Here is a 1,153,433-nt window from a genome sequence, read left to right as displayed (position 1 = left end):
CCTTGTTCTACCAAAGTGCTGGGATTACAGGCGTGAGCCACGGTGCCCAGCCAAGAAACTTTTAATAACTGTTTTTAAATCAAACAGAATCCCTGGGTGAAAACAGATGGGACTGGGAATGAAATTGTTTCACAAATCTATTAATTTTACTCGGCAAACACTCACATAGCACTTTCCAGGCACTGGCTTAAACATTTTGCTAATGTGGATCCTCCTAACAGCCTTATGAGGTAAGTACAATTAGCATCTCCTGTTTACAGAAAAATAAACAGAGAGGTTAAGTCACTTACCTAAGGTTACCCAGCTAATCAGTGGCAGGGCAGGGACCCACATGCAGGAAGTCAGGCTCCAGAGTCCATATTTTTAACCTCTATGCTATTGAAAGTAATGGTAAAAACCACAATTACTTTTTCACTAAGCTAATATGTTCCTTCTTTGATCAGACTTTTGAGGTCTAAGGAAATACCACACCAGGGTGCTGGGTCTGGCGTTCAGTTTTTATAGTGTGTTTACTTGCCTAGTGTCAGATGCACTTTAGGCCAAAACAGATTTTCAAAGCTTTCCTGAATACTACCATGTCAAGGAACATGAGGCCTGGATGTCTATATCCAGTGAGGATATCTTGACCCCACCCAACACACATGTGCTCTTCTCAGAGGTGGTCTTGTTTCATTGGCCATGGCAAATCAAATGCCTACGGCCTTCCCATTTTGGTGGACAGTGGGTGGAGGATTTGTCTCTCTGGCAGTGTCAGGACTAACTTATTGGCACAGAAAAAGGAAGAGATTCTCACCTTGTGTTACTGTATCATTCATAGTGCTCAGCCACAATATGTGCTCAGATGTTCCAGAAAAACCCAGATTAAGAGTAACCCTCGCCACCTCTCTCTCACGTGTGTGCGTGCTCTCGCTCTCTCTTTCTCTCTCTTTCTCTCTCTCTGTCTCTCTCTTTCTCTCTCTCTCTCTCTCACACACACACACACACACACACACACACTCTCTCTCACATAACTGACAGCTGAGTTAGGACCCATATGAACAAACATTTGCCCAGAAGCCTAATGGGGCAGTGTTGTGCTTGGGATAAGGGCTGAGGCCCTCGAATAAATTGTTTTAGCAGAGTTGAGACTCCAACTGGCCCTATAAATAATTATGACATTGAAAACAAGAGGTGGGGGTGGAGAGCTAGTGCAGCCCTTTTGAATAGCAGTTTATTGATGAACAAAGTACTTCTTGATGTTTAATTGCTCTCCCCCCTTTTCTCTAACTAGGTCAAAGTACACATAAACAATTTTTTCCCTCCACTGAAAGATGAATTATACAAACCATGAAGCAAAAGATAGGAAAAATAAAGATAAAACTCTCTTAATTGTGAAGTAGATGATTCTTCCATTTCCTTTAGCTGATCATTTTCTTTATCTTTTTTTGAGACTGGGTTATGAGACTGGCTAGTTTTTGTATTTTTGGTAGAGCTGGGGTTTCACCATGTAGCCCAGGGTGGTCTCCAACTCCTGGGCACAAGTGATACTCTCACCTCAGCCTCCTAAAGTGCTGGGATTACAGGGGTGAGCCACCATTCCTGGCCCATTTTCTTTTATGTAAAATAAAACAAGAAAAACTTCCTTTAATTCACTTTTATTTTTCATTGGTTTTCTAACTTGATAAAAATTTTCATTTGTTTCTTTTTAACATTTTCCCGTCAGAAAGGCCTAAGGCATGGGATCTTAATTGCCAAGTTTAATCAGTTCCTAAAAGACACATGAAGTTCTTTGAAGAAAAAAATGTAAATGGTATCATTCATCCAGGGAGTACTATTTAAAATACATCTCCTTAAGGCCAGAACCTAACAGGTAGCAGATCCAGGTCTAAAGTTCTGCAATGGAAAACACTGGAAATTGCAGGTCTTCTGGCCTGAACATTTAAACCCATTGAGTTTTGGGAAAGGAGATTGCTGGAATGCCTTGGGTGTCTGGAAAAAAGAGCACTGGCCTGCAAGGTAAGTTGAAGTTTTGCTTAAGAAGAGAATGAACACAATGCTAAGAATCATAACTGACCCTCAGCATTTCCAGATGTGGAACCAAGTGTCAGCATAAATTTCCCCAGATTTGTTTCGAGGACGGGCTTGTCTAGCAGTGCTGGAGGGAACACACAAGAAGGCGCCACAGTAGTGGCCAACCTTCCCCGTGAGAAAGGGCTCCACTTATGTCCTACCCAGCACATAGCTCATTCTCGAAGCCAGCTCTCAAGAGAGAAGGCAGAGCCATGCTTTGACTGCTTTGGGACAGACTCTCCCTATCTTCAATAAAGGAATTCACTCCTCACCCATGCATCTTAAGCCATGGTTCAAGACACAGAAATAGTTAGCTTTCTTCACTAACACTGTATTCTACACATTTCCATACATACGTATGACCATGTAATCTTTATAATCATAATTTTAATTTTTGATAATTATCCCTTAAGTAACTATTTTATAATATAATTCACTGTTCCCCTGCTATCAGAAATTGAGGCCCTTTTGATTATTTAATATAAAAAAATCTATAATTAATATTAATACTAATTATAGCATCAATCATTCATTGATACTTCAGTCATTACGCAGTGTTTCCTGTCATCCAGAGTGTCTCTTTCAATGGGATTTACAGGAATCATTGGTGTACACAGCCCTTTGGCCCTTTTGTCACACCATCACTTGAAAATCCACTAGCAAGCAAGCGAAAGGGGAAAAAAAAGGATTAAGAAAATGTTCATTCAATGAAATCTGAAAGTAAAACTGTGGTGGGATCTATGCAAGTCTTTAAAAATCAAATTGACTTTTTCAAAATGCAAAAATTGAAAAAGTGGCCGAAATTGCCAGCAATCTTAATCATCTGAATGTAATAATTCCACAGCCACATACACCAAAATAATACTGTTTGTCCAGTCCTTTTACATCTTCAGAGATAAAACAGCATAGCACATGATTACATACAGTGCTTACTTTGTGCCAAGTAGTTTTGTGTTTTATGTGATTTATGAACTCATCAAACCCTTGGAAAAAAGCAATGAGGAAGCTACTATTTTGTTTTCTATTTTCAAATAAGAAAGTGAGTGTGAGAGAGGTTAAGTAAGCTGCCCAAAGTCAGAGCTAGAAGGTTGCAGGGGTTGAATATTAACCCAGGCAGTTCAGCTCTGGAAGCTATGCTCTTCACCACCATACTTACTGCCTTTCCAGAATGCATGTTGGCTAATCCCTGTTGGCTTTCTTCAGTAACATTATATTATATACATACTTCCAAATGTGTATGTGACTATATGGACTTTATCATGACCATTTTAATTGTTGCAAAATGTTTTCATATAATTTTCCATGATAATTTAACCCTTCCCCCACTACTGGAAACTGAGTTCCTCTAGTTGATTAAAATTATTAACAATCTATAACACATAATTCCATAAATATGATTATTTTCAAGCCATTTTGTAAAATTTCCTTGATATAGATTCCCATCATTGGTATTGCTGGGTCAAGGGGTACACATTTTTATGATCTTGCTACATATTTCAACAATGATTTCCAAAAGAGTCATTCTAATTCACATCACCAACATTACTATATGAAAATACAAGATTCATTGAAGCCTTGCTAGAATTGGATATTATAAATTATATTTTTAAATTTAATGGATTAAAAAATGACCCCCTCATATTAATTTTCATTTGATTACTAATAATGTGAAACACTTTTTAATAATCTTATTTTGAAGCCAGGTTTATTACAATACAATCTATGCACGGTAAAATTAATCATTTTTAGGCATATGATTTTGGCAAGTATTTATAATCATATAACTACCACCTCAGTCAAGATATAAAATATTTCCATCACTCTCTAAGTTCTCTTAGGCCTCTTTGCAGTCAATCCCCCACCCCTGGCAACCTCTAATCTGTTTTCTCATGATTTTTACTCCTACTTTTTCCAGAATGTCATACAAATAGAACCATACAGTTCGTATGATTTTGTGTCTGGCTTCTGTTATTTAGCATAATGATTTTGAGATCAGCCACGTTGTTGCATGTATCAGTAGTCTGTTCCTTTTCTAGCTGAGGGGTACTTGATTGTCTGAATGTGCCACAATTTGTTTATCCATTCACCAGTTGGCAGACAGCTGGGACATTTGTCTCCCAGTTTTAGTGATTATGCATAAAGTGGCTATAAATATTTGCAAACAGGTTTTTATGAGAATACTCATCTTCTTTTGGAATTTTTGTCCATGTAATTTTCTTTACTGGGAGATGAAGATTTTTGTTTTTTTAAAATTTTTATGAGCTCCTTATTGAATAAAAATTTGAACTCTTTTTCAAACATATTTTCAAGACTTACTTATTCTAGTCTTTAAGATTGTTTTTTACTTAAGCTTTAAATTTTAAAATGTACTGAAACCAGTCAATCTCTTCCTTCATTATTTATTTTATTACTTCTATGCTTAGAAAATTATCTCTATTTTAGAGGTTTGATAAATACTACATTTTCTTCATTGATAGGTGGTTTGAATTTTTTATATTGAATTTCTGATCATCTGGAATTGGTTTTATTCACTGGGTAACATCCTTTGTCTTTACCTATGTAATACTTTATAATTCTAATAATATTTGCACATATTGCCCTATTACAGAAATCTATAAAGGTCAATAAAGGAAGTCTATGCAAAAGACATTATTCAACACTGTGTCCCAGGCTTTAAAGAGATGAAATAAGTAGAGGATGCAGTTTCTGCTCTTGAGTAGCTTTTAGACAAATTAAAGGTCAGACAGGTACTTCAGGTAGAAGGACAATTCAGGATAAATATTTCTGTTTGCCTCAGTTGTTACTAGAACCAGAGTCCCAGAATTTATGGCACAATCAGGAGGGCTGGAATGTTGATTTGGAATTTTAGGCCTTATCAAAAATTCTGTGTTAACTGGACTGATTGCACATCAGCCTATATAGTAGCTGATAGGACATCAGAAATAGCCAGGACAAATCTGCCATCAGTAGACTTTGCCTGATCATAACCACGGTTGATCAATAAGTGACAGTGGAAAACTCACTTTCTCAGCTTACATCTTCAGCCACTCCGAATCCTTCTACCCTCTATCTAGACCGGTGGAGTAAGGACCTTAAAGGAAGTAGAGTGGGCTCTACCTCAACTCATCCACCCAATTGCTTGTAGAGAGAAAGAGGAAGCAAGAAAATGAATGAGAGAAAAATGGCACACCAATTGTGCCTCTTAATCAGTGTCTTGGTCTGTCACCAAGATTCTATCCTAAGCATAGCATCCCTGTGGTTTGGGGACTCATTCGAGTCTTCTTCATTGCAGCTCAGGAGTCAGACAAACACAGGGTCAAATGCTGGCTCTGTCACTTATTAGTAAGATTGTAACTTTGTAAATATATTTCTGTATATAGATATAGGTGCACAGGAAAAAAAAACACTGTAAATCATTAAAGGAGGGAGCATTACCCTTCTGGGAATCAAGGTGGAGATGGCATCTGTAATAGTGATCAAACCCTAGGGAGAAGATAATCCCATCCTAACAACAGCAGCTGACATTCAATGAGCACTTGTTACACCCTGCATGTGTCTACACTTCAATACACTAGCTTCAGGCCTCCTGCTGTCGCACCCTAAAGAATACATTATTAACCTATTTTACTAATGAGGAATTGGGGCTCAGGGGACTTAGATACTTTCTTTAATAACCCTACACAGCTCTGAAGTAAAGGAGTTAGGATTTGAATCTAAATCAGCCAGATCCTAGAACATGAATTCTAACCTTGATACTGTACTTAGTGGCACTAAGTGGTGGCCACTAGATTATTTCAGCTTCAACTCCTGTGGCTTTTGCTTCTATTGCTAAACCTTGGAGGTTCTGCATTTTGTTTTAATAAGGGAGGTGGTTTCCCTAACAACTCTCAAATCGCTTCCGTACAGGTCTAGAAACATTCATTTCCCTCTCATTTTCTCAACCGTGTGATGTATTGTTATCACTAATTAGTCTAAGGGCATTGGAGAAAAGGGGCTTATTGGGACTAACCCTTATATGGTTGCAAGACTCAGTTATTTTCCCAAAGAGGGGCTTCATGGGTGGGTCTAAGGCTTGCTTTTAACCCCACTATTATGGTTGACATCTCCCTTGTAACCTTGGATCCAATGCCCAAGAGCCGTTCTTGATCCCATTTAGCGATTGGCAAAGTGAAGGGCAGATTGCCTTCTTATGAAGTCTGACAGCTTTCCTTTGCCCAGGACTAGCCTGACTGGGAGAGGTGTTTAAGAGGGATGCTTCCAAAGTAACCAGGGGCGAAAAGAAATGGGAGATATTTGACATCCTTGATCTCCTGTTAGATTAGTGCAGTGAGAAGTGAGACAGGGCTGCCATCGGGGAGGTGGCCTCACTTAAATGTGGGTGGGTACAAGAGGTTAGAAAGTTTCGAGGGAGGCTGTTAGGGTTATTTGAAGGGAGAGAGGAGTTTGGACCTCTTAGATGTTGGTTGGTAATTTAATGCTGGCTGTGGAATCCACTGGCCATCAATTTTGATGAGCTGCCCTAGCTGGAGAGGTCACATTTAAGCTCTCTGACTAGAGCTCATTTGCTCTTTGTGTGCAAAGCAAGACAAACTGTTGATTCCATTGTTTTTTGTTGGTACTGCTCCTGCATGCTGAAACACTTCCTTCTACTTGGGGTAGAACACTTTTAAGGCACTCAGTTGCCGGTTTATATCAGCTTCTGATGTCTGAACCGAGTAATCTATGGCTGTCAGCTTCCATAAGAAGTATGATAACAGATTTAGGAATATGTGGGAATATATGCATCTTTAAATCTTTGCTATGATTGCTTCACTTTATGGGGTGGATAATTTGAACTAAAAGATGTCTAGACTTGGAATGTGTGACCACACTTGAGTTCACAAGTTGTGAAGCCCATAAAACGCTGGCCTCCTGTCACTCTTCTCCCAACCAGCAGCAGGGTCCGCTCTGACCTTGGGGTCAGAGTGCTTTTATGCTCATTGTGCTTTGGCACTCAACTTCCACCTCTGGGATCTACAGTCAGCTTTTTCCTCTCAGCAGCTTAGGTCCCTTGAGAAAAAATTTTCCCCACCCTGAACTCTAAACCAGGACCTGATCAAAATCACTTCCTCACAGCATTTTGTCCAAAAACAGAGTCAGTATCCTCTGCTCCTGGAGGCATTTTAACGTTTTATTTGTTTTTTTTTTTAAATCAGGATTATACTGCACATGATTTAAAGAATCAAATACATCTATAAGACATTTAGAAAAACACAGCAGCCTCTCTGCATCTGCTCATCACTCCCAAATGACTCTTGCTTTCAAATCTGCTGGCCCTTTCTTTTGGTCTTTATCTCCAAATTCTTAAATCATATGCTTCTACTGAAACTCAGGAATTTTCAGTTTTAAGCATTGTCTATTGATTTCCAACCATTCCAACCATGGGAAATGAGCATTTATCCCTCTTTCCCACCTCCACTCAATTCAGCCACACACAGACATTTCTGACCCCCTTTTCTCAATATATTATAATTGTAATTTGATTGATAAGTAGTCCTTATATAATAATGTCTCTGTAAACTCTGTAGCTGAGTCGTGTATATTACTTTCCTAGCAAAGTTTTGTTTTCCTTGAATTTAATAAATAATTCTCTTTTTTTTCTTTTTTTTTTTTTTGAAACAGTCTCTCTCTGTCGCCCAGGCAGTGGTGTGATCTCAGCTCACTGCAATCTCTACTTCTTGGGTTCAAGTGATTCTCCTGCTTCAGTCTTCTGAGTAGCTGAGATTACAGGTGCATGCTGCCACATCTGTCTAATTTTTGTATTTTTAGTAGAGACGGGGTTTCTCTATGTGGCCAGGCTGGTCTCGAACTCCTGGCCTCAAGTGATCCACCTGCCTCAGCCTCCCAAATTGCTGGGATTACAGGCATGAGCCACTGCACCCAGCCCATTTGCCCAGTTTTCTATGCAACTATGTCTACTATATTTCTAAGGTCTCCCCAACTTGTGTAACTCTCAGTACTTTTACATACATGAGATAATTCTATTAATTGCTTATGCTTGAAGAGGTGTCACGTTTCCCTTCTCTTAGATCTTTTATTTCATGCATTCTATGTGAGAAATAAAAATAAAATCCTAAGTCCCCCAACCAACTGAATGAACTCCCCCTCTTGGCCAAGAGGACTCCAGAGAAACCTTTAAAAACTGAATTCTCAGCCATGACAGGATGGGAAGTGGTACATACCTCATTATACCTCCTCCTTCACTAACGGCCATTAGGCTTTCTTCCCTAAGGACTGAAGAGAAATCACCACTGATTTTAACCAACCACCTGATGCTGCCCCTCCCTTTTGTGGTTTCGACACAGCAAGTGACCAGCATTCCTTCCTAATAAGAGACCACCGACCATGGAATGGTTCTGGCCAGTCTATGGAGGGCTGCACAATGAAGGCCTTTGCACCCTCTGCTTCACCTTTTGATGTATATGGCTTCATTGTAATACATTTAAATATTAAGCCTCCACCCCCAGTTGAACATGGGATGCATGTTACATACATGCTATTCTTCTATGCATGTGTGTGCCTCCCCTTCATAAATGTTCAAAGCTCTTCCTATAACCTGTTGAATATGTATACTTAGCCAACCCATTCAGCATACATTCCTGTCTCATCCTTCCTTCCTTTCCTCCAAGTGCTTGTTCTTGGAGAAGCTTCTTCCAGAGGCTATGCTTCCCAGCCTGCGGGATGGCCAGCCTCTAGGCTGCAACCCTTTAGGAGAAATACAGCTCTCCTTTCCAAATTTATGAATCGCATGCTTTTTCAGTTGATCTATATCTGCCTCTTTCTTGGTTTATTCCTTTGTTTTGATGAAGTACCTTTGAGAAGGAAGTACATAGGAGGTAAGTTTTTTGAGAATTTGGATTCTGAAAATGTCTTTGATTTACCCAAAGGGGATTCCATTTATCTCAGATATTCAACATAGAATCCTACGTTGAAATTTATTTTTCTTCAGAATTTTTAAGGAATTGCTCCCATGCCTTCTAGCTTCCAGTGTTGAGAAGGCTGATGCCATTCTGATTCTTGATCCTTTGTATAACATCTTTTTTTCTGTTTGGAAACTTTTAGAATCTTTTCTCTCCTATTGCCTTAGGTTGGGTTTTCTAGAAATAATCTGAGACAGAAATTTGAGTGCATGTGATTAATTGAGGCATTAATCTTGGGAGAGAAGATAAGCTAAGGAAGCACCCTGGGTCTAGGGAATGAGCTAAGGATGCGGTCTCCACTGGAGCTTCCATCTGATCCAGTGGAATGCCCTGGAGCAAGAGTTGAACCACAGAATTCGTACCCTTTTTGAGACAAGGTGACTGACCTTTGGAACCTTCAAGTCAGTTAGTCATTGGTTGTGAGTTCTCCCGTGTAGGAGTTGAGTGGTTGTTGGAACCTCCCAGATGACACAGCTTCTGCTTTGCTGAAGGCAATTCTCCAGAGAAGAGGTCTGTAGGTTATTAGCAGCCAACACGCAGAGCAGTTGCACGCATTGGCTTAGTAAAGGGGACCCGGTCAAGGTACTAACAATGTCTTCTAGACATGTATCTGAAATTTCACAATGATTGCCTTTCACTCTGGAAACTCTGTACTTCATTCAGTTTTGGGACATCTTCTTCAATTATTTTGTGGATGAAAACATCTTCTCCAGAACTCCTTTTATTCAGATGTTGAAGCTCTTTGACTTGTCCTCTAGTATTTTCTTATCTGTTCTCTCCTATGTCTCTTCTCTTTTTCATTTTGTTCTTTCTGTGTCTTTCTTTTGAGTCTTTTTAAATTTCTGAGATCTTATTTCTAATTTCTAAGACCTCTTCTTTGCTCTGAATATTCTTTATGTTAATAGTTTTCTGCCCATTTCATGGTTGCAATTTCTTCTTTTCTGATAATAGTAGTTCCCCCCTACCCCTAGTGTTTCTTCTCCTTTCATAGTCTGTGTTTCCTCTAACTTGCTTTGTCTCTATTTTTTTATATTGAGGCGTTCCCCTACTATGTCTATTTCACTGCATGATCATATTTGATAGTGGGACACTGGAACACAGATTGGAAACTCTGGCCGGTGGGGTCATTGACTGTGAACTTCATGGTGGGGTGAGCTGGATAGGCTATTTTCTGGGGGAACTCTAAGAGTGTTAGGTCTTTTCTTGGGAATTGATCAGGGTCTACAGAGAAGCCTTTACTAGTGTTTTGCATGCAGGATATAAATCTGATTTTCAATGTTTTGAGAGCCAAGTAGGGGGAGATGACTGGTTGAGTTTCAACATTCAGTAAACATTCATTTTATCTCCGTATTTTTATTACATCATCTCCATCCTCAGCTGTGACTGACGTTCTCTAATCTAGAGACTATGACTCACCTTTTCAAAGACCAACCCTCTGTCTTCTTTAGGGTTAGAGAGAGCCTGTCACCTGGCTCCATGGGATAAGAGAAGGGATATGAGTGGTCTAACTGCTTCTTAAACAGACTTTCAATAAATACTGCTTGTTTTAGCTCTACTCTCTCCCAACTTCTAGAAGTGCCTGATGCCTCAAATTTTTGAGATTGTTGTGAATTCTTTACTGTAAATTGTGTCTCCATTCCTCCCATTTAAAATTCAGCTTTCTTGGGCCTACTAATCAGTAACTATTCATCCGTGTATTTTCCAACTTCCAAAATTTTGTTGCTATTATCTCCTCTTGAAAATTCTTTATTTTTATATGTTTATGCCTTTTTTCATCCTTTTACTATTATTTCAGTGGAATTTAAGGAGGCAGTAAACATTGAGGCATGTGTTTAGTCTGATATCTTTAATAAAAATCCTCAATAGAATCTTCTAAGCTCCTTAAAAAATTCTCAGCCTCTTATTACTCATTTTTACTGGGCTGGGTCTGCCTTGCTCATTGGTAAGGACTGCCCTCATCACCTACATGCTCTTTCTAGTATGTACCTCCCACTGGGTATCTAGCAATAATTTCTTTGCTAAACATTTACACAACATTATTCACTCAACATTGTATTTGATCCTCAAAGAGCATATCTAGTTGGAGGAGAAAAAACACACAGCACAACAAAGGGTTATTCCAATGTGTTAAAGAATAAAAAACTCACAGATTCGTAGTACCCCCAATTTTTGAATAGTGTATTCAAACTCCACATTAATATTTTACTAATTCACATTCTTAAAGTTCCCTCAATCCACAAACATTTTATGAGAGGTGTTTTCACTATATGTTTCTAAGGTATTGGGTCAGCCTGTTCTCACACTGCTGTAAAGAAAACCTGAGACTGGGTAATTTATAAAGAGAAGAGGTTTAATTGGCTCACAGCTCTGCATACTCTATAGGAAGTATGGCTGAGGAGGCCTCAGGAAACTTATAATCATGGCAGAAAGCAAAGGGGAAGCACGCATATTTTCACATGGCCAGAGCAGGAGGAAGACAGACTGGGAGAGGTACTACACACTTTTAAACAACCAGATCTTGTGATAACTCACGCTTGCCATGACAATTCCAAGGGGGGTGGTGTTAACCCATGAGAAACTACCCCCATGATTCAATCACCTCCCACCAGGCACAACCTCCAACATTGAGGATTATAATTAGTCATGAGATTTGGGTGGGGACCCAGGGCCAAACCATATCATTTTGCCCCTGGCCCCTTCCAAATCTCATGTCCTTCTCACATTGCAAAATACAATCATGCCTTTTCAACATTTCCCCAAAGTCTTTATTTTTTCTTTTTAATTATACTTTAAGTTCTAGGGTACATGTGCACAACGTGCAGGTTTGATACATAGGTATACTTATGTCATGTTGGTTTGCTGCACCCATCAACTCGTCATTTACATTAGGTATTTATCCTAATGCTATCTGACCCCCAGCACCACAATCCCTGACAGGCCCTGGTGTGTGATGTTCCCCTCCCTGTGTTCAAGTGTTCTCATTGTTCAATTCCCACCTATGAGTGAGAACATGTGGTGTTTGGTTTTCTGTCCTTGTGATAGTTTGCTGAGAATGATGGTTTCCAGCTTCATCCATGTCCCTGAAAAGGACATGAACTCATCCTTTTTTATGGCTGCATAATATTCCATGGTGTATATGTGCCACATTTTCTTAATCCAATCTATCATTGTTGGACATTTGGGTTGGTTCCAAGTCTTTGCTATTGTGAATAGTGCCACAATAAACAATATGTGTGCATGTGTCTTTATAGTAGAACGATTTATAATCCTTTGGGTATATACCCAGTAATGGGATTGCTGGGTCAAATGGTATTTCTAGATCTAGATCCTTGAGGAAACGCCACACTGTCTTCCACAATGGTTGAAGTAGTTTACACTCCCACCAACAGTGTAAAAGCATTCTTATTTCTCCACATCCTCTCCAGCATCTGTTGTTTCCTGACTTTTTAATAATTGCCATTCTAACTGGCATGATATGGTATCTCATTGTGGTTTTGATTTGCATTTTTCTAATGACCAGTGATGATGAGCATTTTCTCTTGTGTCTGTTGGCTGCATAAATGTCTTCTTTTGAGAAGTGTCTGTTCATATCCTTTGCCCACTTTTTGATGGGGCTGTTTGTTTTTTTCTTGTAAATTTGTTTAAGTTCTTTGTAGATTCTGAATATTAGCCCTTTGTCAGATGGGTAGATTGCAAAAATTTTCTCCCATTCTGTAGGTTGTCTGTTCACTCTGATAATAGTTTCTTTTGCCATGCAGAAGCACTTTAGTTTCAATAGATCCCATTTGTCTGTTTTGGCTTTTGTTGCCATTGCTTTTGGTGTTTTAGTCATGAAGTCCTTGCCCATGCCTATGTCCTGAATAGTATTGCGTAGGTTTTCTTCTAGGGTTTTATGGTTTTTAGGTCTAACATTTAAGTCTTTAATCCATCTTGAATTATTTTTTGTATGAGGTGTAAGGAAGGGAACCAGTTTTAGCTTTATATATATGGCTAGCCAGTTTTCCCAGCACCATTTATTAAATAGGGAATCATTTCCCCATTTCTTGTTTTTGTCAGTTTTGTCAAAGATCAGATGGTTGTAGATGTGTGGTGTTATTTCTGAGGCCTCTGTTCTGTTTCATTGCTCTATATCTCTGTTTTGGTACCAGTGCCATGCTGTTTTGGTTACTGTAGCCTTGTAGTATAGTTAGAAGTCAGGTAGTGTGATGCCTCCAGCTTTGTGGTTTTTGCTTAGGATTGTCTTGGCAATGTGGGCTCTTTTTTGGTTCCATATGAACTTTAGCTTTTTTCTAATTCTGTGAAGAAAGTCATTGGTAGCTTGATGGGCATGGCATTGAATCTATAAATTACTTTGGGCAGTATGGCCATTTTCACAATATTGATTCTTCCTATCCATGAGCATGGAATGTTCTTCCATTTGTTTGTGTCCTCTTTTATTTCATTGAGCAGTGGTTTGTAGTTCTCCTTGAAGAGGTCCTTCACGTCCCTTGTAAGTTGGATTCCTAGGTATTTTATTCTCTTTGAAGCAATTGTGAATGGGAGTTCACTCATGATTTAGTTCTCTGTTTTTCTGTTATTGGTGTATAGGAATGCTTGTGATTTTTGCACATTGATTTTGTATCCTGAGAGTTTGCTGAAGTTTCTTATCAGCTTAAGGAGATTTTGGGCTGAGACGATGGGGTTTTCTCAATATACAATCATGTCATCTGCAAACAGGGACAATTCGACATCCTCTTTTCCTAACTGAATACCCTTTATTTCTTTCTCTTGCCTGATTGCCCTCGCCAGAACTTCCAACACTATGTTGAATAGGAGTGGAGAGAGAGGGCATCCTTATCTTGTGCTGGTTTTCAAAGGGAATGGTTCCAGGTTTTGGCCATTCAGTATGATATTGGCTGTGGGTTTGTCATAAATAGCTCTTATTATTTTAAGATACGTTCCATCAGTATCTAGTTTATTGGGGGTTTTTAGCATGAAGGGCTGTTGAAAGTTGTCGAAGTCCTTTACTGCATCTATTGAGATAATCATGTGGTTTTTGTCATTGGTTCTGTTTATGTGATGGATTACATTTATTGATTTGCATATATTGAACCAGACTTCCAACCCAGGGATGAAGCTGACCTGATTGTGCTGGATAAGCTTTTTGATATGCTGCTGGATTCAGTTTGCCAGTATTTTATTGAGGATTTTTACATTGATATTCATTAGGGATATTAGTCTAAAATTCTCTTTTTTTTTGTTGTGTCTCTGCTAGGCTTTGGTGTCAGGATGATGCTGCCTCATAAAATGAGTTAGGGAGGATTCCCTCTTTTTCTGTTGATTGGAATAGTTTCAGAAGGAATGGTACCAGCCCTCTTTTTACCTCTGGTAGAATTCGGCTGTGAATCCATCTGGTCCTGGACTCTTTTTGGTTGGTAGGCTATTAATTATTGCCTCAATTTCAGAACCTGTTCTTGGTCTACTCAGAGATTCAACTTCTTCCTGGTTTAGTCTTGGGAGGGTGTATGTGTCCAGGAATTTATCTGTTTCTTCTTGATTTTCTTGTTTATTTGCATAGAGGTGTTGACAGTATTCTCTGATGGTAGTTTGAATTTCTGTGGGATCGGTGATGATATCCCCCTTATCATTTTTTATTGCATCTATTTGATTCTTCTCTCTTTTCTTCTATATTAGTCTTGCTAGCAGTCTATCAATTTTGTTGATCTTTTCAAAAAACCAGGTCCTGGATTCATTGATTTTTTGAAGGGTTTTTTTTTGTCTCTATCTCCTTCAGTTTTGCTCTGATCTTAGTTATTTCTTGTCTTCTGCTAGCTTTTGAATTTGTTTGCTCTTGCTTCTCTAGTTCTTTTAATTGTGATGTTAAGGTGTCGATTTTAGATCTTTCCTGCTTTCTCTTGTGGGCATTTAGTGCTATAAATTTCCCTTTACACATTGCTTTAAATTTGTCCTAAAGATTCTGGTACGTTGTGTCTTTGTTGTCATTGGTTTCAAAGAGCACCTTTATTTCTGCCTTCATTTCATTATTTACCCAGTAGTCATTCAGGATCAGGTTGTTCAATTTCCATGTAGTTGTGCTGTTTTGAGTGACTTTCTTAATCCTGAGTTATAATTTCATTGCACTGTGGTCTGAGAGACAGTTTGTTGTGATTTCTGTTCTTTTACATTTGCTGAGGAGTGCTTTACTTCCAATTATGTGCTAAACTTTAGATAAGTGTGATTTGGTGCTGAGAAGAATGTATATTCTTTTGATTTGGGGTGTAGAGTTCTGTAGATGTCTATGAGGTCTACTTGGTGGAGAGATGAGCTCAAGTCCTGGATATCCCTGTTAACCTTCTGTCTCATTAATCTGTCTAATATTGACAGTGGGCTGTTAAAGTCTCCCATTGTTATTGTGTGGGAGTCTAAGTCTCTTTTAGGTCTCTAAGGACTTTCTTTATGAATCTGGGTGCTCCTGTATTGGGTGCTTATATATTTAGGATAACTAGCTCTTCTTGTTGAATTGATCCCTTTACCATTATGTAATAGCCTTCTTTGTCACTTTTGATCTTTGTTGGCTTAAAGTCTCTTTTCTCAGAGACTAGAATTGCAACCCCTGCTTTTTTTTGCTTTTCACTTCCTCGGTAGCTCTTCCTCCATCTCTTTATTTTGAGCCTGTGTGCATCTTTGCACGTGAGATGGGTCTCCTGAATACAGCACACTGATGGGTGTTGGCTCTATCCCGTTTGCCAGTCTGTGTCTTTTAATTGGGGCATTTAGCCCATTTACATTTAAGGTTAATACTGTTATGTGTGAATTTGATCCTGTCACTATCATGTTAGCTGGTTATTTTGCTCATTAGTTGATGCAGTTACTTCCTAGCATCGATGGTCTTTACAATTTGGCATGTTTTTCTAGTGACTTGTACCGGTTGTTTCTTTCCATGTTTAGTGCTTCCTTCAGGAGCTCTTGTAAGGCAGGCCTGGTGGTGACAAAATCTCTCAGCATTTGCTTGTCTGTAAAGTATTTTATTTCTCTTTCAATTATGAAGATTAGTTTGGCTGGATATGAAATTCTGGGTTGAAAATTCTTTTCTTTAAGAATGTTGAATATTGGCCCCCAATCTCTTCTGGCTTGTAGAGTTTCTGCCAAGAGATCTGCTGTTAGTCTGATGGGCTTCCCTTTGTGGGTAACCTGACCTTTCTCTCTGGCTGCCCTTAACATTTTTTCCTTCATTTCAACCTTGGTGAATCTGACAATTATGTGTCTTGGAGTTGCTCTTCTCGAGGAGTATCTTTGTGGTGGTCTCTGTATTTCCTGAATTTGAATGTTCACCTGCCTTGCTAGGTTGGGGAAGTTCTCCTGGATAATATCCTGCAGAGTGTTTTCCAACTTGGTTCCATTCTCCCCATTACTTTCAGTTACACCAATCAAATGTAGATTTGACCTTTTCACATAGTCACATATTTCTTGTAGGCTTTGTTTGTTTCTTTTTACTCTTTTTTCTCTAAACTTGTCTTCTCACTTTATTTCATTAATTTGATCTTCAATCACTGATATCCTTTCTTCCACTTGATCGAATCTGCTATTGAAGCTTGTGCATGCATCAAGAAGTTCTTGTGCCATGGTTTTTAGCTTCTTCAGGTCATTTAAGGTCTTTTCTACACTGCTTATTCTAGTTAGCCATTCGTCTAACTTTTTTCAAGGTTTTTAGCTTCCTTGCAATGGATTCGAACATGCTCCTTTAGCTTGGAGAAGTTTATTATTACCAACCTTCTGAAGCCTACTTCTGTTAACTCATCAAAGTCATTCTCCATCCAGCTTTGTTCCATTGCTGGCAAGGAGCTGTGATCCTTTGGAGAAGAGGTGGTCGGTTTTTAGAATTTTCAGCTTTACTGCTCTGGTTTCTCCCCATCTTTGTGGTTTTATCTACCTTTGGCCTTTGATGTTCGTGACCTACAGATGGGGTTTTGGTGTAGATGTCCTTTTTTTGACGTTGATTCTATTCCTTTCTGTTTGTTAGTTTACCTTCTAACAGTCAGGTCCCTCAGCTGCAGGTCTGTTGGAGTTTGCTGAAGGTCCACTCCAGACTTTGTTTGCTTGGGTATCACCAGCAGATGCTGCAGAACAGCAAATATTACAGAACAGCAAACATTGCTGCCTGATCCTTCCTCTGGAAACTTCTTCCCAGTGGAGCACCTGCCTATATGAGGTGTCTATCGGCCCCTACTGGGAGATGTCTCCCAGTTAGGCTACATGGAGGTCAGGGGCCCACTGGAGGAGGCAGTCTGTCCATTCTCAGAGCTCAAACACTGTGCTGGGAGAACAACTGCTCTTTTCAGAGCTGTCAGACAGGGACGTTTAAGTCTGCAGAAGTTGTCTGCTGCCTTTTGTTCAGCTATGCCCTGCCCAAAGACGTGGAGTTTATAGAGGCAATAGGCCTTGCTGAGCTGCTGTGGGCTCCACCCAGTTCAAGCTTCCTGGCTGCTTTGTTTACCTACTCAAGCCTCAGCAATGGTGGATGCCCCTCCCCCAGCCAGACTACTACCGTGCAGTTCGATTTCAGACTGCTGCACTAGCAGTGAGCAAGGCTCCATGGGCATGGGACCTGGTGAACTAGGCATGGGAGAGAATCTCCTTGTCTGCTGGTTGCTAAGACCTTGGGAAAAGTGCAGTATTTGGGCAGGAGTGTCCCATTTTTCCAGGTACAGTCTGTCACAGCTTCCCTTGGCTAGGAAAGGGAAATCCCCTGACCCCTTGTGCTTCCTGAGTGAGGCAATGCTCTGCCCTGCTTTGGCTCACTCTCCATGGGCTGGACACTGTCCAACCAGTCCCATTGAGATGAACTGGGTACCTCAGTTGAAAATGCAGAAATCACCTGTCTTCTGTGTCAATTACACTGGGAGCTGCAGACCGGAGCTGTTCCTATTCGGCCATCTTGGAACGGACCTCAACATTCCCCCAAAGTCTTAACTCATTCCAGCATCAACTGAAAAGTCCACCCTCCAAAGTCTCATCTGAGATAAGGCTATATAAGCCTTGTCTATGAAACTATGAACTTGTAAAATCAATACCAGTTAGTTACTTCTAAGATAGAATGGGGGTATAGGCATTGAGTAAATACTCCTGTTACAAAAAGAAAGAAAATGGCCAGAAGAAAGGGTCTACAGGTCTCATGCAAGCCCAAAACCCAGCAGGGGAGTCATTAAATCTTCAAGATCCAAAATAATTTCCTTTTACTCCATGGCTTACATCCAGGGCACACTGGTGAAAAGGGTGGGCTCCCAAGGCCTCAGACAACTTTGCCTCTGAGGTTCTGCAGGGTACAGCTCTTTTGGCTGCTTTCATAGGCTGGCACTGACTGCCTGCAGCTTTTCCATGTGCAAAGTGCAAGCTGTTGGTGGATCTACAATTCTAGGGTCTGGAGGTTGATGTCCCTCTTCTCACAGCTCCACTAGATAGTGCCCCAGTGGGGATTTTGTGCAAGGGCTCCAACCCACATTTCTTCTCCACACTGCCCTAGTAGAAGTTCTCCATGAGGGCTCCAACGCTACAGCAGGCTTCTGCCTGGACATCCTCATTTTTTTATACATCTTCTGCAGTGTAGATGGAGGCTCCCAAACCTCAACCCTTGTACTCTGTGCACCTGCAGGCTTAAAACCACATGGAAGCTATCAAGGCTTATGGTTTGCACCATCTGGAGCAGCACCTCAAGAAGTATCTGGGGCCCTTTGAGCCAGGGCTAGTGCTAGAGCTGCCAAGATGCAGAGTGCCATGTCCCAATGCTGCACAGAGCAGAAGGGCCCTAGACCTGGCCCACAAAACCATTATTCTCTCCTAGGCCTCAAGGCCTGTGATGGTTGGGGGGCTGCCTAGGACACCTCTGAAATCCCTCTGAGGCCTTTTTCCCATTGTCTTGGCTATTAGCAATTGACTCCTCTTTACTTATGGAAACTGCTGCAGCCTGCTTGAATTCCAACCCTGAAAATGGGTTTTCCTTTTCTACCATATGCCCAGGCTAAAAGTTTTCCAAACTAGTGTGCTCTGCTTTCCTTTTAAAGATAAGTTCAAGTTTCAAGTCACTTATTTGCACACACATATGAGCACAGGCTTTCAGAAGCAGCCAGGTAACATCTTGAATGCTTTGATGTTTAGAAATTTCTTCTGCCAGATACCCTAAATCGTCTCTCTCAAGTTCAAAGTTCCACAGATCCCTAGAGCAGGGGCACAATGCTGCCAGTTTCTTTGCTGACACATAACAAGAGTGACTTTTACTCCAGTTCCCAATAAGTTCATCATTTCCATCTGTGACCTCCTCAGCCTGGATTTCACTGTCCATATCACTATCAGTATTTTGGTCACAGCCATTCAACAAGTCTCTAGGAAGTTTCAAACTTTCCCTCATCTTCCTATCTTCTTCTGAGCCCTCCAAACTGTTGCACCATTATCCAGTTCCAAAGCTGTTTCCACATTTTCGGGTACCTTTATATCAATACCCTACTTCTGGTACCAGTTTTCTGTACTAGTCTGTTTTTGCACTGCTATAAATAAATACCTGAGACTCGGTAATGTATAAAGAAAACAGGTTTAATTGGCTCATGGTTCTGCAGGTTGTACAGGAAGCATGGCTAAGGAGGCCTCAGGAAACTCAAAATCATGTCAGAAGGTGAAGGGGAAGCAGGCATGTCTTCACATGGCCATAAGAGGAGGAAGACAGAGTTGGGAGAGGTGCTACACACTTTTAAACAGCAGATATCATGATAACTCACTCTCACCATGACAATGCAAAAGGGGATGGTGTTAAACCATGACAAACTGCCCCCATTATCCAATCTTCTCCCACCAAGCTCCACCTCCAACATTGGGGATTACAATTTGACATGAGATTTGGGTGGGGACACAGATCCAAACCATGTCAGGTATGCTTCAATGTCAAAGATCTGATTGAAGCTCTAGCATCAGAAACAACTGTAGTGGTGGGAAGCAAAGCTATTTCCTGCCTTTATCTCTTCCTTCTCCATCCCCTGAAGACCATGGAAAAGACTAGCGCCTAATCAGGAGAAAGAAAGTTCAAAAGTTTGAGAAACCTTTTATAATTCAGTTCAACCTCCCATTCAGAATTAGTCACTCATTCTAAAGATCCTGACCAGTGATTAGCTCAAGCCCCTGTTCAGATACCATGAAATGCAACAGAATACCCAAAGAAACCAAACTCTTCATGTTTAGGTGCTGTTTTGGGTTGACTGTGGTAGATGCTGGAAAGAAGAAAGAGAACAAAATATTTCCTAAAAGCATGGGTGGTTATTGGGAGAGAACAATTTAGACAGTCATATACTAGAATACCAGTAAGAACTGACATTGATAAACATTCCCAAGCCATTAAGCCAGTTGTTAAACTCATCTGTTTCTTTGGCATTGAATTCCAAAAGATTTTCTTCTCTAGTTTCTAACTCACCCACATTTTTCCTAAATAGGAAATCTCTCTCTCTTTCTCTCTCTCTCTCTGTCTCTCTGTCTCTCTCTCTGTTTCTCTGAATGAGCATCTCTTGGCAGCCATCCAGTGGACCCTGTTGACACTCAGTGAAAGGTAAACAGTTTTCACAGCACATGTCCACTCCCAGTCACATAAACCTCATTAGCAACTCCTTATCACAGAGTCTCACCCCCTGGATAAACAAAGAAAGGCTAAGAAGTAGTGTGAATACTCAACTTATTGCCAAAAACAGGAGCTGCTTATACAAATTACAGCAGCAAACCCAGCCTTTCATAGAGGATGCTAGAACACTGGTCTGTTTGCCATTCTTCTCTTCTCCCCTGCCCTGTACTACTCTCAGAACCATGAACATTTTCAAGGGATATTAACGTGAAAGTTATTAAATGGAGAGAAACTAACAAATCTAGTTAGTCACAGAGGCCAGCCACAAAACTTTAGAAGCTGAGAGCAGTCAACTGCAGTGAGCTGTATGCATGTGATTGAGAGAGGTGATGTGATAGAAAGAACATGTATTTTGGAGTCTGTTAAGATTTGAATTTCAATCACCAGGTATGTGAGCTGAGGCATTTAGTTAGGCTCTTTTAACTTCAGTAGCTTCAGTAAAATGGAAATGATACTGACATTTAAAAGATTCTTGACCTGGCACAGTGGCTCACACCTGTAATCCCAGCATTTTGGGAGGCTGAAGCAGGTGGATCATGAGGTCAGGAGTTTGAGACCAGCCTGGCCAACATAGTCAAACCCCATCTCTACTAAAAATACAAAAAAATTAGCCAGGTGTGGTGGCAGGCGCCTGTAATCCCAGCTACTCAGGAGGCTGAGGGAGGAGAATCACTTGAATCCAGGAGGCAGAGGTTACAGTAAGCCTAGATGGCACCACTGCACTCCAGTCCAGGTGACAGTGACAGACTCCATCTCAAAAAAAAAAATATATATATATATATGTATATATTATATATATATAATTTTGGGAGTAAACAAGGTAAACACGTAAATACGCTTAGTAAAGGATCCAATTATAGAGAGCCAAGATGGCCGAATAGGAAAAGCTCTGGTCTACAGCTCCCAGCATGAGCGACGCAGAAGACGGGTGATTTCTGCATTTCCATCTGAGGTACTGGGTTCATCTCACTAGGGAGTGCCAGACAGTGGGCGCAGGACAGTGGGTGCAATGCAAAGTGTGTGAGCCGAAGCAAGGCGAGGCATTGCCTCCCTCGGGAAGCACAAGGGGTCAGGGAGTTCCCTTTCCTAGTCAAAGAAAGGGGTGACAGACGGCACCTGGAAAATCAGGTCACTCCCACCCTAATACTGAGCTTTTCGGACTGGCTTAAAAAACGGCGCACCAGGGGATTATATCCCGCACCTGGCTTGGAGGGTCCTACGCCCACGGAGTCTCGCTGATTGCTAGCACAGCAGTCTGAGATCAAATTGCAAAGTGGCAGCGAGACTGGGGGAGGGATGCCTACCATTGCCCAGGCTTGCTTAGGTAAACAAAGCAGCTGGGAAGCTCCAACTGGGTGGAGCCCACCACAGCTCCAGGAGGCCTGCCTGCCTCTGTAGGCTCCACCTCTGGGGGCAGGGCACAGACAAACAAAAAGACAGCAGTAACCTCTGCAAACTTAAATGTCCCCCTCTGACAGCTTTGAAGAGAGCAGCGGTTCTCCCAGCACACAGCTGGAGATCTGAGAACAGGCAGACTGCCTCCTCAAGTGGGTCCCTGACCCCTGACCCCCAAGCAGCCTAACTGGGAGGCACCCCCTAGTAGGGGCAGACTGACATCTCACACAGCCGGGTACTCCTCTGAGACAAAACTTCCAGAGGAACGATCAGACAGCAGCATTCGCGGTTCACGAAAATCTGCTGTTCTGCAGCCACCGCTGCTGATACCCAGGCAAACAGAGTCTGGAGTGGACCTCTAGCAAACTCCAACAGACCTGCAGCTGAGGGTCCTGTCTGTTAGACGGAAAACTAACAAACAGAAAGGACATCCACACCAAAAACCCAAATGTACATCACCATCATCAAAGACCAAAAGTAGATACAACCACAAAGATGCAGAAAAAAACAGATCAGAAAAACTGGAAACTCTAAAATGCAGAGCGCCTCTCCTCCTCCAAAGGAACGCAGTTCCTCACCAGCAATGGAACAAAGCTGGACGGAGAATGACTTTGATGAGTTGAGAGAAGAAGGCCTCAGACGATCAAACTACTCCGAGCTACAGGAAGAAATACAAACCAAAGGCAAAGAAGTTAAAAACTTTGAAAAAAATTTAGATGAATGTATAACTAGAATAACCAATAAAGAGAAGTGCTTAAAGGAGCTGATGGAGCTGAAAGCCAAGGCTTGAGAACTACGTGAAGAATGCAGAAGCCTCAGGAGCCGATGGGATCAACTGGAAGAAAGGGTATCAGTGATGGAAGATGAAATGAATGAAATGAAGCGAGAAGGGAAGTTTAGAGAAAAAAGAATAAAAAGAAATGAGCAAAGCCTCCAAGAAATATGGGACTATGTGAAAAGACCAAATCTGCATCTGATTGGTGTACCTGAAGGTGACGGGGAGAATGGAACCAAGTTGGAAAACACTCTGCAGGATATTATCCAGGAAAACTTCCCCAATCTAGCAAGACAGACCAACATTCAGATTCAGGAAATACAGAGAACACCACAAAGATGCTCCTCGAGAAGAGCAGATCCAAGACACATAATTGTCAGATTCACCAAGGTTGAAATGAAGGAAAAAATGTTAAGGGGAGCCAGAGAGAAAAGTCGGGTTACCGACGAAGAGAAGCCCATCAGACTAACAGCAGATCTCTCAGCAGAAACTCTACAAGCCAGAAGAGAGTGGGGGCCAATATCCGACATTCTTGAAGGAAAGAATTTTCAACCCAGAATTTCATATCCAGCCAAAATAAGCTTCATAAGTGAAGGAGAAATAAAATACTTTACAGACAAGCAAATACTGAGAGATTTTGTCACCACCAGACCTGCCCTAAAAGAGCTCCTGAAGGAAGCACTAAACATGGAAAGGAACAACCGGTACCAGCCACTGCAAAATCATGCCAAATTGTAAAGAACATCGAGGCTAGGGAGAAACTGCATCAACTAATGAGCAAAATAACCAGCTAACATCATAATGACAGGATCAAATTCACACATAACAATATTAACTTTAAATGTAAATGGACTAAATGCTCCAAATTAAAAGACACAGACTGGCAAATTGGATAAAGAGTCAAGACCCATCAGTGTGCTATATTCAGGAAACCCATCTCACGTGCAGAGACACAAATAGGCTCAAAATAAAGGGATGGAAGAAGATCTACCAAGCAAATGGAAAACAAAAAAAGACAGGGGTTGCAATCCTAGTCTCTGATAAAACAGACTTTAAACCAACAAAGATCAAAAGAGACAAAGAAGGCCATTACATAATGGTAAAGGGATCAATTCAACAAGAAGAGCTAACTATCCTAAATATATATGCACCCAATACAGGAGCACCCAGATTCATAAAGCAAGTCCTGAGTGACCTACAAAGAGACTTAGACTCCCACACAATAATAATTGGAGACTTTAACACCCCACTGTCAACATTAGACAGGTCAATGAGACCGAACGTTAACAAGGATACCCAGGAATTGAACTCAGCTCTGCACCAAGCAGACCTAATAGACATCTACAGAACTCTCCACCCCAAATCAACAGAATATACATTTTTTTCAGCACCACACCAACCTATTCCAAAATTGACTACATAGTTGGAAGTAAAGCACTCCTCAGCAAATGTAAAATAACAGAAATTATAACAAACTGTCTCTCAGACCACAATGCAATCAAACTAGAACTCAGGATAAAGAAACTCACTCAAAACCACACAGCTACATGGAAACTGAACAACCTGCTCCTGAATGACTACTGGGTACATAACGAAATGAAGGCAGAAATAAAGATGTTCTTTGAAACCAACAAGAACAAAGACACAAAATACCAGAATCTCTGGGACACATTCAAAGCAGTGTGTAGAGGGAAATTTATAGCACTAAATGCCCACAAGAGAAAGCAGGAAATATCCAAAATTGACACCCTAACATCACAATGAAAATAACTAGAAAAGCAAGAGCAAACACATTCAAAAGCTAGCAGAAGGCAAGGAATAACTAAAATCAGAGCAGAACTGAAGGAAATAGAGACACAAAAAACCCTTCAAAAATTAATGAATCCAGGAGCTGATTTTTTGAAAGCATCAATAAAATTGATAGACTGCTAGCAAGACTAATGAAGAAAACAGAGAAGAATCAAATAGACGCAATAAAAAATGATAAAGAGAATATCACCACCGATCCCACAGAAATACAAACTACCATCAGAGAATACTACAAACACCTCTACGCAAATAAACTAGAAAATCTAGAAGAAATGGACAAATTCCTCGACACATACAACCTCCCAAGACTAAACCAGGAAGCAGTTGAATCTCTGAGTAGACCAATAACAGGCTCTGAAATTGTGGCAATAATCAATAGCTTACCAACCAAAAAGAGTCCAGGACCAGATGGATTTACAGCTGAATTCTACCAGAGGTACAAGGAGGAACTGGTACCATTCCTTCTGAAACTATTCCAATCAATAGAAAAAGAGGGAATCCTCCCTGACTCATTTTATGAGGCCAGCATCATCCTGATACCAAAGCTGGGCAGAGGCACAACCAAAAAACAGAATTTTAGACCAATATCCTTGATGAATATTGATGCAAAAATGCTCAATAAAATACTGGCAAACCAAATCCAGCAGCACATCAAAAAGCTTATCCATCATGATCAACTTGGCTTCATCCCTGGGATGCAAGGCTGGTTCAATATATGCAAATCAATAAATGTAATCCAGCATATAAACAGAACCAAAGACAAAAACCACATGATTATCTCAATAGATGCAGAAATGGCCTTTGACAAAATTCAACAACCCTTCATGCTAAAAACTCTCAATAAATTAGGTATTGATGGGACATATCTCAAAATAATAAGAGCTATCTATGACAAACCCACAGCCAATATCATACTGAATGGGCAAAAACTGGAAGCATTCCCTTTGAAAACTGGCACAAGACAGGGATGTGCTCTCTCACCACTCCTATTCAACATAGTGTTGGAAGTTCTGGCCAGGGCAATTAGGCAGGAGAAGGAAATAAAGGGTATTCAATTAGGAAAAGAGGAAGTCAAATTGTCCCTGTTTGCAGATGACATGATTGTATATCCAGAAAACCCCATCGTCTCAGCCCAAAATCTCCTTAAGCTGATAAGAAACTTCAGCAAAGTCTCAGGATACAAAATCAATGTACAAAAATCACAAGCATTCTTATACACCAACAACAGACAAACAGAGAGCCAAATCATGAGTGAACTCCCATTCACAATTGCTTCAAAGATAATAAAATACCTAGGAATCCAACTTACAAGGGACGTGAAGGACCTCTTCAAGGAGAACTACAAACCACTGCTCAATGAAATAAAAGAGGATACAAACAAATGGAAGAACATACCATGCTCATGGGTAGGAAGAATCAATATCGGGAAAATGGCCATACTGCCAAAGGTAATTTATAGATTCAATGCCATCCCCATAAAGCTACCAATGACTTTCTTCACAGAATTGGAAAAAACTACTTTAAAGTTCATATGGAACCAATAAAGAGCCTGCATCACCAAGTCAATCCTAAGCCAAAAGAACAAAGCTGGAGGCATCACACTACCTGACTTCCAACTATACTAGAAGGCTACAGTAACCAAAACAGCATGGTACTGGTACCAAAACAGAGATATAGATCAATGGAACAGAACAGAGACCTCAGAAATAATGCTGCATATCTACAACTATCTGATCTTTGACAAACCTGAGAAAAACAAGCAATGGGGAAAGGATTTCTTATTTAATAAATGGTGCTGGGAAAACTGGCTAGCCATATGTACAAAGCTGAAACTGGATCCCTTCCTTACACCTTATACAAAAATTAATTCAAGATGGATTAAAGACTTACATGTTAGACCTAAAACCATAAAAACCCTAGAAGAAAACCTAGGTGTTACCATTCAGGACATAGGCATGGGCAAGGACTTCATGTCTAAAACACCAAAAGCAATGGAAACCAAAGCCAAAATTGACAAATGGGATCTCATTAAACTAAAGATCTTCTGCACAGCAAGAGAAACTACCATCAGAGTGAACAGGCAACCTACAAAATGGGAGAAAATTTTTGCCACCTACTCATCTGACAAAAGGCTAATATCCAGAATCTACAATGAACTCAAACAAATTTACAAGAAAAAACCAAACAACCCCATCAAAAAGTGGGCAAAAGATATGAACAGACACTTCTCAAAAGAAGACATTTATGCAGCCAAAAAACCACATGAAAAAATGCTCACCATCACTGGCCATCAGAGAAATGCAAATCAAAACCACAGGGAGATACCATCTCACACCAGTTAGAATGGCGACCATTAAAAAGTCAGGAAACAACAGGTGCTGGAGAGGATGTGGAGAAATAGGATCATTTTTACACTGTTGGTGGGACTGTAAACTAGTTCAACCATTGTGGAAGTCAGTGTGGCGATTCCTCAGGGATCTAGAACTGGAAATACCATTTGACCCAGCCATCCCATTACTGGGTATATACCCAAAGGATTATAAATCATGCTGCTATAAAGACACATGCACATGTATGTTTATTGCAGCACTATTCACAATAGCAAAGACTTGGAACCAACCCAAATGTCCACCAATGATAGACTGGATTAAGAAAATGTGGCACATATACACCATGGAATACTATGCAGCCATAAAAAATGATGAGTTCATGTCCTTTGTAGGGACATGGATGAAACTGGAAATCATCATTCTCAGTAAACTATTGCAAGGACAAAAAACCAAACCCCGCATGTTCTCACTCATAGGTGGGAATTGAACAATGAGAACACATCGACACAGGAAGGGGAACATCACACTCTGGGGACTATTGTGGGGTGGGGGGAGTGGGGCGGGATAGCATTAGGAGATATACCTAATGCTAAATGACAAGTTAATGGGTGCAGCACACCAGTATGGCACATGTATACATATGTAACTAACCTGCACATTTTGCACATATACCCTAAAATTTAAAGTATAATAATAATAAAATAAAATAAAAAGAATAATAAAATAAATAAAAAGAAAAATATGGAATAGAAATTATGGATAAAATAAAATGCATTTAACCAATCGCAAAAAAAAAGATCCAATTATAAGGCAATGTACCAATGTTACATATTATTGCTTTTTCTTGCTGCTATACTAGATTTGGTAACAACAACAATACCCCACTGAAATTTGAATGACCATATCTGAATTAGGTAAGCTTAGTCAATCCAAAGTAATTATTAATTTTAATTAAAAATTATTATCGTTATCATTGTTAAAACTATAATTTGTAGACCACTTACTGCATGCCAGACACTCTTAACCTCTTTTCATCAGGATCTCATTTAATTCTTTAGATATACCCATGAGATGAGATACTTTTCCTGTTTTTACAGTTGAGAAGTATGGGATCTTCTGTAAGTTTATCTGGGAACCAGGACATGGACAATGGAGAGGACAAGGGAAAAGCAGAGGAAGGCATTGGCCAGAGGCAGCCTGAAAGGCCAAACTCTACGATCCAAAGGGGCTAATTGAAGAGTCTACCCAAGGAATGGGTGGGCAGCACGATGGTTAAGTTGTTAGATGTGTTCTATCAAGGGAGAAACTCTGCTCATGAAATATCTAGTTGCAAGGAGCCCAAGGCTCAATGAAAAGTGGCCTAAGCTGAATGGAGTTTATACTCTCACTTAACAGCAAGTCCAGAGAGAGAGTGATTCCACGGTTAATTAGACTGCATGACTATGTCATCAAAGGCCCAGGTGTTTTACATCCTTCTGTTCTGCCATGCTCAGAATGTCTGCCCTTTCTCCCACCATCCATCGCCAAATTGCTGGATGGTTGTAGTAGTTTCTAGAATTTCATGCAGAAATTCCACACCTAACAAAGAAAACTGCATTTCCTCCCAGGTGTCTGTCTTTACTTATTATGAAGAAAAACTCTTCCAGAATTCCTAAGATTATCCCTCAGGTTCCATTTGTTAGGGCTGGGTTACATAACCATGCCCAAATCAATCCATGGCAAGGATAGAGGAATTAATATAATTGGCTTAGACTAACCAATATCACCTTTTTGGAGCAGAGGGAGGGTTTTTTCTGCCCCCCGCCACCTGAGGGAGGGACATCTAGACAAACACTGAGGCTCTACTTGCAGCGAAGAAGTGTGTGTGTGCACGTGCAAGTATGAGCTTTGGAGAGGCAAATGACAGTGTCTGCCCCAAGGAGGCTGCTGGCTGTGTCTCCCCGGAAAGCAATGAGAAGAGAGGGCATTTTCTTGGAATTACATAAATAAAAATTAGGCTGCACTAAACTCTCCAAGCCAGAGGTGTCTCATCTCTCCCTAAGCATTTTCATTTTCCTATCTATAGGTCCTTTTACCTGCAACCTTCTCCCTGCCTGGTCTGAATCAGGCCTGGCTCCAATGCCACCTTCCTTATGACCACTGTAAGCTTTCACCAATCCCTATAGCTGGTCCTTAGAGCCCTTGCTCTCCAGACCTTTATTTTCTGAACTGTTTTGATAATGGAATTCTCTGCCTACATCTTTTTTTGAAGGAATACCTACTGACACAATGGAACCCAGTTTAAGAAATGCTAATGTAAACAATTCATTCAGCAAGAATAATTATTTAATAATAGAAAAACAAAGCCACAAAGACCATTTTGGAAAAAGAGCATGCCCTCCTAAATATTCTAAATATTCCTGTTTTTTTTTTCAGTTCCTACCCAAAAAGCTGCTCTTTGTCTTCCCTCTGACACCAGAAAAGCAAAACCTTGCTGGCTCCTTCCCCAGGGTGCATCCCTGTGACCATCCCCAGTGACACCACTGTCTTGGCAGGCACTAAACATGATGGAGCCCATCCTTTCTTATTCGGGTGGTGGCGGGGGTGGGCGGAGCAGCCTAATATTAAACAGGGCTACCTCTAGTCCTGAAATGAATGATGGCAAAGAGCCCAGCATTAAAGACATAAAAAAGCTGCAGGTTTTCAGAAACTTGCCAGCAACCCTCTGAAACAGGAAGAGGATACTTAGGGCTGTCCTGCTAACTCTCAACTGTGGGCCTTATGATCAGGTCTGAGGCTACCTGGATGCTAAACCTCCAGGCTTGGAGCTGACTCCGAGTGCACCAGGCTAAGAAGCCGCCTGAGATTCTGGAGAGCCGCTGATGGGCAAAATCCCAAGATAACCCCTCCATTTGCAGGAGCAGAAGGGGGTTATAAATGTCATTCCTTTTCTAGGAGATGTGATATCTGACTCCATTAGACTTCCAGGGGAGCTAAAAACAAACAAACAAAAACGAAAGGGCTTAGGATAATGGAATAAGATCAGGGTGGCCACCTCGATGGTGTTGGGTAGCTTTTCCCAGGCACCCTGTGTTCCAGGGCCCAAGCTTGGCTGGGACTTAGAACTATCCTGTTCAAATGTGGAAGGAACTGGAAGAAGAGTTTTAAACTCTGCTGCTTTCAAAATAGGCTTTTGGGTTTCTCAAGTCAGACCCTTTAGTTGTACAGTTGTGGATGAAAAGCCATTATGAACAACAAATACAATTAAAACAAAATCTTCATATTTAAACAAGTGATAAACAGTCAAGCCTCAGCCGATGGCCTGCTCGTGTCAAGGAGTCTTTGATACCATCAAAGTTTCTATCCAATAGAATGTTGGGGATCATCCCTTGAAGTTTGTGGTGATGAGAGTCAAGTCTAGGACATAGAACTCTAAATTTTGTCTTTCAATGGGAACGTATTTATCAAGTCCTATGTGCTCAATCACAAAAGAAGAGTCTCCTATTTTTTTTCAAAACTTAACATCACCACAAACATATGACAAGTTAAACAATCTAAATAATAGAACAAGAGCTCATCAGAAGTCTGGAGGCATTATTTGAGAAATTACAATGTATATGTGTTAAGACATAGACAGGTACAATTGCAATAAGGTGTCAGTGAAGGCTTTTGAGAGGAGGTGGGACTTGATCTGGGGCTTACATGTGGAAGACTCTGGGTAGATGAAGGGGGAGAGAAAGGAGGGATATTAAGAAAATTGTAAGGAATGGTCATGTGTGATCAGTATTTCTTCATATGTGAGTGTTCATTTATTCATGTGCTCAGACCCTTGTAATCACCTGCCTGAAAATCATTATCATTATGGTCTCCATTTCCTTGCTGTTCTAAAAGATAATTTTTAAACAGCTTTATTTAAGTGTAACCAAAATACAATAAATTGCACACATTTAAAGTCTATAATTTAACAAGTTTTGGCCCAGCATGGTGGCTCACACATGTAATCCAGGCACCTTGGGAGGCCAAGATGGGAGGATAGTTTGAGCCCAGGAGTTCAAGACCAGCCTGGGTAACAAAGGGAAACCCTGTCTCTATGAAAATTTTAAAAATTAGCCAGCCATGCTAGTGTACACCTATGGGCCCAGCTACTGGGGAGGCTGAGGTAGGAGGATTGTTTGGGTCTGGGAGGTCAAGCCTGTAGTGAGCTGTGATCGTGCCATTGTACTCCAGCCTGGGCAACATAGAGAGACTTTGTCTCCAAAAAATAAAATAAAATAGTACAAATTTGATAAGTTTTGACATATGTATACAACTCTGAAACAATTACTACAGTCCATATAGTGAACAGATCTATCACCCCTGAAAAGTTCTAATATTCTTTTCAAAAAGCAAAGCTAGATATGTGGCTTCAAGAGACTCATTCTACTTGGATTCTAAGAACCAATTCCTCTCCCTTCTCTGACATGACAGCCCCTTCCTCTTCCTCCGCAGAATGTAGATTTCATGTTTTAATAATAATCATAAGAGCTAAACTTCACGGAGGGCATTTGGCAGCCTGGAATTCTGCTTATTTCTTTATTATTCCTAAAGATAATCCCAGCGAGGTGCATACTAACTTTATTCCCATTTCAGAGAAAGAGAAAGTAAGCCTTAACAAGGCCGGGTGCTTGCCAGGTCTAACAGTAGACAGCAGATCCGTGGTTCTATCTCAAGTCAGCCTGCCTCTGAGGCATAAACTCTTACGTATGAACCCTGAGACCTTTATAAACCTTTTCTAGGACAGAAGATCCTGCCTGCCTGGCACACAGGAAGGAGAAAACTGAGGATTAGATCTATAATCATTGAATCCTGACCACGCATCATCCAGTGAAGTCAGGTTGGCTCATTCAGCTTTCAAAGGTTAGGTCATATCAATGTACATTCCCATCAACAGTGTACAAGGGTTCCCCTTTCTCCACATCCTCGCCAACACTTGTTATCTTTTGTCTTTCTGTTAGAAATAGTCATTCTAACAGTTGTAAGGTGATATCTCACTGTGTGTGTGTGTGTGTGTGTGTGTGTGTGTTTTGGAGATGGAGTCTTGCTCTGTCACCCAGGCTGGAGGGCAGTGGCGTGATCTAGGCTCACTGAAGCCTCTGTCTTCCAGATTCGAGCAATTCTTGTGCTTCAGCCACCCGAGTAGCTGGGACTACAGGTGTGTGCCACCATGACTGGCTAATTTTTGTATATATTTTTTATTTTTAGTAGAGGTAGGGTTTCACCATATTGGCCAGGCTGGTCTCGAAATCCTGGCCTCAAGTAATGCCCCTGTCTCAGCCTCCCAAAGTGCCGGGATGACAGGTGTGAGCCACTACCCCCAACCCTCATTGTGATTTTGGTTTACATTTCCTGGATGATTAATCTGTCCTCTCAATAAAGAAAATGTGATGTGGAGTGTGTGTGTGTGTGTGTGTGTGTGTGTGTGTGTGTGCATAATGGAATATCACTTAACCTTTAAAAAGAAGAAAATCCTGTCATTTGTAACAACATGGAAGAACCTGGAGGACCTTATGCTAAGTGAAATAAACCAGATGCAGTAAAACAGATATTGCATAATCTCACTCATAGGTGAAATTTAAATAATAGTCAAATTCATAGAAGTAGAGAGTAGAATGGTGGCTACCAGGGGCTGGGGTTTTTCAATTACATCTCAATGAAGTTGGGGAAAACAGTTATGACTTCTTCCTTTCTGTTTCCTATAAAAGAGCTTCAGTGGTCCTGAGTGAGGACAGTGGTTAGGTTCCTCGGTGCACTGCTACCCTGTGATCCCAATTAGTCACCCAATCCTTTTGCTGAAACTCAACCAAGACTCTTCATACCTGACAGAAGAACACTTCCTAGAAAGAAGACAAAAGATGGGTGTCTCTTGCTCTAAAAATCTCCCCTCTGGCCTGTACCACGCTTGGGAATGAGGACTCTGTTCTGAATTCTCTGTATAAATGTCCTGTCAAGCTGTTTATACTCACAGTGTGTTTTCTTGGCTTCCCCATCTCTGGTAATTGCTCCCATTCAGGAACCTTTGAAGGGATAAAAGCCAGATTGCAGAAACACACCAGTGTTTATCACGAATGACTTTGTAGGAGATTCCCGCAACAGAAAGGGGCAGGTCCTTTTCTTCAGAAGCCAACTCTTTGCTGCCTCGGTTCTGGGGCTGACTCTTGCTTCTTCACCAGCTTCCTTTGAACTGGGGGCTTCTGATTCATAGGAGACGGATGATTCCTATGCATGGGCTCTGAAAACTTCTATGAAGTTGCAGCTCATGACATGAAATGCTGTATTGGGTGACTGTTTTTTTGATTGCGTGTTTCTGCATCCCATCCTCCAAGCCCTCCCAATGCCTCATTCATCCTCAGAATAGTAATCTCTCCCCTACTCCTTCTTCCCAGCACATTCACTCCTGTGCTTTGATGTTTCTTTGTTAAAATGCTGCAGATAAAAATACTCAAGGAGGGTGTTTAAGAATATGTATTTAAAAAAGCACTGTATCAGAAGGAGCCTTCTGTCAAGGAAAATACTACATGTACAAGAATAGCTAGGATACAAAAGAAAATGTGAAGAGTTCCTAAGAGAGACTCAATGTAACATGCATGCTCAAAGGAGGGAGAGATGGTACCTAACTGGGAACATTAGGGGGCATGTGTTAATTAAACATGGTTTGGACATGATGTTATTTTGTCTTTGTGATAATCCCATTAGGTATGTAAACTGAAGCCTACACAGTGAACAAGCAGAGGAGTGGGGATTTGAACCCTGCAGTGGTGGCTCTTAACCACAAGGCCATACTGCAGGAGTGGCATTGGAGCTGGCATTTGAGAGATGAACAGGCTGATTTGTGGGGTTGGGCGAGGGCATTCCCAGTTTGAAAAACAGCAGGAAAATAGTAAAAGAAATATGGTAGGGAAATTGCTAAAAGCATCCCTAGGGAAATCCATCCATCCATCCATCCATCCATCCATCCATCCATCCATCCTTCCACTTATTCAACAAATATTTGTTGAATGGCTGCATGTACCAGGTACTGTTAGGCTCCTTATCAGTGAACGAAGATTCCCTGCCCTCAAAGAGCTTACATCCTAGTATGGAGAGTCTGATAATAAAAGTAAGTATAGTATGTTAGAAGTTGTAGAAATAGCAAAATGCAGCTGGGTGGGGAGAGATTGGAGATAAGGTGGGGACAGGCAGCAGTTTAGAATATGAGTTGGGGGTACAGGCCCAGCACTCAACTGCTCTCTCCCTCTGACTCTCCCTTGTCCTATTTTCCTCCATCTGTCTATCCATCTGTCACACCAGACTCAGAAGCCATGACATTTTTGAGGTGGCATCTTAGGATAAAATTCTTCCTGCTGCATTGACAATCCCAAGCTGCTGAGAACAATCCTTCCACCAGCCCGGGAGGCACTGCAACCCCAGGAGGTTGTGATCGGGGCACAGGGCTGAGCGTGGTGGCTGATGTTTCCTGCTCCCCAGTCCAAGTCGGGGTTTGCTGTCTTCCTGTTTACCACATCCCACTCCACCTCCCTCCATACCAGAGGGTCGGCTGCTGGGACAAGGTCTGGTGTGAGGCCTCCATGAGCTTGTGCAGCCAATAGCTTTGCTGCAAAATGACCTTCCAGCTCAGAGGAGGCATCGAAAGAATGCAGAGTGTGACTCCAGACGGGGAGTGCAGAATTCCACTCAAGAAATACAACCATCCCCAGCACCCTGGCCTGGATTCCGAAGTAAACAATCCAGATGGAGAGTAGCACGTGGAGGGCATGCGTGGAGAAAGATGCTATCTCTGAGCAGAGACTCTGTCTCTTGGAGTGACATTAGAAAACCCAAAAGCAAAGCCACTCCAGGGAAGGGGTAGGGGTCAACTCACAGAGTTGGGGGCTGTTTCTAACAGCTCAGTAACAAGGCTGTGGAGTTCCTTGTTTTGGGGCCATACAAGTAGCATGTGAGTGCACAGGGGATTGAGGCAAGAGGGGATGACATTTTTGAATCTTTGTCACCTAATGGCACCAAAGCATCTCCTCCTCCTGACCTCCAACAAACTGATGTCAGATCACAGATATCTATCCATGCTGCGTCCACCCTTGCACGTTTCTTTTCAGTAGGCCCTGTTGATCCTGCCCCACGTGTTTTCCAGCAAGATTTTGTGACTTTTTTTTTTCAGGGGAGGAGATGTAGGAGAGCTCACAGGATGCTAGGAGCTGGGTGAGATGATGTTGAGGTTAGGTGTTGAAAACTCAAAACACTAAAGGCCTTTCTTAGAGATTAATTTCAAACACCCAAAGCCCACTTAGACGGGTTTAAATGAAAACAAGGGGGCGATGAGGACATATGTGTGGAGTTGGGCAGAGGCATCTCCATACCTGGGCCAGAGCTGGGCTTCAGCAGGGCCTGGAATGGGATGCTGTGAAGCAAGCCCACTCTGAAGGCTTCTCGGCACCTCTGTCTCTTCCTTCTCTCTGCATACTGGCTTGCTCGCTTTCCCACGCACATGCAGACCCCGTCCTAATGTCACACGATGTCCAGTTCTCACGAGAGACACTGACCAGGGTTTCTGGATCCCAATTCCAGATTCCTGAGTGACAGATTTGGCCCACCTGAAGTCAGCATTTTACCCTTTCTTTCATTAGATGGCGACAAGCAGTTTTGTTAAATTACAAAAATGCCACAGAAGTCCTCAGATAGGGGAGGTGAGGTATAGGAGGAGGAAGGGAGGCAGTTTTCAGAGAAAGTGATTTCGCTTGGCAGATATTCCAGAAAATGCCTATTACAAGGGCCTCAATAACTGGACAAATGTTTCACAGAATTAAACAAATCTGGCACTGCATCAATTAGAACACAACGTTGGCTGCTCTAATGCAGACCCTACTTTAAAGAAGACGGTTGTTTATTTCACTTTCCTTTAACAGTTGTGGCATAAGCAGACCAGCTATGGGAGGGAGCATGTACAGTGCACAGCCTCTGCAGTGGCTTCCCAGACCTCTCTTCCTGGTGTTCATGGCCTTGCATAATCACCTCACATGTGGGTGGGACCTTCTAACCAACTTTATGTGGCAGAAGTGATAAGACATCAATGTCCAGCTGGGGTTCGAGGGCTCCCAGCAGTCACACCAATGACCTTGGAAGTGGATCCTCCCCAACTTGAGCATTGACCTACAGCAGCCCTGGCCAATGGCTTGATTGCATCCTGGTGAGAAACCCTGAGCCAGGGCACCCAGTAGAGCCGTGCTCAGATTCCAGACTAAAAGAAACTGTGAGATCATAAATGTTTTTATAAGTTGCTACATTTTAGGATAGATTATTACAGAGAAATAGAATACTAATACAGGGTATAAGGTTTCTTCCATCTTGTTTCATTGCCACCCTTGGATATTGCCCTCTTCTACTTGGTCCAAGATGACCCTGGCCCATGCCTGCCTCCCAGCCAGCAGGAAGGAGGAAAAGGAATGGGAGGGCACATCTCTTGTTTTTCAGAACATAACGTGGAAGTTGCACATATTGCTTCCACTCACATCTTATTGGCCAGAACTTGATGCATGCACACCTGTAGCTAACAAGTAGGATTGAAGAGTTTGCCTTGTGCCCAACAGAAGATCAGGGCTTCTATTACAATAGAGGAACAGGAGAATGCGTAGTGGGAGAGAATCAGCAATCTCTGCTGCAAACAGCAATGCTGCGGATGTTTGTTTGGTTTGTGTATGTGATGAGATTGTAGCCACATTTCTATGGCCCATGGAGACTGGGATACATAGAGCATCATAAAGAGTCCAAGAAGGGGAGAGATGAAGGATACCTCCATAGACTTAGTACAGAATCTGCACAGCAAGTGACAAATACATGTTCGCAGGATGAATTAGTGAACAGAAACCCAGGCCCTGTTTGTTATTTCTTCAGGGTCATACCAACTATTTGCAGCCGAGCTTATTATCAACCCTGGGGCTTCTGCCTCCCAGCCCAGAGCTCCCTCTGCTTCTAAAGGACAACTGTAAAGTATTTATTTTGGGTAGGACTAAATGTGCAGTATGAAAATGAGGAGAGAATGACAAACAGCAAAGGGCCTCGTGACAATCACTTGCAGTCCTGGCATATTTTTCCTGCCAGACCAAAATGGCTCGGTTTCTAGCACCTAGTGAGTATTACGCCAGCTTATACATCACCATGAGCTCATCCTATGCCATATCATCTGTGAGCGTTCAAGACATTTACATTTAATTGATGCCAGGTGAAAAGAGAAAGGGTTTTTCTCTGCTATGATTTCCAGCAAAGAAATGAATATGTTAGGGACAGTCCTGTGAAGTTAGCTTATTTTAAAATACATTAGAATTTTCCTTTTAAAGGTATCCTACTAATAAAGTCCTCTTTTTCAGGAGGATCTCTCCAGGGGAAAACTAGGATACTAGCACTCAAGAAGCATTCAATACGTTCTTGGTTTCTTTTTAATTTTTATTTTTTTGCTATGCCCCTAACCAGCAGGAAAAATTCTTGTTAAAAGAAATTACACAGTCAATTTCTTTCCAATAATTACTGAGAAATAAAAGTGACTTCTGTTACCCCCCACTACTCCCTGTATCCATTCTCTCATTTTCCTTTTTTTTTTTTTTTTTTTTTTTTGAGACAGAGTCTTGCTCTTTCACCCAGGCTGGAGTGCAGTCTGCGATCTCGGCTCTCTGCAACTTCCACCTCTCAGGTTCAAGCTATTCTCCTTCCTCAGCCTCCTGAGTAGCTGGGATTACAGGTGCCCACGACCATGACTGGCTAATTTTTGTATTTTTAGTAGAGACAGGTTTCACCATGTTGGCCAGGCTTGTCTCAAACTCCTGACCTCAAGTGATCTGCCCTTCTCAGCCTCCCACAGTACTGAGATTATAGGTATGAGCCACCACACCTGGCCTCATTTTTCATTTAGTAACAGAAGTCATGTGTTTCAGCTGGGTCCATGGGTGCCCGGTGACAGACCATATCGCACAGTCTTATTTGCAGCTTCGTGTGGCCTTGTGATCACATTTGGGCCAATAGAATGTGAAAGGGAGTGATGCATGCAACATCTGGGTCATCTCCTAACCACTGGGAACTGGTGGCAGTGGCATTTGGGGCAGCATTTTTACACCCAGAAAGGGAAGCCACACATTGAGGAGGGTAGAGATCCCAAGCCTGGGTGCCTGGATGAGCTGGTGGATCAGAACCATCTGCCCACCCAAGACTACCTGCTTCAGTCTGGACTTTCACATAAGAAAGAAATAAAATTTCATCTTATTTGAGGTTCTGTATTTGACATTTCTTAGTTTGTACTTAATACATAAGGTCTAGTATTATACTAAACTTCAGACATTGTTTAAGCAATAGGTTTTCCTTTGTTTTAGGACTGTGTGTGCAATCTAAAAATGTTTAATCCTAAAACGTACAAAGCATTTTAAGAGCTGGCTACAAAAAGTTCTCTAAGGCATCCCCAAGCACAGTGAAAGGCAACCTACCATCCAATACTAATCAGCTAGGTCATAGATGATGACATTGATTCTGCTCCATTACACACATCTTTCTACAGTCTCAAAATAGAGATTCTGTTAGAAAACAGGCTCTGTTAGAAAATTTGGGCCCTGTGACTACAAAAAATATCTATTCTGTGGAGAATAATCTTTTAAGAGAAGGCAACCTGATCATATTTTATGAGAGTGTAAGAAATTCCACTCAGGTGATGGAAACGCTTATTATTTGAAACACTACTTGTATGTTCTGATGGTTCTAAGGACACCATGAGAACCCACAAAATGTCCACTAAAGATCATGACATAATTGATCATCTATTACAAAATGGACACTTGGCCCCACATTGATCACACTGAGTTTTCAGCCTGGGTTTCTATTCCCAAGTATCATCCCCCCATCTTCTGTGTACTTGTCATGTGTTGACTCTTTAATGACAGATTCTTGACATATGGCCATGATCTTTCTCCAGAGAACCCAAGAAGTAATCTTAGTATTTGCTTCATTCTGGGTAGACCTGCCTTTCTCCTACAGCTATTATAATATGACATCATTTTTGAACCATGTAGCACCAACCTGCCTTTTTGAACTTCCTTGTTCTTGTGGAAAAAGAGGGGTGTTGTGTGTGTGTGTGTGTGTGTGTGTGTGTTATATGTATATGTGCAATGGAATGAATTCAACATCAAAAATTCTAACTGGAGTCTGGGTGCAGTGGCTCACATCTGTAATTCCAGCACTTTGGAAGGCCAAGGCCAGCAGATCACCTCAGGTCAGGAGTTCGAGACCAGCCTGGCCAACATGGTGAAACCCTGTCTCTACTAAAAATACAAAAATTAGCTGGGTGTGGTGGCAGATGCCTATAATCCCAGCTACTCGGGAGGCTGAGGCAGGAGAATCATTTGAAACTGGGAGGTGGAGGCTGCAGTGAGCTGACGTCATGCCACTGCACTCCAGCCTGAGTGACAGAGCAAGGCCTCTTCTCAAAAAAAAAAAAAAAAATTCTAACTGGAGAGCATCTTTTCCTTCTCATGATTATCCATCAGTCACTCTGAAGACCTGAATTGTTTTCACTTTCCATTGGGTAAAACCTGAGGCAGATTTTTTAGTCACTTTCAGATATAAAAAGGTCCACTTCTATCCAGTGTTAAAACTCTGAACTCTCCTTCAATGAGAATCCAATCCTTCTCCAGCAAAGGGGCCTGCAGTGGAGGAGGACATGGTCATTTTCTTCTCCCTTCCTCTCCATATTTTGTCCACTTCTAGGTACTGTTTTCTCCTACGGGGCCGGATGGGGTGTGGGGAGTGAGGAATTTGAAGGAATTAGAGGAAAAGGGCAAATGTGTCATCACAGTTTAGCATTAGGGGCTTCTCTATGCTGCATGCCTGAAAGCTCATTCTCCTTCTGGGTTCCTTGGAAGCCCCCCAGCACTGAGGATTTCCCACCTAAGATTCCTTTGAGGCAATGCCTCCTTCGCCTGGCTGCAATTGCCCCCGGCAAAGCCCCAGTCTCTGGCTTCTTGTTGATTCTCTGTTGGGGTCACCTCACTCTTCCAGGAGGCCTTCTTGTGCAAGATCCCTCTAGAGATGATCCACCACCAGCTTCCTTCCTTAGAGTCCACATTTGGCCTGGGAAACATAAATGCGTGGTTGACCTGCCCATCCCAAACTTTGCAAGCACCCGCCTTTCTCAGGCAAACTGCTAATCCATGCCACACATGCCTTTCAACATTTCAGGTGGGAACACCAGTTTCCCCAAATTCCAGGGAACCTAGTCAGTTTCCCTAGTGGATCACTTTCAGTACCCCACAATGGAGTCTCCTTTAGCCTTTTCACTTCATGCCAAACAAAAGCAAGACTTGGCTCTGACATCCTTCCCACCAAGTCCTGTTGAGGGCTGACCCATTGGTTCCCTGGTCATTTCTAACCTGGCTCCTATCTGTAGGGGTCCTCCTAACCCAGCCAGGCCCATAGGGCCATTTCCCTAATGTACTTTCTAGAAGCAGGTTGTCAGCGAGGATGTTAGCAGTAGTCCTGTGCTCAGCTCACAGATAGGGGCTGGGCCTGTGTACAGGGAAGCCTCCCAGCTTCCCAATGGCCCAGGCTAGTGCTTTAGCATAACCACCAGCAAACAAGCTGTGTGCAAGGTCCTGGGAGTCCTGCGCGACAGAGCCAGGCTCCTACAGAACTGCGGCCTCAGCCTGGGGTGGTACACACAGAGCCCAGTGAGGAGGCCCCCTTAAGCCATGGGGCTTCTTCTGACTTACAGCCTGCCAGACTCACCAAGCTGAACACACACATAATACATGCTTGTTGATTCAGTCACCATTTCTTGGTTAAATAAACTTGGGCCAATTTTTTTTTAACCCAAGAACCTTGGCTATTTCACTATGGATAATAACACCTTCTCTGGGTTGTGGCCAAGGGCAAAACCAAGGGAACTTCTGTGGCTCCTTTCAGATCCCAGATTCTGTTGTTGGTTAAGGTGAGGAGGACACTGGGCATATTTCTCTATGTAGCCAAGTTCCATTTCAGATTGGTGAGAAGAGGTGCAGAGGCTAATACCCCAGGCTCTAGAGCCAGACTGCCCAAGTATGAATTTTGGTACCATCTATTACTAATTGCATAACCTGGAACAAATAAGACACATTAACCAACACATATTCCCGTGTCCTCCACTGTTCAGTTAGGATAGTGACCTGTGATGTGTTCAGAACAGGGCCTGGCACACGGGAAATTCTCAATAAATGTTAGCTGTCATTGCAAAGCAAGAGAAGGGTTTATATCTCAGTTACGCCCTATTTTCAACTGAGTCACACTGTGTTGTGGTTCTGGTGGACTTGGTAAGACAAAGATGCCAAGAGCTCAGCATGTTGCTGAAATGCTGTAAGTGAGTAGTACATGTTAAGCTGATACTGATCCTATGATCACACTCCAGCCCAAACATGTCCCATAAAGACCCAGAAGCATTGTTTCAGGGGTCCCCAGTGGGAGGGAGGTAGGAACCTGTTTTGGAGGAAACCTAGTTCTTGCCCCTTCAGCACATCCCTTTGGTGGATTTGCTGGAGCTGAGACACAAGCCATGGTCTCTGCCAATCTGCAAGGTTGAATTCTTAAACCTAGGAAGCCGCTTGACTCAGCATTCTTTATGTCTGTCTTAAAACTTTACCAAAATTTGACTGTTTTGCAGAATATGTACTACTCTAATTTCTCTGCAACTAGTTTCTCTACAGCTAAAAAAATCATTGCTTTTGAAAATTCACTTGTGTTGCCTTTTCCCGTTATGTTCCAGATGGTAGAAGAGCTAAAAGTAATTTATCTTTACTCAGGGTGTGGTTAAAATGAATGTGGCTATCTTGTGATTATGTCCTGTTTAAACAAAGACTTGATTTGGAAGCTAATAGATTAAGCTTGCCAACCTTAATTTGTTTTATTTTCTCCAATTTCTCCAAGTTTTCCAAAACAATAAGTAGCTAATGTAATCTTAGCAAAATTTTCTCTGACATCTTAAACGGGTGGCAAATGGATTAAGGTTTTCTTAACTTTAGGGTCGAACAACAAGGTATATATGGTTGTTCTAAACCAGGAGTCCCCAACCTTTTTGGCACCAGGGACCAATTTCATGGAAGACATTTTTCCACAAACCAGAGTGGAGGAAAATTGTTTTGGGATGAAACTGTTCCACCTCAGATCATCAGGCATTAGCTTCTCATAAGGAGCACGCAACCCAGATCGTGAACGTGTGCAGTTCACAGTAGGGTTCTTGCTTCTTTGAGAATCTAATGCCACTGCTGATCCAACAGGAGGCAGAGCTCAGGCAATAACACTTGCTTGCCTGCCACTCATCTCTTGCTGTGTGGCCAGGTTCCTAACAGGGCATGGACTGGTACTGGTCTGTGACCCGGGGGTTGGGGATGCCTGCTCTAAACCATAAGAAAGAAGGCTCTATCTACCCAGGAAACACCAAAGGGCATGTATCCTGATTCATGAACTCCTTTCTTACATATTTACTGAGAGCCAACATGAATCAGGCCCTGTGCCCGGCATGGGGAATTCAGTGATTAGTGACACTCAAGCCCTCTGTCTTTCATGGAATAGAAGGGCTGTTCTGATACTATGAAACTATCTCAGAATAACTTCTTTGATTTCCAAAATCTTCCTGATGATGATTAGAACAGAACTCCCTCCAGCAGAAGCTTCTAGAGGTTTGGAAGTAGAGGCCATGGACTATATCTAGTAAACACTCAATGAATATCTATGAATATAATCTTGCATTTCTCTCTCTACTCTACTCCATTTTTTTCAATTCCCATCTCTATTTCATCTTTAAAAAAAAGCCAAAGAGATGCAGTACCATGGAAGCCCATATGTAGTTGGTCGAAAAAACAAGGGTGCTAGGAACAGAATAGGGAGCTCAGAATAAATTCAGGCAAATATGGTCAACTAATTTTTGACAAGGGCATCAAGAAGACCCCTTGGGACAGGATAGTCTCTTCAATAAATGGTGCTGGGAAAACTGGATCTTCATATGCAAAAGAATGAAATGAAATTAGATCCTTGTCTTATAGCATACTCAAAAGTCGGCTCAAAATGGATTGAAGATGTAAATGTAAGACCTGATATCATAAAAGTCCTAGAAGAAAACATAAAGGAAAAGCTCCTTGACATTGGCTTCAGCAATGGTTTTTTGAACATCATACCAAAAACTCAGACAACAAAAGCAAAAATAAACAAGTGGGGCTACATCAAACTAAAAGTTTCTTACAGCATATGAAACAACCACATTAAAAAGCAACCTATGAATTGGGAAAAAATATTTATAAATCATGTATCTATCTGTTCAGGGGTTAATATCCAAAATATATAAGGAGCCCGTGCACCTCAATAGCAAAAAAAAAAAAAAAAAAAAGACCTAATTAAAAAATGCGCAAAGGACCTGAATAGACATGTCCCCAAAGAACACATAAAAATGGCCAACAAGTATATGAAAAGGTGCTCAGCATCACTAATCATCAGGGAAATACAAATCAGAACCACAAAGAGATGTCATTCCATGCCTATTAGGATGGCTATCATAAAAAAGGCAAGAGATATCAAATGTTGTTAAAGATGTGAAGAAAAGGGAACCCTTGTACACTGTTGGTGGGAATGTAAATTGATAGAACCATTATGCAAAACAACACGGAAGTTCCTAAAAACAATTAAAGCTAGGACTACCATATGACACAGCAATCCCTCTTCTGAGTTGAAACCCAAATGAAATCAGCACCTAATAGAGACATCTGCACTCCCACATTCACTGCAGCATTATTCCCAATGGCTATGACATAAAAATAATGGAAGTGTCCATCAACAGGTGAATACACAAATAAATTGTAATACACACACACACACACACACACACACACACATTATTCAGTCTTGAAAAAGGCTTGAAAGAGGAGATCCTGCCATTTGTGACATGGATGAACCTGGACGACATTACGGTAAGTGAAATAAGCCAGACACAGAAAGACAAATACTGTATGATCTCATTCATATGTGGAATCTTTAAAAAAAGAGTTGGACACATGGTAACAAAGAGTAGATTGGTGGTTACCAGGAGTAAAGGGGAGGACATGAGGTACAAAGTTGAAGTTAGGTAGGATGAAAAAGTCTAGAGATCTAATGCAAAGCATGAGGACTGTAGTTAATAATATTGAAGTGTATACTGAAAATTTGCTAACAGAGTAAATTTTAGGTGCTTCTTAGCACGAGAAAAAGTAAGTAACTATATGAGATGAGGATATGCTAATTTGCTTAACTATGATAACCATTTTACTATGTAGTATATCAAAACATCATGTTGTACACCTTAAATATACACAATAGAAAAGTAAAACCTAGAAACAATCTAAATTTCCAACAATAGAGGGACAACGCCTATTTGTATTATGTCACATTCATAAAATGTAATGGTATGCCGCTACATAAAAGAATAAAAACTACGTATATGCTGATAACAACAACAACAAAAACCAAGAGTGGTAGCCGGGGCTTGCGGCTACTACCTCAGTAGTGATTAAGAACTTTGAGTTTGGCATCAGACCTCCTGTGTTTAGAGCCTGGTTTTGCCATCAGCTGTGAGGTTTGGCAGATAACATGCTGAGCTTGTTTCCCAATGGCAAAGTAGGGATAATAATACAGGTAATCATGCATGTAAAAGCACTTAGCACAGATCCGGCAAGTAGAAATGCCAACTTAATGTGCGTTATTACTGTTATAGTCCTTGGAAGGCTTAATGTTGAAAACTGGTGGTCTGATGGTGTCAGGCTATTATAGACCAAATTGTGTTCCCCACCAAATGTATATGTTGAAGCTCTAACCCCCAGGGTAACTATATTCGGAGACAGGATTGTTAAGGAGGTAATTAAGCTTACATGAGGTCGTTAGAGTGGGATCTTAATCCAACAAGACTGGTGTCTATGTAAGAAGAGGAAGAGACTCCAGGAGTCCTTGCACACAGAGAAAAAGCCACATGAAGACACAGTGAGAAGGCGGCTGTCTGCAAGCCAAGGAGGGAAACCTCGCTAGAAACCAACCCTGCCAGCATCTTGATTTGGGTTTCCAGCCTCCAGAACTGTGAGAAAGTAAATTTCTGTTGTTTAAGCCACCAGTCTGCAGTACTCTGTTAAGACAGCCATAGCAAACTAATATACAGGCAATGAGGATCTGCTATTTAGGCCAATGGTGTATCAGAATCACCTAGAAGGATTGTTAAACATGGATTGCTGGGTCCTGCCCTCATGGTATCTCCTTCAGTAGATCTGAGCAGAGTCTAGAATCTGTGTATCTATCTATCTATCTATCTATCTATCTATCTATCTATCATCTATCTATCTATCATCTATCTATCTATTTTGAGATGGAGTCTTGCTCTGTTGCCCAGGCTGGAGTGCCCTGGCTCGATCCCAGCTCACTACAACCTCTGTTTTCCGGGTTCAAGTGAAAGAATCTATATTTTTAAGAGGTTACAATCTGAGAACCACACTTTGAGAACCCCTGATTTAGACCATGTCCATCCTTAGCCAAATCGTTCCCTTTTTTATTTCTTTAAGGAAAATCAGGAGCACACAAAATAGGTAATTTCACCTTGGTCTTAAGCATTGTCCTGAGGTTTTCCAAGATGACAAAGGAGCAGGTCAGCTTTTAGCCCTTTGCATCAATAGCAGAAGCTCTAACACTGTGGAAAAAGAAATGCCAACTCCTAAACTTTTGTGGAAAGGAAGGGACCGCCACTTTACTCTTCCTCCTGTTGCCAGCCACATGTTCCTTAGCAGGAGAACTCGCCATCATTTTGCTGGGACTTCAAAGGAAGGCCTGTCTGCCAAATGTCTGCACGTGATAAGAGTGATAGTGCATCTGGGAGGCCCTGGAGTTTCTGCAGCATCGAGGCAATTCTCTCACCATGGTGGAATCTGGCACTAGTGTTTCTATGCTGTCCTGAGCCCTGAGCCCTGGGCCCTGGGCAGTCGCCCTCATGGCAATAGAAAGTCTCCTGCAGTTCCTTTATGCAACCTGTACAATACAGCTGTAACTGCTCAAGTCCATGGGCAAGTCTGGATTGCATCTGAAGCACTTCGAGGGGCTCACAGACAAATGTTTTCTGAATGATTGGAGAAAAAGTCCAGCCAGAGGGCTGCTGGAATTGCAGAATGGTTCCTGGTAACTGGTGTCCACCCTTGTCCTTCAGCAACTGGAGTGGGCTGAGCAGGGGGCAGGGCAGGTCTGGAATGGGTCAGCACCATGAGAGCTTTTTGAATGAATGTCTGCAGGGCCATCTTCTCAAATCCACTCAGGACTGGAAACTTTGCTGGTGCTTCCTTTTACATATGTGTAGACATCAGCTATTTGCACTACCTGCAGGTGGCAGCAGAGCCAGCTTCCTGGCTTGAGACTTGTGCAGTCACAATGGGCCCCAAGCTCAGAGGGGTCCACGCCTGGTTTAATGTTCTGTGCTTGCTGTCTTGAAATTCTGAGTAATTTTTGAATGGGCCCTGAATTTCATTTCGCACTGAGCCTCACAAATTATGTAGCTGGTCCTGGGTAGCAGTCTCAACCAAAAAGGAGGAGTAGTGGCCTCAGGGAGGTAATGGATTTTTGATTGTGCTTAATACATCAAGTGAACTTTCAGCTTTGCTATTCTGAAACCCACAGGAACCACCAGTGGGAAGAGATTTCTGCAGTTCACTAACTCCAAGTTAATCCATCCAACTTCTGGCTCCTCAGAAACCTCTTAGTGAGGTTTTGTTGGGTGTAAAGATGAGAATGGTGGGTAGAATCAGTGAGAATATTTTTCCTTTAAGGATCTAATTTCTCAACTAGCAAGCCCTACAAGAAACCTGGCCAGTCTGAGACAATATATTCAGATATTTCTAATGAAACCCAGGAATGGTCCTGCAAAGAGACTGTACGTTTTTCTAGAGCTTGGGTCTTTCCTTATTCCTCTCGTAATCCCCACCTAGTACTTGGCACATGGTAGGCGCACCCAATATTTGTTGCTGCTGTTGATAATACTGACAATAAACACCAGTTTCCTCTTCATCTCCTCTGGATTCCCACAGAGCTAGGGCCACATACCAGGGACCCAGAAAGATCCCTTCTAACGAAGTTGCAACTGCTTACTCTACAAATTGCCTCCTCAATACAAACCCCAAACAAACCAAACATTAACCTCCAAGACAAGGCATCAACCCCCAAGCAAACCAAAGCAATCCCCCAAAGATATTTCCAACCCCTCACTGTACTGGTTAGCTGCTGTTACTACAATGACCTTGTGCAACAAACTACCCTCAAGCCTAGTGAGTTAAAACAACTGCTTCTTCTCATGAATCTGTCAGTGACATTGGGGTTGGTTGAACCAGGTTTGGCTTCTTGGGGAGGCTCTGCTTCAAACTATGGGTCCAGTTGAACTTATGTGGGGAATTGTTCCAAATATGTTCACTTTGGACCCAGAACGAAATGCAGCCACTGTTTAGGGCAAGCTCCTCTCAGGGATTTGGGGGAAGAGAAACAGGGCACATGAATATATGGAAGATCTCTTGGGTCTATGCTCAGATTGTATACTGCTACATCTGTCGACATTCCATTGGCCAAAGCAAATCACATGACTGAATGCAAAGTCAAGAGGCAGGGTAGTGCTCTCTGCCAAAATAAGGTCAAAGGCAAGGATGTGGCTCTAGAGGTGCAAAGCTGAGGCTAATAATTCAATGCACCACACTAACCCTATTATTAAAGATACTTATCTATATTCTAGTTATAACATGGGACCATTGTCTCTTATGCATTCAGCATCCACCAAGTGTGGAGCAAATGCCAATTGGAATGAAATGGAAACATATATCCCATAGTCCAAAATTATTAAATTTTATCAAGATGCCAGTTTATAAAAAAAATCTCCTAGGGAGAATATTCAAATACAGATACTCTATTTCCAGGTAGCATGACAAAGAGGTCCAGGGCCCAGTTATCTGCGTTTTCACAAGCACTTCAGCTAAAACAGGGCCCACATTTTGGATAAACTTACTAGTCGTCAATTATGCCATTAAGTTAATTAATACCAAGATGCTAACAAATTTGGGAAGATCCAGTGAAATTCTTAGAGATGGGTATTTTGTAAACTTCTACACAACTGAGTAACTGCTTATCTCCCCCATCCTTTTCAATTTTGCATTAAATGAGGTACTGGCTGTGTCACTTACACCAGCTTTGCATTTGGCTTCTGGTCTCTTGGTCTTCTTTCAACACATGTATCTGAGCGTCATCTTTAGAATCTGAACGTTGGTCTCCTATGACTGTGCATAACTGTAGAAGGCATGAATCCATTTTCACCATTCATTAAGATCCTTCTTTTGCTACTTCACTCAGAGTTTTTTGCTGAGTAATCCCAAGTTCCCCTCTTCCAATTGATGGGGTTAAATCACAGCTGACCCCAACCACCATATGCTGCCCCTGGTTCTAGGTTAAGCCACATAAAGTCATCACAATTATTGAGAAGAACTAAATTATTGAGAAGAACTATGTCTCTCCGTCTAGACCAAGCCTCTGTCTGTTGTGTGATAAGCTGGTAGAATAAAAGTCAGGAGCTTCTGGGGCTTATCGTGGCCACTACAGAAGCTAAAGCCACCTGGGAGTGAAGCCAAAGTAAAGGAAAGTAGAGCAAAGGATTTTGGCAACACCTTTGAGTGCCTGAAGCCAACTGTACTTGAAGATGTATCTCCTGGCTCTTTCCATTAGATAAGCCAAAGCCTGGCCCTTATTGTTTAAATTAATTTAAATTTGGTTTCTTTTGGCCAGGCACAGTGGCTCAGGACTGTAATCTTAGCACTTTGGGAGGCTGAAGCAGGCGGATCACCTAGGGTCCGGAGTTCAAGACCAGCCTGGTCAACGGGCGAAACCCCATCTCTACTAAAAAAACACAAAAATTAGCGAAACATGGTGGCGCAAGCCTGTAATGCCAGCTACCTGGGAGGCAGGAGAATCGCTTGAACTCGGGAGGCAGAGGTTGCAGTGAGCTGAGATTGTGCCACTGCACTCCAGCCTTGGCAACGGAGCAAGAGTCTGCTTCAAAAAAAAAAAAAAATTGGTTGCTTTTACTTGCAACTGAAAGGGTCCTGACTGATATATCATAGTCGGATATAGAGACCAACAAGACCACTAGCAAGTGAGACTGATTAGAACTGAGCAAAACCCAGAATTCACTGAGGTAGACGCATACACACCCACATACCACAGACACACCCCCAACACACAGTTTATTCTGGCAACCAGACTGGACTTGGGTACCAAAATTCACTAGTAGCTATTGAGGTACATCTAAGGCAAAATAGATTGATTATAGAAAATGAGTACAGCTATTAAACATATCTGTGTGTTCTAAGTAAGGCCTTATCACACCATTTTAAATCATTCCCTCTTGATTACATCTGCCACAAGAATTATATTTTCTTCCTCTCTCTCAACTCCCACTAGTAACATTTTCAGTGGCTTCTACCCAGGTATTACATAAAAGGGTCTCTCTGAAATATTTTTTTTTTCTGTTTAGCTGTGATAAAAGGACAGAAGCCTAACTTTGGACAGCAGGAAATAATGCATCACTTTGAACATGTTGTCCTTTTATTATAAATATGACGATATGGCTAGGTGGGATGGTTTCAAAGAGACAGGATGTTACCTTAAACATTTACAAAGCTGTGGTTAAAACAATCTCCTTAAACTACCTTTTCAACCCACGGAGCTTACATAAATATTTGGCTGCTGGTGACAGGCCTAATAAATCTGTTTAGAATGTTGCAGCAATATTTACTTACAAACTAATGGCATAAGACCACTTTGGCCAATAATTTTAAGAAGGAGAGACGCTACTTTTTAGCACCTTGAATAAATATTTGCAAGACCTATAAAACCAAGATAACCCTGCCTCTTCCCTAAAGCAGTTTGCTACTTTCTACCATGTTCCATCCAAATGCCCCCTTTTAAATGTCACTCGGTTCAGTAGGAAAAGCTCGACCTTCTCCTGAGATGTATTGGAAGACATCAACTAATACCGGGATATAATAGAGACATTCTTCAATTTCCTTATGGTCCAAAGTTCTGCAAGGTACTTTCAGGCTGGAGGAAGAGGAGAACTTCTTACATGAATATTTGAGGGATAAATCTCATTATGTCTGACCAGGAAGTAAAGGATGCATTCCTGGCTTAACCCGCCACATTATAGGGATTGTAGAACATGCTTGAAACACAAGTAGAAAGAAAGGATGGTGGCTTGTCTGGGTATCCTTTCTCCTGGATAAACTAAGATGGCAACTTAAATGTTTTGAGCAAGCTGTTGAGCAATTGAATGAGTCCTTGTTCTTACGGCATGGAATGAGATGCTATCTGATTTCTCCCTGGCCCTTTTCAAGAGCTGAGTCTCTTCTTGATTGCAAGAGATGATTCCTCAAGGGAAAGATACCAAGAGTGACAAACATCTCTTTCTGAGGGTCAAACAACACAATAACCTCTTGGTTGCCAAATGCATCCGTGGACCATTTTTCACATGTTTAGGTTAAAAAAAATTTAAGAAGCATTTCTTGTTTACTACATGGTAAATAAACAAGGCTGCAAAAAACTCATCCCAAATACAAATACCAGAGAATTCCAAAGTGTTTGTGATTTATATATCACAATTATGCTATCAGGTTTAATTTTAATTTCCAGTAAGTGTTAACTAAACAAGTACTCACAATGTACAAAAAACCCAAGAGTGATTGACTTCTAAAGATAATATTTTTCAAGGTCTCATGTAACAGTTGCTTTTTTTCCAGACTTATAATGAGGCCTCCTGGCCTGAACATTCCTGGGGAAGAAGAACAAAAGAACTTTGCTTTGGTATTTACATTATCTAGGGGTAGAAGAAAAGATGAAGATGACTTTGATGTTCTGAGGAGGATGGGAGATGATTTGCTATTTATCCTTTTTTAGTGCGTGGATTCAAACCAGATGGTCCATGTGAAATAGACCGCACTTGAAACCATTTTGCATTAAGTGAGACCATACAGAGAGCCCTCGTTTCCTCTTTGGCAGTAGCTGGTGTGAAGTCAGCCTTCTAGAAGAGGCAGGGCTGCCATGTTTGCATCTGCTGCCAGACTTTAGGAACCTACCCACTGATACCCTGCCACCCAATAATGCCAGTCTGCCACAAGTAACTCCAGTAAGAAGAATCCTCACTAACGGCTGCCATTTGGATCACAACATTTTCTGTCTCTGTGAATGGCAGATGCTAAAAATACCTTGTCGATGAGTTTCATTCATCTCTGGGAGAATCGGAGAAGACTTCACAGAAGATTCAAGAAGTAGATTAGTCAGGATGGGGTAAGTACTGTAGCAAGAATCCCTACACACGGCAGTAGGCTCTAGGTATACAATAGAAACAGAACAAAGTTCCTGCCCTTATGGGCTTCCATTAGTGTGTAGTTTTCAGGATTATACCAAGTGTCTATAATGAAAAATCCTTCCCATCAAATATTGGCTCTGGACTTTGTCCACATTAAAGTTACTCTCCATGAGAGAAGGATCTAGATGAATGGGTGCTATTTACGTGTAAAGAGAGAGGAACAGAGGCAAAGAACGCAAGGACCTCTGCTTCCTGCCAACTACAAGAAACACCTTCCAGTTCCTCTCACCTGAATCTCCTTCAAACATCAGAGTCACACACCATAGTGGTTTTCAATTCCAGCTGCACATTGAAATCACGGAAGAGCTTTAAAAAACAGTGGAGATTTTGACTTACTTAGTCTGAGGGTAGGTGCTACAAATGAAGTTTTTATTTTGTGTTGTTTTTAATGCTCCAGGTGAGCCTGGTGGGCAGCCAAGGTGGAATAATCATGGAGATAGTATCCTTCTTGGGTTGGCAGCAGTAGAAAAGCCAGTGTTTATTATGGTGGATGCAAAGCATTAAGCTAAAATATACCCAGATGTTAGGGAGCTGGAAACGTCATTTTGAACATTTTGCACTGCAGGCCTCTCTATACACAAACCAGCATTGAGCATCTTCTATGTAATAAGCAGGTGATGAAGCGTGATGGAAAAATAAAAATAAATAAGCTACAATCTCATCCCTGACCTCTGGATGCTCACACTGTACTTGGGAGTGAGGCAAACAACAATTCCTATCTAATAAGAAAGATGAAACATGAGGACAGAAACATTGCTATCTGATTTGTTCACTGATGTGAACACACAGTACCTAGACAGTGCCTGACACATAACAGTGCTCAATAAATATTTGTTGAATGAGGACATTTTAACAGCTAGGGATTATATGACAAAGGGTTGATACCTTTATTAAGTAAGTTATTAACAAAGGCAAAAGAAACAAATTGATGCTTAATAATAGACAATGATATAAAAGACCCAAACAGATAATTAACCAAATTAAAAATGTGAGTAAACAATCATATGGAGAAAAGTTTAACTTAATGAGTAATCAAATGAAAGTAAATTGGAATGTAAATTAACTTCAATCTTTAATTAAATTAAGGAAGTATAAATAATCAAAGGGAGTGCAGTAATGTGAGCATTCTTACACTCTGCTCTTGGCACTCTAATTAATATAACCTTTTCTAGAGAGCAATTTGGAAATAATATAAGGCTTATAAAAATATAATAGTGAACTCATTTCTGAGAATCTTTCCTAGGAAAATGAACCAAAATATGAAAAGGTTTATTTGTAAAGATATTCATAACAGTATTCTCTATAATACAAATGAAAATAGTCTACTGCCCTCAAACAGAGGGATAATTAAATTACAGCCAATCCATTTAATGCAATATTATAAAGTCATTAAGAATAATGGCTATGTAATTTCTCCCAATGTGGAAAAATGCTTATATCATTATATGAAGAGAAAAAGTAAGATACAAAACTATACAAAATTTATCCTACTTTAAAATAATTTTTGAAATGAGAGAGAAATAAAGGTTATATTTTAAAATATGCTATGTTTGGGCACAGTAGCTCATGCCTGTAATCCCAGCACTCTGGGAGGCCAAGGCAGGAGGTTCATTTGAGGCCAGGAGTTCAAGACCAGCCTGGCCAACATAGTGAGACCCCCATCTCTAAAAAAAGAAAAAATATATAAAAATAAAAAGTACATTAATTAAAATATGCTATAAAAGCATGTGACTATTAAACAGAGAAAGGAATTATGCAAAAATTATTAAAGTTATTATTAATGACAGCCTTATCAATGATTTTTTAAAAACTGTTTTCCAAGCAGTATAATATTATTCTATTAATTCTATCATTAACCGTACTTCTAAAAGTTTTTATTTAAACAACAACAATGTGCTGTGAAAGTACCAAGAAAGGAATGATTAACTTCTAGGAGAGTTGAGATCAATTCACAGAAATTGATACTCAGCTGCTGTTCAAGGATGGATGTATTAGTCAGGGTAGGATATTGATGTAACAAACAACACCATTTTAGTGATTAACGAAATAAAATATTTCTTTCTCACTTCTAACTGAGTGTTAGGCCTGTGGTCTTCCATAGGTTGATTTTGAGACCCAAGGTCCTTGCATCTCATGGCTCCACAGTCCACTGGGACCTTGAAGTCTTCAATGACCAGCCACCAGATGGTGAGCAGGGGGAGACAGCATAGGGAATCCTCATGGGGCATTTTAGAGGCCAGATCAGGAGGCGATGCACATCATATCCGCCCAGATACCACTGGCCAGAACTAGATGTATGACACCAGCTGGATGCACAGAGATCAGAAAATGTGGTCTTCTGGTGTGCTCAGGAGGAAATGAAATGGTTTGTTACATACAAAGCATCACCTCTGCCACAATGAGCATTGGAGGGAGGAGAAATGGTGTGTTGCAGGTGAAGAGGCCAGCATGTTGGGGGTTTTTGAGTATTTCAGCCGAGGCCTGAGAAAACATGGTGCTCTTGAGGCATGCACAGTTTGAGGGTGGCTGTGGTATAGGAGGGATGTAATGAGAGATAGGAGCTGAGAATGGAAAAGCAACAGATTAGCCTACAATGAAGTTTGAAGCCAGATTATGAAGTCCCTTCCAAACTCCTTGTGAAGGTGTTTTCAACTCTGGCCTGTATAGTATGGAAAACAATGAAAGTATTTAAGAATCATTATATTTACGCATTAGAAAATTCAGTCTGGCTACAGTAGAAAGTATAGATTGAAGAGGGAGAGACCAGAAGGAGAGAGTCATTAAAAATTTTTATTTCTAGGGGTATCACTGGCCTCCTTACTTCACAGAGGACATTTAGACTCTCTATTTTCTGGTCAAACAATATTAACAGCACAACCACTCTTTATTATGTGCTCCTGAACATTATGGGGAATAGGTTTATGCACTCAGAAAACTTTCAGTTGAATAGAAGGACATAAGGATAATGAAAAAGAATAGAGTGAGTATAACTTCCGAGTTCACCCAGGTCTTCAACCAAATGTGAAAGGCTAAACCTTATAGACTGAATAATTGTACTTAAATGAAATTATATCATATCTGTTGTATATGCCTCAATCCTGAACATAGGGAGTGTACTCAGATTCTGGATAGCCAAAAAGAATGACCATATCTAACATAATTATTATCAACTAATATACTGTGTTTGGTAAAGTTAGAGTGTCTTTAGGAGGATTTATTAGTTTCCTGTGATTGCTGATACAAATTATCACAAGCTGGGTGGCTTAAAACAACAGAAATGTATTCTGTCACAGCTCTGAAGGCCAGAAGCCTGAGATCAAGGTGTCGGCAGGGCCTCTGTCTCTCTGGAGGCTCTAGGAAAGAAGCCAGTCTTTGCCTCTTCCAAATTCTGGTGGCTGTCAGCTTTGCTGGGCTTGTTGCCACTTCACTCCAACCTCTGTCTCTGTGGTCACATTGTCTCTTCCTCTCCTGCCTGTCTTCTTTGTTTGTCTCTTTTTTTTTTTTTTTTTTTCCTGAGATGGAGTCTTGCTCTGTCGCCCAGGCTGGAGTGCAGTGGCACGATCTTGGCTCACTGCAACCTCCACCTCCCGGGTTCAAGCGATTCTCATGCCTCAGCCTCCTGAGTAGCTGCAATTACAGGTGCACGCCACCACACCCAGCTAAGTTTTGTTATTTTTTTAAGTAGAGTCAGGGTTTCACCATGTTGCCCAGGCTGGTCTCGAACTCCTGACCTCAAGTGATCCACCCGCCTCGGCCTCCCAAAGTGCTGGAATTGCAGGCATGAACCACCGTCCGCGGCCTCTGTTTTTCTCTTATAAGGACATTTATCATTAGATTTAGGAGCCATCCAGATAATCCAAGATGATATCATCTCAGGACTGTCAATGTAATTATATCTGCAAAGACCTTTTTTTTTTTTCTAATAAGGTAACATTCATAGGTTCCAGGTGTTAAGACAGGAGCATGTCTTTTGGGGCCACCATTCAGCCTAGTACAGAGGACAATACATTCATTTAGATACAGGTTCATTAACTCCTCCAGGTGAGCTGGTTTATCAGGCTATTTCTACTCTTTGGCAGTGATGCTCAGGGGCTGACAGTATGTCCCCCTGGACTTAGGACACTGAGGGATGGGGAGAGACACTGACAGGGTGAGAGGAAGCCAAGACAACCATCCTTAGCTTTACACTGTTGATCAGTGTATTTGAGAATAGACGCCAAGTTTCTTTTTTTAATTTTAATTTTTATTTTAAGTTGCAGGGTACATGTGCAGGATGTACAGGTTTGTTACATGGTAAACGTGTGCCATGGTGGTTTGCTGCACCTATCAACCCATCGCCTAGCTATTAAGCCCGGCATGCATTAGCTATTTTTCCTGATGCTCTCCCTCCCCCCACCCCATCCCCCGACAGGCCCCATTGTGTGTTGCTCTCTTCCCTGTGTTTATATATTCTCATTGTTCAGCTCCCACTTATGAGTGAGAACATGTTATGTTTGGTTTTCAGTTTCTGCGTTAGTTTGCTGAGGATAATGGCTTCCAGTTCCATCCATGTCCCACATGTTAACTTTCAAAGTAGGTCACACCTGTTCTTACTCTTTCCTTCTGTTATGTGTGTGTTTTAATTTTTTTTTGTAGCTTTTTAACTTCCACTTCTTCATTTTAGAATTTCTCTTGTACATGCTGCCACATATTACATGTTGGTGTGTTTCTCAGTGAGTTGACATGTTGACTTTCTTTTCCATATAATGAAAGAAGGTCAGAGACACCTTATCCTCTGTATCCCTCTTCTCTGTATCCTCCTCCACAGTACACAGAACAATCCTCTTCAGAGTATTTAATCCTGCTGTTGTGCTGAAGCTTTGTTTATAATGGTGGAGGATCAGAGATGGTGTCTGTCAAGTTTGTTTCAAAAAACAATCATTTTTATTTACCCAAAAAAGTTGAAAACATGTCTACACACAAAAAAACCTGTACATGTTCATTTATAGCAGCTTTATTCATAATTGCCAAAACTTGGAAGCAGCCAAGTCTTTCAACAGGTGAATGGACACACAAACTTCGGTACATCCAGACAGTGGAACTTTATTCAGCACTGAAAAGAAATGAGCTATCAAGTCATGAAAAGACATAGGGGAAACTTCAAAGCATATTACTCAGTGAAAGAAGCCAATCTGAAAGGTCTACATTGAGTATAATTCTAACTAAATGACATTCTGGAAAAGGCAAGATTATGAAGACAATAAAAAGATCAGTGGTAGCCAAAGGTTAGGAGGAAGGAAGAAATGAATAGATGAAGTGCGGAGGATTTTCAGGGCAATAAAACTATTCAGGAAGATAGTAAAATAGGCCAGGCGCAGTGGCTCATGCCTGTAATCCCAGCACTTTGGGAGGCTGAGGCGGGTGGCCAAGGAGTTTGAGACCAGCCTGGCCAGCGTGGTGAAAACTTATCTCTGCTAAAACTACAAAATTAGCCAGGAATGTGGGCACACGCCTGTAATCCCAGCTACTTGGGAGGCCGAGGCAGGATAACCACTTGGACCTGGGAGGCGGAGGTTACAGTGAACAAAGATCTCGCCACTGCACTCCAGCCTGAGCAACAGAGTGAGACTCTGTCTTTCAAAAAAAAAAAAAAAAAAAAAGAGAGATAGTAAAATAATGGATACTTATTATTATACATTTGTCAAAACTCATAGGTTGTGCACCACAAAGAATGAAGGATGACAAAGACTATAGACTTTAGTTGATAATGATATGCCAATGTTGGTTCATCTATTGTAATCAATGTACCACTCTGCTGCAGGATGTTGATAGCAGGGGAGGCTGTGTGTGGTGAGGGGTTTAGGGAATATGTAGGAACTCTACTTTCTGCTCAAAAGTGCTGTGAACCTAAAACTACTCTAAAAAATAAAGTCTCTTTATATTTGTAAAAGCTTAATCATCTTTATTTTTCCTCCCAGAAATGTCAGGGATTCCTAATGACAAGTCTCATCTTGGAGGTGTCTCAAACAGATTTTTATCACCTTTTCTTTTCTCTCTTGACGATAAAAACCAAGGTTGATATTCAGATCATGGAATAAAAAATATTTCTGGATTAAAAGGTGAAACTAAGAAGTCGTTAAACTAACCCTTCTTCCGAAATGTTTGTTCTGGACAAACTGAGAATGTTGCCCTTTTGGTAGTGTTCATTGGAAAGGAGAGGGTAATTCACAGCCAGTCTCTTAAGGATGGCCCACGGAGGGAATGAAAATGCCTTCACATAGGTGTTACAAAGAAGGCTGTGTTCCCCTACAGGACATGATTTCCATGGCTGCTGGGCAGAGTTCTACAGGGTTATTCTATGGTAACAAAATTTAGTGTTTGGCATCCAAAAATGACATCATACCCACCTAACTTTTGGTAAATCATGGGTTTGGTTAGGTTGCTTGCATTTCAAGACCATGAGGAAGAAAGTGAAGGATAAACTTGGTTCCTTTTGATCCCAATCTGGTGCGCATGGACAGAAATCAAATAGAAAAACCAGCTGTCAGCAAATAGTAAAAATATCAGGATAAAAAAATAGACCATGAGACATCACAAGGAAATTCTGCGAGGCTGGATGAGCTGCAGTCAGCCGCCTGCCCAGGGCTTCCCTCTTCTGTTCTCCTGTAAGTATTGTCATCCTCAGTAGGGTTGAATCAGGACTAAGTGGGCCTTTGCAACTTCCTGAATCCCTGAGACTCGCTGAGTGGTCTCAAATAGCCCCACACACTCAGGTACTAACATACTCACCAACCCCAAGGCCATGTGAGTCTGTTAATTCTGACAACCATGTCAAAAAAGGGATTTCTTCATCTTGTTCATTAGCTTTACACTTTTCAGATGAACTTCAGAGGTGACATTTTCATAATACAGATAAAGTGAGGAAGTGGTCATTTAATAACATCTTCTCAGTGCCATCACTGTGCTAGGTGCTGGGATAAATCAGGGACAACTTAGACACAGGTTACACTGTCAGAGACTCCAGGCCAGGTACAAAGTGTGACATACTTCCAAGGAACTATAATGGGAGGTGGAGAGGGGTAAATGCAGTAAGAGGCTCGAACGACAAGCAGCGGGGGTGGGATGATTCCCAGGTGAGGGAAGAAAGGAGGTAATATTAGTGTATAAAAGTTATAAAAAATTATTTTAGGCAAATAAAAAGGGTAAAAGGAGTCCTTGGAAAGTTTTTGTTCCTTTTAAAGCAGCTCCAGAAACGTTTCTTGTCTAACAGAAAAGCCCGGCTCTTAAAGCCAGACCAGCAAGCTTTAATATGCAAATGCCAGCCAGGCACGGTGCCTGTAATCCCAGCATTTTGGGAGGCTGAGGCAGGCAGATCACGAGGTCAGGAGATGGAAACCATCCTGGCCAACATGGTGAATCCCTGTCTCTACTAAAAATACAAAAATTAGCTGGGTGTGGTGGTGCCTGGCTGTAATCCCAGCTACTCCAGAGGCTGAGGCACGAGAATCGCTTGAACCCAGGAGGCAGAGGTTACAGTGAGCTGAGATCGCGCCTCTGCACTCCAGCCTGGGTGACAGAGCAAGACTCCGTCCCCCTCCCCACCTCCAAAAAAAAAGCAAATACCGGCCTTTAGAAACTGGGTCCATCCAAACATGGCAATTCCCACATGTTTCCTCTCTTCGCTTGAAGCACCCCTTCCTCTGTCTCTGTACGGGGGAGCTTCTTCCTTCTTTCTTGCCTATTAAACTCTCCGCTCCTTAAAACCACTCCATGTGTGTCCGTGTCATAATATTAGTAGTCAATTTCAGAGGGCAGGATTGGGTCTGCGGACAAGAGAGGTGGGAGGACAAACAGCATCCCAGGTGTCATTGTACCACTAGCTCCAGTAGAGGAGACGTACATATGTTTGAGTGTGAGGTGAAGCGGGGCTAATACGGTAGCCTGGGAGACAGGAGGAAAGGCAGGTCTAGCCTTACAAGAGATTAGGCCTTAGGTGGGCACTGCAGAAATGGCGACAACAGGGTTCTACTGTACTTCCAAGAGGAAATTTGGTGAACAAGGGAAGGAGACAGGAAGAATGGCAAATAGGTAGTCTATGGTTGAATGAAGAATTTTTTTTTTCTTTTAAGTTAGAAGAGCTCTAGCCCTGTGTGTAGGCTGAAAGGAAGATAAAAGGGGGAAAGGGAGGGTTTGAAAACTAGAGTGGAGAATTGGTAGGGAAAGCCATTAAGAGCACATAAAGACTTGAACAAGAATGCTCATAGCAGCTTTATTTGTAATAGCCTCACACTAGAAACAACTGAAATATCTACCAGAAAGGGATGAGTACATAAATTATGACATATTCATTCATACAACAAATGTTACACAGCAAAGAAAAAACAAAATAATGATATTTTATGAATAACATGGATGAATCACAAAGACATGATGCTGAGTAAAAGAAGTACAAAACTAAAATAGTTTAAACACAAAAGAGTTGCTATTGCACGATTGCATTTATACGAAGTTTAAAAATAGCTACAAATAACCTATGATGATAGAGGCCAAAATAATGGTCGCCCCCAAAGAGGCAACTAGCTGGGAAAATCCACAGTGGAGCCTTCTAGGTGCCAGGGATGCCATGTCATGGCTGGGTGGTGGTAATGAGGATGCATGCCTATGTCAAAGCTCATCAAGTTCCCCATATAAGATCTGTAATTTATTCCTCAATAGAGAAAGAATGAGAGACAATAGAGTGAGGGAGAGAGAGAGTGGGGACAACTGGGGCAGAGCAAACAGGTAGATAAGATGAGGAGGAGAGGAGGAGAAGGAAGGTGTAGATACATAGGGACTTGGAGGTAGAGGGAGGTACAGTGAAGGCAAATTGCAGTGTTGCTTCTGACTCCTTCACCCTCCATGTGTGAGGAGATAAATGCCTTACCTGGAGTGGTGGTGATGACAGATAGGAAGGCAAAGTTTGCCTTTGCAAAAGAGTAATCTACAGGACTTGGTAACTGAGTGTGAGGCTCCAGGGAGGGGTTGGTGGGTATCCAAAGACAAGAAGGTGGACTAAGATGCTCCTGACTCCAGGACCTGAATAGGTGCCTGAGATGGCATCAGATCCATTAGACAGTCGCTGACTCACCTATCAGGGGCTTATCCCATTTATGGAACATAGGCACATGTCTAATAAATGCAGTCCAGTCCGTGACAGTTTAAGTCTTTATTCAGCTGCAGGCTCTAGGTGAATCACAAGGAGTGTTCAGGGTATTAAAGCAATATCTCTGGGAATATCTTAGTTTAACATCCTCTCCATCTTACTCCTATTAAGACTGAATGGGATGGGATTTGGGCTAGCCCACATCCAGTTAAATGCAGTCACTCACAATGGAGTGGATGAAGGAGGACTATTCAATGGATGAACAAAGGGTATTGTTAACAATGGATTAACAAAGGATGTTAACAATGGATAACAAAGAGCCTGTTCCTCCCAACACTAATCTGTGAAGCCAACTCAGAAGCCCAGGGCAGAAAGCAAAGGTAGGGAGAGGCAGCAAGCCCACCTGGGCATGAGCTTCATCTTTCCTGGGTATCATCAGAAGAGTCCAGGAAAACACAGTTTGCTTGGTCATGCTGTACTGTTGGCCTCATGTCCTTGCTAAGACTCTTTGAGTTCCACTCTGTTGGAGGCCTCACTTAGGTAGTAATGAGACACAGAAATGTCAGTCACTTGGTAAAGTTCAGGAAAAATGGGCTTTCAGGGATACTGGAGAACAAAGATGTTGTACAGGGTATACTGGGCACGGCTTCATCATTTCCCACCACAGATGAGGGTGTGGTCTCACTGCTTCTAAGTCCAGGTCAAATCCAGGAGAGCCTGATGCTTGTAAACAGTCCCACAAATGGAAGTAAGTGGATTGTTAGTAGTGTAAGTCTTTCCTGTAGGTTGGGGTGAGCTAAGGCTAAAAGGACAGTGGCCAAACAAGTCCTGTGCTATTTTCTCAACTCTGGCAGGGCCCCATATGCACGGAGGGCTGCCGGCAGCTGTGCATCAGAAGGGGGCCCAGGAGGGAAGGATAAACCACGTCAAGATGAGTTGCACCTGCTCCTGTTTGGCATGACCCCGTCTTTATCATTGGTATCCTGGCTAAGGGAGCTGGATTGTAGCATGTGCATGCTCATGGAACATGTGTGTATTTGTGTGTTAGAGCTCTTTAGGGGGGGTCCATAACTCACTGAGGTGGTGCTAAGAGGCACTGTGATTGCATTTCAGGTGGAGGAGGGAGGTGGGAATGAAGGTGATGAGGGTGTGGGGAGAATCCAGGGACATAAAGAAGCATGAGATGCACTACTGGCCTTCAAGATATGTACAGCCTAATGTAGGCCATAAGGACAAAAACATGAGGCAACCCAAGGCTGAGTGGTACAAAAAGAGGTGCTGAGAATTAAAGCAGTGAGGGAGATTGAAAGGGAGAGGGGAGGGAGAGAAGACAGGAGAGAGAACTGCCAGCAAGTGTGGTCTGAGAAAGAAGGCGTCCTAATGAAAGGACACTTGATTTGGGTCTTGGAGGAAGCAGCTTGAGTTTAGGATAAGCAGAGAAAAGGGAGAGGATTCCAGAAAAAAGAACTGGTAGGTAAAAAGGCATGCAGGTAGGAAGTAAGCAGAACGCCCAGGCACTGGGAAGGAGCAGAGGTTTCCCAAGCTGAGAGCTGCACCATGGCCAGTGGGCTGTGTCTGGGAGAATCCATATGCCACTCCATGTGTCAATCAGCCAGCAATCAGTAAAGCACAACCAAGGGGTTATATATATGTGGGAGGCTGTGAGCTAAGCAGGAGGTGGAAAGATTAAGAAAGGATTTTTAAAGGAGGAGTGAAACACAACACAGAGATTTGCCAAGTCAATACTGCATGTCTAATAAATGTAAAAAGGAAGACAGGGCACCCTTGCCGCCATGTAGTCACTGTGCTTACAGAAGGAGCTGAGTCCTCCCCTCAAGCCCCTTCAAGGCCCCAGCACAGCATAGCCATGTGGTCCCGCAATTATGAAGCTTGGATTCCCAATGGACAGATCTGGTTCAAATTCTGGTTCTGCAACTTTCCAGCCTGGTGACCCTTGGAAAATTGCTTGACCTCCCTTGAGCCTCAGGTTTGCATTTGGAAATGGGAATGCTGTCATAGAACCAGGGTCGAAGAGCTGTTGTGAGGTTTAATGAATCTGTAATGAACCAAGCCCAGAGCCTGGTATGTGCTGAGCACTAAGTAAATGTTAACTATTTTTGTTTTTATTATAAGATAAAGGAGTGTTCTCTGCCTTTGCCACATGGGTACAAAAACTTTTATGACTTATAGAGCCCCCGTGGTAGAGAGTGCTAGTTGCCTACCCACATCCTTACTAATTATCCCTTCATTTTATTCACTTTAGCAGCACATCTAACAACTATATCACACACACACACACACACACACACACACACACACACACACACACATCCCTATTTTTCCCAGTTGGCCTTACAGGTAGGGGTTATTGTGTTCTGGCCAGTGAGATGTAAGCACTGGGATGCCCTCTCCGAAGCTCTGTAAGTAGGCTAGTTCAGCAGGCACTTGCCATTTACCCTTCCCATCTTTTTTTCCTGCCTGAAATAGAGATAGGATGGCTGAAGCTCCAGCACCCTAGTTGAATCATGTGGCCATATTAAGAATGGAAGCCTTGGACTACGGCCAAATTGACAGATGAGGGGCAGAAGGATAGACAGTGCCTGAATCCCGGGTGATGATGAGACAGCATAATAGTCTTAGGCTGTCTATCTCTTAACTTTTCATTACATGGTAAATATAAGCACCTGCATTGTTGAGGTCACTGTATCTTTGATACTCACTACTAATGGCAAATGATGCATTTCCCCTTGACCAAAAAATATGATTAAAGGCTGGCCTGATTGATGGTAGAATCTCTGTGTAGGCAACTGGTTCCTTCTCTGACCTGTCCTCTCTTTTTCTCTCCTATGTTAATACACACCTACAGTGGACTGAATGGTGGCCCCAAAAAGATATGTCCTTGTCTTGATCCCTGGAACCTATGAATGTTACCTTACTTGGGAAAAGAGTCTTTGCAAATATAATTAGGTGCCAGGAGCAGTGGCTTATGCCTGTAATCCCAGCACTTTGGGAGGCCAAGGTGGGTGGATCACCTGAGGTCAAAAGTTTGAGACCCGCCTGGCCAACATGGTGAAACCCCGTCCCTACAAAAAATACAAAAATTGGCCTGGTGACAACGTGACATGCACCTGTAATCCCAGCTACTTGGGAGGCTGAGACAGGAGAATTGCTTGAACCCGGGAGGTGGAGGTTGCAGTGAGTCAAGATTGTGCCACTGCACTTCAGCCTGGGCGACAGAGCGAGACTCCATCTAAAAAATATATGTATTTAATTAGTTAAGAATCATAAGATACAGAGATCATCATGGATCATCTGAATGGATCTTAAGTTCAACTACAAGTATCCTTATAAAAGACACAAAGAAGAGAAGACAGACAGAAGATAAAGAGACAATGTGACCATAGTCACAGAGATTGGAGGGTGCAGCTGATCCAGAAGCTGGAAGAGACAAAGACTGGCTTCTTATCTAGAGCCCTCAGAGAGAGTGTGGCCCTGCCAACACCTTGATTTCAGGCTTCTGGCCTTCAGAACTATGAGAGAATACATTTCTGTTGTTGTAAGCCACCCAGTTTGTGATCATTTGTGATGGCAACCATAGGAGCCTAATGCATGCCCATTGGCACACTGCATTCCAGGCTTGTGTTGGGGCTTCAAACCCTCTGTGACCGCTCAATAAATTCTTCCTGATCCTGTTGGATGTGTTCTCACATCAGACACTCTCAGGCCAGACTGTTCTCCCTTCCTGAGGGAGAAAGAAGCAGGCCGATGACATTGACATTCCCTGCATATTCCCTTTTGCAGACTCTGTAAACAGCTGTATTCCTGTGGCAGCTGCAAGCCAACCAAACACAGGAGAGTAAAACCATTTGTAACCATCTGGAGGACACAGCCAGATCCTCTTTGCTCTGAAATGCCTCCGAGTTTAGAAATCTAAACACATATTCCAGTTTGTCAAACTTCCTGAAGGACTGGGATATATTATATGGTTGCACAACACAGCTCGATGATTGCACTGCCTGCGTCTCCCTCCACCCCCACACTGGGACCTATGTTAGGAGAGAAGGTGGGCTGCAGAGGGCTGGAGCCAGAGGATGGAAAACAGAGGAGCCTGGTAAGCAGGCTTAAGAATCAAGAACCTTCCACTGGGCTATAGAAAGAAAACCTGTCATGCTCCTTTCATCAGAGCTAAAAAGCAGTATAGGGTGGTGGTTACATGTTGGTGCCAGTGGTCCCAAATTGCTAACCAGTTGTGTGTCTTTGACCAATTCAATCTCTAAGATCTGTTTTACTTATTTGCAAAATGGGGATAGTAACTACACCTACCTCTTAGAGTGTTGTGGGGATTACGCAGGCTAAATGTATGAAAAGTACCTTGGGCACTACCTGGTTCAAGGTAGGTATATATTAACAGAAACAGCTACTGTGAAATAGTCAGGAGAATCCATGATAATAAAGGCAGCAGGCTCTTCCCCAGCCACAGAAATCTGTCAACAACGCATCCGTTTCCTGTGGACGAGTTATTAAAAAACTTCCACAACTTATCGGTGTATGTTTTTTTTTTAGTTTGTTTTTAAACAAACTAAACAGGGCTGGCCAAAGCCTCATACCACAAAATTCTTCCATGCCTTCACTCATGCCTACAATTCCACTGCTAAAAGCTTCACCCTCTAGAATCAAGGGCGCTAAGCAAACTATCTGCAAAGGGCCAGAGAATAAATATTCTCGGTTTTATAGGCTACATGTGGTCTTCCTTACATATTTTTCTCCTTCTTTTTAAAATTTATAATAACATTTAAAAAATATGAAACACATTTTTTTTTTAACTGGAGAGGGTAAGCAGGCCACATTGGGCTCAAGAACGACAATTTGCCAACCTGCGTTTAATGAGACTCAGTTTTCTGATTAAATTATCATCTGCATAAAGGAGGCTCTGGGAGGGGAAGGGTTCTGAGGGGGGAAGGGGTTTTCTCTCTTCTGTGCCTCTGCCTCTGTCTCTGTCAGGAGAGGAGAGATGGCAGTGATGGTCACAGAGGAGAGGACCCACTGAAGGGACTAAATGGCTGAAAGACATAAAATAGACCTGGATGCCTGAATCAAATCTCCACACTGTCTGATTCTGCCTGAAGCCAGCCTTTTTCACAGTATTCAACCATTAGGGAAGAACAAGTGAGAACTAGATTCACATCTGCACTTTGATATGCCTTTCATTCCACGACTCAGAGATGCTGTCATTTTTCAGCAATCCAATCCAGCAAGATGCTCAGAAGTTAAAATGCTAAAATCTGATTTCACAAATAATTTATTCCCATTGACAGACTCTTTTCATACCATAACCTTTCATTCCAAGCAGCAGAAGAAGAGGCTACAGTTCCACTCTGACAACAAGAAGAACCCCCCTGGATGATAGAATCAGATCAGTAAATGCAGACCCCATGGCCAGGAGACTCCCATCTGCATTTGGCAGAAAACTGGCTTGTGAAGATGCTTGCCACTGGGTCCTAACAGATGCGACTCCACAGAGGAGAGAAGGAAAGTGCTGAAGTTTAATAAAATTGAGCCTGGAAGGAATGTAGGCTACTTCTTCATCAAAAGAGATGAAGATGATAGATCAGGTTTTTCTTTGGCCAAAATATCGAAAAGAAAAAAATTATAAACATGCTTAATAAAATTTGGAATGATAATCCTTCATGGTTTCTATTATACTAAGGCATAAATCCCAAGGGCTCCTTGTTTCCTGCTCAAAGCTCATTCTTTCCCTAAGTTTCTTTATATACAATGTATTAGTCAGGTTTATCCAGCAAAACAGAACCAATTGATGGATATATAAGACAGTGTGGTTGCTCTTAAGAAAATCTATACTTTCTATTGGTGATGTGTGTGTGTGTCTGTGTGTGTGTTTGTGTGTGTGGAGGGAGAGAGAGAGAGAGAGAGAAAGGGATATATAAAGACAGACAGAGTTTTGTTTTACAAAGTAGTCTGGGTGTGGAGGCTCATACCTGTAATCCCAGCACTTTGGGAGGCGAAGGCAGAAGGATCACTTGAGCCCAGGAATTCAAGACCAGCCTGGGGAAGATGGTGAAACTTCATCTCTACAGAAAATAAAAATAAAAGTAGCCAGGCATGGTGGCCAATGTCTGTGATCCCAGCTACATGGAAGGCTGAGACAGGAGAACTGCTTGGGCCCAGGAGGTTGAGGCTGCAATGAGCTATGTTCATGCCACTGCACCCCAGCCTCTGTGACAGAGTGAGACCCTGTCTCAAAAAAAAAAAAAAAAAATGCTCACACAATTGTGGGCTGGCAAATCTAAAATCTACAGGTCAGGCCAGCAGGCTGGAAACCCAGGAAAGAGTTGCTATTGCAGCTTGAGTCCAGAGTCAGCCTGCAAGCAGAATTCTCTTTCTCGGGGATGCCAGTCTTTTTCTCATAAAGTCTTCAACTGATTGGATGAGGCTCACCCATATTATGGATCTGCCTTACCTGAAGCCTACTAATTTAAATGTCAATCTCATCTAAAATTATTTTTATAGCAACAACATCTAGACTGGTGTTTGATCAAATACCTGGGTACTACTACGGCTTAGCTAAGTTGACACGTAAAATTAACCATCATGCTCATCATCCTATTATTTTCTTTGGGCTCCTCAAATTAGTCACAGGTACTAGATAATAAAGTTGTGGCTCTGTCATCCTTTACTGGAATGACCAAAAAGAACAGCAATAGATTATCCCTAAATGGCATATCCTATCTGTTAGAAATGTACTTGGCTGTAAGTGACAAAAATCAAAAACAATGAATTGAAGGGAAGAGTTTATTTTTCTCTCATATCAAGAAACCCAGTGAACCCAGTACAGGTGCAGTGGCTCACACCTGTAATCCCAGCACTTTGGCAGGCCAAGAAGAGAGGACTGCTTGAGCCCAGGGGTTTGAGACCAGCCTGGGAAACATGGCAGAACCCCATCTTCAAATAATAAAAATTAGCTGGGCATGGCAAAATGAGCCTGTAGTACCAGCTGCTCAGGAAGCTGAGATGGATCACTGGAGCTCAGGAGATTGAGGCTGTAGTGAGCCAGGATTGCACCACTGCACTCTAGCTGGGGTGACAGAGCAATACCCTGTCAAAAAGAAAAAAAAAAGAGAGAGAGAGAGATAAAGAAACAATAAGAGACCGTAAGAAGAAGAAAAAAGAGATAAAGAGGCCATAAGAGAACCATACTCTTTCTATCTTTTGCTTTGCTATCTTAATGTGTCAGATTTCCCCCAACACTTATTGTCTCATAGTTTCATATTAGCTGCAATAGCTCCAGATATCACATGAACATTCAAGGCACAGAAAAACCAGGGTGGAAAGAGAGAGTGGCTTTTTCCCTCCTGGAATCCTCCCCTGCAGTCTTCCACTTGTTCCATCAACAGCACTGTCACATGGCCACCTTGAGCTGCAAGGGAGGCTGGGAAAACAAGTACTTCTCAGAGCTGGGCACATTGATGTTCCAAACAGAACTAGAGCTCTATTGGCCAAAAAAAAAAAAAAAAAAAAAAAAAAAGGCAGGGGTGGATATCATTATTGAATGAGTAACTCAATAATCATATTGAGTGAATCATTGTAAACTGTCCCTTGTCTGCCACAAGGACAGTTTGCATTGATTTTTATCTGGATTTGAAAAGTGTTTATTGAATTATGCATTTAGTCGTTCTTTCAGAAAACATCTTCCATAGGATGGTTTTGAGATACCATGTTGTGTAAGACAGTGCACTTGCTCTTAAGAAAATTAAATCTGTACTGGAGTTTTCCAAGAACAAACCACTTGTTAGGAGAGAGGCGTTTAGAAGAGGAATACCCAACTCACGCTTCAGGAAGTGGCAGGTGGAGAAACTGAGACAGCTTCCAAGAGGAGATGGTGGTAGAACAAAGATGGTAGAAGAAAGGATGGCTAGGAGTTGGTCTTAAGGATGAGGAGGCTGAAATAAGGCAAAAGCCAAAGGTCCAAGGTATGAGAGTGTGCTATGCAAACCAGTCAGGGTGTCTCCAGGAAAACAGGCACCTCTTTAAGGATGTACAGCACAGGGAATGGAAAGCAGGGGATTGGCTATATGGTAGAGAGAGCTGCTGAGAGTTAACACGAGTGATGAGGCAATGCAGAGATTAGCATCAAGAAGCAGGAAGCCACTACCGACTCTGCTAAAGGAAAAAAGAAGGAACCAGAAGCTGAACCACAGTGGACCTGTTTTGGCAAGAGCTGGAACTACAGAGAAGACAGTCACTGCTGCAGAAATCACCCAAGGAAACAAGGAGAGAAATACCCTGGCTTCTCCCTCCTTTCTACCCTCCATTTTTTGCCAGTGTGTCTTCCTGGCCTAACCCAACCAGCTGGAAGTCTGAGACACAAGAGCCTGTGAACTGCAGCCTGCAAGGATCAGCCATCGTGAACTAAAACACAGCAGGCAAAGAGGGAGGATGGATTCAGGGCAAACAGATCCAGGACCAGTACTGCACCTTTAGGGAACTGTGAGTATAACTAGTGTGCCATAATGACAGCCAACATGTATAATAAGCCTTTACTAAATGCCAGAAATTATGCCAGATGTTTAGCATTTTCTATGCATTAACCTCTTTACTTAGTTTAGGTAAGGCACATAAAGAGGAGTGGGAGGAGATGACACTGGGATGTGGAATTAGAGCCAGGCTCACATAACAGAGGGCTCATGTGCCACGCCAACGGGTTTGCACTTTGTCCCGAAGGCACTTGGGAATCAACGAAGGGTTGGAAGAATTATACAGTCCGAGTAGCATTTCCAAAATATCATTTTGTGATCGTGTCTGAAGTTGTGAGGATTGCTAATTCATCAAATAAATAACGGAGGTCTGATGAAGAAGAACTGGGAGTGGGACCAGCTTCCCTTCCTGTTTCCCTCCTCAGAACAAACAGCCTCACTGCTGAACACTTGTGTCATCTGTTGACATAACTCGGATCTTCGTTTACTTTAGCTCAGCAAAACTGGAGTGGCAGACCTTTTTAAAACAAAATATTTATGACTAATCTATACAATAGTTACCATAGTTAATGTATTAATATATTACTCACCTCATTAATACACTTCTGGAGAAATCTACATCCTAGCAATGTTTTACAGAGTTTTTGTTCTATCTTCTAGTTTCTAAAAGTATATTATGGACCTTTTAGTTTTCAACTTTTAAGATAAATCAGTGTTGTTTGTCACTGGGTTGTGGAGGTGGCAGTTGGAGCCAGAACCTCAGATTAACTTGAAGTGTTGATACAATGTTATCACAGAGACAAGACTTATGGCCTTCAAAGGGACATTTAGAATTCCTCTCTTCCAATAACCTCTTTCACAGATGAGAAAAGTGAGCCCACACAGATAAAGCGATTAGCCCAAGGATGTGAAAGTAGTGAGTGGAGGTAGGACTACAACCCAGACTCCCAAACCAGTACTCCTTCCACTCTTGACATTATTGCTAAGGTGTTCAGAGCTAATAAGAAGCTGTCATTTAAAACAATATTACTCAGGTGGTAAAAATTCATCTCACATGGAATTACGCAGAAAAGGGAGTTTATTGGCTCTGGAAATAGTTTTAGGGGATACCAATTTCAGGCATGAGTCAGTCTAGGGAGTCACTATTGTCATCAGGACTAAGCCATGTGCTGTTTCTTGGAAGACTTTCTAGGCTGCTTTCATTCAGTCATGCTCAGCCAGGATGGAGCAAGGTTGTAACCAAATGTCCCAGGCTCTCAACTCATCAGCTTGGTATCTTCAGTGGAAAGGATGTATTTCTTTTCCAAGAATGTGAAAGTCTAGGTATTGAGTTTTATTGGTTTAGTTTGGGCCGTGTGTCCGTTTTTGAACCAATCACTGGAGCCATAGTGAATGGATGGCTCTGATTGGCTAGGTCTGGCTCCTATGTCTGTGCTAGCTTCAGGGGATGGGCTCCACTCTCTGTTTTGGAATTATATATTTGGAAAGTGAGGATGGTAAGATTTCCTGAAGGAATATCAAAGTTCCATCAAAGCAAAAAGGTTAAATGGGTGCTGGGCAGGCACAAACAACTGAAATATACTCCAGACACTGAGACTTATGTCTAGTACAGTGGATTTCTAACATTGGCGAGGTTTTCCTATTGGCTATTATCTTGCTATAGGAAATAATCCCATTTGGGTAAAATGGACTTCTCTTGTGCAAAGTGCATGCTCCACTATGAAATTGAGAGAAGCCAATCGTTCCACGACTTTTAGCCTGTGAAAAGATGATGATCCTGAGTTGAGGTAATATACCTCCACCACCCGCTATGGATCCATGACTGTTGCATCCCAAACAATTCTCTGAGAAACACTCTGTTAACAAAGAAGTTCTTGCCTCAGCTCTGCTTTATAGCCACTCTAGTTAAATAAACTGCATTAAGCATCCAAGATGCCCAGGGAAGCTCAGAGAAAGGAGCTTGAAGTCAGGAGAGTTTGTCTGTTCAGAGCTCTCCCAAAGGAAACAGGGATCCAAATGAATCTGAGCATTGAAATGAAGAAGAATAAGCATGCATGTCAGCATCAGTGTATATTTGGCGGCTTCACTGGACTTGTCATAATCTGTGACAAATTAGCAAAAGCAAGTCAATCTTAGTAAGCAAAAACATATAGGATGTTGTTCCATTGTAATTTAAGCTTTACTGCTTCTATTTTCTGCCTCTGCTCTTTTAGTTCAAAAGTGTATCAAGAATAGTCATGGAAGTTTGACAAAGCATTGTTCATAGGCTTGTTTAAAAGCTACCATCTCTTCGTGGAGAGCAGAGATAAGTGGAGAACTTTGTAAGCATGTTTACAAGGTCAGAAACCATTTTTTTAATCTGAAAAAATAATTTGAATGCATATGGCAAAAGCACAATTCAAAAGTTAAAGGGAAAATGACAAAAATTGAAGAACTATATAACGTATTAAAATCTGATAAAGAATACCTTTTATCTCTTCGATATACTGATTTCTTCCTTTTGGTGTGTATTGCTGTGGGATTGCTGGATCATACAGTAGTTCTGTTTTTAGTTTTTGAGTAACCTCCATACTGTTCTCCCTAAATGCTTGAGGCAATGGATAGCCCAATTACCCTGATTTGATCATTATACACTGTATGCTTGTATCAAAAGATCACATGCACCCTATAAATATGTATAACTATGATGTACCCATAATAATTAAAAATAAAAATTTATTTTAAAAAGAATATATTTTATACATAAAAGGTTCTTACAAAGAAATAGATGAATACCACAACAGAAAAATGGGATAAAAGCATGAATAGCAAATTAATAAAAGAAAAAGAAATGGACAATACATATATGAAAAATTATTTGACCTCACTAGTAATTAAAGAAACAAAATTAAAACAACGAGACACAACTTTTGCTATACTGAATTAGCAAAAGACAGACAATACCCAGTGTTAGTCATGAGTATAAGAGAAGGGAGTATAGACTGATAAAACTTAGAGTGGGGGTTAAATGTTGAGAAAGTTGTAATTTGGCAACAATCATTCTAAGAAGCCACATAACATACATATCTTTGACTCAACCCCTCTAAAAATTTATCCTAGAGAAATAAGTTAGGAAATATTTAGCTACGGGGAGTTTTTGATAAGAAAATACTGGAAATAAGGCTTGGCATGGTGGCTCATGCCTGTAATTCTAGCACTTTGGGAGGCTGAGGCAGGCGGATCAATTGAGGTCAGGAGTTTAAGACCAGTGTGGCCAACATGGGGAAACCTCGTCTCTACTAAAAATACAAAAAATTAACCGAGTGTGATGGCACATGCCTGTAGTCCCAACTACTCGGGAAGCTGAGGCAGGGGAATCACTTGAATCTGGGAGGCGGAGGTTGCAGTAAGCCAAGATCGCACCACTGCACTCCAGCCTGGGTGACAGAATGAGACTCTGTCTCAAGAAAAAAAAAAAGAAAGAAAGAAAAGAAAATACTGGAAATAACCAAGCTGTCCAATTGAGAATTAGTTAAATATATTATGACACTTTCATTGCATGCATCATTAAGTGAGAAAATTTAAAATATAAATAAGAGGTTAGTGTAATCTCCCATTTGGTTTTATATATAAAGGCTTTGAGGAATATTCAAGAAATGTTAACAGTGATTTTCTTTTTTGCCCATTTGTAGTTTCTAGTTTATCACAAATGAACTTAAATGGGAAATATAACGATAAAAAAGAAAGAAAAGGAATGTTAAACTGCCTAGGTTAATGGAGGCTTTTCTCTAGCATCTCTCTCTCCCTCTTCTGGGAAAAGGAATAGTACTTCTGCTCCTTTCTGGGATGCTTCTACAAATCCCTCAGGAAGACAGAACTGAAACATCCATTTGCTCTGCACAGAGAGGATTCTGATTTAATGACGGGGATCTGTGCTTGGCTCCTCCTGAGTTTGAGAGAGTCTCTGAGCAGTGATAAGCAAGCTTGCTCAAAAAGGAGGCTTTTCATCTTTATGCCTAGACAAATAATTCTGAGGCTGAACTAAGGCTGGCTCACTATATCAATGTTAAGGAAAAAAGGCTTTTCACATGCAGTAGGCAAGATTTCTGTTTATTTTAGATAGAAAATGTTTCTTGAATTCCCCACTGTCTTTGCACACAGATATTTATCAGCTTTTATGAAAAAAGAGGAAAAATAAAAGAGAAGACAAAAAGAGTTCAATAAGCCCAGTTTGTCTACAGACCCTATCTTGTGTATGTTTTAAGACTGCCACTTCCAATCTCCTTCTGAATTTTAAAACTTCTTTATAAGATTCCCTTTTGGTATCTCTATGCTTTTCGGGGAAAGACACTTGGTGCTGATTCAAGTCCTTTCATGTCTGACTGACAAAGCTGCATTTTATTTCGATTCAGTCATATTGAACTTATTTTGAAAATTACATATTATGTCCTGCCCCCTGATCAATGGGTGCTCTCTTTCCCCATCCTCTTAAGCTCACTCTTAGACTTCCAAGGAATTTAAGAGATGTGAATCAGAGCTCTGGGATGGAATAATAGAAAACCAATATTTCTAAGGTCCAGGAGTAAATGGAATTGACATATTTTCAAATGCTTCTAGCTTCCTGAAACCCTCACTCCAACCTCAGTTCATCTCATTCAATTTCATTTTATTTCATCTTGTTTTGTTTCATTTTTCCACCTAGACCCCTCGTTTTTCTAATGGAGTCTGATGTGAATGGAATTGCAGTGTTATACTCTCCCACCTGATGGATAATTTCCTGCCTTGCACATTGCAAGACAATCTGGTGAACACTCCTTCCTCCTTCTGAGCCAAAACATTTCATAATTCTTCAGTCCTTCACAGGAGGCTCCAGCTCAGAAGCTGCAGTGACTCAGAAAAGGATGAACGCTTCCTTTGGTCTTATCATCTTTTTGTTCTTTTAGTTTCTAAGTACATGTCTTGACCTTTATCTGGGACTGTTAAATCTTGTTAAATTCTGCTTCAGAAGTCAGGGGACTTTGTCTTCACAGCCCTCCACCTCATTGGTGACTTTCTGTGACTCCAAAAAGGTCACCGAGAGTCAATGTACTTTGCTTCTTAAATATTTGTTTATAATATGACCCCCCATATTTGTTTATAATATGACCTCAAAAAGACCCATCAGGTGGGATGAGCCTAGTTTATGGAGTGTTCAGAAATGCTTCAAGGTCATTCATCCCCCCAAACGTCCTTTCTTCTTTCTTTTTCTTTCTTTTTTCTTTCTTCTTTTTTTTTTTTTTTTGAGATGGAGTCTCACTTGCTGCCCAGGCTGGAGTGCAACGGCACGATCTCGGCTCACTGCAATCTCCGCCTCCCAGGTTCAGGCAATTCTCCTGCCTTAGCCTCCCGAGTAGCTGGAATTACAGGCACTCACCACCACACCCAGCTAATTTTTGTATTTTTTAGTAGAGACAGAGTTTCATCATGTTGGCCAAGCTGGTCTTGAACTCCTGACCTCAGGTAATCTGCCTGCCTCGGCCTCCCAAAGTGTTGGGATTATAGGTGTGAGCCACCATGCCTGGCCCCAAACATCTTTTCATAGTTGGCAGAGCTTCAGCTAGGAAAGCAGACACTTGACAAAATGGGGTGAATAATCATTCCTCTCCCAGATCTAGAAGTCAGTTTTGTGAAAGAGTTATCACCCCACTCTAAGATTCTCGCTAGCTTTCCCAAATACGTATTAAAATCTTTGCTTCTCATTATAAAGAAATAGTGTTTGTTTGTTTTTTTTTTTTTTTAACTTGGAAAGAGTTGATAACATTTTAGGAGTAGAGAAAAGAGAAATCACAATGCCATAAAGAACCTCTAGAGGGTGATTTGTGTGTTCTTTTTGTTTATTGTGGTGGTGATTTCACAGGTATATGTAATCCATAAAAACTTAGCAAAGTTGACCCTTTCAATGTGTACAGTTGATTATATGCCAGGTACACCACAATAAAGCTGTTTAAACAAAACAAAACAAAACAAAACAAAAGCCTATATCCAACATTTCGCTTTCTAGTCCAAGAGTCCCGTCTACTGCCTAGCATTGTTACTAATATATAGGTGTTTAAGTTTTAAAAGCTCCATAAGGAAATAATGTTGGCTCAGGCAAAACTTTGCAAAGTGGCCCAGGGTCTTGCTTTATCCAATTATTTGGCCTACTTTCCGACTCTAAGAACTTAAAGCCAGATTCTGTTTCTGGGAAAAGAGATTTAAGAGTAATTTGACATCAGAAAGATGACAAAGTGATAAAATTCTACCAGAAATTATTTAAGACAAAGGTGTATGCAGGAGACAGCTGTGAATTCACTCTTAAAGAAACTTTAAAATGTTAAAGATTAGCTTGGGTACCATCTTAATTGTTATCATATGCTTAACTTGTCACCAGTTTTTGTGGCCTGTGATTTAGGCAGTATTTATTAGTCAATTTTAAGGCTAAAATTTCAAACAAGGTTCTATGGATTGGAATAGGAAATATGAAGCAAGAAAAGAGAAGAGTCAAATATCGTCGAAATGGTGAGAAATTGTCTTTTCTTTCCATCAGAAGTACATGAGTTTTGCTAATTTACTTAGATAAAATGTTGGAACTATTTGTAGACAGGAACAGACCAATTGGGCACTTGTAGAGACTGGACATTCAGGAGTAACACTGGATTACATTCGCTGGGAAGGGAATCATCTGCAAGGTTGTGGTCTACCACAAGATCTTTTTTCTCTCTCTCCATGGTAAGGGCCCAGGAATGGGGTCAGGAGTTGTAAAGCAATTACATTTTCCACTTTATAATGGCCAGTCTTATTCATTTGCAATATACTTCGTGCTCTATATGTGCAATTTTAACCTAAACTTCACACTTTGAAATGGGTATATTGTTCCCATTTTATAGAGGTACAACCTGAAGATGTGATACAACCTGTCCAAGGTCACACAATACTAATATGAATGCTAATAACAATAAACACCTATTTAGTATTTGCTGTGTGCCAGGGACTATACTGACTACTTTACATATATGAACACATGTATCCTCTCAAAAATCTTATGAGGTACAGAATACCATTATTCCCATTAGAGATGAGGAAAGTGAAGTAAGAAGAGGAAGAGTAACTTGTTCAAGGTCACTGTCTTAGTCCATATTGTGCTGCTGTAACAGAACACCACAGATTTGGTAATTTATAAAGAAAAGAAACTTATTTCTCACAGTTCTGGAGGCCGGAAAGTCCAATACCAAGCTGCTGGCATCTGGCAAGGGCCTTCTTGCTGCATCATCCCACAGCAGAAGGTAGAAGGGCAAGAGAACCCACAAGAGCAAGAGAAGGCTGAACTTGCTTTTATAAAAACTGACCCTCAAAATAATAAACCCACTCCTGCAACATTGACATTAATCCATTAATAAGGGTAGAGCTCTCAAGGCCCAATCACCTCTTAACAGTCCCACCTTTTAAGAGGTGGGATTATTTAAGTCCCACCTCTTAAATAATCACAATGGCAATTAATTTCAACATGAAGAGGACATTCAAGCCATAGCAATCCCACACTTGGTAACTTGTAGAGTCTGTGCTTCATGAAACATAACATTGTGCATCTTTCTAATATATTGTAGGCACTCACTAAGTATATAGGAAGGGGTGTGTGTGTGTGTTTGTGCGTGCGTGTGTGTGTGTGTGAGTTTTTGGGGTGTATAATTGGGAGAGTAGAACATGAATTCGGATTCTAGCCAAAATCTCCTATTTTGCTCAGATGATTAAGGCTGCATTAGAGATGACCTGACATGATGCTTATGTTTCTGCAAAGGCCACAGAATGCCCCATATGACACTAGACAGTTTCTCCTTACAGCTTCCAACTCTCTTCGGGATACTGTGCCTATTCTCACTGCCCATCATTCTAGAAGGGCTGTTAATCACAGTGCTCACCCCTTGACTACAGGAGTGAGCCTGTGTTTTATGCCTGGCCAATTGAAATCCTCCCCAGTGACCATGATGATTGGCCAAGCATTAAACACTTAAACCATGGAAACCAAGTAGATCCTTCCTTGGGATAATTTATTTTTATGCTTAGTGAGAAAACCCCAGTGGTATGGTTTGGATGTTTGTTCCCTCCAAATTGCATGTTAAAATGTGATCCCTAATATTAGAGATAGGGCCTGGTGGAAGGTGTTTGATCATGGGGGCAGATCCCCCATGAATGGCTTAGCACCATTTCTTTGGTTATAAGTGAGTTCCTGCTCTATTAGTTCACACAAGAGCTGCTTGTTTAAAAGGAGCTTGGCACCTTCTCCTCTGTCTCTTGCTCCCTCTCTCATCATGTGACAAGCTGCCCCCTTTAGCTTCTGCCAGGACTGTAAGCTTCCTGAGGCCCTCACCAGATGCAGATGCTGGCTTTATGCTCCATATACAGCCCACAGAATGGTGAGCCAAATAAGCCTCTTTTCTTTATAAATTACCCAGTTTTATGTATTCCTTTATGACAACGCAAACAGACTAGGACACTTGGTTTCCTCTGGGAACTTTCATTAGCAGTGATTATGCTTGAAACTGTTTGAGGCCATGCTTCTCTTCCCTCTGCCCCTGCCCGTGGCAGAGATTCAAACTTAATGGAAGAAACTGAGGCTCAAATGCCAGAGAAGCAGAAACAGATGGTGGGGACAGAGAATGAAAGAGGGAGAGAGGGGGCAAATGACATCATTGAGTCTTAGGAGTTTCTCAGGCCCACTCAACTCCTGAGTTTCCTAGTCATATGAACTAATACATTTTCTTCATTACTGTGGTGGTTTTATTCGAGTTTCTTTCATTTGTTACCTTAAAAATACTGACATATAGGAAATATTTTTCCCTTTTTAAAAATTATTAAAACTATGTCCACTCTAAATGCACTTTTAACAATAAGAAGCATTACATGTATAATATTATGAGGGAAACTGATTATAATCCTTTAATTACTCATAGTGAGAATATTGCTCTTTTATTTGTAGGTGAGTCTTGGAAATGTATCAATAGAGAGGAAATATGAATTAAAAAATCAATATCATCCTCTCTATTGTAATCAAAACAGGGCCAAATGAGAGCAGACATGATTTGGAAACAACTATTGAAATCCACTGGACCTTTGAATAAAAATAGATTATTTATTACAGTTGACCCCCTTAGGCAAGAGATTAGACAGGATCGGTAAAAACCAGGGCAACAGGCCACAATTTTCAGTAAACTGGAATACATTTGAGTGTTCCTTACAAAATTTGTCCCAATCACATAGATTTCAAAGACTGAGGACTCTGGAGCAGAGAAGATTCCATAGAGTACTATTTACCCCCAGATGCCTCCCTTAGCCCTCAAATACCCAAGAGTTCTCCCTTAGGGGGCCATCCTTTTGGAGTAAACATTCCCTCTTTCTCTGATTTTCTTTTTAAAAAAATTTTTTTTTGGCCAGGTAATATTATATCACTTTTGTCTCAAGACGGTAATTTGATAGTGGTTAAGTGCATAGATTTGTGCCAGACATCCTGGGCCAAACCCTGGCTGCACCATTTCTGAGCTACATGTCTTTCCCTCTCTCCTTACTTTAACCCCCTCTCTCTGTACCTTATTTTCCTTCTCTGTAAAATGGGTATAATAATAGTCACATCAGAAGATGGTTGTGATATAGGAGATAACACATGTATAGCTCTTAGCATGGTGTCTGGCATATAGTACACGCTCAATAAATGTCAGCTCCTATCCTGAGAGTGAGGCATCATGGCTGTGTGGAAAGGGCATTGAGAAACAAGCCAGGAGCCCTGATGCTGAGCCTGCTTCTCCAAATACTTTCCACGTGACCCTGACCAAACACACCTCAATTTATCTCACCGATAAATGGTAATACTAATGCCCTTCATGTCTAGTTCCCAGTGGTGGCAAACATGAGACAGGTGTCTTGAGGATAATATGAGGTCATCAAGATCAAAAAGGTTTGGAAAGAATAAATGGGTTTTTACAAATCATCAGGATTCTCAGTAGAAAATTGTTTATTCACTCAACCAATATTTACCAAGTGCCTACCAGGTGCAAGGACCAAAAGACAGTTTGATTTTCAAGCAGCTGGTCAAACCTATGATGGAAGAAATTCAGAAGAGTGAGCAGGGAAGCTGGTCAAAAATAGGAAAAATGCCAAAAATGGGAGAGGAGGGAAAGACCAATCTCACCTTCTTCACATTTTTGCAACAGACTCACTCCACAACGTTTTCCTGAGTCTTTCTCAGTGTGGGCAGCCTGGAGCCTGCTATAATGTGATCTGTTTCTCAAGCTGGCCTCAGCTGAAGTTAAGTTGGTCACATATTTCTACACAGCTTAGAAAAGAAGCCATTCCTGCAGTTCATGCCCATGGCTCTGATTTAATGTGAGCTGCTTTCCAAGAAGCAGAACTTTTTTTGAAAAGGTCCAAGATAATTTTCCTGGGAAGTTTGGGGTTTGGGCCACATTCTACCTCCTCCCACCCCCCAGGCCCACCAGTTTGTTGCAAGTCCTCTCTAGCTTTTCAATGGCACCCAGGCTTCAGTTAAAGGGTGGGAGATACCATTCCACAGTTCTGTTGGCTTCTGCTCACAGCATCAGTGTCTGGTTTCTCAAATTTTGCCTTCTTTTTTGCTGCTCTCCCTTTTTCTCCAGTTTCCACATAAACAAAGCCTTTAGGGGAAATGGGGCTAAGTGACATGAGAGCCGTGGCCCCTTGAACACTTTTGTCCAGGGAGTTTAATGGAGGCTTTTGAAGTTTTGTAAAGCAAAGTGAGAAACAACAGCTGCTCGTCCTCTCTGAGCCTCAATTAATAATGAGATGTGCGTTTTGTCATAAGGATAAACATAGTCTAAAATAGAGTATTGGAAAGATGCTTGTGAGAGAGACTTATTAGCAGGGGCAGAGGCAATGATACAGATTGTTGGTTACACTGAGGCCAATAAGTGGGTGCAATGCTAGTGTTGCCTTAGGAATAGACCTCCTTGCCCAAAATCCCAAAAGAAGACGGGGTCTGCAAGTCCCTCATCTGCTAGGCATCTGGGCTTCCTAGGTGGGCTCTCCTCTCAGCAAAGTCCACCTCCTTTTCACAGCTAATTTTCTTTAAAAAAACATGTATTTCAGAATTTACACTTCAGCATCGAGGTTGCCTTCTTCAAAGTCACCACTCCAGCGGGGACATCATCTTGTCCACCAGAGCACCTGGAATGCTGCTTTGGGAACAGGCCTGCAAGCAAAAGTTAAGTCTTGTGAGCTTTCTGAATGGTGGCAAGCCAAACCTGGGCTTGAATTTTGAGAAAGATGCTTAGATTTGATAAATGAAGCATATGATCACTTAGTAATGGGGTTTAGAATGGAAAAAACAAGGCACGAGTTAGCATAACCAATAGCTAATATTGATTGAGGCAGGCCAGGTACTACTCTAAGTGTTCTGGATGGATTATCTTATTTAATTCTCACAGTAACCCTGTGAGTTGGCTAGTATCACCTCTGCTTTACAGATCAGGAAACTGAGGTAAGGTACATTAAATAAACACTCTCCAGTGACTAGAATGGGAAAAATAATCTGCTATTTTACAGTGTTTATCTTTATCATTCTAAAATGCGAAGAGAGCTGGGGACTGGGAATGAGGATCAGAGGCTTCTTCTTCTTAATTCATAAACCTCACAGCAGCCCACATTTAACTTTTTATATATCAAAATTGTCAAAACATTAAATGAAGGTACCTTAAACAATGTGCCCAATGTTGCACAGATACCTCTGATTCCAGAAGCCTTGCTCTTAAGTATTCAGTACAGTGTCTCCCTGATTTACTTGAGTGGTTTATACATTGCTGAATTGAGGAGTTATCAAAGGGACTTCCTGACTCAACCTATTATTTTTTCACAGGTCCGTAAGGCCTGGAGTCTTACCATTAGAGTTAAATCTCAGGCGTTTTGTTTGACAAGGTCTCCTATTGTTAATTGGGAGAGTATTTATTTAAATATGCTTAATAAATTAAAAAGACTCAGAAAGCAGGGAGAAGCATACATGGAAAATAAGACCAATGAATTTTGATGGTGGAAAAATAGCAAAAGACTCTAATGCTACAATTCCATGGGATGACAATAGTAGTGTATGTACCTCATCCATCCATTCATCTGTCCATCCACCCATCCATTCATTTATTCCACAAATGTTTATTGAAGGTCTGTGTTGTTCCAGACATCATGCCAAAAACTGGCATACAGTGTTGAGCAAAAGCAGAGCCAGCCCCTCTGAGAGATGGGAGTCTAGTAGGAGAGAAATAAAATTTGAACTATGACAGTGTCTGAGAAAGAGAAGAACAAGGTGCTATGAGAACAGGTAACAAGGTGCTGGAATGGGGTGATCTGAGGGCACTGGGTGATTGAGAGCGGGGAGAAAAAGATGTCAAAAGAGAGGCAGGGAGGGCGCTTAGTGTGGTAGATGGTACTGAATGCTGAACAAAATTTAACTGGATCCCCAAGTTTAACTCTTCCTCCATGTTTGGTGATGGACCAGTGCATACATGTGCAAACGGCTTTGGCCCATGAATGAAGTTTTTATGGTCACGTAGCTTGCTGTTATTTGGAAGTGAAAAAGTGAAAAAATATAGTCATGCGTCACCTAACGAAGGGGTATGTTCTGAGAAACATGTCTTCAGGTGATTTCATCACTGTGCGAGCAACATAGAGCATACTGACACAAACCTAGGTGGTATATAGCCTACTACATACCCAGGCTATATGGAACAGCCTCTTGCTCCCAGGCTGTCAACCTGTACAGCATGTTATGGTACTGAATACTGTAGGCAATTGTAACACAATGGTATTTATGCATCTAAACATAGAAAAGGCACAGTAAAAATTTGGTATAAAGATTTTTAAATGGTAGGCCGGTATAGGGCATTTACCATGAATGAAGCTTGCAGGACTGGAAGTTGCTCTGGGTGAGTCAGTGAGTAAGTGGTGAGTGAATGTGAAGGCCATTATCATACACTACTGTAGAAGTTATAAACACTGTACACTAAACTTATAGAAAGGATTTTCTTTCTTCAAGAATAAATTAACCTCAACTTACTGGAGAAACTTTGTCATATATGGGGTTTGTTTTTGACCAAGACCTCATTATGCAGCGCATGACCGTAATGACTTCAGCATTCATTCAGCTTTGACTGTTTTCCTCCTTAACTTCATTGCTACCTGTTGCTTCAATTGTCTTGACTTTTGCTGCCTCATGTATAAAATGATGGCCGGAAAACGACGTCTCTAAGCTCCCTCAAGAATCTGTGCGTAGCTATGGGAAGAACCCAGAGGGCTGTGGCCACTGCTTGTCTTCGGTTGTCCTGAGGATCTGCAGAACCTGAGCAACATCTGCAAAGCAGCAAGATGACAGCAAAGGCATTTGGTTTAGGGTCAAAGATGGGGTGGAGGGAGCAGAGAGGGATTTCTTCCTTCTGCTTCTGGAGAAGGGAAAATCAGGCACCAAAGTCTCAATACTTCACATTCTAAAAACTGGGCTCATTTAACAGGGCCAGATCAATTCATTTTGGAAACATTCCAGAAGACGGGGTTTGCCTGGTAAATTTATAATGTAAAGAAGAGGGCAATGCAAACAACTGCTAAGAGTGCAGGCAGCCATTAATTCATTAATAATGTTGATAATCGTTAACATTCACTGAGAATTTACTACGTGCTAATTGCTTCACATCTGCTTTCTCATTGGCTTCTCATACTAATTATAAGTAATAGATACAGTGCTGTTATTATTCCAATTTTACAGATGAGGAAAGAGAGAGCTAGAGATGTCACATGACTTGCCCAAGATCTCACCACTGTAAGCAGTTCAACCAAGGTTGGAATTGAGGGCTGGCTGATCACAAAGCCTATGAAACACCACTCTCCAAGCTCTTAAACACTACTGTCTACTGCCTCCATTGTAAAAGACATTGATATACACATAATTACCAACCTATTACTCTTTCACTAAAAAGGTAGGTCTCTAAGTAAGTGAGCCCAACATTGCTAAATTTTATAGATGAATGTAATTTTAAATATATGTAGGAGATTGACAATGTTGTCAAGCTTTTACTTTGGAAAGTAAACCATTTTTAAAAATGTATTTCACCCTCATTTTATTGAAGACTAACTTAAAAAACAAAAGAAATATGAATTCATACCAAAATATAAAAGCTAAATAAATTTAACCCCTTGAACAAATCACCACATTGCTCTTCTTTTTCTCATTTTGCTTCAAACCAGTGAAAACAGGGCCCCAAACCATTAATAGGCACCAATGCAAGAACTAATATTTGGAAGCACCTATCCTTTGACATCTTATTATCAACACTTTGACTTTAAATATAGCTGGAAAAAAAAACAGGATGGTATTTATTATACTCTTTCATAACTCAGACTTTCCACTAACTTCATCTGGTTTCTATCCTCCCCCACTACACAATTAGTCTGAATATTTGAGGTTGCCCTATTGTTTCCAGTAAGGTTCTTGGAGACAAGGTCAAATCACGGGCAAGGCTTGCAGGTCAGAAGTGTGTTTTGAGCCATATGAATGTGCCTCAAAATAAGTTTTAAAAAGTAAAATCACTCTGTGACTGAAGTTATTGAGTATTTAAAACCCATGGGTGAGTAGGTCTTGGGCCAAGAGGAAAGAGCATATTTTGAAGATGACCAATGACTTAAAAATGATAATTTATCACATTACAAATGGGCAGAGAGAATTAACTTCAGCCACGAGGCAAGGGCATGGCTCTGATCAATGTTTGGGTGGGTCTGATTTGTTTGGAGCCAGTGACCTTTCCCCACTCCAGTATTTTTTTCAGACTTTTTTTGATCATTCGACATTTCACAGCTCTTCTTAGTTTATGAGTTGCAGGTTATCTTGAGGGCAATGTCTCTTTTTCTGGGGCTATCTATGAAAATTCAACAAGTAAGCTGTGGACCACCACCCTACTTTATTATTTGTTTCTTTGGCATTCTGGGGGCAATCAGTCAAAAGTGAGTGAAATGTCCTAGCATCTTCCTTTTAAAATAAAGCAAAGCATGCTGTTTGAAAATACTACCTCAATGAACCTTTTAACATTAAAAGTAAAATGCTGCACATGATACACTTATAAAATCTGTGAGTCTTAAACTGGGTCTCTATATCTTTGAATCACCCAGAAAATTTTGACAGTGGAGACAATTATTTTAAACATTTCAGGATTTGGACTGCCTAACTCCCCCTCAGTTTTCAGAATAATTAAGATGGCAAATAAAAATAAAGATAAGAACTTTGAGGTTTTTAGTAAAACATGTCCCATCAAGCCTAGTGGCTATGGACTTCGGGAAATAGGTATGTCTGAATCTCCATATGAGCTCTAGCATTTATATTCCTATGACCTTGATCAATTTAACTTCTCTAAGCCTCAGTTTCTACCTGTGTAAAAATAGGACAAAGCGAGACACTATATGTGAAGTTCTTAGCACTATATCTAGCGCATAATGAGAGTTCAAGAATATGGCAGAGAGCCTCTGAGTTTGCCAATATTCTGTGTGCTCCCCTACACTTCCCCAAATCCCCTGATGTTAGTTGAAACCAATGGACTATAAGCCTATGTGTCACATCTGGACTGAGGTAGTTAAAAGCTGGTGCATGTCCTCTCTCTCTCCCTCTGCCACAGTGACCTTGAAAGCCCCATGTTGAGATGGCAGCATCACAAGATAGAGGGATCCTGGATCCCAGAGTTACTGCCTGGAGGAAACCTCCTGCTGAACCACATCATAGTTTGTACAAAGGCACTTCAAACTTTTCCATGTAAAGGCACTGAAGTTTTCCAGATTGTTGGTTGTGATAGCTCACATTAATTATCCTGGTACACCTAGTGATTGAGATACACATATATTTTCATGCAACTCAACAAACCACAGTTTTTCTACCAGAAGCCCATTTTCGTGATGCTGACTCACAGTTTCTCTGAGTAGGAAATTCAAAGAAGTCTTTATAGCTCAGGCATAACTTGTCTCCTCTTGACCTGTAAGAGGCAAAGCTTATTTTAAGGGTCTTACTTCAAGCCAGCTAGTTACCAAGTCATTGGGAAGAATCTGACTACCTGATGGTTATGAGCTTGCTCTGTGTCTGCCATGGTTTCCAAATTCTCTCCTCAGATTATTCCTTCATCCCAGAAGCATATATAAGTCTCCACAGTCAAATGTAATATTCTTTTGCTTAAAAGTAAATGTAAGACCTGAATGAAAGCTGGGTGTATTGATGTCTTAGGGTTTCCATAACAAAGTACCACACATGGGTGACTTAAACAACAGAAATAAATTTTCTTACAGTTCTGGAGGCGAGAAGTCTGAGTTCAAGGTGTCAGCAGCGTTGATTTCTTCTGAGGCCTCTATCCTTGGCTTATAGATGGCCATCATTTCCCTGTTCTCACATCATCTCCTCTCTGTACCTGCCTGTGTCTGAATTTCCTCTTCTTATAAGGACAACAGTTGAATTGGATTAAAGACCACACTAAATACCTTATTCAAACTTAATTACCTGTGTAAAGACCCTATCTTAGAATAAAGTCTCATTTTGAGGTACTGGGGGTTAGGGCTTCAACATATGAATTGTGGGGAGACACATTTCAGCCCATAACACTGGCAACCAAGATTTCTGTGAGAAGTGAAGCCAAAATATTGAAGTTCCTACCTTTGGGCTCACTGCATGAATCTGAGACAGGCACAGTGAGTGAACATAGTGTGGACTAACAGCCAGATTTTTGGAGCCAATTACAAGGCAGTAGCAGCTAAGTCAGTCTGCAGAGGGTTAAAATCAGCTAATTTAAATAATCTCAGGATTGATCATTGATGTATCTAGAGCCAGTTCGAAGGATATAGCATTTAAAATGTAACTTAAGAAATAGGAGTACAATCTGCACTTTCACTTTCATGCTTTTGTTTAGTTTGTTTTCATCACTCAGCTGGAACTGGAAAACAAAATCCACGTATTTACTGATTAAGCTTGAGTGGTTGGTGGACATGCCTTCCTCAGGGGCATGCTTCCAGACCTGCTGAGGAACAACTGCATCCACATAAATAAAGCTTAGGCCATAATCTTTTCAAATGAGAGGAAAATATTTCCATTTAAATTGGGTTTGCTGCACTTTATAAACTTGTAAAAGACCAATTTGGGGTTTCACATATCTTTTAGGGTCATTTCCCTATTTCAAACTCATGCATATGTGTAAAAACATGAAAGGAAGCTAAATCAAGACTCTTGGAGCAGGGAGATGTGATTAATTGCTGGCCTTTTTAAGACAAGTCACTACACAAAGCTAAGTAATAAATTAATAATGCCTCAGAGCTAACAAAGATGGCTTGCCTAAGAGGCAGACGATAATTTGTAAAGGGCTTTGCAGGCAAAATGTCTCAGACAGCCCTTGGGAGGTGAAAACAATTGGGAATAACATCCACAGACAGCCTTTGCTTATTACTGTAAGAAATTTAACAAATGAGTCTCAGATCCTGGAGCTAATTCCAGGTTCGATTAGAAAGAAGACTCTTTTCTTTTGACCAGCACAGAGTTTGGGCAGGGATGGAGGATGAGGGGGGCAGCGACTATTTTGTTTTGGTGTTGGGGAGATGGGGGGCAGGGGCTCCTACAAAAGCCTGAGTAGTCTGAGCTAACATTCTAAGTACTTGTGGATGGTTCAGAAGCCTGCAAGCAAGCACTAAGGAAAACAAAGCAAGGCCAGAGTCTGTGAGATGGAGGAAGGGGTTATGCTGCAGTTTGCAGCCGGGGAGTGAGTCTGCAGCCTCCTGGAGTCTACAGGGCAGCCCAGGCCCTGCTCATCCAACAGCTGGGAGCATCCCCTCTGCACCCATACTCCCCCAGCAGCCTCACCCTGGCCAAGCAGGCTCTGCTCCCAGGCTGGTGGCTGGGTCAGTAAGGCTGCAGAGAGCCTTCATCCCACCCGGAGGAGACCTGGAGGGACTCTCGTTTCACTGGTTGAGTTTGCCTGTTTTCCCCAAATGCACCAAAGAGAAACAAAATCACATTCTGATATCAGGTCCCAAGCATCAGTGGCTTTCTTACAGCTACTCATTGCTACTCATTCCCTGAGGTCGACTTGTGCTTATCACAGATGCATAACATTTTTGTGCCTTGGTTACTCATGGGTTTGTTATGGAGTTTTAATTGGGTAATATTTATAAAATACTTACTATATGCCTGGCACGTTGTAAGGGCCAGAGAGATGTTTCTCAAAGAAATAAGTCACAGAGACAGATAAGATCTGCCTGCTGCTGGGATCCACTGATGGCTTCCAGCAGGGCAGTGGGGGCCAGGCTGTGGGCCTGTGGTGCACAGTGACAGCAGCAGATCCCTAACCCAGCCTCACATTATGTCACTGAGCAAAAAAACCCAGAGCACTGTGGGAACAGCACTGCTCTCAGGATTGAGAGTGCTGAATTTGAGTCCTGACTTCATCAGGAATGCGTCCTGTGCATGTCAGCCAGCCACGCCACTTTTGTGGGCCTCCATTTACTCATTGGTAAAAGGAGAGCTGGAGAGTAGTTTTTCAAATGTTTTCAGCTGCCAAACCTTTTCTTCAACCCAAAATTGAAGTGGAAGCCCAAGGAGCTGAGTCTTGTGTTAGGAGCAGGAATGAGGGTGGCCCCACTCCCCACCCTCCACCCACCCAAGGGCCTTGCCCAGGGAGCATAGCTTAAAATCTGCAGCCTAAAACAGTGCTGCTCAAGTTTCAATGTGCTTCGACATCACCCACATCTTGTTAAAACACAGATTCTGATTCAGAAGTTGAGGAGAGAGCCAGGGCCTGAGGTATAAGATTCTGCATCTCTATTAAGCCTCCAGGGGATGCTGGCACTGCTGGTCCACAGGACACTCTTGGAGAAGCGAAATAAACTCTATTTAGCTCTTAATCTCTATACATTTTTCCAACCCTAACCAAGGGCACATCACTACATGGGTTCCCCTCCAGTGATGGTTCTCAATGGAGTGTAGAGATACTAAGCATTGGTGCTCACTCCCTTTCTCTCTGTTTAGAAATTTATAGGGGCAACTTGGGATGCTGTGGTGATTAGGTCAAAGCTGGCACTGCAGATTGAAGCCCAGGAAGGGATAGGTGTTCCACGAAACATGGAGCTATGCTACCCACATGGCAAAGAATTTTCCCCCATTCTTTTCTTTGACCTCAGTAGCTAAGAAAAATCTTTTCCCCCTCCCTTCTTTGACCTTTTATTTTGGAAAATATTCATAACTACAGAAAAGTTATAAGAGCTCAGGGAACAGACACAGTTTTTTCACCTCTATTCTCCAATTGGTGATATTTTGGCACATTTGCTTTATCATTTTCTCTGTGTGTATATATACAAAAGTTCTCTTTTTCTCTGTGGCTGAATCATTTGAGATTTAATTACAAACATCATAATACTTCACTCTTAAACATGTCAGCTTATCTTTCCTAGTAACACGGACATTTTCTTACATAACTACAGATACGAAGGAAATTTAATATTAATGCAATTCTATTTTACATTAATAAGTTACAGCCTATACTTATAAATTTTCCAAATTAACCAATAATGTCCTTTTTTTAAATTATACTTTAAGATTTAGGGTACATGTGCACAACGTGCAGGTTAGTTACATATGTATACATGTGCCATGTTGGTGTGCTGTACCCATTAACTCGTCATTTAACATTAGGTATATCTCCTAATGCTATCCCTCCCCCCTCCCCCCACCCCACAACAGGCCCCAGTGTGTGATGTTCCCCTTCCTGTGTCCATGTGTTCTCATTGTTCAATTCCCACCTATGAGTGAGAACATGCGGTGTTTGGTTTTTTGTCCTTGTGATAGTTTGCTGAGAATGATGGTTTCCAGCTTCATCCATGTCCCTACAAAGGACATGAACTCATCCTTTTTTATGGCTGCATAGTATTCCATGGTGTATATGTGCCACATTTTCTTAATATCCTTTCTAGATTCACTTTATTACATATTGACAGATTATAGTTGTATATATTTGTGGGATACAAAGTGATGTTATGATTTAAAAATAAAAGGTAGAATGATTAAATCAAGCTAACTAACATATCCATCACATCAAATATTTAACATTTTCTGTGATCAGAACATTTGAAATTTACTATCTTAGCAATATTGAAAATTATAGTAATAAATTGTTAGCTATATTCACCACACTGTGTAATAGATCTCCAAACACAACAAAACAAAACAAAACAAAACAAAACAAAACAAAACAAACTTACTCCTCCTATTTAACTGAGGCTTTGTAACCTTTGACCATCAACTCCCCATTTTCCCAACCCCCAGCCTCTGGTAACTACCATTCTGCTCACTGCTCTTATCAGTGAGATTGTTTTATTATTCCTCATGTAAGTGAGAATATGCAGTATTTATCTTCTTGTGCATGGCTTATTTCATTTAACATAATGTCCTTCAGTTTCATCAGTGTCACAAATGACAGGATTTCCTTCCTTTTAAAGGCTGAATAGTATTCCATTGTGTCAATATACCACATTTTCTTTACCCATTGATTTGTTGATGGTCATTTATGTTGATTCCATCTCTTGGCTATTATGAATAGTGCTGCATCAACACTGTAGTACAGATATCTCTTCAACACACAATTTATTTCAATTGACTTCAAGTATTTTCAATTGATTTCAGTTCCTTCCAGTAAATACCCAGAAGTGAGATTGCTGGATAATACGGTATTCTATTGTTAATTTTTGTGGAACCTCTCTACTGTTTTCCATAATGGCTGTCCTAATTTACGTTCCCACCAACAGTGTACAAGGGTTCTTGTTTTACTGCATCTTTGTCAGCACTTGTTATCTTTTGTCTTTTGAATAGTAGCCACTCTAACAGGTATGAGATGATATCTCAGTATGGATTTAATTTGCATCTTTCTAATAATTAGTGATATCAAGTATCTTTTTATATATCTGTTAGTGATTCATATCTTCTTTTGAGAAATGTCTATTCAAGTTCCTTGCCCGTTTCTTAATTGGATATTTATTTTCTTTTTTAGAGTTGTTTGAGTCGCTTATTTTGAATATTAATCTCTTATCAGATGTATGGCATGCCAGTATTTTTTCCCAATCTGCGGGTTCTGTTAATTGTTTCCTTTGTTGTGTAGATGCTTTTTATTTGATGTAATCCCAATTGCCTATTTTTGCTTTTGTTGCCTGAGTTTTTGGGGTCTAAAACATCTAAATAATCTAAAAACATATTGCCTAAATAAATGAAATATAGCTTTTCCCATGTTTTCTTCTAGTAGTTTTACAGTTTCAGGTCTTATGTTTAAGTCTTTAATCTACTTTGAATTGATTTTTGTATATGGTGTGAGGTAAAGGTCTAATTTCATTCTTTTGCATGTGGATAGCCAATTTCCCAACATCATTTCTTGAGGAGACTATTTTTTCCCATTGTATATTTCTAGCACCTTTGTCAAAAATCATTTGACTGTGGATGCATTTCTGAGTTCTCTATTTTGTTCCATTGGTCAACGTGTCTAGTTTTATGCCTGTACCACGCTGTTTTAATTACTATCATTTTCTAGTATAGTTTGAAATCAGGTAGTATGATGACTCCAGCTTTGTTCTTGTTGCTTATGATTGCTGTAGCTATTCAGAATTTTTTTGTGGTTCCATATAAATTTTATAATTTTTTTCACATGTATAAAAAATGGCATTGAACTTTTGATAGAAATTGCATTTAATATGTACAACACTTTGGGTAGTATCGACATTTTGATAATATTAATTATTTTAATCCAAGAACAAAAGATAGTTTTTCATCTATTTGTGTCTTTTTCAATTTCTTTTATCAATGTTTTATAGTTTTCAGTGTACATATCTTTCACTTCCTTGATTAAACTTATTCCTAAGTATTTTATTTCATTATTTTTTGTAGCTATTTTAAGTGGGATTGTTCTCTTAAGTTCCTTTCTGGAAAGTTTGTTGTAAGTAAAGAGAAATGCTACAGATTTTTGTATGTTGATCTAGTATCTTGCAACTTTACTTAGATTATCATCTCTAACAGGTTTTTTTTGGTGGAATTTGTAGGGTTTTCTATATATAAGACCATAACATCAGCAGACAGCAACAGTTTTACTTCCTTTCCTATTAGGATGCCTTTTATTTCTTTTTCTTGTTTTGTTGGAGTTCCAATACTACATCGAATAGAAGTGTAGATTAGATATCCTTATCTTTCTCTGAGTCTTAGAGGAAAGAGTTTTGATTTTTTTATCATTGAGTATAATCTTAGCTATGGACTTATTATATATGGTCTTCATTATGCTGAAGTACATTCCTTCTATACCTAATTTGTTGAATATTTTTATCATGAAAGTTGAATTTTGTCAAATACTTTCATGGATCTAATGAGATGATCATATGGTTTTTCTCTTTTTGTTCCGTCAACGTGGTATATCACATTTATTGATTTGCAAACCATAAATCATTCTGCATTCCAGGGATAAATCCTACATGATCATGGTGAATGATCCTCTTAATGTATTGTTGAATTCAGTTTGCCAGTATTTTGTTGAGAATTTTTGCATCTCTTCATCAATGGTATTAACCTGTAGTTTTCCTGTCTTGGGAGGTCCTTGTCTGGCTTTGAAATCAGGGTAATGCTGGCTTCATAAAAAGAGCTTCATAGTGTTCCCTCCTTTTCAGTTTTTTGAAAAGTTTATAGCGAATTAGTATTAGTTCTTCTTTAAATGTTTGGTGGAATTCAGCAGTAAAACTCCCAGGTCAAGGGCTTTTCTTTGATGGGAAAGTTATTACTGATTTGATCTCACTTGTTATTAGTCTGTACAGATTTCCTATTTCTTCATGATTCAGTCTTGGTAGATTGCATGTGTCTAGGGATTTATCCTTTTTTTAGGTTATCCAATTTTTGGCATGTAATTATTCACAGCAGTCATTTATGATCCTTTGTATTTCTGTGGTGTCAGTTGTAATGTCTCTGCTTTCACTTGAAATTTTGTTTACTTGGAACTTTTCTCTTTTTTCTTGATTAGTCTAGCTTTTGTTAAGGTTTGTCAGTTTTGCTAATCTTTAAAAAAAACAACTCTTAGTTTCATTGTTCTTTTATATTGTTTTATGAGTCCCTGTTTCATTTATTTCTGCTCTGATTTTTATTATTTATTTCTTTTTGCTAACATTAGGCTTACTTTGTACTTCCTTTTCTATTTCCTTGAGGCATAGCACTAAGTTGTTTATCTGCAATCTTTCTTCTCTTTTGACGTAGGCATTTATTGCTTTAAATTTTTTTCTTAGAACTGCTTTTGCTAAACCCATAAGTTTTGGTATGTTGTGTTTCTATTTTCATTTGTCTCAAGATAATTTTAAATTTCCATTTTAATTTCTTTATTGACCTATTGGTTATTCAGGAGCATGTTGTTTAATTTCCATGTATTTGTGAATTTTCTAAAATTTCTTCTGCTATTGATTTCTAGTTTCATACCATTGTGGTCAAAAAAGTACTTGATATGACTTCAGTCTTCTTAAGTTTACTAAGACTTGTCTTGTGGCCTAACATATGATCTATTCTGGAGAATGTTTTATGTACTTGAGAAGAATGTGTATTCTGTTGATGTTAGATGGAATGCTCTATATATGTCTGTTAGATCCATTTGTTCTTGAATGCTGTTTAAGTCCGATGTTTACTTGTTTATTTTCTCTCTGCATGATTTGTCCATTACCAAAAGTGGTATATTGAAGTCCCCTACACTATTATTCTATTGCAGTCTATATCTCCTTCAGATTTTTAAATATTTGCTTTATATATTTAGGTGTGCCATTATTGCATGCATATATATATATATATATATATATATATTTTTTTTTTTTTTTTTGAGATGGGGGCTCACTCTGTCACCGAGAATGGAGTGCAGTGGCTTGATCTTGGCTCACTGCAACCTCTGCCTCTTGGGCTCAAGTGAATCTCTGAGTATCTGGGACCACACATGCGCCACCATACACGTGTTTGTATTTTTGGTAGAGGTGGGGTTTTGCCATGTTGCCAGGCTGGTCTCAAACTCCTGACCTCAGCTTAAGCGATTTGCCTACCTCGGCCTCCCAAAGTGCTGGGATTACAGGCATGAGCCACTGCACCCAGCCATCATGCATATATATTTGCAATCATTTTATCCTGTTGATGAATTGACCCCTTTACCATTATAAAATGTCCTTCTTGGTCTCGTTTTTACAGTTTTTGACTTAAAATCTATTTTGTTTAATTTAACTATTGCTATCCCTGCTCTTTTTTGGTTTCATTTATATAAAACATTTTTCTATTCCTTTACTTTCAGACAATGTGTGTCCTTAAAATTGAAGTGAGTCTCCTATAGGCAGCATAGAGTTGGGTTTTGTTTTTAAATCCCATTCATTCACTCTATGTCTTTTTTTAAAAAAAAATTAAGACAACATTCATGGCACATTTAATCAGGAATTCCAAATTAGTGCTACAAACACTAAAAGTATAATGTTTTATTAATATAAATATCACCCCTCACTGACATAAGCAAAAAAAAGCTCAATTATGTGGAAAGAAATGTTTACCCAAAGAGGTGCCTTCCGCTTATAAACACAGACTATATCACATAGCATATCAGTTCTCAAAAGGAAGTAATTCTAGATCTAAAGCTTCTTCTGTAAGTAACATCAGGTTTATGGACCTGTATGGAAGAAAAGTGGCTACAAAAAAAGGACATGACTATTTTTCTAATATCGTTGTCGCGTGCAAACATTAGCATAAGTTTTACACATTCTTCAAAATACACATACATGCATAGAAAAGTCACATTTGCCTTAGGCTTTCTAAGATTGTGCTACACTAAGTTATGGATAAAAGACTATGTGTTGCTTCACCTTTAAAATAAAAAGATTTTCAGTACAAAGAAGAAAATGACACACTGACTCTGCATCTGGATTCAGTGTAATAAGTAGTAATTGTATCTCATTACAGGCAGATTTCCTCCAACCATTTAAAAAGTTACTTCCTATCATAATTCAATTTTTTAATTCCAAACTTTAGAACTACATATAACCTCAGGATTTAGCTGAAATTGTACTATCTGATTATTTTGTAAATTAGCAAAGCTAAAAATTCTAGCTTGAATAATTTCTTCATAGTATAAGGGATAGTATTTTATAGTAATAAAATTATTCTTAAAGTCAATAGTTATCATTTATTGAACACTTTTTATGTGTGCTCTACAAACTCATTTACACCCACCTCAATCCTCAGAAATAGATACTATTGTCATTTTAGGAAAAACAGATTCGAAATTTAAATAACTTGCTTAAGGTCAGAGACAGCAGACGTAGGATTCAAACCTTAGCCTTTCCCACTCCAAAGTCAAGGCTCCTAATTCTCCTTGAGGACACTAAGATTTGTAAAAGAAATCTTCAGGGTCAAAGTGGTAAAAGGGTGTCCTGTTGGTAAATGCAGTGCTGAGATCTGTTTTAGAGAAGTGACCAGTACCAAAAATAAAAAAATGGTTAGTAACATCAAAGAAATCCTGCCAGAGAGTTTATGTGCAGCACATATGTTGGGTTCTGTAAACTTGAATGAAATTTGAAGTATAATGTTACTAGAGGCCTTCCAAACTTCATTTCTTTTTATTGAATAACTTAACCCATTTACAATCAAGGTAATTATTGACAGGTAAGGACTTGCTACTGCCATTTTGTTAATTATTTTCTGATTGTTTTGTAGAGACTGTTTCTTTCTTCATCTTTTGCTGTCTTTTTTTGTGGTTTGATAGTTTTCTTTAGTGATGTCTTATGAATCTTTTTCATTTTGTATTGTGTTTCTTATAAATGTTGATTTTGGTTACCATGAGGCTTACATAGAATATCTTATACTTAACATTGTATTTCAAGCTGATAACAACTTAACTTTGATTGTATAAAATAACGCTACATTTTACTATCCCCTCCAACATTTTATGTTTTTGATGTCTGAATTTACATTATGTTATAATATGTATCCCTTGACCATTTATCTTAGGTAACATTGTTATTAATAATTTTGTCCTTATACTAGAGATAAAATTACACTAGAGATAAACACTTATACTAGAGATAAAATTACTTTACACACTACTATGATAATCCTAGAGTATTCTGACTATTTCTCTATACTACTTATACCATTAAGTTTTGTACTTTCATAAGTTTTATGTTATTAATTAGCAGATTTTCGTTTCCATTAATAAAAATTTTAGCAATACCTATAAAGAAGGCCTAGTGGTGATGAACTCTCTTAGCTTCTGTTTGTGTGGGAAAGTTTTTATTTCTCATTTCTGAAAGACAGTTTTGCTGGGGAAAGTACTCTTGGTTGGCAGTTTTTTTCTTTCAACATTTTGAATGTACCATCCCACTCTCTCCTGGCCTGTAGGGTTTCTGCTGAAAAGTATACTGATAATTATATTGGGACTCCTTTGTATGTGGTACATTTATTGTCTCTAACTTCTCTCAGAATTTTTTCTTTGTTTTTGATGCTTGATAGGTTGATTATTATGTGTCTTGGTGAACTCTTCTTTGGGATGAATTTGATGGGAGACTTCTGCACTCTCTGTACTTGGATTTTGGCTTCTTTCCTCAGATTAAGAAAATTTGCATCAATTATTCCTTTAAATATGCTTTCTGATCCCATTTGTTTTTCTTTTCCTTCTTGAATTCCTATTATGCATAGGTTACATCTCTTGATGGTGTCCCATGATTTTCATAGGCTTTCTTTGTATTATTTCCTTTGCTCCTTTGATGAAATAATTACAGATACTTTGTCTTCAAGCTCATTAATTCATTCTTCATTTGACTGAACCAGTCATTGAAGCTTTGTATTGCATTTTTTATTTCAGTTGTTGTATTCTTAATGTCTGGAATTTCTACTTTTTTATCATCTCTATTTCTTTGTTTAACTTCTCATTGTGTTCATGTATTGTTTTCCAAATTTTATTTAATTTTTAATTTGTATGTTGAGGTTCACCAAACTTTTTAAAGAGGATTATTCTGAATTATTTTTCTGTCATTTCCATAGATCTGCCTTTCTTTAGGGTCTATTGTTGGAGCTTTGTTAGTTTCTTTTTGAGATGTCATGATTTTCCTAGTCTTTGTCATCCCTGTGTACTTGCATTGGTGTTTGCACGTTTGCAGAGACAGCCACCTTTTCTAACTTTTATAGGTGTTTCTTGGCAAGGTTAGAACTTCATTATTTAGTCTAGCTTATAATTCTGGATGGGCCAGATGGTAATAACCCTGGATTACTTTCAGGTTATCTAGATGACTGGGTTGCTGCCTTTGCCCTGAATTCAGGTGGGGCACCTGGCTGGGCTCTGCTACCTGGCAAGATCACTGGTTGAGCTCTGCAATTAGGCTGAGCTTCTGGATGGGCACTGCAATCATCTCTAATCTGACAGGGCCACAGGATGAATTCCCTAGCCAGAGGTGCTGTTATTTGAGTTCAGCAATTGAGGATCCCCAAGTTTCAGTGGATCAGGATAAATAGATCAGCTGCTCTGTTCAGTAAAAAATGCATGGTTGAGATTTGCCTCCGTCCCTGGGCAAGGTATGAGGAGGGCTTTGAGGACACAAGGAGCACTGACTAAGCTCCCAGGTGTGGCAGAACTAGTGCCTGACTTTTTGTCAAAATTTGCTGAGGTAGGGGGATCTTCTCCCTCCCCGGGCAAAGCCCTAGCATAGGGTCTGAAGCTGGTCATCTGCGGATTAAACCAAGTAGCACTTCCTAATTCTTCTAGGAGCTACTAACTATGCTTGGTAGATGTGCTATGCTGTTAGCTGATGCCACTGATCAAGCACCTCTGCTGGCAGGTACATTGAGCTATCACAAAAATCTGTGCTCTCATCTCTGTGGGCTCTGCCTTCTTGCTTTGTTTCTACCTGATCTCAGGTGTCACTGAGAGGTGTGCAGTTTACCCCTACATTTCCCATTCTCTGTGAGGTGACAATAAATGGGTTTCCTGGGAAGGGTTTTGCAACGCTAGGGAAGCTGGATGTCTGCTTCCCCAGACTGGGGGGTGTCTTTTCCCACTGTAGAAATCATGGGCCCTAGGGAATCCTCTCTGTTGGTGCTGTGCCTACTTGGGGGAAGACGAGGGGCAATGCAGTCAAAGCAATAATGTTTCTGCTACCCTTTCAATATGGATTTTTATTCAGCTTTGTGGTACACATAGCTGACTCTGGCTTATTTCCATGTTTGGGTGGTTTTACCTAGATGTTTTTGTCTGTGGATAGTTGCCACTTGATCTTTCCATTGAGGGAGTGAAGCATAGGACCACCTATTTTACCATCTTGCTGATTTCACTTCCTTTCTAGATTTTTTCAAAAGTTCTGAATATAATCAAAAGACTTGCCCATATGGCTTCCTAATGTCCTACTAGATGTTAAAGTAGGTAAAAAAGAAACAAATAAACTTTTGGTTCAAGCCTAGAACTTAAATTTATTTAATAAGTAACCACAAAGAAACTTTTCCATAGTATTAACAATCATTAAATTTTACACAAATGCAATTATGGGTAAATCAAGAGAAAATTTAGTATGTTTTGTCTGGAAATTTAGGTAAAGTTGTTCACCATTTTGAAAAATCACATCTCTAATGGTAATGCTGCTTTTGGTGTTTGAGTTGCCAAATAGCACACCTGTATCAATCTGTCTCTCAAGCATTCACAGTGATCCTACATGCAGGGAGAAGTATTGACTATTTTATTATGTCATCCATTTTATGCCTACTTATTTACTTTATTAAAGATGCATGCTAAAACACACATTATTTATTGAAAGTTGTTTTATTTTTGTTTCTCTTTTACTTTACAGTTGGGACATTGTGTTGGGTTTTTAAAAGTAATATATGTAGGTATAAAAGCAATAAATTTCATTTCAGGATAATAGATACAGTGGTATGATGCCATTATTATAAAAAAGAATTGTTTACCCCTACTAGAAATCTAAAATTGAAAATACTGACTATACCAAATGTTGGTGAGCATGGGGAGCAACTGGAATGCTCATACACTGCTAGCGGGAATGCAAAATGGTACCATCTCCTTAGAAAACTGTATGACAATTTCTTTGAAAGTTACACGTACACCTACTATATGAGTGAGACATTCTTTTCCTAGAGACTTATTCAAGGGAACCGAAAGCATTTGTTTGATGACATCTACATGAATATTCATAGCAGTTTTATTTGTAATAGCCCAAACTGGAAGCAACCCAAATGTCCATCAACAGGTAAATAGATAAACAAAATTGTAGTATATCCACACAATGGAATTCTACTAAGCAATAAAAAGGAATCAACTATTGGTACACACAAAGCATAAGTAAATTTTAAATAATGTTGCTGAGTGAAAGCAGTCAAACAAAAAAAGTACATACACACAATTATTCCATTTATATAAATTCTGGAAAACACAAACTAACCTAAAGGGATTGAAAGTTAATTAGTGGTTGCCTTGGAATGAAGCAGTGGGGTGGGATGGGTGGGCAGGGGCATGAGGGAAAAATTATGAAAGGACAGGAGAAAACCTTTGAGGGTGATGGCTGTGTTTATTATAATATCTTGATTGTGATGACAGTTTCACAAATATATATATATATATAAAATGTCAAAACTTATCAGATTGTATACTTTAAATGTATGATTTTTTAATATGTCGATTATATCTGAATAAAACTATTAAAGTAAAAAAGGGGACTTTTGTAAATACCCACCCTATTAAATAGAGCTCATACAACATCCTCCACAATCTAGATCCTTACTGCCTTTGTTTAAATAACCATTCTTCTGGGTGGTGGATCTCAACAGTCTAAGTTAATTAGGGTGGTTTTATTCCTTGTTTCCCCAGGGAATGGATTGGGTGTGGCCATAAATAACCATTCTGGACAATGAGATATGAGGGAAAGTCATGAGGAGGCTTCTGAGAAATGTTTACTTCCTTAGAAGAAAGAAACAGAAAGGGAAGTACCCTTTTCTTTCTCTTGACATAGGTGTGTCCAGATGTGATGTGTGAAGTTTTTGCAGCCATCTTATGACCACGAGGGATAGCAATTTGCGAACATAGCTAATACATGGAGGAAGGCAAAACAGAGATGAAAGAAACCGGGTCCTTTATATCGGGAGTCCCCAACCCTGGGCTACGGACTGGGCCACACAGCAGGAAGTGAGCAGTGGGGGAGCAAGCATTACCACCTAAGCTCTACCTCCTTTCAGGTCAGTGGCAGTATTAGATTCTCAAAGGAGCACGAACCCTGTTGTGAACTGTGCACGTGAGGGATCTAGTTTGCATGCTCCTTATGAGAATCTAACTAATGCCTGATGATCTGAGGTGTAACAGTTTCATCCCGAAACCATCCTGCAACCTAGCCTGTGGAAAGATTGTTTTCCACAAAACCTGTCTCTGGTGCCAAAAAGATTGGGAGCTGCTGCTTTATAACATTGTCCAACTGTTGAATTAATGAGCCTGCAATATCTCTAGACTCTATATTATGTTATGTAATAAGTACCTTTATCATGTAAGGCTATTGAGTTTAGGTTTTTACTACATGCAGCCAAAAGCATTCTAACTGATATACGCCTGATCTTTTTAAGACTCAGCTCAAGCACTGCCTCTCCCAAGAAGGCTTCCCTGATAGCTGCTGTCTTCTGTACCTAGACTGGGTTACATACCCCTGCTCTGTATTCTCAGGACATCCTCTTATGGCCATTTTTTTTTGTGGTGTATGTAATTATCTATCTACAGTTCTCCCCCTGCATTGGACTGGCAACATCTCAGGACAGGACCATGTTTTCTTTATCTCTATTTTACCAAAACCTAAAGAGTAATTAACACATAGTAGGCATGTAATGTATACAGATGAACTGAATTGAAACTCTCCTGCTCACCTTATCCTACACTAACCAATAGGTCTCGCTGCCTTCCAGTCATTCCCAGCCTACATAATTCTCATACCTAAGAATTTCCTTCTTCTCTACTTCAATCTTTTGTAGTTTCTTTTCCCTGACATATTTAGAAAATGTAGTTATATTTGAGGTCTCCCTGAACTTACAAAAGGCCATACTCCAGGTGTGCCCCTGCAGGCTGGGAGGGAAGAAGGAAAAGGGGCTTGTCTCTTTCCCCACGTTTTGGGCATTGCCTCTCCAATTTCTACCCACGGTGACCTTGGCTCTTGGGGGGAGCAGCAGCTGTTCTGTCCACAGTGTGACAGCAGACTGAAAGAACTTTGAGTTTTCACCTGTTCTCCCCTGTCCCCTCCTTCAAGGCCCCTTGGCATTATGTTACTGCACATTTTGGCCCAAGTCTGCCAAGATTTCTAAGTTCTCAGTATTTGATTCTTTTCTATATCTTGCTATTTTGCAACAGCACCAACTCCAATGACACTGACAGGTAATGTTTTCCTGCCTCCCAGATCATTACCAGTGAAAAAGATGTAAGCCCAGAACAGGCCAACCCCCCAACCCCCACTACTCCCAGGGGCTTCGGCTGGATATTTTTCTCCCCCTCCCTGGAACCTCGGGCTGGAGGCAACACCATTCATCATTTTTTTGGCTGCAAATTCTGCAATATTATGGTTTCCATTTTTGGAAAAAAAGACTTCTTTTTAAAATTTATAGTATAAAATGGCATAGTCTCTTTCCCCTTCCCTTTTTTTATTCCCCTCTCTCTCTGTCTTCTGTATCTTTCCAGATTAGTGCCTAAAAACACAGACTCTGAAATGAAATGATCTGATTTGGGATCCTTGTTTTATCACTGAATAGCTAAGTAGTCTTTGGAAATAAACCTTCTGTACCTCGGTTCCTTCAGCTCAAAAGTGGTGATAATTGTTCTATACCTATCTCATAGAGTGGTTTTAAGTGTTAAAACATAACATAAAAAGGGCTTATAAGGATGCGTAGTACAAGGTAAGTACAATATAGGTGTTAAATGTTATATTACTACTACCACTACCACTGATACCATAGCTAGCATTATTGAGGGCATACTATTTATTATGTGCCTGATATTTACTATGCTAAACTCTTTAAAAACACTGGTCTCTTAAATTTGTATTAAGTCTTAAGAGGTGATTGAAAAAAAGTTTTTGAATGCTCTGTGGAAGGCACTTTTATATGCTCTTTACTCTGATTTTATTATGTAATTTTCACTACAACCCTATAAGGTAGTTATCATTAAGGTGCAGCCGTCACAGATGATGAAACTGAGGCACAGATTAAATGGTTTGCCAAAAACCAAGTCTTAAATTTATATCTCTCTAAACCGGTGGTTCTCAAATATTAATACACATCAGAATCACCTGGTGGGCTTATTAAAACACTGATTGCTGGACTCCAGCTCCAGAGTCTCTGATTCAGTAAGTGTGGGTGGGGTCTGAGAATTTGCATTTCTGGTAAGTTCCTGGGTGACGTTGACACTGCTAGTCTGGGAGACGGGGTTTCCTATTCTGAGATCCACTGTATTTTTTTTTTTTTTTTTGAGACGGAGTCTCGCTCTGTCACCCAGGCTGGAGTGCAGTGGTGTGGTCTCAACTCACTGAGCCTCCCAAGCTCAAGCGATTCTTGTGCCTCAGACTCCTAAGTAGCTGAATCTACAGGTGTGTGCCACCATGCCCGGTTAATTTTTGTATTTTTAGTAGAGACAGGATTTCACCATGTTGGCCAGTCTGGCCTCTAACTCCTGACCTCAGGTGATCCTCCCACCTCAGCCTCCCAAAGCGCTGGGATTTCAGGTGTGAGCCATTGTGCCTGGCCAACATCCGCTGTATTAATGGCAAGTGCTGCTTTACCGTTAAAACAGGCACAATCCATAGTTGATATCTTGAATTTTGCCAACTATCTTAACTAGGAGTCATATTTCTCATCACAGGAACTGAAGAAAATAATTTATGTTCATCACTCCACTCACAGTGTCCTGGGGACATTATGAGTTCAGTTCAGTCTTCCTTACATGCTGGCTTCCAGCTAGCACTCAAGGAAACGGACTCTCACTTAGCATCCCATTCTCTGGTTATGGTGATCTCTTTGTTTTGATTTATATTATTTCATTATTTTCTGTCTTTTTCCACAAAGATGTTATTTATTTCACCAGCTGTCCTTGCAAATGGACCATGAGTCTGAGCACTGAAGCTGCTGACATTGTAGATTTTAAAGGCCCTTACGTGGAGAGGCACAGGAAACCCGAGAAAATGAAGCACCACGTTGGTTAAAGGGTTTGGGTGTTTCCCTTATTAACAGTGGATGATCATCAAATATAAGAGATCTCCAGACCATCAGAATAGAGATCCTGAAACTGGCAAACATAATCCATACTAGTTGTGCCAGTTATCAACCCATTTCCTCTCAGCTCCAAATGCATCCATCTTTGCTCTATTGGTGGTAGCGGGACTGGACCCTGTAAACATTTCTCCTTTCCCAACTGCCGAAGTGTTAGCCTAATTGTCAATAGAGGGTACTGGGGTGTTGCTGTAAGGTCATAGCAGAGGAAGAGGCTTATCTTCAGTTATGGTGCTCTTACTCTCTTATGGTACAGCTGTCAGCAAACAGGCAGACAGGAGGCCCAAGTCGTTCACTCTCTAGTGAGTTTCTCCTGCACCCAGCAGACCACTTCCTGTAGACCAGCTGTGACCCCTCAGCTGCCTGCAGGTTGTTTCTTATAAGTCAGCTCCAGTCCCCTGGTACCCCAGCTGGCCATGTCCTGCTCTCCAGCTCAGCCCACCAGCTCGCTCCAGTGAACTTAGCCACCCAGTTTCAGTTCCTGCAAACCAGCTGCAGCTTGCCTGCACCTTCTAGAGTGTCTCAACCACCTAGCAAGCTGTTCCTACAGACCAGCTCTGGCCAAACTTTCTGACAAGTTTCTTTACCACTGAGAGGCTACATGTTTCTGTGTCAGCCACAAGATACCCACTGAGGGCTGAATTCAGCCTTGGAGGAGGGACCTTCTTTCATGTTCTTAATTCTTTATGTTATGTTCTCTCCATTCTAGAGGTAGGAGCTTCTTCTCTATATTCTCTAGTTCTCTTTTAGTAGTTAATTGCATTTTACTAGCTCATAATTCTGTATATTACATTTTTTCTGTTCAAATTACTGGTGTGTAGCTATCTCCTGACTAGACCTTACAGAATTGATACCAGTAGTGGTCCTAAAAGACAGACCCTCACACATGAGATTTGGTACTAGTTTGATCATGATTTTAGGCTTCAGTGCAGAGACAATTTCTTTGCCAGTGGGAAATTGATACTAATAATCCATGGCAGGTAATAGCTTTGCAATTAATCAAACTATGGTAATTGTGATGAAGTGCAAACTAAAGCAAGGACTATGATGTTGGATGGATCCTCTGGAGTGTACTGTAGCATTTACAGAAAGCAAATGACAGGCTAAAATTCCTTTAATTTTCAGTTCAAGTCATGAGTGGCAAACTAGACATTTCTAGGGCAGCCCAAAAATAATCTTTTATTTATTATGGCCACAGGCTGATATTGATAAAAATCAAACATAAAATTTAATTGGGAGGCTTGCAGAATTACAATTTCAGTTGGATTCACAGCCTTGCCAAATTTCTGATGTAAAAGATAGGAAATCAAATGGGAAAGCATGAGACACTGAAACTTGGAGTGAGGCATCAGGTTAGAACTGATTCTAAACACACCCACGTCACTCTGAGCCTCCCTTGCTTGTTCTTCTGTGTTTGGGGAGACCACGCTTTCTTTGGTTGAAAGCCCTGCAGTAACCTCCGCTGGGATAGCAATGTTCCGAGGGGATGCTCATTTTCCACAAGACTACAACAACTGCCCCCGTTGCCACTACACCAATAACTAGGTTCAAATCACAGTGTGCCCCAGATCAGGAACATATGATGACCCAGGAGGAAATGACTTATATACACTGCATGATTTTGCTCATATATATGAGCAGAAACCTAAAAAATATATGTGGAGTAGATTTTGTAAAATATAATGCTAGATCATTATCACTATGTCTTTTCTTTGAGGCATAACCAGGGTCCTTTTTAAAAATGAATAAACAAACAAACAAACTTTATTTTATGGAAGCTATGTGAGGATAGCCCTAATAGAAACTAGTAATGTATTATGATCCTGCAGTATTTGAGACAAAATTATATTAGTACATGAAGAGACAGAATGATTACTGGAACAAAATAGAGCCCAGAGAAATACTTAAGTATGAATGGGAATGTGATTTGTAAAAATGGTGACATTTCAGGTAAGGGTCAAATAATAAATAAATCAATAAATAGTGTGACAATAGACTAGTGATCTGAGGGGATAAAAGAAAGAGACAGGAGAGAGAGAGAGAAAAAAAGGAAGCTGAATCCTTACATCATTTCTTACCTAAAATAAATTTCATCTTGGTCTATTTTTGCAACATAAAAAAAATTATGAAAGCATTAGAATAAAGGCAGTATTTTATTTTCTTGGAATAATAAAGATCTCTTAAAGTGTGACATAAAACCCAGAAGCTATGAAGAATAGATTTATAAATTTGATCACATAAAATGTAACAGAGCAAAACAAAGCCCAAAGACAAAACAATAAACTGAGAAATGTTACTGTCACCCATATTGTAGACAAAGACTGATTTATTTAATTTTACTACTATAAGCTATGAAAGGAAAATAAATCTTGGGACCCCAAACTCACTAAGCCAAAGGGAAAAATCAAGCTGGGAACTGGGTCACACAAACCTGCCTCCCACTTTTTTTCCTAAATAAGATGGCTACACGATGAAAAGCTACACATCTCCCTCATAGTTTGCCCACAAGGAAATTCCTTGTGGGCCCCAAGATCTTTACCTTAAAGCATTTCTGTTAAAATTCACCATGGCAATATAAATTGATAGCTTATCTTCACAGGTGTGGGGACATAGGACAGAACTCAAAGTCATCCCTCTGCCCACCTGACGCAAACGCATATCTTATTGTTTCCTCTGCCCTATTGTCTATGCTATCATATGTAAAAATTCACATTCACTGAGCCAGACAAAGGCATAAGTGACTATTTTTTCCCCTACTGCCCCTCTTGCATGCAAATTGTGTATATCTCAATATCCCCCTCTTTTCCCCTTTAAATTTGAAGCCCTCAAAATCATATTCGAAGAAAGGCATAGACCTGTCTCCCAGGCACACATCCTTAGCTTCGGCAAATAAGCCCCCTAAAATGATTGAGACTTGTCGAGGTCATTTTTCTTGATTGACAAAGCCAAAAAGAAAAACAGGTGAAAACCAAGGAGAAAAACGGACCAAAGATAAAAGCAAGCAGCTCATAATAAAAGACAGCTCATTATAAAGGAAGTACAAGTGGCAATTCACAATACAAATGGATGCCCAACTCTACTTGGAATTCAGGAACATCCATGAAAACAACATAAGGAAAACTGTATGAAGATGGCTGGCACCAAGTGTTGATGAGGGTAGGGAAAGGATAACTTTGGGTGAAAGCACAAATTGATTCAGTCTTTGAAAGTATAGTGAGTCAAATCTATTAAAATTTAAAATGTGTATGCCTTTAGACCTAACTCTAAAACATTTAGGAAAGATATGCTCACACACTTGCACAAGGGTATTTGAACAAGATGCTTACTGCTGTTTGTACTAGTGAGAAAAATGCTGGAAACAAGCTGAATGCCCATCTCTAGAGAACCAGTTAAATAAATCATGTTACACCCACATGATGAAACACAGTAGATCCATTTTAACAATGAGTATAAACACCAAAAGGTAGCTGTAGCATATTAAGTAAAAAAGCAACCTTCTGAAGAGTATGTATTGTGTAATCTCATCTGTGTTTTTAAAAAAGTATATAAATATAAATCTCTAGGAAAAGTCTGGAAGACATACTAAAAATTGTTAACAGTTTTTACCTCTGGTGAATGGGATGGGGGAGGCTGTGTTTGATGAAGAGCATGAGATTCATACTTCTTATTTTTTATAGTACTGAACTGTTTAACTTTAGTAAGTATGATTCAATTTTATATTTAAAAAATAACTTGTCCCCCCATTTTTTAAAAAAGAGTTTTCCTTTCTCTTCCTTCCTTGGCAGTTTTCTTCTCCTTGCTCTGGAGAATTGCTCAGAATAAATACTCTCAAGCTCTGACCAGGTGGGATGACCCCAGGAGGTACAGGAGAAGTAACTGACTGGGCTAGAGGCAGGAGAACTGAGTTCCTTTTCTTAGTTTTGCCTCCATCTCACAGTAGATCTCCAGCAACTCACTGAATCTCTGCTAACCTCGGTTTCTTCCTGTGCAAATGAGGCTGTAGGGTAACGTTCCTCTCAAGGTCTCATCAGCTTGGTGGCTGAGCAGTGACCTTCTGTTCACCAGCTTTCCAGCCCCACTCCCTGGCTCCTGAGCTCCATCTCCTGCCTTATATGGGAGGCTCCAGCAGCGCCACCGTTCACACAGAGGTGCTGCTGACACTGATGGACAACAGAGGGCTTTTATTCCACCCCACACCTGCTCTATTTGGGGGCTGCTATCAGCCATTTCACATCTCAAATTTGCCTTTGTTATCTAAATGGCCTCTTTGGGGCTAGAAAGCAGATGCTCTGAGTCATTAAGGAGAGCTGTCTCTGTCTAGGTTTGAAGTGGGTTTCTCTGAATAATTCTGTCACTCAAACACCTGGGTGGCTCTTACATTGAGCCTACAGATGGTTAGGACACCTATCTGTGGAAGGACTGTAGTCACAGGCCCAATGTTCAACTATATAAAGATGACATGCAAAACTCCATAATCAGGACATTGTGTGGGTTTGTGTGAACACGTGTGTGTGTGTGTGTGTGTGTGCATGCACTACCTTTTACTAAGCACTCCCTATGTGCCTGCCAGAATACTTAATGCTTTATGTGGGATACATCATCTAGTCCTCTAACAATCTTAAGAACTATGTATTATTAACCCCATTTTACAGATAGGGAAAACTGAGACTCAGAGAGAGAAAGCAACTTGCAAACTCACTTACAATAGACCAGTTTGGTTTTGAGATGTTGAGTCAAAGGGTATACACAAACTTTCCCCATCTATATCAAGCCTGTGCCCTTGTTTTGCTTTTGGCAAGGAAATAACAGGTCACCCAAGACACCGCAGTGTTTACTGGACTAGGATGAAGTTCATTGCTGACTTCTCTTGATTCTTCCCCATCCTGCTCCCCACCACCTGCCCAACCACAAACAAAATTTGACTATTCCACTTTCTTTCTTCACCAGATATTTGTTTAAATAAATAAAAACCTTCTAGTTGTCAGTATTTGCCAAGTTGTGGCAGTTGGGTGGGGGAGACGAGGGCCAAGACCGAAGAGACGAGGTATAAAGTCAATGTTTATGTGTCATTTAAAATATGGTCTGTGTATGTGTCAGAAGTTTGCACAAATCTCTGAATCAATTTTGTTGATTTGGGCACTTTCTGGAGGATAACCAACATATCTTGAAATATGGGGCTACAAAAAAATTTCACTGGGGTTCATTTTTCAGCGACAGGTTCCAGCTTATCTCTAGTGCCTCCATTCCGAAAATCATAAGCATATGTCCTGCTGCTATTGAGAATAAATTTGTCAAGACAACAAGCTGGCATAGACAAGGGCAGTGTGCAAAACAGGAAACCATTGCAAATGCTTCTATACTCCTCCAGGAGACAAATTACTTTGCATCTTTCACTAGGAACAACTATAGAAGTTAGTATTTTATTTCCTAGACCTAGAAAAGCCTAATTGGTGCCCATATGTCATACTGTAAGATTTCTTCCAGCCCTTTCAAGTGTGCTGCAAGATTAGGATGGGGGAAAAAAGAATAATTGAGCTCTCCTGTGGGTGAGATGACGCCATATGAGAATATACAGACTCCATTTCTAAACTGTTTGGGTATCACGTTGACTTTTTCTTGATTCTTTGTTAGTCCTCTCTCATCCTCACAACCAAAACTCCACCAAGCCTTTGCACCTTCCCCCACAATATAAAAGCCCCAAATCACTTCTTTGTAAGCCTTAAGTTTATTCTAGAGCCCTTGGTTAGTTTTGTAATATCCCAGAAGAAGGTACACATAAGCTTTTTAAGAGGACAAAAGAAATAAGAAATTCATTATTAGTGAATATGAAGAACTTTTCTGGGAAGGTGCAATGAACGGAATATGTGTGTGTCTTCCCCTCAAATTCTTATGTTGAAATCTGCACCTCCACGGTGGTGGTATTAGGGGATGGGGCTTTTGTTAGATGAAGGTGGAAAGCCTTCCCCATGAAGGTGGAACCCTGATGAATGGAATTATTTCCCTTATAAAAGAGGCCTTAGAGAGCTAGCCAGCCCCTTCTGCCATGTTAAGGACACAGCTAGAAGGTGCCATCTATGAACCAGGAAGTGGGTCCTCACCAGACCCTGAAATTGCTGGCAACTTGATCTTGGACATCCAGTCTCCAGAGCCGTGAAAAATAAATTTCTATTGTTTAGTAGCCACCAGTCTATGGTATTTTGTTATAGCAGCTCAAATGGACTAAGATAGAGGGCAGGGATTTTTGTGAATTTTCTTCACTCTACATCTCCAACATCTAAGAAAAAGCCAGACACATTCTTGGTGTTCAATAAATATTTGTTGAATTAATAAATAAATTATAGTGGACATTTGTAGTTGTTGCCTTTCTGCATTCATTCCTATCTTTCTGCTAAGAGCACCCTAAACCTTCTTTGGGGAATCTCTCTTTTCTCACCCTTAGTGCACATGGTTTAGGTACAACTGATTCATCCCCAGCTGCAAGGCAGAGGCATGTCCCAGGTCTGAGCCACGGGCCACCGTGATTGGTTCAGAGATGGTACATGATTCAGTGAAAGTCCAACGAGGGCCAATCTCCAGTTCTGATGGGAACACTGGGGATATGGAGTTTTTTCCCACTGGAACTGCTATCTCTAAGGACAGTATAAGCCAAGAGATTTAGGGTTCACCTCACAGAGAGATCCTTTCTAGGAGTCAACACAATACAGAAAAAAACAAAGCCAGAGATGGAGATAAAGTGTGAGTTCTATGTATGTTATTTAACCCTTGCATTTAACTATATCTGGGACCCAAAATCCTTTGGAGTTTTTAAGTTATATGACCCAATAAACCCCCTTAAGCCAAATGAGTTTCTGAAAAATCTAATGTTTAAAAATAATAATAAAATTAAGAAATGAATTAGGGAAATGTCAATTATTTTACCATCCTGGTAACTATGGTTTCTCTTAAAGTGTGTCAGTACTTGACACACACTAGTCAAGAATAAGGCTCCTGTTTCAAAGAGACCCCAAAATACCACAACTTAAAGAAGATGGACATCTTTCCCCCATGCAGAAATCTGGGAGGCAATACAGGGCTTTAATTGTGGCTTAACAAGGATTCGATCTTGTTACTTTGTCATCCTCAAAGTGCAGCTTCTCTTTCATGGCCCAAGAGGGCAGTTCAAGTTCCTGCTATCAGGTGTCCTCCTGCCAGCTGAAAGGGAAAGGGGAGGAAGAGGAAGATGTGTACAGATAAAAGGCATCATCAACTTGGAGAAAGGTGCAGGTGGGTGGACCAGAAGAGAAATCAAAAATAATCCTTCCTTCCCCTCTCTCGTTTTCTTTCTCCAAGCATTTATTGAGCACTCACTGTATACCAGGTACTATGTTGAGTGCTGGGAATACAACATTAAATAAGGCTGATTCAGTCCATACCTTACTGGAGCTTATACTTCTGCGTAAGTGTATTAGTCTGTTTTCACACTGCTGATAAAGACATACCTGAGACTGGGTAACTTATACAGAAAAAGAGGTTTAATGGACTCAAAATTCCACCTGGCAGGGGAGACCTCACAATCATGGCAGAAGTTGATAGGCACGTCTTACATCACAGTAAGCAAGAGAAAGAATGAGAACCAAGCAAAAGGGGTTCCCCTTATAAAATGATCAGATCTTGTGAGACTTATGGATGACCATGAGAACAGTATGAGGGAAACCACCCCCATGATTCAATTATCTCCCACTGGGTCCCTCCCACAACACATGGGAATTATGGGAGCTACAATTCAAGATGAGATTTGGATGGGGACACAGCCAAGCTGCATCAGTAAGTTATCTTAAAATGCCAGAGGTCCAATTTCAGATGGTGGCAGCTTCTAGGGAAAGATCTGGGCTTTTCTCTTTATAAGATTTAGAAAACTCAGCCAGGCCAAACTACTAAGACCTAGTGGCTTTCAGTCTTCTGTCCCAGTGGCTACCAAAGTAGCAAAAGATCTGCTACCTCCATTTCCATTTTGTGTCATACACAGTCCCATGCATACACAGTTATGCACCATATAACAACATTCCAGTCAACGCTCAACCACATATATAACAATGGCTCCATAAGATTGTAATACTTTATTTTTACTGTACTTTTTTATTTTTTATTTTATTTTATCTTATTATTATTATACTTTAAGTTTTAGGGTACATGTGCACATCGTGCAGGTTAGTTACATATGTATACATGTGCCATGCTGGTGTGCTGCACCCATTAACTCGACATTTAGTATTAGGTATATCTCCTAACGCTATCCCTCCCCGCTTTCCCCCACCCCACAACAGTCCCCAGAGTGTGATGTTCCCCCTCCTGTGTCCATGTGTTCTCATTGTTCAATTCCCACCTATGAGTGAGAACATGCTGTGTTTGGTTTTTTGTTCTTGCGATAGTTTACTGAGAATGATGATTTCCAGTTTCATCCATGTCCCTACGAAGGACATGAACTCATCATTTTTTCTGGCTGCATAGTATTCCATGGTATATATGTGCCACATTTTCTTAATCCAGTCTATCATTGTTGGACATTTGGGTTGGTTCCAAGTCTTTGCTATTGTGAATAGTGCCAAAATAAACATACGTGTGCATGTGTTTTTATAGCAGCATGATTCATAATCCTTTGGGTATATACCCAGTAATGGGATGGCTGGGTCAAATGGTATTTCCAGTTCTAGATCCCTGAGGAATCGCCACACTGACTTCTACAGTGGTTGAACTAGTTTACAGTCCCACCAACAGTGTAAAAGTGTTCCTATTTCTCCACATCCTCTCCAGCACCTGTTGTTTCCTGACTTTTTAATGATCGCCATTCTAACTGGTGTGAGATGCTATCTCATTGTGGTTTTGATTTGCATTTCTCTGATAGCCAGTGATAGTGAGCATTTTTTCATGTGTTTTTTGGCTGCATAAATGTCTTCTTTTGAGAAGTGTCTGTTCATGTCCTTTGCCCACTTTTTGATGGAGTTGTTTGTTTCTTTCTTGTAAATTTGTTTCAGTTCATTTTAGATTCTGGATATTAGCCCTTTGTCAGATGAGTAGGTTGCAAAAATTTTCTCCCATTTTGTAGGTTGCCTGTTCACTCTGGTGGTAGTTTCTTTTGCTGTGCAGAAGCTCTTTAGTTTAATTAGATCCCATTTGTCAATTTTGGCTTTTGTTGCCATTGCTTTTGGTGTTTTAGACATGAAGTCCTTGCCCATGCCTATGTCCTGAATGGTAATGCCTAGGTTTTCTTCTAGGGTTTTTATAGTTTTAGGTCTAACATGTAAGTCTTTAATCCATCTTGAATGAATTTTTGTATAAGGTGTAAGGAAGGGATCCAGTTTCAGCTTTGTACATATGGCTAGCCAGTTTTCCCAGCACCATTTATTAAATAGGGAATCCTTTCCCCATTGCTTGTTTTCTCAGGTTTGTCAAAGATCAGATAGTTGTAGATATGCGGCATTATTTCTGAGGGCTCTGTTCTGTTCCATTGATCTATATCTCTGTTTTGGTACCAGTACCATGCTGTTTTGGTTACTGTAGCCTCTTAGTGTAGTTTGAAGTCAGGTAGCGTGATGCCTCCAGCTTTGTTCTTTTGGCTTAGGATTGACTTGGCAATGGGGGCTCTTTTTTGGTTCCATATGAACTTTAAAGTAGTTTTTTCAAATTCTGTGAAGGAAGTCATTGGTAGCTTGATGGGGATGGCATTGAATCTATAAAATACCTTGGGCAGAATGGCCATTTTCACAATATTGATTCTTCCTACCCATGAGCATGGAATGTTCTTCCACTTGTTTGTATCCTCTTTTATTTCATTGAGCAGTGGTTTGTAGTTCTCCTTGAAGAGGTCCTTCACGTCCCTTGTAAGTTGGATTCCTAGGTATTTTATTCTCTTTGAAGCAATTGTGAATGGGAGTTCACTGATGATTTGGCTCTCTGTTTGTCTGTTATTGGTGTATAAGAATGCTTGTGATTTTTGCACATTGATTTTGTATCCTGAGACTTTGCTGAAGTTGCTTATCAGCTTAAGGAGATTTTGGGCTGAGACGATGGGGTTTTCTAGATATACAATCATGTCATCTGCAAACAGGGACAATTTGACTTCCTCTTTTCCTAATTGAATACCCTTTATTTCCTTCTCCTGCCTAATTGCCCTGGCCAGAACTTCCAACACTATGTTGAATAGGAGTGGTGAGAGAGCGCATCCCTGTCTTGTGCCAGTTTTCAAAGGGAATGCTTCCAGTTTTTGCCCATTCAGTATGATATTGGCTGTGGGTTTGTCATAGATAGCTCTTATTATTTTGAGATACGTCCCATCAATACCTAATTTATTGAGAGTTTTTAGCATGAAGGTTGTTGAATTTTGTCAAAGGCATTTTCTGCATCTATTGAGATAATCATGTGGTTTTTGACTTTGGTTCTGTTTGTATGCTGGATTACATTTATTGATTTTCATATATTGAACCAGCCTTGCATCCCAGGGATGAAGCCCACTTCATCATGGTGGATAAGCTTTTTGATGTGCTGCTGCATTCAGTTTGCCAGTATTTTATTGAGGATTTTTGCATCAATGTTCATCAAGGATATTGGTCTAAAATTCTCCTTTTTCGTTGTGTCTCTGCCCGGCTTTGGTATCAGGATGCTGCTGGCCTCATAAAATGAGTTAGGGAGGATTCCCTCTTTTTCTATTGATTGGAATAGTTTCAGAAGGAATGGTACCAGTTCCTCCTTGTACCTCTGGTAGAATTCGGCTGTGAATCCAGCCGGTCCTGGACTCTTTTTGGTTGGTAAGCTATTGATTATTGCCACAATTTCAGAGCCTGTTATTGGTCTATTCAGAGATTCAACTTCTTCCTGGTTTAGTCTTGGGAAGGTGTATGTGTCGAGGAATTTATCCATTTCTTCTAGATTTTCTAGTTTATTTGCATAGTGGTGTTTGGAGTATTCTCTGATGGTAGTTTGTATTTCTGTGGGATCGGTGGTGATATCCCCTTTATCATTTTTTATTGCGTCTATTTGATTCTTCTCTCTTTTCTTCTTTATTAGTCTTGCTAGCGGTCTATCAATTTTGTTGATCCTTTCAAAAAACCAGCTCCTGAATTCATTAATTTTTTGAAGGGTTTTTTGTGTCTCTATTTCCTTCAGTTCTGCTCTGATTTTAGTAATTTCTTGTCTTCTGCTAGCTTTTGAATGCGTTTGCTCTTGCTTTTCTAGTTCTTTTAATTGTGATGTTAGGGTGTCAATTTTGGATCTTTCCTGCTTTCTGTTGTGGGCATTTAGTGCTATAAATTTCCCTCTACACACTGCTTTGAATGTGTCCCATAGATTCTGGTATGTTGTGTTTTTGTTCTCATTGGTTTCAAAGAACATCTTTATTTCTGCCTTCATTTCGTTATGTACCCAGTAGTCATTCAGGAGCAGGTTGTTCAGTTTCCATGTAGTTGAGCGGTTTTGAGTGAGTTTCTTAATCCTGAGTTCTAGTTTGATTGCACCGTGGTCTGAGAGACAGTTTGTTATAATGTCTGATCTTTTACATTTGCCGAGGAGAGCTTTACTTCCAACTATGTGGTCAATTTTGGAACAGGTGTGGTGTGGTGCTGAGAAAAATGTATATTCTGTTGATTTGGGGTGGAGAGTTCTGTAGATGTCTATTAGATCTGCTTGGTGCAGAGCTGAGTTCAATTCCTGGGTATCCTTGTTAACTTTCTGTTTCGTTGATCTGTCTAATGTTGACAGTGGGGTGTTAAAGTCTCCCATTATTATTGTGTGGGAGTCTAAGTCTCTTTGTAGTGTACCTTTTTAATGTTTAGATACACAGATACCAATTTGTTATAATGACCACAGTATTCAGTAGAGTTACATGCTGTACAGCTTTGTAACCTAAGAGCATTAGGCTATACCTTCGAGGATGTGTGGGTTCACTCTGTGATGTTTACACAGCAACAAAATCATATAACAACACATTTCTCAGAACATATTTCCATCATGAAGTAATGCATGACTATATTAATTTTCTCTATCATGTGTATGTTATAAATCTTTTATCTTTAACTATGCTATTAAAAACTGTCTCTTTTCAAAGTAATTTTAGACAATTGCAGAATGCAAGAGATTTTTTTTGTCTATAAAATGGAGCTAATGATGCTTCCTACTGCATAATATGTTGTGAAAATTAAATGAGATTATATGTGTAAACTTCTAAGCAGAGTAAATATGTTGACTCTTTCTAAAATCATTTTTATTATATTTTCTGATCAGAGATCATTATTTTTCTCTCTCCCTAATTCTATTTAGGTCACCTGGAAGAGAAGGTGTCTGGATTTTTTTCCAATGAGTACATATTACTTTTATGTTTAACAATTTAATATGCAAGAATAATAACTTTTTGTGTTTTAAAAAATGAAACAGCTCATTATAAAGTAAGCAATGAAGAAAAGTAAAAATAATTTTTATTAGTAACCCCAAATGATTATTATTAGGTGGATATTTCACATCTTTCTAAGTAGATATATAGATTACAATGTTTTCAGTTTCAAAAATATATGTAAAATCCAAGTCGAATTGCTTTAACACATGGAAATGTATTGATTTGTGTAACCGACATCCAGAGACAGAGTGATCTTCAGGGTTGGCCTGATCCAGCTTCCAGTCGCTGTCTATGGGGCAGAAGTCTTCACTTGCAGTGGTGAAAAATGTCTGTAGCAGCTCCAGGTTTTGCGTCTTTAAACCAACAAGTCCAGAGGGAGAGAGGGAGTTTCCTATGGTGAGCTTCTCTTAAAAGCTGAGAAGCTCCTTCTTCAGAATTCTCCGCCAAGCCTTCCTTCATGTTTCACTGGCCTGAGCTGGGTCACAAGCCCATTCCAGATTCTACTGCAGGAATATGCCACACCCTGGTTGGTTTTGACCTGAGTTCCCTGGGATAAGGAATTATCCTTAGCCCAATCATTCCACCCTGGCCCTGGAGCTGGGTTCACAGTCCCCTGAAGTACTTAGGTTGCCTGGCAGAGAGATGGAAATCTGAATGAAAATCCAGTTACTATTTGGAAAGGAGAGGAGAGGAAAGAGAAATGTATGCCGCATTAGTCCATTCTCACCCTGCTATGAAGAAATACCCAAGACTGGGTAATTTATAAAGAAAAGAGGTTTAATTAACTCACAGTTCCACATGGCTAGGGAGGCCTCAAGAAACTTACAATCATGGCAGAAGGCACCTCTTCACAGGGCGGCAGGAGAGAGAATGCGTGTCAAGTGAAGGGGGAAGCCCCTGATAAAACCATCAGATATTTTGAGAACTCACTCGCTATCATGAGAACAGCATGGGGGAAATTCTCCCCATGATTCAATTATCTCCACCTGGTACCTCCCTTGACATATGGAGATTTTAAAATTCAAGGTGAGATTTGAGTGGGGACACAGAGTCAAGCCATGTCATATGCTAAAGAGAGATTGAAAGAGAAACAGACATAGACAGGCAAAAATATTTTTACATAAAGATGATCATATTATACACATTCTTCAAAAAACTAATGGATTTAATGTTACTTGAATTGAACATTAGAAAAGTAAAACTAACATAAAACTGAAAATTTGTTGCCCTTTCATTAAATATTCTTTACCACAGGAGATACTATTTGCTCAATATTCCCTCTTGGGGAAATAAGGTTAAGAAAAGATACTATGAAAAATGTTAAAATGTTGGAGTCATTATTTTTTTAGCAACATGTTTCAGTTTTAGACAATATTGAATGACTCACACATCGGAAAGATGAGTAAATCTTTAGACTTGTACTTCCTCCCATCTCCCTACCCCTCACTTCCCAATTTTGGCTCTAATATTATTTTTACAATATCTTTGCTTATAATATTCACATTCTGTTGTGGAAACATTAATCCCGTAATTGTTTAATACCATGAGTTCCATACTCAAATGAATTATGTGTTCCTAAGAAGTCTTTTTTATCCCAGACTCTATATTTCCAAATATTTTATTTCTATTCATCTCTAAATTGACTGTTCATCACTGAATAATTCCTCTCAAGAAGGACTCATGAGTGTGTGTTCCCTGAGTTCTGTCGTGGGTCAGAATATTTATCTGTGACTTTTATACTGAAACTCATTCTGGATGGGTGAAATACTCTTGAGTCACACTTTCCCTTGGAAATCCTAGGTAGTGCTTTATTATAGCTTGGCATGCAAAATTGATTGTTAGTGTCAAAGGCAACCCTAACTGGCTTCCTTTACTTTTTATGTCCTATGCCAAAATACTTTTTAAAAAAGTCCTTGAAGTTTGATAAGTTAATGAGGATATGTCTCAGTGCTGATCATTTAGTATTTGTTTTTCTTGGGTCATGGTGTGCTCTTTCAATCTGCAGATTCGTTTCTGCATTTGTCAGAGCAATTTTTTTTGTTTTATAGCTTTGAATATTTTGTCTGTCCTATTTGCAGATTGTCTACAACCAGGCTTAAGAACTAGGCTGAAATTGCTTTGTGCTTTTCACATGCAATTTCTATCTTTATCTTAAGGATTTTTTTCTGTCTGTAAGCTTATTTTGAGTTGTGCCTATTCAGCTTTTTTTTTTTTGATGATTTTTATCTATTTATCAGTTCTATAATAATGTCGTTTTGAATGAAAACACTTGGACACAGGGCGGGGAACATCACACACCCGGGCCTGTCGTGGGGTTGGGCGACGGGGGAAGGGATAACATTAGGAGAAATACCTAATGTAAATGACGAGTTGATGAGTGCAGCAAACCAACGTGGCACATGTATACCTATGTATCAAACCTGCACATTGTGCACATGTACCCTAGAACTAAAGTATCATTAAAAAAAAATAATATTGTTTTGGTCTTTAATTTGTTTCTATAGGACAGTAGAAAATCACTTTTCCAGATCATTCTCTTGTTTCATCATTTCCTCTTTGGGACCCACTATGTTGAATTCATATTGTTATTAACCTGTTCTATAACCTAAAGCATTCAAGGAAAACAATATGCCCTGCTAATTTGTTTCTTTTCAGATTAATAGCTTTTGATTCAATTTTTCAATATTTTGGTAATCCAAGTCTTCCAAAGTGAGCACAGAGAAACTACTTTTCTAAAATCTCTCCTTCCTTCCTTTGTCCTCCCCTTTTTGAAGTCTATGACGTTAGGTTGCTCCCATTTCTTTGTGTTCTTGCTGTTGCTGTTTTTTTGTGGGTTTTTTTTTTTTTGCTGATTTTTATTATTTTTATTCATATTTTAGATGTTGGAGGAGGAGAGTCTTTATTTTGCCTTTATTCTGCCATCCTTCTTCAGAAGTCTATATTGTTTATATTTATTTTCATTTGTTTAAGCCAAGAAAAAGTGACCTCCATTTTTTAAAAAAGAATCAATGAGATCATGTATGTGAGGTTCATCAAAAACTTAAAAATACTATGCAAACACTATTTTTAAAAGATTAAAATCGTAGAATTTTAAGATTGGACTAAACCTAGCGTCTTGTGTTTTAACCGCATACTCAACTCAGAAATCCACACGCAGCATTCCTGATGATGGCTTCTGCTGCTCTCTGTGATGGGGAACTCGCTCCTTGGCAGAGCATATCATTTAGTAAATGCACAGCTCTTGCAGTTAGTAATTATCTATTATAAGGCCAAATGTGCTTTCTGGAACTTTCTGGAACTTCAGCCATAATTTCTAGTTCTGCCGGACTTAGTAGGTGATACAATGGTCACATTCAAAGTTGTCACGATGTAGAGACACTGGCATCCTGAAGAGAAAAAATGAAAACTAAAAGATTCAGTGTGTTTGTATAGGAACCATACAGATCACAATAATTTGTGTGAACTGTTTTCTATTTGTATCCAAAAACATGCGGCAGAAAAAAAATGTTTTTAACAGTGAAAATGTCTGATTAACTTTGTAGCAAGTTTTTCTCTGAATTTAACTGAGTCCCACAAAATCCTTACTCAACACTCACAGATAGCTGCTCCTAGAAATGTTGTCAACCATTTAAAAAACTAAATGGAGTGTTGCTGATATCTGGCCATTATCACCTTTCTTTGCCACTCAAGCTGCTGAATAAGCACTTGTTGAGGGAGAAACACATTTCCCAGTGTTCAAACCACTTAGGAGGAAGCAGCCCAAGGACCACTTCCTAGTCTGCACACTCTGGCTTGGTGGGGCCACACAATCCATTTAGAAATAGTGTTTGCACAAATAACTGTTCCCGTAGCCAAATGTTTTAAACATACTTTAAACAAATCTTTTCAAGAATTCTAATTCTAACCTGTATCAGAAATGTGTTAAAATTCTGCAGACCTTTTTGCATTTTGTGTCAGCTCAAGTTTCCCTTGAAAATGTTTAGGAACTTCTATTAATCTTTTATTCTCCTTTTGAGAGTGAATTTTCTGGCATCAGAAGTTTCTAAGGCAATTGCATGGCACTTCAATACTGACCACTTAGGAATTAGGTAAGAGGCAGATAATGGAAGCATAAGGGGAGCATGGAGACCCATGTTAAAGGACCCCTGACTCTCTCCTAGTCCCACCTTCACCTCCATTGAAGGCCAATGTGCTTTGCACATTCTTCTCACAGCCTCCACAATAAACAGTGACGTTTCTGTGCTTGTGGAAGCCGGTAATGCCATTCGGTGGGGTTTCATTTTTAGACCAACACACACAAACTTTAAGTCATCCTCATTGAATTCTATAATTCAAAAAGCCTTTCTTTCCTTCCTTCTTTCTGTCCTTCCTTCCTTCCTTCCTTTTTATATTTTATTTTATTTTATTTATTTATTTTTTTGACAGGGCCTGGCCTGTCATCCAGGCTGGAGTGCAGTGTCGCAATCACGGCTCACTGCAGCCTCAGCCCACCAGGCTCAAGTGATTCCCCCACCTCAGCCTCCCGAATAGCTGGGATTACAGACGCACGCAACAATGTCTGGCTCTTTTTTTAATTTTGTAGAGACAGAGTCTCTCTATGTTGCCAGGGCTGGTCTCGAACTCCTGGGCTTAAGCGATCCTCCCTCCTTGGCCTCCCAAAATACTAGGATTACAGGTGTGAGCCATTGTGCCCAGCCCGAAGAACCTTTCTTAGAATCTTAATTTTTGTTTTTCCTCCTGAGGACTGGGTCAGTATTCTCTTCAGTTACCTCAGCCTTTTCCTCATCCTCCTTCCCTTTCTCACTTCTGGAAAGGGGCAGGTTTATCTGGATGGGCTTTTGTGCCCCCACCCCAACCTCGTGCATGGGTCTATTCTCCAGCCCAGGTCCTTTCCCTGAAACAAACGAAGGCTAAGATTTACCAGACCACACCGCAGACTCGGCCCTTTGCAGACATTAACTCATCTACCCTTTTCCGTGACTCCCTGAGATAGGTTCCATCATCACCCCGATTTCACATACTGGGAAAAGAAGAGTTAAGTGGCTAGCCCAAGGATACCCAACTAGGAAGCAGAAGAAACCAAATTTAAATCTAGATAGTCTGATTCTGGAGCACGTACTCTTAAGCCCCATACAATGCTGTTGTCGCAGGAGCCATTACACCATATACATATGATTGTACTGGATACCTTAACATAAAACACATTATCAGCAGGCTTTGCTGTGCTTTCCTGGAAACTCACCCAAATGGTCATCTCCAACACACATCCTGTGAGCACCTCTTAAGGTGCGTGCTACTCTAGGTGATAAAAGTGGTAGAGGAAGCTCTCTATGGGTGGCACATGGTGCTGGCATAGTCTTACATGGAGTCTCACAGGCCTAATGGAATTTCCATTTGGGGCAATGTGGTGGATTGCATTACATGAAACCCTCCTGCTATGAAACACCTGGAAAAGCAGTATAAACTAGAACCAGCTTCTCTTTAAATGTCCCAACTGAGCTCAAAAGAAAGAAAATAAAATCCCAGGGGCCAAAATGAAATGGCAACTAAAACCAGAGAATAACCTGCGAACTGAAGTTGGGGCCATCTGGGGGTATTTGATGATCTCACAAACCAAGGAGTTTGGGATTTGATGGTTAGTCTGGGACAGAAGGAAAAATTGATATCCCACATGAAGTTGCTACCCTTAGTGAAAGGGGAAAAGCAGGGAAAGGCCTCCCTCCCTTAAAAGACCAAAGAAAATGACAGAGAAGCTTGCATTCCTTGGAGTGAGCTCTGAGTGGGGGAAAATTTTTGAAACTCCAGGCCTGCATTCACCAGCTTTGGGGTTCAAAGTTGTACTCTCTCTATGGCACTGGAGACCTCTGTGTGGTAAATTAGTGTAGAAACAGTTTTTAGACATTCCTAAAATTCCTGGCAAAAGTAGCACCAGAGAGATGCCCTCAAACTTGGAGATCCAGGATTCCCACGGTTTAAATGCCATGTTAAGATGAATTCACAATCCAAGAGTTTTTAAAACCCCAAACACATGAGCCAATGCCAGCAGGCCTATCAACAGAAGATATAAACCCTCCCAAAACTCAGCTTTGGCTAGGGACTATAAAATAAGAACGTTTAAAGTGATTAAGGTAGGAAAAAAATAATGAGAGACAAAGAAGCCATAGAAAACACTAAGCGTATTGTACTAAATAGAACTTTGAGAATAAACAATATAGTAATTAAGATTAAAAATTCAAGGGCAGCTGAAGAGAGAATCAGTAAAGCCATTAATCCCGTTCTGTCTGATGCCTGAGACATATAGAAATGAGAAAAATTCCAGAAGGCAGCACAGAGAAGCAATAAGAAGCTCCCAGGAAAGCAATCTTGGGTCTTCTGCCAGAAAAAAAAATGGACAAGAAGAGCTCTTTGTGCACTGGAGCTGCGATGTCAGTAAACATTTTCTAGAAAAGGCCAGATAATAATCATTTTCAGCTTGGTATCCATACATCTCTGTCTCTGTCACATAGTCTTCTTTGCATTTTTTATAACCCTTTAAAAATGTAAATATTTTCCTTAGCTAACAGGCTGTACACAAACAGGCTTTGGTGGGATTTGGCCTGAGTGTTACAGTTTGTGGATCCCTGTGCTAAGCCCTAAGTCTGTAGCTGCTCATGGGCATTTTCTACTGCATGAGGATAATCTACCTGAAAAGGAAACCATTCAAAGGAGGTCCTGCCGGGAGGAGGATGAAGAGAACACAGATTCCCAATGACATGGGTTGAGTGCCTGGACCCACCAAATACAAAAACCTAACCCAGGAATTTTTAGTTATGTGAACCAATAAATGTTCTTTTTTCTTTATTTTATTTTATTTTATTTTATTTTATTTTATTTTATTTTATTTTATTTTATTTTATTATTATTATACTTTAAGTTTTAGGGTACATGTGCACAATGTGCAGGTTAGTTACATATGTATACATGTGCCATGCTGGTGTGCTGCACCAATTAACTTGACATTTAGCATTAGGTTTATCTCCTAATGCTATCCCGCCCCACTCCCCCCACCCCACGACAGTCCCCAGAGTGTGATGATCCCCCTCCTGTGTCCATGTGTTCTCATTGTTCAATTCCTACCTATGAGTGAGAACATGCGGTGTTTGGTTTTTTGTCCTTGCAATAGTTTACTGAGAATGATGATTTCCAGTTTCATCCATGTTCCTACAAAGGACATGAACTCATCATTTTTTTCTGGCTGCATAGTATTCCATGGTATATATGTGCCACATTTTCTTAATCCAGTCTATTGTTGTTGGACATTTGGGTTGGTTCCAAGTCTTTGCTATTGTGAATAGTGCTGCAATAAACATACATGTGCATGTGTCTTTATAGCAGCATGATTTATAGTCCTTTGGGTATATACCCAGTAATGGGATGGCTGGGTCAAATGGTATTTCTAGTCCTAGATCCCTAAGGAATCGCCACACTGACTTCCACAATGGTTGAACTAGTTTACAGTCCCATCAACAGTGTAAAAGTGTTCCTATTTCTCCACATCCTCTCCAGCACCTGTTGTTTCCTGACTTTTTAATGATCACCATTGTAACTGGTGTGAGATGGTATCTCATTGTGGTTTTGATTTGCATTTCTCTGATGGCCAGTGATGATGAGCATTTTTTCATGTGTTTTTTGGCTGCATAAATGTCTTCTTTTGATATCCTTTGTCCACTTTTTGATGGAGTTGTTTGTTTTTTTCTTGTAAATTTGTTGGAGTTCATTGTAGATTCTGGATGTTAGCCCTTTGTCAGATGAGTAGGTTGTGAAAATTTTCTCCCATTTTGTAGGTTGCCTGTTCACTCTGATGGTAGTTTCTTCTGCTGTGCAGAAGCTCTTTAGTTTAATTAGATCCCATTTGTCAATTTTGGCTTTTGTTGCCATTGCTTTTGGTGTTTTAGACATGAAGTCCTTGCCCATGCCTATGTCCTGAATGGTAATGCCTAGGTTTTCTTCCAGGGTTTTTATGGTTTTAGGTCTAACATGTAAGTCTTTAATCCATCTTGAATGAATTTTTGTATAAGGTGTAAGGAAGGGATCCAGTTTCAGCTTTGTACATATGGCTAGCCAGTTTTCCCAGCACCATTTATTAAATAGGGAATCCTTTCCCCATTGCTTGTTTTTCTCAGGTTTGTCAAAGATCAGATTGTTGTAGATATGCGGCATTATTTCTGAGGGCTCTGTTCTGTTCCATTGATCTATATCTCTGTTTTGGTACCAGTACCATGCTGTTTTGGTTACTGTTGCCTTGTAGTATAGTTTGAAGTCAGGTAGCATGATGCCTCCAGCTTTGTTCTTTTGGCTTAGGATTGACTTGGCGATGGGGGCTCTTTTTTGGTTCCATATGAACTTTAAAGTAGTTTTTTCCAATTCTGTGTAGAAAGTCATTGGTAGCTTGATGGGGATGGCATTGAATCTATAAATTACCTTGGGCAGTATGGCCATTTTCATGATATTCATTCTTCCAACCCATGAGCATGGAATGTTCTTCCATTTGTTTGTATCTTCTTTTATTTCATTGAGCAGTGGTTTGTAGTTCTCCTTGAAGAGGTCCTTCACATCCCTTGTAAGATGGATTCCTAGGTATTTTATTCTCTTTGAAGCAATTGTGAATGGGAGTTCACTCATGATTTGGCTATTTGTCTGTTATTGGTTTATAGGAATGCTTATGATTTTTGCACATTGATTTTGTATCCTGAGACTTTGCTGAAGTCGCTTATCAGCTTAAGGAGATTTTGGGCTGAGACGATGGGGTTTTCTAGATATACAATCATGTCATCTGCAAACAGGGACAATTTGACTTCCTCTTTTCCTAATTGAATACCCTTTATTTCCTTCTCCTGCCTAATTGCCCTGGCCAGAACTTCCAACACTATGTTGAATAGGAGTGGTGAGAGAGCGCATCCCTGTCTTGTGCCAGTTTTCAAAGGGAATGCTTCCAGTTTTTGCCCATTCAGTATGATATTGGCTGTGGGTTTGTCATAGATAGCTCTTATTATTTTGAGATACGTCCCATCAATACCTAATTTATTGAGAGTTTTTAGCATGAAGGTTGTTGAATTTTGTCAAAGGCATTTTCTGCATCTATTGAGATAATCATGTGGTTTTTGTCTTTGGTTCTGTTTACATGCTGGATTACATTTATTGATTTGCGTATGTTGAACCAGCCTTTCATCCCAGGGATGAAGCCCACTTCATCATGGTGGATAAGCTTTTGGATGTGCTGCTGGATTCGGTTTGCCAGTATTTTATTGAGGATTTTTGCATCAATGTTCATCAAGGATATTGGTCTAAAATTCTGTTTTTTGGTTGTGTCTCTGCCAGGCTTTGGTATCAGGATGCTGCTGGCCTCATAAAATGAGTTAGGGAGGATTCCCTCTTTTTCTATTGATTGGAATAGTTTCAGAAGGAATGGTACCAGTTCCTCCTTGTACCTCTGGTAGAATTCGGCTGTGAATCCAGCCGGTCCTGGACTCTTTTTGGTTGGTAAGCTATTGATTATTGCCACAATTTCAGAGCCTGTTATTGGTCTATTCAGAGATTCAACTTCTTCCTGGTTTAGTCTTGGGAAGGTGTATGTGTCGAGGAATTTATCCATTTCTTCTAGATTTTCTAGTTTATTTGCATAGTGGTGTTTGGAGTATTCTCTGATGGTAGTTTGTATTTCTGTGGGATCGGTGGTGATATCCCCTTTATCATTTTTTATTGCGTCTATTTGATTCTTCTCTCTTTTCTTCTTTATTAGTCTTGCTAGCGGTCTATCAATTTTGTTGATCCTTTCAAAAAACCAGCTCCTGAATTCATTAATTTTTTGAAGGGTTTTTTGTGTCTCTATTTCCTTCAGTTCTGCTCTGATTTTAGTAATTTCTTGTCTTCTGCTAGCTTTTGAATGCGTTTGCTCTTGCTTTTCTAGTTCTTTTAATTGTGATGTTAGGGTGTCAATTTTGGATCTTTCCTGCTTTCTGTTGTGGGCATTTAGTGCTATAAATTTCCCTCTACACACTGCTTTGAATGTGTCCCATAGATTCTGGTATGTTGTGTTTTTGTTCTCATTGGTTTCAAAGAACATCTTTATTTCTGCCTTCATTTCGTTATGTACCCAGTAGTCATTCAGGAGCAGGTTGTTCAGTTTCCATGTAGTTGAGCGGTTTTGAGTGAGTTTCTTAATCCTGAGTTCTAGTTTGATTGCACCGTGGTCTGAGAGACAGTTTGTTATAATGTCTGATCTTTTACATTTGCCGAGGAGAGCTTTACTTCCAACTATGTGGTCAATTTTGGGACAGGTGTGGTGTGGTGCTGAGAAAAATGTATATTCTGTTGATTTGGGGTGGAGAGTTCTGTAGATGTCTATTAGATCTGCTTGGTGCAGAGCTGAGCTCAATTCCTGGGTATCCTTGTTAACTTTCTGTGTTGTTGATCTGTCTAATGTTGACAGTGGGGTGTTAAAGTCTCCCATTATTATTGTGTGGGAGTCTAAGTCTCTTTGTAGGTCACTCAGGACTTGCTTTATGAATCTGGGTGCTCCCGTATTGGGTGCATATATATTTAGGATAGTTAGCTCTTCTTGTTGAATTGATCCCTTTACCATTATGTAATGGCCTTCTTTGTCTCTTTTGATCTTTGTTGGTTTAAAGTCTGTTTTATCTGAGACTAGGATTGCAACCCCTGCCTTTTTTTGTTTTCCATTTGCTTGGTAGATCTTCCTCCATCCCTTTATTTTGAGCCTAAGTGTGTCTCTGCACGTGAGATGGGTTTCCTGAATACAGCACACTGATGGGTCTTGACTCTGTATCCAATTTGCCAATGTGTGTCTTTTAATTGGAGCATTTAGCCCATTTATATTTAAGGTTAATATTGTTATGTGTGAATTTGATCCTGTCATTATGATGTTAGCTGGTTATTTTGCTCGTTAGTTGATGCAGTTTCTTCCTAGCCTTGATGGTCTTTACAATTTGGCATGTTTTGGCAGTGGCTGGTACTGGTTGTTCCTTTCCGTGTTTAGTGCTTCCTTCAGGAGCTCTTTTAGGGCAGGCCTGGTGGTGACAATATCTCTCGGCATTTGCTTGTCTGTAAAGTATTTTATTTCTCCTTCACTTATGAAGCTTAGTTTGGCTGGATATGAAATTGTGGGTTGAAAATTCTTTTCTTTAAGAATGTTGAATATTGGCCCCCAATCTCTTCTGGCTTGTAGAGTTTCTGCCGAGAGATCCACTGTTAGTCTGATGGGCTTCCCTTTGAGGGTAACCCAACCTTTCTCTCTGGCTGTCCTTAACTAAATGTTCTTTTTTCAAAAGTCAGTGTGCCCTGATTTTATGTTACTTATAAAGAAAAGAACAACTGGCAAATTTAGCAATGTGCTTGAATCTCTAAATCCTTTATGTGTGATAGTCTGCCTGCTTTAATATCATCTAAATTGCAATTGCTATTGTTCAGGAATTACTAAAACAGTTAAACCCAGATTAATGCAATATTTTTTACAATATGTTGCTCTGTGAAGTGGAAAAAAAGAAGAAAGAAAAACAGTATTTTTGTGTGTGTCAGGCATTGCACTGACTGTCTTAGATGTTGTCCCACTGAACAGACACAACTCCTTTGTGAAATATGCATTAACTCCATTTTATAGGTAAGAAAGGTTGATTGTGAGAAGTAAAGTAACTAGTCTAAGGCCACACTTAGAGTTGAGTCATTGTGGCAGAGATCTTATGGCTTAGAAAGCCAAAATTATCTGCTATCTCCCCCTTTACAGAAAAAGTTTGCTGACTCTGGTCTGAATAGAAGGAGATATTATTATTATCTTAACTGCTGGCTGAGATTTTTCTCAAGAGGGAAACTGCCTGGGAAAATACTTTGCTAAGTGTTTGGGCTGGAGATCCATGATGCCAGTATCTGAAGGAGCCCTAGCAGGAAGGAAAAGATGTACCATTTTACATGTGAAAATAAGAGGAATATTGGGTATCGGCTCCTGAAAAAAAAAGAAAAAAAGAAGTGGGGAGGAGGAAGGAGGGAGGGGGCAAGCAAAGAGGCTGGCAGAAAAAGAATTTGAGAGAAAGAGGCTGGAAACTTTTCAAGAAGTAGGAATGTAATATTAGGGCAACAGGGTTTCAGAAAAATCTAGTACCAGATTTTAAGCTATTTGCTTTGTGGTGTATCACCCTTCCTGGGATCCCCTGGTCTTTGGTAAAATGGCTTTTTTGTATGGTTGCTTTTGGGATGAAGGGAGAGTCAAAGAGAAGTTACTTGGGGGCCCAACATCAGAGCTGAGTGGAAAGAAGTAGCTCTAAGACACAGAGAACAAATTTTGACAAAGTTAGGACATGAGAATAGAATTAACCTTAAGACCATAAACCATAAGAACTTCCCCCAGAATTTGGAGACCCCTTGCGAAGTGCTTTAGGTTTCCCTAATCAATGTAATTAGGATCTGATCCAATCTTCTGTAGGGCTTAAGGGCCAGGAGACCTTAGCTAATAGCAGAGTCAGACACTTACTCCACAGGGATTGAATAAGGCATTCTCCCTGCCTCTGGGAGCTCACACCCTGTGGGAAAACAGACCTCAGAACAAATGTGTAATAATTGCTCTGATAGAAAGATGAACAATTAAAGCACAAAGGAAAAAATGGTCAACTCTGCCTAGGGTGTCAGGGAGGACTTCTAGCAGGAAGCGATGTTTGAGCCAGCCTTTGAAGGATGAGAAGGAGGTAATCACTCAGACAGGAGAAGGGAGAATCTTCCCGCCAGAGAGAAGAAGAGGTGCACAAATGTGAAGCCAGAAAGAAGGTGTCAGGAAACAGAAGGCTCCCTGCAAGATGAGAATGAGAAGGGCAGAGGAGGGAGTGCAGAGAAGTCGGTCAGACCCCTAAGGTTGCATACTTTCTTTTTTCCTCCATAAAGCGCATTTACACAAGGAAGGCAATCAATGAAATTTACTTTCAGATTGGTTATCACATCTATTATTTAATAAGAATTGGGGTTTGATGGGGTGGCCCTTTTTCTTTCTTGTTGCTCTTTGAAGCTTTTACTATTTTGTGGTCTTACAGCTGCTCTTCTTACCGTGAGCACGTCTTGACTGAACATCATGATATGCATTAAGGACTCAGGGAGGTTTAACTGATTGTACTGCCAAGGGAAGCAAAAGCATGTGTTAAGAAAAGCACGGCCTTGAGTTTAAATGCTGTTTCTGCCACTTCTTAGTGAAACACAATTTATTTAAACATTCCGAGCCTCAGTTTCTCTCTCAAAAAGAAAGATAGAGACCAGGTGCAGTGGCTCACATGTGTAATCCCAGCACTTTGGGAGGCTGAGATAGAAGGATCACTTCAGTCCAGCAGTTCAAGACCAGCCTGAGCAACATAAGAAAGCCCCAGCTCTATAAAAAATTTAAAAATTAGCCAGGAGTGGTTGTGCATGCCTGTGGTCCCAGCTACTTGGGAGGCTGAGGTGGGAGGATCACTTAAGCCTGGGAGGTTGAGGCTGCTGTGAGCTGTGATCATGCCACTGCACCCCATCCTGGACAACAGAGTGAGACCCTGTCTCAAAAAGAAAAAAGAAAAAAAAAGTAGATAATAGTATCTATGTGGCAGAATTGCGGTGAGGAGTAAATGACATGAGAGCTCAGTGGCTGTCACCTAATAGATGTTCAGTAAATATGAGTTCCCTATTTTCCAGTTAGATGAGATTCTTTTTGTACCTGATTTTTTTATGATTGTTTCGAGTTGTGATGTTCAGTATGATTGATAGCCACTAGCAACGTGCTGCTATTGAGCACTTGAAATGTGCCTAATCTGAATTAGGATGTGCCGTATGTGTAAAATATATACCAGGTTTCAAAGACATAGGATGAACTGAAGAATGTAAAATAGCCCATTAATAAACTTTTATATTAATTCCCTATTGACGTGGTACCATTTTGGATATATTGGGTTAAATAAAATATGTTCTTAAAGTAATCTTACTTGTTTCTTTTTCATTTTTTAACATGGCTACTAGAAAATTTAAAATTAATTTGTGGATTGCATTATATTGCTATTGGACAATTGCTGGTTATAGAGGAAAGACAGAATGAAATTTCAAGGCCTGTCTGAAGCCCAGGTGACAAAAAAAATTTCTATTTTTTCAACTTTTGCTATAAAGATCTAGTTGCCTAAAATTCAGTGGAATTTTGAAAGTAGGATGAGGCACTTAGTCAGTGGAAATTAGGTTAAACTGACTTTGATGGGAAAAAAATGCAGTTGTCAGCATTTACTTTCGTTGCATTTTCACCACTAACTGAATACCTTGTCCTCTAATGTTACACATAAATGTGAAGGTTAAGAGCTGTCTCTCTAACTCACCTCTGCTGGCCAGAATCCTGAAGCCACATGCTACACTGCTTTGTCTCTCCTGGATTGCACAGTGAAATTGTTTTCTCTTTATGTATGACAGAGCCTTCACTTCTTGAACTCCTCATCCTTCTCAGAAACCACACAGGGATGTCCCTGGACTGCAGAGGAGGAGTTTCTTTCAAATACTTTAAACCAGCAGGAGACCTCAGTTTTGACATTAAAACCATTTAAATACACATATGCACATGTGTGCATGCACACACACACACACACATGCACACATGCAGAAACCCAGCACAGAGTGAGGTGGTGCAGGGAGCAGTGGCGGGGTGGTCTCTCTTAAAAAATTCCAAGGCACTCACTAGCTTTGAGATACACAAAAAAGCTGAAGCATTTCTTCACACACCATAGTTTCTTTTCTTTGACATCGTATGTGAGCCCGTTTGCTGAGGAAGGAGGGGGTAGTGACTGGGGCTCCCACTAAGCACTTGTGCAGATGGAGGCAGAGAGGCAAAAGATAGTGTAGCCAGTGTTCATTACAGCACCATATCATTGGCACAGTTTCTACTTCCTTCTCTTCCAATCCCCAACTCTCTCACCTGGGTTCTAACCCTAGCTGTCCTCGCAAATGGGTGCCTCTCCCTAAGTACATCATGACCTCCAGGCTGCTAAATCCAATAAATATTTTTTAGCCACATCACAGGAATGACATTAACATCTGCCTCCCTTAATCCAGCATTGACCACAGCTATGGTGTACTATAGCCATGGGCACTGCCCCTTTCCTCTCCTCCTTATGCACAGCAGGCTTCCTCCTGCCTGGCCTAGCAGCCTTCAGAAATGGCTCATTCAGAGGCTTTCAAGGCATGCATAATGCCACATCTCAGATATTGCTCAGTTCTCATCTTTACTAACCTGTCAGCAATACACCACTCCTCCCATCTTGAAATACTCTCTTCTTTGGCTGTCCAATGCCATCTGATATAGTTTGGCTGTGTCCCCACCCAAATCTCATCTTGAATTACAACTCCCACAATTCCAACATGTCATGGGAGGAACTTGGTGGGAGGTGATTGAATCATGGGGGTGGGTCTTTCCTGGGTTGTTCTCATGATGGTGAATGAGACTCACGAGAAAAATGGGAGTTTTTCTGCATAAACTCTCTTCTCTTGTCTGCTGCCATGTGAGACACCTTCTGCCGTGATAGTGAGGTCTCCCCAACCACGTGGAACTGTAAGTCCAATAAACCTTTCTTTTGTAAATTGCCCAGTCTCGGGGAATGCCTTTATCAGCAGTGTGAGAACGGGCTAATACACCATCCTTATCTGGTTTCTCCTAGGGCTTTGCACCTTCCCTTTCTATCTCCTTTGCAGGCTCAATTTCAACCTCCTGACTATGAAATGTTAGATTCCCAAGACTTGGTCATAAGCCCCTTCTCTTCATCTATTCTAATACTTTCTCCCTTGACATTCAGGAATTATTATTACCAGGGTTATCAATATCCAGGGCTTTGACATCTGATAATTCTGGTAGCTTTCAGATTTATGTCCTCAGCGCAGAATGTTATTCTGAGTTCTAAACCTATAAATCTAATCTTTTACTTGACATCTCAACTTGCATTTCTCAAAGACCTTCAAAGTAAACCCGAACAAACCTTAACTTTGAAGCCTGGTTCTCCTTAAGTGTTTTGTCATTCAGGGGATGATAGTTCATCTCTAGCATAAACCAGCAATCAAAGAGTTCCTTTGAAATCTCCCTTTCCTTCACCTTTACCACCTCATCCATTATATCATCAAGTCCCAATGACTTCATATGCCAATAATCTCTCAGATCCAGGGAGTTCTTTTCATCCTCCCTGCCAACCCCCCAGGCCAAAAGTACCATCATTTCTTGCTTGGACTGCCTCAGTAGCCCCCTGTCTTCTTTTTCTCTCACTTCCCTCCAAACATAGCCACCAGAGTAAGGTGGGATTTTACTTCCCAGACCTGTTGAATCTTCCCTAACCTAGTTCTCTTCTAAAGTGTGAAAGACGTAGGCCATCAGGGATGTGGCTTGGAACGTCCATGATTGCTAAAAGCACTAAGATTTTGTAAGAGTTCACAGAAGGAGAAAGTTACTTCTAGCAAGTGGGTCAGGGCAGGTTTGACTGAGGAGGGTTGTTTGACTCTGGGTGGTTTGTACCTGCCATGTGAATGTTAAGAGGGTCATTTCAGGCCAGGTGCGGTCCTCATGCCTATAATTCCAGTGCTGTGGGAAGACAAGATGGGAGGATTGCTTGAGGCCAGGAGCTTAACACAAGACTGGGCAACAAAGCAAGACCCCTGTCCCTACGAAAAAAAATTTAAAAATAGCAGGCATGGTGGCACATGCCTATAGTCCCAGCAACTTGGGAGGGTTAGTATGGAGGGCCACTGCACTCCAGCCTGGGGTGATAGAGCAAAACCCTGTATCTTAAAAACAAAACAAAACAAAACACCCCATCATTTTAGGGACTGAGAACAACATGAACAAAGGCAGGGAGGTAATAGAAGAAAGGTATTGGTTCACGGATTCATTTAAAAATTAATTATTGAGCATTTGTTATGAATGAGACATCATTACAGGTGCTGGGAATATATTGATGAAAAACACAGACATGGGCCTCATAGAACTTACAGTTGAGAGGTGCTGTGTGGGGAGTTTGTTGGATCCCAGAGAACATGAAGGGAATCGTGGGGCATTTTGCTAGAGAAGTAAGTGAAGACCAGATCAAGGAAGGGACTTAAACAGATAATAGGAGTTTTCGATTTTATAAAGTCAAGACTTATAAAGTCAATGCCTTGAGGGGACAGGTGGCAAATGTAAATTAGGGGAGTGGGCTTGGTGTGAGGTAAGAGGAAGAGTGGGGATTTGGGCAAACTAGAAATCTCAAGCCCTATCCAAGGAGTGACTGATTATTCAGCCGCAGCTAATTATTGCCATTCAGAAATGTGGATCCAGAACCTCTGCTATTGAAAGAAAGAAATGCAAGCATGCAAGCTTTTAGAGCAACTTTTGGTTTGTTAAATTTCGATAAGTAATTTGATTCTATTTTTTTTTTCAAAATGCCATGAAAGTATCAAACTATGACTTTGGGTTGCTTCAGCTTGCAGGACAGCAGTTTATGCGCTCTGCTTGATACAAATGGGAGCAATTGAAGGCTCTTTGTCTTAGTCCATTTGGCTGCTATAACAAAATACCTTATACTGAGTGGCTTATAAATAACATAAACTTATTGCCCCAAGTTCTGGAGGCTAAGTCCAAGATCAAGATGCTAGCAGATTTAGTGTCTGGTCAGGGCCTATTCCTTATAGATAACGCCTTCTATGTGTCCTCACGTAGCAGAAGGGGCAAATAAGCTCCCTCAGTTTTCTTTTTATAAGGCAATAATCCCATTCATGAGGGCTCTAACCTCATGACTTAATCATTTCCCCAAAAGCCCCACTTCATAACAGTATCTCATTGGAGATTAGGTTTAAATGTATAAATTTTTCAGGGGCACACATATTCAAACCACAGCACATTATGTGTAAAATGTGTTGAAGATGAAAATTCTTTAGGCAGAAAGCTCATTGGAAGTGGCTGAGGAGACAAAGAATGAGAGTCTGGTTTAGAATTTAGGCAACAAGAAAGGAGATGGGCCTCTTCCAACAAACATTTTCCTCTTCTTTCTTTCTTTCTTTCTTTCTTTTTTTTTTTTTTTTTTTTTTGAGACGGTATCTCGCTCTGTCATCCAGGCTGGAGTGCAGTGGCAGGATCTCAGCTCACTGCAACCTCTGCCTTCTAGGTTCAAGCCATTCTCCTGCCTGCCTCAGCCTCCCAAGTAGCTGAGATTACAGGTGCTCGCCACCATGCCTGGCTAATTTTTGTATTTTTAGTAGAGGCAGGGTTTCACCATGTTGGCCAGCCTGGTCCTGAACTCCTGACCTCAGGTAATCCACAGTGGCCTCTCACAGTGCTGGGATTACAGGTGTGAGCCATTGCACCCAGCCTCCTCTTTTTTCTTAGTAACTGAACTGCAATGTGTTAGGCTGGAAAAGAAAACTACATTTGCCAGCCTTTCTTATAGCTAAGTTTGGTCATGTAAATAAATAATTCTGTCCAATGTGATGGCGAAAGATTGTAGGATGGGGCTTCAGGAAAAGTTTTTAAAACAGATATGCCTTTTTGTTCTTCCATCCTTCTGTTTTTATCATTCTGAGATGTGGACAAAATGGCTGAAACTTCAGCAATTATCTTAAGCCAAAAGTTGAAGATGATTTTTTAAAAAGTAAGATGGAGGGACTAGGGGTCTCTAAGGTGCACAGGGCACCATTTCAGCCCTGAGTGGCCTGCTTGCCTCAGGATTTCTACTTGAAAGAAAAAATTGGTTTTATGTGTTTACACATAAAACCTGATACATTCTGACTTTTCTGTTACATGCAGTCAAACCCAACCCTCACTGAGAAAGCAACTAATTAAATGCAGAGAGCAGGAAGATAATAGGAGCCCAGGTTTGGGTGTACAATATTGGAAAGACAGGCATAGCAAGAATCTAGACGCACATCAGCAGGGTCAAGAATGTAGGTGCCAAGGATCTATTGAGTGTTCACCACATCCCAGGTGCTGTTCTAAGGGCTTTGTATGTGTTAACTCATTGAAATCTAACAACCAGTCTATGATCTTCATACTAGTCTATAACCATTTTACAGATGGGAAAACTAAGGCACAGGGAGACTAAGTGCCTTACTCAGATCTCCAGCTAGCAAGTGGTAGAACCATGAGTCATCCAACTGCTCTGTCCCAGAGCTGGTACTTGTAACTTCCACCCTGTGCTGCCTTTATGCGCTGTCTGTCCCCACCATCTCTACCACACTTCCACTCTCTCTCTCACTTGCAGCCTCTAGCCACAGTGCTTCCTTCTGCCCTGAAAATGCAAAGGCTTTTCCTGCCTCAAGGCCTTTGTCCTAATGAATTCTCTATCAAGAAGGCTCTTCCTCCAGATTGTTATGTGGCTTGCTCCTTTTCCTAATGCTGACCTTAACTCAACTATCGCCTCCTCAAACAGACCTCTGACTCAGCAGTTGGGGGACTCTTGCAATGCATGTTTCTTGCGCAGAATTATAACCTGTGTTCACATTCTCAGACGTCTATGGTTATGTTTCCACATTTAAGCTAAACAGAAGGCTCTATTTAAAGAAACAAAAATAAAAACCTGGAACTGTCGCTGCCAGACAGTCATCCATGTCCTCAAGAAATTCTCTGACAAGTCGGGAGGCATAGGAGAAGAACCACATGTATAGTGCAGGATCAGCGCTCTTCAGGAGGTCCTGGAGTGAGACGCACAGCAAGGGCAGAAAGAGCCACTTCACTACAGGCCACTGCAAACAGCTGAGAGTGGAAGTATCAGAGACTGTTAGTTGTCCTCAGTTTATTTTATCCACTGTTTCCTTGAGAATAGGATCCCCAATTTGTTTTTGGACAAATGGTTGACAAAAACAATAACTACATTTCCCAATCTCTTTTGCAACAGATGTGTCCATGTGACCAAGTTACATGGAAACGAAATGGGAGTTCCTAAGTGGAACTTCTTGGACACCATCAAAAAGGGAAGGGCATGACTTTCTTTGGTCCTCCCTTTGTTCCACGGGTTAACATGGGGATCTGAGAGCTCAATTTCCAGCAGCCACCCCAGCCAATGACACAGAAGCTACATGGCTAAGGAAGTGGAAAAATAATCTAGAAAGAACTTGGATTCTGGATGACTGAATGATACCACCCATATGTAAAGGAAAAGAATCAGCTTTCTAGTAGTTTATGCCACTGTTATTTTCATTTTTCTGTCACTTGTAACCAAGTCTACTCCTGATCCAGAGAGTGTTATATAATAAATGAGGCTGGAAGGATAAAACCAAATCAGTGAAGTCATTATAAGGAATCTTAGGAAACTTGAACTTCATCCTGAAGTAATGAAAAGAGAGTGAACATTTTTTAGTAGTGAATGAACAGGATTGCTTACACTTTTTTTTTTTTTTTTTGAAAAATCACTGTTGGGAATGAAAGCATTCTTGGGAAGTGAACTGGAGGGGGCAAGACTGGAGGCAGAGATGCCAATTAAGAGGCTGCTATAAGTAGCACTGCAAAATGGCACACTCTGAACTGCAATCATGGATGCAGAGCTAGAGAAGGTGGATTGCAGGGAAATAGAAGGAGTGGAATCTCTAGAACTTGATTTATCCATGTGCTGGCTGAGAAAACGGGAGCATTGGAATAACTTTCAAGTTTCTGATTTGGGCAGCTGCATCACTCATGAGTGAAAGGCATTAGGAGGAGCAGTTTACTAGGCTTCCAAAAAAAGACCTCCTCTAAGAATAGGGAAACTAAGCAGTAGAAGATTTTAGAAGTAGGATATTAACCCAGTTTCCAATTGCAAGACCATCTGTCAGGTTTTTGATGTAGTCAAAAGCAAGAACCAAACAGATCTGATTCAAAGTTTAGATAAACCATGCCCTTACTTGACCTTGGGCCCAGTTATTTAACCTTCTAGACCATCAGTTTCTTCATCTCTAAAATGGATACAATCACACTAATATCATTGGGCTTTATGGAAAATAATGAAATTCCCAGCTGAGTGCAAGAACATAGTAAATGGACAATACGTGTAGCTGTTGTTATTTACTGCTTGTTAAGTGTTCAGGTCATCTATATGGGAGCATTTTCTCTTCTCCTGCTTAGTCTCTCAAAGATTCTTAGTACAGAGCACAACATGTACTACCTTCACTCTCAACTAAGTCCCATTGGAGAGTACATTCTCCATAAAAACAAAGGTAATTAAAGAGTCCAGTGTGTGCACGCTAGCCCAAGGAAAACTTACTCAAATTGACTTTCACTTTGATTCTCTGCCTGCCCTGAGATCTCCCTCAGCTTCTCCTTCTGGGTATCTACTCCGCCTAGCAGCTCCAGCAAAGAATTTTAAAAATAAAATGTTCTTGATCAATATCTTGATAAATTTCTTAAAGTCTTAATGTGGTGGACAAACAATTCCTTTTTTAATAAGCCTTTTTTTCTTTGAAAGAATCTCAATTGACATGATTGAACCAAAAGAAAATCGGCATGACATATATAATATTAAGCAGCTATAAATCTGGAAGAGATTCAAAACCCAGACAGAAGGCTTTGATTTTTTTAAAGCACATTTAATCATGTTTTAAAGCAAAATGAAAAACCACAAATCTGTTTAGACATTCCAAACATGAAGAAATAATATTTTTATCAAAATCTTGTAACCTTACTCACACCAAAAGAAATTGTTCCTAAGCAGCGCTGACAACTCTGTCTGAGATGTGAATCTGAAAACACGTTTTTAAAATTATACTTTGGAAGCTTTGAATATGCTCAATGAAATTCCAGAATTAATCCACTCCAGTTTTGCAGTAGGCACTGACTCATCTACATCTCCTTCCCTCTTCCCTTTTAGCAAAGCTACCCTACTCATTCCCCCAACACATACACACACACACACGTGCACACACACACACACACACCTTCAGTTAGAACCAATGGCTATGATACATCAAAAGAGTCACAGTTAATCCAATAGACTCTTTTTTTCTGTTCCTTGCCTCGGTTTTTTCACTTTAAATGGAGGAAAACATCTCACTTATCACCTGGAACATCTGCCAAATGAACCAAGATGCAGAGAAGCTCTGATTTAGGCATGGTAGGCTGGCTCTTCATGCTCATAAATCCAGGCTGTTTAGCAGTCCCTCGTAGAATGCCAAGAGAACTGCATGTTACTGATCCCCACAAATGCCAAAATTGCAATGGGTTGACATTTACTGTGCAGTCATCATATAACAAATGATTTACCTAGAAAGAGACACAGTCTTCCAGTGAGATGACAGTTAATCCTTCTTCCAGGCTTGGAGAGGTAGAGAGATTCCAGGAAACAAATTAGCTTTAAAAAGTCTCTGGTTTTAGCTGCATCGTACATAGTTCTTTTTTAAATATAACTTTTTAAAAGATATAATTCACATATATAAAACACATTCTTTAAAAGTGTACAATTCAGTGGTTTTTAGTGTATTCACAAATTTGTACAACCATCACTGTTATCTATTTCCAGAACATTGCAATCACTCCTAAAAGAAACACCATAACCACTAGCAGTCACTCCCCATTCCCCTCCAACTCTCCAGCCTTAGGCAATTGCTAATCTATTTTCTGTCCCTAGAGATTTGCCTACTCTTGACATTCATATATAAGGGATTATACAACATGTGGCCTTTTGTGTCTGGCTTCTTTCACTTAACAATGTTTTTAAGATTGTAGATGGGAGTTTTTGCTGATATGTTGAATTTCTCTTCTGATAACACTAACAGTTATCATATTTGGAGTGCTTCTCAATGCTGAAGTGCTTTCCATGCATAATCTCACTCCATCCTCACAACAGTAGAACGAGACATATACAATTATATCCATTTTACAGACGGGGAATTGACGTTTATAGAGAAGTCAAGTAACTCATCCAAGGCCAAACAGCTAGTAAGTGATTGAGGAAGGATTTCAATCCAGGCCTGCTTGACTCCAAAGCTTGTGATGTTAACCTCCAGGATCCACTGCCAGCATTCTTAGAGATGAGTTCTGTTTTTGTTGCCCTTTCCAGGGTCTTCTTTAAAACAGGAAAAAGTGTATTCCTAAGATGCTTGAGAGTTAAGGCAATTCCCCAGGGGCTGGACTCGTATGCAATGGGTCAGTGAAATGCAGCATGGCCATGTCTGCAAGCTGAGGAGAAGTGAGTGGCAGCTAGAAATGTAAGGCCTCAAGAATTCCAAGATCTCTAAGGAGAATGACCCCAGAGCTGTAGCACCCAGCATACCGGATGGGCAAATAGAAAGCGTGGGGTGTCTGGCTGACACTTGGAATGCCACCGACATCCCTGTCTAGGTCACTCATTGATGGGCTAATACATCAGATTATTAATATAATAATTAATAAATCATTTTTTCACAAAAACTGGTCTTGACAAACATTGGAGAAATATAAGAGCCATGTTGCTCATCACTATACCCTCACAGCAAGGTTCAATCCTAATAATCTGGGCATGGGATTCAATGTGTTTCTAAAGACTCTTTGAGGAGTGACAAAACATCCAAGCAGAGATTCATTAAAAGCTGTTGATTTTTATGTTTCTCCCAGATGAAATGACATAAATTACAGCTAAGATGCACAGTTCAGTCTTTAATCTCGACCAACCACTTCTTTTAATGCCTACCCTGAAATTTCAAGAAGCCACATGGTCAAGGAGAAATCAGCTTCACTTCTCCTGATTTTCATCCTCCCAATCCCTCGAGGCCATTATCTCCACAAATTCGACGTGATTAGAAGTGGAATGCATGGATTGTGAAGAAGCAAAACAGAGCATCTGAGTAATTCTTCCTTAAAACACTGGACCCTGGATGCATTTTGGATGCAGGTGCAGAGGAAATGGTCTTTAAATGATGACAAATTTTTAGGCACATGGTTAAAATGAAGCCAACCAACCTCAAATGCTCAGATTTTCATCCCACTGTGATTTTGAACTTGAGTTAAAGGGAGGCCTGTTCATCAGCCTGGCTCTCACCGTCTTTCCTGCTGTTTCTGGCAGCAGTAGCCTTTGTCTCAGGCTGAGCCCGGCTTTTCTGTGACCTTCACTATCACAGAAGTAAGCACAGTGCTTACTCAGTGCCGGAGTCAGACGAAAGCACACCTGAAACCCCACTCTGCTGAATTCAAGGTGTGAGGCAAATTACTTAACCTCTCTAAGCCTGTGTTTCCTCACTTGTTAAATGGGAATGTGAGTACCAACCTCTTATGGATCCTATGAGGATTCAGTAAAATTTCCATGTAAAATTTTCTTAAATTTGATTTAACAACAACTTTTTATAGGCTTCTCTTAAATGCTATAGAAACAAAAAATATTTATAGCTGAAAAAAAAAACAAAGCACTTGGCAGAGTGTTTGGCATGTAGTAAGTCCCAGTAAACATTAGCTATTGTTTTTACAAATTTCTCTCAGATCTTTGGAGGCACATTCCGGCAAGAGGTTGCACAGTCTTTATTTTAGTGTCCAGAAGACACACATGATTCAGAGAGGTTGGGAGGGAGTGAAAATGTGAGCTCTCTCTAGTGGGTGCTTTCTGGTACGAGCACTCTATCTGAAGGGAAAACCTTTCCAAAGGCTTAGAAATTGAAATGTTTTTGTGCTTAGCTCAGATCACCTCCTCTTGGGGGCAGAAAAGATGAGAAGGCCCAAATGAAGAGTCCAAACAATGGAAGGTGCAGTGGCAAGAGGCAACAACGACAAAGGCCAACACTGCTCAGGAGAGCAGGGGTCCAGAGGGTAGGAGCGGGAAGTGGGGATCCACGCCACAGGGGGATGGCAGAGCAGAGACAGCCATGGCCACAGCTAGCCACACAGCTGCTGGGAGCCAGTTAGGACCAGCAGGCTTTCTCTCAGGCAGCACATCCCTCACCAGGACCCATGAATTAATGAGTGGAGCACAGGCTGGATTTCAGTTCAGCTCCTCAAATGGGTCCTTGAGCAGGACTCAGACTTCACAGCCTTCAGCAGTGACCCTGGGCTGGGGGTGGGTGTCTGAATTTGGATATAACCCAAGAGTCCAGAACCAAGAAGTTGAGAGCAAGGAAGCTGATATCTGTGGAGGGCAGGAGAGGAATGAGGGAGGATCTTAGCAAAATGTTTCTCTATATTTTGCCACATCTGTGAACCACTATAATGGGTTAGCTTCTTCAGAAATGGAAGCTGAAATGAAGGTTGGGATATAGGATGTTCATTAGGGACTAGCACTGCAGAGGAAACAGGAAGGAAGTAGGATTGAGCAGAAGGAGAAATCAAACTGCTGTGCAGGCCTGACAAAGCCTCAGCCAATATAATGAGATGGAATGGGGGTCTGGAGCAAGAGGAAGGATTGGGACCCCATTAGAGGTTCCACCATCAGAGAAGGACATGGCCTCGGGCAGGGTGGCTCTCTGCAGTTGAGGTGGACCCTGAAGGAGCTTCCAGCCGGAGGCAGTCTGCTGACCACATTCCCCATGGCTTCAGCAAGGCCCTCCTTGAAAGGAGATCCGGGTGGCACATCTCCATGTGCCACCAAAAGCACCTCGACATCTATTCATGGTCAGTTCTCATTATTCACACTAGTTATATTCTATAACATCTCTGCAAATACTGAATTAGCAAATACTGAACCATTGCTCCCAGGTGAAATACAGGGTTAGATACCTGTGAGCCTCTGGTCATAACATTTTCATCAGTCAGTCAATACATGACCTTCTTTATATGTGTTTCCATTTAAAGACACCTTATTTAATACATATTGTTGACTCAGTGGCATTGAACTCATGACCAATATCACACTGTAACTATGCCTGAAGGAAGAGTGTCTAATACATGTAGGTTCTCCCTAAGGCACATCACAGCTTTCCTGCACTTAGGAAAGCTAGAGAGTACTGTGGCTCTACATGTGGGGGTCATTTTAACAGTGAAATTACCCAAAAAAAGGCAGAAATGCAAAAAACATGGCACTAAATCAATCACTTGATTATAGACACTTGTTTACAGTATGAGAGCTGAACAAAATAGAGCATTACCTTGCTGGGCCTCAGCTGAAAACTTGTATAGATGGCAACTCAAATGTTTTGCTGCTCCACACATGTCTGCAAACAATAGCAAAACCACTGCACATACTGACTTTGGAGTTACAGATACATTTTAGCAAGTTGGCAAATTCACAAATACTGAATCTATGAATAGTGAAGATCAACTGTACCTAACTTTTTTTTTTTTTTTTTTTTGAGACAGAATCTTACTCGGACATCCAGACTGGAGTGTAGTGGTGCGATCTTGGCTCACTGCAACCTCTATCTCCTGGGGTCAAGTGATTCTCAAGCCTCAGCCTCCCGAGTAGCTGCGATTACATGCATCACCAGGCTCGGCTAAGTTTTTGTATTTTTAGTAGAAACGGGGTTTCACTATGTTGGCCAGGCTGGTCTCGAACTCCTGGCCTCAAGTGATCCACCCACCTCGGCATCCCAAAGTGCTGGGATTACAGATGTGAGCCACCTCACCCATCCCAATCATATTTAATATTTTTATTTACCTCCTTTTTTGTAACATATATATTTATTCTCATTTTAGATACTATTATTGATGAAATCATGGTTTCACTGTGTTGGGTATATTTTTATTAACATACATTAATTTAAGAACATTCCTGTTAATAATAAGCTGTTCTTCTTTATGCCATTTAAAATTGTCTCATGCACCCCTAGTGGTACATAGATTTAAGGAGCTAGTGAACCTGGTAGGCTGGATTTTGTGGGTGACAAGGGATTCGATACATGAATGGTTTGTTTCCACCCAATCTCAGGAAAATCTTCTCTCCTTAGGTTTCTGTCAGAATCATTCATTTGTTCAAGGATCACTGGGCTAGAGGAAACCAATTTCTCTTCCATATCCACTCAGTGTAAGCTATGTTTATCTTTCACTTGCTAATAAAACAATAGCTTGTGTTTAATGTGGATTGATTCAAATAAGAGAATTCAGCAACTTTCCAAGTCCACCAACTTCTTCCTGTGTGGTTAAGCATTCCCACAGTTGATGAAAATGGAGAAAGGAAATTACAAAGGATTTGAATATTATCCTGAAAGTTATTTGTTTGCTTTTAAAATCTTAATAAAAGATTTCTCCAATTTATTTTTCATAACTTCATGGAAAGCAAGAATAATTTCTGTGAAAGAGGTGATTAGCAAGGCAAAAACACCATTTTATCTCAAAATACACTGCTAATCAATTTTAAGTGTTATCTCCATTTGTAATTTAGGATGTCCAGGGTTAATAACATTGCAAAGATTCTCTGATGGTGCAATAATCACGGGATGTAAATTGATTTCTTTCGGTGGGGTGTTTGTTAAAAGCATATGAGCTTTCTAATTGGCCTTCAGCCACTCTGCCACATTGTGATCTAACTATATTGCCCTATAATTTGTAAGCACTCACTGAGTTATTTATAGATAACATGAAATATTTGTTAGTTCACAGTGGATATGATTTAAACCAAACCAAAGACAGTATATAAATGTTAAAATCTTGAACCTATGTTAAAATGTTCAAGAGCCTATGTTCTATTTTCTTTCCTCTGTTGTGTCCTCTGATGAATATTACTACCCATGTCTGGGTTTCCTTTGTAATTCTCTTCCAATTAATTACTCCAGAGAGAGAAGAAAGAGTTGCTACAAATATAACATAATTAAAACTCACTAGTTTTAAGAGCGCGGACTGCAGATGAAGGGAAAATCTGTGGTCCCTATGCTTTATTATCTTGCAGAATCCTTCAGGACAATTCTGCTGTCCTTGGCTTTTAGAGCACCTGGTTTCCCTTTTTGTTTTATCCCATGATGGTGGCAGTAGGTTTGGTCTTCACAGAATGCACATCTAATCCACATGTTACTTGCTTTGTTCTCTAGACCTCAACATTCCCACCTGTAAGCTGCAGCACACCAGTATGTTGCAAACAGGTTACCAGCCATTAACCCTGGACATCTTAAATGGCAAATGCCATAAGATCCTCAGCCTTCACAGTGGCCAGGTGGCCACCTGGAGTGCATGGGGCCTCCTAATTCATGTATCACCTCTGGCCTTGAATAACTTCATCCAGAGAGTCTAATATACAGCACAAGAATGATCCTTTCCTATGTGTGCCATGACATGAAAGAGGTTGGGGAACACCACCCAAGACCAAGGTCCGTCATGACTTTGGGAACCTCGAAGGGTTCTTTAATGAATGTTTACTTGACTTTCTAGTACCTGCTGACTAGTTCCCCAGAACACCCGGCCCATCTTTAGAACTCAGCTGGCCAAGCTTACTTCATCCCTGCAAAGATTGACTAGATGTTTACCTAACCCACTTTCCCTTCCTGGGCTTAGATGCAAATTACATTGCCCAGACCCCTTTCCTCTAGATGCATGCATAAGACCAGCTCCTGCTGATGCAGTGTAAGTGGAAGTAATGTGTCACTTCTGGGTGAAGGCCATTGAGAGTCTTTTGCCTTGTCCATACTTTCCTTCTGACTTCTCCTTTCAAAATATCCATGGACACAACATGTGTTGAAGATGGCAGGTAGGTCTGGGAATGACTGCATTTTCTACAGCCATAGACTGGCCGATTGAAATGGACTTTCATGGGAGTGAAAAATAGATTTTGTTTGTATTATGCTCTAAGACTTCAGAATTTATCAGTTATAACAACTAACATAATTTACCTTAATCAGTACAATTCTTTGTCCCCATAGACATACACAGTGTTATGGGCTGAATCTGTTTCCCCCAAAATTCATGTGTTGAAGTTCCAACCCACCCCACCCCTCCCCAGCCGGCATATTCCAGAATGTAACCATACTTGGAGAAAAGGTCTAAGGAAGTGATTACGCTGAGGTCATTAGGGTGGGGCATTAATCCAATATGACTGTGTCCTTATAAGAAGAGAAAGATGCCAGGGCTGGTGTGCACAGAGGGATGACCTCAAAGAGGCAGCAAGAGGTCAGCCATCTACAAGCCAACTGAGAGGCCTCAGAAGAAACCAACAGGCACTTTGGTCTTGGACTTCCAGCCTTCAGAACTGTGAGAAAGTAAATATCTGTTGTTTCAGCCTCCCAATCTGTGGTATTTTGTGACGACAGGCCCCAGCAAACAAATGCACATAGTAAAGTCACCTCACGTACCATCTCATTTCTCTCTTATTTCCCAACAGGTCTGCATGAATTTTTAACCTGTAGGCATCTGCTGAGTCCTTAAGGATGCTAGTTTGCTAGCTCTCTTATCTCTGCCATAGATATCTTTCATGATCCAAGATTAATTGTGGAAACTCCTGTTCTCAGGCAAACTCAAACACACACCAAAGCATGCACACACACACACACACGCACACAGTACATGTTGCTTTCCTTGATATTTTCCACATTTCATAATTCTCTTGATCACAGAGGTTTATTCAATGAAATTGTACCAAGGGCTGCCCTAGATTTGAACTTAGCCCAGTCTGAGACCCCACGGGCAGCTAGATGAGTTAGGTGAACAGAAGCTCCAAATATTTGTGAAAGATTCTCCTTTCACTGCATCTCCTTCCTAGCCAGAGCCCTCAAAGCTTGTCACTAATAACTCCCCTAAGTTATAGGTTTCTGTGACACAGAATCTATCTCCTGAGACCGTGAGCATGAGCGCTGCCTGGTATGTGCAAGGTCAGAGGACCCTGCCCACTTCCCTCCCGCTCCCAGAGCCAAGGCTACCTGTGGAAGCTACAAACCTGTCTAACCATGGAATTGCCATGTGGAGCCAAGATCATGCTCTGCTGATGGAAGCAAGATGCATGATCCTGAGCAACCCACAAAACGCAAGGCACCACCTTGCAAAAGCTGTGTTCTGGCTCAGAGCTTTCGAATAGGCAACCATCCATTAACATACAAGTTTCCGAATTATACACAGGGCTACCTGCTTGGCTGATTGTATTTTACCCTTTAGCTTGGAAATCTTGTTTAACACAGCTCCCTCTACTGGGCTATTGCTTACTCTGAAGCTTTTGGTGTCCAATTTGGGAGAAAAGAACCAGCCCAGTTAGCTGTTGAGGAACCAGCTGATAGAATGAAGGCGAAAATGGCATTGTCTGATGCGAGAATACTAAGGGATGTATACATGGGGCCCTCTGGGTTTTTGCCAATCCTGTTTGGGTGTTTCCCTACCTTAGGTCCCTTTTGGCATCTTAGTAATCTGTCTTCTGAGAAAAAAGGGGCAGTAATCCTGACCTGCCTTCTAAGGGTTACAGGATAATACGGTTACAGCATATTCTTCTAGGGAAAAATACGATCCCAAGTTCAGTCCACGGGAAGTCAAGCATCAGAAACAACAGGGCAAAGGTGTTCCTGAAAGCCAAGCCAGAACACATTGACAGAAGGGCCCCTTCCAAAATAAAGACAGCCCTAGAGGACAGCAGGCAGCCAGGCAGAGTCTTATCTGGGACATCAGTGGGCATTCCAGGCTCAGACCAAAGACTATTCATGGACCTTTGTAGAACTGCCACAGACTCTGAAAAAGGGACGATCCAGATTTTCTGTTTTCATCCTGGAAGTTCTTTTTCCTTTCTTGCTGCAGAGTGGGGTCAGAAGGAAGCTTTCAAGCAAGGAATGAGGCAGGGAAGTCCCTGAAAATGTGCCTCCTCTCTCTGCAGAGCTTAGCACAAGGGATGTAGATGACTCCCAGTCAGGCAGAGAGCTGAGTCCATCCCTGTCACACACATAAGTGTCATGTATGACGGAGTTTGAGGGAGTCCAATAAACAGTACATTTTGTCTCTGTTACAGGAATCAGGCAAATGAAGATCCAAATCGACAATATTGATAAAAGTCAGGCTGGAGAATGTGGCTTTCAATATCTTAGCTAGGTGGACGTTTCAATATCTTCTCTTGAACTAAACTCATTCACTGGGCTACAAGCAGCACCTTCCTGGCCACAGCCAACCTCTGTAAAGTTTATGACACAGAGCAGTAGAAGGAAATGATCTCCACCAGGGAAAAACCAGAGCCACTCTGTCCTAGCTCCCTCTCTGGAACTAACTCTCCAATCAGATAAGCCATTCCTCATCTCCTGGGGAGATGAGTAAAAGAGGTAAACAGTGGCCAGTTTCCTCTAGTGGAGATCTTTTCACAGAGAAGGAAGCTCAAGAGAAGGAAGTAAGCATCCACCAGCAATCTCTTCTGGAGGTCTCTGTGGACATTCACCCTCCTTCCCTCTGCACAGGAACAGGTGGGCACTCACACTTCCTCAGCACCTGGCAGGCCAACCAGCTCAGGGGCTTTCCAAGCCTGCAGTTACATTCATAGCTGGCCTTATCATCCTGCAGCATAACTACTTCTCTCTCTCCTATGTTACAGTACGAACTCCTGGAAGGCCGGGACCATATTCCATTACATTTAAAATTCATTTCTGTAACCCTGGTACCTAGTATTAGCACATAGTGGATGCTCACGAAATGTTTCTAGAATGAATGGACACGGGTGGATGAATAAAACAAGTGAATAGACAATAAAACCAGGGGAACCCCACAGGAGTAAGACTTTTTTCTAAAGATAAAGGAAGGCTTTGACTTGGTCCAAAGGGAAAGCCGACTCAGCCCCGGGGGCTTCATTTGAGAGCCAGTCTCACAGGAGCCCCCAGAGTGAAGAGAATGTGGATCTGAACTAAACTCCTCAGCATGCCAGGGTTTCCCAGGCTCCATTAGCCCCTTGCTGGGTCACCACAGCCTGGCTCCAGCCCCTTGCCTGAGTGTGGGTCTTTCTGAAGTATCCTCTTGTTCCACGGATCCTCAAAGCTCTCCATATTGCTTCCGTTCCTTCCCATCTTCCCTCCTGTAAGTTGGTAGGACTTCTAGTTCCATTCAACCCTGCAATCCCATTACTGGGCTTGCTCAAAGGAAAATATGCCCAAAGAAAACAAAATTATTCTTCCAAAAAGACACATGCACTTGTATGTTCACCGCTGTGCTATTCACAATAACAAAGACTTGGAACCAACCCACGTGCCCAACAGTGGTAAGACTGCATAAAGAAAATGTGGTATATACACACATTTGGAATACTATGCAGCCATAAAAAAGAATGAAATCATGTCCTTTGCAGCAACATGTATGCAGCTGGATGCCATAATCTTAAGCAAATTAATGTAGAAACAGAAAACCAAATTTATAAGTGGGAGCTAAACACTGAGCACACATGGACATAAATATGGGAACAATGGATACTGTGGACTACTAGACAGTGGGGGATGGGGGGCAGCAATTAACTATTTATCGGGTACTATGCTCACTACATAAGTGACAGGATCCATACTCCAAACCTCAGCCTCATGCAATATTCCCACATAACGAACCTGCACATATACCTCTGGTATCTCAAATAAAAGTTGAAATTAAAAAAAAATTAAATTAAAGAAGAACTTCTAGTTCCAGGATGGCCATCTGGTTTGAGGATCTTCAGCCCAGAGAAACACAAAGCCCTCTCACAACCGAAGTACAACTGTTGATACAGTAGGAGCTAGATATTCACATAGTATACATCATACGTTTTTGTTTTTTTGGTCTGGTATAGACTCAAATAGCAACTTGCCCAGAAAACATAGTCCTTAAATACTGATTGGATAATTAATTGATCAGTGATATGTTTAATGACATTGACCATGGATACAATAGCATGGCCTTTGAATAGAAGAAAGACCATGGAAAGGAGGAGTTGTGAGTCCTGCCCTCTTTTTCCCCGGACATGCAATGCAGTGGTTGAGACACTGAATACAAGTCTGACTGTTCCACCTCTGTCACATCTTGTACAAGTTCTATAATTTTTCCAAACTGCAGTTTGTCCTTCTGTCAGCTGGAGATAATTATTGTACCAATCTCATAAGACTGTTCAATATGAAATAAAATAAAACACATAAAATGCTTAGCCTTGTATCAGGCACATAGTAAGTATTTGACATAAATATGTTTTTATTGCTGGTGTTGTTTTTGGTTTTATTTTATGAGTTAAGATCCTGGAGAAGTGCAGGAGGTCAAAGGGAAAAGATGATAATAGCTTCCAGGGACCCATGTTGAGTGGCAAGGCCCAGAGTGACCCCGTGCTGTGGCACGGATCTGTGATTCTCCAGATGTTCACGAAGGAATGGTTTTCTGCAGAATGAAGGAGCTGAAGTGCAAATGGGGTCAGGGAATTTTATAGGAGCTTGGAGGAAGAGTCAAGAGTAGAGTGTTCAGTCGTTACATCAAGTGAAAATAGAGACGCTGACGAAGAACTCGTGCCCTTACCTGGAGAGCTTGCCCTTAGGAAAGAGAGAGAAAGAGACAGAGAGAGAGAGAGACGCAGACACACACAGAAAGAGACACAGACACAGAGAGAAAGCACAGTCCCTCTTGTGCTGGCTGCTGACCAAACCCCACTGTGCCTCAGCCCAGCTTCCTGCCTCCCTGGGGAGGGGAAACGTGTCCCTTGGCCAGTAGCCATCAAAGGTCTTACAGGGATGCTTTGTGTCTGACCTGCCAGGGAAGGCAAACGAGCCCCACTTTTTGTTCCCCAGGGAACTGGCCTCTTAGGGACACTGGCGAGAGTTGTCTGCACATGTGGTCAATGGAGGGAAGCAGCTAGCACACAAGGGGACCAAAAGGGATGGCGGCGAAACTGCACAGTGGTAGGGGGAAGCCCGCGGGCTATTTTAGGCCAGGCTCAGAACTGGAGTCAATGGAGGTTTTGTTTATGTAACATCTGCAGAGGGCCCTTCAAAGCAAATAACCCTGGGTCTCCAGGCCAGGGCTGCAGCGAGCAGGGGTGGGGCCGCGAGCTTCCTGTTGTTCTTGGCACGGCTGCCCAGCTGTCTGCGTGGCTCCTCTCAGAGCCATTTGCCGCCTCACTGCTTGCTCCCTACGATCATCTTCACAGCTCTTTTCCTAGGGGCGGGTAAACAAAGTACAAGAAGCAGTGCAGGCAGAGCCGTTCCTCGGAGAGGTGACTCGAGCACTGTGCCCCAGAAAGTTGCCCTCCTGACCCCAGGGCTCCCCGGCCGCCCTGCAGCCTCAGGAGACCCCAGGGCGTCCTTTCTGCACATCCCCTTAGCTGAGCGGCTTTGCTGTCAGTTTCAGTATGGTAGGGAAAGGGGCCTGGCTCTCAGGTCTGCCCCATACAGGTCTGAACCCAGAGCTGCATTTGGCAGTTGCTTACTCTTGTGCTAAGTGCTCAATCCCCATTATTTATTACAGGCAGAAACATACATATATACGAGATAAATAATGTATGTTAATTTCCTTTCTACCAGGCCTGTTTGAAGGCATGAACACTATATTGTTATCTTTTTGAAACACAGATTCCATTGGGAAAGATGGGGATAAGACGGCCTTTTTCAAGTTTAGGAAAATTTATATGCACAAGAATGTAGAAATCTGAAACTGACAGTTTGATAAACTTGTTCACCTATGTATCCACCCACGTAACTACTACCCTGATCAAGATACAGAATATATCCATCGCCCTTATGTGAAAAGCTCCTTTGTGTCTCTTTCTGGTTAATAACCTGCTTACCCCTACTTATATTAGTCTGCCAGGGTGCCAGAACAAAATACCAAAGGCTAAGCGATTTCAATAACAAAAATCGGTTTCTCACAGTTTTGGAAGCTGGATGTCCAAGATCAGGGGACTAGAATGGCTGGTAAGGGCCCTCTTCCTGGCTTGCAGATGGCTGCTTTCTCAGTGTATGCTCACATGGCCACTACTTTGTGCACCTGGAGCAAGCGCTCTGGTGTCTATTCTTAAAAGGACATAAATTCTATCAGATCAGGGCCCTAACCTTATGACCTCATTTAACCTTAATTACTTCCAGAAAGGACTCATCTCCAAATATATTCACATTGGGGCTCAAGGCCTCAGCATACGAATATGGAGGGGACATGATTCGGTCCATAGCACTACCACGGTGCCTTCCTCCCCCAGTGATATGGTTTGGCTGTGTCCCCATCCAAATCTCAACTTGAATTGTATCTCCCAGAATTCCCATGTGTCACGGGAGGGACCCAGGGGGAGGTAATTGAATCATGGGGGCTGGTCTTTCCCATGCTAGTCTCGTAATAGTGAGTAAGTCACATGAGATCTGATGGGTTTTTCAGGGGTTTCCGCCTTTGCTTCTTCCTCATTTTTCTCTTGCCACTGCCATGTGAGAAGTGCCTTTTGCCTCCCGCCATGTTTCTGAGGCCTCCCCAGCCATGTGGAACTGTAAGTCCAATTAAACCTCTTTTCCTTCCCAGTGTCAGGTATGTCTTTATCAGCAGCGTGAAAACAGACTAATACAGTCAGTTGGTATCAGTACAGTGGGGCGTTGCTGAAAAGATAGCTGAAAATGTGGAAGCGACTTTGGAACTGGGTAACAGGCAGAGTTTGGAACAGTTTGGAGGCCTCAGAAGAAGACAGGAAAACGTGGGAAAGTTTGGAACTTCCTAGAGACCTGTTGAATGGCTTTGACAAAAATGCTAATAGTGATATGAACAATAAGGTCCAGGCTGAGGTGGTCTCAGATGGAGATGGGGAACTTGTTGGGAACTGGAGCAAAGGCGACTTTTGCTATGTTTTAGCAAAAAGACTGGCGGCATTTTGCCCCTGCCCTAGAGATGTGTGGAACTTTGAGCTTGGGAGAGATGATTTAGGGTGTCTGGTAGAAGAAACTTCTAAGCAGCAAAGCATTCAAGAGGTGACTTGGGTGCTGTTAAAAGCATTCCATTTTAAAAGGAAAACAGAGCGTAAAAGTTCAGAACGTTTGCAGCCTGATGATGCAGTAGAATAGAAAAACCCATTTTTTGAGGAGAAATTCAAGCCAGCTGCAGAAATTTGCATAAGTAGCAAGGAGTCTAATATTAATCCCCAAGACTGTGGGGAAAATGTCTCCAGGCCAAGTCAGAGACCTTCACAGCAGCCCCTCTCATCGCAGGCCTGGAGTCCCAGGAGGAAAAAGTGGTCTCATGGGCCAGTCCCAGGGTCCCTGTGCTGTGTGCAGCCTAGAAACTTGGTGCCCTGTGTCCCAGCTGCTCCAGATGTGGCTGAAAGGGGCCAACATAGAGCTTGGGCTGTGGCTTCAGAGTGTGCAAACCCCAAGCCTTGGCAGCTTCCACATGGTGTTGAGCCTGCAGTCCACAGAAGTCAAGAATTGAGGTTCGGGAATCTCCACTTAGATTTCAGAAGATGTATAGAAATGCCTGGATGCCCAGACAAAAGTTTGCTGCAGGAGCAGGGCCTCATGAAGAACCTCTCCTAGGGAAGTGCAGAAGGGAAATGTGGGGTCGGAGCCCCCACACAGAGTCCCTACTGGGGCACCGCCTAGTGGAGCTGTGAGAAGACGGCCACCGTCATCCAGACCCCAGAATGGTAGATCCACAGGCAGCTTGCACTGTGCACCTGGAAAAGCCACGGACACACAATGCCTGCCCGTGAAAGCAGTGGGAGAGAGGCTGTATCCTGCAAAGCCACAGGGGTGGAGCTGCCCAAGACCATGGGAACCCACCTTTTGAATTAGCATGACCTGGATGTGAGACCTGGAGTCAAAGGAGATCATTTTGGAGCTTTAAAATTTGACGACCTCACTGGATTTCGGACTTGCATGGGCCCTGTAACCCCTTTGTTTTGGCCAATTTCTCCCATTTGGAATGAATGTATTTACCCAATACCTGTTTTTCCATTGTATCTAGGAAGTAACTAGCTTGCTTTTGATTTTGCCAGCTCATATGTGGAGGAACTTCCCTTGTCTCAGAGGAGACTTTGGACTATGGACTTTTGGGTTAAAGCTGAAATGAGTTAAGACTTTGGGGGACTGTTGGGAAGGCATAATTGGTTTTGAAATGTGAGAACATGAGATTTGGAGGGGCCAGGGGTGGAATGATATAGTCTGGCTGTGTCCCCATCCAAATCCCAACTTGAATTCTATCTCCCAGAATTCCCATGTGTTGTGGGAGGGACCCAGGGGGAAGAAATTGAATCATGGGAGCCAGTCTTTCCCGTGCTATTCTCATGATAGTGAATAAGTCTCACAAGATCTGACAGGTTTATCAGGGGTTTCTGCTTTTGCTTCTTCCTCATTTTTCTCCTACTGACACCATGTAAGAAGTGCCTTTTGCCTCCCATCATGATTCTGAGGCCTCCTCAGCCATGTGGAACTGTAAGTCCAATTAAACCTCTTTTTCTTCCCTGTCTTGGGTATGTCTTTACCAGCAGCGTGAAAACAGACTCATGAAAACAGACTAATAGGCCCAGCCCCTAGCTGGTAACTACTGCTTCACTTAATGTCTCAAAACTAGAAGAAACCCAAATGTCCACCAACAGAGAAATGTACAAGTAAACTTTGATCTACTCATACAATGGAACATTTTGCCTCAATGAGAAATAATGAAGCCAGGTGCGGTGGCTCACATCTGTAATCCTAGCACTTTGGGAGGCCAAGACGAGCAGATCACCTGAGGTCAGGAGTTCAAGACCAGCCTGGCCAACATGGTGAAACCCTGTCTCTACTAAAAATACAAAAATTAGCCGGGTGTTGTGGCACACATACCTGTAGTCCCAGCTCTTCAGGAAGCTGAGGTACAAGAATTGCTTGAGCCTGGGAGGCGGAGCTTGCAGTGAGCCAAGATCACACCGCTGCACTGCAGCCTGGGTGACAGAGAGAAACTCTGTCTCAAAAAAAAAAAAAAAAAAAAAAAAGGAATGAGCTCATGGTATATAGGATCCATTTTCGGCTTTCCTCTGAGCAGGTTATGAATAAAACACAACAAAGGCCTTTGGATTTTGAGAATTCTGATCTCTGCCTGGACTGCCCCAAAAGTTTGTTTATTCCAACCAAGTTTAATTATTCCCTCGTGTTTGTAGCAAAAATTTCAAGTTTTTAGGGACCTTGCCTAACCACTGATAATCTTCCCACTCTACCAGGATAGACAATGGAGACCCCAGCTCATATCACAAGTGTCACCAGTAGAGCCTTTTAATATGAAACGTATCTTTCTTCGGGGAGAACTTGACTTCAAATTTGGATTTTCTGTTATTTTTATTAAAGAACAATAGGGTAGCCAGTTGGCTGAGGAAAAAGCAGTTGTTTCAAATTAGGTGTAATTTTGAATTCAGCCAATATTGGCTTAACAGATTTTACCCAAGATGTTTTTCTATATATAGGATGTTTGACTTAGTCTTAGAAAGACTGTGGTGGGTTTCCATGTCCATTGTTATTTGGCCTTATGCTTTGCAAAGTATCAAAGTAAGTTTGTTTTTAACAGTTATGCTGCCAGTTTGAGTTAAACTGTTTAACAAGGGAGAGTTTTTACTAAAAAAAATCGTCTCTTTGGAGGCAGGGAGTCTTAATTCACTCAAATAATAGATTTTAAAGTGAAAGTAGCTAGAACTTGAGATCTGAGATAACAAGCCAACTGCTTGCACCTCCACAAAATGTGACATTTCCCAGGCAGTGAATTGGGCTTTCTATTCCCAAAGGTTTCATTCTGGTTTCTATGAGTCTGATTTTTATCCAAAGCCCCTGCTTGCCTGGTGTTCCAATTTTTTTTTATTTTTATTTTTGTACCAGAGGGATATTAAAATGGCCAGAAGCAGAGAAGCCAGTGAGATGTAGAGGAAGAGTTTACATGTTAACATCAGAGAGACCTGGGTTCAAGTACTATATTCTCCTCACCTGGGTTTGTGACCAGGAACAAGTTACTTTTCTGAGCCTCAGTTTCACCGTTCATAAAATAGGCATGACCATGCTTACCTCCAAACATTTGATAAGAATTCACTGTGAAGTACCTGGCATATATGAATAGTAGCTCATTCATTCAACAAATGTTTATTGAGTACCTACCATGTGCCAGATGCTTTAGCAGTGGGGACACAGTGGTAAACAAATGATATCTGCCCTCTTGGATATCATAGTTGTTCAATAAATAGCTGCCATTCCAATAGGTATATGAAAAGGTACTCAACATCACTAGTCATCAGGAAAATACAATCAAAACTACAATGAGATATCATCTCACAGCTGTTAGGATGTCTATTATCCAAAAAAAAAAACCAAAAAAAAAAAAAAACAAAGATAAGTGTTGGCTAAGCTGTTGAGAAACTGAAATCCTGGCACACTGTGGTAGGAATGTAAAATGGTGCAATTGCTATAGAAAACAGTATGGAGGTTCATGAAAAAATCAAAATAGAAGTACTATATGATCTAACAATCCCATTTGGGGGATTTATCCAAAAGATTTGAAATCAGGACCTCAAAGAGATATCTGCACTCCCATGTTAATTTCAGCATTATTCACAGTAGCCAAGAGGTGGAAACCACCCAAATGTTCATTGCTGGATGAATGGATAAAGAGAATGTGGCATACTGCACATGCAGTAGAATATTATTCAGCTTTAAAAAAATTCTACCATATGCTACAACATGGAAGAGCCTGGAGGACATTATGCTAAGTGAAATAAGCCAGTCACAAAAGGACAAACACTGCATAATTCCACTTACATAAGTATCTAAATGTATCTAAAGTCAAACACATAGAAACAGAGTAGAATGGTGGTTGCTAGGGGATGGGGCAGTATAAATGGAAAGGTATTATTCAAGGGTTATAAAGTTTTAGTTATTCAAGATGATTAAGTTCTGGAGATCTGCTGTACAAAATTGTGACTCTGGTTAACAACACTGTATTGTACACTTAAAAATTTGTTAAGAGATAGATCTCCTGTTACGTGTTCTTTTTTTTAAAAAAAAGAAAGAAATATTATAAATCTAGATCATGGTAATCTAGATCATGTTTGTGTAACTCTGTAACCTTACTAAAATGGATTATACACTTAAAAGGGTGAGTTTTATTATATATAAATTACATCTCAATAAAGCAGTTTTGCAAAAATAGTTGCCATTAATTTAACAGTCCCATTTCTTTCAAGCCTTTGTTCAATATCACCACTCCCCTCCCAGCTTCACTTTTTTCATAGCCACATTTTGATATATTATAGTTTATTTATCTTATGTAATCAATTCTAAGTTTCACATCTTAACATACATAAAATCAAGATGCATTCTATAATGGCAGCAATTTATTAGCAGCATTCTTTCTTTCTTTAGTGGCACATAGACTAGCAGTGCATCTTGTATCACTGCCATCTTAGAGACAATAAACTGTGCTGTTGTGTTATTGTTTCTTGCCTTTTTTCCCCTCTAGAATGTTTGCTTCACACTGGTAGGGATCTTTATTTTGTTCACTGCTGTATTCTAAATGTCTAGAATAGTGCCTAGAATGTCTAGAATAGTGCCTAGAATGTCACATATCATTGATAAACATTTGTTTAATGAATAAATGAATGAATGAATGGGTGTCATGCCTAGCATCAAGAAACATACTAAAACAAACGAACTGAAATTAAAAGATGAGTTAATAATAGAGCAACCTACTTTCATCATTTCCTCTTCTGTTTTATCAGCAGGACACTGGGGAAATAGCCGAGTTTTGAAGAATGTCAGCAGGGAGCCACCAGGGATCATCCTCCCCGGTAAGAAGAGACCTCCAGAGACCTTCAGGAAGCTGGAAAGAAGCTTCCAATGGTGAGCTCAGCCCCAGAAGCTTCTGTCCATGCCATCTCACTTCTGAAGTGCTAATTCACCACTTTCACTAGAGATGCTGAAGGTAGCCCTGTCTTGCCTGGAAAGTGACTGGAGTGGTCCCACCAGTGGCCAATTAATCTCTTTTAAACACTCCCTAATGGTCCAGGAATCAATCCCCTACCCCCAAAAGAAGGCTGAGTCAGTTCGTTTTGTCCTCGTGAGTGGTGAATGACCTGCTCTCCTGATCTGCCTGGAGGCCCCTGAGGTTAGGTTTTGGGTGCAAGTGGCTCCCTTGACAGTCTGGAGAGGCTGTGCAGGCATTCATTACCCATGGCCCCAGGCAGAACCTACACCAGGCTACGTGGATGAGAATATGCAAATTCCTTGTTAGACAAGTCCTGTGCTCTGTTTCACATTAGCTAATGTTCACCAACCCAGTCACCAACCGTTTATGGTTTTCCTTCAGTTTCAAAGAACAAATCTTATTATTGTCCTCTGGAAGGGATTGAAGAGTCAAAGAGCCAGGAAAACCCATTTGAGGGACGAGTAAAACTTCCCACAGAAGCAATATCCCTTCCTTGAGCAACTTTGAGTTGCTGGACTTTGTTCTTCACATTTTTGTTTCTCTTTCCATTATTTCTCATTAGACGCAGTGCCCAGGGTCCATGGTACTCTTAGGGACCCACAAAAATGTGTGAGTTTATTTTAAAATCAAGAAGGAAAACAACAAAACTTTAGGGTTAAAAAATTTTGCATTATTGCTCACATCTAAAAAAATGAAATTTTCAAGGTCTAAGAAAATTTAGACTTTGTCTAAAATAAAAATTAAATACAATGTTGAAGAATTTAAAGTTATATCAAAAATCATGTAAAAATTGATATCACATTATGAAGGAAAGGGCCCGTAAAACTCATCTTGTAGCCTTGAGGTTACCAGATGAGAAAAGTGATCTTGTCAGACTGAGAAGCCTGGTGGACCCAGGACATTCAGATCCCTGGCAAACAGCTGAGAGAATTGTTAGGGGAAGAGGCAATTGTTAAGGGAAAATGCTGGGACTAACATTTCTTGAGTGTCACTCTATGGTAGGCTTGGTCCAAGGCATTTTAGTGATATTATCTCATCAAAGCCCTGCAGCAACTCTGAGAAATCATATAACCATCCAGCTTTACAGAGAGTTTAAAGAACTGCTACCAGACTGCTCTCCCGCCATCTCTCTGTACATTTCTCTTTCTTAAAAATAAATAAATAAATACATAAATTCACATGCTAATAAATCCTTCTCAAATTACCTTATCCAAATGTTGATTTGGATTTTTTTTAATGAAGATTTATTTTTTTATTTTTTTGAGACGGAGTCTTGAGATCTTGGCTCACTGCAGCCCCACCTCTTGGGTTCAAGCGATTCTCCTGCCTCAGCCTCCCAAGTAGCTGAAACTACAGTCGTGCACCACCATGCCTGGCTAGATTTTCTGTATTTTTAGTAGAGACAGGGTTTCTTCATGTTAGCTAGGCTGGTCTCGAACTCTTGGCCTCAAGTGATCTGCCCACCTCAGCCTCCCAAAGTGCTGGGATTACAGGTATTTTTTTATCTTTAAATTAGAACTAGAAAGACAGACATTGACCATCAAAGACTTGATTTGGGTTTCAGACAGGTTTGGACAGCGTTCTAGGATGCACCTGGGGTCTTGAGGCACTCAATTAGCTAAGGCAGCCCGCCTTGGAGAATGGGTGGTTTTTACTTATTTTTTGAAACACATTTTTCAAATGTCCAAAGGTAATTTAAAGAAAAACAATTTCACAATCATCAAGTTTTGATTGTGTTGGCCCTCATGCAAACACCCACGCTGTCCTCAGAATGTGGCCTAAGGGCCATTCAATTAGGAAACACAGAAGATGAAGCTTGCCTACTGGAAACAAAATGTCACAAAATCTCTCCTGCAATGGTTTGGATATGGTTCGTTTGTTGCCACCAAAGCTCATGTTGAGATTTGATCCCTACTGTGGCAGCGTCGGGGGTTGGGAGCTAGTGGAAGGTATTTGTGCCATGGGGGTGGATCCCTTATGAATGGCTTGGTGCTGTTCTCATGTTTGTGAGTGAGTTCTCACTCTCTCAAGACTGGATTAGTTCTCCCAGAAATAGATTAGTTCCTCAAGAGGGTGTTGTTACAAAGCCAGGACATCCCTCAGGTTTCTCCCTCTTCCTCATGTCTGCTTCTCCTTACTGTTGTTCGCCAGGTTGTAAAGTAGCATGACACCCCTTGTGGAAAGCCAGGGCCATGGCCTAGCACTTCTCAGCCTGCAGAACCAAGGGCTAGGTAAACTTCTTCTCTTTATAAATTACCCAGTCTCAGACATTCTTTTATAGCAACACAAAGCAGACTAAGACATGGCCCTAGAAAAACAAACAGTGCTGACTTCAGAAGCTGTAGCTGCTTGCTGAGACAACGTGCCTTATTTGTTTATTCAGTGCCTTTGAGCACCTATTGTGTTGTGTGTGGTGCACTGTGCTGGATGCTGGAGGTTAAAACATAAATGGGATCTAGTCCCAGATTTCAAGTCACTCAAGTCTAATAAGGACAACCATCCTGGCCCGAGCCGCTATAGTACTTTGCCTGGCCTATGGCAGGAGCCTCCTCCCTGGTCTCCCTGCATTCACCCTTCTCTTCAGGACACAGGATGCTGTTTAAACATGCGTGAGCCCACACCCCTTTCTGCTCAGTATCCTCCAACACGCCCCACCTCACTCATGCCACAAACTCAAGGTTTCCATTGCTACTCTCTGACCCCATCTTATGCTTCTCTTTCCCTTGTTCTCTCTGCTCCAAGCACAGTGGCCTTTGTGCTTTTGCTAAATCAGGCCAAGCCCACTCCCACATCAATGGTTCTTCATTTGCTATATTTTTGGCCGAGAATACTCATCCCCAGATGCTCCTCACCTGCTCGGGATTTAACTCAAATGTCATTCCAGTGAAGCCTTCCCCAGTGCCCTAGTCAGTATGACAGCTTCCACCCATGTGGGAGCCTCCATGTGCTCCGTCTCTGAATTATTGTATTTCATTGCACTTAGCATCATCTAATCATTGTGTATTTTAATTATTTTTCACTGTCTGACTCCGCTTTGCTTCTTTGCTTCTTTTGCTTCTTTTTTTTTTTTTTTTTTTTTTGAGATAGAGTCTCGCTCTGTCTCCCAGGCTGCAGTACAGTGGCGCAATCTCTGCTCACTGTAACCTCCACCTCCCAGGTTCAAGCGATTCTCTGCCTCAGCCTCCCAAGTAGCTGGGATTACAAGCGCATGCCACCATGCCCAGCTAATTTTTGTATCTTTAGTAGAGACAGAATTTCACCATGTTGGCCAGGCTGGTCTCGAACTCCTATCCTCAGATGATCTGCCCACCTCAGCTGCCCAAAGTGCTGGGACTACAGACATAAGCCACCATGCCAGACCATCCCTTTGCTTCTTGAAAGCAAATGTTTTACCTGTTTTGTATCCAACTGTATCCCTAGTGCCTAGGATAGTGCCTAGCATATAGTAGTTGCTCAATAAGAATATACTTATTTTTTGAATAAATAAGTGACTGAATAAGACATTCAGGTAAAACAACAACAACCATAAAAATACTAACCAGGTATGGTTTTTTGAGAACACAGAGGGTGAATCCTCTTTGCTTTCAGAAATTGGGAAGAGGTGATTTTGTGCTTAAAGAATAAGTAGTACTTGGTCAGGCTTTAAAAAGAGAGAAAAGCACTCAAGTAGAGGGAACAGTGTAAGCAAAAGAATGTTTTCATGTGGGAACTTCAAGTAGCCTGGGTTCAATGGATGCAAATTGTCTGGGTACATAGGACATATGTGGAAAAAGGAGTGACATGAAACCAGGTTGGAAATACAGACAGACTCCAGATCACATCATAGTATGGAGTTTGGGCTTCCTTCTTCAGGTGATGGAGAGCTACTGAAGCCTCTTAAGCAGAAGAGAGATCCAATTGGACTTATGTTTTAAGACCTCTCTGGAAATGGTATAGAGAAAAAAATTGTGGGAAGGATGGGAATTGGAGGACAAGAGAGGATGGATTTAAGAGATGTTGGGAGAGTAGGCCAAAGGACTTGCTGACCCATGTTGTGGGAGAAGAAAATGTCTTGAGCAGAAAAAAACTAGAATGACTGCCTATGTTTCTTCTTGGGTAATTGAGGTAAACATATAAATTCACCCAAGAAATGTGTATTGAGAGCCTATTATGTACTAGATACTAATCGAGGCACTGGGAATACAGCTTTGAACAAAATTTTAAAAGCCCTAATTTCAGGACCTTACGTTCAACTGGAGGACTGTCAGTAAATATATCAAGAGATAATGTAATTTCAGCTTGTGAGAAGCTTTCTGAAGAAGAGTAAAGCATGATATAAGGATGGGGCACAATGTTTATTTTATGCAGGAGACAGACTTTTCTGAGGAGGTGATGTTAGAGCAGAGACTAATGGAGAAAGCCATGAGAAGTCCTGGGGAGAAGATATCCAGGCAAAGGGGATAGTGAGCATATAGAACCTCTACTAAAACAAGAGAGTCTTGTTCAACAAACAACGAAAAGGAGAAAAGTAGGCAGGGGCTGGATTCTTATAGCCTTGACCACCATAATAGTAAGTGTGGATTTTATTTTTTATATTTATTTATTTATTGAGACGGAGTTTCACTCTGTCACCCAGGCTGGAGTGCAGTGGTAAGATCTCAGTTCACTTCAACCTCCACCTCCCAGGTTCAAGCAATTCTTCTGCCTCAGCTTCCCAAGTAACTGGGATTACAGGTGCCCACCACCACGTCCGGCTAATTTTTGTATTTTTAGTAGAGATGGGATTTTACCATGTTGGCCAGGATGATCTCTAACTTCTGACCTCAAGTGATCCGCCTGCCTCAGCCTCCCGAAGTGCTGGGATTAGAGGCGTGAGGCACCACACCTGGCCGTGAGTGTGGATTTTAATCTAAGTGATGGGAAGCCATTGAATGGGTTTGAGCAGGAAAGAGACATAATTTGACTTATGTTTTTGTTGTCCTTTTAAATCACTCTGGTTCTGGGGAATAGAACAAATTTCAGAGACACAGAGGCAAAAGAAGATGGTGGCTGAGACTTGGGTTGTCACAGTGAAAGTCCTGAGAAGGCAGTTGTCTTTTCATCTTTTTAAGGATAGAAAAATTAGGATTTGCTGATGGATTGGATGTGGGGAAAAACAGGAATTGAGAATTACTCTTGGGTTCTTCACCTGAGAACAGGTGGGTGTTGGTTCCATTTACTGAGCTTGAGAAGTGTTTGAGAGGAATAGGACTTAAGGAGGTGGAGGAGGAAATCAAAGGTTTTGTTTCAGACATATTACATGTGGAAAGTCTTCTGAACACCCAAGAGGAGAGGTGGCTGGATACCCAAGTCTGAAGTTCATGGGTAGGGTTTGGGATGAAATATAACTTTGAACATACTTGACATCACAAGCTTGGATGATATTACCCAGGTTGCTGTATATGGATAGGAAAGTGAACGTAGACCCGGACGGATCCTTGGCCACTCAAGATACAGTAGTTAAATGGAGGAGGAGCAGCCAGTGAAGGAGACTGAGACGGAGCTGCTGGTGGGAAAAATTCAAGAGCATGGTGTCTCAAATGCCAAGAAATTGTTTCAAGTAGGAAGAAGTGATCTTATGTGCAAAATGCTGCTGAAAGATCCAGTAAAATATGTCCAGAAAATTGACCACTGGACATGGTAAAATGGAGATCATTGGTAACCTAGACAATAGCCATGTTGGCAAAGTGGTAATGACAAACAGAAGAAAGAATGGGAGGTAGGCAAGTGAAGATAACGACTACAAACGACTTTTAAAAATCTTGGCACTACTTTCAAAAATCTTGGCATTAAAAGTGTACGAGAAGCAAATGAGACCTGGGTGGGGGCTGAGAGGAGTCAAAAGGATTTTACTTCATTTTTTTTTAGAGCATGTTTATGTGCAGATGGAAAATATTCAGTAGAAAGGGGGAAATTAATGATGCAGGACAAAGAGGAATGAATCGTAGGCATCAAAGCTTTGAGTGAGCAGGAGAGACAGTGCACAAGTAGAGAGAGGTTAGTCTTAGGAATAGGTACAATCTCACTCACTGGAAGAGGAGGAAAAGGAGAACATAGGGACTCAGGTGCTTGAAGTGTGGTGGATTTGGTCCTACCAACAGAAGTCCTCTTCAGTTGTTCTTATTTTCTCAGAAAAATATTCAGCTGATAGTAAGGAAGTAGAAGGGTGCTGAAGTTTTGAGAAGTGGGAAGGAGATATGGCGAATTAGCCACGAGATCAGGAGAGGAAGTGGGATAGAAGATGTATTTGAATTGAGGAGCAATGGAGGCTGTCCACCTGAGATGTATGGTCTTTAATTTAAAGTGAGATCAGTCAGTTGTGTGTTTAATGTCAACCAGTTTAGCGACATGGGGGACAGGTGTGAAGTAGGCAGTGAGAATCAAATGATGACACTTTGGTGGGGGAAGACACTAGAGATGAAGAGTTCAGCTGGGTGTGTGTTGGGTTTGAAATACCTGAGGAGATCCAGGTGAAGCTGTCTTGTAGACAGTTGGAAATGAAGAATCTGTGCTATAAATAAAGATCTGGGAATCACTGATTGATTAAAAAAAAGTTACAGAATGTGTCCTGTGCACCAGATACTGTTCTAAGCCAGACATTGTTCTAAGCACCGGGCACAACAGAGAACATAAGACAGAATCTCTGTCCTCATATAGGGCTTGTATGCTGGTGAGGAGGGGCATCATGAATAGCTCAGTCATTTCCAAAGAGAGAGATCTGCAGCCCAGGGGATGTGCAAGATGATCCCTTGAAATGCGAGCAGGAACTATTTGAACTCACATTTACATTTTTCTTATCATCTTTAATATCTATTTTTATATGTGTCTCATTCATTTTCTAAAATGCTAACACAGTAATACATATATTATTATATAAATAAGTATGGATATGTTTGGAGAGACATGCTCAAAAAGTATTTACTGATAGAGATGCTTGATTAGAAACATTTGAAAACCACTAGCCATGTGTGAGATAGTAGAAGATGAAGAAGATGATGAAGATAAGTCTCCCAAAATTGACATCAATAAAGATGTATACAAGAAATTAGATTAGCTCTGTAGAGCACAGTCTCTGAATTATTCCATCCTGGGTTAACATTTTTAAGTAATGAGCCTTCCAGAAATGGGACTAAATAAAGGTATCAGGAAGAAACTTATAATGATTTTGCTGTCAAAAAATAGAACAGGCTGCCATGTGACAAGTAGGCACATTCAGCAGAGGCAAGATGCCTGTTGGTGAGACAGGCTGTGGAGGAAGTCCTCACCAGGGCCGCACTGATTTCAGAGGGAAGATTGGACCACAAGACCCTCAAGTGCCTTGTAACTCTAAGCATCTATGAGTGTATGAAGAATAAGCTGGGAATTTGGAATTATAATAATCTCTTTATGTAAGGAATTGGATTGAGGAAGGGTGAATCATAGCCTTGCATCTACAAACAGAGGGGTGATGGTCTGCCCAGATTACAGCCAAGGGAGAGCTGCAGAATGTGTCAGCATTTCCAGCTTGCTTCGTGGGAGAGGGTGCCTGAGTAGCAGATGTGAACATTTTGGTTTCTGTGGTTGGTATTTTCCTATAGTGGAGAAGAGTGACTCATGAGGTCCACACAGCCAGATGAAAATCACCCTAGAGAGGCAGCTCAGAATAGTGGAAAGTTACTCCATGGACTGTTGTCTTCAGTGCTTGCAGGTAAAGAAACTGAAGCTCAGAGAGACTAAGCAAGTAGGCTGGAGCCACCCAGCTGAGAAGTGGTGGAGCTGGGATTCAAAGCCAGGGCTATCTAGCTTCAAATTCCATGTTTACTCTGCTACATGGTAAATTTAAGAAATCCTTTAGGAAAAACTCAGAGGGGTGTAGATGATCAAAGAAGTGAGACTATATTTCTTTTCTTTTCTTTTTTTACTTTAAGTTCTTCAAGTTCTGGGATACATGTGCAGAATGTGCATGTTTGCTACATAGGTATACATGTGCCATGGTGGTTTGCTGCACCTATCAACTCATGATCTAGGTCTTCAGCCCCGCATGCATTAGGTACTTGTACTAATGTTCTCCCTCCCTTGCCCCCCAACCCCTGACAGGCCCTGGTGTGTGATGTTCCCCTCCCTGTGTCCAAGTGTTCTCATTGTTCAACTCCCACTTATGAGTGAGAACATGCGGTGTTTGGTTTTCTGTTCCTGTGTTAGTTTGCTGAGAATGATGGCTTCTAGCTTCATCCATGCTCCTGCAAAGGACATGAACTCATCATAAGAATGTATTTCTAAGGATACAGATTGGCTACTGTAACAAAGACAGCCAAGAAATACCAAAACCAGAGAATTAAACAAGATAGAAATATTTTTTCCTCATACTTAATGGTCTGAGCACAGGGAGTCCAGGGCTTATATGACAGGTCCATTTTGTTGGGGCCCAGGTTCCATCTAACTCTCGGCTCTGCTGTCTCATGTTGTTGCCTTTATCTGCATGGCTAAAGACTGTATAGCTCCCCAACACACCACCTTGGTCTGTATTTCATCTAGTGGAAAGAGGGAGAAGGAGAGGGAAGACGTACTTCCTTCTCTTAGGTGTGACGCAGTTGTTGTACACCTTGCTTCTGGTCACAGCTCCTTGGACACTGAGTTATGATGGAAGCTGGGAAACGCCTTCATTCCAAGGAGCTATATGACTAGCAAAACTCAAAGATTCTATTTCTAAAAGGTGAAAGGGAAAATAGATATTGACAGGCAATCAGCAGCCTCTGGCACATTAAATTATATCTATTAGAAGAACAAGAAAAAAGAAAAATAAAGGGACTTTTAGACTATTCTAAAGGAAAGGGAAGGAGGGCTCTCCAGGTCTAGGAAACAGCTTGGGAAAAGGCAGAAGAAACAGGCTCCTTTTAGAGAAGTGTTTGCAGCCAAGTTTGGTTTAAGAGTTTAGGAGTGCAAGGAAACTCTAAGAAACAAGACTAGAAATTTTTGTCACAGACATTCAATACAAAGTGAGGAATTTGTACTAACCTCAGTCAGCAAGAGAAAGTGATTGCAGGTTTGTAAGCAGAAAATATTATGATGAGGGTTGTACTTTACAGAGATTGTCCTAGCAGTTGTATGCACAGTGGGCTGGAGTAAGGCAAGATAGAAAGCTGGGTGGGATTGTGGAAAAACACTGGAGCGGGGTCAGGAGGTCTGGCTGCAAAAACCCAGTGCTTCCCTAATGACTACTGCATAGTGGTTAAGAGTCAGGCTCCAGAGCTGCAGTCCCTGCATTCACATCTCATCTCACCACTTAGCAGCCATTCCTGAAAACAGGAAGATCTTCAGAGAGTGCTCAGCATCTTGGGCACATAGCAAGTTCTGCCTTGACTGTTACCTTGAATAAGCCTTCTCTCCAGGCTAACTGCTTTCTGAGTTCAGTGTAAAAACTCGATGAGTTGATTTCTAAAGACACCTTCAGCTCTAAAATTTTCTGATCCCCTGAATCTGAGTATGATACAAATGTTTAACACTGCCTAAAGAGACCTGAAAATCACATTTTAGAATATTTTTCTTTCCAGTAGACAACATATTAATTTTGTTAAACTCACCTTGGCTCTCCCAGAGCAAATTATAATGATTTGTTGGTTAGAGAAAAGAATTATATGCAAATCACATTTTACTTAATGCCAAAAAAAAAGCTAGTAGCCCAGGGCATTTGAAGCCACACTGCTGCTTAGGGTACCTGCTTCTCTCTCCTGTCTTAGAAGAGGAATGGGGACTCCAGGCAACTTGCTAATCTTCTTAATCAAATTGGGAGTAGGTTTTTTACCGTGGTCTTTTGGCGAAGCCACTAAAGAGATCCCGAGGTCCAAGTATGCCTCCTAGATATAACTTCTACTTCTTGGGGGCATTTCTGGGGACTCTTGGCTCCCAAGTTCCAGAGAAGATGGTTGTGCAGAGAGGCTATTCTCTTATAGCTCAAAGGGTTGGATACACAGGACAAGATCAGCCAGTCTGATATTGCTTAGTCCATATCATGGATTATGTGCCTCCTGAATTCATATGTTGAAATCCTACCCCCAATACCCCAGAATGTGACCTCAGTTAGAGAAAGAACCTTTATAGGGTTAATCAGGTTACAATGAAACCATTAAGGTAGACCTTAATTACAATGTGACTGATGTCTTTATAAAAAAAGAAAATTTGGAAACAAACACACACACACAGGAAGAACATCATGTGAAGATGAAGGCAGAGATCAAAGTAATGTTTCTGTAAGCCAACGAATGCCAAAAATTGCCAGCAAAGCACCAGAGGCTAGAGGAGAGTCATGGAACAGATTCTCTCTTTGACATCCCTCAGAAGGAAGTGACCCTGCCAACACCTTGATCTTGGGCTTGTAGCCTCAAGAACTGTGAGACAATACACTTCTGTTATGTAAGCCACCAGCTTGTTACAGTAGTCCTAGCAATCGAATGCAGCCCAGCTCAACAGAAGACGAAATGACCAGCACCTTAAGTGCCTGGCACATATTAAGTGTTTGAGAAATATTTGCTGGATGAAGGAATGAATGAATGAACGTATGGTTTTGCATGAATGAATGACTTCTCCCGTCACCTCCTCTCTTGAGGCACACTCCCTCTGTGGCAAGCTGTGCTGATGGCACCCTTGCTGGAGAAGAGGGAGGGAAGAAAGGTCACGAGAGCAGATAGAAGCAGCTGCCAGCAATAACCCACAATTCCTAGAAACTCTCCCCAGACCATGGGTACCTGGGGCCTTGGCCCGGCCTGCTACAATAAGGGAAATTCACATAAAGGGTTAAAAACCTACCAGTGACTGTTATTTATTCTTTGTGCGAAGGACATATTCAAGTCTATAAATTTGCTTAGTTTTTAAAAATCAGCAAAATATTTTAAAATGTGTTTGGATGAATTGGGGCCCAAAGGTAACCTCTGGTGTGTATTTTCAGAGCAGTTTTCCACTTCAGCTTGAAAGACATTTGAGTTTCTGGGAAAATATATTCCATATGTTTCTGGGCCATTTATCCTGGAAACCTTGGGAAGACTTGCTTTGTCAGCACCTAGGGAGGGAGAAGAAATGCAGGAGACTCACAACCCATTCCCTTTCTGAGTAAGTACATTTCCTTTTGCTAGCTTCACCCTCAAAATCCTTCCATTCAATCCTAACCTCAGTTTCCCCATCTGCTGGAAGAACTCATCATGGATCTTTGTGATCGTTTCTGTTTAAGGGCACAGCCCCATCTCTTAACTCTCAGACGTGCTTTGAATGAGCTCACACTGAGGCTAGAGGGACCCAGTCCCCGGCCGGGCTCTCATTTCCTAAACAGCAGAGCTTCCTTCTCACACCCCACTTCCCTGATGTATCTCTTTATGAAAGGCAGTAAAATAATTTCTTTTAGTGTTTGGGGTATAAATAAAATAAAGTAAAACACAAGCATGTAAAGAATTGGTTGAGATAAGGACCAGCTTCATGTTATTAGGAACAAAATGTCCCATGCAGATCAGAATAAGAGAGTTTCATAATAAATACTTGCATGTCTCCTGTTCAGAGAAATGTGAAGCTCTATTCCAGGAAAGCTTCAGAATATATGAACCACATGGGACTGAGCCCCTTCCATTCAGTGTCTCTTAATGACCAGCCTCTTTACTTGGGATTTGTTTGATTCAGCTTGTTTATTGCTTTATGTATGTAGGTAACTTCATAAACTCCCAAAAAGCCCATAATTGATTTCAAACAGCAAAAAGAAAGTTACATGATAATTTTGCCCTTGGCTTGAAAACATTTTATTGGTAGACGATATAAGAGGGAGGGAAAGAAACAGCTTAGGTTAGAGACGGAAAACCTATCAATCTTGGGACAAGTTAAAGAGCTTCAAGAAATAAATTGTAGAGCTGGCTGACTCAGCCATAGTAGCAATGCTATAAATCACTTGCAGACAAGGGGCATCACAGTGCCCCTTCATGAGGTGCAGTCTTAGGTCTTCTGAGTCTTAGCTCCTACATCACTCAACCTGAACCACAAATTCCCCACCTGAGAAGTTAAATCACAGTAAACTTCTGTTCTGATTCACAGAGGGGAAGAGTAATTTGAGTTAATAAAAGTTCTGAAATGCATTTTTTTAACCTCACATGCCTTGTATTGAATTAATTCCCATTCCTCGTTTCACGATGCATTATTTTAATTTGTCTTTGGGAAGTCTATTCCATTCTTTCCCTTCCTTCCACTTTTCTTTCTTCCTTATGTGTTTCCTCCTATCTCCCTTCCACACTCACATTGTCCTTCCCTACCACCATCCATCCTAACATGTTTAATATATATTTTTGCATGTATGTGTGTTTGCAAAATGAATAATTTTTGTGCATATGCATTTTAACTTTTACATATTGTATTATGTTATATATTTCATGATATACAACCTCAACACTTACCCACCACTGTCCCAATTATGGAGACAGATTGCCTTCAGCAACCCAGTCCACAAATAATACCACCATGAACATTTATTCATTGATTCCACAAATATTTAGGAGAGCACCTGCTATGTTCCAGGTGTGGTTCTAGATACTTAAAATGCATCATAAAACAAAACAGATAATAATTCCTCTACTTTTGGAGTTGACAGTTTAGCAGAGGGAGATAGAAAATAAGCAAAAATGACTAAAATAAGTAAATTACATAATATGTTAGAAGATGATAAATGTGATGCAGAAAAAGAACAAGTAGATCAGAATAAGCAAGACTGGAGGTGTGGGGAGTGGGTGGGCAGCAATTTAAATAGCATTGCCAGGGGAGTCTTTTCAGAATAGATGTGAAGGGGGTGAGAGGAGAGCAATGGTGCAGGTACCTGGGGAGAGGGAGTTCCAGGGAGGGGAACTGCCATTGCAAACACTTAAGGCTAGAATGTGCCTGATGTGTGCAAGGCACAGCAAGCAGCCACGTGACTGGGACACAGGGAGTGAGGGAGAGGGCTGTGCCTTACACCCTCTATCCTCCTTAAAGGACTTCGGTTTTTATTTTAGGTGGGGTATCCTTGGAAGGTTTTGGAGAAAAAAAAAACATGTCATGATCTGATTTATGTTTTAAAAGCATCACTCTGGCCACTGTGTTGAGAAAAGACTGCATTCAAAGCATGAAGAAAAGCAGGGACTCTGGTTGGAAAGATTTTGTAATAAAGCAAGTGAGAGATGATGCTGGGTGAGATCAGGATGCGGGTGGTAAAAATGGTGAGAAGTGGGCAGATTTTGGACAAATTTTATATTTAAAACAGCTAAGGTTTCTCAAAGTTCTGGCTCTACCTAGAGTATAGAAAACCGCAAGAGTACATTGCTCTCCTACTAACAGTGAGAAAAATCTGGATAATCTATAAAATCATAACTTTTCTTAAGCCCCTCAGAGAGCTGAGGTCTCAAGACAACCAAAGAAATTGAATGCCAAAAATCGACAAGACTCTCCTAGGAGAAATGAGATACACAGACTGTTTCATTTTTTTGGCAATGCATAGGGAGAAAAGGTGGCTGCCATAGAAGTGAGTAAGAAGAAAGCCAAAATGTTAACAAATTCCTAAAGACTTAGTGTGGGCTTGTATATGAGGAGCTGTAGACACAAGGGAAGCTCTCTCTCTCTCAAGCTCTTCATGGGCCTCTAACAGGGGCTCATGGAGACTGAAGGCAGGGTAGGAGACCAGAGACAGTACCTCTCAGTGGCCCAGGTTTGTAGGAAGGGATCAAGTGCCATTGGAGAAGAGGTAGCAAGCACTATATATTTCCCCTAACCTTTCTGTCATGCAAAGCTAAAGTCTTATACCACTGGGGAAAATGCAGCAAAAACTTCTCCGAAGAGCTCCTGGGGAGGGGTATAAGGAAAACCCATCTGCCTCTGGGTAAGGGGTATATAAATGCCTCCTTCCTGGCCCTGGCAACCAGGCAAAGATCTACTGCTTCTAGGGGAGGAATAGAAACAAAAACAATCTGCCCCTAGAGAAGGAGCAAGAAAACCTCTTGGCCCCAGGATCTTGTACCAAAACAAGGCAGAGTTCTGCTGCTTCTGGGGAGGGTATAGGAAAAATCTCTCCTACCTAAGGGTACACACCAATAGGAGACAGAGTTTGGGGCCATGGGCAGTAAAGGGAGAGGAAGAAGCCAAGGTGCACTGTTTCTACCTAAGACTGAGGCTGGACTAGAAAAATTGAGAAGGTCCCATCCCCACCCAATCAAGAACCTAGCACCAGGTGAAAAGTGACAGTAGTCTACTGCAAGAAGAGGATCAAGAACAGGGAAAGCAAATCCCTCCATGGAACCACCATGCAAGAACAGTTGAAATCTGAGAGTGGAGCAAAAGCAGAAAAACTTACTCTAGTACCCAAGGCCTCCCACTGAGCAAGAACTAAAGACAGCATCCCACCAGAGGAATCCGAAGTCTGTGGTACACTACAAGTAATGATAGCAGTAACAAAACCCAGACCTATCTCAACTCCCCCACACTAACAGCTTGACAGAAGAAGAGGCATGGCCATTTCTGGGCATGAATACCATTCACTTCAGCCCCTACCATTCTTCAAACACAATGCTTGGCATTCAGTAGAAATTATGAGACATAAACAAGCAAGGGGGGGAAAAGTCCCATCGTTAAGAGATAAAGCAATCAACACAGACAGCTTAGAGATGCTGGGATTATCACAAAGGGACTTAAAAATAACTAGGATTCCTATGTTGAAGGTGCTAATAGAAAAGGTTGACTGCATGAATGAATAGATGGAAATGGACTATTTCAGTCAAGGGAAATGGGATTAGCATTATTCTTTGAATAGTTATAGATCATTTCTTGTGGCTGGAGGCGGGGCCTTCATTCTATCAGCACAAACTGCCTCAATTATCAGAGAAAAATATGAGGGTTCGGCTAGGAAGGAAGGACGAGGGAATGACTATTAGGTAGGCAACCAGCAGCAGTATTGTGAGGGTACACATAGAGCATGGAAATCATTGCTCTTTACAGGATACTTTTCGAAGACCTAAGGAAAACTCTGTTCTTATCTTACCTTAACCAGCTAGGAGTATGTATGTGTCATGGTTAGGGTAACCTAAGAAAGGCTGGCCACAAGGACATCAAAGCCACATCACTGATTTCCCTGGACCAAGTCAGATTTCATCATACAATAGATGGACAGGACAGGCCTCTATAGACTCCAGGAAGAAACAGAGCAAGGAAGAAAAACTCAAAAAGAAAATTAAATCAAGTAGAAACACTGGATGGAAAGGGATCAGGATAAACAGAGCTGAGAGGAGAAACAAATGGACTGAGAATACAGTAAAGGAGAGGAAAAGAAGAAAAAAGATAGACTGAGCAGAATTAAAACCAACTTCAGTGTCATTGTGAGTTGTATCAATTAGGATAACTGCAAATAACAAAATCTGACTATAGAGACTTAAACAAGGAGTTGCTAGTTTTATTTATTCATAATATGAAGTTTGGAACTTGGCAGCTGCTGACACAGGTTCAGAAGTTCAAGGATGTCAATCTTGACAGTTAGTTCAGACAGCTGCTTACATAGGTTCAACAGCTCAGTGATATTATGGCTGACATCTTCACCACTGCAAGATGGTTGCAACAGCTCCAGCCATCACGTCTGGGTTTTAGGCAGAAAGAAGATGCAGTAATGCCAGCTATCTCTGTTCCCTTTATCAAGAAAGCAAATGCCGCTTCAGAACCACCTCTCTACAGCAGTATCCTTCTACTCACTGGCCAGCTGGTGGCACAGTCATGTCTGACACAGTTATGCCTACCAGCAAAAGAGGGTAGGAAAAGCAAGTATATATCTTTTTCTGCAAAATTCTGTATATATCATTTCTTCTGCAAAATTCAAGTTTTGTTAGTAAGAAATAAGAGAGCATGTGATATTGGATAGACAATACCAACAGAGTCTACTCTTGTGTTTTAAGTAAGACAATGTATGCAAAGCAGTCTAACACCACATCTGCCACAAGTCACTCAATAACTGTATGTTTATTAAAAAAAACTGAAGAAAGAAAACTTTGAGATGGAAGGATAAGAGATAGACTTTATATCAGAGGTCAGGTTCCCACACTCCAAGAGTGACAAATTGAAAGTTTAGACTTGATTTTATGACTCCTTAACATACTCAGCAGAGACCTTGCCATCCATTTTAAGAGCAATATTAACAATTGGAGGGGGTGGCTGTCCATATATCTTTAACGGGTGGGATGGTTATTATAAACTGTGAGAGAAGAAACAGGGCCAGATGCAGTGAAATAGCAAATGTCACAGGAAATAAGCAAATGCAGAGATCCCTGGTTCTGAAGAGGACTTTGGAGAGGTGGAAGACAAATCATGCACAAAGTCTGTAAGTGTGTTTTATATACACACATGTGCACTGTATAAATAGCTCATGGTCTGCCAGGCCATTCTTCAGAATTGCAATACAGGAGAGGTTTCCATGCACCACATCATAAATTGTCTCAACATATCCCTTCTATCAACTTCAGAAATTATTTCAATAATATTAACTTTGTTGCTTTTATGAAATTTTAAGGATACGTTTTACTGTCTGTGTCTGCATAGTCTGAGAACTGACTTAAACCTTTAGTTCCTTATCAAAGACAACCAACCAGTATAATAAATTTAAGCTACTTCAAAAATTCTGTCCATCATCATAAATTCTTTTTTTGATGTTTCTGAGGACAACAGTTGTGGATCATGATTTTCACATCTCTGCTTAGTTTCTTGAGGGTGTGTGAGACTACAGATTGGAAGCATCACAGACACAATGGATACCCATCCTTTTCCAGGTAGACATTCTTAATCTCCAGTACCATCTCTTTTTCTACAAAATGGAAGATGAAGGAGCAGGTAGCTACAAGAAAGCACTAAAACATCACTGTGTGGATACTAGTTTAGAGAACATATATTTAGTGGCCATCACTTTATTTCAAATAATTGTTTATGTATTTGATATTCTGTTAGGGATCTTAACTGGGTTGTAAGCCAAAAAGTATGTCTTAAAATGATTTATTTCACTATGGATGCACTATTAACTAACATTACCATACAGTTAAGTTAAACGCTATAGCTAATTATAAACATACAACATAGGAATGTTTCACTTTGAACCAATCCTTCTTTATCCAGGAGAGTTGCTGTGTAAATTTGGATACATGCTTCGAGGCTTTAATAAAGACCCCCAAATAACAGAAGCTTGTGCACTCTCATGTAGAACCTCAGGAAGGTAATCCAAGGTTGGCATGGCAACTTCACAGCCACCATGAACCCAGGTTCCTTCTAATTTTGTTGTCCTGTCATCCTCAATGTGTGACTTCTATCTCATGCCTGTATTAGGCTGCCATAACAGAATGCCACAGACTTGGTGGCTTAAACAACAGAAACTCATTTTCTCACAGTTCAGAAGGCTAGAAGTCCAAGACCAAGGTGTCAACAGAGTTGGTTTCTGGTGAGGTCTCTCTTTCTGGCTTGCAAATGGCTACCTTCTCACTGTGTCCTCACCTGATCTTTCCTCTGGGTGCCTCTTCTTAAAGGACACTAGTCCTATTGGATTAGGGTCCCACCTTTGTAACTTTATTTAACCTTAATCATCTCCCTATAGGCCATATCTTCAAATACAGTCATGTTGGGACTTACGGCTTCAACATATACATTTGGCAGGGACACAATTCAGTCGATAAGATAGCCCAAGAGAGCTGCTCTAACTGCCCCCACCATCCACATTCCAGTCAGAAAGCAAGGGAAGGACACAATTCTTCCCTTTAACATGCCCTTACAACGAGAGAATGTGTGAGAAATTTACACATATCTCTTTCACTCAAATCCCATTGGCCAGATCCTAGTCACATGGCCATCTTTAATTGCAAAGCAGGCTGGGAAGTAGGTTTTGTAGCTGAACTTCCACATCCTGGCTTAAACTTCTATTTCCATCTATACACAATGTTTATAAGGAGACATATAAGAATATTTACAATGTAATTATTCATAATAGCAGAGACTAGAAACAGCCTAAATGCACAAAAAAAGGAGAAAGTTAAGTTGCAGTTATTTATACAATGGAATATTACACATCAATAAAAATGAATAAACTAAAAAATACATATATTAATAGTTGCAAATTGATGGATCTAGTATGGTTCAATTTATTCAAACTTGTAAAACACAAAATTGTACCACATATGTTTATGGATGCACACATATGTAGTGAAAGTATAAACAGGTATGGAAGTAATGAATATGAAACACATGATGCTTAATATATGCCAGGCACTGTTTTAAGCACTTTACATACATTAACCGATTTATTCCTCATAACAACCCTACAAGGTAGATACTTTATCCTCATTTCACAGAGGAGAGAAAAGATGTTAGGAGATATATTAGTCCATTTTCACACAGCTATAAAGAAATTCCTGAGACTGGCTAGTTTACCAAAAAAAGAGGTTTAATTGGCTCACAGTTCTGCAGGTTGTGTAGGAATCATGTTGCTGGCATCTGCTCAGCTCCTGGGGAGGCCTCAGGAAACTTTCAATCATGGCTGAAGGCGAAGGAGGAGCAAGACATCTCACATGGCCAGAGAAGGAGGAAGAGAGGAGGAGGTGCTATACACTTTCAAACAACCAGATCTTATGAAAATTCGATCACAAGAACAGCACCAAAGGGGAAAATTTGCCCATAATCCAATCACTTCCCACCAGGCCCCCACCTCCAACATTGGAGATTACAATTTGACATGAGATTTGGGTGGGGACACAGATCCAAACCATATCATGAAATAACCAGCAGTACCAGCTACAGCCGGAAATGTTCTATTTTCTGGTGTAATATGTCAGCATCTCAATTTTGCTCTTTCTCGCCTCTGTGCACTTTCCTTTTGTCCCACTTTGTTTCACCTCCAGATTATTGGTTCCACTCAGTGCAACCTGGGAGGAGCATGGTGCATTCTTATAATGAAAGAAGACTTGGATGCATTATTATACCAAAAAGTCTCTCTCCTTCTCCCTTCAGGGATGAGGAGATACGATAGGGTGAAGGGCAATGCCATTAGCCATATGATGGTAATTAGAGGAGGAAGCAGGGTCAAAGAAGAGAACTTTTGGTTGGAGACATTAGGACATTGTGTCTGCTGGTGGGAGTGATAACCTTTTGTTCTATTTTTAAAAATCTCCAACAAGAGCAGAACTTTTGTGGGGGAGAGGATATTTAGAGGCTGTTGACTTTCTACATTATTTCACTCTGAGCAACAACTGGCTCTTGCCTCTTGCTTCATGTCTCTTAAAAGTAGAATGTCTCCTTCCCTTAGCATTTTTAATCTGGTTCTTACAAAGTTGTGCAATTTCCTGATATTTCTCCTGTGGTTATCTAGCCAATTTCTGCTTTGGGGGACTTTCCCCTGTTGCTTTAAGGTTTCCCAAAAGCTTTATATTAGTCCTGTGCTCTTCCGCTCCTTTATGGGAACATGTTGTTCTGGCACTCATGGAACAGCTTTTTCAAAATGCATCTTGTCACCTTGGCCCCATTTCAATCAACAAGCATTTATGGAGTGCTTTTTTTGCTCCAGTGGTGTTCTAGATCATGTAGAATACAGACTTTAAAAACTCGGAGGTGTGAAAGGACCTAAGAGATAACCACTCATTTTCCAGGTGAAGAAACTGAGGTCCAAAGAACAAACAATCTGCCCCAGGGTCACGAGGCTATTTTGAAGAATAATCTGCTGCATTCTCCCATTTCCTGTTCTCCTTAGAGTACATGCTTTGATTGGGAAGATGAAATCATATGGAATAATAGGGCATCCTCTCTGAGCCAGGCATCAGCTTTTCAATATGTTATGTAATTGGTATCATTCCCCCTAAGGACTTAATGATAAGATTACTTTGTGAGAATGTGACAAAAAAAAAAAAAAACAAAATTTATCTAGGCAGTTATACACAACGTTTATAAGGAGACATATAAGAATATTTACAATGTAATCATTCATAATAGCAGAGACTAGGAACAGCCTAAATGCCAAAAAAAGGAGATAGTTAAGTTGCAGTTATTTATACAATGGAATATTACACAACAATAAAAATGAATAAACTAAAAAATACATATATTAATAGTTGCAAATTGATGGATCTAGTATGGTTCAATTTATTCAAACTTGTAAAGCACAAAATTGTACCACATATGTTCATGGATGCACACATATGTAGTGAAAGTATAAACAGGTATGGAAGTAATGAATATGAAACACATGATGCTTAATATATGCCAGGCACTGTTTTAAGCACTTTACATACATTAACCAATTTATTCCTCATAACAACCCTATAAGGTAGATCCTTTATCCTCATTTCACAGATAAGAAACTGGACATAAAGAGGTGAAGTAACTTGCCCAGTCACATAGAAAGATCACCAAGGACTTTCATTCACTCAACAGAGATTTAGTAAGTGCTCTTTTTTAAGGAGGTAGATGGAATGGTGAACAATGTCGACATAGTTCACATTCAGCCTCTGAGAAATCTGACGGTTTTTGTGGTTTTTTTTAAGTATTTAGCTTGTTTAATTCAGTGTTTTCTAAACTTTCTTGACGATGGCACCTGTTTTATAGTAATGCCTATTAACTTCCAGTAGTACTATGTGCTCTTCCTAAGATAATTTAAGTAGAAGCATGATTGCATCCTAATGAGAAACGTTAATGTATCCAAGTCTGGGCACTGCGGTGGCAGGAAGAAGGTGGTGGCGGTGACAGGGGGTGTGGTGGAAGCTAAAAAGACAAGGTTTATTCATCCAGGCACTATGCAGAAAAAAGGCTGCCTTAATCTACACATTCCAGCATTCAGTCCATGCAGCAGCACTATCCCAGTTAGGATGGTGGTTGCCCCCAGGCTATCATGGTTAGAAGACATTAATCACTATTGTTACCCAAAAAAATCCGGCTCTGTTTCCCGTTCACTGAGGAATATTCTGCTTATAAGTTACTTTCCCTGTAGATTTACTGACCAGCAAGATAAGTTATAATTTTTATTGTTTATTAAATTGCATTCTAGTTTATAGTTCAGTCTCTAGCGAGTTTTGGTAATGTGAGTATATTCTGCAATACCAATACTTACCATAAGGCACTATCTAAATGAACTAATAATTTAAATTCTGAACTTACAAAGCTAAAGATCTTATCCTGGAATATCAGGGCACTGATGCTTTTAGAGACCTCTTGGAGAGCAGCTGCCTAGGGGGTCTATCTCATTCTTGGCCTTCTTTAAACTGCTACATGTATCTCATTTTATTTTCCCAACAACCTTGTGAAGAAGATATCACTCTTCTCACTTTACAGATAAAACATCAAGGCTTAAAGGGAATGTCTTGGGAGGGAGTCTGGCCTTATTGCCAAAACATTGTGATGGAATTCAGGTTTTATTGATGCCTCTTCCTATCCTCAAAGTGTTAGAATAACTCACATTCTCCTCTTTTTGTACAGATTCCCAGTGGTAGAAGTGTGTGGTGCAAAGGCACTTAGGTGGACAGGTTTGGCCCTCAACATGAACTTGATGGTGAGTGCTGGTCCTCAAAGACAATTTCTCTATGCAACACGTAGCCTCTTCTACCCTGCTTAGTAAGGAGAGAAGCCCTTTGGGGATGGCACAGGATAGGGCCCTGAACATCTAGAATGGAGCTAGATCCTCCAGGAGTGGGCAGGGAGTAGAAGAAACTGTAAGAATTATCAGCCGGGCACAATGGCTCATACCTGTAATCCCAGCACTTTGGGAGGCCGAAGCTGGTGGATCACCTGAGGTCAGGAGCTCAAGACCAGACTGGCCAACATGGTGAAACCTTGTCGCTACAAAAAATAAAAAATTTAGTTGGGCTTAATGGCGCATGCTTATAGTCCCAGCTACTTGGGAGGCTGAGGCAAGAGAACTGCTTTAACCCAGGAGATGGAGGTTGCAGTGAGCCGAGATCTCACCACTGCATATAAGAATTATAGGAGGAAGAGGGGAAGAGAATGATAGACCAGAGAAGAGGCTCAGAGCCAGATGCCCACCTGAGGTGACTGCTTTTGCCCTGAAATGTAATTCCAAGGGAAAGGCAATGTTCTGTACCATCTTATTGACCCAAGTAAGTGAGCTATCATCCATACTTTCTTTCTGAAAATGGGTTTTGCCTTCACATCCTTCCAGATGTTGCAGGCCTAAGAGTGGAGGTACATATTTGTATGTACATGCAGAGAAAAAATGTTTGTAATAATGTTCACGAAAAAAACAACTAGCTATCATCTTTGGGTGGAAGACTTTAGTGATTATTACTCCCTTCTTTCTACTTTTTTGTGTTTGTGTTTTAAAATAGTGAACTGAAATTATTTTTTAATCATAAAAGATGGGATTTGTGTTTTATTTTTTATTTTCATTTGGGAAAAAAGAAACCACTACATGTATCCACTAGCTTCAAACAGGATTTCTGCCTCCAGGATGCTTGGAAGTCTTAACATGGCCCTGTATACAAAATGGTATCCTCTGGCCACACAAGCATGTTGAGTAGAAATGGAAGAAAATAAGCTCTGTGCTCAGTTTTGGATCTCAAGATGTATCTGTGTTGTACAAGTTATAGATCATACCCTTTCATGTGCCAAGAACAGGCCATCTGATAGCTCGTGTCTCCATGCAGTATCATCTTCAACTTTTCCAGCTATTTGCTCACTGCCCCTTAGGGCAAAGGGAGCTATTTATGACTGATTATGATTACCCGGGATCTAGGATGAGAAGCTCATAGAACAAATATGGAAGCTGAATGAGGCTTTTAAAAATCATAATCCAAGAAGAGAGATGATGACCAGCTGCTCCATAGTGAGTACCAGGAAGTAGACAAGAACCAAAATGCCTTCTGAGTAATGTAGAGTGAGGCCAATTAAATGTTGACCTGGGGTATGGAGAAAAACTGGGGATTTCCTTCTCTGGAGGCCTCTTAACAATAAATACGTGACTATCTAGCAAGATTTGTTTATGTGATTGTCCTCATAAACCCAAAGAAATAGACTCAATTGATTTCCAATCTGTGATTACAGAGAGTTTATATTTTGCTTTATTCTAAGAGGAAATAGCAACTGGTGACCAACCCAATTCTTCCTCTCTACCTTTATTTCCAATGAGTGTGGTATGTTTTATATTTCGGCTGTGTCTAAAGGCTGTAGTCTGCAGAGTCCAAGTTATCCAATGGTTCAGGGACTGAAAAGGAAACCCAGTTATGCAATGGTTCAGGGACTGAAAAGGAGTATGGGGATGTGGCTCTCCTCCTCCAAATCCTTCCATGGGGTCTTCTCTGGAGAAAGATTACTTTTCCTAGACTTACACTGTCCAATACAGTACCCACTAGCCACGTGTAGTTATGTACATTTAAATTAATTAAAATTAGGTACAGAAGTTTTAGAGAAACAGAAACGCGAACAGGGAGTCATGAGCATAGACCACCTCCTTCATCGCATCTTTCAGCCATGTTGGAGAGTGGTAACAAAAAATATCGATTGCCTCGAAAACACATGGTGAGAGATTTTTCTTTTAAAATAGTCTATTCTCTTTTCGTGTGCATAGAAAAATGTTTAGATACACACAAAATTACTAACAGTGCTTACTTCTGTGAGGGGGACAGGAGAGTCACAGAAGGGAGGGGAACAAGCAGGGGAGATGGAGGGGCTAGGAAACATTTGCTTTTCCCAATATCCACTTCAGGATTGCTGAAATTCTGTCTTTGATGAGAATGCTTTCATTTTTTAATGTGAGAAAACAAATATAAAGATATTTAAAAATAAACAAGCAGATAAACATACTACTCCAAAATTCTGGCCAATCTCATTTTTTTTCCCACTGAGAAGTAAGATTATAAAGAATAATAAGTGAACCTTTCAGAGGAAATCTTGTTTACCTTCACCTGCCATATGTCTGGTCTGTCCCAAGCAGCTGGCATGGCATTGTTTACCCACGGTGTTTGCATGACTTCGGTTGGCTTTTTGTATTGGGCTTTGCAATTCTAAAATTAGCACACAGCTAGCTGGGAACTTTTCCCTCTTTCACCTTCAACACTAGAGGAGCAGAGATTTGCTTTGGCCTGGCAATTTTTGTGGCTTTCAAGGACTAACTCTTGGTCTTATTTAGGAGTCAAATTCACTGAGATACTGAGTTTGCTCTTTATAAATATAGTCAAGTAGAAATTGAAATGTTCTAGACTAAGTTTAGCTGGTCCATTCTGCAGCCTACAAGAACTTAACCCTAACTTCTAGCAATGTTTTAGCCAATAGATTTTACCATTCCCTTCGTCGTCTATTTTTTTCTTATTTAAATGGAATCCATGGAATTGTGTAGCTCAGAAAATGATATTCTGAAATATTTTTTCTCAACTATGCATCAACTTTCATTTGCATTTGTCTTTTGATGAATTATAATGTTCCATACTATTAATATACTATTAATGTTCTATAATTGTATGAGCCAATTCCTAGTATACACTGGCTGGAAAACCTATACACCAGTTTTAAAAATTTTTGATGGTGGATGTGTGTCTCTAACTACATTCGTATATATTTCCTGTGAAAGATAAAGGAGGAAGGAGCTGGAAAAGGTGAAAGGAGACTTCAATTTCAATTAAAGGGTAAAACTTGTGAAAAAAGAGCAAGATACAAGGAGAACTAGATAAGAGGAGCTTCCACCTGCAGTCCAGCTTAGAGAGTCTCTGCCAGGCTGATGGGGAATCCTGAGCAAAGGCTGTCTATTGGGGGAGCCCATGTAGGGCAGGAATGGCTTGACTCTAGTACTCGCCCTGCACTTAGCCATTGGCAGGGAACAGACCCCAGGAAGCATGGCCCTGGTATGAATGTTCCAGTGGATCCGAACGTGGGGCAGCTGCAAACTGTCAGTCAACTGTGCCCTTGTGATGGTTAATTTTGTGTGTCAACTTGGTGAGGCAACTGGACGAGTCAAGGCTCTCCAGAGAAACAGAAAAAGGGAAAAAAAAAGGAAAAAAGAAGAAGAGGAAGAAAGAGAGAGAGAGAAAGAAAGAGAAGAACAAAAAGAAAAAGAAATGAAAGGGAGGGAAGGAAGGAAGGAAGGAAAAAAGGGAAAGGGAGGAAGGAAGGAAAAAAGATATATTATAGGAATTGGCTCTCACATGGGTATGCAGGCCTAGAACTCTCACAATATGCCATCTATAAGCTGGAGAACAGGGATTGGGGAAATCTACCCTCACCAGTGTGGCAGGGCTGAGGGGGCACGACCTGCTGGAGTAAGTCCTAGGGTCCAAAGGCCCAAAAACCAGGAGCTTCATTGTCTGGAGGCAGGAGAAGTTGGATGTCCCACCTTAAGAAGAGAAAGAGAATTTGCCATTCTCCCACCTTTTTGTTCTACTGCAGTTCTTAATAGATCAGATAATGCCTACCCACACTGATGAAGGTGGATCTTCCTTACTCTGTCCACAGATTCAAATGCTAATCTCTTCCAGGAACACCCTCTCAGACACAGCCAGAAGTAATGTTTTACCAGCTCTCTAAGCATCCTTTAGCCTAGTCAAGTTGATACATGAAATTAACCATCACACCCATGATACCCCGATATTTGGTAAAACATTATTCTATTAGGTTGGTGAAAAAGCAATTGTGGCTTTTGCCAATAAAAATAATGGCAAAAGCCAGTGGCTGGCAAGATGGCTGAAAAAGAACAGTTCCAGTCTGCAACTCCCAGTGAGATCAACTCAGAAGGTGGGTGATTTATGCATTTCCAACTGAGGTACCCAGATCATCTCACTGGGACTAATTAGACAGTGGGTGTAGCCCACGGAGGGCAAACTGAAGCAGCGTGGGGTGTCACCTCATCCAGGAAGTTCAAGGGGTAGGGTAAACCCCTCCCCTAGCCAAGGGAAGCTGTGAGGGACTGTGCTGTGAGGGACGGTGCACTCTGGCCCAGATACTATGCTTTTCCCATGGTCTTCACAACCCACAGACCAGGAGATTCCCTCTGGTGCCTACGCCACCAGGGCCCTGGGTTTCAAGCACAAAACTGAGCACAAAATTGAGCAGACACTGAGCTAGCTACAGTTTTTTTCATACCCCAGTGGCACCTGGAAAGCCAGCAAGACAGAACCATTCACTCCCCTGGAAAGAGGACTGAAGCCAGGGAACCAAGTAGTCTAGCTCAGGGGATCCCACCCCCATGGAGCCCAGCAAGATAAGATCCACTGGCTTGAAAGTCTGACTGCCAGCACAGCAGTCTGATGTCGACCTGGGATGCTCGAGCTTGGTGGGGGAGGGGCGTCCACAATTACTGAGACTTGAGTAGGTGGTTTTCCCCTCAAAGTGTAAACAAAGCCACCAGGAAGTTTGAACTGGGCAGAGCCCACCACAGCTCTGCAAAGCCACTGTAGCTAGACTGCCTCTCTAGATTCCTCCTCTCTAGGAAGGATGTCTCTGAAAGAAAGACAGCAGCCCCAGTCAGAAGCTTATGGATCAAACTCCTATCTCCCTGGGACAGAGCACCTGGGAGAAGGGGTGGCTGTGGGTGCAGCTTCAACAGACTTAAACGTTCCTGCCTGCCAGCACTGAAGAGAGCAGCGGATCTCCCAGCACAGTGCTTGAGCTCTGCTAAGGGGCAGACTACCTCCTCAAGTGGGTTCCTGACCCCCGTGCCTCCTGACTGGGAGACACCTCCCAGCAGGGGTCAACAGACACCTCATAAAGGAGAGCTCCAGCTGGTATTTGGCGGGTGCCCCTCTGGGACAAAGCTTCCAGAGGAAGGAAGAGGCAGCAATCTTTGCTGTTCTGCAGCTTCCACTGATGATACCCAGGCAAACAGGGTCTGCAGTAGACCTCCAGCAAACTCCAGCAGACCTGCAGCAGAGGGGCCTGGCTGTTAGAAGGAAAACTAACAAACGGAAAGGAATAACATCAACATCAACAAAAAGGATGTCCACACAGAAACCCCAACCTAAGGTCACCAACATCAAAGACCAAAGATAGATAAATCAATGAAGATGAGAAAAAAACAGCACAAAAAGGCTGAAAATTCCAAAAACCAGGATGCCTCTTCTCCTCCAAAGGATCACAACTCATTGCCACCAAGGGAACAAAATTGGAGAGAGAATGAGTTTGAAGAATTGACAGAAGTAGGCTTCAGAAGGTGGGTAATAAGAAACTCCTCTGAGCTAAAGGAGCAAGTTCTAACCCAATGCAAGGAAGCTAAGAACCTTGAAAAAAGGTTAGATGAATTGCTAACTAGAATAACCAGTTTAGAGAAGAATATAAACAACCTGATGGAGCTGAAAAATAGCACAAGAACTTCATGAAGCATACACAAGCATCAATAGTCAAATTGATCAAGTGGAAGAAAGGATACCAGAGATTGAAGATGAACTTAATGAAATAAACAGTGAAGACAAGATTAGAGAAAAAAGAATGAAAAGGAATGAAGAAAGCCTCTAAGAAATATGGGACTATGTGAAAAGGCCAAACCTACGTTTCATTGGTGTAACTGAAATTGATGGGGAGAATGGAACCATAAGTTGGAAAATGCTATTCAGGATATTATCCCAGAGAACTTCCCCAAGCTAGCAAGACAGGCCAACATTCGAATTCAGGAAATACAGAGAACACCACAAAAATACTCCACGAGAAGAGCAACCCCAACCCCAAGACATAAAATCGTCAGATTCACCAAGGTTGAAATGAAGGAAAAAATGTTAAGGGGAGCCAGAGAGAAAGTTTGAGTTAACCACAAAGGGAAGCCAAACAGACACTAACAGTGGATCTCTCTGCAGAAACTCTACAAGCCAGAAGAGAGTAAGGGCAAATATTCAACATTCTTAAAGAAAAGAATTTTCAACCCAGAATTTCATATCCAGCCAAACTAAGCTTCATAAGTGAAGGAGAAATAAAAGCCTTTACAGACAAGCAAATGCTGAGAGATTTTGTCACTACCAGGCCTGCCTTATGAGAGCTCCTGAAGGAAGCACTAAATATGGAAAGGAAAAACAGGTACCAGCCACTGCAAAAACATACCAAATTATAAAGACCATTGACACTATGAAGAAACTGCAGCAAACTAATGGGCAAAATAACCAGCTAGCATCATAATGACAGGATCAAATTAACATATAACAATGTTAACCTTAAATGTAAATGGGCTAAATGCCACAATTAAAAGACACAGACTGGCAAATTGGATGAAGAGTCAGGACCCATTGGTGTGCTGTATTCAGGAGACCCATCTCATGTGCAAAGACATACATAGACTCAAAATAAAGGGATGGAGGAATATTGACCAAGCAAATGGAAAGAAAAAACAAAAAAGACAAAAAAAAACAGGGGTTGCAATCTTAGTCTCTGATAGAACACACTTAAAATCAACAAAGATCAAAAAAAGACTAAGAAGGGCATTACATAATGGTAGAGGGATCAATACAACAAGAAGGGTTAACTATCCTAAATTTATATGCACCCAATACAGAAGCACCCAGATTCATAAAGCAAGACCTACAAAGAGACCTAAACTCCCACACTATAATAATGGGAGACTTTAACACCCACTGTCAATATTAGACAGATCAATAAAACAGAAAATTAACAAGGATATTTAGGACTTGAGCTCAGGTCTGGACCAAGTGGACCTAATAGACATCTACAGAACTCTCCAGCCAAAATCAACAGAATATACATTCTTCTCAGCACCACATTGCACTTATTCTAAAATTGACCACATAATTGGAATAAAACACTCCTCAGCAAATGCAAAAGAATGGAAATCATAACAGTCTCTCAGACCACAGTGCACTCAAACTAGAACTCAGGATTAAGAAACTCACTCAAAATCACACAACTCCGTGAAAACTGAACAACCTGCTCCTGAATGACTGGGTAAATAACGAAATTAAGGCAGAAATAAATAAGTTATTTGAAACCAATGAGAACAAAGACAGAATGTACCAGAATCTCTGGGACACAGCTAAAGCAGTGTTCAGAAGGAAGTTTAAAGCACTAAATACCCACAGGAGAAAGCGGGAAAGATCTAAAATCAACACCCTAACATCAAAATTAAAAGAACTAGAGAAGCAAGAGCAAACAAGTTCAAAACCTAGCAGAAGACAAGAAATAACTAAGAGCAGAATTGAAAGAGATAGAGACATGAAAAACCCTTCAAAAAATCAATGAATCCAGGAGTTGGTTTTTGAAAAGATCAACAAAATAGATAGACTGCTAGCCAGACTAATAAAGAAGAAAAGAGAGAAGAATCAAATAGACATAATAAAAAATGATAAAGGGATATCACCACTGACTCCACAGAAATACAAACTACCGTCAGAGAGTACTATAAACACCTCTACGCAAATAAACTAGAAAATCTAGAAGAAATGGATAAATTCCTGGACACATACACCCTCCTAAGACTAAACCAAAAAGAAGTCGCATCTCTGAATAGACCAATAACAAGTTCTGAAATTGAGGCACAAATTAATAGTCTACCAACCAAAAAAGGCCCAGGATCAGACGGATTCACAGCCAAATTCTACCAGAGGTACAAAGAGGAGCTGGTACCATTCCTTCTGAAACTATTGTGAACAATAGAAAAAGAGGGACTCCTTCCTAACTCATTTTATGAGGCCAGCATCATCCTGATACTAAAACCAGGCAGAGACACAACAAAAAAAGAAAATTTCAGGCCAATATCCCTGATGAACATCGATGTGAAAATCCTCAATAAAATACTGGGAAACTGAATCCAGCAGCATATCAAAAAGCTTATCCACCATGATCAAGTTGGCTTCATCCCTGGGATGCAAGGCTGGTTCAACATATGCAAAGCAATAAATGTAATCCATCACATAAACAGAACCAATGACAAAAACCACATGATTATCTCAATAGATGCAGAAAAGGCCTTCGATAAAATTCAACACCCCTTCATGCTAAAAACTCTCAATAGACTAGGTACTGATGGAACATATCTCAAAATAATAAGAGCTATTTATGACAAACCCACAGCCAATATCATACTGAATGGGCAAAAACTGGAAGCATTCCCTTTGAAAACGGGCACAAGACAAGGATGCCCTCTCTCACCACTCCCATTCAACATAGTATTGGAAGTTCTGGCCAGGGCAATCATGTAAAAGAAAGAAATAAAGGGTATTAAAATAGGAAGAGAGGAAGTCAAATTGTCTCTGTTTGCAGATGACATGATCACATATTTAGAAAACCCCATCGTCTCAGCCCAAAATCTCCTAAAGCTGATAAGCAATTTCAGCAAAGTCTCAGGATACAAAATCAATTTGCAAAAATCACAAGCATTCCTATACACCAATAATAGACAAACACAAAGCCAAATCATGAGTGAATTCCCATTCACAATTTCAACAAAGAGAATAAAATTCCTAGGAATACAACTTACAAGGGATGTGAAGGACCTCTTCAAGGAGAACTACAAACCACTGCTCAAGGAAATAAGAGAGGACATAAACAAATGGGAAAACATTCCATGCTCATGGATAGGAAGAATCAATATAGTGAAAATGGCCATTCTGCCCAAAGTAATTTATGGATTCAATGCTATCCCTATCAAGCTACCATTGACTTTCTTCACAGAATTAGAAAAAAACTACTTCAAATTTCATATCCAACCAAAAAAGAGCCTGTATAGCCAAGACAATCCTAAGCAAAAAGAACAAAGCTGGAGGCATCACACTACCTGACTTCAAACTATACTACAAGGCTACAGTAACAAAAACAGCATGGTACTGGTACCAAAACAGATATCTCAAAATATCTAACTCATTTTATATAGATCAGTGGATCAGAACAGAAGCCTCAGAATTAACACCACACACACGCAACCATCTGCTCTTTAACAAACCTGACAAAAACAAGCAATGTGGAAAGGATTCCCTATTTAATAAATGGTGTTGGAAAAACTGGCTAGCCATATGCAGAAAACTGAGACTGGACCCCTTCTTTACACCTTGTACAAAAGTGAACTCAAAATGGATTAAAGACTTAAATGTAAGACCTAAAACTATAAAAACCCTAGAAGAAAACCTAGGCAATGCCATTCAGGACATAGGCATGGGCAAACACTTCATGACTAAAACACCAAAAGCAATGGCAACAGAAGCCAGAATTGACAAATGGGACCTAATTAAACCAAAGAGCTTCTGCACAGCAAAGGAAACTATTATCAGAGTGAACAGGCAACCTACAGAATGGGAGAAAATTTTTGCAATCTTTCCATCTGACAAAGGGCTAATATCCAGAATCTACAAAGAACTTAAACAAATTTACAAGAAAAAAACAACCTCATCAAAAAGTGGGTGAAGGATATGAACAGACATTTCTCAGAAGAGGACATTTATGCGGCCAACAAACACATGAAAAAAAGCTCATCATCACTGATCATTAGAGAAATGCAAATCAAAACCACAGTGAGATACCATCTCACGCCAGTTAGAATGGCAATCACTAAAAAGTCAGGAAACAACAGATGGCTGGAGAGGATGTGGAGAAATAGGAATGCTTTTACACTGTTGGTGGGAGTGTAAATTAGTTTAACCATTGTGGAAGACAGTGTGGTGATTCCTCAAGGATCTAGAACCAGAAATACCATTGGACCCAGCAATCCCATTACTGGGTATATACCCAAAGGATTATAAATCATTCTACTATAAAGACACATGCACACGTATGTTTATTGTGGCACTGTTCACAATAGCAAAGACTTGGAACCAACCCAAATGCCATCAGTGATAGACTGGATAAAGAAAATGTGGCACATATATACCATGGAATACTATGCAGCCATAAAAAGGGATGAGTTCGTGTCCTTTTCAGGAACATGAATGAAGCTGGAAACCATTGTTCTTAGCAAACTAACACAGGAACAGAAAACCAAACACCGCATGTTCTCATTCATAAATGAGAGTTAAACAATGAGAACACATAGACACAGGGAGGGGAACATCACACACTGGGGACTGTCAGGAGGTGGGGAGCTAGGGGAGGGATAGCATAAGGAGAAATAACCTAATGTAGATGATGGGTTGATGGGCACAGCAAACCACTATGGCATGTGTATACCTATGTAACAAACCTGCACATTCTTCACATGTATCCCAGAACTTAAAGTATGATAATAAAAACATAATGGCAAAAACCACAATTATTTTGCACCAACCTAATAGAATAATGTTTTACCAAATAGATCTTTCTCTGAAGGTATTTTTAAATGAGATTAACATTTAATCAGTAGACTTTGAGTAAAGCAGATTACTCTTCTGTAATGTGGATGGGCTTCATCCAATCTGGTGAAGGCATTAATAGACAAAGACTGACTTCCACAGAAGAATAGGGAATTCTGCCAGCAGATGGCCTTTGTACTTGAACTCCAACATCAGCTCTTCCCTGGGTCTCCAGCCTACCAGCCTCCATAATTGCATGAGCCAATTCCTTCAAATCCATCTCTCTCTCTTTGTCTAAATATATACAGAACTCCCCCACCCTCAACTATCACCTCAGCAGGTGCGGACAGCTTGCCTGACAGTGTGGAATCAGTTCACACTAATTTATTCTCAGTCAGGTTGCCATTTAGGGCAGTGTAATCTGAAGCAAAAATTTTGATTTCTACCAAAACTGCTTTCAAGATTTTATTCCCTTTCATTATATTCTATCCAAACAGAATATGGATCCTGTTTTCCAATAGAAATATGCAGAAGTGAGGACCATTCTGAATTTTTAAACTTCCAAAATATAAATGACCATCTCTTGATGAATAGTTACATAAAATTTTGAAAACTATTTATGGTAAAAGTACAGAGCAAAGTATACACATCCTGGTCCATGGCAGGGGGGTACTTCCAATTCATATTTCTGATTTCCCCTTATTTCAACAATTACTACTAGGCCTTTGCACAGCAAAGTAAATTAGCACTTTTTAAAACTAGGTTTCCTCCAGCTTAAAAAAAGTGAATTAGTTTTTTTTTCATTTGTACTTTTAGTAAGATTCATTTAAAAATGACTCAATTTGTCATTAATAATGTTTTATGTGTTTGTAGCTCAAAGAACAGAATGAAGCAGGAGTCTGATTGTTGTATATGAAATGTGTGCTCTGTATTCTTATAGGGTTTCCCAGCTCCATTTAAAATACAGTTTCAAAATACTGAGATTACAATTAATTAAGTATTCTTGGAGGCATAAAGTAATAATGTTTCAGTTGCTTTCAGCTACAAGTAACAGAACAGATCCACTAAAAGTGGTTTTAAACAAAAACGAAACTTAATAATCTTACAATAGAAGAAGTTGAGAGATAGGCAGGCAAGGCTGAGATTGGATTAGCAGATCAATAGCATCATGAAGAATAGAGCCTCTTCCCATCTCTCCACTCTGCAATCTGCAAGCTTGGCAGCATAGGGGCTGCCACATTCTAAGCGACACATTTACACTCCCACAATATTTGGAAGAGAGAAAGAGGTTTCTTTGCAGGCATCTTCTTCTATTAGGAAAAAAAGTCTTCCCTGAAGTCCCCCAGCTGACTTCCCTAAGTTCCCATTGGCCAATATTGGGTTGCATGTGTGCATGTTCTAGCTGCAAGCAAGGCTGGGAAGTGAATGCATCCCAAGCCTCTTCCAGAAAGGAAGAATGGTGGAAGCAAGCAGCCAACTGGTCAACCACACAGAAGTTGATACGATCAGAGCTTCTCGGAACAAAGAGATTAACATTCTGCTCCTCTACTTATTACCACCCTAAACTTCAGAAAATTACCTAGCTACTCCACTATGCCTTAGTTTCTTCATCTGCTGTGTGAATTAAATGCATGTAGGAATATATGTAGATTCGTTTCGATCATATCTGCCACATGGTGTTAGGCATCATTATTTGAACCTCTAGAGTCGCACAGGGCCTCCAGGGGGCCTGGGGTCCATGCAAATGCTCTGGCTAAAATAAGTGACTGACAAGTTAGATTTAAGGCCTTAATGTTGAATTTGTATAAGACTCTAACCACTACTGTTATCTTTAATACTTCAGATTTACTACTGATTATTGTAATACTTTTTTAAAAAAGGCTTTTAGTTAGCAGTCTTGTCTATTAAATTTATTTCTGAAAAAGCTCTTGGAGATAGAAAAAGTGTCAGGATTCTATGAGAAAAGCCAACCTCCTCCACATTTCCATTTACTCCTCTGTCATGTACCTACCTTTTGTATTTCTACCCTGAGTTCCTTGGTCTGTTCTCACTACATCTTCAGAGGAATCAGTGGTCCCACACAGTCCTATACTGCTCCCAGCTCTGTTTCACCACCTCCTGGCTTTGAACAAAGGCCTGGCTTTGAATTTTCAGGAAGAGGGCATCAACGAGCTTTTAGGATTTTCCTTTAAAATTTGATACATTGTTAGTGTGATGGAAATTGGCACAGCTATTTTTGACACTTCAAATATTTGATGACATCTCTAATCCCTTTTCCCTAGCAACTTCACTTCTACAAATGTAACCAACAAGTAACAGAACAGGTAATGTTCCTAAAGCATTCCTTGCAGTAGCAAAAATTTTATGGACAACCTGAATGCCCACTAATGGCAAATATGTTAAAAATTAGGACACTTCCATATTATAAAATTTTCATATTGGAATTTTTTAAATATGACAGACAGCTATACATACTAACATGAAAGGATACCCACAGTATATTGTTGGATATGAAATCAACAAAATGTAGACCATTGTTTATCGTATTGTATCAATTTTCTATTGCTGTGTAACAAACCATCCCCCAAAATTTAGTGATTTAAAACAACAATCACTTATTTGTTTATGATTTTGTGGGCTGGCAATTTGGGTTGGGCTTAGCTAGGACAAGTCATCTCTGCTAGATACGGTGTTGGCTAGGCTTACTAATATATGTCCCCAAAGCAGGGACAGCTGGGACAACTCTTTCTACCTGGCCTTTCTCTCATCCTCAAGGAGAAAAGCAGAAAAGGCAAATCTTGAGCCGTGGCTTGGGATTGCCACAATTTTATTTCTACCAATTTCTTTTTTATGTATTTGTTCTGGTACCTTTCCATTCTTTTTTAAAAAAATAACTTTTATTTTATTTTATTTTATTTTACTTTAGATTTATTTTAGATTCAGGTGGTACATGAACAAGTTTGTTACATGGGTATATTACATGAGGCTGAGGTTTGGGGTACAAATAATCCTATCTCCCGTGTAGTGAGCATAGTACCCAGTAGCTTTTCAGCTCTTGCCCCTCTGTCCCTTCTAGTACCCCTCTAATATTCCCAATTGTCTATTGTTCCCATCTTTATGCCCGCAGGTACCCAAAGTTTAACTCCCACTTAGAAGTGAAAACATGCAGTATTTGGTTTTCTGTTCCTGCGTTAATTCCCTTAGGATAATGGCCTCCAGCTGCATCTATGTTGCTGCAAAGGACATAATTTCATTCCTTTTTATGACGACATAGTATTCCATATCATTTCTACCAACTTCTATGAACAAAGCACATTGTCAGGCTTGCCTAGATTCAAGGAGTGGAGAAGTAGACCCCACCACTTAATGGGAGCTCTGTGGTAGCTGTCATCTAAAATGGACCCAAATTATGTTTATTTTCTGGAATGTGTACTTCTCTGTAGTCACCTCCCACACTGAACCAGGGCTAGCCTGACTGACCAAAGAATATAGTAGACGTGATGATGTGTGACTTCCAAGGGTAGAATGTAACAGGCATTGCACCTTCCACCTTGTTCTCTTGGATCACTCTTTATGGGGAGTCAGGCACCATTCCATGAGGACATTCAAGCAGGCTATGTAAACCCACATGAAGATAAACTGAAGCTTCTACTAGAAGCCAGCACCAACATGCCAGCCATAGGAGTGAGCCATCTTGCAAGAGGGTCCTCCAGCCCCAGTCATGTCTTCAAATGACTGCATCCTCAGCCAGCATCTGGCTACAACCTCATGAGAGTCCCCAAGCCAGAACCACTTAGTAAAGCCACTCCCTAACTCCTGATCCACAGAACACTGTGAGAGATAGTAAACGATTAGTGTTATTTTAAGCCACTGAGTTTTAGAGTGATTTGTTATGCAACCTTAGATAATAAATACAAGCTGCAAATAATCTGTGGCATAGACAGATAAAGATTAGCCCTAGAGACTGGGGATAAGGTTATGTATGTGGGCACATTTGAGCGTATATGTGTGTGTTATTGTTATTGGGTACTAAAGGAGCAGGTAAATTTACACTATTCACTTGAAGTATTTTTTTCTTCTTACTTTTAGCTTTTTCACTGAGAGTGTTTGACTTCTATAATTTTTTAAATTAAAAAATAATTTCTCTTGATATTTCAAACGTGTGTGTACACATGTATATGAGGAAGTAGTGTGAGGAAAGAGGTGCAAACACATTTGAGAGCCTTTAGAGGCCATCTGGCATAATTGTCTGCCTATAACAGTACGACATGCACAGAACACCAGCACAGCCTCGGTTTACCAGATGAATGCTCTCAGACAAAGTATAACATTGGGACAAAAGCAATAATGCACCACAGTGAGGCGGAAGCATCTGTTTTCCTTTTAAATGAAATTTTCTCAAAAAGACAACATCCAACCTGGTCACTGAAATGCAATTAGTACATACAGCTGGATTTGGTTTAGAGCACGAAGAATCTGTTTGAAAAAACAAACACAAAATGGGGTCCAGCTGTCTGAACCAGTTTAGAGAACTCCACATGTAAAAAGAATATGTTTTCCAGTTGCTTTTTCATGGCGATGAGGTTTGGAAAATCAGCCAACCCAATTAATTAATCAGTGCAATCAACCAGGCCTTCTCAAAATAGGAAGTCTAAAGGATTTTGTCCCCTGAAAATAGAGGTAAGTGCCATTATATTAATAGTATCTTGGGATTTTTTCCAAAGTCTAAGACAACTTCAGAAATTTCTTCCTGGAGAAAAGAAGTCTGGAGTGCCTTTCACATTGTTCTTTCCATTCATGATATTTATTATTGCTGTTTTTCTTCATTTATTAAGTGTTGACAGTGTCCTCAGGGCTGGAAACAAAATCCTAGAGGAGGCTACACAGCCTTTGCCTAATAAATGACAGCTTGGTTCTCTTTGCCATGACTGTCCCAGAATGTACAATACTCAGCATTGCACAGAGCCTTGGAGGAGGTAGTTTTACTTCAAAGAGAAATGTCCTTAATTCTTTTAAAAAGGCATGAAATAAAGGAATGTGTCATAAAGGTGACATCTTCCTGACCCCTACGAACCAGATTGCTCAAAATGGCTAAAATTTGTAACAGTGAAGAGTTCAAATCTGTATGTTCTTCCTACCCTGATGAAAAACTTAGAGGCATTGCAAAGAAAATCTGATTTTCTCCATGCAACAACTCATTTCATTTATCCTCATGGCTTTTAGCCCCATCTCTGCCCAAAAATCCCCTTCAAGACAAGATCAAGTGAGATACCTTAGGCATAAAGATAGGAAAAAGATGGCACTTCCTCCAAAACAGCAAGCTGAATTTTCCTGAGAACTGTTTTTAGAAGGAAACTGCAGCCTCTGCAAGCAATTTGGAATTTGTAGAGGGCAGATTTGAGAGCTGGATGTTGGATTTGTGTGCCCAGCTCCAAGACTCACTGTGATTTTGGGCAAGCCACCACATCTTTCTAGGCCTGGTTCTCTTCAATGACATGATGGAATAATTCTATGTCAGCAAAGCACTGCAAAACTATTTAAATGATGACAAAAGTATAGAGCAGAAATGCTAGCTACAGAGATAAGATACATGGGCGTGCATTTGACTGGATTGACTTCATGGCAAAGCCCCTTAATATAAAATTCCTCAGGGAGTTTGCCTGTTTCCTTGAAAAATCTAGAATGCAGGAAGATTTTGTTTTAACACTGGTTTTGCAAACTAGGCAAACACTTGATCTATACACTTTCTAACACGAGCACTAGATTTATTTTCACAAGCATTTTATACATAGGTATAGCAAAGTTGTTTATGGAAAAAACAATTTAAAATACAATTCAAATGATTGAAAATTGGAGGTTGAGGATGGAGAGTTCCATTCTGGCTGAGGACAGAAATAAAGAGCCAATAGGGGATATTAAAGATTGTATCAGCTTTCTGAGGAGCTGGATTAAAAATGACTCAAAGGTGTATCCCGTCCTCTCTGAACTATGGTATGCAAGAGTCCGACTACACCAATCAAAAGAGTGACGGGGAAGAAGACGTAAGCAAGAGAGCAGAGACCTGTCTCAGCTGGGCTGGCATCCCTGTGCATGCGCAGCCTGTTTAAAACAGGGTGATGGCCTGGAGCAGTGGCTCACGCCTGTAATCCCAACACTTTGGGAGGCCGAGGTGGGTGGATCACCTGAGGTCAGGAGTTTGAGACCAGCCTGGCCAACATGGTGAAACCCCGTCTCTATTAAAAATACGAAAAAATTAGTGAGCGTGGTAGCAGGCGCTGGTAATCCCAGCTACTCGGGAGGCTGAGGCAGGAGAATCACTTGAACCCTGGAGGCAGAGGTTGCAGTGAGCCGAGATCCCGCCATTGCACTCCAGCCTGGGCAACAAGGGCAAAACTCCATCAAATAAATAAATAAACAAACGAACAAACAGGGTGACTGGAGGCTGAACAGCCACCCTCTCCATGTCCTCCAAGTCTCATCACACAGAATCCAGCATGCGAGAGAAGGAGGCCCTTGCTTTTTCAATGCAATCCCCTAGTGCTCAGGCGAGAGGTCTGGGAAAGGATGTCCTCCATCCTGTCTCACCAATCTGATTGGTCAGGGACTCCTGATCTCAGCAATCAGATTAGTCAGGAGCTCCCAATCTCACCAATGGGATTGGTTTTTACTCCTAATAGGAGGATTAACTCTGGAGCTTGAGGGAGGCCAGGAGAATGGTTCAATATTGCACTTTCTTGGTGCATCGGAAGCTACTTCCTAATATGGACAAGAAAATAAGTGTTTCCTGGCTCTGCCTCAATGCAAATAAAAAAATTCCAGTGTGAATAAATTATCTCCGAGGCATTCCCAATGTTGTCCAATGCATGCTAACCAGAACCCAAATTAAGATGAGAGCCGGGGAGGGTGTGGCTGGTGATGAGTCACAGTATTTTTACAAATTCATCTAAAACACAAAACAGGCAAACTCCCCACTTAGAGTTTTTGTTCCGAGTCATTTTTGGAGGATATGTTGGTTGTTAGAATTTGGAACACATTTCTTCCCATAAACTGATGTTCTAAATCTAAATGATGTTTGGTTTCCCAGAGCTGGCCCCCAGAAACTTTTAAAACAGTACAATTTCCACTTGGCCCTATCGTTTTCACGGAAAATGAATTACGAAATCTAAAGTGGAAAGCCAGAAGCCTTTATTTTCTGGTTCTTCCCCATCTCTTCCCTGCGCTGTGGAACAGCACTCCCAGAGGCAACAGAAAGTGGTTCCTCTGAAAGGAGGACTCTGGTAGATTCTCTAGGCCACAATTATTTGCTAATTCTCTACATCTGCACAGGGAAAACTAGATCTGTATGTGAATAAAAACATGTGAGTACCTCTCAACAACTATTTAAGAAACTCAGGTTCCTTAACTAACCTGAATTGAGAGAAAAAAGATGATCTCATTCAATTATTCATGTCTTCGTTCAGCATTTTGTTTTATTTAGAATGTATTGTGTAGCAGGCAGGTCTTGGACATATAGTTGGGGACAAAATAGACCTAGCTCCTGACTTCATGGAAGGAAACCTTGTTTTGGAGGGAGGGGTCTCTGTAAGTGGGTAAATTATAAGTTACATAAATATTAGGCAAAATAGGCAAATAAATAATAGACTTACATGTAGTATCAAGTGCTCAAAGGAAATGAGGACAAGGGGCGAGGTCGTGGGGTGTCCCTAGGAAATGACTTTTGAGCTGTGACCTGAAAGATGAGAAAGAGTGAGTTAGGCAGAAAGAGACAGAGAGTCTGTGTGTGAGAGAGGAAGGGTAAAGACCAGTCCAGGAACAAGAAAGCCTGTGAGATGGAGAAAAGCTGGGTGTGTTCAAGACACTGCCATTAGTGGTGCATTCTGTGGTCCAAGTACACTGAGAAGGGAGCGTGCTGAGATAATGCTGGAGAAGTGAGCAGGGAGCACGTTAAGCCAAACCTAGTGGCCACACCAGGGGTTTTGTGTTTCCTCCTGAGTGCAGTGGAGAACCTTGACGCCTCTAGATAGTCTAATGGCATGAGCTGACCTACTTTTTTAAAAGTCTAATTCAGCTGGAATGTGGAGTGCAGATTTGATAGAGGGACAAGGGGCAAGAAGGGAAGCAAGAAGATTCATGAAGAGACTACTGCAGAAATTCAGGTAAGAGCGACAGAGGCTCAGACCATTGTGGGAGTGGAAACAGAGGGCAATGATTGAAATGGATATAAATTTTGAAGGTGAAACTGATGGAACGTACTTCGTGGATTGGATGTGGGACTTGAGGGATGGACCCTGTAGAGGTAACTCCCAGGCTGCAACATTTAGATGGATGAGATGGGGAAACATGAGGCGAGGCAGGAAGAGAAGATGATGAGTTGGCTTTGGCTGTGTGGAGTTTGAGATGGCTATGAGACACTGAGAATGCAGTTGGAAGCCCAGAAGAGAGTCTGAGCCAGAGACACAAATATGGGGATCGTTGGCAGAAAAACAGTATCTGAAGCCTTGGGGTGGGGCTTTGGGCTCCTCACTTCCTGCCCCACTTGTAGGTACATGTGAGTACACTAAGGTTTACCATTAGAGGAGAGAAAGGAAAGCAACCAGGTCATAATGGTTCAAAGAAACCATTTTCTCCCTCCTGTTAACATAAATTCATTTTCACCCTGAGCATCTCATAAGAGTGAAAATGGACCTGAAAGAAAGCTAGCTCAGGTTCTGATTTCTTTATCACAGTTAGAAGATGGAAATGTCTCCACTGTCATTTCACATTTCTGAGATTTAATGTCCCTTTAATGCATTCCCAAAATGCACCAATAATGAGGAAGTTTTCTCTGCATGTAACTGGGTATGATATTTGTGACTTTTCTGGGACACTAAAAATGAGCCATTCTCCCCTTTACGGTGAAGCTATGTTTGCTTCATAATGACAAGGATTTTAATTACAGTTGGACATTTCTGCTGAGTTGGAGCCTCTCTCCTTAAAATCCCACACCAAATGGAAGTGACACTCTAAAGCCATGGCGTTTGAGCAGACTCAGGTCTCCATGCTGTAGGCTGCCAGGGAATGAGTAATCCTGGCTTTGGAAAGGGCACACTTGTAAAGCTAAATTAATATGCCTGCTTTTCATTCATGACTTCTCTTTGTTTCCAGTTTTAAACTGTTAGCTGCCTTGGTTACATGACCATGCAAAAAAGCAGGTTTGGGAGGTATGTGTGTGTGTTGGCAATCTCGGAATGGACTCAATTCTTGGAACCAAATCAATCAGTGCTAATCCGGTTGCTCGCAGATGAGAAAGGAGAAATAAAATCCCCACCTACCTTACCTTTCTGAATGGAAAACCCCATGCTTATGACAGTCCCCAAATCTGCCATCATTGTTTCCTGTTGGTGAAAAGCCACGAAGCAGATGAGGAGCTTGAAAGTCTCTATTACATCAGCTCCTTTCCAACATTTTGGTTTTTTATTTCATGTGATAAGGTTGAAAAGGCCAATTTGACTGTTATAAATTACCTTTCCTCATCAAAGAACTCCAAGACCAGAGTCCATAAACATATCTAAAAACTGCACTTAGTTATAAACCTCTGGGAGAAAAAATGAAATGATAAGTAAAAGCCTAGACTTTTTTCTCTTTGTTACCATAACTCCAGTAAATAAGTCTTCAGTCTCTGTTAAGAACAAAAAGCTGACCAACCTCAAGTGTAAAGGCTCATGCAGCCTTAGGGCAAAATACCCCCAAAGCGTCGCCAAACAAATCCAAGGGTGACAAGAATGTGCAACTGCCCTGATGTCACAACTCTTATGTTTATGAGAACAGACAACTTGGGCCCACTGGAGGGCATCCTTTTGTCTCCTAATTAACTGTTTTACTTTTGTTTGACCAGATGCCAGCTGCCCTGGGTAACCGCCATGACACAAGAGAGCTAACTGCTAGCAATTAAAAATAAAGATTAGGGGTAGAACCAAAAAGAGTCAGAAGTGTGACCTTAGGACTGAAAATACATGTGCTGACTTCATCTCACCAGGCAGAAGTTTCCAGGCTGCTAATTTTGCCTCATTCACTCGGTGGATTATTGATTAAAAGAAACTTGTAGCAGCTGGCTCTGAAAGTCAAAAGGACAAAGTGGCAATCAGGCCATGACCAAAATGCACACAGAGGCCAAGGGATTTGCAGTGTACTTCCTTGTTTGTAAATCAGAGTCACAGTGGAGAGCTGAAGGCACCGCAGCCAGCGGCACCACCTGTGATTAGGCAGCCACAAGTACCTGGACTCTATGTGTCTTTCTTGCATGTTGCATATACATAAGATAACATCCAGCACCCGACTCACATCTCTGGAAAGAGACTACTTAATTCACTAATTATTCATGTTTCCACTTAGAATCTGATTCCCAGAGCTAATCGCTTATTTAAGTAAAATCTTTGGCCATTGCTGGAGCTGTCAGCCCACAGAAGTGCTTAAGCAAACCAGTGGGAAAAGCAAAACTCAGAAAAGCACACTTCCAGAAGTGCAACGTTTACATTTTTAACTAGCTGGGTCACTTTGCAGGAATGACTTAGTCTCTGTAATGCTCAGTTTCTTTATCTATATAATGGGAGTGATAATTATAGGATTCTGTGGAGAATTAAATAAAATAATGCAGGTCAGGTAATTACTACAGAACCTGGTAGACGGTAAGCACTTAATAAATGTTAGCAAAGATGCTGCAGCCACTGACGATGATGATGATGGTGATGCTGAAGAATGAGCAGAAGAAATCCTTATTTAAACAATAATTCTATATCTTTAGAGTTAAGAGTCTTAAATAGTATCAGCCACAAACTTGCTCATTCTTTTTCTTCGTCTACAAACATTAGCCAGTGTTCAGTTATGAGCAATACTGCCAATAGAAAATCTTTGAAAGTTTTGGCAAGGTATTGGAACAAGTCAGAAGTACTTATTTGCCTGATATAGATTTTGGTGCATGCCCCTTTACATATTCAAAAATAAAAGATGCCAAGGATTATAGGACCTGTCCAGTCAGTAGCCCCTGCCTATTTAGGAGCTGGTCCCAGCATGATAATGTTCCAGACCTAATGATGGCCTGAAGGTGTGGTGACCCTGTGTTTATTTCCTTGTTGATTTCCCTTCTCTGGCTCCAAGATCATTTTCCCATTGCCTGCAGGAAACAACATCTAGGGGCGAGGTAGGCCTGACTTGGCAACCCTAAAGGTGAACAAAAGGACCTTGGCTTTTGGCAAGAGCAGAAGGAAGTTCAGGGGCGTCTCAGCCCCATCCAAACCAGAAGAGATTTGTCACTGATGCTAATGCATGCTGCTCTGCAGGGGACCACTCTCCCTCGAAGCTCCCCATAGCTGCTCTCAGTTTTATGGATCTGCTCTACTCAAAGCCTTGCAGAAGGGGCAGGGGATGCCCAGGTTAACCCCCGCACGTACAAAGGTGGAGCAGTTTTCATGCATAGCTGGGACGAAGAACACTGGAAAGAGAAAGAAAAATTTTCCGAGCTACTGCTAAGCCAGAAAAGCTCAGCTCTCAAACGGACTATCTCCTGAGACGTCACACAGCTGGGAACTGATCCGCAATACAGCAAAGGTAAGATGGCCCGGTTCCTCCACCAGGTAGAATCTCATACAATTTAAAAAAAAACTTCACCTCTGCCCACTCAGCCTCCAGCTCTCACCCCTATCTCTTTCTCTGTCTCTCTCTCTCTCTCTCTCTCTCTCTCTCTCTCTCTCTCTCACACACACACATCAAATTGAGGAGAGTCTAAAAGATGGAAATATCTAGGTATCTTTTTCAAAACACTAGAAAGGCCTCAGGGCATTTGCGCTCTTTATACCCTATTTTTTTCTGCAGTGGCCTTCATTAAAAGCTTCTTTACTTTCACAAATGAAAATGACTTGCCAGACAGGTCAGTAAAAATGTAAGTATTCCCACTAACAGTAACTGGGTTTATGTGACATTATTCTTTATCGTCATTTAAAACACATTCACACACAGACTTTGTTTCATTCCACAGTAGGAGTAGGTGTTGCATTGCAGTTTTACCCATGGATAAAGAGGTTGAGAGAAGCTGTGACCTGCTCACGGGTGTGTAGGGTTGTGGGTGACCAGCAGCACATCCTGTCTCCATTCCCATCTCTTTTCAGTAGAATGGTGACCCTACTCTTTAAACAAAATTCCAGAGTACATTCTTGGCCACGTATTCTGACAAATGTTCTGATGAGAGGATGGAATTTTAGAAATTGGAACTCTCCTGGAAAATCCAGAAATAGATAGCCACAGTATCCTGTACAATATACCACCTTGTCATGTATTCCTGTTTACTTCCATTCCTGGGCATTGAATTCACTTCAACAAATGTCGATAAACTATGTTCCCTGCTCCAACACTGACTGGTCATGTGTCAGGGCGTGGTGCAAGTCCGGTGCCCAAGGAATGCTGACGCAGTGCAGAGCAGGATGGGGGTGGGGCTCCCCTAAAGAGGTGAGCTTCAAACGAGCTCAACATAAAGTGTGGACTTGGATTGAGGGAGAGCATTCAGATACACAAGTCCCCCAGGAGGAATTTGTTGAGTGAACATTTGCTTACACCAAGTCCATGTGGCAGAGCCGAGGGGAGAGGAGCATAGCCTGAGGAATTAGACTGTCTGTTCTTGATTCTTGGTTCTACTTCCTACTAGCTCTGCATTTTGGGGTACCTCAGTTAACACCTCTAACTTCACCTTGCCAATATGTAAAATGAGAATGATGGTAATACATCCCTCATAGCGTTGTCTTCAGCTGTAAATGAGATTATGCATGTGAAGTCTTTCCTGGTGCATAACAACTGCACAATAAATATTAATACTAACTATTGTGATGACCATGTGCCTGGCTCCAAGGGAGATGCAGGGAATACAGATAAGAGGAGGCCTACCCTCAGTGTAATGAAAACCTCATGAGTTAGTTGTGTGCAACTAATGACATGAGGTGTGATGCATGCTCTGGAACCATGAGGGTGGAATCCTTTAAGTCTGTGTGAGTTAGGGTTGAGGTTCTTGGGGGGACACGGAAGGGGACAGAGGTTTCACAGCAGAGGCCCTATATGTAGGGCGGTAGTATAGAACGGTGAAAAGAGCTAGACAGATCTAATTTTGAATCCCAGCTTCCTCCTCTATTTACGTATCTATTTATTTCTATGTTAATCTATATGTATAGAAAACCATAAATTCATACTTCCAATTCCAATCCAACACCACAGAGTTTTCTCCCTTTCCACATTTGTAACTCCCTTCTCTGACATTCATCAGAAGCCGGCTCCCATTATCCTTAATATATTATTTGCTTATTTGCTCAGTCCCCCAAATGTCATCAACTGCCATCATGACCACTGTCCCCTGCCCATGCAGATGCCCTCCGCACCCTGCTTAGGCCCTGACACTTTGTTCTGGGCTGCCCTGAGCTGGCTCCTGGAATTCTGGAGCTACCGTATGTCCTCCACACCCCGCACAGGTGCCTACTTTGCTCAGCCCTATGTAATGTATTTAAGGACTGTGACACGCGCTATGCATTTGTGTATGTACCTGTGTTGTCACTGTCTTTGATGGGGGACAAAGCTGTCTCCTCCATACAGGCAGGGCACGTGTCCTCAGCATCAGGCCTGAAGAAGCCAGGCTCATTCCATTCATTCTATTCCACTCGGTCTGCTCATCTATATGGATGTGGGCTGCTCACTCTCTGCTCAGGGTAGTAAAAACATTTCCAGGGTGAAAACTACTATTTGGGCAGTCCCTGCTCCTTTTTCTTCTCTGTCAAGTCCTTGTCTAGGTTCTCCATTATTCATTTACTCAACAACAGATACAAAGCGCTTACGAGGTTCCAGGTGCTTGGCTAGGGTGGAACATAGAGATTTAAAACCTTAGTCACCACCCTCAAGGAACTCCCAGTCCACTGTGGGAAGCAGACAAGCAATAAATTTCAATTCCATGTGGCCAAGTACAATGAGACCCTACACAGCCTGCCATCGGAGGGCACCTAGCCCAGACTGGGTGGGCACAGAGGAGATGCCCAAGGGGAATCCTAAATGGGCAGAGATTAACAAGGTAAAGACTGACTAGAAGGGGAGTAAAGGGAGTGGTGTGCAGGAAGGATGAAATACTGTAACTGATAGAGAATATCAGGAGCTACCTCAGGGTGGCTAGTGCAGGGCCAGAGGCAAGAGGAGGAGCTGTCCAGACAGGTGCAGGCTGTGGAGATGAGCCAGTGGTGCTGGATTGTAGACTTCAGGACAAGAGCTCTGGAGCCAGACTTCCGGAGTTCAAATCCTGGTTCTGTGACCTAAGATTTGTTGATCTATAGCTGTTGAATCTTCTGCAAGTTACTATTCTCTGTCTTGGTTTCCTTCACTGTAAAACTAGAGATTGTAATAGTAGTCGCCTTGTGGGATTGACATGTAAATTAAATTCTTTTACATAGTGTACACAAAAATGCATAGCATATGGAAAACAATAATAACAAAGCTGTTATTTTCCAGTAGGTGGATCAAAAAGGGGTTAGGGCACTGGTGAAGCAGAAGCACCCCAAAATATAATGAATTAATTAAAAGACAGAAATTTAAACAAATAGATTTTGGCATTGTAAAAGAAACTCTGAAGTTGTTATCTTGAGTAAAATCAGAACCTTTTGGATTCATTTTATGCCTTACTGTTGCTTATCTTTTGATATATTTTGGGTTACAGGCACCATAATTTTTTTATCGTTTCAGCCTCCAAAGGTCCCAGCATTGCCCTGCATGCTAAGGAGACCTCCTCTCTTCTATTGGTTTTTCATTCACCATGATCTGTTAGGAGTGGCCATTATACACACTCAGTGGGTTTCAGGGCAATAGTGATTGTCATGATTGTCCTGACAACCCCAAAGCTGGAGGGAAATTCAATTATCACTAAAGCAATTCTGCACCATGAATGTGTTCAGGGGGATGGAAGGGCAGGACTGAGGGAGTTTTTGAAACTGTTCTGAAAGTCTATTTGCCATAGGACTTAGTGGCCTTTCTCCAGTGGCCTTTCAGCCCCCATTGTTGGAGCTGTGAGGCAGTTCTCCTTCCCCCACAGTCCACCTCCCTTAGAGCCAGAGGAGACAAAAGTGGAAGCACAGAAATGCCAATGATATATCAAAATAAAAAATGTCTGGGCACCAAAGGACACAAACAACAGAGTAAAAAGACAGGCCACAGAATGAGAGAAAACATTGGCAAATCATCTATCTGAGAAGGGGTTAATATCCAGAATATGTAAAGAACCCCTACAGTTCAACAACAACAAAAAACAACCCAATTCAAATGGACAAATGACTTGCATGGACATTTCTCCAAAGAAGATATATAAATGGCTAATAAGCACAGGAAAAGATCCTCATCACTAATGGTTAGGAAAAAGCAAATCAAAAACCACAATGAGATACCACCTCCCACCCATTAGCATGGCTACTATCAAGTTAAAAAAAATTCCAAAATAACCAATGTTGTGAAGGCCATGGAGAAATTGGAATGCTTGTGCACTGTTGATGGAAATGTAGACTGATACAGCTATTGTGTAACATGGTATGGTGGTTCACCAAAAAATGAAAAATAGAATTGTCAATGACCCAGCAATTCAATTTCTTGGTATATACCCAAAAGAATTGAAAGTAGGGACTCAAACATATATTTGTACTCCCATATTTATGGCAGCATTATTCACAATAGCCCAAAGGTACATGCAACCCAAGTGTCCAGTGAATGGATAACAAAATGTAGTATACACATACAATGGGATAAATTCAGCCTTAAAAAGGAAGGAAATTCCGGCACATGCCACATCATGGTTGAAACTTGAGGATGTTATATTGAATGAAATAAAGCCAGTTTCAGAAGGACAAATACGATATAATTCCACTTACATGCGGTACTTACAGTAGTCAAATTCATAGAGACAGAAAGTTGAATGGCAGTTGCCGGGGGCTGAGGGAAAGGGAGAATGGAGAGTTACTGTTTAATGGGTGACGAGTTTCAGTTTTGCAAGATCTAGAGATGGATGGTGGTGATGGTTATGCAACAATGTGAATGCACTTAACACTACTGAACTGTACTCTTAAAAATTGTTAAGATGGCAAGTTTCATGTTATGTGTATTTTACCATAAGTAAAAAATGCCAATGAATCCTGGCTTTTTTTTCTTAGCAAAGTGGACCAGTGATTCTTGGGAAAATAGCAGACTTCTTCTCTGAGAAAATAAATATATACAGAAAAATATCTCTTGGTTAGAAATTGGTCATATTCTCCATCATTGGCTGAGACATTGTTAAATCACAAAGAACTGACAACTCTAGCAATTATAGAAAAAGAGAGGGAGAAAAAGAGAGAGAGAGATTGCTTCCTAAAACAAATAAGATTAATATTATACTATGCAGAAATAAAAGAGACACTCTGCATTATGCTTAATTATTCATTGTGTGTGTGTTTGTGTATGCACATTACTAAAACATTTAGGACTGCAGTTCTTGACAGGTGGCAGGTGAGCCAAAGGTTGTATGTGAAAGGATTGTCAGAAACATGCACACAGATAGTCTAGTTCTGCACACAAAATTTAGAGAAACAGACCCAGTGTGAGGCTGCATGTGAATTAGAGGTCACAGCCTCTGTCAGATGAAGCATCCACCTAACCTCTGGTGCTGGGACAGGAAAAAGAGAAAAAATGGAGCATGGAGAACCTTTCCATCCTCTTTCCTGAATGCCTGGCCAGGAGGCCAGCTCTGGCTGCCGGGACACTTCCTGCCTTTTACAGCTTCCTCCACTTCTAAACACACAGGTTCATTTCAACTCCCGGGCAAAGGGGTGGGAGTGGTTTATTTACTCATGTTAAATTGGAACAATAATGAAATAATAGTGAAAAATTAACAGTGGGTGGCAATGCTTTGTAAAACGTGAAACAGATGTCTGTTTTCATTTATTTATATACCACTTTATTCTACAAAGAAACTGTGGTTGCTCCAACTGGAGAATAGAAAGTAGAACAATGGCCCCACATTAGCATGGCTCATTTCTGGCCAGCATAGTGTTTTTAATTTTTTATATTAGCTACTAAACATCTAACAATCAGGAGATTTCATATAAAAATTCAAATTTCAAGTTCTTTTAAAACATAGGAAACTCTGGCCATGTTGGTCCTATATTTGTTCATTCACTCAGCAAAAAATGTAGATTGGGTGACAATTCTGTGCCAGGCACTGTTCTGGATGCTGGGAATATAGCAGAGGTGAGACTGATAATAACCAAGTAGACAGATAAGTAAGATAATTACAGGAAATTGTAAGTGCTATGAATACAGCAGGGTTAGAGGATATGAATAAAGCAGAGTTAGAGGATAGAGACTGAGAATGGGGTGGGGGAGCCATGTTAGTTTAGCAGAGTGGCCAGGGAAGAGCTCTCTCCATTTGCCACAGTCCCCACCATGCCCTATTACTCCACTCCGGTCATTTACCAATACCTGCCTGGCAATTGGAGGCATCTCAGAGTTGGAGCTCTGCCATAAAATCATGGGAAATATAAACAAGAATTTAAATCAAGAACAAGGGAAATATGAGAATAGGATGATAAGACCAATAGAAATACAAACCAGGTATGGATGTCATAAGAGCCTTCATGACTGGTATAGTTGGGCATCAGATTCAACTGAGCTTCCTGGCAACCAAAGCAAAAGGGAAATATCCCCAATTACATCATTCTCATTTTTCAGAAAGGAATAAATAAAGCAATTCCTTTATAAGTACCAAGCTTTCCTCATCTGACTTGGAGTAGAAATTGAGTATATCAGCTTTATAAGAAAACTCTGAGTGAAATAGTAATCAGTATGAAATAGTAATCAATATCCTCACCAATGCATGCCCAGGAGTCTGGTATTTCATACGGTTTCAGATATTCATTCAAAACATCTTTATTGAGACACAGGTTCTACAGATGCCAACATGCCTGATATTTTTTTCTAGTGGCATACTTCACCTAAACTAAACTCAGGGAAGGTGGTCATGTGAGAGGCCAAGATAATGCAGTGTAGACCCCTTGTTCCTGCTGATCTCAATCCACAGAGTATTTGGGAGAATGAACAGAATGCCTCTCATTCAAACTATATTCCTCCCATAAAGCTCTTTTCTGAGCTGGTTAGAGAGAAAGTAAAGATTATAATTAACAGTTCTTTGCAACGTGCCTCAATGTCTGCCAATCCTATTACTCAGAAGGCAATTTCAGTGGCCCTTGCTCTTTGGGCTTGAGTAGGCAAATCCACCTTCCCTTTTCTGGAATAGACCCCATTGGGTAACCCCAATGGTAGTGCACACTGACAACTTAATGCTGAGAACAGCCCACAGCAGGGAAGGCAATGACCAAATATCTTCATTCACCCTCTGCACAAGAGGGCTCTGCCAAACTCCAGGCTGGTGACCAAAGGCCAGGAAATCTAGCCTGTCTTCTAGAATGTTCCTGGGGAGCTCTGTCATGGCTCCAGCCTCCCGAGAGTTCCCTTGCCAAAGGAGCCCTTCCTCTGGATTCTTAATTTGTGTAAGGGCCACCGTGTATCCCGGAGTGTTTTTAGGTTACACTCCTGCCCCAGGAGAAAAACACAGGCAAAAATAGAGTTAAGCCAAACTTTCTGTTCTTTTTTGGCGTGGACACTGCCTGGCTGTGCCCTTATCACCTGGATCATCTTTTGGCTGTCTGGAGATTTCCTGGGCTCACTCTCCTGCTGTTGGCAAGAATTGAGGAGTTAGGTCTCAGGGCTGGGGCTAAGGTACTACTTCTCCCTCACTCTGTTGAAAACTGAGAAGCGCATTTTGACTGTGCTACTTGTAATCCTTACCCAGACTTCCTCCTCCCTGTTACCACATCTCTCCCTTACTCTGACTAAATATGCCCTTTGAGCCAACCTCACCAAACTGGTTCTCTGGGTTGGTAATAACGACCTTCCAGATATACTCTGAGCTCCCTCCAGCAGGAACCTCCCAGTCTCTGCCTGGCCATCTGGCAAGGAGGCCCTGCTGGTGCTGGGGTAACCTACCCAACCTGGGACACTATCCAAGTCACCTGACATGGAATCCCGCTCCCTCCTGGAATAGGACAGCCTATGAGTTCCCAGGTATTTGCTATGAGAGTCCCAGCTAGTGGTGTGTTTTCTGATAAACTTCATTGTGTAAATTTCTTATCATGGACTGCAAACTAACATATAGCATATGTCAACACAGGTACATAAATACTTCAATATATAATACATCAGTCTAGCTTAAGTCACTTTACATTTATTTCTTGTTTTGGGGTTTTGTTTGTTTTGTTTTTGTTTGTTCGTTTTGTTTTGAGATAGACTCTCACTCTGTTGCCCAGGCTGGAGTGCAGTGGCGTGATCTCGGCTCACTGCAACCCTCCACCTCCTGGGTTCAAGCGATTTTCGTGCCTCAGCCTCCCAAGTAGCTAGGGCTACAGGAGCATGCCACCATAACCATCTAATTTTTGTATTTTTAGTAGAGACAGAGTTTCATCATGCTGGCCAGGCTGGTCTCAAACTCCTGGCCTCAAGTGATTCACTCACCTCCCCATCCCAAAGTGCTAGGATGGATTACAGACATGAGCCACCGTTCCTGACCTCCATTTACTTTTTTTTATCACTAGAATGAAGTACAAAACATAGTAAGTGCAGTCTACCCACGGGGTTTTGCTTTTGAGGAGCAGGGATTATTATTAATAAGACTTTTAGAGTAAATAATTTTGTAGACTAATAAAAATGTACACCAACTGTGGCTGAGTGGCTAGAGAACACAGCTGGCAAGGTGCTTTGTGTCAGGTCATGCTCCATTCATGAAATAATAATAATCACTGTCACTTACTGAATTCTTCCCATGTGCTAGGCCCCAACAAACTTTTTACATGGTTTGACTTCTCTTGTTTAATTTTCATAATTCTGAAAAGTCCTATTGTTATTTCCATGTTTCAGGTGAAGAAACTGAGGTTCAAAGAGCTTTAGCAAGCTGCCCAAGGTTACCAGGCAGCAGGACCTGGGTTTGAAAACAGGTCTGTTACACTCCAAAGCTCTCAACAGGAGGGAGAAGGAAAATGAGGAGAAAGGGAAGAGAGAGGGCGAGAGGTCTTGGGCAGCTAGTTCTTCAGTCCCCTGAATTTTGTTACCCTATCTCTGTGTCTATATCACAGCCTTCTTGGATTAATGAACAAAGAACCCCTTTCTCAGACTACATCAGCCACCCTCTGTCCACTCTGCTTGACACCTGATTAGATCATAAAGACCAAGGTTTCTTGACCGGGATGGTGTCTCAGCCCTGTAATCCCAGCACTTTGGAAGGCCAAGGTGGGAGGATCACTTGAGCCCGGGAGTTTGAGATCAGCCTGGGCAACAGAGGGAGACCCTGTCTCTACAAAAAACTTAAAAATTAGCTGGCATGGTGGCATGCGTCTGTGGTCCCAGCTGCCCAGGAGACTGAGGTGGGAAGATTGCTTGAGCCTGGGAATTTGAGGCTGCAGTGAGCCATGATCGTGCCATTGCACTCCAGCTTGGGCAACAGAGCAAGATCCTGTCTTAAAAAAGAAAAAAAAAAGACCAAGATTTCTTGACTCAACAATACTAGCATTTGGGACTGAATAATTCTTTATTGTGGGCAGCTGCCTTGTGCATTGTAGAATGTTCAGCAACACCCTAGGCTCAACCTATTAAATGCCCATAGCACTCCCCAAGTTGTAACAACCAAAAATGTCTCCAGTCAATGTTAAGTGGCCTCTGGAGGGCAAAATCACCCCACACAGAGAACCATTACACTAGACACACCCAAAGGCAAAAGGAGACTAAAGTTACACCCAGGCGACCATAACGGTCCTCAGAGGGTGGGAGCTTCCATGCCATGGCTGGGAGGGATCTGGGGATTCTTCAAGTGGAGCGACCCCTCTCATGGTCATGGCACCATTCTGATCTCAAAGTAAGCAGAGACATCCAAGACTATAGTCAACCCAAAGGAAACCTCAGACCCCGCAGGCTTGCTGATTTTGGTGAGTAGAGCAAGGGATCTCTCCAAAAGGCCAGTGTTTGTGATTGGCCTTCCCAGTTCTGGCAGAAAATCTGTGTACACCCAGAAAATGCTCTTTCTTTCCAGAGCTATCTCTGTAGCATTGATTTGACCCCAAGCATATAAAGAATAACCGTGCCACATATGACTTTAGAGTGTACAGGGTATGTGGGAAGGGCCCCTAGCTGGTGCTGGCCCCTCAGGACCCATCACAAAGTGGTCAATGGCCAGGAGACCCTTTGTCCTAGGCCCCACATTGAGCTTCAAATTCAAAATCCTGATATCATTTCCAGTGTTACCTACATGTTGAATTTTTAATATGTTCAAAAGCATGTATACATTTTAAATATAGCATATTTTATAGGTCTATTTTGGGATTCCTTCTTTCATTTTTAATATCCCAAGAACTTCAAAAAGTGGAAATGGTCTGGGCCTGCTTTGACCTTTTTTTTTTTTTTTTTTTTTTAAGATAGGATTTTGCTCTGCATTGCCCAGGCTGGAGTGCAGTAATGTGATCATGGCTCACTGCAGCCTCAACCTTTTGAGCTCAAGCAATCCTCCCATCTTAGCCTCCCAAGTAGCTGGGATCACAGGCGTGTACCACCAAACCTGGCTGATGTTTTTATTTTTTGTAGAGATGAGTTCTCCACTATGTTGCCCAGACTGGTCTCTAACTCCTGGCCTCAAGCAATCCTCCTGTCTTGGTTTCATGGCAGGTTTCTTGGTAATAGCCTCAGACTGGAAACAACCCAAATGCCCATCAACAGGTGAATGAATAAACAGACTGTGCTGTGTCCACACAATGCAATACTAAGCAGAAAAAAAGGAATGAACTGTTGATACCTACAATATGAATAAATCCTGAAATTATCATACCAAGTGAAGTAAGCCAGACACCAAAAAGAATACACAATGTTTGATTTCATTTATATGGAGTTCTGGAATGTGCAAGCAGTCTAGTTATAGAAAGCAGATCAATACTTGCCTGGGGACCTGGTGAATGGGGAGTGAGAGGGAGAGATTACAAAGAGAAAGAAAATGAATTTGTTCCTTGATTGCAGTGATGATTTCATGGGCATATATGTATGCCAAAATTGATCAGATGCACAAAATTAAATATGTGCATTAGGTTGAACCCCTGGGTATTGTGGGGTGGGGAGAAACAGAGGCATGGTCGTTAGGTCCACCTGGGTATTTTGTCCATTTCTCTCGTCTTTGGCTGAGCACAGAGGTTGTAGCCATTCCTCTTCAGCACTGCCTGGATAATGTTACTAGAGTGAAGTGTGAGAAACTCATTAAAAATTCATCAGCTTATTGGTGGGTGAAAGCCCTGCTGTGGCACCCTCTCACTTTCTCTGAAGAGCGCCTCTTATCTGGGTAAGTCCCCTCTTGGGGCCAGAAGAGATTAGATCAGAATGCACTGGATATATTTGCATAGCTAGAAATCCCTCCTTCTTAGAGAGTAAAGGAGGTGCCCCCCCACCCCGCCCTTCCCCAGAACAGAGAAAGTGGCCAAGCAGCTTGGATCTCCTCCAGCATACCCAGGCCAAAAAACCATGCCACATTCCAGTGTTCATTGAGGAAATAAAATGCACACACACAAGCATACACACATAGAGCAGTAGCCTGTGCCGAGTCGCCTCCAAGGCTGGGGTCTGCAGGTGCAAGCTCCAATTAGCAGCCAGCCTTCCAATACCTTTTCATCCCAAACAACGGCCAGGCCTCAGCCCCGGCCAGGGATTGAGGAAGGCCCCGGAAGGACTGCCGACGAGACTGAGAAAAACAAAGACTGTCCAAATAAAAGTAGCTCATGTGAGTCGAACCTGAAACCCAGCTTCATTTTCAAAACCTCTTGTGAGAAATAGTCAATGCACAATTTTGTGAAAAATCAGTTACTGGTCACAGGAAAGAAACTGCCTTCAAAGGCCCTCCAGACCTAAGTCATCAGAGGCAGTTTTCTTTTGCAAACCAGCTAGGCACAGTATTTCTATAACAACACAGTCTTAATTGTTCCTACTGTTGACAACAATTCCCCTAAACTAATATATTTTGGGGGTTATGGATGTATTGTGGTTCTCCTGCAACTGGTGGCTCTTTATTGCTAATATCACATCAAGGCTTAAACAAAAGCACTTTTGATTCTTTATTTTTAGCAATGAAATGTATGTGTTTTCATATGCTTGCCAGTGCTCTATCCTAAGCAGAGAAGCACTAAGGCCATAGACTCACTTTCTTCATTCCTTCTCTCCCCCCATTTTTTTCTGTTTACTTTTTACTGAGAAGGCTACAGAGCTTATACAGAGGTCCATCCTTCCTCTGTAAGCATCTCGGCCTGTTCCACAGCTAAGGATGCTCTCCCAAAGAAAGACTTCTCTATCATTGTCTCCTTGTGGGCTCCCTGGTCTGCTTTTCCACCACTGCCATGCTCTGTTAGGCAGTGCTTCCTCGCCTTCCTGACAGTCGTTCTTGTTTTTAATACGTAAATCTACAAAGAAATGCCAACAATTGGAAATGGGAACAAAAGAATGTTAAAAACCTATACTCCCACCACCACTGTCATTCTATTTTTCTGTTTCCTTCCAGATCATCAGGCATACTTTTGTCTACTTGGTATATGTATATAAATAATTCTTTTTTATTTTTATTTTTTTTTGAGACAGAGTCTCACTCTGTTGCCCAGGCTGGAGTGCTGTTCAGTGGTGCAGTCTCAGCTCACTGCAACCTCTGCCTCTGGGTTCAAGCAATTTTTGTGCCTCAGCCTCCCAAGTAGCTGGGATTATAGGCATGCGCCAACATGCCTGGCTAATTTTTTTTATTTTTAGTAGAGACAGGGTTTCACCATGTTGCTCAGGCAGGTCTCAAATCCCTGACGTCAAGTGATCCACCCGCCTCGGCCTCCCAAAGTGCTGGGATTACAGGCATGAGCCACTACACCTGACCTAAATAACTCTTGATTATGCCTCTGACTTGGCTTCTCCACTGTGTTTGCAGTCATGAGATATGAACAGCTGGTAAGTGGGCGACAGAAGAAACAGCCCTTTTGATACTTTAGGACCCCAAAACAGTCCATTCTACTTAGCAAGAATGAAGTTGGGTTCCTGTGAGCCTTTGTTTGCACCATTTTCATCAGCCAATCAATAAATAACCTTGTTTAATGTACGTTTCTGTTTCAAGATGCCTTATTTTTTCTGGGATATTAACATTTTTAATTAAAGAAAATTTATTAGGAAGCAGATTTTAAATAAATATAAGGAAGAATTTTTTTTTAGGTTTGGGGTACAAATGATCCTGTCACCCAGGTACTGAGCATAGCACCCAATAGTTTTTCAATCCTTACCCCCACTCACTCCTCCCTGCTGTAGTAGTACCCAGTGCCTATTGTTGCCATCTTTATGTCCATGAGCACCCAATGTTTAGCTCCCACTTACAAGTGAGAACATGCAGTATTTGGTTTTCTGTTCCTGTGATAATTCAATGAGAAGAATGGCCTCCAGCTGCATGCATGTTGCTGCAAAGGACATGATTTTGTTCTTTTTCATGGATGCATAGTACTTCATGGTGTATATGTACCATATTTTCTTTATCCAATCACCATTGATTGGCACCTAGGTTGGTTCCATGTCTTTGTTATTGTGAATAGTGCAGCAGTGAACATGCAAGTATGTGTCTTTTTGGTAGAACAGTTTGTTTTCTTTTGGATATATATCTGTAATGGAATTGCTGGGTCAAATGTTAGTTCTGTTTCAAGTTCTCTGAGAAATCTCCAAACTGCTTTCCACAGTGGCTGAACTAATTTGCCTTCCCACCAATAGTGTATAAGTGTCCCCTTTTCTCTGCAACTTTGCTAACATCTGTTGTTTTTGGCTTTTTAGTAATAGCCATTCTGACTGGGGCACCTTATTTAATACACCAATTTTGAGCTCATGGCCAACAGCGCTATAACTCATGCCTGAATGATGCTTCTCTAACATAGATACTTCCTCTGTAAGGTACATCACAGTTTTCTGGAGCTTAGGAACATTTGGCAGCACTTCAGCATTATGCTTCGGGGCCATTTTTACAGCAAAATCACCAATGAAGAGCACAAAAATGAGGAAAAACGGGGCACTAAGTAGTCTGCAAAGAGAACACTTGCTGATAGTATGAAAGCTGACACAAGAAGCCAGAGCGTCACTGTTGGACCTCAGCTGGGAACACGTGCATCCCATGACTTAAAGTTTCGCTGCTTTGAGCATGCCCACAAATAACCACAAAAGCACCATGAGCATTGAGTTTGGGGTTACAATTCAATTTTATCAAGGAGGCAAATTCACAACTATGGAATCTGCAAATAATAAGGGTTGACCAATTGACTATACCTATATTGTACAGTCTTGCTAACTAGAATTGACTGTTCTGCATTATTAAAGTATCGAAAGGTCTATTTCTTCTGCTGTCAACTTACCAGCCATTCATCTCTCATGACTGCAAACCCAGCAGAGAAGCCAAGTCAGAGAAATAATCAAAAGTTATATATATGTAAACATATTAATTAGACACAAAATATGCCCAATGACAAGATCTGTACCTATATTGTATTAATGCAGTATATCATGATGACAGGAAGCAAGTGGTCATTCATATTTCCCTCTGAAACTAGTTTGTTGTTTCTTGTTAAAATGCCACCATCGTGGCTGCCATCTATCAGTGATAAATCATTTCTTCTAAAGTGGTAGTTTCAAGAATACACAGTGGGAGCCTTCTCTCTTGCTTCCAAGATCAACTTCAAAATCACTAGGTCTGGTTGGGTGGAGTCCATTGGGTTGAAGTTAGAAGGTGCGACTTTGAGTGGTGGTCTAATCTCCGTCAGCAGCCTAGTCTTTAACACAGCAGAAATTTCCTCATCTGCAAAAGGGAAAGTCCATATTTCATTAATTCTAAGACACTCCTTCTTTTACATTTTAATATCTCAGAAACTGGCTGTGTTTTGGTTTATGTAATTGATGGTGTGTTGTGGATTAATTGGCAGTATTCTGTTTTCTTTCTGGGTGGGCACAAAAAATAAGGTTGCACATTCTACCCTTTGGCATCTTAGAAGTGATGAAATTCTGTAGTAATGAAACAAGCCTACCTTACAGTGTCGTGGGGATTGAGCAATGCTACAACTTCACAGAGTTGTGAAAAAGTAAATAACATGTGAAATGACAGGTGTAGTGCAAAGCATTTGGAATTAAGGAATTATTATCATGACTGTATTTTCTTACTCCTAGAATCAGTGAATCTTTTACTTTTGACATTACTAAGGAACATCATAAGAGCTGCACCATGGACCCCTATGATTCTAATTAGATTTTTTTCAAGCAGTGGTTGGTACAAAGAGATTCATTTAGTGGGTCATAAAATCTTGTGTCATTGGAAAGAGATCCCCAAGAGTTTGAGAACTACAGCTGTGAAGAAAGTAAAACACAAGTTTCTTAGGGGCCAAGGCAGTCCTTTCTTGACCATGATGCTGCAATCATGATGTTGTGTTTTGGTCCAATTATTGGGATCCTCTTATACTTATGAGATTTTTTTTGCCAGTGCAAATTGGGTTTCCTCTCATCAAACTGCTTCTGTCTATGCTGTATGCTCTTAGCAGTAACAGGAGAGTGAAACAATTGAGGCGGTAATTCAGTCCTAAACTATTAATATAACCCAAGATTCTTCCATCTGTGTCATCCAAATCATCATCTCAGTTGCCATTTTTGCTTTCTTGGGGAGGGAGGGAGGGAACCTGCGGTCTGCATACAAGATAAGTGTATAACACCTTCACTCCAAACAGATGTTTTAAACTACAGAACATGACCCTGTATCCTTGTTCACATTTGTTTGCTTTTTGATGTAAAGGGAGAATATGAATCCAAGAAATTTCACTGGAGTCTAAATATGGACATAGGATGGAATCAGCTAATTGGGTGTGTAAGATGAAAAGGGAGCTGAGGGTTTGCTCCCTGATAGGAAAATGTGGAGGCTGCTTTATCTGCTGTCCTATTGCCAAATTACTATCAAAGTAAGTGAATAAATGGAAGTGGGTAGAAACCCAGGGTCTATCAGGCTGCTTCTATGTGCTGGTCATTTTGTATAACTGTTTTGACACACCACAATATGGGCATTATCATCTCCATTTTATGGTTCAAGGACCTGATACTTGAAGGTGAAATGATTTGCTTAAGGTCACTCAAGCCCTTCTGCCTCAGAGCCCTCCTTTTTCTACTCTGAGGGACAAGAATGTCTCACCAGAGTCCCAAAGATGCCTCACAGTTCCTCTGCCAGCATTTCTCCTGTGATCTTCTCTGAAGGGCTTTTCAACCCTGGCCACTTTATCCTCATTGTGTTCTTCTTACCACAGTGATGTGTGGAAGGAGGTGCATGCTAATTTTTTCAAGACAATGAAGTTTTGTTTTTGCTCGACCGAGGCAAGCATGCATCCATCCCTCTTTCACCACCACTCCTTCTCCCCTGAAAAGGAAAAAAAAAAAAAAAAAAAAAAAAGGAGTAATAGATGTGCAGTCTCTGAGATCCCTCTTTGATTTCCACTCTGAATTGCAGGCATTGTCCTCAGTAGTTATTATTTTTGGAGTGCCGACCAATAAAGTTCAGCATCTCCTTCATGTAAATGTAGCACTGCAACACAGAGATTTTAACTGACCTGCCCAAGGTCACACAGGAATTAGCAAAGGGGCCAGAAGTGGAGCCTAATGCTTCTAATTCCCCATCACTGGCCGTATCAGCCCACACTGCTATTTTATGCACACTTAGTAAATATTTACAGCTTGAAATACCTTCCCAGCTGCAGTTAGGACAAGAAGTACTCTCATATATTTGTATTCATTTGTAAAACAGATGTGAGAAAACATAAACTTGAATTACTGGGCACAGTCTCTCTGATATTAAAAGCACTAGGTTAAAACCTGGGAGTGCCGAGATTATAGGCTAATATTTTGTCCTTTTCAATCTCTTGGTTGTTTCTTCCTGTTTTGTATATAAAATGGCTTGTTTTTCATGAGTTGCATAGAATCATTAAACTGATTTAATTGATCAAATCATACCCTTACTTCCCAATAGACATTTTTTACATTAAAGCATAAAACAGAGCTAATAACAGATTAGTCCTATTTTTCTTTATAATAATATTAAAATAATTGCAATATATTAATACCAAATGGACTCATTCTATTCTAATTATAAATATTCATTAGTATAAAATACTTGAGGAAAAAGAACATCAATCTAAATGAAAATTTATATTTTCAAAATGTGATTCTTTTAAACTTTGTAGTGAGTTACGTGAGACAACCCTAATTCAAATTAATTAAAGGAAGAGGAATTTTGTTGGCTCACAAAACAGGCACATCCGGAAGGGGGGATCTAGTTCAAACAACGTCAGTGCTTTCCTTCTCTCTCCACATCTGGCCTCTGCACTATTCAGCTTTGGAGTCTAATGGTATCATTCTGCCCATCCTCACCCCATGTGACAAGAAAGATAAGAGGTGTGGGAGCGGGGGCTTATCTGAACTGCTTGTTTTCAAAAAGGCAGAGAGGGGCTGGGCACCATGGCTCATGCGTGCTATTCCAGCACTTTGGAAGACTGAGGCAGGAGGATTGCTTGAGCCCAGAAGTTTGAGACCAGCCTGGGCAACATAGTGAGACTTCTTGCGTACAAAAAATAAATCTAAAAATTAGCTGTATATGGTAGTGTGCACCTGTAGTCCCAGCAACATGGGAAGCTGAGGCAGGAGGATCAATTAAGCCCATGCAGTGAGCTACGATCCCATGATTGCACTCCAGCCTGGGTGACAGAGTGAGACCCTGTCTCTCTTAAAAAAATAATAATAATAAAAAATTAAAAAAGAAAAAAAAACAGAGAGGGCTACTTCCCAGGACAAACATGCCAGGGAAGACTCCTGATTGACTTAGTAAACCGCCACCCCTCGGAGCAGTCCCTGTGATCAGAGAGAAATGGACTACATTCAACTGTGAGGCTGGGTCATGTGCCCACCCTTCCTGCATGAGAGGTAGTAAGTAGGTTGGCCAATTCCCCACTGTGATTGTAGCTCCACCAGTAGAGATGGTACTCCCAGAGGAAAGGGAGTACTCATGCAAGAAGAAGAATAGAAAACCGAGCTGAGCCTGGGGGCGGTGGCTCACACCTGTAATCCCAGCACTTTGGGAGGCTGAGGTGGGCAGATTGCCTGAGCTCAGGAGTTCGAGACCAGCCTGGCCAACATGGTGAAACCCCGTCTCTACTAAAATACAAAAAGTTAGCCAGGTCTGGCAGCGTGCACCTGTAGTCCCAGCTACTCGGGAGACTGAGGCAGGAGAATTGCTTGAACCTAGGAGGTGGAGGGTGCAATGAGCTGAGATCCTGCCACTGTACTCCAGCCTGGGTGACAGAGACTCCATCTCAAAAAAAAAAAAAGCCAAGCTGGACAGATAAAAACATGTTAATTATCTCAGCCCATTCCACTGGGCTTGTGAAAATCATAATTACAATAAAAATCCAATTGAGCAGGTGGTATTGGGTGCACAAGGCTAATGTGTGACTTTGAGATTTCCTGTCTTCTTCATTGTAGAGCATTATTATGGAGTACATGATTTATCGCATACTTCCTGCCCTATTGAGCTGATTTGCAATGGTTTCAGAGTGTTATTAACAAGAATATTAGTAACAAAATGCATTGTTTTCCATCAGCTTCTGCACTGGGTGTGGGTGCTTTCCAGATCATATTTTAGGAACTCTAGGAGACCCTTTGTGAAGTAGCTGGCACACATTTCACTGTCGGGCTTTTCTGGTGATGCAGAAACACGGCCCTAAGAAGGTTATGCAATCTCCCCAAAGTCCCACAGCTGGTTTGTGGCTGAGGCTGTAAACTCTCATCTTAGTGCCTGACTGTGGCAATCAGCTCTCTTCTGGGCCACCACTTGGCCCAGAGGAGGAAGATGGATGAGGGCGCTCATGTCAAACACTAGCCTAATCCATTTTTAATGGCCTTTATTTTCATCTCGTGAGGAAAATAGCATAGCCTTCCCTGGCTAAACACTAGTTCAGGAAAAGCCACAAACCAGCCCCCTGAGTCTTGTTTACAAAAATGAACCCAACCTAACTCTGCCTAGCTGGCAAAAACTGATAAACTCATGGCAGCTTCCCTGGCCATAGCCCACGGAACAAGGATCAGTATTTCTGAGTATTGTCATGCATTTTTCTTAGTTTATCATGGCCAGAAGAAGTGAAAAACACTGTAAAAAATGAGATGAAGAAATCCTGGGAAGAAGCAATAATATGAGGAAGATATAAAAAGGAGAAGAGAAAGAGAATAGAGACTAAGAAAGTTATTGTGCATGGGGGACCAAAGAGGATAGTGCAGAACCATGCGTGGATGGGGGTGGTAGCCAAGTTCCAGCAGGCAAGGGAAGCTGCCATTACTGAATCCCTGTTATGTGCCATAGGTTTTCACATCCATTTTCTCATCAAATTTAATGTGATCATCACAATATCCTTGCAAGGGATGTGTGGCCATCCTGCATTATATAGAGAGGGCAATAGAGGATCATAGAGTCCATATAACTTGATGGATTTAAGCAGCTAAAAAGTGATGATGTTGGGGCTGAACCCAGACATTTCCGATCCCAAAGTTTATGTTCTTTCCACCCCGAACTCCCCACCACTCACACACTAATGATGTCTTGTCTTAGGACAGGTTGTCTAGAAGTAGAACCTACAAAAGGATTCTTGTACATAGGATATATCTTGAGGAAGTGTAATCAGGAGGAGGGGAGTAAGAAAGAAACCTACTAAAGAAGACCTGGAGAAACAAATGATTCCTGAAAATCTAGTTCCACTTTACATTTGATAGGAAATGTGACCAAGTTGCTGTTCCTTGTCTGTTGTCCATAGAGGCCTCTTTTCCTCTTCCTAGGATACAGATCCCAATATAATTCCAAATCTCCCTAACCTGATATGGTTCCCCATGGCATAGTTTAAAAATCCTCAAGCCAGTGTTTTTTCAAACCAGGGAAGTGTTCTTAGCAGGAGGGCAGCAAGATAGAGCAGGGAAAATTCCAAGCAAAGATACAGCCTCAACTACCTAGCTTTAGCCTGATCCGACAGGGAACATGAATTGCACCCCAGAATTCATCCTGCCATGAGGCAAAGGAGCTGGACTTTTGTACCCTAGTCAGTCGATCATTGTCTGACTGACCCTCTTGGCTGAAGCAAGAGTGTAGGGGGTAACATCTCAAGGGAGCAGCTATTTAGCAGAAGGCAGGTGTCTGAGAAGGGAGGCAGCCATAAGCCATCAGCAGCCACACTCTCAGAAGCTAGGAGATGGGAGTCTGGGCAAGGCAACAGCAGCCACTGCACATTCTGCTGTCAGCTTCCCACTGTGAGAGAAAAGGGAGGATGGGAGCCCAGAAGAGAAAGTACCACTGTCCTGGTGGTCCCTGAAAACCCCACTCTAAGTGCTGATGTCAGTTCCAAAGACCTGGCCACCGCAGCGGCCAGCCTCAGGCAGTGGACCTCATGCTGGGGGAGGTCTCCTCATAATGCAGCCCTAGGTCTGCCCTTGGTACCATTCTGCTCCCTTCAATGACCCACCTCCCTCCACTCCAGGTCAAGATTCAATGGATTAGAAGAACCAGCGGACCCAGGAGCTTTGGCCGCTCCTTCTCCACATTCATACATTAATCCCCAACTCTTTCTCCACTCTCCTTTCTTTGCTTTTCTTCAGCAGATTTTACTTAAAATTTTCAAACATCTAACAACTATAGAATTACACCGAGTCAAGGATTCTCAAGGACTTAAAAAAAAAAAGGCTCAGGCTCCACCTCCAAAGAGACTCTGAATTGATTAGCTTGGGATTTCTTTCATGTCCCTGGGGTGACTGTTTGCAGCCAGGTTTGAGAATCACTGAAACAAGCCTTCCTCAGTCACTTTGGGCCTACATATTAGAATCACCTAGGGCATTAAAAAAATATATCCATGCTTGGGTCTCATACCCTGGAAATTCTGATCGATGGTCTTAAGTTGTGGTCTGACATCAGGGACTTCTTAAGTCTCTCGGATACTTGTAATGTGTAGCCAACATGAAAAACCACTGGCTTGAGGATTTTTTAAACTATGCCATGGGGAGGCATATCAAGTTAGGGAGATTTGGAATTATATTGGGATCAGTGTCCTAGGAAGAGGAAAAGAGGCCTCTATGGATAATAGGCAAGGAACAGCCAACTTGGTCACATTTCCTATCAAATGTAAAGTGGAACTAGATTTTCAGGAATCATTTGTTTCTTCAGGTCTTCTTTAGCAGGTCTCTTTCTGCTGAAGGCCCACAGGGAAGTTCCCTTCTTCTGCCAGAAATAGTGGGTGGAAAAGGGTGTTTCGTTGTACCTGAAATTAAGCCCAGAATTAATTTACTCAGTCCAAAGAGTCCAGGCTCCTGCATTATCCCACCCCACTCCCGATCCTTCACTCTCACCAGGTAGTGGGGAAGACAAACTGTCTCCCCCTGGGTACTAAAACTGTCTCCAAGTAGCTGCATCCCTTAACTCCATGGGCGACTTCCTCCTCCTCTATCCCTCACACACACTTCTCTATATTGACCCAGCGGTCCATAGAACTGTACTTTTGGCCCAGGAGCACTTACTGCAAGGTTCTGGCTCATTTCCCCTGTTGGTTTACCTGACCGGCTTGCCCAGGTTGACCTCTGCAACCAGGTAAGCCCTGATCCACCCTGGTGGATGGTTCCCATGCCCTATCCTAGTTCCCCTTCCCAAATTCTAAAAGCTGATGCAATTGTTTCTTGATATTTGAGGTAACTTAGTTCTTTAAAATCACTGCAAACACTGAATTAGCAAATTCTGAATCATTGCTCCTAGAGGAACTACCACGTTAGCTTCCTATGATCCTCTGGTGACAACATTTTTATCAGCCAATCAATACATAAGCTGTTTTATATGTGTTCCTATTTAAATACACCGCATCTAATATATGTTGTTGGTTCACTAACATCAAACTCATAGCCAATAGCACTGTGATGCGTGCCTGAAGGAAGTTTCTGTAATGCATGTATTTTCTCTGGAAGCTACATCACAGCCTTCTTGCACTTAGGAACACCAGGCGGCACTTCAGCACCATGCTTGGGGCCATTTTAAACAGCAAAATCACCAAGAAAAAGCACAAAAATAAGAAAAAAGTGGCACTAGTAGACAGCAAAAAGGACACTTACATCCAGTATGAGGGCTGAAACAAGAAGGTCACCTTGTCTGAACTCTGCTGGTAATGTGTGTGTCCTTTCACTCCAATTTTTGCTGCTCTGAGTATGTCCACAAATGACTGTGAAAACACCGTGAATCCTGATCTGGGGGTTACAAAAAAATTTTAGCAAGTAGCTAAATTCATAACTATGAAATCCACAAATAATAGGCTCGACTGTATAAATACCCAATTCTGAGTAACAAAACATTTTAATGACTTGCTGTTAATTTGAAAGTCCCTGTTTTAAGCAGGAGCTCCTGGAATACTCTCTAGCACAGGGTAAAGGGAAAACTTACATGGTTGTTATTCCCACCCGCATGCCCCCCCCACCTTTTTTTAATGAAGAAACTATTTTCATGGGAAAATACTCATGTTTTCAACATGATTAAGTGTCTTCTTTTTTGCTGGACCAGTAAAACTTAGTAGAAAATATTAGTATAGGTACAAGGTGGAGATTTTGGCTTTTCAATGGAACAGTGTTTTGGAGGAATGAGAAGAATTGATGTATTGTTGTCTTTATTGTGCATACATATAGAGGATAAAGCAGCATCACTCATTTTAAAAATCAAACCAAGGCGTACCTGCAATATTTTTTAAAAATAAAACCAAACAGAAGGGCTCTATCCAAGTCAGGGGTGTTGGCCTCCACATTTTCCAGGTGACATCAGCTGGGAAGAGCTGCAGTCCATCCACCCTACCACCTCTGATTACCCTAAAAATTGAACAAACACAGAGCAGGAGTGTCTTTTTTCCCATCCTCCAGGTCTGAGCCTGTCCCTTACCTCCCATTCAACTCTGTTGCTTCATCCATGGCCAAATGGCTTTGCCACTGGTTTCGAGCAGCTTTGGGCAGGGCTGCAGTTTGTGGTGCAGACAAGCCATTTGGAAGGCAGACTGCATCTTTTACAACATACTTTCTCTCCAGGTCCTGGGATGAACCCAAGCTTTGGCAGGGCCTGGGACATTTTGAAAAGAATGGGCCAAAGCAAGGACAGAAAGATCCAGGGTGAGCTCTTAGCACTGCAAGTCTGCCTCTTTGCCAGAGTCAGCCTAAACCTGGTCTGTTTCTTGGTGGTTGGGGCCTTGCAGCCATTATTCTGGTTTCTGCTGGGGACAGTTTCCAGTTCCTGGATGCACCCAGGGGTGGCTGGAGACAGGGAGGAGGGACCTTTAGCCACCCCTCTATTTCGGTAGCCCCCTAATCAATCCAGACAAACATTCTAAACCTGTATATTTGCCGTGGACAGTGTCTCAAGAAGAGACTTTTTGTTTGTGGTCTGTTTTTCACATTTATTTCAATAGCTTTGGGGGTACAAGTGGTTTATGGTTACATGGATTAATTATGTAGTGATAAATTCTGATATTTTAGTGCACCCATCACCCAGGTAGTGTATATTGTACCTAATGTGTAGTTTTGAATCTCATATCCACCTCTCACCCTTTCCCTTCTGAGCCTCCATAGTCCATTATCTCGCTCTGTATGCCCTTGTGTATCCATAGCTTAGCTCCAACTTATAAGTGAGAACATGCAGTATCTGGTTTTCCATTCCTGAGTTACTTTACTTAGAAAAATGGCCTCCTGCTTCGTCCAAGTCATTGTAAAAGACATTATTTCATTTCTTTTTATGGCTGAGTAGTATTTCAGGGTATACTTGTACCACGGTTTTTAAATCCACTCATTGGTCAATGGGCACTTAGGTTGGTTCCATATCTCTGCAATTGTGAATTGTGCTGCTGTAAACATACAAGTGCATGTGTCTTTTTCACATAATGACTTCTTTTCCTTTGGGTAGGTACCCAACAGTGGGACTGCTGCGTCAAATGGTAGATCTACTTTTTGTTATTTAAGGAATCACCATACTGTTTTCTATAGAGGTTGTGCTTTACATTCCAGCCAGCATTCCCCTTTTGTCACATCCACAATGCTTCTACTGTTTTTTTGACCTCTTAATAATGGTCATTCTTGCAGGAGTAATATGGTGTCTCATCATGGTTTTAATTTGCATTTCTCTGATGATTAGTGATGTTGAACATTTTTCCATGTTTCTTGGCTATTTGTATAACTTTTTTTGAGAAATGTCTATTCATGCCATTTGCCTACTTTTTGATGGGATTGTTTTGTATTGCTAATATGTTTAAGTTCCTTGTAGATTCTGAATACTAATACTTTGTTGGATGCATAGTTTGCATATATTTTCTCCTATTCTGTGGGTTGTCTGTTTCTCCTGATGATTATTTTCAAGAAGAGTCTTACCTGCCTCTACCCTTCCAACCAAATGTCTGCTGCAAAACTCTGCCCAGTAGAAATTCTCCAGATGATTTGGTGTTTAGTGGATTTAATTTTCACTCCCACTTGAAAATTTGAAGAGGCACTAAAGAAAAATGCCTTCAAGTTGGAGTGTTGTAAACCGATATCCATGATTTCCTCCTTTGGTTCTTTCCTAAATGCACTTTTTTCCTCAGAGACTTGTGAAGTCAGAATGATGTAAATCCAGGGCCCACTTGACCCAGAGCTTAACATTCATCCCATTGAAACCCTCATCTTCAAATCTCCCAAAGGGGCATGCAGAAGGAGAACTGGCTAATGAGGAGGGTTTCTGCTCTAACTCAAGCACTTCTAGACCGTCTTTTAGGAGCAGTAAAGTCAATAGAGGGTTAGCAGGTGCTGATTCAATGTGCTGTGTTAGTTAAATCTGAACAGATATGGCATCCATCCTCAGAGGTGTGCTGACTCAAGACTGGCCTATCTCTAAGCACATGCAAAGGAGAAAAATTACTCACCTCTGTGCATTTATTTAAAAATTATTTTTCTAATTTGAATTTTCTTTTCTTTCATTTGACAGGATTCACTTTATTAGAGTTAGGGGGCATCAATTCAGAGCAGAAAATCTTGTTTTGTTGATCTGTGGTTGAGTTACTTTCAACATAAGAGCTCACCATTAGTAGGAATTCTCATTGAAATAATGTGAGAGTCAACCCAAGTTATTTGGAAGGGAATTAAACTTTCAAGATTGCTCAACCCTGTTAGAATCAGTTTACCAACACTTGACTGCGCTTTTCTTACAAATGTTAATGAGTAGTTTACATTGGGAAGGAAGATAAACACATACTGAGGACCACCCTGTACCTTCAAAGGCCGTGAAAAGAGATTAAGTGAACAGGGAACCTCCAAGGTCATCAAAAACTCTAAACTCTGTTCCCATCATACAATCTAGGGAAGACTCATTAAGCCAGCTACGCTTTCCTTCTCCCTGAAACCACCATTATCCTGTGAGACCAAGGCTGGCTACAAAGCTTGAAATGTTCTGTGAAAACCCAGTAAGTGTACCTGGGGCAAAGGAAGCTGCAGAGGACAAGAGGAACTCCTGCAGAAGCGTGCAGTGCTCCCACACCCCACTCCTGTCCAACCAAACCAAACTGGGATCCCCGGCCAATCTTTATAATACATTTTGTCAAAGGTGTATGATGAGTAAAGGTTCAGTCTTCCCAGGCTTCCCAGGCTAAACAGCAATGCTTCTAGCTTCAATTTCCATTTCAGACTGTTGGCACAGATGGGTGCATGGTGTGGTTTTTATTAGATTTCAAAAGTAAACTTAATACTCAAGAATTTGGTTTTTATGATTATAAGCTCTTTTCTGAAACCCTTAAGAAACCCTGGAGCTTTCCTTGGATCACAAAAGAGCTGAAGAAGAGCTCATTTCCTTCTTTTTTTTGGTTTGCCTATTTATGGCAAAAAGAGCAACGTAAAGAAATAACTTTTGAATGAGAAGAGATGTAACTTTCTGTATTGGCTAGCTCCCAATTTTGTCAGCATTCATAAGGCTTCTGATGCCCTGCTAAGCTGTTCTCTACACTGAAGCCAGGTGATCTTTTCAAAATGCTGTTATGCCTAACACTAGCATAGTCCCTTGCTCAATGCATGCTCAACAAAGACTTGGTAAATGAACAAATGAGGAAATGAACACTAGGTTGCAGAGAGCTAATTTCTACTTTTTAAAAGAGCTTTATTGAGTTATAATTCACATACCTAAAATTTACCCTTTTAAAGTGTACAATTCATTGTTTTGTAGTATATTTATTATATGAGGGTTATGCAACCATCACCACCATTAAATTTCAGAACATTTTTATGACCCCAAAAAGAAACTCTGGACCAATTTGTGATCTTTTTCTATTCCCACCCCACCTCTGCTCAGTCCTTGAAAACGAACATATTTTCTATCTGCATAGATTTTCCTATTCTGGACATTTCTTTTAAATGGAATCATGTGACATGTGGCCTTTTGTGTCAGACTTCTTTCACTTAGCATAATAGTCTCCAGGTTCATCCATGTCGCAACATATGTCAATATTCATTCCTTTTTATTGGTGAATAACATTCTGTTACATGAATATTCAACATTTTATTTATTCATTCACCAGTTGGTGGAAATTTGGGCTATTTCCATTTCTTGCCTATTGTGAAGAATGTTGCTATGAATGTTTGTGTACACATCTTGTGTACACATGTGTAGACATGTATTTTCAGTTTTCTTGGATACACACACACACACACACACACACACACACACACACACGGGGTGGAATTGCTGGGTCATATGGTAACTAACATTTTGAGACAGGACCTTGCTCTGTTACCTAGGCTGGAGTGCAGTGATGCAGTCGTGGCTTACTACAGCCTCAACCTCTCATGCTCAAGCAATCCTCCAGCCTCAGCCTCCCAAGTTTCTGGGACCACAAGTGCATGCCATCACACCCAGCTATTTTTATTTTTTATTTTTTTATTTTGTAGAGACAGGGTGTCACTATGTTGCCCAGTTTGGTGTCAAATTCCTGGGCCCAAGCAATCCTTCTGCTTTGGCCTCCCAAAGTGCTGGGATTACAGGTGTGAGCCACCACACCTAGCCTCATTTAGGTTTTAATCTACATTTCCCAAATTATTAATGATGTTGAACATCTTTTCATGTGCTTATTGACCCTTTGTGCACTTTCTTTGGATTAATATCTATTCAAATCCTTTGCTTATTTTTTAACTGGCTTGTCTTTTTATTGTTGAGTTACAAGAGTTCTGTATATATTGTGAACATAAGTCCCTCATCTGATATTGATTTGCAAATATGTTCTCACATTCCATGGTTTGTCTTTTTATTTTATTGATAGTGTCCTTGGAGGCTCAAAAATATTTAATTGTGATGAAAACCAATTTATTTTTTCTTCTGTTTGTGCTTTTCGTGTCATAGCTGAGAAACCGTTGCCTAATCCAAGGTCACAAAGATTTACTCTTATGTTTTTTCCCAAGAGTTTCACAGCTTTTGCTCTTACATTTAGGTCAATGATCCCTTTCAAGTTAATCTGTATGTACAATGTGCCTACAAGTTTTAAAAATATCTATCACAAATATATAAATCTTTTTAAAACAATTGAATTTATTCTTTACTCTGTAAAAGAGGATTATTGTTGCAATGTTGAGCATTTCCTTAACTGAAATCATTTTCTAATGAATTCTTTTAAAATGTATGAGGATGCTTACATGTAAAAAAATTCTGGAATCTTAAATAAATACATTCTATTGAAGAATCCAGAAAATGTTTGGATATTTTAGTTAATTAATCATTGAATAAATTTTTGTGTGCCTACTGTGCACGTGCAGTGCTCCAGGAGGTAGATGGCCTGCAGGACCAAATGCTGCAGAAAGGTCAAGGTGAAAGACCCCCAGGGAAAGGCCTTGGGTTTGGTGGTTGTAGATTCTGAGAACCCTAGGAGAGCATAATTTCAGCATGGTGGGAGGGTAGGCAGTGAGGGCCATGAAGTTGCACCAAAGAGACTATTTTTTGTGAAAAGGAGATGTATTAGTCCATTTTCATGCTGCTGATAAAGACACACCTGAGACTGGGTAATTTATAAAGAAAAAGAGGTTTAATGGACTCACAGTTGCATGTGGCTGGGGAGGACTCACAATCATGGCAGATGGCGAAAGACATGTCTTACATGGTGGCAGGCAAGAGAGAGGATAAGAACCAAGTGAAAGGGGTTTCCCCTTATAAAACCATCAGATCTCATGAGACTTTTTCACAACCACTAGAACAGTATGGGGGAAATTGCCCCCATGATCCAATTATCTCCCACCAGATCCCTTCCACTACATGTGGGAATTATGGGAGCTGCAATTCAAGGTGAGATTTGGGTGGGGACACAGCCAAATCACATAAGAGAGAAATAGGCTAATGATTGGAAAGGTATAAAAGAGTCATGTAAAGAGTTACTCTAAATAAAGAAAGCCTATGCATGTAGGTGATGAGTAGAGGAAACAAGTAAGGAGGACAGACGGAAAGAGCTCAAGAAAAGGAGTCATGGAGGGCCCAGCTCTGAGAGGCAAGCAAAAGGATGGAGTTAAGAGCTTGGGTTACATGAAAACCCAGCATCACAAAAACCTATATTCTTTTGAGGAATAACTACCCTTATACAGATCTTTTGATGCAAGTTTGTATTCAAGCTAAAAGAGGTTCGAAACCTAGAACTTGAGCTCAGGTGCAGACAGACCTGGGTTTAACTTCCAGCTTTGCTACTCATTTACTGTGCAACCTTGGGCAAGCTATTTAATTGTTCTAGGCTTCAATTTCCTCTTCTATAAAATAGCAGCAATAATAGACCTACCTAATCAAGTTGCTAGTGTGAGGGTTATATGAGGACTACATATAAATCTCTTGATAGTTATAAATTCTCGGTGGTTTTAACAAAAATAAAACATAGCCATATAACTTCAAATTGAGAATTTGATTGGCTAAAATTACATTTTATACCATCATAACACTCTTGCTACCACTAAATCACAATACTCTTAACAAAAATCTGTGAAGAACTTATGGTTTGCATCAGAATTGTTCTTGAGTCCAGGCATGGTGGCTCACACCTGTAATCCCAACACTTTGAGAGGCCAAGGCAGGTGGATCACCTGAGCTCATGTGTTCAAGACCAGCCTGGCAACATGGTGAAATCCTGTCTCTACCAAAAAATACAAAAAAATTAGCCAGGCATGGTAGCATCCACCTGTGGTCCCAGCTACTTGGGAAGCTGAGGTGGGTCCCAGCTACTTGGTAAACTGAGGTGGGAGGATCACTTGAGCCTGGGAGGAGGAGGTTGCAGTGAGCCAAGATCATGCCACTGTACTCCAGCCTGGGCGACAGAGTGAGACTCCATCCTAAAAAAAAAAAAAAAGAATTGCTCTCAACGCAAACGCTCTCATCCTCAGGTACAACTAAGAAGATGTTAGCCCACATATAGTCCAGCCGTGCAATGTATTCAAGTGATCAGTCCAGGATCATGAATCCTGAGTGATGACATCAGCCCACCATTTTGAAATCTCTTCCAGCCCCAAGCTAAGTTAAGTTATTAAAGCTCTTTATGACTCATTTTCCCTAATCTCTGGCTAATGTAAAAGACAAACTGTTTCCACCTTTCTTGTGCAACTGTATTCACTCATTAAAACTCTCCTCCAGAAGAATAATATTTTACTTCTAAGAGAAATAATATTGTGAAAGAAAATGCTATTGGCTTCCAGTTACATAGGTCAGATTTCCAAGTCCTGTGGCAGACAATGATGTGCAATCTTTCTGGTAACACATGGGTCAGCCTCCCTCTCTTATTCTCATCTTTCCAGCAGTGAGTGTTTTCCCAATAAACACAAGCAACTGCACTGTGTTAGGGCTATCTTGTTTTTCTCAGAAGTATTTTTCATTTACACTTTTAAACCTTTTCAATCTCATGAACTTCCTCCTTTGTTATATTTACTGTATCCTGTTGTAATAAGAGGATTTGGCGTTTTTTATACCAATTTGGAAAAACTTCCTTCCTGGCATCCAGATTTTCTCTTCAGATGTCAAAATTGGAGATAATGGTCCATTGCTAGCCCTGGGGTGAGAGAGTGAGGGAGGGAACAAGGGGAGCTGTGGTCTCGCCACGCCAATCAGGTTGACACACTTCATGTGTGCTGAGTGGCCCAGTGTGTGGCAACAGAGGTTTACTGTTCACTCCTGCGACACCGGGACATTAAAATGCAAGGCTAGTGGTTTGAAAATTGTCAGTATTTCTAATCCACGCACTTTGAAAAGTCAATAGGTTTTCTAAAGAACTTAATCACTCAGAACAAAGTTGGATTTATTGCAAATGCCAAATTTCTTAATCAAAATCCACTTTTCCTGGCATATGACATACGTACATCTTTCCAAAGCAGATTCCATTCAACAGTTTCCTTCTTAGGAAACACTAAATATATGATAAATCATGTTTTTAAAAATATCTAGGGAAATAAGAGAAGCATATAACTTAGTGTAACTTGCCTATAAAAAATGTCAAGAAAATTGCTTATTAACCTTCAAAGTCCTTTTTAAATAAAACCTTAATTTCCAAAGGGGCCTCTGCACCAATGTATATGAGAATTGTTTGTGCTTAAAAAAACCTATTGGCAGGTGGTGGGGTGGGTAGTGGGGGAGACCTACAGGATTGCCTATTACAACTTCTTCACTTATTAATGAGGCAACAAATCCGGTGGGGGTGAAATGAAAGGTCCAAAGCAATTTACCACTGGCTGGCACCAGACTTAGAATCCAACTCTCAAATCGGTGCCCATTTCATGTCCCTGCCTCTATCATTTGAGGTGGGGTCTGAGAAGCCAAAACATAATGAGAAACCATAATATAAACGTTTCAAAAGTAGAAACTAGATTTTGACCCATAGCCACTTCCCAGTCTCTTCATACCTTAAATTTCTGTCTGATTGTCTGATTCTGTCTAACTCTAGCAAACCAGACAACTGACTGGAGTTATATGAGTGCGACAGAGTGGACTGTAAATCCTTAGGTACAATTCACTGCAGAGGCAGTGTCCACACTGGGTATTTGGCACATCTCATTCATCCATCCATTGTTTCATTAAATGAACATTGACCGAGCACCCATTATATGCAAGGCAGCAAGTAGGTTTTGAATCCTGCAAATTACAGAGAAAAATAAAACAGTCTCCCTGTCCTGGAGATGCTCACTTTCTAGTACTGAAGATGCACAGGCAACTAGAACCCCACAGTGAGCGTGATGCCGAAAAGGGACATCCAACTTCTCTGGGGTCCCAGAGGGCATCCCAGGCAGAGGGCACTGCACAGGGAATATAATTTGACTTAGAGAACTGCAATTCCTTCACTGCAGCTAGGGGAGGTCTTCTGAAACTTGAATATGCATACAAGTCACCTGGGGATCTTGGTGAAATGTGGATGCCATAGGTCAGGAGTGACCTCTGAAATTCTGCTGCACTAACAAGCTCCCAGGTGATGTCACCGTGCCCTGTGCACCACACTCTGAGTAATGCTCCCTGGGAGGTGAAGGTGGGAACCTCAGCAAAAGCCAGTTAATAAAATGTTTGAAAGCCATGCTATCATATTGGGATTCTCTTTGAAACTAACAGGAGTAACAACTATAATTGAATTTCTTTAAACCGATATTGGCTTTCTAAGTTTATTGGAAGCTCAAAAGTCATTTTTGCAGGGAAGCTTTCTCATCCTTCCCTGAGTGGCGAACACATGCATACCTTGATTTAGAGCGTGCTGCACTGTGAGCTAACACTGATTCACCCACTCATCAAATGCACTGGACTCTAAGCACTGGGAGGAAAGAAATGTCTTTTTTTTCCTTCATACATTTAATATAATTTTTCTTTTCTTATTATTTTTATTTTTATATATTCATGGGGTACAAGTGCAATTCTGCTACACTGATGTATTGCATTATGGTGAAATCCGGGACTTCAGTGCATCCATCAGTGGAGCAATGCACGTTGTACCCATCAAGCAACTGCTTCTGGTCCACAGTCTTCAGTCATGTCTTTTAGTTTTGAATCCTCAACCCGAATGCACCCAACACCTAACACTGTGTCTGACCCATAGTTTTTTCCATAAACTTTGGTCACATTATATGTTTGCTCTAGATTAGTGGTTCTCAAATGTTAGCCTGCATTAGAATCCCCTGCAGGGCTTGCTAAAACACAGATTGGTGGATCCCACTCCCAGCATTTGTAATTCACTACATCTGGGTCAGGGCTTGAGAGTTTGCATTTATAATATGTTCACAGGTTATAATGCAAAATTATATAATGCAAAATTGTAACCTGTGAACATATCAGAAATGCAAACTCTGCAGGTGTGGTGACCACATTTTGAGAGTAGATAGATAGATAGGTAGATAGATAAATAGACAGATGACAGATAGATAAAACACCCAGTAACTGCAAATTAATATTAATTATTTGTAGTAAAGGAACTCACCTCACTTGCTGCTGGCACAGACAGGATAAAACAGTTGTTTAACAAAAGCCACAATGTGTTTCGTTACAAACAGACCAGGCAAATGTGAGTTTAACCCTTAATCTTTTAAATCTATAAGAATATTAAAACTGCTGTTGCATTTTTGTAATCACAGTTTTTATTTGTTCTTAATTAGTAAGAACACCAGCTGACTTGCCACACCCACTGGGATGGTTATAATTAAAAAGAGACATAATAACAAGCACTGGCAAGGATGTGGAGAAAACAGAAACTTCATGCATTGCTGCTGGGTGTGTAAAACGGTGCAACCACTTTGGAAAAACAGTTTGACAGTTCATCGAAAAATTAAACATAGAATTACCATGTAACCCAGCACATTCACTCCTAAGTTTATGTCCAGTAGAATTGAAAACATTGGTTCTTGTGAAAACTTTCACATGAATATCAGAAGCATTGTTCATAGTAGCCAAAAATTGGAGAGAACCCAAAGGCTCATCAAGTGATGAACAGCTAAACAACATGTGCTGTATACCCTTACAATGGACTGTCACTCAACCATAAAAAGGAAGGCAGTACTTTTTTCTCTAACATGGATAAGCATGACCCAACACGCATGAAACTTGAAAATATGATGCTAAGAAAGAAGTCTGACACAAAGGCCACATATTGCATGATTCCATTTATATGAAATGTCCAAAATAGGCAAATTCACAAAACAGAAATCAGGTTAGTGATTGCCAGGGCTGGGAAAAGAAGGGAATGAGGGAATGGGGTATGACTGATAAAGGTATGGGATTTCTTTGGGGGATAATGAAAGTGTTCTGAAATGAAATAGTGTTTGTATATATTTTAGTATAGTCTTGTGAATAAACTAAAAACCACTAAAGTGTACGTTTTAAAGCATGAATTTTACAGTACATAAATTATATCTCAATGTAAAAAAAATTAAGGCCATCTAATGTTATTTGGTGGTGCTAACATTTTCATTTTAGAGTTACACTATCTGATAAGGTAGCCACTAGCCACATGTGGCTCTTGAGCTCTTGAAATGTGACTAAAGTGAGGTCGAGTGCAGTGGCTCACACCTGTAATCCCAGCACTTTGGGAGCTGAGGCAGGAGGATCACTTGAGCCCAGGAGTTAGAGACCACCCTGCGTAACATAGCAAGACCCTGTATCTACAAAAATAAAAAATATGTATACATATAAAAAAAACAAAAGGAGCTGTGCTGTGCAGGTAAAACACACCCTGGAAATCAGACCAAATTTTTTTTAAAAGGGACATAAATATGTGAATACATGTTTAATATTGAAATGACAGTATTTTAGATATATTTAGTTAGCTAAAATACAGTATTAAAATGAACTGATTTGTTGATTTTTGCTTTTCAAATGTGGCTACTGGAAAATTTAAACCTCTGTATGTGGCTTGCATTGTCATCCTATTGGCCAGCACTGCCTTCAAGGCCCTCCCCAACAGGGTGAGTGTCTTTGTAAAGAACATGAAAAGTGTGCACATCCGAGGGTTAGTGAGATGGGTGTTTTCCTTTACATACAGGGCTCTGTACCCAGGGCTTGATTAGCTCTGTTCTATTAGCAAGACTCAGCACAAGTAAACAGGCCAATTCAATGGATATTTCCAGTTTTTGTTCTTTGAGTAGAAAGCCACCTGCAAAAACAGAGCTTTGTTATCTCAAAGAGCAAGGTTCTGGGCCATTATTATTTTAGAAAGTACTTTTTGTGTCTCTGCCTAATGGACTACACAGCAAGTCATCTGAAAAAGGAATTTTTAAGGCATAATTTTTGTCCTCTTTAGAATACTCTTTTCCCAAGGCTCAAGTCCTGCATCATAACATTCTTAACCTTGACATGTATTTCTAGATATCAGTGAAAGCTGATCATAAAACTCTGCTGAAAGGAAAAATTCCTTTAAAATAAACCAAAGATAAGGATTTATTTGGTAGGCAAAGTAGTTAAGGGCAATTTGTTTAAATGGTGTAAGACTGTCTATCAGTAAGAAGCTAAGTTGTTCACTTTTAAAAATCACAGTATCTTTTGATTATAAAAACTATAGATGTTATTTTGAAAAATTTCAAAAACACCAATAAGAAAAATAAATAATCAAACACCTAACCACACTACTAGAGAAAATAATTGTTAATATATAGATATCTATCTTTCCAGGGAAAAAAGAGGTCTTGATAAGTCAAAAATTTTCTATATGGAGAAAACTGGCTCAATTTCTGTCATTGACTATTGGTTAACAAATAATAGAGCATTTACTTATCATCCAATCAGAAATAATTCTATTGGTTCTCTAAATCTTGAGAAGACAAACCCAGTTGTTACAGGTTTAGTCAATAACATCTCTGTATTACAATTTAGTGGCTGGACTGAATGTAATCCTTTTGCCTTAACTTCAACAAAACAAGAGAGACATTTACAGTGCACACATAGATGATGTGGGTGGGCATGTTTCTACACATTTTTCTTTCCTCTTCACCAACAAGGTTGTATAAAAATATTTACTGCTTTCCTATAGATTCATGTATGTGGTGTAGTATCCATGTCATGAAGCAGAAGGATGGATTATTCACTGGAGTTTTTATGGCTGCACATTCAAGTGTTTCCCCAGCTGTGTTTACAGCTTTGGGTTTCTAAGCCTCTTGAGAAGTAATCAGTTTTGATCATCTTAAATCCCAAAGTAAATTTTCTTTTCTGGATATTATCCTAGTTGCTAACACAGGTTAGTCTGGCCTATTGAACCATCTTTTACTGCTGTGACCTTCAAAAATGAAAGCTGTGGTTTTGCCCTGAGAAGAAGAAAAGGAGATTTGAAATATGACTCAGATTCTTCCCTGCAAAAGGTGAGGTCTCAAAACTCCTTTGCTCTCTTTTTTTAATTATTATTATTAGACTAGGTACTAGGTCTTATTTTTTGGTCATTTTACTGTGTAAGTCTGGTCTCTTCAAAATAGTGTAAGTCCCTTTAGAGCCAAGATTCTTATATGCTGCTTTTGTATTATAGTTTATATGTTTTATAACTTTCTATAGTAACTGGCACAAGCACAGACTTATATGACACACTCAGTAATACTTGTTTCTTGGCTAATGAGAAGTACAAATGATATTTAAAAGCTTTGACGATTGTAGCTTATGGGTGATTTATAGTCAGGGAACTTTTATAAATGACTATGCTTAATACTTCTTAGTTTAAACATCAGTAACCACACAGCTAGCTACATTTCAAGCCAGGGTGTTTGCTAAAAGATGAGACTCTGCCATTTACCTATGTTATCTTGGGAGAATCAAGTAACCCATCGTTGCCTCCATTTCCTTTATGGAAATCAAAATAACTAATTAACTAAATTAACCAATTAATTAAAGTGAATGGCATATTGATAAGGTTTCAATAAATATTAGCTGCTGCTACTGCTGCTGCTGTTACTACTATTATTACTACAACTACAACACTCTTGACCAATAAGCTCAGTCCACCAACAACTGGAAAGATATTCTCTTCCTCCAGGCTGGGACCCTTGAAAACTATCTACGTGGAAAAGTGAGAGAACAAGGGGACACAAGCAAAGCTGCCCAGGTAGGCCAAATGAATCAGACCATTCATTCTGTGACAAATCCAAGTACTAAGAAAATGAGATAAAAGCAGCAGCAGGTGTCACATGAGATAATCTGGTCAACATATGCTGACTTCCCACCAATCATGTGCTGCTGACCCAGGCGCAGGACACTGAAGAGTAGAAATTAGATGCAGTGCCTGCCTTTGCACTTTTGTCTCCTATGAGCTTTTAAGTGTATGGTATATAGGAGTTATTTGTGTCTATGTAGGGAAGGTGTCTATCTAGGTTTCTAAGAAAAAAAGTAAAAAAGATGTCTCAATATATATAGAAAACTAGAAAAAAGATAGATACTGAATTAAAATATCCAAGCCCACAGAAACGCAAACATCACATGTTCTCACTTATTTGTGGGATCTAAAAATCAAAACAATTGAACTCATGAACACAGAGAGCAGAAGGATGGTTACAAGAGTCTTGGAAGGACGGGGGTGGTGAGGAGCAGGGAGGGCAAATGAATACAAAAAATAGTTAGAAAGAATTAGTAAGACCTGCTATTTGATAGCACAACAGGGTGACTGTAGTCAATAATAATTGTACATTTTAAAATAACTAGAATAGTATGATTGGATTGTTTATAATAAAAAGGATAAATGCTTGAGGGGATGGATACCCCATTCTCCATGATAAGATTATTACGCATTGCATGCCTGTATCAAAACATCTCATGTACCCCATAAATATATGCACCTACTATATGCCCACTAAAAATTTTTTAAATCTAAAAATAAATGAATAAATAATTTTATGTTAAGGTAGTAAAAAAAAATCCAAGGCTCTGTATTAATAAGGCATGGTTGTATTACCAACCACTTCAAAACTCAATACCTTAAAACAACAACCTTTATTATTGTTCACAATTCTGTGGGTTGGCTAAGCTCTTCCTCTATGGGTTTTCATTCAGCTGCCTTTAGCTAGAATGTACAGAATTGCCTCACTCATGTCTGGGAGTTGGCTCTGGCGATTGGCTAGAGCCTCAGTCTTCTTCCTTAAGCCTCTCATACACGAGGGAGCTAGGCTAAGCTTCTCTACAGCATGGCAGTTTCAAGCTTCCAAGAGGGCAAGGGTGGAAGCTGCGAAGCCTCTTGAATACCTAGGCTCTGGAACCCCCACAGTGCCCCAAAGCCAGCCCAGGTAGATTCACGGGAGTAAGAAATACTCCCTGCCTCCTGTTGGGAGAAGCAGCCTCACCTTGCTGAAGGAGTTACACACAGCATTCGCCAACTACTGCTGCATAAGAAACCACCCTAAAAGCGAATGGCTTACAACAACGACTTCTTGCTTCTCCATGATTTATCAGAGGCCATTATTACACTAAATCTCCCACAGCCTGTTTTCTACTGTTTCAATCGTGGCATTTTTCTCCTGTGGGGCATGTGTAATTATCTCTACTGTTTCTTTCAGCAATTAATTCATTTGAAGCATCATGACAAAACTAGGGTCAATGTTTTGAAGGAAAAGGAAAAATATATTTTATTCTCATTCTCGGTGTTCAAAGATGAACAAATTTCGGAATAGCTCCAAAAGTCAACTTGGGATAAGATGAAGAGAATACATGTTTTAGTAAAATAAAAGGGAGCCAGATTCTGAGGTCAGGCCACACCTCTGGAGTCCTCCCTGCACCTGGAGCCTCCTTTGAAGTGAAGGAAATTGCTCCATGACCAGGAGGCTGAAGGAAGCAGACAGATGTGAGCATGGAATGTAAAACTAGCAAGCATTCAGTTGACATCAAGGAGGAGATGAACTCGTGAGCCATAAACAGCGTAGGCTGACCAAAGGTATCTCAAATTAGCATTCTTGGCTGCTTATTACTTTTATTAGACCCTAAAGAATTTCACAACTTAGGCAAGTCTAAAATTCTAAGACCTATGACCTTAAGAGCAATTGGTCATTTTCCTGGGTACCTGTGATGGAACTCTTCACCTTCTGGCTTTTCTAGTGTGGGTGCAGAGGAACCTGACACCCCTAGAAAATCTGCCTAACAGGCCAATTTGCTTTGCCTAGAAAGGTTAGTGTGGGGGTCACTTCACTAAAGGAAGTATGGATGAGAAGGGATAGAGGTAGAGATCCCAAAGGGATATCCATTTCCAGAAGAATCTTGGAGGCTTTCTGAGTGCTGTTTGTGAGATGAAATGGTGTGTCATGGGAGGGGAAGTCTTAGAATAAGCCCCAGAGTCAGTAGTTCTGGAAGTAAATCTGGAAGCCCCAGAGTCAGTAATTCTTTCCTGGAGAATATGTAGGGACAGGGTGGCAAATGGAACAGCAAACTTTCCTGAAAAAGCATCTACAATGGACTTAAATCAACAAACATAAAACAACCCCATTAAAAAGTGAGCAAAGGACATGAACAGACACTTCTCAAAAGAAGACATGCATGCAGCCAACAATCGTATGAAAAGAAGCTCATCATCACTGATCATTAGAGAAATGCAAATCAAAACCACAATAAGATACCATCTCACACCAGTCAGAACGGCTATTATCAAAAAAGGGCCGTCAAAAAATAACAGATGCTGGTGAGGTTGTGGAGAAAAAGGAATGCTTTTACACCCCATTGGTGGGAATGTAAATTAGTTCAACCATTGTGGAAGACAGTGTGGCGATTGCTCAAAGACCTAGAGACAGAAATACCATTAAACCCAGCAATCCCATTACTGGGTATATACCCAAAGGAATATAAATCATTCTATTATAAAGACACATACACCCATATATTCAGTGCAGTGCTATTCACAATAGCAAAGACATGGAATCAACCTAAATACCCATCAATCATAGACTGGATAAAGAAAATGTGGCATATATATGCCATGGAATACTATGCAGCCATGAAAAAGAATTAGATCATGTCTTTTGTGGGAATATGGGTGGAGCTGGAGGCCATTATCCTTAGCAAGGTAACACAGGAACAGAAAACCAAATACCGCATTGGAACAATGCACACTGGGGCTTACTGGACGGTGGGGGGTGGAGGACGGAGAGGATCAGGAAAAATAACAAATATGGATACTAGGCTTAATACCTGGGTGTTGAAATAATCTGTACAACTAAACCCCATGACACATGTTTACTATGTAATGAAACTGCACATCCTGCACAGGTACCCCTGAACTTCAAAGTTAAAAAAAAAAAATTCCTGGAAAGCAGGAGGTTATCTGTGAAACAGAAACCCTCAAACTGGCAAGGTGATTTCTTCATGTATGGAAACACACATTCATATATTTTCATAAATGCATGCATGGGATCAATTTAAACATATGTTCATGTGTACAGTTATGTGTAGGGGGTCTTTTTATTCCTTTTCCTTTTTTGGCTTGGTGCTTCCTCTTCTCTTCCACACATATAAATTCTCCACCCACCCACTTACCCAGAAAGCCCATATTAATAATCTAGTATGTGTCTTTCCTATTTTTACTCATGGCTATATAATCGTAGGTAGACATACACATGCACATACACACACAGGGGCTTTTGTTTTACAAAAATAAAACCATAGCATATACTTTTCACTGCATTGTGCTTTACTCATTCAACGATATCCTTTAAAATTCTTCCTGTCAACTAGCACAACTAATTTCTTCTTTTTTATTTTTTTGAAATGGGGTCTCACTCTGTCAACCAGGCTGGAGTGCAGTGATACGACCACAGATCACTGCAGCCTCAAACTCCTGGACTCAGGCAATCCTCCCAGCTCAGCCTCCTGAGTAGCTAGGAGTACAGACTAGCACTGCCATACCCAATATAGCGAGACCCCATCTCTACAAAAAAAAAAAATACAAAAATTAGCTGGCATACCATACCCAGCTGATTTTTGTATTTTTTTGTAGAGACAGGGTCTCGCTATATTGCCCAGGCCAGTTTTGAACTCCTAGGCTCAAGCAATTCTCCTGCCTCAGCCTCCCAAAGTGCTGGGATTACAAGCGTTAATTTATTCTTAATGACTGTATTTTTCCATCATATGGATATGCCATAATTTATTCAGCTATCCTCCATTACAGAAAACACTTAGCTTTTCTAATTTGCAAAAACAAAACAAAGTAAAGGAAGCAAGCTAAAACACCTTGTGTATGAATCTTTATATTCTGGTGGCTTTGCTTCTATTAGAGTCTGAGGAAGGAATTGCTGGCCTAAAGACTGTCTGTATTTTAAATTGTAATAGATAGTGCCATGCTGCTCCTGCAAGAGGTATTTCCATTCTACCTAAGCTGTATGAAAGTTCTCCCTTACCTACTAACCTGCCAGCAATAAGTGTTACAAATCTTTACAATTTTAGACAATCTGGTGGGTATAAAGTCATATCTTATTGTTTGTTCAATTTGTACTCCCCTCACTTTTGGTAAATTTGAGGATATTTCCGAGTTTCTCAACCCTTCGTATGTGCTTTTCTGTATATTGCCCATTCATATCTTTTGTCCATTTTCCTATTGGTTTGTTCTTGTTTTTCTTGCCAAATCATAACAAATCTTTGCATATTATAAAAATGATAACTAGTGTTCACACTATATAGATTTCTTCAAATCTACCATGGTCTACTGCATTTTTATATTATCTCTGCCTGAAAAGTTATACTGTTTTCAGTCAAATACAGCTATCTTTACTCTCAGAGCTTTTGGCTTCTCAGTTTTTATTGGGAGGGTTTGTCCTACCCCCATTATATAACAGTACATATAATCCACTAGATTTCTTGGTAAGAGCTTTGGTTTACTTTACCTTTTATATTTTTCATTCATATATTTGTAGCGTATCCTTGAGTGTGCAATAAAATTGAGATCCAGTAGGACACTGATTTGAAGATTAGGTTGGTGCAAAAGTAATTGCAGTTTTGCAATTTTAGTGGTAAAAACCACAATTACTTTTGCCCCAACCTAATACGATGGGTTTATAGACAGTTCTAGTAACTAGCGAGGATGTCCCTTACTCCATCTCTACTTATTTTTTCTAAATTACTTGTATTTTCTTTGATATTTATTTTTCTCTAGAAACTTTAAGATCACTTTATCCAATTACCAAAAACAACAAACAAACCCGAAATACCCACTTTGTTGTGATTTTTAGTAAAACACACCACACACATAATCAATTTGTAGAATTTAATATCTTTATGGCATTGAATTTTCCTATCCAAGAAAATGGCACATCTTTCCATTTCTTCATTTCTCCTTTTGCATATTTTAGTATAACTTTGTTGTGCATTTTCTTTTTTGGTTATCCTAAGTATTTCATAGAGGTTGGTTTTTCACTATTTTAGACTTTTTTTTTCATTCCTTTTCTTATTCCTAGAGTACAAAAAAGCTAATGGTATTTTTGCCTGTTTGTAGATCCACCTATTTTATCAAATTCTATTCTTAATTCTAGAAGACTTTTATTAGATTCCTTTGGGTTTTCTAGGTTTACAATCATATCATTTGCAAAAATAGACAGTTTTACCTCTTTTTTCCCCAATGTTTATTCCAGTTTTAAAATTTGCTACCATCAAGTTTCATATCGTATTCTCTTGTAATACTTTCAGTCACTATAGTCTTCTTTCTGCTTTCTGATCTTTTATAATTTTGCATTTCCTCATTTTTAAAAATCAAACTTGTTATAGACATGTATAGAGTTTAGATGTTTTTATATAACAAGTTTAAATTTATTTATATATCCTATTACTTATTTTGCCTTCTATTTCAGTAATTTAAGCTTTTGCCTTTATTTATCTCTCTTTATTCTTCTTCTAATTTCTTAGAATGAAGATTTGGTTTATTTCTTTTTTTTTTTTTTTTTTCCTCTTTGAGACGGGAGTCTTGCTCTGTCGCCCAGGCTGGAGTACAGTGGTGCGATCTCGGCTCACTGCAGGCTCTGCCTCCCGGGTTCACGCCATTCTCCTGCCTCAGCCTCGCGAGCAGCTGGGACTACAGGTGCCCACCACCACGCCCGGCTAATTTTTTTGTATTTTTAGTAGAGACAGGGTTTCACCGTGTTAGCCAGGATGGTCTCGATCTCCTGACCTCGTGATCCGCCCACCTCGGCCTCCCAAAGTGCTGGGATTACAGGCTTGAGCCACCGCAGCATTTTAACTACAAAATTTTTCATATATAGTTTTCACAGAATCCTAGAGTATGTTATAAAGTTCGACCTTTCATGGCTTTTAAGATGGTCAATAATTTCCCTTTCAACTTTTGGAACCAATTATTTTCTAAGTATTTTTAAATTTTCAAGTAGTCAACTTTTTGTTACCTTTTGATAATTTTTTCTTATTTATTGAATTATGATCAGATAATGTTAACTATAAAATCATTACTCTGAATTTGCTCAAGTTTTCTTTGTAGTCAGGTACCTGATCAGTCTCTATAAATGTTCTGCGGACATATGAAAAACAATAAAAATACTTTAGATCAGGAATATGGAGGTTTATTTATTTACTGTGTTGGGAAGCAGCGTGACACAGAGGTTAAAAGTAAAGACTTTAGAGAAAATGTCCATTTTCAAATCTTGACTTTACCATTTCACCTTGAGCACACTTATAAAATGTGAACAATAACAGTGTCTAACTCACATGGTTGTGAGCATTAAATGATTTACTATTCATAAAGTATTTATAATAAAAATTATATGCTATATAGTTATATATAATGCTATCTAAATTACATGATTTATTTATATAGCATTATGTAGAAATTTTATATTGATGTTATTTATATTTTATATTTAAATAATATATTATATATAATATATAATAGTATATTATATATAATATATAATAGTATATTATATATTGTACTATATATTATAATAGTACTATAATAGTATTATAATAGTACTATAATAGTATAATAGTACTATAATAGTATTATAAATAGTATAATTATATATACTATTTATAACATATAGTATAACATATAATATATAATTATATATACTATATATTATTTTATATATTATTTATACATAAATTATAAATTTATGAATTTTAAATGCTATAAAATTTCCGTATAAATAAAAATATGTCAATTCCTTTTTTCTTTCTACAGAACTTTCCAATACAGTTCAAAGAGATATATTTAGCTAATACTAGTTTTTTGGTGTTTTTGGCAATGGTTTATGGGTTAAAACATATTGTTCTGGTACTATTTTCTTTTTAATTAAATTTTAAATTTTTAAAGTGATATATTTTAAAACATAGTTCTTAAACACTTTTTTCTCTTTAGATTTCCTTTTTTTTTTACTTTTAGTTTAGGTTCAGGGGTACATGTGCATATTTGTTACATAGGTAAATTGCATGTCACAGGGGTTTTGTATACAGATGATTTTTCCAGCCAGGTAATAAACATCGGGAGTCCTTTCCCCATTGCTTGTTTTTGTCAACTTTGTTGAGCATCAGATAGTTGTAGGAGTGAAGCATTATTTCTGGTTCTCTATTCTGTTCTGTTGGTCTATGTGTCTGTTTTTGTACCAGTACCACGCTGTTTTGGTTATTGTAGCCTTGTAGTATGGTTTGAAGTTGGGTATTCTGATTCTCACCCTCCTCCCTTTCTCCACCCTCACATAGGCCTTGATGTCTGTTGTTCCCTTCTTTGTGTACACACGTACTCAATATTTAGCTTCCACTTATAAGTGAGAACGTGTGGTATTTGGTTTTCTGTTCTTGTATTAGTCACTTAGGATAATGGCCTCCAGCTCTCTCCATGTTGTTGCAAAGAACATGATCTCATTCTTTTTATGGCTGCATAGTATTCTGTGGTGAATATGCACCACATTTTTTTTATCCATTCTACCGTTGATGGGCATTTAGGTTGTTTCCTTGTCTTTGCTACTGTGAACAGTGCTGCAATTAACATACATGTGCATGTCTTTGTGGTAGAAAAATTTATATTCCTTCTGGTATATACCCAAAAATGGGATTGTTGGGTCGAATGGTAATCCTGCTTTGAATTCTGTGAGAAATCTCCACACTGCTTTCCACGGTGGCTGAACTAATTTACCTTCCCACCAGCAGTGTATAAGCGTTTACTTTTCTCCACAACCTTACCAGCTTCTGCTATTTTTGACTTTTTACTAATAGCCATTCTGACTGGTGTGAGATGGTATCACATTGTGGCTTTGATTTGCATTTCTCTGTAATCAGTGATGTTGAACAATTTTTCATGTGATTGTTGACTGCTTGTATGTCTTCTTTTAAAAAGTGCATGTTCATTTATTTTGCCTACTTTTTAATGTGGTTGTTTTTTACTTGTTGTTTTGTCAAAGTTCCTCATAGATTCTGGATATTAGACATTTGTAGGATGCACAGTTTACAAATATTTTCTCCCATACTGTAGGCTGTCTGTTTACTCTGTTGATCACTTCTTTTGCTGTGTAGATGCTCATTAGTTTAACTAGGTCCCATGTGTCAATTTTTGTTTTTGTTGCAATTGCTTATGGCATCTTCTTAATGAAATCTTTGCCATACCCTGTGTCCAGAATGGCATTTCCTAGGTTTTCTCCCAGGGTTTTTAAAGTTTTAGGTTTTATATTTAAGTTCTTAATTCATCTTGAGCTGATTTTTGTATATGGTGTAAGAAATGGGTACTGTTTCAATCTTCCGCATCTGGCTAGCCAGTTATCCCAGCACCATTTTTTGAATAGGGAGTCCTTTCCCCATTGCTTGTTTTTGTTGACTTTGTTGAAGATCAGATGGTTTTAAATGTGCAACATTACTTCTGGGCTGTCTGTTCTGTTGGTCTATGTGTCTGTTTTTGTACCAGTACCATGCTGTTTGGCTATTATGGCCTTGTACTATAGTTTGAAGTTGGGTAATATGATGCCTCCAGCTTTGTTCTTTTTGCTTAGGATTGCCTTGGCTATTTGGGCTCTTTTTTAGTTCCCTGTGAATTTTAAAATAAATCACCATTAGCTTTTTCTAATGCTGTGAAGAATGTCATTAGTAGTTTGATAGGAATAACATTGAATCTGTAAACTGCTTTGGGCAGTATGGCCATTTTAACAATATTGATTCTTCCTATCTATGAACATGGAATGCTTTTCCATTTGTTTGCGTCATCTCTGATTTCTTTGAGCAATGTTTTGTAATTCTCATTGTAGAGATTGTTCCCCTCCCTGGTTAGCTATATTCCTAGGTATTTTATCTTTTCGTGACCATCGTGAATGAGATTGCATTCTCAATTTGGCTCTCAGCTTGGATGTCATTGGTGTATACAAAATGCTAGTGATTTTTGTACATTGATTTTGTACCCTGAAACTTTGCTAAGTTGTTTATCAGATCAGTGAGCTTTTAGGCAAAGACTATGGAATTTTCTAGGTGTAGAATCATATCATCTGCAAACAGGGATAGTTCGACTTCCTCTCTTTCTATTTGGATGCCTTTCCTTACTTTCTTTCTCTTGCCTGACTGCTCTAGCCAGGACTTCCAGTACTGTGTTGAATAGGAGTGGTGAGAGAAGGCATCCTTGTCTTGTGCAGGTTTTCAAACGGAATGCTTCCAGTTTATGCCCATTCAGTATGATGTTGACTGTGGGTTTGTAATAGGTGGCTATTATTATTTTGAAGTATGTTCCTTCAATGCCCAGTTTGTTGAGGGTTTTTAACATGAAGGGATGTTGAATTTTATCAGAAGCCTTTTCTGCACCTATTGAGATAATCATGTGGGTTTTTGTCTTTAGTTATGTTTATGTGATGAATTACATTTATTGATTTGTGTATGTTGAAGCAACCTTGCATCCCAGGGATGAAGCCTACTTGATCATGGTAGATAAGCTTTTTGATCTGCTGCTAGATTCAGTTTGCCAGTATTTTATTGAGGATTTTTGCATTGATGTTCATCAAAGATATTGGCCTGAAGTTTTCTTTTTTTATTGTATGTCTGCCAGGTTTTGATATCAGGATGATACCAAATAGAATGAGTTAGGGAGTCCCTCCTTTAATTTTTTGGAATAGTTTCAGTAGGAGTGGTACCAGCTCTTCTTTATACATCCAGTAGAATTTGGCTGTGAATCTGTCTTGTTCTGTTTTTTTTTTGTTTGTTTTTTGTTTGTTTGTTTGTTTTTTCTGGTTGGTAGGCTTTTTGTTACTGATTCAGTTTCAGAACTCATTACTGGTCTGCTCAGGGATTCAATTTCTTCTTGGTTCAATCTTGGGAGGTTGTATGTTTCCAGGGATCTAGCCATTTCCTCTAGGTTTCCTAGCTTGTGTGCATAGAGGTGTTCATAATAATTTCTGAGGGTTTTTTATATTTCTGTGGGGTCAGTGATAATATCCCCTTTGTCATTTCTGATTGTGTTTATTTGGAACTTCTCCCTTTTTTTCTTTATTAGTCTACCTAGTGGTCTATCTATCTTTCAAAAAAGAAACTTCTGGATGTGTTGGGTTTGTGTATGGTTTTTCCCAGTTTCCTTCGGTTCAGCTCTGATTTTGATTATTTCCTGTCTTCTGCTAACTGTGTGTCGGTTTGCTCTTGTTTATCTAGTTCCTCCACTTGTGATAAAGACAAGGAATGATAAGAATTGGCAAGGGTATAATGGTTCCTTAAAAAAATAAAAATAGAACTACCACATGACCCAGCAATCCCTCTTCTGGGAAACGGAATCACCAGCTGATATCTGGTGATTGCTGCATTCCCATGTTGTTGATTGCAGCATGATTCATAATAGCCAAGCTATGAAAACAACCAAAGTGTCCATTGATAGATGATGGATAAAGAGATTATAGTTCATATGTACAATGGAATATTATTCAGCTGTTAAAAAGGAGATCCTCTCATTTGTGACAACATGGAGGAACCTAGAGGACATTATGCTAGGTAAAATAAGTCAGACAAGAAAAATACTGCGTGATTTCACTTATATATGGAATTTTAAAAAAAACATGAATACAGAGAAACAGAGTATAATGATGGTTACCAGGTGTGGGGGTGAGAGGACAGGGTTATGTAGGCCAAGGATACAAAGTTGTAGTTATATAGAGTGGATAAGTCTAGAGATCTAAAGTACAGCATGCAGATTATAGTTACAAATATTGTATTGTATACTGGAAATTTACTGGGAACATATTTAGGTACTTTACCCCCCACCCCCATACACGCATACACAAGGTAGTTACCATGTAAGATGATGCATACGTTAATTTGCTTGACTAGTAATCACTTTAATAAAATATACATCAAAACATCACATTATACACCTTAAATTTGTACAATGTTTAAAGACGATAACACACTAAAATTTCTTTTTAAGTATTTTAATCATCTGTTGCAGTAGATTGTATTTTCCAAAATGGCTACCATACAACACAATTCCCATTCCACATGCTCTTCAATGTGACTTTGCCAGTCCCCATCCAGAGGTAGAATCTATTTCTCCATCCCTTTTCATCTGGGTGGGCCTTGTAACTCCTTTGACCACGAGAACATGGGAGAAGTGGTGCTATGCCAGTTCTAGGCATAGCCCTTAACTGAGCTGGCAGCTTCCACTTCACTATGCTAATGCGGACTCCAAGTCTTGCTATGGTTTTGTAATCCAGGTGTCCTGAAATTCCCTGGTGACTTTGCAAATCACCCGGGTTGTGAGGAGTGATGTTGTTTCATCACTCATTTACATTTTACTTGCCCTGGAATTCTATACATATACAGCTTCATGTTTCCAGTTTTCTGCCCCTGCAGCCTCTTTTCTTGAGAAAGGTGGCCTGTGACCTGTCTTCCCCACCCAAGAGGCTCAGCTCCAATCCAAACACAAGCACAAATCCTTAGTCTTAGAAATATACCTTCTAGTTCATTATATGAGAAACAAATTAGTCTGTCTCTGACTTTGGACTGATATTCATAATTCATTTTTGGTTGCAAGAAACAAATGAAGAAACAAACGAATTGAGCCTAAGAATATTCCAGATATCAGATATCCCCCTGCACAGCCTTTGGACATCTAGTTAAACCTGGCCTGAATGCCAGTACCACAACCCATAAGAATTCGGAGCCCTCATTATAATTTCTGTAAGTTCCTGGGCTACTTCCTCTTGCTTCTTCCTGCATCCATAATCCCACATTGGCATAGGCTCTGCCAGTTCTGCTTTTTATCCAACTGGCTTTTAAGTCTAGAGAATTCATCACTTTTCTCCAAACATTCCCTTTGCCCCAAGCATTTGTGAGTATAAGGACTTGAATAACAGGTCACTTCTCTTTGGTCTCAGTTCATTTTTAACTCAAACATTCTCTATCCAGCTTAAGGAGAACATATTATGCTTGTGATAAATGAATATACAAGCTTTAGGTGCTAATATATTTCTAGTGGGGCAGCAGGGAAAGAGTAATACAAATTGTCTTCTACGAAGGGTAGAACAAAAATCAGCAGTTTGGCAACTTCAAATTGTCATCAATTTGATTAAATCACCCTCCATCCCACTACCATCTACAGGAATTATTAATAGATATGGTGACCTTAGGTTGCGGTGGAATGACTATCAGAAATCAATTGCTTTCCATTTATGAAACCATCACCAAATATTCTAGGCAATATGATAGCCCATGTAACAGTAGGTGGTTTTCAAAATATTTAATAATTGGTATAGCATAAAATATTTAATAATCAGTAGAGGCACCAACCTATCAGAACAGACTCTGACCAGTCAGAACAGATGTCAGGAGTCAATTGCTGGTACAGCCCCGATATAGTCTGGATATTTGTCCCCACCCAAATCTCATGTTGAAATGTAATCTCCAGTGTCGGAGTTGGGGCCTGGTGGGAGGTGATTAGATCATGGGGGCAGATTTCTCATGAATGATTTAGCACCATCCCCAAGGTACTGTCCTCGCAATAGTGAGTTCTTGCAAGACGTGGTTTAAAACCTCTCCCCGCGCCTCTCTTGCTCCTGCTCTTGCTATGTGATACATGGGTTCCCCTTTGCCTTCTGCCATGATTGGAAGCTTCCTGAGGCCTCATCAGAAGCTGAGCAGATGCCGGGCATCATCCTTTACAGCCTGCAGAATCATGAAGCAATTAAACCTCTTTTATTAATTAAGCAGTCACAGATATTTCCTTATACCAATGCAAGAACGGCCTAACACAAGCTCCATGGTGGACACCAGCTGCATATCCACCCTGCCTATAACCCAGCTCTGCTAATTCACATCACTTTTTACCCCAATCCTTTTCTCTTTCTCTTCCCAAATTGATTTTGTCCATTTGTGTGTTTATTTAATGAAGATGTTATTGAGTTTCCCCATGAGCTAGGAACCATGAATATGAAAATGAGTAGGTCCTCACATGCAGTGAGGAGTCGGCTCCCAAGGAAGCCCTGCAACCACCCTGGAGTCCTCCATGGCCCCACGGCCAGCACAACCAGGGCTGATTTATTTGCTGCCTTAATACAGTGACACTGTGGTGCTCTGGATCCTGGAAAACTGCTTTCCCTGATTATTAGAAACTTTGCCAATCTGAGCATTGATTTTAGAATTTTAGACTTGAAAGGGATCTTTTTAGGGATGAAGGAACTGAGGCCCAGAAAGGTCATAAGATGTCCATGAAACTCACTGTCTCTGTACTTTTGTCCTTGCCTTTTCTAGCTTCAAAAGTGGTCTCAGAGCTTCACATCTACTGTCAGTGCTAAGGCAAACTTGAAAACAGAAGAATTTTTTCAAGGCTTTGAAATTTCTATGCTTTCAGGTATATTTGGCTTGTTTTAAAATAGAGTAAAATGATATGTCATGGATGTACAGACTTTCTGTTTCCTTCACACTGAGCCCAATCCAGGTGATCAGACTGAAGCCTTGTGAACTATCACCCAACACGTGTTTTTCATTCCTTGAAACAATATCCTGATTGCCTTCCCTTGACTTGGGTCCTGTGGACTCCACTCCCCATCTCCTCAGCTACTTCATTAGTTTAGTCACCACGTGTAAAGGCCATTCAAGTGCCCTCACAGACCGCCCATTATAGGAGGTGTCACTGACAAAGGACTCAAGTGGCTGCACTCTAAAAGCCACCCCTGCATTTGCAGCAAGCCACCCTTCAAGGTGCAGCTCCTGGTCAGTGTCAGAGTGACTGAGTGCTGCAGGACCCTAAGACAGGCTTGTTCCTGAAAGTTGGGATTACTCTGACAGCTGATGTTGGCCCAGGTACAGTTCCACCTAACCTTCCCTCCTCTCCTTCACTGGTGTCAGATCGGATGGTGGTCTGACAGCTCTCCCAGCCTTTCTCAGCCTCCATCCCCTGTTGCTCACACAGGTATTTTCCCTAATCAAGTCCCTGCATATTTAATTTCGTCTTGGCATCTGTTGCTTGCAGGACCTAGAATAGATGGTGATGTCAAGGTCACAGATTTGGATCCATCCCCTTATCACTTCGGAGAGTAACTTCATTTTCACTACCTTGGGTTTCTGCACAGACAGATCCTAGTTTCTATTTCTCACTCTGTCCCTATTTCTATCACACCAGTAGAACCATAAGGCTAACTGACAAGAAGCCATTTTTGATGTTTTATGAAATTTCATGGGATCATTTCCAGGGGAGGACAATGGTGCTGACTGGAGAAGTCAGTCACGTGAGCAGGGGTGAGGAGGGTTGGTGGTATAGATTCTACAGAATGGGGTGGTATGCAGAAGAGGGGATGCAGGGCAGGGAGAAACAGCAGTAACCAGTTTGGAGAGTTTGACTTTGAGATGACTGGCAGCTTCAGAGTGACCTGCAGTGACCCCTGGCATGTGGTTCCTTATTCCTTTATCCTGGAGAAGATGCCATCTTGAGATGAGTTGAAAGTAGAGCTGGAGCCTCATAGATCTCCTAGCTTCGAATTCAGATGAGTTGGTGTGTGCAGCTGCCTCTAGGGGGCACAGATGAGGAGGGGACATACCTAGCACAGCTGCTGTCTCTTCTGCCAAACCCCCGCAGCCACATGGCATTGAGGAGTTAGCATCCCAGGGGACAATGGGCTTGCTACCAGGCTCACGCAGTTGTCACAGCTGCTGCGAGTTTATGGGCAGGTGGCCAGAACGCGAACAGTGTTGGTCCAGGTGCAGCCTAATCACTTAGAAGGACTGGCCATCGTGGCAAGACACTTAGTGAGAGTCACCCAATGTGGGGGTGCGAGCATACCCATGGCAGAACTTGTCAAAGCTGCATTTCCTGTCCACCCCCTGGGCAGACTCAGCGAAAGTGGGAGAGGGGTGGACCATGCCACTTCAGGGGGACAGCCACAACTGGAAGGACCAGTCTGGCCACCCTGGGCTGATGGCTGGCACTGATATGGACAAAGACTCAAATTAAGACATCACAAACAAGGAACTTAGGGATCCCCGGTCTAGTTAATAACACTTCTCCTAACTCCTAAACCTCCATATTCATAAAACTGAGTGGAATATATTTAAATACAAAATGCAAGCCTCTTCTCAGATATTTTCCTTCCCTCCCCCCCTCCCTCCCTCCCTTTCTTTCTTTCTTTCTTGCAGAATCTTCCTCTGTCCCCCAGGCTGGAGTGCAGTGGTGCCATCTTGGCTCACTGCAACCTCGGCCTCCCGGGTTCAAGTGATTCTCCTGCTTCAGCCTCCTGAGTAGCTGGGATTACAGGCGCCCACTGCCACGCCTGGCTAAATTTTGTATTTTTAGTAGAGATGGGGTTTCATTAGCCAGGTGTGGTGGTGGGCACCTGTAATCCCAGCTACTCAGGAGGCTGAGGCAGGAAAATCGCTTGAACCCAGGAGCTGGAGGTTGCAGTGAGCCAAGATTGCACCACTGCACTCCAGCCTTGGCAACAGAGCGAGACTCTGTCTCAAAAATTGAAAAAATAAAAATAAAAATAAAAATAAAAAAACAGAGGCCGTCCATCCAGGTTCATGTCCAAGTTAAAAAGGGGTGTCTTCACATGCTCGTGATTTGAGAAAAGTCAAATGAACTTCCCCTATTATTATATTGAGACCCTGTTAGTCGGAATCTGACTGAGAGTCCTTCTCTCTGGTAATAGTGAGTGGTTTTCATGATATTCTCTTTCTTGTATTCTTTAATTTAAGATAAATAAAGGGATGAGCTCCTTGGCCATAATCTGTGTTTTTGAGGGCCTGCCCTTTCTTGGAAGCAAAAGTTCCTGGGAAGGAAAACACTTTCCCACCTAGAAAGTTGGCTTCTCCTGTGCTTCTCGTACCTGAGTAGGCCAGCAAAACAATTCTCCTCTGGCTTTTGCCTTTCCCACTCCATTCCCTACTAGGACTTTTTTTTGTGTGCATGTGTCCTCGAGTCACTTTATGTTACTAGTTATTATGAATTTTCAACCCCTTTGGGAAAAAGTTTGAAGAATTTGGGCTCTTAGAGGACAGAGTACTCTATTGGACAGCATAAAAAACAGCAAGTGCGTGGAGGATTGATGTGAGGAAAATAGTAATTTGCTCCTATCCACTGAGCACTGACTATATAAAAATAGAATTAACAGGGATTTAAATAATACAACACTTAAAAAGCATATGGTATTGGGGAGAGGGGCCTTTTTAAAAAGGTTACTGAGCTGCCAACTCTACCTTAAAGGAATTTTAAATTCATCTAAACAGCTACAGATGTTACTGTCACCTGCTGAGCACAGATCTTTTTCAAGTTCTTCCCAAGGTGCAATGCCAGCCAGCCCTGACTGTGGGCACGAAACTGAGACCATATCTGAAATATACATAGTCTTTCTACCCACTCAGAGCAGCTGCCTCTACATTTGTGCAAATTCTAAAGCTATAAGAGGTATAGGTTTTCTCGGGTGACATACATAGAATCTGAAAGTGTGCTTCAGTCTTGGTTCCCATGAGCCTCCTCTGCCTGGCCCTTCATGGATAAGAGCCAAGATAAGGCTGTGGGGGACCTGGGAAAATCATGGGCTCTATAGTCAACTGGCACTGTTACAGGAAAGGGGTCCCGATCCAGACCCCAAGAGAGGGTTCTTGGATCTTGTGCAAGAAAGAATTCAGGATGAGTCCACAGAGTAAAGTGAAAGCAAGTTTATTAAGAAAGTAGAGGAATAAAAGAACGGCTACTCCATAGACAGAGCAGGCCCAAGGGCTGCTGGTTGCCCATTTTTATGGTTATTTCTTGATATATGCTAAATAAGGGGTGGATTATTCAGGCCTCCCCTTTTTAGACCATATAGGGTAACTTCCTGATGTTGCCGTGGCATTTATAAACCATCATGGCGCTAATGGGAGTGTAGCAGTGAGGACGACCAGAGGTTACTCACATAGCCATCTTGGTTTTGGTGGGTTTTAGCTGGCTTCTTTACTGCAACCTGTTTTATCAGCAAAGTCTTTCTGACCTGTGTCTTGTGCCAATCTTTTATCTCATCCTGTGACTTAGAATGCCATAACTGTCTGGGAATGCAGCCCAATAGGTCTCAGCCTTATTTTACACACCCCCTATTCAAGATGAATTGCCCTGGTTCACATGCCACTCAAATGTTAGCTCTGCAAACTCAGGAAAGTACTTTATAATAACTTGGAGCCTTAAAGTTAGAAGAAACAATCTGGCCTGCTGTCTCATGTAACTGCATCTGTAACACTCCTCTGTTAAGCAATTTCTACCTTACACTTTAATTGTTTGTCCTTAGCTCTGCTTCCTTATTGACTCTAAGTTCCTCAAATGCAGAGATTCTTTCCATCTTTGTCATATTGAAGGTGCTTAATAAATTTGGTGTATAAATAAGTGAATGAATTAATGTCTTCATTATTGTGAATTATTGTGAAAATTAAATGTGATAAAGTTAGCTCCCTTCCCAAAGTGTTCAGGCTTTGACTCTCAAGAAAACGAAGAGATGACTCAAGATGTAACTTAACAACGAGTAAGCCCTCCCTTCCTCCATTCCTTCCCTTGACTTACATTCATCTTTAGTTCTTTAAACTAATATTTATCAAAGGCCTCCTATGTTTCTTCCAGATACCAGGCTAAGTCCTGAGAGTACGTGGAAAGTCACATTCCTTTCCTCGCTGTCTAGAGAGGAAACAGTCTTTAAAAATTACAGTCAGGGCCAGGTGCAGTGGCTCACACCTCTAGTCCTACCATTTTGGGAGGCCAAGGCAGGAGGATCGCTTGGGCCCAGGAGTTCGAGACCAGCCTGGGCAACTAGGCAAGACCCCATCTCTACAAAAAATACAAAAATTTGCTGGGCATGGTGGTGCATGCCTGTAGTCCCAGGTACTTGGGAGGCTGAGGTGGAGAATCCCTTAATCATAAGGAGGTCAAGGCTACAGTAAACCGTGATTGTGCCACTGCACTCCAGCCTGGGCAACAAAGCAAGACCCTGTCTCAAAAAAAAAAAAAAATCACAGTCAGTAAAATAATTGCTGAAGTAGAGTATGTCACGAGTGCAGAACAGGCATCAATATCTGCTTAGGGAAGTCAGGAAGGTCCTATAAAGGAGATGGTATCTGAGCTGAGCCCTGCAGATGGAGGAATAATACTGCCTGGGACTGAATCTCAAGTCTGCCCATAACCAACCAGGCATGTTGGACAAGTTACTTTACCTCGCAGAGACTCAGTCTCTTCACCTGTTTGTAGTTAGTTCATGGGATTTTTTTGCCAGGATTCAGAACATGGGCAAAGAGCATAACATTGATCTAGGCAATGGTTCAACAAATGTGAGAAATAACCATAAAAATGTCCAGTCTGGTTGTTATGAGAACCACAGACAGTCAGGTTTGGGGAGTATTCAAGGAGGACCCCTTTTCCTCACCTAGGTTCAGGATAGTTTGAGAAAATTTTAAAAGAATAATTTTGGAGGCCAAAATATCACCTTTGAAATGACAATGGCTAAATTGGAGAACAAGGTTAGAACAAGGGAAACAAAGCTAGAAGGCACTCAGACTGGGCAGATGTAGGCATGGCAGCCTCCTAGACAGAAATCTGCCCTGGAGAGACTCAGAGTGTGGAGCCACAGACGAAAGCTCTGGCTCACTTTCAAGACAGGAAAGAGAGGTGCAAACCCAAGTTTGCCCTGCTGTCCATTTCCATTTTACCAGTCAAGGACTCCCAGGGACAGAGAGAATGAAGGGTGGAACATGGCCAGAATGTGCTTAGAAAACCAGTTCTCTATGGAAATGGGGGTGAGGGGAGTGCACCCCTCTAACACAGTGTTACTATGGCATGGGGGCTGGCAGGTGGTGGCATTCTGTGCTTGCAAAGGATCAGAGATATGGATAAAGTTTGAAGGCAGACAGGGGCCAGATCATAAAAAGCCTCACAGGCCAGGCAAGGCAAAGGAGCTGAGGGTGAATGACTACTGAAAAGATCAGGAATATCAATTGATGGATTGCCAGGAAGAGGGACTGATCAGGAATATCAATTGATAGTTTGCCAAGGAGAGTGACAAGTGCAGCTAGCATTGCAAAGCATACATAGGTAGAGGCACTCATCTCCAGGCTCGTAGAAAAAGAGGCTGGCAACATGGTTTTGCCAGGTCCTTAGGAAGCTGAAGATGCTGGCAAGGAAGTAGGATCTGGGCTAGATGGACCTAAAGTGAAACTAGTAAGGAACAGATATTCTTGGGCAGCCTCCCGGAGTCCAGGAACCAGACAGTACAGTCCATCCAGAAAGAATGTAAAATTTGAGGAAGGGAATGAAAAATCCGAATGAATAAGAAAATACAGTAGAGAGTTGCATTCTCAGATTTCTTTTGAAATGGGAGATTTTGGGGTGATAACAAGATCTAAGGGGTGATCCTGAGAATGGGTGACTCAATAGAAGTAGAGGGGAATGTCATTGTCATTATAATAGGGGGAAGTCAGGGATGCTGGAGGGGTCATCTACAAGAATGTGGAAGCCTTCAGGATGAAGTCAAAGTTAACAAGGAGAAGAGACATTTTAAATCTGGTATGTGGAACTGGGTCAATTAAAGTAGCCATGTATGAAGGATCCAAGAAAGAACAAAGACATGGCAACCTTCGAAATAGCAACAGCCACCACCAAAAAATTCCCTGGGAATAATCCACCCTGTTTATGCAAGAATGGAGATCATAGAAACATAAAAATATGTGTAATTGTCATAAGATATAGGTCTCGTGACCATTATAAACACAGTAACAATGAAGTTCTTTTTTTCTCCCTACTAAAGAAGAACATGCTGACCACAAATCAGTGTGGTAAACTTTCACAAAATGTGCGCCAACTTCAATAATTGATTTAATGCTAATTTCCCTGAGATACTCTCTCTCTCCCCAAAAGCACACAAACCAGAGAAGTGTTTCCTCCTAAACTGTAGGTCCACAGGTTACCCTAGAAACTCATCTGCAAACCAGGCAACACACAGGTTGTAAGTTTGTGAGAGAAATGGAATATCTTCCATATACACAGAACCAGATGGCATTCTATCACATCAGCTGATGTTTGTGATTATTACTCTTATTTCCCATAATTGCCCTTCTGAGATCTGCTCATCTGCGTTATGCTAAGCACATATAATTAGCCAATAAAAGATATGGAGCTGAGCCCATTTAAAAAAGTAATTACGGCCAATATGATGGTATGTAATGTAATAAGCAAGTCCAAATCATAATGTTAAATACCTTTAGAAGATAGCCAAAGAGGTTTTTGTAGAGATGACTTTTATTAAAGTCAAATGGAATATGTCCATTTTAATTGTGGCATTCAATCATCATAGACAACTCTAGAAATATGTCATGGGAAAAAAAAATAGGAAGCAAAATGGGCAAAGTAATTCTGCTGAATCACAAGGCATGGTCTTCGCTGTAGGTTCATTGCCAGGAGGAGTCCTTGAGAACGCCAAGCTTCATGGGGGGATCTACAAGAAAAGAGCTTTGAAGACAGACCTCCTTCCCCCCTTAGATTTCCCTGTCAAGATATATAAAGGAATTCAAACTAATCAAAAAGCCCAAGTGAGCCGGCTGGTTAACTAGGACAGGCCCAACTTTGAGTTCAGAAAGCTTTCTAATGTTTTCCACCTGCCTATCCAAAGAACAAAGTTTCCAGGATATGTTGACTGCAAAAGAGGCTTGCTCCTAAAGAGAAAGATCATGTGGTTGCCGAAATGGCATATCCTGGAAGTTTAGCTCAATGCTGAAAACCATTGTCATGCATAAGAAATTACCCCATGCCCAAGATACTGAGTTTCTTTTTCTTAAGCTGTTTAATCATCATGAGAAAAGTAGTCAACAGGCATGTGAGGACATGAAGCAGTTAGCCCTTGAGGTTCCCGAGGCTCTTTACAGTCTCAGCCCATCTAAATTTAGCAATCAGTGGATCCTCTTCACCCTAGCAAGGTGGGTATTTCATTGTCTCGTATTCCTCTTCTCCCCCACCACACACATGTTCCTCCCCAACAGATATCTGCTATGATCATTCCTGTTCCACCCATGCCACTGCCCTGTCTGGAATGATCTGTGCCCTCTCACCACCTCTCCAAATCGTTCAAGGCCCAATTCATGTTCCTTTCTTCATGAAATATTCCCCAATGGCACCAGCCAACACCAATATTTTTGCTTCCTGATCAGCCCTCTTCTCTGTCTCACTTACTGTCCAACTAGAGATAGAAAAGGGGACCAAGTGGCTCGCACCTGTAATCCCAGCACTTTGGGAGGCCGAGGTGGGAGGATCACTTGAGGTCAGGAGTTTGAGAACAGCCTGGGCACCATAGTGAGACCTCATCTCTAGAAAAAATTTAAAAACTAGCAGGGCATGGTGGCACGTGCCTGTGGTCCCAGCTACTTGGGAGGCTGAGGTGGGAGGATCACTTGAGCCCAGGAGGTTGGGGCTGCAGTGAGCCATGATGGCACCACTGCACTATAGCTTGGATGACAAAGGGAGAGTTGTCTCTAAAAAAAAAAATTAAAAAAGAAAGAAAGAAAAGAAAGTAAGAAAGTAAAAGAAAAGGGTTTGATCTTGGGGGGTAAAACCAACTGCTAGTGTGCCTGGAGTAATATCTTCAAGATTCCAAAGTTCCTTCTGAGTTGAAAAGTGTCATGGTCTTTAGCAATGACAGTGAGAATGGTATGGGAGGGGGGAATGGAGCACTATATGTCCAGGATTTGCCAAGCCTAGTCTAAACCATTCTTCCTGGTAGTGGTTTATAATGAAACTTAATTTTTCATTGTCTCATATTTTCCAAATGTATGCAGTTCCATGTTCTTATGGCCACTCGGATTAAATTTTCAGATTTTAAAGTGATAGGCCGCAGAAGTTACAGAGAAAAATGACCATAAAAGATGTCATAGAGAGTTACAACTGGTCATTCTTGAGGGGTCCCTCAAGCTGGCCTTCCATCTTGGGGTTGATTTGATAAGCTCTCAAAAGATGATTTCAAGTGTGCACCCAGGGGCGATGGATTTCCTGGTATGATTTCTCATAAATATATGCATGAATTTATGAATATATACATATTTATATATACATATATATATATATATTATACACACACTTTCAGCATATAGACCAGATTACTAATTAATTTCCAAATGGAGACATCCTTTATCAGAAACTACCCTCCCCAGGGCTACTTCTACAGGTTTCTACTTCTCCTTCTGAATAATGGGTAAGAAGCTGAATGTGTCCAGGAAGTGTCCCAGTGAGCATGAAATCAGAACCTTCCCTCTTTTCTTTCCAGTGGTTAAAAAGTGGGCCTTGATTAAAAACTGCTCTGCCGCTTGCCGATGAGCTTGTCCTTAGGCAGTTTCTCAGATTCACTATGTCTTGGTTTTCCCAGCTGTAGAATGCAAATAGCAATGATACCTGACACAGGGTTCTTGTATAAAGTGCTCAGAACAATAAGTAGCACCTGTTAAACACAATGTTCATTTTTATGATTACATTTTTTTCTAGTAGTTTAGAAATATAATTTCCATGATAATGTAACAGCCCTAATGGCCCAAAAAAAAAGCCCATATTATTTTTTTTAACCCCTGCATATTATTCGAAATCCAGGAGTACCAAGAAAGATCTCACCTGAGAAGGCTAATTGTGTAGTTTTTTCTCTTCCTTTATACACTATACCTGGGAGTTAGCTCCACTCCTGGATTAACTCTTATTTCTCTATTTTCTTTCTGTTTTACAACAATTCATCACACCACATATGTAGATGACTGTGTGTATGTGAACATGGCAAGTGAAACCTCACGATCTCCAGGCTGTTCGGTGAAGCTTTATGCGAATTCATTTCACCTACACCCTTCCCCTGCCCACCCAAGGCCTTGAACCGAAGCCTGTGATCCCCTCCCAAGTTGGATCCTGCCCTTCGCCAAAGGCAAGACCGCTGAAGGCGTGGCCTTCTAGATGATTCATCAGGTTGGCGGGCTCTCCCTCCCCTCCCCCTTGCCCAGGGGACACCCTGTCCGCGTGAAGAGGGGGGCCTTTGTGTGAGTGATGTTTCTCAATTATCAAACTAGTGGCGTGAAACCTTTTCCTGAAACACCTGAGTGTAAAAGGTTTTGTTACCTCCCTTTTTTTCTTTTAAATAATAAAGGAATAGCCACACCTACCTTAGTTTCTATTGGATAAAAAGGTGAATAGTTTTGTTGTGGTGGTTGTTGTTGTTTTAAGCCTTCAACTCTCAAAAGGCACAGAGTTCCCAGGTGCAAAGAGGTAGCTTAGACCTGTCTGGGGCGGATCGGGGACAGGAGCCAGCTCCCCTGAGGTCGAGCACCAGAGCCGGCCCCCAGACCCCGCCCTCGACTACAATTTCTCTTCCTTCTCCTCCCCCTTGCTTTGCGAGCTATTGACTGACTGCAGCCAGCTGAGGCCCAGGCTGTGGGAATCCGGACTTCCTTTTCTTCCCTCTCCCATTTTTCCTTCTTCCTCCACCCTCCCCCAAACCAAACCCCAAAACCTCTAGGTAGTCCAATATTAAAACCGGTGGAACAAAAGCATTCCCAAAATCAGGAGGAGGGAAAGAAGAAGACGAGGGAGGCAAAAGTAGGAGGAAAATAGGAATGTCAACATTTATTTTCCTGAAGGGGAAAAAAAATTCTCTCTGGGCAGGCAGGCCATCTTCCGGGACGGGGAATCCACAGTTTCCTCAGGTAATGAGTTCCAGGGATGCTGGATGCAGGTGGTAAAAATACGCAGCGTTTCAATGGGATGATGGGAGATGTTTACAGCCCTCCTGGGAAGATGCCAGAGAGTTTAACAGTCCTGGGATACCTCCCAGCTGCCTGCTCTGGTGCTGGATGAGTTTACGCCTCCTTTCCTGCTGGAAAAGGTGAAGCAACCAGTGACTTGTCCAGGGTCACACACCACGCTTGGGACAGAAATAACTCTGACGTCTCTTTCCTGGCTATATCAGCAGACAACATCGCCTAATGACAGTACTACCATTCCAATCTGAATCATTTAAATTGCTCCTAATTGCAGGCCTGCAGTGCACTGTAACTGCCGTATGACTCTAACTGCCAAGCCAGCCGAGATAGGAATGACTGAAGTTTTGCAAATTCCTGAATATGGAATTAAAAATGCTGGGCGGGGGAGGGGGTAGCGCAAAAGTGTTTGAAAACCACTTTGAAACTGCTGACAGGTATCCTATTTCAAATTGTTTAAAAGATGAATTGGAAATGTCAACTTAAATTTGTCATTTTATTGGAATTAGAGAAACACTTGGTGTTCAAATGGATGCGGTTCGAAAAGGCACCTCAGATATTTCTAAGAAGTTCGGCTTCACACTCTTCCTTTTTGTGTCTGCTAAATTACTGTCTCATTTTGGTGTTTAAACTTCCCTTTTAACTCCTTTGTGGGCAGATATGGGGAAAGGGGAGGGCCTGGGAAACAACCAGGCATTTGACTTCAGATCTGAACACGGGGCTGGACACGTGCTGTGCTCAGGAAAGAAAGTAAATTCCACCTGGCAAATTGCTCTAACTGATTTATTTGTCCACAAAGAGACGCCACCTACCTGCTTGCAGGTATTCAGGTAAATGACAGGTGGGCGGGGCCTCCTGACTCTTTCAATCCCTAAGGTCTCAGCAATGCTTTATCTGTCGGGGCTTCCGTGATGTCACCCATTTCCTGGTCTGGAGCGACCAATGCCGTCCTCCTTCCTCCAGGCACCTGTTCACCGAAGTTGAGGCTGGTCACAACTCCGGCGGCCCAAGGAGCTGCTCGGTTCACCCACAAGGAATGAGAGCTGCCTGCCTGCTGCTGCTTGGAGAGCCCCAGACAGTCGCTTGAAGAGGTGAGTTGAAACCCTCCATTTTTCTCTCTTGGCATTTAGACCACTGGCCCCTGAGGGATCTGAACACGGAATTTGAATGAAAAAATACAAGCTGAACGGCTTGTCGCTAGTGTTTGCCCCAGAGGGAGAAGCTTTTTTGAGACAGAAGAGTAGAGAGATGACTTTGACATTCTAGTTGCACAATAAACTTCTCCCAGGCCAGATATTTAATCCTTTTTGTTTCTCTGATCATTAATCCAGCCTGTGCTTGTCCTCGTACTTGATCTGATTAAAACAACAACAACAACCTAAAGAGAAGTAGAGTGAAGGCTTTTGTTTTGAAACTTAGCGCGAAGGTGCAGATCTGTTCAGCCCGTTTAACGGGGGCTAGGAGGCCAGTGCAGACTGGATTCAGAGTTCTTATTTTTCCTTTTCTTCCTCCCTGTATTTTGATCTAAACCTGTGAAGTGTCCCTAGTTTTTTTTTCTTTCCCCCTGAAAACCTGTTCCTCAGGGCAAATTCTGTTGCCCTATTCAGAAGCTGTGCGTTCCAGTTTTCCTCTCTTCTCTGAAAAAGTCTACCATTTTCTTTGCTCTTTGTTGAACACTCTTTTAAATACGACTTTGCAGTGTGCATTTAGAATTTGTTTACATTTAGACCTGGACTGGCTGCCTGCTGACCTTTGGTTACAGTAAGAATTAATTCCCTCATTGCTGCAAGAATGTGACTTCAGGTCTGATTTTTAATTTTTTGGACCTCTTTGGCTTTTTCTGTCTCTTTTTCTTTTAATAGCAAATATACCGAGGAAGTTGTTCTGCCAGGACCTGGCTTTTAAAGTAATTTTACCTCTAGGATCCATTTTTGTTTTCTTAATCCTGATCACACAGCCTGTATCTTGACAGCCCAATAGTCAAACTCTTTAGCCAATATTGTTGTCAGAGAAAGGAAACCATTTTTAAGCCCAGCTGCCTGCTGGGATGAGCTGGAAAAACTGGAAAAAGAAATAAATCTGCGAGACACTTCATTCTAGATTCCAACATCAGCTGTTTTTCTGAGATTTAAGTTAGCAGATGTTTGCAAGGGAATAATCTGTTAGGAATTATGCTCCTGTTCATCCACCCAGAAATACAAAATGCATGTAAATTCTCCCAAGGTATGAATTGAAACAAGCTGAGATCATTTTTGCCTTAGACAGACAGTCGTTCCTCACCACTAAGAATCTGCCCAGTTCTTGTTGCTAATTTCTGTCTTACTGTTTGGAGGTCCCTATTGTTCTTCCTTAACTGACCTTTGTTTATTATTTTCCCCAAGCTTGTGAGTTTAAGGGGGGGGGTTTGGCCACCACTTGTCTCTTACTAAGGTTCTCACTTGATTCAAAGCTTGGATCTTCTGATAAAAGTGCATCTAAACCTCTCCTCAAGATTACATTGCCTCTGGTTTACCATGGTTGATTAGTGCTTTTCACAGTAGTTAATTTATGATTAAATAAATAATTTCATCACTGTATGTCAGCATGTCTGAGTACTAAAGGAACAAAGCTGTAGACACTGTACCCCCAGGTAGAAGAAAGAAAAGAAGTGACAAAGACTGGAATTCAGAGTCAGATTGACTAGAATGCAGTTGGTCTGTTGGGTAATTTACACACAAGTCCTGTCCAGAGTTCCTGTGGTAACTCCACCCATTGGTTCAAGTGGACATAGGCCTGATGGAAAAATGTGCAATCTCCTTCATTTATATCCTTGAGCAAGTTACTTCTCTGACTTTCAGTTTCTTCATCGGTAAGATGGGAGATAATAATCCCCATGATCTAATGTGGTTGTGAGAAGTAAATGAGGTAGCTAATATATGTTAGCATCCAGCGACCAATGCCTGGTGTTAACTGGTGCTAAACTGAGGCTAGGTTCTTCCTTTGGAAGGAATTTTCCTAGGTTGCTTGGAGGAGAGAGTCTGACTCTATCAAGATAAAGATCATATGTGGTTGCAGTTGTAGGAACCTTGATAGTTCTTGTTATTGTAATTAATTGTAGGTAATTAACTGCAATGTTAACAGTTTGGAAAAAGAAAACAGGCAGGAGAATTCTTAAACAATGTCATCAAACAAGGTGGGCAGATTTGTCTCCGCTAGCCTCACAGGCAAAGCTTTTAGGAGTTGCTGGCTGGCTGTGATTTCTTCCTTTTCCCACTCTAAGGCTCTCATCCTGCAACAGACCCACAAAATGTGATTCTCCATGGGCCTTTCGGGGGAAATGTCCAGTTGTCATTGCTGTAATCTGACTTGGCAGAGAGTTCTTTTTGCTGTCAGTCGTGCTATCTCCAGGGCAGACTGGGTGTTTGGTCTCCTCCAGTCTCACAGATAAACACCCTTCTCCCTAACCAGAGTGAGGGTTCATGCCGAGCCTCTGGCAGGAGGAAGCCCCTGGTTTGGAGCCTCATTGTACCATAGAAGGAGGTTCATGACCCATTGGATGTGATTGGCCTTGTCATGCAATACCCTGTGCCCTTGGGTGACCTTGAGTCATTGCATATGAGCAGTTGTGTGCCCAGGGCCCTGGTCACTTCTCTGGGTCTCGCCCTTCAGGGATACCACAAATTTTCATCATTCAAGAGTAAGGGATTAGTGGATTGAGGTCAGTGGGTTCTACTGTTCTACTAGCTTGCCTACGGAGCCCTAAGGGAGAACCTCAACCCCCCTGCATGTCAGTTTCCTTAGCTACATTTTTCCCCAAAGGACGCTAAAATGGTGTACTTCACAGGCCCCCTCCATCCTTACAACTGAAGCAAGGTGGGCTGCATGTCCAGGTGGGTAGGTCAGACTGACTGGGGGGACTGGGTAGTGCCTCACTAGAAAATATCAATCTTATTCATTCCATTCTAGGTGGGGCAATGCTACTGCTTTAGAATAGTGGTCTGGTCTCTGGCATCAGGCTGCCTACCTGGGTTTTTGAAACCCAGATCTACCATGTGCTACCTGTGTGACCTGGGACAGATTCTTTAAGCTGCTCTCATCAGCTGTGTAATAGGGTTATCATGAAGATGAAATGGGTTGAAATGTGTAAAGTGCTTGGAATGGTACCTGCCACAGTGTTACTTGTAAATATTGAAAGGAAGGCATAGTTGATAGTATCAGACAGGTCTGTGTATCAGACCCAGTTCTACCATGTAGTTGCTAGCCTAAATAAGTTCCTTAATATTTCTTTGCTTTGGTTTCATCAGCTGGGAAATGAAATACTTCCCAGACTCAGAGCTGTTGGGAGGAATAATTGAAATAATTACATGGAAAGTGCCTGGCATATTTTAAATGTTCAGTGAGTGTTAACTATTGTTATATTATTTTAAACATTTTTATATTGCTTACAGTTAGACATCTTAGGTCATGCTACTATCTGGATGTAATAATGATGGAAACGGTAGTACGTTGAGGGCCAAAGACTGAGCAAAAAAAGATTTCCCAAAAGGCTCCCAAAGGCAGAGGAGGAAAACCTGTTAACAAAGATTGTGTTGTTTCTCTTGGAGTTCCAGGGTAGAGTGGCTGCCAGTGGAAATGCCTGGTCTTTCATAAACCTGTGGGGAGTGGGCTTCTGTGATGTGAGTAAACAGCGGGTCTTCCTGGAGCGGTGATTTCCTGGCTTCACCTGTCACTGTCTCCTTGTCTCCAAGACCTTGGCTAAGACTTCCTTTCTATATTTGAATTCCTCACTTAAAGTGGAGAAAATAGGGTCTGGTGGGATCTTGACTACTTTTTTTTTCCTTTCACTCTCTTGACCAGGATACGATCTTGACTACTCGAAATGCCGTCTGTAAGATGCTGGCAAGGCGAGGACACATAAGAGATGCTCTAAAGTGTGTCCTCCTCATTGCCTCAGTATTCATGGACTTCCCAGTAGCATACAACTATTCCTAATATTTATGTACTGACATTACATAGACTCTCTTTTATGTGGTTGGCAAATTTATTGTCCTCTGACAATGCCTCCAAAGTATCAAAGGCTTTTCAAAACTGTTTGGAAGGAAGACTGTGTCACTGTTCCTGGGTTAATATGATTTAATCATTAACTATCCCCAAAGAATAGGGTTGACATGAAAACCATAAAAAAACCATAAAATGTGGAAAACTACACTGAGCTGAAATCAGGAACAGAAAACGTTTGTTGTCTCCCGTAAACTTTCTGTGTTTACCCTTTCCTCCATTTTGTTCTGTGTGACATGAGGACACCACAGTGACCTATTTGGTTAGTTACACAGATACACACTTCAGATCAGTAAGAGGAAGAACTTTCTATGAATTAGAGTTGTCCGAAAATGTAGTAGGTTGCCTTTTGGGATACTGAGTTTCTTGTCACTGAAGGTGATCATTTTTTTTGGCATATTTAGTGCATGGTGTATGTTTGCTGGATGAGTGAATGAATTAATAAATGAATGACAAAGAGGATTTGTGTTTTTCAGCTGCACATACACTCATCTGTAAAGTGAAGATTACCTTAATGATCTCATAGGATTATTTTAGATTAAATGAAAAAACATGTTGAATACCCAGCACAGTATCTTGCATATTGCAAACTGCTCATTAAATAGTAATAATCATTATTTTTTATTTTATATTCTAAAAAGAATTTCTGCCTCAGGTAGAAGGTAGACAAGATGATCCACCAATTTGAGATTTGCAGTTTTTACAATCATCTGTTTACTCTTGTTCTCTTTGCCTTTGCCCTTCTTCACCTATCCATCTGAAAGAACTTCTCTCTGCTCTAGAAAGCCAAGTTCCTTGGCATGGTAGGCTGACTAGTACACTTCTAACAGTGGGAGCAAGTTCTATCCCAATTAACCGGGGACATTTTTGGTAACATCACTAATTTGTGACTTAGAATATGTGGACTTAGACTCCATGATTTTTTTCAAGTGACTCTTATTTGCTTCTTGTGTTTGACGCATTTGTCACAGGCACACAAAAGACTTCACCAGCAGCAGAGTCGAAACTCTCCAAGAATTTTCTTTAATAGCTTCTTGGCACAATAGCACATGCATGATGGGGAGGTCTAAATATGTCATTGCTATCTGCTGAGATGATTTGCATAACTTGCTTATGACTGCTTTTGACAGTCACGTGGCCTTTTCTGAATAGAGCGCAGCATGTTTAGGCTCCTGCATACTCGCATGAATACATGAGTCACCATGTGTTTTCAGACTCCTCATTAAATATGATTGTCTGACTTATATTACATCTTCCACAACATACACACACTCAGCCATTCTATCTGTGGCCTTTTTTTTTTCCCTTGAGGCCCTTTGCAAATTTAGTCTAACAGTCATCTCTGAAAGCATCTGTATTCTAACTTATTAATGAATTAAAGGGAAATTAATACATTTTCTAATAGGGTAGAGTTGCTAAATATGTAGCAATCTATGTGGCTGCTGTCTCCAAATATTTTTCCCTATTTCTAAGCCCTATAGAGAAGTGTTGGAAAGGATCGTTGGGAGCATTCACCCCATTCCTGCAGGAATACCCCTGGAAATATGTAACCCCTGTATTTCTAGGGCTGCCATAACAAATACCCATAAACTTGGTGGCTTAAAACAACTCCCATTTATTGTCTCACAGTTCTGGAGGCTGGAAGTTTGAAATAAAGGTAACAGCAGGGCCACACTCCTCTGAAGGCTCCAGGAGAGGGTCTTCTCTGGTCTCTTTCAGTTTCTAGTAGCTCTAGACATTCCTTAGCTTGTGGGTGCATAATTCCAATCTCTGCCTCTCTCCTCACATCACCTTCTCCTCTGCGTTTGTGTCTTCTCCTCCTGTCTTATAAGTGTCTAAGGACATCTGTCATTGAATTTAGGACCCACTCAGATAATCCAGAATGATCTCATCTCAAGATCCTAAACCTCATGACACCTTCTTAGATCGTTTTCCTGTAAGGTCATAGTCACAGGTTCTGGGGTTAAGACATGGATATATCTTTTGCAGGGACCCTCATTCTACCCACTGTATCCCCAGCTGACAACCATATACACAAGCTCTTCCAACTACTTATGGAGAGATTTCTTGTCCACTTGGAGGCTGAAATACTGAGCAAAGTACAGGCAAGGAGAGTCAGAATTGGCAGCCATCATCACTACCTTCATTTATTTCTATGTTCATGCCACAGTAGTAAGTGTTTTGTACTCTAAAGGCCTACTGAGTTCTTCCAGTCAACAGTGTGAGATATCTAATAAGACAAAACAGTAAAAACCATCATAGATTGCATTAGTAAACACATAGTATCCTGGTTAAGGAAGTGATCACTCCACTGAATCCTGAGTCCTCCAAACCAAAACAGGATAACTTCACTTCCAGGTACGGGTTTTCAAAGGGACCTTAACAAACTAGAAGGCATCCTGGGTAGATCTTTTACCACCATCTGGACTACCCAGGAAGACAATTGGAAGAACCAAAGACAAAGATAAAAACAAGGGAGGAACCACCCAATGCTGTCTTTAATTTGGGGATGTGTGTGTCATGTTTTGAGTAAGCAAATGTGATATACGTTACACTGAAAGGCAGAACAAGGCCAAAGGTCAAAGTAACGTGGGAAGCACTAGCTATTTGAAAAACTGACCAGTTCTCCATCAGTGGAAGTGTTTCAGATAGAAGCTGGTAGGTGCTGTAGGGATCTTGAAAAGAGGATTTTTCTACTTGGTGAAAATCTAAGTTCCTTAACCGATCAAAATCCTATGACTTCTAAATAAATCATTTTAAAACCTCACATAGAGGTCGTCATATGGGTCACATCAAGAGATCACTACTCTTCCTTGATTGACACATTTGCTCAGGTTCTTCTCACCTGGATTACTTCCCACTTGTCCAGATCGCATTTATCATTCGTGATCCTTCCCAAGGACCGTCTATCCCATTAACTTTCCTTGATTGTTCTGGGCCACATGCACTCTCTATTGTCTCTCCTCCAAAGCTTGTCCATGGCTCCTGTCTTGGGGCATTATACACATTGCCATGTATTATGTATTCTCTTGCAGTGTTTTTACATTTTTTTTCCTGTGGATAAACTCTGTTTTCATAATTAGACTTAAATGTATTGGAGATGAAATGGAATTCCCTACAGGAACTCCCACAGAGTTTAAGGCCAATCCCAGGCATGGATTAGGCAAAGCCATGACCCCTGTAGAATTGAAACACAGCCGGAAAATGTTGAGAATTCAAATATCTTTCCTCATCTTGTCCTTCCCTCTGTAAAACTTGGTTATCTGTTTTAAAAAAAACAACAACAACAGAAAAAAAACCATACACACATAAACACTTTTTGAAATTGTTTTTCAGCTTTGGATGAAAGAATGTCAGTTTGCTTCTTTTCCATACCCCTCTGATATCAGCTCTTCCCGGGATCCTTGGTGACTCCTAGCATGAACAGAGCTCCGAATCAATGCAAAAATACTCTGCCTTCATTTGTCGTTGTTGTTGTTGTTGTTGTTGTTGTTGTTGTTGTTGTTGTTTGCAGGGGGTCAGTTCTATTTCATCATGTTTATGGACTAGGAAATGGAAGGACATCTTTTCTGTTACAGAGTTTTTACAAACAAACCCAAGTATGGCACCCCAGGGGAAAGGTGGTAAAATCTCGTCAAGAGAAGGAACACTCTTCTCTAACCTGCTTATGAAAGGCATTCCCTGACTTCTAAAACTTGCGTCTAATTGTCTAGCCACTTGGGACTCTTTTCGCTTAACCACTTCCCTTGTTTTTCCCACATTCTGAACATCTATGTCCTCCTTTATTGACTCCAGATGTATTACATGGTCTCCCTTTAGTTCAATTCTCCTGTAATTTCTTGACATGTTTCTGACCTCTTTAAAGACCATTTAAAAGGGTTTTTTTTTTCTGTATTTTTGGGTGTTTGCAATACTATACAGGCTAATGTCATTCACAGATTCATTAATGAGTGGCTTAGTCCCTCTTCGAGATCATTGATTTAGAAATTAAGCAGAAGCAGAGCTAACCACGACCTTGGCGGCAGCCTGTAAGCACCTGCCTCCCCACTCTTTCCTCTGCAGTGTATTTGCCCCCCATCATGCACACACAGACACATCACCCCAAACTTCCAACCCAGGTTCTTAGTTTGAAGATAATTTTATTCCATGTGTGACTATTTTTATCCAGGTCATTAATGCTCCTAATTCTTCCCTATTACATGAGAGTCTGTAAGCTAAGGAATAGCCCACAGAACACTGCCCATCCTCTGTGTATGTTCATTTACAATTGGCCTTTATAAAATTGCCATAAGAGTTTGATGGCACATTATCGATCCTGTCAAGTCTTACTAAATTTATCTAAAATTTAAAATGTAATTGTACATTTACTTTGTTTAATACAGAAAGATAGACTTTGCCCTAACTTTGGCAATTATTTTCCCCCCAGTAACCTGATTTAGGAGTTACAGCTAGGGCCAGGGCAGTAGTTAGGCAGACATGCCTGCTGGGTGAATTATTTTAGAAAGAGAGATGAGGCCACCATTTGAAGAAGTGGCAGGCGCTGGTCTGTTTGGTTCCTCTGTGGGTATATTTCTGCTGTTCGTGGTCCAGGATGGTGTTTCTGACTGTGATGGTGATTTTTGCACTGAGCTGTCACCCCAGTGACCAGTTTGAAACTAAGCAACCATTCTGCCACATGGAGCTTAATCCAAATTTTAAAGCATCATCAACAATTAAAAAAAAAACAAAAAAACAAAAAATCTTAAGCTCATTTTCTTGAAGCTAAAAGTAACCTCAGAAATAATCTGATATAGAGTTAGCCCTTGTGTGTTTGAAACATGCTGTAAAACAAGAGGTTGGCTGAAGGGAGTAAAATATTTTGAATAACTTTTAAATGTGCAAAAATTCAAAGCAAACATGAATACAGTAGGGCAGAGCCTCACACTGTTTGTAAAATGTCACATTCCATGTGGTGTCCTTGCTGGAGAGAACTCTTTATTACTTGACTGGGCTCGCTTATGTACTCATGAAACAAAGCTCTTACAGGATCCGGTCGTTTTGTGATCTTTTGTGAGACCTGGCCCTAGGTTACATTCTTTGCTTCTTTGAAGCGAGTCATTCCTCTTGCCTTGTGAACCCTTCAGCAAACTGTTCACCTGTGTGTCTCTGTCAAGTGTAACAATCAGCTGAAGCAACAATCAATTCTGACCTTGGGTGAAGTTTAGTGGCACACCTGGGAAGAGTTTGTAATTCTACTGTTTTGTCATTGTAGCTGGCTGGCCACCAGGTCAGGTAAAAGGAAAATATCAAGATCCAAAAAAGTAGTTGGTAGCAGAGCTGCATCCAAACCACAGTTTTGATATTCTTAGGTTTCTAAAATTAACAGTGACAAGGTCATAATTAAGGTGAGGCAAGTGAGACACTCACCTTCAGGTGCAAAATTTAAGGTGCAGAAAAATTCAGTAATCCTAATGTGAATGCAATATTTAAAAAAATGCAAAATGAATGCAAACAATCCATGATGAACAAAAGATCAAAATGTATTCAAATAAAGACAAGATCAGTAAGCTAAAGTTATTTAGAAATTGTTTAAGATCATCACTTAGTTAAGAGAAATGATCAAACATGGCAATTTCCTCAATCAAAAACAAGATGCGTGATATGGTTTGGCTGCGTCCCCACCCAAATCTCATCTTGTATTGTAGCTTCCATAATCCCCACATGTTGTGGGAGGGACGCAAGGGGAGGTAATTGAATCATGGGGGCGGGTTTTTCCCATGCTATTCTTGCGATAGTGAGTAAGTCTCATGAGATATGTTGGTTTTATAAAGGGCGGTTCCCCTGCACATGTTCTCTCGCCTGCCACCATGTTAGACATGTTTTTGCTCCTCCTTCACCTTCCGCCATGATTGTGAGGCTTCCTCAGTCATATGGAACTGTGAGTCCATTAAACCTCTTTTTCTTTATAAATCACCCAGTCTTGGGTAATTTCTTCATAGCAGTATGAAAATGGACTAATACAGTGAGCAAAGAGGAAGGTTTTTGGAAAAAATGATGAGTGTGTTTCCTTTAAAGCCAGGAAAACAAAACTATTTCTAAAATTGTTTGGAGAATAAATAAAATATTTAAACTTAAATTGATGTTTTAAGTTTTGATATACCTACTCTTCATGTTTTCCACATTTTTCAACTTCCTTAATGATCTGAAAAAAATTAGCCATTAAAAAATAAAAATGTACATATCAGGACATACATTTTTCCTTTGACCTCAGGCTGCAACTGATAAGGGTACAACTGTCATGGTCCCGGGTGACCAGTATACCTCCTTGGATACTTTCCTTTTTCAAGTATTTGTGCATCTTTTGGGGGTGGGGTGGGGACACGGAGCACCTGGAGCTGCAGGCTTCATTTCCTCCCATTGCCTCTCCATCAGTTGCTTGTGGCCTGTCACTGTTTAAACTTTTTCATTTATAGTGAATGTCAGTGGAAGTTCTTCAGTATTTTTGTACTTCTGGGTTGGAAAAATTATGTCTGATTTATCATTTGTTTAAATGGTTTTCATTTCCCTTTTCTTGTGTTATTTACTATGTTGGTACATTTTGGAATGAGATTTATCAAAGTAAAGGAACGTTTACAAACAAATAAGAGAGCCCCACATTCCTCAGATAGCAATGGTTCTAAGGATTGGATATACATTATGAGTTCCAGTACTGAACTATTTAGCCACTGAAGACTATCTTCTGTTTATATAAATCCACCTAATGCCACTACATATTTTTGCATTTTCTAAGCTTCATTCATAGCCATTGCTTTTGTTTTTAAAAACTTCTTCATTTCTACCTTTTTACTCGTAAGATATATACCTCCTCCACCACCTCCAGGAATTGTTTTCTCCAGGCCTCAGGGCAGTGTCTCCTCCTCTACCCACTCCAGTAACAGCAGTAGTGTGTGCTATTGCTGCAAGAAAGTGGATGCAGTTTCAGGCTGTCTGGCAGTCACATCAAGGGAACAGATTCCCTCACTTCACTCTGGCATGGAGTTTTGGAGTTCATTCTACCCATACATTATAGGAGAGACACTGATAAATTGGGGAGCTTGCAGAAGAGATTTGGATGTGAAAGAAATACTGACTGAACCCGAGGCTACTCGCCCTGGGGGAGAACATGGGATCTGTCTTCAAATAATTAAAGGACTTAAAAAGTTAGGCATATTCTAAAGAGCTCCTAGGGTAACGGTGGCACTTGTGGAAAGGGCAGGTGAGGTATAGGAAAGGAAAATTTTGCTCATTATGTGGACTTTTTCCTCTATTAATCAAAGCTATCCAAAGGTAGAATCATCTATTTTATAAAGTAATAAAGGCCTTTCTCATCTGTCAGGCTTCCTTTTGACTCAGAGTCTGTGGCTATAGTGTTTCATCTTTGACAAGGTTAAAGTGCCAATGCAGGACACACCGCCATGTGACTATAAAGAAGGATTCTTTTTCATAATATGGAATCCTCCTCCTATTACTAGAAAACTGTGACTCAGGCAACAATTTCAGAGATGCTTTAGGGTCAAATCTTGTCCTTTCAATGGGAAGAACACGTAAAATTATCGTTGCCACATGCCAAATGTTATATTTATCCAATTGTCCTTCTAGTGGAGTATGTGGTTTATTCTGGCAACTACATCTGATAACCATTTTCTATAAAGCCAGGGTGCATTGAAAGGAGAATTAGCAGGACAACAGCACACCAAGGATCCCATTGTTCTGATGAGTTACCTGATGCAGAAATGTTTCCACTTCCAAACAGGCTGTATTCCAAAGGCTGTTCTTAAATCTGTCTAGTGCGTTGACAGTAGACACACGATCTCGAATGACCCTCTTGGTTGCAGGCGGCACCAACTGGCTTTTGCTCTGGTATGTGTCTTTATTGTCATCCAGGAAGTTCAAAATTTGAGAATTAGGCAGAGAAGCTTCTATACAGGTTTTAGGCTAGACAATAAAATCATAGGAAAGGAAGCAGGGATTAGGACCAAAAAGAGATGGGGGTTTTTATTTTTCTGGGTGCTTTTCAGCACTAGATTGGGGGTTTTGGCTCCATATATCTCTAAAAATCACCTCTGGTTTCTGTCCTATTCCAGATCAGAAAGAAGGAAAGGGTGATTCCTAAGGCACCACAGGGTTATACTGAAAAAGTGTAAGATTTCCACCGTACCCATCATACACGTACGTAAGGAGGGAATCAATCCACTCCACTACTCTTTCTTACTCTAAACTGCCAAAACACTGTATCACAGCTCTGTCTACTTACTTCAGTTAGGGCCAGAGATGCTGATGGCTGATACATTCAGTAAATTTATATGGACACAAAGCTGACAGGCCCTCTCTCTTACTTTTGGTGGGAGAAACTAGCTTACCTTTTCAGGCTTAATGATTTTTGATAATTTCTTCTCCATTCAGCAGCAAGGCTCTGATATGTCTGAAAACGTGATACATCATACATGTTTATAAGCTATACACTGCAAATAAGAACCACCAGGGAGATATTAATCATATTTTTTAAGTCTACCTGGTTCTTTCCCTTAGAGCCAAAACTGCTTGTTCAGTCAATTATCTCATAATCTGTTTCTATTCATGTAGGCTTTATTTAGTCTAAAATAAAGTCAGAAAATATATACAGCAGTGTTTACATTAACATAATATTAAGAATTTGGTTTATCCACATGGGTAAGTGCCAGGGAATTCAAATTGCTCTCAGAAAGAAAAAGAAAGGAAGGGAAAAGATAAAAGAAAATTGGAGGTGGAGCTAAATCTGCCATTTTTGCTTACTCCATTCCATTCATTCTGCCTCAGCACTCAGTGAAATCAAGGAATCTTTTTCTTCAGAGATCTTTGACATATCTACAGTCATGGACCCCATAACGACATGTTGGTCAATGACAGACTCCACATATGATGGTGATCCCATAAGATTAAAATACTGTTTTTACTGTACCTTTTCTATGTTTAGATATATAAATACTTACCATTGTGTTACAGTTGCCTACAGTATTTGGTACAGTTACATGCTGTACAGGTTTGCAGCGTAAGAGCCATAGACTACACATCTATATGGTGTATAGTCAGCTATACCGTGAAGGTGTGTGTAAGTGCACTCTATGATGTTCACCCAAGGACCAAATCGCCTAACAATGCACCTCTCAGAACATATCCCCATCATTAAGCAACACATGATTCTACTTGCAATAGAGCCTGAAGAGATTTAAAGCTTTCTAATTTCCTGGGTCTCTTGTATTTAATGAGTTACATTATTGGGATTCTGACTAGCCATAATCAAGAAAGATTCTGGGAGACAAAGTAGGGAAGTAGGAGCAGAAACTTGGAGTCAGACAGCCCCTGCCTGTTTTGTTTCTTTTTTTGGTGTGATTGACAAGTTATTTACCCTCTGCATTTCAGTTTCCTATGCCATTTGTGAGGATTGAATAACATAATATACTATAATATAAGGCCCCTAGCACAGTGCCTGGCGCATGGTAAATATTCAAAGAACTGTTAGATGAAAAAAGGATTTTTCCCAAACATCAAATCATCAAAAACAAAACAAAACATAAAAACCTCACTTGATTAGCACAGAATCATAGAACTCTATTTCTGGAAGGGACTGTTGTACACGATCTAGTCTGGTGGTTTGCAAGTTTTTTTTAAAAGCTAGGATTCTTTGACCAGAATATTAAGAGGAACATGATGCATTAAGGAAATAATGGCAGGCGGGGTGTGGTGGCTCACATCTGTAACCCTAGAACTTTGGGAGGCTAAGATGGGAGGATTGCTTGAGGCCAGGAGTTCAAGACCAGCCTGGTCAACATAGCATGACCCCATCTTTAAAAAATAATAATAATAGTAATGGCAGAGCTGGAGGAGTGGGCAAAGCTCCCCCTTGGTTTCCTCCTATCTCCACTCCCTTGGAAGATCTGGAAGTATCTGATGCCTTCCACAGCACAGTTTGAAAAACGAAAATCTGGTCCAATGCCACCATTTCACCAACAAGGGAATGGCCCAGAAACATGCAGTTGTATTTTCAGTGGTATGGCCGCACTGCAGCCTGAATTTATATTCCCCTACAGCATCATGAGAAAGAATAACCAAGACTGTAGCATGTGGGACTATATGGCAGAACACTACAGAGAAGCTTTAAAAGACCTAGAGCTTTAGTTCATCCTGTGTGAACCATTTTTCCCCTATAGATTGTAGATGATAATCTTTTGCATGGCCCATTTCCATTTTCATGTTTGTTTTTCAACTGTTTCTGATGTCACTTAAAGTATTTCCTGTGAGATTCCAGTACTTTCTAACAGCCTTGAGGACAATCAGCAGCTGCATAGATACAGATTTCCTTGAAACAACTTTACCCCCTCCTGCACCCTCTATCTTTGCCTTCTGTGGTCCTATCTGATGCTAAATAAAATGCTACAATTTCTAAATGTTTTTATATTAAGGGCATTTGCCAGCAACCTCTTCACTAGAGTGTCCTCTCAGGCATATTACTGCAGTACAGAAATGTAAACAACAAAGCTGACTCAATGAAAGCCTGAAGTCAATGTATTTTCTTTTTGAGATAAGGCTATGTTTGCACAAACAACCTCCGACTTTATTTGGAAAAGAAAAGAGATATAATACAGTTTATGACTGCTGGGCTGTTTCCAAATGTGGCTAATTTCCTGTTAGGTTATTCGTGTGTCTTTATGTTCTTGTGGAAAGCATAAGGTCTTTTAATTTACTTTTGGAAAAGAGGAAAGTTGAGTTGGGGCTGAGGGAAGAGGCAGGATTCTTTTTTTTTTAATTTATTTTTATTATTTATTTTATAATGTTTCCCCTCCCCTTAGCCCCACTAGAATGTCAGCTCTGTGAAGTCAGGGATTTAAGGCAGAAGAATGAAAATGCCCAACCTAAAATACAAGATCTACAAAAGCACCTGGATGAAGAGCCTGCCTCATGGGAAGGGCAGGGCTGTCCTGGGAAGAGTCAGCTGCACTTTGGCACCATCTGAGGTGCCTGTCCAAGCCTGACCTGAATAGGACTGGTCATGTGAGGGGTCAGTCCTGCAGGCTGCCCTCACACCTCTTCTCCAGATCTGCCATCTCCTTTAGGACCAGGGCCACGCTGTACCGCAGCTCCTGGAACTTGGCTATGGGGACCTCGAAGCGGTATGCTAACCCATCTGAAAGCTTCAGCTGCATCAGGACCCTCGGCTGCAGGAAGCGAGCCAGGGCACTGGTGGAGATTGTCACATCCACCCACCACTGAAAGTCAGCAACATGGGGCAGCCAGGCCCCCTGCTGCTGGGCCACAGAATCAAGGAGGGGCCGCTGGCTCCCAAATACCACGCTGGCCAAGTCCCCGACCAGGTCTTGGGGGATGCAGAGTTCCTGGAGCTGGTCCCTGAAGGTGTTGGGCTTCAGGCTGGTGGGGGGAAGATGGAGGGCCTGCTGGAGCAGCGTGTGCATGCCTGCCAGTAGGGCACCCAGCCACTCCTGCGGCAGGTTGGTGCTGACCCCAAGACACTGCACAGCCTCTCGGCAGTCCTCCCCTTGCAGGCTGCTGACCACAAACTTCAGCAACTTTCTAAACATGCTCCTGTTTAGGTCCCCTAGTAGCTGGTCCATTGCTGCCACCTCTGGAGGAAGCTGGGCCCCCAAGAAACTCACTCGGCCACTGTGACTACCACCAGGATGATGCAATACAGAGCTGTGGCCCCCACAGCAGACACTGCTGCTGCTTCCTCCTTGATTAGCCAGCCCAGGGGGTGGGTCCCAGATGCAGATACCTGGTGCCAGTGATCCCCAGCCAATGCAGCCAAAAGCGGGCCTGGTCCCAAGGTGGGATTCTTAATCACCATGAAAGTTGACCCAGAGCCCTAGTTTGCACTGGGCTCCTACTTGTGTGTGTGTCCATGTCACCTCTGGAATGGGGACTCCCTGAGGGCAGAAGCATATCCTTTAAGTCTCTCTCAAAGGTCTGCATATCAAACTCATGACCTAGCTCAGAGTTGGCGCTTGAAAACTATTTATTGACTTTCTACGCAAGAGACTTCCTAGATGCAAAGCAAGCATGTTGAAAAACTTGATTATTGTTGACTCCTATCTATGTTAAAGGAAAATATGTATTGTGGTAGTATTCTACTGTTTAAAAGAAATATCTAGGCTGGGCATGGGGGCTCACACCTGTAATCCCAGCACTTTGGGAGGCCAAAGCAGGTGGATCTCTTGAGGCCAGGAGTTCAAGACCAGCCTGGCCAACATGGCGAAACCCTGTCTCTACTAAAAATACAAAAATTAGCCAGGCATGGTGGCGCGCGCCTGTAATCCCAGCTACTCAGGAAGCTGAGGCAGGAGAATCACTTGCATCTGGGAGGTGGCAGTTGTAGTGAGCAGAGATCATGCCACTGCACTCCAGCCTGGGCAACAGAGCAAGACTCCGTCTAAAAAGAAAAAAAAAAAACGAAATATCTAATGGAATAAAAGAGTCCTATTAGAACAAAGCTTAAAGGCCCCTTATAGGAGCTCTAGCTTTCAGTTTCTGGGCCAACAGAGCTAGACTAGAGACAATGAATTCAGTAACAAATACATGTAAGAATTATTGAGCACTTAGTATGTGGTAGATGCAAATCTAAGAGCTTTATATATCATATCTCATTTCATCCTCACAAGAGTTCTATGAAGTAGCCTGTGATTATCCCCATTTTACAGATGTGAAAACAGAGTCTGAAATCATTGGCCCATAGTGGTGGGATTTGAACCCAGGCAAAGTGTCCAGAGCCCACTTAGCCACTAACGACCAACTGAGTGAAATGCATACAGGAGACAACAGTGCATTTATCATAGTGAAAATATGAAAGGCTCAACAGCACTATTTTCTCTCAGATGACTTAGTTGAAAGCTCTGATCTCCTACTTTTTCTGAGTTTGGGAGAAAGATGGGGAAGAAAGATAAGAGAAAGCCATCACAGTGTTAACTGTTTTTTGTTTTTTTTTTCTTGTCCTGATCTGACAAGAATTTTACAAATCACTGGTCTATTTAATTTTCTTAACAAATTACATTTTTTAGAGTTACTTTAGGCATTTCCCAGATATTACCCAAATGATTCTTACCACACCAATGTGAGGATGTGAAAGGTGAACATTATTCCCACTGGCATGCGTGGAAAAACAGAGGCACGAGGAGGCCATGGGGCTTGCCCAAGGTCCTGTCAGTCACTCCAGAGTGGACCCTCAACCCTGGCTTTCTGAATCGTAGCTCAATTCCCCATGCATTGGCAGCCCTGTCTCATGTCTACCATAAGCATAAGCCTTTCATGTGCTGGGAAGCAAAGGTGAGCCTTCTTGTTCTTTTTTAGGTGTGTGGATGTCTCCTAGATCTTGACTTGCTCCTGAGGAAATATTGTGTGACTGAGTTTCCTGTTATACTGCTCTCCAATCCATCATGAACCAGCCAGAGTCTGCCAACGATCCTGAACCCCTGTGTGCAGTGTGTGGCCAAGCCCACTCCTTGGAGGAAAACCACTTCTACAGCTATCCAGAGGAAGTGGATGATGACCTCATCTGCCACATCTGCCTGCAGGCTTTGCTGGACCCCCTGGACACTCCGTGTGGACACACCTACTGCACCCTCTGCCTCACCAACTTCCTGGTGGAGAAGGACTTCTGTCCCATGGACCGCAAGCCTCTGGTTCTGCAGCACTGCAAGAAGTCCAGCATCCTGGTCAACAAACTCCTCAACAAGCTACTGGTGACCTGCCCATTCAGGGAGCACTGCACCCAGGTGTTGCAGCGCTGTGACCTCGAGCATCACTTTCAAACCAGGTAGGTCCCCCATCAGCGAGCCGGTAAGTCCCACCCCCAAGCGGGACAGCTGGACCCCTCCACCCCCCAGTCTCCTGAGGGCTTCCAACCAATGAAATGATCCATTCAAAATAAAAAAACAGCTAGGTGTTTATGGTCATGATTCAGTGTGAGGAAATAGCATTTGGTGGAGTTGTGTTGTATGTATGTGTTTATGGGATTTTTTAAAATTCTAATAAAATGTAACATAAAGTTTACCATTTTTAACCACTATGAGTATACAGTTCAGTGGTATTAAGTACTTTCATGTATTGTGCAACTATCACCACCATCCATCTCTAGAAATTTTTCATCTTCCATAATGGAAACTCTATATCCATTAAACACGAATTCCCCATTCCACCTTCCCCCAGCCCCTGGCAGCCACCATTCCACTTTTTGTCTCCATGGATATGACTGCTCTAAGTGCTTCATATCAACGACATCATACAGTATTTGTCCTTTTGCGACCAGCTCATCTCATGTGTGTATGTTTTGAAATGTGAAATATACCAGAGAGGGTGTATGAGCAGATTTCTCTGAGGCTTATGGGCCTCAAAAGGATTTCCTGTTGGGCACTGCTTGCTTTTTCACTTAAGGAAAAAAAGGTGCCCCAGTTTGACCCTTGATTATTAGAATTTCCTCTGTATTGGAATTGACAAGGCACAACTGTCCTTCAAGAAGGTGTGAGGTGTTCTCAATTAAGTTTTAAAAGGAGAAATTTAGGAAACTTTTGTCTTCCAAGCAATTTGTTCTGCTAACTTTGTGGCCAAGTTACTAAGTTGCACGTGCACACACACACCCACACACACACACACCCACACTGGTGGCAGAATTCTGGTGTGATTGCCGCTGCTGATGGCTGACATCACCTGTTCCATCTGGCTGCCTCTCATTTTGTCCACTTACATTGTCATGTTCTTGGACATTGAGAACATTTAAGGTGCTTAATAAAGGGTGAACAATCATACCACAATTATTTTGTAAGAGGAAATTTGGAAGATGTTGTTTATCCTGGTTCCTGTCATGACAAGGGCAAGAGGCAGGTGCAGGTATTTTTTTTAAAGGTCACATACCTTAGGTCATGAATCTGAGCCTTTGTCTTTTGGGACATGCATGGATTCTCTAACATGGAAGTTTGCATCAAAAGCAATGGCCTGGGTGTAATGCTTAGCACATGTTTTCCACGCTCATTATGTCAGTGAATTCATTTTTCTCCCCAAGACGTTCAGCCAGATGCTTCCACCTCAGGTTTTTGGGTTGCAGCTGTTATTGCTGGTGTTTAAACTAGGATGCCCTACCTCCCTCATTCCCCAGAAATAGATGTGGTTAAAGGAGGAGTGGGTAGGGTAGTCTATTTGTGACTTTTGCTGAAAGTTTTGCCCAGGTATGGGAGACGTTGGTGGGAAAGAAGTAGGTCTGGAGTCAAAGGTGAGGTAGATGCCAACAGGAGTTGGCACAGAGCCAGGTTTGAGAGTGGGAGCCACACTGGGCAAGGGGATGAGGGGCATGAGGAGGAGAAAGAGCTCCTCTACCCTCACCACAGTCCCGTGTTGCAATTATACATTTGTGCTGGGGAGCTGTGTTCATTTCTTGTTGCTGCTGTAACAAATCACAAACTTAGTGACTTAAAACAACCCAAATTGCTGGGCGCAGTGGCTCACACCTGTAATCCCAGCATTTTGGGAGGCTGAGGCAGGAGGATCACTTGAGCCCAGGAGCTTGAGACCAGCCTGGACAACATAGCAAGACCCCATCTCTATAAAAAATTTAAAAATTAGCCAGACCTGGTGATGTCTGCCTGCAGTCTTAGTGATTCAGGGGGCTAAGGTGGGAGGATTGCTTGAGCCTGGGAGTTGAGGGTGAAGTGAGCTGTGATGCGCTACTGCACTCCAGCCTAAGTGACAAAGTGAGACTGTCTCAAAAAAAGAAAAAAACAAATTTGTTACCATACAGTTTTGAGGGTCAGAGGTCTAACGTACATCTCGGTGGACTAACATTGAGGTGTCAGCAGGGTAGCATTCCTGTTGGCTTCAGGGGAGAATCCCTTTCCTTGCCTCTTCCAGCTTCTAGTGCTGCCTGTCTTCCTTGGCTCGTGGCCTCCTCTTCCATCTTCAGAGCCAGCCGCATAGCATCTTCCAGGCTCTCTCTGGCCTCTGCTTCCATCCTCACATCTCCTTCTGTGACTCTGAGACTCCTGCCTCCCTCCTATAAGAACTCATGTGATTACCTTGGGCCCACCTGGATAATCCAAGATGGCTCCTTCATCTCAAGATTCTTAATTTACGCGGGGCATGGAGGCTCACACCTGTAATCCCAGCACTTGGGAGGCGGAGGCAGGCAGATCACTTGAGATCAGGAGTTTGAGACCAATTTGGCTAACATAGTGAAACCCTGTCTCTACTAAAAATATAAAAATTAGCTGGGCATGGTGGCCCAAGCCTGTAATCCCAGCTACTTGGGAGGCTGAGGCATGAGAATCACTTGAACCCAGGAGGCAGAGGCTGCCAGTAAGCCAAGATTAGGTGACAGAGCGAGACTCCATCTCAAAAAAAAAAAGATTCTTTTTTTTTTTTTTTAGACGGAGTCTGGCTCTGTCGCCCAGGTTGGAGTGCAGTGGCGCGATCTCTGCTCACCACAAGCTCGGCCTCCCGGGTTCATGCCTTTCTCCTGTCTCAGCCTCCAGAGTAGTTGGGACTACAGGTGCCCACCACCACGCACAGCTAATTTTTTGTGCTTTTAGTAGAGACGGGTTTTCACTGTGTTAGCCAGGATGGTCTCGATCTCCTGACCTCGTGATCCGCCCGCCTCAGCCTCCCAAAGTGCTGGGATTACAGGCGTGAGCCACCACGCCCAGCCAAAAGATTCTTTTTTTTTGAAAATATGCAAGATGTAAATATTTTTCTTTTATTTATTTATTTATTTATTTATTTATTTATTATTATACTTTAAGTTTTAGGGTACATGTGCACATTACGCAGGTTAGTTACATACGTATACATGTGCCATGCTGGTGTGCTGCACCCACTAACTCGTCATTTAGCATTAGGTATATCGCCCAATGCTATCCCTCCCCCCTCCCCCCACCCCACAACAGTCCCCAGAGTGTGATGTTCCCCTTCCTGTGTCCATGTGATCTCATTGTTCAATTCCCACCTATGAGTCAGAATATGCGGTATTTGGTTTTTTGTTCTTGTGATAGTTTACTGAGAATGATGGTTTCCAATTTCATCCATGTCCCTACAAAGGACATGAACTCATCATTTTTTATGGCTACATAGTATTCCATGGTGTATATGTGCCACATTTTCTTAATCCAGTCTATCATTGTTGGACATTTGGGTTGGTTCCAAGTCTTTGCTATTGTGAATAATGCCGCAATAAACATACGTGTGCATGTGTCTTTATAGCAGCATGATTTATAGTCCTTTGGGTATATACCCAGTAATGGGATGGCTGGGTCAAATGGTATTTCTAGTTCTAGATCCCTGAGGAATCGCCACACTGACTTCCACAATGGTTGAACTAGTTTACAGTCCCACCAACAGTGTAAAAGTGTTCGTATTTCTCCACATCCTCTCCACCACCTGTTCTTTCCTGACTTTTCAATGATCGCCATTCTAACTGGTGTGAGATAGTATCTCATTGTGGTTTTGATTTGCATTTCTCTGATGGCCAGTGATGGTGAGCATTTTTTCATGTGTTTTTTGGCTGCATAAATGTCTTCTTTTGAGAAGTGTCTGTTCATGTCCTTCGCCCACTTTTTGATGGGGTTGTTTGTTTTTTTCTTGTAAATTTGTTTGAGTTCATTGTAGATTCTGGATATTAGCCCTTTGTCAGATGAGTAGGTTGCAAAAATTTTCTCCCATTTTGTAGGTTGCCTGTTCACTCTGATGGTAGTTTCTTTTGCTGTGCAGAAGCTCTTTAGTTTAATTAGATCCCATTTCTCAATTTTGTCTTTTGTTGCCATTGCTTTTGGTGTTTTAAACATGAAGTCCTTGCCCATGCCTATGTCCTGAATGGTAATGCCTAGGTTTTCTTCTAGGGTTTTTATGGTTTTAGGTCTAACGTTTAAGTCTTTAATCCATCTTGAATTGATTTTTGTATAAGGTGTAAGGAAGGGATCCAGTTTCAGCTTTCTACATATGGCTAGCCAGTTTTCCCAGCACCATTTATTAAATAGGGAATCCTTTCCCCATTGCTTGTTTTTCTCAGGTTTGTCAAAGATCAGATAGTTGTAGATATGCGGCGTTATTTCTGAGGGCTCTGTTCTGTTCCATTGATCTATATCTCTGTTTTGGTACCAGTACCATGCTGTTTTGGTTACTGTAGCCTTGTAGTATAGTTTGAAGTCAGGTAGTGTGATGCCTCCAGCTTTGTTCCTTTGGCTTAGGATTGACTTGGCAATGGGGGCTCTTTTTTGGTTCCATATGAACTTTAAAGTAGTTTTTTCCAATTCTGTGAAGAAAGGCATTGGTAGCTTGATGGGGATGGCACTGAATCTGTAAATTACCTTGGGCAGTATGGCCATTTTCACGATATTGATTCTTCCTACCCATGAGCATGGAATGTTCTTCCATTTGTTTGTATCCTCTTTTATTTCCTTGAGCAGTGGTTTGTAGTTCTCCTTGAAGAGGTCCTTCACATCCCTTGTAAGATGGATTCCTAGGTATTTTATTCTCTTTGAAGCAATTGTGAATGGGAGTTCACTCATGATTTGGCTCTCTGTTTGTCTGTTATTGGTGTATAAGAATGCTTGTGATTTTTGCACATTGATTTTGTGTCCTGAGACTTTGCTGAAGTCGCTTATCAGCTTAAGGAGATTTTGGGCTGAGACAATGGGGTTTTCTAGATATACAATCATGTCATCTGCAAACAGGGACAATTTGACTTCCTTTTTTCCTAATTGAATACCCTTTATTTCCTTCTCCTGCCTAATTGCCCTGGCCAGAACTTCCAACACTATGTTGAATAGGAGTGGTGAGAGAGGGCATCCCTGTCTTGTGCCCCCCTGTCTTGTGCCCGTTTTCAAAGGGAATGCTTCCAGTTTTTGCCCATTCAGTATGATATTGGCTGTAGGTTTGTCATAGATAGCTCTTATTATTTTGAAATATGTCCCATCAATACCTAATTTATTGAGAGTTTTTAGCATGAAAGGTTGTTGAATTTTATCAAAGGCCTTTTCTGCATCTATTGAGATAATCATGTGGTTTTTGTCTTTGGCTCTGTTTATATGCTGGATTACATTTATTGATTTGCGTATATTGAACCAGCCTTGCATCCCAGGGATGAAGCCCACTTGATCATGGTGGATAAGCTTTTTGATGTGCTGCTGGATTTGGTTTGCCAGTATTTTATTGAGGATTTTTGCATCAATGTTCATCAAGGATATTGGTCTAAAATTCTCTTTTTTGGTTGTGTCTCTGCCCGGCTTTGGTATCAGAATGAAGCTGGCCTCATAAAATGAGTTAGGGAGGATTCCCTCTTTTTCTATCAATTGGAATAGTTTCAGAAGGAATGGTACCAGTTCCTCCTTGTACCTCTGGTAGAATTCGGCTGTGAATCCATCTGGTCCTGGACTCCTTTTGGTTGGTAAGCTACTGATTATTGCCACAATTTCAGATCCTGTTATTGGTCTATTCAGAGATTCAACTTCTTCCTGGTTTAGTCTTGGGAGAGTGTATGTGTCAAGGAATTTATCCATTTCTTCTAGATTTTCTAGTTTATTTGCATAGAGGTGTTTGTAGTATTCTCTGATGGTAGTTTGTATTTCTGTGGGATCGGTGGTGATATCCCCTTTATCATTTTTTATTGCATCTATTTGATTCTTCTCTCTTTTTTTCTTTATTAGTCTTGTTAGCAGTCTATCAATTTTGTTGATCCTTTCAATAAACCAGCTCCTGGATTCATCAATTTTTTGAAGGGTTTTTTGTGTCTCTATTTCCTTCAGTTCTGCTCTGATTTTAGTTATTTCTTGCCTTCTGCTAGCTTTGGAATGTGTTTGCTCTTGCTTTTCTAGTTCTTTTAATTGTGATGTTAGGGTGTCAATTTTAGATCTTTCCTGCTTTCTCTTGTGGGCACTTAGTGCTATAAATTTCCCTCTACACACTGCTTTGCATGCGTCCCAGAGATTCTGGTATGTTGTGTCTTTGTTCTCATTGGTTTCAAAGAACATCTTTATTTCTGCCTTCATTTCGTTATGTACCCAGTAGTCATTCAGGAGCAGGTTGTTCAGTTTCCATGTAGTTGAGTGGTTTTGAGTGAGATTCTTAATCCTGAGTTCTAGTTTGATTGCACTGTGGTCTGAGAGATAGTTTGTTATAATTTCTGTTCTTTTACATTTGCTGAGGAGAGCTTTACTTCCAACTATGTGGTCAATTTTGGAATAGGTGTGGTGTGGTGCTGAAAAAAATGTATATTCTGTTGATTTGGGGTGGAGAGTTCTGTAGATGTCTATTAGGTCCGCTTGGTGCAGAGCTGAGTTCAATTCCTGGGTATCCTTGTTGACTTTCTGTCTCGTTGATCTGTCTAATGTTGACAGTGGGGTGTTAAAGTCTCCCATTATTAATGTGTGGGAGTCTAAGTCTCTTTGCAGGTCACTCAGGACTTGCTTTATGAATCTGGGTGCTCCTGTATTGGATGCATATATATTTAGGATAGTTAGCTCTTCTTGTTGAAATGATCCCTTTACCATTATGTAATGGCCTTGTCTCTTTTGATCTTTGTTGGTTTAAAGTCTGTTTTATCAGAGACTAGGATTGCAACCCCTGCCTTTTTTTGTTTTCCATTTGCTTGGTAGATCTTCCTCCATCCTTTTATTTTGAGCCTATGTGTGTCTCTGCACATGAGATGGGTTTCCTGAATACAGCACACTGATGGGTCTTGACTCTTTATCCAATTTGCCAGTCTGTGTCTTTTAGTTGGAGCATTTAGTCCATTTACATGTAAAGTTAATAGTGTTATGTGTGAATTTGATCCTGTCATTATGATGTTAGCTGGTTATTTTGCTCGTTAGTTGATGCAGTTTCTTCCTAGTCTCGATGGTCTTTACATTTTGGCATGATTTTGCAGCGGCTGGTACCGGTTGTTCCTTTCCATGTTTAGCGCTTCCTTCAGGAGCTCTTTTAGGGCAGGCCTGGTGGTGACAAAATCTCTCAGCATTTGCTTGTCTGTAAAGTATTTTCTTTCTCCTTCACTTCTGAAGCTTAGTTTGGCTGGATATGAAATTCTGGATTGAAAATTCTTTTCTTTAAGAATGTTGAATATTGGCCCCCACTCTCTTCTGGCTTGTAGGGTTTCTGCAGAGAGATCCGCTGTTAGTCTGATGGGCTTCCCTTTGAGGGTAACCCGACCTTTCTCTCTGGCTGCCCTTAACATTTTTTCCTTCATTTCAACTTTGGTGAATCTGACAATTATGTGTCTTGGAGTTGCTCTTCTCCAGGAGTATCTTTGTGCCGTTCTCTGTATTTCCTGAATCTGAACGTTGGCCTGCCTTGCTAGATTGGGGAAGTTCTCCTGGATAATATCCTGCAGAGTGTTTTCCAACTTGGTTCCATTCTCCCCATCACTTTCAGGTACACCAATCAGACGTAGATTTGGTCTCTTCACATAGTCCCATATTTCTTGGAGGCTTTGCTCGTTTCTTTTTATTCTTTTTTCTCTAAACTTTCCTTCTCGCTTCATTTCATTCATTTCATCTTCCATTGCTGATACCCTTTCTTCCAGTTGATCACGTCGGCTCCTGAGGCTTCTGCATTCTTCACGTAGTTCTCGAGCCTTGGTTTTCAGCTCCATCAGCTCCTTTAAGCACTTCTCTGTATTGGTTATTCTAGTTATACATTCTTCTAAATTTTTTTCAAAGTTTTCAACTTCTTTGCCTTTGGTTTGAATGTCCTCCCGTAGCTCAGAGTAATTTGATCGTCTGAAGCCTTCTTCTCTCAGCTCGTCAAAGTCATTCTCTGTCCAGCTTTGTTCTGTTGCTGGTGAGGAGCTGCGTTCCTTTGGAGGAGGAGAGGCGCTCTGATTTTTAGAGTTTCCAGTTTTTCTGTTCTGTTTTTTCCCCATCTTTGTGGTTTTATCTACTTTTGGTCTTTGATGATGGTGATGTACAGATGGGTTTTTGGTGTGGATGTCCTTTCTGTTTGTTAGTTTTCCTTCTAACAGACAGGACCCTCAGCTGCAGGTCTGTTGGAGTACCCTGCAGTGTGAGGTGTCAGTGTGCCCCTGCTGGAGGGTGCCTCCCAGTTAGGCTGCTCGGGGGTCAGGGGTCAGGGACCCACTTGAGGAGGGAGTCTGCCCATTCTCAGATCTCCAGCTGCGTACTGGGAGAACCACTGCTCTCTTCAAAGCTGTCAGACAGGGACACTTAAGTCTGCAGAGGTTACTGCTGTCTTTTTGTTTGTCTGTGCCCTGCCCCCAGAGGTGGAGCCTACAGAGGCAGGCAGGCCTCCCTGAGCTGTGGTGGGCTCCACCCAGTTCGAGCTTCCAGGATGCTTTGTTTACCTAATCAAGCCTGGGCAATGGTAGGCGCCCCTCCCCCAGCCTCGCTGCCACCTTGCAGTTTGATCTCAGACTGCTGTGCTAGCAATCAGCGAGACTCCGTGGGGTAGGACCCTCCGAGCCAGGTGGGGGATATAATCTCGTGGTGCGCCATTTTTTAAGCCCGTCGGAAAAGCGCAGTATTCGGGTGGGAGTGACCTGATTTTCCCGGTGCTGTCTGTCACCCCTTTCTTTGATTAGGAAAGGGAACTAACTCCCTGACTCCTTGCGCTTCCCAAGTGAGGCAATGCCTCGCCCTGCTTCGGCTGGCGCAGGGTGCGCGCACCCACTGACCTGCGCCCACTGTCTGGCACTCCCTAGTGAGATGAACCCGGTACCTCAGATGGAAATGCAGAAATCACCCGTCTTCTGTGTCGCTCAGGCTGGGAGCTGTAGACCAGAGCTGTTCCTATTCGGCCATCTTGGCTCCTCCCCAAAAGATTCTTAATTACATCTGCAAAGTCCCTTTTGCCATATGAAGTGACATACTCAGAGGTTCTGAGGATTAGGAGCTGGACATCTCTGGGGAATAATTATTCTGCCCACCCCAGGAGTAAGAGTGGGGAGACAGAAGACAGCACTGGAGTCATCCTCTGGGGAGAAAGTGAAAACCCAGCCACTCCTCCTCATCCCCTCATCCAGGACTGTTTGGGGTCTGAGAGTTTTTCTAAAAATAGGGAGAAGATGGTGTGTGGATCTGAGGGTGAAGCCAGAAGGGATGTGGGGAAGGGGAAGGGCTAGCAGGTGGCTGTTGGAACTCTGTGAGGTCTTCAGGAGAAAGATGACACAGGTGCCCCTCAGCTGCCTGAAGCAGACTGGGAATTTCATTCACCCTTAGCCCATGCAGCCCGTGTGACCCCCACACACCTCAAGGAAGCCTGAGATAGAGGCTTGATGAACACTCAGCTCATAATGAGATGCACTTTTGGAAAACAGCAGTGAGGAGAGAAACCAAAACTGACTGAAAGTGAGTCACCTTTTTAAGCTGCACCCTGTGAGTGAGTCCTTCACAGGCGCCCACAGCAGCTCTCTGGAGAGGATGCCCCCACATCAGGGAGGCGTGGGCCTCAACACATGCTCTCAAGCCTCCACACTTCTGCTTCCTAAGTAGGTTGAAACCAACATTTCCACAAATATGTTGTATGTATTAGTCACCATATGCCTGATATACATTCCTTCGCCTCCCACCCCCTTGACATTTTATTGGCAAGGATTAAGAATTTGAAGTTAACCTGGCCAGGTGCAGTGGCCCATGCCTGTAATCCCAGCACTTTGGGAGGCCGAGGCGGGTGGATCACGAGGTCAGGAGTTCAAGACCAGCCTGACCAAAATGGTGAAACCCCGTCTCTACCAAAAATTCAAAAATTAACCAGGCGTGGTGACAGATGCCTGTAATCCCAGCTACTCGGGAGGCTGAGGCAGGAGAATCGCTTGAACCTGGGAGGCAGAGGTTGCAGTGAGCTGAGATCACACCACTGTACTCCAGCCTGGGTGACAGAGCGAGACTCTGTCTCAAAAAAAAAAAAAAAGAATTTGAAGCTAACCTAGAACCAGACTGTGGATCTCTCTTGGCCTTTGGGTCTGTGATGGGCCAGTAGGCCCCCCTCTTACTCCCCTTAGGAGGGATATTAAGAAGAATACTTAAGAAGTAGTTAATACCTCTGGAGACCCTTGAATTTAGAAAACTAACAGGCAAGTGTTTACTTTTCTCTGTGAGGCCTCCAGGCTGGTGGCTGCTTGTATGGGAGTCTTGTCATAGCTTTTGTTTATAAATTTTGCATTGGTTTGCTTGATCTTTAACATCACTTTACTCAATAAATATGCATCTAAATAAAATTGTTTTAAATTTTATTTACTTATTTATTTATTTTGAGTTGGAATCTCACTCTGTCGCCCAGGCTGGCACGATCTCAGCTCACTGCAAGCTCTGCCTCCGGGATTCATGCCATTCTCCTGCCTCAGCCTCCCGAGTAGCTGGGAATACAGGTGCCCACCACCATGCCCGGCTAATTTTTTGTATTTTAAGTAGAGACAGGTTTTTACCATGTTAGCCAGAATGGTCTCGATCTCCTGACCTCGTGATCCGTCTCGGCCTCCCAAAGTTCTGGGATTACGGGCTTGAGCCATTGTGCCAGGCCCAAATTTTATTTTTTTAATTGACAAATACATATTGTATATGTGTATGGTGTACAATATGATGTTTTAAAATATGTATATATTGTGAAATGGCTAAAGCAAGCCAATCAACATGCATTACCTCATATATGTACCATTTTTGTGATGAAAACACTTAAAATGTACTCACTTAGTAATTTTCTACTGCACAATACATTGTTATTAACTATAATCACCTCGTTGTACAAATAATCTCCTGAATTTATGCCTCCTGTCTAACTGAAATTTCTGCACCTGTTGCCCAACAGGAGACTTAAGTCAGGGTACAGGCAGACAGAATCACATCTTTAAACAGCTGGTGCCTGTTTTCTCCAGAATGCGTTTCATTTGTAAACAATACTTGTCTACTAAATATAAATACTTGAGCAAAACATTTAGGACTGGCTGTAGGTATGCATGACTGGCTAGATCATTGATTGTCTTCAGACTAGAGAGCTCTTTTATGGGAATAAGTCTGAGTTTGGAGCTAGCAGTTGGAAACTTCTGGCTAATTCTGTTGATTTCTGCCCTCTTAGATGCTTACAGACTCCCATCACATGGGTCTACTGTAGAGAATTCCCAGGGTGGTGATGGACTTATTGAGTTGAATGGCAGCCTTCCTAACTGGAGGCCATTACCAGTGTGTAGTGGGGCCCCTGGAGAGGGCCCATCTGCTCATCTCTCTTGACCCAGACTTTCAATGAGAAGGTGTGTGGAAGCCAAGCTTTTACTTCTTGATCCTGAGCGAGACTTATTTTAGGCTCAAGACCACATTTCCATTTTGTAATCTCATCATCTGCATACACAGTATTTAGCAAGGATTCACAATAGGTCAGGCCCTGAATGAAAGAAAAATAAGTTGTGATTTCTGCCTCTAAGGAAATGACCTTTTAAAGGTAAAAGAGAGAAGTTGAAAACATACGTGAATTGTTTCATAGGACAACTCACTTTGCCCTTTACTTTCTCTCCTTTTTCCTTTTTTTTAATTCTGGGATACACGTACAGAACGTTCAGGTTTGTTACATAGGTGTATGTGTGTCATGATGGTTTGCTGCACCTACTCTCTTATTTTCTAAAAATGGAAGATAATAAAACTGACCCTCCTCAAGTATTTACTAGTATGAATACAGAGTTCATTGTTCAATAATTTGAAATGAGCTGTGAATGAAAACGTGATGTAATTGGCCCAAGACATACGTGGCTGAAGGCTGGCTGGGAATATTTTCCGGATTAACTTTGCATCCAGTGTCCTGGGAGTTTCTTCTCCAAAGGTCTAACCTGGATCGTCTGTTGACCTTTACTTCCATCCAGGGTAGTGTGTTCAGGACAACACAGCTAGCTGTCTACAAAGTGGGGAAGACTTTATTGAAAGAAAAAATACACGGAGGGCCAGGCACAGTGGCTCAAGCTTGTAATCCCAGCACTTTGGGAGGATGACGTGGGCGGATCATGAGATCAGGAGATCAAGACCATCATGGCCAACACAGTGAAACCCCATCTCTACTAAAAATAGAAAAATTAGCTGGGTGTGGTGGTGCATGCCTGTAGTCCCAGCTACTCGGGAGGCTGAGGCAGGAGAATCGTTTGAACCTGGGAGGCGGAGGTTGCAATGAGTCAAGATCGCCCCATTGCACTCCAGTCTGGTGACAGAATGAGACTCCATCTCAAAAAAAGAAAAGAAAAGAAATACAGGGGACTATTACCTATGAAAAGTAAGCATGTATTAGTCTTGCTGGTCATTTTAGCCAGACTAAGCATCTCATAATAATTGTGCTTTGACATACATCCTTACTGTGACCTTCTAACTCTGAACCCAACATTTTCCTGGCCCCTAAATAAACCTTGTTTAGTGAAAAGAAAAGAAGCAAGAAAATAGGAGATAATCAGTGATATCTGAGATAACATTTAAGGATAAACAGGACAGCCAGGCAAAGAATAGGGCAAAGATTAGAGTTAGGGCTGTTTACCGGCAAGGAAGCCATGGAGCAATCTCTGTTCATTTGAGGTTGGGTTTTAGCCCCAAGGGATTGTATTAATTAGGATTACATCAGATGGCAGGTAATGGAAAATTGTGTTATATTGGTTTAACCAGGTAGAAGTTTTGTTTTTCTCATGTAATACAAAGTCTAAGGGTAGGAAGCCCAGGATTACTATGATTTTGCCATGACATGATGCCAGCAGGAATCGGTTCAGTTTTCATCCTCAAGTTTGTCACCTCATGGTCTCAAATGGCTGCATGCTTCAGTGTTATGTACAAGTTCCAGGCAGAAAGAATTAGGCAGGCAGGGAAAAATACAATGTGCCAATGGAGACACCTTCCTTTAAAGAGCCTTCTGAGATGCCTTACCCAGTAATTTCTACTCATACCTCATTAGTCACTATTGTGTTATACAGATGCCCATCTGTGAGAGGGTCTACATGTAGTAACAGCATAAATAAAACCTGGGTTCTGTTATAAGGAAGAAGGGGAGGTTAAATATTTGATAGGCAACCAGCAGTGGTTGCAATAGCAACATAAAAAACAACAGAAAACCTTACATTCATGTTTATATTGCAGTCACATTAATTAATTAATTTCATCCCCTTTAAATGCAAGGTGGTGAATGGGCAGTCATCCTTTTTTAATAAAAGATGTATCAAATGTCAGAAGCAATCTGACATGTCCAAGATCGTCAGAAATACAATCCAATACCAATATGAAGTCCACAACCTTTATAATACATCATGCTACTTAAGAGTTCTGATCTATATAGGAGGTCGTGGACATCCAAGAAGAGCATGTTTCAGGACTTTGTGAAACTCCATATTTAGGATAAGACTATAACATGTCACTTCTCTAATAGTATAGGAGGAAAGAAGGGATAAGAAAAGAATAACAAAACCTCTTGGAGATAGCTGTTAAGCTTCCAAGTAGGCTCATTCACTATCGCTAATAGTTATTAGTAACAGTAGACCCAGGTGCAGTGGCTTGCACCTGTAATCCTAGCTACTTGAAGGTTGAGGCAGGAATATTGCTTGAGGCCAAAAGTTCAAGACCAGCCTGGGCAACATAGAGGGACCCTCATCTCTGAAAAAGATTTTAATTTTTTTTTTTTTTTTTAGCCAGGCATGGCGGCACGCACCTGTAGTCCCAGCTACTTGGGAGGCTGAGGCAGGAGGATTGCTTGAGCCCAGGAGTTCACCACTGCAGTGAGGTATAATTGTGACACAGCACTACAGCCTGGGTGACAGAGCAAGACCCCCATCTCTGAAAAAAATAAAATACAATAACATTAAGCTAATACTCGTTAAGCCCTTTGTTGTTTATGGGCATTGCCTCATTTCACCTTCTTACTAGCACTCTGAGTTAAGCACTATTACTATTGTCTTTCTTTTACAGGGGAGGACATGAAAGTTCAGAGAGGTTAACCAAACATGCCTACTGTCATACAGCTAGTATGCAGCAGAGCTAGAACTCTAACCTCAAGCTTCTCTAACCCCAGCACCTACATATCAAACCTAACTTCTTTCTACTGCTTTCCATGAGCTCTGACTCACTCTTGCAGAGCAGCCTTACAGAGAATAGAATTCCAATTTGGACCTCAACAAAATCATGAATTATTATATCCCATGTTTTATCAAGGTTGTTCATCTGCACTTTAAACTGTAGAAATTAAATCTGCACATTCTAAGAGTCTTCTGTATTTAAACTCTTTAGCCCTGCCTCTGATGCCAAATTCCTAATGACTACGCAGTTCATTGCAACTCGTCTCATCCTGTAGACTTTTCTCTGGTCTACTTCCTGTGGAGTGGAGTTTGCTATCATGGCTTGGCTGTCATTAATGTGATGAATGTAATTATCCCTTCGAGCCATTTCTATTAAGATTCTGGTCTTGAGTTGGCAAAATGGAATTTAATCTTCTTGAATATGGGGTAAGCGAGAGTCCTGGGGGCTTCTGTGGCATTCCAGAGCTTAGGCCTGCAAAGAAGTCTTAGTGTTGAGGCCGGTGATGCAGTCTCAAATCCCAGATCTTAAAGCTGGAAGAGGGGATGTGGCCCAGTCCCTGACAGACCAGGTAGGTAAGGCATAATTAGCTCCATTTCAAAGGTAAGGTGACTGAGGCTTGAGAGCTTAAATGAAACAAGTGTCATACAGCTGATTTCAGAGCTCAATTCATTCCCCCCAGGGAGAAGGAAGAATGGAGTGACTCATTTCCTCACCAAACAGGAACCTGTACATTGTTTGGACAGAACTTTATGTCTATCCAGGCTCTTTGTTATTCTGACAGAGAATGGCACAGCCTATTCTTCTCGAGAGCCAGATTTCAAAATTAGCGAGGAAGCTGTCACTGTCACATCTCTTTCATATGTCAGTGCAGTCAAGACAGTGATGGGTGCTGGAGGAAGGTGGGGTTGGTTCATATTTCAGCCACTGAATATGTGAATGCTTGCTTTAAGCTCAGCTCTCCAGGCTGCTCCAAAGATGGGAATTTCTTACAGTGTCGCTATAGCAAACTGGAGGGCAGCTTTTCATTATTTAATTATTCACACCGTGGGGTCTGAATGTGTCATGCTCATGTCCTCTTCCAACACATTTTAACTCCCAGCCTGTCTGCTCCCAGCCGGTGATGTAAATGTACCAGCTGCTTCCCAAGAACCAGTCCGCATCCTGCAGGAGGGGCTGGTTCCTTTCCTGGGCATCAGCTTGCCTGCTCTCAGCCTAAGCTCTCTCGCCAACCGTGGTGGCTCCTTGCGTTCCTACATCCTCTCATCTGAGAATCAGAGAGCATAATCTTCTTACGGGCCCGTGATTTATTAACGTGGCTTAATCTGAAGGTTCTCAGTCAAATTCTTTGTGATCTACTGATTGTGGGGGCATGGCAAGGTTTGCTTAAAGGAGCTTGGCTGGTTTGGGCCCTTGTAGCTGACAGAAGGTGGCCAGGGAGAAGGCAGCACACTGCTCGGAGAATGAAGGCGCTTCTGTTGCTGGTCTTGCCTTGGCTCAGTCCTGCTAACTACATTGACAATGTGGGCAACCTGCACTTCCTGTATTCAGAACTGTGAGTCCCCTCTCTGTCCGTGCCTGTGTGTTTATGTGCCTAGTATGTTGGGGGTGGGACCCGAGTCCATTCCCTAGCTGATATATCCATTTTAAATTCCACACATACTAGATGCACTTGGACAAAGCACCCTGCCAGCAGTTTAAAACGGCATGCTTAGCTGTCTGTGACTTAACAAAAAAGCCCCATATTAACAGATGCAGTACTTTCTCAATAAGGCATTTTTTTTTCCTGCTTCAGTGTCAGTGCTGCTTTTTTGGGGTACTCTTTTTCCTCAATAGATGTAACTTCTCTTCCTTCCGTAAATAGAACTGAAGAGCAGTTAAGAATAGAATTTGTATGCATAGATCTGCTGCCTCTATTGGGTATTTATAATTGCAAGCAGGCATCGTCCCTTTATTGAGACAGTCTCTATACCTGAAAACAGGTATAGTATCAGTAAAAAAAGAACCCTATGTATAAAATGTATATATCCATGTTATTTTTATTTTTGATGCTTTTGAAACCTATGGGATACGAAGAAACATGCCTTGAGCACCCATATTTCCATTGCCTTGATTTAATGGGTTAACATTTTGCCACATTTGCTTCATATATTTCTTGCTGCAATGGTCTGGAGCAAATTGTAGCCATCATGACATATCACCCCTAAATACATCATTGTGCATCTCTGAAAAATAAAGACAATTTCCTACATGACACATGTCCATTTTATGCAAGGAAATGCCTCATGTCACCAACCTCTAGTGATATTTTTCCAGCTCCTTTTGTTAGTAAGCTTTCAATAAGGATTATAGACTAATGTGAATGACTTCTAGCAATCATATGAAAAGTGTTGCTGTGTGTGCCTTGTGTTTGGAACATTTGCAAAAATGTATTCCTCCTTATGAACCTAACCAGACGGGAAAAATAGCAAGAGTTGGCTTATGTGTAAATTACAGTCAGTGGGCAAATGAAAACAGAGACTTTAAATAGAGTTCATAGAGTTCAGATCAGAAAAGCTTGTCTGGTCACATTAGATAGTGCTACCACCCATGACTATGTAGTGGTAGCCCGTGCCTCCTTTGTAATTAGCTGGACCAGCCAATTTGTCTAACACAGCAGATGCTCTTTGGTAAATACAGCTAGGTTCTTGGAAGTGATCATTTGTTCTGCATTTCAGGATTATCTGGTCCCATCTTATTGGAATATAACTCCAGGATCCAAGAGAAAGTGTCTAGCTTAAATCTGAATCATGAGCATCTCTGAGGAAATAATGACCTTGCAGAAGCTTTTCTAGACAAACAGACAATGGCAGAGATTATGAAAAGGCTCATTCCTCTCTCAATGGATGCTGAGGTTGGGATCTTTGAAATCCAGTGCCATGATATTCTTCCCTGCCCACCCATTCCCATGCGCTATCCTTCTTCGTTGCTATGTTGGTTTCCTAGGGCTGCTGTCACGAATTAACCCAAGTTGGATGTCTTAAAACAACAGAAATGTATTCTCCCACAGTTCTGGCATCCAGAAGCTTGGAATCAAGGTGTCAGCAAGGTCATGCTCCCTATGAAGGCTATAGGGGAGAATGCTTTCTTGCATTCTTCTAGTTTTGTGGAGGGGGGTGCTGCAGGTGTTCCTTGGCTTGTGGCTGCATAACTCTACCTCTGCCTCCACCTGTCTGTACATGTCCTTCTCCTCAGTGTCCTCTTCAATTCTCTTTGCCTTCTCCTCTTCTTATAAGGAAACTTATCACTGGATTTAGGGCCTACTTGGATACTCCATGGTAATCTTATCTTGAGATCCTTAATTGCATCTACAAGACCCTTGTTCCAAATATGGTCACATTCACAGGTTCTGGGTAGACATCTTTTGGGGGCCACCACTCCACTGACTACAGATTCCTGCTATTCCTACACAAAGATTCCTGCTATTGAGGAATCTTTCCATTTGTTTACTTTCAGTTTTATAGCCTAATTGAAGGAAGGTCCTTATACCACTTAAAAATTTTCTCTTCTACAAGTACATAAATCAAAGGCAACATTTTTGCTGAATAACTGAACGGACACAAGCAATCTATAAAAGTATGATGCTAGGGAATCATACTTTGCCAGGAATCACCATTACCAGGATGGTGTTTCCACATTTATCTGACTTTCTTAGAAGCTTCCAATTGCTGTGTATGCTTTGTGAGAGAATTCTGTGCAGCTGTTCCCCGATGCTACTGGGGATAATTAATCAGTGAATTAGTGACACATTTCAGGTACTGTCATGTTCTCTAAGGAATCCAGGCAATAAGAATTGAGGCATGGTACCTCCTTTCTAGGAGTTGACAGTCTAATTGAGAAGCTGAAATTTATACACATAAGAGATATAAGCAATGATTCAAGGCAGATGGAAATAAGTCATTTATAAGTAGAGTAGGTAGTAAGTTGAGAGGAGGTAGAGATTGTCCATGTTGGTGAAATTGATCAGGGAAGGCTTCCAGAGGAGTTGGGGGTTTAAGCTGGATCTTGAAGTGCTTAGAGGAATGAGGCAGAAACGGGTAGAAAGAGGAAGTATTTCAGGGATGGTAAGTGGCACCAGCGGAAAGGTTAGGGGCTGGCTGTGGTTGTCACCAAAGCTTGAAAAACTATCATTTGGAACAGTAAATAGGGCTGCTGGGCCAGTTTAGCACGCTTGGGAGCAGGAATGATGGGTGATGCCTGCATGTCCGAGATGGAGGCCTTCTCTTCCCTACTCTGGGCCATAGGATCCCAAAAGCAGGCAGAGCTTGGGGGATCTGCTGGGCTTCCTCCACCCTTTATCCGAGCTTTGGATTCCTGACACTGGGGGAAGCTTGCCCTGTATTCCTTGTTTTTCCAGATGCACAGACCCTCCTGGATTTTCCTTTCTCTCTAACAGCAATGCACTCTTGTGTTCCTGAGTTCATGCCCAGCTCAGACGCTGGAACTAATCCAGTACATGGATTCAAATTTGGCATGTGGCCCAGGTTTCTCAAAGTCAAATGCCTGCAGGGGCAAGGCAGGATTTTTTTTTTTTTTTTGAGACAGAGTCTCGCTCTGTTGCCTAGGCTGGAGTGCAATGGTACAATCTCAGCTAGCTGCAACCTCCGCCTCCCGGGTTTAAGTGATTCTCCTGCCTCAGCCTCCCAAGTAGCTGGGATTACAGACACCCACCACCACACCCAGCTAATTTTTGTATTTTTAGTAGAGAAGGGGTTTCACCATATTGGCCAGGCTGGTCTTGAACTCCTGACCTTGTGATCCACCCACCTTGGCCTCCCAAAGTGCTGGGATTACAGGCGTGAGCCACTGTGCCCAGCCAGGAATTATTTTAAAACATGTATCATTCGGGCATAACACAAAGGGAGATGGTGAGGCCTCTGGCCAACTGCAGAATGAATATATAATGCCTGAAAGCATTCAAATTCAATTTAAAACAAAACAACAACCCTGTGTCCAATTTAGCAGATCACTTAGGCATGCCTGGTTTGGCCTTGAGGGCCAATAGTTTATAACGACTTGGCCAAACCAATTCGTAATGTTGGGCCAAACACCTATTGACTCCAGTGGGAAAGACACCAGGTTCAAAAGGATGAAGAGCAGACCCAGAACTGGCAAATGAGACACTGGGTTTTACTGGGGACTTACATATAGGGGAGAGAGTCCAGTGGCAGCGGGCTGGACAGGAGAAACCCCTTGCATATAGTCCAATGGCGAGAGCTGGACAGAACTGCAAATGCTTGCAAAAGGCATGCATTTTATATTTGCTTAGGACCCTCTCCCTAACAGTCTCCACCTAGCAACATTCACCCAAAAGAAAGGACGTCATCCGTCTCCTATACAGCCCACGTTTCCTGGGACAGGCTAGGGGCTAAGCTGTTTCTCATAGATAAGGAATGACCCTCCGGGTTGGCTACTCCCGGATTCCTTAGCTTGGAACTCCGAACCACATGCAGGTGTGTCTGCTATACAGGGTCAGTCTCAGGGTATGCTTAAGTTATTGCTATCAGGTGTGTTTATACCAGGGCCTTTCCTTCTTTAAATATGTTTATTGTCACCTGATGCCTTGACCTAGAGGACAGTGAATCCGACAGAATAACCCTAAAACCAGAGTATTTGGTGTGGAGTCCCAATCCATAGATCAGGGCATGGGGAATCTAGGACAGCCCTGAGGTCTACAAAGAGCATGCCCTAAGAATGAGTGACAGTGCTTTCTTTCCCCACATGCCCTCATCCGCAGACCTCCATGAACATTCTTTTTGAATTTCCTAGACCCCAAAGGGAATCTGGGAAAATAACTTTCAGCATCATGGGCATGAGCATGGAAACAGCCTTCTCATCTTTCTGGCCCTATATTTACAGCCCTGCATGTGGAGAGACTTGTAGATGAAAACCTTAGAACAGTGTAGGTTCTGAGGACCACCCATATCAGAAGTAGGGGTGGAGTTTGTTTTCAAAATGCAGATTTGGAGGGCTCTAAATCAAACCTACTAAAATGAAAATCTTTGGGAGAGGGGGCCCATCCATTTTCATGCTTAAGTCTTCCAGGTGATTCTCATGAGGCCACCCCATTTTCATTCTTGACAAACTCCCCAGGGGATCCGTATGGGCACTACAGTTTAAGAACTCTTCACTCCAGCTGGAAAGCCAACTTACCCTGACTTTCCCTGTTGAAAATTATCACTCCTCTCTGTGTCCCCACTCAGTGCTATATGCATCAGGAACTTCTACCCTGTGAGTTCTGAGATCTCGGGTTGTAGTAATGTTCATATGGCCAGCTTCTGCACAGGTCAGGGCAGAATTAAGTTAAACCAAATTGAATGAATTTGCCTCATATCTTGGCCAACTCCTAAATGTTGCAAGCTGTGATAAAGAAGACCCTGGTTGGTTTCTACGGAAGGGAATATTGACCTTGCTCATAATGATACAAGCTAGGCTCATCTCAGATGTTTCAGGATGCAGCACTGTACTTGAATAACTGGGATTGTCATTGTGCTGGTCAGTCATCTCCTGTGGCTTTTGTAACATTCCTTTAAATATTTAAGTCTTTTTTTTTTTTTTTTTGAGATGGAGTCTTGCTCTGTTGCCCAGGCTGGAATACAGTGGCATCATCTTGGCTCACTGCAACCTCCATCTCCCGGGTTCAAGCAATTCTCCTGTCTCAGCCTCCCGAGTAGCTGGGACTACAGGCACCTGCCACTACGTCTGGCTAATTTTTGTATTTTTAGTAGAGATGGGGTTTCACCATATTGGTCAGGCTGGTCTCGAACTCCTGATCTCAGGTGATCCACCCACCTCAGCCTCCCAAAGTGCTGGAATTACAGGCGTGAGCCACTGCGCCTAGCCTAAATATTTAAGTTTAACAAAAATCCAAGAAAAAAACTTAGAATTTGGTGGAGTGGTGCTAGTACTGGTGGTGCATTTCGTTCTCCACACACCAAACCCTCATGAGCTAGTTACAGAAAAGTGGAGTTTTTTCATCTCCTTCCCACTTTAAAAACTTTTAGTTCCTATCATCCTTGAAAATTATTCTCACGTTTGTGCCATATTCTGATGGTGTGACCTGCTCTTGCCTGTGGTACAAAGTCTGAGTGAGCTTTGAGTGGATGCACAGTTAGTTTGGGACTCGCTTTTCAAAGTACCTGCCCTTCATTTTAGGAAGACAGTTATCAACAAGACAGCTAGGCGGGGTCACTGGAGGACGACAAGTCCTGGAAACTGGTGCCACTAGCTGCGTGACTGACTTCCCAGGAAGCCAGGAAATGATGCGCTCTTTCCAGCTTAGAGTCAAATATTTTTGGTTTGTAAGTGGAATCACTAGGAACAATATTCATTATAGAATCTGGAGAGAAAATTATACTTTATTTTCTTATCCCTATAGAGATAGTAGTACTAAGTGGGGATAGCTTATTCCCACTGGAGTTTTGTACTCCAGAGATTAAAATGAGCAATTCCAATTTTGAAACCTAAATCATCTAAGGCTATGGAAGTGTTACTGGTGGCAAATCTGTAGCAACCTCAATTCTTAACACCTCAAAAGAAAGAATTTTTAACCAAGGGTCATAAGGCAGGGTGAGAGGCCAAGGCAAGTTTTTGAGCAGGAGTGAAAAGTGTATTAAAAAGCTTTAGAGCAGGAACAAAAGGAAGTACACTTAGAAGAGGGCCAAGCGGGTGACTTGAGATCAGCCGGGTGGTTTGACCTTTGACTTGGTGTTTCATATGTTGGCATGCTTCCAGGGGGGTTGCATCTCTTCTCCCCTGATTCTTCCCTTGGAGTGGGCTGTCCGCATCCACAGTGGCATTCAGGCACTTGGGGGGTGAGCGTGCGCAGTGTGTTTACTGAAGTTGTGTACGTGCTCACTTGAGGGCTTTTTCTCCTTATCAGTTGAGGATTCATATACCAGTTAAACTCTGCCATTTTGCCTCTTAGTGCGCATGCTTGAGTCCACTCACCCAACTCCTGAGATCTTACTAGGAAGCTGATCACCAGTTTCAGGTGTTTTCTATTTATTGGGAAACTGCCTGGCCCTGGCTTCAACCAATGATTATTTTAGAGAGACAATTAACAACTGCCTGACCATCACCTGATGGTTGCCTGACATTCCTCATTGTGGGGAGGGTGGCCTTCCCTGCCTCATGTCTGTCTAACTACCTACTGTAACAGAAGGATGAGGCCTCGGGGAGAAACTGCCAAAAGCGGTAAGAGTTATGGGCAGCCTTATGTATGCCCTTCCTGCAAAATGTGGTAGGCCCCAGGAGTCAGAGCCACAGAACACACCAAGCTCTTAGAACCAAGGATTCCAACCACCAACCGCCTCCTAGGTTAACTGACTCTAACCTAACCTGCGACATACACCTCTGACAAACTGCACAGACTTCATGCAACAAGAACATTCATTTTGGGGCTCACAGGCCCAAAGAGAGCTTTAAATCAAACCCAGCTGGGCGTTCCAGGCTTTCAAGTGGGGAGGTTGCTTGCCTCCATTTTCTGTATCTATTTCCATCTATCCATTACGCCCTGGTCTGGCTTTTCAGTATCCCCTTCTCTAGGTGAAGGCTGTGTGGCAAGACCACCCTTAGTAGCTCCTTTTCCTGCCTACTAACTTCAGTCAGACCTGGGCCAGGTATTGGGCCATGAACTCCAGGACCTGGGGAAGTGCCTTTTTAAAAAAGCTTTATACTAATGGAGATCCACACAGGAAGGTCCAGATGATTATGGTTGGATTTTTTCTGGGGTGAATGAGTCGGGAGTGAGTGGAATACAGTGGATTGCCTTAGCATCCATTTCCTCCCCACTTCATTTTCACTGTGTTAGCCATTCCCAACACTTTCAAAGTTCAAACCAACAGGGTGAGCTTTATGGATTTGCCAGCAAATGTTTTCCAAATTGAGTCTCCAAGAATTTGTTTCTTTCTTATCAAAATTGAAAAGGGGAAAAAAAAGTGTTGCTGATCCCTGGATTTGTCTTGTCCTGTGTTTTGAGCATCTGAAGTAGAATTTGGACGAGGACCTGGAAGGAAGGAGGTAGAGTTTACAGAGGAAATGGGGTATGTTGGAGAAATCATATTCCAACAGGAACAAGATCCAGTCTTGGGGCAAAGCCAGGGCCCATTTGGGCTCAATGACTCTCGAAGCATTTCAGTTCAGCACATGTTTAACAGGGCATTTTTCCTTGAATTTTTAAACTTGTGTATTTTGAAGGAAATTGAAGCCGCATGGCCCTCATTCATTTACATTGAACTCACCAAAATCTTGTTTTGTAATGATTCTTTGATGTCCAAAGAGCATTGTGATCCTGTTTCATGATTTTATTTTTTCCCCCCTTTGAGAATTAGCAAATTCTTTTTTGCCAGCAGTAAAGCCACTCCAGTTCCAAGCTGTTCACTCCCTGGTCCAAAGTGTTCTCCTCCTAGGGAGGCCACCCTAAACAAAACCCAGCAGTTTCAAGATGCCACTCTGATGCTTGGCAAATTGTGCTTGTCTTTCTAGTTCCATGACTATGTCAGGCGGATAAGAGGCAAAGCTGGGATGTCCGTAAGAATCTCACTGACCGCTTCATGTTGGTTGACTTATTTTCTTCATTTTAACTTATAATGGAAAACTACAAACAATATAAAAGGAGAGAAAAGATTATAATAAAACTCCATGTGGCCTATACCCATCTTCAGCAATTGTGAATTCAAGGCCATCTTATCGATATCTCCTTTAACTGTTTTTGAAGCACATCTCAGATGATAATGTCATTTCATCTGCAAGAATTTCAGCACCTATCTCTAAAGATAGATTCTTAAGAAATGTGAGCACAATACTAATATCACACCAAAAACAACCATAATTCTTTAATAACAAATATCTAGTTTGTGTGAATCATGAGCTAAATACAATCTACACGTTGCAATTAGTTGCCACATCTCTTAAGTTTCTTTCAACCTCCTCCTCCTCTTCTCCGTTCTTCATTCTCCGCCGATACAAAGGAGCTCTTGAAGTAAATTCTGAGGAATATAGCTTTGGCAAATTCCAAATACTGGGCTAGTAACTGAAAAAGAGAAAAATAGAACAATGGTTTTAATTTACTGTCCAAGTTGAAAGAAATGTAAGAAAGCAAAGGTCCAAAACATTGAGCATTGAAGTCTATGAATGTAACTACAATTTTACCCAAGATGAGTGTCTTTTATGACCTTGTTGCCCAGAAGCTTTAAGGGGAGAACTTATTTTTTTTACTTTTATTTTAGATTTGGGGGGTACATGTCAAGGTTTGTTACATAGGTAAATACATGTCATGGGGGTTTGCACATATTATTTCATCACATAGGTATTAAACCCAGTACCCAATAGTTATCCTTTCTGTTCCTCTCCCTCCTCCTACCCTCCACCTTCAAGTAGACCCCAGTGTCGGTCATTTCCTTCTGTGTGTTCAGAAGTTCTTACCATTCAGCTCCCACTTAGATATGCAGCATTTGGTTTTCTGTTCCTGCATTAGTTTGCTAAGGATAGTAGCCTCCAGCTCCGTCCATGTTCCTGTGAAAGACATGATCTTGTTCTTTTTTATGGCTGCATAGTATTCCATGGTATATCTATACCACATTTTCATTACCCAGACTGTCATTGATGGGCATTTAGTTTGATTCCATATCTTTGCTATTGTGAATACTGCTGCAAAGAACATTTGCGTGCATATGTCTTTATAGTAGAATGAATTATATTCCTCTGGGTTTATACCCAGTAATGGGATTGCTGGGTGGGATGGTAGTTCTTCTTTTAGCTCTTTGAGGAATTGCCATACTGCTTTCCAGAATGGTTGATTTAATTTACACTCCTGCCAACAGTGTATAAGTATTCTAATGGGAGAACTTTAAGAGACTGGAGAAATATCTCCACAGGGCAATAATCTTGCAACTTCTTGATCACAGACCTATATCAATCAATAAATTTCTCCATTGCTTGTCTTATGTATAGTTATCTATATAAAATTATATACATATACTACTACATTAATACATCCATGATAAAACAGGCACAAAAACATTGTTAAAGAATAGAAAAAATATACCTAAGAGTTCTATGACAATCTGCCCACTTTCAGGGCTCATTGGTAAAACAACTTCTTCAAAGTAAATGGAGGAAAATTGCTCACTGCCAGTCTGTGGAGTTGGTCTTGGAAGGAATGGGGCAGGAAATGGTCTACTTCTGCAGGCCAAATAAAACTTGGCAGGCCAAGGAAGCAGACATCCTTTTCTCATAGTCATATTTCCCCCGACTTTTTTTTTTTTTCAACCATCACTCCTTCTGTGTGCTCATGTGGCCCCACGCCCTTCCAGCTTTCTCTGAGGCCCACCACCCCCAACCACACCTGCTTTCATTACCACCAAGATTGGAACTGGAGGATCCAGGTTTATGAAACTTGAAATGTTCAGAATTTGAGTCCTCTTTTTAAAAAGGAAGGTAAAATTGTGAATTCACAACTGGTAGGTCCCTGTCAGGTTCTTGGAAAGGCACATGCATGCCAGGACCCCCGAACCATATTCATCAGCCTTACAGTCATCATCCCCCTCCATGGGAGCTCTGAGGTACCAAATTCACCTTCCTTTCTTTCTGACTCCTTCTTCTTATTCTCTCATATTTTCCTGTAAAGCCATCTCTGGGAATTCTGGTGCCCTTCTAAGCCCACTTCTCCCATGTTTAACTCTTGCATACCCAGAGCTGGAGCTGTCTTCCTGGTTGCCCCATGAGCCAAGAATGTACCTGTGAGCCCTTCCCGACTTTCTTCCTTTGTTAGCAGCTCTATCCAGAACAGTAGGGGAGGGAGAGGTCAGGGACCCCAGAAACAAGTCCACTTGTCATCCCAAGGACTGTAATCCAGTAGCTCTCTGCTGAAGGTGAGATGACCTAGTGATTCAAGGCACATGCTCTGCAGTCAGACTGACCCCAGTTCCTATATAGTCTCCTCTAGCTGGGCAAACTTGGGCAGGTTACTTACCTTCTCTGAGCTTTTCTCACCTATAAATGGGAATAACACTTACCTCACAGGCTGTTGTGAGATTATGTAAAGCATTTAATATAGTGCCTGGTACATAGGAAACCCTTAACTTGTGGATTTTATCATGAGTAATGGAGGGAGTTAGAATATATTTCATCAATTCTAAGACATACTTCTTAATGTCTCCTGTAAATAGATTCCATCTTAGAATTGATAACGCCATGCAAAGATAATTTGCAGTGTCTATCTTTCTTGGTTATCTGTAAAAATAATGGTGCGCCTCACAATAGACATAGTCTTCGATTTGATATAATTTGGTAACAACTAACTTTATCCACAGTAAGCACAGGTGGACTGAGATCAAGAAACTGGAGTTGCTGTAACCATACAGTCTCTTCCTCCCTCTCACTGAAGAGGCAGGGAAATGGCTGACTTGAGCTGAGAAAGGGGTAACTAGCTTAGGGGAAATTCCATGGAGAGAGGCCTGAGCTACTTGTCAGTGGCTGAGGCCTCGCCTTCCACACAGCTCTGCCTCCACAAGTGGCTCGGTCTTTACCACATCTGCCAGTCTCTTGACTCTGCCCCCGACTCCCTCCCCAGCCTTCATTCCTCAGCTATTTAGCTCCTTGCTGCCCTCACACTGCAGCTCCTCTTTCCTATTTTCCTCCTTCCCCAGTTTGAAGAGGAAGACTGAATCCAGCTTGTTGCTTGGCTGGTGGTGTCTGTGGCCCAGAACCATAAATTTTTGAGAGCCGAAGGAGAGCTTGGAGATGATTTAGTCTAATCCCCCTATTTTATAGATGAAGAAACTAAGGCCTAATAATTTACCCAAATGACTCAGCCCTGCCAGTAACAAGCTATGTGACCTTGAACAAGTTATGACATTTTTTTGGAAATAAGAGTAAAGCATTCATCGTTTTATGATATGTGTCCTGAGGAAGCAATAAAATTGGAGCTAGTGGTTAAAATTTTAAACTACCAGCTCTAGGCAAAGCAATGACATAGAGGTGACACAGTGTGGCAAGTGACCCTGCACAGCACCCATCATGAATGCAGCATCCTCTGATGGAGTCTGACCACCTGGGCCTGCTCAGAATGGTAACATGGGATTTCCTCGACCAATTTTGAACACGTGCAGCCTGGGTCCATTTGACAGCAATAAGGCTTTATGTCTGAATATGCTCTTCCAGGGATTTTTATCTAATTCTAAGAGTTTCATATACAAAGGATGGCAGCAGAGAGGCAGGGCAGAGTTCAGTCATGAAACATTAACAAGCTTTAGCTTGTATTGATTAAAAATGTGGCCTCTGGCCCAGTGCAGTGGCTCATGCCTGTAATCTCAGTACTTTGGGAGGCTGAGGTGGGTGGATCACTTGAGGTCAGGAGTTTGAGACCAGCCTGGCCAACATGGTGAAACCCTGTCTTTACTAAAAATACAAAAATTATCTGGGCATGGTGAGGTGCACTGTACTACCAGCTACTCAGGAGGTTGAGGCGGGAGAATTGCTTGAACCTGCGAGGCAGAGGTTGTAGTGAGCTGAGATAGCACCATTGTACTCCAGCCTGGGCGACAGAGTAAGACCCTGTCTCAAAAAAAAAAAAAAAAAAAAAAATGTGGCCTCTGAAGTCATTCAAATCTGAGTACAAATCCTGGCTCATCACTGACTAGCTGTGTAACTTCAGCTAAGCTTCAAGCCTCTCATCCTTAAATCAGGTTTTAATGATGGCACCTACCTCATGGGGGTAAGAATTAAATGCAATACACAGGAAGCATTAGATGCCTGGAACATTTTAAGTGCACTATAAACATCAGAGATGAGAAATTAATGGTGATGAGAAATAAATGATCTCCTAGGAACCTTGCAGCAAATGCAATGGCTCCCCATCTCACTGATGAGAAAACTCTGATTTATTGAGGCTGAGGAAACTTCCCTAGGTAATCCAGCCAGCCTGGAATGCAGGCATCCTGATTCCAGGACTGCATCGCTACTGTGTTGTCATGGAGATGGATTTGCTTGGATGTGTTAGGTTGTTTCACACCTTTATAATTCAGTAGGGCCAGGTTGGGGGGCTGAGATGGATTCTGAAACAGAAAAGTAATTGCTTTATAGATTCAACTTTTCTGGGTAATGATTGGGTAGTTTCTCTGGCCAGTTAAAATTATGCTGAAGATGGCAGTTCCTAGTTTGTATAACTATTTTCCCATTGAAGTAGGCATAAGAGAGCAGACTACAGGAGTTCTCAAAGTCATTCTTTAAAGTGATTAGTCAGAAATATTTTTGGCTGCATGAGCTAATTGATGAAAGATTACAAAGGATCAAAGGGATCTTATTGCAAACTCATCTGGAATAATCCTTCCCTCTTAGATGCTGGTGCAGTTTTTAATAGAAAAAAGCATCTGGGTACCACTCCCTCCACCTTCGTGCAATGCAAACTCTACATAGGTCTGAGGTGTCACTGGGGACGTGCTGGTCGAGTGCATTATGATCACAAGCGGGACTCCAGAGTTAGAGCCTGGCCCTGCCAATTGCTGGCTGTGTGTCTTTGGGCAATTGCCTTAACTTCTCTGTTATGATGTCATTGCATCAACCTCATGGAGCTACTGTGAGGACTGACAGACTATATCATGCACATGCAGCCCCAGTACAGTGCCTGGCGCATGGGCATTATTGATCAGTGTCAGCTACTTACGTGTCCATCTCTGCTACTGTACAAGCCAGCTTCCTTTCTTCGCCCCCTGCACACTTTTTTCTTTAGAAAAGATTCTCGCATGGTACTGGGCAGCAGTGCTGGTGTCTTACCACTCCAGGGTCTTCCCTGAAGTACCCACCTTTTGGCCTCCTTGGGTTCTACTCAGATAGCAGCTCAACCTCATCAGGAAACTAATTCCTTTAACATCACAAAAGAAATCAGCACCTCTCAGGCCGGACATGGTGGCTCACATCTGTAATCCCAGCACTTTGGGAGGCCGAAGGGGTGGATCACCTGAGTTCAGTAGTTTGAGACTAGCCTGGCCAACACAGTGAAACCCTGTCTTTACTAAAAATGCAGAAAATTAGCCAGGCATGGTGGCATGCGCCTGTAGTCCCAGCTACTCAGGAGGCTGAGGCACGAATATTGCCTGACCTGGAAGGCAGAGGCTGCAGTGAGCTGAGATGGCACCACTGCACTCCAGCCTGGGCAACAGAGTGAGACTGTCTCAAAAAAAAAAGAGAGAGAGAGAGAGAAATCAGCACCTCTCAGGTGCTTACTAATTTCTATGTACTGCTCTCAAACACCTAGATAGTCTATTTCAGAGAATTTAAAAGCCCAATGACAGCTAGGCAGGTGTGGTGTCTAGGGTTCAAAAATAGGACAGTGAAGGTGAAGAAGACTAAGATAAAGTGTTTGTTCCATGTAACTCAGGTGTTGTTTCTTCAGTTACAAAAGACCCAGAGATGAGGTCAATGTGTGTTTGGTTTTTTCTGTTTGTTTACTGTGGTGGTGTTTTTATTGTTTTGTTTTTTTGTTTGTTTTTGTTTTTTAATCCCCCATTCAGTTGCTTAGTGTCATCTAAAGAAAGCATCATGGAGATTTGTTTTTTCTTTCCCAGTTTCTTTGGACATAAGCTGCTCTCTTCTTTCTTGGCATGGTTGACAGGGTTGAATTGAGGCATATGGATCTCAAAGGAGCCCAGTGATGTGATCCTCCTTCAAATTCTTAACATTTGTTTACCATTTAGCAAAGGCAGGGAATTTCTATTAATAAAAATAGTGGTTTACAGAAACAGATTTTCCTTGTCCAGTGAAAGTAAATTAATGTTCTGAAAAAAAAAATTGAGCAAGATATTTCCTACTTCTTGGAAGTTCTCTGTTCAGCGTTTTCTTTGTATAGTGTGATTTTTTTTTCTTCTTTTCCAAGCTAGGTAGCCTCCTGGTAGATGAATTAAGAGTTTACACTTAGGTAGCATAAAGAAAACATTCATTCCTGGGAAGAGTATAATTTAATAACAAATACTTATCAAATGTGTATGACATATCAGGCATGTTCTAGGCTGTGGGGATTCTGCAGTAAACTTATATTCCAGTGAGAGGGCAGTAAATAAGCACACATGTAGTACATCAGATGGAAATAAGTGGCATGAAATAAATAAAGCAGGTAAGGAGATGCTGTTCTACATAAGCAGGCCTTGCCAAGAAAGCAGCAGAACCCAGAAAGAAGTGAGGAAGGGAGCCAGCCATGAGGGCAACTGACCTTCGGATAACAGTAGCACACAGGACAGACGTGGTGGCTCGTTTCTGTAATTATAACACTTCGGGAGGCTGAGGCAGGAGAATTGTTTGAGCTCAGGAGTTTGAGACAAGCCTGAGCAACATAGTGAGACCCTCATCTCTATTTAAAAACAAAAGTAGCAGACAGGACAATCTGACTCCAAATCCACACCTATGAAGTGCTAATGATTCCTACAGCACAGGATTCCTGAGTAGCAAGTGAGAACCACGTTAGAGGAGCTGGCACCTGGGTGGGCTCATGACCATCAGTTCCCTCTACTTCCACTTGCTTTCCCCCTGATTTATTCCTGATGGGAGAGGGGGGTTCTTACCGGGTTAAACATCACTCTGGGTCACGTGTTCCGAATACAGATTTAAATGCAATTGCAAATGCCAATGGCCTTCTCCACCTTGACCCCTATTCTTACTCAGTGTAAATTAATGTTGAATTTTCTCATTCCGAAATTGTGTTGCCTTCTAAATTACTCCAGTCTGTTCATGTCTTTGTCATGGATTTTCTCTAATTGCAGATGTACCCATGTCTAACCTATTTTTTCCCTCCTCTTGCCTCTGTCCTCTATGGCATTCCCCACCTCAGTGTCATCCATAAATTTTGTGACACTTGCTCCTAGGTCATCAGTCAGAGTATTGATTCAGATCAATGTGATGGTGATTGTTAGGACACTCTTTGAAACACCTTCCCATGGCTGGGCTTAATGCCCCCTTAGTTTGTGATTTCTGATCATTTTCAGCTTTCTTTGGACTAACAGTGAATATAAAATCCCAAGACACTGCGCATTCAGCTCAATCCACCCCCTACCCCATCCCTTTGTATTCTTAATTACAACAACAGTATTACAATCTTTAAGATAATCTCATGAATTTGTCTGTGATCATTTAAATGCAAACTGTCCTTTGTTTATTTATCCCTGGTTTTCTGGAAACTCAATTTTACTTTCCTAATAGTTATTCCCAATTTTTCAAGCTGACAATTGCATATCTCATACACTAATTTTTCACTACCCTTTCCTTCTGTTTTCTCTCTGCATCACTATCACATGTTGTTGGCCTTGTTCCAGTCTTCTGACATCCCCCTGAGTGCAAGGTAATTTTTCAGAAATAATTATTCATTTTTACTGCACCATTGTTCAGTAAGCATATTAGTCAAATTCTATTCCCCAGGGCCATGTGTCATCTGGAGCAGCTGATTTATGCATGCTCATGTTTGCCAAATATTCCTTCACCTATTTTTTGTCCAAGCTTATCTGTGAGGGGTTTATATAATTCTCCAAATTTCACTTATTACAAAGCTATCTGAAAGTAGTTTAGCACTGCAGGGTTTAAACATTTTTATTTTAGTGTTTGCCTCTTTTACTTGTAAATCTGTGTTCCTTCAAGCTTCTTGGCCTACTTTTTTTTAATGACTCAGACTGAGCTTACAAATTTTTAAGTGATTGCTAAGTATTAAGTCGTTCTGTTTTGGCTCATGTGTATTTTTTTCTGCTGAGCTTAATTGAAACAGTCCGTTTTCTTGGCCTTATATTGTTCTTGTCTCAAGTCAGAACTATTCAGTGATCCTAAGAATTTGACACACAACTGAATAGATCCCTGCTTTTTCCATTTGATATAAATGGTTAGAATCTACACTAAAAGAATCATGAACTCTAAGTCTCTTTTAGAAAAAAAATATATATGAAATGTGCTGATTAGATCAGTCTTAGAAACTACCAAGTGTGTCATCTTCCAAAAGCATGGAACTTTCCACTATGTGAATAGTTTGGCACTAATTGTTCACACTTTTCCTTAGAGAAATAATTTTTTTCAGCCCAACCTCTTTTTTTTGACATGATCTTGCCAAGTCAGTGTAGTTTTAGAGAGCCATTTGCTGAAGTTGATTCAGTTGCTAATGGTATCCTAACTTGGTTGTTACCTCCACCCACTCACTAGAGAATCCTGAAATCACAGAACGCATTCCTGCCATTTCTTTCTTTCTTTTCTTTTCTTTCTTTTTTTTTTTTCTTTTTTTTTTGAGTTAGAGTCTCGCTCTGTCACCCAGGCTGGAGTGCAGTGGCGTGGTCTCGGCTCACTGCAAGCTCTGCCGCCCAGGTTCAAGGGATTCTCCTGCCTCAGCCTCCCAGGTAGCTGGGATTACAGGCAAGCACCAACATACCCAACTAATTTTTGTATTTTTAGAAGAGACAGGGTTTCACCATGTTGGCCAGGCTAGTCTTGAGCTCCTGACCTCAAGTGATCCGCCCGTCTCAGCCTCCCAAAGTGCTGGGATTACAGGCGTCAGCCACCATTCCCAGCTCTCCTGCCATTTATTTTTAGAATCAAATACAGTGCCCTTATTTTACTAAAGACAAATGTTTGACCCCAATAAGTGAGGATACTTAAATCAGCACTGTGTCGATGTCTACACAGTCTGTAGCTCTGTTTATAATAATAACAGGGGGGTTTTTTTGTTTTTTGTTTTTTGTTTTTTGAGACAGAGCTTTGCTTGTTGCCCAGGCTGGAGTGCAGTGGCGCAATCTCGGCTCGCTGCAACCTCCCCCTCCTGGGTTCAAGCAATTCTTCTGTCTCAGCCTCCCGAGTAGCTGGGATTACAGGCACCCACCACCATGCCCAGCTAATTTTTTGTATTTTCAGTAGAGACGGGGTTTCACCATGTCAGCCAGGCTAATAACACTTATTTTTAACAAGCTTTCTTACAAGGTGGCATGGCACCTTGAGGTTGAGTTGGAGCACACTCAAGTAAAGCCTCACTATCTTTTCTGGGGAGGCGGGGACAGGGTCTCACTCTCACTCAGGCTGGAGTGCAGTGGCGGAGTCATGACTTACTGCAGCCTCAACCACTCGGGCTCAAGCCATCCTCTCTCCTAAGCCCCCCGAGTGGCTGGGACTACAGGTGCACGCCCCCATGCCTGGCTAATTTTTGTATTTTTTTTTAGAGACAGGGTTTTGCCATGTTGTCTAGACTGGTCTCAAACTCCTGAGCTCAAGCAATCTGCCAGCCTCAGACTCTCAAAGTGCTGGGATTACAGATGTGAGCCACCATGTTGTCATTTGGAGTTGTTAGCAAGAATGGGGTAGTTGCTATGCCATCTTATTTTATTCAGATAGCACTAGATTTGGTATTGATTAGTAGCCCGAGCAAAAACAACTGGAGCAACTGAAAATACTGAAAATACTGAATTTCCAGTTCTAACCACATGGCCAAGTCAACCTTTGCCATGGATGCCCCATGCAAGGACAGTAGAAATCCTAATTGCAGCTGGTTACAGAGAAGGAACAGCCTCACTGGGGTTGACTCCCTCAGCAGATTACAAGAAACCATTGTCCCTGTCCTCCAAAAGCTGACTTTGAAAATATGAAGCGAGCAATATCTTTGATAGTGTGGGTTTTGGGTAACAGCAGTCCTGGTATTTAGAGACTTGTGTATACATACATGTTAAGGAGATCATTTTAAGATCAGAGCAGGCATTAAACAAGTTAGAACAAAAACATTTTCTGCAACTGAATATTCATATGAATCATGTGCTCACATTATACTAGAGAAATTTCAAAGCTCAAATCTTTTCAAAGTCCTACAATTCTTACACAAACAGTCATTTAAAGGAGAAACTAAAAAAATTAGCTGGGCATGGTGGCACATGCCTGTAGTCCCAGCTACTGGGAAGGCTGAGGTGGGAGGATTGCTTGAGCCCCAGGAGGTTGAGGCTGCAGTGAGCAGAGATTGCACCACTGCACTCCAAGGCGGGCGACAGAGTGAGACAGGTCTCAAAAATTAAACTAATACAATAAAGAGAAACTAAAGGACATCTGAGCATTTTTATCAGCCCAAACATAACTCAGTAGGTAAATATCTGTATACTTCACTATTCTTTTTATAGTGAGAAGGTCCAGACCCTGGCCTCGAGCATCCCTCAGCTCCACTTGGCAGGGGGCCCTTATGGCTCCCTTGGTGCCAGAGAGAGCCCTTGACTGGTGTGGTTGCCATAAAGCACACTGAGCTCCTTTTATTGTAGCAGGGTGATTACACGGCTGATCTGATTTTATCCAGGAAATTTAACCTAAAGGAAAAAACAAAAACCTTTAAAACACATTCAGCCCTTGGAACTGACTTCACTTTCAGGGGGACCAAGTTGATTTAGTCTTCCTTCTGGATCCCCTTCAACCCGTCAGATCTCCTGGACTTGGCCATGGAAGACTGTCTGTGCATGACTGTTAATCGGCCATTTGGCTTGTTCCCTGTGATTACTTCCAGAAGTTACAGAACATGTTGTCGCTATTGAGGGTCTTCAGTTACCTTTTATTTTTTTTCTCCCCAAAAGGGCTCTTGTTCCAGCATGTTAATGTTTAGCCTTTCCTGGCTTGAAAATAATGAGACTGGACACTAATGGCTGCTGCATTTCGAATCTTTGTGCAGCATCCCCAGTGACCTGAACACCTGTGAGTTTGAAGGCTCTTTCAATCACAGCTTTTGAATAATAGATGAATCAAGTGAGACTCAGGCTACATGGGGAAGAGCTTTTAACCAAATGCATGCCATGATACTAGGTTTAAGCAATCTAACAGAGCAAGTGGATTGACTCTGACTTTTCCTATTGTAGGGCTTATTCAGATTAATTGTACCTGAAGAGTAATGGAGTGGTTTTTCAACGATGAACCCTCATGCATTCAAAAAAGCAGGGGTCCTAGTCTCATGCCACCCCTCATGCCTGCCTCCTCCACTAATTTTCCTTGGAGTTAGTGGGAGCCCCAAATACAGCAGAACTTCACAGGGAAAGCTGTTCTAGGTAGCAGAAGACTCTGCTGCCAGAAGGTATTTTTCTATGGCTGCTGATTCTGGCTCTTAGCCTGAAAGAAGAGGGTCTTGCCCAACTGTTCTGTAGGCAGTCCAGTGGAAAGGGGTGCAGATAAAACCTGGATGCCATGGTGTCCCAACCACAGGAGCAATCCACATGCCCATCCTTCAAGCCATGTGTGTTTCCTTTCCTCTGGATTCTGTGCTTGGGAGTGAGTTTGTGATTGTTTTGTTTTGTTTTGTTCTGTTTTGTTTTAATGAAACATATCTAGCCAATGGTTGGTTGAAACCAATTGCTATGTAAATTTCATCACATACTTTATGTTCCCTAATCTTTGGTATTCAGAATGAGACAGAATAATTAGAGAAGCAATTATTGACAGTAGCCAAGGCTCTCTCCCCCAGCCTTAGGATATTCTGTCCTCAGAGAGGTACAGATGCAACTCACTCAGGTCACTGACCTCCCCACACCGTTTCCTGAAAGGAAGCAAACTGGCTGGACCAGAGTGTGTTTCATGAGGAAGGAGTGCTGCTCACTGAAAGCTGTTCCTTTGTTGTCAGTGACAAAGACATTCTCTTCCTTGACTGTATTACAGGGTGTGGTTTGGGTAGGCTCCTGTGGAACTCGGGGCACAGCCTAATGACAGATGGGGAAATGGTACAAAGAAGGTGCCCGGGGCCATCCACCTGTGTGGGGCTCCTGGCAGTGCTGAGTCTCACAAGCCTGGCAGGAGAGCCCTGTGTTTGATGCAAAGTCACACTAATGTAAATGGAGAGATGGAAAGAGTGAGAAAATACTAAAGGAACATAAAAAATGTCCATTTTCTGATCCTTTGAAACTACTCACTGTGTATTGCTATAAAAGGAATAAAGCTAATCAATGTTTTCCAAGGAACTTGCATCTGGCCACCTGTTGGTAGAAGAAACCCACAGCCTTCCTCCCTTCTCCATCCATGAACTAGATTAGACAGAGGGAAGACTAGAACTTGACCCTCAGACAAAACATTGTCAATTAAGAAAGGGTGGACCCAAGGCTATTGCACACATAGGACTTCAAGGGTGTTGTTTACCATTTGAAAGCATTTACAGGAATGCTTTTACTTCCTTTATAATTTGTTTGGTGTTTGACTCCATGAGAAGCGTCAGATGTTCGTGCAAGTTAGCTGCCTTTTTTATTTATTAATACATGCACTTTTATTATATGTCTTACGGCAAATTAACTTTGACAGGAAAATCAGTACTCATACCGTCCCCACTACCACTCTAAAATGCAAAGTAAACAAACCTAGAGGTGAGTCTTTTCACCTAATGGCATGCCTAGTGGCTCACGTTATAAAAAAGCAGTAAACAAAAAGGTAGATTTTCCTAAGTAATTAGAAATCATCACTGTTAACACCAAGTCAGAGATATTTGGATTTTGCTAAAAACAGAAAATAAAGATCCTGGGGTTGGAGCAGAAATTCTACATCTATACTAAAATATTTGTATCATAGTGTAATAAATGCAATCTACCATGTCTTTTGTGTTATTTAAATAACAACACAAGATGCATCATTAGGTGTAGAATTGAGAAGAGGAAGAGAACCCAACTAATTATAGAAAAACAAAGGAGTGGTTTGTCAAGAACATTTTCTGCTTCTTAGTGTAATCAAAGTCTCTTTAGAGGCATTTAAAGCATTCATTTGAGGAAGCTGTGTCACATCAGTATTTGCAAAACTTTTTATGAAGAAGCAATATGGAAATGGAAGCACCAAACCAGGGACACAGAGGCCCTGAGATCTGGTCCAGAGCTGGTAAATCAGGACTGCCAAAATCATTTTTTTGTAATGTGCTTTTGTAGAACACAGTGTGTTCTAGGACAAAGGTTGGGGAGGAAGAGGAAACTTTTTTAGGTCAGGAGTTGCTGGTGATCTAGGCACCATTCCTAGATACATTTCTAGATATTTTACTGGGACCATTTTTGTAAGAGTTCCTTAGGGAACGACTTTGACTGTGTGTGGCGTTTGTGTAAAAGTCCCCTCTTGAAGATGTGGAGTGAGAATCTGTTCATTCGCACTGCGAGGTAGGTGGCTTTGGGCACTGGAAGAAATTGTTAGGTATTTCCCATGGGATTTCCACTAAGAGACTGACCTGAGAATATGGGAAGTGTATTCACAGATGGAGAGCATTGTGTTTATGTAGAAATGGTTTTAGTGTCTACCCAGTTCTTCCTGCTTATGTAAGGAAAACCAGGCAACCTTGTTACATGGAATAATGAACAAAACAATGGCAAAGCAGCTACAGGGTACTGTAAAATGCTTATTAAAAACAGGTAGGAGGACTTGGGGGCAGGGTCAAGTAATTAACCCACAAGGCTTCTATCAGTGTGGTCCCTGAATACCTCTCGGAAGTACTGACCTTGACTAAGTCCAATCCTTTGGTATTTGAGCTTCCCCATCGGTAAAATGGGTGTGATGGTGCTTTTGTCAACAGTTATCAGGGGTCATATCAAATGTAGACATACAGTTAGTCCCAGCCCGACATGCTCATGAACTGTGCCAACAGATGAATGAGAAGTAATTCATCTATTGAATTACTATGAATGAGGAAGTGAAAGAGAGATGGCATAAAGGCAGGGAATAGACTAGGAAGTACATGGCATATGTAAGGCGCTGGCTATAGAGCCAAGAAACTCAACTCATTTCCCTGGCTCTCATCCTTCCACATCTTATTCACATCTGTATCAATGAATTGCAATGATTTTTATAATTGATAGTAACATTTACCTCTGAGGACATTAATGCAGAGTTTTAAAGTATTCACTAACAAAATAGAATGATAAAATCTAGCCATAAAAAATAATTTATGTTCAACTTCATTACAACATAATGAGCCAATTTGTTTTGTTAGATTGATTTGTCATGTACCCTTGCAGGTAAGCAGAGTGAAATAAAGTTTGCTATTCTTGATGGACGGGAGAGATTTCATTTGTGACAACATCAAAATGTATGTTTTGTGTCATGGAAATAATAACATTTCAAGGAGAAAGATAATGACTACGGTAAAATTTGCAAAAAGGACTAAAAGAGTCATGGCTTAAGCATCCAAAACAACAAAGCCTGGTCTCCATGGTTTATGGGGTCTACATAACCTAATTAAACAGACTTAGTTTGTAATGGAAACAGCAATATTGGTGAGTCTCATACGACTTTGATTACATCCTTTGTGTTCCTTAAAAAAGTCTAAACCTTTATGATGCAGAGAGAAAACATTGGTGCTATTTCTCCTCTCTTTCCTTATAGCAAGGAGGATTCATAATTATTCCCTGCAAAATGACAAACATCTCCCATCAGCTTCATGACTTAATAGAAAAACATTTTCATCTCAACAGGTTAACACTACTGGTTTCTTTGTACCCATGAGCAATCATTTCTTTCTGTTGTAATTGTTTTACAGGTCCTCACTCAACGATTTTTACAACAAGGCTGTTAAGACAGGTCAACCATTACTATGGGCAAGGATGCCAAGGTCCCCAGACATAGCAGTCTGGACAATGTATATGGCTGAATAGAAATGAGAAAGAGCACAAATCATTGACTCTTGATTTGGTACTCTCTTGAGTACAGAAGACAGTTGAGATATTTCTTGTGAAAATATTTACATCCTCCCCCAAAGACAAATAGGTTGTTTTACGCCAAGTGACCAAAATACAGGGCCTAGAATTATTATGTTTTTTTAGAGACAGGGTGTTGCTCTGTTACCCAGACTAGAGTACAGTGGTGTGACCATAGCTCTTTGCAACCCCAAACTCCTGGGTTTAAGTGATCCTCCCACCTCAGCCTTCTGAATAGCTGGGCCTACAAGCATGTCCTCAATGCTTGGCTAATTTTTTCTTATTTTTTCTTTTTAGAGACAAGGTCTTGCTATGTTGCCCAGGCTGCTCTGGATCTCCTAGGCTCGAGACCCTCCTGCCTCAGCCTTCCAAAGTGTTGGGATTATAGGTGTGAGCCACTGCACCCCACCACTAATTCCTGCTCTCCTTATATCAATTTATGACATTCAGGGTTGAAGATGGGCCCCTACCCAGAAACATATGCCCTTGAGAAGAGGATTCACAGAGACCCTTTAAGAGCCAAACCAACAAAGCCGTGAAGGCAATGGTGGAATAATTAACAATGAGGTTGATATTTCTGAGGTGCACTTGTTCAGCCTGCCCTGCCCCCTTCTCCATGGGGTAACTGGGCCCTAGGCTTCTCCTGAGAACCATCCCTTTCTGATAGGTCCTATTATGAAAGTCTTCCACAAGTCTTACTTGGATACACTCGTAAAGTAGGCTGTGACTGTCAGTGCTCATGCTTTTGGTGTGTCCACTCTCATCTACCTCTGCCCACCCTCACTGCCCTGGCACCTTGATGTGTCAGTTGGCTGCCAGTGCATGGGCAGAAGTTCTCAAACCTTAGCGTGCACTGGAATAGCCTGGAGAGTTTGTCAACAACACAGATGCTTGGCACCCCTCTCACATCAAGTAGTCATCCCTAGCACTACTGACATTTTGGACCAGATAATTCTTGGTTGTGGGGGCTGTCCTGGGCATTGTAGGATGTTTAGCAGTATCCCTGTCCTCTACCCCCTACATGCCAGGAGCACCCTCCCAAATCGTGGCAATCAAAAATGTCTCCAGGCTGGGTACAGTGTTTCATGCCTGTAATCCCAGCACTTTGGGAGGCCGAGGCGGGCGGATCACTCGAGGACAGGAGTTTGAGACCAGTCTGATCAACACAGTGAAACCTCATCCCTACCAAAAAATACAAAAATTAGCCAGGTGTGATGGCATGTGCCTGTAGTCCCAGCTACTCAGGAGGCTGAGGAAGGAGAATTGCTTGAACCTGGGAGGCAAAAGTTGCGGTGAGCTGAGAACGCACCGCTGCACTCCAGCCTGGGCGACAGAGGGAGACGCCACCTCAAATAAAAAAGTCTCCAGATATTGTCAGATGTCTCTTTGGGATAAAATTGCCCCTGATTAAGAATGACTGTCTTAGGGATTCTAATTGCTAAAGGGAGAATGGGGCCCAGGATTCTATTTTTACCAAGCTCCTCGGGCAAATCTGGTTCCTTTGTATGTTCTATTGGACCTCTCTTCATTTGCAAGTCTCCGTGTGCCTCAGCCCCTGCTTCCATGGCTGTCTGGAGGATTTACTGCAGTCTTAAAAGGTAAAGCTCAGTTAGTCTCAGGCCAGGCCCACTGTGCTGTCCAGAAGGCAATTAATTAACCAAATAAACACAATTATGCCATGTGTTGATATGTGGCCCTTTCTCTGCACCTAGGGAGCATATGTGCTTAATAACAGGGTCCTTTTGGAGGTAATGTCTGTGCTGTTGTGTAACCCCAGGAAAACAATATATGGGCTCCCCTGACGGGATCTTTGGACCCAAATGAGGACAGAGCATCAGCCTAGCAGGCTCCCAGAGGAGGAAATATTTGGAACAGATGATGCTGGCAGCAACTTCCTGGGCAGCCTGCAGTGTTCCTTGAGGGAAGGGTGAACCTGAATTCACCCTCAGGTGAGGCAGCCTTTAGCAGAAACCCATCGCCCTGCTGCCCCACAGGAGCTGAGCACTAGCAAAGTATGGTCTGATATCTTTGTTTCTAGCAGAATGATTTGAATGCTCTCAGGAATTCTGTTTAGTCTGTCTCCTGTGGTTGGAACTTCCTCTCCAAATGGTCACATAGGGAATGTTATTTTCCAACTGGCATGAGGAGAATTTCCTATGGGGACTATCAAAATGCAGTGCTGTGGATGAGCTGCTCCATTCAAGAGGGAATGGCCTTTTGCAGGGTCTTTATGGAAAGCAAACATTTTGCAGCTGACGGTTTTGTGTCACCAGGTACTTTCTTTTTTTTATTTTATTTATTCATATATTTATTTATTTATTTATTTGAGATGGAGTCTATCTCGGCTCACTACAACCTCTGCCTCCCAGATTCAAGTGATTCTCCTGCCTCAGCCTCCCGAGTAGCCGGGGCTACAGTGCGTGCCAACACGCCCGGCTAATTTTTGTATTTTTAGTAGAGATGGGGTTTCACCATGTTGACCAAGCTTGTCTTGAACTCCTGACCTCAGGTGATCTGCCTGCCTCAGCACCCCCAAGTGCTGGGATTATAGGCATGAGCCACCGTGCCTAGCCACCTGCTGCTTTCTTGAAGGGAACACTCAATATATTGTGATAGTATTTGTGTCCTTGGTCCATCCCTTTCTTAAGAACTTAAGCCATTGCATAGTTGTATTTAGAAATAACGTCATCCTTGTTTCTCATTGCAAGACTGAATAGATGCTTGGGGTGTCAGCTTTTGTCTTGTATATTTCTTACAGCTGCACCAGAGCCTGTTAACTCATTTCTAGCAAAAAGAACAACTGAAGTAGCAAGTGGTTTCCAGTCCTCAAAGAGGACTCACTGTGTCTGTTCCCTAAACATTCCTCTAGAGAGAGAAATAAATATATTGCCAGGATGTTGTTGTGATAGAACAAAGAGCAACAACACCCGAGCCTGGAAGAACTTGTCCTAAGATCTCTCTTAGAACTCTGAGCAGCAATTATGATCTGATGTCAAGAAAAATGAAGTGCAGAAATTGTGGCTTACCAGCAGCTTGGTTCAAACATATTACAAATGTGGGGCATTTCAGTCTCACGTTTAATCCTGTTCACAGTTTACACGATTATGAGTTCATCCACCTCCCTTTACATTCACCCCAGGCTTATATGTTTACATGGTGGAGAAGCATCAGAGCAGGAAGAACTTAAAACTAGTTTCAAGCTAAAATCATTTATACCAAAAACATTTTGAAAACTAAATATTGTCCCAACTACTGTCTATTTCCGTGTGTCTCATCCAGGGAGCTGTGTGTATAGAATGAGATGGATAATGGCTGAGCCATCGAATTTCAAGATTATTAGGGGTCTTAGAGATTGTCCAATCCAAGCATTTCACTTTATAGATGAGAGGACTGTGGCTCTGGAAAATAAAGTGATTTACTTAAGAGAATGAAGTGAGCTGGTGCAGGAAAAGAACAGGTGGCCTTTTCTTTTCTGACCCAGTTTTCTGCTAATCACAGAATTCTGTTGACCATAAAGTGTTCTTTCCCCACCTCATGTCCACAGCACTTCCTGCTAGACAAAGTAGTGGGGTGGGGGAAACCTCTCAGCTGAGTTTAACTTACTGGAAGCAAGAAAGTATGAGACTAAAGCAGTGTGTCTGTGTGTGTATTTGGCTCACTGAAACCTCTGCCTCCCCAGGCTCAAGCCATCCTCCCACCTCAGCCTCCTGAGTAGCTGAGACCATAGGCACACACCACCACACCGGCTAATTTTTTGTATTTTTTGTGGAGTCGGGGTTTTACCATGTTGGCCAGGCTGGTCTCAAACCCCTGAGCTCAAGCAATACCTCCTGCCTAAGCCTCCCAGGGTGCTGGGATTACAGGTGTGAGTCACTATGCCTGGCCTCATTTTACAATTTTAATTCCCTGTACCCCCTCCTTTTTTCTGGAGCATTTTAAAGCAAATTCTAGACACTATGTAATTTGACCCTGAAATACTTAAACAAAAATTATAGTTTTAACTGGCTGCATAGTCTTGTCTTTGGCATGCCATAGTCAATGAAACTATCCCCTAGACATAGGGACATTTACTTAGATACATACTTAAGTTTTCACTATCCTAAATAATACTACTTTTTTTACTCTGAATTCTTAGATGTAAAATTACTGATTCAAAGTAAGAGATTTTAAAAATACTTGATACATATGCTAAATTGCTTTCTAAAAAGTTTATACTCCTACTATCAGCTTTTATGAAGTGTTTCACTGAAGATCTTTATATGCAATGGATGTTATCATCGCTGATTTGATACATGAAAATATAATCTCAGTATTCTTTAAGTATAATGTTGCACTTCTTTAATTATAAATGAGGATAAACAATTTTCTTATGTTTAATTTCCCATATACATTTCTTCAATATTAGTCATTTTTGGTGGCTTTTTTGGGTGACTTTTGTATACCTTTTATATGTTAAATACAATCTTTGATTACATATCTTGCAATATTTTTTCTATTATCATTAGGCTTTTTTACTTACGATTCTTTCTGTATATTTTAAAACGTTACTTAAAAATAATCTTAACGAATGTTTGGGAAAGTAGAGAGCACAACTCTATAACCAAATTGCTCTAACACAACTATTATTTGCTAGGCCTGTGGGTGAAGGCAAACATTTTTACATAATTGTAATAGCTTTAGAACACTTTTTGATGGAGAAAGTATTTAATTTTTACTTGATAAAACATATCAAACTTCTATTTCTTTAAATGGTAGAAAGTGTGAAAGTTTTTTTTCCATATTGAGGTCTGAAAAGTATTCGCCTACATTTTTTCTAGTCTCTGTAGCATTTTTGTCCGCAGGCCCCATGTTAATGTGTTCTCTGTACATGTCTTGGAATAGAGAAGCTTTTTGAGAACTGTGTTTGCCCTTGGATGGTGTATGTTCATTTCCTGTGGCTCTGATTGTCATGCATTTAGGAACCAGGCAAATGCTGTCTCTGGCCCACAGATGCTGAGTAAGTTCAGCCCAGCCTTACCTGCACTGTGTAATAAGTTCTTTCCAATGTGGCTCTGTCCTACTATGGTGGTAGCTTGTACACCTCCTCCTGACTCTCTCACACTCTGGGAGCTCACAATGTACATGGAGCTGTCAGATGCCGTGCTTGCTCTGTTCCCAGGGTCTCCCTGCATCTGTCCCTGCCAACAGAGCTTCATGTTTTACTGGGTGGACTGTTTCTTCCAGGATGAAATGTGCCACCAATGTCCCTTCTCTTCTAGACTTTTGTTCTCATTTCCAAGGCATCGCAGTCTTATGTGAATGTAGAAATATGTGAATGTAAAGCAGTAGCTTGGTTGCCTTAAAAATCAGCACCCACGTTACCCAGTTTTTCTGTTGCAATGGCCTCTAGTTCTCTGGACTAGGGAAAATTAGAAGTACCTTGTCTCCTCAACTATGCTGCCGTCCCCACTGCCTGCTCCCAGGCAGATTCTGTCCTCCTGTCTCTGAAGTTAATGCCTGGGGGAAGGTAGCTATTGTGTTTCTCAGTCCAGCTCCAGCTCCAGTGCCCTTATCTCCTAGATTGTGTCAGTTCAGTGCCTAAGTTTTGGTTTTCTAAGTTTTCTCGTGTTGTTTTCTGTGTGTGCATGTGTTTGTGTGTGTGTGTGTGTGTGTGTGTGTGTGTGTTGGTCAGGACTCTTAAGCTGTAATTGCCAATAAGCCAGCAAGACCAGAATGGTTCATGAACTGAAAACTCCAGACACCCCTGTATCTTGGAACTACATCAATATGCATTCTCTCTGTATTGGGCTATTCTGCTTTCCTCTGTGATGGCTTTTTTTTATGGGTAGCCTCTTCCCACCAACCAGACATGTGTGGTCTCAACTCTGATTGAGCTGATGTTTGAGTCACATGTCCATCCCAGAGCCAATACCTTTGGCTATGGATGTCCTGATTGGCTAGGTTTGATCACATGCTTCTCCCAGCTAGTCCCCACCTTCCAGGGAGATGGTGCCAGGGTAGGTAAACTTACCCAGTTTGTTTAGGCCAGCTTTGGTCAATTATCTGTTCTCACTAGTTGCTGTCTAGGCTATACAGTAGTCCCCCCCTTATCCACAGGGAATGTGTTCTAAGACCCTCAGTGGATACCTGAAACCACCATAGTATTGAACCCTGTATACACTGTTTTCTCCTACATGTACGTAACTGTGATAAAGCTAAATTAATAAATTAGGCACAGGAAGAGATTAACAATGCTATACAATAATTATAGCAATATATTGTAATAATTGTGCATACGTGGTCTATCTCAAAATGTCTTATTGTACAGTACTCATCCTTCTACATGTGATAATATGAGGTGATAAAATGCCCACATGAGATGAAGTGAAGTGAATGACATAGCTATGACATAGCATTGTGACATAGCATATGGCTACTATTGAACTGTAACTTATGAATTGTTTCTGGAATTTTCTACTTAATAGTTTGAAGCTGCAGTTGACCACAGGTAACTGAAACTGCGGAAAGCAAAACTATGGATAAGGGAGGACTATGTATTTCTTAAATATTTTGGCTGTCATCTCTGGATGACCCCCAATGATTGATTGACAGTTCTTCCAACTGGCAAAAGAGCAGTTTTCAAAGGGAAAATACGCTGAGCGGACACAAAGGATTAGGCAACAACCTGCACGTGTTATTACAAAGAATTTTAGGAGACAGACTGGAAAACACTTAAACATGGGCAATCCTGAATTCTGAGTATTAAATAAACTTAGAAGATATTAACCTGGCACATAGTAAGCTCAAAAATATTAGTTTGTGGGTGAATGAAGAAAAAGTAAACTTTATTAGACCATAAACATCACCTAATTGCTGGTGGCATTTTGCCTTTGTAATGGAACTAGAATCCCTGTAATTCTTCCCTTATTTGTTGGAGAAGATACTGAATCTGTCAGGGAGGAGGCAACTTTCATAAAGTCATTGTCCTCACGAAGTCCAGTAGCTGACAGCCCTGGTAGCCCCTTTTCCCCTGCTGAGGCTCACTGTTGCACTCTCCACCCTGTAATTTGGATGTGTGAGTATGAGCTTTACCACCAATCCAGTGAGGGTGCAAAGTTCAGGCTTTTGCTGAGCAAAGGTGACAATGCTGAAGAATGTAAAGAGAGACACTGGAAATGTACAGAAGAGTCAAAGCATTTCCTATGCATGAATGCAGTGTTTGAAAGGAGGCTGGAGCCTGCCCTCCAGAACCAGTGGAGCCAAGGAGTGCCCTGGGGCTAAGAACTTTTGTTAATAACAGAGTCAGCACCAGGAGTCAGCACCAGGCTCGTAGAGACTAATTATGGGTGTGGGGGAATTCATGCAAACTCACTCTCAGAAGGATTTTGAAGCCATCATATAGGGAGCATCACACCACATTATGAAAGTGCTCTACATCTAAGTATATAAATTCCTAAAATAGAAGAAAGTCAGTTATACTGAATAAATAATCCTTGTCTTAGAAAAATAGCTTACACCTTGAATCTGCTAGTTCACTGAACATGTAGAAATAAAACAATATCTGTTCATTGAAATTCATATGTTTATAAATGTGAATTGAAGAAACTGATGTTGGTGCTGAGAACAGAAAACTGAATATTTTAGTTCCCAATAGTATATTTCAGTTGTAACTAATGTTTATACACACAAGCTTGGGTCAGGTTTTGTTCTTCTAGTTTTTTTTTTTTTTTTTTTTTAGGGGCAGGGAAGAGTCTAAAACCTTATTAGATCCAGCATATATTTAGCCTCTTATGTATTCCTCACCCTTCATTTAGGTGTTTCATTTCTATTGCTTTAGCATAATGATTGTGTCTCTTACAAAGAAGAATTAGCTCTATAATTTTATAAACATCGTGAGCCTTCTGTGGAGCCAGCTGCTGGAGATTCAAAGATTTTAAGACAGAGTTTCAACCATTAAGGTCCTCACAATATAACAGAAGAGGTCGAAGGAATTCACAACTGATAAGTTCCAGAGGTTACAAAAGTTCAAGAGAAAAGAGAGTAATTTTACCATGAGCCTGAAGGAAAGGCTCTTAAAAGATGCCTTTAAGCTGGGTTGTGAAGGCAGAAAGATGGAATAGGGTATTGTTGAGCAGAAAAAAGAGAATTTCAAGCAGATACTAGATTACATGGAAAGGCATTGAGATAGGGGCTATTTACTTCCAGAGTAGCACAGGGGTCTGGAAGGAAAAGCCTCTCATCACTGTTATTGTGAAAAGCTGTGCCTTAGTTCTTACTTTATCTTTACCAGCTGCTTGGCCAAGGGTTTTCATTGGGCTTTAAAATTTCTTCCAAAAAGTAGGCATTCTGATACTAAGTTGCATTTGTTGGTTTCCCCATTTTGTGCCAGGGTTTGGTGGTTTGATCAGTTGGTAATTCAGACATGAGAATTCAAGATTATGAAAACGATTCAGAAGTAGCTGTTGTGTCTCACTAATAACCAGTACTCATCATTTTACATCAACATTCATAAGCTCCTCAAATTGAATTTCTGATATCAACATGAGGATGGACACAGGAATGTGTTCAGGGAGCAGTGTGCCGTGTCCAGTGATGGGGTTTTGTTTGTTCATATCACTGTTGATTGGAAGAGGTTTCCTGCTGAACGTGGCGTATGTTATCTTTTTTTAATATTTTTTCTTTTCTAGAAAGTGCCCAAAACATACTGTAATGCTTTTCCTTTAAGCAAAGTCTTTCACACAATGGCTTGCATTTTAAAAAATTGAATGTCAATAAACAAGTTATTGATTAAATAGTAATTAGATACTAGAAATTTGCAGAGTCCAATTTGCAAATTACCTCTTTGCCCATTTTATTAAATTATAGGATGGTATTTCCTAAAGATGTGACTGACCTCACAAAGAATTTCATTATCTTAACCAGCCCAGCCTAGCTTGCCAGTGCCTCCCCACACCAACCCCAACACAGCCCTTTCCTGGCCTTCAGAGTGCCCTCCCTGAAAGGGAGATACTGTTTTGGCCACAGATTAACAGGATTGCCTACCATAGCATTGATCCAAGAAGAACCTCCCCTAACTGAGGCTGCCTGTAAGCAGTTTTGAACCCTCAAGTTACTAGGTTGGTGCAAAAGTAATTGTGGTTTTTGCAATTAATGTTTTCATCCACTGGCCTGACAGTTCTCTCTTTATGGGGGATGATGGCCAGTGAACTTCGACTGAGGCACAGAAATATTTCTAAGCTCTGCTGAGGTCAAAATAGAGCTGGAATTCCAGGCAGGAAACCAAGCATCTTTGAGCTGTTTGGTTAGCTAGATACACACAGAATGCTGTCACCCACTCTGCAGTGAAGTAGTGTGATCTTGTCACTGTAACCTTCATTTCCCAGGTTCAAGCGATTCTCCTGCCTCAACCTCCCAAGTAGCTGGGATTACAGGCATGCACCACCACACTCAGCTAACTTCTGTATTTTCAGTAGAGTCCAGGTTTCACCTTGTTGGCCAGGCTGGTCTCAAACTCCTGACCTCAAATGATCCGCCCTCCTCACCCTCCCAAGGTGCTGGGATGTGTGTGAGCCACTGCTCCCAGCCTGGCCAGAGCTTTTAGTTAATTTTTTTTAATGTGTAACGAAAGGGGATTATAGCCCACCATGAGTAGTTTGGGGAGTTGTAAATGAGAGTGAAAGAGGAGCATGATACACGTGAGGCCCTGTGGTTGTAAAAGGCTATCCAATGTAGACCACTACTGTTTGTCCAATACACAGAGCTTTCTGAAAGCTTCCAAATCAACCACAAATCCCCATCTTTACGCTCTAAGACTCCCTCCACAAGGGGAAGTCTAAGATCTTGTGTACATTAGAAGAAAGCACCCCCAGATCATGTGAAATCAGAAGAAAACACCCCTTTGGGCAAGCAGACAGAGCTTTTTTTGCAAAGAAAGGGTTCCTTCCTCTTGACAGATGCATCTCCTGCTAGCATGCCTCTTGGAAAGCAGAGCAGTAGCTGGATGTTAAATTCCTCAGTTCCTTCAATTCCTCAGCTGGGCATCTTTGTGCAGGACCCAAATGGCTCAACTATGTTTATTTCCCCTAAACCTTACTTGTAGTCTCTTCAGAAGCCCAATTCACTTTCTAGGAATTGAGTCAGCCCTGGAGACAATATTGAGTGGTTCTAGAAAGAGCGTAGGCTTAAAGCATTACAGACCTGTTTTTCATTTCTTGATCTGTCATTTTACTGGTTGTGTTAGAATTGAATAAAGTTTAAGAAAAATCATCTGGGCCTTCTTGCTGCGTGAACTTGGGTGTGTGACTTAGCTTCTTTCAATCTATTTTCTTATCTGTCAAATGGAGAGAGTACCACCTTGGTCCTCAGATTTGGAGGCGAGTATTAAAAGTGATAGATGCTATGTGTGAAATGGTAGTACAGGTCTCAACAAACATTTGTTACCTTAAGTGCCACTTTTTCTGCCACCTCCAAGCCTGGGCCTTTGGTTATTTCTAGGACAGGAAACCTCCATTCTTCATCACTAGCTCTTCAAATCCACCACAGTTTTGACAAGATAATGACCATAGTGCCATCAAGGTCTAGTGAAAGCTTTCACTATAATTTTAGAAGAGAAAAAATATATATATAATTTAAACCGTAGGACTATTTCTTATCAAACCATATCTCCTCGAAACATATTAATACTATTAACAGTAAGAGAACAATGAACCAAATCTCCTGGTTTTCCAGAAGAACAAAGACCCTTATCTAAAATGTAAGTTTTATGTCATCAAATTGATGGTCAATTTAAGACTAGGCTGACCAGCCAGACTATAATTAAGTGAACAGAAAAGAAAGATGTCTTCTGAATGTAAGTTCTCAGTATCCTAATCAACTTATTCCATGACTATAAATAACCAAATCCTCTATCACTGCCAGGGGAAGCAGGAGGATGGTGGGACAGTGTGAATGGAGGCTTCATTGAGTATTTTAGGATAATTAGCAAAGTAAAGAGGGCCACTAATTGTTTCAAGTCTAAAACTACCTAAAAGCAGAGTGATTTCTACAATGCATCTGGGTCTGTCTTCATTTGGAGATGCAAAAACTGTATTTCCAAATGTACCTAAGAAGCAGAAAAATCCCTAGTCTCCTAGTCTCCTACTAATAGGCTACTATCTGATTTCACATGAGATGTGCATATCATATAAAATCATACAGCTTGAGGCCAGGTGCTGTGGCTTACGCATGTAATCCTAGCACTTTGGGAAGCCAAGGCAGGGAGATCACTTGAGGTCAGGAGTTCAAGACCAGCCTAGCCAACATGGCAAAACTTCATCTCTACTAAAAATACAAAAATAAGCCAGGCGTGGTGGTGCACGCCTGTAGTCCCAACTACTCAGGAGGCTGAGGCAGGAGAATCACCTGAACCTGGGAGGCAGAGGTTGCAGTGAGCTGAGACCATGCCATATTACTTCAGCCTGGGTGACCTTGTCTTCAGAGTGATACCTTGTCTCAGAACAAACAAACAAAAAAAATTGTACAGCTTTAAATAATTATTTTCACAATTCAAAATAGAACATTCTTCATAACAATCCTTATTCTTTGTCAGGAACATAAACCCATGCCTAGGTTGGTGTCTTCTTGGAAGCTCTCTGGAGGGTCCTGTTCTTCAATCTAGTTGGAGATCTATGCAGTTGTTTGTCTGTATCTGATGTTTAGCAGACCCACTGCCAGGGATTGATTGATCTGAGGTATCTCATAAGCTAGATTTTTAAAAATCTTCCCAAATGGGTCTGTTGCTCAGCCAAGGTTAAGAACCACTGGATAGGAGGACAAGCATGTTAATAATTGATAGCAGAATCAATACAAAAATCATAAACATACAGAAGTATATGTGTCTATGCATAGAAAAAAGATTGAAAGAATAAATAAAACACATTAGCAGCAGTTTTCTCTGGGGGTGGAATTACAGGGTTTTGGTTTGGTTTGGTTTGGTTTTGGTTTTGTGTTTTTGAGACAGGGCCCTGCTCTGTTGCCCAGGCTGGATAATATTTTCTTTATTTTCCATATTCTAAAAAGTTTCTTCTCTGAGCCTCAATTACTTTTGAAATCAGAAAAAGAGCAATTCCTATTTGATCCTAATAAAAGTAAAGAAGTATTTCATGAATGTCTGTTGTGTCTTCAACCCTGTATGTACAGTGGAGGATACAAAAGACAGGAGACATGGCCTTAGGAAGTTTGCAGTCTAGTAAAACAGGCTCAACCAACATCCATGCAACTCTCTGTGTCAATATGTAATAAAACCCTAAGGTCCCAGCACTAAGCAAGTATAGACATATTGGACTTGTTTGCCTGTCTGCTTTATTTCTGTGTTGGATTGCTAACTGGTATAGAGTCATAGGAGCACCAAGCCTGGTGCCTTACATTTAGTAGACTTTAGTAATCACTTCAGTATTTGTGGAATAAATAAATGCATTGAGAGGGGAGAGATCACTATGAAGCATCAGTGGAGAAAGTGAGATGAGAGGCAGGCCTTAGGAAAAAAGAGTAGGATTTGTTTGAGTGGTGGCCACTCCAGGTGGGAAGCCAGATTGGACAAAGACCTGTGGTAGAGATGGGTTTGATGTGAAGAGGGACAGTTTGTCAATGTGTCTGACTGCAAGAAGCCTTGTCTAGCCCAAGAAGCCTCGTCTGCCAAACAAAAAGAACTGAGCAGAGTTGGGTGTGGTGGCTCTCGCTGGTAGTCTAGCTAGTTGGGAGATCGAGATGGAAGGATTGCTTGTGCCTAGAAATTCAAGACCAGCCTGGGCAACATAGTCTCTACAAAAAAATTAATGAAAAAGTTAGCCAGGTGTGGTGGTATACACCTGTAGTCCTAGCTACTCAGGAGGCTGAGGAGGGAGGATCCCTTGAGCCCAGGAGTTTGAGGCTGTGGTAAGCTATGATGATGCCACTGCACTCCAGCCTGGGGTCAGAGGAATCCAGCAGAGCAGTAACCAAAGAGTAAGCCTGGCCCAAGGGTGATAGAAGAAGAAGAGCTTTCAGTTATCCAATAAATATTTTAATATAATAGCATTTCCTGCAAACAGGAAAAGCATCCCCTCCTTTCCCCCTTCGTTTGCATAACACAATTTTTGGGAATATGTTTTATAGAAGGAGTAAGGTTGTTTCTTTTAAATATATTGGGAGGGAAGAGGAAGCTCATTTAGCAAATACAGAAACTGGCTGGAAAAATAGGATTTTTGTTTCATGTAAAAATATTTGGTATGAGGAACCAGCTATCTTTGCATGACACGTTTCCAAACCCCGAGCAAGGAAGAACACAATTTTCCACTGAGTGTCATGCAGCATATCCAGGAGGGCCTGTGACACCCAGCCCAGAAGGGGCTTGGGCAAACTCGGAGATATCTTGGTTATTCTGAGAATGCGATGGAATGCACTTTGAGGAACGGAGGAAATGTTTTCAAATGTCTGGGAATGATTTTCACCTTCCCCCACACCTCCATCTCGATATCAAGCTCTGACAACCTCTGCAGAGCCCCTGGGGTTGCATAGACTTCACAAAAACACGAGGACTCAAAAAGAGCTCATCACAGGCAGCTGAAAACCCAGGCTGCTTTCAAAACTGATCAGAAAACCTCACTAGGCAGTCAGTTCTGACTTCTAGAAACCCTCACCACCATGAAACCCACCCTTTCCAGTTATTCTAAAAACACTTCCTAGTCAGTCCTGAAATAGAAAGCACCGTTGATCCATAGCCCAGTTTCCCAAAAACCAAAAGCTAGACTTTGGTTGTCTCCAAGTGTTTTAAAAGTAAATAGAATAATTTGGGGTTTTTTTGTTTGTTTTTGAGACAATCTCGAACCATTGCCCAGGCTGGAGTGCAGTGGTACGATCTTGGCTCACTGCAGCCTCCACCTCCCGGGTTCAAGTGATTCTCCTGCCTCAGCCTCCCAAGTAGCTGGGATTACAGGCACTCACCACCACACCCAACTAATTTTTGTATTTTTAGTAGAGATGGGGTTTTGCCATGTTGGCCAGGCTGGTCTCCCACTCCTGACTTCAAGTGATCCACCCACCTTAGCCTCCCAAAGTGTTGGGATTACAGGCATGAGCCTCCATGCCCAGCCAAAAGTAAACAGAATAATTTTGAACCAAGAATTGCAGGGACCAAAAGTTAACCAAAAAGAACCTGACCCCCACCCCATCACATCACATACACACTTGAATGCATGGACAGATAACAGAAAACTCAAATCATCTGTCGCATGGAAATTGCCTGCTCCCCCTCCCCAAAGTATGGAGGAAATGAACTCGGTGACCCCAAAGATGCCAGAGACTCACAGAATGAACAAACGATTCTGGCGTCTCTGAAGAATTGACCTGGCATGTGGACTGTGCCCAAGCCCTCGACCATCCCTCATTAACTACTGTCAACTCCACATCTGGTTGTGGCTTTGGAATTCTGAGTTGTCACTCCAGGGAGCAGCACTGGTATTTATCAGGCACTCCAGGCTATCAGCTCAGGTCTTCTTAAACTAAACAATGGAATCAGTTCTTTCAGTCCCTGGGAAGCCCTGCAACTGCATAAGGTTTGGACCCGCAGGGGTTGCTGTGAGAGGCTGTGCCTTCAGCAGCAGTTTGGGGGTGACATTCTGGACACCCATCTTAGTACCAGATGAGCGCACACTGGGAGGTACCTGAAACCACAAAGCTCCTCCAAAACTAGCTTCTGTTTCTACTAAACGTGGGGACAGAACATCCACAAAGGAAAAAGATGCAGTGTATGTCATGGTTATGAGCATTCACAACTCTTGACTTAAATTCTGTCTCTGTCACTTATAGGGTGAGCACCAGCACATCGGTTTGCCTTGGACTGACCAGTTTTTAAACCAAAAATCCCACGTCTCAAGAATCCAGTCAGTCCTGGGCAATCTGAGATGGTTGGTCACCCTATATGCAAACTGCGCAAACCTGCGCAAGTGAATCTTTGTATTAAGTTCCCGCATTTGCAAACTGGGGATAATAATCCTGCCCATCTCATGAGGTTGTTGTGAAGATTAAATGAATAAAGGGTAGAGTGCTCAGAATAGCCTGACGCCTGTTAAGGAGTGTGTGTGTGTGCATGTGCGCGCATGTGTGTGTGTGTCAGATACCTTGACAGACACAGGGCTTAAATCAACAAGATCTCAGACAGAGCTACTCTTTCAGCTCTTTTGCTTTAATGTTTTGTCAGCTTGGATAAATTACTTAACCTCTTTGAGCCTCATTTTCCCCATCTATAAGATGGGCCTAATACAACCAGTGGGGGGAAGTTTTCATAAAATAAGTCCTGGTACCATGCCTTGTGATTAAAAAAAAAAAAAAAAAACACTGAACAAAACTGAACAAATGATAGCTCAGGTGGTTACTGTTATGACTGCTGTTATTAACAGGAGAGAAAGGGTACCTCCCCACCCAGTGGGAGATGGGTAAGTTGGCCTCCTGTTTCCCACCTCAAATGCTATGTGTTTAGACCATGAATATGAATATATGAGTGCCTGGACTAAGGTGCTTTCTCTAGAAAAGGATGAAATAAATCACCTGGAGGTGCCCGCACACTTAGACAAGATCCTTTTAGGCCTCTGCTTCTACGATGCTTGCTGCCTGTGTTTGGAGCTAATTATTTTTGGAGAGGAAGAGGGGCAGTGAGACAGCCAGCCTGGGCATGTGGGGACCACCACAACCACCTCCCCCATGCACTGACCTATGAGGCATGCAGCAATGATAAATGGCCCTGATGACAAAGCAGGACAGAGGCCTGGCAGTGTGATGCTCACCACTCCTGCCTGTCAACTCCAGGCTGAAGATGCCAACCCCGTTATGACAGACTCACTTGCCAGCCTGTGCCATTTGTATTCCTCATGGCAGTTACTCAGTAGCTGGCATTTATAGGTCTATAAAGAATATAAGGTTATGAAAAACCTGCTTCTAATTTTCCATGCTTTTCCCTACGTCCCATGTTACAGTTGCCCCCCAAATAATCAGCCACCAGGGTGCATGGCCTATTAACAGTCCTGAGGTGCACACTTCAATTAAAGTTCTCTCTGCCTTCAGTTTAAATCCTAGCCCTTCCACTTACCAGCTGTGTGACTTTTGGAAAGTTCTTAATCTTTCTGTGCCTTAATTTCTAATTAGTAAAGTGGGAGTATAATAGGACCCTCCTCATAGGGATGATATGAGGATTGAATGGGTTAATAGGAAGCATGTAAAACAGTATGTGGTCTCTGGTGAGGGCACTGTAAGTGTTGGCTGTAATTATGTTACTATTAATTTGTGAGTTGAGATTTGAAGGATAAAAAGATGCAGCCACAGATTCTTACAGACACTAACTCTGTAAACCGATAGGAAAAACATCGGCATTAAAGGAGAGTCATTAACATTAAGTGGAAGAATGTCCACTTCTTCCCTGCCTCCCTCTCACCCTGAAATTGGAACTGTGCAGAGACTAGCCAGTGTGTCTCATGCCTGTTCAGCACTAGGTGATCCATGCCATAGGAACATGTCAGCATCTTTGGTAAACCAAGTCAGTGTGCTTGCTTAGGTTGGGATTGGACCATTTGTCACCTGAGCAGACTCTACCTTGAAGGCACATCACGCCTCTCCTGGCCGCACCCTGACAAGCCAAGACAGATTCCAGGTGCCCATGATGGTGGCCTGCATTTTCACATGACTTTCCAGCTTGTTTTGAATTTTTCCTGTCTGGTGTTCATTAACAAGTGAAACAGTGGTGGTTGGAAGGACTAGGGACATTTTCCCAGCAGTTTGGAGGCAGAAGAAAGGGGCTAATGAGGGGAAGCCGTGTGTGGTTGGTGGTAAATGATGTCAGAAATCCACCTGTCCTCTGGGGCGAGGGCCATTCAGCCTCAAGTTCATACTCGGATCTACACTGAATACCAGATGGTGGACTTGCCCAGCTGATGACCTCTTTTACTTCTCAACTGATATTCAGTTCACCTCTGACTACGCAAAAATGCTCATAACTTTTTTCCATGTGCAGTTTCTGGTAGCTATGTGAGCAGCCATGTAATTCAGTGCCAGGCAACATGGGTTTTAACTTAGAAGGGGAGAAAAAGTAATCCAAACAAGGAAGAATGTCTTTACCTAATGTCTTTAGGCCAAAGAGCTATTATTTAAGAAGATGCAGGTATGGTGAGTTGAGGTGACACGTAGAACGTAATTATCCAAACTGAACTCGGAAAGTTCTTTACAGGAGGTCTGTGCTGAGGACCAGGATGCCTGAGGACTAGAGGAATTCTATGAATAGAAGTTGTATTATTGTTACTTGAGTGTCCTCCAAGTAGCATGATCAGGACTCAATTAGCAGGGATAGGACCTATTTGAGGGTGGGCTCAGGGAGTGCAAGTGGAACTGTTTTGGAAGGCGCTGACTGATGCATTTATTTTTATCTCACACAATAAAGATTTCTAGTGCTTTTCACTAAAGGAGTCATGAAATAATTAGTTATCATATATTTAAACTATATATCTGCTTTCTTTCAAAAAAAAAGATCAAGGTGGCCCATAACTATTAAAACATATCTAGGCTAACACAATCAAAAGCATAAACAGACTCTAATGAAAGGAGCAAGAAAACAATTAGCTGCTTTTAGAATCTCTCAGGCTCCTTTAACACCCCCAACCACCCCCACCCTGCCAGACCCTGTCCGCCAGTGCTCTTTGCAGAGTGCTGAGGATTCAGTGGCGAGCAAGAAAAGCAGGACGTTTACTCCCATGGAAGCTATCTATATTCTGCTGGGAGAAAACAAACCAGCAATATAATTTCCAAAGAGTGTGACTGGCAGGCAGGGGCAGCAGTTCACTTTGGATTGATGGTCAGGGAGTCTCTGCAAGGAGCTGACTGCGAGCCCTCTGTTGTCAACTTCATTCCTTCTGAAACCTCCTCCCCTCTCCTGTCTTGGCATCAGACTTGGCAATGCCCACTTGTCTCTTACCCCCACGGGCATGGTTTAGGATTACTGAACCCCAGAAGTAGGTAGATGGACTGGCCATCAGGTATCCTGGGTTTATCCCCAGCACTGCCACCAACATGTTGCTCCTCTTGGATCTCACTTCAGGTCTGTTCTTTCCTCATTGGTGTCACATAGGACAAAACCTGCCCAGAATCTACCATTCCTGGCACCTGCCATGCACCTGCATCCTTGGAGCTTTTGAATATACCACTCATACTTAGTCTGCTAGACCAATGTCACTCATTTTTCTAGACTCAGCTCAGATTTCATCTCTTCTAAGAAGCCTTCTCCAATTACCCCAAGCAGAATCAGTAGCCCCTTCCTCTGAGCTCTCCTGACACTTAGCTCTTACCTCCCTCTCTGTCTCTCTGATAATGTGGCATGGAGGTTTTTCTGTTTTCATGAACCAAGTGCATACATTGTCGTTTTCTTTGCATCCACAGTGTCTAACATTATGCCTTGATGTTAGACAATAATTATGCTAGTTACTGATTACTGAGTTACTATATATTCCAGGTACTGTTTGGCATTTTGCGTGATTCTTTTTTTAAAAGAGATAGATAGGGTGTTGCTCTGTTGCCCAGGCTGGAGTGCAGTAGCCCAGTCATGGCCTACTGCAGGCTTGAACTTCTGGGCTCAAGCAGTCCTCCTGCCTCCGCCTCCTGAGTAGCTGACACTACAAGCATGCACCATCATGCCCAGCTAATTTTTTAAATTTTTTTGTAGAATATGGGTCCTGCTACGGGTCTCTAACTCCTGGCTTCAAGTGATCTTTCCACCCCAGCCTATCAAAGCTCTAGGATTATAAGCATGAGCCACCACACTCGGCCTTTTGTGCGAATCTTTAAACCTCATGGTAAATAAACACTGTGCCCATTTTATGTATGAGAAACAAGGCTCAGAGGAATTAAGACACTTGTCCAAAGTTGCAGAGCCAGTAGAGTTGCCTTCTTAGGAGACCCTTCCATAAGGCAGATCTGGGATTCACATCCAGATTCTTTAGAAGTGAAAGCATGTGCTTTTTCCTCCGTGCTGTGCCATCTTTCTTAGAAGACCCTCCCATGAGTGTTTATTGAAAAATGTATTTCAATATTATGATTAAAAACCCACTGTAGCAGCATAACCCATCAAAGAAAGGTTATGGTCATTACCCTTCAGTTTTATTACATGCATAATGCTTCTTAAACTCAAAGCAAATAAAATCATATCAAAATTACCAGGGAAATACATGAAAAAAAGATCAGTTTCTTAAGTCGGTCTTCTTGTCATTTTTTTTTTGGTGGGGTGGGGGCCTTAAATTGAAGTGCAGGGAAATGGAAAGGGAACTCATGAGCTTGCTAGGAGAAAGGAGAGACTAGCATTGGTATCACAATCGACCACAAGTAATTATGCATTATCAGGGTGGTGTGAGTGAATCCCACAATTCCCAATGCTGTAATTTCAATCAACGGAATACCAAAAGGGTGACAGTTGCTCAGATCAATTCAAGAAATGTTTACTGTATAGCTCTGTGGCCACAACTTGCCCGCAGCTAACCAGCTAGCCAAGGCAGAGCTGATGTGTCTTGACTGGCGGCCTTAAGTGATGTGGGACTCCATGAGCCAACACTTCTCTGGCACTAATGTGAGGAAGCCATCTCAGTCCTGGAGAGAGAGCTCCTACATATTCAAAGTTTGGTTCTACTGGTGTAATTGTGGAACTAGACTTTTCTCCCCCAACCAGTTAATTCCCATCTCTCTGTGAAATATCCTTGAGTCACAGTTTTCTGGTATAGAAAATATTGCTGCATTTGGATTTAGATTCATTAAATATGTTGTTTGGATGGGGTATTTAGGTTTTAAAATATTGTCCCTCAATTAAATATTTTTTAAAATTAAAATGTTTAGCCTAATTTGTCAGTTAAATGTTCTCTTGAGGTCAATAACCCAAAACTCATTAAACATATAGTTCCATGCCTTGTTCATGGTTCAGGTCCCTTAGCTTGAAAAGTCTGAGTACAGAGATGGTATGGTGTTTACACTGAGATGCTATAGTCCAAGGGGGGTACTTTCCCTGGGCAGAAACACAGATGGCCTGAGTCATCTGATTAGTGTAGATAGCCAATTTAGATAATTCACCCCTGATATGGTTTGACTGTCCTCACCCAAATCTTGTGTTGAATTGTAGCTCCCCTAATTCCCACATGTTGTGGGAGGGACCCGGTTGGAGATCCATGAATCATGGGGGCAGTTCCCCCATACTGTTCTCATGGTAGTGAATAAGTCTCACAAGATCTGATGGTTTTATAAAGGAGAGTTCCCCACACAAGCCCTCTTGCCTGCCGCCATATGAGACGTCACTTTGCTCCTCCTCATCTTCTGCCATGATTGTGAGGCCTCCCCAGCCAGGTGGGACTGTGTGTCCATGAAACCTCTTTTTCTTTATAAATTACCCAGTCTTGGGTATGTCTTTATTGGCAGTGTAAAAATGGACTAATACAACCCCATGCTCTTTCATTAGCAAAAGTCGTTCTTTCATTTAAAAGTCATACACTGAGCACCTTCTATATGCCAGTCATTGTCTTTGGCACTGGAGATAAAACAATTAACAAAGCAGAACCTTAATCCCTGCCCTTTGGAACTTGCATTCCATAGACAGAAAATAAGCAGGGGTAGGATGTGCCAGAAAAGAAGCCGCTGTTTAAATCAGGTGGTCAGAGAAGAGGGATTTTAATCAGAGGCCTGAAGGAGATGCAGGAACAAACTGGATGGGAATCTGGGGAAGGCATATCTGAGGCAGCAGGGGCAGCAGCAAAGTGCAGAGGCCCTGAAGAAGTAGGAACATGGTGGGCAAGTTTGAGGACTAGCAGGAGGGCTGTATGAGCAAGGGATGGAGAGGAAGTCAGAAGTCACAACAGACAGAAAATATAGGGCCGTATAGATCGTTGTAAGGACCTTATGCTTTAGTAAAGTGGAGAGCCATTATGAAAAGATCACTGTGGCTGCTCTGTTGAGAATAGATGGGCAGACAACACAAGTATGGAAGCAAGACTCCTCTTGGGAGACTGTTGGGATAATCCAGGCACTGATGATGGTGGCTTGGACCAGTATGGTGGCAGTAGCCATGATGAAAAGTAGTTGGATTCTGAATATTTCATGTTGGATTGTATTTGGGGTATCCAGAGAAAGAAAGAAATCAAGGATGAATCTGAGATTTTTGGCCTGAATGACAGATAAGGAGCTATTTAGTAACACAGGAACATGTGGGAAGAGCTGGTTTGGCAGGGAGGATGAAAGTGTTAAGTTTGAGCTGCCCATTAGACTTCTAAGTGATGACATGGAATGGGCAGTTTGATATGAGTCTAGGGATCAGGGAAGCCATATAAGGGGAGAAAGCATGGAACCCACAGCCTGGCTTCAGAGTCTAGCTCCACCTCTGAACTCGGACAAGGCATTTCTCCCTTCTACTGTCCATATCTTCATCTGTGAAGTGAGGTGGTATAACTAATAGGACAAGTGGGAGGCTTAAATGAGACCACATCCATAAAGCATAATACATTAAAAAAGATCAATAGATATGAGCTGTCTTCTGCCAGACTGCCTTCTGGGCTGCCATAGATTTGTAGGCAAGAGACCGTGATCGATAATATGGATCAGGGAAGGCCTGGAAGCGATGGGAACATTTCCCTGGGCGGTTTTTGAGTTAAAAAAAAAAATTGTTGGTATGGTTAAGATGCAGTGGGGTAGAGGATGGAGGGCTAGACCAGGGGCAGAGGGATAGGCCAGGGTTGGTTGCAAAGCCATGGAGATGTGGTGTCAGGAGGACCAGCTCCAGGGTTTGGCCGTGGAGATGGAGTTGGGGGCTGAGCACACATTACTGAGGCCCAAACTCACCCGAGTGCTCAGGGAGAGCCCATTTCAGTCTCCCAGTGACCATCTCCTTCCTGACAGCACAGTCTCCCAGCCTGGCCCCAGGAACCCCACCTCAAGCAAAGTTTCAGAATCACTCATCCCATTCAGTAGAGCAGCTAATACCTAAAACCCAGCTGCTGGCAAGGAGACTTACTTCCCTACAGAGTCCCCTAATCTTGATTCTCGCTGCCTGAAAGAAAGAATACATAAATTAGGACTGAGTGTCTCCCTTTCTCATTAAATAATAGCTATGGGCCAGCCATTAGTGCTCTCATGGGTGAAAGAAATACAGTTGAAAAATTAGTCTCATTTTTGGACTTGGATCAGAAATGGGGCCAGGGCAAATAATCATAGGAAAGCCCTCTTTAGGGGTCATCTCCCCTCTGCATGCACACACACACACACACACACACACACACACAAACACTGGGTAGGGAGGAAGACTGGAGAAAGAGGAAAGGGTAGTGTTGCATTCTAGAGGACTGAGAAAGAAAAATGGGTCTGATCTACTTGTGTTGGCAGTTTTTTTTAATTACCAGAGATTAGAATGTGCCATCTCTGGAGCTAGAGCTGGCTTGCAGATGTGTTTTGTTTGGACCACACAGTGTTTTTAAGATTTTCGAATCTTAAAATCTTGCTACCATCTAAAAAATCAAGAGATTTTACATTGAAAAACTTCCAAATTTCTCCAGGGACACTGGGCCAGCCTTTTTAACAGGGAAGGGTGGAGCAGCCACTGTGTCCTTAAGTCAAGCAGCACTGCTCACCATGGTCCCCAATGGCCTTCCTTCCCTCATTCTCTCACCTGACGAGCATATGAATTTGCAAGCTCTTGTTTGAAGTCAGATCAGACTGGACAATTAATGAACCCAAAGTGAGAGTTGACTCAATGTTTGCTAATGCAACAGTGAACCAAGAGAAAGAATTTACAGAAAGTTGGAGAGATCAAAGGGAGGTCGTATGGCTGGATGATGTTGGTGAGTATTGAGGTTCACTTTGTGAACAACTCTTATTCTATTATAAGTGGGTAAGTTCAGCATCAGAAAGGAGCTCTTCATGGGAACCCAGATCACGCTGCCCTGTTGGGTGACCTTTGCAGAGGATACCCTATCAGAACGTCTGTGAATCACATCTGAGTTCCCTCCTGTGTCTCGTCTCCAACTCTCATTAGCAGTGAACTCAGAAGTTTTGCAGGAAGGAGATTCATTTTCTTTCCTTATCCCCCCTCCAACCCCAAAAGAGACAAAAATTCTGGCATTGAGTATTAACATTCTTATATTAAGACAGATTTACCTCTACTCACTTTGATAAAAGAGCTCAGGATCTCCCAAGAAAACTGATTTTTCAGAGTTGCTCATTTGAATGGACAGCACCTCCAAAGCTTGTGCTTTGGTTGAAAAGGGGTTTTCTGTGTTCCTTGTATTCATCCTTCAAGTTCATGGCCATCACCCATCACCATCTGAGAGTACTTAGTGCTCAGAGTAACTGAAAGGAAGCATAAATCCTCCTTGCTTTGAACACAACCCAGGGTTTACCGTATGTTCTTGTCCTGGCCAATGCTAATCAGCTCTTCCCCGCTTCTTCCATCTTTAATGCTTGTAAATCAAGCTGCCCCAGTATTAGTCACCACAAAAGAGATAATTAGTAAGTACAAGCTGCTACCTTCATAGATCACTCTGTCTCTGGCTCAAGCTAAGCCAAGAGACTGGAGAAAGCTAACATTACACAGTATGAGTTGCATTAGCAGAACCTTTATTACACAAAGCACGTGAGTCTGAATACTTAAATCAAGAATCTGCACCCTCCCCAGCTGTTGTAAGAACAGCTGTGATATGAGACCAAAGGAAAGGCTACTTACCTACCTTATGAGGTTTTCCTTTCCTGGACTCAAAAACTTATCTTTAGAACCCCAAGAATTTGAAAGTGCAATGGTTTCTTAATGGCATAATCTTGGGATTCAGATATTTTTAAAATACTGTAACCCCCATTGATGGGGCAGCAGAGAAAGGTGCCAGTTTCTTTTACTAGGACATGCTGTGTCCTCCCAACAAAGCCATGGCTTGTACCTTTGCCAGCCATTTGTCCAGCTGGAAAATAACGTTACTATTCTGGCAGGGCACATGGTCAAGAGCATTGCTGCCTCCTCAGAAAAGACCATTTCCAGACCAGCTAGGAACTTCCTTTCCATGCACTGCTAATCAGATACTACCAGCCTGCCTGGAAGTGTTTCATTCAAGTATTTGTTACGTTGGAGCCGCTCAAATGCAAGTTGGCTTTTATTTTTTCCATCACACAGTGTTTCACCAATTTTTGAGTTTCCCAGATCAACCTCTTCACTATGTTTAAACAGAATGATTCCAAGCCAACGCAGCTAATCGGTACAGTAAAACCTCACGAATTCAAGCCAGGAATTTGAACTCTTCCAGCTGAGGACAAGCACTAGCAGTGTAAGTTGGAGGCCTGTTTTCTCATCTAGAAGATGAGGACATAAGGTTGTATAACCAAACTCCTTTTCTACTAATATTAAAACCACATTTCATCTAATCTAAGATGCCACTGACTATGAGAGGTATGTTCATATAACAGCAAAGAAGATGACATTTTAAAATGTGCCATCAGTTAAATAATCCCCAAACACCAAAGATATCCCCATGATGCATAGATTGGTGAACTAGACTCTTGTGGCTTTGAAATCCATTCAGATGAATTTGGCAGCTTCTCCTGCCCTTGGTTGTGTTGCTTGGCATGAAATAGGCAATCCTTTTTGAATGTTCTCAATAACAAAATGTAACACCACTTTTAATTCCCTTGGGTGCATCTTTCTAAGCAGATAAAACATTTGCTTGTCCCTTTGCAAGAAAACACAGAATTGTGATTCTGCTTCTAACAATGAATATGTACTTCATCAATATCCAATTGTTCTGTTTTTGAGGCTTTCTATAACTTTTCATTTTAGTACTGAATCATTACATTCAAATGGCAATTAAACTCAATGGTGTAATACCAAGTATGTAGGCAACTCAATGGAAGTGATAAGGGGTACTCGTGCGACTGGGTTTGCAGTGCTGGGATGGTGACGTCTGCATCATGACTGCCACCTGGCAACAGAAACTTCACAACCCCATCAATCACACATGCATCCTGATTTTAGACATGTTAAAGCATGAAAAGAGCATCTTAGGATGTACAAAATATGGAAATAGCGACAATCTCATGAGAACTGCTTGTAGTCATGTAGATACCATGACGACTTTAATGAATTTGCATTCTAGTACTTTTGGCAAAAAGTACTAAACCCCTGATAAGACTTAATGTCGATCAAACCTCACAGCAATCCAGAAAGTATATGCAAATTTGGAAGTTTAGCCAGGTAAATAAAATTTCCCTAGATCACCCAGCTATGTAAATTTCAGAGCAAGGATTTAGATCTAGACAATAGGACCTTCCATCTTGCCATTTCTATGATTCTATGGGCAGTAAAAATCATGTGTGCATATCACGGTAGACTGACCTTTGATTTCATCTACTTTCAAAAACATGAAGCATCCCTGAAGTAGGATCTCAAAGGGCTATTTAAAATAGCTCAATCATATAGGGTTTTGAGTAATGAATTGATAAGAATTTATAATTAACACATCCATTATATGCAAATGGACACTTCCTAAAGGGGCTCGTGATATGATTTCTGCCTTCACAACTGTGGAAACTGGAGTGGTTACCTGTAGCTACCCTCCCCACAGTAGAGTGAGATAGTTAAATCACCATTTCCTGACCAAAACCTAGCCTGTGCGCTGCAATGACTTGCCGAGTGGCAGTGTTCATGTTCATGGCAAAATATGGACCTAGATCAGCTCCAACCTTGGTCTTCTGAGCCTCGAGAATGTTCTTTTTCAACTTCTTTCTATTGCACCAATAACTTGCTTTTCTCACAAAGTTTGGTTTTTGTGGAGTTTTCTGGATTTTTTTTTATAGCATGGATAGTGAATGGGTAGAGACAAATATGTTTTTGCTAAAAACCACAAAAGCTGTTTTACTCTCTTAATGGTAGACAACATGGCAATGAATGACACTTCTCAGATCATGGGAGCCCCCAACACCAGGGAGGCCCTCCCAGACCAGCCCAGAGAAAGAGAATGGAAGCCACCAAGCTGCCACTAGAGGATAGCAATGCTGAACTCACTCCTGTGGCTTTGTGGTGAGGGTGATTCTGTTTGCATGAACAGTTAAATATGGAATCTGGGAGGAGCTTTATATTTACGTTCAGTGCTCTGGGAACAAAATCCAAAAGAAGAGTGAGGGTGTGACTAAGGGCTTTCATGGTCAAAATAAACACCAGCAAGCAGGAATTACCAAATAGTTGAACATTGCCAGCCTCAAACCCTACTCATGTAGACACCATGGTGACCTGAATAAATTTGCATTCCAGCAGCCAATGTAGAGATTGCTTTAAGAGAATGCAGTGGGCGTCTTTAAAAAATCTCAAATTATGAATTCACTTGGTTGGCAAATGTATATTGAGTACCGATGTGTGAAAAGGGAAGAGAGGATATAGCGGCAGGCAAATCAAATTCCAAGTTCAACAAGCCTATTATACATTCTTCAATTGTATTTGAAGAGGGCTGACTGAGGAATGGCAGCAGAGCCAAAGCTCTTCTTCACCTCCCCGCTGGTTCTGTTACAGCTGTAAAGGTGCCTCCCACTACGGCCTGACCAAAGATAGGAAGAGGCGCTCACAAGATGGCTGTCCAGACGGCTGTGCGAGCCTCACAGCCACGGCTCCCTCCCCAGAGGTTTCTGCAGCTGCCACCATCTCCTTAATGACAGACGAGCCTGGCCTAGACAACCCTGCCTACGTGTCCTCGGCAGAGGACGGGCAGCCAGCAATCAGCCCAGTGGACTCTGGCCGGAGCAACCGAACTAGGGGTGAGTCAAATGGGTGGTTGTCCGGGAATGGGCTCCTTGGCTTGCGATTGCCCTCTGTGGAATACTTACTGTGGAAAGTTCTGTAAATGTTTTTTAAGGGGAAATCGTTCTGGTAGTTTTGGCAGGAACCCAATGTCCAATTCGCCAAAGTGAAATGAAACCGCAAGTACCTCCAATCATTAAAACTGTGTGTAATCTGACTTGGTGAAAGGGGCTGAAACTAGACCTAATGATTCATCACTCCTGCAGTGTCAGTAATTTTTCAGCCATGCTGCTCAAGAAAAGTGGTATTGTATTCAGTTCAGCCCAGAAACAAAAAAGAAAAGCAGGATTTTAAGCACGTCGTACATATTTCACTGTAGAAAACTTAAAAAATACAGGTAAGCAAATTCTACAATCCTACCACCCAGAGGTAGTCACTGTTAATGTCTTATTGTGTATATCTTATCAGATATGTACATAAATGATTATTTCTATTAAATCATAACTACTGTTCCTCCTGTCGCTATTCCTCAGCACGGCCCTTTGAGAGATCCACTATTAGAAGCAGATCATTTAAAAAAATAAATCGAGCTTTGAGTGTTCTTCGAAGGACAAAGAGCGGGAGTGCAGTTGCCAACCATGCCGACCAGGGCAGGGAAAATTCTGAAAACACCACTGCCCCTGAAGGTAAATGAACTCCCCATAAGGCTGGATGGACATGGGCTGGGCTTCCAGGGGGACTTCAGGGATGACGCAATCTGATCACCTTCCACCTTCTGTGACCCCTCTCTTCCCAAGGGTATACAATATTTTTTACTTTGATTAGCCTACTTCTCACGTATGTAGCTAAAGGCAGAAAGTATTATCATCTTTTTACATAGATTGAAGAAAAAAGTGTTGAAACCCTCACCTTCAGGCGCTAGTACCATTATGCATATGAGGAAGAATAATTATAATTAATGAGTGAAAAACATTTAAAACAATGACTGGCACATATAATAAATGCAATATATATATTCGCTCTCCTTACTCTTTCAACTACATTTGAGGTGTGGTGCTGAGTGTTTTACATGCATTTCCTCATTTAAGCCTCACAACAACCCTATGAGGTAGCTACTATTATTCCTCTTTTTTTTTTTTTTTTTTTAGACAGAGTTTTGCTTGTCGCCCAGGCTGGAGTGCAACGGCGGCATGATCTCGGCTCACTGCAACCTCTGCCTCCTGGGTTCAAGCAATTCTCCTGTCTCAGCCTCCCAAGTAGGTGGGATTACAGGCACCCACAACCACAACCAGCTATTTTTTGTATTTTTTAGTAGAGACGGGGTTTCTCCATGTTGGTCATGCTAGTCTCGAACTCCTGAACTCAGGTGATCCACCCACCTCGGCCTCTCAAAGTGCTGGGATTACAGGCATGAGCCACCGCACCTGGCGCCACTCCTATTCCTGTTTTACAGATGAGGAAACTGTGGCACAGAGAGGTTACTTAGGTTGCTCAAATTACCTTGCTAAACTTTGAATCCAGGTAACATGGCTGTAGAATTCATGCAAAGGAAGCTATTGAGTCTTAGATCCCATATGTTTTCCCCAATATAAGTGGAGCTGAGGAAATACTGTCCTACTGTCTTTGCATTTTATGTTAGAACTTTAGAGTAGTAGTAACAGCTTTTTTAAAAAATTGAGCTCTTTCTGCATGCACATAGTGTTTTAAGTCATTTAGATGTGACAATAATGTTAAGGGGATAGGACTATCATTCCCATTTTACAGATGAGAAAACGGAGACCCAGAGGGATTAGGTAACTAGCCCAGTCACCCAGCTAAAAAATGGCAGAACCAAGATTTTAAATCAGGTCCTCTGGTTCCAGAGCCTACTCTCTTAGCTCCTGGGTTATACTGCCCTCTACTCTTGGGAGTTGGGAGGCAGAACCCAAACCACTGTATGTATTATGCCCTCAAAATTCATGAGCAGCCTTATCAGACCTTTTCTTGTATACTTATTCATGATTGCCTCTCACCCTGCACGTACATGCTGCATGCTCTAACAGCTCTCAGCTTATTACAGTCCTATAAATGCTGTATATCTTTCTTTCACCTCCCTTCCATTATCCAGCCTGCGCTCCCACTCTCCTTTCAGCTGGCATTCACGTTCCTTCTTCCAGATTTAGTGTAAGACTTTGCCTCCTCCTGGAAACCTCACTCCCTCAGCCCCCTTTTTAGGTGTTTTTGAAGCACCTGTATCAGCGATGATCATGTTTCATGTAACTGTACCTCAAAGTGCAGGGATTATTTTTCTGAATCTTTGTTCTTAAGGCCTAGCACAGTGTCTGGCACATAAGTGTCCACTAAATGTCTGTGCAATGGCTAAATGAAAAGATTAGAACTTCCTTTCCACCAGTCTCTTCCTCTTATTAAAGACTCTTCAATTCCACTCCATGTAAAGTTCTCTACTACTTGGGCCAGACGTGGTGGCTTACTCCTGTAATCCCAGCACTTTGGGAGGCTGAGGCAGCCATATCACCTGAGGGTGGGAGTTTGAGACCAGCCTGGCCAACACAGTGAAACCCCATCTCTACTAAAAATACAAAAATTAGCCAGGGCATGGTGGCGGGCACCTGTAATCCCAGCTACTTGGGAGGCTGAGGCGGGAGAATTGCTTGAACCTGGGAGGCAGAGGCTGCAGTGAGCTGAGATTGTGTCACTGCACTCCAGCCTGGGTGACTCCATCTCAAAAAAAAAAAAAGTTATCTTGAAAAAGATTTATTTGCATATTTATTACAAAAACATTTATAAAACAGATTATTATATGTAAGGCACCGGCCTAGGTGCTGTCATTTTATATAAAGAATATAAAATGTAGTTCTTGGCATCAAGGGGTTTATTCAAGACTAAAATATAATAAAATAAAAGCATACCTCATTTTTATTTTTACAAATTGAAAGCTTGTGGTCACCCTGTAGCCAACAAGTCTGTTTGCTCCATTTTTCCAAAAGCGTGTGCTCACTTCATGTCTCTGTGTCACATTTTGGTAATTCTTGCAGCATCTCAAACTTTTTCATTATTATATCTGTTATGGTGACATGTGATCAGTTATCTTTGGCGTTACTATTGTAATTGTTTTAGCGTGCCACGAGCCATGCCCTTATAGGTCAGTAAATTTAATAATTGTGTGTTCTGACTACTTCACTGGCCATTTCCCCATGTCTCTCTTCTTGGGCCTCCGTATTCCCTGATACATAACAGTATTGAAATTAAGCCAATTAGTAACCCTACAATAGCCTTTGAGTATTCAAGTGAAAGGAAGAGCCACATGTCTCTCACTTTAAATCAAAAACTAGAAATGAACCTTGGTAAGGAAGGCATATTGAAAGCTAAGGTAGGCTGAAAGCTAGGCCTCTCGTGCCAAACAGCCAAGTTATTAATGCAAAGGAAAAGTTCTTGAAGGGAATTAAAAGTGCTACTTCCAGTGAACACATGATTTACAAAGCGAAACAGCCTTATTGCTGATATGGAGAAAGTTTGAGTAACCTGGATAGAAAAACAAAACAGCCACAACATTCCCTTAAACCAAAGCCTAATCCAGAGGAAGGTCCTAACTTTCTTTGATTCTGTGAAGGCTGAGAGAGGTGAAGAAGCTAAAGGAGAAAAGTTGGAAGCTAGCAGAGATTGGTTCATGAGGTTTAAGGAAAGAAGCCATCTCCATAACATAAAAGTGCAAGGCAAAGCAGCAAATGCAGATTGTAGCGAAGCAGCAGATGCTGATTGTAACGAAGCAGCAAATGCTGATTGTAGAAGCTGCAGCAGGTTTTCCAGAAGATCTTGCTAAAATCATTGAAGGTGGCTCCACTAAGCAGATTTTCTTTTTTTTTTGAGACGGAGTCTCGCTCGCTCTGTAGCCCAGGTTGGAGTGCAGTGGCATGATCTCAGCTCACTGCAACCTCTGCCTCCTGGGTTCAAGTGATTCTCTTGTCTCAGCCTCCCAAGTAGCTGGGATTACAGGCGTGCACCACTATGCCTGGCTAATTTTTTGTATTTTTAGTAGAGACAGGGTTTCGCCATGTTGGCCAGGCTGATCTTGAACTCCTGACCGCAGGTCATCCGCCTGCCTCGGCCTCCCAAAGTGCTAGGATTACAGGTGTGAGCCACCGCACTCAGCCAACAGATTTTCAATGTAGATGATACAGCCTTATATTGGGAGAAGATGCCATCTAGGACTTTCTTAACTAGAGAGAAGTCAATGCCTGGCTTCAAAACTTCAAAGGACAGGCTGGCTCTCTTGTTCGGGGCTAATACAGCTGGTGATTTTAAGGTGGGGTCCAGTGCTCATTTATCATTTCAAAAATCCTAGGACCCTTAAGAATTATGCTAAATCTACTCTGCCTGTGCTTTCTCCATGGAACAACAAAGACTGGATGGCAGCACATCTTTTTACAGCATAGTTTACTCAATATTTTAAGCCCACTGTTGAGGCCTATTACTCAGAAAGAAAAGTTCCTTTCAAAATATTGCTACTCATTGATAATGCATCCTAGTTACCCAAGTACTTCGATGGAGACGCAAGAGTAATGATGTTTTCATGCCTGATAACACAATATCCATTCTGCAGCCCGTGGATCAAAGAGTAATTTCTACTTTTAAGTCTCATTATTTAAGAAATAAATTTCGAAAGGCTATAGCTGCCATACATAGTGATTCCTCTGATGGATCTGGGCAAGGAAAATTGAAAACCTTCTGGAAAGGATTCACCCTTCTACATGCCATTAAGAACATTAGTGATTCATGGGAGGAGGTCAAAATATCAACATTAACAGGAGTTTGGAGGAAGTTGATTTTAATTCTCAAGGATGACTTTGAGGGGTTCAAGACTTCAGTGGAGAAAAGTAACTATAGATGTGGTGGAAATAGCAAGAGAACTAGAATTAGAAGTGGAGCTTAAAGATATGACCAAATTCCGGGAGGCTGAGGCAGGAGAATGATGTGAACCTGGGAGGCGGAGCTTGCAGTGAGCCGAGATCGCACCACTGCACTCCAGCCTGGGCAACAGAGCAAGATTCCATCTAAAAAAAAAAAAAAAGATATGACCAAATTGTTGCAATCTCATAATAAAACTTGAATGAGTGTAGAGGCATTTCTTACGGATGAGCAAATAAAGTGGTTTCTTGAGATGGAAACTACTTCTGCTGAAGATGCTGTGAACATTGTTGAAACGACAACAAAGGATTGAGAATATTACATAAACATAGTTGATAAAACAGCAAGGTTAGTAGAGGATTGACTCTAATTTTGAAAGAAGTTCTACTGAAGTTTAAATGCTATCAAACAGCATTGCATTCTACAGAGAATCTGCATAAAAATCTTTCACGAGAGTCAGTTCATGTGGCAAACTTCATTGTTGTCTTATTTTAAGAAATTGCCAAGCCACTCCCAACCTTCAGCAACCACCACTGTGATCAGTCAGCAGCCATCAACATCAAGGCAAGACTCTCTACCAGCAAAAAGATTACAACAAGCTGAAGCCTCAGATGATCGTTAAACAGCATGTTTTAGCAATAAAGTATTTTTAAATTGAGATATGTACATTTTAAAAAACATGCTATTGTACACTTGATAGACTAGAGTACAGTGTAAACATAACTCTTATAACCACAGAGAAACCAAAAGACTCACTTTCTTATAGCAGTCTGGAACCAAACCCACAATATCTCAGAGGTATGCCTGTACTATGAAGAATGAAGTATAAATTAATGACCATAGCAGCCATAGGGGACAGTGTAATCCATGTGACTTGGATGGATGTTGGGATGCTGACTGTGTGTTGGAAAATGCATTCAAGTAGCTTAGCTCAATGCCAGCATATAGTAAACTCTCAGTTAATAATTATTATTATATCCTTTAGTCCTTGAGTGAGGACATAATATTGAACAAATCATTTTCTTTCCAGACCAATACAGAAGATGAGGTGAAGGTCAGATCATAGTGTGTCCTGATTATTATTTAGGAGTCTGTACTTGATTTGGGGGTAGTGAACACACCTGGGAGCTCTTGTATAGAGTTGTTGCAGGATTGGAGCCGTGTTTCCAGAAGACAGAGATAGCAGCCATGTTCAATGAGTAGGCGGGCTGGAGTGGGAGAGATTGGATTTCCTCAGACACACTAGGAAGCTGTAATTCCAGAATGGAGTGAGGTGTTAAGACTCAGCTAGCCTGGTATCAATGTCGTCACAGCATTTGTGAGGCAACAATGCTTTCAAAATGGCCAGAGGGCCTCATTGCTTCAGCAACCTACAGTTAGCTTCCTGGCATGGTTTATCCATCCTTTTAATGTCAGTAAAGGGACTGGCGCCACTGTTTATCAACTGTGTGACCCTGGCTGGGTTGCTTAATGCTCTAAGCTTCAGCATTTCTTCATCTGAAAAGACAGAGATGGGTCTGGGCATGGTGGCTTACACCGGTAATCCTAGCACTTGGAGGCCAAAGTGAGAGGATCTCTTGAGCCCAGGAGTTTGAGACCAGCCTGGGGAACATGGTGAGACTTTGTCTCTACAAAAAATGAAATTAGTGGGACATGGTGGCACACACCTGTACTCCCAGCTTCTTGGTCTGAGATGGGAGGATTGCCTGAGCCCATGAGGTCAAGGCTGCTTTGAGCCAAGATTGTACCACTATACTCCAGCCTGGGTGACAGAGTGAGATCCTGTCCCCCCACCCCCAAAAAAAAAAAAAAAAAAGATTATTATCATCTATTTCATAGGGTTATTGTGAAGACTAAACAAAAAAATGCATTCAAATACCTTAACTCAATGTCAGCATATAACAAACTCTCAGCTAATAAGATTATATCCTTTAGTCCTTGAGTAAGGACATAATATTGAGCAAATTTTTTACTTTCCAGACCAACACAAGTTTGGCAGTTTAAAAATTCCTTTATCTCTTTAAGGTCACTAGGATCTCATTGGTGTTGCTCTAACATCATTTACAAGTGTGAATGGTATGTCCTTTCAAGCTATCAAATCAAACATTCTCTAGCGGTTTAGGTTTGGCAGTGTGGTTTTTGTAAATCTGTTGGAAAAGATGGTAACAAGGGAAGGGGAATGAGGGAGGGAAAATTGGCTTTTGTGATTATTTCCAAATCTTTCTTTGCTCAGAATGAATTTTTTTCCATTCCCTTGTTATACCAGACATGTTCTAGCAATTGCCTGTGGTATAGCCTACTTAATATAACCAAAGTAGTTTAAACATTAATTGAACTCAATCACCCGAGTACTGTTAGTACCAGGAGCTGACTGCTGAAGCCAGCTTACCCCTGCCTTATGCAGTCACTTCAGTTCAATCAGTATAGAGATTAAGGACCCACATTTACAACATCTCGGGTTTCCTCTGCCCACTAAGTTACTTTGCCCTAACATACTTAGAAATAATTTTAATTCTTTATTGTTCTTAGAGAGTTGAGTACTTATTAATTCATTAGGGAAAATGGACTAAGGTCACGGGTTTTGAAAATGCTCACAAGGAACTAGAAGCAGGCCTGCCATGTGAGATCTTTCCAGATGCCATAACGAAAGGAGACTCTTAAGGTGAGGCAGCTGTCAGCACCTACGGAAGACAGAAGCATCTCAGCCCTTTACATTCAAACTTGAGCCTCTAGCTGCTTGGAGGAGCCCCTTTTTCCACCAAGCTAGGTGTGGCTTGTTCCCATCACTTGTTGGTGTCCCCTCTGAACACTTCTATTCAAACTGAAGTGAAAAAAAAAACAATGCCAGTCGGTGCTGCTGGCTCATAGGTCCATAGAGCAAGTCCCTCATGGGCTCTGGCCTGGCTGTGAACCCCTGGCTCCAGGGATACCTGACAGAGAGTACCGGTCACAAGAACTCTGGGTTCTGACCTGGCTCTCAGGACCACCTAACTTTGGGATGTCCAGTCAGTTACTTCACTCCCCTTCTCTCAGCCTTAAACCTCCTCACTTGTAGTGTTTGACTATCACTGTCAAGCAGCAGGACAATTAGAGCAGCTGTTTTCTGTGTGGTCACAATGGGATGAAAGATGAGAAGAGAGCTAGGAGAGATTTCTTGGGGAAAGCAGATTCATCAGTTTAAAAATACAGTTTGAAAACACCAGCCTAGATGATCTTTGAATCTCCTTGCTCTGAACTCAGTGATTTCAGGCAAACCAGGGATGAACTGCTCAAGGCCACCAACTAGGCCTTGGCCTCTTCTTGATCATGAATCAGGCCTCTTCCATTTGTTAACAACAATGTCTGGTAGAAAGAACTGATGTTCCCCCAAGCCTGAAAAGCAGAGTCTTTAAGGAAGAAATTTTCAAAATTATCTGAGAGGGCAAAGTGGCAAATTGGTTCTGTTTTTTACCTCTCAATAAGCAAGCGATAAAACTGCAATTCATTCCATTAAAAATGATTCATTCACTTCTATTAATTCAGTAAACTTCAGCTGAAGGCCTCTGCATGCAGAGATATATGCAGAGAACCATGGAACAGCGAGAGTTTATGCCCTCAGGTTTTATGGGCATGATATGAGGTATATAAGAAATGAGTATAAGCTGGGAGAGGTGACTCACACCTGTAATCCCAGCACTTTGGGAGGCCGAGGTGGGTGGATCACCTGGGCTCAGGATTTCAAGACCAGCCTGGACAACATGACAAAACTCCGTCTCCACAAAAAATGTAAAAATTTGCCAGGAATGGTGGCATGTGCCTGTAGTCTTAGCTACTTGGGAGGCTGAGGTGGGAAGATCACTTGAGCTCAGGAGGCGGAGGTTGTAGTGAGACACTGCATTCCAGCCTGGGCAACAGAGTAAGACCCTGTCTCAAAAAACAGAAACAAAAACAAAAAGGTAAAAATAACAATAATGGGTTGAGTGCCATGAGAAATAGCTAGAAAGCTTTATAGGAAGTGGGCTGTTTAGAGCAAGGGAAGGAGGAATCAGGGTAGAGTTTAATTGGAAGGGCCTTGAAGGAAAAATTGGGTTTAAGCTCAGGATGAAAAACATTCCAAGCAGAGAAACTTACATTGACACAGAGGCAGGAAAATGGAAAACATGTATGAGGAAAAATGAATAGTTTAGTTTGGCTGACACTGAAGTTTGGCAAGAAGAGTAGTTGGAAAGGTCCATTGGGTGGGTGTCTTAAATAAACACTCTTTGTCCATTTCAGTCTTTCCAAGGTTGTACCACCTGATTCCAGATGGTGAAATTACCAGCATCAAGATCAATCGAGTAGATCCCAGTGAAAGCCTCTCTATTAGGCTGGTGGGAGGTAGCGAAACCCCACTGGTCCATATCATTATCCAACACATTTATCGTGATGGGGTGATCGCCAGAGACGGCCGGCTACTGCCAGGAGACATCATTCTAAAGGTAGAGACTGTGGCTGTGGGGCTGCAGCAAGGGGCTTGATATAAAAAAATGCTTCTGAGCAAACAATTGGATAGATGGATGGATGAATGAGGGAAATGGTAAAATAAATGTGGATAGTGACTTTCTATCATTTTATGACTCTCTGAGATTTGTCATTTAATTGAGATCTTTGTTTCTCTCTGTCTTGCTCTTTCACTCTCTCCCCCCTTTCTCTCTGTATATAAATATTTATCTGTCTCTATATCATTTTGTCTGTCCACTCTTCTGCCTTCTCCCTTCTAGCTTTTTCAATCTTCCTCTTCATTCCCTTTCTCCACCTCCTCTTTCTCCTTTTATCTCTTTTTTTAAAGAGCATTAATATAAAATAAAACTGGGACATATATTTTCTTAAATTGTTTTTAGAGTAGATTAATAGAACATTTTGTATTTTATTTAATCACAATCATCTACTTTTTGAAAGTCAATTTCCTATAGTCTTACGGCCCTCCCTGAAAATAAAAGTAATCTCTATGCTAATTCCACCAACCCAGAGACATACCAGGGGAGACAGGTGTTGGAATAGAATGCTTTGGGTGTTACTGTCCTCAGAGGCTTGGTTAAGGAGAAGGAGGAATTTTCAGAACAGAAAGGATAAAAAGATCTGTTTACCAGGCAGAAGTCCAATGTTTGCCAAAAGTGCCAAGAAACCCCTCCCTGCTCGTATATTTTCTATCTGACACTCAGATAACAGTTCTATCCCATCCCTTCTAGGTTGCTGAGGGACCGGCTCCTGTCACATTATGAGCTGTTTCTTTGGCAAACTGATTGGAATAAGAGGAGAAATAACCTAAAGCAGTTTTCACAGAAATACTGAAATTCCTGCTGGCCTCCGAGGTGGAGCATAAGACAGGGCCCTCGGGGCAGGCCGCAGTACAATCAGCTACACTGTGCACTGCTGCCTCCCAGTTCTAGTGGAAACTATGCTGCCTGGCAGGGTTGCATAACAAAACATTTTGATTCTTGTGGCCTTCAACTGGAGCTTACAAACAAAAGGGCTGCCAGGACTATTTAGCAGGCAACCCTGACTCCCCTGACCTTCTCTGGGCCCAGAGGTGATGGGGGAACCCGGCCCTGCCACCTCAGGTGCTCTCCTCACCTGTGCTTGGACAAAGGTGGTGAGCTTTGCCTTTGCATGAGGGAGCCTCTGGAGCTGCACCAGAGAACAGGTGATTATATCCTCAAGAAAGGCCTTTGTAAAGCCCATTCCAAGCCTTCTCTAACAATTGGCTGCAAATACAAGAAATCTTATCAAACTACAGAAATTCAAGAAAGTTATTTCTCCTCCATGGGGCCTCTTTCCTCAAACACAGAGTGCAGCAATTGCTGCGAAATTGTTTTCTTCCAACATAGGGGGCTCTGGCTGGGCCTGTGTAGCCAGAGAAATTAAAACCAGAAAGCCCCATGCAGTATCAGCCCTACACATCATTAGTGAGGCACAAATGAGAGGGCCGAGCTTAAGCTTGTTTAAGTAGCTTTATAAAGAGATCTAGCCTTTCAATAAAAGAGCCTGGAAACTTCCTTTCATATCAGTTTGTCTGAAACTGTGCAAGGATTTCTTCCTTTTGCTGAGAACATGGGCAAAAAAACCTTGCAGGGGACCACCCTGAGACCTGACACATTCCCATCCGCACACACACAGTATCACACGCACATACACTCCATCGTGCTCACACACTCAGACCCTCACTCACACACTATCACATCTACATACACACACAGTGGTGAGGACTGGAAGTTCTGGTATGAGTTGACCCAGGGAGAAAAATTCAATTGGAGATTTTTGGGAAGAAAATGTCAACTCGGCTTGAAGAGCTGTTTAATGCAATCATTTGACTGAGGCAAATGGGAAAAATGCTTTTCTTTTGCCTTTTCCTACCTTATCTTCCTTCCCTCTCTTCCTGCCAGCTAAAAAATAATGACAACAGAAATGAAGGCTAGGATTCTGGGAATAAATATGTGGGCTTGGGTAAGAACAAGGTGGAGAAAGATGGTGTCTACTCACAGAGGCCTGGAGAGGTGCTGCAGGCCACGCTTGGAGAGAACAGGGTTAGAAACGCTGTTGGAAGGTGCGGTTATTGGACACAGGATGAGGTGGGAGAGCAGAGCAGTCTTTAAAGACAGGATCCTGGCTTTTCTGTGGGCCTGGATCTTTCAGGAAGGGTTGTGGCAGGTGGAGCTGACCGCACGATTGTTCCACCTGCCCCCAGGTCAACGGGATGGACATCAGCAATGTCCCTCACAACTACGCTGTGCGTCTCCTGCGGCAGCCCTGCCAGGTGCTGTGGCTGACTGTGATGCGTGAACAGAAGTTCCGCAGCAGGAACAATGGACAGGCCCCGGATGCCTACAGACCCCGAGATGACAGCTTTCATGTGATTCTCAACAAAAGTAGCCCCGAGGAGCAGCTTGGAATAAAACTGGTGCGCAAGGTGGATGAGCCTGGGGTTTTCATCTTCAATGTGCTGGATGGCGGTGTGGCATATCGACATGGTCAGCTTGAGGAGAATGACCGTGTGTTAGCCATCAATGGACATGATCTTCGATATGGCAGCCCAGAAAGTGCGGCTCATCTGATTCAGGTGAGTCAGAGGTCATTCCAGGATCCCAGTCAGAAACCCCGGACATGAGCAAGAATGCACATCCCCCTGAACCAGGCACCCTGTCACTACCACATGTGTCATGCAGTGCCTCCCTTTCAAGGAGTCAGGATGGAAAGACCAACATTTTCAAAGCTTCTGCCCAGGTAAGAACATTACTCGGCTGGGCGTGGTGGCCCATGCCTGTAATCCCAGCACTTTGGGAGGCCGAGGCAGGTGTATCACATGAGGTCAGGAGTTCAAGGCCAGCCTGGCCAACAGGGTGAAACCCCATCTCTACTAAAAATACAAAAAATTAGCCAGGTGTGGTGGCAGGTGCCTGTAATCCTAGCTACTCAAGAGGCTGAGGCAGGAGAATCACTTGAAACTGGGAGGCGGAGGTTGCAGTGAGCTGAGATCGTGCCACTGCACTCTAGCCTGAGCAATAGAGCAAGACCCATCTTAAAAAAAAAAAAAGCTATGCCATGCATTCTCCAGGGATCCTATGGACAGAGTAAGTCTTAGTCTCCATGGCTAAGTCCAGGTGACTTCGAAAGCACTTGGAAACCCAAGTATGAACCTGAGAGGAAGCCCCCTAAGAAGAGAGGGACGCAAATTCTTGATCACTCAGGCAAGTAGAGTTCATGACTGTTCAAACTAATCCACTTTTCTGACCAGTATAATGTCATCAAGCACCTGTATGTATTTTGTTGACTTCGTCAGGGTCACTGTTGAAATTTTTTTTTCTTTAGCTTTTTTATTTTAAGATAATTATCAATTAGTATGCAATTGTAACTCACCTTCGTATTTTGAGATAATTATCAATTAATATGTAATTGTAAGAAATAATACAGAGAGATCCCATGTCTCGTTACTGTTTTTCCTAGTGTTAACATCTTGCAAAACCATAGTATGGCATCACAAGCATGCTATTGACATTAACAGTCATAACAGAAGATTTCCATCACCACAAAGATCCCTATAAAAGTTGCCTTCTATTGCCACATCCATTTCCCTCCCCGCCCCACGTCCTCCTTAACCCTTGGAAATAACTAATCTGTTTTCTATTTCTATAATTTTGAATTTCAAGAATGTTATATAAATGAAATCATATACGGACTTGGGGGACTGGCTTTTTTCACCCGGTATAATGTTCTGATAGTTTTGTGTCTCAGCGACGTTTCATAAGCTGTGAGCTTTATTCTTGGAAGAATAGACTTTGTTCTGGGCTCTTATGTTCTAACCCATTCATTCACTTCATCCAGCAAATATCTGTTAAGTTCTGCTGCTTATGTACCCCTGGGTTAGATGCAGAAATTGGAGGGAGGACCACTTAGATTATTCTTCCAAAGGATCCTCCAGTGTGGCAGGAAAGCTGGACTTTATCTAAATGACTGCCCATGCAGTCTAACACTGCTGCAATGGAAAAAATTAAGTATGATGCTGATGCAGGCGCAGGGGAGATTTTTGCTTGACTAGGCCTGTGAATTCCTCAGAGGAGGAAGATCTTGAACTTGGGGCTTGAGGAATGAGCTGGAGTTCTCCAGTGTACAAGTCAGCAAGGGTCATCCTAAGGAGACACAAGACAAAAGAACATTTCCTTAATAGCCCATGTGTTAGTCCATTCTCTTGCTGCTGATAAAGACATACCCAAGGCTGGGTAATTTAAAAAGAAGAGGTTTAATGGATCCACAGTTCCACATGGCTCGGGAGGCCTCACAATCATGGCAGAAGGTGAAAGGCCAGTCTTACATGGCAGCAGGCAAGAGAGAATGAGGGTCAAGCAAAAGGGGAAACCTTTATAAAACCATTGGATCTTGTGAGACTTACTACCACAAGAATGGTATGGGGGAAACCACTCCCGTGATTCAATTATCTCCCACTGGGTCCCTCCCACAACACATGGGAATGATGGGAGCTACAATTCAAGATGAGATTTGGGTGGGGACACAGCCAAACCATATCAGCCTATTAGGGAAATGATAAATAGTACCTGGAGCCTGGGGTGTGTATTTTAAAAAGCAGCCATAGACGAGGCAAGAGACAGATCATGTGAAATATTGCGAGCCATGCTAAGGACCTCAGACTTTATCCGCAAAGCCACGGGGGCATTCTTGGAAGGGTTTAGGAAAGGAAATGGCATGATCTTCTAGAATGATCTCTCTCAAGTCAGTGGAGAGCTGAAAAGAGAAGGGCAAGATCCAGCGGCCTTAAGAAGCATTCTCAATTATCCAGCAAGTCTATGTCAACTTCCACTTAGTGACTGAAGTCTTCATACTTTGAGAATAGGCAGTAAGTCAGCAGCAGTAACTGACTAGCCCTGCACCAAGTTCCACAGAGGGTGATCATCAAAAGACTGTTTGCTTTCAAGGACTTGGTTATCTAAACACAAATAAATTTGCCTGCACCTGAGATCTGGTTATGTGATTCTTTCAGGTAGGTGCTGGCAACTCTCTGCACTGTCCTGTACAGTAGCTTATCCCTCTTCGTGGAAGAGGACCAAGTGTTGGATGGTATTACTGTCATTGTAGACCTGGGCAGCCTGAGGCAGAGGGTACAAGGGGACTTAGCCTTCTCCCTCTGCCCACCAGGGCAGAAAACACACGTGGTACCTTAGCTTTTGAGCTGTGCCACTTGGTGGTGTCCCAGTTCCAAGGTGGTTCTCGGCCCCCATGGATGCTCATCTGCCCTAGAGGGCCCGAGCTCATGCCAAGTAGAGCAGGTGGGGAACAAAACCAGAGTTAGAAGAGGCATTTTCTGGCTGGGTGTGGTGGCTCACATCTTTAATTCCAGCACTTTGGGAGGCCGAGGCAGGCAGATCATGAGGTCAGTAGTTCGAGACCAGCCTGGCCAACATGGTAAAACCCCATCTCTACTAAAAATACAAAATTAGCTGGGTGTGGTGGCAGGCACCTGTAATTCCAGCTACTTGGGAGGCTGAGGTAGGAGAACTGCTTGAACTCGGGAGGCGGAGGTTTCAGTGAGCCAAGATCGCACCACTGCACTCCAGCCTGGAGACAGAGCAAGACTCTGTCTCAAAAAATAAACAAAGAGACATTTTCCTTCTGAGGTGTATGCCATCTATTCCCAAATTCATGTGCCCACCTCACCTTCTCCTCTGACCACACTTGCACCTCCAGATGCCTGCTTCATATCTTCCTGTGGATAAGGCAAAGGCATCTCAAACTTAATGTCCAAAACTGAACCCTTGGCTCCTCCCATTCCACCCCTTGCCCAACGTGCTCTCCCCTAGGCCATTCCTAGTCTATAAAAATGGCACCTCTATTTACCCAGTGACTTGAACCAAAAAGAACTTTGACTCACCTCAGCGTCTTGCTCCCCCAACCCATTTTGACCTGGTCTGAGTGACGGCTGGAGCCTCTTTGCTGGCCTTCTGCCTTCCACACTTAATCATCTCTCTCCTACTCTATGCACAGCAGAGAGAATGAGCTCTTTACCAAACCACTCCAGTCAGGATGCCACTCTCTCTCTCTCTCTCTCTCTCTCTCTCTCTCTCTCAGAGCCCTCTGAGGCCTCCTGAGACACTTAGGTTAAAGTTGCAGATCGTTACTATGGCCTGCAATGCCATACGTCTTGTGGCCTGTTCTCTCTCCAACCTCATTTCTTACAGAAGAGGATATTTAGTATTCTCCCCATGTTTAACCATGTGCCCCATTGCCTTCTTGGTGCTCTTCAAGCATTTCTGCCTCAGGCCTGGCATTCTTGCTGTTCCTCTGCCTGGAAGAATCTTCTAAATATCCATTTGCTGCATTCCCACAGTTCATTCAGGTCTCCTCTCAACTGTCAGAGAGCTCTTCACTGTCAATTCTACTAAGAATTGTGTCCATTTCTGCTCATATACACTTTATCCTACAATACTCTTCAATTACTACCAACTAATATTACCTGCCAGACAGTAAAGTAAAGTATTATATCCTCAGCCAAGCGCAGTGGCTCATGCCTGTAATCCCAGCATTTTGGGAGGCCGAGGCGGGTGGGTCACCTGAGGTCAGGAGTTCGAGACCAGCCTGGTCAACAGGGTGAAATCCTATCTCTACTAAAAATACAAAATTAGCCAGGGGTGGGGGCGCACGCCTGTGATCCCAGCTACTTGGCAGAAGAATCACTTGAACCCGGGAGGTGAAGGTTGCAGTGAGCCAAGATCGCGCCATTGTACTCCAGCCTGGGCAAAAAGAGTGAAACTTTTCTCAAAAAACAAACAAACAAAAAAAAGTATCGTATCCTCAGCACTTAAAGCAATGGCTGGCAATAGTAGGCACTTGATAAATATTTGCCAAATAAGTAAATGGAGTCAAATTATGAACATCTATGTGTATATAAAATATATTTTATACATTAACTTTATCTCCTAGGGATTGGTTATCAAACCATTTACCAAAGAAGCACCAAATCTGCTTTCATGTGCCATTTGTCCCCAAGATACCATATCTACTCTTTGTCTCCTTGAATTTGTTCAGTGATTATTGACTGAGCAACTTCTTTGTGCCAAGAGGTGTGTGGTACCATGCTGAACTAGGTTGGTACAGTTCCTGGCCTGGTAGAGCTTGGAATGTATTCCTGCCTTTTATCTCAAAAGAACCAAGTCAGCATTAGGCAGGTGGCATTAGCCGGCCAATCAATGAGAAGAGAAAATATGCTATGTTTATGAAAACCTTCACACATGGAAAAGGGAGAGTCCATTGTATTTCTTTATGAAGAAACTGCATTCTTAGCAAGATTTTTTTTTTTTTTCTCACTTTGAAAACTAGCCTTTTAGGTGACCACCAGTACTTTTTCATGTTACACTTGTTAACTCCCTCTGCAGGTCAATCGGTGCAACTCACATCCTGGAGATAATGTTTGCCAACTATACTTCGCAATAAGCAAAAGAAAAACTCTTACTCATCATGTCATTTGGAAAAATCTTGACTACATATGGCATTTTGCTTTTGTAGATTAATAACAGAAGAGCAAAAACAGTTTCTTCCCTGAGAAAGTTAATTTATGGAATAAAACCTTGCCTAACACTGGGACTTCCTAAAAGATTCTTTTGCTTACTAAACAAAGCCAACGTGCTTTATAAGCAGGAAAAACCTTTTAAAAAAAAATGGGAGCAAAGCTAGTTGAAAAAGAAATGGAAAACACGGAATGTTGGAAAAACCTAGCTAAGCAATCGCATGCCGTTTCTGAAGAGTGGATTTTATTTATGTGATATTTGTAACACACACCAGGCTGAGGGGATTAAACTAAATACCCTTCAAATGTTGAGACTCAAATTTCTAACCAATCCTTGGCTATGTTGCCTTTGTATGTCTACTCCGTGAATCACATTTGCCTTACAAAGAAATTCCCAGACAACATGTTTTTTGGTCATGTTCTCTCCCACAGTACCCCACATTCAGCTTTTTTTCTGCATTACTTCAGGGAAGAGTTATTACAGAGAGGCCACAACCATTTTATATTTGACCAGCTTTACATATGTTGAGCTCTAACCTCAGCTTACTCAGCAGCAGCCTGGGTTTGCCAGGCCCTTTTAAGAAGAAAGTCCTTATGGAGATAGAAGCCTCAAATATGGTGCTGATGATTTATGTAGCTACTAAGTACAATTTTATTTTTCTCCATTGTCAATTTCTCAAGTCAATTTCCCAATCATGACTGGAATAACTGTATGAAAGAGGCAGCTTTTTGGAACTGTCTGATGTCATAGCTAAGATAACAGAACAAAGAAATAATGGACCAAAGATTCAAATTTGAATGTCCCTCTTAAGCCTTTTTTCCATAGGCAATTCCAGACTTGATGCAGAAACTGAAAATACTCAAAGCCATTTCTAGAGCCAATGATAATAGGGGCTTTCATCAATACCGGCATATGTGTAATTGTTTTTTCCTTATATGAATCAATATTTAAATGAGAATTCATTTCATCAAAGAACATTTGACAACAGGCTCTTCAAACTTTTTTTTTAATGAGATAGACCTTCAGACAGAGCCACAAAGCCAATAATGGACTATTTGCATTGCCATACCTGCAAAAAAGGGTAGAACTTTTGTGGTACTGTAAACATTCAAGTCCCCCGGAGCCAGTAAGAATTGCCAGTGAAATAAAAGCTGATAGATCTGTATTTTTTTTTTAACAGATCAGTACACTTAATCTGGAATTAAATCCCTACTTAAATAAATTGTCTTACCATGGTTTGTGGTAAATTTAATGCACATAGACTTGATTATAGAATATTTTTTAATCTCCTTGAGCTGAATTCTCAAAGTCCAAGTGATTTTTATCTAGGGCTCCAAATTTTATGCATTCTTGATAAAGTGTGTGACTTGGTAAACTGTACAGCTTTTCAACTTAGAATTTCATGAGTGAATATTATGTGCAGCTACACACTGCAAATATTAGGGGATCTTGAAACTTCACTACCCTTCCTCTAACCCACATATCCCCCCAAATATATATATTTTTATAGAACATAATCATGAGAGTAACTTCTAGATATCCTAAAAGAAATGGTGTCTGAGGCAAGGATGCTGAGTCATTTTACTGACTCAGCCACCAGCAGATTCAGGGACTCAAGAACTAAATCCTTGTGTCTTGCCCTTGTCACTGACATCTGTATGACCCCATATAAGTCACCATCTGTATTATCATTAATGTCTTTGCATCTAAAGATACATGCTTCTGGGAACATAAGGATGAACATGGAGCTATAGTCTACTGGGAAAAATAAACCATATTGCTGCCCTAATTCTCCTTTTCCACCCTGATCAAATCTTAAGATCCTATTTACTATGTTTCTTCAAAGCCTCCTTAATTTTCTCTCTCCTTGGCCAGACTGATTGCTTTTAGCTCATTGAAGGAGCTACCACCTCTTCAGCATGAGATACTCATAAACTTTTTAATAATATATCAGGCACTTTTCTGGGGGTCCAAAGTTTCAATGGCAAACAAATTAATACAGACCAGATTTGCTCTGACCAAACTCATTTTATAGGGAATATCAACTTATAGTACACCATTAATTCATTCTAGAGTTATATTTCTGGAGCCTCCAACTCGTTGCTCAGTGGGAGGATTTTTTTTCCCTGGAAGTTCTTTTGTTCACTGGAAGGAAGGGAAGGGGAAGGGTTCTGTTTCCAAACCTTGTTGTGAAATACACTGACATATCAACCGGAATGACTGATGACTTTGATTTTTTTCTAGCATATCATTCGGTTCTGATGCTTCCAGTTGTCTGTATTGTCATGTAAGGTCTGTATGGCATCATGTGGTCTCAGGGGTGGGCTGCTCTGCTATAATTTGTCCTATAGTGCAGTCCTGAATACCTCCTTGTCACCTTTCAATTAATCCATAGGTAAAGACAGGAATCGATTGAGTTTTTGGATTCATAGAGCATAGAGACAATCCCCTATGCTTGTATGAATGACAAAATTGAAACGCCATTAATGAGGTCCTCAGTGCAGCTGGTTCATCAACAAAACTACTGCACTCTATACTGGTCAGTCCAGAACTCATCTTCTGGGTTCTATTCTGCATGTGCACACACACAACTTTATTACAGCGAGTCCAGAACTTATTACATTTTTTAGATGACTTGAAAAGATATTTAATGTGGAAAAAACTAGGAATAGTTGACCTGGAAAGGGAAAGAGCTAAGAGAGAGCAATGAGAGTGATCCTCAAATAGGATTGTCACAGGGAAATTGATGTGGGGTTGCCCTACTGGGCATAACTAGACCAATAGGCAGGCAATAGGATGGCAAATTTAAGTTCAACCTAAGGACAAACATTCAAATTAGTGCTATCTAAAAATGGCCAATGTTGCCTTGGGACACAGTGAGCTCCCTGTCATTGGGGGTACTGAAGCATGAACTGGGTGACAACATGGCAAGGAATTTGTAGGGAAATTGAATTATAGGCTATAGAGAAAATGTTGGATGAGATGATGTCTGACATTTCTTGTGTGTCTGTGACTTTCTAATTTTATGGAACCAGTGCCTTCACAATTTCCCAGGGCTTTGTGAGCACAAGATGGATTCACTGAGAATGATATTTGAACAGTTGCTGGAAGGGATTCTAAAATGGGGCAACCACAGACAGTGTAGAAAGAGCCATCCCCACAAGCATATGTTGAAAAATCATTTAAAGCCAAACTGTCTCATTTTGAGATACTTGGAAAAGAAACCAATGAGGAATGCAGAATACATTTTTTAAAGAAGTGATTATTAAAATATCAGGTTAATGTAAAATATGTTGATGATGAAACCCTAGAGGACGAGCTCTATAAGCAGCTTATATAGTTATCAGTCGCATTACAGCTCTCACCTGTTTCTGTAACAAGGGGCCCACGCAATCAAGCATGAGTCTCCTGTGGACCAAGGCTATGCTATAAAGGAAGCTATGTACATGGTCTGCCTACTTTGAACAACACGGTCCTGATGCCCAGCAGTGGGTTTGGAGTCTCCTTTCAAGTGTGTGTATAGAATAATACCCTGGGGCATTGTGGGGAGAGGGTGGCAACTCTTAACTTTCTTAACTTGAAACTTTATAAAACTGATACAAGAAACACAATAACAAATGAACCCAGTGCATTTTATATAGTTTATCATACATTTTACTTAAGCATATACCTATATCTCAAAAAGGCAGCAAATGTTATCATGCATTTGGCTTAACTCCAATCTGTCTCTGCCAATGAGCAGGTGAAGCCTTTGGCTGGATGAGAACAGGTACTTGACCAGTTCTTACTCCCCCTGTACGTTTTCACTGGCCCTCATAGTCACTGTATGGACTCATGCAATGCCAAGGCAGTAGAAAGATGCCCTGTGCTCCAGTGTACAGCTCTGCAAAATGCTGCTCCTTGTGTGGTGGCATGTTTGACTTCCATCTCTCTGCTCTGGGAAGTTGCAAATCTATGTTACGCCCTGACAGTATGAGCAGTTTTCATCAGCCATAGTGGATTTTGGAAGAGAAAGAGTCAGTTGCAGGCTGAACACAAAGGAAGATGCTTGCTTGGCAAGAGGTCACAGTGCAACGCTCCCAGACTCCTTCCAGCTATAAGAGATAGGCTTTGTTATTTAAAGATGGGTACATATAAATGAGGCTTCTGGACTATGTTTTTCTTCTCTTAGTCACTGTATGGATTCATGCAATGCCAAAACAGTAGAAAGATGCCATGTGCTCCAGTGTATAGCTCTGCAAAATGCTAAGTTCCATCATATAAATATGATTGGCAATTTTGAGTCAAATCTCAACAGAGAAAAGCAGTCATTAAACAAAACGACAGAAAGCCAGTCCTTCCATACAGACGCTACTTAGTTTTAACCCTCTTTTTTTTCTCTGAATATTAGATGGTTCCTATTTCCTCAGCCAGAAGTAATTGGTCCCACCTCTGGAGACCCTTAAGTATATTCCCCATTTCTCTTTCATGGCACTCCCATCTGACTGTCCCTGCAGTAGGAAACATTCCGGGAGGGCAGGAACCATGTCCTCAAGGTTCCCAGTGTGTTGTCTGCCCAGGGCAGGCAGATCAGCCTTGGGGACAGAGTGCTTGTCAGGAGGCTGCCAATAAGCTAAAGTCCACAGGGGAGAATATGGATGGCATCAGAACCGCTTCCTCTTGGCCTGTAGAAAAAAGAGAGGGATGCTGGGTGAAGTGGCATGCCTGTAGCCCCAGCTACTCTGGATGCTGAGGCGGGAGAGTCGTTTGAGCTCAGGAGCTCTGGGGCTGTAGTGCGCTCTGCCGATTGGGTGGCTTCACTAAGTTTGGCATCAATATGGTGCTCTGCCAGGAGCGGAGGACCACCAAGTTTCCTAAGGAGGGGTGAACTGGCGCAGGGCGGAAAAGAGAGAGGGAGTCTAATGCTTCAGCTCTTGGGAGGGAAAGAATATGGTACAGCAGTCAAGCTATGCAGGTTGTAACCAGTGTGTCCAGAATTTGCCTAGATCACAATCTAGGATTCTTAAGGGAGAGAGGAGAGGAAACTTTAAGTCATGTCTTCTAATTAAGGTAGCCACCATTGTTAAACCATCCTTTTGCCCAAATTGCAACATCCCAAGAGATGCAAGAGAGAAGCTGTCTTACCTCTTTCTTGCAGTAAGCTATTCCTTGCTTGCTGGAATGACAGCTCTGCTGTATCCACTTTCTTGGTACATATCACATAGGTGTGAAATAAACAAGTTTCTGCCATTTTCTCATTCAGTCTTTCTGTGTCTCCCCTATACTCCCCCTCCTCACACTCACACCACATTGATACTAGTGGAAAGAAAGATTCTCTGGTGCTAGGGGATGTTTCTCTGCATTGAATCCAGCTCCTGATAGGAGTTAAAGCCAGGACAAGCATATTAGCCCGTTTTCCACCTTATATCTTCAAACACCACAAAAGTACATCAAAGTCTTCCTGTGAGCAATTTACAAGGTGGCTGGTAAGAGCCACAGATCCAGTCTTGCAGAGAATTTCTTTCCAAGTAAATTGATACCAGAATTATTTATTGTAGTGTTATTCCTGTCAACAACTTAATACCAAAGCCAGCATTTGAAAATCCAGTGAGAAATTTGTCCTTGAAAATGTGAATTAAATAGTTCTTGCAGGCTTCTCCTTGGCAATTTGGATTTTGCCTGGCAAGTTGATTCGATGTGCAAGTCTAAAATTTTCTCAGTTCTTATGAGGTGCTTAGATCATGTGGCTACTCCTCATCCAAAATGAACATGATACAATTTGCAAGCCTATGGACACTCTGCTGGGATCCTTCAAAACATCGGAGTTTCCCCAAAGAGAGCAAATTCGAGCTCAGTAATTGGGGTTTTGACCTGAATGTTCACCACTTCTTATCTTTTAGTAAGTTTTGCTTTAGAGAGTTCCCAAAGATAATCTTATTTAGAAGAAGGGAGGCTTATAGTACAAAGAAAGACACAGCTATTACAAAATACTCTTCCAAGAATTGGATTTAGTCAGCTAATTCCATCGTTCTTCATGTCAGCTTTCTTCACGATTGTTTCCTGGGCTTTTTATTTTTGTTCTGTTCAGACACAAGCTTTATATGTGATGAGAAACACCAGGGAATTCAAGATAGGTAAACAAAGGAAGGGCACATTAGCCTTGTCTGGGGAGATCAGAAGTGATGGCCAGACTTTGTGTGAAGGACATGGGCAGAGGACTCCAACTTCTTTTTTGGGCCCTTTTCAGAAGGATTTTCTAGTTTTTGTGAAATGAGTCAACTCACCTGGCCGATCATCCATTTTGATGTTACAATAGACACTCTTACTGTACGCTAGCAGTTGTCTCTAAAAGTTCCTTTAATTTACAGCCACCCAAATCATGACCCCTAAGTTTCAAGAGAGCCCTGAGAAGAAGTGTTATAAGAGTGCAAAGTCATGAAGATTTGGACTGGTTAGTGTCAGACAACCATAGGGATATTGTTTCATTGGTGGATGGTTTTTACTAAAGATTTTTTTTTTCTTTTTTTGAGATGGAGTCTTGCTTTCTCACCCAGGCTTGAGTGCAGTGCCACAATCTCGGTTCGCTGCAACCTCCACCCTCTGGGTTCAAGCAATTCTCCTCCTGCAGCCTCCCGAGTAGCTGGGATTATAGGTGCCTGCCACCACGACTGGCTGATTTTTGTATTTTTAGTAGAGAAAGGGTTTCACCATGTTGGCCAGGCTGGTCTTGGACTCCTGACCTCAAGTGATCTGCCTGCCTCAGCCTCCCAAAGTGTTTACTTGAGATTTTTAAAACAAGGTCCTAGTTCCTGAGAGTGAGTGAGTTGTGTGCTCTGGGAATGAAGATGCAGAAAAGGCATTGTCTTAGTCCATTCATGCTGCTATAACAAAATACACTATCCTAGGTGGCTTGTAAACAACATAAATTTATTTCTCACAGTTCTGGAGGTCAAGAAGTCAAAGATCAAGACACTAGCCGGTTTGGTGTCTGGGGATGGCTACTTCCTCACAGATGGCACCATCTCACTTTGTCCTTACATGGTAGAGGGGCAAACAAGATTCCTCCAGCCCCTTTCATAAGGGCTGTAATCCCCTTAGGAGGGACCTGCCTTCATGACCTAATCACCTCCCAAAGGCCCTACCTCCAAATGCTGCCGTGTTGTGGGTTAGGATTTTAACATCTGAATTTTGGGGAAACATGTTCAGACCATAGCAGGCAGGAAGAAAATATCTCCACCACCATTGTCTGAGTCAATGCAAAAGAGCATGGAATTTCAATGCCCTCATTTCATGACCTTTCTCCCCTAGCCCAATAACCATCCCTGTATAGGAAGAAAGCTGGCAGGTCACTGCCCCTTCTCTGTTGTGGTGGTGAGTGGGCAAGGGATGGGATGAAGAGAGGAACCACCAAACCTTACTCCTCTCTCTTCCATCTCCCTTGTCCCTAAACCAGGTCTGTCTTGGGAATCTTTCTAATCAAATCTTCCATATCTCATTCATTTTCAACTTTTACTAAAGTGATAAATGAGGTCAGCTGGCTACTTCAGCCTAGGCCACCAGAGAGCTCTATTTATGTGAGTTTCATAGGTCTAAGATTTAGTCTGAATGACCTGCAGCTCTGAAATCTCAATGGTCAGCAATTCTGGAATAATGGCCCATACTACCTGACACATGTGAAACTAATCTGTGGCAGAAAGACAATTTGTAAATGTATCATTGTATTTGTCTGCTCTCATGCTGCTATTAAAGACATACCCGAGAATGGGTCATTTATAAAGGTTTAATGAACTCACAGTTTTACATGGCTGGGGAGGCCTCTCAGTCATGGTGGAAGATGAAGGAAGAGCAAAGGGATGTCTTACATGGTGGCAGACAAGAGAGCCTGTGCAGGGGAACTCCCATTTATAAAATCATCAGATCTCGTGAGACTTACTATCTCGAGAACAGCATGGGAAAGACCCACCCCCATGAATCAGTTACCTCCTGCCAGGTCCCTCCGATGACATATGGGAATTATGGGAGCTACAATTCAAGGTGAAGTTTGACTGGGGACACAGTCAAACCATATCGATGATGTGGAGTGGACCTTTCCAATAAGTACTATATTTGCTATTCTGAATGCCTGTCCAAATATCAATGTACATAGCAGAGAGAATTAGCAGAGTAACTGGTAGTTCCATAAAAAATAAAGAAATCAAGGCAAATTACTCTTTTGCAGTTTTTTAAACATTTTGTATTTCAATAGCTTTAGGAATACACGTGGTTTTTGGTTACATGGATGCATTGTATGGTGGTGAAGTCTGAGATTTTAGTGCACCTGTCACCTGAATAGTGTACACTGTACCAAATAGGCAGTTTTTCATCCCTCACCCCACTCACCCTCCCCTTTTCTGAGTCTCCAAAGTCCATTATATTACTCTGCCTCTGCATCTCCAGAGCTAAGCTCCCACTTACAAGTGAGAACATGCAGTATTTGATTTTCCATTCCTCTGTTACTTCACTTAAAATAATGGCCTCCAGTTCCATCCAAGTTGCTGCAAAAGACATTTTTTCATTCTTTTTTGTGGCTGAGTAGTATTCCATGGTATATACATACCACATTTTCTTTATCTACCTATCAGTTGATGGGCACTTAAGTTGATTCCATGTCTTTGTGATTGTGAATTGAAGGTAAAGGATTTTGATTAGGTTGTACATATTAATGTATGAAGTCATCCCCATATTTCTAAAGTGCTAAACCTTTCCTATGCCCAAATATTTGCAAGTGTCAGGCTCAGGATTTCTCTTCCTGCAGTGGCAAGTTACTGCCATTAACTCCATCTCTTTTTCTTTACTGTGTACCATTGATCTTAGATCTTTGCTTTGGGCTGCTACTTTACACAGTGCACCTAATTCTATCTGGGAAGAACTTAGGGCATGGCTTGTGTGTGGTACAACCATTAATTAAAAATGAATTAGCAATATCTGATGATGCCTTTTCAAAGATTGGAAGGAACCAAACCTTCCCTAGTTTTCCCTTGGAGCAACATTTACTACCTGGTTTAAGGATAAAGGAAAGAGCTCTCATGCTCTTGGCAAATTACAAGATGGATAGTAACAAAAAAACCCAACAAACTAGAAATCATGTTTTGCCATAAAAAAATGGTATAATCAAAGTGATGTTTTTGTAAGCTCCTGGTGCTGAATGCAGTGGATGGAAACTGACAGTGGCTAATGCCTGTGTCTTCTTGCCCAGGCCAGTGAAAGACGTGTTCACCTCGTCGTGTCCCGCCAGGTTCGGCAGCGGAGCCCTGACATCTTTCAGGAAGCCGGCTGGAACAGCAATGGCAGCTGGTCCCCAGGGCCAGGGGAGAGGAGCAACACTCCCAAGGTGAGGCCTCTAGGGCAGGTCGCCTGCTCCTGCAAGGGGCTATTTCTTGGGAAGGCTGCTTGTTTTAACATGTCTAAGTGTCATCTCTGGACTTTTTTACTTAAAGAAACACTTTGACTTGTAAAACTAAAAGCCCAAAGTCCCATATTTAAGACTTGGAGAGATAACAGGTGTCTCCCATCCAAGCAGGAGAGAAGAAGGTGCAGGAAAGTTTTGAAACCTGATCATGCAGACCTCATACAGGGACCTGATTTCTAGCCTAAGCCAAATAAATGGCATGTTTTTACCAAGAGTCATCTTGTTTGAGGACTTATTTTATTCACTTTGAAATGAAGCAAGCAGTTTGCCTGGTTTCTGGCTTTTGAATTTTTCAGTCTGCCTAGAAATGAGTGATTTCCCCGCTACTTTTAGTTTTTGTTTGTGTTTGCCGAAGGGCCCAGGAAGATAATTTAAACACTTGAAGCTCATGTAACATTAGGGAGTGGTGGGGATTGGGGCAAACCAGAGAGCACATGTTATATGGCATTCAAATCCAGAAAACTCTAAAACACTGTGGATCTGTGGGTGGAATTCATTCTTCAGGCCACCAGTTTGCAGCCTCACTTTAAATGAAGTGACTCAGCCCAATTTGTACTTCTCTCTGTGGCTTCTATTAGAGGCAATGCCTTAACCTCTTCATTTGGATGCGTGTTTAAGCAACACAAACCTTGTTTAGTCCAAATTAAGAGTCCTATAGCTTTGGCTTGGCATCCTGTTGTGATGCTGATGAGCTTCTTTCAGTCATCTCTCCTGAGTTCTGGTTTCATGGCATCACTTGTAACTAAAAAAAATTCTTAAAGGTAGCTCATTCTTCTTGCAACAGAAAGTAGGGAATGCCCTTTTCTTTCTACGTCAATCTATATGTTGGTTGGAATAGCTTACAAATTGAGTTTTTGAGTAATATATAGAGAAACAATATTCAAATTTTTTATTTTGGAACATCTCTGCTTTATACTATGTTAATTACATAGCCTACAAGGTTATACACCCCTCCAGGTTCTCCAGCCAGCCAAGCCTCATAAATCCATAAATTACCTGTTTCTCTACAATAAGGAGTCTAGACAGACCAGATATATCCTGCTAAAACATTTTATGGATAAGGACTCCGTGATGTCTTTTTGCTAGTAAATGCTTAATGTTTAAATTTAACTGATCATCTTTATTAATGAAAAACTAGTTTATTAGCTTAATTAATTAATTGAAGTTTTTATCCAATTAACTAATTTTAGTTGAATTAACTAGAATACGTCATATTCTAAGTCATCAAATTATGGAGAAGGTAGCCTCCATCTGCACTGTGGTTTTAGAATTCCTTCCACCTCCTCATCATGAAAGAGCTGGGAGGATCTGGTCACATTTCTGCTGCAACCCTCTGTCATATGTCTTAATTCCTGGAAACGTGCAAACTGACTTAGTCGGAATTGTAATTATTTCCGTTTTAACTTATATTCTATCTGACTTCTGAAATATCCTCACAAAAAAGTAACATATTTAAAAAAACTGAGACATATATGGCTCTTTGATTATTTCAGTTTTTATATTCTTACTAAAATCTTGTTTGGTTTAGGAAACCAGGTAGCTTTTTAAAAATAAGAGCTTAAACAATTCAAAGAAATACCAAAGAAGACAAAGCAGGATTTGTGGGACAGAAAACTTTTAGCCAATTAAAAAAGTTAAGGAATGCTAGGCATCAAATTTTGCATGGTTTACCTCTGTGGGGAGGCAAGGCCTATGAGCAGAAAGAGTCATAGAGCGACTAAGTGCACATGGAATGTTTATTTCTGATGTAGGGTTTTGAGGTACATGGGTAGGTCATTCTGTTATTCTTTATGCTTTTTTACTTGTCTAAAATGTTTTATTCTAAATATCCAAAGCAAATATTCTAAAATGGAAATACATCTTATAGTTTGAGAAATATTCAGGTACCCATTGTGTTTTTAATTAGCTTAAACTATTTTACCATAAATTATGTTTTTAAACATCAAGGAACATTGTAAGGTGTCCAAAGTAGGGTGAGGAGAATGGCGAAAAAAGATAGATAGAAAAGTCATCTCTTTCATACGTAACTCTCCTCCTCTCCAGCCAAAGTCAGGTAACCCTGGGTGTGAAGCTTTCACAGATGATTTTCTTTTTCCATTGCTGACATTGGTCGCTTTTCTGGTTAAGAAAGGAAATGGTCATGGACACTGGTTCATGAGACAGGACACATGCACACATGCCATATTTGTGGTATTTCAGCCATTGCATCCAGCCCCTCAGTGCACAACTAAACATCTCTTGCTCACCGCAGGCAAGGCTGCCTGGTAAGCACTGAGCAGGTGTGAAAGAAGACTCTATAAAATATGGTTACTTTTTTTTAACATAGAAAAGTTTCTGATATTTATAAATGACAGAGTGTTTTTGAAATGCTGACTCACTACTATCAGGAATAAATGACTCACTTGAGAAATTTTGGGTGCAGTTCACTCTGTGTGCTTAAGATTCCTCCATGGCCAGGAGCAGTGGCTCATGCTTGTAATCCCAGCACTTTGGGAGGCCAAGGCACTTGGAGCCAGGAGTTCCAGACCAGCCTGAGCAACAAAGCAATACTTTTTCTCTATGAAAATATTTTAGAAATATATTTTTCTAATGGTCTGTAATCGGTTCCTTCCTCCATTTTTACTCTTTCCTTTTGAAGTGTAAACTTTATCTGAGTTAACCTGTAGAATTTGGGACAATGTAACCCTATTATGGTTGGGAGTGGATAAGGTGAGGGTTCTTTCCAGGTGTCTTTCTCTGTGATTTCAAGAACCACCATTGTATTTATGCACTTTGCATAATTTATGCAGCTTTGGTAATTTTTGCATTTAGAAAATGGAAACCCACTTTGCATTTTCTACATTCAAAAACTACCAGAGTTGTGAATTCATGTGCCATGTTTTTCCATCTGTGCCTTCAGCCCCTCCATCCTACAATTACTTGTCATGAGAAGGTGGTAAATATCCAAAAAGACCCCGGTGAATCTCTCGGCATGACCGTCGCAGGGGGAGCATCACATAGAGAATGGGATTTGCCTATCTATGTCATCAGTGTTGAGCCCGGAGGAGTCATAAGCAGAGATGGAAGAATAAAAACAGGTAAAAAGTAAAGGGATTTTAAAGGCACTGGGGTGGCAGAGAATCAAGAGAAATTAGTAGCTTGTTAGGTGACTATTTTCAAAATTAATGAGAGAATGTGGGAGTGATCGGCCAGGACTTTTGTTACCCATTGACCATGATTGGTTTGAGTATAGATACTAGACCAGGTTCCACTTTTCTTAGTTGCAGGCCAACTTGCCTGCAAGTAAAGCTAGAATCTCCAAACTGTTCCAGGAATTAATAGAGAACTGCTACAGTTATGAGCAAGTTACCTCTATTAAATGGCATAATGTAGTTCCATTCATTCTAAGTGGTTCTTTAGTGGGTTGATCCGGTGGTGGAATTCATGAAATAATTCATGAATTATTCAATTATATGGGTTAGATAGAAAAAGTCATTTGATAGATTTGATTCAATGAATACTCATTAAGTGAAAGTATCATGCTGGATACTTTCCCAGAGTGAAAATTATTTCACTACTTTAAGCTCATGTATTCTGGGCTACTTTGAGTAAATAAAGGAAGATGATATCAAATTTGCCTCTACAAATATGTATCCTTAATAATATTGTCAATTCATTCAAGAGGGTAGGTAGCTCAGATGGGTGAGGAATTATGCCATTTAAAAGTCCAGGTTCAAGAGATAAACTGTGAAGTTTCCCAAGTACAGCTGCTGAGCCTGAGGAGCCACAGGGGGATGGTATCTTAAGAGATTTAGTCAGCTGTCTGAAAGATGCTTCTTTCGGGTCAGAAAGGACTCAAGGCCTTTCTCTTTTTTCTCCTCCTGTCTTTTTGCTCTTGCTGTGGTTATTCTGTATAAGAAAGTTAAGCAAAAGGGGACAGAAAAAAACAGGATGAAGATAAAAAAATAGAAAATGGAAATAGGGGAGATGTATATTTTAATTTCTCTTTTCTGCAAAACATCTGGGTGGAAAATGATGAGGCCAAACAAAGTGGCTTGTTAACAAATGACTTGTTAACAGAACATAAGCTAGAGGATTATATGATCTATATGGAAATGATCCTGCACATAGTAGGCGCTTAACCAATAGTAGCTATTTTCACCTTAGCAATGAAAATGTTTTTCTTTCTGCTTCTTTAAGAGTGCAGCTCCAAGACTCCTCTGCCAGACACTCTCATGGGTAGTTTCTTTTCATTCAATCCATATTTACTGGAGGCCTACTACATGCCTGGCTCCGTGCAAATGCTGGAGCTTTTGCCAAATCCTCCTACTTTATGCTAAAAACAAGAAACAAAAGAGTGAAAAAGTAGGTTTTCTTTGATTAAATAGTGAACAAGACTAATTTTCCTCTCTCACTCCCTTCCTTCCTTCCTTCAGCGGTATTCTTGTGTAAAACACCGATAGCTGTGCTTTAGAAAACCCCAAACAAGTCTTAACAGCACCTTGGAATGCACACACTGTTTACCATTTGCTATGTGAGCACCCAGCCTCCCGTCAACAAAGAAAACCTTTGCCCTCTCTGCATCCCTGCAATCCCAGTCAGCCCCTATCCCCTTGCACTTTAAGCAGAAGTCCCTGTTTGTGCTCTCACTAAAGATAGCTTCTGCTTCTCTGGCCATCAGGTGACATTTTGTTGAATGTGGATGGGGTCGAACTGACAGAGGTCAGCCGGAGTGAGGCAGTGGCATTATTGAAAAGAACATCATCCTCGATAGTACTCAAAGCTTTGGAAGTCAAAGAGTATGAGCCCCAGGAAGACTGCAGCAGCCCAGCAGCCCTGGACTCCAACCACAACATGGCCCCACCCAGTGACTGGTCCCCATCCTGGGTCATGTGGCTGGAATTACCACGGTAAGTCCAAACACAACATCCCTGTAGGGGCGTGGGAGAAAACGATTACATTTCTTAAACCACTCTTTCACTCTCTAGGGCTGATTCATGGCACTAGCATCTTAATTAGACCCAGTCTTGGTTGTGGGACTGTGAAATAATTCTCTCTTCCCATTTGTAACTGAAAATGCATGCGGACATTCTAGGGCAAAGACAAAAGCCTGGATGTGGAAATACTGTTTGGCGTTCAGGTTGAGGAGCTCACAGGACTGCCATGTACAGCTGTGTAGGTTGTTCATGCAGCAGAGAGCTCCACAGACAGGCAGAGGGGGCAGAGACCCAGCCTGTGTTTACACCCCTTGGAGCTGAGTTGCACTGCCTAGGAGAAGGTTCACCTTCGCCTAATCTGCTAGTGGCAGCCCTGGGATCTTGCAGGGAGGCTGACTGCCTTCTGTGGCTTTATTTTATTTTATTTTTATATAGAGTCTTGCTCTGTCACCCAGGCTAGAGTGCAGTGGTGCAATCTCGGCTCACTGCAACCTTGGCCTCCTGGGTTCAAATGATTCTCCTACCTCAGCCTCCCCAAGTAGCTGGGATTACAGGCACACACCACCACGCCCAGCTCATTTTTGTATTTCTAGTAGAGACGGGGATTCACCATGTTGCCCAGGCTGGTCTCAAACTCCTGACTTCAATCAATCTGCCTGCCTCGGCCTGGCAAAGTGCTGGGATTACAGGTGTGAGCCACCATGTCCAGCCAGTTTTATCTTTTGAGTGGCCTTGGCTGCACATAAAACAATGCCCCAGAGCACTTCGCCTTTGCTAAGATGTTTAAGCACCTTTTGTTTGGAGACATTTCTTAGATCATCTCTCCTTAGGGCCTGCTCCTGAGGAGTTCTTGTGTAAAACTTCAGGAAGTAGCTGGGTTGTCATTTTAGTGACATTTTAGAGCCTTACAGTGACGTAATTACTTGTCTCACTTAATTACTTCAGGGAAGAATTTGGGGTCAGCCCTACAAAATGGCCAGTACAGAACTATTCAAAGAACAGACAAGTTGGTGTTTGCTCACCTGCATGAGAGCATAAACTGTTGGCCTTCAGATGATTATCTTGCTGTTCCAATGTGTGAATAATGCTAAATATTAGCATCACTGAAGATATACTAGCATAGGACTAAATATGGAAAAATGAAAGTGAGACGTTTAGTTTTAGTACGTTTTTCTTGAGGGTGGAGATAAGTCTCTCTCTCTTTTTACATTTCAAATGAGTTTTTTAAGAAAAACAAAACCCTGCCTCAAATACAAAATTAACTAGATTCCTTTTTGAGCCTTCACTAGTTGATAAATTATTTTCTAAATCAGTACATTTTCAAAAGTCCTTAAACAGTTAAAATCTGAGCGTTGAGTCAGTTTAAAACCCTTTAGACATTTTAGAACTGAGCCTGAGTGAAAGTAGAGAGTATGACTTTAAAGTTTTATTTTTAAAAATCTTTCTGAAACTAGGATCTATTAAAATTATTTTGTTTTTTGTGTTTGAAAGCTATTCTGTCATGTAATCAAAGTCCTTCATTATTCATTTGTGTAAGAGAGGACAATGTGAGGTGCTTTTTGCTCCAAATACAACCAAGCGAATGTCTTTCTTCCCCTCTACCTTTTGTCATTTGCCCTTGGGCATGGCACTTCTCTACTTTTGCTGGAAGTAGTCTGGGCTGGGTGTGGTGGCTCATGCCTGTAATCCCAGCAGTTTGGGAGGCTAAGGTGAGTGGATCACTTGAGACCAGGAGTTCAAGACCAGCCTGGCCAACATGGCAAAACCGCATCTCTACTAAAAATACAAAAAATTAGCCAAGCGTGGTGGCACACGCCTGTAGTCCCAGCTACTCGGGAGGCTGAGGCATGAGAATTGCTTGAACCCAGGAGGCGGAGGTTGCAGTGAGCTGAGATCGCGCCACTGCACTCCAGCCTGGGTGACAGAGAGAGACTCTGTCTCAAAAAAAAAAGAAGAAGTAGAGTCTGCACTTTGCTCATTTCCTCTAAATGGACAGTGGTAAGGAAGCATGATATCCCGGCATAGACAACACTGATTTTCAGAACCCTGGAGATTCCTGGTTTCTTTCATTCCATCCTCTCCCTGTAGTAACAGAATAAACATGGTAGAAAATTCAGAATGCACCAAAGAATGTAAAGAGAACAAAAAGTAAGTCTCCCTCCCTTCAGATTCATTCAATAAAGGTGATCACCATTATCAATTTCTTGTGTATTCTATGTCAGAGGTTGGCAAATCTTTTCTAAAAAGGGCCTGATAGTTTAGGCTTTGAGGGCCACGCAGTCTCTGTGGCAATTACTCATTTCTGCTGTTGTGGTGTGAGAGCAGCCACAGGCAATACATGAATGAATGAGGAAGGCTGTGTTCCAATAAAATTTTACTTATAAAACCAGGTGTTGGGTTGGGCTGTAAATTGCTCACCCCTGGCCTGTGTTTATATGTATACACACACATACACACAAACACAATGGTAGCATATACACTCCTATGTACCATGCATTTTATTTAAAAACAAATCTGATGTTCTTGGGTATCATGATAGGCACTGCACCATCGTTGTATCCACTGCCAATTAGGAACTGGTTAAATAAGTTATGGTACATCTAAACAGCCATGCGCCAGGTTGCCTGGATATCAAATTATTGTATCACTTCATTCCTATAGGACTACATAGGCATTGCATCACTGCTAAGTAGCATTGAATGGTGTGGAGAAGTGGGAGGCTCATGTCATTTCTTTCCCTCCATATGTGGCTTGGTCTTTTTACTTAACGTTCAAAATAACTGTTCTATTATTTTGTAGCTGCTTTTCAGGGACTCTAGAAATTTGTTTCTTTGATATATTTTATATTTCATATATTTAGTGTTCTCGGATCCTTTTCAACTCTTTTTTCTCCATTTTGCTTTCTTGGCTTTTAACTTTTATTTTAGGTTCAGGGGTACATGTGCAGGTTTGTTATATAGGTAAACTCATGTCACAGGGGTTTGTTGTACAGATGAGTTCAGTACCCAGGTACTAAGCCTAGTACTCATTAGTTATATTTGCTGATCCTCTTCCTCCTTCCATCCTCCACCCTCAAGTAGGCCCTGGTGTCTGTTGTCACCCTCATTGTGTCCATGAGTTCTCATCATTTTAGTTCCCACTTATAAGTGAGAACATGAAGTATTTGGTTTTCTGTTCCTGAGTCAGTTTGCTAAGGATAATGTCCTCCAGATCCATCCGTATTCCCACAAAAGACATGATCTTGTTCTTCTTTATGACTGCATCGTATTCCATGATGTATATGTACCACATTTTCTTTATCTAGTCTACCATTGATGGGCATTTAGGTTGATTCTGTATCTTTGCTATTGTAAATAGTGCTGCATGTTTTCCTGGCTTATTTGCATCTTTCCTTCAATGCTCACTGTGTTTTCAATATTATTTCTGTTCCTTTGCAGCCACTTTCATTGCTGTGGTGTTTTTATTTTTCTCTTCCACTTTTGTGTTCTGTTCCATTGGCTCATTTCTTCTGTTGTCTCATCTTCCTTGAAGTCTTATCTCTGCATTGAGCTCTTGTTCATAGAGCAGTTGCTTCAGAAATATTTTACATTCATAGTAATATGGTTGGTTATCAATTTTCTTTTCTTTTCTTTTCTTTTTTTACCTCACTAACCAACTTTATTTAGTTTTAAGAAATCACCTTCCGTATTTCATAGTCAAGGCCTGAGAGTCACAAAAAAATTTGAAAATCACTCCAGAAGGTGCATTAAAAACTTCTTTCTACTTGGCCAGCATTTAACTCAGAAACTAGCAAACTCAGTTATTCTCTTCTTACTGGTAGGGTTATTTCACCTTAGCCTTTTCCAGCTTTACAACACAGCACAATATAACAACTCTCTGGAACACTCATTTCTCTCATTGCCATTAGCATCTCTTTTATCAGCCTTCCCCCTGCTTGGCCTCTATATCTGCTTTCATACACCTTTGGCGGCTTTCACGTTCATCAATTATATTGCAAAGAGTCCTTTACTTCCCCATTGTTTTTTGTTTTTTTTTTTTTTGTTGTTGTTGTTGTTGTTGTTGAATAAATCATTGTTCAAATAAATGATTTAATACAGAAAATCAAAATTTGTACCTTTTTCAAATAAAAATAAAATAAAAATTTCCAGTATTTTCAGGCATGTTGTAAGATTTCACTTCCCACTTTTTTGTTTTTTATTATTAGGATCCCTTGTGTCTTTCTTCTTCTTCTTTTTTTTATTATACTTTAAGTTTTAGGGTACATATGCACAACGTGCAGGTTAGTTACATATGTATACATGTGCCATGCTGGTGTGCTGCACCCATTAACTCGTCATTTAGCATTAGGTATATCTCCTAATGCTATCCCTCCCCCATCCCCCAACCCCACAACAGTCCCCGGTGTGTGATGTTCCCCTTGCTGTGTCCATGTTTTCTCATTGTTCAATTCCCACCTATGAGTGAGAATATGCAGTATTTGGTTTTTTGTCCTTGCAATAGTTTGCTGAGAATGATGGTTTCCAGCTTCATCCATGTCCCTACAAAGGACATGAACTCATCCTTTTTTATGGCTACATAGTATTCCATGGTGTATATGTACCACGTTTTCTTAATCCAGTCTATCATTGTTGGAAATTTGGGTTGGTTCCAAGTCTTTGTTATTGTGAATAGTGCCGCAATAAACATAAGTGTGCATGTGTCTTTATAGTAGCATGATTTATAATCCTTTGGGTATACACCCAGTAATGGGATGGCTGGGTCAAATGGTATTTCCAGTTCTAGATCCCTGAGGAATCGCCACACTGACTTCCACAATGGTTGAACTAGTTTACAGTCCCACCAACAGTGTAAAAGTGTTTCTATTTCTCCACATCCTCTCCAGCACCTGTTGTTTCCTGACTTTTTAATGATCGCCATTCTAATTGGTGTGAGATGGTATCTCATTGTGGTTTTGATTTGCATTTCTCTGATGGCCAGTGATGATGAGCATTTTTTCATGTGTCTGTTGGCTGCATAAATGTCTTCTTTTGAGAAGTGTCTGTTCATATCCTTTCCCCACTTTTTGATGGGGTTTTTTTTTCTTGTAAACTTGTTTGAGTTCATTGTAGATTCTGGATATTAGCCCTTTGTCAGATGAGTGGATTGCAAAAATGTTCTCCCATTCTGTAGGTTGCCTGTTCACTCTGATGGTAGTTTCTTTCGCTGTGCAGAAGCTCTTTCATTTAATTAGATCCCATTTGTCAATTTTGGCTTTTGTTGCCATTGCTTTTGATGTTTTAGACATGAAGTCCTTGTCCATGCCTATGTCCTGAATGGTAATGCCTAGGTTTTCTTCTAGGGTTTTTATGGTTTTAGGTCTCACATATAAGTCTTTAATCCATCTTGAATTAATTTTTGTATAAGGTGTAAGGAAGGGATCCAGTTTCAGCTCTCTACGTATGGCTAGCCAGTTTTCCCAGCACCATTTATTAAATAGGGAATCGTTTCCCCATTGCTTGTTTTTGTCAGGTTTGTCAAAGATCAGATGGTTGTAGATATGCGGCATTATTTCTGAGGGCTCCGTTCTGTTCCATTGGTCTATATCTCTGTTTTGGTACCAGTACCATGCTGTTTTGGTTACTGTAGCCTTGTAGTATAGTTTGAAGTCAGGTAGTGCGATGCCTCCAGCTTTGTTCCTTTGGCTTAGGATTGACTTGGCAATGCGGGCTCTTTTTTGGTTCCATATGAACTTTAAAGTAGTTTTTTCCAATTCTGTGAAGAAAGTCATTGGTAGCTCGATGGGGATGGCACTGAATCTATAAATTACCTTGGGCAGTATGCCCATTTTCATGATAATTGATTCTTCCTACCCATGAGCATGGAATGTTCTTCCATTTGTTTGTATCCTATTTTATTTCATTGAGCAGTGGTTTGTAGTTCTCCTTGAAGAGGTCCTTCACGTCCCTTGTAAGTTGGATTCCTAGGTATTTTATTATCTTTGAAGCAATTGTGAATGGGAGTTCACTCATGATTTGGATCTCTGTTTGTCTGTTATTGGTGTATAAGAATGCTTGTGATTTTTGCACGTTGATTTGTATCCTGAGACTTTGCTGAAGTTGCTTATCAGCTTAAGGAGATTTTGGGCTGAGATGATGGGGTTTTCTAGATATTCAGTCATGTCATCTGCAAACAGGGACAATTTGACTTCCTCTTTTCCTAATTGAATGCCCTTTATTTCCTTCTCCTTCCTGATTGCCCTGGCCAGAACTTCCAACACTATGTTGAATAGAAGTGGTGAGAGAGGGCATCCCTGTCTTGTGCCAGTTTTCAAAGTGAATGCTTCCAGTTTTTGCCCATTCAGTATGATATTGGCTGTGGGTTTGTCACAGATAGCTCTTATTATTTTGAGATACGTCCCATCAATACCTAATTTATTGAGAGTTTTTAGCATGAAGGTTGTTGAATTTTGTCAAAGGCTTTTCTGCATCTATTGAGAAAATCATGTGGTTTTTGTCTTTGGTTTTGTTTATATGCTGGATTACGTTTATTGATTTGCATATGTTGAACCAGCCTTCCATCCCAGGGATGAAGCCCACTTGATCATGGTGGATAAGCTTTTTGATGTGCTGCTGGATTTGGTTTGCCAGTATTTTACTGAGGATTTTTGCATTGGTGTTCATCCAGGATATTGGTCTCAAATTCTCTTTTTTTGTTGTGTCTCTGCCCGGCTTTGTTATCAGGATAATGCTGGCCTCATAAAATGAGTTAGGGAGGATTCCCTCTTTTTCTATTGATTGGAATAGTTTCAGAAGGAATGGTACCAGCTCCTCCTTGTACTTCTGGTAGAATTCGGCTGTGAATCCATCTGGTCCTGGACTTTTTTTGGTTAGTAAGCTATTAATTATTGCCTCAATTTCAGAGCCTGTTATTGGTGTATTCAGAGATTCAGCTTCTTCCTGGTTTAGTCTTGGGAGGGTGTATGTGTCGAGGAATTTATCCATTTCTTCTAGATTTTCTAGTTTATTTGCATAGAGGTGTTTATAGTATTCTCTGATGGTAATTTGTATTTCTGTGGGATTGGTGGTGATATCCCCTTTGTCATTTTTTATTGCATCTATTTGATTCTTCTCTCTTTTCTTCTTTATTAGTCTTGCTAGCAGTCTATCAATTTTGTTGATCTTTTCAAAAAACCAGCTCCTGGATTCATTGATTTTTTGAAGGGTTTTTTGTGTCTCTATTTTCTTCAGTTCTGCTCTGATCTTAGTTATTTCTTGCCTTCTGCTAGCTTTTGAATGTGTTTGCTCTTGCTTCTCTAGTTCTTTTAATTGTGATGTTAGGGTGTCAATTTTAGATCTTTCCTGCTTTCTCTTGTGAGCATTCAGTGCTATAAATTTCCCTTTACACACTGCTTTGAATGTGTCCCAGAGATTCTGGTACGCTGTGTCTTTGTTCTCGTTGGTTTCAAAGAACATCTTTATTTCTGCCTTCATTTCGTTATGTACCTAGTAGTCATTCAGGAGCAGGTTGTTCAGTTTCCATGTAGTTGAGCAGTTTTGAGTGAGTTTCTTAATCCTGAGTTCTAGTTTGATTGCACTGTGGTCTGAGAGACAGTTTGTTATAATTTCTGTTCTTTTACATTTGCTGAGGAGTGCTTTACTTCCAACTATGTGGTCAGTTATGGAATAGGTGTGGTGTGGTGCTGGAAAGAATGTATATTCTGTTGATTTAGGGTGGAGAGTTCCGTAGATGTCTATTAGGTCTGCTTGGTGCAGAGCTGAGTTCAATTCCTGGATATCCTTGTTAACTTTCTGTGTCGTTGATCTGTCTAATGTTGACAATGGGGTGTTAAAGTCTCCCATTATTATTGTGTGGGAGTCTAAGTCTCTTTGTAGGTCACTAAGGACTTGCTTTATGAATCTGAGTGCTCCTGTATTGGGTGCATATATATTTAGGATAGTTAGCTCTTCTTGTTGAATTGATCCCTTTACCATTATGTAGTGGCCTTCTTTGTCTCTTTTGATCTTTGTTGGTTTAAAGTCTGTTTTATCAGAGACTAGGATTGCAACCCCTGTCTTTTTTTGTTTTCCATTTGCTTGGTAGATCTTCTTCCATCCCTTTATTTGAGCCTATGTGTGTCTCTGCACTTGAGATGGGTTTCCTGAATACAGCACACTGATGGGTCTTGACTTTATCCAGTTTGCCAGTCTGTGTCTTTTAATTGGAGCATTTAGCCCATTTACATTTAAGGTGAATATTGTTATGTGTGAATTTGATCCTGTCATTATGATGTTTGCTGGTTAGCTTGCTCATTAGTTGATGCAGTTTCTTCTTAGCCTCGATGGTCTTTACAATTTGGCATGTTTTTGCAGTAGCTGGTAACGGTTGTTCCTTTCCATATTTAGTGCTTCCTCCAGGAGCTCTTTTAGGGCAGGCCTGGTGGTGACAAAATCTCTCAGCATTTGCTTGTCTGTAAAGTATTTTATTTCTCCTTCACTTATAGAGCTTATTTTGGCTGGATATGAAATTCTGGGTTGAAAATTCTTTTCTTTTAAGGATGTTGAATATTGGCCCCCACTCTCTTCTGGCTTGTAGAGTTTCTGCCGAGAGATCAGCTGTTAGTCTGATGGGCTTCCCTTTGTGGGTAACCCGACCTTTCTCTCTGGCTGCCCTGAACATTTTTTCCTTCATTTCAACTTTGGTGAATCTGACAATTATGTGTCTTGGAGTTGCTCTTCTTGAGGACTATCTTTGTGGCATTCTCTGTATTTCCTGAATTTGAATGTTGGCCTGCCTTGCTAGATTGGGGAAGTTCTCCTGGATATTATCTTGCAGAGTGTTTTCCAACTTGGTTCCATTCTCCTCGTCACTTTCAGGTACACCAATCAGACATAGATTTGGTCTTTTCACATAGTCCCATATTTCTTGGAGACTTTGTTCATTTCTTTTTATTCTTTTTTCTCTAAACTTCTCTTCTCGCTTCATTTCATTCATTTTGTCTTCCATCGCTGATACCCTTTCTTCCAGTTGATCGCATCGGCTACTGAGGCTTGTGCATTCGTCACATAGTTCTCGTGCCGTGGTTTTCAGCTCCATCAGGTCCTTTAAGGACTTCTCTGCATTGGCTATTGTAGTTAGCCATTTGTCTAATTTTTTTTCAAGGTTTTTAACTTCTTTGCCATTGGTTCAAACTTCCTCCTTTAGCTCGTAGTAGTGTGATCTTCTGAAGCCTTCCTCTCTCAACTTGTTGAAGTCATTCTCTGTTCAGCTTTGTTCCATTGCTGGTGAGGAGCTGCATTCCTTTGGAGGAGGAGAGGCGCTCTGATTTTTATAGTTTCTGGTTTTTCTGCTCTGTTTTTTCTCCATCTTTGTGGTTTTATCTACCTTTGGTCTTTGATGATGGTGACGTACTGATGGGTTTTTGGTGTCGATGCCCTTTCTGTTTGTTAGTTTTCCTTCCAGCAGTCAGGACCCTCAGCTGCAGGTCTGTTGGAGTTGGCTGTAGGTCCACTCCAGACCCTGTTGCCTGAGTATCAGCAGCGGTGTCTACAGAACAGTGGATATTGGTGAAACGCAAATGCTGCTGCCTGATCATTCCTCTGAAGTTTTGTCTCAGAGGAGTACCCAGCCATGTGAGGTGTCAGTCCGCCCCTACTGGGGGGTGCCTCCCAGTTAGGCTACTCGGGGGTCAGGGACACACTTGAGGAGGCAGTCTGCCCGTTCTCAGATCTCAAGCTGCTTGCTGGGAGAACCACTAGTCTCTTCAAAGCTGTCAGACAGGGACATTTAAGTCTGCAGAGGTTACTGCTGCCTTTTGTTTGTCTGTGCCCTGCCCCCAGAGATGGAGCCTACAGAGAAGCAGGCCTGCTTGAGCTGTGGTGGGCTTCACCACAGTGGAGCTCCACCCAGTTTGAGCTTCCAGGCCACTTTCTTTACCTACTCAAGCCTGGGCAATGGCGGGCGCCCCTCCCCCAGCCTTGCTGCCACCTTGCACTTTACTGCTGTGCTAGCAATGAGCAAGGCTCCTTGGGCATAGGACCCTCCGAGCCAGGTGCGGGATATAATCTCCTGGTGTGCTGTTTGTTAAGCCCATTGGAACAGCACAGTATTAGGGTGGAAGTGACCCGATTTTCCAGGTGCCGTCTGTCACCCCTTTCTTTGACTAGGAAAGGGAATTCCCTGATCCCTTGTGCTTCCCGGGTGAGGCGACGCCTTGCCCTGCTTTGGCTCGTGCTCGGTGTGCTGCACCCACTGTCCTGCACCGTCTGGCACTCCCTAGTGAGATGAACCCAGTATCTCAGTTGGAAATGCAGAAATCACCCATCTTCTGCATCACTCACGCTGGGAGCTGTAGACTGGAGCTGTTCCTATTCGGCTGTCTTCAGGTTTCTTTTTAAACATATTTTTTACGATCATTTAAATTTTAATCAAAGCTGCTTTAAGTATGTAGTTCAACATTATTGGCCAAATTAGAGAAGTAGCCTATTTATAGATGGTGAATATAACTTCATTGGATTTTTATCAAGACAAGACATACCTTTTCTGAAAACAGTACAATATTAGTGATTCCAAATAATATGTGATTTTTTTTTTCTTAAAACAAAAAGTTTATGCTGCTTTTACTCCTCTGTGGAGCTTGGGTTTGCAGCTGTCATTGTTGGTGAAGTAGTAAAACCACTTGTGGAGAGGTGTTGGCTAATAAAACAATGGAATCATAAATGCCTCTTACAAACAAAAAGCCAAAATAATTTTTTGAAAGAGTATTTAATTAAAGTCACTGGAAGTAGATGCCAATATACTATGCACAAACTCTATACTTTGTGGACTTCCTATAATAAAGTAGCATTTTAAGTTAGTAAGATTAAAAATGTGTATACACATTGCCAAGGTATTTGTGAAAACTAAAATTTGCTTAGAAACATTGGGTGAATCTGTGGTAAAAAGGGTACTATGTTTCATAACTAGTGATATGAAAACCAACTTCAAAAAAAGCTAGCAACATATTTTTCATTTTAACTTGAATACACAGGCAAATCTTTTTAGTGTATGTACAATTTAAACATGTATCAGAATTTTTAAAAAGTTCTTTGGCAATAAACACAACTAGCTCTGGACCATACAAAACTAAGGAAGTTTACATTGTTGGTGAATTGGAAGTTTTAGGTAGGGGTATGTTATGCTGGTGCAGTTGCATTGATTGTAAAACTTTCTGGAGTACTGGCTCCCCAGATTAAAGCAGCTGCTGGAGAAGAATGTAACTTAATACAGTGCCTCCTTCAGAAAATTTTGCCGTGATGTCAGCCAAACTAAATAATGTGTTTAGTGATATGGCAAAAATTGTGACTACATAAAGGCTAGTGCATTAGATACTAGTTTACTAGTTTATTCTCTTTATTATGTGATAATAAGGAAGCTAATCATAACGAACTATTCATGCTAACAAGTAAAGAGAAGTTCTGTCAAAAATGTTTGAACCATAGATCCAAACCCTTATTTTCTCTGCAAGATAGGAAGCCAGTTTGGTCCCAACTTTTTAAAGATGTAAACTGGGCAGCCAAACTTGTTTATTTGCCAAATTATATTCAATATTTTTACTGAGCTTAATATTTCCTGCAAGGAAAAAAATGCAAGATGTTTTTCAATGGCCAATAACATCAAAGGGCAAAATGCAAGACGCTTGGAAGAATAGCTTCCATAAATTGTTAGGATGTAACTTGATAACAATTATCAAGTAGGTGATAAATTTGATATTGCACAGCTGCAAAAGTTATCATCAAACATCTTACAGATTTTATAGAATGTTCTGATTTTCAGAAAAAACACAGAAGAAATTCATGAATTCAGAATTCATGTCACTGAGAGATAATTTAAATTTGACTCTATAGTACAAATTGTTGTAATTGGCTATCATTGAGGAATAAAGACAAATTTTGAGGTTAAATTATCACTTGCCTGAGCTTACTAAAATTGCTTTAAAATCTTCTGTTCTCCTGAACATTTCTACGTGAGATTGTCTTTTCTGCTAATAGTGTAGTAGAAAATGGTTTAGTTATCCCTTATCCTCTGCAAGTAGCAGTGTCAACTTATTGTAGTAAGCAACCTCACTTATATTAAACATTGCTATACCTGTTTGTTCAAAGTATGCATATAGACATTTAATATGGGGACTCGGCATTTCTCTCATAACTTTAAAAAAAAGTTGAACACAGAATTATGAGTTTATAACACTGATTGTCCATATTAATCTCCCATAAACATCTTTTTCATGTTGATTATATTAAAACATTTTATATTTGTTAGGTACAATAAAAATTGGAGCTAAATATTTCATTTTTCTAGAAATTCATTTTTTATTTAACGATAAAGTATTAGTCTACAATAAACTAGGAAAACAAAATGAAAGGTGGTCCCTTCACCACAGACTGAGAGGTACCTGATCCAGAAGAGGGAATAAATGCTAGGTTAATCAAAGTAGGAGGCTGTACATTACTCACTGGAATCTATTAAGTTAATGGTCATAGTTCATATAAATTGGGGCCAGGAAGTTAAACTTTTCTGAACACAGGGCTAGCAAAATAATAAAGCAACATTTTGTGAAAGGACGGTTTTCTATAGATTCAATTTCCAATTTTCTGCTCTCACAGAGCTCAAAACATCCTACATCCACTGTCGTCTTTCCAACCTCTGCTATTCTAATACCACTTAGCAATGAAAAATTTAAAATAATTTAAATCATCAGGAAGAAATAAGATCTCACAACTGGCTTTGGCTGATGCACTTGGTTTATTATTTTCTAAACAGTGTTTTTCTTAGGAAAGAGGCTCTGCCTTAGTGTTTTTTGTAGTCTGCAGACTTAGTTCAAAGTCAGTGTTCTCAAATATGTATTGACTAAATTAGTAATATAAGGGGAAATATAAAAATTTAGAAAAAAACTTAGCTTCTTGAGCAGCTCAAGACTTCAGCATACTTATTAACTCATTTCAGTGGAAATCAAATGAGCCACCATACTCATTAACTCATTTCATTAAATTTGTTCTTGAGGTAACCATAATTTTCTCATTGGGAAAAACTACCAAACTCCTTGCTATTCCTTATACTATGCCAAATCTTCGATAGGCCTAAATTTAGAGAATGAGTGCAGAATAGGAAAAAAGCCAACATTCACATTCAAAGTTTAAAGCCACCTAGTATCTGAGGTCACTGATCAAAAACAGCTGCCACATTTCCCAGTGGGGAGTGAAATAACCCAACTTAAGAAAAAAATGCCCACAAAGTCAGACCCAACTAACCAAGGTATGACTTTGAAACAGATTAACATACGGAGTTCTCGCTGCGGCAATAAAGTTAAATACTCAAAACACCACTAAAAGAAGGCGTTTACTTTTTAATTAAATAAAACTAGGAACACTGATATCAACTTGAATGGATGCTTCAGGAGGGCAGGGGATTTTGTGTTTTGTTTAAACATCTGCAGAAAGATGATCAAAGCAGTTATGTTCTCTCCAGTATCAAGAGGTTAGAAAATAGGCACACTATGACTTACTGGGTTCAAAGCTTTGAACTAGAACACGTAATATTTTTGATGGTTATGTTTACAGCTTCTCCATATGAAATAAAATATTCAGTAAAAGTATACTCATTTATCTATTTTAAAGAATCAAACTGGGCAATTAAAACTGATATTTGATCATGACCTTAGATAACAATCATCTAATTCTTACCTTTCTCCAAAAAATTGGGCACACATCCTCCCAGGTGGGAATGTAATGCTTTGGTATTTACAGAATAGCCAGTTACCTGCTTTGTACATGAGGAGTCAGTGAACCGTTATGTAAAGTGTGTTATGTGACACACCACAGCTCCCAAAGAATGAATTTACCACTGACATCAAGGTTTACTGTGAAATGCAGCAGATAAATATTTTACAATAGGAAATTTAATGAAATTCATACTTTTAAGCAATCATTTCAGTAAAAGAAATTGTTATAGATGATGTGTATGTATGACGATAGATTCAGAACTGGTTAGAGTTGAATTTCAGCATTACATTTTAAAGGTATTTGCCAAACCCTAAAGCTCATTTTATTTCAAGTGAAAACATCATCATGAAAAAAGTCACGTCACATTGACTAACAAGGTTGGTAACAAATGTAATGATCAACTTTATCATTTAACATTTCACAAGACTTTTTATTGGTTTCTAAAAAGCAGTTAATATTTTAAGGTACGGTATATAAACAAAATAGCCATATCTGATTTTTGGCAACATGAAAATGCCAATTTCCTTTCAAACCAATTCCCGGACTACAGCTACAAATGTGGTCAACAACGTCATCCTGGAGTAAAATTCAGCTCCTGACACACACTTCTATGGCAATTATAACATAGTTAACACTTGGCCTGTACCTATATGAACACTGATCCATTGGGGGCCACTGAATAAAAATTTCTTCAATCTCATTTGCTATTTTAGTTGAGGATTCTAATTTACAGAAGAGCTGGGCCTTTCCTTCTCCCATTCCTTTTATAACTTCCTATCCAGTTTCCTGCAGTTTGTTTTTCCTCCTATTTGAATTGTTCTTATAATCTTTAAACGTTTCTGTTTCCATTCACTTTATGCGTGCATGCTTCTCTATGACTTATCAAACGTAGCACTGGGTGTAAAGTGGTATTTTTCCAAGGTCAAAAAAAGTATACGAATTCATTTATTAGGATTAGGCTTAAACTGCTTTCATTGAGATTATTCAAAGGATTTTTGCCCTCATTAAAATTATATCAAGTAAATAAAAATATGACATCCATAAGTGTGTTTGTTCACCAATAAGGATTTAGGTTTATCCAACTTTTTGCTAATACATATTCAAGCATTGTCTTAAGTTAAAAATATGATTATCATTCCCAGTAGATGTGTAACAGAACACAATAGGGCTGTCAGTTTTTTAAGGATATTCAAAATTATGGAAAACAGGTTCAATTACAAAAAGCCAGCTAACAGCACAAAGGTCACCAAGGTATGATACAATTTTGAGTGGGACCTATGCAGTGGTACTTAGCCATTAAAAATGCCAACAAAAGGAATGGAGGATGAGTCACAGTAAGTATTCCCTTAACTGTGAAACTTAAATATGCATGTACACTGATTACATTCTATTTCAGGTGCTTGTATAACTGTAAAGATATTGTATTACGAAGAAACACAGCTGGAAGTCTGGGCTTCTGCATTGTAGGAGGTTATGAAGAATACAATGGAAACAAACCTTTTTTCATCAAATCCATTGTTGAAGGAACACCAGCATACAATGATGGAAGAATTAGGTAATAATAATGACTAATCAAAAATACTTGTATTAAATGTTGTTTCATAAATGCCAAAGCTTGGCCCCATTTGAGATAAGGCATGTATTTATTATACTTTGTGGGGATTAAAAGTATGTACGTAGCATTCAACTTCTGAGAAATCCAAAATAATTACACATATTCTTGGTCCCATACTACAACTCCCCATACTTTTAGCATTCCTTCTAACACAAGCTGAATGGATAGTGAGTTTGGAGAATGTAAATAAGAGGCAAGAAATATCTCAATTAGAAGTTAACATAATTAAAATGGTCAGATGTAGCAAAATCTAGCACCACTAAGATAAACTTGCATTAACTTCAGCAACGAATTAAAATACTAATCATATCTTGTTTTGTTTTTTTTTTTAGATGTGGTGATATTCTTCTTGCTGTCAATGGTAGAAGTACATCAGGAATGATACATGCTTGCTTGGCAAGACTGCTGAAAGAACTTAAAGGAAGAATTACTCTAACTATTGTTTCTTGGCCTGGCACTTTTTTATAGAATCAATGATGGGTCAGAGGAAAACAGAAAAATCACAAATAGGCTAAGAAGTTGAAACACTATATTTATCTTGTCAGTTTTTATATTTAAAGAAAGAATACATTGTAAAAATGTCAGGAAAAGTATGATCATCTAATGAAAGCCAGTTACACCTCAGAAAATATGATTCCAAAAAAATTAAAACTACTAGTTTTTTTTCAGTGTGGAGGATTTCTCATTACTCTACAACATTGTTTATATTTTTTCTATTCAATAAAAAGCCCTAAAACAACTAAAATGATTTGTATACCCCACTGAATTCAAGCTGATTTAAATTTAAAATTTGGTATATGCTGAAGTCTGCCAAGGGTACATTATGGCCATTTTTAATTTACAGCTAAAATATTTTTTAAAATGCATTGCTGAGAAACGTTGCTTTCATCAAACAAGAATAAATATTTTTCAGAAGTTATAGTTGTCTTTTAGTATGTGATACTAATTAAGATTACTTTTGTATTATCACTATTTAAAAGATCCTAGTAATTTATTCTTTCAAATACCATGTTATTTGTTACCATCACCGATGAATACCTCCTAGGCTTATCCCTAAAAATGCTCGCTCAGAGAATTAATTATAAACTTGTTTTGTTTTTAGTAAGAAATGGCTAAAGCTCTTTTTTTCCACAATCGTTAGTAACTGTATAAAAACTCATGCTGCTCCACCAGTGGGCCTTGGAAAATGCATCAAGAAGGCCAAACCAGCTTGACCCTGGCTCACAGACATGGTCATGAGGCGATTTAAATTTGTGCCACAATGAAGAGTGTGTGTACACATGCCTCCTAGAAACTACACTATGGGTAATTAATTAATTTATTTCATAGAGGCCACCCAGATGCCTTATAGGTTTTATTAATTTGGATATGAAAGTGTACCCCATTTGGTTTCACCAGGAACCCAAATTTAGAATATTGAAAAGCCATCAAAAAGTTGTGATATCAAAAATGTATGAGTCTCTTAATATACTAAGCAAGAGTGTCACAGCAGTAATGATAAAGACTAGTTTTAATCTCAAGCCTTAGAGGGGCCCTTTGTTGCCTTTTGTGATGCAGCCTCTTAAGAGAGTGGTGTTTGATTAACAAAAAAACTGTGGCCCAAGTGGAACCCTTGACCTTTTCTCAGATAATCTGTGTATGTACACAGCTAACACAGCTCTTTAGATTCCCTGTTAAGTGACTCATTCACATTCCTTTCTTGGATATAAAGTCATTGCTGTCTTTTTATTTTTGAAATAGTACAAGACAAAGATTTTTAACTTAACATGAAAAATTCACTCTTTTATTTTGGAAAAAAAGTTAACTTTTCATACTAACAAACAGAACAAGATTTAAGGTAAATTTCTTAAACATTATCCAGAAAAATAACAAGATTTATAGTATCTACTTCTGGTACTAATATACACAAAAGGCCAAAACCATGCCTATTCTGCAGGTGTAGCTTCGGTGCTCTCCTGTTCAGGGGCAGGCTCACTGCCCGCTTCTTTTCCTTCTTTGCTTCTTTTAGATTTTTTGTGTTTGTGTCTCCTGTGACTATCTCCTTCTTCACTTTCATGGCGACGTCTACTATTACTGGAAAAAAAAAAAAAAAAAAAAGGTGTGTTCTGTTTAAATACACAATCAGTGACAAAAATCCAATCACTCTAAGGAAATTCTCAATATAACACTGGGTTTAAAATAATCTAATGCATTTTCTCATAAATATAATGTGAGGAATAATCAGTTTTATGTGACTTTTATGCAGGGATTGTATTTATTTTATAGGGCCATCTTCACTGATATTATCTCAGATTCCCAGTGCCTATACACAGCTTCTGAAATGCATATTATAATATACAGTAACAAATTAGAAACAGGCATTAACTCAAAACCGGAAATACTGTATAGGGTTGATTTTTGGCAAACAATAGGTATTTTGTTTAATGCTTTTTTAAAAAAATTTGAGACAAGGCCCTGAATTTTTCTTTAATGAAACCAAGCAAGACTGGTTCATAGGCCAAAATTTCCCCTCTTCCAATGCGACAATGTAGTAAGTCAAAATCTCTCACATACTATTGGTTCACTATTTTATTAAAGAGCAAACCTTCGAGAAGACTTATGTCTGGTTTCCTCTTTCTCCCTGTGTCGTCTTTCTCTATGTCGTTCTTCTTTTTCTCGACTTGCTCTGTGACGCTCATAACCTCTTTCTGCATATTCCCTGTATCTGTATCGTTCTTCATCGCTGAAATTGAAATAGAAATGTTTTCTTGACAACTGGACCATTAATTCTGAATGGATTCAAACTGTAAAAGAGATGTGATCTGCAGTCCAAATCCAAAATCCTCACATTAGCATCTTTTATAACATTAGTGAGGAAGAAATATTCGTTGAATTGAGAGGAAAATAATGCTTGTTCTCAAAATAGCACTAGAGCTAAGAATATAAATATATAATAATTACACATGTTAAATGACCAATTTTGTTCTGTGCTTTCATAGCTGTTAAAAAGATTTAATATAACAATGCTTTGGTTTTTTCATTTCTTGAAAAAGTGAGATCTGCAACTGATTTAAATTGTTATCAGCTTTTAAAATTTTTGCTCCTTTTAGAATTAAAATAGTATTTGTATATCTCAGATTTCTAATCAATATTCTTGGAAAGTCTTGGACATACGTTTAACATTATAAAAATACACGACTCACAATTACTACAAAACAGAAAGCAAATAAGTTTTTAAACTTTAGGTTTATTACTAAATATTCATCAAATAGAGAAGTATAAAAATAAAGAACAGAGACATCAAAGCAACTTCTACAGCATCCATACAAAATGCAGATTGGACATACCTGCATTCTGACATCCTAATTACATCTGTGTGGGCAGGGGGGCTACATGGCTAATAATTTCAACTGCATAAATAGAAGCTGCATCTCCATTTTCTGATTTTGGATTGAATTACACAGACTGGTGAAACTGAGACTAATGGCTAGAGTTAGAGGGTGGTCTTTCTTTACCTCCCTAGACTTCTTTTCCTTTCATGTCCTTTAACTGACATTCTCTTTCCATCTTTCTCTTTATCCTTCAAGTCTCTTATTTCTTCCTTTTTCTTTTTTTATGTTTAGCATAGAAGTCAACACTTTCTACAACTTAACATCAGTAAATTCACTTAGAATAAAATAATCTTTTAGAAGAATATGCTGAAGAGCTTTGATTTCTAGAAGTGTTTAATATGAATTATGAAAGTAGTAATTTGTATGAAACATCAAGATGGTAAGGAATCTCAGGGTTTAACATAGTCAGGTGACAACTATAAGCCATGTTTTAAAAGACATGTCAGCCTGTGTTCTAGCAAAAGTAATGATTCATTAATGCTATGCTTAATGCCCAATTGTACTGCTGACCAAGTTATTATCTGTGATACATTAAAATTTTAGAATCTTATTTAAAAAAACAGAAAATGTATTAATATACACATTTGCACATATTTGTATATGTATTTCCACTATTTTTTTCTACCCATAAATATGTACTTTTGTATTTGGAGTGTGGAGGCATGTCACCTGAAAAGTAACATGCCATGCCAGTCAGTAGAGAGGAGCAGAAAGAGTACAAGTGGAGTACACACAGGATCACATCCTGATTTTGCCACTTACTAAATGAGTGACCGAGGCTATTACCTATTACCTCTCTAAACCTCGGTTTTCTCACCTGTAAAATTGCCAACAGTCTTTTTCAAGACTTCTTACAGAACTGACAACATTTATAAAGTGCTTGGTATGAGAGTAGGCACTCAATAAATGACAGTCCTTGGTGAATTTAATGCTTAATTTTTTCAGAAGCAGAACTTTTTAGTATCATGTCTTCAAGTAGAATAAACTAGCACCATAGGAAATAAATATAGTTAACTTCTCTCAAAAAATGAGGCTTTTCAATGACTCCAACTAGATTTACATAAAAATAGTTAAAGTCAATTATCTCATAATGTGTCATTTGTTAACTCTTTTTCCTCTTACCCTAAAACCAGCTCTTGTTGAACCTGGAGCCTTTAGATTCTGAAAGCAGCCCTGTGATGGGAACCTTATAACAGATGGTAGAAGATTGGGTCCTACACACAAAATATAAAGACCCTCCTCCTTCCATCCCCTTTTCTGATAAGTGGCTGAACCACAAAGGTTTCTCTGGACCTGGAAATTATTAGAGTTCATTTCAAACATCCTAGAATGACCAGCCTTCTTTCTGGCCCATAATTAAGCTCCCTAAAAAACAGAAGTTGAAACTGGCCTGTAATTTTCAAAACAATGGCCCTGTAATTTGTAAAGCAACATATACTACATGCCATACTGCTAAAATACCAGCCTTCAGAAACCTTTACTTATACTTCACTTGGATTTTCCAGAGTGTAATTTTTTCCTGGGATAATTCAGAACAACTCAAAATTCCTCCACTTTTTGCCTCTGTGGCCTTAAACATTTTAGTCAAATTTAGGTAAACATTGACTCCTAATGCCCTACAGTTCAGCAACCTGAATATCAAATGTGGTTTAAACATTAACACTTTTTAAGTTTCAATAAAAACTCAGTAATATCTGTGCATGTATTTGAAGCAGAAGAATTAGAGGATTTAGCCAAATCTTCTATAAACAATGTGTTATTTATGCAAAGAAAATTTATGAGTCCTGCTTGGCAAAGCAATTTATTTTACTCTTATTTCCTATCAAGTTTTGCATTAAGTTCCTTACTTATAAACATGTACATTCTAGAGACAGCAATGCTATCTCACATATATTCATTTCCACATTAGAAACAATTTGACTTTCTGGAAAGTAATGCCCTTGAACTTAGAAGAATCATGCACTTAATTGGCTAAAGTCAACAGCACATTTCCAATTGGCTAAAGTCAACAGCACATTTCCCACCAAGCAAACACAAATCATATACTCATGCACACACACGCATGTGTCATAGTGTTTACTTACTTGGTCAATAAAATTTTATTAAGTGCCTACAATGTATAAGTCATATTAGCAGGAGCCAAAGGACGGAAAAAAGATGAGTAAATCCTCATCAGTTCCTTCTTGTGCATTTTTTTTTGGTAAAGTTTTAAGCTACCGACCAGTCCTAGACAGCTTGACAATATGAGAGGTCTTCAAAAAGTTCACGGAAAATGCATACTATGAAAAAATTATGCATCGATATCAATTTTTTTTGCACCAAAATAAACTCAGTAATTTGTTATAATATCTCTGAACAGGATCTAGTTTGAGGCACTAGTGTAACTGTTTAGGGGTACCATAAGCCGCATCCAGGTAAGTCAACAAACTTAATAAATGTACATGTTCTTGACCGATCCACTGTTCAGGTCATCTCTTTCCTCTCCTTGGGTCTCCCTATTCCCTGAGAAACAATAATGTTGAAATGAGGCCAATTAATAACCCTACAATGGCCTCTACGCCTTCAAGTGAAAGGAAGAATTGCACATCTCTCATTTTAAATCAAAAGCTAAAAATGATTAAGCTTTTAAAAAATGAGGAAGCTTGAAGAGGAAGGCATGTCAAAAGTAATGATAGGCTGAAGTCTAGCCCTCATGTGCCAAACAGACAAGTTGTCAAGCCAAAGAAAAAGCTATTGAAGAAAATTAAAAGTGCTACTCCAGTGAACACATGAATGGTTAAGAAAATGAAAACAGCATTATTGCTGATATGGAGAAAGTTTTAGTGTCTGGATAGAAGAACAAACCAGCCACACAACATTCCCTTAAACCAAAGCCTAATCCAGAGCAAAGCCCAATTCTTTTCAATTTTATGAAGACAGAGATAGGTGAGGGAGCTGCAGAAGAAATGGAAGCTAGCAGAGGTTAGTTGGTTTGTAAGGATTAAGGAAAGACACTATCTATATAACATAAAAGTACAAGGTGAAGCAGTAACTGCTGATGTAGAAGCTACACCAAGCTATCCAGAAGATCTAGCTAAAATCACTGATGAAGGTAGCTCCACTAAGCAACACATTTTTAATGTAGACCAAATAGCCTTATACTGGAAGAAGATGCCATCAAGACTTTCATAGCTAGAGAGGAGAAGGCAATGCCTGGCTTCAAAGTTTCAAAGGACAGGCTCACTCTCTTGTTTCCTAATGCATTGTTCCTTAATGTAGCTGGTGTTTTTAAGTTGAAGTTGGTGCCCATTTACCACCCTGAAAATCCTGGAGTCCTTAGAATTATGGTAAATCGACTTAGAATTATGGTAAATCGACTCTGCCTGTGCTCTATCAATGGAACACCAAAGCCTGAATGGCAGCACATCTGTTTACAGGATGGTTTACTGAATATTTTAAGCATTCTGAACAAACTCTGTTTTTTCCTAACAATAGTAATACTCACTGGGGATGGTGGAAAGCTCCTCCTTCTCATTAAAGGATGCAATTCCATTACATTATTTTCAAAATTTGCGGTATATGTATACAGTCAAGTGTCAGTTAATGACAGGGATATGTTCTGAGAAATGCATTATTAGGTGATTTCATTGTTGTGCAAACACCACAGAGTGTACTTACACAAACTTTGATGGTACAGCCTATTATACACTAGGTGATATGTTATAGCCTATTGCTCCTGGGCTTCAAATCTGTACAGCATATTACTGCACTGAATTCTGTAGAAAATTTTAACACAATGGTGTTTGTGTATCTAAACAAAAGATACAGTAAAAACAGTATTGTAATCTTATGAGACCACTGTTGTACATGTGGTTTGCACTGACAGAATATAAATAACTAAAATCAGGATGAAAATTTTTTAAAACACATACAAGAAAAATTTCCTTAAACATTAAAACTTAACACATAAGTGTGTTGCAGGAAAGACTAATAGGAAAACCCACTTAAAAAGTTTTAAGATTATGAAACTTTTACATTAGAACAAAATTCTTTGAGGGAAGTGGTACAGAAGTAAAAATTTGAATACAAAAAGAAATGTAAAATTTCCAATTCTTAAAGAGAGACTATTTGTACATTTTCTTTAAAAAATGGATAATTTTGGAAAATCACTATAGTGTTTTTAATCCACTGGATATATTTTAAGAGAGTGAGCCTGGGCAACACAGCAAGATCCTGACTCTACAAAAAATTTTAAAAATCAGCCAAGCATGGTGATGCATGACTGTAGTCTTAGCTACTTGAGAGGCTAGGCCAGGAGGATCACTTGAGCCCAGGACTTCCTACGTTAGGGAACAATGCATTGGGAAACAAGAGAGTCAGCCTGTCCTTTCAAACTCTGAAGCCAGGCACTGAGTTCTCTTCTCTAGCTCTGAAAGTCTTAGATGGCATCTTCTTCCAATGTAAGAGTGCAGTGAGCTATGATCATGCCACTGAACTCCAGCCAGCCTGGATGACAAAGCAAGACCGTCTCTAAAAATAGAATAATAATAGAAGTGGTGATAATTTTCTTTTTAAATATTAATATTTATAATACACTGGAAATATCTATATGGTCAACTAATTTAAGCTTAAGATGAAAAACTTAGATGGCAAGATAAAAATAAATGAAGGGGTAGAAAATTCTTTTAAGAGATAAGTAAACAAACAAATTTAAGGACTACTGTTCAAGGTAATGGGAAGCCTCTAATCCTTTATCATTTTAAGATGGCTTTCCTATGTACTCCCTGAGCATCTCTTTTCCAAGTGAACTGAAATTCACTTCCTCATAACGAAAATAAATTTGTAAGTGCTTATAAAATACATAGTATAAACTCCTGCACACCCAACAAACCTGTTGAAAACACTTGGTGTAGGACTGTGATCACGCTCCCTCTCTCTCTCTCTGGTGCGTTCTCTTTCTCTGTCCCGATCACGGTCTCGCTCTCTGTCTCTGTCTCTCTCTCTATCTCGGTCTTTCTCTCTTCTGGCATAATAGTCCCACTGCTTGCTGGTGTCCACAAGACTAGGCCACGAAGGAGCAGAACCAGGAAGATGGGGAAAGGCAACTAAAGAAAAAACACGATTAAAAACAAACGTTATGGTACTTTAAAAAAACAAAATGCCCACCAAAAATGTGTCATGAGATTATAATAGAAATTCATTTTATAAATAGAAAAGAGAAATATCACATGGTGAATGAATACCCACAGTATCGGGAAGATCCAGAAACAAATCTTAAAAACCTAACATATAAAGACCCTTCATTATACAAGGTGAACAGGAATCAGAATTAGGTTGACCACAAACTTCCCAATATAAAAAATGGAAACCAGAATACACTGGGACATCTTCAAAGTGTTGAGAGGAGGCCAGGCGCGATGGCTTACGCCTGTAATCCCAACGCTTTGGGAAGCCAAGGCGGGCAGATAACTTGAGGCTAGGAGTTTGAGACCAGCCTGGTCAACATGGTGAAACCCCGTCTCTATTAAAAATATAAAAATTTGCCGGGCATGGTGGTGCATGCCGGTAATCCCGGCTATTTGGGAGGCTAAGGCAGGAGAATCACTTGAACCCGGGAGGCGGAGGTTACAGTGAACAGAGATCATGTCACTGCACTCTAGCCTGGGCGACAGAGTGAGACTATCTCAAAAAAAGAAAAAAAAAAAGTGTTGAGAAAAAAATTTCAACCTAGAAAAGTGTACTCAACAATATTTTATTTCAAGATTCAAACAGCCTTTGTAAACATCAACAAAAAAATAAGCAAAACTTACAACCAACAGACTTTACCAAAAGAATGTCTATCATGCCAGGTGCAGTGGCTCATGCCTGTAATCCCAACACTTTGGGAGGCCGAGGTGGGTGGATCATGAGATCAGGAGTTCAAGACCAGCCTGGCCAAGATGGTGAAACCCTGTCTCTACTAAAAATACAAAAATTAGCAGGGTGCGGTGGCAGGTGCCTGTAATCGCAGCTACTCGGGAGGCTGAGGCAGGAGAATGGCATGAACCTGGGAGGCGGAGCTTGCAGTGAGCCGAGATTGCACCACTATACTCCGGACTGGGCAACACAGTGAGGCTCTATCTCAAAAAAAAAAAAAAAAGGAATGTCTATCAGATAGAGAAAAAGAAAAATTATCCTAGAGGATCTAACATGAAAAGAAGTAATGGTTGAACAAATAAATGGTAATCATATATGCAAATCCAAATAAACAATATACGCTATTCAATAGCAGAGTTTTTTTTAAAAAAGAAGAAAACTAAAATAATGAACCACAATAGGATATAAGTTAGAAGAGAAAGATTATTCTAAAGTCTCTGTATTGATGGAGAAAGATGTTCAAATTATATGTAACTACACATTGTTAAGTATGAATAATAAATTTCAAGAGTAACCACTAAAAAAAAAAAAAAGAAAATGTATAGTTTCAAAACAATGAAGAAAACAGGATTTTTTGAAAATCAGTGAGAAAGAAACTCAGTCAATTCAAGACGACTTGACGAAGATGTAGGTGGACAGTTAAGTTCAAATAGCTAAATATTCTCAGTAATAAAAAGGGACTGACTCATCAGTTACAAAACAAAGATTGTTGATTTGTATTTTTTAAAAACCTAACTATAACCTGAATATAAACAACATAAAAACACACAGAAAGGTTGAAAGAAAAAAGATGAGGAAAAAAAAAAAACAACCCCCGATCGAAAATGAGTAGCTTTCAGGCTGGGCGCGGTGGTTCATGCCTATAATCCCAGGACTTTGGGAGGCAGAGGTGGGCGGATTGCCTGAGGTCAGGAGTTCGAGAACAGTCTGGCCAACATAGTGAAACCCTGTCTCTACTAAAAATACAAAAAAAAAAATTAGCCAGGCATGGTGGCGCATGCCTGTAATCCCAGCTATTTGGAAGGCTGAGGCAGGCAGAGGAATTGCCTGAACCAGGAAGGTGGAGCTTGCAGTGAGCCGAGATGGCGCTACTGCACTCCAGCATGACAACAGAGTGAGACTCCATCTCAAAAAAAAAAAAAAAAGAGTAGCTTTATTAATGACACAACAGACTCAAACAGAAAGCATTACTTAGGAAAGAAAGGATGATCACATGAAGATGGATGATGTAATTTACCAAGGAAACAGAACAGATTTAAACTTCCAGGTAGCTAACAACATCACCTTAAGTTTTAGAAAGTAAAAACTAATAGAAATACAGGTAGGAACAGGAAATTCACCATGATCATGGGAGATTAACATATTTCTCTCAATTACTGGTGGATTAAGCAGATGAAAAAATCAGTACAAATACAGAAGTGGTTTCTTTTTGTTTTAAGAGATGAGGTCTTGCTGTCACCCAGGCTACAGAACAGTGCTCACTGCAGCCTTGAACTCTCAGGCTCAAGTGATCTTCCCACCTCAGCCTCCCAAATAGCTAGGATTACAGGCGCAGGCCACCATGCAAATAAAGACTTGAGCTACATGTTCTTAGCATGGTTGATGTAATGGACATCACATAGGATACTGCCCATAACAAAGGATATTATTCTTCTCAAGCACATATGAAACATTTATGAAAATGTACATATACTTTCAAAGGATGAGAGTAACAGATTTGTTCTCTGACCACCACGCAATTTAAGTTAGAAGTCAAATTTAAAAGTTATGAGAAAATAATACCTAACCATTTCAAATTAAAAACACATTTCTGATAATTCATGGGTCAAAAACATCATAAATTTAAATCATTAGGAACTAAACATAGACAAACATAAGATTTATCGAAAGTTTAGGGATACAAGTTGTTCCAGAAGAAAATTTAGTCTTAAAATACTACATTAGAAAAGAATAAAAATTAATGAGCTAAGTCTCCAATATAAGAACACAGAAAAACAGAATAATCCAACAAAAAAAGGGATAACAAAGAATGGAAATCAAGTACATAGAAAACTACCATATAATGGAAAAAAACTGAAAGTTGGTTTTTGAAGACAACAAATAAAACACGACAATTTTATGACAAGATTAAGAAAAAAGAGAACACATAAACAGCATCAGAAGCAAAAAGGGATCACAACTACAGACAACACAGATTAAACAATAAAGAGAATATGCTGCACTTTATACCAACACACTTAAAAACTTAGCCGAAATGGATTAACTACTAAAAACAAAAACAAAAACTTACCAAACTCAAAACAAAAAAGAAATCTTGAAGAGTCTAATAACTATTAAAGACATTAAATCAGTAATTTAAAATCTTCCTACAAGGCCACATGCCTTTTACAGGTGAGTGAAGGTACAGATCATTCCAATATTACACAAACTCCCAGCAAATAGGGAAAAAAAAAGATTATTCCCTGACTTATCCCACCTGGCTGGTATAATCTTGGTGTCAAAATCAGGTAAGGGCAGTATAAATAAAGGGAAATCCTAAGCCAATTTTATTATACATATAAACTTAGATGTCAAAATCCTAAATAATTAGAAACACATTATCAGTGTTTATCTAGAAAAAAGATAATCAATCATGGGCAAGTTAGGTTTATTTCAGCAAATCAACAGTAGCTTAATATTAGAAGAATGTAGCAATGTAATTTGTCACATTAACAGATTAGAGAAGAAAAACAATTATGATCATCTCAGAAAGCATTTGATACAACCCAGTACCTATTCATAGTTTTATAAGCCCTTGGAAAATCAGGAGAGGAACAGAATTTCCTTAACCTGATGGTTCTATCAAAAACCTAACAGTAAAAATCTAGAAGCATTTCCTTTATAAAGAAAAAAGGAATCATACAAGAACTCCACTTTGAGTACTTCGACATTATAATGTTGTTATAATTTAATTTGCTGTTATATAATATTATAATGGAGGTTCTTGCCAGAACAAATAAACAAAACAAAAAAAGGGACAAACAAGGATCTGAAAAAAAAAGGAGCAAAACTGTCATTATCTGCAAGAGTATTTCCCAAATAGACTTTACAAATTATAGTGAGAGTTCAGAAAGGTAAATGGCTATAAAAATAACCAACCAAACAACTATTTCTGAATACAAGCAAATATAAACAGAACACACTGTTCAAATGTATATAACACTTATAACAGCAACAAAAACATTAGGTACCTAAGGACTAAATCCAACCAAAGACATTCAAGAAGTGTATGGAGATAACTATAGCAGTTTATTGAAAACAACACCTCTGCAAATGGAGAGAAAGTCCTTGATCACTGATAAACTCAATGCTGTAAAGGTATGAATTCCACACAGACTGATCTAGAGCATCAGTGCAATTGCAATATGGTATAGTAAATAAAAGCAAGGACTCTGAAGCCAGGCAACATAGGTTCAAATCCTGACTCTGCCACTTACTGTGTGACATGTGGAAATTAATATTTTGATTTCCTCATCTATAAAATGGAGATAGTAACAATACACCTACTTTAAAACTGTCAGGATTACATAAATTAACATAAATTGCTTCAAAGAGCATTATGTAGTAAGTACTATACAAATGTTATTAATCAAAATCTCAAGTTTTTCATGGAACTTGCTAAGTTCAGTCTAAAATACATATGTAAAAGCAACAATTGATTTTGATGCACTAGATATCAGATTTACTATAAAACTCATAATTAAAGATATTATGGAATTTATTAGCACAGGGACAGCTAACCAACTGAATATCTAGAAAGCCCAAAACCAGATTCATACACATAGATATGTAATAGATGACAGAGACGACAATCGTACATCCCTCAGGAACGACAGACTATTCAATAAATGATTTGGGAACTACTAGATCTTTATACCTAAAAAATTAATTTCAGATGGCCAAATGACTTAAATGTGAAGAGCAAAACTTGAAAACTTTTTCTGGGAGGAAAAAAGTATTAAAGAATATCTTTATGTACTTGAGGTGGAGAAAGGCATGTTCCAAATATGAACCCCACTAAAATGTGTAAGACTTTACACAACTGATGACATACAAGGAAAAACAATGGTACAGGTTGAGATTTCCTAATCTGAAAATCCAAAATACTGCAAAATCCAGAGTTTTCTGAGAGCCAACACAATGCCACCAGTAGAAAATTCCACACCTGAACTCATGTGATGGTTATCAGTCAAAATACAGTCAAAACTTCGTTTCATGCACAAGAATATTTAAAATAGAGTAAAATTAACTTCAGGCTATAGATATAAGCCGTACATGAAAAAAATGAATTTCATGTTTAGACTAGGTTTCCATCCCCAAGATATCTCATTATGTATATGCAAATATTCCAAAACAAACATCCGAAATCCAAAACACATCTCCTCCCAAGCATTTCTGATAAGGAATACTCAACTTGTAATTTGAATTATTTGTCATGTAACTTTCTCCCTTGTGGAGCTTGGGTGTATAATTATCTCTGCAGTGCACAATATTTACACATTCATAATAATGTAAATGTTGTTTATTGTTTAGCTTTTAGATTTAAAAATCTGTCAGACCACGAATTATTTTTGTTACAGGACAAAATGTAAACATTGTAAGAAGTATAGTTGAGCAAAGCTAGGTGGTGGAGAAAGAAAAGTTCAGTGAAGGCTTAGAAAGACGCACTAATATTCTCATTTTACCACAGTAGAATGGTACATGAAACAGATAAATGAGAAGAGGAGCAAAAATAGTAATACATATATAAATGAGAAGAGGAGCAAAAATAGTAATATAATTTTATTGGTGGGAGAAAACAGAAGGGTAGTAATGATAACTGAGCAAAATACATATCTATCATATTGAAAGATAACAGATGGTATGTAAGTTATATACTCAAGAAATAAGGTGATAAACATATATAGAAATGCTGTAGAGACCACTGAAAGAACTAAAAACACATCAAAAAACAAAGGTAAAACAGAAATCACCAACAAAGAAGCTGTATTTATCAAATGCATTCTAAAACCTTGTTTTACTAGGAAACTTCTAACTTTCTTCTATTTACTTCTTACAATGTGGTTTATAATTGTTATTACTAAAGAGGCTTTCCATTCAAAAAAACAAAAACAAAAACAAAAACAAAAAACCTTGTCTCTGAGAGAAGAGTTGGGGGCAGGAAAGAGTGGGCAAGAGACTCTCACTTTTTTATAAAAATGTGCATGTATTACCTTGAGAAAAAGTTAAATACCAAGTTAGCATTTTTAAAAAATAAAATATTCTGTAATGAAACTGAATGGGTAATCTCAAGAATTACTCTCTTTCTAATATGGAGTATTCCTCATGTTTATCTGTATTGAAACAAATATACATGGAACTGAATAACAAAATAGAAACTGGAAAGTCTCATTAAAATAGTAAAACAATCAAACTTTAATAAGTCATGTTCACCAAATGCTTACATATTAAAGGCATCATACCAAGTACTTAATAGTCAAAATTTATTTTACAGATGAAAAAAACGATGTAGGTTATTATTCAAAGCTACTAACATGAGATGAACCCAGGACCCAAACCTAGGCTGTCTAACTGCAGGGCCTATGCTTTAACAATGATGCTACACTGCCTCAGAGTGCAGAAAAGGGAAGGAACTTGGAGCTTGTTGGAGATTAGGGTGATAATTATAAAAAATAACAGGTAACATTTGATGGTTTACTAAATGGCAGGACTAAGGTGCTTCAATGTATTTCAATGAACTCCACATTAAAAGGAAGAACTGAGCTGTCCATTTAATGGCTGAATATCTTTAAGTCACATAAATGGTAAGAGGGGGAATCAAGATTACAACCCAAGGACTATGACTACTTAAATATCTAGCAAAAAAAAAAGGGGAGAAGGGGAAGAAACATAGTCATTGAAACAAGTAAGTCAACATAAATACCATCTTTTGTAGTGAATGAATGGCAAGCGCAGTTTGAACAGGTACAGTTTGAAGGACAGTACGATACCCTGATAGAGATACCTAGAAGTGTATGACTGGTACCTATTTCTGATCTACCACTAAGACTTTATTCTATCAAATAAATCCTTCGGAGTCTATTCAATTTTCTTCATCTCCATCTTCAATGGTATTGAGTACATGACATCCTAATTTTTCCTCTGGATTACTTCTGTAGGAGACCAGAATATGTCACCCCAAAACATCCCTCTCTGACATAAGGATTATTTTGAGCTGAAGGTAGCTGAACAGATGCAGATACAAGAAAAGCTTCCCGCCCTCCCTAATTTGCCTAAAAGCACGATGTAAGTTTACAAAGACAAAGGTGTCCTTCCTCCTCTCTCTACCAGAAAGGACAAAAGTTGATCACTGAAGACAAATTTAGACCCTTATCGGCATGGACAAGGCACCAGAGGAAACTGCATGAGAATGTTCACCAACTAGCCTTTATATAGTATATATTGCCTTTCCACAACTGGTTGCTCATGAAGACTCAAGGCCCTTTTCCTTTATCTTGTCACTTCTCTAAAAATTCATTGCTCCTTACTGAAGATGCTATATAATCTGGATTTCTAAGCCATCTCTTTGAGAACTACTCATTCCCTGGTTATTTCCCATGGATATATGAGGTATACATGTTAATAAACTTGTTCTTTTCTCTCTTGTTAATGTGCCTTTTAATACAGGGTCCATCCTAAGAACTAGGAAGAGTAGGGAGAAAATTATTTTTTACTCCCCCACATGTTCCACAACTTCTTATTGCTGTTCCAATCCAAGAAGGCCAACCCCACCTTTCTACTCACCCTATAAATTCAAAACTTCCTCATCGTAACTAGCCAGAATGGAGATTTTTCAAATGTAAATGTAGCAACTTCACAACTCAGCATAAAACTAACTGGTTCCACACAGCCCTCTGAATAAGGTCCAAACTCCACAGCATGGCTATAACGTCCTGCATAAGCACACAGTCTCTACATTCCAGCCACAACACACTTCTTCCAGCTCCTAATACCTACCATGTTCCCTCTCACTCCTTTATCTCTGAATAGCCTGGAAGTCAAATTATCTACCCTTCCACTTCTCTGGAGTAGGAGACCCCTCTGCTATGCTCCCATGACACCCTCTAACTCCTGTCACCCAGCTATCTCCCCATAAGCCTATAACTTTTATGAGGGCAAGCACTCTATACAGGTTACTCTATCCTTAAAACTTAGTACAGGTCAGGTGTGGTGGCTCACACCTGTAATCCCAGCACTTTGGGAGGCTGAGACAGGAGAATTGCTTGAGCCCAGGAGTTCAAGACCAGCCTAGGCAACATGATGAGACCCTATCTCTACAAAATTAGCCCGGCATGGTGATGCACGCCTGTAGTCCTAGCTGCGTGGGATGATCACTTTAGTTCAGGAGGTTGAAGCTACAGTGAGCCATGATCGCACCACTGCACGCCAGCCTAGGCAACAGACAAGACTCTGTCTCCAAAAAAAAATTAGTACAATGCACAGCATTTTTAAAATAAATGACTGATCAAGAGGTGCAAAAGAAAATGGGGTCAGAAGGCCTTGGAATGGATAAAGTTGTCAAGAATGAACATGAAAGGGGACCTACACATGATACAGAAAAAAAATAAACCAGCGAGGGAGAAAGATGGAAACAAGGTTAGGTGTGTGCCATAAGTGAAGAAATAGAAACGTTACAAACAACGAAGATTGAGACAAATTGGTGACAAATCCTAAATCCTTTTAGAAAAGGCAAAGTACAAATATCCCTGTTGTGTCACCATGAATTAATTTTAAAAGCACAGTTGATAAATACATTAAATTTATTGTTTGCTAACCTGGCAGATACATAGACCACTCATTCCTGTAGTTAATATTTTTTAATTGCTCTGTAAGATGTTAAACCATGAACACGTTTTTATTGCTTTAAAAATATTCAAGTACTTTACTGATTCAAACTGAATCTAGGCATCTAAATAATACTACTTACCATTGCCATATGGAAATGCACGTGCAGAACGACTATCATAACCAGAGGAATGTCCACTGTTGAAGAAAAAGATATATTTTTATGTCTGGTACAAATAAGTTCTGAATTTTAATAATGTAGTACAAAAGGAAAAACAAGGCAAAATTACAACTTTTATCCAACCACCAATTTAATGATAATTTAGTTCTATAATTTTATTAATAAAACATGGGGTTTTTTTTAACCTAAAAAATATTAAAATACCTAATTTTACAGAAAAATAGGATGTACTAATACTATTTAACATAAATAATCCAATCAACTTAGCTTGAGTTACAAGTAAAGTAATAGAAAATTTCAGGCTATCAGAATATTTCAGACTAAAAATTTAGTCTTAAATAATTGGTTTTTTGGTGATAAATCAGTAATTCAGCCCCACTGACAGGATTAACAAAGAATACTTTTTAACATTTTGACTGAGAAAATAAATGTGTCTAACAGACACTCAATAAAACTAAATCCTTATGTTCTCACAATTCATACTTTCTTGATTTTATAGTTTCCTCTGAAAATCATATGCAGGGTTTGATGCTACTGATGTAAAGTTCTCACATATTTTGCCTTTTTACATTATTTGAATCATTTTTTCAGAAACACACTATTTTTAACAGTTTATTTGCCACTTAAGAGGAAATAACAATAACTCTTATTAGTGATTTCTATCTGCCAAGAATTATACTTGCACTTTATATTCAGTAGCCTTTTAAATCTTCACAATTCTATCAACCCTTTTGGTAAAAAGGAAAACTGAGTCTCAAAGGGCTTACGAACCTTGCCTAGCAACACTGTTTGATTTCTATGTTGTTAAACACCATACTGCCACCCATGAAGGAAATATTCTTTGTACAGCGTTCTAGTTAGCATAAGCCTTAAATACACGGTACAAAAAATAAGGCTACTGCCACACAGAATGGATCTAATCCTTCTTTGTGGAAGCTGAGATGGTGTATCAAGGAATAAGACAGCTTTTCTTGACTATGGTCCCATAATAGTTTTCCCTACTTTATCCCAAAACAGACATGTATTATTCATGATTTCCAGTAATTTATGTTTGTATTTCCCATAAAACTGACTTGCTGGGTTTTTAACAGTCTAGGAGCTTCTTTAATCAAGTGTGTCATAAATCAAAGCAAGATATTATTTCAAAATATTACGATTTTAGTTTTCTTTGCCCTGTTTTGATATCGGGCTACAGGTCCAACATCTTATATAAAAGTAACTAACATAGATCTAGATTTATAAATTAAAAGACAGGTGCTGTGTTTATAAAATTAAATATCTGAAAATATTTCCAAGTATATGGTTCTTCTGTCAAAAGGCTATCAATGATCAAAAATCAGTATCCATACTGATTTACCTTTCTATTGTTGGTATAAGAGATGGAGGTGGAGCGCCTGGTGGAGGAGGAAAACCTGAAACATTCAATCATAAGATAAAAAATGTTAACAATGTACACTTAATGTCAAGAGTGAAACAAAGTTGCTGCATATCACTAAATTTCTCTGGGGATATGAATGTGCTTCTCTATGTTGTAATAATGGACAGAAAAAAATGGAGCTCAAACTTATGAACAGATTTTTAGCGCAATAAAACTTTAAGTAAGCAGTCTGGTCTAATACACAGAAAACAAACTGGGAGTCAGGACACCGGTCTTATTTTCAGCACCACACACAGCCCATTTTGTAAGTATGAGAAAGTTAATCTCAATGCCTTACCTTCTCCATACATAAAACAGTAGCCACCAGATATATTTGAAATATTTTAGAAGGAAAGCAGATATATAGCAATTACCTCTTTCAAAAAATATTTCGAGTTTTAGAAGTATAGAAATTTCCTTAAAATGTGTAATTTATAAATAAAATCTTACCAGTAAATGTACAGTGTTCAAAGCTGAGAATATCCACCAGAAAATATGTTCAAATAGCACAACCCTAACAAACTGTTTTACAAAGAAAAGCACATAATATAGTTTGTGTATTAGTTTGGAAGGAATATAATTTGTACCTCTATATCGTGGGGTCTGCATTCTGAATAATTCACAATACCTAAATGGAATACCACAGAATAATATGGCTAAAAAACAGTTAATCTACACTACACTTTCAAATTCAGATAGGCTATAAAGCATCCTAGCAGAAAAAGATTTCCAAAACTTATGATGTCAATTCCTTATGATACCAATTCCTTCCAAGTGTTAACAATTAACAACTCTCACTACTAGGAAATGCACTAAATTATCTAACTTAAGTCTCTCATACTACAATTCAGACACTGTCCTAAATGAGAACAAGAGGTATTCCACTGTCATACTGTCTATCACCTTCTAGTTATGTGAAAACACTTCCACTAAGCCTCCGTTTTAGTAATTCTGTGAAAAAATGAATCAGTTCTCTGAATCCTTCTCAAAGGTCCACTTAAATCCATTTTTAGCCCCACTTCAAATTGTTTTCATGTTTACCATGTTCTTCACTGTATCCAGTGTTAGGATCTATAATTCCTCTATTAAACATCTTAAAAGTACAAAATTTGGCAATTACCACATTAGTCCTAAAGTCCACAATCCTATTTCATACAGCCTCACAACCACATTGTTTTTTAAACTAAAAAGACACAAATGATTCCTTTGACTTTCCCTGATGAGTCTTTTTCAGACACATTCACACATAATCAATGTCTGTATTCCACATCTAAGTATGTATACTGTACTATGCTACCTAAACTTCACTCTTTCTGTTTATTGAAGTCATTTTGAATTTAGACCCACCCTTGCAAGCATTATCACCTCTCATTCTCTTTACACACCTTGGCTTTTAACACTGAACTCAGGAAGACACACTTGCTACCAGGTGTGATATCACACTATAAAAAGAAATAACTGACAAAAATGTAAAAATAAATAAATAAATAAATAAATAAAACACTGGGCCACATATAAACTCCTAGTGATCATACTATTACAACAATAAACAATCACCACTCTAAGAACAGCCACCTGACCAGCTGTCTGTCTAGTTGCTATGTGGGGTTTAGAACACATTTTCTCACGATACTAAGCCAGCAGGACTAAAATTAAAAAATCGGAAATAATGATAAAGACAAAATAAATTATCTTTCTCTTCTCTTATAGTCACTATATTACATAAAAAATTCATTGGTCTGTAAAGACATTTTTAAGAAAACTTTTATTTTATATCCTATACTGTTTTCTTCACAAATTGAATAGGTAAGAATTTTCTCAGAATCTCTATTTCTACAGAAACGGGTAAGACAGGTATAAGAAAACTAAATATCTTAATCAAAACTGGAATGAAGCAAAGGCAGAGCTGAAAATAGGACCTTGAAATCCCCATAGCCTATTCCATATTCTAACCGCATCAACACCGTCTCTCCTGTAACTATAAGCTTGAAATTTCATGTTTATTAACAATGATGGAGAAAACATGAAAAAAGTTTTACCTGGAGGTGGTACAGTTATTGGAATACCTAAAAAACAAGTGATGAAATTTAATATAGTAATTGGATTTCAGAACCTGTTATGTATTTATGCCATCACCAAAACAAACTTTGAAATAAAACCCCTCGCCTCATTATCCTGGCTTATTCACTCAAGAGAACCATTCTGTTTTCTCGTAGAGGACTAACAATTCGAGTATAACATCCAACTTCCTTGATGAAAACCCAGTCTAACAACTTGATAACAAGGTTTCCCCCACTAGTAATCACAAAGTTAGACATCAGTTAAAAAGCACACTTATGCACACACAATTATCAAATGCCATGAAGTTAATCCTTACTAAATATGATAATCAATGCCTGAGGTTGTTATTTTAACATTTTAATAGAAAAACTGATCTGTGGGTTCTTTCTCTAATACTGCAGGTAGTACAAGGATAACTCAAGATGATGGATATTACTGACTTTTGTAAAGCTCAATATGTTGTGGTTCATTCAAGTGTTGACTGTTCTAGTATTGTTGGCAGAAGTGAGAAAAGGCTAACATTTCCTTTGATTTGTAGGAGAGAAAGGGGGAAAAACCAATTCATATATATACACCCCCAGGGCACATTAACATAAACGTGAATGATTTACTTCTACAGGTGCTAGCAAATATTAATTTGAGTGACTCTCACTCATTATTTGTACACATTATAAACTCTGAGGAATAAACTATGTATATTTTTAATTTACAGGGACCAAATGTGCCCTTAAAGCCTAATGTAAAATGTATTTACTAAATACTAAAATTAAATTCAGCATTTTAAATTTAAGAGATACATGAAAGGCAATTTATGTGGCATGCAAATTTTAACTATCTTCAGTGGAGGAAAAATGAGAGATTTCTAAGCAGGAAAATAAAAAAAAGTAAGACAATTTAAAGTAACTTTTTCATGAAAAGTTGTATACCATAAATAACTAAAACAGTTGGAACGGTTTCCTAAATCCTATCTTAAAAACTGCATCAAAATTAGTCCAAAAAATAATCTAATTTATTAGCTAAATGTATGCCAAAAAAAGAAACAGAATTGTTTTCAAATGTTTTCTTGTCAAAGGAAACATATTCTAACACTAAACATGTTCTGATGTGCATGTTTTATCAGAGTAAGAGATTTAGATTAAAAAGATCTTAAGGTAGCAAATGGCCTTAAAAAAGAGACCAAAGCACCTGATTTTAACCACCCATACAATAAAAACATATTCCAAACTTACAAAGCCAACAAGACTAAAGATACATAAAGCAGCCATCAAGTTTCAAAAATCTTTATGAATCCACAAGTCTACTAAACTGACCCATAGCTAATGGCAATTCTCATCCATCCTGAGGTTACCTTCCTGTTTCCCAAATTACTAAACTAAAAGAATCCAACAAACCATACAAGCTAGTAGAGTCCCAGACTCCAAAGTAAATGAGAAAAGTAAGGAAGGCAGATCATTAAATGTTTTTAATATATACTACAACCTAATTTTCTTTAGAACAATACGGACACTACTTAACTTCACTATTTGATCTAGTTTTCATAAGTAAATACATGATTATTTTCGTAGATTTATAAGATACAGATTTGTAAGATAAGATTTATAAGATAAAGGAATATACCAAAATCATCCACCCATTCTATATACTATAATCCTAATAACTTTACCTAAATGATTATGTGAGCAGGATGTATCACTTTAGCTAAGGCTTACTACAGCTTACTAAAATGTAAATTCATGCTAAAAACTAAAAAATTACTAGTCAGCCCCTTCAAACTTTAGTCCTCAAAAACATTTAAGTTGTTAAACTTCCACAAAATGTAGAGATAAAAGACATATGACCAAAGAATTAAGTACATTACAAAGGTAGTTAAAATTACTGTCTGCCTTTAATGTTAATCTTACTACAGCAGTATCATAGGACAGACAAAAATAATCTACTGGAATTAAAGACATAATCAAAGAAAAAACCATGTCATTTATAGGTCTTTCCAATCAATACCTACACATCAGAAAGTTGGCATGGCAACTAGCAAGGGCCCTTCTTGTGAGACCTCCATTTCATCTAAGATGTTATTTCAATGCAAATCTTTATAAGTAAATGTTCATTAAAACAAGACTATAAAGTTGATGAAACACTATATAACCAATTCTTTGACAATTACTGAATGTATTTTCAAACTGATACGTGATATCATGTAAGGCCAACATCATTCTCACTTAAAAATCACTATTTAGTATTTGACTTTTCTTAATAAAAGAGAAACAGTGTAAGGGAAGAGAAAATTCATCTCAAACGTCCCTCTTCTTTCCCCTCCCAACACCTCCATCTTCCTGGCAAACACATGCTGCCTAACCTAGACAACAGACTTAAATAAGGAAAGTATTTTGTTTCTTTTCTATATCCTTTATCTGAAAAATGAGTTTAAAAAAATGTTGATTTTCCTGGAAAGCTGTATGTAACAGTAGTAAAAGTAGATTTCTAGTGCCAGCCAAAACCTTTTGGAAAAGTAATACTCAAGCTCTAACAGACTGAACAGATTAGTGGTATTAAAACTTGAACATAGGCCGGGCGCGGTGGCTCACACCCGTAATCCCAGTACTTCCGGAGGCCAAGGCAGGTAGATCACAAAGTCAGGAGATGGAGACCATCTTGGCTAACATGGTGAAACCCTGTCTCTACTAAAAATACAAAAAATTAGCCAAGCATGGTGGCATGCACCTGTAGTCCCAGCTACTCAGGAGGCTGAGGCTGGAGAATCGTTTGAACCCAGGAGGCGGAGGTTGCAGTGAGCCGAGGTCGCGCCACTGCACTCCAGCCTGGGCAACAGAGCGAGACTCCATCTCAAAAAAATAAAATAAAATAATAAATAAATAAATAAATAAATAAAAACTACCTTGAACATGCATGAGAATCACCTGGAGAGTCTCTTAAAACACACAGATTGCTGGGCCCTTCCCCTAGAATTTCTGATTCAGTAAGTCTGGGGTGGGACCAGAAAACCTACATTCCCCTAAATTTCCCAGATGATGTTGCTGGCCCAGGACTATACTATGAGGATCACTGGATCCGATTCTAAGCTTCCCTCCTAATTTCACTGCTGAGCAATTTAGTACAGACTAAATAAATCCCATTCCGAATTTTTATGAAACAAAAGCATCTACCTATGACACTTAAAAGGACTATGAGAGCCTACACCATCTGGCATTCTCAAAAGAGAAGATGATTTCTCTCTCTTTTTTTTTTTTTTTTTTTTTTTTTTTGGTTGAGACAGGGTCTCACACTGTTGTGTAGGGTGAGTGGCATGACCACGGCTCACTGCAACCTCTGCCTCCCCAGCTCAAAGCAATCCTCCCACCTCAGCCTCCCAAGTAGCTGGGACTACAGGTGTGTACCACCATGCTCAGCTAATTTTTTGCATTTTTTGTGGAGACAGGGTTTCGCTATGTTGCCCAGGCTGGTCTCAAACTCCTGGGCTCAAGCGATCCACCCGCCTCAGCCTCCCAAAGTGCTGTGATTACAGGTGTGAGCAACCATGCCTGGCCTTAATTTTTGCATTTTTTATAAAGATGGGGTTTCTTCATGTTGCCCAGGCTGGTCTCGAACTCCTGAACTCAAGCAATCTACCCGCCTTGGCCTCTCAAAGTGCTGGGATTACAGGAGTGAGCCACCACACCCAGCTTAATTTTTCCAGCATATAACACATACACTTAAATGTAAAAGTGGGTGGGGGTAAGACCTGAAATCCTATTTTGGAGATTGAAAGAACTGAGGCAAAGAAACAGAAAGGCAGCATTCCTGTTAAACATCATATTAAAAAGAATTTACCCATACTAAAAATTCCCACAAAATTAATAGTGGGCTTTGCACTCACAAAAAAACTAAACAGATTGTCTATAAACTCATTCTCAATGTAGTCTATCATAATTTTATATAACTAAGGCAAAATAGCTTCTGACATGGCTCTCAATGATCCCTGTCTGCTGGTATTTATGTCCTGTGTGGGGGCTGGACATTGTGACTTATTTCTACCACACACAAAAAAAATCAAAGGATGTTACTTCCATGACTAGGTTACAAAAGACAGTTATTTCTATTTCACTGGCACCCTCTCTGTTGCCTTCTTGGCTTACATGCTTTGATTAAGCAAGCTAACATATTAAGACGCCTACACCAGTGAGGAACTGAAGCCCTGTCAATGCAACAGCCTAGAAAAAAACAAAATCCTTTTAACAAAGAGGTGAGTGAGCTTGGAGACAAATACTTCCTTAGTCAGGCTTTTGGAGAAGACTGTGAGGTCTGAGAGAGACCTTAAAGCAGAGGATCCAGCTAAGCTGTCCCAGATTCCTGACCCATGAAAACTGTTCAATAATAAATGTATGTTGTTTTAAGCCACTACATTCTGGAGTAACTTGTTATACGGCAGTAGAAACCCAATACATGCAATAACCATCTATCTTTTCTCTATTCAAATTCACATGAAAGAAAAAAAATGGCAGAATATGTAAACTACGCTTCCTATTTCTCACTAGTAAATTCCAAGTTCCGTCGGCACTATTATTTAAGAAACAGATAAACTTGATCACTTTCCTTAAGTCTCATGACTTGTATTTCAAAGCCATCAAGCTCAGAAGTTTTACTCAAAATGAGTAGAAAAGGACAAGGTTTACAAAAATCTTTAAATATCACCTTCTACCAGAAATGCGTTTCTATGTATCAGGATTTTAAAAATTCAACACAAACAAAAACATACGCACACACACGTGTATCATCTCATCTACCATCCACCCTTAAATACAAACCAGAATGTAGAAAGAATATGGCAAAACCATTATTTCATAATTAAAACAATTACAAGGTGCAAAAAAAGTTTTAAGTTATTTTTAAGAAAAGAAAAAAGGGTTAAAAAGTGGTACGGTCACACAACAAAGTAACCAAAAATTTACCAGCATACTTCATGTCTAAAAGGTAAAAAAGGTAATTTTACATACACTATAAAATGGACAAACTATGTTACCTTTATTAGGATCTGTTACTCTTCTATTTTATAAAATCTAAAGCCTACAGAAGATAAACTTCTATCTTACACAAAACATTTTTGATAGAAATACCTATGTTTTTTAATAGAGAACTTGTAAAGAAATGATCTCTACCAGCTTCCATATAATCATGAGACGATCAAAAGAGCAGTGTAAGCAGAAGGCACAAATTAAACTGTAATTAGATTCAACAAAATGTGGTGTCAATGATGTATTCAAAATGTAACTATTATAAAGGGTGCATCCTGGAGGAGAAAGCACATTCAAAAATCAACATCCTAAGAAAGCTTTTAATCTCTATTAAATTTACATTTAAATAAATTTTAATTGTGCCAGAAAATTCTATTTATTATAGATAATTAGCATTGCTCTCTGTTTTGAATTTAATGAAAACACTGATAGGCAGGCTTTTTAAATTGAATATAGAAAAACACAAGAATAAATACAGTTTTCAAAAACTTTGAGTTCTTTTTTAATGGTAACTCTGGAAAATGCTTACATTTCTGGCAAACAGTGCCAGTTAATTTGAGGTAATCTGTTGAGTAAGACCAAAAATTCATGGTATTATAAAATTAGCTTAATAAACATTATAGTCATAAACTAGTTTCTCAATTAAAGGGATAAAAGTGTACTTCCTCAAGGGCACTGATAATATTCATCCAATACAGGCCAAGCTTCTGCCAAAGCAGTGTTCTCAACGTTCTGTCCAGGAATTCCCGGAGGTCCCTGAGACCCTACTGAATCTGCCAGGTCAAAACTACTTTCATAAATTTACTAAGCTGTGGCCAGGCGCAGCGGCTCACGCCTGTAATCCCAGCACTTTGGGAAGCCGAGGTGGGTGGATCACTTGAGGTCAGGAGTTCAAGACCAGCCTGACCAACATGGAGAAACCCCATCTCTAAAATTACAAAATTAGCCAGGTGTGGCAGTACATGCTGGTAATCCCAGCTGCTCGGGAGGCTGAGGCAGGAGAATCGCTTGAACCTGGGAGGCAGAGGTTGCAGTGAGCTGAGATAGTGCCACTGTACTCCAGCCTGGGCAACAAGAACAAAACTTCATCTCAAAAAAAAAAAAAAAAATTTACTAAGATGTTATTTGCCTTTTTCATGCTCATTCTCTTACAGTGTAGTTTCCAGGGGCCACATAACTCGTGATATCACAATAGATTTAATGTGAAAACAAACAGGAGAAACCAGCTTTTTCTACTAAGCCACATAGTAAAGAGATTTCCAAAAGCATAAAATAAGACCACTTCCCACTAAATTTTTAAAATTATTCTAGGAAAAGTACAGTTATTTTTCATAAGAAATTTAAAAATGTTAACATGTAATGAGTGTATTATACATATCTCTAATATTTTAATTTCTCAGTTTTAACTTCTAATATTAAAAAACAGATAAAACATACATAAGTAGAAGCTCTATGGGATCTGCAGTAATTTTAAAGAGTTTAAAGAAGACGTAACCAAAAAGTTTTGAGAACTGCTGTGCTAAAGAACCAGACTGCTAACAGAAAAATAATCTAATGAGAATGCAGGACTTAGAGGAAATGCAGAATGACCCTAGATATGAGCAACTCGCCACCCGCCCCCACCCCCTGACCCGATTCCTATATATCATCCCTAACCCGAAATTAACATATTTAAGGAATAAATAAGATTTTAAAGTTCATGAAATTAGTAGTACTAGATGATTAGCCAGACACTGATACAAGACAACAGTCTTTTAGGAAGAAATCTACTTCTTTCTAAAATGCAGAATCCTACACATCTGGTATCTAGATAAACAGTTAAACCCTATAGCTAACTTTAAAAGCAGGGATCCTGGTTTGTGGTCCACAGTAGTTGGGCTATATCTCAGTAAAGCAAAGACCCTTCTTCAACTCAGCAGAATTCCACTACTGGGCTACATTTCAATTGTTCCCAAGACCCACAGAACTAGTCATTTGAGGCTGATAAGAGTTCATACAAAAACAAATGAGTTTAACTGAATTTACCTTCTATTCTACAGTAAACTCCACTACAAAAAAAAAAATGAACATCAAATATGATGACACTGAAGTAAATTAACATTTAAAAGCCTAAATTAAAGCCTACCATAAAGTTAGCTCACAATCATTAATTAAATTCTATTATTTTAGAAACAAAGTAAGTCAGACACAGATAGACAAATGCATGATTCCACTTATATGAGGTACCTAGAATAAGGAAACTCATAGAGACAAAAAGTAGAATAGAGGTTACAGGGGCTATCCTTAGGAGGGAAGGAGTTTAGTGGGCACAGAGTTTTCACTGGAGATGATGAAAAAGTTTTAGGTACAGCTCATGGTGATGGTTACATAACATTGTGAATGTATTTAATGCCAATGAACTACATATTTATAAATGGCTAAAATGACAAATAGATTGTATTTTACCACAATAAACAAACACACAAAATCACCTACCCTATAACATTAATACTTCCAGTTTTACAGTTTTTCTTCCAATAAACAAATATTTCAAAACTGACTTCAGCTAAACACAGACTTCTTAACACAAGCCAGGCAAACAGTAAAAACCTTATTCAGATTTTCAAAAATGTGATGACTGTTCCTTATAATCTCCCTAACTTCCCTACCCACAAATACGTATGCATGTACTTCAACATCAGAGAAATGCTTTAAAAAAAAAAGTTTCTAGGACTGTGACAAATACACGTAATCCAATAATACGATTTTCTGGATATAGGTACTGATTCATTTCAACATAGTTAATAAAGAAAACAGGCTTTCAAGCAAAACTGCCTGGGTTAGAATTCTGGTTTTACTATTTTCTAGCTATTACTCAGATGACTTAGGTCCCCGCTTCCTCAGTGCAAAATTAGAATATCATCTACTTCAGATATTGTTCAAGAATCAAATGAGTTAACACATGGAATGTACTCAGAATAGTACCCTGAAAAGTGAGCATTCAATAAGTATTAGCTATTATATCTATTATTACTCAGAAAAAGCATGAAACCACTGTAATGTATTTCTGAAAAAACTTAATACAATGGAAACTATTTTCTGATTCACGAGAAAATGAAATAACAGATTTTCTGGATATTATAGAAGAACTAAATTAGCCAGTATTTGTTTTCTTTCTTTTTTTTTTTTTTTTTTTTTTTTTTGAGATGGAGTTTTGCTCTTGTCGCCCAGGCTGGAGTGCAATGGTGTGATCTCGGCTCACTGCAACCTCTGTCTCCTGGGTTCAAGTGATTCTCCTGCCTCAGCCTCCTAAGTAGCCAGGACTACAGGTGTATGCCACCACACCCAGCTAATTTTTTCATATTTTTAGTAAAGATGGAGTTTCACCATGTTGGCCAGGCTGATCTTGAACTTCTGACCTCAGGTGATCTTCCTGCCTCAGCCTCCCAAAATGCTGAAATTACAGGTATGAGCCACCATGCCTGGCCCAGTATTTGTTTTCAAGCTACTGTTAGTATGGCTGCAGGGAACCACGATAAATGCTTTTGCACTTCCAGACATCTCTTCCTTCTTTGTTGTATTCTAATACATAAATCTCCTCTACTCTTCATACAAATCTATTATGGCCAGAAATACTTTGTCCTCTCTGTGTTACTAGCAAAGTTTCATATACGTTTGCAGGTGTGTGTTTAAGGGTGAGAGGAGGCAATACATTTCTCCTCTTCTGTGAACTATTTGACATTAAAAGTCCTTCAAATGAGAGTTATCTCTAACACCTTATAATTGTTAAACAGTAACTTATCTACTTATGCAATAAGACCTCTGTAAATTTCCAAGAGTCAATCAGAAATTGTATCATCTAAACCAGGGAATTTCTTTCTAAGAATGAATAATAATTATGCTGGGATAGAAGGTATAAAGTAGGACTCTTCCAGGCAAATCTGGATGTATGGTCACCCTATTTATTTGAAAACAAAACAAAACAAAACAAAAATCTAGTAGCATCCTAAAATATGAGAATAAAATATCATTACTATACTTATCTCATCATATTTTGGACTTTACTTTTAAAAACATTAGAAGTCTAATGTTAAAAAGGCAACATTAAAATACATTTAAATTAATTCTTTAAAAAAATGTTTTTCCATTTTCTTTTGATTATTTTTGAAGAAAGCAAAAAACAAGACAGTTTATCTAAGAAAAATGGAATATCTTTTAAGGCAATACTTTAAAAAGAATCCTGAATCATAGCTTTCTTTCATTAGCTGCTTATGATTCTTAAGGTGATTTAAATTACAACAAACTACGGAACATAGTGTAATCATGTGGTTCTGTGGTAAAGGGTAACTGAAAACCACAGCTTTAAGCATGGCAGCTGGCATATATCTATGCAGCCGTACTGTTATTCAGAGCCAGTGCCCATCCTGATTGAATGTACCAGGTATAAATCCGAAAATCATCTTTGGTGTTATGGATACATAAATATGTCGTTAACTCAATTAGCAAACACATTAGGGAATGCCAAGTACGTACAAGACCACTTGACTAAAACTGTAGGGAAACATAGATAGAAATACATAGCCTGTACGCTCCCCAACAGCTCACATTCTACTAAAAGTAAGGAGCAATTCAGAGAGTCTCAACTTCAAATATTTGGTTTTAATGAACTGGTATCCTGCTCAGCACATATACCAGTTAGGTACTGCTTAAACCAGCATTAGAATTCATTTGAATCTGCACTCATTAAATGTTGACAGAAGAGCATAGAAATGTAAACCAAGAATAAACATAAAAGGAAATCTCGATTTTAAAATATGGAAAGCATGTAGCTGAGAATTAAGTAGAAAAATAGATTAAGCAACAGAAAAATAATTAGCTGCACTCTATAGTATAATGTCATTAATAACCTAAACACTCTTCAAAGATTTGTTATACTTATGAACAAAGGTTACATGAAAAAGAAATGGTCAGGGGTAGTGGTTCATGCCTGTAATGCCAGTACTTTGGGAGGCCGAGGAGGGCAGATTGCTTGAGGTCAGGAGTTCAAGACCAGCCTGGACATGGCGAAACACCATCTCTACAAAAAATACAAAAATGCCGGGTATGGTGGCACACGCCTGTAGTACCAGCTACTCTGAGGCAGGAGGATCGCTTGAGCCTGGGAGGTGGAGGATGCAGTGAGCTGAGACCGCACCACTGCACTCCAGCCTGGGCGAAAGAGTGAGACCCTGTCTCCAAAAAAAAAAAAAAAAAAAAAAAAGTAATTTTATCATTTTGAAAAAAAGTAAACTTCCAGATAATGCTACTGCCTATGTGTAGCAATTACCTCTGTAGCAATATTCTACGGAGTTTCGAATATTCTTATACCAGCTAAGTATTTGTTGTCATTAATTCATACCAACTCTGTCCTACTTACTTTAATAATTAGTACTGAACATACAAAATGTTAGCCATCTGGGGATATACTATATTTGTAAATAAGGAAATCCTTTCATTCTGTCATTTGTGACAACATGCATGAACCTGGAGGACACTGTGCTAAGTGAAATAAGCCAGGCACAGAAAGACAATTACTGCACAATCTCGCTTATATGATCCAACTCATAGAAGCAGAGAGTAAAATGGTGGTTACCAGAGGCTGGGGGCCACGGGTGAGGTAGGGGAGATGATTTTCAAAGGATACAAAAGTTTCAGTAAAATGAGAAAAACAAGTTTTGGAGCTCTACTGTACAGCATGGTGACTATAATTAATAACCGTATATTTCAAAACTGCTAGGAGATTTCAGAATGTTCTCTCCACAAAAAAATGTTAAGTATGTGAGGTGATGAATATATTAACTTGATTTACTACAATGTAGACATAATCAAAACATCACATTGTACCCCATAAACATATACAAGTATTACTGTCAAAAATAAAATTTTTAAAAAGTTTTAAGAATTAAAAAAAGAAAATTATTTCAAATCACTACCTAGTAAAGTTTAAGTAATATTACAAAGGAATCCAACAGAGTACCACAAACATTAATAATTTTTTTAGTATCATTAATCAAATATGTTGAAACATTAATTATTTCTACCTTTTATTTATCTAATTCTTTTTCAGAGGACAAAGGATTCACATAGAAATCACAGAAGTCCTCATTTTGAATCACCTAAGTCCTCTTTCATTTGGTTAATACTCAGCATATTAAAGACACAAGAACCACAAGTCAATCCCAACTAATGAGTCGTTTCTGCTCAATCTATTTGTTGGAACTAGAAATTCACTGAAATTAGAAATACTAATGTTGTCTGGAATAAGGACCTCTAACCTATATTCCAACCTCTTCCTTCCACTATTGTTGAGACAACAGACCCTCTAAAGCCACAAGTCATTTTTTCATATTTTTCTCATACTTTTTGAGAGTAGAGGTGACAGTGGAAGGAAATCAAAGGCACTGAAGATGAAAGACAGAAGCAGTGGCTGACATTTAGAGGCCAAGGATGAATATGTTAGGGAAGGACTATTCAGACCCTGGATTTGGTTCTGTACTCGGATCACAACTGGCACCTTAAAACAAAGACAGCTCTCTTGCAAATAAAAGTGAGTGAGAGTACATGGCTCTCTAGTATAAACTGATTTGATTAATAGGAAGTAAAGCCTAACATACGTCTTTCATGTTGCCCTGATGAGGACAAGCAGCTATTTTTTCATCATTTACTACTAGCTTTCTCCCTGGGAAGAAGTAATTATTATCTCAATCAATCTTGCTAGTTTCATAAAAACTTGGTTAAGGCAGATAAAGGTTAAAAACAAAGTAAGAAAGGCAACCCGATGAAAAATTCAAATAAAAATAAAATTTGGGAATTATTTGTGAGTTTCTTCTCTATCACCACTAACCTGGTTTTTAATTGTAATCAAAAGTAGCTAAAAATATGATCAACATTTACTTTTGTTTAAAAGAAATAAATACCAGGCACCCAGTAGCAGTCTCCTAAAAGGAAACCGGTATACAGAAGAAGACCAGACTGAAATATTAATCAATCTCTTCGCAAGATATAATTTTTTGATCTACTCCCATCCTGAAAGTATCTTTTAATGTTTTTTTCAAAACAAATTAACACTGGTAAAGTTTGTAACTGAGTATGGATTTATACATATTCTATTAGCAACTTAAGTTTGGGGATCATTATCATATTTTTGAATCACAAGATTGGTATCTGTATATTCTTCTTAATTTTAGAACATTGTCTCTTTCCTATATTGAAATAGCAATAAACATATATATATCTGTTTCAGTGTGAATCTGTTGAAGATATTATATCTATTACTTTTAATGAAATGTGATCAAGATATTATTTTAATTGTCAAAAATTTTAAAAAACACTCGCAAGCTATTTTTCTTTCAAAGTCAAATGTCTTATTTACTATTTACCCGGTGGTGGAATCAGAGGTGGAGCAGTGCTGACAGTCGGAGGAGGTGGAAGAAATGGAGGAGGTGGAAGGTGAGTGGGAGGAGCTCCTGGAGGGAAAAACGGAGGTGGTTTGCTAAAATTGTTGTCTACTTCAGTAGCAGATCTTTCAGAAAGGACCTAAAATTAGAGCACAGTTAATTAAACAGATGCATAAATATTATGTAAGATTAATCTTAGTAAATTAATTTCATTTAATCTAAGAAACAAAGTAAAAGGTAGTTTAATTCACATATATGTATTTTTGGGGGGAGAGTAATAGTTCTACATGTGTGATATGTGTATACATACGCCTGTGTGAGTATACACATACATACAGTTTTAAAAATGTGCATATTCAAATCTTAAGAAAAAACAACTGGATCATTACCAAAAATTTCTTAATAAAAAGTAATTAATACAAACACTCCACACAAGAAAAAAGTACTTCATAAAGATCATTTAACAAGTATTATCTTTGTCACCCAACCAAAGTTGAAGTATTCAATTAAGGCAATGTAATCATTAATCACAGACACTGGCCTTAAGAAATTAACATGGCAGCAGGTCAGACATTCACTGTACAAGGGCCTGTCATCACCAGGTTGCAAAGTAAGAAACTGTCAGGCATGTGTCAACAGACTGCAAGCAATAGGCAGCAAGATATGTAAGTAACTTTATCATGTGAGCCTTGTAACTTTAAGACCAGGGTTTATTCTTGAAAAATAAAGCAATGTTTGCAAAATGCTTCTTTGTGTGAACAGGTTAAGGGACAGGCACCATAAGAAGCACCCCAAACCTACTGAAATAAAACAAGCAAAGTGGCACCTCAAAATCTGGATTTTTGATAAGCTCCCCAAGGATGTGTAAATAAATTTGGGAAAGACAGCCAACATAATGTTGTATATTTAATTTATACTTCTCAGATCCTTGCTGACTAAAGCAATCTTTTAAACATACAATCCCTCTTTCCATTAACACTTCCTACATTTAAGTGCAGTGTTTTTTGTAGGGCTTATGCTGATAAGCTATTTCTTAAAGTATTTATTTTGAGAAATCGTGGCATTTTAATGGTAAGGGGAAAGGAAAAATGGACTAACATCTTCCACTATAGAAATGATTTGCCTTTAAAGATGCTAAAAGGAATATTTTACATGATCAACTTATCAAAGGTAAGAATAAAGTGCTCTGGACATTTTTAAAAGGACTCAGAAAATAGGAATAAATAATGAAAAAAAGTATGGCCAAAATGAATAGCTGGAAGTCTCAGTTATTAAAGTTCTAACATTAATTATCCAACTTACTGATAATTTATCTCCCCTCAATTTTTCACCTAAAAACAAAGCAGCTCTACGCCACCTCCAGAAATGTCACATTAAATAAATCATGGTATATTTATCCAATGAAGCTATCATGAAGATATTTTAATCATATTTTAAGAATATGAAAACATACAAATGATAATTTTAGATGGGGAAAAAAGTATACACAGAAATATAATTATAATAGTATCCCAATTTTGCTTAGTATCAAGAGATGTACCAGATGTGGTTATCTTTAGGTGGTAAAATCACTGGTGGTCTTTTATTTTTCATTCAGTAAACCTATATACAAGTTGAGTATTCCTAATCCAAAAATCTGAAATCTGAAATGCTCTAAAATCCGAAACATTTTGAGCATCAACATTTTATCACAAGTGGAAAATTCCACACCCAACCTCACATGTGACGGATCACAATCAAAACTCAGGCCCACTACACAGTTTACTCAGGGTTGCCAAAGGAAAAAAGATTATCATAAATTAACAAATCATTATAACAAATTAAATAACTTATTTATGAAACATAAATTTCATGTTTAGACTTGGGTCTCATCTCTAAGATTACATACGTATGAACATTTCAAAATCCAAACATTTCAAAATCTGATACACTTCTGGTCCCAAGCATTTCAGATAAGAGATACTCAACCTGTACTATGTTTCTACCAAGGAAAAGAAAGAAAACCCTATTAAAAAAAGATTCAGAGATTATAAATTCTAACTGGAAATGCCTTTATAATAAATGACTGGCTTCACATTTTAAATCTCTTTGTATCACCTAAAACACAGCATAGCACTATGACTATCTATTGAATAAATTAAATTATAATGTTGATATCATCCTTCAGTTAAAGAAAATTATTTATTTTAAAATACTAAACCTGTATGTTGCTGTTCTCATTTGCCCGTCGCCTGCCTTCTACTCGGCTGATAGTTATAGTCTGACCGATAACATCAATTGCCCCAGGTAATCTCCTGTAACATAAAAATTGAATCAATTCAGTTTCACCTAATTAGATGCTTAAAAAATAATAAAAGCAGTGAGAAATAAAAACAAAATGTGTTTGCAATAAATTTTAAAATAAAACCAGATCACAATACACATTGAAAAATATCCCTGAGTTTAAGCTCACTACTTTGCATTGTCATAAAAATTTTTATTAATAAACAAGCTAGAACCAACATACCCAACAATGATCATAATGTTAAGTTTTAAGTCTCTGTAGAGCTCTTCTACACTTACTAGTTTTAGTAGTCTCCAAATAAATTTATCTTTGTGAAATTAAATAAGACAGCAAATGCTAGACAAATGGAAATTTTGGGACCACTACAATTGTAACACATACTACAGCTCTATTACAGAAACTTTAAATATTCCCCAAAAAGGCCTGAAAATAATGCTCATTTTAACATACACAAGATATTTTCCTTGTGATATATTCCAAGTGTTAAAAAACATAAAAAAGGAACCAGTTTGCCATTTCTGATAACTTGCATTTAGATAGAAAAATTCAAATATTTAAATACCCGCCTCACCTCTACAATCTTTTTAAAGTTTATAAGGATATGGAAAAATAGTCTATCATAAAACAATGCTATAAATTTAAGAGAAAAACCTAGTAAGTTGTATTTTAAATAAAATAATGTTAAAAGCTATTATGCAGATAAAGGACTTTACAAAAGTATGCATGCCTAAGATGATATAGAAGTCACTTGGAGAAATAGGCAATGAAAAGTGGATGCAAATTAGATGAATTTCTCTTCATCTATATTTCAGTTCTGAACAATACTGCCTTTAAAACTTTATAGAAGCAAAACAATTAAAATACCATAGATCCTTCCACAGTCACTAGATTAGGCTCCTAAAATGACAAATAACAGCAGCTACCATAGGTTGGATGCCAAACCCATTATATCTAAACTTCACAAAAACTGAAAAATTACTGTATACTTGTTAGAGACAAGCCATGGTCCAAAGTGAAATCACTGACACAAGCATGAATTAAATAGCAAAACTAACTTTCAAACCTGAGTCTTTCTAATCCCAAAGACTATAGACCTCCCCTCCCCTTGAGCTAGGTTTCCTTCCAGCAAGACCTTTGAGGAATTTAAGGCTTTTCTGGAAATCATGAGTTAGTAAGAGTTTATCTCAAGTAGACCTTGAAACACTCCACAAATTATTTTGTGCTAACAAAGACAGCCCTATAAAAAGCACATCATGACATCTGAAATGTTTTCAAGTACATAGTCAGTTCCCACTTACCATCCCTTGCCCACTTAAGACTTCCCTTCTCTATAACTTTAGTACAATTTAAAAATGTTCAAGCCTTTCTAATTTTATGCCTGAGTCACTGACTTCCTAGATTTCCTCATGATCCCAAAGATCATGAATGATTTCATTGGAGGATTAACATATCCTCCAATACAGCTGGGGAAAGATCTTAATATTCACATGTTACAAAAATCCAAATATCTCTACAATAAAACAAATATTGCTTCCATTTCTTCCCTATAATTTAAATTGCAAAGCTATGCCTACCATGACTGCATTATCAAAGCACATGCCATCAGCCCTCTGATATACAAACATTTCATATTCCAACATCCTACTAAATACAGGTGTGCATTCTGAGGCTGTAATTTCCTCTCTGTTAATTGCTGCCCTCCATTGTCAAAATTTTTATTTTCGCTCTATTTCCTTTTCTACTATTTTCTCTTGCCAATCACTGGACTCTCTCCTTTGCATTTTTAAATTTATTCCCATCAAGAACAAATTCTACCAAATTTGTTTGGACTTGCAAGTCAGATAGCAAATTCTCCAAATTGTTAAAAGTGGTAAAAATTAGATCTAGATATAACTTTCCTGTTGAGGGGAAAATTTTCTATAGCCTGTCTTTTACCATTTATTTCTGAGGATCTCTAGTTTTCAAAAAGTCTGGGACACATGGAAGTATTCACCTCTTAAAATGTACCTTAAATATGGTCAGAAGTCTAATTAGTTTTTTTCAACTTTAAATTGATTGTTTTTAATCACTAAAGATTCAAAATGGCAAATACTATGTTTCTAAAAACATATAACTGAGAAATCAGCCTTAACAAGTATATATCCCTAAAGGGAGTTCAGAAAATTACAATTCTCCACATTTTCAAAACATCTCCTTGTGCCCGTATTTTTTAACCACATAAACTGATTTACTTTAATCATATAAATTAAGCTTACCGTTTTGTTCCAAAATGTTTTATGATAAGACACACAGTATGTACCACAGCAACAAAAAGCACATAATATCTAACACTGACAAATAATTTAAAAATCTAATATTATTCTGATGCCACATTATGGAAAAAAATATTGAACCATATTATTCCACGAAAGTTCTTAATGGACAGCTTTTTCTTTCATTGCTTAAGAAGATTTAATAGAGTTTCCCTATGAGGAAATCTACTGTAACTTAAGAGTTCCCCAAAGCGTAGGTTTGATTAGGCCAACAAACTTGTTCAGTAAGGTAGACAGCTAATGCTATTATCAAAATCCTCTTCTCCATATTGGACTCAACCATCTAGTAAAAAGCTAAGAAACTAACCACTCTGGGTGTCTGAGTTAATGTACAGTTTAAACAGGCAGTAAATGTTCCCAAGAGCCTCTACCTCCCCTCCTGGCACAGTAAATGAATATAAAAATATCTCTGAAGTTACAATGGAATTAAATTATCATATTTTGATGATTCTGATATCCCAGAAAGAATCTGAGGGCTCCCTGCAGAGATGCAACAGAAAGTTTAAGATGACAAATCAGGGCTAATAGAAGATAGACAAAAGGCCATAAATTGATCTCTGAAGGTCAGGCTCACGCATGTAATGCCAACACTTTGGGAGCCTGAGGCGGGAGGATTACTTAAGCCCAGGAATTCAAGACCAGCCTGGGCAACATGGCGAGACTTTGTGTCTACAAATAATTTAAAATATCAGCTAGGCATAGTAGCACATGCTTGTGGTCCCAGCTATTCAGAGGGCTTAGGTGAGAGGATTGCTTGAGTCCAGGAGATGAAGGATGCAGTAAACTGTGATTGTGCCACTGCACTCCAGACTGGGCAACAAAACAAGAGCCTGTCTCAAAAAAAAAATATATATATATACATATATATATATCTCAGCTGCTTTTTCTTGGAAGCCAAAGCAAAGGACATCATTAACAACAAATGTCTTTAATGTGCATTAAGATTAAAACAAAGCATTTGCTCTAAGATTGTTTTCCTGGTAATGACAGCTAGTATTTATGGAGCACCTACTATGCGCAAGGTAAGCACTGTTCTAAATACTTTATATATATTTAGTCTTCATGATAAACCCATAAGGTAGCAACTCTCATTATTGTCATTTTACAAATGAGAATAAACAGAAAAAGATTCTCCTCTGAGTCTAAGAGAAAATATGAGTACAATAGTTTTTAAACTTTATTGACTACAAAACACAGTAAGAAGTACACTTTACACAGCAATCCAGTACCCACAATACATTAAAAACTAAAAAAGATTCATGAAACAATACTTAAAAAAGGAAAAATGGTGACACTAAGATAAAATGTAATTTTATTAATATTTAAATATAGCATAGGAAAAAAGCAAAAGAAACAATACAAAACCAAGAAATACTGGTTGGGACCACCAAATTGTTTCACAACCCACTAATGGATTGCAATCTCATGTTTTCAAAAATATGGAAATAAAGTCTCCAAAATTCCTACCAAAAAAAATTGAATTTTAAAGAGCTATTTCTCAAAATGCCCTTTAATGCTGAGTGAAGCACAACAATGCCCAATTCAATAAGAGCAATTTAATCAGGGGAAGCAAAACAACGTGGTCTGTGTATCTAGCCCTCTTAATGGTTAGGCTTGATCTAATAATGTAACTGTGCTTTTGAGAACAGTTCAGGTTCTTAACTAGCAACATGGTTCTCTAAAGAAGAATCAGGACGTCCCTGATTTCTAAATAAATAGATATGTATAGATGCAATTTCCAGGCAAAAGTCCAGAGTTTATAGCAAATTTTCAAATTATTTTGCTTGAAATATTGCTTGAATTATTGCTTGAAAGTTTATAACCATATTCTAAAAGAATGGGTGAATCACATATCAATGTAGACATCTATGAATGTTTTCTCACAGAAGGGCTTCTAATAAGAACTGGGCAGCAAACAGTTCAAAGGTCCATTTGCTAAGAAAAAGCCTAGAATGTGGCTATCTCATATTCCCAACTTGAAAAGAGATGCACTTGTTATGACATTTAATTCAGGTCACATATGTAAATAGATGGCTGTAAACAGTTCTGCATGGAAATTGTGTAGCATCTTTTAAGCTACGTTAGGAAAGAGATGAGCCTTAAAAGACATGTAGGATGGGAAGATAGAACATTTCAGATGGAGGGACAACTATGAGCATAGAGAAAAGATGGAGAGGGGTAGATATGTGCACAATTTCTACGTGGCAAATATATTACCTATCCATTTGCTTGCAACAGAAGTATCATGCACCTTTGATAGTGGTTACCAACCAAAAGACATTCAAAGAGGCAGAAAATGTAAATTAAATGAGAAGCACATAAAGAAAAAGACTGTGAGGCTGTAAAATGCTATACAAATATCAGCTCCCATTGTAACTACATCTATCATTTTACTTCAAAACCGTAGGTGCCTAGCTATCATTTGATTTTAATCTTTATGCCAACCCAGAATCAAGGCTCTAAATCAGTGGTTCTCAACCTTGCCTGCATATCAAAATCCTGATGCACAGGGTGTACACCAGACTATTTAAAATTACATTTCTGGGACCCAGCATCAATACTTTTTTGAAGCTTCCTAGGTAATTCCAATATGGTCAAAGTTGAAGACTACAAATCTAAGGGCATGTTCAAGAGACTGCTAGACATTTTGTTCCCTCCAGAAAGAACTTAAAGTAGCTCATAAAAAATTAATATTTATTTCAAGAAAAATTTAAAGTCATATCCATCAACATAAGAATATCATTGATTACATATTTTTCTACAGATCTTTTAGTTTTGTGGTACTTGAGCCCAGGAATTCGAGATCAGCCCGGGCAACATGACTGGTCTGAAATGGTACTGTTTCTATACCTGTGTGTACGTTTTACTTCCACAAGCACAAGAATAATTTTCTCTACAGTATATACACAATTTATAAAGAAAATATATTCTAATGTTCGAGTAACAATTTATTAATGAAAAATCCCGCCCAGAAAAAGAACCTAGTCTAAAATAAAAATCACAGAATTCAAAACACTTTTCTGGACATACAATTTATTTTCTATCAGTACTACATTTAAAGAGACTGATAAAGCCCATGATGAAAGAGGAGATCCGACACTCACTGAGTGTCTGATTTATCTTTTTTTTTTTTTTTTTTTGAGATGGAGTTTCACTCTTGTTGCCCAGGTTGGAGTGCAATGGCACGATCTCAGCTCACCACAACCTCTGCCTCCTGGATTCAAGCAATTCTCCTGCCTCAGCCTCCCGAGCTGGGATTACGGACGCATGCTACCACGCCCAGCTATTTTTTTTTTAATTTTTTTTTTAGTAGAGACAGGGTTTCTCCATGTTGGTCAGGCTGGTTTTTTTTTTTTTTTTTTTTTTTTTTTTGAGACGGAGTCTTCCTCTGTCGTCCAGGCTGGAGTGCAGTGGCGCGATCTCAGCTCACTGCAAGCTCCGCCTCCCGGGTTCACGCCATTCTCCTGCCTCAGCCTCCTGAGTAGCTGGGACTACAGGCGCTCGCCACCGCGCCCGGCTAATTTTTATTGTATTTTTAGTAGAGACGGGGTTGCACCGTGGTCTCGATCTCCTGACCTCGTGATCCACCCGCCTCGGCCTCCCAAAGTGCTGGGATTACAGGCGTGAGCCACCGCGCCTGGCCTGGTCAGGCTGGTCTTGAACTCCCGACCTCAGGTGATCCGCCCACCTCAGCCTCCCAAAGTTCTGGGATTATAGGCGTGAGCCATTGCGCCTGGCTGATTTATCTTTCAAGCCCTGAAATAGGTGCTTTCACAGCTTAGAATTTATTTAATCCTTACAAGTACATCACATTTAAGGTATATGGGGCCGGCATAGTGGCTCACACCTGTAATCTCAGGTGTGATTTGGGAGTAGGCCGAGGCAGGAGAATCACTTGAGTTCAGGAGATCAAGATCAGCCTGAGCAACATAGTGAGACCTCATCTCTACAAAAAATAAAAAATTAGCCGAGCATGGTGGGCATGCCTGTAGTCCCAGCTACTCGGGAGGCTGAGATGGGAGGACTGCTTGAGCCTGGTAGTTCGAGTTTGCAGGGAGCTATGATCCCACCACTACACTCAACCTGGGAAACAGAGTGAGACTCTGTCTTGAAAAAATAAAAAGTAAAGTACATATCCAATTAGTTTCATTTTCACAGATGTGGAAAGAGGCTCTTTTGCATTGTAAAGTGGCAGCACTAGGATTCAGGCTTAGCATAACCAACTTCAAACCCCTTCCCTTCTTCTTCAACAGTGTTTATCATACTAATTTTCTGGGGTCTGAATTTTTTAAATGTCAATTTTTAAGCTCTATTTAAAACAAAACAAAAAAACCTTGAATGTTTAAAGGTGAAATAAGCCCAAATTTCACTCACTGGAGGACATAAGTGTGTTCAAAAGTGCAAACAAGTTTACTCACTTTTGTACAGAGCTTGGAATAAAGCTCTACCTTCCATATTTATGCTTAATTTCATGCTTTTAAATGTATCAATGATAGGAAAAGACACAGCTCTACAAGAATCTTAAAAAAACAAACAAAAAACCCCAAAGGCCTTCATATGTCCAATAACATAAAATCTTACAAACTACACACTATAGCAACATGCATTCAGAGCACTTGATCAAATGCCCCAAGGTATGGGCACATCTTTTCAGTACAGTGTCTCATCAAGACATAAAAGGAGATAGTCAGAGGAAGAGGTCATTCTTAGATATAATATTCATTTAACGTCCAGTTTTATTATAAGTATTGTGTTTAATAGAAGAAATACATGCATGTTTAAATGTATTCGTGATTTAACATTGAAAAGCAATTTTTACTATTCATTCAAGAGTATGAATCAGTTAAAAAGCATTGTAATATAGGAACATAAGCTTAAGAAAAATAAACTATCACTTGAAAATTAAGAGGAACAGAACTTGGTAACATAAAATGGAAACAAAATAAAAAAATAAACTGTGCATTAGGATATGTTTACAGCAATCATCCATATTACCAGTTTCAATTTCCTGCACTCACTGAAACTGCTTCACTCTTCTAATTAGTTTCACAAGAGTTAAAAATTTGATTTTATAAAGCAAACTTACACCAATAAAATGCCACTGTTATACATATAGATTTAGCTTGAAGAATACTGTTAAAGTTTGAAAAACACTTACAGATTTGGCTTGAAGAATACTGTTAAAATCGGGAAAACACTGTATTATACAAATTAATAGTAACTAGCATATGATAAGGCCACAACTTCAAATATAATAACTGTTATTTATGTATTTATTTATTTATTTAGAGACCAGGTTGGGCTCCATTACCCAGGCTGGAATGCAGTGGCACGATCACAGCTCACTGCAGCCTCACCTGTCCAGTGATCCACCCACCTCAGCCTCCCAGGTAGCTGGGGCCACAGGTGCACACAACCATGCCCAATTAATTTTTGTATTTTTGGTAGAGTTGGGGTTTTGCTATGTTGCCTATGCTGGTCTCAAACTCCTGAGCTCAAGTGATCCACCCACCTCAGCTTCCCAAAGTGCCAGGATTACAGGCAATGTGCCACAGCGCCCAGCCCAAATATAATAACTTACGAAAAACATCTTAATCATTATTTACTTGCTCTTTACAAACATTTAAGCAATGCCTCAAACTCCACATTTGTCAGTTACATTAACTACAAGAGCAGGAATCTAGTTTTTCTTACACTAACAGAGAGTGAGAGTGAGACAGTGTGTGTTTTAAAAGAGAAAAAGTAGCCTGAGAGAGAGAGAGAGAGAGAGAGAGAGAGAGAGAGAGAGAGAGAGAGAGAGAGAGAGTGTGTGTGTGTGTGTGTGTGTGTGTTTAAAAAGAGAAAAAGTAGCAAAGAGAAAAAGTAGCTTTTATCCAGGGTATCTGTTGTGGAATTTTCTTTTCTTTTTTTTTTTTTTTTTTTTTTTTGAGAAGGAGTTTTGCTGTTGTTGCCTAGGCTGGAGTGCAATGGCACAATCTCAGCTCACTGCAACCTCCGCCTCCCGGGTTCAAGCCATTCTCCTGCCTCAGCCTCCCGAGTAGCTGGGATTACAGGCATGCACCACCAGGCCCAGCTAATTTTTGTATTTTTAGTAGAGACGGGGTTTCTCCATGTTGGTCAGGCTGGTCTCCAACTCCTGACCTCAGGTGATCTGCCTGCCTCGGCCTCCCAAAGTGCTGGGATTACAGGCATGAGCCACCACAGCCAGGCTATTTTTGGAATTTTCTAAAGCACAAAACACGTAATGAAAATACAGCTTCAAATTTCCTTCCACATATATTCTTGAGACTAATTACAAAGTTAAAGTGAAGGGTGTTTTTTTGTTTCCAGAGCATCTTTTTTAGAGAGAAGTAGGTATAGATGGAGTTGCTATACATAAAGCACTGAGATGTGTCTCTTTCAGGTATGGGAAACAACATTTTCGCTATAAATTAGCCATCTGGTGTCCAAAAGTAAAGTACTATATCTAAAGTAAAACAATTTTAAATAAAAACTTCTAAGTCAAATAGCTGATATAAAAGGAATTCCAGATGTTAAAACAAAGCCAAAGAAACAAAGTTTAAAATTACATTGAAAATAACATATTTTAAGTATTTCCTTTTTTTTTGAGACAGGGTCTCACTCTGTCACCCAGGATGGCGTGCAGTGGCATGATCTTGGGTCATGCAACCTCCACCTCCCGGGTTCAAGTGATTCTCCCACCTCAACCTCCTGAGTATCTGGGATTACAGGTGACTGTGACAATGCCTGGCTAATTTTTGTATTTTTAGTAGAGACAGGGTTTCACCATGTTGGACAGGCTGGTCTTGAACTCCTGACCTCAAGTATCCACCTGCCTCGGTCTCCCAAAGTGCTGGGATTACATGTGTGAGCCACCACACCTGGCCTATTTTAAGTATTTCTATGCCTTTGTCTATGAAAGTTGACTTGCCTGAACTATTGGTACTACAAGCCAGAAAAGCAGGTATTCTAGTCCTGATTTTGCCTCTTAACTAGCTGTGAATTTGGGCAAATTCTCTGATTTCTCAAATCTCTAAGGACTAGTTTCCATTGTAAACCAGGGACTAGTCAGAAAATAAAGAGTTTCAGGTTTGAAGAGGCTTTCCGAATTACACAGTCTAGCTCCACTATGTTACGATTGTGGTAATGGAGGCATAGGCATGTTAGGAAACTTTCCTTAATTCACACAGGTAGTTACTGACAAAACTAAACCTAAAATCCAAGTCCAATACTTATGCAACAAAACAATTGTAAGTTTAAGTTTCTTTACCAATAGCATGATAAATTTATAAGTTCTTGTTGTCTGGCCCTTTTAGGTTCAGTAAATAGGCTGTCCATACTGCCAGGTTAAATATAAACCCAAGTGTTTCTCTATGCAATAATTGAGTTAGTTGTTACATAGAAGTTGTATTAGTACAATTATGAACTTTTAGGTTCCATGGAAATGTTGTATGTGAAAAGACTCATACACTTCATTCTACACTTGTCAGATCTAACTTTTCTTTATTTAAAATAACTCTTGAAATTTCTACTGGTTTTTCAAATAGAATTTTAGTGTTCGAAAACAAAGATAAATCAATATTATATAATACATAGATTTAAAAAATCAATGAGTACTTTCAAAATAATAAGATGAAAACTTTCCTTAACCTTCTAAAGCAACACATGCAACTGACACTACTCTAAGAATGCAGCTAATATATTTTTATCTACATTAGTTGCTAGACTTACAGTTTAGACATTCTTACTTTGAGATGTATATCCACTTTTAAGAATGACTAACTTCTTTCCTAACAGGAAATACTTACAACTCATGTGGAACATATAATTAAGACTGTATAGAAAATGAAACATAAGAAAATCAAATTTTGATAGTGTTTCCTCCCTTTTCTTTTAGGTGTTATGATCAAAGGTATCTGATCATAATTTACATTTGTATTTTTTAAGTTTTTAAATTAAAATAATTGCAAACATATTTATATAGCATTGAGCTAACCAGGTAAATAGCTTAAAATTCTCTAACAAAAGCAAAAAAAAAAACAAAAAACAAAATTACCCCTTGTATATCATAATTATTTAAAACCTCAAATGATAAATTAGGAAAGTATCTTGGTCTGTATTTTGAAGTCAGGTTATCAAAGCACAATCTCTCAGATTGATCACTGCAAGTAATGTAGTTTCATATTGGAACATAGTTGTTTCTCATTGCATCCCTTAAAGATGAAGTTATTATTTCAATTTTCAGGCTCAGAGAAATTATAATATCCATTCGAGGTTGTATGCTGTGTAAATTTAAGATTCAGAACACAAACCAAAATTCACTGGAGGGTAGATCATTAACAAAAGCATAACAACAATAAGGGAAATAGCATATTCCAGGGCAGCTACTACGTCTGCTTAATGAAATCAGGGGTTTTTGCACTGTAGTGGGTATAAGATTGGAAAGATTCAGTAGAGTCAAATTTTACGGGTCCTAAATACTGGCTCAGAATGTTAGGTTTTATTCGATAAGTAGTGAAAAGCACCTGGGAATTTTTTTTAAATGCGATGTGGTATGAGAAAGAATTAACCTGCAGCAAGAGAACGAAAAAAAAAATTACTGAGCATCCATTAGCACGGTTCAATATAATTCATTAAATATTATAAACAGCCAGAAAGATGGGTAGCAAGACAAGTGCTGGGTTTTGATTTATAAGGTAACTAAAAAACCTACAACTGTACCCTGAAAAAGCATAAGTTGGAGGGTAAAAATATGGTACAGTCAAAATTTATTATCTTACTAATAAGGCATAACAACATTGATGATCTAAACATCAGGGAGTATCCAATGTTTAAAAATAGCCTTACCTTAGATCAGGTGATTCGGCCCTCCCATATCGATCCTGCCACTTCCCAACGCTTGAATTGGCTTTTCTGGAGGCAGTACTTGTCTGAGACTGAGAAGAAGTGCTGTTTCTGGTGAGATAAATTTTCTATGTTTTTTCTTACATATTGTTGTCTCTGACCCCCCTTGTTCTGTTTTTTTTTTTTTCTTGACATGCTTTTTCTAAAGTCTTTTAGTATGTTCCTACAGTATCATTCTCAAGTCATATAAACTACTTGCTGTGGTACTAAGTATTTAAATATAGATGTGCTATCAACACTTTCTTAACTCTAGAATATTTTTAGAAATATTCTTCAACATAGTATGATGTCAATGCAGAAATGAGAAAAGAACTAAGGATTTACATCAGGTTACAATACATTAATCAAAAAATACATTTCTGTGCCTCTATGAATTCTTAATATTAATTTTTGCAATTTTACAAAATCTTACTAAAAATTTTGGTATTTCTTTCCCTATATTCTTCAACAATGGATATAAGTATTGTTAGTGCAACCAGTTAACAGCAACACTCTGACGTGTTTCATAAAAACCTATACTATTTTATAAAAAATCCCTTTCAAAATAACTCTTTCAAAGTAAAGTTCCCAAAAAAGTTAATTTTATCCCTGTTGACATACTTCATAAAAAGTTCAGATATTTGCAATATTGCCAATACTTTACAGAACTAATAAGATGCTCTTTCAAAGCAACAGGATATATATACATGTTTATGCATCTGCTTGTTTATGTAAAAAGAAACACAGGAAAAACAAACCAGAAACGAAATGAAATCTGTTCTGACAGGAATGAAAGAAACAGAGAAAGATGTGACAAGTTTCTATATACCTTTGGATACTCTTGCCTTTCGAACTGTTAGATGTTTTACATATGCAAAAAATAAATCAGTGAACATGGAAGGAAAAATAAATGCTAAAACTGCATACAAACAGACACAATAAACCAAATTATATATTTTAAATTCTTAATATAACAACTCTGTAGGAAACTTCTGAACCCAATATCTGAATTATATACCCTTAGCCTAAAAAGAGACAAAGAAAAAACTGTAAACAAATCCTAAACTACTGAATAGGTTTTCTTATAACAGTAAAAGTTCTGAATCTGTTATATGTGTATTTCAAGATTCTGGGAGCCACGTTCTCATTGTGGAAAAAAAAGGAGATGCAATATGGAATAGGGAAAGAGAAATAGGAATAAGAATCCTGTGATGTTCAAATGGAAGTAAAAGAAACATGATGATTTCATGACTAAAATGTATTTTAAAAAACACACATGGAAATTTCATCTTGAAAATGCTAATTCTTTCCTAGCTCTGAGTGCTGAAAAGGCCTGGAAATAAGGATGCCCTAGTATAAGGAGCACAGCTAGCACCCTGATCTTGTTTTTTAATTACCATTCCCCACTAAAAGGAATCAGAGTGCCTTTGAAAATGGCTGCTTCTAAGGAAGAAACAGGGAAACTACAAGATAAGCCTGGAACATCCTGGTAATGCCAAACTATAAAAACACCCTAAAAAAAAAAACATGATGGAGACATATCAAAGGTCACAGAGCAAGTTTGAAGAGGAACAATCTGATGTTCACATCAAAATGAATTACAGTATATATAAATCATACATACGGTTTAAACACCATGTATACAAATAAGCTACATTTGTAAGTCACACATACACACTTTCTCACACATAAAATAAGAATTTATGAGTCTAAGTGATAAGTGGCGGAGTGGGAAAGCTCATTTTTAAAGTAGAATGCCAACTAATAAATGTTAAGAGAAATAAGAGTTACATAATCACTATTTTGCAGCCATTACAGTAATAACTGACTAAAGAAAAAATTATCACTGGCACTAAAATCCCTAAAAAGTTTGAAGAGGAACAGGATATTTAGCCTTTCCACAAATTACTTATTAAATACAAAGGAAAAAATAGCAACTTTGCAGTGCAGAAACCCAAAGGACACCATCACAACTAAGGCATTAGAATTATCATTTCTAATAAAATAACATGACAAACTGACATCCTGTATCTCCAAGCCAATACACTGAGAAGGGTACATCATCACTTACATAGTATTCCTGCCCAAAAAGCAAAACCTGAATCTAATCATGAGAAAATATCAGGCAAAACCAAGAACAATTAACTCAACAACTAGATTGTACTCTTCTAAAATTCAATGTTAAGAAATACAAAGAAAAGCTAAGAAGCTGATCCAGATTTAAGAAAAACAAAAAGATAAAATAGTTAAATTTAACGCGTGACACTGGATTAAGTCCTAAATCCATGAAGAAAGAAAACATTGCCATAAAGGATATTGGGATAATTTGCAAAATTTACAGCCTGCAATTAGATGAAAGTACTGATTCACTATTAGATTTTCTGACTTTGATAACTCTGCCGTATGATTATCTAACAGAATGTCCTCGTTCTGAGGAAATACATGCTTAAGTACTTAAGGGTAAAGGGGCATGATGCCTACAATTAATATTCAAATGGCTCAGTAAGAAAAATGTTTTTGAGAAATTATAACGCAAATATGACAAAATGTTATTAACTGGAAAATCTGGATACAGTATATGGAAGTTATTTGTACTTTTTTTTGCAATTCTTTGTAAGTTTAAATTTTTTTCAAAATAAAACTTTATTTTTTTCAATGACAACAACAAATGAAGGAGGCATAATGGGGACTTTTGGGGGTAATAAAAACGTTCTATCAGTCTATATCCTGGTTTACAAAAGTATGTTTAGCTTGTAAAAATTTAACCAAGATGTACATTCCTGATATGCCACTTTTCTGTATGTATGTATTTCACAAAAAGTTAAGATGCTAACGTTTAAAGATTAAGCAAAGCATTCTGATATATTAAATATAAAATTTTACTTAACAGTGCCAATTTGATGGGTACTACAGAACGTTGGAAACCCAGCATTTCTATTGATAAAGTACGAAAAAATATTTTTAAAAGTTCTGTGCAAGCATATCAACACTTACATATACATTAATAAGGCAATCTAAGATTGTAAACAATGGAAATACAGTGCTTAGGTCAGTAGCACAGCTCATTAGTCTTAAACATCTACTGTGCACCCTGTATTATATCTTTATGAATAACATTTACTGTTTTCTCCCTAAGGTCAATACAATTTTACTTTCAAAGATGTCTATCCAATCTCCATAAATATAACGAATAAAACAAAAAAAATACTTTTATGGGAAATATTTCACAATGACTGCAAAGTATCCTTTTTATCAAATGGAATCCAGAAAACAAACTTTCCTAATGAGTTGTGGCTACTGTCCTTTACGTACGAAAGTGACAGTATTGACAACTTAGGTAACTTTTATAGGTAGCAGTGGTAATTATTCATTTTTCGTTTTTTAGTAGTGATAGCCCTGCTAATTTTTCCATCCTTTCTTTACCTCCTTTCAGCTGTCCCTTACCTATATTTGCCCTCCATCTCTTCTTAGCCAATGGCCCATCATTACAATAACTCCCTCAAGTAAATGCTCATGTACCTGTCCCCTTCATCCCTTTTTTATAATTCCCTGATACATCAACCTCTGTTAAATCCAACTCTAGCTAACCTTCATAAACACTCATATACCTAACAAGAGTCAGAGAAACACCCAAAAAGCAGCGACAAGACTGTCACACTTTAAACCCATGGCCATTAATTTCAAGAAAAGTTGAAAATATACAGCAGCCCCCCCCACCTTATTCTTGGGGGATACATTCTAAGACCCTCAGTGGAGGATATATCCTAAGGCCTCCAGTGGATGCCTGAAACTGAGGATGGTACTGAACCCAATATGTACAATGATTTTTTCTATATATACATGCCTATAAAATTTAATTTATAATTAAACACAGTAAGAAATTAACAATAATAAAAGAGAACAATTAGGTGAGTGCAAAAGTAATTGCGGTTTTTGCACTTTTGGGATCTGCAGTTTGATACTGGAATACATTCTTAAACAAATAGTTATGTTACACATCATGTTAATGGGCATTTCTCGTTTTATTTCTTTATTTTTTCTGCTAATGACTTATTACTTGCTGTTTATTTTATGTTTATTTTAGACTATGGAAATGATGTTAGACAAAAAGCAAATTCGAGCAATTTTCTTATTCAAGTTCAAAATGGGTCATAAAGCAGCAGAGACAACTCGCAACATCAACAACACATTTGGCCCAGGAATTGCTAATGAGCATACAGTGCAGTGGTAGTTCCAGAAGTTTTACAAAGGAAACGAGAACCTTGGCTGGTCATTGGAAGTTGACAATGACCAACTAAGAGCAATCATCGAAGTTGATCCTCTTACAACTACACGAGAAGCTGTCGAAGAACTCAACGACCATTCTACAGTTGTTAGGCATTTGAAGCAAATCAGAAAGGTGAAAAAGCTCAGTTAAGTGGGTGCCTCATAAGCTGACCGAAAATCAAAAAAATCATCCTCATGAAGTGTTGTCTTCTCTTACTCTATGCAACAATGAACCATTCCTCTATCTGACTGTGATGTGCGATGAAAAGTGGATTTTAAGGATGGAGCCAAGGTGGCCAAATAGGAACAACTCCGGTCTACAGCTCCCAGCGTGAGCGACGCAGAAGACGGGTGATTTCTGCATTTCCATCTGAGGTACCGGGTTCATCTCACTAGGGAGTGCCAGACAGTGGGCGCAGGACAGTGGGTGCAGCGCACCATGGGCGAGCCAAAGCAGGGCAAGGCATTGCCTCACTCAGGAAGCGCAAGGGGTCAGGGAGTTCCCTTTCCTAGTCAAAGAAAGGGGTGACAGACAGCACCTGGAAAATTGGGTCACTCCCACCCTAATACTGCGCTTTTCCAATGGGCTTAAAAAACGGCGCACCAGGAGATTATATCCTGCACCTGGGTCGGAGGGTCCTACGCCCACGGAGTCTCGCAGATTGCTAGCACAGCAGTCTGAGATCAAACTGCCAGGTGGCAGCGAGGCTGGGGGAGGGGCGCCCGCCATTGCCCAGGCTTCCTTAAGTAAACAAAGCAGCCAGGAAACTCCAACTGGGTGGAGCCCACCACAGCTCAAGGAAGCCTGCCTGCCTCTGTAGGCTCCACTACTGGGGGCAGGGCACAGACAAAAAGACAGAAGTAATCTCTGCAGACTTAAATGTCCCTGTCTGCTTTGAAGAGAGCAGTGGTTCTCCCAGCACGCAGCTGGAGATCTGAGAACGGGCAGACTGCCTCCTCAAGTGGGTCCCTGACCCTTGACCCCCGAGCAGTCTAAGTGGGAGACACCCCCCAGTAGGGGCAGACTGACACCTCACATGGCCAGGTACTCCTCTGAGGCAAAACGTCCAGAGGAACGATCAGACAGCAGCATTCGCGGTTCACGAAAATCCGCTGTTCTGCAGCCACCGCTGCTGGTATCCAGGCAAACAGGATCTGGAGTAGACCTCCAGCAAACTCCAACAGACCTGCAGCTGAGGGTCCTGTCTGTTAGAAGGAAAACTAACAAACAGAAAGGACACCCACACCAAAAACCCATCTGTACATCACCATCATCAAAGACCAAAAGTAGATAAAACCACAAAGATGGGGAAAAAACAGAGCAGAAAAACTCGAAACTCTAAAAAGCAGAGTGCCTCTCCTCCTCCAAAGGAACGCAGTTCCTCACAAGCAACGGAACAAAGCTGGACAGAGAATGCCTTTGACGAGTTGAGAGAAGAAAGCTTCAGACGATCAAACTACTCCAAGCTACGGGAGGAAATTCAAACCAAAGGCAAAGAAGTTAAAAACTTTGAAAAAAATTTAGAAGAATGTATAACTAGAATAACCAATACAGAGAAGTGCTTAAAGGAGCTGACAGAGCTGAAAACCAAGGCTTGAGAACTACGTGAAGAATGCAGAAGCCTCAGGAGCCGAGGTGATCAACTGAAAGAAAGGGTATCAGTGATGCAAGATCAAATGAATGAAATGAAGTGAGAAGGGAAGTTTAGAGAAAAAAGAATAAAAAGAAACGAACAAAGCCTCCAAGAAATATGGGACTATGTGAAAAGACCAAATCTACATCTGATTGGTGTACCTGAAAGTGACGGGGAGAATGGAACCAAGTTGCAAAATACTCTGCAGGATATTATCCAGGAGAACTTCCCCAATCTAGCAAGGCAGGCCAACATTCAAATTGAGGAAATACAGAGAACGCCACAAAGATACTCCTTGAGAAGAGCAACTCCAAGACACATAATCGTCAGATTCACCAAAGATGAAATGAAGGAAAAAATGTTCAGGGCAGCCAGAGAGAAAGGTCGGGTTACCCACAAAGTGAAGCCCATTAGACTAACAGCAGATCTCTCCGCAGAAACTCTACAAGCCAGAAGAGAGTGGGGGCCAATATTCAACATTCTTAAAGGAAAGAATTTTCAACCCAGAATTTCATGTCCAGCCAAATTAAGCTTCATAAGAGATGGAGAAATAAAATATTTTACAGACAAGCAAATGCTGAGAGATTTTGTCACCACCAGGCCTGCCCTAAAAGAGCTCCTGAAGGAAGCACTAAACTTGGAAAGGAACAACCAGTACCAGCCACTGCAAAATCATGCCAAACTGTAAAAACCATCGAGGATAGGAAGAAACTGCATCAACTAACGAGCAAAATAACCAGCTAACATCATAATGACAGGATCAAATTCATACATAACAATGTTAGCTTTAAATGTAAATGAACTAAATGCTCCAATTAAAAGACACAGACTGGCAAATTGGATAAAGAGTCAAGACCCATCAGTGTGCTGTATTCAGGAAACACATCTCACATGCAGAGACACACATAGACTCAAAATAAAAGGATGGAGGAAGATCTACCAAGCAAATGCAAAACAAAAAAAGGCAGGGGTTGCAGTCCTAGTCTCTGATAAAACAGACTTTAAACCAACAAAGATCAAAAGAGACAAAGAAGGCCATTACATAATGCTAAAGGGATCAATTCAACAAGAAGAGCTAACTATCCTAAATATATATGCACCCAGAATCATAAAGCAAGTCCTGAGTGACCTACAAAGAGACTTAGACTCCCATACAATAAAAATGGGAGACTTAACACCCCACTGTCAACATTAGACAGACCAACGAGACAGAAAGTTAACAAGGATACCCAGGACTTGAACTCAGCTCTGCACCAAGCAGACCTAATAGACATCTACAGAACTCTCCACCCCAAATCAACAGAATATACATTTTTTTCAGCACCACACCACACCTATTCCAAAACTGACCACATAGATGGAAGTAAAGCTCTCCTCAGTAAATGTAAAAGAACAGAAATTATAACAAACTGTCTCTCAGACCACAGTGCAATCAAACTAGAACTCAGGATTAAGAAACTCACTCAGAACCGCTCAACTACATGGAAACTGAACAACCTGCTCCTGAATGACTACTGGGTAAATAATGAAATGAAAGCAGAAATAAAGATGTTCTTTGAAACCAACGAGAACAAAGACACAACATACCAGAATCTCTGGGACACATTCAAAGCAGTGTGTAGACGGAAATTTATAGCACTGAATGCCCACAAGAGAAAGAAGGAAAGATCTAAAATTGACACCCTAACATCACAATTAAAAGAACTAGAGAAGCAAGAGCAAACACATTCAAAAACTAGCAGAAGGCAAGAAATAACTAAGATCAGAGCAGAACTGAAGAAAATAGAGACACAAAAAACCCTTCAAAAAATCAATGAATCCAGCAGCTGGTTTTTTGAAAAGATCAACAAAATTGATAGACTGCTAGCAAGACTAATAAAGAAGAAAAGAGAAAAGAATCAAATACACACAATAAAAAATGACAAAGGGGATATCACCACCGATCCCACAGAAATACAAATTACCATGAGAGAATACTACAAACACTTCTACGCAAATAAACTAGAAAATCTAGAAGACATGGATAAATTCCTCGACACATACACCCTCCCAAGACTAAACCAGGAAGAAGTTGAATCCCTGAATAGACCAATAATAGGCTCTGAAATTGTGGCAATAATCAATAGCTTACCAACCAAAAAGAGTCCAGGACCAGATGGATTCACAGCCGAATTCTACCAGAGGTACAAGGAGGAACTGGTACCATTCCTTCTGAAACTATTCCAATCAATAGAAAAAGAGGGAATCCTCCCTAACTCATTTTGTGAGGCCAGCATCATCCTGATACCAAAGCCGGGTAGAGAAACAACCAAAAAAGAGAATTTTAGACCAATATCCCTGATGAACATTGACGCAAAAATCCTCAGTAACATACTGGCAAAACAAATCCAGCAGCACATCAAAAAGCTTATCCACCATGATCAAGTGGGCTTCATCCCTGGGATGCAAGGCTGGTTCAATATACGAAAATCAATAAATGTAATTCAGCATATAAACAGAACCAAAGACAAAAACCACGATTATCTCAATAGATGCAGAAAAGGCCTTTGACAAAATTCAACAACCCTTCATGCTAAAAACTCTCAATAAATTAGGTATGTAAATAGGACGTATCTCAAAATAATAAGAGCTATCTATAACAAACCCACAGCCAATATCAAACTGAATGGGCAAAAACTGGAAGCATTCCCTTTGAAAACTGGCACAAGACAGGGATGCCCTCTCTCACCACTCCTATTCAACATAGTGTTGGAAGTTCTGGCCAGGGCAATTAGGCAGGAGAAGGAAATAAAGGGTATTCAATTAGGAAAAGAGGAAGTCAAATTGTCCCTGTTTGCAGATGACGTGATTGTATATCTAGAACACCCCATTGTCTCAGCCCAAAATCTCCTTAAGTTGATAAGCAACTTCAGCAAAGTCTCAGGATACAAAATCAATGTGCAAAAATCACAAGCATTCTTATACACCAATAACAGACAAACAGAGAGCCAAATCATGAGTGAACTCCCATTCACAATTGCTACAAAGAGAATAAAATACCTAGGAATCCAACTTACAAGGGATGTGAAGGACCTCTTCAAGGAGAACTACAAACCACTGCTCAAGGAAATAAAAGAGGACACAAACAAATGGAAGAACATTCCATGCTCATGGGTAGGAAGAATCAATATCGTGAAAATGGCCATACTGCCCAAGGTAATTTATAGATTCAATGCCATCCCCATCAAGCTACCAATGACTTTCTTCACAGAATTGGAAAAAACTACTTTAAAGTTCATATGGAACCAAAAAAGAGCCCGCATCGCCAAGGCAATCCTAAGCCAAAAGAACAAACTGGAGGCATCAAGCTACCTGACTTCAAACTATACTACAAGGCTACAGTAACCAAAACAGCATGGTACTGGTACCAAAACAGAGATATAGACCATTGGAACAGAACAGAGCCCTCAGAAATAATGCCGCATGTCTACAACTATCTGATCTTTGACAAACCTGAGAAAAACAAGCAATGGGGAAAGGATTCCCTATTTAATAAATGGTGCTGGGAAAACTGGCTAGCCATATGTAGAGAGCTGAAACTGGATCCCTTCCTTACACCTTATACAAAAATTAATTCAAGATGGATTAAAGACTTAAATGTTAGACCTAAAACCATAAAAACCCTAGAAGAAAACCTAGGCATTACCATTCAGGACACAGGCATGGGCAAGGACTTCATGTCTAAAACACCAAAAGCAATGGCAACAAAAGCCAAAACTGACAAATGGGATCTCATTAAACTAAAGAGCTTCTGCACAGCAAAAGAAACTACCATCAGAGTGAACAGGCAACCTACAAAATGGGAGAAAATTTTCGCAACCTACTCATCTGACAAAGGGCTAATATCCAGAATCTACAATGAACTCAAACAAATTTACAAGAAAAAAACAACCCCATCAAAAAGTGGGTGAAGGACATGAACAGACACTTCTCAAAAGAAGACATTTATGCAGCCAAAAAACACATGAAAAAATGCTCACCATCACTGGCCATCAGAGAAATGCAAATCAAAACCACAATGAGATAGCATCTCACACCAGTTAGAATGGCGATCATTAAAAAGTCAGGAAACAACACGTGCTGGAGAGGATGTGGAGAAATAGGAACACTTTTACACTGTTGGTGGGACTGTAAAGTAGTTCAACCATTGTGGAAGTCAGTGTGGCGATTCCTCAGGGATCTATAACTAGAAATACCATTTGACCCAGCCATCCCATTACTGGGTATATACGCAAAGGACTCTAAATCATGCTGCTATAAAGACACATGCACACGTATGTCTATTGCAGCATTATTCACAATAGCAAAGACTTGGAACCAACCCAAATGTCCAACAATGACAGACTGGATTAAGAAAATGTGGCACATATACACCATGGAATACTATGCAGCCATAAAAAAATGATGAGTTCATGTCCTTTGCAGGGACATGGATGAAACTGGAAATCATCATTCTCAGTAAACTATCACAAGAACAAAAAACCAAACACCGCATATTCTCACTCATAGGTGGGAATTGAACAATGAGAACACATGGACACAGGAAGGGGAACATCACACTCTGGGGACTGTTGTGGGGTGGGGGGAGGGGGGAGGGATAGCATTAGGAGATATACCTAATTCTAAATGACGAGTTAGTGGGTGCAGCACACCAGCATGGCACATGTATACATATGTAACTAAACTGCACATTGTGCACATGTACCCTAAAACTTAAAGTATAATAAAAAAAAAAAAGTGCATTTTATACGATGACTGGAGATGACCAGCTCAGTGGCTGGAGAGAGAAGCAGCTCCAAAGCACTTCCCAAAGCCAAACTTGCACCAGAAAAAGATCATGGTCACTGTTTGGTGGTCTGCTGCTGGTCTAATCCACTACGGCTTTCTGAATACCAGCACAACCACTTCATCTAAGAAGTATGCTCAGCAAATCGATGAGATGCACCAAAAACTGCAATGCCTGCAGCCGGCATTGGGCAACAGAACGAGCCCAATACTCCTCCACAACAATGCCCAACCGCATGTTGCACAACCAATGCTTCAAAAGTTGAATGAATTGGACAACAAAGTTTTGCCTCATCCGCCATATTCATCTGATCTCCTGCCTCCCAACTACCACTTTTTCAAGCATCTTAAGAACTTTTTGCAGGGAAAACACTTCCACAATCAGCAGGATACAGAAAATGCTTTCCAAGAGTTTGTCAAATCCGAAGCACGGATTTTTACACTACAGGAATAAAGAAACTTATTTCTCATTGGCAAAAAATGTGATTGTAATGGTTTCTATTTTGATTAATAAAGATGTGTTTGAGCCTAGTTATGATTTAAATTTCACAGTCCAAAACCGCAATTACTTTTACACCAATCTAAAAACAATCTAATATAATAAAAGTTGTATGAATGTGGTCTCTCTCAAAATACCTTATTGTAACATACTACAGGTAATTGAAACCAAGGAAAGCAAAACCTAGATAAGAAAGTAGTACTGTACAGTTTCTCTCCCTGTGTCATCAATTTTTTACTTTAACTCATTCCCATCAGCATATAAAAATACTGTAATTCCTCTCATCTTGAAAAAAAAGGTTTCTCTTGACCCCACACTTCACTCCAGCTGCCCAGCTACTCCTTTCACCTAGTTTATTCACAGAACTCCAAAAAACTATTTCAGACCTCTTTTCTTCTCAAACACTCAATGCTACCTTCCAATGGCCTCTTATTTCCAACAGCCTCACTCTCACCAGATAAGTGTGCATATTATTTTGCCGGGAAAAATGAAAGCAATCAGAAGAGAACTTTCAATTATTCCCATTCCATTATCCACCTACCCATCTGCACTGGTGCCCTGTATCCTGCCTTCGTTACTGTTCTTATGAATGAACGGTCCATGCTTCTACTTAAGGGCAACTTCTCTACTTCATATTACATCTCATCCCTTTGGCTTTATTAAACGACATTCCTCTACAACTTCCCTGTCTTACACCACCAATTTCTCCTTTAATAACTCATTCCCATAAATATACAAAATGCTGTAATTATTATTATTTTTTAGACAGTGTCTCACTCTGTCGCCAAGGCTGGAGTGCAGTGGTGTGATCTTGGCTCACTGCAACCTCTACCTCCTGGGTTCAAGTGACTCTCCCGCCTCAGCCTCCCGAGTAGCTTGAACTACAGGTTTGCTTCGCAATGCCCAGCTAATTTTTGTATTTTTAGTTGAGATGGGGTTTTGCCATGTTGGCAAGGCTGGTCTCAAACTCCTGCCCTCAACAGATCTGCCCATCTCAGCCTCCCAAAGTGCTCAGATTACAGGCATGAGCTACAGTGCCCAGCCAAAATGCTGTTTTTTTCTTTGTTTTGAAAAAAAACTTCTCCTGACCCCACATTTCCCTCCAGATACTGTCACATTTCTCTGGCCCCCACAGAAAGAAAATAGTCTTCCAAAAAGTGCCCATATTTTCTCTTTCTAATTCTTTTCCTCCCACTCTTTCTTTAATCCATTCCAAAGTCTTTTATCTTCATTTTATACAAATGAAAATGATCCTGGTCAGGATCACCAATGACCATCAATAAAATCCAATGGTCATTCTTAGTCTTCATTTTCTTGACCAATCAATTGGATTTAGTATTTGATAGCTGACATTTCTCCTTGAAACACATCATTTTCAAGACATACAGTGGGTTTTTTTCCTACTTCATTCATCATTCCTCCTTATTAATGGTCTCCTCTTACTAGTTAATCCTTATTTTCCTGACATACAAGGGAGTGCCCCAAGGCTGTCTCTTACCACTTCTCTATCAATACTTACCTCTTTTATGGTCTAATTCCATTTTGTAGTTTCATTTAAGTAATATTAAACACTGATTATCCTAAATTCATTATCTCCAGCCCATACTCTTCCCTTCTACTCCAGATCCATATAGCCAACTTCCTACTCAAATTTCCCACTTGCACGTCCAATAGGCATCTCATTTTTATTATATTCTACACTGAACTCTTGGTCTTCTTCCTCCAATAACCACTCCTCCTTATGGTCTTTTCCATCTCTGTAAATGACAAAACCATCATTCTGGTTCAGTTGATCAGAACAAAAACCTTGGATTCATCCTTAACTGCTTTTTCCTCTACAATCTACATCCAATCCATCAAGATAGGCTATTGGCTTACCTTCTGAAATATAACTGGTATCTGACTACTTCTCAACATCTCCACACCATTATCTTGGTCCAAGTTACCATTATCTCTTGCCTAGATAATTGCTGCAACCTCCTAACTGGCCTCCCTGTTTTCACCCACCCTAAGTAACTCTGTAGTCTGTTTTTAGTAAAGCGACTAAATCGAAACTTTACAAACCTAAATCAGATTATTTCATTGCTCTGCTCAAAATCCGCCAGTGAGTCCCCATTTATTTAATTTATAGGAAAAGCCAAAGCCTTTATAATGGCACACAGCCCTTACATAATCTGGCCCAAATTTTGAAAGGCCAATCAACAATAAAAAAACAAAAGGCAAAGTACAGAAAAACTATTGATTTTTAAATAGTTTAAGTATAATAGCAAACATCTAGAGTATTTTCTAGGTACCAGCACTGTTCTAAAACACTTTACATAAATGAATCCACTGAATATAGATAACTACACTGTGAGGGAAGTACTATTACTACATTTTACAGATTAAGAAATCAAGGCATAAGATTAGAGAATTTGCCCAACGACAGCACAGCTAGTAAGCCGCAGAGCCAGCATCTGAACTCCAGAAATCTGACTCCAGAGTCCAAGCTGTTACCATCACTCTATACTGCAGAATACCATAAACTCAATGAATGAAAGTTAACCTCTTAAAAAATGTATAAGCCAAAAGAATACTACATATTACAATATTATATATTACTACATATTTAAAGCTTAGCTGTCATAAATTCTTTAAAACCAAACATTTTGAGATTATATTTAGCTTAAATAATCACATTTCATTATGTCTATGACAATTCACAAAAATCCTGGATCACTTTATGCCATTTAATTTTGGCTGAAGGCTTCAAGAATCGTTATCTTAGAGCTAGACTAGATGCCACTATAAAGTCTCTTCCTGCATTAGATTATTCTAAAATGTCTCTTATAACAATACAAAACTGTAGAATAACAAAAACAGAAAACTATATAAAATAAATTTAAACCAGTAACACAAAAGGTAAGTGATCTGGCCGAGAACTAGTAATAGTTGGGTTATTAATTTGTTTCAGGCCCAGACTTTAGTCATCTTATCTAGTCCAAGATTAAACTACTGACCTCAAACTTCGCTAGTCTTAGCCTACTATCCTTTACCAGTTTCCTGGTAATGGCATAATAGGGTAACCATTTGTCACATTTAAGTAAAAAAGACATTTTCTAGCATATTTGCCTCTTACATCTGATACCTTCGGGAACATATGAGGTATTATCATATAAAATCAAACAACAACAACAAATGGTTCCAATTTTAAAGATTTTCCAAGCTGAAATTTCAATAGCCTCTTTCACTACAATTAGCAAAAGACCTTCAGGCCAATAGATCTAGACTTAGAAGTCCAATAATTCTTTATGTAAGAATAGGGAGCACAGGAAACAGCAAATACTACTGTTACCACCTCTCTTGAATGTAAGACTGTCTCTTTATTCACCTCTCTTGAATATAAGATTGTCTCTTTATTCATACACAAAACTATATACCGCACTTCACTTCTTGCTTACCCTAGGCTTTTTAGATGGAAAAACATCAAGAAGTTTCTTGTGAAGAATTCATTTTGTACTAAACCAAAGTAAAATGTTCCAGTTTTTTGGTAAAACATTCAGAGCTTTTATACTTAATATAGCACAAATACAATGTAAAGATACCAATGTCGTACAGTAATTGAGTTATAACTATGTAACTAACCTGCTCGGTGGAAGCCCAGTCTTGAACAAAGAAGGAGGAGAAGTAAACTCAGCTTTTGTAGATGGAAGGGCAGTTTCTTTCTCTGAGTTTCCAGTTCTTCCCTGCTGTACCTTAAAAAAAAAAGGTTATTAGCTTGTTGAATTTAACAGAACACTCAAACATAATGGACTTTAGATGTTAAAATAAGTTTACAACATTTAATTTGAAGTTAAACACTAAGAATGTTCCTTTGCTGAATATTTATTAAAATTAGCCTATTTTAGAACAGTATTAGGTGAAAGGCACCAAAGAGAGTATGGGATCAAAATGTTCCAACTATCAAAAAGTTCACATTAATAACACTTAGAAGCCGAATAAACTGTTAATTCTTTGGCACTTTCATAAATTCCTGCAGATCACTACAAATAGGTCCCAGATACTTGGTTATGACTTCATGTTTCGAATTCAAGAAAGACCTTGAAGAATTTTCCCGTTCTGTGTTCACCACCCTTATTCTAAGAAAACAATAGGTGACCATTTTAGCCATTCTGACCATTTTCTATTCAGACTGTGATTTCCTGTAACACAAATGTGAATAATCTGCTACTGTACATCCATACAATTTCTCCCATTTTCCCATCACCATTAAAAGTACCATCATCCTGACAGTTCAGTAGGCTTAAAAGCTTGAAGTTAATCATCTGTCTTAATACCTCTTCTCACTCTGTCACCCAGGCTGGAGTACAGTCGTGCAATCACGGCTCACTGAAGCCTCCACCTCCTGGGTTAAAGTGATTCTCTTGCCTCACAGCCCCCCGAGTAGCTGGGATTACAGGTGTGCACCACCATGCCTGGCTAAGTTTTGTATTTTTAGTAAAGACAGGATTTCACCATGTTGCCCAGGCTGGTCTCAAACTCCCGTCCCAAGTGATCTGCCCACCTCAGCCTCCCAAAGTGCTGGAATTACAGGTGTGAGCCACCAGGCCCAGCCTTCTCCCTCTTAATATTAATTTTAAAACCATCTATCTACTTACTCCATAATTTCTCCAAGATTTGCCTAACCTTTCTGCTCTTATTAGATCCTTTGATTGTAGCCCAGTCACATTCCTCTAGTCTGTTGAAATGACTTCTTTATGCTCTTCTGCTTTTATACTCACCTTTTTATCTTAAAATTATCATCAAACTATTCAATTTAAACAAATTCAAGTTTCCTTACACTTAAATAATATCACACCATATTTTATGTTCTACTTAAATTCTATTTAAATTCCCTGCTCCATTTAAATTCAGCATCACTCTCCTTTCCCATGAGGCAAAGGCCAAGAGAATCTCAAGACATTTTGACTGATATATTTGAACCACCAATTCAATTCCAAAATCATCTACCTCCCAACTAATCATTATGTGAAGAAAAGAAACTCTTTTACACTTGAGCCATTATAGTCAGATAGCTCTCTTATTAATAGTGTCCAACCCAATCTCTAATTGATACTCTCATATAATGAGGATCTTACATTTAGTTTATTTGAAAATGAGTTCTACCACTTAAAAAAATTTTTAAATGCCCTGATTCTAATGAGATGATGAGAATCGGCACTAAGGCAATGGGAACAGAAAGAAATGGACTTGACAGATACCTGACAGGTAAAACTGACAGGATCTGGTGAGAGAATGTAAACATCATTTATTGAATATCTATTATGTACCAGAAGCTGATAGAAACACAACAGGATCCTGGACCTTAGGAAAAAACAAACACACCAACAATCAGAGCAATATAATAAATATTATGAAAAAAATCTAAAGGATAAAAGATGTTATAATAACACAAAAAGAAACGCATTGTTCTGCCTGGGGATGTCAAGGAATATTCAGAGTTGACACTATTGTCCGAATTGCTCCCCTGACCACCAGTAATTTCTATGTAACTTCTTTCATGTCTAACAGACATCTCAAAGTTACCATGGCCAAAACAAAACTACTAATTTCCCCTAATCTGATCCTCTACAAGTCTTCCCCATATAAATAAATGGCACCATCATCTACTGAGCTGCTCAAGGAAAAAAAGAACCATAGAAATTATCTAATACATATGAACACCCAATATGTCAACTTTACAATATATGCCAAATTCCAATCTGCGATCAGTAACCCTCCTGGAAAACACAGCTGGCAGTACTCTGAGGTTTGTCATTTGTCACACAGATATTCCAGACTATTTACAGATTGTTTGGTTTACACTGAGAGGTTATCACTTATGTGTGGCAGAGAAATGAGATTTCAACAATTCCTTTTTGCATTTTTTATTTTTATTATGAGCCTTTTTATCAACAGACAGAGACTACCTAATTTAGCCATGAGAAGAAAACAGCACAGACATCCTGCCTTCAGAGAAGATGCATGCCACTCCATTCATGAGTACCATTCTCCTGAGAGGGGATAAGAATAAAAACGGTGTTTTTGGACCACTTGGATTCAAGCTCTAGCCACACAGCTCACTCTCTGGTGATCACTGATCTCTCTAGCCAATTTTACTGAGTCTACCAGAAGAGGAATGAAGGAAAGCTACTCAACCACCCAAAAGAATCTCATTATGGCAATAGTGTGATTGCTTATAAGTTCCCATACAAAAAGGAATCCTTTGAAAGCATCTGGGATGATGTATTAGTGTCATCGGATTTTCTTCTTCCTGGTTTCTCTTTACAGGGAAAACAACATGAATTCAAAAGGATTCCAGTCTGAAGCACAATCACTTGCTTCAACAAAAATATCTCATCTTTTTCTGCACATAAACATTCTTTCATCGGTTAAAAAGAAAAATAACTTTGAATGTCTTAGAACTCTCTAGCAGTAAAAACTGCAGAGTTCAAAATTTTCCTTTCATACTCCATAATTCTCCAAAAGTATTAAGTCTGTGTATGCTTCAATAATTTTGTTAAAAAATGCTCAATCTGAAATCAACTGCATTGACCACTTGGCTTTGCACAACAGGGAGAAAATAAATGGTTCACTGGTTATTTATATAGAGAGACTAAGAAAGCCTATTAATTGCCACTAATTTTATGACAGGTTTTAATGTTTATGAAAGCATGATTTTTTAATTTTATGAGCACTGTCCATTTGAGGTTGTAAAAGAAAGCATAAGATTCTAATTGTAGGCTGGGCGTGGTGGCTCAAGCCTGTAATCCCAGCGCTTTGGGAGGCCGAGGTGGGTGGATCACGAGGTCAGGAGTTCGAGACCAGCCTGGACAACATGGTGAAACCCCATCTCTACTAAAACTAAAAAAATTAGCCAGGTGTGGTGGCAGGCGCCTGTAATCCCAGCTACTCGGGAGGCTGAGGCAAGAGAATTGCTTGAACCCGGGAGGTGGAGGTTTCAGTGAGCCAAGATCGCGCCACTGAACTCTATCTAGCCTGGGTGACAGAGCAAGACTCCATCTTGGGAAAAAAAAAGATTCTAATTGTAGTTCATTTTATCTCAACATAGAAACATTTGCTTTTGAATCTTTTTCTCACCATGTAATTGTAATTATAAAAAGCCAATGTTTTATTTCCTTTGAAGTTCTGTTACATCCATGATTGCTTTGTATAGATAATTCCTTTAAAAGGCCTACTTAAAGTTAACATCTAAAATACAGTTGTGGCCAGGTGCAGTGGCTCACGCCTGTAATCCCAACACTTCAGGAGGCCGAGGCGGGTGGATCACCTGAGGTCAGAAGTTAGAGACCAGCCTGGCCAACATGGCAAAACCCTGTCTCTACTAAAAATACAAAAAACATACAGATGTGGTGGTATACACCTGTAATCCCAGCTACTCGGGCGGCTGAGGCAGGAGAATCACTTGAACCCAGGAGGTAGAGGTTGCAGTGAGCCAAGATCACACCATTGCACTCCAGCATGGGCAACAAGAGTGAAATTCTGTCTCAAGAAAAAAAAAAAAATCATAAAATACAGTTATGCCAATTAAGGCCTACTCAGGGTGATATCTATATCCACAAGATGAGTGCTCATTATTCTAATAGGATTTGTTGAGGTGCTTTTCAACCCTGTGATGCTGAGATATATAAATAAGAAATCAGAAAAATTAACGTAGATATACACATACACACACACACGCACACACACAAAATTCCATCACTTTATTACTATGTCTCATCCTAAAACAGTACCTGGCATGCAATAAGTACTCAATAAGTATTTGTTACTTGACTGTCTTTGGGAATCAACTTAAATGTCACTTCTTCAAACTCCAAAGAACATGTAGTTTATAACTATATCATCTTTAGCATGATTATTTAATTAATACCTAAATTTTCCCATTAAGCACAATAAATGCCTAGACTATAGGCTCCATGTCTATTATGGTGACCTCCCCTTCCCCCCAAAGCCTAAGGTACTTCCTGGCACAGTCAATGCTCAATTAAAAACCGGGAAGGAGGAACCGGGAAGGATTGGGGAAAGAGACGTGGGAGAGACATTAAAAGAGAAAGAGAGAGGTGGGGTCAGAGAAGATATTAGGAAAATGGCATAGATTTTTAAACACACAAAAATTGCCCGTGTTTCCCAGCTTTTCTTTTTTCCTTAATTTCTTCATAATATCCTCATTCTATTAAACAATTCTGAAAATCCTCACTATTCTAGCAACCTTTCTAGTCAACTTGATTATCCATTTGTTTGTCTTCAGATGTTACACTCAAGATTACACACTCAAAATTTGTCTAACCAGTAACATAATGAGATTATTTCACATGACCTAATATCTTAAGAAATGACCATAAGACATTATGACTAATTTTCTAAAAACAAATTTATGTCAGATCTGACAAATCCAAACAAAACTTAAGTCTACAACCTTGAGAAGCTAAATACTCACCCAAATTATGCTACCACTGTACTAAAAGTTTGAAAAATATTTTTGAAATTTCCTTTGGCTGCCTATCACAGCTTCATTTGTAAAAGTTTAACTTTACAAACAATATCTTAAAAAAAAACCCTTGTTAAGTAAACTAAGGTGCATCCAAATAATAAACTATGTAGCTATTTTAAATTATATTTATAAAAAAATTTAAGAACTTATGAAAACATTACATGTTAAAGTCAAAAAAAGGAAAAACAGACAACCATAAATAAATTATCACAATTTTGTTTCAACCTATAAGAAAAAAACTGAGAAAGCAACAAAATTTAGAACTTTGAAATTAGATTAAAAAATAGTAACTGACTGAGCAGACCAAAGAAAACTGAATCCTAAGTCAGCGATGAGAAAGCAAAGACAATGATTATCATGTCAGGACCCTCAAAAATTCAGAAATTAAAAGCTCCAGCTACCAGAACATTTGCATCAGCCAAGTATATACCCTCTAGATAGAATACTGGAATACCTTATCTGAAAAAATCTGATTACCACAAAAAGAAAAACACCTAAAAATACTGACATCAGGGAATGTGAAAAAACAGCCCTCCAGTGAAGCCTGCAGTCAAGCAAGTTCTATTCAGATGTACAGAGCTTCCAATCAATTTTAGCAGCCCACCGTTACATGAGTGAATGGCCAACAATCAACAAACATTTCAGAAAAGTCTAAGTCAGAAGATAAAAATAACTAACTTAAATAATCAAGTTGAAAACAGACTATGCAGGAAAAGAAAAATCTAACAGAAACAAAACAGCCTATCATTAATATCCTTTGAGAGAGGAGGGAAAAAGATATTGCATTACTGTAGGCATGAATAATAAGATGCTACAACTAAATAATAAAGAAAAATTTTCTTGGAAATTAACAACAGAAATGAAAACTAAGTACAATAACATTATAAGAATAAAAAATTCTCCCAGATAATGGAAAAGATGAAAAAGAGAAAAACAATAAAAAAAATTAGAAGACCATTCGAAGATATCCAATATTATCTAGAATAGAAAAGAAAGCAGAGAAAAAAGTAAAAGAAGAAAGTGTTCCATAAGTGAAGGATATGTGCTTCCAAATCGAGAATGCTTGGTACAATGGATGAAAACAGACCAAGACACATAACTGTAAAATTTCAGAAAACTGGTGACAAAGCTCATACATTCACAGCCGGGGGCGGGGGGGGGGGGGGGGGCCGGGGGGAAAATCTATGCATATGTGCACAAATGAATAAAAAATATTTTAAGAAAACGTTGTAGTCAACGTTTTCTCATACATACATGTTATCTATTCCCACTAGTCACTTCTCTCTTGCCATTCACTCTAATTAAATAATTACACAATTGTTTTTGTACCCAATTGAGTGGCTTTATTTTTATACCTATTAAATTTCTTTTATTTTGCTTTTTAAAAAAACTTTATTCATATTGAAGTACATAAAAGGCTGTTACCTCAAGAATGTCAAAACACTGTTAAGTGTTGAAGCTGTATGATAAGCACCTAAGGGTTCATGTGTACTATTCTACTTGTTACTGGGTTTGCAAATTGTTTAATGAAAAGTAAATAAAGTTATCTTAAAGAGGCTGATGGGCTGTCTCACACTTAAGGATGAAAAAATTCTATTTGCAGCAGATATGAAAATAAATTTTAATTCTTAAATCCACTCCTTTGCCCATTCATCCTCATAAGTGAGTTCAGGCCCTAGTTCATTTTAGTCCCATAGTATGGCAACAGCTCCCTATCTGTTTCACACCCCTTTCATTCTACAGCCCATCCTGCTGCCAGTTCCTTTTCTAAATACCAGATCTGCCACTTCATTCTACTGCTCAGGAACTTTCAAACAGCTTCCTATTGGCTACACAAATGTTTGCAGGTTAGTTTAAAATCAATGTCCTGCTCATCATGGCCCTATTTCCACCATTTCCTACGGACCACAATATACATAAAGAAAAAATGTTTGCCACACATATTCTTAATACACACCCTATTCCCAAATCAGTATTTCTACCAAACATATTAGTATTTAAACACACTATCAAGGCAAGAAAACCATGAAGACTGTACCCATCGAATTAAAATCTTTCATTCAGAATCCAATCAGAATGGAATACTCTATGACCTCCTCTCACATAGCCAAAAGAAACTTCAAAATAAATTTTTCAGTACACAGTATGTATATAAAATACACATTCATAACGGCTACCTTCAATGAGACTGACCCCTAGGAGTTTCTTTTTATTCTCTTTTTAAGTCTACTACAAAAAATGAAGTATACAGAAGCTAACAGTTTATGATGGCAGTTCTCATTTCTATTAAAAGAAAATAAAATGCACTGCTGCTAATGAACTAGTTCATTAAGACAACTTTTCTACCCATTGCAGTCAAGTTTAATATATTCAATGCCTATATAGACAATATAACCCAGAAAAAACTGATGACCCTTTAAAACACAACAGACATCATCACATACTTTCAAAATATTTGCAAAAGAAGAACCAAATACTTACGCAAAGTAGGATGTAAATTAAAATAAAATTATCTATATAGAACTGTGTACAGTAGAGTGGTTGTATCTGCAGACATAGCACACACACTGCATAAGGCAGTATTCTGGTGGACAGGGCTGCAAACCCAAAAGGGGAGCAGTGGTCTCTTTCCAGTCCACTAAAGTTCCCTGAGTATACAACCCAATCTAAAAGCCACTCCCAATCTTCATCCCAGTGTCATTCAATATAAGAGTCAACTATTAAGGTAAAGAAAAAAGAGTACACAATCAGTTTTCCATAAAAGAACTATGACAATATAGTATTATTCTTTGGACTGGGTCTGTGATCATACCATGGAATGGAGAAGCCAGAAATCAGACTTGTTATACAAGTTGTAGTATCAACCTCAAAGTCTCTCACATAAACCTACTCCTTTTAAGAACAAATTTTTAAAATCAATGGCAGTATCTCATTATGTTGAGTTCTTAAAGCCTCTCAGAGAATGCCTAAGATTTTTGAAGATATCTTGAGCTATCAGGGCATTACACCAATGATATCAGTGTTATAAGTGTCATAGAGATAAACAGTATGCCACCTTCCTTACCATTTTTTTAAAGAGAACAAAAAAGTTTCCAATTCTGTTGATAAAGATTAGAGTATTATCTACAATGAGAGCATAATCTGTTGCCACTAACTTTTCTATCCTACAAACATGTATTACGACTCAAAATGAAATCACAACATATAGCAAACAATAGTTTTACTCGGCATTTGTTAGTATAATAGGCTATAAATTCACATGCTTGCAAAAGTGGAGATAAAACAACAATCAGCAAATTTGTAAGTCACCAGGAAGCTGAAGGTTTGGAAAAAAGGTAGCTATTTCCACTTTAATCTTGTCCCTTGAGTAGTGGCATGGGAGCAGACTCAAGAACAAAAAATGAGAGCAACCAAGGATAATTTACTAAAATTCACCTTAAAAAGATTGAATCTGCCATCTTGGATCTCTGCACCTGGTGTAACTTCCATAGTACAGTCTTCGGCCTAAGTTAAATAACATATTCCCCATTAAGATACCACATAATATTTAATTAATAGGCCATATAAAGACAAACTAGCTGTGGCTAGTCTGTGATTTGAAAGTAAGAACATCAGATAATCATTAAATACGAAACTCTAAAAGGGAGGGAAGGGAAAAACAAACATGGTAAACAAAATGGAATTTTTAAACTATCATATAGCATTTAACCACTTTTATAGGGAAGCGATTTATTTGGGGAGTAAAAGTGGGACGGTAGACAAGCCAAGGGTATTCCGGAGTATTTATTAATTACCGTAATTTTATTTGTAGTAGAGGTTACTGGTATAACTTCAAGTCCCATTCGTATCCTCTTTTGTTTTTCACAGTAAGCTTTCCAGGTATCTTCATTAAACCCATAATTAAAATAATCAGAAAGATCAGCACCTAAAGATAAAACACAACTTTAGTGTACAAATATTTCAGCTCTATTTTTATGCAGCATCAAAAATATACTAAACTATAAAAATATAAATTTAGAGTTCTATCAGTTATCACTCTATCATTTATGGTGGCAAAAAGACTATATCATTTTTGATCAAATTATTCCCTTTACAAACGCCATTATAATAAACAATAAGTCTACATTTTAAGTAATACAAGGCCACCAGTAAGATTTAATAATCCCAAGTCATTATTACTCATCATTTGCTTAAGACAATTAAAATTATAATGAAAAAATAAAATTCTAAATTGATGTTCAAAAAAATTTTCTGATGACTTCACACTGAAAATATTGAAATTAATATAATCCACAATAATCTTACCAGGTTTACGCCATGGTTTATCTTCAAAAGAATCCAAATCTACCTCTAAGAGTGGAACTCCATTAATGCTTCCAGGTGCATCAAGGTCTACTCCTTTGACTTTTGTCCCTGTTTTATAAAATTACAAAATGAAGGAGCTATACTTGCAAGAAGCCAGGCGATACCATAGACAAACAGAAAATATAAACACCTTTTTACTATTCCTGGCACATATACACACACAAACAGAAAACAAACATCTTTTTACTATTCCTGGCAAAAAACCTGGCAAGGGTTCCAAACAAAGCAGAGCCTAAAATACGTGCTACTGGACTCTTGCCAGAAAAACTTTACCAGTCTCTGTGATGTACGGTCAAAAATTACTCTTTAAAAAGAGCTATTATCACCTTGGCCGGGCGCAGTGGCTCACACATGGAATCCCAACACTCTGGGAGGCCAAGGCAGGTAGATCACTTAAGCTCGAAAGTTCAAGAGCAGCCTGAACAACATGGTGAGACCTGGTCTCTACATAAAAATACAAAAATTGGCCAAGCATGGTGGTGCACGCCCGCAGTCCCAGCTACTTGAGAAGGTGAAGTGGGAGGATGGTTTGAGCCCAGGAGACGGAGGTTGCAGTGAACTAAGATTGCGCCACTGTACTCCAGCCTGAGTGACAGAGCCAGACTCTGTCCCCGACTAAAAAAAAAAGCTATTAAGACCTATTTAAGATATGTGCCTTATTTCCCTATTGATGCAACAGAAAATACAAATTTTACCTGTAGTTCCATAAACTCTTCCCCCTGTCTTGATGTTAAGATTTACAGGTGCTGTACCATAACTCCTAAAAACAAACAAACAAAAAAAAACAGAAATTATCCTGAAAAGCTTAAACAAAACAGTAATATATTCCATTTGTACAAACAAATTATACAATCACATAGTAAATGGATAGTGTGACACACATTTTATTTCTATCTTTATTTTTTAAATTTTGTATAGATGAGATCTCATACCATGTTGTCCAGGCTGGTCTCGAACTCCAGAGCTCAAGCAATCCTCCCACCTTGGCTTCCCAAAATGCTGAGATTACAAGAGTGAGCCACCGTGCCCAGCTAACACATATTTTAAAAAACATTTTAAACTGATTTTTAAAGTCACTTGCTCAATAAAAGGCAAAAACAGTAAAAAAAAAAAGCCTGACTTGTTTCCATTTCAAAAACCTTTTTGCCAATAACTCAACATTCTACTGTAACAAACTTCACAAGAAATAAGGCTAAGAAGGGAAAAATAGTTTACACCCCTTGTCTTCATTTCCTTGCCTCCCAGTTATTAAATATACAGCACTCTTAAGCATAAGTAAAATTCCTCCAACTTGTTGTCAAATCTAGTGGCCTTTCAGTTCTTCTTGCATTTGATATTGTTAATAAATCCTTTTTCAACTATTCATGGAGTACTCAGTCCATAACAGAAATTTATTGACAAGAAATTCAAAAATAAGTCTAGCATGAAAGCAGAACAGTGTTTGCCGGTGGTGGGTGGTTAATGACCAAGAGGCAAAATGAGAGAAACTTCTAGGATGCCAATTATGTTTCATATCTTGATCTGGCTGTAGTTACATGAATGTATATATTTGAAAAAATATTAAGCTGCACCTTTTTAGATGTAATATAATACACAGTGATAAAGAAAAAAATATCTGAAGTTGGACCAACCCACATTCAAATGTTTTGTCAATTGCTAGTTGTGTAATCTTGGCCAAAACACCTAAGACTTGTATACAATTATTTGAATAATTCATTGCATTTTTACTTGTATAAATGAGCCTTGTATACATTTTCTGTAATACGGGGTTACAGACAGTTCTTTACTTCTTTATATAATGGATTCTTATATATGAGTAGTATTATCAAATATACTAATTAAAAGAGACTTTTCTGTTACTAGGGAAGTTAGAAGAAAACGGGAATGGGCAAAGAAGGACCAACTCCCACTGAACAAAAACATATCAGTAAGACGGCCGGGCACGGCGGCTCACGCCTGTAATCCCAGCACTTTGGGAGGCCGAGGCGGGTGGATCACGAGGTCAGGAGATCAAGACCATCCTGGCTAACACCATGAAACCCCGTCTCCACTAAAAAATAGAAAAAACTAGCCAGGCATGGGGGTGGGCGCCTGTAATCCCAGCTACTCAGGAGGCTGAGGCATGAGAATGGCGTGAACCCAGGAGGCGGAGCTTGCAGTGAGATCGCGCCACTGCACTCCAGCCTGGGCAAAAGAGCGAGACTCTATCTCAAAAAAAAAAAAAGATATCAGTAAGACCTCAAGTCACAGATGTTTATAATGATATATTTCTCACATTATATTCATGTTATATATTTGGTTCTTTTCTCTCAGAACTTCAGCCATCTGGACTTCAGATTCACTGCTTTGGGTCTAATAATAATTACTTCCATCTTTTGTCTCTGATGTACTACATTTAAGACTTAGGTTTAGTTACATTTGCACTGTCACTTTTCTTTTCTACTTAAAAAAGAAAAATGTAAATTCAATAAAATGTTTAATTGTATCAAATAACTGTAGCTCCACAGCTAGAAATGCAAAAATTACAAAGTGGACCAAATATTACTACTGTCAAGCAGTACTATCGTCACCAACTTGAAATAATCATTTCATAGGCTGATTAATTCATGTAATGCTTACTGAGCACCAAACCATGTCAAGTATGGTTCTAGGCTGAGGAAAAAGTATGAGGAGCTGGACAATTACGGTTCCTGCCTTCACGATGTTTACATTTTAACAATCCAAATTCAGAAAAAGTGACTTAGCGGTATCTACATATGATGTACATGATTTTTCTACAAATGTACAAAAATCAAGGATTTTCTCTAAACTGTTCTCTTACAGGACCGTATAGAATAAAACAGTATTTTTATAAAAGGCTTAGCCACAAGTGTTCAATAAATGAGCTTCTTCGCTTTCCACCTAGCTACTTTCTATTCCCCATTCTGCCTTTTAAAACATCATTTTTCTTTTTTAAGCCACAAGCCTTTGTAGAGAAGCCTGTGTAGAGAAGCTTAGTGGTATGAAAAATTGCAGAGGCAAATTTGATATAATGTCCAATAGATCCCTATGAAGTCTCAGACCACTCTAAATGCTAGATCCTATACTTGGACTTTCTATAGGAACTCCAAAATAAACATGTCAAATGAATCTGTTTTGTGGGAGGTGGGAGCAGTAGCACCCACCTGTACCCAATTAACTGCTCTAGAAATCTTTAAGTCACTGAGCCCTTTATCTCCTCCTCCATCCACAACCAACCAGTTACCCATGTTATTTGTTTCTATTTATTCTTTGAGACAGGATCTTACTATATTGCCCAGGCTGGCCTGAAACTCCAAGGCTCAAGCAATCCTCCTACCTCAGCCTCCCAAGTCCATGGGACTACAGGTGTATACCACATGCCTGACTATATTTCTGTTTCTCTAATACTCAAATGTACTATTTTCCCATTCATCTCTCTACTACTGCTGCCTTAGTCTAGATTATCATCTCACCTGGACAACTACTTCACATCTATTAGTCAATGTCTCTCTATCTAACCCATCTCAACTACTGATGCTAGAGTTATCTTTTCAAATGATATGACCTGTCTAAAAACCTAATTAGGGGTGTCTAAGGGAGAGAATACAGTCATGAGTCCTTAGTTTCTGTTTCTGGTTAGGCCAGTAAAGCCCCTTTATCACCCCTCTTTTCCACTTATCACTGGAGACAGAAACTAAAAACCATGGCTTTGGGCAGCTAAAAGACTAAAACAAAGCAAAACAGAACAACAACAGCAACAAAATAAGGTGCATTGGACAAGCTTGCAAGGTCTACAAAGACATAGCAAAAGCATCCTAACTCCTTCCATAAGTGATTTCAACCATCTCTTTTCATCTACCTTATCCTCCAGCCATGTACTTCCTCCAAGGCACGCATCTAATATATTTATTGTTAGGCAGTGTCCTCCACCTAAAAACCACTGTCTCCCATCTCAAAAATTATTCAAACAAGTTCAAATGTTACCTCTGGGATCTTCTCTTCAACACCTGTAGGCTTTTAGCAACTCTCCTCTCAAACCTTTCGAATCACTTTGTACATGTTTCTATTCTAGCACTTATGTTGCACTGAAAATATTTACTCACATGTCTGGCATCCTCACTACCTCTGGAAAATAATAACTTCCTGTATTCTCATCAATTAATACATTCACAGATAAAAAATTGCTGCTTTCATGTAACTTTATCTAATTTGTTAACTCCATGAAATTTCATGGTGATTTTACCAAGGGTTCTTTTGTAGCATGGTAAATGTAAAAACAATAATAATAATGGAATGATCACAGATGGTTTGATAAAGGCACATTATCTTTGCTACTTAACACAGTGCCAGATAAATTATGTCTTTAAAAATTATTTATTGAGTACATAAATGGATCAATCTCACAGAGATAGGTAACAAACTACTTTCCAAGATAAATTATTTCTACTTTAAGAGTTGCTTTTCTTCATACCTTACTTACATATAAAATGAACTTGTAACAAAGGTATGTTACGCAAAAAAAAAAAAAAAATGCTATTTTGTATTTCCTAACAATTTACAATAAATCAATTCAGTCCTTGGACACAGTTTGTTCTTTAAATTTGCTTCTGAAAACGCTGTGCATAAGTAAATGTTTATCAAATTTCATTTTCTCACTGACTTTGTTTTCAAGGGATATACCTTGAAATATAGAGGTTAAACAACTTTACACTCTTCACAAATGCCTGTACTTTACTTTCGAAATGCATAAAATGAATAAAAAATAAATCAACTGATAAATGGGTAAACGCATAGAGGGATATGAGTTCAAGCAAACAAAGCAAAATGTAGATTGTATAATCTAGGTGATGGGTAAATGAGCATTCACATGTCAATTCCTTCAACTTTTGTGAGCATTTGAAAATTTTCATAATCAAATGTCTAAGGGGAAAAACCCTCAGAGACAACTGTAACTAAATAACATTCAGTTTATTTAGTCAATAACCATTTACTGCACACTTAACTGTATTTAAGGCAATGTGAGGAATAGAAAACTCCATAAATCACAGTTTCTTGTTTTTTTGAAGAGTTTTGAATTCAATGGTTTCTACTCTATAGAAATCTGAAGTGTGTAAAGGTAATAAATATGTATAAACATAATTACAATGCATAAAACTGAAAATTGCTATAAGAAATAAAGTTTAGTAAGGTACTATGGAAGTCCACGTATATTTAATATTTGAGTGCAATTTCTACCAAAAAAAGGTCCCATCCATAATCCAAAAAAATTGTCATTTGCTTCAAGTTGTTCTATAACTTGCAAATACAAATAATTTTACATAACATTTAATGAACATGCAATTATTACAATTTTATGTGTTCCTTTTGCATCATGCAGATAGTAAAGGCCTACTAGTACTACAGTATAAGCCCAACTTTCTCATTAAGTAATTATTTACTTTCCCAAATGAGAATGAGGAGCACATTTAGAATATCCACCCCTAACATGAAAAATCAGCCTCTTTACTCTGTTCCCTAAAAAGGTGCTAGGATTTTAAAATTACATGGGTAGTCATTATTATAATACAAAACTGACTATGACAATAACTGAATTGGCTTTAAGCTTCCTGAAATGACTTCTGAAAACAAATGACTCTACTAATAAAATATTTAACAATATTTTTGTATATACTGGTTGATTCCAGATGAGGTTGCTTAATGAACTATAGTGAAATTAATGTATTTTATGTTTCCAATGCATAAGCTATAATAACCACATTATACAGCCAATTTGAAAAACAAAACACATTGACTCTTATTCTCCTATCGTAACTAAATCACAATTCGTACTTCAATGTATTTCCCTTCCAATCTTTCTGTAAGATTCTTTATGCGCTCAATGAGTCAATGACAGTCCATTTACTTGGTCCAGTTTATAGAATACAAAATTGGAGACAAACATTGGCCTAAAAGGCCTAAGGGAGAATTAGAAACCTGAAAACACTATTAAGAACAAAAAGAAATACTTTTGATATTGTTTTTATTAGGCAAAAAAATTAAAAACCTAAACTCAGGTCTGGATAATAAAGTGAAATAATAATAAGTACAGATACAAATTACAATTTAAGGATTTCTAATTCTAATCAAAGAATTTATAGTACTTTTTTTTTTTCTTTTTCTCGAGACAGAGTCTCACTCTGTTACCCAGGCTGGAGTACAGTGGCTCGATCTGGGTTCACCGCAACCTCCACCTCCCAGGTTCAAGTGATTCTCCTGCCTTAGTCTCTGGAGTAGCTGGGATTACAGGTGCCCACCACCATGCCTGGCTAATTATTGTATTTTTAGTAGAGATAAGGTTTCACCATGCTGGTCAGGCTGGTCTTGAACTCCTGACCTCAGGTGATTCACCCGCCTCGGCCTCCCAAAGTCCTGGGATTACAGGCATGAACCTCTATGCCTGGCCTAGCACTCAATTCTTTTATAAAAACACTTTAAATTCAGCATCAAAAACTGCTGCTTCTATGTACCTTCGCCTAATCAATTAACTGTATTTTAGCAAAGAAGTATATTCATGATGAAACTTTAACAAGTTCTTTTATGTTAAAATAGAAAAATGTAAAAACAATGGACTCAACCACTGAGAGTTTGATATAGGCACACTCTCCTTACTATATAGCATTTACACAATTGTTACTTACTAAAAAATAACTTACCCATACTGTGGTGCTCCCGTTTTAATGTCTCCTATAGTGACATGAACATCATCTTCATCATCATCGCTGTCACTATCACTATCATCTTCGGTCTCAGTCACTTTCTACATGAACATAAACAAATTATAAAATACATTCAGTAATCCATTTCAACATCTAATACTAATAACTAAAAAAAGTAACCACCCTGTTTTTTTTTTTCTTTCTTCTGTCTTGAGACAGACTCTCACTTTGTCGCCCCGGCTTGAGTGCAGTGGCATGATCTCAGCTCACTGCAACCTCCACCTCCCAGGTTCAAGCAATTCTCCGGCCTCAGCCTCTAGAGTAGCTAGGATTACAGGTGCCCGCCACCATGCCCAACTAATTTTTGTATTTTTAGCAGAGACAGGGTTTCACCATGTTGGCCAGGCTGGCCTCGAACTCCTGACCTCAGGTGATCCACCCACCTTGGCCTCCCAAAGTGCTGGAATTACAGGCGTGAGCCACCATGCCCGGCCCCACTCTGTATTTTTTTGAGATACAATTTAAAAGTTACAAGCTTATAATGCTGCCACCTATTTCAACTCATAATTTTGATGTTCTACAGGATAAAAAGGATAAGACTATGAATAAAGAAATGAAATCTTTTTGGCATCATCTCCTTGTGGTAAACAACACCTCATTTTTTTTTTAACTATCATATCTGCCCCTCTTGCAAAAAGATCTAAAGCAACTTACTAAGATACCTACAAGATAAAATTATAAAAAATAAGTATTTGAGAAGTCTTGGCAAAAAAGAATCTAAGAGGAAAACAATTTTAAGATTCACAGTGTCACAAATACAATGTACCAAATCAATTAAAGAATTAAAAAAAAAAACCCCAAAGCATAAGAAGTACCAAATAGTTAAGTAGAAGCTCAGTTATTCTTGGTATTCTTGTATACCTAGAAGAGGCCCTACATGCAAATTCTATATTTGTGAAGATTTTACTTTGGCTCTTAAAGGCTATTTTGTGCTTAATCACATCATAGTAAATAAGTAGATCACATAGGCAAAATACTTTTTTGTATACAACTTCAAACTTCCGGAACAATAACTTCCTTCCTTTTATAGGATTAAAATGCACAAATATTCATAGGACCAATGATATGTTCACCTCACAAAGTATCAATGGCATGCAGGCATGCAGTCAGGGACTGTCACATACATTAAAAAGCAACGTTAAAAAATCGTAACAGTGAAAGGTTGTGGGCTCAAAACTTGCTCTGAAAACCAGGCTCACTATATTCAGTAGATTTATAACCATTCAATTCCTTGAAAGCAATAAACATCAAGCCTTTGCACATACTATTTTCCTCTGCAGTCTTTCTACTATTTCTTTTCCTCATTTTAATTCCTATATATGTTTTTGATGGCACCAGATGAAGTAGGAGATGTAAGAAAGGGCCAGATAACACCTGATACTGAAGGTAATGTAAAATGCCAGCTTGCTTTCTATGTAAACTGTGAAGCTATTGATAAAGATTTGTATCAGTAACTGGATTTCAAAGCCTTATGTTACCGGTTTTGGTACACCATTTTCAGCAGTTTCATCTTCAATTCCAGATGGAGGATTAGCACTACAAACAACAAAAGTAAGTATACATGTCAGGCATTACTTTTCGGAAGTACAGATAGATTATATTAGTATTTCTAAGCTTTAATAAAGCTCCTAAAATTATTGTCTCCACTGGAGACAGTAATGGTAAAATCTGACTGTCTTATTCCGTTATTTCTAGTAACTTGCAGAAGACAAGTACTCAACATTGTAAGTAGAATGCAAATGCCAGGCTGGGCGTGGAGGCTCATGCCTGTAATCCCAGCACTTTGAGAGGCTGAGGTGGGTGGATCACGAGGTCAGGAATTCAAGACCAGCCTGGCCAAGATGGTAAAACCCCGTCTCTACTAAAAATACAAAAAAAAAAAAATTAGCCAGGCATGGTGGCGGGCACCTGTAATCCCAGCTACTCGGAAGGCTGAAGCAGACAATTGCTTGAACCCAGGAGATAGAGGTTGCAGTGAGGCTGCAGTGATCATGCCACTGCACTCTAGCCTGGGCGACAGCGTGAGATGCTGTCTCAAAAAAAAAAAAAAAAAAAAAAAAGAATGCAAATGCCTTCACAGTTTATTAATGATTTATAATTTGATGGTGGGCTATAATTCAAGCTTTTTACACATTTTAAAAATATATGACAAACTTAATCAATTTTAATTATCCTAAATCAATTTGATCTTTACAGTGGCATTTTATAGCACAATCACCAAATAAAGCAAAATGAAAGATAAAAAGTCAAAACATAACTGTTATATTTTCATTGTTCTACTGCTTGCTTCAAGAAAACAAATATGCAGCTATAATTGTTCAGTACATTTACCTCCTGCTGAAATAAGCTTCTAGGTAGCCAGAAGCAAGTCCCATTTGCTTTCTACGTCACAAAACAGTATCCCTTCTTTAGTCAAAACTTGGATAGATATAACACAATTGGAGACTGCAATGCAATGTTTAAGAAAAACAGAGGCTTCAGCAATGAGCCAGTCAGTAGGAAACGGGCAAATTCTAATAGCAGGAACTTTGGTAGAGCAATGCAATGATGTACCAAGCCAGATAGCAGTAGGTCTGGCAGAGTACCTTTCTTCAATAGGCCTACTCTTTTGGAAGTTTTAATTTTCTATCACCATTAAAATGTTAGAAACATGATAAAATTTTAAGCTTTTTCTAGAAAAATAACACTGTAAAGGAAATTGTTTTTTCCCCCATAGGATGAAATCAACTCAACGGCTCCCCAAATGAAGTTGCAGAAAGGAATATAAAGCTATGTTGACAGTGACACTCAGGGAAGGTAGAAGGTTCCCTCCAATAAATTTTAGCAAGTTGTGTATTGCGGAATTAAAATTAAAGAATGTTTGATTAGAAAGTAAGCTTTTAAAATTGTAACCAATAAAAATAAAAATTAATGGGATAAAGATTATCATATAGAAAAGTATATTTGATTGTAAAACTATACCTGTAATTAATTTCTTGACCAACTGAAGGAATGGGTACAAAGAAATATTCAATCACTTTCATAACATAAACTAAAACTAATCTCAACTTTGTGGTTGAGATCAGAATTAGGAACTGAGTTGAATATATAAATTTTAAAATGAAATAACATTTCAGATAATATACCAATGAGTGAAAAGACTATAGGGGATTTTTTGGGTAAGGAAGCTGAACTGTAGTTTCAGCTCCTCCTAAGCTATTTCTACTTCCATTTCTCACTTTTTCCCTCTATCCATTTTTTGTTGTAACAGCTTTGAGATGCAATTCACATATTATACAATCTACCCATTCAAACAGGACAACTGAGTTTTAATATGGTCACATAGTCCAACCATCACAACTATCTAATTCCAGAATGTATGCATCACTCCCAAAAGGAACTTTGTATACATTAGCAATCACTCACCCAACTCTTAGTAACCACTAATCTGTCTCTACGGACTGACATCTTTAGCTTCCACATTTGTAAGGTTCATCCGTGTTGTAACATCTACCAGTACTTCATTTTATTGTCCTTGCCAAATAATATTCCGCTGTATGGATATAACACATTTAATCTATCCATTCATCAGTTGATGCAGCTGCGAGGTTTTCTTTTTCCACTTTCTATTAAGAATAATGCTGCTATGAATATTCACGTACAAGTTTTTGTCTGAATATGTTTTCATTCCTCTAAGGTGGAGGACTCACATGGTAACTCCATGTTTCACCATTTGAGAAAATGGCCAGGCTGTTCTTCAAAGCAGCTGCACCATTTTACAATCCCACCAGAAGTGTATGAGGGTTTTATTTCCCCATATCCTCACTAACACCTGTTTTATCTTTTCGATTGCAGCTTACTCGGTATGAAGTTGTATATCTTCCACTTTTTAAACCCAAATATTCCTTAAAATCTTCTAACTACCTCTCCCTCCATTACAGACACTAATGCATGTGGTCAGGGTAAAGCCGACATCTCCATGTACTTCTTTACATGGCTTGCTTTTTGAAATCTGGGGTAAAATTCTGACTCCCTGTATATGTTCTATAAATGAACACTTACATCTTTCTTACAATCTAACAAAGAAATCAACCTTATAACAAATCAGCTAATTACATTTTGAATGCAAACAATACATAGCATTGAAATTACAACCAAACTGCCATTATATCATCAAAAATGTTAATAAACTGGAAAAGCAGTAGTTTGGAGTGTTCCTGATTTACTTAAAAACATTTTCAATTAAGTTAAAATATTTTTATCAGTAGCTTAACGATTATACTGTATACTTCACTACTGAATTCACTTAAGAGTAACAAGTTACTTAACAGTGTAAAATCAGTCCAATCCTAAGTTCAAAAACTTTGTCCTTTAAACTACCAACAAATAGAATTGGCGTAAGATTAGGTCCTGAAACTGGAATAATCCTTAAAGGATTCAATGTCCTCCAAAATGTTGTAAGTCAGTGTTGTAATGAAGCCAATGATTGTAAGAAAATAATTTTGACAACTGACAGAACCATTGTTTCACACAACCTGTGTAATAGGCATCAACAGAAAATTTCACTAACCTGGCATTTTCTTCTTCTGGCCTTTCAACTTCATTTTCATCTACCAAGTAAAATAAACAAATAAATAAATAAGCAAACAAAATAAAGAAACCACTCTTAAAGAAACTAGTATTATGAAAATCTGAAGTGATCATCACAAGCACTAACCTAGGTCCTTTGCCAAATCACTGTGCACATGCACGTCCCATGGGCCTATAAGCACATCCAAAGTTAGATCACCTTATAATTACTTAACAAGATACTTATTTTATGGAAAAAAAAATCAGACTTTACTGCTATAAAAATAAGCTTAAATTTAAGAGGTAATGAAGATTTCCAGATCTTTGTAAAAGAAATCCTACACATTCACATTTCAAAGAGTAGTAACTAATGCTAAATCTTGCCACCAAACGATTTTTTTTTACAAGTTTATCAAAGTCACATCATCAAGGACCTGCATGGTGCCCAAAGTGCACTTTTACTATTCTATTCTAAAGACAATCAAGAATATATGTTTTAGGCAAGGAACAAACATTAACTTTCAAATCTGGTGTTAACAAGCAAGAAGGGATTGTGACTTAAAGTTAAAAACCAGATGTCAAACAAGTACCCTTCTAGAGAGAAGTACATGATGCATTAAATTTATTTTGAGAAAAACAAATACATGAGATGACACTGAAAACTATAAGCCGAAGGGTCATGAGATACCTCCATGATGTAGGTTAAACGGTAGTCTCTTAAAAAAGAATAACTTCACCTTAATACAGGAGACATTCAGAGTTTTCTTTATGGGCCATCTTTCTCTCTCTCTCTCTTAATTAATTATTTTTAAAGCACGACTTTCAGACAAGGAGGTACCCTTGCAGGTGCATTCCATACAAACTGACCATCAAGAAACAAGACGTTAGTTGTACAGCATTAACTTTATTTAGCTATTATTACAGAATGACTGTTTCTGAAAGAAGGGACAGGAAGGGCACCCTAAGGCCACAGGGCAAAAACAGACACCAAAAACCACCACCTCAGAATCGACAGAAAAAAACAAGGGTAAAGAGCGCAGCAGCTAGGCGATCGAGACGCCTCGGGGAAAGCACAGCGAAGCCGGGGGCCAGGACCGGTCACAGCCCCCCAGCCCGGCCCGGCCGCCACAGGGGTGGATGCGCATGGTGGGCGTGGGCCAGGCGGGAGACCGCCGCGGGGACTGGGGGCACGCGCACGCCGCGCTCGGCCTAAGTCAGGCCGGACAGGACTCCCAACCAGAGGCCCGAAGCGGCGGCGCGAGAGGCCAGGGACGCCGGCCGTTTGAGGGCCAAGAGGGGAGGCCTGAGAGAACCCGAGAGACAGAGACAGGAAGTTTCGTACCGCCATAGAGCCACTCTTCCTCCTCATCCCCTCCGGTCCCGCCGCTCAGCTCCGACACTAGGCGCTCGACCTCGCCGGCCGACATGGCCGCCCCGAGCGCAACTTAAACGCGGCGATCAACAGCCCCCTCCAACCCCTTCCCCAGCCTCGCAGCCCCGAGGCGCGAGAAGGGCGCGAACCCGCCGACGAACGAACGAAGAAAGCTCGAGACTCCAATCCCAGGAAGGCGACGGCAGCGGCGGCAAAGATGAAGCCTCCAGCGCAGGTCCGTCTGCGCATGCGCAGGAGACCCAAGCGGCGCGGCGCGTATAGGTGGCTTCGCTTCCGCGGCGGCCACCTGGGCCTGGTTGCGCCTGCGCGCTGAGGTGGGCCCCGCCCCTCTAGGATCCCGGTTTGCTATTTTGCGTGGCTTCCTCCCGTGGCGTCCTGAGTCGGCCAGGGTTCCCCGCCCCCACCCTTCTTTTTAATAACCCGTATTGCCATTGCTGGCGAGTACACCATTGTTCCCTTCTACTCTTCGTGCTCTTTCTTCTCAACTTTTTATTTGTTTTTTAATCTTCAGAAAGGCCTTCTTTTATTCTTTAATCAGCCTTGATACAGAATCATTACCTGTCACTCCCTTTCCTCACTGAATAGAGAAGAAATCACAATCAGTACTATTTCTCAAAAAATTAATTTTCACAGCCAACAAAAGCAAAACTAATAGATGAAGAATGCACTCTCCTTGTTAAAAACCATAAATTACTGTCAAGGTCAAAGACCGCCTCATTCCCCTACCCTTCTCTCCGGAGGTAGCCCTTGCTACAGATGCATATCCTGTTTGGAGTTCATCATTCCGAAATTTCCTATACACTTACTTCATGTGTTGTGCTGTTTTGGTGGGAGAACCTGAGATTGACAAGTCTTAAATAGTACAGTACAGTATAGTATCATCCTTCGACTTCCTTTTTTTTCTTTTTTTTTAGCATCCGTGTCTTGGAGCTCTTTTTCATTTTAGTATGAATCAAACTATATCTATTTTAAGTGCTTCATAAAATTGCATAGTATGGCTATCACAGAGTGAATATGGCTATTTCTCCATTGATGTACACCCAGATTGCTTTTGACTTTACACTTTTAACTACAACAAAAAATGACAATGAAGATCCACACGGCTCCTTGCAGATTTGTCTGTTTCTCAAAGATAGATCATAAAGTATGTACAGTTTTTATTTTAATAGGTAAACCAAATGTTCAGGCCGCTTCTGAAAGCACATCTTCCAGTGAAAAGATGACATACCATGGTTCAAACTGGAGCTCTAGGTTTGTCTAGGTTTTTTGTTTGTTTGTTTATTTATTTGAGGCGGAGTCTCACTCTGTTGCCCAGCTGGAGTACAGTGGTGCGATCTCTGCTCACTGCAACCTCCACCTCCTGGGCTCAAGCGATTCTTCTGCCTCAGCCTCCCAAGTAGCTGGGATTACAGGCACGCACCACCATGCCCAGCCAATTTTTGTATTTATAGTAGAGAGGGGGTTTCACCATTTTGGCCAGGCTGGTTTTGAACTCCTGACCTCAGGTGATCTGCCCACCTTGGTGTCCCAAAGTGCTGGGCTTACAGGCATGAGCCACCACGCCCGGCCTGTTTTTTTGTTTTGTTTTGTTTTGTTTTGTTTTGTTTTGTTTTGTTTAAAAAACAGTCTTACTCTGTAACCCAGGCTGAAATGCAGTGGCAGGGTCACTGTTCACTGCAGTCTCTACCTCCCAGACTCAAACAGTCCTCCCACTTCAGCCTCCTGAGTACCTGGGACTACAGACAAGCAGGTGCCACCACACCTGGCTAATTTTTTATTTTTTGTAGAGACAATGTCTCACCATGTTGCCTAGGCTGGTCTGGAACTCGTGGTCTCTAGCAATCCTTCCACCTAGGCCTCCTAAAGTGCTGGGATTACATGTATGAGCCACCAGGCCTGGCCTCAGTTCTTCATTATACCTAGCAGGTTGTATAGTCAGGCAATCAACCTTTCTATGCTTCAGTTTTCTCATCTATAAAATGGAAAGGCCAAGTTAGATGATCTCTGAGGTCTCTTTCATTTATAAAGTTTACAAACAGGGCATTCGCTTGTCAACAGAGAGAAATCCATTTTGATTGAACAACTAAATGAGTTTTCTTGCTCCTTGATGAATAAATATTGTTTTATCATTTATTTATTTAGCAATTACAGAATATCTGCTCTGTTTAAGAACTTGGAAAATGAAGACATGAGTGAAACAGTCCCACCCCTTAAAGAACTCTGAAGTTATTGAGAAAGACAGAGGGGCAGTAAACAACTCTCCTACAAGAGAAGAGGTGAATGTGTTGTAATAGAAGCACAAATGAAGGGTTTACGCCCAACCAATATCTCACATTATTTAAACAAACCATGTGGTTTTAATCTTTCTTACCTTTGAACACACTTCTGCCAGCTATTCCCAGCTCCCTTATCTTTTTATGATAATCTCTTGCATCCTTCTAAACTCTCTGGGGGTATAATCACCTTTGTGAAATCTTTCCTGAATCCCATTTTATCTCTTCCCATTTGTTTTGCCAGGAACTCTTCCAGCTATGTAGATTCAACAGTGAATAAAACAAAGTTCTTTCTTTTGTGGAGCTTTGATTCTAATAAGAGAGTCAGATAATAAACATATGAACGTATGATATGTCATGATGACAAGAATTGTGAAAAGAGTAAGCAATATAAAATGAAGTGATGGGGTGCAATTTTATATGGAGTGGTCAGGGAAAGCTACTCTGATGAAGTGATACAAGAGACTTGAATGGAGACAGGAGGTGAGCCCCGTGGATTTCGGGGTGACAGACTATCAAACAGAGGAATAAGAAGTGCAAAGGCCCTGAGGTAGAAGCATACTTGGCATGTTCAAGAAACTCAAAATGTAGCTAAAGTATAGTGAGTGAGAGAGAATGCAGATGAGGTCAGATGTATTTGGGGGGTGAGTGGGACAGAGCAACTCACTCCTTCTAGACACCATGCTGCTTCTATGCCATGTGCCTATCACACTGTATAGTAATTATTTGACTATATTTCTGTTTGCCTCAGGCTCTTCGCTAGACCAAGTCCACCTCCAAACAGGGCATCCCATAGCCATCACTTCAATTCCTAGTATAGTGCTTAACGCTGAGTAAATCTTCTTGGTCACTGTTGAAAGTAATAGAATGAAGTCTTATAGACTGTTTATGAGTATCGTAAGGCAATCACTCACAGTCCTGTCTATTGATCGTTCTATTTATTTAATTGGTTTCATGAGAAAACCAATTGCCTTTTGTTAAGGGATCTTTTTCTGTTTTCAGCTGCCTTTCAAGGCATTGCTTAAACATAACTGAAGAAATGATGAACAATACTAGAATAGCTTTTGTGGTGGAGGTAGCATTTGAGCTAAGCTTTGAAAATGAAGATTTCCACAAGCAAAGAAGCACATAAATCACTAATAACTACTCTGAAAAGACCTCTTCCTCCTTGCTTCTAAGCTGAGTTTCTTGCCTGAATATGCTTTCTTAGTTAAAGGTATCTTTCTCTCCCTGCTCACCAGGGGAGACATCAAAGGTAGGTAGTTTGAAGATATTATATATTCCTCCTTCCATTTCTTATATTATGACCTTATCAAACTACAGTGCTCCATATATTCTATTTGTTTTCCATTTTATTGTTGTTTTGTGGTCTGTTGGTTTCTGGCAAAAAAAATTAAAAGATAAGTTTTAATATACTTATCTCTGAGAAGTACTGAGAGTGTTTAGTAGATGATGATGAGTTAAATGATGACAAGAATTGGAGATCAAATAAAAATGCCTTGCTCACTATCCAGTATATATAGCAAGTACACATAAATGTGTTTGGCATGCATATGATGTTTATGCCCAACTGTGCTCTTTGCTGTCACATAAATTTCAATGTTCTTAAATTCTCAATGTTCTTAAGTTTCCTCAGCAGTAAATTGATACATTAAAATGACATTTGTACCAATATTGGGGAAGAATAACAAAGCTAAATTGAGGTTTCAAATGTCAAAGCATCTAGCCAGGCACGGTGGCTCACGCCTGTAATCCCAGCACTTTGGGAGGCCGAGGCAGGCGGATCACCTGAGGTCAGGAGTTCAAGACCAGCCTGCTCAACATAGTGAAACATTGTTTCTACTAAAAACACAAAAATTAGCTGGGCATTGTGGCACGCACCTGTGATTCCAACTACTCAGGAGGCTGAGGCAGAAGAATCGCTTGAACCCAGGAGGAGGAGGTTGCAGTGAGCCAAGATCCCATCATTGCACTCCAGCCTGGGCGACAGAGCAAGACTCCGTCTCAAAAAAAAAAAAAAGTCAAAGCATTTGACAAGTTATTGACAAGCAGGTAACATGTTGTTTAGGACTTTTCTTCTTTGAACAAGCAAAGTAATTGTACGTGTGTAGAGCTTTCCTTCCTCTTTATGTACTTCCATGATAAATTAAACCCCAATTAGCCATCTTCCTCTACATCCTGACATCTTTTAACAATAAACTTTACCTAGTCCTAAGTTTAGCTCATCAAAAAAGAAAAAATAAATTTTCTATTGCTAGTTGTTTCTGGAAAATTGTATTATTTCCTATTCATGTCTGTGCTGTCAGTAAACTTCGCATACTCTTTTTAAAGGTGAGAACAAAATCGTTTTATTTCTGTATTTGCCAGGTCCTCTCTTACAACATCAAGTACATGGAAAGTTCTTAAGCTAAGAACTGATCATGCCTATGGATGACCTAGAAATGAGGTGAAGAGAGATATGTTGGATTTTGGACAGAAGAGAAACAATAGCTGACTATTTTGAGCAGAGAAATACAAATCACATTTTAATAAAATAAACATGACGGTCTTAAGCAGGTCATTTTAATAGGAATTCATTTTACTCCACCATAACATCTGAAAGCAAGAAATGACTTTTGCCTGGGCTCTCCTACCTTTTCTGTCCACCCTGTCTCCCAAGTCATTTCCTCCAGCTTCATGACTTTTATTTATGTACATATGTATGTATGTATTTACTTATTTATTGAGACGGAGACTCACTCTGTCACCCAGGCTGGAGTGCAGTGGCATGATCTTGGCTCACTACAACCTCCCCCTGTCAGGTTCAAACAATTCTCCTGCCTCAGCCTCCCCAGTAGCTGGGATTACAGGTTCATGTCACCATGCCCAGCCAATTTTTGTATCTTTAGTAGAGATGAGGTTTCACCATGTTGACCAGGCTGGTCTCGAATTCCTGACCTCAAGTGTTCTGCCCACCTCAGCCTCCCAAAGTGCTGAGATTACAGGTCTGAGCCCCACGCCTGGCCTCCATGACTTTTAATGTCATGTCATTGAGAGCCACTGACACCCATATTTCTCTGGGCAGTCTTAACTTCTCTTTGAGCTCAAGATACTCGGTCTGACTCAAATGCTTCACCTGATGCCTCTCTTAGGCCTTTAAAACTTATGTTCAAAACACAACTTATAAATTTCTCTCCCATATCTGTCTTGTCCCACTCCCATACTCCCAAAGACTTCTTCATATTAATATCAGTAACCACCATTTAACTAGTTGTTTTAGCCATAAATCAAAGAATTATCCTTGACTTTTCTGTCTTCCCCATCTGCTCTTCTCACAACTATGCAAATCAGTTAGCAAGATCTGTTAGTGCTTCTCATTAAAACGTATCTCAAATCTATCTACTTCTTTCCATCTGCACTGCCACACTGAAATTCTAGGAACACAAAACCCTTCCGTGGCCTTCTCTTAAATATGAAATAAAATCTAAACTTCCTACCATATGGCCTACAAGCTTCTTCACGGTCTGACAGTCCCTCAAGTTGCATGTGGCTATACAGGCTCTGCATTGCACAACTTTTAGGGGTGTCTGTATCACCTCATTCTTAGTCATCATTTGTCAAATCTTTTAATGTTTTCCCTCATATCACTGCTATAGTCTAAATTTTTGTGTTTCTCCAAAGTTCATATGCCTAAACCTTAATCCTCAATGTGATGGTGTTTGGATATGGGGATTTTGTGAGGTAATTAAGTCCTCCCTAATGGAGAGGGGTTTGGACTTTCATAAGAAAAGACAGGAGAGCTTGCTTCCTCTCTGCCTGCTTTTCACCAACTGAGAATACAGCACAAAGGTGGCCAGCCATTGGTGAGCCAGAGAGAGGGCTGCCATTAGAAATGAATTATGTGAGCACCTTGATTTTGTACTTTCCAGTCTCCAGAACAGTGAGAAATAAACTTTCTTTGCTTATGTCACCCAGTCTATGGTATTTTTGTTGTGACAGCCCAAACTAAGACAGTCTCTGTGCTTATTCCCTCCAAGTTCTTCCAGACCTGATCCCCAACTCTGCATTTAGCTCTCAGTCCCTACCTTTGTTCCATTTTATGTGCATGCCCAACAGTTTCAGTATTTTAGCAGAAGGATGTCTCTACTTGTTCACTAAACCAAAATCTAACTTCCCTCCAAGGACAGGACTTCTCCTTATCTTTCTATACTGAATATCTGCCATTATCCTTCACCCTGTTGTACTGTGAATGCTTGAGATAGTGCTGTCATTCCCCCGGTTCTTGTGGACCACTACCAGGCCATTACGGTTCCCATTTTGCTGTGAAAAAACCTTCCTCTTTTCCAGCTCATACCATTTGTATTTACCACCTCTTCTCCTTTTTCATTTTCCTTCAACTACAAGTGATATCTGCGGTTGAAGTCCACAGTCTTCCTTTCCTCCATCATGATGTGTGACTTGCATATGTTGCTTGACTCATGTTTTCTGACCTTCTGGAGTCTAATGGTCTTCATTCACTCTACTTCCTTAGGGCACATTCAGGGTTATACCCTGGATCTTATTATATCCTAGAATTTTTCCCTCCTTGGCTGGGCGCAGTGGCTCACACCTGTAATCCCAGTGCTTTGGGAAGCCAAGGTCAGAATATGGTTTGAGCCCAGGAGTTCAAGCCAGCTTGGGCAACACAGCAAGACCCTGTCTCTGTAAAAAAAAAAATGAAAGAAAAAAATTAGCTGGCCGGGCACAACGGCTCACGCCTGTAATCCCAGCACTTTGGGGGGCCGAGGTGGGCTGATCACGAGGTCAGGAGATCGAGACCATCCTGGCTAACGCAGTGAAATCCTGTCTCTACTAAAAATACAAAAAATTAGCCAGGCGTGGTGGCAGGTGCCTGTAGTCCCAGCTACTCAGGAGGCTGAGGAAGGAGAATGGTGTGAACCCTGGAGGCGGAGCTTGCAGTGAGCAGTGAAATTGTGCCACTGCATTCCAGCCTGGGGGACAGAGCAAGATTCCATCTCAAAAAAAAAAAAAAATTAGCCATGTGTAGTTGTGTGCACCTGTAGTCCTAGCTACTCAAGAGGCTGCGGCCGGAGGATTGCTTGAAGTCAGGAGTTTGAGTCTGCTGTGAGCTATGATTGTGCCACTGCACTCCAACCTGTGAGACAGAGTGAGACTCTGTCTCTGAAAAAAAAAAAAAAAAAAAAAAAAAAAGCGTTCCCTCCCTGAATCGTAGAGGCCAAGTTACTTTCTTTGACCCTAACTTCATATTCTTCCAACTTTTTTACCTCCTCATTCCCCTACCACCTTCTTTTCTAGGAACTGTGTAGATAATTTCTAGAAGCTGCATTTTCCCCAATCCATTGACTCATTCTGCACTGCACCCCCAGCACTCCCTTGTCATGACTGTACTTTCTTCCTGCACAGGTCAAATCCTGTAGATTCTTCTCATATTCCCTCTCTTTTCCCTTTTCTGACACTTGCCACTGTTGGCCACTCTAGTCTTAAAACTTGCACCTCTCATTACTCCATTCACTGGCTTGACTTCTTCTGCCCATCAAGAAAAGTTGCTCAGAGTTCTCTCCATCACCATCATTGTCTTCTTTCTTTTTTGTGTTCTCTTAAGGCACTCTGAAGCACACCCATTTACTAATAATCCCAATTACCATATTTCTCTTCTGTATTCTGGAATCACACATCCAACAGCATGCTAGATGTTTCTGCCTCGATGTCCCACAAGCATATTGAAAACCTCATGTCCCCACACCTATTAGGATGGCCATTATCAAAAAACCCAGGAAATATCAAGTGTTGGCAAGGATGTGGAGAAATCCGAACCCCTGTGCATTATTAGTAGGAATATAAAATGTTGCAGCCTCTGTAAAAAACAAAACAAAAACAGAGGTCCATCAAGAAGTTAAAAATAGAATTATCATATGATCCAGCAATTCCACTCTGGGTCCATGTACAAAAGAACTGAAAGTAGGATTTGTAGGGAAAGAAAACCATACACCTTTAGGGAATTATTTGAAATCTGTATGTGTCACTTCCAACTATCTTATTCACCCGTGCCTCATCATTTGTCCATAGCTAGCTGCAAGAGGCTTGGAAAAGTAGTCTTTAGCTGTGTGTCTATGAGTTCAGAATAAACCTATTACTACAGAAGAAGAGACAAATAAATATTGAGGCGACCACTAGCACTTACTGGCACAATATTCAACCATGACTTCATGAGTGCCTTGCCCTTTCAGAGAAGATGAAGTATTAATTCACTCAAACTTACCTAATGAATGTATGATTCAGCATGAGATGCAAGGGGTAGAAACAAAAAGTGAGCTTGAGATCAAGATTAATGCAGGTGTTAGTAACTAGGCACTGACCTGGGTTTAAATGGAAGAGCAAGGGCTGTCATCCAACAACTTATTCAACTTAAGCTCCTTAAAATAATTTTCATGCTGACAAGGATACAAACATGTAGGAATATCTTCTTGTTTACTAGTTCAACATTTGAACTTGGGTCTGTCATTGGCCCTTTTACCTACTAGGTTCTACCAGGTTTATGACTCTTCTGCTGCATATTCAAGGTGCCATTATTCACAATAGCTAAAAGGTGGAAGCAGACCAAATGTCCATAGGCAGATGAATGGATAAACAAAATGGTGTAACATACAATGGAATGTTATTCAGCCTCAAAAAGAAAGAAAATTCTGATGCACGTTACAATATAGATTAACTTGGAGGACTTTATGCTAAGTGAAATAAGTCAATCACAACAAAACAAATACTGTATTGTTCCACTTATATGAGGTATCTAGAGTAGTCAACTACTACATTGCCAACAACTAGAGTAGTCAACTCATAGAAACAGAAAGTAGAGTGGAAGTCACCAAGGACTGTGGAGAGGGGGAATGGGGAGTTGTTGTTTAATGGGTACAGGGTTTCAGTTTTGTGAGACAAGAAGTTCAGAGATTGGTTATACAACAATGTGAATGTACTTAATGCCACCAAAATGTACATTTTACAATGGTTAAGATGGTGTGACTTTTATGTTACACTTATCTTGCCATAAGGAAACAAACAAACAAAAATATGTCCCCACTAAACTCTGTATTTATTCCGCAATCTGCTTCTCTTAATGGTTTTTCAAATCTCAATGACTGGCATTCATCAGTCATCCAGACAGAAAGCTGGGTGCTAACCTGAAATTCTCCTTCCGTGTCACCCTCTCTGTCAAACTAATAAGCAAGCCCTTTGGCACTATATTCTTAACGTCTATTCATACTCCCCACTCTGTCCATCTGCTTGTTACGCTTTTCAACTCTCTCACCCAGATTTGCTGCTGATACTATTATTTTCTTAACTGCTCCCTCTGCGCTAAATTGCTCCATTTCAAATTATTTTCCATGTTTTGACTAGAACCATTTTTTTTCTAAAATCCAGATGTGAACAAATTATTTCCATACCCCAAAATACATTAATACTTCCCCACTGGCTGCTACTACTTAGAATGGAAAATAAGGCTCTTGCTGATCTAGCCCATTTCTTTCTTTTCTAATTCCTTGCTCTTATTTCTTCTTGCGCCTTTTTTCATACAATGCACTCCAGCTATAGGAAACCCTTTGTAGTTCCAGAGAACATATTGTACTGTTTTATGCCTCTACGACTTTGTTTATGCTGCACTCTGTGCCTGGACTGCTAAGAATCCTCCTCCCCATCCTGTCCACCTGGTGAACACCTGGGTTTCTTTGAAGGCAAGTCAAAACTCATGCCCTATATGAAGCTTTTTCTGACTTCTTCCTTTTTCTCTTAGAATTTATTTTTCCTCCTTCTTGACTCCTATACAAAAAATTTTAAAAAGTATTTGCTTCTGTAACATTTTATTGCACTTGTTTTACATGTGTGGGTCCCTTTATTTCATCATAATTATTTTGAAATCAGGGCTGTGGTTTAGTTTTCTTTATATCCTTAAAACCCAGACAGTGTTTGGAATACTGTACGTATTTATTAAAAATTGGCTGGATATATTATTATGTGGAATTTTTTTTTTTTTTGAGACAGAGTCTCGCTCTGTCGCCCAGGCTGGAGTGCAGTGGTGCCATCTTGGCTCACTGCAACCTCTCCCTCCTGGGTTCAAGTGATTCTCCTGCCTCAACCTCCCGAGTAGCTGGGATTACAGGTACCTGCCACCATGTCCAGCTATTTTTTGTACTTTTAGTAGAGACGGAGCTTCACCATGTTGGCCAAGCTGGTCTTGAGCCCCTGACCTCAGGTGATCTGCCCACCTCGGCCTCCCAAAGTGTTGGGATTACAGGCATGAGCCACCGCGCCTGGCCATGGATATTAATTGAACATTCATTCAACGAACATTTATTGAACACCTGTTATAAGTGTTGGGGATACCAAGCATCTAGTGCATAATTTAGCAAAACAGATAGTTTAAAGAAAATAGTGTTAATACTTACCCCATGATATGGCAAGTACTTAGCGAATGTATCAATTGAGTGGTTTGATAGGTGGGGGAAGTGAGAGGTGATAGGGTGATAGTGGTGGTGAGTTAGAAAAAGTCTCTCACAGGCAGTACTGTTGGAATGATTATTTTCGGTAAGTTTACCAGGTAAATTCTTTGTGGATTAGGTAATGAATTTTATTAACCATTGCATCTTTGAAGCTTAGCACAGAGATTATACTTAGTAATGTAAGTATATTGGTGGAACAAACAGAACCCATAAAACATTTTGGGTTCAGCCTATTGACTTCATTGTATCGGTACAATTTTTCTCCATGTTGGGAATAGCTGGAGAGAAATTGAGAAATCAAGAAGGATGTTGATGCTTTTTAAAGAGTGTGGATGTATCCTATAGGCAACTGGGCTAGGAGAAGCTTTTAAGCAGGAAAGTTGTAGGACCAACTTTGTTTATTAGGAAGAAAATAGAATTGGAGGGTAAAGAGATCAAAAGTCAGAAAATGTTGGGAGATCATTGCCTGGGTGAGCGATGATGTTGGGTTTTTGTGACAGCAAAAATGGAGAGGAAGGGCTGAATTCTGAGAGTTTTTAAGCCTATAAGATGTAGTGACGATGAGATGAGGGAGGAAAGATGGAGAAAGTGAAAATGAGAACAACAGGGTTTGTTATGAGGCTTGTGGGCGATAACGTATGTGACAGCAATCTATAAACCCAAAATATTGCACACGGTTGTTTTTATTATCTTTTTCTAGTTGCTCTGAGTTTAGATTGAGAAGGTGGCTGTACTTTTGGAGACGTGTTCATATCTAAGGAAGATACCAAATTTCGGATTAGGTTTTTATTTCGGAGACTTTTCAAGGAACATGAGAAGATTATCTGAGAAGATTATCTGCGCAGACAGGCCGAGCGACGGAAAGAACTCAGTTCAGCTCCATCTCAGGAAACACCTGATCTCCACGAGCTTTTGAGGAAGCCCGGAGCCACAGAGCCCCACCCACTTCTTTCCCGACCGCGCCATCCTTCCTCACTCCCGGCCTCCTCTCTAGCCAATCACCGCTCAGTTTAACGTCATCACCGAGCGCCATCAGGGAGCGTGTCAGAGGCCGACCACGTGTACTGTGGAGACTGTCAAAGTCTCCCGGAGCCCAATTTCCGGAAGCGGTGAGTTCTGAAAGAAGTTCCTGCACCGTAGTTTCCCAAGTCTGCGAATCCCCAACCATGAGCGCCTCGGGCGTACTGTCCTTTACCCAGCAAGGATGGGAGCAGGTGCTGGCCAAAGTGAAACGGGCTGTGGTTTACCTGGACGCCGCCTGCGCCGAGAGCCTGCACTGGGGCTGCGGATCCACCCGTCTCCTGGAGGCGGTGGGGGGTCCTGACTGTCACCTGCGAGAGTTCGAGCCCGACGCAATTGGTGGTGGAGCCAAGCAGCCCAAGGCAGTGTTTGTGCTGAGCTGCCTGCTGAAAGGCCGGACCGTGGAGATCCTACGGGACATCATCTGCCGCAGTCACTTCCAGTATTGTGTGGTGGTCACAACCGTGAGCCACGCTGTCCACCTCACAGCTAATCATGTCCCAGCGGCGGCAGCGGCCGAGATGGAGGGGCAGCAGCCGGTGTTCGAGCAGCTGGAGGAGAAGCTGTGTGAATGGATGGGCAACATGAACTACACGGCCGAGGTGTTCCATGTCCCGTTATTGCTTGCCCCTGTTGCTCCCCACTTTGCCTTGACTCCAGCTTTTGCATCCCTTTTCCCACTGCTACCCCAGGATGTGCACCTCCTTAATAGCGCCCGACCGGACAAGAGGAAGCTGGGAAGCCTGGGTGATGTGGACTCCACTACGCTAACCCCAGAGCTGCTGCTGCAGATCAGATGCCTAGTGTCAGGCCTCAGTTCTCTGTGTGAACATTTAGGAGTACGGGAGGAGTGTTTTGCTGTAGGTTCCTTAAGTCAGGTCATCGCTGCGGATCTGGCCAATTATGCCCCTGCAAAGAACAGGAAGAAGACTGCTGCAGGCAGGGCATCAGTGGTTTTTGTGGACAGAACCCTGGATCTCACAGGTAAGTGCATTGCTCTGGAGTTCTTCATTACCATTCCCCACATTGCTGGGACTTTCATTGATTCAGCATATATTTTATTGACCTTTTATTATATATTAGATTGAGGATACAAAGATGAACTAGATGGACACGGTCTCTAATCTCACAGAGTTTATTGTCTAAAGTGGAATACAGACAGGTGAATTAGCAATTACAATAACATTTGTTAAATGCTGTAATGGGTAGAAATGTCATAAATGCCCATTGCCTTGTTAAACAACAACTTTAGCCCAAGATTATGCTGACAGGGAGGAAAACTGTGCACCTGGGAAATTTTATTTTTAGAAATTTACGAATGCCAGTATTCACAACAGTCCTTCATAAGAAGACTCTGGTTTGTTGGAGAAGTGTTAATAGATGACCCAGCGGAAGGAAAACTACTGCACAAGAAAACATAAAATTATTACAGACAATTGAGGTTTAGGAAATGAGTGTTCAAAAGTGAGGCTGAACTTAAATGTTACTAGTAAATGAGATGAAATAGAATTGTAGAAAATATTTTCAAATGTTTATTGATTTATTTTTAGCTCTCATTGTATTAAAGATTAAGTAAATAATCTCAAATTGTAATAATGTATTATTTACACAAAAGAAACAAATGTAATCCTTAAAGCAGATGAAGAAAAGACACTTTCTGATGTTTGATATGTTATTTTCAAAGGTCAACTTTATTGTTCTCTAATTAGGTTGTATAATACTGTTAGTAATATAGCCTAGCCACTTCCAAGTCCAGGGAGAATAATCGGAAAACTGACATTGGTAGGCATTCCCTTTAATCGGTCAGAAAAAAAGTTGAATTAAGTTATAAAAAACGAAATAGGTATATTTGAGTTTTTAATCTTAATAAGATTAATTTTCAGATAAAAAATGGAAAGTAGGCTAAATGGTAATACTGAGATGTAAACTTAATTATGTGACTGGAAAAACCAGGTGTCCAGTCTGTGATTTAAATATATAAGTAATAACTGTAGCATCACAGAGTCCATAGGGGATTAAAAGATAAAACCTGATAAGTAGATGCTTGTTGAGTTTTTTTGTGGATGCTATATATTACTGTTACTTCTATCTCTTTATGCCAAAAATGTAGCAAAGTTGTTTCATAATCAACTGGGAAGTTCACATAATTTTGTACCCTCCCCTAAGACTTCTGTTAGGCAAAACTTAATATCCCACTGTCCAGCATCATAGTAACAGCTCTTTACATCTTCAGTAGGTAATGCTTTTTTTTTTTTTTTTTTGAGACGGAGTCTCTCTCTGTCGCCCAGGCTGGAGTGCAATGGCGCAATCTCGCGAGGCTCACTGCAAGCTCCGCCTCCCGGGTTCACGCCATTCTCCTGCCTCAACCTCCCGAGTAGCTGGGACTACAGGCGCCCGCCACTACGCCGGGCTAACTTTTCGTATTTTTAGTAGAGACGGGGTTTCACCGTGGTCTCGATCTCCTGACCTCGCGTGATCCACCCGCCTCGGCCTCCCAAAGTGCTGGGATTACAGGCGTGAGCCACCGCGCCCTTTTTTTAAACATACAGAATAAATAAGGTGAGCATAACTTCTGCCCTCTAAAAGTTTACAATATAATGTAGTCAAGTATCAATATAACGTAGTCAAGTATGATTTAGAGCCCGGCACAGTGGCTCATGCCTGTAATCCCATCACTTTGGGAGGCTGAGGGGGGCAGACTGCTTGAGCTCAGGAGTTTGAGATCAACCTGGGCAACACAGCAAAACTCAATCTCTACAGAAAATTTAAAAATTAAATAAAAAATGAAAAAACTAGCCAGGTGTGGTGACCTGTAGTCCCAGCCACTCAGGAGGCTAAGGTGGAGGATAACTTGAGCCCAGAAGGCAGAGGTTGCAGTGAACCACCATCACATCCCTGCACTCCAACCTGGGTGACAGAGTCAGATTCTGTCTCAAAAAAGAAAAAAAAAAGAAAAAAAGAATGATTTGCAAAATAAAGACACATAGAAAGACAAAGTTGCCATTTGGCAGCAATCATTTTATAGATTCTCCCTTATCAAGTGTCCAGATCTCCTTCCCCATACTCACTTTTCTCGCTTCTAATATCACTGAGAAAATATAAGCCACTAAACAAATCTGTATTTTCCCATCACCAAATCTACCACCCTTCCTACATCTGTACCCATGTCTTTTTCCTTCCTTCATATTGAAAAGAAATATACTGTCCCTGCCACTAACGCCAACTTTTTCACCTATGTAGACTAAAGCCTCTCTTTTCACTTCTCTCATAGATTTACTGTTTTTCAAATACCCTCTCCCTTTCTTAGATCATCATTTTTTCCTTTTCTCTGTATTTTCACCCAGGGAACATCTTCTGTCTTGACCTCTCATGCTCTTCCAACTTCAATTCCATTTTTTTTTTTGCTTTATTTTATAGCAAACTTGAAAGAGTTGTCTATACTTGTTGTCTCCACAAACATCTGCTCCAATTTTCTCTTGACTCCAGTTAGAGTTTTATTTTCCAATACTTCCCAGAAACTTCCTTTGTTTTATTACCACACTAATTCTACTGAACTTCAAAGCAGCATTTGACACAGGAAAGCATGCAAATAGTTAAAAAACAATTAAAGAAGTATGAAACCTATACAGACAAGCAACCACTTAGGCCAGCTTCTTATATAATCCCTCAAAGCATAACTATGACATATCATTTACTTGCTCAGTATTCAAGTGGCCTCTGATCATACCTCCTGTCAAGTTCCTCACTGTTGTTTTCAAGGCCATACCTGATCTCCCCTCTTACAACATTGGCTACCTTGCCATTGTCAGACATGCTAAGCATGTTCCAGCCTCAGGGCCTTTGCATTTCCTCTGCAGCTCTGCTTGGGATGTTCTTCTTCGAGGTATCCATATGGCTTTCTCCCTCACATCATTCCTGCTCCTCAGAGAGGCCTTCCTGGGTGAACTTCTTTGACACTCTCTTACCCTTACCTGGCTTTATTTGTCATAGCCTTTACTATTCCCTGACACTACTAATTGATCATTTATTACCTGTCTCCTCCCACTTGAATGGAAGTTCTTGAAGGGAGGGACTCTGTTTTGTTTACTGTTTATTAACCAGCAAGAGTACCTTCAAAACAGTAGGTATTCAATATATATTTATTGAATGAATGGATAAATGAGTGGATTAAAGGTCGTAGATACCAGACATTAATTGAAATTAACACACTTATTTTTTCTAATTGAAAATGTTTCCGAGATTCTTGAATCATATCATTAGTAATACACAAATGCAGAAAAAACGATGCACACTGAATAGTCTAAGATTTGGCAGCTTGGGCTCACAGGAAAACTTAAGAAAGAAAATAATGATATTAGCTAGTCATATTTATATGAGTATTTTATAGATAAAAACCACTTCTTACCGGGTGTGGTGGCTCATGCCTGTAATTCCAGGCTGAGGCTGGTGAATCACTGGAGCCTAGGAATTCAAGAACAGCCTGGGCAACAGAGTAAGACCCTGTCTCTATAAAAAATACAAAAATTAGCCAGGTATAGTGGCTCATGCCTGTGGTCTCAGTTACTTGTGAGGCTGAGGTGTGCAGATTGCTTGAACCTGGGAGTTTGAAGCTGCAGTAAGCTGTGATCGTGCCATTGCACTCCAGTCTGGGTGACAGAGCGAGACCTTGTCTCGAATAAATAAGTAAAAATAAAAATCCCACTTTTACATTACCTTATTTGATCTCAACAAATTGAGTTAAGTGTTCTTTATCATTTTAAGAATTAAGATATTGAGGCTCAAAAGTTGTTCCTTACTAAAAAAAGCATAAGAGTTAGTTAGCCAGATGTGATGGTATTGTGTCACATTTGACATTTAATTCTGTAAATGTCAAAGTTCAACATCTTTTGTTTTTTGAATTGTCAAAGAGAGAGTTAGTTTTGTATTGTTAGTGTAAAGTCCTTACTTTCTTTACATTTGTTAAGAATCCTTCTGCTAGTAGGTGGTCTTCCAGGGTGAATGAATGGTTAAGTTAGCGAAGGTACTCAGTAGCAGGTTTGTGTGGGAGAGGGCATTTTAGGTACATGAGATCAGTGAAACAATATTTAATGTTGAAAGGGGCATTGCTCAAAGGGAAAAAATAGAAGATTTCTCTGGGTAGATTCAAGGCAACATGTAAAAAGAGTAAGAAAAATTCAGCTACCCTGTCAAGAGCCTGAGAGGAACCATGAAAATATTAGTCTCAATGGGATGCTATGGGCATTCTAACACAAGATATGATGATAAAGCAATGAGATTGAACCCCCAAAAGTTACTTGAGGTATTCCTCAAATACATTAAAAATTATAAAGACTCCGCTTCCTTCTTACCTAGTTGAATAATTAAATTCAAAAACATTTAGGTAGGGCTCAGTGAGGTAGGTGTCTGGCAGGGAGGAAGACCTTGGCTGGGCCCTGGGTGTTGGATCCCAAGTGGGGTGAGATCTCCTGAGAAGGGTGAGGTCACCTGCTTAGTGGTGGTAGGTGACAGCAGCAATGGCCTGGTAGGGTGATAAAGCCAGAATGGCCAGGGCCCAGTGTATTTGCCTATCTACTGGTTTATGGAACCAAGTTTTGATTTGTGGTCCTCTCTGAAACCAATCAGCTTTGAGCACAGGATACTCAAGAAGTGTCCATGATCTACATCCCATTTAAAAATTATCACCTGCTCACTTTTAGAAGGATTAAAATTACTGCTAGATGGTGGAGGGTAGACTTTGGAAGATAGATTTTAATCAGGGCTAGTTTGTTACTGTGATCCTAATAACTGATAAATTGATGTCTTTTTAATAGATACCTTTTGGATAATCATCCAGATTATCTTCCAGATGATCAGCTTAAAATCTCATTTGGTTCAAAGATGTTTCCACATAGTGTTACATCCCATATTAGTGATATACAGGATTGATTTTCAGTGGGTACATAGCTGTATTGTCAAACCTTTTGTTTAAATGTTGAAGTACTTCTGTATTAGTGAGTAAAAATAACCCCTCTACTTATTAAGACCACAAGTCACCAAATACTGTTGTCCAGTGGAGGCAATAGATAGAGCCTAGAAGCATGCTAGTGTGGATGCAGCTGGCCCCCTAGGGGCACTGAGGGAACTGAGGCAGTGGAGGTCATGGTGGCTCCATGGTAATAGTGAATGAGAAAAGGCAGCACTTGCCCACTGTTTCAGAGTGGCCCCACATTGAATGAGGTAGTAGGGTAGATGATGTTAGTGGCATTATTGTTGGCAAGGGTGCTCCTGGCCCTGGCATTCTGGAGAATACATGGTCATGATGCTCACATTTTTAATGGATTTGCCCTTCTGGATGCAGCAAGCTTAGGGAGCTGGGAAGCTCATGACTATCAGCTTAATGGAGTAGTTGTTACAAGAGTTTGGTGAGGTTTCTTACATCAAATTGTGGCTTAGATTGAGGCATTGTTTAGCCAGTGACAGCTGAAGCAAAAAAAAGATTGTACCAACAACTTCTAAAAATCAGAAGGGTTTTACGTTTTATTTTTTGTAAAGACAGGGATTTCACTTTGTTCGCAGGCTGGTCTCAAATACCTGACTTCAAGCAATCCTCCTGACTTGGCATCCCAAAGTGCTGGGATTACAGGCCTGAGAGGTGATTTGAAAATTGTTAGAATGACTTAAATGATTTGAATTTCAATTTAAGAGACTTGACAGCCATTTTAATATAGAGACCAAAAGGAAATACATTTTTCAGTCTTTGATTTAGACGTTAATTTATATATTAATTTATGTTATTAGATGCTAAATATTTTGGATGCTAGCCTTGTTAATTTACTATTAGAAAATTTATATATTTATATTTCTTCTTAGATGTGAAATTGGCAGTATCAAAAATAACCTCAAATAATTCAGAAGTACTTGACATTGTTAACATCATGTTTACAATGTAGACAAGTTTCTTTCTCATCTTTTGGTTATCATCTTTGCTGAAAGTAGTATTTCTTTGTCTAAATGTACTTTTTTTTTTAACAAATATTTATTGAGTGCCTATTTTGTGCTAAGCACTGTTCCAGGTAATAGCGAAACAGTGGTAAACAAGATAGACAAGTTCCTTTCTCTCCTGGTTATCCAGTTGATAAGCACTCAGGGCTTAAATATAAAAAGTTGTAATTGTTTGAGAAGTAAATGGCCACTGATGCCCATCTCTTTCATTCTGGCTTACTTTGACCATGTCCAGACTACCCAGAGTTTGGACACCTATGGGTCAGGCATGTTTGCATAGAGGATTTAAGTCAGCATTCTGTGGGCCATTCTGGCTTCTGATTTGTTTCCAGGGACAATTAAAAAAGAGACTTGATTCATGAATTCCTAAAATATTTGAGTTTGGTTTCCTTTCATGTTCTGGCTCTTGAGATTGGCTAGAGTGTTTTGCTAATAGTTTTCAAGTTCAAAATTAAAAGGTAGGAGATGGTGGTAACGATGGGAATTAAATTTACTCTCTTAGTTCAATTCTGAATTTTAGCTTCATGTAAACTTTTTTTTTTTTTTTTTTCCCTGAGACAGCGTCTCACTGTGTTGCCCAGGCTGGAGTGCAATGGCACCATCTCGGCTCACTGCAACCTTCACCTTCCAGGTTCAAATGATTCTTGTGCCTCAGCCTCCCAAGTAGCTGGAATTACAGGCAGGAAAGCCACCACCACGCCCAGCTAATTTTTGTATTTTTTTGTTTTGTTTTGTTTTTTAGTAGAGATAGAGTTTCACCATGTTGGCCAGGCTGGTCTTGATCTCCTGACCTCAAGTGATCTGCCCACCTCAGCCTTCCAAAGTTTTGGCATTACAGGCAGCTTCATGCAAACTTTTAAATTAAAATCCTTTTGATTAAAGATTAACTCTCATTCCAGTGGATGGTTCTTAATCCTGGGATTATGATACACTGAAGTGTTTATATTTGCTTTAAGGTGTGATTTTATATTACTTGTCAAAGTATTGAAATTTGAGTCCACTAGTAATGGCTAACATTTGAAAATGAACTGTTTATCTCAGCACTCTGCATATGTAAATTCCTTTAATTTTCACAATAATTTTTGAGATAAGTATTATAATTATCCCAATTTTACGGATGAAACTGAAGCACAGAGGAGTTAAATAACTTGCCTCAGATTACACATGTGTTAAGTGGCAGAGCTAGGATTTGAACCTTGGCAGTTTGCTCCAGTGACTACTCTCATATGTGGGTGTGGGAAAAGTTTGAGAACTGTTGTCCTGCACAGTAGAGATGATCATTATATGGTGTGTCCGGAAGTTAGCAGCTTCAGAGACTAAACATTTGGACTCCAGTGCTGCTTTAGTGCTCAGAAAAGTGTCTGATTTTTTTTCTCCCCGATCTGCTTTTCCAAAACATGCAAACTAACTAACTTATATCTTTATTTCAGGGTTCAGAAGATACTATTTAAAATAAATAGGTATGAGACACAGTTGGGAAGCCATATAAAGGCTGACTAGATTTTTGGTGTTAGATCCATGCCAGGATAACCTCACATCCTGGCTTAGTGACTTTTTTTGTGCTATTTGACCCTCATTGAGCTGTTGAGGTTTTCTCATTTGTAAAGAGGGAAAAATATCCACCTGTTTTTGTATTCTAACCTGTGGGAAGAATATGAAATAATTCCTTTTTTTTTTTGAGACAGAGTCTTGCACTATTGCCCAGGCTGGTATGCAGTGGCTCAATCTCAGCTCACTGAAACCTCCGCCTCTTGGATTCAAGCGATTCTTGTGCCTCAGCCTCCTGAGTGGCTGGGATTATAGGCACATACCTCTATACCTGGCTAATTTATATATATATATTTTTTAGTAGAGATGGGGCTTTACCATGTTGGCCAGACTGGTCTTAAACTCCTGACCTCAAGTGACCCTCCCACCTCAGCCTCCCAAAGTGCTGAGATTACAGGCATCAGCCACCGAGCCTGGCTTGAAATAATTCCTTCATTCAAAAATACATATTATCTATTACTCAAGGAATAGGGGAAATAGTGCTAAAAATATCCAAATCCTTCCAGTTAGGAAGTTTAAATTTTGTTTGGGAATGAAGACAGTAAACAAATTACTAATATCAGTATAATAATATGGGCTATTAATATTAATGAAGGTAGGTGTGGTGGTTTAAAAATATGTCTACAACCCTGTCTCTACTAAAAAATACAAAAAATTATCCGGGCGTGGTGGCAGGCGCCTGTAGTCCCAGCTACTCCGGAGGCTGAGGCAGGAGAATGGCGTGAACCGAGGAGGTGGAGCTTGCAGTGAGCCGAGATCGCGCCACTGCACTCCAGGCTGGGTGACAGAGCAAGACTATGTCTCAACAAAAAAAAAAAAAAAAAAAAGTCTACAAGTTGGGTGTGGTGACTCACACCTGCAACCCCAGCACTTTGGGAGGCCAAAGTGGTGGATCACTTGAGCCCAGAAGTTCGAGACCAGCCTTGGCAATATGGTGAAACCCCATCTCTACAAAAAATACAAAAAATTAGCTGGGCATGGTGTTGCATGCTGTAGTGCCAGCTCTTCAGGAGGCTGAGGTGGGAGGATCACCTGAGTCTGGGAAATCTAGGCTGCAGTGAGCCATGATTGAGCCACTGCACTCCTGCCTGGGCAACAGAGCAAGACCTTGTCTCTCTCTCTCTATATATGTCTACAAATTCTTTGATACCTCTTCCTTCAAGAAATACAGTTTAAATTCCCCTGCCCTTGAGTGTGGGCTAGGTTTAGTGACTCACTTATCCCCTTCTCCCTAAAATAGCATAGGGCAGAAATGCAGAAGTGTAATTTTCAAGACCAGGTCCTAAAAGGTATTGCATCTTTTTCTTTGCTTTGTTCTTTTGGATCACTGGCTCTGAGGGAAGTTAGCTACCATGTCATGAAGAGACTCAAGCAGCCCTATGGGAGGCCCATGTAGTGAGGAAATGGGATTCCTTTCAACAGCCAATGAGGAACTGAGGCCTCCTGTCAATAGCTTTGTGAGTGAGCCATCTGAGAAATAGATCCTCCAGCCCAGTCAAGCATTCAGATGACTGCAGCCCCAGCTGACATATTGACTGCAATTTTATGAGAGTCTCTGAGTCAGACCCAGTTAAGCCACTCTGAATTCTTGGATGCATAGAAACAGTTGAGATTAATACATGTGGTTTTAAGACAGTAAGTTTTGAGAGGATGCGACATTTGAACAGAGGCCGAAAGAAGGGAGGAAGCATACCATGTGGCTACCTAATGATAGAACATATAAGATCCAGGGAATGGCAAGTGCAATGGGCCTAAGGTGGGAGCATGTGTGTCATGCTTGAGGACCACTAGGAGCCCAGTTTGGCTAAAGTGTTGTGAGCAAGAGGGAACACCGATAGGAGATCAGTTGGAGGGGTAGGTTGAGGGAATGCTTTGTAGGTTAAAATAAGGATTTAGAATAATAGCCAAAGTATAATGGGAATCAGTTGGAGAGTTTTGAGCTGTGATGTGATATGATCAAATTTATGTTATATAGGATCATTTATGTAAAGAGTATGAGGATTGAGGTAGATCCTCAATATATGGTAGCTACTGTTACTAAAGAGATTACGAGAGCTTAGTTATAGTAATCTTAGCTCTGCCCTTTCCTAGTCAAAAGTCCTTGGGCAAGTTGCCTAACTTCTGCCTCTCAGTTTCCTGATCTGTAAAATAAGGACCTCAGAGAGTAACTGAGAGGGTAAAATAAGTTAACATGTCTATCTTCTAGAATAGCTAGAGAAAAAAATGAAGTAGAGTAAGTGAAAGGTTCCCCCTGCATGATCCTGCAAGATCACTACAATTCTGGTTACTCAAGACAGTGTTAAAAATGGTATGAATGATCTCTGTTCATTTCATAAGCATATTAGTCAGGATTCTCCAGAGGGACAGAACTAACGGAATATATGTATTGAGCTCTTATGAAGACTTCTCAATGCTTGCTTCTCATTTTATTCCATATAAGACTTAAAGACAAGTGAAGATGTTACATGCCTTATGATAATGACACTGACACACATAAAATCCACAGGATCATACAGAATTGGTATTTTCTGGTCCCGGTAACTTGAAAAGTTTAGCCCTTGAAGCAATTGGCTTAATTTAGGATCTCAAATCCTTGAAGCAATTGGCTTAATTTAGGATCTCAAATCCTGGGAATAGTTTCAACTATCTGGGAAACTAAGGTGGGAGAGTTGCTTGAGCTCAGAGTTCAAGGCTACAGTGAGCTATGATTGCACTCCAGCTTGGGCAACAGAGTGAGACTCTGCCTCTAAAAAAAAGAAAAAAAAATAGAAGAAAAAGAAAAGAATATAAAAAAATTCAGCTTTAAAATTTCAGGATAGTATCATCTTATGACACTATTTACCTGACTGACTAGATACAGGTTATTTATTTATTCATTCATTAAGCAAATGCTTATTGATGCCTACTATATGTAGGCACTGTGCTAGTGAGAGGTGACAAAGTGTTAGCAGCCCTTGCTCGCTCTCAGTGCCTCCTCGGCCTCGGTGTCTGCTCTGGCCACACTTGAGGAGCCCTTTAGCCTGCCGCTGCACTGTGGGAGCCCCTCTCTGGGCTGGTTGAGGCCGGAGCCAGCTCACTTGGCTTGCCGGGAGATGTGGAGGAAGAGGCACGGGCAGGAACCAGGCCTGCACTGCGGCGCTGGCAGGCCAGTGTGAGTTCCATGTGGGCGTGGGCTCGGCGCGCCCCACACTTGGAGTGGCCGGCCGGTCCAGGCAGTGAGGGGCTTAGCACCTGGGCCAGCAGCTGCAGAGGGTGCGCTGGGTCCCCCAGCACTCCCAGCCCACCCACACCACGATTGAATTCTCGCCAGGCCTCAGCCACCTCCCCGCGGGGCAGGGCTTGGTACCTGCAGCCCGCCATGCCCGAGCACCACCCCTTCCCCCTGTGGGCTCCTATGGGGCCCGAGCCTCCCCAACGGGCACTGTCCCCTGCTCCGCAGCACCCTGTCCCATCGACGGCCCAAGGGCCGAAGAATGTGGGCACGTGGTGCAGGACTGGTGGGCAGCTCCAGCTGCAGCCCTGGCGCGTGATCCACTAGGCGAAGCTAGCTGGGCTCTTGAGTTGGGTGGGGACTTAGAGAACTTTTATGTCTAGCTAGAGGATTGTAAATGCACCAATCAGCACTTTGTGTCTAGCTCAAAGTTTGTAAATGCACCAATCAGCACCCTGTGTCTAGCTCAAGGTTGGTAAATGCACCAATCAGTGCTCTGTGTCTAGCTAATCTAGTGGGGACTTGAAGAAAGTTGTGTCTAGCTGAAGGATTGTAAATGCACCAATCAGCACCCTGTGTCTAGCTCAAGGTTTGTAAATGCACCAATCAGTGCTCTGTGTCTAGCTAATCTAGTGGGGACTTGGAAAACTTTCGTGTCTAGCTAAAGGATTGTAAATGCACCAATCAGCACTCTGTGTCTAGCTCAAGGTTTGTAAATGCACCAATCAGCACCCTGTCAAAATGGACCACTCAGCTCTCTGCAAAATGGACCAATCAGCTCTCTGTAAATGGACCAATTAGCTCTCTGTAAAACGGACCACTCAGCAGGATGTGGGTGGGGTCAGATAAGGGAATAAAAGGAGGCTGCCCGAGACAGCAGTGGCAACCTGGTTGGGTCCCTTACCACACTGTTGGAGCTTTGTTCATTTGCTCTCTGCAATAAATATTGCTGCTACTCACTGTTTGGGTCCGTGCATGCCTTTATGAGCTGTAACACTCATGGTGAAGGTCTGCAGCTTCACTCCTAAGGCCAGTGAGACCACGAACCCACTGGGAGGGATGAACAACCCCAGAGGAGAGGAACGAACAACTCCAGACGCGCTGCCTTAAGAGCTGTAACACTCACCGCGAAGGTCTGCAGCTTCACTCCTGAAGCCAGCGAGACCACGAACCCACCAGAAGGAAGAAACTCTGAACATGTCCGAACATCAGAAGGAACAAACTCCGGACACACCATCTTTAAGAACTGTAACACTCACCGTTGAGGGTCTGCGGCTTCATTCTTGAAGTCAGCAAGACCAAGAACTCACCAATTCCAGACACGCTAGGTGCTAGGGATACAGTACTAGCCACAGCAGACATGAGTTCTGCCCTCATGGAGCCTTAATTACAACCTGTGAGGTACATGTTGACTAGGTGATTGTGAATGTGATTAGCTGTATGAAGGGCAAAATGTGAGTTTTGTTGAACAGAAACTAAAAATGTATGTTATTTTTGATAGAAGGTGTGTGATAAAACATTTATCCAACTTGCTTTTTCCTCCCATTTTATGAATTTACATCATCTTGTCTGCTTAAACAGGAGCAGTTGGACATCATGGAGACAACTTAGTAGAGAAGATCATTTCAGCACTTCCCCAGCTCCCAGGCCACACAAATGATGTGATGGTTAACATGATAGCGCTCACTGCACTCCATACTGAGGAGGAAAATTATAATGTGGTTGCACCAGGCTGTCTTTCACAATCCAGGTAAGATATATAGTTTTTGTCATCTTATCTTTCTCTGTCTTCCCCTTTCTTTTTCTCCTAGACTGAGTATTCCCATAGGAAAAAAGCAATGAAGAATTGGTCTGGTTGAAAATTTCACAGTGGGTAGCATTTAGCAAAAAGCATTTTTTCTTAATTTTGAAATAACCACATCCACTAAACATAATAATCCAGAAAGTATGGAATTTTATAGAACTGTCATTTACATGTAATATAAGCTTGTTCCCAGGATTGGTTAAGTGAATCAGTTTATGTATCTCCATTTCACAGATAGTTTCACATGGAATTGAGTCTAGTCTTCCTCAGTTTCTTTTTCCCAGTTGACTTTTTCACATCACTAAAAAGCAACTCAAACAGCAATGAAACCATGCCATCTTTTTATATTAGATGATATACCTGTGGATATCAACAGAAGTTTTTATTTCTAAGTATATTTTTTTTCACATGCTTAGAGGAATCAAAGAGAGAAGATTATGTACGTTGTTATGCAGAGTTTAAAAAATAAGAATTTCTCCAGAAATGACAATGAAAATATATGATAGTCACTTTCTCAACTTTGTCCTTCATTAACAATTCTCTTGGGAATTACTCTTGTTTGAAAAAATAAAAGTATTAGAAGGGAAAAAAGTATGTAAGTGTATCTGTTTTTTATTTTCATGTTTTATATTTTTAAATAAAACAGGATCTTTCAGTATTATAGTTTTAAATCTTCACTGTAGCAGATGCATTTGGAATTTCCTCCCATATTTATTAATATAATTAGTATATGTAGCTCCTGAAGTTTTTAGCCTTTTTGTAGATATTTAAGAATACTTATTGGATACCCAATGTTTGTGGGTCAATGTGGGAAGAAAATGGGAAGTTCTAGACTTTTGTCCATTTGGTGTGTTTACACATACAATAAAAGCATAGGCCTAAAGGCTTGCAGCTCTACAAACCCAGAAGTAATGTGATTGGAAACACATTTAACTGTTCAGAGAGCCATTCAGAAGTTAATTATTAAGGACTTAACTGTGAGCCTTACTCTAGGTTAACTAACAGGAACGACATAAAATAATATATTATTATTCAAACACTCTTTTTGTTGGGGAGTCATGATTTATACCCAAGCATAATTTGAAAAGAATAGAAATGATATGAAGTTAAGATTAATGTATCTGCTATGGAGTATAATTTCTACAAGTATCAGGTTAATGTAGTCTTTGTAGATCAATGTAGACCTTGAGGAAGTGGCACTGCTTTAATTATGTCTTGAATGACTTAGAAAAGAGGAGGGGGTTGATGTGAACCAAAGTATAGAAACAAAAAATGGTCAGGGCCTGACGTCAGTGAGAGATGACCTCATTGGACCACTTCTGTCATCTGCTCTGTTCACATTTTTTGGGAGTTATGATGAGCTAGATACACTTCCAAGCATTTTACGTTTGGGAAATTAAGCTTTACAGTATCCTAATGAGGTAGATGTTGTTATTCCCCTATTTTATTGGTAAGGAAACTGAGGCAAAGAGACATTAAGTAACAGAGTTCGTGGGAGGTAGAGCTAGAAATGAGTCCAGAATGTTTGACTTTAGGCCAGGTACAATGGCTTATGCCTGTAATCCCAGCACTTTGGGAGGCTGAGGCTGGTGGATCACCTGAGGTCAGGAGTTTGAGACCAACATGGCCAACGTGGTGAAACCCTGTCTCTACTAAAAATACAAAAATTAGCTGGGCATGGTGGCAGGTGCCTGTAATCCCAGCTACTCAGGAGGCTGAGGCACGAGAGTATCTTGAACCTGGGAGGAGGAGGTTGCAGTGAGCCAAGATTGTGCCATAGCACTCCAGCCTGGGCAACAGAATGAGACTCCATTTCAGGAAAAAAGAAAAAGTTTGACTTTTGAGCCACTGTCTTAACTTCTATGCTATCTATGTGAAGGGTCCAGAGAAGAGCTAGGCTCTTGAATAGATTTAAAGAGATGACAGACAAAAATAAAGTTACTCTTTGAGTTAATTTGGGAGTCCTATGTTTTCAACATAGTGATTATACAAACAATGGAAATCAATTTTGGCTAATTTAAGCAATAAAGGGTTTTTAAAGGGTATTGGGTAGCTAAAAGAATGAAAGGAAGGATTATTAATCAGATTTTTGAAAGGACAAAATAGTTCTAGGAATATAGGAAGCAGAGGCTCAGGAAAAACCTGTTTAAGGCATTGACATTAGAGAGACTGAATTTTAACTGTTTTCTTTGAGTCCTTCTCCTTAAGATTCAGATTCTGGGGGAAATGGTAAGACTGACTTTTCTTGGCCATTGTGCCCACCTTTTGCCCAGTGTGGGTTGGGAGCTGTTTATACTGACTAGAATTATGCTAATATCATATGGCATGGCGGAGGGGTGGTTCTTCAAAGGAAAATGGAAACACTTATCAGAAGATGGGGGAACAGATGCTGGACATGCAAAAATAGTAGATGCCCCTTAGTAATAGCACACACTTACAGAGGACCTTTTGTGTAACAGGCATCATTCTGAGCACTTAATACATATTAACTTACGTACTTCTCACAATATCTCTATGAGGTGGATTCTCTTAGCGTCCCCGTTTATAGAAGACGAAGGAAGTTAAATAACATGCCTAAGGTAACGCATACAGTTAGACTTGGTGGAGGCCTATATTTGAACCCAGGCAGCCTGGCTCTAAAATTAGTGTTTACCATTACCCTGTGCCACTTCCACAGAAACCTAAGGTAATTACCAAAAAAATAAGTAAGCTCCCCAGAGGAGTTTGCTAAAAGAAAGAAGAGCCCATCATTGGACAGAGGTAAAGAAGCAAATTTTTAGAAGTGTAGTAGAACAAACATAGGTATAAAAGTATTTCAGTCCTATAAGTAATGTTTTGATTATAGTCACTTTATTTAACCTTGACTCCCCAGCACTGATTCTATTACAAGCTTAGACCAAGGCTAAGCCAATCTTGGAATCTCATTTCCCTTGGCAGTGATGCTTTAGAAATGGGCAAGTGACAAGAGAGAAAGTCTTAGGGCTTCTTGGTCAGGTTTCTTTGCTACTGACAAGAGACTCAATAGAAATATTCTTCCAGATGTGACCAATATGTCAGACATATTGAGTCTGATAACTGCTGCAGCTATCTTGCTCACATCTGGAAGTTAATGCTAACACGTGGAAGGTGGCCTTGCCAAGAGAACTGCAGAGAGGAGCAGCTATAAGCTCCTTGATGCACGATGTTTGGACGTCATGTTGTATGGGAGAATATATTTCCTGTTGTTTAAGCCAAATTTAGTTGCTGTTTTCTATCACTTGCAGACAAAGTCTTCATGACACATTTTTTACACCTCATTATTTCATCTTATAAAATGAGGGCATTGGCCTAAATGACTCCTAAGGCTTTTCTTGGGTTTAAAATAAAAATCGTTCCTAACTGAGCCCCTGCTGTGACTCAGCTCTGCCTCTCACTTAGGCTATGTTCATGTATACATATTTTGTCTCCATGGTCTTTGCCTTCATTCGCTGTCCTTTTCTTCTCATTAGACTATGAGTGAGTGTTATCATAGATTATGAGCTTTGAGTGCCATTCAAAAATCACACCTGTAATCCCAGCACTTTGGGAGGCCCAGATTGGTGGATCACTTGAGGTCAGGAGTTTGAGACCAGCCTGGTTAACATGGTGAAACCCCATCTTTACTTAAAAAAAAAATACAAAAATTAGCCAGGCATGGTGGCGCATGCCTGTAATCCCAGCTACTCGGGAGGTTGAGGCAGAAGAATCACTTGAATCTGGGAGGTGGAGGTTGCAGTGAGTTGAGATTGGGCCATGGCACTCCAGCCTGGGCAATAGAGTGAGACCCTGTCTCAAAAAAAAAAAAAAATATGGTCATAAGTGTCAAAGATGAGTCTAGAGGGATATAAATAAAGAAGAAAGCTTTAGAGATAGCAAGTTTGGTGAAATAGTGAAACCAGAAGTCAGGTTGTAAAAGATAAAGCGATAGGTGGTGAGAAAATTATAAACAAATAGAGGTCTAAAGCAATAACTGGGAGAAAAATGGTAGTTTTTTTCAATTGCTTGGAAGACTGAGGGAATTATGTTGATTAATTTATCTGCAAAAGAAGAATTGAAATAAATCACAACTTTCCTAGCACAATTTATATGTCTATCAAAACAATAATAACTACTACCTTCGACCAAACCTACCAGAAACTTCTCAATGAAATGAGAGTAAGGATAAAAATGTTAGTACTAAAAGGCAAAACAAATAAGTGCTTGGCAACAAATGTGCCTGCAATGGAAAAGTCTTTAAAAAGCAGTAAGCTTTGATAGTCAAAATTTATTTGCTAAGATAATTTTTATAAAAGGCTGTTTATAGCAATTGAAGTTACTGCCAATTTTTATAAAAGGCTGTTTATAATTATAGCAATTGAAGTTACTGCCAATGCAAATGAGAAATTGAGAACTTAAAATGCATTTTAACATGGCCTTCCAGTCCTTGTCTGTTGTTCTCTGGATTATGTGGAGTATTTCAACAAGAAGTAGGCAGAATCTTTTCTGCTTTTATGTTTTCCTCCTGTTGAAATGGGTTTTTATTCTGTGCCCCGCCTGGCTCCACTATCTCTAACCATTTTTAGGTCCTTAAATAACCTTCACCTGATGCCCTACTTGCATTTACTACATCTGCGCTTGGTGCTTCTGGCTCTGCGCTAACCCTGCACCTGCAGTGTTGCTGGTTCTGCTGGGTTCAGTATCTTTCTCTCCCATTGCTCTCTGTATGCCTTTTGGTGAAAGCCAAGACCTCACAATGGCCTACAATATTATGTGCCATCTGGCTTCCTGGTCCCCTCTGACTGTGTCTCTTCTTTTCTTCTTTGCAGCCACATAAGCTTCCTTGCTGTCCTTCCAATTGGACGTGCTGGGTCCTGCCTCAGGGCTTTGGCTCTTAAAGTTCCTCTGACTCAGATCATTATTCCTGCAGATACACACTTGGCACCATTTCCCTTTTTCCTTCTTAGTGGGGCCTTTCCTGTCCATCTTAGCACTTCATGTCCCCTTCCCTATTTCATTTTTTTTTCCTCCATAGCACTTACCACTTTCTAATATATTAATATTTATGTTGTATTTTGGTTTCTTCCTCTACTAGAGAGCTATGGAGAGAACTCTCCACTAGGGAGTTCCACGAGAGCAGGGATATTTATCTGATTTATTCACTGCTGCGTCCCCATTGCCAGGCACTCCCGGCATTCAAGAGATATTTGTTGAATGAACACATGGTGATGGATGCTGCCAGGGCAGGATCGGTGAGTGAAGTGAGGCTACTTGACTAAGACAGAGAGGGTGAAGCTGGAAGAGGGCATGGGGATCTCTAGACTCTGTGGAATGTTTTGAACACTGTCATTGGCTTAGTAAAAACATTTGCAAAAAAGGGGGAAACTATATTCACATTTGCTTATGACACATTAAATATATCTGGAGAATGTTTAAGACACTGATTACATTAGCTACCTCTTACACTGATGGCATTAGCTGCCTCTGTAGTGGAGTGCTGGGTGACTGGAGACACAGTGAGAAGTTAGTCAAATGAATGAGGATGGAGGCAGGAGGGAGATGTCTTACTACAAATATCAGTTTGAGTATTTTGAATTTTCAATCATGTGAAAGTTATTTGTTATTAAAAATAAATAGACATTGGGCTTAAATAAAAACATGATTTCCTTCTTAAGCTAGCTTAAGGTAGGGTTCTCACTTCTAGGAAAGAAAGTTGTTGTCTCTTACTTTGGAACCTCTACAAAGCTTCTCTCCCTTATATTGTCCTCCATCCTCACTGAACTGCTCTTCACTTTACAACTTCTATTAAAATGCCAGAACACTATACTATAATTGTTTACATGTCTCCTTCCTCCACTAGACTGTAAATTCTTTGAGAGTAGGAGATGTGCCCTGACACTTTTAAGATGTACTAGTGAACTGAGTACAGCAATCAATAAATGATTGAGTAAGTTGTAACATTAGACTTGAGGCCAAGGCTGGGGGTGGTGGCTCATGCCTGTAATCCCAGCGCTTTGGGAGGCCGAGACAGGTGGATCACTTGAGGTCAGGAGTTTGAGACCAGCCTAACCAACATGGTAAAACCCTTTCTCTACTAAAAATACAAAATTAGCCAGGTGTGGTGGTGCACACCTGTAATCTCAGCTACTTGGGGGGCTGAGGCAGAAGAATCGCTTGAACCCAGGAGGCAGAGGTTGCAGTGAGCAGAGATCGCGCCATTGCACTCCATCCTGGGCAACAAGAGTGAAACTCCCTCTCAAAAAAAAAAAAAAGAAAAAAAAAGATTTGAGGCCAAGTATAAAAATGGTGTCATAAATCCATGAAAAGCCTTATCTACTTCATTTTAGTACTTCAGTCATTGTCTACTATTGTTGATTGGTTTTTATATACTATACATATGAACATGTATAAATATCTTATTTCTTTTATTTATTTTTTAAACTTTTTTAAATTATACTTCGAGTTCTAGGGTACACGTGCACAACGTGCAGGTTTGTTACATAGGTATACATGTGCCATGTTGGTTTGCTGCACCCATCAACTCGTCATTTACGTTAGGTATTTCTCCTAATTGTATCCCTCCCCAAGCCCCCCCTAATCCACTCACAGGCCCTGGTGTGTGATGTTCCCCGCCCTGTGTCCAAGTGTTCTCATTGTTCAATTCACACCTATGAGTGAAAACATGTGGTGTTTGGTTTTCTGCCCTTGTGATAGTTTGCTGAGAATGATGGTTTCCAGCTTTATCCATGTCCCTGAAAAGGACATGAACTCACCCTTTTTTATGGATGCATAGTATTCCATGGTGTATATGTGCCACATTTTCTTAATTCAGTTGAAAATTGATGGACATTTAGGTCGGTTCCAAGTCTTTGCTATTGTAAATAGTGCCACAATAAACATACATGTGCGTGTGTCTTTATGGCAGCATGATTTATAATCCTTCGGGTATATACCCAGTAATGGGATTGCTGGGTCAAATGGTATTTCTACTCCTAGATCCTTGAGGAATCTCCACACTGTCTTCCACAATGGTTGAACTAATTTACACTCCCACCAACAGTGTAAAAGTTTTCCTATTTCTCCACATCCTCTCCAGCAGCTATTGTTTGATGATTTTTTAATGATCGCCATTCTAACTGGTGTGAGATGGTATCTCATTGTGGCTTTGATTTGCATTTCTCTGATGACAAGTGATAATGAACATTTTTTCATGTGTCTGTTGGCTGCATAAATGTCCTCTTTTGTGAAGTGTCTGTTCATATCCGTTGCCCACTTTTTGATGGGGTTGTTTTTTTTCTTGTAAATTTGTTTAAGTTCTTTGTAGATTCTGGATATTAACCCTTTGTCAGATGGGTAGATTGCAAAAATTTTCTCCCATTCTGTAGGTTGCCTGTTCACTCTTGTGGTAGTTTCTTTTGCTGTGCAGAAGCTCTTTAGTTTAAGTAGATTCCATTTGTCTATTTTGGCTTTTGTTGCCATTGCTTTTGGTATTTTAGTCATGAAGTCTTTGCCCATGCCTATGTCCTGAATGGTATTGCCTAGGTTTTCTTCTAGGGTTTTTATGGTTTTAGGCCTAATATTTAAGTCTTTAATCCATCTTGAATTAATTTTTGTATAAGGTGTAAGGAAGGGATCCAGTTTCAGCTTTCTACATGTGGCTAGTCACTTATCCCAGCACCATTTATTAAATAGGGAATCCTTTCCCCGTTGCTTGTTTTCTCAGGTTTGTCAAAAGTCAGGTGATTGTAGATGTGTGGTGTTACTTCTGAGGCCTCTGTTCTGTTCCATTGGTCTATATATCTGTTTTGGTACCAGTACCATGCTGTTTTGGTTACTCTAGCTTTGTAGTATAGTTTGAAGTCAGGTAGTGTGATGTCTCCAGCTTCATTCTGTTTGCTTAGGATTGTCTTGGCAATGCGGGCTCTTTTTTGGTTCCATATGAACTTTAAAGTAGTTTTTTCCAATTCTGTGAAGAAAGTCATTGGTAGCTTGATGGGGATGGCATTGAATCTATAAATTACCTTGGGCAGTATGGCCATTTTCGTGATATTGATTCTTGCTCTCCATGAGCATGGAATGTTCTTCCATTTGTTTGTGTCCTCTTTTATTTCGTTGAGCAGTGGTTTGTAGTTCTCCTTGAAGAGGTCCTTCACATCCCTTGTAAGTTGGATTCCTAGGTATTTTATTCTCTTTGTAGCAATTGTGAATGGGAGTTCACTCATGATTTGGCTCTCAGTTTGTCTGTTATCGGTGCATAGAAATGCTTGTGATTTTTGCACATTGATTTTGTATCCTGAGACTTTGCTGAAGTTGCTTATCAGCTTAAGGAGATTTTGGGCTGAGATGATGGGGTTTTCTAAATATACAATCATGTCATCTGCAAACAGAGACAATTTGACTTCCTTTTTTCCTAATTGAATATCCTTTATTTCTTTCACCTGCGTGATTGCCCTGGCCAGAACTTCCAACACTATGTTGAATAGGAGTGGTGAGAGAGGGCATCCCTGTCTTGTGCCAGTTTTCAAAGGGAATGCTTCCAGTTTTTGTCCATTCAGTATGATATTGGCTGTGGGTTTGTCATAGATAGCTCTTTTTGAGATACGTCCCATCAATACCTAATTTATTGAGAGTTTTTAGTATGAAGGGCAGTTGAATTTTGTCAAAGGTCTTTTCTGCATCTATTGAGATAATCATGTGGTTTTTGTCTTTGGTTCTGTTTATATGCTGGATTATGTTTATTGATTTGCATATGTTGAACCAGCCTTGCATCCCAGAGATGAAGCCCACTTGATGATGGTGGATAAGCTTTTTGATGTGCTGCTGGATTCAGTTTGCCAGTATTTTATTGGGGATTTTTGCATCGATGTTCATCAGGGATATTGGTCTAAAATTCTCTTTTTTGGTTGTGTCTATGCCCGGCTTTAATATCAGGATGATGCTGGCCTCATAAAATGAGTGAGGGAGGATTCCCTCTTTTTCTATCAGTTGGAATAGTTTCAGAAGGAATGGTACCAGCTCCTCCTTGTACCTCTGGTGGACTTTGGATGTGATTCTGTCTGGTCCTGGACTTTTTTTGGTGGGTAGGCTATTAATTATTGCCTCAATTTCAGAACCTGTTATTGGTCTATTCAGGGATTCAACTTCTTCCTGGTTTAGTCTTGGGAGGGTGTAAGTGTCTAGGAATTTATCCATTTCTTCTAGGTTTTCTAGTTTATTTGTGTAGAGGTGTTTATAGTATTCTCTGATGGTAGCTTGTATTTCTGTGGGATTGGTGGTGATAACCCCTTTATCATTTTTCATCACATCTATTTGATTCTTCTCTCTTTTATTAGTCTTGTTAGCGGTCTATCAATTTTGTTGATCTTTTCAGAAAACCAGCTCCTGGATTCGTTGATTTTTTTGATGGGTTTTTTGTGTCTCTGTCTCCTTCAGTTCTGCTCTGATCTTCGTTATTTCTTGCCTTCTTCTAGCTTTTGAATGTGTTTGCTCTTGCTTCTCTAGTTCTTCTAATTGTGATGTTAGGGTGTCAATTTTAGATCTTTCCTGCTTTCTCTTGTGGGCATTTAGTGCTATAAATTTCCCTCTACATACTGGTTTAAATGTGTCCCAGAGATTCTGGTATGTTGTGTCTCTGTTCTCATTGGTTTCAAAGAACATCTTTATTTCTGCCTTCATTTCGTTATGTACCCAGTATTCATTCAGGAGCAGGTTGTTCAGTTTCCATGTAGTTGAGCGGTTTTGAGTGAGTTTCTTAATCCTGAGTTCTAGTTTGATTGCACTGTGGTCTGAGAGACAGTTTGTTATAATTTCTGTTCTTTTACATTTGCTGAGGAGTGCTTTACTTCCAACTTTGTGGTCAATTTTGGAATAAGTGCAATATGGTGCTGGAAAGAATGTATATTCTGTGTATTTCAGTTAGAGAGTTCTGTAGATGTCTATTAGGTCTGCTTGGTGCAGAGCTGAGTTCAATTCCTGGATATCCTTGTTAACTTTCTGTCTCGTTGATCTGTCTAATGTTGACAATGGGGTGTTAACATCTCCCATTATTATTGTGTTGGAGTCTAAGTCTCTTTGTAGGTCTCTAAGGACTTGCTTTATGAATCTGGGTGCTCCTGTATTGGGTGCATATATATTTAGGATAGTTAGCTCTTCTTGTTGCATTGATCCCTTTATCATTATGTAATGGCCTTCTTTGTCTCTTTTGATCTTTGTTGGTTTAAAGTCTGTTTTATCCAAGACTAGGATTGCAACTGCTCCTTTTTTTTGTTTTCCATTTGCTTGGTAGATCTTCCTGCATCCCTTTGTTTTGAGCCTGTGTGTGTCTCTGCACGTGAGTTGGGTCTCGTGAATACAGCACAGTGATGGGTCTTGACTCTTTATCCAATTTGCCAGTCTATGTCTTTTAATTGGAGCATTTAGCCCATTTACATTTAAGGTTAATATTGTTGTGTGTGAATTTGATCCTGTCATTATGACGTTAGCTGGTTATTTTGTCCATTACTTGATGCAGTTTCTTCATAGTGTCGATGGTCTTTGCAATTTGGTATGTTTCTGCAGTGGCTGGTACCGGTTGTTCCTTTCCATGTTTAGTGCTTCTTTCAGGAGCTCTTGTAAAGCAGACCTGGTGGTGACAAAATCTCTCAGCATTTGCTTGTGTGCAAAGGATTTTATTTCTCCTTCACTTCTGAAGCTTAGTTTGGCTGGATATGAAATTCTGGGTTGAAAATTCTTTTCTTTAAGCATGTTGAATATTGGCCCCTACTCTCTTCTGGCTTGTAGAGTTTCTGCCGAGAGATCTGCTGTTAGTCTGATGGGCTTCCCTTTGTGGGTAACCCGACCTTTCTCTCTGGTGGCCCTGAACATTTTTTCCTTCATTTCAACTTTGGTGAATCTGACAATTATGTGTCTTGGAGTTGCTCTTCTCGAAGAGTGTCTTTGTGGCGTTTTCTGTATTTCCTGAATTTGAATGTTGGCCTGCCTTGCTAGGTTGGGGAAGTTTTCCTGGAAAATATCCTGCAGAGTCTTTTCCAACTTGGTTCCATTCTCCCTGTCACTTTCAGGTACACCAATCAGACGTAGATTTGGTCTTTTCACATAGTCCCATATTTCTTGGAGGCTTTGTTCATTTCTTCTCACTCTTTTTTCTCTAAACTTCTCTTCTTGCTTCATTTCGTTCATTTGACCTTCAATCACTGATACCCTTTCTTCCACTTGATCGAATTGGCTACTGAAGCTTGTGCATGTGTCATATAGTTCTTGTGCCATGGTTTTCAGCTCCACCAGGTCATTTAAGTACTTCTCTACACTGGTTATTCTAGTTAGCCATTTGTCTAATCTTTTTTCAAGGTTTTTAGCTTCTTTGTGATGGTTTCGAACATCCTCCTTTAGCTTGGAGAAGTTTGGTCATCTAAAGCCGCCTTCTCTCAACTTGTCAGTCATTGTCTGTCCAGCTTTGTTCCGTTGCTGACGAGGAGCTGTGTTCCTTTGGAGGTGAAGAGGTGCTCTGATTTTTAGAATTTTCAGCTTTTCTGCTCTGTTTTTTCCCCATCTTTGTGGTTTTATCTACCTTTGGTCTTTGATGATGGTGATGTACAATGGGGTTTTGGTGTGGATGTCCTTTCTGTTTGTTAGTTTTCCTTCTAACAGTCAGGACCCTCAGCTGCAGGTCTGTTGGAGTTTGCTGGAGGTCCACTCCAGACCCTGTTTGCCTGGGTATCAGCAGCGGAGGCTGCATAACAGCGAATATTGCAGATCGGCAAATGTTGCTGCCTGATCTTTCCTCTGGAAGCTTCGTCTCAGAGAGGCACCCAGCTGTGTGAGGTGTCCGTCGCCCCCTATTGGGAATTGCCTCACAGTTGGGCTACTCGGGGGTGAGGGACACACTTGAGGAGGTAGTCTGCCCGTTCTCAGATCTCAAACTCTGTGCTGGGAGAACCACTTCTCTCTTCAAAGCTGTCAGACAGTGACATTTAAGTCTGCAGAAGTTTTCGCTGCCTTTTGTTCAGCTATGCCCTGTCCCCAGAGGTGGAGTCTACAGAGGCAGGAAGGCCTCCTTGATTTGTGGTGGGCTCCACCCAGTTCTAGCTTCCAGGCTGCTGTGTTTACCTACTCAAGCCTCAGCAATGGTGGGCACCCCTTCCCCAGCCTCGCTGCCGCCTTGTAGTTTGATCTCAGACTGCTGTGCTAGCAATGAGCGAGGCTTTGTGGGCGTGGGACCCTCCAAGCCAGTCGCGAGATGTTATCTCCTGGTGTGCCGTTTGCTAGAACCGTTGGAAAAGTGCAGTATTAGGGTGGGAGTGACCCGATTTTCCAGGTGCCGTCTGTCACAGCTTCCCTTGGTTAGGGAATTCCCTGACCCCTTGCGGTTCCCAGGTAAGGTGATGCCTCACCCTGCTTTGGCTGTCGCTCGGTGGGCTGCACCCACTGTCCTGCCCCCACTGTCTGACAATCCCCAGTGAGATGAACCCGGTACCTCAGTTGGAAATGCAGAAATCACCTGTCTTCTGCGTTGCTCTCACTGGGAACTGTAGACTGGAGCTGTTCCTATTCGGTCATCTTGGAACCAATTCTGCCAGTTTGTTTTTGCTTGTTATATTTAGATCATTTAACAAAACTTTTGATATATTTGGATACCAGCCAACTATTTTAATTTTTGTTTTGTGTTTGTAGCCTCTGTTTTTCATTTATGTGTTTCTTTTATCCAGTCTTTCTGTGAGTTACTTGAACTTCTTTTTAGAATTTCATTTGATGTATGTAATAGCACTTTTTTTTTTCTTTTTTGAGACAGAGTCTCACTCTGTTGCCTAGGTTGGAGTGCAGTGGTGCAATCTTGGCCCACTGCAACCTCTGCCTCCCAGGTTTGAGCCATTCTCCTGCCTCAGCCTCCCGAGTAGCTGGGACTACAGGTGTGCACCACCATGCCTGGCTAACTTTTATGTTTTTTAGTAGGGACAGGTTTCACCATGTTGGCCAGGCTGCTCTTGAACTCCTGGCCTCAGGTGATCTGCCCGCCTCGGCCTCCCAAAGTGCTGGGATTACAGGCGTGAGCCACCACTCCGAGCCCTAACAGTGTTTTTAAATGTATCTTTTTATATTGTTTTTTCAGTAGTTACACTAGATATTACTTATAACAACTTATATATGTTGTATACATATATTATGTAATACATATTACATATATATAATATGTAATATACATTTACATATAATATGTATACATATATATGTAATAACATGTAATAACTTATCTCAATCTACTGATGTAATTTTAACTGTTTGAGTGAAGTATAGAAACATTAGCTCCCATAACTTCCCTTTACTCTCCCATACAAGTAATTTAGTCATCTTAATATTTCTGCTACTTACATTTAGAATCACATTTGAGTATAAGTTTTGTTTCCACCATCAAACAGTCTAGAAACCTGAAGTGAAGAAAAAAAGTTCATTGTATTTACTTATATTTTTCTCACTGTGTTCTTTTTTCCTCATATTTAAAGATTTCTTTTTTTTCTATTTAGAGAAATTCCTTTAGCTATTCTTTTAGAGTAGATCTGCTGCAACAAAATCTTTTAGTTTTCATTCATCTGAGAATATTTTGATATTTTCACTGGGTATAGGAGTCTGGGTTGGCAGTTTTTTCTCTTTCAGCACTTGAAAAATATACTGCTTTCGGCCAGGCGCGGTGGCTCACGCCTGTAATCCCAGCACTTTGGGAGGCCGAGGCGGGCGGATCACGAGGTCAGGAGATCAAGACCATCCCAGCTAAAACGGTGAAACCCCGTCTCTACTAAAAATACAAAAAATTAGCCGGGCGTAGTGGCGGGTGCCTGTGGTCCCAGCTACTCGGGAGGCTGAGGCAGGAGAATGGCGTGAACCCGGGAGGCGGAGCTTGCAGTGAGCCGAGATCCCGCCACTGCACTCCAGCCTGGGCGACAGAGCGAGACTCCATCTCACAAAAAAAAAAAAAAAAAAAAAGAAAAATATACTGCTTTCTTTTGGCCTCCATCTTTTTTATGAGAAACCTGCTGTCATTTAAATTGTTTCTCTTTTATAGTTAAGGTATCATTTCTGTCTTAGTGCTTTCAGAATTTTTCCTTGGCCTTTAGTTTTCAGAAGCTGAACTGTAATGTGTGTTGGTGTATATTTCCTTGGGTTTATTCTGTTTGGGGTTTATTTAGTGTATTGCATCTGTAGGTTTATGACTTGCAAATGTGAGAAGTTTTCAGCTATTATTTCTTCCAGTACTTTTTAAGTATCCTTCTCTTTCTTGTCTTCTTCTGGGATGCCAGTGATGGGCATATGAGTTTCTCATTGCTGCTATGCCAAATTACCATAAACTTTTAGTGGCTTAAAACAATACAAATGTATTATTATTTTAGTGTTCTGGATGTCAGAAGTCTGAAATCAGTCATACAGCCCTAAAATCAAAGTATCAGCAAGGCTGGTTCATTCTGGACTCCAGAATCTATTATTTGCCTCTTCTAGATTCTTGGGGCTGACTTGGCATTCCTTTGCTTATAGCCACATCATTTCAATCTGAACTTCTGTTTTCACATTGCCTTTTCCTCCAATTCTGTATCCTCTTGTATCCCTCCTATAAGGACTGTTGTAATTACATTGGACCTATCTGGATAATCTGAAAGGCAGATTATTAAATAGTCTGTTTATGCATTTTTTTTACTGAAGCAAAATTTATAATGTTTATAAAATTGAGAAATGCACAAATTGAATCATATAGTGTATACTCTTGTGTCAGGATTCTTTCACTAGGCATAAAGGTTTTGAAATTTTTCCACATTGCTTTTATCTGTAATGCTACATAGTAGTATTTTGTTGCATGAATCTACCTCAATTTACCTTACCATTTTCCTGTTGATGGAAACCTAGGCTGTGTCCAGTTTTTTACTGGTATGAACATTCTTAAACAAGTGTTTTGGGGGTGCTATATTGTGACTTCTCTTTCCTTTCCATATAATTTATGGGTTGTTCTTTCATTTAAGTAGAAATGGGTTGATACATGTCATTTTACTTCCACCAGCAATACATATGAGTTCTGGTTGATCCTCATTCTTGCCAACATTTGATAATTTCCATTGTTATGGACTGAATATCCTCCTCCCAAGTTCATATGTTGAAGATTTAATGCCCTGTACCTCAGAGTGTGACTGTATTTTGAGATAAGCCCATTAAAGAGGTAATTAAAGAGGTAATTAAGAGGTAAAATAAGGCTGTTATGGTAGGCCCTAATCCAATTCTGACTGGTGTCTTTACAAGAAGATTAACTTTGGTCACACACAGAGACACCATACACATGCATGCACAGAGGATGACCATGTGAACACACAAGAAGTGGGCCATCTGCAAGCCAAAGAAAGGGGCCTTGGGAGAAACCAGACTTGCTAAAACTTTGATCTTGGACTTCTAGTTTCCAGAACTGTGAGAAAATAAATTTCTGTTGTTTAAGCCACCCTGTTTGTGGTAATTTTTTATGGCAACTGGAGTAGACTAATACACCCATCATTTAAATTTTAGTCCTTCTTTTGAGTGTGAAGTGGTATCTCATTGTGGTTTGAATTTGCATTTCCCTCATGGCTAATGATACTGAGCACATTTTCTCTCTTTTTTTCTTTTCCTCCAAATACACAGGCTTCAAGGATACTGAGCACACTTTCATGTGCTTATTGTATGGAGAAACCAAAGCCCTGATTTATTTCTGCTTTTAGAAATGAGAAAACTGGCTGGGTGCAGTGGTTCATGCCTGTAATTCCAGAACTTTGGGAGGCCAAGACAGGAGGATCAGTTGAGGCCAGGAGTTCGAGACCAGCCTGGGCAACATACCAAGACTCCGTCTCTAAAAAAGAAAGAAGTTAACTGGATGTAGTGCTGGTAGTCTAGCTACTCAGAAGGTTAAGGTGGGAGGATTGTTTGAGCCCAGGAGTTCGAGGCTACGGTGAGCCATGATTGCACCACTGTATTCCAGTCTGGGCAACAGAGCAAAACTCCAACTCAAATAAATAAATAAATAAATAATAAAGGAAGAAAGAAAAAAAGGAAAAAAGAAATGAGAAAACTGGGGTTTATAGAGGTTAGTTTACGTTGTTGAAGGTGATAGAGCTAGCAAAATTGATTTTGAGCTCAGCTTCTGATTACAGAATTTATCTTTTTTTCTTTTACTCTAAAAGCAGTCTTTATATTTGTACTTTATAGAAAGCCATCATTCGATAAATAGAATAATATCACTTTCTTTTTCTATCAGGATTGTCTTTACCTTTTGTTTCTGTTTTTGTTTTCTGTGGGATGACTTTTCCAATATTAGAGCTCAGTTTTGGTAATTGTTTTATGAACCATATTAATTGTAAAAGGAGAAAAATGAGTTTTAGAATATAGCCAAGACCTGTATTATCCAACACTAGTCCATGACTATATTACCCTATTTCTATGAGGAGTACAATGTAAGAGTCTCTAAGGGCTTTATACAATCTAGAATTTGGCTTTACTCTTATTTAGAATTTTCTTTGTTTCAGGGATCCCCGTGCTTTAAATATATTAGGTTCCCTAAGGAAGAAATCTCAGTTCCTCAGAGCTTATGTTTTATATAAAGAGATTACTCAGAGCATTTTTAATTTAAATTGTTTTAACAATACCCCGCATAATTTTTACCCTAGGAGAAGGGTTGTGAGCATTTAGATGCTTGGTATGGCTGCATTTCCTCTTTACATTTACTTAGAGTAGTATTTCCAAATTTAGTTGGAGAGCACCTCATTCACATACTCAACTTTTATATTTTAGCTGCTTGGTATTTTTTTTGAATTGATTGATTCCTTTATAAAAAATTTATTAATAATTCTAAACATACAAAAAAGTTTCAGAAATAGTGTAAGAAACTTTCCCCTCACCTGAAACATTTGAGAGTAATTTGCTAACATGATGCCCATCACTCCCAAATATTTTAGTATTTATTTCTCTCAAAGGGATATTTTCCAACATAGTCATAATAAAAAATTAACAGATACATTACTACCCTCATTAGAGTATAGATATATATTGTAGATTAGACAAGTTCCACCATTTGTCTCAATAATATCCTTTGTAAAAGCGAAAGGATGTCAGTCAGAAGCACACGCTGCATTCACTTGTCATTCCCTCTTAGTCTTCAGTCTTCCCATAACATTGATGATCTCAAAAGTTTTGAAGAATACAGACCAGTAATTTTGGAGAATGTTCTTCAGTTTATGTTTGTTTAATGTTTCCTCACAATTAGATTCAGGTTATGTATTTCTGGCAGGAATATCACAGAAGTGATGCTGGGGTTGTTGTTGTTGTTTTTTTTTTTGTTGTTTTTTTTTTTTTTTTTTTGAGACGGAGTCTCATTCTGTCGCCAGGCTGGTATGCAGTGGCATGATCTCAGCTCACGGCAACCTTTGCCTCCTGGGTTTCAGCAATTCTTGAGCCTCAGTCATTGAGTAACTGGGATTACAGGCATCTGCCACCATGCCTGACTGATTTTTGTATTTTTAGTAGAGATGGGGTTTTGCTATGTTGGCTAGGCCGGTCTTGAACTCCTGGCCTCAAGTGATCCACCTGCCTTGGCCTCCCAAAGTGCTGGGATTGCAGGTGTGAGCCATCGCGCCCTGCCTGTTTATTGCATCCCATCAGGTGGAACATAATTTAAATTCGTCCACTTATAGTGATGTTAGCTTTGATCACTTGAATAAAGAAGGCATTTTGAGATTATGTAAATAGTCTCTTCCATGTCAAATTTTAATCCACTGCTTTAGCATCTATTAATTTTTTTCTTTTTTATACTTTAAGTTTTAGGGTACATGTGCACATTGTGCAGGTTAGTTACATATGTATACATGTGCCATGCTGGTGCGCTGCACCCACTAACTCGTCATCTAGCATTAGGTATATCTCCCAATGCTATCCCTCCCCCTTCCCCCCACCCCACCACAGTCCCCAGAGTGTGATATTCCCCTTCCTGTGTCCATGTGATCTCATTGTTCAATTCCCACCTATGAGTGAGAATATGCGGTGTTTGGTTTTTTGTTCTTGCGATAGTTTACTGAGAATGATGATTTCCAATTTCATCCATGTCCCTACAAAGGACATGAACTCATCATTTTTTATGGCTACATAGTATTCCATGGTGTATATGTGCCACATTTTCTTAATCCAGTCTGTCATTGTTGGACATTTGGGTTGGTTCCAAGTCTTTGCTATTGTGAATAATGCCACAATAAACATACGTGTGCTTGTGTCTTTATAGCAGCAAGATTTATAGTCCTTTGGGTATATACCCAGTAATGGGATGGCTGGGTCAAATGGTATTTCTAGTTCTAGATCCCTGAGGAATCGCCACACTGACTTCCACAATGGTTGAACTAGTTTACAGTCCCACCAACAGTGTAAAAGTGTTCCTATTTCTCCACATCCTCTCCAGCACGTGTTGTTTCCTGATTTTTTAATGATTGCCATTCTAACTGTTGTGAGATGGTATCTCATTGTGGTTTTGATTTGCATTTCTCTGATGGCCAGTGATAATGAGCATTTTTTCATGTGTTTTTTGGCTGCATAAATGTCTTCTTTTGAGAAGTGTCTGCTCATGTCCTTCACCCACTTTTTGATGGGGTTGTTTGTTTTTTTCTTGTAAATTTGTTTGAGTTCATTGTAGATTCTGGATATTAGCCCTTTGTCAGATGAGTAGGTTGTGAAAATTTTCTCCCATTTTGTAGGTTGCCTGTTCACTCTGATGGTAGTTTCTTTTGCTGTGCAGAAGCTCTTTAGTTTAATTAGATCCCATTTGTCAATTTTGGCTTTTGTTGCCATTGCTGTTGGTGTTTTAGACATGAAGTCCTTGCCCATGCCTATGTCCTGAATGGTATTGCCTAGGTTTTCTTCTAGGGTTTTTATGGTTTTAGGTCTAACGTTTAAGTCTTTAATCCATCTTGAATTAATTTTTGTATAAGGTATAAGGAAGGGATCCAGTTTCAGCTTTCTACATATGGCTAGCCAGTTTTCCCAGCACCATTTATTTAATAGGGAATCCTTTCCCCATTGCTTGTTTTTCTCAGGTTTGTCAAAGATCAGATAGTTGTAGATATGCGGCATTATTTCTGAGGGCTCTGTTCTGTTCCATTGATCTATATCTCTGTTTTGGTACCAGTACCATGCTGTTTTGGTTACTGTAGCCTTGTAGTATAGTTTGAAGTCAGGTAGCGTGATGCCTCCAGCTTTGTTCTTTTGGCTTAGGATTGCCTTGGCGATGGCGGGCTCTTTTTTGGTTCCATATGAACTTTAAAGTAGTTTTTTCCAATTCTGTGAAGAAAGTCATTGGTAGCTTGATGGGGATGGCATTGAATCTGTAAATTACCTTGGGCAGTATGGCCATTTTCATGATATTGATTCTTCCTACCCATGAGCATGGAATGTTCTTCCATTTGTTTGTATCCTCTTTTATTTCCTTGAGCAGTGGTTTGTAGTTCTCCTTGAAGAGGTCCTTCACATCCCTTGTAAGTTGGATTCCTAGGTATTTTATTCTCTTTGAAGCATTTGTGAATGGGAGTTCACTCATGATTTGGCTCTCTGTTTGTCTGTTATTGGTGTATAAGAATGCTTGTGATTTTTGTACATTGATTTTGTATCCCGAGACTTTGCTGAAGTTGCTTATCAGCTTAAGGAGATTTTGGGCTGAGACAATGGGGTTTTCTAGATATACAATCATGTCGTCTGCAAACAGGGACAATTTGACTTCCTCTTTTCCTAATTGAATACCGTTTATTTCCTTCTCCTGCCTAATTGCCCTGGCCAGAACTTCCAACACTATGTTGAATAGGAGTGGTGAGAGAGGGCATCCCTGTCTTGTGCCAGTTTTCAAAAGGAATGCTTCCAGTTTTTGCCCATTCAGTATGATATTGGCTGTGGGTTTGTCATAGATAGCTCTTACTATTTTGAGATACATCCCATCAGTACCTAATTTATTGAGAGTTTTTAGCATTAAGGGTTGTTGAATTTTGTCAAAGGCATTTTCTGCATCTATTGAGATAATCATGTGGTTTTTTTCTTTGGTTCTGTTTATATGCTGGATTACATTTATTGATTTGCGTATATTGAACCAGCCTTGCATCCCAGGGATGAAGCCCACTTGATCATGGTGGATAAGCTTTTTGATGTGCTGCTGGATTCGTTTTGCCAGTATTTTATTGAGGATTTTTGCATCAATGTTCATCAAGGCTATTGGTCTAAAATTCTCTTTTTTGGTTGTGTCTCTGCCCGGCTTTGGTATCAGAATGATGCTGGCCTCATAAAATGAGTTAGGGAGGATTCCCTCTTTTTCTATTGATTGGAATAGTTTCAGAAGGAATGGTACCAGTTCCTCCTTGTACCTCTGATAGAATTCGGCTGTGAATCCGTCTGGTCCTGGACTCTTTTTGGTTGGTAAACTATTGATTATTGCCACAATTTCAGCTCCGGTTATTGGTCTATTCAGAGATTCAACTTTTTCCTGGTTTAGTCTTGGGAGAGTGTATGTGGCAAGGAATTTATCCATTTCTTCTAGATTTTCTAGTTTATTTGTGTAGAGGTGTTTGTAGTATTCTCTGATGGTAGTTTGTATTTCTGTGGGATTGGTGGTGATATCCCCTTTATCATTTTTTATTGCCTCTATTTGATTCTTCTCTCTTTTTTTCTTTATTAGTCTTGCTAGCGGTCTATCAATTTTGTTGATCTTTTCAAAAAACCAGCTCCTGGATTCATTAATTTTTTGAAGGGTTTTTTGTGTCTCTATTTCCTTCAGTTCTGCTCTGATTTTAGTTATTTCTTGCCTTCTGCTAGCTTTGGAATGTGTTTGCTCTTGCTTCTCTAGTTCTTTTAATTGTGATGTTAGGGTGTCAATTTTAGATCTTTCCTTCTTTCTCCTGTGGGCATTTAGTGCTATAAATTTCCCTCTACACACTGCTTTGAATGTGTCCCAGAGATTCTGGTATGTTGTGTCTTTGTTCTCGCTGGTTTCAAAGAACATCTTTATTGCTGCCTTCATTTCGTTATGTATCCAGTAGTCATTCAGGAGCAGGTTATTCAGTTTCCATGTAGTTGAGCGGTTTTGAGTGAAATTCTTAATCCTGAGTTCTAGTTTGATTGCACTGTGGTCTGAGAGATAGTTCATTATAATTTCTGTTCTTTTACATTTGCTGAGGAGAGCTTTACTTCCAAGTATGTGGTCAATTTTGGAATAGGTGTGGTGTGGTGCTGAAAAAAATGTATATTCTGTTGATTTGGGGTGGAGAGTTCTGTAGATGTCTATTAGGTCCGCTTGGTGCAGAGCTGAGTTCAATTCCTGGGTATCCTTGTTGACTTTCTGTCTCGTTGATCTGTCTAATGTTGACAGTGGGGTGTTACAGTCTCCCATTATTAATGTGTGGGAGTCTAAGTCTCTTTGTAGGTCACTCAGGACTTGCTTTATGAATCTCGGTGCTCCTGTATTGGGTGCATATATATTTAGGATAGTTAGCTCTTCTTGTTGAATTGATCCCTTTACCATTATGTAATGGCCTTCTTTGTCTCTTTTGATCTTTGTTGGTTTAAAGTCTGTTTTATCAGAGACTAAGATTGCAACCCCTGCCTTTTTTTGTTTTCCATTTGCTTGGTAGATCTTCCTCCATCCTTTTATTTTGAGCCTGTGTGTGTCTCTGCACGTGAGATGGGTTTCCTGAATACAGCACACTGATGGGTCTTGACTCTTTATCCAATTTGCCAGTCTGTGTCTTTTAATTGGAGCATTTAGTCCATTTACATTTACGGTTAATATTGTTATGTGTGAATTTGATCCTGTCATTATGATGTTAGCTGGTGATTTTGCTCGTTAGTTGATGCAGTTTCTTCCTAGTCTCGATGGTCTTTACATTTTGGCATGATTTTGCAGCGGCTGGTACTGGTTGTTCCTTTCCATGTTTAGCGCTTCCTTCAGGAGCTCTTGTAAAGCAGGCCTGGTGGTGACAAAATCTCTCAGCATTTGCTTGTCTGTAAAGTATTTTATTTGTCCTTCACTTCTGAAGCTTAGTTTGGCTGGATGTGAAATTCTGGGTTGAAAATTCTTTTCTTTAAGAATGTTGAATATTGCCCCCCACTCTCTTCTGGCTTGTAGGGTTTCTGCTGAGAGATACGCTGTTAGTCTGATGGGCTTCCCTTTGAGGGTAACCCGACCTTTCTCTCTGGCTGCCCTGAACATTTTTTCCTTCATTTCAACTTTGGTGAATCTGACAATTATGTGTCTTGGAGTTGCTCTTCTTGAGGAGTATCTTTGTGGCGTTCTCTGTATTTCCTGAATCTGAACGTTGGCTTGCCTTGCGAGATTGGGGAAGTTCTCCTGGATAATATCCTGCAGCGTGTTTTCCAACTTGGTTCCATTCTCCCCATCACTTTCAGGTACAGCAATCAGACGTAGATTTGGTCTTTTCACATAGTCCCATATTTCTTGGAGGCTTTGTTTGTTTCTTTTTATTCTTTTTTCTCTAAACTTCCCTTCTCGCTTCATTTCATTCATTTCATCTTCCATCGCTGATACCCTTTCTTCCAGTTGATCGCATCAGCTCCTGAGGCTTCTGCATTCTTCATGTAGTTCTCGAGCCTTGGTTTTCAGCTGCATCAGCTCCTTTAAGCACTTCTCTGTATTGGTTATTCTAGTTATACATTCTTCTAAATTTTTTTCAAAGTTTTCAACTTCTTTGCCTTTGGTTTGAGTGTCCTCCCGTAGCTCAGAGTAATTTGATCGTCTGAAGCCTTCTTCTCTCAGCTCGTCAAAGTCATTCTCCATCCAGCTTTGTTCCGTTGCTGGTGAGGAACTGCGTTCCTTTGGAGGAGGAGAGGTGCTCTGCGTTTTAGAGTTTCTACTTTTTCTGTTCTGTTTTTTTCCAATCTTTGTGGTTTTATCTACTTTTGGTCTTTGATGATGGTGATGTACAGATGGGTTTTTGGTGTGGATGTCCTTTCTGTTTGTTAGTTTTCCTTCTAACAGACAGGACCCTCAGCTGCAGGTCTGTTGGAATACCCTGCCGTGTGAGGTGTCAGTGTGCCCCTGCTGGGGGGTGCCTCCCAGTTAGGCTGCTCGGGGGTCAGGGGTCAGGGACCCACTTGAGGAGGCAGTCTGCCCGTTCTGAGATCTCCAGCTGCGTGCTGGGAGAACCACTGCTCTCTTCAAAGCTGTCAGACAGGGACATTTAAGTCTGCAGAGGTTACTGCTGTCTTTTTGTTTGTCTGTGCCCTGCCCCCAGAGGTGAAGCCTACAGAGGCAGGCAGGCCTCCTTGAGCTGTGGTGGGCTCCACCCAGTTCGAGCTTCCAGGCTGCTTTGTTTACCTAAGCAGCCCTGGGCAATGGCGGGCGCCTCTTCCCCAGCCTCGCTGCCACCTTGCAGTTTGATCTCAGACTGCTGTGCTAGCAATCAGTGAGACTCTGTGGGCGTAGGACCCTCTGAGCCAGGTGAGGGATATAATCTCGTGGTGTGCCGTTTTTTAACCCGGTCCGAAAAGCACAATATTCGGGTGGGAGTGACCCGATTTTCCAGGTGTGTCCGTCACCCCTTTCTTTGACTCGGAAAGGGAACTCCCTGACCCCTTGCGCTTCCCAAGTGAGGCAATGCCTCGCCCTGCTTCGGCTCGCGCATGGTGCGCGCACCCACTGACCTGCGCCCACTGTCTGGCACTCCCTAGTGAGATGAACCTGGTACCTCAGATGGAAATGCAGAAATCACCTGTCTTCTGCGTCACTCACGCTGGGAGCTGTAGACCGGAGCTGTTCCTATTCGGCCATCTTGGCTCCTCCCCCAATATTTCTTGACTGAATTATTTCTGTGATGGCTGATAATAGTGATTTTTCCAATTCTATCATTTTCTTTACATTTCTTAATTGATATTTTCTGGTAAGATAAAGCTGTCTGTTCTCCGCATGTATGTATGTTTGTATATATGTATTTTTTATGTGTATATTAGCATAAACTAATAGATTCGTATTTTATTCAATGGGTTATAACTCATTTTTTATTATTTGCTTTGATGTTAATATTGTCCCATATTTGGTCAATGAGATCCCCTGACTTCTGTGTCTTTTTGATATATAACCATCGTTCTTTGAGCATTTTAATACTTTCTGGTATATTTCAAATTCATCTTGTACCTATCCTAGCTAGTCCTGGAATCAGTCATTTCTCTAAGAGCACTGATTCTTTTTGGTGGAGAATTGTATTTAGAAACCAAGATCTGGGCTCAGTGTGCTTGCTGCTTTTGGAGTGTCACTGTTCCCAGGGCCTCACAGTGGACACAGCTAAGGAATTTGTATACATACACACACACTCACACACACACACACATACATGTGCACATGTATTTACATTGATCATTCTTTGTTTTTTTTTTGTTTTTTTTTGAGACAGAGTCTCGCTCTGTCACCCAGGCTGGGTTGCAGTGGCACTATCTCGGCTCACTGCAACCTCTGCCTCCTGGGTTCAAGCAATTCTCCTGCCTCAGCCTCCCGAGTAGCTGGGACTACAGGCACATGCCACCATGCCTGGCTGTTTCTTTTTTTTGTATTTTTAGTAGAGACAGGGTTTCACTGTGTTAGCCAGGATTGTCTCGATCTCCTGACCTCATGATCCACCCACGTTGGCCTCCCAAAGTGAGGCCACTGCACCCGGCCGATCTTTATTTCTATGCTAATCTCTGTATATTGAGAACTATGAGTTCCCAGCAATACTTCCAATTCTAAGCCAGCATCACAAGGATTGATTTTAAGTTTTTTCCCTTTGCATATTTGTAACTACTTCTTGAACAGTTGAGTAACCTGACCCTCTTATCCCTCAGTAGATTTACTTACTTTGCTCAGTCTCCTGTATTTAACCAATATAGTGTCAACATTGCTGCCTTTTCCTCCTCCTCTATGTGGATGCTGCCTCCATCACTCCTGGTCTCCAACATAAACGCATCCTGCCCCATGCTCTGCATGGAGACTCCATACCATTTAGGCTCTGATATTTTGGTTTGGCCTGCTTCTGCACTGGAGTCCTCTTCACCCTTCTCAGTCTGCTCACCTGCTCTGGGCTGCCACTGCCACAGTGCATCATACTCTTGGTGTGGGTATCCTTCTCACTCCACTTGGCCTTTGACATCCTGAGCCAGGCTGCAGCTGCCCACCCCTACACAGACACCCTTCTCATTCCATTTTGGCTCTGCCACCCTGGGTCAGACTGCTGCCACCCTCCATCCCATGTGGATGTCCCCTCAATCTGGTTGCAATCTGATGCTCCCACCCACCCTCTTGGGCCCTTTGTGCAGACATCTTCCTCTTCCTGCTTGGATCCCAACACCTTGTATTCGGCTACCAACCCTCCCCAAGACGATACCCGCTCACCCCTCTCAGGCTCCGACACTCTGTGCTAACATGTTTCCAGCCTGCTCATTACATGAACTCTGCTGCTGTATCAAGACAACTCCCTTCTAGGCACCAACTAATGACTTTTGGATTAAATTATGAAGTTTTTTGTTGTTGTTTTTTTTTTTCTTATTTGGACTTTATTATAAAGACAGATTTTGCTTGGTTGTTGTTAAACTTAAGTGATCAGTACCTACTTATAGCCTCATTCTAAAATAATGTCTGTATACTTGAATAGTCATGGATTTAATTTGTTAGTTAAATTTTTTGTGATTTACATTAAAATAAATACAGATTAATGACAACTAAAGATATTCACCTGTGGACCTATGAAAATCAACTTGCTAACCACATCTTTAGGACACCGTGGTTTAGATTATTCATTTAATGGCAGTCTTGGTTGGTTTGTGTTTTCATTCTTTTGATCTTGGTACTTGACAAAACTGATAGCAAGACTGCATATCTTCTAGGAATGAGAAGATATTTTTTTCTTTTTGTCTTGTATATGGTTTTAAATAGGAGCGGTGATGGTGACTCTCCTTGCCTTATTTCTGATTTTAAGAGGAATATCTCTAACGTTCCCCCATTTATAATGATGTTCACAGTAGACTTTTTGTAGATTTTTTTTTTATCAGGTTAAGGAAGCTCTCATCCTAATTTACTAAGATTTTGAAAAATGTTTTAATCATGGGCTGGGCACAGTGGCTCATGCCTGTGATCCCAACACTTTGAGAGGCTGAGGCAGGTGGATCACTTGAGCCCAGGAGTTCGAGACCAGGCTAGGCAACACGGTGAAACACTGTCACTACAAAAAATACAAAAATTAGCTAGGTGTGGGGGCATGCGCCTGTTGTCCCAGGTATTCAGAAGGCTGAGGTGGGAGGATTGCTTGAGCCTAGGAGGTGGAGGCTGCAGTGAATTGTGATCACGCCACTGCACTCTGGCCTGGGTGACAGAGCGAGACCCTGTCTCAAATAAAATAAAATAAAATAAAATAAATAAAATTTTAAATAATGAATTGGTGTTGAAATCTATGAAATGTTTTTCCTGAATCTATTTAAAAGATAGTATGTTTTCTTGTCATCTGCTAATGTGGCAAGTTGTAATTATAGACAGTCTAAGACTGAATCATTCTAGCATATTTTGCATAAACTCAGCTGCTTTGTCATGGTTTGCCATTTTTTCTTATACTTTTCCATGTCTTGGTGTTTTCTTCTTTAGTTCCTTCAGGTTTGATTTTGGGGGAGAGTTAGTAGTTATGTCCCTTTAGTATCCTAAAAAAAACTGGACAAAGTGGCTTAAACAAGAAGCTACCTGTTAAATATTGTTTGAACTGAAGGGTTAATGTTGCTTATGCTTTCTGAACCTTAGCCCCTTTATCTGAAAATTTGGTTATAATAATGCCTACCATATATGCTTGTAAGACTCAAAGGAGATAAAAATAAGTCAAAAGTCTTGTATAGTGACTTCCCTTTGGGATTTAAGATTTACCTACTTATTTTTATTTTTTGTAGAAAGCTGCTATCAGTAAATCAATCTCACAAAACACATTCCAACGATGCCTTTTAGTTCATTTACTTATTCAGACCATTTGCATTGATAAAATGTGGTATCTAGAACCTTCTTTGTTTATTGCAGGTCTAGATTGTACTTGAAGCTCAGTCCTGTGTCTTTTCTTCTATTTTTTACTCCTTCATCTTTCTTCTTTTTTATTTCCTGGCTAATTCTTTGTGATTTGATTGAATGGTGCAATCATTATTTTTGTTAATCATTTATGTTTTGGTGGGTCATGGCTCTCAAGTGCATTTTACCTTCAAGAATGGGAGAGCTTCTAGGAATGTGTTATTAGAATTATTGTCCTCTGTGCCCCCTAGAAAGGCAGTGAGTCTTCTCTTTTTTTTTTTTTTTACTGTCACAAATATGTAAGCGTGCGCGCACGCGCACACACACACACATCTGTAGTAATTTTCTAGGTTATATTACGTTCTTAAGGAGAGTGAATATCAGAAACAAAAGTAAGAGGGAAGTTAGAGTTTTTATGGTGAGAAAAGGAGTATTGCAAGGTGGGTTAGGGTTGGAGATAGAGGGCCTGATTGTTGGTTGGGGATCATATGTATCTTCTCTTGGTGAGGCAAGCCTCAAGAACCTTACCCATGTGTCACAATTTGATTTTATCTACTTTCCTAGGCCTTATTTGACTAAGACATAGTTAATTAGTATCAATATTTGTATTAACAATATTTTCTTGTTTTCTGTTTCTTTGATGCTCTGGCACCTGGAGTCTAGAAATAGCAAACAACTAGTCAGGGAATGAGCCTCTCATATGCAAACTTATCAGTCAGAACTCACCCCTCTTCCCTCTGCTGGGCTCTTATGCTCCCAGCCAATATTCCCCTGCCCTCATCACCCCAGCGCCATGTACCGGACAACCAGAGCCCACAGAAATGATTTAAACCAGCACATCCTAAGCCCCCTCAGCCTGCTTACCCTGCCTTGGCCATTCCTTCCCACAAAATCCACAATAAGGGCATGAGCCTGTGTTTTTCCCTTGTTCCCTCTGCCTCTTGACCAACGCTGGTGCTTCCCCATGTGGCCCTGCCTGGCATGTCATGCCTCCTGTTTCAAGGGATCTGTGAGTATAAGAACTTCTTCCTTTTTGACAGTCATTTCTGTCCCTATGTATCCTGGATACTTTTTTTTTTTTTTTTTTTTGGAGAGACAGGGTCTCACTCTGTCACCCAGGCTGAAGTGAACTGGTATGATCATAGCTCATTGTAGCCTCAAATTCCTGGACTCAAGCGATCCTCTTGTTTCAGCCTTTTAAGTAGCTAGGACTACATGTGTGTGCTACCATGCCCAGCTAATTTTTAAATTTTTTTGTAGAGATGGGGTCTTGCTAGGTTGCCCAGGCTGGTCTTGAACTTCTGGCCTCAAGCGATCCTCCTGCCTTGGCCTCCCAAAGTGCTAGGATTATAGGTGTGAGCCATTGTGCCTGGCTCCTGGGTACATTTTTAAATAGTATCGAAGACATTTATTAGGGGATGGTGTGCTTCTAGTCCACAAGGTTTCAACCTTGTGCAAGTTGTTCAATGCCTTCCTAACTTTGCTATTCCTTGTGGGAAATATTCAAGACCTGTGTGCTTGTTATCCCTTTATTTGGGGTTTTTAATAGGAATTCCTGTCTCCTTTATTAATAGGGTAATTGTGGCTGCAAAAATTTAGAAGGAAGCCTGAAGATTCCTCTTTACTCTGTTCCTTAGGCCTGGAGCCTTTCAAAGTGGTTTCCCAGGTTTTTGGATATCATGGAACACAGAAATTAAGCAACACCATAGAGCTCTCTACTTTTGTCACACAATACACACACATACACACACACAGAATTATTTATCTTACTATATTGAAAATGCTTTAAATAGAATATTTTTTACAGGTTGACTATAATGAAAAAGGAAAGGCTAGGCACATTGGCTTATGCCTGTTATCCCAGTATTTCGGGAGGCTGAGGTAGGAGGATGGCTTGAGCCTAGTTAGAGACCAGCCTGGGCAACATAGTGAAAATTCATCTCCGCAAAAAGTAAAAAAAAAAAAAAAAAAAAAAAAAATTAGCTGGGCATGGTGGCATGCACCTGTAGTCCTGGCTACTCAGGTGGGAGGGTCACTTGGTCCAGGAAGTCTAGGTTGTAGTGAGCTGTGATTATGCTACTATACTCCAACCTGGGCTACACAGGGAGACCCTGTCCCAAAAAAACAACAACAAAAAAGAACTACTGTATATTCTTCTCTCCTCAGAGTTGTAACACTTCAACACTGTTCTGTAGTTCTAGAGTATCAAAGGAGATAGTACAAAACATCTTAACAAAATCTGTGGGAGTTAAGATAGTTAATAATAGGGGCAATGCAAATTCCTATTTCAGCTGAACCAAAACTCAAGCTGGTTTTTAATCAATTGGTTTTTACCAATGAAGAGAAAATAAGCTATAATAATTTTCAACACATCAAGTTTTTCCAAGGCTTTGAAGCTTCATACAAATGTGCATATAGACACAATGGTGTCACCTACCAAAGTGATAGATACTGGAGTCACTGTATAATCATTGCATATAAGATTATGCTGATTGAAATGAACCTTCTTCATGGAGGTGAGTGACAGAAGGGTGAAGCAGGCAGATACATTTGCTTCTAAGAGCTTCTATAAAACTGTCACTAACTCTTTGTCCTAGAGTTCCTTGACACATGAATTAATCCTTAACTTTCCATGGCTTGAATTTGAGCCAAAACACACAGATGTAATCAATCCAGCCTAGAGTTCCCCAGTGGAGCAAGTGCTGATCTGTGTACTGGATCATGTACTAATGTATAGGAACTCAAAGTATATCCTTTAGAGTCAGAAAAATGTGGCAGAGAAGGGATATGTGTTTGGTTTTTAAGTAATCTAATTGTGTTATTGATTTAAAATCCTCATACTGAGTTAATCCATTTATGCATTAGAAATCTATATGAAAAACAGTCTTTCTTATGCTTTACTGTTTTCTAAGAGGAAATTATTAATACGTTTGTGTTGATTATAGTGTTAATCATTAATGGGCTGATAGAGAGTAGGAATAAAAAATGTTTATACTGAGATGAAACTCAAATACTCTCTATTTTATGTGATGGTTAAACAGTTAATACGTTGTTATCTAGTCCGTTTTTTAAGGGTGGATTATTTGTGCCTCTCCTTTGTAGACCATATAGGGTAACTTTCTGATGTTGCCATGCCATTTGTAAACTGTCATGGTGCTGGTGGGAGTGTCTTTTAGCATGCTAATGCATTATAATTCGTGTATAATGAGCAGTGAGGACAACCAGAGGTCACTTTCATTGCCATCTTGGTTTTGGTGGGTTTTGGTCGGCTTCTTTACTGCAAGCTAAAACAGCTTGCAGTAAGGTCTTCATGATCTGTACCTTGTGCTAACCTCCTATCTCATCCTGTGACTTAGAATCCCAAGCCATTTGGGAATGCAGTCCAGCAGGTCTTAGCCTTATTTTACCCAGTCCTTATTCAAGATGGAGTTGCTCTGGTTCAAACGCCTCTGACAAGCCCAGGTTAGGTGTTGCACTTTCCCAAAGTTCTCAATCTCTGTTTTTATCACCCTGCTGGAGTGTGCTCAGTTTCACCTTCCCTGCTAGATGGCTAGCTCCATGCAGGCAGGGTGTGGGAGGATGCTCACAGCCATGTTTCCAGCATCCATGCCCAGCTCACAGAAAGTGCTTATATTTTGAAAGAAAGAATGAACAAAGGGCTGCTTTCCAGTACCAAGGGACTCTGTCACATATCTTGCACTTAGCTGCTTTTGCTTCTATTGAGATGAAGATTAATTGGTACATTTGTTAAAGATGTAATTGTTTTAAAAGGTAGTCAAGAGGAAAGATGACTATTGAAGCCTCTGTGAATAATTTAATTAGAAAACCTACCTTCAGAGCTCATTAAGCTCACCCCTCATGGAAGCCATTATTCCCTGCTGTGAAAAACTATGACTCAGCTTGCCTTCTGTTTAAAATTAGTTGAAATTGTTTGGGTTTTTTGTTGTCATTGGATTTCTGTTGGAATACTGTGACTATTATTGCATATCCTGTGATTAAGCTTAACTTCCTGTGCATGCCACGAAGAAACTAAGTTTAGTCACAAGATAATGGTACGCGTTCACATTTCACCCTCATCTCTTAATTGCATGCCTTCTACTTGATTGAAGTATCACCATGATTCAACATTCAGCCACCTTTTAAAAATTTTGCTGTCTTCTTTCTATTTTATTTGGTGATGAATATTTCCTGTTAGTTTCTAGCAGACTGCATTTGACATTTCATACATGCCAACCCAAGGCAGCTTCTAAGATTTCATTCAGAGTTGAGTAATTCTGGTGAATAAAGAGCCAGGAATGAACTGAAATGACCATATTTTCATGTACAGAAGTTTCTTGAAAGACCTTAAAGAGCTATTTGTAGCAGGTTATTATTATGTGTATGTCATTGGTCTTCTTCAAACATGACAATTTGTAAAAACAGTTTGATTTTTAAGAATTCAGAATAATTTATCAAAAAATGACAATTAGTATGTATTGGCATTTTAAATAGTTACTGACAATATAGAAACTACTTATATTTCATAGAATAAATATTCTACTTTCATGTTGTATATTTCAAGGAATCTATTTTAACAAATTAAATTGTATTCTGGTAGCTACAATGAATTCAGTTTATGTCTTTTGAAACCATGATATTAAAAACAGAAAAAAGGGAAGAAATTGTTTAATTTATATTCCACAAGCTGTTGGTAATTTTTTTGTTGTTGTTAATTCTTTTTATTGCTGTCACTGGACTTGTGAAAAAGAAAAAGAGGTTTAATAAAAGAAATAGCAGCATGGGATATTCACTTATCTTTTGCTGACCTTTGGAAAGTTAATCAAATTTGTGCATGTGAAGTTTGAGGACCATGGCATAATGGAAACCTTATTTTTATTTTTTATTGATTTTTTGAGACAGGGTTTTACTCTTCTCTCCCAGGCTGGAGTGCAGTGGTGCAATCTCAACTCACTGCAACTTCCACCTCCCAGGTTTAAGTGATTTTCCTACCTCAGCCTCCTGAGTAGCTGGGATTGCCGGCGTGCACCACCATGCCCAGCTAATTTTTGTATTTTTAGTAGAGATGGGGTTTCACCATATTGACCAGGCTGGTCTCCAACTCCTGACTTCAGGTGATCCGCCTGCCTTGGCCTCCCAAAGTGCTGGGATTACAGGCGTGAGCCACCACACCCTGCCTGGAAACCTTATAAATATAGCTTGTTGGGGACCCAAGGAATCTCAGAAATTGGCATTTTAGTTCAAGCCTTTTATTTTACAGAACAGTGTAGAATTATGGTAAACAGATGGATTTTGGAGTTCACAGCAACCTGAGTTCAAACCCTAATTTACTGGGCATGTAATTTGGGTAAACTGTTTTATCTCATTTAGAATCAGTTTTTTCACTTATGAAATGGGGTCCAATGATACTTATCCTGAAAGGTTGTTGTTATTAAATGAGATAATATAGTCATGCTGCCTATGACATAGTTTTCAATAAGTGAAAATTATAACATTAGTAATAACTGTAAGGGGATATAAAGCACCAAAAAGACTAACCAAGTTACAGAAGCAGCCCATTGGCACTTCCAGTGGTGGACCTGAGCTGTAATCCTCCTTTTTAATTTTTGTAATATAATGAGATGTTAGGCAACTCGTTTCATTTTGTCTCAATTTTATCAGTGTTAAAAATAAGTAGAGACGGGTGGGCCTAGTGGCTCATGCCTGTAATCCCAGCACTTTGGGAGGCCAAGTTGGGTGGATCACCTGAGGTCAGGAGTTTGAGACCAGCCTGGCCAACATGGTGAAACCCCGTCTCTACTAAAAATACAAAAATTAACCAGACGAGATGGCGCATGCCTGTAATCCCAGCTATCCAGGAGGCTGAGGCAGGAGAATCACTGGAACCCGAAGGTGGAGGCTGCAGTGAGCTGAGATCATGCCACTGCACTTGAGCCTGGGTGACAGAGCGAGACTCCTTCTAAAAAAAAAAAAGAAAAAAAGTAGAGGCTATTTCCCCTTCTTTCTTTCCCAAGGACATGTTGTACATAGAGTTAGAGCTAGATTGGAAATAATACCTGTAAGGCAATTTAGACTAGGTTTTTGCTTTTTCAGTTATATGAATGATATATATGTAGAATGATTAAAAATTCATCAAAGTCTTCTTGGAGGGAAACATTTAAGGAAAAAGGCTGAATAAAAGTGGAAAATTAGCATTGTGTAGCCAAGTGACTGTCAATGGCTAATTTTGACCCACAAGGGGAATAGTATGATATTGCTTAAAACAAAAGTGTGCAGAGTTCTTAGAGCTTTACCTGCTTCCGGAATTAATGTGGATCTACTTTACTCTTCACTCCATTCCATCCTGTCCTTTGTGGGACCCATGTGTGAACTTAAAGGATATTATGGATTTGAAAAGAAAACCAACATGAAAAGTGAAAAACAATTGACGTTCTGCATAATTGATTCTCTTTGATGATTTGCATAATATAAGCATGGCATGGTATAGTATTAAGATTACTGGGTTTAGAAGCCATTTGCCTCAGTTGTGATTTTGCCTTTTAAAGATTGAGGTTACTTAAATCAGTCAGTTGCCTCTCTGAGGCTCTTTAAATTGGATTTAAGGAGCTTCAGATAATAGTTTAGCTCAGGAGATGAGGATCAAATGAGATATAAGAAGTTTTGTAAATTCTGAAATGCTTTTGAAATAGAATGGAGTGATGGTATTTGAAACTATATTTAACATTGTATTTTATTCACCTTTCAAAAATTTTCCTTAATTTGGCCATCAGGGGAAAAAAAAAAACAACTCTTTTAGGGTGGGCCTGATTATCAAAAAGATGTTGACCAGCTGTTCCTGAACTTAAGATAAAAGATTAAGCTAGATGAATGAGATTTATAGTAGAGCACAAAGGGTTTAGGTTTAAATAGAGTCCAATCAGAGTTTTGATTTGTTTGAAGCTGTAGTGTTTTTCTCAGGAATATTATAAATTTTTCTTTAGGTGCTTTTAAAAACTAAAAATAGATTTTTCATCTGTCTGTATTGGGTTAGGTAGAGTCCTGCTGAAGATATAAAGATGATTAATATCTTTATATTAGCAAACCTCTAATGTTTGCTTCTGACCCAAGAGTTGTACAACCATTTAATAAGTCAGTCTGGAAATAGAATATAGAATCTGAACTCCTTGTAAAAGTAATAACTGTAGTTTTAAAAGGTCCTGCAGAATTTTACAATAATTAAATTGAAGAGATAAGCTGAAACAAAAGTCATTGCTTAAAAGTCTTTGTAAGAAAAACACTAACTTTCTATAGCTGTCTGTTTTGAAGTAAGCTATAGTAAAGTTCTCAATTTTATTCCTGAAAAATAAAAATTATTTACATCAACTTGTCATATATAAGGAGATTGCTTGCATTGGAGTTTTCAGTGTGTATGAATTCTACATTATCTATTGTTGACCTTTTCATATTAGAAAATGAAGTCGCTGACAGTGATTGTACATATATGTACACAAGTAGTGGGGGAAGACCACTGCAGTTCTACAAAAGGCTTCCTTCTATATCTTACAAGAAAATTCTGCCCTTTGATTTTTCTTTTATTACTACTGCTGCTGCTACTACTACTGCTGTAGCACTTGTGTGTCAGGATTTGTTCTAGGTGCTTTAGATGTATTAGCCCATTTGATTCTTATAACAGCTTACTGAATATGTACTATTACCATCCCCATTTAGGAGAGGAGAAAACATGTACAGAGAGAAGAAGCCCTCCTAGGGACATAGAGCTAGTAGGTGGCAAAATGGCACCTTGTGTTGTTTGGTCCAGAACCTATGCCCCTGCCACTCTGCAGTCTTGCCTAGTAATAATCTACCACACTGGCCGTTGCATATAGTCCTCTCTGTATTGCTTATTTCCCCAGTAGGAAAACAGAAAGTTTTGCACAGTTGGAGATGATAAAGATTTACGTATAATCCGCTATTGCAATTATAGTATGGATTTCAATTAACTTTTCTTGACATAAAGTTTAATATCAGGAGTTGATTTCATGTGAAAATTCAATTGTATGAAATACTGCCTATTGGATCAACTTTTATGAGCATATTAGAGAAAGGCAGTGACTTAACTACCATGCTCAACTCAGATGCTGATATAGGTGTATGTGTGTGAATTACCACATTGCAGTAATAGAGTGACTTGGTGAAGAAGTGGGTGCAGGAGACAAAAAAAATACCAGTAAGTATGACTTTGACCTTCTTCAGTGCCAATTATTCAGAGAACCTTAATTAACTTGTAAATGTTCCCTTGATAAACTTAAAATGACCATGTGTAATGTGAAGTTAGTATGACGTGTTTAGAAAACTGTTTAGGACAGGAAGCAGGCATTAGGAACTCTCACACATATCTAGACATTCAGAATTTTTTTTTTTTTTTTTGACATGGAGTCTCGTTCTGTTGCCTAGGCTGGAGTGCAGTGGTATGATCTTGGCTCACTGCAACCTCTACCTCCCGGGTTCAAACGATTCTCCTGCCTCAACCTCCTGAGTAGCTGGGATTATAGGCGCACACCACCACTCCCGGTTAATTTCTGAATTTTATTAGGGGCGGGGTTTCTCCATGTTGGTCAGGCTGGTTTCAAACTCCTGACCTTGTGATCTGCCTGCCTTGGCCTCCCAAAATGCTGGAATTACAGGTGTGAGCCACTGCGCCCGGCCCAGAATTGTTTATATCAGCAAAACAATTTTTAAGAAAACATGACCTGAGTATGTATCACTGTTAGAGATCATGGAAACTTTGTATTTCTTCTAAAATATTTTAATAGACAAGAGCCAGATAGTACAAGCTTCAAGTGACTTTAGTACATCTGCACTAATCAAGATTGTATGAATAAGCATACTCAGTGTAATTAAGTAAGTGAATTCATCCAATATATCACAAACTCCTGAACATAGTGAATTAAAGACCATGAATATAAGACAATACCACTTATAACAACAGTAATACTAGTAACAACTACAACCACCACCACACAACTTACATTTATTGTGAATCAGGAAAGTGCTTTAAATGAATTATATTATTTAATCCTACAACAATCCTGTGAATTCACTATTATAACTTCCAACTCCACAGATACCAAAAAGAGAGCATTAATTATGTGCACAGTTACACAATTAACAAGTATCATTTATTCAGTATTTACTGAGTGTACCCACCAGAGATCTGCACTGTTCTAGGTAGTGAAGAATTAGCAATGAGTAAAACAAAGTCCCTGCCTTCATAGAAGGACCCCACCTTTTATGAGAGAGACAGACAACAAATAAACATGGAAACATAATAAGTCAGCTGGTAATTAGAATTATGTAGAACAGTAAAGCCCAGTAAGTAGACAACAGAGTGCTAGCATAAGATGCTGTGATAGGCAATGTCACTTTTTTAAGCAGGGCAGTAAGGGGAGACCTCTCTGATAAGGTGATGTTTTAGCAGATACCTGGAGGGAGAGAGAGATTTGTAGAAAGAGTGTTCCTCTGCTTGGAATACGGGAGAAGAATGGTCTAGGAGGCCATGTATTTGGAGTGGGTGAGGAGGAGCATGGTTGGAGTTCGAACCCAGATTTATCTGACTGCGGAGTCCATAAACCACTACACCAATCTGATGGGGCAACCACAACGTTACCTAACTTACTGTGATTTTAGAGATGAATTAGCCAGATACATATTCTCATGGAAAAGAGGAGGGTAGTGACATTCTACTCTGAAAGTTCTGGGTTGCGTTGAGACTTATGTGAGAAATCCCTGTGTTTTGTGGAGAGATATTGTTGAGACTAGAGAACAATTATGAAGCATAAGTTTGGGAAACTGGGATTGTAACTCCCATGCTCAGAATTCTTCCATGGTTCTTCAATTGCCTGCAGAGCTTTAGAGAAATTAAGTAACTTTCTGAAAGCCTCATAGCAAACAGACCTCCTTTTGAATTATGATAAAGACTGTATTCATAACTGCTGAGCTATGCTGTTCTTCTCAAAGTGTGAAATCAATCACATGCTCCTTGGCTTCCTGTCACCTACATATCAAAGTTGACATGACTTGGCAAGGAATGCAGAACCCCCAGAGTGTGGCTGCACCTTCTTTTATGCTCTCCTTCCACTGCCCCTCCCCGTGCACCTTGGCATGCAACAGAACAGTGCTCCTCAGGGTCATGTTCCTAGGATTTTTTGCATTCTGAAATGTCCTTCTTTCTCTTGTTTTGTAACCAAGATTTTATATCTTTCTTGAAGGCTTTTTTTTTTTTTTTTTGCCATTTTCCTTCCCAGATTGAGTTTTAACTTCTTCCCAGGCTGCTTTTAGAGCTTATGTATCTTTGTACTTGCTCATCATTTCCAGTAGAAATCATTCCTTCAGTCCCTATCCTCCCAGCTAGGATTATGCTTGCATAAACACCTATGCAAGCATTGACCATGGCTTTTATTACCACACTTTTTTAGTAATTTATTTGCTTTTGTATCTGCCTTGTCTTCTAAACTATGCCATTCAAAGCTTTTTAAAAATCTGTATCCCAACCAAATACAGGGCTTGGCATGTAGTTTACCTGCTTACTTAAATTAAACTTAAGAATATTAGATGCAGAGTTATAATGATGACAGATTTGATCAGATTAAAACAAGTGGAGTATGTTGAGCAGTAATATTAGTTCATTATGGAAAGATACATGATAATAAAAACTATTCAATGAAAGATTATAATGTGTCAGGCATTAAACTCAGTGTAAAAATACATCATTCTATTATTCAATATCCAATTCAAATTTGGAAGATATGTCTTATTAGGTATAACTTTAAAACTAAATTAAAATCTTAATAGATGTAACTTTAAAACTAAATTAAAAATGTATTTATTTTTGAACTATTACTAAGTGGATAGTAGGAGAGTGAGTAGGGCTTTAATTGGAGGAAAAAGTCTTTAGAAAGGGACAGAAGTCATCCTTGTTTCTTTGTATTCAGTTTTTAAAACGTTACTACAAATGTGTATACTTGGCTACATGGCAGAGATCTTCCGGAAAGAACACTGCCCTCATTTATAATTTGGACATAGCATGTTGGGTGAGACAGAGGGCTATTGGAGAAGTGAGCCCAGATGAGACCTTGCATATAATGCAGTGCTTCGTGCTGTTATCAACGGTTAATTGTAAAGGTTTTAGTAAGTACCATCCTTCCAACCTAAGGCCCAAAGTGGGATACTTCAGGCCATGGCTACTTAGCATAATTCCTGATTTTCATTTAGTAGGAAGCCTACTAATTAGGAAGTCTGTTGAGTAATTTTTGAATGAAATGCTCATTGCTGATTGCTTTGTTTCTTGGACAAGTATTTAATCTCGAATTGATATAGTGCTTATAATCACTGATAAATCATTTTGAGACTTGCATTTAATTTTGGCTTATATAACATTTATATTACTCTAGTGATGTTGAGTTGAATTCTGAAAGATTTAAGTGCAAAATCTTTGAAAAAATTTATCACATAGTTTTCCCACACTTCTCATCACACAGTACAGCTTTTCTTCCCTTTTTTTCACTTGATTTTATTGTTTCCTTAATTTCTCAATATTTTCTGCCAATTATGTGAATTAGACATTCTTTATTTAATCCTAATACTTAGAGTCTATCAGTAGGAAAGACTACATTAATGCTCAAAAATATATTTTAAAAAGTATTTTGCTTTCAACCCTTTCCAGTATCCAGTAGAAATTTATTCTAAAGCTCTTTTTGTGATTTTCCTGCAGTGACACCACAGCCAAAGCCCTATGGGAAGCTTTACTGAACACTAAGCACAAAGAGGCAGTGATGGAAGTTCGGAGACATCTAGTGGAAGCGGCAAGCAGAGAAAACCTGCCAATCAAGATGAGTATGGGTAAGCCTAAACCTAGGACACAGGCAGCCTCTGAGGAAGCTTATTTAAACCTGTTCTGAATTGTGGGCCAAGCTAGCCAACATGGAATCTAGGCCAAAGTAGTAACGACTTTTGTATACTGTTGAAAGAATAGGGAAGGAATATGTGCACGCTGCCCTTGGGCTCAGCAATGACCACTTTTCTTAGACTCAGCTTTGGGAACTCTCTAGGAGAGTTTTTGCTTACAAAGAATAATTATTTTAGTTTCTTATTGATCTATTTTAGAACTGTCAAAATTGGTCTGGACTACCTCTCCTTAATTCTATTCCAACCCTACTCCCTTTTTTCCCCCATTCTTCCCCTATTACCCCACTTATGGTGGGTAAAAGTTCTCTTATTACTTTCGAATTAGTGACTGAAATGGTACTGAGAAAAGAATTGAGCAGTCAGACATGGTCTGGCCTAGTCCCTCACCCTTAGAGTCCTAATTGTCAAGTCACATCAGCGTTATTTCTTCTTCACCAGGAATTACATACCTAATTTTTCTATTTCTTGTTTTTTTTCACATCCATCTTTGTCTTTGGTATTAGATGAATATGATTGCAATGGAATTTAAGTTTTAAATGGCTTTTTTTCTTTTGATCAAAAAGTCAGAGAACCACAGAAGTAATGCGTTGATTTTAGAAAAAAAATTTGGCTTTTAATTTTTTTGTTTTAAAAAATATTAAATAATTTTATTGATACAGAAATATTTAAATATGGATATTGAATCTGGTTAATAGGTAGAATTTGTTTCTGGAAGTTTGCAAAATTTTATTTTTCTCTTTTAAAAATAAGGTTTCTCTCTTATAATCTGTTCTTAGGTATTCAGTAAATATTAGTACATTTTATTGGATGGGAAAATTTTTCTTTGCTGAGATTCATAGGCCAAGTTCTTGATTACACATGGGGGCAAAAATCAAACTAAGTTGAAATAGAACAAAATTTGAAAGTAGCAGAATATGGATGAATCTAGGAAGAAAAATGTTACAGGGTTATAACATGAAAAGAATATGACTTTTAGTGTATTAGGTAACTATATTTGAGGGCTGCAAGGAACATAATGATGATAAGAAAAGTGAAATAACTAACCATTATTGAGAACTTACAGTATGCTAGGTCTTTGGACTGTTTATATGTGTTATCTTATTTCATTCTTAGAGTAATTCTATGAAACAGGTACTATTAGTATCCCATTTTGCAGGTAGGGAAACTGAAACAGAAAAATAAGTTGCCCAAGGCCATATATCTGATAAGTGGTAGGACTGGAATTCAAATCCAAGAATTTTGATGCCACGTAATATGCACTTTATTTATAAAATCATCCTAATTTGTACAGCCAATGCCGGAAGTGGTTTTGAAGGGTGAGAGCTCTTTTACTAGTTTTGAATTAATAAATGAACTGTCATACTAAAAACAATTTAGCAGACAGACATGCCCTAGCCTGGTCCCTCACCCTTAGAGTGGGTCTCAAATTTGCTGCACTGAGATATCCTGGCACTTGACTATTAATTGTCTTTCCTTTCTTCCTCCTTTCTTCCTTCCTTCTGTCCCTCCATCTCCCATCCCCTTCTCTCCTTTCCTTTCCATAGCCCTAGGTACACATTAGTAACAAGTGTATTTACCTCATTGAGTGTCTTATTCTTAAGTATGTTGAAACAAGAACTAATTAATATTGTGAATCGGCCGGACGCAGTGGCTCTCGACTATAATCCTAGCACTTTGGGAGGCCGAGGCAGGCGGATCACGAGATCAAGAGACTGAGACCCTCCTGGCCAATATGGTGAAACCCTGTCTCTACTAAAAATACAAAAATTAGCTGGGTGTGGTGGCGCGCACCTGTAGTCCCACCTACTCAGGAGGCTGAGGCAGGAGAATAGCTTGAACCCAGAAGGCAGAGGTTCCAGTGAGCTGAGATTGCGCCACTGCACTCCAGCCTGGCAACAGAGTGAGACACCGTTTAAAAAAAAAAAATTGTGAATCAAGGAAAGTAGGAATGCACAAAGGGTCTTCATGCTAAGGTTAATTTATATTGTGTTTCAGTGATACAACATTATGATACTATCACAGAGCATAAATCAGTTTCTATTGCTCGATTCAGGACTCTTAAAAGAGCAACAAACTACTTTTCTAAAGGGCCGTATCTTTGAAAAATAAGCAGAGCCACAAATTTTTAAAAAGGACAGGTAATCCCATAAGCAATTCACATTTAAATGTTTGAGTTTTCTGTCAATCAAAAAAAAAAATTTTTTTTAAGATAGAATTGTTTGCTTTATTCCACAACTCTAGATAGGGGCTGGGGTGAGAGTGGGAGGAAGAAAGAAGGAAAAAAACAGAGGATTGTTAGCAAACTTCTGTTGTAAGAAGGACCAAAAAGATTGATTCAAAGCATACTCCAACCATGTGCCCACTACTCTTTAGTAACAGATAACACAGTATGGCTGCCCATTTTTGCTTCATATCACTAGCCGGAATTTCTTGGGTCTCATTTTCATATATAAACAGATTCATAACTATGAACAGTAAGGAAGAGAACTGGAACTTGTAAACATAATAAAACATTGATTTTTGAAAACTGTCTATCATATAGCTTATCATATAGCATTTAAAACTATAACATATATTTTAAACTATGCACAATTCTCCCATCCTTGCTATAGTTTCTACTGAAGTATAAATTTTTCTGACTGTGATAAAGGCTTCTAGTATTTTTGAGATGTTAAACAGATTTTAATTATAGACTCACGATTCCCTTGTATTTAAATTTATGGGGAGGGATCCCATGATTGAAACCTCATATCTTAAATATAAAATTTCTCAGTACAAGGTAAATTCATGTTAAAACGTTATGAGCACCAAGAGAAATAAACATCATCTACTTAAAGGAAAAATGTTTAATTGCTAAAAGACAGAGAAAAATTCATTTTATTATTGCACATATAAACATGTCATCCTTCTGAGAGCTTGTTATTAAATTGTCAGTTAACTAAATAGATATGTTCCAGAAAAGTGACTTTGAAAACACTGAAATGCAGTTGTATTTTTCCCACTGGCTTTCATAATGAAAAATGTATTCTGAAAGTAACAAAACAAATAGACCATTAGAAATCCATTTGTTTAAGTCTAAAATGGCCACTCACAGAAGAAATGAGTAGATGATGCCCATCTCAAACGCTGATACATTTTACAGAGAATCTTTCACTGGAATATGATTGTGGTTGAGGAACTTCACATATCTGTCCTATAGTTCTCTACAAAGTGGACATATTCCCCAGTGTTTAATGGGTGACAGAACTATTCTATTATATTAGAGCCAAAGTAAAACAGATATCTTTATGATACTGTCTTTTCTTTGTAGCCAGAGTTCTTGAAAGAGTGTTCTATGCTTGATGCCTCTGTTTCTTTATTATTTTCTTACTAATGTAGTGCAGTCTGGCTCATGACACTTTTTTACTGGAAAGCCTCCCAGACCACTAAATATAAGGACATTTTTGCCAGTCACCATCCTTCTCGACCTCTTTGCAGCATTCACTACTAGACTTTGCCACTTTCTTATATGTCTCTCTGTGTTTTCTGTGACTTTAGCCTCTTCTGATTGTGATGGAGTATAAAGTCAATTATATCTGAGGGTGAATCACAGTTCTGCCACTTATTAGCCAAACTTCAATTTCTTTGTCCATAAAATAGGGGAAATAGCTATTTTCTGGACTTTTGAAGGAGAATAAAAGCTCTGAGCAGAGGGAAGTTATGACTATCAAGCAAACTGGAATGAGTAAGCTATAGTTACAGTCTCTGCCTATGGGAACATCTGCACGGGAAACTAAATTATAAGGTTATTTGATGAGAGTGAATGCAAAGCAAACAGATCAAGTTAGATTATTTCTCCTTTCTTTCTCGGAAATGTACTAATTCATTCTTTCCACTTCACTCATCTTTTTCTAGGCTTTATGCTAAATATCTCCCTTCTGATAACCCTGTCTTTTTTTAAGCAGAATTCTAAATAGTTTTTCCATGTTCAGCCTGGTTATAATTCCATTGCATTGCCTCTTTCCTGACTCTGTTCATTCCTCCTGACTCCTCCTCCCTGCACCGCCAACATCCCCTTGACTGTATTTGGGATTCCTAATCCTCTGTGGTCACACTTTTATGGAAAAAATCTCTGGAGTTACATTTCTAGATGATAATCTGATCCACTACAAGGTGATACTTCTTAATTTGCTCTCCTAGTTCTGGGACATCTTAGTGTCAGCCCTATAAACTCACCACCATTCTCTCTTTTCCTAATTAAATACGATGAGTTCTTTCAACCATTTGGGAAAAGACAAGCCTTTCCTACTTTTTACTTCTAGTTTTAAGTCACTGGCAGAGCTCTAGTTTGTTAACATTCCTCCTAAAATGTGAATTCCAGAACTGAACAAAGATGTTGTCTTGTTTTTCCCCTATTTTGAACACTGTACTGTACTGTGCTTCTCTTTTTTTTTTTTTGAGACGAAGTCTTGCTCTGTCGCCCAGGCTGGAGTGCAGTGGCGTGATCTCGGCTCACTGCAACCTCCGCCGCCTGGGTTCAAGCGATTCTCCTGCCTCAGCCTTCCGAGTAGCTGGGATTACAGGCCCATGCCACCATGCCCGGCTAATTTTTTTATTTTTATCTAGTAGAGACAGGGTTTCACCATGTTGGCCAGGCTGGTCTCAAACTCATGACCTTGTGATCCGCCCGCCTCGGCCTTCCAAAGTGTTGGGATTACAGGCGTGAGCCATCGTTCCCGGCTTGTGCTTCTCTTAATAAAGCCCCAGATAAGATTTGTGATTTTTGTTTTCCACCAATGCCACACTTACTTTCATTTCTGAATTTCAACATTTAGCAGTATTGGCTTTGAAAAACAGCAATACATCAAAATACTTTAAAATTTTGTTTGATACGTGTTTTTTAAAAACAGCATTGAGAGTGTTCTACTTCCTGTTTTTGATATGTGAATTCATCCAGTTCTGGCTGAGTAATAGCTGTGTTTTTGATCACATTTATATTTTTGCCTTCACGGGAAAAATTTTCTCTGAGATTAAGAGGAGCATGTGTGCATGCAAATCTCTTTGTTATGTGTGTATAAGAGAGAGAGAAAGAGAGAGAGAGAGGGATGGGAGGAGAAAGAGTGAGAAATGGATGGGGAGATGGGGAGACTGCCCAACTTTGCAAAAAGGAAAAGTTAAAACCTAGTAAGACTAACATACCATGTGATATATGGTCATTTATAAAGGATGAGAACATCTGGCTGCCTCATAAGAGACATATACTGATTATTGACTCACACACATCTTTGTTTTTATATATTAGTTGATACCACAATTTGGGGAATGGGGAAGGGAATTAACTTTTATTGAATAGCTACTTTGTTTCAGGTACTATAAAAGAAGTTTTGCATAGTTTGTTTCATTTAATGCTCCCAATAGTATAAATTTGGTAATTTTTTAAAAGTCCCATTTCACAGGCAAGGAAAACTGAGACCACAAAGCTGAGGTTTCTTTTCCAGGATTACTGTGCCAATTGTTAAGTTCTTGTCTCTCAGATCTAAACTCCCACTTCGTGATGCTGGGGCTGGGACTTTCAGACCACACTTCAGCTTGCCCAGCTGGATCCCTGTCAGGCTATGCTAATAAGGGGAACTAGAGGGAAACCTCAAGGCTAGAGGGTAAGAAGCAGCCTTCTCCTTCGTTTCTGCTTTCTGTGGACTTTCCTTCTGCTTGTGAGTATCTTGCCAACAGTATACTCCTTCACCACAGCAGTGGCAAGTTTTTCCTGTGGTAGCAGCTGAATCCAGTGTGCAGTTCTTCTAACACCTGGAAAACTAGCTTCAGGGCACCCTCTCCTCAGAGGTACCACCCCAGCCAAGTAGTGCTCCATTGTCAGAGGTTTGCATTTAAGTCCCTACATTTGTAAGTTTTAATAATTTCAATCTCTTGCTTCTGTTTCCTCCACACTGGTGGTGGGAGCTACCTCCCTGGTACCTTGGAGTTCTCTTTTTATCCTTTCAATTACCCACTTAACAATTCTGTATGTTAAGTTTTCTCTGTTCATGTCACTGGTGTGTTTAATGTCTTCTGACTGGGTCCTCACTGATGGGTTACATAGCAAGTAAGCAAGGATACAAAGCTGGATCTGTCTGACTTCTATTATCAGGCCTCTTTAGAGAGAGGAGTCAAACAACTAGGGATTGGGGGAGGTAGTGTCTACAGAGCTACAAGCTCAGATATGATTATGCCATGCCCCCGCTTAAAACCCTTTGGTGGGTCCCTCAGGATAGTATCCAAATGTCTAAGCATGCTATTTATAAAGATGGTTCTGCCTTCTAGCCTTATGCTTCACCTACCTATTCTCATTGCTTTCCCTCTCTATTACCTATTTCCCTACATGAACTTTTGCAGATCCAGGACTTTGTTGTCTGTCTGAAATACTTTCATTTGGTTGTTCCTCCAGATCACTCTCCGCCCCTCTATATCTGTGCCTCTGGAGACTGACCTTCGTGGACTGCCTTTTCCAGGCTTTGCTTCTCATTTGAGTTTGGCCTATGAGAGGCATAGGCAGGAGATTTAGAGGGTGAGAGGAAAGTATAGTTAGGATATTGTTTGCCTGGCTTCTTCCTGCCAGGATGCAGTTGGCGTGCCATCTTTTTCCTGCCAAGACCTTGACTAATATAACCACTCATCTTCCAATACACTCATTTGCACACAAAAATGCACATCTTTCCTGTCAAAACCCATCTGATTCTTCATGATTAAATACAGATGTCACTTTCTCTGTGGAACCACATCTGATTCCCTGCTTTTCACTCCCTCAACAGGCTGAATAAATTGCTCTGGCTTCTAAGGACACACAGCTCTTTTTATGGATGCCTTTTTAGCACTTACAATGATGTGATATAGTTAAGTGTGTGTGGATCAAAAACCTTGCTAGATAGTGTACATGTCATGTCCTTCATTGGCCATTGGCTTGGTACACAGTGGGTGGCTTAGTGCTTGTAGTTTGAATGAATGGATTGCCTGATGAGTATGGGTGAGTAACAGAGAGACAATGAGTATTTCTATTTTCAATAGAAAGAGGCAGAAATAGTTTTCATTGAATTAATAATTAATAATTATTATTTCTATTTACAAATTTCCTTTCTGATACGTATTATTCCTTTTGATGTCTCTCTAGCATCTGATCACGTCTTCTTTGTTGGGTTCTTTTCCCTTTGTCTTCATGTCACTCTGCTCTTCTGATCTCTCCCTCTTTCTGATAATTGTTTTATGCCTTCTGTTACTTCTAGTTTCCTAGAAGGTTGTAGATATCTTTGTATCTCCTGTTGTGCCTTGCACATAGATGCTACTTAATGACTGCCACCAATGTTAGAGCCTTATTCTACTTCTACACTCCACTCCAAAATAAATAAAAAACATAAAACCCCATTTCCTATGGTTCAGTATCCTGGGCTTTCCAGTTCTCTCCCAACATTTTCTCTATCATAGCTCTCATCTCTTTGTTTGTACTATTATTGTATTACAGCAATTACCACCAGACTCAGAGTAGTTGGGGCTGAGAACTCTTACCTATGCTTCTTAGTATTCTTTGCACCTAACATAGGAACTTGAACTTACTGTATACCCAAGAAATGTTTACGGAATTAATAAATAAATTCTTGAATTAACAGTGTCAGTTGGTATTTGTTACATATTTATTTAATGGATTGCTTTTCTATCACTCTCCTGTGGAATCCAAGAGTGACACTGATTTAGAACATAAGTTCTCAAACTTCTTGGTCTTAGAACCTGTTTACAGTCTTAAAAACCTAAAGAGTTCCTCAATAATTTTTGTTTATGTGGATTACATCTATTGATACATGTGGGATAGGTGAATGGATAGCTGGATAGATACAAAACAACGTGTTAGAAAAGAAAGCAAGGAGTATTTTAAAATATTTATTAATTCATATTGAGATAATAATAAACCCATTATATGTTAACAAAAGTGACATTTTTACAAAAAATAACTATATTTTCTAAAACAAAATAAGGTAGTGAAAAGAGTGGCATTATTTTACATCTTTGCACATGTCTAATGTCTGACTTCATACAAAACAGCTGGTACTTTGTATTTAAAAGATAATTAGTATGTGTGCTTATTATGTAATAGATCCTGTACACGAAATATTTGACAAGGGCATCAAGATGACACAATGGGAAAGAATAGTCTCAATAAATGCTGCTGGGAAAATTGGATGTCCACATACAAAGAATGAAATTGAACCCTTATGTTACACTATATACAAAAATAAACTCAAAATGGATAAAAGACCTAAATGTAAGATGTGAAACCATAACACTCTTAGAAGAGAACATAGGGAAAAGGCTCTCTGACACTGGCGTTGGCAATGATTTTTTGAAAAAATAAAAAAATTTAAAAAATACATATGTATATAATGGGTTAATATATAATGAAATATTATTCAGCCTTTAAAAAGGATATCCATTTGCCACAACATGGATGGACTTTAAGCAGACCTGCAGCAGAGAGTCCTAACTGTTAGAAGGAAAACTAACAGAAAGGAATAGTATCAACATCAACAAAAAGGACTCAGAGACCCCAGCCGAAGGTCACCAACTTCAAAGACCAAAGGTAGATAAAATCATGAAGATGGGGAGAAACCAGCACAAAAAGCCTGAAAATTCCAAAAATGAGAACATCTCTTCTCCTCCAAAGGATCACAAATCCTCGCTAGCAAGGGAACAAAACTGGATGGAGAATGAGTTTGACAAATTGACAGAAGTAGGCTTCAGAAGGTGGGTAATAACAAACTCCTCCGAACTAAAGGAGCATGTTCTAACTCAATGCAAGAAAGCTAAGAACCTTGACAAAAGGTTAGACGAATAGCGAACTAGAATAACCAGTTTAGAGAAGAACATAAATGACCTCATGGAGCTAAAACACACAGCACGAGAACTTCATGAAGCATACACAAGTATCAATAGCTGAATCGATCAAGCAGAAGAAAGGATATCAGAGATTGAAGATGAACTGAATGAAATAAAGCAAGAAGACAAGATTAGAGAAAAGAGAATGAAAAGAAACAAAGCCTCCAAGAAATGTGGCACTATACAAAAAGAGCAAACCTACAGTTGATTGGTGTACCTCAAAGTGATGGGGAGAATGGAACCAAGTTGGAAAACACTCTTCAGGATATTATCCAGGAGAATTTCCCCAACCTAGCAAGACAGGCCAACGTTCAAATTCCGGAAATACAGAGAACACCACGAAGATACTCCTTGAGAAGAGCAACCCCAAGACACATAAACGTCAGATTCACCAAGGTTGAAATGAAGGAAAAAATGTTAAGGGCAGGCAGAGAGAAAGGTTGGGTTACCCACAAAGGGAAACCCATCAGACTAACAGTGGATCTCTTGGCAGTATCCCTACAAGCCAGAAGAGAGTAGGGGCCAATATTTAACATACTTAAAGAAAAGAATTTTCTTTTCTTTTTTTTTTTATTATTATTTAAGTTTTAGGGTACATGTGCACAACGTGCAGGTTTGTTACATATATATACATGTGCCAAGTTGGTGTGCTGCACCCATTAACTCGTCATTTAGCATTAGATATATCTCCTAATGCTATCCCTCCCCCCTCCCCCCACCCGACAACAGTCCCCAGTGTGTGATGTTCCCCTTCCTGTGTCCATGTGTTCTCATTGTTCAATTCTCACCTATGAGTGAGAACATGCGGTGTTTGGTTTTTTGTCCTTGCGATAGTTTGCTGAGAATGATGGTTTCCAGCTTCATCCATGTCCCTACAAAGGACATGAACTCATCCTTTTTTATGGCTGCATAGTATTCCATGGTGTATATGTGCCACATTTTCTTAATCCAGTCTATCATTGCTGGACATTTGGGTTGGTTCCAAGTCTTTGCTATTGTGAATAATGCCACAATAAACATACATGTGCATGTGTCTTTATAGCAGCATGATTTCTAATCCTTTGGGTATATACACAGTAATGGGATGGCTGGGTCAAATGGTATTTCAAGTTCTAGATCCCTGAGGAATCGCCACACTGACTTCCACAATGGTTGCACTAGTTTACAGTCCCACCAACAGTGTAAAAGTATTCCTATTTTTCCACATCCTCTCCAGCACGTGCTGTTTCCTGACTTTTTAATGATTGCCATTCTAACTGGTGTTAGGTGGTATCTCATTGTGGTTTTGATTTGCATTTCTCTGATGACCAGTGATGATGAGCATTTTTTCATGTGTTTTTTGGCTACATAAATGTCTTCTTTTGAGAAGTGTCTGTTCATATCCTTCGCCCACTTTTCGATGGGTTTGTTTGTTTTTTTCTTGTAAATGTATTTGAGTTCATTGTACATTCTGGATATTAGCCATTTGTCAGATGAGTAGGTTGCAAAAATGTTCTCCCATTCTGTAGGTTGCCTGTTCACTCTGATGGTAGTTTCTTTTGCTGTGCAGAAGCTCTTTAGTTTAAGTAGATTCCATTTGTCTATTTTGGCTTTTGTTGCCATTGCTTTTGGTGTTTCAGACATGAAGTCCTTGCCCATGCCTATGTCCTGAATGGTATTGCCTAGGTTTTCTTCTAGGGTTTTTATGGTTTTAGGTCTAACATGTAAGTCTTTAATCCATCTTGAATTAATTTTTGTGTAAGGTGTAAAGAAGGGATCCAGTTTCAGCTCTCTATATATGGCCAGCCAGTTTTCCCAGCACCATTTATTAAATAGGGAATCCTTTCCCCATTGCTTGTTTTTGTCAGGTTTGTCAAAGAACAGATAGTTGTAGATATGCAGCATTATTTCTGAGGGCTCTGTTCTGTTCCATTGGTCTATATGTCTGTTTTGGTACCAGTACCGTGCTGTTTTGGTGACTGTAGCCTTGTAGTATAGTTCGAAGTCAGGTAGCTTGATGCCTCTAGTTTTGTTCTTTTGGCTTAGGATTGACTTGGCAATGCAGGCTCTTTTTTGGTTCCATATGAACTTTAAAGTAGTTTTTTCCAATTCTGTGAAGAAAGGCATTGGTAGCTTGATGGGGATGGCATTGAATCTATAAATTACCTTGGGCAGTATGGCCATTTTCATGATATTGATTCTTCCTACCCATGAGCATGGAATGTTCTTCCATTTGTTTGTGTCCTCTTTTATTTCACTGAGCAGTGGTTTGTAGTTCTCCTTGAAGAGGTCCTTCACATCCTTGTAAGTTGGATTCCTAGGTATTTTATTCTCTTTGTAGCAATTGTGAATGGGAATTCACTGATGATTTGGCTATCTGTTTGTCTGTTATTGGTGTATAAGAATGCTTGTGATTTTTGCACATTGATTTTGTATCCTGAGACTTTGCTGAAGTTGCTTATCAGCTGAAGGAGATTTTGGGCTCAGATGATGGGTTTTCTAGATATACAATCATGTCATCTGCAAACAGGGACAATTTGACTTCCTCTTTTCCTAATTGAATGCCCTTTATTTCCTTCTCCTGCCTGATTGCCCTGGCCAGAACTTCCAACACTATGTTGAATAGGAGTGGTGAGAGAGGGCATCCCTGTCTTGTGCCCGTTTTCAAAGGGAATGCTTCCAGTTTTTGCCTATTCAGTATGATACTGGCTGTGGGTTTGTCATAGATAGCTCTTATTATTTTGAGATACGTCCCATCAATACCTAATTTATTGAGAGTTTTTAGCATGGAGGGTTGTTGAATTTTGTCAAAGGCCTTTTCTGTATCTATTGAGATAGTCGTGTGGTTTTTGTCTTTGGTTCTGTTTATGTGCTGGATTACGTTTATTGATTTTCGTATGTTGAACCAACCTTGCATCCCAGGGATGAAGCCCACTTGATCATGGTGGATAAGCTTTTTGATGTGTTGCTGGATTCAGTTTACCAGTATTTTATTGAGGATTTTTGCATCGATGTTCATCAATGATATTGGTCTAAAATTCCCTTTTTTTGTTGTGTCTCTGCCAGGCTTTGGTATTAGGATGATGCTGGCCTCATGAAATGAGTTAGGGAGGATTCCCTCTTTTTCTATTGATTGGAATAGTTTCAGAAGGAATGGTACCAGTTCCTCCTTGTACCTCTGGTAGAATTCGGCTGTGAATCCATCTGGTCCTGGAGTTTTTTTTGGTTGGTAAGCTATTAATTATTGCCTCAATTTCAGAGCCTGTTATTGGTCTATTCAGAGATTCAACCTCTTCCTGGTTTAGTCTTGGGAGAGTGTATGTGTTGAGGAATTTATCCATTTCTTCTAGATTTTCTAGTTTATTTGCATAGAGGTGTTTATAGTATTCTCTGATGGTAATTTGTATTTCTGTGGGATTGGTGGTGATATCCCCTTTGTCATTTTTTATTGCATCTATTTGATTCTTCTCTCTTTTCTTCTTTATTAGTCTTGCTAGCGGTCTATCAATTTTGTTGATCTTTTCAAAAAACCAGCTCCTGGATTTATTGATTTTTTGAAGGGTTTTTTGTGTCTCTATTTCCTTCAGTTCTGCTCTGATCTTAGTTATTTCTTGCCTTCTGCTAGCTTTTGAATGTGTTTGCTCTTGCTTCTCTAGTTCTTTTAATTGTGATGTTAGAGTGTCAATTTTAGATCTTTCCTGCTTTCTCTTGTGGGCATTTAGTGCTATAAATTTCCCTCTACACACTGCTTCGAATGTGTCCCAGAGATTCTGATATGTTGTGTCTTTGTTGTCGTTGGTTTCAAAGAACATCTTTATTTCTGCCTTCATTTCATTATTTACCCAGTAGTCATTCAGGAGCAGCTTGCTCAGTTTCCATGTAGTTGAGCAGTTTTGAGTGAGTTTCTTAATACTGAGTTCTAGTTTGATTGCACTGTGGTCTGAGAGACAGTTTGTTATAATTTCTGTTCTTTTACGTTTCCTGAGGAGTGCTTTACTTCCAAATATGTGGTCAGTTTTGGAGTAGGTGTGGTGTGGTGCTGAAAAGAATGTATATTCTGTTGATTTGGAGTGGAGAGTTCTGTAGATGTCTATTAGGTCTGCTTGGTGCAGAGCTGCGTTCAATTCCTGGGTATCCTTGTTAACTTTCTTTCTCGTTGATCTGTCTACTGTGGACAGTGGGGTGTTAAAGTCTCCCAGTATTATTGTGTGGGAGTCTAAGTCTCTTTGTAGGTCTCTAAGGACTTGCTTTATGAATCTGGGTGCTCCTGTATTGGGTGCATATATATTTAGGAGAGTTAGTTCTTCTTGTTGAATTGATACCTTTAGCCTTATGTAATGACCTTCTTTGTCTCTTTTGATCTTTGTTGGTTTAAAGTCTGTTTTATCCGAGACTAGGATTGGAACTCCTGCCTTTTTTTGTTTTCCATTTGCTTGGTAGATCTTCCTCCATCCCTTTATTTTGAGCCTGTGTGTGTCTCTGCACGTGAGATGGGTTTCCTGAATACAGCATACTGATGGGTCTTGACTCTTTATCCAATTTGCCAGTCTGTGTCTTTTAATTGGAGCATTTAGCCCATTTACATTTAAGGTTAGTATTGTTATGTGTGAATTTGATCCTGTCATTATGATGTTAGCTAGTTTTTTTGCTCGTTAGTTGATGCAGTTTCTTCCTTGCTTTGATGGTCTTTACAATTTTGCATGTTTTTGCAGTGGCTGGTACCAGTTGTTCCTTTCCATGTTTAGTGCTTCCTTCAGGAGCTCTTTTAGGGCAGGCTTGGTGGTGACAAAAATCTCTCAGCATTTGCTTGTGTGTAAAGGATTTTATTTCTCGTTCACTTATGAAGCTTAGTTTGGCTGGATATGAAATTCTGGGTTGAAAATTCTTTTCTTTAAGAATGTTGAATATTGGCACCCACTCTCTTCTGGCTTGTAGAGTTTCTGGCGAGAGATCAGCTCTTAGTCTGATGGGCTTCCCTTTGTGGGTAACCTGACGTTTATCTCTGGCTGCCCTGAACATTTTTTCCTTCATTTCAACTTTGGTGAATCTGACAATTATGTGTCTTGGAGTTGCTCTTCTCGAGGATTATCTTTGTGGTATTCTCTGTATTTCCTGAATTTGAATGTTGGCCTGCCTTGCTAGATTGGGGAAGTTCTCCTGGATAATATCCTGCAGAGTGTTTTCCAACTTGGTTCCATTCTCCCTGTCACTTTCAGGTACACCAATCAGAAATATAGATTTGGTCTTTTCACATAGTCCCATATTTCTTGGAGGCTTTGTTCGTTTCTTTTTATTCTTTTTTCTCTAAACTTCTCTTCATGCTTCATTTCATTCATTTGATCTTCCATCACTGATACCCTTTCTTCCAGTTGATCACATCAGTTACTGAGGCTTTTGCATTCATCACGTAGTTCTCGTGCCGTGGTTTTCAGCTCCATCAGGTCCTTTAAGGACTTCTCTGCATTGGTTATTCTAGTTATCCATTCATCTAACTTTTTTTCAAAGTTTTTAACTTCTTTGCCATTGGTTCGAACTTCGTCCTTTAGCTCAGAGTAGTTCGATCTTCTGAAGCCTTCCTCTCTCAACTCATCAAAGTCATTCTCCGTCCAGCTTTGTTCCATTGCTGGTGAGGAGCTGCATTCCTTTGGAGGAGTAGAAGCGCTCTGATTTTTAGAGTTTCTGTTTTTTCTGCTCTGTTTTTTCCCCATCTTTGTGGTTTTATCTTCCTTTGGTCTTTGATGATGTTGACGTACAGATGGGTTTTTGGTGTGGATGTCCTTTCTCTTTGTTAGTTTTCCTTCTAACAGTCAGGACCCTCAGCTGCAGGTCTGTGGGAGTTTACTGGAGGTCCACTCCAGACCCTTTTTGCCTGGGTATCAGCAGCGGTGGCTGCAGAACAGCGGATATTGGTGAACTGCAAATGCTGCTGCCTGATCGTTCCTCTGGAAGTTTTGTCTCAGAGGAGTACCCAGCTGTGTGAGGTGTCAGTTCACCGCTACTGGGGGGTGCCTCCCAGTTAGGCTACTCGGGGGTCAAGGACCCACTTGAGGAGGCAGTCTGCCCTTTCTCAGATCTCAAGCTGTGTGCTGGGAGAACCACTACTCTCTTCAAAGCTGTCAGACAGGGACATGTAAGTCTGCAGAGGTTATTGCTGTCTTTTGTTTGTCTGAGCCCTGCCCCCAGAGGTGGAGCCTACAGAGGCAGGCAGGCCTCCTTGAGCTTTGTTGGGCTCCACCCAGTTCGAGCTTCCTGGCCGCTTTGTTTACCTACTCAAGCCTGAGCTATGGTGGGCGCCCCTCCCCCAGCCTCGCTACTGCCTTGCCGTTTGATCTCAGACTGCTGTGCTAGCAATGAGCGAGGCTCCATGGGTATAGGACCCTCTGAGCCAGGTGCCGGATATAATCTCCTGGTGTGCTGTTTGATAAGCCCATTGGAAAAGCACAGTATTAGGGTGGGAGTGACCTGATTTTCCAGGTGCCGTCTGTCACCCCTTTCTTTGACTAGGAAAGGGAATTCCCTGACCCCTTGCGCTTCCCGGGTGAAGTGATGCCTCGCCCTGCTTCGGCTCACGCATGGTGTGCTGCTCCCACTGTCCTGCACCCACTGTCCGGCACTCCCCAGTGTGATGAGCCCGGTACCTCAGTTGGAAATGCAGAAATCACCCGTCTTCTGTGTCGTTCATGCTGGGAGCTGTAGACTGGAGCTGTTCCTATTCGGCCATCTTGGCTCCAGCACCCGAAAAGAATTTTCAACCCAGAATTTCATATCCAGCCAAAAAGGCTTCATAAGTGAAGGAGAAATAAAATTCTTTACAGACAAACAAATGCTGAGAGATTTTGTCACCAACAGGCCTGCCTTACAAGAGCTCCTGAAGGAAACTCTAAACATAGAAAAGGTCAACTGGTACCAGCCACTGCAAAAACATGCCACATTGTAAAGACCATCGATGCTTTGAAGAAACTGCATCAACTAACGGGCAAAATAACCAGCTAGCATCATAATGGCAGGATCAATTTCACACATAACAATATTAAACTTAAATGTAAATGGGCTAAATGCCCCAATTAAAAGACACAGACTGGCAAATTGGATAAAGAGTCAAGAGCCATTGTTGTGCCGTATTCCGGAGACCCATCTCACATGCAAGGACACACATAGGCTCAAAATAAGGGGATAGAGGAATATTTACCAAGCAAATGGAAAGCAAAACAAACAAACAAACAAAAAAAAAACCAAGGGTTGCAATTCTAGTCTGACACAAAGAGACCTTAAACTAAGAATGATCAAAAGAGACGAAGAAGGGCATTACATAATGGTAGAGGGATCACTGCAACAAGAAGAGCTAACTATAGTAAATATATATGTACCCAATAGGAGCACCCAGATTCATAAAGCAAGTTCTTAGAGACCTACAAAGAGATGTAGACTCCCACACAATAATAGTGGGAGACTTTAACATGCTGCTTTCAATATTAGACAGATCAATGAAACAGAAAATTCACAAGGATATTTAGGAGATGGACTCAGCTCTAGACCAAGCGGACCTAATAGACATCTGCAGAACTCTCCACCTCAAATTAACAGAATATACATTCTTCTCAGCACCACACCACACTGATTCTAAAATTGACCACATAATTGGAAGTAAAACACTCCTCAAAAAATGCAATAGAACAGAAATCATAACAAACATTCTCTCAGACCACAGTACGATCAAATTAGAACTGAGGATTAAGAAACTCACTCAAGACCACACAACTACATGGAAACTGAACAACCTCCTCCTGAATGACTACTGGGTAAATAAGGAAATAAAGGCGGAAATAAAGATGTTCTTTGAAACCAGTGAGAACAAAGACACAATGTACCAGAATCTCTGGGACACTTTTAAAGCAGTGTGCAGAGGGAAATTTATAGCACTAAATGCCCACAAGAGAAAGCAGGAAAGATCTAAAATCGATACCCTAACATCACATTGAAAAGAACTAGGGAAGCAGGAGCAAAGAAATTCAAAGGCTAGCAGAAGGCAAGAAATAACTAAGATCGAGCAGAACTGAAGGAGATAGAGACATAAAAAACACTTCAAAAAAATCAGTGAATCCAGGAGCTGGTTTTTTGAAGAGATTAACAAAATAGATAGACCGCTAGGCAGACTAACAAAGAAGAAAAGAGAGAAGAATCAAATAGATACCATAAAAAATGATAAAGGATATATCACCACCGATCCCACAGACATACAATCTACCATCGGAGAATACTATAAACACCTCTATGCAAATAAACTAGAAAATGTAGAAGAAATGGATAAATTCCTGGACACATACACGCTCCCAAGACTAAACCAGGAAGAAGTTGAATCCCTGAATAGACCGATAACAAGTTCTGAAATAGAGTCAGCAATTAATAGCCTACCAACTAAAAAAAGTCCAGGACCAGAGAGATTCATAGCCAAATTCTACCACAGTTACAAAGAGGAGCTGGTACCATTCCTTCTGAAACTATTCCAATCAATAAAAAAAGAGGGAATCCTCCCTAACTCATTTTATGAGGCCAGCATCATCCTGATACCAAAACCTGACAGAGACACAACACAAAAAGAAAATTTTAAGCCAATATACCTGATGAACATTGATGTGAAAATCGTCAATAAAATACTGGGAAACCGAATCCAGCAGCATGTCAAAAAGCTTATCCACCATGATCAAGCCAGCTTCATCCCAGGAATACAAGGCTGGTTCAACATATGCAAATCAATAAACGTAATCCATCACATAAACAGAACCAATGACAAAAACCACATGATTATCTCAATAGATGCAGAAAACACCTTTGACAAAATTCAACAGTGCTTCATGCTAAAAACTCTCAATAAACTATGTATTGATGTAATGTATCTCAAAATATTGAGAGTTATTTATGACATACCCACAGCCAATATCATAATGAATGGGCAAAAACTGGAAGCATTTCCTTTGAAAGCCAACACAAGACAAGTATGCCCTCTCTCACCACTCCTTTTCAACGTAGTATTGGAAGTTCTCATCAGGGTAATCAGGCAAGAGAAAGAAATAAAGGTGTTCAATTAGGAAGAGAGGAAGTCAAATTGTCTCTCTCTGCAGATGACATGATTGTATATTTAGAAAACCCCATCATCTCAGCCCAAAATCTTCTTAAGCAGATAAGCAACTTCAGCAAAGTCTCACGATACAAAGTCAATCTGCAAAAATCACAAGCATTCCTATACACCAATAACAGACAAACAGAGCCAAATCATGAATGAACTCCCATTCACAATAGCTACAAAGACAATAAAATAATTGGAATTCAACTTGCAAGGGATTTGAAGGACCTCTTCAAGGATCACAAAAACCATGACTCAAGGAAATCAGAGAGGACACAAACAAATGGACAAACATTCCATGCTTATGGATAGGATGAATCAATATTGTGAAAATGATCATACTGCCCACAGTAATTTATAGATTCAGAGCTATCCCCATCAAGCTACCATTGACTTTCTTCACAGAATTGGAAAAAAAACTAATTTAAATTTTATATGGAACCAAAAAAGAGTCTGCATAGCCAAGACAATCCTAAGCAAAAAGAACAAAGCTGGAGGCATCACACTACCTGACTTCAAACTATACTACAGGGCTATAGTAACCAAAACAGCACGGTACTGGTACCAAAACAGATATATAGACCAATGGAACAGAACAGAGGCCTCAGAAATAGCACCACACATCTGCAACCATCTGATCTTTAACAAACCTGACAAAAACAAGCAATGGGGAAAGAATTCCCTATTTAATAAATGGTGTTGGGAAAACTGGCTAGCCATATGCAGAAAGCTGAAACTGGATTCCTTCCTTACACCTACACAAAAATCAACTCAAGATGGATTAAAGACTTAAACGCAATACCTGAAACCATAAAAACCATAGAAGAAAACCTAGGCAATACCATTCAGGACATAGGCATGGTCAAAGACTTCATGTCTAAAACACCAAAAGCAATGGCAACAGAAGCCAAAATAGACAAATGGGATCCAATTAGACTAAAGAGCTTCTGCACAGTAAAGAAAAACTATCATCAGAGTTAACAGGCAACCTACAGAATGGGAGAAAATTTTAGCAATCTATCTATCTGACAAAGGGCTAATATCCAGAATCTACAAATAACTTAAACAAATTTACAAGAAAAAAACAACCCCATCAAAAAGTGGGCAAAGGATATGAACAGACACTTCTCAAAAGAAGACCTTTATGCAGCCAACGAACATGAAAAAATGCTCATTATCACTGGTCATCAGAGAAATGCAAATCAAAACTACAATGATGTACCATCTCATGCCAGTTAGAATGGCGATCATTAAAAAGTCAGGAAACAACAGATGCTGGAGAGGATGTGGATAAATAGGAACGTTTTTACACTGTTGGTGGGAGTGTAAATTAGTTCAATCATTGTGGAAGACAGTGTGGTGATTCCTCAAGGATCTAGAACTAGAAATACCATTTGACCCAGCAATCCCGTTACTGGGTATATACCCCAAGGATTATAAATTATTCTACTGTAAAGATACATGCACACATATGTTTATTGTGGCAGTGTTCACAATAGCATAGACTTGGAACCAACCCAAATGCCCATCAATTATACACTGGATAAAGAAAACCATCATTCTCCACAAACTAACACAAAAACAGAAAACCAAACATTGCATGTTCTCAGTCATAAGTCGGAGTTGAACAATTAAAATACATGGACACAGGGAGGGGAACATCACACACTGGGGCCTGTCAGGGGGTGGGAGGCTGGGGGAGGGATAGCATTAGGAGAAATACTAATGTAGATGGTGGTTTGATGGGTGCAGCAAACCACCATGGCACGTGTATACCTATGTAACAAACCTGCACGTTCTGCACATGTACCCCAAAACTCAAAATATAATTTTTTTTAAAGAGTGAGCATTCCTGCCATATACCAGATTTTAGGGAAAAAACTTTTCAGTTGTTCGCCATTGATTATGATGTTAGCACTGAATTTTTCATGAGTGGTCTTTGTTAGGTTGAGGAACTTTCTGCACATAAACCATTAAGAGGTTTTATGAAGAAAGGATGTTGAACTTTAGCAAATGCTTTTTTTGCATCATTTGAGATGATCATGAGGTTTTTATCTTTCTGTTATTGTGATATATTATAGTATATGATTTGCATATGTCATTTTATTTTATTTTAACATCCGGGGTACATTTGCAGGAATGCAGGTTTGTTACATAGGTAAACTTGTGCCATGGTGGTTTGCTGCACCTATCAACCTATCACTTAGGTATTATGCCCACCATGCATTAGCTATTTTTCTTGATGTTCTTTCTCCCCCTGCTTCCCCTCCCACAACTGGCCCCAGTGTGTGTTGTTCCCTTTGCTGCATCCATGTGTTCTCATTGTTCTGCTCCCACTTATAAGTGAGAACATGCAGTATTTGGTTTTCCGCTCCTGCATTAGATTGCTGAGGATAATGTCTTCCAGCTCCATCCATGTCCCTGCAAAAGACATGATCTCATTCCTTTTTATGGCTGCATAATATTCTATGGTGTGTATGTACTACATTTTCTTTTTTTTTGGATTGATAAATTTACATATATATATTCTTATTTTTTATTTTGCTTTAAGTTCTGGGATACATGTGCAGAACGTGCAGGTTTGTTACATAGGTATACATGTGCCATGGTGGTTTGCTCCACCTATGAATTTGTCTTCTAGGTTTTAAGCCCCACATGCATTACATATTTGTCCTAACGCTCTCCCTCCTCTTGCCCCCCAACCCCTGACAGGCCTCAGTGTATGATGTTCCCCACCACATTTTCTTTATCCAGTCTACCATTGATGGACATTTGGTTGATTCCATGTCTTTGCTATTGTGAATAGTGCTGCAATGAACATACACGTGCATGTATCTTTATAATAGAATGATTTATATTCCTTTGGGTATATACCCAGTAATGTGATTGCTGGGTCAAATGGTATTTCTGGTTCTAGGTCTTTGAGGAATTGCCACACTGTCGTCCACAATGGTTGAATTAATCTACACACCTACCAAGAGTGTAAAAGTGTTCCTTTTTCTCTGCAGCCTCACCAACATCTGTTGTTTCATGACTTTTTAATAATTGCCATTCTGCTGGCATGAGATTGTATCTCATTGTGGTTTTGATTTGCATTCCTCTAATAATCAGTGATGATGAGCTTTTTTTCATATGTTTGTTGGCTGCATGTATGTCTTCTTTTGAGAAATGTCTGTTCATGTGTTTCACCCACTTTTTAATGTGGTTGGTTGTTTTTTTCTTGTAAATTTGTTTAATATCCTTGTAGACTCTGTATATTAGACCTTTGCCAGATAGATAGATTGCAAAAATTTTCTCTCATTCTGTAGATTGTGTGTTTGCTCTAAGGATAGTTACTTTTGCTGTGCAGAAGCTCTTTAGTTTAATTAGATTCCATTTGTCTATTTTTGCTTTTGTTGCAATTGCTTTTGACATTTTCGTCTCATGAAATCTTTGCCCATGCCTATGTGCTGAATGGTATTGCCTAGATTTTCTTCTAGGGTTTTTATAGTTTTGGGTTTTATAGTTTTATAGTTTTGGGTTTTACATTTAAGTCTTTAATTCATTTTGAATTAATTCATTTTGAATTAATTTAATTCAAAATTAAAAAAATTTTGAATTAATTTTTGTATAAGGCATAAGGAAGGGGTCTGGTTTCAATTTTCTGCATATGGCTAGCCAGTTTTCCCAGCATCATTTGTTAAATATGAATCCTTTCCCCATTGCTTGTTTTTGTCAGGTTTGTCAAACATCAGCTGGTTGTAGATGTGTGGTCTTATTTCTGAGTTCTCTATTCTTTTCTACTGGTCTATGTGTCTGTTTTGGTACCAGTACCATGCTGTTTTGGTTACTGTAGCCTTGTAGTATAGTTTGAAGTTGGGTAGCATGATGCCTCCAGCTTTGTTCTTTTTGCTTAAGATTGTCTTGGCTATATGGGCTCTTTTTTGGTTCCATATGAATTTTAAAATAGTTTTTTTTTTTCTAATTCTGTGAAGAATATCAGTCGTAGTTTAATGGGGATAACATTGAATCTATAGATTACTTTGGGCAGTATGGACATTTTCATGATATTGATTCTTCCTCTCCATGAGCATGGAATGTTTTTCCATTCACTTGTGTCCTGTGATTTCCTTGAGCAGTGGTTTGTAGTTCTCCTTGAAGAGGTCCTTCACTTCCCTTGTTAGCTGTATTTCTAGTTATTTTATTCTCTTTGTAGCAATTGTGAATGGGAGTTAATTTATGATTTGGCTTTCTGCTTGTCTGTTGTTGGTGTAAAGAAATGCTTGTGATTTTTGATTTGCATATGTTAAGGTAGCCTTACATGCCAGGGATAAATTTCACTTTTTCATGATGTATAATCTTTATGATGTATTGTTAAATTTGTATGCTAGTATTTTGTTGAGGATTTTTACATCAATGTGCATCAGAAATATTGACCTGCAGTTCTCTTTCCTTGCAGTGTCTTTGTCTAGTTTAGATATTGAGGAGATACTGGCCTTATAAAATATGTTGGGAAGTATTCCCTTTAGCTCTAATTTTTTTGTGTGGGCTTAAGAGGTATTGGTAATAATTCTTCCTTGACTTGTAGAATTTAGCCATGAAGCCGTCTGGTTCTGGGCTTTTCTTTGTTGGAAAGTTTGAAATTTTGTTTCAGTCTCTTTATTTGTTATTGGTCTGTTCAAACTTTAATTGCTTATTATTCAATTTTACTATGTTACATTTCTTAAGAAATTTATCAATTTTCTCTAGGTTATCCAACTTGTTGGCATAAAATTGTTCATAATAGTACCTTATGATTCCTTCAGTTTCTGAAGTGTCTGTAGTAATGTCTCTACTTTCATTTCTGATTTTATTTATTTTTGTCTTCTCTTTTTTTTCTGAGTTAATCTAGCTAGGCATTTGTCAACTTTATTTATTTTTCCATCTTTTTTAAAATTATTTTTTCCATGGTTTTTCTCTTCTGTATTTATTTGTATTCTGGTCTTTATTATATCCTTGTTTCTGCTAACTTTGGATTTAGTTTGTTCTTTAACTGGTTACTTGAGGTATAATGTTAGGCTATTTATTTCGGATCTTCTTTTTAATATAGGTATTTATTGCTATAAACTCTCCTGTTAGAACTGCTATTGCTTCACCTATAGGGTAAGATACATTTTGTTTCCATTGTTGTTTGTCTCAAGATATTTTTAAATTTTTCTTTTGATTTCTTTCTTGACCCATGTTTGTTCAGGAGCATGTTGTGTAATTTTCATATATTTGTGATTTTTTTTGCAATATTTCTCCTATTACTGATTTCTGGTTTCTCACCACTTTGGTTAGAATCAATACTTGATATGACTGTGATCTTCTTAAGTTTGTTAAGACCTATACTGTGGCCTCACATATAGTGTATCTTGGAGAATGTTTTATGTGTGCTAAAGAATATTATTCTGTTGCTGTTAGATGGAAAGTTCTATATAAATGTGTTAGGTCCATTTGATCTAAAGAGTGGTTCAAGTCCAGTATTTCCTTATTAATTTTTGATGTGGTTGACTTACCCATTGTTCAAATGGGGGTATTGAACTCTTATTATTGTATTGCTATCTATTTATTCTTCATGACGGTTAATATTTGTTTTATACATTTAGGTGCTCCAATGTTGGGTGCGTATATATTTATAATTGTTATGTCCTCTTGATGAATTGACCTCTTTAACATTAAATATTAACCTTTGTCTCTTGTACCAGTTTTTGACTTGAAGTCTATTTTATCTAAGTATAGCTACCCCTGCTTTTTTTGTTGTTGTTGTTACTTTTTACAGGAATTATCTTCTTCCTTCTCTTTGCTTTCAGCCTAAGTGTGTCCTTAAAGCTAAAATGGGTCTTTTGTGGGCAGCATAGAGTTTGATCTTGTTGTTGTTGTTTTCCATTCAGCCACTCTATATCTTCTGATTGGTGACTTTAATCCATTTATATTTAAGATTGTTATTGATAGGCAAGTGTTTACTATTGCCATTTTGTTAATTGTTTTCTGGTTGTTTTTAGATCATTTTTTCCTCTCTTCTCTTATTGTTTGCTTCTGTGATTTAGTAGTTTTCTTTAGTACTAAGCCTTGATTCCTTTTCTTTTTCTCATTTGTGTATCTGCCATAGTTTTCTGCTCTGTGGTTATCTTTTATCTTGAGGCTTACACAAAACATCTTGCTGTCATAATAAGACCATTTTTTTTGTTGTTGTTGTTTGTTTGTTTTTGAGACTGAGTTTCACTCTTGTTGCCCAGGCTGGAGTGCAATGGTGCCATCTTGGCTCACTGCAGCCTCTGTCTCCCAGGTTCAAGCTATTCTCCTGCCTCAGCCTCCCGAGTAGCTGGGATTACAGGCGCCTGCCACCATGCCTGGCTAAGTTTTTGTGTTTTTAGTAGATACAGGGTTTCACCATGTTGGTCAGGCTGGTCTCAAACTCCTGATCTCAGGGGATCCACCTGCCTCGGCCTCCCAAAGTGCTGGGATTACAGGCATGAGCCACCATGCCCAGTCAGACCATTTATTTTAACTTGATAATGGTTTAACTTTGGTCACATAAAAGTAGTCTGGACTTTTACTCCCTATCCCCCACAATTTATATTTTTGATGTCAGAATTTGCATCTTTTAATATTGTGTATTTCTTAACAAGTTGGTGTAACTATTTTTGTTTTTGAATATTTTGACTTTTAACTTTCATAGTAGAAGTTTGAAATATTTACACACCACCATTATAGTAATGGTGTATTCTGAATTTGAATTATTTACCTCTACCAGTGAGTTTTATACTTTGATATGTTTTTATGAGAGTAATTATCCTTTCATTTCCAGCTGAAGAACTTTCCTAAGCATTTCTTCTGAAGCTGGTTTAGTAATGATGAATTCCCTCAGCTTTTGCTTATCTGGGGAAAATATTATTTCTCCTTCATTCCTGAAGGAAAGCTTTGCTGGGTGTAGTATTCTTCACTAACGGTTTTGTTTTGTTTTTTTCATATTTTTCCTTTCAGCACTTTGAATATATCATCCCATTATCTCCTTGCCTGCAAAGTTTCTGTTTAGAAATTCGCTGGTAATCTGATGGGGATTCCCTTGTATGTCACTTGATTCTTTTCTTTTGCTGCTTTTACAATTGTTTTTGTTTTTGTAGTGTGCCTTGTTTAGGTCCTTTTTAGATTGAACCTTTTTGGGGACTTTATAGTTTCATGGACCTAGATGTCCCTATCTTTCCTAAGACTTGAGAAGTTTTCAGTAATTATTTCATCAAATAAGCTTCTATGCCTTTCTCCATTCCTTATCCTTCTGGAATTACCATAATGAGAATATTTATATGGTTAATGCTACTCTATAAGTCCCACAGGCTTTCTAAACTCTTTTTCAATATTTTTTCTTTTGTTTCCTCTGATGGATTTATTTCAAAAGAACTGTCTTCGAGTTCACAGATTCTTTCTTCTGCTTGATCTGGTCTGCTGTTGAAACTCTCAATTATTTCTTTAATTTTTTTTATAGTTTATTATTATTATTTTAGAGACAGGGTCTTGCTGTGTTGCCCAGGCTGGCGTGGAACTCCTGGGCTCAAGCAGCCCTCCTGCCTTGGCCTCCCAAAGTGGTGGGATTACAGGCATGACCTACCTTTCCCAGCCCAATTATATTTTTTTAATTCATTGAATTCTGCAGCTCCAAGAATTCTGTTTGGTCCTTTTTTATGATTTTTATCTCTTTGTTGAATTTCTAATTCAGATCATGAATTATTTTCTGGTTTAATTCAATTGTCTATTTATATTCTCTTTTATCTTGCTAAGTCTCTTTAAGATTACTATTTTGAATTTCTTTTTAGGCAATTCATAAATTTCCATTTTTTTGGAGTCAATTATTGGAGAACAATTGTTTTCCTTTGGTGGCATCATGTTTACTTGCTTTTTAAATGTTTTAGTGTCACTGTGGTGATGTCTGTGTATCTGGTAGAATGGTTGTCTCTTCCCAATTTATAGAGTGGCTTTTGTAGGGAGAGACTTTCACCTGCAGGTGAGTTTTAGGGTGTAACTTGTGCAGGGTGCATTGACTCTGGTTCTGGGCGGGTACAGACTCTCTGTGTAGCTTCTTCAGCTGTGATCAATGTCAGTGATGATTATAGGTGTGTCAGTGGCCTAGGCTGCAGGAGTTTTTGGCAACAGTGGTGGCACTGTAGGTTAGGGTTCCCAGTGGTAAGGGTAGGGTTTTTCTATTCTCTTTTTCCCCACAGTTGGGAGACTTAGCTGAGCGTATCCTTCTTGGTGCCAGGTCTGACATGGTCCACAGGCAGTGATAGTGGTGCTGTGTTCTAGGGCACAGGTGATTGGAGTGGCTGTGGAGCTGGGGTTCAGAACTCAGTGTTTTGCTGAACTACTGTGACACCTGTGATGTGGGCACAGGTTCACTAACTGAAGCACAGGTAGATGAAACTCTCCCACAAAGTTGGGGACTGTGAGTGTGAGGCACTCCCTAGTAGCTTAGACCCGGGGACAGGTTTATGTCTGTGACTCTGGTCCTAGGGGTCAGGGCACAGAGCTGTCATGGCACCAGGGGAGAAGGGGTGTTCTAGAACGTCAGGCCCTGGGGAGCAGAGCACAGCTGAAATTTGGATTCCAGAGCCAACAGGGCACAGTAACTTCCCAGGCACTAGGAGAGAGGATGCCACATAGTGGTGACTCTGGACTCTGGGATGCTGGGACATGGTAGTGACATCGGCTCTGTGAGGCCAAGTGCAGTAGCACCAAGGGCCCAGGAATGGGGGTACACAACTTTAGCTTTGTTTCAGGGTGCAGGGAGAAGGGCAACAATGACTCAACTTCCCAGAGAGGCAGGGTACCTCAACAGCTCAGACTCCAAAGGGCTTGTCTGCATCCAGGGAGTCAGGGTGCTGTGACTGGCCCAGAGTAGGGTGCCACAGCTCAGCCAAAGCTCTGTTTCCCTTGGAACAGGGTACCACATTATCTCAGGTGCCTGGGGGCATAGCTGCTCTGCTGGGCCAGGGCCCTGGTTTCCTTTATTAACTAGGGAGCATGGGGTATATAGCTGCTCTGCTGTGCAGGAGCTCCAGGTCCTTGGGGAGTGAGGTACTGGGAGACGGTGCAGCTCTACTGGGACCAGGTTCTAGGTCCCAGAGGCTGGGATGCTGGGGGGCCCTGTGGTTTCTCTGAAGTCTGGATTCAGGTCCTTGGGGGTTAGAACATATACCTACTCTGCTGGGCTAGGGCTTTGTGTCCCTGAGGAGCTGGGTGCTACATCAGCTTAGGCACCAGGGTGCATGGCCGCTCCACTAGGCTGAAGCTCAGATTTCTGGGGGTCAAGGCACCAGATTGGCTCAGGTGCCAGGAGTGCAGGTATTCCCCTGGGCTAAGCTCTTAGTAGCCTGGAAATGGGGCACCATACAGCAACAGCTGGGATCCAGGAGATGGAGTGCCCCTTAGGGAACTTTACCTCAGTGGGGTGCAAGCTTCAGTGGTTTGGCTAGGGAATGGTCTGCTTCTGTGTACGTGAATGTGGTGCAACAATGGCAGAGCCTCAGGGATGATGGGATGCAGTGGCTACTCTTCCCCCAGAGAAGGGTACACTCTAGCAGAGGCTCTAGTTTCAAGATGGTGCTGTGCAAAGCAGCTTGGGCCACGGGGTTGTGGGGAGGTGGTGGGTGGTGGGACAGAATGTGAGTTCCTTTTCTGAAGTAGTACAGCCATGTGAACTCTAGGCAGCTCCCTAACTGGGCTCATGACCTGTGAGGACTGCAATGTTCTCTGGTAGCAAAGATTGCAGATATCTGCAGTGGTTGTGGGGGCTGCTGGAGGCCTCCAGCTTACCCTTTCCCCTCAAGGAGAAGTCCATTCTGGTTCTGAGCAGATCCTGACTAGGGGAATGGGAAGGTGTTTCTTTATGTGACATCCTCTGAGTTTTTGTGCCCCACATGGTTTCCACCACTCCCTTGCTGTACTGTACTTCAGCGCTCTCCTTTAGTCATTCTGCTTGAAATTTAGTTGTTTTTTATTGTTTTGGTTCTTTTTTGTTGGGGAGATGAACATGAGGCAACTCTAGTCAGCCATCTTTCTTATCAGTCTTCTTAAATTTTCTCAATATAAGGGATCCTCAACATGATAATATGGCTAGCAGTTTTTAAATCCTGAGAGAATGATATGGGGAGAAGGCCCATGACTGTAGGTGGGAATTTATTTAGAGGCACCCTTAAGAGCAGAAATTCCTTTCCAAGTCAGAGTGGATCCACCAAGAAAGTGGTTTCCCTGGCAGCCTGGTAATTTGCCCCTGGATAACAGAGGCAATCTACCTATTATGTGCCATGTTATCTGCTGAGTTTATAAATGTTGAGGTAGTGTTTAAGTTAGCCTCAAGAAGGCTGCATTTCCAAAGAAAGCTAAACTGTAAATGTTTCTGATGGTTTTATGTTTCACTGTTTTGTATAACTTCGGAGAGAGCTGTTTATTTTCTGTTCATGACTCCGGATCCTGCAGCAGTTACACCTTATTCCATGGTAGCCTTGAAATAGATCTTTCAGCAGATTTCTGAATTTTAAACCCATTTGAATTGATTCATGTAATTAAAGTGCTCTTTTCACATTAGTTTCTTATTCTACCTTTGTAATGCTGTAGAGCTAAAAAAATTGTGTAACCAGAAACCTATACTACTTAAAGGATGTCCCAGAAAACCTTCAGTATTTATGGTGCTATGAAAATGGACATCAATTCCCAGCTGGGCTTTATCCAACTTTCACTATATGGTTGGCTGTATATATAGTCCTCCAAATCCCTGTGGGAGATGTATAATTTCATCCCACTTCCCCCTTTAATAAATTGTTTCAGTATCTAATAGTCTTTATGAGCAGGATATTTTTTTCTTATGGCTGACTTAAATATGCATGTTAACCATATTTCTTTCTTGTTTAAACCCCATTGAGGTAAGAAGTGTAGGCAGTTATTATTTCTCTTCTATTTATTTATCTGTTGAACGCATTGTACAAATAGTGATAGTAATAAAGTCAAGTTTCCCAGAGAAAAATACACATCTGTCCATTCTACATGAGACATATTATTTTATGTCAGAACCTAGACAATATTTCAAAAGTTATACTAGCACAAGCTTATGGAAAATTCAAATGACAACATATATAAAATAAAAAATGAATGTAAACTTCCTCTCTTCCCTGACCCCACCATTCTGTTCTTCAAAGTAACCTTTTTTCTTAAATTGTTGTCTTGCCTTTCCAACTTTTTTCTATATAATAAGGTAAGAAAGTAAGTAGATAAATAAACAATCAATAAGAAAAATGAAAGTGCATATTAATAGTATGGTAATGTGGCAATGTGGTTTCTGTTGATTTTTTTTTTTTACTCATTAGACTTTTGGCTACCCAGCATAAAATGCCATGAAAGAAACTTATCAATCATACATTACATTATGCATGTAATGCTTCATTACATGCATTTTTTTTTTTTTTTTTGAGATGGAGTCTTGCTCTGTCGCCCAGGCTGGAGTACAGTGGCACGATCTCGGCTCACTGCAAGCTCCACCTCCCGGGTTCATGCCATTCTCCTGCCTCAGCCTCCCGAGTAGCTGGGACTACAGGCGCCCGCCACCACGCCTGGCTAATTTTTTTGTATTTTTAGTAGAGACGGGGGTTTCACTGTGTTAACCAGGATGGTCTCGATCTCCTGACCTTGTGATCCGCCCACCTCGGCCTCCCAAGGTGCTGGGATTACATGCGTGAGACACCGTGCCTGGCCTACATGCATATTTTAAAATTATGTTACGTTACGGTAAAGCAAATGTAACTGGACAACATGGTGAAACCCTGTCTCTACTAAAAGAAAAAAAATACAAAAATTAGCCAGGTGTGGTGGTGGGCGCCTGTAATCCCAGCTTCTTGGGAGGCTGAGCCATGAGAATCACTTGAACCTGGGAGGCAGAGGTTGCAGTGAGCTGAGATTACACCATTGCACTCCAGCCTGGGTTACACACTGAGACTCTACCATAAAAACAGAAAACAAAAAACAAATGTAAAATGTGTGAGGATATTGGTACAACCATGGAAAACTGACAGTATCAAGTAAAACTAGTACTCACCCATCCAATAGTTCCAAACCTGTGTATATATCCAATAGAAGCAAATGATTATGTCCACTGAAAGGCATGTCTTAGAATGTTCATAGCATCAGTATTTATGATAGCCCCAGCCAATAAAACCTAAATATGTTTTAACAGTAGAATTGATAAAGAAACTGTTATGGTAATATAGAGCAGTAAAACACAGAAACAACAAAAAATGAGATTTTGGAACAAAAGAAGCCAGACAAGAAAAAATGCATATGTAGGATTCCATTTATATTAAGTTTAAAACTAGACAAAAAATGGTCTGTTGTGTTTACCTTTAGGAGGAGACTATCGACTGGGTAAGTATACAAGGGAGTCTTCTAAAGTGCTTGACATGTTTTATACCTTGCTCTGGTTGGTGAGTACATGGATATATACATACGTAAAAATTATTTGAACCGTATATTTAAGATTCATGTGCTTTATGTAGGTTATACTCCTCACTATCCACCTCTATTATCCCTGAGGCTTCTGAGGCTGGAGTTGCTCATGGGCAGGTAGCTCCTTCTGTGCTCAGAGCCTTTTCAGATATTCCAAGAAAAGCCTCTTATCGAGGTGGGAGCTGATTTGTATTGTTTGCTTTCCTGCATAAATTAGTACTCATCCATCGCTCTTTCACTGTCTAGAAATTTATACTTCATTAAATTTAAAAAACCACACATGATGATAGTTTTACTATATTAAAAAAACAGAGTTCAATTATTGCTGAATTTACTTGAATATTATCATTTCTGTTGTTTTTTTTATTTCCTGGTATAGCTAAGTACAGTTACGTCTTTTAGCTGGAAATTTTGTTCAGCTGAAATTCTATTATGTATAGATACATAAAATCTTTTTTATTTGGGTATGGGGTTTCTTTTTAGGCTAATAAAAATGTTTTGAAATTATACCACACTGATGGTTGTACAACTCTGTGAATATACCAAAAACCACTGAATTGTATACTTTAAGGGGGGAATTTTATAGTATGTAAGTTCTATCTCAATAAAGCTGTTTTAAAAAGGGCCCTCGGATATTAAAGATATCATTATGAAAATAAAATAGCCAAAAACTTCAGACAATAGTTGAAAGATAAATTAAGAAAATCTCCTAAAATGTAGGAACAAAGGAGAGAGAATATAGAAAGAAGTGTAGAAGATCAGAGAAAAGACAAACATACAGAAGCAATCTAGAAGGCCCATGAACTATTAGTAGTTTCAAAAGACAGAGAGCAATTAGCATGAAAGAATGTGAAACTTTCCCAAAAGACAGAAGAAAACTGTATTCAAATTAAATAGGCTTACTGAGAAGCAAGTAGAAAGAATTAACCTCATAACAAACCTGCACCTCTACCCCTGAACCTACAATAAAAGTTTGAAAAAGCTCTAAATTAGACACAATCACTGTGAATCTTCAAAGTACAGGAGAATAGAATTGTTATACAGTTTATGATGTTGTAAATGCTATTTACTGATTTTGAACTTTTAGAATCAAACTACAGAAAAAGCACATAATAGTTTAGTAATACCGTAATTTACTATGGTTATGGAATAAAATAGAAATGCTATCAATCTTGACTAGGTAAAAATACAAATACTGATGATTTAAAAGACGAAAGAGGGAAAGAAGAAATAAAGAGAAGGGCAAGGGACTTAATATCCTCTACTAAGAATATGGACAGCTATAAGATATTGCTTAGCTGCAGAACAAAAAAGAAAGCTAAAATATATAATGCAAGTTCCAGAGATAACCAACTGGTGAGGGGAAAAGGTGTTGCAATCTTTTGTTTGCTTATAGACTATTTCGGTGATCTTCCTGAGTGCATTTCTATCCCTTTTTATTACTTTTTATCATTCTGATGCATCTCCTGAGGAGCCAATATAAACACATGTGCTCAGGGTAGCCTCTTGAGTCTTTTGCACATTATTTACGAAACTCATAAGCCATCTGGCATACTCAAGATTCTGTTTCTCTTGTGTCAACTGTTGAATTAACATTTGAGGATTTCTTTCATGGTGCTGTCTACTAACCAATAGTTTAATCTTAGTAAAGTTGCCACCCCTGTCTATATATCAGTTATGGGTATTTTTTCTATGATATATATGCATTTCTGAAAAACTTGGGTTTTGCATCACATACTAGGAGTCAGGGCTCATGGTATCAGCAGGAGCCCATTCAAAAATCTATGCAACCTTGTAATTGGAGCACTTACAAAAACATTAAAACTCTTGATAAAAATATTAGCACAGTTAAAAAGGCATGCTAAATTTCTATAAATCAATGTTACAGCATATATAGAACTTTTTGTGAGCAAAAGAGTTTACAGTAGCTTGTTGGAAGGTATAAGACGAGTTGAGGTTGTTTAGTTAGGAAGTCAAAAGCAAAATGCAATGGAGATCAGGTCGAATCAAACAGGAAGCACTTCCAAAACAGGGCGCACGGCCGCAGAGCCAAGAGGAAAAGCAAGGATGAATGGGTGCTTCATAGGGTACTCAATTCCTCTTGTAGCTTGATGTGTTCAGTTGTGCTCATTTACTTTGTGTTTAGCTGCTGTCTTTGATAGCACAAAATGTTAAAATAATGGGGAAAAAATCTCAAAAGAACAGATGTGACTTTTGAATAATATTGACATAATTCCTGTTTGCCAGTTGTGTATGAACTAATAAACCAGAGTTTTAGCAGAATATATTATATTTAAATATTCTAATATACATTGCCTTTATTATATTAGAAAATCATTGAAAAGGAGAAAAATGAAATGCTGACATTAGATTTCTAAGAATGCAAGTCTTAAAACATATACATCTGTTTATTCAAATTCTACACACTGGATTTTCATTCATCTTTGCAGAATTGAATGAATAAAAAACATGCAATGACGATATGACTGTTTCTTATATCAAGGGTTTTACAATTTTTTATTTGCTAAATATGCTATTCTAGACAAAATTGCTTTCTTTCTTTTTTTTTTTTCCAGACAGAGTTTCCCTCTGTCGCCCAGGCTGGAGTGCAATGGGGCAATCTCAGCTCACTGCAACCTCTGTCTCCTGGGCTCAGGTAATTCTCGTGTCTCAGCCTCCTGAGTAGCTAGGATTACATGCATATGATACTATGCCTGGCTAATTTTTGTACTTTCAGTAGAGATGGGGTTTCGCCATGTTGGCCAGGCTTGTCCCAAACTCCTGGCCTCAAGTGATCTGCCTGCCTCAGCCTCCCAAAGTGCTGGGATTACAGGCGTGAGCCACCGTGCCTGGCCTCTAGATAAAATTTCTTATGATGGTTGCTCTTTCCCATCATAACAGTTTTGCCATTAAATCAAATCTGACAGACTGGGTATGATAGAATAATCTTTAAAAGTGCCAGTAAAGAATTATACATGTGTAAATATTTTAAGTATATTTTACCAGCCAGAAAACAGATTGAGAAAGCTATAATTTGTCAAGTATATGCAGTAATTGGAAGAATAGCTTCTGATGTGGTTAGGCTTTGTGTCCTCACCCAAATCTCATGTTGAATTGTAATCCCCATAATCCCCAGGGAGAGACCAGGTGGAGGTAATTGTATCATGGGGGCAGTTTCCCTGATGCTGTACTGGTGATAGTGAGTTCTCACAAGACATGATGGTTTTATAAGGGGCTGTTGCTTCTTTGCTACTCATTTTTCTCTCTCCTCCCACCTTGTGAAGATGGGCATGTTTGCTTCCCCTTCTGCCATGATTGTAAGTTTCCTGAGCCCTCCTCAGTCATGCAGAACTGTGAGGCCATTAAACCTCTTTCCTTTTTAAATTGTCCAGTCTCGGGTATTTCTTTATATAACAGTGTGAGAATGGACTAATACAGCTTCTTAATGCATTGGAATTCAGTTGAATTCAATATCATAAGAATCACAAACTATATTGACATAATATTAAATCCTTTTGTTTTCTAAATCTGTAACCTTTTACCCAAGACATAAATTTATATTTTAATAACAGTTTTGAAAATGTATAGAATTGATGTTTGATGAAGTTTTGTGTTTTTCTCTTAGCTAAATTGAAACCAGAAGCCTGTTTCTCTTTCTTAAAAGTGAAATAAGGGCCAGGTATGGTGGCTCACACCTGTAATCCCAGTACTTTGGGAGGTGGGAGGATTGCTTGAGGCCAGCAGTTTGATACCAACCTGGGCAACATAACAAGACCTTGTCTCTACAAAGAAAAATAAGAAGAAAGAAAAATAAAGCCTAACTGAAAATCAAATTTTAAAAAGTTGCTATATATTTATGCAGTCTTAATATGAAATAACCTTTGTTTTATGGCTTTTAAAATGTGCTGTAAAGCCTGGTGGGTTGACATTTTTAAATAACCATGTAAATCTGTCTGTCAAGGGTTTTGTTTGTTTGCTTGTTTTTGTAAGGTGAAGTATGAATAAATATTCTGTCCATTACTTTTTCAACACTTGTCTAGTTGCTTGCTGTTTTAGTTTATATAAACTAAGAAATTTTACTTCAGTGGTTAGTCTTACTGCAGCATTTTTGATGGTCAATTAGTTGATTTCCATTTGCTTTTGGTAAGGTTATGGTTAAATTTAAAAATTTTAAAAATGTCACTGGCCTTTTTTTTTTTTTTTTAGAGCATCTGTGTGAATTACTTTTTAACTTAAATTCCAGTTAGCCTCTTAGGGATTTTTAGGAAAAAAAAATCTGCTGTCGTGATTTATACCTAACGAAGGAGTAGTGTCATGAGTGTGTAAAAAACGACATACAAAGGGGAATAGAACAGAGTAGAGAAGGTGAATAACTACTAAATCTGCAAGGAACACAAGGTAGTGTGGTGTTGATATTTTCTGTTAGGAGATATACCCATTTGTTCCTTTAGATCATATGCCTTATATGAGAAGGTGACGTTACATAAATATGGTAGCTGAGTCTGGGTCTCAGCTAGGAAATGCTGATTGGATAAAAAATTTGACTTTTTTTTTTTTTTTGAGATGGAGTCTCACTCTGTCGCCCAGGCTGGAGTGCAGTGGCACGATCTTGGCCACTTCCCAGGTTCAAGTGATTCTCCTGCCTCAGCTGCCTGAGTAGCTGGGACTATAGGTGAGCACTACCATGCCCAGCTAATTTTTCTCTTTCTTTTTTCTTTTTTTTTTTTTTTAAGATGGAGTCTCTCTCTGCCTCCCAGGCTGGAATGCAGTGGTGCAATCTCGGCTTACTCCACCTCCCGGGTTCAAGTGATTCTCCTGCCTCAGCTCCTGAGTAGCTGGAACTACAGGTGCCCACCACCACTCCCGGCTAATATTTGAATTTTTAGTAGAGACAGGGTTTCACCTTGTTGGTCAGGCTGGTCTCCAACCCTGGACCTCGAGTGATCCACCCACCTCGGCCTCCAAAAGTGCTGGGATTACAGGCGTGAGCCACTGCGCCTGGCGAGGACTGTTTTTTTTTTTTTTGTTTTTTGTTTTGAGACGGAGTCTCGTTCTGTCCCTGGGCTAGAGTGCAGTGGCCGGATCTCCGCTTACTGCAAGCTCCGCCTCCCGGGTTCACGCCATTCTCCTGCCTCAGCCTCCCGAGTAGCTGGGACTACAGGCGCCCACCACCAAGCCCAACTAATTTTTTTGCATTTTTAGTAGGGACGGGGTTTCACCGTGTTAGCCAGGATGGTCTCCATCTCCTGACCTCGTGATCTGCCCGCCTCGGCCTCCCAAAGAGCTGCGATTACAGGCGTGAGCCACCGCGCCGAGCCTGGACTGTTTTTTAATCAAAGACACTTTTATCTTTAAAATGAACATACGGTTATTACAATAGAAATCTGAGCAGATCCTCTGATGGCTTCCTCTGGTGATTCCCGTTTCCTGGAGTCTCTCTAAAACATAGTTATAGAAGAAATGAATTGTATATATTTTGAATCTATTTAATTCCTCTTCTTTCAGTTGAGGAGATGGGGTTGGAGAGGTAGGCAGTTTTCATATCATGTAGAGCCTTTCACACCTTCAAGACATTTTGTATTTTTCTTTGGCAGTACTTACCACTATCATGATTAAGTAATTATTTGTATGATCATTAAATGAATGTTTGTCTTGATAGACTAAGTTCTATGTGTTTAGGAGCCACACTGCCATCACCTGCAGTACAGTGTTTATATAAATAAATGGAGCTCATGGCAATCTTAAGTTTTGAAACCATTTTGTGTGAAAATTTGTTCTTACATATTTAATATAATAGATGTCAGAGAATATCATTTCTTAAAAATGTTAATCATTTGCACAAAAGGTCCCTATCCCTTTAGAGAGAATGACACGTAAGAGGCTGAATTAATTAGGAGATCATCAAGGAGTTGTTTTCTTTATTTGTTGGCTACAAGCATAGGGGTTTTTGTCTGGATTTGTTCACAGGTTTATTCCTAGAAACAGGAATAGTGCCTGTTACAGAAATATATGTTGAATCAATGAATCAATAAAAGTGAATGACACTCACAACTCAGTAATAAGAAAACAAACAACCTAATTAAAAAATGAGCAAAAGATTTGACCAGACACTTCACCAAAACAGATATAGGATGGCAAAAGACACACATGAAAAGGTGGTTAACATCATTAGTCATTAGGAAAATGAAATTTTAAACCACAATGAGATACTGCTACACATCTGTTAGAATCATTAAAATAAAAATAGCTGACAAAACCAAGTGTTGGTGAAGTTGTAAGGCAACTAAAACTCTCATATGTTGCTGGTGGTACAGCCCACTTTGGAAATCAGTTTGCCAATTTCTTATAAAATTAAACATGTGCTTAAACTAAATACTGCATGTTCTCACTTATAAGTGGGAGCTAAATGATGGGAACACATGGACACTAAGAGGGGAACAGCTGATATTGGAGCTTACTTGAGGGTGGAGGGTGGGAGGAAGGAGAGGATCAGAAAAAATAACTATTGGGTACTAGGCATAGTACCTCGGTGACAAAACATTCTGTACCACAAATCCCCATGACACGAGTTTACCTATATAACAAACCAGTACATGTACCTCTGAACCTAAAATAAAAATTAAAAAAAAATAACTAAATGAAACTATAAATGTATATGTGGGTCAGTACCAAGAAGTTTTTTTCACAAACCCCTAAGTATCTGATTTCCACTCAAGTCTTTTAAACTTGTTTGATGTTGCTGAGTAGCAGAGGTCTTTTATTTTCCACTTTTTAACGTACCTAAAAAGCATGAACCCTGCATTTCAATGGACTGTATTGTACGCTTTTTTGCTATAAAACTTTTTCATCAAACACAATTACATTGTTCAATTTTGTTGTAAACTTAACATAAGATGCACTGTTGATATGCTTTCTGATATGTTTGATAAGAGTGATAAAATAAAGCTTAAGAATTAAAAAAAAATTAAAAGTAAGCATATACTTAACATCTGTCCTAGAAACCTGCTCCTAGAAATTTGCCTAAAGGAAAATGAAACATATGTATACACACACACACACACACACACACAAAGACCTGTACACAGATGTTTGTGAAGGCTTTATTCATAATTTCTAAAAAATTGAAAGCAACCCAAATACTCATTAACTAGTGAATAGATAAATAAATGGCTAAATAAACTATGATACATCCACACAATGAAATATCACTCAGCAAGAAAAAAGAGCAAACTACTAATACAAGCAGCAACGTGGATGAATCTCAGATACATTATGGTTCAGTGAAAGAAGCCAGACTCAAATGGCTACATACTATGTGATTCCATTTATGTGACACTCTAGAAAGACAAAACTGTGAGATGGAAATCAGATAAACACGGATAAGGGTTCATCAACCAACAGGGCTGGAACTAGGGAAAGTGAATGGACTACCAAGAAGGGGAGCTGTTTGGAATGATGGGAATGTTCTGTATTTTGACTGTGACAGTGGTTATCCAACCATATCCATTTGTCAAAATTCATAGAACTGTACACTAGAAAAGGCTGAATTTTACTGTATGTAGAAAATACCTTAATAAACCTGATAAAGAAACAAAGTATTAATGAGGTTTTTTTCTATGAGTACTTGAGCAAGCAGATTGTTAGCTTGCTGCTTTGAGAATCAGGAACAAACCCATGCTTTACCAAGGGACCAAAGAAACTCATGAGACTCACCCTCCTACTTATTCCCACTGTTCTTTTTCTTTAAATGCTTACCCTGATAAACTGGTAATGAAGAACTTAAACATTCTTTATCTCTTCAAAAAAATTAATGAAAAGATAGAAAGATATGTTGTAGGCTTTTGAGTTTCATGTGGCAAGGTCTTTACTTTTAGCAAAAACCATTTATTAAGTGATATCTGCCATTTAGCACTGGGTAAGACATTACTTTCTTAGCACGTCAGGCAGGACTAATAGATGCAGCACAAGCCTCGTTTTCTACCTCAAGGAGTTGCCATGAGAATCAGTAAAGGGTGTGTTTGTGTAAGCACTGTGTAAATTGCTAAATAAATGCAGGTGGTTTCATTGCCAAATACTTAACAAGCAAATAACTTGGATTTCAGTTTATAACAAGTTTATAACAAGCAAATAAACTTGGATTTCAGTATCAAAGAACAACCCACAAACATGGCATGGGTGAAACATATAGGAATGAATTACTTGGCTTACATCTATGTTTGGCCCCATTGCCTTTTTGCCTGGTGGGGAGAATCCGATGTCCAAGAGCTTTGCGCATAGCATGGAGGAATGGCAGGAATGAAATTTTACAGACTGGAGAGTGGGAGGAGACTCGGTGGAAAGACAGCTATTGGCAAAACTTGGAGTTAGGGGCTCTGAAGGAGTGAATCCTCAACAGTTTGTGTGTTTGTAGATGTACAAGTGTTTGTATAGTCTCTATGCTTTTATGAGGTAGGCTCTCTTGTTCTAAATGTAGGTGACCATTGTAGCAAATGTGCTGTTCCCCACACCAACCCTTTCTTCTGATACCTCCTCTTCCAGTGGTTTTGCACTGTAGTTCTTGATACATTTTTGTTCCATGTAACTGCTTTTATCTCACGAATATTGTCATGAACTCACTGATATCAATGGTAAAGTTTTAGATGAGAAATAATCTATTTCTCATCTTCTTTTAGGTACATACACACACAATTAGAAATCTTATCTTTTTCCCTCTTAGATTGCTATGTCATATGTCATAAAGAGGTACTCCAAGTTGAGCTCAACAAATATTTATTTGTGTGACTTTATTTGAAAATTTATTTACAGAGTATTACATAATGATAAAATGAATTCTACTGGCAACATGACCTTGGCCAGATCCCTTAATTAGCATCCCTGTTTCCTTACTTGCAAAATGCAGGTATTAATAATAGGACCAGTTTTGCTCTTGTCACTATATAGTTGTAAGAATCACAATAGCTTAGGAAAGCTTGCAGTCAGCTCTGAAGTTCTGCCCAAATACAAGACAGTGGTATTATTAATGGAATCCTTCTCATTATTTGTACTATTCCCAGAAGGGGGTACACTGATAAATTCTTATGTTTCCAGGGAGAGTCACACCGGGACAGCTCATGTCCTATATTCAGCTCTTCAAGAACAACCTCAAAGCTCTAATGAATCATTGTGGCCTCCTCCAGCTTGGACTGGCCACAGCTCAAACGTTGAAACACCCACAGACTGCCAAGTGGGACAACTTTCTGGCTTTTGAAAGGCTCCTTCTTCAGGTATGTTGCTATGGGAACCTCGTGGGATCTTAATAATTAATGTTTTGACTTCCAGAGAAAAACCTTGACATTTATTATAGCCTTAGTAATAAATCATATTGTTGACATGTGCCCTGCTTCATATTCTCTAAGTGCCCCCTAGTTAAAATTCAAGTAGAAACTTTTTTCACACCTGTTTAAAAAAAAATTTTGACAGTAACATCTTTGGCTTCTCATTTAATACCAAGGATGTTTTTTGAGCATTGGACTAACCTCTGGACACCTCTTTCAATTTTATGCCATTTGGACCTTTCTTGCTCTTCATGGCATCTTTATTTGATCCTTGCTACTTTTTCTGTAACATATTATCGCTATTTACATTTCTTCTGACATTACCTAGTTTCTAGTCCTTAAGCAACATATAGCATGTGTCTTAAAATGGCGTTTAGTAAAAAATGAAGGAAGTGATCTCCATTTGTAGTGTTTATACAGATATTTGTATGTGGGATAGGAACTTTTCATGACTGATGAAATATTTTCATGGGAAACTTTTAAAAAAATATGTAGTATGTGTTTTTTAAAATTATGAAGTATTTTTAAAAATTATACAGTACTTTAAAAAGGACAGAGGATTGTGAAGCATAAATGTACATAAAATGGCAAGTATCTGTAAACTTTCCACATAGACTCAATATGATTTATCATTATTTTCATATTTATCATGGATCCTTTTTCATTAAAGAAATAAAACTAGAGATAAAGTTGAAGCATTTTTGATACTATATAACCATCTCTAATCTGATTTTCCTTTTTCTTTCCCTAGAGATAATTACAAGCTCAATTCACTGTTTTTATATTTTTATTAGATGTTTGCTTTCTCATAAATAATATAGAGCATTTATGCTATGGGTTTTAATTTTACATAAGTGATATTATACTATAAATATCCCTAAATAGCTTGCTTTTTTCTCTCAAGGTTCTATTTTTTTTTAATTATACTTTAAGTTTTAGGGTACATGTGCACAACGTGCAGGTTAGTTACATATGTATACATGTGCCACGTTGATGTGCTGCACCCATTAACTCACGTCATTTAACATTAGGTATATCTCCTAATGCTATCCCTCTCCCCTTCCCCCCACCCCACAACAGGCCCCGGTATGTGATGTTCCCCTTCCTGTGTCCATGTATTCTCATTTTTCAATTCCCACCTATGAGTGAGAACATGCGGTGTTTGGTTTTTTGTCCTTGCGATAGTTTGCTGAGAATGATGGTTTCCAGCTTCATCCATGTCCTTACAAAGGACATGAGCTCATCCTTTTTTATGGCTGCATAGTGTTCCATGGTGTGTATGTGCCACATTTTCTTAATCCAGTCTATCATTGTTGGACATTTGGGTTGGTTCCAAGTCTTTGCTATTGTGAATAGTGCTGCAATAAACATACGTGTGCATGTGTCTTTATAGCGGCATGATTTCTAATCCTTTGGGTATATACCCAGTAATGGGATGGCTGGGTCAAATGGTATTTCTAGTTCTAGATCCCTGAGGAATTGCCACACCAACTTCCACAATGGTTGCACTAGTTTACAGTGCCAACAGTGTAAAAGTGTTCCTATTTCTCCACATCCTTTCCAGCACCTGTTGTTTCCTGACTTTTTAATGATCGCCATTCTAACTGGTGTGAGATGGTATCTCATTGTGGTTTTGATTTGCATTTCTCCGATGGCCAGTGATGATGACCATTTTTTCATGTGTCTTATGGCTGCATAAATGTCTTCTTTTGAGAAGTGTCTGTTCATATCCTTTGCCCACTTTTTGATGAGGTTGTTTGTTTTTTTCTTGTAAATGTGTTTGAGTTCATTGTAGATTCTGGATATTAGCCATTTGTCAGATGAGTAGATTGCAAAAATGTTCTCCCATTCTGTAGGTTGCCTGTTCACTCTGATGGTAGTTTCTTTTGCTGTGCAGAAGCTCTTTAGTTTAATGAGATCCCATTTGTCAATTTTGGCTTTTGTTGCCATTGCTTTTGGTGTTTTAGACATGAAGTCTCAAGTTTCTATTTTTAAGATAATCCAAAGTGATGGGCTGGGTGCAGTGGCTCACACTTGTAATCCCAGCACTTTGGGAGGCCGAGGTGGGCGGATCACTTGAGGTTAGGAGTTGGAGACCAGCCTGGCCAACATGGCAAAATCTTGTCTCTACTGAAAATACAAAAATTAGCTGGGTGTGGTGGCGGTCCTCTGTAGTCCCAGCTACTCGGGAGGCTGAGGCAGGAGAATTTCCTGAACCTGGGAGGCAGAGGTTGCAGTGAGCTGAGATTGTGCCACTGCACTTCAGCCTGGGTGACAGAGGGAGACTCCATCTCAAAAATAAATAAATAAATAAATAAATAAATAAATAAATAAATAAAGTGATGTATGTAGATCTAGCTCATTCCTTTAAACCACATCATAAATATACAATTTATTTATGCAATCTATACTGATGTTTAGTTAGGCTGTTGCATTTGTGCTGTGTGTGTGTGTGTGTGCGTGTGTGTGTGTTGTATGTGTGTATGTATGTGAGATTAGGAAAAATTATGCAGTGAATACCCTGGAATATGTCTCCTGTTATATATTGTTAGTTTACCAGACATTGCCAAAAATATTGAAGCAGGTAAGGCTCAAGGCTGTGTCCTCTTCAGGATGTCGGTGAGCTGCCTTCATTATCCAGAATGTCTAAAGTGTCACAAACATATATCAAGAGGCAGAAAAAGGAGCTTATTTCTTCATTATGTATTTTTTCCATCAAGGCAAAAAGAAAAAAAAACTTTCTGAATCCTTAATGATGGCTTATGAGCCTTACCTCAAAATATCTTGTTTTGTGAGATGATAATTTTTGTTGTTTATGGTGGTTGGTTTTCTGTTATTTGGAGCCAAAATACACTCATCTTTTTCCCATTAATATGTAATATACTAAGATCCCAAATAAAAGTGTTTTTTCCCCCAGTTTTTAGTTTGTTCTAGTTGTCAGTTTATCCATCAGTGTTTTTAAATCCATATGTTCAGTTTTATGCTTTTATTCATGGGTATTTTAAGGATTTTAATGCCATTATGAATTCAGTTTTTAAAATTCAGTTTTCCAGATGTTTATTGTTGGCATGTAGGAATATCTTGACTCGTGAATAGTGATCATGGATCCAACACCTTGCATTTTGTAATGATATTTGTTTTCTTATTTCTGGTTGTTATTCATTGATTGTCCTGGGCCTTCTGTGTGGGCAAGAATATTATCTGTGAATAAAGTCAGTTTTGTTTCTTCATTTCCACACTTGATACCAAGTGTCTTTCATAGTGCATTGACCAGGCATACTAGGCCCTTTTTCAGTAAGAGTCATGCTAACAGGCATCTTCATCTTATTCCTGACTTGAAGGAAAATGTTCCCAAATGTTGCCATTAAGTATTATGTTTGCTGAGGTTTTGTTTTGTTTTTAATCAGACTAAGGAAGTTTCTTCCTAATCCTAGTTTGCTGTATTTTTTTTTTAGTGATGCATTAGTGTTGCATTTTGTTTAATGCAGATTATTATTTTTTAAAATGATGAGTTTTTCTCCCTTAATCTGTTAATGTGGTGAATTGGGTTTATAACTTTTTTAATGCTAAATAATCTTCATTGCATTCCTGGGACAAATTCAACTTGTTCCCACACACACATATACTCATACACATGTAAACATATGCACACACACACATACAAATCGCTGGATATAGTTTACTAATATTTTCCATAGAAATTTGCATTCATGCTCACAGGTGAAATTAGGATTTTTTCTTTCTTTTTTTGAGACAGGTCTTGCTCTGTCACCCAGGTTGGAGTGCAGTGGCGTGATCTCAGTTCACTGCAACCTCCACCTCCTGAGTTCAAGTGATTTTCCCATGTCAGCCTCCCGAATAGCTGGAATTACGGGTGTGCACCACCACGCCCAGCTAATTTTTGTATTTTTTTGTAGAGATAGGATTTCGCCATGTTGGCCATGCTGGTCTCGAACTTCTGATCTCTAGTGATCTGCCCGCCTTGGCCTCCCAGTGTTGGGATTACAGGCATGAGCCACTGCACCGGGCCTGTATTTTTTCTTTATTGTTCTGCCATGGTCTGGTTTTCCAAAAAAGATTATATTATAATAGTTTAGTAAAGTCAGTTAGGGTTTTACTTTTTCTATTCTCTATTTGTTTAAAAAAGGAATTATCAGTTGCTTAAAAGTAAAATACTCCAAAAAATAACCTGGACCTATTGCTTTGTTGTTGATATTTATAATTATAATAATATAAGTAATAGTAAGTGATTCAAAACTATAATTTCTTCAATTCTTTATCGCTTTGATTTATCTTCTGTCAGAGGTGATTTTAAATTACTCACAATGATTGTGAATTTACCAATTATACCATTTTAAAACATATTTCTATCTCTATCACTGTCTTTATCTCTGTCTTCATTAAAAACTATGAGCTCATATTACTTTCATAGTTCTTTTTTAAATTTTTTTGAGACAGGGTCTCACTCTATCACCCAGATTGAGTGCAGTGGCATGATCACCACTTAGTGTAGCCTCGACATCCCGGGCTCAAGTGATCCTCCCACCTCAGACTCCTGAGTAGCTGGGACTACAGGAATGCACCAGCACTCCTGGCTCATTTTTATTTTTTATTTTTTGTAGAAATAGGATCTTTCTGTATTGCCCAGGCTGGTCTCAAACTCCTGGACTCAAGTGATCCTCCCGCCTTGGCCTACCAAAATGTTGGGATTACAGGCATGAGCCACTGCACTTGGTCTAATATCATAGCTCTAGTCTAACAGCACAGGGTTCATTCCAGTTTTCCCCCTTTCCATAATTGCACCCCCCTTCTCTGACAGTGAGGAACTTGTCTCCCATTATCCTTGACATATTTAATTACTTTATCATCCCCACTGTGTGTAACTAATCTTCCAATAGAGTTGCTTCCCTGTGGCGTGGATGCCTCCTCACCTCACCTGGGCTCTCCCTTCCTGCTCCAGGCCATGGCCAAGCCCACACGGATGTTCTCTCTCACTTCATACAGAGGCACCCTTGTGGAAACCTCCCCATAGGGATGCTCTTCTACCTCAGTTGAGCTCTGACATCTCACCCTGTGCTGCCCCTGCCTCTGCCTTCTTCATAGAGGCCCTCCTCATGCCTCTCGGGCTCCAGCACCCCACACCAAGCCCACACTGTGGCTCCTATAGCACAGATACCCTCCTCATTCTGCAGGCTCTGACACTTTATGCCGAGTTGCTACCATTTCTACTGCCTTCTTTAGCTGCCCTCACCACCCCGCTCAGAGTCCTACACCGCATCCTGGGATGTTGTTGTCACTCAACCTCCACCTGGATACCTTTTGTCACCTGCTTTGGTTCTGACAACCCATGCAGGGCTGCTGCTTCATTCTCCCCTCTCCTCTAGTCTCCCCATCCCTTTGAGATGTCCTCTTCACCCCACTTGGGTCCTGGTAGTCGTATGGACACCATCCTTATCTTGCTCAGGTTGTGATCCCCTGCCCTGGATCCTCACTTCCACCACCTTCCACGTGGATGCCCTTTCCATCCCCTTGGGTTCCAACAACCCCTGCGAGACTGTCCCACCCCCATGCACAAATGCCCTCCTCACCCGGTTCTGGCTCTGACACCATGCTCTGGACTGCCATTGTCTCCCCTGTGGACACCCTCTTCATACTCGTGGGCTCTGACAACCTGCCCTAAGCCACTATTGTGCCCTCCTTCATTCCTCCTGCCCTACCGTATGGACAATCTCTTCACCCTGCTGCTGTCTACATCACATGTCCTCTAAAGTGAGCCCCACTCCAAAATCTTATAAAATTGGTTCAAAACAAGACTATACAGAGATTTTCTCCTGAGAATGATAATCTTTCTAGATAAGCTTACTAAAGTTTTCTGAAGAAATTTGACATATTAATTCTAAGCCATTTTTTATTTGTAATTAATTTTTGGAATCTTTTGTTCCATATTAGACTCTTAGACTATTAGATGTGATCATGGTAATTGGTGTGGTTCTTTCAACAACTAAAGAAAGAATTGAAAGACTGAGGAACCCCAGGCATGGTGATACACATCTGTAGTTTCAGCTACTCAGGAGGCTGAAGTAGGAGGATTACTCGAAGTCAGGAGTTTGAGGCTGCAGTGGCCTGTGAATAGCCACTGCGCTCCAGCCTGGCAACACAGAGAGACCCCTTTGCCTCCGCCCAATCTCTTAAATAAATAAATAAGATTGGGGAAAAGAAGTAAACATTTAAAATACTAAAATCCTACTTTTATCATAATTGCATATCACCCTGACCAGTACTGTGTTCTCAGTCACTTCTGGGTCCTTACAAGTTAGGGTTTTAGCATAGGCGAATGTATAAACTGATCATCGGAATGCTCTTTGTTTATGGACATGCTTACTTTACATAGTATATACTCATCCATTAGTTTAACAAGTCATAATATATGGGCAGCTGCCCCTTTTACAGGCTTTGGTTTGAAAGTAGGGCATTTGTGTTTATTTTGAGCATGAGGACAACCTTTCGTTTTTCCCCAAGGGCTTTAGAGCCACCAAGAAATTTCAGCTAATGTTGAGAATTGTTTATGTCTTGGGAGACTCATTTCCACCACTTTCTACCAGGCCTCAATCACCGAAACCTCAATGTTTACTTTATGGCCTAAGTAATGTTATAGACAACCTTAGCTAAAAAAAAGAAATCGGTCTTAGAAATCTACAATTAAAAATAGGTTACTGCATTTCTTCTACTTACAATGGTTTTGGTGATCTAACAACTAGCCAGCAAGAGACCTGAGGACTATTTGTAAGATTTGTGTTGGACTTACACTCCTAGAAACAATAGATTTATACACTTAATTTCTAAAGATAATATTATATGCTTAAAAGAGAAACCTTTTTGAGTATTCTTGGGGAAAATCTAATATTTGTTAGCAGTGAGTACAATTTGAAAAGCCGAAGGAGATAAAGCATCTTCATGACTCCTTTTTTCTCTCTCTTATCTCCAAGGTCCAATATCACTGTCAGTGTTTTAGGCATTGAATACATCTGTGCTAGTTATAAAATAATTCTGATTTTGCTTCAAATTTAAAGTGTAGAAAAGAACATGTTTAAACGGATCGTGGATATGTTTATGATTCAATTAGTGAGTGTTTTCACAAAGTAGCTTTGCCTTTTAATTAAAGTACAAATTCATTTAATTTGGTGAAATGGTGTAAAGTATGAAGAATTCCTTTCTTGTAGTATAGCAAGAGAGTTTGGCTTAGTTTCCTCATCTAAAGAGAAATAAAGTATCTACCTCATAGTGTTATTGTCAGGATTGAGTGAGATTACATGTGTATTAATACACATATTTATGTGTCATGTATTAATACACATAATACATAGCTAAGAATAAATTATCTACCTCATAGTGTTATTGTCAGGATTGAGTGAGACTATATGTGTATTAATACATAACTAAGTACAGTAAATCCTCAATAAATAGTCATTATTATTTATTCTTTCAGCTGGGTCAAAAATATTACAAATGCTGTCTTTAATATATTCTCACCTGGATTTTGGTTTCCTAAATTAAAATTTATTAAGGAAGAATGAGTTTGTCACTTAGAAAAATGTTACTATCTTTTTATATTTACTGTTTGATAATGTTAGACAGTATTTCTCTTTAAACCTTGATTTAAAGCCCACTTTTTCTGCAATGGATGGCTGATGTTTTTATGCTAGTCATCACAAGAAAAAAGCTTTTTTTCCCCATTAAAAATTTATTGGCCAGGCCTGGTGGCTCACACCTGCAATCCTGAGGCAGGAGGATCACTTGAAGCCAGGAGTTCAAGACCAGTCTGGGCAACATAGTGAGACCTTGTCTGTACTAAAAATGAAAAAAAAAAATTAGCTGGATGTGGTGGTGCATGCCTGTGGTCCCAGCTACTCAGGAGGCTGAGGCAGGAGGATCACTTGAGCCCAGGAGGTCAAAGCTGCAGTGAGCCGTAATTGCGTCACTGCATTCCAGCCTGGGTGACCCTGTCTCAAATAAATAAATAAATAAATAAAAGGCAAAAGAAAACAATTATTTTATAGGCATGTTTATACCACTTATTATAAAACTATAACAATGTAATTGTTATAGTTATAACAATAACTAGTGCTTGAACTTCAAAGAGAATGAAACAACTGACCTTTTTGTCAAAATTACACAGCAAATAAATGACCCTTTAAATTGTGCATTAGGTGCTCTCTTTGGCAGCACATATACTAAAATTGGAATGATACAGAAAAGATTAGCATGGCCCCTGCACAAAGATGACATGCAAATTCGTGAAGCATTTCACATTTTTAAAATCTAGAATAAAAGTAAAAATTAAAGAAAAATTGTGCATTAGCAAACCCACTATATTTTTTAAGCCTTATGCTGTTTCTACTTGTCTTAAAAAATGGCATGGTGTATTGGTGTGAGTGGTAATAATAATAATAAACATAATCCTCATTGGATTCAGAAAACTTTGAAACCCCAGAAAAGATTTTGTGGGATAAAATCAAGGTATCATAGAGTGAGAACACTGAAAAGTAATATGTATTCTTGAACGCTGCCCAACATCTGATTTCCCCTCTATAAAATCACTGAAGAGTAATACAAGGAAAAAAACCTTTTATTTTGACTATAACTTATTGTGGTTATAAAATGATAGCAAACAATGTATTAAGGAAGCAGCTGTGTTTAAACTTCCTACTTCCTAAACATATACTTTATAAATATATATGTAATATATCCATCTCCAGTTATTTCTTTAGGTAGAATTTATACTTTAAATTAAAGCAATCCAGCTTGGAAAATGGTTTTTTAATAAAATATAAATGAGTTATAAAGTCACTCAAGAAAATTGAGGTAAAATATAGCTTTAGTTTTAAGTTTTATCTCTTTGCAATAAAAAATAGGCATCTATTTTATTGGCTGCCAAAGTAGTTTTTAATAGGTAGGATTGGTTTTTTAAAATATATTGAATGTTAGATAGTATCTTTCTATAGCAAATCAAGTTTACCTAAGCTAAGTAATAGTATGTCTGCTAATTTTCTAATAAATTGGCAGATTTTACTTTCTAAGTCCTCTAGTGCCTCTATTAGCTCTCACGCCATATGGCTTGGCTTGGAAATATGATGGCTCATTTTAGTGCCATTCCTGACTTCACCAACACCCTGGGAGGTTCTGTTTTATAATGCCTTCTTTTTAGCCATTTATAATTAGGATTGAGTTTTTCTGAGAAGAAGTTTCCACCACACTGCTTCTCTGTGGGCCTTGCTATTCAAGAGTCATTTGGCAGCATGGGGTATTGTTACTTGCAAAAGCATCTTTGGAGATTTGGATTAAGATGGCGGATAGGAGACAGGACTAGCTTGCAGCTCCCACTCAGAGCAGTGTGTGGAGATTCACATCGTGAACTTCTGCTCCAAGAACCACTGCAGGAACATGCCAGGAAAGCTGAGAGAATGCACAGACCATTTGGAGGAACTGGATCACTACTGCAGGCTCCCTGAGATGCTGAAAAACTGAGTCTGCTTGCTTTCTCAGTGGAGAGGCTGGTGGTCTGGGGAAGTTCTCAGCCCTGGTCACTGGCTGCCTGGAAATAAACTTGGTCCTATTGCTGGGGCACAGTGGGCATGATACCAGCCTTTAGGACTGTAGTCTACATGGGAGCGGGGTGAAGCCTGAGACTGCCGGCTTTACCCCTTTTCCCTGGTGATCTGTGTGATTCAGCAGAGGCAGCTATAATCCCCCTGGGAACATAACTCCATTGGCTTGGGAACTATACCACCATCTCCCACAGTAGCTGCAGCAAGCCTCGCCCAAGGAGAGTCTGAGCTCAGACACACCTATTCCTGCTCCCACCTGGTGGTCTTTCTCTACCAGCCCTGGTTGCCAAAGACAAAGGATATAATCTCTTGGGGGCTCTATGGCCCTGTCTACTGCCTGAAAAACCTGAATACTTAACCAGGCAACCATGGGGCAAGTTTGCATCCTCCTATAGTACTGCAGCTGATGCACTCTTGAAAGCGCCACCTCCTGGCTGGAGGCCAACCGACAAAAGAAAACAGTGCGCTAAACAAAAATACAACCAAGGACCCTCACAGAGTCCACTTCACTCCCCTGCTGCCTCCACTGGAGCAGGTGCTGGTATCCATGGCCGAAAGACCTGAAGATGGATCACATTATAGGACTCTTTGCAGACACTCCCCAGTACCAGCCTGAAACCTTGTAGCTCCACTGGTTGGCTAGACCCAGAAGAGCAAAAATGATCACTGTAGTGCAGCTCTCAGGAAGCCCCATCCCTAGGGGAAGAGGGAGAACAGTTCATCAAGGGAGCACCCCATGAGACGAAATAATCTGAACAGCAGCCCCGAGTCCCAGATCTTCCCTCTGACATAGTTTACCTAAATGAGAAGGAACCAGAAAAACAATTCTGATAATATGACAAAACAAGGTTCTTTAACAGCCCCAAAAGATCACATTAGCTTACCAGCAATCCAAACCAAGATGAAATCTCTAAATTTCCAGAAAAAGAATTCGAAGGTCGATTATTAAGCTAATCAAGGAGACGCCAGAGAAAGGTGAAGTCCAACTTAAAGAAATCAAAAATATGATATAGGATATGAAAGGAAAAATGTTCAGTGAAATAGACAGCATAAATAAGAACAATCACAACTTCTGGAAATCAAAGACACACTTAGAGAAATGAAAAATGCACTGGAAAGTCTCAGCAATAAAATTGAACAAGCAGAAGAAAGAACTTCAGAGCTCAAGGACAAGGCTTTCGAATTAACCCAATCCATCATAGACAAAGAAAAAATAATTTTAAAAAATGAACAAAGCCTCCAGGAAGCTTGGGACTATGTTAAGCATCCGAACCTAAGATAATTGCTTTTCCTAAGGAGGAAGAGAAATCTAAGAGTTTGGAAAACATATTTGAGGGAATAATTGAGGAAAACTTCCCCAGCCTGGCTACAGATCTAGACATCCAAATACCAGAAGCTCAAAGAACACCTGGGAAATTCATCACAAAAAGATAATTGCCTAGGCACATAGTCATCAGGCTATCTAAAGTCAAGACAAAGGAAAGAATCTTGAGAGCTGTGAAGCAAAAGCATCAGGTAATGTATAAAGGAAAACCTATCAGAGTAACAGCAGATTTCTCAGCAGAAATCCTACAAGCTAGAAGGGATTGGGGTCCTATTTTTAGCCTCCATAAACAGAACAATTATCAGCCAAGAATTTTGTATCCAGCAAAACTAAGCTTCATAAATGAAGGAAAGATACAGTCTTTTCTAGACAAACAAATGCTGAGAGAATTCACCACTGCAAGCCAGCACTACAAGACTGCTGAAAGGAGTTCTAAATCTTGAAACAAATTTTTGTGATACACCAAAATAGAACCTCCTTAAAGCATAAATGTCAAAGGACCTATATAACAATAACACGATGGGAAAAAAAAGACATCCAGGCAACAAATAGCATGATGGATAGAATAGTACCTGACATCTTAATACTAACATTGAATGAAAATGGCCTAAATGCTCCACTTAAAAGATACAATATGGCAGAATGGATAAGAATTCACCAACCAAGTTTCTGCTGTCTTCAGGAGACTCATCTAACACATAAGGACTCACATAAACTTAAGGTAAAGGGGTGGACAAAGATATTCCATGCAAATGGACACCAAAAGTGAGCAGGAGTAGCTATTCTTATATCAGACAAAACAAACCTTAAAGCAACAGCAGTTAAAAAAAGAGGGACCTTATATAATGATAAAAGGACTAGTACAAAAGGAAAATATATAATGATAAAAGGACTAGTACAAAAGGAAAATATCACAATCCTAAATATATATGCACCTAACACTGGAGCTCCCAAATTTATAAACAATTACTGCTAGACCTAAGAAATCAGATAGATGGCAACACAGCAATAGTGGGGGACTTTAATACTCCACTGACAGCACTAGACAGGTCATCAAGACAGAAAGCCAACAAAGAAACAATGGACTTAAATTGTTCCTACAACAAATGGACTTAACAGATATTTACAGAACATTCTATCCAACAACTGCAGAATATGCGTTCTATTCATCAGCACATGGAATGTTCTCCAAGATAGACTATATGATAGGCCACAAAACAAGTCTCAGTAAATGTAAGAAAATATAAATTATAGTAGATACTCTCTCAGACCACAGTGGAATAAAATTGGAAGTCAACTCCAAAAGGAACCCTCAAAACCATGCAAGTACATGGAAATTAAATAACCTGCTCCTGAATAATCTTTGGGTCAACAATGAAATCAAGATGCAAATTAAAAGTCTGAACAATAATAGTGACACAACCTATCAAAACCTCTAGGATACAGCAAAAGGTGCTAATAGGAAAGTTTATAGCACTAAATGCCTACATCAAAAAGTCTGAAAGAGCACGAATAGATAAACTAAGGTCACATCTCAAGAAACTACAGAAGCAAGAACACACCAAACCCAAACCCAGCAGAAGAAAAGACATAACAAAGATCAGAGCAGAACTAAATGAAATTGAAACAAACAAGCAAACAAACAAAAATACAAAAGATAAATGAAACAAAAAGCTGGTTCTTTGGAAAGATAAAATTGATAGAATATTAGCGACATTAACCAAGAAAAGAAGAAAGACGATCCAAATAAGCTCAATTAGAAATGAAACGGGATATATTACTACTGATACCACAGAAATACAAACGATCATTCAAGGCTACTGTGAACACCTTTACATGCTTAAACTAGAAAACATAGAGGAGATGGATAAATTCCTGGAAATATACAACCCTTCTAGATTAAACCAGGAAGATATAGAAACTCTGAACAGACCAACAACAAGCAGCAAGATTGAAATGGCAATAAAAAAATTGCCAACAAAAAAAGTCCAGGACCAGATGGATTCACAGCTGAATTTTATCAGACATTCAAAGAATTGGTATCAATCCTATTGACACTATTCCACACAATAGGGAAAGAGGGAATCCCCCCTAAATCATTCTATAAAGCCAGTATTACCCTGATATCAAAATCAGGAAAAGACATAACCAAAAAACAAAACTACAGACCAATATCCCTGATGAACATAGATGCAAAAATCCTCAGCAAAATACTAGTGGACTGAGTCCACCAGCATGTCAAAAAGATCATCCACCATGATCAGTTGGGTGTCATACCAGGGATGGAGGGATGGTTTAACATTCACAGGTCAATAAATGTGATACACCACATAAACAGAATTAAAAACAAAAATCACATGATCATCTCAGTAGATGCAGAAAAAGCAATGGACAAAATCCAGCATCCCTTAGTGATTAAACCCTCAGCAAAATCAGCATAGAAGGGACATACCTTAAGGTAATAAAGGTTGTCCATGACGAACCCACTGCTAACATTATACTGAATGGGGAAAAGTTGGAAGCATCCCCTCTGAGAACTGGAACAAGACAAGGATACACACTCTCATCACTTCTGTTCAACATAGTACTGGGAGTCCTAGCCAGAGCACTCAGCCAAGAAAAGGAAATAAAAGGCATCCAAATCTGTAAAGAGGAAGTTGAACTCTTGTTGTTTGCTGATGATATGATCGTATACCTAAAAAACCCTAAAGATTCATCCAAAAAGCTCCTAAAACTGGTAAATGAATTCAGCAAAGTTTCAGGATATGAAATTAATGCACACAAATCTATAAACCACTATATACCTTGCTATACACCAGCAGCGACCAAGCTGAGAAGCAAATCAAGAACTCAACCCCTTAACAATAGCTGCAAAAAAAAAAAAAATACCTGGTTATATATCTAACCAAGGAGGTGAAAGACCTCTGCAAGGTAAACTACAAAACACTACTGCAAGAAATCATAGATGATACAAACAAATGGAAAGACATCCCATGCTCATGGATGAGTAGAATCAATATTGTGAAAATGACCATACTGCCAAAAGCAGTTTACAAATTCAGTGCAATTTCTGTCAAAATACCACTATCATTCTTCACAGAACTAGAAAAACAATTCTAAAATTCATATGGAACCAAAAAAGAGCCCGCATAGCCAAAGCAAGACTAAGCAAAAAGCAAATCTGGAGGCATCACATTACCCGAATTCAAACTATACTATAAGTCCATAGCCACCAAAACAGCATGATTCTGGTATAAAAATAGGCACATAGACCAGTGGAACAGAATAGAGAACCCAGAAATAAGGCCAAATACTTAACAGCCAACTGATCTTTGAAAATGCAAACAAAAACACAAAGTGGGGAAAAGACACCCTATTCAACAAATGGTGCTGGGATAATTGGAAAGCCACAGGTAAAAGAATGAAACTGGATCCTCATCTCTCACCTTATACAAAAATCAACTCAAGATGGATCAAAGACTTACATCTATGACCTGAAACCATAAAGATTCTAGAAGATAACATCGGACAAACCGTCTAGATATTGGCTTAGGCAAAGACTTCATGACCAAGAATCCAAAAGCAAATGCAACAAAAACAAAGATAAATAGATGGGACATAATTAAACTAAAAAGCTTCTGCACAGCAAAATAAATAATCAGCAGGGTTAATAGACAACCCACAGAGTGGGAGAAAATCTTTACAATCTATACATCTGACTAAGAAGTAATATCCAGAATCTACACAGAATTCAAACAAATCAGCAGAAGAAACAATCCCACCAAAAAGTGGGCTAAGGACATGAATAGACAATTCTCAAAAGAAGATATAGAAATGGCTGACAAGCATATGGAAAAATGCTCAACATCACAAATTATCAGGGAAATGCCTATCAAAACCACAGTGTGATACCATCTTACTCCTGCAAGAATGGCCATAATAAAAAAATAAAAAAATAGATATTGGTGTGGATGTGGTGAAAAGGGAACACTTTTATACTGTTGTTGAGAATGTAAATTAGTACAACCACTATAAAAAACAGTGTGGAGATTCCTTAAGGAACTAAAAGTAGATCTACCATTTGACCCAGCAATCCCACTACTAGGTATCTACCCAGAGGAAAAGAAGTCATTATAGGAAAAACACACTTGCACACACATGCATGGTTATAGCAGCACAATTTGCAGTTGTGAAAGTATGGAACCAGCCCAAATGCCCATCAATCAATGGGTGGATAAAGAAAATGTGTTATGTATATATGTGTGTGTATATATATATATATATATATATATATATATATATATATACACACACACCATGGAATACGACTTAGCCATAAAAAGAAACAAAATAATGGCATTTGCAGCAACCTTGATGGAATTGGAGATGATGATTCTAAGTGAAGTAACTCAGGAATGGAAAACCAAACATCTTATGTTCTCACTCGAAAGTGGGAACTAGGCTATGAAGACACAAAGACATAAGAATGATACAGTGGACTTTGGGGACTTGGGGGAATGTGTGTGTAGGCGGGGGATAAAAGACTACACATTGCTTACAGTTACACTGCTTGGGTGATGGGTACACAAAAATCTCAGAAATTACTGGTAAAGAACTTATTAATGTAACCAAATACCATTTGTTTCTCCAAAACCTATTGAAATAAAAAATTCTAAAAAAAGTCATTGACAAAACTTGATGCTATCAAGGTTGGCAGTCAGGAAGATGGGCTGGATATGGAGCGAGAACAAGTGAGGATGACTTGGAAACCACTAGCACCTTTGAGTCTTTCCTTTATGGCCCTCGATCAATGATAAGCATCATCTGCTCAGCCTTCCTTCTACTTCCTAAATCTTATTAAGTTTCTCTTGCAGCCAACCCTATCTCATAACATGTAGGGAGGGACTTTTTTTCTTTATTGATCCTGTTTTGTATCTTTTTTGCTATTTTTTTTAAATATGAGGTTTTTTTTAAAAAAGAGAGCATGCATAATGCAGAAAAGATTGTATTGGACTAATGATTTCCAGACATAAAGAGATTTTTAAATCTAAAAAAAACTATGATATCATTTGAATGAAGAGTAAAGAAAGAGGCAAAAAAATATAATCTCCAAAGGCAGAGTTGGGTGCTCTTTACACATTAGGAAGAGATTTTGATAAGGTTTTTCCTGGGAAGAAAAATTGTGGAGCATTATTTTTTGCAATATTGTATCAAAAAACCCCACAAAAACCCAACATGGAAAATTTTTTTTTATTAGAGTATAACAACATTCTCCCACTCCTGATTTCCATCAAGAAGAGTTTTCCTATGGTCTTACCCTTTCTCTGACTCTCTTTTAGTGAGAGGGATGTTCTATCTGATTGGTAAATTTGGAATGATGGAATAAGAAGTGGCTCAACTCTACCTCTTCTCCGCTTAGGAGGCGCCCTGACTATACAGAGCACTGCGGGGCTCAGCCTTCCAGGGTTAGGATCTGCCTTTATTGTGTGACAGCTGCTGTTTCTTTCTGCACTCTTCTTCACATTGAACTGACTATAGGGAACAGGCACTCTGTCCTGCCCCTTCATGGGAGGCCTAGCCTGCTCATAGCTTGCCTGTGACCGAGAAGAAAAGGCTGCCTTCTGGAGCCCCATATTAGCAAGCTCACTTGGCTAATAGACCTCACATTCTACCACCTGGTTTGGCCTCTCTATCTGTATTAAAGGTGATATTTGGCTTCGTGTGTGTGTGTGTGTGTTACACTTTTAGGTTCAGGGGCGCATGTGTAGGTTTGTTACATAGAGAAACTCGTGTCATGGGAGTTTGTTGTACAGATTATATTGTCACTGTATTAGTCCCTTCTCACACTGCTATGAGGAAATACCTGAGACTGGATGATTTATAAAGAAAAAAGGTTTAGCTCTCCCTCTCCCTCCCCCTCCCCCTCCCCCTCCCCGTCCCCCTCCCTCTCTCCCTCTCCCTCTCCCCACGGTCTCCCTCTCCCTCTCTTTCCACGGTCTCCCTCTGATGCCTAGCCGAAGCTGGACTGTACTGCTGCCATCTCGGCTCACTGCAACCCCCCTGCCTGATTCTCCTGCCTCAGCCTGCCGAGTGCCTGCCCGCCACCACGCCTGACTGGTTTTCGTATTTTTTTGGTGGAGACAGGGTTTTGCTGTGTTGGCCAGGCTGGTCTCCAGCTCCTAATCGCGAGTGATCCGCCAGCCTCGGCCTCCCGAGGTGCCGGGATTGCAGATGGAGTCTCGTTCACTCAGTGCTCAATGGTGCCCAGGCTGGAGTGCAGTGGCGTGATCTCAGCTCACTACAACCACCTCCCAGCCGCCTGCCTTGGCCTCCCAAAGTGCCGAGATTGCAGCCTCTGCCCGGCCGCCACCCCGTCTGGGAAGTGAGGAGCGTCTCTGCCTGGTCGCCCATCGTCTGGGATGTGAGGAGCCCCTCTGCTGCCCAGTCTGGAAAGTGGGGAGCGTCTCTGCCCGGCCGCCATCCCATCTAGGAAGTGAGGAGCGTCTCTGCCCGGCTGCCCATCGTCTGAGATGTGGGGAGCGCCTCTGCCCCGCCGCCCCATCTGGGATGTGAGGAGCGCCTCTGCCCGGCTGCCCCGTCTGAGAAGTGAGGAGACCCTCTGCCTGGCAACTGCCCTGTCTGAGAAGTCAGGAGTCCCTCCGCCCGGCAGCCGCCCCGTCTGAGAAGTGAGGAGCCCCTCCGTCCGGCAGCCACCCCGTCTGGGAAGTGAGGAGCGTCTCCGCCCGGCAGCCACCCCGTCCGGGAGGGAGGTGGGGGTCAGCCCCCACCAGGCCAGCCGCCCCGTCCGGAAGGGAGGTGGGGGGTCAGACCCCCGCCCGGCCAGCCGCCCCGTCTGGGAGGGAGGTGGGGGGGTCAGCCCCCCACCCGGCCAGCCACCCCATCCGGGAGGTGAGGGGCGCCTCTGCCCGGCCGCCCCTACTGGGAAGTGAGGAGCCCCTCTGCCCGGCCAGCCGCCCCGTCCGGGATGGAGGTGGGGGGGTCAGCCCCCCGCCCGGCCAGCTGCCCGGTCCGGGAGGTGAGGGGCGCCTCTGCCCGGCCGCCCCTACTGGGAAGTGAGGAGCCCCTCTGCCCGGCCACCACCCCGTCTGGGAGGTGTAGCCAACAGCTCATTGAGAACGGGCCATGATGACAATGGAGGTTTTGTGGAATAGAAACGGGGGAAAGGTGGGGAAAAGATTGAGAAATCGGATGGTTGCCGTGTCTGTGTAGAAAGAAGTAGACATGGGAGACTTTTCATTTTCTTCTGTACTAAGAAAAATTCTTCTGCCTTGGGATCCTGTTGATCTGTGACCTTACCCCCAACCCTGTGCTCTCTGAAACATGTGCTGTGTCCACTCAGGGTTAAATGGATTAAGGGCAGTGCAAGATGTGCTTTGTTAAACAGATGCTTGAAGGCAGCATGCTCCTTAAGAGTCATCACCACTCCCCAATCTTAAGTACCCAGGGACACAAACACTGCGGAAGGCCGCAGGGTCCTCTGCCTAGGAAAACCAGAGACCGTTGTTCACTTGTTTATCTGCTGACCTTCCCTCCACTATTGTCCTATGACCCTGCCAACTCCCCCTCTGCGAGAAACACCCAAGAATGATCCATAAAAAATAAATAAATAAATAAATAAATAAATAAAAAAGAAAAAAAAAGAATAGGAAGTATTTGCTGGGTGCAGTGGCTCACACCTGTAATCCCAGCACTTTGGGAGGCCAAGGCGGGCAGATCACGAGATCAGGAGATTGAGACCAACCTGGATAACACAGTGAAACCCCGTCTCTACTAAAAATACAAAAATTAGCTGGGCATGGCGGTGTGTGCCTGTAGTCCCAGCTGCTGGGGAGGCTGAGGCAGGAGAATGGCGTGAACCCAGGAGGCGGAGCTTGCAGTGAGCCAAGATTGCGCCACTGCACTCCAGCCTGGGTGACAGAGCGAGACTCCATCTCAAAAAATAAAATAAAATAAAATAAAATAAATAAAATAAAATAAAATAAAATAAAATAAAATAAAATAAAATAAAATAAAATAAAAAAATAAAATAAACATGAAGTGTTTGCTTCCCTGATGGCACCAGCCACAATTTCAGTGCTCAGTAGCCCCATGGCCAGTGGCTACAGTAGTAGATAGTGCCACATTGAAAATTTCCTTCATCTCAGAATAAGAGAAATGGTCAGCACTGGTCTAAAATGACATGGGTCGGCCAGGTGCAGTGGCTCAAGCCTGTAATCACAGCACTTTGGGAGGCTGAGGTGGGTGGATCACCTGAGGTCAGGGGTTCGAGACCAGCCTGGCCAACATGGTGAAACCCCATCTCTACTAAAAATGAAATAAAATAAAACAAAAAAAAAAAGAAAAAAAGAAAAAAGGTTTAATTGACTCACAGTTCCACATTGCTGGGGAGGCCTCAGGCAACTTAAAATCATGGCAGAAGGCAAAGGAGAAGCAGGCATCTTCTTCACAGGGTGGCAGGATGGAGTGAGTGCATGCAGGGGAAACGCTGCCAGGCACTTATAAAACCATCAGATCTTGTGAGATTCACCCGTTATCCTGAGAACAGCATGGGGGAAACCACCCCCATGATCCAATTACCTCCACCTGGTCCTGCTTTTGACACGTGAGGATTATGGGGATTACGATTCAAGGTGAGATTTGGATGAGGACACAGAGCCAAATCATATCATTCATTCAGCCTGGTACTCAATAGTTATTTTTTCTGATCCTTTCCCTTCTCCACCCTCCACCCTCAGGTAGGCCCCAGTGTGTGTTGTTCCCCTCTATTTGTCCATGTGTTCTCATCACTTAGCTCTAACTTATAAGTGAGAATATGTGGTATTTGGTTTTCTCTTTCTATGCTACTTTGCCAAGGATAATGACCTCCAGCTCCATCCATGTTCCTGCAAAGGACATGATTTTTTTTTTTGACTTTGTTATTTTTTTTTTTTTTATAATTATACTTTAAGTTTTAGGGTACATGTGCACAATGTTCAGGTTAGTTACATATGTATACATGTGCCATGCTGGTGTGCTGCACTCATTAACTCGTCATTTAGCATTAGGTATATCTCCTAATGCAATCCCTCCCCCCTCCCCCCACCCCACGACAGTCCCCAGCATGTGATGTTCCCCTTCTGGTGTCCATGTGTTCTCATTGTTCAATTCCCATCTATGAGTGAAAACATGTGGTGTTTGGTTTTTTGTTCTTGCGATAGTTTACTGAGAATGATGATTTCCAATTTCATCCATGTCCCTACAAAGGACATGAACTCATCATTTTTTATGGCTACATAGTATTCCATGGTGTATATGTGCCACATTTTCTTAATCCAGTCTATCATTGTTGGACATTTGGGATGGTTTCAAGTCTTTGCTATTGTGAATAGTGCTGCAATAAACATACGTGTGCATGTGTCTTTATAGCAGCATGATTTATAGTCCTTTGGGTATATACCCAGTAATGGGATGGCTGGGTCAAATGGTATTTCTAGTTCTAGATCCCTGAGGAATCGCCACACTGACTTCCACAATGGTTGAACTAGTTTACAATCCCACCAACAGTGTAAAAGTGTTCCTATTTCTCCACATCCTCTCCAGCACCTGTTGTTTCCTGACTTTTTGATGATTGCCATTCTAACTGGTGGGAGATAGTATCTCATTGTGGTTTTGATTTGCATTTCTCTGATGGCCAGTGATGATGAGCATTTTTTCATGTGTCTTTTGGCTGCATAAATGTCTTCTTTTGAGAAGTGTCTGTTCATATCCTTTTTCCACTTTTTGGTGGGGTTGTTTGTTTTTTTCTTGTAAATGTGTTTGAGTTCACTGTAGATTCTGGATATTAGCCCTTTGTCAGATGAGTAGGTTGCAAAAATTTTCTCCCATTTTGTAGGCTGCCTGTTCACTCTGATGGTAGTTTCTTTTGCTGTGCAGAAGCGCTTTAGTTTAATGAGATCCCATTTGTCAATTTTGGCTTTTGTTGCCATTGCTTTTGGTGTTTTAGACATGAAGTCCTTGCCCATGCCTATGTCCTGAATGGTAATGCCTAGGTTTTCTTCTAGGGTTTTTATGGTTTTAGGTCTAATGTTTAAGTCTTTAATAATCCATCTTGAATTAATTTTTCTCTAAGGTGTAAGGAAAGGATCCAGTTTCAGCTTTCTACATATGGCTAGCCAGTTTTCCCAACACCATTTATTAAATAGGGAATCCTTTCCCCATTGCTTGTTTTTCTCAGGATTGTCAAAGATCAGACAGTTGTAGATATGCGGTGTTATTTCTGAGGGCTCTGTTCTGTTCCATTGATCTATATCTCTGTTTTGGTACCAGTACCATGCTGTTTTGGTTACTGTAGCCTTGTAGTATAGTTTGAAGTCAGGTAGTGTGATGCCTCCAGCTTTGTTCCTTTGGCTTAGGATTGACTTGGCGATGCGGGCTCTTTTTTGGTTCCATATGAACTTTAAAGTAGTTTTTTCCAATTCTGTGAAGAAAGGCATTGGTAGCTTGATGGGGATGGCACTGAATCTGTAAATTACCTTGGGCAGTATGGCCATTTTCACGATATTGATTCTTCCTACCCATGAGCATGGAATGTTCTTCCATTTGTTTGTATCCTCTTTTATTTCCTTGAGCAGTGGTTTGTAGTTCTCCTTGAAGAGGTCCTCCACGTCCCTTGTAAGTTGGATTCCTAGGTATTTTATTCTCTTTGAAGCAATTGTGAATGGGAGTTCACTCATGATTTGGCTCTCTGTTTGTCTGTTATTGGTGTATAAGAATGCTTGTGATTTTTGTACATTGATTTTGTATCCTGAGACTTTGCTGAAGTTGCCTATCAGCTGAAGGAGATTTTGGGCTGAGATGATGGGGTTTTCTAGATATACATTCATGTCGTCTGCAAACAGGGACAATTTGACTTCCTCTTTTCCTAATTGAATACCCTTTATTTCCTTCTCCTGCCTAATTGCTCTGGCCAGAACTTCCAACACTGTGTTGAATAGGAGTGGTGAGAGAGGGCATCCCTGTCTTGTGCCAGTTTTCAAAGGGAATGCTTCTAGTTTTTGCCCATTCAGTATGATATTGGCTGTGGGTTTGTCATAGATAGCTCTTATTATTTTGAGATACGTCCCATCAATACCTAATTTATTGAGAGTTTTTAGCATGAAGGGTTGTTGAATTTTGTCAAAGGCCTTTTCTGCATCTATTGAGATAATCATGTGGTTTTTTTCTTTGGTTCTGTTTATATGCTGGATTACATTTATTGATTTTCATATATTGAACCAGCCTTGCATCCCAGGGATGAAGCCCATTTGATCATGGTGGATAAGCTTTTTGATGTGCTGCTGGATTTGGTTTGCCAGTATTTTATTGAGGATTTTTGCATCAATGTTCATCAAGGATATTGGTCTAAAATTCTCTTTTTTTGTTGTGTCTCTGCCAGGCTTTGGTATCAGGATGCTGCTGGCCTCATAAAATGAGTTAGGGAGGATTCCCTCTTTTTCTATTGATTGGAATAGTTTCAGAAGGAATGGTACCAGTTCCTCCTTGTACCTCTGGTAGAATTCGGCTGTGAATCCATCTGGTCCTGGACTCTTTTTGGTTGGTAAGCTATTGATTATTGCCACAATTTCAGATCCTGTTATTGGTCCATTCAGAGATTCAACTTCTTCCTGGTTTAGTCTTGGGAGAGTGTATGTGTCGAGGAATTTATCCATTTCTTCTAGATTTTCTTGTTTATTTGCGTAGAGGTGTTTGTAGTATTATCTGATGGTAGTTTGTATTTCTGTGGGATCGGTGGTGATATCCCCATTGTCATTTTTTATTGCATCTATTTGATTCTTCTCTCTTTTCTTCTTTATTAGTCTATCAAGTTTGTTGATCTTTTCAAAAAACCAGCTCCTGGATTTATTGATTTTTTGAAGGGTTTTTTGTGTCTCTATTTCCTTCAGTTCTGCTCTGATCTTAGTTATTTCTTGCCTTCTGCTAGCTTTTGAATGTGTTTGCTCTTACTTCTCTAGTTCTTTTAATTGTGATGTTAGGGTGTCAATTTTAGATCTTTCCTGCTTTCTCTTGTGGGCATTTAGTGCTATATATTTCCCTCTACACACTGCTTTGAATGTGTCCCAGAGATTCTGATATGTTGTGTCTTTGTTGTCGTTGGTTTCAAAGAACATCTTTATTTCTGCCTTCATTTCATTATTTACCCAGTATTCATTCAGGAGCAGCTTGCTCAGTTTCCATGTAGTTGAGCAGTTTTGAGTGAGTTTCTTAATCCTGAGTTCTAGTTTGATTTCACTGTGGTCTGAGAGACAGTTTGTTATAATTTCTGTTCTTTTACATTTGCTGAGGAGAGCTTTATATTCTGTTGATTTGGGGTGGAGAGTTCTGTAGATGTCTATTAGGTGTGCTTGGTGCAGAGCTGAGTTCAATTCCTGGGTATCCTTGTTAACTTTCTGTCTTGTTGATCTGTCTAATGTTGACAGTGGGGTGTTAAAGTCTCCCATTATTATTGTGTGGGAGTCTAAGTCTCTTTGTAGGTCTCTAAGGACTTGCTTTATGAATCTGGGTGCTCCTATATTGGGTGCATATATATTTAGGATAGTTAGTTCTTCTTGTTGCATTGATCCCTTTAGCATTATGTAACGGCCTTCTTTGTCTCTTTTGATCTTTGTTGGTTTAAAGTCTGTTTTATCCGAGACTAGGGTTGCAACCCTTGCCTTTTTTTGTTTTCCATTTGCTTGGTAGATCTTCCTCCATCCTTTTATTTTGAGCCTATGTGTGTCTCTGCATGTGAGATGGGTTTCCTGAATACAGCACACTGATGGGTCTTGACTCTTTATCCAATTTGCCAGTCTGTGTCTTTTAATGGGAGCATTTAGTTCATTTACATTTAAAGTTGACATTGTTATGTGTGAATTTGATCCTGTCATTATGATGTTAGCTGGTTATTTTGCTCGTTAGTTGATGCAGTTTCTTCCTAGCCTTGATGGTCTTTACAATTTGTCATGATTTTTCAGTGGCTGGTACCGGTTGTTCCTTTCCATGTTTAGTGCTTCCTTCAGGAGCTCTTTTAGGGCAGGCCTGGTGGTGACAAAATCTCTCAGCATTTGCTTGTCTGTATTTTATTTCTCCTTCTCTTATGAAGGTTAGTTTGGCTGGATATGAAATTCTGGGTTGAAAATTCTTTTCTTTAAGAATGTTGATTATTGGCCCCCACTCTCTTCTGGCTTGTAGAGTTTTTGCCGAGAGATCTGCTGTGAGTCTGATGGGCTTCCCTTTGTGGGTAACCTGACCTTTCTCTCTGGCTGCCCTTAACATTTTTTCCTTCATTTCAACTTTGTGAATCTGACAATTATGTGTCTTGGAGTTGCTCTTCTCAAGGATTATCTTTGTGGTGTTCTATGTATTTTCTGAATCTGAACGTTGGCCTGCCTTGCTAGATTGGGGAAGTTCTCCTGGATAATATCCTGCAGCGTATTTTGCAACTTGGTTCCATTCTCCCTGTCACTTTCAGGTACACCAATCAGATGTAGATTTGGTCTTTTCACATAGTCCCATATTTCTTGGAGGCTTTGTTCGTTTCTTTTTGTTCTTTTTTCTCTAAACTTCCCTTCTCACTTCATTTTATTCATTTCATCTTCCATCACTGATACCCTTTCTTCCAGTTTATCTCATCGGCTCCTGAGGCTTCTGCATTCTTCACGTAGTTCTCGAGCCTTGGCTTTCAGCTCCATCAGCTCCTTTAAGCACTTCTCTGTATTGGTTATTCTATTTAATACAATCGTCTAAATTTTTTTCAAAGTTTTTAACTTCTTTGCCTTTGGTTTGAATTTCCTCCCATAGCTCGGAGTAGTTTGATCGTCTGAAGCTTTCTTCTCTCAACTCATCAAAGTCATTCTCCGTCCAGCTTTGTTCCGTTGCTGGTGAGGAACTGCGTTCCTTTGGAGGAGGAGAGGCGCTCTGCTTTTTAGAATTTCGAGTTTTTCTGTTCTGTTTTTTCCCCATCTTTGTGGTTTTATCTACTTTTGGTCTTTGATGATGGTGATGTACAGATGGGTTTTTGGTGTGGGTGTCCTTTCTGTTTGTTCGTTTTCCTTCTAACAGACAGGACCCTCAGCTGCAGGTCTGTTGGAGTTTGCTAGAGGTCTACTCCAGACCCTGAGGAGTACCCGGCTGTGTGAGGTGTCAGTCTGCCCCTACTGGGGGGTGTCTCCCACTTAGGCTGCTCGGGGGTCAGGGGTCAGGGACCCACTTGAGGAGGCAGTCTGCCCATTCTCAGATCTCCAGCTGCGTGCTGGGAGAACCACTGCTCTCTTCAAAGCTGTCAGACAGGGACATTTAAGTCTGCAGAGGTTACTGCTGTCTTTTTGTTTGTCTGTGCCCTGCCCCTAGAGGTGGAGCCTACAGAGGCAGGCAGGCCTCCTTGAGCTGTGGTGGGCTCCACCCAGTTCGAATTTCCTGGCTGCTTTGTTTACTTAAGGAAGCCTGAGCAATGGCGGGCGCCCCTCCCCCATCCTCGCTGCCACCTTGCAGTTTGATCTCAGACTGCTGTGCTAGCATCTGCGAGACTCAGTGGGTGTAGGACCCTCCAAGCCAGGTGCGGGATATAATTTCCTGGTGCGCCGTTTCCTAAGCCCGTCAGAAAAGCGCAGTATTTGGGTGGGAGTGGCCCGATTTTCAAGGTGCCGTCTGTCACCCCTTTCCTTGACCAAGAAAGGGAACTCCCTGATCCCTTGTGCTTCCCAGTGAGGCAATGCCTCGCCCTGCTTCGGGTGGCGCATGGTGCGCTGCACCCACTGACCTGCGCCCACTGTCTGGCACTCCCTAGTGAGATGAACCCAGTACCTCAGATGGAAATGCAGAAATCACCTGCCTTTTGCATCGCTCACGCTGGCAGCTGTAGACCGGAGCTGTTCCTATTCGGCCATCTTGGCTCCTCCCCCAAACATGATCTTGTTATTTTTTTTTTTTTTTTTTTTTTTTTTGAGACGGAGTCTCGCTCTGTTGCCCAGGCTGGACTGCGGACTGCAGTGGCGCAATCTCGGCTCACTGCAAGCTCCGCTTCCCGGGTTCACGCCATTCTCCTGCCTCAGCCTCCCGAGTAGCTGGGACTACAGGCGCCCGCCACCGCGCCCGGCTAATTTTTTGTATTTTTTTAGTAGAGACGGGGTTTCACCTTGTTAGCCAGGATGGTCTCGATCTCCTGACCTCATGATCCACCCGCCTCGGCCTCCCAAAGTGCTGGGATTACAGGCGTGAGCCACCGCGCCCGGCCTGATCTTGTTATTTTTTATGGCTGCATAGTATTCCATGGTGTATATGTATCACATTTTCTTTATCCAGTCTTTCATTGATGGGCATTTGGATTGATTCCATGTCTTTGCTATTGTGAATAATAGTGCAATGAACATACATGTGCATGTGTTTTTATGATAGAACAATTTATATTTTTTTGGGTACATACCTAGTAATGGGATTCCTAGGTCGAATGGTAGTTCAGTTTTTAGCTCTTTGAGGAATCTCCATACTGCGTGAACGAATTTACACTCCCACCTACAGTGTACAAGTGTTCCATTTTCTGCACAAACTCACCAGCACCTGTTTTTTGACATTTTAGTAATAGCCATTTTGGCTGTTGTGAGATTATGTCACTATGGTTTTTATTTGCATTTCTCTAATGATCACTGATTTTGAGCTGGTTTTTTATATGCTTTTTGGCCACATGCATGTCTTCTTTTGAAAAGTATCTGTTCATGTCCTTTGCTCAACTTTTGTTTTTTTAATTCTCATTCTTAGTATTCAACCTTTGCCCACTTAATTTTTAATGGTGTTGTTTGGAGTTTTTTTTTTTTTTTTGTAAATTTTTTAAGTTCCTTACAGATGTTGGACATTAGACCTTTGTCAGATCCATAGTTTGCAAAAATTTTTTCCATTCTGTAGGCTGTATGTTTGCTCTGTTGATAGCTTCTTTTACTGTGCAGAGCTCTTTTGTTTGGTTAGATCCCATTTATAATTTTTTTCTTTTGTTAAACTTGCTTTTGGCAACTTCATCATGAAGTCTTTGCCAGTTCCTACGTCCAGAATGATGTTACCTAGGTTATCTTCCAGGGTTTTTATAGTTTTAGGTTTTACATTCAATTAATTAAGTCCTTAATCCATCTTGAGTTGTTTTTTATGTATGGTATAAGGAAAGGGTCCACTTTCAATCTTCTGCTAGCCAGTTATTCCAGCACCATTTATTGAATAGGGAGTTCTTTCCCCATTGCTTATTTATGTCAGCTTTGTCAAAGATTAGATGGTCACAGGCGTGCAGCCTTATTTCTGGGCTCTCTATTCTGTTCCATTGGTCTATGTGTCTGTTTTTGCACTAGTACCATGCTGTTTTGGTTACTGTAGCCTTATAGTATAGTTTAAAGTTGGGTAGTGTGATGTGTCCAGCTTTGTTCTTTTTGGTTAGGATTCCCTTGGCTATTCGGGTTTTTCGTTGTTGTTCCATATGAATTTTAAAATAGTGTTTTCTAGTTTTGGAAAGAATGTCATTGTTATTTTGATAGAAATAGCATTGAATCTGTACATTGCTTTGGGCAGTATACCCATTTTGACAATGCTGATTCTTCCTATCCATGAGCATGAAATTTTTTTTATTTTGTAGTGCCATCTCTGATTTTTTTGAGCAGTGTTTTGTAATTCTCATTGTAGAGATCTTTCCCCTCCCTGATTAGCTATATTCCTAGGTGTTTTATACTTTTTGTGGCAGTTGTAAATGGGATTACATTTCTGATTTGGCTCTCCGCTTGGCTATTGTTGGTGTATAGGAATGATAGTGATTTTTGTACACTGATTTTGAATTCTGTGACTTTGCTGAATTTAGCTTGAGGAGCTTTGTGGGCCACGACTATAGAGTTTTCTAGATATAGGATTATGTTATCTGCAAACAGGGGTAGTTTGACTTTCTGTCTTCCTACTTGGATGTCTTTTATTTATTTCTCTTGCCTAATTGCTCTGACCAGGACTTCCAATACTATGTTGAATAGGAGTTGTGAGAGAGGGCACCCTTGTCTTGTGGCAGTTTTCAAAGGGAATGCTTCCAGCTTTTGCCCATTCAGTATGATGTTAGCTGTGATTTGGCATAGATGGTCCTTACTATTTTGATGTATGTTCCTTCAATACCTAGTTTGTATGAGGTATATTCCTGCAATACCTAGTTTGTGTGAGGTATATTCCTGCAATACTTAGTTTGTGTGAGGTATATTCCTTCAATACCTAGTTTGTTGAGTGTTTTCAACATGAAGGGATGTTGAATTTTATTGAAAGCCTATGCTACATCTATTGAGATGATCATGTGGTTTTTTCCCTTTGGTTCTGTTTGCATGATGAATCATGTTTATTGATTTACATATGTTAAGCCAACCTTGCACTCCATGGATAAAGTTTACTTGATCATTGTGGATTAGCTTTTTAATGTAATTCTGGATTCAGTTTGCTAGCGTTTTGTTGAGGATTTTTGCATCAATGTTCACCAAGGATATTGGCCTGAAGTTTTCCCCTTTTTTTGATGTCTCCACCAGGTTTTTCTATCAGGATAATTCGGGCCTCATGGACTGAGATAGGGAAGAGTCCCTCCTTTTCAATTTTTTGAATAGTTTCAGTAGCAATTGTACCAGCTCTTCTTGTACATCTAGTATAATTCAGCTGTGAATTCATCTGATCCCAGGCTTTTTTTTGGTTGGTAGGCTATTTGTTACTGATTGGATTTCAAAGCTTGTAATTGGTCTATTCAGGGATTCAGTTTCTTCCTGGTTGATTCTTGGGAGGGTGTATGTGTCCAGGAGTTTTTCTATTTCTTTTAGATTTTCTGGTTTGTGTACATAGAGGTGTCCATAGTATTCTCTGATTGTTATTTGAATTTCTGTGGGGTGAGTGGTAATATCCCCTTTGTTCTTTCTAATTGTGTATATTTGAATCTTCTCTCTTTTTTTCTTTATTAGTCTAGCTATTGGTCTATCTTATTATTATTATTATTTTTTTTTTTCAGAAATACCCCAAGGCTTGGGTTGGTTGATCTTTTGAATGGTTTTTCACATCTCAGTCTCCTTCAGTGCAGCTCTGATTTTGCTTATTTCTTGTCTTCTGCTAGCTTTGGAGTTGGTTTTCTCTTGCTTCTCTAGTTCTTTTAGTTGTGATGTTAGGTTGTTAATTTGATGTGGACATCAGACTTTCTGATGTGGACATTTAGTGCTGTACATTTCCTCTTAACACTGCCTTAGCTGTGTCCCACAGATTCTGGTATGTTGTATCTTTATTCTCATTAGTTTCAGAGAACTTCTTGATTTTTGCCTTAATTTCATGAATTACCCCAAAGTCTTTGAGGAGCAAGTTGTTTAATTTCCATGTAATTGTATGGTTTCCAGTGATTTTCTTGGTCTTGAATTCTACTTTTATTATACTGTGGTCTGAGAGACTGGTTGGTATGATTTTAGTTCTTTTGCATTTACTGAGGATTGGATTGTTTTATATTTGATTGTATGGTCAGTTTTAGAGTTTGTGCCATGTGGTGATGAGTAGAATGTATATCCTGTTGTTTTGGGGTGGAGAGTTCTGTATATGTCAATCAGGTCCATTTGGTCCAGTGTTGAGTTCAGGTCCTGAATATCTTTGTTAATTTCCTGCCTCAATGATCTAATACTGTCAGTGGAGTGTCGAAGTCTCCCACAATTATTATGTGGGAGTCTAAGTCTCTTTGAAGGTCCTTAAGATCTTGTTTTATGAATCTGGATGCTCCTGTGTTAGGTGCATATACATTTAGGATAGGTAGATTTTCTTGTTGAGTTGAACCCTTTTCTATAATGTATTTTCTATTATGTCCTTCTCTGTCTTTTTTGATCTTTGTTGGTTTAAAGTCTGTTATGTCTCTTCATTGAATAAAGTTGTAAATAAATTTAAAAATGAGAAAAACAGAAAATACCAAAAACAAACAAACAAATGAAGTCTGTTATGTCTGAAATTAGGATTGAAACCTTTGCTTTTTTCTGCTTTCCATTTGCTTGGTAGATTTTTCTCCATCCCTTTATTTTGTGCCTATGGGTGTCATCACATGTGAGATGGGTCTCTTGAAGACAGCATACCACTGGTTCTTTTTTTTCTCTCTTTTTTTTTTCTTTCCAGCTTGCTACTTTGTGCCTTTTAATGGAGACATTTAGCTCATTTACTTGCAAGGTTAAAGTTGATATGTATGGATTTAATCCTCTCTTCATGTTGATAAGTGGTCATTATGCCAACTTGTTTGTATAGTTGCTTTACAGCATCACTAGTCTGTGTACTTAAGTGTGTTTTTGTAGTGGCTGGTAACAGTCTTTCCTTTTCATATTTAGTGTTTTTTTCAGATATTCTTGTAAGGCAGGTCTGGTAATTATTAATTCTTTCAGCATTTGCATGTCTGAAAAGGGTCTTATTTCTTCTTTGCTTATAAAGCTTAGTTTGGCCAGATATGAAACTCTTGGTTGGAATTTCTTTTCTTTAAGAATGTTGAATATAGGCCTCCAATCTCTTCTAGCTTTTAGGGTTTCTGCTGAGGGGTCTGCTGTTAGTATGATGGGCTTCCCTGTATAGGTGACCTATACTTTCTGTTTAGCTGCCTTAACATTTTGTCTTTCATTTTGACTTGGAGAATCTGTTAATTATGTGTCTTGGGGATGATCTTCTTGTAAAGTATTTTCCTGGGGTTCTCTGCAGTTTCTGAATTTGAATGTTGGCCTCTCTAGCAAGGTTGGGGAAGTTCTCATGGAGGATATCCTAAAATATGTTTTTCAAGTTGCTTCCATTATCCCCATCTCTATAACACTAATGAGTCATAGATTTAGTCTCTTTACATAGTTCCATATTTCTCAGAGGTTTTATTTATGTTTTTTCATTCTTTTTGGTTTATTCTTGTCTGACTGGCTTATTTCAGAAAGCCTGTCTTCAAGCTTTGAGATTCTTTCCTCAACTTGTTATAGTCTGTTGTTAGTACTTGTGATATTACATTTTGAAATTCTTGTAGTGGGCTTTTCAGCTATATCAGATTGACTACATTCTTCTTTATACTGGCTATTTTGTCTGTCAGCTCCTGTATCATTTTATTGTGATTCTAAGCTTCCTTAGATGAGTTTCAGCATTCTCCTGAATCTTGCTGATCTTTATATCTATTCATATTCTGAATTATATTTCTGTTATTTCAGCCATCTCACCTTGGTTAAGAACCTTTGCTCTCCAGCTAGTGCAGTCATTTGGAGGGAAGAAGACACTGGCTTTTTGAGTGGTCAGAGTTCTTGCACTGGTTCTTTCTCATCTTTGTGGGCTAATGTTCCTTCAGTCTTTGAAGTTGCTGTCCTTTGGATTTTTTTTCCTCTTTTATCCTATTTGGTGACCTTGGGGGTTTATTTTTGGTATAATGTGAGTTCAGTCAACTGGCTTCCTTTCTGGAAGATTTTTAGGGAGCCAGGTCTCTGCTCAGGAGTCCAAGCTTGTGTGTTCTAACTTCGGGTGACTGGTATTGGCACTGGCTTTGTTCTCTGGCTCCTCAAGGTTAGGAACCGGCTGCACTTAGGGGACTGAGGTGCTCCCATACTGCTGGTCACAACACTCTGATGGGTGGTGTCAGCCAATGCACTTCATAGTCTGGTGGCAGCAGGATTCATTTTTGTTTGCACATACTAGCAGCACTAGCTGCAGCAGTGCAGCAGGCTACATGCTTGTCAGCTGCGGCAGGATGCTAGTGGGTGCTGGGGTGCCAGCCTCTGTTTCGGCATTCACAGCTGCAGCAATGGCAGCACAGCTTGTGTGGGCTGGGAGCCCCTGTCCAGCAATTGTGCCCTTTTGCACTGCTGATGGTGTTATCATGGGGGTGTGGTACTGGTGGGCATAGGACTTTGTATGTCCTCTGTACATGTCCATGCAGGTGGTGGTGCCACTCAGAGTGGAGGCATGTCCACTGTTTTCCATGTCTCTTTTCAAAGCCACCACAATGTTGGCACAGGGGTGGGGTGCTGGCAGAATTGGGGCTGGTAAGCTCAGTACCCACTAATGCTCAGACAACAATGGTGGTGCAGCAGGAGGAGGGGGAGGGAGTGAACTCTCACTGGCAGCAGTGGCATGACAGGGTGCACACACACATACATGCTGGCATGGGACGGAAGGCAAGGTTTGGTTTGCCTGTGCACACATGTGCTGGCAAAGCGATGTGCAGGGTGTGTGCCAGCAAAGTGGTACATGGGAGGCTGCAGTGGTGGGAGGATACAAGTGGGCTGGTGTATATCAATGGGGCTGCTCTACTGGAGCACGCTGCTGGTCAGGTATGGTCCACCAGCACAGGAGCTATGATGTGGGCCCCCTGGAGGTACCTGGAGACTGGATTGCAAACAGGCACAGCCAGGCTGGGAGAGGCCAGCACACTGAGGGGTGCTTGGGTTGGACTGGCCCTGTCTCATGGGGAAGACTGCCTTGCAGAGTTCAGATCTGACACTTCCCTTGGGGGCTAAAGTCTCCTATGGCAGCAAGTTGAGCCTAGGGGATGGGTATCTCTGTCCATGCTCCACTATAGTTGCCACCGCACCAAATCCTCTGGGCTTTGCAGTGGCTGGAATTCTGCCCCTCGTACTTTTCTGAGCATCTCTCTGCCAACTCATTTGTCTTTGGTGGTTGAGGGGTCTCCTCCTGCCAGGATTCCAGAAGCCTATGGTGAGAGCAGGTTGCTCCTTGCCTATTCAACTCACCTCTTCTGCAGGAGTTGTTGGGGGCTAGAAATAAGTCCTGGTGCTGGTAGCACTGTACAGCATTCCCAGCTTCCTTCCCCTTCAGTCTAGTATCTGTGTCTTCCATCTGTCTGCTCTCAATGCCTTCCCTCTGAAGATCTGCTAGAAGTGTGCCAGTCTTCCTGATGTCCTGGTCCCTTGGTGTGGGAGGTGTTCCTCCTGGCCGTGTCTAGTTGACCATCTTGGAGAGGTCCATTCAATGTTCTTTTCTTCATCTCAAACTGTTTCTAAGAAATCGAACTCAAGGCACTGGATAGCAGAAGCCATCGACCACTGCCCTGTGGCATAGGCAGCCACTTCCGGATGCCTGACTGCATGTCTTTTTCAAGCTTTGCTTTATTTCTTAACTTGTTCAGAACCAGAGCTGCAAAGAGGTTTTTGTTTTGTTTTGTTTTCTGTAGCTATTTTGAGATTCAAACAGTAATCAGAAGTTGTTTTGAATGAAATGTTTTAAATATTTTTGGACAAACGTCAAATGGGAAAGTATTAGTTGCCCCTTTGGTCATTTGTATTTAATAGTTGTATGCAAAAAGAAGTTGGAATCAATGAAATGGTGACATAATACAGGCAACCTTCCCTTTTTGAGGATTAAGTTGAAAATAGTGAAGGTCACTTTCCATTCTGTAAACAAAAGGGGCAGATTTGGCTAGAAGAATACTACCTACCATTTTTCATTGATTCTGATATGTCCATTTTTTCACATTTCTGAAATTTGGGTACATCCTGAAATTGGTAGCATATTTTAGTTGAAACTATTTTTTTCTAGCTTGGGAGCACATAAAATAATGGTGTGTGTTACGATCAATTATAGAGTCTTAGATCAATGAAATGGGATTTTTGAAGGTAAGAGGTAGATGAGAATTCCCTCAGACCTGGGCCCGACTTCATATCTTTCTGGTTCTGCTGTGTTGGCAAAACCACTGGAGCAAAAACATGGTGGCAGTTTGCCTTCACTGGCCCTGAGTATGACAAAAAGTTGTTCACTTGTTGTAGTCAACCCATTGTAGCACCTTTCATAAGTTAAGGAGGGTGATCTTTTATCAGATACCTTTGTGACTGCTTGAATATGCTGAGAATATATCATGATTATTTCAGCAACACTGAACTTTCTCCCAATGTAGTCTAGGACTGAGGGATGCTTTGGGAATGACCTTTTAGGCTGACATTATGAGATCTTAGGCTAGGAAGATTTTTATGAGTGGATTGCTGATAGCTCGAGAATGTCTTAATTTAGCTTGGGTCTATACAGTGAAATGTAAGTAGCATAATATTTTAAGTGTTAAACAAAGGCCGGGCATGGTGCCTCATGCCTGTAATCCCAGCACTTTGGGAGGCTGGGATCACCTGAGGTCAGGAGTTCAGGACCAGCCTGACGAACATGGAAAAACCCGTCTCTACTAAAAAATACAAAATTAGCTGGGTGTGGTGGCACATGCCTGTAATCCCAGCTACTCATGAGGCTAAGGCAGGAGAATCACTTGAACCCAGGAGGCAGAGGTTGCGGTGAGCTGAGATCCAGCCATTGCACTCCAGCTTGGGCAACAAGAGCGAAACTCCGTCTTATTAAAACAGTGACTTTGACTTAAAAGATTGGGGACGCTCTCTCCCTCTCCCTCTCCCTCTCCCTCTCCCTCCTCTCCCTCCTCTCCCTCTCCCTCTCCCTCTCACTCTCCCCACGGTCTCCCTCTCCCTCTCTTTCCATGGTCTCCCTCTCCCTCTCTTTCCACGGTCTCCCTCTCATGCTGAGCCAAAGCTGGACTGTACTGCTGCCATCTCGGCTCACTGCAACCTCCCTGCCTGACTCTCCTGACTCAGCCTGCCGAGTGCCTGCGATTGCAGACTCGCGCCGCCACGCCTGACTGGTTTTGGTGGAGACGGGGTTTCGCTGTGTTGGCCAGGCCAGTCTCCAGCCCCTAACCGCACGTGATCCACCAGCCTCGGCCTCCTGAGGTGCTGGGATTGCAGATGGAGTCTCGTTCACTCAGTGCTCAATGGTGCCCAGGCTGGAGTGCAGTAGCGTGATCTCGGCTCGCTACAACCTCCACCTCCCAGACGCCTGCCTTGGCCTCCCAAAGTGCCGAGATTGCAGCCTCTGCCCGGCCGCCACCCCGTCTGGGAAGTGAGGAGCATCTCTGCCTGGCCGCCCATCATCTGGGATGTGAGGAGCCCCTCTGCCTGGCTGCCCAGTCTGGAAAGTGAGGAGCGTCTCCGCCCGGCCGCCATCCCACCTAGGAAGTGAGGAGCACCTCTGCCCGGCCGCCATCACATCTAGGAAGTGAGGAGCGTCTCTGCCCGGCCGCCCATCGTCTGAGATGTGGGGAGCGCCTCTGCCCCGCCGCCCCGTCTGGGATGTGAGGAGCACCTCTGCCCGGCCGCAACCCCGTCTGGGAGGTGAGGAGCATCTCTGCCCGGCCACCCCGTCTGAGAAGCGAGGAGCTCCTCCGCCTGGCAGCCGCCCCGTCTGGGAAGTGAGGAGCCCCTCCGCCCGGCAGCCGCCCCATCTGGGAAGTGAGGAGCGTCTCCGCCCGGCAGCCACCCCATCCGGGAGGGAGGTGGGGGGGTCAGCCCCCGCCCCACCAGCCGCCCCATCCGGGAGGGAGGTGGGGGGGTCAGCCCCCTGCCCGGCCAGCCGCCCATCCGGGAGGGAGGTAGGGGGGTCAGCCCCCCGCCAGGCCAGCCGCCCTGTCCGGGAGGGAGGTGGGGGCATCAGCCCCCGCCCGGCCAGCCGCCCCGTCCAGGAGGGAGGTGGGGGGGTCAGCCCCCACCCGGCCAGCTGCCCCGTCCAGGAGGTGAGGGGCGCCTCTGCCTGGCCGCCCCTACTGGGAAGTGAGGAGCCCCTCTGCCCGGCCAGCCGCCCCGTCCGGGAGGGAGGTGGGGGGGTCAGCCCCCCGCCCGGCCAGCCACCCCGTCTGGGAGGTGAGGGGCACCTCTGCCCGGCCACCCCTACTGGGAAGTGAGGAGCCCCTCTGCCCGGCCAGCCGCCCCATCCGGGAGGGAGGTGGGGGGGTCAGCCCCCCGCCCGGCCAGCCACCCCATCTTGGAGGGAGGTGGGGGGATCAGCCCCCTGCCCGGCCAGCCGCCCCGTCCGGGAGGGAGGTGGGGGGGTCAGCCCCTCGCCCGGCCAGCCGCCCCGTCCGGAAGGGAGGTGGGGGGGTCAGCCCCCCGCCAGGCCAGCCGCCCCGTCAGGGAGGGAGATGGGTGGGGGGCGCCTCTGCCCGGCCGCCCCTACTGGGAAGTGAGGAGCCCCTCTGCCCGGCCAGCCGCCCCGTCCGGGATGGAGGTGGGGGGGTCAGCCCCCCGCCCGGCCAGCCGCCCCGTCCGGGAGGTGAGGGGCGCCTCTGCCTGGCCGCCCCTACTGGGAAGTGAGGAGCCCCTCTGCCCGGCCAGCCGCCCCGTCCGGGAGGGAGGTGGGGGGGTCAGCCCCCCGCCCGGCCAGCCGCCCCGTCCGGGAGGTGAGGGGCGCCTCTGCCCGGCCGCCCCTACTGGGAAGTGAGGAGCCCCTCTGCCCGGCCAGCCGCCCCATCTGGGAGAGAGGTGGGGGTCAGCCCCCCGCCCGGCCAGCCGCCCGTCCGGGAGGGAGGTGGGGGGGTCAGCCCCCCCGCCCGGCCAGACCCCCCATCCGGGAAGTGAGGGGCGCCTCTGCCCGGCCGCCCCCTACTGGGAAGTGAGGAGCCCGTCTGCCCGGCCACCACCCCGTCTGGGAGGTGTAGCCAACAGCTCATTGAGAACGGGCCAGGATGACAATGGCGGCTTTGTGGAATAGAAAGGCAGGAAAGGTGGGGAAAAGATTGAGAAATCGGATGGTTGCCGTGTCTGTGTAGAAAGAAGTAGACATGGGAGACTTTTCATTTTGTTCTGTACTAAGAAAAATTCTTCTGCCTTGGGATCCTGTTGATCTATGACCTTACCCCCAACCCTGTGCTCTCTGAAACATGTGCTGTGTCCACTCAGGGTTGAATGGATTAAGGGCGGTGCAAGATGTGCTTTGTTAAACAGATGCTTGAAGGCAGCATGCTCGTTAAGAGTCATCACCACTCCCTAATCTCAAGTACCCAGGGACACAAACACTGCGGAAGGCCGCAGGGTCCTCTGCCTAGGAAAACCAGAGACCTTTGTTCACTTGTTTAGCTACTGACCTTCCCTCCACTATTGTCCTATGACCCTGCCAAATCCCCCTCTGTGAGAAACACCCAAGAATTATCAATAAAAAATAAATAAATAAATAAATAAATAAATAAATAAATAAATAAATAAAACAGTGACTTTAAGTAGTTAGAAATCATGACAGATTATCCTAGTTAAAATAACCCTGTAATTATTATTTTTAAAGCAATATAAATATATAAATATATAATTACTGTATTTGCTTATTTTTAAACCTGTTTTGCATAGAACTCATTTTGATTAAAAAAAAACATGCCAGACATTTTATTCATAACTGCTGATTATTCATTTTGAACTGCAATTTAGTTAGAACAATATACTCAAAGTTAGTTAACTTTATATAACAAGAAGCACCATTTAAAACAACTAAGAAAAATAGCTTTTGAATATGTATTAGTCAAGGTTCTCTTAGAGGGACAGAACTAATGGGATATATATATATATATATCCTTATATATGTGTGATATATATATCCTAATAAATATATCATATATATATACACACACACTTACATATGCTTAATAAACTCCACTTTAGTATTAACTTACACAATCACAAGGTCTCACAATAGTGGAGACCTTGTAAGTGGAGGAGCAAGGAGAGCCAGTCTGAGTCCCAAAACTGAAGAACTTGAGAGTTCGATGTTCGAGGGCAAGAAGCTTCCAGCATGGGAGAAAGATGTAGGCTGAGAGGCTAGGCCCGTCTCTATTTTTAATGTTTTTCTGCCTGCTTTATATTCGCTGGCAGCTGATTAGATTGTGCCCACCAGATTAAGGGTGGATCTGCCTTCCCCAACCCACTGACTCAAATGTTAATCTCTTTTACCAATACCCTCACTTACACACCCAGAATCAATACTTCGTATCCTTCAATCCAAGTTTACACTCAATATTAACCATCACAGAATACAAAGTTTCTACTGTGCCTCTCAACTTCTCTAACCATTTGCTTTTTTATCCTCCTCAGTCCATAGATTGCCCCAGGCTTTAGAGTGTTCTACATTATTCTTGGTTATTCAGTATTTACTCCAGTGTTAGTGTTATAGATTTCCCTTTTTGTCCTTATACACACATATGTATGCACACACGTATGTATGCACACACGTATGCACACACACGCATGCTCATACTTTCATTTCCTCTTCCACACATATCAGGCTTACATACAGAAAACTAGAGCTGAGGTAACTTTGATCTTGACAAATGGGGAATCTCAGAGCATTTACAATTGCTACTTTCTCTTCACATAGCTGGCTCAGATCAAAACTCAATTGTGGGCTTCTCAAGGAGGACTTCCCTGAATAGCTTGGAGCCACTGTTGTTTTATATTTACTTCTCGTTTATTGACATTATTTTGTTTACTTTATCTCTCTCTGCTAGAATATAAGATAAGTGAGAGCAGAGACCTTGGGTACTTTATTCATGAGTATGTCCTCAAATGTAGAATCTTCATTTTCACATTTGTAGTAGCAGGCATAACTTCCCACTCATGGGAATTGGAGTAGTTTGTTATAAACATGGAATTTACTTGCCACAGATTGGTACCTGCCATAAATTGATAAATGTTTACATGGTTTACCAGAGTCTGGAGAGATATCTCATTGTGGCTGTTAGGACAGAGAGGCTTCTTTATGTTCTTACCACCTGTTCTCACCTTTTTGCATAGCACATGGCCACCCCAAGTAATGAATGTGCTTCCCAGTTACCCTTCCAACTAGATGAGACCAGGTTCTGGCAAATGAGACCTATGTAGATGTGATGTGGGCCAGGTTCAGGCTGTGCATTTAAAGGGCAGGCACATGTCTTCCCTTATCCCCTTTCTTCCTGCTTGCTGAAATGCAGCCAGAATGGCAGGAGCAGGAGTGGCCATCTTGGATCATAGAGGAAGCTGTGTGTTGGGGATGTTTGAGCAAAAGATGGGAAGACCGTGGTCGGTTATCTCATGATGGTGGAAACACCATACCAGCCCAGGATCACCTATTTTCACTTTGTGTGAGTAAGACATACATTCCTATCTTGCTTAAGGCACTGTAATTTTGGATCTCTGTGATAGTAGGTGAACTACATTCCAATTAATATGGTCACCTTTTGTTGCAATATTCATCACAGGAGTTCGTGCTGTGAGCCTTGTAATTCTGATCATTTTATGACCTGCTAAGGAAGTGATCAAAATAATGAATTATCTTGATGCTTGTGCTCTTAAACGTCGCCAGATTCTGGGTGTTTGGAAGTAGTGTATGAATATTTCACTTACTTTGGTGCAAACCTAAATTTTTAAAATTTTTAAATTTTCCAAAGAAATGTATCAAAAAAGTCCCAGATAAAGAACATTAGGAATTAAAGAGATCTGAGCTGCCTAACATGTTGGCTCCTCAGACATTCATATGATTAGACACTTTTATTTAATTGACAAAACCTCTGTCCTCCAGTCCCCATTTTTTAAAATCATTCAGAATACCTGGGGGATACTGTATTATTTATAGAGAGAATTAATAAACTTTACTACTTCCAAGAAATATAAATCTCTCCATCACCTTCTCTCCTCTCCAGGGAAGCTCCTCCCTCAAGTTCTTTGCCAAGAGAGGTGTCACTTCCAAATAGTGGAGGGGAAAAGCTGAAAAGCCTTTTCCAAAGTATTCTGTTTCAGTCTGTGTAATAACAATGTATTGAGCACATGCTGTCTGCTAGACAGTAACATTGTCAAACTGAAACAAATATTTTTTTTTGGATGTGCATACAATTTCTTTTGTAATGTGGATTTATCAGTACATTACTACTACTTGTGCCATTTTTCAAAGATACAGGACAAAGTAGGATTTTATAGGCTGGTATGAGTATCTGAGTCCTGCTTTTCTAGTATTGCTTCTGTGAGAAAAATAAGTCCTAGATTCTGCATTTAATTGATAACTTTTTTTATGAGTACTGGGATTACTGAAATGCATTGTTTCCCATTAGTTTGTTTTTCTTTGATATATCTATAAATTTGGCATTCACGTTAAATTTTTATCTTGAGTTTTACTCCTCAGTAAGCTTTTAATTGGACACTCATGAGACCTACACATTTCTCCATAAGGATATATCATCTCAATTTCATTTCTTCTTGCAGAATAGTTATTTTAATGTAGTTCTTCTCCCTTATCACATTAAAGTATTGTATTTTTGAATAATGAAAGAGAGACAAATAGAAAAAAGAAAATAACACCATGAACTTTTGTTCCTTTGCCCAGGGTAGGCATATGGCCAGATTTGGAGTTAGGTGAATCTGTGCCAAGCATCTGATCAGAAAATGAGAGTCGAATATATAGGCTATGTAAACCAGTGCTTTTTAACTGGCCTTGCTTTAGAAGCAATGATATCATGTGTTATTCCAGCTGGAAACCAGAGTTAGTAATCAGGCAAAGTAAGTTTAAGGCTAACAATTTTGGTTCTTACCATTTCATGGGTTTACTAAAAAAGTTTCAAATACACACCTTATGCCAGTGACTGAAGGCGCATATGGGTGGGTCTTCATTTTGTGAAAAACAAGGAGGATACAACCATTCTGGTTATTCTTGCATGACCAAAAGGGAAATAACAGTGGTTTGTGCTTCCCTACACTAACTGAATCTTCCATCCTGAGCCACTCCCTCTAGCTGTTTGTACCATGACAACTACCCCAGTGGTGCTAGGATTTTTTTTTTCTTTGTTAAACACCTAGGTTCCTAAGAATAAAAGGACATAACACTAATTGATTTTTTTTTCTTTTTAGCATTAGCCTTGGAGAAACCAAGTCTTGCTTATGTCTGTTCACAGGGCATTTAGGTCTAATGTGCCTAAAGGTGTGCTTTTCTGAAAGAAGCCTATGCCTAGGCTGGCAGAATACCTAGAGTATTTCTGACTTAAGGATTCCGAGAGTGCTAGAGGTTAGCTTAACATTAGTGGGTGCCTGAGACTAGACAGGAGTGTTGGGCTAGCGCATGGATTTCTCCATGATCTCTGGAAAGTCTATGCCTTGCTATCTCCCTCTGTTCTTCTCATTCTTTACTTTGAAGTTAAAGGACTCACAGCAGAAGTGGACAGGTGGAAGATGTAGAAGAGTGCTGAGCAGAACCTGTTAAGTCTGTCTGGTTTTTTTCTCCAGAATGTGTTGATGCTTGAAGTGATGAATGTCGAATGATCCGAATCTCCTAAAGATGGACATACTTTAGGAGGAATATGTGGCTTTCCTCAGCTCTTTCTTTCTTTACTCAAGGCTGTCCAGTGGGAGCAGAACTAGCTTATGACTTGCAGTATTGTGTTGCAGTGTAATTTTATAAACATTCTGGAACTATTTCTTCTAGAGTAATTTATGATATTTCATGTCCTGTGCAGAAAAAGAAATCCACAGCTGGGCAATTACATACTGGTTGTACTGTATGTTTTTAACAGGCATCTTTCCTAACATAAAATGCAAGAATACTAGTCTTGTTTTTTTGTCTCCTGATTTTGTAAATAAGCAAAACAAAATTGCCAAAAAGCTTATTCCAGGGGAAAAATATGTGTTAAAAATTGATAGATTATCACCCTTCCACGTGGAGCTTTCTATTGTTATCCATCCATGTGATTAAAAAAAATCTTTATTGTAGTTTTACTAGAGAATACAAAAGATTCCTTTGAGTAGTTCGTCCACATAGGGATGGTGCAGCCTTTTTTCTTTTTGTAAGTGAACTGTTTTGTTTTGGTTGCTGTTTTGTTTTATATATTAGTAAGTATTTAAAGTTTGTTTTCCTTGCAACATTCTGGATTCATAATTTTTAAATAGAAAAAAGTAGGGAAATAAACTGGAAATATTTGGGTTTGGCATTTCTTGTTACTAATTTTTGTTGAAAAATATAGAATTTCTCTTCTGTCTTATTGAATATATGATACCCACTAGTTTTTGTTTTGTATTCTTTAACGTTGGTTTTGATAGAAAAAACATTATAAAGTACAAAGACATAAAATCTGTACATGTAGAGTACATCAAGGTGTTTTGAGACTAAAAGGAAGATAATTACATGAAACTTTAATATATATATAACATTTTTTGTTTAATTTTTTTAGGTAAGTTTTATTTGATGGATTTGTTTTCTTCTTGGTACTACATTTTTTAAGGGATTATAGCCTTAGTGAGAAAAAGAAAAGAAAAAAGTATATTAGCAGTAATCTCATAAACATAACATTTTAGAGGAAAGCTGCCTATTTAAATATGATGAATTTATCAACCAAGGCATACACCATCAGCACTCTTCTCTATTGACCAGGATAGTTTTTAATGGCACCCACCTGATTTAAATTCTCCTTAAGAATAATTCATATATTGATTGGGTATAGGAATAATTGAGTGTGTTTCTGATTAGCATGATAAAATAATACAGTAAAAAAAGAGAAAATATAGACTAAAGTTTAGAAGTGAAGACATTTTGCTTTTGTAGGAGAGCTTATGAAATGACCTCCAAATGGAGATGATTTCTTATGTAACCAGAACATAAAATCCATTCATTCAATCAATATTTATCGAGCCACCTATTAGACACCAGACGCCATGCTTTGACAGCAAGGCTGAATCCATGAACAAGAAAAACAAAATCTGTGCTGTTGTGCGGCTTGCATTATCTAGTGAGTAGGGACGAGCAAGTTAAATAATAAGGATTATAGTCAGCACAGATCGTGAGCATCTGTTAGGTCTGAAACACTTTGTTCAGTATTAAGAAGGGTTTTTTTTTAAAAAACTAGTTTTCAATTTATAAGGGATATATATCCTACTTAACACATGAATGGTTCCTTTCTTAGTATGCCATAGTCCCTTATGCATATACCTATAATAATACCTATCAGTTGTAGCATGGCTTATTTGCATCCATCTCACTCTGGCACAACTATACCCATACTGTTAGACTGACATTTTATAACTTATTTATTTGTGCTTTCACTTCACTTGGAATATGCCTGACCTATAAGAAGCATACAATACAGTGTACATATTGGTTTGATGTATGTATAGTTCTTTATAGTTAGTGAGGCATTTTCATCTAATTTTATTTCAAAATTATACCTCAGAGATCTGAGGTATTGAATATCTGATTTCAATACCTGATTCAGATATTGCATATCTTTTTTTTAAATTTTATTATTATACTTTAACTTTTAGGGTACATGTGCACAACGTGCAGGTTTGTTACATATGTATATATGTGCCATGTTAGTGTGCTGTACCCATTAACTCGTCATTTAGCATTAGGTATAGCTCCTGATGCTATCCTTCCCCCTCCCCCCACCCCACAACAGTCCCCAGTGTGTGATGCTACCCTTCCTGTGTCCATGCGTTCTCAGTGTTCAATTCCCACCTATGAGTGAGAACATGCGGTGTTTGGTTTTTTGTCCTTGCGATAGTTTGCTGAGAATGATGGTTTCCAGCTTCATCCATGTCCCTACAAAGAACATGAACTCATCCTTTTTTGTGGCTGCATAGTATTCCATGGTGTATATGTGCCACATTTTCTTAATCCAGTCTATCATTGTTGGACATTTGGGTTGGTTCCAAGTCTTTGCTATTGTGAATAGTGCCGCAATAAACATACATGTGCATGTGTCTTTGTAGCAGCATGATTTCTAATCCTTTGGGTATATACCCAGTAATGGGATGGCTAGGTCAAATGGTATTTCTAGTTCTAGATCCCTGAGGAATCGCCACACTGACTTCCACAATGGTTGAACTAGTTTACAATCCCACCAACAGTGTAAAAGTGTTCCTATTTCTCCACATCCTCTCCAGCACCTGTTGTTTCCTGACTTTTTAATGATCGCCATTCTAACTGGTGTGAGATGGTATCTCATTGTGGTTTTGATTTGCATTCTCTGATGGCCAGTGGTGATGAGCATTTTTTCATGTGTTTTTTTGGCTGCATAAATGTCTTCTTTTGAGAAGTGTCTGTTCATCTCCTTGGCCCACTTTTTGATGGGGTTGTTTGTTTTTTTCTTGTAAATTTGTTTGAGTTCATTGTAGATTCTGGATATTAGCCCTTTGTCAGATGAATAGGTTGCAAAAATTTTCTCCCATTCTGTAGGTTGCCTGTTCACTCTGATGGTAGTTTCTTTTGCTGCGCAGAAGCTCTTTAGTTTAATGAGATCCCATTTGTCAATTCTGGCTTTTGTTGCCATTGCTTTTGGTGTTTTAGACATGAAGTCCTTGCCCATGCCTATGTCCTGAATGGTATTGCCTAGGTTTTCTTCTAGGGTTTTCCTGGTTTTAGGTCTAACATGTAAGTCTTTAATCCATCTTGAATTAATTTTTGTATAAGGTGTAAGGAAGGGATCCAGTTTCAGTTCTCTAGATATGGCCAGCCAGTTTTCCCAGCACCATTTATTAAATAGGGAATCCTTTCCCCATTGCTTGTTTTTGTCAGGTTTGTCAAAGATCAGATAGTTGTAGATACATGGCATTATTTCTGAGGTCTCTGTTCTGTTCCATTGGTCTATATCTCTGTTTTGGTAACAGTACCATGCTGTTTTGGTTACTGTAGCCTTGTAGTATAGTTTGAAGTCAGGTAGCTTGATGCCTCCAGCTTTGTTCTTTCGGCTTAGGATTGACTTGGCAATGTGGGCTCTTTTTTGGTTCCATATGAACTTTAAAGTAGTTTTTTCCAATTCTGTGTAGAAAGTCATTGGTAGCTTGATGGGGATGGCATTGAATCTGTAAATTACCTTGGGCAGTATGGCCATTTTCACGATATTGATTCTTCCTAGCCATGAGCATGGGATGTTCTTCCATTTGTTTGTATCCTCTTTTATTTCATTGAGCAGTGGTTTGTAGTTCTCCTTGAAGAGGTCCTTCACATCCCTTGTAAGGTGGATTCCTAGGTTTTTTATTCTCTTTGAAGCAATTGTGAATGGGAGTTCACTCATGATTTGGCTCTCTGTTTGTCTGTTATTGGTGTATAAGAATGCTTGTGATTTTTGCACATTGATTTTGTATCCTGAGACTTTGCTGAAGTTGCCTATCAGCTGAAGAAGATTTTGGGCTGAGATGATGGGTTTTCTAGATATACAATCATGTCATCTGCAAACAGGGACAATTTGAATTCCTCTTTTCCTAATTGAATGCCCTTTATTTCCTTCTCCTGCCTGATTGCCCTGACCAGAACTTCCAACACTATGTTGAATAGGAGTGGTGAGAGAGGGCATCCCTGTCTTGTGCCAGTTTTCAAAGGGAATGCTTCCAGTTTTTGCCCATTCAGTATGATATTGGCTGTGGGTTTGTCATAAATAGCTCTTATTATTTTGAGATACGTCCCATTAATACCTAATTTATTGAGAGTTTTTAGCATGAAGTGTTGTTGAATTTTGTCAAAGCATATCTTATTTCAATATCTGAGATATAGAAAATATCTTAACGTTTGTATCTATTTTATCTTCATCAAACTCATAAAAGAGGTAATGTTATTGTTGAAGCAACAGAAGACAACAAGTTTAAGTGACAACTTGTACATAAGGGTTTTTGCCAAGAGTCGTAGAAGAAGGATGACTATAGCTGCTCATGTCTCTAACTTGGTCTAATGTTGTCAGAAATGTATCAATCTTGCCAGAAACCCTTATCACTTTTGTTTCACCACACCACTCCCATTTTTACCCTGTTCTTTGTAAAATCATCCTGAAGTCTTTACAAGATGTTTGTACTGAAATTATGAGATAGTTGATCCCCACTACCACCCCATCTACCACCATTGAGCTCTTGCCCAGTGACAAGAACTAGGCTTAAATGCTTCATATGCATTGTCTTATTCAAACCTTACAGTTCTAGGAACTATCCTTGTTCCTGTTTTACAGAGGAAGGAACAGAAGCTTAGAGAAGTTAAGTATTTACCTAGGTTACATAGTTTATAAGTGGTGGAGCCTGGATTCAATCCTGTCTCTGCCTGACTCCAAAGTCTGTGCTTTCAATAACTCTACCACACTACATTGAAGAGCTTATTTGAAAATATAAATTAAAAAATGTAATTGTCAAACTGCACTTCTAGTATGAGAAGTGCAGCTCTGCCTGTTTATAAGCAAATCATCTGTACATACATTTATCAGAAAATACAAATAAAGTCAGATTCATAATTTTTGATTTTTTGCAGAAATAATTCCTTATTTTTGTTTTATGAATAAATATATACCCTGGAATTTCGTTTGGAGCACTCCCCTCCAGTATTTGTAGTTCATCTTATTTGCCATTTTCCAGCCATATATTATGACTGATGGGTGAATCATATTGGAATAAAGGGTTTAGACTTCCCAGTGCTCAGCCCCAAAGGTGAAGGTATTCTGCTGTAGTGAGGCTTGATCCAAACAACAAATATAGTTTTTAAATTCATGCAAAGACTTTGTATTGTTGTTTGCATTTACTTCAAAATCTTAGCCGTTTTTATACCAAGATTCTCATTTTTGGAAGAACTTTAGCGTCATCTTTACAAGAATCCCCTCTATGGCACACCCTTCTATAGATGGCTTATATGGGTTTATTTAAGATCTAAATTTCTTTGTGAACATTGGCTACACAGGAGAATTTCACTGTTTGCTGTGACAGGAAAAATCATCAAGGAAATTGCCATTTTTTTCCTCTTTAAAATTTATTTTCACATCTCTCATATACAATGTCCTTTTCTCACATTATACTTAATTTTGTCACCTTTCTATGGCTGAAATTATAATTGGTGTCCTTTTATAGAAAATTGTAGAGTGGTGATAGGAAGGATTTTCATCACTGAAGAAGGTCAGGTGATGCTCAGATAAGAGGCCAGAGGAGACGCTTACAGAGGTCACACATACTGGCCATCTTTCCATCTGTCAGCCACATGCTCCATCTTCTTTCGCAGGAAGACAGCATGACAGGAAAGGATGAGAAGGTCCAGGACATCCTCAACAGCAAGGAGTTTGCTGAAATGCACCTCATTAGGGATACCTTTTTTAGATCGGGGTAAATAACCCACAGAAAAAATGTAATCCCCTGATAACTGTACAAGAGTGTTAAAAATAATTTAGTTAGTGATAGACAGGTTTTTGAGGGTTGGTTGGTTTCTGGTTAAGGAGGCAGCCACAGTGATCTTCTCTTTTACTGGGTCATTTCTTTACCTATATGTGTTACCTCATCCTTCAAGTCCAAGTAAGCTGCCTTTTTTTGGTGCTGCCCATCCTCTTGCACTGATCACCCTAATTTAAATAATTCAATTAATTTAAATATTGCCTAACTTATCAGTCTCCTTAGCTCTCTGAAGGCAGGGATCCCATGTTTTGTTTATTGTTATTTTTCCACCTGGCAGATAGTACGTGTTCATTAAAAATTTCCTCTCAATTTATTTTATGAACTTCATTGCTCATCAGAATGTTAGTGAAAAATTTTTTAAATAATTTGATTAAGTTATTCTTGAAAACAGCCAAAAAAGCCTAAAAAACAGTAATGTTGGGAAAAAGACTTGTGTCAGCCCATATGATAATACTTATCAATATTATATATCAATATATATCAATTATACATCAATAATGTTTATCAGTATTTTCTAGTAGTCTTTTTGGGTTTTGGTCCTTACATTTTAATTCAGCAATTAGTCCCCTCCCCCCCATAAAAATAATTACCAATAATGTTGTATTGCTGCAAGATAGTTTAGGAACAGATGCAAGAGTATTTTAGTGACTTTTTTATTTGTTAAAGGCAGTATCACAAACCAGTGGGAAAAGAAATAATATTTAATATGTGGCTAAGAACAATTGATGAGGGGAGTGATTATTGCTATATTAAAAGATAAATTAGAAATCCAAAACCAGCCTGGTTGCAGTGGCTCATATCTGTAATCCCAGCACTTCGGGAGGCCAAGGCAGGATGATCTCTTGAGGCTTGGAGGTTGAGACCAATCTGGGCAATACAGCGAGATCAAATTTCTATACTGTTAAATTTAAAAAAATTAAAAATACCCCAAATAACAAGTAAACTACCGGAAAATATTGGTAAACATTGAGTTTATTTTGGAATAGGGAAAAACCTAAAAGCCATGACATTAATCACAAAGGGGGAAAGCCACCAAATTTGATAATAGTATGGCTTAGTGGTTTAGAGAAAGGACCTTAAGATTAGAGGGTTCTAGAACTAAATGCTGCTGATACTTACTGAGTGATCTTGGTAGAAATTATCTACCTCATTAAGGCACAGTTTCCTCATTTGCAAACTAGAGGGGATAATCATAATAGCAAATTCATTAAGTCTTTAGAATACAAAAATTTATGTCAGGTAGTCGCCCTTTGGCAATAACATAGAAAACACAACAAATTTTAGCCATTATTATTAGCTCTAAAAATTTTATATAGGGTGTTATCAACTCACCTTGATAAAAGCAAACAAAATAGGAAAAGTATTTGCCATAAGACAAAGATTGATGTATATTACATGTGAAGAATTTGTTCATATGGATAAGGAAAACATCATTCAACAGAAAAAATGATTTTTAAAATGTGGCCAGCCATTTTACAGATGAGGAAATAATAGTGGCTAATAAGCATATGAAAAAAATGTTCAGTTTTCCTAGTAATAAAAAACCCCAAACAATGCTGAGATGTAATTTACCACTTAAAATTATCAAAGATTATCAAATAATAATTAGTGTTGGGTAGAGCTCAGTAACATGTTCATTCAGAAACATTACTATTGGAAGAGTGAATTTTGTCAAAGCACTTTGGCAATAAACCTTGAAAAGGTTTATATTTTTTATGGTAATTTCATTTCAGATTAAGATAATTAAGAATATAATCAAATATGGTGATATGATTTATGTTGTAATATTTTCCTTATGGTTTTTATTTATAATAATGACAAATTAGGAACAACCTAGATGTTTTACAGTGAGATTGATGGAATGCATGTTATAGTTGTTAAAAATTAAGTTATTGAAGAATATTTTTAATGAGGTGTGGAAATGTTATTCATGTAATGTTAATAGAAGAGAGTTTATTCTCATGAAAAACAAAACTACATATATACCATGAAGCTAACTCTGTTAAATAATAAAAAAAGGTGAAGAAAGTAGAGGGAGATTAGATATATAAAGTAGAAGAAATACTGGAAAATACATCACAATTATTATCATAGTTTTCTAAGTAGTAGGTTTTTCAGTTATCTATTGCTGCATAGCAAATTACCCCAAAACTTAGTGGCTTAAAGCCAGCATTTTATTAGAGCTCACAGTTTGTGGGGGAGGAATTCAGGCAGAGCTGAGCTGAGCAATTCTTTGGCTCTACATGGCATCTACTAAGGTTATTTGGGGGCTATTCAGCTTGTAGAGAGATGATCCAAGATGGCTTCAGTCATATATCTGGGCTTTGTAGGGACTAGGTAGAAGGATGGACTCAGCTGCAGTGCCTACGCATGGCCTCTCCATCATGGCAATCTCAGGGTATTCAGACTTCTTACACAGAAGTTAAGGTATCCAGAGAAATTGTTCTGCGGGAACTGGCAGAAAATGTAAGACTCTTTTTTTTTTTTTTTTGAGACGGAGTCTTGCTCTGTTGCCCAGGCTGGAGTGCAGTGGGGTGATCTCGGCTCACTGCAACCTCTGCCTCCCAGGTTCAAGCGATCCTCCTACCTTAGCCTCCTGAGTAGCTTGGATTACAGGCACATGCCACCACGCCTGGGTAATTTTTGTATTTTTAGTAGACATGGGGTTTTACCATGTTGGTTAGGCTGGTCTCGAGCTCCTGACCTCATGATCCACCCGCCTCGGCCTCCCAAAGTGTTGGGATTACAGGCGTGAATCACTGCGCCCAGCCAAATGTAAGACTTTTTATCACCTAGCCTTGAAAGTTCCAGAAAGTAATTGACTAGCTAGAATGAAGGAACTTAATTGACTAGCCCAGAATGAAGGGAAAAGAATTAGACTGCACCTCCCAAGGGGAGGAGAAGCAAAGAATTTATGACCATCTTTATCTTCTCTCAGGTGGATTGTGAGATTCTTATTTTCTTTGTGTTTCGTAGTATCTATAATGCAGAAGTATTATTTTTGTAATTTGTAAGAGCTTTTTATATATTAAGTTTATAACCTTCCATGAGATTTGCATAAAGTAGTTAACATTGTGTCTGGCATAAATAGAGCTCTCTATAAATGTCAACTGCCATCAGTATTGTCTTTAGTTCTTTTATGTTAGAAAAGAAACACATTGGTGGACTTATTTGCGGTGGCTCATTTTAAAAGGCATTAAAAAGTCATAATTGCATCTAGGCAAGCCAAACGAGATTTCCATGAGAAAATGTTCCGTGAGACTATGTTTTGAAGGATGAAAGGGAATTGCCGGTTAGGGAAGGACGGGAAAGACATGCAAGACAATGGGAACTGTATATGCAAAGACACAGAGTTCTGATAGCGCATAGCATGTTGCAGGATCTCACATGGCAGGGTGTGACTGTAAGGCATGTGTTTGTGGAAAAAGGGCTGACACCTGGAGGGGAAGAATTACATTCCAGAGATAACCAAGAAACAGAATATACAGGTCCTAGTGACTGATGAACTATAACAGTTCCTTCAGAGTTACAGCAAACAAAATTTAACTTTTCACTAGTTAAAGCAATCTTACTATCTGTTCCTGATTTAGTTTTCTTTCTTTAAACCTCAACATGAATTATATGCGAAAAGGACAGAATTCAGACTAAGTAATAAATTACATATGGGTAAATTTCCTTTCAAACTAAAAAAAGAGAAGAATTGGAGAAAATGACAGGCCAAGCCATATTTTTAGTTTAAAAATAAAATGATTTATATATTTTTTTCAGAAAGCCAATAGAACTGAACATTTGTCCATCATCTCAGAATGGGTGCTCCTGCCTGTTGAGCTTATTAGCTCCATTCTTACTGTCCCAGGGCTCTCGTGTTTGTGTGCCATATGGGTTCCACATCTGGTGACCAGTCCGTGCTCTTTTGGGGGAAAGAAAACAAAACTTCCTTGGAGGGACTACAGAAATACGTTTCTGTAGAATCTGCTACTGCCTATGCCTGCAAATATCTGGGTACCAAATTAAATGCATAAAGCTGAAGTTATATTACTTTTCAAAGATAACAGTAACCAGATAGGACACAATACAAATTAGGGCTTTAAACATTGTGGTACCAGTTCTTTCTTCTGGCATATTATTTGCAGTGATATCCCTTTGATGTTTTGACATATCTCTGAAATCATGATTAAATATGGTAACCAGAACTAGAATTGACTTACTCTGGGCAAGTCATTTGGAATCAATATTATAGTGAAAAAAAAAATGCTATTTGGAGTAGTTCTTCCAATTGCAATGAATTTAATTGGTGTTGAAGTCCCGTCTTGTTTTCCCTAGAACTGTCATTAAAATAGTTATCATGATAAACCAATAAAAATTTCAAATAAAAAGTAAGTTCAGGATATTATTAGCAAATATTTATCACTTAATGTTTTCTAAATTTATCATGCACAGATATCCACTGTCCCATGGATAAAAATGACAGTTAAGCTTTTGCAGTCATGTAAAAATAATTACTTCTATCAAAGCTTCAAGCTTCAGGAAGAATGTCAGAGCACATACATGTATAGTGGTTTTCTCCAGGTTAAATACTATGATGGTGACACACCAGGATTCCGTGTTTCAAAACCAAGATTTTTATTCTCTTCTTAAGTCATTGAGTCATTGCTGCTTCTCTCACTGTTTTAGAACATGATTAAAATTTGTACTGTTTTCTTGTGTTAGAAAAACAAAGGTGAGGGTGGGCGGGTGAAAAGGAAAGACATAATCCAGATGAGATGGTAATATAGGAACAGATTTTCACAGTGTTAGCCGATGTTGTGAAAAGCTGTTTTAGTCATAAGCCTAATGGAAAAACAATGTGGCCAGGAACCTGTCTGGTACTGAAATTTGACTCATTCAAAGTAATGTCAGGTACATTAGGAACCAAGGAACAGAGTTAACAGAATCAGTCCTATGTGTTGCTAATGTAGTATTTTGTTGTTGTGGTTCCTCTGTTGCCTCTTCTTGTAGCCTCCCATGGTGCTTGATGGTGTTCAAGGACTGGAAATGTCACCAGCTGTAGTAGAGCTGCTGGATCTCCCTATTTCTCATTTTCTAATCTCCATCTTCCAGCAATATTAACCTTGTTCTGCCTTCTTCCAGTTTGCAATTTGTCTCCTGTCAATGACATTTTAATTTTAACCTGATTTTTCTTTTCTACTACAGTAGCCTTAATTTGAAATTTTTATGGGTAATCAGTTAAAAAGTAAGCAAGCAATCATATTCTAAAAATTGTATCCAAAATCTGGACAATATCCATTAGATGGGAATTCATGTCACAAATCACTATTGGAGAGGAAGTTACAGATGGGGAGGCATCATTCCAAACTGTCGTAGTATTGTCAAGGATAAATAGTTATTAGCAAGATTTAAATTTATAAATTTGAACTCAGTGGGGTTTTAATTTAATATTACAGTTTTTATTACAAGGCAAGATCTTCGTGAAATTAAAAACACATGGACTAATTTAGCCTCAATAGACAAGGATGCTTGTGAATGGGAGTCAAAGGATTTAATTTTCAGTCTTTAGATCTTTTGCTCCTTGGTTTCCTTATCAGTCAAATGAGAAATTATTATTATTCCTTTATTTGAGGAGATTCTGTAATGATCAACATTATCTTACTTTCAAATCTCCAAGAAGAGTTGTTTGGCCTTCCTGAACCCTATTTTCCTCATTTGTGTGGGTGAGGTGGCTGTTGAGTGGTTCTGGGCATTAGTGATAATGTATATACTGCACTAGCACAGTGCCTGGCCAATTGTGGGTACTTAAAATATAGATTTGACCATTGTAGTTGCTCCTGATACTCCTGCTACTCTGCTGCTTATTACCTTCTTATCTGCCAGTATTTTGTTAATACCTATTTTTTTCTATGATTAAAGTAAACATCACGATGCAGGTGAGATTAATTTCTCCCACTTCCAGTGTAGCAAATTTTGTTTAGCTTTATTGGAAGGAAAGAGAAAACAGCATTTCAAATATCCCTGCATGTAATTTGAATTAGGGCTTCACATTTTTATTTCAGTAAAGTATATTTATTTTCTCAGAGGAATTCTTCTTCCCCAAACCATTACCAGCAGAATCAGTGATAACTGGATGGAGTCTTTGGGACTCTTGTGATATGTGTGAAGCCTTGCATGTGACTTCTGAATCTTCAAGGATATTGTTACAGATATTAAGATGTTATTATTAACTGCTTTATTGTATCTAATGCTATAAAACTCTTGTGTGCTGTGTGTCTATGTGTATGTGTACATTTGTATGGTCTTTGAGTAACTGAATACCTGACTGCATTTTATATGAGAATATTCTTTGCATTTATGATAAATTGTTAAATGACACATAGACACACAGAAATTACTTAGTTATTTCAACAAATAATTATTGGGTACCTATTATATGACTAATAGTCAATTGTTCCATGTGGTAGGAATAGAGCAGTTAATATTACAGAGTCCCTGCCTTCACACAACTTACATTCTAGTTAAGAAAACAGACAGTAAAGAAACCAACAAATGTATACAGCATGTCAGGATTAATAGGTATATATGATAATGAGCTTATAAACTGATCAGGTTTTCTATAGCATGTGTTCCTTTGGTTGGTGTCCTTGCTGTATTGGCTCTTCAATAATTTGAATATAGCTTTTGATCAGTGCTATGAAGAAAAATGAAGCTGGGTCATGGGCTAAAAAGCAGCAAGAATTGAGAAAGCTATCAGATACAGAATGGTGAGGGTTGGGCATTTCTGAAGAAGTGATATTTGAGTGGAGACTTGAATGAAGAGAGGGAGTGAACCATGAGGCTGACTGGGGAGAGATAGTTTTAGGTAGAGGTAGCAGGAAGGGCAAAAACACCTCCACTACCCAATGCTTACACCCCAGCAGATTGGAGGCCACTGCTGTGGTGTGAGTGTTTGGAAGTGGAGGGGATGACTGGGCAGATTCTTAGGCCTTGTAGACCTTGGCAGTCATGGTGGTGGTAGTAGTAACCATTATTATTATTGTCATTTATATTTTTTGATCTTAGTGTATCTTAAAATAATGTTAAGCATTAAAAGAACCATATTGCGGGGGCGGTTCCAAGAGGGCCGAATAGGAACAGCTCCAGTCTACAGCTCCCAGTGTGAGTGACACAGAAGACAGGTGATTTCTGCATTTCTAACTGAGGTACTAGGTTCATCTCACTGGGGCTTGTCCGACAGTGGGGGCAGGACAGTGGGTGCAGCCCACCGAGTGTGAGCTGAAGCAGGGCAAGGCATCACCTCACCCAGGAAGTGCAAGGGGTCAGGGAATTCCCTTTCCTAGACATGGAAAGCAGTGACGGACGGTACCTGGAAAATCGGTTCACTCCCACCGTAATACTGTGCTTTTCCAACGGTCTTAGCAAACGGCACACCAGGAAATTATATCCCACGCATGGCTCAGAGGGTCCCACACCCATGGAGCCTCGCTTATTGCTAGCACAGCAGTTGAGATCGAACTGCAAGGCGGCAGCGAGGCTGGGGGAGGGGCGCCCGCCATTGCTGACGCTTGAGTAGGTAAACAAAGTGGCCTCGAAACTGAAACTGGGTGGAGCCAACGGCAGCTCAAGGAGGCCTGCCTGCCTCTGTAGACTCCACCTCTTGGGGCAGGGCATAGCTGAACAAAAGGCAGCAGAAACCTCTGCAGACTTAATGTCCCTGTTTGACAGCTTTGAAGTGAGTAGTGGTTCTCCCAGCATGGAGTTTGAGATCTGAGAACAGACAGACTGCCTCCTCCAGTGGGTCCCTGACTCCCGAGTAGCCTAAAGGGGAGGCACCCTCTAGTAGGGGCAGACTGACACCTCACACGGCCGGGTACCCCTCTGAGCTGAAGCTTCCAGAGGAACGATCAGGCAACAACATTTGCTGTTCAGCAATATTCGCTGTTCTGCAGCCTCCGCTGCTGATACCCAGGCAAACAGGGTCTGGAGTGGACATCCAGCAAACTCAGACCTGCAGCTGTGGTTCTTGACTGTTAGAAGCAAAACTAACAAACAGAAAGGACATCCACACCAAAACCCCATCTGTATGTCACCATCATCAAAGAGCAAAGGTAGATAAAACCACAAAGATGGGGAAAAAGCAGAGCAGAAAAGCTGAAAAATCTAAAAATCAGAGCGCCTCTCCCCCTCCAAAGGAATGCAGCTCGTCGCCAGCAACGGAAGAAAGCTGGACGGAGAATGTCTTTGACGAGTTGAGAGAAGAAGGCTTCAGACGATCAAACTTCTCTGAGCTAAAGTAGGAAGTGCAAACCCATCGCAAAGAAGCTAAAAACCTTGAAAAAAGATTAGATGAATGCCTAACTAGAATAATCAATGCAGAGAAGTCCTTAAAGGACCTGATGGAGCTGAAAACCATGACATGAGAACCATGTGACGAATGCACAAGCTTCAGTAGCCAATTTGAACAACTGGAAGAAAGGGTATCAGTGACAGAAGATCAAATGAATGAAATGAAGCGAGAAGAGAAGTTTAGAGAAAAAAGAGTAAAAAGAAATGAACACAGCTTCCAAGAAATATGGGACATGTGAAAAGACCAAATCTACATCTGATTGGTGTACCTGAAAGTGACGAGGAGAATGGAACCAAGGTGGAAAACACTCTTCAGGATATTATCCAGGAGAACTTCCCCAATCTAGCAAGGCAGGCCAACATTCCAATTCCGGAAATACAGAGAATGACACAAAGATACTCCTTGAGAAGAGCAACTCCAAGACACATAATTGTCAGATTCACCAAAGTTGAAATGAAGGAAAAAATGTTCAGGGCAGCCAGAGAGAAAGGTCGGGTTACCCACAAAGGGAAGCCCAACAGAGTAACAGCAGATCTCTTGGCAGAAACGCTACAAGCCAGAAGAGAGTGGGGGCCAATATTCAACATTGTTAAAGAAAATGATTTTCAACCCAGAATTTCATATCCAGCCAAACTAAGCTTCATAAGTGAAGGAGAAATAAAATCCTTTACAGACAAGCAAATGCTGAGAGATTTTGTCACCACCAGGCCTGCCCTAAAAGAGCTCCTGAAGGAAGCACTAAACATGGAAAGGAACAACCGTTACCAGCCACTACAAAAACATGCCAAATTGTAAAGACCATTGATACCATGAAGAAACTGCATCAACTAAGGAGCAAAATAAGCAGCTAACATCATACTGACAGGATCAAATTCACACATAACGATATTAACCTTAAATGTAAATGGGCTAAATGCTCCGATTAAAAGACACAGACTGGCAAATTGGATAAAGAGTCAAGACCCATCAGTGTGCTGTATTCACAAGACCCATCTCACGTGCAGAGACACACATAGGCTCAAAATAAAGGGATGGAGGAAGATCTACCAAGCAAATGGAAAACAAAAAAAGGCAGGGGTTGCAATCCTAATCTCTGATAAAACAGACTTTAAGCCAACAAAGATCAAAAGAGACAAGGCCATTATATAATGGTAAAGGGATCAATTCAACAAGAAGAGCTAACTATCCTAAACATATGTGCACCCAATACACGGGCACCCAGTTTCATAAAGCAAGTCCTTAGAGACCTACAAAGAGACTTAGACTCCCACACAATAATAATGGGAGACTTTAACACCCCACTGTCAACATTAGACAGATCAACGAGACAGAAAGTTAATAAGGATATCCAGGAATTGAACTCAGCTCTGCACCAAGTGGACCTAATAGAAATCTACAGAACTCTCCACCCCAAATCAACAGAATATACATTCTTCTCAGCACCACATCGCACTTATTCCAAAATTGACCACATAGCTGGAAGTAAAGCACTCCTCAGCAAATGTAAAAGAACAGAAATTATAACAAACTGTCTCTCAGACCACAGTGCAATCAAACTAGAACTCAGGATTAAGAAACTCACTCAAAACCGCTCAGCTACATGGAAACTGAATAACCTGCTCCTGAATGACTACTGGGTACATAACGAAATGAAGGCAGAAATAAAGATGTTTTTGAAACCAATGAGAACAAAGACACAACATACCAGAATCTCTGGGACACATTCAAAGCAGTGTGTAGAGGGAAATTTATAGCACTAGATGCCCACAAGAGAAAGCAGGAAAGATCTAAAATTGACACCCTAACATCACAATTAGAAGAACTAGAGAAGCAAGAGCAAACACATTCAAAAGCTAGCAGAAGGCGAGAAATAACTAAGATCAGAGCAGAACTGAAGTAGATACCGACACAAAAAACCCTTCAAAAAATCAATGAATCCAGGAGCTGGTTTTTTGAAAAGATCAGCAAAATTGATAGACAGCTAGCAAGACTAATAAAGAAAAAAAGAGAGAAGAATCAAATAGATGCAATAAAAAATGATAAAGGGGATATCACCACCAATCCCACAGAAATGCAAACTACTATCAGAGAATACTATGAACACCTCTATGCAAATAAACTAGAAAATCTAGAAGAAATGGATAAATTCCTGGACACATACACCCTCCCAAGACTAAACCAGGAAGAAGTTGAATCTCTGAATAGACCAATAACAGGCTCTGAAATTGAGGCAATAATTAATAGCGTATGAACCAAAAAAAGTCCAGAGCCAGACGAATTCACAGCCGAATTCTACCAGAGATACAAGGAGGAGCTGGTACCATTCCTTCTGAAACAATTCCAATCAATAGAAAAAGGAGGAATCCTCCCTAACTCATTTTATGAGGCCAGCATCATCCTGACACCAAAGGCTGGCAGAGACACAACAAAAAAAGAGAATTTTAGATCAATATCCCTGATGAACATTGATGCAAAAATCCTCAATAACATACTGATGAACCGAATCCAGCAGCACATCAAGAAAGCTTATCCACCATGATCAAGTGGGCTTCATCCCTGGGATGCAAGGCTGGTTCAACGTAAGCAAATCAATAAACGTAATCCAGCATATAAACAGAACCAAAGACAAAAACCACATGATTATCTCAATAGATGCAGAAAAGGCCTTTGATAAAATTAGCAGCCCTTCATGCTAAAAACTCTCAATAAATTAAGTATTGATGGGACGTATCTCAAAATAATAAGAGCTATTTATGACAAACCCACAGCCAATATCATACTGAATGGGCAAAAACTGGAAGCATTCCCTTTGAAAACTGGCACAAGACAGGGATGCCCTCTCTCACCACTCCTGTTTTACATAGTTTTGGAAGTTCTGGCTAGGACAATCAGGCAGGAGAAGGAAATAAAGGGCATTCAGTTAGGAAAAGAGGAAGTCAAATTGTCCCTGTTTGCAGATGACATGAATGTATATCTAGAAAACCCCATCATCTCAGCCCAAAATCTCCTTCAGCTGATAAGCAACTTCAGCAAAGTCTCAGGATACAAAATCAATGTGCAAAAATCACAAGCATTCTTATACACCAATAACAGACAGCCAAATCATGAGTGAACTCCCATTCACAATTGCTTCAAAGAGAATAAAATACCTAGGAATCCAACTTACAAGGGACGTGAAGGACCTCTTCAAGGAGAACTACAAACCACTGCTCAATGAAATAAAAGAGGATACAAACAAATGGAAGAACATCCCATGCTCATGTCTAGGAAGAATCAATATCGTGAAAATGGCCATATTGCCCAAGGTAATTTATAGATTCAATGCCATCCCCATCAAGCTACCAATGACTTTCTTCACAGAATTGGAAAAAACTACTTTAAAGTTCATATGGAACCAAAAAAGAGCCTGCATTGCCAAGTCAATCCTAAGCCAAAAGAATAAAGCTTGAGGCATCAAGCTACCTGACTTCAAACTATACTACAAGGCTACAGTAACCAAAACAGCGTGGTACTGGTACCAAAACAGAGATATAGACCAATGGAACAGAACAGAGCCCTCAGAAATAACGCCGCATATCTACAACTATCTGATCTTTGACAAACCTGACAAAAACAAGCAATGCAGAAAGGATTCCCTATTTAATAAATGGTGCTGGGAAAACTGGCTAGCCATATGTAGAGAGCTGAAACTGGATCCCTTCCTTACATCTTATACAAAAATTAATTCAAGGTGGATTAAAGACTTACATGTTAGACCTAAAACCATAAAAACCCTAGAAGAAAACCTAGGCAATACCATTCAAGGCATAGGCATGGGCAAGGACTTCATGTCTAAAACACCGAAAGCAATGGCAACAAAAGCCAAAATTGACAAATGGGATCTAATTAAACTAAAGAGCTTCTGTGCAGCAAAAGAAACTACCATCATAGTCAACAGGCAACCTACAGAATGGGAGAAAATTTTTGCAACCTACTCATCTGACAAAGGACTAATATCCAGAATCTACAATGAACTCAAACAAATTTACAAGAAAAAAACAACCCCATCAAAAAGTGGGCCAAGGATATGAACAGACACTTCTCAAAAGAAGACATTTATGCAGACAAAAAACACATGAAAAAAATGCTCATCATCAGTGGCCATCAGAGAAATGCAAATCAAAATCACAATGAGATACCATCTCACACCAGTTAGAATGGCGATCATCAAAAAGTCAGGAAACAATAGGTGCTGGGAGGATGTGGAGAAATAGCAACACTTTTACACTGTTGGTGGGATTGTAAACTAGTTCAACCATTGTGGAAGTCAGTGTGGCGATTCCTCAGGGATCTGGAACTAGAAATACCATTTGACCTAGCCATCCCATTACTGGGTATATACCCAAAGGAGTATATATCATGCTGCTATAAAGACACATGCACACGTATGTTTACTGTGGCACTATTTACAATAGCAAAGACTTGAAATCAACCGAAATGTCCATGAATGATAGACTGGATTAAGAAAATGTGGCACATACACACCATGGGATACTATGCAGCCATAAAAAAGGATGAGTTCATGTCCTTTGTAGGGACAGGGATGAAGCTGGAAACCATCATTCTCAGCAAACTATCGCAAGGACAAAAAACCAAACACCACATGTTCTCACTCATAGGTGGGAATTGAACAATGAGAATACATGGACACAGGAAGCGGAACATCACACACCAGGGCCTGTCGTGGGGTGGTGGGAGGAGGGAGGGATAGAATGAGGAGATATAACTAATATAAATGACGAGTTAATGGATGCAGCACATCAACTTGGCACATGTATACATATGTAACTAACCTTCATGTTTTGCACATGTACCCTAGAACTTTATAAAAAAATAAATAAATGAAAGAACCGTATGGCATTATTAAATGAATGAGAAAATTTGAAGAACTCTTTGAAGCAGAATTCCACTAATACTTTTATATCCTGTATTTGCCTGCACATCTTAATTCCTGAATTTACTTTCAGCTTGAACTAGCATGAAGAGCTTTTACAAAAGAGGCTTTTTACAGAGCATGACTGAAAGCAGGTAGACTTTCGAGATCATAGTCACTCTGGTTTTAATTTCAGACCCCTTTTTGTATCAAAGGTCAGGTCCCTGATGAGAAATGAATCAAGTCAGACGCATTTTTTTCTACTCTATTACAAAGAAGGTTTTCGAGTTCTTGTTTTGGCACTATGCATCTCCAAGAGGAATTTCTTTTTTCTATACACCTGCAGCAATAAAACATAAAGGGATTGTGATTTTGATTTCTATCTTTACTCATCATCTCTTTTTGCTTATACTGGAGACAATTGTATTTAAAGTCTTATATGCAACTGGACTTTCTTTAGACATTAAACTTTGCAAAAAGGTAGTGCTTTTCACATTACACCTACTAAATAATTTAATCGTGATTATCATTGCTAGAAATTGTTTGTGTGTACCAGATGCGTTTACACACACTTCATTTATCATTATTACAGTAGTGTTTCCATATTTTAACATCTAGAACAGCCTTATTCGTACATACAGGCTGAATATTTTCCTTGGCCACCTGTCTACCTGCACCTAGTTTGCTGGCTTTTCTCTCATGTGTAGAATTTTTAAAAATCAACTGTATTTGTTAACAAGATAGAAGAAATAATGTGTGCTGGTTAAAAAAAAAAACCGTGTAATCATTGTGATGAGTTAAGGTTCACTTGTGAAGGAGAATTTGAATAGTTCATTTGGTTTCCTTTTTAAAACTACCATCACCTCAAGAGAAAAAATGATCCCATATAACAATTATAGAAAAACAACTACTCTAAAATTTTATTCATAATATGAACAGTTTTCCTTGTACCTTAATGAATATTAATCATTTGTTTATAGTTCTTTATCCCTTCCACGTCAACACACACAGACACCACATGCACACACACACACACACACACACACACACACACGTGCTCACTTTCTTCCTCTCTCTCTTACCATCTCCTTAATACTATATTGTGTGGGTTCTTTGTTCATGGGCAAATTATTTATTATTATTATTATTTATTTATTTTTTGCTTTCTTTTAATTTGGATACTGTTTCCAGCCTTTCCTGGACTATGTTATTGGTTTGGGAAGTGACATGGACAAACACCTGCTGACTAGGTAATTGATTTCATTGTGGTTATGTCACTTTGGGTGCTCTGAGAGTTACACTAAGCTAAATGTGCTTTCCACATTTGGTGTTGTTTTGACTTTTGGAAGTCCTGGTCCTTTATAAGCTATAATGTATGGTTAACTTTACCGACTTTGGGGTAGGAAAGGAGCGTTTGATTTTGAGGGGTGGAGAATGCTTTCCCAACAGTGGATTCTATTAAGTTCTGATTTATTTTTCCCCAGCAGAAGGAATAGAGGTGCCATGCCTGAGTGATTTAACATTCAGCTGGAGGAAATTTTGGTTGGGGGGTGTACTATCCATCCAATATTATAAGGTAACTGAAGAAGGGAAGAAGTGAAGGAGAAGTAGTAAAATGCTAGGCAGAAATTAGCCTTGTTAAGCCTAAAATTCAAACTCTTTAGCTGGTAGTTTTGGTTTTCCAGTGTATGGTCTAAGCCAGTGGTTCTCAAACTTTTTGGTCATAGGACCCCTTTACATTCTTGAATGTTATTGTGGGCTCCAAAGAGCTTTTGTTTAAATGGATTATATTTATTGGTATCAACCATCTTAGAAATAAAATGGAAAAATTTAAAACTACTGACTGTATGGAGGAAAACTCTCAAACCATGCTTTTCTTCTACTTTCACACTACAACAATCATCAACACAGAAGAAGACATTTGTGACCAAATGCGTGGGGATTTTTCCCCACACACAAAGCAGCGGACACCAGCTGAGCATCATCCAATTTGGTGCCAACACTATCTACCCAGAGATATAGCATCAGATCCCACAGGTTGAGGGCTCAGTCCCCAAGACTGACCCCCATCCCAAACACATCAGTCTCAAGTCTTGGCCTGCAGAACTTCTAACTGACCAGCTTCAAGTTGGGGTTCCCATGACTCCCCTTTGAATTTGATTAATTTGCTGAAGTGTCTCACAGAACTCAAGAAAACACTCACGTTTACCAATTTATTATAAAAGATACTACAAAGGATACAGATGAAAAGATGTGTAACGCAAGGTATGGGGGAAGGGGAATGGAGCTTCCATGCCCACCCTGGGTGTGCATCCTCCAGGAACCTCCAAGGGTTCAGCTATCTGGAACCTCTCTGAACACAGTTCTCTTGGATTTTTTTTTTTTTTTCACATGGAGTCTTGCTCTGTCATCAGGCTGGAGGGCAGTGGTGCAATCTCAGCTCATTGCAACCTCCGCCCCCCGGGTTCAAACGATTCCCCTGCCTCAGGCTTCAGAGTAGCTGGGACTACAGGTGCGTGCCACCATGCCTGGCTAATTTTTTGTATTTTAGTAGAGACAGGGTTTCACCATGTTGGTCAGGATGGTCTTGATCTCCTGACCTCATGATCTGCCTGACTCAGCCTCCCAAAGTGCTGGGATTACAGGAGTAAGCCACCATGCCTGGCCCGTCTTGGGTTTTTATGGAGGCTTCTTGAGGGCAGCATTCCTTCCCTCAGGGTATGGGGTGGACCATCTCTGGGAGGGTCTTAAGACCCACAACAGAAAGGCAGGGGAAGATTAGAGTGCTGCCTTGGGTAGGTGAAAGGAGGGCAGGAGGTCAGAAGCCTGCCCCTGAGGTCTAACACATTCCACATTATAATAAAAGACTGTAACAAAGGCTGTGGGAGTTACGAGCCAGGAACAATGGACAAAAATCAATATCTGTCATAATACCATGCTTATTAATTTATTAAAAAGAATAATGCACGTTATTAATAAAAATAGAAATAAATATATATGATAACATAAATAATATGTTTTTCAGAACAGAAATATTTAGTGAGATGAGTGGTATTGTTTTACATTCTGCAAATCCCTTTAATGTCTGGTTTAATAGAAGACAGCTGGATTCTCGTCTCTCCTTCTGCATTCAATCTGTTGTCGTATCACACATCACATAGCTTCTGGAAGACTTCACTCTATGCTCCTGAGAGAATGAGAGTGAAAAAGAAAAATAATTACTTAGTATTATTATGAAAATAATTTTGACCTCGTGGAACCCCTGGAAAGTTCCCTCAGGACTTTCCTGACCACAGTTTGAGAACTATTGGCCTACACAAATCTTTCCAGCCACACTCCTGTGTTAAGCCCTTCTGAGCCTCTTTGTATCAACACTTCAGCCTGCCCCTTTTCCCACCCCTACTCACCTATTCTCCTAGCTGCCCACAGTTCAGAGCCCAGAATCTTAAGCATTAGAGTCAAGTAGAGTCTATCCAGTACAGATATCTATTATGGGAGGGTTCTTTGGCTCAAGGTATCATGAAAATATCAAAAGGATTCATTGAGAATGAGTGAACCCACTTTCTGAAATTAAAACTATAGTTGAAGTCTTCTTATCCATGGTGATAAGGGCCAGAAGATGATTGGTTAATTGAAAAAGCACTTCAAAAGAGAGAATCATAGAAAGATTCATACATACATCAACTTTTTTTTAACTTACAATGTGTAAAATATCTATTTATTCACCAAAATTTTGGTGTAGTGCTAGGCCTTTTCTTTGAGAAAGGGTTTACTGATTGGAGTTCTCCATCCTCTTTTTTGCCTAAATCACACTCAAAATGCATCATCTACTATTTCCAATTTTGTATTTTTTTTTTTAATGGAGAAAGAAGACTACAAAGTTACTAGCAAAACAATCTAAGGACTGTAAGAACACTGGTATGTCACTTCTTTATACTATAGTTTCTTGAGGACAGAGACCATGTCATCATTTTTCTACTCTTAACACAGTGTCTAGCAATAGTTGGTATTCCCTGAGTGGCTTTTTAGTTGAATACACAGTGAGGGCATGTATCCGTGAAAGAATGAAGCAGAAGCTATACTGTATAATGAAATTATGTTCATTGTAAATAATTTCTGACCCACTATTAACACTATAGGAAGGAATACCCAAATGGACATTCTTATATTCCAAGAGGAACTGATCATTAGTGCTGAACTTCCACTTGGTCTTTGAAGAGAGTCATCACACTTTTCCAACCTCAGCATCCAGTTCCCTAAGGATACATTGAGCACAAATACTAACCAAAAGTCTGTTACTCAAAGGAGAAGCTTTCCTGGCTGCCGCCCCCTCATCTAGTGTATCATTGTATTTAGCTTTATCAAGGGCATGGTAGGATGCATTAAGCACTAAGGTTTTGGATTGTTGATATTATGTTAATATCTGTATAGACTTCGACCTTGGAGAGTGAGAGCAGGAAGTCAGCACAGGGTTGACCGTATATCCCTTACTATCATGTAACCTCCATAGGATGACCAACTCATTTCAGTTTGCCTGGAACTTTCCTGGTTTTAGCACTGAATGTCCCAAGTCCTGGTAACTCCTTCAAACTCAGGCAAACTGAGAGGGTTTGTCTTAATCCTCTACCCTAAGTCTGTGCACAGGAGCAGGGAATTCAAACTAGGGTTTGTTAGAAATGCAAATATTGGGTACATTCCTGTGGCCAAGAGTCCCTTAGTTGCCTAAAGGCAGGCAGGCAAACTTTCAAAGGGCCGAGCTTCTTGAGATTAGTCTCTTTCACTGGAATATTTTTAGTTTTGCTAAAAATCACAGTAACATTGCTCACTTAGTTTATCAATTTATCATTTAATGTGAGACGTACTTTTAACAAGATATTTAACTTATAAGATTTTTCTAGTTCCTTCTTTGCCTAATTCTGAAAATGTATATGCTTCCATTGCTTTGGAATTATGAGAGGTGTATATGGCTTTGACTGGGAGGTAAGAGCACTGCCTTAGCCTTTGCTGCCATGGTGCAGCATAGAACACACACGACTAGGAGTCAGGAGATTGGGTATGCACACCAGCTTTGCCACAAACCCAGCTATGGGGAACTTGGATAGGACCTAGCTTTGCTGAACTATGAGGTCTTTTTCTACAAAATAGGAGAAACTATAATAACATTGTCACAGATTGTTCTGAGTATTAAGAGATAACATGCAGGAAAGTGTTTGTGACATGTACAGGATTATTTAGTAAATATGTATAGATCATTGTTGATGTACCTGCATTACTCAATTGTTACTTCGCTCAATAAACTTGCTTATTGTTTTCAATGTCAATGTATTAGTCTGTTCTTGCACTGCTATAAAGAAGTACCTGGCGAGGTGTGGTGGCTCGTGTCTGGCCCAGGACTTTGGGAGGCCAAAGTGGATTGCATGAGCTCGTGAATTTGAGACCAGACTGGGAAATATGGCAAACGCTGTCTCTCTATATATATAAAAAGAAAAAAAAAGAAAAGAAAAAAATTGCTGGGCATGTTGGTGCACACCTGTAGTCCCAGCTACTCAGGAGGCTGAGGTGGGAGGATGGCTTGAGCCTGGGAGGTGAAAGTTGCAGTGAGCTGAAATCTTGCTACTGTACTCCAGCCTAGTGATAGAGCTAGACTTTGTATGGGGGGAAAAAAAAAAAGAAAAGAAAAGAAAGAAAAAAGAAATACCTGAGACTGAGTAATCTTTAAAGAAAAGAGGTTTAATTGGCTGGTGGTTCCACTGGCTGTACAGGAAGCATGGCTGGGGAGGCCTCAAGAAACTTACAATCATGGTGGAAGGCAGAGGGGAAGCAGACATGTTTTCACATGGCCCGAGAAAGAAGAAGAGAGAAGGAGGAGGTGCTACGAACTTTTAAACAACCAAATCTCCTGACAACTCACTCACAGTACCAAAGGGGAAATCTGCCCCCATGATTCAATCACCTCCCACCAGGCCCCACCTCCAACACTGGGGATTACATTTTGACATGAGATTTGGGTCTGTATATATATATATAAATATTATATATATATTATATATATATAAATATTATATATATTATATATAAATATTATATATATAATATATAAATATTATATATATAATATATATAATATATATATATGAAATATATATATAATATATTTCAAACTACTCAGCCATGTTTTGTTGGTTTATGATGTTTTCAAGTTTGACCTTTTCCAGACACTAAGGATTGTTGGTTTTGTCAGTATAGCAGTTTGAAAAATGTGAGCACTATTTAAAAAAAAATTCTCCCCTCTTGCCATCATCCTTTTTTTTTTTTTTTAGCAAAAATGTATTACATTCCTAGGTTTTGTCAGTGCTGTGGTTTGAATGTGTCCCCCAAAAGTTCATAGGTTGGAAACTTAATCCGTAATGCATCATTGTTGGGAGGTGGGGCTTAATAAGAGGTAATTGGGTCATAAGGGCAAAACCGTCACTAATGGATTAATGTATTATCATGGGAGCAGGTTAGTTATCTAGACAGTAGGTTGTTATAAAGTGAGTCTGGCCCTGGTACCTCTCTTTTGCACAGGCTCTCATGCCCTCTCGCCATGCCATACCTGCCACCATGTTATGATGCAGCAAGGAGGCCCTCACCAGATGCTGGAACCATGCTCTTGGACTTCTCAGGCTCCAGAATTGTGAGCTAAATAAACTTCATGTCTTTATAAATTACTTAGTCTTTGTATTCTCTTATAGCAACAGAAAATGGACTAAGACAACCAGGCACTGTTAATTTAATTTTTAGCAGGCAAACTCATGCATATAGCTTTAAAAATCAAATATGATCCTCACTTTGCACAGTAGTGTAGGATGGTAAAAATGACTGTTCAGAATTGAGGCCATGCAAAGTGATTTAATAACCAATGAAAAATAATAATTGTTCCATGACCATTAAATTATTTTAGTCAGAATATTACAAACTCATTACTGTCAGTGATACATGTATAGGGTAATTAGTATTTATTTAGTATATTGTAATTTAAAGCAGTGGCAACATTGAGAATTACAGTGGAGTTTTTACGATTAAAAAAACTTGAGTAGTTTGAAGATTTCTCACCTTCTATAACTTACAATATGGAGCAAACATGTTTTCTATGCTTTGGTAAACAGTCATAGTTCTTTCTAAATTTGGGTTAACTTACAGCATTTTAAGCTTTGTACATTCAAAGTCATGCATATCTCTGAGAGGTCCTTTAATGTGAAGATTTTTTGCTTGCATCACTTCCTCTGGAACATCTTCATCTTCTGTTTGCTAATTTCTACTTTTAGTTATTTATTTTTTAAATTAAATGTCATATGGGCTTATTATTGGGAGACAAGGAGGCAACAGCACTACACACTTTGCTGTCTGTGTGTGACCCAAATAAGAGATATGCAGTAACTGGTTGCCTACAGACTTTGAAAGAAGTGACATTATTAGTCATTGACCAAGATGCACATCTGTTACTTGTGTAGTGATTTGTGGACTAAAAAGCTAACAGTGAAATTTGAACTCTATAAAATTACTCACAGCTAATATACCAAGTTAACTAAAATTTTTGCTGCACTTTGGGGGACTAGTGTAATAATAATTAGTACTGATAATGCCCAGGCAAAAACTGTTCACAGCTGAGAGTTGTAAAGTTCTATGATTATATTTACTTTTTCCTTTGAGTTGATAATTGTGTTTTTTTTAATTTATTAAGCTTATTTTGTACTATTACTAACTTTTTGCCCATCTTTTTTTTTTTTTGAGACAGTCTCGCTCAATAGCCCAGGCTGGAGTACAGTGGCTCAGTCTCGGCTCACTGCAAGCTCCGCTTCCTGGGTTCATGCCATTCTCCTGCCTCAGCCTCCCGAGTAGCTGGGACTACAGGCACCTGCCACCATGCCCAGCTAATTTTTTTGTATTTTTTTAGTAGAGATGGGGTTTCACCGTGTTAGCCAGGATGGTCGCGATCTCCTGACCTCGTGATCCGCCCACCTCGGCCTCCCAAAGTGTTGCCCATCTTTTAAGAGCCTTTTTCATCTTTGGTTCTTGACTTTTTCATAACATGAATCATGTTGGTGTAAGGGTTTCAAGCAGTTTTGTGGTTTGTTGTTGCTTTTACTGTTTGTTTGCTTTAACCTCTGTTCTATTCTCTTTTTATCTTAGGAATTCCAGTTCTCATTGTAGGCATCATCTTTCTTTGCTGTCATTCTTCACATTTCATTTGCTTTTTTCCTGGGATGGAGTCAGTTTTTCTTGGACCTCTTTATTTTTATCCTTCCTGGTTTACTTCCTTTATTTGATGGGGCACATCCAGGTAAAAAAAGGTGGTACAGAGGTAAATGGGACAGTGGCAATGATAGCTTTCAGTGTGCTTGTCTCCTGAATTGGACATTGGTGCAGTCTGGACTGCTTATCTTATATGTGTAGTGCACAGTTGTGATCCAGAGTTCTTTTCACTGTCATTCTGCAGATTCCCTTTTCGTCTACCCTGTGTTGGATCCCCTGTTTTCTTCATGCCATATCTTCCTCGCTTACAACTTTTTTCCCTCCTGTTTTTTAGAGGACATTGTCTAGTAATTTCCAGACAAAAAGGACAAAGGGATATATCCTTTGATATATTGAAAAGCTGAAAATGCCTGTATGTTATCTTCCTATTAGTAATATGGCTGAATATACCATTCCAATTTAGAAATAATTTTCTTTGGGAATTTTGAAGGCATTTCTTCACTGTTTTCTTGCTTCCAGCATTGCTTTTGAGATTTCTGAACCTGTTCTGATTCCTAATCCTTTGTAATATATGTAATACATGTTTTTCCTTACTATGGAAGCTTATAGGATCTAATCTTCTTACCAGTATTCTCAAATTTCATAATTGTGAGCCATGCTGTGGGTCTGTTTTCATCTAGTATGCTGGGTACTCTTTCAGTATGGAATCACACAGCCTCAACTCTGGAAAATTTTCTTGATTTTTTAAAATTCCCTTTTTCCATTTTCTCTGTTTTCCCTTTCTGAAATCCCTGTTCTATTTTTGAGAAGATTCAAAAAGTTTTTTAACCTTTTTCCTCTTGTTTGTTATTTCTTTTGTCTTCTTTTTTTTCTTCTTCCTCTGGGAGATAGTCTCAACTTTATCTTCAAAGCTTTTTATTGAATTTTTATTTTTGCTCATATTTTTAATTTCAATCTTTGTGTGTTTATATGTGTACATGTCTGTATTCTAAATATTATTTTTCTAAATAGTGTTATTTTTTATGGATACAATATTTTCTCTTAGTTTTTCAAGGATGTAATTTTTTTTGGACATTTCCTTTTCCCTGCATGGATTTTCCAAATTGCTTTTTTAAAAAAAGTTGTTTTATCTTCCATATTCCATGTTAGAAACTTTCTGCAGATATTGGATAGTTCCAGGTTGTAAAGATTAAGAGTGGAGATCTAAAAAGCCAATGGAACAGGCTAAGTTTATGGGGGGTTTGTGGCTTTGAGGTTTACTATAGAATGAGGTTTGTTGGAGAGCCATCAGAATCAGTATTAGATCTTTCTTCTTGAAATAGACATATTCCCACAAAGAGTACCTTTCCAGTTTCCTACATGGAATAGAAAAGATCTGGATGCATCTTCTGGGAGACACATAGAAGAAAGGGTACGTAGTGTCAGCAATCAGCTTTTGGTGTACATTCAGTTAATAATTCTCAAGTTTTGCCAATTAATTCCTAGACCAAAATGTGATTTTACTCTCTCCAGATACGAAACCTCCTGCTGAGTGATCTGGATGGAGTGTTGGTGGGGACATTTAGGGATCCAACTACTTCTTGAAGAATTTTATCCCATGTGTTATTAATTTACCCAATTCCCTCCCAATTTTAGAATAAACACTTGCTGCCATTTCCTGAGCCTTTCAAGGATTCTATAGTATAAGTAGGTTTGTTTCTCACCTCTTCCACCAGTTGGGATTTGGCTTTTTTGACTTGACTTTCATAAGTCCTTTAACCTTATTCATTGGCTTTCAAGCTCCTAAAATGCTATTGCTATCTCCTTCAAGTTTATTTTATTTTTTTGCATTTGTGGGTTTATTAATGTATAAAAAAACAACAAAACTTTTTTTTGTTTTTCTTTTTAAGTAATTTAGTAGGGTTTTTTGAGGGAGTGTATTTATTTTTCTATGTTTCATTTGATCTTTCTTTCTTTGATCGAAAATTGAAAATCCAACTTACAGATCTTTAGTTATGCCTCATGATCTAACTAGAATCAAATACAAGCTAAAAAAAATCTGATTATGCCTTCTCTTTTTAAAATTCATGTTTGTCAGCATATAAACAGAACCAAAGACAAAAACCACATGATTATCTCAATAGATGCAGAAAAGGCCTTTGACAAAATTCAACAACCCTTCAGGCTAAAATCTCTCAATAAATTAGGTATTGATGGGATGTATCTCAAAATAATAAGAGCTATCTATGACACACCCACAGCCAATATCATGCTGAATGAACGAAAACTGGAAGCATTCCCTTTGAAAACTGGCACAAGACAGGGATGCCCTCCCTCACCACTCCTATTCAACGTAGTGTTGGAAGTTCTGGCCAGGGCAATCAGGCAGGAGAAGGAAATAAAGGGCATTCAATTAGGAAAAGAGGAAGTCAAATTGCCCCTGTTTGCAGATGACATGATTGTATATCTAGATAACCCCATTGTCTCAGCCCAAAATCTCCTTCAGCTGATAGGCAACTTCAGCAAAGTCTCAGGATACAAAATCAATGTGCAAAAATCACAAGCATTCTTATACACCAATAACAGACAAACAGAGAGCCAAATCATGAGTGAACTCCCATTCACAATTGCTTCAAAGAGAATAAAATACCTAGGAATCCAACTTACAAGGGATGTGAAGGACCTCTTTAAGGAGAACTACAAACCACTGCTCAATGAAATAAAAGAGGATACAAACAAATGGAAGTACATTCCATGCTCATGGGTAGGAGGAATCAATATCGTGAAAATGGCCATACTGCCCAAGGTAATTTACAGATTCAATGCCATCCCCATCTAGCTACCAATGACTTTCTACACAGAATTGGAAAAAACTACTTTAAAGTTCATATGGAACCAAAAAAGAGCCTGCATTGCCAAGTCAATCCTAAGCCAAAAGAACAAAGCTGGAGGCATCATGCTACCTGACTTCAAACTATACTACAAGGCTACAGTAAACAAAACAGCATGGTACTGGTACCAAAACAGAGATATAGACCAATGGAACAGAACAGAGCCCTCAGAAATAATGCCACGTATCTACAGCTATCTGATCTTTGACAAACCTGAGAAAAACAAGCAATGGGGAAAGGATTCCCTATTAAATAAATGGTGCTGGGAAAACTGGCTGGCCATATGTAGAGAGCTGAAACTGGATCCCTTCCTTACACCTTATACAAAAATTAATTCAAGATGGATTAAAGACTTACATGTTAGACCTAAAACCATAAAAACCCTAGAAGAAAACCTAGGCAATACCATTCAGGACATAGGCATGGGCAAGGACTTCATGTCTAAAACACCAAAAGCAATGGCAACAGAAGCCAAAATTGAGAAATGGGATCTAATTAAACTAAAGAGCTTCTGCACAGCAGAAGAAACTACCATCAGAGTGAACAGGCAACCTTCAGAATGGGAGAAAATTTTTGCAACCTACTCATCTGACAAAGGGCTAATATCCAGAATCTACAATGAACTCAAACAAATTTACAAGAAAAAATCAAACAACCCCATCAAAAAGTGGGCCAAGGATATGAACAGACACTTCTCAGAAGAAGACATTTATGTAGCCAAAAAACACATGAAAAAATGCTCATCATCACTGGCCATCAGAGAAATGCAAATCAAAACCACAATGAGATACCATCTCCCACCAGTTAGAATGGCAATCATCAAAAAGTCAGGAAACAACAGGTGCTGGAGAGGATGTGGAGAAATAGGAACACTTTTACACTGTTGGTGGGACTGTAAACTAGTTCAACCATTGTGGAAGTCAGTGTGGCGATTCCTCAGGGATCTAGAACTAGAAATACCATTTGACCCAGCCATCCCATTACTGGGTATTTACCCAAAGGATTATAAATCATGCTGCTATAAAGACACATGCACATGTATGTTTATTGAGGCACTGTTCACAATAGCAAAGACTTGAAACCATCCCAAATGTCCAACAATGATAGACTGGATTAAGAAAATGTGGCACATATACACCATGGAATACTATGGAGCCATAAAAAAGGATGAGTTCATGTCCTTTGTAGGGACATGGATGAAGCTGGAAACCACCATTCTCAGCAAACTATGGCAAGGAGAAAAAACCAAACACCTCATGTTCTCACTCATAGGTGGGAATTGAACAATGAGAACACGTGGACACAGGAAGGGGAACATCACACACTGGGGCCTGTTGTGGGGTGGGGGGAGGAGGGAGGGATAGCATTAGGAGCTATACCTAATGCTAAATGACGAATTAATGGGTGCAGCACACCAACATGGCACATGTATACATATGTAAGAAACCTGCACGCTATGTACGTGTGCCCTAAAACTTAAAGTATAATAATAATAAAATTTTTTAAAAAATTAAATTAAATTAAAATAAAATTAATATTTGTATTATAAATCATATCAACCTTATTCTCCATGAAATACTTGAACTTTGCTGAACTTTTAAACTTTTGATTTTTAGAATGGATTTATACATTTCTGATGAATTAGTGAAAAATTTAATGTGCATAGAGATGAATGACTGAACTGAATCCATTGAATGCATGTGTATATGTGTCATGAGGTTGAGTCTTCTAGAAGCTACACAGGTCACAATGTAGGCTAAATTCATGCCATTAAGACAGAATGTACTTTAGTCTACATTTATCCTTCAGCAATAAATAGTCAGGATTTAATTTGAACACATTTTTTTTCTAAACCAGATAGTCTACCTCATAGAGGAAAAGTTTTTTCAGTTACGAGACAAGCGCTTGTCCTATCTTCTGACTTTTCAAACAGGAAGCCCAGTGTTCTTTCCAGAAACAGATTATTGCTTTTACCTTAAGTAGAGGAAAAACTCTGTAATTAGTTGTAGAGACAGTGCTTATATTTTCCTTTCAAATCTGATTGTATCAGGATACTATGGCAATTTTTTTCATTTGAAATCTACTTTAATAGTTCAAAGTTTTTGGAGATTCACTTTCATAGTGCTACTTATATTCTACAGTGGGTTTAGTTGGTGGTGGTGGTGGTGAGTTTGGAGGTAGAGGGATGGGAAAAAGAATAGGAGAGGCTGTTGTTTAAGACAAACTTCTATTGCAATGACTCTGTTTCTTATATCCTGGTTTAAAGGATCAGGTGCAGAATAATCACTCACTCCTAGGAAGAAGGATTATTACATGAGTGCAAGCTGTATATCTGATTTTGGCCAATGACCTCAGTGCTATAGACTGAATTGTGTTCTGCCAAAACCCGTATGCTGAAGTCCTAACCTCCAATGTGATTGTGATAGTAATTAGAGATGAGGCCTTTGGGACATAATTAGATTTACATGAGGTCATGAGGGTGGGACCTTCTGATAGGATTAATGCCTTTATTAAAAGAGACACAAGAGAACTTGCATTCTCTCTCTCTCTCCCTCTCTTGCTCTCACTCTCACTCTCTCTTGCTCTTCTTCCCGCCTCCCTCCTTCTCTCTGCCATGTGAATACACATGAAAAAAGCCATCTGCAAGCAGGAAGAGAGCCCTTACCAGAACCTGGTCATACTGACACCCTGATGTCAAACTTCCAGCTTCTAAAACTGAGAAAATAGATTTCTCTTGTTTAAGCTACCCAGTGCTACTTATTTTGTACGGGGACAGGTAGCTTCCATGCCCTTTCTGGTCATTCCACCTTTCCAGCATGTTGTTGATGTGTTCGCCAGCTGGGAAGTTCATCAAGTCTTGCTGCTAAGGAGTTTTTGTAGAGCTCAATCTGAAGTCCCACCCCCTTCAACCCTCTAATTACTTGATCTTTCTGATGACCAGCCCCATCCTGAGGCTATCTAGGGATCCTACCCTAAGTTACCTTATTAACATAAAGTCAGCTAGTTATGAATCAAAAAGAGCTAGTTATGAATAAACAATGATACTCTTATCACTCAGGAAATTCTAAAGGTTTTTGGTGCTCTTTGCCAGGAACCAGAAACAAAAACCAAATGTATTTCTTCTTATACTACACAACCCAAAGTTCATACTCTGTTGTTTGTAATCATCTCCCCTCTCATTCGATCAGATAGATAAAGAAGGGAGAGAAGCAAGAAAATAAGCAAGCATTTTATGTAGTATGTCAGGGTGCTTTCTGACTACAGATGATGGAGAAATGAAATAATAAGGAAAAATGTTATTATTAGAAGGAAATGCTGCCTTCTTTTCCATCACAAATGCCATCACTCAGAGATGAAACAAGTGCTTGCCTTTAGAGGGACTGAGTGGTTATATTGGCTTTGCTACAGAAGAACCTTGGCCCCTCAAACTAGTTAAGTTTGGCAGTGATATTTTGGTTGGTGAGAAACTAATTAGAAGATGGGAGCATTTTACATACTCTTCAAATGACCCAGCATTTCAAACAGATGTTTCAGGAAAATGCATACCTGGTGCTCTTCCATTAGTGAATTACTTTGTTGTAACTGTCACAAGCTCTTTTGGACGGTAATTATGAAGAATTATGTCCCATTTGGCAACTCAAATGTATGCTGTTTAGCTCAATTTGAGGGAAATTTGATGGTAATTATAGGCACAGTTTTTCTGTTAAGTCTTGAAAAGGAACCTATCACAACAGTTGAGAAAACCTGGGTGATAAAGCATAGGAGCAGTCCATATTCTCCAAGAAGTATACATATGAGGGTTCTTATAGGATCTTTAAATGAACACATGTATACACACATGCACACACACACACATTCACTCACACAGCATAAAACCAAAACATCCCCAACTCCAAAACAACTTAAACAAAAATGGACAAGTAGAGAGAGTATAATGTATAATAATAAGACTAGAATAAACTATAACTTGAAGTACTGAAACTGAAAATTTATAGCATTTAAACATGATTACAATAATTGCTGGCTTCATATGATATTTCATAGGTTTTAGTATTCTTAGGATCTCTTTTTTTACATTTAAAATATTAGATTATGTGTCTATAAAATAATACTTTTAATATAATTTTTTAGTTGAAATTATTAGATTTAAAAAAATCCTGTTTGAATTTATAACAGCCCGTCCCCTTAAAGCCAGCAGGCAGAAAACAAGCAACTCAATTTGAGTTGAAATTGAAGATGAAGATAAACAACAGTACTTGCCTAAGATGATAGGAGGTTTGATTCTTTTAAAGTCAAATACAGTAATTATTGTTTTGTTTAGTGACCTTAAGGCTTTCAATTATTAAATAAAAGCTGCAATCACTCGTATTTCCAGAATTAAGAGAAATCCATATGGATCACCATTATGCATGGAAAAAAATTGCCATTATATATCTATATGTTTTATCTTGGGACATGGTGAGGACTTTGCATTTTCCTGTCCGCAAACTCCCAGAATTTTGTTAAGTCATTGGAAGCCAAGCATTAAGTACAAATAGTTTCAGTTTCCATATTTCCTAGCAGGCCAGCCAAGAGCCATCCTAGACAGATGGAAAGAAAAGGTTTATTCCTGGAAAATATGAAGACATTCTTATACTTGTAAATATTTTTTTACCCCATATTTTTGAAATTAACATCTCATTAGCATAGGTTACATTGACTTGTGTTTATAAACCAGCTCTGCATTTCATTTTAGAGCAAGATGAAATATTCATTTCTTTTTTTTTTTTTTTTTTTTGCCATCTTCTAATGTCATATTTACAATAAAGAACATCTGGATATTTGCAATTGGAGAAGTCTTCATGCTTTTGAAATATGACATTCAATAAATAGTTCTTTCACTGCTAAACAGCAATCAGCATGTATCAGATTGTTGGACAGACTTTTTCAATAAAAAGCATTTGCTTTTTCTATTGTTTAAGACATCTTAATATTATAGGTAGGTGGTAAGAAAGCAGGTTAGGCTTTGGGGAAAAAATCTGAAATTTTGTAATAATTTCTGTAATTATGCCAACATAGTTAAGTCTTTATGAATAATGGCCCTTTTTCCTCTTTTGGGCTGACCTGGAGTCCTTTTAAGTGTGAGCATGATGTTACAATACTGCCCCCTACTGTAAGACTTTGGATAATCCTTTCAAAGGAACTTCAAGAAAAACCAGAAGAAACTAACAGATGATTGGGGACAAGCATATCTTATTACATTTGGCATTTTGAAAGTATGTTTTGATGAACAGTTCAGGCCTCTTAAATGCAGAACTCTAGAATAATAGTATAATACATACTTTTGTTTCTCAGTTTGTTTTCTTTTGAATTAATGTTGTTGCTGCTCTGTTCCTTTGAGTTAAACAGAGGAAATTTTCCTCCCCCGCCATGCTTTGGGATGATGGATCTTACTCCGGGTTTTGTGAATGTGTTTCTGTTTTAATTAGTGTTGGTTTCAAGGAATTGTGAATCTTTGAAAAAAGCACACAGGGTGTCTTTGAGGCTGGATAAAGAATGATGCTTTTGTCTATCTTCCGTGTGGCTTTGGTATTTTAATAATAATAACCAATTTTGTGGTAAAGTATATCGATTCAACCAATCCTATCTTGCAGTTCATCCAGTCTTAAATCTAGCTGTCTCTAAATAGCTTTGTATTCTTTTGCATTGAGTAAAACTATAAATTTATGTGAACAAGACATTGGCATGATTTAGACTTTTTTTTTTTTGATGAAAAGTTGAATTCTCCTTCCCCCACCCCTTTTTATGGATATTGCTTTAACGAAATGATTTCAATGACATTTCTTTTGCCAATGCATATTTTCTGACATTAAAAAACAAATCAAAAGCCACTTATCATATGAATCATTGTTAAAGTCAGCAGTAATCCACTGTGTAAAATCTCCCTGCAAAGGCGCAGAGGCTAGGGGCTTAAACCTGGAGCACATTAAATTAGTTCCAGTCTCTCGCGAATGGTCTTTGCCTGGCTTGCTTAGGCAGGCAAAACGGAAACAGGCAGTTTATAACAAGAATCTGCTTTAAAAACCATGGGGTTCATTGGAGAAAGATTTATATCCTCCACTTATATAAACATTACAAATGTGGACTGCAAGTAGGAAGGAAACCTTTATCGAAATCTCTTGAAGAGCTTTTTCACTGAGAGTAAAATGGACAGCATACACTGTTGTTTGAAGACACGCCAGCATTTCGACAATCATGTTTTTCACTGCTTTGCCTGATTAAAATGTAGCATTGTGAAGACTAACCAGACCACCTACTTTCAATTTATTTTCATGATGAGACTATGTTGGCATCAAAAGAGGAGTCAAAAGACTCTGTGCCAAAGGAGAAAATGATCATTTAAGGATTTTTAAAAAGACAAAGTAATTACATGAAGTCTTAGGGTAATGGAATCTGGACATCAGTTTCTGTCACCTCCTGATCTAAAATTATTTTTATATATAAACACTATCCTAGATATCATGTTGTCTTTAGGATTGTAATAGAACACAGATGAGGCTTGAAATATTTGGTCCAATAAAATGAGAAAGGCTGAAAGGAAAGATTACCATTTGAGATTAGAGTAGCTATTTATTTGATATTTCACATATGGTGATGTTAAGTCTTGAGCTAGATTTCTGTTTTTCTCTCATCTGGTTTTATCTCATTTTTAATATCTTGGAAATTGCCATAGAAATGTACTTTTCTTTGCCCTAAATGTGTAATAACAGGGCACTATCACTAAATTAACTTTTTTCTTCAGGCTTGTTATCAGGAGCTATAATTTGATAGGTTTTAGTCACAATCCAGGTAGTACTGAATCAGTTGTTCGTACGATTTCTTCAGTCTGTCTGGAAAGTAGCACATCTGTTTTTAGCATTCTTAGCTGGTTCCAAATGTAAGCTTATTTTAAATGCACCTTAAAAACTGGGGCTGACTATGAGAAGTGGCATGGTGAAAGCATTTGAAGGACACAATGTGAAACCAGGATCCGTAGGAATGTGGGGTTAATATCTCAGTGAGCCCAGACCAGAAGGGTCACCTGGGGGCTATTTGCCTATCAGGACTATTTGCCTTGACTACAATTAGAGGTAAAGGCAGGTTTCTGAAAAGGAAAGTCATTTATTTGACTTCACCAGATGTGCAGAAGTGAAAGATGTGATTAGGTCCAACATAAAAAAATCGGGGAAGTTGTCTCTGACCGATAACATACTATTACTACTACTACTCCTAATAATTTTAGTGGATCTCACTTGTTAAGTTCTTATATGCCATGCCAATGTTAAGTTCTTTACATATACCATTATTTTTAATCCTTACAGCACTCGATTTTTAAATTGACGAAGCTGGGATACAGAGGCTTGAGTAACATGCTCAAGTCACACTACTGGCCGTGGCAGAGCCGGTCCTTGTAACCAGCCATTCTGACTGTAGAGCCCATTCTCTTAGCCTGCTTTACCACTACATGATACATACTGACTTTTCTGTTTTTAAAGCCACTTGGGGTTTTTACATGACATCTGTAACCTATAATCCTGTTAATGTCCAATCTGTCCAGTTCAAATCCATTGACTTTTTATCAGCAGCTGTATCTGTACCTACAGCCATGATGCTCAAATGTGTGGCTCTAAACGAGAAAATAAAATCTTTTTTTAAATTTTTTGAGACAGAGTGTCGCTCGTGTGTACTGGGTTGGAGACAGAAGGGATATAGGGTGATTTGTGCCAGAGGTCATCAGGTAGTGATGAAAAGAAATCTTTGGTTTAGGAGGCTGATACTCTGTAGAGAAGGATTAAGATAAAAGATGGTTTGTGTTCATCTCAGCTAGTCTATGATTTCCTTCAAATCATTAAGTTATCCTAAATCTGTGTTATTTTCTAATGATGGATTTCTACTATGGAAAGCCTCTAGTTTCAACAATAAATTGAAACTACTGGTACTTCTTTGGCTGAGTAAAACTTAGTTCTTTAAGAAATTTGATCTATGTTCATCCGTAATATGAAGAAAAGAATATATGTGTTACTAGAGTGGATTTTCATAGTGAATAATAGTCTTCAAAAGTGAGGCACAAATGTACTGCTAGCAATAACTTATATAATTATAGGTTCTAAAAAGGTTTTAATAGATAATAGTGAGTTTTTTCTTTACATAATTGGAATAAGCATTGACCAAAAGAAAGAGAATCTCAGAGGTATAAGCTAACATAGTGGTAGTAGTAGTGACAGGAGGAGTGAAAAGGAAAAGAAAACTGCATTCGTTAGTATGTTTACACACGAGACAAAAAGGATGCTCTATAGTTGATGGAAGAAGAGACAAAAGTGTAACTATAGTATTTTAAATGAAGAAGGTAATCAATAGAGAAACCAAAGGTGTTATATAAATGTACGTTGTCTGTGTATATGTTGGTTGTATGTGTAGGGTGGGGATGCAAGCAAGCTAAATTCTAATCCATCATAGTAGGAAGCCAATAGAAAGTGCTAAAAAAGTGATTTTTAAAAGAAGTGGTGTAATTATAGCACTCTATTTTATGACTTGATGCTGATCGCCAGAGTAACCCAAACCAAAAATCAACCCAAAGTGATTTTCTCTGAGAAGTAGGCGCAGACTTGGGAAGGGGTGAGGTAGGAGGCTGCTGCTTTTCATTGTAAATTATTCTGTCCTATTTGAATAGAATCTTATGAACCATGCTTATATTTTACTTTGATAAGAATAAAATATTTTAAAAACAACGGTGATAGAAACAAAAAGTACTCAAAGTTCTATATTTTTAAAAAGGCAAGAAAAATATTTCTTCATGTACTCCATTGTACTTTTCTTTTCCCCCTTAAACAGAGGTCTTAATTTGGCATATAAGTAACTGCTCTTGGCTTTGTTTAGTCTCAAAAGTTCCCTTTGTTGGTAAGGTGAAGGTTTCCAGAGAAGACATTTTTCATAATCTATTTGGTTAATTAGGCGAGGTTTTTTGATGACTGAATAAACCTGACCAATGACCTGTGGACCATTTTGATTAATTTTCAATAGCAAATTACTGAAGTCCATAGATTTAAGTGATGGATGTAGTGACACGATGCCTCAAGTACTTCTTAAATTATTTTTTGTCTTTTGGTTACTGTTACCAGAATATACTTGTATTCTGTAGACCTGTTTCTTTGAAACAGATAATCACAGCAACCTTGACTGTCTGGAATCCTAAAGCTGACTAACCACTTAAGAAATCCTGTTACATTCTCCTTGGAGGTAGTGGTAATCTTAGTTCATTACATACATTTTAATATCAACATTTGTCTTAGTTTCCTTTACAGATGAATTTTGTTCACTTCTTAACATTGTCATTCCTGGATAGACTTGTTTTGGTCATATATATTATTCCTGAAAACTTTATTTGGCTGACCTTAAAGTTATCCTTAGTTTTCAGGAAATTTAGCCATTTCTCAGTTTAGCAGTCTGACAAGTTAGATGTAATTTATGCTTACAACTCGTTTACAATAAGGAGGTTGTTTTTAATTTGTATATTTTTATATTTCCTGAGTATGTAATCTTAGGCTTCATAATTTCTTTTGTGCCATTAACCATGTATAGATAATCAAACCTTCTTGGTGTAACATCCTTAAAGATTCTTATAAGATGCTGTTGTTTTGTAATATTTTTAAATGTGCTATCCTATTAGCACATTTATTATATATTACTAATATCCTATTAGTACACTTACTATAGTAAGATTAGCATTTACTATACAGTGACAGCTCTTCCATGACCTTTTACATCTGTTATCCCATTTAATCATCACAGCAAAACTGTGAGTAAGGCAGAGGAGGAATTACCATCCCCATTTTGTAGATAAGAGAGGATGAGTGACTTGCACGCAGTCATACATTGAGTGGGTCAAGAATGGCAATTCGTGGGGTTTTCTTTTGTATCGTTGCCATTTATTGAATAGTTCATGCTTTCCCCTCTGATTTTTTAAATAAACATTTTATTTAGAATACAGTAGTTTATGTTTACAGAAAAGTTGCACAGATAGTACAGAGAGTTCCTATATACCCCTCACTCAGTTTCCCCTAGAAAATTTGATTCTGACCTTGATTTCATGTTACTCTGCAGTAGGATTTAAATCTACGGCAGAAGGAGTTAAGAGTTTAATGAATCAAACAACAGAATGCAGGGAGTTAAGGGTTCATGCTTACAAACGATAAGGAAAGGTACTAGACTATATACAGCAGGACTTTCAACCCTTCCCTGGCCAGGCAGGCAGTAGAAACAAGATGTAAGACAATAGGGAGTCGTGGGGACAGTGGTGAACCTGAAAACAGGTGCCTAGTGTCAAGGGGCAACTACTCTTTAGTTCCTCTTTTTATTAAGCAGTTCAACTTCGGTGTTGCTTAAAGTTGCAGATTTTTAAGAGAAGTCAGCAGTTTGAATTTGTAATGGGAAATTTGTTAATTTTCAAGACACTCTTTTTGCTAAACAAAACATTTGACTCCCAGAGTCCAGAGCTGGGGATTCCTGACATTAAATGTTAATATTACTGTTCCCCTGTTAAGGCATGTGGGGACAGCCAGGGCTAAACTTATCTTTCCATTTACCTAGAGTGGTCTCTACTGGAAAGGAAATCAGGAAAAGAGTGCTCCAGGGACAGGGACTGTTACAAGCAGTAGAAGTGGGACTTTTTGCATCCAGGAAGCCCCTTTCTAATTGGTGCTTTCTGTTTTTCCAATAGACAAACCTTTTTGCAGTCACAAAGTGTGTTCCTATTGTTTTCTATGACAGTTACTTATTTAATTTCTGTAAGAGAACATATAACCAGCCAGGCGCGGTGGCTCACGCCTATAATCCCAGCACTTTGGGAGGCCGAGGCAGGTGGATCACGAGGCCAGGAGTTTAAGACCAGCCTGGCCAAGATGGTGAAACCCCTTCTCTACTAAAAATACAAAAATTAGCTGGGCACGGTGGCATGCACCTGTAATCCCAGCTACTCGGGAGGCTGAGGCAGGAGAATCACTGGAACCGGGGTGGCAGAGGTTGCAGTGAGCGGAGATCGTGCCACTGCACTCCAGCCTGGGTGATAGAGTGAGACTCTATCTCAAAAAAACAAAAAACAAAACCCATATAACCATAATTTATGAATATTTTCACACTTGATTTTTTTGCTAATGAATATCACTCAAATGTTATGTTCGTTTGTTTATTTATTTCTTATTTTTTGAGATAGAGTCTTGCTCTGTTGCCCAGGCTGGAGTACAGTGGCACGATCTCAGCTGCCTCCCAAGTAGCTGGGATTACAGCCACCTGCCACCAGGCCCAGCTAATTTTTCGTATTTTTAGTAGAGATGGGGGTTTCACCATGTTGGCCAGGCTCGTCTTGAACTCCTGACCTCAAGTGACCTGCCCTCCTCAGCCTCCCAAAGTGCTGGGATTACAGGCGTGAGCCACAGCACTCTGCCCTCAAATTTTATATTTAATACTGTTTTAGATCTAAAGCAAAGTAAATGCAACCCTTATACTTTCTGGTTATTGGTGTAGTTTTTTGTGATAACACATTTCATTTCTTAAATAATTTTTATGTCTTAACTTCTGTAATATAAGGGAATATTTTATAGTGATTATGGTTTTAAATATATTTATAGGAATTCTCTAGTTTTAACTTCTGAAGGAGTTCACAGACATAACCTTCTGTAGTTTATTTGATTGGAAAATCTTCATATTTAATTTGAATCAGAGCACTTCATGATTTAGTTGTAGTTCTCTTGTGTTATATTTCTTCGTTCATTTATTCAGCATCTATTATTTCCTTGGCATTGAGGATTCAACAGAGAACAAAAAACAGACTGAAATCTCTGCCTTCATGGAGTTTATCTTTTAGTATGGGAAGACAGATAGACGATGAAGAAAATAAATAAGTGAATCATATATTAGAAAGTATAATGCCGTGGATAAATGCCATGGAATAGGAAGTATTAGAGGTGGAGTAGTTTGCAATTGTAAAAAGGAGGGTCAAGAAGGCCTCACTAAGAAGGTGACATTTGGACAAACACCTGAAAAGGAATAGCCACTTGTATCATCTATTGGCAGAGGTTATAGCAAAAACAAAGGTCCCGAGATGAGAAGTGCCAGGTGTTTTCAAAGAGCAAGGATGCCCATGTGGCTGGAGCACAGCAGGCAAGGAGAACAGCCGAGGTCAAACAGAGCCTGTAGGGCCTTGTAGACCATGATAAGGACACATACACAAAACACACACGCCAACATCTGTCTATGCTACAGTTTCAGAGCTGTTTCTCAGTAGTCAAGTAGAAGATGCCAGTGATTGGGGATTATTTTTCATTATTAAAGTATTTTGTGCCTGTTGAAGATAAGGCTAAGGAGAAGATGAGGAGATACATTGACTGTTTCAGGAGGGATTCAGATCAGTTAAATATTGGAATGTGACTCCAGATTATCTGGTTTCCAATATAGAGTTAGACCTTTCTGTGTATTTTCATATCATGTTACTGATATCTTTATTATAGCATTCATGTTATTGTTTAGTTTGTATTGAAAATAAGTCCCAAAAGATTAGTTAATTCACGTATTCATTTTTCAGCAAAAATTTATTGGGTGATGTTGTGTTCTAGGCACTGGGTTAGGCTTTGGAGTAAGCAGTGATATACACTTAAGGATGTAGCCAATATTCTGGTGATGTATTCTAGTACAATGACAGTCACACAGATCTGCTTGGAGGTAGCATAGAGTAACCTCCTCCAGTCTATTTTGTGTGTGTCTAAAAGCAATTTAGGTAGTGCTATGCACTGAATGTTTGTGTCTCTTCCAAATCCCTATGTTGAAGCCCTAAGCTCCAATGTGATGGTATTTGGAGGTGGGGCCTTTGAGAGGTAATTAAGTTTAGATGAGGTCATGAGGGTGGGGTCCTTATAATGGGATTAGTACCCTTATAAGAAGAAATTAGAGAATTCCTCCCTTACTGCTCTCTCAGGCCCCGCCATGCAAGGATACAGCCAAGAAGGAAGCGAAGTTTGCAAGCTAAGAAATGTCTTGTTTAAGCTACCCAGTCCATGATATTTTGTTATAGTAACCCATGCTGACCAAGACAGGTAGATCAACTGGGGAGGGAAGGGACAACCATCTAACTTTCCTTTCCCCCATATTTATTGTCTCCTTTTAGTCTCATGTGACAGAATCTAAATCAGATGGTGATGAATAGCTTCAGGCATGTTTGGATCCAGCTTTTAAAAATAGTTTATCAGGAATCTGTTTTTCTTTGTTTTTTAATCCTACTCACTTTTTTACTGTTTTGTTTTTAGATATCCTCTTTCCAAGTGATGGCAAAGCTGTGCCCAACAGCAATAGCTTACATTCTTTCAGCATGAAACTCCAGCAAAAGGAACGTGCTTCTTTCCCAGGAGCTTAGAGAAAAGTTTTAAGGCTGATAATTCTTGTCACCAGTGGGACTAGCTTGGGCTATGTGCTTGATGAATATTTATTCTGTCTAGGGGAATGAATACATTGCATGAGCATTCCTGAGTTACCTGTCAGTTCCTGAAGTTTGGAAATGGAGGTGATCATATGAACCAAAATGGGAGAGTCCCCTAAATAAAAACTGGGTGCTATTATTCAGAGAAGGGGCAATGGATGCTGGGCAGGAAAAAAACAAGTGAGCACTGCATTTGGGATAGACTGGATAGACAATTTAAACAGTTATGTACTTAGACCTCCCCGCCCTTTTTTCTAGCATTTTGTGTTCAAGATTTATCTTACTAGATGGAATTAAGAATTTTCAACTAGGTCTATTCTCTCATTGGTTTTGAAAAGGCATGAGTTAATAGATTGCTTTCAATACTGTAATACCATGGCTTTCACTACTGTTTACTTTGGGAATCTTTGGTAACAGTCGTTAAGAATGAATGAACGTGCAATCTAGTTACATAGTGATGTGCCTGCTCCTTCCTTGCCATGTAGGGAGGATGGGGCTAAATATATTTGTATTCAGACTGGCTCCCTTATGAAGTTGGCCCTTTCGTAGATTTATTATGAAGTTGGAAAGCCACTAAACACACACACACACACACACACACACACACACACACACACACACACCAGTTTTGAAGTGTGAGGACTTTGTCCTCTAGCCTATTTTCAAAGTGGTTGAACTATTGTTCCCTTAGCTGTAACCAAGCATTTGAACTGTCAGGCAAAAGGTTTCTTTAAATTTGCAGAAAGCAATGAGTTACAGCGTGGGTAAACACAGATTGGAAGTGTTTCTACAACTATAACCATACAGATCACTAAATCTTCCATAATTAATGTTTGCTTTGCTTTTTCTTTTTGCTGCTGAGTAAGCATGAGATTAAGGTTTTAGCTTTATCCAGTACTGCTTAGTTATTTGTCTTTTTTTCTATTGCCATTTAACCATTAAGCATAGGATGTTCCCTTGAGTTGTTTTTTGTATTTGATTGAATTTTTCTGCTAAACTGCTTGAGCTGTTTCTGTACCAATAGAACCTGTGGGCTGAAGCTCATTACTGTATGACTTTTATAAGGAGCACAGTGCAGCCACAATTAAAGATATATTCTACCTGAACAATGGGCAAGAATATCTCTTGATGTTTAATTTTTCCTTTTGGAAAGATAATTTTTATTTTGTTAATTATGAAGATATGTTTATCATAAAGAATTTAGAAAATGTTATGGTTTTCCAAAGTCATCTATAATTTTATTACCTGGAGATAATCAGTGTTAGCATTTTGATATCTTTCCTTTCAGATCTTTCTTGTGTGTGTATATACACACACTCATACCTACACACATTTTGTTATTGTTGTTGTTTTAATGAAAATGGGACCATATAATAAGCTGTTATATCATATTTGTTTCATTTATGGCATTAAGTATCTCCCACAAGATCACAGCAGTCAGTTTTGTAAAGGTATTTAGTTTACTAACTAGTCTCATTGTTAGATCACTAGGTTATGTCTAGTTTTTCACTCTTATAAACAAGGCTGCAGTTTACATCTTTGTGCATATCAGTGATTATTTCCTTGGTATAAATGCCTCAATTTCCTAGGTCATAACATATGTACTTTTTTCTTTTTTTAGATTTTTATGGATGTATAATAATTATGCATTTTTAGGAAGGTATGCACATTTTAAGGCTTTTGATGGTTATTGGCAAAGTGCCCTCAGAAATATGCCAATTTAAGCTTTCCACAAGACTCTCTATGCTGTCCATTGCTTCACAGCATTGTCAATATTGCTGATTTAATAAGAAGAAAAATTTAATGAATACTTTCTAATTTCTTAAATAAGGTGTGTTTTCTCATGTTTTTCTCATTTGTATATATTAATGTTTTGTGAAATGCTGAGCTCGGCTTTCCTTTCTTTTCTACTGGAGTTTTAATCTTATTAATTTGTACAAGCTTTTCATGTATTTATGACAGTAATTTTTTTTTCTGTTTGTCATTTGATACTGATTGACTTGATTGATACTTTTATAGCATAAATGCTTTTTTCTTTTTACAGTCAACTCTATCTTTTCCTTAATTGGTTTGTTTTGAAATGTTTATGGAAGACATTATGTCATGCGTTGTGTTGAGAGCCTGATAGTCATTATCTCCTTCATTCCACTGTGCAACCGTGTAAGTCAGATATTGTCATCATCCCCATTTTACGGTTGAATAAACTGACTCTACAAACAGCAAATTGGGAATCAAAACCATGTAGCCTAACTCAGAGCTGGCTCCCTTGAACATTTATTTAATTCTTCTCTTGCTTGATTTTGCTCTTGGTGTCCTATTTAGGCCTTCTACCTCTAAAGATTTTGTAACCATTCACCTGTATTTTCTTTCAGTATAATTATGGTTTAATGTTTACCTAATATTTAAATGTTTTATCTCATGATCTCTGGGATCTCTTTTGTTCTGTCATCTGCAGAAACAGAATAACTGCTTGTTGCTTTTTATTCATGACTCTTTCTTTGTTTTTAGAGCTGCTGCTAAATTCCTTTCTTCCTTTTTTCCCATATTAATGCTAGTATAAGTAAGTTCAACAAACATTTTCTGGACATGTTCTTCGTGCAAGAATCTCTGCCAAGCATTGTAGGAATACAAAAGTGAGTAAGACAGAGTCTGCCTCCCCAGAAACTTGTGATGTAATGACAAGAAAGAGAAGCATTCATAAAGAGCTTTAGGGGGAACTATGGTAAGTCCCGTAAGAGATACACATAATATAGTGGGAAAAGGGGGAGGTAGAATATAATATGAATTGGGAAATAATTAAGGAAGGATTTGTGAGGAAGTGAAATTTAAACCAGATCTTGAAGGGTGGGAAAGACTCAGACTCTAAAACTGGGATAATAATAGCACCATCTTATAGGACTGTCATAAAGATCAAGTGAGTTCATACATGTGAAGCGTGTGAGACACTACCTGGCATGCAGTCAAGACCTAAGTCAATGTTAAGCACTGTTTTCATGATCACAACTTGAACAAAAGTTAGAAAAGTGCTGACTGTAGAATAAGGCCTACCCTGTAGATTTTTACTTACGAAGCAGAATATCCCTTTGATTTTTTTGTGTTAGTAGTTGCTGAATTGTACATTTCACTGTTTTCACAAAGTTATCCATGTTGCATCTCAAGGAGGGCAGGATATTTCTGAAGGAAAATAAATTTAATTAACTTGGAGCCAGTTTTATTAACTTTTATATATTATGCTTTTATTTTGAAAATTGTTCATTGGCTACTAATTAACCTTAGAAAGAGGTTTAAGAGAGTCTGAGAGCCTTAGTTAAAGATTGTAATCACAGTTAAATTTAAATATCTTCAAACAGTGATATATATGTTATGGGTATGCCTTTTATTACTCTTGGTAACTTAATAGAGTAATTCCAGCTTAATTTAGATAATAAAAAGAGTTTTAAAAAATTATATTTGATACTTTTGCTGTTTTGGGGACTTGCAGGTTTCTCTTGGTTGCTGGTAGGACCCTGCCAGGGAACAACAGTCAACATGAGAGACTAGGAAGCAGGAAGCTTGGAGTCTACAATAGAATTTTAAGAGCAGCACTATATAGCATAATGGAGTGCCACTTGAAATGAAATAAATGCGTTATAATTATTATTATAATTCAAAGCAGCTAAGAGTTACTTACTTCTGTAATATATCTAAAATGTTAGTTTCCTATTCAGAGCAGCATTTTCAAGGGTGCCATTCTTGGTTTCCTGGTGCCAAGTATTATTTTCGATTAAAATTGCCATGGTTTACTACAACCTAAGGGCATGAGATAAGGTGTTTTGTGATTATGGTTGCTATACAGTTTACTTATCATAAATTTAATATCACAAAGGATTATCATTTCAAAAGAATTTTGTTACTCTCTATATTTCTCTTTGGATTGCAGGTTCCACTGTGTCAGCCCCTGTAGCCTGAATTAAGTGAAGAATATTTTTCTCTCTTATCAGTCTATAATGTTGAGAGTCAATTAGCTATTGGTAATGTTCACTGGCTTCTATTTAGGGAGAGTATTTTTATATTTTATTTGTTTTTTTCTAAATGCTTTTTCCCTCTAGCAAAGAGATGCATCAAATTCATCACAACAAATCCATCTACAAAGAGAATGCTTGCTCACCAGGAAAGTTAATCTCTTGTAGCTGGTAGAAAGATTGTTTCATGGGCCCGCAGGGTATATTAGAGCAAGTAAGAAGTTTCCAAGCTTCTACAAAGCCTCATGATAACAAACAAGAGTAGTTCTTTTTGCATAGCACTATTGATACTTGACATGAAGTAAACAGTAAGTGAGGGATTGATGAGTTGAGTTCCCTATTGCCAACAGCTTGCTTAAGAGTGGTTCACCAGCCATCTCAAAAGGCCTTTGGACAAACAGAGTAGATATTAGTTAAATTTGCTAGGATATATCTTATGCTTTTCTAATAAATGGACCCTAAAATACAGTAGATATAAGCAAGATAGAAATTTTATTCTTTCTCATGTAAAAATCTCCATCAGTGGTCTAGAGCTGGCAATGCAATTTCTTGGTATGAGGGTTCCAGTTACTGTTGTTCTGCTGTCTATACTATATCCATTTTGTGGTCCGAAATAGCTGTTTTAGCTCTTGAAATTATTTCCTGATTCCAGAGATCAAAGATAGAAACAGAAAGGAACAGATGGGTAGAGTATGTTCCCTTTAAGGTGATGACCCAGAAATTGTAATTTCACTACATCTCCCACCCTCCCATTGGCAAGATCTCACTTCCAGGACCACATCTAGTTGCAAGGACTGGTGGGAAATGTGGTCTTTTTCCCTAGGTAACCATGTGCCAAGCTAAACGGGTGGTTATGTTACTAAATGATGTAAGGAAAATTGAATATTTGGGCACAAGAAACAATCTCCAATACAATGGCCTTTACCACTAGTTATAGTACGGAAAGTCAGTGACATAAATTACATTTTTAAATGGGATATTTTTCTAGGAGTAGGTTACGTTATCTAGCTAATTTTGTAGTCTCTGAAAGGCATTTGTTGTATTAGGCAATGCTGATGAAACTGGCTACATCATCATCCTTGCTTGGATTAACTGTTGTATGTGCTTGCTCAGATTAACTGTTCTGTGTGTCATTGTTATGCAGATATGAAGCCAAGAACATGCAGCCTGTTATATGTTCAGGACACTTTTGAATGAAGAAATGAAAGCTAGTACAACTTTGTTCTAAAAGGTGTTTCTTTATAACTGTTAAGTAGTTTCCATCATCCTAGTAGCCAAAATGTAAGAAAGATGGAAGATTTCATAAGGGTTCCAAAGTTTAGGCATGTTCTTATTTTAATCCTGTTAAATGTTAGTTTTCATTTCTTTTTTTTTTTAATTTTATTATTATTATACTTTAAGTTTTAGGGTACATGTGCACAACGTGCAGGTCTGTTACATATGTATACATGTGCCATGTTGGTGTGCTGCACCCATTAACTCGCCATTTAGTATTAGGTATATCTCCTAATGCTATCCCTCCCCACTCCCCCACCCCACAACAGTCCCTGGTGTGTGATGTTCCCCTTCCTGTGTCCATGTGTTCTCATTGTTCAGTTCCCACCTATGAGTGAGAACATGCGGTGTTTGGTTTTTTTGTCCTTGCGATAGTTTGCTGAGGATGATGGTTTCCAGCTTCATCCATGTCCCTACAAAGGACATGAACTCATCATTTTTTATGGCTGCATAGTATTCCATGGTATATATGTGCCACATTTTCATAATCCGGTCTATTGTTGTTGGACATTTAGGTTGGTTCCAAGTCTTTCCTATTGTGAATAGTGCCGATATAAACATACGTGTGCGTGTGTCTTTATAGCAGCATGATTTATAATCCTTTCGGTATATACCCAGTAATGGGATGGCTGGGTCAAATGGTATTTCTAGTTCTAGATCCCTGAGGAATCGCCACACTGACTTCCACAATGGCTGAACTAGTTTACAGGCTCACCAACAGTGTAAAAGTGTTCCTATTTCTCCACATCCTCTCCAGCACCTGTTGTTTCCTGACTTTTTAATGATCGCCATTCTAACTGGGGTGTGATGGTATCTCATTGTGGTTTTGATTTGCATTCTCTGATGGCCAGTGGTGATGAGCATTTTTTCATGTGTTTTTTGGCTGCATTAATGTCTTCTTTTGAAAAGTGTCTGTTCATATCCTTGGCCCACTTTTTGATGGGGTTGTTTTTTTTTTCTTGTAAATTTGTTTGAGTTCATTGTAGATTCTGGATATTAGCCCTTTGTCAGATGAGTAGGTTGCAAAAATTTTCTCCCATTCTGAAGGTTGCCTGTTGACTATGATGGTAGTTTCTTTTGCTGCGCAGAAGCTCTTTAGTTTAATGAGATCCCATTTGTCAATTTTGGCTTTTGTTGCCATTGCTTTCGATGTTTTAGACATGAAGTCCTTGCCCATGCCTATGTCCTGAATGGTATTGCCTAGGTTTTCTTCTAGGGTTTTTATGGTTTTAGGTCTAACATTTAAGTCTTTAATCCATCTTGAATTCATTTTTGTGTAAGGTGTAAGGAAGGGATCCAGTTTCAGCGTTCTGCATATGGCTAGCCAGTTTTCCCAGCACCATTTATTAAATAGGGAATCCTTTCCCCATTGCTTGTTTTTGTCAGGTTTGTCAAAGATCAGATAGTTGTAGATATGTGGCATTATTTCTGAGGGCTCTGTTCTGTTCCATTGGTCTATATCTCTGTTTTGGTACCAGTACCACGCTGTTTTGGTTACTGTAGCCTTGTAGTATAGTTTGAAGTCAGGTAGCATGATGCCTCCAGCTTTGTTCTTTTGGCTTAGGATTGACTTGGCAGTGTGGGCTCTTTTTTGGTTCCATATGAACTTTAAAGTAGTTTTTTCCAATTCTGTGAAGAAAGTCATTGGTAGCTTGATGGGGATGGCATTGAATCTATAAATTACCTTGGGCAATATGGCCATTTTCACGATATTGATTCTTCCTAGACATGAGCATGGGATGTTCTTCCATTTGTTTGTATCCTCTTTTATTTCCTTGAGCAGTGGTTTGTAGTTCTCCTTAAAGAGGTCCTTCACATCCCTTGTAAGTTGGATTCCTAGGTATTTTATTCTCTTTGAAGCAATTGTGAGTGGGAGTTCACTGATGATTTGGCTCTCTGTCTGTTATTGGTGTATAAGAATGCTTGTGATTTTTGCACATTGATTTTGTATCCTGAGACTTTGCTGAAGTTGCTTATCAGCTTGAGGAGATTTTGGGCTGAGACGATGGGGTTTTCTAGATATTCAATCATGTCATCTGCAAACAGGGACAATTTGACTTCCTCTTTTCCTAATTGAATACCCTTTATTTCCTTCTCCTGCCTGATTGCCCTGGCCAGAACTTCCAACACTATATTGAACAGGAGTGGTGAGAGAGGGCATCTCTGTCTTGTACCCGTTTTCAAAGGGAATGCTTCCAGTTTTTGCCCATTCAGTATGATATTGGCTGTGGGTTTGTTATAGATAGCTCTTATCATTTTGAGATACATCCCATCCATACCTAATTTATTGAGAGTTTTTAGCCTGAAGGGTTGTTGAATTTTGTCAAAGGCCTTTTCTGCATCTATTGAGATAATCATGTGGTTTTTGTCTTTGGTTCTGTTTATATGTTGGATTACATTTATTGATTTGTGTATGTTGAACCAGCCTTGCATCCCAGGGATGAAGCCCACTTGATCATGGTGGATAAGCTTTTTGATGTGCTGCTGGATTCAGTTTGCAGGATTTTATTGAGGATTTTTGCATCGATGTTCATCAAGGATATTGGTCTAAAATTCTCTTTTTTGGTTGTGTCTCTGCCAGGCTTTGGTATCAGGATGATGCTGGCCTCATAACATGAGTTAGGGAGGATTCCCTCTTTTTCTATTGATTTTCTATTGATTTCAGAAGGAATGGTACCAGGTCCTCTTTGTACCTCTGGTGGAATTCGGCTGTGAATCCATCTGGTCCTGGACTTTTTTTGGCTGGTAAGCTATTAATTATTGCCTCAATTTCAGAGCCTGTTATTGGTCTATTCAGAGATTCAACTTCTTCCTGGTTTAGTCTTGGGAGCATGTATTTGTCGAGGAATTTATCCATTTCTTCTAGATTTTTCTAGTTTATTTGCGTAGAGGTGTTTATAGTGTTCTCTGATGGTAGTTTGTATTTCTGTGGGATTGGTGGTGATATCCCCTTTGTCATTTTTTATTGCGTCTGTTTGATTCTTCTCTCTTTTCTTCTTTATTAGTCTTGCTAGCGGTCTGATCAATTTTGTTGATCTTTTCAAAAAACCAGCTCCTGGATTCATTAGTTTTTTGAAGGGTTTTTTGTGTCTCTGTTTCCTTCAGTTCTACTCTGATCTTAGTTATTTCTCGCCTTCTTCTAACTTTTGAATGTGTTTGCTCTTGCTTTTCTAGTTCTTTTAATTGTGATGTTAGGGTGTCAATTTTAGATCTTTCCTGCTTTCTCTTGTGGGCATTTAGTGCTATAAATTTCCCTCTACACACTGCTTTGAATGTGTCCCAGAGATTCTGGTATGTTGTGTCTTTGTTCTCGTTGGTTTCAAAGAACATCTTTATTTCTGCCTTCATTTCATTATTTACCCAGTAGTCATTCAGGAGCAGCTTGCTCAGTTTCCATGTAGCTGAGCGGTTTTGAGTGAGTTTCTTAATCCTGAGTTCTAGTTTGATTGCACTGTGGTCTGAGAGACAGTTTATTATAATTTCTGTTCTTTTACTTTTGCTGAGGAGTGCTTTACTTCCAATTATGTGGTCAATTTTGGAGTAGGTGTGTTGTGGTGCTGAAAAGAATGTATATTCTGTTGATTTGGAATGGAGACTTCTGTCGATGTCTATTAGGTCCGCTTGGTGCAGAGCTGAGTTCAATTCCTGGGTATCCTTGTTAACTTTCTGTCTCGTTGTTCTGTCTAATGTTGACAGTGGGGTGTTAAAGTCTCCTACTATTATTGTGTGGGAGTCTAAGTCTCTTTGTAGGTCACTAAGGACTCGCTTTATGAATCTGGATGCTCCTGTATTGGGTGCATATATATTTGGGATGGTTAGCTCTTCTTGTTGAATTGATCCCTTTACCATTATGTAATGGCCTTCTTTGTCTCTTTTGATCTTTGTGGGTTTAAAGTCTGTTTTATCAGAGACTAGGATTGCAACCCCTGCCTTTTTTTGTTTTCCATTTGCTTGGTAGGTCTTCCTCCACTCCTTTATTTTGAGCCTATGTGTGTCTCTGCACGTGAGATGGGGTTCCTGAATACAGCACACTGATGGGTCTTGACTCTTGATCCAATTTGCCAGTCTGTGTCTTTTAATTGGAGCATTTAGTCCATTTACATTTAAAGTTAATATTGTTATGTGTGAATTTGATCCTGTCATTATGATGTTAGCTGGTTATTTTGCTCATTAGTTGATGCAGTTTCTTCATGGCATCAATGGTCTTTATAATTTGGCATGTTTTTGCAGTGGCTGGTACTGGTTGTTCCTTTCATCTTTAGTGCTTCCTTCAGGAGCTCTTTTAGGACTGGCCTGGTGGTGACAAAATCTCTCAGCATTTGCTTGTCTGTAAAGTGTTTTATTTCTCCTTCACTTAATGAAGGTTAGTTTGGCTGGATATGAGATTCTGGGTTGAAAATTCTTTTTTTTAAGAATGTTGAATATTGGTCCCCACTCTCTTCTGGCTTGTAGAGTTTCTGCCGAGCGATCAGCTGTTAGTCTGATGGGCTTCCCTTTGTGGGTAACCCAACCTTTCTCTCTGGCTGCCCTTAACATTTTTTCCTTCATTTCAACTTTGGTGAATCTGACAATTATGTGTCTTGGAGTTGCTCCTCTTGAGGAGTATCTTTGTGGTGTTTTCTGTATTTCCTGAATTTGAATGTTGGCCCGCCTTGCTAGATTGGGGAAGTTCTCCTGGATAATATCCTGCAGAGTGTTTTCCAACTTGGTTCCATTCTCCCCATCACTTTCAGGTACACCAATCAGATGTAGATTTGCTCTTTTCACAGAGTCCCATGTTTCTTAGAGGCTTTGTTCCTTTCTTTTTATTCTTTTTTCTCTAAACTTCTCTTCTCACTTCATTTCATTCATTTGATCTTCCATCACTGATACCCTGTCTTCCAGTTGATCGCATCGGCTACTGAGGCTTTCTGCGTTCATCACGTAGCTCTCGTGCCTTGGTTTTCAGCTCCATCAGGTCCTTTAAGGACTTCTCTGCATTGGTTATTCTAGTTATCCATTCGTCTAATTTTTTTTCAAAGTTTTTAACTTCTTTGCCATTGGTTTGAATTTCCTCCTGTAGCTCGGAGTAGTTTGATAGTCTGAAGGCTTCTTCTCTCAACTCGTCAAAGTCATTCTCCGTCCAGCTTTGTTCCATTGCTGGTGAGGAGCTGCATTCCTTTGGAGGAGGATAGGCGCTCTGATTTTTAGAGTTTCCAGTTTTTCTGCTCTGTTTTTTTCCCATCTTTGTGGTTTTATCTACCTTTGGCCTTTGATGATGGTGATGTACAGATGGGTTTTTGGTGTGGATGTCCTTTCTGTTTGTTAGTTTTCCTTCTAGCAGACAGGACCCTCAGCGGCAGGTCTATTGGAGTTTGCTAGAGGTCCACTCCAGACCCTGTTTGCCTGGGTATCATCAGTGGTGGCTGCAGAACAGCGGATATTGGTGAACCGCAGATGTTGCTGCCTGACCGTTCCTCTGGAAGTTTTGTCTCAGAGGAGTACCCGGCTGTGTGAGGTGTCAGTCTGCCCCTACTGAGGGGTGCCTCCCAGTTAGGCTACTCGGGGGTCAGGGACCCACTTGAGGAGGCCGTCTGCCTGTTCTCAGGCATGACGGGAGAACCACTACTCTCTTTAAAGCTGTCAGAGAGGGACATTTAAGTCTGCAGAGGTTACTGTTGTCTTTACATTTGTCTGTGCCCTGCCCCCAGAGGTGGAGCCTACAGAGGCAGGTAGGCCTCCTGGAGCTGTGGTGGGCTCCACCCATTTCTAGCTTCCCATCCACTTTGTTTACCTAATCAAACAACTAACCCGAAAATGGCGGGCGCCCCTCCCCCAGCCTTGCTGCCACCTTGCAGTTTGATCTCAGACTGCTGTGCTAGAAATGAGTGAGACTCTGTGGGCGTAGGACCCTCTGAGCCAGGTGCAGGATATAATCTCCTGGTGTGCCATTTTTTAAGCCCATCAGAAAAGTGCAGTATTAGGGTGGGAGTGACCTGCTTTTCCAGGTGCCATCTGTCACTGCTTTCTTTGACTAGGAAAGGGAATTCCCTGACCCCTTTCGCTTCCCGGATGAGGCGATGCCTTGGCTCGCACACGGTGCGCTGCACCCACTGCCCTGCACCTACTGTCTGGCACTCCCCACTGAGATGAACCCGGTACCTCAGTTGGAAATGCAGAAATCACCCGTTTTCTGCATTGCTCACGCTGGGAGCTGTAGACCGGAGCTGTTCCTATTCGACCATCTTGGCTCCTCTCCCAGTCCTCCTTTTCATTTCTTATTGTTTTTTATTTTTACTTTTTTGCTCAATTTACTTTGAGTTACAAAACAAACAAACAAACAAACAAATAAATAAACCTTAATACCCTCTCCCTTCTCCTAACCCACTCCTTGGCCCTCTCTCCTCCAGATTCTGCATGGTCTTTACTTCCTCCAGGATGCTTTCTTTACCTGATACCTCAATTGTGGATTGGGTGCCCCAAGCATGTATTACTGTAACACCAGGGATGCTATTTACTTTCTTCAACTAACTCTCTGTTTTATCATTGTCTGCTTATATGATTCTATCCCCCACTAGACTCTAAGCTTTATAAGGGGATGACCTATGTTGTTTATTCACCAATGTATCTCTTCTATCTGGCACTCAGTGCCTGAACACACATTTGTTAAAGAAATGTAAAAATGAATGGGTGAAGAAAAGGAAGAGGAAGAAGGAAAAGCTAACAAAAAGGGAACAGGAAACAGATAAAGAAGAAGGAAGTACATTTGATTTCATGATGTCTACCTGTTTAAAACCTGTTTCTCTTTCTTTTTTTTCTTTCTTTTTTTTTTTTTTTTTGAGATTGTTGTCACTCTGTTTTCCAGGCTGGAGTGCAGTGGCACAATCTCAGCTGACTGCAACCTTTGCCTCCCGGGTTCAAGTGATTCTCCTGCCTCAGCATACCGAATAGCTGGGATTACAGGCAACCACCACCACACCCAGCTGGTTTTTGTATTTTTAGTAGAGATGGGATTTCACCATGTGGGCAGGCTGGTCTAGAACTCCTGAACTCAGGTGATTCACCCGCCTTGGACTCCCAAAGTGCTGGGATTACAGGCGTGAGCCACTGCACCCATCCAAAACCTGTTTCTGTCTGACCCACCCAACTGTCAGTTTTCTCACAGTGCAGTCAGAACAGTGGTCTAGAAGGCTTTTTCTCTCAGCTGCCATTTGTTTAGCATGGTAGTTATTCCTTTCTCTCTATTCAGGTCCCTTCTCTAAGCTCATAGTGGAAAGCAAAGGCAATTTAGGGTGTGGTGAAAGTGAGAGTGTTTCTGTGTTGGCTAAGTTGTCTGGCCAAGGTAACAGTTTCATTTCCTCCCCAAGGTATCTCAGCAGTTCACTCCCAAAGAGCTCTAAGAGGCTTAAGGAGGGTTTCAGTTATGTGTTTCAACTATGTATTATATTCTACCAGTTCACAAAAATAAATTTCCTTTGAGTGTTGTCTGTATTACTAACTTAAAAATCTATCCAGTGTTTTTAGACTTGGCAAAATATGTTTTACTTATACTTTAATTCGCAGACTTTTGAAAGAAGTTGTTTGTAGGTAGGCTATAATGTATCTGGTTTGACTGTTATTTAATTGAAATCTAAGTATTCAATGACACATTTTTATCATGGTACATTCCATTATTATCTTCAACATTGAGAACACTTTCTCAATTGAATGAGACTGTTTTGTAAAATAAAGTAAAAAATATCATTTGAATAGATAGAAAATAATAGAAAATGGACAACTATGTGACAAGTAGAAAGGTGTGAAGAATGGAATGGGAGAAGAATCATCTCAATAGTTATAAATTCACAGTCTTGGGTTTAGAGCCTTAATGAATAATTAAGGAAGTCAGGGACTAGGAAGATATAAAGATTCCTTATGTGTTATGGGATTGTAAAGCTAGAACCAGGGACCTTTGGAATCCTCTTGTTCAGTGTTCCAATTTTATAGATGAGGAGAGAGCCTAAGTGGTATATCCAGGGTCACTGAAAGTGGCAGTTGTCTTATCTGCTAGTGTGCTTTTCCATTTTTGAAAGTGTCATGGCTTATAGTCATGAGGTCCAATAAATTATTCATGGAGACAATTTTAAAGATGCCAAAGTGTCCTAAATTAGTCATTGATCTTTGTGCTTTAAATCTTTCCTGAGAAAAGATAAGGCATAAATAAACTAATAACAGATATAAATCTGATTCATGGTAATATTTCAATTAGGAGTTTCAATTTTCAATTAGGAACTAATTTCAGTCTATAATGAATGCTAAAGAAATGAAAAAATTTCAGAAGTAGTTATATGAACTCATTGAATTACTTGCAGATTAAAATAATTTTTAGCCTCGTTCCATGTACAAATAAAATTTTAAATTTAGTAGGATTTTTTGTTATATTTTAATTATTTGGAAAACATTACAATTTGTCTCAAGTGAATTTGAACATCCAATTTCCTAGTCCCTGAAAACAGGAAATTCAAAAATTTAAACCAAGCTAAAAGATATCACATTACATGGCTTTGTTTTAAGAAATAAAACTTATTTCTGTATTCATATTTGCTTTTTAATTTAGAGAAGTTATTAACTCTAAAAGTGATTTGAAGTTTTTCTATTTGTTAGGGTACCTTATTAGTTCTGTATTTCAATTCAGACTCCTGTGGAATTCTATGGGGATTGTTAAAGTATGCAGCCATTGTGGGGGGAGAAAAATTTTGTCTGTAGTCAGCAGAATCTGAAACCCCAGAGTAAACTGAAATTAGAGCTGAGTAAGACTTTCTATAGTCAATATGGAGCTGTGGTCCGTCACAAACATGCAAAACAGTCATCTGTGCTGTACGGCATAGGCAGAACATTTATATGGATGACATAAATCGTTCTTATAAACAAAAACATCCCATGCTAACTATACTGAATAAATGTCATTTCTTTTGACTGAAGACAAGGGGTGAGGTGTGGGTATGAAGACTTACTGCTTCATATTAGCAGATGTTTCCCACTTTGTCGTGAATTTACTGTTGCACCTTCCCCCACTCCAGGACTCTAACAAATGAGGAAATAAGCCAATTACAGATTTCATTAATGTAAGTCTCTTTCCATTCTTCCCTGTGCCCAATTTAATCATTTTATTGAAGTGGTTGATTGATTAGACCAGCATTTTTGGAGCATTTTGAGGTGCACTTGGCACTATAATAGGAGCTAAATGCACAAAGATGACTAACATTTTGGGATATTATTTATTTTACTATTTTCAGCTTCTGTTGTTGCTATTGATACATCTGCAGCCACTTTAATGTCAGTTTCTTTGTATGTGATCCATTTTTCTTTGACTGCTTTTCAGATGTGTATGTATATATATTTTTTACAATTTCATTATAATGTTAATAATGTCTAATTCTGGATATCTTTACATTTTCCCTGCTTGGTATACATTGTATTCCCTGTGTCTGTGGTTTTATGTTTTTCTTCAGTTTTAGAAAATTCTCATATATTATTTCATTTAGTATTATGTCTCCTCTTCATTTTTTTAATTTAGCAATTCTAATTAAACATGTTTTAGACCTTCACATTCAATATTATTTTCATATTTTTGTCTTTTATTTCTTTGCCATGGTTTTGTTGATATCTTCAGATTTATCCTCATTTTACTATTTTCCTGCTTAGTATTTGAAGTCAGTATTTGAGTTTTTAATTTCAAATATGTTTTTGACTTTTAAAAACTCTTCTTTTTTAAAAATATCAGGTAGTTTTTGATAATTCCTTATTCATACCTTAATTATTTTGCTTTCATCTTTTATTTCTTTAAACATTTTTTATATAACATATTCTTTAGTTGATAATTCTGCTATTGAAGACATTAAGATCTGAATCTGCTGTATGATGTGTGTATGTCTATATGGTATGAGCGTGGGGAGTAAAAGTGTAGAGGTGTATGTGATCAAAGTTAAGCAGTTATCAGCTTGAAATAGCTTGTTATATTTTACATAAGCCTCATGGTAACCACAAAGCAAAAATGCATAAAAGAAGTACAAAACTGAAATAGAATTCAAAGCATACCACTAGAGGAAACTATAAACCACAAAGGAAGACAGGAACAGGAGAAGAAAGAAATAAAGTATCTAGAAAACAACCAGACAACAAATTATAAAGTGGCAGTATTAAGTCCTTACCTATTAATAATTACTTTGAATGTAAATTGATTAGATTTTCCAATAAAAAGAAACAGGATAGTTGAATGAATGAAGAAACAAGACCCAACTATATGCTGCCTACAAGAGACTTACCTCACTTTTAAGGGCACACATAGACTGATAGTGAAGGGATGGAAAAAGATATTCCACACAAATGGAAATCAAAAAACAGCAGAGGTAGTTATACAAATGGTCCCTGACTTTTGATTGACTTATGATTTTTTGACTTTATCAGGGTGCAAAAGCAATGCATATTCAGTACACTTCTTGGCTTATGATGGAGCACATCCTGATAAATCCATGGTAAGTTGAAAATATTTTAAGTCAAAAATGCACTTTTGATTTACATTGTTTATAATATTTTCAACTTATGATGGATTTATCAGGATATAATCCTATTACAAGTTAAGGGGCATCTGTACTTATATTAGACAAAATAGACTTTAAGTCAAAAACTGTAAAGAGACAAAGAAGTACATTATACAGTGATAAAAAGGTAGATTCAACAAGAGAATATAACTGTTATAAATATATTGTACCTAACATTGAAGCACCTAAATATAAAGTAAATATTAAATATTAAAGGATATGAAGGGAGAGATATAATAAATTGCAATTCAGTAATAGTGGGAGACCTCAGTACCTGACTTTCAAGGGACAGATTATCCAGAGAGGAAATTAATAAGGAAACATTGGTCTTGAACTACACTTTAGACCAAGTAGACCTAACAAACTTACATAGGACATTACCTGCAGCAGCAACAGAATGCACATTCTTTTCAACTGCACATGAAATATTCTTCAGGATAGATCATATATTGGGCCACAAAACAAGTCTGAATAAACTTAGGGGACTGAAATTATATCAAGTATCTTTCTGATTATGATGATATAAAACTAGAAATCAGTAACAGGAAAAATCTTGGGAAATTTACAAATATGTGGAAGTTAAACAACATGCTCCTGACCAACCAATGGGTCAAAGAAGAAATCAAAACAAAAATGAAAAAATGTCCTGAGAAAAATGAAAGTGGACAAACAATATACCAAAACTTAATGGATACAGTAAAAGTAGCTCTAATAGGGAAGTTTATAGCAATAAACACCTATATCAAACAAAGAAGAAAGATCTGAAATAAACAACCTAATGTTTTATCTCAAGGAACTAGAAAAGAACAAACTAAGCCAAAAGTTAGCAGAAGAAAGGAATTAACAAAGATTACAGCATAAATAAATGGAATAGAGACTAAACAAGCAATAAAATCAATGACAGGGCCAGGTGTGGTGGCTCACGCCTGTAATCCCAGCACTTTGGGAGGCTGAGACAGGCAGATCACAAGGTCAGGAGATTGAGACCATCCTGGCCAACAAGGTGAAAACCTGTCTACTAAAAATACAAAAATTAGCTGGGTGTGGTGGTGCGTGCCTGTAGTCCCAGCTACATGGGAGGCTGCAGCAGGAGAATCAGTTGAACCCAGGAGATGAAGGTTGCAGTGAGCCGAAGATCACACCACTGCACTCCAGCCTGGTGACAGAGTGAGACTCTGTCTCAATAAATAAATAATAAATAATAAATAAATAAATAAAATAAAAATAAAAATAAATAAATAAATAAATAATCAAATCAATGACATTAAGAGCAGATTTTTTGAAAAGATAGCTGAAATTGACAAACCCCTAGCTAAACTAAGAAAATGAGAGAGAAGATTAAAATAAAATCAGAAATTAACGAGAAGACATTGAAGGTGATACCACAGAAATACAAAGAATCATAAGAGATTACCATGAACAATTATACAGCAACAAATGGGATAACCTAGAAGAAACTGATACATTCCTAGACACATACAACCTACTATCATGAAGAAATAAAAAATCTGAACAGTTAATAACAAGTAAGAAAATTGAATCAATAATAAAATCTCTCCCATCAAAGAAAAGCCCAGGACCTGATGGCTTTATTGCTGAATTCTACCAAACATTTAAAAAAGAACTAATGCCAATCCTTCCCAAACTCTTTGAAAAAATTGTAGAGAAGGGAATAATTCCAAACTCGTATCTTGGTACCAAAGCCAGAGAAGGAAATTACCAGGAAAGAGAATAATAGGTTGATATCTCTGTTGAACACAGACACAATCATTCTTAACAAAATGCAGTAGTAGCAAACTGAATTCAACAATATACCAAAAGGATAATTCACAATGAACAAGTTGGATTTATCCCTGGGATGCAAGCATGGTTCAATATATGCAAATCGAAAAATGTGAAATAGCACATTAACAGAATGAAGGTTAAAAACCCTATGATCATCTTATTAGATGCAGAAAAAACATTTGACAAAGCCAACATCCTTTTACAATAAGAACTCTCAACAAATTAGGTCTAGTAGAAGGGTACCTCAACACAAGAAAGGCAAGCTCACAGCTAACATTTTACTCAGTGGTGAAAAGTTGAAAGCTTCTCTTCTAAGGTCAGGAACAAGACAAGGATATACACAGTCACCACTTCTATTTAGCATAGTACTGGAAGTCCTTATCAGATCAATTAGAGAAGAGAAAGAAACAGAAGGCATCAAAATAGGGAATAAAGTGAAATTGTCACTGATTGTTGATGACATGATCTCATGTATAGAAAACCCTAAAGATTTCACTAAAAGCTGTTAGAACTAATACATGAATTCAGTAAAGTTGCAGGTTACAAAATCAACACAGAAAAATGAGTAGCATTTCTATACACCAACAGCTAACTAACAGAAAAGGAAATCAAGAAGACAATCCCATTTACAATAGCTATAAAAAAATACCTAGGAATAATTTTATCCAAGAATGTGAAAGATCTATTCACTGAAAAGAATAAGACATTGATGAAAATAATAGAAGAAGACTCAAATAAATGGAAAATTATTTCACGCTCATGTATTGGAAGAATTAATATTGTTAAAATGTTCATATGACCCAAGGCAATCTACAGATTCAGTGCAATTTCTATCAAATTTCCAATGGCATTTTTCACAGAAATAGCAAAAACATTCTAAAATTCATATGAAACAACATAAAAACTCAAATAGCCAAGACAATCTTGAGTAAAAAAGAACAAAGCTGGAGGCGCTGCACTACTTGCTTTCAAACTATTTTACAAATCTACAGTAATTACAATAGCATGATACTGGCCTAAAAATAGATACATTGATGGTTGAAACGAAATAGAGAATCTAGAAATGAACCAATGCATTTTCAGAAAATTGATTTTTGCCAAAGATGCCCAATCCACACAGTGGGAAAAAGGATGGTGTCTTCAATTAAAGGTGCTGGGAAAACTGTGTATCTCATGCAAAAGAATGAAACTGAACAGTTTTGTATATCTCACACCATATACAAAAATCAACTGAAAATGAGTTAGACACTAAATGTTAGACCTGAAACCATAAAATGACTACAAGAAAACATGCAAGAAAAACCACACTACCTTTGTCTGGGCAATGAGTTTCTGTATTTGACCCCAAAAACTCCAGCAACAAAATAGATAAATAGGATTACATCAAATTAAAAAAGCTTCTACATAGTAAAGGAAACAATTAACAGAGTGAAGAAGCGACCTAGAGAGACTGGGAGAAAATATTTGCAAGCCATGCACTGGATACATCTGTAATATCCAGAATATTTAAGGAACCGAAACATCTCAATGGTAAGAAACAATCCAATTAACGAATGGGAATGGGACCTGAACAGATATTTCTCAAAAGAAGATATACAAATGACCAACAAAGAAAATGAAAAACATGCCCCAAATCACTAATCATTAGGAAAACAAGTTAAAACCACAATGAGATATGATTGTATTAGAATGGCTATTATTAAAACAACAAAAAAAGATGTGTGGGCGAGGATGTGGAGAAAAGGGAATCTGTACGCACTGTTGATGGGAATGTAAATTCATACAGCCGTTATAGAAAACTATACAAAGGCTCCTTAAAATATTTTGAATTACCATATTATCCAGCAATACCACTTTGGGTATATATCCAAAGCAAACGAAATTGCCATGTTGAAGAGATATCTGCACTCTCATGTTCATTGCAGGGTTATTCACAGTAGCCAAGTTATGGAATCAGCCTGCATGTTCATCAATAGATGGACAGATAAAGAAAACATGGTATATATGTACACAATGAAATACTATTCATTCTTTTTTTATTTTTTATTTTTTTATTTTTTGAGTCAGAGTCTCGCTCTGTCACCCAGGCTGGAATAGAGTGGTGCCATCTCGGCTCACTGAAAACTGCCTCCCAGGTTCAAGAGATTCTCTTGCCTCGGCCTCCCGAGTAGCTGGGATTACAGGCGCCCAGCTAATTTTTGTATTTTTAGTAGAGATGGGGTTTCGCCATGTTGGCCAGGCTGGTCTTGAACCCCTGACCTCAGGTGATCTGCCCGCCTCAGCCTCCCAAAGTGCTGGGATTACAGGCGTGAGCCACCACGCCCGGCCTATGCATTCTTAAAAAAGAAGGGAATCATTCATTTGCGACAACATGGATGAACCTGGTGTACATTATGTCAAGTGAAATAAGCCAAGCACAGAAACAAATACCACATCATCTCACTTATATGTGGAATCTAAAATAACTGAACTCATAAAAGCAGAGAGTAGAATGGTAGTTATCAGAGACTGAGGCATGGAGAGAATGAAGAGATATTGGTCAAAAGATACAAAGTTTCAGTTTAGACAGGAAGAATATGTTTTTTGAGATCTGTTGCACAGTGTGGTGACTATAGTAATACTAACATACTATATATTTCAAAATTACTGAGAGTAAATTTCAAATGTTCTCACCACAAAAAAATTATTAGTATTTGAGATCATGAATATGTTAGCTAACTTGATTTAATAATTTCACATTCTATACATATATCATAACATCACTTTGTACCCAATAAATATGTACAACTATAATATATCAATCTATAATAAAAAATGTTCAGGTTACTTTTGATAGTGTCCTATTTCCGACTTAATTATTTTGCTTTCATCTTTTATTTTGTGGCACATTTTATATATAGTTTATATTCATTAATAATTCCACTATTGAAGTCAGTGGGATTTGAATCTGCTCTATGATATGTCTGTTGACTCATTCATGACTTGCTTTTTTGTGTTTCATGGGTTTGAGTTGTGAGCTCTTATCTGGAAGAATAATCTTTGGTACTTCTGCAGGCCTAAATCAGGGGTGGTTTCCTTCAAAGAGCATTTGGCTTGGCTTCTCCTTTGAAGCTAAGGGGTCACTAGGGACACTACCAATCTGCCACTGCTTTAGCTCACTTTGGGGTCCTGAATGAACAGATGAATTGCAGATTCAGTTCTCCCACCTGTAAGGCAACCCAAGTCCAAATTTCTGGATTCCTGCAAGGAAGCCAGTAGTTTCCCCAAGGCAATGCCAGCTTTTTGTTGGCTTGTTATCTAAAGTCTGATTTCAGCTCACTGGTTGGTTTTTGTTTTACTTATTTGGCCTATGCGGATTTTCCTTACAAGTCAGCAGTGAATTAAAAAGTACATTTACTGTCATTTATATATTATTGTATTGTGTGTGGTATATATATTATTGTAGCAAGAGGGTCCGTCATAATATCCAGCCTCATATTACTCCAAGACACTGAAGTCTACCTTTAATTATTCATTTTGCACATGGCTCCCTAATAATCTGTGTTTTTCAGAAAATAAAATATATAGCATAATTAACCTTGAAAATTTTGAATAATGAAGTGCTTTCATGGGCAGAAACATTGCAAGTACAGAGATTAGTCTTATATGAAGAAAGAACTCTCCTCTTTCCTCTTGGTTTTGGTGGACAGTATAATTACTGCAAAGTTTAGCATTTGTCATTGTCTTTATCCTAGGTTCTCATGTATTTTTAGATCATTTTTAAACAAAATTAAAACCTAAATCAAGTGTTTTGATTCACTTGTTGGATTATATATACGGACTATCTCATTAAGTAGCATCAGAAAAAGCCTAGGAGCTAGATATCTTAAAATGTAACTATGTTTTAGGGTTGGAATTTTGGATCCATTATTTGTACTTTGGTTATTATCAATGTTCCTGCTCAATATTCAGTATTCTCCGTAAGTTAGATTTGTCCCTTGCATCATTCTTCAAATTCTATTGGGTCAGTTACCACAAGATTATAACCTTCAAATAAATGAGTCACGTGCTTTGGACACATTAGCCTAATGAGAAAATACATGTCTGGAAATCCTTTGGACACATTAGCCTAATGAGAAAATAAATGTCTGGAAATCATTGTAAGGTGGTAGGCTAAGTCCTAGAGTAGAAAAGGCTACAGAGTATTCTGGGTATACGCAGTAGGGAGCATCTGTGTCTGTGATGCTGAGGATCTGACCAGTCTGGGAAGACTTCACAAAGGAAGGGACATATGAATTGGGTATTAAAGAGTAAGTAGGAATTGTCCGGTAAAGAAAGGGGGAGATGAGGAAGTCTAGGCAAAGGGGCTGTTGTTAGATGGAGCAGGTTAGAAAGGTTTATCTGAAGAAGAGATGATTAATGGTATCACATACTGATCTTCTCATAGGAGGTAAAGGCCCCTGACTTAGTTTAATGAAATCACAGGTCCTCTATCCCTCCTATTCACAGCCCTATCCTCTTATTCCCAAATGCTACCAAATGCTTTATCTTGTTATGTGGACCTAGATTACAAAGAATTCAGTATGTGGAGTCCTTTTTTTTTTTTTTTTGGTGGGCATTTTTGATATTACACCATCTTTTGATCCTCAGAATGATCTCTGGTCCTTGTGTTATCTTTAATCCAAGTGTTGATTGCTTGATTGCTGGCTGCCTTGGTTGTGGATGGGTACCATTTTGCTTTCTGTGTTTGTATATTACCACTTGCAGCAGGAATAGGGAAAATACTTTATTTTACTTCAGGTTACCATAATCTTTCTTCCTCATTTTCACTAGCTTTACCATTTTTAATCTAGAGAATCGGTTTATGTTTGTCTCACTTTTTTTCTTGTAACTTCAAAATTTGTCTCTTTTTTTATGTCTTTGAGCCCTCCAATCTCTCTATGTACCTCCTTATAAGGCAGGTCCATTTCAAACACATGAAGTGAAGGTATACCAGCCATTTCCAATGCAAAGTGAATGATTTCTACCTAGCAAGCAGCCGGTTTGTTTCACAGATTTTTTTTCCTTTTTGCCACAAAAGCAAAGAAAGATTGTATATTGACAAAGATTAAATGTCATGACCTCTGAGGTCGCCTCCTGTTTTTTTCTTTATATCAAAAAGATATACAGATACATCTCTACCTCTTTATAAAGATATCTGATACATCAATGTTTATAGCAGCATTATTCACGATATCTGAAAAGTAGAGACAATTTAAATATTCATTGACAAATGAATCAATAAACAATACGTAGTATATACATACAGTGGAATATTATTCAGCCTTAAACAGGAGTGAAACTCTGACACATGCTACAACATGGATGAATTTTTAAGACATGCTAAATAACGTAGGCCAGACACTAAAGGATGAATATTGTATGTTACCACTTATATGTGGTACCTAGAATAGTCAAATTTATACAGACAGAAAGTACACTTAAACTAATAAAGATAGCAAATTCTATGTTATGTATATTTTACTGCAACAATTTAAAAAACTACATCTGAGAAGAGATGGAGAAAATCATATCTTGTAGGGGTCAGTATTTAGAGACTTCATTTATTCAGTCATCCATTCATTCAATAAAGTTTGATTTCCTGCTATATATCAAGTATGTTTTAGACACTGGGGCTACAGCAGTGAGCAAAACACTCAAACATTCAACAATCCTGGTCTCCGTGAGTGTTTTAGTGAAATCAGACGGACAATAAACAAAGTAAATAAGTAAAACCTATAGTAAGATGGATGGTGAAAAGGACTATAGAGAAATATAAACCAGAGAAGGGTAATTGGGTGAATGGAGGCCAGTGTGGCTGGAGCAAACAAGGGAAGAGTCAGGGTGGGAGCAGGAGTGGTATTGGATAAAAGGAGAGGAAGGCAAAGCTGGTCATGTAGGGTCGTGCAAGTCAGTGCAAGGAGTGGAGATTCCATTGCATGCCATGGATCTCTGAGATTACAGCTCCATGATCTATAAAACAATAAGGAGATTCTTTTTTAAAAAATCAGGCTGGTTAATGTTTGTTTTTCATTAATTATATAAAGATAGGCAAGGATTTTCTTTCCCTTTCTTCAAGGATTCAATATTCCAAAATTTATGCAAGTATACAGTTGAAGAGACAGTGCGTGCACACGTACACAAACCCACTCAAACTCAAACAGTTCAGTGGCATCAGGAAGCTTCTATTTGCCTAATTCACCTTTGTGCCATCCTCCAAGTATCTTCATCCTGTTTTCCTAGGAAACAGAGTTGATGCAAAATTTTTATGGTAACGCTTAAAAGGAAAAGTAGGTGGAATCCAGGAGCAGCAAGAGTAAGGGAACAAGGAGAGTGAGTTAGGGATGGAAGAAAAGCGCATTCCAGGGGCTGCACTGCCAAGCCAGCCAGTGCTCCACAAAACACAACTTTTTCAGTCATGGGGTCAACTCTGAAAAGACTTGTTATAGCATTGTTGCTACTTAGAATCGTTTGTAAGGGAGAAGCTGGTGAGGAATTTATCTGTTAGTTCTTTCTAGTCTTCTTCTTTCTCATTGGTCTTAAAGTTTCTCCTAAGGAATGACTACACTGCCCTTCTTCTTCTTCTTCTTCTTCTTCTTTTTTTTTTTTTTTTTTGAGACTCCAGAGTCTCGCTTTTTCGCCCAGGCTGCAATGGCGTGATCTCGGCTCACTGCAACCTCCACCTCCAGGTTCAAGTGATTCTCCTGCCTTAGCCTCCTGAGTGGCCGGAACTACAGGCATGCCACCACACCCGGCTAATTTTTGTATTTTTAGTGGAAACGGGGTTTTGCCATGTTGGCCAATCTGGTCTTGAACACCTCATCTCCAGTTATCTGCCCGCCTTGGCCTCCCACAGTGCTGGGATTACAGGCATGAGACACCACATTCTGCCAATACTGCCCTTACTTCTAGATGGTATTCTCTGGGTCTTCTAGGTGGCTACAATGGAAGCCAGAGCCTTTGTGGGACTAGCTGGCTGGACCTAGGCACGTAGAGCTACTGTGGCGCACATCATATGGGTGTGATGTAACCATGTCAAGGTTGTCCTGAGGGGAGTCTGAAGGAGTTGGCTGTGTAGGGGTGAGGCAGTGCAGCAGTCACTCAGGGGCTCCACGGAACAAGTGGCCAAGACTCAGCAGTTGGGGGCAGTGGGCAGGTGAATCTTTAGAGGAACATAAATATACCTCGCACACCAGGCCTCTCTCTAAATAAATAGAAGCATCCTTTTGGGGAAGGTAATAAAATAGTAATAAATGTAGTAGTAAAACAAATATACAGTACCTTATAGAGTGTTCATCTCATTTCTCTTCCATGAAAGCCTGGTGAGGTGTGTGGTATTATCTTGCTTTTTACCAGGAACTTGAGACCTAGAGATGCTAAATGCCTTGCTATGGTTAAGAGGTATAGCAGTCTTCAGTTACAGCCTTTCATATTATTCCTTTAAGAAAATGAGATGTTCCTTCTGAATGTATACTAGTACATTTTTAAAAGAGGAGGAGAAGATGAAGTATCCTTCAGTTAATTTCTGTAAAACGTTATTTCAAGAGATCCAGAAAGGCTTCCAATGCCAAATTCTGCCAAACTACCATCAAGCCAGAAATTTAACCGTTAAAGAGTCATCTCACTTCCTCTTTGGTTCTCTCTTCTCCTCTCTCCTCCCCTCTGACCCCTGCCAAGACGGAGTCTTTCTCTGTTACCCAGGCTGGAGTGCAGTGGTGTGATCTTGACTCCCTACACCCTCCACCTCCTGGATTCAAGCAATTCTCCTGCCTCATCCTGAGTAGCTGCGATTACAGGTGTCTGCCATCATGCCCAGCTAATTGTTTTATATTTTTACTATGGATGGGATGGGGTTTGCCATGTTGGCTCAATCACTGGTCTCAAACTCTTGACCTCAAGTGATCTGCCCACCTCGGCCTCCTTAAGTGCTGGGATTATAGGTGTGAGCCCCTGCGCCTGGCCTCTTCTCCTCTTTTTAAATGCAGCCATCCAGTCATTCATTTCTTAGAGGAGCGGTGGTTCATTTGCTGATAATTGGAAGAAGCCAGTGAGTTCTGGGTGGGGATGTGGGAGGACCAAAGTGAGAGAAAGGAAAATAGAAACCCCTAAAGGCAATTTGCTACCTTCCTGATTTTGACTTTGGGCCCTGATTCCAGCACTCAAGCCTTTTTTGGAGTTTGTCCAGACTTCTCCGTTGGAGCAGAGAACATTCCAGAATTGCTTTTAAATATGCTGGTCTAACCTGCAGAGCTTCTGGCTGGGATTCTTGTAGGAGAGGACTCCAGGGCCTTGTCCCGGCTCCACTGAGCCTGCAGGTTTCTGCAGGGAGGTCATGAATGTGAGGAATGGTGCTTTGTTACCCAATAGAATTTCTCTGTTGCTGGTCACTCTCATAAGGTAGCTGGAGGCCTCAGCCACTGAAATGCCCTTCTCCTTCCCAAACAAGTGATAGGAAATGGATTGAAGTAGCACTTAAGATAACTGCCCTCATTTCTACAGACAGCTTTTATTTTTATTTATTTATTTATTTTTTATTTTATTTTATTTTATTATTATTATACTTTAAGTTTTAGGGTACATGTGCGCAATGTGCAGGTTAGTTACGTATGTATACATGTGCCATGCTGGTGTGCTGCACCCATTAACTCATCATTTAGCATTAGGTATATCTCCTAATGCTATCCCTCCCCACTCCCCCCACCCCACAACAGTCCCCAGAGTGTGACGTTCCCCTTCCTGTGTCCACAATGAGATACCATCTCACACCAGTTAGAATGGCAATCATTAAAAAGTCAGGAAACAACAGGTGCTGGAGAGGATGTGGAGAAATAGGAACACTTTTACACTGTTGGTGGGACTGTAAACTAGTTCAACCATTGTGGAAGTCAGTGTCGCGATTCCTCAGGGATCTAGAACTAGAAATACCATTTGACCCAGCCATCCCATTACAGACAGCTTTTAAACTGGCCTTTTTTACTGGCCATTTTCTTCATCCTTAAACATTCAGTTTAGACTTTTGCTTTGTTCTGTGGATCCTGGAAGTCAGATTCTAGCACAGGCTTGGGAGTGCAGCAGTATCACATTCTCCATTCAGATAGCTAAAATTTAGACTCTCATCTTCTCATATATCTCCTAATTTGCCAAGATGTAGCTCCTTTGCTGAATACAGCAAAATGACATCATTTATGTTGCCTGATCAGAGTTGCAAAATTGTTGCTTAGCCAGACTAAAAAAAAAAGCAAGCAAGGGAAAAAGGAAAAATAAGCAGGTTTTTAGATAATGTGTACATTCTGTGAAATATTTGTAATTTGTAATTAGGGGCAGAATTTACCAAGAGCTCAAGCAAAGAGTGGACATGTTGAGTTGGCACTGGCTGGAGAAGTATGCATATTTTTATAAAGCCTTTGGAAAGCCCAGTATTGACCTGTTTTTATTATTTTTATTGGCTCCCTTGATGATAGACAAACAGGCCTAACCTGGGGCCAACAGAATCAGCAGGAAATTTAGGTCACGGATAGTTGCATTTTAAAAACCCTGGGTTTTTAGAGGCTGCTCAATCATTGTAATTGATTGATGATAATATGATAACAAGAGTTCTTAAATCATTAAATGTAGCCAGATAAAGACGAATGACTAGTGGTTTTGTTGGATGCATAGTTCTCAATTCCCTGTGGTGTTCTGTTCTGCTCTCTGAAGAAGTCACTTGTCCCTTGTTTCATGCAACTTACGGCTCAACTGGCCTGTTTACAGAAAACAGCCTCTTAAACTTGGCAGTTCTGTTTGAAGCACAGCATAACATCATTTCCCGAGAGATGGGAAAAAACGTTACAAAAAAGTTTATATCTCCCTTAAAACATATGCATGTTTTAAACTGAGCATCCATTGAAAGTTGTTTTTTCCATCCTCTGAAATCAAGGCTTTTCCCTATCTTCCTAGCCAAAGGTACTTGTAGCTGAATTAGATTATTTGATGAATTCTGTAAGCTTCTTATGTTTTCCTGCTCTTACTTTGGATAAATGCTAATCTGTAGTAAGAACTCTAAGTAGATAGCTCTGTTCTTCCCAGGACTCAGGAAATATGGCTGGTTTAATGTCATTTTAAAAACTTTTTATTGAAGTAAATATAATATAGAAAAGTACAGCTCAATGAATTTTCACTAACTGAAGACAGCTGTGTAATCATCACCCAGCTCAACCTGGAAGATTATCAACAACCCTGGAAGCCCCTCTTTTGCTCTCTCCCGGTTACTCCCTCCCTCTAAGGAGTAGGGACTTCTGAAAATCTAGATACATTTCCCTTGGCTTTTGTATTTTACATGGATATAGTTATATATTTTTTCTGGCTTCTTCCATTACACATTATGTTTGTGAGTTTCATCTGTATTATCATTTTATGAAATTACAGAGCATTCATTCTCATTGTTATGTAATATTCCATTGTGTGAATATACCACATTTTTTCCTCCAGTGGCATTTTTAATAGAAGAGAAAGTTTGTAGAATGTTTTCACTTCCTCAAGGACTTCACTATTTCTCACTATCAGAATTGTATGCTCCACAGACACAGAATGTCAACTAGTGCCCCTTATAGGAATACATTTTGGGAAGCACGTTGATACTTTGAGATTAACCTTTCTGTGTTTATTTTCATCTGCTTATCCTGTCTATTAAGTTTTCTTGGTGCATTCTTCTACCTTTCCTGCCTCTCACCCTTGCCATTATTTTGCTCCTCACTCCAGAATCCTTCAATTAATTCTATTCTCTTTTTTTGTCCTGGGCTTAGACATCCTACTTTCTGAAATATGTCTATCTGTCCCATTCTTACATTTTACACCAATTCTGTCCTCTGTGTTTTCTCCTTTGAAACACCCCCTCCTTTTCTGAACCTCCTCTAAAAATCTTGGAATAATTCTAGACTCTTTTGCTTATACTCCGTATTCAGTCTAGCAACAAACCACTGCCTTTAACTTCAAAATCTCTGCAAATTCCACCAGTTCACATTACATTCAATGCTCCTTCCTTGATCCAAGCCCCATTGTTTCTCACTTGGTTTATTGAAATTGCTTCCTGTCTCCCTGCCTATACCCTTGTCCCTCTAGTTTGTTCTCTTCACCATAGCCGAAATGAGAAAACCTTTAAAACAAGATCATACCAGTTCTGTGCTCAGAACCTCTGTGACTTCCATGTCAGAAGAAATGCAGAAGTTCTAACAATGGGCCGGCTACACCACCCTAAATGATCTGGCCCCTTCTCTGCCTTGTCTTACCACTCTTCTGTTTCCATTGCTAAAGGAACTAAATCTATCTTGACAATTTCTGTAACATTGATCTAGCACCCTCTCCCTTCTTTGCATCTGAAGCCCATGCCATAGTTCCAGTCTATCATCTTTAAATAAGCTGCTCATGGAGACCATTTCTACCCTGTTAGAGGACTTTGGAATCTGATTCTTTTTCGTGCATTTTTTTGTGCATATCTCTTAAGTGCATCCCATCCTTTTTCATATAGTGGTAGGTATACATACAAAATACTGCATTTGCACAGCATATACTGGGTTCACAGAAATTATGGTCACTGGCCCAGGGGCACTAGCTGTCGTAGGCCCCAGCCAGCTGTCACTAGGGCTTCTGAAGGGGGTGGTCATGGCATGGTGACATCCTGGATGGGAATATCTGCCTTAATATCTGTGGCACATAGTATTTATGTGCCAAGGGGGTGGGGGGAATCTGGTTTCCCTCTGCTGGAGGTTTTAACTTTGACTGAGACTTTGGGCTAGTCGTGTGCCTTACCAGAGAACTCTAAGGAGCCACTAGTCAGTAGATTACCTCTGATGTCTAAAGTTTCCCTGCTACTGCCTCTACTCTCATATAATTTATCTATTGTCTTATAAGCTGGGTCCCTTAACTATTTGTCCTAGTCAGAATCCTTGTCATAATCATCCTTGTCCCAAGGATTTGGATTCCCCTTCCCTGCAAACTCTAGCTTTCTTCTGACTGGGAAGCCCTGGAGACGAAAATGTGTAGTAGACTCGATGTATATTTTGAAGAAAGATGGCGTTGAGTTGGATTCCAGCTCAAACATTCACCAGCTGATATCTTCGACAAGTAATCTTTTTCAAACTCAGTTTCCTCCTCTGTAATAATTATAGCCATATTACAGGGTAATTAGGAGGACTAAATGAGATAATCTACAATTATATCTTTATAAATGTTTATTTTTTTCTTTTTTTCTAATGTCAGCTATTTCATTGTAGAGACAAGTATGATTTCAATACCAACTGTATTCAAAGGGCGGAGCTAGGTCCTGGAGATGGGATTAGGAATAAAATGTGGTTCTTGCTATTGAGGATTTTTCAGTCTTAGAAGAAAGCTAGATATGAATAGATAATTAAATTTAGGGTGATAAGAGCCATGGCAGACAGACAGAGAGGCTTCTTTGGGATTGCAAAATAGGCACATTTAACCCATTTAGGGAAGGTCAAAGAAGATAATGCTTAGGTTGAATCCTGAGACAAAGTGAAGAGGGAAAAGAACAGTCTAGGCAGGGAGATTTGCATGCATAAAAGCACAGAGGCAAATGCAAGTAGTTCAGTAAAGTTTAATTGTAATCTGTCAGAAAAGAAGTCGTGACTGTTGAGGCTAAGCAGTTAATTGGGGCCAAGAAGATAAATGGGATGCATATGTAATGTTAAGGGCTTTGTCTGGAGGATTTTATTTAACTTTAAATAATTTTAAGTGGATCAGTTTTTTGTTTTAGAGTGAGATATATTGTGGCTAGAGATGATGGTAATTACAACTTAAGTGGTAGGGGAAGGAATGGATAAGAAGGGATGGATATATAAAAATCATCAAGACTTGGCTGATTTGCTGTGGCAGGGGCAAGGGAGAATTCTGGTAGAGTCCAAGCTTCTGACTTGGTCAACTGGAAGAGTGATGGTACCACACAACAGTACAGGATGTAGAGGATGAAGAGCAAATTTGGGGGTACAAATAGTGATTTCAGCTTTAGACACATTGAATCAAATTTACAGGTGAGATATACAAGTGGAGAAGTCCAATAGGTAGTTTTGGCTGGGTTTGGAGCAAAGGAGAGAAATTTGGCTGGAGATATGTATTTACGTGTTATATTATTATGCAGATTAAAGTGCTATACCAAAAGAAGTGATATAGGGACTCGAACAGGATAGCTTATTTCACTTTGACACTGCAGTCTAGAAATAGTTGGATGGTCCAGTCCACATGACATTCAAAATGTGGTCTACATTATTTGTGCTGGAACTATATAATCCCTCCACTGGAGGTTTTAACCTGGGCTAAGGTTCTGAGGCCATTCATGTACCTTACCAGGGGACTCGAAGGAGCTACAAGATCAGAAGCATTGACATCAACCTGGAAGTTTTTTAGAAGTGCAGAATCTTTAGGCCCCATCCCAGACCTAACAAATTTAACTGAGCGCACATAATTTACATGAACATTAAGTTTTGAGAAGCTCTGATCCAGGGAGCTAATCTTCCTTCTATCTTGTTTCTCAGCCTTTCTCTCTAACAACGTAGATGAAGCTGGATTACAACCACTTTATCTGTATTTCAGCTGTGGAGAGAGGAAAAGAGAGTAGAAAATAATGAGCTTTCTTTTTAGGATTTGATATCCTTAAATTGGTAACTATTGATATTGACTCTGTTAGAAATTAATACTGAGAAAATTGAAAAGTATTCTTAAAAAAAGTAAATCCATTGATTCATAGTATAAATAACATATTTTATGAAGAGTAACCATATTTCCAGAACAAAAAAAATGAGGATGACATTTGTTTATATTTTTGAAAATATTTTTAATGTTTTGCTGAATAGAAAACAGCTGGATTCTTATGTTTGCTTCCTCATTCAATAGGCTGCTATATATTGTTTTGGTTGAAAAATATGAAAAAAATCAAGCCTCATGCAGACATACAGTGGGAAAAGGGAGGAATATTGTGATGGCTTTTTTAGATGCTTGTGGATATCCTTGTTTGATGCTGTATCTAAACTCTACAAGTAGTGATTACTTGAAGGTAAGTTGTAATGTGGCATTGGAAACCCTATCAATGAGCTTTTTGTACCCTTTTACATTAAAATTCGCTGGTCTACCTTGTATTTTGGATGGATCTTTAGCCTATGCCTGATTTTCTTACATCATGCATTGGTCATTTGGAAAGCATTTTGATTCACCAAATTATACAGATGTTCCAAATGTCAACACATTTTATTATGTAATTCAAAAAATCACATTTAATGTCACCAATGATCTCATCAGAAAAGTTTTTAAGAATAGATCATCTGGCAATGGCATATATAAGTTTTCCAGAATTCCAATTTTTGCCAGAATTTTGACATTGACAGTAAGTATATCGGTTGTTTTCCTTGAAGGAACAGGCTCACTTCGTTCATTTTGGAGAAAATATGTGCCAAATAGCCAAGTTTTAAAAATTGTAACTTCTATGTCATTCTTTCAAGTAACAATGCTATTGCATGAAAGAAGAGATTACTTCAGTACACAACTCAAAACAATTGCACAAGTGCTTTTTCTAGGGATAACCATCGTCGTTAGTATATAGCAGAAGTGCTTCATACATACTCCCATTTTGTCATGCACAATATTAAAGAGACATTTAGGATTGAAAGTCAATAAGATTAATAAGTTTGACCGCTTTGTCATGAGCTCTTTGTTTGTTTTGAGACGGAGTCTCACTCTGTCGCCCAAGCTGGAGCGCAGTGGCTCAATCTCGGCTCACGGCAAGCTCCGCCTCCTGGGTTCATGCCATTCTCCTGCCTCAGGCTCCCAAGTAGCTGGGACTACAGGTGCCTGCCACCACACCCGGCTAATTTTTTTGTATTTTTAGTAGAGACGGGGTTTCACCGTGTTAGTCAGGATGGTCTTGATCTCCTGACCTCATGATCTGCCCGCCTTGGCCTCCCAAAGTGCTGGGATTACAGGCCAGGAGCTCTTTTTTCTTTTCTTTTTTTTTTTTTTTTGAGTTGAGTCTCACTCTGTCACCCAGGCTGGAGTGCAATGGCATGATCTTCAGCTCACTGCAACCTCTGCCTCCCGGGTTCAAGCAATTCTCCTGCCTCAGCCTCCTGAGTAGCTGGGATTACAGGTGCCTGCAACCATACCTGGCTAATTTTTGTATTTTTATTAGGGACAGGGTTTCACCATATTGGCCAGGCTGCTCTCTTGGCCAGGCTGGTCTGGAACTCCTGACCTCATGATCCACCCACCTGGGCCTCCCAAAGTGCAGGGATTACAGGTGTGAGCCACTGTATCTGGCCATATCAAGAGCTCTTAAGTGAAACTGGCTTTTACAAAATTCAGCTGTGAGTATATATAGCTCACAAAATATAGCCTAGTGGTAAAGAATTCAGCGACTATTAGTTTGGAGCCGCTGCCTTTATCTGTGTTGTTACCTGCAAATTTACCCACCATACTTTTACACTATTAGTGCAAATGTCAATACAGTGAAAAAGGTAAAGAATGTATTACTGTTATTACAAAAATAATTTTGACCTCATGGACCTCTTGACAGAATCTCTGGGATCTCAGGAGCCTGTGGACCAAACTTAGAAAACTGCTGTCCTCTTATATAATTATTCTGGATCTGATAAATATTGGCTTATGCGATTACATGATTTTGAACTGACTAGTTCTTGGTAAAATTATTAAGTAGCAGGCTTTAAATTCAGTGTGTCTCTGTGTCTTTCTTCTCTATCACATCCCTGAAGACATGCACTGGATCCCTAGTGGTACAGGTGGAATGGATACAGCTGAATTGCCTGTTCATGCATGTTATTGCTTCTTCATTTAATCATTCAGCAAGTACGTATTGAGCCCTATGTCTTAGTCTGTTCTGTGCTGCTACAACAATACCTGAGACTGGGTAATTTATAACAACTAGAAATTTATTGGCTTATGGTTCTGGAGGCTGGGAAGTCCAATATCAAGGTGCTGGCGTTTGGTGAGGCCTTTTTGCTGCATTATCCCTTACAGAAAGGTGGAAAGGTTGAGAGAGCAAGAGAGGGCTGAATTTGCTGCTTTATAACTGCACCAGTCCCACCCATGAGGGTAGATCCCTTATGGCCTAATTATCTCTTAAATGTCCCACTTCTTAATACTGTTACAATAGCAATTAAATTTCAGCTTGAGTTTTGGAGGGGACAAACATTCAAACCACAGCATCCTACCACCGTGTACCAGATTCTCTGCCTGAGTTGTGTGCCCTGATGCAGAACTTCTCAGGCCCTACCTCACATCAACCACTTGTATTAATTTTCTATTGCTGCTGTAGCAAATTACCACAAATTTAGTGGCTTAACACAACAACGGATTTGTTCTCTTACTGTTCGGAAGGTCTTACTGGATTAACATCAAGATGTCATCAGGGTTGTCTCTCTTTCTGGAGGCTCTAGGAGAGAATTTGTTTCCTTGCTCTTTCCAGCTTCCACAGGCCCCCTGCATTCCATGGCTCATGGCCTTCTTCTTCCATCTTCAAAGCCATAAATGTTGAATCTCTCTGATTCTTCATCATCACATCTCTCTCTCTCAGCACAGCCAGGAAAAGTCCTCTATTTTTAAGCACTCATATGATTAGATTGGCCCTACCCAGATAATGTAGGCAATCTTCCCATCTGAAGATCTGCAACCTTCATCACATCTGCAAAGTCCCTTTTGTCAGATAGAGTATCACAGTCACAGATTCCAGGGACTAGGATGTGGGCTCCTTTGAGCACTCTGTCAGGCTCCCACTGGCAACATCCTATAAGCCTGCACACACCATGGCTTGGCTGAAGCTTGGAGGATGATATAGTTTGGATATTTGCCCCCTCCAAATCTCATGTTGAAATGTGATTCTCAATGTTGGAGGTGGGGCCTGGTGGGAGATGTTTGGATCATGAGGGCAGATCCCTCTTGATTCCTAGGTGCCCTCCTCACAGTAGTGAGTGAGTTCTTGCTCAGAGTTTATGTGAGATCTGGTTGTTTAAAAGAGTATGCTACCTGCTCCCCCGACCTCCATTCTCTTTCACCATGTGATATGCCAGCTCACTCTTTGCCTTCTACCATGATTGTAAAGCTTCCTGAGACCTTACCAGAAGCTGAGCAGATGCTTGTGCCATGCTTGTACAGCCTGCAGAACTGTGAGAGAAATTAACCTCTTTTCTTTATAAATTACCCAGCCTCAGGTATTCCTTTATAGCAATGCAAACAAACACAAAAAATCGGTACGAGGAATGGGGTATTGCTATAAAAATACTTGAGAATGTGGAAGTGGATTTGGAACTTGGGAATAGGCAGAGGCTGGAAGAGTTTAGAGATCTCAGAAGAAAAAAGGAAGATGAGGGGAAGTTTGGAGCTTATTAGAGAGTGGTTCAATAGTTGTGACCAAAATGCTGATAGAAATATGGACAGTGATGGCCCAGGCTGATGAGGTCTCAGTTGGAAATGAGAAAGTTATTGAGAATTGGAATGATGGTCACTCATGTTATGCAAGATGACTTAGAGTTTCTGGCAGAAGAAATTTCTAAGCAGCAAAACACTCATGATGTGGTATGGTTGCTTCTAACAACCTATGACCAGATATAGGAGCAAAAAAATTACTTAAAGTTGGAATTGATATTTAAAAGGGAAGCAAAGCATAAAAATTTGGAAAAGTCACAATCTGGCCATGTAGTAGAGATGGAAAGAGCATTTTCAGGAGAGGAATACAAGCAGACTGTGGAGCAACAACTTACTAGAGAGATTTTACATGACTAAAAGGGATCCAAGTGCTAATATCCAAAACAATGAGAAAATGGCCTTGAAAGCATCAGAAATCTCCTTTGCAGCCCCTCTCATTACAGGGCCAGAGGTGTAGGAGGAAAGAATAGTTTCAGGGGCCAGATCTGAGGCCCCACTGCCCTATGCAGCCTCAGGACACTGCTCCCAGGATCCTGGCCACTCCAGCTCCAGCTGTGGCTCAAAGGGCCCCAGATACTACTTTAGTTGCTGCTCTGGAGGGCACAATCCATAAACCTTGGCAGGTTTCACATGGTTTTAAGACTGTAGGCACGCAGAGTGCATGAGTGAAGCAGGCTTGGCAGCTTCCCCCTAGATTTCAGAAGATGTATTGGAAAGCCTGGATGCCCAGGCAGAAACCTGTTGAAGAGGTGGAGCCCCTGCAGAGAGACTCTACTAAGGCAGTGTGGAGGGGAAATGTGAGGTTGGTGCCCCCACACAGATTCCACACTGGGACACTCTCAAGATGAGCTTTGTGGGAAGGAGGGCACCATCCTCCAGACTGCAGAATGGTGGAGCCATTGGCAGCTTGCATCCGGAGCTTGGAAAAGCTGCAGACACTTACCTCTGACCCATGACAGCAACCTTCATGGTTGCACCCTTCAAAGCCACAGGGGCAGGGCTGTCAAAGGCCTTGGGAGCCTACTTCTCACACCAGTGTGCCCAGGATGTGAGACATAGAGTCAAAGATTTTTTTTTGGAGCATTAAGGTTTAATGTCTGCCCTGCTGGGTTTTAGACTTGTGTAGGGTCTGTTGCCCCGTTCTTTTGGCTGATTCCTCCTTTTTGGAATGGGAACATCTACCCAATTTCTATACCACCATTGTATCTTGGAAGTAAATAGCTTTATTTGATTTTTCAGGCTTATAAGTGAAAGGAACTTACTTTGAGTCTATGATGAGACTTTGGACTTTTGAGCTGATTCTGGAATGAGTCAAGACCTTGGACTATTGGGAGGGGATGACTGTATTTTTTATTGCGAGGACATGAGATTTGAGGAGGCCATGGATGGAATGATATTTGGATATTTGCCCCCTCCAAATCTCATATTGAAACCCCTATACCTAAGAATGAAGTTTTTGCTTCATCAGAAATTCTTGTGTTCAGCTTTAGTGGATGTCACAAAACAGGTTTTAATAGTGTTTATGTTAATATTCACTCCTTGTAGCAATGTATGAGACGTTTAGTGGCTCCACATCCTTGCCTACATTTGATATTGGAAGGTTCTTTTTTTAATTTTTTTTTTTCACTTAGCCATTCCAGTTAGTATGATACGGATTTACTGTGAATTTAGCTTGCATTTTCCTGTTGATTAATGATGCTGAGTACATGTATATGTGCCTAATGGTATTTGGATATCCTCTTTCATGAAGTCTCAAGCTTTGGTATACTTTGTACTGATTCTTTGAAGTGTTTTGTTTATATAGGAGACTGGATTTACCTTTTACTGCCTTGTTAATTACATCAGATGAACAGAAATTTTAGTAAAGTCTGGTTTGTCAAAAATAATAATACAAAACGACTGAAATGTGATCCCCAGTGTTGGAGGTGGGGCCTGGTGGGAGATGTTTGGGTTATGGGGGTAGATCCCTCATTAATAGCTTGGTGCCCTCTTCATCGTAACAAGTGAGTTCTTGCTTTGAGTTCATAAAAGATCTTGTTGTTTAAAAGAGTGTGGTACCTCCCCACTTCTCTCTTGCTCTCTCTTATCATGTGATGTGCTGAGCACCCCCTTTGCCTTCCTTTGTGATTGAAGATTCCTGGGGCCTTACCAGAAGCCAAGAGATGCTAATACCATGCTTGTACAACCTGCAGAACTGTGAGCCAAATAAATCTCTTTTCCTCGTAAAGTACCAAGCCTCAGGTATTCCTTCATAGCAACACAAATGGACTAACACGATGAGTTGCAGAGATGGGTTCTCCAGCAGAAGCTTAGCATGATGTGGAGTTTTACTGAGTGTTTTCAGGCTGTGCACCATAGAAGGGCAGGTGTACAGCCAGCCTGGCCTGCTCTGCAGCCACGTGGAATAAAGCCTGTTTGCTCCTCATGCCTGCCAAGGTAGCCAGTACAGAGACAAACTCTGACTTTGCAGTGGCATTTTAATTGAACTAAAAAGGTCAGCTTTCTAAAAAAAACACATATTTTACAGAGGGCCTTTTGCGCATAGTGACTGAGGACTCATTCAAGAATAACAGGAGCCCCAGACTTCAGATAAACAAAAGGTTTTGTCACTCTAGACACAGCTTCAGTCTTCTACCTCCTGCTAGTAAGCCCATTTATATCAAAACAAATGAGAAACTTAATCTCAGTACTTTGTAAGGAAACCTTTTTTCTTTTGGTCTCAGATTTGGTTTGCTGTGCATGTCCTTTTTAAATGGCAGTGTTTAATAATGTTTATATTGCCTTTGACCTTTCACTGACTGTTGTAGTTAAGTTCCAAGATGTGATTTCAAACCCAGTATTTGTAGGCTGCCCCTCCCTCCTTTGAGACTACTAACTTCCTCTTCTTAGAAGGTCTAATTCTCTTTCCAACCATCTTAATCAGTTCTAAGAAAGGAGCCTGTGGGGTAGCAGGTGGGAGTCGTGGTAGTAATATTTTATATTTACTGGTTGTGTAATTCACTTCTGACGTTACAACTTCAGAACAACCTGATAAAGCAAAAGCTATGATTATATATTCCTAAATCAGGTAAAGTACTTTCCCCAAATTAGCCCTCAGAAAATAGGGCATCATCTTATATTTGAGTCTTTACAAAGACTATCCTGTTATGGGGATTACGTCATTTGAAACCACAAAGTAGTTTAAGCAATTGTCCCAATGTTATGCACACAGATGGCTGTGATATAGGATTGTCTAATATTCAGGCATTTATGGTATTGTTTCCATTTTACAGATGAGGAAATTGAGACTTGGAGAAGGTAAATAATTTGCCCAAGGTCATACAGCTAGTAATTGGTACAGCCTGGATTGAAACCCAAGCATATTATCTTATTCCCACATCCTTATTATTAATCCTCTTGAGATTCTATCTTCTGCCTTTAAAACATTTTCAATCTATGGAGTCACGGATTTTTTTTCTTCGTTATTGTCAAGGTTCCATTCTAAGAATAGAGAAGAGCAGAAAATGTATAAACATTCAGTTTGGAACCATGCTTTTATGGATAGCACTAGGAGGGTCTAGTCTAGTTTACCTTCCAAGCCAAAGTGGCACAGGGTTCTCCTTGCTTCATCTTGGGCAGATGACCACCCTGCCTCTCTTTGCCACTGATGGAGACTTTACTGCTTCCTGGGTCAGTCCCTTATCTTGGCTGATGGCTCTGGTTGTGAGGAGTTCTTCCTGACCACGAAGTCTTTATTTCTCATCCTTGCCCTCCCTTCCCCTTACTTTCTTCTTTTCCCCTTCCTTCTCCCTCCTTTACCTTCCCTAAGCATTTTATTTTAGAATAGCTTTAGATGTACAGAAAAGTTCCCAAGATAGTACAGAGAGTTTCTGTATACTCTTTATTGTTAGAATCTTATACTACTGTGGTGCATTTATCAAATATAATAAACTAACATGGGTACATTAACTATAAACTCCAGACTTCATTCAGATTTCATTAATTTTCCCCTAAAGTCCTTTTACTATTCCAAGAGGCCATCCAGGATACTACAATTACATTTAGTAGTTAGGTTATTTTTTTAGTTTCAACTGGCGTGTGATAGATTTTGGGTCTTTCCTGATTGTTCACGATCTTCATAATTTGGAGTACTGGCCAGGCATTTTGTAGAATGTTGCTCAGTTGGGATTTTTCTGATGTTTTTGTCATGGTTAGACTAGGGTTATGGGTTCTGGGGAAGATACTGGAAAGGTGAAGCACCATTCTCATCAAATCACATGAGGGAAGATGGCATCATCTTAGGGACATGATATCAATATGTTTTATCACTGGTTATGCTAAGGTAAAGATACACCTTCATTTTCCCTTCTAAAAATATTCTACTTTTAGAAGCAAGTCACTAAATGCAGCCCATATTCAAGGGATAGGGAGAATTAAGTGCTACCTCCTGAAGGTAAAAGTATCTACATAGGTTACTTGGAATTCCTTAAGGAAGATTTGTCTCTTCCTCTACATTTATATTTATTAATCCAACCACTCATTTATATCAATATGGACTGACATATATTTATTGTATACTTTGGGTTAAAATCAAATACTACTTTATTTATTTTGGGTTTCATGTTGTTCCAGCTTTGGTCACTGGGAAGTCTTACATTTGGCTTGTGTGTCCTTTTGACTTGTGCTTATCATTTTGGTTTGTTAGCACTTTCTTACTTTTAAAAAAGACTTTGCAGACTCATCTTGAATTTTCCTTTCCCCATCCCTAGAATCACTTCTCTGAGGATTCCTGTTTCCTTTTATTGGAGAATGATATTAGAAACTAAGATCTGGCCACTGGCTGTCATCATTGCTACTGTGTCAGCACTACTTCCCAGTGGACAGAGTAGGAAATACATGTATCCATGCCAGCCCATGTTACATGCATGTCTACAGTTATTTCTGGATTTGTCCATCTGTATCCACAATAAAGCTTTTCTTCTTTGAGCATTAAAAAAAAATTTTTTTAGAGACAGGGTCTTGCTCTGTTGCACTGGCACAATCATAGCTCACTGCAGCCCCAAACTTCTGGGTTCAAGCGATCCTTCTGCCTTAGCCTCTTGAGTAGCTGGGGCTACAGGCACATGCCACCATGCTCAGCTAGTTTTTTGTTTTATGTAGAGACAGGAGTCTCGCTATGTTGCCCAGGCTCTTCTCAAACTCCTGGCCTCAAGTGATCCTCTCCTATTGGCCTCCCAAAGTACTGGAATTACAGGCATGAGCCACCACACCTGGCCTTTTTTGAGCATTTATGTTTTGCTAAGTAGCCAGCAATAAGAGTATGAATTGCTGCCCTCACAACAATGGTAAAGTTTTTAAAAAAAGAAAAGGGGGAGAAAGTGAAAATGGAGACCTGGGCATAACATGACTTATTGCCCAGCCATCCTCTGGTCAGATCATGTCATTTTAGAAAGAAGAGATCCTGAGAAGTTAAGGAGTTAGAGGAACAATCGGGGTTGGAATCTAGCTTTTTTGAAATAGAGTCTGTTTATTCCACCATCTCTGATGGCTCTTTAAGACTGGTCAATATTCCTGACTTTGTATTCAGATCAGTTATAGGCTTCGTGGGATGCATTAAACAGATTTAGAATGTAAGTTTAGAAATTGGCATGTACAACAGAATACTGATAGGGTATCACTAGTGAGAGATTTTATTCTCTTGCACGTATCTTAGACCAATGACTTGAAAATGAAGCTCTGAAGGCCAGATGTTAGTGAATGAATCTTTACAAATGATCATGATGATGATTCTATTCTGTTTTATAACTATATAAACTTTTTATAACTATATTTTAAAAAATCATTTTGCTCTGGGGGGAGACCCAGAGGGCCCCTGTAGGATAGATGCTTTATGTATACACATAGTTTCTAGAAATGGGACATAAAGCAATGAAAGAATCTGTTTATTGTCATCTAAGGAGTTAGTGGTAGAGTAAACAGCCAAAATGAAAGCTGCAGCCTTCATGACCTTTCTTTAACAGGCCAACCACAGGACTCTTTTCTTTTAAATTACTTTTGGCAGCTTATAAAGCAAAGAAACACTTGAGAGTTCCTCTAGAGCAAGTTTGCCCAACCCATGATCCATGGGCTGCATGTGGCCCAGGATGGCTTTGAATGCAGCAGCCCAACAGGAATTCATAAACTTTCTTAAAACATCATGAGATTCTTTTGCAATTTTTAAAAAACTCATCATCTGTCATTAGTGGTAGTATATTTTATGTGTGGCTCAAGACAGTTCTTCTTCTAATGTGGCCTAGGGAAGCCAAAAGATTGGACACCCCTGCTCTAGAGAGACTCCTGAAGCTACAGGGCAGCCCTAGGGTGTCTTCAAAACTTTCGGCCCCCTGGTCCTTTGGAAGCATGTGTGTGTTTACACTTGGTAAATTGTGTCTTGTCACCATGTGACAGTAAAATCTCTGTTGCGTTCTTTTCCATTTTTACCTCGTCCATTCCAAGGACTGAACATTTTATTTTTCTATGGTACATTGTGAACATCCAAGATTTTTAGTGGAAATAAATGGTAACAGCTGTTTTTTGTGTATAAAATATAATCGTGAACCTTAACCTTGAGATGATCTATCCAAATTTTTCCAGGTGTGGAAATGGCTTGACTGGAAAAGCTCATTTTGGTAATCATTTCAGCACAGAACAACATTGAGCAACATGTTTGCTGTTAACTTTCTCTTCAAAAAGAGGAAGAGTTTCTATTGGTATTTCTTTATTCTAATATTTCCTTTTAACGTGACTTTTCCTATGTAAACTGTATCCACAATAAAGCTTTTCTTCTTTGAGCATTAAAAAAAATTTTTTTAGAGACAGTATCTTGCTCTGTTGTGCAGGCTAGAGTGCACTGGCACAATCATAGCTCACTGCAGCCCCAAACTATGTGTGCATATTCATACACACAGACACACATCTTAAGATGTTGTTTCCTTTCCCGCTTTATTTTTGTTTATAGCACTTACTACTCTAATATACTACACTAGTCCCTGCTTATCTGCATGGGATATTTTCCAAGACACAAGACTGCCAGTAGATTCCTGAAACTATCCATAGTCCTGAATCCTGTATATACTGTGTTTTTTTCTATACATACCTATGATAAAGTTTAATTTGTAAATTAGGCACAGTAAGAGATTAACAATAACTAATAAAAATTAGAACAGTTATAATAATATACTATACTAAAAGTTTTAGGAATGGGGTCTCTCTCTATCTCTGTCTCAAAATATCTTATTGTATGTAATATTTTTGGACCACAGGTAAGTGAAACCATGGAAAGCAAAACCATGGATAAGGGTGGGCTGCTGTTTATGTTTTACTTCTTTTGCTTTTTAATTGTTTTCTCTAACTAGAATGTAAACTCTATGAAAGCAGGGAATTTGTTTTGTGCACTGCTGTATACCTAGACTAGTGCCTAGAACATAGTAGGTGCTCAATGAATGCTTCTGAATGAATAATGTAAGTTGCAAGTTGTATTAATTTGGCCCCTGATTTGAATATGATATTCAATTTGTATTGAATATAAATACAAAGTGTAGAGTTTTATCTTACAGGATTATTTTATATTTTAAGAGGAGTTAAATCATATTATTTAAGATGAGGATTTCTGTATCCACCAAAAATCTCAGAATTTATGATAGAAATAGGTACAGTTTCTGGGAACTTACACAGTTACTCCAGTAATACAGTGCTATTATCACATTCAAAGAATTTTGAAATCCTCTGCTAAATATCACTCGAGAAGTTGTGGAAGATATAAAGGCAATTTTTTTAAATTTAATGCGAGTTATCTACTGACTCACTCAAAGAAATTTTGAACCCTAAGTGACCATTACCCTGTGTGATTCTGTATTTTATTCATCAGATTTAGCAGAAAGTGACTTTTTGTTGTTTTAAAAAGTATTCTGGCTAATATTTGCTGATATAGAAACTATTATAAAGAATATGCTGGAAAATCCGAGGTGATTCCTCTGAAGTAGTGTCAGCATTCATTTGGATATATAGATGCTGCCATTTTTGTTTTTTTGTTAAATAATATTATCTTACAAATATACTATTTTTCTTTAAAATTTCATCTGAAGTACTTACTTTTTTTTCTTTAAAATTAATGGACTCCTATTTGTTTAAGCAATGTTAAGATGATATAATGGAACCTACAACTTGACTGGCCATTTTATAAATTAGGACTTTCAAAACAAAAACTCTGATGCCAAACTTCTTGTAGTATTCTCTCCAGGACAAGAAACACACAAATAAAAAGTGATGCAGTCAGTAAATATCATATACAGACTTGTTTGAAAGCTATCATTCGACTAATGTAATCCATAAATTATGTCTTTATACAAGATTGACATATTTTCATATCATTTTTTATTTTAGAGCATTGGGGAGTCAGCAATGTCCGTTGTGTTAAATCAGCTGCTGCCCATGATTAAGCCTGTAACCCAGAGAACCAACGAGGACTACAGCCCTGAGGAACTGCTGATCCTTCTCATATATATTTATTCTGTCACTGGAGAGCTCACGGTAGACAAAGACCTGTGTGAAGCAGAAGAAAAAGTCAAGAAAGCATTGGCTCAGGTCTTCTGTGAGGAATCTGGATTGTCACCTTTGCTGCAAAAAATTACGGGTGAGTGTCTAACAAAGATACAGGACACAAACATCACTGATACACGAAACAGGTTTCAAAATAAATACTGTTTTGGGAAGAGGAGGTAACCATCTTCACTGGAGTTGTTTGGAATTTCATGAGGCCTGATGAATGCTAGCCAGCCTATAGCAACAGTCCCCAACATTTTTGGCACCAAGGGCAGCCATCAGGGGACAGGGATGGAGGTGCATGGTTTCATGATGAAACCGTTCCACCTCACATCATCAGGCATTAGTTAGAGTCTCATAAGGGGCATGCAACCTAGATCCCTCATATGTGCACTTCACAGTAGGGTTCACACTCCTATGAGAATCGAATGCTGCCGCTGATCTGACAGAAGGCGGAGCTCAGGCAGTAATGCTTGCTTGCCCACTGCACACCTCCTGCTGTGCCCGGTTCCTAACAGGCCATGGACGGGTACCTGTCTGCAGCCCAGGGTTGGCGACCCCTGGCCTATAGGATTAGAGGTTTCCACTGCAGTATTTTTCTGCAATGGCATGGTAGTGACATGGCCTCTCTTCTAATTGCTTGTCTAATTAATATTCCTTAGAGCCTAGACCTTGTTAAAATAGCAAAATACAGAGAGTATTATCTGTAAGGAAAAATAAAATGTAGTACATCCTATTCAAAGAGTTTCCTATTGATATATTCTCTGTGAGATTGTCATTTCAAACTTTAAAAACTGTTTCTTTGAGATGTTACACAATATTATAGGATTGGAAATTGCCATTTTCAGTAGTGTTTTTATATATTATATATATATTATATATAAAAAATATATATATTCCAATTTCCAATGTATATATACCTGTGTGTGTATATATATACACACCTGTATCTATATGTCCAGTATATATATCTGTATGTGTACATATAATATATATCATATATAAGTCCATATATATACATGTATATGTATATATACACATGCACACACACGTGTGTATATATAACATATATACTTACATATACACACACATATATACACACATATATTACATATGTGTGTGTATTTTTTTTTTAATTAAATAGAGATGGGGCCTCACTGTGTTGCCCAGGCTGATCTCAAACTCCTGGGCTCAAGCGATCCTCTCTGCTTGGCCTCCCAAAGTGCTGAGATTACAACTGTCAACCACCATGCCCAGCCTTATATTTTGACTTTTCTTATTTTATTTTGAATTTGAATTAATTGGTATTATCCAGAATAATACCTAAACATCCCAGTAAAGTAGGTTCTGCTAATTTTAGGGAAATATGATTAAACATCATAAAATCTAACTACCTTCACTTCCAATAATAACTGCAATATAACTCATGAAGGCATTCATGTTATTTTGTATCAAATTCATTATTTATATTTTGTGTAAAGCTAATTTCCATGCGTATGGATTGAGCCTGTGTCTATCTGAAAGTAAGAAGTTATTAAAAGTTCTATGTGAAATGTGAGTACTTTAAAAATGTACCACATTTCTATTCATTTGCTGGTGTGTGTGTGTGTGTGTGTGTGTGTGTGTGTATGTTTAGGTGTATGAAGACTTCTTCATTCAGGAAGTTGCAGCTGAGGCCGCTTATATATCCTCCATCTTTTCCTCTTGTCCTCTGTTGGGCCTCTCTGGGAGAAGTGTCCAGACTTCCCGGGAGCAGAATGTGCAGCTGTAAACCTTAGTCTCTCATGCATGTGAACTTTACTTTGTGCCCACTGTTGACCTTTCTTATGGTTGCTTATAGAAAATGAAACCCTGTCAAGATGGGAATTGAATGAAGTTTCCACAGAAATGAAACATTTTCTTGCTTAGTATAAAACCTATTTGCCAACTTAAAATCCATTTAAGAAAAACTTAAAGCCATTTCATTAAGTATAACACTATATGTGATTGCATGTGTTTGGCCATCAATAAATATCAACTTAGAAAGTTTTAATATGATTTATACAGTGCTTGGAAGAGTGCTGGGATTCAAAGTAGGTTTGAATGCTAGGAGAATTTAATTAAAAGTTATTCCTAAGAAGCATAATTTTGGAAACAGATAACAAGATGACATGTTTTAACCTAGGTTATTTGGATAGCTTTTTTAAACATTTATATGTTGCTATGGTACTTTTGGAACTGAAATCATGCTGTAAGAATATTCATTTGATATTCACTCAAGGTGTTCATTGGCCCAGCACTTCATTTTTTAATTAGTTTCTCTATTTATGGTTGCTTAGGATATTGCATGTTCTTGCTTTTAAAATACTTCTGTGCATTTGTACTAATATTAGGAAAATTTGTATACTCAGAAATTAAAGATTAAAAATTAAGAATTTGTGGAAATTTTAGCATATTTTTAAGTTTTAGAGACATCTTATAATACTAAGTACACACTACAGCTTAGATTAACTTTGGATATACACTTTAAACAGGGTAAAGAAGATGTCAAATAAATTTGACATATTCAAACTTACCACTGGAACACACACACACATTTTTTCAGCCTTTGTGAAGACCAATAGGACTTTATTTCTGAAGATAGACTTACTTGGCCAGTATAGACATACCTCTTACTAAGTATGTTGAGAAATCAAAAATGTACTGAAAAGAAGCATTTGTGTTTTCACTTAGCTGCTGAAATGATTATTGATTTACATCTCAGGATAAAAAACATAGTATTGGGGCAGTGGTGATTCTGACTCGGTCTTGTAGAATAGGAAAGGATATCCCAGTATATATTGGAAAACTGAATTGCCTTCCAAATGTGCTTTGTGTGTGCTGGAACTAGGTTAGCCTGGCTTTTACAGTGAACTTGCCTACAGTTTGCTGTTGGAAAGTTGGCGTAAGGTTTGCACTCATGTTATTCCGATGTACAGTTTTGGCTTTCTTGTTACTGAGTGGCAAAATTTATTGTATGCCTTATGCACATTTTGTGGTTGATGAAAATTTGGTTAAAAAGAATTATTGAAAATAGGGAATCGATTAACAATTGAATAACAATTCTACTTTTTATATAGTGCTTTAGTTTTATAGGTTTGGATAATCTTAAAAGACACATTTCTGAACACCAGCTCCAAGTGTTGATATCTGAAAGATCAAAATCCCTAAAGCCTAAGTTCCTAACATCTAAAATCCTGAAAATCACAAACACAGGGTAGTTGAATCATGTTTGGTGGAACCATTTTCTTGTTATTGTCTTTATTTGGAAATTAAGTATGGTTTAAGAAGATGTGCATGGTTGTCAAGTTGACAAGGGGTGGACTTGTGGACTTAATTTTACTTGTCAACTTGACTGTATTAAAGAATACCTAGAAATCTGGTAAGACATTATTTTGGGTGTGTCTGTGAAGGTGTTTCCAGAGGAAATGAGTGTGTGAGCCTGAGTGGATTTGGTGGGGAAGATCAACCCTCGGTGTTGGTGGGCAGCATCCAAACAGCTGGGGCCGGGATAGAACTATAATAATACAGAAAGCAAATTGGTCTTTCTCTGAGAGCTGGGACAGACTTTTCTTTTGCTGCCTTAGACATCAGAACTCCAGGCTTGCTGGACTTTAGACTCCAGAACTTACATCACTGATCCCCAGAATCCTGAGGCTTCTTCAGCCTGAGCCATGTTACCAACATCCAGTATAAATTGGAGGTATAAAATGTGTAGACTTTCAAAGAGTTCTAACTGATTTAATGTTTTTTTTTTTTTCAAATTTGACTCCACAAATGTACATTATCACAACATTGACTTTGTGTGTAAGCATTGTACATGTATATAAAAGCATTGAAACTTCCTCAGTAAATGAAGAGGTGTCCTTTTCATACATCTGCACTTGTGAAAGACAAAATTTCTCAAAATCTTGGCTCTTGTGGGTAGTGACTCGTTGTGTGTTTTGTTTTGTTTTTTTCCTGTCTCAGCCATTTTGGTTTTTGATCAATCTTGTCAAAAGACAAGAGGTTGTTCATCATAGTAATTCAGATGATTGCAGTTACGTAAAGCTGGGTGCACACAATTACCAATTAGAGAGATATATGTATACATTTCCCTTTTTGACCCTATTTCTCTATAAATATATTTCCTCTCATCTTAACTGTTATACCTCTGTGACTGTCATTAGTATACCTGAGTGTTTATGCTTACAAAAATATAGATTATCATTGGCTGTTTTTTTGTGTAAAGTGGCTTATGGAATGTTCTGTCATGTTGTTTATCAAATAAATCACCTTTTAAAAATGTAAATATCTTTAAAGATTAAAAAATTTTTTTTCCAGAATTATACTTTTAGGATTACAATGTTTAGGATTTCAGCTTTAGGGCTTCTGATCTTTTAGGATTTCAACATTAAGGATTAGGGAGTTCAGGACTGTATCTTTTGGGTATATGATTGGCTACCCTCCATTACCATCTTAACTGTTGATAGGATCAAGAAAGTAACCATTTTTGTATACTAAAAATTTAAGTGTGCTAACATCACCCAACTGATAAACAGTAGAGCCTGGAATTGAGCCCAGGTATTGTGGATCTGTAGCCCATGTCTTTAAACATGATATTCTAAACCTGCCACAACCTCACCTGTGGTAACCATTTCATGTATTATATTCTGTAACTCATGTTTGCTTACATATATCGTTTTATGCCGTGCATGCTCAACCATCCCATTATGTTCTTGTATTCTGAACAGAGAATTAATATTCTGGTTAATATGTTAGATATTGCCTATGCTTATTAATCTGTCTGTATTAGCTACTTATAGATCCTGCCATACCTCCCTATTTTTATGAATGCATCCTCTTTAGTTTCTGCATTGTTATAAAGAAATTAAAGTATCACTTCAAGCCATTGAAATCTATTGGTTGCCCAGCTTTCTAAAACAAGGCTAGGAAACTTAAATTTTATTTCAATAATATCTCTTGACGGTGATTGCCCTGTGGATTAAAATTTATATATATATATATATATATTAGCATTTTTGGTGTTCTTTTTATTTTACTCATACTATTTTTCTTTGGACTCAATCACAATAACAGAATTAAAGATCAAAGTGTAAAAGTTAAAGACCAGTACAGATTCAATAATTATTCTTTTCTACATACTGTGTTTAAATGATATCCCTTTTTCTTTTTGTTCTTTTTTTTTATTTTTTTAGTATTTATTGATCATTCTTGGGTGTTTCTCGGAGAGGGGGATTTGGCAGGGTCATAGGACAATAGTGGAGGGAAGGTCAGCAGATAAACATGTGAACAAAGGTCTCTGGTTTTCCTAGGCAGAGGGCCCTGCCGCCTTCCGCAGTGTTTGTGTCCCTGGGTACTTGAGATTAGGGAGTGGTGATGACTCTTAACGAGCATGCTGCCTTCAAGCATCTGTTTAACAAAGCACATCTTGCACCGCCCTTAATCCATTTAACCCTGAGTGGACACAGCACATGTTTCAGAGAGCAGGGGGTTGGGGGCAAGGTTATAGATTAACAGCATCCCAAGGCAGAAGAATTTTTCTTAGTATAGAACAAAATGGAATCTCCTATGTCTAATTCTTTCCAGACAGACACAGTAACAATCCGATCTCTCTTTCTTTTCCCCACACATCCCCCCTTTCTATTCGACAAAACCACCATCGTCATCATGGCCTGTTCTCAATGAGCTGTTGGGTACACCTCCCAGATGGGGTGGCGGCCGGGCAGAGGGGCTCCTCACTTCCCAGATGGGGCGGCCGGGCAGAGGCGCCCCCCACCTCCCAGACGGGGCAGCAGCCGGGCGGGGGCTGCCCCCCACCTCCCGGACGGGGCGGCTGCCGGGCGGAGGGGCTCCTCACTTCCCAGACGGGGCAGCTGCCGGGCAGAGGGGCTCCTCACTTCTCAGACTGGGCGGCCGGTCAGAGACGCTCCTCACCTCCCAGACGGGGTGGCGGCGGGGCAGAGACACTCCTCACTTCCTAGACAGGATGACGGCCGGCAGCCGGGAAGAGGCGCTCCTCACTTCCCAGACTGGGCGGCTGGGCAGAGGGGCTCCTCACATCCCAGACGATGGGCGGCCGGGCAGAGACGCTCCTCACTTCTTGTGGGGCGGGGTGGCGGCCGGGCAGAGGTTGCAATCTCGGCACTTTGGGAGGCCAAGGCAGGCGGCTGGGAGGTGGAGGTTGTAGCCAGCTGAGATCACACCACTGCACTCCAGCCTGGGCAACATTGAGCACTGAGTGAGCGAGACTCCGTCTGCAATCCCGGCACCTCGGGAGGCCGAGGCTGGCAGATCACTTGCGGTCAGGAGCTGGAGACCAGGCCAGCCAACATGGCGAAACCCCGTCTTCCCAAAAAATACAAAAACCAGTCACGCGTGGCGGCGCGCACCTGCAATCCCAGGCACTTGGCAGGCTGAGGCAGGAGAATCAGGCAGGGAGGTTGCAGTGAGCCGAGATGGCGGCAGTACAGTCCAGCCTCGGCTGGGCATCAGAGGGAGACCGTGCAAAGGGGAGACGGAGACGAGAGGGAGGGGGAGGGGGAGGGGGAGAGGGATTTTCTTTCATCTGTTAAATATGTAGTTTACTTTTGACAGTTTCTTTAATTTCTGTATATTCTTCCCTTGTATGGAAAGGCAATACAAATCTCTGACAAAATGAAGCAAAACAAAACAAAAATTTAAGCATACTCAATGGCAGCATACTCTTTTACTTTTATTCTGTTCACTTTTTCATAGATACTTTTGAGGAGATTTCTAGCGTGGTGGGCAAAAATTCACTTTTCTACTCACACAAAATGTCAAGGGTTGGCTCTCTGCTTTTCAATGGTAGGGAGCTGTAAAAAGAAAATTGGTACAGCCAAGTATGTTGATTAGTGTTATGCTTTCTCAGTCATGCTAAGTTCTAAGAGAGTATCAGTTTCAACATACGTTAGTGTTTGCATGGCAGTCACAAGAGAAAACAAAGAAAACCATTTGAATTTTCTTCAGAGAACGAAATCAAAACACTATTTTTAAAGATCTGTGTAAACTTGGAATGTCATCATATAGAGAGGTATATCAAAAAAAGCATAGTGTTTGGATGTAGAAATTCTTGATTTAAAAGTCTGGGCTCTGCTGTCTTTCAGCAGTGAGTGTTAGTGGGCAAATCATCCATCCTTGAACCTTGATATAAACGTAACTGCCCTACTGACCATTCTTGATTTTGCTGAGAATAAAATGATGTTATGTGTGTTAACTAATGTTTGGTCCATCTAGTATTATAAATAGGCTATTTTTCTCCCACCACCATTATGATTTTGATAGCATCTAGCTGTCATATAGGGTAGTGCTTCCCCACCCTTTTCTCATCATGTGCATAGACAATGAGAATGTTTGCATAGTAGATTGAGGTAAGTGGACGAGACTCTTATGAACAAAGGCAACCAGCCCTGGGGGCTCTGGCCAGTCTAGGTCCTACCCAGTTGACCTGTGGACTGAGGTGAAGCAGCAGCTTGGCACACCTCTGACCTATTAGGAGCAAACCAATGCTTTAGGGTATATTGGTCAGATGGCTCTGAATCAGGAAACAAAGGAAAACAAGACTTTAATATTACTTTTTGACACAAAAAACTACTTTGGAAAAATTTGTCTTGCTAAACATGTTTTGTTATTACTCATTGATTTACTCACATTATTACTCATTGATTTTCCCTGTATTTCTATAGTATCTTTAAAGTCCAGGTCAACAAGGGCTAGATCTGTTTAGGCTTAGTGTAAAGCTAGAGAATGAATAACTCAAAGTATCTATGCAGTGGTTCATGATAGAGGCATGATAATACCCTAAGAACTGTAATTTACATTTATCAAACTCTTATTTTACTGTTGATAATTTGGGACTATCAATTACTATAGCTTTATATGCATTAGGATACCCAGTTGTATACAATGAAAAATTTACCATATTAGCATAACAACTGGGGTTTGTTTTTCTAAGCAAGAAGTCCAGACAGAATTCATGCTCTTTCTGACTTCCTCCTTCACTGTCCTAGGTGTGGTTTTTATCATCATGGTCATGCGCTGGATGCTTCCCCTCCAGGGAGAAGTGTCCATGCTTTGGGAAAGAAGTGAGGAAGGATGAAGGTAAAAGGCATATACTGGCCAAATCTGTCCTTTTTTATTAGGAAAACAACAGCTTTCTTGAAAGCCCCACTCAGAAGACTTGCATCCTTGGCTAGATCTCGGTTTCATGGCAACCTCTGACTGCAAGAGAATCTGATGAGTGTATATTGTAACTGGGTGTATATTTGTCATAAACAAAGTAAGGATTCTGTTAGAAGATAGAAAGTGAAAATGTACATTAGGTAGGAAACTTGTATTTGCTACAATTACAGACTTCTCTAACAGAGGAAATTCTAAGGCAAGATACTGTGAGTTGGAGTGATGCCCAGTGTTTTAATATTACAGTTATAATATTAAAATTTTTTACAGTGTATACTGAAATAATGATCTATTCTGTGCTGGACTTATATCATAAACATTCTCAGATTATCAATATTTATTGACCACATTTATGTACCTAGCATTAGTCTAAGCTCTCTAAGCATTGAAACCCTGGGACAGTGGTAATAGAATGTAGAGGCTCTGAGCACAGGATTCGGAGTCAAGTGGATCTGGGTTCTGGTTTTGACTCTGACTCTTAGTAGTTGTGTGCTGATTTCCATAAACTTGCATGTCTAATAAATGTAGCCCAAATATCTGAATTCAAGTGAAATGTATCTGTAATATGAACTTCTCTTTGGGAGAATTTATTTGCAGATACACTACTAGTTTTTCAAACATGGTTTGGGACAGACAATATGGTATTGTGTCTAAATCTGGAAATGGTAGAGTTAGTTTTCATTGTGTTTTCAGGTTTTCCATGACAATTCTTTCCTTTAATCCATCAAAGTATACTTTTTGGGAGTTTTGTGGATGTCTGGGTTTTTATGGTAGGTAAAAGGAGTCATAAGGCATAATATTATTGTGTTTTATTGATGGAAATGTTCTCAACAATTATCTAGTCTATTCGCTCTGCTCATGAGGACAACAAGGTTAATTGAGGCCACAAAAGGTTATTTGACTTGCCTCAAATCACCAATCATAGCCTGTTCAATGAGGGGATAGGACTAAGGTTTGTGTCTCCCAATTCCCAGTCCAGAATTCCTTTTACTAGACCAGTGATTCCCAACCTTTGGCTTACGGATCCCTGGGAAAACCTAAGACTTAGTGCAAAGGTTTACTGATTCATGTGTGCTTTATGTATCATCCATGAACTAAATATTACTCTCACATATAAATATACAAATATTTGTAGATACAGTTGTGATTTATAAAAGATAAATTTATTTAAAGACAGTGCTGAAGTTGCATAATTTTTTCCCATTTTTCAATTAACAGGTATCAAAAGCATAATTATATTGTGTCTTCATACTTTAAAAATGGTTGAAATCATGGGTTAGCACAGGAATCTCAAACTCAGGTATTTACAGAGGCTAGCAAGAAATATAAATAAGTAAAGTAGGTTAGGTTTTGGGGAAACAACAGTGAAAATGCAATGATAAATGGCAGGGATGTATAGTCTTACTAAAAGGGACAATAGGGAGTGGTGGAGACTGTGTCAAACTGGAGATCCTCTTTTTTTTTTTGAGATGGAGTCTCGCTCTGTTGCCAGGCTGGAGTGCAGTGGTACAATCTTGGCTCACTGCAACCTCTGCCTCCTGGATTCCAGCGATTCTCCTGCCTCAGCCTCCCGAGTAGCTGAGACTACAGGCACGTACCACCATGCCCAGCTAATTTTTCATATTTTTAGTAGAGATGGGGTTTCACCATGTTGGCCAGGATGGTCTCGATCTCTGATCTCTTGACCTTGTGATCCGCCCACCTCGGCCTCCCAAAGTGCTGGGATTATAGGCGTGAGCCACCACGCCTAGCCTGAGATCCTCTTATTTTTGCCAGGGAAGCATGAGTCTGGTATTGCCATCTCTCAAGAAACCAGGAATCTGGATTTTTAAAAATTTGAAATCACCAAAGTTTAAGAAATTGGTTTATTTTCCAAAACATTACATGAGTCAAATAAATCTTATTGGGGGACAGAATTCAGCTTGTGGACTTAACAATTTCCAGTCTTTATTCTAGAGCCCCCGCCTTAGGCATTGATTACAGAGGAATGCTTTTGAATTTCTAACTCTAGAAATTATTAGAAATCTAAAAGATCTCCAGATGGATAAAATGATGCCCTGTACTTTTATCAGAAAGCAAGGGAAAGTACCCAATGATCTCCTTTTTTGATTACTTTTAACTAAAAAAAAAAATTACATTTGTTTACATTTTAATCTGGCTTAAGTTTACTAGTGATGTAGAATAGTTTTTTGGTTTTTTTTTCAAATAGATTCTATAAAGTTACCATTTAAGTGGAAGTAGGCTTCTCATAGAACTCTGTCTATTGAACAGAAAAGGCTGAGAGGCAGTTTTGGGTTAAATACAAGGCAGACATCTCTGGAAACTAAAGCCAGCTAGAACGTCTGATTTACTCCATGAGAAGAGCTTCCCAGCATGAGGAACTGACTGACACTGGGCCTTCTGCATTGGTAGGAATTGCACTAATTGAGCTCTAGGTCTTTAAGAAACTAGAATGTGAAAAGTAAGTTTTATGGAAAAGTGTGAGGCTCTCCTCATGTTCTGTCAAGATGGTATGTTTTCTAGCTACAGCTATATCTGTGCTTCCTTTGCTATTTAATTCCCAAAACTTTGACATAAAATAATGGTATAGAGATTCCTGTTACTCGAATTGGAATAATCAAAAGCTTCACATTTATTTGCATAAAATGTATAAATTACCTTTGTAGTGAACCACGCTTTTTAAAAATTATCATCAACTTTTTAAAAATTTTGATTTTAGTTCTTCTCTAAATTTTTTCTTCTCTATTTTTCTCACCTGTTCATTACCTTGTTTAAATTCAACCATGTATAACAAATGAGGAAAGACAGGTCTGGTTTAAAAAGCACTGTTTTTTTTTTAAATTTTATTTTATTGTGATAAGAACACTTAACATGAGATCTACCCTCTTAAGTTTTGAAGTGTACAATACGGTATTGTTAACCATAGGCACCATGTTGCACAGCAGAATAAGTAGAATAAGTTCTACTCTTTCACCTTACATACCTGAAACTTTATGCCCATTGATTAGCAAGCAACTCCCCAGTTCCCCTCACCCCAGCCCTGGGTAACCATCATTTCACTCTTTGATTCTATGAATTTACCTATACCTCATATAAATGGAATCACACAGTATGTGCCCGTCTGTAACTGGCATATTTCACTTACTGTAATGTCCTCAAGGTTCATCCATGTTGTCACATATTACAGAATTTTCTTCTTTTTTAAGGTTGAATGAATAGTCCATTTTTTCAAAGAGATATTGGCATTCTGGTATTCCCTGAAGCACTATTCATAATTGTCAAGCTATGGAAACAACCTAAATGTTCATTGACAGACAAATGGAAAGCAGTGTTCTTAAAGACATTGGGAAGGTAGGCATAGTCTAGTGAGCTTTCAATTGGGGTTCTCTTACATTCCCCACTAGAAATCTAACAGAGCAGAGTCTTATCAACTGTGAATGAGGAAGGAGTTGAGGATTTGTTTTTCCTTGGGTTGTGGAAGGCAGCTCATGTTAATGTCTTTAGCTCTAGTTTCCAAAGGAAACCATGTATGTATTCTTATCCATAGTAAAACAAGACCACATTCTACAACCAGTAGTAAAAATCTATTTGCAATGATTTGTTTATGTTATCTCTCTTCTTTGGAAAAGTCTGGGTCTAATGTAGACCATATAAAATTATTATTGTTCTTCATGGCTACCACTTAATTATAAAAGCTTTCATCTCCATTAGCACAAGGCATGGACGTTTTGTTTATTATGTTTGAGAAGTTATGTCTTTCAAACAAAGCATTTTTCATACTTAGCCAAGTAATTTTCTCCAGCCTTGTAGAAAGTGAGTCTTCTTTATAACATATGAAGTACTTCCAAACAGAGAATTTTTTTTTTTTTTTTTTTTTTTGAGACGGAGTCTTGCACTGTCGCCCAGGCTGGAGTGCAGTGGCGCGATCTGGGCTCACTGCAAGCTCCGCCTCCCGGGTTCACGCCATTCTCCTGCTTCAGCCTCCCGAGTAGCTGGGACTACAGGCACCCGCCACCACGCCCGGCTAATTTCTTGTATTTTTAGTAGAGACGGGGTTTCACTGTGTTAGCCAGGATGGTCTCGATCTCCTGACCTTGTGATCCACCCGCCTCGGCCTCCCAAAGTGCTGGGATTACAGGCATGAGCCACCGCACCCGGCCTCAAACAGAGAATTGTAAAAGACAAGGAGCTAATAAGAATTTTTCCTCTTATGCTTCCCTTATTATCACCTCTGCATTCTTCTCTCATCCCACAGTTTTTCCTCAGTAATTCATCAAATTTCAGGATATGTATACCTGCATATTTCTGCTCCTCAGGACAGTATTCCAGTTGAAAGACAGTTTTCAGGATTTTGAAAATCTTTTCCTTGAAAAATTGTCCCTTAAACCTTGAGCATACCTGCTGGCTTGGTGGTGACAAGGATGTTGCTATGGCAACTGGAAGACTGATTCTACACGTCCATCACCAGCTTTCATGTCACCCACACTTGAATGAAAATTTTAACTCATTACAGTAAGTGAAAGTGTACAAAACAATGACTGTCAAATCCACCCACTCAGCTAAAGGAAAACTTCAGGGTGTAGGGGGAACACTCATTTCAGAAAGGATTTTGACTAATCTCTTGTTTCTAATTTAAATATTCTCATTTATTGTGCCATGCCAGCATTAGACTTTTCCATTACAGAATACATCTTCATTTCTAGTGTTTCAGATTTGTTATTTCAGGGCTGCCAAAACAAAACAAAAGAAAACAAAAAACAGCTTTAAATACTTGTTTTCTATTGTGGTTTGCAACGTTGTTTGGTATAATAGGGTCTATTTTTTCTCTTGATTTCTAAGATTTCTGCTGGAAACTCTGACGAAGAACATATGTCTGCCAAAATCACTCCCAGGAGAAATGTTGGAACCGTTATATTTAGTTTTACTATCCAACATATTAAAATAGTTACCCATAGCACATATTACTAAACACTGTATCAGTGAAGTTTAAGATGTTTAATACATATTTAAAATATATCACAAGCTATGTAGAAAGATACTTAGAGCTTCCTATTGAGGTAGCTAACTAGTTAAGTAATTTGCTAACATATTAAAGGATCACTACAAATTACTTTCTCCAGTACTTAATTTTTCCATGCCACATCACAAAAATGATTATTCTTATCTGAGACACTGGAATGAATCTTCTTCTACTAATATTTATATGTGTACAAATGCATGACACATACTGTCCATATCACCAATTTTTATGACAATGCTGGCAGTAATAATTGTGTTTGTAATTATTCAATGAATTGTTTAAGAGATTAGCTATTACTGACTCTTGTTAACTCTACATTAGATACAATACATATTTCTCAATCATGAAAGAGAAGAGATGGAATGCATGGAACACAAGAGTAGTTTTCTTGAACACAAAGCTATGGATCAAATTGGAGAGATCATGTGATGTGGTGGAAAAGAGCACAGCGGGGAGGAGGCCGAATTTTCACTCCTAAGTATGCCCACAGTTGTGTAACCTGCAAGTCACTTAGCTTGCTGCAGACTCAGTATACTCATCATAAAATGAGAATCTTGTTTTAGACAAATCTAAGATCTCTTCTTTCTCTGCCATTCTATGGTTCTAGCTTCATATGCTTTTTATTTTTATCTGAATCAATATACTCCCTCATCCACTTCCAAATCAGCTCTTCCTCAGTACTATCTGTCTTTTTCAGGGTCACACCATTATCTCAGGAGGGAAGCAATGGAGTCATTGACTCACCTTCGCCCCCATGGTAGGCAGCACCTCCCTGCAGCCCATTTCTATTTCCTTTGATACACTGTTCAGATCTCTCTAAAGATGCCTCTTTATCTCAGATACCCATTGGCCCATGGCCTTCTATCTGACATCTCTGACTCGTTGCATACCCACCGATTCATCCTGCATACTGATCCCAGGCAACATTCTTAAATATAATTTTATATTTTAATGCCTTTAAGCTTTTTTATCTATTATTACAGTAATAAATTCTCATTGTCAAAAATTTGTAATCATAAAGAACAAAGTAGAGCCCACATATAAATTTCATTTTGTTGGTACTGCCTTTTTCCTTTTTTTCTGCTGAATCATTCATTTTATGCTTAATGATTTAAAATCAGAGCACTTGGATCATTACAGTTATTAATTCTTAGTCATATATTTTGCTAATATGTTTTTCTGGTTGGTGTTTGCCTTTTATATTTGCGTGTAGATAGAGATATTTGCCAGAGATAGAGCTATATTTAGGAGAGTTGGGGCAGGCGCCCAACAGCATGATCAGTGTTCTCTGCATCTTCTTCCTTTTAGTTATATTCTCTGCATTTTTAGTTAGTGTTCTATGCATTTTCTTCCTTTTAGTTATCGACCTCATCCTTTCCTATCACAACTGCCTCTGTATAACCCCTCATCACCCCCAACCACTTTTGGTTTATGTCATTCTAGAATAGCAACCCACGAAAAAAGAGGGTTTTTTCTTCCAGAGGTTGTAGATCAGTCCCAGGAAAGGAAGCTGACTGACCTTCAGTCACTTGCCAGGGGGATGGGATACCCTTTGGCCAAACCAAAGTCGTGTGGCCATAACTGTGTGTGTGTAGAGGGAGAGGGGAGATGGGGGAAGGGATTTGAAGAAATGGTCAGTGGGGTAGCACTGCAATTGGCAGTCCCACAACTGCCACTTAGATTGACAGTTGGAGTGATTCCACAAAGGAAGGGATACCAATGTACAAAAACTAGATACGTCTACCATAAGAGCATTCATTAAAGAACCAGGTTTATATCTCTGTATTTTAAAAATAGAGGTATCTTGTCTTCTCTCACAGTGAGTTTGATATTTTACTTATAAAGAGATGAAAATGTCACTGACATCTAAACAATTACTTGAAGATTTTTTGTATGCCTAACAATAATTGTATGGAATTTCCTCTAGTGTCTTAAAAACCTAAAAACAGTGTCTTAAAAACATCTCTCTTTATGTTTATAATTTCCTTTATGATGGATTATTTATAATTGGATTTTTCCTTATTACAGAAGTCATACTTTTTTATTTTAGAATACTTGAAAGATGTTATAGTTATTTTTAAAAATTTTTATAAATTTATGGGACACAAGTCTAATTTTGTTACATGGATATATTGTATAGTGGTGAAGTCAGGATTTTCAGTGTGATCTTTTGCTCTTTAATAAACACAGAATAAAATGTAAACTAATTTATAAACCCACTACCCAGAGAAAACCACTGTTAGTATTTTAATATGTATTTGGTAAATAGAAAGCCTGATCCCATATATGCTTTCCAGGTGAAGGTATCAGGTGGGGTTTTGTTTTGCATGTGTTTTGCAGTTGGTGTATTAAGGCCACCAGTGCCTAGAATAAAGAAGGCATGGATATACTGTCAACATAAAAATATTAAAACTAACATTGGAAAGGAAGTTGTTGACAATGTTGGTGCTGAATTTATGTCCCACATTCTAGGAGACATTATTGCATAAAAGAAAATTTATCCTTAATCAGAATGTAAAAAGGATCCTCTAATTTCAAAATGAGGTTCATTAAGATCTTGAATGGGAGGAAAAACATTTAGGTACAACCATTTCAGCCTAAAATTGCAGCAAAAAAATATTGAAAGAGATGCAACAGGCTCTAGGCTTTGACTTACATTATTTTATGATGTGAGAATGGAAGATTAACATTTTTAAAGCCAGAAGGAGAATGTATGTGTGCAACCATGCTGATATTGATTCATATTTTAAAATTTAGTTTTAAATGTAAACAATAATATAATTCCCACAGAAGCCTGACTTTTTAGGCCTTCATGTGTTGCTTGTTTATTCTGTCTTTAGCACCTGGACTGAATTGGTCCCAAGTGGAGTATTAATTTTCATTGAAGTGTTTACAAAATGAAGCCCCTTTCTCTATTTTTTTCTGTTCGTTTTGTTTTGTTTTGTTTTGTTTTGTTTTGTTTTGTTTTCTTCCAAGATACACGCCTGAACTTTCCTGTCTGGCTCTTGAGTTGTTGCCAACCTGACAGAAAGCCAACTGGCAGAGGAAACTGATGAGGTGCAGTGTTCATTAGCAACTTACATTTCCCAACATGCAAAATGCTTTAGAGTTTTAATTTTTGAAGCTTTTTTAAAGCCAAATTATACTGTAAAATGACTAAACTCTTTATTTCCTTATTTGTGTTGTGGTAGTTAAGAAAAACAAATCTGTACTGTTCTTCTCACATAGTGATGTACAATTTGGGGGTTCTTTTCCATACAAATCACCACCTTGCAAAGAATTCAATCTTTGGCCAAGAAAGTTTTCTTCATAGTTAAAATGTGATTGGATACATGCTAACTGGGAATGCACAGCCCTTCTGTGAAATCATAGAAACAGTGCACCACATAAACAATAACACTGTAGTTATAGTTCATAGTATTTTGGTCATCTCTTCCATGGATAACAAGTGAAGCACATATTTTCATATATTTTAAAAATGTAGGATGCTTTAAATTTTGTTCCCAGAAACATATTTCAAGGCACCAATTTATTCTGTAAATGTATCTTTATTATTTTTTTAAACTTTAATCTCTTGCTTACCATTCCCCTTCACCCCTCCTCCCCTCCGAACCTTACAGCTCTCCGAGAGAAATCAGAAAACATGCACATACTATATCTTATAACTGGTCACCTTGGGAGGCTGCACATTATATTCTTGATTACTTCAAGTTGTTCTCCTCGGAAACGCAGAAGCCCAGACAAATGACATCATTTGAGATGAGTACATGCCTTTAATTTTAGAGATGAACATTTAATGGCTTTTGACTTTGAGGTGATTATAGCATTTCAGAGCAGCAGCCCTTCCAGATATTAGAATGGAAGTGTTGAAGCTGTTACACATCAGGTCAGCTATATACAGAATTTAGAACAGAACAAAAGCCATCAGGATATATTTGTTGGAATTTTTTGATGGCGTATGTGCACGTAAAAATCAAAATATCAAATTCTTAATTACTTCCTTAGTATTATCTTTACGTTTTTTCTTGAGCCAATTTATGTCTAAATTTATTTTAATGTCAGATTCAACAAATGAAAACAATTCTGGGAACATGCATATATTAGATTTTTTATTGGCTTTTTTTTTTTTTTTTTTTTAGGACATGGCCCTTGTTCTGCAATTTGATAGTGAAAAAAATCAGTATTTTGCTTAAAATAACAGAATAGCAAAAATGCACATGATTGGGCTAAAAAAAAAAAAAAACAAAAAACTGGGTTATTACTCTCCAGAGTAGAGAGGAGCTAGAAATGGTTACCAAATAGTGTGCTACACCCACCGTGTCCTCTCTGTCTGGACCAAAGTGACACACTCCTCCACATTGGACTTTTCAGAGCAGCAGAAGGTCATTTTTCCATGGCCAGTTTCTTAGTCTGGAGGCCATTTTTTTCTTTCATTCCCTCTGTCCCAGACACAGGCCTTGCAGTTCCTTAAATATATTATACTGCCTGAGATACTAAGTGCTTGCAAGAGCAGTTCTCTGCAACTGATTCCCAGCCCAGCCCAGCTAACCGTTTCCGAGCTCAGCTCAGACAACTCCTGAGATCAGCCTTCTCTGAACCTCCAGACCAGCTCAATGCCTCACAACCCCATTGTGTGTCGTAAAGTGAACAAAGTTTATTACCTATTTGTGTGTTACTTTGATTAGTGTCTGCCTTCCCTCCAGGATCATAAACTCTGTGAGTTTTGCTCAACGTTGTATCTCAAGCACCAGTTGTGCTGGGGGTTGGGGTGGGGGGTGCGCACATAGAAGACTCTTAATAAATATTTATTGCATGAATAAAGGAATAAGAAAGAAGCTGATTGCATTTCAGAGTTTCCTCTGATGCTGTGCAACAGGGCAAATATGTTGCAAGTTTACCAGATGAACTTAGCTTTGGAGAATAGAAAGTTTGGTTGAAGAAGGAATTGGAACATCAAAGGAAACCATGAGTTTTGGATGAGAGTTTTTAAATCCCATTGTTTGAAATATAGTGAAGAAAATATTTCATGAAATGAAAACAAATCACATCAGCTGTTAGTGGAAATGTTGCTTTGTGTTTTAATATTTTTACATGACCAGATTTTTAAATTCTGAAGTTTTGGGTTAAATTAGCTGTTTCTTTCTCTACTTCTTCAGGTTTTTTTCTTCTTTATTGCTTTTCTCTTCTTTCCTTTTGTCCCCACATCTTGTTTTCCGGTCAGGTACTGAGCACTCCATTCAGCCAACACATGGAATGCAAAATTTTTTATTTAAACCCATCTTTTAATCCTCTGGTTCTCTGAAGGTTTTTTTTTCCAACCTGATTATGATAGGAATGAAACAGGCCAAATAACTTTTTGGGAGGAACTCAGGGAGAAAGAGGAGAGCTCTCTGCCGAGACGGTGGTTCTCGGGAATCCTGCTTTCCCTGCAGGTGTGGCTCACCCACACAACTTGTACTCTGTAGTTAAGTGGGCAAATTATTTGTCCCACGTGTGAGGGACCTGCAAGGTACCAGTTTTAAGAAGGAAGGTAAATTCCATGTGTACACCATCATTTAAAAACCGGTGTGAGGATGGGCGTGGTGGCTCACACTTGTAATCCCAGCACTTTGGAAGGCTGAGGCGGGCAGATCACTTAAAGCCAGGAGTTGGAGGCCAGCCTGGCCAACATGGCAAAACCCTGTCTCTACTAAAAATACAAAAATTAGCTGGGCATGGTGGCACATGCCTGTAATCCCAGCCACTCAGGAAGCTGAGGCAGGAGAATTACTTGAATCCAGGAGGCGGAGTTTGCAGTGAGCCGAGATCACGCCACTGCACTTCCAGAGAGCAAGACTCTGTCTCAAAACAAACAAAAAACAATGTGATGTAACTTAACGCAATCTGCCATTTTAAAGTGGCAAAAGTGTCTGTTCTTTCATCTTCTTTCTCTCCTCTCCTTTCAACCGATTATTATGGAAGAACAACTGTGCATCTAAGGTAGTACTGGCAAAGGGTCAATAGTAGAGTAGGCAAGGTGTGTGTTGCCATGGAGCTTACTTTTAAGGGGAAAGTGTCTCTCATTAATGCCACAGATATCCCTTAGTTTTAGCGAAACTTCATATTAGTTTTAGCTCAACTTCAACTCTCTGGTTTTCCCTTGAACTCCCTCAGCATGGTCCGCTTCCCTTTGTCCTTCATGGGAGAAGTGCCTGTTGGTAGTATCCAGCTGCAGCCTCTTTGCAAATGTTCCTTGACAAATCTGTCCTCAGCCAGCTTCTGTAGTCCTTTCTGGATGCTCTCCCATACTCTTCCCAACCTGGATGGAACCATCACTCCTGAAACATTTTCTAAAACAACTTCTATTTACCCCATATCTACCCCCTCCCTTTAGTGATCAGGCCCTAAACCCTGCCAGTCAGACATGAAATTGGCAGTTCTAAGTTACAGCATCCTATTGGGTAGTCTTTCATCATAACGGAGAAACTAAGAATATATAATGTTTAATATGAAGTGGCAGGAGTGTGTTTGCTCCTAGCCCCAGGTATCTGTTTCCCTGCATGTATATAACCTGGGCCCTGCCGTCAGGCATGTGTGCCCATTGACAGAAACATGAGCGTGTGTCCCATCTTCTGAGGTTAGCTACTCAACAGCAGGAAGCTGACTGGCTTGTCTGAGCACTTGCTGCTTTTTTGCCTACATGCAGGAGAATATCTGATAAATTTTTGTTGACTGTGATAAACGGGAAAATTTCAAAATGCTAGTAAAAGAGAATAAGAATGAAAAAGGCTTTAGATCAAGATAAATAAAATGTTACTCTTATAATATTATAACCGAAATGATCTCATCTGACGTGTTATAATATGCTGGAAGAAGAAGATCCCTTCTGTATTCTCTCCTCAGGATTTAAATAATTTTAGACCATCTCTATCATAAGTTATTTTCCCCAACTGTACTATATTTTAATACCATTTCCTATGCCTAAAATACATTCCCTGTTCCCCATTCTTACCTATAAAACTCCCACTCATTCTTTAAGATGGAACTCATATGTCACTGCCTTTCTTATTCCTTCCCTAATCATCCTAGCTCAGAATGACCCCTGTGCCTCAGTATTGATTTGCGAGGATCCTAGGGACTTATATTTGTATTGCCACACAGGGTTGAAATTTATCCACATGTGTTCCTTCTCCCGGGGTGATCTTGGGCAAATCACTTAATCTCTCTTTACCTCCGTTACTCCATGTCTAAAATGGGGATATAATAGTACCTATCTCAGGGATTGCAGAATATAGTTATTATTGTTGTTTGTTCTCTCTTCTATTAATTAAGTTCCTTGAGAGCAGTGACTGTGTTCTCCACCTTTGCATTTCTAGCTCCCATCTGAAAATGGTGGTGCTGAAGGAAGGAATGAACAAAGAGTTTTGACATTTTTATGATGCTCTTCACTTTTCTCTTCTGATTTGGTTTAAACTCAATGGAGGCTAGATTTATAGCTGATCCTTTGGGGTCTAGACCTGGTTCTAGGATGTTAGCTAATGAGGGAAGTATTTGATAATGACCAATATTTTCTAGAAAAATATTCTTTCTTTATAAAACTTTGCTTACACTATCATGGACTTTCTTCTCTAATCCCGATAAGCCAAATATTGTAATAATATATCATCTTCTTGACAGCGAGTCTAGTTATTCTTCCCCCAAACCACTTTGTTCATCTAGAATTGAGTCTCCTATTTTTCTTTCACACCTACATATTTGGAACTGATTTTCTTTAATAATAACTTCACAAGAGAAGGACACTTAACCTATGCATAGTTAAGATGAACTTACTTTCTATGCTTCTTTTCTCAGAAGAAAATTTTATAGTTTGATCCTCAGCTTTCTCTGGCCCAACCATGTGAAGTTTGGTTATCAGACACTATTAATTTGCCTATATAAGTGGAAGATTTGGTGTCTGTTTGTCAAATACTTGGTCCTGTGTTCCTAGCATGCCAAACAGCACTGATAGGAATTAATATTTATTTTACACCAAAAATGACCAGATATAGCACCAAACCACCCTGTGGGATGTCCTAGCTCACTGGTCTCATAGTCTAAAGCAGGAAAGCAATATATTGGACCCTCTAATAGGACAAAGCCCTGACCCCCAAATATTCTATTTCTATGGACTCATCACTAGAGTACACAAAGCCTTTGGACTCTTGCTTCCTAGTATGGGACTGTTGTTACCACAGAGGTACCTATGAAAATCCATTTTAATTCTCCTCTAGATGGAGTGGTTTCCAAGCACCATTCTGCAAGCCAGAATCACCTGAGACGGTTGTTAAAAATACAGCTTACAGGTCCTACCCTAGACCTACTGAATCAGAAAGCTGAGGAGGCCTGTCTGAAGATCTGTGTGGAACTGGAGCAGTGTGTTCTGTCTGGAGCTCCCTTGATCAAGCATGAGGAATGACTTTCCTTTGAGACATCATCTCACTTGAGCTACCCAGGGCCTTGCCCTTTCTTCTGGAGCAATTAAGGTCCTAGGTCAATGAGTGGGGTGAGAGTTGTGTACTTGGAGGGGATCAGTTGAGGTTTTGGGTTTTAGTAGCATTTTGGGCATCAACGAGCATCACCTCTTATAGGCACACAACTGGCACCTTGCTAGGAATGTTTGTCAGTGCCCCCCCCCCACCCCCATCTCATGTTAGCAGCAAGGTAACCCTTAGGGCACTGGTTTGGCTGCTCCCTCAGCTGTCTCTGGCACTGGACAGTCCCCACTGTTGGTTTCCATGGTCTCACAGTCACCTATTCATGCATTCCCTCTCTCTTCCCATTTCCTTAGCCAAACCGGAAACATTTAAAAACCTAGCCTGGGAGTGAGAAAGCTCTATATGTACACAGCCTAATCTTTTTGCCCTTTGCTTAGACTAATGTTGTTTAAACTTAATGTTCAAGTGTTTGCAAATCTTGCTTTCTGTTTCTGCAGAAAATAATTCGTGTCTAGCTATCAGGCTAGGATAGGGTGGAAATGGGGGGACAGAAACATACCTTGCAATAGAAGAAATGAAAATGAAAACTGTAAATATCCAGCATGCTATTCATTGAAAATGTGAATCTGTAATGAAAATTTTGTCTGGAGAGAGTGGGTCAGCAAAGTAGTCCTTCAATAGCCATTTAATAGGAGCAGTAAGGGAGTATTGGACAGGAATTGTACGTATATTCCAAATAATCTCACAGTTCAGAAATAAGCCCTAATTTTTTTGTATGAATAAGCCATAAGTTTATTATGTTAAAAATATAAAATAATATAAAATTAAAAATAGAAAACATGAAAAATAATATAAAAATAAGTTGACCATAATAATATTAAACATGAAAACATTTAGAATAAGTACAGCTGCCATTTACTGAGTGCCTATAAAATGCCTTGCGTACTTTCCCTCATTATACCTCATAGCAATCCTGTGAAGTAGGTGTTACTACCCAGTTTACAAATGAGGAAGACTGGGCTTAGAGAGGTGAACTGACTTATGTGACATCACAAAACTATTAGGTGAAAAAATTACAATTCAAATGTAGGCCCATCTGGAGTCGAAGTCCGAGTTCTTTATGTCTGCGTGTATTGCCTACTAATTCTGGACCGAGAGGCTCCGACATTCCCTCCCCACCTATTTATTCTGCTTATTTCTCTTTGTTTATTGTGACACAGCTGTGCCATTTAGTGGCTGAAGTTCTTGGCAGGATAGGGTTTATGCTGAGGCTCTTCCTTCCCTTTCATGTTGAGTGAGCTGCGGCTTGTCAGCATGTCAGGGTTCAGAGGTCAGAGTTCAGGATTTTTTTTTTTTTTAGACGGAGTCTCGCTCTGTCACCCAGGCTGAAGTGCAGTGGCACAATCTCAGCTCACTGCAACCTTCACCTCCTGAGTTCAAGCAATTCTCCTTTCTCAGCCTCCTGAGTAACTGGGATTATATGTGCCCACCACCATGCCCAGCTAATTTTTGTATTTTTAGTGGAGATGGGGTTTCTCCTTGTTGGCCAGGCTGGTCTCAAACTGCTGACCTCAGGTGATCCACCTGCCTCAGCCTCCCGAAGTGCTGGGATTACAGGCATGAGCCACCGCGCCCAGACTAGGGTTCAGAATGTTTTTTGCTTGGCATCAAAGTGAGTGAGTCTGGGGAAGTTTATTCCTTAGGTGATTCCATCAGGTCAGAATTGGGTTCAAATGGATAATGTGATGTGATGATGGCAGCTGAAATTAAAAGCAAGAACTCACTTTGGGGGAAAAAAAACAAGAAAAATAAGAGTGACCTTGGTAGCTGCTTATATTAGCATTCTTGATTAATGTCTGCTTTAAAAAAATCACACGGGTAATGCAGCTATAATCATTGTACCAGTCATAACCAATTAGTTATGTTTATGTAATATGAAACAATATGCAGGCAGGGCTGCCTGGAATCCCACTTTCTTCCACAAAGGGAGTCAAGATCACATGGATTGCCACTTCTGCCTGTGCCTTGCCTTTGCAGGACACTATTCTGATTGCGACCAGGTCTGTTACGTAAGCACCGCATTCAGTTGGCTCTGCCAGTAATTCACAAAGTTACTTCTTTTGTGGACGTGGAAGGGACCTGAAAGAACTGTCCATAACAGCATGTTCCCAATTCAATCAGCCTCTATCCTTCTACGCCTCAGAAAAGAAACTGGATGGCAGGCTCATAACCAGCAAGCCCTAGCTGTTCTGGAGCCCTGTTTTGTTTGGCCTACTCAGTGTTTGTGATAACTTTCATTTGGAGCCCAAACTTGAACAATAGAGACTTCACATGAATAGCTGGATTTTGTTTGTGTGTTTCTTTTTGAAAAATGCAAGGAATGGTAGGAACTGGTGGGAGTTGAATCATGGTTGCCCCTTAGAAGGGGCCTGTGCTCCCAGCCCACCCCAGAATCAATCCCTTTCATTCTCTTGTATTACGTGTGGGCCCTTAGGTGCAGTGGAGTTTATGGCCTCTGCTTTCCCTTCACTGTCATGTTTTCCCTCCACCACCCTGTTGGTGGAATAAAAGATTATAATGAGCGACAGTTCTGATCAAATTGGAAATAGTTCACTTATCATTGTGTCAATTTTTTGTAAACAGGAACTCAAGATCCACACAGTTATAAATGTCCTTAGAGGCCCAGAAATGTATCAAGTACCGGATATGGCACGTAGTAGCCGCTTGGCAAGCGTCTATTGAGTGAATCTACGAATAGAACTCCTGAGTGTGTGGGGACTCAGGGTCATTTGTTTGGCTGGAAGAAGAGACCTTACAGGGCAGTTTGGGAATATTAATGACACTCTTTAAGTACACAAAGAGTTTGGATGACAGCTAGCAATTTTTTTTCATTTCCATAAAATACAGGATTTTATTTTTATTTTGTGATGGGATACCTTGGCCATGTTATACCAACACCCTTCTGGGGGACATTAAACTTTGGTGACCTTATAAAATTTCAATAAATTTTCTTTTTCTCATCCAAGCAAAATGTCCTCTTGGGTTCAGTTGGGTATGACGCCTGACAGTCTCTCTAACCTGATACTGTCTATTTCTCCCAGTGTGGACTGTGAAACAGGGACCTCTGTGTCTCTGTGCCCCAGAGACATTTGATGTTAACCATGAACGCTTATACTGTTAATAACATTTAGGTCCTGTCCTACAAGGAAAAATACAAGTTATTAATGCTTCTATCACAGTGATTTAGGACTAGGGCTTCATAGATTGACAGGGTTTGAATCTTTGTTCTACTATTTGTTCATCATGTGGCCCTGAGCAAGTTATATCTCATTGCTGTGGCTTAAGTTTCTCATCTGCAAAATGAGTATCCCAGTAGTAAGATCATAGCATAGTTAGAACAACGCCTTAAACATAACCTCCAGTAAATGACAGCTGCCATTCTGGTGGTAGTAATGATAGCAGAAGTGATATCTGTCTTAAATTATAAAAATGTGCCACTAAGAACTTTTTTTAATTTAGTTTTTTGTCTCTTTTCCCCCAGCTTTATTGAAGTATAATTGACAAATAAAACTGTGTGTATTTAAGGTATAGTTTTCGTCAAATGCGTTTATTACTTTGAGAATTGCACAGCCCTTTTGTCACTAGACTGTAAAAATATTGGATACATTTTCACCCATTAGTGTGTGATTGAGTTGGATTTGGTGAAACAAGAACCCTTCAGGTATGCATAGAAGGGGCCCCTTGCTTTCCTGGTTATGACAGGCAGAGGAGGCCTGTTTGAGGGAAGGTAATTATCTTCCTGCAGTAATTACTTTTCTATAAAAATCCAACACTCTCTCACCCCTGATTACTGAAGGAAAACAAAGCTCTGGTTTCTGTGTGAGCTCCTTGTAGTGAGAGGCCAGCATTGGAATGTGGTGTGATGTCACTGCTGATTGGCCCCAGGGTTCTGGGTTTCATCTGTGTTGTTGGAATACCTCAATTTATCTGTTTTCTACAGGGGATTACAGCACTCTTCAGGGGTTTGGAAAGTTCTGAAATGAAAGCATACTTCAGGGGTAACACATGCCTATACCAAACACTGGCAGTCCTCACAGGGCTAACAGTATATGCTAACCTTATGGAGACTTTATTTTTTTCTTAACCATCAAACCACAGGAGTTTTAAGCTGGCTTTATTACCATCTCTTCCTCTGATCCACTCCCTTACTTACTTTGGGCAGAAACTTTATTTTATTTTTATTTATTTATTTTTTGAAACAGTCTCGTTCTGTCGCCCAGGCTGGAGTGCAGTGGTGCAATCTCAGCTCACTGCAGCCACTGCCTCCTGGGTTCAAACGATTCTTGTGCCTCAGCCTCCCAAGTAGCTGGGACCATAGGCACCCACCACCACACCTGGCTATTTTTTTTTTTTTTTGAGATGGAGTCTCGCTCTGTTGCCCAAGCTGGAGTGCAATGGTGCAATCTCCGCTCACTGCAACCTCTGCCTCCCGGGTTCAAGTGATTCTCCTGCCTCAGCCTCCTGAGTAGCTGGGATTACAGGCATGCACCATCATGCCTAGCTAATTTTTGTATTTTTAGTAGAGACAGTGTTTCACTATGTTGGCCGGGCTGGTCTCGAACTCCTGACTTGAAGTGATTTACCCACCTCGGCTTCCCAATGTGCTGGGATTACAGGCATGAGCCACCGTGCCCAGACAGAAACTTGATTTTAGTAGCAAGATTACAAATGTTTATGTTGGGCCTCTTCTTTCCAGTTACTTAAAAATGCATTTCAAGTCTCTACTAAGTAACAGTGAATTCTATCAGAGTTGTTTCCCAAAGTGGCTTTTGTTCCCCCATGTGATATGGATACCACTGAAACAAAAGCCTTTTATTTTATTTTTTTTTTACGTAGATGCCTTGTAGATTATAAGAGGGAATAGATATAGTGTGGCAGTTAAAAGGCAGAAGCAGGGAGGGAAGTCTTCTAGAGTCAGAATCGAATGTATCCCTGCTAATTATGTCTGTGACCTTGGCAAGTTCTTACTTCTCAGTTTTGTCCTTTGTAAATCAGAAGTCATTTGTGTCCCGCCCTCTGGGTGGTGGGTGGGATCACTGCTCAGCCCACCCTTAGTAAGCACTCAGCCACTAATATGTTACCTTTATTACTGCTTTACTGTTATTGTACCTTGCTGTAAACTGAACCTGGAAGAAAATTCTACTTATTGCAATTATGAGATGTCATGTTTTCAAAGGATTTTCAAAATACTTTTTTTCTGATACAAATATTTGATTTATCTCTCTTTGTGATTGAATCTCATTTCAAATTTTATTGACCACCACAACCTCTTTATTTAATCAATAACTACTCAAAGACGGAGAAATGCAGTCACCAATATGACTTATGTCACTTAATTTTAACTACCAGGAGACCACGAACTGCTTGAGCTGGTCATTTCATCAGTTGTCCCTTATTTACTGAGCACCTACTATGTGCCAGGCAGGAATGGGTTCTGGGAAAACAATGGCAAATAAGAAAAAATCCCCTGCCCTCAAAGAGCCTGTGGTTTAATGGCAACATTACTTCTTACTTGTGTTTGTGTCCATCTCACATTTTTGTGTCTCACATTTTTGTTTGTCCATCTCACAAACACATCTCACATTGTGTTTGTGTCCATGTCACATAGTACCTGGCATACAATACTGATGCTCAATCAATGTGGGGTTGTTTTGGGTGAATTGAGTGCAGCTTAACTGAAATGGAAGTCCAGTGCTATTTCTGGAAATTTTCTTTAAAAAAATAAGATTTTTCCATGAAAAGACCGCCTTGTCTTTATGTTTTATTTATTAACAATCCCAATCCATCTGATTGGATGGAAAAATGAATCTAGCTGATTACCGTTTTCTTGCTTTTTAAAGAAGCCCTTTGCTGTGACTCTATTTATATAAAATTGCATGTGGTGTTTTGGTATATCAAGACATGTTTAAAAGAAGGTTTTTCTAAAATATAAACCAAGGTTGGGACTTGCTCTTGAACTTTACTGTACTTTACAGCATGATGAGTTCCTTCTCTAGTGTGCACAAAACTCCTGGTCTGCCCACAAACCAGCAGCCTTCCCTTCTACACCTCCAGATAAAGAAGAAAGGCAGTGGATGGTGGGATGGGAAGGAGGTGGCGAGAGGAAGACATATTAGGTGCTTGGCTTTGTATGGAACACTGTATGTGTTTTTTGTTTTTTGTTTTTTTAAATCACCTCTTACCTTTGAGGTAGATAGTGTTGATCACCTGTACAGATAAGGAACCTAAGGCTCAGAGGTTAAGAAACTTTCTCAAGAACACTCAGTAGAGAGGTAGCAGAGTTAGGATTTGAGCCCAGGTTTGCCAACCCCAAGCTGCTGTATATGGGAACAAGAATGCACCTCTTCTCTATCTAATAGATATTCTTGGCTAAGTCTTGCAAGGGTGAAAATTGTCTTACTCCAAGCTGCTCTGGGCCAGGTAAGACAGATCACAGGAAGTGGTAGGTTAAAATGTGGCCCCTCTTGTGCTACTCCTGTGTTCAGCTCTCCTGGGGTGGGGCACAGCAGCTTGATAGGAGTCAGCGTGGTCTGGAATTCCCTCAAGTTTCCATGGTTTCAGTTCCAGTACACAGAGTGCTACTCTCCTCCTGTAGAAAATGAGAAGCACTCCTCTTCTGAGTCTATTTCTCAGGATCTGTTAGATAAGATGCAGAAGTTTTGTCTAGGTCTAGTTAGAAATCTTGCATCTTTGGTTTTCTTTCTTCATCAGCTTCTTCAACTTTCATTGCATATGGAATTCCAGGATATCTGTGACAAGGTGATGGTACTTAGAGGCTCTGTGGTTGCTTTAAGACCTGTTGGCATCCAAAGGATATGTTAACATCCATCTGCCTTCTACCATCTCCCTCAAAACCCCAAATTACTGTGCTAGCTCTGTTATTTGTTGAGAAGTATGTGACTCAGGGTTCTTTTCATTGTCAGATATGAAAGAAAATCCAACTGAATTAATCATATTTATTGGTTCACAAAACCCAACTCTCCAAGGCCATCCAGCTTCAGGTATAATTGGATTCAGAAGCTGGAACAGTGTTATCAGGACTCCATCTTCCTTTACCTCTGCAAGTGCTCTTCTGTGTAGTATATCCTGTTATGTCTTATGTAATTGTTAGCTGTTCACCAAATATTTCCAGCTTTCTTCCTTTTGGGTAGGATTCTGCTTCTCTGTCCCCTGAAGTTAGGTTTGGCAATGTGATTTACTTCTACCAATAAAGTGTGGACATAAGAGGCATGTGGCACTTCTGGGCAGAAAGCTTTTAACAGCCAGTACATTATTTATTATGTCCCCCTCTTCCTACCATGGCAAACATTGAAGCATGTATCAAGATGGGGTGGGCCTTCATCAGCTTAGATGCATGAGTGATATCAACGAGCAGAGCTTCCCTGCTTGTCACTATGAACATTTAATGTGAGAGAGAATTTTTGTTTTACTAACTGACTGAGGTTTTAACATTTTATTATAACATAATCCTTTCTATCCTGACTAACATACATCCTCTATGTTCATATACAAATGAAAACAAAAGGAATTTCTATTCTGGTTGCTCAAAAAAGTGTCCTAGTATTAACTCTGAATAGCTATGGTTAGTGATGTTCCCAATTTCTGAACGAATCCTGTGTTCTGATTGGCCAGGTCAAGGTCACATCTTTATCCTTGAGTCAGAGGGGAAATCAGCCCATCCAATGCTCATGGGCAGAGTAAAAGAGATGTAGGTACCCAAAATAAATAGTGATATCAGAAAAATGGAGGATGAGTGCTAGGCAAATTAAAACAGCATAGGTCTTCTATATGATAAGAAAGGAAACATTTCTGCAGCATTTTATTTTTATTCTGGAGCAGGCATCGCATTGTTAGACCTTTTAGAAGGTCAGTGTCTTTCTAAATCTATTGAAGAGAGTTTTATGGTCTTCTTTATTGCCATACTATAAATAGATATGTCAGGAAAAAGTTATAAATTTGAAGCCTAAAGTAGAAATACCATGTCAGCCCATATCCACTTGTCAGTAATAAAAGTAAAAGATTAAAATACAAATGTGACTACCTTTCCTTTTCTCAAGTTTCTTCCACAGTATCACCCAAATTTCAGCCTTTATTCAGCTTTAGGGAAGATACCTCCAATGAGATGACAGGTCTGCCCTCTCTGTCTTTGGATTCTTACAGCAATTGATCTGTCTACCTCTCACTGACATTCATTAATTCTGCCTTTTAGGACTCAAGATGAAAGCAAATTTTGTACCACTTCCATGTGTGTGGAAGCTTCTAGGATGGACCTGGCACTAAGTAAAGAACAGGTTCTCACTGTATATTTTTAAAAATTTAAAGATACCCTGACTCAGTCTTTTCTTCTTTGGGTTAATCTTATCATGTTCTTTCAGTTTTTTCTTGAATTAGTGTTTCTAAATCTCCTAACTGTACTGTTTTCTCCTTCTTGTGCTCCAATTTGTCTATGTATATGATTTGCTTTCATTTAAAAAAATTCAGTCTATAATCTCTGTCTTTTGTGTGTGTAGACCACTTACATTTATTGTAACTATTGAAATGTTTGGATTTAGGTCTACCATTTTATAATTTGTTTTCTGATTATCCCTTCTAATTTTCATTCTTCTGTTTTCCCTTTCCTGTGTTCTTTGGGGTTATTTAAACATTTTTTTAATACTCCATTTTAAAAACATCGTGTTTGCCTATTTCTGTTTGTATAGTGTTGTTAGAGGTTGCTCTAGGGATTAGAATACACATACTTAACATGGTCTATTTACAATCAATATTTTACTACTTCAAGTGGAACATGGAAACATTACTCATATATCTCTAAATCTCTTTATATTGTAGTTCTCTCATATACTACATTTATATACATTAAAAACTCCATTAGATAATGTGATCATTTTCAATTTCAATTTTCAAAACTATTTCTGTTTTTCTTCCTTTATTTCTGATGTTCCACTTTTCCTTCTGATATGATTTCCCTTCAATCTGAAGAACTTCCTGAAGCAATTCTCTTAATTTTCTTTCAACTGAAAATAGCTACATCACCTTCAATTCTGAAAAATGTTTTCATTGAATGTATTTTTCTTTCAGCCTTTAAAAAATGTTCTACTTCCTTCTGGACTCCAAGAGGTTCTGATGAGAAATCCACAATTATTCAAATCAAATTTCTGGCTTTTGGGCTGGATTGAGTACAGGCTGGGAGGAAAACAAGAAGAATGATATACTTACCACCAGTTTACTGAGACTTCAAAGTATGGTTTTTTGCATTCTGGGGTCATGTGCTCTGCCCAGGTTTTCTACTTGCATTCAGTGGGGGCGAAAAGATGGAGTATGGTAACTTCAACTTACCAGGAACCTCCATGTGCATCTGTTTTGGAGATATATAGTTCAACAGAAGCTGCTAAAGCCCCTTTTATGTTAATACTATGTGTAGTATGTGTGCATATTTGTGTGTATTTAACAAAATCTAACATAGTGCTTAGTATGTGCCAACCATAGTTTTAGGTGCAAGTTAACTCATTTAATCCTCATGACAGTCCGATGAGATATGTACAATTATTGTCTCATACTTTACAAATGAAGAAATTAAAGGAACGAAAGTTTAAGTAATTTGACCAAGGTCACACAGCTAGTAAGTGGTGGAGCCAGGATTCAAATCCTCAGGGAATCTGGTTTCAGAGTCTGGCTCCTAACCATTACACTAAGCTGCCTTTAATTAACTATGATTATGTAATAATTATACTAAAACAGTGAGAAGAAATAATGCCTTCTCACAACAGTGAGAAGAAATAATTTCTTACAACAGTGAGAAGAAATAATGCCTTCTCACAATAGTGAGAAGAAATAATGCCTCATTGTTATTGACCACTTTCTGTACCTTTGTTTTATTCCAGCCACTTTATAAACATTATCCAATAATAAATGTGTTCATTTGTCCAATTTTTACTGAGAATTATGTCAGGTAGTGTGCTGGGTGCTAGGGTTCCAGAAGTGAACAAGCCCTGGTGGAGGCTACATTCTAGTAGGAGGAGGTCATGAAACAAATGACTCACATATACCTATGTGATTGCAGTTGTGAAAACTGTCACAGAGGAGACTGTTAGGAGAACATTCTAGTGGGGTTTCTAAATTAGTCTACCAGTCAGGATAAGACAGATTATTTTGAAATAACAGCCTTAACATTTCAGTGGCTTAAAACAATGAAAACTTATTTCTTGCTTATGCTACATGTCTGTGAGAAGTAGGCTGAGAGTTCTGTTCTCCATCAGTATTTTTGTCCCCCTTACTCCAGGACACAGGCAAACAGAGCTGCCACTAACAAGCACATGGCCATTTTCAGGACAGGAAAAGAAGTAACACAGTAGCTTCTGCTCATATTTCATTGGCCAAAGTAAGGGTTATGGTCCTTCCTAACTTACAGGGGCTAGGAAAAGTGCAGTCCTACCGTGTCTGAAAGAAGAAAACCAGAAATATTTGAGGAGTGGCACTAAGATCTGCCAGTCTGGTCTTGAAGTTAGGAAAGGGTTCCTTAGGAGGCAATGTTTGAGTTGAATTCTGAAGCAAAAGGCAAAGGGATTGGGTTGGGGAGTAGATGGAAGCACAAAATGTGACTAACGTGGTAGAGTAAACAGAGTAACTCAAGGCCTTGTATGCCAATTTAAGGATTTAGTATTCATCCTAAGAGCTATGAGAAGCCAGTAAGAGACCTTAAGAGGGAATCATGATAATATTTATATTTTATCTGGGATCCTATGGCTAGTGTGGAGAATAGATGATGGTGGGAATAGGGGTAGGGAATGCGTAAGGAAAAGCCAATGAGGAAGCCATTGTCCTAATGTAGGCTGGAGAAGATGGAGGCTTGATTTAGGCATCAACAGTTGAGAGAAGTGGGTAGATTGAAGAAACAGGGTTTCAAGATTGATGGGATAATCCTCCAAGATCCCTTGAGGAATCTGTTATTATTATCCCCATTTTCTCAGTGAGGAAAGTAGGACTTGGAGAAATAATAGAGCTCAGCTATTGAGTGGCAAACCAGTGATTCAAACCTGAGCCTGGTTCTAAAACCTGTGCTCTTAACTACCATGTCACACTACTTCACTCAAATGTTTTGAGAAGCATTATTTTATGTCCTGTAATGGAGAAAGGATGCAAATTTTTAGGGCTTCTACTTGGTGCGAATGCATCTGGCAGATAGACCCTTTGATGGCAGATGTCATGACTTAACTGTTCTCTGCTCACCGTAGAGCCATACCAGCTATACAGTAAATCCCAGTTGAGTTTATATTGATGAGGTGTTAAAGTCAGAAGTTCAAAATTGTATGTAAATGCTTTCATTTAAATTAATTTATGCATTAAGGCTAGAGTCTTTTGTAATATAAGATGTTTAGATTTAGTTAAGGTGCCTCAGTTTATCCTGATTCCTTCCTCAAAAAACTCCACCTTTCATTCTCTTTTCCCTTCGTTTTCCTTCAGGCATTCATTTGGTCAAGCTTCATTTGAGTGACATTTATTTCAAGCAATGTAGCAGAGTGATTCAATATGTGGACTACAAAGTCCTTCTGTAAAACTCTCTTCCATTCCATCTATTGACATAAAAATTCCCGGCCTAGCTCTGTATCCACAGGTCAATGAAACTTCTCTCTGTTTGTCTATCATTCCTAAATGATCTTCATTTGTTGTTGTTGTTGTTTTTAGCACATTTATCTTTGACTAATTCCTGCTCCTCTTTTATAGTCCTCCTTGAGAATGAAGAACTCATTCTTCATACTTCTTTCACTGTTTCCAAATGCACTTATTTATCATGGTGCCAAGCATGCAGTTACTCCCTAATACACTCAATAATAGAAGAATGAATGATGTTTTATCTTAATTTTTGTATAGCATTGATATTTCAGCATAAGCTATAAATCACAAGTGCTCTTGAAATATAGTTAGTAATAAAATTTTCAGATAATACAATCAGAAACTCTATATATTCAAATATGAAAAATGTTAAATGGTAAAATTAGCAATGTTGCTGTGGGCTTTGGGAAGAAGAAATGCAAAAATTCAGCTTACACAATTGATTACCCTTTCAGTCCTCAATTATACGTCCAGAGACTTTGTTTCCAGGAATGTGTGATCCAGAATAGCTTTCCTAATCAAGTAATATTTAGGCTATGGTTTGTTCTAATTTTTACCAAAGCTTCACAACATTTTGCTTGAAAGATGACCGACTTGAAGATAAATATAACACAGAATAATTCAAAACAAAGTTATGACATTGAAATGAGTGAAATTATATGTACCAGAAAGTTCTGTAACAGTACGTCTTATTACTAGCATTTCACTCTAATTCTTCTTTTTTTATGATTATATTTTAAGTTCTGGGATACATGTGCAGAACATGTAGGTTTGTTACATAGGTATACAAGTGCCATGATGGTTTGCTGGACCCATCAACCCATCACCTACCTTATGTATTTCTCCTATTGCAATCCCTCCCCTAGTCCCCCACCCACCAGTAGGCCCCGGTGTATGATGTTCCCCTCCCTGTGTCCATATGTTCTCATTGTTCAATTCCCACTTACGACTGAGAACATGCAGTGTTTGTTTTTCTGTTCCTGTGTTAGTTTTCTGAGAATGATGGTTTCCAGCTTCATCCTTGACCCTGCAAAGGACATGAACTCATCCTTTTTATGGCTGCATAGTATTCCATGGTGTATATGTGCCACATTTTCTTTATCCAGTCTATCATTGATGAGCATTTGGGCTGGTTCCAAGTCTTTGCTATTGTGAATAGTGCTGCAGTAAACATACGGGTGCATGTGTCTTTATCATAGAATGATTTATCATCCTTTGGGTATATACCCAGTAATGGGATTGCTAGGCCAAATGGTATTTCTGGTTCTAGATCCATGAGGAATTGACACACTGTCTTCCACAATGGATCAACTAATTTACACTCCCACAAACAGTGTAAAAGTGTTCCTATTTCTCCACATCCTCTCCAGCGTCTGTTGTTTCCTGACTTTTTAATGATTGCCATTCTAACTGGCATGATGTGGTATCTCATTGTGGTTTTGATTTGCATTTCTCTGAGGACCAGTGATGATGAGCTTGAGATGAACCCACTTTTTGATGGGGTTGTTTGTTTGTTTTCTTGTAAATTTGTTTAAGTTCCTTGTAGATTCTGGATATTAGCCCTTTGTCAGATGGACAGATTGCAAAAATTTTCTCCCATTGTGTAAGTTGCCCATTCACTCTGATGATAATTTCTTTTGCTGTGCTGTGCTCTTTAGTTTAATTAGATCCCATTTGTCAATTTTGGCTTTTGTTCCCATTGCTTTTGGTGTTTTGGTCATGAAGTCTTTGCCCATGCCTATCTCCTGAATGCTATTGCCTAGGTTTTCCTCTAGGGTTTTTATGGTGTTAGGTCTTACATTTAATATTTTAATCCATCTTGAGTTAATTTTTGTGTAAGGTGTAAGGAAGGGATCCAGTTTCAGTTTTCTGCATATAGCTAGCCAGTTTTCCCAACACTGTTTATTAAGTAGGGAATTCTTTCCCCATTGCATGTTTTTGTCAGATTTGTTAAAGATCAGATGGTTGTAGGTGTGTCGTGTTATTTCTGAGGCCTCTGTTCTGTTCTGTTCTGTTCTGTTCCATTGGTCTGTATATCTGTTTTGGTACCAGTACCATGCTGTTTTGGTTACTGTAGCCTTGTAGTATAGTTTGAAGTCAGGTAGTGTGATACCTCCAGATTTATTTATTTATTTTTTTTGGCTTAGGATTGTCTTGGCTATACAGGCTCTTTTTTAGTTCCATGTGAAATTTAAAGTAATTTTTTCTAATTCTGTGAAGGAAGTCAGTGATAGCTTGATTTATAGCATTGAAGCTATAAATTACTTTGGACAATATGGCCATTTTCATGATATTGATTCTTCCTATTAATAAGCATGGAATGTTTTTCCATTTGTTTGTGTCCTCTCTTATTTCCTTGAGCAGTGGTTTGTAGTTCTCCTTGAAGACGTCCTTCACATTCGTTGTGAGTTGTATTCCTAGGTATTTTATACTCTTTGTAGCAATTGTGAATGGGAGTTCACTCATGATTTGGCTCTCTGTTTTTCTATTATTGGTGTATAGGAATGCTTGTGATTTTTGCACATTGATTTTTTATCCTGAGACTTTGCTGAAGTTGCTTATCAGCTTAAGGAGATTTTGGGCTGAGAGACGATGGGGTTTTCTAAATATACAATCATGTCATCTGCAAGCAGAGACAATTTGACTTCCTCTCTTCCTATTTGAATACCGTTTATTTATTTCTCTTGCCTGATTGCCCTGGCCAGAACTTCCAATATTATGTTGAATAGGAGTGGTGAGAGAAGGCATCCTTGTCTTGTGCTGGTTTTCAAAGGGAATGCTTCCAGTTTTTGCCCATTCAGTATGATATTGGCTGTGGGTTTGTCATAGATAGCTCTCATTATTTTGAGATACTTTTTATCAATACCTAGTTTATGGAGAGTTTTTAGCATGAAGGGGTGTTGAATTTTATCGAAGGCCTTTTCTGTATCTGTTGAGATAATCATGTGGTTTTTGTCACTGGTTCTGTTTATGTGATGGATTACATTTGTTGATTTGCATATGTTGAACCAGTCTTGCATCCCAGGTATGAAGCTGACTTGATCATGGTAGATGAGCTTTTCAATGTGCTGCTGGATTTGCTTTACTAGTATTTTATTGAGGATTTTCTCATCGATGTTCATCAGGGATATTGGCCTGAACTTTTCTTTTTTTGTTGTGTCTCTGCCAGGTTTTGGTGTCAGGATGATGCTGGCCTCATCAAGTGAGTTAGAGGGGAGTCCCTCTTTTCCATTGTTTGGAATAGTTTCAGAAGGAATGGTGCCAGCTCCTCTTTGTACCTCTGGTAGAATTCAGCTGTGACTCTGTCTGGTCCTGGGCTTTTTTTGGTTGGTAGGCTATTAATTACTGCCTCAATTTCAGAACTTGTTATTGGTCTAGTCAGGAATTAAACTTATTCCTGGTTTAGTCTTGGGAGGGTGTATGTGTTCAGGAGTTTATCCATTTCTTCTAGATTTTCTAGTTTATTTGTGTAGAGGTGTTTATAGTATTCTCTGATGGTAGTTTGTATTTCTGTGGGATCAGTGGTGATATTCCCTTTATCATTTTTATTGTGTCTATTTGATTCTTCTCTCTTTTCTTCTTTATTAGTCTGACTAGTCACTTATCTATTTTGTTAATCTTTTAAAAAAAGCACCTCCTGGATTTATTGATTTTTTAAGGGTTTTTCGTGTCTCTATATCTCCTTCACTTCTGCTGTAGTTATTTCTTGTCTTCTGTTAGCTTTTGAATTTGTTTGCTCTTGCTTCTCTAGTTCTTTTAATGGTGATGTTAGGATGTCAACTTTACATCTTTCCTACTTTCTCCTGTGGGCATATAGTGCTATAAATTTCACTCTAAACACTGCTTTAGTTGTGTCCCGTTGATTCTGGTACATTGTGTCTTTGTTCTCATTGATTTCAAAGAACTTATTTATTTCTGCCTTAATTTCATTATTTACCCAGTAGTCATTCAGGAGCAGGTTGTTCAGCTTTCATGTAGTTGTGGGGTTTTGAGTGAGTTTCTTAATCCTGAGTTCTAGTTTGATTGCACTGTGGTCTGAAAGACTGTTGTTCTGATTTCCGTTCTTTTGCATTTGCTGAGTATTTTACTTCCAATTATGTGATCAATTTTAGAATAAGTGCGATGTGGTGCTGTGAAGAAGGTATATTCTGTTGATTTGGGGTGGAGAATTCTGTAGATGTCAGTTAGGTCCACTTGATCCAGAACTGAGTTCAAGTCCTGAATATTCTTGTTAATTTTCTGTCTCATTCATCTGTCTAATATTGACAGTGGGGTGTTAAAGTCTTCCACTATGATTGTGTGGGCATCTAAGTCTCTTTGCAGATCTGTAAGAACTTATTTTATGAATCTGGGTGCTTCTGTATTGGGTGCATATATATTTAGGATAGTTAGCTCTTCTTGTTGCATTGATCCCTTTACCACTATGTAATGCCCTTCTTTTCTTTTTTGATCTTTGTTGGTTTAAAGTCTGTTTAATCGGGGACTAGGATCACAACCCCTGCTTTTTTTTGCTTTCCATTTGTTTGTTAAATATCCCTCCATCTCTTTATTTTGAGCCTGTGAGTGTCTTTGCACATGAGGTAGATCTCCTGAATACAGCACACCAATGGGTCTTGACTCTTTATCCAATTTGCCAGTCTGTGTATTTTATTTGGGGCATTTGGCCCATTTATGTTTAAGGTTAATATCGTTATGTGTGAATTTAATCCTGTCATTATGATGCTAGCTGGTTATTTTGCCCATTACTGGATGCAGTTTCTTCATAGTGTCAATGGTGTTTACAATTTGGTATGTTTTTGCAGTGGATAGTACCGGTTTTTCCTTTCCATGTTTAGTGCTTCCTTCAGGAGTTCTTGTAAGGCAGGCCTGGTGGTGACAAAATCTCTCAGCATTTGCTTGTTTGTAAAGGATTTTATTTCTCCTGTGCTTATGAAGCTTAGTTTGGCTGAATATGAAATTCTGGGTTGAAAATTCTTTTCTTTAAGAATGTTGAATATTGGCCCCCACTCTCTTCTGGCTTTTAGGGTGTCTGCCAAGATATCTGCTGTTAGTCTGATGGGCTTCCCTTTGTGGGTAACCCGACCTTTCTCTCTGGCTGCCCATAACATTTTTTCCTTCGTTTCAATTTTGGTGAATCTGATGATTACATGTCTTGGGGTTGCTCTTCTCGAGGGGTATCTTTGTGGTGTTCTGTGTATTTTCTGAATTTGAATGTTGGCCTGTCTTGCTAGGTTGGGGAAGTTCTCCTGGATAATATCCTGAACAGTGTTTTCCAACTTGGTTTCATTCTCTCCATCACTTTCAGGTACACTTTCAGGTACAATCAAATGTAGGTTTGGTCTTTTCACATAGTCCCCTATTCCTTGGAGGCTTTGTTTGTTTGTTTTCATTCTCTTTTCTCTAATCTTTTCTTCACTGTTTATTTCATTAAGTTGATCTTCAATCTCTGATATCCTTTCTTCCTCTTGATCATTCGGCTATTGATACTTGTGTATGCTTCACGAAGTTCTCTGTGTTTTTCAGCTCCATCAGATCATTTATGTTCTTCTCTAAACGGTTATTCTAGTTATCAATTCCTCTAACCTTTTTTCAAGGTTCTTGGCTTCCTTGCATTGGGTTAGAACATGCTCCTTTAACTCAGAGGAGTTTCTTATTACCCACCTTCTGAAGCCTACTTCTGGCAATTCGTCAAACTCATACTCCGTCCATTTTTGTTCCCTTGCTGGCAAGCAGTTGTGACCGTTTGGAGGAGAAGAGGTGTCCTGGTTTTTGGAATTTTCAGCCTTTTTGTGCTGGTTTTTCCTCATCTTCATGGATTTATCTACCTTTGGTCTTTGATGTTGGTGACCTTCAGATCGGGTTTTTGTGTGGACATCCTTTTTGTTGATGTTGATGCTATTCCTTTCTGTTTATTTGTTTTCCTTCTAAACAGTCAGGCCCCTCTGCTGCAGGTCTGCTAGTGTTTGCAGGTCCACTCCAGACCCTGTTTGACTGGGTCCACTCCAGACCCTGTTTGACTGGGTATCACCAGTGGAGCCTGCAGAACAGCAAAGATTACTGCCTGTTCCTTCCTCTGGAAGCTTCGTCCCAGAGGGGCACCCACCAGATGCCAGCCAGAGCTCTCCTGTGTGAGGTGTCTGTCAACCCCTGCTGGGAAGTGTCTCCCAGTCAGGAGGCGGGGGGTGGGGGGGTCAGGGACCCAATTGAGGAGGCAGTCTGTCCCTTAGCAGAGCACGAGCACTGTGTTAGGACTTCTGCTGCTCTCTTCAGAGCCTGCAGGCAGGGACATTTAAGTCTGCTGAAGCTGCGCCCACAGCCGCTCCTTCCCCCAGGTGTACTGTCCCAGGGAGATGGGAGTTTTATCTATAAGCCCCTGACTGGGGCTGCTGCCTTACTTTCAGACATGCCCTGCCCAAAGAGGAGGAATCTAGAGAGGCAATCTGACTACTGCGGCTTTGCGGAGCTGCAGTGGGCTCCATCTTGTTTGAACTTCCCTGTGGCTTTGTTTACACTGTTAGGGGAAAACCACCTTTTCAAGTGTCAGAAATGGTAAACACCCCTCCCCCGACCAAGGTCGAGGGTCCCAGGTGGACTTCAGACTGCTGTGCTGTCAGTGAGAATTTCAAGCCAGTGGATCCTAGCATGCTGGGCTCCATGGGGGTGGGATCTGCTGAGCTAGACCACTTGGCTCCCTGGCTTCAGCCCCCTTTCCAGGGGAGTGAACGGCTCTGTCTCGGTGGTATTCCAGGTGCCACTGGGGTATGAAAAAAAACTCCTAAAGCTAGCTCGGTGTCTGCCCAAACGGCCGCGCAGTTTTGTGCTTGAAACCCAGGGCACTGGTGGTGTAGGCACGGAAGTGAATCTCCTGGTCTGCAGGTTGTGAAGAATCTGGGAAAAGCATAGTATCTGGGCCGGAGTGCACCATTCCTCATGGCACAGTCCCTCATGGCTTCCTTGGCTAGAGGAGGGAGTTCCCCGACCGCTTGCACTTCTGGGGTAAGGCAATGCCCCACCCCACTTCAGCTCGCCCTTTGTGAGCTGCACCCATTGTCTGACCACTCCCAATGACATGAGGCAGGTACCTCACTTGGAAATGCAGAAATCACCTTCCTTTTGTGTTGATCTCACTGGGACCTGCAGACCGGAGCTGTTCCTATTCAGCCATCTTGCCAGCCACTCTCTAATTCTCTTTTTACTACCAAATCTCTTAATTAGGCTGCGCTGTATGACCCCATGAGCTGTGGAGAACTAACTGTGAGGAAACGTCAGGTCATCTGTGTTTTGTGATGATATTCTGCAGTAATGATTAGCACAAGCTGTTCAGCTGACATGGATTTGTTTTTAGTTTAAATAAACTTTGTTTTTTAGAATGGTTTTAGATGTACAGAATAATTCAAAGCTAATACAGAGTTTCCATATAACCTGTATCCAGTTTTTCTTATTATTTACATCTTACGTTAGTATGGTACATTTACAAGTAACAATACAGTATTATTAACTAAAGTGTGGACTTTTTAAAGATTTCCTTAGTTTCTACCTAATATCCTTATTCTGTTCTAGGATTCCATCCAGGGTGCCATATTACATTTACTCATCACGTCACCTTTGGCTTCTCTTGGTTATGGCAGTTTCTTAGACTTTCTTTATTTTTGGTGACCATGACAGTATTGAGGAACACTATTTAGCATTTTGTATGCTCTTAGCTGGGATGAGTCTGATGTTTTTCTCATTATTAGATTGGTGATATAAATTTTGGGGAGAAAGACTGCAGAGGTAAAGTGTCATTTTCATTACATCGTATCAAGAGTATATACCATTGACATGATGTTGACCTTTATCACCTGGCTGAAGAAGCATTTTTCAGTTTTCTCTACTGTACAATTACTCTTCCCCCACTACTCCTGCTTTCATACTCAACTCTTTAGGAAGTAGCCCACACTTAATAAATAAGGAGTTATGCTCCACCTCCTTGAAGGCAATATACATACATAACATCTATAAAACCTCAGCATAATTATTAGGAATTCTTCTGCACAAGATAGTTTTCTCTTCTCCCTTTATTTACTTAATCAATTATTTATTTATATCAGTATGGACTGATACATATTTATTTTGTATTTTGGGTTATACTCCAATACGTCATTTTCTTTTTTTTTTTTTTTTTTTAGCTCATATTGTTCCAGCTTTGGCCATTGGGAGCTCTTTCAGTGGCATCTGTGTTGTCAACCCTTACGGCATTTTTTTTTCTTTTCTCCCATCCCCTACCCCATGCCTTTTTTTTTTTTTTTTTTTTTTACTTCCTTACTTTCTGGAACTACAAGACCCAGACTCATGTATATTTCCTGCCTTTGTCCTAGAATCAGCTATTTCTTCAGGGAACCCTGCTTCCTTTCACTGGAGGATATTGAAAATCAAGATCTGGTACTAGATATGCTCATTGCTACTGGAATGTCATTGTTCTTCTACATCCTCTTAGTTGACAGAGCAAGAAAATTATATATATATTTATATATAATATATATAAAAACCATGAAAATATAGATATCTATAAATATTTTTATGAAACATTCTATATCCAGATTAAGCTAAACATTTGTTTATACTAATGTCTTCAGCTGTAATCCATTACCAGGTGGAGCATTCTGTGTGAATAGATGGATTATAGCCTTATGTCCTTGTTCATCTGCACACTTCCACACCAACAGTGAAAAACTTGGCTCCCATAATTCTCCATCCATTTATTTGTTTAGATTCAGTTCAGACTCCCAACCCCTACTCACCCACAATACTAAGTAATGTAGCCTTCTTGGGGTGTTATATCCAGAGCCCTTTGCTAATCATCTCCCTTCAGTTATGTTAATTTTGATCACCCAGTCAAGACATTGATTTATATTTATTATGTTCTCCCTTGCAAGAAATAAGCAATGTGTGGTCATTTTCTTTGAGACCATACAAACATCCTGCTTCTCATCAAACTTTTCCCCATTGATTCTTCCCACAATCTTACAGTGATGGTTGTAAAGGGTGATTTTCAATTCCATTACACCCTGCACTCATCAGTTGACATTCTACCAGAAGGAAGAGCCTTTCCTTCTCTCCAGCTGTCTGCCTATGTATGTATGTATTTATTTATTATAAGTATAGACTCATGGATTCTTAATTCAATGAGTTGTAATGAATGAATTTGGGTACCTTATTGTTTTACATTTGTCAAGTAAGAGCTCCTGCAAGCTGGTTCCTATATTTTTGTTAGACATTGTGAAATTCCCCTACATAAGATTTACACCCTTTTGCCTTCCTGAAAATCATGTATAAAAATGGGCCTGTTTTTCTTCAGCCTCACCAACAAGCTTTTGTTTTTTTGTCAAACTGATGGATGAGAAATTGTTTTCAATATAATTTTAATATGAATTTTCCTTTTATGTAAAATTGAACATATTTTCATATTTTAATGTAATTTTATATCTTTTTTGTGTATTTTCTATTCCTGTCTTTTGCCCATTTTCTAGAGTACTTTTGATCTCCTTTCATCAACTTTTAAAAGTTCTTTATAAATTATGAATATTAGTTCTTTATATTATTTGCAAATATTTTCTTCTAATTTATTTGTCCTATCATTTTGCTTATGGTGTTTTTGCCATTCAATTTTTTTTAGTCAAATATGTCAATTTTTAAAAACTGCATCTGGATTTTTAGTCACAGAAGGCCTTTTCTACCCTCAGATTATAGAGGAATTATAGAGGAATTTATCCATCAAAAATTACTTGTATACTTTTACTTATTAAAAATCTGATCTATTTGAAGTTTGTGCTTACTGGATGACATGAGGAATGGATGAAAATTTATCTTTTGGAAATGGCTTTCCAATTGTCCCAACAGCACTTATTAAAATGTTCTTTGCTGCCCCAGCATTTTGAGTTGCACCTGTATCATATACTAGAATAATTTCCACCTGTGGTCAGGTCTTTTGCTGGACTTGCTGTTCTGCTTCATTGATTTGCATGTGCATTCATGTTCCAGGACCACACCGTTTTACTTATACAGATTTTGTGGTAGGTTTTAATATCTGATGTGGCTGTTATCTCCTCACAACTCTTTCTTTTCATTGTTTTTCTTGATATTCTCTTTTGGCTATTGTTTCATGTGAAAATTCATGTGTAGTAAAGTTCATTTGTTTATTTCCCAGGGGAGAAAAAGCTTATTGGTTTTTTTTTAATTGGGATGTCACAAAATTTATAAATTGACTTAGTGAGTACAAACATCTTTTGATGACATTGAGACATCCTAATCAAGAACCAGGAATGTCTTTCCATTTGTTCAAGTCTACATTTGTGTTTTGCAGAGTGTTTTATTAAAGTGTTGGTCCTATAGGTTTGAAACATTTGGAGTTTATTTCCAAGTATTATCTCTTTTTTCCATTGTTGTTGCAAATGAGGTTTTTCTCTACCATTATATCTTTTAAGTCACCCAGTGGTTCTTAAAGTTCTGATTAAAAGCACTACCAACTGCATTCTTTTCCATTTGAAACAACTATCTCAGTACAGCCAGACTGTGTGTTATGCATCAGAGATATTTCTTCCATGAGTAATTTCCTCTCTATCAGCAGATACATTTTAAACTTCACACATTACTGTTAACTAGAATCTACTGGAACCCTTCACTATCTAGAATTTAAAAGATCAACTACTATCAAATTAGAATATCATTCTGAAAACTCTGAGTTGCTCTTTGAATCAAAGAGAGTCAAAGAGTCAAAGAGAGGAACAGGACCAGAGAGAAGCCCCAATCTCCTTAGCAGTATGTCAGCATTTGGAAGTGCAGCTCTTTGACTAGGTTCATATACAGCATAGGGGTCCCTGTTGCAGATCCATAAAGCCACTGGTCCTGAGTTTCTACAAGTCAATCCTCTTTATAATGCATGAAAGCTGAAGTGTGTTTAAGTATTTTACCATACAGAAAGTATTGGTAGTTTCTTCCCTGTCCATGGAAGCTGCAGTGCTTCATGTAATCTTTGTGTTTGACATTTTTCTGTCTCCATCGACGCATTTGAAGTTGTGCCAGAGGTGGATATCTGTCTTTTTTTATACTTAATCTCTCAACTGTGGGTTTGCATGATTCATTCGAAAACATCATTTGGGGGTCGTGGTGATTATTTATGCAAAAATTCTGAGTATTTGCATAGTCATGAGATTTTAATGAAAACTTGCAAACCATTTTTTACAATTTACTTCTAACGTTGGTTATATCCTACATTCACTAAAAAAGAGATACTGAAAAATACTTAAAAAGAAAGCAAATTTTTGGGACCCAGAATAATGCTGAAGTAAAGCCAGAAATTCAGTTTCTGTAATCTTGAACACTTACTGGGTTTGGGCTGATTCCATAGGGAGCCTTATGTGTCTGTTCATTCTTTCCTGCTCCAGATTTTATTCTTACAGTACGCTTTGTTGGAATAGTTATAAAAGCAACTTTTTAATAATAAGAATTTGTAATATAGAACTAATGACCTTTCAACACCTAATTTAACAAAGGTAATGTAATTTTGCTATCTAGCGTGGATAGGAAGTGGTTCTTATGGCTAATTAAATAATCACGTTATGAAACCATTTCTATCCATTCATTCACATATGCACACATGCATGTGTACACATTTATTTTTTGTTTGTATAATTTATTTAGTATTTCATAACTATGATGGTACTTCTGATTATTGACTTCAGGACCATCACTAGGTGCCAGACACTATTATAAACAAGGTATTTATTCTTCTTAGAAGCCCTAGTAAGTAGTTGCTATTATTATCCTACATTGAACAGATGAGAGAACTGAGGCAAATTAAATAACTTGCCCAAGTTCAACCAGGTAGTAAATGTTGGCAATTTAATTCCTGAGCTCTTAACTACCACATGAGTAACAATTAGAAGAAGTGAAGGCTAAGATTACTAACATGACAAGCAACAGATTGCTATTATTATTATTGTTTTCTTCATCAGTTTCCTGATGTCCATTCTGATTTCCTTTTAGTTTGCTTATACCATTATTTATTGGTATTTATGAGACTTCCAAATTAGTTTTTTGTTCATATTTTCCTTGTCCACTGAACTAGAATGAGGTTCAATTCAGTGTCTTTTCCAGTATTTTATAAACTTTCACATACCTCTTACCCATAAATAATTTTTTAAAAAATTAAGGACAAAAATCCTCTGCTATGGTTTGGATGTTTGACCCCTCCAAACCTCATGTTGAAATTTGATCCCCGGTGTTGGAGGTAGTCCCTAATGGGAGGTGTTTGTTTGAGGCATGGGGACAGATACCTCATGAATAAGACTAATGCCCTCCCTAAGTGGGTAGGGGGAGTAAGTACTTGCTCTAATAGTTCCTTCTAGAGCTGCTTGTTAAAAACAGGCTGACACCTCTCCTCAGACTCTCTTGCTTCCTCTCTCACAATGTGATCTCTGCACATGCTGGCTCCCCTTCACCTTCCACCATGAATGGAAGCAGCATGAGGCCCTCACCAGAAGCCAAGCAGATGCTGGCGCCATGCGTCTTGTACAACCTGCAGAACCTTGAGCAAAATAAACCTCTTTTCTTGATAAATTACCCAGCCTTAGATATTCCTTCATAGCAACACAAAGTAGGCTAAGATGCCCTCAAAAGATTACTACCCATTAGAGGATATTTAATGAGGAAATGGGCTAATAATTATGGGTTTGATGGTTACAAGTTAAAAGGAATGTAATGATAACTTACTCTTTTCTCTTTCAACTCTCCGCTTTGTGAAATTTTGTGACCTCATGTGACAAAAGGAGATTGTAGAAGTAGTCTTATAGACATCCTTAGTGATTTGGAAAACTGGCGAAGACTTGTCATTGTTTACTGTTTGTATATTTCTAATATGAATGGTGGTGGTAGAAGTGATAGAAGCAATAGTACCAGTGCTTGTATTCATTCACTTAACAAACAGTTTTTGAATACTTACTGAGCGCCAGACACTGTTCTGGGTGTTTGAGATATACCAGTGAACAAAGCAGACAATGATTCACTTCCCTTACAGAGCTTACAGTTTAGCTGGAGGAGACAGCCAATAAACAGTAAACATGATTGATAGATAGGTACATACAAAGCTAGATGAATGATAGAGTATGTTAGAAGAATAGGTCTATGGAAACAAATAATATTACAGTTTTAAGGGAGTTGATGAGACTAAGAAAAAAATAATCATATAGTGGTTAAGGAAGTCAGAATGTGTGCGTGCATGTGTGTGTGTGAGTAATCATATAGTCATTAAGGGAGTCAGAGAGAGTGTGTGTGTATGTGTGTGCACACACACATGCATGTAGGAAGTATTAAATAGAGATGTCAGGGAAGAGGCTCATTGATCTTAAAGTACTGAGGAGATAACCAAGTGGCTATCTAGGGGAAGAGCTTTCCAGAGAGAGGGAACAGTTAGAGCAGTCTCTAAAGCAGCAGTGAGTCTGGAATGTTTAAAGAACAAAATGGGATATCACCACCAATCCCACAGAAATACAAACTACCGTCAGAGAATACTATAAACACCTCTGCGCAAATAAACTACAAAATCTAGAAGAAATGGACAAATTCCTGGACACATACACCCTCCAAGACTAAACCACAAAGAAGTTGAATTCCTGAATAGACCAATAACATGCTCCGAAATTGAAGCAATAATTAATAGCCTACCAACCAAAAAAAGTCCAGGACCTGACGGATTCACAGCCGAATTCTACCAGAGGTACAAGGAGGAGCTGGTACCATTCCTTCTGAAACTATTCCAATCAATAGAAAAAGAGGGAATCCTCCCTAACTCATTTTATGAGGCCAGCATCATCCTGATACCAAATCCTGGCAGAGACACAACAAAAAAAGAGAATTTTAGACCAATATCCCTGATGAACATCGATGCAAAAATCCTCAATAAAATACTGGTAAACCAAATCCAGCAGCACATCAAAAAGCTTATCCACCATGATCAAGTGGGCTTCATCCCTGGGATGCAAGGCTGGTTCAACATAGGCAAATCAGTAAACGTAAACCAGCATGTAAACAGAACCAAAGACAAAAGCCACATGATTATCTCAATAGATGCAGAAAAGGCCTTTGACAAAATTCAACAGCCCTTCATGCTAACAACTCTCAATAAATTAAGTATTGATTGGACATATCTCAAAATAATAAGAGCTATTTATGACAAACCCACAGCCAATATCATACTGAATGGACAAAAACTGGAAGCATTGCCTTTGAAAACTGGCACAAGACAGGGATGCCCTCTCTCACCACTCCTATTCAACATAGTATTGGAAGTTCTGGCCAGGGCAATCAGGCAGGAGAAAGAAATAAAGTGTATTCAATTAGGAATAGAGGAAGTCAAATTGTCTCTCTTTGCAGACAACATGATTGTGTATTTAGAAAACCCCATCGTCTCAGCCCAAAATCTCCTTCAGCTGATAAGCAACTTCAGCAAAGTCTCAGGATACAAAATCAATGTGCAAAAATCACAAGCATTCTTATACACCAATAACAGTCAAAAAGAGAGCCAAATCATGAGTGAACTCCTATTCACAATTGCTTCAAAGAGAATAAAATACCTAGGAATCCAATTTACAAGGGATGTGAAGGACCTCTTCAAGGAGAACTACAAACCATTGCTCAATGAAATAAAAGAGGACACAAACAAATGGAAGAACATTCCATGCTCATGGATAGCAAGAATCAATATCGTGAAAATAGCCATACTGCCCAAGGTAATTTATAGATTCAATGCCATCCCCATCAAGCTACCAATGCCTTTCTTCACAGAATTGGAAAAAACAACTTTAAAGTTCATATGGAACCAAAAGAGAGCCCCCATTGCCAAGACAATCCTAAGCCAAAAGAACAAAGCTGGAGGCATCACGCTACCTAACTTCAAACTATACTACAAGGCTACAGTAACCAAAACAGCATGGTACTCATACCAAAACAGAGATATAGACCAATGGAACAGAACAGATCCCTCAGAAATAATACCACACATCTACAACCATCTGATCTTTGACAAACCTGACAAAAACAAGAAATGAGGAAAGGATTCCCTATTTAATAAATGGTGCTGGGAAAACTGGCTAGCCATATGTAGAAAGCTGAAACTGGATCCCTTCCTTACACCTTATACAAAAATTAATTCAAGATGGATTAAAGACTTACATGTTAGACCTAAAACCATAAAAACCCTAGAAGAAAACCTAGGCAGTACCATTCAGGACATAGGCATGGGCAAGGACTTCCTGACTAAAACACCAAAAGCAATGGCAACAAAAGCCAAAATTGACAAATGGGATCTAATTAAATGAAAGAGCTTCTGCACAGCAAAAGAAGCTATCATCAAAGTGAACAGGCAACCTACAGAATGGGAGAAAATTTTTGCAATCTACTCATCTGACAAAGGGCTAATATCCAGAATCTACAAAGAACTCAAACAAATTTACAAGAAAAAAACAACCCCATCAAAAAGTGGGCAAAGGATATGAACAGACACTTCTCAAAAGAAGACATTTATGCAGCCAACAGACACATGAACAAATGCTCATCATCACTGGCCATCAGAGAAATGCAAGTCAAAACCACAATGAGATACCATCTCACACCAGTTAGAATGGCAATCATTAAAAAGTCAGGAAACAACAGGTGCTGGAGAGGATGTGGAGAAATAAGAACACTTTGACACTGTTGGTGGGACTGTAAACTAGTTCAACCATTGTGGAAGACAGCATGGCGATTCCTCAAGGATCTAGAACTAGAAATACCATTTGACCCAGCCATCCCATTACTGGGTATATACCCAAAGAATTATAAATCATGCCGCTATAAAGACACATGCACACTTATGTTTTTTGAGGCACTGTTCACAAATAGTGAATTGGAACCAACCCAAATGTCCATCTATGATAGACTGGATTAAGAAAATGTGGCACATATACACCATGGAATACTACGCAGCCATAAAAAATGATGAGTTCATGTCCTTTGTAGGGACATGGATGAAGCTGGAAACCATCATTCTCAGCAAACTACCGCAAGGACAAAAAACCAAACACCGCATGTTCTCACTAATAGGTGGGAATTGAACAATGAGAACACCTGGGCACAGGAAGGGGAACATCACACACCGGGGCCTGTTGTGGGGTCGGGATGGGGGGAGGGATAGCATTAGGATATATACCTAATGTAAATGACGAGTTAATGGGTGCAGCACACCAACGTGGCACATGTATACATATGTAACAAATCTGCACGTTGTGCACATGTACCCTAGAACTTAAAGTATAATAAAAAAAAAATGAGCAAGAGAGAAAAATGTAGTAGTAGGTCATGAAGAGTCTTAGGGTATTTTAAGCACTTAGGTTTTAACCCTGAATGAAATGTAGAGCTGTTGGAGTGTGTTCAGCAGAGGAGTGAAATTATCTGTCATACATTTTTAAAGGATCACAGTGTCTATCATGTCAAGAAGATACTGAAGAGGGGAGTAAGACTGGGAGCATGGACTCTTGTTAGGAGGCTTTTAGAGTAATCTAAGTGAGAGGTGATGAAAGCTTGAACCAGGATGGTAGTGGTGAAGGAGGTAAAAAGAGATCAGATTATATATATATATAGCAGATTATGCCTTAGGCATTCTCTGGAGGATTAGATGTGAGATATAAGGAAAAGAACGATGTCAAAGATTACTTGACTTGAGCAGCTAGAGGGATTGGAGTTAAAGTCAGCTGGAATAGGGGAGGCTATGTGTGAGCCGGTTTTTAAGGGAAGAACATAAGTTCACTTTGGGGCATGCTGAATGTAACACATCTATTGAACATCCAAGGCAAAAATGCAAGAGCTATTGGAATGTAGACATTATTCAAAGTCATGAGACAATGATATCACTAAGGGATTGAGTATAGTTAGAGAAAGAAAGAAGTTCAAGAAGTAACGTTCAATAGAGGGGAAGAAGAAAGAAACCAGAAATGGAAATTGAGAAGCAGCAACCAATGAATTAGGAGGAAAACTAATAGAATATGTGTCTTTAAAGCCAAGTAAAAGTACATCAGTAATGCTAACAGGACAAGTTAAGGTGAGGACTGAGTTTTGACCATTGTATTTTGTGACATAGAGTTGATTGGTGACAAAAGCAATAGCAGCTTCAGTGGAGTGAGGGGGCAAAAGCTTTGTTGGAATGAGTGTAAGAGAATAAAAGAGGAATTTGAGACAGTGAATATGGACAACTCTTTGGAAGACTTATGCTGTAAAGGAGACCCAGAAAATAGGGTGGTTGCTGAACGGAGAAGTGGAGTCAGAGATTTTTTTTTTTAAGATAAAAGAAATAAAAGCACATTGTACACTGATGAAAATGGTCCAACAGAGATTAAAGAAATTGATGACATTGGGAAAAAGAGCAGAGTTGCCAATACTTTGTTATGGGCTGAATTGTGATCCTCCTGATGTTATATGTTAAAGTCCTCACCCTCAGTACCTCAAAATGGAACTGTATTTGGAGATAGGGTCATTAAAGAGGTTAATGATGGCTGCATGAGGTCATTAGGTGGGCGATAATCCAATGAGATTGGTATCTCATACCATCCTTATGAAATAAGGGCACAGATATACACAGAGGAAAGATCATGGGGAGACACATGGCCACCTACAAGCCAAGGAGACAGAGACTTAGAAAAACAACCCTGTTGATACCTTGATCTTGGACTTCTAGACTCCAGAATTGTAAGGAAATAAATTTCTGTTGTTTAGGGCACCTGTCTGTGATATTTGTTATGGCATCCGTAGCAAACTAATACAAGCCACATAATTGAGTAGAGGAGAAAGGATGGAATGTGATGCACAGTGGAAAGATGAACTTTGGTTAAGAGTTAGGCTACTCTACAACAATTCCATTCACCAGTTAGGAAACTGAGGCTCAAAAGGTTATGTGACTTTTCTAATGTTATACCCCTACTAATGCTGGAAGTGGTCTTAAACCTACATCCTTGTAACTTTAAGTCTCGTGTTTCTTTCCCCAGTTCCTAACTAAGGTATATAAATAATCTATTTTAAAAATATTAAAGAAAATTTCAATGTTATTCATTTTTTAGTTACATAGTTCAAAATCCAAAAGTTTAAAAATTACATACAGTGAAATGTTTTCCCTCCATCCTGGCCCCCACCCATCCCTAGCCCCTTCACCCTGCTATTCTTCCTGGAGATGACTGATGCTACCGTTTCTTGAGTGCTCCTGCAAAGATATACATCTCTACACACACACAAATACATATTTTTTTTCTATTACCTTTTAAAATACAAATCATAGCATTGAAATCTGCCTTGGTTTTTCATTTAATATATATCTTGGAGACTGTTTTATATCAGCATGTAAAGAGCTTTCTATTAAATTTTTATGGTTGCGTGGTATTCTGTTGTATGGGTATTCTATAGTTTCTCTAACTTATCTCACAGTGGCCATTGAAGTTGTTTAAAATCTATTGCTATTACACAGAAGCCTTCCAGATACATTATTTCACACATGTGTGAGTACATCTGTAGGATATATTCCTAGAAGAAGAATTCCTGGATCAAAAGTTATATATATTGATATTTTTGACAGATATTGCCAAATTATTGCCAAATTGCTCTCAATGGAAATTGCACTGATTTACTCTCACATCAATACTGTTTCTTCAGACTCTTGCCTTAACACATTTCATTCTTCTTTCAGCAGCCATGGTGATCCTTTTTTAAAAATATAAGTCAAAACATGCCATCCCTTGAACAACTATTTGCTGAACACCTATCATTTGCAGTCACTGTTTTGGGCACTGGTATAAACCCTGTGCTCCAAACTTTTCAGCAGCTTCCCTAGGTCAGTCAGCAAAAAAAAGTCAAAATCCATACAGTTGCCTACAAGACCACTTATGATCAACTCTCCTCTTTTTCCCAATGTTTTAACAGTATCTCCTGCTCCTCTGTCCTCCCTCATTCAACCACACTGAGCCCTCTGAAAGGCACTGTGCACACTCCAGCCATGGACACTACTCTTCTGTCCTCTCTGCTTCGAATATCCACGTGACTCACTCTTGTACCTCCTTCAGAGCAGCCTTTCTCACCAACCTATGTACAGTAGCAATAATCTCCTTCCCCATTTGGGCCCTCTGTTTTGTTTTTTTAGTCTGCTTTATTTTTTTGATAACATTACCATCTGACATACTGTATTTTTATTTTCATCATCCCTACCTACCTCATGGAAATCATTAATCTGTTTTCTCTCTTAATAATTTTGTCATTTCAAGATTGTTATATAAATGGAATCATACATTAAGTGGCCTTTTGAGGTTAGCTTTTTTCCCCTTAAATACCCTTGAGATCTGTCAAGGTTGTTTCATATATCCATAGTTCTTTTTATATCATATATCAATCAGTTCCTTTATATTGTTGAGTAGTATTCCGTGGTATATATGTAGCACAGTTTGTTTAACCATTTATCTCTTATTGGACATGTAGGTTGTTTCCAATTTGGGGGCTTTAAAAATAAAGCTACTATGAATATTCATGTACATGTTTTTGTGGAGTTGTAAATTTTTACTTCTCTGAGTTAAATGCATGAGAGTGTAATTGCTAGTTTGTTTGGTAAGTGTATGTTTATTTTTTAAAGAAATTGCCCAACTGTTTTTCAGAGTGGCTGTACCATTATACATTTCAACTAACAATTTTGAGGTTATTTCCTTAGACCTAAAATTTTTTTCTTACAAGATGTTAAAAAATACGACCTGTTATGTGTCATATGACGTGTTTTATCAGGCAAATTATAATGTAAATCCACCAAAAGCTCAGACTATGTCATTTTGTCCTGTATATATGCTTCTAGCACAAGGCTTGGCCTATTGTATTCTGTAAATATTTATTGAATGAAATGAAGCACAAATATGCACTGTAATTTGCACAATATGTCATATGACAATTTCTAATATAGCTTTGATTTAATGAGATTATTTTGCTTCCTGTTCTAATTTTGACGTCTTCTTTTCTGTCACATCTGCCTAAAAACTCACAGTGATACTGATATTGACTCTGGAAGATTTATATTTCTTTAAGTGTTTAGTAATTGAATCTTTTAAGAGTTTTGATATTCCAGCATAATATCAATTAATAAAATTATTTTTAAAAGAAAAGCTATAAATTATTGGAAGTGGGAAGTGAGCATGATCTAGAGTGTCTAATAGTGAAGATGTAGCATTGCTAAAATGAATGTAGAAGGAACAGACTCCATAGCCCTATTTTTCAGAGTGCATCTCTCCTCCCAGAAATCTTCATGTCTGCCTGTGTTATATCACAGGTCACCTAAGCAGTTTCTATGAAAGTTGTATCTACAGGACTCTGGAGAGACTTTAGGTGTTCTGAATTTGAACAGTTGAAAGTTGAGCTAAATTGACATTTTATGGAATAATAAGTCATAATTAACTTATTTAGCAATAAGATTTATGTAGATATCCCTGGAGGGTCATGTTAATATTTTATATGTTATTTTCTAGATTCTGAATTACTGGAAAATCATCAGAGACAATATATACTCAAATGATTTTCTTAGTTTTTTAATATTCTGAATCTCATTAATAATTACTTTAAGACTTACACACCATCCTAGCACAGAGTTGCCAGAGTTCTTTTTTTTTTTTTAACCTAGTTTCCTCTTTTGCCTGGGTGCTGAGAGTTAATTCTTTATCTCTAGTGGGAGACAGCTCTCTTCCATCTTAGAAAAACTCATAGCATTATTCCTTTCTGCTATGTGCATCTCTTTTAACTTTGTATCTCCTCACTGTCTCCTCTTTCAGCAATCTTCAGAGACAAAAAATTTCCTTTCTTCAGCCCATAGATTTAAACTTTACCAATATGGAAGATTTTTCTCTCATCTGTGAATGACTATAATAGTATAATATAGTATGAAATGGTATAACACCCATTTGCATAATTGCCATCCAAAAATAAACAACATGGCATAGCAGTTATTAATATAGAAGTATGATCTTAGAGTCATGTGATGAATCTGTGAGGGGAGTTGTGCAGTGGTGAAGATTAGAGTTTCAGTGGTTAGGCAGACCTGTGTTTGTTATCAATTCTTGGACGTAAACAAGTCCCTTTATGTAAACTTCAATTGTCTCCTCTGTAAAATGGGAATGATGATAGTGCTTATCCCATAGGGGTGGTGTGAAGATCAGAGAGAATATATATGAAGCTCTGAACACAATGCTTGGCACACTTCAGTGCTCCATAATTATTAGCTTTTCAATGTAAGCTCCATGAGGGCAGGGATCTAGTCTGTTTTGTTTAGCTGCATCCCTAGTGTCTAAGATGGTACCCATTGTAGTTTCACAAATATTTGTTGAATAAGTGAATGAATGGTTACTAAAGATCCCACTTGAGAATACCACTGCCATGCTCAGTGTTCTTTCCTTATCCCAAGTCACATACTGTGGATATTTTCAAGCTGATTTCTTTCCTATCTGGATCTTATGATCCTTTCTTGTACTCTCTCTTCACATATTCATTTAGCCAGCACTGACATTCTAAGAATACAATCACTGCCCTCAATGAACTTTTCTGTCATATGAACAAGTATTAATAGACAGGTTTCTTCCAGAAGAGGTGTCCCCTCCTGGTTACCTTTCCTTTTCCATTCTATCTCTTTTGGCATTTTCAGTGAGTTGAATATGTGCATTTCTAAAAATGTGGTCATGTATGATTTGAATCTAATAGAAAGCCCAACTGTTTGTGAGAGGTTTGTTTTGGATTTCTTATTTTTTGTTCTGTTGCCAAAATAGTTTTCACTTGTCATCCTCTTTTTGACTAGAGTCCTAGCAACAGATGGTTGGGAAGACAGTTTTGCAATGTCCCTGGGGATTAGTGAAATCCCACTTGCCACCCAGACATCATAGTTTCTGACAAACCTTCAAAAGCTTCTCCAGCTTGTTTTCCATTGCAAAACTATGCAGTGCTTGGAAGTCAACACATTTTATTATTACCAAAGCAAAGTTCTGTCTTTTGTAGCTCTCTGCAGAAGAAGCAAATATATCATACATTTTGGCACAGATGTCTTTAAAATTAATTTCCTTTTAATGGTTGAGTATGTTTTGAAATGCTGCAGGGGAAATATGTTTGTATAACTTCACATCTTAAGAAATGATGGCAAGCAAACATGTTCTGTGAATTAATAATATTAGCATTTAGTCCAGATGTAGATTCCAAAACTAATTTAAGAATATAGAAATTCTACAAACGGGACATCTAGAGATGGCCTTAACCTCTATCCATTGGCAAGAAATTGATTATATTTATTTTGATCCCTTTCAAGCAATTTTTTCCTAGCCTGTATAGAAAAAAATCTTTTGTTATGAATGCCTCATGACAAAATTAATTTGGTATCTTTTGACTATTAAATATTTAATTTGCCTACTTTATAGTTATTTGTCTCTTTTACAAATTAAAGAAATTTGACTTTTGTACCAGCAGAGAAATTGTAAGCTGATTCCATATTCAGTTATTTGTCAAATGAATAATTATAAAAAGCCCTGCATTTTAATTTTAGTTACCTGCATCATGATGAAAATTTTCATAAAGAAATTTTGTGGTTCAAAACAGTTCAGCACAATTGGACTTCATCAAAATTAGAAACTTTTTGCTTCAAAGGACACTAGCAATAAAGCGAAAAGGCAATTAAAAGAGCTGGAAAAATATTTGTAAACCATATATCAGGTAACAGTCTAGTATTCAGAATAGATAAGGAACTCTTAAAACTGACCAATAAAAAGATAAACCATTTAAAAAATGAACAAAAAATTTAATAGACATTTGCCTTAGTCTGTTGGAACTGCTATTACAAACTACCATAGACTAGGTAGCTTGTAGTAACAGATTTATTTCTCACAGTTCTGGAGACTGGGAATTCCTATATCAAAGTGCCAGCAGATTTGGTGTCTGGTGAGGGCCTTCTTCCAGGTTCACAGATAGTGTCTTGCTAAGTTCTCACATGATAGAAGAAGTAGGGGTGCTATCCAGAGTCTCTTTTATAACAGCACTAATTCCATTCATAAGGACTCTGCCCTCATGGCCTTATCACCTACCAAAGTGCCCACTTCCTAATGCCAGCACATTGGAGATTAGTATTTCAACATATGAATTTTGGGGGATACATATTCAATCCATAGCCTGCCACCCCTTGCCTCCCAAAATTTATGTTTTTCTCACAAGCAAAAGACATTGCATCCCAACAGTCCTCAAAATCTTGATTCATTCCAGCATCAACCTAAAATTTAAAACCCACAGTCTCACCTAAATATCATCTAAATCAGATATGGGTGAGACTCAAGATATGATTCATCTTGAGGCAAATTGCTCCCTAGCTGTGACACTGTGAAACCAAATAAGCCATATGCTTCCAAAATACAGTGGTGGGACAGGGATAGAATAGACATATCCATTCCAAAAGGGAGAAATAGCAAAGAAGAAAAGGGTAACAAATCCCATGTAAGTCCAGGCTACAAGCCAAACTCCATGAGATCTTAAGGCTTGAGAAAAATCTTTTTTGGCTTGATGCTCCTTCCAGGCCCACTACAGTGGGACTCCTGCCTTCAAGAACTGCTAGGTTAGAGGTTCTGCTCCCACGGCTCTGTCAGGCAGGGCTTAGGCTCCAAGCCTTTTGGCAGTCCTGCTGTCACTATTTTGGGTGGAGGAGATCTGGCTGATTGTGCAATGATGGTCTTCCCTTTTGAAACCAAGGAAGGCAGCCCTGATGATCTCTGGAATCATCTTTGGGGTCATTCTTCCATTGTCTTAGAGGATCATACCTGGCTTCTGTTGAGATGGCTGATCCATACAAATTTCATTAGCAAATGGTTGCTTGGTCACATCTTTACTGTTATCTTGTTTTGCAATATGGATAGTCTAAGAATTTTCTAAATCTTTACGTTCTGCTTCCTTTTTTACCTAACAATTTCATATTTAAGTCATTTCTCTCTTCTGTTATTTTACTATAAGCAGTCGGAAGGAGCCAAGCCTCACTTTCAACACTTCTCTTAGAAATAGTTTTGGGGCCGGGCATGGTGGCTCATGCCTGTAATCCCAGCACTTTGGGAGACTGAGGTGGGTGGATCATGAGGTCAGGAGTTCAAGACCAGCCTGGCCAAGATGGTGAAACCCCATCTCTATTAAAGATACAAAAATTAGCTGGGCACGGTGGTGGGTGCCTGTAATCCCAGCTACTCGGGAGGCTGAGGCAGGAAAATCGCTTGAAACCTGGGAGGCAGAGGTTGCAGTGAGCCGAGATCATGCCATTGTACTCCAGCCTGGGGGACACAGCGAGACTCCGTCTCAAAAAAAAAAAAAAAAAAAAGGAAAAAGAAAAAAGAAATAGCTTTGGCCAGGCACAGTGGCTCACGCCTGTAATCCCAGCACTTTGGGAAGCCAAGGCAGGCAGATCACCTGAGGTCAGGAATTCGAGACTAGCCTGACCAACATGGAGAAAACCTGTCTCTACTAAAAATACAAAATTAGTTGGGTGTGGTGGCGGATGCCTGTAATCGCAGCTACTTGGGAGGCTGAGGCAGGAGAATCACTTGAACCCGGGAGGTGAGGTTGCAGTGAGCTGAGATTGTGCCACTACACTCCAGCCTAGGTGACAGAGTGAGACTTCATCTCAAAAGAAAAAGAAACAGCTTTAGTTAAATATTCAATTTATTTGCCCACAAGTTCTACCTTCTATGTTTTGTAGAAGTTCTATCTTCTATGTTTTAGTGTTTTGCTAAAACATGAACACAATTCAGCCAGGTTCTTTGCCTCTTTAGAGCAAAGATAGCTTTTCCTTCAATTTTAAAAAGAATTTTATTTTTGTGGGTAGTAGTTGGTGTATATGTTTATGGGGTACATGAGATACTTTTATACATGCAATAAGCAATAATCACATCATGGGAAATGGGATATTCCTCTCCTCAAGCATTTATTCTTTGTGTTACAAACAATCCAGTCATACTTTTCCAGCTATCTAAATTATTGTTGACTATAGTCATCTGGTTGTGGTACCAAGCACCAAGTCTTATTCCTTCTTTCCAACTATCTTTTTTCCTACATATTAACCATCTCCACTACCCCACAACCCCCCATTGCCCTTCCCAGCCTCTGATAACTATCCATCTACTTTCTGTCTCCATGAGTTCAATTGTTTTGATTTTTGGCACCCACAAATAAGTGAGAACCTACAAAGTTTGTCTTTCTGTCTGACTTATTTCACTTGACATAATGACCTCCAATTCCATCCATGTTGTTGCAAATGACAGAATCTCATTCTTTTTTATGGCTGAGTAGTTCTCCATTGTATATATTTGCCACATTTGCTTTATCCAGTTATCTGTTGATGGACATTTAGGTTGCTTCCAAATCTTGGATACTGTGAACAATGCTACAACAAACATGTGAGTGCAGATATCTCTTTGACATACTGATTTTCTTTCTTTTGGGTGTACACCCAGCAGTGAGATTGCTGGATCATATGGTAGCTCTGTTTTTAGTCTTTTGAGGAACTTCCAAGCTGTTCTCCATAGTGGTTGTGCTAATTTACATTCCCACCAACAGTGTATAGGGCTTTTTTCCTCCATATCTTTGTCAGCATTTGTTATTGCCTGTCTTTTGGATAAAAGTCATTTTAACTGAGGTGAGGTGATATCTCATTGTAGTTTTGATTTGCATTTCTCTGATTATCAATGATATTGAACACCTTTTCATGTGCCTGTTTGCCATTTGTATGTCTTCTTTTGAGAAATGTCTATTCAGATGTTTTGCCCACTTTTTAAATCAGATTATTAGATTTTTTTCCTGTACAATTGTTCGAGCTCCTCGTATATTCTGATTATTAATCCCTTGTTAGATGGGTAGTTTACAAATATTTTCTCCCATTCTGTAGGTTGTCTCTTTGTTGATTGTTTCCTTTGCTGTGCATAGGCTTTTAAACTAATTCTATTTGTCCATTTTTGCTTTGGTTGCCTGTGCTTGTGGGATATTTTACTCCAGAAATTTTTGCCCAAATCAATTTCCTGGAGAGTTGCCACGGTATTTTCTTGTAGTGGTTTCATAGTTGTAGGTCTTATATTTATGTCTTTAATCCATTTTGATTTGATTTTTGCATATGACGAGAGATGGGAGGGGTCAAGTTTCATTCTTCTGCATATGGATATCCAGTTTTCTCAGCACCATTTATTGAAGTGATTGCCTTTTCTCCAATGTATATTTTTGGCACCTTTGTCAAAAATGAGTTCACTGTAGGTGTATGGATTTGTTTCTGGATTCTCTATTATGTTTCATTGGTCTATGTGTCTGTTTTTATGCCAGTGCCATGCTATTTTGGTTACTATAGCTCTGCAATATAATTTGAAGTCAGATAATGTGATTCCTCCAGTTTTGTTATTTTTGCACAGAATAGCTTTGGCTATTCTTGGTCTTTTGTGGTTTCATATAAGTTTTAGAATTGTTTTTTATATTTCTGTGAAGAATGTGATTGGTATTTTGATAGAGATTGCATTGAATCTGTAGATTGCTTTTGGTAGTATGGACATACTAACAATATTGATTCTTCTAGTCCACGAACAGGAAATATCTTTCCATTTTTATGTTTCTTCTTTAATTTCCTTCATCAGTGTTTTATAGTTTTCATTGTAGACATTTTTTACTTCTTTGGTTAACATAATTCCTAATTATTTAAATTTATTTGTGGCCTTTGTAAATGGGATTACTTTTTTATTTCTTTTTCAGATTGTTCACTGTTGATATATAGAAATAATACTGATATTTGTATATTGGTTTTGTATCCTGAAACTTTACTGAATTTGTTTATCAGTCCTAATAGTTTTTGTGGAGTCTTTGGTTTTTTCCAAATATAAGATTATATCATCTGTAAACAAGGATAATTTGACTTCTTTCTTTCCAGTTTGGATGCCCTTTACTTCTTTCTCTAGTCTGGTTGCTCTAGCAAGGACTTCCAATACTATGTTGAATAACAGTGGTGAAAGTGGATATCCTTGTTGTGTTCCAGATCTTAGAGGAAAGGCTTTCAGTTTTTCACCATTCAGCATGATACCAGCTGTAGATCTGGCATATATGGCTTTTATTGTGTCAACGTATGTTCCTTCTATACAGTTTTTTAAGGTATCTTATCATGAAGGAATGTTGAACTTTATCAAATGCTTTTTCAGCATTATTTGAAATGATCATATTTTTTTCTTCATTCTGTTGATATGACACATCACATGGATTGATTTGCATAAGCTGAACCATCCTTGCATCCCTGGGATAAATCCCATTTGATCATGATGTGTTGTGGGAAGTCAGGGACCCCGAACGGAGGGACCAGCTGGAGCCACAGCAGAGGAACATAAATTGTGAAGATTTCATATTAATATGGACATTTATCAGTTCCCAAATAATACTTTTATAATTTCTTATGCCTGTCTTTAATCTCTTAATCCTGTTATCTTCGTAAGCTGAGGATGTACGTCACCTCAGGACCACTGTGATAATTGGGTTAACTGTACAAACTGATTGTAAAACATGTGTGAACAGTATGAAATCAGTGCACCCTGAAAAAGAACAGAATAACAGCGATTTTTATGGAATGAGGGAAGTCAACCATAAGATCTCATTGCCTGTGGGGTCGGGCAAAAAGAGCCATATTTTTCTTCTTGCAGAGAGCCTATAAACAGACATGCGAGTAGGAAAGATATCGCTAAATTCTTTTCCTAGCAAGGAATATTAATATTAATGCCCTGGAAAAGGAATGCGTTCCTGGAGGGAGGTCCATAAACGGCCACTCTGGGAATGTTTGTCTTGTGCAGTTGAGATTAGGACTGAGATATGCCCTGGTCTGCAGCAGAACCCTCAGGCTTACTAGGGTGGGGAAAAACTCCACCCTGGTAAATTTGTGGTCAGACCTGTTCTCTGCTGTTGAACCCTGTTTTCTGTTGTTTAAGATGTTTATCAAGACAATATGTGCACCTCTGAACATAGACCCTTATCAGTGGTTCTGCTTTTGCCCTTTGCCCTGTGATCTTTCTTGGATCCTTATCAGTGGTTCTGCTTTTGCCCTTTGTCCTGTTCCCTGAGAAGCATGTGATCTTTGTTAGACCCTTATTAGTGGTTCTGCTTTTTGCTCTTTGAAGCATGTGATCTTTATACCTACTCTCTGTTCTTACGCCCCCTCCCCTTTTGAAACCCTTAATAAAAACTTGCTGGTCTGAGATTCAGGCGAGCATCACAGTCCTACTGATATGTGATGTCACCCCTGGCGGCCCAGCTGTAAAATTCCTCTCTTTGTACTGTCTCTCTTTATTTCTCAGCTGGCTGACACTTAATGGAAAATAGAAAGAACCTATGTTGAAATATTGGGGGTGGGTTCCCCCAATAATGATGAATGATCTTTTTAATATATTGTTGAATTTGGTTTGCTAGTATCTTGTTGAAGATTTTGCATCAATATTTATCAGAGATACTGACCTGCAGTTTTCCTTTTTTCATGTGTGATTGTCTGGTTTTGGTATCAGGGTAATAGTGACCTCACAGAATAAGGTTGGAAGTATTCCCTCCTTCTTTTTTTAAAAAAATAGTTTGAGTAGGACTGGTATTAGTTTTCCTTTAAATGTTTTTCCTCCAATTTTTAATAAGATGTTTCTCATTTCCATATGAGACCTCATAAGAATGGCCCTTACCATCCATGTTTCTACCAAGATTCTGTTTATAATTAAGTATTCTCAAGAATATTGAGGCTTTCTCTACAGTTCTTCTTCTTTCTTTCTGTGACCTCACCAGAGCTGCTTTTGAAATATTGTTCAAAGCAATATACCTTTTTTCTAGCATGCACCTCAAAACTTTTCCAGCCTTCACCCATCACCGATTTTCAAGGCTGTTCCCACATTTTTAGGTATTTGTTATAGTAGCACCCCACTCCCAGTACCAAAATCTATATTAGTCAGGGTTCTCCAGAGAAATAGAACCAATAGGATATATATTAAGAAAGAGAGAAAGAGAGAAAGAGAGACAGATATTTATTATAATGGATTGGCTTATGTGATTATAGAGGCTGAGAAATATCATAATCTATTGTCTTAAACTGGAGGCCCATGAAAGCTAGTGGTATAATTCTAGTTAAAACCTGAAGGCTCTAGAACCAGGAAAGTCAATGGTGTAAGTTCCAGTTTGAGTCTGAAGGCCTGAGAATCAGGAGCACTGATGTCTGTGGGCCAGAGAAGATGGATATCTCAAATTTGCTCTCTGCTCTCTGAGACCTGCAAATTTGGTCCTCTTCTGCCTTTTGTTCTGTTTGGGACCTCAGTGGATTAAATCTTGGTCACCCCTGTGTGTGAGGGTAGATCTTCTTTCCTCAGGCTACCAATTCAAATGTGAATCTTTTCTGCAAACACCCTCACAGACAAACATAAAAATAATGTTTTACTAACTCTCTGGGCATCCCTTAGCCTAGTGTAGTTGACACATAAAATTAACTAGCCATTTTCCATAGAAGATAACCAGTAGGTGCATGAAAAGATGCTCAGATTCATTAGCCACTAGCGAAATGCAAATCAAATCCACAATGAGATACCACTTTATAACCATTAGCATGGCTATAATAATCATCATCATCTAAAAAGGACAATAACAAATACTGATGAGGATTTGGGAAAATTGTAACCTTCATACATTGCTGATAGGAATATAAAATAGTGGAGCTAGACTGGAAAATGGTTTGGCAGTTCCTCAGAAAGTTGAACATAAGAGTTGCCATACGCCCAGCAATTCCACTCCTATACCTAGGAGAAATAAGATTCTGTTTTTATACACAAAACCTTATATATGAATGTTAATAGCAATATTATTCATAGTAACTCAATAGAAACAACCCAGATGTTCAGCAACTGATGAATGGTTTAACAAAATGTGTTATATCCATACAATATTCAGTTATGAAAATAGATGAAGTACTGACACATGCTACAACATGGATGAACCTTAAAAACATTATGCTACATTAAAGAAGCCACACATAAAAGGCCACTTATTGTATGATTCCATTTATATGAAATGTCCAGAATAGTCAAATCTATACAGATTAGAAAGATTAATATTGCCTAGGGCTGATGGTAGAGTGAGGAGGGTTGGAGTGGGCAGTAGAGAAGAGAGGGACATGGGGAATGACAACTAATGGGTCTGGGTTTCTTTAAGGGGTGATTTCAGTGCTCTGGAATTAGATAGTCATGACACTTGTACAATCTTGTCAATATAATATAATCCACTGAGTTGCACACTTTAAAGTAATAAATTTTATGATATGTGAATTATGTGTCAATTTTTAAGAATCAACACAGAGAACCTATAAAAATCAATGAACAAACTAAAAGTCATCCTGATAAAGCAATGTAATAATTATCCAGAGTTCTGATTTCCCCCCTAAGTTATTATTAAAAGGTAAAAGTACTTAAGAATATGAGTGGTTCATAGGAATGGAAAACCAAATACCACATGTTCTCACTTATAAGTGGGAGCTAAACATTGAGCACACATGGACATAAATATGGGAATAATGGACATTGTGGACTAGTAGAAAGTGGAGGGAGGTGGGTTGAAAAACTCCCTATTGGGTATTATACTCACTGTCTGGGTGATGGGATCCGTACTCCAAACCTCAGCATCACGCAATATTCCCATGCAACAAACCTGTACACATACGCCTTGTATTTAAAATAAAAGTTGAAATAAAAAAATTTTGAAAAAGAAGATGAGTTGTTTATGACAGCAAGTGTTTTTCCCAGGATATAAAGGATAGATTATACAACAATTACCTAGATGTTGCAAACACACACACTAAGATAATTGCCTGAAATTCTGCTTCACGTGTGCTCAAGTATAGATTTAATCATGTGTTGCATTTACAGGGCATTAGGAGGTGGATCGTAGTCTGCAACAAGTAATTGAAATAATATACTGGATAGTTCTTGAAGTCAGAATTATTATATACTTAATGTATTTCATCTACTTTAAGATGTACAATTTTTTTCCAATTTTAACATCTGAGATATATTTTACAATTAATGATGTCTTAGATTTGATGAAATATGGCAGTTTTGTATCATGTATGTTTGCTTTAGATGTCTTTCTACAGTGGTTAGCCATGTAAAATTAATTTTACTATTCTCTAAACAGCTATTTATATTAAAACATCATTTCCAGTGCATCCCCAGTGCTATGTTTATTTTGAGGTTTTGAAACCTGGTTGTTGACATATCTCCTAATTGCATGAAAAATAGTTCTTAGGGGTTAAATGAAGATTTCCCACAACCCCTCCCTATTTGCTGTATTGTGAGTATAAGAATAATTGCCTTTCTTTACTTCTTTTTGGGCCAGAGAGAGAAAGGCCTATCAAGGTGTGCTCCCTGCTTATCAAACCCTTCTGTCACCCTGGGTCGTTTTAAGGAGTAAGTGGAACCTGTAAATTATCAGGCATTTTAAAAATCCTGTTTCTATATACGTTATTTTCACTTCAAACTTTTAGCATAAGGTCTTCAATGTTTATACTACAGGACATAATTTAATAGTTTTTTTATTGCTATGACCCATTCTAATTATACCAAAATATCCTATAAAACAACAAAGTTAAAGTTTTGCCCAAGCATCTCTTCTAATGCCTTTTAAGCCAGAAAGTCTTAGATTCCTGAGTGGAGATTGGAAAGACATTATTAAACCATAACTTACAAAATGTTCATTTTACCCCTAAACACAGAGTGATCCTGGTAATTACAAATGGTGATATTTTGTAAAAATCTAAACGTGAGATGAGAACTCATCATTCTTAGACTAAGAAGCAATTGTTAAGGGGAGTAGAGGCAGAGGGTAATGTTTCGTTGCTAGAACACTTGGTTCTGTATGTTGCTATCCTTTTACAAAGGCAAAGCTTCACTGGAATTACCTTTAAACAAATATATAAATTCTTACCATCTGTCTATATGTGTTACACAACAGGAATACGTAACTATTCCCATAGTGAAGAAAGGAATTTCTTCATGTATATATTAAAATGTATATTTATGCACATAAATCTTATATATGTTTTCTATATCACACAGATATGTATCTGTATATGCCATATAGTCATCAAACATCCCCTGCAGTCTTAGCTCAATGATGATTTATAATGGAGAGAGTGACTTTCTCATGCTTTTGGTTGAGGACTTGCAATTGGATAGTATATTCAGGTTATAAAGCACAATGTAAGGGGAATGTAAGCATTTATCAAGAGTCTAATCACTGTGCCAGGAACCATATAATGGTAATTATTGGGTGCTGTGAGCACTGTTACTTTTTAGTTTGGACAGCCACAAGAAGTCAATAAACTCAGTGCTATATCTTCCTAGTTCCCTCTGCCTACACATTGTAGCCAGTGATAGCACACATAGAGTAATTGCAGAATATTCTATAAAAAAAATTTTTGGATCCAAGAGAATGCTATGTTCTTCGTTGATTTACACCTCATTCTGTTTCATCTTAACTCCATGTGATGATTGTTATGTGTCAGCTTGACTTGGCTAAGGTATGCCCAGAGAGCTGGTAAAGCATTTTTTCTGCGTTTGTCTGTGAAGTTGTTTGCAGAAGGAATTTGCATTTGAATTGGTAGACTGTGTAATCGCCCTCACCAGTGGGAGTGGGCACTGTCTTTCAAGGGCCTGAGTAGAACAGAATAACTGTCTGCTTGAGCTGGGACATCCATCTTCTGCCCCCCAGACATCAGTGCTCCTGGTTCTTGGGCTTTCAGACTCAGGTTGGTACTTACACCATTAGCCCTCCTCACCATTGTCTCCCCTCCCCTTCCAACCTCAATTCTCAGGCCTTCAGAGTCAAACTGAATGACACCACCAGCTTTCCTGGTTCTCCAGTTTGTAGAGGAAAGATCATGGGACCTCTCAACCTCTATAGTTATGTGAGCCACTTCCTATAATAGATCTCCTCTTGGTTCTTGTACAAACCAGAGGTAATCTAAACCTCTTAGTTTAGAGTTTTACAAAATATCACCATTTGTAATTACCAGGATCACTCTGTGTTTAGGGGTAAAATGAACATTTGGTATGGACTGTTGGTTTTGTTCCTCTGGGAACCCTGACTAAAATGCTGAGTAAGTGCAAGTAAAAGAACAAGACATAACCATTTAATAGATTTTTTTTATTATATTAGTAAATACAGCATTGTGGATAAGACCATGGATATTGGAATCAGATCACATGGGTTCATTTCTAATTCTGTGGTTTACTAGCTGTGTGACTGGGCAAGTTATTTAACCTCTCTGTACCTTAGGGTTCTTACCTGGAATGTGTGGCTAGCAATAGCACCTGCCTTATTAGCATTATAAGTGAAATTATATATTTGAACCACTTAGAACATTACTAGCGCATAGAGTCAATGCCCGAGGAAATGCCTCTTGATTTTTTATAGAAGGTAAGACTTCTAATTCAGCCCCTATTGTTTAGAAAGGCACACATTGCACACTTTTTAAATTATAGATTGTGTCTTTGTCAAAGTGAAATCTTTAAAATTGAACTTTGCCACAAATTGTTTATTAATTAATTATGGCTGTGCTCTTAACATTTTTAGAACTAAAATGGATTTCTTGCCTATGAATGCTTTAGTAATTTGAATATTTGCTACAACAAATAGAGATTAAAATCAATTTGGTAGAGTAGAAAGAATGTGAGCTTGGGAGATATAGACTGGGTTTTTAAATTTTATCCCATTGTCTGCTGCTTTCTGATCCTAGGCGAGTACTTCACTTCCCTGAGCCTCAGTTCCTTGTCTATAAAGTAAGATTAATAAGGCAATTGATCTATTGTAGTATAAGGCAAATGATGGTGCTAAAAAATTGCTCCTGTAATTTAACCAATAACTAGTTCCTGTTGATCATGCCAGAGGATTTCGAAAAATCAACAAAGTCTTATGATGGTTCCAGTGGTCTTGATCTTACAGTGCTCCAAAATATGCTGGAGCTTAACATTAATCATACTACACCAAGCTCTCACGTAGAATTTTGGCCTAAAGAGAAAAACTTGACAGTTTATCACCAAGAAAAGTGCTATGTATTTTAGACATAAAATCCAGTAAACTAATAGCAACAGCTTATGTGATCTACTGCAAGTTACTGAATTGTTCTGTGACTCATTCTTGATATAGGAGGATTGGACAAGATGACCTAATAAATGTTCATTTATTATTATTAGAAATAAATGTTCATGAGGCCAGCCGCCGTGGCTCATGCCTGTAATCCTAGCACTTTGGGGGGCCAAGACGGGTGGATCACCTGAGGTCGGGAGTTCGAGACCAGCCTGGCTGACATGGTGAAACCCCATCTCTACTAAAAATACAAAAATTAGCTGGGTGCGGTGGCACACACCTGTATTCCCAGCTACTTGGGTGGCTGAGACAGGAGAATTGTTTGAACCCAGGAGGCGGAGGTTGCAGTGAGCCAAGATCATGCCACTGCACTCCAGCTTGGGCAACAGAGTGAGACTCTGTCTCAAAAAATAATAAATAAAAAATAAATGTTCATGAGTCCAGGAAAGATAGAATAAGTTTTTAATACAGTAAAGATGATTGAGCATTTGTCAAACTAGGGTATAAATATTACTGGAATTTCCCATGATTTTTCCAGAAAACTTGTGTATATGCAAAAATGAGAAATAAAAATTAGATCTTAATACTGAAATATGACCCATAAAACACAAGCACTTAAAGGAATTCTATTAATAAAGTTTTGAATGCGCTGATCAAATGGAGAACTTCTATTTTTATGTTGTTATTTTTCTTGCCACACTGTGAGATCTTAAAATTAAATGTGATCACACTTAGGCTCATAACCTATATTTATATCCCCCAAAGCTAGATTTTCTCCAGAGAACAAGGAGTGTTCTTCCTTATAGGAAGAAAATACAATGCAAGTTCTATGATGATACCATTGGGTGCTTAAAGGATATATACAAGATATACATCTTAGAACTGAACTGTATTCCTAGACCTTTACTTGGCATACTTTGAGTGAGCAATATGTAAAATGACTTCTGGTACGTTTAAATTAGGGCAATTACCAAGCATATTTTCTCCAAGTTCTACTCTGCTGTTGAATGAAGAAATAATTTGTTCTCAAAGAAGAGGGAAGGGGAAGCAGCCCGTGTTGGATAAATGCAAGTGTGGCTGGCAGCCTACTTTGAGCCGGTGTAGAGAAAGGCTGCTGGGGAGCTCCTGCTCATCACCATTTAAAGGTTCATTAAATTTGATGGAGAATTATATTTCAATGCTCAGACCTGGCAGGTCCTTTTTTCCTCACAGCTTTTAAAATTACTGCTTTTGCCACTGATTGGTCCGTCCACCTCATTTTCCTCTTAATATTTCACCAACACCTCTGCTCCTGACAGTTACGAGGACACAAGGCCAACTAGATATCAGCGCATTTGCTTAGCCCCGGAGTGGCTTGGGAATGAGTCTGACAAGAGCCAGGGAGCAGAGGCTTTTCATAAATAATGGTGTGCTCTTGTCAGGGGTTCTGGGCCTTGCAGGATGGTAACATGTTTCCATAGCAGATGGGTCCGCTCTTGCCTGCCATTCTGTCTTTTGAACTTCCTGTTCAAGGGTATGGTTTTCATCAACCTTGATGCTGTAGAGAACACCTACTTTATAAAATTGGAATTTTTTTAGCCAAAAGAAAATAACTGAATGTTTTTGTATATAAAAGATTTCTTTAGAAAAGACCAAAAGGGGATGGAATAACCAGCCCAGATGTCCAAGTGAAAAGTTGTAACTGTGATAGAAATTTTTTCTTGTAATATATGAAAATTAGGACTGAGGAGAACAATCCTTTCTAGGCTCAGATTTCATTAAATGTCATTAAGAAATTATACCTTTTGCTATAAAACTACTTTTTTGGGGCAAATAATCCCTACACATATACAGGTACACTTTGTTTTATGGAGCTTCACTTTATTGCACTGTGCACATATTGCATTTTTTGTATGGTTTTGTTTTTACAAATTAAAGATTTCTGGCAACCCTGTGTCTAGCAAGTCTATCAGCACCATTTTTCCAACGGCATATGCTCACTTCATGTCTGTGTCACATTTTGGTAACTCTCACAATATTTCAAACTTAGTCATTATTTTTATATCTGTCATTGTGATCTGTGATCAGTGATCTTTTTTGTTACAATTATAATTGTTTGGGGGCACCATGAACTACCCCCATGTAAGACAGCAAATTTAATCAATAAATGTGTGTGTTCTGACTGCTCCACCAATTGGCTGTTCCTGTATCTCTCTCCCTCTCCTTAGACTTTCCTCTTCCATGGGACACAGTAATATTGAAACTAACCTAATTAACAGCCTTACAGTGGCCTCTAAGTGTTCAAGTGAAAAGATGACATGTCCCTTACTTTAAATCAAAAGATAGAAATGATGATTAAGCTTGGTGAAGAACACATGTCAAAAACTGAGATAGGCTGAAAGCTAGGCCTCTTGCACCAAATAGTTAGCCAAGTTGTGAATGCAAAAGAAAAGTTCTTGAAGGAAATTGAAAGTGCTCCTCCGGTGAACACACAAACAATAAGTAACTGAAACAGCCATATTGCTAATATGGAGAAAGTTTGAGTGGTCTGGATAGAAAATCAAATCAGCCACAATATTCCCTTAGACCAAAGCTTAAGCCAGAGCAAGCCCTAAATATTTTCAATTCTATCAAGGCTGAGAGAGGTGAAGAAGCTGCAGAAGACAGGTTGGAAATTAGCAGAAATTGTTTCATGAGGTTTAAGGAAAGCAGCTGTCTCTCTAACATAAAAGTGCAAGGTGAAACAGAAAATACTGTTGTAGAAGCAGCAGCAGGTTATCCAGAAGGTCTAGCTAAGATCATTGATGAAGGTGGCTACATTAAACAACAGATGTTCAGTGTAGATGATACAGCTTTCTATTGGAAGAAGATGCCATCTAGGACTTTTCATAGGTAGAGAGAAACCAATGCCTGGCCTCAAAGCTTTTAAGGACAGGATGGCTCTCTTTCAAGGGGCTAATGCAGCTTGTGACTTTCACTCGAAGCAAATGCTCGTTTACCATTCTGAAAATTTTAGGGGCCTTAACAATTATGCTAAATCTTTTCTGCCTGTGTTCTGTCAGTGGAACAACAAACCCTGGATGGCAGCACATCTGTTTACAGCGTGGCTTACTGAATATTTTAAGCCTACTGTGGAGAACCACTGCTCAGAAAAAAAAGTTCCTTTTTTCTGCTTATTAACAATGCACCTAGTAACCCAAGAGCTCTGACAGAGATGTACAAGGAGATGAATGTTGTTCTTATGCCTGCTAACACAGCATCCATTCTGTCGCTCATGGATTGAGGAGTAATTTTGATTTTTAAGTCATATTATTTAAGAAATACATTTTTTAAGGCTATAGCTCCCAGAGGTAGTGATTCCTCTGATGGATCTGGGCAAAGTACATTGCAAACCTTCTGGAAAGGATTCACTATTCTAGATGCCATTAAGAACATTTGTGATTCATGGGAGGAGGTGAAAATATCATTAACAGCAGTTTGGAAGACATTCATTCCAAGCCTCATCGATAACTTTGAAGGGTTCAAGACTTCAGCAGATGAAGTAACTGCAGATGTGGTAGAAACAGCAAGAAAACTAGAATTAGAAGCAGAGCCTGAAGATGTGACTGAATTGTTAAAATTCCATAAAACTTGAACAAATAAGGAGCTGCTTCTTATGGATAAGCTAAGAAAGTTGTTTCTTGAGATGGAATCTACTTCTGGCAAAGATGCTATGAACATTGTTGAAATGACAACAAAGGATTTAGAATACCACATAAACTTAGTTAATAAAGTAGCAGCAGTGTTTAAGAGGATTGGCTCCAATCTTGAAAGAAGTTCTACTGTGGTGCTTACATGCTACAGACAAATCTGTTATGAAAGGAAGTCAGTTAATAAGGCAGACTTTATCGTTGTCTTATTTTAAGAAATTGCCACAACTATCCCAACTTTCAGCACCCACTACCCTGATCAGTCAGCAGCCATCAACATCAAGGCAAGTCTCTCCCAACAAAAAAATTACAACTCACTGAAAGCTCAGATAATCATTAGCATTTTTAGCGATAAATATTTTTAATTAAGGTATGTACATTGTTTTTAGACATAATTCTATTGCATATGTAATACACTAAAACATACTATGAATATAACTTTTATATCAAAAAAAATTCATGCAACTTACTTTATTGCAATATTCACTTTATTGCAGTGGTCTGGAACCAAACCCACAGTATCTCTGAAGTATGTCTGTACGTCATTATGCCCACTCATGTCTGCAGATCTTTTGGCAGGGAAACTAAAGTCTTCCACCTTTTCTTTTCAGCATCTTGATCTCATTTTCAGAGGATAGTCCAAATGCAGTGTTGAGAGGGTCAACAGGGCTTGGAATGTTTGGTATGCTAGCCACATTCAGGTGGTATTTACTGCTGGGGGCAAAAATGGTTCAGGTAAATTATAGGGACTCGATCAACTGTATTGGGCTTGTAAAATTAGCTTTATCCAAGCAATAGAAAGTGAAAAAGTTTCAAAGCCTTGTGCATTTCCAGAGGGAAAAATAACACATACAATCATCCCTCAGGAATTGGTTCCAGGACCTTCTATGGATACCAAAATTTGTGGATGCTCAAGTTCCTTACATAAAATGGCATAGTGTTAGCATATAACCCATGCACATCCTCCTGTATTCTTTAAATCATCTCTAGATTACTTATAATACCTAATATAATTAGGTATTATATGTAACCTAATTAGGAAATATAATTAGGAAAATGCTATATAAATAGTTAAACTATATGATTTGGGGAATAGCAAGGAAAAAAAGTATGTACATGTTCAGTACAGACACTATTTTTTGGAATATTTTTGTGCTGCAGTTGTTTGAATCCATAGTTGCAGAACCCATCAATGGTGGTTTAATTAGAAGAAGACTGAGTCTAATCAAAGGACATAAAAGTGAGGGTAGCCCTGGACATCTCAGGGACTAATGAAGCGACATCACTGTCTGGGGTAAATACCTGAGATTCATTGTCTTGTGGCCACAGAAAACTAGGATGCGGACACACAAGGAGTGAGTTTAGGAGTGGGAGTTTACTAGGTGAAAGAAAGAGAAGAGCTCTCTTGCTACAGAGAAGGGTCCCAGGGAAATCGGTTGCCACTTCCACGGTGAAATGCAGTGAGTTTTACAGATGAGGTTGAGGAAGCGGTGTCTGATTTACATAGGGTGCAAAAGATTGGTTGGACCAGGTGTGTCATTTGCATAGGGCACAAAAAACTAGTTAGGACTAGGTGTGCTGTTTGAATAAGGTGTGAAAACCTGGCTTTCCCCCCCCTAATCTTTTATTATTCTCTGGGTTCTTTGCCTGGTTGGTGCCATGTTGCCTGTTTCTTCACTGTACACGGGGTGACAAAGAAAGGGAAGATGGAGCCTCCAGGTTGAACATACTTGAACCCCAGGTAGCCCGTTTCTGTTGGCACAGCTGCTAACCTTCACCTGTGCAAGCTTCCAGGTTGCTTATCTATGTCTGCAGCTCGATATTTCAGGCTGTTCTTTGTTAAAAAAGAAATAATTTGGGGCTGCTGTTTGTTAAAAGGGAAATTCTGCTGAGGACTCTTTTATCCTCACTATCTGCCTGAATAAGTTATTTCTAGCTCCTGTATCACTAACACCAGAGCCTGGATTGCTAACAGTACCCTTTCTCTCTCCATCTTTGTCTCTCATCTGGGCCTCTTCTTAGGTGTAGGTGATGATCTGTTGCACATGAGATTTTCTTTAAGTATCTGAGATTCTGGACTCATATCATCCACCAGAGAAGCAATTTTGTCCCACCAGCTCTAGTTGTAAAGTTGTTATGGAAGCACGTGGGGTATACACCACTGAAGGTATAATAGGATCTGTCACCAGAAGAAAGGGTGGTGGTGGTAGTGAAGCATTGCACATTAAACAAGGACTGTTTGGCCTTCTGTATTTTAAATAATTATGTGCAAATTATATTACTATCTGGTATCAAAAAGTAGAAACAATTTTATTAAAATAAAGCTTTTATAATATCTAAAATGTTTCTAGTTATATGGAATAAAATCCCCCTTTTAGAATATAATTCTTACATTTAAGTCGCATACATTTGCCTTTCTTACATGTTTTTTAAGAATGATTTTTTATTTTATTTTTTTTACAAAACTGGAGGATACCTGTACATGTACTACAGTCATTGGAATAGTGATAAGACCATGGGATTTAGAATCATTCACATTGGTTATAATTTTTACTGCATTATTAACTTTTGGCAAGATAACATGCCTTGAGCCTCAGGATTTTTTTGTTTGTTTCTTAATAAACAGATGGGATTAAAAATGATATTTATTTCTGTGATGATTGTGAAGATTAAGAAAGATAATGGATGTGAAGAAAAATTTGTTAATTACAAAGTACAAACATTAAGTGGTTATCCTTTTATATATATTTCTAAAGTGATATTCTTAATTTGGGGTCCATGGACCACCTCCCTCCAAAAAATTATATGTAACCTTGTATGTGTTTATACCTGTATCACCTAATATTAGGCTCAGCTGTGAGTGACAGAACACCTACAAGGAACTGTGGCTTAATAAAATATAAGTTCATTTCCCTCTCTAATGTACAGACTCCAGAGAAAATTCATCCAGGATGCGTACGATAATTCCATAATCATCAAGGACTGAAGCTCCTCCTCTCTTGCTGTTTTACTTCACTAAGCCTATGGCTTCCTTCTCATAGTTCAGCATGACAGCTCAAGCTCCAACTTGTCATATCTACATTCGAGCCAACAATAAAGATGAAGTGGAGGAGGGAGTGAAAGAAGGCCATGCTACTGACCTTTAAGGACACTCTTTAGAAGTTGAATATGACACTTATGCTTATATCTCATTGGCCAAAACTTAGTCACATGGCACATCTAGCTAACAGAGCAACTAGGAAACATAGTCTTTATTCTCAGAGTTTCATTAGTAAGCAAGAAAGAAGAGCGCCTAATGGGAGAGTGTTCTATGTCTATAAAATATGGGTATATATTTTTATAGAGAGAAAAGGAATCTATGACTTTCATCAGAATCTCAAAGAGATGTATTTTAATGTATAAACCTAAGAAAACAGTGTTTCAAAGTGGAATCAGGCGTTTTATTCTGTAAACCTATAGAGTAAAGCATCTTTCTAGATCATCTTCTACCTGTGCTGTGAACAGAAAAGTAGGACATAATCAGCCAACCAGTAAATGCAGATTTGGTGCTATTATGTACACAGCACAGACACCAGTTGATAATGTTTATCATTTTAATTTGCTCTCTTAAATCAATCACTTTACACATCATAAGTCAATGACTTATTTCTTATGCATCTACTTATGATCTATTACTTAAATGATTCCTAAACAATTTAAAATTTATCTACCCTTTTCCTTCATCATTTTGGATACAAATTAAGATTCTTTTTGAGAATTAAAAATTAACTTTCGCTTTTCATAATTAATTTAATTTCAATTTAATGAAGCCTAGTGAACATCTTTTTTAGTTTAATTGAATTTCTGCTTTAATGCTTTTGCTTTGTACAATCATCTGATCTTTTAATTTTTACCTAGTTTTAAGTAGCACATGTTGAACAACACATAAAATGTCAAAAATCCTAATTTAATTCATTTCAAAAGTCAACAACTGATAAAACCAACTCTAAGAAAGCAAGCTGTTTTTAGACATTTTAGTGGTCTTATTTTTGTTTTTATTGTGCATAGTTTTCTTTGCTGATGCAGAAATTTGTAGCTATAAGTGGTTGGTTTCTTTATTTTAATTAATGACTAGTAAGAAGTTTCTCTCTTTGGAAGAAAGCCAGATGTCAACATTGAAACACACGACCCCTTCCCTCAAAATGGTCTTACTAATTTAATTGTCAACATAAAAAATATGTCAGGACTTTAAAAAATATTAAAAATAGTTAATTATGAAGCTATAAAAATATCGATTGATACAGAAAGATGTATATGTATATTATTAAAGTGGAAGGAAGGTTACAAAGCCAGAATGTCTAATATAGTTTTTAAAATATTTAAGTGTCAGGGAGAAAACAATCTCTAACAATACACACCAGTTATCCAACTGAATAGTAGCAGCTATTTTGGGATGATGGGATTAAAGGTGATTTTTACTGTCTAGAGCTTCTTTTCTATATTGTATAGATTTTTTATAGTACCATGTTGCATTACTTTTATTACTGGGGGAAAAAACAAACTGGCACATTTTTCCATTTTGGAGACAAGTTATAAGAAAATTGATAAACAAAAGTAGCATTCTTTCTTTTTTCCACCACAGAGTTCTATCATCTAAAAATCAAAGAGCCACCTCGAAAGTAAAATTGTATACCCCATGACTGACTACTGTGATTTTGAAGCATAGCATTTAGGAGATTTCACAGGAAATTTGAAATTTTGCTGCTTTTGCTGATGAAGTCTGTATGCAGCCCATGGTGGGCTGAATTGCAATATCTACACTGAATTCCAATCAGATATGAAAATGTAGTAAATTAATGTGAATTAGAATTGCAGTCTCCTGAATATCCTTCCCTTCAGAGTCGTGGACTCATTCATAATGAGGATGTGTGTGTGTTACTTACTTATCCCAAGGTGTGAGATTAGCAGATGACTGCTGGGCAAATCAGTAAAGCTTTTGTGCACTGTGAAGGCAAGAATAAACCAGCTATTTTAACCCAAGCCCAGGCATTCCCTTCTCTGGATTCCCTAGCGGATCCTTCAGCTGAATCTGAGCCTTAAAAATAAAGCCACTTTCTATGCCTCTCTGTGCATACTGAGAATCCTGCCAAAGCCTTCTATGAGGTATCTGTGAATTTACCCTGGGAGAATACCACAGAGTGTCCCTGGCTTCCTGTTCTAAATGACCCACTCCAATGACACATTGTAATATTACTTAAGGTAGGGAGAATGAGCTGCCAAAACCCATTTATCACTTTGCTGGCCTTGGACTGTGCACATCCGTCTAAAGTTAAACAAGGGTCATTTTATCTGATGTTTCACTGCAGGGTTTTCCACCCCTACAAAGTACTGTTTTTTAAATATATGTAAAAGAATGAATTGGGGAAGATAGATGCTTGAAATTTTACAAATAAATATTGAATGTCCAAAGCTAGGAGACATTGGTTAAATAAAGTATGGTTATTCATAAAATGGAATATTATGCTGCCTTTAAAAATAAGGCTGAAGAATACTTAATAAAGTACAAATATGGCCAGGATATTCTATTATATGGATAATTATCATCTAATCAAAATAATATGCAGAATATTTGGTTACTATGTAGAATATTAAAAATTAAAAATATATACACAGGAAAAAGTATTGAAAGGTATGCACCAACACATTTTTGTAGTTACCTTTGAGTACAAAGACTAGGTCTGAATTTTCCTCTCTATCTTATTCTCCCTCTCTCCTTCATCAATACTAAATTTTCTTTCAAAATAAACTAAACATGAAGTCATTTAAATAAGTTAACTGGTGCTAATGCTTATCTAAAATAGAAAAATTGCCAATTGATTTGAAACAAGAGGAACAGATTTTGGAACATTTTATTTCTGACAGTTAAATTTATGTATATTTTAAACAGACTCTTTAGAAACTGTGGAGTGGGTCAGGGTGATGGTATAGAGGAACTCTGTGCTTTCTTCTTAATATTTCTGTAAACCTAAATCTCTAAAAATATCTATGAAAATTTTGAAAGACCCTTTACATTTTCACTAGTTGGCCATCTTTTATTGTCTCATGATCACAGGTGATGTCAGTTAACATGTTATGTTAACATTTGAGTTTTAATAAGTCATAAGGGCAGTGCTTATAAGCAAGATGATTCTGTCTATAGTCTGGAAAGAAGCAAGGACTTGCTAAGAACTCTGAACTCTGTTGTATCTGGTATTATAGATTTCTTTTCTGGCTGGCTCCTCCTAGCCTCTTGAACCCCAAACTCTATCAGCCTTCATCTCTCGCCTAGTCATAGACCAGGCAGACTATTCACCTGCTAGATTCCTGTATTTGCTGGTTATAACCTCTGTTCTCAGAGCCTTTGTTGTGTTCAACACTGTATTAGTCTGTTCTCATGCTGCTAATAAAGACATACCCAAGAAACAAAAGAGGTTTAATTGACTCACAGTTCAGCATGGCTGAGGAGGTCTCAGGAAACTTACAATCATGGCAGAAGGGGAAGCAAACATGTCCTTCTTCACATGACAGCAGGTGAGAGAAGAATGAAACCAAGAGAAGGGGGAAGTCCCTTATAAAACCATCAGATATCATGAGAAATTACTCACTATCCACAAGAACAACATGGGCAAAACCGTCCCATGATTCAGTTATCTCCACCTAGTCCCACCCTTGACACATGGGGATTATTACACTTCAAGGTGAGATTTGGGTGGGGACACAGAGCCGAACCATATTAAATGCACATACCCATTCTGAAAGGCTGCCACAGTGACATCACAGCCACTCTTTTGGTGTGATCTTGACCCCAGAGAGCCTTGATTGAAATGTATGTTTGAGTACTAACCACATTCCCCAAAAGAAAGGTGTGAGGCCCAGGATGAGTAAAGCATGTTTGAAATGAGTACAGGCACTACAAGGCCATGATACACAGGGTTGAGATCTCCATCCCAATCCTGTACATTTTGCTCCATGGTCCCTATAGCAGGAGGCTACAGGGAGAAAGAAGATAAAAAGTAGAAGGAAACCAAGTAAGATTAGTGGAGGAGGTAGCATTCTACTTTGTTTGACCTGAAGTAGAATGCTAGTTATCATTACCTAACCAACCAGTAGTAACTGGCTAACCAATTAACTATAATTATTTTTCCTCTGCCTTTCATCTCTCCATAAACAAGCATAAGTGCATGCCCAGCTCTGTGCTAGGTTCTAGGGTTTTAATGGCAGGAATGAGCATCATCAGCCCCTTTTCCTCATGAGGCCTGCATTCTAATGGGAGAGCATGGATTGAATAACTGCTACGTATAAAAATGTAAAGTTGCTGCTGTGACAAGTGCTGTGGAGGAGAGGAAATAACATATCTCCACATATTATGGAGAGGGTTTGAATCTAAGGAGTCAGGAAAGACATCCCCAGGGAAATAACACTTCAGCTGACATCTGAAGGATGAGTTGGCGTGAAATAGGCAGGGAAAGTGAAAGGTTTTCTAGGCAGATGGAACAGAATGTGCTAAAACTCTAATATTGTTGGTTGGGTGGGGGCCCAGATCACTAAAAAAAGCCTTCAGTTTTTAATGTTACAACTCCCAAACACCTCATAGGACCCATACAGGTGCAAGTGAATGTTCTGCTGGACCTATAATATTTATTTTTTGTATGTTTTGTTTCACCATAAAATCTGTTTTTACAGCTGTACTTTTTGGTACAGAATTTGAACACATACCATAAAACAATCACAAGGAAAGAGCACATACATTGACTGTTCTGATTTTGATTGCTAAGTGGCTACTGTCACCCAGCAGTTATTTTGTCACCTTGGTAACTATGAAATAAGGACCAAAGGTCAGGCTCTCAAATTTACATTGCCTTAGTAACATGATTCTTGTACAGTTTTTAATTTCGCTTAATGTTACAGGTTTGATTTTATATGCAAGCCAAAGTAGATTGAGCCTTGCCCACAAGTTGTTTTCTTTGTAACTTTTTGATAAGGTAAAGAGTTTTGTCAAGCACTGTTTTTAATACTTGAATTTAGAGAACTTCAAAGACAATTAGTCCTGGTCAGAACATTCATCTGTGATTATTTTCACGGTGAAATTGTAGTATTAAGTCTCCTGATGTTAGGGGAATCATTTTACTTCAAAGCGTAGTTCCAGAATATTCTTTCTGGTCTTGCCACAAGTTCATATTCCTTAAAGTTTTATTCTTATAAGAGCTGTTCAGTGAATACAGTAGTGAGAAAATGGATGAAAAGCATGTGGTATTTTTATTTAAGGGCTCAGTTGATCATTTTCTTTTTTAAACCTCAGTCAGCAATCTTACTTATTTCTCCAAAATAAGAGTTTGTACTGTGCATGTGTTAAAACTGTTGAAAAATGACAAATACATAGTATGGTAGTGGAATGGCATCAGGAAGCACTATGTGTATTTAATTTTTTAAGTTAAAAAAGCCAAACTCTTATTTTGATAAGATATGGTAACAGAAACCAAATGGGAAAAAAATTATCATTTTTTTATAAGATAAAACTTTCGGAATAGAATAGTAATGCTCTTGAATAATGTTGACCTAAAAGATACTATGACATACTTTGAAGTGTGATATTATTAATATTAAAACAGAATAACAATTAATGTCTTTATGACCACAGTTTAAGAAAAATAACAAATTCTTTTAGGTGAACCAGAGTGTTACTGGCGGTTTGCTATGCTAGTTTCTCAGCAGGATTTCAGAGATTTTCCTTGCTTTCTCCTAATCTGACATCTGACTTATTATTTGTATTGTAAGTGTTCTTACAGTAGAAGTATTCATTTTCTTTCCAGATTTCCTTTCATATTTAGACTAAAGTTTGTCTCTGTTATCCTTTCCCCCAGGCTACTTCCCTGGTCTGTATCCTTGAAGTAATTTATATATGGTATAAATATTCTTAACTCATAAGCCATATTGAATTTATTGTGCTAACTGCCATAAGTGATCTATGACCGCTGCTAGTTATATGCCTGTCATTTGTGCAGTTATTATTCTACTGAGATGATCTGCTGAAAGTTTTCCTGCCACTCTCAAGGTATCTGCTGTCATGACTGGAGTTCTTTCCTGTCTACTTTCTATATTTTTCTGATTAAATTTTTTTGCCTTGTATAACTACTGGAAAAACTTTGGCTCTTTTCTAAAAAGCAACATGCTTTCAAAAATAAAGCACACATTCTGGTGAAAAACTATAGATGTCCCAAGAGAAAATATTAAGAACGTGATTAATTAAAAGTCATAATTGATTGAGTACTTTCTACATGCCAGACACTGAGCTAGGTACTTTACATGTATTATCTCATGGAACCCTATGAAGTCACTGCCTTTTTATGCCTGTTTTTTCAGATGAGGAAGCTGAAGCTCAAGTAAGTTAAGAAACTTGTCCAGAGTGTTATAAATTGGTGGAGCTGGAATTCAGACCTCATAAGGAGATATTTTAAGACTGTGATTGTTTAAGACAAATAATGTCACACTTATTTGCCTTAGGGTACCTCTGAAAGTGAGCTTATTCAATAACAGAGCCTTTCCCCTCAACCACTATGTCTTACTGTTTCTTCTCCTCTTTTAAACACCTTCAGTGATCTAGGACTGTTACTTGGATTGTCCTCAGAGTTTCCAAGAGATTGGTATTGAAAGTAAGTAATGCTGCCTGTAGTTTTGAAAATGAGGCATAATGGGCTCTATCGTGTCTTCAGGACAGTTACCCAAGTAATAAGTCTCCACCCTTCCATTTCCAATTGCCTAAAGGTCATTTGCATTACAGGATATTGTTAGACATTTCTTTAAATGGCAGTCTATTGCATTCAAGTATTTAATCAAAATGGTATGTGTTGGTGGACATACAGATGGGAAGAATAGACGCTGGGGACTACTAGAGGGGGAGGGTGGAAGGAGAGCAAGGGTTAAAAGACTACTGGGCGCTATGCTTACTACCTGGGTGAGGGGATCACTTGTACCCCAAACCTCAGCATCATGCAACATACCCATGTAACAAACCTGCACATGTACCCTTTGAATCTAAAATAAAAGTTGAAATAAAAGATAAATTAAAAAGAAAACAACATTTTTAGAAAATGGATGTGTTGGGAGCTATTACCAAGAAAAAATGAAGGTAAATCTGAGATAATACTGATATTTTATATAAAAAGGAAGGAAAGAAAGAAGGAAGGGAAGGAGAGAGGGAGGGAAGGTGGAGACTGCAATTTGCCTCAAAATTAGCTACAAATGATAGTAAATCCGGGCTAGACAGTTGATGCCTTGAGCTTAGCTAGAAAAAAAATTCTGATAAGCATAGACTCTGCCAGTGGTACCCTCTTCCAAGAACTGTTCATGTTCATCTGAAGTGGTTCTAGAGGGATACTTTAATCGAGTGAATCTACTTTTAGTGATTAAGGTCATTTAGCATGGAGAGAGCTTGAATAAATTCTGGGGACCTTCATCAAATAACAGTGAAGCTTATTCAGTTATATAGTAGTCTTTTCACTCTTCTCATTTAGTAGAGGTAAGCACTATTGTCCTAGAGTCAGACAGATTTGGGTTTGAATCCTAACTTCCCTGTTTATCTGACTTGAGACTGGCAAGCAGCAGCAGCATCTGAGCTTCACTTTCCTTATCTCTTAAAGGAGATGATAGCATTTATTTGTTCGTTAGGATCATTAAATGAATTTATGAAAGTGAAATCAGGCCTTTCTCCTTCCTCCCCTTTTTATCTCCTTTTAAAATGGGAATTATTATTTTAAATGTATTTATGATATCTTTCCTTTAAAGAACTATGCTTCTTTTATTAGCTTTGGAGAATTGTTACATTGGGGCATAAGTTGTATACAGAATAATTATTATGGGTTTTTAAAATTAAAACTTCTAATATAAAGATTGATTACCCAGTTTTACATGTTGAAAGGTGAAAGTCCTAAGATCACTGTTTGTAAATAAATTTTGAATAAAGTCTGACAGAGGCATTATTCCAAATACTGTTTCCAATTGTGAAGAAGATGAAATTTCTAAATTAACCTTTGCCATGTATTAACAAGCATATGCTAAGCTCCTATTTTTGTATGCAAAACCTTGTCTTAGGTATTTTAAATATAAACCTATATTTATAATTGAAGCTTCTATTTTGTCATCTGAATGTGAAAAGAACTCAAGAAATTACTAGATGAATGGTTTTTATTTTGGTAGGGCCAGGTCATTTCACATTTGTAATAGTGTTTTTGTATCGCTGTGCACCTATTAAATTATATGGGTTCCATGTAATAAAGCCAGCTTTGTTACTCAAGAGACTAAATCCCTGGATGGTGCTCAAAAAACCAGTTTTTAAAATGTCTAATCACAGATGTGATTTGCATCTCCTCTCACTTGAAATGAAAATACTCTTTTTGTGTGTCACTGTTCAGCCATAATTTTATCCTGGTGTTACATTTATATCACGATGGGATAAAAGTTGTAAGAGCTGAGTAAATTATTAAAAATTTACACAGGTAGGAAGAACACCTGATTTGGATTTTCCATCAGAGCACTGTTCTCCCCACTCCCAGGCTCCCCAGCTGACAAGAAATAATGTTTCTGCTAGTAGGTATGTAAGTCATGATACTTAAACAAAAAAATGCCTGTCATTCTTTGTTTGGTTCTTTGATAACTAGAATTTGCATTTGAACAGAAATGCAGAGGAAAATTTCTAAATCAACTGTTGTCTACAAGGAAGTATGGGTCTAATGAAAGCAAACAAAACTCTTTAATGAGAGACTATTATTATTATTATTATTATTATTGTTATTGTACGTATTTTTTTCTTTGAGACGGAGTCTCTGTAGCCCAGGCTGGAGTGCAGTGGCACGATCTCAGCTCATTTCAACCTGAGCCTCCCAGGTTCAAGTGATTCTCCTGCTTCAGCTTCCCAAGTAGCAGGGATTACAGGCGCCTACCACCTTGCCTGGCTAATTTTTGTATTTTTAGTAGAGACGGGGTTTTGCCCTGTTCGCCAGCCTGGTCTTGAACTCCTGACCTCAAGTGATCTGCCCACCTCAGGCTCCCAAATTGCTGGGATTACAGGTCTGAGCCACCACACCCGGCCTATTATTACTATTATTATGTTACATATTATGTTATATAATTACAATAATAATTATATATATTTTAAGTCACCTAATAGCATCTTGTTACCTCCCTAGACTAAAGGCTGCCATCACATCTGGATGTGATAACATCAGGCCAGCTAGCTCTCTCACCCTCTGTCTAATCGTGGACTTGGGAAAAATCACTTATTGTTTCTCTTGCACCAGTTTGTGTCCTAGTATTACATTTCTTTTTCAGGTGCTGAAGGAGGACTGATTAAGGCAATCAGATTTGCATAATGGAAATAGGGGGACATATTGCCGTTATGAGAATTTCTTGTGACACAACTCCCCAGGGAAAAAGTCCTTTAAAACTACCATCTGACCTCCCAGCCCTGAAGCGCTTCACACATAGGGTGATGTTTCCCAATGAATAAATAACGCAGAGTAAGCAGAACTCTACCCTAAAGGAACTCGCAATGTAAATGCAACAGAAGGCAGAACCATGGACCTCAATCTACATTAAGGGCCTGCCATACTCTTAAAAGCCCTTCTGATTTGTAGTCCTCCTGTCCTCGTTTGTACTAAAGTGCCTTCTGGCAAGTAAGAGAGGAAGATTCCTAAGACAGGAATGGACTGGATGAATCATGGTGGTCCATATGATTTAGAGCAGGAGCTCTGGATACAGGCTACTTGGGTCCAAATCCTAGCTTTTTACCAGCAGTCTGACCTTGGACAAGTTATTGAACTTCTCTGGGCTTCGATACCATCCTCGAGCATTGTTGTGAGGACTCCGTGAGAAGAGCCAGTGGAAAGCACTTAGAAATGCATCTAGCACAGAGTAAGAGCTCCATGAATATGAGCATTAGTATTTGCCATGCCAAAATATAAGTTCAATCTTGCATTTTCTTCACTAATGGATGTTCAGAACTCAAGAAAGACCTGATGTTTTTTAAGCTCTTAGCATATTTTAATTAAAGAGATGTCAAAGCAGGTTTATAAAAATTGTGGCATATTTTAAAGAGTTATATTTCTATTATGTATGTGTATATTATATTGCTATTTATAGAAAATTACTTGGTTAATACTTTTAACAAAAATATAATGCACTGCATTTTTGTAATTCACAAGAAAATTACAGGATGAATTCTAAATTTATAATTCACTGTAGGTGTTACGACCCAGTAAAGCAGCAATTCCTAGACTTTATGATCATCTAGACCTCTTTATGCTTTTATAAATAGCAATAAGCTCCCCAAAGCTTTTGTTGATATGGATTTTATCTATTGCTGTTTATCTATTAGAAATTAAACCTGAAAATAATAAACTCATTACATGTTAACAAAGTCACATATCTTTATATTTTTTTAATTATACTTTCAAAAACAACAAAAGTACATATATATAGAATGAGTGGCATTGTTCTCTATTTTTCCAGATTTCCTTAATGTCTCATTAAATAGAAGATAGGTAGATTCTCTTATCTCCTTTTGCATTCAGTATGTTGAGATATCACACCAAAGGTAGCCATTATGTACTTATGAGAAAATGAGAATGAAAAAGGCAAATAATGTATTAGTATTCTAATGAAAATAGCATTAACCTCGTGGACAGCCAGACCACACTTTGAGAACCTTTGCAGTACAGAGATCTAAGTTTCATGTGTATAATAAGCATCTTTCAACCTCTTGAGGACATTTCTGTTTCAATTTACATGTAAAACTCACTTGGAGATGATGCCACATATCCACATTTGGAGGTCGTTCATGGATCAGAGCTTGAGCCAAATCTCCACCTCCCAACCTACCCCAGCCCAGTTACCTTCGTGATCAGAGTAACACGAAGAACAGTACTTTTTTCATAGAGAAAGTAGAATTAATGGGGCCTCTAGTTCCTTAGCACTCTGACATAATGCTACAACTTTTTTCTTTTCTTTTTAAACCCTGACTCTCCTTTATTCATTCTACACTCCATGAGCAAGACATATTGTCTTGGCCTAAGTATTATGGAAAATTATTTGCTCATTTGAGAGAATCATTTTTCTGGAACCAAGTGTTCCCAGTAGTAAGCACATGAGAAAGTTGGACCAATGAGCCCAAGAATCTTTTCAATGTGAGATTCTATTCTTCCCACTTAGAGTGAGAGGAGTATCATTAAAAAGGAAGGAAGAACTTGCTTTATGTATCTAGTTACTGTAGCACTGGAGATTTTTTACTGCATAAAATTCCTGACTACAAAATTGCAAGGAGAAATAATGTAATGTATATTATATTGCTATTTGTAGAAAAGTACTTGGTTAATGCTTTTAACAAAAATATAGTACACTTATATTTTTGTTCTGAGAATTATTGAAGTCCATCTCAGTCAACCTCCTGACATATCAAGGAGGCTTGAATTGAGGTAAATTGCACTAATTAAAGTATTTGAAAGTTGGCTATACGGAAGAAGAGGAATGCAGATTACCTCTTCCTAGCCACAGTCAGGAAAAAAAAAAAGAGAAAGGAGATTTTACCAAAAGACATTTGCAAAATAAATACTGTATCACTAAACCAGGCTCTGCTTTATGCTTTTACATTCGTGTTTAAATACTCAGGCTCTGAAGTCAGACACAGCCAAGACCCATGTTCCGGCTGGGCTATTTGGCACATAGAGGGCCTTGGATACGTAACATCTCTAAACGATGATTTCTTCATCTCTAACATGGAGCTAAAAGTATCTACTTCTTATGGTTGCTTTGAAGATTGAATGAGGCAAGTTGTTATCATGCCAGGCCCATGGTAGTTGTAAATGCTGGCTTTGCCCTTCACTACAGATCTTCATCTGTAAAATAGGGCTAATGACACCTCTCTTTCACAGTTGTGGGAGGATTTAACCAGCACAGGCCTTTGCTGTTTCTGGTGTCCTTAGTTTTGAGGTCTCTGTTTTATTCTATCCAGGATTAATTTCCTATTTCCTTTGAGGCAAGGGAGAGATCAGTCACCTGGCTGGAGTTCATCAGGGGAAGAAATTTGATATTCTAAACTGCTTCTAGTAGAAACTTGCAATCATTTCTCTCACTTGGCTCTACTCTACACCCTTGCCATCAGCTCCTGGTACCGCGATTCCTGAGCAATTCTGAGATGCTGTGGCACTGAGTGGCATGCTACTTGATGGTTTTCTCAGCTCCAAGTTACTTGCCACTTGTCTGTGTGCTTTCCATCTTCCAAAAGGCTCGTTTTATCTTGCATCAAGTATATCTCCTGTCGTATTTTCTTTGTGGTACCTGTTTTTACTGCTTTACTGTCAGTTTTCCTGGGGTTCTGGGGATAAGCAGATATAAACTTGTATATTCAGTCTTCCACACTTATCTGAGAGTTCTCAACCATTGTGTCTTAAGCAATTGATAAAGGACCCAAACCCAGAGATCGAAACCAAAAGATTCAGTTAAGGGGCAGATTGTTAGGGGCAATTTTGCTTTCCTTTTTAACAATAAATTTGAACTGTGACTGAAAATTGGAATTTCCTATCAGTCTTTAAAACTATCAGTGCCTGATTCAGAGATTCTGGTGTCAGTGCACAGGGATTGGCCTAGAAAATAGCAATTTTTAAAGCTTTCCAGGTGATACCAATGTGCAGCCAGCCCACTGCTATATGGACTTTGGTCCTAAAATTCTGCATATACTTAAAATGGCTACTTTCCCCGAGACATTATATGTATTTGAAGCTAAATATACAGTTAACTATATAGTTGTCTGACTGTCTGATATATTAAAAACATACTTTTGTTTTACTAACTATAACATTAATTCAAATCTTTTTTTATGCCTATATGAGTTGGGGATATAACATTAATTCCCCAACTCATAGGCATAAAAAAGAAAATATTTGAATTAATGTTATATTTAGCAAAACATTAATAATAATCTCTATAATAGTAGCACATAATAAAATTATCACCTCTGCCTTAACATTATTTAAGATAGAATGTTAAAATTAATCATATTTGTAATTAGATTTGTAATTAGCTAAGTTAGTAATAAATGTAGCTGTCTATTGAATGGTCAGATTTTATCTGATAGCCTTATTTACAATGGAAGTTGCCGAGGATGAAGGGGAGATTCCCTTCTGCTTGACTTTCCGAGATGGCTTTTATTGAGAGTGCTCAGTACTTTTCTACCCTCTAAGCAATCTCCTCTTGTAAGCTGGCATCAAGTTCCTGCTGATCTCTGCACTGCCCTTTCCCTGCCAGATGCTGGTGTTGGTAACGTTACATTTTGGCTGCTAACACAGCACAAGGTATGCATGGCTTTATTTTTATGCTCTACCACATTTGGGAAAGTAATGAGAGGCCTCTAATTATTCTCCCTCCCTATCTTGAATGGCACATACCTACTTCTTTCTTTTATAAGCAAGCACCCTGTTCCTGATAATTGTCTTTTATTTTTCCTTTATTTCATCTAAAAAAAATGGGATACATGTGCAGAATGTACAGGGTTGTTACATAGGTATATGTGTGCCATGGTGGTTTGCTGCACCTATTGACCCGTCCTCTAAGTTCCCTCCCCTCACCCCCCACCCCTCAACAGGCCGTGGTGTGTGTTGTTCCCCTCTCTGTGTCCATGTGTTCTCAGTGTTCAAGTCCCACTTATGAGTGAGAACATGCAGTGTTTGATTTTCTGTTCCTGTGTTAGTTTGCTGAGGATGATGGCTTCCAGCTTTATCCCTTTCCAGCTTTTTCCCTTTCCATATTTATCCCTTTCCACCTTTTTCCCTGCAAAGGACATGATCTCATTCCTTTTTATGGCTGCATAGTATTCCATGGTATATATGTACCACATTTTTTAAATCCAGTCTATCATTGATGGGCATTTGGGTTGGTTCCATGTCTTTGCTAGTACGGGAGTCCTGCAATAAACATATGTGTGCAGTGCCTTTATAGTAGAATCATTTATATTCCTTTGGGTATATACCCAGGCTGCATGCAGTGGTGCGATCTCAGCTCACTGCAATCTCCACCTCCCAGGTTCAAGTGATTCTCCTGCCTCAGCCTCCAGAGTAGCTGGGATTACAGACCTGCACTACCACGCCTGGCTAATTTTTGTATTTTTTTATTAGAGACGGAGTTTCACCATGTTGGCCAGGCTAGTTTCCAACTCCTGACCTCAAGTGATCCGCCACCTCGGCTTCCCAAAGTGCTGGGATTACAGACATGAGCCACAGTGCCCAACCTGTGATATTTTTGTCTTTGTCAGACTTTCCTCCTTTTCCCAGTATCTCCTTCCTCATTATTACTCTTCCTTCTTCATCCTTTGGTCTCCCCACTCAGTGCCCCTATCCCTCTTCCTCTTTCATCACTGTGTTCCAATTTATACAAGGATCTAAAACTGAAGAGTGGGGGATGTCGAAACATAAGTTATTGGTGGCTAAAAGTGGTGCTTTACTAGAGAAACTGAACAATTAGAAAGAAATGTACAATATATTCTGAAAAATCTATCTCTAGAATGAAGTCATGACAGTTCACCCTACTCTACTAGTTTTGTCCAAGCTAATTTTCATGTATGATTTTGTAATCTGATTGAACAATACTTGGAAAAAAAAAAGTTAGATATATAAATGAATTTGTTGTGGATAAAACATAATTAGCCTATCCCTATAAAATCTACTCTTTCCTTACTTCCAGGAGTGGTCCTTTATTTGAGAGGCAAAACATATACATTTCACATTACCATTTTTGAGACTTGATGAAGCCCAGTCCTAAACTGTGGCTGAGGCTGAGGCTGAATGGTTGGGATTTACTGTGAGAATGGACATTCCCCCGGGTCCTCACCTGAGGTCATTAAATTGATTTAGTCTAGGTCCACTGGCTGTATTTTAATGCAGCTTAGCTGTAAAAATACAAGGCCCCATTGTATAATACAGGCAGTCATTGTTATTTTTCTAGGCCTGTCAATGTAAAAAATGTGTCTGTTTGCCTTCCCCTATGACCTGAAAAAAAAAAAAAAAAGCTACGTTACAAAGTCACAGGACACCCTGGAAATGTTGGTTTTGGAAGGTATCTTGGGGAATAACATAGAAAAAATCTGGCAGCATAATTTGGTAAAAGTGCCCAGGATACACATGTTCATTTTGGGGTACTTTATTTTCCTTCCTTTGCAGTTAAGTGCTGGGGCTAGGAGAGAACCACATGAAGCATCTCTAAGAGGCGGGTGGCTCTTCTGATGGTGGTCTGCTCTGGCCAGCGAGCTCATTTTCACTGCAGCCAGTCAGGAGAGAGTCTGAGCAAGTGGGCACACACTCCAATACCCAGACCCTAGGAAGCCACACTAAATATACTGTGCCCAAGATTGCCTAAAATAAACCAGATGGCATTTGGTGTGCCAGGGCGTTTACTCTAATGTTTGTTGTGGGTTGCAGAGGGAGCCATGTACCCATCATAAGACTCTGGTGAGTCCTGTTTCATTCTTTTTTCTCTCTCCTTTTTATTTTTATTTTTGGCATGTAGTCATTGGTAGCTGTTCCCTCAGATCTGTCAACCTGTGGGTTCCTCCAGGGTGGTTCTTTTTTATCCTAGTAAGTGCTGGGATGAATACCTTACAGGAAATCACCACACAGCTTCATATGTGGTTTTGTAATGGGCCTGTTTTTAGGCAACTTTCCAAACCCTCAGGACTCCCAGGCATCATTTCCCAAGGGTAGCTCTCCAGCTGTGAACGTTTAAATGCTATAAGTGAACACAGGGGAGAGAGGCCATGCCACTTTTCTGCCTGTCGTCCACCATTATGTGGGCTTCCAAGGTGCTCTTTGGAGAGTGTCACTGATCACAGTCCCACTGGAATCTCATGGGCCTGGATTAAAATCTGAGCTGAGCCACATCCTGTCTGTGTGACCCTAGCAAGTTACGCTTTTGGAACATCAGTTTCCTGATACATAAAATGGAGAATAATGACAGACCTTCAAAGGGCTGCCATAAAGATTAAATCTAATAACGAATGCAAATTGCCTAGTAGATAGGAAGCACCCAGTAAATGTTAGGTACCACAATTAGGTGTTATTACTGATATTGTGGTGAATATCCTGGTCTAGCTCATGCCTTACAACTCACAAACACAAACTCCTTCATTATTGTTATTGCTGCTTCTCTCCCCTCGATCTGTTAACTTTTAAAAGTTGGACTTCAGGCCAGGGACAATGGCTCACACCTGTAATCCCAGCACTTTGGGAGGCCGAAGTGGACAGATTGCTTGAACCCGGGAGTTTGAAACCAGTCCAGGCAACATAGGGAGATCTTGTCTCTACAAAAAATACTAAAATTAGCCAGCCATGGTGATGCATGCCTGAAGTCCCAGCTACTGGGTAGGCTGAGGTAGAAGGATCGCTTAAGCCCAGGAGGTCAAGGCTGCTAAGCAGCTGTGATTGTGCCACTGTACTCCAGCCTGGGTGATAGAGTGAGACTCTGTCTCAAAAACAAAAACAAACAAAAAAAAAACTCTTTTTTTTTTTTCTAAGCTAATCATTTTCTTTCTTTACTTCATCTGTCTCTGGCTTCTTATATTCTAGAAGGATTTAGTTTCTTTAAATGAAACATTAGTTAAAATGTCCTCTTGTTCTTTGCTACCTGTTATATGTCTTACTGCATATTTTTCAATTCAAACTTCGCAAATATTTATCAGGTACCTTCTGTGTGATAGGCACCATGACAGGACTTAAGGGTATAGAGCTGATTAATACAAAATTCTGCCCTCTAGAAGCCTTAAGTCTAGGGGGAGAAGCGGACATGTAAAAAGTCAACTAAAATGCAGAATGCTAATTCTGGTCATAAATTATAAGACATATGAAAAATACACAGGGGAATATTATTCTGTCATAAAAGAGAATGAAATCCTGTCATTTGCATGGATGGAACTGCAGGTTACTAAGTGAAATAAGCCAAGCACAGAAAGACAAATAGTACATGTTATCACTTATACATGGGAGCTTATGTGGATCTCATGAAGACAGGGACTAGATGGGTGGTTATCAGAGGCCGGAAAAGGTAGTGAGGAGGGGAGGATGAAGAGACACTGATGAATGGATACCAATATACAGCTTGATAGAAGAAATAAGACTTAGTGTTTCAGAGACCAGAGGGTGACTATAGTTTATTATACTCTACTGTGTATTTCAAAATAGCGACAAAGAATAATTCTAATTCTTTGAAAGAATTAGACAAATATTTAAGGTGGTAAATATTCCAATTATACTGATTTGATCTTTAAAAATTATCAGAATGCATTAAATTATCACATGTACCCTGAAAATATATACATCTACTATGTATTAATTTAAAATTTTTTAAAAAGAAAATAGAAGGGAAACAAGGGGAAGATGCTCCTGACTCAGCCCCAGAGAAGCGGAGCCATTCCCTGAGGAACAGGAGGGTGTTGGGTGGACAGCAGGCCGAGTCCTCTCTAGGCAGAGGAAAAGCGGATGCAGAAACATGGAGGTGAGCAATGGGATGGCATTTCTAGAGAACTTGAGGGAGAGCCATATGATCGGAGCACAGTGCGCAAGTGCTGAGCGTCAGGAGTTGAGATGAGGGCATCTGATTGGGGAGTAGATTACAAAGAGCTTTGTATGCCTTGCTGAGAATTTAGACCTTATCCTATAGGCTGTGATAGAATCACTGCAGGGTGTTGACCAGTGGGATCTCTGTTTTCTTTTTCATTAAGATATCACTTATCTACTAAGGTGGACAAAACATAAGTTTACAGCCTAATGAAATTTTCATATGTCTGGACCCAGTGCATATACAATATTCCCAGCACTGAAGCAGCTCTCTTGTACCTCCTCCCATCAGTCCCCCTGGAGGTAACCAGCATTCTGACCTCTATTACTATATATTTGTTTTGCCAGTTTTTTTTTTTTTTTTGAGACGGTGTCTCTCTGTTGCTCAGGCTGGAGTGCAGTGGCATGATCTTGGCTCACTGCAACCTCCGCCTCCTGGGTTCAAATGATCCTCCCGCCTCAACCTCCCAAGTAGCTGGGATTACAAGCGTGTGCCATCACACTTGGCTAATTTTTGTATTTTTAGTGGAGACAGGGTTTCACCATGTTGGTGAACAGGCTAGTCTTGAACTCCTGACCGCAAGTGATCCACCCACCTCGGCCTCCCAATGTGCTGGGATTACAGGCATGAGCCATGGCGCCTGGCCTGTTTTGCCAGTTCTGAGCTTCATGTAACTGGAATCATACAGCGTGTGCTCTTTTGTGTCTGGCTTCTTTCATTCCACATTTTGTCTGTCAGATCCATCATGTTGTTGCATGTCGCAGTAGCTTTGTTTGTTGTGTAGTATTGCATTGTATGGAGATACCTTTAGGGTCACTTGTAACTAATTTTGTTTCAATTGTTGACCTAAAATCACCTGAAAGTGAACCAAGAACAGACTTCTTCACTTTCATTTTAGCCATCTTTACAAAATGCTCATTGTATAAGTCTCAATTACCATTTGGGGTTTAAGTTGAAGACTGCCCCACTGTCCTACCTAAAGGATCAAGGATCTGTCAGTAGCTGGAAAATTTAAGATCGCAAACATCTCAAGGGAAGATCAATTCAAGAGTATTCCAGTTGATAATGCACAGTCTTTATTTTCTTGTTATTCTTTAATCTCCAGTGGCCTTTTGACTCATCAGTGAATGAATGATTGTTGAGAATGTACTAGATGCCAGTCACTGGGACATGTGACAAGAAGTTCGTAACGAGCAATCAAGATTCTGCGCTAATTTAGAGGACTGGGAAAGATTTTGTTTTTAATTTTTCTTGTTAAGCTGAGAACTGAAAGATGAGCAGGAATTAGGTAGGGAGAGCAGCATGTGCAGAGGCCATAAGGTGGAGGAAACCCTCAAAGTTCCAGACACTAAAAGAAAGTTAGTGTATCTGGAGTGAAGAGAGTAAGGGGAGAGAGAGGCAGAGTTGAGTTGTGGGTAGTGACCTAATCATGTGTGGTCTTGCAGCATGAAGGAACTTAGATTTTATTAGTAAAAGCAATGGAAAGCTTCTGAAAGGTTTTAAGAAGGGGAATAATGTCATATTTTTGCATTTTAAAAATAATTAGATTCCCTATTGTGCTTTTCTTACAAGAAAGGAGGTCTGGTGCTGAATGTCTGACCTGTAGGTTTGGGCTCTTTAGAAAAATTAGATCTAATTGAGGGACCAGTCATTATTCTTTAATGGCCTCATCTCATTTTTTAATATGTTCAGATCTTTTCTGTATCTTCTTTCTTTATTACATCTTTGACTTTTAGAAATTCCTTCTCTTTGACTAAAAGATGAGGAGAAATACTCAGTAGAACTAATTTTAAAATCCTTACTTTCTTCTTTAATCAGAGCCTTCTTTTATTGGTGGTAAACTTCCGGACTTTAACTTCCAATGAGTGACAGCATTGCTAGTGCAGTTAGCGCCACTTTATATCCAGATGGAGAAACAAGTTAGTGAAATAAGCAGTCGTATTAACCAATGTAATTAAATCTAGCCACCGTAATAAAAATTGCAAATTATAAAGTGGCTTTACCTAATAAAATTTAATTTTCTCACTCAAGCCAAGCATAGCATGGTTCAAGCAGCCCACTTAACCAACAGGTAACTCAGGGGCTTGGGTTGCTTCCCCTAGGTGGCTCCACACCTTGGGCTCTTCAACTTCTGACCATACTGCTGGGGAAAAGAGTGGTATAGAAGATTGGAGAGGCTCCGTTGCTGGTCCTGGAAGGGGCTCATTTCACTTCTGCATACAGGCCAGAACTGCATACACTTCTGCATACAGTTGCATGCCCCCAGAACCTGGCTGAAAGGGAGGCTGACCGATGTCTCCCAGAGTACCAAGAAGAAGAAAATTTAAGGGATCAGAGTCTAACCAGTCTGCCATAGTGATAGAAGATGTTCTCAAACCTTTGTTGCTTTTTGTAAATTATATTTATTCATTATTGTGTTCAATACATCTTCATAAATGCCTACACTGTGCCAGGCACTAGGAATACAGTGAGGAACAAATTAGATGTGGTCTCTGCCCTCATGGAACTTGCAATTTAGCCAGGAGATGGACAGAAATAAAACAATCACACAGTGTTAATTATGAAATTGTAATAAAGGCTATGAAGGAAAATAACCTGATGTTTTGAGAGAGCGCCTACCAGGAGATCTGACCTAATCAAGATGTGTCCAGGGAAGGTCTCCCTAAGCTTCCACCTGACAGACGACAGGAAATGGGGAGACAGAAGATGTGAGCAGCTTTAGAGGAAGCAAGAAGGGGCACTGGGAGTTGGAGGAATGCAGGCAGCATGGCTGAAGCCCAAAGAGAAGAGAGGCAGGAGCCAGATGACCCAGGGCCTGGAGGGCCATCGAAATAAAACATTTGAGGTAACAAAGCAGTGAGAAGCCATGAAAGGGTTTTCAGCCTATGAGTAACTTGATCATATCTGTGTTTTATAAAACACTGACCTCAATGTGGAGAATGGGTTGGAATGAGGCCAGAGATGGTGTCGGCAATCAGGTGCATTATCTGCCTGGCTTTTTCCTGGTTTTTGTTCTTTCTTCATAGCCTCCCACCACTGTGTGCAAAACTCTCCAGCTTCAAGGGGATGGCTGTAATTTTCAGTTCCAGACATAGAGATGTTATCTGTTTTATTGAACTAGAATAATCTAATCCAATTCTGAGCTTTGTCATCTTGAAGTATTCCTCATGGCCTCCTCTACAACCTATCTTGATTCGTTTAATCACGACAGCTATTTAGCCAGACTGTTGCTGGTGAGGTTTGCTGCCACTTAATCTGGAGCTGTTAGAAAGCAGTGCTCATGACTGCCTTTTGTGCCATTTTGAAAATGTCTAATCAACACCTCATTTGTCCACCATTATTGGGGGAATAAGATATCCTGGTAAGATCTTGCTTCTCTTAAGTACTTAAAGGTGTTTTTAAGACTTCTTTTTATTTGCTGATCTCAAAAGTGGCCACAGAAACAACATTAAACATAGAATTTTAGAGAAAGAAATTCCTTACCTCCATTATATGACTACCTTTGCATGTGACATTCGAGTGTTTGCGGACTCATGTACACATATCAAAATATTTTCTATTGTGTTTTATTTTTTCCTGTTTAACATCTATAGCCTGTAACAGGAGTAAATAAACATTTGCTGAATGCTGAATCTATGAATGAATACATGCCAATCAAAGAATTTTTTAAAATACTGAAAACCCAAAAGAAGGAAATTAAAATGACCTCAAATAAAACAAAAACATCAACAAAATGACCTATAACCCCTCCACTGAGAGAGAGCATTTTGTCTGTGCATTTTATCTAATTTTCTGACATAAGGTAGTCATTATCATTATCAGAAATTTTTTAAAGAGATAGACTCAGATTAGGCAGCTTGGTGCAGGAGGCTGAACCAGGCAAGATTCATGATTCCAGCTGATGCATGCCTTCCATTCACTATGCCCTGCTGCCTTTCTGCTCACTCTTTAACATTATTCTGTCATTTGGGAACAAAACAAGGAGGAGACGATAGCTAATGGCAGTGAAACATGGTGGTTTAGAGCACCAGAAACCCAGACTGCCTGGGTTTGAATCCTACTTCGGCTATGTAAGCTTGCACAAGTGATTTAACCTCTGTAGACTGACCCTCAGGTCTGTTGTGACGACTAAATAAGTTAATATAGGTTATGAAGAGTGCATAGCACAGTGAATAGCACATGGTATGCACTATACCACTGTTTGTTGTTACTGTGATTGTTACTATTAGTACCAATAATCTACACTCAGGTCACTAAACATTCCTCTTCACCATCCTCTTGCATTAAGGTTATGAGTGTGCCAGACAGAGTTCCATGTCACAAGACTTCTAATGGCAAGGCTGGGCAGACATTCTTGGTATCATATCTTGTGTTCTTCCTAGTGAATTCCAGACTCACAAAGATTAAAATTTGTTTCCAGCAAGAAAATGTCCTTTCCACATGGAATTAACCGTGTGAAGTCTCTTGTGTTAAACTGAACTGGGTTGAAAGAAGGTACGCCATTCTGTTGTGCTTATTCTTTGGGACACGTTTTCCAATTCTCACACACTGTTCATCTGATTTACTCCACAAGCTGAAAAAGATTCCTAAGATTAATGTTTTGATGCTTTATTTTTATTATTTATTTATTTATTTATTTGAGACTAGGTCTCGCTCAGTCACCCAGGCTGGAGTGTAGTGGTGTGTGGGAGTCCAGGGAAGGCCTCCCTAAGCTTCCACCTGACAGATGACAGGAAATGGGGAGGCAGAGGATGTGAGCAGCTTTAGAGGAAGCAAGAAGGGGCACTGGGAGTTGGAGGAATGCAGGCAGCATGGCTGAAGCCCAATGAGAAGAGAGGCAGGAGCCAGATGACCCAGGGCCTGGAGGGCCATCGAAATAAAACATTTGAGATACACAGCTCCCTGCAGCCCTGACCTTTCAGGCTCGAGCGATCTGTCCACTTCAACCTACTTAGTAGCTGGGACCACAGATATGCACCACCACCCATGGCTAATTTTTTATTTTTATTTTCTGTAGAGACAGGGTCTCCCTATGTTTCCTAGGCTGTTCTCAAACTCCTGGGCTCAAGGGATCTTCCTGCCTCAGCCTCCCAAAATGCTGGGATTACAGGCATGAGCCACTACACCTAGTATCTTCATTTTTTCAGGTCAAGACAATACTGCAAAGGTTAAAGTGACTCTCTAAGTTTTAGAGTATGTCTGTGTGTATGTATGTATGTACTTATTTATTCATTTTGAGACAGAGTCTTGCTCTGTCACCTAGGCTGGGGTGCAGTGGCACGATCTCGGTTCACTACATTCTCTGCCTCCAGGTTCAAGTGGTTCTCATGCCTCAGCCTCCCAAGTAGCTGGGACTACAGGCACACACCACCACACTGAGCTAATTTTCGTATTTTTAGTAGAGACAGGATTTCGCCATGTTGACTAGGCTGGTCTTGAACTCCTGACCTCAGGTGACCCACCCACTTCGGCCTCCTAAAGTGCTGGGATTACAGGTCTGAGCAACTGCGCGTAGCCTAGAATATTTAATTAAAAGATTTTTCAAGCTACCTTGCTGGTGATGCTGCTGGGTCTTGTGCACTGGGTAAGTGAATGCCTGGGCCACATTTAGCAGTCACCAGACAGTACACACATTCCCTCACATGTGACCAGTCAGGGCAGAAGGGCTGTCAGGTCGAAGAGCTGTCACATTTTCAGAAGAATTAGACACCCCTGCAAAATATTATCAGTTCAAGTCCAGAAGGTTACCTACTGGAGATGCCCATTTCTGAGACAGTTTAAACCTCATTTCTCTAAGGAAAACAAACTAGCAAAGCACACCTTGGAGTTTGGGGGAAGAAATAAATATGCCATTCCTGGCTTTCTTTGGATAGAAACAACCTAAATGGAACCACAGAGCCAAAAATTGGAAAAGAGTAAAGTCATTCTGAATTTTAAAATCGTAAGACGGTGTAACATGCATGTCAGTCACCTGATAGAAGTGTATGTGTGTACATGTGTGTGCATTAGTGTGCGTGGTACAGGTGAGAGGAAGATATCATGAGGAACAGATAGTTAAGGAGTCAAGAAGACACAACCTGCAAAGAAAATACTTGGAAGATAATTGTGGGGCTTTTTGTTTGTTTGTTTTTTGTTTTAGAGACAGGGTCTCACTCTGTTGTCCAGGCTGGAGTGCAGTGGTGTGATCATGGCTCACTGCCACCTCGACCTCATGCACTCAAGTGATCCTCCCACCTCAGCCTCTCAAGTAGCTGGGGACTACGGCACATGCCACTAAGCCTGCCTAATTTTTTAATTTTTTGTAGAGTCTGGGTCTCACTATGTTGCCCAAGCTGGTTTTGAACTCCTGGCTTCAAGCAGTCCTCCTGCCTCAGCCTCTCAAAGTGCTGGGATTATAGGTTATCAGCCACTGTGCTCAGTGAGAATTGGGATTTCACACTTTTGAGAATGGCAGGGGAGCAGGAACTTTGTGTTTTTTAAATCTATGATCTTTAAGTTATAGAACAATTTTTGGAATATAGTAGGCATTCAGTAAATATTTATTACTGAAATATGAAAAGAAGTCAAAACTTGGGAAAATAATTACTACACACATCACAAAAACACATAGCTTTGGTCGGGCACAGTGGCTCCCTCCTGTAATCCCAGCACTTTGGGAGACCAATGCAGGTGGATCACCTGAGGTCAGGAGTTTGAGACCACGCTGGCCAATATGGCAAAACCCCGTCTCTACTAAAAATACAAAAGAAAATTAGCTGGATGTGGTGGCGCGTGCCTGTAATCCCAGCTACTTGGGAGGCTGAGGCAGGAGAATTGCTTGAACCTGGGAGGTGGAAGTTGCAGTGAGCCGAGATCATGCCATTGCACTCCAGCCTGGGCGACAGAGCAAGGCTCTGTCTCAAAGAAAAAAACAACAACAAAAACACGTAGCTTTGTTGAAGTGGGAGTGTCAGGTACCATTGAACCAGAACTTTCTACTTACTTTTGCAACATTTTCCAGAGCATATCTTACTTTATGATTTTCTGGATATCACAAAAAAAAAAAATCTGTGCTCTTTAAAAAATGGTATAGGTCAGGCGCAGTGGCTCACACCTGTAATTCCAACACTTTGGGAGGCCAAGGCAGATAGATTGCTTGTGCTCAGGAGTTTGAGACTAGCCTGGGCAACATAATGAGAACCTGTCTCTACAAAAAAGTACAGAAATTAGCTGAGTGTGGTGGCACGCACCTGTAGTCCCAGCTACCTGGGGGGCTGAAAGGGGAGGATTGCTTGAAGATCAAGGCTGCAGTGAGCCGTGTTCACACCACTGCACTGTAGCCTGAGTGACAGAATGAGACCACATCTCTAAAAAAATAAAAATAAAATTTAAAATATTCATTTTAATTTATGCCACTGCTGACTCCATCCTCATAGGTACTGAATATTTGTTTTGAAAAGATTTTTTAGTATGGATATTTCAACCTCATGGTAGAAGAGAAATGAAAACTAAGCTGAAAATATTAGAGAGCTGCATTCTGGGCCCACTTCTGCACCTTCATAGCTGTGTGTAGCCTCTGGATAGTTAAGTGACCTCTGATCTTTAGTTTCCCCATCTTTAAGATGGGATGGTTAGCAAACTGATCTCTTTCCAGCTCTACAAAGCTATAGATTTTTTTTTTCATTTCACAAATAGTAAACATTTATATTTTAAGAAGTTAGATTATAACTATGAGATAATTAGCGTATGAAGAACATTTTATGGCATGTTAAAATTTTTCTTAGTTGACAGGATCTTAAGTTGAGATAGCCACAGACTATTTTCTATTTTCCAAAATATGTAAATAATTGGTAGATTAATTCATTCAGTCATCAAATAAGCATTTTTGAACACCCACTCTATCTATCTATCTATGCCAAGAGTTATTGCTAAGCACACACACAAAATCCCTTATTTGGCAGAATATAAGATATACTCAGATATGTAAGATGCAATCTAATTTTATAAGGAAATTTTGAGAGAAATTAAAAATTTAAGTATGTTTTATTATACAGAGGATAAGAAAAGCTATTTTTATTTATAAATTTATTTGTATAGTATACGAAATAATAAGTTCTGGATATATAGTAGTATTCAAACCTTTAAAAATTAAGCTTTTAAAGCTAAATTACATATCCAAAAAGAAATACATTGGCCGTAGAATACTAGAACCCAGCAGGCAATAAAACACAAATTGCATTTACAAATTAAGTGCCCATACCATACTTATGGGGTTAGAAAAGCAAATACCAGTACTATATTTTGTTGAATACTAATAACTAAAAATCCACACTATAAAACAAATAATAAATGAATTCCAGTAGAGTGTATGCAATCAAAAGCAACAATATTAGTAAAACCTCGTACAAAGGAAACAGTAAAATCCTATAAATGTACGTGAATTCTCTTCCAGGTAACCTGAATATTTGTGAAACTCACCTCTTTGCTGTGATGTATTGGGGATCACACTTTGTCATCAGGGCAATATTGCTATTCTCCTACTATTGTCCATTGAATGCAGATGGCAGATTTGTTAGTTGAATTTTCTATTGCAGTAGCATTGCTTATTTTAAGAATATTTTTAGTAGCTACTAAGTGACTATAAGTTACCACGGCTCACCCCAGACTCAAAGCAAGTTTTTTGTGGGCGGGGGGGGGGGGTTGGGGGTGGAGGTGGGAATTGGGGTGGGGAGTTAAGTGGATACAGTTTATGTGCAGACAAAAAGGAAAAAAAAAAAACAGAAATACTCTTGCCTCCTAATTGACTCACTATGTAAAGATGGAGACAGATTATGTGTCTGCTTCCTACACTGCCAATAATCTTAGGACAGAGCTATATGATTTTTTTTAAAGGCTTGGCAAGGAATTACAGGGTTGGGGTGGAGAGAGGAATTCCCCTTTGAAGGAGGAGGAGGAGGAAAAAGGAAAAAAGGAGGGAGGGAGGGAAGAAGGGAGGGAGGAAGGAAGGAGAAAGAGAAGGGGAATGGGAAGGGGAAAGGGAAAGGAATCCTGTAAAGTATATAGAAGGAGAAAGGGAGAGAGGGAGGGAGGAAGGAAGGAAGGAAGGAAGGAAGGAAGTTCCTGTAAAGTATGTGGAACCCCAAAAAGTGTCTGTTGATTTGGTTCTCCAGAAACCAGGTGCTGAGACAGAGTTCGAAGTGCAAGAGCTTTATGGTAGGTGGGAGGACGAGATAAAGGCTTTGAAAAATAAAAGGGGGAGGGAGCAGGATTGCAGTTTGAGCAGGGAAAGCCTTGGGCTGTGATGTAAATCTGACAACTGTGAAAGGACAGTGGGGGAAGCAGGGTTGGGGAGGTAGAGCCTCAGACTCTGATGCAGGTCTGACAAGTGTACCAACCCCAGGGGGAATTGGGGATTAAAGATTGACTATTAGAGAAGACTTCATTAGGAGGAAATGGCCAGGTCCTAGTGCCCTCACCATCTTCTGTTATTGGCTGGTACTGACCAGGAGGACTGTGGCCCCATCTCAAAAGCTAAGGAGGATGCCAATGGGGTGACAGCTGGCAGCTGTCTACTAATTGCACTCCTTGCAGCTCAAAGGCAAGTTCTTTCTTGAAAGAGTTTGAACAGTGAACTCCGGGGCTACCACAGCGTCTAACATTAACTGTGACATGTTTTACTATTGAAACACAGGAAGCAAATAATCAGTGTATCAATGTCAAAAAATAAGAGAGATTTCATATTTTGAAAATATACTTTGGGAAATATATTATTTTTTAAAGGTTTGTAAGTGTTTATTTTAAAAGAATATTTTTTAAAAGTTCATTTTTTAAATATTTAAATAATACCGAAGTACCCAAATATTCTCCATTTCCAGTTACCACTTGAAAAATCTGGTGTGTATCCTCACAAAGTCTTTTCTTGTAGTACATAAAAAGTGGAACGATATTAAAAGTAATACTGTTTTGCAAGTTGCTTTTTTTATTCAACAAGATAGGATTTTTAGCACACTTCAACACCTTCCACTGCTCTGACCCTCGTGTTTTGTTACAATTATCTAGAAATTTTGTTCCAGATAATTATTATTTTTTCACTTTATATTTCTTCAATTTAACTAATCTTTGTTGACAAATGCATGGATTTCACAGCAACATGGTCACCAATTATTTAAAATTAAGCATGGCTGATTTCTTTTCTCAGCACTATTTTTTATATGTCAAGTCTCCCTAATTTATTTACATTTGTTAGTTGACAGCTAAGATCTCCAGCCTAATCAGATGCTTTAATTTTGCTGCCATCTGTTTTCTTCCTCCTTTTGGCTCAATGCCATCCCTTTTCTTTCACTTGTCACTGACGTGGGCTTCATCAGATTCCCCACAGTGCCTTTCCTGGTTCCATCTGATTTGCTATTGCCTTCAGCATTGTGAAGCTGAGCTTTATTGAGATGTTTTCCTAACCTCCTTCCCTCTCACCCCTGCCTCTCTTAATAGAAAGCCACTCAATTAATACATAATATAATCGGATTTTATTGGTAGCTGAACCCACTGCCGTGGTCAGAAATGGCGAGGTGGTATTTATTTTTAGAAGTAGTGTCTGTGGCCCTGTTGTTTTTCTAACTTATAAAGTTTCACGTGCTTTCTGGTTTCCCTTTTCCAAAAAACAGAATAAGTAGAGTAAGTCCTAATACCTCCGGCTGTGAAGATTCAGCCCAACCTTGCCCCAAGACAAACCAGGGATAGCATTTAGATGACAATCCATAGTCCCAAGGAGAAACTACAGGAGGCTGCTCCAAGAAAGGTGGTCAGCTCCAGGGGATTCTGAGGCTCCGTTTTGTTACTTCACTTGGAAATCTAATGTGTGTAAGTGGAGGACATTAGGATAAAATGGCTGAATTCGCTGAAAAAAACAAAAAAAATAGGTTGGGGAAGAAAAGGAGGAAACTAATATGTAGAGATTTTGTTTTCGAGAATATTTTATCTTATACCAGATCCTCCATGTACATTTTCCAGATGTGTCACAAGAAAATGTATATTTTATTTATTTGTGTATTGTAATATTTAGATCCAGCCTTAAAGTTCCAATTTCCAGGAAGTCCAGTACATATTTCCTTTTTCTCTACTGGACTGAGAAAGGCAAAGAACATGGTGTGTTGAACCATGCTAAATTATACCACAGGGAAGGGACACCTTTGCTCAGCCTTAGCTGATTGCGTCCCTGTGGGAATGAAGGCCCAGTGTTCTTGGATCTTTTGATGATATATATATATATATACACACACACACATTTTTTAGAAGAAGCTTTATACTACTTACATAGAAATAAATGTCTATAATAGCAGATGGTTGAAAACAGTGAAATGATTTTACGCATTTCCGGATTTGGATTGAGGAATAGATAGCAAATCCACCACCGTGGTGTATAGAGAATGAGAGAAAACCCTGTTGCAGTCTCCAATGAGACCAGCTTTGTAAACCACATTAGAGTTGTTGATTACTAAAGGGCCCAGAAGTCAGCAGAAGCATTTTACAGCTCTGCTGAGAGAAGTGTATGTGTCCCTTTGTTAGACCCATGAGACCAGGTCCTGGCTCTTAGGTATATTTGAGATATGTTTTATTCTTTTGACATAGCTTATTTGTCCCTCAGCTTGTCTTAACAAAGTGGAACATTTATGCTCCATGCTGTCACTACTGAAAAGAGGATGAATATAAAAATAAGGAAACTCTTGAGGGTAGCAAATGATGGAAGAAGTGGATACACTCTGGGAAACAGAGCTATGCTATGGAATGCCTGAAAAGAATAAAACTCAAGTATTTTAACACCAACAACAAGTAATTATATTACCACTGAAATAGTGAAGCATGGTTTTTGAAGCAGTAATGTGTGAATTTCCTAAGGGCTACATCAAACCATCCTTAAACCACATGTACAAGGTGAACACTTCCATTTTCAAAGGCATTTTGAAGAAACAATGTGGATCATTCTTTCTCTCATCCTTTCTCTCATCCTTACCCAGTACTTTTACAAAACTAAATTTTTACCCTTCCCAAAAGCTGGTAACTGGAGTGCACAGTTAATCACTTAGTTACTCTCATTGGACATCTCATCTCCTGATTTAAATGCTGTTTTACTGTGTGCAAGTATGGTAAACAGGTAAATGTAATGTTGATTTATTTTGAATAGAATGGTAGTTAGAGGAACTTAGCTCCACAGAAACCCTTTAAATCTACCAAGTTATGTGCAGTGATTGTAAATCTCTGTTAAGTGTAAAACATACCTTATGAATTCACCAGGTTTACCAACACCTCTGTTCCATCACCATCAGTGAAACTGTATCAAGCATCCATAACACTGTAGGAGGCACCATAAGATACTGCAGCACTATCAGTTCTAGAAACAAACGTCTGCCATTGGGGATCCCACAGATGGTTGCATAAACCCTTTTAATTAGCATATTATTGACCCAATAATAGCTTTTCTGAGAGATATGTTTTATATTCCAGTCTGCCCATATGGCACGGATATGCTGCTTAAGGATCACATAATAAAAGTCTTTATGAAAATATGCATAGCATATGTCTAGTATCAGATTTATAGACTGAATAGTTCCTGTGGTTTTCTTTTTCTTTTTCTTTCACCAAATAAGGGAAATGAATAAACTTCTCAAACCTAGGCAATTATTTAAGTTCAACAGAGGTTTTATCTCATTCATGAAAGATTTTCTATCAACAGGTTTAAAATCTTTTAACCTTTGTTTTCAAAATTAGTTATCATTTTCACTCTTGATAAAGGTCTTTCACAAATTTTTCAGTAAGGCATGAACCATCAAAAAAGTACAGTTCTTATCGACAATGCTGGAAGTTCTATAATGAACCCACTACTAAAAGGCAATGAGTAAGAAGCATGCATTGGAAGAACTTAATGTGGTTGGAGTTTGCAGAAAAGATAGGAAACCCAAAGAACAGAGATATTTATAGTTGCATAATTCAGGGCATTCCTCGGAAATTTTTAGACAAATAGAGCAAAGCAAAGTATCTACATTAAACATGGCTAGGTACTTTCCATTTTACAGACTAGCAAGCTTCCATGAGAAGCATATGGAATCTCACATTGTTTCATTTTTATTGCATTGTAGGACATTAAATTTTGATTCAAATGAACCCCATCTTATGAAATTGAGGTATGGTTGGAGAAAAAAAATCAAATTCCAATGTGGATTATTTATAAATAAAGATCCTTCTTCAGATGACTCATGTAAGTTCATTCATTCATAAATACTTTGTTAATTTTAGAAAATTGACATTTGAGTCAAGCTCACCTCCCTCTCTCATATTGAGTTACATGCTGCGGTAGTTACATGGTCTCAGATAAAGATATATTGCTTCATTTGATAACATTAACTCAGCAAAGAGCAACAGCACTCTAAACAAAAACAGGAGGTCTGAGGGAGAATTCAACTCAAAAAGAAGTTTATAAGTAGGATTTCAGAACATACTCACCCACTGCATTTGTGCTATGCCATAGTACTATGCTCAATGCTGATGGAGGTGATTTGTTAATAGCATGAAGCCACTGCCCTCTAACAGCCGTGTTGGGAAGATAAGCACAAATGGATCATGTAATTACCAGTTCAAGACAGAAGGAGTGTAAGTGTCAAATAAGTGATTCCAAAGATAAAACTGGACAAGGTTCAGAGCAGAAGAGATGAATGAAGTCAGCATAGAGGCAGGGGCAGAGCAATGGCTCTAGCAACCGTCTTAGGAGAGAATCCTGTTTTCACCACTTCATAACAACAACATGGTCTTACGTCACAATGTCACTGAGCTCCAACTTCCTTATTTGTAAAATGGAATCAGAATGTGGTCTTTACAAGTTATTATGATGATGAAAAAAGATAATGTATGAAAAGTGCATGATATACAGGAGGCACCCTTACCTGGTAGCTATACTAAGGCTACTGTGATCTATCGGGGCAGGAGTGGAGCAGCCAATCCTCTTGCAAAAGATATGCCTAAACTCAGGCCCAGTGAGAAATTTGGTTAGGGCCTGGCACTTAAAGGCAGGAATTGGTGAGAAGATTGGCCCAATAGAAATTTGTCTTTAAAGTGTGTTAGAGAATTTTAAAGTATATTGTAGTCAGATTACAGAGGGCCTTGAATACCAGGAAGAGAAGTTCAGGCTACATTCTATGGGCAGCTGGGAGTCACTGGAAGATTTTGAGCAAGAAAGTCACCTAATGAAATTGGTATTTTAAGGCTTATTCTGATAGACCTGATAATTGGACATGCAAACTGGATTGGAAATAAGAGAGTAGAGAACAAAGGATGAGAAAGAAAAAAATGAACATTTATTGAACACATATGGTATGTATATGTTTTAGACCGTGGCCTGAGAGCCAAACTCTGATCCCAAATGGGGTTCCCATAAAGGAAGACTGAATCTCTTTTTCTCTTTGATGAAATGGAAAGTGAAAGCCCAGAAGAGCTTTTCAGAATTCTGAAGGCACTAGACTAGAGTAGCCAAACTGCTACCTGGAAAGGGAATATATAGTGCTGGTAGATGGAAAGCTCAGAATTCAAATCCTGTTTAAGGAAATATTTTTGTCGGTATTAAAATACTTTAGGCTAGGCATGGTGACTCACGCCTATAATTCTAACACTTCGAGAGACTGAGGCAGGAGGATCACTTGAGCCAAAAGTTCAAGACTAGCCTGGGCAGCAAAGTGAGATCCACCATCTCTGAAAGAAAAAAAATAATTAGCTGGGCATTGTGGTACATGACTATAGTCCCAGCTACTCAGGAGGCGAAGGTGGGAGGATTGCTTGAGCCCAGGAGATTGAGGCTGCAGTGAGATGTGATCACACCACTGTATTCCACTATGAATGCAGAGCAACACCCTGTCTAAAAAAAAAAAAAACAAAAAACTTTAAATGTCTTCTTTTTTCTGTTAACAACCTGGCATTTTATTTTCCATGTTCTTTCTCCCTATCGTTTTATACTTAGAGTAAAATTCATAATGGACAAGGCTCAGAGGCTTCAGATGTCAGGCATGATTTGTTCATGAAACTCTCCATGCAAGTCTGTTTTAATTAAAAGCAAACTGTTTTACAATGAAAACTGTTTAAAACAAACTCTTCTGTGAACATTTGAACATCTGTAAGGAAATATAAAGGAGCCCAATTATCAATCTGAAGAGTTGTATCCAAGACAATCCAGTTGTCTTTACAATTGAGGGTGGGCCAAAGAAAGGTGATTTCATTTTGGCAGATTTCCTGCTTCATGGAACCCTCCTCAGACTCATGAAAGGATTTGCCAACTCCAGGAGGCTGGAGTTCTATTGGATTCCAGTAAATGCCAGTAAAGAGCTCAGTAAATCAGAAAACATGACTTCTTCTAGACTTGTATTCGTTTTTCTTTTCAGAATTATCTTTCTAACATGCTGTTCTTATTAAGGAAAATTCTGGGAGCATGTGGTATTCCAAGAGTCACTTTGTGTTACCAATTATTATTCAAAAAGTATTACACTTACAGCCTAACATTGGCCAACCCTCTTAGAAGGATCCAGAGCACCACTAATTTTCTTTTCACTGAATGCAGACTTAATAAAAATTTTCATATTCTGGCTTGCAATGAAGTGTCATGTTCCAAGCAGATATCCAAGATCTATATTCCCCAGGGTTTGGTTGAACTGTGACATTATGTTCATTTTTGGATTGTTGTCATGTTTATCAATAGATTTTTTTCCTTGGCCTTGCTTTGCCAGGATGAGTTCTCAGGTCTCATAAATATAACAGATATATGTGGTTTTAAAGAGATTAGACATTTTTCTATGAAAAGACAACTTCAGATCTGAGACAACATAGTGTCCAAAAAGAGTTAAGGTTGGGGGGCTGTAAAAGCATCACTTTTACATGCACCTGTGCTTACAGGATTTGTGTCATATTGGTTGGCCATTTTCATTGGTTACATAACATATTCTAACTTGTCAGACAGTTACTGATTGGCAACACAAATGCTTCTATAATGTACTCAGAATCAAGTTTCCATTTCAAATTATTGCTGAAACTCATTTTTAAGAACCTGTCATGAAATCACTTAAATTCTGTGCTTTATTGGGAAAATACATGCATGTCTTCAGCTTGAGACATAAGATTTTATAGCTTTAAAATTTTGTATTATGAAAAAAATCTGTTTAAAAACTCCATACATTATTTTAATATGCAAATCACAGAAAATGAAAGTCTCTTATGCAACTTCTCTTACTATTTGGAGAATATTTCTCCATAATTTTTCCTATATAATTCCTAACATGCTTGTTCATATAGTCCTTAAAATGGAATCACCATATGCCTAAACTTCTACAACTTGCTTTTCCTGCTATTACATATAAATCTATTTATTCATTTTTGATAGGAATACTATATTCCTTTGGGAAGTGGCCTATAATTTATTTGAACAGTCCTCAGTTGATAGACATTTACATAAGGTGTTAATCTTTATTTACTTTTTAAACTTAAATACAGGGATATTCACTTTTTAAAGTGAACTGCTATGAGTTTTGACAAATGAATGCAGTCATGTAACCGCCACAATTCGGATACAGAACTGCCCATCACCCCAAAAGTTTCCCCTTACTGCTCCTTTGTAATCAACCCTTTCCCCCCAAACCAGCCCTTGGCAATCACTGAGCTGTTTTCTTTTCTTATAATCTCACCTTTTCCAGAATATCACAAAAATGGAATCATGTAGATGTAGATTTTTTAATTATTATTATAATTTAAGTTTTGGGATACATGTGCAGAATGTGCAGTTTTGTTACATAGGTATACATGTGCCATGGTGGTTTGCTGCACCCATCAACCTGTCACCTACATTAGGTATTTCTCCTAATGTTATCCTTTCCCTAGCCCCACACCCCCTGACAGGCCCCGGCGTGTGATGTTCCCCTCCCTATGTCCATATTTTCTCATTGTTCAACTCCCACTTTTGCGTGAGAACATGTGGTATTTGGCTTTCTGTTCTTGTGATAGTTTGCTGAGAATGATGGTTTCCAGCTTCATCCATGTCCCTGCAAAGGACATGAACTTATCCTTTTTTATGGATGCATAGTATTCCAGGGTGTATTTGTGCCACATTTTCTTTATCCGGTCTACTATTGATGGACATTTGCGTTGGTTCCAAATCTTTGCTATTGTGAACAGTGCCACAATAAATATACATGTACATTCATGTCCTTTGCAGGGACATGGATGAAGCTGGAAACCATCATTCTAAGCAAACTATCACAAGGACAGACTACCAAACACTACATGTTGTCACACGTAAGTGGGAATGAGTAATGAGAACACATGGACACAGGGCGGGGACCATCACACACCAGGGCTGGTCAGGGGATTGGGGGCTGGGGGAGGGATAGCATTAGGAGAAATACCTAATGTAAATGACGAGTTGATGGGTGCAGCAAACCAACATGGCACGTGTATACCTATGTAACAAACCTGCACATTGTGCACATGTACCCTAGAACTTAAAGTATAATAATAATAAAATAAATAAAATAAAATAAAATAAAAACAAAAACGATATGGGTGCATGTGCCTTTGTAGTAGAATGATTTATAATCCTTTGGGTATATACCTAGTAATGGGATTGCTGGGTCAATGGTATTTCTAGGTCTAGATCCTTGAGGAATCGCCACACTGTCTTCCACAATGGTGGAACTAATTTACACTCCCAGCAACAGTGTAAAAGCATTCCTATTTCTCCACACCCTCCCCAGTATCTGTTGTTTCCTGACTTTTTAATGATCGCCATTCTAGCTGGCGTGAGATGGTATCTCATTGTGGTTTTGATTTGCATTTCTCTAATGACCAGTGATGATAAGCATTTTTTCATATGTCTGTTGGCTGCATAAATGTCTTCTTTTGAGAAGTGTCTGTTCATATCCTTCGCCCACTTTTTGATGGGGTTGTTTGTTTTTTTGTTGTAAATTTGTTGAAGTTCTTTGTAGATTCTGGATATTAGCCCTTTGTCAGATGGATAGATTGCAGAAATTTTCTCCCATTGTGTAGGTTACCTGTTCACTCTGATGATAGTTTCTTTTGCTGTGCAGAAGCTCTTTAGTTTAATGAGATCCCATTTGTCAATTTTGGCTTTTGTTGCCATTGCTTTTGGTGTTTTAGACATGAAGTCTTTGCCCATGCCTATGTCCTGAGTGGTATTGCCCAGGTTTTCTCCTAGGATTTTTATGGTCCTAGGTCTTATGTTTAGGTCTTTGATCCATCTTGAGTTAATTTTTGCTTAAGGTTTAAGGAAGGGATCCAGTTTTAGTTTTCTGCATATGGCTGGCCAGTTTTTCCCAACACCATTTATTAAATAGGGAATCTTTTTGCCATTGCTTTTTTGTGTCAGGTTTGTCAAAGATCAGATGGTTGTAGATGTGTGGTGTTATTTCTGAGGCTCTGTTCTGTTCCATTGGTCTATATCTCTGTTTTGGTACCAGTACCATGCTGTTTTGGTTACTGTGGCCTTGCAGTCTAGTTTGAAGTCAGGTAGCGTGATGCCTCCAGGTTTGTTCTTCTTGCCCAGAATTGTCTTGGCTATGTGGCCTCTTTTTTGGTTCCATATGAAGTTTAAAATAGTTTTTTCCAATTCTGTGAAGAAAGTCAGTGGAGGCTTGATGGGGATAGCATTGAATGTATAAATTACTTTGGGCAGTATGGCCATTTTCACAATACTGATTCTTCCTATCCATGAGCATGGAATGTTCTTACATTTGTTTGTGTCCTCTTTTATTTCGTTGAGCAGTGGTTTGTAGTTCTCCTTGAAGAGGTCCTTCACATCCCTTGTAAGTTGGATTCCTAGGTATTTTATTCCCTTTGTAGCAATTGGGAATGGGAGTTCACTCATAATTTGGCTCTCTGTTTGTCTGTTATTGGTGTATAGGAATGCTTGTGATCTTTGCACATTGATTTTGTATCCTGAAACATTGCTGAAGTTGCTTATCAACTTAAGGAGATCTTGGACTGAGATGATGGGGTTTTCTAAATATACAATCATGTCATCTGCAAACAGAGACAATTTGACTTCCTCTCTTCCTATTTGAATACTCTTTATTTCATTCTCTTGCCTGATTGCCCTGGCCAGAATTTCCAACACTGTGTTGAATAGGAGTGGTTAGAGTGGGCATCCTTGTTTTGTGCTGGTTTTCAAAGGGAATGCTTCCAGTTTTTGCCCATTCAGTATGATATTGGTTGTGGGTTTGTCATAAATAGCTCTTAGTATTTTGAGATACATCCCATCAATACCTAGTTTATTGAGAGTTTTTGGCATGAAGGGGTGTTGAATTTTGTTGAAGGCCTTTTCTGCATATCTATTGAGATAATCATATAGTGATTGTGTGATTGGTTATGGTTCTGTTTATGTGATGGATTACGTTTATTGATTTGCATATGTTGAATCAGTCTTGCATCCCAGGGATGATGCCAACTTGATCATGGTGGATAAGCTTTTTGATGTGCTGCTGGGTTTAGTTTGCCAGTATTTTATTGAGGATTTTCGCATCGATGTTCATCAGGGATATTGGCCTGAAATTTTCTTTTTTTGTTGTGTCTCTGCCAGGTTTTGGTATCAGGATGATTCTGGCCTCATAAAATGAGTTAGGGAGGATTCCCTCTATTTCTGTTGCTTGGAATAGTTTCAGAAAGAATGGTACCAGCTCCTCTTTGTACCTCTGGTAGGATTCGGCTATGAATCTGTCTGGTCCTGGACTTTTTTTGGTTGGGTGGCTGTTATTGCCTCAATTTCAGAACTTGTTATGCTTTATTCAGGGATTCGATTTCTTCCTGGTTTAGACTTGGGAGGGTGTTGTGTCCAGGAATTTATCCATTTTTTCTAGATTTTCTAGTTTATTTGCATAGAAGTGTTTATAGTATTTTCTGATGGTAGTTTGTATTTCTGTGGGATCAGTGGTGATATCCCCTATATCTTTTTTTATTGCATCTATTTGATTCTTCTCTCTTTTCTTCTTTATTATTCTGGCTAGTGGTCTATCTATTTTGTTGTTCTTTTGAAAAAGCTAGCTCCTGGATTCATTGATTTTTTGAAGGATTTTTCGTGTCTCTATCTCCTTCAGTTCTGCTCTGATCTGAGTTATTTCTTGTCTTCTGCTAGCTTTTGAATTTGTTTGCTCTTGCTTCTCTAGTTCTTTTAATTTTGATGTTAGGATGTCAATTTTAGATTTTTCCTCCTTTCTCTTGTGGGCATTTGGTGCTATACATTTCCCTCTACACATTGCTTTAAATGTGTCCTAGAGATTCTGGTATGTTGTGTCTTCTTTCTCAGTGGTTTCAAAGAACATCTTTATTTCTGCCTTCATTTCGTTATTTACCCAGTAGTCATTCAGAAGCAGGTTGCTAAGTTTCCATGTAGTTAGGCAGTTTTGAGTGAGTTTCTTAATTCTGATTTCTAATTTGATTGCACTGTGGTCTGAGAGACTGTTTGTTCTGATTTCCATTCTTTTGCATTTCCTGAGGAGTGTTTCACTTTCAATTATGTGGTCAATTTTAGAATATGTGCAATGAGGTGCTGAGAAGAGTATATATTCTGTTGATTTGGGGTGGAGAGTTCTGTAGATGTCTATTAGGTCTGCTTGGTCCAGAACTGAGTCCAAGTCCTGAATATCCTTGTTAATTTTCTGTCTCATTGATCTGTCTAATATTGACAAGGGTTTGTTAAAGTCTCCTACTATTATTGTGTGGGAGTCTAAGTCTCTTTGTAGGCCTAATAACTTGCTTTATGAATCTGGGTGCTTGTGTATTGGGTGCATATATATTAAGGATAGTTCACTCTTCTTGCTGCATTGATCCCTTTACCGTTATGTAATACCCTTCTTTGTCTCTTTTGATCTTTGTTGGTTTAAAGTCAGTCTGTTTTATCAGAGATTAGGATTGCAACCCCTGTTTTTTGTTTTTTGTTTGTTTTTGTTTTTGTTTTGCTTTACATTTGCTTGGTAAATATTCCTCCATCCCTTTATTTTGAGCTTATGTGTGTCTTTGCAGGTGAGATGGGTCTCCTGAATACAGCACACTGATGGGTCTTGACTCTTTATCCAATTTGCTAGTCGATGTCTTTTAATTGGGGGCATTTAGCCTATTTACCTTTAAGGTTAATATTGTTATGTGTGAATTTGATCCTGTCAGTATGATGCTAGCTGGTTATTTTGTCCATTACTTGATGCATTTTCTTCATAGTGTCAATGGTCTTTACAATTTGGTATGTTTTTGCAGTGGCTGGTACCGATTGTTCCCTTCCATGTTTAGTGCTTCCTTCAGGAGCTCTTGTAAGGCATGCCTGGTGGTGACAAAATCTCTCAGCTTTTGCTTATCTGTAAAGGATTTTATTTCTCCTTCACTTATGAAGCTTAATTTGGCTGGATATGAAATTCTGGGTTGAAAATTCTTTTCTTTAAGAATGTTGAATATTGGCCCCCACTCTCTTCTGGCTTGTAGAGTTTCTGCCAAGAGATCCACTGTTACTCTGATGGGCTTCCCTTTGTGGGTAACCCGACCTTTCTGCCTGGCTGCCCTTAACATTTTTTCCTTCATTTCAACCTTGGTGAATCTGATGATTGCATGTCTTGGAGTTGCTCTTCTCTAGGAGTATCTTTGTGGTGTTCTCTGTATTTCCTGAATTTGAATGTTGGCCTGTCTTGCTAGGTTGGGGAAGTTCTCCTGGATGATATCCTGAAGAGTATGTTTTCCACCTTGGTTCCATTCTCCTCGTCACTTTCAGGTATACCAATTAAACATAGATTTGGTCTTTTCACCTAGTCCCATAGTTCTTAGAGGCTTTGTTCATTCCTTTTCATTCTTTTTTTCTCTAATCTTGTCTTAACTGTTTATTTCATTAAGTTGATCTTCAATCATTGATATCCTTTCTTCCGTTTGATCAATTTGGCTATTGAAACTTGTGTATGGTTCATGAAGTTCTCGTGCTGTGTTTTTCATCTACATCAGGTCATTTATGTTCTTCTCTAAACTGGTTATTCTAGTGGGCAGTTCGTCTAAACTTTTGTCTTTGTCATGGTTCTTAGCTTCCTTACATTGGGTTAGAACATGCTCCTTTAGCTAAGAGGAGTTTGTTATTACCCACATTCTGAAGCCTATTTCTGTCAGTTTGTCAAACTTATTCTACGTCAAGTTTTGTTCCCTTGCTGGCAAGGAGTTGTGATCCTTTAGAGGAGAAGAGGCCTTTTAGAGGAGAAGAGGCCTTCTGGTTTTTGGAATTTTCATCCTTTTTGCACTGGTTTCTCCCCATCTTTGTGGATTTAGCTATCTTTGGTATTTGATGTTGGTAACCTTCAGATGGGGTCTTTGAGTGGATGTGCTCTTCCTTTCTGCTTGTTAGTTTCCCTTCTAACAAGCCCTTCTGCTGCCAGTCTGCTGGAGTTTGTTGGAGGTCCATTCCTGACCCTGTTTGCCTGGGTATCACCAGTGGAGGCTGCAGAACAGCAAAGATTGCTGACTTTCCTCTGGAAGCTTCATCCCACAGGGGCACCTACCAGATGCCAGCCAGAGCTCTCCTGGATGTAGCCTTTTAAATATAGCTTCTTTCACTTTGCATAATGCATTTGTTATGTGTGTCAAGAGTTTAATTATTTTTATAGAAAAGAAGTCTTCTGCTGTGTGGGAGTACCAATGTATTTATTCATTAGCCAGGTGAATTGAATTATTTCCAGTTTTTGAAATTATCAATAATGCCATTATAAATATGCATGTATTGGCTTTTATATGTCCATCAACTTTAATTTCACTTGGGTGAATGTTCAAGATTGGAATTACAGGGTCATATAGGTAAGTATGTGTTTATCTTCATAAAAACTGCTAGATTGGCCGGGTGTGGTGGCTCACACCTGTGATCTCAGCACTTTGGGAGGCTGAGGCAGGGAGATCACCTGAGGTCAGGAGTTCGAGACCAGCCTGGCTAACATGGTGAAACTCCGTCTCTACTAAAAATGCAAAATTAGTTGGGCATGGTGGCATGCGTCTGTAGTCGCAGGTACCCGGGAGGCTGATGCAGGAGAATCGCTGGAACCCAGGAGGCAGAGGTTGCAGTGAGCTGAGATCGCGCCACTGCACTCCAGCCTGGGTGACAGAATGAGACTCTGTCTCAAAAAAAAAAAAGGCTAGATTTTTTTCCAAAGTGTCTGTACCATTTTGCATTCTCATGTGCAATATAAGAAGGTTCCAGTTCTGCATATCCTTACCAGCACTTAGTATTGTCAGGATTTCCTTTTTTGTTTCTGTTTTTTGAACCATTCCAGTAGGTTTGTAGCTACCACTCATTGTGGTTTTTATTTTCATTTCCCTAATGACTAATGATACTGAGTATCTTTTCATGTGCTTATTTGCCATTCATATATCTTCTTAGGTAAAGTATCAGTTCAAATATTTTCCCATTTTTTCATTGGGTTGTTTCCTATATTGAATTTTGAGAGTTCTTTATGTTTTCTAGATATAATTCCTTTAACAGATATTATTTTGCAAATATTTTCTCCTAGACTGTGTTTTTCATTTTGTTCGCTCAACTGTGTCTTTAATAGATCAGAAGTTTTAAATTTTTATTATATTCAATTTACCAATTTAAAAGGGATTATGATTTTGGTGTCATGTCTAAGAAATCTAAGAAATCTTTGCCTAACCTAAAACCACAAGGAGTCTCTTGTATGATTTCTTCTAGAAGTTTTATAATTTTACCTTTAAATTCAGATCTATGATCTATTTAGAATTAATTTTCCTATAAGGTACAAAGTGTTAGTTGAGGTTCATTTTTTGGATTACAGATGGTAGTTGCAGTACCATTTATTGAAAAGATTATTTTTCCCCATTGAACTGCCTTTGCACATTTATCAAAATCAGTTGATCATATATGTGTGGATATGTTTCTAAACACTGTATTCTGTTCCAGAGTTAAGAATTTTAAAGACCTACCATAGTGCTTCTAAATTTACCCAAGAAATGAAGTTCCCAAACCCCTTTAGACCATGTTGTTGTTTATAGCTTAATGAAGTCAAAATGAACACATCTTTTAGTTAAATTCAAGTTATAGAAACTCGAATTGTTTAAGGCACAGGTCTTCAAGGTGGAGTGCATGTACAATATGATCTAAAGAAAGAAAAGAAAGAAAATATTAGAGCTTCTATCTTGCTTTCTGGGCCTCTGACCACCTGTTTACCAGAAGGCCTTGCCTCATTCCCCTCTTGCCTCTTGGAGCAGTTTAGTAGAAAGTGGAACTCACCAGGGTTGGACGGGGTAGAAGAACAAAGTTAAGGAAAAGCAATTTTTGCACACCTTTGTTTAAATTTTTTTTTTCGTAAGATTTTTCCAAAGATGAAGATTGGCATAAACTTTTCCAGATTCTTCCTAAAAGGGAAAGTGTGAAATTACAGAATAATTTCCTCTTAAATACACACACATACCACACATCACAAGAAAAATTTTACAGCTCGATATTTGTTTAAGCCAAAAAGAATAGAATTATTTTTGTTACTAAAAGCTTGCCTTCTTTGTACTGGAATGGAGTACTAGAAACTGCCATCTTTTTCGTTTCAACCAGCAAGATTTCAAAGCAAGCTATAAAATATGTGTAACATGCGTTTGTCAATGAAATGGTTCAGAAAATAACCTGCTTGCCTACTTGTCTCTCACCTCCAGTGTGCCAGCTTACTATGCACTGGTCCTACTTAACCTTCAAAAGTCCTGAGAACATTTCATCAAGTAACTGATTCAGCTTTGTGGTAGAATTGAGAAAAAAACTTAGTTTGGCAAGCTTGAAAAGAGCCTGGTAGTCACTCCCCCTTTATACTTAACCCATAAAATACTTGACCAGGGAAAACTTAAAACCCCGGGGAAGAGCTTTCTTCCTCTTCTTTTTTTCTTCTTACTCTCTCCCTCTATCCTTCCCTCTCTCCCTTTTCTTCCATCTCTATTGAATAAGAAGCATTCCATCTCTATTGAATAAGAAGCACTCTATTGAATAAGAAGCACTCTATTGAATAAGTAGCATTGAGCCATAATATGAGGAAATCACCGAAAAAATAAGACATAGTTCCTCCTTGATTGTGTTGAACAGAGAACATATATCCATGGGAGAGAGAAGGAGTACTATAGTATGATTCACAAAGAATTAGCCTACAAATAATTTTACCTAGTTTTTCCAAGGTATGTTTATATTTGTTATCAATAAAATAAAATATTGGCAGTATTTTGTCTAATTTGACAACAAAAAGAATTTAAAGAATAAAACTTTAAGCATTTCTCTCATATTTTTCTTTTTCTCTTTTATTTATTTATTTATTTATTTTTTGAGACAGGGTCTTGCTCTGTCACCCAGGCTGGAGTACAGTGGCGCAATCTCTGCTCACTGCAACCTCCGCCTCCCAGGTTCAAGTGATTCTCATGCCTCAGCCTCCTAAGTAGCTGGGACTACAGGAGCCTGCCACCACGCCCAGCTAATTTTTGTATTTTTAGTAGAGACAAGGTTTCACCATATTGTCCAGGCTGGTCTCAAACTCCTGACCTCAAGTGATCAGGCTGCCTCGGCCTCCCAAAGTGCTGGGATTACAGGCATGAGCCACCATGCCCGCCCACATATATTTTTCTTAAAACTTTAATATTGCTACCATAGTCTATCCCATAAAGAAAAAAAAAATAAAATCTTAATTAGTACAAAAATGTACTTACTTTACTTTCTTTCTTTATTGTTTTTCTTTATGTATTTATTTAGAGATGGGGTCTCACTCTGTCACCCAGGCTGGAATGCAGTGGTTTGAATGCAGCTCACTGCAGCCTCAGCCTCCTGGGCTCAAGCGATCCTCCCACCTCAGCCTCCCGAGTAGCTGGGACTACAGGTGGGTGCCACCACACCTGGCAAATTTTTGTATTTTTTGTAAAGGCAGGGTTTTGCCATGTTGGCCAGGCTGGTCTCGAACTCCTGGTCCCAAGTGATCCGCCTGCCTTGGCCTCCCAACATGCTGGAATTACAGGCATGAGCCACCGCTACCAGCCTACTTTTTATTAAATATATGTATATTAATTGTTCATACTCTTCTGTAGATCACTCCCAGACTTCCAGGTGAAGAACTTAAAGAATTGCCAAAGTAACAAATGCAAAGAGTAGGTGGAGTTATAGACTCTTGGGGCTGGGAGAGATTTCTCTAATCACCCTATCCAAGGACGTTGGAAAACCAACACTGAGCAGGTCAGCCCACTTTACCTACATCACTGCGCAGGACACTTCAGAGCTGGACCAGTTCTTTCCTGAAGGTGCATCAGACTGTGGCCAAAAAAAAAAAAGAAGTGTGTGGGGCTGGGTAACTGAGCAGACCTCATGAAGGAGGGTGGACAAACAAGGCCTGGAAGGATGGGAAGAACAGGGTAAGCTGAGAGGATGTGTTTGCAGAACTCTGGAGTTTAGAACCCTTCAGGGAAAAAAGCCCATGGTTCTGGATGAGGCTAGCTCAACAAAAGACAGGTCTGTTCACTGATAATGTGGTCAATTAGGAACTTAAGGAGATTGTTACCTTGGTGTATATTAACTCTATCAGGTCACTAGGGTGACAGGCAATTCATTGCTGTTTCAAAACAGTAATTTGTACACATATCATTTGGCCAGAGAAGTTATACACTTTCACTAGCAGGGAAAAAACTGAAAGAGTTTAGTAACCATTGTCAACTTTGGAATTTGTCATTCTCCATTTCTTGCCTTTTCCTTTTAAGAAAAAATGATGGTTTGAATTTAAAAGTTTGCATTTTATGTTTTTTCTGCTTGCCCTGCACTGTATCCTATTAGAGTGACCTTCAAGTAATGGCAGTACTACTACTCTAGTTGTCTAGAAGTTATGGAGTATTTCAGACACCCAAAAGGATCTGGCTCCTAGAGTGATTGCCTAAAACGCTACATGATGATAAGCCAGTATGGATTTGCAGGGTTCTCACTGTAATTTTATCCACATGTCCCTAGCTGGCAAGATTAATTCAGCCCTGAAAATGCTAATCTTCAAACATGGCTCTGATATCCTTGTTTCCCATTTAGTGCATCATTTAAAAACTGGCCTTGTGGCTATGTTGCTGTAGCAGGACTGCACTAGGAAATTGGAGGCAGCATTCTTATCTCATGTTAAGTCATCTGTTTAGCCAACAAATACCTATAGAATGTCAACCATGTACCAGGCATTGTGCTAGGCGTCGGAAGCACAGTGATAACTCCTGCCCTGGTGGAACTTAATTAAGTTATGCCTCTAATTAGCAGTGGGCTCTGGGCAAGTTTTCCTTTCTAAATGCAGGACTTGGACTGGATATTCTTGAAATGTCTTTTACAATGGGAATATTCTACTCCTGAAAGCAGCGAGTTTCCTAGAATCTCTGAGTGGAACTGAGGGGCAATTTAAACAGTGTGGAAGAAACTCTGTAATCACAGTTTAACAAAAAGAATTTTAGTTTTTTCTGTGTCTTATTTTGTTGTTGTTGTTGTTTTTCTGGTGGTGATAGCTTACTTTTCTGGAAAATTGTATGAAATTTTTCCTGAGAAGGAGAAAGAAAAAAAAAATGAAAAACCGTAGTCATTTACATATCCATGTTCATGAAAGTACATAAGAACATAATTCAGTCTAAGTAAAAAGATTTCTTGAAACTTTTAACATATGAAATTATCCCTGTGGAAATCAAGTATGTTAGTTTTATACATGTATTTAACAGAGGTTACATTTTGACAAACTATTATTTAAAAATCCAGTCCATAAGATCCATGAGGTGACTCCAGTTAAATAAATGTTGTGTGTGTGCTGTGGTGCACAGCAGCAGGCCACAGGGGCCTCGTCCTCCAGGAGCTCACAATGTGGTAGTTTTTCCCGCATCAATTGAATAGCTTTTTCAAAATCTCTTTTTTTAACTCAAATTTTTAGCATTTATAATGGAAATATTCAGCTCTTGGATAGTCGGTAGATCACAACAGAACATGCTGAGATGGCATAAGAGTGAAAAATTAGCATAAGAGTCCTACTTGGCAGTGAAAAATTGTGCTTTGATAAACTGATAGAGATTGAGAAATAACTATCTGCCTACTGTGTGATCTCTAAATTGTACTTACTAGGCATTCTCCATCAGCAGCATGGAGAATATATGTTTTCTTTGATGTGTTTTTTGGTTTGGAAGTATCTATGTTGTTTGGCATCAATTAAACTAAAAGATGTTCTCATAGATTAACAAGAATGTTTATTTTAATGTTGATTTTCTAATTTCATTGTAAGAAGGATATCCCTATCTGTGCTTCATTCATGATAACTTGGAAATAAAGATATTTTTATTTGTATAAGTGTGATTTGAGAGTTTGAAAAACTGAATGTGGTATTATATGACCAAGTATAGATTTCTGTTTCAGATGTGGCCACCCAGAAGGGCTAAGCCACCTTCCCCTCTATTTCTTACCCCCTTCTTCTGTTCATTCCATTCCTTTTTTTCGTAACTATAGTAATGGAAGCTTTCAGCAGAGCCACACAGAGGGGCCGTGGAGATGCCCACAGGTTGGATTAATCACATGTGCCCTGTTTATCTGTGAATAGATAAGGTAGAGTATAACCAGTGGGACAAATGCAGTGGATACTCACAGAGCCTAAGCTAATATTCTAGGGGGAGTCAAGAGGGGTTTAGAAGCTGTGTCAATGTCTTCAGGTTACCAAGGACTGCTTTCTTCAAAATGCTTGGGCCCTGCGATAATCTGAGCCAATGTGTGATGATTGAGGTGGTAACAGGACCAGAGTTAAAGGGACTCTGGAACCCCTTCAGAGTAACGTCATCCCATGGGTTAGCTGAAAACCTTATTTGGAGTGGCTGAAGGCAAAAAAAAAAAAAGGCCTGAGACATAAACACCTTTCAATAAAAGTACTATCCCTAATGATTGCTGAAAAAAACATGGGAATATTTTATTTTTATTTTTTAGAATTTTGGCAGAAAGTAGTGGTCTCAATTTGGCACTGGATGGCCAGTCTTCAAAACAAGTGAAACCAAATATCTAGAAAGAACCAATAGTGTCTTAGCCTACCATTTATTCATGCAACTATTCATTCAACTATTTATAGCTTGCCTACTTTATGTCACTTCCCCTCAATCTTCTTTTCATCTCTACAACCATTTCTTCAATATCTTCCTCCAAGTTGATTATGCCATCTTAAAAACAGGGCTTTAAATCTCATCTCTCAACCTATTACCTGGGACAAGCTGGATGAAAAGCCTTTGGTGTTCAGTGTTTGTTAGCCAGTTTGAGTTAAATAAGAAAAGATTGAGCCAGCCACCACTTCTTTGGATTTTTTCTGGGGCCAAATGTTAGCCTAGAATCCTTCTTTTTGGGGAGGTAAGTGAATCTTCAAGTCTTCAGGTTTTCTTGTGATGGCTAGCACTTGGTGTCAGGGTTTTAGAAGCGCAGCCACAAGAATTTAATGAAAGCAGACTTCTTGAAACCAGCAGGTTTCCATTGGTTGGTTGTTTCTAGATGCCCAAGAATAAGGCTGCTGCTGACTGTGGAGTTTGTGTTCCAAGCCAGCCTCAGATTCATTTGAATTACAGTGTCTCTAGAACTCTGGCTTGTCATCAGTAGGGCTTCCCTCCACCACCACCCCCAATCTCCCACATTCTCAATGTCGAGATGAAGTTTTCCCTCAAATGATTAACTGCACATGGTAAGAGTATGTCATCCAGTGGTGACAGAGCTCATACTGAACAGAGCTACTGTCCATCTTCAGGTTTCAGTCTAGAAACCTCTGAGACTAGCACTTGCAGTTGCATTTATTAATACTATGCCTCATTCCAAAAGACGTCCAAAGCAGTTTGCAGAGAAACAGACTACAAAAACAGTGATAATACCAGGGCAAAAGAGAATAGAAAACGTGAAGCTAAAGGTATGATAAAGAAAATCATGGACTTTAATTCATGAAATAAAATTCATATGTCCTATATAGATGAGATTGATCTAGATTTGACACAGCTTCCTAGCAGCCAAAGAAAAGTGAGAACTAAGATTAGTTAGAATTTGGGATTGTGAGGAGAGGAAGGGGTCTAATATCACAGCAATCTGCCCACCCAGACACCACTCTGTGAGTAGGGGCTAAGCCTCCTGAATTCTTGGTACCTCCTACGGCCATACCAATATTTTTAGGGCCAGGTTCACATGGGTTCATGATTCCTTTTTCCAAAGCGTACCTTTGGAAACTGATATCCAAGTTTTCCAAAGTGCAGTTTTGGAATAGAGAATTCATTGAATTGGAGTCACAACCCATTGCAGATGTCAACTCCTCATCTTAGCAATATTCATCTTTGGGGGAGCAAATTCAAATCAGAATGAAGGAATGAGATGTAGCTGCAAAATTAAATGTAATATCACAGGAAAGGACTTTTCCTCCCTGGAGTCTAGTTTTACATTTAGACCCACGTACCCATGAGTCTAAGTATTTCCTAAACTCTCTATGCACAAAGGTCTCAAGAAGATAACAACAACTCATGATCACCATAAATTAAATCAATTGCCTGTGATGCACTAAAGAGGTTTAATGTGGCTCTTTTAGCCTTTTGGATAGTTTTCAAAATGCCTGTAGAAGCACTGCTTTATAGATTTACCTTGGCGCCCCATTCATTCATTTATACAATAAATAATTCTCACACTCTTACTATGTGCCAGGCACTGTGCCAAGCACTAGGGATAAAGCAATGAATAAAAATGTCAGTCTCCACACCCCTACAGTTATAATTATTATTTTGTTATTGTTACTTAACATTAAGAAAAAAACTTAACTCTTGTTGCATTTTCTTCTAGCCAACCAACCAGCCTCTTAAGTATTATCTCATTTCTATTTTGATCTCTAAATTACTCTGTGAGGTAGTCTGGCAGGAATTAATCCCCTCTTTAGAGATCAGGAGAAAGTTTAAAACTTGCCAAGGCCACGCAGAGCAGGGATCCAAAACCAGTTCTCCCAACTCTAAGGCCTAAACTTTCTCTCTTAGACTATTCTCCCAATTAGGCATTTTCCCTTCATTTTCTGACCTCCAATTTGCTAGATGGAAAAGGATAAGCAGCTCTTTATGATACTATAAATACAGATATACAGATTTCTCAGAAAACCAAGCAAGCAAAAAGGAATAATTGGAACACACGTTATTTTTAGACTGCTGCCTGATTTAATGTGAGCCTTCAATGACCTTAGAGGCCCTAGATGGGGGATCAGGCATATTTTCAGGGCTGACTTATAGGTGGAGGGGAATAGAAAGATACTGTGTTCTTATTCTTTGTCACTATCAATTTAAAAGTAAATTAAGTCCCCCAGTAAGAGAAAATAACATTTTTCCATGTTTGTTCCTTTTTACATGCATCTCTCAATAGTTAACATTTGACATCCTTTTGCAGTCCAGCCTCCTTTCCCAACTTGCCAGGGATAATATTTTCCCTATTCCCAAAGCCTTGAAGAACAAGAAATTATAGTGGAAGTGTTTCTGACAACAACACAAATCACCTGACAACATCCCCATTGGCATTTACCATCATGCTCTATGATACATGGACCTGTGACCCCCTCCTCATTTTTCACACCAGGATGCTGGCATCCAGTCATTGGGGTAGAACTGGCTCAGTAATGTTTTCCATCTGCTGGCTTGGCACCAGTCATCATAGAGTGTCACCTGGGTTCTGTCTTACAGTTTCCAGGGCCAAGGTTAGGGATGCTACAGAAGAACAACTACATATTCTTCTGTCGGCACTGTGAACAAAACAAGATTTTGCTGAAGTATCTAAAATAAATTTACTGGAGGAAAAAAAGTCTAGTCAAAAAGTTCAGAAATGCTTTTTTCTACCATCTCTCTTCCTTTCTTCTCTCCCACATCTTCAAATCCTGATAGATCTCGAATGTCACCTTCTCTAAGGAGCTTTTCCCAACACCCTCACCCTTGACTTGCCGCTGCGCCCCTGGAGAACTTAATGCATACCGCATTGCATTGCCATTATTTATTTGTATTTTCCTCTCTCCCACTAGACAGTAAACTCTTCAAAGGAGAGTAGCCACTGTATCTTTTAAAGTTCATAACATACAGTATGTTTCTGTTGAGGAAATGATTTGCAAGTTTAGAAAAAATTAGTAATCTCTGTTAGTTTTAAACTAAACCTACAGGAATAAATTATGTTGAAAGTTGCTATTATTAAAAATGAAGTACTTTAAAATGTTTTTCTTCTATAAAATGTTAGAAATAGGAAGTTTATTGTTTTGGGTTTCAAGTTATCCTTTTAAAGATACATTTTTAAAAACAATTGCAATTTTGTGTTGTTGAAACTCACAGGACATGTAAAATTATTCAGGTCATTTAGATTTGACCTCAGACATGTGGCAACTCTGTCATGAATTAAAAGGCCCAATAAGTTTGTGCTTATCATTCTAAAATGGGTTTCTGCTTTACTTGAAAATTTCACATTATTAGTATATTGTCATCTAAAAGATGTACATGCTTAGTCAAGGTAGAGCTCATTTCTAAAAGAATGTAACACTTTTAAAATATCTACCACTTCGATGATGGCTTGCACAGTTTAGGGTTACATGATGAGGTGGCCACAGGAGCAATTCTGGAAGAAGGAATGTGGGGCAAAAATTTCACTTGAACAGAAGCCAAAACCACCCACCCTAGCATTAAGACCCTTCACACCAAATTTTCATCAAAGGGCAGGAACAGGTAGTCATGATTTGCTCTCATTTAAACACAGCCTAGGCACCCTAGCTCCATCTTGTTTAATCCATGGTTCCTAGGACTATATATGGGAAGTCTTTATCTGCCCTGTGTGGCGGTGGTGTATTTCATTTGTACCCTCGGTCAGTCACATGATCCTTCCTATTTGCAGGGGAGGCTGGGAAACGTGGGCTACTGTGTACCCAGGAAGGAAAGGACTGTGCTGAACAGCTATCTAGTCTCTGAGATCTGAAAGCATCTCACAGGATAACTTGTTTCAGGCATAGGGTCATGGGAGTCGATGAGGGTATACCAACACCAGAGCTATTTGAATGATTAGGATTTAGTGACTGACTGGATGGGGATGTAGAAAGACAGATGATAAGACTGACAGTTTCTTAACCTTTCCCTATCTTTGTCCTTTTGAGGCTCTCTGAAAATTATTTCTAAAAAACAACTGGACAAGGTTCTGGATAGTTGTCTGTTGCAAAGTTGTTCTGAAACAGTAACCGATTAACTCACAAGATGTGTGTAAACTGGCTTTCCACATCCACTCTAGATCATGTGAATTTTCAGAGGGACCATAGTTTGATTTGAAAAGGCATCATCTAATTAATGTGAATTAACATTAGCAAGTACAGTACTGTTACAGACACATTAAAGGCTTTACAGAGAAGAAAAGTCATGAAATGACATGCTAATTTAGTATGTGGGCACCGGAAGAGCTATTACCTATTCAAAAATAGTTGTAAAAGAAAAGAATCAGCCAAGACAAGCTGGTTGCTAATGGTTTTAGTGTGGGAGGAGAAAACTGCATTGCAATTCTTGGCTCTGAGTTAGGGTCAGGAAGATCAGTAGCCCAGCGTTGACCTTTGTGTTTGGAATCTTTCATATTGACTCACCAGACGCTTGTAATTTGGTGAGCCAGATAACAGAAATGTAGACAAGGTCTCTGTGCCTGAACTTTAAACCTCCGAGTAGCTTGTCCTTTATGATAATAATTAGCATTGCTTGGGATCTAAAGCAGAGTAATCACCTAAGACCTACCATATTAATCTAAATTAACTCAGTAAGTTACCACCAGAGAACCCACTGGGAAAATGAAGGTGGGAAGCTGAGAAGCTCAGCTGCATAACTTTATATATTGTTTGTTTGTAAGTCTGTTTGGAGGTGATTTTTTTAAGTGATATGTCTCACAGAAGGAAAGAATTTCAACAACGTTGATACAATCACACATTTACAAGTGTCAGGGTTGTCCAACCCCTTTGAATCCAAGAGGAACTTTTACTCCTTATTTCTTCTCCTGATGTTGAAGTAGTAAGTGTTCTTTTATAATCAGGCCAATGGTATTATTTTAAATTAAGTAATATCTATTTATGGTAGAAAAGTATGAAGATAAACATTTTAAATAGAATTTATTCTCACCATCTAGTCACTGTAAATATTTTGATAAACTTATTTCAATTCATAAGCATATACATATAAGTATCTATCTATCTATACACCTACATAAACAGGGCTTTAAATACAAGTTAATCTTTATATGAAAGGTACTTCCCAAATTATTCATTTTCAAAAGTTTGTTTTTAATGTTGTATTATAAGATTTACTATTTTTTATTTAAGCATTTTCCTATTTTTGTACATTTCAGCTGTTTCCAGCTTTTGAACATCCTTGTGCATAAATCTTTGTCCTTATCTTTGATTACTTCCTTAGGAGAAAGTCTTAGAAATGGAATTACTAGGTCAAAGGTTATAATCCTTTTTAAGGCTCCTAATATCTATTGAACACATTGCACCCTGGGAAATTTGCTGCAGTTCATTCCTATCATCTGGGTATGAGAGGACCCATCTGACCAAAATCATTCCAACACTATTATTCTTTACTTATCAAGTAGAAATTGGACATGTTAGGGCCTCTATAGCTTTACGGGCTGCTTTGCTTCCTAACTGGCCATCTTGAGTATACACTGTGAGAGGCTATCACAACAAACCTTATTATGGCTATCCTTAGTCTAAAGGTGAACAAGAGCGTACACACCATCATTGATGCATCCTGCATGAACACATGCACTGTCTTGTTCTTAATGAGCAAGGTCAGGCTGGCGTAAGTTTTGTTATATTTAGATGTCCTAAGCATCCTTTGGGAGGGTTGTGTTTGGTCTTCAGGGTTGATATGCTGGGTCTCTTTCCCAGAAATGTCTGGCCTAGCAATAAAGGAAACTCCAAGCGTGAAAATTGCACTTCATGGGCCCAGTGGAGTTTTCCTGCTGACATAGAATTGATTGACTAAATATAAATCACTCTGACTTGAGTGATTCTGTCCACTCAGGATGAATTGGAGAGAAATCACCAGAAGGAAATTGGCCTCTGAAGTGTGAGACATTGGATTATTGCCGTCACAAGCAATGCTTGTCAGGAACATTGCATTTTTGCCTTATTTCGGATATCATGTTATTTGGAGCAATATTGGATTTGCCGTAAGATTTAGATCTGTCTTTTTCTGGGTGTACATGTTCTATCAATTCCTTTTCCATTTTAGTAATCTGTGAATAATAGATTTATGATAGTGATGGTTTATAATGCTTGGTTTATTCTGTAACAATATCAAATTTTCATCAACTTTTTCTTAACTGCTCAACAATGTCACAGAAATCAATTAAATGATTAAATAAATATGAGTGTCAGGCCCTATCATGAGCCCTGGGGTTGAAACAGTAAATAAAACCAACAAAGCTCTAATGTAAGCCATCATGGAGCTTACCTTCTGGTATGGGAAGACAACAAACAAACGCATAGTATGTCACATGCTGATGATAGCTCTGGAGAAAAACAGAGTTAAGGAAAGAGAGCAGGATGGATACAGAGTGGTTTAGCAGTGTGCTGTTCTATATAGGATGGTCAAGAGAAGCCCTACTTTAAGGAGCCATTTGTATAGACCTACAGAGAACTGGGCTGTGAGCCGTTTGGATACTTTGGGGAATGACCTACCAGGTAGACAGAATAGCAAATGCAAAGGCCCTGAAGTGGTGGCTTGCTGGGTTTCTTCAAGGAACAATACCCAGGAGGGTGGAATGAGCAAGTGGGAGGAGAAGGAGAGGTGGCAGAGCTCAGTGCAGGTAGGGCCTAGTTTGCCTTCATGGGGATTTTGGCTCTGCATGAGAAGTGTGTCACAGAGGATTTTGGGCAGACCCAACCCAGTGGTCTTTATACTACAACAAATTGGTCATTATTTTTCCCAAACATTAATTTTAAAAGAACTTGATCTTACTAATGTGGGATATTTTAAAGTCCATATTCTCAGGGAATCTAGATGGAAATTGAAACTTAAAAGATAAAACATAGTTGGGTCAAATACTTTAAGATGTTTTCCTTAGGTTTATAAAACCTGTATTGCACCTACTATTTCATCTGTCATCTTTACTACAGATATAAAACAGATAGCAGCAGCATCAGAACTTTGGGTGAGTTACCTCACTATTTCACACAGTAAGTTTTCATTTAACTTGTTTTTATTCATCTTCTCTCTCCTTGTTTTTCATATGTGATTTGAATGTTTCGCACGTTTATTTCTAGTGGGTGAAGAAATATGTGGTACCATTGCATAACTACCTCCACCCCTGGATAATTGTCCTCCTTATTTTTAGGAAGCAGAAAATAGCCTATTGTGTTATAATTAGCCACCGGTGCCCACCCAAATATGATTACTATGGCAAGAACTTTTGCTTCTTTTTGTGTGTGTGTGTGTGTGTGAGACGGAGTCTCGCTCTGTTGCCCAGGCTGGAGTGCAGTGTTGCAATCTCAGCTCACTGCAACCTCTGCCTCCTGGGTTCAAGCAATTCTCCTGCCTCAGCCTCCCAAGTAGCTGCGATTATAGGTGTGCACCACCACGCCTGGCTAATTTTTTGTATTTTTAGTAGAAACGGGGTTTCACTGTGTTAGCCAGGATGGTCTCGAACTCCTGACCTTGTGATCCGCCTGCCTTGGCCTCCCAAAGTGCTGGGATTACAGGTATAAGCCACCGCACCTGGCCAGATCTTGATCATTTTTAAATGTCCTGAAATACTTGGGAAATCTTGAAAGATTCATATTTCTTCAAGATCTCTAAGCAGTTTTTAAAAAAATCCCTACAAGCTCAGTTAAAACTAAATGTTCTAAACAGTGAGAAGTATAAATTTTCTTTCACCTGTCTTCTAATTAGAGCCTCTTACTCATCTGTAGCACGAGTCATTTATTTTGTCTAGTACAAAGAATATTTCGAATACTCATGACTAAAGAGCTCAGGAGTTCTAGCTAAAGAAGAATCTTGAAGCATTGGAGTTTTGAAAATCTGCATAAAGATTTTGAAGATTTTTTAAAGATTCATATTATAACAGTATACCGTTGGTCTAATTTTTCTTAATCTACTAAAAACGAAATAGCACAGGTCAGATGTGACTTGCTTGCTTTCTGCTCCTGTACAATCCAGGAGTGTTAATCAAAAAGCAAAATTTGTGACATCAGTTTTATTTCCATGGCTACTGATTGTAATATTACAAACATGAGATTACTGGCTAGTTCATCATGAAGGTTAAAGAAGATTCCTCCTTGGATAGGATCTCCAAAACCAACACCAAGGGGAATATTATCAGAGCTGCTTCCAGCAGCGTGTCCTTTCAAAAATGTTCTCATTATTCTGAGAGCTTTGTTTTATTTTGTGAGGGTTTTTATCATTTGTTGTTGGTGGTTAATATTTTAATTTTATGTGCTTGTTTGTTTTATTTATTCCTCCACCCCAGGTGACCGTGTAGGAAAATGGTTATTTTAGATGTTAGAAGCCCCTCTGTTAAGAAGCAGTTTCTGCCTTCGTTTAATTCTTCTTCCACAAATAAGATTTATTTTGGAACTTCAGTCAAAAACATCTGTACTTTGTACAGGACAAACATCTGCCTTCCTACAAGAGCTGCTGGCCTTCCTGATGTTAGATAAATGCATTTTGTTCTTTGAAAGCCCCTCATAGAGAAGAGACTGTACAATAAGAGAAGCCCACTCATTCTTGAATCCAGAGCGCCTCGTTGTGGCTCAAACATGTTACTACAGAAGACCGTTTATCAATTTGCTATTTCTCTTCTCCCCAAACTTAATCAGTTTTAAAGGTAGAATATATTTTAATAAATATATTATTTGACCATGCCATATGGTCAAAGCTTCCAGGAACACATAGATATGTGTTACCAACTTGGAAGATAAACTGGGGTTGGGTACACTCAAGTTATTTTTCTAATAGTGATGGAAGACGTGTGCTGATAAGTTTTCAAAGTCTTATCTGAACCGCCTGATGACTGACAACGTGCGTTTGAGAGATTTTGCTTCTCCTGGGAAGCTTGCCCTGATTCTCCTGCTGCTTCTTCCAAAGGTTCGTTTTGTTTTTTGGGTTTTGTTTTTGTTTTTTTGCATATTTTCCTGTACTCCTTACTAAAAATTCTTCAGGGCAGAGCTGCTGTCTTACCTTTGTATTCTCAATGCACAGCACAGTGCCTGGCAAATAGCAGGTCCCCAGTAACACTAGATGAATGACAGGTGTTTTAGGACCAACTGTGGTGGATCAGAAGAATAAAATCCATAATCCTGGCCTGTGTCCTGACCATCCAAGTATATGGTTAGTCTTTATTACTGTGTTTTTTTGTATTTACTCTGTTAAAATTACCTTAAATATAGTGAGCTTTGCTTAATGAGAAACTGATGTAGCAAATAGCAGACCCTGTAATACAGCTGGTCATTTTAACACAGTGCCTTTTCTCCTCCTGACTCACTGACTTTTGGTTTGTTTTGCTAAATCATTACCTTGTAATGTCTAGTTTTTATTCAAAACAACTGCTACTAAGTACTACACCAGTAAAACGTTCTAGTGGATATTATAAATTCAAAAATATTTCTATGTACCCTTATAACAGGGAATGCTGAGTTAATGCGTTTTTCACAAAATAGAGATTCTCTAACCATTTTTTGGTTGTCCCCTTACCGTCTGTACCAAAGCAAGCTATGTAGGACACTGTTTTTTTCAAAAGGTGCATTTAAGTATGTTTTAAGAATTGAGGTATATCCCACCAAGCTCGTGTATTTATTCAAGAAGCATTTATCTCCTGTTATATGCTTGGCATTGTGCTGGAGTTCTGGAGGTGGCTAAGACAGTCCTTCCTGGAGCTCACGGGGGAGCCCAAGGAGCCCTAATATCATGTGATCTGTGCTATAACAAGGACTATAAACACAGAGGGCTGAGGCAGCACTTGGAGAGGGTTGTGCCTATGAGGTTCTTGATAAATGCTGAATAAGCTGAATTCAGGGCCTTCTCAAGGTGAGTGAATCACCTTTGTGTATTGCAAAGGAAAACTAAGAATAGTGTCTTGGATGACAGGGAAGAATAACTGTACAAATAAATGTTACATACCACACTTAAAAATGTCAACTTGGACAAGGCAAGTAAGGAACACATGGATTTTAGGTGTGGCCAGTGAAAATCAGAGACTCTGACTATAATCCCTTTCTAACCTCCCCTTCAGTGCGTAACTAACACTGTTTTCACAAAAACTCTGAAACTTTCTTTTCCAGGCTTTTATACAAGTTGTTTCTTTTGCCTGGAACAATCACTGCCACTCCATCTCCATACCAACTCCTTTCACCCTGGAGGAAGCCTCCTCTGTCTCATAGCACTCTGCACTTCCACATCATAGCGCCTACCATACCATAATGTAAACAGGTCCACCCATTTACCTCCCTGCATCCCCTGCACATGGCAAAGGGTGTATGTCTGTTTTTCTCCGGGACCCAACACATGCTCAGCACCTCAGGCTTAATAAAGATGAGTTAACTCAAATTAGTTAATTTAATTCCAAGTTGCTCTCTCATATAGCATCTCTGTATGGGACTTCAAAATACCAGATATTTTTTAGTTGACCCTTTTTATTTTATACTGAAGCCTTTTCATAAGATGGGAGGACTATAAAATCCCTCCCCTGCACGGAATCCAAGCAATAATACCTTTCCTTCAGTGGTAAACATGTGAAGCTTCTTGGAATTTAAAAAACTATTTTTTAATAAGGAGATATACAGTCTGGGATCTGCCCTTGAGCCTGATTTCTCATCTATAAATGAGGAGATGGGCCTAATGATCTCAGAGGACGTTCCAGCAAAAGTTATTCTCAGAAGCCATATAATAAATGTTATAAAACTACCTTATTACTGCCAACATTTCACATAATATTAAGATTTTGAAGAGTACTCATGAGTAGTTTTGACAGAAATTGTAGAGACTATCTCCCCACCAACCTCTAGAACATAACAGCTAAATGATTTTCGTTGACTAATTGAATGAATGAGGAAAAAAAGCCACATGGCAAAATCCCAAGTAATAAAAAAGGAAATATTCTCACAGTTGAAGGAATTTTCAAGAAGGAAAGGGAGAATTGTCTGCAAGGGTACAAGGTGACATTTATAGTGAAAGGAATTATTTAAGTTCTTCCATTATTTATTTACACAGGAAAGGGCCCATGAATTTACAGTGAAAAACTCTTCTAATAAGGGAATTAAGGCTATGAAACTAACATAGCTGTATTTACCAGTACTTGATAAATGTCATCAGCTAATGATTTGATGAGATATCTTTGTAACATTTAGTCACAAGGAGTCCTGGGAAAGTACTGTAGGTGTAAAGGAAGAATGGCCTATTCTAAGCAGATTTTGTTTCCTTGTCTCTATTAGATGGCTGTTTTTCTGGAGCTTCTAACAGTTTTCAAACACAGAGTGCAAATGTGTTTGTTGTCAGTGAGGCCGCCATTTGGAGTTGGTGCAGGAGCTCTGCAGCTCCTTTTCTATGTAACAGTGGAAGTGTGGTGGAGTTCAGTCTAGCTAGGGCCCCTTCCTGTCATAAATAAGATTACTTTCATTTCACTTGTGGAGTGTGCTATTCCTCAGAGTAATGAATTTCCTCTGTGCCTTTGAGCATATAAACATGGTTTTCATTAGCTTTCTCTCTCTTAAAAAAAAACACACACACACACACACACACAGAAAGGAGGGGAGAGGGAGAGGGAGGTAAAAGAAAGAATCTGAGCAAAATTAATAAGATGTCAATTAACTCCATAAATGCAGATGCCTTTTTTGCCGACTGGCTAGAACATGCTGATGAGCAGTACCAGAAAAGCACTGGTTCATCTCTCCTGAAATGCTAAGAAAATGAAATGGGGTAGAGAAAGGTAAAAATTTTATCCTACATGAACAAAGGAATGAAAGAAAAATAAAGAGAGAAAAGAATATTCTTTTTTGAATCTTGCTGTTAGGAGAACTATTTCAAACAGGCCATGAGAGTGGCCCCTCGGACCAAATAGCCAGCCCTGGGTTCTTCTGGAATTATGGGCACTTCACAGAGGACCAACCTATTTGACCAGGATCACAGTGCAGCCTCTGCCTCCACTTCCCTGCCTTTTGTGTGTGTGTGTGTGTGTGTGAGAGAGAGAGAGAGAGAGAGAAAGAGAGAGAGAGATTTTATGCTAATAAGGTATCCCAGCCTTTCCCTATTTCAAATTTACCCCTCTGTGACTTGTAAGCCATGCAATTCGTAGGGCTAAATATGCAGTTGTTCGATTTCACGGTTTGGAATCTCTTGTCAAGGGGTGAGTCATTATAACACGGCTGGGCTTTTCTCATTGTTGATGGTGCATACTTGAACCTGAAAACTATTTAGGATCCATTGACCCTTTGACTTCTGCCAGGATCTTTCTTGCTGTTGTTTTTGGAAATTTGTGGGGCAGGGAGTAGGGGGATGGAGTCCTCTCAAATTAACCCATAGAAGGAGTTAAGCTATTAAAAAAAAAAAAAAAAAAGCCTAAAACCTGGTTTTTCAAAATTACTTATTCTCAATGAAAAATCCCCAGATTTGTGTTCCCAGAACCTTTTCCTCTCCCCACAATCAATGTCGGTTTCAGCCTCCAATTCATAGTATATTATGTACTTGTTTATCCTCTAGAGAGGAAGAAATAATAATGTTATGAAGGCATCAAGGAATTAAATTCCAGGCCACAGGTTGTCACTGACAATTCACTGCAGACCAAACTTGTAACCCAGATAAAGAAGCTTGAAGCGTTTCACAGTGAGGTGTCTTCCAGCTTTGACCTCCTGGATAGGTGTTCTTGTTACAGTTTAGAAGTGCAGCTGGTTTCTATTTGAAATGAGAAGAATGGAGTTATTTAAGGAGCCAGTGCCTCTCATAGGTGAAATCGGCTTTGCTGAAATGTACACAACACACTACAAGGAACCTTAAAAACAAACTTCCATTTCACTTAGCTGCAGCACAGGAAATTGTTTCTGGCTTGTTTTTGTTGTGAACAGAGAGAACACTGCATATTAGAAATTCCCTGTAGTTGTTTAATATTTGCTCAGTAGTGTCCTGGTTCCTAATCAAGTCCTTCTTCTCACTAAATCCTGTCAACTCTGTCACTGTTTTGATTGGAAGCATGAATTGTAACACTGAAAAATCTCTCAGGACAGTAAACCTCTGCAGCTGTGGAAGGCTGGAGCTATTTACTGGTATTATTAAAGGAACCTGAATGACTTCTTTGGGGGGGAAAAAAAAGCAAAGATGCAGTGAAATTCATAAGGTGCACAGAGATTTAGGATGAAGGTTTTATTATGAGCACAGCCTCATAATACTATCCTCATAGAAAGAATACAGAATAGTAACAATTGTTTCATGAGTTGGCAAACATAATATTCTGATGTCTGCCTTTTTTAGGGGGAAAATAAAGTCCAAATGTAAAATATGAAATCAGACATAGCTAGTGCTTTGGAACAGTGTTTGAACTGGATGCTTTTTCAAGGTACGCTATAGAAACAAATGTCACCTTTATTTCCTGAAGGCATTTTGAAGAGTTTGCCGTTGGTCTTTTAAGGCATGAATTTTCTGGAACAAAAGAGGTGCAGAAATTTTAAATTGTCACCATTCTAAGGACATAACTGATTACACTACCTGCTGCTATGTATTTGGGATCTGAGGAACGTCCTGAGAGTGTAAAGACATATGTTGGAGAGGCTGGACCGCGCCCCCCAGCCCGGCCCCAAAATGGGAAAAGAAGCAAAAGGAATGAAAACTTTCACTTGAGAGAGGTGACCAATACCATACCTAAGATGTTTCTCTTCCAAAATGTTTCTTTGTTCACTTATTCATCCTTTATTCAATGATTTATTCGTTTCAGAAAAGTTTATTGAGTATCTACTGTGAGCCCAGAACTGTGCCAGGTACTGGGAGGTCTAGTTTAAAGGCAGCTTGCCCACAAGGACAGGGATTTCCGCCAAGAATGTTCTGTCCTCATTGCTATAGTGTAAGAAGCAGCTGGATTCCCAAGTCAGCCTTGACATTCAGCAGAACTTAGCGTGTCTGCCTCTAAAAGCACAAACCTGTTTGCTAGACTGTTCTTGTCATTGCCAATGTATTTACTATTGTGTAAAAGTCACGTTTTGAATATAAATTTTTGTCGTATCTTGAAGAAGCAGTACAAAGCCCTAAGAAACAGTTCATAGAAAATAGTTTTAAGTAATTCGAAGAAAGTACCTGTAAATGTAGAGTAATTGCGAAGCTGTCAGGAATAAACAAGATCTTGTAAAGCTATAGAAATGTGTTGAATATGTTTTCTTTGAGGCCAGAGCAAGATAATAACTCGGGAAGAAACTTCTAAAATATCAACTCAGCAAAACAAATGCAAGACTTTTGAGGACTCAGTTATCATGTGGGAGGCTGGATGCTGTGGAGGATATGAGGTAGAATAAGATGGTCTCTAATCTAATCTCAGAGAGGAAATGAAACAAGCCCTTGACTTAGAAGGTGATGTGCTCCAAGCTCTCAGTGCAGCCCGAGAAAGTATAGTGAGCACAGAGCTCCGGTAGGCCAGCAGGCCAGTGAAATGCAAGGGGTTTTGGGAAAGCTACAGGAAACCAGACTGAAGGTGTTTACAGGGCCATCCATGTTCCCACCTGGAATGTGTGTGCTGCTTCCAAACTTGTTCCTCCAGAAAGATAGCTTCAAATTGGACAGGGTTCTGAGAAATGCAATTAAAATGATAAAGGGAAGCAGGGGGTGATAGTGGGAGAGCTCAGATGCCATAATAGTGAAAAAACAAGAAGGTTAGGATCCTTCAGTCTGTAGAAATGGAGGTTGAGACTATGTGTGTCTATAAATGGAGGTTATATATAAGGTCAGCACTAAGTCTCAGAATTACGAGAACGAAGGGAAAGCCATAATCATTTGTGAAGACTTTGACTCCAGTTTCTTCTTTTGTAATCCAGATTCCAGAATATGTTCAGCGGCACATCTGTCCTACAAGGTGCTTGCTAAAAAAAGGTATTCTTTAGCCAAGTAAGTTTGAAAATCTCTGCATACCATGTGTTCTTCCAGTAGATTCTCCCTTTACATTTGATATTAAAAGATCTCAAAAGGTTGTTCTTAAGGAAAACTTATTTAACTTTGTGGTTCTCAACCAGTATTTACCAAACTCATTTGACCATGTAATCCTTTGTTTATTTAGTGCCTATGAGGACTTTGGAAAATGCTTCTGGGAAGATAGGACTCTAAGATTATTAAGGTCCCTGGAAGGAAGTTAATCCATGACAGAGGAAGCGCTACCAACACTGTGAAATTTATTACTTCTAGAGCCAATCAATACTGGACGAAAATAATAAAGGGGCTGATAGTGAGAGAGGACTAATAGTTTGCAAGTAGTAGGAATTTACAGTCATTTATGGAAGATGGCAAGTTCGTCAAAGGTAGTTGGGAGGTGTGGCTGACCATCCAAAGGAAAGCCATTAGAGTCCCCACAGTGCTTTTAGAGGGGTTGTTAAGACCCAGATCTCCACATCAGGCTTTAGATTGTTCTGTCAGGATCACACATCTCTTCTGCACCATCAAAAGAGAAAAGTACATAGAAGAAACTCATTTAAGTTTTGGCTGAATCAAGCAGATCGTTCTGCATGATAGTGAGATTATAGACAATTGGAAAGTACTTCTATTGAACTTTGAGGCCAGTCACATTCTATTAAGTTTCAGTTCATGCCCATTAAAATAATAGCAGCTGGATTCTATAGCTTTTCTCTGAAAACCTGGCTAAGCATTCAAGTTCAACAGTTTTGTAGATTTGTGCTTTTTTTTCTCTAGAAAGCTTTCATTATTTTGAAGAGCGTTTTATACATGCACCTCTCCATTCCCTGACCCTGGCTGACTTTTTACCCTTTCTCTTCCCCACCTCACTGAGCAAGTTTACATAGCTACAGTGTCCTTCCAACATTGTAAAGAGTTTTGTTGTTGTTGTTATTTATTGGACGTTAGGGAGAGCAAATGAATATGATAAGTTTAAAAACTAAGTCTTAGAATAGTTTTCTTTCTCTCAAGCACATTTTAGTTTCTTCTCCTTTTGCTTCATCTTTCCCATTGTGCTCATTATTCTGCCTTCTCCATGCTTCTCCATGATGCTCTGTGCCAGGGTGGGGAGGGAGAGGGGAAGGGGGGGTGTCATTCTACATGGACTGCACCAGTAGGCTCTCTTGCCCTATGGTTTCTGGATGGGATTGGCTAATGCAGAGGCATCAGCTGTAGGTTTTAAGAGGAGAATGAGGCCACCCTCTCCATGGAGCTGTTTTCTCTGTATTCTAGTGCTTCCTGCATGGGCTCCTTGGGCCTACGCATGACCCTGGACTACTAGCCCTCCACTCGTTAGTTTCCTTTAACCTTGCCCACATGTTTGTACATAGTCCTTTTATTCAACTCTCCTCAAATTACCTAGTTTGAGTGAGTTATCTGTTTCCTGCAGAGACTTTGACTGATGTACCCACCTTCCTGTAACCCTCTCCTTTTTGCTCTCCAGCCAGGAACATCATTCATTAGAGCCCAGCTCATGTTCATCTTCTTAAGGAAGCCTCTCTGTTCAGCATGAAGCTCTTCTTGAGATCTCCTAGCTCTTACAGTCTGCCACACTCATAAGCACCTAAAAATGCTCTCTCATGTACTGACTTAAATGCACTAAGACCAATGCTCCTCATGCTTATAAATAATGTTTCATGGATATGTAGGAAGGATGGCTAGTGAGTAGAGGTTGCCAATTGGCAGCCTGACTTTAGGCAGACAATTAGCAGTTATCAAACTTTGATAGAGTACTTCCAGGTGCTGTTAAGCCACACTTAGAGTTGGATACTATTATTACCTCCATTTTACAGGTACAGATGCTGACACATAGAGAAGTGAGGTAGATTGCCCCAGAACATACCTATAATAAGTGCTTGAGCTAGGATTTGAACCTAGACAGTCTAGCTCCAGAATCCATGCTCTTAACTCTGTACTAAGCTACCTCTCACAGTGCTTTTAAATTTTCAAAGCAACAATTATCAGTAACAAGTCTATCCTTCCTCCCTCCCTCCCTCCCTCCCTCCCTCCCTCCCTTCCTTCCTTCCTTCCTTCTTTCCTTCCTTTCCTTCTTTCTCTCTTTCTTTTCTCTCTCTCTCTCTCTCCCTCTCTCTCTCTCTCTCTCTCTCTCTCTCCCTCTCCCTCTCTCCCTCTCTCTCCTCTCAACAAGGTCTTACTCTGTTGCCAAGGCTGCAGTGCAGTGGCACAATCATGGCTCACTGTAACCTTAAACTCCCGGGCTCAAGCAATCCTCCCCTCAGCCTTCTGAGTGGCTGGGACTACAGGCACGTACCACCATGCCCAGCTGATTTTTAATTTTTTTTTAGAGACAGGGTCTCATTACGTTGCCCAGGTTGGTCTCAAACTCCAGACCTCAGGCAGTCCTCCCACTTCGGCCTCCCAAAGTGCTAGGATTATAGGCGTGAGCCACCGTGCCCAGCCCATATTTCATTTTAAAACCTGCATTTCTAGTGTCTCTTGAAAAAATGGAAGATCTGGCTGTTGGGATCCATAGGCCACAGCAACAGTTGGCCAGAGCAAGCAGGAGCTGCCCTGTTCAGGTGGGGTCCATGCCCTTCACTTGTGAGGGCCTCTACCCAGCCTGTTCCTGAATCCATGCTCCTTCCTGACTTCCAGAGGCCTTGAGTCTGGGATCTCTGCATGAAAATGAGTTTTACATGTGGTCTTTGGAAATCACTTGCATGCCTTTAGTCATTTCCCACATGAACTTCTGTTTCCCCAGCTAGATTAGGTTTAGGGAGGACAGTCTATATTTTAAGCTTGCCTCAAAACCTAAAACAGAACAGGTTATACTCAATAAAAAACCTGTGAATTTGAAGAAAACAACCTGCTTCAGTTAACTAAGTAAGCTATTAATAACTTAGGTAACTCAGCAAGGACAGGAGAGGCATGTTTATTCTTGGACTGGAGTTTATCCCTTAAAGCAGTTTGCTTCTAAAGCCAAACAAGTAAAATCTCTGGGTATTCTTGAAGATAGCTGCTATTGGCAATATTGCCCCTATTTTTGATGAAAGGCGAATATCTACTTCACCTCCAGGCCCAATGGTGTGAAGTTTGTAGGAGAGAAAACAACCACTGCTTCAGAGAGCTATGGTAGAGGGGAGAGCCAATTTTAGGTGGAGCAAGGTGAAAGGAAGTTTCAAAGAAGTTGAGAACATAGAGGCTTTTGCTGGTGATGGACATGAGTCCAGAAGGCACAGTGATTGGGGGCTGGGCAAGGGGAAATGGAGGGAGAGCAGGAATTTTCAGAGCCCATCTTGGGAACAGGAGTGATGAGGAATGACTGGGTCCCTCTGGTGACAGATGTACAAAGGGATGCATGACATGCTTTTGATGGTCCTGATGGTTCCCAAAGCAGATTGCAGTCATGAGGCAGTGAGGGTTGAAGGAGCGTCAGGAGTCGGGGAGGGAGAGGTTTGGCCAGGAACACACACAGTGCTGGGTCCCCCTCCTTCCTCTTTTCTCCTGGAGTGTGGAGTGGAGTGCATAACACTCAGTAGGGCTTATTAAAGGGCAAGTTCTCCAGTTAGTACAATGAAGTATGTGGCAGAAAACCCTGTTGGTGAATGTCGGCTTTACTTTTGTGAATGCACACTCAAGGTAGAAGGTTTCAGTAGAATCTAGATGTTATTCTAAAGCACAACTATGAAGCATGCTTCAGTCAGGATAAGAGCATATAATCCTTTTTTTAAATGTAATACTCTTTGTGTCTCTCTGATTGAATGTTTTATTGTTCCATCTTATTATAGCTTGACCCTTCTTTAAGGGGCCAAAGGACTTCAGGAAATAGATGCAAATTTAAGAAAATGAATCATCTTTCCCAAAACAGGAGTCTGTTTTAATGGAATAATCAGCCTTACTTATCGATGAAGGAACATGAAGATCTTATAGTGCTTACAGCTGTCTCTTTAATTTAATGTATGAGGAGAGGGAAACCTCACAAACTTCTCCTTATGAAAAAGTGGAAGTGGTTGAGGGTGCAGAATTGGCCAGAACTTGGGGCTCTTGTTCTTTGCTGAGCAGGGTCAAATGCCTGACCTCCGGGAGGCAAGCCAGGGGCTTTCCTATCAGCAGAGATCAGCAGTGGTGGGTTACTGCTGTTTACTCTCCTTGCAACTTTATGGAAAAGTACAGAATTAGCAGCTCTCTCCAACATCTATTACCTTGGTCTCATGGACTTGGGGAGTGGAGTCATGACCAAAGTTAAGAGTAGAAATCCTGGCCGGGCACAGTGGCTCACACCTGTAATCCCAACACTTTGAGGGGGCCAAAGACGAGTGGATCACTTGAGGTCAGGAGTTCGAGACCAGCCTGGCTAACATAGTGAAACCCCGTCTCTACTAAAAATACAAAAATTATCCGGATGTGGTGGCACATGCCTGTAGTCCCAGCTACTGGGGAGGCTGAGGCAGGAGAATTACTAAACCCAGGAGGCAGAGGTGGAAGTGAGCCAAGATCACGCCACTGGTGTCACTTCAGCCTGAGCGACAGAGCGAGACTCTGTCTTAAAATAAAGAATAGAAATTTCTGTCTGTCCTGAGAGCAGTGAGGTTTCATGGGTGCTGGGGGAATGGATACTTTACCCCTAAAAATACCCCCAACCATAAGCAGTTTCCCTGACTGTCTTCCTTACTTCCAGTGGTGCACCATCTGTCTTCAGGGTGTCAGGGTGGGGATTCACCACAGGAAGTTTCTAGAATGCCTCCGACCGTATTTGCAAGTGTTGAACCCTCTCACCACCTAACCTCCATTGGCCCATCTGTCCCCAGCCACACTTGGCACATAATCAATGCTTTCAAATTCTAACTCTACCACTTACTACTTAGCTGTGTGACCTTGGGCAAGCTACTTAACATCTACGTGCCTTAGTTCCTTCCTCTGTCAAAAGGAATCATAATAGTACCTATCTTGTAGGGTCATTGTAGGAATTAAATGTAGTAAATGCCGGGCATGTGTAAGGGCTATCTGAATGTTAGCTATGGGACTTATTCTGATTACAATGGCAGTGGGTGTCTGGCCAGCCACCAGATCACCTTTATGCAAGATAATTACCTTTCTATTTCTCTGGTAAGCAGACATGGGTAATTGAAGTTGACCTACCATGTCCTCCGTGTGGCCCACATTTACGTTCCTTTCCATGCTCTCCAATCTTCTGGTTTTCCTGTAGCTGAGATACCCACTGGATTGGGCAGCTCTAGACTACAGCTATTCTGAATCAGGCCTCAGAGGTCTCCATCACTGACCACATATCGTGTGCATGTTCTTATTCAGTTTCCTTTTGTGGCTAAGGAATGGACACCTAAGTACTGCTTCTTTTTATAGAAGGCTCTGACTAGCATATTTGCTGATTAAAAGGAAGGCCTCACAGAGCATTCATTTTGAAGAGCATAGTAATACTTAAGAACCAGGACTATTTCAGACATTTATTGCAAACTGTTTATTTCCTAAAATAAGGAGGGCATGCTTTTTGTTTACATCCTCCTAATGAGAATTCCTCAGGGGTTTGAAAACTGTTATTGTGCCCTTTTCGTCTTCCCCTACATTTCAGCCTACCCATCCAAGAAGCATCTGACCAGTGCTATCATGAAGGTTGTGATTTAACTTTGAAAGGAATCCTTTTCTACTGTCCTCCTTAGAGTTGTAGCAAGCTGCCTTCATTGACCAAATGTACATCATAACTTATCATAGTTCAAATCCTATCACCTGTTTCTGTCTCCTCTGGGAGATATTCCTTGACCCCATCCCATTAAGTTCTTCTCCCTCTGTGCAATTTCTGTACAGGGACACAACTTTATTGTTGTCCTTATCACTCTACTCTAACATTTAATGACAGTTTAATACTGCTTTCTATGTGCCAGGCACAGTGGTAGATTCTAAAAATCTAACTGCAAATAAAACTTGAAGACAGTGGTATCTCGTAGAACATTCTGTGAGGATGGAAATGTCCTATATCTGCATTACCCAGTATGATAGCTGCTACCCATAGATGGCTATTGAGCACTTGAAATGTGGCTAGTGCAACAGAGGAACCAAATGTGTAATTTTATTACTTCATATGTACATGTAAATAGCTACATGTGGCTACTGATTACTGTATTGAACAGCACAGCTCTAAAACGTAAGTCTGATGAGGACAGAGATCCGTGTCTTTTGTTTATCACTCTACTCCCAGGGCCAAGAACAGTGCCTGCCATATGGCATGAATGAAAGAAAGAAAAGAAGGACGAAAGGAAGGGAGAGAGGGAAAAGAGAGAGATGGGTGATCTGGTTTGGATCTGTGTCCCCACCCAAACCTCATGTTGAATTGTAATCCCGTGTTGGTGGTGGGGCCCAATGGGAGGGGACTGGATCATGGGGGCAGAGTTCTTGTGAATGGGTTAGCACCATCCCCTCAGTGCTGTTCTGCTGATAGTGAGCGAGTGAATTGTCATGAGATCTGGTTATTTAAAAGTGTGTAGCACCTCCCACCTCTCTCTCTTCTTCCTACTCCCACCATGTAAGATATCTGCTCCCGTTTTGCCTTCCGCCATGAGTAAAAGCTCCCTGAGGTCTCCCTAGAAGCAGATTCCACCATGCTTCCTGTACAGCCTGTGGAACCATGAGCCAATTAAACCTCTTTTCCTTATAAATTGTCCAGGCTCAGATATTCCTTTATAGCAGTGTGAGAACAGACTGGTACAACAGGTCTCTGACCTTGTAGAGCTTAAATGTAGTAGAGACCCATTTGTTTATATATTTGCTTATAGATCTTTAAGTTCCAGAAGACAGGGATTGTCTTTTCTTTGCCCATATCCTTATACCCATTGCCTAAAACTGTATCAAGGCTCATAGGAGGGGCTCAAGAAATGTTAGTTGAGTTGAAACCAATGCTGAATAAATGCAAGATTGGTAGTGGTGGGGATAGTAATCCTAGTAGTGGTTGTTGTTAATAGGAAGAAAACTTACCCTTCCCCAGTGATATTAAGCAAGGCTGCTGTTGTTCATAGTAGGAAGAAAGATACCCCACCCAGTGCTGTATATCAGACAAGCAATGTTGGTGCCGTCTGGTGGTGGTATCCTCTCCAGGCCTTCTAAGTCTATCAAGCAAATCTGCCTTCTCTGACATATCCTCACCTCTTGCTCCCTGTTTGGCTTGGAAATCCAGCTACTTACCACTAAAATCCTTTATAAAGAGAAAGGGAGATAGTCATGATTATTTATTATGCCACCTTTAAGCCCTGTCCCCATCATCCCCTTATTCGTGTGTTTCTCACAAGGGGCCTCTCTTGGTGCCTTTCTCTGCTCTGATGCTTCCTTTTTGAACCGTATCATTCTGACCTTCCTCTTCCCTTCTCCTTGACAACCATGACCAAGCTGTCAGATTATTACAGGACATCCAATAATTATTGAATAGTTATTTATTATTCAGTAAACCACAAGATCACTTAATAGCAAATAGTGGAAAAAATGTTGGCTTTGTACGTGGACACCTTGGATTCAAGTCTTAGCTTTACAGCTTACTACTTAGATTAATTTGGGCCAATTATGTAAACTCTCAAACCCTCAGTGTCCTCATCTGTAAAATGGCATAATAATGCATCTCTTATAAATTTACTCTGAGGATTAAGTGAGACATTGTAGGTAAAGTATCTAGCACAATGCTTGGTGTGCAATAAATGTAAGCTTTCTTCTCTCCTTAAATATACCAACATATACATATTCCCAAACATATACATAGGAATTTAACGTCAATTTTGAGTGTTCAAGTTTTAATCACACTTCACCGTTTTGTATTGTCCTATACACCTATTTCACTGTTAAAAGATTAAACTACTAAAATAATAATCTTACTATCTACCTTTCATGTGGAAAACTAGTTTGTTTTAGTTTATTAATAAAGCTAAGCATTGTCGCCATGCAACATAGTTGGAAATTCCTTTTACAAGTAATAAAAAGCCATGTTTTTGTATTTTTTAAATTACAAATCAAGCAAACCACCTAATCAAGCCAAATAAACAAAGAGAAACAAAATACTGGAAAAACAGTTCGGTAAAAGGCAAATCAGTAACGCTAAAAGGGAAGTACTGTACCTCCAATGTAAATTCTTCAGTGTAATTAGGGTTAATTCCCGTGCTGCTGTGTGCTCTCCTGACTGTCCTGGTAGAAAGAACAACAATTTACAAACGTAAATTCTCACTGTAGAACCTCCCTTTGTGGGAGACATCTTCAGTTCTCTGGAGCCACTGTATGCTCCCTCCCCAAAGACAACATGAGCACTAAACAGCCCTTCAGCAAACTTAGTTCTAAGGAGGTAGCTGCACTGTGCTACATAACTGCAGTTAGCTTTGATTACTGTATTGCAAAGTTATATTTGAGAAGTATCAAAATTGCTAGTGTTGTTTTACAAAGAAAGCAGCCAGTGTCATAGTGTTTACTCTAATCTAATTCATTGTTCTTGATTAATGACTTCTATGCTAGAAGAATGCTAGATCCTTCTAGAGCAGGGGTCCCCAAACCCCCGGGTCATGGACTGGTATAGGCCTGTGGCCTCTTAGGAACCAGGCCGTATACCAGGAAGTGAGTGGTAGGCAAAGACCCTTTTTCACCGCCTGAGCTCTGCCTCCTGTCAATCAACAAGCACATGTTGAGTTGTTGCTATGTTAGTGTAACAGGTCCTCAACAACAAGTGCCCTTCCCATGAGGGACTCTTGCTTCTCTCTGCTGGTACAAATCTACCAAACCTGTTCAAAGGATACCCACAGCGAGGACCAGGGGCAGTAGGCTGGCCTGGAAGATAGGCCAAGACTCTGGGTAACGTGATGCTTGGCGCTATGGCCTGGGAACTTTGGAACTCAGGACTCAGCTTATGGATCCCCTGGCTCCTCTGTACACAATCTGGCTGGATTTCTTACCTTTCCTCCAGTAGAATAGGTGCAAAGTCAGATGCCTCATGGAGCCACACAGATAGTATAAACATGAATGGTGGGTGGTTGGAGACTGTGTCCCATCTAAAGGGAGCAGCTCCAGCCACTTGTTGCTGAGTTGGAATGTGGGCCGAATTTTGTAGTATCTAGTTTTTCTAGAGAAGCTGAAAGTCTCTATTTGTATGTGAAATCTTTTGATTTTTAGATATAGAGAGCAAAATCTGTTTGGGGCCTCCAACAGAATTCAGGTGTCTACCATCACCTGGCCACCTAATGGGCGTTCCAGGTACGAGGCTTTTCTGGCCTTTCTCAACCTGTGCTCTCCTCAGACTGGATACCAAAGGGAGCAAAGGCAGTACCCTGTGAAAGCACTTGAGTTTGCAGTCCCTGCCTCCCGCAACATCCCATTATCCAGTCCCACCATTTAGTGAGCATCTGCTATGCCCCAGGCACTGTGCCTGAGGGCTTGCTGGACAGGAGTGCAAAGATTAAGAAAATACAGTCCCTGAGGAGCTCCCTGGCTTGTGTGGAACACACAGGTAAATAAATAGACCACAGGAGAAATGCCAACCAGAGGAGGCTGCCCAGTGTCCCAGCAGCTCAGCGACTGCCATCCTTCCCATTGCACAGAACAGCCCAGGAGGATCAGAGAGGACAACAAGGAAGTCGTCTCTGACACCTCTTTAGACTCTCACAGTGGCCTGACCTTGAACCGTGATGATCATAATGCAACAGATGGTGTTCTCTTTTGGTGATTTCAAAGAAGTCGTGGTTTACCCAAAAACAACATTATAGAAGAAGCAGGCAAAAAGTGTAAAGCTCATAGTCAAATGGACGAGAATGTCAAACAGTATTTAATAGGGGTTGGCAGGGGAAACATGACCCTTCGCACATTTTACCTTGATGTCCCTGCCCTCCACACATACCAGGTCCTGTCAGACACACAGTCAGCTGAGTTGAATGTGAAATATCGTAGTCCAATTTGTTTTTACAAATTTTTCATCAAGGCAAAAACCAAAACAAAGAAAAATAAATGCCCCTCTCATGTTGATACCTCCCACAGTTCCCTCTGATTTGTGTCACCTCCTTCCTGCCCCCAACCATTTTCGTAACACACTACCTCTGGGCAAGAGGAACAGAATTGCAATCTGATGAGAGTTATTAAATGGAATACAAATGAATTCATTCACAGTCTACTAATTTTGAGTAGATTCATGGTCATTCACACTGGTATTGGACTGAAGTCTCTTTTGTCCTGTGAAATTAGGGAGTCAAAGCAATTGATTGGTGTAAAGAAGGTTTTAGGGTATAGGCAATCAGGGTGCTAATTATATGTAGTCCTTGTCAATCTGTTAAAGCAGGTGCCCAGGGATTTTACTCGCCAACACTCTTGAAGGCTCATCTTATGTTCTTGAAAGTAATAATCATTCAATTCTTTAAAAGTCAACTCCATGTATTAACCCTTATTGCTAATTCAAAATGCCCTGAAATTAAATTTCAGAGGAAATAGTAGGAAGCATACATTTGGCTGGATTTACAGAAAAGGATAAGGTGGATTTTGCCCCAGATGAGGGTTTATTTTCATGGAACTTTGTTCTCCAACCCTATAGCTCAGGGACTGTTGGAATGGATCATAACACCCCAAAATGTGTTTTAGTCTAAACAGTGTGTTAATGGCATACCATGTCATTATTGTTAATATTATTATTATTATTGATTATTACTCAAAAGTATTTCCTTTAGTATTTTGAAGCATCACTCTTGTTTTTCATTTTTGCAGAGTCAGGAGTAAATGCGCAGTCCATTTGTGACTCTGTCGTTCTTGCCAGCTGTGGTTGAGCATCAGTCTTCTTTTTGGGTGATCTTACCAGGAAGGAGTTCCTCCTGACTACAAAGAAGTGTGGCTCCACACCTACAGTTGTTTCTCCAGCTGGGGCTAAAGGGGCTGGCACTAGCAAAGTTGAGATAGTTCTTTTGAAATTAACTTTCCCTTTCATTTTCATGAATGTGGAAATAATACATTCATATATATGAACAAGAAGGATTTAATCTCTTATCATTGACATACTCTGACGGCTGAATATGCAGTTGGCCATGGTACCTAAAAGTTTCTCAGGATGCAAAGCACTCATTCTTCTTTGAAGTAAAACCAGCCTTGCTTCCATTTCTTGTTGTTTGGTACTTACAGTATTTTCTATCTCCTGCGAGGTCAGTGGCTATGTCTGTCTGACCTCACACTTCAGCCTTGCAGTGCCTGGCACATAGTAGGACTTTACTGAGTATCTGATGGATGATTGCTAAGATTTTACCCCTTCAGTGTTACATGTTTTTTTCATTATCCCAGGCCTTGCCAATGACTGCAGCTTTCCTTGTGCACTCATCTCAGTTTCACCACTAACTAGCAGGGTGACCTAGCCTAGAGAAATAATCTCTCTGGATCCTAACTTAACCATCTGTAAAATGAAGGGGTTGGGTTTCATCCACTCAAAAGTCCCTTGCATTTATACCAATATTCTACCAGGTATTTGAAAGAATTAGATCATCTAATGAGGAAGAATATAAGGAAAATAATGTTACTACTCTTGATTAGTAGTCAGAACAAGCTAGACTATCTTAACTTTTAATTGTGTGTCTCTTGAGAAGATATTTTTAGCACCATGCCAAATCCCAGAGTCCAAGGGCTGCCAGGGATATAGGCATAGAAGACCCTCTGGGCAAAGACAGACTCCTCATCAAATAGTTGGGGTTTGGCCCTAATTCCTTATCTGACTGTCTAGGTTGGTGAGGGGGTTACACCATATAGAAGCCTCTGGGTCTGTTTTTGCCTAAAGTCTATTTTCTCTGAGGTGAAGGAACCTGTTTTCCCCAGGCCTAAGCCCTGAGGTTGGCCTTTTTGATGCTTTACCATTCCCCAGGCCAGCAATAAAATGAAAAAGCAATCTTAGAAAGCCTTTCTCTGAACACTAGACCACACCTAATGGCCTTATCCACTCCAGAGCTCCCATCCCCTGGTTCTACTCCAAAGTGGGCCCCCCACAAGTAGGAGGCTTGTCTTTCTGCACGTGCTCCTGGGAAGGATGAGAAGACACACTACAATAGGCTTTTTCGCCTTTCTATTCCTGCCACGGAAAGTTCCAGTTGCCCCTAACACCAGGGCCCTCCTGTGTTTTCCTGAGAGCTCTTTGATCCCTTGATCCAAGTGCAGAGGGCCTTTCTTTTGGGGCTTGAGTGGGAGGAGGGAAACCTCAAGCTCCCTTCAAAAGCTACACATGGAGCCAACAATAACAACTCATTGGACATAGCAGGAGCCTAAGGGAAAAGTTCTGAAGTGGGCGCAGAGGGGTTCAGTCCTAAAGATTTCCAGGACTGTGGCATGGAGAGGTACCCTCAGTCTGGGGGAATAAGGTCATGGTTACCTGAGCCAAACCTAGTCAATAGCTGGCCTGGAGTCATGCATGCCCCTGAAGCAAGATAAGGGTTAAACGTTTGGAATGTGCCTGATGGCACTGCTGTTCTGAGTATTCTATTTTGTTTTTTATTCTGAGTATTTTAGATGCACACATGCAACCAAGTGCTCATTCTGAGTTTTGAAAGAAGACTTGATTTTGCTTCCAGTGAGTGGTGTTTCCAATAGAAGCACTGGAATGCAGCCTTATCTTTTCCTTCTCTTGGGTTGATCCTTTGTCCTGGCTGCTGACCTTGCTCCTTCCTCACACAAGGAGATTTTCTTGGTTGGGAAAAGTAACAGATGCAGACAGCCTAATTTGTTCTTGGCAAGAGCCACAATCTGCATTGCTGTGAGGGTCAGGAGAATCATAAATCATTCACAGAGTTCTGGTTTTCTGAGATGAGATGGGCCAGATTAGTTAGAATTTCATTTTGTTCTCCCTCTTCTCACCCCAAGCCGCATATACTCCTATAGCTGCTTATCCACAACACCAGCATCTTCCTTTTTATTTCTCAGAAGGGGAAGGGAGGGAATGTTCTCTCCAAATGAACATGAAACACATTGAGTTGGTATGTGATGATGCCATGACGCAGTGACTGGGACAACTTGAAAGCTGAAACATAAAACAGCTTTTAAAAAGGGAAAATAACACCAATGTGTTTCCAATGTGCCCTGCACAGGAAACAGGGCTGGAGGCTCCAGTGACGGTCAGGCGACTCCACTCCAGCTGGAGGATTTTTATCATTGCTCTGTTATCGTCTGCACATTACAGTCGCCAAGACCTCCTTGCTCAAGCTCTGGGAGGCAGTGGGGTCCTTATGGCTAGAGAGACTTGGAAAGGCATGACCTTGTGCATCCCCCTGTCTCTTTCAGCATGTAGGATTTCAAGTAAGTCTGGTCCCTGACTGACTCAGGGGGTGTAAATGTGTGAGGAAAAAACTTCCATAATCGAGGTGACTTTTTGTTTAGGCTTTATTCTCTTTGAACTAGAGATTGAGGAAGAAAGTGACTCAAAAGGCAGTACCAAGATTTCAGTCATTTGTTTAATGTTGAATAGGCAGAGAGTGACACTCTGGATAGATCTGGCATTGACTGAGAGCCCTGTTTTACTGCCATCAGCAGGACCAGTCTTCCTCTTTGCCACCACTGAGGATCCACAAGCTAATATGGGACTCTTGTTCTTTACTGGATTTTAGACCAGGAGGTAATAGGGCACCCTCAGACCTCATATGTGGGACATAACACAGCAGTGGAATGCATGTGGAATACCACGATGACCCACTTATAACCACCGTGCTATTTAGAATTTTCAACCCCTCCCCCTCTCCTTTTCCTTCTGCCACTCTTTCTTTGCCCCTTTCCTTGTGATGGTGTCAGGAAAGGTTTTAGTTCCTCAAAGTAGGCATTACTTCCACAGCAGTCTTCAACAAAGGTTTATTGTGAAAGACATGAAAGGAGATTGAAAGCTTTTGGATTATCCATAATCTTTATTTCTCTTACCCAGACCAGGCATGATGCTACATGCTGGTCAAACGGAAGTGACTCAGTTCTTGCTCTTAAGAAACTGAATCTAGAAGAGAAGACACAAGTAAACACAATAGTTGCTCTAGGGCAAGGGTCCCCAATTCCTGGGCCACGGACTGACACTGGTCCACGGCCTGTTAGGAACCAGGCTGCACAGCAGGAGGTGAGCAGTGGGCAAGGGAGCATTACCGCCTGAGCTCCACCTCCTGTCAGATCAGCAGCAGCGTTAGATTCTCTTGGGAGTGCGAACCCTATTGTGAACTGCCTATGGGAGGGATCTAGGTTCCGCGCTCCTTGTGAGAATCTAATGCCTGATGATCTTTTACTGTCTCCCATCACTCCCAGATGGGACCATCTAGTTGCAGTAAAAGAAGCTCAGGGCTTCCACTGATTCTACATTATGGTAAGTTATATAGTTATTTCCTTATATATTAAAATGTAATAATAATAGAAATAAAGTACACAGTAAATGTAATGCACTTGAATTATCCTGAAACCATCCCCATGCCACCCCCCTGATTCATGGAAAAATTGTCTTCCACAAAACTGATCCCTGCTGCTCTGTGGTATCAGTTTGCTTTCTTTCCTACATAGCCATTATTTGTAAGTAAATTAATGTCCTCTCCAGCAACAGATGTTGGTTGCTATCATTAACATAGTAGGTGTTTGCAAGGCTTTTTTTTTATGACGATGATGATGGTAATGATGATAAATATAGTGTATGATATTATGCAGATGTAGATACTCTCATTTTTTTCCTGTTGTTAATGAGGGAATGTTTTTGCATTGCAAACAGTGAGGACAGAAACTATGTCAGTGTCTGTCTAAATTGCTGCGTGGAGTCTCACAACAGACAGGACTTTAATCGCCAACAGTGTGGTATATCTGTCGAGTGGAGTAGAGGAAGGGCTAGAGCCCTGGAGTTCAAGTGTAATCCCCACACCACCTGAGAGTCCAAGGGAGCATGAGGCTATTTGATACCTTGGTTTACTCATCTCTAAAACAAGGTCCCTGTGTCAAATGGGCCAGATGATCTCCAGATCTCTCACTGACCAGTGGGGCTTGCCGTCCACCCTCTATTTGACAGGTGAGGGCACCGATGGCACTGACTTGGGCAATGTTTAATTGACTTGCTCAAGGTCAAGATCAGCAGAGCTAGAAGTAGAATCCAGTTCTCTGGCACCAAGTCCCGTGCTCTTTCCACTTCCCCGCTCATAATTTCAGGGTGGTCCGAGGCAGTATAAGAGGCTAGTGAAATGTTAGAGTTTTGAAGAAAACTGAAGTAGTAAGGCAGTGTTAAGAAAAACAGGGAATCCTCTAGGTTTGGTCAGAGTTCATCCAGGACTTGCCCAGAATGCTTGAGCTCCCTCAGGAACACCTGGCTGTGATCCACAGCCCTCCAGGTGTCTTTTCATTTCTCCCCCAACCATTCAGAGGAACTGCTGGCCTGAGGATGCCCCAGGAACAGCCCCACTCCTGGCCTGTGGGGAGTTACCCCTGAACAGGAGCAGCTCCAAACCCAGCTGTCTAGAGCGGGACCAGCCTCAGGGCTGGGAGGAGGGCTGGGGCCCAAGCAATGCGGTCTGCGCTTTGTTTCCCTTGCCGTGGCACTGCCAAGACCTGCAGTACACGCCCCCAGTCATCGTTTTGACAACCCCAATATCTCCCACACTTCCCTCTGTCTCCAGAGCCTTTTTCTGAGGCTATTTATTACTAAGTACAGAACAGTCTATAAATAATTTTCATGTCAAAAGAAAAGTACCTGTGCTAGAGAGTTACAATGATTCCAATTAATTTTATGACCATTTTTATCATTGGAGTTTGGAAACTTGGAGTGGAAATCCAGCAATATTGCCAACTTTTGCCTGGTATGAGTGGAGTGGCATTTTTATTTCACCCTGTATGCCAGCCCCTTGCCACTGTCTTCGTTTCTTCAGTTTTCTTGAAGCAGTCATTTTGAAGAGATAAACAATGTATGTAAAAAATTACATGGAACCTGCAAACACACTTGAGACTAAAATGCGGAGCTGCTTCTAGATATGCATCCTAGTGAGCCACTGAAAGTACTTTGATGATTTAGTTGCCGCACATAAATAAAATATTCAATTAAATTAAAAAACATACTTTTTTTATTTTTTTATTTTTTTAGTATTTATTGATCATTCTTGGGTGTTTCTCCGAGAGGGGGATTTGGCAGGGTCACAGGACAATAGTGGAGGGAAGGTCAGCAGATAAACAAGTGAACAAGGGTCTCTGGTTTTCCTAGGCAGAGGACCCTGCGGCCTTCCGCAGTGTTTGTGTCCCTGGGTACTTGAGATTAGGGAGTGGTGATGACTCTTAACGAGCATGCTGCCTTCAAGCATCTGTTTAACAAAGCACATCTTGCACCGCCCTTAATCCATTTAACCCTGAGTGGACACAGCACATGTTTCAGAGAGCAGGGGGTTGGGGGTAAGGTTATAGATTAACAGCATCCCAAGGCAGAAGAATTTTTCTTAGTACAGAACAAAATGGAGTCTCCTACGTCTACTTCCCTCTGCACAGACACAGCAACAATCTGATTTCTCTATCTTTTCCCCACATTTCCCCCTTTTCTATTCGACAAAACCGCCATCGTCATCATGGCCCGTTCTCAATGAGCTGTTGGGTACACCTCCCAGACGGGGTGACTGCTGGGCAGAGGGGCTCCTCACTTCCCAGACGGGGCAGCCGGGCAGAGGCATCCCCCACCTCCCTCCCGGACGGGGCGGCTGCCTGGCGGAGGGGGGGCTTCACTTCACACATGGGGCGGCTGCCGGGCGGAGGGGCTCTTCACTTCTCAGACGGGGCGGCCGGGCGGAGACGCTCCTCACCTCCCAGATGGGGTGGCGGCCAGGCAGAGGCACTCCTCACATCCCAGAAGGGGTGGCGGGGCAGAGGCACTCCCCACATCTCAGACGATGGGCGGCCGGGCAGAGACGCTCCTCACTTCCTAGAGGGGATGGCGGCCGGGAAGAGGTGCTCCTCACTTGCCAGACTGGGTGGCCGGGCAGAGGGGCTCCTCACATCCCAGACGATGGGCGGCCATGCAGAGACGCTCCTCACTTCCCAGACGGGGTGGCGGCCCGGCAGAGGCTGCAATCTCGGCACTTTGGGAGGCCAAGGCAGGCGGCTGGGAGGTGGAGGTTGTAGCGAGCCGAGATCACGCCACTGCACTCCAGCCTGGGCAACATTGAGCACTGAGTGAGGGAGACTCCGTCTGCAATCCCGGCACCTCAGGAGGCCGAGGCTGGCAGATCACTCGCGGTTAGGAGCTGGAGACCAGCCCGGCCAACACAGCGAAACCCCGTCTCCACCAAAAAAATAGGAAAACCAGTCAGGCGTGGTGGCGCGCTCCTGCAATCCCAGGCACTCGACAGGCTGAGGCAGGAGAATCAGGCAGGGAGGTTGCAGTGAGCTGAGATGGTGGCAGTACAGTCCAGCTTCGGCTCGGCATCAGAGGGAGACCGTGGGGAGAGGGAGACTGCGGGGAGAGGGAGACCGTGGGGAGAGGGAGACTGTGGGGAGAGGGAGAGGGAGAGGCAAAAACATACTTAAGAAAAATATACGCACACATTTTAAGGCTGCTTGGGGAAATGTATCCACTATAAAGACATGTACATTTTTTAAGTTTTTACCCTACCTCATTCCAAAAGGATTCAAGATCACTTTGGGACAGATACTGGCAGATAAAACAATCTGAACTCAAAATGTAATGGCAGAATGGCTTCCTTACTACACAGGCCTCCCATTTCCACAGCTACAGCTACAGCTACAGCTACACCCCCAGTTTCAGAACCAATACTCTTCTTAGCCAGAGAGAATTCAAACCACTTCCCTCATTTGGGAGTTGGGTGGAGCAATGTCAAGTCATCTTGAGGATGTTCTGCTCAGATGTGGTGCATTAGTAACCAGGCCCTTAATCCAACTCCTCTCCCTGAGCCTTCAGTGAACTTTGTCTCTGGGTGCCAGTCTTGTCCCCCAAGGCCAAGCCCATCCTCAAAACCTGTGTAATTTCCTTGATCCTCCAGATTTGGGAACCTTCCATCCTCCCCCTAGCCCAGTTGGTAGTAGGGGTTCTCCCCTGAACCCCAATCCCTCCTCCTAAGGTGGAAGGGCAAAAATGTGGACTTCGAAATCAACATATCTGGGAGTGACTCTACAGTGTACCTTTTTACTGTCATTAAAACTTTGACAACTTACTTCAATTTTCTTTAGATAGGAGGAATAATAATACCAATCTCAGAGATTTTGGTGAGGATGAAATGAGGTAACACAAAGTGCTTCAGACAGGGTATCATATTTAGTGCATGTCAATATTGTTATTACCTCTCCCCAAGCATACTGAACACCAACCATCTATCTCCCATGTCTCACCATATTAACCTGAAAACAAGCTTCCCTGCAGGCCAGATCTACTCAGCCCCCTTTCTGCCTGCAGAATACCCTCTAGTACCTCTTAGTGGACTTCCTTCCCTCTCCCTGTCCTACTCTCTACTCCTCATCACAGAATCTGATTTTGCACACTGAAGGGCCTGCCTCACATTGTCCACCTACAGCCAGGTGTGTTCCACATCCAGGTGGGTCAGTCCAGACTTTCCCACATTCTCCACCACCACCTCAGCCCAGGGTCTGATGGAAGTGAAGATAAAACTGATGCGTAAGAGTTACAAGAGTGGACAGTTTCTTTATCATTACTGCATTTCTCTTTTGTTGGAAAGACCAATCCTTTAAATGTTTCATGACTTTTACCCTTATTTTTTTTTCTTTATTCTAAAACTAGTAGCTACCATGATGAACAAGATAGACACAGTACCTGCCTTCAATTTGTGTATGCTTTAGTAAGAGAATACTATACTGGACAGTATATTACACATTTGACATTCCAAGTCTCAAAATACCCAGTTTTAACTTTGTACTTTACATGATTCTTCCACTTGGGAAAGTTGCTTAAACCATCTGCACGTCATTTTCTTCATCTGAAAAATGGGAATAATGCTAGCCTCCACCTATGGCTTTGCAAGCAGCCTCAGCTCTCCCCATTGGCTGGTCTCCTTAATGTAGTACACAAATGGTACAGCTATAGGAAGATCCCTGAATTAGATAATTCACTTTAAATACTTAAAAAGTAACACTGAAAGGCTGACACATTGTAAATTTCTAGCAATAACATTATTAATTGTAATAGTGGAATGAGACTAATGAGAACACATTGGGAAGACAGATTAATATCATTCAGAGCCTTATATATTTTGCAGCAGCTTTGTCTCATTAGAAACATGTTTTCAGTCGATATTAAATGTAAGAAAACAGCTTTCTTCTTATCACCAGCTCATTCTTCAGAAGCCACTGAATCATGTGAGATGTCTCTTTCATTTTTGACCCCTGCTTCAGCACTCCTTCTAAAAAGATAGTAAATGAGCATGTTACATTTGCTGCTGCAGTTAACTACTGTCTGTGAGATGCAGCAAGAGATTATCTGAGAGCATGTGCGTAAATGATAGATTGCCTCGAGCCTATTTATACATGCAGCAGTAATGAGGAAAAGTTGAAGGAGGCATGAAGGATGGGAGGGAGGGAAGGAGAGAGATGATGCCAGAATGTGCAGAGTGTAGACAGAGGAAGAGAGTCAAAGAAGGAAAAATAAAGAGAGGTGAACAGCAGGACTAGAAACATGTAAGCAGAGATGGTGGGAGGGGGCATCAGTAGGTAAAAGGAAAGAAGGGAACAGAGAAAACTCATTAGCAACCAACAGAAAAGGCAGAATTTTGAGAAAACAAAATGCATCAGGCAGATTGGGAAGAAAGTAGAATGAAAGAAATGAAAACAGGAATCAAGGTGAATAGAATCCAATGCCACAGTGGGAAACATACATTATTAGATGATGTCGATTTTATGTAAACAAGGGAGCAAAGGTTTTGTCTGATAGAAATTTCTGAACTCCTTTGAAGTCACTACCATAAGCATTCCACAGGCATTCTATTCCTTCTTTGCATTGTATTTAAAATGGGCACACTAGGGAAAATTACAGAGTGTCTTTATCATAAGTTGAACTCCTAAGCTATCACATTTCAAATACTGAAACACTATCATATAATATTAAAGGAAATTATAGTATGAATAGAGACAAAACTGAAGTTATTCTGTTAATAAGACTATTTCCATCATCTTTCCTTAGGATGCTTTATCCATAGTGGCATGTTGGTCTTATAACATCCCTTTAGGAGAAATTGATGGGCATAGCATGGTTTTTATTTCACCAAACATGGTTAAAGGACTAATAAGATAATCCACAAATTAGTCACAGAACTAGGGACATCATCCAAGTTTCTTGTTCCATTTGTACAATGATTGCCCACTCTGTTCATCCTACAGAAACAAATGAACCAGGGATTAAACACACCCAGGTGGGAGTCTGGACTCCCTGATGTTATAACTTTATAAACTGGAGCAACTCTGATGTTCTTTGTTAGGTTTCTCTTTCTATAAAATGGAGATACTGCCACTTTTTTCCCCCAGGATTATTATAACTATTAGGGATAAAATATATAAAGTGTTTGAAACAGGTAGATAGTCGACACATTGTAGCAATTATCATTTTCATGCAACAGCAAATAGTCATACATATCTTTACAGTAAAAAAGAAGTATTAATATCATTGTATTCATCAAAAAGGTGGGGGAGACAGCAAGATTAAATTAGAGCAGGAAAGGAAAATAATGGAAAAGCTTGCTAGAGTGGTTGTATCCTATAGTAAAATGGAAATGTATTCCTGTATTGCCTCTGAGTCAGTGTACCTCAGTGAAAACAAGTACAGAAATGAAATAAATTCAACTGCAGCCTCATGAAGTACTATTAAAATGGAGGTTTGGCGTCCCTCAGAAAATGTCTTCATCTGTACCTGATGGTTGAGGTAACGAATTAAGGGGGATCCAGACTATAAAAAGAAGAGTCTCGAAGGTTGAAGCCTGATTTTTTGACATTCGAAAACCTAAGAATCAGCAGCGGTCATTCTCCCTCAGACTTCATCACTCAAACTTAAAGCCTTTCTGGAGCCCAAGGACACAGAGACCTCTAAGCTGTGTAACCAGGACATTGGACAAATGTGGTTCGTAAGATTAGGTCCTAAAGCAACATTATTTTGTTTTTCACTGTTTCTTTAAATTATTCAATGGGATCCAGTTCTTCCCCTACCCCAGGATGAATATTTGGGTGAGGCCATAACTTTTCTGTTCATCCTTAAGGAATACAAACAGTCTTAATTTGCTAATTTGTAAGTCCAACTCCATGTCATAGTCAAAACTCGGAGTGTGATTTACAGTTAACGCATTTTCTCTCTCCCAGCTTCTGTGTGCTGCAGTTGATGACGGGAGGTGTGTCTGGCTCCTTCTCTCTCCCTCACATAAGGTTTCTCCTTCTCCTCCCACAGCTGATGAATTGTAGGTTCTGACCTCTGCAAGGTTAGAGTTTAGGGAAGCACTGGAAAGTCCTTACTTGTCTGACACTGTAATGAGCTGGTGTCACACTCTCTGATCTTCGCAGACGTTTCAACCTGGCACTTTCTCTTCATATGCACTTTGGTAGGATCTTCTGAGACACCCATTGCTTGTGCTGTCTCACTTGCAGTTCCTCCACATGGGGGAAATGACACCCTAGCTATTACAGTGGATCAGTTTGATGAGAGGGAATTGCATTGCGGCGTTTTATGTGTTGTTTTATTTTTGTGGATAGCAGAATAGTTGTGTGTACCATTGCCATCTCAGTTAACAATGTAAAAAGCACAAAAATAAGTCAAGTAAATGAAAAAAATCAAGATAAATGAATCTGAACAGAGATACTACTGCTTGGAGTTAGTTCAGTGAAGAACTTATCACATATTCTGATTTACAAGAGGCTCTGATGATAATGGCACATTGCCAGTCCTCTACTCTCCCCTTTCTTTGGTGAAATGGCTCACCTTTCCATGAACTCTGTTTAAAGAGACACTCCAGAGGAGTCTGTACTCTGGAGACATCAAGGAAAAGGAGATGAAAAGGAGAGCAAGATCTAGAAAAGCATTGTTTTGAGGCGGAAAGTTTGTGAAGAAAGGAATGGCCATTTGAAAATGAAAGTTTACTCATTTATATTTTAGAAAAACAAATGATATTAAATAACTACAACAAAAGAAGAAAGGGAGTGACACATAGGTCATTTATTTTAAAAATCTTTTCAGGCCGGGTGCGGTGGCTCAACCCTGTAATCCCAGCACTTTGGGAGGCCGAGGCGGGCGGATCACGAGGACAGGAGATCGTGACCACGGTGAAACCCCGTCTCTACTAAAAATACAAAAAATTAGCTGGGCGCAGTGGCCGGCACCTGTAGTCCCAGCTGTTCAGGAGGCTAAGGCAGGAGAATGGCGTGAACCTGGGAGGCGGAGCTGCAGTGAGCCAAGATTGCACCACTGCACTCCAGCCTGGGCGACGGAGCGAGACTCCGTCTCAAAAAAATAATAAAAAAAATCCTTTCAAACTACTGTTATTTTGCAACTAAAAATTATAGAACATTATGTATCAAGCTCTAAATTCTCACCAGGGCTGAGCCACATGAAACTCCCATTTTATAGATAAAAATGTTCAAATATTGTCAGTATCATATGGCTTAGAATCTTAACCTCATTTACCACAACTACTGAATTCTTTCTTGTAGTCTAGAAATTTAAAAACTTAAATTAGGTACTTTAAGAATCCCATGCCGAGCGCAGTGGCTCACACCTGTAATCCCAGCACTTTGTGAGGCCGAGGCGGGTGGATCACGAGGTCAGGAGATCGAGACCATCCTGTCTAACATGGTGAAACCTCATCTCCACTAAAAATACAAAAATTTTAGCCGAGCGTGGTGGTGGGCGCCTGTAGTCCCAGCTACTCGGGAGGCTGAGGCAGGAGAATGGCGTGAACCCGGGAGGCGGAGCTTGCAGTGAGCCAAGATCGCACCACTGCACTCCAGCCTGGGTAACAGAGTGAGACTCCGTCTCAAAAAAAAAAAAAAAAAAAAAAAAATTTCATGAAGATCCTAAGCTTGAGATGAAGGTAGTGTCTTTCTTCTCTCTTCATCCCCTGTAACACCCAGCCCACAACAGTTGCTGAGAGAATACTTATTGACTTCTATCACAAGCTCAGAGTAATTTTGAACTTGCACCGTCATTATTAGCCACAAACGTTGCAGAATTAGATTCTTATCATTGAGCTTTCCCTTAATACCCAAAGTGGAGGATACAAGTTTTAAAATCTTACATATACTCGATGACTATTAAAAAAAAAACTTTACCCTTTTTTCCCCTCTAAATTGCTCAGGGAACGGGCAGAGGGAAGAAAGGTGGGGAGGTAATTCTCACGGGGCAAAGAGGCTCAGCTCTGGAGGGAAGAGGTGGAAGCCAGCCTCCAGCCCCAGGCACCTACCAAAGCCAGGGAGCCGGTTAACATGAGATCTGCTTGACTGCGACGTCACAGGGGGACAGGTGCAAAAACAGAATATGTAAAGGAATTGTATGCTAATTCTGTCCTCTCAGTGTCTTCGAAGAAATTATTTCCTGGCGATTTGTTCAGCACTTAAAAAAAAATGTCCATATACCCGCACCTCACCAATCTACCCATTCTCTTTGGTGTTTTTCTTATCTGATTGGAAATTTCCTAGTACATGTAGGGCTTTGTTCTAAGAATAGGTGAACACAGCTGGAATTGCAGTGTCATCTGTTGCATATTTGGAGAGACTTTCAAAAAAACTTGACCTTAACCTGCTAACTTCAACCCAGAATTCCAGACAGATATTTGGACCTTCTAAAATCATAAACATTTGATATTTATATTCCTGGACTAATTTTTTAAGCAAAAAATTTGCATCTGGCCTTTTGCAATCTTCCAAAGGAAGTTTTTCAGATACGTCTGGGGGTGTGATTTCTTAATAGAATAAAACTGCCATGGTTTTATAATATGCTGCTATATGGTGCTAGAAACCTCTCCAAAACACCCTCAAATTTATCAACACCAAAATCCCCAAAGATACAAAGATGATATTAGCATTTTATTATAAATGCATTTGGGATCCTCAATAACTTGAAAGCCTTCTATTTTAGCATTAGAATGAAACATAATGCTAATTAATAAATAAGGAGCTAAGCATGGTGCCAAATGAAATAAATATTTACTGGAAATAACCAAAATGACTTCACTGCAGCAGAAAGGTCCTAAAACTGTACTCAGAAGAATGCTGGCTGTTTCTGTGTTTTCACTAACACATGCTGAATACCATGTCCCACTCTTCATACCTGGGAGGGAGCAGGGCAAGGATGACCCTTACTGCGAAGGAGCAGTCACACAGTCAAACAGTATTAAATAAGTATTTTATGATCAATACCCTTAAAACCCCAAGAGAAATTTTAAAACTTAAATTGTCTGAAGCTTAGCTGTACAGCTCCCAATTAAATGAGCGAACTGTGTTTTTAAATACCCATGTCCTACTCAAAATTCCCCATAGCTTTTCTTTTAAAAGCTATAAAATGTGTTACTGGTGACAGAATTCAGCTTAATAAGTTTCAGTAGGTTTTGATAGTTCATTCACACTTTAGCTTATAAAAAGTGTAGGCAAGTAAGCAAAATCATTTTTCCTGTCTCCTGCATTATTGGAAAAGGTACAGAATCCAGCTGCATTTCATTAAAGTTGTTTTGGAAAGTTGAAGACAGCCCATGAGGAAAAGAGGACTCAAAATTAAATACTTGGAACCTGAGGTTAAACATTGCACATGGCTTTATGTGCCTCTCTCCCCTTATATTTGGATGACAAATGACTTCAGGCCTCTGCCGACCTAAGGATTTGTCGTTGATGATTCAACAAGAAGAACTACTTAGACTTGTTTAGGATTCATGGTGAACAGGCAGTTTCCCATTCATTCTATTATATAATGGTCACTCTTAGGTCACATATACACCAAAGGGGCCCTGGCTTCAGAGGAACTTAAACCTTTGTAAGCTCTTTTATGAGTCTAGTCCTATTGGAAAGCATTTGATTCCACTGTCAGTCACCTTGTGACTCTTTTGTTTCCCTGATAAATAATTAAAAGTGGGTTGGATCCTCATAGCAGTGTTGATAGAACACCCTTGACAATGATGGCTTTGTGGCACAGTGTTGAGGTCTTTATTTTATAGAGCAGCAGAAAAAGTTCCTATTAAAGACAACACTCAAATTCTTCACTTTGTTATGTCAGTGATTTTAATATTGTAAATGTTCAACTTCAACCCTTTTGTTTCACTATGAATATATCCAATATAGCCTCCAGAGTTTTACAAAAGGTGCCCTTGGAGTAACTCACCCACTGGGGTTATATTTACCACCCTAGTGGCTTCCTGTTTGGGAACCTGGCAGGGGCAATGAGTAGGCTTGAGATGCTTTTTGAACAATCCACCATTCTCTTACATTCTCCTTCATGTACACAGGTACTCCAACTGCTTTGCAGAGAAGTGGTAAACTAATAACCCTATTTACTCAGTCAAAAACTATGTGGGAGTCAATATTTGGGGTGAGGCTTTCTCTTCAGAAAAGAAATGTTTGGCAAAACAGCCTAAATTCTCCAGGATAGAAGAGATTGATGGAGCATCTATCTTAAGAAGGGTGTAGGCAAGGATACTAGGTTAACTCCTAAAACAAATATAAATGTTTCTTTTCCATATTCCAGGTAATGAAACCAACACGAGAAAGGAGAGGGTTTGTCACTCTAGTTCCTCTTGATTCTTTCCAGCAGAGGGCACCATTTTCATTATCTAGATGGGTTTCACAGTTTTAGACATGGGAATTGTTAGGTTCTATAAATTAGAATAGGCAAATTACTGAAGAGGGCCTGGAAACTGAGCTCTCAGCTCCTGGAACTGGGAACAGACCACTTTATTCTGTAGATAAAGAAAAATAGCACTTGTCTAGAAAATGTAGGCTGTTCAAGCAGTTTATTTATTTATTTTTTATTTAAGTATATTGTAAGACCCACTACAACAAGCAGCTTAATTTAGATCTTGGTATTTGAGATAAATCCCCACTAAACTAAGGTAAATACATCTCCTTTGAACATTTGTGCATACATATATACACACGCAATTACAGCTTTTAAATTATTTTGACTGCTTTAAAATGTGGCTTTCCTTCTCTTGGAAACACTTAACACAAGAGTCATAAATATCACCACAATTCTCTGCTGTACTGTGATGTTTAGTTGTATCCGTCCTTAAAATCTTATTCTATGGGTGTTGGAAATGACAAATATATACATTGAACGCTGAATTTGGTTTTATCAGATCTGGTACTCTCATGTGGCTAGGCAAAGAGTTATCGTGCCCCTCTGTTCCTTTATTTGTGCACTTTGTAGATTATGTTATCTGGCAAGCATCCAGGTCTATTGTGAAGGCACTGAAACAATACCTTGTATAGGTTGAACCATAACACTGTCAAAAGCCAGCACAACAAACCAAGGGACCAAGTAGTTCACATTGGAACTCAATAAAAATAACCTCTCTGAGAGGTTAGAGAATCATGATTGTAAATAATGCCCACTGGAAATCCATGAGAATGGATTTTCTGAAAATATTTACTGCTCCAGGTGGATTATTATTTTGACTACTTATGGCATGTACATCTCCCAAAATAAATTGGGATGAAGTATAGATAAAGGTTTTTATTTCTTCCCCAGTGGATTGCTACATGTGCAAACTTAAAGGTCTGCTGAGTAATTATGGACACTAGAGAGCAGTAGAGGAGTGTCTGAGCACATAGCTGGTAGAAAATCAACATGCTTCAAAACAGTATCAGGCATATTCTCTTAAGGTGATATTCAGTTTCCACTGACAGTGGAAGACAATTTGAACTATCTTATAAATGAATCAATTTTTAGAGATTGGATAAATAACATCCAAACAATAAGCTATCAATAGGAATGCTAGTATTTATACTGATAAGTAGTTTATTATAAGTCAAAACTGCTTACTTTGGAGTAGAAAAATTTGGTAACAAATTCTGCATAAGATTTAGGTCATCAGTAATAGCTGTAATTCAAAGCAGATCTCTGACTACTTATGTAGAAGAGTCATCAAAATCAGTGTGATTTCAATGAATGCCTATTTATACCCAACATTCAAGACATCTGCATCAATTTACCAATAAATGTGTCTACCATTCATTATGCAGTCAAACTAGCCCGTGTACAAACTACATCACAATTCTGATCTGTTTCCCCTTGGCCATAGTAACTCTACTCGGGTGATGGAGAGAGTTACAGTGAAAATAACCACCACCATTATGCTTATGCTGTGACAGACACCATGCAGTGCAGCCTCCATTGTATGGCTTCCACTTCTAGCCTCCCATAACCACATGTCCAAAGTCAGAATCTTGGTTCCTTGTTCTTATATCTTTCCAGCTTATAAACAGTACCATTATCCACCCACACCAGAAACATAAGAGTCATCCTTGATCCATTCCTCTTCCTTACTGTCCGTAAGTCCTCTTGATTCTAATTCTAAAATACATCTCAAATCCATTTCCTTCTTTCCAGTTCCACTGTCACATTCTCACCTGGGCCCCCATCATCACATGTCTGCACACTGTAAGAACCTCCAGCTGGTCTTTCTCCTCCCAACAGTAGTAGTGTATTTATATTTGATAACACAGACCAGATCCTAGCATTTCCCTGTGTGACATCCTTCAACTGCTGCCCATTCATCTTGGAATATAATGTAAACCCCTGGTAGTGGCTCTCTAAGCCCTGACCGTCTCTCCTGGCTCACCCTGTACCCCTTCCAAATTCTTTTTGACTCGGGGCCTTCCTGTGTGGTGTTGCCCCTGCCTGAAAGCTGTGTGATTTCAGGAAGTCACTTAACCTTCTGGGCCTTGATTTTCTCCTCTAAAATAAGGACCTTGATCCTTTCTAGCAATGACCTTCCTGTTTTCTTAGAAAAAAAAATAGCAGTTCTCTTGAATTTATCTTCTAATAACCCTCTACTCAGCACTGACCCTGACATAATATGAAAGGTTAGCCACAGGCCCATTGGAAAATATTTTCCAAGTATAGTATAGAACTATAAAATGCTTTGAAACTGAGACATACATGTTAACCAGCAATGTTTTCAATTAATAGAGGGATGTGTATACCCTGTGAGAATGCTTAAAGCCTAAAATTAAAGCAGGGCAGGAGACTTCATCTTTCTTAGAAAGCAAATTTACTGTTCTCTCACTAGTTTCTGTCTGAATTTACCAGCTCCATGTGAGTTTGTATGTTCATTGGCATTCTAACCATCCTTTATTATAAGTGCATTTTCAAGGTTTATACTATTCTCATCAGCAGCACACTCTTGTCAAGTTTTTAATTTCAGATTGTCAGACATCCAAACTAGAATTGTTCCATTGCCTATAGCAGATAATAAATAATTAGATGCTCTTAAATCAGTGGACCGCAGAAAATGAAGGTGAATTTTTAAAATTCAGTTTATTTATAAACTGAGCCAACCCCATGCCAGTTCAATCCAGTTCTGTGCATTTTGCTGAGTGTCTTCCAGATGCCAGGCACTACACCAATATAGGCTATGTAATAAGCAAATGCTGGGCCCAGCTCTCTAAGAACTCACAGTCCAGCAGGAAGATCTATATGCAAAAATATCATGTCAGAAACCTGGTGAAGTAATAGAAGAAGGCGCTGTGTGCTTTGGGGTAACAAAGTGCTTCTGTCACCATGGAGGGATCAGACAAAGTGTCATGAGTAAATAATATTTACCTGTCAAAGAAGAAAACAGTGTCCCAGGAAGAGGATTCTGGTATGCAGAGAAACCAGAAGTGCATCAGCAGTGTCCTTTGGGGAAACAACTGAAATACAAAAGTGTCTGTGGCCAGAGACAAAGCTGGAAAGAGATGCAGGCACCAAGTCATGAAGGACTTTGTATGTCTCGTATTCTCTCCAAAAAATTTGAGCTGTATCCTGAAATACTAATAATAACAACATGAGCTAACTTGGGGGCCTCACTAAAACCACTTTACATGATCTAACTCATATAATGCTCAACAGCTGATGAGGTTTCAGCCCAGGTAAGCCACTGTTTGAGTCATGCTCTGAACTACGGTTATTCCACCTCCAAGTGAAAAGGAGCCATAGAAATTGTATGACCTTGGGCAAATTACTCAACACTGAACCTTCTTCCATCATCTGTAAACCAGGAATAATCATAGTGCCTGCCTCATAGAATTGCTGTAAGAACTAAACAAATTAACAAATGTAAAATGCTTGGGTAGCATTGTGCATGGCATGTGGCATGTAACTGCCGTTATTATTATCATCTTCAACATTATCATTTCCATTAATTTTTAAGATTTTAAGAAATGGAACACCATTACCATGTTTGCATTAAAAGATGACTAAGAGGGCAAATGAAGGAAGGCAGGTGGCAAGGCCATTATATTGCCAACCCCAAGGGGCACCATTCACTTTGTAGTCAGTGTAAATGACACAGTGCCCCCTTGGACCTGTGCTGTGCAATGGCTCTGAGCAGAACAAGACAAGAGGTAATCCAGAGGTGATGAGAACCTAAATGAGGGGAACAGAGAAGAAACTGGTGACAGATATTGGGGAACAAGAGATCTCATGGGTAAGGACAATAAAGAGGGACTTGATTAACTGCTAGGTTTCTGGCCTGGGTAGGTGTGCAGAGGGGAAATAAGAGGGGTGGGGAATCAACTCGGATTATTTTATGTCTCTGGATATGTGTCTCTAACTGCTTTCCAAAGGGAAAATAAACATGATTTCAGATTAGTGATTTTGTCCTATTAAGTGTGTTTCATCCTTTTATGAGTGTAAATAATTGGGATTTACTGAGTTAATCCCAATTAACTCAAACTGTGTTCCTAATAACATAGCCCAGTGCAGTTCAGTGCCAGGATAAATGTCAGAATCCTATGTTGATTTTGTGTTATTGCAGTCTTCTGTTTGGCAAGACTGACCTTGTTATTTCTGAATTAATGATTTCAATCACCCAAGACACCTTTTCAGTGAAATACGGTACATAAAAATGGAGTCTCCTAATAGTTGTGAAAAAGCACTTCATTTTATTAATATATATATATTTGAAATACTCATCACAGGGCATGTAAGTGTGAACTTTTAATGACACAGAAGAAAAAATATTTGTATATGGATCTTTTTGTAAAGACAAGCTCAGAGCACCCTCAAATAGAAGAGAGAGAAAAGAGTGGGTTGTGTCATTGCATCAGCCCCTAGAAAACCTGCACCGCTGGTGTATTATTCACACCCATCTGTAGAGGTCTCTTAGGAGTCTTGGGAGTCCCTTGGGAAAAGCCTCCTGGGAACAGGCAGTTAGAGTATGGCAGGATCATTTTCTTAGCCTGTTTTGGGTCCAATTATGTATTTTCTATTTTATCTTGCTCTTAACTACTCCCCCCCCCAAAAAAAGGCCTGGTGTGTTGGCTCATGCTTGTAATCCCAACACCTTGGGAGGCTGAAGAGAGAGGGTCACTTGAAGCCAGGAGTTCAAGACCCCTGGACAAGATAGCAAGACCCCATCTCTACAAAACAACAATAACAAACCCAGTCCAACAGGTTACACTGGCTAAACACATTTTTCTTAGGGATTTAATTTTTTTCCCTGCTTTACCTTATATGTGATACTTATCAAATATGCCACATTTTTAGTATTGCTTCACTCTTAGGGGGCCAGAGTTGTGAATGCCTTGATTCTATATTCTGGGGCTTGCTCTGTAAAGCATACATTTTACCTAAGATCAATGTCACAGGTAAGTTTATCTACTGTTCCTTTCTTTTTTTTTTCTTCATTTTTTAAAGCAAAACATGCCTCTTTATTTTTCCAAAACAACTAATCACAATGAACATCCAATATTTAGGAAATCAATCTAAAAACAAACCTTAAGGAAATAAACCATCTGTATTATTTTATAATAACAGTAATAACTACTATTTGCTGAGTCCTAATCATTGCCAAGTGCTGCATACTTCACATGTATTACTGAAATGTAATAGTCACAACAACCCTGAAAGATACATTACTTCAATTTTATAGATGAGGAGGTTGGGCTAAGATATACATAATTCAGGCCTTACTAGCAGATGCTAATTAGAATGCTTGTTGGAAATGCCTAGGGGGTCATCAGAGAGTAGCATCAAACACTGGGAGAACAGGGCCAGCATCCTGCAGAATTCTGTTTAGACCTGCGAGCACAGTCCCTTGCTCTGGGAGTGACTTTCTGTGTTCACAGCTTCTCTGTTGGGCCTGCTGTCCTCCAAGCTCCAGATTCTGTATCTTCCTCACTTATGATGACTGTTTGCTTACCCTGCTGCCCTCTCCACAATTCTCCTTTCATTCCATGCTTCACCTTCTCCACAAGTAATTAACAAGCACTTTCTACATGCCAGCAACTGCTCCAAGGACTGGAGATACAGCAGTGAACAAAACAGTCTATTTTGTTTAAATCTCTGTTCTGTGGAGCTGTTGGGCACAGACAGAAAATAAACAAGTAATAAAATCACCCTGAATCTTACCCTTTCAATCTCATACTTGACTCCAGGCTTCTAACCAAACACCTGTCAAAAACGTGGATGGGCTCTTTTCTCATCTGCCGTAGACGAAGTCTGTGGCATAGATGAAGTCTCTTCATCCTTCTTAGGCTGTAGGAATTCATTGAAAGAAGAGCCCTGGCCTCTGTGTTCCTTACTCATATACCTGAAAAATGAGCAAGGCTGTAGGAACTGCTAGCTCCTCTGTAACAATTTTCCTCTTTATTATATGTTCATATTCCTGATAACTAGAGCACGAGAGAATCTAGCCAGCCATTCAGTCTTTGTTCCTGAATACTGTCTGCCACAGATACTTCCATTTTTAACTGAATAGAATAATCTAGAAGGAAACGTAATACCCTCTTTTTTAGTCATTCCTTGCCAGATGCCTGTATCTTTCTTCTGGCCTATAGTCTGACCCCTTGAGCTCAGAGGATCCCAAGGGGCTACTGTAGCCAGTCTCTGATAATACTGTTTTGTCCCTCTTCCCATGAAGTTCTTGCCTACAGGAAAGGAGTATGACTGCCAGCCCTGACCCCCTTGACCTTAGAGTGGAATGAGGTAGAACCTTAATATTCTTAGAAAGGATGTCCTAAGCTCTTAGCAATTGTTCAGATTTAGAAATGGTGCTGTAACACATAATTTCTCCCATAAAGTGCAGTCAAGTGTAAGTGACCTCTTCAGAACCTTAATGATTCTATATTAAACAAAAACAATTGAATTTCTTATAAAAATCATCAGTTATGTACAACTTCTTAATATTCTCTCCACCTCCAGTGACAGTACAAGGAGTCAACTCTCCCGTGGGAGCAATTGTTCAAAGTAGAATTTGCCACCTCAAGGAAGTTAGAGTGATACGGGTAACAATAATAACAGGAATATGAGCTGGCCTGACACAGAGCTCACTATGTGTCAGGCTCCATGCTGACAGCTTTACATGTATGACTCTTTAAATCCTCCAACAGCCTTACAAAGTAAGTGCTATTATTGTCCTCATTTTTCAGATGAGAAAACTGAAGTAGAGAGAGGTAAAATAACTTGCCTAACATTATCCAGCTAGTAAATGGTGGAACCAGGACTCCTATCAAGGCTGCCTGTCCTCAGAGCCAGTGCCAAAATCTCAACTCTGTCATCCTTCTCAATATGAGTGAATAAAAAAGCTGTGATGAGGTGTGCTGCTGAGGGCTTACTCACCTTTGAATGGGGCTGCCACACTTGTTATCCACAGTGGAACATTCAAATCAATGCCTCAGTGAAGTGGCAGATTGTCCCATGTCATAGGTGTTTGGGTCACTGGGAACATCCGCTCCTTCAGTGTCAGGGTCGGCTGGCATTCTGACTTCACCAAGCCTACCTGTGGCTATAGTTCATCCAGCCTAGTATTTCTAGTTTGGGCTGCTGCTCCCCTTCCTCTCCACCAGAATTTTTACTATTTCAGGAGGAGGTGAATCCCTGTGAGGTAGATTTCTGATTTTGGAGATGATACTTGTGATTAAAGAGAAAGCTTGATAGGAGGAGAGCCAGAATTTTCCATGACTTTAAAAGAGGAAATAATTTTCTGCTTCACTCTGGAAGACAAGGGAAATGCCTCCCCTAACAATTCCCTTTATCAAAGTAACATTTCACCTGCCAGGTAGGTATTACTTCATTTGAATACAATAGCAGCCTTCAGCAGCAGTAGCTAAAATTTACTCCTATCACTTTCTTTTTACAAAGCCTTCAAATTTGTACACGAATAGAATCTTAGAAACAACCAATTTTTTTTATATATACTTTAAGTTTTAGGGTACATGTACACAACATGCAGGTTAGTTACATATGCATACACGTGCCATGTTGGTGTGCTGCCCCCATTAACTCGTCATTTAACATTAGGTATATCTCCTAATACTATCCCTCCCCCCTCCCCCCACCCCACAACAGGCCCCAGTGTGTGATGTTCCGCTTCCTGTGTCCATGTGTTCTCATTGTTCAATTCCCACCTATGAGTGAGAACATGTGGTGTTTGGTTTTTTGTCCTTGCGATAGTTTGCTGAGAATGATGGTTTCCAGCTTCATCCGTGTCCCTACAAAGAACGTGAACTCATCCTTTTTTATGGCTGCGTAATATTCCATGGTGTATATGTGCCACATTTTCTTAATACAGTCTATCATTGTTGGACATTTGAGTTGGTTCCAAGTCTTTGCTATTGTGAATAGTGCCACAATAAATATTCGTGTGCATGTGTCTTTATAGCAGCATGATTTATAATCCTTTGGGTATATACCCAGTAATGGGATGGCTGGGTCAAATGGTATTTCTACTTCTGGATCCCTGAGGAATTGCCACACTGACTTCCACAATGGTTGAACTAGTTTACCGTCCCACCAACAGTGTGTAAAAGTGTTCCTATTTCTCCACATCCTCTCCAGCACCTGTTGTTTCCTGACTTTTTAATGATCACCATTCTAACTGGTGTGAGATGGTATCTCATTGTGGTTTTGATTTGCAATTCTCTGCTGGTCAGTGATGATGAGCATTTTTTCATGTGTCTGTTGGCTGCATAAATGTCTTCCTTTGAGAAGTGTCTGTTCATATCCTTCGCCTACTTTTTGATGGGGTTGTTTGTTTTTTTCTTATAAATTTGTTTGAGTTCATTGTAGATTCTGGATATTAGCCCATGGTCAGATGAGTAGGTTGCAAAAATTTTCTCCCATTCTGTAGGTTGCCTGTTCACTCTAGTGGTAGTTTCTTTTGCTGTGCAGAAGCTCTTTAGTTTAATAAGATCCCATTTGTCAATTTTGGCTTTTGTTGCCATTGCTTTTGGTGTTTTAGACATGAAGTCCTTGCCCATGCCTATGTCCTGAATGGTATTGCCTAGGTTTTCTTCTAGGGTTTTTATGGTTTTAGGTCTAACATTTAAGTCTTTAATTCATCTTGAATTAATTTTTGTATAAGGTGTAAGGAAGGGATCTAGTTTCAGCTCTCTACATATGGCCAGCCAGTTTTCCCAGCACCATTTATTAAATAGGGAATCGTTTCCCCATTTCTTGTTTTTGTCAGGTTTGTCAAAGATCAGATGGTTGTAGATATGCGGCATTATTTCTGAGGGCTCTGTTCTGTTCCATTGGTCTATATCTCTGTTTTGGTACCAGTACCATGCTGTTTTGGTTACTGTAGCCTTGTAGTATAGTTTGAAGTCAGGTAGTGTGATGCCTCCAGCTTTGTTCTTTTGGCTTAGGGTTGACTTGGCAATGCAGGCTCTTTTTTGGTTCCATATGAACTTTAAAGTAGTTTTTTCCAATTCTGTGAAGAAAGTCATTGGTAGCTTGATGGGGATGACATTGAATCTATAAATTACCTTGGGCAGTATGGCCATTTTCATGATATTGATTCTTCCTACCCATGAGCATGGACTGTTCTTCCATTTGTTTGTATCCTCTTTTATTTCCTTGAGCAGTGGTTTGTAGTTCTCCTTGAAGAGGTCCTTCATGTCCCTTGTAAGTTGGATTCTAGGTATTTTATTCTCTTTGAAGCAATTGTGAATGGGAGTTCACTCATGATTTGGCTCTCTGTTTGTCTGTTATTGGTGTATAAGAATGCTTGTGATTTTTGCACATTGATTTTGTATCCTGAGACTTTGCTGAAGTTGCTTATCAGCTGAAGGAGATTTTGGGCTGAGACGATGGGGTTTTCTAGATATACAATCATGTCATCTGCAAACAGGGACAATTTGACTCCCTCTTTTCCTAATTGAATGCCCTTTATTTCCTTCTCCTTCCTGATTGCCCTGGCCAGAACTTCCAACACTATGTTGAATAGGAGTGGTGAGAGAGGGCATCCCTGTCTTGTGCCCGTTTTCAAAGGGAATGCTTCCAGTTTTTGCCTATTCAGTATGATATTGGCTGTGGGTTTGTCATAGATAGCTCTTACTATTTTGAGATATGTCCCATCAATACCTAATTTATTGAGAGTTTTTAGCATGAAGGGTTGTTGAATTTTGTCAAAGGACTTTTTCTGCATCTATTGAGATAACCATATGGTTTTTGTTCTTGGTTCTGTTTATATGCTGGATTACATTTATTGATTTGCCTATGATGAAGCAGCCTTGCATCCCATGGATGAAGCCCACTTGATCATCGTGGATAAGCTTTTTGATGTGCTGCTGGATTTGGTTTGCCAGTATTTTATTGGGGATTTTTGCATCGATGTTCATCAGGGATATTGGTCTAAAATTCTCTTTTTTGTTGTGTCTCTGCCAGGCTTTGGTATCAGGATGATGCTGGCCTCATAAAATGAGTGAGGGAGGATTCCCTCTTTTTCTGTTGATTGGAATAGTTTCAGAAGGAATGGTACCAGCTCCTCCTTGTACCTCTGGTAGAATTCAACTGTGAATCCTTCTGGTCCTGGAGTTTTTTTGGTTGGTAAGCTATTAATTATTGCCTCAATTTCAGAGCCTGTTATTGGTCTATTCAGAGATTCAACTTCTTCCTGGTTTAGTCTTGGGAGGGTGTATGTGTCGAGGAATTTATCCATGTCTTCTAGATTTTCTAGTTTATTTGCATAGAGTTGTTTATAGTATTCTCTGATGGTAGTTTGTATTTCTATGGGATCGGTAGTGATATCCCCTTTATCATTTTTTATTGTGTCTATTTGATTCTTCTCTCTTTTCTTCTTTATTAGTATTGCTAGCGGTCTATCAATTTTGTTGATCTTTTCAAAAAACCAGCTCCTGGATTCATTGATTTTTTTGAAGGGTTTTTTGTGTCTCTATTTCCTTCAGTTCTGCTCTGATCTTAGTTATTTCTTGCCTTCTGCTAGCTTTTGAATGTGTTTGCTCTTGCTTCTCTAGTTCTTTTAATTGTGATGTTAGGGTGTCAATTTTAGATCTTTCCTGTTTTCTCTTGTGGGCATTTAGTGCTATAAATTTCCCTCTACACACTGCTTTGAATGTGTCCCAGAGATTCCGGTATGTTGTGTCTTTGTTCTCATTGGTTCCAAAGAACATCTTTATTTCTGCCTTCATTTTGTTATGTACCCAGTAGTCATTCAGGAGCAGGTTGTTCAGCTTCCATGTAGTTGAGCAGTTTTGAGTGAGTTTCTTAATCCTGAGTTCTAGTTTGATTGCACTGTGGTCTCAGAGACAGTTTGTTATAATTTCTGTTCTTTTACATTTGCTGAGGAGTGTTCTACTTCCAACTATGTGGTCAATTTTGGAATAGGTGTGGTGTGGTGCTGAAAAGAATGTATATTCTGTTGATTTGGGGTGGAGAGTTCTGTAGGTGTCTATTAGGTCTGCTTGGTGCAGAGCTGAGTTCAATTCTTGGATATCCTTGTTAATTTTCTGTCTTGTTGATCTGTCTAATGTTGACAGTGGGGTGTTAAAGTCTCCCACTATTATTGTGTGGGAGTCTAAGTCTCTTTGTAGGTCTCTAAGGACTCGCTTTATGAATCTGGGTGCTCCTGTATTGGGTGCATATATATTTAGGATAGTGAGCTCTTCTTGTTGCATTGATCCCTTTACCATTATGTAATGGCCTTCTTTGTCTCTTTTGATCTTTGTTGCTTTAAAGTCTGTTTTATCCGAGACTAGGATTGCAACCCTTGCCTTTTTTTGTTTTCCATTTGCTTGGTAGATCTTCCTCCATCCCTTTATTTTGAGCCTATGTGTGTCTCTGCACATGAGATGGGTTTCCTGAATACAGCACACTGATGGGTCTTGACTCTTTATCCGATTTGCCAGTCTGTGCCTTTTAATTGGAGCATTTAGCCCATTTGCATTTAAGGTTAGTATTGTTATATGTGAATTTGATCCTGTCATTATGATGTTAGCTGGTTATTTTGCTTGTTAATTGATGCAGTTTCTTCCTAGCCTCGATGGTCTTTACAATTTGGCATGTTTTTGCAGTGGCTGGTACCAGTTATTCCTTTCCATGTTCAGTGCTTCCTTCAGGAGCTCTTTTAGGGCAGGCCTGGTGGTGACAAAATCTCTCAGCATTTGCTTGTCTATAAAGGATTTTATTTCTCCTTCACTTATGAAGCTTAGTTTGGCTGGATATGAAATTCTGGGTTGAAAATTCTTTTCTTTAAGAATGTTGAATATTGGCCCCCACTCTCTTCTGGCTTGTAGAGTTTCTGCGGAGAGATCTGCTGTTAGTCTGATGGGCTTCCCTTTGTGGGTAACCCGACCTTTCTCTCTGGCTGCCCTGAACATTTTTTCCTTCATTTCAACTTTGGTGAATCTGACAATTATGTGTCTTGGAGTTGCTCTTCTCAAGGAGTATCTTTGTGGCGTTCCCTGTATTTCCTGAATTTGAATGTTGGCCTGCCTTGCTAGATTGGAGAAGTTCTCCTGGATAATATCCTGCAGAGTGTTTTCCAACTTGGTTCCATTCTCCCTGTCACTTTCAGGTACACCAATCAGATGTAGATTTGGTCTTTTCACATAGTCCCATATTTCTTGGAGGCTTTGTTCATTTCTTTCTATTCTTTTTTCTCTAATCTTCTCTTCTCGCTTCATTTCATTCATTTGATTTTCCATCACTGATACCCTTTCTTCCAGTTGATCGAATCAGCTACGAGGCTTGTGCATTCGTCATGTAGTTCTCGTGCCATGGTTTTCAGCTCCGTCAGGTCCTTTAAGGACTTCTCTGCATTGGTTATTCTAGTTAGCCATTTGTCTAATTTTTTTTCAAGGTTTTTAGCTTCTTTGCCATGGGTTCAAACTTCCTCCTTTTGCTCGGAGTAGTTTGATCTTGTGAAGCCTTCTTCTCTCAGCTCGTCAAAGTCATTCTCCATCCAGCTTTGTTCCATTGCTGGTGAGGAGCTGGGTTCCTTTGGAGGAGGAGAGGTGCTCTGATTTTTCGAGTTTCTGGTTTTTCTGCTCTAGTTTTTCCCCATCTTTGTGGATTTATCTACCTTTGGTCTTTGATGATGGTGACGTACAGATAGGGTTTTGGTGTGGATGTCCTTTCTGTTTGTTAGTTTTCCTTCTAACAGTCAGGACCCTCAGCTGCAGGTCTTTTGGAGTTTGCTGGAGTTCCACTCTAGACCCTGTTTGCCTTGGTATCAGCAGCAGAGGCTGCACAACAGCGGATATTGGTGAGCAGCAAATGTTGCTGCCTGATCGTTCCTCTGGAAGTTTCGTCTCAGAGGAGTACCCGGCCGTGTGAGGTGTCAGTCTGCCCCTACTGGGGGATGCCTCCCAGTTAGGCTACTCGGGGGTCAGGGACCCACTTAAGGAGGCAGTCTGTCTGTTCTCATATTTCCGGCTGCGTGCTGGGAGAACCACTACTCTCTTCAAAGCTGTCAGACAGGGACATTTAAGTCTGCAGAGGACTCTGCTGCCTTTTGTTTGGCTACTCCCTGCCCCCAGGGGTGGAGTCTACAGAGGCAGGCAGGCCTCCTTGAGCTTCAGTGGGCTTTACCCAGTTCCAGCTTCCTGGCAGCTTTGTTTACCTACTCAAGCCTCAGCAATGGTGGGTGCCCCTCCCCGAGCCTCGCTGCCACCTTGCAGTTTGATCTCAGACTGCTGTGCTAGCAATGAGCCAGGCTCCATGGGCATAGGACCCTCTGAGCCATGCACAGGATATAATCTCCTGGTGTGCTGTTTGCTAAGACTGTAGGAAAAGTGCAGTATTAGGGTGGGAGTGACCCGATTTTCCAGGTGCTGTCTGTCACCCCTTTCTTTGACTAGGAAAGGGAATTCCCTGACCCCTTGCACTTACCGGGTGAGGCGATGCCTCGCCCTGCTTTGGCTCACACTGGGTATGCTGCACCCACTGTCCAGCACCCACTTTCCAACACTCCCCAGTGAGATGAGCCCGGTACCTCAGTTGGAAATGAAGAAATCACCTGTCTTCTGTGTCGCTCACGCTGGGAGCTGTAGACTGGAGTTGTTCCTATTCAGCCATCTTGGCTCCACGCCCCAATTGTTTTCTTTTATACTCCTTGAGATTTTTACCCTCTTTAAACATTTTTATAAGTGAAAAAAATGCAACTGTATTGAAGAAAACTGCCCATTTTCAAAAAACTAACAGTGATTTTCATTTTTGCATGTTGTCTTCCAGTTCAGCCTCACACTATTAATGTTTTCCATAATGGTCCTTGCAGGTCATCTTAGGCAGTAGAGGCTAGGTTTTGCTCCAGTTAACATAATCCCCAAATCTCAGGGGCTAAACACAACTCAAATTCATATCTCACTCCCTCTGCATCACTGCCTCAGGTTTGCAGAAGGCTCTGCTTATCATAGTCACTCCTCCTCAGGCCCAAGGGGTCAGACCTCATCAGGACACACACTTCCACAATCACTGAGGCAGAGGAAGGAGAAACAGCAAATTACAAACAGCCTCTTAAGAGTCCTGTCTGGAAGTAACACCCATCACCCCAGCTTCCTTTCCACCAGCCAACACAAATCACATGGCCAAGCCAACTTCCAGGGACTGAACTGTTCATCTACTGTGTGCCTGGAAGAACAAGAGATGGAATGTTTGAGAGGGGCCCTTATGAGTTCCATAAGTATATTCTATTCTGTCATGAACTCTAATTTCCTAAACCATTTTCCTACCAATGGATATTTGGGCCAAGAGCAATGATTTATATTTATGTATGATTTAAAAACATGTTGTTAAAAATTATTCAATGATACTTACTAAAGCACAGTAAGGAAGACTTTATTCAGAACCATAAAGGTAGCTATACAGACCACCACAATAGGGTCTTGCAGTCAGGAAAAAGATTGAGCTCAACTCCAAACACATCATAAGCAAGTGGGAATTTATAGCCAAGGAAGAGTGTGGGAGTCAGTGGATGGAAAATTACTAAGGGGAGACATCACGGGTGAGGGAGAGTCTGGCTAAACCCACCTAACAGGATTCTTGCCAAAGACAGGCCAGGGTGATTGGACATCACCTGGGGAATGGTGGAGGGTGAGAAACCTAATCAGATGTCAAGGATGATCAGATATTGAGGATAGCGGTTCTTGCTAAACTGATGTAGCAGAATTCTTTGCCAAAACTGGATTTTACAAGAAAGTGAACATATGGGCCTAGCAGAGGATTCAGAAGCCTAACTGGCGTTTGGCCAAGCAGAGAATCTTTGTCATATATTTGAATGTGTTTTATGGCCCCATCCCCAGGTAATATTTGGCTGCCCCCACATGAGATCCCTTGAGCACAACACACACATATACATACATGCACACACACCAGCACCCAGACACACACACAGTTGGTTGCCGATCCCCACACCAACAGCATCCCCCTCATACCTGTCCAATTCTGTCTTGCAGTGATAGAAGTATAAATCAGAGATTTTTGTCACACCCACTTCCCTGTGGCTAGGTTCTTGACAACCTCTGTGTAATCTTCCCTTCTTGCAGTAAAGAATTCATAATAGTATCTGTCGTCCATGTCAGCCAACCACGGCTACATAAATGCTGAACACACATACATGCATGCACACACACACCCATACACCCGATCACCTATTTGCCCCACGGCCACAGATTGGAAGACCAGATATAAACAAAGCCCAGCCATGAAACAGAACCAAGTATGCCTGCATGTTCTGACTTGCTCCCATTTGAACTCAAGGTGTCATTTTAAGTACCTTATCTCCTCCCTGATGCAGCCTCTGACTTTGTGCCTTTTAGTAAGAATATCTTTTGTGCACAGCATTTAAAATGTCAAACAACAATGCTCTCTGCGTAGTTGAGCAACAGCAACCTATAGTGTTAGCCCTAGCACAGTGCCTGGCACACAGTAGCCCCGGTCTAAATGAGAGCAGAGATGACTTTAGAAATGGAATGAGCAAACATTGATGGCTGTGATTCCCCTGCAAGGGTGGTGGCATTTCCCAGCCATGAAATGGCCTCTATTAATACAGGCCAAAGGACTGTTGTGGCTTTTGAATTGAATTATTATGTGTTGCCAGCCTTCCAGATGATAAAATAAAATGTTAGTGGGATGCTAGAGCCATCTTCCTTGTAGTTGTAGAATTAAATTTAACAAAAATATTAATAACTGAGAGGACCCCGGCTGAAGTTATATTGGAACTGGGAAACAAGTCAACACTGATGGGAATGACATAGGGAGGGGAAAAAGGAAGAGACAGAATTGTGCAGAGCAGGGCATGAGACACAGGCTCCAGAGCCCAGAGGGTAGACAAAGGGTCTCACAAGCTCAGGCATGGCTCAGAAAACACTGGTACCACCAGACCCAAACCAGCAAACAGGGCAATGGGGAGAGATTCCAAAAGGAATCAGCACCAGCTGTAGTCTCATGAGGAAATATGTGCATTTGTGGTCTTATCAGGAGTACAGAGAACTGGACCACTTCTCCCATGGAAGGAACACCAGGACTGGCAGGAACTGAGAGACATTACAGGACATTTGGGACTGCCTAGATTCCAATTCTCAGACTGCCATTTGTTTACTGTATTCCTTTGGCAAGTTATGCTTGAGTTTCCTCATCTGTAAAATGGGATTAATATTAGTACCTACTTCATGGGGATGTTGTGAAAATTAAGCAAAATAACATGTATAGAGTTACTTAGGGACAACAAGGACTGCCATGTAGTAAGTGATTTGAAAATGTAAGATCTAGGAGGGGTTCTCGGGTCCCAGAGGCAAAATGGGATTTAGGGCAAGGTCCCAGAACTAGAGGCAAGCTGGGGTTCCATGTGGAAGCTGGCCAACCCCAGGGTAGAGAACCAGAAGTAAGAGTGAGACCATGGTAGAAAGATCAAGAATGTGCAGCAACATGCCCTTGAGGTTGTTTAAAGATGCAGATGATGGACAATATGGGTGAACCTAGAAGACATTATGCTAACTGAAGTAAGCCAAAAATAAAAGGACAAATATTGTATGATTCTACTTATATGAAGCATCTCCAGTAGTCAAATTCATAGAGACAGAAAGTAAAATGGATGGTGTTTGCCAGGTCCTGGAGGGAAGGAAGAGTGTGGTTACAGTTTAATGGGTCAAGAATTCAGCCTTGCAAAAGAAAAGGAGTTCCAGAGATGGATGGTGGTGTTGGCTGCACAATGTGAATGTTGTTAATGCCACTGAACTGTACACTTAAAATGGCTACAATGGTAAATTTTATGTTATATACATGAGCTTTACACAATTTTTTTTAAAAACAAAGGAAGTCTGTATAAAGTTTATACTTTAGTTAAGAAAATGTATCAATATTGGTTCACTAATAGTAAAAAAAAGTACCAGACTTATGTAAGATGTCGATAATAAGAGAAACTGGCTTCAGATAGCAATAAATTATATAAGAAATCTTTATACTATTGTCACTTTTTTTATAAATCTAAAACTGTCCTACCAAACAAATGAAGTATATTTTTAAAAACTAGATGCAGAAGATGGGAAGAACCAGATAAAGAGCTGCTTGGTTGAGTAAGAGCTCCCTTGGTTGAGTAAGGGGTGGTTGAGATTTGGGGAGAGATTGTTATGAGCCTGAAAACAGAGATTAAAAAGGTGATGTGGAAGGTAATGTGGGAAGGAGGAAAGGGATTTAAAGAATCCGAGGAATCACAAGATTGACCACAGCAGCAGATGAGCAGATGACCGTGGGCACTGCCTGGGAAAGGACTCAGGTCATCAAGTGACCTGTGCTTACGTTGATCTACTTTGCACATGCACAGGAGAATGTCATAAAAAACACACGTATAATCAGTTGAGAGTATTTCAAATTCCAGATATGGAAGATTACTAAACATGCATCCTTGGTATGTTTCCTTAAAGCACAACAAAATCCTGGCATTTACGAACAAAAAGAATGGTGCAGGGCATGAGGCATGGGCCCATCACCAGATGGCCTGGTGTGTCTCCATAAATGAGGGCACTTCAACATGTCAAGACTGGGCTGTCAAGGGTTGATCCTATAAATCAGATGTCGTTTTCATAGGATCGTGCCATTTTTAATTCTTGTCCCAAGAAAGTCTTTATCAATCAGATCCAAGTTTAGCACATTTTTAGCACCCATGAAGTCTGTATTTGGCATGTTTACCCATGTTGTTTGAATTACAATAACTGGTAGCATTATTAGCATAGAGTATTATTTGCAGACACCAGAGTCAAGTTTTTTGAGTAATAAATAATAGAAAAGAGACCACAACCATGATCTTCCTATTATGACTATGAAAGAATGAATTGTGAGCTCCTAGGCTCCTTCTATAACAACTGTCAAGCCAAATGAAACCAAGTCATGGCAGGTTTTGGTCACATGTATGGTACTGAGCTGTTTTCCTAAAGGCCAGACCCAGCCAGGCTTGCTGGCTACAGCAGGAGGTGCTAGAGGAGGCATGGAACATCAGAAGTGGGCAACGCACAGCCTCCATGGGTGCTCTGCTCCACACCCTCTGGGAGCTGAAATGTCAGCAATATTGGCATCATTTTGAATACTGCACAGTGCTGTGGAAATTGGGCATGCACAGATTCTGACCAATAAACATGAGAAGAATAAGGAAGTTACGGGACACCACTCTGTGGGTAGAATGAACACTAGCATGGCAGGGGCAGAATAAAAGAAGCATGTGCTCAGCCGCTGGGGGAAATGGGCATTGGTTAGGGGTGCCAGAGGAACTGAGGGCTCTGGGCTGAGGCTGGAAACCAGTAAATAGTGTCTGTGGCATGAAGTGAGGAATCAAAGAAATCCAATAATATGCCATGAAAGATGTCACTCTTAGGCCCATCATTTTTTGCGGGGGGGCTTTTATAGTCTACCTAATTTATTGGGGTGTTTTCAATATGGCTCCTAGAAAAGGAAATATGTGCAACAGAATGCAGAAATAACACGAAATCTGACATTTTCCAGCCTGGCCTCCACCTATCATGATGGTTACGGCATGTAGACGGTGTTCAATACATGCTGTCTGAGTGAATGATCATTATGAAATAGATGGCAACAGCACTGTGTGTGTGTGTGTGTGTGTTTGTGTTTTGTTTTATTCATTTAGTCACCACCATACATTTTGCCTTTCAGATTAGGAATCATGTAATTAATGTCATTTCTGCGAGGCTTTTTCCATTGCAAGATGGGATCTGAACTGATACCATTGTCTAAATTACTCACTAAATTAACATAGTGTTATTTTATCTCAGATGCTTATCTTAGAGCATCCAATTTTATGCTGGCTCACCCTTAGGAGTACTCAAGTGAGGGCTGGACAACAAACTGCACTTGATGGGTGTTTGAGACCAAAAGATTCAAGGATCGCTTCTGAGTCCTTGTGTATGTGTGTGTGTGTGTGTGTGTGTCCCTCACATTTCGCAAGGTCAATATTACTTTGGCAATCTGAGGTGGATTGTAGTAGTTGACTATATTGTCTTGACATTGCAAACCCACTTTGTTTACCTGGAACCATTAATTCAGTGAAATCAAAATTCAAGACACTTAGCCTGCAACTCCTAGAATGTTCCTGGAAACATGGATGGAGATTACTTCAGTGCTGACAGGGCCGTTGGAAAAGACATTGGTTTTGGGAATATGTGAACCCCCTTTTGGTATAGTAAAATATCCTTTTCCTATTTTGGAAAAGTTGGACCTGTTGGCTAAAGCAATTAGCAGTTACTACTGATGACTTAACACTGGATTGGATTCAACCTGTGATATATGCATGTTTACCCTTCTGCCAAGCTGCTGTGCCTCCAACCAGCCCAGAACTTAAGCAACTAACAATAGGCAGAAATATTCCTGACCTAGTTTTTGTATCTTTACATGATGCATAGATAAAAATAATTTCTCTGTACTAATTAGCTTTAAAATCTTGGAACACAACCACTTGGAGGCTTTCCATTTCTAAAATTGGTGCCCAGAACATTGCTAAGTGGCCTGCTTCAGGAAAAGATGTGTTGGTCTTAATTAATCCATTATTGAGCTTTTCAATGGAAATAATTGAATACAATCTTTATATTATTCTTTTTCCCAATTAATGACAAGAGAAAAATGTAATTTGGCAAGGACAAATGTATGACTAGTCCTTCATTCTCATGTGTAATTTTTCTTAGGCATCTCTTGATTTTCAGGTATTTGATTAACTATTCAGATAATGACACAATATGGAACTTTTAATGTTGCGCAGCCATTGCTTCTTGTCCAACTTATGAAACCAAAAGGCAACATTTTATCCTCCCCTCACCTCTGTTTTTACCAATAGTGTATCTTTTGGAGTGTGAAACTGAGGCTGAGAGAAAGATGTAGGCTGTTGCTCACCAAATTTACAGAAGAGAATCCTGTCTCAAAGGAGCTATTTTTCCCCATTCCTGAGGAAAAATAAATAATCATGGCTAGAAAAGGGGAATTTGAGTTCATTTGATGGAGAGACTTTTGCAGACAGTTGAGTGTGTAACTGTACCTTATATACTCATATTTGAAGTAGTTCAATTTAAGATAAGGAACAGGGCAGGGTGGTTAGATTTAAAAACAAAACATCAAGTTAAAAATATTCTTTACAGACATTGGTACTCTCAGAAAGATACATTGCCTTTTCGAACCCGACTCCAAGATATGGGAAAGAGAAGACAGTCCAAGGACCTTACAGCAAATTCTTAATGCAAAAGAATGAAGTATATGTGAACATTTTTAAAGCAGTAGGGTGAGTGACCCCAGGATTCTCACTTCTCCTCCAACCTTACGTTGCATCAGGAGAAAACAACAGAGAGAAAGATTTTATTTTTTTAACCCTAAATGGTCCCCATAGTAATCTCACTAATAATTGATCAGGGCATTCTGAAAATAAGTTGCAAACTTGGGAAGATACAGTTTTTTTCAATAGAGGATAATTAAAATGCCTTCATAGAAATGGAGTACTTCTGGAGACTTCGACTTGGTAAAACTTGTGTTTGTTTAGTAATTCTTGATTTAAACAAAGCCAGGTTTATGTGTGTTGCGCTGGGGGAGGAGAAATAAGGAAACCAATGAGCTTATATACAAGTAAGTCACTTTTGTGTGGATTTGTGAGGCCTTGGCCCTTCTTTCTATTCCCTCTCCTTTTGGGATCTCATCCAAGCTAAAAACTTCAGCTGTGTCATCCACAGAGATAATTAATTTGGAAAAGAAAGATTCACAATGACCATGATAGTAAAATATTGGATAAGCTGTCTTGGGAAAAAGGGATTCGACTTCATTTCAAAGAAAGTCAGATTCCATCATCTGGGAGAGCCAGTCTGGGGCTAAGGCAGGTTTCCTACTGCTGATTAAAGCAGACGGACAGGGAGGCAAGAAGTTACAACTTTTGTCTACTTTCTTAGCCTGTTTCAGTAATGCTGCCCCCCTCTAAACTATTTTCATCATAGCATTAACACAATGCTCATTTTAACATATTATTTCAAAAAGAAAAAAATAGGAAGACAATCATATTTTGAGAATGTGGCCAAGGAGAATGACCTCTGCCACCCCATTCCCAGCCCAGCTATGCTTCTTCTTAAATGTGCTACCTTCAGGAGAAAATACTACAACCTACAGACGACATTTATAGGGAAGACTATTTCAACTCAATAAAGGGTATCGTTTTTTGTTAAAGCTATCTGGCAGCAAAGTTGGTGGCCTCAAGAGTTTGTAAGGTACCAGGAGTAAAATGTGTTCAGGTTGAAGGCCCAACTAACAGACTTTCTGGAAAGGAGATTTCTGCTTTGAGTTGGAGCTTCTGTGAAGTACCCTCTGAAGCTGCTTAGAACAGAGAGCTCCCTTCAGTGCCAAATCTGCATTTGCAACCTTGACCTACTTCCTGGAATCAGAGAGCCATAGAATTGGCTGGGACCTCAAAGCTTGTCTTGTCCAACCCATATGCAGGGAGATTAAAGAATTACCATGGCCACCTTTAAGCTCCAGTCACATTCCTTCAAAAGTCTTAGGTGAGAATCATCCCCACTCCACCAGTAATTTCCATCAGTGGAACCACTATCCTCTCAATTCAGAGGTGCAGGGACTCAACATCTTCTCTTCTCTTTGCCTGTCACAAGCAGTCACCAACGTGGGGTCAGTTCTTTCACAATGTCATTCCAAGCCTCCCTTTTCCATTCCTATCGTCACCACTGTAGTATTGCCTTCAGACTGTCTATAACTGCCTTCTGCTTATCCCAGATTCCAGTCTCACCACTTCTAAGCCATGACTGTCACCAGCTATTACCATCTACACAGAATCTGCAGGCTGAAAGTAACCTAAGAGCTCATCTTGCCCTCCTTCCTGTCTTGTGCATGAACTCTTACTAAAATGTTACCTCTGTCATCAGTATTTTCTCACCCATAAGTCGTCAGTGGCATCTCTTGCTAATAAGATATAAAGTTCTTATTCCATTGCTTTGCATTCATGCCTCCCCTCCCATCCTCTGCCAAGTCTGGCCACACCTCACTGTTTCAGCTGCTCAACATCAACCAGGGAGGCTGGTTTTCCCACTATTCCATGAACACCCTGACATTTCTCCTTCCAACTTACAAATGACAGCTAATCAACTCAAGCTAGCTTTTAAAAAGCGGATTAAAATAAACAGCTGATATGAAATAAAAGGCCAGGGATAGGTCTGGTTTCCTCAATCTTTGTCCTCAGGAGTCTGCCTCTGTCTTGGCTCTGCCTCTCTCAGTGTTGGCCTTATTCTTAGTTCATCCCTCTCTGGGTAGTAGCAAAATGGCCGCCAGTAGCTTCGGGATTACATCCTCTGAACAAGCAGCCCCCCAAAAAGGAGAACTTCCCTTTCCCATGGTTCCAGCAAAAGTCTCAAGATCATGTCTCAGACTGATCTGGATTATGGGCCATGCTGAGCCCTCACCGTGGCCAGATGGACAGAGTGCTTTGGTGAGCAAGGTAAAGTTCTGAATCACGGGAGCTGAGGGTAAAGGGTAAAGAAAATCAATATGCCAGAATCAAAAGAAGTGGGAGTGGAGACTGCAGTCATTCTCTGTGCCCAGAATGATCTGCCAACCCTCCTCAGCCTCTCCTGCAAGGTCCCGCTCAGGTCCCACTTCCCCCAGGAGGCCATTTTGTAGCCAGACTACTCACAATGACCATGAACTCCTACGATACTCACTTCCTGGAGCATTCCTAGTCTCTAAAATTAGGCGCTAAGGTCCTTAAAGGCAGAGACCACATCTTACACATCTTTGCATCTTTGTTTTCCTCATAGCAACTGGAACTGTACTTTGCATAGTTGATGTATAATAAATTTTTGTTGTTGTGAGTGACTTTTGGTACTATTAGCACATGTGTGGTGTGTGTGTGTGTGTTGTGTGTGTGTGTGTGTGTCAGAGAAAGAAATGAGGTGCGTGGAAAAGAAGATGTGCTTTGGCCAGGCACGGTGGCTCACGCCTGTAATCCCAACACTTTGGGAGGCTGAGACAGGCGGATCACCTGAGGTCGGGAGTTTGAGACCAGCCTGACCAACGTGGAGAAACCCCATCTGTACTAAAAAATACAAAATTAGCTGGGCATGGTGGTGTATGCCTATAATCCTAGCTACTCGGGAGGCTGAGGCAGGAGAATCACTTGAACCCGGGAGGCGGAGGTTGTGGTGAGCCAAGATCGCGCCATTGCACTCCAGCCTGGGCAACAAGAGCGAAACTCTGTCTCAAAAAAAAAAAAAAAAAGAAGAAGAAGATGTGCCTCTCTGCGGAAACATCAGCAGGCAGCCCATGGGCCTGGTGGCCGCATGACTAATACCAGTAATTGGCCATCTTGGTAGCCAGAGTTGAGGCCTCAGGTGAGGAGGTTTTGCATCCTTACCTGTTGGGCAGTAAAATCATGAAATTATAAGGTACTGGGTGTGGGTTATTTTGTCACTCTAACCTCACTTTCAGCAGGAAGGGACAAACATAAATAGGCCAAAAGGTAAGTTGGGGGAAAGACTGAAGATAATAGGGTGAGAGGGACATTTTTAGGGGAAAATAGGAACATAAATTCAGAGAAAAAATTAAGACCGTGGACAAGGTGACAAAACTTACTTATTCTCAGTAAAAATGAAGCCTATTTTCTCTCACATTGTTCACTTACAGCCTAATTTTACCTGTTTTCTTCTGTATAGGTGATTCAAGTGTGTGTGTGTGTGTGTGTGTGTGTGTTTCAATTTGGAGTCTCTCTCTTCCTCCCTGCCTCCCTCCCTCATGTACTGTCAGTGTTCTGTGATCCAGTGACCCTTTCCTCAGTAACTAGTTCCATATGTTTATTCACATCTATTTGCAAAACAACTTTAAGAAAATTATTTTAGCTAAGGCCATGTCATCTTGTTTTTGCATTCCTCTTAAATGAGCGGAATTCATTTGGCATGGTTTAAACATTTTAGAGGAGGAGGAATGTGCCTGTGTCGTATACGAAGCAAGAGCTTGTGTCATATAAAGTTGATCTAAAGAAGATGTTCTGGATATTTGGGGGTTAACTTTGGGCCCCATTGAAAGAGAATGGCTTGCATTCTTGAAGAGTCTCTAACAAAAGGAAACCATGGGCCATTTAATAATACAGCCCAGATGAGATTTAGGAATCATGTACACGGGGTTCTCAGACTTTAATATGCTTAAGAATCACCTGGGGTTCTTGTTCAGCAGATAGATTCCTGGGCCTTATCCCCAGAGATTCTGATTTTGTACATTTGCAATGGAGCCCAAGTAAGCACCCCAGGTGATTCTGGGTAGAGCAGCCCATACATCCCTCTTTGAGGAGCACTGACCCAGCCCAACCTCCTATTATCAAGCAGAAAGAAACTGCAGCCAATACTTGCAGTGACCTGTTGAACATCACACAGCCATTACAGATTGAGACTAGAACCGAAGCCTCTTGACACCCTGTCCAGAGCTTTGCCTGTCTGCCTGTCTTGTAAGAGGCATCATAGCATAGTGGTTAAACATATGGACTCAAGAGTCAGACTTTCTGGATTCAAATGCCAACGTGACCACCTCTGAACCATGAGGCACTCTGCAAATTACTTTTCCTCTCTAAGCCTTAGTTTCTTAATCAGTGAGGTAGGTGTAATAATACCAATTGTCAAGAGTTATTGGGAGGATTACACATGATAATACACATAAAGCACTCTGCATAATGCCTAATACATAATGAGTTCAGGTTAATATTTAAATGTGATTATCAGTGATTATCAGCTTATTGTTCTCATTTATGGTAAATTATCTCCATGTTTGAAACGTATTTACCTGTAGAGCTTTCCAAAAAGTGTAAGAGCCATTTGAGATGGAATGGCAAGGCATCTCTGGGGAACAGGAGAGGTGTACAGAGACACCTGTCCTCTGCTCTAGCCACACGTTTCCTCCCGTATTTCTGGCCATGGGTGGCTGATGTGGGACTCAACTACTCCCAAGTTAGAGTCGCTCCTCCGAGAGCTGTTCCTTTCTCCTTGTGCCTATGGTGGCTGTGAGATCTGTAGACATGGGGATGTTGGATCTGACGGTAAGCCGATGAACGTCACTTGTTGAGGGTGGGGGTGAAACCGTAATGAAAGGCCAGTCATGACAACATAAAAAATGTCACCATGTTATGGAATGTTACTGCTGAAAGGAACGTCAGAAAACATCTTGTCCGGCACTCTCCCTTCCTCCATTAATAAGTGAGGAAAGTACCTGATTTGAGACAGAGCTGGGATAAGAGCCCAGTTAATTCTTTCCTTCCCAGAAATAAACAAACACATGGAGCCTGCCTTATAGTATTAACAAAAGGGCCTCACAACTCAGTCAGATTTTAATATGTAAGCACAAGTTCATAACCTTGCAATAAAGACTGGAATCAAATGTTTACGCATGAGTGTATTTTCTAATTGGACTTAAAGTGTCTTTGTTTTTGCTTCCCACCTTGGGGAATAAGAATAACCCTGCTTAATCTAAAGGAACAATTTTGATACAATAAGAGAAAATGAACGTTTTTTCCTTTGTGTCTGACTATTTCTCCTGTACAAAGAACTTGTGTTCCAAGAAGTGCCTGGAGATGGCAGTTGGGATCATAATCACATTTACTGTTCAATTACACAAGGAGCCCGTATGTTAGGGTTAATGACACTCTCTTAAAAACAGCAACGACCAGCCCATTAATAAAGAGCAGCCCTTGCTGAGTCCCGCTTGAGGTGGTTAACTTAGATTTATATTAACAAATGAAAAATGTAAGTATAACCTCGGTCTGATGTAAACACATACCTCTATCAGCGTTAGTTTTTCATCTAAACCTGGGGTGCCTGGCCCAGCACTTAGAGCTACATGTTGAAGTCTTGCCTCTCTGGACAAAATCAAACAAGGGTTTAATCAAAGAAGTCAGGCACAAGGGGAGTACTTTTTCTGACATCTCCACGAGTAACCTCCCTCTCTTTTTCTCTGGTTGTGGGACCTGGTGTGCATCTGCCATTGTGAGGCCACAAAAGAGACAGGAACAAAGCCTTGTAAACGCACTTGGTGAGTGATGGCTATTGGAGCCGGTTAGTATGTTGGCCTCCGCCTTTGTGAGGGGTCACCCGGGATTTGTGAAAGTCCATAAACTGCCACGTCAGGAAGAACCACTGCTATTCGCAGCAACTGATAGCTGGCAGCAGCTGCCAACATTTTTTTTTAACTCAGGCCACATACCGCTCCTATCCCGCTGATTCTTTAAATGCTCCCCTCAGAGTGGCAGATGGTGACAGTTCTCCAGATGTTGCAGCTTTCATGTTCATCTGATGTTTATACAGTGTGCCAGGGTTATTTATTAAATAGAAGCACACACCCAGCACTTGCAGACCCAGGTGCATGCTTTGTAGACTGTCTGGCAGAACAGCTCTGCAGGGCTCAGGTGGAAATACTGCAACCAGACTGCGTTCTTTTTTTTTTCCAACCCTTATGTTTACAACCCCACTCCTTCTGCATGTCAGCAACATTTGCATTTGAAGCCCAGGGTGGTTTCTGGAATTGTGGGGTGTCTCTGATCCCCTTGCCCTCCTCTCTTGTGTGCCTTCAGCCTCCCAAGCCACATGAGTTCCCCAAAGCATTGAAGACCTGAGTTATGAAGGCATGTTTCATTCTGACCACAAATCGAATTTTGCCAGGATTTCAGCAACTCCAGCCCTGCTGTCTCATCCCTGTTTCTTTTCCCCTGCTGCTCACCCGGGGCAGCTCCCACCATACTGCAGAGGCTTGGGGGCCCAGGACTGGAAGATCCTTATCTGGTGGACATCTGTGCTGTTGCCTGCTGGGCACCCAGCCCTCCTTCTGAGAATCCTTCATGGGCAGCTACTCTTCCTCTTCCTCCACTTGATGTTAATGGGAACTGTCTTTTATAGTGCTTCACCTTTTTGCCCACAGGACTGGGCCATTTGGCTTTCTTGTCTAGGACTTTACTAACTGGAATGGAAGGAAGAGCATTCCTTCTTAATCATGAAGCTGGGAAGAGGTGCTCATGAGAGCAGCTGGCAGCCATGTTTTTATACTGCAAGGAAGGCACCAATCTGCAGGAGAATTAAACTGAGCCTTAGAGAGAAGAGACAAGAGACAGAAAGGGCCTGGTGGGTTCCAAGTCCTCGTTGCACTGTCCCAGGACCCTGGTGGCCACCTGCCCTTCCCTCAGCCTGGTTACTTGAGCCAGTACATTTTCCTCTTTTCCTTAAGATAATTTAAGCTGGATTTCTGTCACTTGCCATAAAAAGCCCTATCTAACATAGTCCCCTTGACCTCTGTCATGAAGCCACCTTGCTTTCCTCTGGTTCCTCAGCCACCGCTCCCCTTCCAGGCTCCAAGGGGAAGGAGGTTTGCCTTCTAAGTATGATGGGGAGGCAGGTAGGATGTAGGGGAGATGGCTGCTGCTCCAGGGATGACCATTCTGTGAGCTCCAGCAGTAGTCTTGGGCTTCTTCCAGATTTAGAGCTCTGGCTGTGGAGAAATTCATTCCAAGGCTCCTTGTGTTGCATCTCAGAGACCTCAAGCTGGGAGGGAGAGTGGGACCCCCATAGCTTTCTCTTCACCAACAAATCTGAAGTCCCACAGTGAAGCCTCCATGGTGTTGCTGACCACAGCAATAGGTATCTCAGCCTACTGTGGGACACCAGGTTAATGTAAGGGATTATCTTCTGTCCTTAGGAAGTATTCCCACAGCCAAGTAGCTGCCTTTCCTTCAATTAGAGCATGCTAACTTGGGCACGCAATGGATATTTTTCTCAGCCCCAAATCATTATTACTGACCACTGTCTTTGTCCCAAAGTCATCATGGAAAAGCTATTTTCTTTTATTTCTCTATGTATAAATACATTATTTTTTCTGTTCCACATTGCTGAGGTAGAATCTGCTGCTGGGGTCTTTTTATGAATGTCCTATCAGGTTGTGTTAACACAAAGCCAATTTTCAGAGGTATTTAAAGTAAGGCTAAGAGCAGAGGCTCTGGTGTTCAACTGCTTGGTTGGACTTCTAGATCTGTTACTTACCAGTGGTGTTCCCTGAAACAAATCACTTAACCCCTCTGTGCCTCAGTTCCCACGCATGAAAACTGACGCTAGGCACAGCACCTATTTTATAGAGCCATTGTGAGAAGTTAAATGTTATAGAAGACATGAAGGGCTTACCAGAGGGTCTACCACATTAGTACTCATTTAATAAATATTAGCAATAATAATCATTGTTTCACATGGAGGCTGTGAGATCTGTTTCTTATATTATAGTCTTTCTCTTTCTTCTGGGAAATGGGACTCAGCAAAATTAGTAGCAAGAAGACCAAAGGTGTGCTGGAAGAGAAAGATGCTGGGATGACCTCTTGCTCTTAGCACTGAACAGAAAACAGTTCTGAAAACCCACTGCCCTAAGCTCTCCTGTCCAATGCAAGCATAAAGGGAGCATCCTGGAACCCCAGCTGCCCACTGTGGACAGCTGAGCCCCTGTCTGCTCTCTATTTCCTCCTAAACAGGGCTGCCCTTGTGGGAGAGAGGACAAAGGTGAAGCTCGAAGGTGGGAGGAAAGTAGCCACCAGATGGAGTGAGGAAAGTCTCAAGAATGGGGTACTGTGTGGGAGACGGCTTGACGTCAGGAGCAGGAGGGGTGGGTGGAGGTTCTCTTTTGTGGATCAAAAGGACAGGGAGGAAAAGCAACAGATGAAAGAGGAGTGTGTACTCGTACAGATAGGAGCCACTTCTTGAGGGAGGACAGAGCCTCTTCCATGTCTCTTTTATGGCCTGGAAGAATCCCTCCTCTTCCCACTTTTTAGTCAGATGTGTACATCTGCAAAACCGCCAGCTCTTTGAGCTAATGTTTGTGCTAAAGGACATGATTAGATCCTGGACTTAATTTATGCATTTCTTTGATTCTGATGCAGCTGTGTAAGCCATGGTTATTTTATTTACTTTTCTCTGGACTCACCCTTTATGATTTTTCCTAGACTGCTTGTTCCTTTCTCTTGCTGCTTTTCTGAGCTTTTGATCTGTTTGCCCATGTGGATTAGGTGGCGGAATATGAAATTCCTGCTTTTCAGCCATTTTTGACCTACCAAAACAGCAATTTCATTTGGCCCAACTGAATATTTTCAAGTTAAGATTACAACTGTGAATTCCCAAGGGAGCTGGATTGTAGCCACCCGCCCGACTTCCTCACCTTCCAGTGGCATTCCATCTTTGGAACTGAGTGCCTGTAATCTTCTATCATCTTCCTCACCTTCCACAGATTTGAGGAAGATGGGAAGATGAGGCTAAAGACATACTTGATAGAAGAATACAGGCACTCAGACTGGCCTGGTATGGGGCCTGCTTCCCACCCATCAAGCCCGGTCCTCCACAGGCAGGTGAGAGACCAAAGACTTGGGGACAACCTGCCACTGAAGAGGAGGTTGTGGTGACAGAAAGCAAGTTTACTGTCAAGAATGGAAAATGGATGTGGGAGCAGCTCATGCTTAGATGGCAGCCCTCTATGCCAGGCACTGCTCCCTGTGCTGCCTGTGAATGTCACAGCAACCCCATGCCATGAGTACTTGGAATGTCCCCATCTGCCATGAGGGAGCAGAGGCACAGAAAGGTAAGGCAGCTCACCCACAGTTACATAGCTAGTAGGTGGCAGAACCAGGATTTGAACCCAGGCAGCCTGGCCCAGGAGTCCATGGTCTCAGCCACTCCACTATAAAATGGTGTTTGACCAAACAAGAATCAACAAGTGCCCATCTGTCCTTTATTGTACACTGCTAATCTTATTATTTATCAAATATTCCTGCCCAGCCTTTTCATTTCAGTGCTGTCCTGGCATTGTTGTTGGCTTGGATGAAGTAGTTTTTCTGGATAAACTCTAATGTAAGTCCCTTGGTAATTATCTTCTTGATGATTAATTCTCCTGGGATTTTACCACCATCCTCTGCACACTTGTGCAGCCCTTGACACTTGACAAAGCAGTTTCAGGTTCATCTTCTCATTCATTCCTCACAATCCCTGTCTCCTGAATAAGGAAACTGAATTCACAGGGCGCTGCTAAAGAAATGCTTTGACTCCCCTTGACACCACCTTCAGGGGCTGCATGACTTTAGAGAGCGATCTAACCTCCCTGAGCTTGTTTCTTTATTCCTAGATCGGGAATATTCATAGCTGGCAGGGTTGGTGTCCAGCGCTGTCTGTGAACTTGTCTATCTTGTAGACATAGTAGAGGTCCCTTCCCTTTTTGGTCTACTTGAGGCTGGCTATCCCATGTTAGTCCAAATCACAGTCATTGGCATAAACTGACACCAGGTCTATAGGTTATAAAGCAAACTAACCTAGTTACACATTCTTTACTCTATAGTTGGAAACTACTGTAGTTAAATGGCTGCTTTTAGAGTGTTTCATTTGCCATGTGGAGGCAGTGATAGTAACTCTCCCAAGGACTCACTGTGAGGACTGAGGAAGGTAATGCACCGAGTAGTACCAGGCACTCTGTAAATACTCAGATAATGGAGCCATCTAGGTGTTGTAGTTGTTGTTACTGTTATTCGTTTGTTTATACTTTTCCAAGGAGCCTTCATATTCACCCTACCCAGCAGAAAAAGTTGCTGGGCCTATGGGACATTTTAAAGTTATAAACTTTTCTGCTATCTGTGGCTACTAAAAAGATACTTTTACTAGATTTCAAGATGTTAGCATTCATTTTATCACTGGTTCCCTTCTGTTTGGTGACTTTCCCAGGGAATGGTTCAGTCACATGAAGATTTCTATTTTTATCTGGGAAAAGGTGGGGGAGAAGGTAAGTGACATTTAGGGAATGAAAGGATCATCATTTTTCTAATGGACCTGTTTCCAACATGTGTCCCCTTATCTCTAACAGATTGTAATGCTGTAAACCTTTCTGTTCCACACTAAATCATGAGATATGTATCAGGAAAGAAAGGGGCCTTCAGCAATCCATGCTGGGGTCACCTAGATGTTGCCCATATGTGATTACTGCCTATTTCAAAAGAAATTAAAATTTTAAAATTAACTATTGCAGTAATAATGGAAACATTTTAAAGCTTATGTTTACTATTTGTGGGAGAGAAGATAAACTTTTTTCTGGAGTAAAATTAAACGGGCCTTGTTGAACTTACTTGCTTTCTCTCTCAGGAGCTGTCAGCCTTTCTAAGGTGCCAAGTCTGAAGCTATTCATTCCCTTGGAGCAGACCGCAGGGGCCTGCAGAGAGGAGGGCAGCTGCCTTTAGATTGTCCCCCAGAAAGATGCCTGATGGTGGTGTGTTACTGTCTGGGCCTCACGTGGGACCATTTGGGGCAGAGGTGTGAGAGGGGATGGGGGTGTGAGAGGGGATGGGGGTGTGAGAGGGGATGGGGCTGTGAGAGGGGATGGGGAGGTGAGAGGGGATATGGTAGGGAGTGGCTTTGGGCTACTACTCAGACAGACGAACAGAGAGAAAGTAGAAGTGTGGCTTTCCTGCTTTCCTCCTGTCTTCTGCCTCTAGTCCAGGCTTCTCTTACCAACCTGGCATCTGAGCTCATCTCTAGGTACTGTCTCCGTGTACAGATATCACTCTGTGGCCTGCCACTCCATCATCTCTTCGTTCTTAAGATACTGATCACCTAGGGGTAGAGCGCCTTCTCCTCTGCACAGTGTTGAAATGCATTTTTGTAATCCAGCTCCCTTTTTTAATCCTCCATCGCCATTAAGTTTTGCTGCAGTAACAAATTAACCCAAAAAGTTCAAGGACTTAATTCAATTAAGACCTTATTTCTTGCTGATTTTACATGTTCAATATGGCTCAGTGAGGTTTGTGTTTCACATACTTTCTCAAAGATCCAGGCTGATGGAGGCTCAGACAGCTCAAAGCTGCACCATCTTGAGGTCTCCACAGAAACTATGGTGGGGAAAGAAGAGCTGAGCTGGAGGGTCTCGTGTAAGCTTTTGGAGTATCACTTCTTACAGACTCTTGACAAGAACTAATCACATGACTTCTCCTAACTGCTAGGGGGCTGGAAAATTAGGTGGATCCTACAGATAGTCAGTATGCAGATGATGCTTCTGCCACAACACATCCCCCCAAATTTTCAATATAATTGAGTCGATTACAGCTTTCCAATCGTAAGTTAGTCTTTCTAAGGGTACTGGTTGGCTAGATTGGAGTTGTCAGTTTTCAAAGATTTCCCAGTCTCAGGTTAACAAGCCTTCTTCTGTGCTCTTAGACAATGTAGTATGCATGTTGGTTATAGACCTTACCATGTTGCATTAGATTTAGTCGTCAGTGTTTCTGTTTCTGCCTCTCTATGCTTCTCCGTGTCTTAGCCAAACTTCTAAATCTTGAGGGCAGGAAATAGGTGTTTGGAGTTTTTTAAAGAAAAACATTGCTAATACTCAGCAGAATGGCTGGCTCTTTGGTGAGTCAGGGAGGAAGGAAGGGAGGGAGAGAATTAATGAATGAATGAATCAATCAATCAAAGCCACCTCTTAGAGTATGTTAGTCCCAAACTAAACACATCTATTATGGGTTGATTTTACCAGTGTAGTGGGCATCAGTCTCAGGATAAATGTTCGGGTGTATAACAAATGCAACTTTAAATGTTTTTCTCTAATTCCTTTAATTTACATGTTGTGCTCCCATTCCACTAAGTGGGGGAACGGAATTGCTGTCTGGTAATTCCAGGTCCCCCATCACCTTTTTCCAGGGCCATGTCTAATCTGGAGGCCAAGACTGTAAGGAGCTGGTATCTGTTCCCGAATGCTGTCTGTCCTGAAGGCATCTCCATGACACATTTTGTCTCATTGAGCCTCCACTGTCAGTCCACAAGGTCCTGGTGGGCGCCCCCTAGTTCCTGTTTGAAAGGCTTCTGGGGTCTAGTTCACTATATCCCCAAGTCTCTTTAAACTCCATTAGGTCAAGAGAAGCCTTCTTCAGCCATTGAGGAAGGGAGCCCAGGGCACCTTGAGAGTCCATTCTGGGTTTCACCTACAGTCATGCCACATGAGCCACGGGCAGTGCAGGGCCATGGAAAACTCTATGACCTTGTCTGACATGTCACACAGCCATTTCTGCTCTAGGTATTTTGCTTTCCTGTATTTCATTCAAAGGGTAAAACATAGATTCCCTTTGTTCTGTAAACCTACAAACATGTCTGAGCATTCTCTCTCTCTCCCCCAGGGCTTTGCTGCAGAGATGGCTAGGGGGCAGGGCCCCTTTTCTCAGGAATGTAGAACATTTACTTATTCTTTGTTTTCCCATTAGCTCTCCTCTCCTTCCACCCCAACTGCATTCAACACCACCCAACTCCCAACGAAGGGACATATTTCCAGTCTTGGGGACAAGAAGTCTAACTTTGCCTCTTTCAATTTTTCGAGTATCCACAAGCATTACAAACTCAATACCTAAATGACTGAAATGTGTTATAAGGTCAGAAAAATGTGATTTTATGCGTGTATGTAAAACCCATTAATATTTTGAAATATTTTGTTGCCATGCTAGTGCCACTCTCTGGGCAGTCTTCTTTTGTCCTCAGATTTAATTGAGGGCATCTACAGCTTGTCTCATACCCCATCCACAAGTGTCTGCTGCACTGTTGTGTGTACAGATGTGTTTGTTGGTGCCATCGGTCCACCCCTTCTGCCTAGAGTAGACCTGCAGGTAGGTTTGTACAGCACATTTGAGAGGCCTGACATAAAGCCAGGCTTCACATGGCTAGCCCAAGACCCTGTCACCAGAGGCTGCACTTCTTTCTGGATTCTGCACCAAGGTTCAAAAACATCTTGTGCACTCTCACAATTTGGTGTTACAGGCCTGGCTTACTTAAGCCCTAAATAAAAGGATGGAAAATTGTTCTTTCATTGTTTTCCTGGAGCATTAGGTCTGGCCCTTGTGGTTCACCCTTCTGTCCCTGCATGTCCTCAGAAGGGGGAAACGTTGAGACTTCAGCGTGGTCACAAGAGACTGCAGTGCTGAGAGCGGAGCCAGTGGACCAGGAGGAACTGATTTCTCTGTGCCTCTCAGTAACACTGTAGGAAAAACTCTCCTGTCCGTGGGAACCCTGAGGCAAGACAGCTCATGTAGGAAAGAGTTCAAGAGAGAACACCTGTTGGTTAAGTCAAAAATGAAAATAATGGACCTCAGACATCAAAAGGGAAAGTGGCTGCTTTCAGAAACAGCTGAAGCTACAAATGGCTGTGGGAGATGAATGCAATGCATCCATAAAGAACAGGCCTGTGCAGTCCCTGAGCTCCTAGGCTGTACACCCCAACCACACTTCCATAATGTACACATTGGAAAAGATGCCATTGTTAAAATATGGACTTATAAGTCGAAGTATTCATGTAAAATATTTGTGAAATATTTATGTAAAAAATGCTCAGACATGTTTGTAGGTTTATAGAACAAAGGGAGTCTATGTTTTACCCTTTGAATGAAATGTAAAATATGTGTGTGTGCATGTGTATAGTAAACTGATGTCCTGAGAATATTTGAGTGTCCTATAGAACTTATGGTGAGAACATGGAGCACTGGTGAGGTCACCTGGCTTTGTCTCAGGTCCCTCAGAGAGTTGGTGGCTCAGCAACATCTATCCAGTCCAGTCTTGGGGCTGCCTGTCCTATGCTTCTCCTCCAGAAGGCTTTTTGCTCAGAATTTTAACTCCCTATGATGATGCAGGAGTCTTCTTAAGCCACCTCTTAAGATGCCTGCTTTTAATTAATTTGTATTAAAAGAGCCTGTGTAGGGAGAAGAAAATAGAAGGCGGGATGTGGGAGAAAGAGAATATACATTACAACCCTGGAAATAGATGCAGAAAAATAATCAATCCGCCCATCGTTTTAAATCTAGCCTGTCCACCCCCATGAAGACTACACACTGTCAGGAAAAGGAGAGGATCCAGCGTGTTCTTCTGTTGGTTGCTTATGCTGATGGCTGCATCCTCCAGAGTTAACAAATCATATATATAAGTAGGAGTTGGAAATTAGCACAATATTTCCATATGTGAACCACTGGTTGCAGTAAAGAGACTTGGCATGTCCCCACTAGGAACAGAATATTAGCACTGACTTACATTTGTTTAGTTCTGTACAGATTAAATTGCATTTTCACTAGCTCATTGGCATCTTCAAGATAACCTGAAGGTCACTGTAGTTATCTCCCTTTACAGAAGCAGAAACTGAGGCTGAGAGTTCAAGAATCTGTCCAAAGTTGCTAGCTCGTGAGTCCAGGCCCTTTGACTGAAATCACTTGTTTCTTCTATGGTGCCGCAGCTGCATCATCATTACTTCCCGGTCTTTGGGGGCTCATGGATGTTTGTCAGAGTGCTGGGAAAGCTGTGGCTCTGCTGATTAAGAGCCATGTGCCAGGGGGACAAAAGAGGGAAGAGAAAGCGCATTAACAGAGCACTTGCTGTGTTCCAGGCATGTAATAGCCTTTATCTCGTTTAATCCCTCTATTTTATTTACAACACTACACTCTCCCACCTCAGGGTTCCAGCCTCTGCTGTATCCCATATGGATTTGGGTAGTATCACACCTTTAAATTTGTGTCATTCTCTCTTCCCTGATCCTGTGTAAAGAATTTTTTGTACGTGATTTTTTGTGATTCACATGATTTCTTCTAGGATTTGCCTGCTTTTTTTTTTTTTTTTTTTTTGGCCTATTTTTCTACTTGGTTGTTTGTATTTTTCCAATTGATTTTCTTATTGATTTCTTTGTTTACTTATGTAATCCTTTGTTGGTTTTATGTTACAAATACCTTATACTAGCTTAAGGCTTAGCTTTTCACTCTGTTCATGGTATCTTTCAATTTTTTTTTTTTAATTTTAAAGTTTTGGCCTTTTCACATTTAGTACACCTGTATTTTTTTTCCATGAAATTTGTAATCTAGGGATGAAATTTTATATCGTTTTTTTGCGAACACCATTTGCTAAGTAGTTCATCCTTGCCCCTACTGAATTTCAGTGCCATCTTGGTAGTATATCAAGTTTCCATATGTGCATGGAACTGTTTGTGGGCCCTCTGCTTTGTTTCATTCATCTAAATGTGTCTATCCCTGTGCCAATACCACCCTGTCTTAATTACTATATATGTATAATGAGTCTGTTCTTCTTCAAATTTTTCATGGTTATTCTTAACCATATGCTCTCGCATAGGTGTCTTAGAATCAATTTGTAAAATTATACATACACACTTCACTTTGTGATTTTCATTGAAATTGTACTGAATTGCTAGATCAATTTGTAGAGAATTGGTATTTTTACAATACTAATGCCTGATGGAACCTGAGTTTCAACTGCCATAAGCCTATGAAGGCCGGAGCTCGCTCTAAATAATGAAATGACTTCTGGCTTCTGTCTGTCAGTTTCCCCGTGAATGGAAAGCCCTTTCCGAATGGCCATCCTTCAACAAATCTTGAGTTCATCATGACAGATATTTTTCTTGATGGTGAGCTGAAGGGAGAAATGATTATTGTAGTGCAGTTTGCCAAGACTTTTTTCTAGCTGAGTGATCAAATATATGTAATTAGGGAGAAGAAAGCCTGTAAGAACAGTGCAGGAGCCAACTCAGCTCTGACAGCTGAGTCCCTGAGATGGCCTGAATGAAAGCGCTCACATGCACCAGGGCACAGTGAGCAGCCTGCATGGGCTGGAAACTGTCAGCAGGACAGAGATGCAAAAATAGAATAGGACAGTGCCATCGAGCCTGCTGAGGTTGACATGCCCAACCAATTTCATTCCAAAGATTATTACCCTTTTCTTCTGATGTCTACTTTCCTGATCCTCCCAGCTTTCCAACCATAAGTACCTAAGACTCAAAGAAAAACAATCCCTGAGTCCTGAATAGTAATAATGCTAATCCTTTGTTCTAGGAGGTTCCAATCCTGGTAAATGAGGATTTTTAAAAGATGAGAGCCTATTTCTTTTAACTCTTAAGATTTTCTAGAAATTAAAATAAGTGGCTTTATTATGGTAAACTACAGAAACATAATTAATATTTTTGGTTAAGGAGATGAAAACATAGTGATTGTTTATGACCCTAATCTTAGTTGTTATGATGATAAGTCATTTTTATTCCTAATTACAGAAAAATTCTTGAGAACTCTGATACTCCTTTCTCTTTGCTTAAGAAGGAACTCTGAATTTTAGGTATTTTCATCAAATTTTTTTTTTAGAAGTAAAGGGCAAATATTCCTAACATTTTTAGAGTAAGAATACTTTGGTAATTTTGAAACATGCCATTTCCTATCCTTCTGAAAGTACTCTATATATTTATTTTTTAAATGGAAAATTTTAGAATCTTTTCCTATGAGATCTTAAGGATCTTTTTGGCATACTGAGATAAACCTATGATGTTCACGGCTGATAATCACAGCTTTAGAAAATGCATTTTATACCAAGAAGGAAAACATAGCTGGCAAACCATCAGAACTAACTGTGGTATTAAAAATGCAGATCCCTAGTACCATGCCAAGAGATTCATTAGACACCTGTGATAATTTTCTATGCTTTTGAAGCAAGAGTCTTATTGTCTCAATTTTTTGCAAATAACCTATTTCATTTTTCCATGATAGTAACTTATTCCAAATGCACGTGGTTTTATTTTCTCCTAAAACTAAAAAAGTTAAAAGATTATTTTAAAAGGATGCAGCATTTGCTTTTTAAAATCAGTTAATTTAGGGAAAAGAAAAGAATATAACCCCCCAAAATGTTCGATGTATAAATCCCAAACTCATTATTCCTTCTTGAAAAAAGAGAAAGGAATGTTAAAATTCTCATGAGTCTTTCTGTAACTGAAAGGTTAGAGAAAGAAAAAGAGAATTGAATTTAAAGTCAGTAAAATAATAATCCCATTTGAAACTTACGTTATTTTTCATGGCTTGGAAAGTATGTCCAGGAATATCTGATAACTGAAGCCGCTGAGAAGGCAGTGTCCTAGTGGGAGCTGTAACTGTCTGCTGATAAGGAATCCTTTCCCTTTGGTTTTGTTTATTGGTAGTGGTGATGTTTTTTGAATTTGAGTCTTGCCCTTGACATTAGCAGAAGTACAACTCATTTTTCCATGGATGAACACTAAGTATTAATGTAAAAAGAAACATCTGTAAAAAGGTCAGTGTTAACATCCTCATACTCATTGCCATGACAAGGATATGGAATTATTTTACCAGACTAAGTTAAAATATATGTGTTGAGGGGGAGAGGATTTGGGGAGAGAAAATCTTAAGTGTGGGCTGGGGATATAAAAACAAGGCATTCCAACCAGATTTTCTGGGCTGTGCCTTTAGTTCTCTAAAGAAAAATAATTTAAATATATAATTAAATAAGATTCATAATGCTTATAGCATACGAATGTGATCTCGAATGAAATTTAAACAATAGAGATAAAAGCACAAGTCCCTCTTGAGATCTCTTTTTCTAATTTCACCCCTTTCCATATGTAACCCCTTTCATCAGTTTTGATGTAGTCTTCTACATTCTTTTGTAAGTATTCACATACAAATTTATCTGCAAAGAAATGCTTAGAAGTATATAGAGCTTTTTAAAGCATTATGACATAATATTCTGCATATTGTTCCACAGCTTGCTTCTTCCACTTAATATGTCTTAGTTATTTTCAGATAACTCTATAGAGCTTTTTTAGTGACTGCATATTACTCCATATTATTAATTTAGTCTTTACTTATTGATACAGGAGTTGGTCAAGAAATATCTGCAGCTAGGTGGACATGGAAGGTTTGATTATCTCTGAGTAGCTCAAAGACATTTAATGACTCCAGGGAGGGGACTTCAGAAGGAGGCCACCTTCTCCTTCCACCAGTTAACCTGGAGGTTACTTCACCTACCTATAGCTCTCCTCAGAGGGATGTCTCTGATCAAGCATTAGGCAACAGTGGCCAGGCACTTTAGTGAAATATATTTAAAACTAAATTCAAAAGTTGAAGTAGAGTATCTATTATGTTAAACATGTGAAAAGAGAGACCAGGCAGTTTTGTCCTTGAGAGCAAAATTTAGATGATAAATTTGTCATTAGAACAACAGACATAGGTAATTCAATCTTTTAAATAAAAGAGTCATGACATCTATCTCTTTACAGTGTTGCATAGTTCTCTAGCATGGACCCTAAAGAACTGAATAATATAGTTAGCTATTATCTTTTTCTGTCTTATGGTCTCTTCCTTTAGTGGTTTTAACCCTACTTGTCATGGTTCTTCTCTTAAGTCCCAGATATTTGGGCATAAGAAGGAACTTAACATTTCTAAGACATGATTGTTATAAAAGCAATATAATTTCAATGTCTTCTCCCACAACCAGAGACATTTTGGTATAGAACTCAATAACATTTCTGCAGTATGGAAATCTTTTGACAAATGAGATAAACAGTAATACATAATTTGTATGAATAAAGAAACAAGAGAATTCTCAGTCTTAGTCCACAATGACATAAAATAAATATTGAGAGGTCATATGATATAATTATATTAATCCAGATACAACTAAAAGAGACAGAATGTGTTTAAAATTACAAGTGTTATCTATCATTCAATAAGGCCCATTAAGAATATTTTTAGTGCTCATTATCCTTGTCAGTTTCTAAGGGTTTATCTGCTAAATAATTGTTTGTACTTTTAACATTTTGACATCCTGGAGCTCTTGTAGTTAGGCTTTCATTTCATGTGATTGTTTGATAAACAAATGTTTTCAATGGGCTAAAAATAAAGCTATACCATGTGTCTGAATTCAGCCCTCCCACATGGTTCTATTTTAGGCACATTGAAGGGTTGGGAGAAGAAGAAGGAAGCCAAGATGGGTGATACAGAGCCATTGCATGGTGAGCTCAGGGTCTCTCCTCATGTCAGCCTAATATGCTAGGGTTTGGTTTGAATGTGTCCCCTCCAAAATTCAAGTGTTGCCAATAAGATAGTATTAAGGGGTGGGGTCTTTAAGATGTGATTAGACCAACAAAGCTCCTCCCCTATGAATGAGGATTAAGTGCCCTTATAAAGGGGCTCTATGGAGGGGGTTGGTTTTCTCTTGCCCTTCCTGTTAGGGATAAGGGAAATTCACAAAGTTAGGATATGGGCACAAGTTACTCACTGCATGGTGAGTGCTTGAAGGCCAGATTAATACTATGTATCAATTAAAGAGAAGCTACACCTGGTTCCGCCCTGTGAAGATGCAGCAAGAAGGCCCTCACCTGGCACTTTGACACTGACTTTCCAACATCCATAAATTTACTGTGAGGAAGTAAATTTATGTTCTTTATTAATTACCCAGTCTGAAATATTCTGTTATAGCAGCACAGAACAAACTAAAACATATACCTAGCATAAGCTTAATGCCTATCTTTAACAGGGTTTTTGTTTTGTTTTGTTTTGTTTTGTTTTGTTTTGTTTTGTTTTGTTTAAGGCATGAGTTACTGACAGTTTCTTTAATATGGGATGTTTGGAATTCAGCACATTCCGTAAGGCATACTCTTGACACTAGTGCCAGAGAAGCTGGGGGCTGCAGCTGGCCTTCTTGTGTCAGGCATACCATCTTGAATCACTGGGCTACTCCCATACCTTTGTTTTGTTTAAATTATTTTTTACCATTTTAGGAGATTTTATTTAGTAGTATCAAGGTAAAGTCAAATTCAGATAGTACCAAATTCCCTTGTGCTTAATGACTTTTTTTTTTTTTGCTTTTACTTTCCATGGCAGATTTATATAGGTCATATCCTTAGCTATCTATAAGCTTTCCTATATAGGCAAATCCCATTTTGATGAGGAATATTCTCATATCAAAATGCTCAGAATATTTCCAAGGCCAAGCCACTGCTAGCCCACTTGTTTTGAGTTATATTAAGTGGAGTGAAATACTTTCTCCCTGGACCTTAGTCCCTCTCCCTTCTGTACTTCTCCTCCTGAGATGTCATTCATTGAGAGTGCTACGTAAAGGTAACTTTAACAAAGTTGCCTTTCTCTCAGTGTCAGGCACTGTTTCAAGGGCTTTCCATATAGTAACTCATTTATTCCCCCAACAACCCTATGAAGGAGGTACTTTTATCACCCATATTGAATTTATGAAGCCCAGAGAAGTCAGGTAATTTGCTCAGGCCCCCACAACTAATGAATGGCAGAACAGGACTCATAACAGTCTCCCTGGCTCCCTGGCCCTTGCTCCTAACAGCCACATGATTCTACCTCTCCTAAGTTAGCACTTCCAGCTAAGATAGTCACATCTGTCCAGATCAGCTCCCAGTTCCTCTAGCATGACATTGGTGCTGGAATCAGAACTCTCAGCTTCTTTCAAACTAGCACACACTTTCCAGCTTCTCCATTATGTCCCACAACCCACTCTCCCCCTTGTCCCTTGGCTAAAAACTAAAAAGCTAATCTTTTGCCAAATATTCTGTAGCTTCTGCCTGCTGTTTTCCTTTTTCTTTGACAACCAACTTTCTACCATCTAGAGTCAAGATTTTAGTTCTTTTCCTCCACTTTCTGTATACTCCAATCCTACCACACATAGACACTAGAAAAATCTTTCCTCTCGTATACCATTTTCATCAAACTCTTGGCCCTGTGAAAGAATCAGCAGTAGCTTCTCTTTAATTAGTATAAACAGGTTGAACATCCCAAACCTAAATTCAATATGCTCCAAAATCTGAAACATTTTGAGCTCTGGCATGATACTCAAAGGAAATGCTCATTGGAGCATTTCAGATTTCAGAGTTTCAGATTAAGGATGCTCAACCAGTAAGTATCATGCAAACATTCCAAAACCCAAATCAAAACATCTTAAATCTGAAACACTTCTGGTCCGAAGCATTTTGGATAAAGGATACTCAACCTGTAGTATTCACATGGCCTCTTAGCATGCACTGTGCAGTGGGTAACTTGTGCCCACATCCTAACTTTGTAAATTTCCCTCATCCCTATCAGGGCAGGCCCTCTGTTTAAGCTAGGCAGTCTGTTTCAGATGGAGCCATTCATTCAACAAGCATTTGGCATGTGCCTTCTGTGTGCCAGATAAGTGAACCGGAGTGAGTGTCTGGCTTCCCAATACTCGCTGTCCAATGATGAAGACAGTTAGGTTTAACACAGTGGGGTAATAATTCAACATTGTATTTCTGGGATCTTCTTAAGACTACCAAGGGAGCATCTCAGCTTCTGGGCAAGGAGTCCAAGAAGTTGAGTGTTTAGTTTTCCAGCCTCTGTTATATAGAAAGACCCACCAAAAGAAGCAGAAATAAATGTCAGAAAAGCTATCACCCTCTCTGCCATGCACGGCTTTGTTTATATTTTGAGTACTTATTACGTTCTAACATTTACTTACATATCTATTTGTTCATTATCTGTCTCCTCAGCTAGAATATAAGAGCCATGAAACAGGTATGTATGTTGTCTTGTTCACCATTACATCCCCTAGAAACTATATGCTGCATAGTAGGTATTCAATTAATATGTGCTTAATTAATTTTGTCAGCTGAAAAGATCTTTCTGGAACTGTGTTGAAAAGGGGTGTGAGGCTACCTTCTCTTCTGCAGGAAAAAAAAAAATGCCAGGATTTAGCATGGTTTTTTATGGCTTGGATAGAGGGTCTCAGAACTTAGGCTGTAAAACTGCTATCTAGGACCGGGGGAATCAAGGGAGGTGTCATGGGAAAGGGGACATCTGAGCTGATATATCAGAGAGAAGGAGAGTTTACCAGGCACAGGATCAGAAGGGCATTTCTAACAGTGGAAAGAGCGTGCCCAAGGGTCTTAACCAGTCCTCCCCTAAAGAACATGCTCATTCCTACTCCCACAGGGTGGTGTCTACTCTTTCTACCTTAAAATGCTCGTCCCTTCCGCACTTTCTATCAGTTTGTGTCTTCTCCTATAAGTGCTTAGTCCTACAACAAGAAGTCCCTTTGCGCATTACCACAAAACAGATTGTTCCCTGGCCGAGCCCTCAGAAAAATCAGTTTAATAGGGACACAGGGGTACTCTTCTGAAATCCGAACTTACGAGCAGTGGTTCATGTTTCCTGTCATTTCAGCTACATTCCTCTTTCTAGCTGCAATTGGAATCCCCAGATTACAAGAGTCCTCCCAGGTCATCTTCTAATCTACCTTATGCATTAACCCTTCTATAGTTAGATTGTCAAACTGCCCAGATACGGACTGTGTCTTTAATTTCTAATGTGGGACTTACTTGTCTCTCTAGTTCACATGGTCCTACATTGTGACCTAGCAGCCCCTACTCTGACATTTCCACTCAGGAGAGCCATTTATTTCTTAATTTCCATGTGGGAGGGATCTCCCTGTGAAACTGAGAATGCAGATCTATTAATACATGCTGAGTGTAGTCGGAACAAGCCCCAGCCATTCTGGGGTCCTTGGCTGGGTTTTAAAGGGGCTCAGGCCTCTTGATGCTTTACAGCACCTGAGGTTCCTCAGGCACCTTTCCACCCCAACGGCTGTTCATTCTATCAGGCAACCAATCAACATTTATTGAGTAGCTCGCAGGTCAGGCATAGTAAAGTTCTGATAAATGTGACCAAGAGTCGTAGCCCAGCAGGGAAGACTAGCAAGCAAATTGCCCTTCTGTCCTCCTGAGTTGGGGGTGCCAGCTGCCCTAGAGGGAATGTAGGCTCCCTGCTTGGGTTTGAATTCCTAAGCCAGCTGGGCTGGGGACTGCTGTTAACAGCAGAGCAGAGCTTCTCTTGGTTTTCACAGGTGACTTTGATGTCACCAGCCAGTGGCAGCATGCCACCAGAGTTATGTGTGCCAAGGTGAAACATATGGCATATTCTTACCAAATGTGTGCAAATCTGGACAGGAAGAGATGATGACGTTCATGGTGCTTCTTTATTTGGCCATTATTCCTCATTTATTTCCTAGCTTTCCTTTCTCTGCTTTTTTTTTTTCATTTTTTCTTTCTTCCATTCCTTTGAGTGTACTCTTAAGTCCAAACCCATCCTTACCCTAGTCAAATGGCTCTTATCACACCATAATGAAATTACCACTTTACTTGTCTGTTGCCCACACTAGATTGTCAGCTCATCAACAGAACTGTCTTGTTCACTCTGAGATTCGTAGCACAATGCCTGACACATAGTAAGCATCTTATCCCTTTTGGAGAATGACTCAGTGACTGAATGCCTTTCCCTCCTAGTGTTCCTATGTTTGGCCCTTAGAGTAATCTAGTTGCATATGCTTTTTATAGACAACATAGTATAATCACAAGATTCAGACAAGCCTGGATTGGAATCTCATCTCTGTCACTTACTAGCAATTCTGAACATCAGTTTCCATAGAAATAAAGTGGAAATAATACCTACTTCTCAGTATTGCCAATACCAAGAAGATTAGGTGTGATAACCTGTAAATATTTAAAATATCATAATGGCCAATTAATGTTTGTTTCTATTTTCTTTCTAATTGGCTGCATAGATTCTTTATTCATTTTCTTTTTCACCTAGACTGTGGAGGGTTGGCATTTGTATCTGTTAGGTTGTGCTAATAACAAACAACCCCACAATCTCAGTAGTTTAAAACAATGGCTGGTTTCTTGACTGTGCTATGGGTCCACCTCAGATCTATGAGGGTTCTGCCAGACATCCAGAAGTCCCCTGGCTTCCATGATCACTGAGGCAGGTAAAAGGGGGAGTGGTAAATTAGACACTGGCTTTTAAAGGCTTCAGCTCAGAAGTGGCACATGTCCCTGCCACTCATGTTTTACTGCCCAATCCCTACCTCATTCAGAGAAGAGTAAAATCCTACCACACACGGAAGAGGAGAACTGGTATATTGCTGAACACCGATGACGAGTCCAGCAATATTTAAGATGAGTTGACTTTGAAACACAATGAAACCTTATTCATTTAGGTTACTTTAATCTAGATTGAGAGTGAAGATTGTTGAACAAAAGAGTAAAATCAATAAAATTACAATGGCAACTGCTTAGCCTGCTTAAGAGAATAAAAAATTATTTTAAGGACATTAAGTGTTAGTTATTAGCTATAGGGCACTTGAGTTGGAATCTAATTTTAAGGGTTCATCACAACAAGCAGTACAGACCTCTGCTTGTTAGTATATTACAGATTAGCCCTAGTATCAATATGTATTTACAGGTAATAAAAGTGCAGTTTCTAAGTAACTCGTAGGTTTGTCATAATTTAAACTGATCTTTCTCCTAGCCATTTATTTAAATTTGGACTATTTTACTGTGTTTGTACTATACTTTTTATCATAGTCATTTCAGTGTTTATTGATTTCCTGCAATAGTAAAAACATAACATTTAGGAGTCTGGGCTCTGGGCTCAGACTGCCTGGGTTCAAATAATGGTTCTGCCATTGACTGGCTGCTTGGCCTTAGGCAAGTTACTCAACCTCTCTGTTATTTTTCTCATCTGTGAAATGGGGATAATGCTAGTACCTACTTCATAGAACAGCTCTGAGGAGTAAATGAACTAATACATATAAAGTACTTAGAACAGTACTTGGCACATAGTAAGTGCTCAATAAATGTTAACTATTTTCATCATTTTTAGACACAGTGGAGAAATGCAGAGGAAGTGTGATGCAGGCAGAAGTTTTTATGTTTTGTTTGCTGTTCTAACCCATGTTTAGGACAGTGTCACATGGCAGGCACTTAGTAAATATTTGTTGAGTCAATGTATGAATCAATGTATGAGCACTACCTTTGTGAAATTTAAACATCGGCTTAATTCTTGATTCCTTTATTGGAATAATAAGAAAATTTCCTTTTCTTAAAGCTACCTTAACCAACCTTGAATTTTCAGGATCCAGAATGAACCAGTAAGTAACCTCACTGGTCAAGGATTTTCATTTTTTCCTTCACTTGCCAGCTCACTTTCAATCAAATCCAGCAGAGGTGCCCATGTCGAGCTTCTGAGATTGGCACTCTCCTCCCTCCTCTTCACACCCTCAGTTGGTGACTCTGGCATTACAATATTGAGCCTCTCACAACAGAGGCTGGTGACAATGAAGCCATGCTATAGCTTCCTCCTATAGCAATTTGGATGATTATTGTGTTTCAGAATGTGGCTTTCTGTCCCACTGAATTTCATCATGTTCTTACTGTCGGGAAGGGATGGAGGAGACATTGAAAATGGTCATGTGAAGTGCAGAGCTTGTGTGCTCTCTACAGGAGCCCCTTGCAGATGGTCTGCTTCTCTCCTGGTGCCCCCACGTAAGTCCACTTATCAGCCTAAGAAGGAGTTCAGGCTTGTGAATGTGCCTTCCTTTCCAGCCTTCATCCATGTGCATGCTCTTGTCTCTCTTGCTCCTTCGTCTGTGATTCTGTACTTGCCCCCAAATGATCTGGCCCTCTCTGCCTCTCTCACCTGTTCTGCATTCCCTACCCCTCAGCCAGCCACTTGGCCCCCTTGCTCTTCTAGAACTTAAGCACATTCCTGCCTCAGAGCCTTTGCACTTGCTGCCCTTCTGTCCAGAAAGTTTTTCCCCAGGTATCTGTAGTGTTTGCCTACTCACTTCGAAAAGTGTCTGCTAAAATGCAAACTCCTCCAAGAGGCCCTTTTTGGCCACATGTAAAATATCCCCTACCTCCATTTTTCTTGTAAGCACTTACCTCTAATATCACATGATTTATTTACATGTATATGTCTATTTCTCACCATTGAAGTGTAGACTCCATGAGCACAGACACTATACCTTCAGTGCCTAGCGGTAGTCAGCACTCAATAAATATTTATTGAAAGAAAGGAAGATCAGCTTACAGCTAATAAATACATGAGTTGATTTAAAGTCAACTTACAGGAGAAGACTGAGTAAATAATGGAGTAGACAGTACAAAGAAGTTGCAGAAGCGAAGGTGATAAATGAGTGATTGAAGTTTGGGAAACATGGATCTAGCAGATACAATGTCTATGAGCTGAAGGAGGTGGAGGAGTGGAGAGGAGAGTGCTCTGGAGTTGGCTTCTAGAGTCAGGCTTTGAAGGAGAAGAGCAGATAAGTCAGAGCTAGAGGGGCCAGCCTGACGTTGGAAGTCTAAATGGTGTTCACCAAGGCTTGAGGAGAGAACTGAAAACTGAGTTGGCAGACAGACTTGATGGGTGCTCAGGAGAAGTGAAGAGGTATTTTAGAGTCTTATTACTAAGACACTCATTGACTTAGAAAGGCTATAAATCAGTACTGTGGCTGACCTTGTAAATTACAAAAATATATGTACCTGACCCCATATTTCAATGGCAGAGACAATATATCAGGTTTTTTCCCCTCTGCTGTTAACCTTGTTCAGACATATGGAAATCCTGAAGACTGCATTGACTGATGAAAAATGAAATGGAGGCTATGGTTTTTTCCAGGCATCAAGGACAGGAGGATGAGTTTAAGCGGGTGGAGCTATGGCACCCAGTAATGTTTATTTAGGGAAAGTTAATCCAGGTACCCAGCAATAAATTACATCACTACCCAGGAGTCGGCCTTCCTCCCCACCAGCCAAAATGAGCAGTCATTTAGACAGCCATGAAAAAGGAAAGGAAGTCTGGGTGCGGTGGCTCACACCTGTAATCCCAGCACTTTGGGAGGATGAGGCAGGCGGATCATCTGAGGTCGGGAGTTTGAGACCAGCCTGAACAGCATGGAGAAACCCTGTCTCTACTAAAAATACAAAATTAGCTGGGCGTGGTGGTGCATGCCTGTAATGCCAGCTACTCGGGAGGCTGAGGCAGGAGAATTGCTTGAACCCGGGAGGCGGAGGTTGTGGTGAGCCGAGATCATGCCATTGCACTCCAGCCTGGGCAACAAGAGGGAAACTCTGTCTCAAAAAATAAAAGAAAAGAAAAAGAAAAGGATGAGATAGATATGTGTTGCTTCTCAGAAGTGGAATTTGTTTTGCATTGGGCAGGTCTATGAAAACCTACCCCAAAGTCTGAGGAAGCTGAGATGCCAAAGAAAGAGGCTGACATATCCAATTTCTTAGAAAGAAACATTTAATAGGGACTTTAAATGTTTAACAGAAGCCACGTCTGTGTATCAGACAGCGGTGAGACACAATGGTGGATCCCCATGCCATTAACTCCCAGACCCAGGGTTTACATACCGTAGGGGAGGGCTGGTTCAGAAGGTATATGTAGAACAATCAAAGTATTACAACATCAAGGATGTTTGACCTAAGGGCAGGATTTACAGTGAGTATGTGCTCTTACACAAGCAACAATCGATAAACTGGAAATCTTAGAGGTCTTCCTAGAACAGGTGTTGATCAGGAGCCAACATGGTAGATTAGCTTTCAAGGTGGAATTGCTTCAGCCTCCACACAGAATTTTGTTGTTGTTGTTGTTAATTAAACACTTAAATTATATGCTTATTTAAAAATCAAAACAGAAGCATGTAAAGTGGAAAATAGAAATCTCCCATAATTCCTGACACAACAACACTTAACAGGCAATTGTTTCATTCAGCAACTATTTATTGAGCTCCTTCCATATGCCAAGCACAAGCACTGTTTTGGGAAGTTCCAATTCATTGTAATTAAAGATCTTTGTTCCCGCTGGGCTTACATTCTACTGCTGTGCAATGCAACACAGTAACCACTAGCCACATGTGGCTATTTAGATTTAGTAAAGTTAAATACAATTTAAAATTGAGATCCCCTGTCACACTGGCCACATTTCAAGTGCTCAGTGGCCATAAGTAGCTAGCGGCTACTGTATAGGACCACACAGGTATAGACTATTTTCATCATTGCAGACAGTTCTATGGGACAATAATGTCCATTCATACTCTTCAGCAACCAACTCTTGTCGCTTAATCTAGCGTGGTCATCTTCTTTTATCAATAAATCAAACACATTGATTTGTATCCTCCTATTAATGGATATTTAATTCCAGTTTTTCACTATTATAAATAATATTGCCATGAACTTCCTTGGAACTTATATCCTTGTGCATTTCTCCAACCTTTTTTAACATAAATTTTGCAAAGTGCAATCAGATAATACAGGTGATGTGCTGAAAACCCAGTAAGAGCTCAGTACATGCTGACTATGACTATGTGAAGCTTTGCAGAAGGCCCTGGAGGTGCATTTCTAGGAGCTGCAATTCCTAGAGGCTTCCTGCCTAAATTGGGCCCCAAGGCTTTTCACAACAAACAAACCAGACAGCCACAGCCTGCCTCTGGAAATGTAGAGCCCTGAAGCCACAGCCAACAATTTCCATAAAAATTTTTTCCAGAATAATTATGTGTTTTGAATCTAGCCACATGTTACATTTATTGACCACCTCCTGGATGCTTGACCCTACATGAGATGCCAAACTGGTTGCAGGCCTGAGACCTGTCTCTTTTTATGAGCTCACAGTGAAACCATTGTGGCAACTTGGGGGGCAACACATGGCTGTTCATTAAGGCTGGTCCTGAACAATTTGCACATTTTTTTTCCCACTGGGAGAGAGGCAAGCACTTGATGCAGTAATGAAGGAGGTTGTATGCTAGTGTGGGAAAAGAGAACTTAAATGTTACCAACTTGGTCCATCTAGGTTGATCATTTTTTCTTTCATTTTTTTCGGTCTTAGTCCACTTTGTGTTGCTATAGCAGAATATCACAGACTAGGTAAATTATAAACAATAGAAGTGTATGGTTCTGAAGACTGGAAATTCCATTTATGGTTCTGGAGACTGGAAATTCCAAAGGCATGTCACCAACATCTGGCAAGACCATCCCACAGCAGGAGAAAGCAAGCACACAAGACAGAGACACTTAGCTTCAGACTTGCTTTATGACAACCTATTCCCATGATAATTAACCCACTCCGAGGGCTCCTCCCTCATGACCCATGAGACCCCACCTCCCAATGTTGTTGCATTGGAAATTAAGTTTCTAACACATGAACTTTTGGGGGACACATTCAAGTCAAAGCAGGGCCCAAAAGAAATTCTAACTACTTTAGAGTTTTTATTTCTAAACTAACTCTCAAATCCCTTGCTGTTTCTGGGAAATGAGAAGCTAAGACCTTCTCAGCTGTCCAGTGCATATTCTGCCTTCAGATCATGGAGCCGGCTGTAGTTCACCAGTTCTTTAACTCTCCCCATCCCCATCCTGCAGAAGGAAAGAGCTACACTCTGAGCCCAAGCCCCACTCTCTCAAACCCATCCTACATGAACATGGTGGACATAGTAACTATGAAAACAGCTGTGGGCTTGAAATTGTCCCTGCACAGAAACAAGTGAAAGCCTAGAAGCCCTAAAGCTTTGTGATAACTCAGTTTTGTTAAGAGTTTAAATCTCCCTGTAGACAATGTGATTCATCTTAGTTATCTCTGCCAAAGGCTGAAGGAAATGAGTGAGCATCTCCATGGGGGCCTAAGTCTGGACTGGGGTCGGGCCGGGTAAGAAGCACCTAGAAGGCTGCAGACAGCAGCCTCTGTACCCCAGCAGGAAGTCTAGCCCTGTTCTCGGGGTCAGGGAAACAGAGAGAGCTGCTGCTTCCTGTCCTACTTCTTCCAGATCCTAACCCTGCTTGCAATGCTACTTGAATGTGCTTTGAGCCTAAGTGAGTTTCAAGAGGGAGACATCTTTCTGTAAGCTTCCCTGATTTTTCTGCATTTGTTTTGGAATCCACCTTCAAGGCCCAGCCTTGCCTCAGAAAGGGATGAGAAGAAGGGGAATATTTCTACTCTTCTCCTCCTCACCACGGCCCACTGGCAACCCTCTCTGGACTGTGTCCCAACTCTGAATCAAGCATGCCTAACCTACACACTAATTCATGCTGCCTCCAAAAGAAAATAGAGAAAAGTGATAGATAAGGGGCCTCATTTAGTGGGAGCTTAAATTTCAGGCATAGTGATGCTGGCTCGGTTCAATGGAGATTTACAACAACAGGTGCAGTGGAACCTTAGATTGGGGCAGAGAGTGATTTGTGTGTGTGTTGGGGGAGGGGAGAAAGTGGGGGCCTCATTTGATCTGTCTGCTACTGGAAGAAAAATAAACTCAAATTGCCCTTCTCTTCTTCTAAGAAACAAAGGGATGAAAGGAACTTTAGGCCACTAAGCTTCTTTTATTCTTGCCTCTTTCTCAAATAGATCAGAAAATAATCCCATATTATTAACCACCTTGCCTTCCCCAAAAATATGAAAAAAAAGACACTACTATTCCCCCGATACTTACAGAATCCTATAATACGGTCAGTGAGTCTGGACCTCAAAAAGCATAATGGAAAAAAAAGATTTTTAAAGAACTCTTCCAAGTGACAGTGAGAACAAGAGGTGGGGAAGGCAGATAGTAACTTGAAAGGCTTTTAAGTATGCCATGACTTGGTCTTCTGATTCCATCCTTTTCTACAAATGGACAATTAGCTGTGACAGAGGTTTGTGTAATTAGCAGACAAGTTAAACTCTGAATGAAGTATTCTTTGTAACCCAATAAGAAAAGCATTTTCCAGAGACGCATCACAGCCAGAAGTGTCACCATATGACTCCCACACTGTACTCCAATTTTATTGGCATTTCTAAAATAAAGTATAACGTTATCTCTTTAAACAAATCACCATGTGAGGTGGGCCTTTGGCACTATTTTTTAAACCAGCAACCAGACTGGTCTTGGGCTAAGATTCAGAAAAGAGCAGAAATAGTGTACCTGATGTCATCCTTCACAGCTTCCTTCTTGGCCTGCACCTCCAGGAAGCCTTCCAGGTGGTCTTCTTTGGGGAGCCCTGGGGCCTCTGCTGCAGCTGCATCAGGTAGAATCCCCGTCCCACACATACAGCCACATATCTTCGTGATGAAATACAGGGGGAGACAGCGTGGAGGATAAGAAGGTACGGGACTTGTTGCAGGAAGTGGCACATCAGATATGCTTCCTGGAGGGCAGGAGGGATCAGCCTCCATCAGGTCTCTAAAGGACCATCCACAGAAGATGCATCTGGGCTTCCATGTCACTCTCTCTGAGATGCTGGACTGGCCCATTCATTCTGAAACTATACACTGGGGAAATACTATTTCCTGCTAAAATCAAATTATGGCAGTCTTTTCCCAATTCAAAGAAAAATAAAGTAAGCAGATTAAAATTTCCTCACTGTAAGTTTTCATCTGTCCTGTGTTTTCTTAACTTTGTTGCTGCTTCATCTTTTGCAGCACCCTGCACTCCCCACCCGGAGGCGGAGGGGGGTGGTGGGAAACAAGAAGTAAGCAAATATTAACAGGAAAACTGCCAGCTGTGCTTAACTCATGGGCATGTTGTGATAACTCTTTTGTGTACCTTGTTTTCTCCTAGTTCAGAAGACGAAAGCAGTTGGTAATAACGTCATAGTGTTCTTCTATCAGGTGCAGCATAGCTCCCCAGGCTCTACCACCCAACAGCTTTTGAAAACAACCAGATCCAAGTAGTCTCTCAAGTCAGCTCTGAGAGTCCAGCAAACCATTTTGAGCTATTCAGAACCACCAGAAATGTCAACACACTTTGAAAGGGGACTTATTATAGTGAAAATGGCAAGTTTGTAATTCAGTAGAATTAATTCAATGGAATAAAAACAATCCACCTTTTAGGAAGCACTTCTAGTGAGATATGCCTGTTTGAGAACTTGGCTGTGATTCCTAGTAGGAGCCTGTGTGCTGCCTTCCTTGGGAATGGGAAGATTTGTGAACCTGAGCCTGGCGTAAGTGGCTGTATACAGGCATTTCCCCCACTTACAGTAGGTTTAATTGCTGGAAAAAGGTCCCAAAGTCGAAACGCTGTGAGAGATCTGATTTTCCCATGGTGACAGCCGATAATAGAACATTAGGGTAACTGATCAAAAATCTGATGCCTACCTTTTTAAAGAAATAACCTCAAACATTGTATTTCAGTTACTCTGAATGCTGAACTTCAGAATCTCTTTGTCTACAGTGTATTTAGTTTGATTTAATAGACAACTTAATGACCAATATATGAAATTGTATGAATTACTGTGATACAGTATCATGATATTTTTATAGTTCTCCACACTTCCCTTATTTAACACATAAAACCTTAAGATAAACTGTTAGTTTACAGTTACGGCAGTCAGAAGAGAGCCATTTTAGAGAGATTTTTCGCTTAGGCAGCTTAGAGAAAATTTTTAGAAATAGTTGGGGTTATTTCGTTGTTTTCGTGATGATCTAGGATCGTCTATTTTTCTACCTCCTTGATGGTTCCCATTTGTCAATTTTTGCTTTCGTTGTAATTGCTTTTGATATTTTTGTCATGAAATCTTTGCCCATGCCTATGTCCTGAATGGTATTGCCTAGATTTTCTCCTAGTGTTTCTCCTAGTTTTAGGTTTTACATTTAAGTATTTAATCCATCTTGAGTTAATTTTCATATAAGGCATAAGGAAGGGTTCCAGTTTCAATTTTCTGCATATGGCTAGCCAGTTTTCCCAGCACCACTTATTAAATAGGGAATCCTTTCCCTATTGCTTGTTTTTGACAGGTTTGTCAAATTTGGATCAGATGGTTGTAGATGTGTGGTCTTATTTCTGAGATCTCTATTCTGTTCCATTGGTCTATGTGTCTGTCTTTGTACCAGTACCATGCTGTTTTGGTTACTGTAGTCTTGTAGTATAGTTTGAAGTCAGGTAGTGTGATGCCTCCAGCTTTGTTCTTTTGCTTAGTATCGTCTTGGCTATACAGGCTCTTTTTTGTTTCCATATGAATTTTAAAGTAGTTTCTTCTAATTCTGTGAAGAATGTCAATGGTGGTTTAATGGAAATAGCTGAATCTATAAATTACTTTGGAATATATGGCCATTTTTACAATATTGATTCTATCCATGAGCATGGAATGTTTTTCCATTTGTTTGTGTCCTCTCTTATCTCCTTAAGCAGTGGTTTGCAGTTCTCCCTGAAGAGGTCCAGCGCATCCCTTGTAAGTTGGATTCCTAGGTATTTTATTCTTTTTGTAGCAATGCTTCCTGGAGCAGTACAGATGTTCAGGATCAAAGGGCTGCTTGTCCCAGTGCCTGCATCCCTAACAGGATTCCCGCTTTCTGGGCCTCTCTGGCAACTTTGCACCCTGCCAGGCAAACTTGCCTTTAAGACTGTGCAAGTTCTGAAGTGTATTCCTGATGGTTTTCCTTCCTTCAGGCTTCCCACCACGTGATTTCTCACAAAAAGCCTCAGAATTCTAGCTGGGCAGCCACTTGCAACCATGTCACATTCTCTCCTGAATGTACAAGTCTTTCCATGTCCATCACACATCCCAAACCTGCCTAATAATAATAGTTGTCAGCTGACATTTTTTCCTCTAATCAGCTGTTTTAAAAAGCTGAATTTGCTGGAGGCTTTAGAAAGTAGTGCAACTGGTTTTTGTTTTGTTATATTTTTAAGATAATAGCTGATACATATAAAAATTACATGATCTGTGTGGTATTAAACATACTTATATAATAAACACCCATGAATCCACCACCCTATCCTGGCACTTTGCTTACCTACCTCCAGATGAATCTGCCTTCCTCACCCATCCTTCTCTTTAAAACAGAGAAGGAGAATAATAAACACAAACTTCAGAGTTTTTGTCATATATGTGTGTATACCTAAACCACGTATAGTTTAGTTTTGCTTGTTAAATAGACAAGCAGAATTTATCAGCCAATTGAGGTTGGTCTTCTCAAGTAGCCTTTTTGGAAGTTTATCCACTTACCCATGTAGGCTGCAATTGCTCAAAACCATCTGGGAGCTCTTTGTTTGAAATTTCATGCAGAAACAGTTTATCAGCCGCTCAAGAAAATCAGTGCTGCTGCTTTATGTCATTTTTTTGGTCTGATTTAACTATTTTTTTCTATAACCTCTCTATTTTCCCCATTCACCTATTTAAAAACTATGTAGTGAGTGTCTTCTGTGAGCTAAGCACTGTGCTAGGCATGCAAGGCGAGTCCAGAGTCTCTGCTCCCACTGGAGCATGTCCTCACGCCTCCTCTCACCTGTCTTCCTTTGTCATTTGAGCAATAACTATAGGCTGCAGACTGCAATAACAATAGGAGCAATAACTATAGGCTGAGAGACTCCAAGACACCAAGCAGGATTCAGTGCACCAACAGTCATGGGATCAGCATAGTCGGGGAGCCAGAAGGGAGACTTCTGGGAGGACTTCAAGAAGGAGTCCCCACTTCGTGCATGCCTATTTGTCTTTGGCCTTTTGTGACCTCACCTAGATAGTTATAGCTCTAATTTTGTTAGTCTGCCTTCCTCACTAATCCAGGCATCTTTATATCATTACCTCCACACCTGCTGAGGTGTCCTGCTGTGTGATACATAGCTCAAGAACTCTAATATGAAAGGGGAAATTGTCCCTATAAAACCTGATGTCTGACAACCTAGATTATAATTTTCTTGAGACAGAATCTCACTCTGTCACCCAGGCTAGAGGACAGTGGTGATCATAGCTCACTGTAGCCTTGAACTCCTGGGCTGAAGTGATCCTCCCACCTCAGCCTCCCAAGCAGCTGAGACTACAGGTATGCACCACCACACTGGCTATTTTTTTAAATTTTTTTGTAGAGACAGAGTCTTGCTATGTTGCCCAGGCTGGTCTCAAACTCCTAGCCTCAAGTGATCCTCCCACCTCGGTCTCCCAAAGTTCTGAGATTACAGGCATGAACCACTGCACCTAGCCTATAATTTTTTTATGTTAGAACTTAAACTCACATTAGGTTATTAAACATGAAATTGATGACAGATACAAGTGCCTGGGTAGTATAAATATAAAACCTCAGAAATATGTGCTTATATATTGTTTTGATTTATGTAAAATATAGTAATACATCTAATAAATATGTGTATATATAATAGATATAATTTATGTATTCTAAACCAGCCTCCACCTGACCCAGTCACCGGAATCACTCACACTTCACAATCCTTTTATAAAATAGGACTAATGCCAAAACCCTGACCAATCACAGTTCTAAGGCTATTTCCATGTCCTGTGCACACCTGCTCTTCCCAGCTGAGTTGTGTGTTTCTGAAAGTCAACTGTGTTTCTTCTCAAACCTGTGTGTGCCAGTTGTACTTGTTACTAAGTTGCAAGATTTAATTAAATGTTCTCACATACTGATGAAGTATGAACTCAAAAAGAAAATTGTCTCAGTGAAAACCAAATTGGATGTTTTTGAAAGACTCAGTAAAAATGGGTCATTAATAAAAATGCTTTTGAATTAGGTGTGAACAAGGCAAATGTAAAAGATTGAAGAAAACAATTTAAAATCTAGAAGAATTCTGTCCTCAGATTGTGCTGCAGGTGTCTTTAACTTCTGGTTCCACTTTAAATGGGATTGCATGTGGTATGTCGGAAATCTTACATGGTAAATAATGTTTTTTAAAAAAGAACTCTAATCAGCAGACAATACTAAAAAAAAAAAAATTACCTTAGTCTGTCATCAAAGGATTAGTGAATGAAAACACATTTATATTTTAATTTAAAGATTACATATATGAATATGTACTTATACATATGGAGGTGTGGATAGAATAATTTAGAAATGTTTGTAAGAGAGAGATTGATTTTCCATGATCCTCCTCTTTTAATGACTTTTCCAATCACACATCAGTCCAAGCTTATTTGGAAAGAGGGCTTCTATTGTTGTTTATTTGCCTTATGCACTTCCCGGGACTGTCCTACTCAAGAGGGGTTTTATACAGTCAGCGTCACTAGAAAATTTCAGATATCATGCCACTTGCTAAGGTTTATTTGATTTTTACTTCATTTAGTTTTGTTTTCATTTGCCAAATATTTATTGAAAGCCATGAGAAAAGACTCCATTTTAAAAACAATCATTTGAAAAGAGAGAAAAGGCGTTGTCAGACTGCTGGATGGATGGGGGAGGTCATGACCCCCAGTGCTCTGCCCTCTCTGGCTGTGTCACACCCCCAAGCCAACCCTTTCTCTAACTGCCCCAGGAGCCCATGGAGGTGGCCCCTGCTGCGTTGGGGCTTGCTGATAGGCAGGCAGGCAGGAGTGCAAACTAGAAAGTGGGCCTGAGGTTCTCAAACTCAGGCCAGTAGAAAAATGAGACCAGTCTTAGACCAGATGAGAAAATAGCCTCTTGACCAGGGTTAAAGTATATTTTTTGACCCTAGCTTTTCCCAAACAGATGTGAGGGGCCTGAGTGGCCTTTAGAACTGTGCAGATAATGATATCAGTAAATAGGGAGACTTTTCAAATCCTACTCTAGCTACGCCCTCCTACTCCCAGCTTATCAAGCCACACGTGCATGATTTTTGCTTGACCTGCATAAATGCATATGTGTACAGGTGCGCACGCGTGCGTGTGTGTGTCTGTGTGTGTATTTGTGTGTTTGAAGGCCTCAGGTAAGGGCTACTTCAGCTCGAATCCAGACTGAAGCACCCTTCTGATGAAAGATGTTTTATTTTCCTAAATACCTAAGTAATGAACCCAAACTTATGGAAACCAGGTTCTTATGAAAAGGTGGCCCAAGCACCAGCAAGCTTCAAGACTGTTTCCTGAGAGAACCAAACAGAAGAGAACTAGGTAGACTGGAGTAAGGAGTAGAGCTTCATTTCAGCCATCCCAGAAGGATCATTAAGCTGTTCTGTTTTCTCTGCATTTTAATTATGTTGGGGCTGGAAATGGACCCACACTGTGCTCCCTGCGGTGTACAGAGCCATGGAAACCATTCCTCTCACTCTGCTGAAGGAAAGGGGCTTCAGTAAATGGAGAAGAGTGAGGGGGGAATAGAGGAAGTGTAGGTGCTGACACAGGAGCCCTATTTTGTTGATCTGAGGGGTAACTAGACCCCTGCCCAGGAGGTCCTCAAGCCCTCTAGAGAAAGAAATTACAGAGGCATGAGTCATCCCCCGGTTATGGAAGAACATAGGGCACCCTAGGGGTTTGAGGGCCTCCCCTATCAAGAAGTGGGCAACTGAAGTACACAGACTGTGCTTGGCTAAAGGTTACAATCAGCTTCTGGTTTATTATCTGTTTAACTAAGTGGATTAAATGAGAATTGACTGGAATTGGACACTTAAACTTTCCTTACAAAAGGCCGTTATCTCATAAGCTGGCTTAATGGAACAGCCTGTCAGGGGCTTATTAGAAGTAACTGAATACAGCACCTTACAGAGCAGAGATTCAAAGGAGGCTGTGCAACCAGGCCCGGGATGCCTCACACCTTGTATGGCCAAAAAAGAAGGATCTAAGGTCTAGCTACAAACCACACTGTTAGCATCTAACCTAGAGACAGGCCCAGGTCTTCCCAAAAAGAAAGCTACTTGCAACTCCCTCCATTTTAGCATCTCTTTGGTTTAAATGTGAATTAAGTGTTTTGTTGATCATGTATATATATATATATATGTATATATATATATATGGCTTTAGCAGATATGAAATAGCACATATAGTACATATATATATAAAATAGCACATATAGCATACATATATATATATATACACATGTGGCCTTAGCAGATATGAAAGACAGCAGAATGTAGTGTTTAACAGGACCAACTTTGGAGTTAGACTGTAAGGGTTTGAATCTTAGCTTTACCATGTACTGATTGAGTGAGTTTGTGTTACTTAACTTCTCTGTGGCTCAGTTTCTCCATCTGCAAAATGAGAATGATAATAGTACCTAGCACATTAGGTGTCTGTGGAGATTAAATGAGCTATTATGTATAAACTTCTTAGAATAGTTTCTAGCATAGTGTGAGCAACTGGCGCTTATATACTACTATTATCACGGAAAATAATTCACCCCATTTAACAGCTTTTGTATCCATATTCCATCTTATCTATCAATTCAGCATATATTTGGAATGAGCTGCATTCACAGATGAGATGTGGAATTGTGGGAGGCAGCATACATGGAGAAGTTCAGGTCTGCAATCGGGGATATTTGAACCCTGGCTCTGCTGGGAATAGTGATGTGATCTTGCATACGTCATTTATCCTGACTGATCCATATTTCTAAAGGGTGTGTGTGTGTGTAACTTTCATTATAGGGTTTGGGAAAATAAATGTAAATCCTTCTTTTGGTGAGGATTGATGTGATTATGAAAAATGCTTAAAGACTGATAAAAATGAATCACCTTTGGCCCAGTATCCCTAAAACGTATATATCATAGAACTTTGAGGATGACAGACAAATTGGAGAGGGTTAATGGTTTGGATAGAAATTGCCCATGTACAGTTGGCTTGAAAAATAGACATAATCGACTATTTTTCAGCAAGATTGACTATATTTGTGAATTTAGGACTTTGCATTTTCCGTCCAGCAGTTTCTTTAACAGTCTTATTTTTCTGTTGGGTTCATTTGAGTTCAATTTACCAGTAGTAACCTGTAAACACTTAATATCAGACAACCTGCTCCACAGTAGAACTAAATCCCTGCAATTACACAGCCTATGATTAATTAATGTCAATGTATAATCCATAACTTTCATGTATAATCTAGGATTTTAAGTAAATACTGTATAATCTAGTAGATGATTCTATTCCACCCAGCCTAATGAATGAATATCATACTTCTCATATTCCAAAAAATTGCAAGAGACCATATGGAAAATGGATGACTCTTTCTGTTCTATAGAAAACGAATTACTTTAAATAAAAAAATTAGTCTATTTAGCTGGATTGACTTTTAGAGGAACTGAAAGACTTTGCATGATATTAGAACTAGTAACTTTTTTTCTCCTTGTTTTTGTGCCTTTTTAAATTTGAAAAAGTAGTACATAGTACTCAACTCCTAGATATAATTGATTCAGTTTCTCACATCTTAAATGGCTGAGCCTAGGGGTTGAAGGAAAGAAGCCACATGTTGAGTGAGAAGCCATAACCTCCCAGGGTTTCTTCTGGCTGGTGATTGTCTAAAGCACAAGCCAGTGTATTTCAACTGAAGTGTGATGCCAACAGCAAACACGCTGTGATACCAATCCATGCTCTGTACCTGTGGCTCTAAACTTGCCTTGGTTATGAACTCTTTTAGAATCAAGAGGGAATTATAGACATGCTCCCCATAAAACTACACATTTTCTTCTTTCCTCAAAGCTTGGCATAGAATTCCAGGAAGTTCCCACGAACTTCCTGAATCCCTTCATTCTTCCCCTACCCCCCAATCCCCTGCAGTCTATGAATCCCATGTGTGTAGGGTCCACTGTTGTGAGGAGGCATTTTCTCACTGAGCTTGACCACACATTTATTTATTTATTTATTTATTTATTTATTTATTTATTTGAGATGCAGTCTCACTGTGTCACCCATGCTGGAGTGCTGTGGCACGATCTCAGCTCACTGCAACCTCCAACTCCCGGGCTCAAGCAATTCTCATTCCTCAGCCTCCCAAGTAGCTCGGATTATACGCGGCCTGCCACCATGCCCAGCTAATTTTAGCATTTTTTGTAGAGACAGGGTTTCACCATGTTGGCCAGGCTGGTCTCGAACTCCTGACCTCAAGTGATCCACCTGCCCCTGCCTTCCAAAGTGCTGGGATTACAGGTGTGAGCCACCATGTCCAGCCTGATTTTTTTTCATGGCAATGGGTTGGACATTTCTGGAAACCAGGAGATGAAGACTAATCAGAGGCTTTTGCCCATCCTTTAAGAGTTATTACACACAATGTCACACAGTGACTGAGAATACAAGCTGAGCTTCTCACATGCCACCTCGCTGTGTCTGATGCAGCTGGATTCTTTTGGATGCTTCTGGGTATGTTAGATTCATTCCATTTTAGTTTAAGCTTGTTTGAATCTACCTCTACTCCCTAAAAACTATTTCTTTTCAACACGTGTATCCTCACTTTACATCTACTAGGATAGCTATAATTAAGAAGATAGCTAATAATAAGCATTGGTTAGGATGTAGAGAAATTGAAACCCTCTTACACTGTTGGTGGGAATGTAAAATAGTGCAATCAGTTTGGAAAACAGCTTAGCACTTCCTCAAAAGGTTAAACACAAAGTTACCATATGACCAGCTGTTCTAGTCGTAGGTATATACCTAAGAGAAATGAAAATGTATGTCCACACAAAAACATGTACATGTAAAACTAGCAGCATTACTCATGATAACCAAAAGGCAAAAACAACCCAAATGTCCATTAACCGATAAGTCGATATATAAAATATACTATTTCCACATTTCATATACATGAATATTCTATATACAATGAAATATTAGTAAGCAATAAGAAATGAAGTATTAATGCTACAACTTGGATGAACCCTGAAAACATTACAATAAGTGAAAGAAGCCAGTCACAAAAGACTACATATTCTGTCATTCTGTTTGTATGAAATGTCCAGAATAGGTAAATCCACAGAGACAAAGCACATTAGGGATTGCCAGGGGCTGGAGGGGGCAGAAATCGGGGGTGACTGCTAACAGGTATGGGATTTCTTGTTGGGGTGACACAGTGTTATAAAATTGTGGTGGTGATGATGGTTGTTAAACTCAGAATATGCTAAAAACTTTGAATTTTATACTTTAAATGGGTAACCATATAGTATATGAATTATATCTCAACAAAGCCGTTACTAAAAACATAAAGCCAGACCTGTCTTCAAATCACTACTATCTTGAGACAAGGATGTGGGTGCGAATACTGAATTTGGAAAGATATCCCAAAGCACAGTCAGGAGGTAGGGAGGTGAGACGGGGGAGGAAGGAAAGCCACTAATGGGGGTATTAATGGGTGAGTTGATGTTGTGGGCAGTGGGTGCTTCATCCTTCTGGGGCCCCTCAGAAAGGCTGTGCAGACCACAACTCAGAATTATTCCTCCACGGGAAGAGAAAATGGGATTATTTCTATGAGTGTTGACTCCCCAGCACTCCCAGCCTGCCCCATACACAAGCCAAACATGCTTCTACATCAGAGAAAGCCCTTAGACAAGAAGAGGCAGAGGCAGAGAGAGACAGACAGACAGACTAACTGCCTGACATGCAGGTACTGAGGTAGGAAGCAGTCGGAATACACAGAAACTTTACCACTCTCGCAGGGGACACCCAGGGTGACCGAGTGGGTATGGGCAGGGCCTTGGCAATCCTTGACACAGGGGTGTTACTTAACCTGCACCTCAGTCCCCTTATACTTAAAATGGTGGAGACAATAGTTCCTGCCTCATACGGATGATGTGACGATTAATGAGTTAATGTAGCTGATGTATTTGGGAGAGGTAAGAAGACATATTTTTAATCTTTTCCTATTTTTTTTTAACTTATCCATGATCATGTCTCCTCTGAATGAGCTTCTAACAAAACAGAGAATACGTTCTTCTGAGTTTGAAAAAGAAACAGAAGGTTGCAGAAAACCGTCTTCTTGTTAAGTCCCCCTGTGTTTGATCAGCTTTGAATGGCAGCCCTCTGAAATGTGCCACGTGCTTTGTTAGTGCATTAGACAGGATCTTTCTCATTCTTGCTGTCCTGCTTTATGGAAACTATTGGTGGGATTCAAGCAAGTGAGTTTGATCATAACAGTCTCTCGTATTTTCCTTTGTGTCTCCTCATATTTTCCCAAAGTCGTGTTCCGAGGATTATGGGCCCTAGGAGCTTGCTTTCTGTGAAATGTCTGCAGTCTAGGGATGGAAGCCAGTGGCTGAAATCCCAGGCAATTTTGAGTTCCACTTCTGTCAAAGGCATTTATACTCAATTTGCTTCATTGCTCATGGACGATTGAAACAGCCCAGTTGGTAAACAGCCAGAGGAAAACAGGGTAAAAAATAACAATAATAATAATAATAATAAAGAAAAAAAAAAACCTCCCAACTACATTACATCGAGCTCAAGCTGTCATGATGAAAACTTAAAGATTTACTCACTCAAGAAAATATCTCTGGATTTTTTCAGACTGGGACTCTTCAATTAATCTGACATTTCACAAATCCAAAATTGCCGTGGATGAACTCTTTACTTCACTTCGGGATATTGCTGGAGCTCGGAGTCTCCTGAAACAGTTTAAGTCTGTATATGTTCCTGGAAATCATACCCACCAGGCAAGTATATACGTTTTAAAGTAACCTTCTAATCTGTTGTACTTCTAGGATTCAGAGTCTATAGAAGAAAAGGTTCCCTTTTAACCTTCCTAAAACCAAAGGTTTGTTCTAGATGATCTCCAAGTTCTCTTTTAGTTCAGAGTTTTGGGTCCCACGGAATCTGAAAGCCTCTCAATTCATTTATGCCCCAGGCTTGATATGGTGGGATGAGCACTGAGTTGGGAGTCAGCCATGGCTTTCTAACTGTGGGTTTGTCGCAGACTGATTCTATAGCCTTCTGCAAGTCCCTTCTCTCCTCTGGGAGCCAATGACTACAGGTACCAAATGAGGGGCTGGCCTTAGAGGATTCCCAAGTTTCTGGATCTAACCAGTCCGTAAACATTTTGAATGAGCAGAATAATGAAAACACCTGATAATGTTACGACAAGGGAAAAAGTTTGTGATGAAAATATGTGTTATTTAAAATTCCTCCACTGCTTTCAAAGGAGGGCAGGAGGACCTAAGAAGAATGTTTTTTGACCATTGAGTAAAGAGATGGTATCAAGATTAAGGTATAATTGCTGTGTAAAAACTCAGAGGGGGAAAGTACATAGAAAGACCCAAAGGGAAGCTTAAGGAATAAAGAAAGGTTAGAGCCACTGAGGCTGGGGAGTCTTTGTTGGACAAGGTAGGAGACAGAACTAAGGTTCCTGGTGGCCAAAGATGAGCTCTCAGGGAAGAACAAATGTTTCTGTTGGAAAAGATGACTAAGTTTAACTGTGGGGAATCTTATTTATTTCTCCATAAAACCTTTAGTAAAATAAACTCTATTTGTTAAGGCTTTTTGGAGAGCTGAATGTGCTGTTAGTGGGGAGGAGTTCAGCTTCAGGGTGCTGACTCTTTAAGGGAGACTTGAGCTAATGTTACCCACTGCAGCTAGCACAATCCAGATTCTTCCTCCAGTATCCTGTATTTGTTTGGGAGCTGATACCTGAAGAGCACTTCTACATTGGATTTTTCCTTTGATTGCCACAAGTTATGCCAGGGAGGCATTATTATTCCAAGATCCGGGAAGGCCAAGTGACGTGCCACAGGCATGCAGATGGCCAGGGGCAGATGCCAGATCTTTGCTGCCAGCCCAAAACCTCCTCCCTGACTATAATATGGTTCTCATAGAGATTCTAGAAGTGTTGATTGGTGGTGCTGATGATCATCTGAAATCACCTACCAAGATACTGAAGACCTTAGAAACTGTCACTCTTCTTAGAAACATAAAGATTTTCATCCTTTACTCAAAGATCTGAGAATGCCACGGCGACAAAATACAGATAAAATCACTCAGGTATTCATACGTAGTTTTGTCATTTTAAAAAATCAGCAATCTTAAATACTATAATGTGGACTAGTTCCAAAAGACATGCTAGAACTAGTGATATATGATGACATTGAGACCAAAAATGTCAAGAAGCAAGTGGCTGGTGTAGTTGGCAAAGAGAAAATAAACCACTAAATGAATGAGGTCTTTCCCATTTTATGTCATCCGGGTGACTGATTTGGCCAACTTCACGTAAACATGTATTAGCTATATATCTTGCACGTGATAAGGACAATAAGTTTCTTAGACCTTATCTCCCTGCTGCCAACACTGTCATTTCTCCAGCCCTCAGAACCCTGTCTTGCAGCCATGGCCTTTGGAAAATGGAGTTTCCCTTTGTCGCATATGTCCCCCCTTACAATAGTCAATAACATCAGCACACTCCCAACAATCCTAAGTGTCAGTGAGTGGGAAGTGGAGTGGAGGTAGGGTAATGTGTGTACATTGGGGGGATTAAATAAATAATGATACAGACACATGGTGAAATGCTGTGCAACCATTACAATGAATGGAATAGACCTAGATATGCTGAGCAGGGTGTGTGTTTGAATCCTTGGCCCAAGGTCCGCTTCTTGGGGAGCTCAACTGAAACAGAGGTCCATGATCAATTGGGTGGCAGTGAGGGGACATGTAGGTCATTCTGTAAAGCATTATTCTATTTTTGTAAAAATAGAATAAAATAAATATTTCATAGGTATGTATACTTAATGTCTTTAAAATTTAGGAAAAATTTATAATGGTTACCTTATGGTGGATGGGTAGGATTGGATGGATAAGGAGAAACACTGATTTCTTGCTTTATTTTTACATATTCTATACATGTGACACTTTTTAATGGGATTATGGGTAATTTTTACCTCTGGGTTTTTCAGTGTTTTTCAAATTTAAAATATTTTTAAATTACAGATGTAAGCCTTGTGACAACAGGGATTTTTATGGGTTTTGTTCACTGCCGTATCCCCAGTACCTAGAGTGGCATCTGTCACATAGTGGATGCTTAGTAAATATTTGTTAGGTACATCTTAAGTACAATACATATATATTTATTACAGATCAGGAGATTTATTTGGACACAAAATATGCATGCATAGGAAAGTACAAGTGTCCAGACTAGACTCAGAGTCCAGCTGCGTGTCTGGTTTAGAAAAATAGTCCTTGGCTAAACAATATTCTGTTCATCTCATCTACCAATTTGGTCCTCAGCCCTGTGACTCCAGAAGAAATCTATGCTTTCTACCCAGCTCCATGCTGTCTCCAGACAGAATCTGATTGAGATGTCCTGGGCTCCCTGGTCACGTGGGAGAGTGCTAGCTGGCCTGGCCCTGGGTTCCTGTTCCCGGTCTGACCTATGCTGCATATTAGGATCTAGGCCTTGGGCCCCCACTGGCCCCACCTTCCCTCCCAGTGGTCCTCCGTCCTGCTGTGATGCGCATGCACTAAGTCTCAGAGCCACTCCTGCTTCCCTTGCTAGGACTAGAGGCACCTCTTATTTTAATCTTTACCCATTAACCCGTTAGGAAAAGGTGTCAATCACAATTCAGATGCAGAAAGTAGACACCATCTAGTCACTTTAAGGAGAAGGTGTCCCAACTGCGTTACATCGAGCATATAAAATCTCTAGAGGGGTCAGAGGAGTGGGATCTGGACTAGACCTCCAGAAATAAATCCCAGAACATTACCACAGGCCTGGCCCTCCAGGGCAGCCAGGACCTTTTCACAGCCTGGAGAGTGGGGGCAATGGGGATCAAGAGGCAACCACAGAAGCTCTTGACTTAAAGAACATCTCACCAAGGCTGGAGACAGCACCTGTCTTTGATCACCATGGTATCTGCATGGGCTAACTCAGTGTTTGCCACCTAGTGGGTGGGTAGATGGATGGCTAGATGGATCCTAGACTGTGCATGTTATCTAGAATGGCATTTCTTACATTTTTAATTCTTAGTGAGAGAGAACTTAGCACAGAGGATAACAGAACAGATTTTCAAGCCATAGCATCGGGGTTCATAGCCCAACTGTCCCCTCTACTAACTGTGTGACCTTGGGCAAGCAACTTCACGTCTCTGTGCCTGGTTCCTACTCTGTAAGAAGGAGCTAATAATAGTTGCTCTCTCATAAAAATGCTCTAATGATTTGGTGAATTAATACGTATAAAACTCTTAGAACATGCTGAGTGCAGTGGTTCACACCTGTAATCCCAGCTACTGGGGAGGCTGAGGTGAAAGAATAACTTAAGGCTAGGAGTTCAAGACCAGCCTGGGAAACACAGCAAGACTCCATCTCTAAAAAAATTCTTAAATTTAAAAAAATTAGGTGGGTGTGGTGGCAGGCACCTGTAATCCCAGCTACTAGGGAGGCTAAGACAACAGGGTCACTTAAACCCAGGAGTTCTAGGCTGCAGTGAGCTATTATTTTGCTACTGTACTCTAGCCTGGGCAAGAGTGATACCCCTTCTCAAAAACAAAAAACAAAAAACTTCTTAGAATAGTATCTGACACCTAGACAGCACTATGTAAGCATTTGCTGTCACAGCCATTGTAACAGTAAAGAACAAAAGAGGCCTTCCTTTGTCTTCTTTTGCAACATTTTATCTTTTCCTTTGTTAGGACATGGGCTACACAGAAAGGGTGTCTTTCAAAAGCTGAGTGTCCTGTTAGCTGTGTATGGCAGAAGGTTGATTGCTGACACCCATTTGTTTTAAAAGGTTGTGTTTGTTGCTCGCTTCTGTTGACTGGAAACCTAAGCCCCCAACTGTGCCTGTGCAGAAAGTGTTTTTTCTGTTTTGTTTTGTTTTGTTTTTGAGACAGAGTCTCACTCTGTCGCAGAAGCTGGAGTGCAGTGGCGCAATCTCGGCTCACTGCAACCTCTGCCTCCCAGGTTCAAGCGATTCTCATGCCTCAGCCTCCCAAATAGCTGGGACTACAGGCGCGCGCCATCATGCCCAGCTACATTGTTTTTGTATTTTTAGTAGAGACAGGGTTTCGCCATGTTGGCGAGGCTGGTCTTGAACTCCTGACCTCAGGTGATCTGCCCACCTCGGCCTCCCAAAATGCTGGGATTACAGGCATGAGCTACTGCGCCCGGCCGCAGAAAGTCTTCTTACCCTTCCGTTTCTTACTGCAAATGCTCAGTTTAGTGAGAAGCTTAATCTCCCCACTAAATGCCACAGTGTCTGATGTGATGCCATTCCTCAACTGTGACACCAGGAGGATATTAGGCAGATGTCTCAGGGCAGGGAGCTTATACGGGGCTTTCAGACAAAATACTGTATGGCTCTCGCATGGCTTGCCTTGGCATGCATCTTGAAGAGCAGGGCTGAGCTGCAAAAAACCTTCCACAGACACATACTGTACTTTGTGCCTCTGGCATGTTGAACAAGAGCATTTTGAACCAGCAGTGCCTGAGGAGGCTTGATTCATCTTGTGCCCAGTGAAATGTGGCTCTCTGAACAGGCTTTAGGCCTGGCCTCTTTTGTCAACAGTGCCCAGCCCTGGCCTCCAGTTGTTCTTTTCCAAGTGCTAAGTTCTATTGCTCCTCCTGATTCTTTCTAACAGAACTGCTAGCATCTTTTCTGAAGGAATCAGCATGGGGTAGGACTAAATTGAGGGCCAGGAAACTTGGCTCTGTCCTGAGTCTACTTCTAATTGGCTGTGTGAACTCAAGCAAACATGTTAATGTGTTTGGGCTTCACCTTCCTCATATTGAATTGAAGGGGCTATACTCAAATTTTTAAAAACTAATCTGCTTCTGGATTGAAGCCTGGGTGGGTGGATGGATGGATGGATGGATGAACAGACAGACAAATGAACCATTTTTAAATCTACAAATAAATTGTTTCCTTTAAGAAGATGAAAGGAGAAAAAACAGTCATCTTATAGCAAAAAATAAAAATAAATGAGCCATGGATTAGTCAAAGCCATGAGCAATTTTGAACAGATGTTTTTCTGTGCTGTCTTGGGTTGAAACAAAATGAATACCCTCCCAGTAAGCCTGGTTTTTCTGAGAGGCTGGTTGTTCAGAGTCAATTTTGCAGAAAAGGGAGAAGCAGACATCTTCACTATCAGAACTGAGCCCCCAGCTATGCCAACAGTAACAGCAAAAACAAGGTCAGCAGCCCCAGCTGATGGAGATGTGACTGTGGCCACAACTGGGTTTTCTTGGAAACTGCTATCCTAAGTCATTTTTAAGGTGCACCAAATTCAAGATGTTGTAGTTACACTGGTTTCTCAAGATTGTATCTGACTTACTATATATTATGTCAGGAACTGCTGCTATACTCACTGCTTTTCCTGAAGAGCTAACATTCAAGTCAACAAAAGAATCTTCCAGACCCACCACACAGTATGTTCACCCCAAAAGAATAACCAGAGACATTGACACAGTATTTTAGTTATCATATTTTACTTAAATGTGGTATTTTTTTAAGGATTCATTTCTTGAAACTTCAGCTATTCCATGTGTATCAGCCATCAAGGGGTCTCTTTAAGCTCTACCAAGCTATCAGGCCAGCCTCATGAGGCTCTCATACAGGGCCACGATATGACCTTCATGGGCCCCTTTTTTTGTAAAAATAAAAAATAGTAAAAAGCATATGGTACAATTGCACTGGTGTAAAAATAAATATATCAATATTACATATGAAAACATCACTTTCACCTTAAAGTATTTTTTCTTCTGATTTAAAAAAATGTATTTTCATGGGCCCTCAAAAGGAATGTGGGCCCAAGGCACTGTATGTTTGTATCTAACAAATAAGTCAGCTCTGTGGTCATGGCTCCCACTTGACACAAGTGTGCCCGAGACAGGAAAGTAGCTCCCCATCAGGGGAGCATAAGGCATTTTTCTTCCTTGGAGTAGTCCCTATGACCATCCATGAAGCTTGAAGCAGTCCACGCAGCTACTGAGGAGCTACTTGGACTGGTTTCAAGGTGACAGCTCAGGAGTGAGAGAGCTAGATTCACATGGGATGAATACACCAGTCCCCTGGCTTAAAAACCTCATATCCTGTAGGAGCTAATTCCTCTGTAAGAACTCCACAGACATAGCTTCCAGCACTCCTCCAAGGGACAAGTCCAGTTATTATTCAAGAATCATTATACTCAGAGAAGCCCAAAGCTCTGGCTTTCTATCAAATTTTTATAGTTCTTTCAGTTTAATGCAGTTTACCAACCAGCGGTCATTTTTGTCATAAGCAATCTTGCCTGGCTGCATAGTTTGACATTCTTCCTTTATCAGGTTTCCAGGGAAACAGAGATAAAAAGTTAACCAAAGGTTAAATTCTTATGCAGAAGGGAAAAGGGTTTAATAATCTTTTACCTACAACCTGCAGCTTGCCAGTTGTTAAGGAAATATTTACATTAATGTTCCAATCAAAACTTAACAGTGTGTCTATGGCAGAGACCATCCTGTGTATTCCCAAAACTCCATTGCCTTTTCTTCTGTAGCAAACAGTTAGACTCCTTTTTCCAGGTTCCTTTGTAGAATTGTGACTAGTTATGGCCAATGAACTGCGGTGGAAGTGATACATATCACTTTAGGGCTGGACCCATAAAGTCTCTGGAAATCCTTCATACTCTCTCTCTCATTCATCATCTGCTGATGAGAGGTAAAGTCTTCAGTGTAGGATTCTAATGCTCTAGGGAATGGTGTAGCACAGTGGTGCCCACCTTTTTGTCACCAGGGACCTCTTTTGTGGAAGGCACCAGGCGGTGCAGGGTGGGGCGGTGTGGTTTCAGGATGATTCAAGCACATTGCATTTATTGTGCACTTTAATTTCTATTATTACATTGTGATATATAATGAAATAATTATATAACTCACCATAATATGGAATCAGTGGGAGAGGTAAGCTTGTTTTCCTGAAACTAGACAGTCCTGTCTACGGGTGATGGGAGACAGAGACAGTGACAGGCCATCAGACATTAGATTTTCATAAGGAGCATGCAACCTAGAACCCTCACATGCGCAGTTCACAATAGGGTTTGTGATCCTAGGAGAATCTAAAGCCATCACTGATCTGACAGGAGGCGGAACTCAGGCGGTAATGCAAGTGGTGGGAAGCAACTGTAAATACTGATGAAGCTTCACTCATTCACTCACTGCTCACCTCCTGCTGTGTGGCCCGGTTCCTAACAGGCCACGAACCAGTAGCGGTCCATGGCCTGGGGTTGGGGATCCCTGGTGTAGCAGGAACCTGGGTCCCTGAATGATTGGGCAGGGCACAGATCTCCTATTGCCAGCCCACATTGGATATCCAGAGATATAAGGAATAAATAAATGACCAGCAAGAAAAGGAAAGAACAAATTTTTCTGAGTTTTTAATTCCTCTCCCAATCTCCCAAAAAGGTGAACTGGCAGAGAGTGTTTGATTAGGAAAACTAAATTACTATGGTTTACCCTCTTAATATGGAGACAAACTATATGGCTAATCTCTCCTCTGGCCCTTCCTAGCATGCGAGAGAATCTTTGAGTAGGGCACCAGAGAAATCACATCTGTCTCCACTATCACCACCTTCTACAGGGTCCTTTGCTGAGAAGTGAGTCATTCCTGGCTGAGTAGAAAATTTCATGCAAGTCAGAGGGTTCCCATCTAAGAAGTCATTGCCAAGCAGTTCATTCTAACCAGATTTCAGTGACATGATTTAGGGCACAAAATGGTCCAAACTAAGAGGCTGAGAGACAGAAACCAAAGGTTCTCCTCATTAAAACTTAACTGGAAATTTTTTTTATTAAGAAGGCACAAGTACTGTTTCGTGCCTGAGAAAGTCTTTACCAAATTGTGCTCTCTGAATACACAATGTAATCCAGTTGTTCTGTACTTAGTTCTTTCAGTAGAAAATTTAGAGGGTTTTTTTTTTCCCCATATTCCCATTCAAGTAGGAAAACCTATCAACTTCTCTATGAATTAATATTTACATCGTTTACTATGCTTTTGGTTACAATTAAAAATAGATAAAGAAAAAAGTTCTAAAAAGCTTAAACAAGAAAGGTAATTTTTTTCTGCCTTTCTAGCCCCTGATTCTTGCCCCTCTCCTTTTTTCCCATTTTATGTCTTTTTTAAAAATCTTAATGCTTTTAGATAAAATATTAAACCAGAGTGTCCCTCTCATCCTCTACTGCATTGTTTTAGTGGAATAAATGTATTTTAGAATAAATTTTTATAATGTTCATTATCTCATCTTTTCTGTTAATATCTGTACCTGTTTTTGTCAGTGTTCAAGATTTGTCATGTTTTGTTTTGTTTGTAGACTTACTCAGCTTCTGTTACTATTATAGCATTATGCATACTGATTGTTTACTAAATAAAATGCCACTTTGAGCTTGAAAAAAAAAGAAAGGTAATTTATTAAATCCTATGACTTAAAAGTCTAGAGGAGGGGCAGCTTCAAGTGGTGAGAGGCCATCGCCAGGGTGATGGTGGCAGGAATTGCAAATAAACAGGAGAAGCAAGTTCCTGCCTGTTCTTCCTGCCTTCTGGTCTCCCTCGAGTGCCCCCTATCGGCAGAGTCTAACAGACCTAGCTGGCAAAGCACAGAAGTGGTTTTCAGAGTCTCAGCCCAGCATCACAGAACTGAGTCTAGAAGAGAGGGTTTGGAATTGAGAGACAATAGCTTGATAACTATCACATTTTCATAGAAAATGTTATTTCAAAATTGTTGTTATATGAAAAGATAATCAGAGAGAATGCAACCAAAAAATGTAAGAAATGAATATCAAAGAGGTAGGTCAGGCAATTAATAAAAGCATTTATGTTCTTTTCCTGGATTATGTGATGTGTTTGCTGTTACTTTTCTGTATTTTAAATCATAGTTTCTTTTCTCCTGCTATATAAATGTGCACCTACATACCTTAAAAAAATAAAAAACAAAAAAGATTTCCAACATTCCCAGTGTAGCACAGAACAATCACAAAGTCTCAAGAATGAAGAGGTTGAGAAAACAGCACTTCTAAAATCTCTGCTCACTACCCCCAAGGAGAACCCAGCTCAGTGAGCATTTTCTCCTGGATGTTTCATTCCCCAAAATTTAGTCAAAAGTGGAGCAAGGGAAAGAGTGAGAGTGATCCTAGTGTCCCTACTTACCCCAATCCCTCCATAACTCCTGCTTTCCCCTGTCTCCCAGTCTACACTGGGTCACAGGACCCCTGAGAACAAATCCTATCACCCCAGATACACTGTGCCTTGCACAGAGGAGGTACAGAATATAGTGTTTTTGCTTAATTACAGAGCCACCTTTGTGCTGTGTATGATCTCTTTTTCAGAATCACTACTCTTCCTTTTTGTACAGGACATCTTATGGAGAATGACAATCTATTTTTTTTTTTTATGGGTTAAGGGGTTGCATTAGTCCGTTCTCATGCTGCTAATAAAGACATTCCCGAGACTGAGTAATTTATAAAGAAAAGAGGTTTAATTGACTCACAGTTCCACAGGGCTTGGGAGGCCTCAGGAAACTTACAATCATGGCAGAAGGGGAAGCAAACGTGCTCTTCTTCACAGCAGCATCAGGGATAAGTGCTGAGCAAAAGGGGGAAAAGCTGCTTGTAAAACCATCGGATCTCATAAGAACTCTCCCACTGTCATGAGAACAGCATGAGTGTAACCGCCCCCATGACTAAACTACCTCCCACCAGGTCCCTCCTGCTGCATGTGGGGATTATGGGAGCTACAATTCAAGATGAGATTTGGGTAGGGACACAGCCAAACCATATCAGGGGTATATTTTCTTCTCTCTTAAATATGACAGCCTATGTGTATTTCTCTGTGATTCTGCTAATGAGTTTTAATAGACTAATAAAATAAATAACTGTAAGCTTCTGGAAGGAGGAAATGTCCTTTTATATCTTTATGTTCCCTTCATGCTTTCTATCAGAATTTCATTCAGTTACAAGTAACAGAGATCTGAAAAACAGTGGCTTAAACATACAAGGTTTTATAGTGACATGTAAAGTAGGTACTAATTTAGCCTGTCCATGTTATGGTGATAGTGGCTCTATAAGTCATCACTTACCAAGGTTTCTCCAGCTCTCTGCTTCACCATCTCTAAGGAATGTCCTGTCTTCCAAGATGGCTGCTGGAGCTCCAGGCTTCACTTCTACATTCCAGCCAGCAGAGAAGAGGAAAAGAGAAAAGCATATCCTTCCATTTTAAAAAGGAGACTTCTGAAATTCTCACATTACTCTATTTACATCTCATTGCCCAAACCTTAATTACATGGCTATAGTCAGCTGCAAGGAAGGCTGGAGAATGTAGTCTTTTAGCCAGCTGGTAATGTGCATGGCTGAAGATTGAAGTCTATTACCAAGGAAGAGGTCAATTATTATTTGATGATAGTGCCGATAAGGTATCAGATTATTGGCCAAAGGACTTCTTGTGGAGGAGCTTTAAAGAGATTGAAGTTTAAGCGAGTCAATGTCCAGAAAGGCTAAGGTGATAGAAGAGCATTCAGAACAGTTTACTCAGGGAAGAGTATTTGCAGGATTTGCAGGATTCAGATTCCATGGCCCTTTTTTTACATTTAAAATAATATTTATTAAATTATCTTACGATTCTGGAAGTAGACCTCTTAATTTTGGAAAATCTGGAAAAATAAAATAAATGTCTCCTACTTCCTGAACCTAGAGATAACCCTAAATAACATTTTGGTGTGCTTTACCCCAATCTCTTTTTCATGCATAAATAATTTATTAATTTTTAACAATTGAGATCATTCTTGCCGTTTGTAGTGGTGCTTTAAACTGTGCTGTAAATAAATAAATAAATAAACAATACAATGAAAAGTCTTCCTCTCACCTTTCTCCCTTGCTTGGTCCGCCACCCCATAATCATTGCTGCTGATAGTTACTATGTTTCACACCGGAGCTTATTTTTGCATATTTCAGCAATTTAAACTTCCGTATTCCCCCTGCCACTTTTTACACAAATGCTAACCCATCATACACAGTATCCTCACCTTGCTTTTTTCATTCACACACTATTCTGTACCTTGTTTCTGCCACACAAGCACAGAGCTTTCTTATTCTCTTTCATGGCATTCCTCCCTGTGGATGCACCCCATTTATTAAACAGCTCCCTACTGATGGCACTTGGGTGGTTTCTAATCTTGGTACTACAAACAATAAACAGCCTTTTTGGATCTCATTTGCATACATGAGCATATGCAAAGAATAAATGACTAGGAGTGTGATTGCTATGTTGAATGCATCTGTAATATTGATAGGTATTACCGAATTGCTCTCTGCATTGATGGTAACAATTAACCCTCCCACCAGCAATGTATAAGAGGGCCTGTTACCCCATGGCCTCATCAAAAGAGTGTATTTTCAAACTTTTGGAGTGTCAATAGTCTGATTTAAAAAAAAATTCCATCTTGGCATAGCTTTAATTGCAATTTCTTTATGAGCAAGGTGGATCCATAGTTTTCAAAATATTTCTGTCTGACCGGTGTTTCTGTTCATTGCCTTGCCCTTCCTGATCATGTAACCATGAGATCTCTGGACAAACAATGGTCTGTTTGACTAATAAGCATAAAAAGGTTGGTATCCCCAAGTGAGAAGATGCTAGTTTTCCCTGCATCTTATCCCTGGGAAAGATGCCAACTATATTCCTGCTGAATGGTTATTTATGATTTTAATGGTTTATACCTTGCTTTATTTCTAAGCTATTTAAAACAAGAAAATTGGAAAGGGAAAATTTGAGTAAAAAAAAATGACTGGAAGAAAAGCAAGATGAAGCCAGGAATGAGGTCAGTACACTAAATATCCTTGACAGTTGCTACAGACAAGTCACATATTTGGCCAATCAGAGAGAGAAAGAGTTTAATACAGGATATGCCTCAACTGTGCCCTGTTAGAAACTGGCTTTACTGAAGCTATAATAGATCAGAGAGTGCATTGAGGGAAGATATTCCTTCCTCCTTTGCCCTTCATGCCCCAGACTTCGTGCCATATCTGACTGGAGGATTGGGAGGAAGGTGGTCCACCAAGCGAGAAAAGAAAACGGGAAGAACTTGGCAGCAAGAACTAAGGAAAGAGGTGGTGAAAAACAGCTCAGAAAGCGCAGGGTCAATAAGGCGGCTGGCTCCCCATATAACCTAAACATGGACGGGTTATTCAGGTTACAGAAAAGGAAGGCATTTAGCAGAATTTATCAAACTGTAGAAGTTGTTGCAAACTAACATCTCCCTAATTCTACTGAAATTCTTATGATACCATGTAGTCTGCTTTCTGACCTTTGTCAGATTCCTTTATGTCATCTTAGCTTCTTTTCCTGGCCAAGTCATACTTGGGAATTGAGCTCTGTAGAAGGAAGAGGGATTGCTTTAAGCTTGGTTATTGACAGCACATTGTAAATAACATTGGAGTTCCTAGCAGAGGAGAGCATAATGCTAAGAATGTTCAGGAAAAACTGGAGACCATCTTCATGTCTTCATGTCTGTATCAAACAACAGTACTTTGTTTCTCAGTATACATAAAATTGTCACTTTAAATAGAAAAATTAGTCATAGTATGATTATAGCTCTGGTAAGATATATTTGCTTGTAGAAGGGAGCATGAGAAGCAGAAAAGCATGCTAAAGCATTGGGGTGAAAGTTTATTTAAAAGCCCAATGTTGTTATATTGTCTTTTCTGTGACACACACACACACACACACACACACACACACACATATAGGCATTGCTCAGTATCAAAATAAACTTGCTTTGCTTTCTTCATTGCAGATAAAGCTGTCCTCTCTCCAGACAAACCAAACAATCCCTTTACTCATAGTATTTTGTCTTTCCAGGCATCTTATAAGCCATTGTTGAAGCAAGTTGTGGAGGAAATATTTCATCCCGAGAGGCCAGATTCCGTTGATATTGAACACATGTCTTCAGGCCTCACTGATCTCCTTAAAACTGGATTTAGCATGTTCATGAAGGTAAAGTAACCATGGAGAGGTAATCCTGAGTGTAGAAATGTTCTCTTTGCTGGGCATGAAAATGCTGGCACCCTGTTAACCCTAGCCAGCACCATACAGATAACATTTGGTATTTTGGCTCTTCTAAAATCAAGGGCAATCTTTATCTTTTGATTATAAGCAGCCTGACCTGTTAGCGTCATACAGCTTCTTCTGACCTGAGCACTGTGGTCTTTTCTGGTCAGCACATGTGGTCTAAGGTGGAGGACACAATCTCTCTGGGACAGCACTATTGAAAACTCTCCTCCTTGCAGCCTATGTTTTCACTTAAAATGAATCCACATAGCACACACCGGTCTTAGTGACAGCCCTTTGCTCTTAATTCTAGAACTGATTATGTAGGATGATGAGCGGCTCTGCTCAGTCCTATGGCTAGCATCACCTCAAAACCCACTTGGAAATGACTTTTGGACTGGCAGACTCCTAGGCGACAAGTGTCAGAATTTATCTGGCTGATATCTGGGGTGGGTCAAAATAACTGAACAACCCTTGAAGTGGGGATGAAAGGAGGAAAAAGTACACAAATGTGATCTATTTTTAACCTACTGTAGAGTTTCTAAATCTAAAAAGATTTCAATAAGATTACAGGCTGACCTCTCAGTCCATGCCAGGATTTCACTTGTAATAACTCTTGGAAGTAACAGAATGTTTTGCCAGCATCAAAGCATCTTTGAAATCATGAATTAATCTACCTAAGAGATCTGGCCTTTCAGAGTTCAATAAATGCATATTCCAGGAAAACTGTTCCACTCCAAAACCCAGAGGACAGACGCCAGACAATCAGACTCTAAACCAAGCAGTAAGCCTGCTGGAGCGGACCTGCAGGTCTCCTTCCTGCTGTTCCCAATTTTCAGCAACTTCTGTTGCAGTGCCTGGTTGGTGCATTTTCCTTCTATATTTTTTAATAAAGCAGTGTAATCAGCCTCTCCAAAGTGTTTAGGGACTTCTGAGTTGGTATAAGTAGGCCCAGAATTGGCCAGTGTCTCCCTATCCTGAGTAGCCCTTCATGGTGGCTAGTTGGTACAGAAACTTCCAGACTAGACACGGTTTCCAACCTTTTCCACTTGAGCATTCTTTTCTTTCATTCACAGGCATGGCTTTACCCTGAAGAGAGACTAAAATATCAAGTGTGGACTTTCAGAGCCTGGTTAGTAAGGTCTGAGGATGGCCCAAATGCCAATATGCCCTCTCCCAGACAGGCTGCTGTGTCTGTGGTGCAGTCAGACCCTGTACAGGGGGGTCTGGCCAAGGGTACAAATGAAGGCTCCACCCCACCTGCCCTTGGAGAGTTGCAGTGTAGGTGACAGGAGGCCCTAACTCTGCTCTTTGTCCAAAGATGTTCCACAGAAATAACTGTTTCTTAGCCAAAGGGATCTTTGATCAAATATGTTCCAGAAACACTGGCTTAAATAACAAATTTGATTGTTTCTTTACAGTCCAACATCACAGTGCCTTTAATACACTAATGGACTTTACAATCCTTCCTGAGGAGAATATGGAATATATTATAGAACAGAGTCGTGTTGTGTAAGGAATATCCACCTGCATTTTCTGTCACTGTTTGATGAAACAAGAGTGTCACTTGTTGTTGTTGTTGATCATGTTTATTTTGGAGTTTATTTTTTAATGACCCTTTCAAATTCTGCAGAGTGTTTTCTACATCTCTTCCTGCTCCACTGTCCTCAAGCAGGTTCCACCTAGGAAGATGTTTAGAATCGTCCTGGGCAGCACTGGGCTGTTGTGTTTCTCTCCATTTCAAACCCCCAGTGTTAGGGCTCGTGACAAAATGCTCTGCCAGCTTAAGACTGATCTCAAAGGGAGGTTTCCAAGTAATGGATTTAAGAAAAAGGAATTTATGTTCTCCCAGCAGCTGTCAGGATCCATTCCTCAGCCTTTAGCTGTGAGGCCTCAGTTCTCAGTTGCCAGGGCATCTCATCTATCTACAGGGGGTGGGGGAGAGTTCTGGTGGGCTGGCAACAAAGCCCTGTCCACTCCAGCCCCCAAAGGAGAGCCATTTTGTTTGGTTTCTAAATGGGCCTTCTCCGTGGCTGAACCCTCCTACAATTCCACACAGTAGAGCAAAGAGTTACCTCTGGCGTATGTGTTGGGGTTTGAACAAAATTGGAATGAACTTAAAGAGGAACACCCAGTAGGGCTTTGAGACACTGACTGTAATTTCCCAAAGAGCTACTTCTTTGAGATAGAGGTGAGGCCATCAAGAGAAGATGTCTACCACTCTGCTTTAAGGCTCTCCAGAAGAGGAGGATGCAAAATGCAGATGGAGTCTAACATGGTTATAACCATTTACCAGCCTTCTTCGTGTTGTTTTCCATCACCTCTTACTATCCAAAGTTATACAGAGAACCTGTGATCAGTGTGTATCACGGTTCAGCCAAGTTCTTACCATTCATTCTGATATTGATCCTCATGACAGCCTTAGAATGTAGGTCCTATCATTATCCCTGTTTACCAGTGAGGAAACTGAGGCCCAGAAATGTTAAGCAGTAGATGTGAACCTCCAGAAGGCTGGGATTGGGTCTTACTCTCCTCTGTTCTCAGGCGTTTTCCTAAGAGCACACAGGAAATAGTGACACCAGAATTTGTCCCAAGGTCACTCTTATTCCAAAGCCTAGCTCTTAACCACATTTCTTGGCTCCAGGAGGCTGCCAGGCATTTTCTTGGAAGTTAAGTATTCATATACTCATATGTTATTCTTTCTGGTTTCCTTCATGGTTACTCATTAGCACAAATGCTCTGCCTTTCCAGTATCTATCCAGCTCATGAATAAAATCTATGCCTGGGCTGGTCATCAAGACAGCCAGTGTGAGTGAACTCCCTCGAGGTCATCTGCTGCTACCTCATCTGTGTCTCTGCGACTTGGCCCTGGGACTCATTGGCAGCGCTCCCCAGGAGAATAAATGTGTGCATTAGAGTTGAGTTGCGTGTACACATTGCATCTTCATTGTGTATTAGCTACCAACAGTTATTGCTCATTTCTTTCTTGTCGCTTGCTGCTCTGCTCTGTTCCTCTGGAATCTGCTCCCTCCTCCACTTCTCACTGAAGACCCACCAGTGCTGAGCCAGAAAGACACAAAAAGGCAAAGCCTGGTGAATAAAGTTATCAATGCGGAATCCTTCCTGTGCTCAGGGTGCTGCCGTACAAATGGGATAATTCTAGAACTTGAAAGGCTCTAGCTGAGCCGCTCATCCATCTCTGTCCTGTTCCTGAACTCATAGATGGTTTCGTGATGATGTTGGCTCAGGGACACCCGGAAGCAGGGTCTATAGACTGTGCGGGGATGAGGGCAGATTGAGAGGCTGGTGAGAGATGTGCTGGGAAAGAGAGCCAGCAGTTATTCCCGTGGGGTGTGGAGTGTGTGCCCTCACAGCGGGTGATGAAAAGAATACAGGAGAGTGTTGTCCAGGCCCCATGTGGCTTCTTCAGGGCTCTATACATTTTGTTCATACTTTTGTAGCTGCACTCATACACTGTTTTGTAACTATACATATTAGGTACCTTTCTCCAGACTAATGTTTTTCTTCATGCTAGCGTTTTTCTAACTGCACAACTTGATTCACTGCACATTAGTGGGTCAAGATATCAATTTAATGGTTTTAATCAGCATGTTTTTAAATGAAAAAGAATAGAACAGATTAGATCAGAGTTCACTGCATCTAGCAAGGTAAAATAACACAACCCAGTTGCACATAGATACACACGCATGATTTAAATGTTTTCTTATTTATCAAAAGAATGTGAGAGCTATCACTGTGAGAATCAGAAAGCTGATCTGGGTCTTATTCTTTTCTGCATCCTCAGCGGTCGGCACCTGTATAGGCCTTACAAACAACAGAGGCTCACCAAAAGTTGGGAGAGTGGTTAGGCTGGACCTGTTTTAGTCCTTATTCAGAATGCAGCACAGCTTCAAGTCACTGGTTCCTCTTTCCAACTACTGCCCTTAAGCCAAAAGCTTCTATCTCAGTTTCACAGGGGATGCAAGGTAGCAGCCCCATCACTGAACTCCAGTGACCCTCAAAGGAGGCCCTGACCCTCCTTTCCAGCAGCTACTAAGCAAGGCAAAGCTGGTCATTATTTCATCTGTAGGTAACCCCAAAGAAGCAGCAGCCCACTCGCTCTTGCCTCGCCCACCATGCATTGATGTGCACAAGGGGAAGGAAGCCTGCCTCTACCTCTGTCAAAGAAATCTGATGCTCTCTTCTCCTTTCCACGCTGACAGTGTGCAAGTCTGTTTCTTCCAACTTCTTTGTTTCTCTAGAGAACAGAACAGAAATAAAGGGGTGTATTTTGTAGACTGAGAAATTCAAGGAATCGAGAGGAAAAATGTGACCTCACAGAGTGGTCACATAGGAGGATGAGTGACACAAAGGGAGATTTGAGGCTCTTTCCTATTTAACATCTTTATTTTTTAAGTTAGATTTTATAAATGATAGACAGCTGTCTCTTTTCATGCATTCCTTCCTCATGACGTCTACTATAAGCTATGCTAATAGCAATCACTTCATTCTACTGTGTTTGTTTACAAGAGCCAACAGAAAGTAGTGGTAACACATCTGGAGTCACACTACCTTGGTTAGAACCCAAGCTCCACCGTTTACTAACTATGTGACCTTGGGCACATCTTTGTGCCTAAGTGTCATCATCTATAGATCGGGGATGATAATAGCATCTACTTTGGGGGGCTATTATGAGAATTAAATCAATGAATGCATATAAAGCACTCAGAACAGTGTCTGGCGCGTAGTAAGTACTACGTAAGTATTTGCTATTATTATTTTTATGGATTTGTATCCCTGCCACACTGTGATGTCTGAAAAGAGCCACCTTGAATACCCTTGTATGCCTGTACATAGCCAGTGCTCAAGCATTTGGGGCACAAAGCCTAATTGTTGGGTGAATAAGTGAATTAAATAGAAGAGAATAGATACACTGCCCCCCAAAGAAGAAGTCACAAACATTTCATATTTCACTACTGATTTGCTCTTGTCAGAAAGACATAGAGTGCTGAGTGCTCTTCTTTTGCTGTGCCTGTGGGAAGCCATGTTTATAAGGCAGTGACGTGTTTTTCCAGACTCCCCTTTTTCTTCTCCACTGTGAGTAACTTGTTGAGCTCCTCAGTCTTGGGAGATATAGACTGTCCTTCTGGGGCAAACTGTAGGGAGCCAGTGAAATTCTGGACACATGCCATGACAAGCTGTTTCACAGGAATGGAGGTCAGCAGGGCTAGACCCTGGCCAACACAGAGGCAGAAGCCCCAAGCTACTCAGGCCCCCAACTCTCCCAGGAGCACTTCAGCAGTGCAGTCTCCACGTATGGGGAATGAGCAAGAGCTGTGCTCTGCAAAGGTTTGCTGCTGCTCCTTGGGCAGCCTCAGCACTGCAGGGAAATGGAGACCTCCATTCCAGGTACTTGGAAATGGCTCACAGAACTCAATCTTATTTATGTACATTTTTGCAGGCAGCGAAAGTTAAGAAAAATACCTGTGTATGTAAGATTATCTGCATCAAACAAATCCTCTGCGATAGGAAAGTCAGGGTAGCTGGATTTTGCCTTTACTAGAGTCAGAATTTCATTTGCATCATATTGCAACTGGTTGAACTTACTTTCTTTGCAGCATTTAGCATGCATTCCTGTTGAAATCAGATTGTCCAGAGAAGCCTTTCATCTCCACCTGTTCTGCTTATCTATTGCTACATAACAAGTCATCCCAAATCATTGATTTAAAATAATATTGATCATTCATTTTACTCATGAATCTGCACTCTGGTTAGAGCTCAGTAGGGAAGGATTCACCTCCAAGATGGCTCATTCATATAGTCAGAAAGTAGATGCTGAGTGGCAGCTGGCAGTGAGGGGCCTCAGTTTCTTTCCATGTGGCCATTCTCATGTGGCCAAGCTTTCTTGCAATATGGCAGCTGCATTCCAAGGGCCAGCATCCTAGGAGACAGCCAGGATTCAGATGTATTGTATTTTATGGCCTAGCCTTAAGTGCCACATAACATCACTTCCACAGCACTGTGCTCTATTTGTCAGGGCCATCAAAAATGCCCACCCAGGTTAAAGTGGAGGGGACCTGCACTCTTCCTCTTGAAAGTGGATCAAGAGCCGGGGGTGGAGCCAAGATGGCCAAATAGGAACAGCTCCAGTCTACAGCTCCCAGCGTGAGTGATGCAGAAGATGGGTGGTTTCTGCATTTCCAACTGAGGTACCGGGTTCATCTCACGAGGGAATGCCGGACAGCGGGTGCAGGACACTGGGTGCAGTGCACCGTGCATGAGCCAAAGCAGGTCGAGGCATCGCCTCACCTGGGAAGTGCAAGGGGTCAGGGAGTTTCCTTTCCTAGTCAAAGAAAGGGGTGACAGACAGCACCTGGAAAATCGGGTCACTCCCACCCTAATACTGTGCTCTTCCAATGGGCTTAACAAACGGCACACCAGGAGATTATATCCCACACCTGGCTCAGAGGGTCCTGCGCCCGCGGAGCCTCTCCCTCATTGCTAGCACAGCAGACTGAGATCAAACTGCAAGGCGGCAGCGAGGCTGGGGGAGGGGTGCCCGCCATTGCTCAGGCCTCAGTAGGTAAACAAAGCGACAGGGAAGCTCGAACTGGGAGGAGCCCACCACAGCTCAAGGAGGCCTGCCTGCCTCTGTAGGCTCCACCTCTGGGGGCAGGGCACAGACAAACAAAAGACAGCAATAACCTCTGCAGTCTTAAATGTCCCTGTCTGACAGCTTTGAAGAGAGTAGTGGTTCTCCCAGCACGCAGCTTGAGATCTGAGAACCGGCAGAATGCCTCCTCAAGTGGGTCCCTGACCCCCGAGTAGCCTAACTGGGAGGCACCTCCCAGTAGGGGCAGACTGACACCTCACACGGCCGGGTACTCCTCTGAGACAAAACTTTCAGAGGAACGATCAGGCAGCAGCATTTGCGGTTCACCAATATCCACTGTTCTGCAGCCACCGCTGCTCATACCCAGGCAAACAGTGGACCTCCAGTAAGCTCCAATAGACCTGCAGCTGACAGTCCTGACTGTTAGAAGGAAAACTAACAAACAGAAAGGACATCCACACCAAAAACCCATCTGTACGTCACCATCATCAAAGACCAAAGGTAGATAAAACCACAAAGATGGGGAAAAAACAGAGCAGAAAAACCAGAAACTCGAAAAATCAGAGCGCCTCTCCTCCTCCAAAGGAACGCAGCTCCTCACCAGCAACGGAACAAAACTGGACGGAGAATGACTTTGACGAGTTGAGAGAGGAAGGCTGCAGAAGATCAAACTACTCCGAGCTAAAGGAGGAAGTTCAAACCCATGGCAAAGCAGTTAAAAACTTTGAAAAAAAATTAGACAAATGTATAACTACAATAACCAATGCAGAGAAGTCCTTAAAGGACCTGATGGAGCTGACAACCACGGCACGAGAACTACGTGACGAATGCACAAGCCTAAGTAACCGATGCGATCAACTGGAAAAAAGGGTATCAGCGATGGAAGATGAAATGAATGAAATGAAGCATGAAGAGAAGTTTAGAGAAAAAAGAATAAAAAGAAATGAACAAAGCCTCCAAGAAATATGGGACTATATGAAAAGACCAAATCTACGTCTAACTGATGTACCTGAAAGTGACGGGAAGAATGGAACCAAGTTGGAAAACACTCTGCAGGATATTATCCAGGAGAACTTCCCCAATCTAGCAAGGCAGGCCAACATTCAAATTCAGGAAATACAGGGAACGCCACAAAGATACTCCTCGAGAAGAGCAACTCCAAGACACATAATTGTCAGATTCACCAAAGTTGAAATGAAGGAAAAAATGTTCAGGGCAGCCAGAGAGAAAGGTCGGGTTACCCACAAAGGGAAGCCCATCAGACTAACAGCAGATCTCTCCGCAGAAACTCCACAAGCCAGAAGAGAGTGGGGGCCAGTATTCAACATTCTTAAAGAAAAGAATTTTCAACCCAGAATTTCATATCCAGCCAAACTAAGCTTCATAAGTGAAGGAGAAATAAAATCCTTTACAGACAAACAAATGCTGAGAGATTTTGTCACCACCAGGCCTGCCCTAAAAGAGCTCCTGAAAGAAGCACTAAACATGGAAAGGAACAACCGGTACCAGCCACTGCAAAAACATGCCAAATTGTAAAGACTATCGAGGCTAGGAAGAAACTGCATCAACTAAAGAGCAAAATAACCAGCTAACATCATAATGACAGGATCAAATTCACACATTACAATACTAACCTTAAATGTAAATGGGCTACATGCTCCAATTAAAAGGTACAGACTGGCAAATCGGATAAAGAGTCAAGACCCATCAGTGTGCTGTATTCAGGAAACCCATCTCACATGCAGAGACACACATAGGCTCAAAATAAAGCGATGGAGGAAGATCTACCAAGCAAATGGAAAACAAAAAAAGGCAAGGGTTGCAATCCTAGTCTTGGATAAAACAGACTCTAAAGCAACAAAGATCAAAAGAGACAAGGCCATTACATAGTGGTAAAGGGATCAATGCAACAAGAAGTGCTAACTATCCTAAATATATATGCACCCAATACAGGAGCACCCAGATTCATAAAGCAAGTCCTTAGAGACCTACAAAGAGACTTAGACTCCCACACAATAATAGTGGGAGACTTTAACACCCCACTGTCAACATTAGACAGATCAACAAGACAGAAAATTCACAAGGATATCCAGGAATTGAACTCAGCTCTGCACCAAGCAGACCTAATAGACACCTACAGAACTCTCCACCCCAAATCAACAGAATATGCATTCTTTTCAGCACCGCACCACACCTATTCCAAAATTGACCACATAGTTGGAAGTAGAACACTCCTCAGCAAATGTAAAAGAACAGAAATTATAACAAACTGTCCCTCAGACCACAGTGCAATCAAACTAGAACTCAGGATTAAGAAACTCACTCAAAACCGCTCAGCTACATGGAAACTGAACAACCTGCTGGTGAATAACTACTGGGTGCATAACGAAATGAAGGCAGAAATAAAGATGTTCTTTGAAACCAATGAGAACAAAGACACAACATACCGGAATCTCTGGGACACATTCAAAGCAGTGTGTAGAGGAAAATTTATAGCACTAAATGCCCACAAGAGATAGCAGGAAAGATCTAAAATTGACACCCTAACATCACAATTAAAAGAACTAGAGAAGCAAGAGCAAACACATTCAAAAGCTAGCAGAAGGCAAGAAATAACTAAGATCAGAGCAGAACTGAAGGAAATAGAGACACAAAAAACCCTTCAAAAAATCAATGAATCCAGGAGCTGGTTTTTTGAAAAGATCAACAATGATAGACTGCTAGCAAAACTAATAAAGAAGAAAAGAGAGAAGAATCAAATAGACGCAATAACAAATGACAAAGGGGATATCACCACCAATCCCACAGAAATACAAACTACCATCAGAGAATACTATAAACACCTCTGCGCAAATAAACTACAAAATCTAGAAGAAATAGATAAATTCCTCGACACATACACTCTCCCAAGACTAAACCAGGAAGAAGTTGAATCTCTGAATAGACCAATAACAGGCTGTGAAATTGAGGCAATAATTAATAGCTTACCAACCAAAAAAAGTCCAGGACCAGATGGATTCGCAGTTGAATTCTACCAGAGGTACAAGGAGGAGCTGGTACCATTCCTTCTGAAACTATTCCAGTCAATAGAAAAAGAGGGAATCCTCCCTAACTCATTTTATGAGGCCAGCAGCATCCTGACACCAAAGCCTGGCAGACACAACAAAAAAAGAGAATTTTAGACCAATGTCCTTGATGAACATTGATGCAAAAATCCTCAATAAAATACTAGCAAACCAAATCCAGCAACACATCAAAAAGCTTATCCACCATGATCAACTGGGCTTCATCCCTGGGATGCAAGGCTGGTTCAACATATGAAAATCAATAAACTTAATCCAGCCTATAAACAGAACCAAAGACAAAAACCACATGATTTTCTCAATAGATGCAGAAAAGTCCTTTGACAAAATTCAACAACACTTCACACTAAAAGCTCTCAATAAATTAGGTATTGATGGGACGTTTCTCAAAATAATAAGAGCTATCTATGACAAACCCACAGCCAATATCATACTGAATGGGCAAAAACTGGAAGCATTCCCTTTGAAAACTGGCACAAGACAGGGATGCCCTCTCTCACCACTCCTGTTCAACATAGTGTTGGAAGTTCTGGCCAGGGCAATCAGGCAGGAGAAGGAAATAAAGGGTATTCAATTAGGAAAAGAGGAAGTCAAATTGTCCCTGTTTGCAGATGACATGATTGTATATCTAGAAAACCCCATCGTCTCAGCCCAAAATCTCCTTCAGCTGATAAGTAACTTCAGCAAAGTCTCAGGATACAAAATCAATGTGCAAAAATGACAAGCATTCTTATACACCAATAACAGACAGAGAGCCAAATCATGAGTGAACTCCCATTCACAATTGCTTCAAAGAGAATAAAATACGAGGAATCCAACTTACAAGGGACGTTTAGGACCTCTTCAAGGAGAACTACAAACCACTGCTCAGTGAAATAAAAGAGGATACAAACAAATGGAAGAACAGTCCATGCTCATGGATAAGAAGAATCAATATCGTGAAAATGGCCATGCTGCCCAAGGTAATTTATAGATTCAATGTCATCCCCATCAAGCTACCAATGACTTTCTTCACAGAATTGGAAAAAACTACTTTAAAGTTCATATGGAACCAAAAAAGAGCCCACATCGCCAAGTCAATCCTAAGCCAAAAGAACAAAGCTGGAGGCATCATGCTACCTGACTTCAAACTATACTACAAGGCTACAGTAACCAAAACAGCGTGGTACTGGTACCAAAACAGAGATATAGACCAATGGAACAGAACAGAGCCCTCAGAAATAATGCCGCATATCTACAACTATCTGATCTTTGACAAACCTGACAAAAACAAGCAATGGGGAAAGGATCCCTATTTAATAAATGGTGCTGGGAAAACTGGCTAGCCATATGTAGAAAGCTGAAACTGGATCCCTTCCTTACACCTTATACAAAAATTAATTCAAGATGGATTAAAGACTTAAATGTTAGACCTAAAACCATAAAAACTTAGAAGAAAACCTAGGCAATACCATTCAGGACATAGGCATGGGCAAGGACTTCATGTCTAAAACACCAAAAGCAATGGCAACAAAAGCCAAAATTGACAAATGGGATCTCATTAAACTAAAGAGCTTCTGCACAGCAAAAGAAACTACCATCAGAGTGAACAGGCAACCTACAGAATGGGAGAAAATTTTTGCAATCTACTCATCTGACAAAGGGCTAATATCCAGAATCTACAATGAACTCCAACAAATTTACAAGAAAAAAACAAACAACCCCATCAAAAAGTGGGCCAAGCATATGAACAAACACTTCTCAAAAGAAGACATTTATGCAGCCAAAAAACACATGAAAAAATGCTCATCACCACTGGCCATCAGAGAAATGCAAATCAAAACCACAGTGAGATATCATCTCACACCAGTTAGAATGGCGATCATTTAAAAGTCAGGAAACAACAGGTGCTAGAGAGGATGTGGAGAAATAGGAACACTTTTACACACTGTAAACTAGTGCAACCACTGTGGAAATCGGTGTGACGATTCCTCAGGCATCTAGAACTAGAAATACCATTTGACCCAGCCATCCCATTACTAGGTATATACCCAAAGGATTAGAAATCATGCTGCTATAAAGACACATGCACACGTGTGTTTATTGCGGCACTATTCACAATAGCAAAGACTTGGAACCAACCCAAATGTCCAACAATGATAGACTGGATTAAGCAAATGTGGCACATATACACCATGGAATACTATGCAGCCATAAAAAAGGATGAGTTCATGTCCTTTGTAGGGACATGGATGAAGCTGGAAACCATCATTCTCAGCAAAGTATCACAAAGGCAAAAAACCAAACACCGCATGTTCTCACTCATAGGTGGGAATTGAACAATGAGAACACAAGGACACAGGAAGGGGAACATCACACACTGGGGACTGTTGTGGGGTAGGGGTAGGGGAGAGGGATAGCATTAGGAGATATACCTAATGCTAAATGATGAGTTAATGGGTGCAGCACACCCACATGGCACACGTATACTTATGTAACAAACCTGTACGTTGTGCACATGTATCCTAAAACTTAAAGTATAAAAAAAAAAGGTGGATCAAGAGCATGAGGAGCAGAAAATACTGTCATGGGCACTTTTGGAAAATACAATCTGTACCCCACCTAAATATGTTTGGCTGTCCAGCTAGGCAAGGCAGTGTTTGGCTAATCCTAGGAGTTTTCCCTCCAATCTAGAGGATGGAAAAGTCACTCATGCTTCTATGCTGGTTTCAAAATAAGTGAGCCCAGAAAGGCTTTGTTAGTGAAAGACCTGTTTGCTATTCTTCCATAATGTTTTTTAACAATATAACATTTTTAAAAATACTTCCGGATAAGAAACTGAGCTAGGGAACTTTCCTCTCCCAAGTTTGCTCCATCAAGTCCCATAAAGTAAGCCAGATGAGCTGGGGAGAAGAGCAGGTATACCCACTAGATCATTTTCCAGCAGTTCTGAGAAAGTGTTTGAAGTAACTTGATGTACTTCTCAACCAGAGGATAGACTTGCGGTTAGCCACACAAAGCTGTCAGCTTCAAAGGGCAGTGTGTGAAGCCCACTAGGGAGTGGTTCTAGCAAACTAGGGAGAAACAGCTTTGGCAGAACCTGACATTCTTCAAACAGCCTTTTCTCTAAAATCCTTGTGCATGGAATACCTTGAGCTCCTTAGAGGAAAGCTTGATAATGATCTAACAAATAAATCAAGACATACCTTACCCCTCTCCCTACAACATTAATTTAATTTAAAACTAGCATGTCTAATAGGCAGCACTTTTAAAGTGCATTTCTGGAATTTGTGGTTTGGATCTCAGTCTCCTGAAAATAATTTATTTTCTATCTACTCCATATGTTTGGACCTCAGCTTGTTTTGACTAAAGGACATGATTTGTCAAGATGCTTTCTCTGCTAAAATTGACATGAGAAGGGTGGGTTTTTATCTAATGAAACTGCATGAGGCCCTTTTACCTCCTTTTATGTGTGCTTTTTAAGAAGTTCTTTTTTTGTTCTTTCATTTCTTATGTGGCCATGCTTAATTGGAAAACAATTTTAAAACTATGAAAAAGACTCACAGAAAGCCCAGTGCTTACCTCTGGGTCCCTTGTTTGAGTGGATATGAGTCCCCCATTGCCTTAAGTGGCAACAAAAAGAGGACCACAAAGAGAACTAGAGCAAGGTAGTTTCAAAGCTCAGGTAGGCTTTGAAAAGCTGCTGGTGGTGAGGGGGTAAGTTAAAAGTCTTTCCATTGGAAGTAAGATGCCAACAAATTGCAATAACTTAAAGAAAGGAAAATTTATTATGAGGCCCATGGGATGTCCTGGGGAGCCCAAGGACAGCAATGAGAGAGGCCTCAGTAAGGATTGAGACTAAGAACTGGAAAGCCATCAGGAAACCAGGCAGTTCTGTGAGACCCATTCTGCCCTGCATGAGAACAGCGCCCTGCATTTTGTAGATGCTCAATAAATAGTATAAATGAATGGTTGAGTAGCTATTGCCACAGCTTTGACTGAACCTTATCTATCTTAGGTCAAGCCTGAATTCCCAGGGAAGGGCCTCTAGTTGGCCCACCCTGGGTCAGGGGGCCATTCCAGGACCAATCAACTGTGGCTGAAGGACAGGGTCACATTGTAACTGCATGGATGCTAGGAGCCTTTCCTATGACCATGTGGGCAGGGGAGATTGTTGGCTTGTGGATTGGACAGATACCTGCAGAGGAATATACAGCAGGGGTAAAGGATGCTTTGGAATGCAGAGCAAAAATGATGGGCTGTCAGTAAAGACTGATGTCAGGTCCTTGGATGGTGAGAGCTGAACATGCCTTGGAGGTCATCTAGTCCCATTCCACATTGTTCATATAAGAAAAACAAGACAGGGTGCAGTAGTGCTCCTGTAATTCCGGCTGCTGGGGAGGCTGAGGCAGGAGGATCGCTTGAGCCCAGGAGTTTGAAACTAGCTTGGGCAACATAGCAAGATGAAAGAAAGAAAGAGAGAGAGAGAGAGAAAGAAGGGAAAGAAAAGAAAGAAAGGGAGAGGAGAGGAGAGAAGAAAAAGCAAGATTCAGAGGGTTGAACTATTGGATTAGGTCCATTGGACTTAAGGGCATTTCCGACAAGAGGAAAATATCTCAGTGTTCACGTTTGTTGATTAAATGAGTACAAGTCCTGGAATTCCTCTTTGCAACACTATTTGAAACCATTGTTTATATTTTCTTTTTCTTAATCATACTCCATGCTATGAAATAGGGTTCAGTATTTGCATAACATTAGCTAAACATGATCCATAAGTTCAAGTGAGATAGATTTTGGTATGAACTGTAAAGCAAAAACACAAACTTGATTTTGGCAGTCTGCGTATTGCATCTGACAGTGTGCAGTGATGGAGAGGCTCTTTTGTATGCTAGTCATTGTTGCGGTTAAGGAAGATATAGAGACAAACCAGGTTCCCTACCTGCCAAAGCACAGCTATATCATGTAGCTTACAGTTTGTTAAGGAGATGGATAAGAAAATTGAGGATTGCAGAGAGGAGAGATAAGTGGTGTGGTGGATGGGATGTGAGGACACAGAGGAGTAGCTCAGTCAGGGAGTCAGAGAAAGCTTCCCAGGGGAGTTGGATTTTGCCAGACCAGCAGGAGTTAGGAACTCCAAAGTAATGAAATGCCATCATATATTGAGGTGAGTGAAGGCAATTCCAAATGGCTGGAGCTAAGGGTGACCTGCAGGGAGTAGAAGAATAGGAAGACAGAGATAAGCAGACACTAGATCCCAGAGGGCTGGAGTTTTGACATTTGACCAGAAACACTGAAGTGCCATTGGATGTTTGCTAGGAATATATAACCAGTTTACATTTTATGAAGTTCACCCTGGCAGCAGTGCACAAGACAGAAACAAGAGCAGACTGGCTTGGGGAGGGAAGGTGAGAAGATGAAAGTCTAAGGTCAAGTAGGGCCAAGGGGACAAGGGGGCAGGGATGAAGTCTGGTGGATTCCACCGGACGGGGATTGAGGGGATGCAGCCGTAAATGAGTGGAGGCTGTCTAGGGCCATTTGCTTAGTTTGGAGTGACTGAATGGACAGTGTTAACATTGTTTCTATTGGGAAGCAGAACTGGAAAAGAAGAAAACTTGCACTTCAGACTTGTTGAATTTAGGAGCCTGAGAGACAGCCTTATAGCTCAGCAGAGCTTGGGCCAGTGGTAGCAATCTGGGGACACTGGCATGTGTGAGGCATTGAACTATGGACAGGGCCAGGGCCACCAAGGGAGGATGTTTGGGAGAAGATCAGGGGCCAGAGGCCAGAGCAGTCAGGAACACAGCTTGTCATGGAGCAAGTTGAGCAAGAGGAGCCCTCCAAGGAGGGAGAGAAGCTAAGAGGGCTTAGAAAGTGGAGGGCAGGGGGGACATTTCAGGAAAAAGGAAGTCATCAACTGCAGCAGATGAGAGGTCAAGCTGAATAGCCGACAGGCTCTAGCAGCATGGAAACCTTTTGCAATGGGATTAAGTGTAAGTAAAAGTAAGTCCCACAAGGCTCTGGTGATTGGCTGATATTTCTAAAGAACTAAAAATACAGAGTTTTCAGAGATGAATGCTAATAAAAATGCTTTTCGTTTGAAGAATTTGTTGGGAAAAGGCGGTATGTGGAATGAAAGGTAGAACGGTTACTGCTCTGCAGTGAGATGGTCTTTGATTTCAACCTCAACCCTACAGCTTACTAGTTCAGCCGCTTTGGACAAATTATTTCACCTCGTTAAGCCTCTGTGTCTCTGTGTGAAATGGGGCTTCTGCCTGCTTCATAGATTCTAAGGCTTGCATAAAGTGATGCTTGTCACTTACCCTCCCCCACCTGATTTTCCTCCATAGCACTCACCACCTTCCTTACTTACCCACTGACTTACTGATTTTATTGACTGTCACTCTCCCTCCACTAAAACATAAGCTCTGTGACAGCAGGGGTTCTTTTCTCTTTGGTTCACTGATGAATCTCTGATGCTTAGAATGGTGTCTGGCCCCACAGTAGTTGGTCAATAAATATTTGTTGAATGGATGAATAAATGAATGAAACATGAGATGTGAAGTGTTCGGAGGGAGTGGCAGTGCTGTTACTAATTCTTGGTGGGAGAAAAGCCATTACCAAGGCCCAACTTCAGTGTCAACCTGGGTGCTTCCTAGGCTTAGTACCCCTTAAGGCCAAAGCTCCTATTGAACTGTCTTCCTTCTACAAGGCCCTGCCCATAGCTGGAGAATGACCTGCCCCTTGCCTGTTGTAGGGACAAATGAGTCACAAATAAAGAGAAACTGAGTGGAGGAGCACCATGTGGAGGAGGAATCAGGATCCCAAACTCTTAGAGGGCGCCTAGAAACTGGAAGCAGCAGCAGAAACCCTTCTTTTGACAACCCCAGTGATAGACGACAATCAACACATCAAAGAGCTCTCTCAGGGGCGCACACCTCAAAAGGGGTCTCAGCAACCTCTGCTGCAAAGGTTGGGATGGAATAGTGGAAGGAAACTGTCTTCTCTCACCAGAACTGATGTCTTAAAATCACAGCCAGCAAAGATTTAGAAAATGAAAGAAAGAACAGTGACTCGGACTTGCTTTATTAATCTGTGCATTTGCAATTGCAGTAGTTATGCTTCAGTCTTTCATCTTCAAAGTGCCTTATACCATGAACTAACATGCAAACATGCAAACAGGACTCAGTCATGTATGGCTGATTATAAGGAATGTGTTATTCTGATGGAAAAGGCTGAAAAGACTCCACTTCCCAACAGTCTGTTGACTTGAACGGCTCCACAAGAAAAGTCTGGTATCAAAACATGAATCTAAACAGAAACCAAAATAGCAAACACCAACATGCATTAATTGGACCCATTTATTTGTACCAAAACCAACATTCCCCCACTCCTTAGCCCCAGGGTATTGTTCTTTGTTGTTGCAGTTTGTTTCTTTTTTTCCCTTTTCATCTGTCAATACATCCTTCCAAGATTCTCCCAATGTACTTTGGATTCCAGACTCTCTTATAGAAAGCATATGTCTTTGGGAACATATTGCACCACGTTCAAGTTCTGGAGCCAATTTATTTCTGTCCCAGGATTAACTGAGAAACAACAATTGTTTGTAGGGCTGGAAGGAAGGTCTGGGTTACTTACTCAGCCAGAAGAACTATGCATAAAGCAAAGGGAGAGTTTCTAAGAAAAGAAGGGCCTTTCCTGTTAACCTGTGGATATGATTCATTCCTTCATATGACTATTTCATTCATGCAACATTTACTGAAAGCTTACCAGGTGCTAAGTACTAAGCACAAACAGGCCAAAACCCACTGGTGTGGTCCACACCATGTCCATAGGTTACAGGCTTTTCTTACTGATATGGAAAATCCCCAAGGTGTATGGTTGAGTAAGTATAAGGTAGAGTGTTAGAGTTCAAGATGATGATTGCCTGTGGGGAGGTAGTGACAGGAGTAGGTTATGAGAGGGTCTCTTCAGGGTGCTGGTTTTCTGTTTCTTGGTCTGGGTACTGGTTACACTGGTTTGTTTACTTTAAAATTAATGGAGCAGCACACTGGTGATATGCATACACTCAGTAAATTATCATATGTTTAACAGATATTCCAAAAAATAAACACCAGGTGTTCAGGTATGGCACAAGCCACTGTGAATGGTTCCAGCAAATAATGTGTGTGGAGGAGATGAAAATAGAGTCATAAACCAGAGCCAAGTTGTAAAAGCCTTATATGCTGAAATACAGAGTTCGAACTTTATCCTAAGAGCTATGAGACTCTATGCAGATAATCTGAGTGTGTGATGGAGCTGAGAGGTGTTTTAAGAGTGTGGCCTCTGGCGTTTTGCTCCTGGATCCATTACTGTGCATGAACCTCAATCTCTGCATTTGCAAAATACACTAATAATTGTGTTTGCTTTCTAAGGATATTTTGAGAATTAAATAAGATAATACACAAAAATAGTTAGTACAATGTTTGCTATTTTCAATAATAAATATTTGTATTTTAGAAAACATACTTGGCAGAAATGAGGAGAATGGATGGGGTATGGCCAAACTGCGGATGGGGAGACAAACTTGAAGGCTATAGCAGCGATCTAATGTGGAAGTAATCAAGGAGATGTTGATAACCTTAAGTAGGTAGAATGAATAGAACGTCATCTGGGAGATGAAAGAGACAGCAAAGTCTAAGATGTCTCTCATGTGCCTGGCTCAGGTGACTTTGAAGGTGGTGATGCTGTTAGAAATTCAAGAGAAGGAAGGGTTTTGGGGAAAAGATCATGGATCACATTTGAAACCTGTTGAGTTCAGAAATCCCAGGAGGTGTCGTCTGCAGGAGCTGGGTGGTGATGTCCACAGGAGCTCAATAGAGATGACTGAGCAAAAGACATAGGTTTGAGAGGTACATAAAAGATATTGAAGGCACATGAGAAGATGAGGTCCTTCAGGGATGTTGCATTGAGTGCAAAGGGCAAGGAACCAAGGATGGAGCTGTAAGTAACAACATTTAAATGGGCAGACCAAGAAAGGGAACCTATTAAGAAATCTGAGAAGAAATAATTAGAAGGGTAGAAGGAACTACCTAGAGAAAGTACTGTCATGGTACCTAAGAAGGGTGTCATCAGCTGTGACATGCCATAGAAATGTCAGGTTAGATGATGACAAAGGAGTGTCCATTGACTCCTACAATATGATAGCCATTGGTGACTCCGATGAGAGCAATTCCAGGGTACAGTAGGACAAAAGCAGCATTGCTATGGTGTCTGGTATGCAGATTGGAAGAAAGCAGTTGACAAATTGGTCGGGGGAAACAGAGGTGCAGAGCAGGATGCGGACTTGAGTCTTTTTCTAAAGATGAGAGTGTTTTGAAACTTTTTCCAGTATTCACCACCACCTATTTTGAGGTCATTAGATAGTCCCCCAGTCCTCTCTCTTCTCTCTGTCCTTCCTTTCCTCCTGCCTGCCTGCCTTTGCATTCTGAATTTCCTCTTCAGAAGCCAAGGAATAACTTACATAACTTGGAATACTTAATGCATCATCCTTTCAAGTGCTTTTAGAATAAGATGTTGATTGGGAGGCCGAGGCGGGTGGATCATGAGGTCAGGAGATCGAGACCATCCTGGCTAACAAGGTGAAACCCCGTCTCTACTAAAAATACAAAAAATTAGCCGGGCGCGGTGGCGGGCGCCTGTAGTCCCAGCTACTCGGGAGGCTGAGGCAGGAGAATGGCGTGAACCCGGGAAGCGGAGCTTGCAGTGAGCCGAGATCGCACCACTGCAGTCCGCAGTCCGGCCTGGGCGACAGAGCGAGACTCCGTCTCAAAAAAAAAAAAAAAAAAAAAAAAAGAATAAGATGTTGAGACGTGGGTATAATCAGGCAAGGGAGCCAGAGAGTTCAGCTGAGAAAGGAGTTGGGGGATGGTAAGAGAAAGGGCTTCCTCTTGACCTGCTCCTCCCCCAGGCACTCCTCGGGACTGCCTGTGACCCACAGATGCGTTGTGTTGGGCAAGAACACTTACTACCTTCATTCCCTCTCTCCTTGCTGGAGGTGAAGCCTGTTGCCCACCTTCTGGCTTTGGTGGCCACGCAGGCAGCTGGCAGACTTTTTCCTGCAAGGACTCCATGCATGCTCCATTCTGGCTGGGCCTCCCTGTCCCGCTCCACCCTTCTGGTGACTGATTTTCTCTGGAACTTGACTCACACTATTTCTCCTGCCCACTCCATCAAACCAACTGTGGCTTCCAGATTCAGCTCAAAACATACTGTCTTCAGGAATCCCTTCTTGTCCCCTCAGTGTCTCCATCACTGAGTCTAGTTATTGGTCGTTTTGCATTTCCTGAGTGGTTACTTTGAGTTATTCTCATTTTAGTATATAAGAATATTTTTGCCTCGTTGATGAAATCATAAGGAATCAGGAGGAATTCTCCACAGCATCTAGTGTAGGTTCCATGCAACATGGACCCTCAGCTCAGGCTAGCTTGAAGAAGTTAAGGGCTGTAAGTCGGTACTGTACTGTAAGCACCTTGAGGATGGGCCCTGTTCTCTTTCATCTTTGTATACCCTCTGCGTCCACCTACCTAAAGCTTTAACTATTTATTAATTCCACTAACATTTATTGAGCACCTATTATGTAGAAGAAATTGTACTAGGTAAGGTGGGAATAGCATAAACCAGGAGGATGAGGCTCTTGCCTCATGGAGTTTATGTTCCAGTAGAGAAGATGGCCAACAAGTAAACAAATAAATAAACAAACAAATAGAGTAGCCACAGGCTGCTGTAGATGCTTTGAAGGAAATATACAGAGCCATGCAACAAAGAAGGGGGCACATTTATGCTGAGACCTGAAGATTAACAAGGAAGAAAGAAGTTGTCCCTCAGCCTTCTCTTGTTTTTAGTAGCTCCTGCTCCTTTAACTTTTCTTTCAATGAAATCTTTATTGAAAGAGACATAATAAGGTACTGTGTTATACATTTTCCTGGTCAATGAGTTCACAGACCACTGGGACATCTGGTAGCTAAGAAGTCATCATCTCTCTAAGGGCTGTTTATCACACCTGCATAATGGAGGTAGTGATGCAGGATTTTTCTCACCCACTTTGCCAACCAGGGTCCTCCACAGCCAGCAATGCCCCACTCCCAGGCCTTGCTAGGCCCTGGGCCTGCCACAGGAGATGCCCCACCTACTCGGCCCACTGGGCCATACCTGGCTTGTGCACTGGCTTAGCCTGTGGCTAGGCAGGCATGCCCCAGCTCACCCATGTTATAGCTCATACCCACATTTGGTGGTTCCTGAGTTCTTGTCCCATGCCCAAGAAGAAAGAGGTCACACTGACAATTGAAAAGTGAGGAGCGTGGAGAAGAATTTTATTGAACAACAGAACAGCTCTCAGCAGAGAGGGGATGCAAGGGTGGTCCCCCAACCGAAGTCAGGTGGTTTTTCTCTGTGTGTGACTGAGTCCAGGGCTTTTATGGGCTCAGAATGGGGAGTGCATGCTGATTGGTTTGCAAGTAAGCAAAAAAAAGGCTAAAACAAAGTCACCGCTCAAAGATGGACATGACAGTGTAAACAAACAATTAGGGAAGGGTAGGTATATGTAAAATAGGTGAAGGGTAGGGATCAATCAGAGGAAAACACACCAAATGGGAAGACAAGTTCTCAATCCGGTCCATGGATTTACCCGGGACTTGTAGCTAGGTTTTAAACTGTCATCAGGTTTCACCAGGGACCCACCCCTGTCTGCCTAGGATTTGTCTGCCTCCTGCCACTATCAGTAGTAGTCCTGAGGTTTCTACAGAGGGACAATGAAGATGGTACCCAGCTGCATTGTGCCTGCATCACTGCCATCCATCTGATATTGCTGGTGTTTTGTTTTGCAGGTGAGCCGGCCTCATCCTAGTGACTACCCCCTCCTGATCCTCTTTGTGGTAGGTGGGGTCACAGTCTCTGAAGTGAAAATGGTCAAAGATCTTGTGGCATCGTTGAAGCCAGGAACCCAGGTACTGAGTCCTCCATGCTTTGAACAAGAGCTCAGAAGTAGGGGTGTGAAGGGTGGGTGAGGGCCCTCCACCTATGGGTCCCAGTGCCCCTCTCCTAGCCTGCCTGCCCATCACCCTCTTGGCTTTGTTCCCTCCCTCCTGCTACCGCCTGTTTCACAATGTCTTCCTGCAGCCAGAACCAGCCCGACATGCCCTGGAGTTCCTTTGTTCTCAGTGGTGGAGGACTGGGTCATTTTGATAAAGTCTATCATGACAGGTTAAATGCTATGACACCAAGCCAATGAGCCTTAAATGGAAACTCTGTTCTTTGCAAAATAATCTGGGGCAGGGTGGAGTCCGGTGGGGTGAAGGGAGGGAGGAGAGCTCTTCTTTTCTAGCTCTGGGCTTCTGGGGCTAAGGTACTGTTATCCCTATTCTTGATTCCTTAGGGGCCTATATTCTCTGGTGTCCAATCAGTGTTGAATCACTCAGGAGTTTTCACTGCTTTCTAGGCTCCAGATATGGAGGGATAACTCCAGGAACCACCTCCCAACTGTGGCAATTAGAGGGCGGGGCCAGAGGAGTGTGGGAAGGATCACTGTCCAGACAATGACTAGTGTTGTAGCTTTCTTCTCTATACCTCCTGTCAGGCCCCATCCCATCCCCTAAACAAGAAAACTGGCTCTGTGGCCCAGTGGTGAAGAACATAGACGTTTCTATTTTATGGGCCCAAGTTCCAATCCTGCCTCTGCCTTTGACTAATCAGGTGATCTGGGAGGGAAAAGCCCTCAGTTTCCTCATTTAGGAAATGTGCCAGGGTGGCTGTGAATCTTAAATCAGAAGAGGCTTGAGAATATGCTTCTTAGCACTGTGCCTGGCTCAGAACGCTCAGTCAATGATGGCTGCAGTTATTCCCGGCCGTTTTTGAGCAGTCACCACACTGCTGTGCTGGAGGGTTTGAGGCTCACAGCATGATGCAGCAGGAGCCCAAGGAGAGAGGCTTCTGGAAGAGGAGAACCCCTGCTTCTGGAAGTTCTCCTGTGACTGGGGATGCACAGCCTGTTAAATCAGTAAGATGTAAAACCCTTGCCTTAGTGTGTTCCCCAAAACAGCCCCTGAGCCAGGGATGAGAGAGCAGGTAGTTTACTTGGCAGATGATCCCAAGAAGCAGAAGTGAAGTGAAGAACTCAGAAAAAAAAAGACAGTGAAGAAGAAAAGCCACAAAACGACACACTGCCAAGCTGGGTATGCTCTGGGCGCGGTCCACTGGTGGCCCCTGAGGAGGTGGTGTTACATGACTCAGAATTGTCATGCCAGAGGTCAGAGAGCCTGGGGATGTCTTCCCTTCCACTCTCATCCTCCCAGGTTGAGACTTGACTCTGGGGGTGTTATCTTCCCAGTGCTCTGGGGTTACAGCTTTGTGCCACCTCCTACCTCCACCCACTACTGTACATATCCACACAGCCAGCTCCAGGAGCTGCATCCTTCCCTTTTGTGACATCCTCCCTGTTGCTCCAGGCTCTTTCCACATATCTACCCACATCCCCATCTATACTGGGCAATGCAGCTCTGGACTTCTCCCTGACTACTTCATATTTGCTGGCCTAGTCTCCTCAATCAAATACAAATTCCTTGAGGACAAAGGCTGGGGCTTTCCAGGCTGGAGCACATGGCAGTGGCTCAGTAACCCTTGTAGTTTGAGGGGTTTATTGACTCCAAGAGAACTGGCCTGGTAGGAACAGTCTGTGTTGTTGGAGTGGCTGAGCTACCAGGTTAAGCCAAGAAGGTCTGGTCCCTGCTGGTCTCCAGACACCCAACGGAGGAATGGGACCTGGGTACCTAGAGAGCTACAGCAGACTCTTGAGCAGGGGAGTGGCCAGTTTTTGACTATGACCATTCTTCTGTTACTATCACCTGTTATGGTCATAGCTGATGAGATTTCTGATAAATTTGTAAATTCTGTTTCATTTAACACCCTCCCTGCCAGCAGTGATAAGGTTCTGTTTAATGAATGATTGCCTTTTTGAGCAAGACCTCTTTTCTTTTTTCATCAGAAACCACACTTCTTGCTGCCCCTAACGTGGTGAACCAAATTCTTAGCTCTTCAGAACAGTGATGCATTGTAATAGCCTGACAGACATGTTAATCCCTACTCTAAAAGGATAAAATGCAGACGTTTTCAAAGTCCTGTGACCTGAGTTTGACAACAGAGCCCCGGAATCTACAGTGACTTTGCTGCAATCTGACCCTGTGCTCAGTCATCTGCAGAGAGAGCTTCTCAAAGAATTTTGAGCTTAAGGATCAGCCTTGACTGCTACTTGCCCTTTGTGCAAAAAGCTCCCCTGAAGAGTTAGCAGGCCCTAGGAAGATTCCTCAGGCAGCAGGGGAAACAGAAAAGGCATTCTTTATCATGAAGTCCTTCATCTCCACATTTTTGAAAGGAGGTGAATTACCTGGATGTTTGCAGAGTGACACATGCTGTGGCGGGTCTCCCTTTCTTAGACCTTGACAGACACACAGCTGCCCTGGCCCTACAGCAAACTCTGCCGATCTGAGACATGACCAGCTTCCTGCTTTTTAGAGTGCAGCGGAAATCATGCCTTGCTGCCCTAGCAACACACGAAGTGGGATGCGTGCTAGTTCCATTGTCTGCTCAGACTCAGACTTCTGTTCGAGAACACATGTGACCTAATTGAAGGGGATAGGTTCTATGGAATCTATACCCAATAGACTGTCTAAGACCTTTGGGCAAGCAAGGGAGTAACCCTCACTTGATCATTGGTGTAAACAGCAATAATAGACATAGCTAGTGCTTCCATTCTGGCTTTACTATCCAGCCTTTACTTGACCATCTCCCAGGATGAGGATTTGTCCCCTCCCACTGCAGCCTATTTGAGGCTTGGAGGGTGTATTAGTCAGGGTTCTCTAGAGGGACAAAACTAATAGGATAAATGTAGATATAAAGGGGAGTTTATTAAGGACTATTGACTGACACAGTCACAAGGTGAGGTCTCACAATAGGCCGTCTGCAAGCTAAGGAGCAAGGAAGCCAGTCTGAGTCCAAAAGCTGAAGAACTTGCAGTTCAATGTTCAAGGGCAGGAAGCATCCAGCATATGAGAAAGATGTAGGCTGGGAGACTAAGCCAGTCTAGTCTTTCCACGTTCTTCTGCCTGCGTTTATTCTGGCTGTCCTGGCAGCTGATTAGATTATGCCCACCCAGATTGAGGGTGGGTCTGCCTTTCCCAGTCCACTGACTCAAATGTTAATCTCCTTTGGCAACACCTTCACAGACATACCCAGGAACAATACTTTGCATCCTTCAATCTAATCAAGTTGACACTCAATTAACCGTCATGGAGGGCTTCATTCTTGGTTCTAATATCTCCTCTAGATGAAGCCCAAATCTGCCTCTTTGGCATTGTCACTCACCAGTGCTGGTTCTAGCTCTTGTGCCACATAGAATTTAAAAGAAAATGAGATTCATCCCTCTTCCCCACGACAATTCTGCAGACATATGAAGATAGCTCCCATGTCCTCCCCCAGGTCTTCTCTTCTCCAAACTGAATATCATCAGTTCCTGTAGCCACCCCACTCTTACCCTGTGAAATGGACCTGAATCCCCTGACGATGTTGCAGCTCTCCTCAACCCCAGTTTTTCTCCCTGTCTCGCACTTGATTGGAACCAAAAGCCAAACCTTGGTGTGGACTGATCAGCTCAGAGAAAATTAGGGTCACCTCCTCCTCCTCTCTACCATGGCCTACAAAGCTCACATGATCTCACCCCTGCCTACGTCTGGGGCTTCTTTTCCTACCACTCTTCTCCTTGCATATGCCCCTCCAGCCTCAGGACTTTGCATTTCTCAACTATTGTATTCTCAGCACCACAAACAGAGTCTGCCACTTAGTGGATATTCATGAATGTTAATTGAATGTCCAATACTGAACATTAGAGACTCTACGTGTACCATTCCAACATAACAGAAAAGCAGCTTTTCTGGAAAAGACCACAAAAACCACACCAACCTATTGACTGACACATTATAGACAATTAAAACCACTTTGTCTTTTGTATCTATTGCTATTATTCCAAATCTTCCCTGTTCTACTGCTGTGTGGGTGCTCTTTGGAACCACGTACAGGAACTTGCAATCATTCCTATTAAGCTGGATTAACTAATGATTCAGCAGGCATTTATTGACTATCTAAAAAGCAAAAACATGATCTGCTCTGTGCCAGGCATTGTCTTTTATGCTAAGGACAGAACAGTGACCAAGCTAGAGACATTCCTACTTTTATGGAACTTCCATTCTACTGGGTAGTAACTGACAATAAACATGGAAGCACCACCTCATGACAAGTGGACAACAGACATAGATGGGTGCTAGTGTAGAAAAACCAGGAGGAAGAGCTTCCTTTAGATAGCACAGACTCCCATGGAGAAGGCTTTGGAGCTGAGATTTAAAAAGCATTCGGGGATCAGCTGTTCAAAGGAAATGAATAGAATCCATTCACAGCACCTCCAGAAATGAACTGTCTTTCACAAAAAGTGGCAAGAATAGCATGAAACATAGGAAACCAGAAACCACATGCCCACCTGCTAGCCTCTGAAGACTGCTCTGCTCTAAAAGGGACATGTTTTCTCCACTCTCCTGCCTGTGGCTGTTGGGAGATGTGCTGATGAGAGAAAATGGGTGCATTGGAGAAGGTCCTTTTTCCTATCTACAGAAAAGGGATCAAGAGGGCAACCTCCCCCATCCCAAACTGCCACAAACACCAAGTGGGAGATTCCAGGTTTCTCCTGCTCTGATCCGCATGTGCCCAACACCAGCCTCTCTCCTCACTCACTTGATGCCTACTGTGGGACTCCATGGCCAGACAGCTCTGCCTGGCTGAACTTTGCAGCTGGATGGTAGCCGAGAGGCTAGCAGAAGCCTGTGATTGTAAGAAGAAAATAACAGGGAGGGAATCTCTGAGGAAATACAGGGAACGGCCAGCTCAGGAAAAAGGGGAAGGCCAGTGGGAAAGTTGACCCCCATCCACTGCTTTCGTAGCAAGGCACGTGCTTGCCGCACCCACACTTTCCTGTAGTTCTACATTTACAGAGTTCAATACTTTTTTTTCTTTTTTTCTTTTTCTTTTTTTTTTTTTTTGAGACAGGGTCTCACTCTGTCACCCAGGCCGGAGGGCAGTGGCATGATCTCAGCTCATAGCAACCTCCACCTCCCACGTTCAAGTGATTCTCCTTCCTCAGCCTCCCGAGTAGCTAGGATTACAGGCGCCCACCACCACTCCTGGTTAATTTTTTGTATTTTTAGTAGAGACGGGGTTTTACAGTGTTGGCCAGGCTGGTCTTGAACTCCTACCTCAAGTGATCCACCCGCCTTGCCCTCCCAAAGTGCTGGGATTACAGGAGTGAGCCACCATGCCCAACCCAGAGTTGAATATTTAGTGAAGACACAATAATTAAAAAAAAAAAAAATAGTTTTGCACACAACTTAAGAGGTTCAAGGATCCCTCATCCTGGCTCCAAAACCTGCCTCCAGGTTATTCTAAAATTGATGGGAAGCCCCAGGGAGACAACAGCGAAAAGATCTGAATCACACTTCAGATCTTCTGAGAGCCTTATAAGCACAGCACAGTGGCTCTGAGGCAGCGGTAGTCAGGTCAGATGTTTCCAGGTTTTTCAGTAAGGCTAATCCACTGTGCCACTGGCTTAATGATACAAACCTTCTGGGTTTAACACAGGTGTGTGTGTATGTGTGCGTGTGCCTATACAGCATGAATACAATATATGCTCCAAAAGCTGCCTATCGAATGAATATGCATGTTGGTGCCTGTGCATATGTGGGTCACTTTGGGGAAGAATCTCCCAAATGTAAAAGAAAAGGAGAGAGAAAAATGTACCCCTTGCTCCTTTTGATACTGAGTGTTAGAAATCAGGGGGATATGGAATGTAAATCCTGGACTTCCCTGCTTCCTCTGTGTTCAGCAGAAATAGAACAGGAAGATGCTGGCACCTACAAATTACAGCCATGGTCTGGAGCAACGGAAAGCCCAGAGGGCTGGGTCACTCCTAAGGGCTGGGCTGCCCATGTGGAGTTCAGGGCAGGCCTGAGAACAAAGACCGAACATCCCCCTTCCAGCTGGAGTAGATATCAAGTGTGGGCTGAAGGCTGCTGGAGGGACTTGGTTCCCTGGCTGATGTCCTCCACCCCATCTCACAGTCAGTCGATATATTTTTTTGATGTCAAGTTATCTGCTTTGACACAGAGGCTTGCTGTTGGTGAATGAGCTGCATCTTCAAACATTCCTTGATAGAACTGCCTGCAGTTGGCAACACATGTGACACCTAAGTCATAACTGCCCTGCAGTTGCAGTGTCGTTCAGGCTCTTCAAAAACAATTTTTTGTTTTCATTAAAAACCCCATTTCTCATATTTAAGTGTGAAATTTATTTTTAATCAGCAAAGATTCTCTCCCCACTGGCTGTTTTTGTGGAAGGTATTCTGGTGGGTAGATGGTGCAGGGCAGGTATGGTGGCTGGGCCAAGCTCTGAGCACTGCGGGGTGCTCTTGAGTGTCCTGGATGCCTCTGGCTTGAGAAGGAGGCTGACCACTGCCACCAGCCCTCTTGGCTATTAGCAGGTGAAAGTGGGGTGGCTAGGAGTTGATGGGTCGGAGTAAAGTCAGCTGACTCTTTAGCCCTGAATGACACTCAGGCCTGTGTTGAGAAGGAAGAACAAAAACAACCCCCAAAAAGGAACAGGAGGAAAGAGAGGGAGGGGAAGGAGACGGAGGAGAAGAAGAGATGGCAGGGACCCTGAAAAGGGGAAAGGGAGAGGAAGCAGGGAAGACCAGGTTTAGGTTCTATGTACCTCTGATTTCTAATACTGAGAATCAAAAGAAGCATTTTAGAAAATGCAGAGAAAAGTAGACGTATGATGGGCAAGCATTGAGCATCACCCATGGGAATTTTCTTCAGTGCCCTTGGTTGCCTGAGAAAAGACCAGTTCTCTGAAAGGAATTCTCTAGTGCTTAATTTGTCCACTATCACATGTTTGATGATTATGTTTTTTAAAAATTAAATGTCATATCTGATCAGCCAATTTCAAACTCTTCTATTTTCTTTTTCATTTTTGAGCATCTTTGTTCCTGTTTAGGGCCCACTTTTTAGAATTTTAGGGTGATCTTAGCCAAATAATGTAGAAATGTTCTAGTAAAATGTGCTTTAAAAATTCTGAAAATTCAAAAAAGTAGCCAATACCAAAAGATGCCTAAGATGCAAACATACTTAAAGAGCACCAACTATTATATTTCATGCTCTATGTGAAATGTCAGCAGTATGATCCTGCTTGCTCTTCAAAATAGGAATTAGAGACAAGTAGGTTTTTCATCGAATGGAGAGGAAACACATTTACCTGGAGCTGTCTGAGCATCTTCTACTAGAGCTGCCCTGAGTGAAAACTTCCCAGTGACCGTGGCTACACTCCCTGCCTCCTTCACTGCTGTATGGTTTTTGTTCACTCAATCAGGCACTAACTGACTCAATCAAAGACCTGCTATGTGTCAGGCACTGTGCTAAGAAACAATGAAAAGACTCAGTTAAGTTGACAGGGAATACCGTGAGATACCAACAGCCAGGGGGACACACTCAGGCTTGCGGGAGGGGTGGTCTGGGAAGGCTTTCTGTGGGGAGTGATGCCTGAGCTGATTGTTGAAGGGCAATGGAGGAGGGGTCTTTGGGCAGAGTGGGGAGCTCCTCTCCCAGACAAAGAAGCATCCCCAAAGTGCCAGGTGTGAAATTGCGAGGAGTTAGGGAGGCTGGAATGTGGGACTGATTTGGGGGTGTGGAGGCAAGGGCCGGATGTGGAGTGCTGGCAGCATTCAGGTTCTGAAGTCCTGTGATGCTCTCCGGGAGGGCTGGGCTTACCAGAGGGCAGTGATGAAGCTGCAGGGATTTTAAGCCTGTGAGTAATGCGATCAGATTCACACTTGGGGTCACTGGCTCTGGCAACTCCACCTTCCCTGCATCCGCCCCATAACTACTGTGAGCTGGGTGGAAGGATGCAGCCGGGGATGCACATAATGAGGACAGTGACGGTGACAAAGGCAGTCATGGCAGCTGCCATTCTAAGCCCCTCTAGAGCCTGTCATTGTGTCAGATATTTTACGAAGATGTTCACATTGATCCTCACATAATCATGTGGGGTGGGTATCATTCCCACTTTACAGATGAAGAAATTGAGGCTCAGTGTGGTTAAGCAACTTCTCCAGGGTCATTCATCTAGCAAGTGGCCCAGCCAGGGTCCAGCGCAGACTGGACCCTCCTAAACCTGTGCTCTTAACCACTGTACTATCCCAAAGCCTCCTGTCCTCAGTCCTGCAGTCTCCCCTCCACAAAGGCCCCCTAACCTACTGCTTGAGAAGCCCCTGTTTTCCATCTGTTTCTTTTCACCCCTCCACAGAGCAGGCCCCAGACAGCCTCTGGCTGAGCCCTCATGAAGCTGTAGGCTGATTACTGTTAAACACCTGCTTGTTCAGATGTGAGGGCTGGCCTTACTGTTCCAGCTCAGTGGCGGTAGCCAAATCCATGGTCTCTGTCAACCATGGCTGGAAGCCCAGCACACTACCCGAGAGTGACAGATTCTTTGGGCTCAGTTATTGCTGCTCTGGAAGTCAACACTTTTAGCCTTTTCACTCCAAGTTCCTCAAACCTGCTGAGAAGACTTAGCACCCATGGGGATGGAGACGTACCCTAGCCCTCAGGCCCACCCTCACCCCAGCCAGAGAGGAATCCACCGTCTTTGCTTTAGAATTAAAGACCCCAAGGGCTAGCAGTGTGCTGGAGACCACCAAGTCACAGCAGGAGGAGAGGGCCCTTTGCATGAACGACTGCTGGCCTCTACCACCTCCGAAGAACCTACTTCCAAGGAGCCCAGTGTTTGTCTTTAGGTGTACATTTAAAAAGATTTCTGAAGAAGGGCTTCTTTTTTTTTTTTTTTTTTTTTTTTTCGAGACAGAGACAGAGTTTCGCTCTGTTACCCAGGCTGGAGAGCAGTGGCACAATCTTGGCTCACTGCAACTTCCACCTCCAGGGTTCAAGCTATTCTCCTGCCTCAGCCTCCCAAGTAGCTGGGACTGCAGGCATGCACCGCCACGCGCACCTAATTTTTGTATTTTTAGTAGAGATGGGGTTTCACCATGTTGCCCAGGCTCATCTTGAACTCCTGACCTCAGGTGATCCACCCAAATCGGCCTCCCAAAGTGCTGGGATTACAGGAGTGAGCCACCGCACCCAGTTCGAAAAAGGGCTTCTTAATTGTGGTCTGTGAATTCCTAGGAGTTCATGAACCATCCCTAAAACTATAACACAAAATCTTGTATGAATGTCTGTGTATTTTTCTAGAAAGTTCTTAGCTTTCATAAGATTCAAAAGGAGATCTAGGACCAAATCACAAAACCACAATAATACAGCAGCTCACAGTTGCTGAGCACTTCCTGTGCTCCACATACACGATCTTATGTAATCCTTGCCATACTGCCTCAAGCTTGGCACTGTTATTTTCCTTCTGAGAGAGATGAGGTGAGCAAGGCTGTAAGTTGTGACTTTCTGGAGGCATCTGGCCAGTCAGTGTGGAGCTGGGATCTCCTCAGGGTCTGCTGATGGCACTCGCCTGGAAGCCGCCAGGCTCAATTACCTACTAGGTTTGGTGAGGAAGACCTGAAAGACGTAGAGACCCTCTCGGGAGACACACATTCAAACGGTGTCTAAATCATGCATGCAGATGATAGAGAAGGCCAATCTTCACCCACTGTCCTCAAAGGCTCCTTGCATGATTTTCAAGGAAAATCGTGAAACACAGATTTCAGTGAATTTGTTTCTGCCAAAAATATGACTTGGCTGACATTAACTATATATATATATATATATATATATATATATATATATATATATATATATATATAGTTAAAGATAATCCTCTTTCAAGAAGTAACATAGATGCTTCCAAAGACTAAGTTTTTTAAACAGAAAACTTTCTCATAAGGTTGTTGAAAAATTCTTTCTTTAACAACAAGAAATACTTCCTTCTCTCTTCCTCTTCTACTTTTTCTCTTCATTGGAGTATAGACTTTTTGTTTTCCATCAATGAGCTCGTGGACTTGGGGTTGGTTAATTCACTAATTTAATTATACCTGGGACAATTTTGGGAGTGGGCAAGGAGGATAGTAAAGTGTGTGGGCCCACTTGCACCACTCCAAAGGAGCGTAGCCATGTAGTCATGCTGTGGGCCTTGGAATCCCCTTCCAAGGGATGTGGGCTGTGGAATTCAGGCTCTAGGACAGCTTTTCCCATAGTCACCTCTTCTTCTAGGGTGCATACAATACTGCTTGTGCAAAACCTAACCAGGCCCTTGCAAAGCACATCACGCCCCCAGCCCAGACCCAGGGAATAGGCTCTCCCACCTTTGCAGAGATAAATCTGTCCTGGAATAAAATCCAGACTGAGGGAAGCAGAAAGGGTCACCATGAAAGAAGCCAGAGGAGCCCAAAGGTGCATGTGGAGTAAGGGAGTAAAGGGCCCAGAGCCCTTGATGACAGGGAAGGGAGGCACGGGGGCACTGGGGCCAGCCTGTCTGCGCTGGGATCCTGACTCAGCCGCTGACTGTATGTGTGTCCTTGTACAAGTTGCTGAGCCTTTCTGTACTTTATTTTCTTCATCTACAAAGCAGGAAAAATAAACGTATCTATTTCATAAGCTCAATATCAGGATCAAATGGATATTCAATGAGATAATCCTCAGAACCTGGCACATCATAGAAATTAACAAGTATTAGTTATCACTATCATTCCCATCATCGTTATGAGTTGAAATGTGTCCCCTTTAAAATGTCTTGCAGTCCTAACCTCCCCACTGGTATCTGTGAATATGACCTTACTGGAAATAGGATCTTTGCAGATGATCAAGTTAAAATAGGGTCTTTAGTGTGGGCTCTAATCCAGTGTGACTGTATGTATATAAGAAGGGGAAATTTGGACACAGCAACAGACATGCATAGGGAGAGACAATGTGAAGGCACAAGGTAGCTAGGAGAAAGGCATGGAACAGATTCCCTCGCAGCCCTTAGAAGGTGCCAACCCTGCCAACACCTTGATCTTGGACTTCTAGGCTCCAGAACTATGAGACAGTAAGTTTCCATTGTTTAAGCCACCCAGTTTGTGGTACTAGGAAACTAACAATCACCATCATCACTAACAACATCCACCTCCTGGATGTGCCTTCTCATGCTCCCTGGAGGAGCAAAGGCTCCCTGAAATGGGGAGAAACCTTGATATTGACGTCAAATTACTGCATTACAAAGCAAGAATATGATCCAGTTCAATTTAGCAGCAAGGTAGTGGCTGGGCTCTGCCTGTCAAATGTACCTAGTGCCAGTCTCAGCCATCCTGAGTGCCCCATTGGCTAAAGGTTCAGTAGACACAGCCCGGCTGTCCCACAGGCCATCTGTCCCAGACTGTGCCCCCCTCCTTCCAGGCAGGGCACTAGCGCCAGGTGCCATTCAGCTGGCTGCCTTCTACTTTTCCTTCCTAGAACTTCACTTCATGCCCTCCCCCAAAGACATTTGTTGCATTCTATTTCTCATCATCCAATACCCTGAGATTGGCCCCCCTAATTCCCTGCGGTGTGTTTGCCCTCTCCTGTTGTTAGGTAATCGTGCTGTCCACACGACTCCTGAAGCCACTTAACATTCCTGAGCTGTTATTTGCAACTGACCGACTGCATCCAGACCTTGGCTTCTGAGCATCCGCTAAGAAGATAAGACCTACTCAAGCTGGAAATGCCGATGCAATTTTCTGCCACCACTCCAAATACTCCTCCACAACCAGCGTCCCTGTCACTAATTGCGAGAATGATGGAATTCTGCCTGAAGGGTCTTGATACCTACTCAGTGAGGTACTTTGCTTGGATTGCTGTGATTCTTAAAAAAAAAAAAAAAAAGTTTTTTTATTTTCCTGAAGGCGACAGTCTGTCTTTTGGCGAGTCCAATTAGTGATCGTTTCCATTTATCCTTAACCCTCTGTTTGTGATCTTCCTGATTCCACCTACAAGTTCATTAGTTCTAAATAAAAGCCTGTTGGCAAGTGTTGGTAGATTACAACTCTTTTTATTTGAAGTTGCTCGAGAAGTTAGACATGCTTTAGAATTATGAGTGTGGGGAAAATTTGATGTTCCTTAGGATTATATAACTGAGGAGGGAACATTGCAAATAGGGTCTGAGGCTTTGTTTCTCTCTTGCTCTGAAACATTTCTGAAAAGGCAAGGAAGGGAGGGGTAGTGTCTGGGGCAGTGCTGGTAGCCTGCATGTGTTGTAAATCATCCTGCCATAACAAAGGACTGCATTGTTCTAGCTGGCCCACTGGGCAGGTCTGCCAGGCTACTTGGAACTGTAGTGGGAAGGTGGTTGATTGGAGGGTTATCTGTATATAAAAGGTTTTCTCCCCTCCAAAGAAAGACTCCAGTACAAGATACCTGGTCCCAGGGAGTCTAAATTGTAACAGCAACCCCTGTGGACTTTGTGGGTATGAGTTTTGATTGAAATATAAAGCTTTCTTTTCTGTAAGTTTAAGTTTTCCATCTGACCATAGCAGAAAAACCTAGACCCACCTAGTGAAACTTTGTAAGAACTCCAGGGCAAAAACGAACCACTTGCAACCCACATGTTTGTAGGTGTATGGTCGATGGAAGTTTCTGGCATCCATGTTGGTAATAAAGAGATAAAACTGAAAAGGTTTTTATTGTGGATTACACAGGTGGAGGAAATAACATGTAAACCAAAACACTCACATGTCTCTGATTTTAGTTCTCTATAAAACACTGTCATTTTTGAAAGAACCATGAAGTTGGAGATTATTTTAAGATGTAATCAAAGCAGGATTTTTGTGGACACAGACACTCTTTTCTTGCCCAGGTATGTTTTCCACATAATATCAGTTCTTTCATGAAATAGAGGAGACCGCAGGTGCCTTTTTCATTCTACTAATCTTAAAGTGTTGAATTTGAATAAGGAAGTTAATGGTAGCCATCCGTAAGAAATGTTAAAGAGGAGACGACTTTTCTAAAATAAAAAATTGGAAAGTAACCTGTTACGTGACTCAAATCTGTACTCCTTCATTCATTCCTAAAGATTGATGACTGAGCACCTGCCATGTTCCAGGCACTGTGCTAGGTTCTGGGCCACTGTGATGAAAGAACAAGATGCGTCCCTGACTCTCTGGCACTCAGAATGAGTAGCTGGCGCTTCTCTGATGGTCTGGCCCGACGTGAGCATCTACTGAAGGTGAAGTTGTAAACCGCATGTCTATATGCAAAGGAAACTTTCTGGAAATACATATATAATGGTACTTCTGGGAAGGAATATCGAATGGGAGAGCTAAGAGAAGGGAGAGTCTCACCCTCAGTATACTTTTGTATTATTTTATTTTTTTTTACAGCAAATGTGTATTTGTGTATTACTTTTGTGACTTTAATCGGCCATAGCAGAAAACTGTATTTTTACAAATTAATTTTTTATTTTAAGAAATATTAAACTTTGGAAGGCTGAGGCAGGTGGATCACCTGAAGTCGGGAGTTCTAGACCAGCCTGACCAACGTGGAAAAACCCTGTCTCTACTAAAAAAATTACAAACTTAGTCGAGTGTGGTGGTGCATGCCCGTAATCCCAGGTAGGGAGGCTGAAGCAAGAGAATCACTTGAACCTGGGAGGCAGAGGCTGCAGTGGGCCGAGATCGCACCACTGCACTCTGGCCTGGGCAACAAGAGTGAAACTCCATTTCAAAAAAAAAAAAAAAAAATTCAGAAGCCTCTAATCTGAAATGATGAAAGGAGGAAGGTATTGATTGTAAATGTTATTCAGCAGTTCTTTTGTCTTGAAAATGCTCCCCATACTGTAATTAGTATGGTCAGGGGCAGTCTGTGAATGGTGGGAGAAGTGTCAGAAGTTTGGCTTATGGTCATCTTTTTCTTCTCTGGAGGCTGGCTTGAGGAGCTGAGCCAGGCCGGTGGTCAGGTGGTGGAAGGCTTTGGAGGAAAGGTGAGCTGGAAGAATTTCTTCGTAACCAGAGTTTGGGTGAAGATGAAGCAGGAGGCACAGGACGTTCACTGCTCCTTGATTAACAAGCAGGAACACAATAGACATTTGGTATAAATCCTGCAAAGGGCCTCCAACAAATAAGGAAAAAGAGGGGGGCTTGGGGGAAGGAGGACTGTGGCCATGGCAGAGCCTCCCGGAAACTCCCTGCTGCTGCCAGGCTCGTGGGCACACTTCTCAGCATGGGAGAGGCTGGAGGAGAAGCAAGTCATGCCCTCCACCCCCGGAAGGAGCAGCAGGCAGAAAAGGGCTCTGAAGGCTTCTCTGGGCCTAAGTCCCAGTTCTGCCACTCCAAGCACTGTGGATCTCTCCAAGCCTCAGTGTCTGCATCTGTAAGAAACGATAACTATGGCACCTGCCTCATGGGGGGGTTGCTGTGGAGCCATCCCTAACACAGTGGCCAGCATGTGAATCTCAAGGAATGTGGGTTTTCACACTGAGGACGCCAAGGAAGTTACCTCTCAAAACTATAAAACGTCAACAGGAGAATAATACTAAATGAAGAGGAAATTTGGAGGCATTCATGGGGTCTACAAGGAGATGAGAAAATGGAGGAGGAATAACAACTCGGTCCAACATAGGTCCAAGACAGCATAGCCCAGAGGTCAAGAGCCCAATCCGATGGCTGGATTCCAATCCCACCTCTTCCACTTCGTAGTCCACCTCTCCTGGTCTTCGCTGACCATGCAGTTGTGTAACAATAGGACCTGCCACATTAGGTTGGGGGAGAATTAAAAGAGTTAATATGTGTGATGCATTTGGAACATGGCACATGGTGGGCTCATACAGAGCACATAAGAATTTATTGGTAATAAATGTCTGATGATTGCTCATGCAGGGCCATATGTCTGTGATAGAACTTTCTCTATCACTAATGCTAGCCACGAAGTCAGGCAGAATCTGAGATGGACTTACTGATTTCCCATTTCAACCCCTCCAAATGTATCCATTCGAAAGGGATCCAGCAGCTGTCAACCACCTGATGGTGACTTAAAAGGCTGAGCTGAGTGATAAGACTGGTTTCCCCTGTCTGGGGCCTGGGTCTGAGTGTTTATCACCTAAACAAGCACTTACAAATCCAAACCTTCTGCCAGCGACCTCACTGGCCACACTCCTTATAAACATAATTGATAGAAGTGTAAATACTTTGTAGCAGTTGACTCCTGCCTTTGTAAACCCTCTTCTGGAGTCTACCTCAGGGCAGACATAGCGGGCATGGGCACGGCCAAGTGGTTGGAAGCACTCCAGGCTACATCAGCCAAGAGTTGTCCCTAGCAGGCCGGGCCCTATGCAGATGGCTCTGTTTATGCCACCCCTCCATTACAATGGGATCCCAATAACAAAGAATTCCATCAAACTACCCCCAAGACCACTATTATTTATTTTACCCTGGTTACCAGAAACAGAATCTCAACAACACAGAATCCAGTATTACAAATGTCTGCTGTCCAGCCCAAGAAACATCAAGAGACTCCATCTCTGTCTTAAAAGGAATTTAAAAAGACAAAACCAGACGATGGAGGGTTTGCAAACTATTTGAGAGGGAAAGCTTGGAGGGTGGTGGCTGGGATCTTGCCACAGTCAGTAATAACCCTAATCCCATTCTCATTGCAAATTCAGGAGAGTAGTGAGGATAGTAAGAACTTTCTGGAACCATCTCTCTTTAGACTTGAAAGGGAATCTGTGCAACACCAGTTTTCCTGGTTATTATAACCAGACAAGCTCTCTAATTCATCCTGGGCCACTCCCCAAGGGACCTGTCATGAGTTATCCACAGAGACAGCTGGACAGTGCCCATTTCCCCTGGGTGCAGAGGTAGCACCAGAGATTATCAGGGGCTCATTTTTGAGGGATGTGCCTACAAACTTGTTCATTTGCCCAGAAAACACATTTGTTTTCTCCCTCTTGGAGTGTAAGATGAATGTCAAAATCTCATTTTCCACCAAAGCGAGGGGCTCACCATAAATACACCCATGGCTCCTAAACCTGGGGTTAGGAGCTGGCTGGGCAGGCAAACCCGGATCTGCGGCGCCTGGTGAGTGCTGGAGCCGGGAACAGCCAGGAAGACTTTGAGGGTTGAGCCCTCTCTGCACACCACGCAGCGCCAGGCAGGCTGCAGAGTGTTGCGAATGTTTTTGATTTGAGGCAAGGGAGGAAACTCAAAAGCCAGACATCGTGACAGAAGTGGATTTGGTTCTGAGACAGCCGGACTGCACGCCCCTCCCCCTCCCAGCCTGGACGTCTTTATGACTGAGCAGGGCTGGAGGCCAGTGAGCAGCTGGCTGATGGCAACAGCAGATGTGGTTGGCAGCCAGGGGGGCCTGGAGCCCGGCAGAATCCAGGAGCCCACAGTAGCAAAGGGGAGATGAGAACAGCAGGACAGGAGACCTGGCCAGGGGAGGGAAGAGGAGGGCTCCGAGGTGGGGCTCTGCTGAGCCATCAGCCCAGGGCTTAGGCAGTGGCATCAGACGGACCTGGGATGGAGTTCTGGATCCGCCCCTTAGGGCCTGGGCCAGCCAATTCTTCTCAGCCTCCCTTTTGCTTTTCTGAAGAGGAGACTAAAGATGGATTGTAGAGCTATCACAGCAAACATCAGTTATTTCAAAAACCCTCCTATGGGGTCTGGCACACAGATTTTCCATAAATAGAAATAATAATTGTTATAACCGATGTGGCCCTAAGCAGGTAAATTTCATCTCTCTGTGCCTCAGTTTCTTTATCTTTAAAATAGAAGCAATATTACTACCCTTCCTTACAGGATTCTTCAAAAGATGAACGGGGATAACGTAGAATCTGGCGTGTTTTAAATGTTCAGTAAATTCGAACTCCTTCCCTTTCTCTGCTCCCCGGTACCCCAGATGCATACACATCCCTGCCTTCCCTTTCCAAGGTGGCAAAGGAGGTTTTCCCCTTCCTAGGTGGAGAGAGTCGTTTCTCAGGGCCAGGTGGTGGTAGATCATAAATTTTAAAACAAAACAAAACAAAAACATTAATTGAAGAGTTAACCAACAAGGAAAGAGATGAGCAAAAGTAATACCACATAAAGCTAGATTTATTAGAAGAGAGAAAAATGTGTTCCAGAACTATAAATAGACAAGTCCGCCTGAGAGAGTGGACAGAATGGGGACTTGGGTGGTTTCCAGCTGCGACTCTGTCTCTGTCCCTCTGTGTGTGTCTCTCTCTGTCTCTCTCTCCCCACTCTCTCTCTCCTAGAGTGGCCTTGCACAAGCCACTTTATCCCTCTGGGTGCGCCAGAGCTCTGAGCTCCCTTCCAGCCTGTCTAAGGTGCAGTAGGAGGCACTGAGTCCAGTACAGGGGTGAGGAAGTAAGGGGCAATCGCTAGCTGCGGGGCCAGGAAGGGAGAAGGTGGAGCTCACAGCTCAGCAAGGGAGCAGACAAGGGCTGCCAGAGCCCTGCAGCCTGGAAGCTGGTGGGAAGAAAAGGGGGCGGTGGCGCGGCAGTGGTCACTGAAGTGCAGCACTGCTCAGTGCCTCGGGAGCATAAAGCCACCTGCAGGAAAACTCTTATTTAATTCCAGAATGTGGGGAAGGGCTCTTCAGTAAATATATAAAGATCAACCTCTCACTCACTGGACATTGTTAACACAACCACATTGGCTGAATAGAAATAAAAGTGAATAGAATCCAGTTGGAGATACTTGTCACTACCCTTGAACTGAGATGTTTTCAGTCCCATGTTAGCGCCGTTTCCCTGCCCACCCCCAACACACACACCCTTCTCAGAGATGAGGTTAGGCTGAAAGCATAGAAAGTTACCTTGCATATTAGGAAGGTTTGAGGCATCACTGGAAACGCTGTCAGCTGTGAGGATCTGTACCCTGTGGGAACACTGATTGGAAATCCTGGCACCACCCCACAGTAGCCCCTCAACTGCTATTCACTGTGGCTCCATCGCCCCACGCATGCCAGAGTGTCTTAGCTATGACATGCTCTAAAAGACTAAGAACAGTAAATATAGTCAGGTGGCATTGGTTCAGCTCCTTTGTGTGAATTTGAAGACATCACTCAAAACTTAGAGCCTGTCTTCCTCATCTGTAAAATGGTGTCAATACCCCACAGTATTCTCCTGGGTTCTCCTGGGCCTTAAATGAGATCAGGTATGTGAAAGCACTACTCAAAGAAATGTCAGCTGTGATTATTTCCCCCTGTAGATGGTGGCTCACTTAGCTTGCAGGAAAGAGCTTCTAGGCCCAAGTGGCATAGATGAGAGAGCTGGCAGCTTTAGCGAGACACGTGTGGCAAAGGTCCATGGGACTGGCTCCTGATTTCACAGCCCCAGATCAATGACTGCAAGCTTCTACAGTGAGAATAAAGTGAATCTCCTGAAAGCAGCATACCCAAAGAAGAGGTCTGCCAACAAAGCATGTGTAAAGAAGCAGTCATCTCAGTGTCCAAGAAAGAATACGCTCGAGGCTGTGCTGACTATGTGGAGCCAGACATCTGTCTTAGGTATACCTGGAAGACCACAAAGTTAGTGAATAGAAGATCAGCTACTCTTGAATATAAAGCAGCAAATTGCAGTTTACAATGCTACAGGCTGTGGCCTTTGACAAGTTACTGATCTTGTTCTATAAGCCTGTTTCCTCATCTGTATTATGGGGATAATACTAGAATGCACCTCCTTGGATTGCTGTGATCCTTGAGAGATAACCCCTGAAAGGCACAATGCCAGATTCAATGTGCCCAATAATCACAGGATACTAGGTCATACTTTGTCTAAACGGCAGAAAGTTAACGTTTCAATAGAGACGAAGTTAGACATCTGCTCTTTTTCAAATGCGATTTATTGTACATAAAATAAATTAATTACAGTTTAAGCCAAAGCATGAGTGGCTTTTTAAAGTGCATCTGTGGAGGGGATGTGGCAGGTAGCCCCTGTTCACTTGCTGTAAGATAAGTGTTTTAGTATTTCAGCCACCCTTAGGCACAACTCAGCCAGGCCTAGGAAGCAACCCAACGTCATTGCCATGAACCATTTACACAAGTCACACCAAAATCAACTGACACATTTTTTTCCTGATGGAACAGTTAAAAAAACAAAAAACTATACAGTCAAAGTCTGGGGTTGAAGAGCGTGAAGTTCACAGCTCCTCCACACACGCCCAACTGAGCATGCTCATCCTGTGAGGGGGAACCAGAGCCTTCCTGTAAACCATGAGAGCTTACCAATGTCTGGTATACAAAATATTCTGGCCCATAAACTCAACCTGTTTTTGAGGGGTAGGGGATTTTCCATCTTGTACATAAAGAAAGAAATCTGGGTATCCTTCAGGTTAGAAAGGCATTCTGTAAGAATAGTGTTCCAGAGTTACAAATCATACTGGTAAGAGAAAAGCAATTCTTCCTCTTGGGGAAAAAGAGGAAAAGAAAGAAGAAAAGAGAAAAAAGAAAAAAGGGGGAAAAAAGAAAGCCTATCAATGCTTAATCTGTTCTTTCATTCCCACTGTAAATCACATCAATACATTTGGTGAAACTGCAACGGACCACCATTTACAAGGTAGTTGAATGCAGAAACCGAAACGATTATGCCCCCTCCCCACTCTAAAGGAAAAGACACAGAGTACATTTCACATATTCAGAGAGTGGCTCAGTGGGCTCTTTCAAGCCTCATCAATCCTGTCCCCCTGCTCAGAACAACACTTCCTTTTCTGTAGCAGTTCCACAGGCCCTCTTGGCCCTTCTGCTCCAGCCCTTTCTGGAACCAGGAATCATTGCCAATATTCAACGTTCCTGCACTAGGAGAACCTCAGGCCCTCTTCCTGGGAAGACCAAACCCCCTTGAGTGCTCCTCCTGCTTCAGACGGAGGTGACAGTCCTCACTTTGGCAGAGAGGGCTTGCTTAAACCTCCTCTTCAGGTCCTGCATGTTGGGTGACTTGGGCCTGGGAATGAGGGAGGTTCTTCGCTTCTCGGGTGTACTGCTAGGCTGCTGTTTGTGACTGACCTCTTTACAGAGGACGTGGAAGGCGCTGTAGACATCATTATAATTTTCACTGACAGACACTTCATAGAATGAGCAGCCTAGCATGCTGGCTAGCTGCAGTCCAAGCTGAGGGTCAACCTGTTTGATGTGCAACAGGTCAGCTTTGTTGGCCACGACCACCACAGGCAGCCGGGTGCCCAGGTGTAGCTGCTGCACGTGCTGGTGGAGCTGGCTGATGAGTTCATAGCTCTTGTAGTCAGTGATGGAGAAAACGATCACCACAGCATCTGCCCAGCGAATGCACCTATTCAGCTGTTCACTGCAGCTCAGGCTGTTCTCATGGACCTGAAAGAGAGGAGTGATGGCAAGGTGAATGCTGGCCAGTTGTACAAAGAGCCTGGGCTTGGGTAGATTTCAAATTCAAAAGAGCCCTTCATAGTAGTGCCAGGTTGAGGGCCATAAACAACTTATATCCCACACACTTCAGCTTTCTTGACAATATGTTGATCCAGCTGCACAGAGTGGGAATAAATAACAGTGCAGCTTACCACACTCAAGTGGAAAATTGACCTGCAGAGAACTCCATGCAGAGCGACTTTGTAGTTGCACAAAATGGGAAATTAACTGGCTAGACAGTAAGTCTGGGGAAGTAAAGATAGGAGCTGGAAGCATTTAAACCTGGATAACTGCCCAGTTCAGGAGGCGGGGGGAAAAACCCTAGCATGGCGCTTTTGTCTATAGAGCAACTTTCCAGTACAAAAGCGATTCCAAGTATTTGCAGACTATACCCAGAAGCTTGGTTTTTCATGCCAAAGACACACATATTAAAACTGGACTTTTAAACCACAGCAAGGAAAACACCAATTCCAACTGCATTCGGTTTGGGCTTTCCGGCTGTGTTGAATCCTTCTAAAGGAAGATTTCTGCCCCCTAGCCAAATCTCCCAAACTAAACCATGCTAAGATCGACCAACAGCCAGATACAATTGAATTGTCAGACATGTAAAAGTCTAGATGTGACTCCCCAAATTTCTCTGATCCTGCAGCATGAGGAACTTTGAGAAGAAGTGAGTGATTCCACAGCCAAGTAGGTTCCCCTTTCACCCAGAGTCTCAGAGCTTCTCACCTGAATACCTGGAGTGTCTTGAACCTGAAGAGCCAGGGTTTCACCTTCTATCTGAACTTGTCTAGTATAGAGATTACCTATGAAGGCAAATAAAAGAGATTATGTTCTTCCTTCTTGTACAACTTTTAAAACATTGTGAGTTTTAAGCTAGAAAAAAAATGCACAATGCATAAATGCACACAAAACAGCGATAGTTTATTTCTATTTGGTGGGCTTACTTCAGATTTTTTTTAAAAAACAACAGCAATTTTAACCCTATGTTAGATTTATTAAAACCAGGGCAAAGTTTGCAAGTTTTTGAAAACTTATTTATCTAGTTTTAAACAAAGTTTCCATTTTTAGAGTACTCCCTTGATGCAAATTATCTTGCTCAGCCTATGTGAGGTTTCTGTTTTCTTGAGTACTTGATTCATTCTTTGACTGTAACTTTGTATTTTGGCCGTTAGATATAATGGCTTGCTAGACAAATACTGTTAGTAAACACACAGCCAATGTTATCAGTTGGAATAAAAATGTGATATAATTATAATCAACTCTACATCAAATCAGAAGGCTGCCATGTCTTATCTTGGGATAGCTTATACAGCTCATTTCAAATAATCCCCTATAGGTACTCATATGGTCTACAGAGTTAAGCAATTTGCTAACAGAGCATAGGCAGAAAGCTCTTAAGCCTCCCCAGTGGCTATTCTTAATCATAAGGATTGAAAAATGTGTCCTCTCATTTATTCGGGAATTCTCCTCCTAAAATTCTACCATCCAGTTGTTTGTCTTTGTTAAGAAGGAGGAACTTTAGGTTTACAACTGCTCTCCTTTGGCCTTTGCTTTAAAAGGTCACCTCTGAAAGGCAGCCAGCAGAGAAGGAGAGGGGTGGGGGAAGGAGCTAGGGACTCCTTTTTTTTTTTTTTACGACTTTTGCAGGAGTGTTTTGAAGGGAGAGGTTCTTGACTACAAAGGGTGCTTCCAACTGGGGTCACTATAGTTAAAACATACCAAGGGGAATACTTTCAGGCACTTGATAAAATGATGAATGGGCTTGGAATGGAATGAGGCCAGATGGTAGTTATGGGAGGGGGGCGCCATGGAGGGCTGGGGACTGGGGAAAGTTTTAAGTGGCGGGATCCTCAGGCTCGGACTGTCACTGAAAGAACCTCCCTGGGAAGCGCTGGAAAATGGGAACCGCAGTCCTCCTGCAATGGGACAGAATTTTTCTCAAATGCATTGTCTCACCTGCATTTCTTTCATAGTCACCGATGAATCGTTTGGTGAGGAACCGGACCACCAGTGCTGCACGTCAGAAAAAAGAACGTCAAAGTGTTAACCTTGGAAGTTAGATTGTTCTCCACCCCACCCCCTGCCTGGAAAACAGTTCTCCCAAAGAAAGCCATAGATGGCCACCAAGTGAAATTCCTACCCTGTAGCTCCTTGACCCTTCTTTCCAGACAAAAAGGAGGGGGCTAGAAGGCATCGTGAATTATGGCTCTGTGCAGCTGGAAGGCTCACTGGGCCCACCCCCTCCTCTGAGCCCGGCTGAGCCACACCTAAGCCTTCCAGTAGACCCATGTCTTCCTAACCTTCAAGACCTCCCAGGGGGGCTAGCTTCACTAACTCCCCTTTCTGTGCCAGGCATTGCCAGAGGCTCAAACACCCCAAAGTTCTGATGGCGGCGGTGCCGGTGGTCCCCAGAAAGCTGCCTGGCCATTCTTGATCCTTGTTTCCCCCGTCTGTGGAAGCAGGCGGGTGGCGTAGACAACGGCTAAGCCCACTCCCAAGGGGCAGCGGCTCCCTGCGCGGGGACGGAGAGCGGTCGGGCTGCAGCTCCCACCGCTCCCCACGCCTTGTTCAGCCTCAACTCCCGTCAGGGGTCGTCCAAGACCAGACCCAGGGCTAAGCGCGACGACTCACCGGTCTTGCCCACGCCGCTGGCGCCCACCACGGCGATCTTGACCAGGCGGCGGCCGGCGGCGCCCACACAGCAGTCGGAGGCCGCGGCGTTGCCCGGCGCGGGGTACTCGGCGATGGTGCACATGTTCTGAATGAGGCGCATCGCCTCGGCTGCGGCGCACCGCGCGGGAAGGGACTGAGGGACTGGAGAATGCTAGCGCTGCGCGGGAGCGGGCGGGAGGACCCGACTGCGGGGCTCCGCGGTAAGAAATAACAACAATAAATAAGTGCAGGTACGGGCGGGGTGGGGCCGAGCGCCGAGGTTCCGCAGGGCTCAGGCTCCAGACCCAGACTGCACTCGCGCGGCGCGCCGGCTGTTTTCTCCGCGGCCGGCCCCGCCCCCTCTCCCCACAGCCAATCCCGGGGCGCCCTACACGAGGCCCCGCCCCCGGCGCCGCTCCGCGCGCGCGACGCCCCCGGAGGCGCCTGGAGTCAGTGCGGAGCCCCGTGAGGCGCGGGGAGAAGAGGCAGCGGGCGGAGGGGAGCAGCGGGTGGTCCGAGGCGGCGCAGCCCAGGGTGGGCGCCTGGTAGGTCCTGCCGCGCGAGCATGGGGCAGCTGCTGTGGCTGCGGGGCCAGGAAGAGAGCGCAGCCTCCACAGAGCCATTCCGGACCGCTGCCTCCGCCGGCTCCACAGCCCACGCGCGCACTCGCTGCAGCCCCAACCTAGGGCGTCTGCTCTGGGCGGGCCGGGAGCGGTGTTTGCTCCCCGGCTTAGTGCCGCCCGCCCTGATTTGGAGCGATTGCACTGGCTTGGGTACATCCCAGCTCATAGATTCAGCTACAGTTGGCAATCATCCGCAAAGACTCCAGCCTAAGACCTTTAGACCCCCGTAAAATGTGACATTTGAAGCAAAAATATCATCCACGTTTTATCCTAGACCCACGTTCTCTGGCTCTTGTCGACGGCGCAAGCTAACGCAAACACACATGGTCGGACGCATGCACAGCACGCCTAGAAGCGGATCAAGAAGTAATTATAGAACAAGCTTTCCAGCGCCTCACTCAGTCACACCTCCTTCAAGAGCTGTGAAATGGAAAGAAAACAGTTACTCCAGCTGCGACGTCTGAAGGGGCCCCGCACTTCGTCCCTGGTCATAAGACACCGCAAGAGTTTAGTTAAGTGGCTTGATACCAAGGAAGAGGTGGGCCCTGCACTCCTAAAATCCCAAGCTCCGGCCCCTTACAGTCTCATCTGAGAAACACATCTTCAACGGCAGGCCAAATTCCTCCTGCGAGCAACATTCTGTAGCTGCAGCTGATGGCAAGATGTCACCAGCGGCTGATGGCAAAATGTCACCAGAGTCGCGGGTTAACCACCCCATCCGCTATCCAAGGCCCTCTCCCCGCTACCCTTTCAACCTTGTCCCAGAGGCTTTTATGTTGGGGTATGGCAACAAACTCTGTGGCTTTGTGTACCCACCCACATTAAAGGCTAAAATGTGAAATAAACCAGTGCCCTTATCCGCACATGTCAGTCATCTAATTTGACCCCCTCTTCCAGCCAGAACTTAATTGACCAGGTATTTGACAGAATTTTATGATCCTCAGCCAGTTCAGACTCTGAGATGAACCTCTTGTCTACAGAGGTTTAGGTGTTTGCAGGAATGCAAGGAGAAATAGAAAGGTAATCTCAAGGTAGCAAGTTTTCTAGGATGGGCCACGTAATTAGAAAGACACACAACCTTACAATAAACATAATAAAAGGCTGACTTCTAGGGAGATCACTAGAACGAAACAGCCATTTGAGTCAGAAAGAAAAAGCATTTCCAATATGCACCATGTCTTTCTGCATGGTTTAAATCAGACTTGAATGTCACTTCTATAAAATCAAACTTTGCAAGACTGTAATTACAGGTAACCATGTACTTTTAAAATCTTTCCCCTCCAAAAAGCCTGCTATTCTATCATGCTTACATGGTAAAATAATGATGTAGGCTAAAGTACTAGTTTAACATACACACACACACACACACACACACACACACACAGAGACATGACAAAAGCTGTCAAGGGGAATTTTGCTTTGAATCATTTAGTTTCTTGGGCTTGATTTTCATTACCATAAGCCCATACAAAACCCGTGATTTTTCTGTCTGCAACGCAAAGGCTTGATTTGGTGTTCTTATTTTAGATCTAAATGATCTGGCTATGCTTTAAAGAACACAGAAAAGAGAGAAGCAAGAGAAAGATGTAAAAAAGAAAAGAGAGCTATTCAAATTCCAAATACCTAGCATATAGCCCATCTCCACTCCACCTACCTCTCCTTCTGGGACATTCATAGAGTTAAAAAGAGGAAGGAGGCAAGGCAGGAGAAGTGACGATACATAATGAGCGCTTGTTTCATTCTAGGTTGTACACAGGGGTTTTGCATTTAAAAATCTCATTTTACCTTCATAACAGTCCTATGAGGTAGGTATTACCATTACTTCTAGTTGCCGTTATCTATTGCTGCTTAGTAAACCACCCCAAACTTTAGTGGCTCGCAGTTCTGTGTGTTGACTAGGCTTAGCTGGGGAGTGCTTACCTAGGGTCTCTCATGTTGTTGCAGTCAGATGGCAGCTGGGGCTGCTATCATCTGAAGGCTCAACTAGGCTGGACATCCAAGATGGTATCTTCGTTCATATGTCTGTGTGTCAGCTGGAATGGGCAGAACAGCTGGGACTAGCTCAGGCTCTCTCACAACATGGTGACGGGCTTCCCTTTGAGTGAGCATTCTAAGAAACCAAGTAGAAGCTGCTAGTCTCTTAAGACCTACACTTGGAAATTGGCACCGCATCACTTCTGCTCTGTTCTATTGGTCAAGTGTCACAGAGCCCACCCAGATTAAAGATCAAGGGGCAGGAACATCGATCCTATCTTTAAGTGGGAATGGTGTCAAAGAATGTGTGGCCATCTGTAATTCACTACGCTTCCATTTTACAAGTGAGAAAGCAAAGTCTCGGGTTAAAAAACTCTTCCAAAGTTACATATCCTGCAAGGGACAGAGCCTTTTCTTTTTTTTTTTTTTTTTTTTTTTTTTTGTCAAGCTAAAAGAGATGAGGATGGGGAATTGAAACATGAGGAGGGGTTTGGGAAGAAAAGAAAGAAGTATTTTGCCAAGGTTCAATTTTACCTCAGCATCTGGAGTTTCTAGCACTTCCTTTGATCTTAAGAGGTTTAGCCCAGACAATTCAGTCCCTGGAAGCCCTTAGAATGCCAGAATATGAATTCAATAAATATTTATTGGATGTCTGGGCTATGTGTATACCAGACATTATGCTAGGTATTGAGTCTACAGTGGCAAATAAGAAATGCAACCTTTGCCATCCCTGCAGCTACATTTAGCATGAGAGACTGAAGTGAATGAGCAATTTCAATACAGTGTGAGAAAACACTTTGATAGGGAAAATTCAGGAATTACAGAAGCACAAACTAGGACTAAAAACCTGGGTTGTGGCAGTCAAGGAGGGGGTGGTGAAGGAGTTGAGAAGTTTGTGTGTTGTGTACAGTGTGCATGTATGTGTGTGCATGTACATGGGAGTATGGAGCAGGGAGTTAGGAGGGGGCAAGATGGGTTAGTTCGCAAGAGAATAGCACTTGCCAATAGGTGCTCAGTAAATAGTTGTGGATTATAAATGAAAGCATAAGTGAATATAGCAAAGGCCTCACATTGAGAAAATGAATTAAAGGAACGGAGGATAGTTCCTGATGGGTGAACAGAGAGAAAAGCCCTGGTGATTTCTGTGGAGGAGCCCTCATATTGATAAGAAAAGCTCCAGAAGTTGCCTTGGTGCTCCCTTCTTCCATGGGAACATGCCCGCATGGAAGCCAAATGAGCTGCTCCTCTGCCCACATCACCAGGAGTTGCTCCCAAATCAGCCCTCTCTGAACATCCAGGCCTTGAGCAAGAACCAGACTTTATTTTTTCTTGAGACTTTTGTCAACTCTGCTTGTTTAGATCCAGTAAACAGACACTCTTTAGTGGTTTTAAGCAGAAGACGATTTAATACAGGAAATTACCTGCTTTCAATGTCTTTGGAAGGGCTGGAGTAGCAGGCTCTAGGCTGGACCTGCAGAAATGGCTCCCAGAGCAGCACTGCAGAACTGGCCCACGCAGGAAGCTGCTGCCTCTTCCATAATCAGGGGAACACAGTGGCTGCCTCTGTTATTCTCTCTCAAAACTCACAAAGCTAGAGACCAGACATTGGAAAGTTGCTGCACAGAAGCCCAATATCTCAATTGTGCATGGCAGCAGAAAGCAATCAAGCAGCAGAAAGAATCTTTCCTCCTTGCTTCTGCCTTTCAAATCTCTGAGCACATCTAATTAATGAAATTCATTTTATCTATTACTCTAGCTGCAAGGGAGTCTAGGAAATGTCATGTTTACCTTTCTAGTCCTGGCAGTACATGAAGACACACTGGAAACAGATAGACAGGAACTCAGTGTGAATTCACCATTTCTTCCACTCTTCTCTAGCAGCCCAAACAACACAAAGGCCCAGAAAAGGACAGATCATGTCCCAGTAGACATTTAACTTTCAGTTATAAAAGGGTATAATGAGGTTCTTTTTGAATTGATTGCTTTGAGACCATATTCAAGACCACTGTTGTCGTTGCTTTTATGTAGTATGTATTGACACCTATGTTAGGCTGTTCTTACATTACTCTAAAGAAATACCTGAGACTGGGTAATTTATAAAGAAAAAGGTGAAAAAAGAAAAGAAAAGAAAAGAAAAAGGTTTACTTGGCTCATGGTTCCACAGGCTTTACAGGAAACAGTGCTGGCATCTGCTTGGCTTCCAGGGAGATCTCAGGAAGCTTACAATCATGGCAGAAGGTGAGTGGGGAGCAGGCACATCACATGGCAAAAGCAGGAGCCACAGAGAGAGAGAAAGCAGGGGGGGAGGTGCCAGCCAAAGCAAGAGATCACTTATCACCAAGGCAATGGCCCAAACCATTCATAATGGATCTGCCCTATTGATCCAAACACCTCCCACAATACTCCCACCTTCAATACTGGGGAATACGATTCAACATGAGATTTGAGTGAGATATCCAAGCCATATCAACACCTATCTCCACTCTTTTGGACTGTTTTCCTGTAGTCTGGCTACAAAGAACGTCTGTTGACCTCCCTTGCTCAGAATCATTTTCCATTCTTTTAATAAGAGCACTCCCAATTTTCCTTTAGAAACCTCCCCTGCCCCACTTTCATATTGCCCAGGTGGTGGTGGTATGATGATCCCAATCCCTAATTCTGCGGAAGAAGGGGCGTCCACCACAGGGACTCCTTCACGGCTGGGCCAATTAAATCCATCCCTGAGAGTTTTGCTAGGAAAGAGCTGCTTCATTCGCGCTGGTGTCAACTGGCTGGTAGAAAGTGAGCCTGGAGCTCCATCTTGGCTACCTCGTGGAAAGTCAGCTGAGGATGAAGCCAACCCGGAAGAAAAGACAATTGAGAGGCAGAGACAGCCAGGACCCTGATAGCACCTTTTCCCACCCTACATTCAACCATGCCTGAAAATGCAGACTTACCCCAAGTTACAGGAGTCAATACAGTCCCTGTTTAGATTCAGCTGGTTTGTGCTGCATCTCTGTCATTGGACTGCACAAGCCCTCCCACATCCTGTTTGCACAGAGTCATGGGCTCCACACAAGCCATGCTGAGGTTGACTCCCTAGCATCAGCAATGTTCCTCATTCAGAACTCTGAAACTCAGCCATTCATTCTCAGTAGAAGTCACAGATATCAGGCTGTTACATCCTTTTTATTTCATCTCTGTGGATACCCTAGCAGTGCTATCCTGCAATCTCTAGAAATTAACATAAGGATATTAGTACATCCAGACAATGGAATATTATTTAGCACTAAAAAGAAATGAGCTATCAAGCTATGAAAAGACAGGAAAGAACTTTAAGTGTGTATCACTAAGTGAGAAAAGCCAATGTGAGAAGGCTACATACTGTCTAATTCCAAGTATATGACATTCTGGAAAAGGTAAGACTGTGGTAAAAGGATCAGTGGTTGCCGGGAAATCTGGGGAGGGAGGGGTGAACAGGCAGGGCACAGAGGATTTTTAGGGCAGTGAAAATACTCTGTATGATACAACAATGGTGAATACTTGTCATACATTTATCCAACCCCATAGAATGTATAGCAAGAGTGAACTCTCACGTAGAGTCATGTAGAGTGGTCTTTGAGTGATGGTGACATGTAAATGTAGATCCATGGACTGTAACAAATGCACCATTCTGGTGTGGGATGTTGATAATGGAGAGATTGGTGGGGAGAGGGCTAATCTTTGCACCTTTTGCTCAGTTTTGCTGTGAACTTTAAACTGCTCTAAAAAATAAAATGCTTATTTTTTAAAAAATGAGATTACTGGGCATCTAATCCAACTCCTCCTCTGAGATTGTCCAACCTAGTCTAGGATGCTTCCTGTGACGGGAACTTCCTACCATCCACAGCAGCACATTTCTACCAAGCTGATCTCTTCTCTCCTATAACATCCTTCCAGAAAAACAGACTGGCATGCTCACCAGCTTTCCAAATACCTGGTTCATTGCTCCTTCGCCTTCCACTGCAGCTTAGAAAGGACTGGGAAGGAAGAAGAGGAAAGGTGGATGCCTGTGACATAGGATTGTAAAGAAATAGCAAACCCAGGAGGAGAGGCTTCTGCATCTGTGTTGGGGATGACAGTTTTTAATATTCAGTTTTAAAAATTAAAGAGAACTGTGGCTCAGAAACATCCTCTGAATTAAAGAGGAGAGGAAATTCATTTTGAGCTGCTTATTTTCTAAGAGATCTCTGAGTATGGAAATAGGAACAGGACAGATATAACTTAGCATAACAGAGAGTTTGTATCTAGTGACTCTATGTGATGTGTTAGATATCTTGCAGTCCGTGCATCCCCACAACAGAAGGCTGTGCTGATACCCAATATATGCTCAACGATTGTTTTGTTTTTAACTGTCAACTTTCCTTCTGGGTAAGTCTAGACTAAAGACAGCCAGAATCACTAGATTTAAAAGGTAAAGTAGGAAAGAAGGCAAATTGGAACTCAAATAAAATACACACACACACACACACACACACACACACACACACACACCCCTCTTGCCATTGGGAAGATCACCTCCTGACTAGAACACTTTAACTCTGAGAAAAGTAAGAAAGATATTTAAGTTCCAAGAAGGGGAGGATGGGCCTCAAAGGGGCCTTCCCTCCCCCTCCCACATACCTTGGTTGGTTTCCATGGCAGCAAAACGGCCCACATGTCCCCCTTTCCACACCAGGGAGGAAAGAAGAACTAGTATTATATTCCCCTGCTATTCAGTAAGATTTTATCTTCCTTATTCTGGAAGGCTTCTTCCACCCTCTTTCTCTATTTCAATGTAATATATTAAAGAAAGATAAAATAAAAGGTTAAATTAGTTCTTTTTCATTTAAGTTAAAATCTGAGATTTTCTTCTCCTCTCAATGATTTGAATCTTAATAGCCTCAGTCATTTTTATGGGAACATAGAACACCTATTTGATAAGCAATCTCATGACAATAGGTCAGAATAAATTCAAATATTAAATAGTCCATGAAACAACTGGTAAATATCCACTGTTTTAATTGGAAATAGGAAAAGTCTCAGTGCCCATTTTCACAAAGCCTTTGGAACATTGAATGACCCTACAAACGGACATTACTACATTATTAATAAAGCCATTGATAGAAGTTCCCTCAGTTAAATGTAAGGTCTAATAATATTGCAAATAGACAGTGGCAATGTTCTTTGGGATCATTCTCTTCTCCAGTGGGAAGAATCTTACAAGAATATCCCTCTGCCTCTTCTCCTTCTAACTCGTTATTTGTTCAGAAGATAAAAGAGCAAAAGAAATGAGCATTGGCCTTGGCCTCACAGGACCGAGTACTCTTGGGATACTTGACAAGATTTTGTGATCAGAAGATATGCACAAGCAGGAAAAGTTCAGAAAGATTCAGACGAATGGGCCAATTGTTTAACAGACCTCTTTGGGTTCAAATTCTTAAGTAGATTAGACATACCTCATATTTGCCTCTAACTGCCCCTAGAGTGCAGAAAGGGCTACCTAAGGACATTTTAGGCGTCCTTGTTTGTCTTCGCATAGAAGGCAGTATCCTCTCCCCAAAGCATCAGCTCCTTAGCATAATGTACTAAGACCTAAAGGAAATCAAAGCTTTTCAAAAATATCCATCCATGATATGGGGAAAGAACAAGCTTCATATCCCCCCATACCTCAAGTCACCTGGAAAGTGAGAATTTAAGTCTTGTCTGGGGCCACACTGGTTCTCATTGCTTTATCGGGCTCAAAAATCAGGGTAACCATCAAATACTTTCTAAACTCTAATTAGTGACACCGTCTCCAGCCATTCAATAGTGTCTAAAATATCACAAGTCACAGTATGAACGATCGAAGTTGAGCCCCAAGTTAGCAGAGGTATTTAAGTTACATAGTTGATGAAAATGCAAATGGAGACTGATCATCTCTTAAACAAGTATGAAATTCAGTCACCACCAAGGAACTTTTCTTTTTTTTTTGAGATGAAGCCTTGCTGTGTCACCCAGGCTGGAGTGCAATGGTGTGATCTTGGCTCGCTGCAACCTCCGCCTCCTGAGTTCAAGCAATTCTCCTGACTCAGCCTCCCGAGTAGCTGGGACTACAGGCAAGTGCCATCACGCCCGGCTAATTTTTGTATTTTTTAGTAGAGACAGGGTTTCACCGTGTTGGCCAGGCTGGTCTTGAACTCCTGACCTCAGGTGATCCACCTGCCTCAGCCTCCCAAAGTGCTGGGATTACAGGCGTGAGCTACCGTGCCTGGCCAAGAAACATTTTTACTGTAACAGTAGTCTGTGAACACTTAGGATTTTCACCAAGATATATGCATTGTTAATGCTTTTTCCTTCTAATTAAAAAAGAAAATGGATAACAGATGAGGAAAATTTGATGTGATGGTTTTTAGGAAATGCACAAATGACTCATGCACTCACTTGATTTGACAAGGGTACTGGTTTCTATATAAAGAAACAACTTAGGCCCAAAATAGAAGTTGTGCACAGCAGATTGTAACTGATAGAGGAACTGCACATTCCAAGCATCAGTAGTGTGAAGGCTGGTATGCTGGGACATCTCTGCTGAGAATGTTGTGTGAAGTCCATAATTAATTATTATTAATTCAGCTGGAATGTAAAGCTATCTGCTCCAAAGTGTTGCAAGATAGAAAAGCTCTAGTGTCATTTGAGATGATTTTAACTAACTCTAAAAGCAAAAAACAACAACAACAAAATATTGTTTTGCAAAGTATGTGTACCCCCATGCTAACTGGGAAATATATTCAGCTCAATGACAAGTAAACTACAACAGGTTTTGTGCCGTACAATATGTTGAATGCCCAACAAAATTTGTCATATAAAATAGCCTGGTAAATTATAAAAGTTTAATACTTTGATATGTTCATAATGAAAGTGAAACAAAGAGCTCTTTTTCCAGCCTGGATTGTCCTTTAATTAGTGGTTGGGAGGTAGCACTTTCATAAACTTGTCAAATCTTCTCCCAAATTCCTCATTACCTGGACTTAGATGAGGAGATAGGCAGAAAGACCACGCTGAAGCCTTTCTTATATTCATTTGCCAAAATACACAGTACAGCCAAGAGCCAAGGCATTCCTCTGCTCTCTATCCCCAGGCAAGAGATGGAATGATTCCTCTTGGACAAGCTTGCACACTGTGTTATCAACTTCAGACCTACTGTGATTTTAGGGCAGAAGACAGCAGCCTTGCCTGCCAAGCCCCACAACCTTGTAGAGAACAATATCCAGACTGTAGTCCTGTCCAGCGCAGGCTCCAGAAGTTTCTCAGCAAACCAGTGAAGCAATACGACCCTTAGCAGCTCTTCCCCCACCACTATGAAATAGTTCGACCCATAAGGAGAGCCCTTTGAAGTAATGACCGACCTCCCTCTCTCTTCCTCCATCCTTTCTCTCCAGTTCACATGCAGGCCCAGCGCTGCCTGGAGGCTTGGTTCAAGCTTGTATTTTTCGCCATTTGACATGCTGCATTATTTGGTGGGCTGTTTATTGTCCAACTCTCCACACTAGAGTGTAAGCTCTGTAAGGGTAGAGATTTTGTTTTGCTCACTGCTCTATCCCCAGAACCTAGAGTGCTTAACACACAGCACATGCTAGCACTTAATGGGTATTTGTAAATGAATGAATGAATGAATCTGTGCATTTTGTATGCAATGAGAAAGGAGGCAGTGGGAAGAGCCTGAGGAAGCTGGAATTGTGGAAGTGGATGGGGGAGCCGGGGCTGGAGTGGGGAGGGAGTGATGGGGATGAGATCACAGAAGCAGAGGCTGGCTTTGGAGATGAGGCAAGCTCTCAGGATGCTCCAGATGTAGGCTTAATCTTGGCTCACTTTTCCACTGGCACCAGTGGAAAGATGAAAGGGAAGGGCTTGAAGGGTGAGGTGACTGTGAAGAGGAGAGGATGGAGAGGGTGAGAGGATGCTGCTGTGGCCCACTCAGGTCTCAAGGAAGTAGAATTTAGGTCATTGGCCCAGAACAGAGTGAGAGGCAAGACTAGGAATGGCAGGCTGGTGGTGGGGAAGTCAGAGGGAGAGCAGGACAGGCAGGCGACATCCACTGAAAATGCTTTGGCAAGAGCCAAAGGACCAGCTGAAAAGAGAAAACAGGAGTTTGGAGGGTGTGATTTGGGCAGCAGCATTCTCTATGGGGAAGGAGAGGCAAAGCGGGGTGGGGAGGCATCTCAGAGAGCCAAGAAAGTGAGTTTATCTGGAATTTTGGTGAATGGCTGATTCTGGAATCCAAGTGGGAAGTGAATCAGGGATGTCCATCAGGAGCCTATAATGGTGAATAATTCTGGAGCCTTCCTGTAGGCCAGGCACTGTGCTGCACACCAAGTGTCTAGTGGCACAGCATCTCATACCAAGAGTGGCTGTGAAAGGACACATGTATTTGACTGTACAAGGGCAAGGACTGTGCGATTTTTTTCTACTTCTTTATTCTCTGCACCTAGCATGTGGCTGGTATATATTAAGCACTCAGTAAATAGTTGCTGAATAAAATTAATGAGCAAGAGCAGGTTCTATGCAAGAACTGGCAGATACGGTTTTCTTTCTCTTTTTTTTTCTTTCTTTCTTTCTTTTTTTTTTTTTTTTTTTGATGGAGTCTTACCCTATCGCCCAGGCTGGAGTGCAGTGGTGTGATCTCGGCTCACTACAACCTCTGTCTCCCGGGTTCAAGCAATTCTTCTGCCTCAGCCTCCTGAGTAGCTGGGACTACAGGCGCCTGCCACCACACCTGGCTAATTTTTTGTATTTTTAGTAGAGACAGGATTTCACTGTGTTAGCCAGGATGGTCTCAATCTCCTGACCTCATGATCTGCCCATCTCAGCCTCCCAAAGTGCTGGGATTACTGGCATGAGCCACCGCACCCAGCTGCAGATACGGTTTTCTATTGTTTGCTGTCTCATGTGGATCTTCTCCTGGACCTTAGGGACTTATACCCCTTTCCCTACAATGAATTAAGTATGTACCATGTCCCAGGCACTGTTACTTAAGGAACTTACACCCCTTTCCCTAATATGAATTAAGCACATACCATGTCCCAGGCACTGTTCTGAGTGCTCCATATGTATTGGCTCTTTTAATTGTCACGACACACCCATGAGACAAGGCCAGTACTGTTGGCAGCTGTTTACAGACATAGAATTCACACCCAGGAAAGTTAGGCAGTTTGCTCAAGATGACACCTTTAGAAAGTGGGAAAGGCAAAATTTGAACCCAGACAGCCTGGCTCCAGAGACCCACAACTCTAAATCTGCTGCCCATTTCTCAGTAGGCTCTACTGTCTAGTTACCCAGGGCAAAGTCCCCTTTATTCTCAGCCTTTATCTCCCCTCTTTATCTTTTCTGTGACTCACAGGTAGAGGAGGTTTGTATTTGGAATGGAATATGTGAAATTCTAAGATGAAGAGAGAGCAGAAGACCAGAGTCCGAAGAATGTGTGTGCATATGTGCTTGCGTGTGTGTGTGTGTGTGTGTGTGTGTATTGTGATAGGGGCTGTAGTTGCTAAAAATGGCTTCTCATATATTTCCCCCTAGAGCTGCATGGATCAGAGCTACAGAACAGTGATTTGACCATGATGTTACCTCTGCCAATGTAGAGTCAGAGCACAGAAACTTTAGGACTGGCTCCCCAGAAAAGCAAACGCCCTACCAAGACTTTCAGCCTCTTCCCCATGGAAAAGGGGGGAAGAGCATCACTTATTGAATTTAACTTAAGCATTCGATCAAACACCTCTTCATTTTACCCAGAAGTTCCAAGGCCTGAAAAAGAAGCCCCTCAAAATTGAATCTGTGGAGTAGAATTTAATTTAACTCCAATCATAAGCAAAGGCTCTGCAAGGTGCTTAAGAAAGGAAAAGTGGCATTTGTCTATTTCTTGATGTTTTGCTTTTTCTACCTTCTGTCCTATTACATAATGCTAGCCCCATTCACAAAAGGAATAATGCTTCAAAACAGGGCCAGCATTAAATGACGAGGAGCACATTTGCTGAACACTAGTGGCTGTTGACAAATGCCACAGCTCCACTTGAGTTTATATTGATCAACAGAACCTTTGATTATTTTGTATGCCCTACCAATCTGACAACTATGTATACGTAACAGCCTCCAGCAGAGGTCTCAAAGAAAGGATTCTACTTCCATCTTGGACAGAAAGTTCATTCTACTTCCTCAGCAAACATGCTTACATTCAATTGTCCTCATTAACATGATGCTGAAAAGTTGAAAAGCTGATATTGTTTCAAATGTTAAAATAATGAAATTTTCCCAGGAAAGATACCTCAAAAATACTAAGTGTTTAACTATGATGCAGGTCAGTCAAGTTTATTTGTTTAAATCATCATGTGCATGTGAGTTCAACGTGAAGGTCACTGAAAGACTTTGGCATGATCCCTGCATTGAAGGAATTTATAGTCTGCTGAGAAAGCAAGATCCACACAGGAAAGAGGGAACGATATATTATAATCTATAAAAATAATGTCCAATAGTATCTAAGGAGAAAGTGGAAGATGAATAAGTGCTGGAGTGGCTGTAGGAAGCTTCTTGGAGGAGCTGGAGGAATTGGGCAGAAATTTGAAGGATGGATGAGATTTGGATAAGAGGGTACATTTGAGGGGGAATGGAAGTGGCCTTGTGGAGGAAGCGGAAGAGGCTGCACTGATCAACGAAATTGTATTAGGGTGGAATGGGAACTCAGATTGAATGAGTAAGATGTTACCAGATTGTGGAAGGACTTGGAAGCTGAAAGGCAGGACATTTAGGCTTTAGTCTTGATACTTGCTAGTACCCAAACTGAGTGGGGGACCCCAGGCTTCCCCACTCTCACAGTAGCCCGCTACCCCTGCTAGAGCCTATTGGCAGGAGAGGTGCACTCCAGAACCTGCCAAAACGAAAGCATTTGAAACATTGTGACTATGGCTACTGTCAAAAATAGGCCACAACTTAAGTCAATCATTGAACTATGGTCCCTTTCTTACCTTTGTTTTTCTGTGAAAATCAAGCTATAACCACTCCCCCTAGTGCCTTCACGTTCCAGGGGCAGAAGTCGCATGCGGAATGAAGAAGAGTAAAGGAGAGATGGGGTGAGGGGGTGAAGGCCAACCCTAGGGAGCCACGAACCTGCAGGAGCATGGTGAGAGCCATGAGATAAAAAATTGGCTGCTTGAGGCTGGACACGGTGACTCATACCTTTAATCCCAGCACTTTGGGAGGCTGAGGGGGACAGATCGCTTGAGCTCAGGAGTTTGAGACCAACCAGCCTGGGCGACATAGTAAAGCCCTGTCTCTACCAAAAATAAAAAAAATTAGCCAGGCATGGTGGCATGCACCTGTGTTCCCAGCTACTCCGGAGGCTGAAGTAAGGAGATTGCTTGAGCTCAGAATGCAGAGGTTGCAGTGCGCCGAGAACACACCACAGCACTCCAGGCTGGGTGACAGAGCAAGACCCGGTTTCCAAAAAAAAAAAAGAAAAAATAAATAAAAAATAATTGGGCCCTTAAGCAGAACTTGTTCAGAAGCTAGAATAACCAGTCAAATCACCTAAGTGGAAAGCAGGTAGACGTGGGAACAGAATTAATTACGAGGCTGATGTCATCTAGTTAATATTTACAAAGTGCCAACTGTATGTCAGATGCATGTTAGGAAAAGGCAAGCTAGAACTTAGTGAAAAGGAGAACCTTCAACGCCCAAGGAAAGAAGTCAAAGCATGTCCAGCCAGGGTCTCATTCATTCATTCATTCATTCATCTATCTATCAACAAAATATGTTGAGTGCAGTCATTCAGTTACCCAATCACAGGGGGCCCCACATATACGGTTTTGTATATAAAGGGCATTGCTAGAGTGCCATGTAGAGTAAATACGAACAGTGTTTTTGGAGCTATGCATCAGGATGGCCCAGATTGCATGCCTACTACATGCCCCAGGCACTGTTGTAGATGCAGATGAATGTAGGTTCAGGGATGAGTCCAAGAACAGGAAGCAGCCAACCAATCAAAGTTGGAAGTTCAAAGAGCACAGAAAGGAGAGCAACAGATGTGTGCACAAGGCCCCAAAACAAATCCTGCCAGACACCAGGGCCTGGGCCAGCTCTTTCTGCCCACCCATTCTAGTCCTCACATTTAGAATAGGTTCAAGGAGAGCTGAAGGCAGCTTTTCCCATAGAAAGAGAGGTGAAAATGAAAGTGCATTTAAAGACAGATGCTAGATTGATAAAGTATCCTCTACAAAGCCCCTGGGTGAGTTGCCTTCCTTTGGTGATGAAAGGTCAGACCTTTAGGAGACAGGCTGGACATCTGAAATGGCTGGAAATAGAATTCTCAAGCCTGTGCTATGGAATAGATGGATAAATGGCTTTCTTTCTTCCCTCTGGGAGGTTAATAGTGGGGAATAATTTCTAATCTGTGATCACACCTTTCTCTCTACTTACTTGAGTGAGAAAGGTGAAGTCAGTAAAAATTTATGGACTGTCTTGTCCTAATTTCTGCAAAACTTTGACTTTTCCTTCTCATTGGCTGCATGATTTACTGAATATGCATTAATAGTCACAAGCCTGGCACAAGAATGCTTTGAGGAAGTCAATACTAATGTCACATTGGTGGCTTATCTGGTATTAAGCTGGCCATAATGTTACAACAGATGTCTAATTGCTTAAAAATATGAAATTTCTGTAGAAAAGCAGAGTCAGCAATGACCCCCTTCTCATAACTGTCTCCCACTCAAACTTAAATCTCTCGATCTTTGGGTTATTGTTACAGATAGTGTCAGACAAGGTGTCATCCTTTGATGCTAAAAACTAATTCGTGATGCCTTTAGCTAAGAAAGAAGGACCTGTCTCAGTTAAGTAGCAGAAGAGTAACAACGCTGGCTGGAATGGTTTTCATTTTATCATGTAGATTAATAGATTTATAGGGAGGATGGGAAAAGAATCTTTGCAAATTAGTCAGGATACTCCTTGGAAAAAAAATAGCAGAACCCCAATTTAAGCTGTCTTAAGGATCAAAATAAAATGTATAGGCTTTTTAAATGGGAAAATCTAAAGGTGGATTCGGTAGGTTTAGGCATGGCTGGATTTTATAGTCTCCCACAATCTCCACAGGTCCATAGGTCTCAGGCCTGCTTCTCATCTCTTGCTTGTCTTTATTCTTAAGCAGTCTCTGGCCAGGCAGTTGTCCTTGGAAGCTCCAAGCTTATATCAACCTTACAGCTAGCAGCTCCCAGCTGAAAGAAAAGACCTGACTCCTGGCAAAAGTTCCAGAGTTGAGCCTGAGTTGGCTGGCTTTGGTCACAGGTCCACTCCAGAACCAAGTGTCCTGGCCAAGAGGATAGAAATTGCTGATTGGCCAAGCCTAGACCACATGCCCAGCCCTGGAGCAGAGAAGTTGAGGTCGGCCACACTGAACCACTTGGATTAGGAATGGGAACAGGATGGTTATTAATGAGAAATGAATGCCAGACAGGTAAAAGAGCAGAGCTCCAATTTACGCTCCCCTCCATGTGTAAATAAACAATCTCTTCTGGGATCTTAATTGATTTGTATGGGGCCCTGGCTCACATTTTGAAATAGAAGGGGCCCTGCACAGACCAGGCTATGCTGCCCTGGTGCCCTCCGGAAGCTTTCTGCTTCTCTTGCTCACATTTAGTGTGTCTCTCTGGGATACAGAAAAATAGAATTCAGAAAGCATTTCTAAAAAGGGTTTTCATCCCCAGTGGTTGGCCCACATGCACTGGAGGATCAAAACTTCATGGGGAGGAAGAAGGTGGGGAAGGTGGAAATCCACACCTCCACATCTGAGTTCCAGCTCTGCCACCAGCTTCCCATGTGATCTTAGGTTAGTTCTAACTTTTCTGAAGTTCGAGCCTCTTGCCAAGATGGGAATTACCATATACTTCCCACCTCGGTGACTGTGGTGAGGATGTGAAAACTTTCAAGAAAGGACTTGACGGATTAGTAGTACTAATAATAATGGCTACAGTTTACTGAGCCCCTACTATGTGCCAGGCAATACACAGATTATTCATTCATATCACTTACATTTTAGAGTTAAGAAAAATGAGTCCTAGAGAGACTAGAGAGTTTAGCCACAGTTGCCTGGCTGGAAAACAGTAGCACTAGGATTTGAACCCAGGTCTTTTTAGCTCCAAAGCCTGCCTTCCCTCCACAACGCTAAACAGCCTCTGTGGCAGACCCTGTAGGTGGCCTCCAGGAGCCAGCCCCTTCCCCAGCCATCCTTTCTTCCTAACCAATTCTTTTTGGTTTTCTCATTCTGTTTTGTTCTGGTCAGAAATGTGCTCAGCCCTAAAGAATGCATCATGATTGGTCTAAGCCCACCATAGCTATCCCATTTCCCATTGTTAGATATTTCCTTTTCCAGCATGCCTCACCACAGAAGTGGCCAATGAGATGTAAGAGGAATTCTTATGAAGGAGCTTTTGAAAATCATCTTCTAGCTAGATAAAAAGAAATAGCTCCACAGTGGTATATGTGACAAATGCAGTGTCCCTGGTGTGTTTGGTGTTTGCCTCTCCCAGCACCTCATACCTGGTAAGCACGCACTATTGTTCAAAATAGCTCATAGGGCTTCCTTTGGTCATCTCCCAGCTCATCCCCAATGAGGAGCTTCTGCAACTCACTGATTTCTACACAACAGCAGCAGATACATGCATCGCCATGACCCTTCCCAGCGGGCATTTATGACATGAAGGAGCTGACCAAGACACAGGTGCCAAAGCTTAACTTTTTAATTTTTGAAAGACAGTATTGCTTTGTCACCCAGGCTGGAGTGCAGTGGTGCAATCACGGCTCACTCAACCTCCCAGGCTCAAGCAATCCTCCCACTTCAGCCTCCCAAGTAGCTGAGACTACAGGCACATGCCACCACACCCAGTAATTTTTTTTTAATTTTAGTAGACACAAGGTCTCACTATGTTGCCCAGGCTGGTCTCAAAATCCTGGGCTCAAGCAATCCTCCTGCCTTGGCCTCCCAAAATGCTGGTATTACAGGCCTGAGCCACTGCACCTGACCAAAACTTACTTATTTATTTTATGAACCAAGCCGATGCTTCATAAAACCATCCTTTCATTCTACAAGACAACCATGCACTATTCATTACAATTCCCAGGAATCTCAGACCTAAGAGTGATGCTTAACTGGATCCATATTCCTCATCTTGAATATTCTGGTATGACTCGTTCACACCTTCATTGCTAGGCCTTTAGCTAAGCCTTTGTTCTTTTATCATTGCTTAGTGTATAGTTTCATTGCCTCTGTTTTTTTAGAAACCAATCTCAATTCCCATCATAAATGAGTAGTTGAGGGAGTGAAAAGAAACTATCTACACATCCTGAAGAAAGGAATATAAACATAAACCACACACTCATGTTTTGGTTGTGAATTGAGTCTGATCAATTTAATAAAGTGTTGATTAAGGTTAAGACTTAGAGTTAGGAAGTCAAAAGGCTTGGAATAGCTATCTCCTTCTTAGCTTAGCTGAAAAACATTCCCTCACTTAGGACAACAGTGCCTGTGAGGGCCCCACACTTTGATGAGGCAGGGAACCTTCAGGAGAAAGAATGTACTAAATACAGGAAACCACCTTGCTGCCATGAATGAGTCTTAGGGAATAAGACTATTTGTGGCAGACAGGATTACCTGTCTAATCCAACAGCCAATCCCAACTCCTGGGCCTTTACAGATTCTGTTACAGAAGCAAAGAAAGGTAAATTCTCATTTCCCAATCTCTATCATAGTGAGGACAATTATAACACAGTCCTGGCCAATGAAATAGAGGAAGTGGAAGTTTGTTGACAGTTTCAGGAAAACATTTAGCTCTGATGCAGCTGGCACTGCCCCTGGCACTGCCCCTTTCAGGAGGAAGTCAGAATGTGGATGCTGAAGCCGGAAGGAGGGTGGATGCGAATGGGGAGAGAGTGCGGAAGTTCTCCCCTGACTGTTTCATCCTCTCAGTGAAGCAGAAAGCAAGGGCAGCAGCTGAGATGGTGATGGGGAAGGAGGTGTTGTGGAGTTGAGGAAGGAGGAAAAAGTGTGAAACAGTCACAGGGTGGGGTAGAAGGACGTAAATAAACGAGGGATACATGGTAGGATTATTGGGCAAACTCAAGACCGACTTGAGATTGGTGGTCAGGAACATAAAATGAGACTAGCCAGCATGGCTGAGTATTTTTCTCAGGTCTTGTCATTTGGCCTGCATGCAGGCACAGAATAGGATTTGACTAGATTGTGTTCTGCCAGGATAATAAACGAAGAGAGAGAGGTAAAGAGGCTGAGGGTCTTTGCAAAGAAGTGACTCTAGACATGGATAGTGGACACTCAGCTGGAGAAATGAGGAAAGGAGGGAGATGAGGGCAGTAAACTTAATGGGACCTTCTACCCACTAGGGCCAAAGAATGGTTTCTGTTGAGCAACTAGAGGAAGCCAGCTAGGGGAGTAGAAGATGTGGGGCATGAGGGATGTTTGAAACTGAGATTAAGGAGGAGATGCAGCTTTAGTCACATCTGGATTATGATAAAGATGCAGTGTCTGGAGTAGAAAATGAAGGTCAAAGAGATTATGCTCTCCCACTTCCTTGAATTTAGATAACAGACCTAAGGCCTGAAAACGCAAAAGTGTTATCCTCCCATCTCCCACAAAACTGACCGGTTTGAGCCATTCATTGGAAGCTTTTCTCCATGTAGCAGACAATAGGATCCCCCAGAGTTTCCAAACCTCTCTCCTTCCCTCCTATCCCTATTAGCAAACTCCAAGCTGGAGCCATGTTCAAGAGGAACTCAGCAGCAGACAGAGAAGCAAGACAGGGCCTTGGGGGAGGAGGGTTGGAAGGAGGGGGTGTGGTGGGAATGGCAGCTTAGTCTCAAAACAAGAGGAAGACTTAGTAGTTAGTGGTCGCAAGAGCAGGGAAGCCTGGCTCTCCTGCTCTGGGGCTGAGAACCCCTCTCCTTTGTTTAGCCTGGAGAAAGCCCCCAGTTTGAGGCGGAAGTGAAAGCTGTAAAGGTTAGAGCACAAAGGGCTGAGAGGCAAGCAGGACATTGTGTTTACAGAGTCAGGATTTCCCAGCTGGAAAGGTCTTTACAGTGCATCAGTTAAGGTTAGATGCAGCAGCTTGGAACCGAAGTCTTAGAGGAGCACTCTCAGGCTGCAGGCTGCCCCTGGTAGACAGTCACAAAAGCTGCACAATGTTGTCAGGGTCCTGGCTTCATTTTCCTGCCCACCACCTTACCTGTGGCCCCCTTTCTAGTGATGTTATTTGGGGCAAGTTGCTTAATCTTTCTGAGACTCAGTTTCCTCATCTGAAGAAGAAGAGTAATTGCAATACCCATTTCACAAGGATAATGAGCAGATTAATTAAAATAATACCTGAAAAGTTCTTTGCAACAGTGTCAATACAGCAAGCCTTGGCTGTTTTTATTTGTTTTGTTCAGGACTTGTACAATGCCAGGCATATAGTTGGAGCTCAATAAATATTTGTGAATTAGTTATTATCATTATTATTGTTGCCACAAAGGACCCACAAGCGACATCAAGAGCCCACTCCATTTACATAGCACCTAGGAAGAGCCTAATTTAACCCAACTTTATTTCTGGACAACCAGTTGCCCAAGCTGGAAGGGACCTGGGGTGCAATTGTCAAAAGGCAGCTGATGGACAGCCCAGCCCACGTCGGACCGGTGGAGCCCAGGACTGCCCCAAATGCTGTGCCTCCGCCAGACCAGACGCTGCTAATGGCTTTTGTTCGTCTGCCAATTCTACTGCCCATCCTCCTCTGGGAAGAAAGAGCAGACCGGACAGAGTCCTTCAGAGGCCGACGCATGCCAGAGGCTGGGAGACTTGGAAGGGGAGTGAGGAGACAGTCAGTGGGGAAGACAGTCACTGGGGAAGACAGTTCTCAGGGATTCCGCAAGGCCCTGGAGGTGTTTCTGTCTTTGTACCGTTGGTTGCCTCTGCGCAGGCAGCCTTGCTTCATATCACCTGCACTTCCTTGCTTCTAGAGGGATTGTGGCAAGAAAGCTCGCAGAAGTCAAAACAAGCCTGGTGATATGAAAACCATATGAAAACTTGGCAGGGTCCCATTTCAGACTAATGGGCCTGCCAGACATCACCGAGCCCACAGACACTGGCCCTTTGTGAGGTCGGGGACTGGCTCCCTCACTCCCATTCTACTAAGACAGAATTAAAAAGGAAACAAGCAAGGCAGCCAGTCTCTTTTCTCTCATCCACGTGCTTCCAAGGGCTTAGAAACAGAGTAACGTCAGGTACTTTGAGTGATGAACACAGGATGTTGTTACGGGCCAGGCCCATTCACAGTGCTTTTCAGTCCTCACTTGATCTTCATGGTAGACCTTAGTCCCATTTCAAAAATGAGGTCGCTGAGGTTTCTGGGGCTCCCATAGCCCAGGTTCCACATAAAAAATGATGGAGCAGCCCAGCCAGCTGGGGTTCAGATGCAGACCCATCTGGCCAAAAACCTTGACCTTTGATTGTTACAGAGCTACCTCCCAGATGACCTTTTGATTATTTCAGACAAATTTACCAACATTCAAAATTTTGCTTCAGGGCTTAGCTTTCAGAAAAAAAAAAAAGATGTTTCCTGTTCTAGAAAGAAATCGAGACATAACATTTTTTTTTCATGACTTGTTATTGAATCTTTGGACAATACTGTAACATGCCAATTGTTATTTATACCTGAAATTCCTGTATTTCAAAGCCTGTTGGGTGTGGAGGGAGACTATTTTCCAGAGCCATCATTATTGCAGTACTAAAATTAAGTGCTCTTTTAAAGCAACTTAAAAAAATCAAAAACTGAGATAAGTGGCTGTGCAAGTATAATGACTTGTTCTTTGACTTCCCAAAGACTGGAAAAACAAGGTCGGTATGCAAATACACCTGCAGATTATAATCTGTATGTAATTTACAATTATATACACATCGATTCTATATCTTCGTGACATGGCTTCTGAAAAATAATCTGAAGATATTTTAAAGACATTTTAAAACTTGATAAACTTTTGTAAGTCTGGCAAGACCCAGGTGCTCTGAATTCCTCTCTTATGGATAGTACGGGCAGTAGGCTGGAAATTGAACCCTCTGCTAGAAGCTGCCCGGTCACTTCTGTAAATAACTTTGGCCCTGATCATTTTAGAAGACACGAGGATCTGTATCAACGCCCTCATGAAGAGACTCATGAAGGCCTCTCCCACTTAGCTGCAATGAAGGAAAGGAAGGGGGAAGGGCCAGAGTGATCAAAGGAAAGGGAGTGAAAAACCCCCTAATTGCCCATCGGCAGGGGTCTGGCTAAATGAATCACTCCACGTGCACATCCAGATGAAGGGGGTGTTGTACAGCTGGTGAGAAGATTGGCTGAATCTGTAGGGACTGATAAGGAACAATCTTTTTATTGTAAATATGTTTTATTTACAGCACATTTTTTTCAATGTAAATTTTTTAAAATGCAGGCCAGGGTATAATATTTACTGTTGTTGTTTTAAATTGGGAGTTATCTGTATCTATCTTTTTTCTCCATTTGTTTATCTATTTCAGTAGCTATATCTATAAATAAATATACTTTGAATATCTCTAGAGTGATACATAATAAACTGGTGACAGTGGTTGTTTTTGGGGAGGAAAATGAGGGGCCTGTAGATCAGAGGTAAAAAGAACATTTACTTTTCACTGGATACCCATTTATAATGTTTGAATTTTAAAACTTAAAAAATATCTTTATTATAGCTAACACTGGTTTAGCACATATTACATACCCGGTATTGCTTCACATTAATAACTTCACATTTATAGACTCATTTAATCCTCAACACACCTAAGAGGTAGGAACTATTAGGATGACCATTCTGTAGATGAGAAAACTGAGGTGCAGAGCTTATACTTCTAGCATCTGAACCGAAGTAGAGAGGTTCCAAAAATCCAATACCATATGCATGTACTGCTTTTAAAGAATGAAGTCACTATTTTTTCTCAATGTGGAAGGGAGTACTTGCAGCCACCCTCGACCCTGAGGGTGGCACCATCCCTGGCTCAGTGATTGCCAGTGTGGTCCCCAGTGATGCCAAGTAAGAAGTGGTTTGGGTGGGATTTTGTGGGAAGGTGAGGGTGGTCCATCCCTTAACCCAGTGCCCTGTTCCCCAGCTACTTGATGAAGAAGCTGGGAATTTCATTCTCCGACAGCCTTTGATCCTCATTATCTTATTGCTAAGTTTTAAACAATGTACTCTATATAAATTAGCTTTAAGCCTCCATTATGTGATTTTGCTATCCTTGTTAGATATGGGTAGCATACCAAGGAGGAGAAATCAAATGATAGCTTCTCCAGATCTCTAATGGATGGATAGAAATTGAAACCGGTCACCACAGTTTTCTTACCAAATTAAAGAAGCACGTTGTGTTCTCTAAATGAGTTCAAGCTACAGTGAGAATAGCTTTCTCTCCAAAGTCACGGTAACCCTGAATCAAGTTTGGCTCATGGGCCATCTGGCAGCAAACACCACAGTACTCTACTTATATTCAAAGCTGTACTAATTGCCTTGTTAACAGAGCTCCTCTCATGAGAATGAAATTTAACCAGAGGAATATCAAAGCGCGATTTCAAGAGAATTGCATTGGTCCAGGAACTGATAGCATTTCCAGCAACCAAGTCTCAGAAGGCCCACGGAGCAAATAAAGAACATTTTAACGGTATTGTCAGGAGGATACAACTTGTCGAGGCAGATTTGCAAACAGGAAAGGGGGCAGAGACCGTTCTTGTCTAGACATCTGATTAGTGGGAAATTGTAGGATTATGAAGAGTGTGGATTTTTCTGGCTGACATTTCTGAGGAGGTCAGGCTTTCTGCACAAAGAGGTAAATGAGAGAAACATTTGTATCTGGTAGAAAATGCTGACTGGTCCTTATCCTCCCTTGGGCTCCAGAAGCAATTCCAGACCAAGAAAAGAGATTACTAGATTGAAACCTGCTGCCACTGCTTGGCACAATGGGCAGTTGCCTGGGAGGGTTTGGGCTTGAAGACAGAGGAGAACCGCAGCTGGAGGACACAGCTCCAGACATGTCTCTCCACTCCTGCCCCTGCTTCACGCCCTTTGATCTCCAGTCCCAATTTGCTTTCTGATCATGCTGCTAGCTGATCCCCTGGACTTGAGACCTCTGTTCTGCTTAAATAACAGCCCATCTTTTGTCCCCTCACCTCTGCCCCCACCCCTTCTCACCTGCCCCAGGGCACTTCAGAAACCTCAGTACTTTCAGGGTGGAAGTTACGGGGTGGGCAGACAAATAATTTCTGCATGGTGGCCATGAAGCCAGATGAAACTGGGAGTAGGTGTGGAATGATCCCATGGGCTCGGGCAATGGGTGGGACTGTGGAGGTAATGGGTGGGTTCCAAAAGGAAATGGGCTGAGAATCAGGAGACTTGAGGTTTTAGGATAGGTTTCTCATCTCAAAGGTGGAAAAATTAATAAAACTAGTGCTGCTCCGATCCCACCTGAGTTCTTTCTGCTCAGTGCTATTAGCCATTACTGCCTGCAGCCCTGGGCCACATTCTTTTGCCATGACCTAAGACAGGCAATGTCTGTGAGAAAGCCACAGCCCAGCTCCACGACAGGAACAGACATTGCAGCGAATGCAGTCATTGGGGTTAAAAAATACAGAGAGCAATTATATCAGTCTAGTCCCACTAGGAAAACAGAAACCACTCTGTATTTAAAACAGGGAATTGATTCAAGGGAATTTGTCACACTGGTGAGGGAAGAGACAAGCAGCCAAATGGGATGATGAGACCACCTGAAATAGGCAACAGAAGGAAGCTGCGGCTACCCCACAGCTTAAGGGACAAAGCGAGGAGATGGTGTAATCAGAGCCAAGGCAGGAGTCCCAGAAAGAAACCACAACCAAAGGACAGCCACCTCACCAGCAGCTGGGGCTGCTGGGGAGCAATGGGGAGGACACCATCCAACACAAGTAAGAAAAGGGAACAGAAGCATCTTGGCTTTTCTCCTTCTGCCCTGTCCTCCAGTCTCCAGTCAGACTGCCTCCAGTCAGTGCCTCTGCCTGGCTGAACCAAGCAGGAATTGCGCTGTCATGGAGCCTGGGAAACAGCCAGGGCATGGGCAAGTTGGGGCAAGTGAGACAGAGTAAGTGAGTTGGAGATTCTGTAGAATACTCTCCCAGCATCTGCTGCTTTTCCCTCTGCAACAACCAGAACTAAACCGCAAAACAAAATATTTGTGCCATTATTAGTTGAATGTCTTCTTCCCCTTGCCCTAGCCCTGCAAACTCAGCTCCATGAGGACAGGGATGGAGTCAGCTTTATTCCTTGTTATATCCCCAGCATCTAGCACAGTAAGAGGTCCTTGGTGGCTTCATTTACAATGTTGGTTACAAATAACTGAGTGAATGAATTGTTGTGTACTGTCCATCTTGCAAACAATTGATTCTTAGAGTAGGCTTGTGGGATTTTAGATATAGTGGAAGTAGCACTTAGACTCACCACAAGCTCTGAAAGGACTAGATCACCCAGCCCCTGGGATGGCACTCCTGAGAGCTCAACTGCATTCAACTTCAGCAAAAGATCTTAGAATGTAAATAGATGTAACTCCATTACCAGGAGTTACTGGTACTTAATACTACTCAATAACTATCACATTTTATAAACTGTAAAATGATGCTTTAATGTTAGAGATTATAGTAAAAAGTATTACTCTTTGCATGGGTAAGCCCACATTCTATATCTGCTTAAAATGGCAGTGAAGAATTTTAGAGTTTTTCCTTTTTAAGACCTGTTAACACTGGGGCACAGATAGAATTTCCAGGTGAGAATTTAAGCCATTTGGTCACAGGAAGAAAGAATGAAGGATAAGATGAGAAATTGTGTAGAGATAAATATTCAAATTGAGAAAAGAAAAGGCAGCATGGAGGAGCTTATACATTTCAGGAAAAGAGGAGCAAAGGTTGTGCAAGGAATGGAATGACCTAGAAACCACAGTTGCAGTGGATGCTGAGAGCTGTGTGATCAGAAATCAGTGAGAAGTGAATAAAGCAAATGCCAGTTAGGGCAAAAGCACCATTGAAACTTGACGGAAAGAGTTTTATTAAACCAGAAGGTGACTAACAAGTTGATGACCCTAACGAACAACCACAACAATAATAACTAACATCTGTTTATTGCTGACAATGTGCCATGTAGCCAGCTAATCCACCAATTCTCTGGACAACCATGTAAAGTAGATACTATTATTTTCCCATTTCACTTGCAGGAAACTAGAAGATATCTCTGTGTGTGTGTGTATGTGCGCACGCGCGTGCGTGCATGTGTGTGTCTGTGTGTGATTTTGTTTTGGTTTTGTAACATCTGCTCCCCATTCCTAACCATGCTCTGGATTCTTTTTGAGGAAAGTAGTAACTGGTTTCTAAGATGGCCACTGAACTTCACTTTCTGATATTCACGCTCTTGACAGTCCCCACCCACAATGAATGGGGCTGATCTGTGTAATCAAAAAGAGATTGTAGAAAGAGTGGTATATGTCATAAAAGACAAGGTTGCATCCACCTTGCTCTTTTGGATCACTCACCCTGGGAACTAGCTGCTGTGTTATGGGGAACTCAAGAAGTCCCACAGAGAGGCCCAAGCGCTGAGAAACTGAGGCCTCCTGCCAACAGCCAGCGCCAGCTTGCTAGCCATGTGAGGGAGACACCTATGAAGCAGAACTTCTGCCCCCAGTCCAGCTCTCAGATGGCTGCAGCCACCCACTGACAGTTTGACTACCACCTCATGAGGGCCCCCAATCCAAAATTCCCTGGCAAAGCCACTCCTGCATTCCCACACACAAACTGTGTGAGATAATAAGTGTTTGTTGTTTTCTTAGGTTGCCGAGTTTTGGAGTAATTTGTTATGTAGCAACAGATTAAAAAATATGGTGTTATTTTCTTTTCATATATATAATTTTTATTTTTAATTTTTGTGGGTACAGAGTAGGTGTATGTATTTGTGGGGTACATGAGATGTTTTGAAACAGGCATGCAATGTGAAATAATCATGGAGAATGGGGTATCCATCCCCTCAAGGATTTATCCTTTGAATGCAATCCAATTATATTATTTTAGTATTTTATTTTATTTTATTTATTTTATTTTATTTTATTTTATTTTATTTTATTTTATTTTATTTTATTTTATTTATTTTATTTTATTTTATTTTATTGAGATGGAATCCTACTTTGTCACCCAGGCTGGAGTGCAGTGGCGTGATCTTGGCTCACTCCAGCCTCTGCCTCTCGGGTTCCAGCGATTCTGCTGCCTCAGCCTCCTGGGTAGCTGGGATTACAAGCACGTGCCACCACAGCCAGCTAATTTTTATATTTTGAGTAGAGACAGGATTTCAATATGTTGGCCAGGCTGGTCTTGAACTCCTGACATCAGGTGATCTGCCCACCTCGGCCTCCCAAAGTGCTAGGATTATAGGCTTGAGCCACTATGCCCAGCCTCTCTTAGTTATTTTTAAATGTAAAATTAAATTATCATTGTCTATAGTCACCCTGTTGTGCTATCAAATACTAGGCCTTATTCATTCATTCTAACTATTTTTTGTACCCATTAAAGGAGTTATTTTCTTCATTTGATCCAAAGAGGAGGTGCATGACCTGAGCTAGACCAAGCCCACCCTTTCCTGTTAGAATTTCAGCAGAGTAAGAATGGCTGGGGCTTATTCATCCTGATGAGACTTTTTCTGTTAAAGACTTTTCCTTATTGATCTTGCCTCCTAGTTCTCTAGAATACCTTCACACCTGCCTATTTTGGAGCTGGTCCTCCTGGCTTTCACTCGCGTCCGTGTGAAGAGACCACCAAACAGGCTTTGTGCGAGCAATAAAGCTGTTTATTTCACCTGGGTGCAGGTGGGCTGAGTCCGAAAAGTGAAGGGAGATAGGGGTGGGGCCGTTTTATAGGATTTGGGTAGGTAAAGGAAAAAGGAGGGTTGTTCTCTGGCAGGCAGGAGTGGGGTGCTCAGCAGGGGAGCTTTTGAGACAGGATGAGCCAGGAGAAGGAATTTCACAAGATAATGCCATCAGTTAAGGCAGGAACAGGCCATTTTCATTTCTTTTGTGATGGAATGTCATCAGTTAAGGCAGGAACCAGCCACCTGGATGTGTACGTGCAGGTCACAGGGGATATGATGGCTTAGCTTGGGCTCAGAGGCCTGACACTGGCTTCCCATTAATTCTGCAAGCACCGAATATCCTTCAATGCATTTCCTTTTGCTTCAGTTAAGCACAAGCAGTGGAGTGAGAAAACTGGGTTCAAATCCCAGTTCCACCACTGACTGCAGTCTTGGACAAGTTGCTTGAGCTCTCTGTACTTCCATTGCTTCCTCTTTGACAAGTGTGTATAATAATAAGACATACGGGTATGTGGCTCACAGGGTTATCAGAAGGATCAATAAGTTAGTACTTAGCAAGCACTCAGAATATGGCCTATCACATAAAGAGCAGCAGGAAGCATTTGCTGTTATTGAAACCAATGAATACTACTCACCAGAACAGCCCAGGGAAGCACTGAGGTCGCTGACTAGTCAAGAGTGCAGAACCTCCAAGATTTGAGCCCCGCCTGGATTGCCTGATTTCACGTCTCTAGACCTTTAATCACTCCTAGGTAATAGCAGCACAGCTTGGCTGGAGCACAGTGCTAAGATATCCTCTTGTAATTATGCCAAAATTCACTTTTAACATGAGTCAGGCAGTGGCTCTCAGCTTGCTTTAGCAGGGTTATACCCAATCCACCCCCACACCAAAAAGGGAGCTTCTCCCCTTGTCTGTGGTCATTCCCATCTCTATCACACATTCTGATCTCTCACTCCAACTGTGAAGAACAGCCACTGGCTGTCTTCTACCTCTTACCTTTCCTCATCTACCTAGTTTTCATACCACACCTGGATGCTGATGAATAGATTTCTCTTGCTTACCTTGTTATTTTACTGGGAGTGGATGGGCAGATTGAATGAGGAAAGTAGTCCAAAGAGGAGCTGACAGGTGCCTTTGGACAAACAAGCAAGTGATATAGGTTACTGGGAAGTCACCCAAGATAGGGCAGAGTAGACCACTGCAATCCAAAGCCACCTTAATAGGCCAGAGAAAATGCATGAGAAAGTGGGAAGAGTGTGTGGGCAACAGAATTAAGAGTCCAGGCCCCCCGCCTGATTAACAAGAGCAGGATTTTTGTAAGTTCCAAGATTCACAGGGATATAAGGACTCATTCCTTCTTTCCACATATATTTACTGAGCATCTACTATGTACCAGGTACTGTGCTAGGTACTGAGGATGCGTCAGTGAACAAAGCAAAGTGACTGTCCTCACAGAGTGGCATTGCAGTGATAGAGATGGATAAAGTTAAATATATAGTTTGTTAGGTGATCACTAAGAAGAAAAGAATAACAGAAATGTCTTAGAAACAGAGCCTGAGACAGGGATTCAGGGCAGCTGATTTAGTTTTTAGGGTGTTTGTTTGTTTGTTTTGTTCTTGTTTTTGTTTTTGTTTTTTGAGACAGAGTTTCACTCTTGTCGCCCAGGCTGGAGTGCTATGGCACAATCTCAGCTCACTGCAACCCCCGCCTCTGGATTCAGGTGATTCTCCTGCCTCAGCCTCCCAAGTAGCTGGGACTAGAGGCGCCTGCCACCATGCCAGGCTAATTTTTTTTTTTTTGTATTTTTAGTAGAGACGGGGTTTCACCATGTTTGCCAGGCTGGTTTCAAACTCCTGACCTCAGGTGATCTGCCTGTCTCAGCCTCCCAAAGTGCTGGGGTTACAGGCATGAATCACCATACCCAGCCCTGATTTAGTTTTGAGGGAGAGCTCTCAGATGAAAAAGAGTGAAGGAAGGAATCAAGGAGTGAATGGGAAAAAAGCCAAACAAGATGTGGTCTTAGGTCTGATCCACAGGGACTCTGGAATATTCACATAACACTGCAGAATTCTCCCCCTTCCCCTTAAGGTGAAGGAAGCGGCCTTTTGTGTTCCGGTATCTTTCCATCACTGGCTGCAGGCTGCCCTAGCGTGGGTGCAGAAGGGAATGTGATTTCCCATCAAGGCAGTACCTGTTAGTTGAGTGAAATTCTCCAGGGAAGCAGGACATCTGGGAGTCTTTGGCAGCTGATCTTCACAGCAGCTCAGGGTGGGTGCACTGGGAGGAAAAGATTCTGGATGGAGCAACTGCCATGTCTACCTCAGGAGGAGGGGTTACAACATACCAGTAGGAGGTAACATTTTACATCGGATGGACAGGGGACCTCACTGAGAAGGTGGCTTCAAGAAATGCCTAAAGGAAGTGAGAGCACCCATTGTGTGGCCAATGGGGAGAAGTTGTGTGTTGAGAGGTGGGGGTTGTCCGTAGGCAGGAATGGCAGGTGCAAAGTCTCTGATGTGGCAGTGGTCTTGGCATGCTAAAGAAAAAGCAAGGAGGCTGGAGTGGAGGAATGAGAGACAGGCAAAGAAGACGCAGTGTGCAATGTAATGAAGAAGAAGGCAAGAAAAGCATATGACACTTGTAAATCAGAACCTGGACTGTACATTCCTTCTGAGAGTTAAGAAGCCACTGGAAGATTCTGAGCAGAGGGTTGACATGATTGCACTTTTATCTAGCAGGTTTATTCTTGGCTCCCATGTTGACAGTAGACCAAAGAGGCCAAGAGTGGAAGTGGGAGGCCAATTATAAGGTTATTGAAATAATCCAAGTGAGAGAAGTTAGCACTTGGACCAAGGTAGTGGTGGTGAAGGGTGATCAAATTCTGGAAATATTTTGATAGGTGAGCCAAGAAGAGTTTTTTTGAGAGTCTGAATGTCGGGTTTGAAAGAAAGAGAAAAGTCGAGAATGGTTCCAAGTTTTCGGACCTGACGTCTAAGAAGACAGTTTTCATCTACTGAGATGGGAAAGCTGGAACTGAGCTATCTTCAAGGGATTGATTAGAAGTAGTTTTAGACATGCTGAGTTCGAGATGTCCATTGGACATCCAAGAGAAAATGCCAAGTAGATACTTTAATAAAAATGTGGAAGTCCTAAGTGAAAAGATGTCACTCAAAAATATGAGATCATATAGGGAGTGAGTAAAGATTTTTTAAAAAGAGAGAAAAGAGATCCAAAAATATTTGTCCAGTGAAGCATGGCTGGGCTTGAGGCACCCCGCCAGCCATAGGGGTGTCTTCCCAATGACCTACGCGAGGTCCACTTTTGTGTCCCCAGAGCACTCACCTATGATGGGGTCACAGGGTGTGTCATAATTCCCAGAAGCCCCACCCTTGGAGCATCAGATTATATTTCAGAATCATAAATATAGAGATATTTAAATAATACCTGTATCAAAACCCTACATTTTCAAGAAAGATCAAGTAGAGGGTGATAGTTGATAGTAGGTTTTGTAAATGAGTCACCACAGACGTGCTAACAGTCAAGCTCCACATACATCCTTCTTGTGCATTTCAAACAGAATCCTGTTTATAAAAATAAGACACCAGCTTTTTATCAGTGCACCTGTTGTTTAAAAGTTCTCCTGTCCCCGGATTTAAATACTCAATGGTCATCTTCTCAGACCACCCCCAGGGAATGACATTTGCTAAGTTGCCCATCAAGGCCCTCCTTGCCTGTGAGGAAGACAAAGACAGAGCAGAGAGGAAGAAAGTGAGCTTTCTCTGCTTCTGGGATCATGTTCCCCAACCCTAGGTGTGACTCCAGCCTGTCACCGAAGCCTGGTCATGTGCAGATGGAGATGCACTATCCCAAGAAGACACTAAAGAGAAGTGCCCTTGCAAAAATGACTCTGTATAGTATTCCATCATATCTATCTGTCTGTCTATCTATCTATCTATCTATCTATCTATCTATCTATCTATCTATCTATCTGTCTATCTATCCCACAATTTCTTTATTCACTCATGGTGGTTGATGGGCATTTGGGCTGGTTCCATATTTTTGCAATCACGAATTTTGCTGCTATAAACATGCATGTTTATAGCATGTGGCCAAATACCACCTGTTTCCCAAAAACCTATGGAAATAAAATTTTTTTAAAAAAGAATAAAAGTTAAAATTTTAAAAATTACTCTGATCTGGAAACTTTTCCTAAGCACCTGGGCTATGGTAGCAAAAACACTGGACTGAGGGCCCTCCCCATCTAAGTTCTGCCATGAGTCAGCGAGGTAATTTTGGGTGATGTTTAATTTACTTGTTCTTCATCCCCTCATCTATAAAATGCAGATTTGAATGCCGCATAAGGTTGTTCTGAAGATTAAAAGAATTGAAATGTGTAAAGTACAAAGAAGGATATTTGTCATAAAATAAGTTATTATATTTTATGTTATGGTAATAATATCACTGTTAGTTACTATTATTATTATTAATTATTATTATTGAATGGACTCTGTGCCAACAAGCTTTGTGACCTCAGGCAAGTCAGCTCACCTTTCAAAGCCCTGCCTTTTGAGGCACTCTTGCTTCCCATGGAAGTCAGTGAATAGCCCTCCATTCCAGGCTCCAGGATGGGGCACAACCCCACCAGTGCACATTCAGGAAGTCATATGTATGGGAAATACAATGGTACCATCAGAAGGGGGATGACTGCCATGGGAAAGGTCTGCCATTGCACCTCCTACACTCTGCCTTTTCCCACTGGAAGAACAATGTCTCTTCCACTTCCCCACTGTTCTCCCTTGCACCCTGGATCCCTGGAAGAGCTGTACAAAGTGCTCTGAACATCCTAGACTAGTGTTGTCTGTGTCTACAGTTTCAAGAATACTACCACATTTCATCGACTTTATTCCAGGAAACAGATTCCATAATCAATGAAAAGGCCCAAACTTCTGAGAAAGAGTTTTTCTTGTTACAACATTTGTAGAGTCTTGCTTATGTTTGAATCCCCCTACTGATCACTGTTTTGGCAAGACTGGGTGCATCTTGCCAAGTTGGAAGGGAATTGTTCACGGGTTGCTCATGGGAGACATCAGGTGCCTGGGGCTTTGCCAATGTGGGAAGAGAAAAAGGAGAAAGGAAGAGGAAGGGGAGTCCTTGGCTAGTGGCCAGGATCAGAATGAACTTAACTGAGGCATGTAGGACCCCAGGGCAAGCTAATCATTTGGCCCCTGACTCAATTAGAAATTGGATTTAGTTGCTAGCATCAGAAACCTGAGTGTGGTACCTTCAGGAAGAGGCTTATTCCTCTCCTACATAAAAGAAATCTAGAGGGTTTCTGTAGTGGCTCTATAAACTCAAAAGGGACTGAGGTTCCTTTTAGCTTTCTGGTCCACCAACCTAGTTCATTGCTTTCCTTCTTGAAGGTTGTCTCGTGATCCAGTATAGCTGCTAGTAGCTCCAGCCATTACATTCACATTCCAGGCAGCATGAAGGAGGAACCAAGGAAGGGCAAAAAAAGTATTCACATCCTCTACATTTTATAAAGCCTTCCCAGCAGTCCTATACAAAAATTCTGCTTACATCTCCGTGGTGAGAGCTCAGACGCACAAGCACACCTAGATACAGAGGAGACTGTGCTACGTGAGGAGACACTGACAGTGATTTGAGGGAAATAGGAAGAATGGGGAGTATTCGTAGCAGCTCAGCTTCCATTTTATTGTCCCCAACAACTCTGCTCTGGCCCCCAACTTGCATACCTGCCTAGCAAAAAAGGAAGCACTTTGTAAGTCACCATATTTACTACCCCTTGTTACTCAAATACTCCCCAGAAAATGTCAGAACATTTTTTCCAGACATATTATACTATATTCTCCTAGAGAGAAATTCTAGTAAATAGAGTTGGTTCCACGTTGGCACATTTCCAAGGATGCTTTAGCTTCACAGCAATGTTTAAACTCCCTTCAAAGACTGGTGGTTCAGGTACAGAAAGAGAAATGTCACATGTTCTCACTCATATGTGAAAGCTAAAAATGTGGATCTCATGAGCAGAATGATCATTACCGGAGGTTGTGAAGGGTGAAGAGGGGAATGAAGCAAGCATGGTTAATAGGTACAAACATACAGTTAGACAGAAGGAATAAGTTCTAGTGTTGGGTAGCACAGTAGGGTGACTATAGTTAACAATGATTTATTGCATATTTCAAAATAGCTAGGAGATGTGAAATGTTTCCAACACAAAGAAATGATAAAAGTTTCAGATGACAGTGTTCTCACTCATAGGTGGGAATTGAACAATGAGAACACTTGGACACAGGGTGGGGAGCATCACACTCTGGGGCCTGTCGTGGGGTGGGAGGAGGGGGGAGGGATAGCATTAGGAGAAATACCTAAGGTAAATGATGAGTTAATGGGTGCAGCACACCAGCATGGCACATGTATACATATGTAACAAACCTGCACATTGTGCACATGTACCCTAGAACTTAAAGTATAACAACAACAAAAAAAAGTTTGAGATGACGGATATCCTAATTACCTGACCTGATTGTTACACATTGTATGCATGTATCAAAATATTACATGTATCCCATAAACATGTACAATTATTATGCATCAATAAAAAAAGAAACCATAGATTTTTCAACACTTTCAAGTTTCCAGCCCTTTAATAATAGGTCTGCACAAAGTTAGCCCTCATCTGAATTCTTCCATTTTCAGATAAGGAGAAGTTTCACAATTTTAGAATATTAACAGTCTAAGGTATCTTGGAAACCCCACCTAGTCACTCAGTTATCAATAATAACTTATATCGCATACATAAATTATCATTATTATTATTGCTGGTAATAAGGTAAATAAATTTGGAAGAAAAAAGATTTGTGGCCTGTGAAGTTACCTGGCTGATGCACTCATAAGTCTGACACTGACTAGCAGACCTAGAGTCTAATTTGTTTTTTTTATTTTTTATTTTTATTTTTATTGTTTTAGATGGAGTCTTGCTCCATTGCCAGGCTGTAGTGCAGTGGCACAATGTCTGCTCACTGCAACCTCGGCCTCCCGAGTTCAAGCAGTTCTCCTGTCTCAGCCTCCCGAGTAGCTGGGATTACAGGCATGCACCATCACACCTAGCTAATTTTTGTATTTTTAGTAGAGATGGGGTTTCACCGTGTTGACCAGGATGGTCTTGATCTGCTGACCTCGTGATTGCTTGCCTCAGCCCCCCAAAGTGTTGGGATTACAGGCATGGGCCACTGCACCTGGCAGATTCTAGTTCTTGCAATGGTACTGTCTGTCTGGATCCTTTATGCATTCAACAAATATTTGTCAAACATCTGTATTAGTCAGGTTTCTCCAGGAAGACAGAACCAATAGTATAAATATATAGATATCTGAGATGAGCTTTTAAAACATTTATTTATTTATTTATTATCTGTCTTAGAGGTAGGATCTCCCTATGTTGCCCAGGTGGGTCTTGAACTACTGGGTTCAAGCAATCTGCCCACCTTGGCCTCTCAAAATGTTGGCCTTACAGGTGTGAGCCACTGCATCCAGTCCATTTTTATTTATTTAGAGACTGGTCTCACTCTGCTGCCCAGGCTGGAGTGCAGTGGCACAATCATAGCTCACTGCAGCCTTGAACTCCTGGGCTCAAGCAGTCCTCCCACCTCAGCCTCCCGAGAGGCTATGGCTACAGGAATGTACCACCACACCCAACTAATTTTTAAATTTTTTCTAGAGATGGAGTTCCCTTTGTTGCCCTGGCTGGTCTCAAACTCCTGGCCCCAAGTGATCCTCCTGCCTTGGCATCCCAAAGTGTTGGGATTACAGGCATGAGTCACTGCGCTCGGCTAAGAGGGAATTTATTCGGGGAATTGGCTCACGTAATTATAGAGGCTGAGAAGCTCCATAACAGGCCATCTGTAAGCTGAAGACCCTGGATACTGGATGCTGGGAAGCTGAGCTTATGGCTCAGCTCAAGTTTGAAGGCCTCAGAACCAGGGAAGTAGATGGTGTAATTCTCAGTTTGAGGCTAAGGGAATGAGAACTCAGGGGTTCACTGATGTAAGTCCTAGAGTCCAAAGGCTGGAGAGCCTGGAGTTTTTGTCCAAGAACAGGAGAAGAAGAGTGTATCCCAGCTCCAGCAGATGGATAGACACATTTGCCTTGTCTCTGTTTTTGTTCTTTCTGGGTCCCCAGACAATTGGATGGTGCCCACCTCACTGAGAGCAAATCTTCCCCACTCAGTCCGCTCAGACTGTCATGTTAATCTCCTCTGGAAACATCCCCAAGGACACACCCAAAATTATGCTTTATCAAGTTTGTAGATATTCCTTAATTCAGTCAAGTTGATGTCTACAATAACCATCACAACATCTAACCTACCCAAGGCATTACATAGGACATTGTGACCCCAAGAACCAACACAAGCAATGACACTGCCCTCATGGTGCTCACAGTCCAGTGGGGGTCATAGACAATTCACATGCATGGTGTAGGGTGCTGAGGGGTGGAGTGTGAGGCTCCCCAGTACCTCACTGGTAGATCTTTGACCTCCAAGTTGGGAGCTGAAGGTCAAGTAGAAGTTATTCTGATTGTGAATAACAATGAAGTCACAAGATTAGAGGACAAAAGATCATCTGGTCACAGTGCAGAGAATGAATTGGGGAGGGGCAGGTGTAGAGGCAGGGAGACCAGGGAGGAGGCTGTTATTTTGCTTTACCCAGGAGAACAGAGGAGAGGCCGAGGCAGTGTGGGTGGAGAGAAGGGAGTGTGCCCAAGAGCTGTTGTGGAGGTGGCATCAAGAGAAGTTAGTAACTGGCTAATCAGGATGATCTGATCAAGATGGCAGGAGGGGTTTAAACATGATGATGATATGTCACAGAGCTGGATAATACAGGGTGACAGGCCAGGACCTGGGACCACACTATCCATGGAGGCCAGTGACCCAAAGCCTACCCGTCTTCCTGCACCATGAGGAGCCCAACAAGTGGCACTCCAGTCTGCACAGCCAAGCTCCGCCAATGCCCCATCCACACTAAGAACTGCCCCTGCAGCAGATGGCACCCTCCAGAGGACAAACCAGTGCCAGAGGCCTGCATAGGCCCTGTAAGAAGCCTGGAGCTGTTTGGGCAGGGAATTCTGGGGTCCTGGAGCATAAACATAGTTGAGGGGTTGGTGTGGAAGGTGATGGGATGTTCCTGTGGAAAGGGGCACAGCCAGAAGAGAAAAGAATGGGGGCCTCAATGTCCCCCATTCTGGGCAGGGTCCCAGAAACCCAGGCTAAGGGCAGTACTGCAGGGAGAAAGCCAGATAGGGAAAGACACTGAGCTTAGTTCTGGACAGGCTGTGTTTGAAAGACCTGTGGACATGCCCAGAAGGTAGTCAGAGATTGTCATTCTGGAGCTCAGGAAAGTATGTCTCATCACATTCCCTGCACTCAGTGTCACCCGTATAAAGCAGGACACTCCTGGGCTGTGTGATGTGGTGTTGAGGTCTTCCTTCCTGCTCCAGCACTCTCTGCACCATAAACCCGCTCCCCCCACCTCACTGCCTGGCCACGTGGGAACCAAGCATGGGGAAGCCTGTCCCAGAGGCCCACCCTAGCCCTATCCACCAAATTCTTGTGATCAGTTTAACTACACAACAAAATTCAGATCAGAGTGAGGATTAGCCGAGGTAGTTTGTGAACAGTGCTTTGAACTTCACAGATGAAAGCCTCCTGACTTCCCCCGTTCACACAAAGATAGCCCAAGGTATTAAACGTGACGTAAACACATTGCCACCCCCTGGCTTCTCCACCCGATGCTAGGAGACTTTGCAGCTGGCTGGGTGATCAGTCAGCGTCCCAAATTGCCTTCCCCTGTGGCATTCCACTCAGGTCTCCCAGAGGGGGGAAATGGATTCTGTCCTCAGCCCACTGCTCCTGGAATTGCAAGCATTCGGTGAGGCTGGCCCCCACCCCTGGCTTCTCCAGGGCTCCTGCATGCAGAGCAGTGCTGCAGAGGACCATGGTACATGGACTTCCCCTCCACTATCCATCTCAGAGTGCACAGCTCAGGGCCAGAGACGAGGGGCAGAGCCAGGAGGGAGGCAGAGCAGCCCTCAGCATGGCCTGGCCTGCTGCTCGAGGTTATTGTTCCCAGATGGAGATTGTCAAACCCTGTCAGCCTCAGATACACACTGAGAGTGCTATATCCGCATTCCTGGAATGTGTGGCGGCCCCAGCTTCACCTTCTACAGCCTTTGATTCAATAACATGTCAAGTCCCTTCAGCCTCACCAGAGCTAAAACTTTCTCATCCACTCACTGCCTCTGCACACAGGCATTGTGGCTGTCTAAATATTTAAGCTGGGCCAAGGGGAGGTATATTTAGTCTGGATTGATTACGCTAGTTGTTTAAGCCAACTGGATCTCACCTGCTCATGTCAGTTTCATGATGAGCTCTGGAAGCCAAAGGCTGTTGGCTGTGCTTGTTGGGCCTTAGAACTGAGTATCATGACTGCTGTCCCAGGGGTTGGCTGCCTACAGGGCCAGGGGGAAGGAGCATGGCAATTTGGCTGGTTGCTCTTTAGTGTATGGCGTGGCTGCCGGCACCACAAAAGGCCTTAGCCAGAGACTTCTGGGGGTATCCTGGTGCCCTTCATTCTCCACTCGGCACACCCGGGCCATCACACAGACCCCTCCACACCAGTCCTGGCATTGCCTGCTAGCATTGTGATGCTGCTCCCGCCTGGTAGACCCTTTCTACAATGAGTCTATTCCCTTTGACTGATCTGAAAGAAATTGAATCTGCGAGTCATGAGGGTAATTGTGGGGACAGATGAGGATACCTGGGCCCAGGGATGAAAAGCAGTTTGCTTAGGATCACACAGCAGTTGGTGATGCAGCTGTATCTATAATTCTGGACCTTCGACTTTCCAGCTATCATGGGTCACATTGTGTCTTCTAAAAAGGCACGTTGAAATCCTAACTCCTGGTACTTGTGAATATGACCTTATTTGGAAATAAGGTATTTGCAGATGCAATCAAGTTGCAATGTGGTCATTAGAGCAGACCCTAACCCAATATGATTGGTTTCCTTATAATAAGAGGGAAATTTGGACACAGACATACACAGAGGGAAGACAGCCCATATGAAGAAGGAGGCAGACATTAGGGCTATGCAGCCAGAAGCCAGGGAACACCTGGATGAAGCCTCCATGAACTGGAAGAGGCAAGGAGGGATCCTCCCCTAGAGGCTTTGGAGGGAGTGTGGCCCTGCCCACCATCTTGATTTTAGACTTCTAACGTCCAGAACTGTGAGAGAAGGAATTTCTGGTGTTTTATGCCACCCAGTTTGTGGCATTTTGTTACAGCAGTCCTAGAAAACTCATACCATCCAATAGTGTCTCTGATACAAGAACTGGGTGAAATTCTAGAAAATGCGGTTCCTTGGAAGTGATGAGAGACAGCTCATTGTGGTTTCAGATTCAAGAGTACCTAGCAGGTCATGTTTAATATGTGAGTCATCTCTGAGGAGAACTTGATGTTCTGTGTTTCCTGTTACCTGAGAAAAGCTCTCCATCAAGGCCCAGTGATATGGACTCCTTCTCTCCTCCTAAAGTTTAATTTGTGGATTAATGTGAAATCATCCTTCTGATGATTTCATGTATGTGGCCTTCCCATCTGAGGTATTTCAACACACTTACCAAATACCGTGACCCTTAGGAGTGGCCTCTGGGGTTAGGAATTCCTGCTTTGCATCTGCCCTTTAACCTCCCCTAGTCCGAATGCCTTCATTAAACTGAGTCATTTAGTTTTGTGAATTCAGAAAAAATGAAAAGAGCTGGCATAGAAAACACTAGGGCTCTAGCTTTGGACTGACTGTGGGCTGTGGGTTTGGTCAAATAGGGCTTTGCAATTGACCTCAATGTTTATCCCAATTCTCAAGGCACAGAGATTATGAGCTGGCAATTTTCCGAGAATCCATTAGTCAACTCCTTGAGTCTGTGATGATGTTTCTTACAAGGCAATTAGCAGGTTTTTTCGTCCAGGGAGAGGTGTGTTCATGCCCTGACACCCAGCAATGCCAGTCCAAGAGAACCCTCATGCCTGTGGCCTTCTGCCAGCCTCACACATCAGCTGAGGTTGGCTCCCCAAACCCTAGGTCTCCTGGTTGTATCACTTTGGGAATAACCATACAAATAAATATGTTCCATTTTTGTGACTCACTGCCCCTCGCTGAAGCTTCTTGTTTACTATGGAAGAGCTAAGAATCTAAATGCATCAAGAGACAGCTCTCTCCACCCCGCAAGACATGAGTTGCACTAAGTGGAAGCATACTTTCTCTGTCTTCCCAAACCAATGGGTGGAATCAATTTAAAACCTCATAGTCATGCAATCCATGTGCAGAAACTCCCCTGCATGTTTTAATGTTCCTACCAAAAAGAACATAATGTTCTTGCCTGTATTTTAAGATAGCATTGCACTGCAAGGGCAATAGGTTTAAACAACTTCTCACTGGCTACACCAATTATAGTATAGTCATACACGGCACCCTGTGTAGCCACAGAGAGTCATGCTTGGGAAGCAAATTTTGTGATGTGGGAAAATGTTTATGGTCTGTTATTTTTTTTTTTTTTTAATTTTTTTTTTTATTATACTCTAAGTTTTAGGGTACATGTGCACATTGTGCAGGTTAGTTACATATGTATACATGTGCCATGCTGGTGCGCTGCACCCACTAACGTGTCATCTAGCATTAGGTATATCTCCCAGTGCTATCCCTCCCCCCTCCCCCGACCCCACCACAGTCCCCAGAGTGTGATATTCCCCTTCCTGTGTCCATGTGATCTCATTGTTCAATTCCCACCTATGAGTGAGAATATGCGGTGTTTGGTTTTTTGTTCTTGCGATAGTTTACTGAGAATGATGGTTTCCAATTTCATCCATGTCCCTACAAAGGACATGAACTCATCATTTTTTATGGCTGCATAGTATTCCATGGTGTATATGTGCCACATTTTCTTAATCCAGTCTATCATTGTTGGACATTTGGGTTGGTTCCAAGTCTTTGCTATTGTGAATAGTGCCGCAATAAACATACGTGTGCATGTGTCTTTATAGCAGCATGATTTATAGTCATTTGGGTATATACCCAGTAATGGGATGGCTGGGTCAAATGGTATTTCTAGTTCTAGATCCCTGAGGAATCGCCACACTGACTTCCACAATGGTTGAACTAGTTTACAGTCCCACCAACAGTGTAAAAGTGTTCCTATTTCTCCACATCCTCTCCAGCACCTGTTGTTTCCTGACTTTTTAATGATTGCCATTCTAACTGGTGTGAGATGATATCTCATAGTGGTTTTGATTTGCATTTCTCTGATGGCCAGTGATGATGAGCATTTCTTCATGTTTTTTTTGGCTGCATAAATGTCTTCTTTTGAGAAGTGTCTGTTCATGTCCTTCGCCCACTTTTTGATGGGGTTGTTTGTTTTTTTCTTGTAAATTTGTTTGAGTTCATTGTAGATTCTGGATATTAGCCCTTTGTCAGATGAGTAGGTTGCGAAAATTTTCTCCCATGTTGTAGGTTGCCTGTTCACTCTGATGGTAGTTTCTTTTGCTGTGCAGAAGCTCTTTAGTTTAATTAGATCCCATTTGTCAATTTTGGCTTTTGTTGCCATTGCTTTTGGTGTTTTGGACATGAAGTCCTTGCCCACGCCTATGTCCTCAATGGTAATGCCTAGGTTTTCTTCTAGGGTTTTTATGGTTTTAGGTCTAACGTTTAAATCTTTAATCCATCTTGAATTGATTTTTGTATAAGGTGTAAGGAAGGGATCCAGTTTCAGCTTTCTACATATGGCTAGCCAGTTTTCCCAGCACCATTTATTAAATAGGGAATCCTTTCCCCATTGCTTGTTTTTCTCAGGTTTGTCAAAGATCAGATAGTTGTAGATATGTGGCATTATTTCTGAGGGCTCTGTTCTGTTCCATTGATCTATATCTCTGTTTTGGTACCAGTACCATGCTGTTTTGGTTACTGTAGCCTTGTAGTATAGTTTGAAGTCAGGTAGTGTGATGCCTCCAGCTTTGTTCTTTTGGCTTAGGATTGACTTGGTGATGCGGGCTCTTTTTTGGTTCCATATGAACTTTAAAGTAGTTTTTTCCAATTCTGTGAAGAAAGTCATTGGTAGCTTGATGGGGATGGCATTGAATCTGTAAATTACCTTGGGCAGTATGGCTATTTTCACGATATTGATTCTTCCTACCCATGAGCATGGAATGTTCTTCCATTTGTTTGTGTCCTCTTTTATTTCCTTGAGCAGTGGTTTGTAGTTCTCCTTGAAGAGGTCCTTCACATCCCTTGTAAGTTGGATTCCTAGGTATTTTATTCTCTTTGAAGCAATTGTGAATGGGAGTTCACTCATGATTTGGCTCTCTGTTTGTCTGTTGTTGGTGTATAAGAATGCTTGTGATTTTCGTACATTGATTTTGTATCCTGAGACTTTGCTGAAGTTGCTTAACAGCTTAAGGAGATTTTGGGCTGAGACGATGGGGTTTTCTAGATAAACAATCATGTCGTCTGCAAACAGGGACAATTTGACTTCCTCTTTTCCTAATTGAATACCCTTTATTTCCTTCTCCTGCCTGATTGCCCTGGCCAGAACTTCCAACACTATGTTGAATAGGAGCGGTGAGAGAGGGCATCGCTGTCTTGTGCCAGTTTTCAAAGGGAATGCTTCCAGTTTTTGCCCATTCAGTATGATATTGGCTGTGGGTTTGTCATAGATAGCTCTTATTATTTTGAAATACGTCCCATCAATACCTAATTTATTGAGAGTTTTTAGCATGAAGGGTTGTTGAATTTTGTCAAAGGACTTTTTCTGCATCTATTGAGATAATCATGTGGTTTTTGTCTTTGGCTCTGTTTATATGCTGGATTACATTTATTGATTTGCGTATATTGAACCAGCCTTGCATCCCAGGGATGAAGCCCACTTGATCATGGTGGATAAGCTTTTTGATGTGCTGCTAGATTCGGTTTGCCAGTATTTTATTGAGGATTTTTGCATCAATGTTCATCAAGGATATTGGTCTAAAATTCTCTTTTTTGGTTGTGTCTCTGCCCGGCTTTGGTATCAGAATGATGCTGGCCTCATAAAATGAGTTAGGGAGGATTCCCTCTTTTTCTATTGATTGGAATAGTTTCAGAAGGAATGGTACCAGTTCCTCCTTGTACCTCTGGTAGAATTCGGCTGTGAATCCATCTGGTCCTGGACTCTTTTTGGTTGGTAAACTATTGATTATTGCCACAATTTCAGAGTCTGTTATTGGTCTATTCAGAGATTCAACTTCTTCCTGGTTTAGTCTTGGGAGAGTGTATGTGTCGAGGAATGTATCCATTTCTTCTAGATTTTCTAGTTTATTTGCGTAGAGGTGTTTGTAGTATTCTCTGATGTTAGTCTGTATTTCTGTGGGATCGGTGGTGATATCCCCTTTATCATTTTTTATTGTGTCTATTTGATTCTTCTCTCTTTTTTTCTTTATTAGTCTTGCTAGCGGTCTATCAATTTTGTTGATCCTTTCAAAAAACCAGCTCCTGGATTCATTGATTTTTTGAAGGGTTTTTTGTGTCTCTATTTCCTTCAGTTCTGCTCTGATTTTAGTTATTTCTTGCCTTCTGCTAGCTTTGGAATGTGTTTGCTCTTGCTTTTCTAGTTCTTTTAATTGTGATGTTAGGGTGTCAATTTTGGATCTTTCCTGCTTTCTCTTGTAGGCATTTAGTGCTATAAATTTCCCTCTACACACTGCTTTGAATGCGTCCCAGAGATTCTGGTATGTGGTGTCTTTGTTCTCGTTGGTTTCAAAGAACATCTTTATTTCTGCCTTCATTTCGTTATGTACCCAGTAGTCATTCAGGAGCAGGTTGTTCAGTTTCCATGTAGTTGATCGGCTTTGAGTGAGATTCTTAATCCTGAGTTCTAGTTTGATTGCACTGTGGTCTGAGAGATAGTTTGTTATAATTTCTGTTCTTTTACATTTGCTGAGGAGAGCTTTACTTCCAACTATGTGGTCAATTTTGGAATAGGTGTGGTGTGGTGCTGAAAAAAATGTATATTCTGTTGATTTGGGGTGGAGAGTTCTGTAGATGTCTATTAGGTCTGCTTGGTGCAGAGCTGAGTTCAATTCCTGGGTATCCTTGTTGACTTTCTGTCTCGTTGATCTGTCTAATGTTGACAGTGGGGTGTTAAAGTCTCCCATTATTAATGTGTGGGAGTCTAAGTCTCTTTGTAGGTCACTCAGGACTTGCTTTATGAATCTGGGTGCTCCTGTGTTGGATGCATAAATATTTAGGATAGTTAGCTCCTCTTGTTGAATTGATCCCTTTACCATTATGTAATGGCCTTCTTTGTCTCTTTTGATCTTTGTTGGTTTAAAGTCTGTTTTATCAGAGACTAGGATTGCAACCCCTGCCTTTTTTTGTTTTCCATTGGCTTGGTAGATCTTCCTCCATCCTTTTATTTTGAGCCTATGTGTGTCTCTGCACGTGAGATGGGTTTCCTGAATACAGCACACTGATGGGTCTTGACTCTTTATCCAACTTGCCAGTCTGTGTCTTTTAATTGCAGAATTTAGTCCATTTATATTTAAAGTTAATATTGTTATGTGTGAATTTGATCCTGTCATTATGATGTTAGCTGGTTATTTTGCTCATTAGTTGATGCAGTTTCTTCCTAGACTCGATGGTCTTTACATTTTGGCATGATTTTGCAGCGGCTGGTACCGGTTGTTCCTTTCCATGTTTAGCGCTTCCTTCAGGAGCTCTTTTAGGGCAGGCCTGGTGGTGACAAAATCTCTCAGCATTTGCTTGTCTATAAAGTATTTTATTTCTCCTTCACTTATGAAGCTTAGCTTGGCTGGATATGAAATTCTGGGTTGAAAATTCTTTTCTTTAAGAATGTTGAATATTGGCCCCCACTCTCTTCTGGCTTGTAGGTTTCTGCCGAGAGATCTGCTGTTAGTCTGATGGTCTTTCCTTTGAGGGTAACCCGACCTTTCTCTCTGGCTGCCCTTAACATTTTTTCCTTCATTTCAACTTTGGTGAATCTGACAATTATGTGTCTTGGAGTTGCTCTTCTCCAGGAGTATCTTTGTGCCGTTCTCTGTATTTCCTGAATCTGAACGTTGGCCTGCCTTGCTAGATTGGGGAAGTTCTCCTGGATAATATCCTGCAGAGTGTTTTCCAACTTGGTTCCATTCTCCACATCACTTTCAGGTACACCAATCAGACGTAGATTTGGTCTTTTCACATAGTCCCATATTTCTTGGAGGCTTTGCTCATTTCTTTTTATTCTTTTTTCTCTAAACTTCCCTTCTCGCTTCATTTCATTCATTTCATCTTCCATTGCTGATACCCTTTCTTCCAGTTGATCGCATCGGCTCCTGAGGCTTCTGCATTCTTCACGTAGTTCTCGAGCCTTGGTTTTCAGCTCCATCAGCTCCTTTAAGCACTTCTCTGTATTGGTTATTCTAGTTATACATTCTTCTAAATTTTTTTCAAAGTTTTCAACTTCTTTGCCTTTGGTTTGAATGTCCTCCCATAGCTCAGAGTAATTTGATCGTCTGAAGCCTTCTTCTCTCAGCTTGTCAAAATCATTCTCCATCCAGCTTTGTTCTGTTGCTGGTGAGGAACTGCGTTCCTTTGGAGGAGGAGAGGCGCTCTGCGTTTTAGAGTTTCCAGTTTTTCTGTTCTGTTTTTTCCCCATCTTTGTGGTTTTATCTACTTTTGGTCTTTGATGATGGTGATGTACAGATGGGTTTTCGGTGTAGATGTCCTTTCTGGTTGTTAGTTTTCCTTCTAACAGACAGGACCCTCAGCTGCAGGTCTGTTGGAATACCCTGCCGTGTGAGGTGTCAGTGTGCCCCTGCTGGGGGGTGCCTCCCAGTTAGGCTGCTCGGGGGTCAGGGGTCAGGGACCCACTTGAGGAGGCAGTCTGCCCGTTCTCAGATCTCCAGCTGCGTGCTGGGAGAACCACTGCTCTCTTCAAAGCTGTCAGACAGGGACACTTAAGTCTGCAGAGGTTACTGCTGTCTTTTTGTTTGTCTGTGCCCTGCCCCCAGAGGTGGAGCCTACAGAGGCAGGCAGGCCTCCTTGAGCTGTAGTGGGCTCCACCCAGTTCGAGCTTCCCGGCTGCTTTGTTTACCTAAGCAAGCCTGGGCAATGGCGGGCGCCCCTCCCCCAGCCTCGTTGCCGCCTTGCAGTTTGATCTCAGACTGCTGTGCTGGCAATCAGCGAGATTCCGTGGGCGTAGGACCCTCTGAGCCAGGTGTGGGATATAGTCTCGTGGTGCGCCGTTTCTTAAGCCGGTCTGAAAAGCGCAATATTCGGGTGGGAGTGACCCGATTTTCCAGGTGCGTCCGTCACCCCTTTCTTTGACTCGGAAAGGGAACTCCCTGACCCCTTGCGCTTCCCAGGTGAGGCAATGCCTCGCCCTGCTTCGGCTCGCGCACGGTGCGTGCACACACTGGCCTGCGCCCACTGTCTGGCACTCCCTAGTGAGATGAACCCGGTACCTCAGATGGAAATGCAGAAATCACCCGTCTTCTGCGTCGCTCACGCTGGGAGCTGTAGACCGGAGCTGTTCCTATTCGGCCATCTTGGCTCCACTCTCTATGGTCTGTTATTAAGTGAAAAAAAAAAAGCTGCTTACAAAACAGAATGTATAGCATGGAACTGATTATACAAAAATTATGCCTATATCCATAAACAATCTGGAAGGCTCTACTTCAAAATGTAAACACTGGTGGAATATTCAGGGCCATGAGTGTACAATGGCCCAGTTTGTGCAGGATGCGGGGGTACCACTTGAGACAATAAGTGGTGGCTGGCATCTTGGCACAGGTTGTGCCTGCTGGAAAGGTCCATCTTTTTCTAATCATACAATGGCATCTTATAGGCTGGTGGGGACTGCAGGTGATTTTCATTTTTATTCTATGTGCTTTCTCATGTTTTCCAAAACTTCTTCAATGAGTAGGTCCTACTTCTGTATTAACTTTAAAAAATGATACATAGTATAACTTTTTTTTTTTTTTTTTTTTTTTTTTTTGAGACAGGGTCTTACTCTGGTCGCCCAGGCTGGAGTGCAGTGGCAAAATCTCAGCTCACTGCAGCTTCGACCTCCTGGGCTCAGGTGATCCTCCCACCTCAGCCTCCCAAATAGCTGGTGCACACCACTACTCTCCCAGCTAAATGTTTTGTATTTTTAGTAGAGATGGGGGTTCACCATGTTGCACAGGCTGGTCTTGAACTCCTGGGCTCAAGTGATCCACCCATCTTGGCTTCCCAAAGTGCTGGGATTACAAGTGTGAGCCACCATGCTCAGCCCCAATTTTTAAGAGATAGATAATTGGTGGAAATTTAAACATGATGGAATATTTGATGATATTAAGGAATTATTTTTAAGTGTGGAAATGGTATTGTGGTTATATTTTTAAAAGTCATTAGTTTCTAGGGATGCATACTGAAAGGTATATAGGTAAAATGATAAAATGTCTGGGGTTGGCCTGGAAATAATATGGGAGGTAGTTAAGTGGGTGGGAGTATAGCATGAGAAAGAAAAGTTGCAAATTAACCATTGTTGAAGCTGGGTGCTAGATGCATGGGAGTTTTTAATTCTATTTTATTGATTTTTGGATAGATAGCAAATTGCCGTAATACAAAGCTAAAATCAAAACAGAAAATTGGTTTAGATCATTGTATTAGTCAGGGTTCCCCAGAGAAACAGATCATATACATATATATATAAATAAGTCACAGGGGGTGATTGATTTTAAGGAAATGGTTCACATGATTATGGAGGCGGGGCCCACAAGCTGGAAAGCCAGGAAGAGCCGGTATTGCAGTTCAAGTCTGATAGCTGCCTGCCACAGAATTCCCTCTACTGCAAAGATTGATAAGCAGCAAGTCTTGTCCCCACTGTGACAAAAAAAGAGGGAAAAGGATTAATTTACAGCGGGAAGAATTGAATTTAGCTGCATGGGAAAACTAAGTGCAGTTGACCCCTGAACAACACAGATTTGAACTATGTACGTCCACATATACATAGGTTTTTTTTCAACCAAACATGGACCAAAAATATAGTACTGGCAAGACATGAAAGCTGTGTATATGGAGGGCTGCCTTTTGGCACTCATGGGTTCCACAGCACTGACTGAAGGACTTGAGTATATGCAGATTTTGGTATATGCAGTGGTCCTAAAACCAATCCCCCATGTATACTGAAGGGACGATTGTACCAGTAAGAGAATGTTCAATACCCAGAGAGATGCTGTATTAGCTAGGATGCTTTCAGCTGTGAGTAAAAAAAAAAAAAAAAAAAAAAAAATTAATGCTGGTTTAAACTATACGGACATTCGTCAATTAGTTAACAGGTAGTCAACAGACGGGAAGTCTCAGCGTTGGTTCAGCAACCAATGATGATATCAAGAAGCCAAGTGCTTTTCAATCTCTGTTTCTTTCCTCCTTTTTATTTTTGAGTAGATTGTTTTCTTTAGTTTTTTAAACTGTAAACCCATTACCTTATGGTTGCAAAATGGCTAAAGAGCTCCAAACATCACAATCTTACGTGTCCACAACCAAAGGCAGGGCGCAGAAGGAGCAAAACAAGAGAGAGCTCTTCTTCCTTCCTTCTTTCCTTCCCAACAAGGAAAACTCTTGGTCAGAAGCCTCTCAGCAGACTTACCTTCGTATCTATTGGCATCTTGTTGGTATTTGATTGCATGGCTGCCTCTAGCACCAAAGGAGACTGGGAAGATGAGCACCTGGTTCTTTCAGGCTCTTTGGGAAGAAAGACAAAGTCTGGGAGTGGCTGCTGTGCAACCCACAAACAGTGGTTGCCATGCTGCCACGGTTATGAAAAAGAGTTTTGGTATATCTTTCCTCATTATTAAAATAATTTTTGCTAATTCTAGAAAAATTGAAAAATACAGGAAGTTACCTATAACTACAAGACCCAAAGAAATCCACTGACATTTTGGTGTCTGAGGACATCAAAATCTTCTTTATTGGGTACATGAAGCCAAGTGGAGACAGAGGAAAGAGGATCTAACCCAGGCGTTGAAGGTCTTGTAGACTTGTGAGTCAAAGTAAAAGGCCCTTCCTTGACTTTAACACTCTTCTCAGGAACATAGAGAGAGGATTGAGATTGAATTTATCTGTTACACATTGTGGCAAGACAAACCACCCCAAAACTTAGTGGCTTAAACAACAACCATTTCTTATTGTTCACGACTGTGTGGGTCAGGAGGTTGTGCCAGGCTCAGCATAAAGACTGTTTTACATGGTGTTTGCTGGTTCACTCACACAGCTGTGTCCAGCTGGCATTTCATTAGGCTGGAGATCCAAGACAGCCTCACTCATCTATCTCGGGCTGCGGTGCTGGCTTTCAACTGAGACGCCTCAGTTTTTCTTCCCTTGACCTCTCTGGATTCATTTTGTCTCATCTTCCAGGGCCTTCCTTTTCAGATGTTTTTCCCTCCAGCAGAAGAGCCTTGAGTTCTTTACATGATGGCTGCTTTTCCTAAGTGAAAACAGAAACTAAAAGCTTCTTGGCTGGGTGTGGTGGCTCATGCTTATAATCCCAGCACTTTGGGAGGCCAAGGTGGGCAGATCACTTGAGGTCAGGAGTTCGAGACCAGCCTGGACAATATGGTGAAACCCCATCTCTACTAAAAATACAAAAATTAGCTGGGCATGATGGAAGGCACCTGCGATCCCGGCTACTTGGGAGACTGAGGCACAAGAATCACATGAACCTGGGAGGAGGTTGTTGTAGTGAGCCAAGATCGCGCCACTGCACTCCAGCCTGGGCAACAGAGCGAGACTCTGTCTCAAACAAAAAACAAAAAACAAACAAACAAAAAAACTAACTAAAAGCTTCTTGAGGCCAGGCCTTGACAGTCCAAGAACATCATTTCCACCCCGTTTTAATCAGCTGATGCAAGTCACAAAGGGCAGCCCAGATTTAAGGGGAAAGGAATAGGCCCTTCCTCTTGATGGAGGAGAGGCTAAGGGCATGCTGGATGGGAGAGACTGTTGTAAGCATCTCTGAAACCATCTACCACATATGGCAATAGGTCTGCCCAGGATTAGAGAAGTTAAAACACGTGGACACACACACAAACACGTCCTTATAGCAAATCCACTAAAATTCTAAACTGAAAACTGTTTCACCTTTGGCAGCTATCTGAATGCATCAGCAGTGACATTCTGTATTTCAAATGACAGCTTTCAAATTTGTTAAGGAATCTGTCAATCATTCATGAGAGTATAATAGTTAATAGCACTAACCCCAGAGCTAGAATGCCTGGATTTAATTCCAGCTCCATTACATTTAGCCCTTTGACATGGGACAAGTTATTTACCTTTGTCCTGTTTGTAAACTGGGAGTGGTGAGGATTAAATGAGTGGATATATAAGAAATACTCAGAGCAGTGCCTGGCACAGAGCAAACACAATGTATATGTTTATATTGTTATATCCATTCACAGCAATAGTAGGGTTTCTTTTCTGTGATGTTACCAAATCTGTGTTTTACAGAGTAGCAGGTATATTTTCTCACTTTGGATTTTATTTATTTATTTATTTATTTTGAGACATAGTCTTGCTCTGTTGCCCAGGCTAGAATCCAGTGGTGCAATCTCGGCTCACTGCAACCTCCACCTCCTGCACTCAAGCAATTCCTCCCACTTCAGTCTCCTGAGTAGCTGGGTCTAGAGGTGTGTGCAACCACACCCAGCTAATTTTTGTATTTTTTGTAGTGATGGGGTTTCACCATGTTGCCCAGGCAGGTCTCAAACTCCTGAGCTCAAGCGATCCACTCGCCTCAACCTCCCAAAGTGCTGGGATTACAGGTGTGAGCCACCATGTCTGGCCTTAACCTGGAGTTTAAACAACAAATAATCAATGTCTCCTCTTGCTAGACCCCTCAGGAGCATCCAACACAGTCTACCGTTCTCTCTTTTTTGTTGACTCCTGCTCTTCTTTTGGCCTTCATAGGCTGCACTCTCCTGGTTTTCCTCCTGCAGCTCTGACTCATTCTCCAGTTTCTTGCTGCTCCTCCTCCTATACCCAGTCTCCAGATATTGGAGGTGCTGGGCCCTCTTCTCTCCTCATTTTAAACTTTCTTCTAGATGCGTGTATCCATTCCCACATATCAATATCATCTAATATGCTAAAAATCCTAAATGTGTGTCTTAGCTAGAACTCTCTGCTGAGCTCCCAAATCCTGTAACAACTGCCTCATGGACATCTCTACTTGGACATCACACGGATATCACAAACTTCACATCTGTCAACTGAGCTTCTTCTACCAACCCCCACACCTTAGCACCTCTCCCTCCCCCAGTCTTCCCCATCTCAATAAACTTCCATATGCTCTGCAGCTAAGGCCAGAAACATGGGGGTCATTCTTATTCCTAACTCCTCCCTCCAACTCCTTCACCAGTCCTGCGAAATCTGTTAGACCAAATCATATGAAATTTTCATCTTTGTAGAAAAAAAAAAAGCCAGCTGGGCATGGTGGCTCATACCTCTAATCCCAGCACTTTGGGAGGCTGAGGTGGGTCAGGAGTTCGAGACCAGCCTGGCCAACATGGCAAAACCCCTTCTCTACTAAAAATACAAAAATTAGCTGGGTGTGGTGTCACGCGCCTGTACTTCCAGCTATTAGGGAGGTTGAGGCAGGAGAATCGCTTGAACCAGGGAGGTGGAGGTTGCAGTGAGCCAAGATAGAGCCACTACACTCCAGCCTGGGTGACAGAGAGAGACTCCATCTCAAAAAAAAAAAAAAAAAAAAAAGGCCAAATATGGACAATTTACAGTGTTCAAACTAACACTTTATTTTTCCTTTTTTTGAGACAGAATCTCACTCTGTTACCCAGGCTGGAGAGCAATGGTACGATCTCGGCTTACTGCAACCTCTGCCTCCCTGGTTCAAGTGATCCTCCTGCCTCAGCCTCCCAAGTAGCTGCGTAGCTGGGATTACAGGTGCCTGCCACCACATCCAGCTAATTTTTTTTTTTTTTTTTTTTGAGACGGAGTCTTGCTCTTTCACCCAGGCTGGAGTGCAGTGGCTCTATCTCGGCTCACTGCAAGCTCTGCCTCCCAGGTTCATGCCATTCTCCTGCCTCAGCCTCCTGAGTAGCTGGGACTACAGGTGCCCGCCACCGCACCCAGCTAATTTTTTGTATTTTTAGCAGAGACGGGTTTTCACCGTGTTAGCCAGGATGGTCTCGATCTCCTGACCTCGTGATCTGCCTGCCTCGGCCTCCCAAAGTGCTGGGATTACAGGCATGAGCCACTGCGCCCGGCCCCACCTAATTTTTTTTTATATGTTTAGTAGAGACGAGGTTTCATCATGTTGGCCAGGCTTGTCTCTAACTCTTGGTCTCACGTGATCTGCCCACCTCAGCCTCCCAAAGTGCTGGTATTACAGGTGTGAGCCACTGCGCCCCATCCTCAAACTAATGCTTTCAAAACACCTCTCAAATCTGTTCACTTTTCTCATCTTCACTGACATGTCACCAATAAGTCCACCATAGACCTCTGTCAAGACTTTCCAACCACTTACCTTACTTTCTCACAAGGCCAGTTTTCATACATTGACAATGCAAATTTTTGACAGCTTGCATTGAATCATGTCACTCCCTTGCATAAAAGCCCTTGGGTGTCTTCTTCGGCCCCATCTCATGCCACCCCTCCCCATCCACACAGGCAATTCGTCTCTTATATTTCCATTTCTCATATTCCCTCAGCACTTTTCCAGCTGAGGTCTGATGTGTAGCCCACCCCTGCCTGGAGCCCTCTCCCCATCAGTCTTTCTCTGGCTTGTTCCTGCTCAACTGCTCTGACCCCTCCTCAGGAACACCTTCCTTGATCCCCATCCCAACTTAAAGCAGGCCTCCCTTTTGGTCTTTCCTAGGATGATAATCTATTATTTCCTCTTTTCTCCCCTTTCCCGTTCCCTTTTTAAAAAGTTTGTATTGTACGTATTTAAGGTATACATGATGCTTTTATATACATACACAAAGTGAAATGATGACTACAGTCAAGCAAACTAACACATCCATCACCTCACCTAGTTACTTTTTTACACTGTTGTTTCTCTCATAGCACTTTTCACAGGTTGTTATTATGTACTTATTAGTATTTGTCTAAAGCCTATTTCCCTTGCTTCAGTGTAATCTCCATGGGTATAGAACAAGATGGGTTCTTTTTTGATTACTGTTGTGTACTTAGAATCTCAGATATAGAAGGGGCTCAGTAAATATTTGGTGAATGAATAAATGAGTTCAAAGGCTGTCAAGACACTGCTATTTCTGGGGATTCGTGTTCCCAGGTAGATCTCCCAGGCCACATTTCTCCATGTGATTCACCAATTCTTTTTTTCCCAGTATGTTTTCTTTCCTTTTTACTCCCGATTGTTCCTCTAAATTAAAGGGGAGATTGCCTTTTTGCTAAATTTTCTTCTTTTTTTTTTTGAGACGGAGTCTCGCTCTGTTGCGCATGCTGGAGTGCAGTGGGGCGATCTCAGCTCTGCCTCCTGGGTTCAAGCAATTCTCCAGCCTCAGCCTCCCAAGTAGCTGGGATTACAGGCACATGCCACCACGCCCAGCTAATTTAATTTTTTCTCTTTAAAATGTAATGGACTGAAAGGATCTAACTTTTTAGATCTATTCCACTGAAGACTAACTTTATAGTTTTAAGTTTTACATTTAGATTTATGATTCTTTTTAACTTTTTTGTAAGCTGTGAGGGTTAGGTTAAAGTTATTTTCTTTTTCTTTCTTTTTTTCTCTCTCCTTTCTTTCCTTTTTTTCTCTCTCTCTTTCTCTGTCTTTCTCTCTCTTTCTTTTCTTTCTTTCTTTCTTTTTCTTCATATAGATGTTCACTTGTCCAAACCACATTTGTTGAAAGGCTATTCTTTCTCCTTTGACTTGCCTTTGTGAAAGATCAGTTAGATATATTTGTGTGGGTCTAATTCTAAACTCTCATTTCTTTTCTATTGAACTATGTGTCTCTCTTTGCTAGTACTCACAATTGTTTCACTGCTTTGATGACTATAGCTTTGGAGTAAGTATTAAAATTGGATAGTATGATTTCTCTAAACTTTTTCTTCTTTGTCGGAATTGTTTTGGTTATCTTACTTTTTTGCCTCCCCATATAAAATTTAGCATCAGCTTCTCTCTATCTTTTTAATAATTGTTACAATTTTGATTGAAATGACATTAAATCTGTACATCAACTGGAGACAACTGACATCTTTACTATGTTGAGTCTTCCAATCCATGAGTATGATATGTCTCTCCATTTATTTAGGTCTTCTTTGATTTATTTTTAATCTGTGTTTTGTAGTGATCATCATACATGTCTTATGATGTTAGATTTATACCTAAGTGTTTTATTTTGGGAGTAACTATTGTCGATGGTATTTTTTTAAAGTTTTGATTTCCAATTGTTCATTGCTAATATAAAGAAATAGAGTTGACTTTTGTGTGTTTATTTTGCATCCTGCAAACTAGCCAAACTCACTTATTAGTTCTTGGATTTTGTTGTTGCTGTTATCAGAATCTTTGAACTTTCTTTTTTTTTTTTTTTTTTGAGACGGAGTCTCGCTCTGTCGCCCAGGCTGGAGTGCAGTGGCGCGATCTCGGCTCACTGCAAGCTCCGCCTCCCGGGTTCACGCCATTCTCCTGCCTCAGCCTCCCGAGTAGCTGGGACTACAGGCGCCCGCTACCACGCCCGGCTAAATTTTTGTATTTTTAGTAGAGACGGGGTTTCACCGTGTTAGCCAGGATGGTCTCGATCTCCTGACCTCGTGATCCGCCAGCCTGGGCCTCCCAAAGTGCTGGGATTACAGGCGTGAGCCACCGCGCCCGGCCGAACTTTCTTTTTTTTAAAAAAAATTTTACTTAAAGTTCTGGGATACATGTGCTTAATGTGCAGGTTTGTTACATAGGCTTACGTGTGCCATGGTGGTTTGCTGAACCTATCAACCCATCATCTAGGTTTTAAGGTCTGCATGCATTAGGTATTTGTCCTAATGCTTGCCCTCCCCTTTACCCCCACACCCAGATAGGCCCCAGTGTGTGATGTTCCCCTCCCTATGTCCATGTGTTCTCATTGTTCAGCTCCCACTTATGAGTAAAAACATGCAGTGTTTGGTTTTCCGTTCCTGTGTTAGTTTGCTGAGGATGATGGTTTCCAGCTTCATCCATGTCCCTGCAAAAGACATGAACTCAACCTTGTTTATGGCTGCATGGTATCATGGTGTATATGTGCCACATTTTCTTTATCCAGTATATCATTGATAGACATTTGGGTTGGTTCCAAGTCTTTGCTATTGTAAATAGTGCTGCAGTAAACATGTGTGTGCATGTGTCTTTATAGTAGAGTGATTTATAACCCTTTGGGTATATACCTAGTAATGGGATTGCTGGGTCAAATGGTATTTCTGGTTCTATATCTTTGAGGAATCACCACACTGTCTTCCACAATGAATGAACTAATATACACTCCCACCAACAATGTAAAAGTCTTCCTATTTCTCTGCATCCTCACCAGCATCTGTTGTTTCCAGACTTCTTAATGATTGCCATTGTAACTGACATGAGATGGTATCTCATTGTGGTTTTGATTTGCATTTCTCTAATGACAACTGATAATGACAAGCTTTTTTTAATATGTTTGTTGGCCACATAAATGTCTTCTTTTGAGAAGTGTCTGTTCATATCCTTTGCCCACTTTTTGATGTGGTTGTTTGTTTTTTTCTTGTAAATTTGTTTAAGTTCTTTGTAGATTCTGGATATTAGCCCTTTGTCAGATGGGTAGATTGTACAAATTTTCTCCCATTCTGTACATTGCCTGTTCACTCTGATGATAGTTGCTTTTGCTGTGCAGAAGCTCTTTAGTTTAATTAGATCCCATTTGTCAATTTTGGCTTTTGTTGCAATTGCTTTTGGTGTTTTAGTCATGAAGTCTTTTCTCATGCCTATGTCCTCAATGGTATTGCCTAGGTTTTCTTTTAGGGTTTTTATAGTTTTAGGTTTTACATTTAAGTGTTTAATTCATCTTGAGTTAATTTTTGTATAAGGTGTAAGGAAGGGATCCAGTTTCAGTTTTCTGCATATGGCTAGCCAGTTCCCAGTGCCGTTTATTAAATAGGGAATCCAGTCCCCATTGCTTGTTTTTGTCAGGTTTGTCGAAGATCAGATGGTTGTAGATGTGTGGTGTTATTTCTGAGGCCTCTGTTCTGTTCCATTGGTCTATATCTCTGTTTTGGTACCAGTACCATGCTGTTTTGGTTACTGTAGCCTTGTAGTATAGTTAGAAGTCAGGCAGCGTGATGCCTCCAGCTTTGTTCTTTTTGCTTAGGATTGACTTGGCTATATGGGCTCTTTTTTGGTTCCATATGAAATTTAAAGTAGTTTTTTCTTATTCTGTGAAGAAAGTCAATAGTAGCTTGATGGGAATAACATTGAATCGATAAATTACTTTAGGCAGTATGGCCATTTTCATCATATTGATTTTTCCTATCCATGAGCATGGAGTGTTTTTCCATTTGTTTGTTTCCTCTCTTATTTCCTTGAGCAGTGGTTTGTAGTTCTCCTTGAAGAGGTACTTCAAGTCCCTTGTAAGTTGTGTTCTTAGGTATTTTATTTCTTTGTAGCAATTATGAATGGGAGTTCTCTCATAATTTGGCTCTCTGCTTGTCTGTTATTGGTGTATAGGAATGCTTGTGATTTTTCCACATTGATTTTGTATCCTGATACTTTGCTGAAGTTGTTTATCAGCTTAAAGAGTTTTGGGTCTGAGAGAATGGGTTTTCTAAATATATAATCATGTCGTCTGCAGAGAGAGGCAACTTGACTTCCTCTCTTCCTATTTGAATACCCTTTATTTCTTTCTCTTGCCTGATTGCTCAAGCCAGAACTTCCAATACTATGTTGAATAGGAGTGGTGAGAGAGGGCATCCTTGTCTTGTGCTGGTTTTCAAAAGGAATGCTTCCAGCTTTTGCCCATTCAGTATGATATTGGCTATGGCTTTGTCATAAACAGCTCTTATTATTTTGACATATGTTCCATCAATACCTAGTTTATTGAGTCTTTTTAGCATGAAGGAGTGTTGAATTTTATTGAAGGCCTTTTCTGCATTTATTGAGATAATCATGTGATTTTTGTCATTAGTTCTGTTTATGTGATGGATTATGTTTATTCATTTGTGTATGTTGAACCAGCCTTGCATCCCGGGGATAAAGCTGTCTTGATCATGGTGGATAAGCTTTTTGATGTGCTGCTGGATTCAGTTTACTAGTATTTTATTGAGGATTTTCACATTGATGTTCATCAGTGATATTGGCCTGAAATTTTCTTTTTTTGTTGTGTCTCTGCCAGGTTTGGGAATCAGGATGATGCTGGCCTCATAAAATGAGTTAGGTAGAATCCCTCTTTTTTTATTGTTGGTAATAGTTTCAGAAGGAATGGTTGCAGCTCCTCTCTGTACCTCTGGAAGAATTCAGCTGTGAATCTGTCTGGTCCTGGGTTTTTTTTTTTTTTTTTTTGGTTGGTAGGCTATTAATTACTGTCTCAATTTCCAAAGTTGTTATTGGTCTATTCAGGCATTCAACTTTTTCCTGGTTTAGTCTTGGAAGGGTGTATGTGCCCAGGAATTTATCCATTTCTTCTAGATTTTCTAGTATATTTGCGTAAAGGTGTTTATAGTATTCTCTGATGGTAGTTTGTATTTCTGTGGAATCAGTGGTGCTTCCTCTTTATCATTTTTTATTGGGTCTATTTGATTCTTCTCTCTTTTCTTCTTTATTAGTCTGGCTAGCTGTCTATCTGTTTTGTTAATCTTTTCAAAAAACCAGCTCCTGGATTTATTGATTTTTTGAAAGGTTTTTCATGTCTCTATCTCTTTCAGTTCTGCTCTGATCTTAGTTATTTCTTGTCTTCTGCTAGGTTTTGAATTAGTTTGCTCTTGCTTCCCTAGATTTTTTAATTGTGATGTTAAGGTGTCAATTTTAGATCTTTCCCACTTTCTGATGTGGGCATTTAATGCTATAAATTTCCTTCTAAACACTGCTTTAGCTGTGTCCCAGAGATTCTGGTATGTTGTGTCTTTGTTCTTATTGGTTTCAAAGAACATCTTTATTTCTGCCTTCATTTCATTATTTTCCCAGTAGTCATTCAGGAGCAGGTTGTTCAGTTTCCATGTAGTTGTGCAGTTTTGAGTGAGTTTCTTAATCCTGAGTTTTAATTTGATTGCACTGTGGTTGGAGAGGCTGTTTGTTATTATTTCCATTCTTTTGCATTTGCTGAGGAGTGTTTTACTTCCAATTATGTAGTTAATTTTTAGAATAAGTGCTATGTGGTGCTGAAAAGAATGTATATTCTGTTGATTTAGGGTGGAGAGTTCTGTAGATATCTATTAGGTCCACTTGGTCCAGTGCTGAGTTCAAGTCCTGAATATCCTTGTTAATTTTCTGTCTTGTTGATCTGTCTAATATTGACAGTGGGGTGTCAAAGTCTCCCACTATTATTGTGTGGGAGTCTAAGTCTCTTTGTAGGTCTCTAGGAACTTGCTTTATGAATCTAGATGCTCCTGTATTGGTTGCATATATATTTAGGATAGTTAGCTCTTCTTGTTGCATTGATCCATTTACCATTATGTAATGCCCTTCTTTGTCTTTTTTGATCTTTGTTGGTTTAAAGTCTGTTTTATCAGAGACTAGGATTGCAACCCCTGCTTTTTTTTTCTTTCCATTTGCTTGGTAAATATTCCTCCATCCCTTTATTTTGAGCTTATGTGTGTCTTTGCACATGAAATGGGTCTCCTGAACACAGCACACCTATGGGTCTTAACTCTTCATCCAATTTGCCAGTCTGTGTCTTTTAAATGGAGCATTTAGCCCATTTACATTTAAGGTTAATATTGCTATGTGTGAATTTGATCCTGTCATCATGATGCTAGCTGGTTATTTTGCACATTAGTTGATGTAGTTTCTTCATAGTGTCGTTGGTCTTTATATTTTGGTGTGTTTTTGCAGTGGCTGGTACCAGTTTTTCTTTTCCATATTTACTGTTTCCTACAGGAACTCTTGTAAGGCAGGCCTGGTGGTGACAAAATCCCTCAGAATTTGCTTGTCTGTAAAGGGTTTTATTTCTCCTTCACTTATGAAACTTGGTTTGGCTGGATATGAAGTTCTGGGTTGAAAATTCTTTAAGAATGTTGAGTATTGGCCCCCACTCTCTTCTGGCTTGTAGGGTTTCTGCAGAGAGATTCACCATTAGTGTGATGGGCTTCCCTTTATAGGTAACCTGACATTTCTCTCTGGCTGCCCTTAACATTTTTTCCTTCGTTTCAACCATGGAGAATCTGACAATTATGTGTCTTGGGGTTGCTCTTCTAGAGCAGTAACTTAGTGGTTTTCTCTGTATATCCCGAATTTTAATGTTGGCCTGTCTTGCTAGGTTGGGGAAGTTCTCCTGGATAATATCCTGAAGTGTGTTTTCCAACTTGGTTCCATTCTCCCCATCACTTTCAGGGACCCCAATCAATCGTAGTGTGGTCTTTTCACATAGTCCCATATTTCTTGGAGGCTTTCTTCGTTCCTTTTCAGTCTGTTTTCTCTAATCTTGTCTTCATGCCTCATTTTAGTAAGTTGATCTACGATCTCTGATATCCTTTCTTTCACTTGATTGATTCAGCTGTTGATACTTGTGTATGTTTCACAAAGTTTTTGTGCTGTGTTTTTCATCTCCATCAGGTCATTTATGTTCTTCTCTAAACTGGTTATTCTAGTTAGCAGTTCATGTAACCTTTTGTCAAGGTTCTTAGCTTCCTTGCATTGCATTAGAAGATGCTCCTTTAGCTCAGAGGAGTTTGTTATTACCCACCTTCTGAAGCCTACTTCTGTCAACTTATCAAACTCATTCTCTCTCCAGTTTTGTGCCCTTGCTGGAGAGGGGTTGTGATCATTTGGAGGAGAAGAGGCATTCTGGTTTTTGGAATTTTCAGTCTTTTTGTGCTGGTTTTTCCTCATCTTTGTGGATTTATCTACCTTTGATCTTTGAGATTGATGAACTTTGGATGGAGTTTCTCTGTGGGGGTTCCTTTTGTTGATGTTTATGTTATTGCTTTCTGTTAATTAGTTTTTCTTCTAGCAGTCAGGCCGCTCTTCCGCAGGTCTGCCGCAGTTTACTGGAGGTCCACCCCAGACTCTTTTTGCCTGTGTATCACCACTGGAGGCTGCAGAACAGCAAAGATTGCTGCCTACTCCTTCCTCTGGAAGCTTCATCCCGCAAGGGGCACTGGCCTGATGCCAACTAGACATCTCCTGTATGAGGTGTCTGTCAACTCCTGTTGGGAGGTCTCTCCCAGTCAGGAGGAACGGAGGTCAAGGACCCACCTGAGGAGGCAGTCTATCCCTTAGCAGAGCTTGAGCATTGTGCTGGGAGAACCCTCCTTGTCAGGATTTACTGCTTTCTTCAGAGCTGGCAGGCAGGTATGTTTAAGTCCACTGAAGCTATGCCCACAGCTTCTCCTTCCCCCACGTGCTCTGTCCCAGTGAGGCGGGAGTTATATCTATAAGTTTTATCTATAAGCCCCCTGACTGGGGCTGCTGCCTTTCTTTCAGAGATGCCCTGCCCAGTGAAGAGGGATCTAGAACAGCAGTCTAGCCACAGCCACTTTGCCACGCTGTGTTGAATTCTGCCTAGTCTGAACTTCCAAGCGTTTTGAGCATGGTCAAGGGAAAACCACCTACTCAAGCCTCAGTAATGGTAGAGGCCCCTCCCCCGACCAAGCTTGATCGTCCCAGGTTGGCTTCAGACTGCTGTGCTGGCAGTGAGAATTTCAAGCCCGTGGTTTTTAGCTTGCTGGGCTCTGTGGGAGCGGGACCTGCTGAGTGAGACCACTTGGTTCCCTAGCTTCAGCCCCCTTTCTAGGGGAGTGAACAGTTCTGTTTTGCTGGGGTTCCAGGCACCACTGGGGTTAAAAAAATAAAAATAAGAAAAAAAAATAACCTCCTGCAGCTAGCTCGATGTTTGCCCAAACAGCTGCCCAGTTTGGTGCTTGAAACCCAGGGCCCTGGTGGTAAAGGCACACAAGGGAATCTCCTGGTCTGTGGATTGCAAAAAATGTGGGAGAAGCATAGTATCTGGGCCGGATAGCACAGTTCCTCATGGCCTCCCTTGGCTGGGAAAGGGAGGCTCTCCCACTCCTTGCACTTCCCAGGTGAGGTGACACCCCACCCTGCTTCTGCTTGCCCTCTGTGGGGTGCACCCACTGCCTAACCAGTCCCATTGAGATGAACAGTGTACCTCAGTTGGAAATGCAGAAATCACCCGCCTTCTGCATTCATCTCACTGGCAGCTGCAGACTGAATCTGTTCCTATTTGGCCATCTTGCCAGCAACCCACAGATTCCTTGAACTTTCTATGTAAACAGTCAGGTCATCTGCAAACAGTTTTTTTTTTCCTTTCCAATCTATATGCCTATTTTTTTTCTTACCTTGTTGCACTGGCTAGAAACTTTCAATATGATGATGGACAAGAACATTGAGAATGGAAAACCTTATCTTGTTCCCAATCCTGAAGGGAAAGTGTTCTGTCTTTCACCATTAAGTACATTAAGTATGATGCCAGTTATAGGTTTTTGTAGATATCGTTTATCAGAGTGAGGAAGTTTCCTTCTCTTTCTAGTTTGCTGAGTGTTTATAATTAAAACTAGTAAAATTAGATATCGAAATTTGGATTGGTTTCTATTCCTAGTTTTCTGAATGTTTTTATGAGTGGATGTTGAATTTTGTCAAGTGCTTTTTTTACATCAATTGATATGATCATGTGGTTTTTCTTCTTTAGACTGTTAGTACAATGTAACACATGGTTTGATTTTTGAATATTAAACTAGTATTCTCAAACAGCTGTTTTATTATTATTTTTTATAAATTGCTGGATTAAGTTAACCAATATTTTGTTAAAAATTTTCATGTCTATATTCATGAATAGAATTGATCTATAATTTTCTTTTCTCAAACTGTCTGCTATTTCTGGTTTGGAATCAAGGTATTGATGGCTTCATAAGTTATTTGCAGTGTTCCCACCAAGTTTATCTTTAGATGTAATGAATTTTTCCAAATAGTTCTTTATAAGCCCCAAGTGGCACTTGTTCTTTAACACCAGGGTACAATATAGTACATTCTAGTCCACTTCCCATATGGAGTATTCTAGCTCACTCAACAATAAGTTACTATATGTAATGTACATGAAACATAAATTCATCAATTAGTTAAAAAGTATTCACCACCTATGATGTAGTTAGGCATTACCCTAGGAGCTGTCAGGGATTCAAGAGAAATAAAACTCTGATTCTATCTACAAAGAATTTGCCATCCTCCAAATAATTACAATAAAATTAAATGTACTAGTCCAGAAAGTATCCAACACTGAACAGACTCTGCTTCAGAATCCTACAGGATCTCAGGTTCATGACCACAATATTGATTAGCATTGAACTTTATGGCTCAAGTGCTGTATCTCTTCCCACGTCCTCCCTTGATGCTCTTTCTCAAGCACCAAGAGCTTATTTAATGCTCCCAAGAAGCCTGACAGGTATGTAATTCGGGTCTTTACTATCATTTTCATTTTATCTTTATTTTTTCCTGCTTACAAAAATATTAAAGTTTTTTTATTTTAATTAACAATATATAAAAGTAGAAAATGGAAATGTCCCATTATTTTACCCCCAAAGGTAAGAGATTGACATGTATATTACTCTGATTTGTTGTGTGGTCCTTAAATAAGATGATTTTTTTAACTCTTTACTGTAGCGTGAAATCTAAAACCAGGTATAGCAGGTTGATACAGCAACCCCACAAGTGTCATTTAAATTATAGCTATAGACACAGATTTTTTTATAAAAGTCTATACACATATGATATGGTTTGGATCTGTGTCTCCACCAAATCTCATGTCCAAATGTAATCCCCAGTGTTGGAGGTGGGGCCTTGTGGGAGGTGATTGGATCATGGGGCGGTCCTTCAGGAATGGTTTAGCACCACCTCCTGGTGCTGTTCTCATGATAGTGAGTGAGTTCTGTTAAGATCTGGTTATTTAAAAGCATGCAGCACCTCTGCCCTCTCTCTCTCTTCCTCCTGCGCTGGCCATGTAAGACATGCCTGCTTCCCCTTTGCCTTCTGCTATGTTTGTAAGTTTCCTGAGGCCTCCTCAGAAGCCAAGTAGATACCAGCATTGTGCTGCCTGTACAGCCTGCAGAACTGTGAGCCAATTAAACCTCTTTTCTTTATAACTTACCCAGTCTCTTTTTATAGCAGTATAAGAACAGATACATAATACAACATACATATGTAGTTGTAAAGTATGTTTCAATACCCACATTTTGCAGATGAGGAGATGGTCTCAGAAGATTCATAGACATGCTTAAGCCAAGAAGTGAGGAGCTCAGATTCAAATTCAAGACTGCTTAAAGCCTGAAAAGCAAATATAATAATCCCTCAGGATCTGAAGGGGATTGGTTCCAGGACCCTCAAAGATATCAAAATCTGCAGATGCTCAAGTTCCTTATATAAAATGGCATAGTATTTGCATATAACACATGCACATCTTCCTGTATACTTTAAATCATCTCTAGATTACTTGTAATACTTAATACAATGTAAAACTATGTAAATAGTTGTTACACTATATTTTTTTGTATTATTTGTATTGTTTTATTGTTATTTTCTATTTTTTTCCCCAGAGATTTTGTATCTGCATTTGATTGGATCTCCAGATGCTGAATTCAAGGACACAGAAGGCAGACTGTACTTAATTGAGTAAAGCTCTGGACAGAAGGTGCAGCCTTCTCCTCTCCAGTAGCACAGGATTGCTGACTCCAACCTTAGGGTATGGAGGGAAAGGAAGGCATTTCCTAGGCCACGGTGACTTCATGCTGCTTCTCTCCACAATTTTTCCCAGTGTTTTGCTATCATAGGCACCATGAGTTACTCTGCTGTATTTTCTTCACTCCCATATCCTCTGTGACTACAACAGTGCTGGCACATAGTAGGTGGTCATGTTTATTTTCTATGGCTGTGCTACCAAATTACCGTAAGCTAAATGGCTTAAAACAACACAAATGTATCATCTTACAGTTCTGTAAGGCAGAAGTCCCACATGATCTCACCGGGCTAATATCAGAGTGTCAGCAGGACTGGTTTCCTTTGGAGGCTCTAGGGGAGAATCCATTTTCTTGCCTCTTAGCTCATGTCCATCCTCCATCTTCAAAGTCAGCAACTGATCAGGGCAGGGGGGTCAAGTCCTTCTCACAATGCATTGCTCTGACCCTTCTTCTACAGTTACAACTCCCTCTGACCACAGTCAGGAAGGTTTCTCACTTTTAAGGACTTGCTTTTAAAGACTGGGCCTGCTGGGATACTCCCAGATATCCATTTCAAGGTTCTTAACATAATCACACCTGCAAAGTCCCTTTTGTCATGTAAAATAGAATATTCACAGGTTCCAGGATTAAAATATGAACATTTTGAGGGGGCAATTATCCTTCCTGCCACAGTGTTCAACAAATAATTCTGAATAAATGAATGAATCAACAGAGTGCGGTGGTTATGAACACAGAGCCAGCCACTTTGGCTCAGAGCTTGGATCCACCATTTACTAGTTGCATGACACGCAGGTCAATTGACCTCTCAGATTCTTCATCTAAAAAATGGGGAACATCCTGATGGGCCCTCATAGGATTGTGGAGAAGATGAGATGAGTTGATATGTATGATGTATAAAGCTCTTGAAAAGTGTTTGCTCTGTTACGATGATTTGAAGCTGCAGGTGTATTCATGTTATTCTCAGTATTGCCCAGGTCATTGCATTTTTATTGCACTTCTTGCAAGGTTATGTGATGGAGTAGAAAGAGTGTGGGCTTTGGGGCAAAGAGACTGGCTCTGGGTCCCAACTCAAACACTCACTAGTTATACAACCGTGTTAAATAATACAGTTTCCTGTCTGTGAAGTAAAGGGGAGGAAATCTTCCTTACGTGGCCCTTGTGAGGAATAGCTGAGATGGTGTAGGTGAAGAAGTAACTATGTACAGTATTAGACATACAATAGGTGCTCAGTAATGGTGCTTTTATGATGAATTCTACATGCACTGTTGCACCCAGGGTTTTTTTTTTTTTTTGAGACGGAGTCTCGCTCTGTCGCCCAGGCTAGAGTGCAGTGGCGAGATCTCGGCTCACTGCAAGCTCCGCCTCCCAGATTCATGCCATTCTCCTGCCTCAGCCTCCCGAGTAGCTGGGACTACAGGTGCCTGCTACCACCCCCGGCTAATTTTTTGTATTTTTAGTAGAGACGGGGTTTCACCGTGTTAGCCAGGATGGTCTGGATCTCCTGACCTCGTGACCCACCCGCCTCAGCCTCCCAAAGTGCTGGGATTACAGGCCTGAGCCACCGCGCCTGGCCGCACCCAAGGTTTTACAACACCCTGAGAGGCCCTGCATGCTCTGGCCTCCTCACTTCCCTCATCCCTCTGTCACTCCTCTGTCTGTATCTCCTCCTGTCTTTCTTATTTTCTGTAGCACTTGCCACCTGCTAATATACTAGATTATTTGCTTATGTATAAGATTTATTGTTATTCTTCCTTTCCACTAGAAGAGGGTAAAGAGCATCAGGAGGAGTGTGTGTGTGTGTGTGTAAGAATTTAGTGGGCATCTATTATGTGCCAAGCATTGTTCTAGGTCTAGATTCCTGTGTTATATCAATGCACAAAACAGAAATTCCTACCCTGGTGTGATGTAAGAAAAGAATCTAGATCTAGAATATGCTTGGGACATAATAGATGCTCACTAAATTCTTACTAAATGAATGAATGAATGAATGAATGCCATGTGTTATGTGGAGCCAGTGGCCCAAACAGCTCCTGACATAAAGCAGGAGTCAGTAAGTGTCAGTTGAATCAAATGACATTAAATAGTTGTGAACCTACCCTTAGGAGACCCCTGGGAGTACCTAACTGGGGAGGTGGAGTTGTTCCCTTCCCAAACTAATTTTTCTGGTTTTATTTTATTTTTTCCTCATCAGATTTCCAAATCCTGAGCTGCCTGCTTTAGAAGCAATGATTCTTTGCTGGTGATTCAGTATTAAATGGTTCCTGAGCTGGCTGCACTGAAAGCTGCTCTCCACAAATTAGACAAGGTTACACTCCCACAGAATATATACTGGTCTCTTAATAGGGTGTAATTAATCACACACCAATGAGCAGAATCACCAAAAATTGTTGCCAAAGAGCAACTTAATGCTGGATAATTATAAATCAGAGTGTTTGATGAATCCAAGATGCTGCTAGATGGGACACTAAGGGACCAAGCTGAGGAAACTAAATATTCCATGGAAAAATAAAGATGAGAGAGTCCTCTGCACCTGGCTTCCAGACAGTTGCCACCCCCTTGCCACACCCTACCCAAGGCTCACTCTCATTTGCCCTTTATAAGCTACTTTAGGATGGCATATTTCTTTATTTCCTGAAATAATGGCCTTGAAGACTGAAAAAAAATGATTAGCTGGTGAGAATGTAATTTTTCATGATATTTACTTAATTTTAATTTTTATTTTTAATTAACAAACAATTTTATACATTTATGGGATACAATGTGATGTTATATGTACATACACATTGCAGCATGATTAAGTCAAGCATATCAACATATCCATCACCTCAAATACTTATCATTTCTTTGTAGTCAGAACATTAAAAATCTACTCTTCTAGCAATTTTGAAATATATAATTCATTATTAACTACAGTCATCATGTTGTACAATAGATCACTAGAACTTATTCCTCCTGTTTAACCATCATTTTACTCTCTGCTTCTGTGAGTTTCAGACTTTCTTTAGAGCCCACATGTGAGATCAGGCACTATGTATCTTTCTGTACCTGGCTTATTTCACTTAGCATAATGTCCTCTAGGTTCACCTATATTGTCAAAAATGACAAAATTTCTTCCTTTCTTTTTTCTGTTTCGTTTTGTTTCAGAGATGGGCTTTCACTATGTTGCCCAGGCTGGACTTGAACTTATAAACTCAAGGCATTGTCCTGCTTCAGCCTCTGCTAGAATAGCTGGGACTATAGGTGCACACCACCATGCCCAGCTGAATCTGTTTTTCTCTTTCTCTTCTATTCTCTCCTCTCCTCTCCTCTTCTTTCTTTCTTTTTCTTTCTTTCTTTCTTTCCTTTCTTTCTTTCTTTTCTTTTCTTTCTTCTTTCTTTTTTTGTCTTTCTTTCTTTTCTTTCTCTTTCTTTCTTTCTTTCTTTCTCCCTTCCTTCCTTCCTTCTCCTGCTTCAGCTTCTCCTAGAGTAGCTGGGACTATAGGTGCATGCCACCACATCCAGCTGACTCTTTCCTTCTTTCTTTCTTTCTTTCTTTCTTTCTTTCTTTTTCTCTCTCTCTCTCTCTTTCTTTCTCTCTCTTTCTTCCTTCCTTCCTTCCTTTTTTCTTTCTTTCTTCACTTTCTTTCTTTTCCCTCCCTTCCTTCCTTCTTCTTCTTCTTCCTTCCTTCCTTCCTTCCTTCCTTCCTTCCTTCCTTCCTTCCTTCCTTCCTTCCTTCCTTCTTGTCTTGCTCTGAGGCCCAGGCTGGAATGCAGTGGCATGATCATGACTCACTGTAACCTTGAGCTTCTGGGCTCAAGTGATCTTTCTGCTTCAGCCTCCCAAGTAGCTAGGACTACAGATGCATACCACCATACCTGGCTAAATTAAAAACAAATTTTTTTTCAAGAAACAGTGTCTCACTCTGTTGCCAAGGCTGGTCTCGAACTCCTGGCCTCAAGTGATCCTCCCACCTCAGCCTGTCAAAATGCTGGGATTACAGGTGTGAGCCACCATGACTAGCCTCCTTCTTTTTTAAGGCTGAATAGTGTGTGTATATATACATCACATTTTATTTATTCATCCATCCATGGACATCGGGTTGATTTTGTATCTTGGCAATTTTGAAGAATGCTGCAGTGAACGTGGGAGTATAAAGATCTCTTGGACATACAGATTTCATTTTCTTTGGATATATACCCAGTAGTGAGATTGCCGAATCATATGGTAGTTCTTGCTTTAATCTTTTGGAGGAAGAGAATGTAATTTTGGAGGCTGGGTTTCTATTTGGTTGTTTTGTCTTGTTACAATTTTGGTGTGGTTGTTTTGGCCTTCTGCAAAGTTCACAGCACAAGTGAAATTGTTAAATAAAAGTTTATTGGCCAGGTGTGTTGCTCACACCTGTAACCCCAGCACTTTGGGAGGCCAAGGCAGGTCAATCACTTGAGGTCAGGAGTTTGAGACCAGCCTGCGCAACATGGTGAAACCTTATCTCTACTAAAAATACAAAAATTAGCCGGGTATGGTGGCACACATCTGTAATCCCAGCTACCTGGGAGGCTGAGGCAGGAGAATTGCTTGAACCCCAGAGGGGGAGGTTGCGGTGAGCCAAGATCACACCACTGCACTCTAGCCTGGGCAACAGAGTGAGACTCCTTCTCAAAAAATATATATATATTTATTATTTTTGGTAAAACTGTAAGACATACTTTGAAGGTTGTTTAGAAAATACAAATTAACAAAAAGAAGGACATATTTTAAATTGGTTGTAACTCCACTGCCCAGAGACAGTCACAGCCACTGCTCACCTCTCTATCTTTTGCATTCCATGGACTTCCTTGCCTTCTGCCTGTCTCACTCAGCTATGTGTATGATGATTTAAAGATGGCATGTTGGCCGGGCGTGGTGGCTCATGCCTGTAATCCCAGCACTTTGGGAGGCCGAGGCAGGTGGATCACCTGAGGTCTGGAGTTCGAGACCAGCCTGACCAACATGGAGAAACCCTGTCTCTACTAAAAATACAAAATGAGCTGGGCGTGGTGGCACATGCCTGTAATCCCAGCTACTAGGGAGGCTGAGGCAGGAGAATCAGTTGAACCTGGAGGTGGAGGTTGCAGTGAGCCAAGATCGCACCATTGCACTCCAGCCTCAGCAACAAGACCAAAACTACGTCTCAAAAAAAAAAAAAAACCACTAAAAAAATAAAGATGACATATGCCACAATAAGCAAAGAGGCCAGGGACAACCTGCCAACTGCCCTGGTCTTATCTCCCATGATGCACCCTCAGTTCCCAGACCTACTCTTGCAGAAGTTGTCTTCTTCTTGGTCTAGTCTTGCAAGGATTAAATCACAGGCCTCTGGTAAGGATGTTGTGATACAGGACAGACTTCCACCCTGGAAGACATTCTGATCCTCGGTCTGACTAAGAATTACTGTGGGCCTTTTAGCTTCCAGCAATCAAAGAATGAAAAGAACAAAATCTATTAATTGTTCTTTTGATAAGTATTTACCAACTGCCTATTCTGTGCCAGTGTTCACATTATGTATTGCTGCATAACAAACCACCTCAAAACCAAATGGATTTAAACCAAAATGTATTATTACCGCTCACAAAGTTGTGCTTTGGCTGGGATCAGACAGGAGATTCTCATCTAGAGTCTCAAGATCACAATCAGATGGCATCCGGGGCTGCAGTCATCCAAAGGCTCACCCAAGCGGGACACTCAAAATGGCTCCCTCATATGGCTGGTGCCTCAGTGCCTTCTGGACTTTCTTTTTTCATGTAGTGCTTTGCCCCCCAGGCCTCCCCCACTTCACCTGGGCTTCGTGCAGTATGGTGGCTTCAGTGTACCTGCGCTTCTTACTTGACAACTGGCTTCTAAAGGTAGAAACCGAAGCTGCCAGGCCAAAGTGTTATGACAAGTATGGGCCAGTGAAGGGTCACACCAGGAACAGGTGGAGAGTCACTTCTGCCATATTCTGTGAGTGCATCTGTCACAGGACCTACACAGATTCAAGGAGGTGGAGAAATAGACTGTACTCTTGATGGGAGAGTGGCAATTCTCTGCAGCCTGTCATGAGGGATCCACTCCCACGGCCCAAACACCTCCCAGCAGGTCCCATCTCCAACACTGGGGATCAAATTTCAACATGAGATTTGGGGAGGACAGGTATCCAAACTGAGTCAACTGGTCTCATTGTCAAGAGTCCTGAGTTCTATAGTGTTCCCGCAACACACACATTGCTGTTTTCTGTGTGACCCTGACAATTCACTTAACTTCTCTGGGACTTTAATATCTGATTTGTAAAAGGGAGGCTATCTGGCCCTTCTCATAGAAGTGTTACGACAATTAATGAGGTTATAATAATAAAAGGACTTGGCAGAGGGTGAGAGTGAGTATTCATTTTTAAGGAGGATGTTAATTTTGAGAAATACCCAATCTGTGAGCTATTTAAATATCTAGAAGTACCAAGGAACTAAACATGGCTCCATCTTTCCAGTGTTCATCCTGTAACCCAGTGCTATGGTTTGAATGTGGCCTTCAAAACCCATTTTAAATTTAGTTGTCATTGTGATGGTGTTAAAAGGTGGGACCTCTAAAAGGTGATTAGGTCGTGAGGGCTCTGTCCTCATGTATGGATTAATGCCATTATCACCAGAGCCGATTAGTTGTTGTGGGACAGGGCTCCTGAAAAAAGGATGCATTTGGTCCAATTTTCCCTATCTTGTGTACTCATTTGCCCTTCCACCTTCTGCCATGAGCTAATGTAGCACAAAAGCCCTCACCAGATCCCAGCACCTTGATCTTGGACTTCCTAGCCTCTGGAAATATGTGAGAAATAAATTTCTGTTTATTATAAATTACCCAGTCTATTGTATTCTGTTATTGCAACAGAAAATGGACTAAGACATACAGCAACCAGGAGGAAATCATCAAATAGCCAGAAATGGACTGATGTCATCAGCTTCCTCAGAAATACCAAAGTTAAACTGACCTGCTTTTCGAGATAGTGGTCACGAGCCTTCGGTCGACGGCTCACCTTGCTGAGATAAACAACCAGGATGTAGTTTCCAGGAATCTGGAAGGGTTTACATGCCATATAGGGAGAAGCAGGATTTAGGATGAATCACTCTCTGAAACCTGGATTCAAGGCAAAGAAAGGGACAGAACTAGACTCCATTTGCTCTTGCTCAGAAAAGCTCTCTGCCTAATGATATAGTAAGATTAGCTATTGTTAAATGAATCACTACTGAACTGCTACTAGGCAGGCCCTGGGCTAAACTTTTAAAATAATTATCTCATTCAGCACTCAAAAGTCTAAAGAGGTGGGTACCAATCAGAGTTCCATTTTACAGATGAGGAAATTGAGGACTAAGAGCCTACAGTTATTGTGAGCTGATAGAAGGATTCAGCCCTAGGAGGTCTGGGTCCATGGTCCCTGAAAATAAACCACTAATTATCCTGTCTCCAACTACCTAAAGGCTTAAGGTGCCTCAAGACACAGGTCTTGAAGCCCTACTGTGTGCCAGGCCCTAGATTGAGTGCTGGTATTGGAGAGCCAAGAAGGACACTGTTCTCATCCTCAAGGAGGTCACAGGCTAGTGAGAAGAGAGATAGATGAACAGAGTGAATATCCCAGGTAAATGTGCTGCTGGGTATCCGGAGGGATTGCCGCATGAGCAAAGTCCCATCTATCCTGGAGGCCTTGCCAGGAGCAGTCAATGAAGGCTTCCTGAGGAGGCAACCCCTGAGCCAGGTCCGATGTCTGATCCACCGCCACTTTAATACCAATATGAACAGCATATGTGCTTCATATCCACACAGACATTACTGCTGTATAAGTATGACCTTTTGGTCCATCAGTGTGACTGATCCTCCTAATTTGTTTATGAACGTAACTCCGGTCACCATTGGTAAGAATGGCTAGGTGGGCTTTCTTGAACCTCAGCCCATTTATTTTATGGCTTGGGCATTCATCTCAAGTTCTGGCAGATTTGGAAGCAAAAGGCAGCCTCATATAAGAGTCCAGAGGAGGACAAAGGGCAAGTCCACACCTTCCCCTGCCCCCCATGGTGTGAGCAAAGAGCCCTTCCTTCCCTTCACACTCCCTTGACACCGGCCTCTGTTACCACCTTCGTTCTCCCTGCTTAACCCCACACTTGTTGCTTCCGTGGAGAAGCGTCATGTCACATTTGTGTTCTGTTGGAAAACATGAGGCTTGAATCTGAAAAAATTAAAACATGTGTTCCATTTTCAGTTGCTTTTCTGGGAGTCCTCAGGTGGAGGAATCCATGTGCCTTATCCACCCATCTGAACATTCTTTCTTTTTTTCTCCTCATAGAGGTAGGAAAAATGAAAAGCCTGGAATTCCTGCCCTACTGCAAGTAAGATCCAGAAAAGAGCACAGAGAGGATGGTGGGAGCAGCCGGAGGGGCTGGCCTCCTTGCTTCCTGAGCAGCACAGCTTTTTGGATATGCAGATCCCCTTTAAGGTGTGCACTAGAACATAAGGCCTGGCACGGAATTCCACAAAGGGTGAGATTAAGGCACCAGGCTGGATGTGCGGGTCGGGGAAAGGGTTGGCTTCGAGGACATATTTGATATATGATGGTGAAAACTGCATTTGTCCATACCAGAGATATGGATGGCTGGATGAAGGCCTAGGAGCTAAAGCTCTCTCTTAAGATTGGGAGAAATAAAAGAAGACTAGAGAGAAAGAAAGAACAAATGGGTGGGGTGCAGTGGCTATGCCTATAATCCCAGCACTTCGGAAGGCAGATTGCTTGAGACATGCAGATTGCTTGAATCCAGGAGTTTGAGACCAGCCTGGGCAGCATGGTGAAACCCAGTCTCTACAAAAAATAAAGTAACTAGCTGGGTGTGGTGCACCCTTGTGGTCCCAGCTGCTCAGGAGGCTGTGGCAGGAGGATCACCTGAGCCTGGGAGGTCGAGGCTACAGTGAGCTGTGATCACGCCATTGCACTCCAGCCTGGTTGACAGAGTGAGACCCTGTCTCAAAAATAAATAAATAAATAATGAATGAACAGACAGAGCAAGAGAGAGAGGGAGGACACATAAGAACCAGGGTTTCTAAAATCCGCTTCTGTCAGAAATTCCTGCCCGTACTTAGTAAAGGTCTAACACCTACATTTCATTAAAAATTAAACATTTGTTATTAGGAGTAGAACTCTGATGTGCTTTTGATGATGTCATAAGTAAAAGAATCTGAGTTTTGGTCTGGGCGCAGTGGCTCATGCCTGTAATCTCAGCACTTTGGGAAGCCAAGGCGAGCAGATCACGAGGTCAAGAGATCAAGACCATCCTGGCCAACATGGTGAAACCTGGTCTCTACTAAAAATACAAAAATTAACTGGGCATGGTGTCACGCACCTGTAGTCCCAGCTATTTGGGAGGCTGAGGCAGGACAATGGCTTGAACCCTGGAGGTGGAAGTTGCAGTGAGCCAAGATTGTGCCACTGCACTCCAGCCTGGCGGCAGAGTGAGACTCAGTCTAAAAAAAAAAAAAAAAAAAACAGAATCTGAGTTTTGGAGAACAGTAGAAGAAATTTTAAAACTTAATATTGCTAATTTTGAACTGAATGACCCAGAATAAGTTCAATTTCCTCACGAATAAAAGTGGATATCATAATACCCAAATAGAAAGGTGAAAATGCCAGACACCATGGGCTCCATGCAGGGGCCTCTGAGAGGGCACTGGTGGCCTTCCCTTCCCTATGGCCTCCGAAACCCTGATGTTCTGGCCTGACTGCTCCCTGAAGGTCGTGATCCTAGGAGAGGGATCTCCCAGGCAGACATTTCTTCCCTGCTGAAGGGGTTGCAGGAAGGTGGGCCTGAGATGAGAAGGGCAGAGGTCCCAGCAGCACTGAAAGAGGTTAGGGTATGCTGGGAAAACTAGCCATAGGCAGTGGCCCTTGGGGCTTCCAGCCCTGGCCAGGCATTTTGCTGATCATTACTGGTCCACAGGATTTCTGGATTTCATACATGTTAATTATTCTTCTCCTCTTATTCCCAGTGTTTCAGCTCTGGGATTCTCTGAAAACAATGTGCTTCTCCATTCCTTTATATTCTACATTCCAGGTTTGGAATTCAGGTCTCCAGTCATTGTTTCTGGTTTCGATGTTGATGGCTCCTACATTCTTTCTTCGATAGCTGGCCCCGTCTCTCGGGCTATGCGGACCTAGGCTGGACTCATTCCCTTGAGCAGGCATTTGGCTCATATTCAAGTTCTCAAAACTGAGCCCAGTTTGCTGTAGGAGCTATATGAACAGGTGTGTGTGTGTGTGTGTGTGTGTGGCTGTGCACGTGTGTGCACACTGGTGTGTGTGTGTTCCCCTCCAGTGTGGCACTTTCTGTTAGCTCTTTCATTCTCTTCATAGCCTCTCTGTTAATACATTCATTCCCAATCCTTTGAAACATTTCACCTTTAAACCCACAAGAATGTTAAGATTCTATCTAGGCTTCAGGAATTATATATTTCAAAAGTCACTTCAGTCGCATGACTATTAACCTAGAAACATTAACATTTTTGAATCTTTCAAGTTGCTCTATGAGCGAATTCAAAGGTGTCCTTTTCTTTTCTTTCTTTGTTTAGTAAGTTAACTAATCATTCAGGCATTGATCTTATTTTTGATGTTAAGAAAACCCACAGTACTCACTTGCACCATATAGGTTTCTGACATCTCTCAGAATGACTTGTAATCAGGAAAAAAAAAAGTGATGTTTTCCAAGTAAAGAAGATAATTCTCCAGGAATGGAGTTAAGAGAGATTACATGTAAGTATTGCCTAGGAATGCGTTTAATACAGTAACTTCTTAATGTGATGAAACAGTGTAAATACATTTTATTTGCAATGTCTGAAACAACTTATCAAGGCACTCTGCTATGGAATGAATTACTTCTCTCCTGGTTAAGAGAACCAAGTGCTCCAAAGAGAACTTAACATCATTTTAAGGAATATACCTCCAAAAGAAAGGGAAAGAGAAGCTAAACCTTACTAAAACATTGAAAATCTAGTGTGCTTAAATGAAATGGTTCAATATGTTTTATCCAGATGAGGATATGCAATACAAAAATTTGATATATGGAAAAATTGATATATGGATATATATTGGAAAAAATTGGGTATATGAAATATAGTTGTTGCATTCTAACTTCTTAGGAGCCCTTTGATATTTCACGGATATCTAATCTTTTATTTCAGCTATTCAGGTATGTGTAATTTTGTAATAAATTTTATTAACATATTTTATAAATGGAAAAGCACATTTTAATGTTGAAGCAGAGACTCCTTTTAAAAATAACTTTTTCTCACTCCTGTAATCCCAGCACTTTGGGAGGCCGAGGCAGGCAGATCATGAGGTCGGGAGATCGAGACCATCCTGGCTAACATGGTGAAACCCCGTCTCTACTAAAAATACAAAAAATTAGCCGGGCACGGTGGTGGGCACTTGTAGTCCCAGCTACTCGGGAGGCTGAGGCAGGAGAATGGTGTGAACCCAGGAGGTGGAGCTTGCAGTGAGCGGAGATCACGCCACTGTACTCCAGCCTGGGCGACAGAGTGAGACTCCATCTCAAAAAAATAAATAAATAAAAAATAACTTTTTCTGGCTGGGCATGGTAGCTTATGCCTATAATCCCAGCACTTTGGAAGGCCAAGGCAGGAGGATCTCTTGAAGCCAGAAGTTTGAGACTGACCTGGGCAACAAAGTGAGACCCTATCTCTACAAAAAATTTAAAAATAGCCAGGTGTGGTGGCACACACCTGCAGTCCCAGCTACCCAGGAGGCTGAGGTGGGAGGATTGCTTGAGCCCAGGAGTTTGGAGGCTGCCATGAGCTATGATTATACCACTGCACTCCAGCCTGGGCAACAGAACCAGACTCCATCTTTAAAGTAATAATAATAATAATAATAATTATTATTTTTCTGTAAAAAGCTACACTTAAATTTATTCAGGAGAATATAAAAGGCACCCATAATCACAGTATCAGGAGAACCATTATTAATATTTTGGTGTCCTCCTTCCAGTTATTTTTTATGCATAAATTTTTTAAATTAGGAGATCATGACATGTACGCAGTTTTATATCCTGGTTTCTTGTTATTCTTTTGTTTCTGCTTACCACATGGTATGAAGGTTTTTCCATGTCATTACATTCTTTTAAAGTGTTGTATCATTGGCTACGTAGTTTTCCATTGTATGAATGTACCTGCTATGAATAAGTTGGGTTCTTCCTGATTTTTTATTTGTTTGGTTGTTTGTTTATTATAACGTTGGTGTGCATAGACTTTTGTGCATATCTGTCAGTAGTTCTCTGCAATAAAATGTATGAACATATCCTTTTTAAAGCTGAGGTCAAATTACCCTCCAGAAAACCTGCACTAATTAATACTCACTCCAGAAATGCATAAGAATAGTGGGGAAGTTGAGCACTCAGCTCTGGGTTTAATCTTGGCTCTGCCTCCTCCAGTGGTGGTGATCTGGGACAAATTACAAAAATTTTCTCTTTTTTAAATGTTTTTTTAAAGTTTTTAAAGGCTAGTCTAGTGAAGCAGTGGGAATGGAGAAGGAACAAAGAGTTATGTAACTGGTTGTGATCTATTAGTTGTAAACACCACTGCACTTGGACCAGCGTCATTACAGAAATTTTCTGTGCCTCAGATTCCATCTGAAAAATAGGGTAAATAAAGGTATCTATGCTAGGTGATTGTTTTGAAAATGAAATGAGATAAAGTGCATAGCCTGTCAACGGCACATTGTAGGTGCTCAATAAAAGATAGCTATCATCAGCATCATCATGATCATCATCATCATCATTACCAGGAAAATCTTACCACCTGATTTTTCTACTTATTGATTTAATGCATTTGACAAATATTTATTGAGTGTCCTCTGTATGCCAAGCTCTGTTCTCTCCATCTGTGGTACATCAGTGAACAAAACAGACGAAGATTCTGGCCCTCATGGAACTCACATTCCAGTGTGGGGAGACAGGAGACAAACAATAGAATATGAGCATCAAAATCAAGTAATTGAGCTGGGCATGGTGGTTCATGCCTGTGATCCTAGTGCTTTGGGAGGCCAAGGCAGGAGGATCACTTGAGACCAGGAGTTCAAGGTTGCAGTGAGCTATGATGGAGCATAGCCTGGGTGACAGAGCAAGAGCTCATCTCAAAACACACACACACAGACACACACACACACACACATGGTTATGGTGACACCAGAAAGGATGGAAGTAGTGAAGGTGGCCAAAAGTAGTTGGACACTGGATATGTTTTGAAGGTAGCACCAACAGGATTTCTACAGAGCCAGAATTGGATGTGGGCTGTGAGAAGAATAGGAGTCCAGGATTCACTCCATGGCTTTTGATGTGACCACCTTGGGGACAGAGTTGCCTTTAACTGAGATGGGACATCAGGAGTTGAGCTTGTCTATTAGACATCCAAGTGGAGATATTAATAGATGTACTTCTGGAGTGTGGGAGAAAGGCCTGGAATTTTGAAATAAATTCAGGAGTTATTGTCGTCAGCATGGTGTTTTAAAGCTATATACCCTACTTCATTCAGGTTGCTGTTACAAAATACCTGATAATATGACTAAACAAGAGAAATTTATTTCTCACAGTTCTGGAAGCTGGGAAGTCCAAGATCAAGGTGCCAGCAGATTCAGGGTCTGGTGAGAACCCACTTTCTTCATGGACAGATGTCTTCTCGCTCTGTCCTCACATGGCAGAAGGGGCCAGGCAGCATTCTGGGGCCTCTTTTTAAAGGGCACTGATCCCATTAGTGAGAGCTTTGGTCCTATGATGCCCCACGTAATACCACTGAATTGATTATTACTATTTTTTTTTTGAGATGGAGTCTCACTCTGTCGCCAAGGCTGGAGTGCAGTGGTGCAATCTCGGCTCACTGCAACCTCTGCCTCCTGGGTTCAAGCGATTCTCCAACCTCAGCCTCCTGAGTAGCTGGGATTACAGGCACACACCACCACGCCCAGCTAATTTTTGTATTTTTAGTAGAGATGGGGTTTCACCATGTTGGTCAGGCTGGTCTCGAACTTCTGACCTTGTGATCCGCCTGCCTCAGCTTCCTGAAGTGCTGGGATTACAGGTGTGAGCCATTGCGCCTAGCCGATGATCACATTTTTAACATTTAAATTTGAGGGGGATAGAAACATTCAGAATATACCATAAGACTAAGTAAAGTCTCCAATAAAATGTATTTAGATCAAACGAAGAAAAGTTCTGATGTTTATACTCTCAGATACTCCAGCTACGTTGTGTGGGCCAGGTGCAGTGGTTCACACCTGTAATCTCAGTACTTTGGGAGCCCGAAGTAGGAGGATCACTTGAAGCCAAGAGTTCGAGGCCAGTCTGGATAACAAAACGAGACTCCCTCTCTACAAAAAAATAAAAAACTTAGCTGGGAGTTGGTGTGCTCCTGTAGTCCCAGTTACTAGGGAGGCTGAGGCGGGAGGATTGCTTGAACCTAGGAGTTCAAAGCTGCAGTGAGCTATGACTGCACTACTGCACTCCACCCTGGATGACAAAGTTTGTTTTACAGTTTGTTCTATAAAAACAAAATATAAAATAAGGTTGGAGAGAAAGGAAGAAATAGCAAAGGAGACTGAGAAGAAGCAAGCACTAATGTAGGCAGAAAACTAGAAGGGTCTGGTGTCCTGGAAACCAAGTGAAACAGAAAGAAGATCAGAAGGGTTTTTTGTCTTTTCGATAGTTTGCTGAGAATGATGGTTTTTCCAGCTTCATCCATGTCCCTACAGAGGACATGAATTCATCCTTTTTTATGGCTGCATAGCATTCCATGGTGTATATGTGCCACATTTTCTTAATCCAGTCTATCATTGTTGGACATTTGGGTTGGTTCCAAGTCTTTGCTATCGTGAATAGTGCCACAATAAACATACGTGTGCATGTGTCTTTATAGCAGCATGATTTCTAATCCTTTGGGTATATACCCAGTAATGGGATGGCTGGGTCAAATGATATTTCTAGTTCTAGATCCCTGAGGAATCGCCACACTGACTTCCACAATGGTTGAACTAGTTTATAGTCCCACCAACAGTGTAAAAGTGTCCCTATTTCTCCACATCCTCTCCAGCACCTGTTGTTTCCTGACTTTTTAATGATCGCCATTCTAACTGGTGTAAGACGGTATCTCATTGTGGTTTTGATTTGCATTTCTCTGATGGCCAGTGATGATAAGGATTTTTTCATGTGTCTTTTGGCTGCATAAATGTCTTGTTTTGAGAAGTGTCTGTTCACAGCCTTTGCCCACTTTTTGATGGGGTTGTTTTTTTCTTGTAAATTTGTTTGAGTTCATTGTAGATTCTGGATATTAGCCCTTTGGACAAAAAACCAAACACCGCATGTTCTCACTCATAGGTGGGAATTGAACAATGAGAACACATGAACACAGGAAGGGGAACATCACACACCGGGGCCTGTTGTGGGGTGGGGGGAGCGGGGAGGGATAACATTTGGGATATACCTAATGTTAAATGATGAGTTACTGGATGCAGTGCACCAACATGGCACATGTATACATATGTAACTAACATGCACGTAGTGCCCATGTACCCTAAAACTTAAAGTATAATAAAAAAAAAAAAAAGGAGTGACCCAAAGTATCAAATGCTACTAAGGGATCAAGTTAAAAGGAGGGTTGAGAACTGATGGGTGGATCCAGCAGCCTCAGCCAAGGAGGGCAGATTTGATGGAATGGGTAGAACTAAAAACTGGGTAAGAGCGGGTTTAAGAGAAAGTGAGGGGACGAAGCTTAGAGACAGTGAGTACAGACACATCTGGAAAGCTTTTCACTCTCAAACAAGTATGACAGTAGCTAGCTGGGGAAGTATTCGTCAAAGGAAAGTGCAGTGTGTGCCCATGCCTGCGTGCCTGTGCATGTTGAAGAACAGGAGAAACAAGAGCATGTGTGTCTGCAGATGGGAATGATCCTGAAGAAGAAGAGGAAACATTCCAATGTAGGAGAAAGAAGAACTGTTGGAACAATGTCTTGGGTAGGCAAGAGGGAAAGGGGTCTAGTGCAAAGTGGAAGGATTGGTTTCAGATAGGAACACAGGAAATTCATCCATATGAAGATGTAGCTTCAGATGCTGATAAGTGGACAGATGTGGTAAAGGCAGTCTGTGAACATTCTCTTTATTGGCAGATTTTCTTGTGTACTTACTGGGTGCTCAGGACTAGGATGCCCATTAGGTCATTACAACAGGTTCTCCACATCTTTGGTGTGCCTTTGCCTCTCTAGGACAGTAATAACTCAGGACTATTTGCAGGACTTACTAGATTTCATGTGACAGGGAAATGGTGACCCATAGACGGCTGAAGGGATAAGCGGCTTTTCCCAGACCTCCTTGAATATGTGGGCCTTTCCTGGGGTCAAGAATTTGAAGCAGTTACTCTATCATCCATTACTAAGCATAGGTAGAATCTTGTGCTAAAAATAAGTATGCTAAAAATAGAAAGTCCAGTACTTATCTGAGTTTTGTCAACTAAACTGCCAATGCCTACATCTACATATTTGGAAACATTTGTACAAACACTAAGATATTTAGAAACACCAGAAACCTTGACATCATTTGCCATTTTTTCAGCTTGATAGCACTTATCTAGATATTTTGGTTTTGTGTGGACATAGCCAGGAAGCGGGAATGATCCATTTGAAACAAAACCTCTGTCCACAAAGATCTATCTCTGTCGTCATACAGACACTAAAAGCAAACAACGCAGTAATCACTGAACCATGAGAAATAAAAATGATAATTTTACCTTGATCTTGCCCATGAAATATTCCCCTGTATTTATAGCTAAACTCTCACCAAATATTTATTTTGTGCTTTAATTCTCATTCCAAGTAATTAAACTATTCTGGTTTCTTCTGTTGAAGTAATTACAGGTTTTTCTTTCATCTTCTTTTTCATTTTTGATGAAACCTTAAACCTATTAAAACCCATCTACAATGTGGCTGTCATATACTCTTCAGGGTTCTCATGCAGCCTCACGGTGAAGTCAGCTTCATGTTCAATGCCTTTGGATTATGTTACTGCAATTCATTATGAGTTGTTGGATAAGATGCTGCAGCATAACTCCCTGGAAATTAAACCCAAGGCACCATTCAGCTTTTCTAAAACCCTGTGATTCTTTTTTTTTCTTTGAGATGGAGTCTTGCTCTGTCGCCCAGGCTGGAGTGCAGTGGCGTGATCTTGGCTCACTGCAAGCTCCGCCTCCCCAGCTCATGCCATTCTCCTGCCTCAGCCTCCCAAGTAGCTGGGACTACAGGTGCCCGCCACCACGCCTGGCTAATTTTTTGTATTTTTAGTAGAGATGGGGTTTCACCGTGTTAGCCAGGATGGTCTCGATCTCCTGACCTCGTGATCTGCCCGCCTGGGCCTCCCAAAGTGCTGGGATTACAGGCCTGTGATTCTTTTGTAGCTAATTAGGTATTACATTAAGCTTCATCCATGCAAGGTACCATGACAGAGGACAGGAAAATCTTTTATTCATTCTTCTTTATGCCCTTAAGAGCACTTTGCAATCTGTCGACCCATGTTCACACGTACTTATTATGTGAAGAATGCCATTCAACTCAAGAAAAAGCAAAATTTTGGGTAACAAGTTCCCAAATTTTTGACACTGATTTGTCCCTCTGGTGCAGTAATAACTGAAGGATATTTAGATGGCTTTCTATGCATGGTCAGCTTTCATGTAAAAAGAAATGTTGAGAGGCAGCTAGTCAATCTGCCAGCCTTTTTTATTCCTTCCTTCATAGATCCCTCTAGTTTTCATTAAACGATGCGAGTTTTGAGAGTTAAAAACCAGTAAGGAGACTCCTTGCTGTAACTACAACTTTGAATCCCAAAAATGTTGTTTATCATTATTTTTAAAATCACACATGTATAAAAAGAAGAAAATTAAAAGTGTAATTGTCAGTATGTATTACTCATATTAGGTAGGGTAACGTTAGCTGCTATAACAAATAACCCCCAAATTTCCATGACATAGCACAACAGTCTATTTCTTGCTCATGTAATAGTTCAGGTAACAGTTTATTTCTTGCTCATGTAACAGTTCAGGTGGGTAACCAAACTGAACAGTTCAGTTCTGTAATTGAACAGTTGAGTTCAGACAGTGGCTGTTCCTCCACATTGTCATTTAGGAACCTAGGATCTTTTCAAGTTGAGGGTCTAATAGCTTCTGTTTCCTTGGAATCCTCTGCACCCAGCTAACAGAGGGTGGAGGGAAGCATAAAAAAGCCCCACCCCGGAAGTAATACATCACTTTTGCTCACATTGCATTGGTGAGAATTAGCCATATGTTCTGATCTGAATGCAAAGGAGGCTGGGAAATGTAGTCCCTGATTGGACATCTGTGTCCAAGTGATAACTCCAAACTAAGGAAGAGGGAAACATGAGTTTCAGCCAGCCATCTCTGCCATGCTTGAGTTATGTCAGTACATTAAAAATACATATTCTATAGTCCCTCCTACTGTTAACATTTTGGAATATAGCTAATAAATGGCATCATACTGTACATGTTATTTTATTAACTGAATTTTATTCATAAACAGTATATTGAATAACATATGTCACATATATTTTTAATGTACATCATTTGTGTGAACAGTGTGGCTGCAAATAGTAGCTGGGGCATTTCTCCAGTGTGTGTCTTTGTTAGACACTATCAAAGACAAGGAACAGCATGGGCTGGCAGAGTGTAATGGCGTGAGTCAGGCTTTGGGCTGAAGCAAATCTGGGCTCAAGTCCCAGCCCTTAACATTTGCTAGCTTGTAAAGATGTAGCAGTTCTTTCCTTAACCTATGAAATGAAGACACGAATTTTAGTTCTTTAGTTCTTCTTTTCTGTAAAATGGGGATAGTAGCTTATTTAAATGAAGTTGCTGTGAGGCTAAGTAAAATAATTTATGTAAGGAACTCGAATACTACCAAGATGAATAATACTTTATTTTTTTAAATGTTGTAAGTGACTTTTATTTTAAAAAAAACTTACAGTGTTGGCATTGTGGCCTAGGTAGACAAAATGTAAAGTGAATTATAGCTTGCATAAAGGTAACCTAGGGACATTGTTTTGGTTTTTGGTTTTTTTTAGGGACAAGGTCTCATTATATTACCCAGGCTGGACTTGAACTCCTGGGCTCAAGAGATCCTCCTCACTCAGCCTTCCAAGTAGCTTGGACTATAGGCATATCCCACTGTGCCCCAACCTGGGGATCTTGATGCTGATTCAGTAGGTTTCAGATTGGGCCCAGGAATCTGAATTCTTAGCAATTCTCCAGGGTAATTCTGTTGCATATTATCCTAGGGACCACAACTAGGAAACCCTGTTCTATAGCTTCTATTTAGACAGCCAAATAGAGGCCAAAAGATTGAGAAAAGCAAGAGAGCAAATCAAGAGAGATTAATAAATGACCCCCCAGATTCATAAGGAAGAAAGAGATAAAAGGAACATCTAATGCAGTGTTTCAAGAGGCATGTCAGGTGTGAGAAATTCTCATCATATGCAATCATTCCAAGCATTGAAGAAATTCTGCATTGCTGTCTCCTGTCCACTAAATGTCAGTAGTGTCTACAATTATTGTCAAAATGAAAAATGTCCCATATTTTTCCAAATATCTTATGGGAATAGAACTACCCATGATTGAGAATCACTGATCTAGCCCCAAAGCTTCACCTTTTCTGATAAGGAAGGTAAGGCCCAGAGAGGTGGAGTGACTTGCTTATGGGCACATGCCACTTGGTGGTGGGGCTGGGAGCAGAATCCAAGTATTCAGCTCCAAGTTGAGGGCTTGTTTCCACCATATGGTCATATCAGCTTAGAATATTTTTTACTGCAAGTAGTAGAGAATCCAATTCAATATCACTTACCTGGAAATTGATCGATTTACCTCACTGAAAGTCCTGAAGTAGAACCTGCTTCAAAAGTATTAAATCCAGTGCCTATGACTCCATGTGCTTGTGACTTGACTGGCTTTGCTGTCCTCTGTGTCAGCATCATCTTCAAGCATGTGCTGATGGTTACAGCAGTGTCGGGCCTTGGATCTGAACAGCAATAGCCAAGCAAAGGGAGAAAGGGTCGCTTTCAGAAACTTTCCAAGGAAGTGAGAAGTAACTTTCCTAGAAGGTCCAGAAAACTGCTTCTTGAGTCTAAGTAGCCCACCTTGGGTCATGTAGCCATTCATGTACCAAATTCTTGCCAGAAATGTGAGATAACACTTAGATCATCCCAAGAGCTGGGAAGAGGTGAATAACGTAGTTTGGACACTTGTCCCTGCCCAGATCTCACGTTGAATTGTAATCCCCAATGCTGGAGGTGGGAGGCCTGGTGGGAGGTGTTTGGGTCATGGGGGCAGATCCCTCATGGCTTGGTGCTGTCTTCACAATAGTGAGTCTCACGAGATCTGGTCATTAAAAGTGTGTGGCGGCCAGGCGTGGTGGCTCACACCTGTAATTCCAGCACTTTGGGAGGCCAAGGTGGGCGGATCACCTGAGGTCAGGAGTTCGAGACCAGCCTGGCTAACATGGTGAAACCTTGTGTCTACTAAAAATACAAAAAGTTAGCTCGGGATGTTGTGGCAGGAGAATCACTTGAACCCAGGAGGCAGAGGTTGCAGTGAGCCGAGATCGCGCCATTGCACTCCAGTTTGGGCAACAAGAGCGAAACTCCATCTCAAAAAAACAAAAAAAAATGTGTGGCACCTCTGCTCTCACTCTCTCTTGACCTGTTCTAGCCATGTGTTGTGCCTGCTCCCACTTCACCCTCTGCCATAAGTAAAAGCATTCTGAGGTCTCCCCCAGAAGCAGATGTCAGTGCTATGCTACCTGTACAGCCTCTGCAGGTTAACCTCTACCTCTTTTCTTATAAATTATCCAGTCTCAGATATTTCTTTATAGCAATGCAAGTACAGACTAACACAGTCAGCTTTCCCTGCACTGTGTTGACAGGGGTGGGTGAATATCTGAAAAATATCAAGTTTCTATCAGAAGAATGGACGCTCCTGCTGTTGGTTAGGCCCCCATCAGTGTTAACAATAATCATCTTGCATACTTTGCCACTTATACTCTTTTTTTTTCTTTTTTCTTTTTTTTGAGACGGAGTTTCACTCTTTTTGCCCGGGCTGGAGTGCAATGGGGCAATCTCGGCTTATCGCAACCTCTGCCTCCCAGGTTCAAGCAATTCTCCTGCCTCAGCCTCCTGAGTAGCTGAGATTACAAGCATGCACCACCATGCCTGGCTAATTTTTTGTATTTTTAGTAGAGACGGGGTTTCTCCATGTTGGTTAGGCTGCATTTATACTCTTAAATAGTTCTCCAGTTATTCAGTCTGCAACTGTGATGCCACATTCTTTGGGATTTCCAAGGACTAGGCAATATACATAACAAACAAACAGAAATGAAGTGTGCTTTTTTGTCATATCAAAAAATATATGGTTGCATACCTGATATATATAATTTAGAGCTAGATTTGGCTGCATATAACAGAAGACCCAAGAAACAGTGGTTTAAAAGACAAAAATTTCTTTTCTTATACATGTAAAAAGGCCATAGGAAAACAGGCCCAGCTGATAGGGTGACTCCACAATTATTAAGTATTCAGAATTCTTGTGTTTTGTTCTTCCACCATCCTCAAAATTTGGCTCTTTACTCTGTGGTCCAAGTTTGCTGCTCAGCTCCAAACACTATGCCTACATTTCAACCAACAGAAAGATGGGAAGACCTAAAGAAGGGTGGATACTCCTTTGAAAGACATTTCCTGGAAGGACCACATACAACTTCCACGTAGATCCCATTGCTGAAACTTACTCATGTGCCTACACCTAGCTGTAAGGGAAGCTAGAAAATGTAATCCTTATTCTGCATCACTGATACAACCTAAACATTGGGAATTTTATTAGTAAGGAAGAAAGGGGAAAAGGATATTGGGGGTAGTTAGGAAACAATGCCACAATGAAATACAAGTTCTGAAGATCTCCATGACCTCTGATAAAATATATTTCAAGAATTACTGAACAGCCTGGCATGGTGGCTCATGCCTGTAATCCTAGCACTTTGGGAGAGCAAGGTGGGAGGATTGCTTGAGCGCAGGAAGTTGAGGCTGCAGTGACCTGTGATCTTACCATTGCACTCCAGCCTAGGGAACAAAGCAAGACCCTATCTCAATAACAATAACAACAAGAAGATTTTTTCAACAATACTCAATGCATAGTACATGGAGTTCTTGAGCCTCACTGTAAAGTCTAGCACAAATGAAAGATGAAAAGTGCCAACCAAGGAGAAGCCAATCTATGCTCAGCTCCTTAAAAATGAACCTGGGGCTCATATTGCTGAATTAAACATTAAGCATATTTAAGGAAAAAAGTCAAGAAATCAGGTCATTAAAAGGTAATTATAGTCATTGATTGTATTTTGGAAGAACAGTAAAGAAATCCAATTAATATCCCACAGCAATAATTCCCCATCATCTCAGCAGGGCTCCTATTGCTTGCATTCTAACACTGCCTTAGAACCTGGTGGTCCTATTCTAAGTCCTGATGCTCCTCCCTTTCTCAGAAGCCTTATTTTCTCTTTCCTACCTTCTTTTTTACTCTGTCATTCATACCCATTCTCTTGTTCTCTCTTTCTTCTCTCTCTCTCTCTCTTTCTCTCTCTCTCCCTTTCTCTCTCTCTCTCCCTTTCTCTCTCTTTCTCTGTTTCTGAGATGGGTCCTACCATGTTGCCCAGGCTGGACTTGAACTCCTGGGCTCAAGGGATCCTCCTGCTTCAGTCTCCTAAGTAGCTAGGTCTTGGCCTGGGCATCATTCTCTCTACTTTGGATCCCAAATTCCCAAAAATCAGCAAGCCAAGACAGGACTTGGAGTTGGGAACGGGGAGAAGGTGGCCAGACAAAGGCAAGACAAGGGCAGGAGAAGGAAACAGGGAATGGGTGGGAACAATCCCATTTTGTGAAATTCTGTCTGTGACAATCTCTCCTGAGTCATATGGTAATTAGGGACATTTGTCCATACAGAAACCCCCAGTCTTCTCCCAGAGGAGATCTCCACAGTCCTCTCTGAATTAATGAAGATGCTGCGCAGAGGCACTCTCCTAGGGCATGGGTACTTTCTCTGCACTGAGATGAGGATCTTTGCCCAGAGAGTAATTATGGGACAGCTGGAAGCCACTAGAGATGATGCTAACCACCTATGAATATCTATCTGCTCTTCAGGAATAAGTCAAGAATACATTTTTATAACAAATTAATTCCAAAAAATGAAAACAAAGTTAGGAACTTAGTGTATTGGCAACACACACAAACACACACACACACACACATGCAAAATCAAACAAGTGACCTCTAGTCAAGATTACAGATTAAAAAAAAAAACAGAATCTTGATTCTACTTGAAACAAATAGAAAATTATGAATTACCAAATTACATGAAAAACAAGATCTGAAGAGAACACTTTGTCAGCCAGGGTTCCTTTGCTCAAGCAACAGAAAATGATTTTGGCTTACTTTACAAAATCAGTTACAAAAACTGAAATTTCAGTTATAAAAACTGAAAAAAGCCACAGGGCAAGAAAAGAGTTACCAGCCAATCTCACTTATGCATATATATGCAAATAGCCAAAATACAGTTACCCCAATACGTGGGGATTGGTTCCAGGACCTCCTGCATATACTCAAATTCTTGCATACTCAGGTCCAGCAGTGGGCTCTGCTGAACTCACATATAAGAAAATGTTCTCCATATACACAGGTTACACATCCCACAAATAATGTATTTCCTTTTTTGTTTGTTTTTGTTTTTGAGACCGGTCTCGCTCTGTGCAGGCTGGAGTGCAGTGGCACAATCTCAGCTCACTGCAACCTCCATCTCCTGGGTTCAAGCAATTCTCCTATCTGAGCCTCCTGAGTAGCTGGGATTACAGGCGCCTGCCACCACACCCAGCTAATTTTTGCATTTTTAGTAGAGACAGGTTTCACCATGTTGGCCAGGCTGGTCTCGAACTCCTGACCTCAAGTGATCCACCTACCTTGGCCTCCTAAAGTGCTGGGATTACAGGCGTGAGCCACTGCGCCCAGCCAAATAATGTATTTTCAATACAAGTTTGGTTGAAAAAACTGTACCCAGGTAGTTCAAACTCATTTTATTCAAGGGTCACCTATAAAAGATTTAGCTCATTGAATTTAGCAATGAGTTTTTTAAAACTCTAAAGACAAAATGATGCTATAACTGGAGAGGATATCATATAACTAGACATTGCAGTCCCTAGACACTTGATGCTATTTCTTGGACCATTGCCACATATAGAAAAACAAAACAAAACTCTATACTTCCTTGATTCTTTGCTAATTTGCTCTAGGTTTAAAATACTAGGCAAGAGGCCCTCCTTCACTGAACACATAGCATTTTCCCAGATCCTAGATGTTAGTAGGTAGAGGAACGCATATGTTTGATCATTTCAGCTATTATAATGGAAGACAGGCACTGCCTTTGGCCAAGACTAACTAATGCAACAGAAAATTCTTCAAACAGGAAGGTAGTTTAGATGTTAGACAGCAAAAAATAAATAAACAAACAAAAATCCATCAGAACCAATAAATATTAAAGACATTTAAAAAATCTCAGCTGGTGGGTATAGAAGAAACATATTTCAACATAATAAAAGCCATACATGACAGACTCACAGCTAGTATCATGCTGAATGGGGAAAATCTGAAAGTCTTTCCTCTAAGATCTGGAACACAACAAGGATGCCCACTTTCACCACTGTTATTCAACATAATACTGAAATTTCTAGCTAGAACGATCAGACAAGAGAAAAAAACTGACATTAAGGGAGGTTCCAAGATGGCCAAATAGGAACACCTCCAGTCTGCAGCTCCCAGCGTGAGTGACGCAGAAGACAGGTGATTTCTGCATTTCCAACTGAGGTAGGGGGTTCATCTCACTGGGGCTTGTCGGACAGTGGGTGCAGCCCACTGAGTGTGAGCTGAAGCAGGGTGGGGCATCACCTCACCTGGGAAGCCCAAGGGGTCGGGGAATTCCCTTTCCTAGCCAAGGGAAGCTGTGACAGATGGTACCTGGAAAATAGGGACACTCCCACCCTAATACTGCACTTTTCCAATGGTCTTAGCAAACAGCACACCAGGAGATTATATCCTGTGCCTGGCTTGGAGGGTCCCAGGCCCATGGAGCCTCGCTCGCTGCTAGCACAGCAGTCTGAGATGGAACTGCAAGGTGGCAGTGAGGCTGGGGGAGGGGCGTCCACCATTGCTGTGGCTTGAGTAGGTAAACAAAGCGGCCGGGAAGCTCAAACTGGGTGGAGCCCACCACAGCTCAAGGAGGCGTGCCTGCCTCTATAGACTCCACCTCTGGGGACAGGGCATAGCTGAACAAAAGGCAGCAAAAACTTCTGCAGACTTAAACGTCCCTGTCTGACAGCTTTGAAGAGAGAAGTGGTTCTTCCAGCATGGAGTTTGAGATCTGAGAATGGACAGACTACCTCCTCAAGTGGGTCCCTGACCCCCGAGTAGCCTAACTGGGAGACACCTCCCAGTAGGGGCCGACTGACACCTCATACAGCTGGGTGCCCCTCTGAGACGAAGCTTCCAGAGGAAGGATCAGGCAGCAACATTTGCCGTTCTGCAATATTTGCTGTTCTGCAGCCTCTACTGGTGATGCCCAGGCAAACAGGGTCTGGAGTGGACCTCCAGCAAACTCCAACAGACCTGCAGCTGAGGGTCCTGACTGTTAGAAGGAAAACTAACAAACAGAAAGGACATGCACACGAAAACCCCATCTGTACGTCACCACCATCAAAGACCAAACTTAGATAAAACCACAAAGATGGGGAGAAACCAGAGCAGAAAAGCTGAAAATTCTAAAAATCAGAGCTCCTCTTCTCCTCCAAAGGAATGGAGCCCCTCGCCAGCAACGGAACAAAGCTGGACGGAGAATGAATTTGAAGAGTTGAGAGAAGAAGGCTTCAGACAATCGGTAATAATAAACTTCTCCGAGCTAAAGGAGGATGTTCGAACCCATCGCAAACAAGCTAAAAACCTTGAAAAAAGATTAGATGAATTGCTAACTAGAATAAACTGTATAGAGAAGACCTTAAATGACTGGAAGGGGCTGAAAACCATGGCACGAGAACTACGTGATGCACGCAGGAGCTTCAGTAGCTGATTCGATCAAGTGGAAGAAAGGGTATAGTGATTGAAGGTCAAATGAATGAAATGAAACGAGAAGAGAAGTTTAGAGAAAAAAGAGTAAAAAGAAATGAACAAAGCCTCCAAGAAATATGGGACTATGTGAAAAGACCAAATCTATGTCTGATTGGTGTACCTGAAAGTGACGGGGAGAATGGAACCAAGTTGGAAAACACTTTGCAGGATATTATCCAGGAGAATTTCCCCAATCTAGCAAGGCAGGCCAACATTCAAATTCAGGAAATACAAAGAATGCCACACAGATACACTTCAAGAAGAGCAACTCCAAGACACATAATTGTCAGATAAACCAAAGTTGAAATGAAGGGAAAAATGTTAAGGGCAGCCAGAGAGAACGATCAGGTTACCCACAAAGGGAAACCCACCAGACTAAAAGTGGATCTCTCGGCAGAAAGTACAAGCCAGAAGAGAGTGGGGGCCAATATTCAACATTCTTAAAGAAAAGAATTTTCAACCCAGAATTTCATATCCAGCCAAACTAAGCTTCATAAGTGAAGGAGAAATAAAATACTTTACAGACAATCAAATGCTGAGAGATTTTGTTACCACCAGGCCTGCCTTACAAGAGCTCCTGACAGAAGCACTAAACATGGAAAGGAACAACTGGTACCAGCCACTGCAAAAACATGCCAAATTGTAAAGACCATCAATGCTAGGAAGAAACTGCATCAACTAACAAGCAAAACAACCAGCTAACATCATAATGACAGGATCAAATTCACATATGAATATTAACCTTAAATGTAAATGGGCTAAATGCTCCAATTAAAAGACACAGACTGGCAAATTGGATAAAGAGTCAAGACTCATCAGTGTGCTCTATTCAGGAGACCCATCTCACATGCAGAGACACACATAGGCTCAAAATAAAGGGATGGAGGAAGATCTACCAAGCAAATAGAAAACAAGGAAAAAGCAGGGGTTGCAATCCTAGTCTCTGATAAAACAGACGTTAAACCAACAAAGATCAAAAGAGACAAAGAAGGCCATTACATAATGGTAAAGGGATCAATTCAACAAGAAGAGCTAATTATCCTACATATATATGCACCCAACATAGGAGCACCCAGATTCATAAAGCAAGTCCTTAGAGACCTACAAAGAGACTTAGACTCCCACACAATAATAATGGGAGACTTTAACACCCCACTGTCAACATTAGACAGGTCAACGAGACAGAAAGTTAAGAAGGATACCTAGGAATTGAACTCAGCTCTGCACCAAGCAGACCCAATAGAAATCTACAGAACTCTCTACCCCAAATCAACAGAATATACATTCTTTTCAGCACCACATCACACTTATTCCAAAATTGACAACATAGTTGAAAGTAAAGCTCTCCTCAGCAAATGTAAAAGAACAGAAATTATAACAAACTGTCTCTGAGACCACAGTGCAATCAAACTAGAACTCAGGATTAAGAAACTCACTCAAAACCACTCAACCACATGGAAACTGAACAACCTGCTCCTGAATAACTACTGGGTACATAACAAAATGAAAGCAGAAATAAAGATGTTCTTTGAAACCAATGAGAACAAAGAAACAACATACCAGAATCTCTGGGACACATTTAAAACAGTGTGTAGAGGGAAATTTATAGCACTAAACGCCCACAAGAGAAAGCAGGAAAGATCTAAAATTGACACCCTAACATCACAGTTAAAAGAACTAGAGAAGCAAGAGCAAACACCTTCAAAAGCTAGCAGAAGGCAAGAAATAACTAAGATCAGAGCAGAATGGAAGGAGATAGAGACACAAAAAAACCTTTCAAAGAAATCAGTGAATCCAGGAGCTGGTTATTTGAAAAGATCAATAAAATTGATAGACCTCTAGCAAGACTAATAAAGAAGAAAACAGAGAAGAATCAAATAGATGCAATAAAAAATGTTAAAGGGGATATCACCACCGATCCCACAGAAATACAAACTACCATCAGAGAATACTATAAACACTTCTATGCAAATAAACTAGAAAATCTAGAAGAAATGGAAAAATTCTTGGACATATAACACCCTCCCAAGACTAAACCAGGAAGAAGTTGACTCTCTCAATAGACCAATAACAGGCTCTGAAATTGAGACAATAATTAATAGCCTACCAACCAAAAAAAGTCCAGGCCAGATGGATTCACAGCCAAATTCTACCAGAGGTACAAAGAGGAGCTGGTAGCATTCTTTCTGAAACTATTCCAATCAATAGAAAAAGAAGGAATCCTCCCTAACTCATTTTGTGAGGCCAGCATCATCCTGATACCAAAGCCTGGCAGAGACACACACACACACAAAAGAGAATTTTAGACCAGTATCCCTGATGAACTTTGATGCCGAAATCCTCAATAAAATACTGGCAAACTGAATCCAGCAGCACATCAAAAAGCTTATCCACCACGATCAGGTTGGCTTTATCCCTGGGATGCAAGGCTGGTTCAACATATGTAATCCATCATATAAACAGAACCAAAGACAAAAACCACATGATTGTGTCAATAGATGCAGAAAAGGCCTTTGACAAAATTCAACACCGCTTCATGCTAAAATCTCTCAATAAACTAGATACTGATGGGACATATCTCAAAATAATAAGAGCTATTTATGACAAACCGACAGCCAATATCATACTGAATGGGCAAAAACTGGAATCATTTCCTTTGAAAACTGGCACAAGACAGGGGTGTCCTCTCTCACCACTCCTATTCAATATAGTGTTGGAAGTTCTGCCCAGGGCAATCAGGCAGGAGAAAGAAATAAAGGGTATTCAGTTAGGAAAAGAGGAAGTCAAATTGTCCCTGTTTGCAAATGATATGATTGTATATTTAGAAAACCCCATCATCTCAGCCCAAAATCTCCTTAAGCTGATAAGCAACTTCAGCAGATTCTCAAGATACAAAATCAATGTGCAAAAATTACAAGCATTCCTATACACCAATAACAGACAGAGAGCCAAATCATGAGTGAACTCCCATTCACAATTGCTTCAAAGAGAATAAAATACCTAGGAATCCAACTTACAAGGGACGTGAAGGACCTCTTCAAGGAGAACTACAAACCACTGCTCAAGGAAATAAAAGAGGACACAAAGGGAAGAACATTCCATGATCATGGATAGGAAGAATTGATAATGTGAAAATGGCCATACTGCCCAAGATAATCTATAGATTCAATGTCATCCCCATCAAGCTACCAATGACTTTCTTCACAGAATTGGAAAAAACTACTTTAAAGTTCATATGGAACCAAAAAAGAGCCTGCATTGCCAAGACAATCCTAAGCAAAAAGAACAAAGCTGGAGGCATCACGCTATCTGACTTCAAACTATACTACAAGGCTACAGTAACCAAAACAGCATGGTACTGGTACCAAAACAGAGATATAGACCAATGGAACAGAACAGAGCCCTCACAAATAATACCACACATGGACGACCATCTGAACTTTGACAAACCTGACAAAAACAAGCAATGGGGAAAGGATTCCCTATTTAATAAATGGTGCTGGGAAAACTGGCTAGCCATATGTAGAAAGCTGAAACTGGATCCCTTTCTTACACCTTATACAAAAATTAATTCAAGATGGATTAAAGACTTAAATATTAGACCTAAAACTATAAAAACCCTAGAAGAAAACCTAGGCAATACCATTCAGGACATAGGCATGGGCAAGGACTTCATGTCTAAAACACCAAAAGCAATGGCAACAAAAGCCAAAATCGACAAATGGGATCTAATTAAACTAAGGAGTTTCTGCACAGCAAAGGAAACTACCATCAGAGTGAAAAGGCCACCTACAGAATGGGAAAAAAATTTTACAATCTACCCATCTGACAAAGGACTAATATCCAGAATCTACAAAGAACTTTAACAAATTTACAAGAAAAAAATCAACCCCATCAACAAGTGGGCAAAGGATATGAAGAGACACTTCTCAAAAGAAGACATCTATGCAGCCAACAGACACATGAAAAAATGCTCATCATCACTGGCCATCAGAGAAATGCAAATCAAAACCACAATGAGATACCATCTCACACCAGTTAGAATGGTGATCATTAAAAAGTTGGGAAACAACAGGTGCTGGAAAGGATGTGGAGAAATAGGAACACTTTCACACTGTTGGTGGGACTGTAAACTAGTTCAACCATTGTGGAAGTCAGTGTGGCGATTCCTCCAGGATCTAGAACTAGAAATATCATTTGACCCAGCCATCCCATTACTGGGTATATACCCAAAGGATTAGAAATCATGCTGCTATAAAGACACATGTACACGTATGTTTACTGCAGCACTATTCACGATAGCAAAGACTTGGAACCAACCCAAATGTCCATCAATGATAGACTGGATTAAGAAAATGTGGCACATATACACCATGGAATACTATGCAGCCATATAAAAGGATGAGTTCATGTCCTTTGTGGGGACATGGATGAAGCTGGAAACCATCATTCTCAGCAAACTATCGCAAGGACAAAAAACCAAACATTGCATGTTCTCACTCATAGGTGAGAATTGAACAATGAGAACACTTGGACACAGGTTGGGGAACATCATACACTGGGGCCTGTCGTGGGGTGGGGGGAGGGGGGAGGGATAGCATTAGGAGATATACCTAATGCTAAATGATGAGCTAATGGGTGTAGCACACCAACATGGCACATGTATACATATGTAACAAACTTTCACATTGTGCACGTGTACCCTGGAACTTAAAGTATAATTTAAAAAAAAAAGAGAAAAAACTGAAAGGCATCGAAAATGGAAAGTAAGAAGTCAAATTATCCTTATTTGCAGCTGATATAATCTTATATTTAGAAAAACCTAGACTCCACCAAAAAACTATTAGAATTGATAAACTATTGAGTAAAGTTGCAGGATACAAAATCAACATACAAAAATCAGTATCATTTCTATATGCCAACAGTGAACAATCCTCAAAAAAAAATTAAAAAGTAACCCATTTACAATACCCACAAATAAAATCAAGCACTTAGGCGTTAACCAAAGAAGTGCAAGATCTCTACAATGAAAGCTATAAAGCACTGATGAAAGAAACTGAAGAGGACATACACAGAAAAAAATGAAAAGATATTTCATTTTCATGGATGGAATAATCAGTATTGTTAAAATGTCTGTACTACCCAAAGGAATCTGCAGATTTAATGCAATCCCTATCAAAATACCAATGACATTCTTCACAGAAATAGAAACCTTAAAATTTACTTGGAACCACAAAAGACCGAGAATAGCCAAAGCTACCTTAAGCAAAAAGAACAATTGGAGAAATCACATTACCTGACTTCAAATTGCACTACAGAGATACAGTACCCAAAACAGCAATGGTATGGCCAAAAGCAGACATGTAGACCAGTGGAACAGAATAGACAGCCCAGAAACAAATCTATATACCTACAGTGAACTCATTTTTGACAAAGATGCCAAGAACATACATTTGGGAAAAGACAATCTCTTCGATAATGGTGCTGGGGAAACAGGATATCCACATGTAAAGGAATAAAACTATACCCATACCTCTCATCACATATGAAAACCAAATCAAAATTGATTAAAGACTTAAATATAACACCTCAAACTATCAAGTATTAAATGAAAACATTGGGGAAACTCTCCGGGACATTGGTCTGGGCAAAAAATGTTTGAGTAATATTCCATAAGCACAGACAACCAAAACAAAAATAGGATCACATCAAGTTAAAAAGCTTCTGCACAGCTAGGAAAAAATCAACAAAGTGAAGAGAGAATCCACAGAATGAGAGAAAATATTTGCAGACTACCCACCTGACAAGGGATTAATAATCAGCATATATAAGGAGCTCAAACAACTCTATAGGAAAAAATCTAATAATCTGATTCAAAAAGGGCAAAAGCTCTAAAAAGGCACTTCTCAAAAGAAGACATACAAATGGCAAACTGGCATATTAAAAGGTGCTCAACATTACAATGAGATGTCATCTCACCCCACTTAAAATGGCTTTTATCTAAAAGACAGGCAATAACTAATGCTAGCGATGATTTGGAGAAAAGTAAACCCTCATACGCTGTTTGTGGCAATATAAATTAGTATGGCCATTATGCAGAACAGTTTAGAGGTTCTTCAAGAAACTAAAAATATAGTTACCATATAAAGCAGCAATCCGACTGCTGGGTATATACCCCAAAGAAAGGAAATTAGGATATCAAAGGGATATCTACACTCCCATGTTTGTTGCAGCACTGTTTACAATAGCCAAGATTTGGAATTAATGCAGGTGTCCACCAACAAATGAATGGATAAAGAAAATATGGTACATATACACAATAGAGTACTATTCAGCCGTAAAAAAAAAAAAAAAAAGAATGAGATCCTGTCATTTGCAAAACATAGATCAAATTGGAGGTCATTATGTTAAGTGAAATAAGTCGGGCACAGAAAGACAAACTTCACATGTTCTCACTTATTTGTGGGAGCTAAAAATTAAAACAATTAAAGTCATGGAGACAGAGAGTAGAAAGACAGTTTCCAGAGTCTGGGAAGAGTAGTGGGCAGGATGGGAGAATAGCAGAGGGAGAAATGGGGATGGTTAATGAGTACAAAAAGTAGTTAGAAAGAATGACTAAGACCTAGTATTTGATAGCACAACAGGGTAACTATAGTCAATAATAATTTAATTATACATTTAAAAATTACTAAAAGAGTATAACTGTATTGTTTGTAATACAAAGGACAAATAATGGAGGGATGGATGCCCCATTTACCATAATGCAATTATTACATATTGCACACCCGAATCAAACTATCTCATGAACCCCATGAATACAAACACCGGCTATGTACCCACAAAAATTAAACAACAAGAACAAAAAAACCTCAGCTAGGTGAGGTGGCTCGCACCTGTAATCCCAGCACTTTGGGAGGTTGGAGGGCAGGAGGATTGCTTAAGGCCAGGAGTTCAAGACCAGCCCAATCAACATAGCAAGATCACATCTCTACGAAAAAGAAAAAAAAAATAGCTGACCATGGTGGTGCATCCCCAAGTAGTCCCAGCTACTCAGGAGGCTGAGGTGGGAGGATTGCTTGAGCCCCAGAGGCCAAGGCTACAGTGAGCCTTATACATATATACATTTTTACATGATCAAGTGGTATTTCAATTCAACAAGAGAAATGATTAAGTTATAAATAATGCTAATTCAATTGTCTATGCACTTGTATTAGTTTGTTACAACTGCCTTAACAAAATACCACAAACTGGGTGGCTTACACAACAGGAATTGATTTTCTCATAGTTTTGGAAGCCAGAAGCCCTGAGATCAGGCATTGCCAGGTCTGGTTTTCCCTGAGGCCATTCTCCATGTCTTGTCAATGGGATACTTTCTCACTGTTTCTTCCATGGCCTTTCCTTTTTTTCTTTTTCTTTCTTTCTTTTTTTTTTTTTTTTTAAACAGAGTTTTTTGCTTTTGTCACCCAGGCTGGAGTACAGTGGCGCGATCTTGGCTTACTGCAACCTCTGCCTCCCAGGTTCAAGCAATTCTCCTTCCTCAGCCTCCCAAGTAGCTGGGATTACAATCGTATGCCACCACCCCTGGCTAATTTTTGTATTTTTAGTAGAGATGGGGTTTCACCATGTTGGTCAGGCTGGTGTCAAACTCCTGACCTCCAGTGATCCACTGGCCTCAGTCTCCCAAAGTGCTGGGATTACAGGCATGAGCCCCTGTGCCCGGTTTTCCATGGCCTTCTTAATGTGTGCATGCACATCCCTGGTTTCTCTTCCTCTTCTTATAAGGACCCCAGTCATATTGGATTAGGACCCCACCTAACGACCTCATTTTACCTTAATTGCCTCTTTAAAGGCCCTACCTCCAAATACAGTCACACTGGGAATTAGGTGTTCAATGTAGGAATTTTGCAGAGACACAATTCAGTCCACAACACCACCTAAAGAAGTAATATTCAGGCTTTATCTTACATAATATTAAAACTAAATTCCAGGGTAAATAAAAATGTAAAATAAAAAGTTAAATTATAAAAATGTAAAAGATAATCTGGACTCCATGTATGGTATAATCTAGGGTCACAGATGTTTTTTAACCAAGTCAGGAATCTCATAAACCATGCAGTAAAAATAATAGAAATATTTGACTGTATAAAAATTTTGAACTTTACAGAGTAAAAGATACATTAAACAAAACAAAGTGCGTCAGTGAGAATATAGTGCAGGAAACATGAACCACCCTAGATATTTTAAGAAGTGAAGAGTTTAATACAGGAAATTAGGAGTTTACAAAAGTATCGGAAGGTTACAGAACAAGAACCAGAAGTCAGATGTCTGCCACCGTATGACCCATTTCAAGGACACATCAACAAAATTACAAAGAGACGTCAGAAAGCTATTGCTACTATCACTGCTGCTTCTTCAGTTCTCAAAGTCAGGAAGGGGATGATCAGACACTGGAATGCAGAGTCTGCTTACAAACATTCATAATTCTCTAAACTTGCTTTACAGGAGAAATAGAAGAAGATGGCTTCTGCCTCCCTTCCATCTTCCAGGTCTTGCAAGAATGCATCCCTTTGATGCAACCTAACTCATGCCACATTTCTTGCTGCAGCCTGAGCAAACATAGTGAGACAGGATTTTATTTTATTTATTTTGTTAAGAATATTTTTGAAATTAGCCGGGAGTGATGGCGCATGCCTGTAGTTTTTGCTACTTAGGAGGCTGAGGAGAGAGGATTGCTTGAGCCAGGAACTCAAGGCTACAGTGAGCTATGATTGTACCATTGCACTACAGCCTGGGTGACCCTGTCTCAAATAATAATAATAATAATAAAAGATTCCTAGCTACAGGAGAATCTGTGAATGTGGTCTTTATCTTGCCAGCACCTGTGGTCAAAAGAGTACATAGAAGGGGTTCTATATCAAGGGTTTCTCTACATCAACTGGCAAAATCATGTCCAGCAAACAAAGTTCATTCAAAAGCAACATATTTGGGGGCTGTGAGCTGGGAACTTCCACACTGATGATAGACAAAGACATATAATTTAAAATACATTAGGAGCTATTAAAGATGGATAAGAAACAAGTAAGCAATTGAAAAGAAAAATGGCCAAGGATATCAATAGGCATTTACAGAAAAAGAAACATGAATGGCAATTTTTAAAGAAAATATGTTTAAACTCACTAGTTATCAGAGAAGACCAAAATTCACCAATACTGAGATATTATTTTATACCCATCAGACTGGCAAAAATTTTAAAGAGCAATGACATATATCAGTGGTGGGAATTGGAAAAGGGCGATTGAATAAGGTCAGGATTCAGGTTTAAAAAAGAGAAATTATTCTGTTTTAATTTGTGTTATGGTTGGGCAGAATGTTTATGTTCTCTCAAAATTTATATGTTGAAATTCTCATCCCTAAGGTGATAGCATTAGAAGATCTGGCCTTTGTGAGGTGATTAAGTCGAAAGGGTGGAGCCCTTGTGAATGGGGTGAGCACCCTTGTGAAAGAGGCCCTAGAGATGTCCCTCATCCCTTCTGCTATGCTAAGTTAGAGTGAGAAGGAGGCTGTCATCTGTGAGGAAGCAGCCCTCACGAAACACTGAATCAGCCAGAGTCTTGATCTTGGACTTTTGGCCTCCAGAACTGTGAGAAATAAATTTCTGTTGTTTGTAAGCCACTCAGTCTATGGTATATTATTATAGCAGCTAGAACAGACTAAGGTAATTAGAAAGGAATGGAACACCAGGAATTATAATGTAAAAGACATATTAAATGAAGTGTATATATCAGGTTGCAGTGCAGGAAACATGAACCACCCAACCTGAAATACAAAATAATTTTTAAGCACCTATTATTGAAAGGGCTGGAGCAGTTGGCTCTAAGCTGCGCCTCTGGCAATGGCCGCCAGAAAATCACCGCTGAATTCACCACCAGACACTGCTTTCCTTTCACCTTTTTTTTTTTTTCAAACATGGAAAAGTATAATGAAACATCATTTCTGTAAGATAGTGACATTATGTATGCATGTGTGTGCATATATATGTGCATAAATTACATGTACAATGGCCAGGTGTGGTGGCTCATGCCTGTAATCCCAGCACTTTGGGAGGCCAAAGCAGGCAGATTACCTGAGGTCAGGAGTTGGAGATCAGCCTGGTCAACATGGTAAAACCCCATCTCTACTAAAAATACAAAAATTAGCTGGGCGTGGTGGCAGGCACCTGTAGTCCCAGCTACTCAGGAGGCTGAGGCAGGAGAATTGCTTGAACCCAGGAGGTCGAAGTTGCAGTGAGCCAAGATCGTGCCACTGCACTCCAGCCTGGGTGACAGAGCAAGACTCCACCTCACAAAAAAAAAAAAAAAATTACATGTATAAGAGGAAAATTATGGAAGGAGACATACCAGGCTGTGAATGTGGGTTACCAGCATAAGTGGAAGAGCATGGGTGGAGATGGGGAAGTTTGAATTGCTGTGAATAAAAGAGGAAGAGGGAATGAGAAAGGCGAGGAGAAAGAAAGGGAAAAAAGAAAAAGAAAAACACTAAAAAAGGACCATTGTTTTCAGCATGGGTCCTCAAAGCCACCCTCTGTAACCTGTAATTTAAAAAGCTTCTGTCCAAACTCACCTGTAAAAAAAAAAAGCACCATCATTCAGCTAAGTATGTCATTGTGATTGATTTACATGACAGCAAGTACTAAACCAAACCACTGCTTAAATTATCCAGATGTTCTAGAACCAAATATTTCCCATTCTGGAAAGTAATTTGGCAAAAGCAACAAAACTTTCATATCCAGTGATCCAAAAATTTACACCTATAGAAATATACCCTAAAGAAAAACTGGAGATTTGGGCACAATTTTTGGTTTAAAGATGTTATTTTACTATTAACTACAGTAGCAAACAATAAGGAAAAAAGCAGTCTAAATGGTAAAAATTAATTTTGTAGATCCATGAAATGGAACATCAAGCAACCACTAAAAATCATATTTTTAAAGATATTTAACAGCACAGGAAACTGCTCATGATATAATATTAAGTGAATAATAAAACAAGACAGAAAATATGGATTGCATGTTAGACACACATACACAAACACAAAGACCTTAAGGAGGAGGCCAGGCACAGTGGCTCATGCCTGTAATCCCAGCACTTTGGGAGGCCAAGGTGGGCAGATCACGAGGTCAGGAGATCAAGACCATCCTGGTTAATGCAGTAAAACCCCGTCTCTACTAAAAATACCAAAAAAAAAAAAGAAAAAAAAATTAGCCGGGTGTGGTGGCAGGCACCTGTAGTCCCAGCTACTCGGGAGGCTGAGGCAGGAGAATTGCTTGAACCTAGGAGGTCGAGGTTGCAGTGAGCCAAGATTATGCCACTGTACTCCAACCTGGGTGACAGAGCGAGACTCCATCTAAAAAAAAAAAAAAAAAAAAAAATACGTAAGGAGGAACTACACCAAAATGCTAATGATGATTATTTCTAGGAAGTAAGTTAAAGGCGATTATCATTTTCTTCATTTATTTGTGTTTTTTTTTAAGTTTTCTATAAAGAGTGCATATTTGGGATGAAATGTTCTTTTCCTCACCTGATATGAAGGCATTCTGTCTAACAAATCAGTTGACCCTGTGATCCCCAGCTTGTCAACTCTGTGAGGGCAGATATCTGCTTCACATTGCGTCCCCCACTGCTGAGCACATGTTAGTGGATGAAAGGTTGGGTGGATGGATTTGGTTGTGCTGGTGGGCCAGAAAGGGGTTTCTCTCCTCCATCAATTCCCTATTATTTTCTCTGGAAGTTTAGTGGCACAGTAGGATTTTCTCATAGCTTGGAGGACCATTCAGCTGATTAAAGTATAGGCACTACTTTCACCTCTTTCTGTATCTATTAGGTTATAAATTAAGGAGAGGATAGCATTTGTGAGAAACAGCCAGCAATAACCAGAAATCATCTGTGCATCTGTCAATATAGCATATGGAAAACCACAGGTATATATGTCAACACGTGGGACTGGTCCAAAGGGTCTCTGCCAGGTCTCACCCATGCACTTCGATGAGTCACATTCTAGCACCTTCAGCCTTCTATATCAATCAGGAAAAACAGAAGCCAATATCATACCAGGAGGAGTTGTGCAAGGTAAGACATTTGGACCATTTAGTACATTTAAAACTCATGCCATATCATTTGACACTTCAGAGTAAAAATTTTGTGAAATGACTTTGTTCAAGATCAACATAGCTACCATTTTGAGCATCTACTCATATTAGGCACCTTAAATACGTACTGGAACTGAATTCTAACAATATTATTATGCTCATTTTCTTTATGAAGAACCTGAGATAATGTAAGTTGCTTTAGGACATATAGCTAATAAATGACAGAGCCAGGATTCAAAGCTGAGCCTGTCCAGCTCCAAAACCTCAGGCTCAGTCCCACGCGCTCGGCAGTCGGACGCATCCTGATTCCCTCCCACTCCAACTGTACTAAAGCAAGTTCTTTTGTTGCCACTTTGATGCATTCATTTTCAGCTAAACAAGTTTTTAAATAGACTTCGTTAATGGATGTCAATGCTTCTGTTCTAGAACTATTTTTCCCTTCAAGACACCCGGGAACATTTCAAAGTCACAACTGAGCAATAACAAATTATGTTTTCCTGAACAAATTTCTAATCATAAAATGATTGTGGATGTTAGTGTTTACATCCTGGCTGTGAGCAGTAGTGCAGGAAAACATCAAAGTTTTTTCGGTAACAAAGAATCACCTCTGATCTTCACTTCAAAGACAACCAGGAAAAAAAATTCTTCCCAGCAACATGTGTGAGATTAATGTCAATCAGGCTTTTCCCTCAACTTGTCTATACAAGTACATGCTTTTTAATAATCAGAGCTTGTTAGGAAACCATAAACCTCCTCCAAAATGGCAGTAAAAATACCTACAGCACACACACACAATTTTTTCCTATGCATTATAAACAAATTTTAGTTGATATATTTTTCCCCACTTAACCCTGTTCCCCAAGACTAATTTTAAAAGAGTGCCAATAAGGCCCCATCACAAAGATGTACAAATGCTGTTTCTAAGCCCAGTAACCTAAACACTTAACATTTTCTCTAATGTGTGTAGAACTTTCCTTCCTCCTCAGAGCCCATGTCTACCTATCCATTTTCTCCCAGAAGCACAAAGCCTTCTGGTCTTGTTCTAGGACTTATTCAGGATTCTCAATTTCACCTTTATAAATAGATGCTCTTTGGGACATGGCAACCGGAGGAAGGCAGCTTTGCTCCTGGAACCCTTCCCAGCCTGGTTTGATGCCTCATCTCTGTCCCCCATAGTGCCCAGTGCTACCTTGACCTTATCACTTATTGTACAATCATCACCTGTGAGTTAGGACCATGTTTTGATCATCTTTGTATCCCTAGCACATAGCCCACTACCCAATACACAGTTGGTGCTCCCAAGTACCTGTTGTCTGATTAAGAGCATGAATGGATGTGCAGATCACCCTTCACCCATATGGCTAAAAGCGAGAGTCTTCAGGAGTCTGGGAAGAAAGAGAGAGAACAATTGGGAAACAGGTCAACTAGAGCAAGGATGGGCAGTTGGAATATGTGACATTAGAAGGTCCAAGAAGTCAGGCAGCATATTTAGCAGAAAGGGGCTTATTAAACACGGGCTAAAGGTGAAGTGAATGACAAGATGACAGCCATTATGGGACACAGGCTGGAGCTTCAGACCCCAGAGAGCAGAAAGCTATATCATTTTCTTTGCTGCCTGTCCAGGATGGACTCTAACGTTTTTAACTATTTGCACCTGGAAACCTTGGTTGAGAACCTGTATCTATGTGTGTACATGAGATCCAGGCTAATGTGGTAGTGCCCTCTTTCATGTGATAAATGCTTAAAAGCTTTCTCAGTACTGCACACCCATGGCCTCCATGATGGATCTGTCCCAAAATTAGCTTGGTAAGACTCCCAGGCTGAATCAGTAAGTAACCCACCATGCTACTAGAATCTGATTAAGGGCATTATAGAATATTTTACAGTGATTTTTAAACACTTTTGGGTGGGCACAGAGGCTCATGCCTGTCATCCCAATACTTTGGGAGGCCAAGGGTAGATCACCTGAGGTCAGGAGTTCGAGACCAGCCTGGCCAACATGGTGAAACCCCGTCTCTACTAAAAATACAAAATTAGCCAGCTGTGGTGGCGTATGCCTGTTGTCCCAGCTACTCAGGAGCCTGAGGCAGCAGAATAGCTTGAACCCAGGAAGCAGAGATTGCAGTGAGCCAAGATCTCACCATTGCACTCCAGCCTGGGCAACAAGAGTAAAACTCTGTCTCAAAAATAAATAAATAAAACATTTTCAGTTTATCCCTGAATGTAATAATTCATTCAATCAACAAATATTTGTTAAGTTTCAAATATTTGTTAGCTACTGTGCTATAATAGTAGGAAAGGTCCAATGTAAAAACATGACACTTTTTCCATTCATTCTGCATGTCCACAGCCACTGTCGTCAAGGGTACAGAAGAATGTGAGCAAAAGCAAAAAAACAGAATATTTATTAAGTCCAATTTCATCTGAATATCAGCCTATACGAAGAGGGCAATTTCTCCTGTAAGTTACTGAAATGAGGTGATAGTTGATTTGGGGGAATTTTATGAATAGATGTTGTCTTCATTCTTTACGTAAAATCCATCCTGGAGTCCACATAATGAACATTAATAACAGCTTGGCCAGAAGCACCAAGTATGTAGAATGGGCTCAGTTGCAGAAAACAGAATTCACACTACCCAGGTGCAGTGGCTCACGCCCATAATCCCAGCACTTTGGGAGGCACAGGTGGGAGGATGGCTTGAGTCCAGGAGTTCGATGCCTGGGGAATATAGCAAGACCCCATCTCTACAAAAAAATTCAAAAAGTAGCCAAGCATGGTGGTGCACACCTGTAGTCTCAGCTACTTGGAAGACTAAGTGGGAAGGATCTCCTGAGCCCAGGAGGTCGAGGCTGCAGTGAGTCACGATTGTGCCACTACACTCTAGCCTGGATGACAGGGAAAGACTTCATCTTAAGGAAACAAACAAACAAACAAAAAGACTTCCATAGATATGCATAAAAAATATGCAAAAAAAAATTTTTTTTAATTTACACTAGCTCTTGCAGGTCAGCAATCTCAGAGGCCTGGAGGCAGGGAGAGTCTGCCATTCCCTGTTCAGTTACTTCTTGAAACTCACCAATCAGAGAAAATGCTCCTCCTTCCCTGGGGAAGAGTGAGAGAAGGAGCCGAGGCAAGCCAGGCACATTATTCTACTGCAAATTTCTCCACTTGGAATTTCTGAGTGAGAAGTTGAGCGCTTCCCACTAACCAGTTCAATATTTTGAAGTAGTTGATTTCCTTCCCTGTGATTCCGACCTGGACTCTGTCTTTCAAAAACAAGCACAATCACAATGTGTGTCTCACCCAATTGCTGAAATAAGGACTGAGCTCTCCTACAGTAGTATAGGACAGTAAGAGTCACCTAGGATGGATAAAAGTATCGTTGACTAGCTGGAAATCTGTGTAATCACGAAGTTTAAGAATGTTTCTCATTTCATGTACATCATCAATCCCAGACCCTCAGCATCAATGCTAGGTTTCTTTTTTTTTTGGAGACAGGGTCTCATTCAGTTGCCCAGGCTGGAGTGCAGTGGTATGATCTCAGCTCACTGCAACTTCTGCCTCCCAGGCTCAAAAAGCAATCCTGCCACCTCAGCCTCCTGAGTAGCTGGGACTCCAGGCGTGCACCACCACACGAGGCTAATTTTTTGTATTTTTTGTAGAGATGGGGTTTTGCCATGTTACCCTCGCTTCCTTGTACAACTTGCACTCCAAGTAATGAGCCAGGATCCAGGTGTTCTTACAGGTATGCTGTAAACATCTGATTTTGCCATTCCTCAGGTTCGTAGCTCAGAACACTGAACAAATATTCACCAAGGAACATAGGGTAATTCTTAGGGTCTGCTTGAGTTACTGCTATCTGGTCTCAAACTCCTGAGCTCAAGAGATCTACTCACCTTGGCCTCCCAAAGTGCTGGGATTACAGGCCTGAGCCACCACGCCCAGCCCAGTACGGGGACTGATAGATCTCAGAGTTATCAAGAGTCATTCTAAAGTGTATTACCCTATACAGTGGCACATGACTGTAGTCCCAGCTAGGCTGAAACAGGAGGATTGCTTGAGCCCCATCGTTTTGGATCCCCAGGCTGGCAAGCTGGGAGGGTACAGTCGCCGAGAGGCTAATAAAAAAGATCCGGAGACAGCAGGCAAGACATGGAGTTTTATTCCGGGGGCTTACATACCGGGCATCCAGGAGTGGCATGCTGGACAGGAAAACCACTGCTATTTTGTGAATAACATGTAAGTTATAAAGGTATTTTCGTTTGGCAGCCTCTACTTAGTAGCCTCTACTCCGCTCAAAACAAAGGCCTTCGCTTCCTTGTATGACTTGTGTTCCAAGGAACGAGTCAGGGTCCTGGTGTTCTTACAGGTATGGTGTAAACATCTGATTTAGCCATTCCTGGGGTCCATACCTCAGAACACTGAACAAACATTCACCAAGAAACATAGGGTAATTCGCAGGGTCTGCTCGAGTTACTGCTATCTGGCAAGACATGCCCACCATCCAAGCGCAGGAGTTCAGGGCTGTAGCGTGCTATGATCATGCCTGTGAATAGCCACTGCACTCTAGCCTGGGAAACATAGCAAGGCTCTGTCTCTAAATAAAATAAAATAAAAACTAACAAATTACAAACTTCTCAACAGGCTTGCCATATTAATTCCCATGGACATACCAATTTACTTTTGAAATTATCTTTTCCAGCAAACCAGCCTCGTTCAACATAAGCTTTAATAACATATTTCAGATACTCTTACTAATCTTACCGAAAATAAATAGATTTCCAAAAAAAAAAAAAAGATCTCCATTTATAAGAACACTTTCACTTCCTTCTTTACTGTTTTGTTAGTACTTGAAATATTTATCTTATTCTCCTTTTGTTTAAACTTGGAACTGGAATTTTAAAGTGGAGCTCATAACCTACATATTCCACATTTGAAAGTTTTAGCCTTATTGGAAAAAACCAGCAGATGTTCATTTCTCATGAAAATATGGCAACAAGAATGCATTTGCAGTTACAAAATAGGGAAAGCCATTTGTGGTACTCATTAATCCTGCTACTCCTGTGAAAAAAGCTAAAAACATTGCCTGCATTTTGCAGATTGAAAAAAAGTAACAGGTTCCATCTTGCTCTAGGTATAAGAGCAAAGCCTTTGGTAGAGCCAGAAATAGAACCTCAAGAGATTTGTGTTCCCTTTTTGATACAGAACAGAACTCAACTCAGCAGCCTCATTAAAATCATGCTACAGAAGAAGCTGGTCTGTCTCTTCACTCAATTTTCTTTAATAGAGTTCAATCATTTATTTCAGCTCTACTTTCAACTGAGTGCCTTATGCTAATTAGTCTGACCATACTGTATAAATTATTACTTTAATTTATATAGTGATTTCATAGAATACATTGGATGCTAAGCATAATGGATAATATGTAATCATTTTAAGGAACTTTTTTTAAAGAAAAAGCACTATTTAAAATCCATATCATCAAATCCTACAGGAGAGGAAGCTGTATTATTTAGGTTCAGCAGGTCAACATGCATCTTCCAATATGACTGCCTTAATATAATTCTGTATTTTAAAGCATTCCAAATTAAGACCCACAATTTTTTAAAGAAAAGCACCTTCAAAGTTACAGAAATTGAGAATTCCATGCTGCCATGGAATTCTGTGTCTACCGTCTTGCCATTGCAGCTGTAATTTCAATTTTCTAAATTTGTGTTTGTGCACACATGTGCAACTGTTAGAGTGGCATTTGAGTCACGAGCTACTACACTGATTAGATGTGCTCAGAACTCCTAATATGTTTACTAACCATCTACACTATTGGACTGGGAATAGACTAGATCTCAAAAAAAAAAAAAAGCAATATGTGGATCCTCAAGGGCAAAATGAAGATTTTTTAAAAAATTTTTAGAGGTCAGGTGTGGTGACTCACCCCTGTAATCCCAGCACTTTGGGAGGCTGAGGCGGGTGGATCATGAAGTCAGGAGTTCGAGACCAGCCTGACCAACATGGTGAAACCTTGTCTCTACTAAAAATACAAAAATTATCCAGGCATGGTGATGCGCACCTGTAATCCCAGCTACTCAGGAGGCTGAGGCTGGAGAATCGCTTAAACCCGGGAGGAGGAGGTTGCAGTGAGCAGACATTACAGCACTGCTCTCCAGCCTGGGCAACAGAGCGAGACTCCGTCTCAAAAAAAAAAAAAAAAAAATTTAGAGATGGGATCTTGCTCTGTCACCGAGGCATGCAGTGGTACTATCATAGCTCACTGCCTCTCACCTCAGCGTCCTGAGTAGCTGAGACTACAGGCACATGCCACCACAATAGGCTAATTTTTCTCAGGCTGGTCTTGAACTCCTGGCCTCAAGTGATCCTCCTACATCGGTCTCCCAAACACTGAAATTACTGGTATGTGCCACCACACTCTGCCTAAAATGAGGAATTTAATCTTGCCTATTGGGTACAGTAGCTGGAAAAATTAAATGAGATAATCTATACAGAGCAGTTAAAGGAGTGCAAAGAATGAAATAAGTGTGCAATAATGGTTAGCTATTATTAGCTGTGAACATGCTGGCCTGAACACATGCTGGTCTTGCAAACATCAACTTTTATTGACATGCATTTATACAACACATTATTAATGAGCATCATTTATGGACATTTTAAACATGGTCTACAAAGTCCAGCATGGTCTGGCAGTCACCAGCATCTCCAGCCACATCCCCTCTGTAGCCCAGATTATATCATGCCTTATCCTATATCTCTCTCCACCCCACCTCACCCCTTGGCTTTTTGTGTAGAAAGTCATGGCAGCCTTTCTACATGTCCATGGATACAGTGAGCTCCTTCCTAGAGCACACACACTGTACATCCTCTTTCCTCTACCTATACCCCAAGCTCCACTCTTTTGCTTTATAAAATGATCTTCAATTTTGTGCTTAATCATCCTTCCCTCAAACTGACAGCTAGGTCCCTGACACCACCACTCCAGCTCTTAAGTGGTAATTTTACATTTATACAGGATTCGTGTATCAATGCCTGTTCCATATACTATACTAAAAGTTCCACAAGGGCAAGGTCCTTGATTTGGGGTTTTATTCACTATTTTCTCTCAGGTCTACTACAGTGCTTGACTATGGTAGGTTCTCATTAGTTTTATAAATGAATAAACATAACCCAACAACAAGGCTATTGCTCCCAAGAATTGAGTATATCTTTCATTTTATTTCACAATCACTATTCTCCTCATCTCTGGCCTTACTCAATCTTACAGTGAAAAACATAGACACTGTACTAGGTAAAAGTAGCTTGGGGTAAAATAAAATGTGAATTTAATAGGTAGAGAAAGGGAGAAGGAGAAAAAGTCAAGTTACTTAAACATAGAAATGGGTTGGTGACCAGTGTTATGAATGTAAAAGTGTCTAAAGACATATGCAGAAAGGATTCTTCTAAGAGTATTGCTTTCTTTTGCGTAGTTGAGAATAATGTTATTTCAGTGGATGGATATGTTCATCACACTGTAATGCATGTAAAAACAACGTGTAAAGAAACATCAATAAAAGGACATCTCAAAGAGTGCTACTTGGAAAAAAAAAGAAAAAAGAAAAAGATATGGGGTAGTGAGTCAACATTAGCAAGGGGTAGTATAAACAGTGTTTAAACCCATGTCTTGAGCCAGGCAAAAGAGCAAGTGACAGAGAGAGGACCTCAATGAAGAAAGAGGAGACAAAAAATAATGGCCTGGGGAGAGCTTAGACCCGTGGGGCTGGCAGAGCCCAGACCAGAGGCGTGGGAGCCGCGCTGCTGGTGCTGGGGGTGCTCCAGCCGGCAGAACAGTGGGAAGGGAAAAGCAGTGGGCCCATTTAGAGGTTGAAAGAGGCAGGGACTGAGAAGCTCCAGGGTTTGAGGACCACTCCCCCATCCATACAACAGTTAGTATCCCAACTGCGGACCATATGTCCCACGCCCCAGAGCGATGGCCCTTGTGGTTTTTTTTTTGTTTGTTTGTTTGTTTGTTTGTTTTTGAGACAGAGTTTGGCTCTTGTTGCCCGCTGGAGTGCAATAGCGCAGTCTCGGTTCACCGCAACCTCTGCCTCAAGCGATTTTCCTGCTTCAGCCTCCCAAGTAGCTGGCATTACAGGCATGCGCCACTATAACCGGTTAATTGTGTATTTTTAGTATAGACGGGGTTTCTCCATGTTGGTCAGGCTGGTCTCGAACTCCCGATCTCAGATGATCTGCCCGCCTCGGCCTCCCAAAGTGCTGGGATTACAGGAGTGAGCCACCGCGCCCGGCCGCCCCTTGTCTCTTTAGGTCTCTTCTGCTTTATCAAACATGGACACAAAAAGGGTGCTCCTCAGGCGTACAGGCGCCGCCAACCAGCCACTGCTTCTGGTAAAGAGTCTTTCATCGCATTTAGTCATTTCTACAGTAAAACGTATTTTCCAAAGAGTACAGAACACCAGTCATGATGAGTTTTGTTTCTTTGTTTCTTAGAATCAGGGGTTTCATTCGTCCACAGAGAAAGATGATTTCCTATTTTTGTATTTTCAAGTTGTAACACATGTTTTTTCCCTTAGCTCTTATAACGTTAATATTTTTATATTTCATTATGGGTTTTTATTCTTCATTAAAAATGTCAGTCCAAGGGAGGCCTTTGTTTCGTCCATTTAAGGATTAGAAGATTGCCTGGCACAGAGTACACACCTGATGAAGGCGTGCTGAATACCTAAGTGAATAAAAACGCGGCATAAATAGCAGCTCAGGGCTCTAGGCGGTCGCGTGACTGAGAGCCTAGGCGCCAAGGGGAGGAGAGGGTAATCGCGAAGTCTCCCCAGGGGAGAAACCGAGGGGCTGAGAGAACCAGATCGACGAGGGCCAAGGCCCAGCAGGATGCCTGAAGAAGCCGATTCTCCTGCCCAGGGTACCTGAGGTTCGAAGGATGCTTCGTGCAGGCTCGCCTTGTGTCTCACCCGCCAGACCTAGGAAGCCAGACCTAGGCAGGCAGTGGACACAGGTGGCCAATGGCTGGGCCCGTCCAGCCCCCGTCCTGCCCTCGTCCCGAAGTTTCCTGGGATTGGCTGCCTGCCCCGCGGCCCTCCTCCCAGCCCCGCCCTCGCCCAGAGTCTTCCCTGCGCCGAAAGCGCAGGTATGTTCCTAGTCTTGAGCGGGAGAAAATCACCCAGCTCGGAGCACCTGGCCAGTGGGACCGGTGGGTTCCTGGTGCCTGAATCCGGCTGTCCGCTCTGCGGTGCCCCGCCCCGCCCCAACCCAGGATCTTCCCAGCCCCGCTCCGCCCCAACCCAGGATCTTCCCAGCCCTCGTGTGTCCCCGCTCACTTCAGTTCCCGCCGCGAGCCTTCTTCTTGGTCTTCTGGCCTGGCGGCGATCGTCGGCCAGTTTATCCCTCGGAGTTGCACTGTGAGTGCGTTTCTGCCCTTTGGTCTCCGGCGGGGAGGGCTCCCAGGCAGGGTCTGGGCTCGCCCCGTGTCCCCTCGAGCTTTGCCCGCCCCGAGCTCCTCTGCTGCCCGCGGCCAGAACGGAGGGGTAAAGCAGCCCTCGGCGGCCCAGGGGGCGGACGGCCGTGCCCGTCCCAGGGCCGCGCGAGGCACAGGCGCTGCGTCCTGCGGAGCCGCTGGGAGAATCCCGGGGCAGGTCCCGGCGCGGTAACAAGTTTGCGCTTTGCCTCCCTAGGGCAGACACGCCGCTACTTTGTAGCGGGTTTCGGGCGGGCCACGCGTGCGGCGACAGGAACCCAACCCCGGCCGACCTTGGGCTCCAGGAATTCGTTGTCTACGTCTGCGGAGGTGCGGCAGCCTCAGTTTTAAGCGCAGGTATGTTCCTACCCTTGAGCGGGAGGAAATTACCCAGCCCTGAGCACGTGGCCAGTGGGACCGGAGGGTTCCTGGTGTCTGAATCCTGCTCGCTTAACAGGAAGGCAATAGAGGCTGTGCTCTGAACCTTTCCCTCACGATGATCTTCTGCCTGTTGACCATCCTGGTGTCTTTCCCATGTGGCCCTGTATGGTTGGCATGGTTCCTGTCTTTAGGACTTGTGAGTATAACGCTTTATTTTTTCCTGAGCTTCTCCTATGTCTCCCCTTTGTGAGCACAGTGGCCAAAGAAGTCCATTTGGTCCCATGTCTAATCCATCGCATAACTGCTTGGCCCCCTTTGGTAGCCATGTCTGTTTTAGGTTGTGGGGCATTTGCCCGACAATGAACGTGAGTCAGAGATAAGAGGAGGGTCGCAAGCTGGGTGGAGGAGAGACAGGGAGTCCATTTTTGCCTGCCCATTTAGCAGCTTTCTCAGCCCTACAATTCCATAAAGATACTCTATCAGTTTCCTAAGTGTTGCGCAATGAACAATAATAATTTATGTAGGAAAATAAATAGACTGTAATAGGATAACAATTATATGCCCATTGGTGATGGGAGTATATGCTGAGGTCGAGAATCTATGGGGGGGTAGGGCGCAGTGGCTCACTCCGGTGATCCCATCACTTTGGGAGGCCGAGGTGGGCGGATTGCCTGAGGTCAGGAGTTCGAGACCTACCTGGCCAACATGGTGAAACCCCATCTCTACTAAAAATTCAAAAATTAGCCAGGCGTGGTGGTGCATGCCTGTAATTCCAGCTAGCCGGGAGGCTGAGGCAGGAGAATTGCTTGAACCTGGGATGTAGAGGTTGTGGTGAGCGGAGATCGCACCACTGCACTCCAGCCCGAGCAACAGAGTGAGATTCCATCTCAATTAATAATAATAATAAGAAGAATTCCGTCTCAAATCATCATCATCATCATCTATGGGGTTTCCAAACTGCCAAGGACATGGCAGAGTCCCAGGGTATACCTAGTCAGTGTAAGTAGTGTACGTTTTCTCTTTCACCAGTGTACAAGCTCACTATGTCATAGCTGGTTATTATCTTTCTGAGAATTTTGTTTATAAGAGTTGTCACAGGATAGAGTAAGTCTGTTTTTGTTTGTTTGTTTAAGACAGAGCCTCGCTCTGTTGCCCAGGCTGCCATCTCGGCTCACTGCAACCTCCACCTCCTGGGTTCAAGTGATCCCCCGAGTAGCTGGGAAGACATGCACAAGCCACCACGCTGGCTAATTTTTGTATTTTTTAGTAGAGATGGGATTTCACCATGTTGGCCAGGCTGGTCTCAAACTCCTGACGTCAGGTGATCTGCCCTACCTCGGCCTCCCAAAGTGCTGGGATTACAGGTGTGAGCCACCACACCCGGCCCAGAGTAAGTGTGGATGGCTCAAGGAGTATCTTAAGAGGTCTTCTTGTGGTTTAGAAGCCAACTCTGTGACTGTAAGGCAATCATGTGATGTGGAGTGGGGTTCTCCATCAGGGAGAGGTACAGGTTTAGAGCATTACAGAGTTGCAAGATGAGGAGGGGTTGGTCTGTCAAGTAGAAAGGCACTCTTTTATGGAACTGTAAGAGTTGACACAGAATGGGAAACAAAGGTAAATAAGAGAACCTATTGTAAGGTTAATGGCTTTGTCAATTAGGATGGCAGCTGAGGTCACTACATAGGCATAGGAGCATGCCTGATACCACGGGATCCAACTGACATGAAAAATATGCTATGAGGCCGGGCATGGTGGCTCACACCTATAATACTAGCACTTTGGGATGCCAAGATGAGAGGATCACTTGAGCTTAGAAGTTTGAGACCACCCTGGGCAACATGGCCAGACCTTGTCCCTATTAAAAATAATTTTTTTTAAAAAAGGAAGCCAGGTATGGTGGTGCATGCCTGTAGTCCCAGCTACAGGGGAGACTGAGGTGGGAGGATCTCTTGAGCCCAGGTGTTCGATGCTGCAGTGAGCCATGCTTGCACCACTGCATTCCAGCTTGGGCAACAGAGTGAGACCCTGTTTCTAAGGAAAAAAAAGAAAAAAAAATATGCTATGCAACTTACCTGAGAGGAAGAAAGTTGTCCTAGAATACCTACAGCTATCTCATTGTTTTCACAGCAATATACACGGAAAGGCTTGTCAAAACTGAGTAAATAAAAACAGGTGTGTGGGGTGGTTAATGCTAATTTCAATATCTCAGTGAAGGTTTCTGTGGTTATGCCTGGGAGAGCATGTAGAGGTTAGGCAAAGGCAGCACAACTGGGAATCCATTGGTAGCAACAGCCAGCTGCTAAGTGTGCACACCTGCCTTCGAGATCAGGAGGAACGCAAGTGACGCAAGGCCTTTGCGGGTGAGTTTGAGTAACTTGAGACATTCCATGGCCTAAGTAGGTAACAGTTCAAATGTCCGTACCCATTGAAATCTGGTTCTGGGAGGCATTATGACCAGAGTCAGCCAGTCTTCAGATGTTCTCAGGTGAAAGCAGTCTATACTATTCTGCTGGGCCATTACTGCTTACAGTGTCAAATACCAACACTTGGTTTTTATGCACTGTCAAAGCTAAGGTTAAGTTTGAATGCATCATATGTGATATGCAAAAATATCACAAATGTGCTTAAACTGTAAGGAATTTGTTCAGCTGTGACTCCAGACAGGAGTCTAGCTCCTCCAAAGAGGAGCTTTACATTCTCTTCTCTGGGTTTTATGGAGACTTACTTAACCCTTCTGCTTAATGCACTGTGTCAACCTTAAAAGGGGCACAAGAAAGGGTGATTTAAGATTTTTTTTTTTTACAGGGTTTGCTACTACTCCCTGCACTGCTCCCTGGTCCACAGCTCATGAATCTTAGTTTCTTTTTTGAGATGGAGTTTCCCTCTTGTTGCCCAGGCTGGAGTGCAATGGCACAATCTCAGCTCACTGCAACCTCCACCTCCCAGGTTCATGCCATTCTCCTGCCTCAGCCTCCCGAGTAGCTGGGATTACAGGCATATGCCGCCACGCCTGGCTAATTTTATATTTTTAGTAGAGATGGGATTTCTCCATGTTGGTCAGGCTGGTCTCGACCTCCCAACCTCAGGTGATCCGCCCGCCTTGGCTTCCCAAAGTGTTGGGATTACAGGCATGAGCCACTGTGCCCGGCTGCATCTCAGTTTCTTTAAGTCTGCAATCCCCATTAGAAGCAGCTGTTTTGCTAAGTGAGCCCATGGGTGTCAATTGCCTTTCTGTTAAGAGAGCCAGATTCGGGCCTTGGTGACAAATGCACCAAGGAACCCTCCAGTCCCACTGGTCATGCGCTTGTGGCCTGGGTCATTTCATTTCACTCAAGGCCAGGGATGTATATGTTAACCTCCATGGGAAAGAAGAGGCAGGGCAGGGTGAACAGCTTAGGATTGGCTAGTTTGAATAATTTCAATGGATTTCAAATTGTAGAGGTTGTCCCCTAGTTGCATAGCACTTGGCCCTGGGATGATTAAGGCAGACAAATAATTGCTTACATGTGTGTAAGGGCCAGATAGAGGAGGTATGGCTCTGGATTGATTAGTTTGTATATCAAAGACATGCTCCTGGTTGGCCCCTTGTTATCTCTGAGAATTGGCTAGTCCCTAAGAAAGGTAGTCTCTCCTCAGCTGGAAAGGTTTTTTGTTTGTTTGTTTTTGGTTTTGTTTTTTAGACAGAGTCTCACTCTGTCACCCAGCCTGGAGTGCAGTGGCGTGATCTTGGGTCACTGGAATCTCCACCTCCTGGGTTCAAGCGATTCTCCTCCCTCAGTCTCCCGAGTAGCTGGGACCACAGGCGCACACCACCATGCCCAGCTAATTTTTATATTTTTAGTAGAGGTGGGGTTTTGCTGTGTTGGCCAGGCTGTTCTTGAACCCCTGGCCTCAAGTGATCCATCCGTCTCAGCCTCCCAAAGTGCTGGGATTACAGGTGTGTCCCACCGTGCCCGGCCCTCAGCTGGAAAGGTTTTCCAAACGTCAGAACATAATTAGTATACAGAAAATTTTAAGGTATTTACATATGTGTGAATAGGATGATCAAAAGAGCCAAAAAGAGCCAAAAGACAGTTGGCTCTTGGCATCCATAGCATTTCTGATCAAATTATTTCCCAGTGCAGTACTTGTAAATCTCACCAAGACTCTAGAGATGGTAAGCATACTGCAAAGAGTCTTCCAAGACCCACACTGCCTTTTATGGTACTCTAAATGGACTTTATAGATTTGTCTCCAGCCTTAGACTGTTCTCACTGCATGTTTAATGGATGGACTGTGCTATCCAACTAGATGTGCTAAGGCCATAACAGTGGAAAAGAAACTAACAACTGAGATTATTTCTTGTTTTGGCATTCCTTTATGAATTGAATCAGATAAAGGAACTCACTTTACGCAGAATTAAATCAGTTACTTGCAAAACTCTTGGATATTCATTAAAATTGTATACCCCCTACTATACTCAATCCTCAAGGCAAGTGAAACATAAAAATCTAAACATAAAATGAACTCTAGGAAAAAATCTGTCAATAAACTGGACTCAGACGGCCAGAAGCATTACCCTTGGTCCTTATAAAGATCTGGAATACTGACCGGTATGGTGGCTCATGGCTGTAATCCCAATACTTTGGGAGGCTGAGACAGGATGATCAGTTGAGGCCAGGGGTTCCAGACCAGCCTGGGCAACAAAGTGCGACCTCCATCGCTACAAAAAATAAGAAACAAACAAAAAAGGTCTGGAATACTCCAAATAGGAGGACTGACTGCTTTTGAAATAGTTTTTGGCTACTCTGTGCCTACTGGCATCTCTAAAACTTTCATAGATTGAATGTGCATTGTGAGGACTTCAGTGAACAATTCAAAACTGTGACTAATTATATACAATAATTAGTATACTTGGAGCATATTTTCAACAGGTAAAAATGTGTGGCTTTCACTAACAGACCCTGCCATCTTTTCAACCAGGTGATCAAGTATATCTGAAAGTTTTTAGAAGAAAAGATGTGTTGTAACCTCCCTGGAAAAAGAAGAGACCTTATGAAGTACTGCTAACCACCTACATAGTCATCAAAATAAAATTCCTGAATTTGTACAAGCCACAGGAAGCTAGATTGAGATCATTATATGACAACTGGAAGGCCAAGGCTATGGGTTACCTCAAATTGAGGAATTTTGGCACCTACTCACAGGCTCCATGAGCAGATGAAGTAGACAGCTTTACTCAGTATCTCAGACCAAGAACTTCATCTCCATCTCCAACTAGCTGAAACATCTTCCCTCCTCAACCTGGAAAATTCTCTGACTTAGAAATTTAAACAAAACCCTCCCCTTTCATTGAATCTCCATTGTCTGGAGTTTGCTTGTTTTAATCTAGCCTGTTCCTCCACTATGGGCTCCCTTTCAAACTATGCCCTGCTTCAACTAACCCTTACTGCTTTTTTGACAATTCTAGTACAACCTCAGCACCTGCTTGCTCCAGTTTTCCGGACACTATCTATCTTGACTAATCAGTCTAATTGCTGGTTATGTGAACATCTAGATAATGCAGAACAACCCGAACTAGTTTTTGTTCCTGCCAGTGCAAGCACCTGGTGGACCTATTCTGGACAATGGATGTATGAAAGGGTGTGGTATCCACAAGCAGAAGTACAGAATCACTCTACTTCCTCCTATCGTAAAGTGACTTGGCACTGGGAAGCCTCCATGGAAGCTCAAGGTCTATCCTTTGCTCAAGTAAGGTTATTGGAGGGAAATTTTTCTCTTTGCGTAGAAAATAAAAATGGCAGTGGACCCTTCCTAGGTAATATACCTAAACAATACTGTAATCAAATACTATGGTTTGATTCTACAGATGGCACCTTCATGCCCTCTATAGATGTTACAAATGAATCCAGGAACGATGATGATGATACAAGTGTTTGCCTAGGCACTAGACAATGTTCCTGGTTTGCAGGTTGCACAAACCGGACCTGGAACAGCTCAGCTGTTCCCTTGATTGGTCTGCCCAATACCCAAGACTACAAATGGGTAGATCGAAATTCTGGATTGACCTGGTCAGGTAATGACACCTGTCTCTATAGCTGCCAAAACCAAACCAAAGGCCTTCTGTACCAGCTATTTCGCAACCTATTTTGCTCTTATGGCCTGACAGAGGCACATGGGAAATGGAGATGTGCAGATGCCAGCATAACTAATGACAAAGGTCATGATGGACACCGGACCCCCACCTGGTGGCTCACAGGTTCCAATCTGACCTTGTCTGTGAACAACTCTGGCCTCTTTTTTTTGTGCGGCAATGGGGTGTACAAAGGGTTTCCACCTAAATGGTCTGGGCGATGTGGACTTGGGTATCTTGTACCTTCCCTCACCAGATACCTCACCTTAAATGCTAGCCAAATTACAAACCTGAGATCCTTCATTCATAAAGTAACACCGCATAGATGCACCCAAGGAGACACAGACAATCCACCTCTGTATTGCAACCCCAAGGACAATTCAACAATAAGGGCCCTTTTTCCAAGTTTGGGAACTTATGATTTAGAAAAGGCAATTCTAAACATTTCCAAAGCAATGGAACAGGAATTCAGTGCCACTAAGCAGACCTTGGAAGCACACCAATCAAAAGTTAGCAGTTTAGCCTCTGCATCCCGAAAGGATCATGTCTTGGATATACCGACCACCCAACGACAAACGGCTTGTGGAACTGTTGGCAAACAGTGTTGCCTCTATATAAATTATTCGGAAGAAATAAAGTCTAATATACAGCGTCTCCACGAAGCATCCGAGAACCTGAAGAATGTACCGTTACTTGATTGGCAAGGCATATTTGCAAAAGTGGGAGACTGGTTCAGATCATGGGGCTATGTGCTTTTAATTGTTCTTTTCTGCTTATTCATCTTTGTTTTAATCTATGTTCGTGTCTTTCGCAAATCTCGCAGATCCCTTAACTCCCAACCTCTGAACCTAGCCTTATCTCCACAGCAATCAGCACAGCTCCTTGTCAGTGAAACTTCATGTCAAGTTTCAAATAGGGCAATGAAGGGACTAACAACCCATCAATATGACACAAGTCTACTTTGAGAATATCTGAACAAACAGCAGCTGCAGACAAAAAGCCTTAGCTAAACTTTGATGAGTAAAGCAGGTCTTACCGAGAATTCAGCTGCCAAAACCCTCCTCTGAGTGTTCCTCTTATAAGGGCACTTAGCACTAGGACCTCCCAAGGTATTGTAAATAAGCCTTATCAGAACTTTTTGTAGTTTCATTCTGAAGCCTTAAGACACACACCATAAAGCTGATCTGTAAACCCTTACCCCTTGCTGTTCAGAGAGCTACTCTTTGTAGTGTTCTTGCATGCATATATAATAAATGTTTTTTCTATTGATCTGTTAATTTGCAAGCCCCCAAACACTGGAACTAAGTTGGGGGCAGGATAGTTTCTCCCAACAGCACTTTGTAGGCTTCTGGATAGACCAAAGAGTGTGTTTGAATAGATAAGGGAATTTTGTTCCCTTGATTTTGGTTGAAGGTAGAAGAATCCAATGTACACATACACAAAACTATGTCCTTAAATTTGTCTCAAAGAATAAATATTGGGTAGTCATCAGAATTGACTGAAAACTTACTTTAGGGAGAAAGCCACAAATAATTTAGGCTGGTATGATCTGAGCTTTCCTGATTTCCCATGGGCATTTTAGTGGTCTAATGGAATATTAGTCTGATATGCATTTTAGCCATCTTATGAAATGGGCCGCAGGTGGAAGTAGGATGCAGGGAGTGTTGAGGTGGCATCTATTATATCAAATGCTTCACTCTGCCCAGTCCTCTGGTGAGTTCCTTACATGCATCTTTCTAGTTAATCCTCTCGGTGTTCATATTTTACAGATTAATCAACTCAAAGGGTAGATAGCTTGCTAAAGATTATACTATTACTGAAAAATAGCAAGATGCAGAACAGCATACCTAGTATGTTACTCTTTTTTTTTTTTTTTTGAGGCAGAGTCTGGCCCTTTCACCCAGGCTGGAGTGCAGTGGCTCAATCTCGGCTCACTGCAACCTCTGCCCCCTTGGGTTCATGCCATTCTCCTGCCTCCCTCCTGAGTAGCTGGGACTACAGGCGCCTGCCACCACGCCTGACTAATTTTTTGTGTTTTTAGTAGAGACGGGGTTTCACCGTGTTAGCCAGGATGGTCTCAGTCTCCTGACCTCATGACCCGCCCACCTCAACCTCCCAAAGTCCTAGGATTATAGGTGTGAGCCACTGCACCCAGCCTCGTATGTTACTTTTTATTTTAAAAAAGGGGAAATGATATGTATATGTGTATGTATTTGCAAATAAAACAGGAAAAGCCATTCACAATTGAAAGTGATTCACATGTAAGAGGAATGGACTGTGAGATTCTCACCTCCTTTTTAAGGTTGCACATAAACAAATTTATGAACATAGCAGATTGATAATTTATTAACAGAATAATCATTTCAAGTTACATTAAGAAAACATGGATGGCTGGGCACGGTGGCTCACGCCTGTAATCCCAGCACTTTGGGAGGCCAAGGTGGGCAGATCACGAGGTCAAGAGATCAAGACCATCCTGGCCAACATGGTGAAACCCCATCTCTACCAAAAGTACAAAAATTAGCTGGGCATGGTGGCAGGCACCTGTAGTCCCAGCCACTCAGGAGGCTGAGGCAGGAGGATCGCTTGAACCCAGGAAGCGGAGGTTGCGGTGAGCTGAGATCGCACCACTGTATTCCAGCCTGGCAACAGAGTGAGATTCTGTGGCAAAAAAAAAAAAAAAAAAAAAAAAAAGCACAGACTGGGTGTGGTGGCTCATGCCTGTAATTCCAGCACTTTGCGAGGCTGAGGCAGGTGGATCGCTTGAGCCCAGAAGTTGGAAATCAGCCTGGGCAACCTGGTGAAACCCTGTCTCTACAAAAAATTAGCCAGGTGTGGTGGCATGTGCCTATAGTCCGAGCTACCCAGGAGGCTGAGGTGGGAGCATCACTTGAGGCTGGGAGGTCGAGGCTGCTGTGAGCCAAGATTGTGCCACTGCACTCCAGCCTGGGTGATGGGGTGAGCTTCTGTCTCAAAAAGATAAAGAAAAGAAAACTCATACTCTGGAACAATAGAACCCTTATAGATGGGTTTGTTGTTCATAGTAATGTTGATATCAAAAGAAGGTAGGCTGGGTGCAGTGGCTTATGCCTGTAATCCCAGCACTATGGGAAGCCAAGGCAGGCAGATGACCTGAGGTCAGGAGTTGGAGACCAGCCTGACCAACGAGGAGAAACCCCATCTCTACTAAAAAAAAAAAAAAAAAAAAAATACAAAATTAGCCAGGCCTGGTGGTGCATGTCTGTAATCCCAGCTACTCGGGAGGCTGAGGCAAGAGAATCACTTGAACCCACTAGGCGGAGATTGTGGTGAGCCAAGATCATGCCATTGCACTCCAGCCTAGGCAACAAGAGCGAAACTCTGTTTCAAAAAAAAACCCCAAAAAGCACAAAACACACACACACACACACACAAAAGAAGGTAATAAAAACTTTCAGCAATATAGGACACAAGAGAAAGCCTCCTTGAGCTGAAAGATATAGGACTTCCTGTGTTTGTTATGCAATATGCATTGAAACTAGAGAAGCCATTAAAAGAAATGCAACTTTCAGTATTGGGTATTTGTGGTACTTGGTTTTCTTTCTTTCTTTCTTTCTTTCTTTCTTTCTTTCTTTCTTTCTTTCTTTCTTTCTTTCTTTCCTTTCCTTTCCTTTCTTTCTCTCTCTCTCTCTTTCTTTCTTTCCTTACTTTCTTTCTTTCTCTCTCTCTTTCTCTCTTTCTCTCATTCCTTCTTTCTTTCTTTCCTTTTTTTTTGACGGAGTTTCACTCATGTTGCCCAGGCTGGAGTGCAGTGGCACAATCTCAGCTCATCGCAACCTCTGCCTGCTGGGTTCAAGTGATCCTCCTGCCTCAGCCTCCTGAGTAGCAGGGATTACAGGCACGCACCACCATGCCCACCTAATTTTTTGTATTTTTAGTACAGACAGGGTTTCTCCATGCTGGTCAGGCTGGTCTCGAACTCCCAACCTCAGGTGATCCGCCCGCCTTGGCCTCCCAAAGTGCTGGGATTACAGGTGTGAGCCACCGCACCTGGCCTGGTCCTCATTTCACAATGTCAAGTACGAATACAAAGTGAAGAGGAAATATGAAATAAAGGGGCAGTCATTGGAATGTTAGAAAATGTCTTATTAAAAGGATAAAGTTTCATCAAATAGCATGACTGATTATGAGGTGTGTTAAGCTGCACAATATTTGATTAAAGTAAGGTTTGTAGGGCATGACAAGTTATAGAAAATAGTTTCAACATTACTGGTGATGGACACAAAGGTATTTCTGATTTTCAAAACTCATAGGGGAAAAAAATCCTCTTTCCATTGTTATGCATCAGAAGGAACACAAAATAGGTTGGTTGGCAAAAACATTTATTAGCCAGCTCAAAGGTTCACCAGATGTTTCACCTTCCTATTTCCTGATACATTTATTAATTAGAAGCTTACTTAAGGAAAATTGTTATCCAATATTTTTTATCAGTGTGGACTCATGGATATATACATTGTTCTTTGGGTTGTAATCCAGTACTATCATACTGTTGCTCAAAGTGTTGCAGCTTTGGCCTTTGAGAGCTCTTGGAAAATTTGTTCCTGTTTCCTTTTGACATGCCTCTCCCTATGTGTTTTTTGTTTGTTTGGCCTTATTTTTTTTTTTTCAGCACTTCCTTACTCTCCAGCGCTCCAATATGCTGCAAGCTCATCTTTTATTTTTCCTGCCCAGCCCTAGAATCAGTGATTTTTTTTTCCCAAGAAACCATTGTTCCCTGTACTGAAAAATGGTTTTAGAAACCAAGATCTGGGCACAAGATGTGCTCATTGCTACTGCTACTAGGTTATCACTGTGTAGGCCCCCTCAGTGGACACAGCTAGGAAATGTTTGTATGTATACACAGATACCTATACATATATACCTACAGTTTATTGAAATAAACGAGTTTATACTGATATCTCCAACTCTCAGCACCACAGGATTCATTCTAGCCTCACCTTACCCCTTGCTTATTTGTAACTTTTCTGTTGCTGAGAAACCTGTCTCCTATTAGCTAAGATTTATTTGCTTATTTGTTAAACTCTACTATATGTGTAAACTAGTTACATAACATAGTTACATAATTGCTAACCTGTCCCTTTATGAGAAACAAAGTAACCAATTAGAATACAGCGTTTGCTTTTTTGTCTTTGGCTTTGCAGTATTCAGTCAAGACATCGTTTTCAAAAGTTAAATCGTCTCCTCAATTTATATATAGGTATATACACATATGTGTATATATATTCACTTCTTTAAAAGTTAACCCATCATTATTGGCATCTAGAGAATCTACATACAAAGTACAAGCAACAAGAAAATGCTAAATTCACTTAAATCATGAAAAGTAATTGGGCTAGGCTCCTCATACAATTCTAATGATAGTTACACAGATGGACTACTGAAGAACAAATACTTTTTATTCTTTTGATTGTTATCTATGACTTTATACAAGATATATGTTTTTTAATTTCTCCACAGAAAGCTTCAGAAGATGAGTATTTAAATGTAGCCATCTTAACCAGCAATCAGTACTACCACAAGGAATATTTCAGGGGTGGCAACAACCCTGTGATAATCCTGCAGCATGGGTCGATTTGCTTTCAAAACCTAGAGGTGTACAAAGTCAAAGGTGAAGAAAATGTGCATTTGCTGTTAAGAAAATATTATGATATACAGTAATTACAACTGTGAGGGAATATATGCAATAAAAATAATTGTTTGGGAGGAAATGTGGATGATTTTTTTTTCTGTTTTCCAAACGAAAGCCTTAGGACATAACACTTTTTGAGTGAGATCTTTGTGGTGACATAATAATTCTATATCTGAGTTGTGATGGTTCCATGAATTTACACATGACAAAATGACACAGAATGATGTAATATTGGCACACACAGCTCAATGTCAATTTTCTAGTTTTGTTTTTGTGCTATAGTGACTTCCACTTGGGAGAATTTGGGTGAAGGCTACGTGGAATCTCTCTGCACTGTTTTTTTTTAAATATATAATTCAGAGTAAAAAGCTTTAAAAAGTAATAGTATTTTACATCCTCAAATTAAACAGATGTGTAAATATATACATATATAGTTTATGTATGTTAAACCTAGTTGCCTTTTTTAATGAGTTTTTTTTCTGTATTAAACTATCCTTCAGAAAGGTTGAAGCAAATGTACCATGTATAATAGGATATTTAAAATTTCATTTTCATTGGCAGAGTAATTTCACAGGAAATGTATCTTAAGGAAATACTCTGCCCTTTCATACCTTCTGTCTTCCTAATAATTTCTACAAAGATATTCAAAAAACCCTTTTGCCAAATAAATGGTCTATAAACTTCTTAACACATCGTGCAGTGCCAGTCTTAATGGTTGGCCACTCCCTCTTTCCAAACACCTTCCCTGAATCACAGTGTGATGCTTAATTTTTGTGTCAACTTTACTGGGCTACAGAGCACCTAGATATTTGATTAAACAGTATTCTGAGTGTTTCTGTAGAAGTGTTTTGGGACGAAATTAACACTTAAATGGGAATACCGAGTAAAGCAGATTTATCTGCCTAATGTGAGTGGGCCTTATCCAATCAGCTGAAGGCCTAAAGAGAATAAGAGGGCTGACCCTCCCCTGAGGAAGAGAATTCTTCCTGCTTGACTGCCTGTGAATTTGACCTTTCCCCCTTGCCTTCAGCTCTTTCTGGGTCTCAAGCCTACCAGCCCTTAAACAGGAACTACACAATTGGCTCTCTTGAGTCTCCAGCAATGATTCCCAAATCTGTATCTCAAACCTGGATTTCACTACTCAACTCCAAACTCATGTCTCTTTGTACTTATCTGTCATCTCCCCTTGGATGCTGAAGAGGCATCTCAACCTTAGCATGAACAAACTTCACTTTCAGCTCCCTCCCCCAGACTTATTCTTCAGTTTTCCTTATCTCAATGAATAATGACACTATTCCACCCAGTTGCTCATGCCAAAACTCAGGTGGTCTTTCACTATTCCTTTCTTTCCCTTTTTTCCAACACATCCAATCAACCAGCAAGCTCCTTCAACTCAATTTCCACAACACAGTCAGAATAATCTATCAGCATTACCCCACTTTAAACCACCACTTCCTCTAGCCACTTCGGAAACCTACTGTGTTTAATCTTATCCCCCTAAAAATCTATTCTTTGTGCTTTAGGCAAATGCGGACTTTAGAAAACATAACCAGTATCACTTGGCCAGGCGCAGTGGCTCATGCCTGTAATCCCAGCATTTTGGGAGGCCAAGGTGGGCGGATCACTTGAGGTCAGGAGTTGAAGACCAGCCTGGCCAACATGGAGAAACCCCGACTCTACAAAAAAATACAAAAATGAGGGCCAGACATGTGACTCATGCCTGTAATCCCAGCAATTTGGGAGGCCAGGGGGGGTGGATCACAAGGTCAGGAGATCAAGACAATCCTGGCTAACACAGTGAAACCTGTCTCTACTAAAAATACAAAAAATTAGCTGGGTGTGGTGGCACACACCTGTAGTCCCAGCTACTCAGGAGGCTGAGGCAGGAGAATTGTTTGAACCCGTGAGGCGGAGGTTGCAGTGAGCCGAGATCGTGCCACTGCACTCCAGCCTGGGTGACAGAGTGAGACCCAGTCAAAAAAAAAAAGAAAGAAAGAAGAAAAAGAAAGAAAAGAAGAAAACATAACCAGTATCACATAACTTCCTATATGAAAAGTCTTCAAGGGCTTATCATTGAAGAATAGATCCAAACTCTTTACACAGCCCATAAACCCATATATGATCAGATACTTCGATTTCCCATGTTTGTTCTTATCTTGAGACTTTTGTTATAGCTGTTCCTCTGCCTGGAATACTTCCCCTGTGTCCATCTTCACATGGCTTGAGTTATTGTCACTAAGGTCTCAGTTTAAATATTACCTTTGGGAGGCTTCCCAATCTGAAGAAATACTGTAGTCCCTTAATGGCATGGTGCATTACCTGGTATTTTATCTTTCCTCTCTAGAATAAATGAGGGATGCAGGTACTATAGCCATCAGACAGCATAGCATTAAAAGAAAGTAGGAACTTTTGAGTGGGAATAAAATTGGTCCTTTCATAATCTTTATTTTTATCAAGTTGAATGATTTCTTAATTTTCACTTATTCATCCATTCGTTCAAAAAATATTAATTGGCCAGGCACAGTGGCTCATGCCTGTAATCCCAGCATTTTGGAGGCCGAGGTGGGTGGATCACCTGAGGTCAGGAGTTCAAGACCAGCATGGCCAACATGATGAAACCCCGTCTCTACTAAAAATACAAAAATTAGTTGGGTGTGGTGGTGGGTGCCTGTAATCCCAACTACTCGGGAGGCTGAGGTGAGAGAATCGCTTGAACCCTGGAGGAGGTTGCAGTGAGCCGAGATTGCACCATTGCACTCCAGCCTGGGCAACAAGAGTGTAACTCCATCTAAAAAACACACTATATATATATGTGTGTGTGTGTATATATATGTGTGTATATATATGTGTATATATGTGTGTATATGTATGTGTATACATATGTGTATATATGTGTATATATGTGTGTATATATGTGTATATATACGTGTATATATGTGTATATACGTGTATATGTGTATATATGTGTGTATGTATATACATGTGTATATATGTGTATATATGTGTATATGTGTATATATGTGTGTATGTATATACATGTGTATATATGTGTATATATATGTGTATATATATATATGTATAAATTGAGTATTAAGTATTTCCAATGTGCTAGTCATTGTTCTAGGTGTTGGACATATAGCAGTGAACAAGACAGACATTCTGTCAATAGAAACAATTCACAAATTTAAAAATCACACTTTGAAAAGTGCCATAGTGAAAATAAAAACAGTGATATGGTTGAGAGTAGCTGGAAGGCTCCCTGTACAGGCAGCAGAGCACAGCAATTAAATAAAGGTGCTTATAAGCTACTTTCTTGCTGTATACTGAGATTTTTACCCAAATTTGCTGGGATTCAGTTTTCTTGCTATATGATGGGAATGATAATAGAATCTCTCTCATTGGGTTCTTGTGAGAATATTTTGAGTTTTGTATGTAAAGGGTTAGAAAGTGCCTGGCATATAGAAATATATTTTGGTTTTGTTTTAGGTTTGTTGTTGTTTTTAGGCAGGGTCTCACTCTGTCACCTAGTCTGGAGTGTAGTGGCAACCATGGCTCACTCTGATGTCTGCCTCCTGGGATCAAGCAATCCTCCCACCTCAGCCTCCCAAGTAGCTGGGACTACAGATGTGCACCACCATGCCCAGCTAATTTTTGTAGTTTTGTGGGTAGAGACAGGGTTTCACCATGTTGCCCAGTCTAGTCTTCAACTTGTGGGCTTGAATGATCCACCTGCCTCGGCCTCCCAAAGTGCTAGGATTACAGGTGTGAGCCACCATACCCAGCCTCTAGTCTTTGTTTTGTTTTTATTACTTTAAACTGAGGGCTCAGATAAAGCTTCTCAGAGAAAGAACTATGTAGGCTGGAATCTAAAGCATGTGAAGAATCCTGTCTTGTAAAGATGGGGGATTGTGAAGAGCATTCCAGACAAAAGAAACTGCTGGTAGAGGTTGGGCATGGTGGCTCACGCCTGTAATCCCAGCACTTTGGGAGACCAAGGCGGGTGGTTGACCTGAGATCAGGAGTTCAAGACCAGCCTGGCCAACATGGCGAAACCCTGTCTCTACTAAAAATACAAAAAAATTAGCCAGGCATGGTGGTGGGCACCTATAATCCCAGCTACTCGGGAGGCTGAGTCAGGAGAATCGCTTCAACCCCTGGGGCGGAGGTTGCAATGAGCTGAGATGGCCATTTCACTCCAGCCAGGGGGAAAGAAAAAAACTCCATCTTGGGGAAAAAAAAAAAGTGGCTGGGTGCGGTAGCTCACGCCTGTAATCCTAGCACTTTGGGAGGCCGAGGCGGGCAGATCACCTGAAGTCAGGAGTTCGAGACCAGCCTGACCAACATGGAGAAACCCATATCTACTAAAAATTAGCCAGGCATGGTGGTGCATGCCTGTAATCCCAGCTACTCAGGAGGCTAAGGCAGGAGAATCGCTTGAACCTGGGAGGCGGGGGTTGCGGTGAGCCAAGATTGTGCCATTGCACTCCAGCCTGGGCAACAAGAGTGTGAGACCATCTCGAAAGAAAGAAAGAGAGGGAGGGAGGGAGGGAGAGAGAGAGAGAGAGAGGAAAAGAAAAGAAAAGAAAAGAAAAGAAAAGAAAAGAAAAGAAAAGAAAAGAAAAGAAAAGAAAAAAGAAAAGAAACAACTGGTTGAGAGAGAGAGAGAGAAAGGAAAAGAAAAGAAAAGAAACAGCTGGTACAAAGACTCAGGTGGGACATATCAATGGCTGAAGTAGGCTGGCATAAGGTGAGGGATCATGTGAAACCTTATGAACCATGAGTAGGGATTTGGATTTTATTTTAGTGCACTGGGAAGGCAATGGAGAGTATTAAGTGTGAGAGTTGACCCTGCCTTATTAAGTTCTTTAAAAAGGATTACTTGGCTTTCCATGTGGAGTGTGGATTTTTAGGAAGGCAAGGGTAAAAGCAGAGAAACCTATTCGAGTAGGAGCTATTTCAGAAGTTAAAGCAAGACACACCATGTCCAGGATGGAAGTGGAGATGGATAAATTTTTTGGTCATACTTGATTTTTAAATCTTCCTATTCTGTTATTGTGCTTTTGTGTGTTCCATTGTGTAAGTATTTTACAGATACTTAAAATTGTAATATATATTCCAGTCTGTTTCTACCGAGGTCTTCAAAGCAGAAAGAAATTAATTTTTCTTTCATAGTTTGTTTTAAAAGTTGTTTTCTAATGGTTCCCTATTTTTGTAATGTTTAAGGCCTTCAGAGTATTTTTCAAGTTTCTATCCAATTATTCAACTATATTGGCCAACCATGGTGGCTCATGCCTGTAATCCTCGCACTTTGGGAGGCCAAAGTGGGAGGATCACTTAAGGCCAAGAGTTCAAGACCAGCCTGGGCAAGGTAGCAAGACTCTGTCTCTACAAAAAGTAAAAATTTTTAAAAATTTAAAAATTAGTTGGGCACAGTCATATGTGTGTGTGTGTGTATATATGTATATATGCGTGTGTATACATATATGTATACATGTGTGTACATATGTATACATGTGTGTACATGTGTGTACATATGTATACATGTGTGTATATATGTGTGTATATGTATACATATGTGTGTATATGTATACATATGTGTATATATGTATACATATTGTATATGTATACATATGTGTATATGTATATATGTATACATATGTGTATATATGTATATATGTGTATAAATATATACACACATATATATAGTATATAGAAAACTGTGTATGTGTATATACATACATATTGTGTATACATAGGATATATATGTACATCCCCTTCAGTTTTGAAAAACCTTATACAGCCATGTTTCCTCTTGCTTTCTTTAAACTTGGAGTTGTTTCTAGATTCTTAGTTCTTGAAATAGTATTTACTATGCCACTACTGTTTTGTAAGTGCTGCATAATAGGCTGTAAAAGCTGATAACAGCCCTTCTTGTTCAAATATTCTTTTATATTTAAATCCATTTATTTTGCCATGTTAATTTTTATAAATTCCCTTTATACTATATTTAGCATTCTCTGTATTTAACTGGAGTTGTATTGATGTAAAAATCTTATACACATTCATGCAATTTCATATTATATAGGGAGGACAAATATATAAAATATTTAGTCTCAAGCTTCAGACTTGTTTCTTTCGCACCCAGTCATCCACTGTGTATTTATTTTCTGTCTCCTTTCCCACCTATAAACTCACTCTATTCAACAATATGCTATAGCCCTCTACGTAGTCATTTCCTTTCTCAAAAGACTCCTCATAATAAACCTAAAAGCTAACACTGAAATGATGCTATTGTAGCAGGGACTGTTCTAAGCACTGTAGATTTTAAACTCATCTAATCCTTCTAATACTATGCAGTAGGTACTGTTATTTCCCCACTTTATACATAGATGAACTCAGGCACAGAGAGGTTAAATAACTCCCCAAGTTCCCACAGCTACTAAGTGCTGGAAGCCAGGAGTATCCCCTAAGCAGCCTGTTCTACAAGCCACTTTCTGAAGCATTGTCCAATATGGTTTATAATTAAACAAATAAATGTGTACTGCATCTTTTGTTTTAAGTCTTTTAATTTTTGTGGCTGTTATACATTGGATCTCTTATTTTTCAGCTGGTATGACTGGCTATCTAAGGATCCTATATAAGGATTATCTCTTTTTCTTGCCATTAACTATTTGTATACCTTCAGAACTTTTTAAAAGCTGATTATTTTGAATTTTCCAAGCATTTCAATTGTGTCACCTGCAAATAATGATGCTTTTCTTTCTTTCCTATAAAATTACATTAGCATGACATTCCCAAGGCAGTATTTAGTAATTGTATTAGTAAGAGTTAATTTTGTGGCCAGGCATGGTGGCTCATGCCTGTAATCCCAGCACTTTGGGAGGCCGAAGCAGGTGGATCACCTGAGGTCAGGAGTTCAAGACCAGCCTGGCCAACATGGCAAAACCCCATCTCTATAAATATACAAAAATTAGCCAGGTGTAGTGGCAGGCACCTGTAATCCCAGTTACTCAGAAGCCTGAGGCAGGGAGAATTGCTTGAACCCTGGAGGTGGAGGTTGCAGTGAGCTGAGATCACGCCACTGCATTCCAGCCTGGGTGACAGAGCGAGACTCCATCTCAAATAAATAAATAAATAAATAAAAAGTTAATTATCAGTCCTGCAATTAAAATGTGTTTAGAGTTTCATTAGTAGATTAACTTTTTAAAATATATTTGACTATATGCATCCTATTGCTGATAGGAGCAAACATTTCCTTAATAATTTTAGACAGAGCTGAGATTTTCCCCCTTAAGCTTAAATTATATGAGTAACTGCTTTGGTGGAAAGAGCTTGAAAACATGACAATGAATTTAATTCAGCTAAATTGGATTTGTAAGTATGGGAAACCTGAGTGTGGTTTAGAGATTGTAGGGAAAGGAAAAGAGCCTTAGATGAAACAATATTTATGAGGCAATTGTTTAGGGCACTAGTTCTCAAACTTGGCTGCACAGTGGAATCATGAGGTAAGATTTACAAAAGACACTGATGCCTGGGTCCCATTCCCAGGTAATGTCACATAATTTTTCAGGGGTGCAACATAGATACTGGGAACTTTTTAAAACCCCCAGTAATTCTAATGTATGATCAAACTGTATAACCACTTATTTAGTGGAGACTTTAAACCTATTTCCCATATTATGCAAACTCTGGTTAATAGGTTTGTGTAGCCCACTAATAAAATACACCAGCATGTACACCAGTGTTCAAAGAAACATTATTCACAATAGCCAAAAGGAGGAAACAACCCAAATGTCCATCAACAGATGAATGGACAAACAAAATGTGGTCAATACATACAATGGAATATAATTCAGCCTTAAAAAGTAAGAAAATTTTGACACGTTACAACATGGATGAACCTTGAAAACATCATGCTGAGTGAAATGAACCAGACATAAAAGGACAAATACTATATGGTTCCACTTACATAAGTTACCTAGAATAGTCAAATTCATAGAGACAGAAAGTAGAAATAGTGATTCCCAGGGCTGGGGGGGGAGCAGGAAATGGGGAATTATTATTTAACAGGCACAGAGTTCCAGTTTGGGATAATGAAAAAGTTCTGGAAATGGAAGTGGTGGTGGTTGGACAACATTGTGAGTCTATTCAATGCCATGGAAATGTACACTTGAAAATTGTTAAAAAGATAAATTTTGTGTTATGCATATTTTACGAGAAGAAAAAAAAATTTTAATGGAAGTGGGTAGGCTATGAACATCCTTTCCCAACTAGTTAACATTAACTAGAGTGCTAAGGATTATAATACAAGGCATTATAGTAATTGCTTTAATGGAATTTGTTTAGTGGTTATTTTTTCCTCTTACCATCTCCAAGGAAAGCAGGACTTACATTTTGCTAACAATTCTTACCCATTATAAAACTTTCACATGTGTGCAGACAGGTAGAGGCACAAAGCTGAACTCTGCAATGCACTGCTGTACTGCTGTGAGGGTTATTGTGTGTGGAGCCTTTTGAAGCAGAGATTAGAGGTGAGTCTCCTTCACCTCCACACCTTAGATATGCTCCTGCCTGGACTGTACATGTACACACCAAGCAAAACTAAGACATCAAAGTCATTTTTTTATTAAATGAGACATATGTCAAAGAAATATGATTTGTATCTGACTTGATGATGTTTCTGGCGTTCCAAAGGTGAATTGAACTGGAACACCTCTCTTTGGTATCAACGTTCATGAGAAAAATGAGGCCATTTATAAATGGTCTTGAGTAGTAAAAAGTAAGGGATCACAGTGTCGAAGAAAGGCCTTGATTTACTGTAGTCCTAGTGTTCTGCTTTAGCAGAAGATAGGTGAGCTTTCTAGGCTTGGTTTCCACATGCAAAACAATTATACCATAAATTCATGTATGAATGTAGCAAATTAATATTCAGAATGTCTAAAGTCTGAAAGATGTAGCATCCGAGAGATCTCCCACATATGTGTCTGTGGCAAGCAGAAAACTCTAGAGCTGCACCATCTAAAATGGGTTCTGGAAATGTGGCCAGTTCTGCTGAATGTATTAATTTCTTATGGCTGCAATAACAAATTACCACAAACCTGGTGGCTTAAAGCAACATACATTTATTGTTTTACAGTTCTGGAGCCCAGAAGTTTAAAATCAGTTTTGCTAGGCCATCATCAAGGTGACAGCAGGGTCACTCTCCCTCTGGAGGCTCTAGGAGACAATCTCTTTTTTTTGGTTTTGTTTTTTGTTTTTTTACCTTTTCCAGATTCTAGAGTTGCATTTTATGCATTCCTTTTGTTTTGTTTTCAACCTAGTCTTGCAGAAGCATGCATTCCTTGACTGGAGGCCCCTTACTCCAGCTCTGTCTTCAAAGCCTGCAGAATGGCCTCTTGCTTCAGTTGTCACATTGCCTTCTTTTGGCCTGTAGTAAAATCTCCTCCTGTGTCCTTCATGTAATGACACCTTTAATTACATTTAGGGCCCACCCAAATAACCCAGGATAATTTCCCCATCTCAAGATCCTTAGTTTAATTACATCTGCAATGTCCCTTCTGCCATGTGAAGTAATAATCACAGGTTCCTAGAATTAGGATGTGGAGATATTTGGAGGCCGTTATTCAGCCTTTCATACCAAAGAACTAAATTTTTAACTTTATTTTATTGTAGTTAGCCATAGGTCTAGGAGCTACTATATTGAACAGTATAAATATAGAACATTTCCCTCCTCACAGAAAGTCTATCGACACCGCTGTTCTAGAAGACATCTAGAAGCCAGTACCAGATGCTTCATTTTATTGCTATCTTTGGTTTGTTTTTGAGCTGCTCATTAAAAATATTTGTAAGATCTTATTTTTTAGAAATTCAGAGAATATCTTTCCATAGAAGGCCAAGGAAAAACAGTAGTGCTCTTTCAACCATCGAGCAAAGATTTAATGAGTATTTATGATGAAACAGGCACTGAGCTCTAAAAGAAATTTACAATCTACAATGTAATTGGTAAACATTATGATAGCAGGAAGCACTGGTACCATGAGATAAGAGATCTAGCCTGATGAGGTCAGGGAAGGAATTCTGGAGGATATAAAACCTATGTTAAGATGTGGCCAAGCTAAGAAGGCTTAACAAAATAAATAAATAATACACAGGCAGAGGGAAAAAGATACAAAAGATATCACTTATAGGACAGGAAGAAGTGTGCACAGAGGAAAGCAGTGGGGAGAGAGCTTTAGGAGTAGTCCTATATGACTGAAGAATATGCGGGGTTAGAAAGGGGAAGGTAGAAAAGAAGGCAAGGGCCAACTCTTGATAGGCCTAGTATGTCATAATTAGGTGTTTGGACTTTATCCTAACTGTCATTTAGGTTTGAATGCAAATAACAGAGGCCCTAATAGTAGTCATTTAAATAAGAAAATATTCATTTTTGTTCAGACCAGTGCTGATGTGGAGACTGTGCTTCACAGCATCCTCAGGGTCTCAAGTTCCTTCCACTTCATTCCTAGTGTGTGTGTTTCTCAGCCATCGCAAGTGTGAGAGTTTTTCAGCCATCCTAGTGTGTGAGTTTCTCAGCCATCTCTAGTGTGTTAGTTTTCTTCTTTTTATTTATTTTATTTTTTGAGGCAGAGTTTTGCTCTTGTTGCCCAGGCTGGAGTGCAATGGCATGATCTCGGCTCACTGCAACCTCCGCCTCCCAGGTTCAAGCTGTTCTCCTGCCTCAGCCTCCTGAGTAGCTGGGATTACAGACGTTTGCCACCACACCCAGCTAATTTTTTGTATTTTTAGTAGAGATGGGGTTTCACCATGTTGGTCAGGCTGGTCTCAAACTCCTGACATCAGGTGATCCACCCGCCTCAGCCTCCCAAAGTGCTGGGATTACAGGTGCGAGCCACCATGCCCAGCCCTTAGTGTGTTAGTTTTCTAAGGCTGGCATACAATGTACTACAAACTGGTATCTTCAACAGCAGAAATGTATCTTCTCACAGTCCTAGGGGCTAGAATTCTGAGATCAGCTATTAATAGGGTTGGTTCCTCCTAGGGCTGTGAGCACCAATCTGTTCCCTGACTCCTCTCTAGCTTCCAGGGGTTTGCTATGAACCTTTGGCATTCCTTGGCTTGTGGAAGTACCTCTGTCTTCATTTTCATGTTCATATCACATTCTTCCTGTGTTTATCTGTCTGTGTCCATATTTCCCATTTTTATAAGGACACCAGTCAAGTTGGTCATACCCTATTCCGGTACGACCTCATCTTAACTATTTACATCTGAAAGGTCACATTCCAAATAAGATCACATTCTGAGGTACTGGGAGTTAGGACTTCAACCTATGAATCTGAGGGAGGTACAATTCAGACCATAACGTCTAGGATGTGATTCTCATCCCTGTGGCCCAAGGTAGCAGCTAGAGATCCAGCCACCACATTCACATTCAGGGTCTTCTCAAAGGGCCCATTTCTGTAAGGTGAATTCATAGCTTAAATCTCAGCTCCAGCACTTACTATCTACAGGAGTTTGACTCCCCCCCACTCCACAACCTTAGCTTTATCATCTTGAAAATGAAGAAGCAACATTTACCTTTGCAGAGTTGTTATGATCATGAAAAATAACAAATACAAGAGCTTGGACTATAGTAGATGCTCAATGGTAACAGTGATCTGTTATTTGTCATCTATCTGCTCAGGGCCTTGCATAGTGCCTCTCACAGAGTAAGTGCTCCACAAACATTTTGTTGCCCAATGGAGATTTAGATCGTGCCTAAAGCCCTAGGCTACAGAAGGCTGAGGTTGGAGTGAGCTATGATTGCACCACTGCACTCCAGCCTGGGTGGAGTGCAGCGAGATCCAGTCTCTAAAAATAAAAATAAAGCCCTGGGCTAGACTGCAGTCTGGAAATTGATGATAAAATAGCCATCACAGTAGTATAAAACACAAAACATTGGAAAAGAAATAGTTATCAAATACAAACATTATAGGGAGAAATAAATACACACAATTTCTCAAGTAACATCTCAAGGATAAAATAAGTACAATGCATCATTTTACAGTCACAAGTCTACAGTGTCATGGATAGACTAGGACCATATGGCTTGAGGAATCCCTTACAGGAGCCAGATCTGACTCAGACCCCTGATTGCAAGTCTGAAGGCAAGCTCTCTCAAATACAGCTAGTGACAGCCCAGGGCTTTCCTGGAGCAGTAAGAGAATTAAGTGTGACCTTGGATGAGAGCAGGTAACGAACTACAAGTAATGGTAATTCAGCAGGAATCTTTTCCTATGATTTGGGGCTACTATTTTTTGGTGTCTGATCAAAGAAAATGTTTCCCAACTCACTAAGCTCTCCTGCACCTGACATAGTATTTGTATTGCAAAAAGTGCAAGGTTAAAAGAATTGGTGTCGTAACTATAGGAGGCTGTGTTCTGAGTTTTTGAAAAAAGGTTTTACATATATATTTTTGAAGAGCAGCCCGGCATGCAGCTATGAAATGAAGCATCTGGTATTGCCTTCTACATGCTTTCTAGAACAGTGTTATCCAGCAGAACTTTCTGCCAGGATAGAAATGTTCTATATCTGTGCTGTCCAATACAGTAGCCAATAGCCAGGTGGCTATTTAAATTTAAATTTAATTACATTGAAAATTCGGTTCACTGATACACTATTAAGGCTTACGATAAAGCTAAGTAATGAAGTCAGTTTGGCATTGTTGTAAAGGTAGAAAAACCAACTGATAGAACAAAACAGAGTCAGGAGACAGGACCACACATACGTGGTCACTTGACTTACGACAATTGCAAGTGGGAAAATGGATTTTTTGAATAAACATGCTGGATCAATTAGCTATCCACATAGAAACAACAGGCATCTGGACCTACCTCTATGTCCCTATTCACAACAATCAATTCCAAATGGATTGCAGATCTAAATGAGCAAACTAAAACATTAAAGCTTTTGGGGGGCCAGGCGTGGTGGTTCATGCCTGTAATCCCAGCACTTTGGGAGGCTGGGGCAGGTGGATCACAAGATCAGAAGATGGAGACCATCCTGGTCAACATGGTGAAACCATGTTTCTACTAACATACAAAAATTAGCTGGGCATAGTGGTGTGCACCTGTAGTCCCAGCTACTTGGGAGGCTGAGGCAGGGGAATTGCTTGAACCCAGGAGGAGGAGATTGTAGTGAGCCGAGATTGCGCCACTGCACTCCAGCCTGGTGACAGAGAGAGACTCCGTCTCAAAAAAAAAAAAAAAAAAAAAAAAAAAAAAAAAAAAAAAACAGGAGGAAACTTTATAACCTGGAGTAGGCAGAGATTTCTTAAATAAAACCAAAAAACACTAAATGTTAAAACTAATGAATTGAATATTTCAAAATTAAAGTTTTCTTCAAAAGATACCATTAAAAGAATGAAAAGTAACCAAATGGGGGAAAATATTTGTGACATATATACTTGACAAAGGATGAATATTTAGAATTCTAAAAACAAAAACATAATACTGTATACTTAAAAAATTGCTAAGAGGATATATCTTACATTGTGTTATTTTAAATTTATTTTATTTTTTTCAAATTTTATTTTAGACTCAGGGGTACATGTACAGGCTTGTTACCTGGGTATATTGCGCGATGCTGAGGTTTGGGGTACAAATGATCCCTTCAGCCAGGTACTGAGCATCGTACCCAACAGTTTTTCCAACTTTTCTCCCTCTCTTTCCCTCCCCCCATGTTAAGGGTTATTATCAATAATAATAATAAAGAGGTCAGGAGAAAACTTTTGGAGGTGATGGATTAGGTTCATGGCATAGATTGTGCTGATGGTTTTAAGGGTGTACACTTATCTCCAAACTTATGAAGTTGTGTACATTGAATATGTATAGCTTTTTAGCATGCCAATCATACTTCAATAAAGTCATTTTTAAAAATCTTCTTACAATGGATAAACAAGCTGTGATATATTCATCCAATGGAATAGTACTCAGAAATAAGGAGGAATAAGTTATTGACACATGCAACAATATGAATAAATCTCAAACACAGCATGCTGAGTGCAAGAAGCCTTATACAGAAGAACATACTGTATGATTCCAGTTATATGGTCTTCTGAAACAGGCAAATCTAATCTACAGTGAGGAAAAAAATTAGAACATTGGTTGTCCCTGGGAAAGTGGAAATGGTAGGGAGCATGAAGGACTTTCCGGGGTGATAGTATGTTCTATACTTGATAGAAGTTTGGGTTATACAAATGAATGCATTTGTCAAAACTCAGCAAATATATACACTAAAGATTTGTGCATTTCATTTCATGTAAATTTTACATCAAAAGAAACCTGAAGTATTAAATTCTAGTTAATGATATACATGCTGAAATATTAATATTTAAATGGCCAAATATGTATTGCTGTTTGCAATTTACTTTGAAATGCAACAACATTAAGATAGATACAGGTAAATGTAGAAATATCCTAAAGTGAGTGTTATATAATGTTAATGGTAGAATAATCTATGTGGTAAGTTTACAGACGCTATTGTAAAACTCTTTAAACTTTGCTAAATATTTGAAATTTTTCATAATCAAATGTTAGGAAAATACAAATTTAAAAGACACTAAAAATGGGCACAGATTTTAACAGACACTTCATGAAGTTATTTCTTAATAGCCAATAAAGAGATGAAAAGGTGCTCAACTTCATTAATCATCAGGGAGCTGCAAATCAAAATCACCTGAAGCACAATTATCACCCACCAAAATGGCTAAAATGAAAAAAGATGGAAAATACCAAGTGTTGATGAGAATGTGGAACAACTGGAATACTCATATGTTGCTGATAAGTGTAAATTGGCTCAAACACTTTGAAAAACTGTTTTAAAATATTTAATATCTACTAAATTTGAACATGGTATATAACCTATGATCCAATAATTCCATTTGTAGGTATACACCGAACAGAAATGCAATCATCTTTTATCATGTTCATCAGAAGACGTTTATTACAATGTTCATAGCAGCAATATTTTTAATAGTTCCAAAATGTAGACTACTCCAATGCCTATCAACAATTGGTTGAATACATAAATTGTGGTATATTCACAAAATGGACTGCACTGCAGCATTCTCATGAGCAAACTGTGACTATACTCAAAATATGGATGAACCTCATGACCATCATAGTGAGTTAAAGAAACCAGACACAAAAAATCACATGTATATAATGCACAAACACAAGGATACTGCTCTATGCTGTTAGAAGTCAGGCTAGCGGTTACCTTTGGGTGAAAAGGAGTGGTTAGCTACCGGAAGGAAATACTTCTGGTGTACTGTTTCTTTCTTTCTTTCCTTTCTTTCCCTTCTTTTCTTTCCTTTCTTTCTCTTCGTTTCTTTCCCCTCCCTCCGTCCCTCCCTCCCTCCCTCCCTTCCTTCCTTCCTTCCCTCCCTTTCTTCCTTCCCTTTCTCTCTCTCTTTCTTTCTATTTCTTTTTTTCTTTTTTTTAATGTAGTATAGCTCTGTCACCCAGGCTGGAGTGCAGTGGCATGATCTCGCTCACTGCAACCTCCACCTCCCGGGTTCAAGCGATTCCCCTGCCTCAGCCTCCGGAGTAGCTAGGATTACAGACGTGTGCCACCACACCCAGCTAATTTTTGTATTTTTAGTAGAGACAGGGTTTCACCATGTAGGCCAGGCTGGTCTCAAACTCCTGACCTCAAGCGATCTGCCCACCTCGGCCTCCCAAAGTGCTGGGATTACAGGCATGAACCACCACGCCCCGCCATGTTCTGTTTCTTAAATTAGTTGTTGGTGGCAGGACTGTGATTAGTTTGTGAAATTTCAGCCGAATGTGCATTTTTGTGTACTCATCTGTGGTCATGTTATATTTCAATAAAAAGCAGTCTCTGCCAGAACCTACAGGCAATGAGGTGCCACAGAAGGAGTTGACATTTGAGAGGCTTGAGAAGGGTTTAAGAGACACAATCAGATTTGCATTAGGAAGATTAATCTTTGGCTTTGGAGGATGACCGGGAAAGGAGTTGGGAGCTATTTGTAGAACTAATCCAGGCAAGCAATTATGAAGGTCTGAATTAGAGCAAGGGAATAGGAATGAGGACAGGATACAGCTGATATTTAGGAAGTAAACATGACAGGACGTGAGCCGATCACTAAATCCTCCTGCTCATGTTTCCTTGCTTGAAAAATAAGGAATAACAGTACCTACTTCATTGGGACTAGTTTGATGATTTAATGAGGGGGAGTGGTTTTAGATTTATAAAATATATATATGCTTATTGTATACCATACCTAGACATAAGGTATTAATATTAGAAAGCTCTAAGAGAAATATCTTGATTTTGGCATTGTCCCTGCGACGCTGCCTTCTCCCTGCCTAGGATGGATCAGCGTGGGACACAGGGTAGAAGGCAGAGGTACAGAATACCACAGGACATGTCAGAACGTGGGCGTGAAACGGGCCCAAGGGACCACGGGTGAAGGTCTAGGACTCTTCCAGCAGCCTGAGCGCCAGCAGAAGGAACCAAAACTAACCCAGGCGTTTCCTCTCCTCCTCCCCAGCCTTTCGGCCGAGAAGCAGACCGGCGGAACGCGACGGGGATTCAGGCCTAGGGGTGGGCTTGAGGCCGGAAAAATGGCCAATGGAACGAGAGCTTCTCCGTGCTTAGCCAATTGCATGACCCCCCCCCCAGGACCGCCCCCATCCGGTGATTGGCAGACACGTCTCCCAGTGTTGTCGCGGCCTGCTAAGGCTCTCAGAACTCCCGCGAGGGTGCGGGTCTTCCTCCAGCGCTGGGCTACTTGGTCCCGCCCCTCAAGGTATTTCTGCTCCTTGTGTGCCAGGGACCCCGGTAGTCCTGCTCCTGCTCTGGACCTGGAGCCAGGAGGTGGCTGGGAGGTGGGCGCGGTGAGGAGGTCTGAGCAGCCGCAGGCTCTGGGCCGCTTCGCCTCGAATCCGGGACCCGCGGGACCCGCAGGACCCGTAGTGCCTGGGGCCGAGGTGGGCGCGGCCCGGGCTCTCATGCTTTCCCTCACGCGCACCTGCCTTTTCCGCGGGGCCCGGGGCGGCTCCCCTGCCAGTTGGCGGGAGTAACCCGTAGTAGTAAAGCGCGACTGGATTAGGCCCTGTGTATTGAAGGGTTTGCGATCTTGAAAGGAACATTTGCATTAAAAACAGTGGGCAAACTTGTTTGTGGTCCTGTTGGTAACACACTTTTAGGGGGTGCAGTACAGTATGTTACCATACTTGGGGGATTAGCCGCCGTAGTTAAATGGTGGGTTCCTGTTGTTCCCAGCCCATTTCTAGCTAATTTAAAGAGAGTTTAAATAGGATAAGGTCCCGTTTACATCTTCCAGTGCCTAATACAAATATTTTAAGCAGCCCTATCAGCCTCCCCAAAAGGTAAAGGAGATTCCCCCAGTAAAGGCACATGACACTATGTATTGAATTCTTTTTTTTTTTTTTAAGACGGTGTCGCTCTGTCGCCCAGGCTGGAGTGCAGTGGCGCGATCTCGGCTCACTGCAACCTCTACCTCCCGAGTTCAAGCGATCATCCCACCTCAGCCTCCCAAGTAGCTGGGATTACAGGCGCCAGCCACCACGCCCGGCTAATTTTTGTATATTTTGTAGAGACGGGGTTTCACCATGTTGGCCAGGCTGGTCTTGAACTCCTGACCTCAGGTGATCCGCCGGAATCGGCCTCCCAAAGTGCTGGGATTACAGGTGTGAGCTACCACGCCCGGCCTGTATTGATTTCTTGAATTTAGCAAACACCACAAAATTATCTTAAAGTAGCCTGTACTTAATACCATAAGAAAGACCAGCCTGAGTCTGTTTTCCCTGAAAGCAAAGCACTGAAAAAATCGTGCAATCGGGAAGAGAATACAAAATACTGTAGATACCTGAGTCTTCAGTGTACAGCCAAGTGGCAATATACATGTTATTAGGATGTATTTTTAAGTCTTAGGTTCTTTCGGGGTGGGACAGTGCCGACTAATAATTAAAGTATTTCATATATCATTTTCCTATTAATTGGACAAGAAAAAGCTGATTTATTTTCGACCCTTTTGTAGGTGGGAAAATAGCAGGCTAAGATGATATAGCACTGAAATCTTTATCAGCTTCTCCAAAGATTATTTGTACTCATCTGTTGAAATATTTACCAATTTTTCTTTGTGTAGTTTGTGAAATTGCTGGAATAGGTTATGTTTCAGCTGGCTACAACAGAGCTTTTAAGGTTGCCAACTAACTTTCTTAGATGTGAATAGAGTTATTCTTTTGTTGACCTAAAAATTGTTGACTGTTAGAGCAAAGAATTCATATTAAATTTTGTGTAAAGTTAAATATGTCAGTGAGACACCTGAAATAGACTATTTTGGTATATTGCATTTGAACCTCCCTATCAATAGCAATCAAAAAACCATAATTCCAATCTGGCTATTTCTGAATATACAGCCAAGACAAGTGGCAATTAGAACTGTTAAAAGTAGTTTCTGGCTGGGTCCAGTGGCTCACCCCTGTAATCCCAGAACTTTGGGAGGCTGAGGCAGGAGGATCACTTGAGCCCGTGAGTTCAAGACAGGCCTGGGCAACATAGGGAGACCCCCCCACCTCTATAAAAAACAACAATAACAAAATTAGCCAGGTCTGGTGGTACACACCTGTGGTCCCACCTACTCAGGAGGCTGAGGTGGGAGGATCGCTTGAGCCTAGGGTACCAAGGCCGCAGTGAACTATGATTGTTCCACTATACTCCATCCAGCCTGGGTGACAGAGGAAGACCCTGTCACAAAAGAGAAACAAAAAAAAAAAGTAGTTTCCGGTGATGACATATCAAGAGCAAGAATTTTTGACTGGCACAAAAGGTTTAAAGAAGGTAAGGATGATACCCATGGTGATGTGCAAAGCGGTCATCCAGTCACCCACAGAATCCAATTAAATGCTGAGAGCCAGAAATTCGGTTTTCTCAAATAGCCAATTAACTATGAGAAAAATAGCAGAAAAGTTTCATTCTGTAAGAAAACTTGCAGCTGATGAAAGCTTCTAGGAAGATTTTTATCTCCTGCTATTGTGGCTGAAGATCTCATGGAGGCCAAACCAAAATAGGGCTAAGCAGGAGCCTGCAGCTTGGGTGTGTATTCAGGGCATGATCCTGTTTTGTTCATTGGTCTTGGAGAAATTTCAGACTGAAACAAGCTGAGCATCTTCAAAGATTTTTTCACAGGCTTTTGTAGGTTCATGACTTAAACAGCGTGAAACTTGTAGAGCTGGATATGACCAAAAGAAGAGGATGGAACCAGTTTATTAGGAGGAACAAACTGTTATCTCACAGTAAGGAACTAACTGTAGGAGAATTTCTACCTTATTTCTTCAAAGTGAGCTCATCAGGTTACCTGCAGGGTAAGCAGTTAAACCTTCAACAGGGAGCTAGCAATTGTTATTCTGTACGGACACATCTCAAAAGTAGTCTGAGACTGGCCATACTTGGGCAGAAATATTTAACTTGTAATAATGAAACTTCTTTTGGGAGTGGAAGATGGAGCTCAGATGTTGGAAACAGGGATTCGATTAAGAAAGAAAAAGCAATGAAGAATTGTGGGCAGTTTAAGCATTAAATAAAAATATACTGTTCTCGCAGGGTGTGGTGGCTCACACCTGTAATCCCAGCACTTTGGGAGGCCAAGGCGGGCGGATCACGAGGTCAGGAGATTGAGACCATCCTGGCTAACACGGTGAAACCCTGTCACTACTAAAAATACAAAAAATTAGCCAGGCGTGGTGGTGGGCGCCTGTAGTCCCAGCTACTCTAGAGGCTGAGGCAGGACAATGGCGTGAACCTGGGAGGCGGAGCTTGCAGTGAATCGAGATCATGCCACTGCACTCTAGCCTGGGAGACAGAGCAAGACTCCACCTCAAAAAAAAAAAAAAAAAAAAAAAAAAAAAATATATATATATATATATACACACACACACACACACACACACACACTGTTCTCTTTCACTCTTCCCACCCACCAAAACGTGAGGACCTGATTATGTTCAGAATCTCACGATACTTTGTTCTTTAAATAATCTAAATTTCACTTTTAAATGGATTTTTATATATAAACTGTTCATCTCTAGGATTTAGAATAAAGGGCAAATAGGGTTCAGTCTGATCCTTTCATCATGAGAATGAGATTCTATAGTTTGAGAAGTTTCAAAGGGTATTAACAAGTAAACAATATATACAATCTTTTCAAGTGACTGAGTTTTGACCTTCATATGCTATGTTTCAGCTCTACAGCATTCAATAAAGGAAAGCTTGAATTACTTGAATATTCGTGAGCCCACGAATAGCCTCAAGTACATCATGGTCCAGTCAAATGATGGTTTTGCTCAAACACTTTAATAAAAAAGCATTAGTAATTCATGTCAGTTGATATAGATAAGGTATTCTTACACAGAATAGGTGAAAAATGGTTTCACACAGAAGAAATTTTGATACATCTAGAAAATGTAAAGGATTTCAGATAGTATTTTTGTCAATTAACATGTTAGTTTAGGGAGCTAGGTGAACCATGTGTTATTCCATCACATAATAAATTTGAGTTCAATATGAACTTCTCATTAAAAAACTTAGGTTCTTTGCCCCAATTTCCTTCTCAGTCTCTAGTATAGTGCTGTTTAAGTGTAGTATCCCGTAATTCAGAATTAGTATTATTGCAACCTAGTGGCAAGGACTTAAGTCAGAGCCTTGTGGTAGCTGACCCTGGGAAGACTGGTTTCATTAGTCATACTACTTTTCTGGAGTCAGGGTCTTGCTGTTGCCCAGGCTGGAGAGCAGTGAGTCATGTCTCACTGCAGCCTTGAACTTGTGGGCTCAAGCCATCCTCCCTCCTCAGCCTCCCAAGTAGATTAGATGACTGTGCCCAGCTAAGTTTTTGGCTTTTTGTAGAGATGGGGTCTTGCTTTGTTGCTCAGGCTGGTCTCGAACTCCTGGCCTCAAGCGGTCCCCATGCCTCAGCCTCCCAAAGAGCTGGGATTACAGGCTGTGCCTAGCTGATATATATATATATATATTTTTAAAGGACACTAGTACTATTATGTCCTTTTAAGTCCTCTTTTACATCTCATGTTTCATACACCAAAAACACCTAATAGGCTGACAGATGCTCCCTTTGTGCCAAATTTTGAGAACCTTCTCTTGCCGAGATTCAAGTTTACATTTCTTAAAACACAAACCAAAACTGAGGTTTATGAAAACATTATCTCACTTTAGCAGTTTGTATTACCTCCAGGACACTGCTGGCTGAAGCTGTACAGCCCGCAGGGCAAAAATTATAATTAGAATGCTTTTCCTATTGTCTTAATTTGCTTCAGTTATTGAATTTTTAAAATGTGGTGTCTTGTGCTGTATAAATACAAGTGTGCATAAGTGACTTTCCAATAAACCATAAATTGATTCCTTACTTTTCACAATGCTTTATTAGGAGGTATGTGCTGACCCCACATATTTTAGCCACATGCACATGCTCATGTATCTCAAGATTAAAGTCTAAATACATTTTAAATTCATGGTTATACCTTTAAAAAATGACTAATGGGCCGGGCGCGGTGGCTCATGCCTGTAATCCCAGCACTTTGGGAGGCTGAGGCAGGTGCATCACAAGGTCAGGAGATCGAAACCACCCTGGCTAACACGGTGAAAACCCGTCTCTACTAAAAATACAAAAAAGTAGCCGGGCGTGGTGGCGGGCGCCTGTAGTCCCAGCTCTCGGGAGGCTGAGGCAGGAGAACAGCATGAACCCAGGAGGCGGAGCTTGCAGTGAGCCGAGATCGCGCCACTGCACTCCAGCCTGGGCGACAGAGTGAGACTCTCTCAATAAAATAAAATAAAATAAAAAGGACTAATGAATATACATAGGATCTACTCCCAACCACCCACACGGCACTAATAAAAACAAGGGAGGAAGGCTGAGGTGGTGGGGTTCTTGCCCCAGCTATATTTGTGATCTTAGAGGCTGCTGTAACAAATTATAACTTGGTGGCTTAAAACAGCAATTTATTCTCAGTTCTGAAGGCCAGAAGTCAGAAATCAGTTTCACTGAGCCAAATCAAATGATGCTCCTCAGGAGGCTCTGATGGGGAATGTGTTCCTTGGCATCTCCCAGCTCCTGGGGGCTGCCTCACTCTGATCTTCAAGGCCAGCATCTTCCAATCTGCTGTGTGTGGATATCCCTCAGCCTCCCTCTCATGAGGGAACTTGTGATCGCATTTAGGGCCCACTAGGATTATCCAAGGTAATCTCCCCATCCTGAGATCCTTAATCTAATTATATTAATATCTGCAAATAAGGTAACATTTACAGGTTCGAGAGATTAGGCCTGATTATCTCGAGAGGCGGTCATTCAGACTACACTGTCTTTCCAGGTTCTGACAGGTTTTCTCTTCTGAAAAGTTGGTTGATTCATGCAATGTCTACAACAGTACTGCTAATAAAACCCTGCAGTAATGGAAATGTTTTCTGTCTGTGCTGCCCCTAGCCACATGTGGATTTTGAGCCATGGACGTGTTACAGGGCCTCTGCCCAAGTAACTCAAGGGGCAAAGGACCACCACCAGGACTCCGTGGAGTGCTTTGTGAAACCAGTGGTTATTCTTGACAACTATTTGCTAGAGCCTTCAGACTTTTAACACAGTTTTTACACCTTTCATCTTGACAGTACCTAGAAAACCTTGCCATTCTCTTGGCCCACTTCACTGGACCACTGTTCTGACAGAACTTGCTAGGGCCTTTTAAGGCTCTGGGGTTGTTTTCTGTATATTGATGTTCTATGTCTGTGCTGCCCCTAGCCACATGCAGCTATCGAATATCTGAAATGTCAAAACCAACCATATCCACTGATTTTTGTATACTTGCTCACTGATTCTCGTGATACCTAGAATAGTACTTGGCCCATAGTTAATGCTCCATTAAAAGAACATTAGAGCTATTCCAGTATTATGTAAATACTAAGTATCAGTTCCAATTTTAGTAGATGTGCTGCTGAAACACACACAGTACTAAATATCAGTATTGTCATTTTGTTCTTACATTATGACTATACGGTGTTATAAAAATGATTAAATAGTACTACCAACTAATATATCATTTGCTGAGTATTTACTACTTACCAAGTAGTCTGATGTACCACATATAACTCATTTTAATTACTTGTTAATAGAACCTAACACTAAGAGGTTTAAGATCACACACAGAGATTTGAACCTAGGCTCAACATTATGCGGCCCTTAGAAGGGGACTGTAAGCCACTTACCTACAAAAGGTCAAGCACCTGACTAGACCCTCTGTAATATGGTGGGAACTAAGGTGGACTTTACAGAATGGAGAGAAGCAGAGGCAGTTAGGTAAGTTTGCATGCGATGCGCAATGTAGTTCTGATGCTACAGGGCCATTACAGGGTGCTAAAGAAAATCAAGAACACATAGAAGGGCTGATGGTGGTCAGAGAAAAGTTAGGTTAAGAGCAGTAAAGTATAAGGCAATAGGGAGCATTCCAATTAAATTAAAACATTCAGAGCCCCGCAGGCCAGAGCACGTTGCCATTTTACCATAGTTTGAAAATAACCAACTTTCCACTACTACAGACATAAAGTCCTCCGCTCCTTAAGGGCACTTCTCTACAGCTTCACTGCTTCTCCAAACCTTTAAACACAACTATCCTCAGGGCCTTTGCACTAGTTTTCCCTCTGCCTAGAATGCTCTTCCCTCAACTATAGATAAGGCCATGGCATCTCCCTCAGCTCTTTCATGTTGAGTGAGGCCTCCCTTGCCGGCCATGTTAAGTCATCTCCCTTTCCTTACCCCCTTAGCAATTATAGCCAGCTAACACATTAGTTGAATGTATTTTTTGTACTAGTCTGTTCTCACATTGCTATAAAGAACTGAGACTGGGTAATTTATAAAGAAAAGGTTTGTCTCATGGTTCAGCAGGCTGCACAGGGAGCATGGCTGCTGAGGCTTCAGGAAACTTACAATCATGGGGTATGTCTAACAGGAAGCACATGGCCAGAGTAGGAGGAAGGGGAGGTGCCACACTTTTAATCTAAACTCTGCCATTCTTCTGCCTCTGCCTTGAGATAACATGTGCACAATTGCATAACCTTTATTTTTATTAATTTTTCTTTTCAGGCTGGAGCACGGTGACAAGATCATGGCTCAGTGCAGTCTCAACCTCTTGGGCTCAAGCAATCCTTCTGCCTCATTTTTTGTAGAGACGAGGTCTTACTATGTTGCCCAAGATAGTCTTAACTCCTGACCTCAAGTGATCCCCCTGCCTTGGCCTTCCCAAGTGCTGGGATTACAGGCATGAGCCACTGCCCCAGCCACACTACACATCTAAACAACCAGATCTCATGAGAACTCACTATCACAAGGAACAGCAAGAGGGAAATCCACCCTTTTCATCCAATCACGTCCCACCAGGCCCCTCCTCTAACATCGGGATTACAATTCAACATTATCCAAACTTGTGAGCAATTACCTAAATTTATGAGGCTAGACTTTACAATATGGAACATAAAAGTTTAGATAAAAAGGTAAGAACAATGCTATGAATTAAGAATGACTCCAAGATAAATATTAATACTTGCTACATAGACACACACAAAAAAACAGAATATGCTGACAGATACTCCTTCTGTGCCAAATTTTGTGAACCTTCTTAGGCTCAATGCAATGAAATAATATGAAGAGTTTATATTCTTAACAGCTCGACTGTGGTCCTTTCCTAGTTTGGTTGAAATAATTCTTAACTGTTACACCAGGACACCAAATCTCAAGAGACAAGTGACTTTCCAGAAGTCACATTGCCTAAAAGTTATACATGTGAAGCCTCTCATTCAGAGATACTCACAGGTGATGAAACTTGAGTTATCACTAATCCATTTCTTTACCTGTGAAATGGGAGAATAGAATCTGTAAGGTTAGCCGAGAGAAAAGACAAGAGACCCAAGGTCAGGCCAAGTAAGTTTATTAACCTGCCAGGCTTCTCCACCAGTCGGAGGTGGCAGCCCTGAGCTTACAAAATGAGGGGTTTATATGGGGGAGAGAGACCCTGGGGTTGTTAGTCAATTAACTTTACCACATATAATCTCATGACCGGCTTACAATATATTATCTTGTGAAAATAGGAATTTACAAGGGGGTGTAATCCACGTTTCTCATGACCTCCCCCGTGCCACCCAGAGGGCTTCGGTGTAGCAAGTCTGGTGACCTTGCTATAGCGCCTAGATAACGGTTCAGGAATGCAGCTGCAGAGTATTCAGGGTAAGGGTCAGCTGCATTGAGTTAGCGGGGGCGGAGTGGTCCTGGGGCAGCCTGTCCCTAACAGAATCCACCTCCGAGTTGTGACAATTAAATGAAAAGGTTGAAAAGGTGAACATGAAGCACCTGCTACACTGCCCTGTTGCCACCAGCATTGTCACTGCTCTAGCTCCTGTGGCACTGCACGGACACGTGGTTGCTACAAGTTAGTACGCATATTTGGCCTTATTAGAGGCACTTTCCTATTGTAACTGAAGGGATAGTTGGCTTAAGTCAATTGAAATACCAGCAACAGGACATTCCAGCTTCAATGGCTTGTGCCTGTAGTTGTCAACCTATAGAAAGAAAAGTTTTAAAATGACGTTTTAACCAAAGAAAACTGAAATGTATTGCTTGTTCTATAAACTGTAAAGAAAATCACAAAGGCGCTCAAGTTGTAACGAAACTTTTTCTGGTTCAGTTGTGACTCCAGACAGGATCCAAAGAGGAGCTTTCCAGTCTCTTCTCTGGGTTTTATGGAGACTTACTTTACCCTTCTGTGTTAGCCTCTTAAAGCACTGGGTCAACCTTAAAAGGGCACAGGAAAGGGTGCTTTGTGATTTTTTTTCTTTGATTTTTACAGGGTTCACTACTATTTTCCGCGTTGCTCTCAATACCTCGTGGATCTCTGCTTCTCTAAGTCTGAAACCACACTAGAAACACAGCTGTTTTGTTTGGTGAGCCCCTACATGGATGTTTCCTTCCAGTTAAGGGGAGCCGGATTCGGACCTTGGCGACAAACAGACGCCGGGGAACCCTCCGGTCCCACTGGCCACGTGCTCCAGGCTGACTCATTCCTTCCCCCACCCCGCTCAAGGCTAGGAACATACCTGCGCTAAGAACTGAGGCAGCTGCACTTCCGCAGACGTAAGAGACGAACTCCTGGAGCTCAAGGTCGGCTGGGGTTGGGTTCCTGTCCCGCACGCGTGGCCCGCCCGAAACCCGCTACATAGTGGCGCGTCAGCCCTGGGGAAGCAAAGCGCAAAATTGTTACGGTGCCCAGACCTGCGCCGGGAACCTCCGGCTGTTCCGCTGGGCGCGGCGCCTGTGCCTCGCGCAGCCCCGGGACGGGCACCGCCGCCCGCCCCCCGGGCCGCCGAGGGCTGCTCTACCCCTCCGTTCTGGCCGCCGGGAGCAGAGGAGCTCGAGGCGGGCAAAGCTCGTGGGGACACCGGGCGAGCCCAGCCCCTGATCGGACCCACGGGCCGGCCGGGCGCCCTCCCCGCGGGAGACCGAAAGCCGAAGACTGGAGATGCACTCACCGCGCAACTCCAGCTGACAAAGAGGCCTGCGACCTGCGACGGGCGCACAAACCAGAGAGGCGGCGCGGGGCGGGGAGGGAAGCAGGAGGGTCGCGAGGCCCGCAGCCAATCCCGGGAAGACTCTGGGCAAGGGCGGGGCGCGCAGCCGATCCCCTGGAGAGGTCGGGTAGCTCAGCCAATCCCGGGAAGATCCTGAGCGGGGCGGGGTGGAGGGCCGCGGCACGCACAGCCAATCCCGGATGGGGCGGGACGGGCCCGGCCATTGGCTGTCGGTGTCCGGGGCCGGCCTAGGTGTGGCTCATGCAGTAGCACGGGGATAAGCCATGTCTGCGCGCGGAGCATCCTTCTCTGAATTAGATTTTTCAGGCTACCTACCAATCCCCGGCGTTGGTGATTTTGGTGCTCTTGGGCCCTAGACCCTTCCTCGGGTGCCCTTCTGGAGAGGGCATCGAGGTTACTCCAGGGTTGGCCTAAGGCCCTGGGATTCCCTTTCTTAAAGCCACACTAATCCGGTGTGTGTTCATCATCTGTGTCCGCCTAAACCGTAAGCTTAAAGAGAAGCCACGACCATGTCTTGTTCAACAAGCTCACTCCCGTGGCCTCTCCTAAAGCTAGAAGGACTACCTCCTTTCCTCATGCTCCCTCTTTATTCATTTACAGAGTCCAATAAGTAGACCATAATCAGCTGGAGGGTAGGAGTTGGGGAGGTTGAGAAGGCAACCATAGCAATCTCAAGGTAACAGGCTCAAACTTGGCAAACAAATAAGTAGAAGAAAATTGGAGTATATGCTAAAAGGAGAACTTCTATTGCTGTTTCACGTACTTACCATCTGCTAACAAATCTAATCCTCAAAATATATTTAATCATCTCCAAATTATAGATGGGGAAATAATTATGTTATGTAACTTGCCCAAAGTCACAGAGCAGCTAGCCAGTGGTAGATCCAGGATTTGAACTCAAGCAGCCTGAAGGCAGAGCCCCTCAAACAACATGCTACCTAGCCTTTCCCCAGGTGTTGGGGGTGGAGCAGGAAGGGAAACCAAAAAATAGCCTACACTTGGTTAACAGATCAAGACAGGCAGCTCTGGTGGGGTGTGGCTTTGTAAACAGAAAGAACAACTCGTCCAGAGCCCCAAGATAAAACAGGAAAGGGCTTTACCTGTTTAAGGACTCCCAGAAATGGAACTTAAGGAGCAGAGTGGCCTGAGATGAGAATGGCTTGGGGCCAGACCATGCAGGAAACCCTGGAAGAGTTTTTTTGTTTTGTTTTGTTTTTGAGATGGAGTCTCGCTCTGTTGCCCAGACTGGAGTATAGTGGCACGATCTTGGCTCACTGCAGCCTCCACCTCCCAAGTTCAAACTATTCTCGTCTCGGCCTCCCGGGTAGTTGGGATTACAGGCATGCACCACCATGCCTGGTTAATTTTTGTATTTGTGAAAGAGTTTATACTTTGTGCTAAGAATGATGGAAAGCTGTTCAAGTGTTTTGTTTGTTTGTTGTGTGTGTGTGTGTGTGTTTTAACAGGGGAATGATAGGATCTGATGTAGGGTGTGGTTTCGGGTGTGATTAAGGTGGTTTTGGTGGGAAGAAGAAGTTGAGTAAAATTTACCAATAAACCCTAGCACCTAGTCATCATCTTGCAGATATTCATAGGATCTTGTTGAAATTGGAGAGTGAATACCAGTTTGTTGTCCCTTCACCTTTCTCAAGAGTCTTCCAAACATATCTCTAGTTGGAATCTGTTCTTTTTATAGTCCCTTTGGATAGCTGAGAGATATTACCTTTCCTTTAACTATGGCAATGCATGTGGTCAGGCAACATGGGAAAATATAGGAAAAGAGAAGTAAATCTCCTTAGTAAAGAGACTAATGCAGGAATTCAGCAGCAACCTAGCAGGGGCTGGGGGTAGTTGTGCAGAATGTCTTCCCTCCTCCCCAAATCAGGGGATAAAAATGGGAAGGAATTATGAAAGAATTATATTTGTGTTTGATTTAAGAGAAATTCACCTTAATCTGAAGGCTTCACATTTCTGGCCAAATACCTCAATTCAATGAACTTACAAACAGTTCATTCGAAATAGTAAAACTGTTCACTGGGCTTAGAGGAGAAATGTCTATTAAATACAGAGACAATAGAACAAAATAAACTGATTTATAATTGCTTTTGAGTTAGGTTCAAGATAATATATATTTGGTACTAAAAATCCTTATAATGCAGTTTAAAGAGAATTGTTTCAATTGGGTTTATTATTAGGCCTAATTTTTTTAGAGAAATTAGTATGTCTAATCAATCCTTCTTTCTTTCTTTTCTTTCTTTCTTTTCTTTCCCTCCCTCCCTCCCTTCCTTCCTTTTCTTTTCTCTCTCTCTCTCTTTCTTGCTCTCTCTCTCGTCTCTCTCCCTCTCCCTTTCTTTTCCCTTTGACAGGGTCTTACTCTATCACTCAGGCTAGAGTGCAGTGGCACAATCATAGCTCACGGGTCAGGCTCCAACTCCTAGGCTTAAGTGATCCTCCCACCTCAGCCTCCCAAAGCATTGGCATTACAGATGTGAGCCACCACGACTGGCCAATCTGTCCAATTTGAGGGAGTTCAGTCTCTCCAAATTTAATCTGTCGGAAGTTGAATAAAGGGACCTAGAAGAATACCCACCAGCCCTCCAGATATTCTCAGCTGGATTTCCCAGAGACACCACAAAATCACTCTTTTGGCCCAGAATTTATTCTCTTCTTCCACCCCTCCACTTCCTTTTTGTGTCCTCTGTCTTGAAGAATAACAATTCCTTAGCCCAGCTGTCCAGGACTTAGCGCAAATGCTTTCCTTTCTCAGTCTCCTCCTCCATTTCTCAGCCTCCTACTTCCTCATCTTCTTCCATGCGGGCAGTTCTTCCTATTGACCACCATGACTCTGCCTCTTCTTTCCAGCCCTTGCTTGTACTTTAGTTCTAGCTCCATCATTTACTTTCAGCATCATCCACTGCAGTAGCCTCCACCTTCATTCAGCTTCCCTGTCTCCAGTGTTCCCTTCCCCATGAATTCTTCCACACTGCTGTCATCTCCATTGGAAATTGTTAAATGGCTCTTTACTGCCACCAGAAACAAAACCAACCTCCACCTATCTACTTCCTCCTCTCACTTCCCACATACCTATTATAATCCAACCATGCTGAACTAATGGCAGTCCCCTGAATGCTGTCCAGCACTCTCCCATACAACTTTCTGCAGTGATGGAAATGTTCTATATCTCTGCTGTCCAGTATGGTAGCCACATGTGGCTATTGAGTACTTGAAATGTGACTAGCACAACACAAGACCTGGATCTTAAACTTCATTTACTTTTAACTAATTTAAATTTAAATAGTCATGCTGGGCCTGGTGGTGGTATGCCTATAATCCCAGCTACGTGGGCAGAAGTCTGAGGTGGGAGGATCCCTTGAGGCCAGAAGTTTGAGGTTGCAGTGTGCTCAGACAGTGCCTGTGAATAGCCACTGCACTCCAGCTGCCGCAATATAGCAAGACTCCATCTCTACAGAAAAAAAAAATTAGCCAAGCATGGCAGAACAGGCCTGTAGTCCCAGCTACTCAGGCAGCTGAGGCAAGAGGATCACTTGAGCTCAGGATTCAAGGCTGCAGTGACCTATGATGGCACTACAGCACTCCAGACTGGGTGACAGAGCAAGACATCTAAGATAAATAAATAGATAAAAATAAAAGTCACATGTGGCTGGTAGATACTACATTGAACTGCACAATAGTTTACATCCTTGCTTCTCAAAGCGTGGTCCATCAGCCTGGGCATTCCCTGGAAACTTGTAGTAATGCATAATCTCAGGCCTCATCCCAGATCTGCTGATTCGGAATCTATATTTCAACAAGATCCCCAGGTGATCTGTATGCACATTAAAGTTTCAAGAGCCACAGCTCTAATAAGCTCTTGCTTCCTTGCCTTTGCATGTGGTGTTCTCTTCGTCTGGGCTGCCTGTCACCTGTTCTTTTTTCCTTAACTCCTACTTATCCCTAGACCTATCTACACTCACAACCTGCTGTTAATATGGTAATCCAGAGGGTAGGGGATGAAGGATATGGGGGAGAGGAGTGAGAGGGAAGGAGAAAATATCTATGATAAAACCACTTGTATCTTGTAATCTTAAATAACTATATGTATGTAGCTATATAATATAAATACATACATACTATGTATATATTTATAGTATAGTATGTATATATGTATAGTATTCTATGTATATACATGTACAAGTATAGTTTGTGTGTGTGTGTGTGTGTGTGTGTGTGAAAATATGGTTACTACAATGTCAGTGGTATTTCTCTCAAGGTGATGGGATTTCATGTGTCTTACTTTCTAAAAATATTTTTGAGGTATCATTCAAATTCTTTACAAAGAGCATGTATTACTGATATAATAATTTTCATTACAGAAAACAAAATAAGGGCTATATTAGCCTTTTGTAAGTAACTTCAAGAACACGATATCGGAATAAAGTATAGCGTTTTACAAAAAAGGAGAGCCCCCACCTTCCACAGTTAGAGACACTCCCTTGTCTACAACACAAGAGCGGGCAGTAGGCATGGCATAGGCAACAACCAACCTGAAAGCAGAAGAATGATCTCTTGTGATGCCTCCACTGCTGTCTCCTGTGTCTACCCTCCCACCCCCACAGCAGACATGGTCCTAGCACCACGACAATCACCTCTTCTCCATCCCCTGCCTGACTCCTAGCTAGGGCTGGAGTCTGAAAAGGGGCCTTAGGTGTACAGAGAAGGTCACCTGGAATCACTAGAAGCATCTGCAGAAGTATATGGATATGTTGGGTGACTCAGATGACATCTCGTTTGGTCCTTAGCATCAAGGTTTTGTTCTATCAAATATTCTATTAAGAACGAATGTTTTCATTTTTTGGCTATTGTATTTCTTTTCTAAATTTTGGCAATTTTTTCTTTACTGAAAAAAAGATGACAATTACCTGAGAGGTTATTTTAAATTCATGGCAAAATGTGTTTTGCTGAGCTATGGGATGCAATTTCTGCAGATCTTAGTGTGCTCAGCTGTGGAAGTCAGTTATAGGGTATAGAGTTCTGGTGGTAGGGTAAGGCCCAAAAAGCCACCAGAATGAATAGAGGAGACAACATAGCCTGGAGCCAAGACATAGTTTATATTCTGCACAGTAACTAATTTGCAAAAATAACAGGATGTTGTGAAATTTGATTAAGCAGCAAGGTGAGGGAGGCATTTTGGGGGGTTAGATCAAATTATTATTATTAAGGGTATTGTACAAGTTCCAATTCAATTCTAAAGATAGAAGGAAATTTATATTCTTTATTTTAAAACAAGTTGGCTTATCTAAATAAGTAACAAACTCAGTGTTTTATTTTATTTATTTATTTATTTATTTATTTATTTATTTATTTTGAGACGTGGTCTTGCTGTGTCGCTAGAGCTGGAGTTCAGTGGCACGATCTGGGCTCACTGCAACCTCTGCCTACCAGGTTCCAGCAATTCTCATGCCTCAGCCTCCTGAGTAGCTGGGATTACAGGCGCCCGCCACCACGCCTGGCTAATTTTTGTATTTTTAGTAGAGACGAGTTTCGCCAAGTTGGCCAAGATGGTCTCAATGTCTTGACTTCGTGATCCACCTGCCTCAGCCTCCCAAAGTGCTGGGATTACAGGCATGAGCCACTGTGCCCGGCCCAAAATTCAGTGTTGCAAATCATCCTTTTGTACATGTATGATCATATTTATAATTCTATATCTATTTATCAATCTACTACTGGCAGCACCCACCTCATGTATTGGCGGCTCCAGAGGTGTCATGTGACTTGGATACCGGAATGGAGCCAGCCTTTGTGAGGTGTGAAAGCTTATACAATTTGGGTGGTCCTTCTTCTTAAAAGAAACAATGCAAAATTTTACAAAAATATGCAACCCCATGGACACATTGTTAGAGCCCCTCTTGGGCCCTAGGTGAGGCCCATGCAAATAAAGAAATTGACACCTAAACTTTACTTCAACAGTTTTAGGGTAAATCTACCTTGGCTGCTCAGATGCTCTAGAAAGGGGAATTGTTGGCTATCCTTTAATACCATCCTTAGCACAGCACAGCTAAGGAGGAAACTCCATGCTTACACAAGGGCTTCTTCCTTAATCATCAGCAACGGCCCAGTTTACTGTACACCTAGTATTTGTGCCAGGCACTGTTCTAAGCTTTTTTTTTTTTTTTTTTTTGCATTGTCTCTTTTGATTCCTCATACTAACACTGAGATATATGTACTAGATGATCTTCATTTTACAGATAGGAAACTGAGACCCAGAGATATTGAATAACTTGCCCAAGAAGAGGTACCCACTGAGTGCTGAAAAACAGGCAGAGGTGGGAATGGGTTGCCAGCTGTTGAATTCCTGGGTCTGTGCTATCTAAGAACAGTAGCAGAAAGAGAGGCCCAAGCCACCAAACTGAGATTCAACAACCTGACCTCTGCTGTGGGGTGAGCTTGTTGAAAGCAGGTAGGACTATAAGTGACCTGATAGGTCACTAGGAGAAAAATCCAGTTTCCAGAACTAGACAGAAGGTCTCAGCCAAATACGGGGAGTTGGGGGTAGGGAAGCTTGCTTCTGAGCCCCAGGAACCTCCACTATATAACATAAGATTGGTTTTAGAGATTCAGAGATGAGGGGTCAATGGGCAGAAAGGTTTCCTGACGTCCACAAACTCAAAATAAAAATTGCCATTTGTACACTCTGAGCAGCCACAAAGCTCTCTGGACAATAAAGCTGCTGAGAAGTCATCTAGGAACAGTTTAATGCCACCTTTCTCCACCCTCTTTGGGATAAATATACATCACATGCTCGTCCTCTTTTTTAGTCTTGCACACAAACACATTAATCCCAATGTCTTCTTCAGACCTGCATTTAAGTCACTTTTTTTCCCCAATGTTGGAAAGCCCTAATAACAAAACTAAACCCCCCTTAGTTCTACCCTCTCTAATTTAATTTCATTTGCGTGGTAAAAAACCAGCATATTTATCGTTGATAAATATCAGAAGAGAGCTTCAGATATCCCTGTATAAAGGGAGAGGGAAGTAGTACATGTTAATAGTGAAATGGAGTTAACCAAGAACTTGAAAACAACTTGTATTTGCAATTTATTTGTGCTTTTTAATTTCTACTTTTTGTATTTATTGATGATTATTTGTGATTTATTATTTATTCATTGCGTTTTGTTTTTGTTTTTGTTTTTGTTTTGAGAAAGAGTCTTTCTCTGTCGCGGAGACTGGAGGGCAGTGGTGCCATCTCGGCTCACTGCAAACTCTGCCTCCTGGGTTTACGCGATCGCCTGCCTCAGCCTCCCAAGTAGCTGGGATTACAGGGAGGAACCCCCACACCCAGCTAATTTTTGTATTTTTAATTGAGACGGGGTTTCACCATATTGGAAAGGCTTGTCTCAAACTCCTGACCTCAAGTGATCCGTCTGCCTCAGCCTCCCAAAGTGCTGAGATTACAGGTGTGAGCCATCGCACCTGGTCATTTATTTATTATTTACAGCCCAGTTTAGTCCAAAAAGGATTTGAGTGTAATTTACACAAATACATTACAATGAGATTTTCAAAGAACAGTGAGAAAGTTGGAGTGCAGGGAAAATATGATTAAAGTCCAGGGCTAGTACACAAAATAAAACCATGGGGAATACTTGCTGGAGGAAGGCCAAAAATTTTGCTCTGAGCTGCCTGGCAGTCAATGTAAAACATCAGAAAATAGAAAAAAAAAATGACACTCAAGAGAAACACAAATATTCCTGAAAGAAATTTCTTCCGTGGGTCTTTATAAAGAGGGTACTATAACCAACCTCCTCAATACCGATAATCTAAAGAGAATAGTTTTTTACTTGGAAAATAGGTGTGTTAAAAAAAGAAAAAAAAAGAAAAAAAATGTTTTTAATCTCTCTAGCTTTTGGGTGTCCAGGATTTTTGATGCCTAGCCAAGATGATTTGCTTGCTTGAACTCAATTAAAACAAAATGTTTTTCAAGTCCCAATTATCATTTGGCAAGAGAGTTATCTGTCATGCAGGTGAAACTTGGGGAAGAAATTGGACTTTTAACTGATTGTGAAGCAGATAGGCTACACTCTGCTGTAATAGTAAAATCAATGGCTAAAAACAGATGGCATGTCCCATAACAAAGATGTGGTAATTTGGGTTAGTTCCCTGGCCAAAGATTCAGCATTTAGTCATAGACATACGTGTGTATGTGTGAGTGTGTGTGTGTGTGTGTGTGTATGTGTGTGTGTTGTCAACTTTAAATAACAAGATTCAAAAAATATTTTTAAGTATAGAATTTATTTGAGCTCAAAGTTTGAGGGTGGCCACCCAGGAGCAAAGATTCAAGTTATCCTGAATATACACTCTGATTAGCAGCCGTTACAAGTGGGTTTATTTTTAATTTTTAGCTTTTTTAAAGACAGGGTCTTTCCCAGGCTGGAGTGCAGTGGCATAATCATGGCTCACTGTAACCTTGAACTCCTGGGCTCAAGTGATCCTCCTACCTTAGCCTCCTGAATGGCCAGGATTACAGGCAAGTGCCACCATGCCCAGCTACTTTTCAAAAATTTTTTGTGGAGATGGGGTCTTCTTAGGCTGGCCAGTCTGGTCTCAAACTTCTGGCCTCAAGCAATCCTGCCTCAGCCTCCCAAAGTGCTGGGATTATGGCCACAGTGGGTTTATTATTATTTTTATTTTTTGGTAGTTCAATGATCCTTATTCTGAAAGTGAATTTTTAAAGGAAAAAAGAAGAGCAGTTCCTAAATTGTAATGTAAACCAATAATTTACATTAAGGTAACACAAGCTACTGATTGATTATACATTGTTCTTTGTGTCACAAATTCCAGGAACATGAAGATAATGGGGGCTGGGAGTGGTGGCTCATACCTGTAATCCCAGAATTTTGGGAGGCTGAGACGGGCAGATCGCCTGAGGTTAGGAGTTCGAGACCAGCCTGGCCAACATGGTAAAATCCCATCTCTACTAAAAATACAAAAATTAGGCTGGGTGCGGTGACTCAAGCCTGTAATTCCAGCAGTTTGGGAGGCTGAGGTGGGCGGATCATGAGGTCAGGAATTCAAGACCAGCCTAGCCAACATGGTGAAACCCCATCTCTATTAAAAATACAAAAAAATTAGCCGGGAGTGTTGGCGCTCACCTGTAATCCCAGTTACTTAGGAGGCTGAGGCGGGAGAATCGCTTGAACCTGGGAGGCGGAGATTGCAGTGGGCCGAGATCACGCCAGGGCACTCCAGTCTGGGTGACAGAGTGAGACTCTGTCTCAAACAAACAAACAAACAAACAAAAAGATAATGGGGGAAGGGGCTAGTCAGGAACAAAATGCCTTTAAACAATTGTCCCTGGGAATGGATGTGGGGAGCAGGGGTAGGACGTGATGAAGTTCCATACTCATGTACCTCTGGGCCAAATAGATTTTTGCATACCTCACATGGCTCAGACTGTTCTGACCTATTTTTTTTCTCATTTCCCCCCTTTTCATCAAGACCTTTCAAAGAAAGCATTGTAGGTGAACTCAAACAGTTTTGGCTTCAGTTATGTTCAGGAGTTTAGTCCCATGTCATCAGGAAAACTCATTCCCAGGTGGTCCTGTTCCACATGGGGGGTGGGAGAAACAGGATACATCTCATGAGGAATTTTAAGAGTCCCCAAAGGCTAATTGGGATGGCATCACAGGGTGGCAAAAATGAGACCTCAGTCAAGTCATTGATTTATATAGCTGCTGTCACTTGTTGAATCATCTCTAGTATTCAGATTACCATGAGTTTAGTTTTCTCAGAAGTAAAACAAGGGATACATAGTAGAAATATAATACACATAAAGATTATAATAAAAAAGAGAATTTGAATGCCAAAATGAAAAAAAGAAAACCCTATTCTATAAAGGAGTCAACTACAAATATTATGAAGAAAATTAAAACCTGGTCCTTCTTCAGAAAATTCTTATAGCCAGGAAATAATTTAGGATTTAGTTCAAATTGTAGAGAAATAATAAAATGTTAAAAACAGTGTTCAGGACTGGTATACAGGAAAAGGTGTGCTATAGTTTTCTTCTGAAACATATTTTTTCCCTCTTCAGCTCCACATTTCTCCTAAAGGTAAATTTTAATAGGACCAATTTACTTGCAAAATAAGTTTTAGTATTATACTTGGCCTGATTATTTGCATAAAACTCAACAAGAATAGTGAATGGCCATATTTTAAGTTGGCTTTCCTGGAACTTCTTTTTTTTTTTTTTTTTGAGACAGAGTCTTGCTCTGTCCCCAGGCTGGAGTGCAGTGGGGCGATCTCAGCTCACTGCAAGCTCCGCCTCCCGGGTTCATGCCATCCTCCTGCCTCAGCCTCCGGAGTAGCTGGGACAGCAGGAGGCCACCTCCACGCCCGGCTAATTTTTTTGTATTTTTAGTAGAGACGGGGTTTCACCGTGTTAGCCAGGATGGTCTCAGTCTCCTGACCTTGTGATCCGCCCGCCTCAGCCTCCCAAAGTGCTGGGATTACAGGCGTGAGCCACCGCACCTGGCCTGCTGGAACATTTTAATAAGGAATTTAAGTTTTTTTTTTTTTTTTTGAGACAGTTTCACTCTTGTTGCCCAGGCTGGAGTGTGATGGCGCAGTCTCGGCTCAGCTCAACCTCTGCCTTCTGGGTTCAAGCGATTCTCCTGCCTCAGCCTCCCAAGTAGCTGGGATTACAGGCGTGCACCACCACGCCTGGCTAATTTTGTATTTTTAGTAGAGGCGGGGTTTCTCCACGTTGGTCAGGCTGGTCTCAAACTCCTGACCTCAGGTGATCTGCCCGCCTGGGCCTCCCAAAGTGCTGGGATTACAAGTGTGAGGCACCATGCCCAGCCACTTAAGATTAAACTTTTAAAAGCTTCTTGAAGTTAGGATACCAAGCCAGGGATTTACCATCAGACTGTGCGTGTAGTACCTGTATGAATTGGGTGAATTCCTCTCTTCTCAAGGTCTCAAAAATATCTTGAGGTTCCCGGATCTTCAGAAAGTGATATTATTCATTTACCACAAGGTCAGAAACAGTGTAGACAAGGTACCTGGCCAGTCTTTCCAACAGCTTTTTAGCAGCTATATAAAATCAGTTTCAATTCCTCAAAGCAGTCTGGTCATATGTAAAACATGCCATTCCCGTCAAGCCTTAGTAAAATTACCAGTTCATCTAACATGTCCTGTTACAAAAGAAAACATATTTTTATTGAACCTATTCAAATAATTATATTTCCATAAAATAGGAATAGTCACCAATAGTTTCCAAATTTTGGAAAAATCAGGTAGACAGAAAGGTAATTGTTTCAATTTTGCTTACAAAAGTATACTTTAGTCAATTGCTGTGAGCTATAAATAACTGAAAAGAAAAATGTTTTCTTGACTCTAGAAAATGAAATATAAAAAGAACCAGGAATGTTTCAAACAAAAAATGTCATAAAAGTAATTTTAGTCCTCTATCAAGTCAGTACCATGTAATAATTCTTATTCTGCCTGATGTTTTGTTAGCAATTTCATGAACACATAAGCTTTTTATTAGAGTTCTGGAAATTTTGACTTGGTCTAATGGTATGATCTCTAAAGTTATCAGAAGCCTGTTCTCAAGGGTACTTGTCAGGGCTCTTTTCACTGAATTTACTTGAAGAAACAAAAAAAGAAGTGAATTCACTTGAAGAAGCAAATATAGACTATAATCTATTATAAACCACTTTTTTAGTAGAATAAAAGTAAAGCAATGATTGTGAATGAAAAAAGACTTAGAATAGCCATGGTTAAAGATGCAATTGAAAATGCAATTCTACTGTTTCTGTGGCATACAACAATTTAACATAATAATTATAAATAGGACTGATAGGCCAAGCACAGTGGTTCACACCTGTAATCCCAGCACATTGGGAAGGCGAGGCGGGCTGATCACCTGAGGTCAAGGGTTCCAGATCAGCCTGGCCAACATGGTGAAACCCAATCTCTACTAAAGATACAAAAAATTAGCCGGCCATAGTGGCGCACACCTGTAATCCCAGCTACTCGAGAAGCTGAGGCAGGAGAATTGCTTGAACCCAGGAGGCGGAGGTTGCAGTGAGCTGAGATCGCGCCATTGCACTCCAGCCTGGGTGACAGGGCAAGATTCCGTCTCAAAAACATACATACCTACATACATACATAAGATATAACATATATCAAGACATATCAGAATTTTAAGAACCTCATATAATTTTGGAACACATATTAATAATACATTTATGCAAATATAACTCGAAAAAGTTAAACACCATTTCTTATTTAACATTGCCTCCTATGAGTTTAACATACCAAATAAGCCTAACATGTCTCTTGAGGATTTTCAGGAGTTCCTGTTTGTTAAGTGCAAGTTAGTTCAGGTCAAAAAGACTTAATTTTAGAATTCAAAATTTAATTTTGGGAAGTATGTCAAATATTAAAGGTTTAGTATTTGATATTAAAATAAGAACAGTTTAAAACATATGATCAAAATAGAATCACAGGTCACTGTAAAAAATAATCATTCATTTACCCAAAATGATAATTAACATATTTCAAAAAGCAAAAACTTTTACTCTGATAGAGAGGAGACCATTTCCAGTCAAGAAAAGAAAAAAAAAGGCAGCATGAGGCAAAGTCTTCCTCTACTTTTTTTTGCAGTTTACTCAAAAGGTAAATAAATATGTTACAATGTCTTATTAATACTATGTGAAATTCTTGTTCGAAGGAGAAAATCAAATTTTACTTTCATATTAGTATATTAATAACAATAAAGCTAATTTTAATAAAGCCTGATAAACAAATTCATCCAATCTAACAGCTTTGGCCACACAAGATGAGATTTCTATAAACATTTTATAACCTCTTAACAATTATCTATTAAAGACCAGATCAATTCTCTAAGAAAACTGTGTTGTTTTACATAGGGTCCTAGACTCTGGTCTTGAATCAATTTGCTCAATTTTTATTTTATTATTTTTTAATGAGAGCACAATACAAAAATTTATTTCAATAATGGTGATAACCTAAAGCCACAGAACAAAATATAAATTACATTTAGAATACTCTATTTAGGATGCTGAATTTCCATTTTATTTAAAAATATTTTTCTTAATAAATTAACATACACAAATTTTGATGCCAAATTCTTCCATGACACTAAACATTTAAGGTGTTGATGAACATGATCTGTGTGCAAGAATATATATATATACTTGTGGATATATTATTCTATAGAAGAGGGAAATTATCCTTTTATATATCAGAGGGTCCCATAGGATTGAAGAAGTTATAGGAAGACTAATATTTTTTTTTTCAGCTATATCTACTGGAATGGGAAGCTAACCTTTTTAAATAATTGAAGATATACAACAGTGAAAAAAGATTCCTTGTAGTGGAGCTGAACTTATGCTCTCTGGAAAAGTAAAATCAGTGTTGAGTTTATCATCTTTTTGTGATCTGAAGATAGTGATGCTAGTTTTGTTGAGTGATTAGACACTTATGACCCTTCTGACTTTTGTTTATTTTTTGTTAGGGCTCAGCAAAATAATTTTTTTTTCCTGTTTTTTAAAATTTTTTATTTTAGGTTTGGGGGTACATGTGCAGGTTTGTTACATAGGTAAATTGCATGTCACAGGGGTTTGGTGTACACATTATTTTGCCACCTAGGTAATAAACATAGTACCCTATAGGTAGTTTTTCAATCCTCACCCCCCTCCCACCCTCCAACATCAAGTAGGCCCCAGTGTCTCTTGTTCCGTGCCTTGCGTCCATATGTACTCAATGTTTAGCTCCCACTTACATGTGAGAACATGTGATATTTGGTTTTCTGTTCCTGCATTAGTTTGCTTAGGATAATGGCCTCTAGCTCCATCCATGTTGCTACAGAGGACATGATCTCATTCTTTTTTATGGATGCATAGTATTCCGTGTGTGTGTGTGTGTGTGTGTGTGTGTGTGTGTGTGTGTGTGTGTATCACATGTTTTTTATACAGTGTACCACTGATGGGCATTTAGGTTGATTCCATGTCTTTGCTATGCTGCCGAGTTGAACATGCACATGCATGTGTCTTTACAGTAGAATGATTTATAATTCCTTTGGGTATATGCCCAGTAATGGAATTGCTGGTCAAATGGTAGTTCTGTTTTAAGTTCTTTGAGAAATTGCCAAACTGCTTTCAGCAGTGAATGAACAAGTCTACATTCCTGCCAGCAGTGCATAAGCATTCCTTTTTCTCTACAACCTCACCAGCATCTTTTTTTTTTTTTTACTTTATTAATAGCCAGTATAACTGGTGTGAGATGGTATCTTATTGTGGTTTTGGTTTGCATTTCTCTAATGATTAATGAAGTTGAGCCATTTTTTTATATGATTGTTGGCAGCATGTCTTTCGAAAAGCATCTGTTAATGACATTTGGCCACTTTTTAGTGGGGTTGTTTTTGCTTGTAAATTTAAGTTCTTTATAGATTCTGGATATAACACCTATGTTGGATGGATAGTTTGCAAATATTTTCTCCCATTGTATAGGTTGTCTGTTTACTCTTTCTTGATAGGTTCTTTTGCTGTGCAGAAACTCTTTAGTTTCATTAGGTTTCATTTATCAATTTTTGTTT

At 40.4% G+C, this 1,153,433-nt stretch overlaps 5 protein-coding genes, 10 long non-coding RNA genes, 3 other non-coding genes and 2 pseudogenes across 94 annotated transcripts, besides 49 other annotated features; 6 read left to right on the top strand and 14 right to left on the bottom strand.

The window, feature by feature from the left end:
• Positions 102,627–102,676: an enhancer, noted in NCBI's record as "active region_21570". NCBI's record gives its function as "activates an Ori minimal core promoter by ATAC-STARR-seq in GM12878 lymphoblastoid cells {active_cell/tissue: GM12878}" and the evidence as "EXISTENCE:reporter gene assay evidence [ECO:0000049][PMID:35858748]".
• Positions 102,727–102,936: an enhancer, noted in NCBI's record as "active region_21569". NCBI's record gives its function as "activates an Ori minimal core promoter by ATAC-STARR-seq in GM12878 lymphoblastoid cells {active_cell/tissue: GM12878}" and the evidence as "EXISTENCE:reporter gene assay evidence [ECO:0000049][PMID:35858748]".
• Positions 106,275–106,334: a silencer, noted in NCBI's record as "silent region_15431". NCBI's record gives its function as "represses an Ori minimal core promoter by ATAC-STARR-seq in GM12878 lymphoblastoid cells {active_cell/tissue: GM12878}" and the evidence as "EXISTENCE:reporter gene assay evidence [ECO:0000049][PMID:35858748]".
• Positions 116,926–155,383, bottom strand: LOC100506444 (uncharacterized). The gene is made up of 3 exons (NR_125918.1): positions 155,116–155,383; positions 134,277–134,452; positions 116,926–118,097 (listed from the first exon to the last, which is right to left on the bottom strand). It is a non-coding gene; the product is annotated as an uncharacterized LOC100506444 (long non-coding RNA).
• Positions 131,954–132,555: an enhancer, noted in NCBI's record as "OCT4-NANOG hESC enhancer chr4:54584896-54585497 (GRCh37/hg19 assembly coordinates)". NCBI's record gives its function as "activates a minimal SCP1, AML or CMV promoter by ChIP-STARR-seq in primed H9 embryonic stem cells {active_cell/tissue: H9 hESC(primed)}" and the evidence as "EXISTENCE:reporter gene assay evidence [ECO:0000049][PMID:30033119]".
• Positions 145,810–145,889: an enhancer, noted in NCBI's record as "active region_21568". NCBI's record gives its function as "activates an Ori minimal core promoter by ATAC-STARR-seq in GM12878 lymphoblastoid cells {active_cell/tissue: GM12878}" and the evidence as "EXISTENCE:reporter gene assay evidence [ECO:0000049][PMID:35858748]".
• Positions 148,614–148,733: an enhancer, noted in NCBI's record as "active region_21567". NCBI's record gives its function as "activates an Ori minimal core promoter by ATAC-STARR-seq in GM12878 lymphoblastoid cells {active_cell/tissue: GM12878}" and the evidence as "EXISTENCE:reporter gene assay evidence [ECO:0000049][PMID:35858748]".
• Positions 162,806–163,015: an enhancer, noted in NCBI's record as "active region_21566". NCBI's record gives its function as "activates an Ori minimal core promoter by ATAC-STARR-seq in GM12878 lymphoblastoid cells {active_cell/tissue: GM12878}" and the evidence as "EXISTENCE:reporter gene assay evidence [ECO:0000049][PMID:35858748]".
• Positions 163,046–163,095: an enhancer, noted in NCBI's record as "active region_21565". NCBI's record gives its function as "activates an Ori minimal core promoter by ATAC-STARR-seq in GM12878 lymphoblastoid cells {active_cell/tissue: GM12878}" and the evidence as "EXISTENCE:reporter gene assay evidence [ECO:0000049][PMID:35858748]".
• LNX1 (ligand of numb-protein X 1) lies at positions 198,807–391,983 on the top strand. 5 transcript variants are annotated; one of them, XM_024454262.2, is made up of 12 exons: positions 259,798–259,896; positions 271,945–272,029; positions 277,196–277,661; positions 343,057–343,298; positions 343,815–343,967; positions 352,441–352,643; positions 354,890–355,261; positions 369,430–369,564; positions 372,542–372,719; positions 374,303–374,531; positions 389,691–389,849; positions 390,242–391,983. In XM_024454262.2, exons 3-12 carry the CDS (start codon positions 277,282–277,284, stop codon positions 390,375–390,377), a joined length of 2,187 nt encoding a protein of 728 aa, XP_024310030.1. In that variant the 5' UTR covers positions 259,798–259,896; positions 271,945–272,029; positions 277,196–277,281; the 3' UTR covers positions 390,378–391,983. The 5 variants fall into 5 exon arrangements, with proteins under 5 accessions (XP_005265842.1, XP_024310030.1, NP_001119800.1 ...); XM_005265785.6 differs by lacking the exons at positions 259,798–259,896; positions 271,945–272,029 and adding an exon at positions 198,807–199,116; NM_001126328.3 differs by lacking the exon at positions 271,945–272,029.
• Positions 245,902–258,328, bottom strand: LNX1-AS2 (LNX1 antisense RNA 2). The gene is made up of 2 exons (NR_046827.1): positions 258,212–258,328; positions 245,902–247,747 (listed from the first exon to the last, which is right to left on the bottom strand). It is a non-coding gene; the product is annotated as an LNX1 antisense RNA 2 (long non-coding RNA).
• Positions 249,267–249,766: an enhancer, noted in NCBI's record as "H3K4me1 hESC enhancer chr4:54467685-54468184 (GRCh37/hg19 assembly coordinates)". NCBI's record gives its function as "activates a minimal SCP1, AML or CMV promoter by ChIP-STARR-seq in naive and primed H9 embryonic stem cells {active_cell/tissue: H9 hESC(naive and primed)}" and the evidence as "EXISTENCE:reporter gene assay evidence [ECO:0000049][PMID:30033119]".
• Positions 257,706–258,618: an enhancer, noted in NCBI's record as "NANOG-H3K27ac-H3K4me1 hESC enhancer chr4:54458833-54459745 (GRCh37/hg19 assembly coordinates)". NCBI's record gives its function as "activates a minimal SCP1, AML or CMV promoter by ChIP-STARR-seq in naive and primed H9 embryonic stem cells {active_cell/tissue: H9 hESC(naive and primed)}" and the evidence as "EXISTENCE:reporter gene assay evidence [ECO:0000049][PMID:30033119]".
• COMMD5P1 (COMMD5 pseudogene 1) lies at positions 274,897–275,570 on the bottom strand (annotated as a pseudogene).
• On the bottom strand, positions 328,010–351,207 carry LNX1-AS1 (LNX1 antisense RNA 1). Its single transcript, NR_046622.1, has 4 exons — positions 351,157–351,207; positions 350,782–350,867; positions 349,308–349,436; positions 328,010–328,294 (listed from the first exon to the last, which is right to left on the bottom strand). It is a non-coding gene; the product is annotated as an LNX1 antisense RNA 1 (long non-coding RNA).
• Positions 390,422–473,643, bottom strand: FIP1L1 (factor interacting with PAPOLA and CPSF1). Of its 60 annotated transcripts, none has more exons than NR_164848.1 (19): positions 473,361–473,643; positions 472,167–472,211; positions 472,020–472,059; positions 468,949–469,006; positions 467,408–467,511; positions 461,411–461,475; positions 460,656–460,763; positions 460,145–460,275; positions 459,786–459,854; positions 455,223–455,341; positions 451,445–451,554; positions 436,562–436,669; positions 425,319–425,412; positions 423,101–423,257; positions 408,577–408,631; positions 407,181–407,236; positions 398,151–398,364; positions 392,494–392,631; positions 390,422–391,982 (listed from the first exon to the last, which is right to left on the bottom strand). NR_164848.1 is itself a non-coding variant. In NM_001376744.1 (19 exons), exons 1-19 carry the CDS (start codon positions 473,443–473,445, stop codon positions 391,835–391,837), a joined length of 1,821 nt encoding a protein of 606 aa, NP_001363673.1. In that variant the 5' UTR covers positions 473,446–473,643; the 3' UTR covers positions 390,422–391,834. The 60 variants fall into 60 exon arrangements, 57 of the variants coding, with proteins under 57 accessions (NP_001363673.1, NP_001363674.1, NP_001363675.1 ...); NM_001376744.1 differs by lacking the exon at positions 455,223–455,341 and adding an exon at positions 410,676–410,702 and having other exon boundaries at positions 398,142–398,364; NM_001376745.1 differs by lacking the exon at positions 455,223–455,341 and adding an exon at positions 410,676–410,702.
• Positions 472,828–473,376: an enhancer, noted in NCBI's record as "H3K27ac hESC enhancer chr4:54244075-54244623 (GRCh37/hg19 assembly coordinates)". NCBI's record gives its function as "activates a minimal SCP1, AML or CMV promoter by ChIP-STARR-seq in naive and primed H9 embryonic stem cells {active_cell/tissue: H9 hESC(naive and primed)}" and the evidence as "EXISTENCE:reporter gene assay evidence [ECO:0000049][PMID:30033119]".
• Positions 472,828–473,435: a biological region, named in NCBI's record as "H3K27ac hESC enhancer GRCh37_chr4:54244075-54244623".
• Positions 473,066–473,155: a silencer, noted in NCBI's record as "silent region_15430". NCBI's record gives its function as "represses an Ori minimal core promoter by ATAC-STARR-seq in GM12878 lymphoblastoid cells {active_cell/tissue: GM12878}" and the evidence as "EXISTENCE:reporter gene assay evidence [ECO:0000049][PMID:35858748]".
• Positions 473,316–473,435: an enhancer, noted in NCBI's record as "active region_21564". NCBI's record gives its function as "activates an Ori minimal core promoter by ATAC-STARR-seq in GM12878 lymphoblastoid cells {active_cell/tissue: GM12878}" and the evidence as "EXISTENCE:reporter gene assay evidence [ECO:0000049][PMID:35858748]".
• Positions 473,377–473,925: an enhancer, noted in NCBI's record as "H3K27ac hESC enhancer chr4:54243526-54244074 (GRCh37/hg19 assembly coordinates)". NCBI's record gives its function as "activates a minimal SCP1, AML or CMV promoter by ChIP-STARR-seq in primed H9 embryonic stem cells {active_cell/tissue: H9 hESC(primed)}" and the evidence as "EXISTENCE:reporter gene assay evidence [ECO:0000049][PMID:30033119]".
• Positions 473,408–477,115, top strand: LOC105377654 (uncharacterized). 3 transcript variants are annotated; one of them, XR_007058118.1, is made up of 3 exons: positions 473,544–473,625; positions 475,554–475,687; positions 476,687–477,115. It is a non-coding gene; the product is annotated as an uncharacterized LOC105377654 (long non-coding RNA). The 3 variants fall into 3 exon arrangements; XR_007058117.1 differs by lacking the exon at positions 476,687–477,115 and having other exon boundaries at positions 473,408–473,625; positions 475,554–475,978; XR_941050.2 differs by lacking the exons at positions 473,544–473,625; positions 476,687–477,115 and adding an exon at positions 473,638–473,725 and having other exon boundaries at positions 475,554–475,978.
• Positions 473,486–473,575: an enhancer, noted in NCBI's record as "active region_21563". NCBI's record gives its function as "activates an Ori minimal core promoter by ATAC-STARR-seq in GM12878 lymphoblastoid cells {active_cell/tissue: GM12878}" and the evidence as "EXISTENCE:reporter gene assay evidence [ECO:0000049][PMID:35858748]".
• SCFD2 (sec1 family domain containing 2) lies at positions 485,223–978,302 on the top strand. 8 transcript variants are annotated; one of them, NM_152540.4, is made up of 9 exons: positions 485,223–486,180; positions 498,518–498,686; positions 537,521–537,648; positions 577,283–577,458; positions 705,702–705,951; positions 930,414–930,559; positions 943,693–943,827; positions 965,418–965,537; positions 977,223–978,302. In NM_152540.4, the coding sequence occupies exons 1-9, from the start codon at positions 485,343–485,345 to the stop codon at positions 977,313–977,315; spliced, it is 2,055 nt and encodes a 684-aa protein (NP_689753.2). In that variant the 5' UTR covers positions 485,223–485,342; the 3' UTR covers positions 977,316–978,302. The 8 variants fall into 8 exon arrangements, with proteins under 8 accessions (NP_689753.2, XP_016863276.1, XP_047305602.1 ...); XM_017007787.3 differs by lacking the exons at positions 930,414–930,559; positions 943,693–943,827; positions 965,418–965,537; positions 977,223–978,302 and adding exons at positions 833,854–833,888; positions 835,691–875,160; XM_047449646.1 differs by lacking the exons at positions 930,414–930,559; positions 943,693–943,827; positions 965,418–965,537; positions 977,223–978,302 and adding exons at positions 833,854–833,913; positions 835,203–875,160.
• Positions 485,258–485,307: an enhancer, noted in NCBI's record as "active region_21562". NCBI's record gives its function as "activates an Ori minimal core promoter by ATAC-STARR-seq in GM12878 lymphoblastoid cells {active_cell/tissue: GM12878}" and the evidence as "EXISTENCE:reporter gene assay evidence [ECO:0000049][PMID:35858748]".
• Positions 485,328–485,527: an enhancer, noted in NCBI's record as "active region_21561". NCBI's record gives its function as "activates an Ori minimal core promoter by ATAC-STARR-seq in GM12878 lymphoblastoid cells {active_cell/tissue: GM12878}" and the evidence as "EXISTENCE:reporter gene assay evidence [ECO:0000049][PMID:35858748]".
• Positions 485,748–485,797: an enhancer, noted in NCBI's record as "active region_21560". NCBI's record gives its function as "activates an Ori minimal core promoter by ATAC-STARR-seq in GM12878 lymphoblastoid cells {active_cell/tissue: GM12878}" and the evidence as "EXISTENCE:reporter gene assay evidence [ECO:0000049][PMID:35858748]".
• Positions 521,616–522,193: an enhancer, noted in NCBI's record as "NANOG-H3K27ac-H3K4me1 hESC enhancer chr4:54195258-54195835 (GRCh37/hg19 assembly coordinates)". NCBI's record gives its function as "activates a minimal SCP1, AML or CMV promoter by ChIP-STARR-seq in naive H9 embryonic stem cells {active_cell/tissue: H9 hESC(naive)}" and the evidence as "EXISTENCE:reporter gene assay evidence [ECO:0000049][PMID:30033119]".
• Positions 577,208–577,422: a silencer, noted in NCBI's record as "fragment chr4:54140029-54140243 (GRCh37/hg19 assembly coordinates)". NCBI's record gives its function as "represses an EF-1alpha promoter that drives an FKBP-Casp9 reporter gene in an ReSE screen in K562 erythroleukemia cells {active_cell/tissue: K562}" and the evidence as "EXISTENCE:reporter gene assay evidence [ECO:0000049][PMID:32094911]".
• RNU6-310P (RNA, U6 small nuclear 310, pseudogene) lies at positions 585,717–585,823 on the top strand (annotated as a pseudogene).
• Positions 594,588–595,099: an enhancer, noted in NCBI's record as "H3K27ac hESC enhancer chr4:54122352-54122863 (GRCh37/hg19 assembly coordinates)". NCBI's record gives its function as "activates a minimal SCP1, AML or CMV promoter by ChIP-STARR-seq in naive H9 embryonic stem cells {active_cell/tissue: H9 hESC(naive)}" and the evidence as "EXISTENCE:reporter gene assay evidence [ECO:0000049][PMID:30033119]".
• Positions 613,495–614,006: an enhancer, noted in NCBI's record as "NANOG-H3K27ac hESC enhancer chr4:54103445-54103956 (GRCh37/hg19 assembly coordinates)". NCBI's record gives its function as "activates a minimal SCP1, AML or CMV promoter by ChIP-STARR-seq in primed H9 embryonic stem cells {active_cell/tissue: H9 hESC(primed)}" and the evidence as "EXISTENCE:reporter gene assay evidence [ECO:0000049][PMID:30033119]".
• Positions 614,007–614,518: an enhancer, noted in NCBI's record as "NANOG hESC enhancer chr4:54102933-54103444 (GRCh37/hg19 assembly coordinates)". NCBI's record gives its function as "activates a minimal SCP1, AML or CMV promoter by ChIP-STARR-seq in primed H9 embryonic stem cells {active_cell/tissue: H9 hESC(primed)}" and the evidence as "EXISTENCE:reporter gene assay evidence [ECO:0000049][PMID:30033119]".
• Positions 652,171–655,977: an enhancer, noted in NCBI's record as "VISTA enhancer hs1460". NCBI's record gives its function as "enhancer in: branchial arch[3/7]" and the evidence as "EXISTENCE:transgenic organism evidence [ECO:0001131][PMID:17130149]".
• Positions 773,154–775,168: an enhancer, noted in NCBI's record as "VISTA enhancer hs1668". NCBI's record gives its function as "enhancer in: other[6/6]" and the evidence as "EXISTENCE:transgenic organism evidence [ECO:0001131][PMID:17130149]".
• Positions 802,186–812,669, bottom strand: LOC124900701 (uncharacterized). Its single transcript, XR_007058116.1, has 3 exons — positions 811,172–812,669; positions 803,249–803,410; positions 802,186–802,271 (listed from the first exon to the last, which is right to left on the bottom strand). It is a non-coding gene; the product is annotated as an uncharacterized LOC124900701 (long non-coding RNA).
• Positions 841,336–841,575: an enhancer, noted in NCBI's record as "active region_21559". NCBI's record gives its function as "activates an Ori minimal core promoter by ATAC-STARR-seq in GM12878 lymphoblastoid cells {active_cell/tissue: GM12878}" and the evidence as "EXISTENCE:reporter gene assay evidence [ECO:0000049][PMID:35858748]".
• Positions 847,092–847,181: a silencer, noted in NCBI's record as "silent region_15429". NCBI's record gives its function as "represses an Ori minimal core promoter by ATAC-STARR-seq in GM12878 lymphoblastoid cells {active_cell/tissue: GM12878}" and the evidence as "EXISTENCE:reporter gene assay evidence [ECO:0000049][PMID:35858748]".
• Positions 900,067–901,004: an enhancer, noted in NCBI's record as "NANOG-H3K27ac hESC enhancer chr4:53816447-53817384 (GRCh37/hg19 assembly coordinates)". NCBI's record gives its function as "activates a minimal SCP1, AML or CMV promoter by ChIP-STARR-seq in naive H9 embryonic stem cells {active_cell/tissue: H9 hESC(naive)}" and the evidence as "EXISTENCE:reporter gene assay evidence [ECO:0000049][PMID:30033119]".
• Positions 900,262–923,972, bottom strand: SCFD2-AS1 (SCFD2 antisense RNA 1). Of its 2 annotated transcripts, none has more exons than XR_245255.4 (3): positions 919,238–923,972; positions 905,524–905,731; positions 900,262–903,004 (listed from the first exon to the last, which is right to left on the bottom strand). It is a non-coding gene; the product is annotated as an SCFD2 antisense RNA 1 (long non-coding RNA). The 2 variants fall into 2 exon arrangements; XR_001741692.3 differs by having other exon boundaries at positions 900,262–903,001.
• Positions 939,262–939,351: an enhancer, noted in NCBI's record as "active region_21558". NCBI's record gives its function as "activates an Ori minimal core promoter by ATAC-STARR-seq in GM12878 lymphoblastoid cells {active_cell/tissue: GM12878}" and the evidence as "EXISTENCE:reporter gene assay evidence [ECO:0000049][PMID:35858748]".
• Positions 973,343–973,843: an enhancer, noted in NCBI's record as "H3K4me1 hESC enhancer chr4:53743608-53744108 (GRCh37/hg19 assembly coordinates)". NCBI's record gives its function as "activates a minimal SCP1, AML or CMV promoter by ChIP-STARR-seq in primed H9 embryonic stem cells {active_cell/tissue: H9 hESC(primed)}" and the evidence as "EXISTENCE:reporter gene assay evidence [ECO:0000049][PMID:30033119]".
• Positions 976,567–977,526: an enhancer, noted in NCBI's record as "OCT4-NANOG-H3K4me1 hESC enhancer chr4:53739925-53740884 (GRCh37/hg19 assembly coordinates)". NCBI's record gives its function as "activates a minimal SCP1, AML or CMV promoter by ChIP-STARR-seq in naive and primed H9 embryonic stem cells {active_cell/tissue: H9 hESC(naive and primed)}" and the evidence as "EXISTENCE:reporter gene assay evidence [ECO:0000049][PMID:30033119]".
• Positions 977,680–978,181: an enhancer, noted in NCBI's record as "NANOG hESC enhancer chr4:53739270-53739771 (GRCh37/hg19 assembly coordinates)". NCBI's record gives its function as "activates a minimal SCP1, AML or CMV promoter by ChIP-STARR-seq in naive H9 embryonic stem cells {active_cell/tissue: H9 hESC(naive)}" and the evidence as "EXISTENCE:reporter gene assay evidence [ECO:0000049][PMID:30033119]".
• Positions 982,564–983,064: an enhancer, noted in NCBI's record as "H3K4me1 hESC enhancer chr4:53734387-53734887 (GRCh37/hg19 assembly coordinates)". NCBI's record gives its function as "activates a minimal SCP1, AML or CMV promoter by ChIP-STARR-seq in naive and primed H9 embryonic stem cells {active_cell/tissue: H9 hESC(naive and primed)}" and the evidence as "EXISTENCE:reporter gene assay evidence [ECO:0000049][PMID:30033119]".
• Positions 983,065–983,565: an enhancer, noted in NCBI's record as "H3K4me1 hESC enhancer chr4:53733886-53734386 (GRCh37/hg19 assembly coordinates)". NCBI's record gives its function as "activates a minimal SCP1, AML or CMV promoter by ChIP-STARR-seq in naive H9 embryonic stem cells {active_cell/tissue: H9 hESC(naive)}" and the evidence as "EXISTENCE:reporter gene assay evidence [ECO:0000049][PMID:30033119]".
• RASL11B (RAS like family 11 member B) lies at positions 984,449–988,967 on the bottom strand. Its single transcript, NM_023940.3, has 4 exons — positions 988,635–988,967; positions 987,960–988,016; positions 986,730–986,806; positions 984,449–985,949 (listed from the first exon to the last, which is right to left on the bottom strand). The coding sequence occupies exons 1-4, from the start codon at positions 988,774–988,776 to the stop codon at positions 985,479–985,481; spliced, it is 747 nt and encodes a 248-aa protein (NP_076429.1). The 5' UTR covers positions 988,777–988,967; the 3' UTR covers positions 984,449–985,478.
• Positions 988,648–988,942: a silencer, noted in NCBI's record as "tiled region #13979; HepG2 Repressive non-DNase unmatched - State 4:PromP, and K562 Repressive non-DNase unmatched - State 4:PromP". NCBI's record gives its function as "represses a minimal TATA promoter and a strong SV40 promoter by Sharpr-MPRA in HepG2 cells, with weaker repression in K562 cells {active_cell/tissue: HepG2 | K562}" and the evidence as "EXISTENCE:reporter gene assay evidence [ECO:0000049][PMID:27701403]".
• Positions 988,914–989,403: a silencer, noted in NCBI's record as "silent region_15428". NCBI's record gives its function as "represses an Ori minimal core promoter by ATAC-STARR-seq in GM12878 lymphoblastoid cells {active_cell/tissue: GM12878}" and the evidence as "EXISTENCE:reporter gene assay evidence [ECO:0000049][PMID:35858748]".
• On the top strand, positions 989,079–990,135 carry LOC124900700 (uncharacterized). Its single transcript, XR_007058115.1, has 2 exons — positions 989,079–989,200; positions 989,553–990,135. It is a non-coding gene; the product is annotated as an uncharacterized LOC124900700 (long non-coding RNA).
• Positions 1,016,020–1,016,876: an enhancer, noted in NCBI's record as "OCT4-NANOG-H3K27ac-H3K4me1 hESC enhancer chr4:53700575-53701431 (GRCh37/hg19 assembly coordinates)". NCBI's record gives its function as "activates a minimal SCP1, AML or CMV promoter by ChIP-STARR-seq in naive and primed H9 embryonic stem cells {active_cell/tissue: H9 hESC(naive and primed)}" and the evidence as "EXISTENCE:reporter gene assay evidence [ECO:0000049][PMID:30033119]".
• Positions 1,016,877–1,017,734: an enhancer, noted in NCBI's record as "OCT4-NANOG-H3K27ac hESC enhancer chr4:53699717-53700574 (GRCh37/hg19 assembly coordinates)". NCBI's record gives its function as "activates a minimal SCP1, AML or CMV promoter by ChIP-STARR-seq in naive H9 embryonic stem cells {active_cell/tissue: H9 hESC(naive)}" and the evidence as "EXISTENCE:reporter gene assay evidence [ECO:0000049][PMID:30033119]".
• Positions 1,018,273–1,018,773: an enhancer, noted in NCBI's record as "H3K27ac hESC enhancer chr4:53698678-53699178 (GRCh37/hg19 assembly coordinates)". NCBI's record gives its function as "activates a minimal SCP1, AML or CMV promoter by ChIP-STARR-seq in primed H9 embryonic stem cells {active_cell/tissue: H9 hESC(primed)}" and the evidence as "EXISTENCE:reporter gene assay evidence [ECO:0000049][PMID:30033119]".
• Positions 1,033,891–1,034,495: an enhancer, noted in NCBI's record as "OCT4-NANOG-H3K27ac-H3K4me1 hESC enhancer chr4:53682956-53683560 (GRCh37/hg19 assembly coordinates)". NCBI's record gives its function as "activates a minimal SCP1, AML or CMV promoter by ChIP-STARR-seq in primed H9 embryonic stem cells {active_cell/tissue: H9 hESC(primed)}" and the evidence as "EXISTENCE:reporter gene assay evidence [ECO:0000049][PMID:30033119]".
• Positions 1,034,496–1,035,101: an enhancer, noted in NCBI's record as "OCT4-NANOG-H3K27ac-H3K4me1 hESC enhancer chr4:53682350-53682955 (GRCh37/hg19 assembly coordinates)". NCBI's record gives its function as "activates a minimal SCP1, AML or CMV promoter by ChIP-STARR-seq in primed H9 embryonic stem cells {active_cell/tissue: H9 hESC(primed)}" and the evidence as "EXISTENCE:reporter gene assay evidence [ECO:0000049][PMID:30033119]".
• Positions 1,035,820–1,061,290, bottom strand: LINC01618 (long intergenic non-protein coding RNA 1618). Its single transcript, NR_040106.1, has 5 exons — positions 1,061,243–1,061,290; positions 1,060,193–1,060,319; positions 1,059,090–1,059,235; positions 1,051,612–1,051,705; positions 1,035,820–1,036,131 (listed from the first exon to the last, which is right to left on the bottom strand). It is a non-coding gene; the product is annotated as a long intergenic non-protein coding RNA 1618 (long non-coding RNA).
• Positions 1,084,073–1,084,576: an enhancer, noted in NCBI's record as "NANOG hESC enhancer chr4:53632875-53633378 (GRCh37/hg19 assembly coordinates)". NCBI's record gives its function as "activates a minimal SCP1, AML or CMV promoter by ChIP-STARR-seq in naive H9 embryonic stem cells {active_cell/tissue: H9 hESC(naive)}" and the evidence as "EXISTENCE:reporter gene assay evidence [ECO:0000049][PMID:30033119]".
• On the bottom strand, positions 1,097,727–1,100,317 carry LOC107986281 (uncharacterized). Its single transcript, XR_001741691.2, has 2 exons — positions 1,099,861–1,100,317; positions 1,097,727–1,099,250 (listed from the first exon to the last, which is right to left on the bottom strand). It is a non-coding gene; the product is annotated as an uncharacterized LOC107986281 (long non-coding RNA).
• ERVMER34-1 (endogenous retrovirus group MER34 member 1, envelope) lies at positions 1,099,859–1,108,731 on the top strand. Of its 2 annotated transcripts, NM_024534.6 has the most exons (4): positions 1,099,859–1,099,941; positions 1,100,215–1,100,354; positions 1,100,455–1,100,574; positions 1,105,341–1,108,731. In NM_024534.6, exon 4 carries the CDS (start codon positions 1,105,764–1,105,766, stop codon positions 1,107,453–1,107,455), a length of 1,692 nt encoding a protein of 563 aa, NP_078810.1. In that variant the 5' UTR covers positions 1,099,859–1,099,941; positions 1,100,215–1,100,354; positions 1,100,455–1,100,574; positions 1,105,341–1,105,763; the 3' UTR covers positions 1,107,456–1,108,731. The 2 variants fall into 2 exon arrangements, with proteins under 2 accessions (NP_078810.1, NP_001229619.1); NM_001242690.2 differs by lacking the exon at positions 1,100,455–1,100,574.
• LOC124900185 (small nucleolar RNA SNORA26) lies at positions 1,103,025–1,103,147 on the bottom strand. The gene has a single exon (XR_007058532.1). It is a non-coding gene; the product is annotated as a small nucleolar RNA SNORA26 (small nucleolar RNA).
• Positions 1,128,462–1,128,761: an enhancer, noted in NCBI's record as "active region_21557". NCBI's record gives its function as "activates an Ori minimal core promoter by ATAC-STARR-seq in GM12878 lymphoblastoid cells {active_cell/tissue: GM12878}" and the evidence as "EXISTENCE:reporter gene assay evidence [ECO:0000049][PMID:35858748]".
• Positions 1,128,922–1,128,971: a silencer, noted in NCBI's record as "silent region_15427". NCBI's record gives its function as "represses an Ori minimal core promoter by ATAC-STARR-seq in GM12878 lymphoblastoid cells {active_cell/tissue: GM12878}" and the evidence as "EXISTENCE:reporter gene assay evidence [ECO:0000049][PMID:35858748]".
• Positions 1,129,152–1,129,291: a silencer, noted in NCBI's record as "silent region_15426". NCBI's record gives its function as "represses an Ori minimal core promoter by ATAC-STARR-seq in GM12878 lymphoblastoid cells {active_cell/tissue: GM12878}" and the evidence as "EXISTENCE:reporter gene assay evidence [ECO:0000049][PMID:35858748]".
• Positions 1,130,587–1,138,890, bottom strand: DANCR (differentiation antagonizing non-protein coding RNA). Of its 3 annotated transcripts, NR_145129.1 has the most exons (5): positions 1,138,757–1,138,890; positions 1,138,325–1,138,460; positions 1,137,742–1,137,790; positions 1,137,046–1,137,085; positions 1,130,587–1,131,416 (listed from the first exon to the last, which is right to left on the bottom strand). It is a non-coding gene; the product is annotated as a differentiation antagonizing non-protein coding RNA (long non-coding RNA). The 3 variants fall into 3 exon arrangements; NR_145130.1 differs by lacking the exons at positions 1,137,046–1,137,085; positions 1,137,742–1,137,790 and having other exon boundaries at positions 1,130,588–1,131,416; NR_024031.2 differs by lacking the exons at positions 1,130,587–1,131,416; positions 1,137,046–1,137,085 and having other exon boundaries at positions 1,137,146–1,137,790.
• On the bottom strand, positions 1,137,914–1,138,035 carry SNORA26 (small nucleolar RNA, H/ACA box 26). The gene has a single exon (NR_003016.1). It is a non-coding gene; the product is annotated as a small nucleolar RNA, H/ACA box 26 (small nucleolar RNA).
• Positions 1,138,207–1,138,256: an enhancer, noted in NCBI's record as "active region_21556". NCBI's record gives its function as "activates an Ori minimal core promoter by ATAC-STARR-seq in GM12878 lymphoblastoid cells {active_cell/tissue: GM12878}" and the evidence as "EXISTENCE:reporter gene assay evidence [ECO:0000049][PMID:35858748]".
• Positions 1,138,251–1,139,084: a silencer, noted in NCBI's record as "fragment chr4:53578367-53579200 (GRCh37/hg19 assembly coordinates)". NCBI's record gives its function as "represses an EF-1alpha promoter that drives an FKBP-Casp9 reporter gene in an ReSE screen in HepG2 liver carcinoma cells {active_cell/tissue: HepG2}" and the evidence as "EXISTENCE:reporter gene assay evidence [ECO:0000049][PMID:32094911]".
• Positions 1,138,507–1,139,076: a silencer, noted in NCBI's record as "silent region_15425". NCBI's record gives its function as "represses an Ori minimal core promoter by ATAC-STARR-seq in GM12878 lymphoblastoid cells {active_cell/tissue: GM12878}" and the evidence as "EXISTENCE:reporter gene assay evidence [ECO:0000049][PMID:35858748]".
• MIR4449 (microRNA 4449) lies at positions 1,138,537–1,138,602 on the bottom strand. Its single transcript, NR_039651.1, has one exon. It is a non-coding gene; the product is annotated as a microRNA 4449 (primary transcript).

Source organism: Homo sapiens, chromosome 4 (genome assembly GCF_000001405.40).
Source record: "Homo sapiens chromosome 4, GRCh38.p14 Primary Assembly".
Taxonomy (NCBI): domain Eukaryota; kingdom Metazoa; phylum Chordata; class Mammalia; order Primates; family Hominidae; genus Homo; species Homo sapiens.
This window is presented reverse-complemented; position numbering and strand designations above follow the sequence as displayed.

Coding starts and splice junctions, on each gene's coding strand:
- LNX1 (XM_005265785.6), top strand. CDS start 277,282: ATGAACCAGCCAGAGTCTGCCAACGATCCTGAACCCCTGTGTGCAGTG. Junction 369,565..372,541: donor AGAGGAGCAACACTCCCAAG/GTGAGGCCTCTA, acceptor CTGTGCCTTCAG/CCCCTCCATCCTACAATTAC. Junction 372,720..374,302: donor AGATGGAAGAATAAAAACAG/GTAAAAAGTAAA, acceptor TCTGGCCATCAG/GTGACATTTTGTTGAATGTG.
- FIP1L1 (NM_001376744.1), bottom strand. CDS start 473,445: ATGTCGGCCGGCGAGGTCGAGCGCCTAGTGTCGGAGCTGAGCGGCGGG. Junction 407,237..408,576: donor CTTATACCAACAATAGAAAG/GTAAATCAGTAT, acceptor TTTCTTCAACAG/TGGACATTCCTCTGGTTATG. Junction 392,632..398,141: donor GTTTTCAACAGGTTTGTTGG/GTGTGCAGGAGT, acceptor TTTCAATTTCAG/CGATGAAGAACGATACAGAT.
- SCFD2 (NM_152540.4), top strand. CDS start 485,343: ATGAGCGCCTCGGGCGTACTGTCCTTTACCCAGCAAGGATGGGAGCAG. Junction 498,687..537,520: donor GGCTGTCTTTCACAATCCAG/GTAAGATATATA, acceptor ATTTTCCTGCAG/TGACACCACAGCCAAAGCCC. Junction 930,560..943,692: donor CTGGAAATCATACCCACCAG/GCAAGTATATAC, acceptor TTGTCTTTCCAG/GCATCTTATAAGCCATTGTT.
- RASL11B (NM_023940.3), bottom strand. CDS start 988,776: ATGCGCCTCATTCAGAACATGTGCACCATCGCCGAGTACCCCGCGCCG. Junction 988,017..988,634: donor CAGCGGCGTGGGCAAGACCG/GTGAGTCGTCGC, acceptor TCTGACGTGCAG/CACTGGTGGTCCGGTTCCTC. Junction 986,807..987,959: donor TGACTATGAAAGAAATGCAG/GTGAGACAATGC, acceptor TTGCCTTCATAG/GTAATCTCTATACTAGACAA.
- ERVMER34-1 (NM_001242690.2), top strand. CDS start 1,105,764: ATGGGCTCCCTTTCAAACTATGCCCTGCTTCAACTAACCCTTACTGCT.